The sequence below is a fragment of the Lissotriton vulgaris genome, chromosome 3_1, assembly GCF_964263255.1.
Source record: "Lissotriton vulgaris chromosome 3_1, aLisVul1.2, whole genome shotgun sequence".
Taxonomy (NCBI): Eukaryota; Metazoa; Chordata; class Amphibia; order Caudata; family Salamandridae; genus Lissotriton; species Lissotriton vulgaris.
This window is the reverse complement of record NC_141689.1, coordinates 1,893,075,581-1,894,094,688: the sequence shown is the minus strand read 5'-3', so window position 1 is coordinate 1,894,094,688 and position 1,019,108 is coordinate 1,893,075,581. Positions and strand designations below refer to the sequence as shown.

The window sequence follows — 1,019,108 nt, the reverse complement described above, 5'->3', positions numbered from 1 at the left end:
GGACGATGAGCTTAACGCTTTTTTCGCCATAGGCGATAAGCTTGCCACATGCAGAACAAGTGATTTTAAAATCAGCAAATCTCGGCTGAATGCAAGGCATCACCTCGGATGTTTCTGGTTCTGATGAAGTGGGTTGGTTTCTTTGGGAGGGGGTCCTTGATGACTGGGGGAGGTTACTGGCCAGTTCCCTGAACTCTGCACGAGAGTAGTTGTTTGGGTGCTTTCTGGTCATGTGCCGAATCATGGTATAGTTACCAAAAGAATATTTCTTGTTTGGGTTGCCCCGTGAAAGTTCATCATTGCAGATGAGGCAAGTCACCTTGGGCGCATTCACCTTTTTTTTCCCCTCTGGGATTGAAAAAAACTGCCATACAATGTGTGGTTTGGGTTTGTAAGGTGTATTTTCTTCTGGCAGCCATCTTCTTCTCCCCTCCTCCTCTTCCTCTTCCTCCTCCTCCTGTTCTTGACCACCAATATAATTTGGAGCTGGTCCTCTTGGTGGTGGTGGTGGTGGTGGTGGGGCAGATGCACCAGCTGATGCTACTACTGAAGCCATTATCTGGAGCAAAAAAGTAGAGAGAGCAACAAACAGGTCTTCCTCAGTCAAAGGACAAAGTCAGAATAAGGAAAAAAGGTGGGGTTTTTCATCATTTAGAAAAAAAACTGTCCTGAACCAATGAGAAGTGTTATTTTCAGGTCACAAGACCAGGGGCTTCATCATTATGAAACTAAAACTGTTATGAACCAATGAAAAGTGTTATTTTCTTCTCACATGACCCGACGCGCTTACGCTACGCGCCCGGGGCGCGCCCGGGGGCGCGCCCCGGGTCGCGCAGCGTAAGCGCGCCGGAAGTTTACGTTGTGCGATCGTATTCGCTCGAGTACTTCCGGGTGCGCTTACGCCGTGCGTATCACGCGGTCGCGGCTACGCGATACGTCACGATCATGTTTTCGTTTGCGATATTGGCGCTCACGGGACGCTCCCCGGAGCGCGCCCCGGGGCGCTTTTCAGAAATACGCTTTTCGGGGCGCTCCCCGGGGCGCGCTCCGGGAGCGCTCCAAAAAAAAAATTTAAAAAAAAAAAATGGGATAATTGTAGGGACAGGTAGCCCTATTCTGAAGTGGTTTGTAAAAAAATTAACTTTAGAAAAATATGTATTGTGCTACATTGGGCTTAATATATGTTAGAGCCAAAATGTAGCCCAAATGTAGCCCAAAGTAGCCCAATGTAGCCCAAAGATGGCCACCAGAGACCAAAAATTGTAAATGTAGCCCAAAATTCAACTAGATGTAGCCCAACTGTAGCCCAATGACAGAATGTATCAGAGTGTTAAAAAGAACAACTAGAGTGCTAACAGTCTTATTTATAAAGTGAAACTTATAGTTAGGAATTAGCATTCAAAAAACCTATGAAATTCACTGAAAAAACCATAGGTTTCACACCAGTTATAGTTAGGAATTAGCATTTAAAAAACCTATGAAATTCACTGAAAAAACCATGGGTTTCACACCGGTTATAGTTAGGAATTAGCATTTAAAAAACCTATTAAATTCACTGAAAAAACCATAGGTTTCACACCAGTTATAGTTAGCTGGAAATTTTACTGATATAAAACCATTGAAATTCCCACGTTATAGTTAGTCGGACTCACTATAACTTGCGCGTGCAATGCACTGCTGATGACATCACATATTACATCACTCATGACATGGTCAGTGACATCACTCATGACATCACTGATGACACCATCCAGTGAATATGTGTCTTTCTGAAAAATAAATATTAGTGAGTTATTTTTAAATATTTAAATACATATATTAGTGTTTCACTTTGTGTATAAGTGGCTACATGTGTTGATAAGTAGCTACATGCGTATGTATATGGGTTATTTGATATTTTTATTAGTATCAGTATGAGTGTCTATATGGTTTGGTGGAGGTATTACTTAGCACATAGATGCATGAGTGACTGACTCTTTGTTTGTATGTGTTTTGAAGACAGCATATGTACAGGACTGTATGGGTGGATGAGTGTCTATATGTGTTTGTTAGTGAGTGAATGACTGTCTCACTAGTGTCTTTATCAGTAACTACATATGTTTTAATCTAGTATATATGAATATTGATGTATATAAGTGAGTATATGTGAGAGTAAGAGATTGTAAGATTTCCTGTTTAAATAAGTATGTGTTTCTATAAGTGATTGTTTAAGAGAATAAATATGTGTAATTTTCAATAGAAGTAAGGTGGAACTGTGTGTATAACTCTATATTCAAATAAATGGTTGTTCAATAGTTTATTTGCACGTGTGAATATGTGTGTGAGTAACTTTTGGATGAATGTCGGTGTGTAACAGGATGTATAGGTGTATCTCTTCATATGATGAGTGAGTATATGTATGAGTGACTATATAGAACTGTTGGTGAATGAGTGGATGTGTATATAGATAGTGGAAGTACAGAATTGCTTGTTGTGACTGATATAGGTATGTCCATTTTTTAAAAATTTCAGTTTCTATTTTTGAATATGTGTCTCAAGGGTTACTTTACACTGAGAGGAGGTCTGTCACTGTGTCACAAGGATGGTGTCATCAGTGATGTCATGAGTGATGTCACTGACCATGTCATGAGTGATGTAATATGTGATGTCATCAGCAGTGCATTGCACGCGCAAGTTATAGTGAGTCCGACTAACTATAACGTGGGAATTTCAATGGTTTTATATCAGTAAAATTTCCAGCTAACTATAACTGGTGTGAAACCTATGGTTTTTTCAGTGAATTTAATAGGTTTTTTAAATGCTAATTCCTAACTATAACCGGTGTGAAACCCATGGTTTTTTCAGTGAATATATATATATATATATATATATATATATATATATATATATATATATATATATATATTTTTTTTTTTTTTCTTCAAGATTGCCCTTCTTAGAATCATCACACACGGAGAGGTGAGAGCACAAAACACCACCGGCAGCACAGAGGTCCGCAGTGCTCCAGACCCTTCAGCTGCCATACGCGTTTCAAGCATACACTGCCCTTGTTCACTGGCGAAATGACGGTACAAACACCTTCAGTTTGGGACAGCTGATTTAATTCATAACAAGTCCCGCCCACATTGGCGGATCCCGATGTTTGCACTACGAACATTGTTGGGAACGGAGGGGGCCTCAGCCACTGGTACATATTGGCACGAAGGCCTAACATGCTTTTAAGACTTTTTCACCTAACCAGGAGTAAATTTTTAAATGATGGAAACAGCAAAGCACAGGCTTGGACGGACAGCGGAGTCCTTGGGCATCATTAAGGGACTACAATACCCATAATGCCTGTGAGTAAACGCCCACATGGGCGGGACTTGTTATGAATTAAATCAGCTGTCCCAAACTGAAGGTGTTTGTACCGTCATTTCGCCAGTGAACAAGGGCAGTGTATGCTTGAAACGCGTATGGCAGCTGAAGGGTCTGGAGCACTGCGGACCTCTGTGCTGCCGGTGGTGTTTTGTGCTCTCACCTCTCCGTGTGTGATGATTCTAAGAAGGGCAATCTTGAAGAAATATATATATATATATATATATATATATATATATATATATATATATATATATATATATATATATATATATATATATATATATTAAGATTTACTGACTCTGGATTGTCTTACTAGCCACGGTAGCTCTGGCAACTCAGCAAAAGTTTGCAGTACCTTGTAGCAGAGGTCACATGGAGACGGAAGAAAGGTGATTTCACCATCAGCTCGAGTGAGCAATTTTTGGGACGTTTGTCTGTTCTTTATTAGACAATAAGGTGAAGGGACAGCAGCTGTAAATATGTAACAATTGTGTTTTTATATTATCATGGTTTATTAATATGGCACCTGTTGGACCTGGCCTCGTGGCGTGGCCCCACTCCTCCCGCATGGCAGGTCCCGGACTACCTCGACCCCTGTTCCCCGGTCAAGAGCAGCACCTTCCACCATCCACGAGTGCCGCCCCTCGGGGCCGCCCCCAGCTCTTCCCCGACGGAACTCGACCTCATCTCCTCAACGTTCTCGGCTGGCCCGGACCCTGTCCCGGACCACCGTCTCCGGCCCAGCCGCCATCTTGGACCCTCCACGATCAGGCCTCGTGGCCTCGGCCCGACCCCAGCCTCAGGCCCAGCAAAGCCCCGACATCGAGGCACCACAATCCAACCAGGGGGTAAAGAGACCACTTGACGAGTCAATGGGGCAAGGAGTTTCGATGGTCCCCCATCCGCCAGGTTTCGATCGCCCCCAGCCTCCCTGGGCGCTGGCTCCACCCCCCTGCTGGGTGTCTGGACTCGCACCTCCCGGACCCTCCGACCTCCAAGTGCGAGGGTCCGGACATCAAAGGGCACCAGACCTATAACTGGGGCAGCTCCGGAGCAGGTCGGCAGTTGTATCCTGGAGTCGAGAGACACCGAGACAAACTCATCTTCTTGCAACCATCCTTGGAGTCCTGCTGGCGCTGCCGCGGCTCATCTTCGTGAACCATCCTTGGAGTCCTGCTGGCGCTGCCGCGGCCCATCTTCGTGAACCATCCTTGGAGTCCTGCTGGCGCTGCCGCGGCCTGTCTTCGTGAACCATTCTTGGAGTCCTGCTGGCGCTGCCGCGGCCCATCTTCGTAAACCATCCTTGGAGTCCTGCTGGCGCTGGCGCGGCTAATTTTCGTGAACCATCCTTGGAGTCCTGCTGCCGCTGCCCATACCAGAGAACCCTCCAGCTCGAGGACTGAGAGCTGTGCGTCAGGTATCCCTGTACCAGACCGGTACCAAGACTGTCCCGCTACCCCCTTCCCACAGAGACTAAGTTTAAAGGGATCCCAGCATCCCGTTCCTTCTGTATCGTTACGATAACCTGCCAAAGAATACCGATAAAAGTGTTAAGAACCTATCTTTGTGTGGCGTCCATCTGTAGGGGGGGTGGTTGCTCGTCCGTACGATCTGAGGAGAGGGCCCTCGCCAGGAGGCCTCTCCCCCTTGCTCGGCCGACCATCAGGTTTCCCGTCTAACATTGGTGGCAGCGGTGGGATTCGAGCCGACGCAAATCGTACAGAGAGTAACTCGCCCCACTACAAACGAAAAACACACAGCGACCATGACGACTAAAGAAACCGGACCAACCGCGAAATTCCAGATGGAACGGCTGGAAGATTACAGTCACAAGGAATTGAAGCAATTCTGCATAGACTTGGGTATCGCTACCACGGGACTAAGCACCAAAGACGACCTCAAGCAGGCCCTGCAGACTTGGGTGGAGACGGAAGCGTCGCCTCCCCAAAACGAAAACATTGCAATCACAGAGAACCTTGCAACCCCCGAGGAGGAGAGGAACACGGGCCTCTCTCACGAGGATGCCCGAGAACGAGAGAGGAACCGGCTTTACGAGTTGGAACTGGCTAGACTCCGCTTAGATGGGGAACTGAAACTAGCGGAAAAGAAGATAGCCCTTGAACAACTACGATTACAGGGAGACCTGGAAGAGAAAAAAAGCCAGCTGGAGGAGAAGAAGCTCGCGTACGAACACGAGCGCGGGTTGAAAGAACTAGAAATTAGGAAACAAAACAAGGACATCGGCGTCTCCGAGAACCAGAGCTCCGCTCCCTCTACGGACACCAAGGTCCACATCCCCAAAGATGTCGTCCGAGAGTACTATAAGAACGACGACATCCAGCAATGGTTTAAGGCCTACGAGGTAACCATGACCTCTCACCGTGTTCCGCGAAAAGACTGGGGGGCCGGGTTGTGGGGGAGATTCGTCAACGAAGGGAGAGATGCCCTGCTACAGCTCCCCGACGCTGAGATGACCTCCTACGAGCATATGAAAGCCGCCCTCCTTACCCGCTATGGGCTCACCCCCGAGATGTACCGGCAGCGATTCCGAGACTGTAAAAGGATCCCCGTTACCACCTGGGTAGAATATGTGAACTTTTATAGCAGAGCCTTAGAGGGGTGGATCAAGGGCAGCCAGGTCACCACCTACGAACAATTGTTCGATCTCATCGTATGGGAACACCTCTCCAATAACTGTTTCGTCGAACTAAGACAGCATCTCCTCGACAGTAAACTGACCGAGCCCCGGAAACTCGCCATTGAAGCGGATCGATGGGAGAGCACCCGGGTCCCCCGGAACTGGGCGGGAGACCAAGGCCGAGCCTCCCAGGGATCCCACCGTCCGCGAGGAGGAGGAGGAGGCCGGGGTCGGGACACCGCCACGGTGCCTCCCACCAGCACTCCCCCGTCCCTGGCCGGGAGAGGAAGCCCTCCAGCACGGCCGGGATCCCGCTCCAACGTTATCTGCCACAAATGCCAGCGACCCGGTCATTACGCCAATAACCCCAACTCTCCGAGAAACCAACCATCCAACCCCACGGGTCCGCTAAACCGCCAGATCACCGCCGTCTCCCTAGGGGAGGGACTAGGCGAAGAAGAAGTCGAAGACTGTGAACAGTACCAGACCGAGTGGGAACCCGCAGCCATGTCCCTGGTATGTCTGGACGAAAGAGACATGGTCCCACGGGCCCCCATCCCGGCCAAAACGCAGAAGTACAGCCAGTGGGTCACCATTAATGGACACCGGGCGGAAGCCCTCCGCGATACGGGAGCCAGCGTAACGGCCGTCCGTTGCCATCTGGTGACCCCGGATCAAATCCTGCCCAATGTGCTATGCCCAGTACAGTCTGCGGATACCTCTGAAAGCCTGTGCCAGATGGCCCGCGTCCCCTTTGAATGGGGGGGGGGGGGTGTCGGGCATGCTGAAAGTGACCGTCAGAGACGATGCCCCCGTAGACTGCCTCCTGGGAAACGACCTGGAGAGCGCCCCCTGGACTGCCGTTGAGCGGAGGGAGCACCTGGGAATGCTTGGCCTCCCTGAATGGGTCTGTGCGACGACCCGATCCATGGCTGCCCGCGCCATCCCCTCCACTGAAGAACCCGAGTGGCCCGAACCTCCACCGCCCGTCGTCACTGAAGACACCACCCCTGAACCCGGTCCACCGGGGCCCAACGACGAAGAACCTGACCCACTCCGCGACCTCCCATAGCTGGCCCAGTGGCGCCGGGAAGGTGGCCCCACTCAAGAACAGTTCCGCCAAGAACAAAAAACGTGTCCCTCCCTCGAGGGGATCCGACAGCAAGCCACAGCCCAGAGCGCAGGGGATGCCTCGGGGACTCGCTGGGTCTATTGGGACAATGAGCTTCTCTACAGCGAACAGAAGATTGCCAAGCTAGGGGCCAGCCGGGTGCTGGTAGTCCCCCTCCGATTCAGAGACTTCCTCCTGAACCTGACTCATGATGTACCTCTCGCCGCGCACCTGGGGCAGGACAAAACTTACAGCCGCCTGGTGACCCATTTCTACTGGCCCAAGATGAGGAACGATGTGATCAACCACTGCCGAGCCTGCACCAACTGCCAGGCCAGCGGGAAGAGCGGCAGAAAACTAAAAGTCCCCCTGCAACCCTTTCCGGTCGTCAACACTCCCTTTGAGCAGGTAGGGATTGACATTGTGGGGCCCCTGGAGCCCCGGACATCGCAAGGTCACCGGTTCATACTCCTCCTGGTGGACCATGCCACCCGCTTTCCCGAAGCCATACCTCTCCGGACCGTGACACCGCCCGTGGTGGGCCGAGACCTGATGGGAATCTTCTCACGGGTGGGCTTCCCCGAGAAGTCGTCAGTGATCGGGGCACGAACTTCATCTCCCGATACATGAAGTCCCTATGGCAACAGTGCGGGGTCACATACAAATTCACGACCCCCTACCACCCGCAAGGGAACGGACTGGTGGAACGCTTCAATCGCACCCTCAAGGGTATGATCATGGGCCTAGCCGAGCCCTTACGACGCCAATGGGACGTGTTGCTGCCCTGCCTCCTATTTGCCTACCGGGAGGTTCCACAGAAGTCCCTAGGATTCAGCCCCTTCGAACTATTGTATGGGCACCCCGTCCGGGGTCCCCTCAGTCTGGTCAAAGAAGGATGGGAGGTGACCACCCAGAATGCTCCTCCTGATGTGTACCGGTACCTCCTGACCCTCCGGAACCAGACTCGGCTGTTCAGGGAACTTGCCAAGGCCAACCTCGAAGCCAGCCAAGAAGACATGAAACGGTGGTATGATCAAAACGCCTCGTCCATTGAGTTCGAGCCGGGACAACAGGTCTGGGTCATGTCCCCGGTCGAACCATGCACCCTCCAGGACAAATGGACGGGGCCCTTCAAAGTGGTGGAGCGCAAGGGCCCTGTCACATACCTGGTGGACATGGAGTCCCCCAGGAACCCCCTCCGGGTCCTCCATGCCAACCGACTTAAGCCTCACTTTGTTCGCTCAGAACTTAGTCTCCTGATGGCTACCGACAGTGGGGCTGAAGAGGACTCCGAGCCCCTACCCGACCTCCTGAAGACCCTCGAAAAAGACGGCTCAGTGGAAGGAGTCAACCTCTTCCACCCTGACCCCAGCACAACGCCAAAGCTGCAAAGACTTATTACGACAATTTGCCGATCTATTCTCTCTCACCCCCGGGGTCACGATGTCGACACCGGGGATAGCCCACCTATCCGGCACCGGGCCTACCGAGTTCCCGATCAGGTACGCGCCTGCATCCAGTCGGAAGTGTCCAAGATGCTGGCTCTAGGAGTGATCGAGCCCTCCGACAGCCCATGGGCCTGCCCGGTCGTGCTGGTCCCCAAGGCCGCCGCCCCTGGCTTCGCCCCCGAACTCAGGTTTTGTGTGGACTACCGGGGCCTGAACGCCGTCACCCGAACAGACGCTCACCCCATCCCTCGGGCTGATGAGCTGATCGACCGCCTGGGGGCCGCCCGCTACCTGAGCACCTTCGACCTAACCGCGGGCTACTGGCAGATCGGCCTCACCCCGGGCGCCCAGGAGCGATCCGCCTTCTCCACCCCTGATGGCCACTACCACTTCAGGGTGATGCCCTTCGGGATGAAAAACGCCCCGGCCACGTTCCAGAGACTAGTGAATAAGGTGCTGGCGGGGCTCGAGGAGTCCACGCTGCCTACCTAGACGATATTGCGGTGTACAGTCTCCACTGGGCCGAACACCTCCAACACCTCCATGAGGTCTTGGCTGCCCTCCGACGGGCAAGACTAACAATAAAAGCCAGCAAGTTCCAAATCGGCCAAGGGTCCGTGACCTACCTGGGGCACCAGGTGGGAAGTGGCCAGGTGGCCCCCCTCCAACCCAAGATCGCCACCATCCGGGCCTGGGAACCCCCGGTCACCCAAACAGAGGTCCGAGCCTTCCTGGGGCTCACAGGATATTACCGGCGCTTCGTGAAAGACTACGGCAGCATTGTGGGCCCCCTCACAGAACTCACGTCAAAGAAACACCCACCGAAGGTACACTGGACACCCGAGTGTCAGGCCGCCTTTGAGACCCTCAAGACAGCAATGTGCACTGCACCCGTGCTCCAAGCCCCCGACTACAGTCGGGAATTCATAGTACAGACTGATGCCTCCGATCACGGCGTCGGAGCAGTTCTCTCCCAAATCAATGCAGAGGGAATTGACCAGCCAGTAGCCTTCATTAGTCGACGTCTGCTGGCCCGAGAACAGCGCTGGAGCACCATTGAGCGGGAGGCCTTCGCCGTGGTGTGGGCCCTCAAGAAGCTCCGACCCTATCTCTTCGGCACCCACTTCCGGGTACAAACTGACCACCGACCTCTGCAATGGCTGATGCAGATGCGAGGGGAGAATCCGAAGCTGTTGCGTTGGTCCATCTCCCTGCAAGGGATGGACTTCACTGTGGAGCATCGCCCAGGCAACGACCACGCCAACGCAGACGGCCTGTCCCGCTTCTTCCGCCTCGGCGAGGAGAATACCCAAGAAGATGGGTGACTCTCCCTGCCTTCAGCTGGGGGGGACGCGTGTTGGACCTGGCCTCGTGGCGTGGCCCCACTCCTCCCGCATGGCAGGTCCCGGACTACCTCGACCCCTGTTCCCCGGCCAAGAGCAGCACCTTCCACTAGTGCCGCCCCTCCGGGCCGCCCCCAGCTCTTCCCCGACGGAACTCGACCTCATCTCCTCAACCCTCTCGGCTGGCCCAGACCCTTTCCCGGACCACCGTCTCCGGCCCAGCCGCCATCTTGGACCCTCCACGACCAGGCCTCGTGGCCTCGGCCGGACCCCAGCCTCAGGCCCAGCAAAGCCCCGACATCGAGGCACCACAATCCAACCAGGGGGTAAAGAGACCACTTGACGAGTCAATGGGGGAAGGAGTTTCGATGGTCCCCCATCCACCTGGTTTCGATCGCCCCCAGCCTCCCTGGGCGCTGGCTCCACCCCCCTGCTGGGTGTCTGGACTCGCACCTCCCGGACCCTCCGACCTCCAAGTGCGAGGGTCCGGACATCAAAGGGCACCAGACCTATAACTGGGGCAGCTCCGGAGCAGGTCGGCAGTTGTATCCTGGAGTCGAGAGACACCGAGACGAACTCATCTTCTTGCAACCATCCTTGGAGTCCTGCTGGCGCTGCCGCGGCTCATCTTCGTGAACCATCTTTGGAGTCCTGCTGGCGCTGCCGCGGCCCATCTTCGTGAACCATCGTTGGAGTCCTGCTGGCGCTGCCGCGGCCCATCTTCGTGACCCATTCTTGGAGTCCTGCTGGCGCTGCCGCGGCCCATCTTCGTGAACCATCCTTGGAGTCCTGCTGGCGCTGCCGCGGCTCATCTTCGTGAACCATCCTTGGAGTCCTGCTGGCGCTGCCGCGGCTCACCTTCGTGAACTATCTTGGAGTCCTGCTGGCGCTGCCGCGGCCCATACCAGAGAACCCTCCAGCTCGAGGATTGAGAGCTGTGCGTCAGGTATCCCTGTACCAGACCGGTACCAAGACTGTCCCGCTACCCCCTTCCCACAGAAACTAAGTTTAAAGGGATCCCAGCATCCCGTTCCTTCTGTATCGTTAAGAATACCGATAAAAGTGTTAAGAACCTATCTTTGTGTGGCGTCCATCTGTAGGGGGGGTGGTTGCTCGTCCGTACGATCTGAGGAGAGGGCCCTCGCCAGGAGGCCTCTCCCCCTTGCTCGGCCGACCCTCAGGTTTCCCGTCTAACAGCACCTAGTGAAGAGACTTTGGCTGCCATTACTAAATGCTCACATTACTCCCACTCTAGATGTGTGGCATTGTATTTAAACATGCACTTATTCATGCTGTAAACGGTAAAGGCTAACTTTGTAAATACAATTTCGCACTGTGCAATTGGTATAGTATAATATGTTTTTAACAATACTATTACTTAGTTTGACTGAAAATAGAACATGTATTCAGAATGTACACAGCAAAAGCCTGGTGATTAGTAGTATGCTGTTTATGTTTATTGATGCCTCAAATGGGAAGGGCTATTTATACTGTGAATATAATGGCCCCAAATTAGATTGACAAAGGATTCTTGTAATCTGAAACGCGCCTCTCTTACCTCAGGGGTTGAGGGTGGACCTGAGCAATAAATATTTACCTCATCTTTACTACCTCGTGTCTGTGCCTTCGTCCATGGAGGTGTCTGTGGAAAGCTGGATTGTTGATATATATATATATATATATATATATATATATATTGTGCCTACAGCAACAGAGGGAGGAGTTTTGTTTGCAGGCACCTAATTGATAGCAGGCGGAGTCCAGAAGTGAAAGACATTTGCAGTGTGAGGCGCTAACGAAGGCTCACCCGCCGAAATGCATTCGCCGCCACTGACATTTGATCAATAAAGCGAGCTGTTTTCCTGAACCTTCCTCTGGCCTCTGATTTCTTGAAAAAGGAATTGCTTGATATATATATATATATATATATATATATATATATCCTACTGGCGGTCGCCAGTAGGTAGCTTTAGTTTGGACCTAGTTTCCCGACAAAAAGCATTTTTTCTTTCCCCAACAACTTTGGCGCCAGTTGATGATTCTTTGCGAAATTTTCAAAAAGTGGCCAACCCCGGCCAGCTTCTGTCTTGAAAGTTTTGGGGTGATTTGTGAAGTGGGGGCTGAGAAAAAGGGGGGCCCCAATAACTCGTGTTCCCCATGTTAGTCAAAGTCAAAAAGTACTTTATTCGGCTAAAAAGGTATAACCATAAAAGCAACAGCAATCATATTTCATTTACATTGCACAGTATTACATCAATGTAGGAGGATATTAAAAACAATACATAGTGTTTACACTATTACAGTTCATTCAAGCGAAGCGACTTCCTGAATTTAAAAACCAGTTTAAAATACTCAATTAATGAAGCCACAGTAAAAACATTGTCCATTTTTTGCAGTACTAAATATGCTAGGCGACATCTGTTCACATTCATTTCCTTTAAAATGGGGACAATCAGTTTTCTACGAGGCAGCGTATAGAATTTACAAAAAAATAGAACATGTATATTCGATTGCATAGATATTTCATCACACGGACATAAAGGGAGTTCTTTGGACCATGTATTCATTACAGGGAAAGTAAATAATCTAAAAACAATGTTAGCTCTAAAACGTGTTAAAAGTAGTCTATCAAAATTACACATATATAAACTTAAGTATGGCTGTAATTTGTCGCTTATTAAAATTAATTGATGAGAAGTGACAGTATTTTTATTCGATTCATCAAGCTGTCTTCTATTTCTGAGGAATTCCATACATAGTGTCTTCAGGTCTTTTCTAGAAATATTTGCCATGGAAAGCGGATCATTGTAATAGAGTGAACGGTCTATTTCATTAAGGAACGTTTTGATGTAATTTAGCCATTCAACAACATTTGCTCTCCCCATTTTTAAGACATCCTGTATTATGGCTCGATTTAATACACATTCGTTCACTGTCCATACTCTGTGCCATAGTAAGATGGGTTGTACTCTAATTGTGTCCATTATATAGGGGATCCCCAACTCATCATGGCATATAGAGTTCGCTGTACTCTCTGGAAGTGATAGGATGTTCTTTAAAAATTTATTTTCGACTATCTGAAGTGACTTTATAGTGGTATAACCCCAGAGGCCAGCTCCATACAGTGCCACAGATACACACGTCGCATTGTACACAGTTAAAATTTCCCTGATTGGTTTCATTCCCAATTTACGTGTAAAACTTTTTAATGCCATGATTGTCTTAGAGAACAAGAGCGTTCGTACCTTCACCGCACTTGACCAAGTACCAGTTTCGTGAAACAAAATTCCAAGATATGGGAAGGTAGATGTTCTTTCTAAGGGGGCATTATTTATGTACATTGTTTTCATTTGTTTTTTGGTGCGCGTGCCACAATTCATTGAAAAAGTCTTACTACAGTTTATTTTTAAATTAAGATCGAGCATAAACTGCTTAAAAGATGTTAACATTTTTTGTAGGGCAATGGGGGTGCGCGCCATCAAAACAGCATCATCTGCATACAGGAGTGTGGGAATAAATCTCTTTCCGATCTTAGGCATATCCACACACTCTTGCAGCAGGCATTTTTCCAGACCATTTATATAAATAAGAAATAGGAAGGGCGCCAGTACGCACCCCTGGCGCACTCCACGGCCTATTCCGAAAGATCTGGTACATTCCCCCTTCTTGCCAAAACGTACAACAGCTGATGCTCCTGCATATAGGTCCCTTAAGAATTGGATTATCGGCTTTTCCACGCCCAATTGTGACATCACGTCCCATAATTTACTATGGGACACACAATCGAAAGCTGATGTAAGATCAACAAATGCACAATATAGGCGCTCCCTTTTTATCACAGTATGTTTCTGCTGAATCAGGAACAAATTTAATCCCTGCTCTATTGTTCCTATGCCTTTTTGAAATCCAAATTGTAAATCACTAATTACCCCCGCCTCCTCCGCCCAGTTTTGCAATTTAACTAAAATCACTCTACCAAGGATCTTTATTGACGAATCCAGAAGGGAAATTGGCCTATAGCAGGCACAATCTTGTCTGTTTCCCTTCTTGTAAATGGGTACAATAATTGATGTGAACCAGGAAGGGTTCAATCACCTTACAAGAGCTGCATTAAAGAGTTGTACAAGTATCGGGCCCCATAGTTCGATATTTGACTTGTACAAATCCGCTGGGATTCCATCTGGGCCCGCCGCTTTTCCGCCCTTGGTAGCTCCTAGGCTTTCAACAATCTCTGGTAGTGTTATTTTAAGTTCACTTTCCTCCTCAACTGATTCGCCTTCTGTGTTTACCCCAGTATTTCTTAACTCATCTACTGACGTATACAAGGTGGAAAAATGCGTGACCCAACTATCCTCATTAATCGCAATTTCCAACCGTGCTTTGGTATTTTCGTATGGTAGGGGGGCGTTTACCACCCTCCAGAAGGCGGATGCATCCCTTGTTTGTGAGGCTGTGCAAAGTTCTTCCCATACTCCTTTTTTAATCGCTTCTCTTCTATTTTTTAGGGCCTCATTATAAGCCTTCCTTAAGGTTCTTATCTCTACACCATCACGCGGATCCTTATGTAATGCATGTTTAAGATCTGTTAGAGCCTTAGTACAGGTTTTATCAAACCATCTTGTACCCTTCGTTAAACCATTTTTTGATACTAAAAGTAGGTTCTCTTTGATAGTGGAAGCAATAATATTGAAATTAACTAATATACTTTCACTATCGGAATCGTCATCTAAACAGATCTCAAAATTTTCTGGGCAGCTAATTAACAATTTTTTAAGAAAGTCTTCAGGTACCACCTTACTCCACTTGAGGGTGTACCCATTCTGTCTACCTAATGTAATGTCTGGGACAACCTTTATTTGCTCATTATAGGAGGCCAAGAAAAGGTTTTCCATCTCAATTTTTTGCGGTAGGTGGTCACTGAGTGGTGCATCCATTATTTTATAACTAACTAATTTATGACCATAACCATTAGACCAGAGGCTAAAGTCTATCGTGGTGGATGCTCCCCTCCCAATAAAAGTTGGGTGAAATGGTATTGACTGCTCAGTTAATTCATTAGCAAATCCCAGATCATGATCAAATAATAATTCGTTCAACAGATCCCCGGTCTCTGTGTGTTTAAAATGTGGTAAATTAACATCCTGCTCCAACATTATACCACAAATTCCTTTAGAGCCTTTTGTGCATAATGGACAGTTAAAATCACCCCCCCACAAAATCATTACCTCCTTTCCATTGCTATCAGACTCACACTGTAGGTCGATCGCTAACATTTTCAAAATATCACGTGAAATATTAACTGGAATATTATTATAAAAGTTTATAATTACAAAACGCAATCCAGTTTTGGTGTCTATTGCTAATTTGTGGTAGAACTCACACTTAGAATAAAAGCGTACCCTCTCATATACTAAGCTATTCGACAAGTACGTTATCAGGCCACCCTTTGGTCTCCCATGTCTAGCCCCAATCGCTGGTGTACAAAACGTTCTATAACCATTCAAATGTATCTGGTCAGTGGCCCATGTTTCCTGGAGGGCCATGATTTCTATGTCTTTTATCACTCCCTCCCAATCCGGATTGGTGATTTTTGTTTTAAGTCCTGCCACATTCCAGAACATTAAGGAACATGTATCTTTTTTCCGATGCGTACTTTCAACACTTCTGGTGTCCATTTCTTTGGAATTTTCAACCACATTTCCCAAGATATTGGCCACATTTAATACATCAATTGCAAGTATTAAGTTCTTTCCAGATTCCTGCCTTGGGGTCACAGCAAGTGGAAGAGTCAGCCCGGGACTATCCAATGGGTTACTTAGGGTGGGTAAAAACACAGGGGATTTTACTACCTGGATATCAAACTGTCAATCTACAGCCTCCAAATTGCTGAATCGATTGAAACAAGGAGTAGGGAACGGAGCTTGTTGGAAGTCCCTCTATTCATTATGTCGGTATTGGTCTGAATAGTTTATTCCCCCTCTCCTTCGTTTAACTATAGACCAACCATCATTTACCTCTTCTCCCCAAGCATTACGAACTGAGTCATGTCGTGTTTTGTTTCCCCATCCTCCCTGTGCAGAGTTTGAGCCCCTCATCCAGCTCCATCTATTATCCATATGCTGCACAGGCATGTAAAAGAAAGAAAGCGGCCTTGCCACAATTGTTGCCCCATTTTGACCCTTAGACCTTTCACAAATATATTCCACTGATCTCGGGTTATCAAAAGTTATCACCACACAGTCCCCTTGTACTCTTTTTGTACTTTTCCCCACCCAAGGGACACGCTCCACCATCTTTAAGTTACTATGCAAGTTAGGTGGGAGGGGGTGGTTTGAGTTCAACCAATAAAACACTTTATTTTTGAGTGCCCAGAATGATTCTTTCATTTGAGTAGCTAGTTCAGGGACACCCGTTAGAATGACTACATATGGGCAGGCATCTGGTGGTAAATCAATCACTCTACGTTTCTCCTGTCTTTCTTGGATGGGTTTTTCGACAGAACTAGTTGGAATAGTTGATTTATTTACCTCTACAGCTGGAGTAGGTTTAATTAGATTTTTACTAATCACTGGAGTACACGGTTTTGGTGCAGGTGCTTTTACAGCAGGATTAGTTACTTCTGCTATAGTTATTGTTGTTAATGGTAAATTATTTTGAGGAAGGGTTGGCTGTATGGGATTTTTGGTTGTAGTCGAGCACAGGGCTGTTATATCCGTGTGCATTGCTTTTAATTGTAATTCCATAGGCTGGAGCTTGATTTCCAAAGGGCACAATAGGGCTTTAATTAAGTTTTTTAGTGTTATTATGAAGGGGTCCTCCCTCTCTTTATTGGGATCTTCCCTGTCTAAATTTGCAACAGTGCCATTAGAAGACGAACTGTTATTAAATATATCCGCCAGTGTGTCATCTAGGGTAGAGTCCATGATGGTCATAGGCATTATTAGTGGACCAACTGCTCCTTCCCTAGCGACCTCTCCAGAAATACCACTTAATCGTTCTGTACTTTGTACAGGTCCTAATCTGTGTACAGATGTCACAGTTGTCTTATTTTGATTAGGAATTTGTTGAGTATGCCTTTTTTTTGGGATTGCTCCCTCCCTTGCCCCTTGTGAGTCAACAATCGAATTTTCTGCCTGGGTATCTATTTGTGGGGAAATCAAAATATTACCAGAAGGTGCCAATTTCTGAGAATCAATTTGAACTGAGTCCCGAAGCTCGGGTTGAGTAATCATATTATTGTGGACCTCAACAAGAGTCAGCTCAGAAGTAGTCTGGGCCGCGGGACGTCCTGGAGTACGTGCCTGCGCAATGTGGCCCATAGAGGACCTCTTTGCTAACGCCAGATCCTGGGACACCCTCCTCTCCATTAGGACTATTCCCTGATCTATCAACGTATGTGTACGGACAATGAAATCGTCAAGTGTGCCAATCAACTTGGCCCCGCCCGCAGCTGCCTTACTTCTAGTTTCACTAGGCATGATTGTGACAGACCAGAAGCAATAATCCAATATTCAGGCACTTGCTTAACAATCAAAGGTAGTAGAGAAAATCAGGATCCCTACCAGTCCGTAAGACCGCTTGGGGGACAGCAAATAGACCAAAGTTTTGGGCCCAGCCCGGCCTCCTCCGACCTCGGACGGCCTCAGACGGCCCGCCCTTTGCCCGGGCTTAGCCCGGCGATCGCCCGCGCGCGTCCCGCGATGCGCGGGTCCTGTGGTGATTTTAATCACCTGTTGCTCTCTGCTGGGCGTGGCAAGTCATTGTCCCAGCTCCGCTGAGCCTCCTGGGACTCGTAGTCCTTTTCCTGTGTTCTGCCCGATGTCTCCGGTCCTGCGAGCGTTTCCCGCGGAGCGGGAAACGCGAGGAGTGATGGCAGAAGTGCACAAGTTCGCTACTTGCAGAAATCCTCCTGTGGGGTTTTTCACATCAGCCCCAGTCCGTTTCCTCTCTCAGCTTGGTGTCTTAAGCTGCGCTACAAGGTTTCCCGCAAAGCGACGGTCCTGTGGTGATTTTAATCACCTGTTGCTCTCTGCTGGGCGTGGCAAGTGATTGTCCCAGCTCCGCTGAGCCTCCTGGGACTCGTAGTCCTTTTCCTGTGTTCTGCCCGATGTCTCCGGTCCTGCGAGCGTTTCCCGCGGAGCGGGAAACGCGAGGAGTGATGGCAGAAGTGCACAAGTTCGCTACTTGCAGAAATCCTCCTGTGGGGTTTTTCACATCAGCCCCAGTCTGTTTCCTCTCTCAGCTTGGTGTCTTAAGCTGCGCTACAAGGTTTCCCGCAAAGCGACGGTCCTGTGGTGATTTTAATCACCTGTTGCTCTCTGCTGGGCGTGGCAAGTGATTGTCCCAGCTCCGCTGAGCCTCCTGGGACTCGTAGTCCTTTTCCTGTGTTCTGCCCGATGTCTCCGGTCCTGCGAGCGTTTCCCGCGGAGCGGGAAACGCGAGGAGTGATGGCAGAAGTGCACAAGTTCGCTACTTGCAGAAATCCTCCTGTGGGGTTTTTCACATCAGCCCCAGTCCGTTTCCTCTCTCAGCTTGGTGTCTTAAGCTGCGCTACAAGGTTTCCCGCAAAGCGACGGTCCTGTGGTGATTTTAATCACCTGTTGCTCTCTGCTGGGCGTGGCAAGTGATTGTCCCAGCTCCGCTGAGCCTCCTGGGACTCGTAGTCCTTTTCCTGTGTTCTGCCCGATGTCTCCGGTCCTGCGAGCGTTTCCCGCGGAGCGGGAAACGCGAGGAGTGATGGCAGAAGTGCACAAGTTCGCTACTTGCAGAAATCCTCCTGTGGGGTTTTTCACATCAGCCCCAGTCCGTTTCCTCTCTCAGCTTGGTGTCTTAAGCTGCGCTACAAGGTTTCCCGCAAAGCGACGGTCCTGTGGTGATTTTAATCACCTGTTGCTCTCTGCTGGGCGTGGCAAGTGATTGTCCCAGCTCCGCTGAGCCTCCTGGGACTCGTAGTCCTTTTCCTGTGTTCTGCCCGATGTCTCCGGTCCTGCGAGCGTTTCCCGCGGAGCGGGAAACGCGAGGAGTGATGGCAGAAGTGCACAAGTTCGCTACTTGCAGAAATCCTCCTGTGGGGTTTTTCACATCAGCCCCAGTCCGTTTCCTCTCTCAGCTTGGTGTCTTAAGCTGCGCTACAAGGTTTCCCGCAAAGCGACGGTCCTGTGGTGATTTTAATCACCTGTTGCTCTCTGCTGGGCGTGGCAAGTGATTGTCCCAGCTCCGCTGAGCCTCCTGGGACTCGTAGTCCTTTTCCTGTGTTCTGCCCGATGTCTCCGGTCCTGCGAGCGTTTCCCGCGGAGCGGGAAACGCGAGGAGTGATGGCAGAAGTGCACAAGTTCGCTACTTGCAGAAATCCTCCTGTGGGGTTTTTCACATCAGCCCCAGTCCGTTTCCTCTCTCAGCTTGGTGTCTTAAGCTGCGCTACAAGGTTCCCCATGTTAACTTCCATAGGAAACTTTAGACAAAGCTACAGTCCGAACTGCTGAACGGAATTACACCAAATTTGGCAAAAAGGTAGGTCTTGGTTCAGAGAGAGTGCTTTTTTAGGTCTTGGCAGGGTGTGGCAGCGAAGCTGCCCCGCCTCTCCAAGAGATCTTGTGAATACAAGATTTCTAAAAGGGACTGTAAGCCCCGCCCCTCCTTTCCATTGGTTAGCGTCAGCGTTTATGATAAACGCTGGTTTCCCAATGGAAAGGAGGGTTTTTGGGTGCCACCATGTCGGTTTTTCGGACAGGCCCTCCAGACACTGTGTCCTGCTTTGCGGCTGCCGCTGTGAATACTTTTCTTATCAGCTTGTCTGATGAGGCTGTCCAGGGAAGGCTCAGGGAGGGTTCAGCAAGCTGAAGCTCAGTCATGCTGCCTTCATGCCTGCAGCACGCACCACTCCGGCTCTCCGATTGGGCCTGTAATGACTGATCATGCACCTCTGTTTAGGTGGAGAGAGGGCAAACAGTCTCGCTATCCTCTGAGCCGCTGTGATGAGGTAACCTCCTGCCCCTCCACCCCCGCAAGCTCTGCTGCCTCCCGAGCTCGTATTTTTCATTCGCCCATTTTAGGGAGACTCCCGGGGGACACAGGGCCTTGCGTGTGCTTGCCTGTGCAGCGAATTAATACCGTACAGCAACTTAAATAACCCCCCCTCCGTGTCGCTAGTTCTTAAAGCACTTTACGAGGGTGCATGTGTTTTCCTGAAAGTCTCCATTATGTGCTTTTCTCCTCTCTAAATGCTGCGCTCCTGGTTTCTCTCTCTCGCCTTATGCTTCTCTTCCACTGCCCGCATTGCCTTCTCAACTGTGTCCTTTCTCTCTTCCAGACGCATATTTTACTTTCATCTGTTTGATTCCCCAACTCGCACCTCTATGTTGCTTTCCCCACTACTGTGCTCAGGTTGCTTTCACCCTTTATGCCCTGTGTTGGTTCTACACACCTCTTGGTAAGTACAAAGCAAGGTAGAAAAGGATATGAATGACGCTGCAATCGCAGAGCTTTCAGCAGATGGCCGAGTATCCTCCCCACATGTGTCATCAGTTGATCTGTAGAAGTTGACATTTGCCTTTAGCTCTGCTATCTGCACAGATTCTAAGAAGGAGTCACGCAAAACAAATCAGATCCAGTTGCTCATGAGAGAGTCGCGCATTTGCTCCTTGCAAAGTATCTTGCATAATAAAAAGCGCAGGAATTCTGAAGAATGTACACAGGGAGCTATATGGCGATTGCTAAACTAATACACGGAGCCTTTAGGAGGCTTGGCTTGAAATTAGAGGGGGCAAGCCACTGAAAGCTTGAGCCTGAAGCCTGGCTCTGGAGCAGCTCGAGGTCCAGTTGGAACCTCAAGCCCACAAACTGTATTATCTTGGGCATATATTTTCTAACACAAAACTCTTTTTCTTCATTATTGTGTAAGTTTTTTAATTCTGAAGATACTTTATTATATTTGAAGTGATCTTTCTGTACTATTTGCATAGGAAACACTTTCAGGGCTCCGCTCGGGCAGGGGCTCTAAGATCTGACCTGGGCTCAGATCTCCCTGTTAATTTGTTGGCTCACCCACCCCTACTTGGAATCATTGAAGTAGACGCTAATGCAGGGGTCTCCAACCGGTCGATCGCGAGCTACCGGTAGCTCACTGGACCCCTGTGAGTAGCTCGCGCCGTGATTCTACATTGTGTAGCCTGTCATGCTCATTTATTTCTTTTAGGCCTTTTTTCACAGCCGTTGCCTGCCCTCACCAAACCCAACAGCTCAGATTGGCCTGAGTTTAGCTGGGGCGGGGCAGACCAAAGATGATGACGCTGTTGCAGAACTCAGCCTCCACGCCACCTGCCTTTCACTGCCTGGCACCGCGCTCTTCATCCTGCAAGACAGTGCCGGTGCAAAGCAGCAGGTGGGCCGGAGAAGCGCAGCATGTCCTGGGAAAGCAGGGGGTGCTAGCAGTATTGAACTGCTATGAACCCGCACCATCTGCTTTTTTTCTGCTGGCACATTATATTGGAGCTGCGCATCAATCGGTAAGCACTGGCCTGGCCTTTAACCTCACAATGCTCTGTTCTCCGGCATGGAGCTGCAATGTGCGCCGTCTGTACTGTCAACATACTTCAACCGCTCTTATGCCACAGTTGATTGAAGGACTGGGTCTTGTCTTTAATATATAAAAAGTCTGCGCCAGCCAGTCTTGCTCGATCTGCTCCTGAACTATCAATGCTTGTCACTATGCTAAATACATTTATGGTGATTTAAGTGCGAAAGAGGCCCAACGGAGGCCTTCAGCAACACTACCTGACAGCTTGGAAGCAGCCAAAATCACGGCTAACAGACACAATTGATAATTTATTTTTTTCCCCCTTTCCAGCTCTGGTTTTTACATCCAGATAAGCAGGGTTTTGTAAAGTGTCAGTTACCTTTACTGAAGGCACAAGAGAAAGAAAGCTCTCCCCTTCTGCACTCCTAAGACAAATATAAATTGTTCCACTGACTCTTTAGAACAGCTTTGAATTTCTGAACTAGTTTCAACTCTTTCATACCCTCTTTGGACAAGTCATTGACAGAGCACAGGCAAGCTCGTCCAAATTATAAATGTGTTTAAATTTAATATTCAGGGATAGTGATGTGTGTTTTCACTATTTAACACAGGAGCAGCACACTACCATTACTGCAAATAATCCTCAGTTTGGAGTTTAACTGCTTCTTGAGAACGTAGCTTTTCTGTTAAGAGTGCTCCGGCACCAATATTACCCTGAAAATAGCAAGTCTTACTTTTCATTCAATAAAAGCAGCTCAATAATAACGGGTGTTTCACACACTTACATGTAGAATTGGGTCCCAAAGTTGTTTTACAATGCATCGTTTTACCGATGCATTCTGAGCCTCTGGCCTGCCTAGCTGCATTGGTAAGGTGGATTTTACTTGCACATTAAATGCTTTCTCAACAAAAAATAAACGTGTGAAACTCTGCTAATCATTAAAATAAAGTAGTGTTTCAGACTCTTTTACTCCATATAAATAGCATTTATCTCAAAAGTTATCTTGTTTGTGAAGAAAGCTAAGGGAGGGTACCCACCTGCCTAAACAGAATAGCCACATATAGATCTGGAAACCTTCCTATTGGCCCCGGACCCAGAGCATCTGTGAGTATTGTAATTGTATTTTTTTTTCACAAACTCAGTTAAGCTTCCACTTGATTGGGCCATGTATTATGTTGAAAAACATGTATTCTGCATAAAGAAAAATAAATTTTCATTCCTCACATAGTATGAATAAAACCCCTAATCATAATGAATCAAACTAGTTAAAAATTATTTAAATCTGAAACAGGATGGGACATTTCAAAACTGTAATAAAAAAAAGAGTATGTGGTGAAGTGGAAATAATTGAAGTTGTTCATAATAAAAGGAGTCTCTTTTTTGAAAACAAGTGACTGCACATCTAAGCTAGACTTCAATAATTCACATTTGGTAAGAAATATATGTTCAGGTTTAACTGTTGTAGTGTGTGTGGTGTGAACAATTCGGAATAAGGATCACGAAAGCAGGTCATAGGCTTGTATCCTGCAGTATTTCGTTACACTTTTCAGGAATGCAACCAAGCAAGACAAGCTTTTGCTTCAAGTAGCACAACCTGCAGCTGTCTGTAGCTTTAAAAGAGGGAGTGTGGCCCCTTTTTTTCATACCACAGTAAGGGCTCTGAAAAAATTAGGCTTAATGTGAATGACACTGGGCGTGGGGGGTTCTATCGAAAAAATGCGCGAGTTGTTAGCCTTCAGTAGCTCACAATGATTTTCACTGCTCAGAAGTAGCTCTCACTACAGAAAAGGTTGGAGACCCCTGCGCTAATGGGTACAAAGTGAACGGAAGTGCAAAGTTCAGGAGCCAGAGATCGCTTCCAGTAGATCATTCTGACATGCATGGCTGTTTGGGAGTGAATGGGCCAAGCCTTCCTGCCATGCCAAGACGAGTAGGTAACAGTATCAGATCATCTTGCAAACAGTGAAACTTGGTAAACCTCTAAATTTGTGGAGGAACTTTTACATTGTGTAGAGGAAGGACTTCGAGAGCACAGTGCGGTCCAAAGGCACCTGTAAGACCCTATCAAAGTCTGTATTAGGACTTAACAGGAAGAAGGTACTACCAGGCCGTGGGCACTAGAATGGTGAGAGACTGGTGCATGTTGAACTGTTGAAATAGTTGAGTCTACTGGGGAGTAGAGCATTAATTAGGCACTCGGCAGTAAGATGTGAGGATAGGAGCAATCTTGAAGATCGTGTTTAGGTGGCATATGTGGCAGTAGAGAGGATAAATGCAGAAACGTCATGAATGATGTAATATGTGACGTCATCAGCAGTGCATTGCGGGAGCGCGAGTTATAGTTAGCTGAACTAACTAGAACGGCCAAATTTTTCTGGTTTTGTATGAGTGAAATATGCAGCTAATTATAACGTCCCTGAAAACTGTGGTTTTTCAGTGAATATATAAAATTCTTACACTTTTTAGAAACACTCATATTCACTAGATGATGTCATCAGTGATGTCATTTGAGATGTCAGTGATGTCACTGACCATGAAGTCAATGATGTCACGGACCATGTCATCAGTGATGTAGTATGTGACGTCATCAGCAGTGCATTGCGGGGGTACTAATTATAGTTAGTTCAGCTAACTGGGACGGCTAAATTTCTCTGGTTTTGTACAAGAGAAATATCAACCTAACTATAACATCTCTGTAACCTTTGTTTTTTCTGTTAATTTCCGAGGTTTTTTAAATGCTAATTCTCACCTCTAACGTCCCTGAAACCTGTGGTTTATTCTGTGAATTTCTAAGGTTTTTTAAATGCTAATTTCCAACTATAACATCACTGAAACCTGTGTTTTTTTCAGTGAATTTCTATGTTTTTTTAACTAGCAGTCGCATTTGCAGAGTGCTGGAGAAAGGGGGCTAGGCCTCCCATTAATGCTCAGGAATTCCACTGCGTAGGACTTACAGGAGGTACCAGAGGGCTTCTTGGCCTCAGAGGGCCCTCTGGCGTAAAGTTTACTTCATCCCCCAACCAGTAATGCATCAGGAGGCGCATTTGCAGTGTGGTGGAGAAAGGGGGCGTGGTTTCCTAAGACCTCTTAGCAATCCCACTTTGTGGGGCTTACTGGAGGTAACAGAGGGGTAGTTGTGCCCACAAGGACGTCCTTGGGGAGCAACTACTCATCCTATTACCTCCAGTAAGTACCACACAGCAGGATTGCTTAGTTCTGATAGCAGGCCATGCCCCCTTTGCCCACCACTCTGCTAATGCGCCTCCTGGTGCACTCTTGGTTGGGGGATGAAGTCCCCTTTGCTCCTTGGGGTCCTTAGGGGCTAAGTAGCCTATCTGTTATCTCCGGTTAGACGCACGCAGTAGGATTTCTGAGAGGTGGTCACAGGTGACGTCCCCTTTCTCCACCACTCTGCAAACGCACCACCTGGCACGCTCCTGGTCAGGGAATGAAGTCCAGTTGCCTCTTGATGGTCCCTGGGTGCCAACTAGCCATCCAGACAGGCAAAGTGATGGACTGGCCTAAGAGGAAAGGGGTGACTGCCTTCAGCAAGAAGGATGCTCAAAACCGAAGGATGAGTTTGAGGCAACAGTGTCTACAGTTCACTGACCCTCCGGGAACATGTAATTGGCACCAGAAAGGCACCTTGTGAACATCCCTGCCACATCAGTATACAAAGTCTCAAAAAATGTATTGACCAAAAATTGAAAAAGTCAGTCAAAAAGGATTGTGGGTAGCTCTTCTCCAGATCTGCACTGAAAAAAAAAACGAATGAAGAACTACCATGCATTTGCACATGACTAAGACCCCGGAGGGCCAAAACGCGTTATGCAGCATTGTGCCTTGATTAAAATAAATTAAGTTTTAGCTTACATACCGGCTGGTGGGCTCGATGGGCTTCTTGATGGAGGAGTGTTGTGCATTTGCAATATATGGTGGTGACGCCCGCCTGAAAGCCCTGACCCAAGAGGCTGGGCATTCTTTTGGATTTATGGATTATGAGGAGGCCTGGTGGCTGTAATAAAGGAAAAGAGGAGTGAATTGTTCAATGCAAGACCACTATGAAGAACGGGAAGCCGAGGGGTACTTTGAACTTTGACAATTCATTTGGAGAAGCCAGGGTTTGCATGGGCTTTCCTACCCAGTACTGACCGGGAAGCAACTTCCAATATGCACTAAGGCACTTTAACATCCTTTTCGTTTTTAAACAAACAAACATGAAGGCAGAGGTGTCGTTGTTTGTGAGTGGCAGGACATTTGTTTACAAAGCCCTATGTGAAACTGATTTCTTAGAGGCAAAATAAATAAGTAATTGGCCGGCTCAAACACAATGCACTATGGATAATGTAGGTTATGGATGGCTATTTACTGAAGTGAAGTGACATTGAAAATGTGAGAGTATCTCAACAATTGAAAATTGAAAACTATACATTCTTGAGATACTGCAGACTGCATTCGCTTCTAAAATAAGGAATTTAAAAATGCAACTGGTATTAATTGGAACTCAATTAAAAGGAAGTCTTTCCTCAATATCTGTTTACCATGTGCCTTAAAAGACAAATGACTAACTACCCTGCAGTGCATATGACTAAGACCCATGAGGGTCGAAACGCAATATGCAGCATTGTGCCTTGATTAAAATTAATTCAGTTTCAGCTTACATACCGTCTGGTGGGCTCGATGTGCTTCTTGATGGAAGAGTGTTGTTCATTTGATTGATATATATCAACCCTTGTCCTCACCGGCAGTCATTAGGTTCACGCCGCCACAGAAAGACATTACCGCGGCTCCAATTTTCCAAGTGATTTATTCACACAAAGTAAGCAACAGCAATAGCCCGACGCGTTTCAGATCTAGGTGCTCCTTGGTCATGGTGACCAAGAAGAGTTGATCATCCACCTGGAACTCTTTTGTGCAGTCAAGGTAGAACGACAATGCTCTTTTTGGGTCCAGCTGTTGGACTCTCTCCTGTTCCTTAGAGGGATGAGGCAGAAAATACAAGACAGGCAAAGTGACGGACTGGCCTGAGTAGAAAGGGGTGACTATCTTCAGCAAGAAGGATGTTCAAATCTGAAGGACGCGCTTGAGACAACAGCACCTACTGTTCACTGACCCTCTGGGCACATGTAATTGGTACCAGAAAGGGTCCTTGTGAACATCCCTGTCACATCAGTATACATAAATGGATTGACAAAAATGTTGTAAAAAATGAATGGGGGTAGCTCTTCTCCAGATCTGCGCTGACTGGTGGGAAAAAAAAATCATCTCACTAGTGTGGCTCCTGTAAAGGCAATGTGCATGTCACTTCTGGTGCAAATGATGCCCATTCTGTGCTGAACGACGCCATCGTTCGGCACACAGAAGTACTCACTAAACAAATTTCTGGATCCAGTCTGACGCATGGGTATTATTCTAAAGTAAGTCATCTATTGCTAGAAGTCTCTCTAAGATACACGCATGAGCTTCAATGACTAATAGTTAAGGGTATTTTGCAGAGCTCAGCTCCTGATGGCATGGGAAGACTAGGGAGAGAGATATGATGCTCTTGTTATGGCATTTGCAGATGTTTGACAGGGTTGCATCTGCAGTGGGAACAATGTACTGTTTAACAAATGTCATCATTGAACCAGTGGAGTTGTTACATGTATAATGAACGCACATCTGTTTGTCTTTCTTCAGAACACAAGTGTTGGGAAAATTCCCATTGTGGAACAAGGGTATATCTACCTTTGTACAGAGTTTTATGTCAGACATTCTGCTACATGATTATTATTTAAGAAGTGTGCACTGATAGTCACAAGGGTCCTGTTCTTGCTTATTATATAAAGTGGTATATTCAATGTACATCTTCATTATGTCAGGAGTATTAAACATTACAGAGCTGTTCTTTAATTTTTGTGTCAAATTACGCATTTGGTGGGCCTTTATTTTATATGCTAAAATAGGTTCTGCTTTAACGAGATTCCGATAAGAAAACGAACTTGATGGTTACGCTGTACGAGCGATTCCGCCGTGCTTCGGCACTCCAACAATATCAAGACATCCACTTGGGCCACTACAAATAGTGAACTGGACTATTCGAAGTCTCATAGCCTCGATTTTCCTCTAACGAAAACTTGAAATTCAGAATCCACAGCCCTGATGAAAGACCAGTGATGCCACGCCTGGTCTAGAAACGCGTCGGCATTTTTGTTTGGGTGGAATAAACTGTCATATGCAACATACTAGGACCGGCTGGTCCAGTACTCAAACGCTTACAAGTCATCAAGTTGTTTCATATTCCCCCTCAAAATTTGTTTTCCTCATGGTTTGAATGTAATATATTTTGTTGTTTGTGTATAAATGTTTGATGCAAAAATGTTTTAAATTGTACATAATGTTTAAGTTTGAAGCTTGTACAAAGTGCATTTAGTCTTGTAAATATCGTGCATGTATTGTCCTTCTTTCTGTTATAAGTTCTCGAAAAAGATAAAAAGTATAAAATAATGGACACAAAGTAAATATTGTCTTAGGGAAGTCACAATAAATTGGTTTCTTTCCCTATCAAAGCATTGACTAAGTAATTGTGGTGTGGGCACTGTGTGTTTTTGCAATTTCTGAAGTGTGGCTGAATGCCAGAACAGCTAACCCCTCAGAATCGCGTTAGCAGTGTCCTATACTAGGGTGCATAAGAGCTGCCCAGTATTGTTTTCTTGCAAGTAGTGGTGGATAGTGTCTGTGATGGTTATTCGGAAGGATATTACTCTGAAAGCTATTTAGTTCAAGTACCATTGTCTTGTGGATGGGTGCCTGGTTACACGAAATTGTCTACAAGAGTACAGATCTACATATTCGCGACCAACACCATCTCTTATGCCTTTTTGTTGGCCAGGAAAAAGTATTTATTATACCTGCAGTGTCCTGTGTGTAATGTTGACAGCATGGTGATGCATTGAAATGTGAGGTTGCATATGAGGTGCTGGAGTGTCAGTTGGAGTATGGGCTAAGCAGCAGGGAGACTGCTCCTCGTGAGGCTTAGCTTTGAAGCTTACTATTGGAACTTATTACTTACCAGCAACTAAGATAAATAAACCATTTTTTATATATAATCTACACCTTGGCTAAATGGATTCCTGTTTACAAAAGTTTTGCGATGATTTTAAGAAAGTAACTAAGTGTGTAAGGTGTTTTAAATAAGTTAACTTATAGAGAGAAGCTGAGAAACCAAGACTACAAGTAAAAGGAGCTTCAAGAAAACTGCTGTGGAATTATGAAAAAGTTTACAAGGTATTGGAGCCTGCAGAGATCTACGAGGCCCTGGAGCTCACCCACCAGTATTCTACAATATCAAACAGCCTTCAGTGCAGGGTATTAGTACAGGCGTCCACATGTTTGACTCTGTAGGCAGCGATGCTAGCAGCGTGTGCACCAGTTTTTTGGTCAACTGCCAATGTGGAAAATGCTGGGAGCATGTGAATGACTGTACCCTTTCTGTTGTCCAGCTATAGACAAATGCAGTGCTAGGGCTATTCGAGTTTAACTGTACCTACCTTCTGCTGTTTAGTAGAACTGTTATAGTGGTTGTACCCAGTGGGAATGGTAAAGACACTAGGTTCAGTCTAGGACACCTGTGCGAGTCAAGTAGGTATAAGTATGGTACAAAGCCACAAGACCTCATGCTAGAATGAATATCAACACAACAGATGATATTTCACGTTAATATTTTCTTTTTAGAAATATAAAAACAGCTTGTGAGTGACTGTCAAACCATGTGTGGATTGCCAAAAATCATTTCAAGCATTTCCTCTTAAACAAAAGAAGTACTTTCAACAGAGATGCCTGTTCATATATTATGGGTGTTATTATTTGGGAACATTTTTATTTCCTGTGCATTACAAAAGTGAACATCTGCACAGGATGAACTAAAGAGACCGTCTAGTTTTAACACACTGTTTTTTAAATGGAAACGAAGGTTCATCAGTTGGGGATAACATTAAGACAAATGTAACTGATGTAATTTTGTAACTTGTGGCTCGCTGATCCTCATGTAAAGCGCTCTGATACCTCCGGGTCTAGCCAGTGCTATATAAAACTCTGCAAATAAATAAAGTCACCTGCTTCAGATGTTTTGTGTAGGATGACTGCAAGGGGTGGTCACACATTTGTGCTTCAGATTTTTTGTGTGGGATGACTGCGCAAGGTTAAGTAGCCTGCTTCAAATGTTATGTGTGTGATGACTATAGGAGGTTATGCCGCCCATTTTCTTTGATGTGTGGGATGACGGCGAGATGTTAAGTCACCTGTTGCTTACTGTATACTTGCTTACTGTATACTAGTTTCCCCTTTTTCAGGGATGAAGTGTGGGGTGTATTCAACCCATTCTCTGACATTGTACATTTTATGCTTTGGTGTGAGAGTTATTTGGTGGGCAATTGAGTGTGGTTCTGTTTTGATGAAGTGTGGGTTCTTGTTCATGTTTGCACTCTGTGTTGTTGTCTGTCGCACCACTTGTGTTGGTTTCCTCAGTGTGCTGCCTTTCATGCTAGTCTGGCGAGCTGGGGGTTTTCGTGGTGGGGAAGACGTGGGTTACATGTAATATGTTTTCAAGTATGTCTCTTTATGAAATTGTAATATGTTCATCTGGTATTCACAATGTTCCTTTATTTATTGCTTTCACATGCATGGTCTTTTATGCATATGCGATTTCATCTAACAATATATTTCATGCACGCCTCTTATGTCACTGTATGAAAATTGCAATATGGTTATCTGTGTTGACAATATTGTTGTTCTTTTATCTATTACTTTTACATGCAAGGTCTTTTATGTATATGTGATATCATATCATCTTCGCATCCAATATGTTTTCATGCATGTCTCTTGTCTTTATGAAAGGGTGACATGTTTATCTGTTAATTTGCAATATGCTTGGGTTCTGTAAAAGGGGAGATGTGTTATCACTGCTGCTCAGCCAGTATGAGTTTCCTGTGTGGAATGTTGGTGCATGGTGATGCGTTGGAATGTGAGGGTGCCTGTGAGGTGCTGGAGTGCCAGTTGGAGACTCAGCTGAGCAGCAGGGAGGCTGCTCCTGGTGGGGCTTATGTTTCAAGCTTACTATTGGAACGTATTAATTACCTAACAAAGAATAACAAAGCATTATATATATATATATATATATATATATATATATATATATATATATATATATATATTCTACACCATGGCTAAATGTATTTCCTTGTACAACACTATTCTGGAGTGAATTCAAGTGTAGAAGGTATAATCCTTTTGTGTGTGTTTTGTAAACGCCAAGACTCCAAATGTCCCAAGGATTCAATACCCTTTAAAAGTGCTTGTGACGTGTTGTGGGTGCCTTGTCGTAGGATGGATCTATCTAAGGTTTTGTCCAGAACATCGTTTACATCACCTCCCATTGTCCACAAACCCTGCAAGAAAGCCTCAATGTGAGGAAATAGCGACTGGTAGAAGGTGTTCCTATCCTCATTAAGGATGTACATTTAAGAAACAATGAGCTGCCTTTCCTGTAAGTTACCTCTAATACCATTCATTCTATCTATGTGCTGCCTCAAAAGCATGAGTAAGCGAAATGCTTAGCCTCTTCTCAGAAATACTGCTCGACCTTTGTTTTGATAGTCTGGTATGAGAGGAATTGGCAAGGAAAACAATATGATTTGAAACATGAACAAAAGAGAAGTACCGAAGCACACACAGGCAGTCCATGCAGTTGAAATCAGTAAGAATAAGTGAACTGAGAAAGTCAACACAGCAAAGTCTGTGGCATCCTTATTTTCTCATGGGTTGTTTTATTCCTTAAACATTCCAATATCTGGTGTACAGACAGAAGCAGACAACACGTGTTTCCTCCTTTGGACTTTTTCAAGGCTTAAGAGCCAGAGATTAAATGTCATAGTAATAAGTTCAATGACGATGAGTTGTAGGAGATGACATTGGAAAGTAAACCCACAAATTAATAATGCAAGAGTACCATGCTATACAGGAATGGTAAGTAATAAGTCAACCTAACCATGCCCAAAAGTCCATGTTGTACCCGGAGTCAGTGGTACAAAAAGAGTATGTGGAGACCCTCAAAGACTGAGAAGGGAATGCCAACAAAATCTAAGAAACCAGTGAAGAAGCAGAAAAGCATATAATTGTGCTTATGTGAACTGGTCACAAAAACAAATATCCAAGAATCTACATAACAATTAAAAAATGAAGTCTTAACAAATGATACCTGAAAGTTTCATCGAAGAGCCGTAGGTGAACATGTCTAAGAAAAAATGAATAGATCAGATTTCAACAACAAAATGGGAATAAAAATTGAAAAGAAAAGAACAAGTACAAGGACAAGAAGCAGGCATCTTCCCATGTATGATAAATGTCCCTAATAAAAGTGGTAAGTGTACTAGTAAAACAGTGGGGACATGCTAGTGACGTGAAAAAATGATGAGATAAGTGAAATAGTAGAGTGGAAGTGCCCCTAAAGTCCAGAGAAACAGAGACATTTTGTGAAGAACAACGGGCAAGTCAGTCGCATTGAGTATAACACGCTTCGGTATGGGGAGACTAAGGAGACGAAATGCCAGAAGTGGCAAGCAATATATTAATATGAATGACAACAGTGCTATAAAAGTGTACTTGGCGCTAGGAAAACCCAAGTGGGGAGTGAGAAGTCACAAAAAGAAGGAGCAACAGACTTAGTGCTAAAACAGTAGTGCAAGAAATGTTAATAATGATAAATTGTCCTCAACCTGGGAACATATGGATAATGTTACTTACCCGATAGGCATCTGTTCTTGGCATGTAGAGCTGTAGAATCACATGCTTTGCATACTCCTGCCATCTAGTGTTGGGTCCGGATGTTTGCACGTTGATTTTTTCCCCAAAGAAGTCTTTCCCAGTCACAAAGTAGGTGACTCGTACTTTCGGTGATAGTGCGCATGGGCATCGACTCCATTATTAGACTGTTTTCCCGCAGAGGGTAAGAATGGAGTGATAGCAAAGAATAGAGATGTCCATGCGTATGTATGTAAACTAACGAGAGAACTGCAGCAGCTACAGGAACCCGGGGAGGTGAGTGGGTGCATGTGAATCTACAGCTCTACATGCCAAGAACAGAGGCCTACTGGGCGAGTAACATTATCCGTTCGAGGCATGTGAGCTGCAGATCACATGCTTTGCATAGACTATATAGCAGTATCTTCCCAAAGCGGTGGCTATCCTTTAGCTCCTGGAGTTGTCTGAAACAGTGTTTTTAGTACTGCTTGACCCACATTGACTTGTTGTCTTGCTAACACATCTACACAATAGTGTTTGGTGAATGTGTGAGGCGTAGACCATGTTGCAGCTTTGCAAATGTCAACTATGGGTATGTTTCCTAAGAAAGCCATAGTGGCCCCTAGCCTGCGAATGGAATGTGCCCTAGGGGTACAGTAACAGTTCTCTTTGCTTTTGCATAACAAGTTTGGATGCACTTAACCTTGCAATACAAAATTTGGAGATAGGATTGCCCTTGTGTGGTGGTGCAAAAGCAACAAAGTTGTTTTAATTTATCAAAGGAGTTTGTTCTTTCAATGTCGTACAAGAGTGCTCTTCTGACATCTACGGTGTGTAGAGCTCGTTCTGCAACAGAATGAGTTTGAGGGTAGAATACAGGTCATTCTATCTACTTATTTATGTGAAATGCAGATACTACTTTAGGTAAACATTTGGGGTTGGTACGAAGAACCACTTTGTCTCTGTGTAGTTGGAAATAAGGTTCTTGTATGGTCAGTGCCTGTAGTTCACCCATTCTCCTTAATGAAGTGATTGCAATGAGGAAAGCGGTTTTCCAAGAAAAAAACTGTGGTTCGCATTTGTGCATGGATTCAAAAGGTGGGCCCATTAATCTTGTGAGGACTATGTTAAGATTCCACACTGGGGCAGGTGGGAGTCTTGGTGGTATGACTCTTTTTAGTCCTTCCATGAAAGATTTATTTACGGGACTCTGAATAAACGACAAATGCTGCCTATTTTGTAGATACACAGCTATTGCAGCGAGGTGTAGTCTGATGGAGCCAATGCTTACTGCTGCAAGTGTAACAGATAGCAGATTATGTTTTGTATGGAAGCATCAAGAGGGTTGCTATGATTGTTATTGCAATAAATATCAAATCGCTTCAACTTAGCTGAGTAACAGGCTCTAGTGGTAGGCCTTCTGGCTTCCCTAATGATAGTCATACATTCTGGTGGAAGGTTTAAATGACCAAACACTAGGACTTCAGATCGCGAGGTTCAGGTGTTTGGGATCTGGATGTCTGATTTCTCCATGGCCCTGTGTGAGGAGACTGGAGGTTAAATGCAGCTTTTGATGTGGGACCAGAGACAGCTCCAACAGGGTTATGAACCAAGGTTGTCATGCCCATGTGGGAGCAACTATGATAAGTGTGAGAGATGTATGCATGGGCTTCCAAACCACTGATGAAATGAGTGGGAGAGGTGGAAGAGCATAGGCAAATATCACGGACAAGGTCATCCATAGTGCATTGCCTTTGGATTGCCGGTGTGGGTACCTGGAGGCGAAGCTTTGGCATTTTGAATTTTAATGCCTGGCAAACAGATTTATCTGAGGGACTCTCCAAGCTTTGATGTACGGGAAGAGCGCCCTCAAGTGCTACCACCACAGTATAAGGGACCTTCATCAGAGACAAAGTCAAGACCAACGCATCCAACGTCAAGGAACTGTTCAACGTCATTTAGCAGTTTGCAAAGCCTGCCTGCGAATCATCCGACATCACACCCTCCCAAGAACTCTGCGACAAACTCAGCTCCTACTTCCACCTGAAGATCAAGGCCCTCTACGACAACTTCAGCGATCAGCAGAAATCAGCAGCACGCCTCCCACCACCGCCGAAAAGCCGACCATCACCTCCAGGGCCCCCGCCTCCGTCGAGCTCATCTCCCGTGAAGAAGACGCACTACGGAGCCCCAACCGACCCCTGCCCCCTCACATCTTCCACAGGGATTACGGAGGATGCGGAGGCAGTTGAAACTGGTGGAGGCGACTGCATTGATCTGGCGGGACATGGAGAGGGAGGAGTCGAGGATGATGCGCTTCCAGTCTTCTGGGTAGATGCTGGATATGAAGGAGGAGTTGATTGTTCATACTAGTACGGGTGTGATGACTGTGCCTCTGCATCCTTCCACAGTCATCACACCCGTACTAGTATGAACAATCAACTCCTTCATATCCAGCATCTACCCAGAAGACTGGAAGCTCAGGTGAGTAGCGCGATTTATAAGTCACTGATTGATTGATTGGTTGACTGAACTTGAGGGTGAAGTTCCCATTCGTGTATTTGCTGCCTCTGCCTGCTGAGGAGGTCTGCAATCTGGTTTTTCATTCCTGGGAGGTGTTCTGCTAGGAGATAAAGTGTGTGGTGAATGGCCCACCTCCAGATGTCTTGGGCTAAGGGGGACAGTTGGAGAGAGTGTGTCCCCCCTGTTTTTGTATGTAATACATAGCTGTCATGTTGTCTGTATGAATTAAGACAGCTTTGCCCTCCAGGTGAGTCTGAAACGCCTCGAGAGCTAGAAAGATTGCAAGCAACTCTAAATGATTGATGTGGAGCAACTTTTGCTGTTGGCTCTGCAGGCCTTGCATTATGTTGTTGTTGAAGATGAGCTCTCCAGCTAGTGAGGGACGCGTCTTCTGTTAGTACTATCTGTGGAACCAGGTCTATGAAGGCCCGTCCTTTTGATAAATTTTGTGTGATCCACCACTGCGGAGAGAGATGAGAACGGCCGCTTACCAACACTAGTTAGGTTAATGGACCCAGTGATTTCGTTCCACTGGCTAAGCATTCTTGAAGTGGATGCATGTGCAGCCTGACATGGGGAACGATCATAATGCAAGATGCCATCATTCCCAGCAGTTGCATACAAACCTGAGCTGAATGCAAACAATTGGGTTGAAACTGGAGAACTAAAGCCTCAATGATGCGAATTCTGGATGCGTTGGGAAACGCCAGAGCCTTTTGAGTATCTAGAATGGCTCCTAGGTAGTTCTGAGTATTGGCTGGTTGGAGATGTGATTTTAGCATATTGACTGTGAACCCTAGTTGATGTAGTAACTGAAGTATTCTGAAAGTGTGCTGGAGAAATTGCTGGTATGTGCTGGATTTTATGAGCTAGTCGTCCAAGTATGGGAAGACACTACCTTGTACTGGAAGTGTTGACCCGCTAACACAAGCCTGAGGAATTTGCGTTGAGCGGGGTGGATTGGAATATGGAAGTAGGTGTCCTTTAGGTCTAGAGTAGACAGCAAGTTGCCTTTTTGCAGAAGAGGTAGTACTTGTTGAAGTGTTACTGTGTGGAAATGATCTGATTGTAAGTGAAGATGGAGTTCTCCGAGGTCTAATATTGGTCTGAGAGAACCACTTTTTTGGGGTATTAAGAAGTAAAAGGAGTACTTGCCAGACCCGTGATGTTGTGGTGGTACGGGGTCTATAACCCCTTTTAGAAGGGGAGACTGTACCTCTTGTTTGACGAGGTGTAGGTGAGCTTGTGAAAGTTTGTGTGACTTTGGGGGAATGTTTGGAGGAGTGCTGGTAAACTCTAGGCAGTAACCAGAACAGATAATTTGACAGTACCCACTTGTCTGTTGTTATTGACTGCCAGATTGGAAGGAAATCTGAAAGTCTTCCCCCGACAGGTGTTGAGTGGTCAGAGGGAAGTGTAGGCAAGTCACTGTTTTGTATTGGAGGGGGAGGTGCGTGTGTTTGAACCTCTACCCCTGCCTTTGCCGTTGTTGACTCTGTAACCCTCTCTGAATTAACCCTTAGAGGCAGAGGGTTAGCTATTGCCCTTGTAGGTGGAGGTGGTCTCCGCGGAGGTAATTTTGGAGCCTCCATGGTAGAAAGAATGCCAAAAGTATCCACAGGCGATCTTGAATCCTGTGGCAAAGTGAGCAAAGGACCCACGTTTGGGCATACTCTGCCAACTTAGGGCGAACAAAGTGATACCAGAGGAGATGATGGACGGAGCATTTGAGCAAATCAAATACTCACCCCCAGTCAACTGATCTGGGTTTAATCCATCATCATTCTCTAGCTCACTCCACCACCCCAGTTCAGACATGGCCAGATCAGTTGACTGGGACTGAGTGTTTGATTTGCTCAAACGCTCCGTCCATCATCCCCTTTGGTATCGCTTTGTTCGCCCTAAGTTGGCAGGGTATGCCCAGACATGGGCCCTTGCTCCCTTTGCCACTGGATTCAAGATAAATTCAATACAGTGATGCCTCTGGTATTATTTATCTCACCTCTTAACCACTTCCCTGCTAATGACAAGGTCAACTCGTCATGGGTTTTACCTGCCCTGTGCTTATGACGAGTTGACCTTGTCATGAACAATGGGAAACAGTGGCCTGCAGCACCCAGCGGGAAAACCCCTTAGCAGCCAAGGTGTTAATCTAGGACCGATACCACAAATTATCTGTCCACTGTTTTTTAATTACTTCTTGACTGAATCTCTATCATTCTTTCTTTTTAATTAATTTAGTAGCTATTTAAACACTTATACAATTCACGACAGACAACAAACTGGTTTGTGTACATTTTTTAGTAGCAATAGTAAAACCAGTTATATTTTACATCAGGGGGAAAGTTCATTTTCATTATTTTTCTCTTATTTTTTTTCTTTTATACATATATATACACACTATTAGCACTTTTGACATGTATCTTTACACGATATATACAATATATAAACAAACAAAGTTTTTCTTCTGAACCGATTTTAGGTTCAAATGCCCAACATTTTGAATAAGGAAATCTGGGGTAATTTATTATATCCTTAATCCCTCTATCTGGATCACCTAATTCACGGAATAAAGCCTAGGAAGCACAAAATCAAGGCTATCATAAAGTCTTTCAAAATCAGATTTCAACGTTTTCTTATGGTGTCAGATTATATAAACAGTCGACCCATTTCAGCCTATAAGTTATTTTAGGCCTCTGCAGGTCTTTGGGCAACACAATACACAATTACCTGCATATAATTGCAGTCTGGTGTTGGTGTACTCGTGACAAAAAGGTACTGCACCTGCCCGATTACGGGCGTTTTTGGTACAGGGCAGAGCCGCACCTCGATATACGAGAAATGGAACCGTCTGATTTTGAGCGTCCCGAATCGATTACATTTTTCAATGGGCTCTACACAGTCAGCGCAACTCAGGTCAGAGCTGGGTAGAAGATTGAATCCAACGAAGAAGGATCACGCGAAAGAGGATTCCTTCACGACAACAAACCAGAGAAAATGTTTGCTGGATTCAAGATAGCCTGGTTGATGAGGGTTATGAACCCGAAACCGGTCCCAGGATGCTTGTTTCCGGTCCAGGGAAGACATGGCTGGGCAGTTCGGGCTCGACTGTTCCCATGAGGCACAAGGTCAGACTGATTTGCAAATGGTCATGCCTGAACTGGGGTAGTGGAGTGAGCTAAAGAATGATGATGGATTAAAGCCGGATCAGTTGACTGGGGGTGAGTGTTTGATTTGCTCAAACGCTCAGTCCATCATCTCCTTTGGTATCGTGGTGTTTACAGCTCTAGCAGCAGTGTCTGCAGCATGTAGGGAGCACCCGATTGCATTGTTTGAAACAAGTAATCCCTCACGCACTAAGTCTTGCGCTGTAGATCTATGTTCTTGGGGCAGATATTGGATCAATTGCTCCATCTCGTCCCATCGCGCAAGGTCATATCGTGCTAACAACACCTGAGTGTTAGAGATGCTCAGGAAGTTTGCAGCCTGAGAGGCCACTCTTTTCCCTGAAGCATCAATAAGCTTGGATTCTTTATCTGGGGGTGGAGCATCTCCTGTAGTTTGTGAGTTGGCTCTTTTTTGTGCATTGGACACAACCGGGGAGTCTAATGATAAATGTCCCCTTACATACACTGGATCGGATGGTGCTGGCTTGTATTTCTGATCTACTCTAGGGGTCAGATACGAGCCTTGACAGGGTCATTAAAGATGTCATCTACACGCCTGATCATCCCTTTAAGCATGGGTAGTGTGTGTTTTGACGTTTGTGTGCTGCTATAGATTTCAAAGAGGAAATCCTCTTCGAAGGATTCTTTGTGCAGCCGCAGCCCATGGTAGTTGGCAGCTCTACCCAGTAATTTGATGTAATCTACACTGTCGTCCGGTGGCGAGGGCTTGGTAGGGTACAAGTCAGGATCATTGCCTGTGGGCAAATTAGTATTGTAGTCGTCCCATGGGTCTGTAGGTACTGGCTGATAATCTTCATCCCCATCACCCTGGTTGTCAGGTGTATGTGGTGGTGAATGCTCAGGTGAAATTAGTAAAGGTTGAAAATGAGGAGATTTGGAGTGAGGCTTCTCGGAGCGAAAGGCTTTTTTGTAGTCTTTGGTGCCGTGCCAGAAGGTGGTGCACCAGAAGAGTGGTCTAGGTGCTGACGGGGCACGAGGGCGTGGGTTCGACCGGAGCCTTCTTTTTGTGTTGAGGTGGACCTTGGGACGAGGGAGGATCTGTACTCACAGTACGTTGTCCATATGGGATGTCTTCAACCTGGTCGGAGCAGTTTTCCGAAATGGAGATCGGTTCCTGCTGCTCCTCGGTTCCCATGGCATCCCCGGCCTCTTCGTCCGATTGTTGACCGAAGATATCCGGAATGGAGCTTGTGTGTTGGCTCTACATGTTGCGACGTCGAGCCTGACTGTCGCTTAGTGTCTTCTCGGAGCGGAAAGCCTGGCACGTGTCACAGTCCTGTTCTCTGTCCTCCGGAGACAAGCTCCCTTTGCATACTTCATGTGAGTCGGTGCGCGGGTACTTGGCATGACACAGAGGTCAGAATTTAAAGGTAGTTTGTTCCATCGACTTCAAGTTAAACCAACACAGGTAGGTCCGACAGCCTTTCATGAGCTTTCCAATTGAAAGATAGTTTTATAGAAGTAAATACAATACATGAAGAATGTAAAATGTAATCGGAAACAATACCGTCGAGGGTGAGTGTCTTGCGCACTGAGGGAAACCGAAGGAACGGTGTCGAACCGGAGAACAGCAATGTACGTCCGAACCCGATGGCGGAAAATAACAATCCAACAATGGAGTTGATGCCCATGCGCACTATCACCGAAAGGAGAAGTCACCTACTTCGTGACTGGAAAAGACTTCTTCAAAGAAAAACAAGTGCGAACGTCCAGACCCAACACTAGATGGCAGGAATATGCAAAGCATGTGGTCCACAGCTCACATGTCTTGAACAGTAGTAAGCATTCCCACGAACAAGCTGGTATTATTAACTGATTGCAGAGGAAAGATACGTCTCCAGAAAGCCTTCTATCTGTAACAACAGATAACTTAAACTCCCGGCACTACAAAAGTAAAATACGCTGAAAAAACAAGAAGGGGAATGTTGTATCTAATAAAGGTAATCTAACAATTATGTACAACTGACAAACAAAGAAGCAGAGTGGGATCAAGTGGGGCTAGGTAAAAGCCCACATGGTGTAACAACAAATTCCCAGGTACTGATATCAACAATATCATACAGTCCTTAACCATAAGTGCCCAGATTCAGTAAACGCTACACGAAGTGCTGTAAGTAAATCTTTCCAGGTGCTTGAGTCTACGTAAGGCATCTGTAGGGATCAGTGCAACGTAAAGGAATCCGTGCCAGGTAAGCCTAATCGTTAAACATGTAGAGCGGGGAGGCCATGATAAGCCTGCAGGGAGAAGGATATGCAAAGATGTCAAAAAGCGCTGATTGTAACTAGCCGTCTATGAGAAGGTGGCATGCATAAATATGTATAGCAAACCATGTAGACCTACCTTCCTACCTGGCATTCTAGCAGCGTGCCCATTCAAAGTGTACGTAGTGACCCCCATGCGTAGTGCGAAGCCAGAACCTGGTCTGTTTTGACTATCTCAGTTCACTTATTCTGAATGATTTCAACTGTATGGACTTCCTGTGTGTGTTTTGGTACTTCTCTTTTGTTTAGGCTGCCGCCAAGGATTTTCCTTGACAGACACACACCCAAGGTGGCCGGGTGTTCAGTACCACGAGAGCACCTCATCCTGTACCACTTAATGATTGTGTAAGATATTTTATCGCTAACTGCGTTTGTTTATAGATGTGCAATTATTGTGGGCATAGCCAACAGTTTTTGTATTTATGATTTGAGACGTGGCTCATCCTGTCTAAGGAGAATGCACTCTACAACAATGCTATTTTAAAAGGTCACCATTTACTTTGGGAATTTAAATGTTAGGCATTGGTAGACATAAACTCACTAATTTCTTTATCTCTGAGATTTAAGATGTACTAAAGTTAATCAGGGCATTATTAGTCCACTTACAATCTAGCTTAGTTATGCATATACTCGCATGTCCATGGGCCCCAGTAACAGTACGCCCCCTACCCACTTCATCCCATACCCCCTACCGGCCCAGCACCTTATTGGAACTAACATGAACAATGGTTAGCAAAAAAAAAATTCAAAAACCTATAGTTCATTGCAGTTCTAATGCGGAGTACTCCATTATCAAGTTGATGAGCACATTCAAGATGCCCTAAAAGCAGCATGTCAAACAGCTAGGGTGCCTTGACTACGGAGCCCGCAGAACATCACAATCCTGGTCCCCTTCTTGAAACTCATGTCTTAAAAATGGGGGACTTTTTAATGTAGAAAAATCATTAGGGTCCAGACAAGACACACTGTGTCTATAAGGGTTCACATTGTGTTTCTCTTCAAGCTTTGGGAGTGATGTACTTCACCTATGTCTGTTGTCGACTGCATTGATCCAACCACAGTTGGTGTCTGTTACATATGTGGACGAGTCCTGGATTCCTAATATCTGAGTAGATACCCCTGCCTACAGGGGATAGATTTTTTGTGCAACACAGAAGTGACTTAGCTAAAAGTTTTACGTCTTGCCAGGGTTGCTTTAGATAAGTCGTGGAAGAGAGAGACTGAGTCACATTTAAAGGTGAAGGAGTCCAGAGATCCTGATTCTGCCATGATGCGTTCTCCCAATTTATAGAAGTGCACTCAAGTCAGAATGTCAGGAGGTCGTTTTTGGCCAGTTTGGTAGGCAGAATAAACTCAGTGTGTGCGGTCTAGCACTGTATCTACAGTCTATTGGTCTGAAAGGTTATGGGAGAATAGATCTTTGATGTGTTGTTTGAGCTCCACTTTGGGAAGTTCTGGGTTGACATCCCTGATCCTATTGTTATTTCTCTGGGACCTATTTTCTCCATCTGCAAGGTTCTCAAGGATCAGGGTGTGCTGAGCCTCCGATGCCCCTATTCTTTCAGCAAGGACAGCTTGTTTATGGGCATGTTCTGCAGTGAAAGTCTCCACTTGGTCCAATTGCATCTCTGCAAATTACAATGCAGCTTGGACAATGCACAGGGTCAACATTTTGGTTTTAAATTCCTTTAAGAACTTATTTGTCACCCCTGATGGCCAGGGCCTGGGCTACCTTGGCGTCCAGTGAAGAAGGCATGACCTGATTTTCTAGGGGGAGATTAGGCTTCATTCTGTTAGGATTTTTCCATCATGTGATATTGCATCAGTTGTTTTACGGATGATGTTTTGGGCTCTTCCTACTTAGTGGATGTCATGACAGATTGGGTGGGGGACTTAAGAGTCGTCCCCTCTGCTGGTGATCCATTGTGCACCAAGGCGCAAGGCTGCCTTTGATCCTTGCAATATTAGCAGCCCAGTCCACTGCCACAAAACCAGAGCCCGCGGGGAAAGCCTGGCTTTTCTCCAGCTGCCACATCTGAGTGTCTCAGGGCTCTCCCAAACCCTAAATGCTAAGGAAAGCGGGCGTGGGGAATAGCTACATGAATAGACTGGCCAACAGCAGAAGGGACTTACCCAAAAAAGTAGTATTCCCTAAGTGCACAAATGTCTAATCAACTTTTCAGGGTCAGCTAAACTAAATACCAGACTCCCAGTCAGAAAATGAGCAGCAACTCAACAGAGTTAATTCTTCTGACCTGTAGTGCTAAATAATTGTGGTACCAATCAGGGGTCACTGAATTAACTTAGTCCATTTGCTTGTTGGCACCTTCTCACCTCCAGTCCTCACGGATGGGTGCCACCATATGCCTTCACCAAGTGCGTAGCATAGGTGCTTTCCATCTGTCCGGAGGCGTGTCTCTATCGCCTTTTAGCACAGCAGCCTGTATGCCTTTCGCAGGTTTGATGGGGAGAAGTGGCAAAACTGCACAAGTCCCTGATCGGCAGAGGCTCCCAAGGGCAATCGCCAGCTAAATGTGGGAGAAGGCGGGGAGGGGCATGCCATCCCCAGTCGCCTTCTCCCCCACGATGCTCAGATTCCTCCTTTAGTGCTCCCCTGTCGGTGCCTCACACAGTTTTGGATGGCAGACCCCTGCCATCTTGGTTTTCGACAAGCTGCAGTTGTGTCACCACTGTGACACCCCTCTATGTTCACAGCAGTCTTTTTGTAGCTTGAATTTAATCAGGAGTGAATTGAGGCATTCTTGAAAGTCCCCAACATGTTACCAAAGACTTCCACGGCACTTCACAGCCCCTAGCAGAAAGCCCTACACCGAGGACATGTTTTGTCAGATACTCACTCTGGCCACGCCCCAAATTCTTCTTTTTGCATAATTTTTAAGGATAGAATACGCAGAATGCCATCTACTCTGAGCTATAAATGTGATAAAGCCTTTTGCTATTTGTTTTAATACTTACGAGTATTTATGAAAAGGTAACAAGTCTTCAGTGTTTCAATTCTTAAATCAATAACAGATTAAATATATAAAGCATGAAGAAAACAATTACATTAGTATTTCTGGCGTTCAGTTTAGTTAGAGATTGTTTGGGTGGCAAGTTTTAAAAGCCTTGGCAATGCCTGTGACATGAATTTGCGGTTTGATAACTTGTGACCATGCAGCATTAACTAAGAGTGCTTGTGAAAGACTATCATCACACAAAATCTGTTGTATTCTAAAATAGTCATCTAGCATGCATCAAAATGGGCATATAAACCCCAAAGTATTTCCATGTTGTATCACCCATGCTGAAAATTGTCACAGCTGTAGCATAAAGAAGTAGATTGCTTATTGAGGGTTTGTTCTTGTGTTGCTGTGGAGAAAGTCAAGAGATGACGGATACATTAAAAAAAAAAGAACCGCATTAAGAATTTTCTTGAAATCCTTTGAAACATTATTTATTAAAATATATGTATATATATTTGGGTTTAGTCATCTTCATTGCATTTAAACTAAGCCCTACATTCACAATCCTGAATAAAGTACACGTTTTATTACAGATGAAAGGGAGCAGCTATACCTATGCCAGATCAAGAATAACTTTTCATTTCATGGCAGAAATCTGTGGTCTATGCAGCTTTGCAGAATATTGAGGTTGTGAGATTACTCGATCACAATGAAATGCGCAGCAGAAAATCAAGGATACGGAATGGTTTGGTTGAGACAAAATACTAGTGGTCACAGGAAAGTATATGAATGTCAATATATTTTACATTGGTTTACTTTAACAAACGAAAAATGGAATTTTGGCTTCTTGCATGTTCCACCCATGAAAACATATTAGTATTCCATTCACACACCTTTAACAGTTTATTTATTTTCAAATTTCATAGTGAGTCTTAAACCATGCTTGTCAAATTGATATTGTACAAGCGAAATGAGCAACATTTAGGAATTTAGCTATAAAAACCATAGGGCCACCAACTTGTTTTATTATATTTATTTATTTTCCAGCTCTGTACAAACTGGCTGTAGAAGCATAAACATAGTACATTTCTACCATTTTCAACAAAAATATAACCAATATGTACAATTATTGTATTAAAAATACAAAAGGGATACAGACTCCACCAATGTCTTTCTAAAAGACATACAGGTACAAGTAGTATCAAAAGTATGAGGAAATCACCAGTTAATTGTACATTCTGCACTTGACATCACAGAGCGAACTGAGATTAGCAGTCCTAGGTTCTACAATTACTTAATGCGTATATAACATTTCTGCAACTTGTGATAAGAGCTAGGTTTCTGTCTTGTCTATATGCACATGAGGTCCATAGCCTAGGTAATAAAGCTGGCAAATAATGCATATTACATGTAAAATTACAAATGCATAATAGACAATGTGATATAGAAGCAAGGTAGACAAAAGCCATGATTACAGAATATAGAGTAATTAAATAAAGCACTGACATTTGATACAGTGAAAAAAACACTGCAAATAGTATTTTCTTCTCAATTTTTTAAAACTTTTTAAAGTTGAAACTATATATACTTGTATCTACTGATCAATATGATCAGCTGAGTTCAATGGAAAAAAGATCCAAGACCAGAAGTTCCTCACATTTGAGTACTACTCGGATTGGCAGCCTTCACGTTTCCGGAGTCTGTGCAAAGACAACACAAAAATAGAGAGTAGGAAGAGGAGTCATTTCAGTTAAAGGGTCATAGCAGCTGTGAGCAAGTGTTTGCTACACGTCAGCCTTCTCCGCACAAGCAAGTGTCCTATAAAGCCATGAGCAGTTCCATTGTCCTCAACCAAAAGATCCTTCGTTGCAAAGGCTGGTGTTTTTCACCAAAATATTTGTTGTCACTTTAAAAAGGCTTGTTTACTCTTGAAGTGAATATCAAGTCTTTAAGGGGCTAACATGATTAGGTCATAACCAACAGCTAAGCACTAGCTGTATAAACCCAAAGCTTCCTTCACTGCAATATTATCCCGTCGATTATCCTCTTCAAAAAATGCATGTTCTATAGGTAACAAAAACAAATTTCATAACTTAATTGTGTGAAATAATACTGTAATTCATCAGATGTAACAGATCTACTCTCCGAAAACAAAAGTTTCAAATATAGGAAAAAGAGGCATTGTAAACAAACCAACCAACACACATGATGTACTCAAATCTTTTCAATGCATTCTTCAAAGTCTAAAAGGCCCAAAGTAGGTTTGACTGCCGGCTTATCTGCCTACACAGATGAAGTAGGACAAAGTGCTAGCACTGCCAAAAAAATCTAAAAGAAAGATTTAATAAACCTTGCAGGCATCGAGAAGTGCAGCAGCCAGAAATAACCTTCATGATTGGGTGATCTTGCAGTTTGGAATGAGAGTGCGTGAGGTGGCAGACAGCAACAGTAGGAGCTCGGAGACTGCTGTGCATTTCAAGCAACACAGTTTTTAAAAAGTGCCAGGGTGATTTCTTCACAGTATTTCACATGCGAGGGAGAGGAGGGAGAGAAGAAGCCCCATGCTACTTTAAGGCAGGGAATGAGGCAAATGGGTCCACCATCCTTTCTCCAAGGCTCCTATGTTCAGAGATGGGCCCTCTTTTTGTGCTGTCCTTCTAAGGTGGCTCAGTCTGGATCTGGAAACATCCTATTCCCAATCAGACGGCGGAGACTTGCTCATCTTCTACTAAAAGAAAAAAGGGTGAGAAGAAGAAAAGTAAATATATCACTAGATGTTCAGCACATTTAAAAGATTAACAGTTTATATATGAAAGTATCATGCAATGGAAGTTGCATATGAAGAAAATGAAGTAATTGGGGTAGAATGACTGCAGTTTCCCTTGATCATTGGAAATCTAATTGCAACCTCCAACGACTCTTGCACTTCAATATTGTATTTTCCAGATATGTGTAAACTGATCTTAAAGAATTTATGGAACAGTATATTTGTCGTACACTACTAGATAAAACATGGTAGTCAAATGAAATGTTTTAATGCTTTTTCATTTCAAAACCTGTTTTCGTGCCACTTATCATTCAAACTTACTAAAGTTCAAGTCTACATGTGTAAAGAAGAGCGGTATTGGTCTAATGGTATGTATGAAAAAACCCAAGTAGCAGAGCTTGTCACTTTACACAATAATTTTACCTTAAATTATGCCCCTCACATTCTCATATAACAAAGAAAACCTTCCAAAAGCAATGAGTAAGCCACACTTCAAAAGGATAAATTATCTACCTGTACTAATTGGTAATTAACTTATCTGTATATGTATGTATATGGTATTTCTATAGTGCAAACCTAACCGAAAGGTAGCAGAGTGCACTTCATGGTTAAAGACTAGCCTAAAGTTAACAAGTAGATTCACAGAATTTCATTATTTGCCAACTCAAGGTAGAATACAAGAAAGTCATTTAAAAATAAATATTAGCCATTAGTGATAACACATTGCTGACATCAGCAGAACTGTAGTAGCTACATTGTAGAGTTAGCTGAAGAAGTCTTGCCATCCCTTCAAGAATTTCATTTTGGGAAAGTCCCATGAATTACCTTATTATCTACATAAGACAGGGTGGAACTTTAATAGCATTCACCTGAACTTTCAACGAAAATAAGCAATTCCAATTTTTTTAAAGAAATAATTTACCATGCAAAGTTGGACACACCTTATTAGGAGCTCTCAATGTGGTGGCCTGAACTCAGTTATGTTACTCCACTGTGGTAAGGAATACAAAATTAAATTGTTCAGGCAAAACATGTTATTTTCTCCTTCAAATAACTTTTTCTTCATATTCTGCAAAATTGAATTAAGAAAACCTAGAGAACTAGAAAACTATAATTTACAAATATTGTAAATTTCAAATTTCAATGAAGTTGATACACAAATGTGAAAAAGAACATTTATGTAAATTTGTGATCTACAACTTCTCATGTGTATAGAGTGAGGGAAAACAAACGGTGCATATGTTGAAATTCTTCAAATCAAGCAAAAAAAATTCAACATGCTAACTTTTTCTTCATTAACTTTTCTTCACTTTATCACCACACTGTAGTGGCACAGCTATAGAAGAGTAGCAACCAATGCACCATTGTATAAGTGGTGATGTTAGCAATACCCCTTGTTGCATAACATTAACATGCAAACATCTACATACAGGACACTGCCTTTTCTCTATTGTTACAGGTAAGCAAATGGTCAATTTAGCAGCTTGCTTTCTCTTTTAGATTCATTTGCTCTGAATGTTTTGTAGGGATTATTTCCGGTCATAAAGGAGAATTTGAAGGAAGGGTATTACTAGATAAATATTCTACCAGTCTGATCTACTGACCCACAACAGCTTCTTTCTGTGACTCAATATCTATACAATAATGTTTTGCCGAAAAAATGTATTCAAGACCATGTGACATTAGTGCACGTCATTTATTGTGATATTAGCTAAAGAGGGTAAGGATACTCTCTGACAATGAAGGTGCATTTGGATTGTTTAGTAGTGTTTTTGTTGTGAACATGTAAATAATTTGCTGGGTGTACACAAGCCATTTAGCAATCATATCTCAAGTTTGAAAAGCATGTGGTATGAAAAAAGTCTTCATTATCCTAATAGGTTTGTGTTTTCCAAATAAAAACATAATTGTTCTTCTATCATCTAAGGAAAGTAATGCTCCTACAGGTGTGTTTGGGGAAAGGCAGGACGTTTAATATTTTGGTTCATGTGAAAGTGTGACACAACCTTAGGAGTAAACCTTGGGTGGCTTTTCATAACTACCTTATCTCTGAATATATATATATATATATATATATATATATATATACAAATAGTTTTTGTCTATTAACAGTGCTTGCAATTCACATACACTTCCAAATAGTGGGATTACAATTAAAAAGCTATTTTAGGGCAAGGAACTTTAAATCAATCTTAAACTCTGGTTCAAAAGATGGCTTTATTAATGCTGCTAGTACTACGTTATATTTCCACTAAGGCACTAGTGCCAAATGCGGAGGATATAGCCTGTTTGCTCTTTTTAGGAATCTTTATATAATTGGAATTTTAAACATTTGTACTTGATTCTCTGGGTATGCTACTATAGATGACAAATGCACACAAAGATGCCTAAGTATGGCAACATTTTCTTGAATGCATAAGCTATTTCTCCAAAACGAATTGATCTATTTTCCTTTCCATGCAATACCATTTTGCACACTTGCACGCCAATTTATGTATATACAGCATTTTGCTAACATTTTCTAATTGATCGTTTTCTAGATTTGGTAATGATTTCTATAAAAATTTTTATTGAAGATGTAAATGCCGAATCTCAAAGCCTTCTGGACTCATGCTGCTAATTGTAAGCTTTGAGGGTCTGGATGATCTCTTTCCCTTTCGCATTGTGAAAAATCCCAGACTACAGGTAATTGTATCATACTATGTTGTGCTAATTGCATTACTTTTGAAAACTATATCTGCTAAGCCCCCGTGGGTGCTACTAATATCAGATTCATCTTGGAAGTTTTCAATTCAATGGTTATTATTGGAATCAAAGGTATTGGTGAAAAGGCATATTCAAAAATCCTAACAAAGCATTATTTCTGGACTGTGGACTTAAGTGCTCAGATGCATAGTCATGACATTTTATATTTTCTATAGTTGCAATAGCTATGAGTGCTTAAAGAACAAGTTACTTACCTTCTGTAACGATATATCTGTAAGAAACATTAGTTAGTGTTAGATTCCTTACCTTAGAATATCCCCAGGCGTCAGTCTGGATCCGGAAACTTTTGCGTAGCAGTACCCCTGCGCGTCGGTAGGCGTCGTCTGCAGGTGTCCCCTGCGGCTCCGCGTCCGTCGTTGGCGTCGTGCGCCGTGATGACGTCGCTGGAGTATATAGACGCCGCCTCCGCGCGCTGACGTCAGTTCTTTGCACACAGCATTTCCGCGCCAGGAGACGCAGAGCCATGAGAGAACCAACACTGGTGCCATGCAAAACTAGGGCCCTGAAAGGGATGACCTTAACCCTAGGTATCAGTTCGCAGAACGGGGAGGATGGGTGGGTTCGGTAAGGAATCTAACACTAACTAATGTTTCTTACAGATATATCGTTACCGAAGGTAAGTAACTTGTTCATCTGAAAGAAACACGTTAGTGTTAGATTCCTTACCTTAGAATACATACCCCAGCAATACCAACCCCGGTGGTGGGTCTGCGAACCAATACAATACTACACCAGGAAGTCCTGGAGGACAGAACGGCCAAAGAAGCCATCCCTCCGGACTTGACTGTCCAGGCAGTAGTGCCTCGCAAATGTGTGCAGCGAGGCCCACGTAGCCGCTTGGCAAATGTCCTGCAAGGGGACTCCCCGGCCCAGGGCAGTAGTAGCCGCCGTGGCCCGAGTGGAATGGGCCCTCAGCCCAACAGGAGGCTCCTTCCGAGCCAAAGAGTAGCACACTTTGATGCAGAGGACGACCCATCGAGAGATGGTTCGTTTACAAACCGCCCGTCCCTTCTTCGCACCCACGTAGCCAACAAACAGTTGGTCATCCACCCGGAACTGGCGTGTGCGATCCATGTAGAATGAAAGCGCACGTTTTGGGTCCAGACGGTGGAGCCGCTCTTCATCCTTTGAAGGATGCGGAGGCGGGAAGAAGGAAGGGAGGGTGATGGACTGCCCGATGTGAAAGGCCGAAACAACCTTGGGCAGGAAAGAAGGTCTAGTCCTCAGAACCACCTTATCAGGATGAATGGACAGGAAAGGAGGTTGGACAGAAAGAGCCTGGAGCTCACTCACTCTCCTGGCAGAGGTGATGGCAACCAGGAAAGCCGTCTTTAAAGTCAGGAGACGGAGAGGACAAGAATGAAGGGGGCTCAAAGGGAGCACACATCAGGAAGGTCAGAACCAGGTTTAAATCCCACTGAGGCATCACAAACGGAACAGGTGGAAACATGTGAGTGATGCCTTTTAAGAACCGAGTTACAATCGGGGATTTGAACAAAGATGGCTGATCAGGAAGCCTCAAAAAGGCTGAAAGGGCAGAAAGGTAGCCCTTGATAGTGCCCAGAGCAGAGCCCTGCTGGGCAAGAGAAAGAAGAAACAGAAGAACCTCCGAAAGAGGGGCAGAGAGAGGATCCACAGCCTTTGCTGTGCACCATGCCACAAATCTCTTCCACCGACAGGCGTATACCGACTTAGTGGAGGGACGCCTGATGCCAGAATAACATCACAGACTTCAGGAGGCAAGTCAAATGGCCTCAACTGCCGCCGCTCAATCTCCAAGCATGGAGGTGGAGACTGGACAGGTTCGGGTGGAGGACCGTCCCCTGCTGCTGCGACAGAAGGTCCTCCTGAAGGGGCAGGCGGATCGGGGGACCGACTGACATGCTGAGTAGCTCGGGATACCAGTATCTTCGAGCCCAGTCCGGAGCCACAAGGATAACTTGGGCCCGGTCGCGCCTGATCTTCTTCAGCACTCTGGGCAGAAGTGGTATAGGCGGAAAGGCGTATAACAGACCGCAACTCCACTCGCGCCGAAAGGCGTCGCCGTGCGAGTGCCGTCTTGGAAACTCCAACGCGCAGAACTGATGACATTGCGCGTTCTCTTCTGTGGCGAATAGATCTAACCAAGGCTCTCCCCATTGCAGAAAGATGCCTTGCGCCAGGTCCGAGTTCAGACGCCATTCGTGATCCATCGAGCACCGACGGCTGAGTTTGTCCGCCCTGGCGTTCAGAGAACCTGCCAGGTGTTGAACCGTCAGAGTCACGCCCTGACGTTCCAGCCATTGCCAGAGGCGCAGAGCCTCCTGGCAAAGGGTCCACGACCCCACTCCGCCCTGTTTGTTGCAGTACCACATGGCGGTGGTGTTGTCGGTGAACACCTGCACTACACTCCCGTTGACAAAGGGGAGGAATGCCTTCAGTGCCAGACGGATCGCCCGCAGCTCCAACAGGTTGATATGGAGCCGGGACTCCGCCGGAGACCAGATGCCTCTGATCTCTGCCTCTCCCAAGTGGCCACCCCAGCCCTGGAGGGACGCGTCCGTCACGACAACGTGCTCCGGTTGGGGAAGGGAGAGGGACTTGCCCCTGACCCAGTCGCGGTCCGTAAGCCACCACTGCAGTTGTCTCGCAGTGCCCTCCGAGATCAAGACGTGGTCGGACAAGTTGCCCTGATGCTGGGCCCACTGAAACTTCAGGTCCCACTGCAGAGCCCGCATCCGCCACCGGGCGTGATGCACCAGAAGGATGCAGGAAGCCATCAGTCCCAGCAGCCGCAGCGTCAACCTGACCGAAACTCGGGATAGCGGCTGAAAGATGGGAATCAAAGCCTGAATATCCCGAACCCGCCGTTCCGGAGGATAAACCCGAAACTGCGCCGAGTCCAGAACCGCTCCGATGAAAAGGAGCTTTTGAGAGGGACACAGGTGTGATTTCGGCACATTGATGGAGAACCCCAGGTCGTGCAAGAGGTCTGCCGTCATCTGAAGGTGGTGGACGACTGTCTGGGGCGAGCCCGCCTTCAACAACCAGTCGTCTAGGTAGGGGAAGACTGAAACCCCTAACCTGCGCAGATGGGCTGCGACCACCGCCATCACCTTTGTGAACACCCGTGGGGCGCTGGTAAGGCCGAAGGGGAGCACGATAAACTGAAAGTGCTCCAGGCCTACCGTGAACCGCAGGTAACGCCGGTGGGCCGGCAGGACGGGGATGTGAAAATAGGCGTCCTGCAAGTCCAACGCTACCATCCAGTCTTGCGGGTCTAGAGCAGCCAAGACCTGAGCTAACGTCAACATCTTGAACTTCTCCTTCCGGAGGAAGCCGTTGACGTTCCTTAGATCCAAGATAGGACGTAGGCCCCCCTTGTCCTTCTTGGGCACCAGAAAGTAGTGGGAATAACAACCACGCCCTACTTCTGGCCCAGGAACGCGCTCGATGGCCCCCTTGGCCAAGAGGGCCGTAACTTCCTCCTGCAGAAGTGTCAAGTGGTCCCCCGACACACGGTGGTTCTGCGGTGGCATGGCTGGAGGAGAGGTCTCGAAGGGGAGGGAGTAGCCCCTTCGGACAATTTGCAGCACCCACCTGTCCGAAGTGATCGTGCGCCAGTGAGCGTGGTGATGGCGAACCCTGCCACCCACTGGCGTCACATGGGGCCGAAAGCACGGACTAGGAGGATTTTGGGGTAGATGCTGCGGGGGAGGGTGTGGTCTGACCCCGCCGTTGTCCCCGACCGCCACCACGGCGGTTTCCACGGCCGCCACCGCGTTGAAAGGATTGTTGCGGTGCGTGGCTGGCAGCACGTGTGGGGGCGCCCCTTCCTTGGCCACGAAAGGGGCGAAACGAACCCGGTTGCTGACGCTGGGTCGAGAGACCCAAGGACTTGGCCGTGACCCTGGAGTCCTTGAAGCGTTCCAGCGCGTGGTCCGCCTTGTCACCGAACAGGTGAGAGCCATCAAACGGCATGTCCATCAATGTACTCTGGACATCTGCCGAAAAATTGGCGGATCTCAGCCAGGCGTGGCGACGAATCGCCACCGCCGTTGACATAGCTCTGCCTAGCGAGTCGGTCGTATCAAGACCACACCGTATTGAATATTTCGCTGCATCTCGGCCCTCAGGCACAGCCTGACCGAGTTTTGCCCGCACCTCCATGGGGCATTCTGGCAGCAGTTCCGCGACCGTATCCCACACAGAGTGGGTGTAGCGGCCCAAGAGGCAGGCGGTGTTGCAAGACCGCAGGCCCAAACTAATGGACGAGAAGACCTTCTTGCCAAATTGGTCATACCTCTTGGATTCCCGGTCGGGTGGGGCCGACGGGAATGCGGACTGGGAGGTCGAGGCCTGGATCACCAGACTCTCAGGAGTGGGGTGGGTAGACAGGAACTTGGGGTCGTCCGGACAAGGACGGTGGCGCCTGGCCACGTTCCGATCGACAGGCGCACCTGAAGCGGGCCTGGACCACGTGCCCAACAGAACGTCCGACAAGGCTCCATTAAACGGCAGCAGTGGCTCCTGTGGGCATGACTGCGGTTTGAAGACCTCGGTGAGGATGTTAGGCCTCACGGCCGCGACGGGGAGCTCAAGGTGTAAGGCCTTGGCAGCCCTCATCAGCACCACAGAATATGCAGCTCCCTCCACCGATGCCACGGAAGGAGGAGAGATCAAACCAGGGTTAGGAGAGTCGTCCAGACCACTGGCATCCCCCAAGTCACCTGCCCAGTCCGGGTCATACTGGCACTCGCGTGACAGAGGGTCCTCGGACCCCTCCCAACCTTCACCGAACTCTTCATCTTCTCCGTATTCGGAGTCAACGATGTAGACCGGCTCCTCGGGGTTCATGGGCCCCATCGGCGCCGGGACCGGCGTCGAGCGACGCCCGTCCGGCCCCGCGTCCGGCGTCGGTGAAGGTAAGGGGACGGCGCCGCCCGGAGCCGGCGCCGGAGCCCCAGTGCCGCCCGAAGCCGGCACCGAGGAACCGGCGTCGCGCGGAGGCGGAGCCGCGGGCAACCCCGATGGAATCGGCGCCGGGTTGGATGGGCGTCCATCCGGCGTCGACCCCGAAGGCCCTAGCGGCGCCATCGGAGCATCCGACGGCGTCGAGGTAGGGTCAGCAGAACCGCTAGGGCCCCCGGACGGGTTCACTGGGCCCGTAGGCGCCGTGGAACCCGCCGGAGGAGACAGGGCCCTCATGGCCATGAGGAACGCCTCTATCTCCTCAGGCGTCGCACCGTGCCCAGGGACCTGAGGGTATGGGGCAGGCCGCGCCGGCGACTCTCGCGGAGCCGCGGGGTTGGGGTCACCCGAACCCCCGGCCGCATCGCGCGAGCGTCGGGGGGAGTCGGGGGTACGATGACGACGCCCCGACTTCTTGCGTTTCTTACCTGACGAGGATGACGAGTGGTGTCGACTTCCGGAACGCTCGGCGCGGCCCCGCGACCGCTCCCTCGAACGCTCTCTCGACCTCCGGCCGGACCGGGACCGCTCCCGGTCCCGACGTGGGGCCGACACCCGGAGCTCCAGTAGCTTGTGGGACCGCTCCCGTCTAGCTTTGCTGGTGAGGGCCCGGCAGTCGACGCAGGAGTCCACGTCGTGGTCGGGGCCCAGACACCGGAGACAGAGGCGGTGATGGTCTGTGACCGACATCGTGCGCTCACAGTCATCACAGTGCTTGAACCCAGGCATCCTAATAGGCACAAGTGATAACAACTCGAAAAAACTTGGTCAAAGACCGGAGTACTGCTCTTCAGATCTGCGTCCACTGGCGCGGAAAAAAGAAGAACTGACGTCAGCGCGCGGAGGCGGCGTCTATATACTCCAGCGACGTCATCACGGCGCACGACGCCAACGACGGACGCGGAGCCGCAGGGGACACCTGCAGACGACGCCTACCGACGCGCAGGGGTACTGCTACGCAAAAGTTTCCGGATCCAGACTGACGCCTGGGGATATTCTAAGGTAAGGAATCTAACACTAACGTGTTTCTTTCAGATAGTCACAAGTCGTGTTATCACAAAACCCGGCTTTGTTGTTTGAAGGTGATATACATCATACATCAATATCCAAAGTAAATTACCAAACAGGTTGCTGTTTTTAACAGTGGCTGAGAGTGGGTTACTGCTAACATGATTGATATAGAAGGTTTGTCCGTAAAATATGCTATGCTTTATATCGAAATCATTGTGTAATGTGTATCATCTTCAAACAATTATGCTTAATCCAACCATTATTTTCTCAGAAATTTCTGTTAATAGCAATGTACAATCATTAGAAATTGTACACTGAGCCGGGTTTTGTGATTATTATGCAACATATGATGTTTTTGCACTCATAGATGTTGTACACAATGCAAATGTTAATCCATTCGAAATAAATGTACACAATCATAATGCAGATTTACATATGATCAGAAATCATGTATGTGAATTTAACATCCATCGGTGTCCATCAAAACCTAAAACAATGCACATGTGTGGCTGTGCAAAATAAACATACACAATCATTTTGATGCAGTTCACTTAATGCATCTAAATTTGACATTCAACATTGTTCATTTAAACCAAAATCTTTAATTTCATGCAGACACCCCTTGCACAAGATATCCTGCTCGAATGTTCCACTTTTATGACATGACACACACAAATACAGGTGTCTCCCAATATTCTTCTGGGCAACATGCCCTGCTACAAAGTTGCAAAGCTTTATTGCCTTTCTTTCCAAGCATGGAACGCATACACACAGGCAACCATCCTGGTAAGCGTGCATGCATACTTCATGATGTCGCTTCTTCATAACCTTTCGAGAGGAGGATGCGTGGCTCATACAGGATCACATTGAGTTCTTCTTGAGCAAGGTACGAGCAACCATCAATATCTCTAATAAAACATTTCTAAGCCATACGAGGTATCGGGATTTATTGTTTAGAAATCTTCTTCCCCACTAGTTATATGCATTGGGATGTGATGCTATAAATCGGCAAGCAATCTTTTTGAATCTGGTGAGTGTTTAACAATTTTTCTACCCACCAAATTACGGAGTGAGATTTATTCATTGACATTTTGCATTACCTTTTAAGTACACAGAGGATATAAGGCGACACGATTGATGAACATATTATGCCGTAAATTCTGACATTGTGAGGATTAGCCCACTTACCAACAAGGGTGAGTGTCTAAAAATGTTTACCAACTTTGGGGGTCGCCATTTGATTATGACAAACCAGGCCCAATGTTTTTAAAGTAGGTATGAATGAGATAGTCTCATCAGCTGGGGAAGATTGAGGTAGCATATGCATAATATTAAAGTTGAAGTTTGTTATGGGGTGGGGGGCAATAGATTTAGTATGACAGTCATGCAATGTTGTCATATGATTGAAGATTATCATTTGCTTCAATCACTAAAAGGTTGAACAAAGTTTGATTTTTGAAACTAATAAAGTAAGGTAACTACTGAAAGATTGGGAGAGCTATCACCTGCCATTTATCGCCACATAAACACAGAATGCAAATGGCCAAATGTATACGTTGTTGGCAATGATTCAATCTCAGGAAAATATAGCATGTCAGGCAACAGTAAAGCTTCAGGTTTAAAGTGTTCAGTGCATTAACCTTTTCCAAGATCCACTACTAAGCCAGCCTTGTTATCTCCATCAATGGGGCAATTATGACTTTAAAAAGCAGGTGTCACTGTGGTTTCATGTTACATGTGAGAGCCTGACATTTTCTGTGAACACACACTGAAAATATGAACAACACTCTCTAAGATAAGAACCTCTGAAATCTAATGATGAAGAAAACAGCAGTTGGGAAATAAATATAACTGGAGTTAACCTCATAGCTGCTATGGAACGTCCTGCTCCAGTGCTGGACGTTCCATTGCGCAGGTGCAATTCGAACGTTCAACAGCCGACGGCAGCACTCCTGAGGTAGTGGTGCCGTCGGTCGGTGAACGTGCGCAGCACCTAAAGGGTTAAAGGGGTGATGACTCACCTAAAGTAATAACCACAATCCTTGGTAAGGTGAACCACTCAAGTCACTAAATTAACCTGAGCTTAACTCCCTGATAGCTATGGAACAGAGCGGCCTTAACCTAGAGGCAATGTGTAAAGTATTATGCAGTAATAAAAAAAGGTTTTATCAATAAAATGACACCAAAATAAAAAACAGTCCATTAGGCGAACCAGATATATGATTTCTATATAGTTTTAAATAAAAATAGTGCCAAAAGATTTTAAGCACCAAACACAGTCAAGTGGACACAGTAGACCAGGACCTAAGCGCAATTTGAGGCCAACCGTGATGAAGAGCATGTCGGATAAGGAAATTAGGCTGAACCAGTTGTAAATTTACCTTGGGACTTTGTGAAGGTAAGGCAGCAGGCTGTAGCTGAATAGGGCTCCAAAAGGTCAAGTAGTCATTAGACAAGATACCGGTGAACCCATTGCTTTTTTTTTTCGGCAGGCAAGCTCAAAGTCAGAAAACCTTGAATTTCACACCCAAGGAAAGTCTCCTTGCCAACCGAAATCTTTTGGCACCTTCACTGTTCAAGATGTTTTGTTGGCATGTAGTTCTTTTTTTGCAGATTGGATTCTCACAGTAGGACAAGGCTGCAGGTTGTGGCCAAAGCGAGCTCCATGAGGCTAGATACCTTCTCCAGAAGGTCCCTCTTAATCAGATTTGCTGCTGAGGCAAAACTCTGAAAAGGAGAAACCTGAATCTCTAGCCCAGTAGCAATGTACTCCAGTCAGATCGGATTGCCACATTTGCCCTGATCTTTCCGAGGTCTTTGGAATCAAAAATAATTTAAATACCAGATTTTCAGGAGTGGTAGGAGAAGTCCAGCCAGACATTGCCAACAGTTGCAGGATCTCAGGAACAGAACTTAAGGGTGGTGAATGTGAGGGGGGTGCACTACAACAGAGGCAAACAGCAGAACCCAGGACAGGTCCAGCTGGAACTGCTCAGCTGGACAGTTGAAGGAAAGGCCTCTTGTAGCAATATATTCATCTATATCTTTAACAAGTCAGCCTTATGGCCCTTGGAGTCTACTTGTCCTGGGTACATGAGAGAGCAGGCCAGTCCTTCAGGTCTCAGACAGCACGTTTAGTCTGCTTCTGAATTCCTCAGGTCCGTTAACTTCCGAGCAAGGTAATGGGGAGACTACATTTATGACTGGTAGTGACTAGTGGGTGGAGGCTACTCCTGGCTTCTCCCTAACCAATGGGGTAAAGGTTCCTAAATCCAAGACGGTAAAACCCTTCTTCCCTTGTGCAGAACCTATAGGTGGGGCCAGGGAAACTAGCAAACCCTTACCTTTGGTCACTTCAAAGCAGTCTGCCCAACCCTCTCCCTAATGGTATTAGAGCCTGGATGACTGGAGAAGGACTAATAAGGGGCCTGCCCTGGTGCCTCAAACATCTGTCTGGAACAATTAAAGTTAATTAAGTTATAAGGTACTGCCCAAACTGCCATTCTGTCAGAGTAACAGAAACACATCACCACATCAGGCCTCTGTCTCTGCTTTGGGAGCAGGTTTCACTCCTCATTTAGGGCTTGGGCACTCTGAGGGTGTCACGTGGCCCATAGGGACATTGTTGTCTTCACTAAGTTAGATTGGTATCCCTTTGATGATTGTACTGCAACTTTTACCTTCCTCTCCCTCAAATTGTAAAGCGCACCGATATCCTTCGGGATCATGTTGTGCTATATAAACCTTTATAAATAAATGAGACCGCTGCAGCCTGCTTGCTGCTTTGTGCACGTTACTACACGTCTTTATTTTTTGCAATAATTTCTATGTTCTTTTCTCACAGGAGAATTTATCGCTGTGTTCACTTCCTGTATGTTCCTGGGATTTTGACTGAACATTATGCGCAAGGTCGAACAACAATGCCAGTTGTTACTTTGTTCTGGCCAGGCCTTAGACAAAACATGCAGATGCAGCTGTTGTTTGGACAAACGTACTTTGGTTTTATTGAAATACACAAATAGGTAGCACAAACTTGGAGAGGGACCTTTCTAGGGAGAAGAGCGAGACAGCACCTATGATGTAGATCTACTCTCTATAGGTTAAGGTATGGGGTCTGCTGACAAAGCCCAGAGACCTTCAATATATAATAATACTGCTTCTTAGCAAGGTGAGGGAGGTTATGCTCTAATGTCTTTCCATGGGAACATCTCTCTTCATGATATATGGACAAGCTGCTATGTGGACGGTATCGCGCTATATAAAACTTTATAAATAAATAAATAAATAAATCTGTACTATGCCTTTTCCTGCTTGTTGTGGCACGTATACTGCATGTTAGGGCACTTTAGTTGAAATAAACATTTGAAACTATTTCATGTCTGTCAGATCTTATTGTGGACAAGAACAAGAGTGACAGGGAAAGGGCATGTCTTGTTACCGAGATTCCTGAGAGTATTGTTGTTGGTCTTGGCCCTTTTTGCAGGGTCATCCCTGAACTTTTTGCCTTTCTCCTACATGTTGCCTGACCTGTTGTTGGCTGTTTTATGACTCTGGGCACTTTCCCACTGCTGGTCAGTGCTAAAGTGCATATGCTCTCCCTATTGTAAATTAATGTATGGATTAGTGATTCCATGATTGGCTGATTTGGTTTACTGGTCAGATCCTAGTACAGTGCACTGAGTGTACCCAGGGCTTGTAAACCAAATGCTGCTAGTGGGCTTGCAGCACTGGTTGTGCCACCCACAGAAGCAGCCTGTAAACGTGTGTCTCAGGTCTGCCATTGCAGAGCCTGTGTGCAGTCTGGTACTGCCATGCTGACTGGGAAATTGCACCCACTTGCCAGTCCCTAAACTTTCCCTTTTCTTCATATCAGACACCTCTATGGTAGGCCCAAGGACAGGGTGCATTGTAAGTAAAAGGTAGGACATGCCCTGGTATGTGTGGCATGTCCTAATAGTGAATTACAGCCATTTTCGTTTTTCACTATTGCAGGGCTACCTGTTCTTCATAGGCCAGAATGGGCAGTTAGATTATTACATCTTATAATCCTAACTGACTCAGGGAACATGGTAGAAATTCAAGTTTAGTATGCCTGAACTCAGAATGATAAAAATACATATTTTAATGAAGTTGGTTTTAACATTCTGTGTTTGAAAATACCACTTTTAGAAAGTAGGTATTTTCCTGTCTAACTATCCAAGCCTGCCTCTGCTAGGTTGTGTATTCCTTGTCTGGAGTTTGAGCGACAGGGCTGGAGGATTCCAGGAGACAGGATGAGTCAGCCCAGTGGTGAAAAGAGAGATCTGCATCTAGATGGGTGGGAGGAGTTGCACCTGTGACCTGAATAGGGCTGCGCCTTCCCTCCACAATACTGGCTCCACCTCCTGTGGTGCGTCTGATGTCTCTGCCTGCCCTGCACTGTGAAAGGAGAGAAGGAGTCATGTCAACAGAGTGCTCCAGGGCTGTGCCTTACGTCCACAATGCTGGCTCACCTCCTATGGGGCATCTGATGGTTCTGCCCTGCACTGTGAAAGGAATGAAGGAAGGAGTCATGTCAGCAGAGTGCTCCAGAACTGGTTTGGACTAGGTGAAGGCTCCTCTGCCCTCAGAGGACAAAGGATTTTGGGGTATAAGTATTGGTACCCTGATGCCAAGAAATGATATCACTTTTGGGACAACAAGAAGAAACCTTTGCTGAGGAGTGGAACCAGAGAAACTGAGGCAAGACTATCCCTAAGCTGAAGTGCTGCTTGTGGGATTGGCCTGCAGTGGTTGCCCGACAGCCAAAGAAAGGAGAGAGGAACTTTGTGTACTTTTCATCAACTTGTGAAGGACCTTCAAGTGTGCAGAAGTCTCAGGGACAACAGATTTCGCCCACCAGCTCCCCAAGTGTTGTCTTGAAGTGTCTGCAGTTGTGCTGGACTTTTTGAGGACTTGCGTGTCGCAAGGAGCTGGAAGCGCGACTCAAGAACAGGAAGCGTGTCACCGAACTGCCGCTGCACAACACGAAGCACTCCGCATCACCGGAGAAGAGGATCGGCGTCGCCGCAGACGCCGCTGCATCACTGGGAAGAGTGTTGCAGGGCCTGTCTAAGGTACATTGACTCAAAGTGTCGCATTTTAAGATCTAAAGAGATCTAAGCTAATTCTACCATTTCAAGTACAGTATTGTGGATTTTTGTCGTTTGTGTTCTTGTGTTAAGTCTATATAAAGAATACTTTAATATAAACCTTGTGTGGTGTCCATCTGTAGTGTTGTCACTTAATTACTGTATGTGGTCACAAATGATTTACACACTGCCTCTGAGATAAGCCTGTCTGCTCGTGCCAAGCTACCAAGAGGGTGAGCACGGGTTATTTTAGGAGTGTACCCCCTTACCCCGACTAGAGGCAAGGGTCCCTATTTGTCACAAGTACCTACCTGTGCCAACTAGAGACTCCCAAATTGAACAGTTGTGTTCTGGGGTGTCTGATCATTTGTTTCTCTGTGAGTGAGTAGGAGAGTAAGTGAGACACTATAGCTAGTCAGTCCTGGGCACGTTGGTACTAAGGTGGTAGGAAGACTCAGCCCCTATACATCAAGGTCTCATAATCCTGCGCATAGTTCTGCTTTTGTGCAGTATCCCTGCAACATGGCGCCACCAACGTTTGGTCTGGTACTTATTCACAAGACCCCTGAGTAGCGCTTGTGCTTGTCCAAAATACCCTCTCACCTTATTCCGGAGACATTCTTGGTGGGGGGGGGGGGGGGGGGGGGGGGCTTAGCATCCTATATTGGTTTATTTATAGGTTTTTCAAGCTTTATGTTTAAATGTTTTTATTTACCCTGTTTTGCACAACCCTTTTCTTAGTTTCCTTTTTCCATTTCTACTATGGCACAACCGGTTGCTATTGTAGCATATAACTGTGCAATGGTTACAGCTTTCTTGACTCAACACGGAGTCCAAAATGCAGTGGCTAACATTATTTTTGTTGTCGAAGTGGTCCCTGCTTTTCGCTTCGAGGTATTTTATTCTTGGGTAACATTCCCTGCTGTGGATGGGAATGATAATTTGTTTCATGAATATACGAGGGCTGCAGTTCCGGCGGCTTATCATCCATACGCATTATTCGATGGTCCGTTGACGGCCTGGGAGCATACCATTTGGTTTAATATCGCCCTTCCTCACCCTGTTACTGCTATTCGTATGGGCCCCTAATCTATTGATGGGGCCACTTGCCTGTGTTGGCTGGTTTTACACAAAATCGGAATTATCTTAATCTTACACTCGCAGAGCTACGTCAGCTACATACATCGTTGATTCACATACACAGAAGTGTCATACAGTTTATGTCACTTGCACTTTCAGTGGCTCCAGCTGGAGCTATCCCTCTGCCACCAGGACATGGCGGTGGGCTGGTGATTAGTCCCGTCGTGATGGGCAAACGTCCTCAAAATTGTGATGACCTCCCATTTTGGTTTGCACAAAGATTTGAGCAACTCCAGGCTGTTTTTCCACACACAACTCCTGTTGAAAAACACAGGACCCTTACGATGAGTTTGCTAAGTGGTCTGATTCCCACTTTAGCCGACTACACCACCTGGGGGACGGTGGTTGCTTCAGTGTATATGCTGTGCTTTGGCACCCCCTGCATGAGTGTTCTACCGAACGTTCTGAATAAGGTACGAGATAAACACGGTCCAGCCCTGGATTTGGGGCTGAAGTTAGCGGAAATGTTCCCTATTGTCTCCGATATGATTATGGCCAATATTAAAGGTGAAGTGGTTTGCTTACTAGTACGTCAACGCCTAGCGGAGGAAGTGTATCAGTAATGACAGTTGCCGATTATAATTGTGGGTGTGTATACATCTTTGGGTAGTAATAGTTTGAGGATTTGGACCTTTGCTCAGCCACAGACTAAACCCCCTCCTGACAAGGAGGGTCGCCCGGTCTTTGCAAAAAGGGTGTGGAATAAGAATCGGCTGCAGCAACAACAGAAGCCTGGGTCTCGTGCAGGTTTGCCTCCACATGATGCTTCTGAATGTAGATATGATTTGCGTGACCGCTCTAAAATTAAAGGCACCTGAGAGGTTCCAGGTTCCTGATGCTCATTCTTTTTAGGAATCGTCGAATTAACAATTTGGCGGAGGAGGGCATCAGAGTCATAGACAAGGTGAGTCTGCGTAAACAAGACGTGACCCGAAGTTCCAGTTTGAAGTAAAAGTCAAGAAGGAGGAACCACCTCAATATCGTGCCCCATTTCAGAAGAAAAAAGTTGCCTCTATGACTGCACAGTATGCCTCAGACGGTGAGAACCCTGCTCCTCAACAGGAGTTGGACGGTAACCCTCCTTGACAGCGAAGCAGAGGTTACCATAGTGCTGCAGACACTCCACCAGCGTCTGGAGGCGAAAGCAACTGACACTTTTATTACAGTAGAGACAGCCGATACTCTAGTTGCACCTCCTGATAGGCTTTATGAAGTAATCCTCCACATTGAGGGCAATATTAAATGCCCAGTAAAAACAGTGTTTTGGGAAAATCTAACTTCCTCTTACGATATTTTGTTGGCGGACGTGGATTGGCCTCCCCCTTTTGTTCTAGCTTCCTCCACAGTGGAAGATGTTATTCTACCTGGTTTTTCACAATATGTTCCTTACAACGTAAAATGGCTTATGCCTCTGAAAGGGCTTTGTTGTTGGCTCCAGTGTTATATCACAATCAGGAGGGTTGGGACAAGGATTCCCCAGTTCATGTGGTTCCTTTGTGTTCTACACCTCAGCCCCAACCACAGTATCCAACTAAACGTGACGCGAGGGCGTCCGTGACATTTTGACTCAATTGGAATACCAGGGTGTGATTAAACCCGGTGTTTCATCGATGAATATTGCTCTTTTTCCGATATTGAAACCGGACGGTTCATATCGTATAGTTTTAGATTACAGACATTTGAACAGTCATGTTTGTACCTTTGCAGTTCAGAACACACATAGCTCTGCGTTAGTAAACAAAATAGTTCGCGAAAAATATAAAAACAACGTTGGATATTTCCAACGGCTTTTTCAGACACTCTTTGGCTCCTGAATGCCGCGATTTGACCGCATTCAGTGCGTTGGGCAATCAGGGCCGATATGCGAGATTGCCTAAGGGATATGAGAATAGCTCTGGTATGTTTGCGGTACACATTGTTTCAATTTTGCATGAGATCGACCTGATGAGTTCTTGTACGCCGATGACATATACTTGACGGATGATGAACTACAGCCACATCTCTTGCGTGTAGACCGCATTAGCACACATTGTGGAATTTTGGTTACAAATTCAATTTTGCTAAGTCTCACATTGCCTTCTTGGCTGTACTTTTTCTTGGTTATGAGCTCAATAATTTCTGGAGAAATATACTCAATTGTAACCTCCATCAACACATAAAAAGTTACAGTCTTTGCTGGGTTTTTTAATTTTGAGAGGACAAACATTCCCAATTATGCCCAGCGTACCAAACCTCTTTACTCATGGATACAACCCTCTTTTTTGTCTTCCAGTTGGCTTCCGGAACATATTGCAATTCTTTGGTCTCTGCAGTCTGATCTGCTTTCAACCAACTTCTTGTTAACACAAGGCAATTCTACAAATTTGGTCATAAGGATTGTACCAGGAGTGTTATGTTTTACTTACTTGACGTTCAATGAAGGGGACACGGTCCCCATTGCTTATAAATTGCAATTCTATACTGCAGCTGAGATGCGCTTCTCTTCTACAGAAATATTTTTGACTGCTGTGCAGATGGCTATTCTTAAGGAACTCTCTCTTGTTCAGGGAAAACGCATTTTCATGATTTTGCCGGTACCTGCTTTAGAAGCAATCACAAAGGCTAATGTTCCGAATTCCAAAGCCTTGCATCCTCATTGGATACAATGAGCTAGCTCTTTGAAGTCAGCTGATGTCAACTTTCTCTTTGATCCTTCTTTGCAAACACAAGAGTTTTTACAATATAAACATGTTCATCCTCCTCCTTTATCATTACTCCCTCTTGATCAGTACATACAAATGCATAATTTGCCTTGATTGATCTGCACAGCCAGCCATTGGTTCTAAACATGCTTATTCTGCAGCCTGCGCCATTGTGGCAAGCTCGTTTGTTGATGGGGATTTTAAATCATCCTTGGTGCACACACAGTCTCTTGGAGATTGCACGGCTCAATTGGTGGAGCTAGCTGCTTTGGTTTTGGCTCTAGAATTTGCAGATCCTGATGTTTCTATACTTCTATTGTGCGATTCGTTTTAGTGTGTACAATCCTTCAATGCAATTTGTTCTTCTGGAAACAAAATTATTTTCGTGATTCTAAAGGTAGCGCAATTACGCATAAAATGCTTTGGGTCAGAGTGGCCGCTCTTAAGGAACATTTGACGCTCACACGTTATTCACACTTTAGGACATCAGCGTTTGGGAGCACATGCTGTTGGTAATTCGTTGGCTGATGACGCAGCCAAATCTGCAGTAGCCACTTGTTCAGTAGCAGCAGTTACCAGGTCTTTGACTAAAATTGAGGATGATATTCTGGAAGCGATTGATGCGACGAAGGAGGGAACAGAGTATCTCCAAGGTTTCCCTTCACGTTACATATATCACTTGTCTTCTGAACAAATCGCATTTGCAACAATTCTTTATTTTGGGGATCGGCTGATTCCCAACGAGGACTGCAGACTTTCTTTGATCATAGCTTTCTTTGATGAGAGTTTCTGGAACAGGGCTTTAATGTGCAGCTCGCCTTCCTGTGTATGTGCTCCTCCGGAAAAAGTGATCATCCTGTCAATAATTCCTGCCGGATGTCGTCCTGTTTACCTCAGCGTCTGTACGTTCTAAGCCAGGTCAGTTTCTCTTTCGAAATCTGGACTATAATACTCTCACAGTTCTGACTATCTGAACATAGTGATGGGGATCTCGGGGCAAAGTAAGGAGAACACCTACCTCGACCGTAATGATCCTGGATGTGGAGCTGGTCTGAATGGTTTCATCTGCCCCCTCCGGCGCTGCCTCCTGCCGCGCAATGTAGGGCTGTTTACATCTCCCACCGATGGCGACGTGTGTGACTGCTTATGTGCCTGGTGGCAGTAGGAGTTGGTGCGGCGCTATATGGTTGGGGTTGCTACAAGTTGAGTCATAAGAGTACCTGTGTAGTAGTGGTTACTAAGTATAGCTAAGTATACTAAGTATAGCTAAGCTAGTAGCTGTGAAGATCATGAATATTGCAGAAGCGGACTGGGGCATGAAGACTGTAAAGTTTGGCGATCCTGACTGTGGCATGAAGGACAAGGTGGTTCATTGTGAGAAAAGTTTTGCATCCCTGGGGACACTACACACGCGAAGCTGAAGCCGACGGCTGCCTGACCCTAACATGGCCACCAGTATCTTCAGAATTTAAGCATTGCACTCAGCCAATCCTATCAGCGCATGCTGCAGGCCTCATCCCCGATGCTTATAACATGGATGAGAAAGCAAAAGACACACAATTGATGGATGGAATGCTGAACAAATGAAAACATTCACCCTCAAACAAGAGATCTGGGTTCAAGCCATCATTCTTTGGCTCACCATGCCACCCCAGTTTAGACCTGGCCGTATGCAAATCAGCCTTGACCATGTGCCTCATGGGAACAGTCCAGCCCGAACTGCCATGCCAAGTCCTCCCTGGACCGGAAACAAGCATCCTAGGACCAGTTTCTAGCTTTCAGCCCACATCAGCCAGGATAACTTGATTCCAGTGGCAGAGTGAGCCCAGGACCCACGTCTGGGCATACCCGGCGCAGTTAGGGCGAGAAAGCAAATGACACACAAATGATGGATGGAATGCTGAACAAATCAAAACATTCACCCCCAGTCAAGAGATCTGGGTTAAATCAACATGGATAGCAGCAGAGACTTCTCAGAGAACCACCCCCTGTCATGTCGATCTGGCCAGGGGACTTTTTTTACTTTCCCAAACTTTTCCTTGCAGAACTCTCTCAGTACAGTGCCTGACCTCAAGATGGCGTCTGGATTTTATTCGGACCATGGTTTTTCACTCCCCCAACCCCCCCTGCCCCGCTCTACTCTGACATTCTCCTGACAGCGGAATTCGAGCATTATGTTAGACACCCAGTGGAGCTGCTCGGTTCAGCTATTGAGGAGATCGGCCCTGGTTCATCCCCCTCAGCCGTCACCTACCCAGCCGGACATTGGGCACAGTTTCTCTCCGCCTCCCATCCCTCCCCTCCTATAATGAATTCCTTCAATAGAATTATGACATTGCCCCCTGGGCGGAATCCATAATTGTTCGGACTTATCGCGAAGCTAGAGTAAACTTTGGCTGATGCCCGGTGGAGCTATCATATGTAGCTAAAAAGGAGCCTGACTCTGGTACACCCCCTTGCCCGGCACCTACCCAGTTGGACATCAAACATTGTTTTCTTCCTCATCTGCCCGTTATGTTCCCTTCCCTCCCTCCCTCAGTCTTGTTTTTCTATGTTTATTGAATGCACTAGCAACGGATGTAACTGTAATGCAATTGTAACTGATGTAACGCTGGAACACGTCTTAATTCTCATGTAAAGCGCTCAGATACCTCCGGGTCTGGCCAGCGCTATATAAAACTCAAAATAAATAAATAAATAGCTGCACATGAAGGTGCTGCTTCTGCACATGCCAGAGTGACATCGACTATTTCCCTTTCACAGAAACGTTTTTAGTAGTGTGGTTTATACCAACAGGCACATAAATGTGAACTTTCCGGTGACATTTGTCAACAGATTAAGCCTTTGACAGTTTCAAGTCCACCCCACACTCAACTGTACATTTCAAATTAACCATTTGGTTGCACTTCTTTTGATCACTGTGGTCCTTTGACATATGATAATGCTTTTAAGTTTATCTTAGTTGCAGTGGACTAGTACACTAGATTGCTTTGGGCTTGGCCGCAATGTGGTGCTGACTCTCAAACTGTTATAAAAGATTTGCGTGTCTTTGTTCGGGACATTTGCCTGTGGCACCTTCCATTCTGACCAAGGTCCTGCTTTTGCCTCTAAGGCTTACTGGGATGCGATGAAGTCTCTGAGGGTGCAGGTGCAATTCTCGTCTCCATATCGGCCTGAGGGCAGTTCTGTTGTGGAACGGATGAACTGTGACTTAACCCCTTCGCTGCGGCGGCAATTCCGCCGCAGTGCTAGGGGGGCCCGGGGGGCCGAGCGGCGCTCGCATGCTCGTGACTGAGCCGCTCCGTCACGAGCCGCGGTTGAGCTGTGCTCGTGGCGGAGCGGTTCCGTCATGGCCCCGCCTGCTCAATAGAACGCGCCGCGCAGGCGCGGCGGCAGGGCCATGACAGAACCGCTCCGTCATGAGCACAGCTCAGCCGATGCTCATGACGGAGCGGCTCCGTCATGAGCATGGGAGGGGTTAAAGCAATCTTTAACAGCTAGAGTATTAGGTACTAGTCTGGGCTGGTTGACTCATCTATATGGAGTTCAAGGTGCACTTACGATCTCCCAAGAAGTTGTTTCGATGGGCGGACCCCATACGAAATGCTCTTTGGCATTTAAATGTTTGTGCCAGACCTTGATAGCCTAGACGGTGTGGCGGCTGCCACAACCTTTGACATAGATAACCATTCTGCTATGTTAAAGGATCTACAAAAGGCTTGTGATTCACAAGCAGAAGCTCATTTGCCCTCTTCCACGGATGCAGTGGTGCTGATTCCAGTTTCTGGTTGGCTTCCTAAAGTTGGAGATCTGGTCCGGGAGAAGGTGGATAACAAAAAAATAATTTGGTCCTTCATACCGTGCACCGGTCAGAGTCCTTGGTTTAAAAAGCACCCGCACTGTGATCCTGCCTCCACTACCTGGTCGTAAGAAGAATTGTTACATTTCCATCGAACATGTCAAGCTACACCATATGGCAAATACTGAATAGTATGCCTCCAAGTATTCCATGCTGAGATCTTTCATTGAATCAGATGGCTTCTGTTTCTTCGACTGGTGCACAAATAATGGAGAGGGAGATGGAGTCTTCAATTGATTTGTTGTCTGTTTTACCTACTACATAGACAACAGTGGATAATGAGTATTCTTCAACTCCAGTGGATGTTATAATTTACATTCCTGAAAGTACAAGACATTCACCTTCAAATAAAGACCAACCAGCATTGTTTCAACTGGGGTCCAGTGGTTACTATATTGACCATAATGGTTATTCGTCTGATCCATCGTCGTTGTCATCATCAGTGACAGAGCCCCCTACATGTATCAGTCTTTTCATCTCCTGGTTCAAAAAGACTTACCTGTTCTCACCGTGGACATACGCCTGGATGGTGCTTGTGCTTCTCTTCATGTGGATTGGGTTTGTGACTGTGTTTTTCCTTTTGATTAATTACCATTACCTACCTGAATGCTCTGCTGTGAACTTGGTTTGTAGAGATCTGGCCCCTCACACCTTTTCACATAAAATGAAAAGAGAGAACGCCCTAGTTAATATTTCAGCCTTCTCAGTTGTTGATGGCATTGTGTGGGATAAAGTACCATTCGATATCCATGGCCAACCGAAATTTTGAACATTCCATACATTTTCCACGTTTCATTAGGAGATGTGGTTTTGCCTGGTATACACTCAGACTGGGATGTTCACTCTGTTCATTCACTGTTCTCAGACTTCTACTGCTTTTGACACTGAACATTTGAATTCTGCAAATTACTCTGATTTATTCTGTTTCCAACACTATTGCCATCACTTTTTGCACAAAACGAATACTCAAAGACCATTTATTTTAATTCTACCCAGTGGGAACATTGCCCAATGCCGTTGCTGGGGAACTCACAAACCCAATGTGGTAAATTTGTGTATTTCATTGGTTACAATCTTTCTGACCCTGTGTCCTATTTGTATAAATTGAACATACCCACCCAAACCAAATTTATTCTGACCCACACCAAAATGGTCTACTCCTTGTCCTTCATAACTAATTTGTCAGTGAAAAGTTATGATTACTTGAAGGACACAGTTGATTTAAAATCCATTTGGGGTACCATAAATTGGCAGGTGTAGGGCACGGAGTCATTGCATCGCACATGTCTGGTACCGTCTTGCTCATACTTTTAAACAAGATGGTTTAACAGACTACTTGTTTGATTTAGCCACAGCCAAAAATCTGAATATTCCCTCTTTCCAGTAATGGCTCCGTATGAAACATGGCAAACACATGCCAACTATACAATTGGGAACTTATCTGTCATTTTTCAGAATGGCACACTTAACTCTTCTACTTTTGACCCTTGGGATGGTTATTGTGGTCAACCAGCTCAAATGTGCGTCATTTACACTTTTTGAATACCACACAACGTTTAACACAAAGTAGACCTGACCCACGTTTCCCACATTCCCATACTGTTACTACATATTCTGTGGGTAAACTATGTTAACAATGGTTGGAACATTCCACATTGTCATCTGTGAGACAACACCGTTCTCTCTTGTCGGGTGACATTGCTCTTGCTGATTTAGCATTAATTTCTTCCCGTATATATACTTTGGATAATATTGTATTATCAGTCATTGACATTGTTCAAAATGAACGGTCTGTTTTGTATCATGGTCAAAATCAGTTACGTTCTGTAAGGCAATTTGCTTGGACCTTGCAAACTCTTAAAAGTGGAAAAGTTGCATGGGATTATTTGAATGCTTCAGCACAGTTTTTGCCATTTAATTTGACTGATAAACAGAAATTAATGTCAATGAAGAACGCAACATACACATGGTTACATATTGAACCATTAGAACAGTTACCATTTTCTGTGGCAGAGACTAATTCAGCTGTATGGTTATTTCACTGCCTATCTCACTTTTTCCGGTTGGTAGATTAGAGCCCTGTGGCAGTAGCCATATTCATGCATTACGATAGTTGCCTTTCACCTTTAGATGTCAACGAGCAGATAAGGATGTTTTTCTTACAGGGGAGGATTGCGATTCCACAGTAGGACATTCCTTATTCTGTAAACAAGTTCAACTTCATGGAGTCTGCAACCTTTCGACCACTATCTAGCTTGTTTCTTTTAAAAGCTACCCCAGTCCCAGCTATTATTCCAGCGCTAACTTAGTAACAGTTTCCCAACGTGTGGCAGCAATGTCCTGTTTCCACTCCCGCATGGGATTGTAGATAGTTTGCTTTGGCCTTCTATTCCAACTTTGAAAGCACATTTCAATAAGCTAAGCAGACTCAAAGCGCTATTGTTTCAACAAGAAGTGGCTCTCACATCAGCCTGAGAGACCTTTGAATTGCAGGTGGCGAGAACCGCAAGTGAGATTCACTCACTGCTAAAAACAAATCTCCAATTACATTTTGGTGAATTAATACACCAAATATTTAATGTGTATGATACTGATGGCCTAGCCCACTTTTTTAAACTCATGGGTTCCGGCCATGTCACCTCGTTTCAGATTTTTGGAGTCATCCCAACATTTATTAATTTTATTTTTTCCAGCACCTTCGGAGGGTTTCCCCTGGTGCTCCTGCTAATTTGCTGCATACTTGCACTTCTATTGCTGCTCCGCAATGGCTGCTCAATCTGTAGAGTTGCAAAACCCGGTCCAGTTGTAGCTGTATCGTGAGCGGATGCGCCAACTTTTTGGTGCAATGCCATTGAAATCTCCTGACATCGGCAATTGGCTGTGAGTGAGTGGGAGAGCAAGTGAGACACTATAGCTAGTCGGATCTGGGCTCGTGAGTACTAAGGTGGTAGGAAGACTGAGTCCCTATACACCAAGTTCCAATAATCCTGCTCATAGTTCTGCGTTTGTGCAGAATCCCTGCAACAAGGGTTAATGCAAATTAGCTTCCGGAGGCTTTAGAAAGGTAAAAGGTTATTTTCTAAAAGTACCCCTTCCTTAATATTTATTATAAATCTGACTTCACTGGTGCTTGAGCTTTTAATAACTATTACATAAAGTATACAAATTACATTCCTAGGTGTTTCCTAGCTGAAGAGAGCATTATTAAATTTAGGGCATCCAATTTTTCCTCGATGAAAAGTCAGCCTTGCTATCGTGAACTAACTTTGAGGTGCTAGTCATTGTGAACATTACATTTCTACATGTCCTACTTTCAAATACCATGCACCCTGCCTTAAGGGCCATAAGGCCTACTTAGAGGTGACTTATTAATATTTGGAAGTAATGTTCAGACCGGTCAAAAAGGTTTAATTTGACAGATTGAAGTTGCAGTTTTAAAATTATTCCAATAATGCAACAATGGTAGACCTAAAAGCCATGTTTACAATGCCATGGTAGTGGATGGCATTATAGGAGCTGCAGTCCACTAATAGCATTTAACTTACAGGTACTGGATACATCTGGTACCATACACTAGGGACTACAGGTAAATCAAATAAGCTAATTAGGAGTACACTGCACTTTACGACCTGTTAGGAGGAGTAAAGTTTACATAGTTCTACTACCAGAAAAGACACTCCTCAGCAAAAAGGCAAAACATCCAGCTTGACCATGCAAAAAGGCAGTGTCCCACAGTCTACTGTGCCAAATACTGCAATGTGAAAATAGTCCAATTCAGTTAATTCCTGTGAATCAGGAACAACAAAGAAACTTCTGCACAGCTGAGAAACCATTTGGATGACAACTGCCTGAGAAGGAAAAACACAGCAGAGCTTTTTGCTCCAATACCCTAAAACGAGGGAGGGCAGAATAATCTGACAATAATGTCAGTGTGGATACAGAAATTTTATTAGAGATACTGCATTCCCTAATTGATGTCCACTTTCACTTCAAATCCCAGATGTAGCCCAAGCAGAAAATCTATAAAAGGATGCAAGCTGCAAAAAATCCACAAACACACAAATTAAGTGTCTTGAAAACAAATTTTTCCGACTAGACTTCTGCTTCAAAAACAAGCTCAACTTGCATGTAAATCACAAAGATGAGCAAGTCCAATATGACTAGAGTAATTATTTGCATATATATTTGGCTTGTGTAAATGCAAAATGTGAGTGAATATAGTGTGGTAGGTGGATATAGGAAAGCAGCAGTTAAATCTGCTGATAGCACGGAAAAAGGGAGAGTCAAGGAATAACAATAAAAATGAGGTAACCCAATCCAATATAATGTATGCTGATTCACTAAAATGAGGAAGGAAAATGTTCCTTACCTTGTAAGCATCTGTTCGTGGCATGCAATGCTGTAGATTCACATGCTGTGCATACTTCTACCATCTAGTGTTGAGCTCAGTTGTGTACAGCTTGTTTTTGCTTTAAAAGGTCCTATGTGTAACGAGATAACTGTATTGTGGCTCTTCCCAACGTTGGCACGGCTCATGGGCATCAAATCCATTGTTAGACTGTTTTTCAGCTCAGTGGGTGAGGATGGAGCTCGAGCATGATAAAGCACAAAGATGTCTGTGCAGTAGAAAACAGTGGTAAAGAAAAACTATCTGCAACAGCCAATGGCTTTGGAGGTGTAGCGTTGTGCATGTGAATCTACAACACTGCATGCCACAAACAGATGCTTACAGAGTAACATTTTCTGTTTGTGGCATGTGTAATAGTTGATACGCATACTGTGCACAGTGGCAGTGGCTAGCCGCAGGATGTTACAGACCATTGGAAAAGTGTACACAGAACGGCTTGGTCCACCTGGGATTGCTGTCTCGCTAGGACACCCACACAATATTGTTTGGTGAACGTATGCAGTGTGGACCAAGTGGCTGCTTTAGAAATGTCAGGTATAGGAATGTTGCCTAAGAATGCCATTAGGCTTTTTTTACGTGAAGAATGTGGCCTTGGCGTAGAAGGGAGCTGCCTTTTGGCTTAAGCAGAACAGGTTTGAATACACTTGACTAGCCAGCAGGCAATTCTGCTTTTAAAATGGCAGGACTTTTCTGTGATTTTGAAAAAAAACACAAATAGCTGTTGTGTTTTCCGAAAAGATCAAGGATAAGTCTGCTGAACAGTGGTGGTCAGTAGATGTGCCACCCCTTCCGCAAGGGAAGTGTCCGTGGTAATGGCCACTTGTGGAACGGGGTCCAGGAAAGGCCTGGCCTGCAACAGAATGTTATAGTCCCACCACTGCAGAGAGCAATGGGTGCTGGTCTTTATCAATACTAGATCTTTTCACCAACACTCCGCTTGCGACCACTATGTAACTGAACATGTGGAGCTATGGCGATGAAAGAGGCAATCATGCTGAGGAGGTGCATGACTGTGCGTACCGCTCACTGACAATCCGGCTGAGAAAGAGGCAGCAGAGACTGAAAAGCTTGAAAGCGGGCGAGACTGGGTAAGCTTTTCCAATAATCTAGTTTACAACTGCCCAAGGAAGGGTTCAATCTGTAGCAGTTGTAGATGGGATTTTCCTACTTTGATTGTGAAGCCTAGATTGTAAAGGAGATCAAAAGTGATCTGTGTGTGAGCAAAGCAAAGGTGTTTGCTTGAGCTCTTTATCAGGTTGTTGTTGACGTGGGCACCGCTCCTCTGCAGATAAGTGGCAACCACAGCCAGGCAGTTGGTAAAAACCCTGGGTGCAATACTAACCCTAAAAGAAAGAACATTGAATTGGTAGTGCGGGCCACTTACCATGCATCTGAGCTAGAGATGATGAGCTTAGTGGATTGTGATGTGGAAATAGGAGTCCTTCAAGTCAAGGGGGGGTCATCAAGTTTCTTCGTTGAAGAAGTGGGATGACATTCTGTAACGTGGCCATGCGTAAGTGCTCCCACAGGATTTACCTGTTGAAGGGCTGAAGATCTAGAATGGGTCAGAGAGACCCATCTTTTTTGGGAATCAGAAAAATCAGGGAGCATACCCCTGCGGTGCGTCCAGTTTCTTACTTTCCTTATCTGAGGGCGGGCATTACAGTGCCCTGGGCATTTTCTCTTTTGCGGACATGTACCAGCAACGTATTGGGCAGGAGATGGCCTCTAATGTAGGGTGGGTCAGAGGGTGAGAGTTTATACCTTTTATAAACCTTTGGGTGACAACTCTGGCCTTCACTGGGTCTTTAAGCTACTCCAGAGCTGGCTTAAGCATGCCCTTCAGCATTGGCAGGAATTGGGTGGCCTGTTCTGTGAGTTTTTCCACCAGGAAATCCTTCCCTTTTCGTATGGAGTGCAAATCCACCTTATGAAAGCAGCTGCTTGTTGAATACACTCATGATACAAGGTTGTGTCATCAGGAGGGGAGGACTCAGCAGCCTACGGTCAGTCATTAGAACCTGGAGGAACCACCTCACAATGGGCCATAATGGAGTTCTTGGGTTTAGTGGACCTCATAAATCTAGTGGTGGAGGGCTCACCTCCCCATAGGACGAATGGGTAGACCCCTGAAGTGAAGAGAGGGGGATTGGAGAGAAGGAGGTAGTGGTGGTGGTGGAGGTTTACAAGGAAGAGAAAGATGAGCAGGTCTTAGGGATAGTCGGCTGGTACCCCTAACATGTCTCTTCATCAGCTTCGAGGATGGTTGGGGCTCCAGTTCCAACTGTTACTCAAATGTGAGCTGGGGTTATGAACAAGTGCACAGAAAGATACTTTTGTACTAGTTGCTCCTCGTGAAAATTGTCCACTTCCATTTTGGTCATACTTATTCATGGATATCTTGCTCATGAGCACCTACCTCAATTGGGTCTTGCACATGAATATGCTGCATCTAAGCGTAAAACTGGTAATACATTTTCTTTTTACAGTTTCAATAAAACACTTGTGCATCTTTGATGTGATGCATATTGCATGTGGAGCCCAAACTGTATTGTAACGGTTGGACTTGCAATTTTTGAAAGTTTTATCCCCTGACTTTTGGCCTCCTGTTGTTTACTTTGTTTTTGCTCGTTTGGTGTCTCTGCAGACTTTTTCACTGCTATTCGGTGCTAAAGTGCAAGTGCTTCTACTATAAATTGTGTTATGATTGGTTTTCCATGATTGGCATATTAGACTTACTAGTAAGTCCTTAGTACAGTGCACTGTGTGTCCCCATGGCCTGTAAATCAAATGCTACTAGTGTGCCTGCAGCACTGGTTAAGCCACCCACACAAGTAGCCTTTCAAAGGTGTCTCACACCTGCCACCGCAGTGTCTGCGCTCAGTTTTAACTGCCATGTCGAGCAGGCAAGTGCTCCCACTTTCCAGGCCCTACCCTTCCCTTTTCTTACATGTAAGTTACTCCTAAGGTAGACCTAAGGTTCCCCTGTGGACTGGGTGCAGTGTACATGACAGGTAGGACATGTGCTGGTGTATTTTACAAGTCCTGATAGTGAAATGGAGAAATGAAGTCTAGGCTTCCTGAGCTCAGAAGTATTAACGCACAAGTTACTTGCCTTCGGTAACGATATATCTGTAAGAAACAGTAGTTAGTATTAGATTCCTTACCTTAGAATATCCCAAGGCGTCAGACTGGATCCGGAAACTTTTGCGTAGCAGTATCCTTGCACGTCGGTAGGGGTCATCTGCGGCTCCGCGTCCGTCGTCTGCATCGTTGGCGCCGGGATGACGTCGCCGGAGTACTTAGACGCCGCCCTCGCACGCTGACGTCAGTTCTTAATCACAGCTTTTCCGCGCCGGAAACACGGAGCCATGAAAACCAACACTGGTGCCAAGAAACTAGGGCCCTGAAAGGGGGATGACCTTAACCCTAGATATCGGTTCGCAGAATGCGGAGGATGGGTGGGGCGGTAAGGAATCTAATACGAACTACTGTTTCTTACAGATATATCGTTACCGAAGGTAAATAACTTGTGCATCTGAAAGAAATAGTTTAGTATTAGATTCCTTACCTTAGAATAGATACCCCAGCAATAGCAACCCCGGTGGTGGGTCTGCGAACCAATGATCACACCAGAAATTCCTGGAGAACGGAATGGCCGAAAAAGCCATCTCTCCGGACTTGGCTGTTCAGGCAGTAATGTCTTGCGAACGTGTGCAGCGAGGCCCACGTAGCTGCCTGACAGATGTCCTGCAAGGGAAGAGGACTCCCCGACCCAGGGCAGTAGTAGCCCCCGTGGCCAGAGTGGAATGGGCACGTAGCCCAGAGGAGGCTCCTTCCTAGCCAGAGAGTAACAAGCCTTGATGCACAAGACGACCCATCGAGAAATGGTCCGGTTGTGCACCGCCCGTCGCTTCTTAGCGCCCACGTAACCAACAAAGAGTTGGTTATCCAGCCGGAACTGGCGTGTGCGATCCAGATAGAATGATAGCGCACGTTTTGGGTCCAGACGGTGGAGCCTCTCTTCCTCTTTCGAGGGATGCGGAGGCGAAAAGAAGGTGGGCAAAGTGATGGACTGCCCGATGTGGAAGGCTGTGACTACCTTGGGCAGGAAAGAGGGTCGCGTCCGCAACACAACTTTGTCCGGATGGACAGAAAGGAAAGGGGGTTGAGAAGAAAGAGCCTTGAGCTCACTCACTCTCCTGGCAGAGGTGATGCCAACCAGGAATGCAGTCTTAAAAGTAAGGAGACGAAGAGGACAGTTATGAAGTGGCTCGAAGGGAGCGCACATCAGATAAGTCAGAACAAGGTTCAAGTCCTACTGAGGCATCATGAAAGGAACAGGAGGGAACATATGAGTGATGCCCTTCAAAAACCTATTTACAACTGGGGACTTGAACAAAGAGGGCTGATCAGGGAGCCTTAAGAAGGCGGAAATGGCAGAGAGGAAGCCGTTCAGAGTGCCCAGAGCAGAGCCCTGCTGGGCAAGAGAAAAAAGAAAGAGGAGAACCTCTGAAAGAGGGGCAGAAAGGGGATCCACAGCCTTTGCTGTGCACCATGCCACAAATTTGTTCCACCTGCAGGCGTATACCGATTTTGTGGAGGGACGCCTGGCTGCCAGAATCACATTACAGACTTCAGGAGGCAAGTCAAATGGCCTCAACTGCCGCCGCTCAATCTCCACGCATGTAAGTGGAGACTGGACAGGTTCGGGTGTAGGACCGTCCCCTGCTGTTGCGACAGAAGGTCCTCCTGAAGAGGCAGACGAATCGGGGGATCGACAGACATGCTGAGTAGCTCGGGATAACAGTATCTTCGTGCCCAGTCCGGAGCCACAAGGATGACTTGGGCCCGGTCGTGTCTGATCTTCTTCAGCACTCTGGGCAGAAGTGGTATAGGCGGAAAGGCGTACAACGGACCGCAACTCCACTCCCGACGAAAAGCGTCTCTGAGCGAGTGCCGCCTTGGAAATTCCAACGCGCAGAACTGATGACATTGCGCGTTCTCTTCTGTGGTAATAGATCTAATCAAGGCTCTCCCCACTGCTGAAAGAGGCCTTGCGCCACGTCAGAGTTTAGACGCCATTCATGATCCATCATGCACCGACAGCTGAGTTTGTCCGCACTTGCGTTCAGGGAACCTGCCAGGTGTTGAACCACCAGGGTCACGCCCTGATGTTCCAGCCACTGCCAGAGGCACAGAGCCTCCTGGCATAGGGTCCATGACCCCACCCCGCCCTGTTTGTTGCAGTACCACATGGCGGTGGTGTTGTCTGGGAACACCTGCACTACACTCCCCCGGACAGAGGGGAGGAATGCCTTCAGTGCAAGCCGGTTCGCCCGCAGCTCCATTAGGTTGATGTGGAGCCGGGACTCAGCCGGAGACCAGAGACCTCTGATCTCCGCCTCTCCCGTGTGGCCCCCCCAGCCCTGGAGGGACGCGTCCCTCACAACTACGTGCTCTGGTTGGGGTAGGGAGAGGGATCTGCCGCTGACCCAATAGCGGTCCGTGAGCCACCACTGCAACTGTCTTGCAGTGCCCTCCGAGATCAAGACATGGTCGGACAAGTTGCCTGATGCTGGGCCCACTGAAACTTCAGGTCCCACTGCAGAGTGCGCATCCGCCACCTGGCGTGATGCACCATAAGGATGCAGGAGGCCATCAGCCCCAGAAGCCGCAGCGTCAACCTGACTGAGACTCGGGATAACGGCTGAAAGATCGGAATCAGAGCCTGAATATCCCGCACCCGCTGTTCGGGAGGATAAACCCTTAACTGCGCCGAGTCTAGAACCGCTGCGATGAAGAGGAGCTTCTGAGAGGGACACAGGTGTGACTTCGGCACATTGATGGAGAACCCCAGCAGGTGCAGGAGGTCGGCCATAGTCTGGAGGTGGCTGACGACTGTCTGGGGCGTGCCCACCTTCAACAACCAGTCGTCGAGGCAGGGGAAGACTGAAACCCCTAACCTGCGCATATGAGCTGTGACCACCGCCATCATTTTCGTGAACACCGGTGGGGCGCTGGTAAGGCCGAAGGGGAGCACGGTAAACTGAAAGTGCTTGTGGCCTACCGTGAACCGCAGGTAGCGCCGGTGGGCCGACAGGACGGGGATGTGAAAATAAGCATCTTGCAAGTCCAACGCTACCATCCAGTCTCTCTGGTCCAGGGCAGCTAAGACCTGAGCCAGTGTCAGCATCTTGAACTTCTCCTTCCGGAGGAAGCCGTTGACGTTCCGCAGGGCCAAGATAGGGCGTGGGCCCCCTTTGCCCTTCTAGGGAACCAGAAAGTAGTGGGAGTAGCAACCACACCCTACTTCTGGCCCAGGAACGTGCTTGATGGCCCCCTTGGCCAAGAGGGCCGTAACTTCTTCTCGCAGAAGATTCAAGTGATCCCCGACATGCGGTGGGACTGCAGTGGCATGGCTGGAGGGGTCGCCTCGAAGGGGAGGGAGTAGCCCCTTCGGACGATTTGCAGCACCCACCTGTCCGATGTGATGTTGCGCCAGTTGAGGAGGTGATGGCGAGCCCTGCCCCCCACTGGCGTTAAATGGGCCTGAAAGCTCGGACTAGGAGGGCTTTGAGGCAGATGCTGCAGGGGTGGATGTGGACTAGCCTCGCCGTTGTCCCCGGGCACCGCTACGGCGGTTACCACATCCGCCACCACGCTGGATGTTAGTCTGCAGCCCGTGGCTGGCAGGACGTGTGGGGGCGCCCCTTCCATGGCCACAAAAGGAGCGAAAGGCAGCCGGCTGCTGGAGGGGGCTGACAGGCCCAAGGACTTGGCCGTAGCCCAGGAGTCCTTACAGCGCTCAAGCGCGCTGTCTGCCTTGTCGCCAAAGAGGCGACGGCCATCAAACGGCATGTCCATAAGGGTGTTTTGTACATCAGCCGAAAAGTTGGCGGACCTCAGCCAGGCGTGGCGATGAATCGCCACCGTCGTTGCCATCGCCCTACCTAGCGAGTCTGTTGTATCCAGCCCACACCGGATGGAATACCGTGCCACATCTCGACCCTCCGCAAGGGCTTGGGCGAGTTTAGTCCGGGCCTCCTCCGGACATTGTGGCAGCACATCCGCGACCGTGTCCCACAGAGAGTGGGAATAACGGCCCAAGGGGCACGTGGTGTTAACTGACCGCAACCCTAAACTCAGTGAGGAGAACATCTTCTTACCATACTGTTCGTACCTCTTGGATTCCCGATCGGGGGAGCCGTCGGAAATGCAGGCTGGGAGTTAGAGGCCTGGATGACCAGGCTCTCGGGAGTGGGGTGGGTGGACAGGAAGCAAGGATCACCCGGAGCCGGGCGGTGGCGTCTGGCCACGTTCCTATCTACAGGGGGACCTGTAGCGGGCCTGGACCAAGTGCCCAGAAGAACGTCAGACAAGGCCTCATTAAACGGCAACAGAGGCTCCGAAGAGCTTGCTTGCAGTTTAAGGACCTCAGTGAGGAGGTTATTCCTCACGGCCGGGACGGGGAGTTCAAGAAATAAGGCCTTGGCCGCCAGCGTCAACATCACACTATAGGCAGCCCCCCTCCTCGGTAGCCACGGTAGTAGGGGAGACAAAACCAGTGTCTGGCAAAGTGTCCAAACCACTGGCATCCCCTAGCTCACCTGCCCAGTCCTGATAAGACGCACTCACGTGCCAGAGGGTCCTCAGACCCCTCCCAATCCGCCTCGCCACCCATCTCCTGGTACTCAGGGTCAAATGATGGGGCCGGATCATAGAAGAAAAATTCTTCTCTCGACGTCGAATGCGGCGTCGAGTGGCGCCATCCTGGCGTCGGAACCAGGTCGAGTGGGGGACCGGGGACGACAACCTAGGGGCCGGCGGGGTCGTAAGGTCGAAGACCCGGAACCGGATCCAGCGGGGCCCTGCGGCGTCGGGACCGAAGTCGCCGACGGCGCCGGGGCCGAAGCACCCAGCCCACTTGGGCTCCCAGTCGGGACCATGGGGCCCGAATGCACCGCGGAACCTGACTGAGGAGTGACAGACCTCATGGTCGTGAAGAAGGCATCGATCTCCTCTGGCGTCGCGTTCTGCCCAGGGACTGGCAAGTATGGAGCAGGCCACGACGCCTGCGGAGCCGCGTTGGCTGTGTCGCCCGAACCACCAGCTGCGTTGCGCGAGCGTCGGGGGTGGGGGGGGTAGGGGGGGGGGGGGGGGGAGTCAGAAGAGCGATGTCGCTTCTTCGACTTCTTGTGCCTCTTACTTGAGGACTTGGAGCCCGAGGAGTGGTGTCGACTCTCCGAGATGTGATGACTTCGGCCCCGCGACCGGTCCCTCGACCTCCTTCCGGACCGGGACCTCAAACGGCGCGGGGCCGACTGCCGGAGCTCGAGGCGCTTGCGGGATCGCTCCCGCCTAGCCTTCGACCTCAAGGCCCGGCAGTCGGGGCACGACTTGGCATCGTGGTCGGGCCCCAGGCAATGTAGACACTGGTGATGGGGGTCGGTAACTGACATCAGTCGACTGCAGTCGACGCAGTGCTTGAACCCGGGCATCCCTATCGGCACCGTCTGAGTCGTTCGACTTCGAAGAAAGATCAAAAATGATCGAAAAAGTTTAGTCAAAAATTGACTAAGGGTACCACTTTTTCTGGATCGGCGCTGGCGGCGCGGAAAAAAGAAGAACTGACGTCAGCGCGCGAGGGCGGCGTCTAAGTACTCCGGCGACGTCATCCCGGCGCCAACGACGCAGACAACGGACGGGGAGCCGCAGACGACGACTATCAGAGCGCAAGGGTACTGCTACGCAAAAGTTTCCGGATCCAGTCTGACGCCTGGGGATATTCTAAGGTAAGGAATACTAACCTGTTTCTTTCAGATACATCTTTTAGTAAAGGTGGTTTTTAAATTGTGTGTTTAAAAATGCCACTTTTTTTTTTTGCTTAACCATCTTCAGTGCCTCTGCCTGTTTGTGTATTCACCATCTGATTTTGGAGTGACAGAACTGGAGATGTGCATTCAGTTCAGACAGTCACAAGGGAGGGTAGAGGTGTATCCTGACTTTTCTGGGTGACTTAAAGCCAGGCTGAATAGGCATGTAGAGTAGTGAAAGGAGTTATCTCTAGCACCTGAACCGGCTGTGTCTGCTATGCATGATGCTGCCTCCACCTCCTGTAGTGTAGCTGGACTAGGAAGGACAGCACTGGTTTCTACTGAGAAATAGGGACTTGATGCTTACAAAATCAAATGGAAAAGTAGTATAAATATTGGGGGCCTGACCCCAGAACTTTAGAACACTTTTGGACCAAGGACCCTATCAAGAAGAAGTGATGGAAAAGCTGCCAGGAGGAGTACTGCCCGCTTGCTGCTGTTGAATTTTTTTTTGGTGGCCTGGAATTGGGCAGTGAAAGGACTAGACTGAACATTCATGAATCTTGCTGTTAAAGCTTCTCCAAGGGCTTGAAATAGAGCTTTCAATCCTATTGGAAGTCTCAGGCACACCAAAGACTTCAGCATCTTATGGGTACCAGCATCTAGAACTACGTGTTTCAGCTGCTACAGACCCCGTCCTCAACGGTACAGCCAGATCTGTGGCCTATTGGCACCGCAGAGAGCACCGTGCAGCTTTGGACCAGAACCCTGGTCTCACGGACAATGCCACCCTACGTAGTCACTGAGGCTCTGCTTCCACAGTGACCTGAGGGAACCGCACTTCGAATCGCCTTGCTTCACATCGCCTTCCTTCCCATTACCGCCCTGGTAGCCGGGACGACAACACTCCACGCCGATATCGATGCCACTGCCTGCACCACGACCTGGGTGCACCGCTCTTAAATCACTCAGCGCACCGCCCCTTCTCACACCACAGCCTTGGGCCACCAACACCAGTGCCACAGACTTCAGATGGTCTACCGACAATAGCGCTTCAGCAATGACGATACATCTGCCAGCACCACAACAAGCAATGTCCCACTTCGCACCGCAGCTCTGGTCTCACAGGCGCCGCTGGACGCCGTCACCAAACCACTGCCTGCACTGCGACCTGAGGGCACTGCACTGCTCAAAGCCCCACTTCACACTACAGCCTGTTGTCTGCTGACGCCGGCGCTCCAGACTTCAACCTTACGGAGGACGATCTGCAACGTGTGTAACTGCAGGGGCCCGACTACTTCTGCACCGACCTACGGGACCAACGCCTGCTGACTCCGCCTCTTCGGAGCTCAAGGCAAAGGTCAATGATGCCTTGCATTTTCAAGGTACTGTTTGCGGGTCTTCCCGACGCCGTATGAACTGTTGGATTTGTTTGTTCACAATGTCGTTATAGCCCAGGACGGAGCCATCGACTTCAAGGAACTATATTTTAGGTCTATTTTTGCAATATTCCTATTTTGATTACTGTATGTTGGATTTTTACCGTTTTCGTCTTGTTTTACATAGATAAATATTGGAAATTATTTTAAACTGAAATGGTGCCTTTTTGTAGTATTTTCACTGTATTACAGTGTGTTAAGTGCAAATACTTAACACATTGCCTCTGGGATAAGCCTCACTGTTCGTGCCAAGCTACCATGGGGGTGAGTATGGGTTATTTTAGGAGTTTAATACTCGTTAGCCCTGAATAGAATTAAGGGTCCCTACTTGGACTGGGTACAAACCTACCAACCAGAGACCCCAATTCCAGATCAGCATTGCAGCCCAAATAATCAAACTTTTGCCTCACTGTGATTATGGTCACTATGGGCCTTGCTTTGTCAACCCCACATAGAGCAGAGCACTCATCCAGTTACTAGGTACTATCTTTCACTCAATAATCATGGTCAGTGCTGCCACTTTCTGCTGCCTGTTCCCAAAATAAGGAATGCTTTTGGCTGATCAATCTGCTTCCTTTCGCTCAAGTAAAAATCATGAAAGCTGCAACATTAGTTATGATGCTTTTTGTAAACAGAGTCTATGCACTATTCTCTACAGCACATGTACTCTCTGTCCAGTCCTATCCTGTGGCCATGCCCATAGTGGAGGCTGGATGACTTGCCATTTTCCAAGCAGTGTCCATCCGGACCGAATCTCTGAAGCTTTTTCAGGTTTTGAGGTGCAGGCAAATGAATCTTCACAAGCCTATGAGCCACTGACAATACTGTTACTGAGAACAGGAAAATGAAATTTGCAATTTAGTAAAATTTGAGAATGGGAAACAACACCTTATCTGAACAGGAAGCGTCTCAAGCTCAGGGGAGTACATCTCTGCATGAAAAGCCCACACTTCATTTTGAGGATATTCAGTTCTGAAATCATTCAAACACTTTCATGGTAATAAACCTGTCAGGGAATCTCACACATACTCGATATGGCAACACTCAATCCTCTTGATCCTTCTTGTATGTCTGGAGGATAGCACAATCTGTTTTATTGTCTTTCTACGTTTCGAAGAAAAGCCAAATTGGAGGGCCAAACATTGTTTTAAAGGTCCTTTTTGGGCACGGACAGCTATGGCTAGCCCAGGATAAGCTGGAGTTGGAAGGGTAAACAGATTTGAAGCTGCAGGCAAATTGGTCTTTACCATGGGAACGTTTTTTGAGGACCAATAACCAAGCTATTATTTAGAAATTTCATAAAGCAATTTAGCTGTTTCAGACATTTCTTATACTTTATGAAATCCTGCAAGAGCTTAGATGATGCTAATGTCGCAGTGAGATGCTCATGGGTGCTCACTTGTGGGATCACTGGAAAAGAACCATTCATTAACCACAGGCTTGTTTGTGACACAATCAATCTGCAGTAACACTTAACAATGAGTGCTCCCTGGAATCAGCAAGATATCATGTTTGGTTGGGATCTATTTCAAGAGAGTTAACATCTGCTCTGAAGTGGAAACTGTTCTAATGCCTAGGGCCTAAACTGCTAATGGATCAACTAACAGGAGCCTTTGGCTGCTTTTATAAGGGATTAAGGGGTACATGAAAGTACACAATGGGTAAGATTAATGTAACATATGCCTATTTAAAGTACTCCAATGTGTTTGGCTTGAGTTTGTGTTATAATAAACTGCAAAAAAAAATAAGGATGACCAGAATATAGCTCGACTCCCCTGGATCAAGGCCCTCAAGTGTTTTTATTTCTTACAAAAAGCTTAATTTGTTTCATAGCCAACGGTCACTTATCGAATTGAATAGTGGGTTACATTCCTTCTTTCTGCCTACTAGAAAGAAGCCTCTGCAAAATGACCTATGTTAAGAGCAGACAAAGTTAGGTAACCTTCTCCAGCATGCCCTCAATTGGATAAGTCTCTACTCGACTGCAGGAGTTCGAGGTGTTATGGGCACAGTTCATTTCCTTTCATAAATGGTACCCTGCTAATCAGGAAAGGGTGCAGCTGGGACAGGTAACAGTCAATGTACTGTGTATACTAAGGCTGTGCTCAATGAATTTAACAAAAACTCTATTCCTGTAGGTCTGTGTTCACTTTGAGCACAAGGGCACAATACAGTTGGCATCAGAAAGCTTTTCATGCATTAATGCCATAGGTGAATTTTGGATTATCCTTCAAAATGCCCATTCTAATCTATGTTTCTTATCCTGTGGGGCCACTGACAACCACAATTATTAGTACAACAGGAAATCAGCCACCAACTTTAATGTAAGGAATGGGCTTATTCAATGTAAAACATCACTGACATTCCTTCCACATGTGCGTTCATTAAGACTGCGCAATGGCTTTGGAGAATGCATTTCAGTCTAAGTTCATGCAAAGTCACAAAATATTGTGAAACTAAAAAACAGATCTTTATAGTCTTTATAGTTTGCTTTCAGCTGAAATGTTTCTCATCAAATTAAGGTGCAATTGAGGTTCTCCTCTAGAAGAGATGCAAAAGAGTATACAAGAATGTAAAGAGGGACCCGATCCGGCACTCGTTAATATGGAATGGCTAACCATCCCTCCCTCTCCGAATCCTCAGCACGACTGGTATACCGAGGATTCTGAGCTATGGAGAGAAGACGGCTCCTTTAACTGGGAAGCAGTCCAGGACGAGACTCCGACCCTAATGATGAAGCACAGCCAGGAGCGGAATTCCTGCCAGTTAAATCGCAGGCAAGTGAAGTGTTGGTGTGTGACATCACCAACCCAGGAAGAAGCGAGTGGACACCGGGACCGAGTGGAGTAGGAGCCACGGAAGGAGAGGAGACGCCAAGCCTATCAGCCCAGGACGGAGAAACCCTAACACCGCCAGTGGGCCACCGCCGGAATAGAGCCGGAGACGGGGAAGAGCCAAAGAATCCTGAAGAAGAGCCAACTAAGCCAGGAGGCCACCGAGGACACGCTCCGCTGTGCCACAGTCCCGAGAGAGGAGTGTGGCTGCAGCAGGTACGGAGACGTTTGGCGGGTTGGGTCGGGAAGCGGGGAAAGCAGCCCAGCCGCGTCCCACAGTGCTACCGTTTTGCACCCATCGGCACCAACTCCCTTACTCGTCGTTTAGCCTAAACTGCACTTTGGTGATCCCAGCACCCACGGTCCCAAAAAGGGTATATCCCCATAAAAGCGGCATAACTGATAGTTTTATTTTTTTATTTTTTATGGCGGAGTACATCTGACAAGCAAGACTCCCGGCCCAAGAAAAGAAGGAAGCAGAAAACCCAAAAGTGACAGAGCCCAAAACGCCAGCACGGAGCCCAGGGACTTTAACACAGATAGACTGACCACTCGTTATAAAAAGACATTCATAAAAATAAAACCCTATTTACCAAGTCCTGGTTTACGGTCTCTCCTTGATCCCAAGCCACAAAGAAATTGAAAAACAAGCCTATTCTTAAGGAAACAATGAACATCGCTACAATTTAATAATCAGAAGTCAAATAAGATTACATATAGAGAGCAATGCTACAATTTCCCATGGTCACATAGATGACTTGTGTTAAGCCGTACCGTACCTATTTGGTGAGTCAGTCTACTTGAAATATGTTGAACGATAACTATCGTACCGGTACCTTACTGCTACCGACACCTGCCATGGGTATTCACTAGCACGGTAACTACTGACTGGACCCAGAAACTTCAAACCTCATGTCGCTGTAGGGGGCTTTGGAGCGATGACAAAAGTAGTGTCAGGTGACGTCATTAAAGCCATGTCATCACCCGCCATAGTGTAACAACATCAGTTTCCTACCATTATGTCCAAGGTAAGAGGTAGATTGACAGACATTCGTGCAGTACTAAAAATGTTATGTTATGTTATGTTATGTTAAAATAAACTTATATAGCGCACAGCTACTCTAAAAGAGTGTCCCGGCGCTTTCCACAGTAATAACATAACAAGAAAAAACTAATACAGAAAAGAAAGAAAGAACCCAGCAAAGAAAACAATTAAACATTAAAAAGCCAAGTCTTCAGGCTCTTCCTGAATTGAAGCAGATTAGAGGTACTGCGTAGCGCCAGTGGCAGAGAGTTCCACAACTGGGGTGCCTTAAAGCTGAAGGAACGGCCCCCAGTCCGCGCCTTCCGCACACGTGGCACCACGGCAGTAAAAAGAGATTGGGACCGCAGTGAGCGGGCAGGACGATAGAAGGCCAATCTACGCCGTAGATACCCAGCCCCTGAGCCAAACAGGGCTTTATGCATCAACGTAAGGGATTTGAACATAATCCGCTTACGGATAGGCAAAAATAAAAGTGGAGTCTTATTACCTTACCCTACAATGCATCCCTCAAACGGGGAGGGAGGCTTGACAATGAGGAATCAGCAGGTAGACAGAGTACCCACCAAAAAGATAATTACTGCACATAAGTAACTTTGTCTTCAGATGAATACATCTACCTGCAGATTTCTCGCCTGTAGAACTGATTACTGAGCACTGCCCTGCCTAAGGAGGAGGGTTGATGGATGGTTAGACAAGGAAATCTGGCAGACCCAAATGGGCAAAACATCCGTTCTTGCATACTTCAGAGTCCAGGCAGTAGTGCTTGGCAAAAGTATGCAGGGATGCCCACGTTGTTGCTTAACAGATCTCTGCTTTTGGAACGTCTCTGTCAAGGGTGGAATTGGTGGACTTGCCCTGGTGGAATGGGCCCGACTCATTCTGAAGAGGCTAGAGTCCTCTGACCTCCAAATTCTACAAATGATCTCCCCACAATAGGATGGAGGAATCCATCACTACTATTGCCACAGCTGGAAAGGGAATGAAGGCCATCCTGAATGTCAGGTTCAACTCATTAACCCATCAAGTCACTTCCACAGCATCGCTGGAGGAGGTCAGGGTGGAGCCTGACAGGTCTCCCCCAAATTGTAGCAAATGTCTGCTGAGTCCCCACTGCAGGGCTCTCGTGTACCATCATGTGTGCATGAATAGGGGAAAATGGAATGATTTCGAGCTAGGAATCTGAGGGCCTGTAGAACAGGATTTTTCATATCTCCTTGAAAGGACGGACCCATCTCCTGAATGTCAGCTATCCTTGGAGGTGGAGAGAAGGTGTAGAGAAGAGTTGATGGGAGGTGCCCCCGGTGAAATTTTCAAATCAGAAGTCATGTCATAACCTAAAATCCTGTGCAATTCGCAGTTAGAGGGCAGGACAAAAAAAACTGCTTCAACTAGGATGTCACTCGACTTCTTCTAGACATACGTTTATCAGGGTCTCTAAGAAATCTTGACTTCTGAATGCACTGACATGTCTCGGTTTACTGCTTGGCAGGCTAAATACTTAACAGGTACAAATTGATGAAAATAACTTGCAAATATATGTCAATTACATAGAGGAATAATCATTGTTATGTGATAATCAGTACATTCACACATTTATTGCGGTTGTAATTACAATGTTTTCGAAATTGTAAACATCAGGAACAGCAAAGCAAAGGCCATGAGGAAAAGATTTATGGTCTTCAAGACTGACAAAGGAAATGAAGGGAAAGGTTCAATCCATGAGGCTTATGTAATGGGTTGTACACCACTTAATGGACAGTGGGTCTTTAACCTTTAACTTAGAAGACATTGGGAAACACAGGGAAAAAGTCTGTGAAGTAATCAAACAATAGTAATTTTACCTGCTAGCAATGAGTAAGGCGATATATAAATACGTTTTGGCAGCAGGTAGGATTTATGCGAAATAGGAAATACTTTACATGATGCAAGTGAATCTTTAAAATATGAAACTACAGGAATTTGAAGTTTATGTTGCAATAAATAGAGTGGTTTTAATTGAATGTTGCACGGAGTCTTGAACTTAAAAAGGTTCTGAAGATCTCAGAGTGACAAGAGGGTGTGCTGTGCATAGGGAAGTGTCTTTCAGAATTTCAGTAGTATGATTATTTCACTGTATTTTTCCCTGGAATACGATTTGGTCATCTAACCATTACAATAATGTTTAGACTCCATTAACAACAAGGGAATTTCATCAGAATTGTGCACTTAAAAGTTTGGAAAGCAGAATTAAACTTTTACCATCATCTTCTGTTGAAAACCCTTGTGACTGATAATGGGAGAGACGGGGGTCAGACTCGTTTGGTTTATGCCACTGAGGTTTATTCACTGGCCTGCTAGCTGGATGACTGTGTGAGGGTGGTGTTGTCGAAGTCCCATCCACCTTGCATCGCCTTCCCACCATCCTGGACCGCTGCAGGGCTTCGCTGTAATCTGGAGGCTTTCGCGAAGAGCTGGATTGTCCTTCAGCAAAGTCCGCAATGGGGATTCCTACATAACCCGGAGGTGTCGGCGGTGGTTCTCGATAACGCCCCTCTTTCCTTGCTGTAGTAACACAATACACTACCATAAGAGACAATTATTGTAACAAAAGAAAACTTAAAAACGACGAATGAAAATACAATCCTGGAGATTAAATTTTTAGGGGACAAAGAGAAAAAATAAAGAATTGGCATTCATTTTCAACACAATACAAAAGGGTGGCATTGACTGGAGGTGTGGCCAATATTCTGAAGTAACCTGCTACGCTGAGTTCCTCCGATAGCTACCTTTTTTTATAAAACAGTTTTAAGTTTTCACCAACAAAACTTTCTAGTCAACAATGCTAACTTTTTTTTAAACGCATCCTAGAAAGACCAGCTTTAAAGACAATGGTGCTTTATTGTCTGGGGAAATTTTTGCCTTTCTTATTTTGAACTAAAAATTTTGCGCAGAGAAACCTGATTATCTATTGGAGTTTCATAAAGTGAGGATTTGACAAGTCTGTATTGCTTATTCCAAAAGGGGCACGATCCCTTCATGTGACAATGGCTGTTCATCAGCACACACGTTCCAGCGACAAATGCAGATTCACTTTTCGGTGTTCAGACATGATGTGAACAGGTATGCCTCGTTATTTAACAACCACATGAACAAATTTTGTTACCGCTCTGGAAAAAGAACAAGGATAGGGCTTTGAGACCCCCAGGAAGTCAAAAGAAACATTAAAATACACTGGACAGAAAAGGAAAACAGGAGGTTTAAAGGGTGAATGGATTTAAAATTATTTCAACCATATCCTGAAATCTCAAATGGACTGTGAATGACCAGTTTACTAGCAAACGTCTGTCTGTTACCCTTTTGAGTTACTCCGCTGTTTGTAAATGTGCCATTACTACTCTCTACAATAGGTCCTTTAACATTCACAAGACCCCCTACTGTTCTTTGATACTTTTAGTAGCATATATATTACAATAACAAGCAGAATGGAGCACAAAAAGCTAATTTTACATTTCTCTAATTTTATTTTTATTTTTTTCAAATATTTTTATTGGTATTTTTCACATTTACAACATATGTCATGTAACATGTAAACCTTGTCGCGTTTGCTCATACAGGGACCTAGCCCGTGTGGTTTAGCTGCTGGTTTTCTAACCCAATGCATAACATCCGGAAATTAAGGAAATTCATAAGCATTGTTTTTTTCTCCTCAATGTGGAACATTATTTCCTCTGAAAAGTCTACACGCTGAGAAAATGGGGGATTTTGCTGCATTTCCTTCATAAATTCAGCCTGGTTCTTTGGGCGTTTAATCTTTTAGTGTGTCCAAGTGGAGGGAGAGCATTATAAATGTTTAGAAATACTTTCATACCTGCCATAAGGATCAACCTTCTAATGCACCCCTTAAAACACCACATAGGAGCTATTTAAGACAATTGAATTCAAGCATCCCTGGCTGAAATTTATCTTGTGTACTATGTACAAATCCCGATTCTCTGAATAAAGACCGAGGAGCAATTCCATTTTAGCTCAAGCAGATTAGAAGAAAACTACTTGGGAATCCAGTTACTATTAATCCATGTTCTCTGTCGCCCCCTCATTCAGTAAGACCTTAATTTTACCAAACTGACCATCAGTGCAGGTGGTAAAACATATTTACTTCAAGTCTAATGAGCATCCTTCTTTGGAATGTTTAGACTGAGTCAGTAAATCAAAAGCTTAGAATTCAGACGATGATAACTGGGAAATTTAGAGCTTGGAGCACGGAGCTTGGAGCATACTGGGACATTTAATGCATGTCGGCATGTTAGTCTAAAATTGGGGTTTGGCTCCAATAACATTACTACCCTCTGATACTGGATGTCAACAGATGTTAACCTCCCTTCCCTTTTCTGCCCTCACCCATACTGCCTGTTGAGCAATTAACAGATCTGCAAAGGGCTAGAATAATCCAGTTAATTACCTGCAAAAATGGGTATGTAGCTTTAAGCTCTTCTAGATTCACATGCAGTGCAACATTCTGCTAACTAATGGATGCGTCTGGAACTATTTAAAAGTTTTTCCCCCGTAAAGGACATAGACGGAGTCTGTATCGCTCACTTTGATGTTGACCATGAGCCCATAAAGCTCCAAAACGGAGCTTTCATTTTGGATTTTTTTTAACATACACATTTTTTACTTTTCTTTTTACCACTTCCCTGATTTAATGGATGGGTGAGAGGCTCGCATGACAATCTAGAGGAGATTCAAGCTGCAAAATAATTCTTACTGGTAACTGGTTTTCACATACTATATAGCGTTATTAAGTCCCCAGATATGGGGTGAGACGGGGGAGTAGTACGAAACAGACTTCTCAACAATGACTTACAGTGCCGAGTCTTTATTTGTTTCTATGGCTATACAATAGCGTTTAATGAACATATGTCTAGGTGACCATGTTCCAGCCATGCCTATGTCTTATAAAGACAATCTGGGCATAAAGGCTTCTAGTAGAATGAGCCCACTGTTTGACTTCAAGGGGTTTGGTTACCAACTTATAGCATAATTTCATACTATCAATCTAGCTACGTTACCTTTAGGGACAGAGGCACCTAATGCTTGTAGAGCATGAGCTGCAAAGAATCGTTTCACTGTCTAATATAGTTATTGGACTGTAAATAATACACTACTGCTCATAGTGCAATCAACATCTGAAATGATCTTTCTACTGAAATTACTGGCTTTTGGAAAAAAGATGGTAGACTTATCGTCTGATTAACATGAAATGATGAGGCTAACAAGTAGGAATTTTGGACATATTCTCAATCATCTTTCCTTTTAAAATAGTTAAGTGTGATTCCTGCACTGAGAGTGCATGTAACGCAAGTAACCTTCACAAACAAACAGTTTTAATTACTGGGATAGAAAACATCTGCTGCTTGTTTATTCCCCCGGTGTACGCCACAAAAGCCACTAAGAGGCATAGATAAGTTTCGAGTTTAGTAGGAGTGTGAAATATCTCACAATTACAGCTTCATATGTTATGCTCTGCTGGAACATTTTGCGAGAGCATTACCCAATGTATCTGCTCCATTTGAGAGCATATCACTCAGTGGCAGCTCCTCTGCTAAGGAGGATGAGTGTCGCCCTGAAGGACTGGGTTCTTTTGGACCCAGCGGTGCCAGGGCACAACACCTGAAACCTTCGTGGGTAACCTGTTCCGGCGTACAAGTCACAGAGACACGGGACACTTCCTTCGGCGTCAAAGAGTCAAGGTTTATTTACTGCAGGGAACACAGAAGTCACGGCAAGTACACCACGTGCAACTTGGGGAGACTGCTTCAAATTGGTTATGTGGATCGCTCCTTTTATACAGTTTTTACCCATAGGCTAACATTAAACACAGAGGTTTACAACTCAGTTCCCACATCGAGCTCCCAGAGGGGTCGCTTTGGTCGCTTTGAAACACATAAGGTCCGGAACATAAGTGCGGAAACATTTGGCGGTTCCCAACTGTAAAAACCCATCTTCCCACCATTAGCAAATTCCAATCAGCAATCAAGTAGATCGAAACAGGAACGAAGACAGGTGCAGAGGAAGACGGAGTCAGTGGGGAGATCGGAAAGGGTGTAAAAGGGGAGGTGTCGGGAAGCACGAGATACAGGCATCAAAGGGACGTGCCTAATGAGATGCACGGCTGAGACAATAAGTCCGTGCGGCAAGATGAGCCTCGAGCGGCGCCACCTGCCTTACAGTAGCAACCCCCTCGTCATAAAGGCACTTTCAAAGGACATGTGTCTTCCGCAAATATCTTGGGAGTCCCAGGGTCGCGAAGCGGACAGCGTCCGTTCGCTGGCTACTTGAGGGCAAGAGACAAAATGGATGCCGTATCTAAGATGGAACCCGTGGGTACAGATGAAAAGCCCACGTAACAAACGAACGGTTTAAGTTAGCACAGCGAAACTGCGCACACTTACTAAACTCGTCATTTGCGGTTCATAGATACCAGACTCAACCATTTTCGTACGAGTCAGAAACACCACTTACAATTGTCATGGAACCTCAGACGCTCCTTTTGCCCTCATGTAGGCAAGCACTAGTCGGAATCATATTCGATATTCATCAGACCATCAAGATGTCGTTGTAGCATAGCTCTGTCCAACCGAGTCCCCTTGGTAACAGGTGGTTGTCTCATACACGTTGTAGCACAGAGGCCACATAAGGCAGGACCACACTGCACACAAAGGCAACACGTGAACAGGAACACTACCACAACCCCGATGATCGTCAGAATCTTCCAACCCCAAGTCGACATCAGGCCCCAAAACCAACCGAGTAGCGTCCAATCCCCTACATCCACGTGTATGGATTCGGAGATCTTGTGCAACTTCGAGATGGCTTGATAGACAGTAGGAGCATTATCAGGTATGAAAATGCAACAGCTCGAATGGATCACTTTACATACCCCACCGCGATCTGCCAAGACGACATCTAAAACCATACGGTTTTGTAACGTCATAAGTCTCTCCGCCTGAAGTTCTGTGGTGATATTACCAAGGGCACTGGCAGTAACATTAGCTGTCGATTCTACCACTCGAGTCAAATGTCTCAGGTTCCTACTATTAACCATAGGTCCCCAAAACGGGAGGAAACCCTTGAAAAAGTCTCCTGCCTCTTGACCGGCAGTATCCTCTTCGCTAATTACGCCTCGTACAACTCTAGTCTTATGGTAATCGGCATCTACAGTGAACGTCGGAGGCAACAGATTTGCAACAAAACATGAGCCCATGAAGTCTGAGGGCAACCATGTATATGCTCGATCATGACAGATGAAGTACGTACCCTTGGCAGCCAGAAACACAGGGGTCGGGGACATTGGCAGAACGTAACTTTCAGTGCAAGCACTTACTCCAAGTGAGGCTTGCGAACCACGACCCACAAGACAAAGATTACCAGTGTGGGGTACGACCCATATTGGAGGCGAGCTTTTAAGCTGCTTTTCATTAGCGAACATACTATATTCCCCTCTACTCAGGACCCTATAGGCTTGTACCTCTTCCTTAGGGATGAGAAAAGCATCATGGATCTCATCTTCCATGTCCTCTATTGCCATCGATAGCACCCACTGGTACGAGGTAGGACCAGGTTTGGGGGAACGTTCTGGAGAGGGTTGGAAACCTAGTGCGCTTCGAAGCATTGTTTGGTATGCTCGAGCTGACCCTTGGGAACTATACGGTAACACCAGATATGGAATTCCCTTACCCGTAGTATGTGGCATCAACCCACACACCCAACAATTAGTAGTGTTAACCACTAACTGATGCTGATGGAGGAGCTGGATAAAGGAATTGTTGCGGAATTCTACACGTCTAGCCTGTTCGTGTTCCGGTAAAATATGAAAGGAATGGGGAGAAGCAGTAGTAACAGTAGAAGTAAGGTTAGGGTAAGGAGTAGGAGTAGGGATAGGAAGTAAAAAGTAAGACATAGCGTAATACACCCCACCCGCCAAGAATGCAGAAGCAGTTAAAAACAATACAAACAATTGGAATACAAAACATTTAGTACGACTGAGTTTCTGCAGTTTGACTCTATACGCCTGAGCTCCTTCCAAATCGTTCAGCTTCGAAAATGCCATTTCCCTACGACCGTCCGCAACGTTTCTTGACGCACTTCGTTCTGTGCAGCAATAGTCAATTCCCAGGAGTTCCTAGGAACCGACGGCCTTTAACCTAGCGTCAAGACCTACTGTCCAGAAGGAAGTACGCGCGCGGCCCTACGGCCCTCAATACACAATATGTATTTATTTAGCACAATAATTCAGCTGTGGAAGGAAAAAGATACAAGGAAGAAGCTTGATATATATACAAAACAAGTTTCAATGATATGAAATGTTCAAAAGTTGATCAGGGGAAACGAGGATATTGCAGTTATCAGTTTCAGCAAAGCAAGAAAACAATTTTATTTGTCCTTAGTATGAGAACGCAAAGAATATCGATGTTTCCCGGGACGTGTCTGCTCGTCAAACAAAGGATCCGTTGAAGAGACAGCGTCCTGCTGATCAGTTTGTTGATTTGGTTTTGAGTCTTTTGCTGACAATGTTCCAACAGTGGCTTTCTGCTGCGCTGAGAGTTCACCAACAAGCTGTGCGTCGCTAAAAGGTATAAACGCCGGCAATGTCTCTGCTTCTGTTGACGCAATGCCTTTCCTCACCCACGGGTCTGCCGGTAAAGGAATAGGGACTCGTTTACAATGGGTAGCATGTACCCAATTCTTCCGCCCCTCAAGACGAACGGCAGTCCTCGTGGCCAGGAGCACCTGGTGAGGTCCAACAAAACGGGGGTCCAGATTCTTCTTGCGTGAGAAGTTACGGGTGACAACCCAATCACCGGGCTGGAGCTGGTGGCCTGGACCCTCCGTCTGCGTCGGCAATGCGTCGTAAACCTGTTGATGAATTAACCTCAGTTTAGCAGTCAAGTCATGTAAGTAGTCAATCAACATCGGATACTCAAGATCAACGAATATTCCTGGCCTAGGAACCCCCCACACATTCGCAGGACGGCCGAACACTATTTCATAGGGGCTAAGCCCTATTCGGGAGTGTACAGTCGCCCTAGTTGACAGTAATGCTAGAGGCAAAGCGTCAGGCCACGAAAGTCCAGTCGTAGCCTGAATCTTCGCTAGCTTCAGTTTAAGGGTACCATTGTACCCTTCAACCAATCCAGCTGACTGGGGATGATTGGCGCTATGGAATTTCTGATTAATTCCAAGGCCCTTACACACATTCTTCATCACACTTCCAACAAACTCACTTCCGTTATCTGACCACACGACTCTAGGCATTCCATACCGAGGAAAGTATTCCTTCAGTAGGATTTTCGCAGTAGACAAAGCAGTATTGTCTTTGAGGGGATAGGCCTCGATCCATCGGGAGAATGCGCAAACCACAACCAAAACATATTTCAAGTTATTGCATCGCTCCATATGGATGAAGTCCAATTGGATCACCTCAAAGGGATACGAAGGAGGAGCAAAACTGCCAGGGGGAGTTGGGGTTCCTTTGCCAGGATTGTACATTATACACACCATACAATTCTTCACCAGACGTTCGGCACACTTCGTAATACCATCATTCTTCCACACAGGCGACAACAACTTGCAAATGCCTTTCGCGCTAATATGTGCTAACCCATGTGCCATTGTCACAACGGCTAGTACATACGCATCCGGCAACATCCATCTTTTCTGATCCGACAAATCAATCCAGCAACCATTCGCATCCAACCTTCCCGTACTTTCTTTCCATTTCATCTTTTCAGTGTCGGTGGCCTCATTCTGAATTGTTTTCACGCTCTCTATAGTATTCTCACACATACTTGAGTCTGTAGGCCACCTAACCGAACTCGTCACATACATTCGAGTGCTAAGGTTCCGGGCAGTCTCCTTAGCGATCTCATCTGCAAACGCGTTACCACGACCAACATCATCCGTCACCTTACGATGCGCACTACACTTAACAATTGCAACTTGAGCAGGCAAAGTCAATGCATCCAAAAGATCGTTCACGAGCTGGCCATGCTGTATTTTCGTGCCATGCGACGTGAAGAAACCACGCTCTCGCCACAATCGTCCAAAGCTATGCGCTACACCGAAAGCATACTGACTATCGGTGTACACATTCACACGTTTACCTTTTGCTAGTACACATGCTCTAGTAAGAGCAATCAGCTCTGCAGCTTGGGCAGAATTCTGATTCAATCTCGCAGTCTCAACAACAGTATTCAACGTCACAACAGCATAAGCAGTAGTCACATCACCATTCGGTAATTTAAAACATGACCCATCCACATACAAAGTGCCGTCAGGGTCTTCCAATGGGGTGTTTTTAAGGTCCACTCGACCTTTTGTTTCCTCTTCTGTACGCAAGTAGCAGTCATGTTCTATTACTGCATCTGACTCTGCACTAATTGGTAACAAAGTTGCCGGATTCAGGACATTACAACGTTTTATTTGAATGTGGCTTGCCAAAAGCGTCAATTCGTACCCAGACAACCTCGCACTCGTCAAGTGCTGAGTTTTCGTTCGATTCAAAAGAGTATCGACTGCATGCGGAACCATCACCGTAAGCATATTATCCATGACCAATCCTGCTGATTGTCGGATAGAGACCGCAGCTGCCGCAGTTGCTCTCAAACAACTCGGCAATGCTCTAGCTACTGGGTCTAAGGTCGAGGAAAAATATGCACATGGACGTTGCTTACCACCAAAAGGTTGCGTTAAGACGCTCAACGCACAGCCTTCTCTCTCGTGAACATATAACGTGAACGGTTTGCTGTAATCAGGGGTACCTAACACAGGAGCCGAACACAATGAATCACGTAGTTCAGAAAAACTTTTCTGACATTCTTCCGTCCATGGTAAAGGAGTTGAAACATCCTTGCATGTAAGAGCCACCAATGGTTTCGCTAGCAATGAAAAATTAGGAATCCACTGCCTGCAGTACGACGTGATACCTAGAAAGGCACGCACATCTCTTTGGGTTTGTGGCACAGCCATTCGCGCAATCGCTGCAATTCTCTCTGGGGTCAATCTCCTTCCCTCCTTTGACAATAAGTGACCTAGATAGGTTACTTCTTGACAACAATATTGGAGTTTAGAAGGTGACACCTTGTGATGCAACTCACAGAGATGTTGCAGCAACGATACCGTAGCAATTTTGCAAATGTCCTGAGTATCAGCAGCCACCAATAAGTCGTCGACGTATTGGATCAAAGCCGCACCAACCGGCAACCTAAACGCATCCAATTGACCCTTCAAAGCTTGACTGTAAATCGATGGACTTTCACAGTAGCCTTGAGGAGCGCGTTTAAACCGGAAGCTACGTCCACCAAGAGAGAAACCGAAAAGGTCCCTGCTCTCTTCGGCAATCGGGATGCTGAAAAAGGCATTTTTCAAGTCAATCACCGAAAACCATGATGCAGTAGCTGGAATCAGAGTCAGTAGCGCCGTGATGTCAGGCACAACAGGGAATTGAGGAACCACAATTTTATTTACCTCCCGTAAATCGATAACAAAACGATAAACAGGCGGTTTGGTAGGATCAGTACGCTTAAGAATGGGCAGTACAGGGCTATTGCACACGTTTCCCCGAGTCTCCTCAATAACATCTTTCTCGATCAAGTCATAAATGATCGCTAACAGTGCTCGTTCACCATCAAGGGAGATACGGTATTGGGGAATACGCGGCAATCGCACATTCGATTTCAACTGAACAACATAAGGGGAGATATCAAGTAGGCCCACATCGTTTGGACCCGTCGCCCACAAAGACGCAGGAAGAGAATCCAATTCCGGTGGAAGCTTATCGAGGGACAAATACATAGGAGAGACTACTTTCTCCCCAAACGTAAGCTTTACACCCGCAGGAGAACAATACAAAGTTGCATACAAACGTTTAAGCAAATCCAGACCCAAGAGATTTTCACCACAACCAGTGGTTAAAATCAACGGAGCTTCGAGCTCACGAGGCCCAATTTGAAGGGGCAAAGGGCGTGAAACTGGATTGCTAACGGGGGCGCCAGAGAATCCAACAGATATATTTGTTAAGCCAGACAAAGGTGCGCCAGGGAGTTTCGAATGCATAATGGAACTTTTCGCTGCACCAGTGTCCAACAGAAAAGGCTCAACGACGCCCGATGTAGCAACCGCGACGTAAGGCCCTCTCTGATCAACCGGAACTGATACCACTCCCTCTCCTTGTCTTCGGCTGTCCTAGTAATTACTGTCGTCAGTTCCCTGATCGACGTAATAATCGTCTACATTGTACTGCGCAGATCGTCCTTGCGATGATCCACGTTGGTCGAAACAGTTATTAGAATTTGATGAGTTGTCAGAGCGGTCGTTCTGAGCACCGCGACCTCTACCACGTGATGCATTCTGTGAACCACCACGGCCTCCTCTAGACGAATTACCACTATTACGATCATTTAAAGCAGGACAATCAAATTTAATGTGTCCCTCCTGTCTACAATAAGCACATTGATTGTACCCTAATGAAGATCTGTTGAAAGAGGAATCATTACGCGACTGCGATCGATTCGATTGCGACTGTGATCTATTCTGTTGAGACGCATTCTGATTAGAACGCGGCGGATATGCTTGTTGCAACAACACTTTAGTTTTCAGCTCCTTTGTCTTTTTATCAGCTCGGTCATTTTCTTCTTTCTCTCTATTTTCATAATATTGTGCCGTAGCCAGAATCTGAGCTGAGGTAGAAACGGCCCACGCACTTTCTGAATTCTTCAATTTATTGCACAAGTCGGGCAATAAGTTCGATACAAATTTATCCACAAACAGCCGTTGTCCACCCTCAGTACCCATATCCTGTCCACTATGATCAACGAATGTTTCCTCAAACCTCGTAAAGAAGTCTGAAACACTCTCATCTTTCTTTTGCTTACAGGCTGACAACTTGTCCCAATTTACCTTCATAGCTGGCATAAGCGTTTTCATTAACGTAATGATTCGCTGGGGAAGAAGTTCAATCAACTGATCGGGTTTAGTAGCAGCCGCTTGTCCAGCGTCTGCCGCTGTAATAGCAGCCCAATCACCACCTAATTCATTCGTGTGATCTTGGTGACGAATCTTAGCCCATACCGGCTGCGGTACGACGTTGCCAAACAACATGTCGATATCGGCAAGATTCATTACCGTAGCATCTACAAGCTGCGATAATTCCTTATAATACCCAGCAGGATTTTTGCGAGGATCGGGCAAAGTTTGTTTCACCTGAAGCACTTCCGATCGTTTCCATGGGAGATGTATCCATATTCTCTGGAAATGTGCCGGAATTGGAGCGTTAGCATTAGTATTATCAGCGGGTACCCAAACCGGCGGAACTTCACGCATAGGATATTGACCAGACTCGGCTTGTTGGCGTTCAAGATCCTCAACAAACAGTGCGTGAGGAATAGGAGCGAGGCGGAAAGACAGCAACTGCTCAATAGCACGTCGGACATTAGTATCGACTATCAGTCCAGTTGCGAACTGAAGCCGAAGATTAGACAGGGCGGTCAGCACCTCGTCAGGCGCAACAGCCGCTATCTGATCATGTAGGAGTTTACACATTTCGTCAAACACATATCTCTGAGTCGGTATGTTGAATTGACTAAATGTTTCAAGAACAACACGGGGTGGATTTCTTTGCGGATTGTCCATCCAACCCATCGCCATATTGTATAGCGCAGCGCGTTCTCTATTGGCAGGAAGCTGGCTACGTCTCTGAGGACCATCAGAACTAGCGGACCCAAAAACAGGTCCGAGCGACTGAAAGAAGCTAGCCGCAATGGGAGAATTACGGTTACGGGTAGAGGGACAAGAATAAGACACAGGACTAACAAGAGAAGGAGTAGAACCAGTAGCAACAACAGGGGTTAACAACACAGGAGCAGTAGCGTGAGCAGGAGTATGTGGAAGCGGAGGAGCAGTAGGAATAGAAACAGGCACAGGAGCAGGAACAGTCGGAAGAGCGGGTGCAGGTTGAGGAACGGGTGGAGGAATAACAAGCGGAGGAACAGGTACGGCAGGGACCACAGGAACTGCGGTACCCTGTACGTACGGAGGTGGCGACTTCATAAGATAGGACATTAAAGGATCCTCAACTGCCTCTTCCTTCTTATCCGACTCCGTAGGCAAAGCAGGATAACATTTATCTATGGTCATACGTTGCAGCCTCTCAAACACTTCCTTATCCTTATCCTCCTTATCCAGCTGAAACTGCTCAGCTTTCTTCACAATAGTAGCAACATTATCTCGCTCACTACGTTTATTCTGTCTGATTTCTTTCTGTCGGGCTTCTTTGCGCCACAACCGAAAGGCATCAAACATGGCCGGCCTAGATTTACGTTCGAACAACTTAATTTCCAAATTATCTAAGATCGACGCTTCGAAGCTACCGTGAGGTGGCCAACGAAAATCGCCGTCTTTCTTTGTATATTTTATCCAGTAATCATTAAAAGCAATCGGGCCTAGCCCATGTTTGCTATATAAGTCATAAGTAGGAGTTCCTACCGGAGGTATCGGACACGAGTCCTCCAGCAGGGAATCCGCACCACAAGGTCTAAAGCAACTGAACAAAGTACTGCGACCAGGCATCTTGCACACTAGCCGAGTTTCACAAACTTCAAGGGTTACGGGATTTACCAAGTCCCAGCAAAGACAAAACCCTCGGTCTTTGGCGGCTGCAGTCGTCAAACAAATACAACAACAACAAAGTACGCTAGCAAAGTGTCACCGACAAAAACACTCACACAGCGTGTACAACAAAGCCACTAGTGTTTACAACAAAGACACTCGCTAAAGTGTCTACAACAAAAACACTCGCTAAAGTGTTTACAACCAAGGATTCCGGGAGCGACCCACAAATACTTAACTCAAAGATCAATGGCGTCCTCAGGAAGGCCCGTCAATCGTCTCGCTATACCAAGGTCTACGCCAGGCGCCAAAACAGGTCTACAGTCAGGGCAGCAGTCCGTCGCAGCCGTCAGGAGGCGGGAATCTTCGCGGGAAAAGTCTTCGGGCCACTTATTTCGACAACAGGATCGATGAAGCGGGGTGCACCTTCCCTCGGAGATTTCACACGAAGTTCCTCACGATCGTCGGGCTTGGACCGGTACCACTGATGCAGCCCCACGTTGGGCGCCAACTGAAGGACTGGGTTCTTTTGGACCCAGCGGTGCCAGGGCACAACACCTGAAACCTTCGTGGGTAACCTGTTCCGGCGTACAAGTCACAGAGACACGGGACACTTCCTTCGGCGTCAAAGAGTCAAGGTTTATTTACTGCAGGGAACACAGAAGTCACGGCAAGTACACCACGTGCAACTTGGGGAGACTGCTTCAAATTGGTTATGTGGATCGCTCCTTTTATACAGTTTTTACCCATAGGCTAACATTAAACACAGAGGTTTACAACTCAGTTCCCACATCGAGCTCCCAGAGGGGTCGCTTTGGTCGCTTTGAAACACATAAGGTCCGGAACATAAGTGCGGAAACATTTGGCGGTTCCCAACTGTAAAAACCCATCTTCCCACCATTAGCAAATTCCAATCAGCAATCAAGTAGATCGAAACAGGAACGAAGACAGGTGCAGAGGAAGACGGAGTCAGTGGGGAGATCGGAAAGGGTGTAAAAGGGGAGGTGTCGGGAAGCACGAGATACAGGCATCAAAGGGACGTGCCTAATGAGATGCACGGCTGAGACAATAAGTCCGTGCGGCAAGATGAGCCTCGAGCGGCGCCACCTGCCTTACAGTAGCAACCCCCTCGTCATAAAGGCACTTTCAAAGGACATGTGTCTTCCGCAAATATCTTGGGAGTCCCAGGGTCGCGAAGCGGACAGCGTCCGTTCGCTGGCTACTTGAGGGCAAGAGACAAAATGGATGCCGTATCTAAGATGGAACCCGTGGGTACAGATGAAAAGCCCACGTAACAAACGAACGGTTTAAGTTAGCACAGCGAAACTGCGCACACTTACTAAACTCGTCATTTGCGGTTCATAGATACCAGACTCAACCATTTTCGTACGAGTCAGAAACACCACTTACAATTGTCATGGAACCTCAGCCCCACTACGCTCGGAGCAGTATGAAAGGATAAAAAAAATTATAACAGAAGTTATCATTTTACTTTTAGTAACTTCCAGCCAGAATAGAGTGGGATGGGATCCGGGCTCCTGTGACGTCAAGAGAGGAGACTTGGTTGATGGTGCATGAAGTGTGCATGACTGTTTGGGCCGGTAAACAGTCATGTGACAGCTGCCCTAACAATTATGCACACTCTGCATGTTCACAACCGGGCTGAAATGCCCAGCCTGGGTGGAGAACACACCCAGGCTGTCAGTCCCCATCTGAGCGCCGAACCACGACGCTCAGGCCAATCATGAGGCTGCTGTCATGGTGACAGCAACATTGTGATTGGCTATGGGGAGCCTGGTTGCTGCCGGTAGCCAGCAGAACATTGAGGAGGAAGAAGAGGCTGAAACGACAAGCAGGTAAGTCTTTTTTTCTTCTTTCAAACCCCCCTTCCCTCCCCCTTCTCTATCGTTACCTACTAGTTGCCACTGATATCACTCCATAAGGAATGTCTACATGACTCCCAGTGATATTTGGACTTTTCCCTGGAAGGTTCAAGCAACTCAATTCAGCTATTTTAGGAGTCAAGCCGTGAGCTGCATTTCCTTAGGACTTAGGTTAAATACCCTCCCCCTTTGCATCATTAGTGCCCTCGTGCATTGCCTTTTATCTATATGAGCTGTGAGGACTATGTGGGAAATATTAGACTTTCCTATAATCATTCAAACTAGGGGCATCAGGCAAAAAGCTTCAACAGATATCCCAAATCAGCTTGTTGACAGTGCGTTCTCCTCTGACGAGGTAATGCTTTGGAATTGTTTTTTGTTTTGTTGTCAGAATGTTTTTTGCAATCGCCCACCTGCAAATCTCAAGGGCCAGATTTTAAAGCAAGTAAGAGACCACACCTCCCACTTGTTGAGGTAAATCATTGCAGTTGTAATATGCGTTAGAATCTGAACTCTTTTGTTGAGGATCTGACTGTGAAAAGCTTTTAGAGCTAAAAAGATAGCTTTGAAAAATGTATGTGTGTTTCACTTCCCCCAGAGATGACAAAAGTCCCCTTACCCTGAGACCATGTGACTACCCCAACCTACAAGTGATGCATCTACTATGATAGCTGGTGTGACGTTTGTTTTGAATGGTCTTCCCTTCAACAATTCAATGATTTGCTGGCTTTGCTTGCTGCAACCACTCGATCCTCCCAGTCCCCTTGGAACAGTGACTACTCAAAGTTCAACCATTTCTGCGTGGTTCTCATATGCAGTTATGCATGTGAAAAAATGAATACATGAAGCTATCAAGCCTAACATCCTCACTGTCCAAGACAGAGATCTAGTAAAGGTGAATCTGATCTTGCAACGCTTGCACTCTTTTCATTGCACTCTCTGTATCTAATATTGCAACCAAGAACGGCTTCTTATTCTCCGGCAAGGAGAGGGTGATTTCTTCCAAATGATTGCAAATTCAAACGAATACAACAGGTTCACCACTGTCTGCAGATTCAATTTGCTTTGTTTGCGTGTGTTCGCCTTCAGCTAATCGTCCAATGAAGGACACACATGACCGGCTCGCCTTCTAAAGTTAGCCGCTACCAGTTTTTGTAAACATTCCCAGTGTAGACTTTATTTAAAACGCTAATGTACTTTAATCACCATAAACATGGATATATCATTGAGGGATATGTATCCACCTCCGCCTGAGTCTGCATCAATATCTTCTCAAAATATTTCCTCTACTTCCTGAATGTTCTTCTTCCTGAATGTGCTTTCACTTGTTGATCTCCTCCTGCTGCATGAGAGGATTTTCCAGCCAACATATTTCCTCTGTTTTCAGCTCAACAACTGTAGTTCAATAATTTTAGCTCGGTCATTTTTGATTGCTTAAAGTTTTGACATGAGCGTTTTTATCCGATGTTCGAATACCTTGTTCTTCAACGCTAATATCCTTTTTTGTAGAATTTTATGTTTGGGATCTGACTTCTTTGGAGAAGGTATCTAAGCTTTGATTTTGTGATAGGTAACTTATTCTAGGTTCGAATCAGAATGGTGCTCGTACGGTGTCTCCTCAGCCGCCGCCTCCTCCTCTTCGGAAAAACCCATTCCCTCCACAGACAAAGCGGTTTTCTTCTCTCTCCCCAAATCCAACTTCCCCTTCAATCCCGACTGCCCAGTCATGTCTGCTGAGGGACGGTGCATAAGCAATATCTTGCCCCTGTGCAGTGCATTTTTGGTTCAAAAAGTGAACAGTCATAACAATGATCAGATGTATGGTCTCTAGAGAAGCAGAACAAGCATTCTGGCAGTTCATCATTAAGAGAGAAGTATTGAACTTTAAGATTGTGCTCATGTTACAAAATGTAGTCGAGTGGTCTTAGGGACACTACATAAAGTATATAACATTCTCTGACTATATCGAAGACATGATGGAAAATCCTGAATGCACAATCCACCGTCAAGCATTATTACTCTCCTGATAGGTTTTCGACGATGATTCTGTGACTTCTATTTGCCAACTTATCAAGAGCTCTCTCAATGCACCTCCAAACCCACCACAGAGAAAAAGAATCTAAGAGGAAAGCTTATTAGAGGCATTATGGGCTTGTAGTTGATGCACAAGTCATACTGACAACACCTACAGCCTCGAAGGGAAATAATTTGTATATAAGCACATACGGCCCCAATCACTAAATGGAGGAATAATGTATAGCATGTGAATCTATAAGAGAAGTCATGCTGCAAAACAGGTAAATCACAATTGTTCTTGCTCTGATCTACCTCACAGGTCACTTTGCCAACACCGGGTGGAACAGAACTACTAACTCTGCAGCCACCAAATATCTCAGAGTATTATATATTCTATGGCCTACACCATCTAGTCCGAGTGCTTGTTCAGTTTTAAGTTTGGAAGATTCAGCAAGACTTTTTTTCTAACTGCAGCTTTCTTGTATACTCATCATTGTTTTTGGGTTTACAAATTGTTTCTCCTTGGTTTTCTTTTACACATTTCCCGCTTTTTCTTTCAGCATCACAATCTTCTGAATTCATAATTTTTGGTGACATAACTAAAAACTGTTTTGCTTCCTTGTTTCACTAATGTGTCATATGAACATTTTGACTTGGTCTGTGTGTTCTCCTCTGTCCACCTGCTACTGTAATTCTCTGGTCAGAACATTCTCCATTTCGTTTTTCAATACCATGATGGACTTTTCTTGGTTGCCTTTATTTACTGGTATATCAAAACCTTTTGAAGTCTCCATTAACAGCTATTATTCTATTTACCCTTCCTTGAAAAGCTGGCTTGTAATTGTGCAGCTTCTTAGTTTCATAAACTAGCAGAAATCAATATACTGTCTATCTGTTTAAAAAGAAGTGCTCGTGAAAAAAGACAACAGGAACAGACTAAGGACAACAGAAACGCTTTAACCACTTGAATACTACTGAAAACAGAAAGTGGAATTAAAGGGCTTGAGGAAACAAAGAAGTTTTTAGGAGCTTACGAAAACGAAGAAGGTTAGGTTCAGCTCGGAGCTTAAGCGGTAGAGAGTTCCACAAGGTTGCTGCATTAATGGAGAACCGCCGTCCACCTGTTCGCGCCTTTTTCGCTTTGTGGACTTTGGCTCGACACTCATGGTCTGAGCGAAGGGGCCTATTAGCTTTGTAGGGGAGCACTAAGTCCTTCAAGATAGGGGGACCCTTGCCTTGTAAAGATTTGTGAGCAATACAGAGGGATTTAAACTTTATCCTTTCGTGGACAGGCAACCAGTGCAGCATTCTAAGGTCTGGTTTTGCTGATGACCTCGCTGGAGTACCTGTTAGCAGCCAGGCCGCGGAATTCTGTATATATTGTAGCTTATTGATGGTCGCTTCAGGAGCGCCCAGGTATAAGGCGTTGCTAAAAAATCCAACCTTGAAAGGATCAGTCCCTGAATCAGAAGTTTCTTTGAGGGGAAGGGAAGAAGGGGGAGAACCTTACGAGCTGAACGAAGCAAGCCAAAGCAGATGCCAGCAGTTTTCTTAGCTTGAACCTTAAAGGAGAGGTCCTGGTCAATCCACACTCCCAAACTTTTGATTTTACTTTTAGGAAGCGGGGGGTCGCCCATACAGGCCGGCCAAATGGCACCAGGCAGTGATGTCATCTTATGCCCAAGGAGCATTAGCTCGGTTTTTGAGCCATTAAGTTTGAGTGTGGACTTACTCATCCACGTATGTATTTCGGCAAGGCATGAATAAAGGGGTCCAGAGTTTTGGTCCCGTTGGGTAAGTGAGACGACAAGTTGAGTGTCGTCAGCGTAGCTCACTATTTTTATCCCGAATGGAGCAGCCACCTCCTCCAGTGGGGACATGTACACGTTGAATAAGGTAGGGCTCAATGAGGAGCCCTGCGGTACACCGCACTGGAGGGGGGTCAGACTAGATCGTGCATTTCCTTCCCAGACTTGATAAGTCCAATTGTCAAGGAAGGAAGTTAACCATGCCAATGCCATGCCTGAGACTCCGATGTTAGATAGGCGCTGAATTAAGATACAGTGGTTAACCGTATCGAAGGCTGCACTCAGATCCAGGAGGATCACTGCCACTGATCCTCCTGAGTCCAGAATGCACCTCGCCTCTTCCATAACTGGAATCAGGGCCGTTTCTGTGCCCTGGCCAGGTCGGAAGCCTGTCTGCGAGCTCCGAAGTAGCTTGTTGGATTCTAGAAAGGAGGATAGTTGCCGATTCACCATCTTCTCCGTAATCTTACTGAGTCCTGGTAACAGTGATATGGGTCTAAAATTGGCCAGTTCTGTGGGATCCATCTGAGGATTTTTTAGTAGGGCTTTCACAGTCGCACCTTTCCAACTGGGGGGGAACAGTGCCTTGACAAAGAGCGGCATTAATTAAATCAGTGGCAGGAGGTGATATGGTGGCAGAGACCTGTTTAAGAATGTACATGGGTGCGGGATCATTCGGCGATCCGCTTTTCATAGCTAATAGGCTTTTTTCCACATCTTCCACTGCAACTGGAGCAAAGGTATTCATCTGAGCACCATGTGCATGAGGCTTATTACTCAAATCTAAAGTATCCCCTAATTGCGGCAATGTTTTTAATATGTTCTGAATTTTAGAATCAAAGAACACTGCGAGCTGATTACATTTCACTCCCGAAATGTCCGGGGCCAAAGGGGGGATCAGGGATCTTTAATAATTCCTTAATGATCTGGAAAGTTTCTCTCGATGAGTTGGACGATGTCCTAATTCTCTCTTCGAAGAATGCACTCTTGAGGGAGATTTTATAGGGTCTAATCACCGCGCGGTAGGTTGTCTTATTGTGGTCCGCCAAGTCCTTCCTCCAGAGACGCTTAAGTCTCTTACACTTTTTCCTTTGAGCTCTGAGTTCCGGGGTATAAGATTTGGACCCTCTGCCCTTTTTCTCAATTCTCTTCTTTGGCAGAACTACATCTAGTGAGCTAACAAGCCAGCTCCTGAAGTTTTTGTCCGCCTTCAAAGGATCAGGATCGTGAAGGGGAACAGTCTGTTTCAATTGGTGCATCCAGTTTTCAATGGATAATTTGGACCAGGCTCTGTAGTAAGTGTATAGAACCGGGGTGCAAGGAAGATCATTCCTGACCTGCCAAGAGACAGGGACCAGAAAGTGGTCGGTCCAAGGGAGGGGGACTGGAGGATTAGATACATGCATCTGAATGTTGGTAAAAATCGGATCCAGGAGGAAACCCTTATTATGTGTAGCCTCCGTGGCGGTCAGTCTCAAATTATACGATTTAAGATCGAGTAACAGGTCAGTCGCTATTTTGTCCTGAGGATCATTGAAATGTAAGTTCAAATCTCCCAGCAACAGGAAGTTAGAGGTAGTCGAGGCCGATATCGTCACAGTTTCCAGTAGTGAGCTGACAAATTGCTTCGGGCAGCCCGGTGGGCGGTAAACCAACAGGCCTGTTATGGAAGTGGTGGGGAATATTTGTATTGCGAAGTGCGCGCTTTCCCTATTAGATATGGCAATATCCGTCATCCTGCAGGTAAGGTGTTTTCTGTATAGTATGGCTAATCCACCCCCTCTACCAATGGGCCTATCTTGAGATTGAATAAGGAACCCTGTGGGGAGCGCCATAACTATATCTGCCTCTGAATTAGAGGTGAGCCATGTCTCCGTCAGGATCAGTATATCTAGATTACTGTCCTGGATCAGGAAGTTAATCTCTACTGAATGTTTGGGTAATGACCTTCAGTTCAGTAAGGCCATGCGAAGATGTGTCATAGTTGGAGACACCTGCATTTTTGTTTGTTGGGATGAGCAGCAAAGGTTGCAAGGCATATAAGTATCATCTAATCTGTGCAGGGCATGACATTTTGGATGTTTAGTAGGTCTTAACTGTAAAAGGGCCTTACGCGTGTAACTAATTGGGTGAGCTGCCGAATCGGGCAGAATAACTGGCCCTCGGCCCGTAAGGGCACGCGCAGACGGGCTTGCCTCTAGCGCGCCTCCGGCGCGCCATCGGCCGCCCGCTGCGCGGACGGGAAGTGGCGGGCATTTAATGGTGCCTGGCCCTAATCGGCCGAGCACTGGTGCGCTCACCTCACCCTCCCCTAAGATGGCGCCCGTGATTCTGTGCCGGGGAGCTGAGGTCCACCACCACCACAAGGAACCCTAAATTGGTCCCTGGGAGCAGCGCGAGTCCCGAGGGGGACAAGGCAAGTAAGGGGCAAAGCTGAGCAATATATTTTAAAATAAACAAAAAGACAACAAGTCGGTGATTTAAAATTTGCTAATAGCGCTGGCAAAGCTTCGTAATTATTAGCAAAGGTGCCCTACTCCCGGCTTCCGCCTCAGGAGTCAAAAGTTCTAAGAGGGGGGCGCTAGTCACCTGCACCCAATTTGTAGTGCCTGGCCCTAATCGGCCGCAGCACTAGTGCGCTCACCTCACCCTCCCCTAAGATGGCGCCCGTGATTCTGCGCCGGGGAGCTGAGGTCCACCACCACCACAAGGAACCCTAAATCGGTCCCTGGGAGCAGCGCAAGTCCAGAGGGGGACAAGGCAAGTAAGGGGCAAAGCTGCGCAACATATTTTAAAATAAACAAAAAGTCAGTGCTTTCCAATACACTGTCATTTGGAAAGCACTGACTACATACTGAATGAATGAATTAAAAAATTGCAATATGAGGGGGAGGGGCTGAGTGGTAGCTCTTCATGTTAGAGAGACATATTTTTGTTCATCTCTGGCCTAAAAAGTGCATGTAACAGCAAAGTGAAACTGCCCCCCACAAGAGATATTCATAGCCTTACGGAATCCAATAGTTTAAGCCATTTCTAAAAAACTGCATCCAGTGCTAAAGATGTAGATAATAAGTCTGGACCTCCTTACACCAAGCTTGTCTTGCAGAAAAACAGAGAATCCGTGATCTAAAACGATGAACACAAAGAGGAAACTTGGCACACGACTGCACACATGCTGCAAACTTACCTATGAGCCCCTTTGCAGAACTAGATGTTACTGTTATATGAGCTGGCATTGGAAGCGGCTTCAGTTCTTCAGAAGTCACTGAGGTTAAGCTGCAGGTCTCAGCTTCTGCGGAAACATCCTTTCCACCTCTCCGTTTGATAGTTCCCGTATCCCCTTCCGAGTCCTCTCCCCAGTAGCCAGTGGATGATGCCCAGCTTGCCCTGGACTGTGCTTGATCGAGGCCATCCCTTCCTTGACCCGGTCTGCTATATCTTGTGCTGTGATCGGGAAACATGTGGCTGCTTGCTGCCCATAATGCTGCTGCCTCCCCTGGGTTCTCAAAAGGAACCTGCCCAAAAGGAAGAGTCTCCCAGCTCCTCTGGTGCTGGATTGTCTGAATGTTGTCATGGGAACCACTAGAGCATGAAGTCCAGCTTCCACGGCCGCTGTCCGCTGCATCTAATGATGCTCGGTCCCCCTGATCCTGAGACAGTTCCTCTGTACTAGGGGAAGAGAGCACCGTTGCCCCTGCATAGAGGCCTCTGTTCTCCAACATGGGGGCATAGGAACTGCAAAGCAGGAACAAGAGCAAAATAAGTCATTTAGAACAGTTATTCACATGTTAACATACTCACGAACATAGTGAACAAAGCCAACTAAACTATCATAGAACAACTGAGTGAATTGAACTGCTGATAAGACAGAGGATAATGTCAAAAAACGTAAAATATTAACCCCTCCAAATCTGATTTCTAATACGTTGCACCTAGAATGAAACAACTTGAAGATACCCCAGTCAAAGAGGAGCACCAACAATGAAAACAATGAAAACTGGACACATTATTTGTGCTGATAGAATAAACTGTTGGACAAAATTACTCTGAGTAGATAAACTTTTTACAGCATATTTTCAATACAGGCAAGCAATGTTTGTGCATGAGGAACTAGATACAGAAATGTTAGCACTAATATAGGTCACAGGAAGCTTTTTGTCCAGGCCTCCCATCTGAAATGGCCATCTAGCACGACTCTTGCCCTCCCAGCGCAATCCATTCCTCCCCTTACTCAGTCACTTACTGCGTGATTCCTATCAGTGCACACTTGTTTATTTCCTCAGCACATTTTTACACACTTACTGCTTGTTGTATGATATGAGAGCGCTACATCTAGCATACTCACTAAACAAAAATCTCATCAGTTATTATTTTAACAACGGCCTCACATCTGAATACACAAGGGCCTCCACCACAAGTTGTGTTGCTAATTACCAGATACCCAAAAGCTGGGCAAGGATTGGAATTGTTGCTGGTAGCATTGTGATCTGTGATTATGGATGTAATGGGCTGCAGTTTCAAGTAAACTAATAACATGAATTATTATTTTAAAAAAGTTCTTGATGGTTTTTAATGCTGTGTGAAAGATACGTATGTGCTGTGTGCCAGTGCACAGATGAAAAAAAGCATTATGTGCATTTTATAAGAGATAATCATGTTTGCATTGGGAGAATAAGAATCTAGTGTGGGTCTGCTGAATAGTATACGCGAGAAACTCTCAGAACTTTTAAATATCATTACGTCTCTCAGCAGGATATTATTTTTGACACATTTTAAAAGCATGTGATGCAGTAGGACCTATAACGTTTTGTCCATCTTGTGCCTTCCGTGTAACCAACGAGCATGAATCAAAGCAAATAAATCACACTTGCAACTGTGCGTAGCCGAAGCATGGAGGGGAGGAGCTGTAGCGCTTTGTTTAGGCCCGTCCATAATTTTTATTTATAATTTGTCCAAATTTAGGCTAAAACTGCCCCACAATTATTATTGTACATTTTCTCGCAAACAAGTTTAGTATTCTATACAGAACATGTTTAAGTTGGTGACGCATTGTCACTTTCTATTTTTGCTTGATAATTTTCTAATACACATCACATATAATCATTGCATACTTATTTTCAAGTGTGACTATGTTTAGATTATTCATTGTTAGTAGTTAGTAATTAGTACGGTAATAGCTAACCCTAGTGTGTTAACGTTAAGTTCGACATAATCTGCATAAGAACAAGTTGTTGATAGTTTCACTGTAACTTATCATTGGTTTTGTGCATCTGTGCCTAAGACGATTTGACCAGCCAGGAAGAGATCTCCAAAGGCCATTCAGATGTGAGGCCTCCATTATGCGATGCCTGGGATAAAAGAATGTATACCTGTTATTTTGATTGGTTTCTGTCGCTTGGGAACTGTAGGAAGTATTACTATTTGCTGAATGTTGTATTTTAATTGAGCAATTTCTGCATTAGTCAAGTAAATTGCTCCTGTCCATCTTTGAAAGCGGATACACTTCTGCCTCTCTTGAGACCCTATGCTTATTTTATTACTGCTCAGAGTTAAACCATCAAGGAAACATATTTCTACTTTGCCTGATTGAAACCTTTATTTTGGTCTGCCCTAGAGACTTCATTTGCTGACACCTGTTGCTTAAATTTGATCCAACCTCACTTGAAACATTAGCTTCAGGGAGTTTCTTTTCAGGCAACCAAATCTTTTATGATTTGCCTACATACAATCACCTTTAAATAACTTGGCTTGGTATTTACTATTCTGACCTGCTTTTTAAACATCGCAGTAACCTGATGATTATTGATTGATGAGTAATCTGATTGATTTGAGTCTGTAACTTTGCTAACCTGCTAGTAAACTTTATGGTTTAAAAAAATATATTATTCTGTCATTTTTGTGGGGCAAAATGTTCATCTCTGTTTCTGATATGCTATTGAACTGTTGATGTTAAGCCTCAATTCGTGACAAAAATCCATCCCATTGAGTACAATAGGAATTCGAAATTTGCCTAGGAATTTACTCAATGCAAACCCCATCAATGCTCCTGCTAAGTCGTAATGCATATTATGATATACAAACACAATTAACACACAGAATGTATTCTTCAGTAACCCTTGAAATAAAAAAAATTACATGGACAGCCCTAGCTTTTAACTCTAAACACTACAACAGATTTAGTGCTGGTAGTTTTTTTTGTTTTTGTTTTTTAATGTACATTATTTTTCCAATATGCAAACACGCAATATGATATGGGCTGCCTTTTGAAATATTTGCATCCCATTCACAAGCCATTGTTTGAGGCTGCTGGTCTCCAAATGTTAATTATATCCTTGTAGATCAATGCAGCTCGTGTTTCCGATTCCTCTATACATTCCAGAAGGTTCAAATATTTAAATGCGGCAATGTGTCCGGCAAACATGTAACTTGACGCTGCTCCACAAAAGACTAACAGTCAATTCACACTTATTTACACACATTAGCATCAGAAGGTTAGCAAGACCCATACACCTTTCTGAAAAGAGGAAAAAAGTATGGCACAGGCCTATCCTAATGTTCAGAAAGAAATGCGTTACTTACCTGTAACAGCAGTTATCCAGTATTGGTGTCTTTCATAGATTCACATGCCTGAATCATTCCCCGTCGTCGAGACGGGAGCCCCGGTAATAGAAAAGTAATGTCCTATAGACATACATAGAGAAAAATAGGCCTAAGGGCCTTGCCTTAGTAGCCTATCTATGTCCTTTTGTAAAAAGGACCAAACTCCTAAGGGTAGCCAATCAGCTACCACCTCCCTCTAGAACCTTCCTGCCAGGAGCCTCAGTCTCTCAGATTTTCGTACGCACCAAGCTAGGTAGACGTAACATATGCTCTGTAGTGAGAGATGAGACCTTCCTGGGGAGGTGGGAGGGTTGCATGTGAATCTATGAAAGACACCAATACTGGATAACTGCTGTTACAGGTAAGTAACGCATTTCTTATCCAGTATTATGGGTGTCTTTCATAGATTCACATGCCTGAATCAGAATAGCAAGCAATACATTATGCACATATGCGATGGAATATAACAGTCTGAGATAACACATATCATGTGACTAGATACCATCAGTAATATAAAGAGTAAAGTAAAGAAATGTGCATACCATTGCAGGACGGTGGGAAGTAGGAAGGCTCATCTTACTGGAATAGATGTCGAAGTACAGCTTGGCCCACAGCTGCATCCTGCATCAGTTCCGTGTCCAGGCAGTAGTGTCTGGTAAAGGTGTGCGGCGATTTCCAGGTGGCCGCCCTGCAGATGTCCAGAATCGGTACTCCAGCGAATAGTGCTGCCGATGTGGACACAGCTCTCGTGGAATGTGCTCGGACTGTGGAATGTAATGGACGTCCGGCTTTGTCATGACAAAATGCAATTGCCGCCGATATCCATCTGGAAATGGTTTGTTTGGAGAGTGGCATGCCTTTTCTTGGCCTGCTGAAGGCAACGAAAAGTTGATTTGTCTTTCTGAAATCTTTCGTTTTGTCCAGATAAAATTTTAGACATCTCTTAATGTCCAGAGAGTGAAGAGATCTTTCAGCTACCGTGCTTGGGTTCGGGAAGAATGAGCGAAGCACAAGCGGTTCATTTAGATGGAAGTCCGAGGGGACTTTAGGAATGAAACGGGGGTTGGTTCTTAAAATGACTCTGTCCTCTCTAAATTGCAAGAAAGGATCCAGTATCGAAAGAGCTTGCAACTCACTGACTCTTCTGGCTGATGTTAAAGCTAAAAGAAGTGCAGTTTTCCATGAAATGTATTTGATATCAGCCCTATGGATAGGTTCAAATGGATGCTTCATTAATTGATTGAGGACAATATTCAGATGCCACGTTGGTGGTATTCGTCTTGGTCTAGGGAAAGATCTGTAAAGCCCCTTAAGAAACTGTTTTATCAGTCTGTCGGACCATAGTGAAGGACTTTTTGAAGTCCTTGTGAAGCGTGAGATTGCTGCCAGGTGTACCCTGATGGAAGCATGCGCAAGACCTGCTTGAGCTAGATGTAGTAGATAGGGCAGTATCTGCTCTGGAGTGATTCTGAAGGGATGTATATTGTTGTCTTTACACCAAATACAAAAGCGTTTCCATTTCAAGGAATAAGTTTTGTTCGTGCTAACTGCTCTTGCTTTAGCTAGGATTTCTTTGCACTCCTGTGGGATGCGTAGGTGACAGAATTCTCGGTACTCAGGAGCCAAGCCGATAATCTGAGAGATTTCAGATTCGGGTGGAGTATCTGGCCTTTGGACATCGAGAGTAGAGAAGGATGTTGATGCAGCTGGATTGATGGTCGGACCGATAGGCGACGGAGGTCCGCGAACCAATGTTGTCTCGGCCAGTGTGGGGCAATGAGAATCAATGTGCAATGTTCCATTTTCATTTTCCGGATGACTCTGCTTATCAGGGGAAATGGCGGAAATGCGTACGCAAACACGTTGCGCCATGCGATGGAAAATGCATTTCCTAATGACCTTTTTTGGGGATGCCAACTTGCGAAGCTGTGGCATTTCCTGTTCTCCTTGGTGGCGAAAAGGTCCATTTGCGGTTTTCCCCATGCCGAGAAGATGTTGTCTAGAACTTGTTGGTCCAGTTCCCATTCGTGGGACAGTGACCTCTGTCTGCTGAGAGCGTCTGCTATGACGTTGTCTTTTCCTGGGACATACTCCGATGTTAAAGTGATGCTGTTGAGTAGTAGCCAGTTCCAAATTTTTTGTGATTCGCGAGACAGTGTCAGCGAGCGTGTCCCTCCCTGCTTGTTTAAGTAGTGCATTGTGGTCGTGTTGTCCGTCCTCACGAGCACTGCTGAGTTTTTGATGCGAGGGAGGAATGCCTGTAAAGAGTGGAGGACTGCTCGTAGTTCTAGGAGGTTGATATGCAGAGCTTTCTCTTGTTCTGACCATCTGCCGCTGATTTGTAAGTCTTGAAGGACTGCACCCCATCCTTCGAGAGATGCGTCCGTCGTTATGACGTGTGGAGTTTCTGGTAACAAGAACGTGAGACCTTTGGATAGGTTCTTGTTCTTCATCCACCAATCCAGCGTTTCGGATATTTGTCGAGTGATGACTATGTGATCCTCGAAGGAATCTGTACATTGGGTCCACTGTTTGGTCAGGGCCTCCTGAAGGGGGCGCATTCTGAGCCGACAGTGAGGGATGAGTAGTATGCATGAAGACATCATCCCTAGAAGAGATTTGAAAATCCGAACTTTGATGGTTTGTTTTGAAGATATTGCGGTAGCTAGAGACATCAGTTTGTGTTTTCTTTCTTGAGACGGGAAAGCTTTGGATGAAATGGTGTTTATAGTGGCCCCCAGGAATGTGATGATCTTGGTGGGTTGTAAAGTAGATTTCTCGAAGTTGAGAGTCAAACCCAGGTTCCGGAAAATATCGAGACAGGCGTTGGAAGACTGTTGCGCGTCTGTGAGAGACGGTGCTTTCACCAGCCAGTCGTCCAGGTAGGGGAAGACTTGGTGATTTTGTTGTCTCAGGAAAGCTGCCACAGGAGCCAGGCATTTTGTAAAAATGCGTGGCGCTGATTTGAGGCCGAATGGGAGGACACAAAATTGGAAGTGGAGACCTGCTACTTCGAATCGTAGGAATTTTTTGTGTCGTCTGTGTATTGGGACATGGTAATATGCATCTTGCAGGTCCAAAGACGTCATAAAGTCTCCTTCCTCTAGGGAACCTAAGATTTCCTGGATAGTCACCATTCGAAATGATTGGCTTTTCAGGAAGCCATTGAGCGCCCTGAGATCCAGAATGGGCCTCCACTTCTTCTTTTTCTGCTGGATTAAAAAGAAGCGGGAATAAAATCCCTTTCCCTTTTGAGCTGATGGGACTCGCTCTATTGCTCCCTTTTTTATCATGGAAGAGATTTCCTTTAGTAACATACGAAGGTGTTTGTGATGATGTTTGTGAGGAGGAGTTAACGGTGGGATGGAGTTGAATTCTAAGGTGTGACCGTGTTGGATTAATTGTAGCACCCACCGATCTGTCGTAATCGATTTCCAATTGTGGAGGAAATGTGTCAATTTGCCTCCAATTTTGAGCGGACAGGACGGTGAGGGGACTGGCTGCGGGAACTGGTCATTGTCTTCCGCCAGCCGTTTTCTTTTGGGATTTGCCCCTGAAGTTCGATCTCCCGTAGGAGGTTTGGCGACTTTGTTGTTGCTGTCGCTGCTGATATTGTGGGCGATTTTGATTGTATGAGTATGTGGATTTTCCTTGATAGGATCCTCTGTATGTGGATTGTCCTCTTCCTCTGTGCCCTCGAAAGGACTGGTTTCGGAATTGTAAAGTCCCGAGAGCCCTTGCTGTGTCGGTGTCTTTCTTTATCGTCTGCAAGGCTTCATCTATTTTTACTCCAAATAGTTGTTGACCGTCATAGGGCATATCTACAACTTTGGCTTGGACTTCTTGTCTGAAGGATGTCGCCTTGAGCCATCCTTGTCTGCGCAGAACTGCGGCTCCTGCCAGCTGTCTGAAGCCTGTCATGGCGACATCGACAGCTGAATCTATGATTTCCGATGCTGACATTTGACCTTCATGAAGGAGTGCCTGGACCTCATCTTTCAAGTTGTCAGGTACATGCGTGAGATACGGAGCAATATCTTCCCATAGTTGCCTATTGTATCTGCCTAGCAGAGCAATGGCGTTGGCTACTTTTACCGTCATGGCTGACGTTGTGGAGAAGCGTTTGCCTATGCCATCCAATTTCCTGCCCTCTTTGTCTGGTGGTGCGGACAGTGGTGAGGATGGGTTTCTGGAGTTTTTCTGGGCGGCTTGAGTGACGACCGAATCTGGTTTAGGATGTGAATTAAAGCAAGTGGGTGCCGTTGACGGAGCCCTATATTTTTTATCCAGTCTAGGGACCACTATTGAAACAGATGCAGGTGTTTGCATGAGTTGTAGCCCCTGATCCCAGATGTGATCTATTATGGGAATGGACCTTGCCTCTTTCTTTATAGGATCTTTGAAGTCATATAAGAAACAGTCCGTTATTTTTGTTTCCATTGTCATGTGAAATCTAGTGGCCGCTCTCTCTATTAAATTGTGGAATCCACCGATGTCCACTGGTGGAGAATCTGACGTGCTGGGTTCCGGTGTGGCCGGAGAATGAGCAACGTAATCCTCATCATCCCTGTTTTGAGAGAGGTCATCTCTAACTTCACCTTCCTCAGGAGGTTCGTCGTCCTCATCTGAGGATTGGATGTTGTGAATCTGTTCACTCTCTTGGGGAAGAACCAAAGGCGCTGGTCTTGACCTTGGTGATTTCTGCTGTTTGGAAGATTCCTGAGAATTGTCTTTTGAAGGGTTTGTAGAGGATTCTGGGAATCGTTTTTTGTAGTCCGTGATCAGGAATTGAAGATCAGTGACTATCTCAGCCGGTAATACGATCATTGGAGTGACTCGAGTATGTACTTGAGCCTGATCAGTTTCCTCCGTAAAAATAACATCATCCCCGTCATCGTCAGTACTCTGGCATTTGACATTGAGATCTGACGGACTAGTAGCTTGTTCGAATTGTTCATAGTCCGATTCGTCATCTTGTAGTATGCGAGAAGGGAGCAGTGTTTGAACCCTACTGGGTGATGTTAAATCGGGCGTAATAGGGAGTTTGGTGACCTTTTTTGATGGAACTAACTCCGATTTTTTCCATGGCGTCGACGATGTCGTCGTCGACGATGTCGTCGTCGACGAGGTCGTCGTTGGAGCCGTCGATGGAATCGTCGTCGACCGTTTTTCAGGCGTCGACTGCCCCTTCGCCGATGAAGCTGTCGTCGACGGAGCGGGCGTCGACGGTGCGGCCGTCGACGTTGTCTTCGTCGACGTGGTCGTCGACGGTGCCTTCGCCGTCGTCGGCGTGGTCGTCGACGGTGCATTCGCCGTCGTCGGGGTGGTCGTCGACGGTGCCTTCGCCGTCGTCGAGGTGGTCGTCGACGGCCCTTTCGTCGTCGACAGCGTAGTAGCCGTCGACGGTGCCCCTACCGTCGTCGGTGTCTTCGTCGACGATGCGCTTGGCTGAAGTCTCGTCGACGATGAAGTTGTTTTTGTCAACATCGATGACGACGGAGTTTTGACAAATGACTGCTGCTTTTTAATAAGTATAATCGACGATATTGGCTTACCCGTCGACGACGAGTGGGAGGTCGTCGTCGTTGAAGTCAAGGCTGACGATGCTACCGTCGTTGAGACTGTCGTCGTCGATGTGGAGACGTATCTCGTTTTTCTTGAAGAGAACGTCATAGAAGCAGACGACGTGGACTGCGATGGCTTTCTGAAGGTTGTAGCATCCTTCACAGACGTGTCAGATCTTGCCTCAGAAGACTTTGAAGCAGTCTTTTTGCGAGGGACGTCTGAATGGCCAGGGGAAGCCTCCCTTGGCCTTTTCAAGGACAGTTTCGAAGAAACTGAAGCCATTTCACTGCCCTCCGAGGAGAGCACATCATCATCTCTGGTTTTGAGACTGTTTAACCAGAGGAGCAATCTTCCTTCTCTATCCTTAAGGGTTTTGGCAGAAAATGTTCTACATACCCTGCAGTCTTTTACTTTATGGTCAGGGTAGAGGCAGTAGAGGCAAGTCTCATGCTTGTCGTCGACGTGCAGTCTCTTCTTGCCACAAGAAGAACAGGCTCTGAAGAGTCCTTTTTTCTGTTGTTCAGTCATAGTTGAAGTATAATCCAAGTTTTTTGAAGAAAAGGAGAGAAATTGAAGAAACCTGAGGAGAGCTCAGGTGGGGACTCCCTAGCACAACGTGCGGTAGAAAATCTGAGAGACTGAGGCTCCTGGCAGGAAGGTTCTAGAGGGAGGTGGTAGCTGATTGGCTACCCTTAGGAGTTTGGTCCTTTTTACAAAAGGACATAGATAGGCTACTAAGGCAAGGCCCTTAGGCCTATTTTTCTCTATGTATGTCTATAGGACATTACTTTTCTATTACCGGGGCTCCCGTCTCGACGACGGGGAATGATTCAGGCATGTGAATCTATGAAAGACACCCATAATACTGGATAAGGAATAAAGCTATGCATATGGCCGCAGCGTAAAAAGCTTGTCATTAGAAAATTTGGACCATGCCCTTGAGACCCAAACAAATTTAGGTATAGTGGAGAATCTTTTGTTGGCAGATATCTAATCTTTAAACACATTAAAAAGAGAAACGTTGACGGCACCCGCCTGCAGCGGGATGTCTGGGGGTCCATGGGATCCCTTTTCACGCCTCCAGAGAGCTGCCCCCACACTGACAGTTTGACACCTTTTTGAGCCACACTTACAGTGCACCTCCTAAAGCATGTTTGCTTCTGCACCCACATTGGTAATACGACAAGGGCGCATGTAGAGCCTGCGCTATCAGTATTACAGTAAAGGCCGCACAAGAGTCAGCGCCCCTTCTATAATACTAAGTGCCCCAGAGGCACATAAAGCACTGAGGCACTTTCCATACATGGCCCGGGGTTCAGGAACTGCCCCTGTTAATATCCAAATGCTTCAGCCTTCACAAGGAACAGTTTTTCAAGAGCAGGAACACCATAAGTAGGCATGAAACCTCGTGTCACGCTTGAGTGACAAGTTGACCCAACGGCAGAATTTGCCAGCGAATTTAAAAGCTTTAAAAAACCTTTATTCATCCGATCTTAATAAAGCAGTACTTCTGCGTGCAAGGGACAAAGGTTTAATTCGGAAGAGAGCTCTCTACCGCATGTCACTCTTCCTGAATCCCGAGACATCTGCCCGTCCTTTCCGTCGCTCCCCCTCTTCCATTGTCTGATAACTCCTCCCGTTAGCTGATAATTTCCTGACAGAGTGTCCTGCGCCATTGTGATTGGTAACACAGGAGTAAGGGGAGAGATGTTATGCAATCAATATCAGCATTATGCGAGACAATCATGTACCACATTGGGGGACTTTGTGAATTATTTACTGTGCAACAACACGAACTCTGCCGCCTTCCGGTGAGTCGCATGTAACGCAGCATTTAAGCAGGGCAGCTGGACTGGAGCTACTTTGGCGCGTTTTACACGACGGAAAAGCACTACCTTTTCAAATCTATGAAATTACTCTCAGTTTCCGCTAGATGGCGGCATAGGAACACCATTTCATTTAGACGAGCGCTAGAAATACAGAAACACTGCCTCTAATCATCCTACAGATACCGCCCTCCTCACCAAGAAATGTCACTGTAAATTTCACAAAAACACAAACAGGGAAAAAGGTAAGGAAAAGTACTACTTGGGATATAGTTGTTGTCTGAAGTCAGTCGCCTGTTTATCTAAAGACAGATGTGTTACATCGATGATCCACAATAAATACATGGATTACATTGTTATGGAGCAGTACGTTCAGTCTTCAATAAGTGATATGGAAGCGTAATGGAACTGGGTGATGACCAACAGAAGAAAAAAGAAAAAAACATGGGCGAAAATGCTTGAGAAAACACATTCTAACCACTGGAAATTGGTCAGAGTAGCATTTCAGTCACTGTTTTAGCTCGTGTGTGCACCCATTTGCAAATCAATCTTAGATTGTCTGAAAAGAAGCAGTCCAGTATAACTGCCTCACTAATAAGTCCCATGCACGATAACACCCCCGCCTCCTCCTTATTTCAGGCCTTTAAGAGGGATGAAAAAAGCGTGTGGTCAGGGGACTTACATAAAAGGGGCGTGGCCTATATAATTACGGGTGTGTCTTAAACGTGTAAACAAAAAAATCCCCTCAGAGTGCTACTTTACCTATTTTTATACAGTTGAAGGAGTAGGGAGTGATAAAAGTGTCTATTTTGTGGTGGCACGTGCTGTGTGTTTTAATACAGCCCTCACTGACACAGTTGTGTGACATGCGTCATCATAGGGCTGCTACCAAACACCCCCGCGCAGCCAATGCCCGGGGTGGAGCAATAGGGTAGGGGAAGACAAACACAACATAAAAGAGAAACAATAATGTCTAAAGTGACTGGGTTCACCGTAAGTAAAAGTGCATTGCAAATTAAAACGAGCTGGAAGGTTTTGCTGTGCCTATACTTTATTCCTGGAACCTCCGGCCAGGATTAAAAACGTGAAGGATTCCGAGAAAAGAGGGTATCAGAACCACTAGTTCTGACTCCGAAGTATCCCCTCCACAGTACTCTGTTGATGTACGAGTTTACCCCTTAACAATGTTAAAACTGCCAAGATGCAAGGAGAGACCCCCTGTAGTTACACTTTCTTCAAGGTAGGTGCTCCTCCTTAGGACTGCTCATCTGCTCCCGCCGTGTAGATGTTAAGGGGTAAACTCGTACATCAATAGATTACTGTCGAGCGGATACCCAGGAGTCAGAACTAGTGGATACCCTCTTATCTCGGAATACGAGGTGAGAGATACACACATATAAAGTCTGGGATCAGCAGCGTCCTGAAGAAGGCCGGCGTGACCCCGAACGAGGGGCGCAAACACACGGCCGAAACATGTCGACAAATTGAAAGTAAGGAGGGGTGTAAGGAGTACATTACATCTCCCATTCACCACCATCCTTCTCATTTTTAATCTTGGCCGGAGGGTCCAGGAATAAAGTATAGGCACAGCAACACCTCCGAGCTAGTTTTAATCTACACTGCACTTTCACTTCCGGTGATCCCAGTCACTTTAGACATTATTGTTTCTCTTTTATGTTGTGTTCGTCTTCCCCTACCCTATTACACCCCAGGCGTTGGCTTGCGCTGGGGTGTTTGGTAGCAGACCTATGATGAAGCATATCACACAACTGTGGGTGAGGGCAGTATTAAGACAAACAGTAAATGCCACCACGAAATAGAAACACTTTTATTACTCCCTACTCCTTTACGTGTATAAAAGTATTGTCTGGGGGTCCGGAGTAGGTGAGTCTGTTACCCTCACCCCTCCTCTTTTGTGTGAATTATTGCAACAGAACATCTTGAAAAAAACTAAAACTCTTAAGGGATGCAAATTTAAGAAAATAATGTAAAATATACACAGGAAAGACAAGGATTACTGTATCGTTTTTTACACTGATTGTTCAGAAATCGATCAGTGGGTTGCCTATAATGTTAAGTACACAAATACTGGGCCTGGAAGGGATCTGTTTCAATGTTGTTTTTAAATTACTACCAGGTCAGAGACCCAGAATGGCCCGGCCCCCTCAAAGCCCTGCCTTTATTTGAGAAAATATGAATTACTGTGAAGCACTGGCACAGTGCATTCACGGAAATAGCACGGAGGTCCAATAAAGGGCACTGGGAAGCAGGGCCTCGCGTCAGACTTTAAGGCCTATAAGTAAGCAAGGAAAAGGACAGGGCAGAGAGTTCGACTGTTTCTGACACAGTGCACCACCCTAAAATTGTTGAAGCAAGTTGGTCTAGGAAAGAGGGAACACCTCGGCAAAGGAAAGCAGGGTTCGCACAGTGCTGGGGAAGTGGCAATAGCCATGGAGGGCGCCAGGAGCAGATTGAAACTCAAAGGGACGGAAGGGGAGGGGTTTCTTTATAAAAGGGGGCGGGGACTCCAGCTCAGTCTAATGAAGGAGACAGCACAGGGAAGGGGAGTCTGAATCCATGTTGTTTCGTTTCAGGTGGTGCCTCAGCAGCTTCGGGATGCAGATTATTGGAGTCCTTTGGAAGATTTATGACATATTGAAATTAATATGAATGGAATGGGCTCTGTATTAAAGGAGATATTAAGTAGGATTTCTTGTGGAAAGTATGAAACTAAACTTTACTGCAACAAAAAACCCATGTTACGAGAAGTGAAATTTGTATATAGGCTTAGCTACACCCAACCCTCTATCAAACAAGCACTCCAACAGGGTGCCAGGAACCTCACGCTAATTGGATTGCTTTGCGAACTTGTCAGGAGCATCAACCACTGTATAAATTCTACAATACAACACTACAAATTAGCAATGGATAATCTCTCCCCCAAGGCAGATGAGAGCTTTAAAGTCCAGCACAATTGTCAAACTAACTCCGCTACCAATAAGACAGCACATCCCTAGTCGAAGGCAAGTGACCAGTTGGCATGGCTCAGCAGCACCAAAATGCCAGTGAAAGCAGGTTGCGGATGATATGCCTGCAATGGTAAGGATCAGCAGATTGGGACCGAATGCTGAAGCTACAGGAAAGCTGGCCTGAAACATTGCTTCCAGCCCTGTAGTACATGGTAGTTTTTTCCCCACAAAAAGTTCCAACAGGGCCGCAAGGCCAATGTTGATGAATAAGATGGGCAAATACATGTTTCTCCCAGGAATTAATGTAAGCTACGTAGTCCAATAGACCTGATCAACACACTTTGCTGGCTGGAGGGACATTCAGGGAGGCTGAATCAGGAGTTGTCTAGATCCAGAAATGACACCTGTTTGGCTATTACTGTTGCGATCAAATGCCTCCTGCAGAGGTGAGAGCAGATTTAATTAGGGGAGGGAGTAGACAGAATATCAGAAAGAATGTTAACTTGCAGAGACCTATACAAAAGCTGTTTTTTGTAAGGCTCATAGATTGGAGAAGGGTGGGGTAAGGCTAAACAAAATGAGGCCTACCAAATCTATGTCATGTTGTTGTCCATTGCTAACAGCGCAACTCTCCTTTCTGCACATTGTATTTTTTTTAACCTGAAATGTCATTCCCTGCTAATAATGAAAGTGGTAATTGTCGGGGAGGAAGTTCTAGAAGGTCAGGAGAATTTTTCCTCCTGTAAACTTTAAAGAGGAATGTCTTTGAGTTCCAAGAATAAGATCTGGGCTCACATGGAGGGGTTAGGACAAAAGGGAAACAGTACTGGTCGACTTGGCTTGCTCTGTCAGGGCCGCAAACGAAAGTGCTTCAACTCACACTCGCATGTGCAGGGTGACAGAAAGGCTTGGATTTGAACCATGACCTGTCTAGGGCTTCCCTGGACTGGTGCTCGTCCACCTTTGTGTGTTTTTCGGAACATCTAAGAGATTTGAGATATGAACTCCTGTTCAAACTTTGCCTCCTGTGGCCTGGTAGGAGTAGGTGAAATCTGGGCCTTTAAGGATTGTGCAGTTTCTGCTCATGTTGCCAGCCTTGATTGCTCTTCACTTCTGCCCTCATTCATGAGGCGTATTTCTAAAGCAGCAGCCAGTGTTACTGTCTTTGTAAACGTGCATGGCTTCTGCTCATGCAGTAGGATGACTACTGCCTACTTATTTTCTTGCTCATTTAGCATCCATTTACTCACTTGACAACATTACTGCCTTGTGCATGCTGGCAAATAAATTACTGGGCCTTCTCCAAGTACCCAAAACACATAACGGTATGGGTGCTTATACAATGCTATTTTTATCAGTGATATGGTATAAATCCTAAATTACCAAGATTCTGGCATGGATAGGGGAAAGCCCAAGATAAGAAGAAAGACCAATCTTATTGTAAGAGGAAGCCTCACTCACATAATGTGAAATGCTACATTATAGGCAACCTTTCCCTACCCTCGTAAGACAATACTACCAGGGCAGACTCTACCTCCTAATAAACCAAGAGAAGGGACTTCCTAATTAAGATGGTTTCCTCAACAAAACAGGGGGATCCAGATAAAGTTGAAAATACCTAGAATTAACCGGGGTTTCACCTTTATTAGTGGTGACCTATGGTGCATCTAAAACCAACTATGCAATGGAATAAGAGCACAATGGCTCAGACCATTGTTTCATCGTCAACTTGGTTCTGCCCTAAACTAAGTCGCCTATATTGGTCGGGGGCATTCATCAGAGCAAAAGATCCCTAAAGACCTAGACTAACAAATAGTCAATAGTACAAAGTTAAAATCATGCACTAGAAGGACCAGGGTGAATCCAACCTGGCCTTAACGCTAGTAAGCATAGAACAATACAGAAACCAAAATCAGGACTTTTTATCAGCCAGGTATCGTCAAATAGAGGCACATGTTATATGCAGAGGTCAAGGACCTCATGTGTGGGTTACCAAGTACATAAATTGATTTGGATGAGATGTATGCACTGCTCGTTTTTCACTTGTTTTTGCTATAGGTTACTTAATTTTGTTGGTGCACTAGAAGGTAATGCCGAGGGTCCAACGGCATTTGGTAAACTGGCTAAGTTGTGGGTCTAAAGATACTCTAGATCCATCCCTTCGTAGGCACTCAAAGTTTCGTCTCCATAACATAAGAAGACTTCCACACTGAAAGTTCATTTCATTGTTCAATCATATTTATTGTTGAATTCATTCGGTATCATTCAAATATGTTTCCTTTTATAATGCAATGATTTTTGGCATTTTCATCATCGTACCAAACATTGTCATTTCAATCAGTCCAATGCATTTCGGGCATGCAAACGTGCCCTTCATCAGGGAAAATGACACTGTCAAAAAATCATAATAATGACATTAATCAAACATAAATTCTCTAGTGTATAATGTATAAGTGCTTGTTTGTCAATAAAAATGTGCTTAAAACGGAAGTTTAATAAATGAGTGGAAAAAAGCATGATAACGTGAAGTGCATGCAGGGTATATTTAAGAAATTGATGTGGTTCATGCAAGCTGTTCGTTAAGACTCACATGTCAGAAGTTTCCAAAGGTAGGGAAACCTGTAGAAAAGATACAAAAATAGAACAAAGATCTAGCATCTCTATGTCATATCTATGGCCTTTCTAACGTTCACGCTATCTCAAAGGCAACCGTCTCTGCAACTAACCTGTTGTGGCGTGTAAATGCCGATCCACGCGGGTCCTCTCGTCGGTACGAGCTGGTACATCAAACAGCTGTACGAGTATGTTTTTATAATGAGTTCCGGTCATGTGACTCATGACGCTATGAGCTCATGGAAGAAAGACTATGCGATCGAACGGTCGTCGGTGGTCGCGTGCAAACCGAAGTGCACATTGATATATAGTTCTGGCCAGAACCGTGTATAACGGAAAGCTTATTATAACGCTAGTTATAACCTGAACTCTCTAAAGATTGTAAAAATCATAATAAAAAATTATATTAAGAAAAAAGTTAATGGGGAAAACTCGGGATTCGAACCAAGGAAGATCACATGAGGGGTGTGGGAATTAGTGTTGTGAGCCATCAGAAAGGATGATAAAGGTGGTGTCAAAAAAGTGAGTGTGTGAACACACGCAGTATACACAGGATACAGTCAAAATACAAGCAATTCATATATGTCTTCATAGGTAACAAGCGAATTCGATTCTGTCGTTTAGCCCCATTGGTTTCTGGGTAGATAATTTTTGTATCCAGTAATTCTCTCTCATCAATAAGAAGTTATTATTGTTTCTCCCTTCAATTTTTTGAACTGTTTCCAATATTATGAATTTGATCTGTGAAACGTTGTGGTTTGCTTCTGTAAAATGTTGTGATAATGCTGATTTTGTATTCTTTAGTCTTATGTTCGATCTGTGTTCCGTTAGGCGCACTTTAATGCGTCTCTCTGTTTTTCCCACGTACATTTTGCCACAGGGGCATCTGATTCCATAAATCAAATTGTTTGATTCGCAAGTTGCATTCACTCTTAGTTTAATTGGATAACCTTTGGAGGGGTGATTGATGGTGTTTCCATGTATTATACTGTTACAGTTCCCGCAATTTAAACAGGGTTTTGTCCCAGTGAATGTAATGTTGACTGGAGTTTTTTGTTGTAAAATTTCTCCTAGATTTTTGGCTCTAGTGTATGCAAAGATCGGAGGTTCTCTGAAAGATTGGTTAAAATCAGGTTCCATGTTGAGAATTGACCAGTGTTTCATAATGGCTTGTTTGTATTTCTTGCTCACCGTGGAGTATTTTGATACTACAACCATTCTTGTTTGTTGAGGTTTGGTTTTGCTGGTTAGTAGCTGTTTTCTTTCTATTTGCTCAATCCTCTTTTTAGATTCATCTAATAGCGGTTGTGGATAACCTCTCGTTTTGAATTTTTGAATCATTTCATCCAGTCTGATATTCAGTGTATTTTTGTTCGAAGTGATTCGTTTCACTCTAGCCATCTGTGAGAATGGTAAATTATTAATCAGATTAGGTTGATGGAAGCTGGAGTGTAGCAACATGTTGTTTCGGTCTGTTGGTTTCGTGTACAGATCGGTCACAAATCCCTCAGGTGTTATGGTTATCTTTACATCTAGAAAATTGACAGATATATCAGAAATGTTCCATGTAAGTTGTATTCTTTGGTCATGCTCATTAAATTTCATTAGTTCCATGAGAAGTAGCTCTTGGGTGTTTGTCCATATGATGAAGTAGTCATCGATATATCTAATCAGTAGTTTCAAGTTTTTAGTCCATTCATTATTGGAGAGTATATGACGATTTTCATACCATTCCATGAAAATGTTCGCATACACTGGGGCTGCTGAATTGCCCATGGCCATGCCAGATAGTTGTTGGTACCATGATTCCTCTGCTTTGAAGTAACTATGATATAGAGTGTAGTGCATTAGTTCCATCAAAAAGATTTGAAAGTCATGATCTAATTCTGACTTCAAAAGAGCCGCTTCCATTGCTTCAATGCCCATATCATGGGGGATACTAGTATATAGGCTGCAGACATCTACTGTACATAGAATTATTTTTTGTGTTGGGTCCCATTGCACTTGTTCAAGGATTTGTAAAAATTGAGTAGTGTCTTTAACATACGTGCGCATGGACTGTACTATAGGTTGACAATACCGGTCTATAAGTTGACCAACTGGTTCATGCAAACTTCCTCTCGTAGACACAATCGGTCGCATGGGAGGGTCATGGATGTTTTTATGTATTTTCGGTTGCATTCTCAATGTAGGACTTTTTGGATCACTGGTGATTAAAAAGTTTTTTGTTCTTTCTTCAATGATACCCTGTTGTAATGCTCCTTGAACGATTTGCTTCAGAATTTTTGCATATTCCAATGTAGGATTTCTATCCAATTTGCAATATGTTTTCTCGTCTGAAATGTGTTCTATGACCTTTTGTTTATACATTTCTGTATTCATGATGACGATGGCGCCACCTTTATCCGCTTTGGTATATGTGATTTTCTCATTTCTGGCCAATTTGTGTAAGGTGTCAAGATCTTTTTGTGTGATGTTTTTATTTTTTGGTTTTACGTGTTTGATTTTCTTCAAATCCTGTTTCACTAAATTTTCGAATAGGTCCAATGTTTTGTGAGTGGTTGGAGCTTGGAAGGTACTGTGAGGTCTTAATCCTACTAATTGATCTTTTTGTTGTGGTGGTTTCTCAGGTATTGTATTATCAAAAAAATGTCTCAGTTTGAGTTTTCTCATTAATTTAAAAAAACTCACTTCTAATTCCAAATTGTCAGATGTAGTTGTCGGTATAAATGATGTGCCTTTTTGTAGTAAATCCAGTTCATATGGGCTAAGTTGATGATCACTGATGTTAATAACTAGGTGTTTTGTGGAAGGTTCTTTTTGGTTTTCTTCTCCTTCTCCTTCTCTTTGGCAATCACGGTCATACTTCTGGTGTTTGGTGGATCCCTGTCTTTGTCCTTTGCCGGACCCTCGCCTGGGTCTCCTTCTTGTGTTTGGCCTTGGTCTAAAAAAGGACTTGTTTCAGTGACTTTACTGGTAGTTGGTTCTTCTGCAGATGTTTTGTCTTGGGTGACTGGTGTAGGTTGTGACTTACGTGCTCTTTGGCTCGTATCGCTGTCCGATGAAGATGTCTCAGTGTTGGAATTATATGGACGACTTCGACGTTTTTGTGCATATACTTCTGCCCATGTATATACTTCTCCTAAACGATAATCTAAAGTATCTCTTTTGAATTTGCGAATTTTTCGCTCATTTATTTCTTTATGATGGCGATCTATTTGGCTCTTAATGTCGTTTAGGGTAGTTGTTAATTCTTCATCTGACATCATTTTAGATAGTTCTGTAGTAGTTTCCTCTATTTCTGCAGTGAGTTCCTCTAAGATGGTGGATAATTCTTGAATGATTAAGAGAATTAAGTCCAAGGAACATTTGTTCAAAATTTCGTACCAGCGTTCCTGAAACTTTTTTGAATGTTTGCATAGGGACGAAATGCATTGGACTGATTGAAATGACAATGTTTGGTACGATGATGAAAATGCCAAAAATCATTGCATTATAAAAGGAAACATATTTGAATGATACCGAATGAATTCAACAATAAATATGATTGAACAATGAAATGAACTTTCAGTGTGGAAGTCTTCTTATGTTATGGAGACGAAACTTTGAGTGCCTACGAAGGGATGGATCTAGAGTATCTTTAGACCCACAACTTAGCCAGTTTACCAAATGCCGTTGGACCCTCGGCATTACCTTCTAGTGCACCAACAAAATTAAGTAACCTATAGCAAAAACAAGTGAAAAACGAGCAGTGCATACATCTCATCCAAATCAATTTATGTACTCACAGTGTCCTGCGGATGTATAGCACGCAATCAATTAAACTAACACACTTCAGCTTTCAAGATGAGTAACTACGAGGAGATCTCCAAAAGTACAGAAGCCAGAGCCTCAACCTTTGCATTTGAATCTAAAGATGCAGACCAAATCTACTCTTTAATCAGGGAGGAACTCACCCAGGAAACCACAGGGCGGTCAAAGGAACAAAACATCAGACAATTATTATATTTATCCAAAAGGAGAACTAACCAACAGCTACATGCTAGCACTCTCATCAAATATCACCGGAACTTACGCATACCACGCGGACTCCGAATTGCATTAAAACCGTCCCTATGCAAACATTCAAAAAAGTTTCAGGAACGCTGGTACGAAATTTTGAACAAATGTTCCTTGGACTTAATTCTCTTAATCATTCAAGAATTATCCACCATCTTAGAGGAACTCACTGCAGAAATAGAGGAAACTACTACAGAACTATCTAAAATGATGTCAGATGAAGAATTAACAACTACCCTAAACGACATTAAGAGCCAAATAGATCGCCATCATAAAGAAATAAATGAGCGAAAAATTCGCAAATTCAAAAGAGATACTTTAGATTATCGTTTAGGAGAAGTATATACATGGGCAGAAGTATATGCACAAAAACGTCGAAGTCGTCCATATAATTCCAACACTGAGACATCTTCATCGGACAGCGATACGAGCCAAAGAGCACGTAAGTCACAACCTACACCAGTCACCCAAGACAAAACATCTGCAGAAGAACCAACTACCAGTAAAGTCACTGAAACAAGTCCTTTTTTAGACCAAGGCCAAACACAAGAAGGAGACCCAGGCGAGGGTCCGGCAAAGGACAAAGACAGGGATCCACCAAACACCAGAAGTATGACCGTGATTGCCAAAGAGAAGGAGAAGGAGAAGAAAACCAAAAAGAACCTTCCACAAAACACCTAGTTATTAACATCAGTGATCATCAACTTAGCCCATATGAACTGGATTTACTACAAAAAGGCACATCATTTATACCGACAACTACATCTGACAATTTGGAATTAGAAGTGAGTTTTTTTAAATTAATGAGAAAACTCAAACTGAGACATTTTTTTGATAATACAATACCTGAGAAACCACCACAACAAAAAGATCAATTAGTAGGATTAAGACCTCACAGTACCTTCCAAGCTCCAACCACTCACAAAACATTGGACCTATTCGAAAATTTAGTGAAACAGGATTTGAAGAAAATCAAACACGTAAAACCAAAAAATAAAAACATCACACAAAAAGATCTTGACACCTTACACAAATTGGCCAGAAATGAGAAAATCACATATACCAAAGCGGATAAAGGTGGCGCCATCGTCATCATGAATACAGAAATGTATAAACAAAAGGTCATAGAACACATTTCAGACGAGAAAACATATTGCAAATTGGATAGAAATCCTACATTGGAATATGCAAAAATTCTGAAGCAAATCGTTCAAGGAGCATTACAACAGGGTATCATTGAAGAAAGAACAAAAAACTTTTTAATCACCAGTGATCCAAAAAGTCCTACATTGAGAATGCAACCGAAAATACATAAAAACATCCATGACCCTCCCATGCGACCGATTGTGTCTACGAGAGGAAGTTTGCATGAACCAGTTGGTCAACTTATAGACCGGTATTGTCAACCTATAGTACAGTCCATGCGCACGTATGTTAAAGACACTACTCAATTTTTACAAATCCTTGAACAAGTGCAATGGGACCCAACACAAAAAATAATTCTATGTACAGTAGATGTCTGCAGCCTATATACTAGTATCCCCCATGATATGGGCATTGAAGCAATGGAAGCGGCTCTTTTGAAGTCAGAATTAGATCATGACTTTCAAATCTTTTTGATGGAACTAATGCACTACACTCTATATCATAGTTACTTCAAAGCAGAGGAATCATGGTACCAACAACTATCTGGCATGGCCATGGGCAATTCAGCAGCCCCAGTGTATGCGAACATTTTCATGGAATGGTATGAAAATCGTCATATACTCTCCAATAATGAATGGACTAAAAACTTGAAACTACTGATTAGATATATCGATGACTACTTCATCATATGGACAAACACCCAAGAGCTACTTCTCATGGAACTAATGAAATTTAATGAGCATGACCAAAGAATACAACTTACATGGAACATTTCTGATATATCTGTCAATTTTCTAGATGTAAAGATAACCATAACACCTGAGGGATTTGTGACCGATCTGTACACGAAACCAACAGACCGAAACAACATGTTGCTACACTCCAGCTTCCATCAACCTAATCTGATTAATAATTTACCATTCTCACAGATGGCTAGAGTGAAACGAATCACTTCGAACAAAAATACACTGAATATCAGACTGGATGAAATGATTCAAAAATTCAAAACGAGAGGTTATCCACAACCGCTATTAGATGAATCTAAAAAGAGGATTGAGCAAATAGAAAGAAAACAGCTACTAACCAGCAAAACCAAACCTCAACAAACAAGAATGGTTGTAGTATCAAAATACTCCACGGTGAGCAAGAAATACAAACAAGCCATTATGAAACACTGGTCAATTCTCAACATGGAACCTGATTTTAACCAATCTTTCAGAGAACCTCCGATCTTTGCATACACTAGAGCCAAAAATCTAGGAGAAATTTTACAACAAAAAACTCCAGTCAACATTACATTCACTGGGACAAAACCCTGTTTAAATTGCGGGAACTGTAACAGTATAATACATGGAAACACCATCAATCACCCCTCCAAAGGTTATCCAATTAAACTAAGAGTGAATGCAACTTGCGAATCAAACAATTTGATTTATGGAATCAGATGCCCCTGTGGCAAAATGTACGTGGGAAAAACAGAGAGACGCATTAAAGTGCGCCTAACGGAACACAGATCGAACATAAGACTAAAGAATACAAAATCAGCATTATCACAACATTTTACAGAAGCAAACCACAACGTTTCACAGATCAAATTCATAATATTGGAAACAGTTCAAAAAATTGAAGGGAGAAACAATAATAACTTCTTATTGATGAGAGAGAATTACTGGATACAAAAATTATCTACCCAGAAACCAATGGGGCTAAACGACAGAATCGAATTCGCTTGTTACCTATGAAGACATATATGAATTGCTTGTATTTTGACTGTATCCTGTGTATACTGCGTGTGTTCACACACTCACTTTTTTGACACCACCTTTATCATCCTTTCTGATGGCTCACAACACTAATTCCCACACCCCTCATGTGATCTTCCTTGGTTCGAATCCCGAGTTTTCCCCATTAACTTTTTTCTTAATATAATTTTTTATTATGATTTTTACAATCTTTAGAGAGTTCAGGTTATAACTAGCGTTATAATAAGCTTTCCGTTATACACGGTTCTGGCCAGAACTATATATCAATGTGCACTTCGGTTTGCACGCGACCACCGACGACCGTTCGATCGCATAGTCTTTCTTCCATGAGCTCATAGCGTCATGAGTCACATGACCGGAACTCATTATAAAAACATACTCGTACAGCTGTTTGATGTACCAGCTCGTACCGACGAGAGGACCCGCGTGGATCGGCATTTACACGCCACAACAGGTTAGTTGCAGAGACGGTTGCCTTTGAGATAGCGTGAACGTTAGAAAGGCCATAGATATGACATAGAGATGCTAGATCTTTGTTCTATTTTTGTATCTTTTCTACAGGTTTCCCTACCTTTGGAAACTTCTGACATGTGAGTCTTAACGAACAGCTTGCATGAACCACATCAATTTCTTAAATATACCCTGCATGCACTTCACGTTATCATGCTTTTTTCCACTCATTTATTAAACTTCCGTTTTAAGCACATTTTTATTGACAAACAAGCACTTATACATTATACACTAGAGAATTTATGTTTGATTAATGTCATTATTATGATTTTTTGACAGTGTCATTTTCCCTGATGAAGGGCACGTTTGCATGCCCGAAATGCATTGGACTGATTGAAATGACAATGTTTGGTACGATGATGAAAATGCCAAAAATCATTGCATTATAAAAGGAAACATATTTGAATGATACCGAATGAATTCAACAATAAATATGATTGAACAATGAAATGAACTTTCAGTGTGGAAGTCTTCTTATGTTATGGAGACGAAACTTTGAGTGCCTACGAAGGGATGGATCTAGAGTATCTTTAGACCCACAACTTAGCCTGGGTTACCAAGTACCTCACTGTTTAGGTGTACAGTCACACAATATGTAGCTGCCTATATGTTTTAGTCCCCAAACCACTACCAAACTGGACTACCAATACCTGTAACTCAGACATCCAGGAAGGTCTCACTCACACCCCATTCCTCCTTTCTCCGCCTATCCTTCTCCAAGACTTACATAACTTTAGAGAGATGTTGGCCCAGTTGCTGTAGTCAATATGGGATAAAAAGTGAAAGCGTAACAGAAACCATGAAACATGGCAAAGAACCTGCAGAGTAATTTATAACCACCAGCTAATTGCAAATATAAAATTCACACCTATCTCTCACACTTGCTCTATCACATGGCTAGACAGTATGACCCAAGGTAAGATAAAAGTACATCTCCGGTCACTCGCGTACCTCACCAAACACTTTACACCAGTGGTTCCCAAACTTTTTGGACCCGTGGCTCCCTTGATCAAATTGGCAGTTGGCCGTGGCTCCCCCCCATTTTTTTATCGGTGGACGGGTGGGTGGGGATGTAAGCCCGACCTCGAGAGTACTTCCTGTTGTTTTCCTTAAATTAATTGGGATGCAATGAAGGTATTTAATCATATTTGTAACAATATAAAAAGATAACAGTTGAAAAAGGGGAAAACCAAACTTTTTGTTTTTCTGCTGATACGTCTTCTCTCATCGAGAAAGTAAATGCGTTGTGAACTCAGGCGTGGGAGGCTGTATTGGAGCCAGTGACCATACTGATGTTTCAGTAATATTTTAATGCCCTCCCCTTTCAAGGACCATCCGAGAGTTCTACTGGGTTTGGCCTAGAATAGTTTAGAAAAATGACGATGGCCCTGTCTGTAAACGCACATTTGAAGATTTTTTTTAAACAAAATACACTTTCTTTTTATGTAATTGTAAATGCATATTCCCTATTGAATATATGGAATATGCATTTACAATGACATTTTTAAAAAGTGTATTTTGTTGAAAAAATCTTCAAATGTGCGTTTACAGACAGGTTCATCGTCATTTTTCTAATCTATTCTAGACCAAACCCAGTAGAACTCTCGGTTAATCTGGAGTTAAATTCCACCAAGTTAAGACGGAGCCACTCGGTGTTATCATTGCATACTGGAGGAAACATGCACCCAACAGGCAAACACGCATGCCAAAATTCATTTAATACACCCCTGTCAACCCTCTCCCCCTGTCTGCCAGAACCCTACCAACATTCTCTCCCCTGCCACCCTCTCCCCCTGCCTGCCAGAACCCTGCTAACCCTCTCCCCCTGCCCCCGGATGTCTCCCCCGTCTCTTGTTTTATGCCTTGTGGCTGCCCATGCTTGCTCCCTTCGTGACCTCTCCTGCCCCCTCTACCCATGTCTGTCCCCTTCGTGTCTTGAGACTGTCACTTCTTTCCATGCCTGCTCCATTTGTGTCCTCTGACTGTGTCTTCTATCCATGCTGCTCCCTTTGTGTCCTCAGACTACCCTTCTCTCCATGCCTGCTCGCTTCGCGCCCTTAGTCTGCTCCTAGTGTTCATGCCTGCTTCTGTCGTGCCCTCAGACTACCCTTCTGTCCGTGCCTGCCCCCATACCCCTGACTACCCTTTCTGTCCATACCTGCCCCCGTGCACTCTGACTGCCCCCTCTGTCCATGCCTGCCCCTGCGCCCTCAGACTGCCCCTTCTGTGCATGCCTCCTTTCTTCGTGCACTCAGTCTGCTCCTTGTGTCCATGACTGCTCCATGTGTGCCCCCTGAATTGACCCATCTGGCAATGCCTGCTCCCACTGTGCTTTCAGACTTCCTTCCCCTTCTGTTCATCCCAGCCCCCTTCGTGCTCTCAGACTAACTCATCTGCCCATGCCTTTCCTCCATTCCTTCTCCCTTGGTGCCCTGAGACTGCCCCTTTCCTCTGTGCCTGCTCCCTTTGTGCCCCGAGACTGCCCCTTTCCTCCATGCCTGCTCCCTTCATGCCCTGAGACTGCCCCTTTCCTCCATGCCTTCTCCCTTCATGCCCTGAGACTGCCCCTTTCCTCCATGCCTGCTCCCTTCGTGCCCTGAGACTGCCCCTTTCCTCCATGCCTGCTCCCTTCGTGCCCTAAGACTGCCTTTCCTCCATGTCTGCTCCCTTCGTGCCCTGGGACTGCCCCTTTACTCCATGCCTGCTCCCTTCGTGCCCTGAGACTGCCCCTTTACTCCATGCCTGCTCCCTTCGTGCCCTGAGACTGCCCCTTTCCTCCATGCCTGCTCCCTTCGTGCCCTGAGACTGCCCCTTTACTCCTTGCCTGCTCCCTTCATACCCTGAGACTGCCCCTTTCCAGTGGTAGCTGGTGACATTTGTAAGTGGTGAGGTGTAACATTTGTTTGGGAGTCCACCACGGCAAGCTCGGTCGGTAATATTTTGCTCAGTGCCATATTGATAATGTCAAGAGTTTTCTGTTCCAAATAACTGACTAAAATATAAAAATGCCCTCTGTGCACGCACGATAGACTGACATGACAGGCCCGGGTGTGCTGAAAGAGTCCGTTTTATCTACTCTCTACTCCGCACTGAGTGACCAGAACAGTTTATTGCCATTGAGCCTCCGCAGGGAATTCGTGGCTGGTAAACCCATTGGCAAACCCGTCATGTGAAACGCTTGTATTTCGGTAACAGTAACCTGCCAGCAATCCGAGCTATAAATCTTGGCTGGTTCAAAAGGCTGATACTCAACCTTCTTCTGCAATAGTCGTGTGTTGAAAAAACCTAAGATTTATAGCTAGCGTGACATGGCAGCCATGCCTGCAATGTGTAGCACTTGTGGAAAATTGAAGTTTTTAACTTGCGGCAGCAGGGGGAGGCGCGCCTCGCGTGGCAGCAGGGGGGAGGAGGGGTGCCTGCATGATTCCCTCGTGTGTGGTAGTCCAGGATGAGACAGCATCCCGGGGGCACACACAGCCGCACCCGAGCACATCACAGGTCTTTTAAAGACCTTTTACATGTTAATGAGGCCTTGCTGTTGTTTTACCCCTTCTAACAGCCCCTGGAGCTCCTCTCTGCATGTTGCCCACATCGTGCCGCGGCGCCCCTGGGAACTCATAACGGTGCACCAGGGCGCCGCGGCGCACAGTTTGGGAACCACGGCTTTACACAAATATACCACCCTTCCCACCACATACCCCCCTCCCCAGAGTGCAGAGCGCTACACATTTGATAATGCACTTTTGTGACACACAATGGGGATACACAGCAGTATAATAATATTACAATAAAACACTTTTAAATCTTGTAGTTACATCTCAGAGAATACTGGAGAGCTTGAATTAGATCATGGTAAGGATAACATAGATTTCCTTTGCATTAGGAGAATATCACTAGAGGTATTCAAACTTCTCTAGCAGGCCTTTAAACAATAAGAAGGAAAATTTAGTATTCATATAACACTTTGTCCACAGCTTGCTGCTTTGAAACGCTGTACATAAAACATGTTCCAGGAAGAGCACAGAGAGCCAATAACATACTAGTTAATGGCTGTGTACTCCGCAAGGAAAACATCTCGAATGTATGTCAATAAAGAGATGCAGCATGATGAGTGCTAAAAAGCACAACTATGGAGATAAGCAAGAACCAGGTGAAATACAAAGTGAACTGAAGTGTGTTCAGTCAAAGAAATCTCCCTGTGGCATCAACTGCTTAAACATGTGTACAAAGTTATACCAATGATAGATATAGTTCAACATTCTCGGTCACGGACACTGGCCGTGGCATGATCTTAGAAATTTCAAATACACCTCAAGTATTGAACTGGTGCAGGCACTTACCCTAAACTATACTGGTCAGGGTCAATGATGGCTCTTCTGTCCATCCTCCCCACACCAAGGTTGGTCTCCACAATGCTAACCGAATGTCGCTGCCTTCTCTCTTCATGCAGACATGCTGGTACAGAGTCAAACGAAGAGTTGCTTACAATACTAGATCGTGAAGAAATTTCACTATGACCAGAGTCTGAAAAGTTGTCCACTGTGCCACTAGCAGGTAAAGAGTAACCTACACATTGAATAGAAAAGCACAAACCAAACAAAAAATATTAACAAGCAATGCAAAGAGCAACAAATACTTCATTTGCATTAAAAATATACCACTTCTCTAAACAGGTTCTATGGATGGCCATTCCAAACCACAAGTGCCAGTAAAAAGAATGGTCAGAGATCCTTTTTCCTGTGTGATGTCACATCTGACATGCAGTACCTGCTCAACTCACAAGCATACACATTATCCCTCTCAAGGGACAAAAAACAATTGCTCACATGACACACATTTCTCTTCTCTTGAGATCTATCACACTTGAATGCACCTACACATGGCACGACTGCTTGAAAGCCCCATAACATGCATGACACTACCTCACACATCCAACACTATACTCAAGTCTTATAAGTAGTAGTATACTACACAAGCAGTCATTTACAACAAGCAGGATGAATCAACAAGCCTTCAAAACATGTACACTACACATACATGAATTCAACACATATAAAAGGCACAAACTAACTCTCCACTCGCTGACGAGCACTACAGAAATAACAATAACATAAGATGAGCACGAAGAAAATCAGCAAAAGATGAATGCAGCAAGCATCTTCTTTACAATATTATGAACAGGGTTTTCAGGTCCCCTCAAGGAAGTTTCTTTTTGGATTAGCTGGAGAATGTATTTTGTAATAATATACATGTGGGAGTGAAGGGCCTACAGTACTTGAAAGCCAGAGTTCTGTTTCTACCTTTCCTTGGTGAACTCTGTGGTGAAGTAGGAGGTGAGGATAGGTGTGAAGATGCATTCGATATTGTATCTTCAGACTGCTTCTTGTGTCGCTCTAAACTTCCTTCTTCAGACAGTGAAAGAATTTTCTTTAAAGATTGTGGGGAGTTGATACCTAGTAGTTACAAAAGTAATCATTAGTTCAAATCATTACAAAGCAACAAAGTTTGCAAGCAAAGTTCAGCGAAATGAACAGACCACTTGTAAGAAAACAAATCCAATTACAGAGGTCAATTGTATCCAAAATAGCTCATTTTTTACCAACCTCTTAATCAATTAAAAGGCACATGATAGCCATTTCTAATGAAACTGTTGCATTTCCAGAAACTGTTCGCCTTACCAGATGTGGAGCATAGTGAAATTAGCAAACTGGGGACAACTACAGTGTGAGTATCGTAATCTCACCAAAGGCATGTAGTAAACAAGTACTGGATTCATGCACCTGCATAACGAAGTTTCAGTGTCTGTATACACTGTACTGCATACCTCTGTCTGACAATTCACCAGGATACCTACCGGTCTCGAATTATGTCCAACTCAGGAATGCCTTTAGTTACCTCCAATACTTTAGTCCAACTTTGACAAACACAGCCAATTTCAAAATCTGAACTTGTATGGCTGACATTTCAGAGTGAGGTTTTTGTGCGGTGAAAAAAAATCTCAGACATTTTCTACAGGAGCACTAAGCATTACATTTAACTAGAAAAACAAATGGACAAAATGTAATATAAGGACTATATTTATCTTCATAAAGATTTTATAAAGGAACTATAAAATGAGATATGAAGACAAATCTGTTAGACGAAGGGGACAGAGGAGCTGGGAAGTGAACTGATTTATGTGTTGGAACGTAACACTTTTATCTGAGGGAAGGTATTACAGCACGAAGAGGCAGAAGCACAGCATACTCCTTTGAACCTGTCGATTGTTAACAGAATATTCTGTAGATGATACTGTGCTATGCTGTATTTTCAACTGTTGTTTGATACTTAATAAAGAAATTACATGTAAAACATATTCAGTTCTTGCGTTCACAAACTACTTCTAATTCCAAATGAAAAAGAAACTGCACACAGTCAGGTGTGTTTTGTGGCCACTCGTTTCCCGCATATTTGATTTCAAAAGGTAATTCTAAATCAAAGGTAATGCTATAACCATCGGTGAGCCAAACATCAACTGTGAAGGATGAGAGTGCACCAAGGATCTGCAATGCTTAGTGATACAAAAACTATATGTGATGGTGGTGTAATGCTTAGCAATGGTGATGTTTGTGGAATAGGTAAGGCTATACTGAGATCATTTGTGCCCTTTTTCTCAAACTATATTATGATGTTTGGCCATTTTAAGTGACATTAATATTTGATTTGACTTTTGTGTTTAAAGTTATTATTTTGGGAGGAAAAAAACAATATATCTGCTCGGACATGTTGAATTTTATTTAGTTTATAACATTCATGGTGTAACAGTAACATAGATCATTTTGGTGGGACAGCAAACTGTCTGTCATCTCGGCAGCAGTACCCTCTCGTGACTTGTTATTCCACTATTCTACACTCTCCGTCTCTATTCCACTCTTGTATATTCTATTTCATTCCTGCTTTCTCCCCTTTTCACCATCTTCCTGTCTTTCTCGTCCCCTCCTCACTAGATCTGCGTCAAAGTCTGATATTGAGAAGTAAGTCCCAGTGCCCACAACCTGCAACATATGGCACAAATTAAACACTGTAAATCTACCTTTTATTAATTAAATCTGCCTCTTAGTGTTTGCTAGACACGCTGAAACACACCAACGTGTTTGAAACTCGTGCATGTTTTTTAGAATAAGTGTTTTGACAGCTGTAGCGAATAACGTCACAACTGGTAGAGTGAGGGAAAGATGACAGGTGGCAGTGGTGTACACACTGAGTCACAGTGGTGTGAATTAGCTTGCAATCAAACTGCAGAGGCAGGCACAGAAAAGCATTTGTATATAAAGTGAATCAACATAGATTGTTTTAGCATACCAAATGGTGGCAGGTCCTTCACAGGTACTTTCTTTCTAGAGGGATAAAGCGATACAGCTGGGACCTGCAATGCCTGGTTCACTTTGCTTTGCTGCTGCAACTTTTGCTGGGTCCCTGCCCTGGGGGCCACCGGAGAGGTCTCGGGTTTACCAGATCGCTTGTCACATGAATTTTTAGGCACTGCGTAGGATGAAGAAATTGGAAATCAATGTTAAAATAAATGTTACAAAATATGAATGACATGTTATTCTGGGCATTAAAAGCATGTTGTACATGTTGGCTCATTAGCATTGCAAGCAGAGCTGATGCAGTGTGACACTCTCCCTGACATTTCTGCACCAGCTAATTTTTCTTCCATAGTAGGGCAACCTGAGGCTGCCTGATATTGGTGCCAGAGGAGGTCACATTGCTTTTTGTCACCCTAGAACCAGCCACAAATGAAAATCTGACATCAATCAACTGAAACTTAGGAAAGCACATCTCATGCCGCTGAGACTTCTTAAATGTCAGACAGGTATCAAAACAATTGCTTGATACATCCAGGATGCTGTCCGGGAGTGAACACACATACACAGAAGTTTCTTTGATAATAAAAACTTAGATCCAAATCTTATGTTGCTGTCTTAGAAAAAAGAGAAGTGGAAAACAATCATACCAGAAAGCAACTCACTGGAAGCTGGACACCCACTGAAGTGATGCTTGCGAACCAACTATCAACCCTGAGCTTGAAGCAACAGGTTTCAAAGACACAGCATTACAAATTACTTCAAAGATTCTTACTAAGGTTTTAGAAACATTATTTTGATCCTCAATCTATGATTGAAACACATTTGTCTGTTGTGTGGCATGAGTATTTCAAGCCTGAGCAACTAAATTAGCCACCGATCCAAGACTTCAGACTGGCACTGAAGCGGTCTTTAAGGAAACCTATATGGTTCAGATGGTACACTTAGGTATTATAGTCCTTTAAAAGGGTGTGTATCTGAAATGATCACAAAGAAAGTTTTAGCACATTTTCCAAAAACCCCTCTTGCAAGTAACATTAATTGATTTTCTGTACTCGAAGTATTAATTGACAAGTCCTGCCTTCCACAGCATCATGTTCTTGGCCTCAATGTATCCTTCTGATTCTGCATCGAAGGACGATGAGTACAAGATTAAGAGCCTAATCTTTACTGACAGTGTGACAAAGAGCAGAGTACAGCCACTGTCGAAGTAGTAAGTGGTTGTACATTCTGCTAGCTCTGTCAAACAAACTGATGGGGTAGAAATAATGCCCATAACAAGGGTTTATTCACTTCTTCAGTTCATTAGAATGGGATTAGAATTCTTGCTGCATTGGCAATGGCTGTGTTGAGAAGGTCAAATAATGAATACTCTTGGGGGACAAAACAATCCTGAAAAAAACCATAAGATGAATTTCTGAAAAGGCTGATAGTCCCATCAAGCACCATTTTACACCTCAAATTAGGTCTACAACCCATAGCGAAGATCCTAGAACAGAAACCAATGCTACTTTGACATTTTAGTTGGTGAAAAAATGAAGCTAAATTAACCCAGGAAATTATCAGGGACTGCACATCGCAGGACCATATGTGTAAGATTTTGTGCTTTCCAAATTTAGGCAGTCACAGCAAATTATCAGAGACAACGACACACATTTGTGGAAGTCTCCGCAAGAGATAAAGTGGGCTCATTCCGAATACTGGAGTGGAGACACGACCAACAGTCGCAATTTATTTATCCTGTTCTACCCACCAGAGATCTCGGAGCTATCTTGGTTGGGTTCATAACTCATACTATAGATTTCTTTTAACAAGATTCTGTCTCTCCATTTTTCATGACTTGACTGTATTTCCTACGGGCACTAGGTGGGTATAAAAAGACAATATATGCCCCTGTGATAATGAGACGCTGTAATCTACATTACACATAACCAGTTACTGCAAGTTCTACCTTGGAGGCAGAAAAAAGTATCTATGGCCCTTTTGCTAAGTGAAGGCTTATTTACGTATAAAACCGCTTGATGGAAATGAATGATATAAAGACTTGTTTTGTTACAGCGTCCTTCCTAGCGTATGCAATTAAAACGAGAAAAGCTCTCAGGATCACTTTATAACTGCGGTTGTCTTGATTAGGGTGTGATGCATAGGCCTCTCCTGTCCTGTTTTTGAGGAGTCTCTTTCAGATTAATGTACTTGTTTTTAATATATTTTATCTGTATTTTATCTTTTTAAAACAGATACGTTTGGATGAGTTTCTATTTATGTATTTGTCATAATGTTATACAAAATTCTATACTATATACTTGTATGGTCAAGTTGGCATGTGTCGAATAAAGATTATTGATTCTGATTCTGAATACTCTTTTCAGGAGGAACCTTGGCAATAAACCTGCAGTGCTGTGGTTGTAGGTGTCCAATATAAAAAAACACTTTCTCCATTTGTTAGAGACCAAAAGTATTGCATTTTAACTGGATATTCTACAGTGCAACTCACATGTGTTGGTGGATTGTTCACACTGCAACGATAGTGTCTGCAAGTTCTCTTCATCCATCTCAAGTTCCAAGTTGGATAAGTACTGCTTCACCTTCCGTGCCATTTGGGCATCTTCATACAGCTTCTTTGCATTGAGGAAGGAGCTGCGGCGCACCCGTTTTTTATGTCCACCAGTCTGAGCAACATCGAGCACTGCTGCGTTTGTGCTGCCCTGGCTAAGCGACCTAACAAGCGGGGAGAAAGAACAAGGCAGTGATGTAGGTCAGCCAAAAAAGACCAGCACACATATGCAGAACGCCCCATGTCTTAAAGTTGGGCTTGTTTCAAACTGTTAAACTATAGGAAGGGCGACGAAAATGAACAACGAGAAAGAGTACTGTTATTATGATTTATTACGTTTTATAAAGTTTCTAGTCTATAAGGACCTATACAGGAATGCTTCCTTACACTAGAGCTTTCCAGTGATTGCTCTTGTGCACTTTATACACCAAATGCGGGCGGCAAAAAAAAAATTGCATGCAAGTAGATACAAAAATAATGTAAAATAAAAACAAGCCACTACCGCACTGCAACTTGCATTGTTACTGGATTTCTAACATTGACATATACTATACATATTAACGGTATTCAAATGATCCTGGACAACACTGGAGATGTTACAAATATCAAACAAAAACCGATAGATATTTTGACACTCTCCAGTAGAATCCCCAACCTGTTCTTAGTGTTATTTTTTTCTTGCAAGTAAAATAGGTCAATTTGTTAATGAGGAAACATCAAAAGGCATGCACTGTTTTAAACGTATGGATATGGAGATGCTGACAGGTGGCTTATTAGGAATGAGGGTGGTGTCACAGGATTGGTCAATAGTAGGTTAGGCTCAGCTGTAGAAAAGTAGGTGCTGAAAATGTCTCACAAATACTGCACGGCCAACTATCTACAAAGAATGACATAAGCGCTGCGCTCCCTACGCAACATACAATTTCCAGCTCAGGAGTTCTGTGGGTAGAAATGCTTTCTCATCTATTTTTGTTATCTTTACACTGATGTATTGCTCAGTCACTATTATTGCATGCTCCCGATGAATAACATTGATCTTGGGCAGGTTGCTACAGAATTTGATTGAAGGCGATAGTCATTTCAATGAAGTTTAAATATTATTACAGTAAACTGAACAACTATGTGCACTAGTGCGAAATGATCTTAATGATGGAATAACTAGACACTGTGCTTCGCGGCACTAAGCTCATCACAAATGTTCAACCTGTGTCACTGTTCTACTTTGAGGACTCCTCAGATGCACACAGGACTTTTGGATTCAAAAGGTACTTTTGAAAATACTCTTACAATCTGCAGCAGTAGGAGGGATACAGCACAACAAAGGGAAGCAGCAGCAGAAAGGTAGCTCAGCAAATGGGAAACAATGTAAATGGGTGGTGGAGGGGTAATGGCACGGAGGCTGAGCTGTGTTCTCACCAGCCACTTACCCCAAGCTCCTCCATTTCTTCTTCCTGCAAGTGAGACCCGTGGAGAGTAAAGCATGGGTATAGAAAGAGACAGAGAGAGAGATCACAAGCTCAGAGAGACAGGCCCAGACTGCAGGACGAGCAGTAGCACAAGCGTGCACATTGTCACATCCAGCCCATCACCCACAGTGGTACACTGGCAACAACACAACTGACCTTCGCCATTCAGTGCATGTAGTCAAACTATCTGTGAACATAAATTACAAAGGTCCATTTCACCATTGCTTTCAACCGTACAATCAGCAGATACATACTTCTGGATTTGGGGAGTTAAGCGAGGCAAAAACATCCTTTCCACAAATATAAATAAGACAATCTTCTAACGATATCACGTGGTGTTATCAATTAAAGGGTTTGATAAGTATGTGACAAAAAATGGAGTGAAAGCATAGGGAACCATATTTTTGAAGCTTTTACTTAATCTCCTCAAAACAGGTCTTTTGAACAGATATCTATTAAAAAGATACAGAGGATTATAACCTGCCCTGTGATGATTGACATTTAATGCATGAGCTACTGTTAAAAGCACTAGTGATTATGGATCTGGAGGTGAGATGGGCCCCTGGCAGCAGATTCAAAAGTGAGGTTGGTTTGAGAGTGATTGAGTGGCAGTGGATGAGTTGAACGAGGGCTGGCGATTCTCCTCCCAAACCTTTCTCTTTATTAAGGGTTAAACTATACACACGAACACTACAGGCACAGAGTGAGGCTAGATGATGATGATGATGATGATGACAATATTAGCATATTCACGCTTTCAGTTCTTACAAAGTTTAGTATTTTCATGTATGTATATTGGCACCAGATCTATCCAACTGCCCGACTATTACCTTTAGAAAAGGTATCTCCATGAGAACGCAAATAGTGAGAAAAAGCCAAGAAACCCTTACCAATAAATCGACGTGGCTATAACCAATACAGGGTTTCTACAAATGCTCCTCATGCCGAGCTTGCAGATTTGGTGTAACCACCACCAAGTATATGACTCCTTTCAGCCCCAATGAGTATAGGATCAAAGGCAGTTACAACTGCAAAGCAGAGTATGCCGTATATGTTCTGACATCTGTGGCCTCAGATATGTGGGCAGTATAAAACTACAGGTGCATGTCAGAATTTTACAACACTTGCGTGCCATTGTCAACAACGATACAGAATACCCAGTAGCCAGGCACTTTAAAGCAGTGCATGGCAATAATATCAACTGCCTGAGTTACTTTGTAAACTCAGCAATCCCCAGTCTCCAAAGAGGGGGCAATAGGGAACAATCACTGAGGCAACTTGAAACTAACATGATCCTAGAACTAGACAGCAAACACCCAAGGGGCCTTAACAATACTGAAGTCCTCCACAATTTCCTGTAATGATTGCAATATATTTTCATGTACTTAACCACAACGGTTTTATCTTTCCCCAGCTGAAAATACACCGTACCCGTTTTTTAACTTAATATATACATTTTTATACACCCATTGGTGATGAACAATTGTTTTGCACTTTTTGCACATATATTTAGCACTTTAAAAATACAGCACATTGCACTTCATAGCATCATATACCAAGTTGAATTGGGTGCTATCTAATTGTTTACATTCAGCTAAATTTTGCACATATTTATTAGGTCCTAAATATGTTTACATCGATGCCTGGCACTGAGATTCATGAATGTATTCAGATAAATCAAGATGTGAAACAAACGGCTATGTGGGGTGTTTTGCTTTTATTTGCACATGCATAGATCTATAAATAGATTTAACTAGATTTGTTCTATCTATTGTTTTAAGCACTATGTAACAAATGGATTTAACTATTTATACCATGTCATGTATTTATATTTAAAAAATACAGTGATAGACCCAGCATATATCTAAGAGCCGTTTTTATTGCAGGTGCCAATCATCTTATCTTGCATTTAAGCAGATATTATTTGCTTTATAATTTTTTAAAGAAAACAAGGATTACCATGTTTTTTTAAATTATTGGACCAGATTGTCATTAATATATTTATTTTATTAATGTATGTGTGTGCGCGCACAATAGAAAAGATAAACAAAGAAAAGAGCACAGCACTTCAATAGTATGTCTTCCATGTCTGTGAGTATCACATGACATGGGTGGGCCATAGAGATTTCACCTTAACGAGTACTGTGGGTATTAAAATAGAGAGCGGACTGCGTTTCCGCATACGAGCAAGGATAAATCGTTATCCAAAATGCGGCATAGCTGTTGGAATAAAGACCTGAAGTTCCACAAATATTTGGTGTCCGTGACTCTGTCTCTTCTCGTCACCGGCTGGGAGTAGGAAGAGTGGAACCAATTTACTCAGACTGACTGACTGACACACACACACACACACACCCCTGCTGAGGCTTAATGAGCTGTCAATAAAGAATAGTTTCCTGCATCTAACTGTGGTCCGTGCTCCATTCTTCGCGATCCACCAAGGTTTAAATTTAGTGTTGCAAAACATATATATACACACACATATACAAATATATATATACATATACACATATACATATATATATATTCTCAAAAATGCCCCAGAGCATAGAGACGCCACTCCAACAACAGGTTGTTCACTGAACCTTTTATTTCACAAAACAGCACATCGTTACCTCGTTCATTTATGTTGCCCTGACGCGTTTCGATGCTCATCCATCTTAATCATAGGGCGGGGCTTCACAGGCAAAGCGCGGAAATTGCACTACAACCTTAATTTTTCCTTTACATGCCCTCTCCAATGAAAAGCATGTTGGGGGTTGTAGTGCCCAATTTGAACCTCAGCAGGCTCCACGTTCTTGTAAAATGTCAATTAAACACCCCGTATATATTTATATATATAAAATCTCTCACACACACACACACTTATTTTCATATACATAGATTTCTCCTGGAAATCCATACAAATTATATTAGCCTCTTGTATAGAAAAACACACCACAGTTTGTGAGGCCAGTGCACGCAAGATGGCCAAATTATCATTGAATCCTCTCTTTATTAATGACATACCTTGTCCTGAACATCAAAGCCGGATCCATGTTCACTGAAGCCATTCTGCCAACATGGCGGATTTCTTTTGCAATCATTCGCAGCTTCTCAAAATTGACCAAGCCCTCCACTTTTGAGTCATTACCTGGGAGGAGATAAGGAGATAAAAGAAGGCATATGTAATTGGTGAAATCAGCTGAGCATTACGACTCACCAAACTGTTCACTATAGCAGATCAATGGGATTTGGGTGAAATTAACCCTTCAAGATCCAAATAAGTCACCCTCATGCAGAGCAACATCTTGTGGGGTCGAAGCAACACTAACTCGAGAAGTTAACTTTCAGAATTCAGCAGCACAAGCATTCGAAGCAGAAGCTTCAGCCACAAAGTAGTCATGAGAAAAGCAGCGAGGTTGCAAAAAGCTCCTGGGAGCTTCTTGGACCAGCACACTTCAAGAATACGTTTGGTATTTGTAGTGATTTTCTGTTCTCTGGGGTGCAGGCTTGAAGATGGACTTGTAGAGCAGAGTCAGAGAAATATACACAAGTTGGAAGTGTGGTGGAGGCATCCCGTGTTGATGCATGTAAAGAAGACAGATATATTCACAAATCTAATCTGTGTGTTAGACACTTCGGATACCGGCAAGAAAATATGTCATACATTAAGGAGGACCCACCTCAACTTGTCGAACCCCACCACCAACTAAATTGGACAATGCAGCATGTAGAGTTTCCCTGACCTGTTTTGTCAAACTGTGAAAAATCCCTGTCCACAAAATATATAAAATTAAGAATTGCATTCCTCCCTTGTTTGTATCAGTTTTGAAATGCGGACTACACAAAACTATCAGTCATCGTCGATTTCTAATGCCACGCATCCAAGGCTTGTGACTTAGAATAAGAATTTAAACTAAGGTAAACAAAACACTGCACCAGACAAAAAATAAAGCCATTCTGAAAGGGTGGGTGCATTGCATTCGACTTTTTATTTCATCTTGCTTTAACCATTTCCTCTTATGTGTGTGTTTCTACTATGGTTCTACCAACTTCGATTAACTCTAGCCGTGTTACTCCTGTAATATTTTATAACAATTGTATTTTTTTTTAATAAATGGTTTTGTGTCCTCAACCATGTTTATGCAATTACGTGTAGTACACATTAATACATTTGATATAAAAAAAGAAAAGCACAACTGACGCTAATATACAGCAAATACTGCACATTAATAGTGAATATTGGTTCACTGGTAAAAAAAAAATTAAAACGGCTACTCACTTCCTGGGTTTGAATTCTTGAATGTGCACACGTGCATCTAGTGTTTCCTAGAGCACCTGGATTAGTAGAGCAGAAATCTTATACCTTCCAGCTTCCCAAAAAAGCAGGCACAGTACAGAAGAGGGCAACACAGGGTTCACCCGTACTTTACTTGGTGAGAACTCCCTTACAAAACCAATATTGTCATTATGATGGATTGATCATTGGCTATCATTACATTTCCAATACTCTCTACCTTGGAGAATCCTACCTTTAGAGGACGGTTACCTAAAACTAAATATATTAAAATGTATATTACATTTCAAGCAGGTGTCATGCATATTCCCTACTGATATGAAAAACACTGGTGTATTTCCTCGAGCACTGGACTGTGACTACCATCTAGGGCTCCAAGAGAATCTGTGTGTTATAATCTCCATTTAAACTTGGCAGGGTTTGCTACCTAGAACAGGTAGGGCACAGAGTGTAGGGTGGCACTGGGGCTCACCTTCATGCAGGAAAGTGAGATCCTTCTTGATCACAGGGAAGAGAGGAATGATGGGAGGCTGCAGGTTTTGGCTATTGAGGACATTCCGATATTTTGCCATGTTCCTCGATGGGTCAAACAGGTCCTGCAGATCTTGGAAAAGCTTCTCGTATTTGCTGGGAAGTTTTTCCCATGTAGCCCGAAGTCTCGCCACCGGAGCCAGATTGAGACCGCTGGAAAGAGAAAAAGGATGAGAGAAGAAACGTAATCCTTTGCACCCCACACTCAAATAATGATTATGCTACAGTTTTCCCCAACTAATGTATGTCAAACTTTCTACTCCACCCTCAACAAGCTCCCTTGCCATCAGACAGCTCTTGGTCATGGAACTCACCCTCCTTCAGTCAGTTAATACCGGTTTTCCCCAAAAGAAATTAACACGCCTGGCCTCTCATTCTTTACCAGCTCCTTATTGAGCTTTAGGTCACCTATCCTACATGACACCTACCCTCAAAGCTTCAAAATGGCAGTAGTTAGTCCCCAAGACCTCAGCCAACATTTCTAAATTTCTCCAAATAGCCTTCCTAGTTTTTACATGTCCCTAAAGGGGATCGTATTCAACTGACCCACAGAATAGCTTAAAATCAACATTCAGTGTAAACCCAAACACTTATTTTACCGGGAGATCGATAACTATAAACTGCAACTGAGTACAAGCCACCTTCTGTGACGTCACTTCCTGTCGTGACTTCAGCTTCCCCCCACTTCTTTTTAGGTCTCGGCCTGCGAAAGACTGCGCACATGCGCAGTCGAGACGGCGAGATTTAATGAGATTCAGTAAGTTTCACTAGCGAGGTTAAGCCCCGTCCCTCTTTTCCATTGGCTGGCGTCACCGTTCATGCTAAACAGTGGCCAGCCATTGGAGAAGAGGTCCTAGTGACGTTCTTCTTTCTCTTTTAGCCCCGTCCCTTTCAGACGGGGTTCCTTGACTTACTGCTGTGGTAAAAGCTTTCTTATCTTCTTTATGAGGCCATCTGTTTCGCCCCATAAAGAAGATAAGAACACTTTTACCACAGCAGCAAGTCATGCCAAGCCAGTCCAAGTGGGGCGGCTCTAAAAGAGAAAAGGCTGTGACAAAACCACCTAGGATATTTGCTTTTATATAAGAGTTCACTGCTGGTCGGGACAATGGGAAAAGCTGTAGTAACAGAATTGTACATCAAATTGGGTGATATAGGCATGAAGTTGGGTACGTAAAGCCTGGTTGTTTCACTCCCATTATTTAGGGTTATTTTAGGTTGTATAAGTGCGAGTGTGTGGTACGCGTAGGGCTCGAGCCACCCTCCCTTTGCCCACGTGGGTCCCACGGCTGTTGGAGTCTTGTTATTGTAAAGGGTCTAAAGCTTCAACTCTCCCAGACCCTTGCTCTCAACTCCGCCTCATTCGCTCCGTCCAGCCCCTATTCGCTGTCACTTTTACCTCAGGCACCAGGCGGCAGCAACTTCCCTAGAGAAGAGAGAGCAGCGGGCAGAGGCAGATCGGCTGCAGCAGGTCTCCCATTATCGTGATCTGATGGAGGCCAGCCTGTTGCGGGGTGCCGGTTTCCATCAGAGGGAGCCCGTGCGGCGGGTGTGAGCCACTTGGGGACCATGCCGGGCCTCGCGTTGCTGCCCCCGCCGCTGGCTGGCCACCCCAGGCTAAGGAAGCCGACGGGCGACTTCAGCCTGAGCGAAAAGTTTGCGCTATTGCTGGTGTTCAGCGCCTTCGCGACACTCTGCTTCAGAGTGCTCTTCTTTCTGCCGGACTCTTCCAAGCTGTTGACTATGAACACCCAAGGGGATAGTCTTTAAACCGCTCTTGGGGGCCGCCGGGGGAGAACCAGCCGATCCCGGAGTGCGGGACAAGAGGAACAAAGTGCGGGAGGTGAGTGACCTGGGGACATCACCTGGGGCTGATCATTGGGCGAGCGACAGCTCTGGTTAGCGAATCTTCGATCCTAATGTTACACTCCTCCTTAGTCTCACAGGACCGTGGCGCTTGTAAAGCAACCTACAACTGTCTCTCCGAAGAGTCATCGAAGTGCAGTGAAAGTTTGTGCTTTAGCCACACGTGTGTTGTTGGGCAGCCGCACTCCTATACGTTTTCATAGCTAAGCCCCAGCACAAGATGCCCATATGTCCCATCATACCAGCTGTTCGTCCACTGTTATGGGGTGAGTCCCGGCTTCCCGCAACACTAACTGTTCTGTGTTGCTCATGGTTACATCAAAAGCCATTTCCCTAGCACCACCAGTCTTTTGAGCTGCCAAGACGAATGTGGTCCTTTCATATGCTCATGGTGCTCATATCTGTCAATTGCACGTTTCCTGTGTTTACCACAGGCAGGGGTACTACACACTCTCTACTACTCTCTACTACACACACTCTCTACTATACACACTCTACTACACACACTCTACTAATCTATTACTCACTCTACTACACAATCTCTACTACTCACTCTACTACTCTCTACGACACACTCTACTACTCTACTACACAATCTCTACTACTCTAGAATCTCTACTACTCACTCTACTACTCTCTACTACACTCTCACTTCTCTACTACACTCTCTACTATTCTCTACTACTCACTCACTATTCTACTACACACTCTACTACTGTGCTACGCAGTCTCTACTACTCTCTACTACACACTATCTACTTCCACGCTACTACTCTCTACTACACACTCTTATGTGACATGAGTCTCTATTTATAGCGCGGAATAACTGAACAAAAAAACACCTCTGAGAAACTGTGGACGTTGCTCCAAATTAACACACCTTTCTTAATAACAAGTGCTGTTCTACTTTATGTGTGTTAACAATTCCAAAATACTTAAAGCCATTTACTAAATGTGTAGGGTGACTTAAGATTACAGATAGAAGCTGTGTATACCTGTGTAGAAAACATTCTCGTTTATTCCTAAGTAAACATTTACAATTCTATATGTTCCGCTATTAAGAAAGGAGCCTCGTAATCTTTCTTGCAATAAATGATATCTAGCTTTGCGTCATTTAATAAAAGTGGATTAATATTGCAAAGTAGTTCTACAATTTGCCACACGAGGGAGACAGAGCAGCAAGTAAAAAAAAAAAAAATCACACACTACTTACTAAAAATTGAACAAAAGGGAAAACAAGTCAACGCTATAAAACAAATGCGAGTTTAACACCTTGGCTGCTAGGCGTTTTCCCCCTCCTGTGCTGGATATGGATATTTTACATTATTCATGACGAGCTCAGCTCGTCATCAGCACAGCTCAACTGTGCATCATGACGAGCTGAGCTCGTCATCAGCATTGAAAGGGTTAAAGAGGGCTTTCAAACAGACAGCGCGCCGAGACACAGTACCAGGAGGTGAATTGCGCAGTTTTTTAATTGCTGCCTGTAAAAAGAGGATGTGCCCTTACGGCAGAGCTGCCTACTTGGAGAAAACTTCGTGCATCGGGGTGGGTCAACACCCTGTGATTCTGGATAAATCACGCAACCTGCCCGTGCCCACAAAAACAAATGTGACCTCTTGTAATCTAACTATTGCACAGGTAAAGCGCTCCAATACTCGGATCGAGTTCGCACTATATAAAATGCAAAAAGAGAGATTTCCAGAATAATCGACCGATTTACGAGGTTGGCAAGGCAGATTTAGTCCACCCCCTTCATGCATACATGTCAACCCTCCAGATACAGGCAGGATACTACCGATTTCAAGGCTAGTCTCCCGATCCCAGAATGCAGAACACCAATTCGGAGTTTTGTAAAACTGCCAACAATAAAGGCCCATATTTACAGTGGCGTCCGGCACACGTAGAGGCGGGGCTGGGTAAATCGACATGCCACGGGAGAAGTAAAATAAAAAATAAATAAAACCACTTACCTTGCGCTCGGCGTGAATAGTTTTTTAAACTTAATTTTACTTCTCCCATCATGTGTCGACTTACCCGACCCCGTCGCACCACTCTTACCTATGCTGGCCGCCACTGCATACTTATCAAGGTTTTGCAGATTTCTCAAGCAACACAAGGCCACTTGCGTGTCCCTTCATAGCTTGATAAATCTAGAGTTACACTTGAACTTTATATTAGTAGAACGTATATGGGGGGCGGGTCGCCGGTGAGTCAGCCTTCAGAAACTTCAACTGGAATCCCGCAAGGGAGGACTGGGGGTCCCGGACTTTAGGGCATATTATTATGCCTGTCAAATCCAATGGCTATCTTACTGGACAGCGGGGAGGAACCTACATGAAATTGGATATATGCTGGGGGACATTGACCCGGGTAGGCTACATTCCTTGATTTTACCCAAAGCTAAAATTCCCCTAGAGGTGCCCCCGTTACTGAAGACAGCGCTGTTATGTTGGAGGAAAGCACTGCTGTATACTTCAGGGGCGACCCCCTATGCTGCAAATATACCATTACTGGGTATTCCCGTCCCCGGGGGTAGACTTACGAGGGCTAGAATACGGGCCTGGACGGAGGTAGGGGAGGAGGTAGGTGCCTTTTTTTTGGTGATGGCAACCTCCTGGACCACAACACCTTTGTGCAGGTCACTGGAGCACCTGGCCATCAGTACATTCTACACGCCATCGTTTCACACTACATCAGGAACACTTGGGCAATACAGTGCAGGGAACCCCCACAGCATGACCTGGTTAATCTGCTGTATTACATGGGGGCAGGGGGGTATCTTATCAAGTGGTTGTATACCGGTATCACACTGGCATAACACTCGTAGCAATTAGGACGAAATGGCCTGAGGACGCCGGTTTAGAACTTACTGATAATGAGTGGGAGAGTATGCTAGAACACCCCAGGAAGGTGCCCCGCAATGTTAAATTGAAATTTATACAAACAATGATACCACATAGGTCCTATCTCACCCCGAAAAGGATACATCGGATGTTTCCAGAGGCCCAACACAACTGCCCCCGTTGCAAGAGCGATGAGGCAGACTTCATGCATATGCTATGGTCCTGCCCGTGTATATTAGATTATTGGAATAGGGTTCGGCACAATCTGGGGGTAGTCACTCAAATGACGGTTCAAGACAATGCCCTGGAATGTCTCGTGGGGCTCCGCAGGCATAAAAAAACACAAAAGGTACAACGGCGTTTCCTGGACCTTGCCCCTACTGCTGGCAGTTCGAGCCCTCACTTGAGATGGAAATTCCCTAGATGCCCGACATTATACAGTAGGCAAGAGGACATGATACAGTGGGGTAGTGCAGAGAGTGCGACTCAGCAGAGGGAGGAGGCAAGGGGACTACACAAACTGCCTATCTCTATGGAATGGGATGTTATGTTGGAGGCCTTTAAACAACTAAATTATCCCCCTACACAACGCACCCTAACATGATGAGATTCTTCCCCTTTTTTATGGGAATATAGATAGACCCACACAGACCCCAGACCACCTCTTAAGGATCTCAGACAAAGGAAAACACGGGACACCATTTGGTCCATCTAGTGGATGGCCATATGACTCAGGAATGGTAGACCAGGAAGGGGGGTGGGGAGGGAGGGTGGTTGGGACCAGTTTAGTTAGACAGAGTTAATTCATACATTAACATGGTTGGTTACTGTTTTCGCTGTCAAGTTCTAACTCCCGAATGTGAAAATACCCGTATGGTCGGATCAGCGGTAGACTGACGATAAATATCTGTAACCAGTAGTTATAACGTGGTCACATATGTATTATGTATAAGATGAGAACAAAAACAAAAGGCCTTACGAGTTGTAAGTGATCCTGCTTTTACTCCGTCGAGGTGTTTCAATAAAAGTATGTTTAAAAAAAAATCTAGAGTTACACAAGGCAGGGAAAATCGCTGCCTTGTGTTAATCTGCGTCAGGGAGGTGTATCACGGGTGGAACGTGGGTGTTCCCACACATCCACTCATACATTTTGTCGCATTCCCAAATTTACAATTAGATATAGACCAGGCAATGCGTTAAAATGGTATGCCTCTCTATTTTTAATTCTCCTCGTTGTCTCCTCTTTCTAAGTGAGCTGCATTTTGCAGAGCCCATAAAAAGAGTAAAGAGCCTCAGGGGATTGCTTTTGTCCAAGAAGTTGTCCCTTCGTGCACAAAAACAATCCTGCCTACTACACAGACACCCTTGCAACATGACACAATGTGCCAGCTTTGCGCTAAGCATCCAAGAGTACGCCAGCATTAGGAAAGGACAGGAATGTGGCGTATATTGGTAAATATACAGCGCATTCACGCCCTTTCTCTATCACGTAGCACAGCAAGGTGGCTTGCTGCATTGTGCTGAGTGAAAGAATAATAAATCTGCCCCAAAATGTTTGTGTCTGTCATACAAGCTTCAATCTACCCCTCCAAGAAGTACCTCCTTGTCCTTAATTCTTGGAGGGGGAGATTAGAGCATGCAACAGGCTTCAACATTTTATTTTCAGTAGTTTTACATAGCGCAAACAAAAACAGAGTTCAGAACCCTATTTTTGTCCGCGCTAAGTTATTAAACTGCCAAAAAATAAATGCTGATGGTCTTTCACCATACATGCTAATAGACCCAAATCAGGCAGACTGCGTCGCAGTTTTACATAGCGCAAATAAAAACAGAGTTCAGAACCTTATTTTTGTTCGCGCTGTTATTAAACTGCCAAAAATTAAATGCTGATTGTCTGTCACCATACATGCTAATAGACCCGAATCAGGCAGACAGCGTCTGGTACAATGTCAGTGGGGAAAATATATTCTCCCGACAATTCTTTTAAAAATCTTCCAATTGCATGCTCTAAAATGTTGGCATGTATGTTCATGTGCGACACTCCATGCTCTTCTGCTTACAGACGTTTACTGATTATGTGTTATCTGCCACTACAACCCCCTGAAATACGCACAAAGACCATAATTGCTAACTTTTATAACTAAAGCGCACCAGTCTCCAGTATTCAATAGAACTCTATTCAAATCGGCCCGCTAGCCTCGGAGTTTTAATATTTCCTTCTTCTCACACATTGAATCAATACCTATTAAGTTGTTGGTAATTTTGTACTGTTTAAGCTCCCTGCAATGGTCGGTTCTAAGTAGGGTTGCCATCATTCCAAGAGAAAAACACGGCCATTTGTAGTTGTTTTAAAAGTCTGCAAAGACTGGGAACTGACACTAAATACAACTTTAAACAAAATTGGATGTACTCATTAGTAACATAACTTTCCTACCTTAGTTTACTTTAAGAATTAGTCAGGGATCGTAAATGAGGCTGTGGAACACATTTAAAGTCCTTTCCGCCTCTATTTGCTGCTTGAAGTATGCACAGATATCGGTTAAAAACACCAACTTTAGGTGATTTTTGCTTATTTTTGTACTAGTCGGGAAATTAAAATACCGATGGTACTGGTAGAAAACCATCCAGGTGGCAACCCTAGTTGTAAGCTCTCAGACATAGCCTTTAGGATGTGTTGAAAAAGAAATTAAAAAAAAGAAAAATGAGAAAAGAAAAAACAACAATGTGCTTTTGAGGGTCCCACACAATAAAAAAGAAATTAAAAAATCTCGGTATATATTTTTTGGCTCATGGAACTTGCTCGGGTGCCGGGATACGCCCAACACATCCTATCTGCGACATTTTGCTACTCATGATATTGCAGCCTACTGCCGACCAATGGAGAGTAAATTAATTCAACAGCTGACTTTGCTCGCCATTGTCACTGCAGTGCTACCAAGTTGTGTGAAAAAGAGCTGTGTTTTAAGTATTGACCTGATACATGGCCACCTTACAGGCAGTCCTGACTGTACTTTTATTTATTTTAAAGGTTTTTTTATTGCTCGCCTTCACTCAAAAGTATATAAGCACTGTACAAGTAAAAAAAAGTTACTCGTGTTATCATAAGAATCACAAGCCTTCAGTAAATAAGGCAAACACACAGAATAAACAAGTTAATTTAATTGTTGGAGGTTATGTTTTGGGAAGATATAATCTTTAAAGGTGACATTTTAGCCGTCTACAGATGGACAAGTTCGTGGGGTCAATTTGAGTTCAATATGAGAGCTTCAGAAAGTGGTAACAGCCCTTAGCATGGGAGTTTCTAGATCAAAGACATTCAAGTGTGAACTTGTTTTTAATAAATGGAAAACAACATTTATTTAAATGTGTTTAAGTTAGCATAACTAGGCTGCAAATTTAAATTACAAGACTTCGTCCTGCTTGCAAAGACTTTCATTTTAAAGTTGCTAAAGAAAATGTGGCTTTTAAAAATGCGTGAACAAGTTTCCTACATTCAAATTTCTCATCTGTGTTTTTCCTTTTCCGAAAAAAGACTAAATGGATTCATTTTATAGTGCTATTTACTTCTGTGTCCTATTAGGAAACCATGTTGGGATATTCTCATATGTTGAAGTAGTAAAGGGCTTTTACCTAGGCCTGCTGAATGCTTTATGTTGCAAAACAGGTGTCCCCCAAAAGTTACTTCTTTATGTATCATGTTTTTATGAAAAGCCATTGGTTGTTTCATTACTGCTCCATTTCACACACTGTCGAGTGTGTGGTGTTTTCCCCCTACTAAAACCTATAAAATGTGCCCTATCTAGGATGTGTGCCAGACTTTTTGCTTACTTTCTTTAAGGCAGACTACACATTAGCCTGCTTGCAAATTAATAATTAGACTTTCCCCACCATTCATAATGAGCACTTTTCCAAGTTAGACTGTTTGCCGATTTGCACTTAGATCTTTGGTTCTTTCCTAAGGGGCAGACTTCATATCGATCCTCTTACTGAGTTATATTTAGACTTTCCCTTGACCTACGCACTGAATAGATCTATGGCAATTCTTTGCTTAATTAAATTTTGAATCTGGTTAATTTCCTTATGTTTTGACCTCTCGCAATTGGCTTTATGTTTATGCATTATATGCTGCCGATTTGAATCTGGCTAATCCAATACTTTTTGGCCTCTGTATCGATTCTTAAGTTTTGAATGAACCCTAATGGTTTTGACTTAGAATTTTGTCCTGTGAGGCTTCCCTTTATTTGCATAAGGCCCCCGTACTTTGGGACTCATGTGGCATCAATCCTGCGCATCAGTCCTTTAAATTTATTAGTGAAAAGCCCTGACAGCAGACTCTAGATTGCCACCAAAGTACATGTAGAATGGCTGCTGACAGTTGGGGTGGCGGCGCACGCGCACACCTCAGGCAGTCGGCAGTGGGTGTCTGAGAATATCTTTTGATATCAATATATAGCTTACTTATGAGCCAAAAGTAACAGGATACTTAGGATCTCAGGGCTCTCACCCACATATCCTATGCGACCTGCTTCTTAATGGAGTTCTTCATCCAGGATGAGAATGCATCTGGGTGGGTTTGACGTCTCACAGCCCTCTCGTGCCTCCCAGCAGGGTTGCAAAAAAAAAAAAAAAGACCTGATGTTAAGAATCCAAATAGCCTCATACGTAGGGTAGATCTGTACTGCTATCAATTTGTATTCAATCAGAGATGATACAGAGGACGTCAACTCTTCTGCCTCCCCATTATGCAGTGTGTTTTAGGATAGACATGTTAAGAGAGACCGCTATCAGGCACATACTTCACGAGGGCTCTAAGCACTTTAGAGTGCTTTCTCTCTGATTATCAGTGAGAGCACCAAGAGGCACTTCTCTCCTCCTGCACACGCAGTGCTGAGCCAGCATGCTTGAGAGAACGATCCTGAACTATCCAAGGAAGTTCCAAGGAAGACGAGGAGAGCTCACCAGAGCTGGAACAGGCAGGACTGCGATGATGGGTCTGGATTAAATGCAGGAAACCTGAGCCCTTCATCTCTAAGGGGAGATGCGTTCTAGGTTCAGGGCTTCACCCATAGGCCTTCGCAGAGAGGATTAGAAGAGAAGATAAACATGCCTTAATTCTCATAGTCGGTAGGGCACCTCTCAGGTTCTTCACTTGAATTCTTAAAGTGATGTTTAGACAGGAATTGTGGTACACTGAGGTGATGCATTCTACAGTTCACTTTTAACACTAGTATCATACAATCTACCTTTCCTTTAGGTTTGTAATAAAGTAGGTCTCTGGTTATCAAGAGCTGCTGTCATTGGAACCTATGTATATCTACAGATTGTGATTAGAGCTCACTCAGCCTCAACACAAAAACGAATGCAGGAATTACAATGAACATTTCCAGAAGTTATGCCGCCCCAGTAGCATGGTACAGAGGATAGACTATGGGTATCATTGATACATTATCTTTTGCAGATATATGCATTAGTATTTAAATAGCACAAGCTTAGCTAGTAAGCAACAGAGCGCCGTTCATAACATAGTTGGAGGGTGGGGTTGGGAGATAATCTACAAGATTGTGTACATCAAGTGGGGATTGCAAAAATACATTTGATACATTTAGGCATAAGGAGATTACATGAATTGCCCAGAATACACAATCTTGAGCCAAGCTCTGTGGCCAGGATTCAAACATAGGTTCCAAGGACAGCAGCTCTTGATAACCAGAGACCTACTTTATTACAAACCTAAAGGAAAGGTAGATTGTATGATGCTAGTGTTAAAAGTGAACTGTAGAATGCATCACCTCAGTGTACCACAAACAAGCACAATAAAGGATTTATTGCCTCTTCTTTGCAACAGCTGGTAATCATAACCATGACGGCTGTATGACAAATTCAAGGAAGTGACCTTTGATATCACTTAATAAAGATGGCACATTAGTCATCTAAGCAGCAGAGGCTGAGGTTATTATTTCTAGATTGGTGTCTGAAAGAGATGCGGAGGATATTGTGTGTGAGCCCGACCTGAAGGAGTGGAGATACTGCGACATATTGCAAAGTTGACTGTCAGCACACTCAAGGCAGGGGGCAATCAGATTCAGGAATCAGGCAGCCAAGCTTTACAAATGTGAAAGGGCATGACTGTCACTTCCGGAAGGAAAAGCATCATAGTGTAATCACACTAATACGGGTACCCCCCGCCCCCCAATAGTGGAAAGAAAGAATGTGTTCACTCAAGAGGCATGCCAGCAGAGACTAAGATCTTATGTTCATGGACACGTGCTCCATGGTAACATGAGGAAACCATGCACCATCCACTTTATACTGGGTGCTAATTTAAATTTAAGTGAAAAAATGCTGCCACACCTTTGTATGCAACGATTGTGCTTAGAACACAACCGTTCGTCTCAGTTTTGCTCTGATCCTGCACTTCCACGTCCTCAACGACATTTCTAAGGAATCCTCAAAATTTGTGCTCTAGTGGATTTCCCTTTTTTTCTTTCCATGACGTGCCCATCTTAATAAAATTCTGTGTGCATCAGAGTTTCCCACCATGACCCCACTGGCATGAAGGCTAATACAAATACAAAACATTCTGAAAACTTAGCAGCTGTGGAGAGAAACATAATGCATTAATGATATTTGGCTAGAAGCTGAATCAGCTGAAGACCAAGTTGAAGATAGATGGGACAGGATTGGATTCAGGCTTATCATAATAACTATGTTAGGACACCGCTGCTGGTTTAGCACAGCAGAACAGTGGATCGCAATTAAGTATCCCTGGCAAAAGCACTTAAAAAGCAGAGCAGCTGTAATCCTAAATTCAGGACTCGTGACAGGATATCAGTAGCTGAATACTAGAGCTGCTACAGGCCTGACTCAAGGTGCACAATATGAACTTTAATCATAACAAGCACCCCAGACGCAAACATCATACAAGTTAAACGTGGAAACTTAAGATGTCTGCATGATAATTTTACAGGGAAAACTAGTCTAAATTGCAGATTTATTACACATTTCACAGCAAATGCTCAGATGACTTACAATCCAATTACTGCCTTAATAGGTAACACAGCGTTCCCATAGAAACATCACTAATTCTAGAAAATGGTCTTAAAATAATCCCAAAGCAACATTTTTCGAACGTTCAGTGTGAGATTTGCTAGCTTTCTTAAGACGCTCATAACAATTCACTGGGAATCAAAATACAATATGGGAATTAAGTAGAGGTAGCGAGAGAGAGGAGCAAAAGCTGATCACAAAAATGTACTATAGGAATAAGCTAGAAGTTGACTGTGGAGATGCTATCAGGTCTCTAAGTAACAGTGCTGCTTGTTTTCTTTCTACATCCAATTTAGAGGAGGAGGAGGAGGAGGGGACAGGGACTTAAGAGAATTACACGCAAGAAAGATACATCAGATGAGTTGCCTCAGCAGTGTTAGAATCCAAGGAAGGACCCATCCTGATTGGGAGTAATGTCAACCCTAAAGAGTACAGAAAGCATGGTTTGATGCACACAAATGGCAACCTACCACTGAGGCATGTCTCAGACTTTCAGGGCAAACCACCTGGGCAGATGCTATCACCATGAGTGAACAGAGAATTGTAAAAATTAAGGTGAATAGATCTAAAGACAAAACATTCCAGAATTTTGTTGCCTGAAGAGCAATGTGTTTACCTCCCCTATAGGTATCTATTCTGTGCTACGAATATTCAGTTACCAGACAGATGAGGTATTGGAGTAAGAGAGCAGAAGATTTTGAGTGTTAGGAAGGTCATTCTAAACATGATGCAACTGCAGATGGATGGATAGTGTGTTGCCAGAAATCGTTAATGACATTTCTGAGACTGCAAGTAAGCCGGACAGTAGCCTCCTGAACTACATATAGCTGTTTTGGAGATTTCGATGGAAGACGGCTACAAAGTGATGCAACAATATAGAAGAAGTCGAAAGCTCTGCTCACGGCAAGGCTTTTCTATTGTTCGAGAGGATAGAAGTACTTTTCTTACTATTTAATTGAAAGAAACAGCAAGTAAGAATTAATGGCAATACGGAGGAAAAGTAAAAAATAAGCAATTTCAAAAACAAAATTAACCCTATGTGTTGTGTGTAGGAAGCCGGAAGAGAGCATTAACCGAAGGAGGCTCTGATGAGAGAGGATATGAAATTAGAGCTATGTGCTTCTTCCCCAAAATAATCAGTCTTATGCTTTTATAGAGCATCATGTAACGGTCAAGGTCCTTAAAGGTCAAAGTGCTTAATGTAACTGATCAGATGAACAAGGGAGTGGAAGATGCTCAAAATATGCAGCTATCCAAGTGACACTTCGAAGAGGATTTTGAGGATTATAGAAAACAATGCAGCCGTATAAACTTAGTATAAGAGGAGGGGAATACACTTTGGAAGAATCCACATGCAAGATGCCTAGGTATGAGCGCGAAAGCACGTTTTCAACTCTGGGTGAGAGGCAACCAATGGTCATTAAGTTGCCACAGACCTCTGAAGTCAACGTCTACAGAAAACTAAGATGGATAACGTGTCAAATATTGTAGGAAGATCGGTAATGACCAGTAAGTGTCTCCCACAGTCCGCAGGAGATCATCCCGACCAGAGAGAAAGGCAGCTCCAGTGTCATATCAGTGGCAAAATCCAGACTGATTTGCAAAAGAAAAAGGGGGGAAAAAAGAGGAAAGAAAGTTCTTAATGGGGTTGAAATACTACTGGAACTGCTGAACTCCATTCTCATCCCTGAGCCTGGCAATCAGCAGAACACAGGCTGACTGGCATACAGCTGTTCAAAATGTGTGAGTCTAAGGCAAGTTTTTAGAATGTCCAGTTTGCAGCAATCTCTGTGCAAGTTCTAAGTAAACTGGACTGAGTTCAGATTGACTTTCTATGACTTAATGTTTGTCCTTAAAACTCAGATGACATAGCAATCTGCAGGATTATTCTAAGCACATCAGGATAGCTCATGCTTATGACAACACGAATACTTCGGAACTGATGAACAAATCTCCTCCCTCCCTAATTTCCTTCAGCCTCCACAATCTCTCCATTAACTCCAGTCGTCTAAATCTCTTTTCTATCAAACAGGTAAGGGTTTTTCATGTTAATGGTATAAAATTGTGCTTGCTTAGGAAGCTTGGTGTAAACTGTTAAAATTCAATCATTTTTCACTGAAAATATTTTGCTGATACACTTTCCATTTACCTAATTATAGCAAACATGGAGTTGAAGTTTTTACACTCCCTGCAGTGCAATGCGATCTTGATGAAATGCTTAATGATCTTCATCCTTTTCAGCTGGTTTGTCTCTTTCAGAATCTCGGAGGCCACCCAAAAGGTTTCTTGGTTGATGACTTCTTCGAATTCCTTCAGGTTAGTGCAGCTGGTTTTGGATTTGAGTTTGAAGAGTTCGTCAATGTACTCGGTGGGCTCAATGTTGCGGAAGAGCTCAAAATTCCTCATAGAAAGTTGTGTTGCCACTTCCACCGTGTTGAGTTGCAGCAAAGAGAGGTGGCTTTCCCTCAGAAGCTCCTGAGCATCTTCATCCGAGCACAGAGTCTCTGTCTCCATGTTGTTTTTCAGGTAGTACCTGGATGAGGGGATACAATTAAAGTTTGTAAATCAAACCCCATACGGCAAAGGCCTTTGGCAATGTAAATGGGCATAAACAAATGAGGACTTAAGAGCAGGATGGAGGCATGGCTGTAATACAAACATTTGCTATAGGTAGCATGCAAACATTTTATATAGCTGTGCTTTTATAAAGTGTGAGCTATTTGTGTTTAAAGAAATAGAACACATGAAAAGTTCTTCGATCAGTTGTGACCCATTACAATGTTAGAGTTCACACTTCAAATACATGAATACTGTTTAGTTTCCACATGACAGACTAAACATGCTTCCCCTAGAACATAAAACAATACAGAACGAATAAAAGCGTAAATTTAAGTCTTAATATAAATATTTCATGTCAGTCGTACTCCCAAAGCAGATTCGGTCCCCACCCTCAAGTCAAAAAGAATAAGCACAGAGGACAAAAACTGCAAAAACATCTTTCAATTAAGCTTCCCCCTCAGGCAGCCTTACCTGCCGCTCAACTGTATCCTGTCAGCGAGTTTGGACAGCTGATCTGGGAGCCTTCTTTGCTTGATCACACCTTCCGGAGTGACAGACACTTCACACAGCGAGTATGCATCGGGGGTGGCGGTCACAGCAAACTCCCTGATTGCCTGCACGACGACCTCCTTTGCCGTTGTGTCTTTGCTGATCATGATGTAGCGGCTTTGCTGGTCAGCCTTGAATACCCTCAGCACCTGGTCAGGTAAGTCTGAAGTAGCAGGAAAAAAAAGAGAATTAAATGTGTGCAAGAGACATATATAGTATAATAAAATAAGCCCATGAAGTACAACAGAGAGTAGCGAATGTCACCTGCAAGCTATATCTGACACAGATGTCATGCGTTAGTGATTCCATTGTTACTTGCAGTCAACAAGGCAGAATAATGAGAGAGACACCATCAAGCCATCCTAACCCTTCAGGAGATTAATGAGACTTCCTCAGAATCCTACCTCTTGGACTACGTGTATACTATTTCATACATTCTAATTTTTAACTAAATGAAGACAGTTGCAACGTATCCATGGCAGGTGGCATGCTGTGATGTCAAAGTGAGAAATTAGATTCAGCTGTAGCCTGATGTTCCAAAAGCTAACATAAAACAATTGTGGACTACATCACAGTGTTACGTGAAAGGGATGTAAATGTAGTTTACTTTTTAAGGTTTAAACTATCAAAACGCTATCATTTAAATGTTTTCCCTTACATTATTTTGACTCTGTAGAGTTTGTTTCTAGAGCAGCATAACTACCGGATGATTTATAACACGGGTCAACATACTTCCATATAATAAGAGCTACTTATGTTTAACAAAAATCATTGCAAGCTACTGTTACTATTTGTGTTGTAATAGTGATAACATCAGACAAGATTACATTAGTGACCACCATGTCGAAGATTACCAGCAATGATCACCTTGGTGCATCTGGAGGGCACATGATTTATCTCTCAAAAATCACCCATAAATATATTTAGGAAATTCAGCCATTTTTCTCGAAACATCAGCTTAGGAGTTCTGAAAATACACACATTTTTGTCTTGCAATACACTGTGTTGTAATATAAAGGTAAATGCAAAATGTTTCAATTTGGAAGGCTGAGATGCACATAGGAGAGCTACTGACAGGTAGCCGGAGAGCTGCCAATACCACAAGAGATACTCAGAGAAGCCTGATCTAAAAAGTAGCTGCCACTAACTGCCTTTGATCAGTTTATCTGAATTCACATGTAACAAAAAGTTCAGGTGATTAGGAAGACATTGGTAGTGAATTCTGCAAACCTTTATCTCATTATTTGAAAGCTTAATAAGAAATAAACACCAAATAACACAAAGATATACAAAGCGGACTCACGAGTTTCTATTAAAAAAGTGCCCCCAGAGAGTGCAATTTTTCCACAGTCCATTAGTTTGAGAACCATGGGTTAAATCAGCGCAAATCTATCAACAGTTTTGAGCCACACACTAAGAGCCAGTGCTTTTGACCGACAAATTCTAGAGGAATAAGACAAATGTGCATCATGCACAATGGCGGCACACCATCATGACGTCTTAAATCCACACATTTGAAAATCAGTATATGCCCCCAACATTGCAAACTAAGAACTAGCCCAGCATGACCTTACTCCCACCGGAACCACAAAGGCATAAGGGGGAACAAGGGAAGAGATGGTGAGTGGCCAACCACATCTTCACATGCTGAGCAAGACAGCTGGACTAATCAATTGCACAGGCAGAAGCAATACCTATGGTATATATTTCAGACACTTTCCATCCACCATACAGACTGGGGCTAATTTACGTTAGTAATACCGGCCAGTAGTTGAAGTGACTCTTGAGTAACTATCACCAGTCTACAAACATGTCTTCAGGTGCTTAACCCAGTCTCAATAAAAAAAAAACTTCCTGGAGCTTCCCCTACACTTGACCACCACTGCATTAAATTAACATGTCAGAAAAGTATTTGTATTTTTAGATTAGCCATTCTTTTATGAAACTCCCTGCCAACTTGTTTATTTTCATGCGATGAACACGCTTGGTTGATCAAAAACAGCCTAACAATAGGTTTGTGATGTAAAATGAAATGTCTTAAAATCCAAAAATATTTTCCCTAACTGGCAATGCACTCCAATAATGTATGCACCAAAAAAAGCGTGACCAGGGAAGCTTAGAAGGGCCCACTCGGTTTAGGTCTGATGCCAGCAACTCCTCCCACCATGTTTCAATGAAGTGAATGTCTTCATAAACCTGTCATATTAAGTTTATGCAGAGTGGCAGAACATCTGAGGCTTGGAAGTAGAGAGGTCTGCTGCACAAGTCCTGCCAGCTCAATTCTTGTGTCATTCATCCCTGTTAGACTTTCTCTGGGTCCATATATAGTCTTAGCGTGAATATTTTGTGGGCTGCAACATCGGTCTTTTGTTCTTGACATTTTCCGTTGTTGTAAAAACGGTCTCCTCGGAGGCATTTATGATGTATTCATACAAGAGATGTGATTCTCAGATTCAATTATTCTGCTGCTCAGGACTTCAAACACCGAGACAATCCTTGGCACATTCACATTATGTTTAAATCCAAGCCGCCGTCTAGTCAAAAAAAGGTAATTTCAACATCAAAGTGAAGCATATGACACCTTCTCAGTTGATGCGCACACGTGGATTTTAGAGAAGATCACTCTTTTAGCAGGCTGACTTTTTAAAATTGTATAATGTTCAAGCAAAATTGGGCAGAAGCACCAGCTTAACAAGAGAAATTGGTTTTTTTTCTACGTCAGGTCAATTAACACAAGCTATACCGATGTGTCAGAGGAAAACAAGATACACAAGTATTAAGCTGCTGTTACTGTATTTGTTGTTCGTCATCAAAGGGATGCTGCATTCTGTAATTGTCCAAGATAGACTGTCTGCAAACTATACATGAATATCTGGCAAAACTTGGACTACTGAAACATTACTACGCTGTCAATGGGTAGCCCTGTAAATCCACATGAGTGTGCCGAGTGACTGCAAACCATAGCCTCAACTAGATCAGGTTATGATCATCACATAAAGGAGGAACCAATCCATGGGCCAAAGGCTCTGGGAAAAGAGCACTCCGGGTGGTAATGGCTCTTGTAACAAAAAACGTTCTTCTGATAGCACATTGATTCACTGTCTATGAGTACGAAAATGTTCTGCACGCAATCTTTAAAGCTGCAGACCGTTAGGTCCTAGAAGTAAAAACGTCATTTTAAAGGGCTAGCTAATTTTTGCATGCAAAGGCATCCCCATGATTGTGGCCTACACACAAGGAAGGCGTTATTATTCGAACATGTTCTTCGAGAGAAATTGCGAAAATCGGGGTCTGGGCAGTAAGCCACAACCTATCACAATCTGCATTCCATCACATCTCATACAGGTGAAACTCAGATAGAGTTCCCTACAAGAGCCAACATCAATGCAAACTAACTCATCCTTCTAGTGGTCTTCAACAGTTAACATTGACTGAGTTACATATGTTGCAGTGTACATACAGAATGCATAGTTCAAGAATTCTTAGTCTGCTAGTGGTTCTACAACAGTTGAGTAGATCATTAACATCAACTGAGCTCCATACTGTGCAGTGCACATACAGAATATATAGTTCTAGAAAAATTACAACAATACTTTGACGGCGGACTACTGTTTCTGCACCTCACATCAGTTTCAATTGTATCAGGTCCCTTACGCAACAAGCCCTTGCACCAGCTGTCAGGTGATGCCTCTATGTCAGACCCTAAGCAAAATAGAGCGTTTGGGCATGCGTCCGGTGATGAAGTCCAAGAGGCCAGTACTTAGTTTTTCAAATTAATCTTTATTTTCAATAAGTTAGTTCCCATAGAATAGGTGATTTTACGGTCAGCCAACGCGTTTCGTTCTCATGATGAGAACTTCGTCAGGGCTCAGTAGGCGAGTATCTTTTCTTTGAAGTTAAAGGAAAACATTGAGCATGATGGCACTACACAGGTATAATGGGTGCAATGTAGCCTAGGTCCAATGTGACCTCTCGTGTCGAGATAGAAAAAGCGATCCTTTAGTCAAGTCGGTGTTCCAGGTTATTCCTCTGGAAACAAATAGGGTATCGCAGGGCCTCAGTCAGCCTCAGTAATATATCTTAGATTCGAGATTCTCCGGCCAGTTCTTGAAATCTAAGGTGAGTCCTTAGCTTAACTAGGAGGGTACCAGTTGTCTTTTTTTAAAATCTCATTTGAACTGTAGTTGTTCAAATGTTCAGTTAGGACAAAACTGCATTGAATTCCTACGGACTCTTGCCTGGGCCAGCTAGTCTGGTTCCAGTTCTGATGCCCCCTGCAAATGACAGACAATTATCAACAAGTGTAAGACATTCAAATGTAATTTCCGTGTTTGACTGGACTGTTAGTTACTAGAATGGTCTGACTAGTTCTAATGTTTTACCTACGTTTAATGTCACCTTTATGAATAAGCAGTCTGAATACCTGACTTTTAGGCTGGGTTTAGCTAAAATCACCAGGTATCCTCTTGTCTAATTATAAAAGCTGCTTTCTGGAGTAGACTTACTCTTCTCTCCAACACAAGTTCTCTTTTACGCACACAACCTTGGCACACTTCATAATATTTGAGAATTCATTACGGGTAGACGCGTAAGAAACAAAAAGGAGAAATGTTGTACCATAACGTCTAACCTGCGTTCACTGATTAAAAGGCACTTATAAAGGAGAAAGTGGAACATTTATGAAAATTTGACTTAAGAGATTAGGAGACTCACACTCAAACAGAGCGCATTTTAAATATGCAGGCTAGCAACTGTGCTGCGTACATAATGTTTTCATCTTGCTCCCCTGTCTGCTAAGTGGGTTAATTAAATGCTACTGCATTAATAATTAAAATTTCCCCCCACAACTATCTGCGAGTGTTTTATATATTTGCCTGCTCGAGATCTGCTAAGTGGTTTGATTAAATGCGGCTGCACTTACTAATTACATTCACCCCCAGAATTGATTGTCCATGTTTCATTCGCACTGAGATTTTATAACTACTTGACTTCCCAGCCGAGGGCCATAATACTCCTAGAACATCAACACAACATTTTAATTGCAACCGCCCCTGCCCCAACCTGGGCACACTGTGCCAGTGAATGCATCAAGGACCACTGTACCAGTAAATTTGTAACTGTAAAGGGTCTGTGTATAAATCATGCAATACTGTCTCTGCGTATGAAGTACTAGTCTAATGTGCCCATAATTTATTGTATAGTAATTGTGCTCCCATCGCTAAATTACCATAGAATAATCAGCCTCTGGCAGATTTACTGTGTAGTAATATGGCGTGGCCATGCTTGTAATCCGGACTTCATATTTACATATGCTGTAATCACAATTTATGAGTGCACATCATCTTGCATGGTTACTGGCCCATAAAACACACATTTTTTTCCTGAAATTCAGTGCAATAACCATGTTCCCGCAAAAGTACAGGGCATAACATTAATCTGTCTTTCTCAAACATGTCATATAGTAAATCAAACATGCACAGAGCTACTATTCAGTTCATCAACTGTGCCTACATTCAGCCAATTAAAAAACACTCAAACACGGATCCTGACCTGAACATTCTTACTGTTTGTCTAACTGTTATAATGGCAAAACTCGCCCCCCTTTAGAAGAGGTGCGGAGAGCCATCGTAGACACCTAGAAAGCACAGATCTGATCCAGAAAACTAAAGAGAAGTAGCTGGCCTGACTCTGAAGGTAACTTTTCTAAACCATCCAAGAGAATTGCGCTGTTTAATAAGCTCTGAGAACATACATAGATTCCAGCAGGAGTTTAGCCACAGTCACAGCAGACATGCTACCTTGTTTGGTGGCCTTTTATCTCCCACTGCAATGATACTGAAGGGGATCCCATTCATGAGGGGAATCCTTTCTATGTTGCCTAGAAACAACATATGTTGCTTTCAAATGACATGACAATATTGAGATGATTTGCATGGCATCATTCAAGGTTGTTCCACGTGCATTCCCTTCAGAATGCTCAACTTACCAATATCTGAAAACGCGCTGCCAAGTGTAAAGAATCGAGCAGCATTAACTGGCGCTGATCAGTCCTTCATACTCAGTAGTGTTTCTAGATGCGAGTTAGTCACACTATTTATTAAAACAAATTACTCGGTGTCTGCGAGCCTATGTCATAATCTATGGCCTGGGCTATTGGTCTAAAGATCTTTATCTATAGAAGCAGCATCCTATCCTCCCATTCCCAGAGTGAATAAATATATACAGATACATATCAATATATACAGATACATATATATATATATATATATATATACACACACATTTAAAATTCCTGACGACCTGAGGGAAGTCGTCACCACAGCCAGCACTTTAGTGAATACTTGTGGATTTGTTGTGAGACTAAAGAGTAGCACCATTAATTGTTACGAGCATTACCCCTCTGTGAAGCAGAGGTAATACCTTATTACTGGTAGGCTCAAGTAGGTGGAAATAGGCATCCTTGAGATCCCAGGGCGCCATCCAAGCGCATACATTCAGGGCTAGGAGGACTGGATTCAGGGAAACCTGTCCTGACAAAAGGTTCAGGAGCTTAAGGACCAAAATGGGTCTCAGATTCCCACCATTGAGCATAAAATAAAGAGATTACAACGCTGTGCTCCTCTCCTCCATGGGCTCCCCTTCTAGTGTCCCTTTATGCAATAAGGCAAAAGAACCTCCACCTTCAAGATAAAGACTTCAACCGAGGTGCAGTTCTTGAAAGTCAATGACCCAGAGGAGTGGTGAGTTAGAAGGAGGGCACAACACTTGCGGAACAGCTGGAGCTCTCAGTGATCAGTCGTGATGGACTTTCAATTGGTCAAACAATGAGACATTTTGTTGAAAGACCATCTACTAAAACGTTGAGGAATTCAGTAAACACTGAAGAAGAGCTCTAAACCACATAACTAGTGCATGGCAAAACAGGAACTGATTACAGTGCTGCAGGAATTGGTATACAGTGGCTGGTTTTATGACTTCCTTGTTAGGCAGAGACATTACTGGCGTTACATAAGGCAAGTTTTCCAGATCTAGTCTGATACTTAGGGACATTTAATAGAGTGAGGAATCTGCAGGGAAAAGTGTCCATCAGACATATCAGACTTACTACAGTTTATAATCTGCTCTTACTCATTACTCAGTAACTGTGGTCTACAACTCACTGCCTGCATCAAAAACACCACTTCCTTACAGATCACCAAACTTGCTTCCAATGAAGCTGTAGTATCAAAATTGCCACCCTAACAATCTTAGATGATGTACATACTTTTTTGGATTGCAGGAACATTTTTGTTGTCTCATTTCACTTTATCTCTGTGCAGCCTCTTTAATAACTAACAGATCTCCATTGCTGAATTTGAGAACTTTTCTTCAAGCAGTGCTGCAATGCCTTTTGGGGGTGCCCAGGACTCGAGCTTATCACTGGGTTGGATAACTGACAACCTTTTGAAGTTCAGCCTACGGAAAATTGAGTTCTTTGACATTACCCATAACATAAGAACGACCCCTTCTCATTCAACCGAGTAAAACCCTTCTGATCTTTCCTCTCGCCTATACTGAAACATTTAGGGTACATGTAAACTAAACAATGAAACACACCTAAGCGCAGCAGACTCATCCCAGTTGATCTATTCCCTAGAGTTTGGGAACATCATTGCGATGGGGCCTGAATTATCACTTTCCACACTCAAGACCACAACCAGATTCTTATTTTCATCGATAATGTTTAGTCGCATCACCTAATCCGGAGTACCTTACATTTGAAGCCTATTTAATCAAAAATTGCATTTGAGATTGGCTGCCTAGTGTACAAAGCACTGGATATGATTAAGGCCACCTATTGTGCCAATCTGTTCATGATTTCTTTCAGTAAAAGAGGGCTCATGAGCAGGATTCGGATCTGTTCAAGTTCGGAATCCATCTTACTGAAAAGCCATAACATGCTTTATGGAGCTTTCTTTCTGTTGACTTAAAGACCAAGCATTCTCTTCTGCCATTCAGAAAACATGTGGTATCTCAATTAGATCTCAATTAGGACGTCTTTTATTGCCGAAACGTACTCTTCATTCCAAAGTCTTAACTTCTGTGAGTAAGAATCTGTTTGTTAGAATGGAATGTGCCCAACACTATTTCTAGTCCAGAAGCCCTGTTAACTGGTAAACAAAAAATTAAATGCTGTATAACGTACATTCAAATTGACTACACTCCAATTACTGAAAAGCAGTTGCACTTACTAACGGCAACCTAATGGAACGTTTTCAAATCTTACTTAGTAGAACAGATGCAACATTCATTTTATTCAACATTTTCAAATTCTAGATAAAACATTTAAAATACATCACACTCTCGCAAATTTGATTTTCAACGTCCATGTTGCATCCCCCAAAGAAGAAGAATTAAAATGGGCAATAGCTGCTGTTCAGACAATAAAAATTGAAGAGGATGATACAAGAGAAAGGTCTATTGGAGAGGGCTAAAAAGCAATATATAGTTTTACTGGAATCCCTTTCCGATTCCGAACGAGTTCATTTCCATGAAGTGTATATTAATTAATTACATTGCGAACTTCCGAGTTCCTTTCTTTGCAGCTTGTCATTAATTCTGTAAAACTGAGCCAGCAAATGTTTGGTCCTGTGGTCCCTATGTCCTTAACAGACAACATGCACCCTCAGGCATGCATAAAAAGTGCAATACAATGCAGCCGCTGGACTGCACACTGCTCTAGGATGTATCTAAGTGAATACATGTCATGTTGTACAGTTCAATATTAATGGCAATTTGACTTAGTTTGAAATTGAGGTCATGTGAAGCCCTACAAGAAAATGGCATGGGAATGGTATTTGCATTGTATGTATTTGTGTGGAAACAATATTGGTGAAAATTAAAAGGTCAGGTGACAGTTGCATTGTCAAGTCAGACCTAAACATCAATGTAGGTTAATGGATGCCCTCCTCCCATCTATTCTTCTGCCAGAGAAAAATAATATAAATTATCTAGTTATCTAAGACACTTTAACAGCATTGCAATGTCACGTGTGCCCCTGAAAGTTGAGCTCAGGCAGCTGGAGAAATGAACAGGATGATCACAGGTGTGTGGAGGGCAAACACTTTAGTGGGAGCACACAACTTCTGCACAATCAAAACACGTTCTCATGGCTGAGAGCATGTGGGTGTAGTAAAAGCCCCCCTCTTGGCAAGTCTCACAATTTTCTGGTGGCAGTTGCATATCAAAATACTGTACTGAAGCAGAAGACAAAAGCAGACTGTGGAAAGGATGGACAGCTCACCTGGTGTGGCATTGAAGTCTAGGATACGATGGTGAGACTGCAGCAGATCAGGATTACTGGATGACAGGGTCCCACTGACAGGTAACGCTGGAGGGATGTGCTTTGTTTGCCTTAATCCAACTATGCTGTCATCTTGGGACTGACCAATTCCAATGTCACTGTAAAGAAAGGTAAGCAAAGAACACTGAACATCTTCATAACACACGTACGAGTGTAGGCCAATACTGTCATACAATATAGTAGAAACACCTCTGGTAATTTTAACTCTGATGATTAACACCTATTATTTACAGTGTTAGAAAGAACAAAACTTGAGTATTAAACAATTGGCAAAAACAGACTATTTTCAATACTCCTGCTTTTTAAAAGGCTTTACCCCACTACCTCCACTTCTGCAACCAACAACTCATACACATTAGACACAAGTGTTTGAGTTGAAGCTAGAATAATGTGCAAGTAACAGCACATGCTCCCATCAGTGGCCATCTGGAAAAAGAACGATAGATTGAAAATTTGATTTAGACCTTCACGGCCTTAAAACTAATCAGAGTCAAGATTGAGACACTTAGCATGTGACGGTCCAATACCTGCTGCACCCACTTGACAGGTTGTTGCCACAAGTACACTATGACGGAAAAGTAATATTACCTGCTTCAAAAAATGGTGCGGACACTGCCAGTGTGGGCAGCAATACTCTATGTGGAGTGTCTTTTCCTTGCTTGCTGGCATTTCCCGATTTTGTTCAAGGATTTTTAATTTATTTTTATATTTGTTATCAGGGCCGGACTGGGAACGCAAACCGGCCCTGGCAAAGTTGGAGGTGGTGGGGTCGATACTGAAACTCCTGATTTTTCGTATGCAATCCCCTGGCACAGGCCTTGCGACCGAGCGCACACTTAGCTATCATGTGGCAAAAATAACAAAATAAAGAGCCATTGTGGCTCATGCTTACGTTTATGAAACAAACAGCTCTTCTTCTGCCCTATTCTTCTTAGTATGAAGTTTGAGGCAGCAGAAGAGGATATACATGTGGAGATGTGTGGTGCAGCGGCCAGGGCAGCTGACTTCCGAGCACAGGGCTCACGGTTCGATCCCCGACTCCGTAGGCAGCTCAGCTTAGCACCATGTGACTCAGGACAAAAGCTCACTTAGGGCCAGATGTAGGAAGGCAAATACCGACCGGTATTTGGAGTTTGGGATGTAGGGGCATGTCAAGATACAGATTCGATAATTTTACCAAATCGGTAATTTCACAGATTCAGTAAAATACTGATACTGTAAAATTACCGAATCTGTATCTTGACATGTAGGTAGCACTGTAATCAGTGCTACAGGGGTTTAATAATTCGTTATTTACCACCAACTAGAAGTTGGTGGTAAATAATAAAAACCCTTTAAAAAGCATTTTTTTTTTGCTTTTACAACAGTGCCATGTTGCAGTCATACATGCCCTAAGGGCATGTACGTCAGCAACATGTGCCCCCATGCACAATTGAGGGGTACAACAGGGTGTCAAAGTGACACCCCGCCACCCTTCTATGTTTCCCCCAATTACCGAATCGGTATTTACCGATTCAGTAATTGACATTCATTCCTATGGGCCTCCAGGCCCATAGGAACAAATGGTAATTCGATAATTAACGAATCATACCGATTTGGTAATTAAATCGGTAAAATTACCTACATCCGATTGCCAGTTCTTAAATACCGAATCGGTATGATTCGGTATTTAAGAATCGGTAATTTGGGATTACCTACATCGGGCCCTTAATTTCCACAATGGCCCCCAGTGCCTTGAGACCCGTAAGGGTGAGTAGTTCACGCTTTACAAATACAGATTTACATTTACTTGTTGGGAAAGGGTGGGGCTTAGGGGGGATTGTCCTTCCTCCTTACGTCACCAGGACATGCCACATGGAGGAAAGCCAGCAAGTTGCACATTCCTGCTGAATACATTTCCTTGAGCGCGCTAGTTTTAAAAGTGCTACAGGGGCAGTCAGCAGATGAACAGTGGCGGTGCTTACAGCATTTGGGTAAGAGCATCTTTGGGCCTGCTTCGGAGACCCTGTTCTGATAACGATGGGGGGCCTAGGATTTCCACCATTGCCCGAGAAAAAGGTCGGCCACCTTTTCACATTTTAACTTTCTGCAAAGGCCCTGACACTTTTGTAGAACTTTATACGAAATCATCTGTATTCACTTTGAACATAGATTATCTGTCTGTTTAATTATCAGAAATTGGTTGAGCAATGTTAAGTATTTCAAATAATATTGTTGTCCATGCATGCCACCTAATGAAGAACCTTTAACAAAAACTACTGGGTTCGGGCTCTTGACTTCTGTCTTATACAATTCCTTGTCCCAGATTACAATAGAACCACCTTTGTCGGCCTGCTTGATAATAACTGATGTGTCCATTTTTAGATTATTTAAGGCCTGTGACTCTGCTTTTGATAAATTGAATTTGAGATGTTTTTTCTTTTTTTCCATTTCCATTACTGCTGACAATAAGGTCCGTTCAAAAGTAATCACCTCCTTTGGTATTTTGTTTGTGGGTGGACAGAAGGTTGATTTATTTCTAAGTCCTGTTATTTCAAGCTTAGGTTGGTAAGGCTGTTCACTGAAGTAAGTTTTGAGTCTTATCTTTCGGCAAAACTCGATTACCTCTGTCTTCAGTTTCACAAAGTTTGTATATTTGGTAGGGACAAAGGTGAGCCCTTTTGTTAGAATTTTCTCCTCTTCGGATGTCAAGATTTTATTGGACAAATTGAATATTGGTGACGGTATTAGTTTTTGTAATTGCGTTGTCTTGTTGACATTTCCCATGTTTGGGGGGCAAAGCGGGTTTTTCCACGTGGTGTTGGCTGGCCTCTGCCTAAAAAAGGTCCCTGGTGTTGTTGTTGGAATCCACCTCTCCTGTTGTTATTTCGTCTTGGTGTAGGGTCGTCTCCTTCGTTTCCGCTAGCCGACGATGTATCTGAGAAAGTTGTGAATTTATTGTATGATCGTCCTTGGTATTCTTGTAAATGTTTTCTCGAATCCGGCTTAGAGTAAAAATCAGATTGTAAGTATGGATATACCTTTTCTAAGTTGAAATTTTTCTTGTCTTTTTCAAATTGTACTGTTTTTTGGTTGACTGTATAATCTTTGAACTCTCCAATTTCTTTTTGTAATTTCTCTAGTAATGTTTTTGAATCCGTAATAAGTTGATTAGTAGATATTGATGTTTCCAATGCCTCTATTTCTTGTAATTGTGCTTTTGAGAGTCTTTGAGCTGTTTCAATTGTTAACACCATTAGATCCCGGCTGCATTTTGTCTCTATGTAGCTGTATCCCTTCTTGTATATGGGATCTTCTGTGAATATTACAGGGACGTTTTTAATCTGCAAACCTGTAGGGATCGTGCCTCCTCTCAAGTGCTGAAGCAAAAAATGACCATGCAGGTCGGTGCGAATTTGTTTCTTTTTTAAGCGTGTCAGTTTATCGATTTCATTCTGATTCTGAGCTGAGACACTCAGAGAAGCAGAAGCGAATAGGGGCGGATCGGCTAATAGGTTTTTTATATGGTCTTCCGTATACGCAAAAGTTTCATTTTCACTCATACTAAAACGCTGATCAACACTCAAGTCTCAAATGGACAAAGGTCACTCTAACAAATAGACTACCACCACAGAAAAGCAAGCCTAACTGTCTAGTGGTCTACAACAAGACAAATAAGAGTTGTGTATTGTACATAAGGTCAAAAACTTTGCCTAAAACAATTTCAAAAAATCTGTGGATATTCTAATAAAAAATAATCCCCTTTTTTCAAAATAAAATAAAAGTCAAACAACACTTTTGGTTTCAGGAACATTTGTTTAACGGTCAGGTGTTCTATCTAGAATAAGTAAGTGAAAGGATTGGCAGCACATGCAATCTCAGTTGTTGTTTATACCTAATGAAGAAAGCAATTTCCAACTTGTAACTTAGTTAACTAGCGATATTAGACTAAGAAATAGTATCCAAATGTGTAAGCAATGTTCAGCCACTGCGAAGGTTTGCACAGCTTTGGATTTTGCTGTGTAGAGTGAGGAGAGTGATACTCACTAACCCTCCTTTGATTATCATACAAAGGCACCTTAATGCTAAGCCACCTCTACATTATTTGGAAGTGATTTGAAAAGATTGTTTTTGTCTGTATTATAATTAGGATATTCGGAGCATTAGGGCATGTGAGGAACACATTTTAAGGTGCTTTTATGTTACATTTACTATTTAAAGTACCTACTGATAAGGTGATATGGGTCAAAATTACCAGCTTCAGGAGCTTTTCTAATTTTTGTATCGTTCGGACATTAAAACGCTGCTCATGCCAGTATACCATGCAAGTGACAGCCCTAGTAAACCTGGATACGTTTAACACCTTTGCTGCGGCGGCGGCTATTCCGCCGCAGCGTTAAGGGGGAGGGGGGGGCCGCGTGGCGCTCACACGCTGGGGACGGAACTGCTCCGTCACCAGCCTCGGGTGAGCTGTGCTGATGACGGAGCGGTTCCGTCATGGCCCCGCCCGCACAATAGAACGCCCAGCGCAGGCGCGGAATCCGCACCGCGCAGGCGCGTCGGGCGGGCCGTGACGGAACTGCTCCGTCATCAGCACAGCGTCACCGCGGCTGATGGCGGAGCGGTTCCGTCATCAGCATCAATGCGGTTAATTGCGTGCTGTCTAGTAGCGTAGCAAGGATTCCCTGGTCCAAGCAAGGAAAATGTCATCGTTGTCAGCTTTTGTGGTAGGTATATACAGCAATTATCAGGGTTCTGTGGGCCCCAGTGCCACTGCAAGTAATGTCTTAAAATTGAAATTTGTTTAAAATAAGTGAAATAAAACATGAGCTGTCTAATTGATTTGAAGCTCATATTTTGCTGACAATTAAAAAACAGCATTAAATTCGAGACCAGGCGATTGTGAATTACTTGTATTGTGATCTACAGCAATCACGTGTCACTGCTCAAGACTCAAGCACCCTGAACTGAATAATGCAAAGAAATTCAAAATTCCTAGCAAAGTACTCAATTTGCCATTGGAGCAAACACTATCAACATCAGAAAAAGCAATAATCCGTTTACTTTTTAGGTTTTGCCTCGCCAAAAAGATGCGCTCTGCGCATCTTTTTTGCGCAGCAAAAACCTAATGAGAACTGTAGTGTGGCTTTGGGTCGGCCCTCGTCATTCATTGGCTGGCTCCATAAATGGAGCCTAGCCATTGGATGAGGGGCCTGTCCGTCAATGCCGGACCAGACACGGGGGCGTTCCCGAGATTCTTTGGCTTTTGCCGACGTCACGCGACGTCAGCCGAAAGCCGGGAACGCCCCCGAATCCGGTCCGGCATTGAAGGCACCCGGAAGAAGTCCAGGTGAGTGCTTGCTTTAATTTCCCGCTGTTCCCACCCCCTCTCCTGCTCGCAGCGTCTCCCGTCCCCGTTCCCGCCCCCCTCCCGCTGGTGACCGTGCTTTCCTGTTGTCTCAGCCAGGCCCGCTCCCCGCAGACTCCCCTCCCCCTGGTCTCCGTTGTTCCCACCCCCTCTCCTGCTCGCAGCGTCTCCCGTCTCCGTTCCCGCCCCCCTCCCGCTGGTGACCGTGCTTTCCTGTTGTCTCAGCCAGGCCCGCTCCCCGCAGACTCCCCTCCCCCTGGTCTCCGTTGTTCCCACCCCCTCTCCTGCTCGCAGCGTCTCCTGTCCCCGTTGATGGCCGCGCAGGTGGCCTCGGCCGCAGCCCCCCCTTCAGGCCTCGGCAGTCCCCCGGAGCTGAAGCCAAGCGGGGGACCCGAGGAGCCGGGCGAGGTGGCCGCAGACAGCGGGCCGGAAAGTGGCCCCGACGAAGAAGAGGCCTCTCCTCCCGGCGGCGGAGAGCCGGCCGCCCCCGAAAGCAACGGACCCACCAGCCCCCCGAAGCCTATCAGCCTGGTGGTTATGGTGCGCCCTACCGAGAGCCCCCAGAATCTTACTACCCGGCATACCCTCCCTATCCAGGCCGGGCCTACCCGCCCTACCCTCGCGCTAAGCCCTACCCTGGAGGCCCCCAGCGCTTCCTAGGGGGCTCTCTATCACCGCCACCCCGACTCTGAACCAGTTGCTGACCGCGCCCGCCCGCGCTTACCCCGGCTACCCTCCCGAAGGTCCTGACGGAGCCCCGGCCCCGCAATATGGAGGTCCACCTGGAGCTGGAGGCTGGGGGGCCGCACAGCAGAGAGGACACCATGGACCTGCCAGTCCCGGCAGCAGCGGGCAGCCCTTGCCCAGGACTCCGCAGGTAAGAGAACTGGAAAGTGGGGCAAAACATGCGATTTATAGAGCCCTGTGCTTCCAAGGGAAGGTATGGTTGGCAAGAGGAACGGGGGTGGGAGGTGGTATGGAACAATGGGACGAAGCATTTTCTAGTTATTTTTTTAATGTAAAATAAGAAGTTACAAGATAAAAGCTCCTTGCAATACGGAATTTTTTCCAAACAAAAGTTGTCCTGGCCGCGTTGTCCGACCTCGCTGTTGCTGCTCGCAGCTGGGCGGAAGTGCGTCGGGTTGCAGCGGGTTTTTCGGATGCTGCAGCGCTTTGTAGCTCTGCTCGGATAGAGCGGCGGCTGTTCTCTCCCTGAGCATTGGCAGGTGGAGCAATTTTTGCCAAGGTTATGGATCGGTATCTGCTGTTCCTCACTTGGGAGAGTAGACCAGAGCCCGGGATTGCCACCAGTGGAGGTCTGTTTTGGAAATGTTTTTTTATACTGCATGAACACGTTCGATAAAATACGCTCATTCTCCTCGTGTGATGTAGGTCAATGTCCTCTCTCTTTTGGTCTTCCTGTCTTTGAGATCACTGAACGAAAAATTCACTTGCTGTTCTCCACAATCTAAGGGAAGGCAGGGCACTCCGTTCTTATATTAGTATCATGGGCTTCCCAGGAGTTAACTAACTATACGAGCAGTTCTTTGTCCATCTTTGTGTATTTGCTGCTGTATGTGTTCTCTGTTGCAGTGTCTCTATGTGCCTGTCCTTTTATTTGTATGACTGTCGGAATGTGTCTCTATGTGCCAGTTTGTGGATTGTGCCTGCTTGATTTTATATTTCTGTGTCCGTTTGTTGGCGTTTCTCTGTGCCTGTCTTTCCTTGACTTTGTGCCTTTCCCCAGTGTGTGTCTGCCTCTTCGTGTTTTTGTGTGCCTGTCCGATCGCGTGTCTCTGTGCCGTTTTCTGTCGGTACCTCACATGAAGTATTTCCCTGAGCCCAAGGTTGTGCTTGGCAATGTGCGGGTTGGCCTGTTGTCCGTTTACCAGGATACTTATTTTACCTATCTTATAATGTGCGCAAGAATGTATGTATATATTGTGTGCGGCAATTTTGGGTCTATCGTGTGAACGAGTTGTGGTGTACTCGGGTCTACTGATCTTGTTTGTCGCTTCTTGTCTGGCTACATGTGTCATTTAATTTCTTCATATATTCTTGCGAGCATGTTGGGCTGCATTGTTCCTTATGCTGTGTGCACAAACCATGCTTCCAGGTGTTTGTGAGGTTGTCTTTCTGTCTGAGTGTAACTGACTCTGTTGTGGACTGTGGTATGCATGCGAGTCTGTCTCTGTATTAGTTGAAGCTTGTTGTTTTAGATTTTGATTCCTGAATGCGACACAAGTACACGGATCTCAGCGGGCTGAGTTCTGAGATTTCCCAGTTGATAACTAGTGATTGTGGAACGGTGAAACCAGCTATTACCAGCGAGTTTGGGTGAACTGTTTGGTAAGTAGCGCTCAGGACTTGAGGGATACCCGGGGAAAATGAAATAATGATTACCCCTTTAGGGAACCTGGGTTTGCCATCCTGGCTTTGACGAATGTGCAGTTCTGATTCGAGGCACATGTTTGTTTTTATCTGTCCCTCTTACAGAATTTGTCCCCATGTGACTCTCCTTCATGAGTTTGACAACTCACCGTTGCCTTTGAGTCATGTCCTAAACCCAGGAAGCTGATACAGTGAGTGCAGATAGTGCTTACTCTGTGAGAAGAGGTGCCGAGCCTCTGAATACTGTTTTTGAGAACCGAAGGGCTAGTTGGGGTTATGTGCCTTAGCTCCTGACATCTTCCTTAACCTGGTTCACGTTGTATGTGATCCCCTGTCACATAATTCGTTGCTCCACTGTCACATAATTCTTTGCTCCCCTGTGATGCTGTGTGTGTGTGTGATGCTGTGTGTGTGTGTGATGCTGTGTGTGTGTGTGTGTGTGATGCTGTGTGTGTGTGTGATGCTGTGTGTGTGTGTGTGTGTGTGATGCTGTGTGTGTGTGTGTGATGCTGTGTGTGTGTGTGTGATGCTGTGTGTGTGTGTGATGCAGTGTGTGTGTGTGATGCTGTGTGTGTGTGTGATGCTGTGTGTGTGTGTGATGCTGTGTGTGTGTTGTGTGTGTGTGTTGCTGTGTGTGTGTGTGTGTGTGATGCTGTGTGTGTGTGTGTGTGTGATGCTGTGTGTGTGTGTGTGTGTGATGCTGTGTGTGTGTGTGTGTGTGATGCTGTGTGTGTGTGTGTGTGATGCTGTGTGTTGCTGTGTGTGTGTGTTGCTGTGTGTGTGTGATGCTGTGTGTGTGTGTGATGCTGTGTGTGTGTGTGTGTGTGATGCTGTGTGTGTGTGTGTGTGTGATGCTGTTTGTGTGTAGGGCTGTGTGTGTGTGGGGGTGGGCTCTGTGTGTGGCTCTGTGTGCGTGTGGCTGTGTGTGTGTGTGGGGGTGTGGGTGCAAATGCAATAGGTCTCGCATTTGCAAAAGATTAAGCTATTGGCATTGTAAATGACCATGCCATTTATTTATCTGTTTTCAAAACTAACACATAAATAAACAATTTGTCATTTAAAGTGCCAATAGCTCTAACTTTGTCAAAGGCAAAACCGTTGCATTGTACTTGGTATCGAATCCAACAACGGCCATGATGCTATGGAAAGAAAGGACAAAGCATATTGACCCACTGTTGACACTATGGAAAGAATGGAGGAAGTATCAAAAAAAGACAGGTGGAGCATAAGAACCGAGCTAGGGGATGCTCATCCATGAAAAAGGAGACTGCTGTTCTTTCCATGCCCTCAGAAAGTTCTCTTTAGGCCACAGCCCCCTAGATTTGAAATGGCTTGCTACCTACCATTTTCAGAACAAAGAAAGGGGTGTGGCAGTTATTTTGATGAGGAGAAAAGATAATGGGCCAGAAGGTGTGTGTGTGGGGGGGCTCTGTGTGGGTGTGTGTGGGGGGCTTTGTGTGGCTGTGTGTGGGGGGGCTCTGTGTGGGTGTGTGTGTGGGGGGGGGGGGTTTGTGTGTGTTGGGGGGGCTCTCTGTGGGTGTTGGTGTGTGTCATTTGCGAGAGATAAAGCTAGTGGCATTGTAAATGACAATGCCATTTATTTATGTTAAAAAAAAACAAATAAAAATAATGTCAAGAGCAATGCCAATCGCTCTAACTTTAACAAAGGCAAAACCATTGCATTGTAAATGCTTGTTTGTAATATTGGCCACTCAAGAGCCTTACCTCCTTTTACAGAAGCACTGAGGGCTTTTAAAAGTTTATCAGTTATGTAATACCCCATCACTTCCATTCTATGGGGATGTGTAGTGACGGCCACAGATGACAAGGACGTCACGTAGGTTAAGCATAAGTATTTATTCAAGTAAGTGATATGCACTGCGACCTCAGCCACAGCCTCCGCTCACGCAGCTTCCACACACTAATCCCCCGGCGCTCGCCTTGGAACGCTGGTCGCGGTGACATTCTAAGTGATGTCACCGCGAGTAGCTCCATTACACGCGGAGACGCCGGGGGGTGATAAAGGTGGGAGATACCACACATCCCCCTCCCCTGCGGAAATAAAACATGGAACAATGAATGAACAACAGGAAACAGGAAGGACGGTAAAGTCCTGATCGGAATGTCTAGAGAGGCTGGTCATAATCCTGCTAGGAGGAGTAACCCAAGAATGGCAGAGAAGCAGGGGCTACATCATAATGTACTGATCGAAATGACTGGGGGGTCTGGTCACTCTCCTGTTAGACCTACCACCTGGGTGGGGAACTGACAATGGCTTCTTGGTGTTGGGACCTCGGTCCTGCTTTGCATCACCCTCCCCCCCTTTCACTCTCAGAGTCATTCCCTGGTGGGTGGAACCTCACTACTCTCCCTAAGTTCCATATCTTTCCCTCTTGAGTTTTGACCGCATTCTTGAATAGCTTTGTGATTTTGGTAGGACTACTGTACCCTGACCAATTTGCTCTCCCAGTGGGGGTTCTGATCTTGATGCTATCTCCTACTTTGAATTCGGCCTCCCGTGTGGCCTTGAACTGGTCATATCGTTCTTTTCTTTTTTTCATGGCTTCCTCTTGCTTCTTCAAGCTTTCCGCTCCTTTGGTTTGGTCTGACCACCCCTTGTGCCACTTCATCCACCCTGGGGACAGCTTAGTGTTGGGTATCCTTGCACGGAGCAGTTCGAATGGGGTGACTCCCGTCGTCTGGTGCGGTGTGAACCTGTATGCTTCTAACCGCCTCCACGCCTCTTCTTTTCAGCTTATTCCACTGGCTTTGGCTAACTGGATGCTCTGCTTGAGGGTTTTGTTAAAACGTTCAACCATGCCATTGGTTTCGGGGTGGTACAAGGCGCAACGTTTGTGTTTGATGCCTCTCTCCACGAGGAAGTCTTCCATTTCTTTCGAACATAGTTGCACACCATTATCCGTGAGGATGTTGCTGGGCAGCCCTTCCCTGATGAACACTTCTTCCAGGAACCCGATGACTGTCCTGGTCGTGACTTCACTCACAAACTTCATCTCCGGCCACCTAGAATACAAATCCATAAGCACCACGATGTAAGGCGTTCGCAGTTCTCCAGACATTGGGCCCACGATGTCTAGCGCCAACTCTTCCCATGGTCCTGACGGTGGCGGCCTACATACCATTGGGGGAGTCATCTGCTTCAGGACTTTGTCACTGTTGCTGCACGGAACGCAGTCTCTGATTCTCCTTTCGGTGACCAGGTCCATGTTCGCCACCAATAGCTCTCCCTGAGTCTTTGTTTAGTCTTGGTGATACCCAGATGCCCTTCGTGAGCTATCTCGACCAAGTTGTTTCTCACTGATACAGGCGGTACAAGCCTCGTTCCCCTGAATAGGCATTCGTCTACTATAGACAACTCATCCTTAACAGCCCAGTATGGCCACAGGTTTTCTTCTCGTTTGTCTTCGTTCATCCATCTGCTTTTTATTCTTTTGCATACCTCCTCCAGTGTCTTGTCCTCTTCCAACGCCTTTCTCCATGTTTCCTCTCCCAACGCTCTCTGGATGGTGCAAACGTTCTCCATCTGAAGTCCATCCTCTTCTTCATCCAACTTCTTTTGCTTCTCCCTTGCCTCATTTTCACTGACGAGTCTTGACAGACAGTCTGCTGCAAAATTTCGCGTTCCTGGGACGTACTCGACGCCGAAAGTGTATTCTTGGAGGTTGACCACCCACCGCCTTATCCTGCTGGAGATGGCATCCAGACCTTTCTTGCTGAATACTTCCACCAACGGCTTGTGGTCAGTACGAAGAGTGAACTGAGTTCCCCACAGGAAGTCTCTGAACTTTCCCACCGCCCAGGATACTGCTAGGGAAACTTTCTCGATTACCGAGTAGTTGTTCTCGGACTTCTGGAGTGACCTCGAGGCAAACGCTATGGTTTCTTCTCCTTCTTTGCCTACTTGGTTGAGGACTGCTTCCAGCCCCTTGGCACTAGCATCGGTGGTGACTACCGTCGCCCGGTTGGGTATATATGACTTCAAGCTATGTCACCGCGAGCAGCTCCATTACACGCGGAGACGCCGGGGGGTGATAAAGGTGGGAGATACCACAGGATGCTTCCCACATGCAAAAAGGAAGTGATTTACAGGCGCATGGTGATGTTCCATTATCCAGGACATGAAGTTCCACTGCCTCAACCCACTCAAGGGGACACATGCTGTCTTTGGGCTTCACAACCCACTGCCAAGGCTCAAACCTAGTGCAATACCAACTTCGCGGATGTGCAAGCCCACTGCCTACTACAGTTAGTCTTAGTAAATATTTAGACTCACTTTTAGTACAGGTGCAGCCTTAGGGATGTGTAACCCCCACCAAGCCAGCTGAGAGCACAGTTGCATTCTCAAGTACATGCAGATTTACTTCATGGATCACAAAGAGGTGATGTAATACAAACCCAAGGGGTCTGTAGAGATAAATAAACAACGTGTGATGGAAAGACTAGGGCCCATATACATCCATGATGAAGGTGTCAGACCCAGATTTATGCTTGGAGGCAAGAGGAGATCGCTGCAGCTCACTTTGTGTACTCTACAACTGATGGCTTCAAAACAGTGCCTGCCCTACTCGGCTTTTCTTCTCCAGAGATCGTTAATGTAACTGCTAGGTTGGTTGTGAACCTAACTACTCTTCAAGCACAATGAGGCCACTCAGTTTGCTTTGCCTGCTGTCTTCCTGTAAATTTTTTGTCTTGCAGCGTTGAGGCCCAAGAGAGGTCTTAGTTTACCAAGAGTTCATGATATCCACCACCATCGTGCCAGCCAATCAAACCGAATCTACTACCCAATGAAATACGACACACAGCCCCCGCTGCTGCTTTCCTCTTATTTGCAAAAGAGAACTGCATTTTTTTCTCATTTTCTCCCCTTGTTCACTGCAATTCAAAAGACTTTAAATTATAGTGATTGTAGCATATCATCCCTTGTTTCCATCTTACCAGCTCTGGATGGATAGTGAAATGGTTTTTAGCTGTGTTGCCTATATTTGCCAGACATCCTCTGGAACTGCAATGAGAAATGTTTAAACACTGGCACTGGGATCCCAGAGTGGCATGAAAACTTTTAATAGGAGTCTACAGTAAACTTCAAAGTGCGTTGTTGTGTTCTGTGGTGTTAAGTGTTTGTATCTCAATACACCTGCCGCTGAATGTCTGCAAGAGTGAGGAGCTGGGGAGAGTGGTTATCTATGAGCTGTTCAGGGCACTAGACCTCTCTACAACTGAGAGAGGTTCTTGACTTATTTAGAATTTGGTGCAAACTGGAAATGCTTTGGTTTAGGATGGAAACTCTAAACCTGCAGCAGAATCCACCAAAATAATTTCCTCCACCTTAGTAATATTGTTGTGGAACAATTTCAGCCCCTCACCAACATCAATAGCAACACAGCTAATGTCTAATGTATATATGTGCCTCTAAACACTTAAAGCCAATGAAACTGTATCTCGAAGTTAAGAAACAGCTGAGCCACATCATTTTATTTGCTGTTACCTGTTGATGGAAAAAGAGGGTTATTTTGCTCTTTTAGTCCACCCCTTAAGGAACACCAGTTAACCAAACTCTGATTCCATCTCCCACCTCACACCTGTATGCACTGCTGTGTCTAAACTAATGCTGCTCTGCGACATTCTGTTCATGTGTGAGGTAGGTCGCCCAACACGTCTACCTCATGTATACACCACATGCACAGCATCCAGTTTACCTATGTAGGTGTAACTGCAACTTTCAAACATGCTCCAAATGGGTTGCAAACTCAAAAAATAGTTGAAGGCTTCCAATGACCTCTCGAGGTCATCAAACACTAATAAATAGCACACAGAAAACAGTGCATTTCTCATCAATTCAGAAAGCACATTCCAGCCTTGCAAGGAGAATGAAAGGCGCTATATAAATGACCATGCAATATTATGAAACAAAAAAAAGGAAGATTGCTTAATGTTTTATCTCAACTCCTTGTTGACTCCAGGACAGACTTATGTCATGAGGATTTGGCTGCTCCTACTTATGAAAAGCAGGGCTTTTGGTCATGTGTCATTCTTACTGATTTTTCCAGGCACCTCCACAAGCACCTGTAGGAAGTTAACAGCGCCAACTAAAAAACCTGAACTACTACTTCTTTATTGATAGTGTTTATAAAGCATGCAATTGCCCAAAGTCATCCTGGCGATGTTGTCTGCTAGATATCAAATGAGTTCAGCTAGTTAAGTGGTGGAGACAGGTTTTGAGATTTGTATCTAAAACTGAGGTAATTGGTCTGGTCTCTAAGTGCATGGGCATTTTATTTCTGAGTTTACAGGTGGTGAAGGTGAAACTTCGATCACCCCAAGATACTTTAGTAGTGTTAGGGATTACTACTGTTCTTGAGCTAGTCAAGCAGAGGGCTCAAATACAGGTGTACCATTTGAATTTTGTTTTAAGGTACCTAGGGTCTACATTACAGAGCGATTTATGGGCAGTGCATAATGCCTTGAAGGAAATTTGGTTCCGAACGGGGAACCAATGTAGTTGCATCAGGTCTTGTGATGCTGATTTAAACTTAGGGATTCTCATCAAGAGGAGATCAGCTGCATTTTGTAGGATCTGCAGTTTATTCAGAATTCATTATTGGGTGCCTATGTCAAGTGCGTTGCAGTAATCAAGTCTGGATAACACAAGAGCAATGATTACCAGCTTCTGTAGTTCGAAAGGAATAAATGAAATGATTTTTCTCAACGATTTTAATAGAAGAAAGCGGTAAGAAGTAAGCTTATCAATCTGGTCGGAGAGGTAAAATTAACATCAAAGGTGATTCCTAGGTTACTGACTTTATGGACCGGGACAGGAAGCGGGCCCAAATGTTGGGGCCACAAGTATAAGTTTAAAGCAATCTCTTCCTTTTCATTTACAAAATGCTGCTAGCAAAGCTCTCTAGTGTGTGAATCAATGTATTGCGAAGGTCAGTGCTCAATCTGTGCATCGCAATTCCATTCTTAATAGGAAATTGAGTGGGTTAATGTCCCTGCTGCGTGTAACTGCTGCTGTAGATTGTGATGGACTTTTATGGAATAACATTGATACTGCAAACCAGGATTGAGATGCACAGACAGAACATTCTGATCCTAGCACTGGCATATCAGGGTCTGGATTGGCATTCAATAGCACTGCTGTGTGTTTCTTCCAGTATTGGAATATCAGGTGATTCAACAGAGATGGTATGGCAGAGCTGTGTGTGGGAAATGGGAGCATCTGGCGTTCTGCGGCAAGAACTGAGCTGCACTCGTAGAGCTGTGAGGTACAGCACCTAAAATAGCAGGCATCATCTGTGGTAAGAGTAAGGTGTAAAGCAAACTGTGCTTGGGTATCCGTCTGGAATCTTGAGGGGGCATCTAGGAAGGATCATTGTACGCAAGCTACCTGTGTGCAAGTCCCAATGTTGGCACAGTGCAGGGTGTTTCAATCCATTGCTTGCGATACACGGCCAGAGCTTTAGCAGCGGTGCTACCGAGCATGATGAAGATTTATAGGAAGAGTGGTGTGTGAGTTTGGTACTGAGGAATATCAGCAGTGAGTCAGGATTGTCAGCCAGGTAGGGTTTGGGAGCCAATTCAGTCTGGGGTCTTGCCATTCTTCTTATATACTACACTGCCATCCCATTCTCCTGTGGTCTAAATATAGATACTGGATCAGTCCAACTGTCATTAGTCAAACTTTGTCATTCCCATCAGAGCTTGACGAAGGTGGTATTGATTCTTATTGCACTACCATAGTTAATGACGGATTGCTCCTTTACCCCAGGACCAGTGCTTGATGTCCAGTTCAGGGCCTTGCCCCACAGAAATTCTGGTTCGCCCTGTTAGATTCCGGAAAGACCCCAAACATCCTTAAATATGCCCACTGGGGAATGATGATTCTGGCATTGAAATGTGTATATCTGGGGCATTGTAATACAGGAGCGGAAATGTCTGCTTAACTGAAGCACTGTGGAAACTGGTAAGCTGCCACATTAAGCCACGCTCTGGTATAACTGATCAACAATGCTGGCTGGTAAACAGATTATTCATCATACTAGGGGCAGTGCCAAGTAATATTTCAGGCGCACTGTTCTATTGTTTTAATATTTATGCATCACTCCTATGTATGAAGGATGAAGAGAGAGAGAGTACGAGAAATATCTGCTTTGTGAGGCACTTGCATCAATTATTTCGAGTTCACTGACATGAAGGAAGCTTATGGAGTAAAGTAGGTGGAAGGCAAGACAGACCTACTCAATAGGCTAGTAGTAGCACAGGCTCCAGCACAATTGCCTGCATTATAGCTGCCTATTCTGTATCCGCTTTGTCTGATGAGAACAGCTTGCACTGCTGCTGCCTGTGCTGGGTGTGTTCTGGGATCATGAAGGAAGCCTAACAATGTAGAGCCCATACTGTTACTCATGTGTGCCTGAGGGAAGCTTCCAGCTGCATCTGTGCATACACATATGGGGCTATGTCTGCCCATGAGGATTTTATTGGGCATAGGCTGACTGCATATGATGTCTGCTCCGGGGAATGCCATTTCTTCATCTCTAACATTTCATGGTAGCGGTCTTAATTAGTTTAGGCTTGGTGACTATAATAGACATACCTTCCTTAGCTACTTTTATGTTATGAGATTAATTTTACATTTTTGTTTATTTGTGCACTGATTTTGGTTTTTATTCAGTAATACCATGCCCTGTAAGGAAAAGGAACATACATGAATCCACAGAAGCTGTTTGCTAGTTCCTAGAACTATGACAGCCGGATGCTCCGTTCAAACCAATGCCAACTTGTTAGATCAAGCAGATGGTTAACCATGCATGCTAGTCTTAAATTATACATGCTAATCTGCAGTTAATATTAAGGCCCTCTCCATGTCATTGTCATTTAATGTTTGGTAGATAAGCTTGTTAGATGGCTAGAGTGAGAACAAAGTGAAATACATTGATTGGCAATCTCTAACCAAGCAACCTCCCTCCCATCCCCACCAAAAGCCACAAGCACAATTCATCCCAAAACCAGCCACATCAAAATACCCTATCCCCCCAACCACCACCCTTACTAAAGACTAAAGTACATTAAGAAGAAAGAGGCACAACTAAAAAGTCTAGATCCCTGAACAAAAAACACTATCCTTGACCTGCTCTCACAAATAACTCTGAACCTCATGTTCTCTACCGAAACATGGCTCAGGAAAGATTTTGCACCCACATGCCACAAAGCCATCCATCCCAATTTTCACATCATTAACAAAATTCGTATTGGCAAGACTGGATGAGACCTAACTATCATCCATAAAAAAAGCACTACAAATAATCATTGAAAATCTCACCATGGACGGCTGTAAATCCTTAATGATAAGATGTCACCACATTCAAACTATTACCTATTCTTTCCGCTTAATATATAGATCACAACACAGCAATGCCAACTTTAAAAATGTCCTACTTTTACAGTAACCAACAGCCATCAGGACCAGCCAGACCTATACATTCTAGGATACCTCAACATATGGCTTGTCAAAAAGAATCTAACCGCAAATATCACAACCAGCCTTTAACATACAACACATCTTTCGTGGCCCAACTCACTGCAAGTGACACACAGTAGATGTCATATTTGCACCTTAGGACAAGCCAGCTACAGACAACTCCCTTGTAAGCTGGAGCAACCACAGCATCATCATCTTCAAAATCAACACACCTATCAATAGCACTTCAAAGACAACAACGAACGCTTATACATACAATGAAAAAACTAGACAATTGGCAACTCAACACCCATCTTGAAAATAATCCAATAAAAATGTGGCCTACAGACATACACACTGCCTACAACTAGATCTTCACTGCACTGGAAAAACAGATACTAACAAAAACCACACCCAGAGTTGACTACCACATGGGTTAATGGCAACATCAAAGAACATAAACAAAACCCAAAATAATACAACGCAAATTGAGAAAAATCAGGAGATGAAACATACAAAACAAGCGACAACACTAGCCATAATAACCACAAAAAGACATCAATTCTCCACATATATAGTTGAAGCAAACTCCATAAAAGTCTAACAAAATTTTGCAATGCAGAGTGCCTAAACACAGAAATGCCATGATAAGACTTCTGTGACAAAATCTCTATTGAGTTATACTAAAAACATTTCTGAAGGAGAATGCGGTCAGCAACACAATGCATGACCTAACCACCACACAAAGAGACACCAATAACCATCCATCAATAACCTGCCCCAAAAAAATTTCCTCGATATTATCATTACAACCAGACCATCAGGATCACCATCAGACCCAGGACCACCAAGAATATTTAAAGATATCCTTCGCTCAACCTGTACAATAGAGGAAGTCAGATGCCTACTCAGCAAGTCCCTAGAACTAGGTTCATACCCTCTAAAAACCTTTTAACTTCAGACCTTCACCTCAAAAAGAAATTTTTTTAACCATCTGATCCAGCAAACTGCAGGCCCATATCAAATGGATCATTCTTAGGAAAAACATTTGAGAAAGCAGTGTTGACTCAGCTCTTTACCTTTACCGAACATTACGGCTTACTGTCGACCAACAGTCCGGTTTCAGACCAGGCACAGTCACAAAAACATCACATATATTAGGGATGATGTAAAACGAAAAGGTTACTGACCAGTAGGAGTAGTTTTCCAGCTTGAAGAGTTTTCTGGATTCACATGCTGCATTCTAGTGGTTACGTCCGAAATAGTCTTACTTTTCAATTTTTTCAGTGTTTTGGGTGCTGTTGACCCCCATTTGGTGCTAGGTCCGTCCTCTGCTTGACATCAGACGTCGCCCCGGATGATGTTGTGCGTAGTAGCCATTTTCTGTGCTTCAGTCGTTAAGTCTTTCAGATGGCACTTTAGTGAACTGTTAATTCTAGTCCCCCATCTGTTTGTATTGCTCGTAGGGGAGGCTGGGTAGGTCGCATGTGAATCGAGAAAACTCTTCAAGCTGCAAAACTACTTCTACTGATAAGTAACCATTTCGTTTTGAGGCAGGAATCCTTTTCTGGATTTGCATGCTCTGCATCAGATTGCGTAGCGGTTTTTCCCTTCTTGTGGAGACTGTGGTAAGAGACTATGCGAACAGGTGTTGAAATACCTTTTGTCCTTCTAGCGCTTCCTTATTCATTTGTATGTCCACACAGTAATGTTTGGTGAAAATGTGTGGGGCTGCCCATGTTGCTGCGGCACATATAGTGTCTATTGGCACATTGGCCATGAATGTTAGGGTTCTCCTTTCTTTCCAATTGAGGGAGCTTAGGGTTTTTACTGTGGTGGCATAGTATAGTTGAATGGTTTGGACTATCCATTGTGCAATTGTTGCATTTGTGACAGGCGTTCCTGTCTTAGTATGCGAGTATGCAACAAACAGCTGTTTGCTCTTGCAAGCTTTTTTCTGTTTTCTGTAAATAATATAGTAGAGCCCTCCTTACATCTACGGTATGGAGGCTCTTTTCTCCTTTTGTTTGTGGGTCTTTGAAGAAGATTGGTAGGAGAAAGCTTTGATTCAAGTGATTCTTGGACACAACGTTTGGTAATAACTGAGGATTGGTTCCTAAGATTACTTTGTCCTTATGGATTTGAATATATGTTCTATGGTTAATGCTTGCAGTTCACTTACTCTTTGGAAAGATGTAATGGCTATTAAGAATGCTGTTTTTAAAGTGATGTGTTTGAGGTCTGCTTTGCGCATGGGTTCAAAAGGTTCTGTCATAAGTTGCACGAGGACTCCATTTAAACTACACGTGGGGGCAGGAGATGTCCTTGGGGGTGCCATTCTTTTAGATTCCTCTAGGAATCATTTTATGACAGGTCTTCTAAAGAAGCTCTTGCATGATTTTCCTCAGGTGTAGGCTACAATATCTGCAAGGTGTACCTTCAGGCTTGAGTAATTGAGGTGACTGTCTAGGTGGTCTGTTAGATATGTCACTACTGTTTCTTGTGTGGAGATTGACACCATCAGATTGTTTGCTGTGCACCAAGTGTTCTATCGCTTCCATTTTGCGGCATAGCATTGCCTTGTTATTTGTTTTCTTGCCTCTCCTAGAAGTTCCATTGTTCGTTGAGGTTTAGGTGACCAAACGTCATGTATTCTGGTGCCAGGCCGCTAAGCGTAGCGTCGCTGGCTCTGGGTGGAAGATTTGGTCTTGTTGCATTTTTATTAGGTCATTGTCTGCTTTGAGTCTCATTATTTGTCCCTTGGACAGTTCTAGCAGACTTGAGTACCATATCTGTCTGGCCCATTGTGGAGCAATGAGAAATAGGTTTGTTCCTCATTGTCTTGCTTTTTCTAGGACTCTTGTGATTAGGGGTATTGGTGGAAAAGTGTATGCAAATGTCCCTGACCAATCTAGCGACACAGCATTCCCTTTTGACAGGTGGTGATGAAACCTGGAAGCAAAGAACTGGCCTTTCTTGTTCTGTATTGTAGCAAATAGGTCTATTTATGGGGTCCCCCAGAACTTGAAGATGTATTGTATTGGCTTTTGTTTCAATTCTCACTTGTGGAAGCAGCTGTTCACCTGCTTAGTTGATCTGCTGTTGTGTTGTATATTCCTGGTAGGTGTATTGTTTGTAGATTTGTTCTTAGTGAAAATCCCCATCTCCAGATCTGTTGTGCTAGCTTGCTGAGTGAGATTGATTTCGCACCGCCCCATTTGTTCAGGTAGAACATTGTGGGGTGTTGTCTGTTTGAATCAAGACAGTGTTCCTGTGAATGTGTTTCTGGAACACCTTCAGTGCTAGGAGGATTGTTTTCATCTCCAGGTAATTGATGTGTTTTATGGAGTTGAGGTTGTTCCACTGACCTCGTATCTTTAGTTGGTCGAGGTACGCTCCCCACCCGTGTTGGGATGCATCCTTTATTGTCGTAGAGGGAGTTGGGCTTTTGAAAACTGTTTAGTGATCTGTTCCTGGATGTCCACCATTGTATTTCTGCTTGCAGACTGTGCGTAACAACCGCTAGATCTGCCCAACTCCCTGTTCCCTGTGACCAAGTGTAGGAAAGCCATTCCTGGAAAGCTTGCATATGGAGGCGGCCATGAGGAATGAGTGGGATGCATGATGTCATCATGCCCATGAGTTTCATGACTCTCCTCACTATCAGAGATTGACCCCTCTGGTAAAGTGACGTCTCCGGTCTGATGGCTTGTATCCTGTTTTGCATTGGATAAGCTTGTGTGAGTTCGGAGTTGAATCTTGCACCTAAGAAGGTTTTTTCTTGTTCTAGCTTTGTGGTTCACTTCTTGTGATTTATTGAGAATCCTAGTCTTTGGAGTGTGAGGATTACTGTTCGAAAATGGCTGTGACGTTTTTGTCTTGTATTTGCCTTTATAAGCCAGTCGTCTAGATAGAGATAGAAATGTATACCCTCTTTTCGTAGGTGTGCTGCAACTGCGGCTAGGCATTTGTTAAGACCATTGGTGCTGATTTTTTTCCGAAAGGTAGTACCTTGAACTGGTAGTGTGTTCCCTCGTGCAGGAATCTGAGATACTTTCTGTGGCATTTGTTCATGGGAATGTGCAAATAGGCGTTTCTGAGTTCTATTGTTGCCATGCAATCTTCTTTTTGAATTTGCAGTATTATTTCTTTAAGGGTAATCACTTTGAAACGTTGCGTCAAAATGAACTTGTTTATGAACCTTAGGTCTAGGATAGGCCTCAGTGTAAGGTTTTGTTTGGGCACTGGGAAATAAGGTGAGTAATTTCCATTGAAAAAGTATTCTCTTGGTACAGTTTCTATCGCTTGCTTTTGAAGAAGCTCCTTGATTTCTGATCTCAACTGTGTGATTTCTGACTTGTGATACCTTTTTATTCTTGAAGGGTTTGCTGGTGGCGTCTTTGTGAGCTCTATGCAATACCCATATTTTATCAAATGTAATATTAAATTTAATTATCTTCAGCTCCTTAAGCAATCTTCCCTCGTCTGAGTCTCTCTGCAGGGCTCCATGGGGTTCTTTGGATCGCAGCCGAACTTCAATTGCATTTTTATTCAGTCGGGGCTGCCTTAGGCTGTGCCTTTTTTTGTGGCCCTTCCGTTCCGACGGGTGTGGTGGGTCTTACCTTGTCCGTCTTTTTCTCAGCGTCTTTCGCCTTCTTCTTCTGCATGCGATTTCTGTGTCTTCATTCGAGAATTTCGACATCTGAACCTTCATGCCTCAACTCTGCTGGAACCCCTTGGTCCGCATCATCGCTGGAGAGACCCAAGTCCTTTAAGGAAGGTTTCTTCTACCCTTGGGACAATGTCGCGTAGTGACCCTCTATCTGCCTTCGGCGCGCCCTAAGAGTCTTCAACAGGAACACAGTGAAGGCCTCGCAATCCTTGTCCTTGTGTTCCTTGGGCAGACAAAGGTTGCACACCTCATGTGGATAGCGTTGGGCGAATTTGGGGTGGCACTTGGGGCAGAATTTGAAGGGGGTATTTTCCATGGCCCCTACTTTGCCATTTGTCGATCCCTGCATCGTCGTGTAGTGGAGGTATTCTATGTTGAATATGCTGACTCCGTAGTCCAGTTGTGTTCTCCGGTAGCTTTGTCGATACGATGTTAGATTTTGATCCAGGATTTTCTACAAACTTTGGGAGCGTCCCCTCCTGCTTCCAGAGCCAACGGCGGAAAAAAGAATCTGAAGATGGCTACTACGCGCAACAACATCTAGGGCGGACCTCGCACCAAATGATGGTTGACCATGCCCAAAACAAAGAAAGGAAAAAACCCACAAAAAAACAAAGACTATTCCGGACCCAACCACTAGATGGTGGAATAATGCACAGCATGTGAATCCAGAAAAGGAATCACACTGCAAAACTCCCAGTTGTCAAAAACAGAATATCTGTTTTATTACTACTGGATTTCTTAGCAGCATTTCACACGGACCACCATCACACAATACTGCAAAGACTTGAAGTTTAGGGGATTTGTAAAGCGCATGACTACCCTTGGGCATCTCAGCGCTGAGGTGATACAGGATGGAAGCGGTTAGCATTTGGGATTAGGGGAAGAGCCATGTCTTGAGTTTTTTTTTAAGGATACTTCGTTTTCAGTAAGTCGGAGCTCTGTGTCCAGACTGTTCCAGAGTGTTGGTACCAGATGGGTGAAGTACTTTCCACCTCATCTGGCTCTCTTGAATGCGGTCGCATTCATCATGAATTTTGAACTTGACCTGAGTTGTCGACAGGGAGAGTAATGAGACACCAACTTTTGGATGAGGGGGCTCTCAAATACATGAGCCAGACTTAAGGACTTGTATTTAATTCTTGCTTGAACTGGAAGCCAACGCAGTTCTCTCAGTGCTGGTCTAAATGAGTGGTGTCTAGGTAAGTTCACAAGTAGTCGGGCAGCTGCATTCTGTACGACTTGAAGTCTATTCGTAACATATTTAGGAGAGTCAAGAAAGATAGAGTTGCCGTAGTCCAGTCTTGATACCACTACGACCTGGACTACTGTCTTCCTAGAATCCTCTGGGAATAGGGATATTATTGTTCTGATCAAGCGTAGTATCCCAAAGCAGGTGCCTGAATTTTTTTTTTGATTGGACCACCATCGTTAAGTTTGTGTCTAGCCACATACCCAAGTTATTCTGGCTGTTTTAGGGGGAGGAGATGGTCCCCAATTGGTGGGCCAAGAGATCTTTGCGCGAGGGTTAAAGTTGTTGCCCAAAATCATCAGTTCTGTTTTTCCCCATTCAGTTGGAGGTTACAGTCCGCCATCGATGATCCGATTTTTTCCAGGCAAGGGACGAGTTGTCTGTGGTCTGAGTTGGGGGGGGGGGGGAAGTCAGATTGAGAACACTAGTTGCGTGTCATCGGCATATGACACAATAGAGAGGCCAAATTCCTGTGTTATATGTGCCAAGGGGGTGAGATAAATGTTAAAAAGTGTTGGACTCAGGGAGGATCCCTGAGAGACTCCCCAAGGTGCTGAGACAGAGTCTGGCTTAAATGCCGCCTCCATACATTGGAAGGTTCTGTCACTCAGGAATAACGCAACCCATTGGTTAGCTGTTCCTCTGATTCCGGCATTCTCCAGTCTTTGAATTAGCACTGTGTGGACTACCGTATCAAAGGCCGTGCTCAAATCCAAAAGTACCACAGCCGTGGTTCTCCCTTGGTCAAGGATGGATATACGTTTTTTAGTGCCCACTAACAGGGCTGACTCCGTGCTATGTTTTGGTCTGAGCCACATCTGAGTCTGGTGCATGATGTTGTGATTTTCAAGGAAAGTGGAGATCGTGCTGTTCACTTGCTTTTCTGCCATCTTGCCTAAAATAGGCAATAACTATATTGGGTGGTAGTTGGCTAGAGTTGCAGGGTCCAATTGTGTATTTTTTTAGCAAGGATTTAATGATGGCATGTTTCCATTCTAAGGGTACCTTGTCATTTTCAAAGAAGAGATTAATTAAATTACATAGTTGATTGAGGAAGGCTTTCCCACCTTGGGAGAGGATATAGGGTGGGGCCGGATGTAGCAGGGATCCTGATTTGATTTTCTGTAATAAGGAGGATATCTGATCAACCTTCATCGTCGGGATGGAAAGGAGGACTGGTGCAGCGGGCTGGAGTGGTCCCGCGGGTTCACTCTTTCTAGGGGTGTTTAGAGTGCTATGTGGGCCTTGTGGAGCACCTGAAGTCGTGATAGAGTTAGGGAGGAGGGAATTGTAGATGTTTTCTACTTTGCTCTTAAAGAAAGTGGCCAACCCATTGCATCTTTCTTTGGAATATGGGGGTCTGTTTATTCCTTGGTCTACTGTGGTAAGTGATTTGACGATTTTAAAAAGCTCCTTAGAGAAGTTAGAAGACTTTGCTATTTTTCCTTCGAAAAAGGCTGCCTATGCTTTCCTAATGCTCTTATGGTAGAGCTGTATGGCTAGTTTGTAAGCTCTTTTGAGCTCTGAATCATAAGACTTCCTCCAGTTAAGTTAAATTCTTTTGCAGCTCTTTTTTTATGCAACCGAAGTAGGACCGAACCAGGATGACCCGTTAGATTTTTTATGCGTTAGTAGGCCTGGCTTCCTACAATTCCAGTCAATAGAGCTATTAATCCAAGTTAGCCAGTTGCCATGTGCTGATTCCAGGTCTATGGTGTCTGGTGGTGTGGAGGACTCCAGATTGTTAATCCAGGGATTATCCTAGGCCATTTACGTTCCACTATTATAGGCTCTTTTTTTTTTGTTCACCTACATAGGGTTTATGGAGGTGCGGTGGAATCATGGCGTGGTCTGTCCATGGCATTCGCTTGGGTGCTAGTACCTCCAATCTTGGGTCATTTGAAAAAATGGGGTCTAAGAGATGGCCTTTTTCATGAGTGGCAGACGGTGCCAGTTGTACAAATAGTAGGGCTTCCATGTCAGCTAGGCATCTCCTGCTTGACGGATCACTGGGATCATCCAGATGGATGTTAAAGTCGCTTGGCACTAAGAATCCATGAAAATGCTTTCAAATGGACTGTCTCTTAACTAACAGACAGACAAAGACTAATCTACCTACACCCTTTTATATCACCTCCTCACATGGAACACTGTGGCATTCCTCAGGGGTCCATAACATCCCCTCTATTATTGAAAATCTATCAAATGCCCTTACCATATCTGATTAAATCATACAAACTAACCTGTTACAACTATGAAGCTGACACCCAAAGCCCTTTTAAAATGGATTGCCCCGAAGACCTCTACAATTCCAAACTTGATGACTGACTTTGTGCCATAAACACATGGATGATGAATAACCATCTAAAGCTCAATACCACAAAGACAGAGTATGTCTGTGAGGGAGAAGGGTTGAAGAGTTTCTCCATGCCCTACCCAGAAGAGGTAATTCAAATCTGTGCCAATATAAAATCAGGCTCTCCTAGAGATCGGGCACCCCCTAAGTTACCGAGAGGGAGCCTGGATACCCTGGAGCCATATATTAAATACTTGGTGGAGACTTCTCTTAGGACCTGTACAGTACCTGGATTTTGGAAGAAAGCTGTGGTACTACCGCTCCCAAAGAAACCTCATATAGGCCCAGACCAACTGGAGAATCTTTGCCCCATCTCCCTCTTGCCATATTTTGCCAGGTCTCAGAGAAAGTGGTAAATATGCAGCTGACGGTGCATATTGGGAGATTTAATCTCCTGCACCCCACTCAGTCCGGATTCCATGCCCGCTACTCTACGGAATCCGCACTGCTCTTGGTCACTAAGACCATCAGGCAATATGTGGACGCAGGCCAGAGGGCGGCCTTGATCCTGTTGGACCTAAGTGCCACCTTCGACACTGTTGCCCATCATACCCTGGTGCAGTGTTAGAAGAAAGGAGGTGTGTCAGACAGTGCCCTTAGCTGGCTGAAATCTTTCCTGTGGGGGCGCAGTTTCCAGCTGAGACAGGGATACCATTACTCAAAAGTCATCGAGTTAAGACCGGGGGTACCGCAGGGATCGACCCTGAGCCCGACCCTATTCAATCTATACGTGGCTCCTTTATGGGGAGATCGCTGATGGATTTGGGATTAGGGTTGAGGCCTATGCAGATGACACGCAGCTGGTGGTCTCCATCACACAGGCACCGGAGATGGCAGCCTTCAACTTCGTAGCGTGACTGCAAGTACTGGCCGCACGGATGGCTAACAACTGCCTGAAGTTGAATGGCAATAAGACCGAGGTGCTTGATGTGGGGGAGCTCCGTCGGTTTGGTCATCTGCCTGGTGGCCACAGAGCTTGGGGACTACGCCGGTTACCTGTGCGCAGGCCAAGCAACAGCTGCCAGGAAGACAATGGTCCATGCCCTAGTAACATCGCGCCTGGATTATGGTAACATTCTTTATCTGGGGGCCACGTCAAAGTGTATGCTCTGTCTTCAGGGGTTGCAGAACGCAGCAGCAAGTCTGGTGCTTATGCGCCCGAGGAGGGCTTCGGCGAAGGCAGCGCGGGCTGCTCTCCACTGGCTGCTGATAAGGGAGAGAGTCCTGTTTAAGGCAATGTGTGTTTGCCACCGCATTCTGCAGGTGACTGCCCCCTCCTATTTGTCGGAGCTACTCACCCCCTATGCTCCTACTCGCCAGCTAAGATCATGTGGGAGGGGGTTGGTGTGCGTTCCTGTGACCAAGAGAGCAAGGATGGGTGGACGTTCGTTATGACTGTTGGCTGCCCAGCACTGGAACAAACTCCCTGTGCACCTCCGGATGGAGGATCGAGAGAGCATTTTCAGGAAAGATTTGAAGACTTATCTTTTCCCCAGGGATAACTAGGAAAGAGGCGGTTGGGTGGACTTCTTGCAGTGACACCACAGCGCGAGGATACACTGGCCGAGTGTAACCATGCTCTTTATAAATGTGCTTATTATTTTACAGAGATTATGACATACCAGCCTACCTCCATTTTTCCTAAGGAACTTGAAGCCCCCCCTCTCTGACACCATCTAGAGAAGTAAGAAACCTAGGAGTAACTATGAATTTAGACCAGTGTTTGATACAGCATATAACAACGTCACAAACAGTGCTTCTACACATTGAAAACACTATGTTGCAGCTTCCCACACCTTATATTCTAACAAACTGAGAGCCTTCCTCACGCTCGTAATCTGCAAGCTTGACTATACCAGCTGCCTGTATCTTGGCACATCCGCATTCATTATACGTAAAATACAACTTATCCTAAGTACTGCACCATGTCGTCTTATCCGTCTTCATCCAAGAAAAGCATGACTCCAGTCCTGCAATTGCTCCACTCCCTACCTAGAGGAGCTGCTAGAAGGGCAATGTTCAAAGCACTGTACATTGTCCACAACGCCTCCCAAAGAAAGAGGCACTGCTTTCTCAGTACAAGCTGCCAAGGTCTGCAACTCACAACCAGCCAGTATAAGAAACAGCCAGGCCCATATACACTTCCGAAGATACCGAAAAAATTGTCTATTTCCTAGACAACTGCACCAACAGCATGCTGGCAACAAAGCCCAGAAAACAGTCACACCCTCAAGCACAATCCTCATCTTACAATCCACCAACAGCAAACAACTATTTTCATTATGCAGCTAGGCAAAAAAAGAAAAAAAAGGGTTGACCTACGGTTCGTCGTGACATTATATAATTATGTACTTCCATATACAAGAGTAATGGCCCACGATAATACTAAAACCATAAAATGCAGTGGTCCGCAACAAATTGTATATTATACCTATTACTTTCATATAACACATCTGCTATGAGGGTTGTCCCCCCAACAGCACTGTACAGCCAAACATCACCAAATGAATAGGCATGGAATAACTGAAGCGCTCTGTCACACATTACTGGACAATTTTGGAGGACCTCAATATAGTTTATTCACTGCACATCCAAAATTTCTATACAAGCCGATCGCTTCTATACGTCTCGCATAGACACTCAGGTTAGGGATGATAACAAATGTCCATCCCAAAAGATCTTGTCACTTCTCTCTCCCTCAACTATGCCAGCTCTGGACCACAACTATATACAAAATCTCAGATTGGACAACCTAGTGCGGTAAACATATAAGCACACTATCATATGAAGTACCATACTAGCAGAGACGTTTAAAGCTATCAGCATGCTGAAAACCATGTCTCTTACACTTCATCTTCCAACACACTGCGTTCCATAACACGATCACCACATTGAGTGATTATGACACAAACATAGGATCAAAACAAAAACAACATACTTCCAACCACACACCCTCCAATGTGTTGCGTGCTACTCGAGTAGGCAAGTGCTTCAGTACCCCACAAAGGCATAGTAATCTCTATAGAAATGCTACAATACAATAAAATACAATGTATCTAGTCAATTTTGTGAAAGACTCACAAGGAGGAAAGGTCATAATGAGAGACAGGGTAAAAGCAAGGTATCTTCTTGTACAGCATCAGAATCCACATTGGTCACCAAGGATTGATAACATGAAACAAATACCCAACCCTTATATTTTCGTTTCTGTTGGTTCCTTGAGTGCTGTGGTCAGCTATGCATAAGGTACTCACAAACATAGCCTAATATAGCGTAGGTTCAATTAATACCATTCACCCTGTCAAGAGCACTGAAAGCATCAGAACACATGCCAAAAGTCCATTACTTTACACTGCATGGTGCCAGCAATTAACAGCTGGCAAAATGCAAATAGGAATAAAATGTGTGGCTCAGTAACCAGATTAAAATGTGCAAAACATGATCCTTAAGGTAGAACTATTCTGAGCTCCTCTAATAAACATGCTGTCAAAATGTGATCCTTCTTCCACTCTATATGGGCTACTAACTGATGCATGCAATAGACTGGCCCCACTGAACGTAAAAAGCCTAAACGATTGTCTTATTAATGGCATGCAAGTTGGAATGGAAAACGGGACTGACAGCAGTGAAGCAATACTTGCAATCGGGATCAACAGAAACGGATCTACAATGTAATGTTATGCAATTTTATACACAAGTTTGCCCATTTCTTCATGTGTCTTGCTGCAGATCATGGAACTGCAGTTGCAGGTATGCTCAAGGAGATCCACAGACCAACCCTAGTCTGACTCAGTTAATGCAGTGCGTTTTGGGATGTGTAGAGTTGTTCAGCATTAGTGCTTCATGAGGGGTGGGGTAGTCTTGAGGAGTGCCGGCCTAACCTGTGATTTGGGTGGAATGTGCATAGTGAAGAGGGGGTGGTTGTTGAGATGGTAGTTTTTTGACCTCCACCGAATCCATGTCATTTCTGGTGGTGATAGCTGCCACTTTGGCATAAGTCCACTTCCCTACAAATCTTTCAAGTATGGTTTAAGAGTAGTTAGGAGCTGGGGTATAATCTGAGCTGAGATGCCTTTAAGGTAAATGACCAGCTTTCTGTTATCTTGTCTCTTCTTTCAGTGCTATGTATCCAATTAATATTTTGTAGGATGTTACCTATGCCACATTCAGTGTAGGTAAGATATGAATCTGAACAAAAAAACATCAAATTAAACATATTAAAAAAATCAAGGCCTTAAAAAAAAACTCACTTATAGGGTTTTTGAGGCAGGATACTGATTCTCGTCTTGTCCAGGATCTTCTTCAGCTTGTTCCTTCCTCCGACAGTGTTGGCTTTGCTTTTCTTCGTAATCTTCTCAAGTCCTATCACCTGTTCCACGTCAACAGCAAGATCTGGGATAGAGTAGCGGCTTGCCTTCTTGATATCACCTATTTTGGGCAGATGAGGGGCACCATTTCTTTTTTCCTCTGATAATCTTGACAACAGTTCTTTAAACACTGGACAGGATGACAAATGAGCAGAATAACTCAAAACAAACACGGAAAGGGCACGACGAAACACACATTGAAAGGATGTCACTGGCTATCGCTGTTCTGCATGATAGAGCACTAAGCACTCTGGCAGAAAGTGTTCTAGCCAAATACATGGCTAAGCACGTACTTTTTTACTATTTAAAAATAATAATTAGCTTTGCTCACTCTCTACAGCATGATAATCTATAATCCTCGATAAACAGAGTAGTTTAATTTGCTTACATTTAATGTAACAGAATTTCTGCATTAAAAAATGTATGTTAAGATTCATTAGACTTCTATTGGTATAATAATAACGTTTGTATTTGCTTTAAATATATATATTCCTTAGCAAGGCTTTGTGCTCATTACTGTTTGAGACTTGAGTCTAGCTTGTTAACCTTTCCAAGAGTGCCATGAAAAAGTCACTATACTTGTTTAGGACAAACAATTTCTATCAACTACTTAGTGGAGGGGTTCAGTGGCACAGCTTGGTGGGGGTCGATTTTTTAATTAAATCTTGCTTGTATGGGCAAACTATTCATCCTTTGACAGTTCTTCTTTTAAGAAGTCGGTTTCACAAAACATAGCTGCTAAGGTATGTATAAACTGGAGAGTTTCCAAATGAAAGGACAATCTGCAAAAATCAGGAGAATCTGGATTTCTGCTTTACTAAGGCCTTCAATAGTAAAGTTGGGCGCTCAAAAAAGGTTTGAACATTATGTTGGTTAGGTGAAAGCAGCAGCATGAGATTTTAGTAAGATTTCAGTGGGAAGCAATCCTCAATTGAAAAGAACACACTCTGATCCCTAGGGGAGAACAGGTTGTAAGAATCAACCTTTTTCCCTGGCAAGTTTTCAATTAATTTAAATGCATTTTATGGTGTATTTATGCATCATAAGGGCTGGGAAAGGGCTTCAGGTGCCTTTGAAAATTGCTTCATTTGCATGAATCAAAACTTAAAAAGCATTTAATTGCAAATCACTGGTCTGCTTTACTGAACTCTTTTGCAGTTCACTAGAACTTGCTTCATCCCAGACGTACTACCTCCAACCCAAAGCTAAAGTAATATGATCTTATTTTTTATCTATGCAGTTAGATGCTTTTTCTGGCTAGCTGGAGTAGTTGGATAAAGAAGTACGAACAATGTAACCTAGGAGGACATAGCAGAGGTTTAATTTAACATCAAAGCCCTGGGAACTCTCCAAGATGGAGAGACTGGCATGATGTTTCTCGCCTTTGGAGAAGACGTGGCTTCAGATTATTTAATAGATAATGTAGTTAACAGAAATCTTTCCTTGGTGGTACTTCCTAGCTTTCTTTGTCAAATACGTTTGCCTTTCATGTGGGGGTGTCTTTGCCCATGCTTGCCAAGACGTAAAATAGTTTTTCTTTAAATAAAATGAAAACACAATAACATAGTGAATGACAAGGATGATAAGAATGGATTCGAAACATTTCATGCAACACAGATCCCTCAGCGAGGTAAAATGGTCGAGAGACCATAAAAACAACACCAAGACAATAATCAACAAAAGTGAAACTTAATTGACCATCTTGAGGTTATATTCTGCTCACGTGAAAATGAGACTCTCCCTCTCCTCTCAATGGGATAAGTCTGAGAACATAAAAAGCCAGGCTTCTCAGTCCACGTCACTCACCCACTATTTGGATCTTCATTATGGACAAAATGATGGACTGGGTAAAAACGACTTAAGAAACGACTTGGTTCTTGGACGAGATTAGACCAACCATCAAGAATGAATCAAAAACGCGCATGTTCATCTACACAAGTTGCTTCCCACACTACCTAAGTAATAAGAAATTCACTTCCTAGTGCAGAAGGAAAAATCATAGTTCATGTCCTTGGCGGTTTTTGTTAAAATATCTCAATTGTGTGAGATCAGTACACATCAGAATTCATTGCTTTCTCTGAAAATGTGGAAAGCTCTACATATAAGAGGTCCTCCTTTTTTGACAAAAAAGAAACAAGATGTATACAATCTCATTGATCTAAATTGTTGATCTCCACCTCTGAAAGACAAAAAACATTCTCACCCATATATGTCTACACAACCAATTATTTTAATTAAATGTTTTAACTGCTTAACTTCCTCATTCTTCAATCTGCTGCAAGCAAGTGCCAAATGGCCCTTCAGTAAACAATTACTGACTTTTTTTTTTATACATAACCGGACATTTTCAAAGACCATCTGTAGCAACTCTGTTTTAATCCTAGCAATTTGGTGTATTGTCTACCTGGACAGAAAGAGAACATAAAAATGTATTCCAAATTTACTCTAAAAATTCAACACCCATAACCTATTCAAAATGTATACAGCTGGGAAAGATCATAGAATATCTTATGGTGCTCTCTGCTACAAAATGAAAACAAAAACACAGAAAAAAAACAAAATATACAAAACATCATAACCTTACCGAATAAGTTGGTTTTCACAGTGATTGATAAATGTGTATTGTTCTTAAGGATTTCCATGGCCTTAGACAGCTGGATGTTTTCAAAATTTTGACCATTCACCTCCAGTATCTAAACACAATTAGAAATATCAGATTTAAGCTATTAAACGTTCATGATATGATTTTTGTATACGGAGTTTTTGAAACCACTAGGATAATTCTTGGAATTACAAGTAATATTGATGGTAATTTTGGCAACTGTAATGTTTGAATAAAGCCAACCTGGTTATTTTTTGCTCAGTAATTACGAGCCGTTTATGTGCTCAATAAATCAAAACATAACCATAAAATATCAATTAAGACTAATTAAAGAACAAATGTGCTTTTCAAAAAACAACATGATCTAAAAAAAAATCAGCAAATATTAAACAAGTTTGTTATTTCCTGTTTTCTTACTCACTCATCTGGTCACAAGGCTCATGTGGTTTCTGAAGTACGATAAGGAGTTGTGCATCTTACAACAATCTCTATTTAAAGCCTTCTGTGTCAGTTTGATACAGGCTGTGTTGCAAATTCAATTCACATGGGATCTAACTAAAAGGCTGAATAGCACTGGAGGTCTGTGTGCCCTCTTTCACCGGTATTAGTAAAAGATTCTTAACTACAGCGTGTGGTTCTACAAGCCTGCACTGCCTGTTTGCAGAAGGTCAGTGTCAGGAGGCCAACATATACACCGACTTGTTTTCTGAATTACAACCAGATAGGTTGGGGAAAATACCAAGGGAAAGCGCACAGATACAGTTTTAGTAATGGGTGTGTTGGCACTGTGGTGGAATCGTCGTCCAAGCAGCTCAAAAACAACTTTTGCTAACCTGCACTCTAGTCCCACCGGGTTCTAATTCCAGAGCACCAGAGGCAGGGTGATGGACCTCTAGTTGACATTCAGTCTTCCATTGGACTATTTCCAGCAGGGCTGGACAAAGAACCTGAGCACAGACAGATTGGCCTCCGCCCTTGGAACCTGCGGCAGCAATGCACTCAGCTTTCTTCCTTTGATCTGATACCAGTCCTGCTGCCTAAGCTGTCTGTATAGGATTGTGGTGCCACAAATCAGCTCATCAGCTTACTGCAAATTGGTGGTTCTAAGTCAATTCTGCTGGAGGAACTCACAATTAGGAAACCCCCTCTATTGCTTTCCCTGCATGTCTGGTGTTGCGTGCCTTTAAATAGGCTAGGTAGATTCGGCGGCTGTGGCCAACTTTTGCTTGGAACGAGTGTCAATTCTCCACTACCCACTGACATGTTATATGTTTTCCTTCATCTGCGATGTTCACCAGCCTCGCCTGTAATGCTCAATGGTACACACACAGATGAGGTTACAATCTTTTTCCGCATCCAAGAATGTACATTTCTTTCCCTCCCAGTAAAATCATATTTGAGTAATACTTTTGTTCTTGATATGACACAGTTGAGCAGTTTGAGTTTCTTTTGTCAGGGGAGTTAGTTCTTTCCTATTTTAAGAGAGTAAGTTTCAGCTTCCTATTAGGAAAATGCTAGAATTTTTTTTCTCCAGTGGACACCACCATCAGCTCCTTTATGTATGGATGCCCAGTGCAGAAACTGTGGTGTATTTTAAAGGTACTACTTATTTAATATTGCTAAAGCATGCAAAATCACCCATATGCAGCTATTTCGTTGCAGCATTTATACTATAGGTGGATGTCCTCTAGTATATTCTTTTCTTATCTCTATTAAAGAAGAAGCAGTGCCGGCAACAAAACTTGTGCAGGTGTATGCGGGTATTAAGATGACACCATGCAATAAGTAGAAAAATAATTATCTGAATTACACATAAGCTAAATATTACGTCCACAAATGGATTATTTACTGTGTATTGCTTTACAAATATCACATATCCTAAAGTTTAAATTGTTAAGATACCATTGAATCAGTTTTGCAGGAACTAATTAACATGCGTTATGGTGAACTAGGTCCAATTAAGGTATCCCTAAGAGATCTGCTGAAAGTTTGAGCAATTAAATATTAATACAACACCAACCCAGCACATTAACCTCTTAAAACCTAAATGAATTAGGAGTTTATCTGTAAAATATCTTGTGGCCAATAACTTTTCTGCTTAGCTTCTGGTTTTGATAGGTTCAGTTGGTCTGCGCTTTCTAGGCTTTGTTCGTGTTTTACTACTCAAAGTACATGTCCAACTAACCAAAATGGTAAGTGTATACGAGCTAACATCACACAAAATACTCATTTTGAACAGGTATTTGCCAGGGCTCAGAACTTGGGCTTACTTGAGATGTTAGCTTTCCTGATTGCACTGACTGTGCAGAGACCAAATCGTTGCAGTGTATGTGAAACAACCCTTGCTGCTACAGCAGCATTTCTAATAGTAAGAAATATGCACAGGTTTTATTTCAGGGCTAGCACCACTTCTACGGTGTCAACAGTGCAGCTAAAACACAGGCAAACAAGACCCCTCACAACGATAGAATACATCCCAAAACAAAGAGCCATTTGGTTCCCAGCCCAATGGCAAATTAGAACCAAGGTGGGCATGGCCATGCCAGCGCTACACATTTAGCGGGTCTATTGCTGAACCATTCGGAGGTATGGCGCTGGCTGGTCTTGCATGGTTATGGCCAGAACTAGATCTAGAACCCAAGGCAAGACAAAAAGAAGCTCTCCGGTTGAGAAATGGCATGCACCAAGCTAACTATGTATTTGTTTTTCATAGCGTTCTGTTATTTGAATTTGATCTTGCATTATAAATGCTGACAACAAACACTAGAATCCAAACAAAAAACTAGCACTGGGTAAGCTATTTCCACCAGACATGAATAAGTCAAGAAGAATCGCCAGCATAAATGATGAAGGATGTTTATTTGTAACAAATCACAAGATACAATGTGTATATATGTGTTTCTATAGTGTTCCACTGAATTAAATTGGGGGAGGGGGAAATCAATGGCACACTGTACATCGCAAAAGGGCTGACAATGGAACTAAGTCAGAGAAAGGGAAAGAACGATACACCTGTCATCAGCGGTTGAAGTTGGCAGTATTAGTAGTAGTTGGGGTTCCAGCTGCAATCTCAATTATTGTTACCTGATATTAATGATGTCTTTCAGAATGTTTTTCTTGGTCATGTAACCTGTGAGTGTTTGTGGGTATTCTGGAATGGACCGATGTCAGAATTAATAGAACGTTAATATTAATTTTATGGTGGACATATATATTGCCATTATCTTGGTCACCATAGCAAGACACTGTCCTTCTGAACAGTTCAGTCTGATGTACAGCAGTACTGATTTACAATATATCACCATCAGATATTATTACAACAGAAGAGAAATTGAGTGACCACCTTTTTTATGGGATTTGCCGATAAGATTGCTTACACAATTATCTCGAATTTTTCAATCAAGAGTTTTTCCACCCTGGTTTGCCTTTGAGCTGCGGCTAATTTCTGCAAAGGTGACACAGATACCTATGAGCTATGTTTCGGGCCTTTCAAAAGAAAGTCCTTAGAAACAGAAGGTTTGGTGTCGGGTTCTCTGACCTAATCATCTCTTTGTGAGAGGCTCGGAACTCTTGAAAGGAACCAGCTACAAAAACTCATGAAGAAACTAGAACTGGATGTGGATACGCAGTCCCACTATGGGCCTATCACCAATCTTCCCTTTTTAAAGAAGAAGTTTGAGAGAGAAAAGCGATATCTCAGATAGCAAGATGTCTTAATACGATAGTCCTTGATTATATTATTTAATTAGGTTCTGATTGGAAGACTAACCAGAAACAATGATGTGGATACTGTGAGATTTTTGACCCTTATTACGTCCTAACACTGGACTCATCAGTTGCTTCAGACTTACTTGGCTACAGACTATTGCTCTTTCAAGCAGAGATTTAGCAATTGGTTTGCAGTGGGCATTGTTTCTCCATTGGATATGATTTCAATGGAAATAAAAGCAAATATAGCATAGCCAGGTTTTGATTCTTTGCTTCTCATTGTCCAGTATATGTAAAGCTGGAAAGGAATATTACACAAAGGCATGACTGAACAAGCCATCAATATGCTGATAAAACGCTCAACAAAGTCTCTTGATGATATGCCCCTAGAGGATAAATTCTCACCCCTTTAGTCTGCCTATGTTGTAACCGGATTGACCATAGCTGGCTTACATACAATCTCATTAATGCTAGAAATGATGATTGCTGGTTCCAGAGTGCCACTTAAAGTGGGGGCAATGACACCTCAGTGTCAGAAAGTAGATAAAGCCTAAGCTCTATATGTGCTGCAAATGTGTAGCCAAGGATTGTGTGTTATAAAACTTGAGGAATCAGAGCGGTCATTAATGCAAGTTACATCTAATTCCCACCCAAAAAAAGAGAGAACTGTGTTGGGTCTGGATCTAACATCATTAGAATAGGAATGGTTACATTTGTAGGGGTCTGTAATGAAGTTACAATAAAACCATACCCCCTCAATCTAACTAGCACAGAAACTTACAATTGTGCAGAATATGAGGAGACTAGTTTCAATTTCAAACTCAACACCTAGATTGCAAAACATTCATTGGCTTCCAGCGAGATACTCAATGTAGTGAAGTTGGCCACTATATCCAATAAAGATATATGCAGGAAAGTGGGGTTCAGTACTTATGGCATTGCTGAATTCTAGAATACTGGCCATTGCTCCTATTGGTTCTTTAAGCTATGTTTTCTTCCTATGAGAGGATTCTTCATCCACTTTACTTCCATTACCTGTAATAAAACAAGCATGAACTTCTAAGGAAACAAACTAGATGCTACAAGACAGGGGTCTGTACAGACTACCTCACTAGTACTTTACTAAAACAGTGGTATTAAAGTACAAATAACCATCCTTGCAAACCAGCACATCCAGACCTGGTAATGTGTTAATAAGCATAGCATCTGAAGAGGTAATGTGATGCGTGCTAGGTTAGAAGAACCAGCAAAAAAGTGTGATAGCTATTGGAAAAGATTTTTAGTAAATACACTTCTTGGAGTCGGTGAAGAAAGAGTAAAGAATATTACTGTACCTGGTCACCACGCTTTAATCCCGCTTCTAGTGCCTTGCTACCAGGCTCAACGCTGTCCACAAAGATTCCAAATCCCTTTTCCGACCCACCCAGTAAGGTGAAGGGCAAAGGAGCTTCTCGAGAGGGCTTTGTAATAGTTATCAGTCTTCTTTTTGCTTTAGCAGCACAGGCAATATTTAACAGTCTTAAGTGCCCGCCCATTTTCTAGAAAAATAAAATCAAGTACTTTTAGCAACATATTTTATAGATCATATATGTACTCACTTCAGCAAACCAGACGAAAAAAACATTATTTCTTGTACCTCTCTTTCCAAATTGTTCTCAAACTCTTCCAGAAAGCGAGTCATGGCAGGGTCTCCCTCAAAGTCATTGAAGTGATTGTTCACCCACAGTAACACTACCCGTGTAACCTATGAACACCGGTACAAAGATTTAAAAAAAAAAATTTTGCAAGTTAATCAGTTATGTTTATTCTAATAGAGACAAAAGAACAACATTAGATACTAATATAGGTGGAAATATGTTTCTGCTCAGATACAAGGTGAGGTGTCAGGTCCGGGAAGAGTCAGATTTCCAGGGAAACAAACACAAATTCCTTCAGACTACAATTCATTATCAATAGTGTACATTGCTAGGTTGATGATCCAGACACCACGTTTCTGAAAAAACGTCCAATGTCTAAAACTAGCCAGACATCATCTTCCTAAATTATCATATGACTGCATGGGCACAAACTCCAGACCTACAACTTGAGAGGAACTACATGCATCACTGTGGCATGGATCACCTGCAAGCAAACACAGGCAATCACATATGAAATTCTGGTCGAAATAGAATTTATTTTCCCATCTCTATTAACAGCTGATCTAATTAAAAGCACCTAAATAAAAGTAACTGTCTTGTAAAATAGTGGTATAATAGTATGCTAAATAGCTAGGTGAACTGTATCAAGGAAGGGAAAAAAATCGAACACTAAACTTCCATTATGTATCTTCACATTTCGATCATCAAGTGCAAGAGTTACAAATGAGACCATGTGCCACTAACCCACAACACGAGGAAACTATGATTTCATTAAAGACCAAATACAGGCTCATAATTTGAGGTCTTCTTTAAACTAGAGCAGTGGTTCTTAACCTGTGGTTCTGGGACTCTTGGGGGTCTGAAAAGCCTAATTGGGGGGCCTGTGACTGCTTTAAAAAGTAAAAAATATTAATAAAGTATGTATAAATAAAGAAGCACAATGTTCAATTGAAAAATTCAAAAAGTTCTGTAAATGTGAAGGAATTTGAAGTTGGAGACTAAAAAGTAAGTGAGTACTCGCAGATTGATTTGTGCATCAAACAGAATATCATATAGATGACTAGCCCATACTAAATTTTGAAAAGCTCCAACCTTCCTCTTAAAATACAAAAGTTGACTTTTTTTATATTTGTTTGCAAATTATTCAAAATAGTTCCCAACTTCTGTATTTGTTTGATGCATGCTTTTTTCTGTATTTGTTGTGTATTGTTTTGCTCTTCAAAACATTGAAAATGCTTAGGCCAGTGTCCCTGGCTTCTAGTAATGACTCAGTGGGGGTCCCCAGATTCAAATAATGATTCAGTCGTGTTCCTAGGTTTTATTAATGAAGTCAAAAGGTTAAGAACCGCTGAACTAGAGTATTGTAGTCTGATAGGTTTAGAACCATTAAACTAGAGTACCAGAGTCTGAAAGGCGTATGAACAGCAAAAGTACACCAGCAGTCAATTATCTCCCAACCTTGTCCCTGAGGCATGGATCGTTGAACCATTCCAACAGCTTCTTGCCCACATCCATGGGGCTTGTAAGAAAAGTTCTGTATGTCAGCAGGAAATCTTCGATAAATGTTGGATCTACCACAGAGTGTTCTTCCACCAAATGCATGGTTAGTCTTTCAGTTGTCCCCTGCAAATTGCATCAGACGGCAAGATAAAATACATGTAGGTTATACAATATCTGACGACTGTGAAGCAGAAAAGGACACAGAAATCTAATTGACAAGTGAGTGGCAAGATAATCAAATGCAAAATAGGAGTCAATTAACCTTTCTCCACAGAGGTGATTAAAACAGTCATTCATTTAATAAACTAACGAGCTAGCATGTTTCCGCTCTCTTTCAAATTAATAAAGGACATAATGAACTTTATAGGAAAGTACCCAGAACGCTCTTCCAATGGAAGGCATCTACTTATATTATGTGCAGTGTTAGTTTTTTTTACCTTAATAACTATGTGGCCCTTTCTAGTCCCTGTGCGATCAAGTTCCCGGTGCTCCTTCACCATCACTATCTCTCCTTCTTCCTCCACCTTTTGCATGTTCTTCTCCACTTGGTTGAGGATGCGGCAGTAATCCTGCTGTGCTATGCATACAAACTACAACAACAAAAAAAGTTAGAGAGACAGAAGCAGAGAAAACAGGGAACCATTTTGGATTACCCCCCTCCTCCCACACACACACACACCCCATGACCTGATTGCCCATACTCTAGTGCAATTGTTGAATCCTGGGTCAGGGGAATGACTGCTTATCTGTTTCGTTTTATAGCACAGTATAACTTAGCACGGTTGAAATGAAGACTATAAATCATGTATTTTATCAAAAGATCTAAAGCGTCAGTTACCATAAAACATTTTCTTTTGGAAACAATACTGTACAGGGCAATGCCATGAGTGAAACCAGTGGTCGCACACCAAATGTTTAAGACCAGTACACGGACAGAATATTTTTTAAGACCATCATAGTAAGTGTATTTAACAGTAGACAGCTTGATGTGAAGCAAATGTTTGTAAAGGTCAAAACAGCTGCTTACACTGTCAATATCCAGTGGGTGAGTATGTGCTTACAATCACCAGTTTCTCAAATTTGCTTCAGTGGAGAACAAATGCTTTTGCATTACACAAAAAAGGCTCTTTTCAGTGTACAAATACTTTATTACACCTCATATGCTTTTACCATGCATGCGTTTACCACAAAATTGATAGTCTATTGGAGTCGCTAGATACTTTGAGATTGACAAAGGCAGTATGCCGAAACGAGTGTCACCTGTTTATGTGGAAATAAATGTGATCTTTTGAAAGCTCTCAAAATATATACACACACACACATATATATACATATATATATATACATATATATATATATATATATATATACGCTAAAAAAAAACAAAGGTTACAGTGACGTTCTAGTTAGGAAATAAAATGTTGTTTTAAAAGTAGTTATATGTTTAACACTCAAACTTTTAGAAAATACTCAAAATGACTGGATGATGTCAGTGATGTCACTGACCATGTGATGACTGATATAATAACTATAACGGCTGCATCTCAATGGTTTTGTAAGAGTGAAATTTAAGCCTAACTATAACATCCCTGTAAAAGTAGGTTTTTTAAATTTAATTTTTATGTTTAAAAAAAAATATTTCCTGTAACTGTAACCTTTGAGAGTGAGTGTGTGAGTAAGTGCATGAGTGTCTCAATGGGTGTATTAGTGTGTGTGTGGGGGGGTGTATGAGTATGTGTGAGAGTCTGAGTGGGTTTGCGAGTGCCTCCATGTGTGTGTGTCTGTCTGTGAGTGAGTGCATGAGTGTCTGAGTGGGTGTGCTAGTCTCGGAGTGGGTCTGTGAGAGGATGTATGTGTCTGAATGGGTGTATGAGATGCTGTGAGAGTGGCTATATGGGTCGTTGGGTGGTTGCATGACTATCTGAGTGAGTGTCTGAGTGCCTCTGTGGGTGTCTGAGTGGGTGTGTCAGTGGGTGTGTGAGTGCCTGAGTGTGTGAGAGGATTTCTAAGTATCTGAATGGGTGTCTCAGTAGCTGTGTGAGTGACTCTGCCACAAAGTACAGCATCTGCCCATTTAACCAACAAGTTTTCCCAAAATATCTACCCAAGTGGAGTTCTCCTACTGGTAATTACTAAGTGCTACCTCCTTGGGTAAATGTCCAGTACTTTTTCAACACTATAGCCAAGTAATGGAGCATGAGGAAATGTCACAAGTGACCTTGTATGCGTTTTGGCAATGTAATTATTCATTGTGTGTCTTTATCCCGGAATATGTAATAACCTAAATCCTCCTATAGAGAAGATAACAAGACTACAAAGAGGTAAATCTCCACCAAATAAGGGTCATTCCTCTTAACTATTAAAAGGGCTTCTTTGTTTGGTGGAGATGTCCTCATATTCCTCTGCATCAATAAATCCCCACCAAAATGGGCAGGAATCGTGCTCGGAGGCCGCTTGTTAACCTGTCCATCATCCTGGCAAAAGGCAGGAAGATATGGGGTACTACTAAGGGGGCAGGGCCAAACGGAGAAGCCACCAGGTGATTTGCATATTTGTATATTCCCAGCACTTTAAAGGGAGAACCATGGACTCCGCTCTAACAAGGACTGGACAACAAAGAACCCACTCATCACAGTCACATACATATTGTGCTCCAAGAGATCAAAGATGTAGTCACTTAAACAAAGGATTTCAGATAGTTTTTCAATATGGAATTGCTGAGAAAAAACAGTTGCTTTGTCTTAGTCAAGCCCAGGAGTTAGGATCATTTGTCTTTAACAGAAGTGGAACTTCAACAGGGCACCCGTTATGTTTACATTTGTAAGTGCCTTTTATTGAGGTTTAATTTCTGTAAAATGAGCGTTAGGGTTAAAACAAGCTTGAAAAAACTTAATTGGGGTGGCCCTATCGTCAGGCCAATTTTGGCCCCTAGGGACCTCATCCCCCAGGGCCTGGAAAATACTAAATAAGGGGAGGGGGCAACATGGCCCCCTCCCCAGGTCAATATCGACCCCGGCAACCCAATCCCTGAGGGCCTAGTCATGTCTCCATGGGTGCCCAGGAGCTCACCCAGTGTGCTATGGGACCACGGGGTCTCAAGGCCCCCGCGGTCCCAGGTAGCTCTCTGCCTCCTGTGGGTGCTGGCATTGCTCTTGCACACAGGGAACTGCTGGAAATGCGCTTTCTGCATGCAAGAGTAATATTTTCATCTCTGCATGTCTGAGGGCAGGGAAAGAGATTAAAACGTAGCTTCCAGGAAGCAGGAGCGGTTTGACAGCTCCCGCTTGTTGGAAGCGGTATATTCTCTTTTGACTGGCAGGAGCCATCAAAGCTCCTGCCAAGCAAAAGCAAACAGCAAACAGCTATCTCCCAAGGATGGGCACCCATGACATAGCAGCAGCTGGCCCTGGGGGTGGTGCTACCCAGGGCCATATATGGCTCCAGGAGAGAGGCTGCGCAGCCCCCTTCTTCATTTAAAAAAGTATTTAAAGTTTATTGTAAGAGGTGGTGGTCCCCGTGGCTCTTATTGAGGGCGTGGGGGGGGGGTCTGCACAGCCACCATATTCATTTTTCTTTATAGCACCGTAGAAGTGGTGGTCCCAAAGGCGAAGGGGCGCCTGTGCCCCCACATTAAGATTGCCACGAGCCCCGGGGAGGTAGTGGTCCCCAGGGCATAAATAAGCCCTAGGAGGGGGGCCCGTGCACCCCCTGCTTATTAATTAAAGACTATAAACCAAACACAATACCAGTATTGCCAACTTAATTAAACTTGGACCACGGATGATCACTCGAATCGCTGACTGAAACAGTGACTCTCGGAGAAAAGTTTTTGTCCGAAATAAATCAAATGCTTTTAATTGTTTTTATATCACATATACCATATCAATGGGCAATTTTTTGTTTTTTGGGATAAACAGTTTTCATGTGCAGTTCGATCTGGATGGTGCCGGCAACTGCATTCATTTGACAGAGACCGAAGAGCGTGGACCCCCAGATATACTCATCATACTACAAACTAACAGGAATCAATCAATCCAACAAGGCGTTTCACCGTGCGGATCCGGGAAACAGCCCCGTCTCCACGCTTCAACTTTATATCTCCACTTCCTCCACCAATGGATGAGAACTAAACCCATTGAGAGCGCGCCACGCGCAACACTATTCTGAATTTCTAAAGAGAACCCAGCAACTCAAAGGCTCTTGGTCCTGACGAGATTTCCCCACAACAAGGGGGCATCGAAACGCGTAGACCTTCTCTATACAGCATTAGGAATTGTCGATTTACTCTTAAGCACATGAAAACTGTTTAGTTGCTTATTTCCAATGCTATGCTTTTCAAAAAAACATGTTGTAAATAGAACTTTCGAATGTGTATATATGTATATTTATCCGTGTGTTGTCCCGTATGAATGTTGAATGCAAGTTGTCAATTTGTCTACAAAGTGTCTTTTTTTACTCGTTTTCATTTTTGTTGTTTTGACATACTTCTGTGGAGTTATTTAAATGTTTATCCCAAAAAACAAAAAATTGCCTATTGATATGGTATATGTGATATAAAAACAATTAAAAGCATTTGATTTATTTCGGACAAAAACTTTTCTCCGAGAGTCACTGTTTCAGTCAGCGATTCGAGTGATCATCCGTGGTCCAAGTTTAATTAAGTTGGCAATACTGGTATTGTGTTTGGTTTATAGTTAATTGATAGTGAGGCTTGTCCTTATTGCCAGTGAGCCCAGACCCTGTTTTGGTTTTGGTATTAATTAAAGACAGCATGCCCCTGGGACCTGGCCCACCCGGGGACAATATTAAAAGCAAGCGTGGGAGACCGCGCTTTAATTTTTTACTCACCGCGTTAATAAAAAAATGAATTGCTTTTTTGCCCTGCCGGGGTCCCTCAGGGACCTCAGGACCGAGGATAAGGTGTTAGGGTTTTCGTACCCTGCCCCCTTTTCCTTGTGCCAAGATGGCTACCAACATTTCCTTGTTAACTTGTTGGCAGCCAATTAGAGCTCTGCAGATCTCTGCACAAGCTCGTTATTATTTGTGAAGGCTTCATGATCGAAGATATATAATTTGGATTTCCTATAATTTCTCACAAACTACTGAACAGATTTACACCTAATAACTGAAAGTGCAATCTGCTAACCAAAAGCTGCCTGTGCCAGATTAGGTGTAATTCTATCCAGCGGTTTGGGCTGTAGGCGTGTCTAAAGAATCTATGTGAATTAACTTGGGAAACAAACTTTTTTGACCCCCCCTCCTTTTCTCTGCCCCCACTTGACGGGTCGCCCCAAAACTTGCCATGCACAACTAGAATCACCGGGGCACTTTTTTGGGAACATATTATGAAAATTCGTCAAACGGCGCCAAAGATATAGGCAAGTCAAAAAACGCTTTTCCTATGAAAACATGGTCCTAAATATAACTATCTCGGGGAGGTGTCATATCATGAGTAATGTAATATGTGAGGTCATAAGCAGTGCATTCCGGTCGCATAAATTATAGTTCCCTCAGGCAACTACAACTGCAGAATTTTTGTGCGTGTGAAATCATAGCCTAACCATAACATCCATGTGTATATATATATATATATATATATATATATATATATATATATATATATATATATATACACACACACACACACACACACACACACACACACACACACACACATGGATATATATATATATACACACACACACACACACACATGGATATATATATATATATATATATATATATATACACACACACACAAACATGTATACATATCTTAACTGTAGGCACGCGTAGTAAAGGCATATGTGTGGTAAAATCTTGCATGGTAAAAAAATGTTTGGTAAAGTCACTTTGTGGAAAAATCTGCGTTGTAAAGACTGTTTTCCATTACAGGCTGGCAGAGATAACGACTCCATCACTACCATGGGTTTACTTGTTTTTTATGTGGTTTTTTTTGTGGTGCTACTTGGAAAACAATACTTGCAAAAGGTGACTTCCGCAGGGATCATGAATAGATGAACAAGGAAAGTTATGTTCCACTAAACGTGGAACTTCGCTAACCTGAACGCCAGATATTTCTTCTAGTGAAGACTCATCCTGCAGTGGTGTGAGATTTGTTAAGAGGTTGTGTTTGTATGGAGAAAGGAATTTGTTTTCACTGGCTTTTCTTTGCCACAGCAAAAGAAGCATTTATCACTTAGGTTGTTTGAAATGTATAGACAGACGCACTAAGAAATGATTGTTGCTTAGGGTACTGCCTCCTCCAAGGGTAGATGTGAATGGTGGCATTTCGTAACATGCTTGGAGAAACACATGCATTATCAGAGATGAGAAAAACTCAAGCAGGCATTCAGCTAAACAAACGGTGAAGAGGCTCCGTTTTCAAAGATATAGACCTTGGTTTGGGGATCTTGTGTCCTCTTCCAATATATTTAGGAAACAAGACAATGATGAGTACCTTTTAGGGATGATGGACCTTAACCATAATGCAGGAAGTGGTCAAGATTCCGTGGCCAGAAGAATGATACAGTGTTTCAAGCCTTCATCTCATGTTACTCGAGCAGGATCTAAAGTACACACATAGGCCACCTAGGACTTTTTACAGGTAGAAATTACATCAAAGAGGAAGTCTGTCGGAATTCTCCTTCTCTGCGAGGTCTTGATTCTCAGCCTTCTTTCCACTGCATCTGAGGCTGAAAACGTAAGTTTCATTCTAGGATTCGCCTTTACGTTTCTTTTGCTATGCTTGTTAGTTTTTGCTCTTTGGTTTTGCTACGTGCCGTTGCCGTTATGAGTAAAAGATTAAGTCGCCAGGGCACAAATGAAACTGCAATCAGCGAGACGTTCCACTTCCCTGCCAGGCTCCCTCGCACCTCTCTCATGCTGACGCATGGAAAATAGTGCTAATGCGAAACATTTTGTTATTCTGAAGGCAGAAAATTACTTTAAATGTTCCACTCAGATAGAAAATCAGGATCTGTGTACGTATTGTGAACATTCAGTTTTCAGGTACTGTTTTCACTGAAATGAATGATTGAATCACTTTTGTTTTCAGCACATCCTGTATTGGGTGACATTCCTCATCTATAAGAATTTGAAAAAAAAGCAGATGACATTTAAAGTTTTTTCTTTCGCATCATTTCCTGCCGAACATGGGCCACAATCACTAACTGCACTAGTAATTGCATGATTTAGTGGAGCTCTTATCTAAAACGTAGACAATGTTTAACAGAGTTACTGCATCTATGCAACACTCGGAACTAGGTTTGCTGAATCACTCAATATGCAAAGCCAGTTGAGTTTTTAGACCAACAAATTCACATGCAGTTAATCCATGGACAATCTGTATGTTTACATTTGTCTCGCATGTATTCATTATGGGTATAGACTGGTTTCACTGATCGGCCGTAGGCACACAGATAAAACTGAACAGTGCATGTGTTTTATGCCAGCCTCCAAAACACTGTGCTGGCAATGCCCATGCCATTCAGACTTAGGCTGACCCAATTGGTGGCTGTAATGAGGGTGAAGGACCACACCACAGAGGCACTGCTTCAACGGCACTGGCTATCCCGCTGCTTCTGTGTCGGATGCCCCTAAGCAATGCATCAACAGTAGTAGGTTACTTTGAATAGGGGAGTTCAGGAGGCAAATCACAACCATCTCCGAAACTGGGGAAGCAAAAACTCAAACCAGTACATGGTGGGATTATAGACTGCATGCCAAGCTACAAAAGGAACGTGCTGAAAAGGACTGTGCCTAAAGGACACAAGGGGAATTTTGCAATGCCACACTATCATTTACGCAGTTTTTTTAATTCTTACAGTAAACTAACATAGTAACAGAAGGCACTGAAAATGGAACATCCATTACTCAACAGTCGTTCTCCAACTAAATTGCACAAGTTTTCATAAAAAGGAAGCGAGCAGGACACATTTTTGTGTAAGGTCACTGAGGTATCCCTCAGGTGCAGTATTTTTTTTTATGTTAGTCACAACTCACCTGGCAGTCATCAACTTTGGTTCTCATTACTCCTTTCATGTACTCCTTCTCCATGGTAGGGGAAACACCAAAACTGTTTCCCATACAGAGGATCTCTGTTCTTCCATCAGGGTAGGTCACTTCCACTGACCCATTGAGGATGACAGACCAGGAATCTAACTGCAAATATACAAAAAAGATTAAGCACAGGAGTTAGAAGAAAGTCACTAATCACGTAGACCATCCATTCCAGGAAATAATGTAGCCACTTTTTACGTTTACCTTACGATTCAAAACAACATACTTTGTTCTACTTATTTACAAAAGTTAATTGTGTCACTTCCGCAAGGATGTTAGTTTTCATCTACTGACTGATGATGGCAATTTGCCCTTGTGATATCTCATCGCCTGAGGTGGTAATGCTGGCACGTCAAATAAGAAATCTGAGATGTATTCAGACCTGCACATTTGCATCAGCCCAGTTGACTCATTCTCTCATTACTGGATTTTGTAGCTTTACATCTGTGTTCAAGACCAGATCGCCGGTGGATGCAGGTATTCTACACCTAGTTGTTTTAAATGTTTAAATGATTGACATTCATCTGAACCAAGGGGTCCGCCAATATTTAATATAGTGAGTTTCTTTATAAGTAGTGTGACTACTTGAAGGCATGCTTGGAATAGCCCACCGGGCAGATCTGGGAGGGAAAATCTTGGGCTCCTCTGACATCCTTCAGGATGACATTTTAAAGAACACTATTGACTGACTTGTCAAAAGGACACAGTGCAGATATTGGACACACCGGAGTTAAGAGCTTCGCTGAAAAGGTGAATAAAGATTACATGAATTAGAAACATCTTCAGCGAACATTCACGCCCACTGCCCACGCTGACCACAATGCAGCCGGAAATATTGTTTGAATAACATTAATTGACAGTTAAAGATTGGAGATACTGCATTCATTCAGTTGTTACCAAAAACGGTGCCTAGTGTATGATTACGTGTATATTGTGATTTGCAAAACCTGACCTTGTCAACAAGAATAAGATAGTTCACCTCTGGAAACCAGAGCCATTTTAAGAGGCAAGCTACGAAGAAGCAGAGAATGTGATCTCCCTGCATGTTTCCTGTAGCAGATACTAGATTATTCAGAGCAGCACAGTGCTGGACAGCTTTACAATCAAACAATATGAGCCAATAGAAATGTTCGCCCCCGTGCAGTACTCTTGTTCTCTGGCAGGATGCCTGGATTCCTCGTAGATATTGATTCCAGAACTTTACTACGCTTCCAACAGACAGATGAAATATTGCTAGTTTCTGTGATTTTCAAGTTGTGGTATAAGAACATAAAAAGAACTCACTGCAAGCAATGCCTCTCGAGCACATACAAATAACTCACTGCATCCTATACCTGTAAGCTAAATGAAAAACCTATAGGGTCAACTGTTCAGGTTGTAGTGAAGGTAAAAGCATACAGTAGTGATTGTGGCCATTACAACGTAATGCAGATTTTTGTCTATAAAAACCGCACCTTCACTGAGAGCTTTTTGGCGCTGCAAAATGCTAGTTAAATGTACCGGTCTCCACTCATGTCTAGACTCTGTTGTAATATCTCGAGTGCCGTAAAATGCTAATTTACTCTCCCAAAGACAAAACCCAAGATCAGGTATAGAACAAAGACTTGGCTGCTTCCGTTCAAAACATATCTCCACAGATGCTGAGCCCAGGCAGGGGTAGGAGAAGAGCTGTAGCTTTTTCCCCTCAAAAAGTGGAAAACTAGCAATTTTCGCAATGACAAGAATTATGTGTACAACTTAAGTGCTGAACTTAGGAGCTGATGCCCCACCCAAGCCACCATGCCAAGAAGCAAATTCACTAGGAGGAGAACTCTGGTTGTCCAAAACATTGCTGAGTGATTAGACTCAGAGATATCCGTAAAAAAAGCACATTTTAAAGGTAGGCAGGAAAAGTAATCATTAACTGGTATTAAGCCTTAAACCTCATATCTTTTTTTCTATTAATCGAAACAAGAGAGCCACAATTAAATGTGGTGTCTTATCACATGTGAATTATGAACAATTTCTTCATAGTAACATTTCAGCTTGTTCCACTACAGAACTTAAGAGAGTAAATCAATGAGCTCCAGATAAAAAACCTTGCTCACCGATCCTAATAAATGCAAGAGACAAACCCATTCAAGATTTTGATGACGGCTCAATACGCTTTGCAGAAATCTCCATGTTATATCCATGGTATATCCAAAGGACTCCAGAGAGGTACCAAGGAAATCACAACCTTTTGTGTTAGTCTTAAAATTCTGTTAGTAAGTTCTAAACAGATGTAAGGTCATTTCAAACAAACATTTGAAGATTTTCCATTTTTTTTGCAATTTATTTCAGAACATGTTCAACACACTTTTGGGGAGAGGATGTGGCCCAAGGGCTAGGGCGATAGACCTCAAATCTGGGGAACCGGGTTCAATTCTCGGCAATGACGCTCAACATCATGTAATTCTGGGCAAATCACTTAATCTTTCCGTGCCTAACAAAAATGAATGTGTCCTTGTGTAACCTAACTGGTGCTCTTAGAAAAACCCCTGAAACCCGATACCTTCGGGTCTCGTTCGCGCTATATAAAACAACAAAAAAATGGGCAAAAGTTCTGAAATCGGTTGAGACCTGCAGAGCTCGGTTTAACAGAGAGCTTAACAATTCACAGCCAGCTATTTGTTGTAGAAACAGGCAGACAGGGAGAAAGTAGTCTATGATGAAGGTTGGTGGAGGTCTGCAGCCCAAAGAGTCAGATAAAGTGCTGCAGCACTGATGTCCAAGCCATTCACATCGAGGCGCGGCAGGCGGGATGAAGAACAGAAAATGGGTGTTGTTAGGAATGTTGGTGTTATTGCAAAAAAATCAGTAACAAAGCCAAGGTGGTGAGGAATCGCTGCCATACTCGACAGTCCATCTTTCAGTGAGCTAATAAAAAGAGAGGCCATCTCTAAAAGGAATGAACGAATAGGATTACTTGTAGAGGGCAAGTGACATCAATAAAGTGACTCTGCACTAAGAATTGGGCTGGCGCAAAAAGATCCAGAGCTCAGAGGGCAGAAGATCCGAACAAAAACAGAAGTCCAACAAAAGGAGAACATGGATGTTAAACACCTATGTGGAGTGGCGCAGTGAACAAACTATAATGCGCTACTTAAACAAAAAAAGCTCGAAGTAGATGGAAGAGAGGGATTTCTTGCCGTCGAGGAGTTTAACAACTTGTATGGAAAAGTTTTTGGGGGAATTTGCCGTCCTGCATTCACACATGACTATTACCCTAAACTTCTTTAGAGAAAAGTGTGCCAATGTGAATAACTTGCAGAGGCTGACCCTAAAGAAACAGGACAAATGGTTTATACTGCCTATTAGAGGCAGATTTTTCATCACTTTGTAATGTAGGTGCTGTCACTTTGTATGCTTTTTAAAATGATCATAAAAATTGATTATTAAAATAAAAAAAAGACACAGGACATAATCAAACTGACTTAGCTAGAGTACAAGGCGTGGTATGGGCCACCCTAAAACATCAGAGACGGACCAATAGGAGATGGGAATTCAAAGAAATATCTCTCTGAGAAATAAACATGAGACTTCTCTTGGTGCCAGAGGATGAAGGTGAAATTCTGAAAGGCTTTATAGTGCTCTGGAAGCAGAGATGTATGTGCACGCATTACACACATTTGGCAGTGTCCCTACTTGTGCCATGAAGGGTCTTTCACTGGGTTCAGAGTGGGACACTGCACCCTTTTATAGTAAACATTCTGTCTCCAGCGCAACCATGATGGACATGCATTAGTGAAAGGTGGGATGGTTGTTTCACTGTGTGGTCCACAAGTCGCTGCTGTGCTGGTGGCAACTGGGCCTGAGTGACGGCATGCATCTGCACGTTTATGTACATGGGAGTACAGAGACCCACCATCAACCTTCCAAGGGGTGCATTGACTGTGCACCATCTTGATGTGTGGCACTCAGCCGCTGGTCCTCCTGACAGTCTCTTGGCCTTTTTAACATGCTTTAAATATGGCGTGGGAGCAGAGGCCAAGTGTTTTCTCATTTGCCTGGGGCCAGGCCCTCATTCCAATGAGGACGCATCCGCCTTATGACCGCCCGGCACAAAATGTGCATCAGTGTGATCCGTAATAATGAAGGGACTGCAAAAGTATCTGCAGCCCCTTCTATAATACTAAAGGACAATAATCAGACAAAAATAGAAGTATAATCAGACAAAAATAGAAGCATAATCAGATAAAAATAGAAGCATAATCAGACAAAAATAGAAGTTGCACCCGAGCAACCCAATGCAATACAGCCCGTGGAGTACACAGCACAGCTCTCTTGGAAGTTAAGCACCTGTGTTAACACTAAGGACACCGGAGCTGGCATACTCACAATGGGGAGTAGTGCCATGATCTTGAACAATGAAGACATAAAGGATAGAATCTTGAAGCAGCCCGACAACGAGGCAAAATGATAAGGAGTGATGATCAAATTCACATCTTTTTAGGCACATCTCAAACCATCGTAGAAAGGAGAAGAATGTTGGAAATACTAAGGGGGGACTTCACAGCAAATACGATTACCCACAAGACTGAGCACAGTGGCCATGGGAAACCAATACTTATTTTGTGGAGTGGAAGATGCCTGAGAATTACTGGACTCCCTGGAGGCAGAGTATGTCCCTACTACATGCATGAGAGGGGCTTCTTTCATTCATGAACCATCGGGTAATGCCGTACCCACACCTGGTGCCTCAGATAAAATATAAGAGCATCTTGCAATGAAATAAAAATAGCTGTTGAGTGAGGTTAACAGAAAGGTACCAACCCATCCTCCTTGGTTAATCATTTTACCCTATCTACCACCATTAGAACATTATCCTTATGATATTGCTCCTTCACAGTCTAGGGTCAGTCACAGCTCCAGAATGAGCATTTAAAAACACCATCTGCTTGAAGAGGAATGATGCATTAATTGACAGTGGCAGCACAATAGAAACTAAGTATGTGCAAACCTGAAAAAAGCAAAGGAACCTGCAAACAAGTATTTGGATATACGAACAGAGTAAATGGCAAAGATAATTATATGGGAGAACAAGAACTGCGGAGAATACATCTAGTACGTTGAATCACAATCAAATTTGGTCAACATAAGATTCACTCTAAGTTCAGTAAAGTTGTTAATAGAGAGGGCAATCTAGGTCCTGTCTGTTATATGGCCCTTTTGGGAAAATTATGAGAATGTATTTAACTGTCTTATATGTCACAGTGGCGCACTGTTTACTTCGCTGCTCAAAAAACATATGGCTGAGATACCCGCCACCCCCTCTCAACACAATCCCCAAGAATGGGATACCGGAAACGGTTCTGAACTTTTGGAAGACGGGAGGGAGTGACCCTCCCGGCCGTATTTATTAAAATATGAAACAAAATAAAACATTAAAATAACAGTTTCATATTAATGTACAATTTCATTTCCACATTGCGATGTTTGGCTAACCTTAACATATTCTCTAATACAAAGGTTCTCCTAGCCGAACTAACATCCTACAAAACGTTTAACTTGAAATTGTACATCCTAACGTTTAAGGGCCAACGGCAAGGTCGTAACCGGTGTCAAGATCCCTAAACCAGACATATCCCCCCCACTTGTGAGGGGCGACCGCACAGAGGTGTACCTCAAGTGCATTTACCAATTTCCCTTGACTTGACGGGGGCCCCAATAAACTCGACGCCATTTAAAGGTCGTCCGAGGACTCGTGTGAGGTATCTAGAAGGTAGCGTAGACCCCCTCCCAAACCCCACACAACTTACCACATCTGCCGTCGCAGATGTCCAGGCCCCGGGAAATTCCCCAGGAGGGGGCTGTAGCCCCTCCTACCCAGGAAGGGGCCTTGACCGCCTTTCCTTTCCTTTCGGCGGCCCATCCTTAGAAGGGACCGCCTCCCCGTTGAGGGGCCAATGGCCACCTCCCTCGAGCGCTCCCATCCGTAATGGGTGACTCCCACCCATAGGGATCTTCCAATTACTGCTCACCGATCATGACCTTACCGCCCGACCAAAATAAATACGACAATTCTAACTAAATTACTAAATCACTAAATTACTAAAAGACAGTAATAATTACAACTTATAAAAAGGCATGATTACTGATCAACACTAGTGCATAATTACTTTATTTGCAAAACATATTACAATTTGACCATTCTTTATTGCATATTCAAAGTTATCACGATAGTCATCACAACCTGCAAAAAATAGTGTTACCACATCAAACTTTATTCAAAACCACTTGCTGTCCTCAGGGGCTGATGGGTGGGTCAAAATTGGCTCTTCGTTCCGTCTCGAGCTCACGTGTAGCGAGGAGGTGCAGCTTCAGAGCACAGGAACAAGAGGATGCTTTCTTGGCTTGTTGCTCCTTTTATCCGTCTTCAGGGCGGGCGTAAACCCGCCCCTGCCTGCCCCAAAGGGCGTGGCCGGCCGCGTCGGTGTCTAGGCCAGCCCACTCCAGGGCGGGAAAAAGCGCGCCCCGGCTACGCCGCTTCGGGCATACCAGCCGAGACTCGCCTCCCGCCCCAGATGGCTTCCCGGGGGGATCGTGGTACTCCGCCATACGTTCGGGGGGACCGAATGGTCGCCCCTTTCCAATAGCATTGTTTACTTAAAAAAAAGTTGTTAAACTACAGGCACAAATGACTACATTTTAAATATCTCCACAGGGCCTATATGACCCTCAAACTGCTTGTGAAGATGAGCCCCACAGTCTCCAGCATCTGTGTGCATTGTGGTGCGCCTTTTGCAGACTTCCTGCAATTGGCATGGCAGTGCTCGTCAGTGTACACATATTGGTAAGATGTTTTCTAACAACTGTCCATTATGGTGGAACGTTCTATACATCCCTCCCCCTTGATGGACCTTCTGGTGTATGTAAAACCTTTGAAGAGGAGCATTAGAAGGTTTACTGCAATGGCCTTATTGATAGCTAAGCGCCAGGTATCATTGCAGTGGGGTAGGCAACAATCCCCATTAGTGAGCACATGGATCAGAGATCTTGCATACTGTGACACCATGTGTGATACGTACGCCACACTATTACCTGCTTCATCATGCCCCTGCGACATTTGGCAACGACTGAAAAATTATTTACAGTCATACATCATTGACCCCTGAGAGTTCAAGTTCAAGTTCAGGTATTTGTATAGCGCACTACTCACCCAGAGGGTCTCAAGTACATATGTCCGTCACTAACTGGTTTGTCCCACATGCTAGCCGTAGTTAATGTACATTCCATGATATATCTTTTTTTTTAGAGACTGTATCCCTGCACCAGTATTATTGACTTGATTGTGCTTAACGAAACTGCTTCTTGCTATTTACTATTGCTCTTTTTATTTGTTTGATATGAAGAATATACTCCTTTGTATTAGTTTTTTTTTGTTTGATGTTAATTGTAATGAGGCGTCTCCTTTCAACGTGTTGGTGACTGCTGTCTTTCGCCAGGTCAAATCACTGTCCTGCTCAACTATATGCCTGGTTGCAATGTCTTTGAAATTTTCAATAAATATATATTTTTAAAGTTGTTAATAGAGATGTTTGTTCATCAGAAATCTTTTCATTTCTATTTTGAAGGAAGTGATCGAGGAATTGGCTCCGATAGTGGGTGGCCGAAAACCTGCACTTCCGGATCCACACCAACCCCAACACCACCCTCAGAGGAACACTCATCTACAGACCCCCCGGACCCCGAGCTCAGTTTAGCAACTCCATCGCCGACCTTGCCAGCACCCACGCACTTGCCTCCACGGACTACATCCTCCTAGGGGACCTGAACTTCCACCTCGAGAACAACAACAACGCCAACTTCGCCACCCTGATTGCCAACCTCGGCCTCAGAAAACTCGTCACCGCATCCACCCACGCCGAAGGCCACACGCTGGATCCCGTCTTCTCCACAGGCTCCCACGTTGCCTTCGACCTTACCACCGAACTCCACTGGACCGACCACCGCTGCATCCATTTCACCTTCAAGAAACAAACCACGCACCACCGCACCCATTAGCTGCCTCGCCGCTGCTGGCGCAAAGTCACCGAAGACCAGCTGATCACCTCCCTCACCAAGAAACCACCCACCAACCCTACTAACCCAGACGCCGCAGCCCGAAACCTCAGACAGTGGATCGACGACTGTGCCAACACCCTCGCCCCGCTCAAGAAACCCTCCAACAACCACACCAACAAAAGAGCCACCTGGTTCACCGTCGAGCTCCAGACCTCTAAACGCACATGCCGGAAACTGGAGAAGACATGGCTCCACAAACACACACCGGACAACCACGCAGCCCACAAGGACGCCACCCGCAGACACCACCACCTCATCAGATTAGCCAAGAGAACCTCCTTTAAAGACTGCTTGGATAACAACGCACACCACAGCAAAGAGCTCTTCAGCATCGTAAAGGAACTCTTCAACCCCAGCGCCAATGACTTCCCACCCTCACAAGAACTGTGAGACTCACTAGCCATCTTCTTCCGCCGCAAGATCGCTGACATCCACGACAGCTTCAACACCACGACCGCCCGACTACGCCAGACTCCACCTCCCCTGTGAACACCACTAGCGCCAACCGCCTGACCTCCTGGTCCAACATCAACGACGACGAGACACGCAAGGTCATGAACTCCATCCACTAAGGATCTCTGTCTGACCCGTGCCCACACCACGTATTCAACAAAGCAGACGCAGCCATCGCACCCAAACTATGGAAGGTCATCAACATCTCCTTCGAAACAGCGACATTTCCGGAAAGCTGGAAGCACGCCGAAATCAACGCCCTCCTCAAGAAGTCCAAAGCGGACCCCAAGGACCTCAAGAACTTCCGGCCTATCTCCCTGATCCCGTTCCCGGCAAAGGTCATCGAGAAAATCGTCAACATGCAACTGGACCGCCACCTGGAAGACAACAACATCTTGGACCCGTCCCAGTCCGGATTCAGACGAAACAAAAGCACCTAGACAGCCCTCATCGCCGCCACAGACGACATCAGGCCCCAACTAGACAGCGGCAAAACATCAGCCCTCATCCTCCTGGATCTGTCAGCCGCCTTCGACACCGTCTGCCATCGCACTCTAAAGACACGCCTCCTAGAAGCTGGAATCCCAGAGAAGGCTCTTGACTGGACGACATCCTTCCTCTCCGGCAGAACCCAAAGCATCCGCCTCCCACCCTTCCGATCCGAAGCCACCGGCATCATCTGCGGCGTCTCCCAGGGCTCATTCCTCAGCCCAACACTGTTCAATGTCTACAGGGCCCCCCTCGCACAAGATCATCTCCTACGCTGACGACACCCAGCTCATCCTCTCCGTCACAAAGGACCTGCACACCGCCAAAACCAACCTCCACGAGGGAATGAAGGCTGTCGCCGACTGGATGAGGAGCAGCCGTCTGAAGCTGAACTCGGACAAGACGGAGGTCCTCATCCTCGGACCCACCCCCTCAGCCTGGGACGACTCCCGGTGGCCGACCACACTGGGAACAGCACCAACACCCACCGACCATGCACGCCAATCTAGGATTCCTCCCTCTCCATGTCTAAGCAGGTCAACGCCATCTCCTCCTCCTGCTACAACATGCTCCGCAGGAATAACAAGTGGATCCCGACCGAAACAAGAAGAACGATGACTCAGGCCCTCGTCAGCAGCAGACTGGACTATGGCAACGCACTTTACGCAGGAATCCCAGCCAAACACCTACGACTACAACGCATCCAAAACACCTCCATCCTACTGCTCGTCAACGTCCCCCGCCGCAGCCACATCACCCCCCACCTGAGAGACCTACACTGGCTCCCCGTCGACAAGAGGATCACCTTCAAACTCCTCACCCACGCACACAAAGCACTCCACAACACCGGACCAGCCTACCTGAACAGCAGACTCAGCTTACACGCCCCCACCCGCCAGCTCCGCTCCGCCAGCCTCGCCCTCGCCGCTGTCCCCCGCATCCAACAAACGACCTCCGGTGTCAGATCCTTCTCCTACCTCGCCGCCAAGACCTGAAACACCCTCCCTACCCACATACATCAGGCCCAAGACCTACTCGCCTTCAGAAGACTCCTCAAGAACTGGCTCTTCAAGCAGTAGCAGCACCCCCCTCTCACCTCAGCGCCTTGGGGCACTCACGGTAAGTAGCGCGCTTTACAAGTACTCTGATTGATTGATAGGCCAGAGAATGAGCGATTGTAGGTTGTCTTCTTGTGGAGCTTCTGCAGTTTTAGCAATAGGGAATTGGCACTTCATAAGGAGCGACTGTTCCCTGACCGCTCACGTTCATTGGCCACGTAAATGGGAGTGTTGTGGAGTAGAGCTTTAGGGGTCATGAAGGCTATCTTTAGCTGCATCCTTGCTTCAAGCGGAAGCCAGTTTTAAAGTTTTTGGTCTGGACTGATATGATCAAATTCCTAGATCATCTAGTTGCCAAGTTCAGTACAGCTCTTTATAGTGCTAACCTTGTTTTGGCCAGGCCTGCAGGAGTAGCAATCCCGTAGTCTAATCTAGAAATGACAAGGGATTGTACTGCTAAGAGGGCAAGAAAGGTTTGATTTTCCTTAGGATGCACAGCTGATAGTTGGCTCCCCTAGTTGTTGGGCTGATATGATCTTGCATATTCAGAGTTATACCAAGAGATCTTGTGGAGCTCAATGATAGTTGGGAAACAGTTGAGAGCTGTAAGTTGTTTGAGCTATTCATGTATTGGGACAGAGCAGTTGTGGGGGGTGATCAGGAGAAATTCCATTTTGAGGGCGTTGAGCATGAGGTGGTTGTGGGTTAGCCAATGCTGGGTTTGAGGCAGGGTGTGGATGAGGGTCTTTACGTCTTCTGGGTTTTTCAAGCACAATGGAGTGTCGTCAGGATACTTATGACAAAGAATATTTGAGTACTTTAGAATTTCCGTGAGGGGTTCCATAAACAGATTGAACAGCGTAGGAGAGAGAGTGGATCCTTGAGGTACTCTGATATAGACAGAAGTGGAGTCAGAGAGGGTATGCTTGATTTTTTGTCTTTGAGATCTACTATGTAGGAATGACACAAACCAGCTTGAAACGGATCCATATAGCCCCATCCTAGCCTCCAGAAGGCTGATCATGCGGTCATGTTTGACCGTGTCAAAGAGTGGAGGATAGATCCAGTAGTGTAAGTAGGCATGATTCTTTCTGATCTAGCAGTCTCAGGGCATTATCAACAATGTGTGTTAGCACTGTTTGTGTGCTATGTCCCTTTCTGAAGCAAGATTGGCAATCATCCAGAAGATGTTACTTCTCAATATGGTCACAGATATGTAAGTGCACACATTTTTCTAAGACCTTTGCTAGTGTGGGGAGTTTGGTAATGGAAAGGAAGTTGTTGAGGTCAGACTGATCAGCATTGGGCTTTTTGAGTATAGGAGTGACCTGTCCTATTTTTAGACCTATAGCTAGACTAGGGAAGCTCCTGGAACCTTCTGGAATATGGGAGGGTCTCCATTTGCTGCCTTAGAGAGTGGTCACCTGACCGGAGAATATTTAAGGAAAGGAGGGCAACTTTTTAGACAGTTGGGGCATCACTGGCCTGGGGGAACCTACGCATGTGACTTAGGCGGTAGGGCAGAGGGGGGAACCTATACAACTATAAGTGACTGGGCCTAGGCGCTGCCTTCTAATTTGTGTAAGGGACTCTGACTAAACCCACTGATCGGGCCCAGTGTGAGGGGAACCCAGGGACCAATTGCAGTGAGCTGAAAGCATCTGCGTGTCTCCAGCCACCAACTCAACCCCCACCCTCCCTCTGGTCACCTAAACCCCCAAGGAACCATCTAAAAAGGGCCCAGAAGCCAGCCAGCACCCAGGAGGACACTTATTACTGAGAAGGACTACTGGGGATCAATCAGGTTACCAGCGCCTCCCATCTGCACTGTGTCCCTGCGCTGCCCTGCCTGGACTGTGTCTCTCCCCAAGCTGCCCTGTGCAGTCCTGTCGCAGTGGGCTGTCTGAACTGCCTAAAACTGTCTGAAGGGAATTGCCTGCTGAGCGCCAACTGCTGTGCGCTGGGCAGCGATGTGCCAGAACTGCTTGTCAAGTGCCCCCATCGTGCTCCACCAAAACGATGTGTCCCTCTAAGCGCTGGGACCACGTTGCGCTGCATTCCCTGACTCACCGCCGCAGCCCAGGACTGAGTGACTCCGCTGTTGGGCGTTGCTGCTGGGCGCACTTGGGGCCCGTAATTCACCACTGCAGCCCAGGCGCCTGCTGCCGCGTCCTCCCTCCATCACCCGAGATCCCCGCAGCTGTCTGCATCATCCCGCCGGCCCTCGGAGCCAGGAGAGGGCCGCCGCTGCACAGGGGTAGGCCACACTAGGCCCCGCTAGGGCTGACTAAGCCCGACACCATCCCCATGTGATGGGGGCGCCGGCCGCGTCACCGGCCACGCCCCGCCAGACGCGCGCAGCCATTGGCTTCGGATGCCGCGCCCCCAGTAGCTGCGCCGTCATTGGCTACTGAAGCCGGGCCCCTTCCCTAGTTCAAGTTCAAGTTCGGGAATTTGTATAGCGCACTACTCACCCAGAGGGTCTCTAGGCGCTTGAGGGAGGGTGGGTGCATTACTTATCGAAAAGCCAGGTTTAGTTGTTTTCTGAAGGAGAGGTGGTTCTGAGTAAGGCGGAGATGAGCGGGGAGAGAATTCCAGGTTTTGGCCGCTAAGTAGGAGAAGGATCTTCCTCCCATGGTGGATCTATGGATGCGCGGAATTGCGGCGAGGGCTTGATTGGATGATCGTAGTTGGCGGGTGGGTGTGTAGAAGGACAGTCGTGTGTTGAGGCATTCGGGTCCTAGGTCGTAGAGGGCCTTGTGTGCGTGGGTGAGGAGACGGAACGTTATTCTCTTGTTGAGGGGAAGCCAGTGAAGGCCTTTCAGGTGACCGGAAATGTGAGCTTGGCGGGGGATGTCCAGTATGAGTCTGGCTGAGGTGTTTCGGATGCGTTGAAGTTTTTTCTGTAGTTTGGCTGTGGTTCCGGCGTAAAGGGTATTTCCATAATCCAGTCAGCTGGTGACCAGTGCGTGGGTGACTGTCTTTCTTGTTTCGGTGGGTATCCAACAGAAGATTTTTTTGAGCATGCGTAGAATGTTGTAGCATGAAGAGGAGACGGCATTGACTTGTCTGGTCATCGAGAGGGAGGAGTCCAGGATGAAGCCCAGGTTACGTGCGTGATCTGTAGGTATGGGTGCTGTGCCCAGGGCCGGTGGCCACCATGAGTCGTCCCCAGGCAGAGGGGGATGATCCCAAGATGAGGACTTCCCTGCCGCCTCCTGATTGGTTCCCGGGCCGTGAGAGTTACGGAAGGCCCGGGACCTGCAGTAAACACCGCCGGAGGGGGCTTGGAGGAGCGCGCAAGCCCCCCGGCCAGCCACGGCCCCATGGGCTCAGAGGAGCACAATCGGCCCCGATCTGTTGGAGGCCTGGAACACGGGCGAGGGGGCACCCGAGCAAGCGCGAGTTCCCCTCCTCCTGCCCGACATTCTGCACCGCTCCGCAAGGGCCCGGGAGGGCCGAAGACCGAGGTAACACCTATGGTGGGCGGGCAGAGGGCCTGTGACTGCCAAACCCCCTGGGGAGACTGTTGTTGGGCCCAGTTACCCCAAATTACCCTGAAGTGGGCCGAGTTACCGAAATAGCGGCCTGAGATAAGAGTAACAAGAACTGAGGGCCCCCTCAATTGGGCTGTAGGCCTTTGATGACTGTGTGGTGGCAAAAGTTAACCCCTAACTGGGGAAGTGTTCTTCACCGACTGCCTGTAGGCTGGAGCTGAAAGGTTAATGCTGAAATGTACTAGCCTGCAACCAGGAAAAGTTCTTACCTGATGTGTTCTAACAAATGTTGCCTTATTTTCCAACGAATGGTCTTACTTCCACCTGATGAAATGTTTTGGCCTATCTAATGAGATGTTGATCAATGTCTAAAGAGTATCATTGCAGATGGTCATAATGAAAGGTTGACTGAATGCCTACAGTTATCCCATGACCTGCTCCCTTTGCTCCTCTAATGAAATGTTTAATGAGTTAATGCTGAAGCTACTACTGAATTGCCTTGAATGATTTGCCAGATGTGATTTTGATCTTAGATAAAAGTACTGATTTTAATAGACCAGCTGGTGTGGTGTCAGTTATTGTGTGCGTTTCCTGTCTCAGTGGGTGTGTGTGCTGTATGGTCACTTTACACATAAGCTTTCGGGTGCCTTCCTGTTCGTGCCAAGCTACCCCATGTGGAATTGGTGACCCCAGTTCTCACAAGATGTAGTCAAACGCAGTTATCACATTTAAACACTTGGGGCCCGAATACGAGTTTAGGCGGTGTGGGTTATACTCCACCACTGCATCCCCGCAACACCAAGATTTGCCGCCACCCGCCCGATTACAAGTTATTTGTAGTCTGGCAAGCAGGCGGCAAAGAGTTCCCATGGCGGTGCCACTTTTAAAGGCCACGTCGGATGTATGATCGTGCGATAGTACCCGACTTAATGTACGTGCAACAGTGGGGCATTTCTGCCTTCCCAATTTTCCCGGAAGAGACTGCACTGTTGAACTTAAGAGAAATCAGAAACAGAGAAAGTGACATCTATAAGAAGCTAAACTGATTTTCTCTCCCCATTTTCAAACTTACTGGAACATCTGTAAATCCCAATTTTCAGCCATTTTGCTCTTCTGTGTATATCACAATATTTTCAAAATCCAGTAGTTTTCTTGGATGTCAAACAGTCTGCACCAGAAGCAGTAGCTATAAATTCTATTGACTGAACAGTGCCTAGAATCATATTAATTGCTTAAGTATGGCCCAGTGGTCTCTGTGATCTTAACAGCAGAGTTCTTATACTATATTTCCTTACTTGATACTTGGCTACATTATACTCCATGTGCCTCAGTAACTCGATAATAAAGTTAGTACTAGCCAGAAGCAGGGCTTCCAAGTACAAAACTATATTTATAGCAATATGTTCTTTATATTTTATTAGAATTCTAAAAATGATTAGCTTGCCTAATGTCTAGATAACTTGGACTCTGTCTACCAATGACTGCCAGCTCCAATTGTCGTGCTGCGCAGGCATATCGTAAAGAGATCCATTGACCTGGCGCAGGCGAGGTGGCAGCTTTTGCTAGAAAGGAGAAGCTTTTCTAACTAATGAAATGGTGAATACACAGGGAGGTACTTAATTGAGAAAATGTGTGTTATTAACACTGCACCGCAATGGGAACATCTCACAAGGTTCCTGCACTGCATGGACTTCGAGTACATGCCATGCAGGAACCTTTGTGCATGCACACAGGGAGGAGACACAGGGGGCCCTGTTGGTCCCCCTTTGTTTCCTCTCCTCCAAGGCTTACATAGAGGAGGAACCGCCATGTAAACCCTGGAGGAGAGGAAACGTGTAATATGCTTGGTGGGATCACGGCGATCCAGCCAAGCATATTGCAGCCTCTGACCGCCACCTCCAGGGAATGGTAGCTCCCTGGCGGTGGACCGACCGCCTAACTCGTAATGGGGTGGTTGGACTGCCGGTGCAGCGGTGGCTGGGCTGCCAATGCCAAACCACCACTCGTCTGGCGGTCCTTGCACCACCAGACTCGTAATCGGGCCCTTATTATGTGGGCATATAGTGCATTGTTTTTTTTTTTTTTAATTGCCACACTTAATTAACATATTGGAGAAAAAACATGAAATGCTGGCCAATTATTACCTAACAATGTGCCAATTTTGTTTATGGGTAGAATTGAATTACGTGTGCCAAACCTGTGCTTAAATTGACTATATCCACAAGTTTCTGCTTGAGAAAAATTATTTCTTGGTGACAATAAGAAAACATTTATTTTCATACGCAAAACAATTTATAAAAAGATAAATCTAGTCTTACCTCTTCACCATCGTTCAGTACTATGGTTCCAGCCCTCTCCACCACTGCAAATACCATAACAGCACATAGCTCCCTTCTCACAGACATGGTCATGTTGGCAAAAGCAGGCAGTTGATGCATGAATTCCAAGAGTTGCTCTGAAGGAAAGGAAGCTCAATAAGATACACATGACCTGATCACGCATTTCCACCAACATCGAAAATTTTGCTCTAATTTTACAATTTGATATTCAAAGGCCACATTTGTTTGACTTGACAATCACATTTTCACTTTAAAGTTCCATTACCATGAATTTTCTTTGAAATAACTTTTTTTTTTAAACAAAAAACAAAAGCTTTTTCAAGATCTTTGCAGGAATGGTAATTTGATCACTGATGATGATCCATGTAATTGGCAGCAGAAGGTGGCACCATGAAAAAACGGCATTAACTTTAAGGTTTTAATGTATGACTATCACAGAATTCAACAAGCCTTCCGGTGACAAGAAAAATGTTTTCTTTTCGCCTAGTCCTGCATCCCCAAAGATAAGGATTACATAATGTATGAAGTTTCTAAGTTCGATTTTAGGGTCATTGTTGCATCATTCACTGGATGGTCCTGGAAATGACTTGCAGACCAAGTGCCACCTTACAATGATCTTTAACAAATGGGTCAGAATAGTAACCCTGAGGCTCCTCAATGTTTCACCACTTGCCCCTCAAGGTGGGCTCATGTGATGTTGATGTTCCATAAAGAATGTATTCTTAGTGATAATGGCAATCTAGATTCGTGAAATATTGGGTCCAAAGTGCAGAAAATAACTAAAAATAACAAAAGTAAATAACCTGGGATTTGCATTCAGACCAAAGAATATGAAATTGGAATGAAAAACCTTTGCTTCTGCTCCCCGGCAGTTATAACAGCTTTAGCCTAATGAAAAACAAGTGATGTCACTGTCTCCCAATAGACAATGCCGGCTACTGGAGGGTAGCAAAAGAACAAGCATTGGCATAGCCAATAGGTCTCGCCTTTGGGACCTTATAAGTCTTTAGCCATGCAACAGTTGATGTTGCTGCACCAAGGATATTGTGCTGGATAACCAAACACTTTTAAGGTCCCAAAGGTGAGACCTATTGGCTATGCCAATGCTTGTTTTCACTTTACTGCTGTGCGAAAGGGAAACCATACCTGGGATACCTGGGAACCGAGAATCTGTTTAATATTATTGAAATTGTCTTCCAACACGTACTTGCACGTGAGAAAGATACAAAAGTGTACTTTCTACTCCTACTTTTAAACTCAAAAGTAGCTGCTTTAGAAACCAGGAGGTCGTGCTGCACGGAACATGTATGTTGGCAGGATAACACAGCTCCTTAGCTTTTCGTATTGCGGAGTGGTGCAAAAGTGTTGGCGAATGAAGTGGGAGAAACGGTAACACGATAGAACCCAGTGGGAGGTAGGGCTGAGGAAAAGTTAATGCCTGCAGCGCTACTCCGCATGAACACTAACAGCTGATGTGCATTATAAACGCACCATAGGAAATGCGGCCACGGTTACAAACATCTCGTCTGACTGCCTGCAAATAGCCTAAGGCGAGGTGGGGAGGGGGGTGTCTGTGATGAAACTCAGCAAAGTCCGCCCAGGAGCAATCCCACAACCTTATCTGTTGTTATAACAAGTCTGAAGTCTGCAGACTAGGGACATGTGTTCACCACTCAAAAGAATTTCAGTGGAGCGCGGCCGGAAGTCCATGGACAGCCTTTACCTTGCGGGAGCGAGCAACGGCAGGCGCAATAATTGATAACAGATGGTGCCGCTGCTCGCTCCCGCAAGGGAAACGCCAAACGTGCACGAGTGCCAATAGAGAACAGTGCAAAACATGCACGAGTTTGAACAAAAGTCCTGAGCGAGTCCAAGAGGTCTACAGCACTGCATAGGCGAGACTTAAAAAGTACCACAGAAATTATTTATGCTTTGCTGATCACACATTTAAGCTAAGCCAAATATACTGTAGTGCTCACAATTTAGCCTGGTATCAGTACGTTTAACATAGTTAAAATTGTTTGTGCAATGGCTTGAGCAAAAAGAATTAAAAATATATTGGCAGAGTTTAGGTTGACTGTTGGCCAATTCTAGCTTATTAAGAATTGTATCAAAGGCAGTAAGAGGTCCGGGTCGTAATACAGGATTGCAAAGCACTTTTCCCCCACTGTAAACATTCATAGTAATACAGTTAAAGAAGCATTTGCAATCCAATAGGTCTCGCATTTACGAGTGTTAGAGCTTTTGGCAATGCAATAGCTCAAACTCTTGCAAATGCAGCGCTTTTGCATTTATAGGGGCAGCGGCCCTTTCTTTAAACAAGCCGCGTTTAAAGAAAGGGGCGCAGCAGACATTAAAGTGAAACCGCACCATGGTGCGCTTTGACAAAAAAAAAGCATCTGTTTGTCAAGTTGACAAACAGATTATGTTTTTGTAAAATTGCTCATGCAGCGCTCTCACTTTAATAGCGGCCGTGCACCCTTCTTTAGACATGACTTGTCTAAAGAAAGGGGCGCAGCCTCCATGAATGTGAAAGCGTTGCATTTGCGCTAGAAAACAACAAAAAATATATAAGTGCGGCCGCTATACTTAAAGCGGACTGAGCTGCCAAAAAAAAGAAACACGGTCGCTATAGTTAAAGCGGACCGCCATTAGTAAGTAAAATAAAAGCAGGCGGCGTGCTGAGACCTACTGGCTGGAATAGGGGCAAATCATAAAACAAAACAGTGCTCACAGCTAAGATAAAGCAGACTGTGTAACAAGACAGGTAAAAGGTTCGGTCGTTATGGGAGGTAACAAATGCATATAAGGAGGGGCTAACAAGCCTAATAACGACTCAGAAGCCAACGTTTACCAAGGACAATGAGACAAGCCAATGAAAAATATGGGCGGAGAGTGGGCAGGTCTTCAAAGCCATACTTCAATACTGCATGCCTCGCAGCAGAGAATTCGCTGCCCAGGCTCGACCTAATAAATACAGTGAAGAAGTGTGGCTCAATGGTTAGAGCAGGCAGACCTCAATGCAGAGCTCTTGCCAGGGACCAGGGTTCAATTCCTACCCCGGTGGGTCTCGGGTTCATTAATTCCCCATACCGGATATTCTCGCCTCAGTGCCTATTCTGATCATGGGTCCCACGCTGCAACTCTGGGCAATAGCTTGCTTAGTCTCCACAACGGCCCCCACAACGCGAGGGATGCCTGGTCTGCACCATAGGGGTGCCCAGGAGTGGACACTTCACAGGGAAAGCCAGGAAGGGTTCCTTTGCGGTATTCGTACAAGCGCCGGGAAACCCACTGCGGGTAGCTGTGCGCTATACAAGTATAAAAAAATAAAAAAATAAAAATACAGGTATTCCAATGGTTGTGTTTCTGCAACTAGCTTTGACAGACTCACTCTTCCTAAATGATCACAGTATAGTATGATTAAACAGGGTCAGCACACAAATCCAGTGGTACAGAGTCCCTGAGGAGACATGGCTGGTTTGCATTATTTGAAGACTCTAGATTTTAATAATTGAAACTAACCTTGCTGTTAATCAACCTATTCATTTTCCTTTGCACTACTTAACACCTTGGCTGCTAGAGGTTTTCCCCTCCTGTGCTGCATATGCATGATCCCCATTGTTCATGACGAGCTCAGCTCGTCATAAGCACACGACCAGTGTACTGCATGACAAGCTGAGCTCGTCATGAGCAGCGAAGGGGTTAATGTGTTCTCAGAATTTAATATTACTGTAACAAATGCACACACACCAGCAGCACACTTTAGATGCAACATCCCCCATGCTCATATTCTCTATAATGGCATATCAAGATGCTCCAAACAGCACTTGCCACAACATTCCATGATCGAACATCCGCACAGCCAGAAAATGAAGACCTAGCCAATCTCTAATTGTTGGTCAAAGGACAGGTTACCTTGGAGAAGCATTGGTAAATACCGTCCTGTGGACCTCTGTGGCACTAAAGTCTCACACGACCAGGTCAATGACAATGACACCGCCACTGAATCAGACAGACCAGAAGCATATAATCACCCAATGAAGGACCTACACACCTGAGAGCACTCAAAGGCCATGCTTATGACCAATGGTACATTGCACAAATGACCATAACAGCACATAAAATGATTAATACTCCCACTCTTCTGAACTAGGAATAAAAGAAACCTTGATTAAATAAACTGCAGTTTTGAATTTGGAGAAACCTGAATGGCTCAATGACTTACGTATGCCTTTAGGACAATGCATGTCATTAACAAAGCAGTCGATTGAACATGCTGAATACTTTTAAGATAAGAGGCTGTTTTTAAAGGCATCATTTTCATTTGAAACTACAGCTATGACATTATCCTAACAATTCACCCATCTGCAGCATGGCTGCTCAAGAGATAAGAACCGAGGAAAAGTGAGCATGCAAAGCAAGCCGTTACTTTGCTGATAATGGCGAGACGACATGGGAATCAATGCGCGCTTGATGTGCACTGCATTCAAATTCAACAGAGCAGTGAATTCTGACATAAGAGCAATACTGTAGACTTATAGCACCAGAAATTATAGTCCTACTTTTCTCATACTAAAAAGCTAAAAAAAAGCAAGCATTTACAATGCAATGGTCTCGGCTTTATTAAAGTTAGAGCTATTGGTATTGCAAATGGCATTTTTTTCATTTTTTTAAAAACATAAATAAATGGTATTGTCATTTACAATGGCAATAGGTGAGTAGTAGAGAGTATTAGCGGACACAGAGCCACACACACACAGAGCTACACACAGACACACACACACAGACAGAGCCACACACAGACAAAGCCACACACAAACACAGACAAAGCCACACACACAGACAAAGCCACACACACAGACAAAGCCACACACACAGACAAAGCCACACACACAGACAGAGCCACACACACAGACAGAGCCACACACACACAGAAAGAGCCACACAGACAGAGCCACACGCACACAGACAGAGCCACACACACACACTGACAAAGCCACACACACACACTGACAAAGCCACACACACACACACTGATAAAGCCACACACACACACTGACAAAGCCACACACACACACAGACAAAGCCACACACACACACACAGACAAAGCCACACACACACACACAGACAAAGCCACACACACACACACACAGACAAAGCCACACACACAGACAAAGCCACACACACAAAGCCACACACACAGACAAAGCCACACACACAGACAAAGCCACACACACAGACAAAGCCACACACACAGACAAAGCCACACACACAGACAAAGCCACACCCACAGACAAAGCCACACACAGAGACAAAGCCACACACACAGACAAAGCCACACACACAGACAAAGCCACACACACAGACAAAGCCACACACACAGACAAAGCCACACACACAGACAGAGCCACACACACAGACAGAGCCACACACACAGACAGAGCCACACACACACAGAAAGAGCCACACAGACAGAGCCACACGCACACAGACAGAGCCACACGCACACAGACAGAGCCACACACACAGACAGAGCCACACACAGAGACAGAGCCACACACACAGACAGAGCCACACACACAGACAGAGCCACACACACAGACAGAGCCACACACACAGACAGAGCCACACACACAGACAGAGCCACACACACAGACAGAGCCACACACACAGACAGAGCCACACACACAGACAGAGCCACACACACACAGAAAGAGCCACACACACAGACAGAGCCACACGCACACAGACAGAGCCACACGCACACAGACAGAGCCACACACACAGACAGAGCCACACACACAGACAGAGCCACACACACAGACAGAGCCACACACACAGACAGAGCCACACACACAGACAGAGCCACACACACAGACAGAGCCACACACAGACAGAGCTCTCTGCCCAGTAACGCCCTAGGGAACAGAGGCACGAAAAACCGGATCACAAGCAGGGCACAGAGGCACAAGCAGGGAACAGAGGCACAAGCAGGCACAGAGGCACAAAAACCGGATCACAAGCAGGGCACAGAGGCACAAAAACCGGATCACAAGCAGGGCACAGAGGTACAACAAGCAACAAGGGGGCAGGAGAGCAAGCACAAGCAACGAGGGGGCAGCAAGCACAAGCAACGAGGGGGCAGGGCGGCACAGAGGCACAAAAACTGGATCACAAGCAGGGCACAGAGGCACAACAAGCAACGAGGGGGCAGGAGAGCACGTACAAGCAACGAGGGGGCAGCAAGCACAAGCAACGAGGGGGCAGGGGGGTACAGAGGCACAAAAACTGGATCTCAGGCAGGGCAGGGCACAGAGGCACGAAAACCAGATCACAAGCAGGGCACAGAGGCACAACAAGCAACGAGGGGGCAGGGGCAGGAGAGCAAGCACAAGCAACGAGGGGGCAGCAGGCACAAGCAACGAGGGGGCAAGGGGGTACAGAGGCACAAAAACCGGATCACAAGCAGGGCAGGGGACAGAGGCACAACAAGCAACGAGGGGGCAGGGGCAGGAGAGCAAGCACAAGCAACGAGGGGGCAAGGTGGCACAGACGCACAAAAACCGGATCACAAGCAGGGCACAGAGGCACAAAAACCGGATCACAAGCAGGGCACAGAGGCACAACAAGCAACCAGGGGGCAGGGGCAGGAGAGCAAGCACAAGCAATGAAGGGGCAGCAAGCACAAGGAACGAGGGGGCAGGGGGGCACAGAGGCACAAAAACCGGATCTCAAGCAGGGCAGGGCACATAGGCACAACAAGCAACGAGGGGGGCAGGGGCAGGAGAGCAAGCACAAGCAACGAGGAGGCAGCAAGCACAAGCAACGAGGGGCCGGGGGGCACAGAGGCACAAAAACCGGATCACAAGCAGGTGCCATTCAATGTATCTTTTAAGTTCTAACCATATACTTTCAATGTTTCTGGTCCCTTAAACAATGTATTCTTTTTAATATTGTCTCCTCGGTTACTACCTTCGTTTTTTTGCTCCCTTAATCTTCTAATCCGCTCTCGGTTCATGCTATGCTATCTATCCCTTTCTCACCAGCCTCTTTTTATCGCACGCATTTTAAAATCTACATTCCCTCTCATTGGACTACTCCTTAGTCCCATCCTGTTCTGCATGTTTCTGTTTTGCCTGATACACTTAAGCCTTTTATCACGACCATGCCATAAACACGACCACGTTTCTCCGAGTCATTTTGAGATTCGGGGGCGTGTTTTTAGGTTTGAGTGACTGAAGACATCACAGAAAGAAAGAACCTAAAAAAACCTCACCCCGAATCTAAAAAAGATGGGGCTTGATCGGAGTGACGCCACTCTCCTCCAATGGCTGGCCTCAGTTTAGGAAGCCAGCCAATGGAGAAGAGGGGCGGGTTCAAGCCCCCAATACTGTTGACATAAAATCTCGGCTGCGCGACACTGCTCCGCAGTGTACGCTAGGCTTAGACCTAAAAAGGAGTAAAAGGTGCATAAGCCTCACACAAGTATCTAGGCCAACAACAACCTAATATCTCCACTGACCTTTTATTAAAAGATCCTGTGGCATGCATCTCCTACCAATTGTAGCTATTACTGTAAAAAGTCAGCATATAAAAGATCATCACATGAATGATTTACTACTGCCTCCTGTCGGCCATTAATGAAGGCCCCCCTTTTGCTTAAAAGGAGCATCATGTACCTCAAGTAATTGGTAGCCCATATAAGCAGCCAACTGACCTACCACCATAAAGAACTCAAATAACCCTTTTGAACTAAAATATCTCAAATACAGAATTTGAATAGCATTTCTACTAAGCGAGTTACACACAAGATTATTTGATGCCAATCGGGGACATTAAGAGGAGTCAAACACACTACAAAACCATAAGGTGGTTGTATGAGCATGTGAAGCTACCAGGACTAACTGTTTTATGTACTTGCAACAGTGGGGCATTTCTGCCTCACCAGGTTTCCAGGAAGAGACTGCCCTGCTGAACTTAAGAGAAATCAGAAACCTAGCAGGTCACAACTATAAGTAGTTAAACTGACTTTCTCTACCCATTTTCTAACTAAATGAAACATCTGTAGATCTCACTTTTCTGCCGTTTTGCTCTTCTGTGTATATCACAATATTTTCATTAAATCCAGTAGCTTTCTTGCATGTCAAACATTACACAGCAGGAGCAGCAGCTATGAATTCCATTGACTGAGCGGTGCCTACAATCATACTAATTGCTTAATTATTGCCTTGTGGTCGCTGTCATCTTAAGAGCAGAGTTCTTAATCCTTTATTTCCTTACTTGATACTTGCCTACAATATTCTCCATGTGCCTCAGTAACTCGATAATAAAATTTGTACCAGCCAGACCATCGCTTCCAAGTACAAAGCTATATTTATAGCAATATGAAATGTATATTTTATTAGCATTCTAAAAATGATTGGCATGCCTAATGTCTAGAGAACTTGGACTCGGTCTCCCAATGCCTGTGCCATGTCCAATCGCCGTGCTGCGCAGGCATAGTGTGAAGAGACCTGCCGACCTGTTGCTGGCGGGTTGACAGCTTTTGCTAGGAAGGAGCAGCTTTTTAACTGATAAAATGGTGGATACACAAGGAGGTTCTTAATTGAGAAAATGTGCATTATCAACATGCAGGAGAAAGCACAGGCGGAAAGCAGGGAGGCGTAAAATTTATTGGCAAATACTCGTGGATGCTCTGAAATCATTATTCAGTTTGGGCCAAGTGAGAAATGAAGCCTTTGTTGCTCAAGACACCTCAACAGATTGCTTCACAGTTAACTGCAGGTTTGCTACATACATTCATAGCACAGTCTCCACAAATCAGTCCAGTGCAGAAGAGAATTACTATCACCTCATCCTGGGATCAACTTACCAATGTCATCATCTGTCCTGTCGATGGGGTCCTTCTCCAAGCAATCCCGGACTATGTCTCTGCTCATCAGGGGATCCGACGATCGCTCGATGTCCTCCTCATCGTCGTCATCCTCGGAGTCCACAGCTGTCTCTGGCAGCCCGCTGAGGTCCATATCACCAGCCTCGCTTTCAGTGGCCTGTGAATTAACACCCACAACACTCATCATGAAACAATCTAATGCCATATTTCGGATCTAATGAAATGATGACACAGAGTTGGTACATAGTTTTATGAAATATGGTGGTCATAAAGAAATGTCACAGATATCAGATAACAACATAGCTACTGCTTCATCTAAGGTGTCCAAAGAAGAACAACACAGGGTCGTGGCTCTGACCCAGCAAGGCTAAGCCCAATATATCAAAAGAACACCACAACTGCCAGTACTGGACGTCCCTTTCAAATATTTATGCTGACCTTTATGAGTAAAACATACCGGTCCGTTTTTTTAAATTTCCATCACTAGTTTATTATTTCATTTTTTCACCAGTGGAACATTATTACTTCATAAACAAATCGTCAGTTTTTTGTGCATGTACAATCAAATATAAAACATTACATATTCAATACAGAAAATTTCAAAACACAATACAATTACAAGTTTACAACACATTCACCTCACATTCTGGCCAATCCATTCATCCTTCCCTTAAACAACACAACATACACTTTGGTCCTATTGTCAGCCCTGAATTATCAGTCCATATAAATGGTTTTACATCTCAGTTTTCTTAGGTCAGAAAAATCATATGGAAACTGAACCCTGATGTTTAAAAAGAATTTCGCTATATTCCAATTGACAACAGGCACCAAACCAGGTCGACGCGTTTCGAACCCCCAATTGCGGGGTTCTCCTCAGGACCAACAATCTCTTATAAATGTGCAACGCAGTCTCTCAATGACGGTGGACGAGACACTCTATTTAATCATGTGGGTACATTTCGCAACTGGGTGCTGCAGGAAAGCCAAACCCAGTGGTAGATTGTTTGTAGCGACGCAAGTTTCTTTAGTCATGTCCTTCGTTTCATTCGGTCGCTCCTCTCACAGTGATGCGGCAGTGTACAGAATGTGAGGTGGATGTGTTGTAAACTTGTAATTGTATTGTGTTTTGAAATTTTCTGTATTGAATTTGTAATGTTTTATATTTGATTGTACATGCACAAAAAAAACTGACGATTTGTTTATGAATTAATAATGTTCCACTAGTGAAAAAATGAAATAATAAACTAGTGATGGAAATTTTAAAAAACGGACCTGTATGTTTTACTCATAATGGTCAGCATAAATATTTGAAAGTGACGTCCAGTACTGGCAGTTGTGTTGTTCTTTTGTCATCTAAGGTGTCTAGCATAAAACCAGGCTTGTTAAAGTGCAACAACTGTGCAATGTCTGTGCTGTACACGAGTACCATTATTCGTACAGTTCTGAAGACCACTGAAAGCTAAATAACTCTTTTGAACGCTACAACAAAACATTTGAGAAAGATGGATTTTAAAGTCATCTGTATAGGTTTTATAGGTAAGATAGCCCTAAAACCTGCAGAGCAGTACAAACTGACATCAATGAAGCAGGAAAAATCCTGAACAACGCCTTCGAAACAACGAGTTCCGGAGTCACGCAAGCCTAACAACGACTTCCCCGAACAAAGACTCAGCCTTAACCACGCATATGCGTGGTTAAGGCTGAGTCGGTCTAGTGTCCGGGCAGGGCAGAGTTCGTAGCAGCATCGCAGAGGAACAGGTAAAAGGGGCTAGTTTTCAGGGGTGGGGGGTTTAGGGTTAGATTTTAGGGGTTGGTGTTTAGTTTATAGGGGGTACGGTGTTCATATTTACTTATAAGGTGGGGGAATTAGTTAATAAGGTGTTGAGAACGATTTTAGGAGGTGGTGGTGGTTGTGATTATTTTGAGAGAGGGGGAAATAGTTTTATGGGGTAGAGATCATTTATTAAGAGGTGTGGGTGATCGTGTATGTTTTTAGGGTGTTTGGGTAAATGTGTTGATAATTAGGGTGGGGGAATTAGTTATTAGGGTTTGTGGGTGATCGAGTATAATTTTAAAGTGGGTGAATTTGTTTATAAAGGGCGGGGGTTGGGGTTAGTATACAGGGGTTGGGGGTTAGCTGTTAGTTTACAGGGGTTGGGGTTTAATTTTTAGGGTCTGTAGGTAATCATGTTTAATTTAAGGGTGGGGGAATTAGTTTAGTTTGTGTGGGTGATTGTGTATATTTTTAGGGTGGGGGAATTAGTTTTTAAGTGGTGGGGAAAAGGGGTACTAGTTTGAAAGCATTTTTTTAACACGTATTCCTTTACCACGAAAAAGTAATCGTGGTTCAGAATTGGTCCTGGTTGCGACCTCGTGGTTTGGGAAGTGGTAGTTTACATAAAACCCAATGAAGCATTACACAGTCAGTGTACAGGGTAGATGAGCAAATCTAATCTGACTTTGATGACAAGGAACAGTAATTACTGACAAGATTGGAGGTACCTGCATATCACCAAGGGGAGTATGGACGCACATCAATTCAATCACAGTCACAATTTCCATATGACCAATCACAGCTTTTTTATTCCAAACCCAGGGAGGTAGTTACTCAACCAGGATAATTTCAAGGAAGTGCAACCAACTAATAACAATGTTCTCAAGATCACCCTCCTACTTTTGAGGACACAATAAACTAGTGTTTAGTGTATCCACAGCATGCAGTTAACTCTCTTGCGTCCTTAGTCTGACTGTGCAGCTGGTGCCAATTTTCTACACAGCAGCTTAGGCAGCAAGAACTGAAAGAGGTGTGAAAGGAAATGGAGGCTTCTTAAGGCACCAGCTGTAGTGTGAAAGCCTTTTAAAAGAACACACTCTTTTCAGTGCATGACGGAGTCCTGAATAGGTAGGTCAAGGTTTTTAACTTGGACTCCCCACATAGTTACTCCACCATTAATTTACTTTCAATATGCCCGCAGAACAATATACTTAACAGGAATGCAAGCAGCATTTTCTAGTGTCAAGGGCTTTTTTCTATTAACCTTAATTACATTGAAAAGAATAGAAAAAATTAAAGAAACACTGGCAAAGTCAACAGCTATCGCCCTAGGAATCTATTGTCTTTGTCAGTGGTGTTTAGCCATGTTGCAAGAAAGCAACAGGGTGGCAGAGTGGGAGTGTACATGAACCGAGCACAATATGAGGATAGGGGAGTGAGGAAAAGGACATGGGCAACAGAGTGCAACACGGAGAGCAGGGGAAGAGAAGAACACGAGGGAGACAGCTGAAAAACACATGAAGTACCATGGTGTGCTTAAAAAATAAGACGTGGAAGCAGAGAAGCCAGCCAATCAAAAGAGATGGTAAAGAGGCTGTGCTTCATGGAGGGACAAATGCAAGACTGAAAAGCTGGAACAAAAACAAGAGGCAGGCAAATGAGAGTGACAGGAAAGGCAAACAGTGGTAAGCAATGGATGGCCTTCAAGATCATTTATGTTCTTGATAAGCCTCCAATATGTCTCAGAATGCACAGTGCGTGTGCTGTTTAGTAGACCAAACGTAAACCTGCACTTCATGTTGAAAGAATAGGGCAGCATGGGTGATAGGTCTTGAAATGGCATTCACCAAAGAGAAATGGAAGCACCTGAACATGTACGCTTTTAGGCAGCATGTCGCTGAGTAAACTTGAAAGCAAAGGAATGCTGATTCCAGTTCCCAGAGTGGAAAGTGACAACACAGTGCACAGCATGACAAGTGCCGGTCAGGAGCAGCTCTCCAAGAAAGGGCAACAAAGATGTTTCCCAATCCCTGCAACATTGCTTTGCAAAACAAGACAGACCCAACGAGGAAAGGTAGGTGAAGCAAGGTGAAAATGGGAAGATAGTTTAGGAAACAGACTGACACCAAATGATGGGGAAGTGAGGACTGATCAAATGAGAGAGAAAGAGACAGAACAGAGGGTGCAGAGTGCGAATAGAGACATTAAAGGAACGAGGTTGGGAGATGTGGGAAGAGAGACAGCAACCAGGAAACAATGATGGTTAAAAGGGAGAAAGAGGATGAGCCTGAAGCACGGCTAGCAGTAGAAAATGAGGGAATTCGACACAGAGGAAAGAATATGAACGCCCTTTGAGTTCTAAAAGTCAAATGCTATATATAAAAACACAAAAGGATAAATAGTTCCGGGTGTCAATAGTGGAAGGGTACAAGTCATCGAATAAAAACTAAAATGATGAAAGAAAAATATTAGAGTCTGGACAAACACATGGACCTAGATGATAATTAACACATTGGAGCAGGGAGCTGAAATAATAGAAAGCCATTGAAACCCGAGCAAGGCAAATGACTAAAGCCATCTCAAGGTATGTGTTAATGCATTTAAAACAATAGGTCTTTCAGACAGCTAACAATATCTATAATGAGACCCAATTATACCAGTACATGGAATTATCTAACATAACAGATAAAGGTGAAATTTGCTACCTTGCTGTGGAGCATGATATCCTAAGGACATCTACTATACGTTAAACAAATTATGAGGGAATATGCAGCAATTATTAGGAAAAAGTAAAAAGGTCCTTTAGTTTGTGTGACATAAACATCACCTGTATCAGACTCTATAAACAAGTCCATTGTCACGGTCAAGTAATCGGTTTTCCCTTGGTAGGTAATCACGAAATTAACCATGGGCCGTTCTTATCATTCTTGTTTTAGTCACTCAAAAGCAAAGGGGAAAGAATTTCACATCATCACATAGAAAGGCAGGACTCACCACACCACACATTAGGAAAAATAAAGTTGTGTAACCCAGCTGGGTATCAAGATTGTGAAAAATAGATATCAGGATCATGAGCTAAGTTCTTGAAGATCAAGGGACATAAATCATCTCAACCAGGAAAGAAACATTTAAGCGCCACCTTTTTGTGCACCAGCAGCACACTGTCTCCACAAAGGGACAAAATAGCACAACACAAATACACAACACTTATAGTTGTTATCCCAACATCAGATAAAAGGCCTCCCTGTGCACACTTCATGCTGTCCCTAGTGGGGAACGGTATTGGAGAGGTGTTAAAGGCAATGTATAACCAGGGATAAACACGGAGGTCTTCTGTTATGGGCGCATCACTTCAAGCGCACGGAACAAAGGTATTAATTTATGGAAATAGATAGATAGCATTCCCTTCAGATACTTCCACCTAAAGACAACACTCAGTTGAAATTTACCTCAACATTAAGTTTGTGACGCACCATGGGTTGGATTTATTTGCCTTTATCCTGTAGCTACAATGTGTGTAGTGAAACAATATATATCACAACTAGTTATGTATTTTGTTATTTAATCAGGTTCTCTAGTTGAAAAAAATAAAAAGTGGGACAAATTACAAAAGATTCTCCTCGTTTTGTTTTTTCTTGGCTGATATAAGTAATTTGCCGACCCCCGTCCACATAGATCGATTCATTCCTTCCAGTTGTCATTCTGTAGTAATACAGACTGGACCCTCATAGCCTCATAGCTCTATGTAGAGACGTGTAAGTATTTTCTTACTTCGGCTCTCCTTATCAATCACTTTAGATAACTGTTTTCATCTACTGGCTGTAGAAAAGAGCAGGTAGCACTGGTGCCCTAACGACTAAATCAAAAAACCCTTTTTGATCATTACCCTTTACAAATGTACCCATTTTATGCTTGAAATTTGCATATCTAGCGACGCTTCTTGGCTAAAAGAAATCGTGCAATGGTAACAAATATTATATTCTCAGGAAAAGAACTGACTGGGCTATTCAGTAGAATGCAATATGCTTTTATACCAGAAACAGTTTGTTCTCACTAAATTAATGTTAAGCGATAACGGAAATTACTAAATAACGTGCAGATAATAAAATACACTGTTTGTGACCAATAATATTGTCTAGAACAGCTTTACTATGTGATAACGCATATGTACTTACTGGTAGACCACAGGCCGACTATCACCGACTCCACCCCCTCCTCAGTGGCGTAACAAAACTTGAGGGTGCCCCCCTGAAAATCACAGGCAGGGGGAGAGGGGGGGCATACTACGGAACAAGCATGAAGCTCTCTGACCAGGGGCGTGCCAGTGCCGGCGGTGCACCCCCCCCCCTCCCCCCCCCCCCCCAACCACGGGGCGTTTGTTACACCACTGCCCCTCCTGACTGACCTCATCCAAACTGCCTTCCTACGACCCCGCCATTGTTTGGGTTCCTGGAGTAATTTATTTCTATTTCGAGCAGTAGGTTAGAGGTATGAAACAATGGACACTAGGACTGTAGGGGAGGGCTCAGACTGGAAGTCAGAGGTGTGGGCAAGTCATTAAACTCTTTTTTGCCAAGTTTTGTAAATTAACAGACAGCGGCTTGATCCGGCGCTTTGAGAAGGGCAGGCCAGCCTGTGCATTTATGTGGAGCACTTCAAGGATGTCTGTACTGCTGTACCTAATGCCCCACAAGAAGGAAATGGTCAGCCTGGGTGTGCCCACATGGTGAACAATAGCAATGTCTGCACTGGCCTGCTTGCAAAAACAATCCCAGATATAGTTCAACATAAAGTTGTTTTCAATTTAGAACAAATGCATCCTAATAGTTTCAAGATGATAAAACAACGGAAATACTTTTTATTATTTTATTGTTAGCTACTGCGTAACTTTGGCTACAGGCAAGGTCCATTAGAAATACATTGAAAAGCAATGCTTCCCATTCAGTTATCAAAGCTAAAAGTCATTTCTTGATCCAGTTTTATAACGTGTGCAAATAAAGAAAGAATCTGACGGGATCCATATACCGGAGGAAAAGCTTGTGGTCTGGCCTAAAAGTGGACAAAAATGGTATCTGGGAACTTGGAGCAAAAGAGGTATTGCAATCATAGAAAAAAATGCCATGCAATTAAGAGTAAAGACTCATTTTTGTAGACTTATTCACATTTTTTGTGAAAAAGTGATAGACAGCCAGGCTGGGGTATTCCTACTGAAAACAGCATTGCTAAAGCCAAAGGGGCTGGCCAGTGTTTTTTTCCGATTGCATGAATGCACCAACAAGCACACACACGGCTCAAAATTCTAGAATGGATTTTCTAGCCTTGAGGGTTAAAGGCGGGAAGATGAAATAGTTCGAGTAGAGTGAAGAGATAGAGGGGAGGAAAAGAGGGAGAGAAAAAGTAAATACATGACCTCCCCTAGAGTGCTTAAAGGAAGCAGAAGAATAATATCAGAACACTGTAGGAATCCAATGCTCCCAGAATAAGAGAAACCATCAGATAATACAACCATGACAAAGAGCAGGTCCAAAGCCCACTCTAAATAAATGTATGTACTGCAGACAGAAGGTCATGCCAACAGACAACTAAACTATCTGTAGCAGAGACCTCAAAATGAGCTCTGAATCCAATGCTCAAAGCAGGGGTTTATTTGCTGCTAACCTTGGAGGAAATGCAATGAGGATAATTGATCCCTGTCTACCCTGAATTTCTCGCGTCTCCACGGATGCCACAGGGGTGGAGGAAGGCAGATGTTCTAATGCTATCAAACCGTTTCCTCTTCTGCCAGAGGCATTATGCAGGCCCCTGCAGGGACTTAGGCAGAAGGATGCTCCCACCCTCAATAGGGGCCCCCATTCAACCGAAGATCTACTAGGGTGAAGAAATCCATGTTGTCTACGGTTCCACTCCACCTTAGCTTATTCCTAGGATCTGCTTGGAAGGGGCAATTATAACCCAAAATTAGTGATAGGATAGCTTTAACAAACAGAGGTATTTCCAATTCATGATTCTAAGATGTCACTTCGTACTGGCCAGTTGGAAAAATAACACTGACAGCAACTCATCTACAAAACTATACATTTGTAATTTGACCTTAATTTTAGCCAGACCCTTTCAGGATTTTGCAGGATGGGAAGGAAAATTGTGCAACAAAAAAGAAAAATTCACAGTTTTGGCGAGAGGTAGAAAATGTGTCTGAACTAAAAATACAGCTCTGTCTTTGTTCTGCTAGTCCTGGAGACTGGGGTAAGTCACAATGAGTGACCTGGCGCAACAGTGGTGTAGTGGTCCGCATATTTTGGGGCACTGGTGAGAGCAAGGTAAGCTTTCTTTTTATTTTTTATTTTATTCACCCTAGACTACAACTGAACACCCCACACTTTACCTGTACTTGCCGGCAAACTCAGGGATCGCCCTGGGTGGCAAAAGCTCTAGCAGACCATACACCTCGGAATAGAAGGATGTTTATTGCCAGAGAGTGCAGATTTAAGTGTGAAAACGCTCCCATCTTTGGTATCTGACAACCTCCATTCCAGAGTTGCAGGGGACAAATAGGGGAAGGGTAGAGTCTTTGTGGGCAGAGACACTGGACACGGAAGGGGGGGAGGGGTATGGTTCTTTGTGGGCAGAGGCACAGGACAAAAGGGAGTGGGGAGGCAGATTAATCTCCTCAGAATAGAGAGGCAGGGTGGGTTTCGGTCAGTTGGCGTCACAGAAGGAAGAGAGGCACAGGAGGGTGGTGTAGCAGGGATCCAGGTTGTAGGCTGTTAGCACGGGATTGTGGCCCTTTGCACTTGTAAGATTGGTTGACAGGCAGGTGACAGAGGAATTTAAGCTTCTGCTGTCAGCTGGCCTGTTGCTCACCCTTCTTTTATTGGCTCAGAAGTTCAAAACCAAGAAGAGAAGGATCGTCTTCATTTTTTTATTTAAAAATACTCATTTTTGCTTGCATTTTTATTATAAATCACAGGATTTTACATAAAGGCCATTTTCACGATTTTCCTTGCAGATTGCAAAATCTTAATCCTGGGTGGCGGGGTGAGGTGTTTGGGGGTGATTTTAAAATCACTTCAGTGCTTTTTCTAGAGAATACATGTTGGTCGCTCGCTAGCAAATTAACACGATGGAACAACTTAAAACAAGATTTAAATATTTCCTTATTAATTAACCTGTGAGGGATGAGGTGCCACATCCAGCAGTATCCATGCATACTCACTAGAGGTCTCATTCACAAAGGAGTATGCATACATACGGTTAACTTTTCAGACCAAAACACCTTCATTTACCAGTGCAAACTCATGTGCGGTATTCACAAAAAGTGAATATACATTCGTAGACAGATTTGATAACCCATACAAGTACATCAGAATGATGTGTGAGTAGATTTGCAGCAATGCAGGGAAATGTATCCCAGCAAACAGTAAACAATAGATCATTATTACTGAAAGGAGTAATACTGGGCATTCTTTGACAACATGGTAAGCATCACTAGCGCACTTCGATATAGTCGAGTCACTTGTTTTTCAGAGTTATGGATGACTAATAAAGATGTAAAAAGCATCATATAATGTAGCGAACATTTACGATTTCCAATTGATTTTTGAAGCAAGCGTTTGATGCACAGTGGGAGGATGTATACAACATATCTAGGAAAAGAATTGCTTTCAGTGACAGTCAATCCATTCTGCATAAAAGTGCCAGTGAAAAAGGTCAGTCAGAAAGCTGACCACCTAACAATCACAATATTAAACAGCGTTTATGAACTAGCTTGGCACTTCAGGCTGGCAGCCTCAATATTCGCCAAAATATCACAGATGGCGCATAAACAGAATTATTGCTCATGTTTCACTGGCTGGGATAAAATGATCTGCGCTTCACATCAACAGCCGTTTAAAGGTATTTCTGGAGAAGTGCATTTGATGAACTGGTTCGATTTATCCCCTGGCAGCGTCTTGAAGAGTTCAGAATGACCTCAGAAATGCCTAGTTTTAGAGGGCACTGTGTTTAATCTATGTGCATAGCCAGTCGCAGACACTGGTACGGCATACTAAGTGTTAGTGGGACTCCGCAGGGCTGCCTTGTCCTATCCGAACTGTTAAAAGCGGACTCTTCCATTTTTAAAACACCTAAAATATATCCTACTGATTTACACTGACTTGTGAGTAACCTTACAACTACGTTTGCTTTGATACGGTCACAGTGTCCGAGTTATTAAATGCCATATCATGGAGCTACAATACAACTGGAGGGTATGTAGGACGGAGTGTGGTGCATGAGTGTGTGAGAGTGAGTGTGGGGTGTGCCGTGTCACTCCCTCAACATCCCTCCCCCGTGGGAAGGCCAGCAATAACTTATCTAGCATTAGAATGAAAGCATAACAAATCAATTTTAACACAAAAATGAATTACAAGCAAGAGTAAACTATTTCCTAACCACTAAACATAAATATGTAACCAATGTTAATTTATCAACACGATAAACGAGGCAAATAGCAAAGAGGGCACTTTATCATATGATTTGATGACGCATTTGTCTGCTACAATAAAGCTTTTCAACATACCTCGTTACCACAGTGTGCCTTCAGTGATTTATGTACATCCTTTGAATCACAAAATATATTTTTAATATTCAACCACAAGGAAGGTTTAGGGGTAAGATGCCCTTTTTCTTTAAGGAACATATTGCAAAGCCATTGGATATTGCATTTTTGTCGGTAATGTGATGACACCCAATTTAAAACACTCACTGGAGATAATTACCTCCTGGATGATTTATAATCTGGATTACATACGGTTGCGGCATGGAGTCACCCAATCTTAAAATGATTGGTTATGCTCTACTATGCATCCTGGACAATGTTGACCTAGTACCAGTTGTGTGAATCTATATATGTACAGATATTTATATAGCTTAGTCCAGTTGGGAAACGTTGGAGTGATAACAAATAATTTGGGAAATTAGGAGACGATACAAGATCATGTGCATCAATTGGCTAATTTACATATTTTAATTATAGATTTACATTTCACACATTTACTACTGCATTTCCGAATTGCACAGAATCACACAATGTAAGTTAAGTGCTGAAGATGGAATTAGAACCTCAGTCCTTAAGTTCCAAAGACAGCAGCTCAGTCACTACACCACAAGTTCTGCCTGTTGGTCCATCTTCACCTGTCCAAGCCTTTTGATGTGGTCAATCACAAAAGTCAAGTGGGCACTGTATAAGATCACATGAGAACCGAGGTTACTGCTCTCAAATGTTTGATCTCCTACCTCAAGATACAACTCCTCCCACTCCATCAAATACTACTCCAATATTCCATTCTTGCCCAGCTCTCTTCAACTTTCAAATATGAAACAAGCATTAGAAATGCAATAGGTCTCGCAGCATTAGAGTTAGTGCTTTTAGAATTGTTAATAGTTTTTTTGTTGTAAATTTTTTTTTTTTTTTTTTAGGCAATGCAAAATAATTACAAATCCAAAAATCAATAAGCAAATGTAAAAGCTTTAACTAAAAATCCTGCGAGACCTATAGCACTGTGTGAGGGTGAGTGGTTGAGGGTGAGTGAGGGTGGGGGTGAGTGAGGAGTTGAGTGTGAGTGAGGTGTTGAGGGTGAGTGAGTTGTTGAGGGTGAGTGTGAGTGAGAGTGAGTGTGGGTGAGGATGAGAGAGTGTTATTGTCATTTAGGGTGAGGTGTTGAGTGTGGATGAGGGTGAGGGTGAGGTGTTGAGGATGAGTGAGGATGAGTGAGGGTGAGTGTAGGGTCGAGGGTGAGTGAGGGTGATTGAGGGTGAGTGAGTGTGAGTTATTGTGAGTGAGGATGAGTGAGGGTGAGTGAGGGTGAGGGTGAGTCATAGTGAGTGAGGGTGAGGTGTTGTGGGTGAGGTGTTGAGGGTGAGGTGTTGATGGTGAGGTGTTGAGGATGAGGTGTTGAGGGTGAGGTCTTGCGTGTTATTGAGTGTGAGTGAGTGAGGGTGAGGTGTTGAGGGTGAGTGAGTGACGGTGAGGTGTTGAGAGTGAGTGAGTTAGAGGTGTTGAGGGTGAGGATTTGAGGGTGAGGGTGTGAGGTGTTGAGGGTGAGTGAGGGGAAGGGTGATTGTGGTATTGAGAGTTAGTGAGGGTGATGTGTTGAGTGTTATAGATGGTGAGGTGTTGAGGGTGAGTGAGGGTGAGGGTGAGTGAGGGGGACTGTGAGGCGTTGAGGATGAGTGAGGTGTTTAGGGTGAAGTGTTGAGGGTGTGGGTGAGGAATTGAGGGTGAGGGAGGGTGATTGTGGGTGAATGTTTGAGGGTGAGTGATTGAGGGTGAGGTGTTGAGGCTGATGTTTTGTGGGTGAGTGAGGGAGGGTGAGATGTTGATGGTCATTGAATTTGAGGTGTTTGTTGAGGCGTTGAGGGTGAGTGAAGTTGTGTGTTGTTGAGTGAGGATGAGTGAGAGTGAGGGTGAGTGAGTAGTTGCGGGTGAGGTGTTGAGGGTAATTCAGGGTGAGGGTGGCTGAGGTGTTGAGGGTGAGGTGTTGAGTGTGAGTGAGGGGTTGAGGGTGACTGAGTGTGAGTGAGGGTGTGCAGTTGAAGGGGAGGCATTGAAGGTGAGTGAGGGTGAGTGAGTGAGGGTAAGGTGTTGAGGGTGAGTGAGTGATGTTGAGGTGTTGAGGGTGGGTGAATGAGGTTGATTTTTTGAGTGTGAGGCATTGAGCGTGAGTGAGTGAGGGTGGTGTGTTGACTGTGAGGTGTTGAGGGTGAGGTGTTGAGGTTGAGCTGTTGAGGATGAGTGTTGCTGCTAGTTGTTGAGTGCGGATTATTGAGAGTGAGTGTGAGTGAGGTGTTGAGGGTGAGGTGTTGATGGTGAGGTGTTGAGGGTGAGCTGTTGAGGGTGAGTGTTGTTGATAGTTGTTGAGTGTGGATGTTCGAGAGTGATTGTGAGTGAGGTGTTGAGGGTGAGGTGTTGAAGGTGAGGTGTTGAGGGCGAGGCGTAGAGGGTGAGTGAGGGTGAGGGTGAGTGAGGGTGATGTGTTGAGGGTGAGTGAGGGTGAGTGAGGGTGAGGGTGAGTGGTAGGGAGATAAGTGTGAGGATGAGTGAGGGTGAGGATGAGGGTGAGAGTTTGAGGGTGAGTGATGGTGAGTGTTTGAGTCTTAGTGAGGGTGAGATGTTTCGGGTGGGTGAGGGGGGTGTGTGAGAGTGTGTGTGTGAGTGGTGTGAGTGTTAAGGTTGTTGTGTATGAGGGCTGTTAGTATGAGGGATTTGAGGGTGAGGGGGTGAGTGTGAGTGTGATGGGAGGGTAGGCATAGTGAGTGATGTTGAGGGGGTAAGGGAGTGTAAGGGAGAGTGAGGGTGAGACTGAGCGGGGGTGAGCGGGTGAGTGAGGGAGTGTTTGAGAGTGTAAGTGAGGGAGTGTGTGAGGTGTTGTGTGAGAGCGTGAGTGATGGGGTGTGTGAGGTGTGTGTGAGAGTGTGTGTGAGAATGTGAGTGTGTGTTAGGGTGAATGAGGGTGAATGAGGGGGTGTGTGGGGGGTGAGGGTGGGGTGTTGAGGGAGTGAGTTTTAGTGTGTGAGTGCTGATGTAGAGGGGATGAGTGTGAGGGGGTGAGTGTTAAGGGGTGTGAGGGGGTGTGGATGAGTGAAGTTGTTTGCGTGATAGTGTTTCAAGTGTTGTGAGTGTGATAGTGTTGTGCTTTTTTTTAGGGGAGCGTGTTTGTGTGAGGGTAAAATTTTTGAGGCTGAGGGGGTGTGTGTGTGTGAGCGTTATTGAGGGTGTGTGTGGAGTTGTTTTTTAGAGTGTGTCTGAAGGTGTTTGACGGTGTGTGAGGGTGAGGTTGTGTGAGTGTGAATTTCAGTAATTGGGATTGAGTGGGTGTGTGAGGGTGATGGGGTGTGAGGGTGAGGAGGTGTGAGTGTGTGAGTGTGAGTGTGAGTAAGTGTGTGTGAGGGTGAAGGTGTGTGAGGGTGTATGAGGGAGATGTTGTGTTAGCGTTATTGCGGGGGTGTGAAAGAGTGTGATTTTTTTTTTGTGTGAAGGTGATGTTATGAGTGTGTGTCTATGTTAATCGTAACAAAGTAATGTGCTGTTTAGTAATAAAATGTGTCACATGTCCCCTTTGTATGACTTCTGTCTAATGTGTATAGTAGTATGTAATGTACGTGTGTATGTATTGTAGTAAGTGTGTTATTTTGTGTTAACGTGTATGTGGAGTCCCTTTTTTATTTTTATGTTAAAATGGCCGACGTATTGCGTCACGTCGACGTCTGCTCTGTTTAGCGGTCTAGTTTTTTTTTGACTTGTGTGTGTTTTGTGTTTACGTTTTTTTTTAGCCAATCGGAGCGCGACGTTTTTGACGTAGCGTTCCGATTTGCATACGTCAACTGTGGAATTCCCCATAGATCGAGAATGTTGGTGCGCGGAAGGCGTGTTCTTGTTCCTGTGGTGTTGCTGCGTCGTTTGACAGGTAAGAATGTAATTCTAAGTTTTTTTAAATGTAATGTACAGTAGTCTATATAGTATGTTAAAGTTAATTACTTTCGAAATGTATTTATTTCGCTCGTAATATTTGGAAATGTTTGTAATGTAACGTAAACTTCTGTTTTGTATTTGCGATATGTAAAGCATATGTATTGTTAAACTGTAATGTAAAGTATTAATGTTTTTTTTGCGGTAATTAGACGTACAAAAGGTGTTTGTTTAATTTTCACGTGCTAAATGTGTTTGATAATATATTGATGTAAGTTGTGTTTGCATTATTTATTTGATATGTTTTGTTAAACAGTAATGGAATGTATTTTTTTGCCTTATTTGGTAATTTGACGTTCAAAAGGTGTTTGTTTAATTGAAAGTGCTAAATGTGTTTTAATATATTGATGTAAGTGGTTTTTGCATTATCTATGTATGTGATGCTGAAGTAGCCGGATAATTTGTTAGTGACGTAGTTGAAGTATGAATTGAAAGTTTGTGTATTTGCTGACTGTCGTATTTTTAGCAATGTATGAACGACATGTACAGTGAAGCAATGTGTTATTCGTTAGGTTTTTGCGACTAAATAGTTCTAAGTTCGTAATATGTTTCTTCTATTCGACCAAATTCTGTCAGGATAAATGCTTTTGTGATATGCGTATCTATTTTTGTGTAACTGTAGACTATTGTATTGAATGTGTCCCATTTTCCGGATTTTTCTTTCTAGTTTGTTTCCCTGCAAAAAATTTGACAGTTTCGGAATGTGTTTTTTTGTCGTCATATTTTATTTTTCTTTCATGGAATTCCGTGTGAAGAAGTGCTATTGTTGTATGCGTCCGGTTTTTGTTGGTGTAAATGTTGACTAATGTCTATAATCCGTCCCATTCTCCGGATGAATAGTGATTGTTTATTGTCCGGCGAAAAAGTTGCCTGTTTCACTGGTGTCTTTGTACATCCTCGTCCTCCCTTACTGACACATATTTATAATTGTTTCCTTTGTGTATTATAGTTGTAATATCGTACGAATTAGATATAATTGTTGGCCCGAAGACTCATTAACATCCTTGCATCCTTTTAGGTCAATTATGTTTTTTTTTGTTTGTGTCTAACGTATCTGCAGCAGTACTCGTTCGACCCCATTGTTTTCCGTTCTGAAATTTTGTTATGTATAAGAAAAAGGGGTAACATTCGTAAAATTTCTGCGTGGGTGAATGCAGCAGAGTGGGTGAATGCTGCAGAGTGGGTGAATGATGCAGATGGGTGAGGAGTTGAGGGTGATTGAGGATGAGTGTTGAATGAGTAGTTGTGGATGAGGTGTTGATGTTAAGGGTGAGTTAGTGTTACGGGATGATGGTGTGATGGTGAGGGTGAATGATGGTGTGCGAGTGTGAGTTAGTGAGACTTTTAGAGAATGTGTGTGGGTGTGTGCGGAAGTGTAATTCTTTGTGAGGCCGTGTGTGTGTGAGGGTGGTGTTGTGTGAGTGTTGGAGCATGTGCAGGTTTTTTTTAGTGGTCATTCAGGTGAGTGTGGGTGAGTGTGAAAGAGGGTGTGGTGTTAAGGGTGAGTGAGCGTGATTGAATTTGAGGGTGTTAGTGAGTGTAGATGTGTGTGAAGTGTTGATGGTGAGTGAGGGTGAGGGTAAGGTGTTGTGGGTTAGTGAGGGTGAGGTGTTGAGTGTTATTGAGGGTGAGTTGTTGACGTTGATTGAAGTGGTGCGTGATTGCGGGTAAGATTGCGAGGGTGAGTGTGTGTGACTGAGGGTGAGGGCTTGATGTTGAGTGAGGGTGAGTGATGGTGAGGGTGAGTGAGGGTGTGGATTTGTGGGTGAGGTGTTGAGGGTGAAGTTAGTGAGGGTGATTTGTTGAGGGTGAGGGTATGAGGGTCAATGAGGGTGAGGTTTTGAGGGTGAGTGAGGGTGATGTAGTGAGTTAGCACTATGATGTTTTATATTCGTCTGACTTTGCTTAGTTGTGTGTTTTTTAAACCGTATGTGAATTTTTTCACCGTGATGCATTTTATTGTGTGTGTGTCTTGTTGTAGTGAAATTTCTTATGTATGCAAATTTTATGTTCTATTTGTGTTTTTTCTTTTTTTATATTTTCTTTATTTCAGGCAATGAGCTTCTCCGATTGACAGGTAATGACAAATAAATTTGCAAATTATGAAAGAGTGTCTTTGTGACTTTGATACTTGTTTTTATGCATTTTCTTATTGTAAATCTAATGTAATTATAGTTTTATGTTTTTGTGCTCGCATTAACTTTCTGACTTTGTTCTTGCATTAGAGTGTTTTTGTGCATTTTCATAATGTCTGCCATTTCGGTGTATTTGTTGCCATGGATTGAGTTAGGTTTTGCCGTACGTGTTTTTTGTTCGCTCTTAGCTTGTATTTAGTATTTGTCTCGTCCAAGGTATCCCTGAAGTCCATTTCTGCAGCACCGAGCAATAGCACATTATTAACATTTGGCACCCCCACAGTACCATTGCGCAACATCACATTATCACTTTTGCCCACTACAGCCGTATTTAGTACACCCCTAGTCTCATTTAGATATAGTACTGCAGTACCGTACATCTGCAAAGCATGCTTTTTTTGCTGTAATTGTGTGTTGAAGGTAAAAAAAAATGTACTAAAGCGTGCACTTCTGGCTGGTGGTGTGTGTGACTGTTGAAAGCGTGGACTGATGCATGTTTGTGTGCATGTATGCATGTTGAAAGGATGCACTGCTGACTGATGTGTGTGTACGCCTGGTGAAAGTGGGCATTGCTATCTATTGGTGTATGTGCCTGTTAAAAGAGCACATGTTTTTATTGTATGACATTTGCCTGTTGAGTAATGCTGTAGTGGTAATGAGTGGTGCTTTGGTGTTAAATGTTTGTGTGTGGTTGTAGTGTGATAGTGTTTTTTTTGTTGAATGATACTGTTTTGTTGGTCTAGAGTGATGTTGGTGTGTTGCTGAGTGATGTTAGTGTGGTGCTTAGTAATGCTGTTGTTGTGATGTGTTGTTCTGTGCTAGTGATGAGTGGTGCTGTGTTGGTGTTTAATAATTACCAGCACAGCATATCTCAGCACCACAACAGTTGCACTTCTCCCAACAATGGCATCACTGATGTCCACAAATGCAACACCTAGCAATTCCACTTTATCATTCTGCACCCCCACAGTACCATTGAGCAACAATACAGCATCACTCTGCCCCACCACAGCCCCATTTAGCTCTCGAACAGTGCCATTCATACATACTACAGCTGTAATGATGACTTGTGTATATACACCTTGTGATAGAGTCCATTGATGTGTGTGTGTGTGTGCTTCTTCAAAGAATCTATTTTTGTTTATTATGAAGTTTGTCTGCTGAGTAATGCTGTAGTGGTGATGAGTGGTGCTGTTGTGGTAATTGTGTTTGTGTGTAGTTGTAGTGTGATAGTGTGTTGTTGTTGAATGATGCTGTTGTGGTGGGGCAGAGTGATGTTGGTGTGTTGCTGAGTGATGTTAGTGTGGTGCTTAGTAATGCTGTTGTTGTGAAGTGTTTTTCTGTGCTAGTGATGATTGGTGCTGTGTTGGTGTTTAATAATTACCAGCACAGCATATCTCAGCACCACAACAGTTGCACTTCTCCCAACAACGCCATCACTGATGTCCACGAATGCAACGCGCAGCAATACCACTTTATCTTTCTGCACCCCCACAGTACCATTGAGCAACAACTCCGCATCACCCTGCACTACCACATGTGTTGTTTACACAACAACAGTGTCATTTATACCTACTACAGCAGTACTGATGACTGTTATGTGTGTATGCCTGGTGAAAGTTCCCATTGATAGCTGTTGTTGTGTGTGACTGTTAAAAGCGTTCAAGTTTTTATTGTATGACCTTTGTCTGCTGAGTCATGCTGTGGTGGTGATTAGTGGTGCTGTGGTGGTAAGTTTTTGTGTCGTTGTAGTGTGATAGTGTGTTGATGGTGAGTGTGGGTGAGGTGTTGAGTGTGAGGGGATGATGGTGTGATGGTGACTGTGTGAGGGTGAGGGTGAGTGATTGTTGGCGAGGGTGAGGCTCTGAGTCTTATTGAGAATGTGAGTGGGTGTGCGAGGATGTGTTAGATTGTGTGAGTGTGTGAGTGTGGATGTGTGTGAGGGTGGGGTTGTGTGAGCGTGTGGGCATGTGAGTGTGTGGTAGAGGTTATGAAGTTGATTGAGGGTGTGTGAGTGTGTGAGGGTGAGTGAGTATGTGTGATGTTGAGGATGTGAAGGTGTGTGAAGGTGGGGCTCGTTGAGGATGCCTGAGTGTAATTGAGGGTAAAGCGTTGAGGGTGAGTGAGGGTGAGGTGTTGAGGCTCACTAAGGGTGAGGGTGGGTGAGCGTTAGTGAGCGAGGGTGATTGAGTTGATGAGGGTGATGTGTTGATGTTGAGTGAGGGTGATCTGTTGTGGTTGAGTCAGGGTGAGTAGTTGAGGGTCAGTGAGGATGAGGGTGAGTGAGGGTGAGGTGATGAGGGTGAGGGCCTGAGGGTGAGTGAGGGAGTCTGATTGTGGTTGACTTTTTGAGGCTGTGGGTGAGTAAGGGTGAGGTGTTGAGGGTGATGGGCTGAGGCTGAATGAGGGTGAGGTGTTGAGGGTGAATGAGTGTGAGGGTGAGTGAATTTGAGGGTGATGTTTTGTGGGTGAGTGCGGGTGATTGATGGTGAATGACGTTGAGGGTGATTGAGGGTGAGTGGATGATTGTGTGAGGGTGAGGGTGAGTGATTGTGTGTTAGGGTGAGGGTGTGAGTCTTATTCAGAATGTGTGTGGGTGTATGTGGATGTGTGAGTGTGTGAGTGTGCGTGTGTAAGGGTGGGTGGTTTGTGATGTTGGGGCATGTGATGGTGTGGTTGAATTCATGATGTAGAGTGAGGGTGTTTGAGGGTGAGTGAGGATTTGTAGTGAGTGAGGGTGATTGAGTTGTTGAGGGTTAGGTGTTGATGTTGAGTGAGGGTGATGTGTTGTGGGTGAGTCATGGTGAATAGTTGAGTCTGAGTGAGGGTGAGGGTGAGTGAGGGTGAGGTGATGAGGGTGAGTGCTTGAGGGTGAGTGAGGGAGGCTGGTTGTGAGTGTTGTTTTGAGGCTGTGGGTGATTCAGGGTGAGGTGTTGATGGTGAGGGGCAGAAGGTGAATGAGGGTGAGGTGTTGAGGGTGAATGAGTGTGAGTGAAGTTGAGGGTGATATTTTGTGGGTGAGTGTGGCTGAGTGATGGCGAATGACGTTGAGGGGGATTGGATGATGGTGTGAGGGTAACGGTGTGAGGGTGAGGGTGAGTGATTGTGGGTGAAGGTGAGGGTGTGTCTTATTGCGAATGTGTGTGGGTGTGTGAGGATGTGTGAGTGTGTGAGTGTGGTTGTGTGTAAGGTTGGGGGGTGTGTGAGGGTGGGGGCATGTGAGGGTGTTGAAGTCATGATGTTGAGTGAGGGTGTGTGAGGGTGAATGAGGATTTGTTATGTTGAGGGTGTGAATGTGTGTGAGTGTGGGGGTGGGTGAGGGTGCGTGAGTTAGATTGAGGGTGAAGCGTAGAGGGTCAGTGAGTGTGATGTGTTGAGGCTGAGTGATGGTGAGACTTGTTGAGCGTTAGTGAGTGAGGCTGATTGACTTGTTGAGGGTGATGTGTTGAAGTTGAGTGAGGGTGATGTGTTGTGAGTGAGGTTGATTGTGTCACTGAGGGTGCGTTGTTGAGGGTGAGAGGCTGAGTGTGAGTGAGGGCTAGTTATTGTGTTGAGGTTTTGAGGCTGAGGGTGAGTGAGGATTGAGTTGTTGAGGGTGAGGGGCTGAGTGTGAGTGAGGGATAGTGATTGTTTTGAGGTGTTGAGGGTGAGTAAGGGTGAGGTGTTGAGGGTGAGGGGCTGAGGGTTAATGAGGGTGAGGTGTTGAGGGTCAGTGAGTGTGAGGTCTTGAGGGTGAGTGAGAATGAGTGTGAGTGAGTGATTACGTAGTTGAGTGTGAGGTGTTGAGGGTGAATGAGGGTGAAGGTGAGTAAAGGTGAGGGTGAGGTGTTGAGTGTGAGTGTGGGTGAGTAAGAGTTGAGGAAGAGGGGCTGAGTGCGAGTGAGTTGGTGAGTGTGAGTGAAGGGGAGGTATTGTGGGTGAGTGAGGGTGAGGTATTGAGGGTGAGTGAGGGTGTATTTTGAGGATGAGTGAGGGTGAGTTGTTAAGGGTGAGTGAGGGTGAGGTCCTGAGGGTGATTGAGCTTGAGTGAATGGGAGTGAGGGTGACTGAGGGTGTGATTGGCATATGTGATTGTCGCCCATGTGTTAATGCTGATTCTAATGTTAAAAAAACTATCTTCGTATGTGTATATGTTTTTAATTTTTTTTCGTGTATGTACTTAAAATGTGTATTATTTCTGTTGTAGTAAAGGGTATTACGCAATGTATTCCCTTTACGTTTGTTACGTAAGTTTGACGGGGGTACGATCCGGAGGTGCGTCTGGAGAGGGGGAGTTGAAATGCGAGCATGGCTGTGTACGGGGACAGAGGGGGGGGGTTCGGGCGTTAGTGGGTTGTGGAAGACATGTGGAAGGATGTACAAATGTTTGGTAACAAATAAGTATGTTTCATTGTCCACTAAAATACATTTGCCGAAGTTAGAGTTGAAGAGTGAAATGTTTTCTGAAAGGAATAAAAAAGTCGTGATAATGGTAATACTTTCGTGTGCCAAACAGTTTGACGGGGGTACACAAAATGGGGAGGGGGCGGATCCGGAGGTGCGTCGTGAGGGGGAGTTGAAATGCGAGCATGGTTGTGTACGGGGACAGAGGGGGGTGGTTCGGGCGTTAGTGGGTTGTGGAAGACATGTGGAAGGCTGTACAAATGTTTCGTAACAAATAAGTATGTTTCATTGTCCACTAAAATACATTAGCCGAAGTTAGAGCTGAAAGGAAATATGTCGTGGTAATGGTAAGACTTTCGTGTGCCAAACAGTTTCACGGTGGTAGACAAAATGGGGAGGGGGCGGATCCGGAGGTGCGTCGTGAGGGGGAGTTGAAATGCGAGCATGGTTGTGTACGGGGACAGAGGGGGGTGGTTCGGGCGTTAGTGGGTTGTGGAAGACATGTGGAAGGCTGTACAAATGTTTCGTAACAAATAAGTATGTTTCATTGTCCACTAAAATACATTAGCCGAAGTTAGAGCTGAAAGGAAATATGTCGTGGTAATGGTAAATGGGGAGGGGGCGGATCCGGAGGTGCGTCGTGAGGGGGAGTTGAAATGCGAGCATGGTTGTGTACGGGGACAGAGGGGGGTGGTTCGGGCGTTAGTGGGTTGTGGAAGACATGTGGAAGGCTGTACAAATGTTTCGTAACAAATAAGTATGTTTCATTGTCCACTAAAATACATTAGCCGAAGTTAGAGCTGAAAGGAAATATGTCGTGGTAATGGTAAGACTTTCGTGTGCCAAACAGTTTCACGGTGGTAGACAAAATGGGGAGGGGGCGGATCCGGAGGTGCGTCGTGAGGGGGAGTGGAGAAGGAGGGGGGAGTAGAGTAGGGGAGGCACGGCCTAACATCCGTGCAATCAAAAAGTGAAGAGGCGGAGCTGGGGGAGGCTGTCAGAGAGAGAGAAGGCAATGCAGGCTTGTGCACGCGCTTTTAAGCTGTTTGCGCATGCGCATTAGTCTAAAATGTCTCGTGCACTGCAAGGAATCGCCACGATTCCTTGAAAGTTGGATAAAGAGTGGATAAGCCCCCATAGTCTCGCAAGCTCGATGCGCATGCGCATCGACAGGCGAGACCTAAAAACCTGCAGCTCTGCACTATAACACCAGAATACCTCATTACAACTACGCTCACAGTACACAACTCGATCTGAAAGTATTGTCTCCTAATATCAGCTCTCATAGCCACTACCTTTAATAAAGTCCGGATATGGATGACCCTGCAACATCACAAACATAACCCTATTAAAACCCACATTTCCTTTCATCTCCCCCTCACATTCTACTCCTGTTCAATCCTGAGTAGATATTTTCAATCTCTTAGACTGCTCCCCACCCATTATAAAAGGCACAGGGTATCTTGAATTCTTTCCTGATTAAGTATTAGGCTTTCATCACCAATATCACCGAAAATACATCCTCCCAGTTAAGACTGCTCACAGGTCTAAATCTTTTCAACCCCCCAAAAAGATTAAAATGGCAGTTCAATCTGATTCTCCACCAACTTGTCTATTAAAAGTTTGTTCTTCACTGGAATAATGAAAAAACTACTGTCTCGAAAAAGTGCCCTCCTTGTTGCAACTTTTCTAGTATTGTATCGGTTTCCTCAATCACAACAGTCCTATACTCATCTCACTTCACTGGCTCCTGAACGAAGCAAGGTACATGTTTAAAATGGCATATGTGGTGCACAATAGACTCTGCATCTCCTCACATTGCTGGCAAATCTAAACTATCTAGTGGCCTTCATTGTCTTTAAAGTTTGGAATTACCTCTCACTGAACCCCTTACAACATTACATTGATTGTTTCTGCGTGCCTGCTGCAGTCCCAATGCTTCTGGACTGCTGGTCCACAAAGCATAGTTGATGTCTCACTATTGGGTTCTGTATTCCTGCAGCTAGTACCACTGCTGAAGCAAGGTCTGAATATCTGCTGCAGGCAGCATGTCCGAAGTCAGACTGCTTCTATATCTCTGCCTACACAAGATGGCACAGCTGTTAGTTTGACACAGCTCCAGCACACCTGGTCAGGTAAGTACTGCTACCAACACATCCTCTAAGCAACTGTTGCAGCTAGGAATGCAACTACTTTTTGAGGCTTTCTGTACACCAGATGAAGCCACAACACATGGAGGCAGTACAGTTGTTTCACACCTTTTGGACACAGCCCAGCAGCCATCATTGTTCCTGTTCACCTCCTAAAGGCATACCTTTGCTTACATCACGTTAAATCATTATTGCTGCAGTTACTTCGCTGTATCCCGGAGGCAGCAAGTAATACCACTTTTACGCCATCTGTACATGGTACAGCTGGCATTGCTTTTTTGCTAGGCAGCGAGTAATGCTGCCAGGCAGCTGTTGTATGATGCTATAATGGTCCTGCAACACTGTCCAGGTTGTATACTGCTGTTACACAACTTTTGCCACCTGGCTTAGGTATTACTACTACTATTACTATTTTTAGATTGATTGTGTGGAGATGGTGTAAATATAAGTTCTGCTGACACACTGCCACCTTCAAACTGGAGCAGGTGTACTTCTGCTGTTATTCTTCTGCATTCCCTGTGCACAGCGCAGTACTATGTTCTTGCCAATTCTATATAATTTTGCAGGAAGAACAGTTTCTTTAGCAGTTCCAGTAGTTGGTACTACTGCCTCTACACCGTTGGTGTTCAAGCAGGTAATATTACCTGTCTTGTACTATTTAAGTCACTTTCTTGCTACCACACTTTTCTCTGTGCTAAGTGCCCTGACAGACCCATGTGCTTATCCATAATCGGATGTTCACAAAGTGATACAGTACCCATTTAACCACTATTTGTACTACAAAACTATATATTTCTTTTCAAAGTCAGTCAGACCATAAACTTCATTTGAATGCCAGAGACCTAAATAAAAGTGCACAAAATACATATGTACAATAAAATAGGTGCAATAGAAAATACATAGGAACAGTTAAAAAGCATTGATTTCTGGCCATGAAATGCTAAATTAAAAAAATCTCCCTACCCTAAAACAAACCTCCGCATTATTTAATAACTGTAAGTAGGAAAGTGTAGCTCTACAGTTTGTAATTTACAAAAAATAGGTATTAAAAAGTCTTTAGAACAAAAGTCCATAAAACTGTAGAAGAAAATAAAGTACAATAAGGACTGTGTTGACTCATTGTCACATGGACAAGTACACATACCGGGTTGTTGATTTTATTGGCCTAAGGGGAAACAAACCGGGTGAATTATAGTGCCTTCTCTAAAACAAAACAAGAATTTGCAATGCAATAGGTCTCGCATTAATGATAGTTTGAGGTATTGGTGTTGCATTTATAGAAGGTCTAATATAAATGTGAGATGTGAAGATGCAGTACCGCAAGCTGCACCTAGATGTCCCTAGTAAGCATCATAAACTTTGAAGATATGGTAAATCCACCCTACCCATAATGCATTGCATGGAAAACAGTACCACAGTACATCAATCAGACCCTCCAGGATTTCGCTATTTGCAAAAGAATTGCGAAATCAGCAGTTTTGTTAAAATGCCCGCAAAATTACTGGAAGTGGGCTCTTGGAATGGGATTATCCCCACACATATAATTTTGAGATTCTCAAAGTTAAGTAACAGGGCCCCCTGGCAGGGACAGAATTAGAAGGACAAAGAGGCTTACTCCTGTTTATAAAGGATTTCGCATGAGAGGCTAGTTTTGAGGGCGGTTATCACAGCCGAACTCAGGTTGGTAGTTTGTCAAAATAACAACGTCTTTAGCTTTGCATGCTGTCTCTAGAGTTCCTTTGATGCCTCATTCCATCCAGCGGTTCAAAGGAGTGTGAACTTGCTCCCAGTGTGCACGTCTTTCACTAGCATTGGAGCACCTACGTTAGCCTCAGAGGCATATGCACAACAACTGGTGATCGTGTGGACATTGTTGAGGCAACAGACTGACAGAGAAGCCTCGATCATGTGATGTGGTTGGATGTCATCCGCCACACTTCTGCTGCTAAGGTGTCCAGTGTTCTAGTGGGGGGCATTTCGGTACTACCTCATGAAAAATACAGTGGCCATTCAGATATGGGTCTAGCAGTATACGCAAGGCGAAGAACACAGTATGCACAAATATTTTACTTTGCCACGGGTTGGGGCCATCGAGAAGTGATCCTGATATGTCATATTTCCAGGGATCTGAGGTAATTTGCGACCTCTTGACTCTGGAATGGGGGCCCAGTGCTGCAGTGCTTTCAAGAATCTGAGCTGCACGTATCTTTTCCAGTCTGGAGGTGACTTCTTCTCTTGACATGGCTGATACGGTTTCCACTTATAGTTATTTGGAGTGGTCATCAACAATAACTAAGAAATATCTCTCATCTGGAAATCAGACAAAACTTGCACTCTCCCGGACCACAGATGGTATAATATATCTTCTCTGAGAAGGGCAAGTGGGTCTGGTGGCCCACACATTCTCTCACCATGGCTTTGATTATGCCGTCCACTAGTGGAAAACAAGCACTGTTTGTCAAAATTGTTTTGGTGTTCACCACTCCCTGCATGAGCTGTTTGGAGGACTTGTTGGTTAGGGCCGTAGGAATAACAAGACAGTCATCCCTCAGGTGAATTCCATCATCAGCCACTGCAGGTTCAGTACGGATATGGCGTACTGGTGCTTAGTTTGTAAAATAGTAAGTGCTGGGCCCCTTACCAGGAGAAAGATGTGTCTTGCCTCACGGATCCAGGAGGCAACGGTGCCCCGGCGGGGATGCATACATGGGCGCTAGAACATCCAAGAGGTAAATACAGCTCCCTCGTATAAAGTTAGGATTGGAGCTTCGCTTCTCTAGAGCTAGAGACACTTTAAACATGCCTAATTCAAGGTGGAATACTCTGCTAAAACAGTTTCCATTGATTTCAGGCTGAAAACGAATTATTATGAGTAACAAAGTGCCGTACAAATTGCAGCTAACTTCCCATATTTGTGCAGCTAAATTTCCATATTTGTTCCGCTAAATTTGCTAATCCATGCCGCAATATCCTGGGGGGTCTGTTCAATATATACAATTAGTAGCTTTGAAATGTGACAAGAGAACTATTATATTAATTCCGGATTAGGTTGTACTCTATGTGGAGCTAATGAAGGGAAATTTATAGATGGTCTAATATAAATTTGAGATGTGCGAGCAAGTAAAGAAATCACTGCTAACCTTGTTTAGGACCAAGTGAGTGTCCTGTCTGAAGGCCTTTAAGAAAATAGTGTCTTGAGGTTGTAATTAAAACCTAGAGCATAACAACAAATGTAATAGGGAGTGACCTCATGGGAGGTTACACAAAGAGACAGGGAGTTACTAAGGAGGGACTACAAAGCCTATTAACCAATGAAAAGCCACCATTTACAAAGGACAGGGACAGAAGCCAATTAAAAAGATGTGTGGGATGTAGGCAGAGCATTATTCACATATTCTGAATCTAGCATGTCTCAAAGCGACAGTTCAAACTCTGCCTAGGCGAGACCTAAAAAAAAACAAAAACTTTTCCCAGTGACTAGGTGCAACAGACAAATATTGCTCCAGTTCAATCATTTTTAAGGTGAACATAGAACCTAATGCTAACTTTGCACATTTTATCTTTTTCGCTAGTTAAACAACATCTTTCCATTAATAACTGTTTGACAAGTGTTTTATTGTCTGCACAAATAGTAGTTGGAGTCCAAGAGAGAATTCCGCCCTAGTACATTAAGATTGGGCCCAACATAAGCAAGCCAAGGTATTTTGTGCACACTGTCGCAGGAAAGGTGATCTTTAATAAAAGATTGATTTAGAGCTGCTTCTGAATTTGGCAAGATCGAAATCCATAGAGAAATGTGCCCCCATTTTGCTAATTCTTTTATGTAGGCGAGTCCTACTTCCTCGTGACAAACAAAATGAATAGAGGTAGGAGCAGCGAAAAGACCTCAGCAAAGCGATTCTCCTCCACCTTTAGAACATTGAAATATGCATGTCCCCACACCCCAGAACCATATAAAGCTGTGGAGAGCCATTGAGTGTTATACATTTTCAACAGTGTTGTCAACAATTTGCTCCCGCCAGCCCTAGGAAATTAAAATGAGTGCCCACAGACTGACTCAGTCTCTTGCGGCGATTCTGAATATTAGTTGCACAACTACCAGAAGAGTCGAAGTTAACCCCTAAGTAGAGATGTTGTTTTGCTATTCCGTTATGCAAGAGTTCTTCTATTCCTCTGTCTGGGACCATAAGCCATTAGGTGTTATTTACCAAAATTAGTTACAAGATCCAGGTCTGCCACAAACTGTATAAAGGTTTTAACAAGACAAAGTAGAGGCCTAAATGTATGGGTGAGTAGTACAGCATAATCGGCGTTAAAAGGGCAGATGTTGCTATATTATTTATCCTGGAAACATCAGACTATGCCTTGGTTAAAACAGAATCAAGATCATTAAATGTACAATACAAAAAAGGAGTGGTGCCAAAACACAATCCTGACCTACACCCATAGTAGGCTCTCAATGTAACCCTGACTGAACGTTTCTCATTAAGTACGAATAAGAAATGTACTAAAGTATGTTCCAAATCCAATTCTATCAAGGACAGCTATAATTTAGTACAGTTTACACTGTCAAAGGCTAAAGAGAGATCCATAAAAGCGAGGTACAATGAGCAGTGCCTGGCTATAGTGCATTTCCCAATAATTAAGTTTAGGTTCATTTCAGTGAGCATTCTGGCTTTTGCAAGAACTACAATATTTACAGAATCGGCAAGAATAGTAAAACTATTCACGTATCCACTATTGGAACTATCGACCTACATCTTCTGCACCTGAGAATATTCTTCAGAAAAACCTAAATATATACTCAAATATATAAAATGTGATTACATTGTTTGTAAGAATGGTTTGAAAAAAATAATACATATTTTATAGCAATCAGTGATTGGGCCCACAGAGAGATTTAAGAGTCTAAGCAGTGGAAATACTTGATCTTTGTCCAACCACTTCAAATAATTACTCATTAATTCACCTTGTGTCCGGCAGAAAAAACAATATGCAGCTCCTATCTTGCACAGGTTTTTTTGCAAAAAGAAATAAGTCTCTTGGAATTTCTTGCCAATTTCCAGTGTTGATTTATAGTAGGAACTCAAGGCAACATACATTTGTGCAAAACACCATAACACCATAATTAGTAAAAGTTTGATTCCTGTTTTGCAAAAAGTGCAAGTCTCCATATTATCCTGCAACGTGCCATATCAACTGTATAACGGTGCAAAGATTAGAAACTATTCCTTAAACGTTGAATCCTGACCACTTTCAACAACAATGTCTAGAAATCCGGAAAGGTCAGGAAAAGCATGTTACATATATTTCTCACAGTCATAAACTTATAAACGTTGCCATATAAGTCAGCTACTACTTTTCCTGCAAACTATCAACAGACACATTAATGAATCTAAACCAATTGTATACATGCACCTATAGACCTATGATGACAACTTTTTATGCCTAATTTGAAGTGTACAGTCTGTCGATAATTAACAACATAGGCCCAAGAATTATTTCCAACATTTTCCTCAATTTGTGTATTTTTGCAACATACACTTAAGATGTGTAAGGCTACTGTGGGCAGATGATTTGCACACACGACATGGAAATTATAGAAGGGTACAAAGAGAATTACGGGAATGTTGTTTTTCACCTCAAGGTTCCGAGTGACATCACAGACAACTTGAGCTTCGCTCTCTTTGACTATTTGAAGTCACTCAGAACCCCTCAGTGAAAAACATCCCAGTAATTCTCTGTTACTCATTTATAATTCTAATAGAATTCTATATAATAATAATAACTGTTTTGAGATACTATTTTGTAGCACACTCCTGTTGCCTCTATGTGCTGTGAATGCCAAGTGTTACCTACTTTTATAGTACTCAATGCATTCCCAGTGAGAGCATGAAAGGCTGATTCCTGCCCTTCAGAGATTCAGATTTATTGCGTCAGCCGCCAGTTTTTAATTTTTTGAAAAATTGAATCATTTCAATTGAACATTCAAAACACCTTCACTGGCCTTTCAATGGCAGTTCAGCTTCCTTGAGCTGAGATTACAGCTCTGTATACACAAACATCACCTTTTCCCAGGTGTAAGTAACTTTAATCCTTCAGAGTGAGATATGAGAGACAGCACCTAAAGCTAATTTGTCCAAAGCACGTCTGCTAGTTTATTTTTTAAACTTGCTTGGTAGGTTAAATGCATTTATGTGGCGCTTCTACAGAAGTCAACTCCACGTGCTGTTCTGCCATATTGAAAGACAGAAATGTTACCAAGAGGGATGTATTGTACAAACGACTGAGAAGGGGTTCAGAACCATTCCAAACGAACTGCATGAATTATCTCAGTCCTGCCAATTTCCTCCAAAAACGTGGGATAGTTCAGGGATTCCAGACACAGTGGTCAAGTAGAGATGGATCAGCCTCTCAAAGTCACCTTTGCCAAAGGAGTCCCCAATATTGTCTACTGTGTCAAAGAAAGCTGTTCGGTGCCATGTTGCAGGTGGAATATGGGCAGGTAGGCATCTTAGCATGTTTATACAGATGACTGTGGATCTACCTCATTACTACCATTTCAGTGTACTGATTATGGGAAGAGGTACAATCTAGTTACGATTTTCCAGATTTAGTACTGGTTATTAAATAATAGAGCGATTAAGCAATTTTCACCTAGGCATTAATAATACTTAAAAAGATGTTCATAATGCCTTGAACAAAGGCAGCAACTATGTCTTGGAACAAAGTGGAACTACCAACATATGACTACATTAATAGATTATTCTATTGCTTTAATCCTACAAGTTATAAGGAAAGCAACCATTTTGAATACAACAAATGATTTTATTTAAGCACTTAAGACTTATTATTTTGAAATATACAAAAAAACGAAGTGTTCATGCCACAACCAACCCACAATGAAAATACTACAGTTATAAAGTCAACTACTTAGCATCACTTCAAGAAGCCCTAATGATATCACACTTAGCTTTTCAAGCCCTATCTTTGACATACATCCACGAAGATCGCAAACATCTTGCATATCTAAAAATTACAATGACTTGATTTGTGAAAAAGAATGGAATGGATTCATATCTTTCTACTTTGTCACTCTTGGTTACATGGACTTCCTGATCCTGACTGCATTTAGAGTGGTGCTAGGATGGTCCTTGGTATAGCAGTGATAAACTAAGTCAAAAATTCCCTGCTATCTTAATTTTTGTCATTTGCCGTTTAATTTTCCCCTTAACACATACACGAGCCAAAGAGATGCGTGTATGATGAGCAGGGCCACTCATATGAATTAGATTGCATTAAAAATTAAATATAGTGAGTGAAGTTTTATGTACTTTTGAAATAACTTTTGGTGATTGAGAAATGATAGTATACATTTTCACTGACTTTTCCATACAGTTTGTGAAACAGCAGTTACGTTTTTACATTTCTTATCACAAAAAAAAGAAAATACATTTGACGACCTTCACATATTTTTCATAAGATTTGAGGGATCTAGAGGTGGTTATTCTAGAATAAGAATCGATCCACACACTGAAAGCACAAATGTCTTCACGAACTAAGACTTACAGTGCTACATTTTCTTCCACGCAAATTGCTTTTAATTAACCTAGATAAGAAGCTCAACATAAAAGAAACTAACGTTTCTTCTGCAGAGTACTCCAGAGATCCATTCTGTTCCCCCAGCTTCTGCAGCTTCTACATGAAACCACTTGGCAGCATACTAACCGATAACAGCATGGAGATTCACAAATATGCTGTCAACATGCAACTCTACCTTATTTTTTTACTGCTCATATTGTACGGTGATTCAAACCCAATCTCAAACTCATTTGAAATTGGGTGTCCAGGGCTTGTCTAAAACTCAACCCTAACCACAAAGTTCCTCATGTTTGACCACAACAACTAACAACCGCAATCTGAAATCTGGCTCTCAAAATGAACGTGGCTGTATTAAATCCACAGCTCACATCAAATCACTTGGACTCACACTCAACACTGACCTCTCCATTACAGTACACGTCACAAAAAAACAAGATCGCATTCCAACTGTCGCAAAAAAAGAAAAGATTTCATCCAGGGTGCTATAAAGCACATTTGAAAAATGGTCCAAATCTTTAATCTCTCACAACTGAGAAGAGGCAGCATCCTGCTCTTAGACCATGTCAATACAATAAGTCCACCCCAAAGAGAAAACTACACTTTTAACCAGGTCTCATAAAGGCCTAAATAATTTGACCACATTTCCCCAATGTTGATGGAAGTCTACACTGGTCCACCCTCCGAGCGTACAGCATTCATTTTAGCTACTAACTTAAGCTTCAAAGATGGATAGCACCACAACAGAAGACTGGACACCCTTAAACTGGCAATATAAAAATTACAAAACTGGAACTCCAAAAAGCAAATAATTCTCTTTTTTCTCTACAAATGTTCTTAATCCCCATCACCTTAGAAAAGCTCCAAACCTCTTGCATTTCAGAAAGGAGCTGAAGACTCACCTTTTCAGGGATTCATACATCTCCAGTCATCATCCACCTTTATTTTTGCTTCATTGTAAATTAAGTATGAATCTGTCTTTCTAGCAAAATCTGCACCCTACATTTAACCTTAGATAGCCACCAAACAACACAGAGTGTGACAGTTGTGCAGTGCGTACCAGCATACCAAATAAGATAACATACCTTCATGTGAAAAAAAACACCTCTGAAAGTATTTACGTCTAAAAGCAGACAGCATGGGTTCATATGCAAGAACAAATTGGATTCCTGTCTGTTACCTTTTGAAATAGTGACTGCTCCAAGTGTCTGTTCAAAGACAATTCACTTCACATGGCTATACTGGGTACCCTTTATAGCAATTGGATGACACCCTTGAATGACTGTCCTCAGCTGCAACTAATGCTCAATCAAGATTTTATAAAAGTCTAAATGTTTACTGTTTCCAGAGTCCTACACTTTGATGCCATTCCACCAGATGGCATTATGTCCTATTATTTTACATTCATTTTTACATTATACCATTAAAAATATTAAGCCACACTTGTTGCCAAATCAGTGAAAGTTGCCCTGGGCTGCTGACATTCAACTACTAGTCTAGGCATTCATAAGTAAAATAACAACTTCTTCCAGACTATTGACAATCTGCTGATGATGGACATACCACTGATATCTAATGTTGTATACACGGGGTGCTCCTGGATAAGGAAACTAACCAGATTGATAGCACAATCTATCAAATCAGGGAAATGCCGAGTGGGCAGATCCTAGACAGCATTTTCATTTTGACAAATTACTCACTAGCATGCCAGTCGCAGATGTATCAAAATAAATACTATATGGATAATTCAATGTAAAAAGTTAAAGTCAAGATGCTTTTACCAAATGTTTGTAACTTATTTTGGCTATGATTGCTGTAACAAGTATAAAACATATTAAAATTATATTCAAACAAAACATTACTGATTGTACATGAACCAAATGACTGGTAGTCAATTATCCAGCCAATGCAAAGTTGTTTCCGAATATATACAAAGATTTACAAGAAGGTAGGATTGCTGCTATTTCTTTTTAGCAGAGCAGTTGAATGTTGACATTTAAGAGAAAAAAATATTGAATAATGAAAGCAGTGCAAGATCCTTCTTACCTGGTAGATGTCAGACAAGCTGCTGCTTCCAGAATCGCTTGTGATGCTACATCCTGAATGACTAGAAGACACGTGGGTCACCTGTGGATGTAGACTGTCTGTAAGGTGCAGCTTTGTGAAATCTGCAGGAAGCTGAAAGAAAGAGATAAAAACCTCAATCATCAGGTCTCAAAACTTTTGAAAAATTATTTAGTTCAGGTATTTGATAGAGCGCACTTCGCTCCAAGGGGCTGTGGAGCATTTAATAGTGAATCCTTTAGTTGGAGAAGGATAATCTCAAATGCAGTAGGCAGAACCTAAAATTGAGCACACAATTATGAACGTCCGCCTAACACAAGATTACCCCAAAAAAAGTATTAAGTAATGTACATATGTAACTCGGGTGAACCCGATGATGAAGCATGCCACTACTAGAGAGGATGAGGGCTTTTTTTTTTTTAAGATTTTTTTTTTCCATTTCCCCGCTCCTATTAGTAATACTTAGGTTTGGCAAGTGATCCCATAGTTTCCTTGCACATCACTAGTTGCGTATTTTTTTTTAACATCACACATTTTTACCAATCACGACAACCTCTGTGACAAAATGTTTGTTCACAAGATATGAGACTCAGGACATAAAAAGATATGTCCAAAAATCTCATGTGCCAGTTATGTGGCAAAGCTGGGGTTAGAACCCAGTTCTCCACATTGGAAGATACTATATAAGAAACCAGACCGAATAGGCTTCAGAATGAACACAAGATCATAAACTAAATAACTCTTTTCAACATAAATAGAATGTTAAAATAGTGCTGAAAGCATTGGCGGCGAGATATTGAGCCAGAAATTTGAAATCAAAATGAGGAAATCAAATGAGTTCTGTAAATGTGCCTTGAGATTTGTTTGGCAGCTCATTTTGGGTGCCTTCCAAAAGCATATTTTGCGCTTTACAACATGTACTTTAAATGCCCAAGTTACATGTAAACATCATTGCAATGAAAATCCACAAACTCTAGAGGGTCTTGCTGCTTTTTATGAAAGCAAAACAAAAGTAATCAAGACACAGACAAAAGGTGTATGTCCGTGAAACCTAAATAGCAAGCATTTGCAATGCAACAGGTCTCGCATTTACGATACTTTGAGTTAATGGAATTGTAAATGGCAATAGCTTAAATTCTCTCAATGTGAGACTTATTGAAGAGCAAATAATTTTTGCTGCGTCTAAAGAAAGGGGTGCGGCCGCCATCAAAATGAAATCGCTGTTTGGGGTGCTTTTACCAAACAAATGCTTATTGGGTAAAATAACCCCATACCACGCTTTCACTTTAATAGTGGCCGTGCCCCATTCTTTAGATACGGCTCGTCAAAGAAAGGGGTGTGGCCTCTACTTACGTGCATGCGCGGCATGGGGCACTTGGAAACAGACCAAAAAAATATATTTGCAAAGCAATAGGTCTCACATTTGTGAGAGTTTAAGCTAGTGCCATTTACAATGCGCCAATAGCTCAAACTTTCCTAAATGCGAGACCTACTGCATTGCAAATAAATGGCTGCCATTGTCCCTGCTGCTTGGAAAGTGAAAGCATGCATGGCATATTGCTGCAAAGCACGTTGTGCCTGCGGTCGGACAAAACTCACGCAAAAAATAGTGCCTGAAGACTAAATAACACAGACCATGTAACAGAGGATAAAGAACCAGTCCTCATGGGAGGTTACAAATGAAGACAAGGTGGTACTAAGGAGGGACTAAGGAGGGACTAACAAGCCGATTTTTAAACCAGAATCGAGCATTTACAAAGGACAAAGCCACAAGCCAATGAAAAATATGGGTGGAGAGTGGACGGAGCTTCAAGTCCATACTCTAATACTGATTACCTCTGAAGGCTCTACCGATTTAAAAATCATTCACCGCTTGCTGCAAAGGGCCCATGCAAAACATCACAATTTACTGTTCAAGGCATAGCACTTTCCAACAACCCCCCTCTCTTTTAATAAAATGTCTATAGGGAAGGTCAGAAAGTTTTGCTTTTGATTTGTTTGATTTAGATATCTCTGAAAATCATTGTTCTTGTGTCTGCGAGAGCATTCCACCACAAAGTTAATGATTAAACTGTCTCACCAGAAGAGCGAAAAAGTGACCAAGTTCATCAGGCTCTAGTGTTTCTCACTCCTTTTCATCATGTGGCTATTTTAGATTTATTTGGGGTTTTCTTCTTTAATTTAGCTGGACTTTTTAAAGATTCTTCATGTTAAAAATGCATTATTTTTTCCATACCTTTAAAAAAAGTACTAAAATTTAAAGTGTTCATCTCACGTCTCGCCAATCTACTTGGAAAAATATTCACAAGTCTCTAAATGCATTTGAATAGTAATTGAGATTTTCTGATAAATACTGAGACCAAGGAACTGTTCATAACATTACATAGGAAATGTCACCTTATTACATTTACATTGCATCAGTACTACTACTTCTTCTACCAGCAAGTGTATCTGTATCACTAATCTGTACAGTCACCTACATGTGTAAATTCATTTACACCGATGATTCGATCTAAATTATTATGTTTGGGTTTAGCTTTGGCTCCACGTTTAAGTAAGTAGATGGAACCAATGAACATGTTACAAAAAAATATATGTAGCTATTACAAAATAATCAAGACTGTAATTGATCATAGTAGATGAGTAAAAATTATCCTGGGGTAATAGATCTGCTTTCCGCTAGAATAGCTGCAATGAGCAATGTTTACTTTTATTTTTAGATTGCTTTTCAGGAGATGTAAATTTCAGCATAAAAAGTGAATTCCCGGCTTTTCGTGCACGGTGCAGTTCTTTAAAACACAATGACACAGATTTGCCCCTTTTATTCCAGTATAATTTAACTCACATGAATCATATTTTCTTGACACAAATGCACACATTAGCCCACATGCCTAGCTTGAGGCCTAAAGAAAAACAAGTCATAATAAAAATAGAAGTATTGTTTGCAAATCATCAGCCCACACAGATTTCCTTCCTAAGCCACCTGAAAGAACAAAAACTTCCGACACACAAAGCACACCAAATAAAATCAATATTGTGAACAAATACACTTATTTGAATTCTACAGTATTTCTATATTTTGGGTAAGTATATTCTAACTTCCCTCAATAAAACACCTGACAGCACATTGTGTATTTACCCTAGTTGATCATTTACCAATTCAAAACTCGATAAGAACAGGTGTCACAATATGAAGGGTCAGCCTTTCTTTCTGTTTATAACATTTCCTTAAAAATATTTGTCAAAAAGACTTCCTTAATCAGTTTAAAAAGTTCTTCTCATAGCAGAATAGTTTGACATATATTTATGAAACTGGCGAGCAGGTCCGTAATGTGTAGTAGAAAGTCATATCAAACACTATATTTAAAGATCCATGCGTTTTTCAGTCTAAAGCTAGAGCTAAACTTATCTCGTCCCAAAATGTGTTCAATGTTGACCATGAAACACTTCATAGAAAACAGGTCAGTGCTGATTGGCTTCACAGTTATGCTTATTGCCCACTTTACAAGCATTAATCCTCAATAGTAACTCAAAGGAATAACACAGATATTGTGCAAGGTGTCATTTATGTCAATTGACATTGTGAGGTTACCGGACGCATATACTGCAAAATCGAGCGATGAGAAAAATACACGTGCCAGCAGGCCAGCCATGAGAAACGTATGGCTTTTAAATTTGAATTTTGATGTGAATTGCCCATTTTCGTATTACTGTGCCAATTCGCAACATGTGGTCACCAAAATGTGAAACAATCTATGCAGCAATAGAGGGTTATTTTGCACTCATTTACTAAAACACATATGTATGATAATATTTCCCATTAGAAACTGTTCAGGAATAAAAAACTACTCAAAACGTAGAGGTCCGGAGATCCTATTTAGGCTAATAATATAGGGCAGAAACATGCAGGTGTTTTAGAGTCATAGGACTATTATATTGTTCCAAACACTGATATAGTTTTTTATTTTTTCTATCCACCCCAATAATAAAGACATACCTTGAGAATGGATGAGGAATATTTATCCTTCAAGTTATGCCCTCTATTTAATTGTCTTCATAAGGGCTCCCTGGAATAAGGTCGAGCCCACCCTGGGCTTTAGGAGCCAGGGTAACCCGGATGATAAAGCATGCCATTACTAGAGAGGATGAGGGTTATTTTTTTATTTTATTTTTTTAAGATAATTTTTTATTTCATTTCCCTGCTCCTATTAGTAATACTTAGGTTTGGCATGTGATCCCACAGTTTCCTTGCACATACGAGGATACTGCACAGAGAATACTTTTAGCTCAGTAACAGGAAAACAAATAGCCACAGAAACACGAAATAAGTATGTGTTAAAATAAGAAAAAAATGAGAATGTATTCAAAGTTAACAGTGGACTATTATTATAAAAGGGTGAAACTTTAACGAGGAGGAAATCTGCACTGGAACAGACACTCTTTTGTACCAACAGTTAAGCCCATCGGAAACCTTCAAAGGAAAATACGGACGGAGTAAGTGGATATAGAACTTTTTCCTTCAGCAACATTTAGTGATTTTAACCCTATAAATAGCTCAATATTGCTTTCAGCCTTGCAACTCCACGACATCATACTTTATTTTTGCACAACATGATATTCGACTGGACAGCTCAGGAAAATGTGTGCTTATTAGTATATCTTTAATACCACATGTCAATTCTACGGGTTTAACATTCTTTGGTAAAAATGTGAAATCCTCTTCAACATGGACTGTGCACTAGAAAAATATCACACAACGCCAACAGTGCTGACTCTTCACAAAACCAAGCACACACAGCATTAAAAAAAAACACATTTTAATATTCCTGCAAAAGAGTTCCATGACAATTTAGATTTATTCCTTAATGATTGGGACTAGTATTGTGTCATCCACATCTAGTTAAAAATGGACTGTCCGAGCAGATGAAGAATTGTACACAGCAAGTTTTGTTGTTGTATACAAAATTCCAAGAGCAATTATCTTCTGTTGTTATTTAGTCTGTTTGTTAATAATGATAATTGTGTGCATATTATTTTTTTATTGCAGCTAAACCATAAGTAAGTGGCAAGAGAGATTGGGACTTTAGAATAAAACTTTAGGCACTAGAATGTGTTTTTAAAAAGGAGATTTTGTAAAGCTAGGCAATATAATTTGTCTTATTGTATTTTATGGAAATATATTTGTCAGAATAAACTTAACTTGAACTGACAAATAGCGATTTACCAATTGTGAATATACGGTTTTATCCCGCATACTTTCATCCCGCATACCATTACTCTGGATTTTTCACAACGAAAATGCAATTGCTCCGCAATACCATTACCCGGCAAAACTTTCACTCATATGACTTTACCACGTATGCCTTTACAATGCAAATGCATGCGTGGTGAAGTCATAAACTGTGTAAAAGTGCTGTACCTTTATATATATATATATATATATATATATATATATATATATATATATATATATATATATATATATATATATATATATATTTATATATATTATTCTGCGTGGAAGCGGCTGTGAATGGTGATTTTCTAAATATATATATATTTTGGAAAATCGGCACGCTGCAGACTCACACAGCCCAAATCCAAAATGACGAAGAGTGGACCCAATAGTTGCTGGTGCAAATAAGTGGATTTATTTCATAATTGCCAGCGCTGCCACCATGACGCGTTTCGCCTCCAAGGAGGCTTGATCACATCAATCAATATATATATATATATATATATATATATATATATATAAACCCACCCTGAACCCCAAAAATTCCCCACCACCCCAAAACCATAACGCACTCTGAACTCCAAAAATACCTCCTATACCCCAAAACCCTAACCCACCCTGACCCTTGCACCCCAAAACCTTAAACGCACCGTGAACCCTAAAAATACCCCCTACACCCCAAAACCCTAACCCACCCTGACCCCTAAATTACCCCTGAACCCCCATAACATGTACCCTTAACCCCAACCTCAAACCCTATACTTACCTTATACTTACATTTAAAAAACATATGCTTTTACCATTCATGCATTTACAACGAATTTCGTTGTAAAAGCATGCGTGGTAAAAGCATATAAAATGTAATGCCATACGTTGTAATGCCATTGAGGAGTCATGGTAGATGCGTTATCAAGGTATGCGGAGGGATGGTATGCGGGATAAAAGATTTGTGGTAATGGTTGTTTACCACCAATTGTGACATACAACATTATAAGAGATATTGTTTTTTCACACGGAAGTGGATACTACTCATGGCAATGTCAGCTTTCTGAGCTATATTGTCTATTCAAAGAATCTGTACACTTGCAAAAATGCCTGCCCTCATACTATACCTCAACAAGCATTGCTAAAGCAATGCCTTAGGCTCGACCTAAAAACCGACTACCTCGATGATCAGACTCAACCCAATATGCACAACTTTTGTGGTTGGGACTTCAGAGCCAATGTAACTGGTACAACCAGCCGTCACTGCCAAAGCTCTTGATTAACAGTCAATGACCCTCATAATGACAAACTTCTGACATGAGGGGGAGAGGAAAATATTCGCAGCTGTAAACCAGTTAATTAACCAAGGAAGCCAAACCATTATTTATCGCATATCATTTTTCCAGACTCATACATGTTGGAAATGCTCAAACCTAATTTATTTCAAATCGATGATGTGGGGACTGGAGAGAAGACAGAAACGGTGTCACTACTTTACCAAATGTTTCCTTTGTTTTCGATTTAAAGAATGCATAATAGTGTTTTGTATGAATGAGTTGTATAGACAGAAGAGACAGGAAAGTAAAACCCCAAATTCCAGACATTAATAACACCAAACCAACAAGCTAACGTTGCAGCTATTACTGAAACGGCTGGAAAATAAACTATTATTGACACATTTGTATACTTTGATGGAGACAAAAGTGGATAAGCACGGTCTGGCAATACCCTGCTTGCTGCTGCTGTGACTGCTGAAAGAGTCTCCCATTCAATCCGCAGGAGACACAGGCCTCAATTATTGGGTTAGCCATTATTTTGCATATTGACTCTGGTAATGCTATGCATTTTCCCATACAGAAATCTTGATAGGAAAGCAGCGCAGACAGCAAGATATAGTGGTCCGTCTTGCATGTGGACTCCGGAAGTATGGCCACATATGCAATTTGTTCCGTGCTCTTTCTTGACTAACCAAATAATAGCCCTTTCAATTTGAAGCGCTCTGATTTGTGCATAGAGATAATGTTTTAGATCTATTTCTGATCTCTAAACCATTGTCATGCCCGCGTTTCAGCCAGCGATCGGTCTCAATCTACTAGAGCTTATGGACTTCAATAATGCAAAATGGCGAGGGAAGAAATTTCCAGATTCTGAGCACTCAAATGTGGAATGTTCTAAGATTCCAGTTTCATCAGAGGTTTTAACTACTATAACATCTGTGCAGCAAAACGATCGAAAACGCAGTTAGAGGTTAGGTCCTGAAATAAATTATTAAATGTACAACTTTTTGAGAAAAAGAGGGGCTTGACTGTATTATCACAATAGTATCCATAACTGTTGGGGGATGTTTTATCCTACAGAACAATTGTGGGTCACGATAATGGCACCTAAGAAAGACACAACAGCCTAACTAGGCTACTGTTACTATAACTCATAACAATAATGTCCACACATCACAATAAATGTACAAATCAAACTGATCTAGAAATCATGGTTGGAAAATTCAGAATGTGCTTCTTTGCTAATGAGTACACTTTGAGTTAATTAGTAAACATTAACCGGACCAACAAATAAAAAATAAAAATAAACATTTGTGAATATGCTTTCATGATTAGTGACCCTTGTATGCCGCAAAGTTCTCCGATTTGACAAGAAATTGTGGGAATTGTGTGGCAGACAGTGAACTGTTGTAAACAATGCATCGGATAGATTATTTAATGCTTCAAACATCATACCACAAGGTTCGGAAAAGTAGACATCCATGGGAAAATCAAATATTTCTCTGTGTTCCAGGTAGTCGTCCCTCAGGAAAATTTCTTGGGATAGAAACTTTAGGGAGGACTTACCACTTTTGAGACGACTTTGCTCCCAACAGTTGTCTCACCCAGACACTACAGAGCACTCTGGTTTCCCAAATCCGTGTATAAATGGCTTAGCCAGCCCAAGCTTTTTCTGAGGCTTGCATTGCTAATTTATTTAGATAATTAGGATTGCAAATCCAAAATGGAAATAAACTTGTACTGGATGAGCAACTCACACATTGGCTTGTGACACTCAACTCCTTTGAAAGCCAACACATTAGAATACAAAGGGGCAAACAAAGGCAACATTAAGTACATAAACCAAGAAGAAAAAGTAGAAATAGATGTGTTGTATGCAACAGAAATAGTAATAGGACATTTTGGTGTTTGACTGTCAAAAACACAATAGTTCAGCACATCTTTGTTGGTAATGTGATGACATTTGAAGATTTACTGTTTGAATACTACAACATAGACCATTTCGCAAAATGTAACCGCTTGCAGGTTTGAGAAATATACAAGAATCTGAACCTTCAGTTCTGCGTCTTTAATTGGGCATTCAGCAACTGCCCTACAGAAAACGCTCAAAAAGTCTCTGAGCAATTTTGTAAGTGCTATTCAATCACATACAAAATTTGTCATGGGGCAATATTTTGGAGCTATACAAAGAAATATTTGATAAGCCGCTTTTGGCCACTATATCTTACAACCAGAATCTACTTTGGGCTACATACTCATCTGCTTAGGGAAGCATTTGTCACTGGATCTCCATGAAGGAGATAAAGAAAAAGACAGAATCAACTGAGTGGCAGTGTCCCACCACTTTCAGAACAAGGAGCGTAATAAGCGGAAAATGTGGCTCTATTGTCCGATACCAGCACTATCCACATCGGGCATACCTTCCGGTGACAGGTTGTCATACGGATTTGCTGGGGATTAACATTGGAAAATTCCAACTTGAAACTTTATAAAATCACTTATATAAGATAAAAATCTTTAAGATAAATTATCTATCCTTAAAATCAAACTAGTCCTGGATGTGTGCTTGAATGTGCGTCCTGGAAATCCTTTAGCTATGCTGACTTTATACAGAGCAATGCGTAGGAAGAATAACCCCTGGTGAAGAGAATATTTTAAGATCGTGCACATTATTTAATGGAGGGAGGGGATTTCTGCCACTGACTAACAGCAAGACTACGGTTAAGCGTCAACAGTAACAGTATATTACTCTCTGATTTTTGAAGTTAGGAATACAATTATTTCTTTGGGAGAAAAACCTCCTAATGTGAGAATGCATTGTGGGTAAAAAATAAATGCATTTTCATTTTATACCGTCGCCATTTATTTACTACAAGTTAAGCTCCTTATAAATCTTGATATTCAAATTTTGAAACTTTTTTGGCTTTTTTCACGAAAAAGTTCAATTTTGGTAGCTACCAAACAGAACAAAATCTTCTGGTGGATTGTTACTTAAATTGATAATCTGGACATATCGCAGAGCACTGCAAGTGGCAGCTTGGGCAGAAAACTCTGCATCAGTTACTTCTATATTTTTCTTTTGGGAGAATGTGCATGATTAAGAGAGGCCTACATGCCATTGATCTGGTGGGCCAGTCCAGTGTACCTAGGAAGGACTTTACTGAAGATTGTCCAGGTGCTCATTGTATTTAGTTGCTTTCTTAACTGTAGGTGTGACAGATCAAGGCGAAGAAAAGATTATGTGCACAAAATAATTGCCTTTTGTCTCTTATGTCTCATGTCTTATATCACATATTTCAGGTTTTATTTTGATATATTATCAAATAATTAGCGACAGTGATAATGAAAATATACCCTTGATTTCGTGCAAAGACAGCAACAGCATGCAGATTAATTTTCTAAATAAGCCTTCAGAAAGGGTTGATATCTACAGAAAGCGAGCAGTTTTTGTAATGATGTACTTCAGTGGGTATGCTTTATTCATCTGCCATAGACCTACAACACTCTTAAGTAAGAACAATAAGGGATAAGAGAGTGAGGACGTGCATGCCACAAAATGTGAAAGCAGATAATCAAGCCATTTTGATTGCGATGAATCATCTCATCAGCTCCTTTTCTACTGCTCTCCCACCTGTTTACCCACCAACAAAGGCGTAATACAATGAACCACAGCTGCACAGTTAAAAGCAAAGAAAATCATGATTTGGGGGCATGTAGGAAATGGTTTCATTCGACCCGGATCACAAATAAGCCTTGCCCTACTTTCTCCAGCTTCATATTGAACTCTGTCAAGCTGGATCCATGCAGAAGCAGAAGTAAGGAAACCAGCCCACAACAAGACATGTATATTAAATGTTACATTAGTGTTCAAAAATTATATTTGATGGTTCTACTTAGTAAAAGGCATTACTATTCTCTACAAAGAATGTAACAAAAAGATTGCGTACACGTATCCCTTCATAAATCCGTTCCTTTACTGGAGACCGAAAAATATAATCCCTCTTATAGTTTGAAGAATGCATCCTGGAAACATACTGGACGGGGAGAAAAGCACTCTTTGGGTTTACACACTTCTTCCAAAACAAATGAGCTGTAAAGGAGAGTGTCATCATATTTTTCAGGCAGTAATACTGGCACACTTCCTTCCAGTAGAAAGAAGGTGTTATTTTTATGAACTTGAAGATACCGCAAGTGTAAATGTATTCATTGCTAGCTTTTTAACAGCGCGTGGTTGAATCTCTAACTATCCTATCCTTGCACTCTAATCTATCTTTACAAAGTTTCCATTACCTACAGTGATAATCTCTGAATTTGAACAAACATAACCTGTGTGAAACGCAGCAAACAAGCACACTCGCCAGGAATAATATTGATTTTTGGAGCACTTATCAAAATGAAAATGGAGCAAACAGTATACATGTCAGGTGACTCTGAAGAAACGTACCTTCGGGTTTTTCTAGGAGTCTTACTAAGGAGCGTGCTAACAGAGGGCAGTTGGGGTCAGAGGTACTGCTGCTCTAGGATCCATTGCATTCCACTGTTATTCTTGGAGGATAACTGCCTATAAACTGGAGGCATCCGTCTTGGTGCACCACACTGCCAATGGTTGACACATATCTTTATAATTTAAGCTTCAGCCAGTGTGCCCCCCCCCCCCTTAAGGTGTCAATCAATCAATCAGTCAATCAAACAGTATTTGTATAGCGCAACACTGTCACCCAGAGGGGTTATCTGGCAACTGTAGGCGTGACTTCTCGGTCGAAGAACAAGGTCTTGAGTTACTTTCTGAAGTCAGCCACCGAGGGTTTTGTTCAAAGATGGAGGAGTGGGTCGTTCCAGTCTTGGCGGCGATGTAGGAAGAGTGGCCTCCACTGCGACAGATGTGGGGGTGAGTGCAAGGACTAGTGAGGAGGAGCGCAGGTGCCTTGCAGGTAGATGGAATTGGAGTCTATGGTTGATTTAGGCTGGTACCTGATTGTGTAGAACTTTGAAGGAGTTTGTGAGGATCTTGAACTGGCATCTTTTCTGGATGGTGAGCCGTAGGAGGTTCCTGAGGTGGGGGGTGATGTGGGACTGTTTGGGAGGTCCAGGATGAGTCTGGCTAGAGCATTCTGTGTGGGTGGGGATTTTCTGAGGAACTGGCTGGAGATCCCGGCATATAACGCGTCGCCGTAGTCGAGGGGGCTGGTGTTGAGGGCATGGGTGACGGCCCTTCTGGTGCTGACTGGGATCCATCTGAAAATTCTGCAGAGCATGAGAAGGGTATGGAAGCAGGAGGAAGTAACTGCATTGACATGTTATTTCATGGTCAGTTCTCTGTTGAGGATGATGCCTAGGTTGCGCGTTTGGTCTGTTGGTGTGGGTGTACTTCTGTCTTGTCGGAGTTGAGTTTAAGGCAGTTGTCTCATACGTAGGTCATGGCTTCGCAGTGTTAGTTCTGGTGGTGGAGGGTCTTCGGTGAGCGAGAGGATAAGTTGAGTGTCATCTGTGTAGGAAATTATGTTGAGGTCGAGGGATTTGACGATGTGTGCAATGTGGGGCTGAGGGTGATCCTTGGGATACGCCGCATATAATGCCCTTGGTGTCGGAGGTGAAGTGATGATCTACAATGAACTCTTCTACACTGACCTCTTCAATAATATTTGCTGAAGGAGGATTGAGACCAAATAAATGCAGAAGAACAAATGCACTGATATTCATAGTTAGTAAACAGGATTGTAACAAACCACGTTGTAATATGCACTCAGAGGATATAAAATGAGTTGCATGTTCTAGAGGTAGGAAGGAGCTGATCTACAGATGGTTGAAGACCATAAAAGGAATGTTTCAATCATAAGTGACCTAGAGTGGATAACTACACAATAATAATTAGTAACATCTACGTAAGAATATAAAATACATTCTGCCCCAGGCGGACCTGTGTTAAAGTTGTCCAAGTTACTGTGAGAACATAAATGCTACAGTATAAACATGCATCCACATTAACCATGACACCTACAGGTGACCGGGACATGTGCTTCTATAAGGTAAGTAAGGCATGGCAAGAGTTTTATGATGAAACTAATTGAAAAAAGATTTCAAAACTTTTTTTAAGTGTGGGTTGAGCTCTTAAACAGTAAAATGTGTCTTTTCTCTTCAGTGCTGACAAAGCTTGCCCTGCTCATACAACCACCATGAGATGGGACTGCACTTCCAAAATGTTGGATATGTGGCAATGATGCTGAACCCCAGTCACCCACTCCATCACTGCATATTTAATCAAGCTCAGAAAGCCAGTGATGGAATGGCAGGATCACAAATAAACCATCATGGCTATTAACATGCCATGTAAGTACATAGACAGTCTTCTAGGTAGGAACCTCTGAATTAAAGTAAAATGCATTAGGCATTCCAGCGAATCTGGCCACAAACCGAAGATCAAGTACATCAGATCACCAACAGCTAGGCTTTGCAGATGGCTTTAGGGAAAACAAGCCGCTACAAACATATCTTTATTCTGCTGACTATGCTGGTAAACACCCTGAGCACTTCAAAAAGAGATGCTTCACTAAAGAAATGGCGGTCGAGGCAACATTGGCAGGTACCAGTAGTCTACGGATAAAAACCAACAATCGCTGTAAAGTTTTAGGCAGAAAAGTACCAAATAGTTTGAAGTCCATTTGTTTATATCTGCTTAAAAGAGATATTGTATCCAGTTTCTAATCTAGATTTTACATGTTTTAATTTTAAACTGCACATTTACAGTTTGTTTTTTAGTAAACTATCTTGTCAATAAAAGGCCAATTGCTAGAGTCTTTCACTGTGTCCATGGCAAATCAGAAAGATTTACCGATTATAAACTCCTAACTTATCTAAATGTCAAATGATGAGAAATGCTTAGTGAGAATATGCCATCTCAAACCAATAGCTTTTTAACATTCAATATACAAGGAATCTGGCACATTTGTTAGAATCAAGACATATGGTGTAGAGTCAAGGGGAAGGTTAATACATGGTAAGTCTGAGCTGTCCTCTAATGCCACATTTCGCAGATCTTGCCCCTCTCTCGTTCTGCACTTTAAACCCAAGTTTTGCATATTTGTTCCCGCTTGGGGTTCTTCTATTGGGGATCTTTGTTGTCTATCAGTCTCCCACCTCCGACTTGATTCCTGACTTTCTAGGCTGATAATAGTATGCATTGGTTTACTAGATGTATTCCTACTAACAACCACATCTTCCCTATTACTCTGAGCTTGTGGAGTCAGATTACAAGTGGTTTCTAAAACATGGTCTTAGGTGGGCTGGGTGAGCTAGGGACTTGATCTGTTGGTGGGGATCTTCCTCCCTAGGTCCTGCCATTTAATATAAACATCTAATAGAGATGCGAGATTATCTACCCTAGTGGTCAGAGAGGTCAACTCTTCCTTGATTATGTTTCTTATTTCCAGATGTAAATCCCTGACAAGATTTGACAACCACTGTGGTTTTTCTGTGCCTTCATTCACACCCCCCCAACCCTACATTCTGTGGAACCCCATTTACAGTGGGATCCTTAGCTCCCTTCTTCTGAGTTTTCCCAGCTTTCGCAGTAGTTTTAGCATTCCCTCTTTTTCGAGGGTCCAGAGGAGTATCCCCAGTGTGCAAATCCGGATTGGCACGTCATGTACTAAGGCACATGTTCTGGATTGGGCCCTTGGGGGGTCTGGGTTGGTGTATTAAACATAGGCTGGGCTAAATCTGGTGTTATTTATAAACGTCTTTCGGTCAATTCAATCTCATTTAAAACCACCCCTATAGCCCTCTGGAGCATCGTCGGTCGAGGTAGACTGGTGGCTTGTTGGTGATAGCGCAGATACTTCTGCTTTTTACCCGAAGCATATACGCCTCCCCATTTTAGTTGGCCAACGGGAACGTGTTCAACGTTACCAATCTCCTTTTGGATCAATTTGGCTGGTCAATTTGGGGAGGGAACAAAAATTCAGTCACAATATAATATATTCTGCTAGAAGCATCTCACAGGAGGCGAAATTAAAACAAGTTATAATACTCCAAGTCATTGAGTGGTTTGTTCTGGCAATATGTGGATCAATTGTACGATGAAGACATCCACCTTATGGAACATTTCCTTCAAGAGTCCAGAAACAGCAGGGAAATCACACTGCAATACCAAGGGGTATGGCACGGTCCGGTCTCCTTCGGGCTCTGACAGGCGTAGACGGGCACGCCCGGGCGCAGCCCGCGTCGCGGAAGTACCGCAAGGCTCTTATTGCGCCTCCTGGCGCAGTTGCGGCATCACTGGTTGAGCGAGGCTCAGGGGATTATGGGGGTTGTGGTCCCCCGGTCAGCCATTCCCCTCACATCTCTGGATTGTTGGAGTGGCGGTGCTAGGCCGTTCCCCTCACGGCAACAGGTAGGTGAAAGTGGCGGTTCCCCTCAAGGCAGCAGTCGATACTGCAGACTGGCGTCCCGCATCGCAGAAGTACAGCGAAGCTCTTATTGCGCCTCCTGGAGCGGTTGCAGCGTCACTGGGTGCGAGAGGCTCAGGGGATTCTGGGGGTTGTGGTCCCCCGTTCAGCTGTTCCCCTCACGGGGCTGGATTGGAGGAGTGGCGGCAAAAGGCCATTCCCCTCACGACAACAGGTAGGTGAAAGTGGCCGTTCCTCTTACGGCAGCAGTCGATACTGCAGACTGGCATACAAGGAACCTACAACAACTGCATAAATGGCAATGTAAAAACTGGGAAATGTGATTACCATGTTAAAAAAATAGGTTTGCCTGAACTTCTTTACTGATGATATTTTCTACACAAACTAGGACTCAGAGTTAACCTGAAGCAAGAAACAAAAAAACACCTTAAGGTAGAATGACCTTCATTACAACAGTGTGGTACAAAGAAACTGAAAACTAACAGCTCTTAAAAACACACACACACACATACACTACACATACTGGAACCGTACCTATCTTTTCTTCCACAAAACGTTACAAACCTAATGGACTGTGGATCTGTGTTAACATGGCAATTTTACACGTAGGAGGCAAAAACAACACACATGGAAGAATTTTACTCCAACTTCTACTTGACAGTTTATTGAATGGGAAACAGTAGTGATAGCGGAGAAAAAAATTATGACGGCCTGATTCTCTTGGGTTCTGGTAAAATCAATTGCTTAGCATTGGAAAATCTCCGGCTTACGATGTGAATGGTCCACCTTGATGTCTCAAGAATAAAAGTAATCATCTTCAGGAAGGACGTTCCTGGAATTAGATTTTTAAAAAGTGCTCACTGAGGCTGTTTGGAAAAAGCCAGAAGAAGGTAAAGAATGCACAAAAGACAAATGGCCTTAGGCAAGGGCTGCTAGCGTGAGACAGTGATATGAACAGTAAGAACAGGACAAGACACAACTTTAACAAATAACTGGGTTTAGATGGATTGCATCCAAGACGTCAAGCAGAAAGCATCGAAAGTTAAATAATGCAGGCAGCCGCAGACGACTGGCGGGAGATTAATGTAGCTTGCTTCCACAGTCAGGAAAGGATCCAAGGACATTAATAAGTAGCCCATGAGTGTGTGTGCTGCTACAGTCTCCAAATACCGCATTCGAAGAAAGAAAATGAAGATCTCAATTAAAGACTAAAGCAAGGCCTCCAATGAAGCAAATAGCATGTGCCAAGATTTCTTATCTCACCCTCAAAACGACATGCTATCCTAAAATGGCAGACCTTACTATGAAAGAGCTATTTGTCAATTTAAAGATGGACGCATCATTCTGTTTTTATAAATGGTAAAACAAGAACCAATGAAAACTGGCTATGGTGCTGCAACTTCCAACGCAACACGCATACGGTTTAGCTTGTGTTTCATCTAAATAGGGGCGTATAAAGTCCACAACTTGTCCTTGGGAATAAACCCACTTAGATGGGGGAAAGGCCTGTGCAATGCATTGATTATAAGAAAGCAGCACGTTCTTTCATACTAACTCATAAAAGTCCTTGAAGAGGTTACTTTTCTTCAGAATATCAGCTGGTTGCCCTTCTAAGTAGCTTCAAACGTATGCACTGGAGCCTCTAAATAGAAATCCCAGACTTTTGACTAATAATATATTATATGCATGAGCATTTCCAGGTACGAAGAAGATAGGTGTTAAAGTCAGAGGACTCGTGCCACATTTTTGCAATTGCTTAAGACAACTATCTGAATCTTAATTATTGTTCAACAAAGTGCCATTGCTTTATATCATTAAAATAAAAACATTCACAAAGCTTCTAGTTTAGGTACTTTTTTGCTTTTTCGGTGATGGTGACAATGTGCCCAAAGCTGTGAGGAAGAAAACAGGACAACGGAGCTTTTGTAGCATGTCATTACTGGAGGGGATTTTTGTTTTATATATCAACTTACCATAATAATTCTTGCAATACATTGCTTATTCTACTATAAGTTTATCTTTAACCGCTTGTACGTTTTCATATGTATAAGTATCAATTGAGACCCAATTTAAATATTCATTTAAAAGTAACTTCTCCCACACGAAATTTAAATTCTACCATTTCCATGTTTTAGAACATTCATCTGTTCTCTACAAAACAGTATTAAAACTGAAACTCCGCTGGGATTTTATTTCCTCTTAAATTTTGTTCCCGAACAGTTAACCTTATTTTCGTACCATTTCGTATCCCTTTGTGGAAAGATTTTCCTAAGAGCAAGTATTTGAAACAAAAGGATAAACTTGTTAAATTGTAATTATATGACCAGCCTCTCTCTTGACCTATCCATCTATGGACACATCATTACTTGCAAAAGCATTCACTTTCTCTATACAGATATCTGGTTTATTAGCCACTACGACTGTTATTTTATTTTTTTCGGCTGAATGGCAGTCGGCACATAAACCGACAATAAGATAAGTAGCTACGGTTGCAGTTCAGAAATATCTGCAAAAGAATGGAAATGATATGCTGGACCTCTTCACACCCTAACAAAGAGTCTTTCACAGTTCCCTTTTCACCTGCACAGGGGGTAGAAATACTCTACTGGGCCTGTTTTTATGCCTTTCTTTATCCGTGACCTTTAGATTTACTCAAATCAGATTTATAATGCAATAATTTATAGTGGCTTTCAGCCAGCCCATGTCACCTTTTGGTCTGCTATGCAATTTTTTATTTGAAGATGTATATAGAGAAAACTCGACCCGAAGGTATTGGAGCGCCGTACATGAGCACCAGTTAACACGTTCATTTTCTGGAACTGGCACTGGAAAATTACATGATTTGGCCAGAATCACAGGATGTTGAGCCAACGCCAAGGCTCGAACCTGGCTGCCCAGCTCCAAAGTCGGCAGCTCTAGCCGTGAGACCACATCCTCCCCCCAATTCACATTTTTCGCCAGCCCACTACAGTATACAGTACGAGGCATTAGGTCAGGCCACTTCAGCCACTAGCTGTGACTGCTTCTGCCTTTTCACAAGAACACAAAGGAGTTATCTTAAGTGCCAGAATACTGTGGGAATGTCTGCTTTTTGAGACCAAAAAGTATTCTTCGTGGTAGGCTTTTTTATTTTTTTTTTTTTAGATTGACGTGGACCTGGAGGCTTCCCCAACAATGAAGTTTTGAAAGAAACCACTACAAAACAAGCACTGACAAACCAAAGCTTGTACTCAACACCAGGTCTAAAGGCTTTGCCAATGCTTGTTAAAATAATGGGACATCCAATACCACCCATTAGACATAGCTTCCCACCACAAAGAGTCTCAGGAGCAGTCTAAAAATCGGTTTATACTCTGCTTGACACAATCTAAAGGGTCGACTCACAATTGAATGTGTCTCTGCATGACAACTAAATCATCTACATAACCCACAGGTTGCTGCTGTTCTTCCCCTATTCTAGTCAGAAACTTTTCACATTTTCTTGGGTGATGCTTTTAACCAAAAATAGCTAGGAAATCACGGATAAGAAGATGGGGGAAGATGCCATAGCTGGAATTCTTCCACCTGCAATGCTTGCAGTCAAGATCATTGCTCCACAATTGATGTTTAGGCTTATCAAACGGCACATGCTAACAAAGGTGTTGTCACCAATATATGTCAAGATTTTTGTGTAGGACAAACCAAGCCAGGGCTACCCGATAATGTCAGGGTGTGGGTCAGTGTTTGGGACACAGCAAGAGTACTCAATGGATCTAAAAAGACTTGAACCTATATTGTGGCGATGAAAGACAAATGGGTAATACCTGTGGCACATTAGGTTTGCTGAAAGGGATATTGAATACCTGGGGAACAACTAGGTTATGACTGAGGCCCCTGGTTTTCCATTTAAACAGATTCGTGCATATAAATACAGACAAACATTTTTCCTTCCTCTGTACTTATAAAAAGAAACTGAAAATGGCAATAAATCTGTTTACCTTTGCTTCTGTCTGTGAGGAGAAGAGGGCTTATCAAATTTCTGCTGAGCCCATGACAAAGGTCGAAATTAAGAGGCCATCAGGCCTCCTTCTGATCAAGTGTCCTGGCTGGGAGCTATGGGGGCTGTAGGGAGGAAGATGCATACCTAAAACAACTAAGGGAAAACAAATGCACCCAGCTAATCACTTCACAGGTACTTAACAGAGGTCTGGTTTTGACTTTGTTCAGTCTCTGAAGTCAATATATATGCATGCACTGTAGGAATTTTAGATTGTCGGTCTGTCCCTATATTTACACAAATAATTTAGATTTCACTACTTCGGTTTATTTCTTTTATTTATTTGGAGTTTTATATAGCGCTTACAAGACCCGGGGGGTATCAGAGCGCTTTACAGCATACATAAAAGTGAAAACATAAGCAATGAAGTACAGTGAGAATCACGAGGATATTGGGTACCAAGAGTAACGAAGTCATTGTCCGGAAGCATAGAGGTGGCGGTTGAGGTGAAATTCTTTTAGTTGTCTCTTGAAGATCGTAAAAGAGGGATTCGTCCTATGTGAGTAGGGAGAGAGTTCCAGATTTTTGGGGCATTCCCAGAGAAAGAGCAGGAGAGGTCTTTTGGGGGGGATTAAGAGGAGTGAGATGGAGCTTCTTAGGTTTCTTGTTTGACCAGCTTTTGTGAGTTTGGCAGCGAGGTAATCCGGTTTGCCTGTGTGTAAGGCTTTATGTGTGAGGCAGGCCGTTTTGTAGGCGCAGCGTGCTTCGATGGGTAGCCATTTTAGGGCCTGTAGAGTAGGGGTGATGTAGTCAAATTTCCTGGTCCCTGAGACCATTCTTACTGCAGTGTTTAGGGTTATTTTAAACAACGGTGGTCCCTTTAGGAAAAAATATATACAGTGAATAAATATATAAATAAATATACAGACACCGCGATAGTGCTGCTGTTCTTCCTCCCTGCGCGGCTATCACGCCGCAGGCTTTCTGCCCTGGACTAATCTCGCCCGCATTGACAGCCCCCTACCATCCTCGGTCAGTAATAGGTTCCACCATTATTGATGCCGCGCTCCAGTTGTTGTAGGGCCAATTCTAACCACGGTCCTTGGCCCGTCCTCCCGGCATCTGAGGCCACAATTGTTAGGCATTGTAATTATGTCCTGATGAGGATTCTTGTATCAAGATAATGGATCGAAACGCCATTTACTTCTCATAACACCTTATACAAAGTTCAAACCCTTATATGTATTACTAATGTAAAGGTGTTGGTTATGCTCTGCTGTACCATGACATTGTGCATTTAATGATACTTCAAATCTCATGCTTTTTGCCTACAAGCCCTTTTGCTCCAGTTTTGTTAATTAATGTTTGTTGCACATGTGTTAAGTAGGGTGCAGACTTTAGCCCCACTTTGTGAATTGTTGTGTAACATTTCTTATATTCAACTATAAGTAAATACTAGACCTCTGTCCGGCTGGACAAGTCCTAATCAATATAGCTACGACTGAGTCTATATTTATTCACTGTATATATTTTTTCCAAAAGGGACCACTGTTGTTTCAAATAGCATTATCTCCAAGGTCCCTTTCGACTTGATTGGGTCCCCTTGTTGTCTTCAATATATGCAGTGTTTAGGGTGGCTCTCAAGGGGGCTAAGTGTGATCTTGCTGTCCAGGTTAGAGTGGCATTACCATAGTCAAGTCTGGAAAGAACTAGAGATTGGGTTGCAGTTTTTAGGTCATTGGGGGTATGAAAGGTTTGATTTTGTTGAGGAGTTTTAGGTTGTAGAGGACGCCTTTTGCAGTGGATTTGATGTGGGAACTCATGTTGAGGCTTGGGTCTAGAGAGATCCCTAGTGATTTGAGTGAGTTTGCAGTTTAGTGAGGTAAGGTGATTTAGCCATTCTTGGATCTGAGCGGGTTGCTCGTGATTTAAGACAAGGATTTCGTTTTTTTCTTGGTTGAATTTGAGGTTGTTGAGAGTTAGCCAATGTTCTACTTTTGAAAAAGGGGAGTTTAGGCGGAGGATGTCATTGATGGAAGAAACTTCGAGGTACAGCTGGGTGTCGTCAGCATAGAGATGGTAGTCGATGCTTGCTTGTTTTAGAATGGCAGTAAGCAGTTCCAAGTAAATGTTGAAGAGTGTGGGGGAGAGGACTGAGCCTTGAGGATCACCTTAAGTTGAGGGGGAGGTGTCGGATATTGAGTTTTAGATTTTTATGAGTTGTGAGCGGTTATGTAGAAATGAGGAGAACCATTTTAGAACATTGCCATCAGCTCCTATGCGTTTTTGAAGGGCGTCTAAGAGTAGGTTGTGATCAGCCGTGTCAAAAGCAGCTGATAGGTCGAGTAGACAGCATTTGTTGGAGTCAAGGGAGTTGTGGATGTCGTCTGTAATGTTCAGTATAGCGGTTTCTGTGCTACATCCTTTTCTGAACCAATATTGGTGTGAGTCGAGTAGGTTATTAGATTCCAGGTGTTGGTTCAGTTGGGAGAGAACACATTTCTCCAGGATTTTGGCTAGGAAAGGGAGGTTGGTGATGGGCCTAAAATGTCTGAGGTCATTTGGGTCGGCCTCAGGTTTTTTAGGAGGGGTTGACTTGGCCTAGTTCGAGGCAGTCGGGCATCAGTCCGTTGTTTAGAGAGCTGTTGATAATCTTTGTCCACAGTGGGGTTAGGGTGAGGTTCAGGTTCTTGGCTAGGGAGGCGGGTAAAGGGTCTGCAAAATGGTTGGAGGGTTTGGAGTTAGCAATCACATTAGAAATGTCCTCTTCGGAGAGAGGGTTGAAGTCTTTCCACTGCTTCGGAGATGGGGGGCAAGGGTGAGGGGTGAGTTTGGGGGTGGATGGAGAAGTGGTCCCGGCTTCCGTGAGCGTGTTGTGGGTTGGGGATGGTAGAGGTTTCATAAGGGGTATGGATTTACTGTGTTGGGATTGAGGGTGGTGGTTTAGGGAGTGCTCAATATTGGAGATTTTGTCATCGAAGAATTTAGCCAGGTTGTTACAGTGCAGTTTGGAGGCAGGGGGGTTAGCTTTGGTGGGCTTGGAGGTCTGTCTCTAGATGATGTTGAAAAGTTCTTTGAGGCGGTTTTTGGCTTGGTCTAGTGTGTTACCGAAGAAGGAGGGTTTCTCCTTGTTATGTGTTTTTTGTAGTTGTTGCGTTCTTTCCTGAGTTGGGAGAGGTTGATTGTGGATGGGCTCCCTCTCCAGTCTCTCTCAGCGGCTCTTACTTTTCTTCGTTCGGAGTTAAGATCGTTGTTGAACCAGGCTCGGGAGGGGATGTCTAACTCTTTTGAATTTTAGGGGGGCTTTTATAGCGCTATAGCCCTACTCATCGTAATGCAAGGTGTCAGAGCGATTTACATTATACAATGACAATAAATCAAATGTGCGTAAATAAATGTATACGATGTGTTGCATAAGACAGCGATGGTTACATTAGAAGGACTGAAATTTAATAACTGCAAGTAACAAAAGGATCTCTTTGTTAAAAGCAGTGACCCATTTACCCATCTACATAAATTTATGTTAACCTATAACAACCAAGCGCATTGCCTATTGAAATAAACGTGAAAAAATACTAGCCGCATCTTCTGTTTTTGCTTGCAACAAAATACATTGAGGATAAATACAGATAAAATGATCAAAAAATAAACATGGCTAAATACAGACGGAAATTTGAAAAAAATAAATACCATAAAACCAGGAGCCCTAGTTACGACTGACACATGGGGGGTGAATGCTGTATATGATATTAAAGATTACTTGATGATGAGGTTCCTCAGCAAAGTGTGGCACGAACTGGTGAACTGGTGCACGAACTGGAATCTGAGCACAAAAGGTTCACTGGCACATTGAAGACTATGAGCGAATATCAAGGACTAAATCAGTAAATTTCAGAAAATATGAGGCTGTTAAAAAAGCAAAAGGCTGGTGTCTGCCGACAAAACAGGTGTATTAAAGTGGATGTTTAGAAATGGAATTGTTTTAATTTCCGAAATTGAAAGATAGTAATAGGTCGCAAGTGTTATTAATCCTATTTTTCTTTTTACAAAACAAGTCAGTTTGTGATAAAATGGACATTTGCAAATTATTTGAAAGTGATATTTGAGTGATAAATCATACTGAGTTTGGCACACTTGGTTCACAAAAACGTCACCTGGACGTCATTTCACTAGTACCTATTTATAAGACAATGTCTGTAGAAATGCCCCATTCTGTAATTTTTTTTCAATATTTTACTGAAAAGAGATGACGAATCAACCTAGCTGGACATCCTTTGGGGGAGTTGGGGAGAAAGTGTTCATTGGCTGTACATGCTCTGCATAATCACACCTGAGATTTACGTCCCAACTGTTTCAAAGTTCGTCACCTGTCACAGAGCATATACTCGCAGATATGCTACAGTCAAGGTACACACTGGCAAACAGGTAGATTTTTAGGGCTGGGATCAAAATAGCACTGATTGACAACTACACTCTTTCTCCGAGGCTCAATTTTCTATATCCTGGAAGTGGCTGGGTGCTTACTGATGGCTTGTGTCTTTGGCAAATGCACTGCATTCACTTTATTTAAAGTTGATCTTGGGAGGCTGGCTTTCCTATTCCATGAACCACACAAATTGTACAAATGAATACACTTAGAGGAACCAATATATATGGTGATAACATTGAAACAGGAATCTAAAAGGACTTTTACGCAAACTCCATGCAGAAGTAAGAATATGTCGCTGTAAAAGGCCAGAGATACATTTGGTTGAGATCAGTAGCCAAGCTACGGAGTAAGGAAGAAGTATAAAAAGGAAATGGCAAAAGTGAATTATGGTACTCTATATAATATAGAAAATGATGGCACTGATTAATTGCTAGTGCCGGCTTTTAAGTGTTTAAATGTAGGAAATAATGTAATATTCTACAATTGTGGAAAATAAAAGTCATATCTTATGAGGAGAAATGTTCAACATTCATGTACCTGCACGGACACACTCAACAGTCTTAAGCTATGTTAACACTATAAATAAGACCCTGTGCAGCATCTTGCTACATTGGGACCCCATCTTCAAATCTGTGTGTTTCTATAAAAAAAAAAGGTCTGTCAGGAGTCCTTCTGAGTGTTCCACTGTATCTGGATACAAATATGCTCTTCGCAGGTGGCAACTTATTGTACTTTAAGCCCATTAATAGACTTCTTTAATCAGCTCGCCCACAATTTAACCAGGCCATGTCATAGGAGTGGGTTGCTGTTTTACTTTGGAAGATTTGGACATAGGTTTCATAATAAGAATGGTCCAAAATGTATCATTCTTTGTCAGAAACAGACACCATGCATAGTGAACCATGCAAAAGATGACCATACCTGCACTGATGCATGGGGTTGCCTGCAACCTCTGATGGCCAGAAGGACTGTGACTCTACGGAACTTTAGTTTATGTGATCCTGTCATGTAGTGCCAAGTTTCGGACACTTTTTAATTGCTGATAAAAGATGATCTGAAATGCAACGTGCCTTTTGAACAGAAAAGGCAGATGCTTTAGGATGACATACTCTGAAAGAGCAACCCCGAGTCACTGAAAGACTGCTTCGCTGCCAGGAATGGAAAACTTCTGACAAGCTAGATTCCCAAGTGGATTCTACCTCTGCATCCTGGAATGCAATGGGTGTAAATAATCAATGCCAACAAACATTGGGAACTTCACAACATTGATTTTTCCCATTAACACTGCATTTATATCTCCCATTTAAACGGCTTATTAACTGTAAGTGAGTGTGGGCAAGTTGGTCATACTATTTAGCGACATCCCAGCATGGTGGATTAGTGTTATTCACTAACCGGGGGCAGGTGTTCTCATGTGGTGACACTCTAAAGATTAAAATAGTCAAAGGGTAGAGCATTGATTGCGCTGGTGGCCTTGAAGGGCAGGACAGAGTAGGTTGGGCTCTTATGTTAGCTTACATGTCACACTTATGAGCCAGTGTCAAATTTTATTTTATGAAATTCTATTATTTCTTTATGGGCAGAACTCTATTCTCTCCTACATGGTTTGTGGTTGGAACTGTATATGTGGTCTTTTTTTATTGTGGTATTTTGTCTAACGTGTTTCACATGATTTAAAAAAATTAAAAAGATAAAGTAAAAATAGCAAAAAGTAAGACAGTGGTCTATTTTTTCTATGAAACATTCAATCAGTAATGATACGGTAGATTTATACAGCAAATATTAAAACATGGGCAGACAAGGTCAATGAATGTCATTCAGTTTACTTTGTATTGAGAAATATTTCCAGCCCCATGGTTGAAGAGGCCATCTGCTAAGCAGCACACAAGACTCATCAAGAAATTGTTGGCATTTCACTCTGGAAGTGGGTGTAAAATGAGCATTAAAAATAAATCAATGACAGACTGGGAAAATGCCATGACTGTAGTAATCTAGGGACCTTACTCTGGCAGCAAAGCGACAGCAAAGGGATATTTTAACACCTATTCACCTCACTGCCAGCTCCTAAATATTCTTCCATCTGATATCCTTTCTGCCTTCATCTTTACATAACCCGATCGTCAATTTCATGTTTGTATCCCAATTCTGCAGTATCAGACTACAGGAGGTAGCCCATACAACCTATAGAGACCAGGGCCAACATGTATAACCAAGAACAATGTCTCTAAGGTTGCAAGTTAAGGCTTAATTCTTAAGCAGCACAATTAATTGCTAGGTATCCTAATTCTGAGCATACATCAACCAAACCATCAAGCTATAGCCCTACCTTCAATCTCTCGACCAAGTTAAAAGATTTTTTTTTATTTCATTCTGCACGGTTTGACAGCGTTATCAAACTATTATCAGCAACCTTCGACTCAAGAAACGTTCTTCTCAGCACACACTCTCTTTAGGTTGAAGCACCGCTTCATGCTTCCTTTGCAATTCAAAATCCTGGAAATGCTTTCCTTCAACAATCACCCATGGGGTGACTACTAATACCTCCATAACACTCCACAGCTGGACTTCTGCAGCAAGCAATGCAATGCAAAAGCTCTCCCTCTCTCAAGTCTCGCAACATCCTCATCTTTGTCCACAAACGTCATCAGCAATTTAACATGGATAATGCAACTTTCTCTTAAATGGTCACATATGGACATCCCTGGGACTGAACTTTTCTCGCTCAACTGAACCAATACTTGGACAGCTCTATGACTGAGCATTCCACAAGGCTATACACTTCGACTTTACAACTTCTTCCGATACACTACCACTTCTTTGCCAGTGACACACAAATCTTGTTTGCTCCTCCTTCCTCTATCAATCACTGCGAGGCAGATCACTTAACTGCTTTCTCTGCTGACGGGCACATGAGGCTCACCCGCCTCTTCATGTTCAGTCATACCAAGGTAGAACTTCTTCTCCGACAAACATCTCCCCAAACAATCAAAACCGTATCCCGTTGTCAGACTCCAAAAGCCCACCCCTTCACCATGGACTTTTAGGTGTAGAATGACAAAGAAATTAGACTATCTGCAACACCCTGAACCCTCCCTCCCTAATTGCCTGCTATCATCTATGCAAAATCCATTGCATCTTACCGTCTGTATTCTTTAACAGACCCTTATTAATGCAAACATTTTCAAATAATGCTCGACTACTGCAAGCTCTTCATTCTTGGCCACCACTAGGACTCCTTCATGTGCTAAAAATACACTCAATTACTTTACGGATTTAGCCTTGTTTAAACTCACATCCGAATTGTCCGAATTCACAGTCGTGCTCAGTATGTTTATGAAGGCATGCTGTTAAACGAACATTGGGGATTTGAGGGAAGGCAATTAGTATAATTCACCAGGTCTTTGTCATTTATTGTTCTCCAACTTCATTTTGTGTTCCACACTGCATTCCTAACACGTTCAATCTCCGATGAATAAAAGGCTGAGTAAAATCTGCCTAGATTAAAACGTATGATCTGCAAGTCACACTCAAATCTCTGTAGTTAGGACAATAAAACATTAATCTATAGGACAAGCAATAAAGTTTAACCAAGCCAAGAAAAAGACAGACATGAAGACATAGAAACTGTCGTTCAAATTTAAAAAAATACTTTTTTCCACAAGACTTACCGATACTTGTACAACAATATGCTTGCAATATATCCTATATAGTAACCCCAAAAGAAAACAAGTTACTTACCTGTAACTTCAGTTATCCAGTATTGGTATCTTTCATAGATTCACATGCCTGAATCATTCCCCGTCGTCGAGGCGGGAGTCCCACGGTAAATAAAAAAGCAGTGCCAAAAGCACTTTGCAGTAGTAGGCCCTAGAAAAAGGTGTGAGGCCTATATTATAGTAGCCTATCTACCTCATTATGCTAAAAGACCCAAAGTCTTTGCTCCAACCAATCAGCTCACAGCACCCTCTAGAACCTTCCCTGCAGAGCCAGCTCTCCTCAGATTTTCGTAGCACAAGTGGGAACAAGTATCCCAAACTTAGAGAACTGACTCTCCGGGGAGGAGGGTGGGTTGCATGTGAATCTATGAAAGATACCAATACTGGATAACTGAAGTTACAGGTAAGTAACTTGTTTTCTTATCCAGTATTGGGGTATCTTTCATAGATTCACATGCCTGAATCAGAATAGCAAGCAGTAAGCCAGGCAAAGTCGGTTGCGGATGGTGGGAGACTTATTGCAGTGCACCCCCATGACTGTATCGTCAACAACCAACAAACGCCTAGAGATTGATCTATCAATAAATCATGTTCAAGTTCAACATTGAACTTATGCCCTTTCTTTCTGGAAAGAAATCCTAGGCATCATACAACAAATACACAACATGTTAGCATATGTCTGCATATTTAAAAACAATCTATTGAATTGCATGTACTTTATATGAAATAAGTGAAAATCAGTACCTGAACATACTCCTTAAGGAAACAGGTGACGTAAAACAGCTTGGCCCACTGCCGCATCACCCTGATTTGCTGATTGCAGGCAGTAATGTCTTGTAAACGTGTGGACATTCTTCCATGTCGCAGCACGGCAAATGTTCTCAAGCGTCACTCCTGCAAACAAAGCCGCAGATGCTGCTACAGCTCTTGTGGAGTGAGATCGAACAGATCTTGTCAATGGTCGATTAGCCTTGACGTGGCAGAATTGAATAGCGGATGAGATCCATCTTGAAATTGTGGCTTTAGTGACCGCTTTCCCCAATGTAGTCTGGCCATAAGCTACAAACAGTTGATCTGATTTTCTCAAAGTCTTGGTTCTCTGAAGATAGAATTTTAAGCATCGTTTGATGTCCAAAGAATGCAATGTCTTTTCAGCCGGGGTTGACGGGTTTGGAAAGAAAACTTTCAGCTTGACAGGTTCATTTAGATGAAACTGGGAAGGCACTTTCGGTATGAACGTTGGATTTGTTCGTAAAGTGACATAGTCCTGGGAGAAGTGTAAAAAGGGCTCCTTTATAGTGAAAGCTTGAATTTCTCCCACTCTTCTTGCGGAAGTTAGCGCCAGTAATAAAGCAATTTTCCATGTCAAGAACTTTAGGTCGGCTCTATGGATAGGCTCGAACGGATGCTTCATCAGCTGTGATAGAACCGTGTTGAGCTCCCATTCCGGTGGTGAGGGCTTCACTGGTGGATAAGCCCGGAACAGACCTCTCATAAATTGCTTGATTAGCGATGAAGAGCAGAGTGACTGAGAGTTAGTCATCTTTCTGTACCTGGATAAGGCCGCTAAGTGGACCTTTATTGATGAAAAAGAAAGGCCAGATTGCGCTAAATGCAACAAATAGGGTAATATCTTTTCTGCCGGTGCCTCTATAGGGTGTAAAGCACTAGAGATGCACCATGCGCAAAAACGCTTCCACTTGAGACGATAAGTTTTTAATGTACTCTGGGCTCTTGCCTTCTCTAAAATGTCCTGGCATTCCTGAGGAATTTGAAGATGCTCGAATTCTAGGAAGTTAGGAGCCATGCGTGCAATTTCAGTGATTGAGGATCTGGGTGAAGTACTTGGCCCTCGTTGCGTGACAGTAACCTCGGAGTTACACGCAGTTTGATCGGTGGCTCCTGTGAAAGTAGCATGAGTTCCTGAAACCAGTACTGGCGAGACCATTTGGGAGCAATGAGGAGAAGGCGACAACTCTCCACTTTCATTTTGCGCACCACTCGTGGAATCAGAGGGATCGGAGGAAAAGCGTATGCATAGGTCCCTGACCATCGCATCGAAAGGGCATTCCCCCTTGACCCCTGTTGAGGATATCTGCTGGCGTAGTACCGGCATTTCTTGTTCTGTTGGGTCGCAAATAGGTCCAACCTGGGTTTGCCCCATCTCTGAAACACATAGTTCAACTGGCCGTCGTCCAGTTCCCACTCGTGGCAATCTGACAATGTTCTGCTCAGTTTGTCTGCCAAGGTATTGTAGAGGCCTCTGACGTGCTCCACTTTGAGAGTTATGTTGTGAACTGTTAACCATTTCCATAACTCTTGGGCTTGTTTGGATAGCGTTGCCGATCTCGTTCCTCCCTGCTTGTTGATATAAAACATGCTTGTGGTGTTGTCCGTTCTGACTAGAACCGAGGATCCCACTATCCTGGGGAGGAACGCTTGAAGAGACAGACAAATGGCTTTCAACTCTAGGCTGTTGATGTGGCATTTCTTGTGTTGCTGAGACCATTTTCCCTGCACTTGCAGTTCCTGGAGATGACCACCCCAGCCCTCCATGGACGCATCCGTTGTCAGAATAAAATCCGGAGGATTCTGCAAGAATGAAAGCCCCTGTTCCAGATTGCTGATCTGAGACCACCATTGGAGTGCATGCACCATCCTGTTGGTGATAGTGATGGTGTCCTCGAATGAACCTGTCGCTTGATGCCATTGACAGTTCAGCTCCTCTTACAGTGGCCGCATCTTTAGACGCGCCAATGGAATGAGGTTGATGGCTGAAGAGCACATCCCCATAAGTGATGCAAATAGGCGAACTGAAAGTGACCTTCTTGCCAGTTTTTTGGCCAACGCCTGCAGACGGAGTTGTCTCTCTCGAGATAAGGATGCCTTGCATTCCACTGTGTCCAAGCAAGCTCCTAGGAACAACAGGCTTTGTTTTGGATGCATCTGAGATTTGGTTTTGTTGATTGTAAGGCCTAGCGATGCGAAGAGATTGCGGCATGCCGTAATGTCGGCTCTTACTTTGGCTTCTGATGGACCTTTGACTAGCCAGTCGTCCAAATACGGGAAGATCTGCACTTTTGCTGCCCGAAGAGCTGCTGCCACAGGGGCCAGGCACTTCGTGAAAATTCTTGGGGCCGACTTGAGGCCAAATGGGAGAACTTTGAATTGATAATGGGCGCCGGTCACAGTGAAACGGAGGTACTTCCGATGGTTTGGGTGGATTGGGATGTGGAAGTATGCGTCTTCCATGTCCAAGGAAGCCATGTAATCTCCCTCGTTGAGGCAACTGAGAATGTCCGAGAGGGTGACCATTCGAAATCCCTGCTTCTTGAGATATTTGTTCAGATTGCGTAGGTCTAGGATCGGTCGCCATTCCCCTGTTTTCTTTTTTATAAGGAAAAAACGGGAATAGAAACCTGTCCCTCTCTGATGGATTGGAACCTTCTCTACTGCGTTCTTGAGTAGCATAGCTTGCACCTCCTTGAACAATAAGTGAAGACGAGGGGGAGGGGGACCCCTGGGCGGAGTTGGTGGAGGTTTGGTGATGAACTCTAGGGTGTGACCATGTTGGATCAAGTCTAACACCCACCGATCCGATGTTATATTCTGCCATTGCTGTTGGAAAGCAGATATCTTCGCGCCCACGGGCAGGTAAGGGGTTGGAGGTGGCGCCCAATTGCTCTCACTGTTTCTTGTGACTGTCTCGTCCTTGGATGTTTGCGCGCCTTCTTCCTCCTTGGCGAGAGAAACCAGCCGATCCAGATTGTCTGTAAGAGGACTGGTAGTTCTGGCGGTATTGTGGTTGATATTGTCTGCCTTGCTGGTAATAACTTCCTCTGGACGAATAACCTCGTCCTCTAGCTCCTCTGAAAGATCCTCTTTTATATTGCAAAGATCCTAGTGACTTTGCAGTATCTGTGTCAGTTTTAATCGTCTGGAGAGCCTCATCGACATGTTTTCCAAAGAGAGACTCTCCGTCATATGCCATGTCCAGTATTTTCAACTGAACTTCCGGACGAAATGTAGTGGCTTTTAACCACCCTTGACGTCTCAGGACAGCTGCCCCAGCCAACTGCCTGAAATTCGTATTCGCCATATCTAGAGCGCAGTCGATGGATTCTTCCGCTGCCCGCTCTCCTTCCATTAGAACTTTCCTGGCTTCTTGTCTCTTGTCCTCTGGCAATAGCTCTATGAATTTAGCCATTTCCGACCACATTTGGCGATCGTAGCGCCCAATAATCGCCATTGAATTTGCTATCCTGATGGATGCTGCAGCCATGGTGGAGAATTTCTTCCCAATAAGGTCTAATCGTCGCCCCTCTTTATCTGGTGGAGTAGAAATAGGGGTACCTGGGTTCTTTGACCTTTGCTGCGCCGCCTGAGAGATTACCGAATCCGGGCGTGGATGACCAATAAGGCACGCCGGACTAGAGAGCGGAGCACGATATTTCTTCTCTATTCTGGGTAACACAGCAGGCACAGATGCAGGGTTTTTCATTATCTTTATGCCTTCCTTCCAAATAAACTCAATCATGGGAATGGCTCTAGATATCTTTCTTGTTTCCTCTTTAAAGTCATGGAGGAAACACTCCGTTTGCTCCACTGTAACCGGGAGCTTAGACTTGGTTGATGCCCTCTGCATCAGGTTGTGAAAACCACCTACATCTTCAGGCGGTGAATCTGAAGGTTGTGGAGTTGGAGGGGACGGCATGGGTATAACATATTCATCCCATGGGTCTGATGAAGGTATGTTAGGCAACTCTCCATCTTCTACCTCCTCTTCTGATGACGTATCCGGAGTTTGTGGAGGCAAGACCGGTTGCGGAGTTTCCACAATTGGAGAAACCGGTGGCTGTTGCCGAGGAGGAACTACAGTATCAGATTGAGGTACTTGCGGTGGAAAACGCTGCTTGTAGTCCGCCAGCATAGCCTGTAAATCTTGTATCAAATTAGGCGGCAACTGAGTGACTTCCGGGACTCTAGGCCTTCTCTGATGTTCCAATGAATGAGGCACTATGATATCCTCCTGGTAGTAGTGTTCAGCGTATGAATCGTCTTCATCATCATCTTGGCACTTGATGACAAGCTCGGATGGGTGACGTGCCACACCAAAAGCACCCTCATCATCATCATCTTCAAAGTCATCTTCTTCATCATCAGCATAAGTTTCTAGAAGATGAGAAGGCATAAGCGGAGATATATATGAACCCTGTTGCCTCTTATAAGACACTAATTGAAAATTCTTTGTCGCTATTGGCGTACAAAAGGCCTGATTTCCAGTGGTAGGTCTTAGTAAAGCGGATCCCATCGATCTTGAGGACTCCGGAGACCAAGGTGCATCCACTTGCTGAACGGGTTTATCGTCGACGAGATCAACTACGAGGGCATCGTCGACGATAGACTTGCCGTCGACGGGACTGTCGTCGACGGGCTCGACGTCGACGGGACAGTCGTCGATGGACTCGTCGTCGACGGAGCCACCGTCGACGGGACGGTCGTCGACGGGGTAACCGAGGACGGGCTCGTCGTCGACGGGATAGACGTCGATGCTTTCTTAGTCGACGAGGCAGTCGTCGACGGCGGCGTCGACGACGGCGGCGTCGACGACTTCGTCGACGGGCTCTTCTTAGATGACGAATTTTTTGATGATGATGGCGTCTTCGTCGACGAGTCGTCCACGAGAGTTCTTTTTGTCACGATACCAATTTTTGTAGACACAATCGGAGTAGTAATAGATGTAGTGGATATCATATCCATAGAAGAAGAGGTTGAAGTAGAGACAGTGGTTACTGGAGAGGAGACAGTAGAAGTCTTACTCACAGTTTTCTTTGCCGGATCGTTGGTGGCTGAGGCTCCAGAGACAGAGTGTTTGGATCTCTGTGAAGAGCCTGAAGTAGAGTGGGAGGCCTTAACATGCTTTCTCCCCTCACTTGCCTTGTCCTCTTGAGACCTCGCCCTCTTGCTAGAGGTAGAGGCTCTGTCGTCATCATCCTTGGAAGAGGACTTAAGCCACAAAAGGACTCTGGCTTCCCTATCCCTTAAGGTCTTGGCAGGGAAGGTAATGCAGATCTTACAGGTTTTTGCCTCATGCTTGGGATACAGGCAATAAATGCAGTCCTTGTGTAGGTCATCCACATGGACCCTCTTCTTCTCGCATGTTCTGCAGGGTCTGAACAAGGCCTTCTTGTCAGACATCTTGAAGCTCTTGAAGAAAAAACTGAGTCAAGACTCAGGGAGACTCCCTTCCACACGACGTGCGGTGAAAATCTGAGGAGAGCTGGCTGTGCAGGGAAGGTTCTAGAGGGTGCTGTGAGCTGATTGGTTGGAGCAAAGACTTTGGGTCTTTTAGCATAATGAGGTAGATAGGCTACTATAATATAGGCCTCAGGCCTTTTTCTAGGGCCTACTACTGCAAAGTGCTTTTGGCACTGCTTTTTTATTTACCGTGGGACTCCCGCCTCGACGACGGGGAATGATTCAGGCATGTGAATCTATGAAAGATACCCAAATACTGGATAAACATGGTTTAGAGAGGATTAAATAGTCTTCATGCAACAACAAAAATACTCATCATTTAAGGCTGTTTTCCAGAGACTCCTGAGCTGTAAAATACATGGATGTGAGATGAGATTACTTAAGCCTACCCGGAAGCTTGGTTTCCCTATCAATAGCTCCAGACCTCCACAATGTTACCCGTAGCATCTGTCTTCCTGCAAAAAACAGCAAAGATTTAAAAATGATCCTCTGGAGAAGCGTGCAGCTAGGTGAGGGCCAGTTTAGCGATCACCTAGCAACCAAGACAAATGCGCCTATGCCACATTGCTCTACAAACTGAATGCCTCTCAGAGCGTGCAGCACTTTGCGACTTTGAAGAACTACGCGTATTAGATGGACCGTTATCTAGGCATGCAAGAGCCGCATGGTCGACTGCATCATAGACTGTAACATAGAATGACGAAAAATCCATGTTTTACACCTTTGAATGTGGATGCACAGAAGTGTAATGATTTTTTTGTTAACACAAAAATGATGTATTGCTCAGCCACTTCAAAGGTAACATGCACACACTGCTGCTCTGTTACGCAAGTAGGTATTAAATGTAGACTAGCACAGAGACATCAGCCTGTTGATTAAGGGCTCCAATAACTACATATTGATTATCAATTCAAATCTAATTTGGGAACTTAGACACCAAAATAAATTACTATCTCAGACTTTGTTCCATGGCCAATACAGAATCAGCTGGTTGGTTTGAGATTAGTTGCAAGTACCTAGGAATACACATGAAAAAGCCCTTCACATCATTTGACACTAATTGTCTCCCATGTTAACAGTCTGCTTGGATGCACCCGGGACTGAGCGAGTCTGTATTTTCCAGAGCTGGGTTAATGCTGATTACATACGGATATCTGCACAGTTGAGGAGGGCGATAAATGATCAAAAATACAATACCGTCCACACAGACTACAGGAGCCAAAACAGCATGCGCCGAAAGCACAATGGTAAACAGGTGAAGGAAAAGGGCATAGCTCAACGATAGCAAACTTGTTTGTTACTTTACGGTTGTTAACTTTCATGGATGAAATAGGTGCGTCTTTTATGGTCAAAATAAAAATCTACTGTTACAATTGAAGAACTCTTGTGGGACACCCCCGCGCCGCACGGCCACCAGCTGCTGCGTGTGTTCCCCTCTGCCTGCCTTCTGCCTCGCTGACGCCGTGGTCGCTCCCCTCTGGTTTCCCAGTTGTTTTGCCCTAAATTTGTGCTTGTCTGTTTCTGCCGTCTGCTCGCGTATTTTGCTGTTTTTCCTTGTTTTGCCCGTAATTTGTGCTTGTCTGTTTCTGCCGTCTGCTCGCGTATTTTGCTGTTTTTCCTTGTTTTGCCCGTAATTTGTGCTTGTCTGTTTCTGCCGTCTGCTCGCGTATTTTGCTGTTTTTCCTTGTTTTGCCCGTAATTTGTGCTTGTCTGTTTCTGCCGTCTGCTCGCGTATTTTGCTGTTTTTCCTCGTTTTGCCCGTAATTTGTGCTTGTCTGTTTCTGCCGTCTGCTCGCGTATTTTGCTGTTTTTCCTCGTTTTGCCCGTAATTTGTGCTTGTCTGTTTCTGCCGTCTGCTCGCGTATTTTGCTGTTTTTCCTTGTTTTGCCCGTAATTTGTGCTTGTCTGTTTCTGCCGTCTGCTCGCGTATTTTGCTGTTTTTATTTGTTTTGCCCTAAATTTGTGCTTGTCTGTTTCTGCCGTCTGCTCGCGTATTTTGCCGTTTTTATTTGTTTTGCCCTAAATTTGTGCCTGTTAATTTCTTTGTATCCCCTGTGCCGTGTCCAGTTTCCTTCCTGATTGGCCGCCTACCTCGCCGCCCTCCGCTCTCGCTTCCCGCCACCGACATTGGCCCCGCCCCTTTTTCTCTTCTGTTCCCTCCCCGCTCCCGCCTCCCAGCTGCTCCGCCCACCCGCGCACTTCGCCTTAAATGGCGACCGTGCGGACGCGCAGCGGTCACGCGCAGCGGGCGCGCCGATTGTGCGCCGAAGGCGCGCCAAAGGTAAGCCCGTCTACGCCCGTCCGCGACCGGATCACGACCAGCGCCAGGACCCCTGGCCCACGAAGACCCCGACCGACCCGCCTGACGTACTCCGCCGCCACCCTCACCGCTCTCAACACCGGCCGACTCCCAGAATGCCATCAAGCCTCTCCACGACGTACCCACGGACCCTTCAGCTGCCACGCCTGCAAGTTCACCTGCATCCGGACCTGCCTCGCACCAGCACCCACCAAGCCGAACACCAGCAGTACCCACCTCAAGTGCATCCTGCTCAACACCCGCTCCATCCACAGACATGCCATCGAACTCTGGAACCTCCTCGACACCACAGCTCCAGACGTTGCCTTCCTCACGGAGACCTGGATGAACGCCTCTTCAGCTCCCGACATCGCCATCGCCATCCCAGAGGGCTACAAGATCGTCCGGAGGGACCGAAACGCCAACCAGATGGGAGGAGGCATCGCCATCATCCACAGGAGCACCATCCGTCTCACGACCAGCACCGACAACTCCCTGACCACCGCCGAACACCTGCATTTCCAGATCCACACCAACCCGAACACCACCCTCAGAGGCACCCTGATCTACCGACCCCCTGGACCACGCACACAATTCAGCGAGGACATCGCCGACTTCGTCAGCCCACATGCCCTCCTCTCCGCTGACTACATCCTCCTGGGAGACCTCAACTTCCATCTGGAGAACAACAACGACCGCAACACCAGCACCCTGCTCGACAACCTCACCAACCTGGGACTCAAGCAACTGGTGTCCACCCCCACCCACCTCGCCGGACACACACTCGACGCTGTCTTCTCATCCAGCAAGGACATCAACTTCAGCCACACCACAGAGCTTCAATGGACGGACCACAGAGCTTCAATGGACGGACCACAGCTGCGTCCACTTCACCTTCAAGAAAACAACGACCCACCACCACCAGCAACAGACCGCCCGCAGAAGCTGGAACAAGATCACAGCAGACCAGCTCGCCACCTCCCTGAGCCAGCACCCTCCTGCCAGCTCAGCGAACCCCAGCCAGGCCGCCGACAACCTCACGAAGTGGATCAGCAACTGCGCGGACGAACTCGCCCCACTGAGGACCCCGCCCAGCAGACCCGGCAGCAAGAAAGCCCCATGGTTCACCGACGAACTCAAGAGCTCCAAGAAGAACTGCCGAGCCCTCGAGAAAGTCTGGAGAAGGGAACCGACACCGGACAACAGGACCTCCTTCAAACTTGCCACCCGGAAACACCACCAGCTGATCCGCGCCGCCAAGAAAACAGCATTCAAGGACCGGTTGGACAACAACGCACACAACTGCAAGGAACTCTTCAACATCGTCAAAGAGCTTTCCAACCCCAGCGCAGGAAACAACGACATCACCCCATCGCAAGACCTCTGCAACTCCCTGGCTTCATACTTCCACAACAAGATCGCGGACATACACAACAGCTTCAACAACCAACCAACGCACACCATGACCGAACAACCACCCCCCACCACCACCCTCCGCGCCTGGACCCCGATCAGCACCGAAGACACCATCCGCACGATGAACTCCATCCACTCCGGATCACCGACCGACCCCTGCCCTCACCACGTCTTCAACAAAGCCGACGCTGTCATCGCACCCCACCTGCGAGACATCATCAACACATCCCTCGACACCACCATCTTCCCCGAGAGCTGGAAACACGCCGAACTCAGCGCCCTACTCAAGAAACCAACAGCGGACCCCACCGACCTCAAGAATTACCGCCCCATCTCGCTCCTCCCGTTTCCAGCCAAAGTCATCGAGAAGACCGTCAACAAGCAGATGGCCGCTTTCCTCGAGACGAACGGATCCCTCGACCCCTCACAGTCCGGCTTCCGAGCCAACCACAGCACCGAGACCGCCCTCATCGCCGCCACCGACGACATCCGAGCCCTGATGGACAATGGAGAAACAGCGGCCCTCATCCTCCTAGACCTCTCCGCGGCATTCGACACGGTCTGCCACCGCACCCTAGTACGGCGCCTCAGCAACGTCGGAATCCAGGACAAGGCGCTGGAGTGGATCACCTCCTTCCTCGACGGGAGAACACAGAGAGTCCGCCTACCACCGTACAAGTCAGAGGCCACCGAAGTCATCTGCGGCGTCCCCCAAGGATCATCTCTGAGCCCCACCCTCTTTAACGTCTACATGAGCCCCCTCGCGGCCATCGTACGCAAACACAACCTCAGCATAATCTCCTACGCCGACGACACTCAGCTGATCCTCTCCCTGACCAACGACCCCGCCGCCGCCAGAGCCAACCTGCACGAAGGGATGAAAGAGGTAGCCGAGTGGATGACGACCAGCCGCCTGAAACTGAACTCGGACAAGACGGAGGTCCTCATCCTGGGCTCCTCTCCCTCCGCCTGGGACGACTCCTGGTGGCCTCCCGCCCTGGGCACCGCACCCAAACCGACAGACCATGCACGCAACCTGGGCTTCATCCTGGACTCCTCCCTCTCCATGACCAGGCAAGTCAACAACGTCTCCTCGGCATGCTTCAACATCCTACGCATGCTACGGAAGATCTTCTGGTGGATCCCCACCGAGACCAGGAAGACCGTCACCCAGGCCCTCGTCACCAGCCGACTGGACTACGGCAACGCCCTCTACGCCGGGACCACCGCCAAGCTCCAGAAGAGACTCCAGCGGATCCAGAACGCCTCAGCCAGACTCATCCTCGACATCCCACGAACCAGCCACATCTCCGGACATCTGCGAGACCTTCACTGGCTCCCCGTCAACAAAAGAATCACCTTCCGCCTCCTCACCCACGCACACAAAGCCCTACACGACCAAGGCCCGAGCTACCTCAACAGCCGAGTCAACTTCTACGCTCCCAAACGCCACCTCCGATCAGCCAACCACGCCCTCGCCGCCGTCCCCCGCATCCGAAGAGCGACTACAGGAGGAAGGTCCTTCTCCCACCTGGCCGCCAAGACCTGGAACTCCCTCCCGACCGACCTGCGCCTGACCCAAGACCACCTCTCCTTCAGGAAGAAGCTGAAGACCTGGCTGTTCGAGCAGTAGCGGCTCCCCCCCCCCCAGCGCCTTGAGACCCCACGGGTATGTAGCGCGCTTTATAAGTGTCACTGATTGATTGATTGATTGAAGAAAAAAATTTCAGAAGGATTTGGAAACTACACACTGTAAAAGAAATTATCCCTTTCTAATGGGTCTATCTAAAAAACGTTCTCAGAACAGTTTTTAGACCAAACAAGAACTTTCACTGTTATAATGAATCAAACACAGCTTTTCGGGTGATAATATACTTGTACAGGTGGTTCTGTACATCAAAATGTCCCAAGGCAGCACATATTAGAAAATATAAGAAACCTTACAGACTCTACAACTTAGATATTTCACAGGGATGACCACTAAGTGAGCTCTGTTATGATTCAAATGCAGATACGTTTGTCTGATTCATGCTTAAAAATCTGTATGTTGAGGACCTCCCTTCACCCCCGCTTCCTCTGGAGAACTTCCAACTCACTCAGTGCCACACAATCTCGTCTTCCTACACACAGTCTCCTAGAGAAGAGGGTGAGATGGAAACCACTGTACAGAGTGGGTTTCTGGCTAGTGCTTGGAGGCACTGCAAAGCCAACATCCATTATCGGTTTTGAAACTTCCCCTAGCTGCTTTGTCACCCTGGCATAAGGTCTAATCCTGATTTTGTCATTCGCTAGGTTGTATACTTTAACTGAAAATGCTTAAAGTTGAAGGCACTGAAAAGTCTGTGCTTAAGTTACAACTGCAGCTAACGTTACCTTTTTGAAGAAAAAGATCCACTTTGTTGTAAAGCCAAGAAAGAATGAGGATGGATCCTCTTCTGAAGGGATCCCCTATACTAATTATACACAACTATGTAATAACAAATAAGAGGGAGATTATGACAGCACTAGGAGGTCTATCATGGTACTGTATACGACTGTAACCAGGAGAAGCCAGGCCCATTGATTAGACAGCAGTCTAGCAACAGTGAGGTGCTGATCGAAGTCCAGATTGAGCATATTCATGAAAGGAATTTTATTAAGCAATGAAAACTACGGGATTCTTCATTTTTTAAAATATTATTTGTGTAAAAACAGTATTTAGGACCATTATTTAGTAATAAAATACACCCTTCCTCATGTCTGCTATTAAGTCGATGAGAAACAGGTTTATCCCCCGATAAATCATGCAACAAACTAAAATCTCAATAATTGTCCTTTCATTTTATTTAAAGACCAATTTATAATGAGGTAATTGACCTCTAAGAACACTGGAACCCATGCGACCTATTAAAACGATAACAGAAATTAACAAAGGCCAACCAGATGGGATTTTTTTAAATGTATTGTATTACTTCACTTTCTAAGCAAGTGCGGCATCAAAGACCTACTCTTCCGACAATTCAGTGAGTTAATAGCAGCAGTCAATACATCTGCGTGCAAATAATAAACTAATTTCATTGATTGTGCTGCCGGGCTGGGCGTAGAATGACCAGACAAATGCCTCCGATAATGGCATCGAACACAAGGCAAGAAGCCTCAGTGGAATATGATCCCTCTGGGTCCAATTTACAACACTGCGACTAAGTAAGTTTGACAGCACGTCTTCGGGGTACATTATGCTCGGACGTGGAAAGCATGCCAGGGGCAGAATCGGGTACTCTAAAACACCCTGAGATCTGCTCATCCCAAGACCTCATGGTAGAAATTAAGGCACTGGATGGTGGGGAAAATGTTCTAGACGAACCCATCGAAGGAGCAGAATTTTCAAAGATAAAAATCTGTGCGATATTCCATGTTTTCCAACTATGAAAGAAAATAAAAGGATGCGCTTCCAAAGTACAATTATGATACTTAAGGAAATAAAGCACCTTAGTAATCCCCTCACTGATTATGTTTTACCACAGAAAATAAATAAAACGGAAGTGCCTGCAGAAAGTAGAGACCAAGCTGCAAATCGATTAAGTTAAATGTTTCAGCTTCACAGGTCCTGAGCTGGGGACTTAACAGTCAGAGAGAGGCCCAACTTATATTTAAATGTCCAGGCACCAAGATCTGCCACTGAAAAGCCCACTGCATGCACTAGTTTTTAATAATTAGCATAGGATTGCACGTCATTCTTCAATAAAGACCCAAAGCTATGGAATTTCCTTCCTTTGGACCATTCTGAGAGTACCATCGGGTAATAGGAAAGCATTGGACACCTAGCTCATTCAGGCCCAAGTCGCCTTCAAACATCTCCGGTACCCTATTACTCCACCATCAAACAGAGTAGTATACAAGTTTAATAAAGGATAGCGGATGGTTGGTGCTGTTCTGGTACCTGACAAGAAACAGATGCACCTTGGCGCTTTCTCCTCTAGAGATTACTTTGTGTCCTAAACTTGGATCGAGGACTCCAATGCAGGTTAAAAGTTCCTCAAGGAGAGGCTTGGAAATAGGCACCCCATAGCTATTGTGTTTCTAAGTTGGAAGGTGTGCCCTTCCTTTTGGCTACACTCCCCGGAGTTAGGAGAGACAGGTCATGTGGCCGGAAGTCTAGGCAAACACAAAAGAGCAAACACTTGGCACTTCTACCACAAATAGACATAAAAAAAGCGTGAAGAGTCAATAAACACTACTTTGGACAAATTGGCACTCTTGGTGGGTATATTAAAAACAACCAATTATTTCTCTACTTACCAGACAGCCAACCTGCATGCACATTAACACACTGCCCTTTTTAGGGTTCGCTGGGGGACGGAGCCGTTAGGCTCCTCCTCCAGAGAAATCTATTGAGTACAGTAAGCACTCTGGAACACGCCCCCCCGTCCCATTGGCTAGCTCCATAAATGGAGCCTAGCCATTGGACGAGGGGCCTGTCCATCAATGCCGGACCAGACACAGGGGCGTTCCCGAGATTCTTTGGCTTTTGCCTACGTCACGCGACGCCGGGAACGCCCCGAGTCTCCTCCGGCCGGGCTTGCTGCTGTCCTGGGCATCGTGAGTGTTTTTCCCCGGCACGTTTCCCTCCTCCCTCCCGCCGTTCGTGTTCTCTCCCGCCCCCCTCACGCCCCCTGTGTCCTCTCCCGCCCCCTCCCGCCGTCCGTTCCTCTCCCGCCCCCCCCCCCGTGTCCTCGTAGGTGCTGCCGGCATTTTTTAAATTTTTTTTTAATCCGCGGCTGCCCACGCCGCACTTGTGCCAATTTTCGTGCCTCACGCCCCCTGTGTCCTCTCCCGCCCCCTCCCGCCGTCCGTTCCTCTCCCGCCCCCCCCGTGTCCTCGTAGGTGCTGCCGCCATTTTTTTAAATTTTTTTTTAATCCGCGGCTGCCCACGCCGCACTTGTGCCAATTTTCGTCCTCGTAGGTGCTGCCGCCATTTTTTTTAATTTTTTTTTAATCCGCGGCTGCCCACGCCGCACTTGTGCCAATGTTCGTGCCACCCCGCCTTGCAGCGCAAGAAGAGAGAGAGAGAGGAGCCGGCGCCCGTGCCTGACGGTGGGCGGGGCCGGCTGTGACAAAGAAGAGCCTCGTGGGCTCCATTTCCTCTTCCCCAGGCGGGAGGAAGCTGTTCTCCAGCTCGTGGGCAGCGATGTGCAGCTCCGGAGGTGGGGGTCCTACTGCGACAGAGCGGCCCTCCCTCCATGTGAGCGGGCGGGATGACCTCGGAGCGGAGCGAGCCCCTGGGGTGGCTGGAGGAGAATGCCTCGGCGCTGCCCGCCGCCCGTCCCCGGGGCCCGGCTCCGGGCGGGGCTATTCGGCTTTCCTCTTCACCCCTATCCCGTTGGTGTAAAGACAGGGCCGGCACCTCGGACAACAGCTCTGCAGCGGCATAAAGTCTCGGCGCGCCCGCTGACCAACCCTGCCCGCCGACCACCCCTGCCCGCGCCTGCACCAGTCCCGCCGGCCATGGAGTGGAGAGACAGCACCACGGAAAACTGCGAGCCGGCTTTCACCGAGGCGCAGCGATGGCTGGAGGTGAGAACCCTTGTTATAATTGAGGTAGTTATATAGCACACACTCAGCCCAGAGGGGCAATGGAGGACTTTCCTTACAACAAGGAATACTTGCTGACATATCCTGGTTACAAAAGTACAAGTGGGCATTCACATGAGCTGAGAAGAGGTAACATGAGTAAAAGTAAGCACAAAAGTATTAACAAAAACAAGAGATAGCTGGAGGGGAGAGCATTCCAGGAATAGAGGGAGGCAGGAGGTGGGACAAGAGGAAGGAGTGTTTTTAGTTTTTAAATAAATTTCAAGAGCGAAGCGACCAGTCTCAGATCGAGGGAGGTGAATTCCACAGGTTGGGTGCATAGGTGAAGAATGCAAGGCTTATTGTTTCTCTGCTTGACTCTGGGATCTCCAATTTCCACAGCTTCATGATGTTAGTGAGAATGAGCAGCTGCAGAAGAAGGGTCTTTTAGCTCAGTAGTATGGTTTTCAGTTGTGGATGGCCTTGGAAATGATGCTTAGAGATTTGAACTTGAAGTGAGCTGAAAGGAGGAGCTGATGAAGGTCTTGAATGGCCTTATGTGGTCGAATTAGGTTTGGATGTGATGAGACACACCATCGGAGTAAAATGGTGGATTTTGTGAGTATAGTGGGCTGTACGTTCAAAATCTAATGTATAAAAGGACACATGCTTGCACTGTGGAGTGGAAGATGTGAATGTATAGGAAATGGTTGATCCAACACACACTGGACAGTTATGTGATATAAGGCCGGTTGGGATTTATTCTTTACATGCGGTTTGTATGAGAGGCAAGGATTCATGTGGAACTTAGAGCTGGTATTGAGAGTGAAATAGTCAAGGCACATTTTGTGATGCTAGACTGCAAGTTGGAGGTGGTGCTTGCCACCACTGATGTGAATTAACTCTATTTTGGTGGGGCTTAGTTTTAGATAAATTGAGACATCGATACATTCATGATGTTCAAGAAGTATTTTAAATGCTTTATGTCAGCTGTCAACAATACCTTGAGGTGTAACTATGTCGCCCGCCTATTGGTGTAAGTCGATGGCTTGTCCACTGGTAGGAACCACAGAAGTTTCATTCAGAGATGTAAAATCGTTGTTGCAAGAGCAATACCTTGCAGGCCAAATATTTGATAGGTTGTGGTGAGATTTGATGAACCCATAATAGCAAATTGTGTATTTACAAAAAAATAATTAATCCCATTGAGGATAGCTTGGGTAATACTGTGCCGACAGAGAGGGCGTCGAGGAGGACATGGCGGTCAAACGTATTGAAGACTTTTCAAAATGGACTAGGAGCGATGTCTGGGTTGCGGCATGGACACTTATTGACAAACTTGAGACAGCTGATGAGACCTGTTGTGGTTGCCTGCCCAGCATATACTGTTATGGCTTTCCTGTGACAGATAGATTTCAGTTCCTTGTTTCTCAGAGGTGATAGATGGTGTCAGTTTGTCCTCCAGGTACCTTGTCATGGACATTTTAGAGCTAGTGCATTGGGCTTTTGAGCTGTCTGCGGATGAGAAAAATTAACAGGGTTTTTGTTTTAGCGTTCCTATTAGGCCCTTGCTGATGTTGCAGTCTTGTATGTTGGGTTTCAGTTTGACCTTCTTAGTCTGGATAAATGAGTGCCAATGTGAGTCTGAGAGTGGAGTTGATGCTGTCTAACAATGTCCATGCCTAGTGAAGGCTTGGGAAAAGAGCAGTTAGGACTTTATTGAATGGGTGGGGAGAACATTTGTGAAAAATCTTAGGGTGATCTTGGAGGGCTTTTGTTGACTCTGCAACAGTGTAAGGAGAGTTATTAGCTGTACAGTGGGTCTGTTTACAAGTGCCCTAGCAGGACATTTTGTTATGTAATTCAGAAGTATGATGCTAACAAAGCTTTCAATAGTAGCAAAATCAACAGACCACGTTTCTTGGTAATGTGCCAATGGCAAATATTTGCAGAAACTTGATTTCCAAACACTATGTAGTTTTATGAGTCAAGCCCTGTGTTCGGTGTAACTATGTCGCCCGCCTATTGGTGTAAGTCGATGGCTTGTCCACTGGTAGGAACCACAGAAGTTTCATTCAGAGATGTAAAATCGTTGTTGCAAGAGCAATACCTTGCAGGCCAAATATTTGATAGGTTGTGGTGAGATTTGATGAACCCATAATAGCAAATTGTGTATTTACAAAAAAATAATTAATCCCATTGAGGATAGCTTGGGTAATACTGTGCCGACAGAGAGGGCGTCGAGGAGGACATGGCGGTCAAACGTATTGAAGACTTTTCAAAATGGACTAGGAGCGATGTCTGGGTTGCGGCATGGACACTTATTGACAAACTTGAGACAGCTGATGAGACCTGTTGTGGTTGCCTGCCCAGCATCTACTGTTATGGCTTTCCTGTGACAGATAGATTTCAGTTCCTTGTTTCTCAGAGGTGATAGATGGTGTCAGTTTGTCCTCCAGGTACCTTGTCATGGACATTTTAGAGCTAGTGCATTGGGCTTTTGAGCTGTCTGCGGATGAGAAAAATTAACAGGGTTTTTGTTTTAGCGTTCCTATTAGGCCCTTGCTGATGTTGCAGTCTTGTATGTTGGGTTTCAGTTTGACCTTCTTAGTCTGGATAAATGAGTGCCAATGTGAGTCTGAGAGTGGAGTTGATGCTGTCTAACAATGTCCATGCCTAGTGAAGGCTTGGGAAAAGAGCAGTTAGGACTTTATTGAATGGGTGGGGAGAACATTTGTGAAAAATCTTAGGGTGATCTTGGAGGGCTTTTGTTGACTCTGCAACAGTGTAAGGAGAGTTATTAGCTGTACAGTGGGTCTGTTTACAAGTGCCCTAGCAGGACATTTTGTTATGTAATTCAGAAGTATGATGCTAACAAAGCTTTCAATAGTAGCAAAATCAACAGACCACGTTTCTTGGTAATGTGCCAATGGCAAATATTTGCAGAAACTTGATTTCCAAACACTATGTAGTTTTATGAGTCAAGCCCCGTGTTCGGTGTAACTATGTCGCCCGCCTATTGGTGTAAGTCGATGGCTTGTCCACTGGTAGGAACCACAGAAGTTTCATTCAGAGATGTAAAATCGTTGTTGCAAGAGCAATACCTTGCAGGCCAAATATTTGATAGGTTGTGGTGAGATTTGATGAACCCATAATAGCAAATTGTGTATTTACAAAAAAATAATTAATCCCATTGAGGATAGCTTGGGTAATACTGTGCCGACAGAGAGGGCGTCGAGGAGGACATGGCTGTCAAACGTATTGAAGACTTTTCAAAATGGACTAGGAGCGATGTCTGGGTTGCGGCATGGACACTTATTGACAAACTTGAGACAGCTGATGAGACCTGTTGTGGTTGCCTGCCCAGCATCTACTGTTATGGCTTTCCTGTGACAGATAGATTTCAGTTCCTTGTTTCTCAGAGGTGATAGATGGTGTCAGTTTGTCCTCCAGGTACCTTGTCATGGACATTTTAGAGCTAGTGCATTGGGCTTTTGAGCTGTCTGCGGATGAGAAAAATTAACAGGGTTTTTGTTTTAGCGTTCCTATTAGGCCCTTGCTGATGTTGCAGTCTTGTATGTTGGGTTTCAGTTTGACCTTCTTAGTCTGGATAAATGAGTGCCAATGTGAGTCTGAGAGTGGAGTTGATGCTGTCTAACAATGTCCATGCCTAGTGAAGGCTTGGGAAAAGAGCAGTTAGGACTTTATTGAATGGGTGGGGAGAACATTTGTGAAAAATCTTAGGGTGATCTTGGAGGGCTTTTGTTGACTCTGCAACAGTGTAAGGAGAGTTATTAGCTGTACAGTGGGTCTGTTTACAAGTGCCCTAGCAGGACATTTTGTTATGTAATTCAGAAGTATGATGCTAACAAAGCTTTCAATAGTAGCAAAATCAACAGACCACGTTTCTTGGTAATGTGCCAATGGCAAATATTTGCAGAAACTTGATTTCCAAACACTATGTAGTTTTATGAGTCAAGCCCCGTGTTCTGATTGCTAATGACTGTGCTACCTACCCCTTCATGCTTTAGTTATGTATCTATTGAGAGGGATAGGTTTTAAACATGATTTGAGAAAAATGTTAGCCCCTTCCCTGCTGACAGTGCCGTTAATTAACTAGGAGGCAAGTCAGGGGTCATGTGAATGCTATGTGTGGCTAGATTTGTTTAAATCAGCCAGTGTTTTTTATACAGTAGAACTCACTTATTCGAAGGTGATCTCATATGCAATAATGAAGAAATTCTCAGCTCAGTGAATTAAAATATTTCCATAATTTGAAGCAAGTTTATGGGTCAAGAGCATTACAGTTGGGTCGAGTAGATTATTAAAGTCACTAGACCTTCAGGTCTGGTAACATTTTAATGATTTTTCAAGTCCTGCTGGGGCATGTGCTCTGGTTAAATCATGTTAGTTTGACCTTCTGAAATGAATGGAGGTTGCACGCTTTATTGTACCTGGTAATTACTTGGTCAACTATACATACACCTAATAACTTATAATTGAGATCAGTGTGCAAACAGGTGTTTGCGCAGGGATCATAAATTGCCAGGGCACTTGTAATCATTAACGCATAATCTTGGTAATCCATAATCATCCAAGCGCTCTGATATCCTTGTGGAGGCTAGTCATCCTTGGACTTGACTATCCAAACATCATATTGTTAGCATCTCTTCTTAACGATACACACGACGTAGACGTCATGTAAAGGGTGAGCTCCGGGTTCTTTTTAAGAAAGCATTTGATTCCTCTTTGTCACCTGCTATACATTCCACCATACAGTTTAAGATTCTTTTTTGTATTTGTATTCATCCATTTACACCCTTTTACGTTAAAATAGCTGTAGCTTTACTGTATAGTTGCTATAAAAGCTTATAATATGGTATAGTGTGCACTTAAAAAAAAATCACTCCACTGCAAACAAAAAAGCATGAATAAAAAACATTGCCATTTACAATGCCAGTAGCTCCAACTCCAACAAATGTGAGACCTATTGCAATGTAAATAACAATGCCATTTATTTATAAGTAAAAAAAAAAAGAAATGTCATGAGCAATGCCAATAGCTCTAACTTTTCCAAAGGCGAAACCATTGCATTGTAAATGCTTGTTTGATAAATAGTATGCAGCTTGTGTCACTCCGACCCACCAACAGAGAGCACTGCAGAAACACCATAATGCTGAGGCATGTTGAGACACGTGGTGTTGTAGTGTGATGGTCCTTTACTGGCACAAAGACGCCAAAGAAAAAGAGCACTTGTGATGTTAAGGCACAACACTGATTTAGTCAGGAGGGTGTCCTCTGCATCACTCGGAAACACGTAGGGGAGGGTCTGTCCCTAGATGGAATACAGTCTTTCACACTGACTGGAAAGCTCAGCGTTGGTGGATGAGCAACCCCAAAAGCTGTGCTCGAAAGAGGCAGGAACTCATGTAAGCTTTATGGAGGGTTAACAAAGTTAAGCGGTGAAATCAGTCACTAAGCTGACAAGATGGATTGAAGTTATAAACTTGGGAACCACATATGCAGCAGTTGCCCATTACTATTAACCAAACGACCAGGAAGATAGTCTTAACTGGTCAAATAGCAAACAACAATACAATAATGCAGGTGGACACCCATCAAATATGGTCAATATAACAGTTAAAATTAAAAACCGACACATTATAAGAATCCGACAAGGATTTTGGCCATGCTCCATGACAAAATGTAATCTCCACTGCATCTTAAAAGCCTGTTCAATCTCAGAAACGGTGGTTGATTGGGGGGAGAGAAGTACAGCGCAAATATTTGTCTGAGCATTAAAACATAGGGTTTGGGTTTACAAAAGTGAAAATAACATAACCAATGCACAAAATGCTTGACGAAAGAGAAAATAATATAAAGCTAGATCTACTTAATGATGCAGGATGAATTGCATATTTCACCTTTTTATTTTTATCTTCATCACTGTTTCAATATTGTTAAACTACATAACCCACAATGCTTCATTATGCGCAAAGGTGGGATTTATGTATATACAGAGAAACTAAAAGGAGACTCATCTAACCATGAACAAGACTCATTAGTCGAAACGCGTTGATGTGCTATGTGACAACAGATGGCCACTCAGACTATTTTGGAAATGACTCCTGGAGTGTAGCGCAAAACTCTTAGGTGATTAATATTGGCAAGTCATGGTTCCGTCCAGAAGAGAGTGAGAGAGTGAGAGCGCGAGCGTGCGTGCGTGAAGCCTTTCGCTTTGGGCAGATCCTTTTCCCCCCCACAGACACTACATTTGGTTGTGACACACTAGTGACCCACCAGATCATCGAAAACTGTAACCTCAGCAAGGGAGTTAACAGTTATGGGTATTTGTACATCAAACATTACTAAAAACAACAAAAAACAGTAGAACCGGACTTATGAACTTTTAAAGAATAAAGTGCAAAAAAGCACCATAAAGCGCCAAACGCAGCTATCTGGTTGCGCTGCACCGGGTCACAATTTAAGGCTGACCGCAATGGAGTGCAGATCCGCTACAGTCCCCAATTAGTATTAATGAAGTTTTACCTTTACGTTTTGTTACAAGAGTACCATTTGTGTTGGAGAGTGCCAGAAGGAAAGCATTGTGGGAGGCTGTAGGCGTGGCACAAAGAGCAGATTGAGCATCCTGGACGGAGAGGCTGGAGCTTTGCGTTGGTGGTCCCCAGCGAGCGGTCGATGCTGAAGTGCAAAGCTTTTGGTGGAATGGGAGTATAACATGGTCATAATAACATGGTCATATTAGATGGCATAAGCTGGGGAGGTGAGTTATAGTTGCATCCAGAAAGCCTTCTGCCCTAGCTAATTTGAGGGTGATGGAGTTAGAGATAGGGAGCTTTAGTTCTTCTGAGGGCGAGACAAGTATGGTGAACCTAACCGTTTATGCAAAAAGGAGGCCTCTCCTGCTGCTCATGACATACCTATTCTGTGTAAGGTAACGTCAGGCAGTCGCATGTACTATGTTTTCTTGGTGAAGTTAGTGTGCAGACCACTTTCTAGACAGATGTGTCATGCCCTTCATCGTAAAGCAAAGTTTATTTTGAAGGCACATGGATTACGTTTCATAAATGCCTTTCTTTCGATTTTGTAAAAGAGTAGTAACCAAGTGGGGTTCTAGAACGCAATATAAAAGTACAAAAAATAATAGGCTTCAGACTTTCGCCATTTTCATTAAGGGTCATGATCACTAGGCTTTTTCAAAGTTTAAATCTAACTTAGGCCAGGCAAAAAACAGAACCTATTAGTATGTGTCTGATATCAAATTATGAGAGGAGACACACATATACTTTTTCATATAAACTAAATTAGCAAGCATGCGGTGGGGAGAGGGAGCTCTTATGGAAAATATAGTGAACGCCCATCACTCTTGGATGTGATCAACACCATTTGTATATGTGTTTGGCACAATTTCAGGACTTCAAATTTACACCTCAATGATTTACTTGCAGATGCTAAAGAAAGTGCACCAACTTGAGGGAAAAAAGCAAGCTAAGTGCTGGAAAAAGAGAGCTTTAAATGGACATATTTATTTTTAAAAGCGTAGAAATTCCTAAAAATGTCCTATCTGGTTATTTTAAATGTACATAATGTATATAATACAGATGTAAATAAATACTTAATAAAACAGGTGTATGTTTGGGTTTTTGAGAAATGTCATGGATGAGTTCCAGGCAAGTGGTCCCATGTCGCAAGTGGCGCCTTCAAGCAGTCCTGCCTTTTTATGCAATAGCATACAAATACTTCCTGGCCATAGAGGTTCACTTTTAACATTGTAATAATGAGCTGAAAGGTCCCAGCATGCAAACTTGACTACAAAGCCAGCACTGGCTTAAGGTTTCGCACATGACATGGAGCCACTTAGTAGCTATGGTTACTGGTGGTTCAACTTGCACATGTCACAATTTAAACATGTTTTGGTTAATCAGCCACCCAGGTGTACAGCCTATAAATACACAGCCTAAAAATGGTATCCATGACCAACCCACGCACCCACTGGATTAAAAAAAAAAAATGACATGTGGAGGAAAGGAAATCACAAAATATACGGGAAGGGGCAACAAAGAACTCAAGGCGGGCGGAAGCAAGAAAAAAGCAACATAACGTTTGCATTGGGGCCTGTTAGGCTCCTCAGCACTAAATCTGGAGAAACAATTAGGAGCGCTTTCATTTCACAGACAAGCAACAATTAGCAGCTAAAGTAAATGCTGCTACTCGTAGATCATGCCTAACACAGCTGTCAAGCTGCAAGACTCAACATCTATATTTATTGCACCAACACTTTAAGAAGGATTTTTATTTAAGAAAATATTGGACTTATAAATGCTTTCGATACTTGGACTTCAAATATAGCTAGTATTTATATACACAACACAATTGGTGTGTGAAATGGAACACAACACATTCTACTGAATTACGATCTTAACAGTCTCAAACTGCAAGAGATCAGAACGCTTTTGGAGGAAGGACAAATCTAACAAAAATAAGGAAGCCTATCACACCACCTCACAAATTTACAAAACCGCCCTCCGCAAAACCAAAAGTCTATTCTTCCAAGAGAGAATAGAACACTCCGCTAGCTCCAGTAAAGAATCTTTTACCATTTTAAAAGAACTCCTCAAAGTCCCTGACTCGGGACCGAGAGACCCACCAGACCCCAAAGCTGATGAGGAAAAGTGCCACAAGCTGGCTAATTTCTTCAAGGAGAAAATCCAAAAAATCCTCGACTCTATTCCACCTACCAGTTCGAGCGAGGAGAGAGAAGCCAGCAACTCTCCTACCCTCCCATGCATCAATTCCTGGGGACAAGTGACAGTAGAAGAAGTCGAAGATACGCTGCAAGTTATTAAAAGCGGATCTCCCAGGGACCCTGCCCCTTTACGTATTCTCAAAAAGGTAGCACCCTCGATCGCCCCTTCTCTCACTCACCTCATCAACGCCTCCCTTCAACAAGGAGTGGTCCCCCCTAGCTGGATGGCGGCAGTCGTCAAGGCACTTCTAAAAAAAACCCCTCCCTTGACCCTGTCGACCTGGCAAACTATAGACCAATCTCCCTCCTCCCGGGAACCAGCAAGATCGCGGAAAAAATGATGAACAGAAAGCTGTCACAATTTTTGGAGCACAACAACCGTCTAAAAAACTCGCAGACGGGTTTCCGCCCCGGGCAGGGCACCGACATTGCCCTTCTCATGGCGGTGGAGGAGGCCAGAGCACTCTTAGACGAAGGAGGATCAGTGGCAGTGATCCTCCTCGACCTCAGTGCGGCCTTCGACACCGTTAACCATCAGCTCCTCATCCAACGACTCATGAGCGTCGGTGTGGAAGGAACTGCTCTGTCCTGGATATCGTCCTTTTTGAGTCAACGCTCCTTTCAAATCTGGGAGAACAACACCTGCTCCTCTGAAACTCCCTTCCAATGTGGCGTGCCTCAGGGCTCCTCCCTGAGCCCCACATTATTTAACATCTACATGTCCCCATTGGAGGAGGTTGTTATCCCGTTCGGAGTGAGCATCGTCAGCTATGCCGACGACACTCAGTTAGTGGTGTCCCTTTCTCATCCGAAACAACAACCTGCGGACCTTTACAACTGTCTGACGCAGATACAAGGATGGATGAATAGATCGTCTCTGAAACTCAACGGCTCAAAGACTGACATTCTCCTCCTTGGCCAGAAGGGACCCACTTCACTTCATAACATCTGGCCACCCTGTTTAGGCCCGATCCCAGATCCGAAACCAGAGGTAAAAAGCCTGGGTGTCTGGCTCGATAAGGAATTATCTTTTGCAACACAGGCAAAAAAGGAAGCCGGTACGTGTTTTGGACTGCTCAGGTCAATTCGAAAGATCCTGCCCCTACTCCCCCACAACTCTCAAAAACTGCTGATCCAAGGACTGATTCTTTCTAGGCTCGACTTTAGTAATTCCATCTACTTAGGGGCCCCAGAGGCAACCCTGAATAAACTACAAAGGGTCCAAAATGCAGCTGCCCGGATCCTTACTAACACCCCGGCCAGAGCCTCAGCCAAACCAGCGCTGAAGTGTCTCCATTGGCTTCCGGTTAGAGAACGTGTGATGTTCAAGGCCCTCTGCCTAGCACACAGATTGCTCCAAAACAATGGTCCCCAAGCCTAAAAAAATTTATCAAACCATACATAGCCCCTAGATCCCTCCGCTCCTAACAGGAACACCTCATTGTCACCCCCAGAATTAAGAAGGCCCGAACAGGAGGAAGACGTTTCTCGGTTCACACCGCACGTCTCTGGAACGCCTTACCGCACTACCTGAGAACCGAATCCAACTACCTACGGTTCAGGAAGCAATTGAAAACCCACCTCTTCCCTTAAACTGTCTCTCCCCTTCCCTTGCTGACTCCTAGTTGTACTGATTTTAGCGCTGGGATACTTACGGGTGACTACGCGCTCTATAAAATTAAATTAAAAAAAAAAAACACAGATTAATAAGTACATGTGTGGCTTTCTAGGCATATTTTGTGTTATATACCTAAATAGCAGCGCCATCCTTATCACCAAACAGCAAAAAAACAGTACTGATCTCTAAAAACTGGTCTGTCGTTCGAAACAGAGATGCACTGAACTTCCTCAAGCTTAACATTGCCAAAAGAACAAGGATTTACAATGCAATAGGTCTCGCAATTGCTGTTGGCATTGTAAATGGCAACGCCTTTAATAATATTAAAAGGCATTGTTATTTACAATACCAATATTTAAAGTTTTGCAAAAGCAATACTTATTGTATTGCAAAGTGTGGTGTTCGTGAAGCGGGTGCCGCACTAAAAAGAAAGAAACAGAGCGCAGGGTCCGAGAAGGAGGCACTGCGCTCAACATCAAATCTTCAAAAATAAAATTTTGACTGAGCGCTCACCCACTTATAATGCAGACCGTGTAAGCAGCCATGTAAAAGGTCCAGTCGTAATGGGTTGCAAAAAATGCAGACAAGGCGGTACCAAGGAGGGACTAACAAGCCTACTTACGAATCAGAAGCCAGCATTTAAAAAGGACAATGACAAGCCAATAACAAATATGGGCGGAGCTTCCAGTGCATACTCGCAGAGCGAGCAGCGCATGCGTGCTGCTGCTAGGCACGACCTAAAAATCTACTCCTCCACTTGAACAGATAAACAACCCCTACACTAACCCTGCCATACACCCCTCCATTCTAAGAAAACCATCAAATCACACATCCAGCCCCTAAATTGTCATGTTTCTATAAGCAAGGAGTAGAGGGCACTTCCTTTATCGCAAGCTCTGCATCAATCAGATTGGTAGATGTGAAGAAACTGCAGTACCCAATAAATCCCAAACTGAGACCACATATATTGACTGAACAAATCAACTTCAAAACCCTCGGTCTCACAAACATACCAACAGAAACCACACAAATGGGTCAGACAAGAAAAATACATTGTCTCTGGATATCTCCACTGCTTGGCCAACTAAACCTTTGCCTCCGTAGAGCAATCGGTAGAAAAACCAGTGTTAGACTTGGATTTTGTAAAATACTCAGTTTGCATTCAATCCTTGACACACTTGCAGACCTCCAGCAAGAACAAAATACTGCAGTTCAAACCACTAGTGACCATGGGTAAATTAGCATGTGGTGTTGAACTAAGTAAGTCTTTACACTCACTCAGTCATCATCACTCTACAAACAAACATTGGCAAACACAGTAGGTCTTGGCTTTTATATCTACTGGCTATGCCACTGCTTTCTGCCAATGTTGTGCAGCATTCATAAAAAGCAAAATACTTTTGCAGCATCTGTGAATCACAACGACTCTACTGGTGGCTGTGTCATTCTAATGGTGTGGGTATGCATGATCATGTCTTGTGTGCATTCGAAACCACACATTCACATACCTATGGATTATGCGGGTATGCCAAAGCACTAAAGCGCACTCATTTTTAGGCAGATGTGCAAGTGATCAGGCAAAATGCTGTCATTCATAAAGGGAACACAGCCAATGGGTCAAGTGGGCTAATCCATTTCTCCATGCTGTTATGAATGGAAGCCAAGAGAGAATGCCACTCAAACAAACGAATGACAAATAGTAAAAATGAGTTGAACCAAATCCCCTTTAACTATGTATGTGTATATAAGGGTGTCTATGTGTGTTTATATATTTATATACATATCACCCAGTGGTGGTCGCCACTGGGTAGATATAGTTAGGACCACGTTGTCATAATGTATTTTTTCTTTTGCTAATAACTGTAGTGCCATTTGACGAATCCTCACAAAACTTCCACAAAAAAGTTTCATCCACCTAAGCTCCTTCCTGGGAAGTTTTGGGGAGATCTGTCAATCAGGGGGTGAGAAAAAGGGTGGTCCTACGTGATCCCCCATACAATTTTCCATAGGAAAATTGAAAAGAAAAACGGCTGAATGCAATTGCACCAAATTTTGCATAAAGCTAGATCTATACCCAGAAAGAGTACTTTTTGTCATTTGGTGTAAGTCCCTTCACTGGCTTTGGAGGAAATTAAAGGTTAAACCTTGTCTATTGTTCACATCGCTGTACCTTAATGAAGGACCCGTGAGGATTTGCAGATCTGCAAGCTCAAACTATACGATCTGGTTGGCTGACCGTATCCTGAAGAAAACGCTGCTGCCACCATTATAGCACTCAGTACCGGTCTCCAAATAAAACAATTTTTTAAGGTGTTAGGGTAGGTACCCTGACCGTCTGGGCCTTGTAGGGAAGTCTAAGGGTGCAAATAACCCCTCGATTCAGCCGAACCTCAGATCCACCACAATGCCCAGCATGGCCCCCATGTCAATTTGTAGGGAAACCGCAGATACGTGGATAATCATTATAAGGAAGACATGTTCCTGTTTGACTGCGTTTGGATCAAACCCTGATTGGATCCAGACTAAATTGGGCCAATGAGTCAGATTTTGGTTTTCGCAGCTGCCTATTAAATAGACTGCAGCCTGACAAGAAGGCTGCAACCTGTCCCTCAAAAATCACACATACAGCCATTGCTAAAACAACTTCACTGGTTACCTATGAAGTTTAGAATTCAATTTAAGATCTTTTACGCATTACATTAGAGACTTCATGAACAGGCCGCAGACATCATTGCCAAATGGTTGCCTTCCTAATCACCATCTTTGCTCGTAATCAGCAAAAAATGTTAACAGTTTCAAAGTTTGCTAAAATTAAATGTGGGGGTCGCAGCTTCTCCGTCTGCACCCTCCAACTCTGGAATACCCTTTCAGACGATACTGATTTGCTCTCCTTCAGACGCTCCTTTTAAAACTTGTTCTCACTTAGTTTGCAAGGATATTTATATTCACAAGGATATTATGCCAGTTAGCACCAATAAACCAAATTGTGATCGTGTGCTTAATCAAATGGAATTAAACTAACATAATTCCAGTAATCCTGAGAGCAAACAGCTTTTTTTTCAGAGATAGAAAATGGAAGGTGTTCATAAGAACATATGTTAAACTCTTCAACTGTAAAGGGAGTGGGGGGAAAGGGCGCCTGTTAACAGTTTTAAGTTACTAATTATAGAAAGTAATTTATTAGGAGTAAAACAGTCGTGAGCCCCCCCTTTAGGAGTTCCAAATGAATGACTTTCTTTCCGAAAAGGTGACGAGTGTATCTCAAAAGGTTCCTGTGCATTATGCAGCGTAGGAAAAGCCTTCTACAACATTTCCATGACTGCAGGGCATGAATTGCGCCATTCTGTCTGTATGTGGTTTACCCACACCCACCGGTGACCTGCACCAGCGGAAAACATGACTGTGCTTGCTGTACAACCACCAAGAGCTTCCAGAACAAAAGGCTACTGTGGGCCATATAACCCGTTAGCAGGAACCTTAGGGAACACACCCCACAAACGAATGCTTCAAACAGGATGGCCACTGTATGAGGAGGGAGACGAAAATGCAACTGCAAAATTCGTCAAGGGGGCTTTACAGTGTAAACGCCCACCACGCCTCAGTGGGCGGTGGCGCAAAATCGATGTCTGTATTTGGAATAGAGTCATTCGTGTAGTAAAAACAAATTCTGGTCAAAAGACAAACACACTTAGGGGTAGAAATCGTCCTAACAGAAGGATGATTCAGAGGCTGGATTTAAGAAAGTGAGGGCAGAACTGCAGCCAATTAAAAGACAGTTATATAGTCAAACCATTTCACTGTGCAGCAAGGACTGTTACAAAAGCAAACAAAAAGCACCACACTGTACAAATTACCTTCAAAAGGGAGTTAATTCGCATAATGTGTACAAGTTGTTATTACAGTTATGTGTGTTGTGAATCTACGTCACATTATTGCAACACCAGCCACAAACACAATATCTTGAATAATGCGCTACATCGCTCGCATAGAGGAACGTGGCCAACCATGGCCTTTCAACCAGCATGATCATAAGTTTACCCAACATTTTTGTTTTCTTTCATTAGCCTCTCCTCGTTGACAGGCACAGATCCTGCTTCCTCTATCCCATTATCTCGGGCTCAGCAGACCACTTCTTGTCAAAGTAGCCGCAGAGATTAGCACAGACTGCTTCACTGAAATATTATACACTAGCCTTTGACCCCGTGGCGCGCGACCAGCTGCTCACTCTGCAGAGACCAGGTGCGCCACAATGCCATAATTGAACCCGGTGTCTGCCTTCATCTTCACTCATGAGAACACAACGCATGCGATTCACTGCCAGAATGAAACCTGCATAAAAATAAATACGGCTTCCTGTGGACATGCATGTTTCTTGCCATAACATGCAAACTTATATAGAGAAAAATATCCGTCTGTGTTAAAATACACGCATGTGTACAACATACCATGAGTGACGGCTCAAGTCAGAGGTGAAATAATTGAATTTCGTAAGACTGACTATACAATGGTGTTTTTGGGGCTCTCTTAAGACCATGCATGCTTTATCTGTTGCGAAACATATTATCTTACGGTGAACTTCGAGACTGTCAATTCTTACCAGTGGTTATCCTTCATTCTCACTCATTTGCTTGCTCCTTATTCATTAACTGTGTGGGCTTTCCTTCTTCTTCTGTTTATCTTTCACCTGGAATATGGATACATTATACTATCCTTCCACTTCTCGCTTTTTCAGGTGCTACTTTTTTTTTCTTTTTGTTGACGCACCCTACAAGTTTCTTTTTGTTTTCAGCTGTCTCCCTCATATGCTTCTCTTCCCCTCTGTGTTCTTTTCTCTCACCCCGGTGTTTCTCCCCCACTCCACCTGTGTTGCCGTCTCACTCATGTGCTTTCTTTCTCCCTGCCAGCTTCACAGTGCACTCTTTCACAAGTTTGATGACCCCCACATCAGTAGTGCTTCTACCCCCATTCACATCCCCTTTCACCCCCTTGTGTTGTTTCTGTCCTGTGTTGCATTGACCACTAGCTTTAGAAACCTGCCTCCACAAGTGCCCTGTTCTGATTCTGTCCCCCTCCAAACACGCCCCTGTGTTGCGCCCCCCTCCTTTGCTTTCACCCACCAGCTTTTAAAAATAAAAATGAAAACATTGTTTTTGTTACTTATTCAATTCGGATTGGTAACTAAAAATGAAAAGCAGTCTCATTTTGTAGGCATGAACATGTGCAGTGCACACGCTCACAAAAGGACACACCCTGGCTGTGTTAAAATCTTTTTTAATTCTTTAGCCATGTGGTATCCCTGATAATGTGCCACATGGATAAAACTATTGCAAAAAACAAATGGGTCCCAAAGACGAGACCTATTATCTTTGTAAATGGTTGTTTCAGTATTTTTTTCTGCAAACATAAAAAATTAGACTGTTGAACTTTTGCAATTAACTACTTCCTTCATTTTTCCAAAGGGTTGTAGACTAGTTATATAGAGCTTTTCACACAAATAACCCTTTATTCAGCAAAATAGCTTTAAACTAATATGGAAACTAACATAATGAGATGAGTAACAACATTAAAGGGCAATAAAGGAAGTAGAGTAAAAAAGGAATACTAATGCAACTGTTCTCACCTGGCTAAAGATTGTGAACATGCTGTGCCCACAGGGTGAGCCAAAGCCGGCTTGAAGTATTAACTCTGCTAGCCAATGTTCTCAAGGGAGATGCTGTACTGGGAGCTTTGAACAACTGTTACCACAACACAACCAGAACAACAAAGGCAGTATGCAAAAAGGACGGCTTAATAAATCCGGATTACCAGAGGTACGACAAAGACACTGCTCACCATCTCTGCGCTGTGCTATTTTTTACATCATACATACAAACACTTCAATCTGCGAAAAAACAAAGACAAGAAACTTTGGCATTAGACAGTTAATTATATATCTTTCTATTTACACAAGTATATCGAATTCGTGGATCAAGGATCTCATTATGATCAGGCTGCTCCAGAAGAATAAAAAAAAAAACACCTTTAAAAAAATGAGTAGTCACCGACAAGCAAGGACTCAATTACACTGAACACAGAACCTTCCATGGCAGTGAGAACCAGGCAACCAGTTAATGATGAGCGTGGCATTTTTCTATTGTGAAGAGATCATATACAAATTCGGCCTTCAATACATTTTAATTAGGCTGGCAGATTTCTGAAAAACCTAATTTTCACATTAATGTGACATTTTAAAAACATTGAAATTTTACATTATGCAAGTTTGTGTAATTTTAGGCTCTGGAAGACTTGTTTATGCAGAAAATGGCACATATTTTGTACATGAAATATGCCCGCAAGTGAAAAATCAAAATCAAACAAGATACCAGCAAACCATATTTTGTGCTAAAACTGTCTTTTTGTATACTTTTCATGAAATTTCACAGAGAAAGAGACGATTTACTACATCCTAAGTACAGATACTGACACCCTTGCAGCAGAGAAGCTACTCCATATGAGCTGCATGTATTCTAATGGATTAAAACCAATTGGATGGCTTTAGTGATAAGAATATGCCAACTCTGATCATGGGAGTACATAAATGAAGTTTGGTAGCTTTGTAGAATGCAGACTTACTACTAATGTCCGTCACAACAAAGAATAAAAAAAGTTGTGTAATTGAAACCATGCAGCAAAATTAATGCGCAACTGTTTAGTGATAGCCTGCCTGTGCCAAGAACCGATCAATGTGCAGTGAGAGGTTTGTAGCTAATCACATAAAATGTCAGTATTGAGCACAACCTTAAGCGTTGAAATCTGAAATCTACAAAACAAATATTTACAGTAGCGTTTTATTTTATAAATGATTCAGTTTTATAGATGGATAGTTTTATAGCTAAGAATGATATAAAAATTGCTAAACATGTATGAACTGGCCCACATATAGGCCATTAAGTTCATTATGACGCGATGTGACAAGTCTGCTCAAGAAAGCAACTAAACCCAGTCAAATTCAAAGACCTAAGGCCTGAGCAGTGCAGGCTGAGAAAGGGATTGCAGGGCTTCGCCAGCCAAAAGGCTATCCACTGAAATTTTCTTTGTAGAAGGTGTGATGCCGACAACAGAGTCCTACATTCGCCCTTCGTAGAGTGGTGAAAGCAGTAACCTTTAGAGGAACGGTTTACCACCATGGCTGGCTTGCTTCCCCACTTGCTAAATTGTAAACCAACTCTCTGAAAATCCAGGCAGTGACATTTTGTCGCTGACGCACCATGCTGCAAGACTTCCGCCTCACAGAGAGGGTGGGACAGGGTCGGACCAGCAAAAATACAGAAAGATTATTGCTGCTTTCCCCATAATTTCCAAAATGACTATGTATGGTCTGTACAGATGAGCGTATGTATGGTCTGTACAGATGAGCGTATGTATGGTCTGTACAGATGTGCGGTTGTATGGTCTGTACAGATGAGCTGTTGTATGGTCTACAGATGAGCGGTTGTATGATCTACAGATGAGCGGTTGTATGATCTACAGATGAGCGGTTGTATGGTCTACAGATGAGCGGTTGTATGGTCTACAGATGAGCGGTTGTATGGTCTGTACAGATGAGCAGTTGTGAGGGCAGACTGGGGTAAGGAGAAGCAACAAATGTGGTGTTTCCTTTTAGCAACGAGATCATGGTGTACAACTGGAAACATCCCGAATGCAGACTTTAATGCACCTTCTCTCTCATTCATATGAATTGAAAGTACACATCCGTCCGTGGTAATAACTGTACGTCTCTGCTTCCAATCATCATGAGCTTCCAACCTCTCCATGTACGCAAATACTATGTGGTAAACCACTGCGCGCGCGAGTTCCATCATTCTCAGGGCTGCAGGGCTCCCCACCTTGCTGCGGCACATCCGTGCTTCCCCCCTCCCGCCACGTGCTTCCCCCTCCTGCCCCGTTCCATCATGTCTAGTTCACACCGCCAGTAAACGCACCGTGCACATCTCAAGGGCAACTTCGCAGCTCTCGAAGCTGCTTTCTATTTTCATTACTTGTCTTCTATTCACGCGGTACTTCACGCACCTTCACAGCTCGGTTGGCACCCGTGCCTTCACAGGTAGCAAAATGTGCAAGAAGAACCCGAGGGTCAAAGGGAGATGTGTTCACACGTCTTCTCCAATCTGGAATATGCTGTGCCACGTCGAGCTGAAACCACTCGCAGAAAAAGAACCCGAATCCAATGGAGGAAAAAACCCAAAGACTATTAAGACATATAAATCTTTGGCAAAATGCATTGCCAGTGATTACAGCTGCTTTAATGCTTTGTTATTCACAAATCAAGAGGCGTCACAAGCAAGAGACTGTCTGTTTATAACCATTCTAAAACATAATAAAATTAACAATAAAAGCAAGTGTTGTCAACAAAAAGTGGTTTCGAAACTTGAACCTAAAACTCACAGCACTAAGTTACGATTCTTCATGAGCCAGCCTTAGTGATCATAAACACAGCAATGCACTTTCTTTGACCCGCAATTAAGAAAACAACTACAGAGAAACAGGAGGGAAAAGTAGCTGTCTTGGATAAATCACCAATACTTGCTATAGCAGTCAATTTTGTCACAAATACAATGCAAATTACCCTGTAGAGGACACAACAAATCAAAGCACAGTGTAAAATGAACTCCACGGGAAAAATAACCAGTAGGAAACGTTGGGGATCAGATTACCTTCATGAAAGTAGTACTACGACTATGTTTGCATCACTTTACATGCGAGATGCATGGGAAATATGCCGCTTTCATTTCATATTACCAGGGGGTGCACATGTGGAACACTTTAGGCCCAGCTCAGAGAGGCTGTGATATTTGCTCACAGATCACCAGAGGAATGTGCCCATCTCCAAAGACATCTATTGTGAGACACAGACCAGGAAGAACACGAGCAGGCCGACCTAATGGGAGCAGGAATCTATACCCTACCTCGTGAGGGTAGGCCATGGGTCTACGCAGAGGGATAAAGGGGGACCTTTATAGCAGTGCAGGAACAAGTCAGAATTGATGGAACACCTAGCAAGGGTGATTTTACCTTGATAGGTGTTCAAGCTACTCTGGCTTGTTTCACCATGTCAACTAAGTTCCCTCAAGAATACCCTCCTCTCCATGGATGACACTGGAATCAGTCCACTTCAATAAGACTAAATGTTTATGGAGCAAGAGCTCCTTTTTAGAACAAAAAAGCTGGTCTATGAGAAGGCAGCATTATTTGGGAGAATAACCCACAAGATACCAGAATCCTGAAAGTATGGATCCAGCAGAAGGGAGAGGGTTGCTGCAGTGAAACATCACACCAACATATGACTACTGAGACTTTCCCATAATCATATCAGGCTACAGTACGTGCCCCACCTGCTCGAGCTCAGAATATGGAATTAGGGGTCTACTGGTTACACCAGTGGTCCCCCCCAAAGGTGAAGCACACAATATGGGCATCTTATTGTCTTCATTTAAATTACTGGATTATTCCACACCAAATATAATTTCTCTTAAGAAACGCAACTGTACAAAACATTTTACTAAATGAAGATTCCCTATTAACATTTCTTAAAAATACTAAACGTAATTTTTTTTTTTTTAAAAACACTTGAGTAGAATTCACCAGCTTCAGGCCATTTACAAATTGCACCAGAATTAATTCGAACCCGCAAACTACTCCAAATGAGGAGTGTGATTTATTGTAAGAGATTTCTTTCATACTAATAAAAAAGATGTTTGTAATGATGATGATTTCCACATCACACACCCTCTGAAACATTTAATTAAGAACCTTCCTCCCGGTAATGGAAGATATCATTATGCAGCTTTCATCAAGGAACAACAAAGTACCCCAAGCAAGTGCACAACTTAACGTCCCAATCTAAACACTGTTTCATTATTAACATGACCGTTGAGAAGAGACGTACAATTTTCAAAGATGCTCCACAGAGAACATTTCAGTTGTTTAGGGGCTTGTTTGGTGTGATATAGTAGCTTATTTGGTGTGCAATGAAATACCTGCAGTAATGGAATGATAAAACACCTTATTTCCCATGCACAGCTCGTTCTTGGGACAACCACTACCGCGAGGGTTCCTCCCAATTGCAGGTGATCACATTGGCTAAGTAGATAAAGTAAGGTGAAAGGTAAAGGCTTTCAGGTGTTTTGAAATATAAAGTATTTGATTCATCAGCGAACTCGATAATTCACTCGCCTCGGTGCCCACTCTGATCTGCGATCACACTCTGCAACTCTGGGCATTAGCTTGCCTCATCTTCAATAACGGCCCCACCAGACCGCCGGGGATGCCTGGTCTCACCCTGGAGATACCCATTAAGGGACCATCTCTCAGGGAAGCCAGGAAGGGTTTCGCAGCGGTCGAAGCGCCTTGGGACCCTCCGGGTAAGTAGTGCGCTATATAAATGCCTATACATACATACATATATACATACATACATACAAAGTCTGGGAATGGGGTTCAAGTGTCCATCCTCGCCACAGAGATGGTCCAGCTAACAATGTGGTGGGAGCGCTAAAAATGGTAGCAAGAAGGGAAATCGGTGATTGAATTTTATTAACTGTTCGATCAATTAAAATCATTACAGTAGAAACAAAAGAACCGTTAAAAGGATCATAATTGAGCTGGACAGTTCCTCCTTCCTTCCCCCTGCCCCCTCCTCTCTCATCCATGTCCTGGCTTTGTGTTTAGCCGTATGCCCTTTAGACACGTTGTGCAGTCCCCAGTGTTATTCGAAATTAATTTTGGATTAAAAGCACATTCCTAGAATTCTAAAAATACTCGAACTTGATCATTCTGATTAAAAGGGTGGCACTCCTCAGTGCCTGTCGGGGACCAGCGCTTGCTTCAGCAGGATTTGGCGTGTCGGTTACAGGAGCAGAATACCATTCCTGCGAATCCTTTAAGGCAATCCTAATCAGGTGCCTGAGGAAGGGAAATCAAGGGACCACCGTGTTCAATTTCCTCACACTACAAGTGTAGATGAACGAAGAATAGTGCATATGTTGACTACATGCTGTGCTCCAGCTCGCAGAATAATTATGCAGACAAAAAACTAGCTTTGTGCTTCAAAGCACTGTTTCTGTCTCACATCTTCGCAGTCTCACACAAACGGGTCAAAGCAATCTCACACAAATGGGACAAAGCCCTGTCAGCTGCATTATGCAAAATTAACAGAAATGGATCAGGCGGTATTATCAAATAGGAAAGGTTTTGAATCCTGGTTATGGTGCAATAGGGTGCTCGGAAGAGGAGCTAAAAGATGGGGCTCAGAAATACAAAGCAACACAGAAAATAATAGTTATTCTGTCAAGGGTTCAAACAAGAGAGCGCATCACCCTGGAAGATTTAATAAATCAGTGCCCATCAGGAAACTCCCAGAGAGGAATACATGCAATTTCAACACTGTGGCTCTGCAACAGAGCACATGAGCAAAACCTTGGTTTGGGCTGGCTCACCATGGTGTCCGCCCATCCCTGTACGTAAAATGGAATAACGGCGACATTAAGCAAAATCGTAAGCCGCATTACTCCAGCAACACTTCTGGTTTGTAGAGAGTCAGACGGCACAGCAGAGCTGTCGGCAGAGAGGGTTCAGTTCACACCAATGCCTCACACTCCATTTTCCACAAAATAATTATTCTCACCAAGCGGAGAGCAGGGGATCAAGAGATTAAAGCCTGCTGCAGCATTCTTTCAGCACCTCGATTAAAACTGTCTAGATGTTCAGGAAGCTTATGGTTAGTCTGATGAAATCTAGCAGGCTGTCAAGGATGTGGTATGAGGGGCGAGCGTCTCGCACCTTAAGCAGATTCTTTCAAATGATGACGCACCTAAGGTCCTTTGGCATCCACAACCTCAGACAGAGAAGGGACAGGCATAATGAAATCATCTCCTACGCAGAAATACAGTACGAGGTTTGAATTACAGCGGTGAGATTTGGTATGCAATGATTGTGGATTCTGCCTTTGAATATATATAACAAGCAGATCAGAGAAGCAAACTGGTCCGTAATTCTATTTTGACACGCTTTTATTCTTTTTAAAGTTTTTAAATTTTCAGCAAAGTGCATGAGCATAAAGTGGGGAAGATTATATACTAGTGATTTTACCTTGATAGGTGGTCCACCAATTCTGAACTGTTTCTGCACCGCAACAAAAGTAGGAACCGAGAAAGCAAGCTGTTGTAGAAAAATCAGTGTCCTTGCAACAGAAGATACTAGGCGTTGACTACTGATTGTTTATTACTCCCATGCAGTAGGGATCACAAACTGCACAATTCTGACGTGGAGGACTCCAAACTCATGTGGTCTTAAAGATGAATCTAGTAAACAAGATAGGCTGGCAGGAATGCTAAAAGAAGGCATATATTCTTGCTCTACCACTCGCCTTGAGTGGGTGCCCAAGTCAATACTAAGTGTAATTTTCACCTACATAACCAAGCCCAAGGTCCTGCATCTCCCAACCTTTGTAGTCCTAATCTGAGATTTAATGCTAGTAGTAATGTAGAGTTTAACCCCATTTACCCAAAGCATTCATGCAAGTATGGCTTTTACTATTATCTAAGGGCTAGTTTAAGTAGATTCATATAATATCCAACAATATGTCCTTGCTTCAGAGGATAAAGGTAACAAGCTCAAATGTACCGTCAATTCTCAAGGATAAAAAAATATCATTACACAGAGCCTTGTATTTGATAGGATGACACAGCGATTTACATAGGAGTGCCAAAGTTTTTGACCTAAGGTCAGTGAAGATCTAGATATCCACAGTGGCTTCAGCAACGTGAATGTACCATTTTTGCTATGGGAGGGGATCCCTTTGGCGCAAATGTAAAACGGCGCTCAACAAGTGGAGTATGAGAGAGGCTGTATTTAAACATCCTCAGTTCTTCTGTAGCAAATACATAATTCCAGGGGGACTTGCAATGGGTTTCAAAAACACTTTATTTAGAGGAGTCTTTTACAAATGACATGGTGCTTACTTTGAAAACTGGCACAAGCCACAACACCTTTAAAGATATTGAAATGAAACAAAATGATGCCAGCTTCATTAAGAAACGACGCCAAGCTCTTTATCTGGACTGGCAAATTCCTGATGTTATCAGGCTACAAACAATGTTCCTTCCACACCTACAGCTTGCTGCAGCAAATAGGCTGGTTTAACGCACTAGTCCGAGCCGCAGACGGAAGAAAAGGATTCTAAAACTAAAAGAAAACACTGAAGTACTTCCAGGCAAAAGACCCCTCATGCAAACTCCTCTTTGTACTCTGGCCAAGTCAACCCCAAGAACTGCTTTATCTTTGTACTTTACTTGAGTAACATTGTACACTCGAAGAGAGCAACTCAACTGGCAGTTCTTAGTGGTTGGCTCCCTCAGAACCAAATTTCTCCAGTGAGGAATGCCACTAAAATACACACTCAACAGGAGGTATCCCAGAACGTAACCAGACAAATGCCTCTGACAGCAGAGGTCCAACCACAGTTCACTGCTCGCACTAATCGATGGACTTTCGGAGCCCCGGTGAAGTTGATAATTTCTCATCAACTAAGCAACAAGAACATTTGTGGCACCATGTTTTGAAATGTCAGCCCTCTTATGACCATTTGTGGTGCTGATGTAAGACAACCAAATGCAGTGGCCTTAATGTAACACCAAACCTATCAGTTTTTGATGAGACGAGTTCCCTTAAGAGTATTGCTCTCCAAGGCCAGCGACTGGGACATCAGTCTACCAAAACACTGCTTGTGTGAGGCTCCTGCAACTCGATTTCTACAACTTTAAAAATTGGTCCTGGAGGGCGGAATCCATGCCAGATTTTTAAGAAAACTACATTGTTCCTACATGCGGATATGCTAATAATCTGGCATGGATCCGGCCCTCCAGGATGGACTTTGGAGAACCCTGATCTAGAGAGCAAGAGAGGAAGCCTGGCACCGAGTGTGCCACAGACGGCAAGCGTGATTTTCTCTCTGGAATAATCTCACTTCCCGCTTTAATGGGAAAAATCTATTGTTGTCTGAGAGATGCTTGTTAAAGCATCTTTCAGTCAAAAAAGCCTTGACAATAAACCAAATACACTTTGGGTTTTAATATAATAACGTGCTTTCATTCCTTCCTTCACTTTTATATGTTTTGAGAATAGTAAATTGGACGACATTGTAAAGAAAGCTTTTACAACTCTAATTGCTAGTATTCACACAAAAACACTGAAAACAGAGTTTCTAACACTTTCTGTTCGAAAATGTTGCATGAAATCATCCTGTTGTTGCCAATCAGAGGCAGGCAACATTATTCTGCCTACAAAAGGATTAATGGGCCATGCCTACACCCACTCGTAGGCCCTAGGGCATGATGTACTCTGCATGCTGAGCAAAATGTGAAGTGTATTACACCAACTTTTCCAATATTAACCAGTAGAGGGTTTAAAGCACAGAAACAAACACCAAAAAAGTACATATCTAATACACAGAAGTGATAATGAGGCATAATGCAGAAAAGCGCAATTCATTGTGATCCGGGAACTGGAGTTTGCCACGGAATATTTTGAGTTGGAAATTCTGCAAAACAGTTTTTATAAATGTATGATACGCCTGCAACTTGACAAGCCACTAAAACTGGAGGATGCAATACCCAATAAACGTCTATTTCTAAGGTTCCATCTAATCAGAAAAACAATCATACCCAGTAATAAATAAAAAGATAAAGAAAAAATTCAGTGCACAAGTGACAAGCTTTTATTTGTTATGTCAACTCAGACCTCGACTGGAAATGATGATCAATGTAAACCAAAAAAAACACCCAATGTATCCCAGAGACCCGTAAGGACTCCGACAGGCAACACACAAAGGATCTTTGCACTGTGAGCAACACAGCTCACATATGTAACTTTACTATGAATATATATATATATATATATATATATATATATATATATATATATATATATATATATATATATATATATATATATATATATATATATATATATATATATATGAAACAGCAAACTCACAACTGCTTTGGACGCAGTTCAGGCGAGCGCAGACCTCCAGCAATCTCCCCAATCAGATCAAGATAGATGAGCCAGAGACCAACGATATTTTAGTTGAAGCAGTGCATTTAATAGGCAGTGAATAGTGCAGAGCAAGTGCCCTCCATGACGCGTTTCGCCCCGCGGACGGGGCTTGGTCACATATATATATATTCAAAGTGAATTATAGCACAAGAGACAGTAGAAAATATATGTCAAATTCAACTTAATAAAGAAGTACATTTAAAACCTTAGAATTCTAAGACATTTTACATCGAAATGTAAAAAGTTTCCTCCAATTGAAATCACAAATACATTTAAATGCAAAGTCTTAAAATTCTCCATGAAATCACTTATTAGAAAGAAAACATGAGCATCACTTATTAAACAATGAAGCTATTTCTCCTGCAGGTTCTGCATGCTCCTTCCCCCAGCTTTCATCACTTCGGCACCAACAGTACCCAACTTGACACCGACCGAACACCACTTTGAGCTCTCATTTGTGCTCAACACCTGCTCACTCAGCGAACACACCATGGAGGTATGGGTCCTGCTGCACAATCATGCCCTGCGCTACTCTTGCTCAAAGAAACTAGGCTGTACCCAACCTCTGCTCCAGACATCACCCCAGTCTTCCACAACTTCATCCACATATGAGATCTAAAGTTTCACGTGGAAGACCACACTGACACTAACTCCCAACAACCCCCTTGAAAATCTCAGCAACCTCTGCCTCGCCCAGCATTTCATGTCACCAAACCACCCACAACACAAGACACCTCCTGGACCCAATTTTCTCCACCTTTATAAGCACCAAGGTAGACACACCATCATTGACCTGGACTTACGACGCATTATCAGTTTCAGCATTTTGGCCCTCAGTCACAGATGACCCACCACCTCAGAACCTTCTCGACACTGCTGGAAAAATATTCCAGAGATGTACTGGGCTTCCGCTCTCTATGTACAATGGCCTGAACCAACAAACAACCTGACAGATGACATGAAGAACTTCCACAACTGGGTCATCGCCTGCACCAACTCACAGGCCCACTCACGCACAGCAAAATAGCAAAAACACAAACGAATGCAAGCCTGTACACAGAAGAGATTTTGTTTTTTACAACATTGCCATGAAGAAATGATGAAAAAGAAAAAAAGCTCTTTTACAAGACTTAATTAGTGCTTACCTGTTCAGTGTCACAGGATTCACAGTGAGAAAATGTGTCTGCTCTCATAAACACTCACGTTTGAGATCTGTTTACACTCGAGTGTTAACTTCACATCAGGTGTTAGTAAGTGTTGTTTTCTAATTAATCCATAGGGAAGGAGGGCAGCATCATGCGAATAACATTAAATGTATCTTGTGCAAGAACGTATTTAACACACACGCCCTTCTCTCGTTAGCTTAATACATTCTTAGCAGTTGGAACAGAAGTTCCTGCGGGCTTGCTTGACAAAGGTTTTCCAGTGCAAAATCCGGACTTATGATGGGAAAAGGAAAAGACGTTCATACTGACAGGCACAACAATAACCTGGATAGGTGTACTTTTACCCGCAGATATTACCATTTACGATTGAACATGTTTTGCAAAGTATGCACATATTTTCACATCTCTAAAACATACAGGGAGTTTTCCTATTGAATACCTTCCCAAGTATCCCCACTTCCAAACCTAAAACAGAAAAAAATGAAATGTCAGCAGTACATAAAATGTGTTTTGTTCATAAAACAACCCAATTTTTCCCAGGATGAACGAGGAAATGACAGACTTCGCAGGCACAAATATGATAGAAATATCAGAACTTCCCAAACCTAGGCGTGCAAACTTACTACAATGCGGAGAATCCTTAAAGGAATGATTGGTAACACGGCCTTCTGAATTCAAAATATTCTTTTAAGATTCATTCTCTAGGTCTTTATATCAGAGTTACAATGTCAATAAGGCTCAAGACAGGAAAAAACAGGACATACAAAGAACGATATATGTGTACAACAAAACTAAACCAGTCCAGTGTGTTCGTCAGAAGTTGGGCATGAGAACGTGTCTTCAATTGCATTTTTAGAATGCAATTGAAGGCAATTATACCCAATACCCCGTCCATGGACCTAACCAACAAGGTGTTGGGAGATCATTGTGCCTTTTTTACGGCAAGAGAATAATGCCATCCAGGTACCTGGTTTCTTCTTGGCTGCTACGGTAATAAAACATCAAACTGTGGCAGTCACCATAAACAGGAGTCACTCCTTCAACTTCCCAAAATCATACTTCCATTTACATTCACAAGTCATTCTGGCTACCCCTCATGCCGCAAGGGTTAGATGTAGCTATCTTTTTTGGTTTTACTTTAGGGGAATAAAATGCGATGTACAAAAACTTTTGTAGGTTGGGAATACTGCATATATTTTCCTTTCAAGAGCCCTAAATGTTTTGGGTTTTTTTTGTTGCTTACAGGCAGTGTGGAGAATCTGACGAGTAGGCTATTAAGATAGTGCAGTCAGTCTTAATCTGCGCTTTGACTGAGCTCTCATACTGCGTAAATAGAGGGGCCACACAAATAAATGGGTTTCACTTCATGGCAGCTTGGCACACGATTGGTGCCTTTACGAGAACAGCGTGGCAGGCCTCATTTAAAATGTGCAAGTTGTATGTAGGACAAACCAAATAACAATACAGTTAGGAAATAAATAACTTAAAGTTTCAAACAAAGACTCACTAAAAAGATACACAAGTAAAAAGTAATGAAAAACGGGTAACGGGTTCAACTGCTGCAGGGTAATAATAAAAAACAAACCCCAGAGGAATTCAATAAAAATGTTTAGGAAATCCAAAAAAGGGGTCAACATTACAAGTTGGAACCTTCTCTAGGCGATAAGCAAGGTTAACAAGTAGGTGAGAAGAGTTTCACTGAGAGTAGGTGGTTTAACCAGACCAAATATTTTATATACCCATTTGCGAACCTTTTTTCAGAGTAAAAATCAGTTCAGTTGGGTAAAGCTGAATGTAAATGTCCAGTATTTATAGAACATGAACAAGTACCCGATGGTGTCAAGGCACTGGGGGGCGTCGGGAAGATTAAGCGAGCTATTGCCCATAGTCATATGGTGCTGGGCTGATCTGTCTCCGGCGATCGAACCGTGACCCCCCGAGTTCCGGAGTCAACTGTCATGGCCACTGCGCCACACCTCTTCCCTAAGATGGCATCCAGGACCTCTTCATACAGTGTGTTATGAGGAAGCTCTAGGTGAAATGTGAAAGTCTGGTATAAAAAGCTCTCGGTGGGTAGAGCTGGCTTTCAATGGAAGACAGGTGAGAGGAAAGTCTGTTTTTTTACTGGCAGAATTTCGTAAACTCAATTTAGGACAGCTGGTTGAGATGCTGGGTTGTACCAGGTGACGAAAGCTTAAAACTATATACCACTGGTTAAATGCCTCAGCTGTGGCTTGTAGTACCTCAGGTGGTTTCTTCAGAATGAGTTCAAGTGAAAAGACAACTTCAGAACAGATGTAGCAGACCTCCTACCACCACCATAAGTCCACATAGTGTTTCGGGTAACACACCATATTGCCCCCATGAGCATTCCCTATTCTATAATAATTCTGGGGGCTAGTGCGCTGTGAATGGTTCCTTCTGGGGTACAGCTAGTTTATATTTTAGTTTCCCACAAACTAAACTACCCTAATGCATCCCTAATTCAAAAAGTACAATGTATTTCATATTCTGGTAGAGAGTCTAAGGGCAGAGACAATTTGTCAAAGGACTATGCATGGAAGAAAGATTTATAAGGGTAATTGTCGTCAGTTCAAAATCATGAAGACATAATTTATCCAGCTTAGTTCCAGAGCTGAACACATTTACACAATATTTCCCTTTGCTTGACATTGATAAAGCAACCCTCTTTGCTAATAAACTGAAAAATATTGGGGTTTTCGTTTGACAAATACATTTTTTCTCCAACATGATGGTCAGCACCTGCTTCATTCAGCTTAGGGTCTTGACTTTGCTCTTACTGAAAGACCAATCAGTCTCTGCTGCAATGTATTCCGCCTTTTTTGTGGTAATCCTATACAGAAAGGTTTTTTTAGCTCCTCCTGAGACAACAGGAATCTTAAAATGTAGCTGTTTGCATGAAGTAAGGTATTAGTCTATTTTGCAAATAATGTCCCATAGTTGGTACCAGTGATTGAATCAGACTCAAAAATAGCTGTCTGACCTTTCAATGGCTGAACGTAGCGTTGCTACAAGCCACCTGCAGACAAATTACACTTAAAAATTCAATTTTTCAACAAATCTCTAAGTAATACCTCAGTGATACAGGCTGCTCTCATTTGGAATGAACTCCCTTCGGATATTCAGAATGCTAACCTACTGTCTTGACTTTGGATGTCTGCTGCAAATGAGGTATGATTAACTATGTTTTCACATCTGAATCTAGATATTTTTGCATATTTTTTTCCTACATTTTTACATTTTATGCTGACATAAGAAGCCATTATTCAGATGTGAAAACATTATTCAAAATATGAGAACTTAATTATATCAAGTGTTTCGTATAGCCAAAGGCATATCCTGAAGAGATATCCTTGCAGAGGCCACAATGCCAGATTTTTCCCCCAGATGACCTGGGTGTTCTAAAACAGGTGTAAGGAGTAATTGGTCCATACAGGGTGATCTCCATAACAGATACTTTTCCAGACAATTAATTAGATTTTGGGGGAAACGGCAGTCGCCACAGGACCCAAGAAATGACTCTCTCTTGTGCACTCCAAACGCACATAAATGCCTCTTGAAAACTTTAGATACCTCGCTGGGAGGTCAGTAAACAACCAAAACGTATATAAGACCGTAGCCGACCATGCAGTGAATGTGGACTGCCCTTGAAATAGCGGAGTTACTAGAGGGGTCTAATTTGTGATCTCCACCTGAGAACCTAACAAAGGACCATTCACTGACCGACAACATTGGTCTGTTATGTTCTCACTCGCTCTTTTGCTCTCAGTTGCCTACCTTAGAATCAAAACTGTTTCCACTTCTTTAGAAACTAACAAAGCAGGTTCCTACTCCACCTGGTCAATTGAAAACGCTTGGGACTTAAGTACAGAGTGTCTACGGCACCAAAGCGGTGCCCTGTGAAGACTACAGAGAACGGGAAAAGAGAAAACAGCACTGAAAGGTCAGCTCAAGGTAGCTTTTTTAAACTGAAAATGAAAGGTGATTTAATGAAACTGCTTCTTGGGCAGCAGGTCTTCGTGCCAGCTCTCCCTGCAATAGTTCTCTTGTCCAACTTGCCCACAGTACGGTACTCTATGCTGTCTGTCTACCTGCTGCCCTCTGTTTATACCCTCTCTGCTAGTTTTTTTGGCCTCTGGTTTGCCTTTTCTGCCCTGTTTAGCCCCTTCTTCTCTTTTTTTGCCTTTTCTGTACGGTTTTCTGTCCCCCAATTTGCCTTTCCGGCTCAATTCTTCCCTCTTCCTCAAGACCTGGCTTTTGGACGGAGACCTCGTATCCCAGTGCCCAGATACCCCAGGGTGATTGATTGATGGGCAGAAACTGCCTCCTCAGTAAAACTGGTGCTTTGAAAAATACATTATTCTCCTTCACAACAAAAACACAGGACATTAAAGGAGCGGAGCGCTGTAGGGAATCTCTAACAGCAGTTGAAGGTGGCTAGAAATAATGGGCAAGGAAAGTGTGTCTATTAGATATGACGCTCACTCAACCTGAGCATTCCTGTGAAATGGAAGCGGGGGAGGGGGTTACATTTAGCGTGGGAAGACACAGGGAGTGGAGGGAGGAAGTATGGCACCGGAGTGACATGATCATATTTCCTGGTCCCAGGAGGAACAAACCAGCCAAAGAATGAGGAAGAGGCTAGGATGGCAAGGGTGAGGCAAGATTATGAAGTGACGAAGTGATGTTATTACATATCATAAAGAAATGGGACAGCACAGCAAGGCTACGATTCTATTGCTGGTCTGTCAAGAGGACATTTTGATGGAATTACATCCTTGTAATTCACAGCTAATAATCTATTATTGCATCCTTTATGTTGTCACTGTGCCACTGTGATATATTCTGTAACCTTGTTACTTCCCAGCTTATTTATGACTTTACATTTCAGTGGCTATTTGTGATCCTGAAGTGAAGCTAGAGCTTGACATGCAAAGCGCATAATGCCGTGTGGAATGGAACCAGCTATAAACCAACAAACAAGGAACAAGAGTGTAGGAAAGCCCACAAATTCTTGACAAAATGTGGAAAGAAAAATAAGAAAAGTAGACTGAAATCAGACAGCTAATAACAGATATTACGCGAGATTTCATAATAAGTTTAGTTATTTTTGGATCCAGGATTTGGTAAAAGAACAATTTTAAAAATGGTGTCAAGGTTGCATGCACCACTACGTTTACGCTTTGAATGCAGACAATGAGGTACAGATTAGGCACAACATATGCAGGTACACACAATGCACCTCTTTGATGCACATGTTTTTGGCGTGTTATATACATCAGTGGCTCATCACAGGCCCCCATGGCCAACTTGGTGAAGGCCCCTGCTCAGTGCATTTTCCCAGTACCACCTCTGCCGATTTTGGTACCGAAAAAAGTGGAGTAAGCAACAGCTAAGAAGGAAATAAACTCTCACTACCAATTCATGAGTGTGGACATTCGGCAATCTTTAAAATAGTGGTTTAGGGGAGGAGGGAATCTGTCTGCTGGCATGTGAACGTAATGGGATCTGGTTATGCAAGTCGAAGGCCCGACCTTCATTGTTGCAGGATGTCAGGAGACAACTGCTGGAGAGAGGACTTGCATGCACCTTGCTAACTGTTGTGCACACATCTGTTCCATGCTCATTTTACATGCATTGATTTCCAGATTTCAAGCCAAAAAGGATGTATGCTTTTTTAAATAGATGGTACACCTGATGATTAGGCAAGGTATATTTATTGTGCTTGGTTCAGTGTCTAATGTTTTGGGCCCTTTTCGCAATGTGCTTTGATGTTAACCACTATGTTCTCAAAGGTTGCTATTTGTGGTATAGCACCATAGTTTTGTAGAAGAATGACCCTTGCCTATAAGAAAGAAACTGAGACGAATCCTGCTGATTATCATTTAAGGGACATGCTGACTCCCTGACCAAAAGCTTCCCTTAATTAACTCTTGAACATCTTTCCTACTTGGCTAATTTGAAATTGACCAAAAATGACTTCTGAGGAGGTAGCTCAGAGTTTCCCAGTTCTCTTGCAAGTCCTGGTGCGGGCAGGCTTTAAAGTACCCAACTGCATTTGAAAAAGTCAACTACACACACTTGTGGACAAAATCTACTTGACTGAGCTGCTTCTCCGGGTTCCATCGAGATTATTAGCAAATTATACTGGAATGTGATGAATTGTGGTCTGGTCACACACATAATTTGTTCCAGCTGTTGTATAAAACAGGATCGGGTTCTGGTACCCATTTTAAGTTTTTCAAAATTAAGTGATTCTATTCAAGCACTCAGCTTAACTCTTGCAAATCCACCTACTTTAGGCTAAGTGCATATCCACACACTCTCTGGTGGAAAGGACTTTGAGGTCTGCAATCATACTGATATATGTCTGTAATAGGTTTTGTTCATATCTCTTTTCAGAGGGCCCTCAAAACCTAGTTCTCTCCAGAGTTATTTTAAGATGACATTTTGAGTTGAAGTAAGGCATGGGGCAGGTCACTCTTTTGATAATCATGAGATCTTATGAATCCTAAGTCAGCATTGAACAGTTTAATTTCTATTTTATGGGAGAATTCATCAATTGTTAGATCAGTGTGTATACCCTCTCAGAGTAGGAATTCCCACCACAGAGCACTAAAATACATTACAAAAACTAAATAAGCTTGCAAGGACTCATAGATAAGGTGTATTTCAAATGCTGGCCATCGTTTCATCAGATTACTTAACTTTTTAACTTAATATATCACAAATGGCGGACACGATTCGTGACAAGCATGTTGCTTCATCAGTGTCAATCATATCTTATACATTTTTCTCTCTTAAAAAGGTGTAATACACACACACACACACCTAAATATATATATTACAAAACACACACACTTTATCAAGTCATTTAATCATTGTAGATAAAATCCAGTTAAAAAACAATTAACTCAAGAATATTCCCTATTATCACTCAGCACACTACTTCAGGCATATCCTAAATAAAAAGACAATGTATTCCTCCACTCAATATCATTTATTGCATACTGTAGCAGGGTAAACTTGTATTCTATCTACATACTGCATTTATATTCCTCAGGTATTGTGTATTAAAAATAGAGCACTTGTCTTCATTTGTCAGTTACAAATATTACAGGTTTTAAACAATAATCACGTCACTAATAACATGCTCAAATTACCAGAACTGTACGAAAATACATCATTCAACTTTAAACATTCCCTTTTTCTAGAATATCACTCACCTTTTTAGGTTTCGCCTAAGTGAAAGCTGCGCACTGAGCAGCTTTTCGCGCAGGCGAAAACCTAATGAGAATACTATGTGGCTTGGGAATCCGCCCTCTGTTCCATTGGCTAGCTCCATAAATGGAGGCTAGCCATTGGAACAGAGATCTGTCCGTCATGGCCGGACCAGATTCGTGGGCGTTCCCGCGATTTTTTCCCTCTCCACCCTTTTCTGATCGTCATCGGGGCGGTGGGTGTGTTCTATTTTTTTTGTGTCGTCCTGTTTTGTTCTTTTTAGAAGTGTCTGTTGCTGGAGTTGGCTGCAAGATTTAAGTTCCCACGAAGCGATCAGGTAAGGAAGGTTTGCCCGTGCCGTCTGAGCTGCTATGTAAGTGTTATTTTTTTTGCTTTGCACGCATCAGCACGACTGCACGTCGTCACATATGATGACCTGGTGCAATACTGACTCAGTGACTCGGAGTTGGCGCTCTGGGTCCCCTGACTCCCAGTGTGCTTCAGTTGATTCTGGAGTTCGTGTGAATGTGAGCCGGAGGTCCGGAGCAAAGCAATTGCTGGCTGCATTCATTAAGCATAATAACGATACATACAGGTTCTCATGGACTTGGGGTTATCATGGCTGCCACGGCCGCGCAGCATCGCGAGGGCACGGCCCTTAGATCAGGACTGTTGTCGGTGGTGGGCGATACTCAGGAGCGGTACTGAGCGGGAGTCAGACATTGATTGGGTCAGTTTTTGTTGTGCGCGCTGCAAGCTGTTTTTTTTCCGCTTGCCAAGCTCCAGCACACCCGCACCCCACGACTTAGAGGCGAGCCACTCCGACCACATTGATGGCAGACAGCACCACCAGGCGGCCTATCAGTTAATAAAGTGCCCCCCCCCGACCACGACGAGTGAAACTGTAAGTACTGTAGCATTTAGTCAGACATCGTGCCACATGCGACATGCCCAGTCAGTGGTGTCGGACACCGTGGTAGCTCCGGCTCCATTTGATGATGCAGTCTTTGTTCCTGGCCTGCTGCTTGGCCTAGTAGCAGTCAACGACCCTGTACACACATTATTATAACAATAGGGCTGGGTCGGCCGGCCGGGGTTAAAGTTAAAGGCCCTGCCCGGCCCCTGACTTTGTACTTCGTAGTGATAGAAATTAATCCTACGTAGTTCCGGCGGCAGGTCCACAAGACACGATGACGCACTGTGCCTTCCCTGGCCTAGTAGCGTCCGGGGTTAAGAAGTTAAAGGCCTGCCCCTGCCCTTGAAGAATCCTCCATTCCTTCCCAAACAGACCACACACACCTAATAAATGAGCCCATCCTAGGAATATACACCAGTAAAGGAGCTCTTCCAGCGTGCCATGGTTTTTGTGCTTTTAATGTAAAGTTGTAATTGTGCCTTGTATGGAGATTAAGAAGACTATGTGCAAAAATAACTAACAGAAGTAGGTCCCTCAACCACCTGCAATGTCCGCCATTAATTTATTTTGAAGCCAGTTATATTGCGTGACGAGTAGTGGCTTGCAGCCCTGGTCGGGAGGGGGGGAGAGAGGGGCTGTGGGGGTAGGGGAGAATGCTGGAGGGCTAATGAATAATGCTTCCGCACGCCACCTGAGCTTAATAGCAGCACTCATTGTAAAACACTATTTATAATCTGCAGGCTACAAGTTTAAAATCTGGCAAACGCATTGTTTCTTTATACTTGGCAATACGTATCATTATCAAAAGTGTATTGGCGAGGCTGCTCGATTTCTGTTCGATGTTGTGCGCTTCTTTTCCAATTGACAATGTTTTCACATGAATGTTGAACTTCAAGCAGCGGAGGCCTTTCTCATTTAGGCAACATTCTGCATTGGACGAGTTGTCAAGGGTCTACCTCCCCATTTTCTCCTCGCTCTCTATCCTGCACTCCTTAGCTTTTCTTTTCACACTCTATCGCTTCTGCCCTCCTTCCTGCTCTCTTCTTCTTTCCTGTCCTCCCTATCCCTTCTGCCTTCTCTCACTCTATTCCCTCTGCCCTCCTTCTTGCTCTCTCTCTTCTACCATCCCTCTCTTTTCTGCCTTCTTACTCCCTCCTGCCCTCCCTTTCCACCTCTCTTCTGCTCTTTCACCTTCTTGTCCTCCATCTCTCTCTTGTTCTCTCTCCTTCCTGTCCTCTCCTCCTCTAGCCCTCCTTCTCCTTCCTACCCTCCCTCTCCTACCTGCCGCCCTCTCCTTTCTGCCCTCTCTCACACACTCCTACCATCCCTCCTGCCCTCCCACTCCTTCTTGCACTCCCTCTCGTTTCTGCCTCTTTTCCTTCCTGCCCTCACTCTCTCTCCTGCCCTCTCTTCCTTTTGACCTCTCTTCCTTCTTACTCCTGCTCTCCTTAACTTCTATATCTATCACTTCTTCTCTTGCACTCAGTCTCAATCTCTCTCCCTCTTTATCTTACATTCTCTCCTTCTTGCCCTCTCTCTCCGGTCTTCTCTCACACTCCTGGCTTCACTAACATGCTAACATGCTTTATGAAATAACTTGTATTCTAATTCACTGTGCATCTGCAACCAATTGCATTATAAATGCAATCCATATTTCTGTGTTAAGTAAAACACATCAACGTTTTACACATAATTCAAAGAAGTTAGAAAAGACCATTTGTCAAAAGCAATACCAAAAGCTCAAACTTTAACAAAGGCGAAACCATTGCATTGTAAATGCTTGTTAGTTTATACGGGTACATTGTATATAGCATTGAAATTGAACAATGAAAATCCTCTAGAGTATTCAGATCAATCATTCCATTTCTTTTATTGAATCATTTATACTCGTAGGTTTTTCAAGCTACACTGCATATAGCATTGGAAATGAAGACCTCTACAGAAATGTAAACTGGTGTTAATCCCTTGAACCTTCCGAGCATATTACACGCCTCAATCAAGATTCTGCAACCTATACATGGTAAATAAAACAGAATATTGATGTGCATACTTGCAGACAACATCTAGTAAATAATGTTTTTTCAAGGTCGTTGACTATTTCTTCCAAAGCATACTGTTCCACGGTGAGCTATCATGGTAATAGTGGTACATGGCTCATCACCTTCAATCTTATTGAATGTCCTTTTAAAGTCTGATGATCAAAAATGTGATGCAGTCAAATGTGCTTATGCAAATAAGGTTCCACCATCCACTGCATACAGACCCACTAGTCGTGGGTGCTGATGTTGTAGACGATTCTTTATGGAATAGAACATTAGTACTGAGATCACCTACTCTTCTTGAAATTATCAGATTTGATCCGGGTTTGCATTTTAGTTGGGCCACTCTCTTAATATCGGCCCTTTTGTTACATTTTCTGCTTATAATGGCTTCCTGGAATACATATTTTTTCTGGACTTGGAACGATTCTTTAAACCCCTATTTGAAATCAACGGCATTTGAGTTACTTTTTTAAAGAGTTGGTGAGCAACTTTGGGACTTCCCAAGATGTGAATGACTCTGTAGTTAGAAAACATGAGGAAAAAAATCAAGTTTCCTGCATTGCCTTTTTTTTCACAAATGGAAGCTCAACTCAATCTGAAGAATGTGCACTCTTAACAGAGATTATGGTTTACGCTATAATCGTGATATATTCACCATATCTAGAGCTTTTTAGGGCCCCTGAAGAAAGCATTGCGTCATGTTATTTTTTGGCTGTTGAGGGCGGTAGGGAACGGCCTTTTAAAGCACAAGCCTGTTCGTTGTCTTTCTTAATTGGGTATTGATATTGACACAGAGCAACATACTTTTTGTACTGTACAGCATTAGCTGACATTCTTTGGCTCACTGCTTCTTTAATTAACCATTAACCATTATCTTTGATGGACGCACCTTAAATGACTTTTCTTTTAAACTCTGATTACATCTACATTTATCACCGGTTAATTACATTCTTCAAGACTTTCAAGAACCCAGTTACTGTGCTATGAAGGCTGCAAAATTGTAATACTGATATCGTTAAAAGGTTATTTTAAAACCACAAATAAACTTTTATATAGATCAGAGTTCAAGTACTAAAATTAAACAGCTATGCATCAACTGATAATGACTATATTTTGTATTCATTTTAAACATGGCAAATCAACCTTCCTTTAGCCATCACAAAAAACTATTTAACTTACTGGCGTTTAGTGAATACATATCTCAAAATAATAAATACATTGGAAAAAATATACAATATGTGAGTTGGTGTGTGAAAATATCTACAGGAAAGTAAGCTTCACTTGAAAAAAATATCCTCAGAGACAGACGACTAACATGTATAATACCCAAAGAATAACAACAAAACCTACACAACAGGACAGGAATTAAAGGTGGGCCCTTTTCAGCCTGCCTTTCAACCTGAAGAGCTCAAACATAACATATAATAGAATTATTACAGGGAAAAGATGGCGAGAAAATCACAGCCAGGGTATAGAGCAATAGCTAAAGGGAGTAAGCTGCTAAATTGGCTTTTGGAAACTTATATATTACAAAAGTGGCTGCTAACAAAGGTTTGGGAGAGGCACCGGAAGACTTACAGGACAGGAAGAGTATCCGGCAAGAAGCAGAACTAAGTATTGGCATGAAGAATTTATCGATAGGCAGGCTCAGACATATAACATGTACAAAATACATTTTTTATAGTATCTTCTGAATGGCAGCCGACTGACGTTTTGGTCGATCAACAAGGTAGCAAGGCGCCAAAGTTGAAATGCAAGCTAAGCACAGACTAAACATATTCTTTTATATATGTTATAGCTACATTTTAATGGGAAGGGGGGATATATATCAATAAAAAAGGAAGGGGTAAAATGTCACCGTCTTGACCAGAGCGGTGCAGGAAGTTATGCATGGGCAGCTCTATTTTCCCCCATGATGCATAACGTAACTATATTGATGGCATGATTGTATAGCGTATCAGTTACATAATTCAAACTAAGCAGTACTCCACAAATAGTAGGCAACAATCCTCTCACATGCTGTGATGCTACAGTCCATATTATAAAATAGGTGTCACAGTACTTCCGGCAGAAGCAGAACCTTTCTCCTAGTGTAGCATACAGGGGATGGGAGTGGAGAACAGTTCCACTGGTGCATCGGACCGCAATGCTCCCTTTCCACAACCGCCTCCCATTTTTAATGGGGACCTGCTATCTTCCAATGGGTTACATGCCCCTAAGTGACTGGAATCAGAACCCAGGGCCATCACCCCTCGCAGAACCCATCAGCAGAATGTACTTGGTTTTGCACTTTACACATTTGCCATATGATACATCTGTAATGTGTTTATTTCCAACTGTTTTGAAACTTAAATGTAAACACTATGTATAATTTATAAAAACAAAACAGAACAAGCATCACATTGTGTAAATGGTAGATTTATCGAACTGGCAGATAGCATCCCACAACAGATACAGGCGTCAAGTTATGATAAACAGCCATGGTCCTACTTCTGGAGAAGAAAATAGACTGTGTTTAGTTCTTTCAATCATATTAAACCATGCCCGCGGCTGGACTTTTCCTTCTTTTTACATTTGTGCTGCCAAATTGCATTCTAAGATAATTTTGATGCAGTGCTTTTTTTATATTTATGAAAAAAACACATTGTGTCTAATTTACTTGTGCTCATTATAACTCGAGGTATTTCCAGAAAAAGCTTAGACCTTGTGAATAATCTTTCTGTGCCTTATTTCAAAGACCTCTTCCTATTGCTCATATATCCTTAAACCCTCAATAGAGAAAGTCGTCTTTGCAGCGAACAACCCCTCTCTCTCATTTTGTTCGGAATTCAATATAACGGAATAAAAAACACATACAAGATTTCAAACCCAATGTTACACACATGCATTTCAATTTTAAGTTGAGTAACATTAGATACTGGAACATAAAAGTTTGATTTTGCTTCGAGGTATACTGACTCGTGTACCTTGTCTCACGGTCCATAAAACATAACCACATGCGTCTTTCACCACCTTAATACCTCGGAGACTAGATGTAGGCTTGAATACAGCACTAGTTAGACAAATAATATCGGTGAAGCAGACATAAAAGACCAATAAATCAGGGGGCTTCCCCCTGTCATTTACCAGACAGCATCGTGTTTTGTCATAAATCACCACAACAATGGTTTTATAACCATCACACATTCTGTTAAGCATCTGTACCGTGCCTACGATTCACAACGAGGGAACAGGGTCCTTGGCTTCTCAACAGACCAAATTAACCTTAAATGGCATTAGAGGCAAAAGTCTTTCCTGTTCCATTTCTAGCATCTGGAAAACCAGCTCTAACTAAAGAAACAAATAAGTGTGTGGAAGGGAACTAAATTCCCATGTTTTAAAACAGTAACCAAAACCAGTACTGTGTGCATTACTGAGACTTCCGCCTGTGAGCTGCTAAATTTGTTTCCGTAAAGTCAATGGGATAAACACTCCTTGTAGAAATTTTACAATGCCTAAAATGTAGCTACGGTTGTTGCAAATAGCTTTGATCACTACTAAATGACATTTTAAAATATCAGTATTGTTAGTAGCAGGAGGTTTGCCAAAAATTTGACTATTATGTTAATTTGATAGATGACAGCATCCATGTCAATGAATTCTTGTATGCATGTAATATGTAGGCTTCTATTGTTAGTACATGTCATTTCCCAGATTAATTGATTTGATCTGATGTGACTTCGCTGTTCTGTATACACTTGTTATCTATGTTGTGAATATTTACTGTTGTAAAGTGCTCTGACTCCGATGTTCTGTATGGACTTGTTTACTTTGGTGTGAACATTTACTGTTGTAAAACGTTCTGATATCGTCAGGTCTAGCTAGCGCTAAACAAAACTCTCAAATAAATAAATGTAGTCTGCTCAAACACCCATGTTAAACACACGTAACTTAACATTCCCTTACAATATCAGATCAACAAGGACACAAGAACACACCAGCCAGGTGTACTCCTAGGAGAATAAGGTGCAACATATGTACAGTGTGATGGGGACGAAGGGCTTTACCTTCTTGCTCCTTGTTGACAGCAACAGTGGACAATCCTACAATCATCCAGCCAAAATTAGAGAAACCACCACCTAACCTACATGCTAATCCTTGCACGGACCAGACAACTATTTTAAGACTGTGGCTGCAGAGGTGGTTTATACAATGTGATGGGCAAAAGCAAACATTTAGTTCATTGCTGAGCGAGTGCAGTAGGTCCACGTCAACGAACCGTCCCACATCAAGGACAGCAATTATAGTCCGAGATAAATAGAAAACTCGACTGAGCAAACACATTCATAACGTTAGATATCTAGACGATGGTTGGATTTGGTCACCCTTTCATGATGCCTCCTTGTCCTCAAAGAATAGATTTCACCTTGAAGTGCAAAAGCTGCTATTTACAGTTCTGCTGTCACATCATCATAAAGGGATTACTGCCAAAGTCACTGCAACTTTATGAAATGCATGATGTTGCTAAGCAACCACAGATGCACGTGGTGCACACTCAAAATGGATTTAATTTAAAAAAATCAAATATTTTAGTTAGCTGAAACATATTAACCATGTAAGGGAAAGAATGATTTACAATTGCTTCATAACTATGTAAATCTACAGAACATCTTCAGCAAATCGCTGCCACAGAGTCTCATGCATTAAGCAGATCCAAGTGTTGGCTACAAACTCGCCCCAGCCAAATAAGGAACACCATTAACCGCACACTGTAGACGCCCAAAGTAGCATTACCAAAAGAATCAGAGCACAGAAAGGAAGAATGAACAAATAAAGCAGTCATCTTACACCCAAGAACAACAGTTAGGACTCAAGGGTGCAGGACAGGAAACACATCAAAGCATCCTTGCTAGAACTGTCTTGCCATCTTGGAAGAATTTAGTGTGCTTTTGGTATTTTTTGTGTGCAGCCAACTGTACACGCAAACATGTCTAATGTCAAATGGACACAGGACCACAAATTGAGCCTTGGGTTTCGGACATCAAAATTGATACCCGAGATTATTTTCAATGTTCTGTGTTGATTCCGATGCTTTCTAAAATATATGCAACACCACAATGCATAACATTATCAACCTGTAAACACCTTATTTACTGCAACCTGAGTCTACAAACATATGTATCATTCTTGTGATTTAATGATTTAATGGCCAATGCACAGCAATATCTATTTACACCAAACAAACAGCAACTGTTCTATGTTCTTACAACAAAGCACCTGTTCCACAGGAGAAAGTATTGAAAAGATCATCAGTGAGAAAAAGGTACCTCTCTACACGTTCATTTTAGGACTGCAAAGGGGGGGGGGGGGGGGGGGGTTGGGGGTACAACAAAAGTACACTATCCCACGTGACCTGTAGGTCTTCTATATAGGCTCTAGGTTCCCAATGCTAATAGGCACCTAGAGCCTATATAGAAGACATACAGGTCACGTGGGATATTGTGCTTTTGTTTGTTAAGAGGAAAACATTAAAAGGACTATTACCTCCCTACTTATCCAGCTTTTTAGCCAGATAAATAGTTCCCTATAGGCTGACAAAAGCTTGCATCTGATAACTGCTATTTCACTTTTAGCATGTATGTATGACCAGAAAGTCATTCTGAATGATAAACTGATGAACCTAAGCTTACCCCTATTCATGCAAATTCCCACACCCTTTCTGATTTCACCTCTCTCGGTTTTACTTTAAATGTGGCTGTTGCAGGCTGGAGTTGAATTCCCCCCCCAAAAAATTTTTGGAAAATGTATTTAAAGGGTTTTGCGAATCTCTGTTTTAATTGTGTGAAGGGAATTCTAGTCACAGCGCCAGTCTGTTGCATTTACATGCAGGCAAAAGGCTGAAGAGAGGTTGGTTCCAATCATGCAAATAGGAGTGGGAAAGGCAGACAAAAGTTCCGTGTTGAAAAAAAGTTGAGCATTCAGGTAAAAAATACCCTAAAATGCAGATGGAGCGAAGGAGAAACAAATACAGATCAAGAAACGGCACTACTTTATTGCATAATGTAGCTTGAATTAGTCGGTTTACTGAGGCAGTACTCTTCAGGGTAGGATTAGGACAGAAAATAGTCTTGGGCACCAAAGCAAAAGAGTCCCCCATTAGCGAATAAGATACCTAAAGAAAGTGGCCCATGTTAGCAAATCAAGACAGTAAAAAACTTGTAAAGACAAGCTGTGTTAGTGTTGCAAGTATAGGAGATTGCATGCATCTGTGCTTGCTGCAGGCAATGCATGAGATAATAAAGAAATGACCAGTACAAACAGGCCCAAAAACAGCCAGAAAAAAGGCCCAACACTGATCTGAGAGACCAGCCCTTAGAGGACTGCCAGATTGCCATATAGGCCAGTCCGACCCCAATACTCTTTGCTTCAAATTACAATATTTGTCATTATTTGTTTGCCCATGTATCTTCTCCTGTGCTTCAAGGTTTAGTTTTAACGATACACAATATGAATGTCAACTGGTTAATCTAGGACAAATGATGGTACTATTTTAAGGGAAATGCAAATGCCCTCAAACTTGCCAAGTACCACGCATCAGGCGTTCCTCTAACGCATTTCAGTCTGGTATGTCCGAATCACCGCACTAAAATGCAAAATCACGCATTATAGTGCTTCCTCTGCTGTTATGCTGAGCACTGCTATAATGCATGGCTGTGTTGCAGTCTGGTAGAGCGTGGTGTGCGCTGCTCCCTGGGCCGGACAGGCTTAGCGAGCGGACTCAAGATCTGCTGGCAGCTTGCGTACTCTGCTACAAATGTATCTATTGTTAATCACAGACACATCATGGGGCCGACACACGCGTGTTAGTGTTTGACCTCACAGGTCAAACACTATTGTTTGACTACTTAGAAGAAGTGAAAGAGACACAGTTTAATAGGCTACAGTGGGGGAATAGTCACAGAGTCTGTCCTGCTGGCCCGCATGCGGTGCGAGCGGGCAACATTTTATAAGGTTTCGCACTTTGGGCAAGTCAAGGTTGTTTAGCTTCTGCAACCTCGCTGCACCTGGTATTGGGCCGCATGGATCAATTACCGCGACCCACGCCACCACGGCCCAGGCGACGCAGGCTGTGGCCAACTCTCTCTGTCAGATGACCTGCTCAGTGCTGGACTCCAGGGCAAGGCTGAGAGCTGCTCACCGCGGCCGGTGGTAATGTAATGGAATGTGGACCCGCCCGCTGCAGAACTCGACCTGGGGCCGACCAGCGCGGCTGACTCAAGTTAATGCGGCAGCATGCCAGTTCTAGTCACTGAACAACCACAGTGCAGCAATACAGCAGCTCAGCTGCCTGCATGGCACCCGGACTCACTCAGGCGGCAATATCAAATCCCACACGCGGGACCTGACCCCAGCCCACTGGCCGTGGCGCCAGTAGGCGGGCTCAGCAACTGCCATGGTCACAAGTCATAAAGGATCATTAAATAAGTAAGTGCATGAGAAAGAGTGTGAGCCAGTTAAAAACACAATTAAAGTAAACACTTCTGAGACACATGTGTTAATTTAAATCAAATTCGCTTTGAATTCTAAAGTAATGACTGGTACAACACTCAGGTTATAGGGTGCGCCCACCCGGGGCGGTTGGCCACATTGATATTAATGATTTTTATGCTGCTCAGTGAGTGTCAGAGAGTGTCTTTAAAATGATACAGCCATTAACAGTACGATCAGGTCCCAAGGGCACAAGGATTCTGCCTTTCTATTTCTCGTAGTTTGCAGCAACTAACTTCTTAGAATTTGCTCCAGAGAAAGTGTCACTCCTATTCGTTGAAATGTCACTCATAATTACACTACATAATTACAGTATCCAAGCCCCCCGTCATAAGCGGTAAAATTACGTATGTGCCCTCTCCTCCCCCCAAGAGGGGGTGTCACTCCTATTCGTTGAAATGTCACTCATAATTACACTACATAATTACAGTATCCAAGCCCCCCCGTCATAAGCGGTAAAATTACGTATGTGCCCTCTCCTCCCCCCAAGAGGGGGTGGGGGGGGCTGTCTCCCTAAGGGAGGAAGGGCAGGGGAATCACCAAACACCCAGTTTAGCCCCAGGGTCACTCTCATCCAACCCTCTAAAAGTTTGTGGTGTGCTCCAGACAAAGCTCATTAATGACTACCAAGCGCCCCCCCCCCCCCCCCCCCCCCCCCACGCCACCATCCCTCCAGCCGATCTGGCCTCTTGCCAACAGCAAAGTGTCTTTTGGGAGTTGTAGTTTCACTTGCATTCATAAATAAGAGTCATAAATGCTAAAACCCCCAAAACTGGCTGTAGGCGGAGCTTTGGGTTGGGCCACTAGGCATCTGTACACCAGTATTATATTTTGAAATCCTGAATAGTCCCCTAATGCCCCGACCGCAGGCTACTGATTGGGCTTTCCTTAAGCCCAGTTGTCCCATAGGAGGGGGCGAAGTCTCACTTTAAGAAATCTCAGCAGTGTGGTTAACACCCCCCCGTTTCTCCTCCACGTTCAGACCTGCATTGTAATATCTTGCGCGGAGGCTGTGCACATAACTAACACTGCCACTATAATCCGTGTGTTGGTATTAGGCAAGGTGCCTTGAGGTTCAAAGGCCAGCGCTCTGCTTTTTGGGAGTTGTAGTTTTAAGTAACATTGTACGTATTAGATTTAAAATCCACGCTGCTGCTGGCTTTACTTGTCCCGCATGGCTGAGGGTGTCATGCATGGCTCAGGCCCTCTCGGCCACAATGCAGGCTGCAGTAGAACCACCTTGAACAGCAGATGTTCACTCCTGGGGCACCTGGTATCTTGGAGCAGTAGAGGTTGGTGTTGTACATGGGGCACTGTTTGTGTGCCACTCTGAGCCTAAATGTTCTGTGTTTATGGGTCTTTAGATGTCGTTTCTTGGGTCGGCATGCATCTGGTCTACTTCTAGGCGCGATCAGTGCTGCCTTGGTGCACAGCGTCGTCACTGCAAACGGTTTGGTAGATTGCATGTTCTAGGTGTTGCACTGCCCACCAGAGATAGCGTGTGCTTGGAGAGGACTGCAGTGTGGGTATAGGCGCAACAAGGAAAACATGCATATTAACAGAATTGCAGGTACATAATAAAATACACAGTGGCACTAATGTTATCTACTTTGGAAGGGTGACAGGCGAATTCACCCTGTATAAAAACTAGTTTGTGTACCCGTTCCCCAGGAGGGTGAAGGGGGACCTGAAATCAGGCATCAGCTGTCACTGAGAGGCCCAGGACACAATAAACCGGGTTGTAACAGCAACCTCCTCGTGTGAGTATGTTACTGCCCCTCCTGTGGGTCACACAATACTCCGTTTACTTTCGTTCCAGAAGCTTATGCTCTTAGCATCCCCTATCGGCACTGTAAGCTGGCACTGCACCTGGGGCGTGCCTCAGAGTGGGCTTCTGTCTGCAGTGGTGAATCTCTAAGATCCTGCACACGTGAGGGGTGTGTGAGTGTGCGTGGTGAGGATGGAGGAGCTGGATGAGTCTCAGTGGGGTGAGAAGAGACCACCATCTGCATGTTTTACTCCACGTTTGGTCCTGCTGACCTGGAGTGACCCAACCATGTTGACTCGGAGAGGCCCACTGCTTTAGAATTTGTGAATAAATGTTCTTGTGTAGCTCAGGAGGGGGACCTAAATCTCCTCACTGCGCTTCCGCACATGAGGTTTCATCTCTGTTCAAGCAGCCAAACTATGGAACTCTTTACCCCCAAACATAAGATACACAGATAACTACCTTATCTTCAAAAGACAAAGCCTCTTCAAAGTATCTTCAAAGCCTTACAGTCCTTACAAAAATCCAGATAGGCCACAATGCAACATGGTGTTGGCAATTTTGGGTAAAGCAATTAATGGTTCCATTTTAAGATAGACCTGGACCTACTTTTCTACATATCGCCAACCCATGGTAGTGGAACTGAGGTAGGATGAGACAATCACTTAAAAAACGCTACATATCAGTAACAGCAATTTGCCAAGAAAAATCTACAAACACAAGACCTCTGACACATCTCATGCTACACAAGGGGCATTATAGAAACATTTATCTAAGGCTATTGAGGCTGAACTAAAAAATCAGTTATTGTTCAACATGACAAACAATTAGGAGCAACTGTCCAGCAAAACAAAATGGCATGGAATTGGGACTATTAAAAAAGACTATTTGACCAGTTCAATGGAAAGTCTATAAACAGAGAGAAATATTTGCGTAATAAAACTCTGAAGCACCAGGAGAGTATTCCAGTGTAAAACACTGAACACCCAAAAAACGGTAACTTAAAAACAAATCACAGCTTAGATTTGATTCCTTGTGCTGGAGCCAAGCATCCACTGCCTAATGAGTTAGGGTGCTGCTGGGAGGCTGTGGCCTCTACATCCTGACTGAGCAAAGCATGGATGTGGCCAAACCAGTGTGGAAATACTGATCGGGGACAGAAACCATCACAAGTATCTTAAACTTAAATATACCATTATATGAGGGCACTTTTAGGCCTGTGAGGTTCGCCGTTCTGCTTACACAAATTCCCCACAAACAGTCTGTGGTTCTCCGGGGGATTACAGTATGACAAAGGTGCATCTGACTCATAGCATCGACTATAAGACAACTGTGATCCTGGCTTTGTTGCTGTTAAATAATTGTGCTGCTTTAACAACTATGGATGCATTAAAGCATGTCAGGTTGACATTCGCGGATCCTTATACTGCTACTCCTGTGCTGTCCTCACACACATTTAACCTTAGCCTAAACACAATGTCAGCCACAATGTAATATAAAGGGCCGCCTAGCTAACACAGACAGGTGGGCAGGACCATTCAAATGGAGCCTGCAGCTCATCAAAACACGCACACAGGAGGGCCAAGTGAACTGTACTTCCTGAATACATACAGAGGTCCCGGCAAACTGTGACCCATACCAACAGAATAACACACACATCATCATCATAAAGCAAGTGCTATCTATCCACAAACATATACACACAAAAATATGTGTGTGTGTGTGTTTACACACCCACACTCGCGCGCACACACACACACACACACACACACACACTATACCTGCACACAGTGCTCCCTGAAATACACAGCACCTTACAGACACTGCTCTTCGTAAGCATGCTTAAAACATATACCAGCAGTACTGATCGCCAACATGCACGGAGAGCTAAAATACCAGGAGGAGGGCAATGCCAACAGTGCCCCTCAGCAACACATACAAACATCACACAGTACCGCTCACCAGCACCGACAGACAGCACTGGGAGCAGTACTCTCGCCAACACACACACTAACCATACTGCAAGCCTTGCCTCTTTTAATGCACAATGACTCATTCATGCCCCTCATCAACATACACAGCACATTAAAAAAGTTCCCCTTTCCAGCATAGACAGTGCAGCGCCACCCCACACACCCACCCCACAAAGCAAATAGTTTATCTCAATACCTGCACAGGATCACACAGAAAGTGGTTCTAAATCACACACAAATACCTTCATGCCATCTAGTCACAAAGACATGTAAAACTAGCTAAATATTATACAGTAATTATATGAAAAATTTTATAACTCATAACCGCCGCTCCACCTGTTATAATTGCTCCAGACGTAGTTCCGATGTGTGATACCACATAAGAACTGAGCCTCTAGCATGCACGTACATCAACATACTTGTATTTTGTGTGTAAGTATATGCATCGGTGGACTGGTATACACCCATCTCTATGTGCCGACTGATTCGCATGTTACCATGTAACGCAGCGCTGAGACCTCTCTGCCCCAATTTAAACATATTTAACAGTACATTCGCCAAAAAGGCGTCATGGTCCTTTTCCGCTGGGGTGCACGGCGTTTGCAGTGTGTATACTCACGGAGTGCTTCTCCTGCTGGCCCAGTAGTCCATGGTTTGCAGGAAACGCAAGGGGTTTCATACTGAAGAAGCATGCATGGGGCTGGATTTACACATCATGCAGCGACCCTTTGCCCATTCCTAGTCAAACGCATTGTGGTAAATAAACAGAGGTAGGAGAAAGAGGCGAAGGGGAGGCGGGCTGCTGCTGCTGGCGAAGCGCGGAGACAACAGGAAAGCAATCCAAACGGGGGCTCCGGGCTCCATTTTCAGCAGGCTCCGTGCCTGGGCATCACGGGCGGCAGGAAGGCGCGGCGGAGGCCGGGGCAGCCAGCATTCCTCCGGGAGGATGAGGGCATCGCCGGCAGCGAGGGGTGGCAAGGCGAGGAGGAGGAGACGGGGAGCCTCAACTAAGATGGCTGACGGCGAGCAGCGCTGAGGCAGATTAGTCAAGGCGCAGGCACCAGCCTCCAGCCGAGCATTGTTAATGCTCCAGCTTCATGTGCAGTCGCAGTCACTCCCTTCCTGTCCCCTCGCGCGCAGCAGCAGCAGCCAGCACCAAAAATCGGAATCCCTGCCCCGGGCAGCGCGCGAGCACAGCAGGGACCTCCTCCTCGGCGGCGGCTTTTAATGATGCTGGCAGAGAGGTGACCAGCGATCCCAGCTCCACTCCGCTCACCCAGTGCGCACAATTAATCTCAGGCGCGCGGCACTGATGGGCGTTTAATTTAATGACGCCTGCCCCTCACACCCAGACATGCACGCATGCACCTGGCCGGCGCTTCCTACCGCGCGCGCACAGACACACACACACACCCTCGGATATCATGCCAGGACGCAATAGCCCCAAAATAATGACATTATCGTGCTTACTTTGGAAGACCTTGGCTGCAGGCAGTTGGCATAGCAACGCACAAGGAAGGCCATTTCCTGGCTAACGAACAGGCAGCCTCCCTCCCCACATAGTAAAATCAAATCTAAAGAGGTCCTCGTCGGAGGAGGCACCCGGCATCGCTGCTTCCTCTGCAGGCTGCGGTGCCGCTCGGGGAGCCAGATGCAGCCCGGACGGACGGATGCTCGCCGGTGCCTCCTTCCGCAGCCCGTCCCTCCCTCCCGGTACTATAAAATATTCAGCCCACGGAGCCGGCTCCACGAGGCTCGCCCCCTCACGCGCTTAACTCTTTCACTCTTTAAGGTAGAAGCGGGCAATTCCACTACAGCGGCGCCTTGCCTGTGCTATGGATGGATGGATGGATGAATGCACTCAGCCGCCTCCAGGCCTCCGCGGGTTACTGGGCCACCAGGGGGTCGGAATCCATACAGTAACGGCTCCAGGAACGGCGGCTGGAGAAACGGGGTGGGGACGACGAGCTGTGACGGACCACAGCGGCAGGCGACAGTTCAGAGGGGTGATGCTGAGAAGAACCCCTCCTAAGGCACTTCAGAAGCAGGAGTTGCCGCAAATATCTCCATCAAGTCTGCACGGACATCCTTTGCGGGGGTCACTGGCTCCCCAACCCGTCTCGATTATACTCATATTGGTCAAAGCCCGAGTTCGAAAGTCCTAGATTTCCGTAGTCGTCGCCACACATTAATCAAATGCTGCCACACGAGCACCAGAAACTACATGACACATTTGCCCGCAATACACCACCCAAACTGAACTGCTTCAAAGGCATCCACCCTTCACATGCACATCTGCATACCCACCAGCTGCAGATCGCAGCATTGTAAAGTGCTTACTGCAAGCAAATGCCAGCTGTGTGCCATGTCACCATCAGTAGACTGCTTGGGGTGTCAGTGTGAGCATCAGTATTGCAGAAGACACAGCTCAAGCACAAGCTGCAGAAACCCAAAATCGCAACGCTTCTTAATCTCAGTCAAACTCGGGCACGTTAGGGGTAGAAATGTATATTTCCCTCATAGGATTGTCACTTAAGCGTCTGAAGGGCAAATAGGAGACTTTTGAAATGTTTTTCTGTGAAGCGAAAGGTGATCAGGGAGCACGCAACTTATCAGAGGTCTAATAAGGTTACTTAACATCTGGGGGACCTCAAAGTCTTTTGTAAAATGTAGTGTAACCCACTTTATTTGTTGGGGTCCCAACTATTTGACTGAATGTGTGACTGGTTAAAAAAGTAAAAAATGTGATCAGAGGTATTTATCTTTTTCTTCCCAGTGGATGTTGATACTGCACAGAATTAGCAGAGGACCTTCATATGGAGGTCTACACTGAGAGTTTCAGATCACCTGATAAACTGAGCTCTTAAAGTGGAAGGATGACATGTAATGCAATGTAATGTAATGTGTAGGAGAGTAGGGTCTGCTATCCTATGGTCACCCCAATTTTTGCTTTTTGCTTCACTGGTTTTCGACTTACTGAGGCTGTGGGCCTGCTAATCAGACCCCCAGCCTGCTGTTCTCTCTCTAAATTTGTAATACATGTGCTATAGGTACATACCACAATTGGAAATGGACTCCTTGTCAGCCCCTGTACCATGCACTATAGGTGCCCAGGGCATAGGTGCCACCAAGGCCTACCAGGGGCTGAAGCATAGCTTTTGCCACCCCTGGCTGGTTCTTAAATTGACACAACTGGCTGATCACTCAGCTGGGGCAAGTGGGTGTAATCACCCCTTGCTTAGATATAGTATACCTATATCTAAACCTATATCTGGACACATATATAGCCTGTAAGCCACTCCTATGGAAGGCCTCATCAATCCTGGGGGCAGAGTGCGTGGTTTTATGTGAGATGGTGCTCTGGCATGAGCTGAGCCTGTCTGCAGCTGTCGGGAACAACTCCCTAAGCTGATCCGGGATAATGCCATACCATATACTCTTAAGCGCATTATAATCCTCGCGGTTATATAGCAACTTTGGTTTGGCTTTATCAAAACATGTCGTGTAAGGTGTCATACGAATTGGAATACTATCCCCTCGCCAGTTCTGGCGACGGGGATAGCATTCCACCCTTCTAGAGGGAGAAGACATGTTACTTTACTGAAACGCGGTTGATTTAAAATGAGCCTCAGATCCACAAAATGGATGCCCCTGCCACAGACACGGGTCTGACCTCCTGCTGCTGACCGAAACCCGGCAGAGGAGGCCTGGACAAAGAGTTTCCTGTCACAGGGCGGTGTCAAACCACCCCAGACAGGAGATAGTGGATTGGAGTAGGGAGGTTTCAATGAAACCAGACACTGCCTGGGGAGCACAAGGCTGCCCCTTGCAGGATCCGGCCAAACCGGTTCTGGGGCCTCCCAGCCCCTGTCCCAGCGCGGCCAGGATCAAAGGAGAGGGGTGTAACCACCCCCTTCCTGGGTCCCACCCATAGGAGGGGACCTAGCAGGATGTCCAACCCCCTAGATTCGAATAAGAGGGGGAGCAGTCCCAACGGACCTCAGATCATCCTGAAGAAACATAAGAAACGAAATCTGGACCCTTCGACTTTCTACACGACGTGAGAAGACTGAAGAATCTCCCTTGTGGTCAAGGAGTGACCACCCTGTGCAAACAGGCACCATCCAGCCCTCGACCCTTGCTTTGTTGCAGTTCCCGCCGGAACTCGAGCGACAGAGATCGACGAGATCAAGCTTGCCTGCCTTCTACCTGCCCGATCCACAGTCCCTGCAGAGCTGAGACCCGTGGAGGCGACCGGAAGCGTGGGGCACGCCATCTTGAAAAGGCCACGAGACGCTGACCGTGCGGCCCACGAGTGACCCTCGAAGCTGTACACCGGGGTTTGAGAAGCCCCAGCCCCGAGCTCCACTTGCACCAAAGCTCACCCCTCCACACTCGCTGAGTGCTGCGTGGGGCCCTTCTGCTTGTGTGCGCTCGACGCGTTGGCCCGGTCACTTGCCAGCTGGCTTGTGGCCCCTGTGCCGACGAACTTCGAAATACGACTTGCTTTTCTGGTTGCTCCAGATCTGCACCAGCTCCTGTGAAAAGGAGCACCCACTCTGACCCTCCTGGTTCGAGTGATAAGCAATCTCCCGGTTCCGCGTGGATTGCTTTTGCCAAGTGCTGTTTGCTACAATCTTCAAGCCGACGGTGCTGACGGCGAGAGCCTACGTGGGACAGATCGTGACCTGCTCCTGGACGTCGCAGATGCCCCAGAGCCCACGTGACAGCGGAGAGAAGCCTATCGACAACCGCCTGATTGCGCCCGACATTGCCTGGTTCCGTCCTGGTTCCACCCTGGTCACTGCTGAGTGACCCAGACTCTGTCCCCTCTGCTTTCAGGTACTTTTCTACATCGATCCACCCTTGGATCGCACCGGACACTTCTGCTTCACAGCGCCTGCAGCTGCAACAGCTCCAAGCACCCAGAACCTGCGTGACAGAACCCGACGCCACTTCGACCCTGTGCACCCACGGCCTGTGGGTGAGGTAACTTTGCAACGCCGGTGTCTTTACACTGGTACACACCTCTAGGGTCTGTGTCTAAAGTTTTGTGTTCCTAGGTTCAGCGGAAGTATCATTTAATTCACTTTAACTAACTTTTACGCACCATTGACAGTGCATTGGTGCGCGCCGCACTTTCCGTGCTGCACCCGTCTCCTGTGGGCTACTCCCGACTTCTTCATTGCTTGTCCTGACTGCTCCCAGCGAATCTCTAGGCCCTAGGCCTAACCATTGTTCGTAAAGTGTTACTTATACCACTTTTTTAGTATATGGTCTGAGTGGCCCCCCGCCCTCAGCCATAATTGTGCCAACTTTATATGTTTAACAGTGCTTTTGATTTAACGCTTGTGCCCCTTTCCTCATAAAGAGTACTGGGGAGTAATTTAGTAATAAATACATATATTTTTATAATATATACTTGTGTGGTGTCCTTTCATTTGATTACAGGATTGTATGTGGTAAAACAAGCTCGCTTAACACGACCTCTTAAGTTAAGCCTTTAAGGCTGCTTAGTCCATGCTACCACTAGGATAGCTTGTCTACAAGGTTGACTTACAACCTGACATCTTTGGGGTTTGTTTGGACTGATAACCAGTGGTTCCAGAATTGGAAACACTACCTATCAGGCCAACTTCTCACATAATGTAATGTAAAAATTATTTCTAAAGCGCAACTAACATCTGGCGGTTTCTTGGCGCTCGAGCCACAGGGGGAAGACAGTCCGCAAGACGAAAAGGCGTTAGTGATAGACATTACAGAACAAGTGGGTTTTGAGAAGGGACCTAAAACGTGCGTAGAGAGAGGCAGATCTAATGCTTAAAGGGAGTGAATTCCAAAAGGAAGGGGCAAGAAATTAAAATCTCAATCCTCCATGTTTCTTGCGTTTAAAAACCGGGACCTTAAGTAGGGCCAGGTGGGAGGAACGGAGATTACGGGAAGGAAGATAAGGGTGTAGTAGTGAGGAAATAAAAGATGGGCTCGCACCGGCGTGAGACTTGAAAATAGTACAACCTAGCTTAAATTTGCACCGCTCAGACACGGGAAGCCAGTGTAGGGACTTTAACAAAGGACTAACGTGTTGGTGCCTAGGTTGATGGTGAATTGGACGTGCAGTCTGGTTCTGAACGAGCTGCAGCCTCTTCAGTAGATAGGCCGGGATACCTGCATAAAGGGAATTGGCGTAGTCAATCCTCGAGATGACTAAGGCTAACAGGACTAGCATAAGGGCCTCAGTGGTAAAAAAACAAGCGATCTTACGGACCTTTCGCAGCTGAAGAAGCTAGACGAGACTACAGCATTGATCTGGGGCTTCATCGTGAGACCATTACTGATGATAACCCCCAGACTTTTTGCTGAGTCGACTGGACTAGGGGGGAGACCTAACCTCGCAGGCCAGAAAGTAGGTTTCCATGGGTTAAAGTTCTGCGAGGGGTTTGTGAGTATTCAGAAATATATTGGCGCACAACAGGTAGTGGTTGGGTCAAAAGAAATGTTAGTTTGTGGTTGGTGCAACTGGATCAGAGAGAACCCTAAACTCTGAAAACCAGGGGTGGAGGAGTTCCTTCCCTGTAAAATTGTAAGCAAGGTCCGATGCACACAACAAGTAAGTGTGATATGAATGATCACCAACAAGTGACAAGGATGGAGTCACACACATGTGTTCTTTTTGTGTCGTTTTATTGGAATACATATATTAGGAACATGAGACCAGCTGACACGTGTTTCGTCAAGAAGGGTGTTAACCCGTGACTCTTCAGGGCTGTAGAATGGTCATGAAGGGCGGGGTCGGGGGAACGGTGATATTTCCAACCCGGTCCTGATCGGGTGTTTTAAAAAATTGTGAACGTACTTTAGGGTACGTGTTATATGTTCCAATTTGGAAACTGTCGGAAAAAATCCAGAAAGCAGTGCTGGCGGCGTATAATGCAGTCTTTGGTTGCCGCTGTATTTTAAACTGGGGTTCGCAGGAGGTACGGGTATTCTTGATGGCGGGTCTCGCCGGGTACGGACAGTTCTGTCGGGGGACGGATATGAAGAGTTAGGTTTGGTGACTAACTGTGCTCAATACATCAAGCGACATGCTTGGATTTCTAATGGTGTGAACTCACATTTTTCAAGCTTTGTACAGGACCGACCACTGCTAAATCGCTTTCTTTACTGTGCATCCACTTCTTGATTAGGAGGGAAAACGTAATAGCTTCTTGTTGGGGAACTAATGCTAAACTATCTATGGAAGTGCATGAAATGGGTGGTGCTTTGAGTAGATTAGATATTTGACGCAGTGAGCAGTTGTGTTCCAGATATATGCACCATAAAATAATTTTATGAGCAAACTTCGGGCCCTAGAAACTGACTCCCTGACATCCACACATGAAAGGCTGGGTATGGGCTTCCTGCAAATAGCAAGTGTCAAAAAGTGTAACTACTTGTTCGAATTCAAGCTAGTTAGTTTTCTGGAAGGACTAAGGAACCTGTAAGAAGGCAGACAGCACTTCCGAAAATCGCCCAGTTGCATTAAATCTGGGTGCGCTATATGTCTATTTGTGCAACTATTCTATCACACACGATTTGGCTAGGACACACAAATGTGCTGATCCAGTGTGGGAAATGCCGATCTGCTTGGTCTGTGTAATGAGATACCATTTCATGGGTAATAATGGCTTTCCAGTGCCGTTTGTCAGAAGAATATTTTGCTAGTCTTACTCCAGCTTGCTCCAGTCATTCTGCTGCTGCATTCACAGGAGACTGGGGAGTTCCTGTGTATGGGTTGCATAATATTCAACATTTAACATATGCAAGTCAGCCATTCTATATCCACATGCCCTTCACACGGCTATTCCTGTACTCAATAACCGCCTACTTCCCAACTCAATAAACTTGCTCACCCATCCTAGTCAATCACCATCCGCACCAAGGTACAAAACCTAGTAGAGATGCAACTCTTATAACTGGTATAAGATCAACAGCCAGCACATCAAGACATTTCTGTGTTCTCCACTGCATCACACCTCACTGCACTATGTGCTAATGCAATGACCAGTAATAGTGAGAGCAACAATCTTCTACGACAACACAAACTCCCTTTACTTTGACCCACTAAAACATGGAAAATTCCATCTCAAAGTGGTCAAAAATGCAGCATCCAAAATGGTAAAGTAACCCAAACAGCAGTGCCAGGACTCTTCTCCCTGGCGACGCTCTGCCAAATCCCTATTAACGGCAAGGTAATACGGAAAGTCTTCTCAGATCCACACAGTCATTCCACAGGAACGGAACAAAATATCTCAATAACAAAATAAAATAATGTACGCCTACTACCAAAACACACTCTAAATTCCATACCAAACTACAGCTCAAAAAGAACTGGGTTGTGCATCACAGTGCAAAGACCAGTCCTGCTACCAGTCTGGTTTTCATCCCAAGTAAGGGCCTGAGATGAGGTTGCAAGCGACTTTTGCTTTTCTCCACTTACCCTTTTAGAATCTCTGCGGCTGACACGTCAGTATAAGCCCTCTTAAGGCATTTTCTTGGTGAAAAATTTGTCCGATGAGCGGTTCTTGCCCTTTTTTGTGTACATGTGAGCTGACTGCAAGAATTGTGAATGGTTTGTCATCGTTGTCTATGTAGACTGCAGTGTACCTCTCTACTACCCTGATTTCGAACAGCTATGTGAACATTTCCAGGCTTAATTAAGATACTTCACATCATTTTAGTACCAGGTGGACAAAAGTCAGGTTTTGCTTCAGTGTCAGGGCAAGAGAGAGACTGGATCCCCTCCACTTACTATATATTTGCCAAGCTGCTTTGCACAGCACTCAATATTGCCTTCCATAAATGTAATCCACCCTTGGTAAAACAATTAAATACAGATTAAAACATGTGACAAAAATACGCAAGCAAAAAACTCAAAAGTAAGGCATAATAAAGTGGTTTCTCTTTTTACACACTGTCAAAAATAGATTTGTAACAGGCACCATTTCAGTTCAATTATCTTTCCGAAAATGAACTACACCACAGGTAAAAAGTTCCACAGATGAAGAAAAGCATGTCTCATGGCTGAGCATCTTTGAGAGAGGCCGTCCCTAACAAAGCTGTATTCGAAGTGGCACTGACTTCATTTCTGACATGCTTTCATCGTGAATTCCACGTACCGAGGACCTGGCTAGCACGGGTCCCTCGTCCACTGGAAGGAGCGAAACTATGGAAGCCAACTTCTAAAAGTGCCTATTCCAAATCTCAGCCTTAAAACGCTTCACATTAATCTTAGAACATGCTCGGAAACCAGAGCTTCCCTTATCTTTCTGTTTTTTCTCTGTTGTTGCAGTCGAACTGGCATAGCAGATCAGCGTGTCATGCACTTTGCACTGGGCTACTTGCATCTAGGTCAGCAGGGCGACCTCCCATCGCCCTCCCTCCCCCACCCATCCAACCCGTTCCTAGCTCTGTGCTACTGAAGTCAGCCAGAAGTGCACACACGAATAGGAGCAACGAGTGATGTGACACTCCCTCCCCCACCTGAGCCACTCAAGCACGTGTCATTAGCGTCGGAGGCTGCGCAGTTGGGGCTTGGGCCTCTGACGGTGATAGGAGGTGAAAGAGTGTGCAGGAGGTTCGTTGCCGCAACACAACACTGTTGAGGATGATTGAGTCTCGCAGGAAACGATGACGGCATCTATAGTCAGCTTGTTTGTAGGGCTATTTTCTGCAATTAATGTCCGTGACGAGTGCGTGCCTTTCTTTGCAGGTTTTAGAGTAGCCTGGGGTGTTATACTACCGAGTCGAGTGGCTCAGTGGATTAACCCATCCACTCCAAGAAGTGATGGTTGACCGCAGGGTCAAAGTTCGATTCCTGCCAAGTGCCCTCACCCTTCAGAGGTCAATAACATGAATACCAGTGATTTGGATAGTAACTAGGCCTGGGCAGAAGTTCAACTACGCTGGAATAAACAGAGAAGTTTCGGTAATTCGGTGGTACTCTCTGACGTGTAATAATAAAATCACAATTACTCCTGCTCGTGTAATTGAGAAATTGGGGGGAGGGGGGGGGGGAATAAATCCTACTGCAACTGAAAGAGCACATTTAGCAAGCGTGCGGGCATCCCGAGCTTGCTATATGTGTTCTGCTGCACTTAGCGCTGTTTCTTAGCACAAAATGCATCATGGTGCATTTTGCACTGAGAAAAAAAGTTTTAAACGCAGTATCAAGTTGGGTCGAAATCCTATGCCAATGAGTACATTTAGAGAGCGTGAGAGGCTGCTTGTGCTCACACATGTATTCTGTTGCATTTAGCACTATTCTTAGTGCATGGGTACTCGCAAACATTTTCCCTGGGGCTATGGTCTGTAGTGTGCCCCGAGGGCCGCAATAATACCAGGGGGGATGGGGTGGGGGGATAATGCTTTGTAGGGTCGCGGTAGGTGGGCTTTGGAAAGTGAAGCATGTATATGGATTGGCCAGTGAGTCATGGAGTTATTTTGAAGATTTGTTCAAAACTCCCTTTAAGTTCAACCCCTAGTTTTTAGAAGATTCATAGATTTAACAATACTGTATTATGCAGTATCTGAATCGCTATCCCTCAATCACATCTTGGGGTAAGCCTTCTCTACGACCCATCACTAACTTGGGAGACTCAAGGGGGCAAGAAGGAAGTAACTTCATTACTGAATCAGAATGAAATAGAATTGCAGATTGTGAAACCAGAAAACCTACGATCAGTCCTGGCTTCCTCACTTGACCAAATTGTGTTATCCTAGGCAATTGTTTAATTTCACTTTGCCTCCGTTTTCTTCATTATTACATGTAAGAGCACCTTGAAATATGTGTTCAGGATATACAATGCACAAAACCTTCTACTGTGTTTAATTTATTAAACTAAAACTTTGCCCATGTATAATTACAAACCAAGCCAACTCGGAGGGGTCGACACAACAACTGACATTCCTCTTAACTCACTATTGACATTTTTGTCAGGGTGGGAGGAGCCATGAATGTTGCTACATGAATTGTTTTGAAATATATCAATTTAAATAATACTTCTCAATGCACTGAAATATTTTGATGTACTAAAGTGATTAAATAAATAAAAAATGAAATAAATGTTTTGGGATTTTGAAGAGACATTGTCATTGTTATACACGTTTGTTGAATGAGGTCTTAAAAAAATATATAATTGTTCCTAAAGTTAGGCGGTGCTGTATACCTTATTTGCTTCTTTTCCTTCAGTTATCTTGTAAAGAAACACATGCTCTTATATTTAACATCTTTCTGAAAGTAAGTGCCCGCTTAACTACACAGCAGCCCAGTGCGGTTGTTTAACAGAGGGCTGCTTGTGACGTTCAGGAGAGCTGCAAGTTGCCCCCCGGGCCATACTTTGAGTATCACTGTCATCATTCATAATGTATTCTTGTGTCCAGTATGGACGCAAAGGGGCATTTTTGCACTAAGAAATGGCGCTAAACACAGAATTACTTGTCTTGTGCAATTTAAGCATATCTAGTGAAATTGTTAGATAATTCTGAGATTGCGCTACACAGAATTATGCAAATCTACGTCCAGCCCAAGTAATAACACGCATTAATTGCAAGCATCAAGAGTCATTGTAACATTCCGAACGCATGCTCTACAAATATGCTGGTTATATTATGTAATGTGGGTCTCACTGCAGTGGCACTGCTTGGCTCGAGGGTTCCGTTTTGTTGTGAGGTGGCCTGTTTGGCAGTTGTACCATGGGCAACAGTAATCTCATGCCCCCATGTCGCATTTTGCAGAGGGCTCACTACTCTATTACACCTTATTTGATACAAGTGATACCTATGCACTACAATATAATGTTTCCACCAATAGAAAGCAAAGATTCCACGGATCATTCTCAATGCACCTTCCTCCGCCTCCCCCAGCTTCCCTCTGGAACCCCTCCCCAGAGTTTCCCCCATGGCTCAAGGTGTAAATGTACTTTTTTTTTTATCTGGAATGTATGCGCAAGTGTATTGTTAGGCTTAGTAGTTAAGCACACCGTCTGCCACCTCAATGGCATTTTCATCACATCCTTTTTCATTTGGACCTAGCTGTGCTTGAGAACAGGTGTAAAACTACTTTACTAGCACTACAGGAGCAAGGCTTGAGTGCGCATACTGTACATGTCACCACTGCATTACGCCTCATTACCTGGATTCAAACATGGTACACTGATCTCTTAAATGCACATTGATGATGCATTCTTGTGATTGACTTGTTTACCCCGCTCCGTTAAATAGCCTCCTAGAATAGTGACAGCAAATCAATGACAAGAAAAATAGAATACTATAGGGGCTCCAAGCTGTGTGGAAAGTTATTCCCCATTTTTTGCCTCATAGCCTACTACATATGCAGACCCAGAAAAAAGATGTGCTTCTGTAGTTGTTCTCAATGCTGTATATGTGGTGTGTGCAAGCAGAAAGCTTGTCCAGCTGTTTCCTATGTCGAACATTGCTATGTGGTCTGTCATTAAGGAGAAGCTGGCACCTCTGTTGTCCTCTACTTTATGAGGGAATCTGGCACTGCCAGTGCATACGAGGAGAGGCCGGACTTAGGCTGCGTGTGCTCTACTCTGCATAAGGGATTGCACAGCCGTTGTCCACAATGAACCGGAAAGGGAGAAGTGGTCAGTTATCTACAGCAGGGTACCACAGTCAGAGTAAAGGTACCTGGTACAACAGAAAGCAATCCGAATATTTTAATTCTGTTATCTAATGGAAGATAAAGTAAACCGTCTTCTGGGTTCTAAAGCAGGGCAAGTTTGCGCTATATAAAACTTTATAAATAAATAATTAAATAAAATGAACAAAGTAATGTTACTAGTGTAGGATGAAGCAGAAATGTAGTCAGACCAATCTCTTTCTGTAATCTATTGCAAGGTAAAACAATACAATATTATATAATCCAGAATTGGGTGAATAATCTCCTTCTGCTATTAATTACTTTTGTGCAGCATAAAATATATAAAATCACAGACACGTTCACTGTTGGATGTACATACATAATTGTGTCTGTGTACGAGCAGCACTGCTACCCGTGTCATTGCTCCTGTGACTCCTCAAGACCTGGCTCTTCGAGCAGCAGCAGCACCCTCCCCCCCCCCCCCCCCCCCCCCCCCACCCCACACTCCCCCTCAGCGCCTTGGGACCCTCACGGGTAAGTAGCGCGCTTTACAAGTACTCTGATTGCTTGCTTTTGTGTGAATGTAAGGAAGCTTGCACTGTTGCTGCATATGCCATACCGCCTTTGTGGGTAAATATGCCCAGCTCCTTCCCACGTTGTAACAACCTTGCACTCCTGGCACTGCCACCTGCCCAGATTACCTCCTCTTTCTGTTAGAGAAGCAAGCCATGCTGTACCCCGCTTTGTCGCATGTTATTGAAGATTATTAAAAATGTGTTTTATTGTGTAAAATACAAAATAACTGGGATTATCAATGCTTGAAGCTGTCATAGCTTCCATAATCGAAAAAAACTGCTTCACATGTAGCTTCATAAATCAAAAAATGAGATCTATCCAACAATTGAACAATGACTAAAGGATTTCATGCTTCCCAGGGCTCGGCATACCACGTGCTTAACGGGGAATTCAGACCTGCCAGTTGCTAATATAACAATCCACCCCTGCACAATGACATGCAAATGAAAATATGATAGTAAGAAACTCCTGGAAAACATAAGAAAGACCAAGTAAAAGGCTTGAAAAAACGACATTGAAGCTTTCTCTTTTCACACGCTGTTGTAATAGGCACCCTTTCAGTCCTATTAGTTCAGTTCAAATAAGCTTTATTCGGCGTTTGGCCATAAAAGCAACATAATAAAATACATACAGGTAAAAAATAACTCAGCATAACATTGCCTGGTTAAAAGAAAAAAGAGATAAGACCCAACTAAAAATAACTAAATAACTAAAAATAGTTTAGCATGTAAGCAGTTATAAATAAAAACCCCAATACACAGAATCCCCCTTTTTCACCCGCTGTTATTGTAATTCGGTGCTCGAGGACCAGGGTAAAAGTCATGAAGGTCCCAAATACGAATGGAGCCATCACCAAGTTTTGGCTGGATAGATCGCAAGTAGGGGGCAGTGTTCCTGTCCTTAAACCTAACCAGAATCAAGTCCCCCGGCACATTTTTGGGCAGATGACCAAGCCACCCCACCCTTCTGACGCTCTGTATCCCACCGTCTAGCAGGGAAGGTAATGGTCTATTGTTTTTCAGCCAAAAAATGGCTTTGTTAAGAAGGTCCCGATGCAGTTCACGTTTTCCTGGTCTGAGAGCAGGGACCCCAGAGAGAATGGTGACATAAGGGGCTGCTACGGGGGGTAAATCGATGCAATGTCTTCTATCTGGTGCGATCACAGGAGCTCTTTGTGGGGCATGCTCGTGAATACGGGTGATATTGTGATCACTTTGAGACGATGGTATAACAGGGGAATCACATGTTTGTAAAATCCTGGGAGCATTGTCCGTAGGCCTTTTGTGGGTATTAGTGGGGGAAGAGCGTATGGGAGTAACAGTGTTTCTAGTCGGTGGATATGACTGTGATACCGTTTTTTCAATCCTGCACAGTCTATCTCCCAAATCATTTATTTTAGCAACCAGTGGGGAGAGCGCAGTATCAAGTAGTCGCTCAATTTGGGCCAGAAGAGACGATTGAAGTGAAGATCGAGACTCAGCCTTGTCCACAGGTGATGAGGCTGTACAGGGTCCGGGTACTGAGGGGCTGCATTTATTGGATGGAGGGAGGGTTGTAACGGGGGAAGCCTGGGGAGACCAGGTAGTTTGGGCAGTGTCTCGAGACACTGTGGGGGGGGATAGAGCATCCGGGATATAGTGTGTGCCACAGAGGGCATTCAGCTCTTCCCAGATGGACATTGAAGAAGAGTGACTGTGTACAGTTATCCTGATGACAGCTATAAGCAGTTCAAGACAATAGGGATGGAGGAAAAGGAGCTTGACTGTACCTTGACCAAAGCTGGAGCCAGGAGTGGTGGCCCGTCCCGTCCTCCTTGTGCCTCTGAGGGCCACAGAGGGCCCGCCCTTTGCCCGGGCTTAGCCCGGCGCGTCCCGCGCGCGTCCTCGCGGGACGAGAGGCGTTCCGCTGTTTAGTAGCGCCCCCGGGCGCAGGCTGTGGTGTCACCGGTGCGCCGGTGAAACTCCGGGGCACCTGGGAAGTGAAGTCCCTGGCCGTTGCCCTCACGGCGCTGCTGGGAGAGCTGGTGTCGGTGTCGGTGTCTTGGCCGTTTCCCTCACGGCGCGGTCTGTGGCCTCTGCTGTCGGGCTTGCCTTGCCCCCCACTGAGCGCTCGGCGCTCCGCTGTTTAGTAGCGCCCCCGGGCGCAGGCTGTGGTGTCACCGGTGCGCCGGTGAAACTCCGGGGCACCTGGGAAGTGAAGTCCCTGGCCGTTGCCCTCACGGCGCTGCTGGGAGAGCTGGTGTCGGTGTCGGTGTCTTGGCCGTTTCCCTCACGGCGCGGTCTGTGGCCTCTGCTGTCGGGCTTGCCTTGCCCCCCACTGAGCGCTCGGCGCTCCGCTGTTTAGTAGCGCCCCCGGGCGCAGGCTGTGGTGTCACCGGTGCGCCGGTGAAACTCCGGGGCACCTGGGAAGTGAAGTCCCTGGCCGTTGCCCTCACGGCGCTGCTGGGAGAGCTGGTGTCGGTGTCGGTGTCTTGGCCGTTTCCCTCACGGCGCGGTCTGTGGCCTCTGCTGTCGGGCTTGCCTTGCCCCCCACTGAGCGCTCGGCGCTCCGCTGTTTAGTAGCGCCCCCGGGCGCAGGCTGTGGTGTCACCGGTGCGCCGGTGAAACTCCGGGGCACCTGGGAAGTGAAGTCCCTGGCCGTTGCCCTCACGGCGCTGCTGGGAGAGCTGGTGTCGGTGTCGGTGTCTTGGCCGTTTCCCTCACGGCGCGGTCTGTGGCCTCTGCTGTCGGGCTTGCCTTGCCCCCCTCAGTCCTATTAACTTTCAGGTATGTCAAATGCGTTAAATCATTGCACGCTACGGGGAGAGTAAGGGAGCACAAGATACAGTGCACAAATATTACAGCGTTGTTATATAAGTGCAGTGCTGTACAGAGAAGGGATGTCATCCCTGCATCCCTTGCTATATAGGTAAATTGATTGAGACAATTCTCTAAGCACACACAATTATATACAAGCATTTACAATGCAACGGTCTCGCCTTTGCAAAAGTTAGAGCTATTGGAATTGTAAATGACAACATTTTTATTTATGTGTTGGTTTTGAAAACAGACAAATAAATGGCATTGTCATTTACAATGCCAATAGCTTAATCTCTTGCAAATGCGAGACCTATTGCATTTGCACCCTCCCCACACACACACAGCCACATGCGCACAGAGCCACACACACACACACAGCCCCCCCACATACACACAGCCCCCCCCACACACACACACAGCCCCCCCACACACACACACACAGAGACACACAGAGCAACACACACACACACACAGCCACACACACACAGCCACACACACAGAGCCACGCACACAGAGCCACGCACACAGAGCCACGCACACAGAGCCACGCACACAGAGCCACGCACACAGAGCCACAACACGCTGCTTTTAGGACCTAATTCAGGGCGCAAAATAGATTGTGGTATAGAAAAGACTAGGAAATTAGCCTATATATGTGTACAATAGTTTGAATCTAGTTACGACGTTTGCTCACTGCCCAGTGATTCTGTGCAAATTAGGTAATATCCCCGCGCCATAGGCAATATGGCAGTAGGCAATCTTCTTAACGTAGCAGGATGTGGCAGAATGAGCAGAGCTGCTGAGCAAGAAGCTGTTAGAGTCACGGCGTTCGCTCACCGCCGGGTGATACTGCACTGGAGATTCTGCGGAGAAGATGCATTTTGCCTGCAGAGGAACACAGGCCTTGTCTGCATTTCCATTGCTCCTTCTCCTGCCTCAAGTTATGAGCTTCTCAGATCAGTCAGGCTTTAACAGTAGAATATTACAATCAACTTGATTCATTTTTGTGAGGTGTCTTACTGTTTAATTAGTTGCATTACAGCATTTTTTTTGTGTTTAACTTGTAATTCCAGTTTTTAATATTTTAAAATGTACAGTTGTCAATAGGAAATTATCAAATCTAATAATCACGGACCTGTGATCCGAGCGTCTCTCTTGTACCACATTAGAAAGCTGCGTGGGAGTGAGGTGAGTGATGGCTTGTGGTGAGTAATAGCTGTGTGGCAGCGATGTGAGTTTTGATTGCATGGCAGTGAGGCGAGGGTGGCTGTGTGTAAGTGAGGTGCGTGGTGACTGCAATATAAAGTGGGGTGAGTGGTGTCGGCGAGCCAGTGAGATGAGCGATGTGTGTGTGCAGATGTGGTGAGTGAAGCCTCTGTGGTGGTAAGATGAGTAAGGACTCTGGGGCGGTGAGGTGAGTGAGGGCTGCATGGCAGGGATGCGAGTGGTGGCTCCGAATGAGTGAGCTTAGATAGCTGTGAGACAGTTTTTTTGATGTTGCAGTTTTATATTACGCAAACTCTATATCAGAGCGCTTTACAGGGGCACCAGTTGCATTACAGACGTACACATGAATTTTTTTTACACGAGGGGAGATTATGTGTTAAGGGATTTGCCCAGAGTCACAGGATGCTTGAGACTCTGCCAGACTCGAACCATATTTCCCAGCTTCAAAGTCGGCCGCTCTAGCCGTTAAGCCACATCTTTAACCGGTGGCTACATGGCAGTGAGGAGAATAGGGACTGTGTCAGTGTGATGATTGGGGATTGAGTGGCTGTGATTTGAATGCAGCGGGGGTAGTGAGGTGAATGGTGGCTGTGTGTCAGTGACATAATTGATGGTTGCGAGGCAGTGAGGTGAATCTTGCGTTGGGGTAGTGAGGTGAATGGTGGCTGTATGTCAGATAGGTGAATGGTGGCTGTGTGTCAGTGAGGTGAGTGGTGATTGAGTGGCTTTGAGGTGAGTGCTGCGGGGGAGGTGATGTGATTGGTGCTCGCGTAGCAGAGAGGCGGCTGTGTGACAGTTAGTGGCGGCCGGGCAGTGCTCACCTGTACACGGAGCTCCGCATCTGCTTTGCACTGGCTGCTGGGCCTTAGTATTCCGCATCCAGGGGTACAGCATGCCATGGGAACACTGCGTGCCGGGGTCAGAGGCATAGCGAGAGGCCATGAAGTGGGAGGCCTCGAGCCCTGCTCTAGCTGTCAGCAATAGACTGCATCAAGACGTTGTTCTGACAATATAATTGCCATCCATGGGCCAAAGAGAGCGGTATTAGAGGGGCCTCTGCCAATACAATCATGAAAAATGTGAGGCGTGGAGCTGCGGGCTGACACACATAGCACTGGGAACAAATCACCGGTTAGCCAGCATCTGCACAGACTGTATATACAACAATAGGATTACAAAAAGGGGGGGGAGGGGGGGGTGCCGACCGCAGGCTAAGTTTCACAGCGCTCGCAGCTCTTGACCAATAGAACAGCATCAGCTACGTTGGCATTAATAGCAATGGGCTTGCGTGGCGGGGGCATTCGGACTACAGTTCAAAATACCCGCAATGGTTCTGGCATCAAACTAATACACGTGAGCACCTCGACATGCAGTAACGGGAAGCAAAGTCCTGTAGCAGCAGCGCTTCACCCACCAATCTCGGGGTAACCATACTCACTGTATCGAGGAGCTCCAACCACCGGGCAGGGTCGTAAAAAAATAGGTGCAGGCACGGAAGAGTGGCCGCATCCAGTGATATCACACTGGCGCCGGTGCGGACATCTGTCTTTAAAGCATGTCGGGAGCTACGCCTCGCGGAGTTCGCAGACGCCAGAGTGCGTAGAAGTTGAACAAGAAAAGCGAACACTCACCAATGCTCCCGATCGAACTCGCCCGCCCCAGCTCCATGAAAAAATGGCGGCCGCAAACATAGTAACAAAAAAATAAATCTGTGACTGTATTTGAAGTAATACTGACTCAGTTATGACATGCTTTTCACCATGTTCTTATCAACATCTAACCTAGGAAAAGAGCTTTCTTTCTCCTCTGTGAAAACTTGGGGGAATGGCTGATGCACTAGGACCACGTAGAGCACCCATCATGCTCTCTGGTTGAGGCTGCTTCTGGGAGTTCTGAGGGCGTTTTCATGATAGCTGGCCTCTAACGCACCCAGTCTTTTCACTCACCCCTTGGGTGCATTACCAACAAAAGGATTCCGTGCCCGCTACTCGACCCGCAGCAGGTAATTTTAGTCAATCAGTCAATCAATCAATGCATTTATATAGCGCACTACTCACCCGGAGGGTCTCAAGGCACTTGGGCAGGGGGGGTCTGCTACTGCTCGAACAGCCAGGTCTTGAGCTGCTTCCTGAAGGCGAGGTGGTCTTGGGTCAGGCGGAGGTGGGTAGGGAGGGAGTTCCAGGTCTTGGCGGCCAGGTAGGAGAAGGACCTTCCTCCTGTGGTGGCTCTTCGGATGCGGGGGACGGCGGCGAGGACGTGGCTGGTCGATCGAAGCTGGCGTGTGGGAGTGTAGAAGTTGAGGCGGCTGTTGAGGTATCTTGGGCCTTGGTTGTGTAGGGCTTTGTGTGCGTGGGTGAGGAGACGGAAGGTGATTCTCTTGTTGATCGGGAGCCAGTGCAGGTCTCTCAGGTGTCCGGAAATGTGGCAGTGTCGGGGGATGTCGAGGATGAGTCTTGCTGAGGCGTTCTGGATCCGCTGGAGTCTCTTCTGGAGTTTGGCGGTGGTTCCGACGGTGGTTAGTGGCGGCCTGCCCACAGGAGGAGGCAGATTTGTATACATGCAATTCTCCCCACACGGAATATGGATATTCGAGCTGCAAACTTCAAACAACCCCCCGTAGCTACAGAAGCCAACTGGACAATAAAGACGTCCTGATCTTGCTCATTCGCTTGCGCTTCTGTCTCCGCTTTAATCACTGCCGCAAGTGTCTTTAGCATGAAATCAAACCACTATCAATCGAACTGCAACAGGGGACAGGGGTACTAGGGTAAGAAGCACAAGCTATGCAGCCTGCATGATGTTTATTGTAGACTTCATGATGCACTGACAAAGCCATGAAGGACAAATAGTGCCCTACCCCAGAAAACTATTCCTTCAAAATGTTCTCAGATATGTCAATATCAGCTGCACTGTGGCGTAGGAACCTTAAAATTTTGTTTGATGACTTCAAGAGCCATAGGGTGCCAACTGAGATCGTCCAGCAATCCAAGTTGAACAAGTCTACAAGGGACAATCATAACGTTTTCACTCGGTGGATCAGCATAAGGACTTCCTACACTTAAACCAAAAGGCAGTGGAGCGTGAGGAGGTAACATTTTAAGCAATGTTCCATGCTGGTCAGTGAGTGGATCTCCTTACCTTTTGGTTTCGCATCTTTATGAAAAGGTGCAATATGTAGTTTGATTTTGATCAAGCCCACAAGGCTTTGTGACATACTGGGAAGCCCTCGGTTACATCTGTTTGCAGTGTCAGAAGTGCCTTGTCACAGTAATCTGTAAGGGTGAGGGGGTGTGGGACGAAGAGGGGCAAGGAGGGACACGTTAGGGTGGATGGGCAACTGCTTCAGAGGGAGCCTAGGACAGGTGGGGCTTAAGGGGCAGAGGTGTGGGGGTAGGGTCATATCAGGTAAAAATTCACATAGAGAAGTCCGTGTGTTCATTTTATTTTTTGGGGGGATGATCAGCGAGTGGCCTCAGCATGACTCTAGGAGCGGGGTTCGGGGTTGCAAGAGGTGTGGGAGGAAGCCAATCTGGATTTTTCATTTAGCATAGTGGGGTACCATTAGGACAAGACATTCATTGCGAGGGCTAGCAAACAACCACTGAAGTCAGTATGAATTGCCCTGTCAGTATGAATTGCCCTGTCCTGAATCCCAGGTCCTTTAGAGTAGTGTCGTGGAATGCCAAAGGTATCAACAACTGAGCCAAATTTAGGTCTATACTGGCATGGCTCAAGGTGTCCAAAGCACAGATTATGCTTTTCCAGGAAACTCACTTTAAAGCTTTGGCCAAGCTACTGGTGACTCCAAGCTTTATCTCACACACATTTTATGTGTGAGCTAGCATGGCAGTTGGGGGGCGGGGGTGGCAATCACAGTACTTCCCAGGTGAAGTGCAGCAGGTTGTCAGATACCCAAAGGCCAGGTGGATATTGGCTAGCTTGATGGTCCATAAACAGCTTATCCACCTTGTTTCTGTGGTCCAATCAAGGATGATAGTTCCTCCCTCAATTAAATGTATAATATTCTGCTACCTTGAATGGATTATTCATAGTTGGGGGCGACTTTAACATTATCCAGGATATCAGACTAGACTCTTCTCATACCAGTAAAAGCAAAATAAACCAAGGGCATCATGGTTTCTAGCAAAAGTGATTAGCGATCTAGCTTTAATTGACCCCTGGCGTATAGACCATCTGCATGAGAGAGAATACACCTATTTCTCTAAATGCTTTAACTCAACTTTGAGAATCAACTTTTTCCTAGTATCCCACATATGGGTCAGAAATAGATCCAGTATACTGTTGAACCCCTTTTCGGATCATTCATTCTCCTTTCTAGACATGTCATCGAGTCTAACAGCCTGGTTGGTCGCTCGACAATCTTTGCTGATGAAGGAAAGCTGGCTCATGATCATGCGGTCGGCCATAGAGGAATTTTTTCTTAGAAACATATGTACAGTTTCCACCTTCGCATTATGTGGGGCCTTTAGCCATAGCTCCCAGTACACTAGCAGAATTAAAAAGTTTTGATTTAAATTTTCTAAAGCGTGCAATTGGCCACGGAATGCTGCACTACACGTCTTATTGCATCCAGAAAATGTTTTCCACTAATTTAACTGCATACTTTAGATATGAACTTAACAAGGGCGAGTGGCTTCATATAAATTTTTTCTGCCCAGCCCTTGTCCCCTTCTGGACTAAAATATTCTTGTCTATTAGCAACAGACTACAAGTTCACAAGACACCCTTTGGGTGCTATTTAGTATACAGACTCCCTCACAGGCAAATTTCCTTAAGACAGCAACAGTTTCTTTTTATTGCCAACTTGGTGGCCAAATCGTTAATCCTACAACAGTGGAAGTCTTCTGAGGTACTCACCTACGATCCGTAGGTAGGCAATATTAAACAAGTGAAGCAAAGAGAAAAGCTTTACACACAAAGAATTGGGACCCTTAACAAATATCGCGATATTTGGTTCAAAGTTTAAGGCTAATTGTAAGAGAGACTCTCCCCCATTTGTATATTAATTTCATCCTGGGGTCTTTTTGCTCACCATTGCTGTTCTTTGTATTGACTTTATTAATTGCAGTGCTATATTAATATGAGTGCTCAGATACTATAAATTGTAGCAATGAACTTATGAATTGGGAATTATGCATCAGTGTGCAGGGGAGGCCACACCCTTCCCCTCCCCCTTCTTGTAATGGCTTTACCTTCATTTCCTCTATTTATCTATGATGGTGTTATATTTATTGTGCGAATGTCAGGCTATATTTACGCGAAAGCTTATATACTATTATTAGTATGAATATGTATTGATGAACTTCTGTTGCGTGAATCAAGGCAATTATTTTGTGATGGATCTTTTCTATCTGATCAGTAAAATAAATTATTATAACAAAAGAAAATTTGGGGGAACAATCCCAAAAAATATTTTCCCCTAGCTTCATACATACTCCATTATTTAGTGTAAGGTACGTTACTTTACTTTAAAAACAAATTGACGAACAATTAAGTTACTCACTATGTAGCCTTGGGTATGACTGCCATATCCATTGATCAGTAAAAAATGTGCTACCATATGACCATTTCTATGTTTGAAGTAAATATCCAACTTCATGGCATTCATAAAGAACCACATAACTATGGAAATGCTTGAATGCGCATTGGATACACCCTTTTGCTACGCCTCCTTTAAATAGGAGTATTGCTCACACTAGAAATGTATATTCTCCAATGACCAGAGTCAATTTACAAGTTTCTAGAACATGTAACTATCCTTAAGGGTATGAGAATAACACAAAAATAAAAGTCTGCACATTTTCATCTACTTTTACAGGTACTCTAAGCTAGTAGCAGCCACAGCAACTCATCTGTAACACTAATTTTGCATGTGCAGAAATCTATCCACTAGTGGAGCTAGGTCATTGTATTTTGAGACTGTAAAATTCAGTCAAGGAGATAACTTTAAGCGATTAAGCTCCAAACAAAACTTACGGCGTGTTATATGTGTGGATACAGAAGTAAATAACAGCCCAACCAAATGACATTTCATATTTTAAACAGGGTGTTCGGCAAGACTAGATCATGCCACACACAGCAGAACTATAAATTAAATAGATTAATTACTACCAGTCATTGGAAGAGTTATCTTCAAGTAGAAATTAACAGAAATCTCTCTGCTTATATATCCAATTTTTATACAATAAAAACTAACCAAGTTTTCAGTTGGTTGAAGGGTTAACCCGAGGTGTTAAAAAAGGGCTGGAAATATGCCAGATGTTCAGGGTAACTTGTAACTTTGTAAATTATACACATTTGGACTTACTTTATGTGAATTAATATCTTTTGAATATCCTAAAAATCTGTAATGGTTCAGCCCCCCCCCCCCCCATTGTCTAAAGCTAGACCTCCCTTGAGTAACCCAACTATCGGGCTATCGGAAGTTTAATTTTTGCTTAAAGTCAGAAACGCTCCTTCCTGATCAATCACATTTACTGTATTGAGCGTCCGACTAACCCTCCACAAGGACATTCCCAAGTCCCAAAAATGTTCAGTATCAGTTAACATTCAAAGCACAAGGCCTAGGCTGCCAAGGAGTGACAGCAGCTAGGAAAATTAAATAAAGTATACAGAACACCCCCCAACTCTAACTTCTGCAAACTCCTTCTTCAGCTTATGACCCGCTTATGGACCCTTCAGACAAAGGTACGTGTAGTTAGTTGAGGAATAAGTTCAGAAAGTCTTCCTCTGAACGTAGGGTCTATCCAATAGGCTACATTCATTTCTAAAACACTGAGAGCCACACCGTCCATCCCCCCCCACTCACCACCCACATCCACACTTCGATCACCACTCCACCAATGCTACAACAACCCATCCGAGACAATCACCTACAGCACTGCCCTACAGCTATAGCCAACCACCACCCCACCCGACCACCAGCCCACAACCTATTGTGGTAAGAACTTTCTAAGACAGCTTTCTTTCACAAGATTCCTCCCTCATTTCCTGATGCCCCCTACTCTTTTGGTACTCGGAGGTGAAATCAGTGTAGCATTAAGTGCTCTGCGAGCAACTGGCTTCAACTAATCACCTAATCTCATTGTTTTAATGCCATCACTGCACAATAGTGATTAAATCTGCAGAGCTGGGCTCAAATGAACGTCCCATCAGGCAAGGCTGCTCAAATCCACTCCATGCATCAGAGTGTGCCTTCGTAGGTTCAGTGGACAATCCCACTTGGCATGGAGATGAAGGAACGTTTGGTCTAGAGGTTCAAACCAGAGTGTCTTCAGTGCTAGCATTCAGTTGTACATTTACTGTAAACATGTTTCAGTCGGTGTCTTAAACATAAGCATGCCCTCTCTCTTTAGATTGTGCCTCCTAACAAGCAAGTGTACTCTAATAACCTCAGAGACCAATTTCAGTTTGTTTGCTCTGTGTTTGGAAACATCAACAAAAAAATTAAAGTAGGCATACATTTGAATAACAACAATAGCAACATTCACCCCTGGTAAATTAGTTTTATACACATTCTGAAAATACCACACTTGACCATTTTTCGTACCAATCAATTGGTAAAGAGAGGGGGGAATCATATTTTCCTAATGTGCCTTCAATTGTGATGGGGTTTGAACAAATGTGCTTGTGGTGGGATCCACTTTACTCCTTGGTTGAGGTTTATTTCCATTTTTAAACATTCGAAAATACAGCTCACAATCACAGCTCTCCCAAAGAGGTTTCCATAAATGTCCTGCTTGTAGATGGAAGTAACATCCCACTGTCAAGCATGGGCGGTTGTTGCAGTTCCTCAAAAATACGTAGGCATCTAATAGTGATCTGCTGATTCAAGTTCAAGCTGAGTAGTAAACGCTTTAATGAGACACAGACCTAAGATCGGATGCTGCAGCATCTGAAACCTAAGGGCACATATGATGTCTCAGAATAAATTGTCTCTGTCCAAACTGGGGTGGCATTGTGAGCAAAAGAACAATGGATTAAACCCAGATCTTTGTGACTGGGGGTGAATGTTTGCATTGTCAGCATTCCATCCATCATTTGTTCCTTTTGCATCGTCACCCAAGTGGGACTGGTATGCCCAGACGTGGGTTCCGTGCTCACTGTGCCACTGGATTCAAGCTAGCCTGGCTGATATGGGGTGATGCCCTGAAACCGGTCCCAGGATGCTTGTTTCCGGTCCAGGGAGGACCTGGCTTGGCAGTTCGGGCTGGACTGTTCCCATAAGAAACAGGGTCAAGACTGATTTGCATATGGCTGGGTCCAAACTGGGGTGGTGTGGGGAGCAAAAGAACAATGGAATAAACCCAGAATCTTGGTTACTAGGAAGTGAATGTTTTCATTGTTCAGCATTCCGTCCATTTGTTACTTTTGGGAATAAATAGGACACCAATATGGGCTATATAAGATGCCCTCTAACCAGAGTACAACCCAACACTTGTACCAATATGCAGCAACTATTTTATGATTTTAACAAATCAGTAGGCCAACAGTAGGGCAGCATATAATGGCTTCTGTCTTAAAAAATACGTACACTTTCAAATATGGAAAGCCAACACCATCTTTATGGATATAGTTCCAATACAATTCAAATGTGATCGGTATTTGGAATGCTTCTATATTATTCACGAAAAAAACTGCCTATCTTTTGCCTTGCTAATAATGCACCTACTTGTTCACATTGCTTACCAGTGCACTTTAATACTTTAACCTCGGATTCCAAAATTCGTTTTTACTCCATCTTCGAACATGGACATGTAACAGCGTCTCATTTTTGCAACTGCTGTTCACACCCATCGCACCCACGCTGCCTTGTGCTCATGGTTTAATTAAATGTGATAGTTTCACCTTTTTCAGTAGAGCTTAAAGAGCTGCCTGTAAGAAGTGTCATTTTCAGCAGGATATGTTTGCAGTGAGGGTCTGTGGTGCCATCACAAAACACCGGAATTGCTCTCCTCTAAGCTCAGGAACTATGAAGTGACTATGATTGCAATCAACAACTGTGTCCAATTACACGCGAGATCACGTCCATGCCTCCAAAGCAGTTCTCTTTTCGGTGATCACAGGACGTAGTAGTACAGGAGACTACTGAACCAGATGAGCACTTAACATGCTTTGATTAAAGAATGTACTCAAATCCACATATATGTTTGTAGTGGTACTTGTATATTGTGAACCTAGCTGGCGAGGAACTGTGTTGCTGTCAGAATAACGGGTGAGAGACTAAGACTGCAAATCTAATAGTTTAGAATGAGGCATATGGCAACTGAGTTCTACTGTGTAGCGGGGCAATGATTCTTGAAGCGAAGAGTCTAGTTTGTTTAATCCTGAATCACATGAGGGAACGAGCAAGTATGATGTCAATGAGGATGTTTTTCCAGATCCTGAGTGCGTAAAAAGTACATAGAGGAACTAGGGGTGCTTTCTCTTTTTGCCTTTGTGCGACTCTTCACCTCCAGTCTGATGACACAGTAGCAGTGCTGTTCACCGGATGTAGTTAGTTTCTTGGTCAGGCATGATGGGGCACATTTATAATGGCCTTGTAAGTGACGCAGCTGATCTTGGTGTTATGGGCTAGGAGGGGCAGCTGGAGTCGTTCCTTCAGCTTTGGGTGGCGTGGTCCAACGTTTTCAAGCCAAAATCGATCAACCATAGCAGTAGCAGATAAACATCAATGGTATGGAGGAGCTGACCCACTGGGGTGAATCTTGTGATTCCTTCTCAATGGAAATACAAAGTACAAATTATATTTGCCTTGTCAACGACCCAACTGCAGCCTTGTGTTGTGAAAAGATACCCAACATATATGAATTATAGGTCCAACACACCACAGCTACACTTTCATATTTAAATTTAAGCTTAACTAGTTTACAGTTGTGGCTCCAGCAGAATGCAAGCCTCAGCACTGATTACCAGCATACCAGACTACGGCAACTCACTCTACGCCAGAATCACTTAGAAGCTCTTGAACTGTCTTCAAACCATCCAGAAACCCGCAGCAAAGCTCATCTTCAACCTACCTTGCTGCACCCACATCAGCCCACACCTCAGACAACTTCAGTGGCTTTCCAACACGAACTCACTCAGTTCAAACTCTACACACACAAAGCACTACACAACATTGGCCTTACCAGCCATATACACGTCCACCTACCTACCTCCCAGGCACCTCCACTCAGCCAGACTCTCACTTGCATACAAACCCTACTTCACAAAACCAAAGCCGGAGGCTGCGCCTTTTCTTACATCTCCCCCAAAACATTGATCGACCTCCCACACGACATCAGAGCCTCCACTTCACTTCTTGTGTGCAACACGAAGCTGAAGATCTGACTTTTCGAATAATCCCACCAAGGAGACAGCTGTCTTTCCACCAGCAAAGCGCCTGGATACCCTCATGAGTACTACAACTAAACCAACAAAACGGACCCAAACCCAGACACCTGGAACGACACTTGGTGGCCCCCCCGCCCTCGGAAGCCCGCCCACCCCCATGGACCACGCATGCAACCTGGGAATCATCCTGGACTCAGAGCTCAAAATGGACCGCCAGAACAAATCTGTCTCGTCGTCCTGCTTCCACACCCTCTGCCTCCTACGTAAGACCTTCAAATGGATCCCCCTCGAACACAGAAAGACCGTCACTCACACCCTGGTCACCAGCAGGCTCGACTACGGCAACACACTCTATGCCGGAATAAACAAAAACCTCACCCGCAAGCTACAGAACATCCAAAACGCTGCAGCAAGACAGGTCCTCAACCTGCCAAGACACTGCCACATCTCCCAGCACCTGCGCGCACTCCACTGGCTCCCCGTTGAAGCTAGAGTCACCTTCAAAATGCTAACCCATGCTCACAAGGCCCTCCACAACACCGGACCAGCATACCTGAACAGCCGACTCAAATTCCACGCACCCCAAAGGACCCTACGATCAGCCCAGCTCTCCTACGCTGTGGTCCCCCACACCAGAAAGACCAGATCGGGAGGCCGCTCCTTCTTCCGCGCGGCCAGAGCCTGGAACGACCTTCTGGTCCCCCTCAGACAGATAACATCGCTCCCCATCTTCGCTAGAAACCTCAAAACCTGACTCTGACATACCCCCTCCTTGATGGACTGGAACCTGCGAAAGTTGTAGTTATTTAATAATAAATAGATTTACCTCTTCCCCGTTGTATTCTCTTTTTGCCACAACAAGCACTAAATAAACTTTGTATAGTACTTATCAAAAATCAATGCAAATACTGCACTAACAAATAATACAGAAGGAAGAATTTATAACACCTCTTGCGAATAAAAGAAAAAATAAGATACACAGCAGCCGTGCCCCCGGGAGCCTTTTTTTTCTGGCGGCATTTCCATAACACACAGCCCTGCTTAATGAAACTCTTTACTTCAGTGATCAAAGGGGGAAAACATGCATCTATATTTAGGTGGCGGACGCTCCTGTTGACATTAGGCTCTGCTTCTGCTTACAAGGGTTGCGTTTCAGCCAAGCATGTGCCCTCACGGGGTGATTCAGCATCATCGGCCCACCTTCTCCACCACGTCCGGTCCAGACTGATAGCCCGGCTTCACTGTAGGACGCATTTTAGAAGCTGCAGACATGTTCGACCAGGGGCCACGTTACTTCACCTCACGCTCCCGGGAAATGACGCCAGCGGTTGGCCGCGCGCAGCGGCAGGTCACTGGCAGACAATGGCGGCACAGTGCGTGCCACGGCCACATGCCGCCATACATCAAACGTACCCAACAGAACCCTCCAGAGGGTGGCTGTGACAGGGCATGGGGCCTGCATTCTTCGACGCGCCTGTCATCTCAGTCACGCGATGCTGCAATGCAGGCGGAAGAGGCGACAGTGCAGCAACTATCTACTAAAACTTTAGGACACTGCGCCACACAATAACTCGTTGAACCACTTCCAGTTTTAGCACTTCATGTTTTAGCCTACGTCAGAAATACAAATTTCGGATGAAAATAAAACAGTTCGCATTCGTAAAAACAAATAAATAAATAAATAAATAAATAAGAGTGGGAGACATTATGAGCCCGATTTACAAACATGTTGCCGTGACTATGCGAGACTTACTCTTTTAGCACTCATGGCATGCATTCATAACTTGCGCTTGAATTCCAGTAGTAAGTCAACGGTACTGGCTTACTCTTGAAACTCGGGAGTAAGTCTGGAATGCTACAAGAGTAAGACCCAGTGCCATTTTACTGAATCCGGTCCTCAGTGCTTGAATACACGACTGCATGCACAAGTGCGCAAATGTGTTGTACGTACACAACAATTTAATTTAACTCAAGGTGAAACACTCAACAAAAAGAATTATAGCGTGTCTGTGTTTAACTAGCTTGTATACACCAAAGGGCAGGCAGCCTGGGAGTTTTCTGGAAGAGGTACACTTACATCTGATACCACAATCTTAAATCTACAAGAAAAAATAAGTTACACACACGAGCAACAAAGAATCGAATGCAGAATCTTACTTTAAATGAAAGGCCATTTACAAACAGCCCAGGAGTCAACTTTGCTACACTGAGAATCTTCCTATAGCAGAGCAGCGTGCCGCCAGGCACACAATCGCAGCATCTCAACAGACGGAAATGAAACACGAAGCTGAGCGAGCAGCAGCTCCCTTAATCACGCTTTATCGCGGAAGTGGACAAAAAAGGGAATTAATCAAAGGAAATATTATTCTGGCATCTCGCTAAGGGACCGTCTATCGCAATTGCATTGTTAAAACTGACGAAGCCCGCTGCAACCAATTAACGCCAGGCAACGCTAGAGTGAAGTCATATCCATGCAATGTACCGTAGCTTTGGTAAGCCAATTACAGATGCTAGGGGCCCTTGGAACACATGCTCTTCTGTCAAGGCGTTCCTGCGGATGAATCCATAATTCATAATTAAAACCTTTAACACAATAGTGAAACTGGCCAGGTGAGTTATGTGGTTGGATATACCATGGTCATCCAACTTTGCCACCTCCAACTGAAGGATCGCCCCTCACCACCTCTCCACTGCCATGCAGGTACATGGCTTCTGGGTCTCTAAACCCTGTTGCCCTTATCAACCCTTGCCAGATGCATCAAAAAGAAATGAAGGCACCCATCTGGAGGCGAGTCAACAAAATAACAGGGAGAACCGAGCCACAACTGAACAAATGGCAAGGCTCTAAGAGCCCATGCACGAGCTAAGCCCTGGAAAAGTTGGTTATGTAAATCATGCAACAAAACTCACGTAAACATATGATAAATGCTCTTCAAAATTAGACAAAGGCAAATTTCCTAAACCTTTGGCAGCTTTGATCTTAAGTCAAATTAAATGTTCATTAATGGGTAATGTAGAAAAAAAGAATTGGTGAAACAAAATATTTGTCTAATGTCACACAGTTGGGTAAGTGGGGAAGCCAGGATTAATTTCCGATTTTCTTGTTTCACTTTGTACAATAAGCCACTAAAATGGGTATCTATTTGTCTCTTGTTACCTCAATTGTTAATGCATTGTTTTTAGCTTTTCGCACAAGGTTAGAGTGAGAGTGGCACAAAGAATTCACATAAAACCACGGCTCGTTTTGGGTTCGAGGTTCCAAGAGGACATCGAGCTGAACCAGAGTTCGGCATTTGGCTAACGCATTAAATGAGACCATCCACCTCAACAACGACCTTTCGTTTCTCCTCAAGAACATATTTAACCCCTACTTTATGTACCTTGATATAGTGGAAGAAAGTGCGGTTGCAAATTAGCTTGATATTCCTTAAAAGCCATAGCAAAGGCAAACAGCACAGATGCAGACCGCAGCTACTGAACCAGTATCAACCCGTCAGATACCACCAAGGCGCCACTTACTACTAATGAGACTTCATTATAAGGCAGAATGATGTGAAACAACACCGTCAAAGTGAGGACTTCCACCCTACCAAGACAACTGGGAGATGGAGGGGATTCCTCAAAGCAATCAATGCAACAAGGAACAAATGGGCTCTCGGAGGCGTATCTCTTGTTTTTTGTAATCCTGTTTGACGGTGTCTCCTCCTCCACTAGATCTCCCCAAAGGGAGCGACCCACGCAGAGTTCAGCTGCTCCCAGTAATGAATTCAATTTCCCAGTCCCTCCTTGGCTCTTAATGAGGTCTCTCCTCCCCACCGCTCTCACTAATGTGTAATGAGCTCTGCTCACCCGCACCCATTTCACTCATGATTTCACACGGCAGCTCTTGCAAATGGCAATGCAGTGTTCACTGGGAAACATAAACTGGTTAGTAAAGTCCAATGGCTTAAAAGTGGACTTGCCCAGTTATGTCTATTCTACACAAGGTGATTTCATGACAGACTATCATCTCAAACAAAAGGACGAGGAATAAGATAAAGATATTAAATCAAGAGTTAACTATACCTGAAGAACGTACTGTAAGAGTTGCAGCGAATACATTGGAGATGTATTCATAAATGGGTATTCACAAGGAAGGATGAAGGCATGCTGGACATTGAAGAGGCTAAAGTACAGCACAACATACGTCTGACATGGCCAAAAACGCCACGCGCATGGGACTCCATCATCGAACCAATGCACCATCACCTTCATAGCCAACCAAAATTGCCGCACATCTATACGGTGAAGACCTGTTCTGGGCATGCAGCAACTCTGCTTTAATGTTTCCAAGAACTTAGTTTGGACTCCGAAGCCGCGACACACAAGGAAAAAAGCTGAATTAAAGGGGGAAATTGTTTTACCAGACTCCAGGCTGGCAAAGGCCAATGAGATTTTTTGAATGAATCAATTCAACTTTGCTACAACTAATTTAATAGACATTTTATTTAAGTAAGAAGTTTGCTTGCAAATCACTATTGTATCTTTATGGGGGGGCTGACATTAAAAAAAAATAAACTGCTGCAAACAGGCTAAGAGAAAAGGCGAGGAAAGATGCAGTGTTCATCCCAAAAACACAGGTTGAACGGATGATGCTCTGAAGCACTATCAGCACTTTTATGCTGGACATTGCCATTCTCCCTCAGCAAAAAGAGAAGAAAACTTTGCATGACCAATAGGTCTGACCTTAGCAAGCTAGTGCACATGTTATTTTTTTCTATTTTGTATCGCAAGCCGATGCCACAAGAATAAAAAACGAAATTTAAATAACATACATGATGTGACTGGTTTACTAGTTATGTTTTTCAAATAAGGAGCATTTCAATTATGCCAGGCATTATTATTACTATTTGTGAAAGAGACCAGAATAAATTATGACCTAACCGAGCACACAAATTGCAGCCAGCTACTATGTTACAATATCACTTAGACACTTTCTAACAACAACTTTAAAAAGTAGATGGAATATACAAGTTAACTCAGCATTGGGAGGGTTTTTATGAGAGGGAGGGATGGTGCGGGTGGCATTACGGACATGCTTCTTCTCTTCCTATACGGGGGGTGGGGGGGGGGGGGTTGCCACGTTAGACGTACTTTCTTATTATCAAACAGCCCACCTGTTGGTCTTGAACGACTGGTGGTATGGGGACAGGAGTGGTCCAGCCTAAGCGGTGGAGCGGCATTTCATGGGCTCGGCGTCCGTCCATACACTGTTGTTATACTCTGCACCACTTCGGCGGGGTCTTCCATCTGCAACACAGGTGGTCTTCTATGTTTGGAGGCAAACGCTGCGCAGAATGGAATGGTGGAATGTACTCACCCAAGAAACCCCTTTTTGGCACAATGGCCGCCTGCTCCAATTAGATGCTTTGCTTCAGGGGGTGGGATGTGATAGGAATCTCCTCACTAGGGGACGTGATGTTGGGCTGCTACTTGAAGTCCTTTCAAAACCTACAGGACGAATTCGGGATGCCCGCTCCCAGTTTTTTAAGTACCTCCAATTTCGAAATGCCCTAATGCCATATCTGACTGATCTTGGGCAACTTCCCGAATTTAGCCCGCTGGAAGCCAAGCTGTTCATGGGGGAGTTGCCGGACAAAAAACATTCCCGTATATATCAGACGCTGGTTTGTCATTGTTCTTCAGACTTGCAGAGACTTAGGGCTGCGTGGGTGGGGGATGTGGGGGATTTAGAAGAAGAAGACTGGGCAGAGGCCTTAGCGAGTCCTAAGGGGGCAGCAATTTCCACCCGCCTACGATTAATTTAAATACCTGCATCGCACCTACTTCACCAGGGAGCGTTTATGGAGGGCGGGCATGATAGGCTCCCCAGACTGTCTCAGGTGTGGGTCAGAGGATGGCACACTTTTACACACTACATGGGGGTGTTCAGCGCTACACAGATTCTGGAATGGAGTTTTTAGATGTTTATCCGAGGTGCTGGCTTGGGAGCTTCCCCGGGACCCGAAACTGGCCTTGCTGCATGTCATGGAGGGGGTGGGGGGCAATCGATAGAACAGTCATCTGTTGCTACTTGGCCTGACGTTGGCAAAACGAGACATTGCTAAAGCTTGGAAGGCGCCCCAGACCACGCCGTTGGCAGCCTGGAGGAACGGCATGGACTTTTGCATGGGGCTAGAGCAACCCATCTTTCTGGTCAGGGGGTGCCCCCACAAGCACTTTAAGATATGGAAGAGATGGGCCGACTACCGGGGGCTGGACTTGGACCCCCCACCCGAGAGGGCCGCCCTCCCAACAACCTGACAGATGGACATTTATCTATGCTCAAGTGGCGATCAGATGGACTTGGCGTGTCCTTGTTTTAGACATTGTTCTTTTACAATTCAGTAATGGCAGCAGCGCCATTGGGGATGGGGGGGTGGGGTGGGGGGTGTTTGTACGTTCTGTAAAAGTCTGACAATGTTATTATTGCTAAACTACTGGGTGCAGCAGACTCCGGGGATCGGAGCTATGCATTCTATGTACGTGCAGACAAATAAAATGTGTTTTTAAAAAAAAGTAGATGGAATATAAATCACTAACGAGGCAACCTGAGTGCAATGAAAATAAACATGTGGTATTTAAAGTTAATGTAAAAAAACGAGGTAATATAAAAAAATCAGTTTGAACCAGCTTTCTTACTTGAGAGAAACAAACTGTTTAAGGTGGATGTGAACAGCGTCCACAGGATTTGTGCAGTCACTCAAAGTGAAGACAGCCAGTGGTTACACACTGAGCTGGCACATTGTGCCATGCTTTGGTGGGGGTTCAGGGGAAGCAAAATATGAATTACAATTTAACAGATCAATGAGTGAAGCTCACTGACCTGAAGCCCCACAATATATGCAGATTATGTATGAGTTTTTCTTAAAAACACAATAGTCTAGCGCTGTCTCAAAGGCCTTATCTAAAAGGAAAAAAAGCAAGCCGCCATCTAAATCTGAAAGCTATATGCTTGCAATTAAAAAAAACCAATGCATAACATTTTACAGATCAATATGGCCACTTACTGGCCTAAAGGTCTAACATGTTGGACGCGCTCTAGAGGAGCTCCCGCAGCCCCACAATAATCTGTAAAATATCCTGAGATCTTTGGCTTTCATGCGGACCCATCTTTGAAGGGAATGCTCCTGAAACATTGTGGCGCCTGGTGTGCCATGTCTGACCCACCTGCCCAACCTGGAGATGCCCGGACGCCAAGGAGGAGCTGCGGCCTGCTGCTCTCCGCCCTTGCGTGAGAGGAGTTGATGCGGAGGCTCTATGTCGTGCCGCGGTGGGTGCTGCACTATCTTGCCGCCCATCGGTGGTGGTTCGTCGATGGCGGGGGAGCAACACCTGGGCAAGAGCCCAACGAAACCCGGCGGCTGTGCCAAGCCGTGAAGTAATATATCTTTCCGGTGATCGAGAGCGCCACAGGAGATCAGTCGGCCATGTTGGGCCGCGGCAAGCCTTCTCCCACCCTGTGAGGCTGCGATACCTGCTGGCCGACGGGACTCAGCGGTTACACCGAGCCGCTGCCTCCCCCCAGTGGACCTGATTTTGTGCGGAGGTGGGTGGCTCCGATGTCAGCGACGCATTCAGCTTCTGGATTGCCGGTGTTCGCATACTTCAGGTTGCGGCCTGGTGCATGCGGGCGGCAGGGGCCTGGTGATCCCTATCCCACAGGAGTGCGAATCTGAGTGGTAGTGGCATGTCTCTGGAGGGCCGCGAGTGCTGTGGTGCTGTGCCGCCGCAGGGAGTGTGGAGCGGGTGGCTGCGTGTGGCCTTGTGAGACTCGGAGGCCATATCAGGCTGAGGCGTGCCTGCACGTGCTCCGGACGGCCTGGTGCAGGGTTGTGGCTGAGGGCTTCTATTCCCTGGGCAGCACACACCATTATCGGCTCACAGGCACCCCGAGAGAGAGAGAGAGAGAGAGAGAACACAAGATGGCCGTGGGCGACATTGGGCCCCAACGCCGAGTTTGCTGATGTATCTCATATTGCAGAGTTGTGGCCGACGGCTCCTCTTACCTGGGCAACACACACCATTATCGTCTCACAGGCAAGCCCCCACCCCGCCCAAGAGAACACAGGATAGCCGTGGGCGACATTGGGCCCCCGCGCTGAGTTTGCTGATGTATCTTTTTAAAGTCCCCAATTGTCATAAGCAGTATACGAGTTGGAAATAAAAGAAAAGGACAGGAATTTGGTTTTGCGGCTTTTTGTCCGGGCACACAATATGTGAAGTTCGATCACTCCTTTAGGAAGGGATGTGTGACATCGCGAACCCTCTATTGGCCTAGCCGCTTTCACATTTCCTTCTTACTCCATTGCCACAGGAATTGCGAAATGACTGCACCAGGGCTGCCAATCCCTATCCACATGCGTAAGTGCTTCTTAATCATAGGTCTGGAAAGAATCCCAAAAATGATGTATCTCATTTTGGGAGGTCGATTCTGAGGTGAGCTGGAGACGCTGTGCCTCGCTTCTGCCCCTGCACCGCTGGCGTGGGCCTTTGGGGCGCCCAGTGACTGTTCAGATTCCTCGCCTGGGAGCAGACCTGCTGCTTGTGTCTGTACAGCACTGGCTAGGCCATCTGAGTGACCTGGGCCACACGTAGGTGGTGTACGGAGGAGGGTTGGAGAACGGATTGAGCAGAGGTGCCTTGCCGGGTGTCGCAGCCCTGGTCTCGGCGACTCCCCTACATTGCAGGTGTGCCGTGGTCCGGCTGGTTCCCCCCCTCTATTTCCTTCTGTAGTCCTGCTGGAGTACATACCTTTCCATTGACTTCTCATTTGGGGGTGTCTACCACGAAAACCATACCCTTCCATCATGTCTAAAGACAAGAACCCTAGTGTGACGGCCCGGCAGAGTACAATATATAAATACACGGACAAAGCTGCGCAGGCCCAAGGTACGGACAGTCTACAACCTGCTATGCCAGACAATGCTGTCATACTAGCTGCCATACACAATCCAGGGACATGCTAGAGGCCAAAATTGGGGCTGTTGGGCACGATGTTATGCTCCTCAGGCAGGATCTGCATATTGCTGTACAGCACATAACTGAAGCAGAGTCCAGGATATCAACAGTAGAAGACTCCGTCCCAACACTCCAGAAGGTCTCCGCCTTGGAATCCATCGCAAAAGGCTTGGCGGTGCGAACGGAGGACACGGAGGGGAGCGCCCGCCGAAACAACCTCTGCTTTGTTCGATTCCCAGAGGGCTGTGAGGGCAGTGACACAGCGAAGTTCCTGGCAAAATGGCTGGCGGACCAATGCCCCCTTGCTTCGTCATTGAACGCGTTCATCTTGCCCTGCTACAGAAGCCGCCAGCAGGTGCATGACCTAGACCCTTGATCACAACATTCCTAAACTTCAAAGACCGGGATATCATCCTGCAACGGGTCAGAAGGATCCCCTCCTGTTCTCCTTGCAGAAGATTATGATTTTTCTAGACTATACAAGGCTGGTCCAGCAGCCCTTCACGGAGGTGAAAGCCAAACTGCGCCAGCTCAGGATTCAATACTCCTTGCTGTTCCCTGCCAGGCTCTGAGTTTCCTACAAAGAGCGGACACACTTCTTTGATTCCCATGAAGAGGTGTTTGCATGAACAGACGAAAATATCAATCTCAGGCCGCATACACCGCCTAGACTGGATTCGGACTCTTCATCTGGGGGAACGAGCCGGGGGCCGGCCCAGGGCCCCGGGAAGCAACACCAACGATGATTAGCCAAGAAGCGTTCCAAATCACGCAACAAATCACACGTTTGACCTACAGAAACCGCCGCATGAAAGACACTTCTCTTTGCAACTCATCGTCGTGAGTGAGTGCGCGCTATTCAGAACGTTTGCTCCTCGGGCTGCGTCACTTCAACTGCGTCATTTATCAACAGACAGAAGGGTGAAAGAGCTCTCTGCACGCGCTAAAGTTGCTGAAGCGCATTGCTGGGTCGCGCTTACCTGTCGCTGGACACCGTGAGGAGGACCGCTGCCAAAACCTCGCCGCACCCGCTCCGCGGGTGCCGCTTCGTCGGCCACAGAGAGGAGGAGTTGAACAAGAGACCTCCCAGGGACCAGGAACCAATTTTGGCAGAGGGCTGCAGGGCTGCGAGCGTATCAGGGACTCCAAATCCCAGGAGTCCCTGAGAGACCGGTGACAACTTCCGGTCCGCTCTCCCTGCCGGCCCGCCCACTGCCCTCAGACACTGCTATATCTGGGGTTACACCTCCCGCAGCGCGGGACGCAGCCGGAGCGAAGACCGGGCTAAGAGCGGCCGTTTGAGGCCGTTCGAGGACGGCAGAGGACGGCCCTGGCCCATATTCCCGAACAGTTGTAATTTACGTAAGGTAGGCGATTCTGTGACCCGGAGCTACATTGGACATAAGAATGGACATAAGAAACTTTGTACTGACTGTGCGGGCCTCTTAGTTATTACCCTATTCTATGCAAATAGCGTGCAAAGTTCTGATTATTGTAGTTGGTGTTAATTATAAACCATGGTTTTAAGATCGGGTAAAACACGAAATGTCCAAATTCAAACACCTGCAGGAGTGGTATCGGGACCATTGGACGCTTTTATTACACGTGCCACTGGTATCCTGGAAAAGGAAATAGCAATGGTGGAAAAACGCCTCTCCATTGACCTAGTCAGCGGGAAACGCTCTTCGCTGGGTAGGTTGGCTAAGATTCCTAGCCCCGTGCCACATGTACAAGCGCATGCAGCTTTTAATTGTATACACCTAGACACTACGGATGCCATAGTCCACATAGATAGTGAGGGGGTTGATCTTCCTGTACATACTCCACCCCATCTTGAACATCTTTTGGATGATCATGAAGTAACTAGGGAAACTGAAACCCAGGATAGTCAAAACTCCGAATATAGTTCGGAATCTATTGACATATCCCCTGACTCACCCAATATAGTCAATGAGCTAATCCATACAGATCCCTCAGGTATAGACAAGGTCTCGAGGAAGAGAAAGCAAGATATGGGCCACAAGGGAGAGAGAGAACGCAAGATGCCTAAACTAAAAGACACTACTGGTAGCCCTACATCGGCATTGGCATCTGGCCATTCCAGCGGAAAACAATGTCTCAGCACACATCCTAATGTTTTATGCCCCTCCCTAGTCTCCCTAGGTTCCTCGAACCCATGCCCAACGTGCCTAAGCAGCGATGATTCCCTGTTGGCAAAAATCGAGGCTTTGATGAAAAATCTCTTATTACCAGTCCTGGAGCGGACTAGATTAATGACTTTAAAAATAGATTCACTGGAGGCTGTAGTAAATACGAACTCTGCCCTGTTATCATCTATACCTGGCATAAACCCTGGGGGGGGGGGGTCAAATCCTCACTTCTGGCCCCTAAAACATCAAATATTCCAAATACTCATAAACCCCCAGGGCCAGTAACCGATAGACCAAAGAGGGGTGGTGATTCTAAAAACATTCCAAGTAAGGTACCTGAGGCTCCGTCCCAACGCTCTCATATGACAAAGCCCATGATTAAACCGGATAGACCATCCCCGGCTTGACGCCATACTACCAAACCACCTTCTTTGGCAAAACCAAGCACAGTCACCCATAGCCTTCCTTCCCACGGGCCCCCAGACAATCATCATAGTATTTCAAAACCTATGTTAGGAAAGTACCCCAGGCACCCAATACCCCGGGCTGACATCACCATAGAGGCTACACCTTATACTATGGTACTGACTGGTGTGGCACCCCTTCAATCTGGCAAAAGGGAGACTCATGGGGACCTTCGTAACAAGGTGATTTTCTGGCTGAATAAAAACAGACCCCTACCCCCTTCTTCGCCAACAGAAATTCTATTTGTAAGAAGGGTTGATTGGGTGGGCCAGGGCACCAAAGATCTGGAGGGCGACTGCATCCTAATATCGTTTAGGGACCCCTGGGTGGTGGAAACAATTTGCAGAGAAGCTAGGTTTGCTAGGCAGGGGGACGTCCAGACCCTGGACTTATCATACTTTTACCCACACTGACAGGCTTATACTCTGAAGGCCCCTAAACAGGGACGACCCACCATTAGGAGTTACCCTATGATAAGGACACCACTACTACCGCAATTCCCACCCCTATTCAATCATTTTGGCCCCTTGTCTGATGTTGAGGCCATTGATTGACTTCAAAAACCTTCTTGTTCACCCGAACTTGTGGTAAATCCTGACCTTGGGGTAGAGAGACAGAGGAAGGGTCAGGAGTCCCCACAGTTCACAATTATGGCAGAAGAGTGTAAGGGGGTCCCAGTACCAACAGGGATGGATATAACACCTTTGAGGGTAGGGGGAACCCCCATGATGACTGGGATTAATCAGAACATCGTTGGGAGAACTGAAAATGGGTGGGATGCTAGGGCTGGACAGGATAAGTCCGCAGCTTCAGCTGTGGTGGCCCCCACTGTGGTACCCTCATCATAAACACTTGCCCTTGTGTCCTGGAATATTGCTGGGGTAAAAGGTCGAATCCATTCAGAAGATTGGCTGGAGTTTATGGATAAATTTGATATCATCTTACTCCAGGAAACCTGGGCTGTTGATCCAATATTTAGGCAGGGTTATGTAAATTTTTACAAAGGCGCCACTCGAAGTGCCAATAGAAATGCCAAAGGGCGAGCCTCAGGGGGGCTATTGATCTGGGTAAAACAATCTTTGGGTTATCACACTACAGAAATAAGAGTACAAAACCCGGACCTCCTTATCGTTAAATTGATCAGGACTGGCTACCGGGACCTGATCCTGTTTAACATATATGCACGAGGTTTGCCGGGTGGCCGTTCCCCACCCTTGTTGGAGGTATTGGATGCTAACCTGGCAACCTTAGACAGCAATAACGTTATTCTTCTCGCTGGGGACCTAAATTGTTGCTTTGAACCTTTGCTTGACCCAGGGGACAGTTGGGGTTCCGCGGAGGATGCAGTATGGGGCATACCCGATCTGCTGCCCGCTAAACCGGTACCCGCAACAGAGGCAGCGGTGAACTGGACGGCCTTCTGTTTAAATAGCGGCTTTCGGGCCTGTAATGGCCGAACAAAATCAGACCAGGAAGCCAACTGCACATTTGATAACGGGTTAAGAAGAAGCTGCATTGATTATATATTGTTGAAAATAGGAGATTGGCCCTTGTTGGTGGATATGGAGGTATCTTCCCGTCCAGAAAGTGACCATAACCCTCTGACCTTGCAACTAAGGTTGCCAGGACTTGTGAGACTAGTGGAACCCTGTAGTTCACAGACAGGGGACACTTATCTTACAAACGATAGGAAGAGGTTAAAATGGTCAAAAATCAAGGAGGACGAAATATTGAGGGATAAGGCTATTAGCGTGGTTAATAATATATATAACGAAATGTTGATCCATGCCCAGTCGGGGGATAACCCCGAAACAGCTAACCTTATTATAAACCTTCATAATCGTTGTTTCGACGATCTAAAATCCCTGCTTTCCCAACCACGTCGGCAAGGAAATACCAAAGCACCTATTCGCCCCCAGAAATGGTACAATAAAAAGTGTAGGGAAGCCCACACTGACCTGATCAAAGCTGTTAAGTCCCGGAATATGGGTATAGTGAAAGCGGCTAGACTAACATACAGGAAAATACAGGGGGAAGCCAAATTGGAGTGGGAGGACAAGTACTGGTTAGACCTACTTGAAGCTTCCACATCCAATAACCCCATTAAATTCTGGGAAATAGTTAAGTGGGGGAAGGATCCGGATGCACGAATCCCCGTAAACCATGTGTCCCCCACCGAGTGGGTGACCTTTTACTCATCCCAGTTCTGTGCTGTGAATCCCATGCCACCCAGTACTCTGGGAATGGCATCCCTTCTCTCTATCCAAAGCGAGACCATCATCTTCACAGAAGGTGAGGTCGAGCTGGCATTAAATCTCACTATGCGAGGGAAAGCGCCAGGCATGGACCTCATACCCGCCGACCTGTTCAAAGCCAACCCCACCCTGTGGACACCATATATCACCAAGGTGGCAAATTCCATAGCTGCAGGGGCAAGAATACCCAAATCTTGGAAGGGGGCGGAGATTTTACCGATTTATAAAAAGGGCAGTAGGTCAAACCCAGGTAATTACCGCCCGATTAGTCTTATAGACTCCATGCAAAAACTCATCGCTCGCATGGTTCTGGGTAGGGTCCAAGGATGGATCGAAATGGAGGACATTCTATCTCCAATGCAGGCGGGCTTCAGATCAGGAACCAGTACCATCGATCAGGTGTTCAGATTTTGCCTGATCTACTGGAAGGTGGTACAGCTTGGCGGCGGTACCATCTTCGCAGCGTTCATTGATCTGAAGTCCGCCTTCGATCTAGTCCCGAGGGACAAACTGTGGGCAGTTTTGAGGAGTTTGGGAATGCCCGTAGAACTGCTTGATTTGATAATCAAATTGCACGAGGAGAATTTTGCGAGGGTAAGGTGGGGAGGACAGGGCCAAGTGACAGAACCTTTTCCAGTTACCCGAGGTGTTCGCCAGGGGTGTGTACTGGCACCCACCCTCTTCTTATTGTTTATCGACCAAGTGGTCAAATTCTTCGAATCGACCCCGACTGATGCCCCAATGCTGGCAGGACAGCGTTTCCCAATGCTCATCTTTGCTGATGACACTTTACTCCTCTCCAGAACTCGTGGCGGACTACAGCGGGCATTGGACCGCTTTGAGGAGTTCTGTGCCATCAGCGACCTCAAGGTGAACGTGGGAAAAACCAAATTTATGGTGTTAACAAAGAACTGCCCTGTCCAGAGTTCAGTTAGTATGGGTGGTGTCAATTTGGACCAAGTAGAGAATATGATATATCTGGGGGTCACGTTAGATAGTTGTCTGAAATGGAAAGCCCAAGTTGGTGCTCAACATCTTAAGCTTGCCCGACTGACCGGATGCCTCCTTAGTGAGCAAAGGAAATCTATCACTAAGCGGGTCACCCCAGCACTCAAAATCTATGATGTAAAAATCAATCCCGCGATTTTATATGGTGCAGATTTGTGGGGCCATATGGATCTTACGGGTCTGTTCAAAATACAATGTAAATTTCTCCGAAATTTGGTGGGTTTGCCACAGTCGTCCCCCTCTATTCCCCTCTGCCTGGATTTGGGCTGTCCTCCGATTAATGAGATGGCCAGATTTAGACTGGTTGCCTTCTGGAGGCGCCTATGGACCTCCCCTGACCTTACCTTATTTGCAAATGGGGTAGCAGAAGTTAGGTCAATCATGGGATCGGGGAAAATCCCCTGGTTCCAAATGGTAAAATCCATCCTGATGGACATGGGTTTAGAGCAGCTCTGGTTATCCCCTGCCACCAGTACCTTTCCATCTAAACTGGCACTTAAAGAATTGTATTGGGCTACGCTCCGTCTGAATAGAATCAATGCCTCAAGCTCCACTAATCTCACGGGTAGGTTCCTTACCTTCAAACTGGACCCATCTCGCGAAAAATATTGGGACATGGTTTCTAAATCCTTAGATAGGAAACTTTATCACCAGTTCCGGGTGGGAACATTACCACTGAACACCTTTACGAAAAACTGGCCATCAAGCACCACGGACCATTGTAAATGGTGCCCAGGCCATAAGGAAACTGTGGGTCATTTTCTGTTTGCTTGCCCCAGATATCAGGCACCAAGGGCCAAATGGTTAAAACCACTGTTCCAGCGCCTGCCCATTAGGAAATCTGAAGAGGCCATTCATGTATTAAAAACGAACACATTAGAAATTTTCACAGTGTGTACGGCCAAATACCTGGGCTGGGCCTGGATACTCAGGGCAAAACAATAGATCGACCTCGGATTGTTATTAATGTATTGATGGTCAGAGCATTCTTTTCGTAAAGTTTGCTTATTTGCTCCTGTTAATGATTTCTTCCTATTGATCTATATTGTCCCTTTTTCTTCTTTTTTTTTTTACAAATTATTGCTTGATATTTATTTGTAAACCATTCTCCCTATAAGGAGAACTTGTTTTAGGACTGTCTTTAAACTGTTTAATGCTCATTTTATGGTTAATGAATATATATTTATCGTCAATTAATGTTTGTTATTATTTGTCTTTTATGATTATTTTAATCGAAATAAAGACTTTAAAACCTGAAAACCTGATCTAGACTCCATTGCTGATGGCATATTAATATGGGCTGCACCTTTTAACGCTCTCCCTTGGACCTTGAGACATCATTGTGTCTAGGGGAAGCCATATAGGGATCCATTGGCTGGGGGTTGCACCAGACCCCCATGCCAGGACAGATGCTTCTGTGTTGATAAGGTATTGGGGTGGGAGTTAGGGTGGATGATGTGGAAAGTTATTGGGTTTTTTTCCAATGTCATATGCATGTCCATTCTGCAGTTATGTCTAATCCTATGGTCACCATGTGCGGTCCCCCGAATATATACATTGATGTCCGCCCATCACTAAGCATGCCTAGGTTAGCAGAGCTTCAGTGGGTCATTTGGAATGTCTGAGGTTTATTGGATAAGGTTAAATGAGGGGCCATTTTGCGCCAAGCTAAACGCTATGGCGCATACATTCACCTCTTGCAAGAAATGCACATGTTTGGGAATAGACTTCCATGTCTATTGCGCTTTGTGTTTGTACAAGTTTTCCATTCTAGGTTCATTAGAGGCTGACGAGGGGTAGCGATTCTAATCCATCGTAGAATCCCCTTTTTACATGATAAAACATGGACCGATCCCCAGGGTAGATATGCAATAGCCACGGGGTCGATGTATGGCCAATGGCTTGCCCTGGGATCTATATACGCCCCCGGTCCCATACATGGAACTTGAAGGCATGATTGATGCGACTTTGGGTAGAGATCCCCCTGGGGTTGACCCAAGACGGGGGTGATTGGAATTACACAATATACCCTTCTATAGAAGTTGAAGTTGAAGTTAAAAGTACTTGATAGAGCGCACTGTGACCAAGCGGCTTCCTGGCGCTAGAGTTTTGACTGAGAAGCACAGAGGGCTGCCAAGATGAAGATCAGCAGGAGTACGCTTGGGAGAACAGGAAAGTCTTGAGCGCCTTGCATAATTGTGAATAAATTTGAATGGATCTAATGGACAGCGGGAGACTGTTCCAAAAGCGAGGAGCTAGTACAGAGAATCTAGTGCCTCCAGTTCTGGCCCTGCGGAAACGAGGGACATTAAAAAGAGCCTGATTGGAGGAGCGGAGGGTATGGCTGGGGGTGTAGGGGCTAATGAGGGAATTAATGAAAACCGGGGCAGTGGGGGCACGGGCCATGAAGACCAGGCATCCCATCTTAAAAAGGGATCGCTGGCAAATGGGGAGCCAGTGAAGAGATTTCAAAAAAGGAGTGATATGGTGAAACTTGGGAAGATGGTGAATGAGCGGGGCGGCCTGATTCTGGATAGCCTGTAGGCGGCGAAGTTCGTAGGCCGGGATGCCCACGTAGAGGCTATTCCCGTAATCAAGACGGGAAAGAATCATGGCCAAAATAATAAGTTTAAGAGCGTCCGGAGAAAAAAAAAACGGGAAACTTTCCGAAGTCCGCAGGGATAGGAAGCAGGAGGAGACAACTGAACTAATCTGGGCATGCATGGAGAGGTCCTGACTGACTTTAATGCCCAAGGTCCTTACTGAGGCCGCCGGTACTGGGGGGGGGGGCGAAGATGGAAGGCCAAAAGGCGGCGGACCAAGGGCTGATGGTAGCGTCTGTCAGGACCAACTCCGTCTTTAGTTAGGGGGGACAGGAAAGAACCTTGCTGGACCCCACAAGGGACCAGGAGGGTAGAGGCAGAAAAACCGGAGATGGACCGCCTGAGTCTGCCCTTTGAGAAAAGAGGCGAGCCAGGAGAGGGCAGTGCCCCGAACGCCCGCTGCACTGACACGACCAAGAAGGATGGAATGATCGACCGTGTCAAACGCAGCGGACAAGTCAAGGAGCACCAAGGCTTGAGGTAAGTTGGAATCAGCCTTGCTCTTTAGCTCGTCTAGGACGGACAGGCCCACTGACTCAGTCGAGTGGACCGGGCGGAATCCCGCTTGGTGAGAGGCCAGAAGATGATTGTCTTCAATAAAAGTGGAGAGGCTGGTGGTAATGTGACTCTCCAAGATCTTCCCTAGATGGGGAAGGAGGGAAATGGGTCTGAAATTAGACGGAAGGGAAGGGTCTAAAACCAGGCTTTTTTTAAATGGGAAGAACTATAGCCGATTTGAAGGATATAGGGACTAGACCTTGAGAAATAGAGGCATTAAGAAGGGAGAGGGGGAGGGGGGGGGATCAGGACAATTGATGAAAGGCTCTCTCAGGATGCGAGCCGGAGCACAATCAGACGGGGAGCATGACTTCACTTTCTGGAGTAAAACAAGAAAGGAGTCCATAGAGATAGAAGGAAAGTGGTCAAGAAGAGAGGAGGGCAGAGAAAGAGCAGGGGAAAGGAGTGGCAAAGATGCTGATGGAATATTAGATTTAATCTTCGCAATCTTCTCTATGAAAAAATCATTAAGGGAAGAACAGAGAGCTTGGGAGGGGACAAGAATGAGGTTGACCCTATCAGAAGCAACTAAGTAGCGAACTATAGGGAAAATCTCTTTGGACTTGTTGGCTGATGATGTGATTTTCTCCGAAAAGTATGTTTTGGCTGAGAGGACGGCTCTCTTATAGTTAGTTAAAAGAGACTTGTATTTGCCGTCTATAGACAGACGGCATAGAGCAGGGAATACAGCTGAGCCCCGTGAGTCAAAACTGGGATCCATGATGCAGGGACTAGATTGGGTAGACACCTGGAGACAACTTCCTCCCACTGAACAGGGACACACCTATTTTTCTCCCGAATAAAATCACATTTTCTTGTCAGCAGCGCATCTAGATAGACTGGTGGCAGCCGAAATACTGCCCAGGGGCCTTTCAGACCACTCCCCATTGCAACTAGACTTGAACTGGATACCGAACGCCCCCTTTTCATTGGCGCTTATTACCGTGGCTCCTACTAGATGATAAATATAGGTCACATATGCACAATACCCTTACTGAATATTTTTCTCATAATACTGGGTCGGTTGGATCGCCTACTGTTCTGTGGGAGGCAATGAAAGACACACTGTGGGGGAAAGATATTGCATATTGCACTGCGCAGCACAAGCTGCGCCGGAGAAAACCAGTGCAATTGGAGGCCTAGCTGCTGGCTATGGAGAGGGCGGGTTGTGGGGCGAACGGGCTTCACTCGCGTAGACAATTACTCCATATTCAACGGGTTTCTGCCAGTGAGCTGCTGGATGAAGCTCAGGTGGCCTGGTTGACTACCCGTAGCAGAATATATCAGGGGGGTGACAAATCAAGGGCTCTGCTGCACCAATTGTGTCAAAGAGCACTGTGCTCCATCTCCATCCCGAGCCTGCGCGATCCTGACAGGAGGTTTCTCACGGATCTCCTACAAATAGCTGCAAGCTTCGCAGATTATTATGCAGAGCTGTACGCCCCCCAGAGGACTATATCATCGCAGCTAGTTCAGAAGTTTATTGATGATCTGCCTCCGCATGCCCTCGTAGATCAGGTACGGGATGAACTAGATTCCCCAATAACGCCAGAGGAGATTCAGGAAGCGCTGTCTGGGATGCATCCGGGCAAGGACCCCGGACCAAATGGCTTTCCATGCGAATTTCCTAATAGTAACAATCCATACTTACTGCCCCCTATCTTGCCACACTTCATTCCGCGCTTGACGACCGATCTCTGCCAACGGATTGGGGTCACACTGAGATAGTGGTATTCCTAAAGCCGGGCCGACCCCTGAACTTCACTCTTCATATCGCCCGATATCACTCCTCAACGTCGAGGCAAAGCTACTTGCCAAGATCATAGCCAATCATAGTCCAGCACATCTCCGATCTGATCCATTCTGACCAGGCAAGCTTCATGCCAGGCCGCGTTACGCTATAAAACATCCGACACACCCACAATACCATTGCCTCTGTGGACCGTCTGGGCGAGCCAGCTGCTCTATTGTTGGCAGACATGAATAGGGCGTTTGACTCCCTGAGCTGGACATATCTCTTTGTGCTCCTTAGTCGTCTTAATTTTGGTCCTGGTCTACTGAAATTAATTCAACTTCTCTATACTGATATCACCGCCTCCGTATGAGTGGTGGATACTGGGCGCAGAACCTGCCAGGGTTGCCCCCTCGCTCCATATCTTTTTGCACTCGCTATGGAGCCTCTCGCAGGTTGGGTGCGGATAGATGCACAGTTCAGCGGGTTTGAATGGCTGGGGGCGACGTCTGATCGCATAGCTTTATACACGGATGACGTACTGTTTATCCTTGCACAACCTGACCGATCAGGACCAAGACTCCTCCAGGTCATGCAGATTTTTGGCAACACATCTGGGCTATATATGAACCCCCGTAATTCCTACTTATGGCCCATGCGTAATGCAGGCCCTCTGGACCAATGGTCCGAGTAGGTAACGGTGGTGCAGGATGGCGTTTAAATATCTGGGAGTCTTCCTGGCGGCTTCGCAACTCCTATCATGGGAAAGAAGCTTAGCCCCTCTGTGGGTGCAAATAAAGGAGCAGACTCGCTCCTGGTCACATCTACCACTCTCTCTTTTCTGTAGGTCTGCCATTTTCAAGATGGTCTCCCTGCTCAGTTTATTATATCAACTCCAAAATCACCCATATCTGATACCACCTAGTTGGTTTACCCAACTAAACTCTACTCTCCGGCATTTTATTTGGGGGGGCGGTTCGGCTCAAGTGACATTGAAGACACGCTTTCAATCAACCTAATGTGGTGGACTGGCAACAACAGATGTCCAGGCGTATTATGCGGCATCGCATCTTCTCATATTAAATGATTGGAGTATGGAGATAGGTCGGACCCTGTATATGCACTAGATCGATGTCTGATGGGCACTGCAACCCTTTATACACTCCTCTACGCAGGCACGGCCCGAAAAGCTTTGCCTCCGGCGACCGTCACGGTCTTTCTACTCTGGAAAAGCATTCTCCAGCAGCTGGGATCGTGGGACAGAATAACAAAAGAGGCTCCCCTTTGGCCCAATGGTCTCATGCCGCAGCTAGATGGGCTCCCTGGCTTCTCGGAATGGGAAGCTATAGAAATCTCTACTGTGGGGCATGTCCTCCATGGACAGACCCTGAAGTCCTTTCAGGAATTACAGCAAGAATATGCAATGCCTCACTCACATTTCTATAAATATCTCCAGTTCTGCCATGCCTTCACTCCATATCTTGCACCCCAGGGAACTATACCCGACTTCAGTCCTCTTGAGGCAAAAGTATTCATGGGGTCACTGGGGCAACACAAGATCACCCACATCTATCGCACACTCGTCATGAATAGCCACACAACGTTGTCTAAACCACGGGAGGCTGGCAGACAGACCTGGGCCCTTTGGATGATGAGGACTGGACCGAGGCGCTGGCATCCCCACAAGGTGCTGCCATAGGGAGTCGGCTACAATACATACAGTTAAAGTACTTACACAGGGTATATTATACTACACTATGACTCTAACGAGCTGGACTTGCTGCATCTTAACTTTGCTTGCGATGCCAAGCGGCCGAGGGTACCCTCATCCATACCGTATGGCTGTGCACATCCCTCTCAAAATTCTGGCACAGGATACTTGTATGTCTGCAGGTTTTGGGATGGGACATTACTCATTCACCCAGACTAACCCTTTTGTACATAACTGATGACATTGGGAGAAATATCTATAAACGTCACTTACTGTTATTGGGTCTAACACTTGCGAAGCGTGACATTGCGAGGGCCTGGAAGGACACCTCCACGCCTTGGGGCTTGGAAGAGGGGTCTGGATTTTTGTATGGGGTTGGAGATACCTATATTTGCTGCACGGGCTGCCCCCAGAAACATCCCAAGAGTTGGAAGAGATGAGCAGACTCACGGGGAATTTACTTAGAACCTATTCCAGACCGCACAATAGATTGACATCATTCACAACTACCACTAGATGGGGTGCACATGGTTTTAGTGATTTAACTCTTTACTTTTAGGGCTGACTTGACATGTATCATACCACATAACGGATATATGACGGTGTGCACTTGTTACAACGCATTTTTTACAACGCACTACTGTTACAACGCATCCATTACAACGCGGATACTGTTACAACTCATGTTTTTACAACGCATTTTTTTACAACGCAGGTACCTTTACAACGCATACCATTACAACGTAAGTATTGGTAAGTATATAGTTATATTTTAAATGTTATATGTTTGGGGTTAAGGGGTATTTTTAGGGGTTAGGGTCAGTTTTGGGTTTTAGGGTAAAGGGGTATTTTTAGGGGTTAGGGTCAGTTTTGGGTTTTTGGGTAAAGGGGTATTTTTAGGGGTTAGGGTCAGTTTTGGGTTTTAGGGTAAAGGTGTATTTTTAGGGTTCAGGGTCAGTTTTCAGTTTTTGGGTAAAGGGGTATTTTTAGGGTTCAGGGTCAGTTTTTAGTTTGTGGGTAAAGGGGTATTTTTAGGGTTCAGGGTCAGTTTTCAGTGTTTGGGTAAAGGGGTATTTTTAGGGTTCAGGGTCAGTTTTTAGTTTTTGGGTAAAGGGGTATTTTTAGGGTTCAGGGTCAGTTTTTAGTTTTTGGGTAAAGGGGTATTTTTAGGGTTCAGGGTCAGTTTTCAGTTTTTGGGTAAAGGGGTATTTTTAGGGTTCAGGGTCAGTTTTTAGTTTTTGGGTAAAGGGGTATTTTTAGGGTTCAGGGTCAGTTTTTAGTTTTTGGGTAAAGGGGTATTTTTAGGGTTCAGGGTCAGTTTTCAGTTTTTGGGTAAAGGGGTATTTTTAGGGTTCAGGGTCAGTTTTTAGTTTTTGGGTAAAGGGGTATTTTTAGGGTTCAGGGTCAGTTTTTAGTTTTTGGGTAAAGGGGTATTTTTAGGGTTCAGGGTCAGTTTTTAGTTTTTGGGTAAAGGGGTATTTTTAGGGTTCAGGGTCAGTTTTTAGTTTTTGGGTAAAGGGGTATTTTTAGGGTTCAGGGTCAGTTTTCAGTTTTTGGGTAAAGGGGTATTTTTAGGGTTCAGGGTCAGTTTTCAGTTTTTGGGTAAAGGGGTATTTTTAGGGTTCAGGGTCAGTTTTTAGTTTTTGGGTAAAGGGGTATTTTTAGGGTTCAGGGTCAGTTTTCAGTTTTTGGGTAAAGGGGTATTTTTAGGGTTCAGGGTCAGTTTTTAGTTTTTGGGTAAAGGGGTATTTTTAGGGTTCAGGGTCAGTTTTTAGTTTTTGGGTAAAGGGGTATTTTTAGGGTTCAGGGTCAGTTTTTAGTTTTTGGGTAAAGGGGTATTTTTAGGGTTCAGGGTCAGTTTTTAGTTTTTGGGGTACAGGGTAAAAATAAATTAAATTTAATTTTAATTTAAATTATTAATTATTAATTAATTATTAATAGTAAATAAATTAAATTAAATTACTTTGCATTATTTTTGGGGTTGAGGGTCAGTTATAATTTTTTTAATTTACAATAATTAATTTTAATTATATTTAAAAAAAATTTGTTTTTTTTTTTTGGGGTGTTTAGGGTCAGTTTAGAGTTTCTGGGGTACAGGGGTACATGGAAAAAATAAAGTAACATTAATTTAAATTTAAATTAATTAACGGAAATTAAATTATTTAAAATTACATTAAATTATACTTAAATTATACTTTTAAAATTAAGTTACTATCATATTATTCTTATTAATATATACTTACCAATACTTACGTTGTAATGGTCTGCGTTGTAAAGGTACCTGCGTTGTAAAAAAATGCGTTGTAAATACATGCGTTGTTACATGATCCGCGTTGTAAAAACCGCGTTGTAACGGTATGCGGAGTAAAAGTCCGCGTTGTAACATCATATATCCATATATGACACTTGAGTTGATTGTTAATGTAATATGTTGTTATGTATATAATCCTTTTTTGCACATCTTGATACAAAATATAGGCATCAACATTTGTATTCTGTATAATTTGCTGCTGTGGTATATAGCCCTAACATGCGTATTTTGGCTGCTGACAATAACATTTTGTTGTGAAAAAGAAATACGGACACCTACTAGCTGGTAGGTGAGCTTAGAACAGGTGTAGAATTCCTTTTTGGCTGTTTGCACTAAACAGGACTCTTACAGGTGCAAAGGAAAAAAACACGGTTGGCTTTGAATTACTGTAAGATGAAGAAATCATTTAAACACACGAGAATTATCAAAAATCTATATTACTAGTATAAAGAGAGAACAGAAACCTTTTGGCAAGGTAAACACGGGAACCACAGCGCCAATCCACACACCCAATACATTGTTGGAATCCTCAGGGTGTGTAGATGGACATAGGTGACATAAAATAAAAAAAAAACATAAATTAAAAAATTAAAATTTCAAAAGAAAGTAGTCCCCTAAAACTAGCGCCGGCCGCGACGTAGCGCTGACCGCGATCTAGACGTAATGACGACATGCGGGGAGGAGCGGTGACGTGCGGCGAGGAGTGGCGGTGAAGTCCGGAGCAGGCGGCTCAGGTAAGGCAAAGAGCGGCGAGGAGTGGCGGTGAAGTCCGGAGCGGGCGGCTCAGGTAAGGCAAAGGCGGGCGGGAGGCGGTATGGGCAATGTCGGGCGGGCGGCGGCGAGAGGGATGCGGTTTGGGCAATGTCGGGGCGGGCAGGAGTGCACAGAGGCTTAAAATGCTGCCCCCAGCCCCCTTCTACCATGGGCAACGCCGGGGCGGGCTGCTAGTAAATAAAATAAAGAAGCACTGACAAGTAAAGTATGGGTCCAGCAACCACAGCAATCCAGTGCACATTGTTTTATGCGGATGTGAACATGTGATCAAGAAAAGTGTAATCACTTACAGTGCACGAAAGCCAATGGCTGAAGTTTGCTGACCAACTGCCACATGTTCTACGTTACGCTGGATGGAAGAAAAATATGAACTTCAGTTGAACAGGGCTGATCAAAAGCACCTCAATAGGCATATTGTTTATTTAAGACATTTTTAAGACTGGCGAGACAGTTAAAGCTGTCTTTAAGCATGACCTAAAATTAGATTGATTTAGGTCCGATTCTACACAACTGAAAAAACATACCGTAGCTAAGCCAAGGTCATTAAATTATGTTAGTGCTTGCACACTCATGGATTGTTTTTATTTACAGTTTAAGTGCTCACAAACAGGAACAAGGTCTTTTTTCAGGAAATTGGCACAAAATGTTTTTATGTACACAGTGACATGTTGCTGTTGCCCTTTCTGAATATAAAATACATCTCAGTGGAAAGACACAGGTCTTGCCCACTAGACAGCACATTTGTTGTCTGATGCAATACATATTGTGGGCTAACAATAACACGTCCATTGCTAACCATTGTTTGGCTTTCCAGTCACTCATTTGCCGGCTTCCTATTCACGTCTCAACTTGTCAATCTTGTGTTTGTCCCTCCAATGGAGCACACAGCCTCTTCAAAGTCTCTTGATTGGTGGACTTCTAAGCATCCATTGCTTGATTTTCAAGCACTACTTTTTAGGTCGACCCTTGGCAGCGCATGCACTGTCTCTTCGAGACATGCTGTATCCACTCTATGGGATTACTGCCCGCCTATAGCTTCTGATTTGTTGCTTCACGTGTCCTTTGCAAAGGCTTGCTTCTCTGTGGTCAATATTTGTTATATCCTATTTGTGTGTCAACCTCTCCCATGGAGCATGGTCCTATTACTTATAGTCTTGCCCCTTTGTGCATGTAGGTTTGTGTAAAAGCAAAATTATTTCCTTTTGTTTCTGCTCGTGTTTTTAAAATGTTGGCTTTTCTACATGTATGTGTTCACCCGACGGGAGTTCAGCAACAAAGGCAGTAGTGCTAATAAACGTATACATTGGAATTCAGCATTTGGCATTTTTTAACCGTTCTGTATTCTGTTTCCAATAAGCATGTTTTGGGGTTTTGTCATTGTTTTATTTTATTTACGATAGGCTTGTATCTGTATTTTTTTTTATTCCAATCGGCATGTTTTATAAATGGTATTGGCATTCAGCATTTGCCATTTTGTTCCTGTTTCGTATTTTGTTTCCAATCAGTATTTTTGGGGGGTACTGAATTGCATTATTTATTTGTTTATTTATTTGGGCACGGAGACACATTAAACAATGTTAAATTCATTTGTATATTTTTTTGTTATCGCACAGGGCGATTAGGTGATTTACTCAGAATCACAGGATGTTGAGCCAATGTCTAAACTCATACCTGGCTGCCCATGCAATTTTAGTGTTTGGTGCTTTAAACTGAATTGAGCCACCCGGCCTGTATTCCGTCATGGAATAAGTCACTGCTTTCACCGTAGTCGCTTCCTCGTCATTGCTGCATGCAGCCACCTCCATTCATTATTGCTTACAGCCCCTCATGCACATTGTTGATTCTTTTTGTTTTATTAGCTTGATGCATATTATCATAGCGGTTCGTTCTGCTGTCGGCAGCACTGTGACGGCACTAATATTACACGCGCCAAAGTTTACTTCACCGTTCTCTGCTTGCACATGCAGTAGGCATGGGGATATATGCTATTTTGTCCACTGTCATGGTATACAACAAAATCATAATGCTCAGTCTTCTTGTCGCCACTCTTTCTCGCTTGTGTTCTCTTCCGATCTTTGCAGTCTCTTGTTTCCTACGATTTCACCTTTTTTGACCTGATTCTCAGTTGCTCTCACCCCTGTAATCCTATTTTTGATTTATTTACTGCCAAACCATAAAAATGCTTTTGCGCCACATTACCAGTTCATTTTGGATCGTGAATAGAAAGAACTCACTTCATACTAATGCATGCGTGCAAATTATTATTCCTATGCTGTACCGAATTAAATAAATGAATTGGCAGAGGCAATAGGTTGCAAAGGCGGGGGGGGGGGGAGGGGGGGGGGGGGGGGGTTGCTATTGACTTTGCATGATTTGTAGCTCTGCAGAAAAAGCAGATTTCCCTCGCTCGAATTTCTCTTTACAAGTGTTGGGTCTAAGTTGGTTCACTATCAGCTGCAGCAGGGTCCTGTTTCTACTCAGATAATTGGTTTGGCTATAAATCCAGTATCTGTAAAGCGTGAACAATTACCCGAGGGCATCAAGGCGCGGGGGCTGTCGAGAAGATTAAGCGAGCTATTGCCCAGAGTCACGCTGGGCTGCCCTGTCGCCAGTGCCGGGAATCGAACTGTTAGCCCCTATGTTCCGGAGTCAGCTGCCCTGGCTGCTGCGCCTCACCTCTTCCCTATGCGAAAATACAGGGGACAATGTACATTATTTTCGTTTTGTGCCCCCATTCCCGAGACGTATTGGCTTTGCTAATGCTTGTTTCTTTTGAGGTAAACACTACAGGAAAGTGCATGTGCTGGTTTCCAGTTGTCTCCCTCGTGTAATTCTCTTCCATTGCACTCAGTGTAGTTTTCTGTCACCCTTGTGGTTTCTCCTAGTTCCTTGTTACGTATGCCCTGATGTACTTGCCTCAGTTTCTTTAGGTCTCGCGACCTATCAATGCGCGCAAGCGCATTGAGCGGAGTGAGAATTCATGTCGGCAAAATCCTCGTCAAACCAAGGGCTTTCAGCCGCGGTTTTCTTTAAGTTCATGTGAATCACGTGATTAAACAAGCACGCGCATTCACGGCCGCACAGCACATCAAAGGGCTTCGCCAAGCGTGCGCTCTGCAGCTTCTCCTCCCCTAATTATTGGCCGTACTTTCAGTTTCCCGGCCTCTCCCCCCCTAATTATTCATGGCCGGCCTCAGGCCGGCCTTACTTTCAGTTTCCCCGTGTTGCTTCATTTCATGTGCATTTCTTTTCATGTTTTAGTTTCTGAGGACTGTGTGCTTCTTACTTTCAGTTTCCCCGTATTGCTTCATTTCATGTGCATTTTTTTTCATGTTTTAGTTTCCGAGGACTGTGTGCTTCTCTCGTAGGCTCTACCGCCCCCATCCGGCTTCCCTCCAACCATTTGCCACACTCCTTGCCTCCCCCTCCATTCTCCTCCCCTCGCTCGCATTCCCGCCCCCCACCAGCCTCTCCCGCCCGTTTCTCTTTTTTATCTCTGTCTCTCGATAAACCTGTTTGCCAGGATCCACCCCTGGGCATCGCACTCAGGACGTATGAGGTGCAGACAGGTACATTAAGGTTAGTCGCAATGGCAGGCTTGTTTCATGGATAGGGACCTGCTCCGCAAAGATGGCTTTGTTGGACCAGAAGCACGGCCCAAAGACAGAAGAAGCCATAGGTGGATTGGGCCTTCCCATGGCTGCTTCATTAAGGCACATTAGTGCGAGGGGGAAACATTGCTATTTTCCATAATGACTGAACTACACTCGGTGCCTTTGTGCGGCTGGGCTCGCATGATACACATTATTGAAGCCTATTAAAAGCCTCACTATTTGGCAACATTAGTAACTCGTCTTTAGGGAAATTATTACCAAAGTCAGCGTGGTTCGAAGTACAAGTGTTCCACATTCCTCTGGCGGCTCTGCAATCCGCAGGCCTATTTTTAGCTGCACCTCCCTGCCAGAATGGTATAATCCTATCCTACGGGGGTCCACAACCTGAAACCCCCTTTGTGGTTGTAAACAGAAAAAGGCGAGTGCAAGGGCAGTTTGAGTTTTACGTTGAAGGGGTTTGTTGATATTTTTTCCAATGCTGGTGTGGACGGCATTCGCTTTCCCTCGTTCTGCTAAAACTGTCTTTTATTCCCGCCGGACTTTGCCTTACATGGCTCTCGGCCACTAGGCCTCGATTCCAAGAACGGAAGGAAAGACGTGTATCCAGATCAAGGGCGGAAGACAAAGCTGTTCTTTGAAGCACGGCTGGGCTAGCCGTTAAAAAATATACCATTCAGTCAGGCATTACGCTTGGAATAAATGCAAGACATCGATTTTACACCTTTTTCAACAATTGCTTACATGCAAAGCGATGGTGGTTTTTCAGATTGAGAAAAATTGTTTACATGCAATACAAGGGAACATCTTGATTTTGTTTAGCTTCTAGCAAGCCTTTGTACCTGGAACAAAATATAAATAGGCCTAAGACGAGCTACTAATGTAAGAGAACCTATTACACATGTAGAATTATGATAAAAATAGGCAGCCACTCGTCTGGCTCCAACATGGCTCGAGTTTCTATTTGAACGGCAAGCCAGGACCGGGGTAGCGCTGGTCTTTCTCTCGCTTCTCAAATTGTATTGTATTGTATTTTATTGTAATTGCATTTCTATAGCGTTTACTAATCCTGATGAAGCGTCGAAGCGCTTTGGATCATATCAGTGGTATGGGATTTGGGATGCATGAGAGAGTGGATGTAGAGGATATAGTGATAGATGCAGTTTTGTTACATTAATTGGAGTTGTTGCAATGCAGAATAGACATGATTTGAATCTGAAATGTGTGTTTTTCTGGTTTCAATTCAATGACAGTTTTAAATAAATGAAAATATTTTGCTTTGAGCATGGGCTAGAGAATGCAGTCAAAAGTCCCTTGCTCAGATCAGTGAAAGTTTACAGTCTGAGACGAAGCTCCCCAATACATCTACAACTTCTAGATCCTACACGGGGTGCCTTCCTTGTTTCCAACAAGCACTGGCGTTGCCAATAGGTCTCGCAGTAGGAAAGTTGGAGCTATTGGTTTTGTAAATGACAAAGCCCTTTATGCTTTTAAAATGTAAACAAAAATATAAGGCATTGTTATTTGCAATTGTGATAGCTCCAACTTTCCTACTGCGAGACCTATTGGCAACGCCAGTGCTTGTTTTTGGTATGTGTGCTTCTCCTCTACCCACTTCATGTTGCAATCTTTCATCCATTAGCTCCCCCACTACTGCACTTTGTTTGATGTAGTCTGCTTTCTGCATCTGCGTCCTCTGTGTTGCTGCCCCCACCTGCGACCCTATGCTGACTTTTGCCCCCTCGTGTTTCTTCCACCCCACCACAGTGTTCCTCCCACACCCTCATGTGTTTACACCCCACATGTTTTTAAAAAAATGCTTTCACACTTTCAAATATTTTTTTGGTTTAGTTACATTTCCAACTCGGATTGATAACTACAAAGGAAAACAAACAAGCCGCATTGATGCATCAAAGGGCTTGAAAACATTTCATTAGACAAGCTGCAGAGCATGGTTAAAAACACTAGCAAAGCGAGATCTATTGGCTTTGCTAATACTTGTTTTAAAGGTCCTGTCACTAAGATGTATTGCGTTCTAAACGTAGATTTAGGCATAGTTATCAATATTATTCTCTTACTTGCACTTTTACATGCGGGCAGCGACTGCCACTACCCACCTGGGTGTATCTTCCCCATGAGAGAACTATTTTTTTTGACTGCTTTAGAAAAATAATGAGTCACTCATGTCAGTTTGTCAATAACACATAATGTGGTATTGCTTTAAATTGCATCACAATGAATTAGACCTGCACCGGAAGAAGCAGAAAAAATAAGAGAAGGAGAAGAAAAGTGAAAATATGGAAACGTTATGCATTTGTAAGTCATGAAAAATTCATTAAGCAGATATATGCAAATATAATCGTATTACAGTGGGGGTTAACTGCAGTACACTATCAGCTTTGGACATTTGACAGTGTTAACCTCTCTGCAAGCCATTGGCCAGGGCTGGCAACATACCAGCATCAAGTATGGGAGGGGAGCGGGGGGCAAGGGAGGTGGTACATAGTGTATACGGATCTGAATTTGGATCAGAAGAAATGAACTCAGTTAATGCCCCGAATTCGAAGTAATTGTATGCTGTGGCGCCCAGGATGGTAGAAAAAGTATGCGCTGAGGGGTCCAACATCGTTCTTCCTGGGTAGGTTTAGCAAAATTGTATCCCACTTAGTTATTTGCAGTTGCACTTTTGTTTCTTGCGGTTGTTAATATGGAAATCGATGTATACATCAATGAAAATGAAATATCTTCTTTATTGACACAATTCCCAGTTGTGAACTCTACATCAACCTCCACTCACAAATATGTAGCTATGCAGGCCCTGACACCTAGGCCCGGGAATTGCTGATTGGTAGGTCACAGGTGAGACGGTGCATAGCTGGCAGGCAAACAGGCAGGAAACTGATCAATCCCACCGATAGGCACAGTGGCATTACAATGGTCAGGGAAGATTGACTCAATAAAGCACCCATGGCCGGGAGGGGGGGCGGGGGGGGGGGGGGGTATTGGGGGTACGTACGCTCCTAAAAACACCATAAAGTCAGATGCACATGAGTTAGCAACAGAACCAATCAAAACCTAGCACATGTGGTCATCACACATGCTCCATGCTGGACATCTGGACACGTTCACCACTGGCCCCACTGAGTCCATGCGAGGTCAAGACTTACCTTTAGCAACAATTTGACCATTCATTTATTACTCCTAAGGCAGCAACCAACATTCCTCACCATATATGGTATGCCGGAAACTTTTATGAATTGTTGTATTTTTGTATGTATAAAGGATAAAAAACCTAATGTAAATTGAGACAGTCCTCCGACATAGTGCCTGTAAATGTTCTCCTGGCCACTATGTTTAATTAAACAAACTGTTCCTGTTTGCCAAACACCTCGTCTTCTGTTTTTTTCTAAGGATTTTTAACTCGAGCCACACGGTTTGGCAATTATTTGGTTTTCTGATTCACCCCATTTGTGAAGTTCTTGTTCCACTGTGTCCGTGTAGGAGTGTTCTCGGATGCTATTTAGGGAATATTAGTCTTTCAGCCCGTATAACAGCAGGTCTACGAATGGAGTTTTAAACTTGCATTTCTTGGGAAGGGGTATTAGCCCAAGATGATAGAATTTCGGGGAGCCCTCTAGCTTTTTGTTGGTAGTTCTTAGTATCAATTGTGTGATCCGTCTTTAGACGGGTTGTATTTTAATTCATGATCAAAATGTATATAGGAGGTTAGCATTATCAGCTTTACATCATGGGAATCGGTTAGGGATACTGTGGAAAAGTCTGGGTAATCGATAAGTGTCCAGATACGTTCACTGGTTTAGGTTATATTCAATCAACTTAAATCTTGTGTTCCTGAAAATTGGTTTGTGGGTAAGCCAGGACTTTCTGCCACTCATTATTTTCCTACGAGGGAGGGGGGGAGAGAGCTGGGGGAAGAGTCTCAGCCTGATCTGGCATCAGATTTCGCCAAGATCTGCTTGAGCCTGCAGGAGTCCTTCGGAAAGGAAACTTGTGACCCAAAGGCGGGGTAAGTCTGTGGTTCCATAACATCGCAGGAACTTATGTTTAGCACTTACTACTCCAAATACAGATTTTTAATCGGTAAATTGATAGAACTCTCCGCCTTTGATAACATTATATGTGTTACAGTAAGTTTAGTAAAGGGGTCACCCACTTTAAAAATTGAATAAGTTGTTCTTTAACAAATCCGTGTAGGATAAACAGGAGAAAACCCATAGACCAAGTTGGGATGGGTATACACTGTAAATAAGAACAATTCCCAACAGGTATCAATTGGAAGACAATTTCAACAGGTGTATGCAATATGCATTACAAAAGAAAGAAATTAAGGAGTCACTGCAGTTTTTGAAAAAAAGGCGGGTATTATTCACCACTTTAAGAGCAAGGCGGGTCTGTTGCAAAGTTATACAGTTAAACAGCACTGTACACATCAAATGGGGTGACAACCCGGTGGCACTTGGTGAGGGTGATATATACATGAATATATACAGTGAATAGTGGTGGTAGTGCAAGTGCTGGGGTGAAACAGCGTGGTCGGCGCGTAGTGACAATAGGTGAAATATACAGAGTAATGGCTCCAGGGATCAAGTTGTAATCACTTAAAACAAGAATGAGTCAATTTCCAGGAGTACAAAACAAGTAGGGCGCCATAAAATTAAGCTGTGTGGTCGACGGCGTTTCGATCCCCGTCAGTCGGGATCGTCATCAGGACTGGGTTGTCGAGGGAAAAGTGCTGTAGGGTAAGAGAAGGGATGTCCGCCAATGGCAATTTCATGCGGATGGAGGGGCTGGTGTGTAAGATCCAATGCTGAGTAGCGATTTAGAAGGCTTGAGGCTGCGGGGGTGATCGGCGTCTGAATAAATCAGGACGTCGGGTCGGCTAACGCGAAGGGCAGCTTCTGGCAATGAAGGCCGCCTTCGCTTCGCTACTCAGCATTGGATCTTACACACCAGCCCCTCCATCCGCATGAAATTGCCATTGGCGGACATCCCTTCTCTTACCCTACAGCACTGTTCCCTCGACAACCCAGTCCTGATGACGATCCCGACTGACGGGGATCGAAACGCCATCGACCACACAGCTTAATTTTATGGCGCCCTACTTGTTTTGTACTCCTGGAAATTGACTCATTCTTGTTTTAAGTGATTACAACTTGATCCCTGGAGCCATTACTCTGTATATTTCACCTATTGTCACTACGCGCCGACCACGCTGTTTCACCCCAGCACTTGCACTACCACCACTATTCACTGTATATATTCATGTATATATCACCCTCACCAAGTGCCACCGGGTTGTCACCCCATTTGATGTGTACAGTGCTGTTTAACTGTATAACTTTGCAACAGACCCGCCTTGCTCTTAAAGTGGTGAATAATACCCGCCTTTTTTTCAAAAACTGCAGTGACTCCTTAATTTCTTTCTTTTGTAATGCATATTGCATACACCTGTTGAAATTGTCTTCCAATTGATACCTGTTGGGAATTGTTCTTATTTACACTTTAACAAATCCAGCATTTACTTTATTTATACTTTTACATAAAAGCCTTATTTAGGCTGCCCTCTATCCTATTTGAGGATTTCAACCTCTGACACAATATGTCAAGAAACCCTCAGCTAACCAAGCTAACTCGCCAATTACCAACCAATTTCCAATCTTCCCTACCCAGCCAAAGTCCTGGAAAAAGCCATCAACAAAGTGCCTTTCTGACCACCTTGCAAAGTATCAGCTTTTTGACTCCACACAATCAGGATTCAGACCCAATCATAGAATGGTAACCGTCCTTATAGCAGCAAAGGATGATAAGCGGATCATCCTCGACTGGGGGAAAACTGCAGCCCTCATCCTTTTAGACCCATCAATATCAGCACTCACCCCATCCTAATCCAATAACTCCAAGAAGTAGGCATCCAGGGACTCACCCTCAAATGGATCAGCTCCTTCCTCACCGAAGAATATAAATTGTTAACATGCCCTCCCCTACGCATCAGAAGCACAAGATCTTATTTGTAAAGTCCCCTATGGATCCTCGCTCAGCCCTACGCTCTTCAACATCTGTGGCCCAAAATCATATGAGCTCACAACATAAACATCCTCTTGCAGACGACACAACTGAGATTGTACGTCTCAGACAAAGCACCCAACACCAGGAAGAAGTTCATCACATGCATGACAGAAGCATACAATACAATTGCCTCCAATTGAAATCTGACAAGACTGAGGTGGTCGCCTTAGGGAAGAACGCCTCACTGTGGGACTCCAACTGAAGACCTACAGACCTTGGGCCCACTCCCACGACCAGCTTGCAAGCTAGAAACCTCCTAACAATCATAGACAACATGCTGGACATGCCTGCCCAAGATAATGCAGTGGTCTTGGCCTGCATCAACACACTAAGGATGCTAAAAATAGTCTTCAGGTGGCTACCAGACAACACCAGGAAAACGATCCCCTAAGCCCATTTCACCAGTAGACTAGACTATGGAATCATTCTATAAGCAGGGATTAACAACCAGCTATCAAGAAGACTGCAGACTGTCCAAAACATAGCTGCCAGACTAGTCCTCAATCTTCCAGGCTGAGCTCACATCACACCACACCATAGGGACCTCCACTCGCACAAGCACACACACTTCAAACTCCTCATCCAAATCTATAAAACTCTCCACAACACTGGCCCTGCTGCCTACCTGAACAGAGTAAATTCAATTACGTTATTTACACATTTGAGAGCTAATTAGTTATCACGCTCTTTGAGTAGAAAACAAATCCTACAAAGAAAAAGAAGAAAAGGATGTGCAGCTTGATCAAGATTAAGGATTGGTTTGAGGACCATTGCTTTTCTATACCGAATTGTACCTAGGTCCACAAACTAGTATTAGGTTACCCCCTTACTTGTAATGCCTACCTGAACAGCCACATTCAATTCTACCAACCTTCCATACACCTCCGCTCTATCTCTCTCTATTTAGGACACACCCCACACATACACAAAACAGAGAAACGCACCTTCTCGTACCTGGGCCCTAAAGCCTGAAACAACCTCCCACAACACATCAAAGCCTCCTCCTCTCTTCTTGACTTCTGCAAGAAGCTGAAGACATGGCTTTTTGAGTAAGACCCTGGGGCTGGCCTCACAAACCTGCTACAATGTGCCTGGATACCCTCACGGGTGATTATCGTGCTATAAAAACACTGCCAAAATAACATTAGAGAGGGACAGGAAACGCAGGGTAACCAATTTGAAGAGGTACTAAAACTGGAGTGATAGTGAATCAAGTTGAAGACAGACCGCAGAACTAGCAGTATTTATTGTTTATGTGAAATCATGGAAACTGTTTTGCAGCAGTCTGATCACTCCACAGACCAGTAAATTGTTAACTCACAATTAACCGTAGGGTAGAAAATATCCTTAAGAAGTGATTTCAAATAATGTGGTCACAGTTTGATATCCCCGCTTCTGGCAATTGCCATATTCGAAATAGCTCCTGTTTTTCACAAATATGTAAAGTACAGAAACTTTTCCCAGGAAAACTCACCATTACACAAGGAGCTGTGTCAGATTTATTTTAAGAAAACCAGGAACCTTCCTTGCAGAAAAATAAGCTTCTTTTGGAGAACAAAATCAGGCTTTCCCATATGGGCAAAGAAACGCTTCACATTAAACAATGCATTTTAGATAACTAGGTAGACCAAGATGTAGGACGTCAAAGGTAATGTAATTTTGAAGCAGCCTACGGCTTTAAGAGGAAACCAGAGGGAGGCTCTTACAATTGAAGTGAGAGTGGTTTGGACGACTACCATTATACTGTCGCCATCTAGGTGTGAGAGAACCACAGCATGAACAGCTGTTCTAAGGTCAGAAGGATGAGTGGGTGTATTGAGCTTTTGGTATAGACCACATGGAAAGGAGTGTGTTTTCTAGGATTACATATGTGGGATAGCATACTGAAAGATCAATGATGCCTATTGATTTGCCAAAGGGAACCAGCATGAGTGAAGTCAAAAATATTTTTTAGCTAATTTTGGATTAGAGATGGGGATTCTCTGACATATAAGAGGAAGACTTTAATCTTTGTTACATTAACTTTCACGGATGCAGGTCTCAAATATTTTGTGCATCCCAGTAAGCCCTTAAGTTTAGTCACGATTAGTATTTGAAATGTTAAAGTATAATATGTCATCAACAGCATACTGATGGACACCAATACTTTTGATTTGCAGCACCATTGGGACAAATGGTTCCATAGACATATTGAGAATAGGAGTAAAAAGAAAAAACACTTTTAGAACACAGCTGGTTCGAGGCAAGAAATATAATCTGACCAATTCAATTTTTTATATCTGTGATCTTGTCATGAAGGAGGAACAATAATTGTTTACCCTGTAGCCTCATTCTGTAGGAAAGGTTCTTGAGCTAAGTCTCACAGTCAGTGGTATTAAATGCTGTTGTCAGGGTTCAGAAACATTAGAAGCAGAATTCTCTCTTGTTCAATATGTACAAGTTGTCACTGAGCACTTGGAGCAAGGTTGATTCGGTGCTGCATTTCAGGAAAAATCCACATTGGAAAGAGTATATAGTAAGTAGTTCATGGTTTTAAATGCTAAAAGATTTAGAACAGCACATTTTTCTATGATTTTCTCAAGAAAGGGAAGCTTGGAAGTCACTAGGACTAAGGTTCAATTCACTTTCAATTCAGGCGTGATCTGATCACACTTATGAGATATGGAATGTGTCTTTTATTAGTAAAGTTTTGAAGATTTTATGAATTAGCTAGGTAATCTCCTGTTCACAGGATTTTATTAGATTTGCTGGAAAATGACTGTAACCATATGGTCAGAGTTTTGTGAAGGCCATAATCTGTAAAATGTAATTGCTGTCTCACTGAATGAACGACGTATATTTAAGAATGTTTCCTTTCTTTATGCAAGGCAAGGGGATCTAACAGAGTCTTCTTTTAGTTCACCGTGTTGTATGTTTTACTGGCACACAAGACAAGGTTTTGGATATTTATTGCTTAAGGTCCTCTTAGTATCTCCTGCTTTTTTATTTGGAACACAGACACCATTTGGTGTCTGGTAAGCATCTTTTAAAATTCTACAAATTAAATAAATAATTCTTTGCCATGAGAAAAAGTAGTCTAGAGAAAGGCTCAATTGATACAGCGAAGCCTTCAAGGTAGAGATGCACTCTCGAAGTATCATGAATGTTCTTTTCTTTTAGGTCGAATGCACATTAATGTTGTTGGTGAACAAAGACTTCCAGAGTTTCCAAATGTTGAGCAATGCTTTTCAATTTAAAGTAGGCATCAGTAGTGGCATGGTTCTATTACAGTAACGCTTTAAAATCAAGGCCCTCAGCAATCCATATTCCAAAATGTACTTGACAAAAGAAAACAGATAAAACCAGATCTGGGAGCAACTCACTGGGCACCAGTCTCTAATGGACTTTACATTCGTTTTTCTAGGGAGGATAACAAGCCACATCGGAGGAATAAAATCTCCCCATAAACATGGTGCTTTAATACTGTTTTACGTCTTTTCAAAAGCACAAAAATCACTGTGTTAGGGTTACAGGACTAAATTTTAGATTGGGGAACACTAGTTCTTTCCTCGACAACATCAAACACACAGCCCATTAAGTGCTATAACCTGGTCAACACGGTTTTCAGTCTTCACATGTAGTAATTGTGAGTTTTGATAAATATACAATATAGAGCTGTGATCCATAACTCGCACATCTTCTTGAAAACATCATCCATCAAAAACAGCCTTATCCTTAAGACCTCTCTTGTAAATCTTCAAAATTGCATTCAGGACATGTCCTAATGCTCTGCTCTCAGAGGGCTAAATTTTGTCTTCTTGCCAGGTAAAGTAATGACAAGTTCTAGCTGGGATTACTGAACATACTCCAAGATGAGGGTTTTTTTTCTTTTAGAGTGCCCAAAAAGTCTAATCCCTTAGATCCTGGCCTGAACCTCTATCTCTATATCACCATAAAAAGCATACCATGACATGATCATTATTCACTCTTTATTCTCTCAAAAAAATAAAACCCTTTTTGCAGCCAACAGACTTAGGTGCAGTAGTTCAAGTTCTGGTCATATCACCACCTGACTGCTAAACTCTTTTCTTTAAGGGAATTACTAAAAACTATAGTAACATGGCTAAATGCCATCCTCCGTTCAGCTGCCCGACTCACCTGAGAATAGGAAATTTGAAGGGATTACACGAACAGGGAGAGAAGCTAACCCTGGGGACGACAAAATGTTTGAACTTCAATGGTCTAACCATGAAAGCCCGAAGTGCCTACCTCTGCTAGACCCTAAATATTTCTAGTGGTGTCCATAATTTCAGAAGCAATGGTGCTATGACGGGGAAATAAAAAAAATCAAAGCTCACATGGCGCAATTCTTTTCAGGGGCTGTACCCGCTCTTAAGAACTCACTACCAAAAATGACCATCTTCAATCCCGCTAAACCTGTTAACTTTTCCATTCAATTCAACCAGCAAATGACTGTGCTTCTAAATTCTATTGGTTGTACACCCTCTGGCCTCCATTTTTTCTATCATTACAAAATACCGTTTATATACAGTATATCTATATAGGTCCAGTTGAAGACTAAGTATAGTCGAAATGCGTAGGCCGTCCTGGTGCTAATGCACATGGTGTATGTGGAAAAATAAAAGAAATTTGAACTTATCGTCTGCTGTGGTGCCGTGACTTCTGTGGAAACTACGTAAACCCAGGGGATTCGAAGTGATATATATTTATATCTGTATCTATATCTTTATATGGTATTTGCATTTTACACATTTGTTCCTTGACGGATTGTCCCCCACTAGGATTCCTGAGAGAGCAGCAGGACCAAAGTGACAAACAAATGATAAGGAAGGTGGAGGCACACAGGCTTGCTAGTTACTTGTCCTATACAAATAAATGTATAAACAGTTTTTTATCCTCCACCACAGGGTGCGCATACCCATCAGGAAAATGTGCGTGGAAGAAAAACAGACAAAAGACAGTCTTGAACTTGAACTTTAGCTTTATTCGATTTTTTTAGGTATAAAATCATAAAAGCACATTACAAAATATATACACAATTACATTCCAAATCATATCACGGTAAATAACGTTACAGCTAAAAATCTTTAAGAAAAATCAGGTACCAAATCAACAGTGTATCAAGTAAAAGTCTGGGTATTAAAAACCCCTCAACCCGGAGCCGTTTTGGACCAGCCAAAAATTGGCCTCTTCGATGTTCTTGTATGGGGATAAAGTGATTCTCTGGGATAAAAATCAGATAATCCCCAGGTATGTATAGGACCATCTCCTATCTGTGGTTTCCAGGACTGGAGGTAAGGGACGACATTACTGTTTATAAACTTTATCAGAACCAGGTCACCGGATCTCTCTTTTCGGAGCGGACCCAACCATCCCACCCTTCTAACACATTGTATACTACCATCAATGTGAGGGGGTAGGGGTCTATTTTTTGTTAGCCAAAATAGGGCCTTATTTCTCAGCTCCTGTTCACTTTCAGTTTTTCCCTTTGTGAGTTCAGGGACCCCAGACAGGACACCCACGAACGGGGCAGCTTCTGGTGGTAAGTGGATATGATTTGTTCCTCTTTGTATGTTCCTTATCTTGGAAAGTGACCCTTTAGGTGGCGTGGTTACTTTATTCTGTCCCGTCTTAAAGGAACAGCTGTTTGCTGTTTTTATTTTGGTGGAAACTTTCTCGGTAGCTTGGGTTAGTATGCCTGGTGGTGCCCGATGGAGTTGAAGAACACTACTTTATGGAGTTGTCAGAGGCTTTAAAGGCTGTGGTTGGTTGGGGTCGACCTTGTTTTTTAGGAGTATCGAGTTTGTCCTAGTCATTTCCTCTATTGCCGCAATCCTGTCCCCAAGATAGTTCATTCTTTCTATTAAAGGGTGTATTGCGGCATTAAACATAGTCTGTATCTGGGCCAAGAGGGTTGGTGAAGTTGGGGGTGCCTGCAATTTATTTTCCTTGGCTTGGGACAAAAGACAGTCAATACGGAGAGGCCACCGTTAGGGGAAGACTAAGGTGTATTCAGAGCACACCATTGCCTTCAAACAAGATGCTGAAACCTTCTGTTTCTCATTGAGAGCTGCAGCAGTGACAGTCCGGTATCTAACTGTGTCAGACACCAGGCTGCAGCAAAAAGTAACTTAGGGATATTATCAACATCAGTACAGAATGCCACAATTCGAGAGAGTGTCCTAAAATTAATTGTCTGGCCGCTTATAATATGCAGCACACATATATTTATTGAATAGGAGTGGCCTCGTTGAATCATGTACAGTACGTCTTTCAGACGCTACAATGAAGCTCCAAAATGAGATTATGTGTAATATACATAGACTTGAACACAATTCACTGACAAAGACAGACCACGCGCAGCAGCCTGCAAAAACAGAAGACGTGACCGTACTTCACACTACATTTGTAGGAGACGTGATCATATTTCTCAATATGTATTTTACTCTGGCTGCCGTATTCTCGACAATCTGAAGATAATGAAACAGAAATGTACCCAAGTACCGAGTTTCGATGATCTATGCAGTACTCAACCGGAGTTTAAAAAAAAGATGTTATATTTTTACAAATATTACATAAACACAACCCAGTAGATCCCTTGTGGCTCTTGGGCAAGTGCAGGTATTGGCCAACATATCAATTCTGGGTTGAAGAAACACACAAATTATGACTCGCACGTCTATCTCGCCTTACATGGAGATAATGCATTTCATATCTAAAGTTCAGTACAATATGGTAAGAAGTCTCTGACTTAACCACCGGAAACAGGAGAGTGCTCATGGTTGAATAACAAGGTACTTTATCACTCCTTGAAACTTTAATTGTATCATAACTTTTTTTTATATGGTGCTTTGCCTCTGGCTATATTGAGCCTGTACCTATGGCCCGCTCCAAAGATGAATCACATGTGGCACGAAGTCTTTACCCTACCCCGTTTGAGTTGTATGTCATGTTGGAGCTTGTTTCAAAGTACAGTCACATACATAGTTGTCCCGGAGATCCTCTGGCACTGGGGAAGAAAAGGCTTTCAGTATTACATCATTCCCACGAGGCATGTCTCTTACAAAGGATGAAAGCCAGTCATCCTTAAACAGGATGATACCATAGGTATCTGAATTGTGCGAACAAAAAACTACTTTTATAGTGCAATACGTCTTCTTCAATTTGCATATCTACATTATGAGCTATAAAAAGAACATTTGCTTGTCCCCACAGTGCTTCTACTTGCATGTATTCTTCAGTAGGAGTAGTGACTTGATGCTCCTTGAGAGTCTGACGAATTACTGATGCTGTGCTGTCCAGAAGCTTATGTCCCATTCTCTAGAAGGAATCTCACTCTCCGAATCTTCTTTTAAGTGTTTATCACAAACGTAACTGACACTTCATAAAGAACCGTTATGGGGTTTACTTCCGCTTAGAGCTAGTACCCAATGAAAAATCAGCCCCTCCTAATTAGGTGTTTCTTAAAAAGGGCGAAGGCCTTCGACCACTAAAGTGGCATGCTTTATCAGTGGGCCCAGGGGGAACTCGCCATGAGGACCCTCAGGAACCATGGTGATGTTGGGCCTGATGATAGAGTATGCCATTGCAGCGGGTGAGGTCCTTCATCTTTTTTGACTAGCACAGCCCATTTAATTATAACCTCCCACACTGAAATCCTGCTTTGGGGGCAATTCAGTCTGTGTTTTCTGTTCACCGTAGCTTCTTTTTCTAATCAGGTTTTCTTTTTGTGCATCAATGTTACCAGTCAATTGCACTGTGTGTAAAGATAAGGGTACCCCTGACATAATTTCCGAAATCGGAGTATATAACTTAAATGTAAGTATAACAATTTAGGAAAGTTGAGAATAATCGTGGACCTAATTATTGCAGGTCATTAACATATATATGCAACCTCTGTTAATCAGTATCAAAAATATTCTTTATTTTTATTAATACAAACAATTTTACTTTATGTGCATGTTAAAAAAGAAAACATATAGTCCTCTATAATCAATTTTGCACTATGATGTGGCACTAAAAATTCCTGAATTCGTACAACGGATTCATATTATGAGCAATCCAGAACCGGATTTCAATATGCTTAGTGCACACTTGGCTCATTGTCTGTGTTGAAGGTCGTTGTGCCACTAATTACTTGAGCACCAATATTAGTTTGTGACCTATTTCATACATATATAGTTAATATTTTCGCAACAATTCGCATAATCAATTTGCACTTACATTTTGTATGTCTAGTGTGGTGTGTATCCAGGTAACACTGGCTATGTTGGTCACTGAATGACCCATTCAAACTGGCATCATTATCTGTGGCTATTCCCTCTTGAACCATAACGCATGCTCTTGATAAATTATGGCCATTTCCAGTCTTACGTATGGTATAAATTGTGCTGGAATGGCCTTTGCCTTATATGTGGCTAAGTGGCCAGTAGAAGGCTCAACTGGTACAAATCTCTATGAATAATAAGAATATTCCAAGCAGGATTCATTGTGACTACCAAAATGATTTACCTCAAAAACCCACTTGCTATGAAATAAGTATGGGTCCCCTAACATTCACCCTTATTTGTACAATCCCATCTGCCATGACCAAAACAGATTCAGAATGTGATTCACAAAGTAATTGAATTAAGGGGAAATCCTTTAGCTAGTTAAGCTCTTTAACAGCCCTTTAGCAAAATAGGTAGTTCCTATCTGAACCAAGGGAGTAAACCAGTATTTCAAAGGACATCTCCACATTAGTAATAATTGGTAAGTACTTGCATATGGTCCTCTGACGGTGCAAAGATAACTGGCACCACATTCTGCGCTATGGAATATCTTTCCATGTATTATGTAAACATGGCCCGGTAGACCCCTTGTGTCCATTAGGGAAGCACAAATATGGACCAACTTACCAGTTTTGGGGTGAAGGACCACACAATATATGGTCATTGTACCTCTCGCAACAAACATGGACATAATGCATTATCAGCCATGCAAAAATGCCAGACTGTCAAGCGTATTTATGTATGTATTGTAGTTGTGAGTGCTACACACACAAAAAAAATCCACAAAGGCTTCATTCTAAGCCACTTTTAGTGCAGAATAACTTAAAGAAATTAATTGTGAAAATCCTCAAAATTTTAACTATAGTATAAGCCAGAAATGTAAATATTTAAAAAAATGGCAATATGTTATATGTGGTGTATTTTTAGAATCCTTACATGCCTAATCTTAAAGCATCAAAAGTACTGCCACAACGAGGGTCAGTATTTAAACAAAATCGAGCCACATTGGTACCTGTACTTTATTTATGTTTGACACGTTTACAGGGATGCCTGCAAAACAAAGCTACGTTATGGCTCTGCTGGAAAATATGTTTTGAGACAACCTGCATCAGATGGCCGTGGATGGCTCATTTCAGAGACTTGCTGCTCTGCTAGCTGGCATGTCAAAGTTCCGATCTCTCTCTCTGTGAACGCTATTGTATACCATTCAGAATGTTTATCTGGAGAAAAAAATCCTCATGACCTTGTTGTAAGGTGAGAGAACTAAAGTGAGATAAAGAAGATGAGAAAAAAGTACCTGTGTGGGATGCCTGAATCTTGCTTGTGTTGGTGCTGTGTTTGGCTGGGGTTTACAAATAACCACTGTCTCTTGCCAGGAAGAGGTGGCTGTGAGGAGTCCATGCTCACGCTGGTCATCCTTTGAAAAAGCACCTCCAGAACCTGCTGTGTGGTAGGCCTGAATCTTCCTTGTGTTGGTGCTATGTTTGGCTGGGGACAACAAGAACTAGTGTCCTGCAACTATGGCATCACAAAGAATAAATACTATGCAAATAAATCAGTGGTAGCACAGTCACCAAGCTGATGGGTCCCAATCATGATAACTTTCTGGCTATTGATTCCATATGGATGGAGTTCCAGCTGGCAATATCCTCCCTCTCGAAATCTACAACCACGCTAATCCACAAGGAGAGACATAAATAAAACAAACACGCTTCTATTGGCGCATCTGCAGAACCAGTTCAATCAAGAGATGCAAGCTGTATGTAGATGAGTAACTGATGTTAAATGGTCATCCATCCAAGACCGTCATGTAGTGATGAGGTATTTCAAATCCCGACTGATAAACTAAGGACCCGTTTGCAGCCATTTAATGTTTTTGGGCAATCATTTAAGGTAGATCAAACGTAACACACAGAAAACTGGAAAGGACAGCAGCTGACATTATACTAGAATGCCATTTCCTGAGGAATTAAAAATAGCATACGTTTAGACAGGCTTGTCCAGGTTCAATGTGCAGATACTATTGTTAGATAACTTAATTTAATGATTTTGCAAGTATAAAAGGCTATTTCGCTATGAATTTGCGAGTTTCAGCATCCAAACATTTATACAAAGGGCATGTCAACCTATTAAAATATCTACCCTGCTAAACTCCAAAAAAAAATAAGACGAAAATGTATCTACAGAGAATAGGTTTGACAAGCAAAGATCATTCCTTTGTAAGCTATATTAAGGAAAAGTGATTCGGACCTGGAAAAATGCATGTAACGAATCCATATTGATGGAGAAATGGCATGAAAATATACAGACGTTCACAAAATAAAAACACAGCACATTCAATGGGATTTACTGGAAAAGCATCTTTCATTTCTTCTCAGGGAAACACACTGAGATAGAGAAAGACATAATAAGGCAAGTTCACCTGTTTATTCTGTACTATGAATTATTTGCAAACACAAGGAAATGATGGACAGAGCGCTGAAACTTTTCAAACACAGTCACAGATCTGGGTTTTATCATTGTGTTTGCTTGCTTTGTTTGCATTAAGTTGGCAGGGTATGCCCATGCTTGTTTCTGGTCCAGGGTAGGCTTGGCAGTTCGGGCTGGACTGTTCCCATGAGGAACAGGGTCAAGGCTGTTTTGCATATGGCTGGGTCTGAAATGGGGTGGCGAAGTGAGATAATGAACAATGATGGATTCAACCCAGATCTATGATTGGGAGTGAGTGTCTGAAAAGTTTCAGTGCTCCGTCCATCATATCCTCGTGTTTGCTTTGTTTGCTTTAAGTTGGCAGGGTACCCAAAACAAGTGAGAGGCAACAAGTTCAAGATAACACACATCTGTTGGACAAAGATGAACGTGATTTGAACAGAAGTGTTTTCACATGTGTGCTGAAGGCCAAGTAGTCATTAATTTCCAGATATCCAGGATAGTGTTCTGGAGTATCTCATCACAGTCAAAGTTTATTTTATACCCTTCTTAAATGTAGGGATCACAAGATCTTCATCTTGAGAGGGTACATCTCTTGAAGTTTTGTTTACCTCTCTTCCTTTTAAGGTCATGAGGTACATATCCGAAAAGCGTCTGAAGAAAAAGCTAAGGTACTTGAGATACGAGATTTGACACACAGTTAATGTAACTTGAGTGCCGGAGTCATAAACATTCAACGGGAGGTCTTGGTCACAACTGGAGCAGCCTGGCTCCAGTGCCTAATTTGTAAAAACTAAGTGCCAGGGCCCTCATCAGGAGGCCACTACAGCTTGCACCACCAATGACCCTGCAAGTGCTGCCAATTACAGTCCCAGCACAGCTACTAACCATCACACTCCTACAATTGTGACTATTCAGACTATTCCAGCCCCTCAAAACTAAAAGAACGGCTTAAGGGGCAACAATTAGTATTTTTTTAATGTACATTGCATCAATAAATTACTGTTGCTGTGCTCATCTGTAAATTAGACAAAAGGCGCCTCCATGTGACGGAGTGATTTAAGTGCAAGTGTTGACAATTAGGTGCCGATGGTTAGCACCAGCAACCACTGGCTCAAATTAAGCACTGCCTGGCTCTGAAGCATGTGATGGTATAACACAGTAGGCCGTCAAGTATGGTGTACATAATCATACTGAAGATTGACTCCTATCGTGATCTGTTTCAGTGTAGCTACCTGAGGCAGAGGGAGGGAGCTACTGTGGATTTGTATTTCAAGTAATACAATGATGTACTGTCCACCGCACTCACACGGGCGTCCAAAGACAACGCCCTGCACAAATGAACACCAAATATTTGTAACTTTTATATTGTAGGACTCCTCCGCTGTTTTAAGGAGATAGCCACAGAAATCAACTCAAAGAATGGTAGTGCTTGAGTCATGAAACATAAGAGATGTTTGCTATGTGATTTTCTTGTGAACATAAAATAAGTTTGCTCCACAGATATTACATTGTGAGAAAATGATTATTTATTTGTTGTTGTTTAATGTATTGCAAGCTTGCCCTTAGGGCATTAGAGCGCTTAAAGTTACAAATGTTTAAAGCAGCAGAGTATTAAATGATTTGGTCAGAATCACAGGAAGTTGAGCTGCGGGCAGGATTCGAACCTAGTTCCAAAGTCAGCAGCTTTCTTTGGCCGCTAGGCCACCTTTTCTCCCTTCGAACACGGTGACTGTGTGCATTCTGTCACCTACCTTGTTATAATTGATTAAACAATGTTTTAATAAATTACAAATATCAATCACAGTGCAGAAAGGCAAAAGGTGGAGAAAAGAATGACAACACGCATCGCCTGGGGTTAAATGTATAACGTTAGAGTCGCAGGCAGACTGACTTCCCATGTTGTACTATTAACCCACTGTCAGTTCCACAGAATGTCATTCTACCGCAAAAAAACGAGAAGTAGGTCAGCACATCTTAAAGTAACATGTTTGAAATAACCTGTTCTTTCGTGCAGCATTTCTGTGGCGGATTTCAAACAGTGACAGGGGTGGCGAGCTGCCAAAGTTCACAAATTAAACAGGCCCCAGAACGGCAGCGTGATGTCTGACGCCTAAAACGCCTTGAATACTGCACGACTTTTCAGCACCCTTACAACTTTCAATTTCCAAGCGGCGCCATCAAATGGGTCCAATTATGATATCAATACCAGCCTTCTTTCCGAGGGGGATGAAAGAACCGCAAATCCCAGCAGACGCCGCTATTCTGCAGCTAGGGATGATGTCATCTACAAAAATAGACATCCTCTGGCAGGAACCGAACCGCGGGTAAACAGGGCACCGCATACCATTTCCAACTGCTTTGCATTCATTTGCAAGCGCAAGCTGATAAGGACAGTCTCGCGCATGCAGCAGTTGTTGACCTCATTTCCACACTGCTTGTTCAATGTAGCAAATTGTGTACAACTGCATCCTGGCAGAATGAGCGCTGCACCCACACTCTGGGACTGCAAGGGGACTGTGTGGGCTCCAGTACATGGGTACAGCAGGCTGTGGACTGCTCGCACAATTGTACTTAACTGCACTCAAGGGCTGGCTGCCAAGGGAAAGACCCAGACAGCCAAGAGCATGCAGGAAAAAAGACAAAGAAAAATTAAATAGAAAGAATTGTCAAATTCTCTTTGCTACCCTCAATCGACATGTTGGCTCGAAGAGTTCCAAACCACCAATGCACAAAAGTGAGCTTTGGCAATGGATCAGAGAGGGTCTACAGCCATCAAAACCAACTCCGCTGTTCACAGTCGCACTGGTGATGCCTTGGTTGCGGAGATGTCAAGCTTTTTGGAATATCTGCACGGCAATACGAATCCACCGCTTACGAGAGAAATACACAGCCTTGGGCATATTTTTAGAGATATGTCATATCCAACTGCAAAGGATGAAGAGTGTAATCCGTGATGCACAGATATTAAAGGCACGACCACAAGGACCTCAGTATTGGTGGCAGACGCCAGGCCATCATCAATGTGTGCATCTAACACATCCCTGGGAAAATCATGTCTGGTTTTGTGGTTAGGACACTCAGGCAGAGGTTGTCAAAAAGAAAATAGAAACAAACGAATCAATGAGGACAGTTACATTGACCCTCCTCAACAACGGTTTATCAGGTATCAATCTTTACCGTTGCCCTCCAAAGTCATCATGATACTTTCTTCGAGACATTCTGTTTTTTTCGTAAATGAATACTTTCAGATTAACAACAGAGAGGAATAGCATCTGTTTTGAACAGACCGCTCACTTGCACTTCTCTTCAGCAGTTAAAGTTTGAGGTGGACTTGAATAAAAACCTTGAGAGAGAGAGAGAACAGTCCACTTGGAAAGACATTTGGAAAAAAGCTGCCACTGTTGTGCCATAAGTACTCAACCTTCCCAGAATTTACAAAGTTGGTGCTACACAACAGGTTGCCGAATACATATGAACCATCACTTTTCTGGAAGGTAGTCCGTTTTTAAAGGCACCCTACTCCACATCGGGTGGGAATGCCACAAGTTTGAGACTTACCCAAGTGAAATAAAGGCTCTAATAACAGAATGCATAGGGGGTGATACTACTTGGAATGTGAATGTCTTTTAACCATGTCATATAGCAGCATATCTGCTGTTGAGGATGTCTGAAAGTTACAGAAAGCCCAGAATCACAGGATGTTGAGCCGACCTCTAGTGTCTTCGCCCCCCATGTTGAGTTTATGGTCCTGCCCCGCCTAATGCAAAAAAGCGCTATGACGTGGCCTGTGCTGGCCTCATCATAGTGCTTTTTCCAGTGACTTTCAGCCATGCTGAACAGCAGATATGTTGCTAGACAACATACATAAAATACATTCACAAGGCCAATAGCTCGAGCATTCCAGAGATCTTTTGGCTTTGTCAATGCTTATCCGGTGTTGACGGGTCTTGCTGAACAAATGTGGAACTGATAGTAAAAAACAGTTGAAAAGCTTTGAAGTGAAGTGAAGAATAGGTGTCACAGCCAGAGCTGCTGACAGGGGACCCAGGTTCGGCTCTCCGGGACGGCTGAACAATTTTTGATTTTGGGCAAATCACTTACGTTTCCCCCCGCCTTTGACAATCAATGTGTTACTGTGTAATGTAACTGAAGAGCACTGAAAAAGCTCCAATACCACCGTCTGGAGTTAGCACTATGGCAAGATGGAGAACGCAACAAGCACTCCAATACCATCGGATCGTGGGGGGGGGGGGGGGGGGGGGGGGGGGGAAGCAGCACAGACGAGGGAGATAGTGGGGGGATGGGCCAAGCAGGCAAACTACGAGGGGATGGGGAGAGAGGCAAGCAACTAATTGAAGCAAAATCAGCAACAAAAATGAATGGGTCATTGTGTAATGTAACTGGTGAGAACTTTAAGAGCCCCTATCCCATCAGCTTGTGTTTGTGCTATAGCAAGACCGACGATGGAACGAGCACTCCAATACCATCAGATTGCGTAAAAAAAAAAAAGAAAATAATCAAGTTCTGTTCGTGTTTTAAGAACTTTTTAAGAAATGCATTTGCTAATGTACATGCGCATGCATTTTAGTGGTATGTGTGTATGTGAACAAGGGAGACTACTTGCAAACACAAACTTCCTGTGATGGTACATTAGTGATACATTTAAACCTATAACAATAACAATTAATAGACCATTAATATGAACTACTCTTTGTGCCAGCTTCCAGATGCCACTCCACTGTTGAATTTGAACAGAACGCTCTGTGGCCTTCACTTGTACTCTGCCATAATCCTTTAATGAAAATTATTTTGACATTCCACTGTCAGTCTGAGACCCCTAATAACTGTTCACCGTTATCGTTTCATGGTACACAGACATATTCTTTGCTAAGAACTTACAATAGACCAAACAAAGTCGTTTTTTTTCTTTAATTCTTAATAAGAAAAACAAGCCCTAAAACATTGGCCACTAACCCGGCACAGAGTTATTTACTTATCAGTTGAGATTTGAAAACATCCCTTGGGTGAAACAGTAGTTGGCACACCAGCAATAGTGACAAGGAACAAAATAAATGTTTTTCAGGTGTTGATCATAAACATTGTCTTAACTGCTACGGAAACTTGACAACCATTAGAATTACTCTGAAACATAAACCAAGAGTGTGCCTCCAACATTCCATCCTATGACCACATCTGGATTCTTCAATTGCAAGCAACTGCTTGAACTCCCAACGATAACGGGAAAACAAAGCGATACAAAAGGGGATGATGGACGGAGCGTTTGAGCTAATCAAACACTCACCCCCAGTCAACTAATCTGGTTTTAATCCATCACCATTCTTTAGCTCACTCAGCCACCCCAGTTCAGACATGGCCATATGCAAATCAGTCTCACCCTGTGCCTCATGGGAACAGTCCAGCCCGAACTGCCAAGCCATGTCGTCCCTGGACCGGAAACAAGCATCCTGGGACTGGTTTCCGATTCATAATCCTCATCATGGGCTACCTTGAATCCGGTGGCCAAGTGAGCAAGGGACTCACGTCTGAGCATACCCTGCCAACTTAGGGCGAACAAGGCGACACAAAAGGGGATGATGGACTGAGCGTTTGAGCAAATCAAACACTCACCCCCAGTCAACTGATCTGGTTTTAATCCAGTAGCCAAGTGAGCAAGGGACTCGCGTCTGAGCATACCCTGCCAACTTAGGGCGAACAAAGCGATTTAAAAGGGGATGATGGACGGAGCGTTTGAGCAAATCAAACACTCACCCCAAGTCAACTGATCTGGGTTTAATCCATCACCATTCTTTAGCTCACTCTGCCACCCCAGTTCAGACATGGCCATATGCAAATCAGTCTGACCCTGTGCCTCATTGGAACAGTCCAGCCCAAACTGCCAAGCCATGTCTTCCCTGGACCGGAAACAAGCACCCTGGGACCGGTTTCGGATTCATAATCCACATCAGCCAGGCTATCTTGAATCCAGTGGCCAAGTGTGCAAGGGACTCACGTCCGAGCATACCCTGCCAACTTAGGGCGAACAAAGCGATACAAAAGGGGATGATGGACGGAGCGTTTGAGCAAATCAAACACTCACCCCCAGTCAACTGATCTGGGTTTAATCCATCACCATTCTTTAGCTCACTCAGCCACCCCAGTTCAGACATAGCCATATGCAAATCTGTCTGACCCTGTGCCTCATGGAAACAGTCCAGCCCGAACTGCCAAGCCATGTCTTCCCTGGACCGGAAACAAGCATCCTGGGACCGGTTTCGGATTCACCTGCCAACTTAGGGCGAACAAAGTGATACAAAATGGCAGGGTATGCTCAGACTAGAGTCCCTTGCTCACTTGGCCAGTGGATTCAAGATAGCCTGGCTGATGAGGATTATGAATCCGAAACCGGGACCAGACTGCGAGCGTCGGCCCCTGGACGTCGAGCGTCTCCTCCTCGGCGTCGAACGCCTTCGCCTCGACGGCGACCTTCTGCGCCTCGACGGCAAACCTCGGCGCCTCGACGGCGACCTCCTGTGCCTCGACGGCGATCTTCCGTGCCTTGACGGCGATCTTCCGTGCCTCGACGGCGATCTTCCGTGCCTCGACGGCGATCTTCCGTGCCTCGACGGCGATCTTCCGTGCCTCAACGGCGACCTGTGCCTCAACGGCGACCTTGACGACGAGGACCATCTCGACGACGTCCGCCTCCTCTTCGCCGACGGCGAACGGCGGTATCGCCTCGACGGCGAACGCCGACGCCTGGCTCGTCGACGTCGATGGCTCGACGCCGACGAGGACGACGATGAAACAGTCACCGGGGACTTCGATGGTCTTGTGACATCCCTCGACGCCGAGCGTCGACGTCGTTTCGTCTCCGACGATGGGGAACAGACCGTAGTCATTCCTCTCGACGCCGTAGTGGGTGCAAAGGACCCAGGCGGAGAATGGTGACGTTTGCTGGTCTTCCTGCCCCTGGGGAGCCCCCCAGAGGCCTCAGCAAGGGCAGATGAAGCCCCTCCAGACCCACCTTGTGCCTTCAGTCTTCTTTCCTCGAGACCCTGAAGTCTGATCTTCTTCCTTTCCCTCAGGGTCCTTCCAGAGAAGCCTTGGCAGATAACACACTCCTCTGGAACATGGGAAGCTGGAAGGCAGAGGATACACACCTCATGGTGGTCCGATTTGGCCTTTTTCCTGGAGCACTCCGGGCATTTGTCGAATAATGCAGGCATCTTCGACAAAAAACAGAGTGAGAAAACCAATAAGAAAAGCCCCACAGTACAATAAAGTCCTAAATCTGTGAAAAATAGTGAAAAAACACCAAATAAGTCCCAAAAAGGGAGAGCTCAATGCTCCAGGGTCCTGCTAGCAGGAGCCGGAAAAAAGAACTGAAAGTAAAAGGGACCTGCAGGGCATTCTGGGATACTGTGAAGTTCTGGAAAGTTCTCTTAAAGGCACAGTATCCTGTTCTGAGCCACATAATGGCAGCCTATGGGGCTTGTCTGTCCAGGTCTTCCTCTCTATCATTCCAGAGGGGTTTTTGCTTAAGGCAAGGGAAATCTGGACAGGCTTTGCTGTTTGTGGATTTTTGGTGGAATTTCTAGTTGAAGTACTGGACAGTGTAGCCTGTTTATAGGCTGCATTATCGGTCTTTAAATTCTCTCTTAAGTGTCTGTGCAGTTCTGCATTTTTTCGACACTTTAAGAGATTATTTTTGATTGCTCCGGGGTCCACGCACATGGGCGGGACTATTCACTAGATTATGACTATACACAGAGATCCCCTACTACAGAACTTATGTTTTTTCATTGGCTACTTCTTTATTGAGTAGACTTAACTAAAGCTGCCAAATTGTCATCAAGGGATCTCAAAATTCGAGTATGCAACATGTGACAGCCACATTAATCAGGAAGTGCACGGAGGACAGAGTCTAGTACAATGAAATACTGTTCAGTGGCAGAGTATCAGGGGTTGGGGGACTACTTGTAAAAGAGACACAAAGACATTGGTGCGCACACACCAAAATTCTCATACGCTTAGTAGAAGGTTAGAGGTCACAATTTGTGACAAAGCATCCATCATTAACAAAACCCATCACCGAAATACATCAGTTTGAATACTAAGAAACACAACAATACCAAGAATCTGCGTTTTAAAATACATACCAAAATGAAAAATTATTTTAAATATGGTGCAAAGATTCCGTGCAATGCTGGCTCCAACAAAAGAAAAACAAGCTGAGAAAGGATGCAAAGCCATTGTATGTTTTAGAAAAACTCGTTAAAGCTAATCTCTAGCGGTTCTACAAGGATGCCTCTAACTGCACAGTAAATTTGCAGTTCAGAAATAAAGTACTAAAGAACTGAAACAGAAACAGATGGTATTTAAGGGTAATGGCATGGTAACTACATTAGGAAGACATTACATGGCCACGAAGACAATTGTCAGGAAAAAATCTACCACTGACACTTCTTGCGAATTTGAAGTCAACTACTTATAGATTCAACCATTGGGTTTGCTTTGGGTAGACTTGTGCTGTACCTTCATAACATCATTCTTATTCTCCTTCAGATTTGTATTGTTTTCTTACTTTTGCTTTATTTTTAGGTCTCGGCTAGACAGAGCTTCCACTGTCTCTTTGAGAAATGCTGTTTATACTTAGTGAGTTGCAGCCTGCCTATAGGCTTCCCATTTGCTGGCTTCATCGTTGCTCTCCTATTCTATCTCCCCATTTGTCCATGGCATGCATTTGCCATGTCTCTTGGTTTTTGTACTGGAGCGTTAGAGAGTGTTAAAGCGCTACGGGCTATTGCGGTGGCCAAAATACAAAAGAGCTCTTCTCATCCAAAGCACAGAATTACAGCAATTACAGTGGAGAAGTGTGGCTCAATGGTTAGTGCGGCAGACCCTGATGCAGAAGTCTAGCCCGGGACCAGGGTTCAATTCCCCGCCTCGGCAGGTCTTGGGCTCAAAATTCCACGGACCTGATCATTCTCGCCTCGGTGCCTATTCCAATCATGGAGTCCCACTCTGCAACTCTGGGCAATAGCTTCCTTAATCTCCACAACGGCCCCCACAACGCTAAGGATGCCTGGCCTCCACCTTGGGGGTGCGCAGGAGTGGGCGCCTCACAGGGAAAGCCAGGATGGGTTCCACAGCGGTATTCGTACAAGCGCCTTGAGACCCTTGCGGGTGAGTAGTGCGCTATACAAGTATCAATTTACATTTACAGCATGATGTCCTTTCAATTAGCGTACAATATTAGAGGCTCTTCTCTCCTCATAGCTCACCCTTCTGTACACTGAATACACCTCTACATTGCAGCATTACACTTTGCGTCTTGAACCTGGCTGCTTGTGGACTTCATGCAAAGTAAAGACTTCCCGACAACAGCCTTTTAGCAGTCCTACCTAAATCAGACCCAGAAAAGATAAGGATATGCTGAATTAGGTCAGGACCACATGCAATCTTCTTCCCTGTTGGAGAATATTTCTACATTGACAAAGCCAATCGTTTCAAACTATCAAAGATAACTTAGGAAAAATGGAGAGGCTCTAGAATAATCACTGACAGAAGAAACAACTGAGTTAACTATTGCTGTTACTATTCAAAGGCCATCCGCGGAAGTTTCAAGTTCAATGGTGACTAACTTTCAGAAAGAACTAGATAGTGATACTACTCTTGCATATCCATCTTTAAATACACTATCATTATTTGACTGGTCAAAAAGTTTTGAATCATAATTACTCACACAAAGGAATAGCCTTCATTTGTAATACATACCATTGCTGTTAAAGTCAAATCTATAAAGACCCTCTCCATCAGCAACCACCTCAAATATACTAAAGGCATTCAATGCAACAAACATGCTAGGACATCCCAGAAAATGAGGGGGTGATTGCTTGATAATTTCACAGTGATACCAGACAAGCTGTCCCTTGTAAAACGGTACCCTTCCTGCATATTGCATTGCATCACACCAGCAAATCCAATTAGCCTGCATAACAGAGTATATGGCCGGCAATCTGGGATCAGAAGTACTGCAATACGCTTATACTAAAGCAATACAGCAAACAAAACGTCTTTTCATAAATCTTGGAGTTTCCTAGCAACTCAAACATTATCAACTTGCCCCATGTCCTACTTATGAAAGAACTAAAAGACAGGTAGAAAATATTTAAAGGCTCTGCTTTTGGACTCAGTAAGATTAATGTTTCCCAGCATTGCTGCAAGAGGCTTATAAACTAGTGTCTGAAACAAAAGTCAGATCACCTATTTGAGACCACTACGGATGGCACATCAATAAATCAGCTAATCATCCAGCTCATTTATGCCTTTTGTTTGCGCCTCTGTAACTCTGCCGCATACACAGAACCTTAGACTGCCAGTGATGTAGAACCTGGGAGGTGTTAAGCCATGGGTGGTATTTGCACCACATTCTGCTTACACAGTGATCAGGAGCTATGATTATTGTGGATCAATTGCAGCTCTCTTTGAAGTGGAGTCCATCTTTATTATTGCCTGCAATAGGTTTACCAGACTCTGCAGGCTGGCAGTACTTCTCAGCTACTAACTAGAAGCCGAGCCCAACTACCAGTGAATAAAGACCCAGTCAAACCCACTCTTAATCTTTTTTTTTTCTCCTCTCGTTTGAGGACTCATTTATTTATTTAAATCTACCGCTCTTTTTGTACAGCACACTTGCAAGCGCAGCTGTTGTATAGAAGAAAAAAATAAGATATTTAAGTCTACATACAGAAGACCAGTGGCAGTTCTAAGGCATTGCTGGGGCAATTTTGTATGGTGCTCACCACTCCTTTCCAATGACTACAGCAACCACTCCATGACACCACCTCTAGCACTACCAAGACTACGACTGTTGGTGAACTAGTTATCGCTCCACAGTGGTAACTAATGCCACTCACACAGGTTCCCTATCCGCGCTCTTCCTACAAGGAAGAGAAGAAACTGAAAAGTTCACACTGCAGGTCTACAAACTTTACGGCTTCCATTTGCGAAACATAGCACGAAGATAAACATATGATCAAAGCGGTAACCATCTTGGCTCTGCTGTAGGCTGTTAGAAGAAATATCTACGGGCCCCATTGTTAACCTGACGTCTATCCAAGAAAGATTATAAATGACACCAAATAAGGACAACAACATTCATTCCATTAGCGTTACAAACACACACATGGTTCAAATGAGCAATGCTTTACTTTCCTTTGCACGTAAAAGAGGGAATATCCAGACCGACGAAGTGGAATATAACATCTCAAGCAAGTTAGAGTCGACGGACTGACAGGATTTCTTGTTTTTCCTTTAATGTACAAAATACACTGTATCATTTCTGTAGCCGATTATGATATTGAATTAATTAAACAGCAAGTTATGAGCAGGAACTGCTCTGTAACTCAATCACGAGAAGAATAATCACGCAAGAGAGATGGGAGGGCCCACTCAACACCTTTTTGGAATAGCAGCAGATAATGTATCCTCAATTTAACACAAAGCAGAATCAAAAAAGCACTGGCAAGCTCCACAAAGTCCCATGTGAATGACAGTAGTGCACGAGCATGTGCACGCTTCCAGGCGGCAGTTATTCAATGTGTAAATTAAAATGTAGCATGTTGATGTTACTGCCAGGTTAATATTTTGGGCTGAATAGCCTTTTTGCATACTTTTGAGGGTCATTCTCCTGGGAGACTGCTACATGGACTTTAATCTAATATAACATTCTGTGTATAGTATCTTGCACAATGATTGTGAAGTACATTATTCTTACCTGCAGGCATTTTAAGGGGCACAAATTCACCGTACACTGAACCCTAAGACAAACGAATCAATCGGTATGGTGTTCCAATGGGGATTTGTTTAGAATGAAGAGGTATTCTTCATATACATTTTTAGCACAGTTTTTTGATAGGCAAAAATAAACCAGGAAAATTATGTAAGGGTGGGTGTGTGGCACCGGCCATGTGGCATCTTCCCAGATTCTTTAGTCCCTTGTACAACTGTGTCTCAATTAAGGCATCCATGAAAGGCTCTACTTTGAAATAGTTTGTCCAGTGTTGTGTCATGGTAAACAATCATCTCTAACTCTTATGATGGCTAATACACATACACATACAGACATCTCTTAACAAGCACGTGCATCGTTATATTTTATAGCAAATAGACTTTTCATGCAGATTTCTCCCTCCCACCTTCCACCTGCAAGTCGAAAAACACTAATAAAGGAAACCACTTTTACACAGACGTCAGAAGCAACTTAATGGTTCCAATACTTATGTCTTCTGTGACAAATCATTTGCACCTACAAAAAAAGCCTAGAGACCAAATAACCATCTAAAAGAATGTATTCAAAAATGCTAACTTCTATATGTATGAGTCTAAGACTAAGAGGATTATTCGTAGTCCCAAATAATTGTCAAAACACAGGTACATGGTACATTTAAACATTTTCGGCAGCCAGGGCTATGAATATGTGTTCCAAGTCGATTGCTGAATTGACATTTCACAAGAATTGAGTAGTGATGCTGTGAGTAAGTTTTTACGCTCATTAAGTTACAATCATACAATTTAGCAGTGTCTTGGGTGGTCAACAAAATGTGGAAGCACATCCTAAGTATCCTGCGAGGCATTCTTCTAGACCAAAAGGACATTTTCGAAGAAAGACAAAGCTTCATTTCACTTGCAGGCTATGTCAGCAAAACCTCTCCACTTTCAATGACATCCCAACCAACACCAGTAAATTACAGTGCGAGTCCTAGGGATTTCAGCAGTATATGTGGGAGGATGTCTACGTTAAACTGGTTATGCAAGTACTATCAAAATGTAATGCAAATACCAAAGTAGGCCAGCTCAATACCAGAGAAGCTAAACACAAAACCCTTTTATCCTTCATAAACGAAACTAAGGTGTCCTATGTTCATCTATTAGGTAAAATCCCAAAAAGCGTTTAATGCACAATTTCCATGTTAACAGGCAGAAGAATCATTGTAATCAATCAAAAGCGACAATAATAGGTAAAAAAGGGGGGTGGCAGTGCTACTCATGCACTTAGGAAGGGTAATCAGCTGCTTTTCCTTTATCAGACAATCTCTCCAGATGTCCTAACACTAACTATAGTGACAACACTGCTGAATCTACCCTCACTAAGTGATACAGCTAATCCTGTTAGATATCTTGCATGTCACTCAATTTATCAGCAGAACATCACCCACCACATTACGGGTAAACCTACAAAAGCGCAGATTTAACTGCCACCACCAGGGGATCTTGGATAAGAAAGGAACTGCCAAATTTACAATACATCCAGTGGTAAAAATCACACAGTATTACTGCAGTTGAGGTCTGTACTGCAGAGGCAGCTTACCCGTATGAATCTTATTTTCATGTTATGTGCATTAAAATTATAAAGGGTTTGTAAATCTGTACAAATTACACCTGCCTGTTAGGAAGCATCCACACTATTCGATTAAAATTATAAACAACAGTAATATTTTTTTAGATTTAATTTTTTTATAGCAAACATATGGCCATCACATTTAGGTGACAGCATGTTTTTTTTCTTCTTCTTTTTATTTTTGCGGCATATGCTCACAATAAAAAATAATAATAATAACCATGGTTAGCTTGCCAATGCCAGGCATCTGGTCTTTGCCAGTTTCTGCTTCCTTTTGTTACACTAAAATGTTCATTTTATAACGGAGGGCACAGAACAAACCCTATTTCATAATTTTGGGTGCATCTTTCGTAATTTCAGCTGCATTATTTTACAAACAGAAGTGGTCCACAGCTGCTCGGTGGCCTGGTTTAACTCTACTATGTGATGAAAAATAGACATATATTGGGCTCAAAGATCCTGGGACTGCTGAACTTCACAAGTGGATGTATGCTGGTGCAGCAAAGCAACGACATGAGGGTATTCAAACACACAGTTGTTGTATATTGAAGGTACTAGCACAATGAGAGGATATTGTATGACAGTGACATCCTGGACCATCATAAAACATTTCAGTAGTTACTCAAACGTGATACCAACAATGCAAGCACCGAAAATGTAAATTTGAGATAACTGAATTTAGATACATATTAAGCTGAAAAAACATTAAGTCCCTTTACCAAAATTGCAGAAATATAATAGAAAAAATATTTTTTAAATTGTTATGTTGACTCGATAACAATTTTAACATATTTTTAACAGTTTTTAATGTGAACATGTATGTACGCAGATTTGTTCTGTTGTTGTCATCGATGGGTCTTATAACCAAAGCGAAGTTCTGAGGTAGACACTCTGGGCGAGGGCCAGTATTTACACTGAAGATCAGGCTTGTGGTGAACATTAAGATTGGGGAACAGGGGCATGGTTAGTTTGGTTAGTTTTACGGCAAGTGTTAATCTTAGGGTTAGGCAGAGGCCTGGGCTAAAGCTTAAAGTTAGCATTAATCAGGGGATTAAATGAGATTTATATTAATTAAATTGTATTTGTTTTATGCATTTCAGGATTCTTGGAATAGCTATTCGATCATGTTTTAAATATATCCATTTCAGATTTTTTTCTAAACAATGTTTATGGTCTTGTTTAAAAGTGCAGCTGTTGCCAGAAGACAACTACGTGAGAATTACCAGGAGAGGGGCTTTGGCTCCACCCACATGTTGGACGCCATGAGTACCTGTTTCAATTGGGAAGAAGTTGTGTGCTTCCACGAAAAAGCGCTTGGCCTCCAGCAGCAGTGATCATTTTGTTTATTTATCCATCTGCTTGAGTTTGAACATTCAGGAGCGCACGTGGCACAGTTATGCTATTAAAATGTCTTAGCGATCTAGATACTTTATGGTGTTTTTCTCTGGGAGCATGGATTGAAGGAGGGCAGTCATTTACCTACATGGATTTTTTAGGTTTGACAGTGCAACTCTCGCCTGACCTTTAATCTACACCTATATTAAACTACAGTTTTTTGCTTCCACACAAATACGCATTCATGCTATATACTTGTAATGCTTCACATTAACACACAACATTCCTTTAAAGCCAGACCTATTGGCATTGCCAATGCTTGTTTTAGACATAATCTTAAGGTTTTGTGACCCTCAACCGATAAAACGTTTGCAATATCCATAGCATGGTAAGATGTACAGAGTCAGTGCATTATAGCCTGAGGTGAAGATTCAACAAGTAGACACCACTGTTACAACACTACAGCTTACAAAGGGCAATGTTCATAGAAAGATTGCTTTCAACAGCAACGTAGCACTTACTTGTCGCCACGATCCGGCCAGTCAGAGCACAATGGTGCAATGAAGTGTGTGAAGATGAGATAAAAGATGAACTTTAGCAGCACTGAGGCTGGCACTGCATGTCTAGGATATACTAGAATTGTAACTTAAAAACATCAGTTCTCTCTCCAGAGGAAACAGCTGCCAAAATACGAATACAATAATGTGCTAAAGACGCGAAATGTTAATGTATGGTTTCCATTAGTTGCTTAAAATGTTAAGCTATCTATTTATGTACTTCCCAAAAAATATTTCAATGTACGAAAGAACATACAAAGGCAGTTCACTGCGAATGGATAACATTTGTTAACTGGAATATACCGCTGAAAACATATACGTACATACATATGCACGCATATGTACGAATTCGGTTTTTCAACTTCTGGAGGTCATAAAACAGGGAGGAATTTTGAACAGCATGGCTAGCCAAGAGCTTGGCGCCTTTGAAGGAGGTAACATGCAGAATGGAAGGCACCACCTCAAGGAAAAGGCTGTGGTACGACATGACCAAGTGAACAAAGAAAGTCACATATTAGTCACATAGACCGCAGCAGAGTGAGAATAGGCGAGAAAGCTAAGGAGCGTGGTCACTGATCATAAGCAAACCTGATTGTAATGAAGGGTTCAGGCAGATTCGTAGAAGTAGAATATATATTTAATAAGCAAGCAATAAATACAGGTGAGGGCCAGGGTGCATCCACAATCTCCAGCACAGCTCTCCAACTGTCCTGGCCAAGTCCCCAAGGATCTACACATACATTCTAACATCCTACATTCTAACTAACACACACACGAGCCTTAAAGGGGAAAGCACAACATAACACATCCCCCTCCCTTCAATGGAAGAAGGAAAAGAGCAAAATGAAGTGCTTAAAAAAAAAACAAAAGAAAACACACAAGGAATACAAATAATAATACACTAAAACTCAGTAACGTAATCCTTTAGCCAAGTGGGAGAAGTGCGTGATCTCTTACCCAATAACTCACCACTGATAATGTTTGAAGGATCACCAACACTTGGAAGAGTGCCGGTACAGTGGGTCCCAACACTTCCCCCCTCCTCACAAACAAGCTGATCAGTAATAACCTGTTCAACCGGCAATTCATTGTTGTCTTCAGCCACCCCAGCAAGTTGTGTTTGCAAAAAGCTGTCCTCAAAATTATCTTCCATCCAATCATACATGTTCTGACTTTTTTCTTTAGATTCTTCGAGCTGGTCATGACTAATAGCTATACTTTTTAAATTCCAGACTTTTCCATCACTTAGTCTGACCGCATTTCTCAAAACTTCCACAACTTGTTTTTGTGGTTCAAAACGGCTCTCACCCTTAGGTACTTTATAAGGCTTCTTCACACGCACCCATTCTCCAACCTTAATCTCCACATCCTTTGTTCCATGGTGAGTGTCATAAAACTCCTTACTTTTTGAATGGACTAATTCGAGATTATTCTTCACTTCAACGGGTGACCACTGCATAACTTTACCATCTATCAACCAACCCGGATTGATTTTACTTCTTGGCACCCTCCCTCGCATCATTACAAAAGGGGACAACCCTGAGCTAGTTTGTACCGTGGTTCTATAGGACCAGACTGCCTTCTGCACTTGAACTTTCCAATCTAGCTTTTTACTGACAGCAGCTTGTATAACGCCTTTAATTACCCTGTTGAACCTTTCCACGGTACCATTACCACTAGGGTTGTACAAGGCGGTTGTCTTGTGTTTCACGCCACATTTCTCAAAATACGCGCGGGCTATGTGTGATAAAAACTGTACCCCATTGTCAGTGAGTATACAAACCGGTAAACCCTCCATAACAAAGATTTTGTCCAAAAACCTTAAGACACTAGAAGTATCCGCTTTGTCCACAAACTTCACTATTGGCCATTTAGAGAATAAATCAATAGCCACCAATCCAAATTCCTTATGCTCCCCAATGGGCCCAATGATGTCCATAGCAATGGTTTCCCACGGAAGTTCAGGGATCAACCCCTCACTCATGCTAGGCTTTAGGGTTTTAAGAGTTTTGTCCGCAGAATTGCAAACGTTACAACTTCTTACAAACATTTCTGTGTCCTTGTCCACACCAGGCCACCAAAACATACCTTTCACCATGATCTTGTTTCTTCCAATACCAAAGTGCCCTTCATGACAAAGCTCTAAAATTTTCCTCCTTAAGGAACTTGGAGGGATAACCCTGTCACCTCTGAATAATAAATCTTTCTCTAGTGATAACTCCATTCTTACCTCCCAATACGCTCTAAAATTTCCTTCTAAGGAACTTTGTTTAGGCCAACCAGAACAGATGTACTCCTTAATTTTTTTGAGTTCAATATCCTTGTCCTGTTCTTCCATCCATACTTTATTGCTAATGGCAGGGGCACCAGAATCGTGAACCAAGGCAATGCTAACGTTACCCCATGGATCGTCATCACACTCTTCTAAAGGGGACGGTAATCTGGACAGGCAATCAGCAATAATGTTATCTCTACCCGGTAAATAAACCATTTTATAAATGAACTCACACATTCGCATCGACAACCTTGCCATTCTAGCTGAAGCCCCAGAAATGCCCTCTGATGATAGAATCTTAACCAAAGGACGATGATCTGTTCTAATGGTCACCGGTTTCCCCCACACGAAAGCCCTAAAATGCTCAAGAGCCCATGCGCACGCCAACGCCTCTCTTTCAATGATGGGGTATCTTGTTTCAGATGGGGAAAGTGCTCTGGACGCAAACAGGATTATGGTCTCCTTACCTCTTCCATTTACTTGGGACAACACAGCCCCGATCCCTTTGTCACTAGCATCCGTAGTTAACAAACAATTAGCGTTGGGGTCAAAACTAGATAAGGCATTGACACTTTGTAGCTCAACTTTGATCCTATCAAACTCTTCCTGACACTCTTTTGTCCAGACAAATTTGACATTTTTTTTTAAAAGACTCCGAATATGGAACACCTTTGATGCAAAATCTTTTACAAATTTGGCACAATATTCCGCCATTCCCAGAAAGGTCCTTATCTCCTCTTTTGTGTTTGGTGTGCATGAATTTACAATGTTTTCTATCAAAGCTGGTTTGGGCTTTACCCCCTCCTCGCTAATAATATGTCCCAAATATGACACACTTCTTTTGCAAAATTTGCACTTTGACAACTCTACCGTAAGTCCAGCATCATCCAATACTTTTAAAACCTGTCTCAATTTCTTATCATGCTCTTCTTTATCTTTTGCGGCTACTAAAATGTCATCCTGGAAGAAAGCAATCATGTTTAATTCCCCTAGAAGTTTATACATCAATTTTTGAAATACAGCCGCAGCTGATGCCAGCCCAAAAGGCATACGTCTAAATTGGTAACTCCCAAAAGGTGTGACAAAAGCCGTTAGATGTCTTGATCTACTCTCCAACACAATCTGATGATATGCAGCAGATAGATCTATGGTTGAAAACCATGTGGCACCTTTGAAAGAAGCAACCATCTCATTAATTTTAGGTAAAGGGAATTTCTCAACAATGATGTTATTATTGAGATGGCGCAGGTCGATGCATAAACGGATTTTTCCGTTGGGTTTTCGTGCTACAACGATGGGACTGATCCATTCCGAGGCTTCCACCTCCTCAATTATACCTTTAGCTAGCAAACCTTGTAGTTCGCTTTTTACCTCATCTCTTATCAGCATTGGAATCGGCCTAACCTTGTGAACCTTTGGCTCGGCATTTGCCTTAAGTAGTATTCTATGTTCAAACCCTTTCAATTTGCCCAAAACTGTACCAAAAACTCCTGGAAATTCCTTGCTCAACGTATCACTCAACTTGCTTTCATCATCCACCACCAACACCTTTTCTTCACTATTTGGGTCTAAAATTATGCTTAAACTCTTCTGGTCCCACCATCCCAAAACTGATGGTCCAGTTTTGGATATATACAATTTCCCTCTTGTAGTTCTTCCTTTAAATACGAATGTGAGCCATCTGTAACCCAGCACCTCAATTCTTTTCCCGGTGTAACCTACAGGGCAAATGTCTGAGCATTTTAATTGATCACCAATCTTACCCACAAAGAATTCTTTCCAAACATCTTCATTTACAATTGTGTAAGGTGATCCTGAGTCTGCGTAAACCTCTATCACCACACCCCCTAAAGATACCTTACATAAAGGTTTCCCTTCCAACGCTTCATCTGAAATATTGATGACATAATTGCCTCTCACATTCTTTACCCAATCTAAATTCTCCTCCTCATCCTCCACCACTGTCTCCTCTTCATCCCAAACATACTTCACATTACTACGTTTGCGGCACATTTTTGAGAAATGTCCTAACAAACCACAAATACTACATTTCTTATTAATGGCCGGGCAAGCTCTGCTAAATGCCAAATGTTCCTTGCTATCACACCGATAGCATCTTCTTTCTTCTCCTTTAACATCTTTTTTCTGAAACCTGTTAGGTTGAGTGTTCCATCTCCCCTGCGAACCTTGTTGGAACCTTGATTGAGTCTTATTGTGTGGTAAAATTTTACAAACTGCACTAGATGTTTTATCATGCTCAGTCTCTTTTACCACAGAAGAACATCTTCCCGACATTTCCGCCTTCCTCATAATAGCTAAAACATCTTCCAAAGGAGCATCGCCATTTACCCAAAGTCTGTCTTGTAACGTCGAATTGTTATTATGCATCACTAGTTGATCCCGAATCAGTTCATCATTTAAAGTTCCAAATTTACAGTCTATTGCTAACTTCTTCAATTCGTCCACCCATTCGTCAACTGTCTCTGTTTTATTTTGTTTTCTTTGGAAAAACTTATGTCTCGTTACCCCTATACACACTTTGGGTGCGAAATATTTGTCCATGTTCTTTATGCAATTCTCAAAAACATCTAGGTTCGCGTCCTCAACCTTGTTCATGCGTGAATGTGTTTTTAAACCTATAGCCCCTAGGGAATGTAACAAGATTCTCTTCTTCTGTTCAGGTTTCATTTTCTTTTCTTCATCAATTGCCTCCACGTAATTGATAAAGTATTCTTTCCACTCAATCCATTTAATTTCTGGTTGGGTACCAGTGGCCCAAAATGGTTGTGGTGCACTAATTGTAAAATTTTGTTGTGCCATCCTTTGTTCACTATGTGTGTTATTTCCACTGTTATCACTACTGTTATTTTCTCCAGTATCACCACTCTCCATATATCCAATGCCAAAATATATATATATATTTTTTTTTTTAGACTGGTCAAACACGTAAATTATTTTCCTTTATATTGTGTCCCCCGACCTTCTCACCTGTATTCTTCTTTAATGCGGTAAAATGTTCCGCGGTGCACCTCGGTGCTTGTACTCCCAATGCCTGTATTCCTTCGTAAAGGTAAGTACTCGATTTTCTGCTACGAAGTACTTTATTCAACCTTCACTAAGATGGCCGCCACGTAGTGTTACGCTGCGTGAACAGCGTGATACGTCACTTCCTGCCGAGTATTGATTCACTTCCAGGCAGTGATTGTTGTGCGCGTCCTTCACTCGCGCCTTAATGGAACTTCAGGGAGATTTGAAAGACGCATCGCGTCTAACAGCAAGTAAGATGCTTTTTTCTTTAAACAACGATCAAATGAGTCATAAAATTCCTTTTAAGCGAGTCGCTTACCGCAGGGTAGAGTTTTCCCCTCGGAACACGCAAATCACATCAAAATCTGTCCGCTGATAACGCTAGTCCATCGAAGTCTCCAAATTTTTATGGCCAGTACTTGCACGGTTTCATGGGTTCTCCGATCGTCGCCAATTGTAATGAAGGGTTCAGGCAGATTCGTAGAAGTAGAATATATATTTAATAAGCAAGCAATAAATACAGGTGAGGGCCAGGGTGCATCCACAATCTCCAGCACAGCTCTCCAACTGTCCTGGCCAAGTCCCCAAGGATCTACACATACATTCTAACATCCTACATTCTAACTAACACACACACGAGCCTTAAAGGGGAAAGCACAACATAACACTGATGATATTGGATATGGATAGGCAACCACAATGTATGTACAGGCATCAACCACAAATCAACAGATGGAACTTATAATTGACAGCCCAGGTAGACCTCAGGCTTCCCAGGTGGACCACTGAAAGGACAAAATATGCGGTCTAGAAAACTATGGGCCAGAGATTACTGCATAAATGTTAGTCTTTGCAACTTCGTGTTCATTTTATTTTGTCTGTAAGTCAAAAACTATTTTTTGGCGCAAAGAGTACCAGCATAGCAGAAAGAAAAGGTCACACGGTGAAGCAACATTTAGAGGAGTAAGCGTCCTTTTAAAAGTCTTGTTTGTTTGAATGTACTGGAGTTGGACACATATCTAATTATATTGACCTGTGTATTCAGTTTAAAGTTTAACACTCCTTCAGCAACACAAAGGACAAACATTGCACAACAGCACTGCCACCAGGACAATTACTTAAGCTACTTCTTGACACAATGACTGACTTCAGAGGGCTGAACACGCAACAATTACAATACCTGCGGTTTAGTGCACTCCTGTGAGCCAAAATGAAATGAATGCCATAGAGAAGGAAAAGAAAAAATGAACATCATCAGACATGCGGTTAATAAAATATTCAATCAACATGAAGATAATGGCAAAATAACATTGGGCTCTTCACAGCCCACGCAGGCTGGTGCACGAGAGACATGTTTGTAAACTAGTCTGTTCAATTTGTAAAGTATTTTGAATTCTATAGAGCCGGCTGTAAGGAATTAATATGCTGTTGTCACTCAGTTTTGATATAAACCAAAAACAAACCATGAAATATAATTCATACTTTTTTAGTTTTTTTTGTTGTTTTTTTTCTCCATAAACATGCATATTAAATCTTTATTCTGGAAGGCAGTCATTTCAACCCCAAAATCAATTTACGTTTAGTCTTTGCCTAAAGTAATGGAAAATGCATACCTAAATATAAATCCTCTGACATGAAGGTTTAATCAGGAGCAGAAGAATGGTACAGCGTGCACACTGCACTGCAGCAGTGACTCCAATAATGAAACACGTTATTACAAACTATAAGTCCTGAAGCAACTCTGAATGCCTGACCCTTTTGACCACTACAGACTTCTGGAAACAAGCATTGACAAAGCCAATAGGTTTTGTTGTTGAGACCCACTGGCTTTACCAATGCCTTTTGGCAAAGCAATACAACATTGGCAAAAAGCCTTTTTTTTTGCTAATGCTGTGATACATGGGAAAAGAAAATATGCAACAGCAGCTATGTCATTTTCTTAGCAAGCCCGCGATTGAAGATATATGCACACGCAAGCATCATCATGCAAGAACACCTGTGTGCCATTTTTTTAAATTTACCAGGCTAAGCTGGATCGGTAAATTAAAAAAATGAAATAAAAGTAGCGTGAAAGTACTTTGTTTTTTAAAGTGCAGGGGTTTTGGTGTCTGGCACTCCCCAAATAAAGAGAGAACCACTCAATGGAGCTGTGGGTGGATTTGTGCTGATGAGGGGTAATAAAAGCCAGGTTAGGGAAGGGAAAAGAAGAACACAAGAGCAACACCGAGGGAGGGGTCAGGAGCACACAAGGGAAAGAGCAACACAGGGATGACGGGAGAACCATATAAGGATGAGCACAAAAACAAGCGAGCTGGAGAAGCACAAGAGAGAAAGGGCACCACACGAGGAAGAGAAAAGCATGGAACGTAGAGAAGGGGGAGAAAAACACGAGGAAAAAAGCTAGAAAATACAGCTACTCTCATGAAGTGCTTAACCAAAAGGAAATAATATAGTTCCTTAGAAGAAAGCAGTGAAAGGATACAAACCAGCCAATCAACAGGATATAAATGAGGCTATGAGCTTGGGGAGGGGCAAACACAAGAGGAAGGCTAGCCAACAAATAAGAAGCAAGCAAATGAAAGGGACTATAAAGTCAGCTAATGATAAGCAATGGGCGGGCTCTAATCCTCACTGTAGGTTCTTGTAAGCCCACAATATGTCTCTTACGACCAGATAGCTTGCACTGGCTGGTAGAAAAGACTAAAATAAGTTGAACCAAAATCTGTCCACCGAGATAGGATCCTGCAGCAGTGCTACATCTGGTAGATCCCCTCACCTACGTTCAATCATACGGGCTAAGAGATCTAGAATAAGGGTGTGTCAATAATTAAAAAAATGCCTAAGGGCTTTGAGATCTGGAGCCAGTTTACCACTTCAGGGAAGTGTTCCACTGCATCTGTGCGCACCTTGGGAACAAGAGGTAGCTATATACCTAAGCGAATTTGTTCATTCAGAATAAGTCCATGTACTGGAAAGAGTGTACCAGGGGAAATGCATAGTGGTGGTTGAAACTGCCTATGGGGGAGGCTCTGCAGGAAACCCAACAACCCTTGAGTGGGACCCTCGGGCCTCCTTGTCAAAATTTCCTCTGTAAGTGTAAGCCCGGTCTGCTTTTGGCAGGAGCAATTGCAACCCCTTACCCCAGTAATGTGCTTACTGGGATACTTTGTGCCCTGTGCACTCCCTGCTGTTAAGCAGGTTCTAGATACATGGCTCTCTCATTACCTATTTCAGGCTGATTCAGAAAATAAATTCTAGGCCACACAGAATCAAGCAACACTTTTTACCTTCAACTGCCTGACCTTTCCTCCACAAACATACCCTTACAGCCACCAGAACATCAACCTTCATACCGCAACCCTCTGTTTCTCCCAATGAAATATCATGCACCATGACTCCTGCCCACTGAATTTTAAGATCCATGTTGGGAACCTTGTGAGCAATGTATATGAGACTGAGTTGGAGTGGAGTGGGCTTTTGGAAACACTGGACCCGTTAGGAGCATGTGTGCAGTACAAACTCTCCTGGTTTTGAATTTTTCATCCCAATGAACACTTAGAGTGGTTCAGCCACCCTCCAACAACCCTAACACCCCTTACTTACCTTGGTTACCAACAAATAGATATCAGCTCATATGGGATATCACTTGGTTGAGTCTTCCTTTTCAGTCATTGTGCAGTAAGAACATCACAGCTACTGGGAAGTACAGATTCAAGATGGTAAAGTGAGGATGAATGATAATTTAGATTGGCATTTGTCCCAAATATAATCAGTTGTATTTTTCGAATTGTTCCACTGGAGATACTTCAAGATCATCAGCAGGTCTGAGAAAAGTTGGTTTATAACTTAGTGTCATCTTAATATGACTGGGTGGCTACCTCTGCATTTTTTTTAAATGGCAAATATAAGAGCCATAAGACTAGTCAGAATGGAGACAGCTTTTCCACTTCACAATCAGGGAATGCTTCCTTGGATACGTAGGGGCGTGAGGAGACTTTGCAGAGACCGGTTACGCAGGAAGATTTTTGGTATGATAAAGAAGCAGCAGCTGTTACATTTGTGTGACAAAAAAAATCAATCACTACCATAATAAATATCTCTCGACAGTACAATGTACAACTTAATACATACATACATATATATATATATATATATATATATATATATATATATATATATATATATATACACACACAAGACACCCCTCTTCACACGAAAGAAAGCAGAGGCCACAAAGGGGAACACCAACGAATCTGTTAATTTACAGGATGTGGCGAGTGCATTTCGGCATGTTTGTGCCTTCTTCAGCGCCCAAGCAGTCAGAATGCTGTCCTTTGCGCATATGTGCGTCTTGCCACTTATTTGGAGATCCAAACAAGCTCCGCCCCCAACGAAGATGTCAGCACACCTGTTGCTAATCCTGTGATTTTCCTTGGACTGCAGGACCCAGAATGCACTTTGGAGCTTTCAGGTAAGTTGTGAATGGGGGAAATTCTGCCAAGTGGTAGCGCTTAATGCAGGACACTGGGCAAAGTTTTAAACAATTTTCCTGCTTGAAATACAAGTAAAAACAGCCTCCTCGGGTCCCCAACTGCTCCAGCCTTGAATGTTCTGGAATCCTTTCAGTGGGGGCAGATAGGCAATGCCCGCCGCCCTGCATGAGGTTGAATACCTCAATACCATCTGCTTTTCCTCCCAATATATATATATATATATATATATATATATATATATATATATATATATATATATATATATATATATATATATATATATATATACATACATACATATATATATATATATATATATACACATATATATATATTCATATATATATATATATATATATACACATACACACACACAAAAACACACACATATATATATATATATATATATTTTTTTTTTTTTAACTTAAGTTAGAGACACCAGTCACAAAGACACGTGAAAGAAGATGACTAGAAGGTAAAGGGGGCATTCACACTAATCAACAAATTTTGGGGAAAAGACAAAAAATAAATTACACTATGTTTTTAAATGAATCCACCCCTGGCAGCCATTAGAATGAATGGAAATAAGTAAGGACACACTGCAGCTGACGCATTTTCACATTCAATGAAGACCTTCAAAGAATCCCAAAAATGAGAGAAACAACCCACGCGATAATGAAATCTAAAAGGCTACAGACTTCTGTCTTGCCTTTTTTATTTATAGATATTTACTTTTACAAGCATACACTTTATTAGAAGTAAATATCATACTGAAACCTGCTATGTTACTGTATTGATTTTATGAAGCATTTCTTGTTGCACATGCTGAGGCCCATTCACTTTCATTACTAAAATGAATGCCGCCTGAAGGGGCAAATGTGTGTTACACAGCCAGATCACTTCATAATATTACAGATACCATACTTAAGTTTCCAAGCGAGAACGAAGAATGGGATGCTTCTGTGTGAAGCTTTCGGTCTAGCGTTCTCTCCCTTAAGATTCAGACTGCCCTAACATTCTCTACCCATACCTTCAAATGGTACATCGTGGTTGTCCACCGAGCCACAACTGGCCTACTTCATCACATCCTGCCCCAATGGTTCGCAACTAGGAAAAAAAACAGCCAAAAAGTGCTAAGAAAAAAGCTCCAAAAACCTCTCATCAGATAAGCCTCTTGCATAGGAGCCAAGCCGATGCCTCTCTCACTTAAATATTCTTCAAACCACAGTCCGGGCCCTCTGTGTTATCACATGCAGAAGAGGACTATGCATTGTTGACCAGCCTCTCAGACTCCACTCTGGAAGTCGTCCTACACATCTCAGACCATCTGATCATCAAGCAGGGGAAATATAAACACATTTCACCCACCCAACAAACAATACTGGCTCCCCACCCACCTGCGTCCTAGCAAGCAGTCTCATTAAGATGTGCAACCTGGTCAACAAGACAGCCCGCAAACAAACCTATCAAAAGCAACGTCTCTAGCACAGGCAGCACTTGTAGGACCTGCCTAGAGATCAAAACAACTCTCAAAGAAAGCATGTGGAAGCAGGCTCTCCTGTTATGTGCGCCAAAACGGAGAAATGATCAAACCTTTATTATGCTCTTTAAAACCCTAAAAGTATTTCTAATCTTCACTGTTCACCAGTCATGTAGGGACGGACTCCTGTATGCAATTCAACACACCCCCTTTCCATGTTTTTCCCGTGACTCCTACAGGCTCCTCGAAATCACATTCTGCGTTATGTATGTTTGCATGTTCTAAAATACTGCAGAGACAGCATTTATTAAGGAGGCGCAAGAAGACTTATCCAACAGATTCATTTTTATCCTAGACTGACATTTTGGACCCATGCAGACAGTCTGAAAACCTACAAGAATGAAAACGAAACATTTTGGTGTACAAGAATATTCTGATTTCTACTGAGAGATTCCACACAATTTGAGTATATTTTATTTAGGTTTTTTGTATAGCACTTTGCCACAAACTGGTTAAAAGCTATGGATACATCAAAAAGTACTGTTTTGGGGCAATAATAATTCAGAATATCTAACGTTTGGACATTATGAGCAGGACAAACAATTGGGCAAAAGCAAAGGAGTGGACAAAGTACTTTCACCACATAATGTATGTTTGAGCGCAAGTTGAGTAGGCTTATTGCATGATGGGTCAGGAGAACTCTAACCATACCTCTCAGTAAATTAACCTTTGCTAAAACAGACTGAATAAACTAAAGAGAAATTGTCACCGCAATCCCACATGCCATAAACATCCTAAGACAGCTATGCCACTCGTTCTCCTCTACTATGCTAAGAAAAAGTCCTTTTCGTAACATCTTTATAAAAGTCCAATACCTAGCACTCAGAGAAAGAAGCACTCGACTATGTTCCACAATTTTTTTTCATCCAAAATTATAAGCGTAGGGCTGCCATTGCCTATCTAAGCTTGCGATTTTAGTCTTGACTCAACCCAGAAACTTATTCCAGGCTCTCTGTGCTAAGCATGCAAACGAAAGAGCAGATGGTGACATCCAGATGAACAAAGAGGCTTGGATTCTTTTAAATATTAAATCCAGTTATGCTTTATCTGTAAATACACAAAATTGAACTATTTACTCAAGTAAATGTACCATGATCACTGAAAAATAAATATGGAGTATATTCTAATAACGAACAAATTTACCTTGAAAGAATAAAAAAAATCTGATTAAGCAAAAAAAACACATCTTTCTTTTTTAAACAAGGCGTTCTAGAAAAGTAAAACAAAGTAGAAGTGTGACAAATTTATTTTTAGGCAAAAATTGTATGCTATCTCGAGGGAGCAGAAGAAAAAAGAGCAGCAGCTATGTGTTGACATAGAAGAAGAGAAGGCAAGAACCAGGTGAACACTGGAACCAGTTCCATGTGGAAGAGATGAGGCAAGAAGGGATGCTCACTAATTACCCAAAAGAGGAAGAAGAGGGGAGCTGCAGGTGGGCGAACTGAAACATGTACTGCTAACTCAAGCAGAAGAACAAGGGAAGAGGAGAAGAGCAGAGGATCAAGAGGTACATGGGAGAGCGATAGAAAGACAGGGGTATAGCAGACCCCAAAAGTAATAAAGCATAGGAGGCCGAAAACAGCAAGGACACAGCATAAGCGCTACACACCAAAGGGAGGAAGAGGGTAGTTGTAAAAAAATGGATCCAGGTGGAAAGTGAAGAGAACCAGAGATGACTGAAGATGTAGAACCCAGCAAAAGGGGAAAGGGGATATTGGGAATTACCCACTGGATCACTTGTTTAAAAAATACAAGGATAGTCAAATTAAAAAATATTTTGTTGTTTATGCCTCAATGTAAAGTACCACAAACCCTTCCTCAAAATTCAACATCAAGGAACAAAAATCTGCTTGTAGAGAGCAATTGTTATTTAGGGACTTGTAATTTTAATACGCATCACTGATTACTTGCACTTGTCTACTGTGCGAAAAAAGTACTAAGCATCTAATGTCTTTTCTTTATTCGTTTCAGGTATATTGGAGAAAAAAAGAAGCATTTGACTTGCATTTGCTGCTGTACAACATGCACAATAGATTAGGATAAGGGAAGACTCTGCTTTCATTTGGATGTGTTAAAAGCTATTACGGATTTTTATGGGAAATTAAGTGCAGCAAGTCGGACTGGCTGAGGTGCAAGTCAAGCAGTTGAAAGTTATTGTCAAAGACTGGACAGATATCAAGCAGCACACCGAATTTAGACTGAAACAGGAGGAGGCGAAACTTGCTTTTTAATCAACAAGTATTGTAAGTTGCTTTGTCTTTTACTAAGAGTTTGATATTTCTGTAAACTAACACCATAACAGGGAAAAAAGGAAATGTAAGCGTTGATCTCTTGACCATGGCGGCCAAATGACCCTCTAAGGGAAAACAGTTCATGCAGGGAGCTTACTGCCAAATAAAACTTCATCAGAATCTACCATGAGATTGGAGAAGGAAACAGTGGGATCCCAAACGGCAACGATGGTTCTTGCCACCTGTAGTTCGGATGATCGTGCTGTTTTAGAGTATGTTTACACAGTTACTTGAATAGAGCTCCACTCGCTGGGCCACCAAATGCCAGAATCAGAAGTAAATATGTAAATAGTGTTAAATGTATTCAAATATTATTCATGTATTTATTTTAAATATTCTGAAATATAATAATTGGATTTTAATATTATTCAGTGGGTGGATACGTCCAGCTCTATATGTGGTGAAGATAAATAGTTCAGAGTAGAAACACAATGTGGTAAGAGTTGACTTGAAATTTGGATACATCAACACACTTGTAAGCCTGCAGAACACCCTGGTAAGAGACTATATCCAGGGATTCTGTAATTCTACGTCAGGACTGGAGGCGAGGATTATGCCTTCGCTTTCTTCACTTTATTAACAGCAGCCACTCTATTGCATTTAATAAGAAAACTACAGTTCCCATGAATCACTGGGAAATCAGTTAAAACAAACAGACAATGCAATCAACAGTCCATGAATATCCAATCAGGGGGCAGAGTCTACAACATAGTCCTCTGTTCCTGTCAGTGCTGCTTCTTTCTTCGCTGCTCGCAGCTCAGATAAGTCCGCTACTTTTCCATTCTTGTAATAGCAAGTGTTTAACTTAGCTGGATGCAAGTTTTTCTTGCGTACTGTGTAAAGGTGAGGCTGCCAGACCGCGTATGCACTCCTATGGGCCTGGCTACTTTTACTGGTGCAAGGGAGAGTACAGAGTCCTCCTCCATCCATCTGGTGGTGCTTTGGTAGCACATTATTCTATAGCTACAAAAAATGTAGAAATTCCTGTCAGACTGGGCCCAGAATTGTGCGCTGCTTGCCTGAGGCTCCGCCGCCTCCTGGAGAGTTACGCCCCTTATAATAGGAGTCTGTACAGGCGGTCAATGTGCAATGCTATTCTTTATATGTGTTCTATATTATGTTATAAACATTTGGATAGCTTGTACAAAAAAGTGATGCCATTCATGATAAAATCAGAAAATACCAATAAAGATATTTAAACAAAAAAATAGAGGTCTGTACAGGCGGTATTTGCCTGAAAACAAAGGACTTGTGACGCCTTTTTCCAGCAAGGGTCGTTAGTGTGTGTCTATATCACGCCCCCTGGGGTCTTGATTTTAGCCCGTGAGGGTCTTCAGTGCCTTGAGGGGACACGCCTTCCAGGCAGGTCGTCCCCCTTTTTATTCAACAAGCACCAAGGGAGTGGTGTTCCCGGGGTTAGACCCATTTGAACATGCGGCTCCGCCCACCCATAACTTGCTGGCACCCTAGCTCCAAATATGCAGCGACCCACGCTGCCCATCCCTTTGAGACCCTCCTTCAGAGAACTTGTGTGTGCAGGTTAAAACTCACTGCAGTTCCCGCTTCCCCTGCTTGTTACTGTTTGCTTCCCACTGGTCAGTAGCTATGGAAGCTGAGTGCAACATTCAGGGGAATGGAGATTCCCTGGCTTTGTTCAATGGGATGAGGAATTTTATGAGGCAATGGATGTCTATCTATAGGGCTGTGGAGGTGGCTATAGGCCCCATGGAGCAGTGCTTGGCACAGCGGATTGCAACGAATGCGCAAGAATATCTAGTTTGCAGGACCACAAAGCCCCAGACCCTCTCCCTCCTGCCCAGTCCACGAATGCTGAGTCAGTCCCTGCCAAATGGCCCTGTGAGGTGGGGTTTGATCACGAAGCCTTTGCGCGCCTCTTAGAGCCTTTTCTGGCCCAAAGACAGCCTCCCCTGCCGTCCTTGAACTCAACTGGGCTTTTCTGAGGGTCCCCCTTCTCGAAAGTATCAAACTACGTGATGGGCACCTTTAGCCAAGGAAGCCAATAGTCGCCTAAAAGCCGAGTTTCCTCGTGCTTCTTTGGAGGGGAAGGTGGCCTGATTCCAGAATTGGACCCCAGAATGATCACCTTTCAGGGCAAATTCATGAAAGATCCCAAAAAGAGTTTAGACAGATCCTGGCAGGCATGACAGAATATGCTTCTGGATGGTATTGGCCCTCTAACTAAGACACTTGACATGGCAGAGGTTGCAAAGTCTTCAGGATCCTTAATCTCTCTAGAGGTCCTCTCAATTTGGGAACAGCGCACAATTGTTTTTTTATGGGCAATGCCAACAGCGCACTTTAAAACGGAGGGCATCCACCTCCTTCACGATGTCCTACGACCTTCAGACTGGATGGTCTGTCTGGATTTAAAAGATGCTTACTTGCCATACCGATTTTTCCACCTCACAGGTTGTTCCTCCAATTTATCTGGCGGCAACAGACTTTCCAATTCTCAACCCTGCTCTTCGGCCTCTCCTCCAGTTCTTGGTGCTTCACAAAGATGCTGCCACTAGTCGTGGAGTACCTTCAGGAGCAGGGGATCCACCTCATCATTTACCTCGACAATATCCTCCTCCTGGCCCAAGATCCTTGCAGCTGTCGGTCCAACTGCAGATGGCAGTCAACCTGTTTGCAAGCCTAGGCTTCATCATAAACAAAAAGAAATGACTCTATATCTTCCCAGAAAGCAATTTTTCTAGGTTTCATCAGAGACTGTACAAAGGTACTCTGAGCCTCCTTTCTCAAAAGGTGACCATGATTCAGGGCGTGCTTTGGAGAACGCTGGCCCAACAAAGGGTCTCTTTATGGAAGATTGTTTGCCTGGTAGGTCCCATCTTCAATCCAGAGCATTTTTCTGGGGCCCCTACACTAATTGGCCCTTTGTCGATTGAAAGCAACACACCTGTGGAAAGGGCTGACTTACTCCCAAGCGGTCATCAGACAAGGAGCGGGAGGAGATTCGTAGGTAGCTTTCCCAAGTGGAAGCATGGAACAGGAGAGGGATCTTTTGCTCTGCTCCAGACCCCGTTATAGAGTCCGGTGCCAGCAGGTCAGGATGGGGCGCACGCTGTGGAGCGTTCTCCACAGGAGGGATGTGGTCTCATCAAGAACAGAGATTGCACATCAACTGTATGGCGGTTTAACCATCACCGGGGGAACACTCGATCCAAGATACTCTCGGCTCTGGCAGCCAACTTTCAGCTCTGGCAATTCTGCCAAGATTATCAGATAACAGTCACAGAAGAATATCTTCCAGGTCAGGAGAACCAAGTGGTGAACTGGCAGTCTCGCCATTTCTGGGATTCCAGCCTTTGAAAACTCCACCCAGAGTTCTTTGCCAGCTTTCCGGAGTCATCAAAGGGGTCCCTTCTCTGTGGACTTGTTTACCTCCAGAGTGAACATCAACTGCCAAGGTTCTTCAGTTGGAGACCAGATCCTCTTACTTCTGCCACAGATTTATTCCTACAGGATTGGGAACCAGAAAAGGGGTATGCTTTTCCCCAAGTTCGCAATGATTACAAGCTCAGACATCAGTGGGAGGTGGTCATTTTGATCACCCTGATTTGGAACTTTTAAGTTTGGTTTACAGTTCTTGTTGAGCTTTCCTGGGATTTTCCAATCCATCGTCCCCTATTTCAGACTCTTCTTCTGAACCCGGATCGGATCCCACATCAAATGTTCTGGAGGCGTCTCTCCGCCTGATGGTGTGGCAGATTAGAGGGGGTTGATGGTAGCTCCCAGGACTTTCCTAACAGGCGGAGGGACCTCATTTCAATGGCTTGGTCAGAGGGTACCAACAAGCGATACAGGTCTGCATGGAAGAGATATGCTGTTGGTGTGTGCGCCAGGGTTGTGATTCAGTGGGCACAGACACAGTTCAGGTCCTTAATCTCCTGGCCAGTGTAGCACAGAAAAGTCGGGCATATTGCTCAAGCAACACCTTCTGTTCAGTTATTTTGGCAGGGCCTGTGCTCGTGGACGGGTCCCCGGTGGGGAAACATTCTTTTGTGTGCCGCCTTTGAGGTGGAATTTGGTTGTCTCTTCCTCCGGAAATGCGTTATTCAGCACTCTAGGACGAAAAAAAGGTCTTTAACCTTTTCTTATGATGGCAACCCAATCTTTCCTTGTAGAGGAAAGTACTCTCTGTGAAATTGGCTATGCTGCTTTGCATTGTGTCATGCAGAAGGTTCTCAGATGTTGGATCCCTGGATTTTAAAGGAAGAACTTTTTCACCCTCAGGGGTGTACTTCACAATTAGCAGGCGTACTAAATCCAATACTAGGGTTATTGAATACCCAGCCTTTCCAGACTCTCCTAAGCTATGTGTGGCTCAATTTCTTAAAGTGTATGATCCGCAACCTGGGAGAGGCAGCTCTAAATCGCCATCAGAAACCCGCACAGGGAGATATCTTCCTCAATCATAGCCCATTGGGTAAAGCAGGTGATGCAGGAAGCTGGAGTGGATCCAAACATTTTTGGTGCACATTCCACTTGTGGAGCCATAGCTTCAAAAGCGTTCAGTCTGGGTACTCCCCTGAAGGATATTATGAAAGCGGCCGACTGGTTCTCAGAATACCTTTAAAAGGTTTTATTTGAAGCCAGTGTTGGATATGGCTCAACTAATGGTGAGTAAGCTTTAAACTACCATAATCCTCGCCTCCGGTCCTCACTTAGAATGAAACATTTCTTAACTATTGTAACGTAAAGTTACAATTCTATTCAGGACTCAGAGGTGAGGATTATCCCAGCTGTAGATTACTGATCTGGACGACCCTCCTGATGACTACTAAGTATTCAGTTTAGGATTTTGTTCTCATGATTATTGAAAAGTTATGTTCATTCAATGGTCTTGTATTGTGCATACCTTGCTAATTGTATGACATTGTATGCTGGAATTCCGATTTGTTAATTTATTTTGTCTTTTTCCCAGGGATGAAAACTGAGAAATAGGACACATGAAGGCAGAGCCATGGTGTGACTTGCGCGACAAAAGAGGCATTACTGACAGGCACAGAGGATTATATTGCAGGCTCTGCCCCCTGATTGGCTATTCATGGACTGTTAATTGCATTGGCGGTTGTTAGTTTTAACTAATTTCCCAGTAATTCATGGGAACTGTACTTTACTTTTTTTATTCAATGAAGTGGTGGTTAATAAAGCGAAGAAAGCGGAGAAAAAGAAAGCATAATCCCCGCCAACAGAATTGAAACTTTCTGTTAAAATACCTAGGAAAATTTTCATTCCACAGGTTTGGCAGGTTTTCGCAGTTACCACTCAAGGGCTCCTAGGATACCGCAATCATTGAAAGCAGAGAAGTGGTGACTGTACTGGAAAATGCGAGACGTACAACAGTCGTAATAAACCAACTCAAGAGTCTGAGTACATACATTAAAACAGAGTGACAAGAGGTGTAAAGTGTATGCAAAAATGGTTATAGGACAAGGACCTTATCAAGACTTCCTACATGATAAGACTATTTGCTTTACAGGAAGATACTAGAAAGGTTTCATTCTATTGAAACTATAAGTAACGCAAGTTTTATTGAATTTCAGCCACCGTACACGAGAAATGTAACTGCTGCTATAAGCACATTAGCTGAATGTTTGATTAATTCCCTGGCATGGATGTTGCTCGTTTAAGTGATTTAAAGAACAAACACTTGTGAAGAAAACCTCCCTTTTTGACATTTTACAATATCAATTTGACAGGGAAGGTAAAGAAAGCTATGAGTAGGAAAACTAAACCGGTCTCAAACTCTGAAGGTACCACTGACAGGCACACCATCGAAACCTACTGCTTGTACAGCTGCTGAATACATCAGAAACTCAAGCTTCCACTGTCACTCCCTTGCAAGCTCATCTCTTGCTGACACGTGTAGGGCCAGATGTCAGAGTCCATAGATCTAAGGCACTACATTGGAAGAAAGGCACAGAACCAGCTGTGCACCTTCCGCAGGTACCTGAAGATGTTCAGAGAGTTGAGACCTAACATGGCCCCTGAGGTAGGTGCAGGATGGTTCTTAAAGGGACTAACAGAAGAGTAGGTGCAGGGTGGATTAAACACACTGCAATGACACTACAAAAGGCAGTTTTCAGAGTATGTCACCAGACAGATTAAGAACAGAAGAGCAGAGCATATTCCAACCTTCTGCCCACAGGTAATAAAGACAACATCATGATTAATTATTTTGAATAATAATAATAATAATAAAGCATTTCTATCTAAAATATAAGACATTATGCTCTTATCTATATACATTTTAAGGATGAGGATATCTGCTAAATTAGGACAACAAAAAACGAAATATATGTGTTTTTTCAGGTGCAAATGTTACATTCTACTAGCATTGATCCCGAATATGAATACTGGCCTGCAGTTAGTGCATGTGTTGTTGAGGAGTAAATGGATTGAGCAGATAAAGCCCTATGATGCTTTCAACAACAACAACAACAACAAAATCGGATTACGAGCAAGAGTGAGTGCTGCAAATTGGGCAATACAACAAACTCATGACAGGCACAAGCGAAAACAGACTTCTGCACATATTAGAAAATGCAAGTTGATTGAAAAACTCTTTGCAAATGGACACAGGGGACGTCAGGCTTTTCACATCAAATAGCACTGGTTCAACAGACCTGAATGGGCGCTTTCTGCAGCACACATACATTCCTCTGTCTCCCACTGCTGGGACATGTGCCAAGCTGACCCAGCTTTGTACAATGAGCCAAAGCGGCCGCCAGACACAACGTGCTGATGACCTCTTTGGCAACAGCAGTGTGAAGCTCTCAACATGTTCATCAAGGCAGACACATTGCAACCACGAGATAGTATAATTTAAGTGCTGGAGCAATCGCTGTATTCTCTAGACCTAACAAAGCCAAGGCAGCAGCAAGCCAGCCAGCCACCACAAGATGTAAAGATTCCAAAGCAAACATGGGGGAAACACTGCACAAGAACGTGTTCCAGAAACTCACAACAGATGGAGAACTTGCGAACTCTTTCGAGTTGCAACTAATGGCACATGCTTGCTTCCAGTGGCAGACATTTCACTGGGACGGCCGACGTTAATGTACTGTTGAGTTTGCAACGTCGACAAGGCTTGGCGGTGTTCTGTGGAGCCCTGCATGTGAGCAGCATTCTCAATACAGAGTTCAGCAAGCAGTGCCGGCTTCAGTCATTAATAGCTGCAGTAAACACTGTGCAGCGGATCACTGAGGTGGAACATTTGTATGCCAGCCTCGCGGATATCCTTCTTTCCACATCAAATTAGCTGCGATTACAAATTCTAAACAGCTACTGCGAGGAACGACTGGCTGTCCCAGCTTAAAACCGGCAGTAAACAACTTGTCCATAAGAAATGGCAGCTAAATCTCGAGTCATAACAATATATGAAAGATCACGCACGCAGGTTCGCCTTCATTTTATTTTGTAAAACTAAATACACCTGGGACCCAATCACAGACAGGGTGTGCTTTTCTCATTTGTGACACAGTGCACCTTAAAGCAGGTGCGCTAGGTGCAAACAGGGAAAGTGGGCCCTACTAGGAAGAAAGAGCATCACTCAGGGGAGCTGTGAACGCGTGCTAACCCCCCCCCCCCCCCCCCCCCGCGCATTCAAGACCAATATAGAGCAACTGTTAAAAAGCTGCTCTGTGTTTCTCTGTGTAGGTGGCACCCGCCCGCACTTTCAGAAGGGATTAGAGATCCCCATGGGGGGGAGGGTACAGTGACTGACTGCACCTACATGCAGGGGGGCGGGAGTAGGGGGAGGTGCATGGGGCCCCTTTTATCTCTTGAGAGGGCTGCCTTCAGGGGTCACACTGACAGTGTGCCACCTTTTTGTGGTGCACTTTCAGTGTTCCTCCTAAGGGCACGTTTGCCTCTGTGCCCACGCTGGTAAGACGGCACGGCTCATGCAAATGAGGGAGCACTATCTGAGGATAAGCACTAGTGCTACATGTGCACCAGCGCGGTCTGTATTACAGAAGGTGCCGCACAAGCGTATGTGTCCCCTTCTATAATACCAAAGTGCTCAAGGAGTGCACAAAGCGGATGCACAGGCCTGTTGCATCCCCCACAGCACCTATGTAATACAGCCGCAGTCCTTTCTTGCTAAAGCAGTTGCTTAATTCTATGGCAAAAGGTCGTCTACAGGGCCGGACTGGCCATATCGGGCATCGGGCGTTTCCCCGGTGGGCCGCTAGGGTGGGGGCCGATTTTGGACCCCTGGGGGGCCGTTTTTTTGTTACGGGGGTCGGCAATATTGGCCCCCAGTAACAAAATCAGCCGAACCGGCCCTCGCACACTGCTTTGCTGCACTCCCCCTCACCCCAGGGGGGGCTGGCTGAGCAGTGTGCCAGGGCCGGTTTCTGTTCCCAGTCCAGCCCTGGTCGTCTATTTGTTGGGGGAGGAAGGGCCTTTGAAGGGGTGTGGGCATAAAGATGGAAGGGTTGGATGAAGAATAACTCAGGTCTCAGGTGTTTTATAATCATATCTAACATGTGTTGTACAAAATAAAACATAACCGGCATAATGCATCTTTCAATTAATGTCACTTGGAAGTATGTCATTTTTTATTACATATCCTCTGAGCGAGAACAGTAAGAGTGCAGTAAGCCATACTAAAGAGGGATGGTGGTTTTCAACATGTCATCACAAACTACGCTATTAGGAAAAGAAAAAGAAAAAAAGGACAGCCACATACGTTAACTAGAAGAAGAAGTTATTTCATAATTTGGAAGATTTAAGCTGTCTGAAAGATGTTTGTTCCTAGGTCATATTAGGAAATGCAGAAGGGAGTCAGTCAATGATCTGCAGTTTATAAAGTCAAGCACTCATATCAATAAACAGCAAGAGGCTTGAATACTATCTAAAAGACAGACTACATGATGAAAATCAAATATCCTAGTGGGTCCTCAAAGCTTTTAGATTACACTCAAGTAACACAGCCCGTTAGCTTCATGGAATAATCAAATAAGTATTACTGTATCAGAGGACCGTAAGCAATTACAGGCTCAATTTACTTTTTCTGAAAATACGGTCTTTTTTTTTCTTCTAAGTCGCATACAGTAGTGTCAATGCACATGTATTGTGGCTACTAGAAAGGAACAGGGTTCTCTCAATTTGGCTTTTACACACCTGAAATCGAAGAAACACCTGTTGAATGCTAAAATTGTCCACTTTAAGGAGGTCAGAGATAGGGTATGAGAATCTTGCAAGATGTTAAATGATACACAAGGCATTACTTAACTCTCACTCTGCATACCTCTACAAACACATCCACTTTCATAGACCTTCGAGACAACTCCACTCCTCCTCGCGCACATCCCGCGTATACAGAAAAACAGACAGGGGAATCAAGTCTTCTCCATTACCGCCCCAAAGCATGAGACGGCCTGCCACTACACTTCCGAGCATCCTAACTTTTTGAACTCTGTGACAGGTAAGGCCTTGCTCTTTGAGTACTCTAACCAAGCCCTAGGTTGGTTATTCTCTCATCATCTCAGCGCCAGGGTTTCCCCTCGGGTGAAAGCATGCTGTGCAAATCAACATCAGTCTGTACTGGACTTAAAGTAAAGTTTAGCGTTGTGAAATGAATGAGAGTAAAGGCGGAAGGAGTAGTAATCCCCCAGTTTGTCGCGCCCAGAGGCCCAACCTAAGCTGCATCTTAGCACTTAGTTTTAAGACAAAGGGAAAAATAAAATGATGAGTTTTAGCTGTCGAATGTCAGTACATCAAATTCTTCTGCTCTTTCGCTCAGTGTTATCGCTGTCTATCACACAATTGTTTTAATTTTTAAGGTGCTATTCGAGTAACAGGTGTTGATCAATTTTTACTGTTCAATTGTGGTGAAATAGGTTTTGAAATTTTTTAATTACAATGTACCGATCTGTGGATTCAATTTGTAATGCTTTTAAGGATATTTTTTCTTTTATCCAAATAAAGATTTTTACCACTCTTGGAAGGAGAGTAAATACATTGCGAAAGGACTGTTGTGGCAAGGACATTACAGGCATAAATGTGAGGCACACCAAAAGGGAAAAAATTACTTCTAACCATGAGCTGACTGACATCACTGGGTCTAGTCCATTCGGGGATCTCAAAGAACATAAGGCCTTATCCAAATCTACAGCAGTTTTTAGCATTTGTTGCCTATCCCACACCTGGTACCAAATTCAGATTGTACTGTGTTTGCAGTGAGGGGAGCAGAACAATCTCAAGCATTTCAGCAAGCTCCATTAAGAATGATAAGATTTAGTCATCGTGTGTGGGGGTGCGTATTTGCATGGGTGCATGTTTACATATATTAACAGGAGAACACAGTCAAGTAGACAATGCCTCTTTCAGCCATTCTTGAACAGATTTTTAACTTCTCTTATTTGTCCACCTTCATCAAGATATGATGTCCAAAAAATACTACGTTCCTGGAAATAACGCCTAAGAAAAATAAATTGCCAAATGTTCCCCGTGTACACATCTGCAAGTCAAGTATTCCTAGCAGCAATTGATACACCTTCAATGCATTTAAGTCAGAGCAACACCAGCAAACTAGCCACCATAACAAGACGGAAACAAATATCACAGACACACAATGAAAGCCAAGTGTGACCAATTAAGGTGAAATTGGCTTGTAAATAATACACAATTTGCGTCTTTTAAAACCTATTGGCATTTTCCATCTAGACCTCAAACAGTTCATGGCTGTCATCCTCATATCAAAAGCTATTTCATCAAGTAGTAAATAACCCTTAAAACAGACACGTAGCACACCTAATAGTAACATCCAAACCCTCCCAAAAACGTTCACAGGAATGCTCATCAACAGTATCTTAAAATACCTAAACTAAATTTACTTACAAATACAAAACATTACAAAGGCTCTTGATCCGTAACAATCAAGGTAAACATCGTTTGGCTACTCATAAAAACATTTAATGATTTTAAAAACAAATGGAAGGGGTGGAGGTCTCTTTTGCCTTCAAATCACGTCTTTTAACTGGCAAATCATTCACAAAAATAAAAATGATTTAGACAAAATACATAAAGAGTAGAAGTTCACCTAATATATTAAAAACATTCTGCAACACATCAATACTGCTACACGAAGTACTTACAATAATAAACAATGTTTTTATATATTAAAAAAAAGAAAATACACAAAAAGTGTTAAATCAACTTACCGTATGATATCCTCTTGGTAAAGGTGGCTTGCCGACAGGATATGGGTCCACTGTATCAATAATAGTTTGTCGTTCTCCCTTCTGGTTGATCTTCCTGAACCTCCGGCGGGACTGCCGGTGAGAAGCTTGGCGCTGAAAATACTCCTCATTTTCATCCATATAGTCCACCTAAAATAAACAGGTGCAGTGATGAGTGATATACCTTTGCACGATGGAATGCAGTTACTCTAGTCACATCAACAATCCTTGGAAAACCCAATAGATCACAACTTGCTTTACACTGGGGACCGATACTTGAACTGTTGATAAGTGGGCCTTTACTAGCATCCTCTATATTCCATCCCAGTGCTTCATTTATCAAACCAAATAAGTGAATACATAAATGAGTGCAGGATTTCAATGTTTTTGTCAGGAGACTACCGCTGGTGGTGTTGAATCACAGAGTTTCCATTTTTCATAGTACTTTGATTTGATTTTAATCTTGTGCATTTTTCTTCCACCTTCCTACACTTCCAGTCTCTTTATCACAGTAGTGGAGGTTCCTCAAACTGATTAGTCCCATTGTTACTGTTTTCATTTCCTTCTTCTTCCTTCTACTTCTCCTTTCTCTCTCCTCAAAGTCTGATGATGAAAATTAAGTCCTGGTGCAACCATCTGCACAAGTTAAAAGCATTGGTTCCCTTTGCTCAGTTCAAAATTTGTCCCTTGAATTGAATTGAATTTATAGATGGCCTTTTATGTGCAGTCTTTCTGTCGAATATATAGCCATTTATAGTATGTTTTAAAATGTAAGCCGCTGATGCACTCTGAAAGGGGTTGTGTGGTGATAATAACATAGAATAAATATCGGAAGGCATACTGGCCTTTGATTTTGTAAACGGTAAGCCGCTGATGCACTCTGAAAGGGGTTGTGTGGTGATAATAACATAGAATAAATATCGGAAGGCATACTGGCCTTTGATTTTGTACACGGTTCTTGAGTGTCACAATCTAGTTTGTCAAGGCAGAAATATGTAGGTTTTATTTGTAAATTACCAGAGAAGTTTTATTATGTATTTAGTTAGAATTACAATAACGTCAATAACTAGCTCCACTTTATAAGCCTATTACATCGGACAAATGTGGAATTTTAACAAAGTATAGGATTCCTGTTACATTTCTTCCAGGTATTATTTTCGTATTCAAGTTAATGTCTGTACAGAAAAATTCCTTTGTTTCTTTACATATTTGTTGCTTTTCAAAAAGTAAGTATCCAAATAAGTTCTAAATAACTATCCTTGAGACTTTGCTACCAAAATACTATGGAACCAGTTTCCAATAAGGAGAGCAGGTTTTAGGTCTCATCTTCAGGATATCTAAATGTCTTTTCTCTCTGTCTATTCCAAGTTATATCTCAATTGCAACATGATGAATTCTATTAATAGTTTTCTGTGTTTAGGTTTTGCTTCCCTCCTTTGGTTGGTCTGCTGGATGCATGTTCTTCCGTCTACGTCACCTTGCAATTTTGACTATCCAAGTAAGAGAAGATTTTGTCAAGCTACCTGATGAAGCCACCATTGTTAGAGTCAGACATGCAAGGAGACTATAGAGGTAATGTAGAGCTTTCAAGTACCACAAAACTTTGTCCCTCTGCCTCATACATTCACCCGATTCCTACAAGTCACATCTACACTATGTGACTATGCAATTACTTTACGACAAAGTTGGCGGGAACACTTGAGACTAATGTGCTCATATTATGTGTTTTTGCACATTCCCGTCCCCCTGCAATTTCCACTGGAATTAAACTAGTGTTGATAGGGAACGTTTTTTGTCCGCATGAAGGCTCTAACACATAGCTGATTCAGCAAATCTGTACCTACAGCAGCATCACCACTAAGCACACTGAGTTAAAACTGGAAAATGCATAGTTGAAGTAAATTTTTCCTGTGAAGGCATATAATTGTATGATTCTTGAGCACAACAAAGAGCTTTACACAACAATGCGGAAAACAAAGTGCAAGTAATGCTCCATTTAATGGCCTTGTTAGCAGATTTACTTAGGGCACCAAACCAAATACTTTGAGATGAATGTGAGGGATAAAGGTTTTTAAATGCATGTGCACTGCTAGAGTAGCCACAGCAAAGACAACTATTACATTAGTTTAGTATTTTACATTTGTATGTATGTGAGCTATCATTTTCAGCATGAGCACTGCTATTTTCAAGGGGCATAATCTATCTTCCCGAGACGTACTTCGCTGCTCCATTGGACGTAACAGGGACTCTTTTCTATTGAAAAGCGTCGAGCCTGAGCACAACATCTAGACGCCCTGCATTATGAATGAGTTGTATACACTGACCTTCAGGAAGTGATGATAGCTGTACCTTAGATTCACAAGGAGAAGAGACCTACAGGAAGTGATGGTAGCTGTGTGTTGTACCTTAGATTCACGAGATGAGACCTTCAGAAAGTGATGGAAGCTGTGTGCTGTATCTTAGATTCACGGGAAGAGACCTTCAGAAAGTGATGGTAGCTGTGTGCTGTACCTTAGATTCACAAGGAGAGGAGACCTACAGGAAGTGATGGTAGCTGTGTGCTGTATCTTAGATTCACGAGAAGAGACCTACAGGAAGTGTTGTTAGCTGTGTGCTGTATCTTAGATGCATAAGGATAAGAGACCCACAGGAAGTGGTGGTGGCTGTGTCCGGTATCTTAGATGCAGGAGGAGAAGAGACCTACAGGATGTGATGCTAGCTGTGTGCTGTATCTTAGAATCACGAGGAGAAGAGACCGACAGGAAGTGAAGTTAGTTGTGTGCTGTACCTTAGATTCACAAGGAGAAGAGACCTACAGGAAGTGATGGGAGCTGTGTGCTGTACCTTAGATTCACAAGGAGTAGAGACCTACAGGAAGTGATGCTAGCTGTGTGATGTATCTTAGATTCACGAGGAGAAGAGACCGACAGGAAGTGATGGAAGCTGAGTGCTGTATCTTAGATTCACAAGAAGAGACTTACATTAAGTGGTGGAGGCTGTGTCCGGGATCTCAGATTCACGAGGAAAAGAGACCTACAGGAAGTGATGTTAGCAGCGTACTGTATTTTAGATGCATGAGGAGAAGAGACCTACAGGAAGTGATGGTAGCTGTGTGCTGTATCTTAGATGCATGAGGTGAAGAGACCGACAGGAAGTGGTGGTAGCCATGTGATGTATATTAAATGCATGAGAAGAGACCTACAGGAAGTGATGGTAGCTGTGTGCTGTATCTTAGATGCATGAGTAGAACTGCACCGCACTTAAAGCCTTTGTCACTGCAAAAACCTTTTAAAATGAAAATCTGGCACTGATTTTCCCAAGGGTACTCAAGTGTGGAAAATTAAACTATTAGCCTAGCAAAAGGTATTTCAGAAAAAAAGCATACATAGCAAATAGTCGCCTTTTGCAGGCAGCTTTATTTAAGAAGCTTTTTGCACTGTGAAAAACAAGTACAGAGAGGACAGAAAAAAACCCTATCTTGCTGCTTCATGGCTATTTTTAGTAAACTTATCTCCATCCAGTTAAGCAAATGGAAAAACTAAAAGCACATGATTTACTCGCATGTACCATCTTTCGGCCAGAGAAACAACTAAAAAAACACTTCAACATATCAATGAGTGCTAGCAAAGCCAATAAGTCTTGCCTACGAGAGCTACTGGCTTTCGCAATTATTTGTGCCATGCTGCAAAGCAGCACAGCAGCTAAAAGATCTTTTTTTTTTTAAAGGCGCCATGACGGGGTCAGTGCTTATGCACTTTTTCTAAAACAAATGTTTTAAAAAATTGCACTGGGATCTTCCAAGCCCTTTTGTTAGGTCGAGCCTGAGTCAGCGCACATGCGCTGCGAGGCTTCTTGTAAGCACTCTAAACTACTGTGTGGGTCTCACTCCTGCCACACAAAGGATTGGCTTTTTGCGTGTGTCTTTCGCTAATGAAAGCATGCAAATGGCTAAAGGTGGGTGCATGTCCCACCTTCTTTTTTCAACGTTCACTCCTTTGGTGTTTTGCTCTCAGGAGAGAGCAGCGGCGTGCAGGGTGGCAACTGCATTCCTTGTGGGTCAGGTTATACACAACATGCTATGCTTTCGCTATTGCCTGTTTTTTTTACAATTTACAACGGACGGGAACTTATGTGGGTGCTTGTACGTCTGATTTATATTTACAAAAGGTGCTCACCTTGAGGTCCCGCTTTAACTTTAAATATTGTTTTTGTTTTTTTCCTCTGGCCGCTTTAAATTTACAGAAAAGCGCTCACAGCACGCTGCAACGTCGGCTTTACCTTAAAACATTGTTTTTTTTGTCCGCTTTCACCGTGCTTCAGCCATCCTCTAACTAGAGCCATCCAGTGTGTACCTACGTCGTGAACGCGTCATTTTCTAAGAAACAATCATGCTCCTGAACCTTTCGACCCCCTAAAACATCCTCTTACTCTACCACCCCCCCCCCCCCCACTCCCTCCAAGCCCCAGTGCCCGTACCACCTGCACTGAGTCTGGACTTCGGAAGGAACTCATCCGTGGCACATCTCGCCTCCAAACCTTGGCTGCTAAATTATCACCTCACATTTGACTGCCAATCTATAAAGATCTGTGTGGCGTGTATCCTGGCAGCAATCACAGCTGTGTAGCAAACTGAGCCCAGGACCTGGGGGCACTGACTGCAGGAAGGGTTATGGCGTTGATAAAACACACAAATGCATCTAACAATGTCTAACCAGAATATTGAACCAGACTTGGGGTGAGGGAATCCCACAGACGCACCAAAATGTCAGATCCTGAAAATGCAGAACACTGGTCATTTCTGGCCACTTAATTCACTCAGATTATTTTAGAGACTATGTATTTGTGGCATTCATCGGCTGGAAACTGTCAAAAATACTCGGCCACACCAGACATCATGCACTGCAGGCAAAAAACACTGAAGGGAGTTGATCCTATCGCCACCACCTGACAAACCCTAGTCACTGTTCGCCAAGGAAGTCTGCGCCCTTCGTAGCGCACTTAAATAAAGTGTTAGGGAAGCGTCCCTTCCCTCAAAAGAGCTCATTTTCCTGGAACTAAACACTTACCCCCATCTCCAGCCGTTAGGAGGTCTCTCCCTCAGCAGCACAGACAAAGGCACCTAGGAACCCTTCTTTTTACAGTTAACTCCACAGGCTACGAAATTGCTGTTCTTTCTAGGATTCCCTCAGCACGCCTTCTGGGGTGCGAGAGTCTTTATCATATTTTCATCAAATAGCATGGAAGCCCATCCTTGGGTGTATGTGGCTGTTACCAGTGCCACGTGAAGTAACAGAAGATGTTATAGCACTTAGGATAATGTGCTGCATGGCTCAATACTTATAAGGTCCCAAAGGCGAGACCTATTAGCTATGCCAAAGCTTGTTATTCCATTTTAGCTGTGTAAATGGGAGGGGAAGGGGGAACACATGGACAAGGAGGGTGGGCGAGAGGCTTGACTTAATAAATTATGGGATTTGTAAAGCACTCAGCTACTGCTAGAGTTTCCCGGCGCTAGACATAAGGCTAACGGGAGGAAAGAACCACCTTAGTCCTTGAACAGCCAAGTTTTCAGTTGTTTGGGGAACAGTTTTTTTGTCCGGAATGCATCTTAAGGGCAAGGAAAGTTCATTCCAATGTTTGGCCTGCCAATACCGAGCAGGCCAAGCTGCTTGGGTGGGAGAAACTCAAGGACAACACAGGGTGGATAGGGTGGGGTAAACACACGGACATCAAAGGGTGGACGGGAAGGGTGCGGGAAACACACAGACAACAAAGAGTGGGCAGGAAGGGTGGGTGAAACACACAGACATTGATGAGTGGGCAGAAAAGGTGGGGAAAACAGACAGAGGATGTGCGGGAGGGATGGGGTGGAGGAAACTGTGGACAGAGGGTGGTCGGTGGAGTGGAGAAACACACGGACGAGAGGATGGGCGAGAGGGTTGGGGAAAACACAGGGTCAATGGAGGGAAGGCAGGAGGGTTTGGGAAAGCACATGGACAATGAAGGGTGTGCAGGATAGGTGGGGGGAAATACAAGGGCAATAGAGGTTGGGTGGGAGGGGTGAGGGAACAGAAAGGAGTGTGGACGGGAGGTTGTGAGGGAAACAGACAACTGAGGGTGGGTAGAATCGTTGGGGGAAACAAAGACAACATAGTGTCAGCAGGAGGGGCTGGAACAAGCACATGGAACAATTGGTGGGAAGGAGCAGATAGGGGAAGCACATGGACATTGCAATGCAGGTAAACGAGAAAGGAACAAGGAGGACATGATTTAGACAGCTGGAAAAAAACACACTATCAAAGATTGATTAAATAAAAACAAAAAAATAGCACCAGAAAAAGGAAGTTGTGGAAGGGCACAGTAATGCGTACATGCTCCAGAGGAGGGACAATTACAAGAAGAGGAAATAAAGCTTATGAAAGCTGACAACTAAGAAGGAAACAAATCAGAATGACAATGAAGCCAGCCAATGGTAAGCAACGGGCAATCTCTAAGCCACAAGGTAAGGGACTCGTAAGTGGCAGTGCATACCCAGTCTTAGGCGAGACATAAAAACAATGCACATGAATCTTAAAGAAATTTGATGGAGTGAAACTGTGCTGCATGTTTAGGTACAACTACTCATTCTTAGATCTACTCGGTGGTGCAGAGGTGAACTGTGTCAAAAAGTACTGTAAAAGGGTCAAACAAAATGCATTGTTTTTAAATTTATGATGCCAAATGAAGCCCAAACTACATGGGCCACCAATGCCGGTAGATGTGATATAACTTCTATTACTCACCTCTTCGTTTCTTAATCAGCAACATAAAGAGGCACTCCCACATACTCCTCTGGATGTTGCACTACCAAGTGATAGTATGAAGAGTGAGTCCATACAGTACAACACAGAATTCAGGGATCATGATAAAAAGCCAAACAGACATGTTGGCATTTGTAAAGTATGCAGTTGTTTGCTCCTGTGAGCAAGGTAAAGGTGAGTGGGGGTGTTATCTTTCTTACTCTTAAACTGGGGTAGTTACAGACAAGTAGTTCTGTCTCACAGACTGAGCACACTGGAGTTTAGAAACCTTAAGGATCAATTAAGACAATCATTTGAGAACAGTGAAATGAGTAGACAAGGTGGTAGTTGTCAAAGATGGGCGCTGCTTTGGTCGAGCCTACAAGCCAGAACAAGCAGTCTGGTTGCGAAAGACCTATTGCGAACTTCTAGCCTGCCCACTGCTTAGTATTGGCTGGCTTCGATACTCATTTGATTGCTAATTATTCAATGGCTTTCCAAGTTCCAGCTTGACTATCATGTGTTTGCTCCTCCCCTGGAAGATAGCCTCTTTATCATCTGCCTATTCGCTCACTGCTCAAATTTAAGGAACTACTTTTTCTTTTTTATTAAGCACTCCATGAGAGTTCAAGTGTTTTTCAGCTGTCTCCCTCGTGTGGTTCTTCCACCAAATACCAGTCCTAAATGCTCTTGGTTGCTGTATTCCTCCTATTGTAAGCTTTTTCGTGTACTCCTCCCTTGTCCCCCATTTTACTCTCCATCGTGTGCTGCTTACCTCCTCTACACGTTTCTACCATCACCCACTCTTTTGTTGTCCCCACATCCACCATCTTTTTATTTTGGGGGAAATTGGGGCAGGACCAGGCATCAAATTGCTGGCGGTTCCTCTAACTTACAAAAAGTGCTTTCATGCTGTTTTTAAAACATTGTTTTACTTTACTGATTCATCTTGCTCGATCGCGCCATTGTTTCGTTTTTATAGCTTTGCCAAAAGGCATTGGCAAAGCCTATAGGTCCCAAAGAGGAGACCCGCTGGTTTTGTCAACGCTTGCGAATGAATAAAAAAAACTTTAGTACACATGCACAGAAAGCATACAGTTCACTCATTTTCAACACTGATAACACTAAAATAAAGAGAGCCTCCAGGGTAATAAAAGTTTTTTAAAAACAGCTTTGCGTCAGTTCGTCATATTTGCTGTAAAGGATGTACCTTGCATTAGGTCCAGCCCAGAGCTGGATCATTGATTTTAGAATATTGCTTCTCAGAATTATAATAATATCTAGAACACAGAAAAAGTAGAAGGGATTGTCTGTGAATAGAAGTTTGTATGCATGAATCCAGGGTGAATCTTGAGTCCATGTAGAGGAGAGAATTTAACCTGCATAGTATACCTCACTCACTGGATCCTAGTCATCACATACTATGCACGTCGTACCAGATCACTTCTTCTTCAAAGGAAGAGATGTCAGCTACTGGTTAGCTGCAGTCTATACAACGCGGAGACTTGCGTCCTTGTTCCAGTTCTGGCCTTAGAACAAGGAAATCATGACATTTTTGGCAAATGACTCCATATAGCCCACGCCTCAAACTGTAAGTATGTCAATTAACTTCATAACAAACCAAACAGTACCCAATGTACAGTTAGTTTGTTGAAGTGTTACATTACACAGTCAGAAATATCCTAATTAAATATCCCTACTATCTTCATCAACCCTTTGACTTGCAATTAAGTCTCAACAAGTAAGTAATCCACATTTGTAAAGTGCACAATCACCCGTAAGGGTCTCTAGGCGCTGGGGGCCGTCGGAAGATTAAGCAAGCTATTGCCCAGAGTCACATGGTGCTGGGTTAATCTGCCGCCGGTGCCAGGGACTGAACCGTGATCCCCAGATTCCGGAGTCAGTGGCCCTAGCCGCGGCGCCACACCTCCTCCCTTGCACCCATGCAGCCAGTGGTCAAACGGGTACTGGGGGGGGGGGCGCTGTCCCCATACTTAAATTTTTTGGTGAAATGGCATTCGTCCCCAGGCGGTTAATTCCAAGAGTTGAAAAGCATCAGCTTGTAAGGAAGGAAATCTCCTGTATATTGAAAGCGAGGATGGGACAGACACCTAAACAAACCTTCTTGCTAGGGTGCCTACTTGCCTAAAAAAATGTATATGTGCACAACTGGTCAATCTGCAAATATAAAGGGAGCTTGGAAGCCGTTAATGCCTTTAATTGTTGGAATCACTTGAAGCTTCCTGCTGACACAGATGTATTCCTTTTGAGTGATACTGCAAGGGAGTTTCCAGCTGAGCTGTGAAGTAAATGCTTTCAAAGGACAATTATTCAAAACATTGAACCATATACACTCTGGATATTACTACAATCTATATTTTGAAATAACTTTTTTATCTTAATCCTTTTTGTGGATTTTGTAGCACCATATAGTTTACTGTGTATAAAACAAGTTTAAAATAATGAGATGAATTCACAGTGCTTTCTGTCACAAATTGAGACCTCGTAGCACTTAACATACACAAGTAGTCACTGTTCTCCACTGCATCAACCAAGATTCAATTCTGTTGTTTTCTGGTTACCAACACAAACCCTCTGCAGTGCATTAACTATTAGAGGTTTCATAATGTACGATAGTGCATTTCCCACTGATTATGTTAACTTGTATTTATTTTTCATTTAAAGCTGTGTTATTTTATATGTAGTTACCTTAAGGTGAAAGACTGAAAAACGTTACAGAATATTTTAACTTTAATGCCCACTTGCATCAAACTCCCGTTTTGCGTTTCCAAATTTGCGATTTTTACCGAATCGCAAATAAGGAATCGCAAAACGGGATGCATTATTGAAAGTGCATACTATTTGCGATTCGGTAAAAATTGCAATTTTTACCGAATCGCAAATATTATGCGAATTCAAATTTGCGATTTTGCAATTCCCATTGATTGCTATGGGCCAAAAGGCCCATAGGAATCAATGGTAATTGCGAATTCGCAAATTGGAATTCGCAAAATGTTGATGCATTCCATGGGTGCAGGGGGGGGTCCAAAGGACCCCCCCTGCACCCCTGAAATGTATTTTTAAATCGATGTTTCACACACACATGTCCTAAGGACAAGTGTGTCTGTAACATGACAGTGTTTAAAATGCAAATTAAAGAATTTTAAACATTTTTCGCAAATTACCACGAGGTTCAACCTCGTGGTAATTTGCACTTGCAATCTTCAAGATCGCAATTTTTTAAAGAATGATGCATTGCATTTAAGGAATCGCAAAATTGCGATTCCTTAAATGCAATCGCATTTTAGAAAATCGCAAAATTAGCGATTTTCAACTAAAACCAATGATGCATCTCAAAAAGCATTTTTGGAATCGCAAACAGCCGATTTTAAGGAATCCGTTTGCGACTCCAAAAATGCTTGATGCATGTGGGCATTAGTCACACGTTTGACCCTGCCCCCAACGCACACTCTACCCAGTTTGCGCACAGCATCACTGTTCCCCAATTTTTTTTTTTAAGCACTTCGACCACTACGTGAAACACCGTGATATATACAGCACCTTATGTATGGTAAGTCTCTGCCACAATAACATTTTTCGCTAAAGGGGCCTCATTTTCGTTTTGTGCTTCATTCGCATTAAATCAAATACCTGAAATAAAATAATAGTTTATAGAGAACATGCGAAGAGGAAAGTTTTAAAGCACAAGATGGTATCAATACTCAGGGTGATGCACAGCTTAGGGGGAAGGTAAAATCCAACAGAAATTATAAAACCGTAATTGTTTGGAAAATTATGCTAATTAACTTATTCGAAATTAAAACGATGCAATCACGAGAGATTTAGATGGTCAAAAGTTTCAAAGCTGGAATCCAGATCTGTACGAAAGGGTGACAGACACAGAACGTGCTACGATGCCAAAACAATGGTGATTAGCACTAAGTAAATAAGAATGGCATTAGATAAGGGGAGCTATATAATAAGTGTTGTAGAAATAAAGTTTCTTTCGAATCGCAGCAACTGTGCCCAAATAATAGCCTGTTTTGCCACTTTTTTTTTTTTTTTTTTACAATATGGCTGCCTCATCAGTGCGCAAAGAATGAATTAGTAATTCAGCTTTTTCAGGTGTGATTTGGACTGGCGCCATGGCCCCATTTCCTGGCCTAGCGCTGTATCTGCGAGAGACAGCTACTGAGGTGGATGAGTTTACGGGCGAGCTAGAGAAGAGATCTGGGGAATCACAGCCGCCAGTCGGATTCGCCCTGTATCACTTCAGCTGTGGGCATGAGAGCGCATATGACCACTCAGACATATTCATGTACACTGGAAGGACAGCCAGGGGCGTAGCTTGGTCAGTAAGATTGGGAGAGTGCGACCAGTGGCGTCACTAGGGTTGGTGTCACCCGGTGCTGGTAACTCATGGTGTCACCCCCTCATAACTTACCGCATGGCCCTCCTCCGCTCTGAGTCCGCCAGTGGACACAGATGGCAAATAACCGCGGCTTCTGCCAGGAGCCCCTATGCAGGGCTGCAGAAAGTCGTTGCAGCGGGCTGGCCCTTTCCTCTGATGGTGCTGCCTGCTACAGAGTACAAGTAAGTGTCTGTGTCACAAGGTAATCTCCAATTCTTCTCCAATTATTTTAAACATGTCTGATACTGAGCAAACTAAAGTTGAAGCAGCTGAGCCTGAGGCCTCAAAGCCTGTAACTCCACTATAACAGTGACCATAATGAGTATACTCACTCTAGCTGTGGCTGGTGCCTCACCAGCTGTGGGGCTGGGGCAGCAGAACAACACTGCACCTGCTCGACAATCGTGACAAGCCACTTCTCATTTGTAAGACGCATTTGATGCCCTCAAATATCCCCGTTTACATGGGGAGGGGGTCCCCATCATCAGGCAGAACTGTGATCCTAGGTAATGTTGGGACATGTTCTGCTGTGTGCTGGGGTGCCTGTCAATTCCACACCCAGAGAAGGTGACACAGAGCGACCCTATTCTTTGTGGTCTTTGGGGCCTGTAAGTCGTCGTGCTCCTGGGCCAAGCCATATGTCTGAACACCGTCCGTCCAAGCCAAAGAGAAGTCCTCCCACACTCTGTACCCCTGTGATCCCGCAGTATGGCCCCAGTTTGAAAATGATTACAGCTATCGCCTGGATCAACCGATTCTGTCTGTCATGTCTGGTCAGCATCGGTGTTCGCAGTGCCCAAGTGTAAGGTATAGGCACAGTTCACTTTAAACTGCATATAAAATCATAGCTCACACACTTTAAAATGAAAGACAAGTAAAACTTAAATAATCAGTAGGATTATTTTTTTACATTACTAACTTCTGACCTTTTCCATTATGAAATATTTTCATCGCATCTATCATACTACATAGAAGAGTTAAAAGAAAATTTGCATTATCTTTTGTTATCTATTTTGTTTTACATCTGCAATATTATGTAATTCTGAATGTTGTGTAGTGTTGTGTTCCAGGCGCTACCGTCAAGTGCTGGCTGGCTGGCTGCAGAGTGCCCTGTTCTTATTGGCGTTTCTCTGTACTTTAGGTAAACATTTTTAATAACACTAATGTGCATTCTGATATTGTTGCGAGCATGGAAGCTGAGACTTCCTAGCAGAAACAAGTGACCTGTTTGGGGGCAGGGCTCTCTGTGTCATATTAGTTAGTGTCCTTCCATTTCTGGTATAGCAGCAGTTTTAAGATTTTGTTTTTTTTAGAGTTTCTTATTCCTCACACGGGTTTAACTTCTAACATTTATATTTTTCAATCGTCTTCATTGCTTGACTGTGTTCGTGAGAAAGTGTCACTCATAGTCATAGTCACTGAAATGTCACTCATAATAACACTGTAATTACGAAAATGTCACGCATAGCAATCTGAAACCTTGGCAGCTATGTAAAAGCAGACAGGCCCGGACCGCCGGCCAGCTCCTCATACGGTATTGTGGTGCTGCCATTTCAATGGGGGTTTTGAGTTTGGTGGCACACATTTAGTGCCTGGTTATACTTGGGGAAATGTAGTGACCTTCAGTACCAAACCCGACCCCCAAAGAGTTGACAGCAACGCCAAGCCAGCGCACATAAATAATGAAGCGATAGCGAGCACCAGCCCTGAAATCATTAGTTCGCTCCTTGACACGTCTTTAAAGCTTTCTTTTTTATAGCACCCACTGTGTGACTGTCTTGGCCCGACCTTGGGGACTGGGACTCGATTGAGAATGCAATCTGATTGTTGTGTGCCACATTTCCATTTGCACCCACATCCAGGCACCTACTCACCGACTTCAAACACTTGATACGATCGGACACTGGATACTCACAACACAGTAGTGCGCGACACCGCTCCCTCCCAGTTCAAAGCAGGTCAGGCACTTTTTACATGTGTGTATTGGCGCTTTTTGGGACACCGGATCCGATCTTTCACTATGGTAGACACTTATCCAATTTTACTACCAATTATTCCTACAAGCCCAATTAAGAGCTTGAGCACTATATAAAAAACACTCTCCCCAAATCCATTTACCACCATTTCTAAAGTAAACTCCTTCATAAAATAAATAACATTTCTCCTCACCTCGGCCTCCGGACCCATTACCGGATGAAGGGGAGATGACGGCGCGCGATATCAAACACTGACAGAGACTGTCTCTCCACAGACGTGATACGTTGGCGCGCGACCGCCGTGACGCGTTGAGGAGCACAGCGCGCGAGGGCTGTCCCAGGGCCGTCATTGGTAGCTCTAAAGATTGACGGCCCTGGGACCCACAAACTGGGTAGGCCGCCGTGCATCGCACCATCACATCACCACTATAGTAGGTGGTGGGTGCGTGCGTTGCGACGTGCATTGGCAGCACTGCAGTATTTCAATTTGCAAGCAGAAGCAGATGGGGGCGCTGCGCACCATAATAAAGCAGCACACTCAGAGCACAGCGAGGCGAGCCAGCAGTGTAACCAGATTGGTGTCACCCCCATGATGGGGTGACACCCGGTGCGGTCCGCACCCCCCGCACCCCCCTAGTGACGCCACTGAGTGCGACCATCACGCTGGCACATAAGGATAAAATACATCATATGACAAGCAGTGCGCATGAGAGGAGCTTAAGAGGCCGTGGAAAGGGTGCCGGAATATGGATTAATAGCAGTACTAAATGAGAGAAACACAATATGTTGTAAAATAAACATTTTTTAGGGCTTTCAAAGCAGATAAGTATGTGTTTTTGCCAGTATGTGTATGCAAAAATCACAGGTGAAATTCGACAAACACCTCACCACACCCGACTAAAAGCACCTTTACCCAACTATTCATCTGAAAATAAAAACATTTTTTTTTGGGGGGGAGGGGGGGGGGGGTAACAATTTAAACACCCTCCCCCTGCAGATACAACAATGAGGACAGCAGTACTCTGTCTGTGAAAATAAGTAACTGTGCATCAGAGGCAACACTCAATTTGCCAGAGAGTTCTTCTGCTTGTTCTGTGAAATCACAACCAATATATTACATTTTGCCTCAGACTATAAAGTAAACACGCAATTTCCTTCTTAGTTCCAGATGTGAGATTCAAAGAGAGGGAACATCGCAGGTTTTTATATTATCTACATGCAAGGAAGTCTTAGCAATAGAACAAACATATAGTTGTTGTCAACACTGGTGTTGATGGGAGGTGACAACACAGGGAAATGAACAGGAGCTCAGAGGTTGCTTCATGACAACACACTGTGAAATGGTAGAAGTACACAGCTTCATCAATCAGCCTACATCTGTAACAAAGCTGCTGGGCAGAAAGGCATACTCTTCTTTGGTGACCGACCTCTAGCCTCTGTGAGACTTCAAGATGACCAAAAGCATGGATGCTGCCAAGCGTGTCCTTGCACCTTAACACCGGCCCCTGGCTATGCCAGAATGCACCATGCCCTGCAAGTACACTACAAAAGGCTTTCCTGGTACACCAGACAAACCGAGTTTGGATACTGAACATTAACCACCAGCACCTACCCACTGTCACTGATGTACGACAAAGACAGGCTGCTTCAAAATAAGCAGTCTATGTCTTTGGCCATTGTCAAGTTGAACTGCATGAAAAAGGATTCGAGCTAGACAGGAACAACTCAATGATTTAAACCAATATAGGGGACTTATTTTTAATTTTGGACAGACATTTGATACTACCTTACAGCTTGAATTGGCATCTCTTTTGATAAAAGGGACCCTTGATAAAGAAGGTAAAGCGGTTCTTATTCTTTTAGACCTCTCTGCGGCTTTGGACACTGTGCCCCACGGTCGCCTCCTGCAGAGATTACGGGAGTGCAGACTTAGAGGTACGGTGTTAAAGTTGGTTTCCTCCTTTTTGGAGGATAGAAAACAAGAGGTCTGGTTGCCCCGTTTGCAGCCAGTGTTCTGTCCTTGAACGTTGGCGTGCCACAGGGGTCTATTTTAGGCCCAGTACTCTTTAATCTGTAAATGGCTCCCCTTCCCACCCTGGCAGAAGCTGGTCAGGCAAAGATTATATCTTACGCCGACGACACTCAGTTGTTGTTCACATGTAGGAAGGGGGAGGATTTTAACTGGGAGAAGATAAATCAATGTCTTAGAGTAGTTTTTGCCTGGTTCAGTTTAATCATCTCAAATGCAACCCGGAAAAGTCAGAAATGATCTTCTTTGGCACCCCTCCTCTGGACGCCTGGAATCAATGGTGGCGAATTGCCATGTCTCCTCCCCAGTCAGCGGTTAAAACTGTTAAAAACCTAGGAGTGAAAACTGTGGGACACAAGCTGGAGCTTTGATTTTTGGTGGCGGTCCAGCCACCGAGAGAGCACCACCCTGGGAACAAAGGGGGTCACAGGGGATTGCATTAACTATCCCTCATAAGTGGAGTAGCGACAAAGGATTTAGAAGGAAACCCGCCCGCTGAGACCCATCCGCAGGTTTGAAATATTCCAGCAGAACATTGTAGGCACTTCAAATGGAACGTATTTCCTAACGGGACTCCAACTTCTATAGGTACCTGTGCAGCATAATCATGAACTGCGCATTGGAGGGCGCGCAATCACATGTACTTAAGAGGCGGGGACCGCACTGTGTCTCATCCGATTTCATGGTCAGACTCTGAGGAAGAATTAGACATTCGAAATGCGTCAGGCAGCGGTGGACCGGCTGTGAAAGAGATCGGCTGGCTGGTGTCCTTCGTACCTTCTTAACCCTTTCGATGCGGATGACGAGCTCAGCTCGTCATCACCCACGGGTGTCGTGTGCTGATGACGAGCTGAGCTCGTCATGACACCAGCAAAATGGCAATTCCCAGCACAGGAGTGGGAAAACGCCTAGCAGCCAAGGTGTTAATAAAGGAGTTTAAGCTTGGAGCTCCTTGTTGTCTATTCGTGTGCCTCTCAACTGTGGGACACAAGCTGGAGCTTTGAGAGAGATATAGATATATATATATATATATATATATATATATATATATATATATATATATATATATATATATATATATATATATATATACCCACACACACATCATTCTATTGGCTATCCATACTCTAGAGGGTAATTGGAGGAAGTACGTTGAATAGGTCAATCATTTCTTGAGATATACAGAGGTGTCTAGATAGCTGCCAAAGTTATGTTGGATTTCATCTTCTGTCAGGTGTTACACAGGGGAAATTCAAGGCTACAGTGAATTAATTTTTAATCTAGTCAATAGATGAAATCTGTGCACTTCTTCTAACAGGAGAGGTATTCCTTCCCCATGATCACAGGCATAGGGTGAGAGGCTGTCTATGTATAAAAAGATACACCCCCTGCCTGAAAAGGTCATACTTGTTACCTTTTTCTCCTTAGAAAGTATAAAGTGGTGCCATTGTCAGAAAAGAGGGTATAGATGGAAAGAAGGAAGAAAGGAAGCTATGCCTCACTGTAACATGTAGATGCTAGCTAAAAAACAGATGCTCACCCGCAGTCCTTTACTGGAATTTAGCACAATGCCATGTTCACTGTCGTCGGGTTATCAAATTGTGACAATGGCACCTATTTGCCAGATATCTACTTTCCACTTGTATATCCAAAAGAATGAAAACCAAGACAAGCTTTACAAACCACCCCGCTGACATGGTTGCTTGCACACATAGTCCAATCAATGGAAGAGGAGGCAATTGAGGTGGAAAAGTCAACCCCAAAATTAAGACGTATCTGTGTTAACACACCAGACTGAGTTTACCTCCAAAATGAAAAGGAAACATTTAACTTTAGTTAAAATGAGAGACCTCTAAACAAACACTTAATGATTAGATCACTGCCACGAATGCTCCCGTCTGCTAATATAAATGTTCAGATAAACTACAGAATGAGTATCTTTCAGATGTTTCTTACTTCAACTGTCATTTTATTAAACAAACAAATATCTGATATGCCCAGGCTGCTCATAGGCTCTTCCGTTTCCCAGCAACAGAATACTGAAAATAGATTTATTAGAAAAGGAACTGAAGTGGGTGTTATTTCTGTTTACGCTAAATAAATGTGTACATTAATACTACAGACGAGTAAGCACATAGTTTGGTGAAGAGGCGACCATCTGGTTGCCTTGCCAATATCAAATAGGGCATCCAATTTTAAGAGCATCAGTGTAGCCAATCTGCTTCAGACGAATCAGGTCCTAATGTTGTTTGGCGAACTCTTTATTGAAAGCTCATAACACACGAATGTGTAAATTATAATCTCATGCAGATTAGTTGTCTGCTCTCAAACCTTTCTCTTCATTCTGTGACTAGGAGTGCTAACTGCCAGTGCCAGCAAGATATGGTCTGCTTCTGTGCAGCAGGGTAAGAGGCTCTGGGCCAGTTACACGTGTACAAATGTGTGAGTTGAGCATGTGAGACTATTGTCCAGCGGCAGCTGAAGGGACCTGAAATTGGTGATGATCTGTGAAGGCCTTGTAATATGTGTGGGCATTAATAGGAGTGAGTATGTACATCTGGAGTGTTTCACTGATGCATGCAGAGTGCATACTGTACTGTATACTGTGGGTGAAATCTGCACCAAAGCACAGTTTGGGCATAGTTCAACCTAGAGATGAATGTGATGTAACATTCCTATAATGAATCAAGATACTGAATACAGATCTGACAATCATTTCCACACATATGCACTAGTTGTGACACTTCAAAATTCATAATTTTTTTCTGACTCGATCCTTAATAAGATGTGGGCTTTTGATTCACCTTGCTGGTCCAAGTTAATTACCCAGTGATTTGGCCTGCTCCTGGTTGAGGAGAGGGTGGGGGCAGACTGAGTATGTGCTAATTACTGCAAATGGCCTGGGTAGACTCAACCCCACTTAAACAAACGTAAGTAGCTATATTTCTGGAGCTGGTCACAGGAGCGGCTGCTCTCTGAAGCCCTCAGAGGAGGCTTTTCCAATAGATGGTACCATCTTGAAAATTCCCAAAATGCTATGCAGGAGGGTTGGGGCAGGAGTGGATTGATAATGTGTCACTCTAGAATTGGATCTAGTTCCTAGAACTTCCTACCCCACTTAAAAACCCCTGCAGAAAGGAGAGGCTGTTTTGAGAACATTCTGGACCTGGAAGAAGCAATGCCAGAGGAATGCCTAGCTGGAGGATGGAAGACACCCGGCCCCACTTCAAAGATGGACTCAAGGACTTATGATTTCAACGAAGGCAGGGAGGGCACTTTGCTCGGGGGCTATGGGGGGTGCTGATGAGGAATGTCCCAAGCCCAAAAGAAGTGCCGAGCATGAGGTGATGAGCAGGAAAAAATAAGGCTAGGAATTGCAAACTTTAGAGACCAGGAGCCCTGAGGAAACAACAACTGGTGACTGCAGTGTGTCCGCCAGAAACAAAACGAAACTTTCACTGTTCAGTGAATCATTACAAGTATTAACGATTGACATTGTACGTCGGTACTATACTTAGTTATAACAAGTTGTTTTTGTTTTTTTATTAATAATGTACACATATTGCAGTGCCTTTAAGGGACCCCCCAGAAAACAGTTGTGGATATCCCTTTGTACGTTTGTTCCCCTAAACCCCACTTCAGGTACTCCCATCATCCAACCCGTAATATGCCCACCATTCCCCTATATTACAGTGTTTTTTGGAGTAGCCACGTGCTACGTAAATGGGTTCTTCTAATTTTGTACTTCTGTCTATGCCTGTCATCCACCATGTACACACTTGTAAATTGAAGTATAGTATTGAGAAGTGTGTATGAAATAAAATATTTTTTCTTTTTGTCAGTAAAAAGCAATGACTAGACCCCAATTATTCGAGGGTGCTGTTGTATTCCTGCGGACTGAGGCGTTAGCTCAGTACACCTCCCTTGAGTAGATCTTGGACTGCTCTATTCCACTACCCTGAGAGAGTCAAGTGCAACATCAGGGCACTTGGTTCCCAGTAGAACCAAGATTGAGGACCTACTACTTGTGAAGGACAAAGATCCTTTGCAACTAATATCCCACCATCTTATATTGGTTCTCAGTGCAGGGATCCGTGTTATCCATTTCCGTGACACACAAATAACATTTGGTAAGTCCAGTTTTGGAGCACGCTGTTTACGCATAAATGAAAAAATAGCAGAGCGCAAGGCTCCAAGATGAGTTGCAAAGTTTTGTTGTGTGAAATCAAGATGTGGGAAAGTCCCCACTCATACCAATGTGAAGAAGCTGGTTGGGGTTTTAACTGTGTTCACTGGGACCCATTTTCATTGCCAAAGGATGTGATGGTGGGGTAGGCAATCACAGAACTGTTTTCATTTGAGGGATCCTAGGTAATTGCACCCTTTGAATCCCAGAGCTACAAACACTAGGACCTCATTAGGAGGGCACCTCTCTATAGGATCAGAGACTGCGAGAAGTACATATTGACCCACTAAATAGCATCAAATACATCACAAGGTACTGGAGCACTGATATACAGGGGTCGCAGGTAAATTGACTGGTCAATAGTTGTTAATTATCAGGATGGCTGCTCAATATACGAAAATACAAGGAGGAATTTAAACAAGCACTGAAAATGCAATAGGTCTCGCCTTTGATTAAGTTAAAGCCATTTGCTTTGTGTAGTACTCCTGTAGTTTGCCAAGTTTCCTTTCTAGTCTTTTTGGAATACTCCTCCTCTGTATTCTGTATTCTATGCTGGTCTTTGCTATGTGTTCCACTCTGTGGCAGTTGACTGTTGGCTGCTGCAGTGTGGTGTTTGTTCTTGTCCTACTCACCATCTTCAAATAAAGAATACTTGAATACTCCCCTCTGCTTCGTTGGAATTCATTTACTACAATTTTTGGCGACGAGGATCCTCAACTCCACGCGAATATAGAGTTACAAATAGACAAGAGCGGACAAATTCATGGTGACTCCTTTCTTTGATATCCTTCCGAACTACTCAACTTCCTTCAATGAAGATCAACACAGACTACGTGATTCTGTATCCCGAAAGCAACACAAACTGAAGCGTGATTTTACATCCCGAAAGAACCGGTCTCAAGAAAGCGTACTAAAGTGTTTTCATGCCTCTTTTCTACATCGGCATCGACCTACTTTCAAGGTGACTTTATTCTATTTCTCACCTGTTTCTACGTTGCTTTCCTTTAGCGCTTCTGACCTGTTAAGACTCTGTTGCTCCCTCGTCTCCTCTCTGTGTCTGTTGCTTCCCCTGGTCTGTCTTCATCGCTTCCTCTCCAAGAATGATGACGTTATAGAACCCTCAAAGAGAGTTTGTGGACTCCTTCATGACGCGTTTAACTCTGTCCAATCCCAGCGCTTCTATGACGTTTCTCGTCTTCTTCAAATAGCGCACCACAGATTGACCCGCGTCAGCACGTCCTTTGACAATAACGTCAGGAAGCCATTTTGGTTGTCATGCCAACACATTCACCTCCAGCAGCGTAACCACAAACTGTTTCAGTTCTGCTTGTTGTTTGTTTTCCAGGTTATCTCGACGACGATTACTTCAACGACAATACACTCGTCATTTCTGAAGTTTTGTGACATTTCCTCTTCGAGCGTGTGTTCTAACACTAGTGTTTCTTCGACGATACACACGTCAAATTCCAAGGTACTGTCTCAAAGTGTGTTACCAGTGCATTTCTGAATATCAGTTTCTCAGTACAAATATTCTTGCCGTCATTTTAACTTATTTTACTATTCTGCCCAAATTTTGTTTTTCTCACCATGACTGAACAAACCCTGCAACAACAAAATTGTACTGTAGTTTTACCGCCAAGTTTCTTACCTACTCCAGGTCAACCTAGCATCTCGTGGGAGGATTGGTTTCCCATATTTGACAATTATTTAGATGCACTTGATGCTCAGAGTTTTTCCGGAAAAAAAGGAAGGCACTTTTACTCAGTTCTTTAGGTAAAGAAGGCCAGAGAGTTTTTAAATTCTTACCTCAGGTATTGCAAGCTAGTATACAAGCTTCTTTAGACTAATACAAAGAGGCTATTTCTCACCTTGAAATCAGAAATTCGAAGGAAGAGAACTTAGTAATGAATAGGTATAAGTTTTATACCAAAAGTCAAAAAGTTGGTGAGTCTATTGACGACTTTGTTTCCAGATTGCGTGAAATGTCTGTTAAGTGCAAGTTCGGAAACATGGCAGAAGAGTTGATTAGAGATCAACTCATAGTCCAGTGCAATAATAAAAAAATTCAGGAACGATTGTGGGCAGCCAAGAATCCGAACTTACAAACTGCTATCGATTTGGCGAAAATAGTTGAACAATCTGAGGGCTGCATGAAAGAGCTAGAAAAGAGAGCTTTAGTTACTGATGTTAATGAAGTTTCTGTATGTGATTCAACCATGCCTTTTCAAGGGGATGATGATTTTGGGGAAGTTGCAGCTGTAAAGAACAAGACATTTTTCAACAAAAAGTTTGTTGGTGTGAAACCCCAGAATTCTGCTACAACTACTATTCTAAAACAGTGTTATAGATGTGGCAGCCCTAGTCATGCTTCTGATTCTAAATTTTGCTTTGCTGCTAAGCAAGAATGTATGAAATGTGGCAAGGTGGGCCATTATGCTAGGGTTTGTAGAGGCAGAGGGCGTTCCTCTGTAGCATGCAAAAGCAGTTCTGATGAAGTCTCTGATGAACTGAATAAAATTTTAATTGTGGGTGTGGATGAACTATGTCATAGTGATGAAATGAGACGCAGAAACAGACCTAAATCACTGTTTATTATTAACAACAAAGATGTTCAGTTAATGGTAGACACTGGTTCACGCTACACAATCATCCCCAATCACATTTTTCTTGAACTGTGGAGTGATATTCCTCTTCTTCCTAAGGATATTTCTCTGGGTGGTTATCAGGGAGAACCTTTAGACATTATTGGCTATTTTGATGCTTGTATCAAATTCTCCTTTAGACACATTCAAGGGAAAGTATATGTGTCTGCTACTGGACCTGCCATTCTGGGGTGGGTTCATCAATACGATCTCTCCATCATTGTTAATCCTCGTGCTGACCCACAGGTCATGGTTGTTGAAGATAATGAACTGCTTTCCATCTTGTATAAGTTTGAACATGTTTTTTGTGAGAAACTGGGACGTTTGAAGGGGTACTCACACAAAATTATTCTCAAAAAGGATTCTGTTCCTATTCAACATAAGGTTATGAGAATACCCATTGTTATCAGGGACGAGGTAAAGCATCTTCTTGACGATATGTTGTCTTCTGGTGTAATTGAAGCTGTGGAAGCCTCGCCTTGGGTTTCTCCCATCGTGGTCACAAAAAAATCGGATGGCAAGCTCCGCTTCTGTGTGGACTTACGCTCACTCAACCAGTGTGTCGATGCTGATACTTTCCCTTTGCCCAACATTGCGGAACTTGTCACTACCCTCAAAGGTGCTTGTTTCTTTTCCAAGCTTGACCTCAGAAGTGCTTACTACCAGATTGATTTACATAGAGATTCTAGGGGTTTGACAGCTTTTATTACTCCTTGGGGCACTTACCAGTTCAACAGACTTCCTTTTGGGCTGAACTCAGCCGCTAGCGTTTTCCAGCGGATGGTTACTAGCCTTTTCGAGGGTGTTCGAGATGTGGTCTATTTTCAGGACGACATTTTGATCTATGGCCAGACGGCAGATCAACATAATTCTACTTTAAGATGTGTTTTTGAAAAGTTATCTGAGGCTGGTCTCACTTTACGTAAAGACAAGTGTCTATTCTCTGTGGATCAAGTAGACTATCTGGGTTACACCATCACCTCTTCTGGTATCAAACCCAAAAGGGATTTGTGTGAAGCCATTCGTTCTGCCCCTCGACCTGTCGATAAGAACCAGTTACGTTGCTTTATGGGACTTATCGAATACTACTCAAAGTTTGTTAAGAACTTTTCTGACAAGACTTGCTGCATAAGATCTTTACTCAAGAGGGGTGTTAGCTTTGTTTGGGGTGACGAGCAGGAAAAATGTTTTGAGAATATTAAGAAGGAAATTTGTGGTGCTAATTTTCTGTCTCATTTTGATGTCCACAACAAGTCCATTGTCACAGTTAACGCTGGCGCAACAGGGTTAGGGGTTATGTTGTCTCAGAATAAAGCTGGCTCTGAGGTTACTGTGGCCTTCGCTTCAGGACTCTTACTGACTCAGAAAATAATTATTCGGTCATCGAGAGGGAAGCTCTCGCTGCTTCCTGGGCAGTAGAATACTTTAGGACATACCTTTGGGGCATGAAGTTCATTATCAAGTCTGACCATACACCCCTCATCAAAGTCCTTTCCCCAGGTGGAGCTGGTAAAGGTTCTGCCAGACTCATGAAGTTGGCTGCTAAGCTTCAAGAGTTTCAGTTTGTTGTGGAATACATTCAGGGGTGGAAAAATGTGCAAGCAGATTGTCTCTCTAGGTTATCTTTGGATTGGCATAATTTGCATGACTCAGAAACTCTTTTGGATGTTGATGACATGGCTGTGGCCTCTGTTGAGGATGCTGTTTTTGTGGGAGAAGGTGTTTTCTCCAGTGATGAGTGGAGAAAGGAGATGGCTTCTGACCACACTCTTCAAGAGGTTATCAAACTTATCAGATCAGGTTCTAGACGTGAAAGTACTCTTTCTGTCTCAGTTAGGCCCTTTCTTAAAATTGTGGATGAACTTTCCTTCGCCAGCAATGACATCTTGCTTAAAGGAGAACAGTTTATACCTCCCTTCGGGCTCAGGAACAAGTTGTTAGCTTTAGCACACGAGGGTCACTTGGGACAGACACTAACTCAACACCGTTTAAGGAGTCATTTTTGGTGGCCTGGTATTGATTCGCAGGTTATGGACTGGGTTGAACGTTGTACGAAATGCAAGGAGGGTGAAAAGCGGCTGAAGGTCGTTCCTAAGTCTCAATACGATGCACACATACACTGTCCTGGCTTACCGTGGCATACCATCTGCCTTGACTTCATTGGTCCTATGGGCGAACTCAATGAGAAAGATAGATTTGCCATGGGTGTTGTCGATGTCTTCTCAAAATGGTTGGTCGTGAACTTTAGCAACGACATCACTACTGAAAGCACCATAAGATGTTTGGGTAACTTATTTAAGGACGAGGGGTTACCGTCTGTCATCATAACTGACAATGGTACTCAACTCGTCTCTAAGCATATGCAAACTTTCTTAAAATAATGTGGCATTTCTCATCACCGTACTTCCCTGTATAATCCCCAAGGTAATGCGGTATGCGAGAGGGTGAATAAAGTAGTCAAGGGCATAATTCAAATGGCTTCTGATGGTGGTGGTATTGTTAGGAAAATGGTCAATGAAATGTTGTGGGCCTATCGTATCACTCCCTCTTCGAATGGCAAATCCCCTTTCCAGTTAATGAGAGGACGTGATCCTGGTTCAAAGTTGGTACCTGCTTGGATGAGACGAGTTGTTGGTTTACAGAGTGAACAGAATGTTGCCTTGTCTCCTCACCCTGTTCCTTTCCTAGTAGGAGATCTTGTCAAGGTCAAAAGTGGTAGGGTGCAAAGGGGCCTCTCGAAGTTCAAGGGTCCTTTTAAGGTTAAAAAAGTTCTTAACCACTGAGTTATCCTCAACAACGGCGAATGTTGGAACTTTAGAAGGGTGGCTCTGTATGAAAGAGTTAAGTCTGTCCCTGTTGGCAATGCTCCTTCTTCCTCCCCTTTGGATGATGTGCCGCAAACCTCTCAGTATCTGTTACCTTCCTCCACCAGTGGCTATTTACTCGCCTCAGACACCCCTGTTGAGTTGTCTCCTCACAATGATGTTTCAAATTCAGGAGGTGGTGATGCTCTTGTCCCTGTTGTCCCTGTCCAGAGTAACATTGATGGTAATTTCTCTTCACAGAATGGCTTATTGCTTGGTCATCCTGTAAGGACTCGCCAACCACCCACTTATCTGCAGGACTTTATTCACTAGTGTTTTTTTTTTCTTTTTACTTTTTCTCTTTTGATGTGCTTTGAAAAAGAAAGGGAGAAGATGTGTAGTACTCCTGTAGTTTGCTAAGTTTCCTTTCTAGTCTTTTTGGAATACTCCTCCCCTGTATTCTGTATTCTATGCTGGTCTTTGCTATGTGTTCCACTCTGTGGCAGTTGACTGTTGGCTGCTGCAGTGTGGTGTTCGCTCTTGTCCTACTCACCATCTTCAAATAAAGAATACTTGAATTCTCCCCTCTGCTTCGTTTATATTCATTTACTACAATTTGCTAATGGTATTGTATAGCAAAGCACATGGCTTTAACTTAATGAAAGGTGAGACCTATTGCATTTTTAATGCATGTTATTATAATGGCAAGCACATTCTGTTACCCTAACCCTTTAAAAAACAATTAATGCAACCTCAAAGCCTTCGTTTCTCGTATTTGGGTTTCCTTATGCACGGCGGTGTGAGTATCAAAAGCCACCCCAGTGATCCCTCGGGGTGCCAGTTCTTGAACACGTCTCACTGCCGGAGGGTGCCTAAGCCATCCCACCAACGGAGACCCCTGTACTCTAACTGCGGTGAGTCACTCGGAGAGTTGCCATTATTGGAGGTGAATTTTGTCTGAAATTCTCTTGATATCTGTGTAACTGCCCCGCACCTCAGGAAAGTCTCTTTTCTTTGTATTCATGTTAGATTAGCTAAAAATATGTTTAAAAAACACAACCCTGAGCTCAGTGCCAAAGGTTGCCTACTCCGATAAGAGAATTCCCAAGATGGCTTAGCAAATCTTTCCAGGTGGGCGTAGCCCGTTCCTACCGGGCCCGAGAAAGCCATCGGTCTTTGATGGGCATGGACGGGCGGGGTGTTTCTGGCTCGGTGTGTGCACCCTAAACCGGGGACGGAAGGCAGGTGGCGCCCTGCGCGGAGATCTCGCTCCCAAACAGTGGATGAAGCACCAGCGTGAACTGATGTCACTGTCCTTCCTGTCCTCTCAGGCCTGCCTCTGGAGCAAAGACCCACAGCTCTCAAGCTCCGTAGGTTCATCTGTGCGTGGCTCGATGGTCACAGTACTTGCATTCTAGGACTTTTAGTCATCGATTTCAAATGATTCCAACAAGATTCAGACAAAGCAAACAAGTAGAGAACAGAGAAATGAAAAGCGTGTCAGCCATTGTTGAAGGCAAACGCAGTAATATGAAAAACTAGTGTTTCACGAATAATTAAGAGAAGTTGTCTCAGGCTGCAAGTAAAAGATCAAATCCCGGTGGGCGGGGCCAAAAGCGGACAGGTTGGCAACCCTCAGTGTAATGATTGCCTCCGGTGCAATCATTGCACTGCGTTTTGCATCATCCATGATGCAAAACGACCCGCACCAATCAAAATTGGAGGCGGAGCCGTGACACGACTTCTGGAATCGTATCGATTCCAAGAAGCCCTCGTATGACAAGAGCAGCGCATACGCTGCTTTCGCCAGGCCAAGACCTAAAAAAGGATTGCTTCACCTCCTGTGTATTGTCAACACTATATGGTCACTCTCTGGAACATATGTGTAATGAGCCACCCACAAACCATTGTGCAGCAACTCTAAAGTACAAAGCCAGTCTCTGATGTATGCACAAAACCAAACCTCTCTGTGCATGTGAAGCCACCTTCAGACCAGGGGCGGATGGAATTGAGGGAAAAAGTGGGCATTGCCCCACTAACAGTAAACGAAAGAAAACCCCACAGAGTTGGTTGCAACCTGAAACTCGTTTTTAGAGACCTGCAAAAGTGGATGCAGCTGCGCGTGTGCCAGGCTGGGCGAGAGTTTACTCGCCCTAAAGGCACAAGGCAGTGTTGTGTGGTCAGGGTGGTGGGTGCAACATTTTTCAATGCCAATGAATTTGCTTCTTAATGGGCGTTATGTCCTATCGCCCAGGGCGAGGTCCACACAGCTTGTTTCGTTCACTTTCAAAGAAAGCAATACATGTGGAGCGCATGCAATGGAAAGTGGAAAGCTGAATGTCTATCTTTAATGTTAGTCCTGCATGTGGAGTGCTCAGTGGATGTTTGCATTCTTCACAAAAGGAGCAGCACATAATAGATTGTGTGATTTAAAGGCAAGTGGTGGTTGTTAGTCAGCTTGGATTGTTTGCAATGAGAGGAGTATGCATGCATTTTTTAATTTGGTTGTGAAAGCGGACAATCGTTTTTTGTGGTGTAAAATGCACTTTGAGATCTCGGACAAGGCACTTTGAGATGAGCAAAACTGAAAATTCACGATTTATTAGCAAAGAGTTGCACTGTTTCTTATGAAGAGTTTCTGTTTAAGTCACATGTTTAAGAACAAATGCAGCATGCAATGCAAACCTTTCTTTGTGTAAGGAAAGTTTCCTTTGTGGTTGACTGTGTCGTATGCATCTATGTATAGGATAGTGTGTTGCTGCTATTAGACATTGAACTTCTGTAATTCGATGCACAACTACCTCCTAGTAAAATATTTCATACTGATATGTAAAGTTAGTGACTGCTTGAGAAACCCCTAGCTTTTTTTCTGAAAAAATGAGTATATTTCTAACATGGTTGAAATTGCTATTATGTCAGTTATTTCATGATTAATACGTTAAAACATGTACTAAAGCTTTTTGCAACCTTGTTGTCATTAGTTATAACTGCTATTTAAAGCTTTTCAATGTTTAACTACTGTAACTGGGGATCCTAATTTGTCACACTGTATAACATATGTCTAGTTTTGGAGCTATATCTGCTGTCTAAGGCTGTGGTATATTTTTACTATTCCATCATACGCCTACCATTGAAAATTGTCTATTAACGCCTGACTGATAATTGTGGAAAAACAGGAAGGGAGAAATCAAAAGGAGATGTTTTTCAAATTTTGAAAAACGATTGCTGGGTCGATCAAATGGCAGTCCATAGATTATTTTCACTGCCCTTGGGCTTGAACACATTGCTTTGGGAAAATTATGCTATGAAATTATTATTTGACTCAGTTTTTCAAAAGTCTTATAGGAGTAGAGTGTGCAATCATCACATGCACCACAGGGATGAGACCGGTTTCCTTGCCACACTGAGCTTTTGAATAGTGTATGACTGCCCTTTCAGACGTGGATGTAAAAGCTATAGTATTTTTCACAGTTTGAAAATTAGGCTGCAATATTGCACTATTGAACACATTTATTTTTACATTTCCTCGGGTAGAGAACTCCTTCACCTCTCTTTAAGAATATGGGCTCGTTTCTTAGGCTCACTTGCAAAATGCAGCTTGAGGCAGTGACGTATGCCCTACCAGTTTCAGAGTTCACCAGCCGCCACTGCTCAAGACACAGAGAGAAAGAGATCAATAAAATAATTGTGTGCACACTCCCCCAGATCATTCATATTAGATGTAGACAAAAATAGTCTTATGTGGTCCACAGAGTCCCTTTCAACCTTCCTAGACAGGCTGTGTCATCGAAACCAATTAGTGGCCCCAGCCGTAGTGCTGCATCCGTTCTAATAAAATTGCTGGTACCGAACTTATTGAAGTATTTCGACTAACCTGCAAGTGGCTTCATAATCACTGGTATGTTGATTTTTGTGATTCAGGCTTCTACAGACTATACATGGCCTTACCAAGAGCTACTTTGGAGCCCATGGGTCACAAGACCTGGCATACAGTCAAGATGCCCCAACAGATGGCACACTCTAAAGCATAGAGGCCATCGATAAGCCTGGTTTATGTTCTAAAACTGGCGAAGAGTTCTGAACAGCAAGCTTTTTGGGGAAAAAAGGTGGGGAGCCCTACAACAGACTTACAGTTCTGGTCACACACAGGAATGTTTAAGAAAACTGTGTTTGCTGCTGCTGAATACAGGAACTACTTTTGTTCCTATTAGCTTTGGTTTACTGTAATCCATTATTTTCTGCCATCCCACCTCCATTGCCAGTATCACATTTAACTCTTTTCTTTTTATGTAAATCGGGAAAAATTGTCGGTATTTTTTGATTTATCAGTTTCATACTATGTCTGAGGCAGAACTTGCAGATGCAACAAACTACTTGAAAAATAATTTTATCTTAATCAAGAAAACCAAAAATTGGAAATCCTGTGACCTGAAGACCGATAAATTACTTACCACAATCATCTCGGAAGGCTCTAAAACAATGCATTCACAGCCACGCCTGAAGCTTCCTGCTGACCGCTTGCCAAAACTGCAAAACACAAAAACATTCGAAAGTTCAAACTCAGCAAAATTAGAGCTGCAAGAAATCCCAAATGAGAGCTCAATCCCTCTCAGGACAATTAGACACATTTGAAATGGCAACACACATCCGCCAGGAGCCTAGCCGGCGTGAGAAGATTCAGTTTCCCTCCAAATCAGTCATTACTGCAAAAAAATCTGGTCTCTACTAATGCATTTGAGATCTTTGAGAACCTACTGACGCTGCAACACAAGTGAAGTTCAACCCAAGGATGCAGATCACAGTGAAGTTCTTCTTTAGACAAACTCAGGAGTGTATATGACAAACCACTGTCACCTACAGCCCTACTTTTAATGCGATTTTCCCATTAAAAAAATTCAACAACATGTCTTTATGGAAACCATATAAAGAGTATCATCAATATTCGTTTTGGAATATAAACTAACAAGGAATTGTTGTCCAGCACGTAAATCTACAAACAAATATTTTATATCCTTCTTTTAGACCCCTAAGTGCAGTCATTTAAAGAAGGGATAAAAAATAATAATGCATTCCTACCTACATTATCATTCTACAAGTCTTTGATGCCTGTGCACAGGTCTGTGTACCCAAAGCACTGACTTATTTGTGACATGAGCTATTAGAACAAAGTTACTTCTTAATAATGCTGCTCAATAATCCACCAGATGAATGGTTATTCGTACACGTTGACATCAATAAGCAAAATGCATCATTTAATACAATTGCACATCCCAACAAGATATATGCAGCATGTCAGCTTGCTGCTGATTACAAGACTGTTACGTCTTGTGGCAACCAGTCTTCAGATGGTAACATGGATGCGAAAGGATAGAGGGGTGCAATGGGGCTAAGTTTTAAGAAATGGCTTATGATCAGTCAGTGCTGAGGTCTTATGGATGGGGTGTGAGTCCCTTGGACAGTGAGAATTCTTCCAGTGCAGGATCCAGTCTATACAAAACAAGCAGTGTGTCATCCAAAAGTCTGGTGCAAGCCTCCTGGGACAAATAATGTCTTAATTATTTCAGCTAATTTATTTATTTTGAAAGTTTTATATAGCGCGAACAAGATCTTTGCAGATATCAGAGCGCTTTACAAAGACAAGGGGTAAGAACAGGAGAGTGAATAACAGGCATTTGGGCATAGCGTAATTGTAGGTATAAGTGAGTAGTAGGGTAGTTACATCAAATAAGAGGCAGCATAGACAATCAGGTAAGTTGATAATACAAGTAATACAAATAAGCAAAGAGATCAAACAAGTAGTGCAGATCGGCGCAGAGTCTTAAAAAGTCCAAAGTAATAGTTCAAGTGTATTTAGCCATGAGGATAGCTTTTACTTCTCTAATAAAATTCCGGTGTTTAACCCCTTCGACGCTGATGACGAGCTGGGCTCGTCATGGTGTAGCCCGCTCGCACGCTGATGACTAGCCCAGCTCGTCACGTAACATGCTGTTTTGAAAATCTCAGCGTAGGAGCAAAATTGCGCTAGCGCGCATGTGGTTAACTGATGATGATTTTTGTCAGTCACAAGGACTTTCATTGGCAGAGGGACTTAGTCAGTCAAAGGGGACTAAAGCACACAATTACATACAGTCACCCTGAGGCTTAGCAAAGATCATCAAAACACAATAAATACCAGCTACCACAAGGTGCTCGTTGTTCAATCACATTGAATGGCATGTTTAAACTGTGAATGAACTATCTCCCCTAAATATAACATACCATGTGTATTTGTAAAGCGCATGTTCCCCACAGCAATGGGGCATCTTGGCGCTAAAATAACAGATGTATATTGTTAGGCCGATCTGTTCAAATGTCTCCAGAACCCTCTCTTCTCAATTCGTACTCTCAGTGGTGACTCTGCAAGAGGAGTCACCACAAACCGTTGACCAAGGGCTGCACTGCACAGAAGCACCACCAGAAGCTGCAGTAAAGATGTGTCACAAGATTCAAGCCCCTACATTACTGTAAAATAGTCCTGAATACCATTAAAGAAACTATGGCTCCCCTGGATGGGGACTACATCCATCAAAAAGCATCTGGCTACACTACCCTTCATCAAAACGCAATACCTGGCATGCCCTCAGAACTGATGCATACCTTCAACCTCCCCCAGGGAGAAACAGCGTGCCAAGAGTTCAACCTCTGTGCTTAAGTAGTTTATTAAAAGGCTGAGGTGTCCTTCCTGGGAGGAGAATTACGTGGATTGGCATATGTGAAGACAAAATGATGGCAAGCAACACCGATGAATACAAATCACTAACTCCAAATGTATCACCGAGGAAAAGCCAATTACTGTAGACTAAAAAGTGCCCTTCACATATTCAAACATTTCTTCATAAACATTTCTTCATAAACAGAACACCATAGTTGCTTAGTCACTGTAATTATTATTCCACTCATTATTTCAAATGCCAGAAAGAGGAGAACTCCAGAAAACTGCCTCGCATTCAGATTTCACGAAATCTAAATCTGTCCAAAAAGACATGTGCTTTTTTTTCCCACCGAGGCAGGTTGCGCTTTGGTGCGTGACCTAATTCTGACAGTCTCCACTGCTTCCTTTCACAGCACATTTCTCCGACTTTATTCAAGTTTTACCAACACTTTAGGAGATAAGGGAATAGAAGAACTACCATGCTCAATCAACACAAGCAACGTGGAGAAAATGCAGATTTTTAGCTAGAACAAATTTAACATTGAATCACCTTAAATGTCCAATAAACACATTTATCAAACAAAATATTAAAATGCATCCCTACCCTTCCCATTTATTTTTAAGTCTTTTAAAGGGATTAATCTTTTAATTAAAGATGTTACAAAAAAGGCTCACAGAGGGAGGCTGAAGTATGCACTTTGTTGTTTTACAATTAAAAGGGGAAAAATCCATAATGCAAGAAAGCTATTTATAGATCAGCGCCCTGACAAAAAAAATAATATTAATCTCAAGGCCCCTGGAGAGTTGTGGGATCACACGTGTTGACTGTGGGTCTAAACCCGAGGAGGTTCGTTAATACACTTGTGAATTCACAGTAATCTCCGCACACGATCGATAGTGAGCAGATTACTGCTACTGTAAAAGCAATGCAGAGAATCACAGGTATGTTGGTTGACGTTTTCCTTGATTGTTTCAGAACTATGGAGACGAAGGTTACCTATAGGAAAAAGCTGAATTGCGTCAAGGGATAAGTTAAAATTCTAGCCACACAACTTCCCAAACCACCATGAGGCACGAATGCTCTGCCCCAATTCTGAAGGCACTTTTCAAATGTCTCTGGCATAAACGGGATAAAGAAGGCCACGTCACTAAATGGAAAACATACCCAGAGATGCACCCATAAAAGGACATTACCCACTAAGTGACAGACAGTGTTCTGATCAGATCCCAGAACTTACACTGCAGTCTCCAGAGTAAACCCTATTATTATTATGCGGGGCATTACTTACTCTCCCAAACACCCAGACATTGCTAAATGCTTAGCCAGAATTGGGGTTCCACAGCAAAGTAAAGCATATGTTGCAGCTACAAGTCTCCTTAATACAAATGACTACAAACCAGACCCACAATACACTCAAATATAAATCATGCATATGCTGAAACAATGGACAGGATTTTGGCTTGTCTATTCATACTACTTAAAAACCTCTAAGCACATTAATTAACAATAGTTTAACAACCTTAGTTAGTTAGACTATCTGGTAGAGGAAGATGTTTACTTATTCAAGTCTAAGCTTTTCAATGATTTAATAACACTTAGTGGCGGGTTTGTCACTGGGATTATATGGGAGCTGGGTTGGACGGTCCTGGAGAACAAAAACACAGACTTTTAGGAAACAGATTCTCCTTAAATATAGATAACAACTACTTTCGTAGGAAGGTCCTAATAAAACTAAGTATCTCTGGAAATGTAGAGACTGTGGTTAAGGGTCAAGTGTTTCGATTGGTCCAATGTTGTTTTTTTGGGGGGATAAAGGTTTCCGCCTTTTTGTTAGTTACCTTTTCATTTTTGATTGGCTTTGGATGGGCCCCCAAAATACCTCTACCCCGATCTCTGTTACTTGAAGATGTGCAGACAGCTTGGTTGATCAACATTTATCAAATTAATTTCTGCGATGAAGTCTATCAACCCTTCCAACCAACTCGAACCCAGGTTTTCCACAGAACCAAACACAACCATTCCTGCCCAAGTGTTTGGCAAGAATGCCTCGACATGAAGAAATCCAAATGGGTGGTACTGTGGCTCCACATCAGAGACTCACTTGTGTAGACATGACCATTTCTCCCTGGAAGCTACTGCTAACAGCCTGTGTCACTGCACGCAGAATATTTATTGTGAATTAAGGCTGGATGTTGGGTTGAATATACCCCACCAGCCAGGGTTGGAGTGGGATTAGAAATCGCCCCAGGCACACCAAAAAAAGTGGCCCACATTTACATATTGCCTTTCCGCAAAACTGTGCTTCAGGGAAGTTTTATGAAAAGAAAGGGGGAGGGGGCATGTTTTATTAACGTCACCTAGATCAAAAAAATGCACAGATTAGTTCACACTGCTGAGCCACACATGAATGCAAGTGATACCACTTCTGCTCAGGCCCCCTGATCCTGCTCAATCAGCATACATTAATGAGCTGGCCCAGCGAGAGAAAGGGAGGATACCTCGGCCCATCTGCCTCTAGAAAGGCCACTCAGGCACCACTGGGGCGCTGACGGCATCCTAATAGAACAAACAGCCCCCAGGCTGCCCAAAAAAGCAGCCCACAGCTAGAACTTGGATACCGGCCATTCGGCCATTTACTGAGCGCCTGAATTACCAATCATATCCTGCTGCCACCCACATCCAATTTTCATAGCTTGCTTGGTAAATGGTCCTGCTAATATGACCTCTTGCCCGAGTTGCTGAATTCAAAAACTTGGAAACAAAACTCTACTAATTGAGAATTGCCCTCTGTTAAGTTCCAGTGGAATAAATAAATACTGGGACTCCACTACCAACATTTTGAAGCACAACTCTCTAAAGAACCTGTGTGGACCTGGGGAATGATTTCTAGACACTAAAACTGTGTCTAGCTCTTTCTTTACAGCAGGGCCCAAGTTAAAAGACAAAGCCTCGCCCTGGACAGTGAAGATTCACCAAAATGCCTGGAGTCTGACAGAAGACTAGAGGGGCCCCATGCCCCCACCCAGGACCAGCCTACCTGCACCCAGAACAGGACTAAACTGATCAAACGAGGAATAGCTATGGCGAATAGACTAAACTGACCATCACAATGGTGACAGTATAGGTTAGCAACCTGAAGTAGGGACACTGCCTAGCAGAACATGAGCAATGGGACCCCCTCAAACAAGTAATTTATGGCCCAGGAACCGAGGGGAGGAGAAACCACAAAACTAGAAAGATGTTCCTGCAGTGGCCGATCATTCAATAATGTGTGTACATCTCAAATTTAATCAACACAAATAGTGACAGAAAAAGGAGAAGTGCAAGTGAGGTTCATTCAAAAAAATATATATATTTTTATTTACTTATTATATTTTGTTTTTGTATGAATATAGATACATATAAGTTAAATTCTTAATCAGCGAATCGTCTTTTATAAAGTTCATAGACAATACATGAAATGTTTGAAAAAATTCAAGAAAAACACAAGGACAAATCTAAAATCCATAACAATTAAACAGAAATATCCCCTGAAAAACAACCATACACAGCAACTCACTCACGTGCTAACAGACATTCTACATTCATACTACATACAGAGATGAAAAAAGGAACTGGATCCCTATTAGCGAGATGGTAACGCTAGTGTGGTAAAAGGTCAACAAGATGTCGTTGTTGGCCCTTATGGCGGGTCTACGCGCGTTTCGGTGGGCAAGCCACCTTCATCAGGACCTTGAACATCGGATTGTGCACGTAACAGGGGATCAGACAAGAGAGAGATTGGCAGGGTGATAGGTAAGCTATCACTCCAACTTGGTCTCTACGAGAGTAGATAAGTCGGGTCACGAGAATGTCGCTGCATCCGAAATGACAAGTCGGATGTATTTAGTGATCCTCAAAATTTCATATTGATGTCTAAAATATCAGATTCTGTGTTGAAGGCAAATTGCGCCAATAATTTCCATTAATATGTGGGTTCTGAGGAGATACTCCTATTATTTAGAGGGTCCCAGGATACTGTAGTCCGCGTAGGGCGTCCACTCCTATGTTATTACGATCTAATATTTAGTGGTGATCATTTTTCATAACAAACAGGCATTCTGCGAGGTGATTTAGTACTGTAACGTCACCGCGACCCTTTCATTTCGGCGAGTAGCGTTCAGGCATCTACGCGTCCCCGGGACCCTCCGCAGAATGCCTGTTTGTTATGAAAAATGATCACCACTAAATATTAGATCGTAATAACATAGGAGTGGACGCCCTACGCGGACTACAGTATCCTGGGACCCTCTAAATAATAGGAGTATCTCCTCAGAACCCACATATTAATGGAAATTATTGGCGCAATTTGCCTTCAACACAGAATCTGATATTTTAGACATCAATATGAAATTTTGAGGATCACTAAATACATCCGACTTGTCATTTCGGATGCAGCGACATTCTCGTGACCCGACTTATCTACTCTCGTAGAGACCAAGTTGGAGTGATAGCTTACCTATCACCCTGCCAATCTCTCTCTTGTCTGATCCCCTGTTACGTGCACAATCCGATGTTCAAGGTCCTGATGAAGGTGGCTTGCCCACCGAAACGCGCGTAGACCCGCCATAAGGGCCAACAACGACATCTTGTTGACCTTTTACCACACTAGCGTTACCATCTCGCTAATAGGGATCCAGTTCCTTTTTTCATCTCTGTATGTAGTATGAATGTAGAATGTCTGTTAGCACGTGAGTGAGTTGCTGTGTATGGTTGTTTTTCAGGGGATATTTCTGTTTAATTGTTATGGATTTTAGATTTGTCCTTGTGTTTTTCTTGAATTTTTTCAAACATTTCATGTATTGTCTATGAACTTTATAAAAGACGATTCGCTGATTAAGAATTTAACTTATATGTATCTATATTCATACAAAAACAAAATATAATAAGTAAATAAAAATATATATATTTTTTTGAATGAACCTCACTTGCACTTCTCCTTTTTCTGTCACTATTTGTGTTGATTAAATTTGAGATGTACACACATTATTGAATGATCGGCCACTGCAGGAACATCTTTCTAGTTTTGGGACACTGCCTAGCAGACATACTCAACAGAAAAATCTGAGACTCTTGCCCCTAGGGGCTGCAGCCATACTTTCATCTTCATGTTCTAGTCCAGGGCATGAACCCTCATTCAGTACACAAGTAGGTTATCACAGACAACTGGGGCCCTGTAACATATCTGCCTGGAGCTGCTTTGTGAGAACCCAGGATCCCAAATGCCGAAAGAAGCCCCTTATCCCCATCCAAAGGGAATTCTAGGCCATTACATACTCCAAAGTGCTTCTACTGTGACTTCTGGATGCTGAAATGTAGCCCTTTGTGATGTCCTCCAGTATGCATGCTTGAAGTACTGGCGAAATGCTTTTTTCTGTCCAAGACATCAACCGCAACACATTAATTTTATTTGACTGTATATATCTTTAATACCACTAACTTTGAAATGCTTGGCAGGCTAGCCAAAGTGACTGAAATCTAATGGGTAACAGTCACAAGGTTGGTTTTGCTGCAGTACAATACGGACTGATATTTAGCCCCGTTGGCATGATGGTTCAGTAAGTTAAGCAGTACTGAAGTTAAGTGACTGCATCTGGTGAGAGGTACTAGTCACAAGTCTGAATCTTAACAAAGCCTTGTTTATTTTGAAGTGGATACACAGAGTACCACTACATTGCGTACCATTAATGTGTTAGTTACAGTGTTTAGAAATGGCTAGAGGAGTGGTGTACTTTACTACATAACACGTTTTGGCAAAGCCAATAGATTTCGCCTATGCAAAATATACTAGCTTTGTTAAAGCTGCTGTGCAACATGTTGTGACACGACCAACACTGATCGCGCCATAGAGCTTTTTTTTCACTTTAAGCCATGTTGCACAGCAGCCCATACTGCTGTACAACATGCAAAGAAACAGCACGGGGGCTCGGGGGTTTTAAGCAACACGAGGGAGGAGGGCAGGAAACACAATGGAAACCAGGACGCAAGGTGGGTGAAAAGAGGGGGTTAGTTAGAAACAATGGAAAGAGGGAGTGGGGCAGAGGGGTTTAGAAACAAGAAAAGCGGGAGGGTGGGTTAGACACACAGGAGAACAGGTGGAGGGTAGGGGGCAGGTTAAAAACAACAGTGAAGGAAGTGAACAGTGAAGGGGTGAAGGAGAAGGACTACAGGCACATGAACTCTCAGAGTACATGTGAAAAAGTTTTTTTTTTTAAAGAAAGAGTACCTGGGGCCAGTGAAAGAACACTGGTCACAGAAAGCAGTACTTGGTCCATGCTCCATGGAACGGATGAAGACCCCAAAACCTAGGAGGAAGCTGGAGGCCAGGAGGATGTGCTGTCTAATATTGACCAAGGAAACGAGTATGAAGTGTGAGCTAGTCAATGGTGAGTAAAGATATATAATGGGCGGGCTCTAAGCCCCTTTTGAGGGTTTTTTTTCATTATAAGACATTTTGCAAGCACAATGCGGGCACAATCTAAAAATAAAGCCTCTGCAATACTGTGTGCAAACTTATGACTACATTGCCTGTGCAATGAAACTTTCCCATTAGCTCTCATCACACTGGGCTACATCTCTATGGTTTTTCAGCAAGGAAACTTGGTAGTCTATGGACAGCCTCCCTAAGTATCCTATCCTCAAAACAAACCAGATACAAATGATTTGGTGGTATAAACTGTATGAAACTTATCAAAGGTTTTGAAGCAGCTGAAATAATGCATCAACAGCTTTACAAAAATGCATGCTAAACATAAAGGATCTATTATAAGACCTTTATCATTATGATGGAAAGCTGCCAATTCAAATAAATCCACATATCAAACTAAGTCAATACAACTGCTTTCCAGTGGTCCCTACTTCTGTTCTAGGTGTCAGTGACACACATTACTTGACTTCAGAATTTACCTTCAAGCTTAAAGGGCAAAAAAAGGCCCTGCTGGTCCGGATGCAAAGAGAATCACAAGGATGATTTCAAAGGAACAGTGAAACGTTTTGTAGTAATGGCGCAGTGCACCCACCTTAACTGCTGACAATTTACGGTTTCAATATCATGCCATGTTGCACTGGTAAAGGTCTACAAAGAATGCTCTGAAAAGAAGCTTGAGATGTGAAAGGAGGAAAATAAATAAATATGCACTCCTACTATGCTGGACCACACAGGAGATCTTGGATAATGAAAGGAAGGAGTCCTTTGTTATCTCTCCAAATCCCTGGCGGGCCACAACCATCCCATCTACAAGTGAGCTCCCAAAACCCCCAAGAATTAACTGAAGGAGAGAATGGAGAAGAAGAGGATAAATACATCAGGGTATGGACACCTGAAGGGTCACAGAAAGTTAAATATTACAAGACGCATCATAGATATCACCAGTGTCTAAGACAGTGGGGAAACACTTACTCATATCAATGAAGTAGAGTACTGATACAGCTGGGCTGTGTATTTCACACTGTGGATCAGGATTATACATTTGTACCTGGGTTTTACTGATGCTATTAGAACAATGCCTACCATCTCCAAAGGCTATAGACATCTTACTCAAGGCAAAGGCAATGAAACAGACACACTTACGTCCTGCTGCAGAGATTATTTGTTAATACTCAGGGAATTAATTTTCATTTCTGAAAGGAAGGAAGTTTCTTCAAACTGGGTTTGAAGATGAGCATTTCCGATAGTAAGACACATAGGTTTTACCCAGGGTACTTGTTCTTTGGAGGGTAGGTGGCACAGTAAAAGATTAAATAGAATAGGGTGTTGGCTTTGGAATCTCAGTGTGTAACCTGTCGACAAGCTGCAGGGATGATGCTACTGACAGCACATGCCTGGGGTCTCAGAACTCCATCAGCCTTATCATTGTGGGAAGGAGCGAAGAAAGTTTCGGCTTATGAGCCTTTTCTTTCATGACAAGTGGTCTGATCAAGCTTCGGAACAACGCCTGATAACAAACTGTTCTGACAGCTCCCATGACAGAAACAGACACTTGAGTTTACTTGAATATGTGCCCCGGCCACCTCTGGCGGGATCTGGCCTTCAAGAGATGACAATATCCATAAGTGTTGATGACTAGCTTAAAGCACAAGTACTTTAAAGCAGTGGTTCTTAACCTTGTAACTTCTGTGGACCAACACTTACTCATTACTGTAACTCAGGGGGCCTCCACTAAATGTTTGGAATCTGGGGAGACCTACTCAGTCATTACTGGAAGCCGGGGACCCCAGCCTAAGCATTTTCAATTATTTGAACCACAAAACAATATACAAAACAACAGAAACAAGCATTCCTCAAACAAATACACAAATGATGAAATATAATATTTATTTCACAAATAAATTTAAAAACAAAAACAAACGAAAACTGAATTTCAATGGGAAGGCTGAAGCTTTTTTTAATTCAATTTAGACCACTCATTGTCCATACTATATTAAGTCTGATGCACTTTCTCTGCTCCAAAAAATCAATCTCCGAATATTAGCTTCCAATTTCAATTAGCTTTGTGTTAGAAACGGGGATTCCTGGTAGGCTAGGGCACGCGCCAGAGCCAGGCAGAAACCCCTGGTCTAGTGAGGGCGAGAGATAAACACCCTGAGGAGAACCCCTGCTCACCCCCTGGTAGCTTGGCACAAGCAGTCAGGCTTATCCCAGAGGCAATGTGTAAAGCATTTGCGCAACACACACACACAGCGGCGACACACTAGGCACACTACAAAAGAGACTCCACACAAGGTTATATAAAAATAGCTTTTGTATTATAAAAACACATTAGAATCACAGACATATAGGCAGGCCCCGTCCACAGACGCCCGCCTGACTTCCTTTTCTCCGGCGCTTTTCTGACGTCGCGGGGGAATCCTCTCCTCAGGCCCGCATCCCACGGCCAGCGGCGGTTAAAGCCCACAGCGCTCTCGGGTCCCTCACAGTTATAAGCTGAGGCGATCACGAGGAAGAGACTCCATAAAGATCTCGGGCCGGCGGCGGTGATTCTTCCTGAGGATTTCAGAGAGCGGGGTGGGCACCTGCAAGTTTTATCAAGCACAAAGTTGCGGGGTAGGCTTCCGCTCGTGATTAAAAAGGTGTCCACATGCGGGGTGGATTCCCGCTAGTGTCAGGAGCAAAAGGGGGGAATCCCACACGCCGGGATTCCCTCTCACCACGTTGGCAGCACAGCGCTGCAGGTCACCAGCCCCCCTTATTTAAAACTGCAGACAGAGCAAAGTCCTCTGGGGCAGGAGTCCAAATGTAGCGCCCACGAGGCGCTAGGAAATAGGCACAGGCTGGGCAAAGGCCAGCAGGCAGTAGGGCAGCTCAGCCCAACGAAGTAGCAGTTCCTAAGAACAGTCTGACTTAGCAAGGTGGCAATCCTCCCGGCGCAGCAGCCTTTACTCCAGCAGGGTCTCTTCCTGGGTCCTGTAGAAGGCAGAGGAGCAAGGTTGGGCACAAGGGCCAGCACGCAGGGTCCGGCGGCGGTTCCTCCTGGCAGGGTGTCCCCTCCATGTCAGCACAGGCACAAGCACAACAATATGGGCTCACAGCCCCTGTATTTTTTACACCTCCCTGCCCTGCGTCTGGAAGGGGGTAGAATCTTATGGAAGGGTTTGGGGGTAGGGGTTTCTGGAAGGGTCTTGGAAGTTCCAGTCCCAACTGACACTGGGAGGGATGTTAGTGGGGGCGGACATAACCTGGTACTGGGCAGGCACAGACCTAGTCAGGGACAGGGGATTCCTCCGCCCACTACTCCAGTTGCAGACCTCCCACTCAGCCTGACCCTGCCTCCCTGGAGCAACCCATTCCTCACCAGCCTCGACCACTTCTAGAAACAGACATGCTGGCAGGCTCACAGCACACAGAAGTGCCAACTTCTAAAAGTGGCATTCCTAAAAGTAAATCTGCGCACACCATTGCGCAGCATTTATCATTTCCATTCCACACATACCAAACATGCCATACTTATTTTGTTTTATTTAGGAATTATCCCATAAGGGAGGGGGGGGGGAGTGGGGTGTTCCCAATGTTAGCCTATGGAGAGCAGAGAGCGCACGCACGCTGCACTGCTAACCAGTGCTAAAGTGCCCAGAGTCCTAAAACAACCAACATTACGTCAGCAAAAAGGGCAGGAGGAAGGCAAAAAGTTTAGGGATGACCCTGTAAAAAGGGCCAGTCCAACGCTTTGCATTTATAGAAAATTTTACATTTTACATTTTGCTTCTTTATTTATATACATTTTATTGATCTGTTATTATTAAATTTTCTAAGCAGTCACAGACCCCTTGAGGAGTAGGCATTGCGGACCCCCAGGGGTCCCCGGACCACAGGTTAAGAACCACTGCTTAAGAGCATGGGTCACCCTCACACGGCCTCCATTCATAGGCATCAAACATGTTTAGACACTTATTAAATAGAAACAGTACTGAGAAACGTTGCAAGTCTCGCCTTGCACAGGTCATAAGGAAAGACAAAAATAAGCAATTGTCACACAGCTAACTGACAGGGCAAGCAGCACCAAGAATTCATCAAAAAATGTAAAGTCTGCACTACATAAAAAAGATATTCCAGCAAGTCAAGAGAAAAATTCTCCCAGAACAACCAGATACATATTGGCAGCAAAACCGAAATGCAATCGTGTGAGGTGAAAAAGCAACCACTGAAAAGCATGGTGTGCCATTATCTGACATCCAAATCTACAGCTTTTTTTAATAATCACAGAGGTACTACATGTAATTTGTGACCTATATCAAATTGCTTTAAAATCTGTGACGGTCACAAAGCCTTCTGAAAACGCACCATAATCCAATGAAATGTCTCAACCAATCAATAAGCAGGTGGGAGACGGTTTTATCACATTAAGTTTCAGAGATCCAAATTGAGGACTTTGTGAGGGTTACTACTTCGGGTAATGGACTGTCTCTCTGATTTGGAATGTTGCTAATGGAGAGAAACACAATGCAACAAATGTTAATAAATACCAAGAGATTAAGGAACATATTATATTTATGGTGAATGTGTATAGATTAGGTTTTTAGGGTTTAAGTGGGACACATTAAAAAACTATTGTTCTGGAAAATAGTGGAGAATACTGGTTATATATCAATATTTCATTTTTAAAAAGAAAACAAGCTAATTGATAAAGCTGCATCATCACTTTAGAGCAAAAAGAGAGAAACCTAAAATTACCTGCAAGACCAGGCCACCGAAAATGTTATTTACCACATAAGACTTAGGGCGCCAAGAGGACACTCACTTATTGGGTAGATTCTAAGGACTGCCACACCGCAAGACACTCACTGGCTTCCAAGGAGTAGCATTACAGAGCTGGAAGGTGTTGCCAATTGCTATGCAGAAGGTAACACTGTATTTTTTCACTCATTTACTGACGTCATTGCCCTTGGCAAAGCAAGAAATGTTTAGTCTATTACGTTGTATAATATTCAATGGCCTCAATTCTCTTCTTGCATTGAACTCTTTTTAAGATAATTGTAGGGCTTTCAATAACAACGAGGCTCAACGGATGACAGGCCAAAAGTAAACATCTCTAACCGTTACTCTCAACCCACCTTCATAAGAGCTTAGACACTCAAATGTGTAAGCATGACTATGAGTAAATCATGCATGAAATGAGTGGTCAATATGGCTTTGGCAATCTCTTGATTCAGGTCATTTGAGAGCAAACTTCCACTATGTATCAATAGTATAAAAGCAACCATGTACCTAGCTGACACACACAAGCCTGAAGTACAAAACTTGATCTTCTGATATGGCACAGCACAAAGTCATGGACAACAAACTATCTAAAATGCTTGAGGTCGGTTAGAGGTCACTCCTACTCCTTCTTTATGTGCATTATTTGCTGCTATTAGGCCAAAAGTTGATCAATCTCGGAAAGTATCCTGGCAATCACATACCAAAATAGAATAATGTAAAACTGATCTGTGTTCGTTACGATGATGTGGACAGCACTCACTGAACATTCCAGTTTCAGAATTCGGTCCCATACATAGAATCGGTACTACAATTGGAGTCCAACAGCTGTGGGCCTGGCAACCTTATGACCACAGATAAGGAAAATTAGCTGGATGAGACCCCCAATACAAACGTTATCATCTCAGCTACTACCCTCTACTTGGCTTAGGAGCCTTGAGTGAGGGATATGAAGAGATGTGGATTGCTCCACCTTGCAGTTAGGTCACTTGCACACAGACTTCACACAACGGCAAGGTAAAACCTCACCATACTCACACAAAAGAACACACAAAAGAACAGCATAATGGAAACTAAACTAAGTCAAATGATAAGCAAACAGAAAATGTCATTACAGATGTGGCTCTCCAAGCAAAATAGTTATTTACACCACGCAGGTACATAAAGATCCTTGCAAGCCTTGTATGTCTTAAAATAACAAGCACTGGCAATGCAATAGGTTTGACACTCGCATCCAAGCACTGGCAAAAACAACAGAAAATAATGTCTGCAGTGTAAACAATTTAAAAATGGAATGCTTTGTGTATACAATGGCAGGGGCGTAACACAAGGCCCCGCAGCCCCCGCATTGCGGGGGGGCCACGCGAGGGCCACTGGCTCCGGGGGGCCCCCAGGGGCCCCTCACGTAACATGCTGCTTGCCGCACTTGCGCACAGCGCACACAGTGACAGTAGTAGGGCTAACTAAAAGGGCTGCCGCTGGCTGAGTGTGACAAAATAAGCAGCGTGGCGTGGGCCCCCCTGGGCCGGCCGGAGTTTGAAATGGTGGCGGCCGCGGCGCATGGCCGTGGCGCTGGGGGCCCCGACAGGGCCGGGCCCGGGGGCCCCTGCGAGAGTGCGAGTCTCACTGTCAGGCTGAGACTTTCATCTTTTTATGGTGCGGGGCGCGACGCGGGCCGGCCGCCGGGGGCCCCCGGCCCCGGCCGCCGGGGCCCTGGCTGGCCGTCGTCAGTAGTGAGTGAGTGTGAGTGACTACTGACTCTGACCTGTGACTGTCTGTGAGGGAAGGAAGACGAGGCGGGCGGGCTGGGGGCCCCGGCCCGGCCCCGACCCCCCGACTCGAGTGTGATGATAGTCAAGACAAGTCCGAATTTCGGGGGGGGGGGGGTGCGGCCGTCTGTCTGTAACAATGGATGAATGAGATAAATAATTAAACATATAATGACAGTGTCCTTTTTTGATGGAAAACAGTCCCTCATGCAATCCAAAGTAGGCAGAAGGATATGTCCAAACAGCGAATAAAAAGAAGGTGAGACTAAAACGCTCCTGTGTGCTGAGCCAACATGTAAATGGCAATGTCTTAAGCCAATGGCTGCAGGACCCTGAGCCAAAGTCGTCCAATGCTGAAGGTATAGTGCAAGCGCCTCTACAAGTAAACGAATGCATGAAGAGCAGAATGAAAAGACAAAAACAGTGGCAAACCGTAACTGACATTTTATAACTAATGCAGTCGCATGGGCACAGTGAGGCCACGTCCTGACCCTTGCCTTGATGTCCCTTTCTGACCGTTCGAGAAGAGTGAGATTCCCATTGTTGCAGGAAATACAACACAGGGAGCCAAAAGCTACCTCTAAGTGAAATACCAACTATAATTTATACATAGATGTGTAAAGTTGATAATGACAGAAAGACAAAAAGACAAGGCAAGGCCAAAAGTTTTCATCTTTAGGACCGCTTGGCTTTGCCAATGCCTTTTTGCAACGCTGAAAAGCATCCGTTAAAAGCAATGCAAGAAAAATAAGCACCATTACATTTTATTTGTTACTGATTGATCTAAGATGGTAGGGATAATTAGCTCTATCAATTAAAAAAATTTGCACCAAAGCGCTTTCTGTGGGGGGCTGGCAACAACTCGATCTAAATAGCTGAACAATTAGCCCAGTCACCAGGGCTGGGGCGTGTAGTGTAAGGACAATTACGTGTCACAACAGAATCAAAACCAGAAACTTGTTACATGATACCCAACCAGGGCTCTCCCAGGATTTGGGAAGGGAAAGTCGCAGTGTGATATGTCCATAGCTGCTTGTAACACACAGTTCATTCAGCTCTTTAACACACAACTAGTTTGTGACTATTCGCAAACAGAAACACTGCCTAAGCCCTCCGAATGTCTGGACAGAGAACAACACCACATCCTCTTCTGATGAATCGACGATATGGAAGATACCCCCTCTCTGCCATAACTCACATACTTATAGTTTGCCTGGCAATCACGGTGCTGCTAAGCGACATTGCTGCACTCGAGAAAACAGCAGACTTAAAGAAACAGCAAGTCTGACTGCCAGGTGATCTTTTCATAAAAGGTAGTGGGTCACCTATAATTTTTCTTCATGCTGCATATTACCGTTTTAAGTTTGTCAAACCTGCTATTTTTTCCTCCTCACTCACTCGAGTTTGCGATAAGCTGGCAGGCACCAGCAGGGACCTGAATTCGCAGGTGCACCGGGCAGATGGCCCGGGTATTTAAAGCAAGAGCAGGGTCGGGGTCGCCACAGTGGGAGGGAAGACGCCGAACAGCACTGGCAACAAGCAACCGCGCTACAGCTAATGCAGGTGGTCAAGCTTCACTCGAGCCTCAAAAAGCAACTAGAGGAGAAATAAGTCATCCACGTGAAGTATTCGCCATTTCAACAACAACTAGAGAACAGCTCCAATGTGACAAACTTTAGATCGCCTCACACAAACTCTCCACTCTGTTTCATCAGCTGCCAACTCTGTCAGTGGTTTCGTCTTGTGACGTCCCTACAAGTAGTTTGATGCCGGATACCGTCTCTCAGCTGAAAGCTCTAACCCGCCCTAACAAGCATGCGTGCATACCTCTGGTCTGGCTTGCGCTACTTGGAAACGAGGCAGCTATGCGAGTCGCGAGCCAAACTATTGAAGGATACGAATGGACTGAATTAGGCTCAAAGAGAAGCATTCAAACAATAGTACTTTCCACTAGAAACCTTGAAAAGGTCAGGAGTGTGCTCAGGATGGTTGATGGCGTTCATCTAGAGATGCCGGTCGCGTCTGACGGATGTGGTAAGGTGATATCCAACAGGCGCAGATGTCTAAAGAAGAATGAATTGCCTGCTTACAATTCATCCCAATATGCATGGGGTCCCCAAGGAGGGGCATACAAGAGTCTTCTTTGGGGTTTACAGGTCATATTTGAAAATAGAGACAACTAATGAGCCAGGTCCGTCATTTTAACGAGGGTCCTAGAGCCAAGGTGCATCAGCACCATTTCAACTGAGTAATGCTCACTTAAAGAATAAATTACCAAACTGCAAACATTCTCAGTTAGAAGCAAAGTAAAAGGAGAAAGTATAGCCAACCTCAAAAAACCCGTACACATGTCGACACTCTATGCACTCTAGTGCTTAATTTGTAAAAAATAAAATAAGTGCCAGGGCCCTCGTCACCATCTCCTTAGAGACAGCAAGAGACTAACCAAACGTATAGAGACAAGCTCAGACAGATGCAAAGTGATTGTCTCAATCGTTAAGAGTTAGCCACCCAAGAGGGCGCAGCCTACACCATTGGAATTTTGAGACAACCTATCCAACTTCTTTCACACCAAGATCGAAGAATTCTACAGCAACTTCGAACAACAACCCAACAACAACCCAACCCCTAAGGATATCATCACCAACCTGCTGACCGCCAACCAAGACACATGCCTAATCCGCTGGAAAACACTCACAGAGGAATACGCCACAGCAATCATGAAAACAGGTAACACTGGGGCCCCAATGGACCCCTGTCCATCACATCTACAACATGGGAGGACCACAGGTCAGCAAAATTGTCACTAACATCATCAACCGTTCACAGCCTAAGAAAGCAGACTATAGAGCCGCAATTAGGCTATATAAAAAGGAAATTAAGTCAGCTCAAGCCCAATTCTACGAATCAAAAATTAACCTGGCTGCAAACGCTCCTAAGGAAATCTTTAAAATAGCTAAATCATTGGTCTCTCCTCCCTCCGAACGAATGTCACCAGATGGGGCACCAGTTCGTTGCAACAATCTAGCAACATTCTTCTTTCAGAAGATCCAGACCATCTATTCTTCGTTTGCCGCTGATAGAATTGACTCGGATGTTGCCACCATAGCAGGCCCCAATACTTTAGCCCCTTGTATACTGGACAAATTCACTCTTTTAGATTCCACCTCCTTGGATAAAATAATTCCTAAAGTCATCTCAGGATCCCCTAGTGACCCAGCACCCCCTCAGTTCCTTACCGTGGTCATTGATGTTATCCGCCCAGTCATCCTTGATGTTCTCAACTCCTCTATCACCTCGAGCACTGTCCTGACCTCGTGGAAATGTGCAATGGTCAGAGCCCTTCTAAAACAAGCATTTACAATGCAATGGTTTTGCCTTTGTTAAAGTTAGAGCTATTGGCATTGCTCTTGACATTATTTTTATTTATGTTTTTTTAACATAAATAAATGGCATTGTCATTTACAATGCCACTTGCTTTATCTCTCGCAAATGACACACACAAACACACACAGAGCCTCCCCCACACACACCCACACAGAGCCCCCCACACACAGTCACACAGAGCCCCCCACACACACAGCCACACAAAGCTTCCTACACACACAGCCACACAGAGCCCTCCACACACACCCACACAGCACAAGCAGGCAACAGGGGCACACGGAGGCACAAGCAGGCAACAGGGGCACACGGAGGCACAAGCAGGCAACAGGGGCACACGGAGGCACAAGCAGGCAACAGGGGCACACGGAGGCACAAGCAGGCAAAAGGGGCACACGGAGGCACAAGCAGGCAACAGGGGCACACGGAGGCACAAGCAGGCAACAGGGGCACACGGAGGCACAAGCAGGCAACAGGGGCACGAAAACGGAGGCACAAGCAGGCAACAGGGGCACACAGAGGCACAAGCAGGCAACAGAGGCACACGGAGGCACAAGCAGGCAACAGGGGCACACAGAGGCACAAGCAGGCAACAGGGGCACACGGAGGCAAATGCAATGTTCTGGGCCTTCTGCCCAGTTTTAATAAGGTACTGTGCCTTCTAGCGCTTCTGTGTGCTTTTGCGGCGCTCCTGTGCACTTCGTCCGGCTTACCTCCGAGTGCCCCCTAAGCCTCACGCATCTCGCGTGAGCGGCGTACAGTGCGGTCCTTGCGAACCGGAGGTGCGAGCCGTACTGTTCCTTGGAGCTGAAGCGCACAGCTTTAAGTACGTTCCCCACTGGTCAGGGTACGATGCAGCCCAGACAAGAGCAAAGGCCAGGGATTAGAAGCAGGGCTCAGCGCACGGTGTGACTCGAGCGTAGGAGGGGGTGTGAAGTGCACAGCTCTCAGCGCATACACTCCGGCTCAATCGAGGCACACAGTTCTTGATCTCTCCCCACAAGGCACACAGTTCCCTTTACAGCGGAGCAGGAAGGCGGGTGCCCTCAATCCCGGACCAGATTCGGGGGCGTTGACGAGAAGAGGCTTTCGGCTGACGTAGCCAAAAGCGAAAAATTCTCGGGAACGCCCCCGAATCTGGTCCGAGATTGACGGACAGAGCCCTCTCCCAATGGCTAGCCTCCATTTATGGAGCTAGCCAATGGGAGGAGGGGGCGGATACCCGACCCCACAGAGAAAAACAAGGTTTTCCTAGCGCATGCGTACTTCGTACGCATTTGCTAGGCAAAACCTAAAAAACTACCCTGGACCAAAATAATCTGGCTAACTTCCCTCCCATCTCCTTATTACCCTGGATGAGTAAACTGCTAGAAAAGCACATTAATAATATCTTAGTAGATTACTTAGAATCTAACAATCTGCTGTGCACTTCCCAGACGGGATTCCACCCCCAACACGGGACTGAAACAGCCTTGCTAGCAGTGACCGAAGAAACAAGAATTGTGCTAGACCGGGGAGGGAAAGCAGCCATCATATTATTAGACATCAGCGCCGCGTTCGACACGGTTAACCATGCCACCCTATTACATCGATTGAAGAGCATGGGAGTGTCGGGCGCGGCCCTGGCATGGCTAACTTCCTTCCTGGACGAGCGCTTCTTCTAGGCGTTTGAGGGGGAGGTAGTATCCACCAAGCAGCCACTCAGCTGTGGAGTTCCTCAGGGCTCTGCCCTGAGCCCCACACTTTTTAATGCTTACATGAGGCCTCTAGCGGAGATAGTCCATCCATTTGGAGTGCGTATTGTCACCTACGCAGACGACACTCAGTTGGTGGTCTCACTGGACCACACTGAGGTGTCGTCTAGCACACTGGGCCCATGTTTAGAGGCAGTGGCTAAATGGATGGAATCCTCCTGCCTCAGACTAAATGGGGATAAGACCGAAATCATGCTACTGGGCAACCCCTCACTTACCACTCTGGCTTCCATTTGGCCTACGTGTCTAGTTCCTCCTCCCCCTCCTAAACCTCAGATAAAGATTCTGGGAGTTTGGCTTGACAAATCACTGGACTTCACCTTCCAGGCTACCAAAACTGCATCCTCCTGTTTTGGGCTGATGAGAATGCTCCAGAAAGTGCTCCCCCTGCTCCCGTTCCAGGCGAGGAGAGTCATGGTCCAGGCCCTGATACCCTGCCGCCTGGATTACGGTAATGCTCTCTACCTAGGAGCCCCGGTGGCAGCGATAAACAAACTCCAGGTCACCCAAAACTGCGCGGCCCGACTGCTCTTTAATATTCCACGCTGGCAGTCAGCCAAACATGCCCTAAAGAAGCTACATTGGCTTCCTGTGGCAGCTAGGGTACAATTCAAAGCCATGTGCCTTGTTCAAAAAGTCATTCATAGAACAGGTCCAGCCATAATGTACCCTTTAGCTACTCCCTACTTCCCCCTCAGAGCTCTCCGCTCCAGTTCGTTGCATCTAGCCACCACGGCCAAGATAAACAAAGCTCGCTGGGGCGGTCGCTCATTCTCACACAATGCTGCGAGAATATGGAATTCCCTCCCGCTTGACCTTAGAGAGGACAACAACCGAATGGCATTCAGGAGGTCTTTAAAAACGTGCTTGTTCGGAAGAGCCTATTAAATCGCCCCAGCTTACTGCCATGGATTTCAGTTAAAGCGCTGCGAGGCCTCCGTGTAGTCTATGCGCTATACAAATATAACTTCATTTCATTTCATTTCAACTCCTCCAAAAAATCAGTCGCCTTCCCTGAAGACTGAAAACATACAGCAGTCAACTCCCTTTTCCAAAAAACCATCGGCTGACCCCAAAGAGTTGAGCAGCTTCCAACCCAACTCCCTGCTACAGTCCTCAGCCAAAGTGATTGGGGAGCTAATTAACAAAACTTACCAACTACCTCAAACTCCACAACCTACTTGACTGTAACCAATCAGGCTTTTGGAGCAACCACAGCACCAAAACAGCCCTCATCACTGCCATGGACAAAATGTGCACAATACTGGACTATGCCCTTATCCTCCACCACTCTGCATCTTTTGACACAATATCACACTGTAACCTAATCAGGAGACTGCACAACAAAGGCATACCGGCCCTCAAATGAATATGCTCCTTCCCCACAGCAAATCAGACTTTCACCCTACATGTTGGAACCCAAAGCCTGATCTGAGGAATCTTCCAGGGTTCATCACTCGGCAAACTCTGTTAATTATTTACATGACTACACTAGGCAACATCATAAGAGCACATGGCATCTCCATCATCTCCTTCACCGATGACACGAATCCCATTAATATCTTTGCCCGACAAGTCTACCACCAGTAAAACCAACTTCAACTGCATGATCAACGTAGCAGACTGAATAAAAGGCAATTGGCTGAAACTCGACGCCGACAATCTGAAAAGTGATGATCTTCTGGAATAAATTCTACCCCAGTGGCCACCAGAGCTCAGACCCCTACCCACACCAACCAAACACACAAGAAAGCTGAGAATCCTCCTTGATGACAAACTCAACATGACAGCAGAGGTCCGTGCAATCAGCTCTTCCCACTTCCATATACTCTGCATGCTCTGCAAGACCTTCAAATGGATACCCTGGAATACCAGACATAACATCACACAACCCCTCATCACAAGCAGACTAAACTATAACACCGCACTCTATGCCGGATTCTCCAACCACCTCCTCCACTGACTCCAGGCCATCCAGAACGCCACAGCAAGACTCAACCTAGATCTTCCACAATGCTCCTCCATCACACCCCACATCTCAGAGCGTCACTGGCTCTCCATACATAAACGGTCGCCAATTGAAACTGCTCATGCACAACTTAGAACCAACGTACCTCAACAACCTCCTTTACTTCCACCAACCCCCAGACACTAGCACTCAGCTTTCCTCTCACACACCCGCCGTTTGGACAAAAGCAGAATAGAGGGTCTAACATTCTCCTACATTGCACTCAAATCTTGGAAAGACCTTCCTATACACTTCAGAGCCTCCTCCCAACTTCTTGAATCCTGCAATAACCTGAAGATCTTTTTCTTCAACAGATTTTCCCAGAATGACTCTCTGCATCCTCACTCCCATGCCTATACTCCTGCGCCAGCACCTAGATACCCTACCAGGTGAGATAAGATGTGCTATAAAAATCCACACGGTTATGTGCCTGCCTCAAAGCACATCATAGAACATGCATTTGTTGACTGTTTTTGACACATATATTTGTGTTACTTGCAAGTTTATATGTTGCAATCCTTCTAAATTAGCACAGTGGGCTATGAACCTGCATCACGAAGTTGCATGCAAACTACCAAGCATGGGTGTAGAACCTTATTGTTTTTCCCCAATTGTTCTTTATTCTAAGATTTCTATAAAGTAAAGCTCATTCCTTGGTTATGCCCTGCTAGCATTCAAGAAAAACGCAAGAACTCAAAGAGAATAATATTAAATCAAAAGAATTGACTCATGGATTTCCCATGGATAAGAGAGCGCCTCTGACAAACCATCCATCTTTTTTGTACTTGATATCCTACAGCAGATAGCTGCTCATCAAGTGCAGCAAGAGCTTGCAACCGTGATAAATACATTTTACTTGATACAGCTACAAATGTTCCTGTTCCACACGTAAAGAGGAAACAAAAGAAATGAACGCGACCTGTTTAGTTCAATCCCACTTCAGAAAGGTGATCACTGGTGGTGAGCAGCAACACTGGACAATGAATCCAATGGTACACTACAGCTCAAGCTTCAACAAAGAGAATGTTTTACTTTCCAGATCCAGGGCCTTAAGGCTCACAGTTCTAACTACAAACAGAAAGATATGGCTTCAGATAATTGATCACATTAAGCGGGAGTTGAAATGATATTGCTACTCTGAGCAAGGATTTAGATGTACCAGCCTCAGACACTTCAGTCCTCCGACCCCCCACTGATGTTTTCTTCAACTGTGACAAAGTTGTCTTGGCTCCAACAATGTGCTTCTTACTCCAAGCCCCCTCGCAGGTAGGATGGAGGAAGGCAGAGGTGGGGCAATCAGCAAAAATAAATTGTATGTAATCTACGCTGTGAAAGGTGGGGTCCTGTTGCTCACAGGATCCTAAGTTCATCTCCCATATAAACTCACAAACCTGTACACTGAATATACTCTGTCTTGGCAAACGCAATTGTTACTCTGTAAAGGGATAATCCCAAGGTGTAAAATGGCACTTCTCTCCCTGGATGGTATAAATGCTGAGTGAAACATTTTCCAAATTTCTAGCTGGCGTTCGTGGGTCTTGGGAGACAAAGACTAATGTCTCCCACATACACTGGCAAAGATTAGTTCAGAAAACAATTCCTCCAATCTTGACTGTTTGATCTTCGGGATTTCCTTTACCCCAGTCTATAATACCTGTCCCCACTCAAGAAAGACAGTTAAAATTAGGAAGAGAATCTCAACTTTAGGAAAAATATATATTTAACTTTAGAAAAGCTTGGATTTCTGTAGCAAATCCAACCTTGCCAAGGGTCAAGACCCAGAACCAGTCACTCAAAAGATATGCTCCTGCCGACATAAACGTAGGGGGGTACTGTTCCTACCAGGCCGTGTTTAATCATATCTGAAAAAACGGGATAGTCAGCATCGAGCAGTGCTGAACCCGGGATGAGGTTGTTTGCAGTCTGCATACGGACGCTATGCTCCTAGCACCAGCAATAAGTGATTTGGGAGTCAATGTATCTAAAACACAATGACTGGTATCAGTAGCCTGCTTCCATAATTCATTTCTTTCCTAGGTTACTGAGTACTCTCGGTTTTCTTCACTGACCCTCCTCCTGCAAGGGTCTCTCTTCTTCGGTACAGCTGGTTCCACCTTTTACAAGTGAGTTATCCTGTACCTTCAACAGACCCCCATACTTACACAAATACATTGACATTAAAAGTATTAAATGTATCTGTCTCTCCCTCCTACTTATCGACCCTGCATTGACACAATATCAGTTCTATCTTTGGTACAATCGAAGGTCGCAATATGCTTACGATTATTTTCACAAATTTCTACGTACTCTTAAAAATAAATGTAATGTAAATGCTCACAGCTGACTCTATTCCATTCACAAATCTGTGCTAATATAACAGATGTACCAATGTGCGGGAGTTGCCATTTCCAATTCATCAACAGTAGTCAAACATGCCCAAAAAAATGTTTGTGCAATATATTTGAAACTGTGAACACGGTACATTATTCTATCACTTCACACTCAAATATCACCTACACTCGGTTAGGCCAATGGGCTTCTTTGGCCCCATGGATCAGACAAACATGACTGGTAGCAATACGAGAAACTAAAGGAGAAAATAAGTGCCTGAAAAGAAACATGTATGGGCTTTGTAGTTTTGCAGCAAGCTGTCCCTCGCATGTGAACTGAGAAATGTTTGCCTTTCACCGCTGTGTAGTATATACAAAAGGTTTTTCTATTACTAATTGAAGAACCATCAAACAAGCATGGTGCTTACAACAGGACATCGCCAGTGGAAGGCCATTACGCTGAGCGCTAATACGACGAGTACATTAGGAAAAATCTAGCAAGAAATCAATCACATCCAAATACTAGCATTTGCATAAGACCATCTTTCAGAGTTGGCCATTAATGTGAAGTGGGTGTGCAAGCAAGATTTTACACCTCAGTGGGGAACACAAGTCATTAGATAAATTTTGCCCACCACCCACTTTCATAAACCCACCTATGGACTCAAATGGAAGATAAAATATATGTGTAAAAAAATGCAAGATTCCAGGTTTTGCAGATAAAAGGTTTGTGGGAGTGATTAAACGGGGAGTGTCCAGTACTACACTGTAATTCTCCATATCGTTATGCGGAACGTCTAAAGGAGAGGCAATACCGGAAGTGTAAATTTCCCCCCAGGTATTTCTACGGATACCAAACTCTGGGCCACTGTCAATTAGGGTTTTGGTGGGAAGTGCTTTGAAAGAACACACAGTACACAGGTAATTATGTGGTACATTAGATAGCTGTGATATCAACTAGCATGAAATGAACAATGTGGAGAGAGGATTTTCCTATTTTGTCAGTGAAGAGGTGGTACAGACAATTGAAATAAGTATATGAAGGAAACGCTGCGTCCAAAAAAAGGCATAAAGAGAGAATGGAATGAGGCAAACAGGACAAATAATCCACAGGTACAACGACGGGGGATAATTGGCCCAAAAACAAGGACATTGTAGAAGACGGATTAACTCAAAAGGAAGAAAACCAGGAGGCCGATTTTCTAATTTCCCCCAGGAAGGACACAGCCATGCCCAAAATATGGGTGATTACATACTTTAAATAAAATTTTCATGTGACAGAACAAAAATGCATAAAAAGCAGTCAGAAATGCAATAGCTTGAAAAAATTTCACATTTAGGGTTAGTTATAGAACTCTAGAGATTAATGTTAAGTAAAAAATAATAAGGTAGGCAACATAGAATAATAAAAGTCAATATCCTGAGCAGATTGTCCAAAGTGGAAATATGTGTCCATGCGATTCTTTTTTGAAGAAATCTTCTCCAATATTGTTTATTCCAAGTTCAGCAACGTTACAACAACTTCAGCCATCAAAAAACAACTTTAGCCAAGACGAGTTTCGTCTTGTGGAATCCACCGCCTTCCTCAGGGCCAAAACGTCAATTGATATGGAATGAGTGTAGATTATTCATATCCTCACGGTCACTAAACTCAAGTTCTGGTCCTTCGCTTTCTTTTATACACCCTGTTATTCCAAGACCCAAATACAGTGTAAAAACTAGTTATAGAGCTAAAGTAAAAATAATCAGCCCTCGAGTTTCACCATCTTCACCACCATCTGTACTGATTTTCTCCCACATTGTATGGAATTTATAAAACATGTTTTTAATGCTTTTCTTGAATGGAAGTCAGTTTTAGAGATTGTAGACCCAGAATGCTGTTCATTCTGAATATTGTGTTGAGGAAGACATTCTTTATAAACTAAGTTACTCCTTTCCAAGACTGCTTGCACCAGGAAAATAATTTTACTGTTATACAGAATTGTTAATATTTAATCCCCCAGGGTAATTCAAGTTTGAACAACATAGAATTTTTTACTTTGATATCAGGATTCTGCAAAAAATCGACACTTTGTGCCTCCCAATTTTCTCTGAACATGGATTTTGTGGCTTAATCTGTGGTGCTAGTGTCAGGCAGCGGGTTTCGATAACTGCTCAAACAGTTCCATTTCAAAATGACAGCCTGTCTTTTGACTCAAAATGATCTCACTGCACACCGTTCTCTGCAAAGGATGTTCAGCTGTCAGAAACGTTCCATAAAAATTACACTTTTATTTTTAAATTGCATCTCTTCAAAATATCTTCATGTAGCAAATACGAATGGATAATTTTCTTTCTAATCATTATCCTCAACCTGACATATTTCGAGCCCGGTATGAATCTACTCGGGCCTTATGAGATAATGCAAATACATTTCAGCTATTATCGGACAAATTAAATTTACAATTGTTAGGAGCCTAGTGAATTAATACAATTCCCATGATCCCATCCCAATTTCAAACATCTGTTTTGAATTATTCTTGGAGGACTAATATCGGGTTTTGGTTTCAAATAAAACAAATCTGATACTTTGAATTGAGTTGTCAATGCTATAACTCTGATTTTCTTTATTCCTTTGAAACAGTGGCATACACCTTTGCCCCTAACACCGTCAAACAGGTGCATAAGCGGAACAGCCTCTTTTTCTCTTCCCATAAACTGTAAACTTAACCATAACACGAACCCCAAAAATATCTCAAAAATTGTAATACTAATTCCAAACATTTTACAACACCTAAACTGTAACCATAAACCAATATGCAACACAATCATCACATTAAAACTTACTCTGACACGTAAAAAGGTTACGTCACTTTCATGCACACTGGAAACCGGATGACTTTTCACCTCTTTCACTTTATTAGCCTATCTTGTAGTGGACAATACAGAACCACTTCACCACAATGATAACGCCTACAACAAATCTCGGAGTGCTCTCCCTGCCTCAAAACGAAACTATTTTACAACTGATTTAGCATCCATCTTTGTTTTACAACTCGGCCATTGCTTTCAGGAGTCACACAGCGAGAAATGGGTGTTGCCCAAGTGGAGCTCAACAGCAAGACCTGCTCCTGTTTTAAAAGGAAAGAAAATCCCTGGAACAAGAGATGTGGGTTGGTGATAAGTAATTCCAGGAAACATCACGTTCATCAAATAGATTGAAAAATTGAAATGTCTTTGATTTATTTTCACTCCCATAGTGTAACTAGCTATTAGAAGTAGTGGATCAAAGTTTGGTTGAAGCCCATTTCACAGTTAAGCAGAGAGCTGAGTGGGTGAATATTTAAGCAATTGAAGGTCAATCTTTTAAAAATCCCACTAGTCCTGTTTGGAAGATAGAGGAACAAAGTGGTAAATAGCTTCACCGTTCCAGAGAGATGGAGTTAGTACCCTATAGTGACCATGCATGTAAGACACCACAGAGGGATGATAAAGCACATTAGTGGTGATTTTATCTGTGTATCAGTACATCTGCAGTGCTTCAAGCACCCTTCAACCCTCAGCTACAGGCTGCTCCATGAACAGACGAGGCAACTGCTCAAAAACTACTGCAGAGCAATCTGATGGACTGCAAACACAGCTCTGGTGAACACATATCTCAGTCACATGTATATTAAGGACAGTTCCTCAGATCCTGCACTTTGACTACTTGTATGCAGAGATTTTTTCCAGTGTGTGCTCAATGTTATCTCTAACATTGTGCACATCATCTAACAGGGAGTTAGGGATGGATCAATCAAGAATTAACCTGACTGTTTCTACCACAGTTTACTGGATCGGCAGCAGTGTGAAACCTCAATTTCATGAGGAAATGTGTCCTCGTATTAATGCACCACACCAAGCAACAATCAGCAGGTAAAGACAGTTCATTAGGAAATGGGCTCCACTCAATAACAGAGTTCAGGATCAATGAAAAGTTTTAGGTTTTTCTTACAAAAGTTCAAAGTAAGCGGTAGAGAGTCAATGCCATGGAGGATCTCGGATGCAAAGGTTAACAGAGTATGTAAAAATGGGAAAATATTCCAAGTCTCCATGGGCAGCAAAATCACACGAAAATCTGGCAGCATCCCTAGTAGGATAGGAAAGTCTTCTGGCTCACCCCCAAATCAAGGGGTTTTATACACAATTCTTGCATAGAATTATTAGGCATTCTGCAAACTCATTGTGGTGTGGGTAAAAGTATCATTTCTTTAGCAAATCAGAACACAAGCATAATACACGCCATTGCCTTAACACATCAGTACCATCCCAAATCTAAAAAAAAAAAGTATTCAACACCCTTCATGCGAATGTTATCCAGATAAGTTGTAACAAATATGAAACATTTAGACAATTAGACTTTCTCAAAGTGGATGAACCCAGTGATGAAACCAAATGAGATAGCTAATTTTTACAATCTTACATCCGCACCTTAGCAAATTCAAGACTACCAAAGGAACTACTGCAGTGGAAATAAGCCAATATGTAATCAGCCTATCTCTGTCCCCTGGAAGCCTGTGAAAAGAGGGCGTGTGCAGGGGTTAAACAGGAGTGAGGGACATCCATCTTATTCAAAATGGAGATTTATACAGACATGTGGTCTAAATAAAATACAATAATAATTATACTTTTATACTAGGATCATGTGTAAAATTGCATATTATGCGTCATTAGTGCACAAAAATATAAACTTTAGACAGAGATAGATAGATAGATAGATAGATAGATAGATAGATAGATAGATAGATAGATAGATAGATAGATAGATAGATAGATAGATAGATAGATAGATAGATAGATAGATAGATAGATAGATAGATAGATAGATGCTACTTTGGAAACGTTGTAACTGGTCTTCTGAGCAAAGGTCTAGTATCGCAATGTCTCAAAGTTGCAGGAAATGTACTGACTCATTGGTCTTTCCCACGGACAAGTGAACTTGAAATATTTTCCATATGGGATTTTAATTAGAACACAGTGTATTTCGGGAGACAAATGCTAGAGTGATCACCGGGTGGTATTTATTGCAACTGAGCTTCCTGTCAATACGGTAGTTTTACAGTGGCCTACTGAAGCAATTACTGGTGACTCAATGTCATCAGTGAAATAAGTTACCAAGTTTGAATAAACAGCATGATTAGCAGAACCTCTTACTTAAACACAGGAAATATGCTGGTTACATCCAGTGTATAAACAAACTCATGGCAGTCCATTTCTAGACACACCAAAAGTTTATTACTGTGCTCAGAAAATGTTGCTTTACACTCCCTTACCGCTGTTTGTAGTCATTTAGAAGAAATACATCTTAAGGGGCGCAAAACATAAATTACCTGTTGTTTCTCTTGTTACACCTCTCTGTGGTGATTTTCATTTGCTTGATCTCCACCTTGCACACTTAGCACAAGAATAACAAGCCACTCTGTTATTCTATAATGGCAAGGCATCTTCACTCATCAATTACATTTCAATCCTCTTAGCAGACTGGATGCAGTACTCAGCTGCCAAACAGTCTAGGAGAGTCAAAACTGATCATAATCGACTGACTCTTAAACGAAAAAACTCTCCCTGTGACGAATCCTCTGCATGTGCTCTGGAAGCACTGTGTAATGCAAGGGAGCCTCAGAACAACATTGGGAGTAATTGACAAAGAAACCCAACAAAAATGGCTGCAATTACCACACTAAAACATCAATTCATCAACTAAGACAAAGTTAGTGACTCCCCAGCACCTGCAGAAATCAAATATTTGCAGTCTTCAAGGAATTAACGGAAACATTCTCTCAATACCCATCAGAGCCCCTGCGGAGAAATCAAAAACACAAAACTAGTGGGCCAACTCATACAGTTTCCCGGTTCCACGAAGACAGCACTCTAAACAAAGAACCATGGGCCGTATGTAGGTAATCTCTATTTACCGATTCTGAAATACCGAATTTTACCGATTCGGTATTTCATAATCGGTAAATAGTATGTAGGTAAAAACTCTGTAAATTTTACCGATTCGGTAATATTTGGTATTACCGAATCGGTATTTACCGATTCAGTAATTCCCATTCATTCCTATGGGCCTGGAGGCCCACAGGAATGAATGTGAAGCCATTCACTATTACCGATTCTGTAAATACCGAATCGATAATAGGGGTAACATATTCAAGGGTGGCAGCGTGTCACATTGACACCCTGTTGCACCCCTGAATCGTGCATGTGTGCACATGTGGCGCACGTATGTCTCCCACATGGCACTGAGAAAAAAGCAAAAAATTGCTTTCTCAAAGGTATTCAGGATTTACCACCAACTTATAGTTGGTGGTAAATTACGAATCCTTAAGGCTAAAATGCACTCACTTGAGTGATACCTACATAGGCTTTAAGGAATCAGTAATTCACAGAATCCTTAAAGTAAGGAATCAGTATTTTACCGATTCCTTAAAATAACGAATCGGTGAATTACTGATTCCTTATTTGCAGCCTCCTACATCTCAAATCCCTAAATACCGGTCGTAACGGTGAAATTTACCGAATTTCACCGTTACTGACCGGTATTACCCCACCTACATACGGACCCACATGAAGTGGCTTCTAGCAGACAGAAAAAACTCCAAGAGATAAAGTACTTAAGGAAACAAAATGAGCTTCTATCAGAGAAGAAAAAAACTGTAATTCTGCCACAGGAAATGAGAAGAACTTCCCTAAGCAGCAACAATGACTGTTACCACTTCTGGAGGACAGTGGTGTGGGGATTTTCAGAAAAACCATCAGTGCCTGGACACAAAATGTCTGAAAGCGAATGGGTTTGACCATTTTCGAAACAACGCCCCCCAAACAAAGACTAAAACTGTATGAAAATTACCAATGATAAAGAATGTGAGGAAGAAAGTGGAAAACTGAATGTTGTAATGAACAGAGAAAGCAGTCTCAAAGATGAAAAACGAAAAGGCTAGAGGCACAAATCTCTTTTGAAATAAAATATTCGAATATTTTCAATACTTTTGGCAAAAAATGTGCATTCTTTCAAAATTTCATAACAGCTTGCTCTTTCGTGGACTCATGGCTTAACAGCATCATAGTCCCAATTTATAAGAAAAGCAAGAATTTTTTGTAATTATATTGATTGACATTTTCAGAAAATTATTACAAGAACATAAATCAGTACTTTGTGTGCAAACATACTGCAATGTTGGGCAGTAAAATCATATTAGATTCCAATAGTTAATGAGCACCTGCTTCTCTTAAATATTACTTACGACTTTCGTTAAAGAAAGGCAAGATTTAAAAAATCATATGGGCCTTTAAGGTTCTTAACACAGTGAAAATCAATATAATTATTAAAAACATACAAGATTGAGAAGAAAATGAAGGCATCCTTTCTATTTGTCAATGTGGAGTTTGAGGTAGCCTCGGTTGGAGAATGAATGCCAGGTGTTGGCATTCCTGCTCCAACACCTGGTACTGAAATGCATATAGCTGGGTCTGAACTGGGGTGCTGAAGTGAGCAAAAGAACGATGATTGATTCAACCCAGATCTGTAACAGTGGGTGAGCGTCTAAAAAGTTTCAGCGCTCCATCCATAATCTCCCGGTGTTTGCTTTGTTCGCACTAAGTTGGTATGGTATACCCAGACGTGGGTCATTTGCTCACTTTGCCACTGGATTCAAGCTAGACTGGCTGAAATGGGGTGTTACCCCGAAACCGGTCCCAAGAAGCTTGTTTACGGTCCAGGGAAGACCTGGCTTGGCACTTCGGGCTGGGCTGTTGCCATGAGGCACAGGGTGAAAACTGATTTGCATACAGCTGGGTCTGAACTGGGGTGGCAGAGTGAGCAAAAGAACGATGATGGATACAACCCAGATCTGAGACTGGGGGTGAGTGTCTAAAAGTTTCAGTACTCCATCTCCTTGTATTTACTGAAATAAAAGAAGAAGGGTGTCATAACACTATTTTTCTGGACTTCTCTTTGGCGTTTGACAGCAGTGACTAAAATACCTCTCTGACAAGGCTGTCAAACACACCCCTAAATCTCTTACAGATTCTACTTATCAAGAAACTTTAAACAAGCACCACCACACAAATGAGATATGGCTCAAAGGGTCATGCTCACTCCAAAATTCTTGATCGAATATACCATCGTAGAAAAGTACTACTAAGGAAATCGCCATCTCCAGGGGAACACGTCAGGGGTGCCCTTGCTCGCCATTGCTCTTTGCAATATATATAGATTCCTTTATTCGTTATTTGGAGAAAAATAATCATATAACCCCCATTATATCACAGGGGTATACAACAAAAACATTAGCATACGCCGATGATATTGCTATAGTTACCGCTGACCCCATAGTAGCAATGTTGATCATTGAAGCCGAGGCTAGGAAATTTGGTCTTGTCTCTGGCTACGCGCTAAATCAAGGAAAGACACAAATTGTTTTAAATCAAAATATTGGGATGGATGACCCTAGGGTGGTGAAGGGAGCGACATACCTGGGTGTCACAATCTCTTCAAAGCTAGAGGAAGTAGTGGACATAAATCTTAAGCCAATGCTGAACACGATACAAAAGGATCTACGACGGTTAGACAATCTTCACCTGTCCATCATTGGAAGAGCAAATGCAATTAAAATGGTGTACTTTCCTAAAATATTATACTTATTCAGGGCAATTTGCCTAGAGTTCTCTAATCAGTGGTTTACAACAATGGAACGTACCTTTTCTAGATTTATATGGTCATACGCTCAACCCCGTCGAGCATATAAATATCTTACCCTTCCTAAGGACAGAGGTGGGTTAGCACTTCCCAATTTAAGGAGATATTACTGGTCATGTGTATTACTTTACAGTAAGGAATTATTGCAAGGGGGGAACAACACAGAGCTACATACCGCTTCAATCTTTCAGCTATTGGTGGGGAATTCCTGCTATGGCTACTTTTGGAGACACATACATGACAATTACCACAAAAAGGTCAAATTCAAGACTCTCTATAGCTGTTTTAAGGTATGGAAGGCGGTAAAAAAAGTACTAGGCATAGGACGATTCTCATATTACACTCCGGTACTAAACAACCCAACTCTTCCACCAATAATCTTTAAAGATAATTGCATTAATAAATGGTATAATTTAGGAATTACACAACTTGGGGATTTTTATACCAATCAGGGGATTAAATCGTTTGAAGTTCTGAAGGGAGAATTTGGTTTAGACTGGCGGGATTTTTTTAAATATCTCCAAATTAGGGACTTCCTAACTCACAAATCTGGAGCAAGGACACTCTGGGAACAATCTACTGTAGTGGAGACAATTATACATTCAAGGAAACAGTCAATAGGTGGAGTGTATGTGTCATTGCTGGACAGGTTCCCGGATGATCTAGATAAAACGGCAATGAGGTGGCAAGGCAAACTCGAGATTTCTAAAGAAGGATTTTTGTACTCCTATCAGCTAGCTCAAACTATTCTTATTTCGACTAGACTCCAGGCACAATTTTATAAAACCTGTTTTTTTCTTTACTATACACCCGATAAAATTGCAAAATGGGGAACCAGTAATGGGACTTGCTGCCCGAGATGCAATCTATTTAAGGCAGATTCCATCCATATCTTTGCCTCTTGCCCGGTGTTAATACCTTTGATACAGAGTATAGAGAGGTTTCTAACTTCAGTTCTTCACAGAAAGGTTGCCTTGTCACCAGAGGTAATGGTACTTGGGGTGGAGGATCCAGATAATCTTGAGAGCGGCCACGATTTTATATTTGTTGCTATGGCTGTTTGGCGGCTATGCCTAGCCTCGGCTTGGCTAGACCCGCTACCACCTACTTTCCAACAGTGGCTAGCTAGGCTCTTAGCTGTGCATAATATCGAGACAGCTATTTATAAGCGTAAAGGCAGACGGCGACGTGAAAGGGGTATGAAAATCTGGACTCCTCTCACACACTGGCGAGCTCTACAAAACTGATTTATTATCGATACTGTAATGTATTCATGCTACTGTTTTAATTGGTTTTTTCGTGATGCTGGGAATATATTTTATTTTGTAAATTCTCTATAATGTATATTTATTTATGTCAAACACAACGAAAAGTTCATGATGTTAATGAACAGAAAGTCTGCCTGTCCGGGGGGGGATAAATATGTAAAAATCAATGAAAACATTTAAAAAAAAAAAAAAAAAGAAAAGTACTACTAGCCTCTTTCTAGTTCAACATACACATTAATGATCTAACCGAAAACACACCTAAAAACACAGAACACCCCGGTCACCACACTACTCTACTCCAACGACTCAGTACTCTCTCCTGGCACGTACACCAAATGTTCTAAAAATAGTTTTTTCCCATGTGGTGAACTTCTGTAAAGAAAATAGCATAATGATCAACAAAGGAAAAAGATCGTGGGATGGAGTTCCCAATCTAGGAGGCAATTTTTTTTTAACCTTTTAAGCAAACCAATCGAAAGGGTACATACATGTACCTACTAGGACATCACCTTTGGTTCATCAGCCTCTTGGAAACCACACATAGAGAATTCCTCCAGAAAAGCCATAGTGATTGCCCAAAGGGTTCCTCTACGTCACTCACCACTTTGGAGGTTCTATATTGTCCTACATGCCAACCACAGTACAAGCAAACTGGACTCAGTTTCCACCTATGGGGAAATATGATCAAGAATGAGAATACTTCAGGTATAGGAGCCAGGCAGAGGAAACATTGGTAGTCTCTGTTACAGATCCCCGAATAATCCTTATCAGCATCCCTTCAGGCAAAGTGTACATAGACCCCTGCGAGCTACAGTACCTCCCTTAGGGGTAAAAGCTCTACAAAACAATACTAAAGTGTCACTAAGAACAATAGTTACTTAACTGTAATCTGTGGTTCTCCAGTATTGGTGTCTTTCATAGATTCACATGCCTGAATCATTCCCCGTCGTCGGAGTGGGAGCCCACGGTACATAAAAAAGTAGTAAAATATACCCTTAGTACATAATAAATAACAATATACCCAACCAGGAAGTAAAGTAGCCCCAGCTACAGTAAATAAAACTTCCACATTAGAACCTATCCAGGTCATTATGTATGGACCAAACTGCAGCCAATCAGGCCACAGCTCCCACCAGAATGCTCTCCCCAGAGACCCAGGCTCTCAGATTTTGTAGCACCGGAGTGTACCGGAGTAAAGTATAGATAAAACAGCCTGAGTGAGCCTCTGAGGGGAGGCGGGTGGGTGCATGTGAATCTATGAAAGACACCAATACTGGAGAACCACAGATTACAGGTAAGTAACTATTGTTCTTCTCCAGTATTAGGGGTGTCTTTCATAGATTCACATGCCTGAATCAGAGTAGTGAGCAGTAATAGCAATAACATATACATAGCTCTTGGACGCCAAGGCACATAGCAGTAATGCAAGAAAAACACAATGCAAAGCAATAACACAATAGGCTTCAAAAGAGCAAGAGGAGGTGGGAGAGAAATAGCAGAGGCTCACCTTATTGGAAAAGATTACGCAGGACTGCTCTTCCCACCGAGGCATCGGTATCGCTCGAAGAATCCAGACAGTAATGCCTCGTGAATGTGTGCCTGCTGGACCAAGTTGCAGCTCTGCAGATATGCAGGAGAGGCACACCAGCAAACAAAGCAGTCGAAGAAGCAACTGCTCTGGTAGAATGTGCTCTGGGCAAGGTCTGTAAGGGTTTACCTGCCTGTTGATGGCAGAGCCCTATCGCTGAAGAGACCCATCTAGCGATAGTTTGTTTTGTCACTGCACTGCCTTGTCGTGGTTTGCCATGTGCAACAAATCGTTGATCAGTCTTCCTGATGGCAGCTGTCCTGGAGAGATAGAATTTAAGACACCGTTTGATATCCAGCGAGTGTAGAGTTCGTTCCGCTGGTGTCTGCGGATTTGGAAAAAACGTTTTAAGTATGACTGGCTCATTCAGGTGGAAATCCGATGGTACTTTGGGCATGTACTTCGGGTTGGTGCGCAGTATCACCGAATCATTTGTGAATTGGAAGAAAGGTGGTTTAGATGTAAACGCCTGTATGTCACTGACCCTTCTGGCAGATGTCAATGCCAGTAGTAAAGCAACTTTCCAGGTGATGAATTTTAGATCAACTTTATGAATTGGCTCAAAAGGATGGCGCATGAGTTGAGCTAACACAATATTCAAGTGCCAGGATGGAGGTGGCCTACGTACTGGTGGAAACATGCGGAATAAACCTTTAAAGAATTGCTGGATAATTCTTGAGGAATATAGTGAATTCTTACCGTCCTGTCGGTATCTGGATATTGCCGCTAAAAACACTTTGAGTGTAGAGTGCGCCAAGCCCGATTTAGCAAGATGTAAAAAGAAGGGCAACATTTTGTCTGGTTCAGCATGTATAGGATGTAAACCCATAGTCTTGCACCAAGCACAAAAACGCTTCCATTTAAGCCTGTAAGTTCTGTTCGTAGAAGGTGCCCTAGCATTGTTCAGGACTTCCTGACAGTCCTGAGGAATGTTCAAATGTGCGAACTCATGGTGTTGAGGAGCCAAGCTGACAATTTTAGAGAATGAGGGTCTGGATGATATATTTTGCCGTCCTGAATTGTCAGAAGATCCGGAATTTGAGGCAGCTGAACTGGTTCGCACTCTGAGAGGAGAAGAAGCTGTGTGAACCAGTATTGTCTGGGCCACCGTGGAGCAATTAGAATCAGACGACACGGTTGTCTCCTCATTTTCTTGATGACCTTGGGAATTAGAGGAATCGGAGGGAAGGCGTAGGCAAAGATTTGTTCCCAGTTCATTGAGAGAGCGTCCCCGCAAGATTCCTTGTGGGGAATCCAGCTCGCGAAATGGATGCATTTCTTGTTGTGGTAGGTCGCGAATAGATCTAGATCGGGGCGACCCCATCTCTGGAAAATTTGATCCAGTGCTGGCTGATGCAGTTCCCACTCGTGAGTGCTGCATTTGGATCTGCTTAGGGAATCTGCTAGTACATTGGCTACTCCCGGGACATGCACTGCTGCCAAGTTGATGTTGTGTGCCAGGGCCCAATTCCAGATTTCTTGAGCTTGCTGAGACAAACGGGCTGATCTTGTGCCCCCCTGTTTGTTCAGGTAATGCATGCTCGTCGTGTTGTCTGTTCGGATCAACACGGACGAGTTTGACAGAGTCGCTTGAAATGATTTGAGTGCGAGGAAAATGGCCCTCAACTCCAATAAATTGATGTGCCATGTCTTTTGCTGTGTGTTCCATTTGCCACTGATTGTCATCCCTTGAAGGTGAGCGCCCCAACCTTCCAGCGAGGCATCCGTGGTTACGATGAAACTGGGGACTTCTGCTAGAAAGGCGCAGCCTACTTGCAGGTTGCGTTCTTGAGTCCACCACAGAATTGCTTGTTTCATTCGAGGCGTTAAGACGATGACATCTTCGAAGGAACCGGATATTTGCACCCATTGATGGCCGAGTTCTTCTTGGAGTGGTCTCATCCTCAGACGACAGTTCGGGGATAGGAGGATGCACGATGACAACATCCCTAGGAAAGACTTGAATCTTCGAACTAAAACGCACTTTTTTCTGAGGAGTGCCCTCGCCAGTTCCTGGATCTTTGCTTGTCTTTCGTTTGAAATGAAGACTTGAGCTTTTTTGGAATCCAGAGTCGCTCCCAGGAAAGACGTCCTCTGAGACGGTGTTAGGTCCGATTTTTTGAAGTTTATTGAGAAACCTAACTTTTGAAACAGGCAAAGGCATGTCTGGATATGACTGCTTGCGGTGGCATAGGAATTGGCCTTGATAAGGCAGTCGTCCAGATATGGGTAAATCTGGACACCCTGCAACCGTAAGTGGGCCGCCACCGGTGCCAACATCTTTGTGAATACCCTCGGGGCTGAACGTAGCCCGAAGGGAAGGACCTTGAACTGAAAGTCCCTGCCAGCCACTCTGAATCTTAGGAACTTCCTGTGCCTGGGGAAGATGGGTACGTGGAAGTAAGCATCCTGAAGGTCCAGGGTTGCCATGTGGTCGCCTTCCGTCAGAAACTGGAGGATCTCTTGGAGTGACAACATTCTGAAAGTCAACTTCTTGATAAATTTGTTGAGGGCACGCAAATCGAGGATGGGGCGCCATTCCCCCGATTTCTTGCGTATCAAGAAAAAACGAGAGTAAAATCCTTTTCCTCTCTGATGTTGTGGTACTTTCTCGATTGCCCCTTTCCGAATCATTGCATTGATTTGGACGAACAGCTCCCTGAGATGTGCTGGGGGTGGTCCTTTTGGGGGCGAATTTGGAGGGGTCTTTACAAATTCCAATATGTGACCTTTTGAGATTACATCCAAGACCCATCTGTCTGTTGTAATATTGGACCATTGAGAGTAATGCAGGGATATTCTTCCACCAATTTGTGGCTGGCGTAGGCAAAGTGGCGGCAGGACGCTTTTCTCACTTCTTGTTGGCGTTGTCTCTACCCCAATAGGTAGTTTTACCTCGGGACTGTGTATAATTACTCCGTCTTTGGCCATAAGGTTGTTGCTTGTAAGGCTGGTACCTTTGGTTGCTTTGGTTGTTCGAATATGGGCGTTGCTGGTAATAACCTCCTCTGCTGGAGAAGTTACCCCTTCCTTTTGCACCACGAAAGGAAGATTTACGGTACTGCAGAGTACCTAATGAACGTGCGGTTTCCGTATCCTTCTTAATGGACTGTAAGGCTTCGTCCACATGTGTGCCAAAAAGGAATTCGCCGTCATAAGCCATATTTAAAACCTTGGCTTGTACCTCTTGTCTAAAGGACGTAGATTTTAACCATCCCTCTCTTCTGAGCACTGCAGCTCCTGCTAATTGTCTAAATCCTGTGGCCGCCACGTCCACTGCTGCGTCGATAATTTCAGACGAAGCACATTCGCCTTCTTGTAAAATCTTGGTGGCCTCAGAGCGGTCTGGCTCAGGCAGTTTCTGGATGTATGGCGATATGTCAGACCACATTTGTCTGTCATATCTACCGAGAATTGCTAACGAATTAGCAGCTCTAACAGTGGTGGCCGCAATAGTAGATACCTTTTTACCAATGGTATCGAGGCGTCTTCCGTCTCTGTCCGTTGGAATGGAGATCTGAGTTGAGGGGTTCCTAGCCCTCTTTTGAGCTGCCTGCGCAATGACTGAGTCCGTTTTTGCCTGGCCGATGAGACAAGCAGGTGAAGAGGCGGGCGCCCTATATTTCTTGTCTACTCGCGGCAATACCGCAGGAGAAGAGTTTGGCGTGGCCATTATCTTAAGCCCCTCCTTCCAGATAAAGTCTATAATGGGAATAGACCAACTTTGCTTCTGAGATAAAGTTTTAAAATCGTACAGAAAGCATTCATCTTGCTTTGCTTCCATTGAAATTAGAAATCTTTTAGTAGCCTTGTCCATAATTCTATGGAAGTTCGCTATATCCACCGGTGGTGACTCAGCCTTTGGTTGTTCATCTGGGGATGGCGTATCTGCCTGATAGTCTTCATACTCCGACGAGTCCGATTTATTCAATTCCCCTTCCTCATGGGTGTCCTCATCAGAATTGTCATCCTCCTGTTGGTGGTGGGATAATGGTGTGGTAGGTCGGGTATTCTGTGCCTCTTCTGATCTACCAGCCCTTGCACCTAGACTCACTTGAGGCTGTGGGGAGGTAATATGAGATTCGCCCGACTCCGAAGGTGGGAAGCGGCGATAATAATCACTCAGCATATATTGCAGATTCTCAAAAAGTTCCATTGGCATCTGCATCCCTGGCGCAGGTGTGTTCACCAATGTAGGTGCCTGAATTTGCTGTTCCTCTTCCTCTTGATCTTTAACCTGTATCAGTAAGTCAGAAGGACTCTCAGCCGCTTGGAACATGTCATCACCAGATTCTTCCTCAGAATCTAATAGCCTGTCTGGCATTTGGAGTGGCGACAATGGCGTGGATTGAGATGACCTTTTTTGCAATAAAGCTGCAGTTGTGGCTGGAGATGGAAGAGGTATGGCAGTGCTTCTTGCTGACCATACTTGCAGGTCTGTACAAGACGACAATTTTGATGTGGGTGGATTGTCTTGTAATTGTGGTAAATCCGAGCCCTGTGTCGTCGCCTTGGACGTTGAAGACAATGGCTCTTTCAATTTCAGAGGCGGTGTTATTTTCGTCGACGTGGTGGATTTCGTCGTCGACGAGGGAACCGTCGACGGAGCAGTCTTCATCGTCGACGGGGCCGTCGACGGGGCCGTCGACAAGACAATCTTCACCTTCGTCGACGACGCTCTCGTCGACGCGTCCGTCGACGGGGTCTTTTTCGTCGTCGATGGGTCCGTCGACGATATCTTCGTCGACGATGGCGTCGACGACGGCAAGGTCTTCTTCGTCGACGGAGCAGCCGTCGACGACGACGAGGGTTTCTTCGTCGACTGTTTCATTTTTGTCGATGTCTGATCGTCGACGAGAGGTGTGATAATCATCGTCGACGAGATGGGACGAATCTGAACATGAACAAAAGTTGGAGAGGAGGCTGAGGACATCACCATAGTCGATTTTGGTGAGGAGAAAGTCAAAGTAGAAGTCATGGCAGAGGCAGCCTGACTGGAAATCGGCAGCGTTGTTGGTGCCTTAGTTTCAGGTCTCACAGGAGACACCAAAGACTCCGTTCTTTTTAAGCTTGGAAGCTTAACAGACTTCTCTGAGGATTTCTGAGCCTTAGAAGTTGAAGGCTCCCCAGCCTGTGGGGCGATCTGGTGTTTCGCCACCTTAGCTTTAGGAGTAGGCACAGCACTCTCAGCCCTCCTTTTCTTTGACCCCTTAGTAGACTCTGAGGCGAAACTTCCTACCTCAGACATCCTTGTCTTTTATCCGCTGCAGCCACAGCAGCAGGCGACCCTCTCTGTCCCTGAGGGTTTTAGGAGGAAATTTGCGACAAATTTTACACTCCTTAGCCTGATGGTCAGGGTACAAACAGTAGATGCAGCGAGTGTGTGGATCTTCTTTAAACAGTCTCGCTTTTCCACACGAGTCACAGGCCCTGAACAGGGACTTAGAAGTAGACATTGTAGAAGAAAGAAACTTTACCAAAGAGAAGAAATGAGCAGAGCTCAGAGGGACTCCCTATCACACGACGTGCGGTAAAAAATCTGAGAGCCTGGGTCTCTGGGGAGAGCATTCTGGTGGGAGCTGTGGCCTGATTGGCTGCAGTTTGGTCCATACATAATGACCTGGATAGGTTCTAATGTGGAAGTTTTATTTACTGTAGCTGGGGCTACTTTACTTCCTGGTTGGGTATATTGTTATTTATTATGTACTAAGGGTATATTTTACTACTTTTTTATGTACTGTGGGCTCCCACTCCGACGACGGGGAATGATTCAGGCATGTGAATCTATGAAAGACACCCCTAATACTGGAGAATCCGAACTCAACTAACGAGAATGGCAAGAAAAAGCATGCAAGAAGAGCAGCATTCTGTGGATGGAGGCTTCTGCAGTGCACCCAACGGCAGCAACTAGACCTCACCACCATGCAATGCAAGGAGTCCTGCAGAAGCTTTGCTCCTGTAAGATTCAATCTGCTGGACTTCCATGACCAAAGCGACAGACGGAACAAAACTACAGAACCAAAATGTCTTTGCAATGGTGCTTCATTTGAAAACACTGCCCACATTCTGTTACAATGTGGATGGTATTCAAAGTGTAGAAAACACGCCTAGAGACAATGGCAAGATGAACATATGTGAAAGACCAAAAAAGAACACTGTTATTGCTTCTGCTGGATCACGACCCCAAAATCACGCTGAAAGTTGCAGTTTTTCCAAAGTGAGCTGGGGAAATCTGGAAGAACAAAATCTCACTGCCAGCTTCATCCCCAAAAGTAAAATCAGGAAGATTAAAAAATTCAGACTCTCATCAAGAAGTATTTCATGACCACTGGTACATGTACGATAAGAAAGCAGCGTCAAAACATCAAACCAAAAATAAACCTTGCCTCCAGCTGCGAACAAGGAAAACGAGATCCACCAAGCAAATGAACTGGACAAAGGAACTTGTCACTGACTTGAGGTGACAGACAGGCACCCTCAACTGCCACTATCACTGCATAGGTTCTGTATTACCCCACAATCATATGCGATCACAACTGCGCAAACAATGCCATGGCATGACAAAGAAAATGTGGCAATATAAATGACAATGGAATACAGGACTTAGACTTAAACTGATACCTTCTCTGCATGGAGTTCTATAACCCCCCTCTCCCAATTCTGAATGCTATCCTCCACACCCTTCTCAATTTTCCAGTTTATGGGAAATTGATTCCCCTCACACTGATCCATCCTTATCCATCCTTCCTATTCATTTACTCCTCACATCTACTAATAAGTGTTTTTAAAGTTTAAATGCAAAAATGCAATGGTCATATTCGGTAATAAATGACACAAAATGTATTTTTCATTTGACATGATTGTTAAAATCCATCACACTCCTTGTTATCATAACACTTCTAAATCATGATAAAAATATACAGCCGTCATGCTGCATACACAAATCAAGTAAAGGAAGGACAGTCTGGATGCACTCTTCTTTTATTGGAGTTATGCTCATAGAAACCGTGAGGAGGACTCTAGAATACCCCACAAAGTTTTTATCCTCTCTCGAATCAACCTGAAGTCTACAAGGTATGCCGGACTGGACCAGATATTCAAACAGCTAGATTCAAGCAATCTGCTGGCAGACCCTGCCATACGCAGAGCTCCACCCACATGCTCAATTACGACTTCCTTAGATGTAACAGCGGGTTAAAGACAAAGCTGTTCAGAGCTGCCTAAAATGGATGCATGCCTTTACTGGCACCTCATGGATTTCTCTATTGGAAAGCACTCTGACATGACTAAAGAGTGGCAAGAGCACAGTGTGGAAAGGAACCTTAAAAACGTATACGCAAATATGAAAAACTATGCGTCAGAAGCAGCTACAAAGTTGTCCGAGTGCATTAAAGTGGCTGCATACATTCCAATGGGGCAAACATGCGATAACAGTACAGGCAACTGAGCCTTCAGTGGTGTTGTCCCAAGGTCAAGGTATTCTGCTCCATTTCTGATGAGAAAGATCTTTTACGAAAGGGGGTCTCTGTGACTAGCATTTCCAAACGAGGGTCTTCTCTAGCTAGTGATAGCAGGGGAAGCCCAAACACACGATCACTGCAGAACAGCAGTTATAGCACTGAGGGCAAAGTGCTTAAAATAAGGCCAGCGCTTTCAAAGTTTAGGTGCTTTGGCACCTCACAAAATCTAGAAATAAATAAAACATGTGTCTTCATAATGCTAGGCACATTCATGTTATGTATTTCTGAGTATGGTCAAACGGGCCACACTACTGACATTCCACAGACTCCTTCTCCAAATTCAGTCTTCGGTAAAACGCCTTGACACTACTGCTTTAATAAGACTTTTCCATGCTGAGGAAAAGGTTTCCCTGTGAAATGGAGTACAGAGAGAATACCCTATCAGTACTGTAAAATGTTATAATTTTTTAAGACAAAAGTTTTATGGGGCAAAAGCTTACGCTGGTTGGTGCCTTACAATACAACGTAGGTCCCCTTTTTTTGCCACCTTAAAAGGTACTGCTTGTGGTCTTAAAAAATAGCAAACAAATGTGTGTCAATCTTTAAAAATGGATCCTCCTTGAGAACGCCCAGAACAAAATAGTTCCCTGTCCTGTCCAACATAGAAGACAATGCTTTCTAGGCCCGTACGCCTGGGTTGAGAATTCTTTGACTCCATGTTGTGAGCTGCAGTATGGCTAAGCCTGCTCTGCAGGACAGACCACAAGTTTGCTTTTAACCGCCCAGTTACAGAAAAATGACAATCACTGCATGCAGATGTATCACAAAGTTTCAAATTGCATGAGCTAATTCAACAATTATTCGCCAGACAGTCGGCTCCATATACAAGACAACACAACTGCTCTCACTCACTGACTGGTCATCAAAGTGCTATGACTTGCAAACAGCAATACCAGTGAGAATTAGCAAACCTGAATAATATAATGCAAGAACCCACTGTGTCACCGATGCTAAACTTTTTTACATTAGCGAGGTGTTGTCAAAACACATCTGCGAAGCACCAGTATGACTATTCCAGGCAGGAGACGGCGGCCGTCTGGGCACTGTGCAGTTCCCTACACTCTTCTTCCCACCCTTAACGTGGACACTGCTGTTCAAAATTAACCAAGACCAATGGCTTCTTACGCCAGCGGGGAACTAGACCATTAGCACACCACCACACACTGCGCAGGCAGGTTCATTCAGATTCCAAGGGCACCTCACTCCTCACAAGTCAATCGCTAGAACATGAATGGTTTTCTCCGTTCAACAAAATGAAGAGGATGTGGAGTAACGGCCAGAGCTGCCGGCTATATAACTGGAGAACTAGGTTTGAGTCTCAGTGTCGCCACAACATCCTTTGATTCTGGGAAAATCATTTAATATCCCCGTGCCCACCAAAAATGAATGTGTCATTGTGTGTTGTAACTGGTGCTCATTTAAAGCGCTCCAATACCTTTGGGTAGAGTTTGTGCTATAAAAAAAATAATGACATGTCACAACACTTAGTGGGCAGCGAGGCTGCTTTACAAACCACCCCTGATGGTCAGTGTTAAATTATTTTCCTGTATTCACATAGCTCTCCATACTGCCCAGAGGGATCCAAGCAATGATGGCCATTTCACTTGCAAAGCCAGGTTGAAAATCCAAGATAGATTCACAGTGGCCGAAGGCGAAAACTTCTGGGAGCTTACAGGTAGTACTTCAGTGTACACTAGAGATGGCGCTTGGTATTGTGTGTATATGCGTGAAGATTATTATTATTTTTTTTACATGTGTGAACTGAGGCGTGGGACAAGGGGCACACCGAAGTCTCCAGGATCACACCATTTTTGAGAAGAGAATAAGCAGTGAAGTCAGTTGTCCTGGTTCCACTGTCAACAAGTTAGCCACCAGCAAACATCCCTCACATTTAGTGAATCCATATGTACAAGTGACAATGTCACGTGCGCGCGTACACACACACACACACACTAACCCTCCTCTTACACCAACAACCATCAATCTGTAAACAATGGGCTGCTAACAAGTGTCACTTCCAGGGCGTAACCCATCATGCAAATGCGGTGCTCCCTCAGTCAGCGTGGAAGGCCCCCTCCCACTGCCCGTGATAACTCCGTGACGGATCCAGCCTCTGTCCCCCGCGGCCCTCCCGGTGGCACAGCGCACTCCCCGCGGAGCGAGGAAAGCTCCCGTGCCCGGATGCTTCAAAGAAGCCGCGCCGGTACTGACGGAGGCGCCGGCACCGCAGTCAGGGCTCTGCGGGACGGGGGTAGGCCGTCTCCGGGCCCCCCGCCGCTGGTGCAGAGCCCGGGTCTGGGCACACCGGGAGCCAGCAGGCGGCAGTGGCACACAGGAGCCCCCGCGGCCGCATTCCTCCGCGGCGCTTCAGGCCTCTGCCCGCCGGAATGTCAGCCCGGGCCTGGAATGTGCAGGCTTCGGAGGCTGCCAGGAAACAGTGCGCCCATTATAAGAACCCCGACACTGCACAGCGCCCTCGCGGCCCCTCAAATCCAGCTCCACAACAGGGTCCCCTTATTCTCAGGCATGCCCCAAACACTCAAATGCCAAATGAATAAAACGCAAATCCACCGGCATTCTCTGGGTTCTTCAGGAAGCCGCGCATGCTGCATTAACGTGGGCCCCTCAAACGGCTGCAAATGAAACCGGAATGGTGCGATGAACATGTATGTATGGGTCAGAAGTGTGAAATCTACCGCCCTCTCATTGCTCTCAATGAAACCCCACAAAAACACACACTGGTTCTATTTAAATCTTGGGAACGTTTTATTTTTTCGCTTCACTTTTTGCAGGAAGGAAAAAAACATTTTAATCCAGGGCATACCTTTCAACTCCGCTTCATCTGGAGGGTGCCCCCCTCAGCAGTCACCCACACTCCTCAAACCAACAACTCACCCACCCCAGCCACACTTTGCCGTGTCAACCCTTTCAGTGCAGCTGCGTACCTTGCTTTTATGCTAGGAGGAATCCTTCACTGCTGTTACCTATTCTATGCCTGAAAGAACATCACACCCACTGCAGGACGTGCAGTAGACTGCTCTATTGCTTGCTATACTGCCTCTGTTCTGTCTGTAAGGGAGGCCTGCAACGATTCTGCCTAGGTTTACCAGCTGCGTGCAGAAGAAACTAAATGCTACTGGCTGTGCTCTAACTGTTTTGTGGCCTGTACCACTCACTGGACATCGCGTTTTCACAAAACAAACCTCAGTACTGTTGGCTTTGGAGGTGTTTATTAATCTCAGTCCAGGTTTAATGGCTACAACGTAAATAAAAAATGAAGCCACAGACACATAGAGGATCATTCCAGTGCTAACAGCTGTCAGCCAAATTCCTAAAGTTGCCGCCCTGCTGCCAACCAAACCAGAACATGACAGGTCACCAGAGATTTTAACTTCAATTTGTCGGGTCTTTAATGATCAGAGTCGAATACAAGGAAACCAGTCTAAGTGCCTAAAGGCAAGAAGGTTTGAGCAGGCACTCTACAGGCTTTGTCATACTGTTGGCAAGTATTATGCACCTAATGTTTGGATTCTGTCACGCATGGGCGCACTTATTTGAAGCACAAACCAATAACAGGGATTATTCGATAGTAAAGTGTGTGAACTTCCTTTCAAAGGGGATTCAAATCACATGTATGGTTTGTGGAGGCTCCTAAAAAAGGCAGCAGACACCCATTTCCAGAACTCCAGTGAGAGTTAGGGGCTTATCCCTGGGAACATTCGAACTCAAACATATTTATTTTTCCCTCACAAGCATAATAATAAAAACATAGCTACAACTAAGTCAAATATCGTGTTTGGGCAAACCAGCTTCTAGATCTCTTAAAGTACATCAACTCATACATGTAAACATGTATATAATGAGCTACTTTTTAAACAAAAAAAAAACCAAGATAGGCTAATCACCTCTGTCAAAACACTTAAATAGCCCACCTCAAGCCCATACCACATTATAGGATACTGAAGGCAACTAATTCTGTCTATGGGGGGAAAATGTCTATTTTTGAACTATTTGCATTGGTCTCCATTAATACAAGTATATACATATATCATGGTGCATGTTTTTTGCTGCCCCTTTTTAGGTCTCGCTTGTGCAACATTTTGTTCAACAAGATGCTTGCACCTCACCCATTACTTACTTACTTGGATGGCACTGTGCGCTAATCCTATGCTTAAAACCTTTTCTAGAAAATAGGCATTTGAGGCGAGCAGATTCAGAGTGTCGCTGATGGTGCAGGGTGCTCTATATTGGAGCGTCTCTCCACCTATATTTGGGAACTACCCATCCTATTTTTCATAATTTATTCAGCACTCGAAGCCTGAAAGGGTATTATTTTTAAATAAATATATATATACATATATATCTATTTATTTATATAAATATATACATATACATACACAGAGACTGTTTCTACATATACTCCCTACACCTCTATAGGTGAATCATTACCTATTTGCTCTATATGCTGTTCTTGGCTGCTGTTTGCTTTCTAGGCCCTCTCCGATTTGTGACAAGCTGGACCAGGAAACGTTTGCAGCCATTATGTGACAAGAAACTTGCAATGCCTCTGCAGCAGCTCCATTTAAAGGGGTAAGTTCAGCCACACAGTTCCTTAACGGGGGTGGGTTATTATGGTTATAGTGCGATCTCTCACTTTAGGAGCAGGACTTCTTAACATTGCATGGAATGGTGTATGTTGGCAGCTGATAGTCCACTCATAGGACAGCTATGTGAAAATATCCTGTGGCACTAGAGGCAATATTGTATAGTTTTGCAATACTCTGAGGCACCAATGGCATTGTTGTGTGACCTAATAAACTATGGCACATGAATGACTACCGTGTGGCACAGATGGCAATCTTGTTTAACCGCATGCGCGCTAGCGGAATTCCGCTCGCACGCTGGGTTTTTAAAAAACGCACTTTACGTGACGAGCTGGGCTCGTCATCAGCGTGCGAGGAGGCTACGCCATGACGAGCCCAGCTCGTCATCAGCGTCGAAGGGGTTAAGCTGATGGGCAATATGTCATGCTACTGGTAGGGAAACGTGCAATGTTAGGATATTGCATACTCATGGACAAAATTAAATGCAATGTCAATCAATATTATATCATAATAATGGTCTTGTTCTCCAAATAGAATTACACTCAAAGTGTGCAAGTGTCATCCCTATTATTTTGTAAACTTCTTTTGGCAAGTCATGGAGGTGATATAAGGTCATCTCTTTCTGAGAAAAAGAAATGGATAAAAAGAGAACTACTTGTGCTGACTTTGGCAGAGTTGGTGATCCGAATTTCACGCTACCCACATTTGGAAACTGGTGTCAGAAATGCTAGTGTACATATTGTTTGCAATACATGGTGGTGGCGGGTGGTGTGCATTTCAAGGCCACACACGGAGGCAGTACAGGGGTCAAAGAAGACATTACTTCTTACTGCCCTATATTCAGACTTTGCTGTGCGCAGCGTTCTGTGTGTCCTGAAGCAGAGGTCACAGCAGAAATGTACAGATGCCACCTTATAGCTTCCTCTGTCGCACACAGAGCCTTAGCAACAACTCTCACACACATACATACAGCAGCAGCTGTAAAGCATGCTCTCAGCGCAAGAAGCTATGAACAAGCTGGAGCCGACCACACAGATCACACTACAACCAAATCTCTCCGGCAACTGCATGGCAACAGAAGAGAGACCTCTGGTCTGCTTTTGCCAAGATGGCGACCTCAGCAGCTCAACCATTTGCTTCACTTAAGAGTCACCACAATCCTGGTCTGATAAATGCAAACATTCGGTTACCCTCGTGCTAAGTAGAGCATTCGTTTGCATATCTCATCAATTATATGTTTCTCCAAGGTGACCAGGATTTTTTTGCAAGCATGTTTTTTAATGAAAATGCTTTAATTCAAATCACCTTTTCGCTGGTGCGCAAAATAATGCCTTCATTGTATACTTCACAGTTTTCGTGATCGGTTGCCATGCCAAGTATGAGAGCACTCTACACCTCTGGTGTCAGACAGACGTCATCACCGAAACATGGCTGGTACAACTAAAGTTGTTTGGTACATACTGGCAAAGTAATTGGGGCCTACGTGTGATTTTTAACTCTGTTAAAACACTTTTTTTCACTGACCATAAATCAGCAAGAAATGTCATTCACATAAAACCGCGCATGCTTATTTAGGGCAAGTAAGGTTCGGTCGCCTTTATACCACAACGAATAAAAAGCAGACAGAAACGTACGTGAGTGCTTCGAGACTTCATCAAAAGGGAAGGTTCCACCGCCTTCCTTCGAACACGGACTTAGACTCGCCAAAGATTCATTCTAATTACACTTTTCAACAGATTTCGGCATTCTTTATAAAAATACATTGACAGTGACACTTTAGTTCAATTTAAGGATAAAATCAGACACAATCAATGCAAACAAACACTACAATTCTTCAGAAGTTGTGCTGAGCTAACAAAGCACCGCACGCACCGCGCGGAGTCAGCTGCCACCCTTACCGAGCGTGCACGGGCAGGAGCGGCCATGCTCGGGCGGACTGCCGGGGCCAGAGTTTCAGGTTCCACAGCCCGCCGCCTCGACATGCTCTCTCTCCCTCGGGCTCCAGCAGCAGCGCATGGGGACGGGGCTCCCCTCGGTGGGTTCCCTCTCTACTAGGCGCGGACCCCCGGTCTGTCACTTCGAATCTCCCGCTGCGGTCCCCTGGTGCGCGCGGGGCCAGCTCTGCCGGGGAATGTTCACTTCCTGCTGCTGGGAAGGACCCACCCCCGCTGGCGGCGGAGCCGAGCCGCACGTGGGACCCGGGCACCGCTTCCGCATACCTCGGCTGCCTCAGACAGCTGGTGTGCATCATCACCCCCCCCCCCCTCCTTTTATCAGTCATTCTCCCACAACGCGGATAAATTGGGCAATTTACCATATCTGATCCCACTCCCTCCCAAGGTCAGGCCTTGCCAACTGTTCCCAGCCTCTTCCCTGCTGACGGCCAACTTGACAGTGTCCACACAACGTTCAGGAGGAATGTGATCTCACACAACTTCACAATCAGCAGCAGGGACAGGGACCAGCAGCCTGGTTAGTTGTGGGCTGGCCAGCACCCAACCAGGAGTCGGGATAAACTTAATTAAAACTTATTCAAAAATAGCCAGTTCTTAGCCTTAGTTTGTAAACGAATAAGTTAGTGGGCCAAATGTTTTGCTCAGAAGCCCGTGGCTGGCACTATCAAACGTTGGGGTGCGCAGATTTGATCAGTGCTTAATTTGCAAAAAAAAATAAGTGTCTGGGCCCTCATCAGGAGGCCACCGCAGTGTGCATCACACATTGCCACTGTACTTCCACAACTATTAACCCGTTGCGTGCGAGCACTACCTCTGGGGTGCTGCGCACGACCAACGGCCGACGCAACCCCGCCCACTGCGTAGCACGCCCGCACCGCGACAGACATTCCAAGGCGGTAAACGGGTTAACCATCACACTGCTACATGTGTGACAATTCAGACTGCTCGAGGCCACCAAAGCTTTAAGAATTGCTTGGGTGGCAGGTATTCGTTGTTTTTAATCTATATTACCAAACAACTGTTTTTCTGCAGATCTCTAACTTGTTTACTGCGGCCCCGATTTTCCAGCAGTGCGGCACTTCCGCAAAACGGGCAGGGCCGTGTCGGCCATTGGCCGACGGCAGCACTGGGGAGGTAGTGCTGCCGTCGGCCAATGGCCGACGGCAGCAAGGAAGGGGTTAAATTGCACAAACAGTGCTCCTATGTGGCAGCCGTCATAAGTGCAGTTACAGCAATTAAGCACCGGTGCTGAGCACTGGAAACCACCGGCTCAAATGAAGCACTGGTCTTGATTCCACAACATTCCTCTTTCAGCCACCACCAGACTCTCCTTGCCCCTTTATCACACTCTTTCAGGTTCTTTTTCCACCTTTCGCTTACCCCTCCTTTCCCGATTTCATGCTTCCCTCTCTCTTGCTCTGGGTCAATGTATGATAAGGAAAAATAAGTGGTAGTCCAAAACAAGCACTGGCATAGCTAATAGGCCTCACTTCATGGACATTATAAGTGTTTAGCCAGACCTATTGGGCTTTGCCAATGTCTTAAAGCTATGTTATAGAGCCCTGTGGCTGCTGTGCAATGCTGGCAACTTGGACAGACACTAGGAGAGAATCAACAGATACTGTGTGCAGGGGGCAGACTGAGGTGGTCCTGAGTGATGCCCGAGATGGCGGTGTAGAGGTGCTGGTGCGGAGGTGATGCTGAGTGATAATGAGGTTGTGCAGAGTGATGCTGTGGTACCTAGTGATGCTGAGGTGGTGGTGCTGCACTGGTGCTCATGTGAGTGCTCAGTGATTTTGAGTTGGTGCTGCGCGGATGCTGAAGTGGTGCTGCGCTGATGCCGAAGTGGTGCTGCCCTTATGCTGAATTGCTGAATTGCTGTTGAGGTGGGGCTGCACTGGTGTTGGTGCACTGATGAGGAGATTGTGTTGTGCTGTGCTGATGCTAAGATGGTGCTTTGCTGATGTTGAGGTGGGGCTGCGCTGCTGCGGAGGTGGTGCTGCACTGGTGTAGGTGCACTGATGAGGAAATGGTGCTGTGCTGATGCCCAGATGGTGCTCAAGTGATGCAAATCCGAAACTATCCTGGTTTTAACTTTTGTAACTTTGTAATTTTGTACTTTGGTTTCAATGTAATGGTTTTGAGTAACCAAACAAAGTATTGATTCATTCATTCATTCATTCATTCATTCATTCATTCATTCATTCATGGTGCTCAAGTGATGCTGAGGTAGTGGTGGTGGGGCTCTGGTGCTGAGATGGTGCTGATGCGGAGGTGATACTGCGCTGATGCGGAGGTGTGCTGTGCTGGTGCTGAGGTGGTGGTGGTGTCCTTGTGAGGAGGTGGTGCTCAAGTGGTGAGGAGGTGGTGCTCAGGTGGTGAGGAGTGATACTGAGGTGGTGCAGAGTGATGCTCTGGTGGTGCTCAGGTGATGCTGTGCTTATGCCGAGATTGTGTTCAAGTGATGCGGAGGTGGTGGTGGTGGGGCACTGGTGCTGAGGTGGTGCTGTGCTCAGGTGATACTGCACTGATGCGGAGGTGTGCTGCGCTGATGCTGTGCTGGTGCTGAGGTGGTGCTGGTGTCCTTGTGAGGAGGTGGTATTCAGGTGGTGAGGAGTGATACTGAGGTGGTGCAGAGTGATGGTCTGGTGGTGCTCAGGTAATGCTGTGCTGGTGACCAGGTGGTGCTGAGTGATGCAGAGTTGGTGCTAAAGTGATGCTGCATTGTGTGATGTTGGGGACTTCTTAGGTGTAAAATAGCCTCTCATGCAGTGAAATTCAAGCACTTGTCAGGAAGTGGAATGATTCACCAAACAGCCAATGTCATGACGACTGTCTGATGTATGTGATGGGCACGTCTCAACCAATGACTAGTGGCCGATCCTGATACGCCAATGGTTGAATCACACTCTGCGTATATTGTAAGCAGCAAGCCTTAACTGCACTGCCAACCTAGATCTAAAAACAAAATACGTACAAATGATTCCTACATTGACACCATTAATAGCTGTGCCTGTTCTAAATGAAGTGCACTGTCGTTTACGGGCTTAAAGCTAAAATTCACTATTGCTTTCACAGAATGCTAACACAGCAAGGCTTTTTCTTCTGGAGCTCCTCTGCCAATACATCCAGTTACTCTTATAAATAAGAACTCACTCATTCCCTTAATGACTAAACTTGGCAAATATAGGTCACCTCATGTCCTACTCCCTCTTCTTACCTGTTTCAGGCTTCTTTAACCAAATATTAATTGCCCATTCCTTGAAATATACCTCACTCAAACCTAAATTCTATATCCTTCATCCAAATTGGAATCTTATGGCCAGTTGGAGCTGTGGCTGATCCCCAAGAATTATGCTTGCAGCACCTGTATCCACCCACCAGACCCTCAGTAGCCCTTTAAACTGCAGAGGGGGCTTTCACTTCGGGTCAATTTTATTTTTGACAATCAAACAGTAACACATTTTTGTGACCCTTCTAGTTTTTTGCGATGTTAATATTTTCAAATACACTGCCATGTGTAACTAAAGAGGTGAATCCAGAGAGACCAAGGTGAGCCATGTGAAACAAGGATTGGAGGCAATGCCAGACAAGCTTGTCTGGCACTCCGCATTTACTCAGTGAGTTGTAGGCTATGGGGCTGTTTGCAAAATTAAATGGACAGTCAGGACCCAAACGAACAAGTAAATTCCCTTCGGAAACGCCTTATCTGCTAGAGACTATCTAGCTGCAGATTCCTTACCTTAGAATTATCTCCAGGCATCAGACTGGATCAGGAATTGATTCAGAAGCAGTACCACTGCGCGCCTGTAGGTGGTGTTGTTTGGCTCCCCTTGCATTCAATACCCTATTTATAGAGGGTCTTCTGCAGTGAGGGGCAGGTTTGACATTTGGCTATGATTGGAGGAAGTCAGACGAGAGTGGAAAACAGGAGGACACGTTTCCAGTGATGGGTAAAGAGGAAAGTGATCGAGGCATGGGGATGGGCTCTCAGGAGGTGGCACTGTGATGATGCAATACATTTGCAAAATCCAGTCTTGAGAATGGTATCTGCCTACCAACAGACAAGTTGGTTGTGGGAGGGAAAACGAGTTAGAAGTTGACCTCTCTAAACCCACTGTCCAGTTATCGGAAACTGATTGATGTGCACACGTTTACCAAGAGATATGATGTATTTGATTCTCTTAAGCAAAGTACCCAAATAAAAGAGCAAAGCAGTTTCTGCAGCCTCGCAAAGACATGTCACAGCACTCAGTTCTCTGGAAGTGCCAATGATACTATTCAACAACGTTCTATTCCTGCCCAGAGTTCACACTGTTCCTACTAAAATAAACCGCCACCCATGAGCTCGCCGCTTCCATATTTACTCTGCAATTACAATTAAAGTCTATTCTAGGGGTGCAGGCACACTGGAGCAGGCGAGAGCACGGGAGTGCTTCATGCCTCAGCAATGAAAGAACCCTTCACGTCAGAGGTGCCTAGAATTAAATGTAACACTAATCAATGGGGGCCCTATCTTGGTCTGTCCTGGGGGTGGTGTCAAAACGGAGTGCCTGTTTAGTAACGCGTGTTAACTGTGTGAAACCTCACCAGAGAGGCGTTTGGGAGAAGGCAGTGCTTCTAGGAAACTCGAAGCCTTGAAGCAGAGAATATGTGGAGACACTCCAAGTAGGAGCTACAGTGACTCCACTTACACAGGGATTCCCTCCACTTAATCGAGGCGCTAAATCCTTGTCGCAAGTGCATTGGTGCAAACACTGCAGCTTTTGATACAGGATAACGAGTACTGGCATGGAGTTGGAATCCTTTACATCCAAGTTCCAGCAGCTACATCCATGGCTGAACTAGTTTATGGGGAAGTCCAACTGTCCCAGATATGTCCCAGGGCAGTGTGTCATCAGTGGGACACACAGCCATGCTTGGCACAGACAGCGTTTGTTGTGCCATGCTGATCAGCAGCCTGCTGTGGGGCCGACGGAGGTTGGATGGTCCGCCCTTCCCCAACCGCATTCACACACAGTTCCAAACACCACACTTTGAGTATTCGTTTTGTCCAAAGGTTTTCCCTTTCTGGGAGCAGATATCAAAGTGGACAAAGATGGAAACTGCCACTTATCACCTTCAGACTCAACAACCCATCGGGGAAACAAAGATGCACTCTCATAACACTTCACAACATTGCCAGGAGATCTTAAAATATGTCACAAGCTTACCAAGAGATATGACGTGTCTGAATTTCCTAAGCTCTGAACATGTAATATGACATTTGTTTACCGCACAATACAAACTGAGTTGACATTTAATATAAGATGCTGATTACTACTCCACTACATTTTACCAATTTTATCAACCTTACAAGAACTAACTATTGAGTTACTAATGCCTTTCAGATTACATGCAGCCAAGGTATTTTACAGGATTGGAACTTGTGACCTGCAAGTAACACAAGGATATCTACAAACAATATTAAGCCACTGAACTACCTAATTGGGACACAGACCTGTGATCTCCATGTTACACACAGTGCTGTGCAGTAGACGGGAGTAACCCTGTATTTTTTTTTAATAAAATGAGACAAGCAGTGCTATGCAGCAAAGGCGTTAGCCCGCTGAGCTATCTTACCAGCATAATATTGAGACACAAAGACCTCGGCAACAGATGCATTAAAACTCTAAGCTATGTCAACGTTGGGTCTGTTTGCGTGTGACCAATACAGGAAGCCATTACAGCTTGACTATATAGCTTCTCGTTTTCATTTTAACTGAAGTCGGTAAAAACAGTGCATATGTACTAGCGGCTGATTGGGAATAACTCTACCTCCTTCCTTCCTCATAACCTCTTCAATCAAGAGTAAACAAAAACAAATAAAAATCCTTAGCAATGGTTAGTTTGCCTGAAGAAAACGTGCTTTATGGGAGAATGCTACTCTAAAGCTGTGTTTGCCTCTGGGCACTTTTTCACATGGGCGGTGCACAGTCACCCTGACGGCTAACTCTGGAAACCTTGAGAGTGCCAATGGAGAAGTACCACGAGGAATGCTGGGGGAAGATGTATTGAATCCACTGAAGACACTGCGGCCACAGATAAAAGAATTGCCCAAGTCAAGAAATAAATTATTTAACAAGTCAAAATCAAAGCAAAAGCAGGTGTCCAAATCAAACTCGTGAAGCTACTAGATTTGAATTAGGTAATACTAGTGCCAAACGCCATCCACGGGCGTTTCTTGCTGAATCAGGCGCCTGTAAATACAATGCCGATGACAAACATTATTTATTTATTTATTTATTTACTGACACTTATAAAGCGCGAACAATTACCCTTGGGTGTCTCGGCGCTAGACTGCAGTAATGTTATTCCATAGAGGTGCGGTATACAGAGGGTGTACTGTGTTTTTTCTAAACTGTAAGAGTGATGGACTGGCTTTGACGTGGGATGGTAGGGTATTCCAAATTTTGGGGGCCGCAACTAAGAAGCAGTGGTCGCCCCATGTGACTGTTCTGCTACGTGGGACCACTAATTGATTAAGTGATGCAGATCGTAGCTTTCTGGCTGGACAGTATGGTATTAGATGATCTTTAAGGAAACGAGGCCCCTGATCCTGCATTGCCTTATAGACTGTACACATAGCTTTAAACTTTATCCTATTCTGGATAGACAGCCAGTGGTAGGTCCTCAGAGTATCTGAGATGGGCGCGAATTTTGGTTTTTTGGACAGCAGGCGAGCGGCCGCATTCTGTACTGTCTGCAACTTTTTTGTGACTCTGGATTGTGCATTCAGGAAGAGTCCGTTGCAGTAGTCTAGTGAGCTTAAAACCAGTGACATGACCAGGGTCTTAGCGGCCGTGTCAGGCAGAAAAGGCAAAATTTTCCTTATCATTTTTAGTTTAAAATGGGCCGTGGACGCTACCTTATTGGCGTGAGCCATAAAGTTGAGCTGGTTGTCAAAGGTAACTCCTAGATTTCTCACCTTGGGGGTAGGACAAGGTGGAATGCCAAATGCTGATGGCCACCAAGTAGTCGGCCAGGATGGCAAAAGATTGCCAAAAATGACAACCTCTGTTTTCTCGGAATTGAGCTTCAGGCAGTTTCCTGCCATCCACTCACCGATAGCTGTCATGCCTCCTTGGAACCGTTCTGCCACCTCCTGTCCGTCACCCTTAATGGCCAACACCAACTGTGTGTCATCTGCGTATGAGGTTAGGCTCATCCCATGTGCTTTGATGACACTAGCAAGGTCCGACACATAGATGTTAAATAGTGTCGGACTAAGGGATGAGCCTTGAGGAACCCCACACGGCAACGACAATTTGGCAGATTGGAATGGTCCAAGAGTGACCGCCTGCGTTCTATTAGCCAGGAAGGAGGCAAGCAGGTTTCTCGCAGTGGACTGGATGCCCATTTTTTCGACACGGTCGACCAAGGTCTTATGGTCAACCGTGTCGAATGCTGCCGAGAGGTCTAAGAGTACCAGCAAGGCTGTCCCTCCTTGGTCCCGGATGAGTCTAATATCATCCGCTGCTTTGATGAGAGCAGTTTCGGTTCCATGGTATTTACGGAACCCAAACTGGGTATCATTAAGCAGATTGTTTCTTTCTATATGTTCCGACAGCTGCTGGTTCATGGTTTTCTCTATCACTTTGGCTAAAAAAGGGAGACTTGCTATAGGCCGGTAGTTTTTCAGATCTTTCCTGTCAAGATTTGGTTTTTTAAGCAAAGGCTTAATCAACGTGTTTTTTAAGGAGTCTGGATAAGTCCCAGAGCTCAATATTATATTGCAGACATGAGTGATAATGGGAATAATTGTGTCTGAAACCATGGCTCACACCGATGTGGGGCAGGGGTCTAAGGCGGAGCCTGATTTAATGGCACTCAGTATGGTTTTTGTTTGATCGGTCGTTAAAGGTTTAAAACTCGTCATGGTATTACTCAGGACTGTCTGCGATGGGGGGGCAGCATTAGTATTAGGTTCCAAGGTGAAAGCTTGGTATATGTTATTCACCTTCGTGAAGAAAAACTCAGACAGGGCATCACATAGTGATTGTGATGGGGGGGGATTTAGGTCTGGTGTGTTACCCAATAGGGTTTTAGCTATGTTATACAGCTGTTTGCTGGAATTTTTAGCTTGTTCTATGTGCAGAGAGAAGAAATGCTTCTTTGCTGCCGCGATCATAATTTTGTAGGTGGCTAGGGCTTCTTTATATTTATTCTTACTTTCACTGTCATAAGTTCATCGCCAGTACCTTTCCCTGTTTCTTGTTAATTGTTTCTGTATTTTTAGCTCTTCTGTGTACCACTGAGCAGTCGGCGTACTTCTGTTTCTAGAGAGAGACTTAGTGGGTGCCAGTTGTGACGTGGCGTCACTCAGCCAATCATGAAATTGGGAAGTAGAAATACAGGGATCGTTAGATAGTTCAGGTTTAGTGTTATTTAAAAGTATATTTAGGTTGTTGTAGTTTATATCCTTCCACGCCTTGAAAGTGCTTGGCTTGGGGTGGGAAGTCTTCTTCCTGAACGGATCTTTGATGGTCAGCCTACTGAAAATGGCCGAGTGGTCGGTCCACGTCATTGGAAGGATTTCTGTCACCTGTAGGTCTTTTACGTTAGTAAACATGCCATCTAGCGCATGTCCTGCCTGATGGGTTGGGGCCGTGACCAATTGCTTAAGACCTATAGTTTCTAAGTCTGATGTAAAGGTGATAGTATCTTTATCATTATTTTGTTCAAGATAAAAATTAAAATCGCCCATTACAGTGTGTAATGGCAGAGTTTTTGGCTTTATTTAGCAGTGATATAGATCATTAATCTTGCTCGCATCTAGTATAGGTATTCTTAGCCTGTGTTGGCCCTTTTAAGCCCTTTTTCCAGACCTAGAAGAGGATAGCTGCTTAATATGCCTTTATTCTTGACTTTAACCTGTCTATTGCCTATTGGCTTTGACATATTAGACACATTGGTATGGTTTATGTAGGTATTCTGACAGAGCTAAGGAGCATTTCACCCCTTTCAGGCCTACAGGCCTAGAGCTAGAGGGACTCCATCTTGATGAAGCTGAGAGGCTTTTCAGGGCAAAGGCAAAGTTTATAGTTAAGGCTGTTGTTCGCTTGGAGAGAACCGGCTCGGGCTGGCCCCTATCGAAGGAATGTATTTTTCTCCACTCCGAAGACACAACTTCAGGCTGGCCAGCTGGGAACGTGTCCTTGGTACGGGGAGGTACAAGAATTTGGTGGGCGGCAGGTTACTGGCCGTAACTTTCCATGAAAGGACAAGCTTCCATATTAGTGAGCTACAGGAGAGGAGGAGTGTTCAGTTCAGTTTGGAGTTCAGTCCAGCGTGGTGTGCAGTTCAGCGTGGTGCTCAGAACAGCTTGGAGCACAGAACAGCTGGGAGCTCAGTTCAGCTTGGAGCTCAGAACAGCTTGCAGAGAGAGAGAGGATGTCTGCTGGAGCTGCAGAATAGAGTGCAGTTCTTAAATGGAGAAAGAAGGCAGACGATTGCTGAAGATGAGGAGAGAGAAAGCAGTGCAGAGAGCATCAAAGAAGGCTGTCAGCTGGAGCAACTGAACCAGAGGCGTGGTGATGTGGTGAAGGAGGGAGAGACAGAGAGAGCCCTAATCCCACCAGAGGCAGAGAGAGAGCCCTAATCCCACCAGAGGCAGAGAGAGAAATCTTCCTTCTAATAGGTGAGGTAGTCTGACTTAGTTACACTTACACTTAACCTTGTTCTTATTCCCTAGGATGCCTAACTAATCCTTTCCCTTTCAGCGGAGTATTCCTGTTATGTTTAATCTTTTCTCTTTCAGCGGTGTGTTCTACCTATAGTCTTTGTCAGTTCTGTGTAAAGGTTTATATTGTACTAATAAATGACCCCCATTAATTAGTGAATTAGTGTGCATGAGTTCTTTTATGATAAAGTTATCCTGGCTTCTAGCCAGTTGCTGTTGAGCCACTGATGGATCAGAAGGGAGTAGGAGCGCTTAAATCAAGAAATAACTCAATCACATAGTGTGTATATCTTTGTCCCCATACAGTGAGGGTAATCTTTCCTGGTAGGTATTGCTGTTTGAACAGATGCTACCCCTGATCAGGTAAGTAATAGTGAGGGAGAGAGGAGACTTGCAACTAAGGGACTAAGTTAGTACACCATCCCATAATATTATTGTAGTAGCAGACCCTTAGTGAAGAGACTTCCCAATATATATATATATAAAGGTGTTCATAGGAATGTGGTCGTCGTTGATATGCGGCGTTAGTGAGAACACTGGGGAGGATTACCAGTGCCGATACCCACAGGATTGTGGCTTGAATAAGTGAGAGCGCTAGGCGGTTGAACTAGCGTGTAGTTTTGCAGGATTGCAAACAGTTTGGAAAAGGGAGCATTGGGTTCTGCAGGCCCATGTGTAGACGCACCGGATTGTGTGTCATATCTGCCCTAGGGTAGACCGGTCTGGGTCAGGGTGGCCGCGAGACCAACTGATGTGAATATAAGTGTGGTGTAGGGTATGGATATCCCTAGTAATCAGTGAGTATTCTTAGTATCCCTATAGATTTAGTGGTGTTTTTAATAATATGAGCTTGTATATTGCGAGTTCCCCATCCTCAGGTAGGTACCAGGTGCCTGGATAGTTGGTCCTGAGGAGGGATGTGATTACGTTCTGGCTGGGTTGGAGGGGCCCCTAGGGGCTGATCCCACCTACTCAGAAAATCCAGCCATAACACAGTGATGGACTCATCTGTGGCTATTGATTCTATTAAGGTGCTTAGGTTCGTTAGGAACGCTGCTCTAGCCCCAGGAGGACGATAGAGGAGCCCTTGAAGGTAAAAGAAGGTGTGAATTTTATATTAAAATAAAGAGCTTCGCATGACATGGCAGGGATAGGGGATATGCGGACCTCAAATTGGTCTCTCGCTATGATAGCCAGGCCACCGCCTCTGTTTCTCTCTCTATCCTGCCTGTAAACATTATAGCCAGGCGGAACTGCCGTGACCAAGTCGGGTGCAGATGCCTCGTCCATCCACGTTTCCGTAATATACAGGGCATCTAATTTGTGATCGATGATGAGGTCCGCTATCTCTTGGCAGTGTTTGCCCAGACAACGCGCATTGATTAGGGCCATAGTGATGTGCTTCTCCTTAACCTGCTTAGAGACCTGAGTGTGGGTGATGCAGTTATTAAAGGGGACGATAGTATCAGACAGACTGCACTGTCCAAATGCTGATCCTCGCCTGTCAGATTGGAGACCTGAGTGGATATTTGGTTCCTGGCGACATAAAAGGTGATTTTAAATCCTATTTAAATTTGAACAGACCTGTTAACAAGAAAGCAGTTCACATATCCAGATATGTTGCATGTCAGAGTGAAGTTTACATGCATCCAAACAAAAGAAGCCACCCATCTCCAGTGATTTACAGGGGGAGCGGACGTGAGAAAGGTAATGGAACTCGCGTTATCACTCACACATTCACCTATACGTTCCTCTCAAGGACTTAAACACCACTCTAGAGGTCTGTTAGTAACCTACATGTCGCTCATACCTTTATATGTTCAGTGAGCGATGAAAGCGTGTACTTGCCTTTCCTGCTGGAACTGTTCTGCAGGGAATGAGAGATTGCACTTGCTGCCGTCTCTGCTATGCCATGTGCACCTGTTCTGGGCGGACGCAAGGTCTGCCCTGTTGCTGCCCAAAGAGCCAGTGTCCTGTGATGGAAAACCTGGCGCTGACCTATCCATCCTTGTCATTGGAAGGAGGGAACGCTTGCACAGTTTATGTCCAAGGTGTATCTGTTCTATTAAGAAGGGGAGATTCCACCCCTGTTGCCCCATATTATGAAAAGGCAAAGGACATACTCAATGCACCGCAGCTTCTTGTTTTTAATCCCGAGGTAGGGAGACAACAGTAAAAAAACAAACTTTTTTTATTTTTCAATGTAGGTCTACAGTTTAACAAAGTATAGACATAATGTACACAACCTCACCCAAACAAGAGACCTCGTAACTAGGAGACTATAGAACCAGTGACCAGTAGTAGACTTGGCAGCTTCCCTGCGCCAGCTGTGGAGTCTATTAATGAGTTACCACACTAGGTCAGCTACGCGAGTAGGAATTCTATACGCTTTGCTGTTCCTTCCAGGAATGCTGTATTTCGTGCAAGTTGATGTTTTGAAAGAACGAACAACAGTCCTTGAACTCCTCCCGCTCGCTTTCATGTGTTAGCACACGCGCTGCATCTGTTCTTTGTGTGTGTGTGTCAGTGTGGGAGAATCCTGTGATGTTCCTCCTGCGAGGGACGGGGTTTTCACCTAATCATCATTTAGGGAAGGATGCACAGCTGCTGCCAATATCGTGCTGCAAACCTTTGCACAAATGTTTCTTCTACACAAAAGACACAACGATTGCATTGAACATGCTTGTTTTAATGCATGATGTGAATGCCAGAGTACACCCGCACAAAATATTTGAGCAGCGTTTACTTTCAGCTTTACATGTGATACAAGCAGTTTCTGAAACGGACTAGAAGACTACTGTAAACATTTAAGATGCAGCCGGCGAAGGGCTCAATGCCGTGGACAAAACCTTCCGCCAGTTCAAGCATTGTGCATTCTGGAGGGAGGGGGGGGGGGGCGTTACGTGGAACGCATAATGAACGTGCTGAAGGCAAAACAGCAAGCCTCGTGATGCAACATGATGCTGGCTGAAAAGTCATGAATAACGAATGCATCACAGTGCCATTTGGCAGACTTGCGAAACGCAAAAAATTGCAGTTCCTTTCTGGCTTTTGTTCTTAAATGTGGTCAAGGGATTTTGACTATATACAGTGGTCCCCTGCCGTTTGCCTAGGTTCATGGTATAGAAGTACCATATACATACAAAAAAATACATACAAGGGTTAAGCAGCCCAGTAGATGAGAGGGCAAAGATAGCCTTTTAAATGCAGATGCACGCATATCACTGCTAATGGGCTAACCCCAGGGCATCAAGTGGGCCGGGTCCTGCCGGTGCTCAGTCCTCACTCTCAGAAAAGGAAAGAAAATCTTAACTCTGCAGCAGTTCACGGTTTTTGATGTAACTTTTTTTGCAGGTCCATATTTCAAAACTCTTAGTGCTTTGCATGAGCACCAACCAACAAGGTCATATTCATTTACTTTTGGTAAGCATGGGTGATTAAATGATTTGCCAACACAGTATGTTGAGCCTACGCTAAGACTCAAACCTGCTTCCTCAGCTCCAAAGTTGGCAGCTCTAGCCATTACGCCACAACCTCTTGTGCAAGAACTAAAGCATTTTCATTATATACAGCAAAGCCATAGCTGTATGTATGCATGTAGTATATTTATCTTCTCCAACTAATAACCTTTGCGAAAGCCAATAGTCCTGGCTTATTGTAGGAGTTTTGTTACTTTTTGTATTTTATACGTGGAGGCAATAACAGATACAACAAAATACCAGCTGGGCAGCACATTATGGTGAGCACAGATTTTTAGCATACATGTGTAAAGCCACACCCTTAAATATATCGGCCACGCCCCTTTGAGAGCCCCAACCCCCTCCCTCCCCCCTTAGTTGTTTCATCCCACTTAAAGCCCTGGCTAACTCTAACACTCCTTGGAAAAACATGATAAAAGTCATTCTTTACAATGTGAGCAGCACCAGCTGAACCTGTCCTAAGACACTGAAAAATGAAACACAATGTGCTGGCACTGCTCCTCTAGAGTCCCTCCTTGGCCAAGAGGTTGGCATGACCTGTGACAACGTGATGTGCCCTGCCATTAACAGGTACAGCAGCATGTGCTGCCGGTTCTCGCCAGTGTTACAGAACAGTTGCCAATGGCCATCTTTCCCTTAGCTGGACTTCTGCTGCTGCCTAAGAGACTGCATGTCTGCTCATCTCACTGCAGAAAGGGAAGAATCGATGCACTTGTGGAGTTACTCAATCTATAAAAAAAAAGTGCATCCTTTGTTTATCATCCCAACCCATTCATTCCAGGCAGCTTTTTGTCATTATTAGGCACGTTTAAATTGGTTATGGGGATGTTCGGAGTCTCCTTCTCAAGCAAGCTTTAGCTGTCGCGACTTTTGGCCTTTTGAACCACATACATTGAAATGATAGTCAGCACAATCACATGTACAACTCACACAAATGCTTTTTATAATTTACAAACTCCAAATTGCGAATCGCTAATTTGTTACAGTTTGAGCATACAAACAGAATCGCTATTTGGAAGGGCATGTTTGGGGCGTGCTTCCAAATAGGGAATCTGTATGTTGTGTACTAATTGCGACAGAAATACGAAATGTGGCTGCCAACCATTCTCACTTTACCACCAACGGAAAGTTGGTGTTAACCCATTCACAAATGGTTAAAAAAGATATGTTTTTAAGAGCAGGCAATGGTCCCACAGACTACTGCCTACTCTTGATAAATAAAAATGGAACATTTTATTTTTATTCAAATCATGTTTTCCTTTAACCGCATGCGCGCTAGCGGTTTTCCCGCAGGGTGCTGAGATTTCAAAAATCCAGCGTTACGTGACAAGGTCAACTCGTCACATGCACAGGGCAGGTAACGCCCATGACTAGTTGACCTTGTCACACGCATCGAAGGGGTTAAGAAAAATGGGCTGCATTTTTTTCATGAATACTTTATTTAAAAACAACCAGACCGTGTGATCTGCAGACCACTATCCCTGTGATGGCAGCAAATCCTAGTGGGTCACAAATTGCAACCTACCTCATTAATATTCATGAGGCAGGACTATTTGGGACCCACATCGAATTGCTTTTTAGGTAAAAAGGACTAGATAACACCTTTGTACAACAGTAATAGCGTTTAACAAATAGTGATTTGTAAAAAAACAAAAAAACTGTCTTTGGTAATCGCTATAACTACTGTTCGTACATCTAGCCCTAAAACACATCCCACAGAGGATGCACTGCATTCACACTCCTCTCCATCCACACTCTAGCAACTTAAACGCAAAGTCATCCTATCTCTCATGCCTTTTGCTTCAGGACACGACACCGACACCATAGCCCGATGAGAGCACATCAACCAATTTGCACAAAAGTCACATCAGAAAAGCACCCTCTTCCATCCACACACATTACAGAGGAGAGTGTTGCCTCTCTGGAAATGCACTTAGACACCTCACTCAGGGATGAAACACTATAGAAATGCAACTACAACACAGACTGGGAATGAAGCTGGGGGCCAAGGCTTATAAGTTGTTACATTAGTCATTTAATTTCTATAGGTGGGCTCGAGCACAACACGGGGTATGTTCCAGGTTCTCATAAATGGAAAGCTTTCCACTAGTCCATTTTAAGGTACTGATGCTGCGTGCCATATAGTTTGGTGCAGGAAGTAGAAATACTGTGGGTGCTGAGGTGGAGTGGGGTGCTTGTCGCGGATTGTTGTCACAAAATGCTGAGATATTTAAGTAGGTGTTGAATTTCTGTAGTTCTGAAGAGGTTTGTGAACATAATATTTAAAGCTTTATTTTGGTACTGTTTAGCAGGTGGAGGCTGTGAGGGTGGAGGTAACGCGACTTACAAGAAATCCATCTGCCCTAGCAACACTTCTTATCTGTTAGGTTTCCTTTGCATGACTAGCATCGCGTGGGTGCATCTTCTATTGCAGAAAGCAGTTCAAGCACTCTCAATGGATGTGTGATGTTTCCTCCCAAGTGACTGAGAAGTTAGCAGATGTGAATGTAACCCTACATATTGTGATACACATTCAAGGAGCTCCATTTATGAAGCAGAGCGTAGATAAAGGTCCTCTCGGAAGCTAAAGCCCATCCTCCTCCTTGTCACCTAGTCCATAAAATGGATTACTACAGATAGAACACTTCTCAACCCGCTATAACTCAAGGTAGACCACATGGAAAAGTTACACACCAATAATAATGGGCGCTCCACTACAACTAATACTAGTCATGGAATTAACAAGAGTCAGGTAGAGGCATATAGCACCAGATGCTTAGGACTTTTGCTGGGAGAGCTCTAACACTTTGGTGGAAAAAGCAAAAAACAAAATAGCAATTTAAGCATCATTTATGTACCCACACATTTTAGTAATACTTGTCTGACGTCGTTGCAAATAAAATATTTTTATATGCAGGATCTCAACAGAAATTTGATACCATTATGCATGGGGTGATTGCCATATCTTCTCTAGACACTGTCAGTGCAAACAGTTAACTCTTTAATCTCTATGGAGAGTTTAAATAGAAGGTATACCAGTGGGAAGTAAGTGCCTCTTTAGTAGTCACCATACAAGGTTCGGTTATGAAATAAATCCTGTTAGTTTTTTTTTTTTGTTAGTCTGGCTTTAGTAAAGACCTTCTGATTTTACTAAAATTATATGTATGATATATTTATAAGGGCTTCCAGTCAGCCCTCTTATTCTAATAGTGTGTTAATCACATTTTCCCCACTCCAGCAAACCCCATGAGATAATGGGTCAGCCCACTATCTCCATTGGCTAGCTTCACGGAGAGACAGCATTCTGCCTTTTCACAAGGAGCATATTGGCACAATAAATACCAAATTGGGCAAAGGATTAGCCCACTACAGCATTGGCAAGCTTCTCTGAGTAGCCGCATTCTGCCCCTTCACAAGGAGCACATAAGCATACAAATTTGTTTTCTTCAGTGCCACGGACTTCTATGGCAGTGTGTTTTGAGACCAATACATATTTTTGCTTTTCATTTTATATTGACGAGGGTTCTATAGCTTCCACAACACAGTTTTGCACAAGCAATGACAAAACAAACACTGGCAACGCCGAAATGCAGAAAGCAAACATCAGACCTATCGGATTTGCCAATGCTTGTTTTAGAGGGAGAACAGAGTTACATTTGGCAGACGCTGCTGTGCTGAAAATTATACATGCAAGGCACCATCAGCTTGACCTCTCTAGTTTGCAAACCACATATGAGATATGTTCACAGTAACATCTGTTACTGAACGGGGGTGGCGGGGAGGGGCAGAGAAATACAAAATAAAAGAACTTCCTTGGGTGCCGGTGGCTGCCATCTCTCCTCCGATGTCTTCTCCGTTCCGCAACAGGAAGCACACAGCCTCCCCGAATCCCCTGGCCAACCACAAAGCTGCTTTATAATAGTGTTGGGACTGGTCTGAGCGCTGTGGTTCGACGCTCAGATGGGGACAGAGAGGCTGTGCATGTTGTCCATCAGTCTGTGTAATGCAGCTTGGTGGGGAACATGCAAAGTGCGCACAACGGTTTGGCCGGTGGCCCAAGAGGGACGGCCAAATGTCCTGCGCACTTTAGAGTGTGCTTAACACTCCTCCCCCTGTCCCCTCCTCTGGCCAGCCCAGCTCCACCGTCACGCACCTAAGCAGGAAGGAAAACTAAAGGATAGAGACAGTTATGATCATTTTAGTTTTCCATTTTAAACTGCTCGTAGAGTGGTGAGGCAATGCTCCTCCGCCTTAGCAGAGGAGCCACCACTTTGTGTTCAAGACCCTCAACGAGAAGGGTAAGAAGAGAATATAGCTTTGTGCTGTTTCACTGAAGCTTATGTTTTTCTTTCTGTGCCCCGGGTCGAAGAAGCTCAATGTTTGACAATAACAAGCAAAACACAAGACTAACAACTGCGTGTGCAGGTGTAGCCTGCTCACCTGCTGCACTGTGAAACATTACTGTACTATTAAGGTACCGTGTCAAGCCCATATGTAACATACAATTCACATCCTGATTGCCAGGTATTCCAGAATGCAGCGAGAAGAAACAGCGAGCACGCCTTCACTCCCAAATCCTAACCCGACAGTCAGTTCGAAGAGAAAGGCACAGAATTGTAACATCTGCAGCTTTACTGCCGAGGGGAAACGAGGACAGCACTTGAAATACAAACCTCTCAGGCGCTCAATTTCTGAACGTCAGACCCAGTTCTAAGTCGGCTAAAACATAACTGCGGGGCTATTACATTTAATTATGGGCCGTGACAACAATTAGGTGGCCTGCTTCAGGGAACACTGTAACTCCTCCACTTGCAGTGGGAATGAATGACCAGCTTGTCAAGACACAGGAGGCTGGTGCAGAGGCAATGTTCAGAGTGGGGGTGCTCACATCAAAGCAACAGCACTCAAGTCATAAGGACTGTGAGAAAACCAAGCACCGCACAAAAGACGAGTGCCACAAATGAGCCAGGTCAATTCAGCAGCAGAGTGGTATGGAGCCGGCGGTGCACGTCGAAGCACACGTGTTACTGAAGCATGGTGTGGTAGCACACACACGGCATATTTTCCTCTGAAATGGTAACAAACCTCGCACTGACATCAAGTTTAACTCCATAGTGCACAATCGATAATATGTGGGAATCAGGCTTCAGCAAATGCTTTTCATTTGCACATCACCAATTAAATTGTCTTGATTTGTTAGATCTTATTAAAATCTTAATTTTCATCACACTGCAGAATTACAAAAAACGTGCTTCACGTTAAAAGAATGAGCAGCAATTTGTCATTAGACACGGCCAGACTTTTGACTTCTGTCTCTGAACACACAGCAAACGTGACAAGATGAAAACGAAATTTAGTGGAATTCTTTATTGCTCATTGACCTTCTGAACTCCAGTAGATTTATTTTAGGGATGCTGCAGCACCACAGCACCCCTTGGCTGAGACGGGAACTACCTTGCAATTCACCAGCCGTGAAGGATGAAAGGCATGAAGACCTCCATTAAACACATACAAGTAACAAAGCAGCAGTGCGATAATTTGGGGACTTCATCACTATTACAGCGGAAATAAATTCAGATAAGAAAAGTTCCCCTTACAGTGATTGTTTGTAAAGGTTATCACAGAAATTAGTGCTGCTGTCTGCCTACAAACCAACACATTTAAGTTGAGCATCTTGTACCGCTCCCCTGCACGTGTGTGTGCCCCTTACAACATGCAGGCGTGTGTGTGTAAAACAATCAGTGGTTTTGTGTTAGATGGGAGGGGTGTTGGTGGGAGTGAAGACCAGTAGTAACAGAACTGCAAAGAAAGTAACTTTATCCTAATCCTACATCCTAACTCGCTCTAACCCTTCAGAAGTGGGCAGATTCCACAGATTAGTAAAAGACAGGGAGGAGACGGCAGAAGTGGTCAACTTGGTCCTACACAAACAGGTTTCACTGAGCACTGGATGACTTCTTGAGGTACACTCAAGAGCATCATTACGCGTGTGCGTTGATCCAGACCGCCAGCCTGAGAGGTGTGTGACTGGAGAATGGCACCGATGCTGCTTCACCTCCACTGGCACCGCCTGGAGAGCCAGACCGGTGCAGGGCACAGACGTGGAAGGAGGATGTAATCCACCTGCCAGTGGTGACCTTAGAGGTGGGTCAGCTGAGTTCACCTGACCTGGTCAGAACCTTGGTTTTATCCAAGTAAGACCCAAGGTGATCAGCATCCTCTTGGTGCAGCATTTACTGTCAAGGAGTGATGTGGACATGGAAAAATGTTGTGAAAAAATATCCCACTTCAGGGGAAACTCAGACAAGACAACGGGGACAGAAGAGGGGTGAGTTCTCATTCCCACCTTGTCTAGCTGGACCATAATAACCAGCAGAGAGGTGCCCAGGGTCTGAGGGCACCAATATACTTCCCACCAATATACTTAGCCAAATGTATGGAGACAAGAAGGAAGGATATCTTCCACAAGAAGAGGTTCAAATGTCAGAAGGCCAAGACGCTTCACAGTGGCTGTTTCCAGATTGTGGAACACCCTCCCCCTCGATATCAAAAAACAGTCCTTCCTCCTTTGGGAGGAATTCCGGTCTGGTCATTAACTGGGCCAAGTCCTGTATTTATCCACTCACGGACGATGAGCCTCTTCTTCCCCGCAATTGCCCTAAACCGGTTTCTAGGGATGGCTTTGAATACTTGGGGATCTATATTTCACTGGACCCCAAAGCCCGCTATGAGCGGAATTTGTTGCCTCCGCTCTCCCGGCTTCGGTCGGATGTTGCGGCGTGGTGTGGCTTGCCACTCTCCCCCTTGGCAAGGGCGGCCCTCTTCAAAATGATGTCTCTCCCCCGCTTCTTGTATGCCATTCAAAACACACTTGATTTGGTACCTGCCAGCTATTTCCGAGAGATCGAGGGCTTGCAGAGGCGGTTGGTATGAGGTGGGCGACCACGTATCGCATTGGCGAAATTGACTTTGCCATGGTATGATGGAGGTATCGCGTTGCCCGACATCAAGCGCTACTACTGGGCTTCCCAGTTGAGTGCTGTGAACCACGCTATGTACGGTTCTATCCCGAACCCTGCGTTTGAGATGGACAGATGGCAACTCCCTGGGGGGGGATTACAATCGAGCGCTCTATTCTAGAGCCGACCGGAAGCACCTCACAGGCCCAACTGCAGTGGCGGTGTGAGTCTGGGGAAGCGCAACTGCCGCCACTGGATGGACGGATAAATTGACGAAATCGACCCCATTGTACGCCGCGGAAGCGCTAGGTGGCCTGTGGACGTCGAAGGGTTTTGACAGATGGGATCTCATCGGTATCAGCAGGGTGGGTGACCTCTGGGCCAAGGGCAAAGTTAAGACCTTCGAGGCACTCCAGCGGGAATATAAACTGAGCGACAGGGAATATTACCGTTAGATCCAAGTCCGCCATGCGATTTACTCGGTTTTCCCGGCTGACACTACTATCCCGGAGTCCTCCCCTCTTGAGGATAGAGTGCTTTATGGATACGTCCCCGACAGCACTATATCTCTTATTTATAAGAAACTGATCAACAATCGCTCGGATCTCCTTTTGCAACTGCGGAATGCTTGGACCAGTGACGGGTTAGAACTGGACGATGAAGACTGGCAGGCGGCGATATCTTCCCCTAAAGAGGTTGCGATTCCGGCACGTCTTAGGTTGGTGCAACTCAAAATACTGCATCAGGTGTATGTCACGGGCCCACGACTGATACATATGGGTTTTTCTGTGGATGGATTGTGTAGGCGCGGATGTGGTATGCTGGCTACTTTTTTGCATATCCTTTGGGAATGTCCGGAGGTGGCGACGTTTTGGCGCCGAGTGCATGCGGTTATGGGTGAAGTGATGGGTGTTGTGTTGTTGCCTGAGGCCAGACGTCTGTTGAATGTTTGGGAACCGAATGACTGTACTGTTGCTCAAACTCAATGGGTCACATTGGGTAATATGGTCGCTAAACGGGACATAGCCCAGTTATGGGGTTCCCCAAGGCCGCCAACGCTCCTAACGTGGAAAGAAAATATGGACTGGTCCATGTTCAGAGAGAAAACTGTATATGTTTCCCGCGGCAGACCCAAGAAATGGGGTAGGATCTGGGGTCAATGGAACGCATACCGTGGAGAGATTTGCACCCCCCCATTCACCGACCTTCCGGATCTGCTTCTTCTCCCTTGACCGTGAGTTCCCTGCACTTCGTTTTTGTTGACTACACTGTATTGTTTTGCTCCCGGGTCCCCCCCCTACCCTCCCCGATATTTCTCCTCACTTATATTGTACCACGTCTTTCACCCGTCTCCCGTTGCCATAAGGGACAGCTAGTTTTTACACAGTAATGCCTCGATCTTTTTTGTGTTTTGTTTGTGGTTTTATTTATATAAAAGATAAAATGTGAAACCTTTCACTGATCCTAGTTATACCACCTGCTCTACATGACCACGATATATCGCTGCCGGACCCCCGGGTTGTCGGCTGAAGAACTGTGTACTTTGATGTTGATGTTGCTGTGTTTGACTGACCAGCCTCCGTGGTTGTAGGTCTAACTGTCTCTTTCTTTACATAATAAAGGTTTTAAAAAAAAAACAAAAAACAGTCCTTGCTTGATGACATTTTGGAAACAATTAAAAGCATGGCTTTTTAATCAGTAATAAGTCAGTGATCCCCTTCAGCATATGAGTTGAGCAGCGCCGAGACACCTCAGGGTATTTGAGCGCTATATAAATTGTATAAATAAATAAAATAAAATAAAGGGCTTGAATGGTTTGTTCATAAATCTGAACTAATCCAGACACCGCCCCTCGCGAGGAGGCATCCCTCTAGACAAAGATGGGTCTTGGAGTTCTGAATGGGAGGGATTACATGTTGAGATCCCCGTTCTTACATTGGCTTCACTCCCCAACCACTCAGAGGTGAACTGAATAGATGCCACAGAGGAGTGCTGGACTGAAGGAACAAAAGGGTGAATGCCATATACTAAAGGGGTGAAACTTCAATAACATGCTCTATACACTCATTTGTTGATATGCCCCCGCGGTTGCAAAATGATAGGAAGCCATTATTTACATAATTTTATAAAGAAAACAAAAACGTAACACATTATTTAAAATTAGAAATAAAAGCCTCCAGAATGAGAATGCACCTATGGCTGTATCTAATCTTCTGTCAGGACTCAGATTTAGACGGACCAGAAGAACGGCACACAAGTATTTTCCTCTCCAAATGAAAAAAGAAGCTTCCCTCCAGAGATAAGGTTTCAGCCCCCACCCAGGGAGTGGACCTCTCATCCTTGGAGGACCGGTGAGTCATTAAATGATGATGGCCCAATCCTTGTATCTACGAGTGAGCAGCAGATTTGAGGCGAGTGAATGCCTCACTTCTTACTGATGTAGAAGGGGATTATGATGCTGTCTGTGTGCTCTCCTCAGCGGACTAAAAAGTAAGGTTTTTAAAGCCATAAAACAAGCATTGGCAAAGCCAATAGGTTTTGCCTATGGGTGAGCTAATGGCTATGCCAATCGGGTGGGGTTAGCAATAAGGAACAGGAGAGCAGATCGAGGTGGGTAACGGGACAGTAAAAAGTGCGGCATAACACTTTTCTTTCTCATCTGTCCATTGAGAGGGGCAGAGAAGAAATAGAGTTGAAAATGAAACTGGGACGTGCAGGTATATCTTGTAGAAAAAACTGGGTGGGGTGGACAGGAGGGAAGAGGGGTCAGGGGAGGGTGGGGGAGAGAAGAAACGGGGTGGGTGGGAGGCAGGGAAAGCAAGGGGGAGAGACCGGGGTGGGTGGGAGGGTGCTCGAGACGGGTGGGAGGGAGGGAGGGACAGGGGTGGGTGGAAGGGAGGGAGAGAAGCGGTGGTGGGTGGGAGGGAGGGAGAGAAGGGGTGGTGGGTGGGAGGGAGGGAGAGAAGGGGAGGGAGGGAGAGAAGGGGCAGGTGGGAGGGAGGGAGGGTAAGAAGGGGCAGGAGGGAGGGAGGGAAAGAAGGGGCGGGTGGGAGGGAGGGAAAGAATGGGCGGGTGGGAGGGAGGGAAAGAAGGGGAGGGAGGGAGGGAAAGAAGGGGCGGAAGGGTGGCAGGAAGGGAAAGAAAGGACAGGGGCGGGTGGGAGGTACAGAAAGAAGCAAGGGCAGGGGTGGGAAGGAGGGGGGAAAAAGTAGGGGTGGGAGGGAGGGGGTGGGGGCAGGGTATGGGAGTGAGGGGGTTAGAGAAGAATCAGGGGCAGGGGGTAGGAGAGAGGGGTTGGAGAAGAAGTAGGGGTGGGACGGAGGGGGGAAAAGAAGCAGGGGCGGGTTGGCAGGGAGGGAGGGGCAAGAGAAGAAGCAGGTGCCTGGGAGGGAGGGAGGGCAAGAAGAAACAGAGGCCTGACGATCCAACACTTTATTAGTGGACCTATTACATACTTACATTAATTTGCGATTATGTGTAACTTATGTCTTTGCATTTTGTACTTCTCAGTTTTACTTGTATACTGTAAGGCTGATGTGCTGTGTGGTCCATTGAAGCACTGAAAAGCACCTGCAATGCTTCAGAGGTTAAAATCTAAACTTCCTTCAAATCAACAGCTTTAAGTATACTCCTCCACGCTTCGTTTGCACCTAACATCATCTATGACATGATGACATGACCAAGGCCAAGTTTTTTTCCAGACGTTTCAATCCACCGTCTGCTTGACACAAATCCATACTTAGCAACATTACTGGTCATAAATGCATCCACATCTAATCTTTTGCCCAGCATCATTTTCTTCTTCATATTTGGTACAACCTGACAGGATAATGTTTGTATATCTACAAAATACTTGCAAAATTGTCTTAAGGAAAAGAGTGCTTTTTCCTCACCGGCACTGGGTCTGCTATGCCAGCACTGCTGATCGGTAGGTTTGGCACAGAGGCTGCTGCAATTATGGACAGGGACATGGAATCCTCCCAACCGGAAGCATGCAGACCAGGGGGGTTTGGTCCCTGTAGCACAGCATAGGGTGCATAGAAAGTAAGAGCCCTTGAACAGCAAAAGAAGAATTATATTTTGTGAGTTAGCACAACTGGCTTCCACGTGTCATCCACCAGGGGACACAAATGTGGGAGTTTGCCAACTACTCCCATGCAGGCCTCTTCCATTTGGAAAAGAACTCTACGTGCATAACAGCCAACACTAGCAATTTTACACAATATTATCCTTTCACCTAAAGCTTTCATGCTTCAAAAATGTCATAAAACTGAGTAATCATTAATGATATCCTGCTTAACTAGCGGGAAATACATCTTTGTTGATAAAACGCCTTACAAAAAAGGAATTTCTTGAAAGCTAACACCAAGTGATTTGTCAAAAGGGGGTAGTAGTTTCAAACCACTTAAGGTCTTTAATCATCCAAAGATATAAAGGGCATTTGGGCAATGGGCCAACAACTGTTTAGCAGACCTTGCAATGCCACCAACAAGCTTCAACACTTTTGGCTGGCTGGAGCACACATGGAGTCTGCTCCATGCACTATATGCACGCATGTGGGTGCAGGGCACTACCCTGCGCTCCACAGCTAGCTTACTACTCACTGGATAAAAGAGGAAACTGCACACCAAGTCCATAAAGGCACTGCTGTGTAGGTCGCCTAAACCCTTCTCACCCACAACCCGGAGCTCAGCACTCAATGTGGAATCCGTCGTGGCACACCCACGCAACACACCCCGCATGCATTCGTCTGTGAAGCTCCTATGAGAAGAAACAGGGTTTCAACATCAGAGGCAATTTTGATTCCACAGCTGAAGACAGTTACATTTGTTTTTATTGACAGGAAAGTGAAATATAAATGTTATCTTTTAAAAGGGAGTGCAAATAATTTACAAAGAATATAAATGAAAGGGAAAGTCTTTGGGCTTGCATTTAACAAAACATGCACAAAATTAACACCAGGAGCCATATTCATAAAACCTTGCGTTCTCATGTGGGTGGGCCTGGCGCAAACCGCAACTGTGTGCAATATTGCAAAAATATGCCTTCTGTCCAGGGCAGGCGCGCCTCTGCTGAGGACAGCACAGCACAGCAGCAACAAACTAGTTGCTGGTCTCTCTGTCAATGCACAGAAGGGGAAGGCAGGAGGGAATCCTCCCAAAAGACGAATGCAGAGTATAAATGCATTAGCCTGCAGAGTGATGCCTGCAGGTCCCTGGGACTCTGTCCTACTACTAAACGGTGCACACACTCAGGGTGCACACTCACTGTACACCCCTTCATATGCTGCGTAGCATTAGTGCACCTATCGACAACCGGCTTTCCCCTGTGCCACTGTCTGAAAGATATCAAAGACGGGGCAAAGTCTTCCAGTGCTTCATTTGTGCTGGTGTTTGCCAGTGCTATCACCGACCCTTATTTATAAACATTGGTGTGTCTTAACTAGAATCCGCCACATGGTGGTGATGTGTGTATTTATTTATTGATTTTGCTGAGTTCATTAGAAGAGCATTTCGTGTAAAAAAATGTTAAGCCTTCAGTTTAAGGTGATAGTTAAGTGGTGTGTTGTAATCAAAAAGAGAGAGGAGAACTAGAGAGGCTAGTCCGTTTCCCCAGTTTATATGTTAGCAATCAATGAACTAGCTCTGGTTTAAATTGTTTGTATGTCTGCAGGTGGAGGAAAACCATTAGGTTTTATGAAGGCCCTCACCCACCAACCTAGTTGGTGGCATGCTTCATCATCGGGCCCCACCCGAGGTACTGAGTGTGCCTTAGGTGTGCTTCAACGCCAGATTACTGCGAAGCGGGTTTTTTTGGTTCGTGAGGGTGCTGTGAGTGTGCTCTGAGTAAGGTTTAAAATACTGTCCTGGGTGTCCCAAAGACTGTTTTAATGGTGGGCCCCAGGCAGTCAATAAAAACAAAGGCATTCGGATGTGCACGGTAGGCTTATGGCCTCTGACGTCCTGTGCGGTCAACTAGTTTCAGCCGGGCCTTTTCTTCTACTGGCTTTCGTCAGGACCATATATGTGTTGGGTGTTACAGGGGTTTGTATGAGTTTGTCAGTGCCCTGTGTGTAAAGCACACGCTACGGTGTTTATATGTGCAAGAGGTGTTTCCTCTCGAGTTGTACACCTGATTTTAGCGAACAACTCAGCATGGAGCTCAGCCGGGGGCCAGGACCATGTGCACTTGCGCAATGTCGCTGGGCCCGCAATGAACCTGTTGTCCTGTCCAGGCAGAGGAAGTAGTTGAGTGGTGCCAGTTGCAGTAGACTCGTGTGAAATCTTTTGGGTCCTGGTACACACACACATAGATATATATCAATTACAGAATTGGCCACATGAAAATGAGGAGCAGGGGCTTTAGCATGACCACGCAAATGAAGGACACGGGCCGTAGTAATTTATATTACAGAAGAGGCTGCATGCACGGGTGTCTGAGGCCCATTGTGTAATACCAAAGTGAACCTGGGACACACCAATGGATGGAAATGCCAGATGGGTTCCTAGGACACTTCTTGTGTTACGGCTTCAGAGAAGAGTCCAAGGACCTCTGAAAACAGTTACAGCTTCCAATCCTTTGCACAACCGCAGCCTCAGCTTGATTCCATGCAAGTCAGTTTACCCCGCATAGGGCTAAACAAACATAGGCCTGCACCAGACCAGCTTCACTGCCCACTGCCATTATCATCATCAGAGGACCAATTACAAAATCTATTGTGCGGGCTGCATCGGGCAAGTAACTGGAAATTAGATGGTGCATTTCAACTCGGGTCGACAGCCTATACCTTCATATATAGATTCATGGCCTGGTATCTAATGCACTAAACTTGAGGGCACACCATCTGACTCGGGACTAGCAATTGTGCACATGGCTCGACATTCTCGGATCTTATGCTCTGCTCGCATCTTCAAGGTGGGCCGCTCTGGGTCAACAAACTCAAAACACCCCAACCGAACGTATAAGGCCAGGCCTGAGCAAGAGAACTAGACACCCATCCTTACTGTCCACTTTCAGGCAATGGACTGTTTGAAACTTTACTAACAAGCACGATGCAACGCACTGACCACTTTAATGTTGGCCCGCCCTGTTCAGCTTGAAATGAAGCCAGGCTAGTCTCAAGCAAGAAGACCTCTGAAGCTTGAAATGCACCGGACTAGTCTCAATCAAGAAAACCTCTGAAGCTTGAAATGCACCGGGCTAGTCTCAATCAAGAAAACCTCTGATCCTTGAAATGCACCGGGCTAGTCTCAAGCAAGAAGACCTCCGAAGCTTGAAATGCACCGGACTAGTCTTAAGCAAGAAGACCTCCGAAGCTTGAAATGCACCGGACTAGTCTCAATCAAGAAAACCTCTGAAGCTTGAAATGCACCGGGCTAGTCTCAACCAAGAAGCCCTCTGAAGCTTAAAATGCACTGGGCTAGTCTCAACCAAGAAGCCCTCTGAAGCTTGAAATGCACTGGGCTAGTCTCAAGCAAGAAGACCCCTGAGCTTGAAATGCACCGGACTAGTCTCAACCAGGAAGCCCTCTGAAGCTTGAAATACACCGGGCTAGTCTCAAGCAAGAATCCCTCTGAAGCTTGAAATGCACCGGGCTAGTCTGAAGCAAGAAGACCTCTGAAGCTTGAAATGCACCGGGCTAGTCTCAAGCAAGAAGACCCCTGAAGCTTGAAATGCACCGGGCTAGTCTCAAGCAAGAATATCACTGAAGCTTGAAATGCACCGGGCTAGTCTCAAGCAAGAAGACCCCTGAAGCTTGAAATGCACCGGGCTGGTCTCAAGCAAGAAGACCCCTGAAGCTTGAAATGCACCGGGCTAGTCTCAAGCAAGAATCCCTCTGAAGCTTGAAATGCACCGGGCTAGTCTCAAGCAAGAAGACATCTGAAGCTTGAAATGCACCGGGCTAGTCTCAAGCAAGAAGACCCGTGAAGCTTGAAATGCACCGGGCTAGTCTCAAGCAAGAAGACCCCTGAAGCTTGAAATGCACCGGGCTAGTCTCAAGCAAGAAGACATCTGAAGCTTGAAATGCACCGGGCTAGTCTCAAGCAAGAAGACCAGTGAAGCTTGAAATGCACCGGGCTAGTCTCAAGCAAGAAGACCCGTGAAGCTTGAAATGCACCGGGCTAGTCTCAAGCAAGAAGACCCCTGAAGCTTGAAATGCACCGGGCTAGTCTCAAGCAAGAGTCCCTCTGAAGATTGAAATGCACCGGGCTAGTCTCAAGCAAGAAGACCTCTGAAGCTTGAAATGCAAGAAGACCCCTGAAGCTTAAAATGCACCAGGCTAGTCTCAAGCAAGAAGACCCCTGAAGCTTAAAATGCAGCTTGCTAGTCTCAAGCAAGAAGACCCCTGAGCTTGAAATGCACCGGGCTAGTCTCAACCAAGAAGCCCTCTGAAGCTTGAAATGCACCTGGCTAGTCTCAAGCAAGAAGACCCCTGAAGCTTAAAATGCACCGGGCTAGTCTCAAGCAAGAAGACCCCTGAAGCTTAAAATGCACCGGGCTAGTCTCAAGCAAGAAGACCCCTGAAGCTTGAAATGCACCGGGCTAGTCCCAAGCAAGAAGACCTCTGAAGCTTGAAATGCACCGGGCTAGTCTCAATCAAGAAGACCTCTGAAGCTTGTATGTATGTATGTATGTATAGGCATTTATATAGCGCACTACTTACCCGTAGGGTCCCAAGGCGCTTCGACCGCTGCGAAACCCTTCCTGGCTTCCCTGAGAGATGGTCCCTTAATGGGTATCTCCAGGGTGAGACCAGGCATCCCCGGCGGTCTGGTGGGGCCGTTAGTGAAGATGAGGCAAGCTAATGCCCAGAGTTGCCGAGTGTGATCGCTGATCAGAGTGGGCACCGAGGCTAGAGAATTATCGAGTCCGCTGACCCTGGTCCAGAAACCTGCCGTGCCGGGAATCGAACCCTGGTCCCGGGCCGTCCTCTGCTCTCGGGTCTGCCGCCTCTAACCAGTGAGGCACCGGGCTAGTCTCAAGCAAGAAGACCTCTGAAGCTTGAAATGCACCGGACTAGTCTCAAGCAATAACACCTCTGAAGCTTGAAATGCACCGGACTAGTCTTAAGCAAGAAGACCTCTGATGCTTGAAATGCACCGGACTAGTCTCAAGCAAGAACACCTCTGAAGCTTGAAATGCCCCGGGCTAGTCTCAATCAAGAAAACCTCTGAAGCTTGAAATGCACCGGGCTAGTCTCATGCAAGAAGACCCCTGAAGCTTGAAATGCACCGGGCTGGTCTCAACCAAGAAGCCCTCTGAAGCTTGAAATGCACCGGGCTAGTCTCATGCAAGAAAACCTCCCAACTGCCTATATTTAGGCTTGAACTCCGCAAAATGTGCACATCAGGGGCGGCCTTAGGCATGTGCAAGCTGTGCACTTGCACAGGGCCACCAAACCCCAAGGGCCACCCCGGCAATATATATCCTTAATATAATAATCCTCTGAGGATGGATACATATTTGCGTGGCAGCCCCTGGCAGGGATTTGGAGGCCTCTGGCTCTGTTCCACTTCCAAACACCTTCCTGAGTTCCGGGGGGACCCCCTCCTCCGGGGCCCCCTACCTACGCTCCCTGCCCAGGGCCACCATGAGCGTAGAGCCGCCCCTGTGCACATGGTCTGTAATCCTTCTGCGTTTCTAGTTATGCTCTGTCCCTTGGTTTTATCTGCCTTTTTATGGGCTAATCATATGGCTTTTTTATAGATATCTATTACTATTTTTTATTAACTCTACAATAAAATTGACTATGTCGGAGTCCGGAGGGCTCCCTGCCCTGTGCGCTTGCAACAGCACAGCGAGTACAGTATGGCTAACACATCCAGGGAGCCGTAGCAAAGGTTCTCTCCGTACGCGAAAGTTTGAATTACTCCGAACACAAACTACAGCAGAAAGCATAAAAGTGCAGATGTTGTTTATTTATTATCCAGGAAGATGCCTTCTGGTCAAAACTGTTGAAGGTAAGAGCAAGGACGGTATATAGGAGTCAAACCGGATGTGGACATAAACCGGATGTGGACATAAACCGGAGGTGAGATAAACCCGACTGCGTCAGAGGCTTCTGAGTGGGTTATGTCACACATACATGGCTACACAGGAATTGACCCCGTAGATCGCAAGAAAGACGTTTAGTCACCTTAAAATATTTACGAACAGGGAAATGTTGCCAGTGTGTTCCTGTGGTTTGAAAGTCTGCCATTTATTGCAGTAATACCCTTTTACTGTGTTTGGTACTCTTTTGTAACGTGCGCACGTCACTTTTCCCTTGTAACACACTGTTTGCTACCTCTTACATTTTGTTTGCTTTCGATACTTGCACAAGTGCCACCATTGCCTACGTAACGTTTGTTCTTGTGTTTGAGTGTCTGCCATGTATTGCCGTATTTTACCTCTACTTGTACTTTGTATGCTTTTGTAACCTGCACACGTCACTTTTTCCTCCTGTAATGCACCGTTTGCTACCTCTTGTATTTGTGTGTTCACGATTGTCACTTTTGCCTCATGTAACTTAGCGTTTGCTTTTGTAATTTGTTCACTTGTCATGTTCTCATGTATCAGTTCTGTTCCTATTGTGAAGCGCTCTGACACCTTCGGGTAAGGTCCGCGCTATATAAAAACGCATAAATAAATAAATAAAGAAAACCCCAAGCTTCATTTCACTAGAACTCCTTCCGACCCTCCCGGGGGTGAGTGATTATGCTACAGCAGGACGGCGACGCCCATACCCGTGAAGGGAAATGAAAGCTGCCCTGCTGCCCTAGGCCCTCAGAGCTGCAGCCTGGCCCCTTTGTTGAAGCAGATCCCCCGAGGTAAATTACAGACACAGGAACACAATTCAATCAAACACATAACAGGACACGAAGCAATCGGCATTCCTCACTTGCAGGAGAAGGCGTCGCCCACGAATCTCCTGCAGGAAAAGGGATAAGGCCTGGATATGCCGACGAAGGCGGCTGTCTGTCTCTTAACAATTCTCAGATCAGACAAAGGCGTATTTTTATTTTAATGTCCAAATAAAAAATATATATAAAAAGTAGACCACCTTCCACCTGAAAGCAGTGCCCCTATGGCCGTTGCAGAAGAGTGAAGGGGGGGGCGAAGCCACAACAAATAGGCCAAATGCACAACATTCTTCACACACTAGCACTTAGCGTAAGCCCAAAAAATGCCACCTCTGGCAGATGCGGTTTCAATAATCAGGTCTGAAGACGTGTACCCCACAGATGGAACCTGGCAACACTGAAAGCCCAGCAGTATGGCAGAAAATCCGTACCACTACGTTTATCAGTAGGTGTTGGAACATGGCGAGTGGGGATACAGGGTCGGCTATTGGGTAGATAGTTAAAATCCTAAATTAACTTTAAAGGTACTTACAAAACTTTTTACAATTGTTTTGCAAAGCTGCACCTAGAGATGAAAAGGAGTGACTAAGCACTTGCATTTGAAAAGCACGGTGGCATCCATACATTTCACTGGACTGTAGGGGAAGCAATTTATCTGTAATGAAAAATAGGTTCCTGGTGGAGAAAGAAAAAAACAAGTATTGGCAAAGCCAATAGGTCTTACATTTGAGAACTACTAGCCACAAACATCTTTTGTCAATGCTGAACGGCATCAGCTGTACAGCATGAACAAACGAGTAAAAAAAAAAAAAAAAGTGCGATAATGCAGCGCCTTCATTTTGTACGCAAGCAACATGACACCATTTCCGAGATGGATTGGCAAATAAAAATAAAATGAACTACAGTGAAAGAGCTTTACTTTTATTTTTTTAGGAAACCAAAGGGTTGGCAGCAATTATATGCCTGGTCCTCCCAAAGAAAAAAAAGTTGACATAGTTTAATTTACAAAAAAAATAATAAATAGCACTGGGGGACAACAGAGAAGCAGCTGGTGGGGGTGGGAAGCAAGAGGGCGTTGTGCAAGAGTAGGGGGAGAAACAGCAACGTGGAGTGAGGGGGAGGGAGAAATGCTCACGGGTAAGAGGGAACAATGGTGGAAGGGTAGGGAAACACATGATGAGAGAGAACAAATGGCCTGGCTTGGCTCTCTAAGCCCTGGCACAAACCCACCCATGAAAATGTTTGGCATGTAAAATTATTATAAAGCCTCTTCAAAACTAAAAATTCTCTTTTTTACTTATTCCACATAAGTACATCAGTCTACATCAATACATGGAGCGGTATTTATTCAAAATGATAGATTTTAAATCCCTCCACCTGAACTAAGAGGCAAATCAGTTGTCATATTATTATTATAGTATGCACCATATCCATGACGTAGATTCTAATTATATGTAGTACAACATTGCACTCTATTAAATCGAACATACAAGAAGTTTTTTGTACTGCACACAACCAGAACTCCTGCATTTCAAGATGATCTCGAAAAGCAACGACAAAGCTAAGGTAGCACAGTGAAATAAAATATTCTAATAGGATCACACAATGTGGCCAAGCGGTAAATCCAAGATTGTTATGTTATGTTAATTTGATACAGTGCGAGAATCGCCCACGTAGGGGTATCTCGACGCTGAAGATGAACACAGACAGGTCAAACAACTAGCTAAAAGAAGATTGTGTTAAGCATATTACTAAATTTGGTATGTTCTGTGAAGGTACACACATGATAAGGCAAATTATTCCAATAGGACGGGGGCAGATGAGAAAAGGGCCTGCCTCCTCACCATGACAATCGTATACGAGTGACCATGGTTTATCCTTGGAACAAAGATTCCTGACTGGGCACCAGTATCTAAGATTCTTATGCAAATAGCCAGGGCCACTTCCCATTAAAATTAGAGTTTTGTGTATAAGGCAAGATATTATAAAGATTACTCCTTTCTTAACTGGAAGCCAATAAGTGTCAGACGCACAGCCGGGAGGAAGGTTGCAAACCAGCTGTGCAGCTGTGTTTTGAACAACTTGCATTTTGGCTAGTAAGGTCTCATTCGCTGATGCAAGTAGAGCATTCCCATAGTCTAATCTGCCAATTATTAATTCCTGGACAAGAGTTTTCACTACAGAAAGAGGAAGCTAGGGAAATGCTTTCTTTAAGAGACACATTGTGTTGAAGAAGGTACCACTAAAGGATGCAATATGTTCTTTCATGGATAAAGATTGATCCATCGTAGCACTGAGAGCCCAAACTGCCTATTTGGGCGTAGGGGCAGGACCTAAATAAAAAGGCCACCATTCCGAAGACAAAAGTTGCTTGGCCTTACCAAACAGCATGACTTCTGTTTTGTCAGTGTTTAACTGTAAACAGTTTGTTGTCATCCATTCTGCTTTAGCTTACATACCTTTACAAAAATAGTCCTTAACTACATGCAAGTTTTTATCAAAGGAAATAACAGCGGAGTATCATCAGCATATGATATTTTAAAACCAAACGTTTTAGCGAGTGGCTGGGGGGCACATACATGTTGAACAATGAGGGCTTAAAAAGGGCCCTGCGGGACCCCCTAGTCCATCAAAATGGATCGGGACTTGAATGCACCCAGCAAGATAGTTGGAGTTCTATTTTTCTAGAAAATATCGAAGCCACTGTAAAGCTGTACCAAAAACGCCAATCTAATGCAGCCTTTGAATCAGCCTGGTTTGGGATACAGTGTCAAACGCCACAGACAAATCCAGCAGCATTGATCTCAAGGTTTCTAATTTCACACTGCGCAAGTCAGCCACTCAATAGGTATATCTCTCTTTTGCTTTACATCAAAGGTTTAAAGCGTTGTCTTTAATTATTAGCACATAAGGTTAGTGCATGGGTCCAAGAGGACGTCAAGCTGAGCCAGAGACTGGCATCTGGGTTGAGCCTTCAGTGGCTTGCCCACCTCTAGACACATGACACTCTTCCACAGTAAAACTTTGTTTTTGTTGTTATTATCAATTAACACTTGAATAGTCCAATATATTGTAGCCAGAGAGGTCTATTTATGCAGCATAGCTGCTATCGTCCTCTGAACAAGTGACTTGGAAGTTAAAATCTACTTCGAAATTTAGTATGTCACTTGTGAACATTTTTTGTATGCTGGGTGCATGACAACCACAAAATGTACTTCTGCGCAAAATGGAAAAACAGTCTAATAGCTGAAAACTGTAAATTGTTGTCAATTGTGGATGGGTAAGGGGTTTCTTCTGAAAAGAAATTCACTTTACAACATATGTAGGTGTAGCCACCCAAATGGATTTGATTATTTACCTGCTAGCAATAAAGTAAGGATATCCAATGTCTTAAAGGAATACGTAGCAACAATGGAGAATTATTTTGTATCAGAGCCAAATACTCTAACGTACCCTCAACAATTTTACATGTGTAATAAGAAAGAAAGAGTATGACCCAACTGAGGTTTATGTGGGAGAGATGAAGGGGGAGAACACAGAGCAGCAACTAAGGGATATCAAAAGGACACAGAATAGGTGCTTTTTGGTACTGAAAGAGGGGCCACAGCTAGAGAAGGATGTGCATTTTGCTACGGAATGATGGAATCCATAGAAGACAAAGATGAGAAGATTCAGTGGATATAGCAGATATCCCGAATAAATTAGTGTTATGGATAGATAAAGGAAGACCAGTCCAAATGCAAATTTAAAATCTGAACAGAAAATTCAGATGTTTAGCTAATTTAGACTCATTCATTCAACACAAGCTGCTTGTTTGAAGTGAATGTATCGTGGAGTGTTAAACTCCCTATCAGGGTATGCCACTGTTTTCAGTCTATGTTAGATTATAAGAGTTTGCCTAAGTTCAGAGAACCTCAGCTCATCCAGAAGGTTGGGAAAGTACTATACAGAAAGATAATGGAAGTGAAGAAGGCAGAGACTTGTGTTATGAATGCTTCATAGGGCAAGTTTAGGGCAGCATGTCCAGTTTAAAAGGTTCTGAATGGTCCATAGTTTAATGCAACATCATAAGAGGCTTTGGCAGAAAGGTCTCCAATCAGATGCATCATGAGGGAGTCATAGGGAAGAGAAAAAGTGTGTGACGCTGTTATGATGCATTTACCTTTAAGTGCATTTGGACAATTTGTAACTGCAAATTCAAGTGTGATTGCAAATTCATATGTAGTTGCTTGAGGGGATTCGGCTGTTGGCAGAGGAAATTGCCAATCACTCCAACGTACACAAAAGCAGACCTCCGACAAAGTTCTATACACATCCGGTTGGTGATTCAAAAGAGACTTTAACCTCTTCTGTGTGTTATTATTTTTAATTTTGTCTTTCTTTTTGTTTTCGTTTATTGCACTAGGAGGATGTGTAGCATATGCATGGATGGGCAGCAAGGAAGAAGAAAAAGTTATATAACCTTTAATAGCAATATTTATGTTTAATGTGTAATCTTTCTGTAGTTTCTCCAATTTAAGAATATCCCCCCGGGCATCAGACTGGCCCAGAAAACTTTACACCCAGCAGTAACTCTCCAGTGCCGCCAGGTGGCACATTGTGGCATCAGTCACACCTCTGCATGCAGGACATGACTGGCATATAAAAAGTGCCAACCTGCGCATACTTTCATCAGTTTCCTGATACTTTTCAGCATCCCAGCGACATGGCGAGGATCCAAAGCAGCAAAGACATTGCCAATAAAACCACATAATAAGTCTGGGTATTTTGGGATCTGACTCATGAGGGGAGGGGGGACGGCTGTGAGAAATATGAGAGATGATAATGTATCCAACTGAGACATTGTTACGGATAGTAAGTAACTCTCTCCAGATTCCAAACCTTAAGAAGGCGTTTCAAAGCAATACTCTTTGGGTGGTGGAAATGAGTAGCAAAGATTAATTAAGGAAGTCAGGAAGCACAGCCATGGCAAACTACCTGTTATTCAGTGATTGGACTATGAAGCACTCATATTTGGCAAAGAACTATCAGCTAGATTCATCAAGCGAAATGCGCTCGCAAAAGGGCCAGATTCTGAGAATCTGGCCCTCTTTGAGTGCAATTTTTAGGTTTCGCCTATTATCATTCGCTTGCGAATGTAATAGGCGAAAATTCAAGGGCTCGATCGACTCGTCAAACCACTTCGGTTTCTTCACAGTGCATGTGAGTCACGTGACCACACAAGCACGCGCATCTCCCTAATCCGCCTGCATTCCCTCGTTCGCATTCCCGCCCCCCCCCCCCACCAGGCTCTCCCGCCCCCATCCGGCTTCCCTCCGGCCATTTGCCTTTACATGGACTAGAAAGCGCACTGGCGTAGGCTCAACAACATCTGTCGATTTCAGGTAAATCAGTTAATCTCCCCGTGCCTACAAAATATAAAAACACAAACATAATCTGACCTTGTAATATAATGTGGTGCGCATGCCTTAATGCCCTTGTGCTGAGTTACCGCTATATAAGACTGTTAAATAAATACGTATACAACTTTTCTTTTAAAGTATTTTAAAACCCATGAACCCGTCAAAACGCAGTATAACGTCGATGCCAAACAGCACGTAAAACAGTCTGCCTTTACATGGACGAGAAAGCGCACCGGCGTAGGCTCAACAACATCCGTCGATTTCAGGCAAATCAGTTAATATCCCCGTGCCTACAAAATATAAAAACACAAACAACATAATCTGACCTTGTAATATAATGTGGTGCGCATGCCTTAATGCCCTTGTGCTGAGTTACCGCTATATAAAACTGTTAAATAAATGTGTATACAACTTTTCTTTTAAAGTATTTTAAAACCCATGAACCCGTCAAAAGGCAGAATAACGTCGATGCCAAACAGAACGTAAAACAGTCATATCATATGTACCGATAGTCCCTAGGCCGCCTCCTTCACATATATTTAATAAGTAGGTACGTGCTGTGCGTTAGCGCCGAGGGTCCCATGACAGAGGCACGTAAAAAGACAATACCAGAAAAAATTCCAGTGCGCGAGATGGCCGGCTCTGCAGTCTTCAACAACTTCCCACACTCTCCTTCCCAACAGAAGCTCGGGTGTGAATGCAGCATGGACCTCAATCCGAGTGAGCTTTGCGTAAATAAAAATACACATGAAACACAGAAAATGGCTACAATAAGCGGGAGGTGGGTTCTTATTGCATTTGGGATTCATCATCCCAAATGCAAAAATCGCTAACAAAGAATTCGCAAATTTGCGAGGATTAGCATTTAAGGAATCTCTATTAGAGATTCCTTAAATGCTATTCATGAAACATTTAAAAATTGCGAATTCGCAATTTAGGACCGCTATTTACCACGAAGTCAAACCTCGTGGTAAATAGTGAAAACTTAGAAAAATGCATTTAAATGCATTTCTCTAAGTTGCATGCTACACAGACACATGTCCTTTGGACATGTGTGTGAGCAACACTAATGTAGATTACATTTCAGGGGTGCTACAGGGTGTCCTTTGGACACCCCTGGCACCCTTGAAATCGCTTCCTCATTTGCGATTAGCTAATTGCTAATCGCAAATAAGGTATAACTCCCCATTCATTCCTATGGGCCTTTAGGCAGGCCCATAGGAATGAATGGGGAGTTATTCCTTATTTGCGATTAGCAAATAGCTAATCGCAAATAAGGAATGTGTAGGAATCTAAATTTATTTAGCGATTCCTACATGAATCCCGTTTTGCAAGTCCTTAATAGCGATTCCTTAATAATTTATTTATTTTATTTATTTTTATTTGACAGATTTGTAGAGCGCATGGCTGCCCGTGAGCGTCCCAGCGCTAATTGACAAGAACTTTCTGCGGTGGGGTCTCACGGGAATAGCCATGTTTTGAGTGCTCTACGGAATGAGAGCAAGTTGGGTTGGGCTCTGATGTCTGGGGGAAGGGTATTCCAGAGTTTGGATGAGTTGTATGAGAACAATCGACCGCCTGAACGAGCTTTCTTGATTCTAGGTATGAAGGCTAGGTTGCAGTTGGAGGAGCGGAGAGTTCTTGTAGTGGTATGGGGTGAAATGAGGTTTTGTAGTATTGGGGGGGCCTTACCGTGCAGGATTTTGTAGGTGGTACAAAGAGCCTTAAACTTTATTCTTTCCTGGACGGGGAGCCAGTGTAGAGCAGTTAGGGCTGGTTTGGCTGAGCAGCGGCGGTTGGTTCCTGTAAGAATGCGGGCAGCAGCGTTTTGTACTGTCTGAAGTTTGGACAGTACTTTTTTTGGGGGCCCCTAGGTACAGGGCATTACCGTAGTCCAGGCGGGACAGCACCAGGCCATGAACTAGGAGTTTGCGGGAATGTGCAGGGAGTAGGGGTAAGACTTTTCTTGCTGACCGTAGGAGGCCGTGCATGTTCCCGCTGTTTTCCTTGCTTGGGCCGAGAAGTTGAGGCCTTCATCTAGCCATATGCCCAGGCTCTTAATTTCATGTTTCGGGGCGGGGGGGACCCATGATGGGTGGCCATAAGGAAGTGGGGTTGTAGAGAGATTTATTGCCTAGAATCATTATCTCTGTTTTGTCGTTGTTCAATTTGAGGTGGGAAAGGTTCATCCACTTGGTTATTTCGGTGAGGCAGGTTTGTAGGTTGGGAAGGGAATGATCTTGCTGGCTTAGGGAGACCACGAGTTGAGTGTCGTCGGCATAGGTTAGAAGCTTGATCCCAAATGGGGCGACGACTTTCTCAAGGGGGGACATGTAGACATTAAAAAGGGTCGGGCTCAGGGAGGAGCCCTGAGGGACCCCGCAGCTGATGGCCGTAGGCTTGGACGTGAAGTTTCCATCTGCCACCTGGAAAGATCTGTTCTCCAGGAAGGATTTGAGCCAGGTAAGAGCCGTTCCTGCAATACCAAGGTCTCTGAGCCTGTGGATCAGAGTAGAGTGGTTGACGGTGTCGAAGGCATCGCTTAGGTCCAGGAGGATCACTGCCACTGACCCTCCTGTATCCATGATTTTCCTTGCTTCCTCGACCACCGCCAAAATTGCAGTTTCTGTGCTCTGGCCTGGCCTAAATCCCGTCTGGGAAGGTTCCAGCAGACCTTTGGTTTCAAGGTGGAGGGATAGGCTGTGGTTGACGTACTTCTCCGCTATTTTACTAATGCCTGGGAGCAGGGAGATCGGTCTGTAGTTGCCCAGTTCTAGTGGATCCAGGTGCGTTTTTTTAATCAGTGCTTTCACCATTGCTTTTTTCCAGCTCGGGGGGACAACGCCGCAGGCGAGTGAGCTGTTAATTAGTTTGATCAAGTGGGGGAGAATGGTGGGTGCGACTAATTTTAGGATGTTGAGTGGTGCCGGGTCTGTGGGGGAACCGCTTTTGATAGAGTTCAGTATGGGAAGGATGGTGTCTGTTGTCAGGGGAGTGAAATCTGACAACAGGTCGGCTGTTGCTGCACGTGGGTGGGTGGGTGGATCGGCATCGGAGGAGGTGAGGTGAGTGTCCGGAGTGGACAGAGGAAGGGAGTTGATGATGATGTTGATTTTTTGGTTAAAAAATTCTGCAAGTTCATTGCAGCGAGTAGCTGAGGGTTCGATCAGGGGAGGGGGTTCCGGCACTTTGGTGGAGGATCTTATTTTCTCCTCAAAGTAGTTAATTTGAGCAGTTTTAAGTGCTTTTTTATATTTGAGGAGGGTTTTTTTATATCCAGTTTTTTTCTCGTCGTCGAAGTTTGTCCTCCAGTCTCTTTCTGATCTCTTACGTGCTTTTTTTAGAAGCCGCATTTAACTAGTGAACCAGGGGGAGGAGGCTTTGCCCCGTGGGTTGCTGGAGATTTTTTTGGGAAGTGTTTTGTCCAGAGAGTCTCCTATCCATGTGGCAAACTCTGCGTCGGCGCGAATTGGGTTAGTATCAAGTTCAGGAGGGGAACATTCAAGCTGAAGTTTCCAATTCTCTACATCTAGTTTGGACCAGGGTCGCGTGGGTTTGTTAGGTTGTGCAGTAGGACGCGGAGTGGGAGGTAGCTGCCAAATCATTGGGACTAGGAAATGGTCGGTCCAGGGCACCAGGATGGGGTCCAGGCAAGTGAGATTGTTGATGTTCGAGAAAATAGGATCTAGTAAGTGTCCCTGTGAGTGGGTAGGAAGACGACTAGTTAATTTTAGCTGGAGAGATTAGAGATCTGCTATCAGGTCGGTGGCTGGTTTGGCTTCCTTTTTATCAAAATGGATATTCAGGTCACCTAGGATCAGACATTCGGGGTGGGTAGCGGCTAGTGTAAATGTATGTTCCGTGAGGGATTCACAGAATTGACCTAGGGGCCCCGGAGGGCGGTAGATGAGGAAACCCGATAGGGATTTACATGGTGAGATCTGGATAGAAAACATGGTGTTTTCGCAGTCTAAGAGATGACTGCCTTGTAGACGGCAAGAAAGGTGGTCTTTGTAAATGATAGCGATGCCTCCACCTTTTCCTTTAGGGCGATCCAGGTGATGGATAAGGAAACCCGGGGGTAGAGAGTTAACAATGTCGGGGTCCGAGTTCGGTCCTAGCCAAGTTTCCGTTAGGAAGAGAATATTGCTATTAAGGACTCGCAAATCGGGACCTTGATGAATCAAGCTGTAAGTCCATAAGCATTCCACCGGAGTTTAAATTAATTGCATTTTCCATTAAAAAAAACAACTTTCATTCACACCTTGCTTCCTGATACAGTCCTAGAATAACATGTTCATTACTACATGCCCCTCAACTCATCTGTTGTTCTAAATCCCATTTTTCCAATTAACAAAAATGGTAATTCCTTTGAACACCGTTTTTTCACAGTAAGTAGATTTACTTTTCGGGTCTAAACATATAACATAGAAAGTCGTCATATTATTACAGTGCAGTAATAAATTTACAACATGATAAGCAGAAGTCTTGTGTAGTCGCATCCTTTAAGGGCGCATGGCAAGACCATAAACATAGCATATATTCCAGATATTATGATTGCAATTTGTGTAAAATATAACAAACTAATATCCTAAGTTATTTCATATCTTCTTTCTTTTTGTGGAATTTGAGCACATGTTTAAATTGATGTGCAAGTTAAGATTTTATGTAAAGATGTGTTCTTAATCTTTCCCAGACTGATGAAGCTCCAGGAAATATTTTTCAGAAACTAAACAGGTTAGCGTTGAATTGGGAGTATGATATTTGGACCAGTAAAATATAGATGGAGGAAACCAAGAGGATTCATGATGAAACCATAAATGTATTCTTTGCTACTCTTTGGTGGAATGCGTATGGACGTATTCTTTACAGTGCTTAATGCTATATTGAACTTTTGGATATTGAGCAATCTAATATCCTTTCCCATCCCTATTTATTTATTTATTTATTTACTGGCTTGTATAGCGCTGGTATCGACTCCCATGGGAGCATCTACGCGCTTTTGACATCTGCCACAGTGCGATCGGGAGAACGTGAGCTGTCTAGGAGCTGAAAAGGAAGGTCTTTAGCATCTTCCTGAAAGGAAGGTATTCTGTGCAAAGCCTTAAGGAATTAGGAAGGCTGTTCCAAAGAGACGGTCCAGCTATTGAGAGAGCTTTACTGCCCTGTCTTGCCTTCCTTGCCCTAGGCACTACTAGAAGGCCTTGTTCGCTCGAGCGAAGAGGGCGGGAGGGCTGATAGGGGACAAATTTGGTGGCCAGGTATGTCGGACCCATACCATTGAGACTCTTATGTATGGTACAGCATACCTTGAATTTAGCCCTCTGTCTGATGGGTAGCCAATGAAGCTTTTCCAGTAGGGGCTTAGAAGGGGAGCGAGGGGGCGCATTTAGGACTAGCCGGGCAGCCGTATTCTGGACTACCTGCAGTCTTGCCATGACTCCCTCATTGGCAGCTAGCAACAGGCCGTTACAATAGTCAAGGCGACTTATGACTAGTGCCTGTACCAATGTTCTTCTGCTGGCATCTGGCAGGAGGGGGAAGATTTTGCGTAGCATACCAATTATGTGGAGGCAGGATCCCACCACCTGGTTGGCGTGTTGCTTGAGGGAAAGTTCCTGGTCCAGCCGGACCCCCAGATTTTTTACAGATGGTTTCGGTTCTGGTACTGGGCCAAGGTCTTGTGGCCACCAGTCCGGAGTCCAGAGTTGTCTTACCCCCCCAAACAACATGACTTCCGTCTTTCCAACATTGCATTGTAAAAAGTTGGAAGACATCCAGTGTGCTACCGCTTTCATTCCCAAGGAGAAGGAGTTCCTGACTTCGGGTGTTAAGGTTTTAAAGGGAAAGAGGAGTTGAGTATCATCAGCATAGGATATAGGAACAAATCCATATGCTCTCAAGATGTTAGCCAGGGGTGCCACATATATGTTGAAAAGAGTTGGGCTCAAGCATGAGCCCTGTGGCACCCCCTTGGTGATCTCAACTTCCTCTGACCGAAAATTGCCCATGATTACCTGTTGGGTCCGATTGGTTAGGAAACTCCTTACCCATTCGAGGGCTTCATCTTTTAGGCCGATGTTTTCCAGCCTGGTCATGAGAATGGGGTGAGATACGGTGTCAAACGCCGCAGACAGATCTAGTAGTACCAGGATGACGGAGAACCCCCCATCCTGGTACATATGCAAATCGTCTGCGACTGACATTAAAGCGGTCTCCGTACTGTGTTTGGGCCTGAAGCCCGATTGCGATGGATCCAGTACTCCTGCAGACTCAATGTATCTCGACAGATGTTTATTCACATGTTTTTCTGTGATTTTGCCCAAGAAGGGGAGTAAGGATATTGGTCTGAGATTGTTAAGCTCACTCCAGGAAATGGTGGTATTTTTCCTGAGAGGTTTAACCAATGCCTTTTTCCATCCAAGTGGGACCTGCCCCGTACTAAGTGAGAGATTTATTAATCTCTGGATGGTAGGTCCTAGGGCTTTGGCTAGAGTGGGCATAATACGTGCTGGGATGGTGTCTGTGGGGGAGCCACTCTTTATCTGGGACGTAAGCGCCAGTACTTCCTCAATCTGGATAGGGGGGAATACAGAGAGGGAGTTCTCAGAAGGGAGAGGGCTAGCAGGGTTTATTATGAGGTTGTTTGTAGCACTGTATATCAAGTTGGAAAGTAGAATTTTTTCATAAATGGCATCGATTTTATTTGTAAAGAAGTGGGAAATATTGTCGCATAATTGTTGCGATGCCACTTCCGGACTTTCACAAGCAGTAGGTTTAGTGAAGGTCAGTAGAATCTGATACAGAGTCTTAGAGTTATTACCGGCCGCCAAAAGCTGTGAGGCTATATGGCTCTTCCGTGCTGATCGGATTTCTTTGTGGTAGGCTTTCAAAGACTCTTTGTAGATATGTTTGTCGCTGTCTAGGCGGGAGACCCTCCATTTCTTTTCTAACTTCCGTGTAGCTTGTTTGGATAGTCTCAGGCTTTCCGAGAACCATATCTCCTGTTTAGGAGTGGGTTTAGGTTTAAAAGTTCTCAGAGGGATGGTCTTATCAATTGTATGTGACAGCATTTCTTCATATTCTTGTAAGGCTTTATCTATGTTGTCATTTCCACTCATTGTGGGCTTCCCAAATGCTTTACAGAAGTTTTCCTGAGTTAATCTGTGCCAGGGTCTTCTTTTACAGGGTAAGGTCTGATGTTTTTGGGTGTGAGGGGTGGGAAAGGGGGTGGAGAATTCCAGAACGTAGTGATCTGTCCAGTCTACTTGGTAAGGGAGGGAGCATTCAATAGATAAAGAGTTAGTAAAAATTAGGTCCAACGTGTGTCCCGCCGTGTGGGTGGGCCCGTTGTTGATCTGTTTTAAACCTAGTGAGCTTAGATCACTAATAAAAGTTTTAACTTCGGAGCTGTTTACGACCTCACTGTGAATGTTGAAGTCCCCTAAGAGAAGGAAGTCTGAGTTGTCACATACATAGGGCGCCAGAGCTTCCATTAATGTCACAGAGGTGTTTTTACATGGACCAGGGGGGCGGTATATTAACGCTCCTTTCCTGCTAGATTTTGTAGAAAAGTTAAGATTAAAAATCATAAGTTCTAGCTCAGGGGTACATATTTCATCCAGAATATTAACATTGATTTCTTCCGTGTGTACTATCGCTATCCCGCCACCGATTTTCAATGGCCGATCCATCCTGGCTATTTTGTAGCCTATAGGGATTCCCAGTGTTATAACGGGTGTTAAATGGGGTTTAAGCCAGGTTTCTGTCAAGAAGCATAGGTCCGGCTCCCTACTGGAGATCAGATCCCATACTTCGACGGAATGTTACACCCAATAATCACAAAAAGATGTACTGTATAGCACATGCATTTTTAAAAATACTTCAACAGTGGATCCCATTAGGTGTGCAATTATTTACCTGGGATTGTTGTCTGTTGTTTTACTTTCATTTCTAGCAGTCATATGCAGAAATAACTACATAGCCACCCAGGATATGCCAGCCACCTTAACAACTCTGTTGAGAGCAGAGGAAGCACCCATGGAACTAATGGACTGCGTGTGAATGTCCTCTGGAGGGAGTTACTTTGCCAAGGCATAGCAGATCTTGACAAATAGTAAGACCCAATTAGAAATGGCGGGTTTTGGTTCCCGAATTGCCTTTGTTGACTCCAGCAAAGGACACAGTGCGCTGATCATCCACTCTGTCCTGTTGTGTGCAGTCGATGTAGTAGGAGACAGGGTGGGATGAAACTGGAAGGCTGACAATCTGGACCAAATGAAAGACCAGAATTAGGGAGGGCTGGGTGGGTAGGGAGGGAGGACCTACTGGCCAGGTTAGGAAACTGCGAAAGGGGTCAAACTGAGAGGGCCTGAAGTTCTCAAACACTATGAGCTGAAGCTATTGCTGCCATCAGCAGTCTACAGAAGTCAAAAAGACAACTGAAACATGAAAGGAGAGGCCATTAAGAAAGACAACCCAAGATTTAGATCACAATGAAGAACAATGAACAGTGTGGAAGTAAACAGGTAAAGCAAATCTGTCATAAAATATGCCACAACAGGTGACTACAACAGTTATGGCTGATCTTAGAGACATTTGAAAGCTGGAAGGGCAGCCATATAACCTTTGAATGCTGATACTCTCATTCCCATGAGGGCAAAAGACAGTGTTAAATAAACAATGTCAGAAAGGCTTGATTGAAGGGATCCCAGACTTCTGAGTCTATCTACTGCACACATTTGATCCGGAGACCTGATTAAATGTTTTTCATAGCAGGCTGTCAGGCAGCCAAGATGATGTTTGCAACTTCATCAGCTAGGCAAAGGTTTTCTAGAGGGCACCGATTAAACTAAATGACAGCAGCCACAGCTTTTGAGGGTTGGGGTGAAGGTCCTAACCATCCTGCTGTGAGAGCAAGTCCACCATGCATGGGAGAATAAGAATCAGAGGAAAGCGGAGTACGAAAAGATTGATGTACAAGATGCTCCTTAGCCGGTCTGGGTCTAGGAGGATCTGCTGTCCGATTAAGCATGCAGCAGGCGTTGAGACAAGCTGAACTTGAAGGCTTCCCTCGGAAACCCTTTAGAGGGAAGTGTATGACAGAAAACTGAGGATATTTCCTGTTCTGGGCCATGGTAAAGAGGTCCATGGATCGAGACTCCAATCGCAAGAAGATTACTTCCATCACTTCAGGTTGCCGTTTCATTCTCCAAGTGGCTCTGTGGCCTGGGGATTAATATTACCCACTCTAGTTGGTGTTGCGATATGCAGTGATTCAGGTTTGCAGTCAATGTGAGTGGATGCACAGTGATAAGTAGTTGTTTTGTCGCTCAGGCAAGACCGCTCAATTTCTACACCACTTCTACATTTGTGCGGTAAGTCTTCCTGATTACAGTGGCTGGTCTTGGGACAGTTTCTTATTGCTAGATTTAGTAGATGCTCAAAGCACCCACAAAAATGAAAAGCATCTTCAATGCACATGAATAATAATAGTCACTCCCTGTTTTACCATCCTCACACAGTTGACTGGCTTCTGGTTCCAATTTGGAAGCTGCCTACTATGTTCCCATATTACTAGTGTTCTGATGAAAGGTGGCTAACTCGATGAGGGTAGTATCGAAATGTCATCAACATTAAATAACAAACAAGCAATACAACTCATCCTATAAAATGAATTTATTATACCCAAAGTGTTGCTCGTTACGAACTCACAATTTCTCTCATTAGAGTCACCTACACCATAAGTTTCTTTTATTTGTGGTTTTCTTTCGTCCATGGAGAACATACTGCACTGAAGAAAATTATTCAGATTTTGTTCATGTTCTGTTCAAGATTCTTTCATATTTGTTTCTGTGCTTTGAAAAGTGTATAAAACTTGTGTTTTATATTAAACCACAGCGGGTGCTTGTCGTATATTGTAGCATAATAGCATTAAATGAGTGCAGTGATTTCACTGATTCTTGGGAATTATATAAATGACATTTATAAGAACCAGTGTTTGAGGATACTGTGCCAGGCTCAGGGGCAATCTTGTGGATGATGCTGGGGTCCACAGCTTCGGTTTAGCCGCCAGAGCCTGCAGAGGCGAGGAATTCGGAGGCGTCGGAGCCGTCAGTCACCAAGAACGAAGGAGCAGTTCTGCCTTTGAAGAGTGACCAAGAGGTGCCAGAACTACTCTAAAGAAGTCAAAGCATGGCCTGCCAGAAGATCTCAATTTGCAAGAGGTAAGCAACTGAAGTAACAAACTCCAGTTGAATGATTCCGCAGCTTCAGAATCGTATTAGAGGACAAGGAAGAGCTCAGCATCGGGGAACTTTGCCTTGACTCCGACAGTCCATGAAAGAGGACAGCTGGAGTCAAGGCAAAGTTTCTATCTACTATGGTGCTCTTTATGTTTTTCGTGAGAAGACCGTCCCTTATCTAGAGATTTACCTGTAGCGGAAGGAGTACACGTTGGCATGTAAATGCAGTCCTTGCCCAAAATTAAATTGGCCTCTTGCTCCCGGATGGCCTTTAGGTAAATCAGGAAACACAAGCTGAATGCCAAGCTGGCAGGATAGGATCCAAGACATTACATGGAGGTGTTGTGTGGATCTAATTCAGACATTGGCAGTTAAGACCGGGCTTGAACCTTGAAACCTTCAGGGAGACATGTGATTTGGTCACAATTGAAGCCGAGAAATGTTCATAGGTGAAGCATGGAGAGAGAGAGAGAGCGAGCATAGGACATCTATGAGGCACAGAAAAACAGGCATGCTGACCATTATAAGCAGGTGTAGTAAACTCATGCGGGTGGAGTCGTTACTGCCTGAAGCCTCATGGTCCACCTGGTGGTGCTGTAAAAACTACTGCTGAGGAAAAAGTTTACCAGACAAGTCTGGTGCCTCGGAGGACATTTTTAAGTTGAGAAATTTGCTGCCAGATGTCTCCACCAGAATACTACCACAGAACTCTACCATGAGTGCCGAGACATGACGGGCAGCTTGCATGAGGTGATGGTCCAGGCTATGACCCCACTATAAAGGTACATATATACATACTTGTCTCTGCCAGTTCCCTCACAGCCTGTCAGAACTTTAAAAACTCCATTTTCAGGCTCAGTTTAGAAGGAACGCCTGTGGGAACACATCACCAGGTTTCTCAATTAAGCACTCTGTGCAGAAACTACAGAAAAGAGAAGGAGGGCTGTGTTCATGCGCCTTTTAAAAAAAAGTACAGCGTCACAAACCAACATATTAAGCCTGCCAAGGGCTATTATTAACAACATTTTCAGAATAGATTTATATTAAGACGCTGAAAGGAAGGAAAACGAAATCTTGGCTGCCCAGTGTTAAACACAGGTTTCTCTAGGTAAAACATTATTAGCATGATTTTTCATCTAACAACCTACTTGCTATTTAGAGAACTGTACAGAACTTTTCACTTCATCATCCTTTGGGTGCAACAGAATTATCAATTACCGTTTAACCACTTATAACAAATGTCCTGTGAGCAGGAACTTAAATTATGTGTACTGAGATGGACTATTCGGGTGGGGACACGTTTTAAACAAGACCGTTTTTATTTATCTTTTAAGCATGGGTTTTTACCTCGAATTATGTAATATATTGTGCATTAAACTTAAAGGGACAGCAGTGCAGCATACAAGACTGATAAATCTCAAATAATGTTACTAAAAGTCTATGATCCAACAGCTGGTAGGCGACTGAGCCTCTGCCCTCCAAGGCTACAAAGTATGACAAAGATGACTTTAAAATCCTATTTTCATAAATGCTCATGTTTTATTTTAAAGTCGCAGCAATACAGCCATTTTGCACGTCAAATCTAGGTCCCAGAACTAAGGGCAAGGCCCTTGCTAGACTAAACAGTGTTCATGGTGCAGACAACTCTTTATTTTTACAATCCTAGAAGCAAAAGTGGATATCCTTCATCTTTTAGATACGCTTCATTGCAGCAATTCTCTTGATATGTCAAGCTTAGCTCAGAAGAGCCACAGTATTTACATGGCACTGCTGCTCCCTTCAAAGGCATTCTTCAGAGCCCTGCCCATCCTACCCAAATCTGTCAGAAAACCTAGATATGTATGACATCAACCTGGCTAACAGAGAAGCACTGAATAGTGCCAGGATATTAAAGAGCATTAATGGTTGCATTGTAATGGAATTCAAAACATGTTGAAAGCGGAGAAGGAACCAGATGTGTTGGTGCTACTTGTGACCGCATGGGCTAAATACATTGATGTTTTCTCTCCCCTGACTGTTCAGCCCTCGCTCAATCGGTGTAGCCTTTACCAGGACTGTCGCTGCTCAGTCAGTGATGCTTTCCAGAACAAACCAATATTCCAGATGGGGTGCAGTAATACCTTGCACAGAAGTACTAATTTTTCTAAATCGTATTGTTTTGTTCAAGCAGAAGAGCAGACCCCTTAAACACTGCTCACAGGTAGCTTAGGGGCATATGCATCAAGCCCTTTTCCCGTTCGCAAACAGGCTGATTCTCAGAATCGGCCCGTTTGCGAATGGGAAAAAGCCTTTTGGGATGTATCATCCCAAAAGGCCATCGCAAAAAAGGAATCGCAAAATTTGCGATTCCCTATTTTGCAAATGCATTTAAGAAATCGCAAATTGAGATTCCTTAAATGTAATTCTGAAAGCACCCAAGTTGAGCGAATTTGCCTTAAGAAATCGCAAATTACCACCAACTTCAAGTTGGTGGTAATTTGCGATTTCCTTGAAAAAGTAACTTTTTTTGTACTTTTCAAAGTGCCATGTGGTTCACATACATGCCCTTAGGCCATGTATGTTCGCCACACATGCATATTTCAGGTGTGCAACAGGGTGTCTTTTTGACACTATTGCACCCTTGAAATTGCATTTGCAAGTACGTAATGGGTACTCGCAAATTGCGAATGTCTTCCCATTCATTCCTATGGGCCTCTAGGCACATCGGAATGAATGGGAAGGTATTCTTTAATTGTGAATCGCAATTCGGAATTCGCAATTAAGGAATATGTAGGAATCTCAATTATTATTGAGACCCCTACTTACATTTCATTTTGCAAGTCCTTAATAGCGTTTCGCTAAAATCACTATTAAGGACTCGCAAAACTGTGTTTTGATACATATTCCCCTTAAATCCTTATTCTTGACCATCTACAGTACTGATTTAAAAAAAAAAAAAAACTAAGTGACCTCAAGACTTAACTCCTAATGGGGCTTTTTGGACACCTTCTGTGAATATATTCATTATAGAGCATACTTTGTTGGCTGTCACTTTAAGAATTTTGCACCGCGTTATCAGCTGGTGACCAGATTATTTACCAGCCGGTTGTAGGACAATGGCAAAGGCCAACAAGAAACCTCAAAAGGCTTATCAATCATTCTGACTTGAGTCTAATTCCCTACTCATCCAGAGATCGAAAGGACTTTTAATCTTAATGCGTTCATTTACAGAATTTGATTATTTACATTTGGACATCTGTGTAATCCCGATACCAATATGACGTCAGTCTTGTGTGCATGCCAGTGATTGTTTTCTCATCACTCCTTTTGAAAGAAAAAGGCTCTGTTTGAGTGTCCACAAAGCCCCGCAGAAAGCCAATATAGATAAAGAATTATGAAAACTACAACCCTTTGGTCCATTTCTGTTTCTGAAGTAAAACTGGAGCTTTGTACAAATGGGTTAGTCTTTTAGAACAAACAACAAATGCTCATATGAGCAATGAATGGGTAGGAAATCTACATTACATAAAAAATTATTTACACCTCTATTATTTCGCAACACATTCACAACGATGATATGGCATGCCACACCAAAAGGCAAACATTTGAGTAGACTAGATAGAAACAGAAAATGCCCCACAGGGTAGCAAACATACCTGCTCCTTGGAAGAAACATAGATTCCTTGATGAAGACAGAGCCGGAAAGAAGGATATACCAACAGGTGCCGATATCATCAGGGCTGCAATGAAACCGGACAATATGGTGAGACAAGCAACACAAATATCAAGATCAATTCACCCAACTAACCAGAGCCACAAAACAGTTGCTCAAATAGTGATGAGATTTTGCAAGAGTGAAAAAACTGTGCGGAAGCTTCAATTTTTAAAATAGCATGGGTAATTGCGGTATTATTTTGGTATACTCTTCAAGTAACATATATCCCTTATCAAAACCATGTAACAAACGAAGGTTGGCCCCATCCTTTACTCCAAGCCCTTACTCAACAGTGGAGTAAGTCCTGGTAATTCCCTCTGCCCAGTTAGGCAGAGACCATCAATACTGGTAACAGTTGCAAGAGTCTGCAACAATATAAATTCTAACAATATCAGATCAAATTGCCACAATGGAGTCTTGTCTAATGACGACCCTGAAGCCAATTATTGCTAAATACACACAACAAAGGATGGCAAAATGTACTCTTCAGGCTAACCAAGTTGATAAAATCACAGTTTGGTTGTAGCCTGGGACAGTACAGAATGTATTCAAAGGATTCCAACCTAATAGGACGCTGGCTGAAATGTGATCCCACCAGCCACTGTCCGTGCAGGTAGCAGCGGTGGGGCCCTGTGGGGGGGATTTTGAGGGAAATTACAGAGGGAAAATTAAATACATAATTTTACCTCAGCATTGTACCTCGAAATCCGCCCCACCTCCAGGTGGCCCCTCCGCTGTTACCTGCACGGACTGCGGCTGGATCCCACGGAGAAAGAAAAATAGTTCCACAAACCTTTTACGCTATGGACCTGCTTTGTAGCCCATGCATGGCATCTTGCACCACAAGCTACTAGTAGCCTTGCAAGGCAGGAGAGGAGTTGTTTGCTGGGCAGAGCACCCATGCAAATTTTGGGATACATTTGACAGCAAAAACGTAAAAAGGCAACCATATAGCACCTTAAAAAACAATAAACAAAAGTAATATTTTTAAAACCTACTTTCACAGAAACAAACTTTAACAGAGCTAATCCAAGATCTTTAACCCCTCCCATGCTCGTGACGGAACCGTTCCGTCACGAGCCTCGGGTGGGCTGTGCTGGTGACGGAACGGTTTTGTCACGGCCCGCTCGCCGTGCCTGCGCGGTGCGAATTCCGCGCCTGCACTGAAGTTCTGAAGAGCAGGCGGGGCCGTGACAGAACCGTTCCGTCACAAGCACAGCTCACCCGCGGGCAGTGACGGAGCGGTTCCGTCACGAGCACGGGAGCGCCCCGCGGCCCCGACTCCCCCTTAGCGCTGCGGCGGAATAGCCGCCGCAGCGAAGGGGTTAAAGGCCTCTTTGAAGTCCCCCCAACTTCAAAAGCACATTTGGATATAAGTACTGGACCCCGGACACCTCCAAATCAGAACTTTGTGGGAATGAAGGACATTCTGCCTGGAAGATGAGCTGCTGTGCTGCAGGAGGCACTTACACTTTGCTAACTGCTTTCTGTGCTGGCCTCCTGCCAGCTGATTGCCTGGGAGTGAGAAGGACTGGACCTGTTCTCCACATACTTGGGCCCAGGTTTCTCCAAGGGCTTGCTGTCTTGCCTCCTGTTCTCTTAAGACTCAGGGTCACAAAATACTTCTTGCGACCCTGCTGGTGCTGCTAGACTCTGCCATCTGTGGCTCCTACCCTTTCCCGGGGTGCCCCTCCAGTCCTGGTTCTCAGAAGTGAGTTCTGCAGCTGTTTTCAGAAGAAAATAAAAAGGGATGCAGTTGCACCGATTGAAACTGATTCAGTGCCTTCCAACGTTGATGCAGCACTGATTCAATGATGACGCGGGTCCCAACTTCGAGGTTTGACATCACAGCCCCAATTCGAAGACGCCGCTGCAAGGTTCGACTTCGACGCAGCACCCATCCTTCAATGCCGACTGAGAGGCTCAACTGAGACACTGGCCCCACTGCATGAATCGGAACAGACGCAGATAGTCTTCGACGCTTGATGCATCCAAGGTAATTTTTCAGCAGGCCCTGCGTGGGTCCTGTAGTCGGCCTGCATTCTATCAAGGTTCGCCGGAACTTTGTCTAGTGTTAAATCAAGAAAAGCTTTAGCACTATTGACTTCTAAGAACAGTTTTGGGATTTAAGCTTTAAAAGTTCATATCTCAAGTTCTACTTATTGAATATTTGTCATTTTGGTCTTGTGTTACTCAGATACATATTCTCTATTTTTCTAAACTCGTGTGTAGCCTTTTTGTGGTGTTTTCACTGCGTTTCTGTATTTGAAGTGTTGCACAAATACTTTATACATCTAAAGTTAAGCCTGACTGCTCTGTTCCAAGCTACCAGAGGGTGAGCACAGGCTAATTTTGTTTGTGTATCTGAATTAACCCGACTAGGATTGTTGTTCCTACTTGGACAGGGTACAAACCTCCTCCAACTAGACACTCAATTTGTAACAATGAAGAAGTAAAAGCTAGAATAGGACGGTCTGTAGAAGCGGAGGCAAGTAAAATAAAATGGTTTTAAATGCATGTTGCGTGAACGAGGGTGTGTGTTTGATTGAGAGAAAGCATGTGTATGTGTGTAGCATGTGCCCGTAGGTGTGAGCCTGTTAAAGTGAGTGAGTGACAGATTGTGAAAATGAGAGACTGAAGGGTAGATTTTTCAAGACTTTCCACCAGTGCAAAATGACGCAAATTGGTGCTAAATCTTGATAAACTATTTACTTTCCAGTTAAAAAACGTTTTCTACAAGTAAGTAGCGCGAGTTCTTTGTGCTACTTGCATCATGGGGGCATGCAATCTGTGTTATGTGGGCGTTCCGAGGCTGCAACCCAAGTCTTTGGTTGAAATGGCAACCAAAAATGTTTGTTTTGCACCAAAAATTACACCTTATTGAGGCCGGCGCGAAGTTGGCGAAATGTTTTAATTCTGTCTAACTTTTTATACATTGCATGTGTGCTGCACTATACAGAATGCATCCAAAGTGTGAAAAACTTTACAGTTTGTCTTGCCACAGTATTTTCTACTGGAAGTTTAACCTTCAAGTACAATCCTACGCTAGACATTTTGCATGCTGCTATGAACCATGGTGCAACAAATGTGTGTGTGGTGCTAGGCAGCATGTTTGTGCACCCGGGCTGGGAAAGTGAGTAGCAGCGGCATATCTTAGTAGATATGGCTCTGTAATGTTCTCACCCCCAGTGTAAAGTAGTATAGCAACTTTGGTTACTGAGCTGCATGCCAGAATGTTTTCTTTCTCGTAAATGTGATCTAAGTGTTTGTATGTGTGACTCAAAGAGTGTTTTTATATATTTCTAATATCTTTGGTGGATTTGTTTATTTTATGATATTTAGACATGCAGTATGAAAAGTGTTCTATATATTCATTTTCTATTGTAATGTAACTGAAAAATTAGGACTTCCTAGAGACCCGTCTTGCCCCCACACTGTCTTATTTTTGTTTCAGTCAGCATTGTTGACTCCATTCAATAATAACAAACCATAGTGTCTCATACTTTGCCCTACTCTCCCCCGCCCTGTTGATAACAACTAGGGGAACCTTCCAATAAATTTGTTGTTGACTCAAAGAGTGGGAATAAGTGAGAGAAAGACTGACTGCAAGAAAGTGAGAGTATGTGGGAGATAATGACTAAGTAGGAGAGTGAAGGAGTGTGAGTGAGACTGAGTGACAGTGAGCAAACTATCTGGGAGTGGGAATGAATGAGTGTGAGTGTCATTAAGTGAATACGAGTGAGAATGTGATGTTATGTTTACAAGTCTGTCAATAATACACATGGGCACAACTATTTTTGTTTTATTTAACCTTTTTTCTCTCGCTCTGATTTACCAACACATTTCTCTTGCAGCACACACTAGGCGAGACTATTCAATAAAGACAGTGTGTGGTATTATAATTTAGGGTCCCAGTGCTGGTCCGTGTTTTATGGCACTATATTTTCTTCAGATGATCACAATTGGTTATGTAGTACTAGGAGAAACAATTAATCTGATCAATTCTCTAACAGGGAATTAAGGGCATATTGGAAATAATCTTCAAATGCTACCCTTACACAAACCATTCTACAAAAGAACACAGCATTTTACATGAAACACGACAAAAGCCAAATTTTAATAGTAATACAGAATGTTAGCTACTTTAGAAATCAGGATAACGCATCCCACTCATTTGCCCAACACACTGGTGACAGCATGGTTATTAACTGCTAATGTTTAAAGTAGAAAATGGGGTCACGTGACTCCACTCTCAGTCAACTGTCAAAGGGATTAGAGTCACAGGGAAGGCAAGAGCGGCAGCAATTCGGAATCACATCGGATAACATCTCTTTATACCGAGGCGGCTACTAAATCGAAGAAGGTTCTAGAAAACCCTGCTACTGAAGGCTTAAAATACCACACTATAACGTCAGCGGGGTGTGTGAAAGAATATCTCCACCCAGAAAACTCACAGGCTCAATCGTTTTTCATCGTATGAGCGAATTTATTTCAACCCTATTTTAGGGTACTCTGTCAAGGAACCGCTGCACTATGCACGTGACATCTAACCTGTATGGAACATGGTGGACGAATACCATAAAACGTGACTGCTGTCTAGATACTTCTTTCTAGCCTATGCAAATGACAGTCCACAGGACAGCCCAGTAAAAGTTACTCAATTCAGGGCCCGGTTTGCAAACGTTTTTGTGGACTCACGAGATCAGTCTCTAAGGACATTAAAACACCCGTGAGGGCCAATTTCCAATTCCTATTCACAGAATCAGTATTGGTGGAATTTCGCTCTCTTAGAGGGCGACTGCAAATGTACAAAATACACCACAATGATGACATTGTCAAAATCTCAAGTTTAGGGGTAGTGGCTTGTTTGTAGGAATAACCTGCTGGTATGACCTACAAAAGTAAGAAAACTCCCACAAACTCACACTACTTTATGTATGTGGGTGAACCCTAACAACAGCAGCTTTCAAAGTCGTATTCAGTAGTGGTGGGGCTGGCGGGAGGTTAAAAAAAAAAAAGAAAAGGTGCAAATGAGACAAGCATTTACAATGCAATGGTCTCGGCATTGTTAAAGTTAGAGCTATTGGCATTGCTCATGACATTATTTATGTTTTTGTTTTTAAAACATAAATAAATGACATTGTCATTTACAATGCCAATAGCTTAATCTCTCGCAAATGCGAGACCTATTGCATTTGCACCCACATAGAGGCACCCACACAAAGCCACCCACACATACACATACAGAGCCACCCACACAGTCACCAACACACACACACAGAGCCACCCACATGCACCCACCCACACACACAGTCACACACACACACAGAACCACACACACACACAGAGCCCCACACAACTCTCTGCCCAGTAACGCCCCAGGGAACAGAGGCACGAAAAACAGGATCACAAGCTGGACAGCAAGCACAACCAACGAGGGGGCAGGGGAGCAAGCACAACCAACGAGGGGGCAGGGGAGCAACACAAAAACCGGATCACAAGCAGGGAACAGAGGCACAAGCAGGGAACAGAGGTAAAAGCAGGGAACAGAGGTACAAGCAGGGAGCAGAGGCACAAAAACCGGATCACAAGTAAGCACAACCAACTCGCTGCTGTAAGTAATTCACTATTACTTGGAGCTCCAGACTATATCATGAACCAGTTACAACAGCTGAAAACCACAACAATTTGTTGGTTTTTCTTTGGCCAGCTTCCAGCTCGCTCTTCGCCACCAAGGCAAACATTACATTGGCTCCCTACGGCCAAACAAACTGCCTTCAAGTCCCCCTGTAGGATCTTCAAGGCCATAAATGGACTCAATCCACTTTACTTGCAAAACAAGTTCCAGTTCCATTAACTTCCGATGCAGCTTTGATCAGCTAGACTGGAGAGATCGCGAGGCCAGATTTAATCAGACACATCAGCTAAACTCGAACTCTCTCCCGCTGAATTGAAGAACCAAAGCTAATCAGTTTTCCTTTTGCCACATATTTGAAACTGGATTGCTCTAAAGACCTTAACCCTGCTATTGCACAAGCTTGTGTACCAGTTCCAGCGCCAGGACACCTTTTCTCAGTCTCCGCACACTTATTAAAAACAAATATGCCTCCTTTGGGGCTAGGAGCGATGGGCAGCAGGTGGGGTTCCACGGGAGAGGGATGGCCGGTTCCCTACTAGATGCGCTGCAATTCATTATTTATTTACTTATGCGAATGTGTGTGGCGCCGACTTTCCCCTAAGGTGTTGGAGCGCTTCGCAGTAGGAGCAGGAAGGATACAGGGGGAGAGAATTACAAGTGAGTAGGTTACAAAAGGACAAGGTTGAGTTAGACGATGCAGGAGGGACAATTGTCAGCAAATACAAGAGGTAGCAAACAATACGATACAGGAGGGAAAGGTTACAAGAGGCAAAAGTGGGGGGGAATTGTGACCCGGGCGGTGGTGGGGGGGGGGGGGGAATGAGCCTGGGCGTTTTTATATAGCGAGGACTTTAGCCGAAGGTAGCGCTTCGCAATAGGAACAGTAATGATACAGGAGGATAAACTTACAAGTGGGGCTTACGAGTAATGTGGAGGAGAGTGGAGGGTTGCAGTGCCAGGCACGGGTGAGCGCTGCACCCACGGGTGGGCCCTGGGTGAATGGGCGTGAAAGAGCAGTCTGTGGGGGAGGAGGAAGAGGCGCTATACAGGGAGCAAAGCCTTCACAGTTAGTAAAAGGAGACACGGACGGGAGGGGGGGGCAGTAAAAGGAGACACTCCAGCGGGAAGGGGAGTCGGGAACGGAGACACGGACAGCGGTAGGGGGGCGGGAACAAAGGGGGGTTAAAGGGTAGTAAAGGAATTCGGGGGGCGGAAGAGTGCAGTGAGGAAGGGGGCCTTACGGTGGGTGGTTCCTCGGGGGTGGGGAGGTGGACGAGCCTGGCCGTTTTTATATAGCGATGACTTTAGCTGAAGGTAGCGATTCGCAATAGGAACAGTAATGATACAGGAGGAGAAAGTTACAAAAAATTTCCCACTAGAGTGCTAGAGAGAGAGAGAGAGAGAGAGAGAGAGAGAGAGAGAGAGAGAGAGAGAGAGAGAGAGAGAGAGAGAGAGAGAGAGAGAGAGAGAGAGAGAGAGAGAGAGAGAGAGATAGAGAGAGAGAGAGGAGATGGGAGACAGCAGGGCAGAAATCCCCCTACTAGAGTGTGCTTGAGAGAGAGGGAGGATGGGCGACAGCAGGGCCTGGGAGAAAGCAGGGGAGCAACCCTCCGACTAGAGAGTGCTTGAGAGAGAGGGAGGATGGGAGAAACCAGGGCATGAACCCTCCCACTAGAGAGTGCTTCAGAGAGAGAGAGCGATAGGATGGGAGACAGAAGGTTGAGAGCCCTCCCACTAGAGCGCATCTGAGAGAGGGTGGACGGGAAACACCAGGGTGAGTGCCCTTTCCTCTGCAAAGTGTGGGCGTCTCCAGTGTGGGCAGTGGCTCGCCTTAGCATGTGCTGACTGTCAGCCGCAGAGTAAGTCATGCACCCCACACTGAGGTGCCTGTAATGTACAAGATGGCCGTGAAAGAGACAGCAGTGAAAGGATGTGGCGTAACCTTCGCCCTTTGTACTGTAGCATGGACAGCAGTAAATATGTTTGGAACTGGAAAAGGGAAATGCAGAATCTCCGCTCCATTTCCAGGCACCCCTTCCGCCTCCTCTCCGTACTTTGTTTCTTTGCAGCCGCGTCCTTGTGGCATTATGCAAGATATTATGTAAGCTCATTCTTTAAAAGTGCTACAAGCATGACCGAGCTCATTCGATACACTCACCACGTCACAGGCCGAGCAAGATAAAAATCTTAGAAGGCATGAAGGGAGAGAGGAATACAGAGACAGACAAGCATTTACAAGTGGGGCTTGCGTGGAATTTGGAGGAGCAAAGCCTTCACAGTTAATAAAAGGAGACACGGACGGGAGGGGGGGGCAGTAAAAGGAGTCACTCCAGCGGGAGGGGCGTCGGGAACGGAGACACGGACAGCGGGAGGGGGGGTGGAAACAAAGGGGGGTTAAAGGGTAGTAAAGGAATTCGGGGGGGGGCAGAAGAGTGCAGTGAGGAAGGGGGCCTTACGGTGGGTGGTTCCTCAGGGGGGTGTACGAGCCTGGGCGTTTTTATATAGCGAGAACTTTAGCCGAAGGTAGCGCTTCGTAATAGGAACAGTATGATACAGGAAGAGAAAGTTACAAAAAAACTCCCACTAGAGTGCTTGAGAGAGAGAGAGAGAGAGAGAGAGAGAGAGAGAGAGAGAGAGTGGAGATGGCCGACAGCAGGGCAGAAACCCCCCTACTAGAGTGTGCTTGAGAGAGAGGGAAGATGGGAGACAGCAGGGCCTGGGAGAAAGCAGGGGAGGAACCCTCCGACTAGAGAGTGCTTGAGAGAGAGGGAAGATGGGATACAGCAGGGCACGAACACTCCCACTAGAGCGTGCTTCAGAGAGAGAGAGAGAGAGAGCGATAGGATGGGAGACAGCAGGGTGAGAGCGCTCCCACTAGAGCGCATCTGAGAGAGGGCGGACGGGAGACAGCAGGGTGAGTGCCCTTTCCTCTGCAGTGTGGGGGCGTCTCCAGTGTGGGCAGGGGCTCGCCTTAGCATGTGCTGACTGTCAGCCGCAGTTAGTCATGCACCCCACACTGAGGTGCCTGTAATGTACAAGATGGCCGTGAAAGGGACAGCAGTGAAAGGATGTGGCGTAACCTTCGACCTTTGTACTGTAGCATGGACAGCAGTAAATATGTTTGGAACTGGAAAAGGGAAATGCAGAATTGTCCGCTCCATTTCCAGGCACCCCTTCCGCCTCCTCTCCGTACTTTGTTTCTTTGCGGCAGCGTCCTTGTGGCATTATGCAAGATATTATGTAAGCTCATTCTTTAAAAGTGCTACAAGCATGATCGAGCTCATTCGATACAATTACCACGTCACAGGCCGAGCAAGATAAAAATCTTAGAAGGAATGAAGGGAGAAAGGAACACAGAGACAGACAAGCGCTGCACCCACGGGTGGGCCCCTGGTGAATGGGAGTGAAAGAGCGGTCTGTGGGGGAGGAGGAAGAGGCGCTATACAGAGAGCAAAGCCTTCCCAGTTAGTAAAAGGAGACATGGACAGCGGAGGGGGGGGCGGGAACGGAGACACGGACAGCGAGAGGGGGGAGTAAAAGGAGACACAGACAGTGGGAGGGGGGCAGTAAAAGGAGACATTGCAGCGGGAGGGGGGGCGGGAACGGAGACACGGACAGTGGGAGGGGGGTGGGAACAAAGACACAGACAGCGGGAGAGGGGCAGGATACAACGGGAACGAGGACACGGACAGCGGGAGGGGGCGGGAACGAGGACAGCGGGAGCGGCAAATAGCAAACAAGCACTCACCTGAGGACGACTTCTTCCGGCGGCGGTGGGCCTGAAATGGCTGCCACAAAGCTCCGACATTTTCGCATTCGGGGGCGTGTTTTTGCAGTGACATCAAGATTAAATAACAAGATTAAAAAATTGCAAAAACACACCCAGAATCCGTTCAAGACGGGGCTTGAACTGAGTGACGCCCCTGTCCTCCAATGGCTGGCCTCAGTTATGGAAGCCAGCCAATGGAAGAGAGAAGCGGGTTCAAGCCCCAGTACTGTGAAACATAAAATCTCGGCTGCGCGATACTGCTGCGCAGTGCACGCTAGGCCGAGATCTACTAAAAAAATCATAACTTCCCGGCGGCCTTTTTCCTCCATCCTTTACAGGTCGACGAACCAGGAAGCACCCAGGCTCCGACTCCCATGACCAATCACAACACTGCTGTGCAGCGTTGTGATTGGTTTGAACACTGTGGCGGCGCCTAGCCAGAAATAGGAGGCTGGACATGTTCTCCTTCGGGCTGTACAACACAGCCCAGTGTAGAAAATGTCAAGGGCGCATGACGGTCTGGCCAGCCTGAAACGGCCGGCCAAGAAGTCATGTGCACTTAGGAGAGGGCCACCTCTCCTTCCCCTACTCTGCAGGAAGCTCAGCCAAGCCCGCCGCATTTTTTTCTTAGCCAATAATGAAAAATAAAATGCTAATAACATTATTGTTATTGTTTTCTTTTTCTTGAGGGGCGACGCTCCTCCGCCTTAGCGGAGGAGCCACTACTGGTCTTATTCCTGGGCTTTTTTAATCTATACATAAGCCTTCATGGTATGAGTTAGCAGACATTGTCAGGAGAGGTTTATCTGCACCCACTCACCCTGCTGAGCTGAGCTATCACCAATTCACTTCATTGGTACACTGCAGCATGTGGCCATCACACATTGAAAGGAAGCAGCAACCAAATCAAAGCAATTGCAAGGAGCAGTTCAGTCACTACAGGTACAGGTAATTTTCTACTGTATAAACTTAGTAATGTGGGATTTAACAATTTTGCCAAGAGCACAGAATCAATCTAATTTTGTCTGTGATGATTACACCATTGCTTTTTAATTCATAGTTTCCATAATGTGTGATACATCAGGCTTAGGCCTTCGTTGCCAAATCGGAAGAGAAGAGACAGCACCGGGAAAACGTCACTTGTTGCCTAATAGGACTTCCCCGGAGGCACATAACGCAGCAAGTCTGATAACATGAGCTACAAAAAAAGTGTGCGGGAGACCGGTAGAGACAGAGATTTTATCAACTTTAGCATCCACTTATCCAGGTTAATGGACACAGCACTCAAAGGAACAAACATGTTAAACTCCAAGGAGGAGAATAAATGTAGCTCACTTTTTATTGTTATGTAAAGAGCGTTGTTTCGGCATTTTAAAATATCACAAATTACATTTAACGATTGATTGTACTAAGATTAAAGATATATTTGTTTTTTTAAATACTTTTGCGGAAGTCTATTATAATGAACAAGACGCAATGATTATGTAATGTCTACGTATATGAACTCATTCAACTTTGTGCAAATTGAAAGGAACCAAAATCAATAAAAGAGAAACAAATAGACCCAAACTAAAAATAATCAGAGTGGACTCCTCTTATATAGTAAGCGCAAAAACCTTGTAGAAGAAAAGTCCCAGACCTTGATATGGTTTTCTAGGTCCATAGGATGCTTGGTCACTTTGCGAAGAGCAAAAACATAAGAAAACATGAACCTCGTAATGAACCACGGGCCTAGTAAAAATGTGTCTTCTAAATGTGAGCCATGCACCTAAGATGCAAGAATATCTAACTGCAACATATTCGCAATGGAAAATGCCATTATAGCTTCACAAAGAAGGAGCATATATTTTGTGGTTATTATTCAAAGGTAGCTAAAACTCAGCTTAGCAAAGGTGATGACATTTCGGTAGACTGCCTAGAAGAGTGTGCAGTGCTTTCTCGCCCTGAGTGCACCAGGTATGCCCAGACGTGGGTCCTGGGCTCACTGTGCCACTGGAATAAACCTATCCTGGCTGAAGAGGGGTGAAACCCCGAAACCGGTACTAGGATGCTTGTTTCCGGTCCAGGTAGGACCTGGCTTGGCAGTTCGGGCTGGACTGTTCCTATGAGGAACAGGGTCAAGACTGATTTGCATATGACCAGGTCTAAACTGGGGTGGCATGGTGAGGAAAATAATGATGGATTTAGCTCAGATCTCTTGACTGGGGGTGAATGTTTTGATTTGTTCTGCATTCCGTCCATCAATTGTGTGTCTTTTGCTTGAAGCGTGTGTAGGGTGTTCTACACTGTACTTGCTGTTTCTCAGACAACTGGTGAAAACTCATGGGCTTATGGCATTATGGGTTAGGTACAGGCAAAAGGCGTCTACCAGAAAAAAATAGTTGAATCTTTGGTTGGGCTTAAAATGAAGTATCCCCTAAAGGGCTAGTGGCACAGCAATATTGTCAGCACCAGAAGTTGGTGCGATCAAACCTCCTTCACTAACTGAGAATCTAGATAAAACTAAGGCAGCACAATGTCTTGTTCTCAGAGCAAAGAAATTAACCTGGTCTGAGAGTTGCTTTTTCTGGCAAGAAACAAAAGGTAGAGATCATGATCATCCAAGGTCCCCCGCTCCACAAGTATGTAAGATGGAGAAGTGTGGCTCAATGGTTAGAGCGGCAGACCCTGATGCAGAGGTCTAGCCCGGGACCAGGGTTCAATTCCCCGCCTCGGGGGGGTCTTGGGCTCAAAATTCCACAGACCTGATAATTCTCGCTTCGGTGCCTATTCCAATCATGGAGTCCCACTCTGCAACTCTGGGCAATAGCTTGCTTAATCTCCACAACCGCCCCCACAACGCTACGGATGCCTGGCCTCCACCATGGGGGTGCCCAGGAGTGGACGCCTCACAGGGAAAGCCAGGATGGGTTCCACAGCAGTATTCGTACAAGTGCCTTGAGACCCTTGCGGGTGAGTAGTGCGCTATACAAGTATCAATTTACAATTTACATTTGAGGTGAAGTAATGTCTACTAAAAACACGATCTTCTGATAAAATTAATCTTAAGATCAAAACTTGTTGCCGTAACTGAAAGCTAACTAAACCCTATGTAAGGGTCGAAAGGATGCGAATGCGGATGGCTCGCCAAAGGTTTTGATATGGTTCTAACAGCTGTCCACTGGCATCTCAGCCTGGGGATAAAAGACCCCAAGAAAATCCCGATATAGATGAATTCCCAGACCACCCGTGTTTCTGTGACAAACAAGAAAACTATTTGGTCAGCTCCTTTCTATGGAATACCTGGTCCTTCAGCATGAGAATGACTAAGAACTGCTAAATTCTGTTAATTAATACACAGGGGTCTCTCGGCAAGGCTGACTTCCTGGCACACAACAGTATATCCTACCTACCAGTCATTAATGACTGCATTTTTGACATCAGAACAGACCATACATACTGTAGTAGACAGCGTGTAGACATAAATGGCTACACTTCCTGTCTGAGGCCGACTTCCGGCAGAGACACTGCCTACTACCAGACGGTAATGAGGGTGTGGGGACTACCTTCATACAATGGGCTAAACAGAGTAAATGATAAACAAGGAAACTTCGCTTTGGTCAGGGGTGTTCCTACCACAGTTGAAGCATTAAATGTTTTGCAAGGTGGGATAATAGGTGTCTCCACAACACGGGATGTAACACCCTTTTACATGAAATCATTTACAACACTACAAAAGGAATTCAGTCTACTCAAGTCCCAGTTCTTTCAATACCTGCAACTTCGCCATGTACCAATATCCTACTTGAGCACCTTAGATGATCTTTCAGAGAATAACCCTTTGGCGATAAAGCTGATCAAAGGCGAATTACCAGTCAAAAAGATATCAAAATATTACAAAAACATGACGATACTGCAGCCTCTTGGAAGACAAAAATTGGCATGCCACATGAAAGGACCTTAGGCAGATTGCTATCTCCACCTGCCACAGACTTATACAATTTAAATAACTATGCTACGCCTCCGTACCAGGACAAGGCTCTGGCATATGGGAGGGGATTCTTCCTCGATATGTATGAGGTGTCAGGAAAATTACAGGGAATTCATGCACACAAGCTAGAATTGTAGGGATCTGGCAGGCTTTTGGGAGGCATTGGTGGGAACTATGTCTGCAGTTATAGAGCGTCTAATTGGCCTTAATGCCAACAGAAGCAACTTCCAACCTAACTGGAGGACTTGGATTTAAATAGATACAGTATAGCATTTGTAGGCCTTGGACTGGTTATAGAGAAGAGGGATACTGGGCAGAACTGAAGACCAGTTGAGGCACCAAGCATTGCAAAATGGCTGAGCTCAACCGATGAATCCTAGGTAAAACGATCTGTGAGGATCACAGGTGGCGAATGTGGATAGGGTACAGAGACATCCCAGCTTGATGTCTCTCAATCTGGTAATACACCATCACCAGATGCGTTGAAATTTGTTCCAAACTTCCATGCACAAGAACAAGCTATATATACTGTATGCAATTACGAACACATTAAGAAATCAGACTGTGGTGTTACGTTTGGGTTTTATTGAAATGTAAAATTTCTTATAAAAGCCAATAAAATGGTTTATTAAAATGTAAGAAAATAAGCCCAAAGCCTAACACAAGAAGCAAACTTTGCGGCTGTTAGGACTACTAAAGATTAAATATATTTCCCAGGAATTGACCTTCAGCCAAGGGGGAAGCAGTAAATCAGCTCTCTAGGCCTGGAAAGGTAGTAACAATAGGGGCTTGACTTCTAATGAAAAGAGATTAGTTCATGGCTTTCAGGCCCTGAATCATTTCCTCGGACATAGCCCCCCCTCCCTACCCGAGGATGAGTGTGACCTATGAGGAGGTCTGCACGTCCATTCTACCTCCCATGGAACATTTTGCCATAAGGGAGAGGAGGTGTTGTCCTGCCAGAGCCACATTCCTTTTGTTATGAAAATCTAAGTCAGACACCTGGTAACCCCGCCTTTGCTTCCACAGGGATTTACAATGCTGTCATCTGCTTGCGAATTATTGTACGTGTTAACTACCTTTGGATTTGAGAAGCAAATACCTGAACGGCTTCTGAAATGCCGTACTTCTCAAATGTACTAGATGAAAACACTGCATCCTGCTGCACACAGGTCTAGATCAATAGTTCCCTCAAAGCCATTCCTCACCCACTCCTACAGCCATTGTGAGCGAGAACTAATGGTGGGTGAAGAACATCAACACCCCTGAGGTCCAACTGGAATACATCATTCACCATCTCAGTCTTCTCAAGAACTCCGGGAGACCAGTTTCACAGCCTCATAATCATGGTAGCAGAGGGCTGAACTGTGTAGTAGCCTACGCAGCTTGAGGTGAGGACAGATCCACTAAGTCACACACACTCCAAAAGGACTCCCACCGGCTCCTGCATTCTCACTCATTGGCTCGAGCTAAAAGAGGGGGACGGAAACTTGATTAACCACCCATTTTACTAGAAACTATATGTAGATTGGATTAGAGTTAGTTGGATACTTTGCGGCTTTCAGAAACACCACTTGGGATTTTGCTTTAGACCCTTTGTCAATTAGCTTCTTGAATATTTAATTTAGACATTTAAAAATCTCATCTGAAGCAAGGAAGAGTCACGAGAATTTTGCACAGCTAAGTATACGGAGAGAATATTAAAAGGCCAGTCTTAACAACTGTCAAATAAAGTGCATGTCAATAAACTCCGACATGTTAGAGAGATCAGAAAGTAGAGTACCTTATAAAGGAACACTAAGTTTAACATTTTTAATCAAGAGAAATAGGAGGCAATATTGACCTCAAAGTCAATATAAATTTTTCAAGAGTCGTTTACCATGTGTTGGGCCTTGAAACCCTCTTCAAGTCTCAGAATACTGCGCTCTAACATTAACCAACCTACTACGTTTGTCCTCAAAAAATAAGTGAGCACCCTGACACATGGAAAGGTCTGCGCTTTTCCAATCTGGAAATGATTACTAGCATGTAGAAGAAGAAAGAAACTCATCTCTGTACGAAAATTTGCCACAAATATCAATTTTAGGATACCTTTTTTATTTTTTTTAGTCGAGTGTATCCAAGAGTGATACCAGGATATACATCAATGTGGCCCAATCACCACACCAAGCTCGCTGAATGCTTTTCAAGAGCAGAACAGCTTTCACACGGTGACAGATGAAGAATGCAGACTGGAATGTGCAGAGTCTGGTATGGCTGCAGAGGTGCTTGTTAAACTGTTGACATAATGTCATGATAACTACTATCAGCACAAAGGGAAGGCGAGTTTCTGCTTCCTAAACCAATTTAGCATTTAATGAACGCTTTGGTAGAGTGTTTGCTTTGCCGTTCTATAATTTAGAATACTGTCTTTCCACCTCACGAATAAAAGTTCATTACAGACTGCAAACACACCCTTTAGATAAGAAGAATAGCTCAGTGTGCCAACTGGGTCAGCACTGGATGTTTGCTTCCTTCTGGCTCTTGTTGCCTCCTACCCTCTCCTATTCCCACCTCCAGATTAGTACTCACATTCCAATCCTGCCTACGGTTGGTCAGATGCCAGGTGGAAGGCCAAAAAGGAGCATCCATAAACCTCTATCGCTCCGTCAAGTGAGATGCTAACATTTTGGTGAAGACCATTCCGTCCACAGTGGCTCCATTCCCAGTCTACCCAATATTAACCCCCGTTCATCCAGATTTTTGCACATAAAATAGCAGAGCAGTCAGCCAAAAAAAAGAAAAATGCACCAGGTTCTCATAACTGCCACACACATTGTGAGAAGTGACATAAGATATTTTTTCACACAAACGCCTCATGAAAGAATTTATCACACCACCAAATGAGCAAGGTTTTTGGGCTAGAGATTTGTTGAAATTATTTTTTTCTGTGGCTTAATTTTAAATAATATTAATTGGAAGTGATATGGTTGTGTGTGCTTTCTGCAAGTTTTAAGCACTAATATATAGATCTGCTTAAGATGTGTCCATTACAGCATGCCGCTAAAGATAAACGATACACGTTTGTTTTTTACATTATTCTCTAGGTAAAGAAAATAATTGTGGGTTCTTGAGGCTGTTAGAAATCATCTATTAAAAGAGAATGTTTAACTTAGAATGCTCTTCCTCTGAAGCATTACATGTCTGACAATGTATACTCAAACGAACGGGCACAAACAGATATAGTACTAGACTGATGGACCTTTGTGCCACTTTCGGTGGAATCCTAAGTAAGAGAAGATTTCACGCTAACATCTCATCTTGCAACAACCTCCCTTCTTAACTTGGTTCACTTAAGGGATTCAGGAGGGGTTCCAGTTCATTATAGTGCCTAGAGTCTTCACTTGGAATTAAGATTTAGGAGGTAGCTTAGGCTCTCTGGCCTGATGCTGGACAGTTGGTAAGTCAATAACTTCTCACAGGCTAGTATCTCCGTTTTCGATGCATTTAGCTTGAGATCATTTATTTGCATCCACTGAACGATGGCTAGAAGGCCTTGCAGATGACACGCAATCTAAACAGGTTGGGATTTAATATTTTACATTAATTTGTGTGGAATATTTACAGTCTTAGTAGCTGACAACGACAACTGTCGCAGGACTGAAATTGACAATGGAGGGGATCTAAAGACATTCCTATGTTCAATGGAAAATGGCAAGAGGAGAAGGAAAGGCTAGATAGGATGAAGAGGCTGTTAGATAAGAAAGTATCAATTCATTGGAGAACTTATCCTTGAATCATAATAAGTATCTATCTCTCGAGAAGGGTGATTGATGGACTGTATAAAAGGTCGAACAAAGATCCAAAAGCAGGAATGTCGCTACTCAACTAAAATCTACTGTAGCTTTGATGTCAATCTATGTTATTATTAGCGCAAATTCTGAGCGATTCAGTTTGGGTGCCAAATAACAGATCAATCTGTTCAATGTTTGCCATCACTACATCTTTCCAGGTCTTTGGCTTTGCAGATTGAGTGGTTCAAGTAAAGAGTCACATATTTCTTGTGTGGGGGTGGTTTTGTAGGGAGAGATTTGAGATTCTGGGTTCAGGATTCAGTGTTAACCCTATAAGGTTCATTGATTCACCAAGTAGCTTCATCAATCCCGTGAAATTACTACATCTTTTTTTCCTTTCTAACTAGAATTAGACAAACTCCTACGGGAGACCTGCACCCACAACTAGGCAGGCCGCAAAGGATTGTGGAGCAGTGGCAGACCCTTGCAGTCTTACTCATGGGCAGGGCCACCCTCTTTAAAATGATGATGCTACCGAGCTTACTGTATGTTCTCCAAATTACTCCATACAGGGTTCCCCCCCAAGATTTTCTGGAGGATCGTCCATGCGATCTGAACGCTACTATGGGACGGGGGTGTCTCCTGCATCGCACTTCGAAAATTACAACAGGGTGTATACGATGGGGAGCTGGCTATACCCGATTATCCCCAGGTACTACTGTTTTGTGCAGTGTGTGACTGTCAATGACTGGGTGTTCGTGGACTCAGCTGAGAAGACACACAGATTTGGCATGGAGGCCATGGGGAGCAGTGGCTATGAGGTGGCTTTATATCGACAAACGCACCCTACCAACTCACACACAGACCGTGGTTCGGGTGTGGCGAGAAACAACGAGATATCTGGCCTGGAGTGGGAAATTTGCAGAGCGGACTCAGTTATGGTACAGTACACTGTTACGATAGGTTGGTTCACGAGTTGGACGCTGATAGGTATTGAACACCTGGGCAACGTGTGGAAAGGGCAGGTGATAGTGTCCTTTGAGGTGCTGCACCAAGAGTATGAGATGGCGGAGACTGAACTCTACAGATATTTTCAACTGGGGCATGCCCTCGGGTGACATATGCAGGAGAGGGAGCAGCTGGTCAAGGCAGTGCCGCTGGAGGACCGTCTTCTACTGGCCCGATTGGACAGCAAGGCTGTCTCCATGACATATAGGAAGATAATGATTAACGCCCCTGACCCACTTTGGCTGCCTTACAAAAGGCCTGAGGGAGGGATGTGGGGACACTAGACAACGAGGACTGGAATGAAGCCATCCAGAGTCCAAGAGAGGTGGCTATACGGGCCTGCTTCAGGCTGATCTAGTTGAGAACACTGCACAGGACATACTACTCCAGGGTACTGATGCACAAGATGGGGAGGGGGATCCGACACTGTGCCTGAGAGGTTGTGGCAAGGAAGGTACTTTCTTCCATATCATTATGGTCATGCCCATCCATACAGCTTTACTGGACAGACGTGCTGCAGGTCATGACCAGAGTCCTTGAGCAGACAGTCTTCCTGGACGCTAAGTTGCTCCTTTTGAATGTTTAGGGGGAGAAGACCTGGCTAAGATATTGAAGGATGGGGCAACTTTAAACGAGCCTGGGGCGCAGAGTCTCCTCCCCGACTCGCAAACTGGGAATACGATTTAGACTGGTGCCAAAGGGCAGAAAGAATGGTCTACCAGAACATAGGGTGCCCTTGGAAACGGGACAAAGTGTGGGGTACCTTGTGTACATACTGAGGCAGCTGACAGGGTAGAAAGGGGGTCAGGGACACTTGTGTAGCATCCTTCAGTTACAATTGCGGTCAAGCGAGATTCTTGTACCCTGTTTATGCTGTATGCAATACGAGTGCAATTCCTATGTCTACTTGTATGCTGGCTCTCTTCCCTGTGCCCGATGTAAAATGTCTTAAACCTGGCGTTTCTGTACTCTGGGCAAGAAAGCAAAAGACACACCAATTGATGGACGGAATGCAGAACAAATCAAAACATTCACCCACAGTCAAGAGATCTGGGTTAAATCCATCATTCTTTTGCTCACCATGCCACCCCAGTTCAGACCTGGCCATGTGCAAATCAGTCTTGACTCTGTGCCTCATGGGAACAGTCCAGCCCGAACTGTCAAGCCAGGTCCTCCCTGGACCGGAAACTAGCATCCTAGGACCGGTTTCGGGGTTTCACCTCTCTTCAGCTAGGATAGCTTGATTCCAGTGGCACAGTGAACCCAGTACCCACGTCAGGGCATACCTGGCGCACTTAGGGCGAGAAAGAAAAAGACACACAATTGACTATACTCTCAGCATATATTTCTTTTTTTATGCAATAAAAAGAGTTTAAAAAAAAGAAATTGAAGTGTGAAGATGAGGCACTGGAAACTCAGATATTTAAATTTAAGTGGAAAGACAGTGACCCTAGACAGAAGAAACAATAAGTTACCTGTGGAGTGTTTGCCGGAACAGTCATGCAGTTTTGAAGTGCCAACCGCAACAAATGGTGTAACAGAGACTGGAGCCCATTTTAACTATTTCACAAGACTAACTGGGGACTCAGCCTGTTGGTATTTGAAGCTGACCTGCGGGATGCACAACGATCACTGTCAGAGGTTCAGCAATGAAAGCCAGAACACAACAAGGGCAGCCACGTTCACAGAACTGAACGTTATAGTTCCCTAGTACCAATTCCAGAACAAAACGTGTGCAGATGTCCACCTGGACACTAGCAGTAAAGAGATGCGGGGACTCCTGTAAGCTATGCTGCTCTTTGAAAGGATCCATGCACAGATATGCCGAAGGGTTGAATACTTTGTAATTCAAGTCTGCTACCAATGTAACTTTGGAAAAACGAATTCAGTTTTTTATTTTTTTACCTTTCTTACGCCTTTATTTGAACACCTGTTCACCAGATATGTACGGAGGCCAAGCCATTCAATATAAATTCCTTCAAGTCAGACATTCAGCAAGCAGCTTTCCATGGAATATTTCTCACTGTGAAATATCTAAACAAGCGCTTCTGATTTACTGCAGTGAAAGGTGGCACCCAGCCAGGGTGACTGTGCCAGCTCTCTGGCTATTCGGCGGTGGAATACACCTTTGGGGAAAGTGAAAAATCTTAAGCGCAGGCCTGCTGCAGAAGCCTCTGCATTATTAAACAACCATTGGCTGACTTTCATCGAGGGCTGAAGGAGCACAAGGAGAATGAACTCAGATGCTGCTCATAATATGGACCTGGTAAGACTGGACTCTCCGCAAGCTTCCGGGTATGTAAATGCGTAAAGAAAATTAGCTAGGAAGAGTACTTTCCTGCAAATGTACATTACCTGCAGATGTTCACTACCATTGCTATACATCTACATTTCAATTTTCAAGGATGTGTTTTCAAGGCAACACATCTGTCGCATCACACCAATGACAGAGGGGCAGGGGTTTGACCTGATTCACAAACCTTATCACTGCATGCAAAACCAACACAACTGGGCTATCACACAGAAGTTGGGGTGGCTGCATTTGTAAGACCAACCTGTGTATACTCCTATCCAATCAATTCCAGCCCTAGTGACAACATAAACCAACCTGGACAAAGAAGCATGCAACCTGTCCTATTCACTAGTGAAACGGTTTTGATATGAAACAAAAGCCTCATCCGATGAAGATGATATCCCTTTCGAAGGTACTAGGAGGGTTTTTATGAATCAATTCAGCAAACTAAGATGTATCCCACACAGCTCAGCAAGAATGCAGGCAAAACAAGGTGGTACAGACTGGCACCAAATACTAGGAATAGCATACACACTCAACTAAACAGAGAACATAATCAAGCAAGTAGTTGGTTTGCACATCTAGGTCTCACTGAATTGAGAAGGAACAAAATGAAATTCAAATAAAGAAATATGCTTCCACTAATAATTAACCGGGCAAAAAAGACCAGCATTTTAAAGATGGCATAAGTCTAGAAGGTGAAGCATTAGAGCTGGCGCTTTGCCTTGACCTTGTAGCTGGGTTGTACTTATCATAGCATACTTATATCATATGGTTCACTTTTGGAATGCACTGTGCAGAATCCTTTTCACTTGGAAGGACCTGGCATTGGTTTTAAGACTTTCTGGTTTTGCCTGCAGCACATGGAGAAGTTCATTAGCGTGGGCTTCATCTTTCATTGTCAGGTTGTCCACAGCACTCTTCTTTGCACAAATGGCCAAGAGCGCAACATTTGCAAAACACATTTACAGGCACTACTTGACAAAGTTGCATGTATGTGTGCACGTGGTGATATGCTAACTGGACGCAATGAGGCAGATGAAAACGAATAATAATGAGACCTATCTATTTAGAGCACAAGATTATGGCTTTTTCACTAGGTTCCTCTGCAATATCCATTTGAACGATAGAACATTAGCTACCACAATGCCTTTCCTTAATTTAAAAGCGAACTACTCTCAGATCAAATATGCAAAAACGCATTCTTTATCCCAGTTGGAAAAGCTGGTAATCACACAAAAAGCCCACGAAATTTGAAAATGTAAAAGATAAAAAATAGATAAAACTAAAATAACATTTAAACCATAGAGGACCTTAAGAAACCCAAGACTGTCCGCAACCTTTCACAGAGATGAAATGGCTGAGGTGCTGGTTAAATTTGTTCACTTCTCCACATTTCCAACACCTAGTTTCGATCTCACTCACAGTCAACAAGTTATTAGAATTAAAAACAGAACTAATCACAACCCTTAGATAGATAGATAGATACATAGATAGATACATAGATAGATAGATAGATAGATAGATAGATAGATAGATAGATAGATAGATAGATAGATAGATAGATAGATAGATAGATAGATAATGAAATGATCTGTCAAACTGCAAGCCTGCTAAGTACATATCAAGTGTCAGCAAGGTGGCAGGGTATGCTTATATGTGAAAAATTACTCTGACTTTCTTGGACCCGGACCTTCTATATGTTAATCAATAAGACTTCTCAACTGAAATATCAGTAAGGCGAGGCAGCACTTGTTTGTCTGGGCTAGCCTGTGCCCTTTGATATAGTGGACCACCTGGTGCTGGAAGATTGGCATAAGGGAGTGGTTGCACTAAGAGAATGACAACACCCAGGGCCAGGCGTGGTAAGGAAAAGTAGGCATCTAAACAAGAACCCACATGTAGAAAGTGAGAACAATTGATTTTTAGATTTTGCAGGTGTAGATACTCTTTGAACACTTCTTTAATGTTTCCATGCAACCACTGGCTGGGCCATCTGAAAACATCAACTGGATTAAAAAAAGTTCTCTGATTAACCCAGTCAGACCTGGAATCTTTTGGCGTGGTTTCCCGTCTTTTTGCCTCTGATCTCCTGTTTTTGACTGAGTGATGCATTTCGTTTTTGCTGGTGTTAGGACTCACTGCTGACCAATGCTGAAGTGCAAGTGCTACCTGTTTAAAATGTAATTGTATTTGGTTTCTCCATGATTGGCACATTTGATTTACTAGTAAGTCCCTAGTACAGTGCACTGTGTGTGCCAAGGGCCTGTGAATCAAATGCTACCTCTGGGCCTGCAACAATGATTGTGCCACCCACATGAGTAGCCTTGCAAACATGTTTCAGGCCTGACATTGCTGTGTCTGTGTGCAGTTTTAAACTGCCATTTCGACCTGGCAAGTGCACCCACTTGCCAGGATCACACCTCCAATTTTATTATCAAACAAAAGGAATTCAGTCTTTGTGGGGTTTAGTTAAAGAAAGTTAACTGGCATCTAAGGTTGTATGAGTTCAAGGCAGGATTGTAATCTCCATATGTCTCTTGGCAAACATTTTTAGGTAGATTTTGGTATGCAGAACATATGCCAGAAGAACTGTCTACCTTTTCAAATTATTTGATTGAATGTAATCCATAAAAGCTCTTCTCACATCTAATATGTGTAGGGCACTTTCTGCTGCATTAGTTACATTCTGAAAGCGTGAAGTTAATGGTATTGACTGGTTGACATGAAAAGGGGACACTAGCTTTGGAATGAAAGTTGGGGTTCTTCACATGACTATTTTGTCTTTGTAAATAAATGACGTATGGGGTTTCTACTGCTGGTGCCTGTAGCTTGCTAACCCTTATTACAGATGTAACCACAATCACAAAAGCAATTTTTAAGATAAGATATTTTAAAATTGCTGCATGTATTTGTAGAAAGAGTGCTTTAATTAATCATTCTAATACTACTTTTAGGTTCAAAAGAGGAACTCTAACTACCTTCTAGGAACTAGTTAATTAATAGCAAAGTACATTTTGTTTTTGTTGCACACCTTTTTAATGCTGTTATGGCTAATAGATGTGTACTTGTACTGAGGCATAACTCACTTCTGCTAATCTCTCAATCAGACCATTTGTTGGTATATCAATTGAAATATCTATGCCACTTTGATTGGCGGCATTTTCTTGAATTATTGATGATAGCCATACATTCATCTAGCATAAGCAGATGTCCAAATTCTGAAAGTTTGAGAAACATTGTTGGAAAACGAGTTCCATGTTAGAGGTTACCACCTGGGTGCTACTAGGATTAATGAAATTTTTTATCATTTCAGCTTGTTTATCACAGTTTGGAAAAGTGGTACCGGAGGATACGTGAAAGAAGTATACTGCACCAACTTATTAACAGCCCATTCCCCTGAAAATTGAGAAGGTAATATCTGGATACAAAGTTTTTGCATTTAGCATTTTTACATGTTACAACATTAACTATTTTTGGTTTATGCTCATATGTTTTAAATGAGATCAATTACTACTCATTTTAACTCTCTCTTGTGTGTCATGTCTATCTGCCTGCTAAAACAATCTACCTGAATATGGTCTGTGATGTGGGATTAACGTTATGTGTTTTGTCACTGCCACTTCCACACCTCAAGTGCCAATTGTCTTTCTCCATTTGTTCTAGGGAGAGATCTACTTGTTTTCCAAACAAACTCTACCCCATAAAAGGCATTTAAATAATATTAGCTTGTACATCTGACTTACATCTTGAAATGTGCAACCAAGCATGCATTCTCTTTGTTGTCAACTGAGTGCTATCCGGGTCTCTACTGAGTCAAGGGCTGACTTCAAACATATAACAGCAATACTCTTTCCTTCTCCCATAGTGGTTTTCCCTCTCTTTTGCAGATCATCAGTGAGATGTTTCATCAAAATTTCCACGTCTTCCCACTGTGGGTAAACACATATTTAATAAGACATTAGTAGTGGCTAAATGCCACTAAATGGGAAGCTGGCAACTCAGTTTTCTCCCTACCACTTCTAATCTCTTATTGTCTTTTATAGGTGGTGTCCAACGAGTGGCTGTTGCTTGTGCCCTTTACTGGCTGTTGACTGTGCCCTTTCAGTGGCGGTAGCAGCTGTCAATGGATCTGACATCACTTTATGTATGGGGAATCCTGCATTGATGCCTCATACTTTCCCCCCCCCCCCCCCCCCCCCCGAGTTCTTGTTGTTACAACTCTTGCTGTAGCTGGTTTTAGGAACAACCATTTACTTTGCATGATAACATAAGAAGGTACTGATATTTTTTATGTTGACTGCCTAATGTCTTGAGTAAGAAATTAGCAACCTCTTGCTCTACATACATCTGCACTCCAAAAGTGGCTGCAGCACCTCTCGTAATTACACTGTGACAAAGTTAATATAGTTAGGAGACGAAGGTCTACTATGGTAGAGCTCTACATATTCCTGTGGTGGATATGCCTCGGCATCCCTCCAAATGCATTCGCCTTCATCTGTATTCAACTGCAAATTCCGATCCTATTTGATCCTCCTTGTGAAATTGTGGAGCAACATCTGTTTTCTTCTACTTTAATTTCAATATCTTCTCTAAGTCTTTCATGTACTTATAGTTTAGGAGCTTTAAGAAAACTTAAGGCTTCCTCAGAACTCAATTTCTTTTTCTTAATTGGGCCCCCTTGCACGCATTGGACACGCCACAGAACAACTCATCCATGGCTTGCAAGAAATATTATCACATCACCTCCCTCCTTATGGAACTTAAAAGGCTCTCTCGCCAACCTGCACCATCTTCAACCAGCTGCATCATTTAAAAGCTTTCACACCCAGTAGCCCTACTTAGCTTACAGATAAGCTCATCATCCCTGGTGCTCCCACAGCCAGGACATCGTCAGACTGCAAACTAAGAAGTGTAAAAAATGAAAGAAATAAGATAGCAGGCTTTTACAATCCATGCATCCAGGATCTGGAACAACATCCTTGTATCCATCAGGACTACCCAACACAGCTCCAATTTAGGAAAGAGTTCAAGACTCTTGAAAGAATGCTTTAAGCATCTACAAACCAGATAATTGACATGCTCTCCACCACCTTTTGCTAGGTTTGTACTATAAAAATACCATGTACATGCTTACATACATACATACCCCTAAATGTGATACAGATTTGGTGTATGGATCCTGACGCTCTTAAGCAGCAAGCAAGGTGATTACAAACTGTCCTCTAACCAAGAAAGCCAAAACCCAGAATCCAGCCTTCAAATGTGGAACTCAGTGCCTGTAAAATGTGCCCATTCTCTCCTTCTATGAGTGTTCAGAAACTTTATTTGTAACACTCCTTAGCATCTAATTAGAATATGTTGCTCCGACTGTTCACAGACTCCGCTTCCTCAATTTCCCCGTACTTCCCCATACTTCTGCAAGTCTTCTTCCGTGGCTCTACTATCAATTGCTATTTGTGTTTTAATTTTCAGGTTGTGGCTTTGTTACTAATGCTTGGTTACTTATGCATTGTGATCCGAAAACAACATGTTCAGCAAATCCCAAAAATGTAACGAATAACTGCATCAACAAGCCAGAGGGGTCTGGTGCGAATATATATACGCAAGATATTGGTTAAGTTGCACCCATGTAGGTTTCCAAGCTGAGAGCAGAGGCTTAGAAAATGTTTTTCCACCTCTGATCTTAGAACAATAAGTGCAAAAGTTACAATTTATATCAAGAAAGCATACCACAGGAGCATAAGATTGATTCAAAATTCAACTGATAGTTTTTTTTCCTTTTATAGGGTTCACTGGTGCTGGATAACAAAACAAAAAATAACATCCTCCATTTCCCAAAAGGATTCAATCCCCTTTGTTATTAACATCACATCAAATTTATTCGTACAGGAAATTGCTAAAGTTGAACAGGAGATGAACTGCCACTTCTAATAATCCGACTCCCATGTTCAACATGGAGCCGACGCAAAGGCTGGAGAATTGGTAACAGCCTTTTATAGCAGCCGACAGCTCATCTCCATATACAGTGCACTTTTTGAACTCCATTTCTCTTGGAATCTGTTTTAGAAATTTCACAGTTAAAGGTATCAAATATTTAGTTAGGGAGAAAAAAAAACTACGGTTGCAGCAAACATTTGCCTTGCAATATTGTACAAAACACATTTGCGCATGCTCTAATTTCTAGTCAGACATGATGTGTAGGAATTCATATTACGGCAGAATACAAAATTAATTTAACTGGCAGCAGCGCATTTCTTAAACAACGTTTCGTAAATCTGCTTGTGGAGAGGGCAGGGCTCGGATTTTTGCCATCCTAAGCAAAGTCACATCTAACCCCATGTCCATACCTTTTGTCAATGGGATCGTATTGGATGATTTTGGGAGCACACGGGCACACTCTAGATGGTGGTGTCCTACACAACTGCCTTGTCATGATCTCCACTGGCATCCCTAGTAAATAGGACATGCTGATGTGATTAGTCTGATGGTGACAACCGGATGGAAAGGAGCAGCATAGAAAGGTCTATGGTGTCTACCAAATTTAGAATGAAATTACCTCTTTTTCAAATAAGTTCTCTGAAAAGATATAGATACCCCGGTATGATTATGAATAGTCGTTTGATTGATAACCAGCTGACACAGGGCTTTAAAGGACATTTGATTTGTCCTACAAAGCATTTTTTATTGCCTCGTATACAATGAGAAATCAGGTCTCCTTTGTTTGACAATGGGCTTCCTTGCACGTGTGAACCTTGTGTAATTTCTCACCCTTGTCTTTAGGGGCAGCATACCTTTAGAAGAGTATGCTAAAATGCTACTAAAGATGAAAAAGAATTGTTGACGCTTAGCAATAAAAAACTTAGGAACCTCAAAAATGTGGCTCCAAGACCTGCATCATCATGGTCTTTTTACTAGATACAGATACCACATACAGAATGATAGAAGGGCAACAGGGATGTATTTTACCAATGGATTCTATGCGCTAGACCGAGAGAGCAAAGCTCAAAATAAATGTGTAATATAATAAATGTAAAACAGACAACATGTGTACCAAGCTCCCACACTGCCATCTCAGGGTTCTGATGACAATCGGAAACCACGCAGATCAAAAACCAAGTCAATCAGAAATCAGGCAACAGAACCCTTTGATGGCAATATGAAGCCTTATTACACAGTTACCCATCCGTCCATCCATCTTCTTTGGAAAAAACACAGGTATAAAGTTGGTTATGGCTCTGGCTCAAACTCATCAAGCCACTGAAATTCACCAGTTATGGTTAGCATCACATACAACACATGACATAACTCAGGACAACTGCCATGGCGCAATGTTGTTCTTTTATTTGTTTGTGTATTGGTGTTGTCAGAACCCCTTTCAGAGGGCAATGTGACAAGCAAGAGATACTGGGCTCAACTCTTGTGGTTGAGGCCTATTACTCCTGGTGTCCCGGTACTCACTTACTATGAGCTTTGAGGAACTGGGCAAAGTAAGCCTTCAGCATTTGATGCAGTGGGAGTGCAGGTCGAGCAGTCAAAGGCTTCTCAGGGAGGTGTGGTGTAGGGTGAACATAGGCTCATGAATCAAAATACATCCAGCAATCCCAAAGAACGATAGTTCAGTCAAACACTTGCTTTTATACAAAAGGCACTATTTAGACGCAAACACAAAGTATAATACAGCACACCACAAATAATACACACAATTTTCTCAAGGCAGGCCCACTAGCGTCCCCCAGGTCAGCTACTCAAATTCCATCACCCTGTCTAAGGCCTGTTGTTAGTCCCCATTTACACGAGGTGTCATCCAAGCTATGTCGCTAGTGAGTTCAAGTTTTATAAGTTCCACAATGCCTTAATGGAAGTCAAAATGTCCCCGCACCGTATCGTTTAAGTCAGAGGAAGTTCCCACCGAGGCCCGGTATTCAGTATTACCATCTCTCGCTAGAGTGTCGTGGCGGAGTGCGCTTCAGTGGTCCAGCAACGAGCAGAGATCTGGATCCTTCTGTCAGGGTGGCAGGATTCCCTGAATCCGGCGGCAGGTCTTGGGTACTTCTGGATTTGGGTAGTTGAAGAACTGCTGTTTTTCCACGGGTTGCGGCCCACTCCTTCACAGTAGCATGCTGCTTCTAGGCGAAGGACCTTTTGCATCACCACAGCCTCCTTCCTGGCATAGTGGGGGTTGCAAACAGTGGCACAGAAACAGGACCTCTTCAGATAACAGCACAGCAGACGCCCTCCCTTCATCAAAGCGATGCACTAGGGCAACAACCCCTAAGTTCTCCACAGCCGCCAACTGGCCTATGGGGGTTCCAAGCATAACTAAAAAGGTGACGTCTCTCCTCGGATCATGGCGCCGTACAGAGTTACGGCCCTTATCTCATCAACATGTAGCACCAAAGGTGATGACCCTTATTCTTCACCGCGGCCCCCACCTGGCATAAGGGGGTAGTGACAGCACACTGAGTCAGCCAGCCAGTTCAGTGCAGCTGTCCAGATGGACCTGAATCCCACACTCCAATCCTAGAATGTGCTGAGCAGCATCCTCCACTGGACCTCACTCCCTCCAGGAGATTTCCTTCTTCTCAATGGGTCCTGTGGTCTTGGGTCAGACCGAAACTGGGTGACGTCCCCTCATCCAGCATGTGAGACTACCAGACCCTTAATCGCCAGTCCTGGTCACTTCCGGCAGAACTCATTCTGAGCTTCTCCATTCTGATGTACAGTCTGACAATTAGAAAGTCTCAAGGTCCCTTTTTTATAATCCTCTTCTAAACACAAATGCAACTTAGTTTTTGTCTTCAAAGTTTATATTCTGGGGTTGAGGCTGATCACTTTGATGTGCCCACTCCTTTGTTGCGACCCACTCTGTGGTGACAAGTCTATCACAGTAAGACAGTCTTCAATCTTGATAGCCCCAAACACAGGCCATGGGAATAACTAAAAGGTTCACAACTGGATGTCAGTCTTAGTGATATGCGAATCAGAAGGTTTCCAAGGGACTCCAGGCACACTCTTTATGATTCCCTTATCAGTCCTATCGCCTTCCTGAGAGGAGTTCAGGCCCCTTTCACCAGTGACCTTTTTCAGAACCAAAGACCCTTTTTGAAGAATACTGATGAGCCTGGAATTTCCTTTCTCCAACGTGTGCTCCACCCAGCTCTCATGAAATCAGCAATCAACAAATCCATACATATTCCTTCTACCAGCCTCAGGGTTCCCAATCTGGCCTAAAGCATTGCACCACTTCCAGGCGCTCGTGCACGCTTAGAACTACACTCAAACCTACATGTAGCTTTCTAAATAATGCTGCAACAGGCACACACACGTAACAGCTCACTGTGTAGAACACACGCACTAACCTTCATGCACTGCTGCCACAGGCATACATACATAACAGTGTGTTGTTTAACACATGCACTTCTCTGGTCCTCCATCCATCCTAGAGAGGCCAAGGGCAAGATAAAGATACAACAAGGGAACTTCAATTGAGTGGGCCAGTATGCTTTACTCCCATGGCGCGGGTAAACTGGCCTGGCCATGCTACTGATGACTCATGAAAAAAAATGGTAGCCTCCCACCACCGCGCTCAGTTTACCTATTTCTTAGTAAGGGCTGTAGCCCTTCACTACTATGAGAGAAGAGCATGTGCGCCCCTTCTGGTCTAACCAGACAGCAATCTGCAAGACCGGTTTAGGTAACAAAGCACACGCAGAATCCGTGGGCACCCATAACCAGAATGTATTACCAATTATTCTGCCATCACCACAACTGGGGTAAATAGGTCAGTGGTTCAGGTCTATTATCATGCAAGATACTTTTCTGTCAGAACAGGTCTTCTTAGCATGGCAGGTGGCACGAGTTATGGTGTGTATTCTATTTTAACAGGGTCTTTTCAGTGAGTTTTTTTTCTTGTGAATAATTTGCTTTATTTCCAACTATGTTGCAGAGGGCCTCTGGCTGTGCACTGTGGGGGTTGCTACAGGGCCAAGCCATGTGCCCAACATGCCGTGGCCGCTCAGGTCACACTGGGCATGGCTTTCCATGCACCCACTCTGAGCTGTACACAGCCTTTGGACAGGTTATATCCCCAACCAGCTTTAAGAGTGTGCAGCGAGGGTTGGTTGCACAACTCGCATGGCTTTACACCAGACTTAATTTGCTAGTTTCATTAAGATTAATTGAACAGTGCAACAGTTATTAGTGAAAGAAACTATTAATTGCCATCCAATTAATCTTACACCCAGCCCCTGTATCTGCTATAAAGTTTTCTTGACCAACAGTAAGCTAAACCCCACTTAACGTCTGTCAACTTTTGTGTGGATTCATCTAAGGGGCCAAACGTATTCGCAAATTAACACTTTTCTCATCTCCCCTTCAAAATGTTCACCCCGATGGGCCTGCATGAAATTGAAAAAAGCAAGAATAGGCTAACCTGCTAAGTCTCTGCCACCATCTGATGGATCTGCTTGAAACTTATTAGTAAATTAAAAATGTCTCCATCTCTTTAAATCTTCCCCCCACTCGATCTGCATAAAATCTGAACTACCAGCACTGGGTGTGACTTGCTAACTGGCTGCCACATTGATATAGATTCATTAACACCATCGATGCTCATGGTATAGTGTTCGAGAGGTGTACCTCATGACGAGCTGAGCTCGTCATGAGCATCGAAGGTGTTAAAAAGTATACTTCAGGATACACTGAACCCACCATTCACTCAAACTAAACGTTTTGCAATACACCTACTTTAGTTGACTCTAAAGAAAATAGTCAAACTAAATATGCAGGACACAAACGCGGGCTGGACTTAAAAAAAAAAGAATCGACTGGCAGTATTGAGCACATGCTCTTCTGTAATGGCTCACACCTTACTGGAGCTCAATTCAAAAACAACTCAGCAACAGCTCCGACATTCCAATCGTACTTGATTTCCCCACCAGTGTGCCTGGGCCATTAGAAGCCCCTGAACATCTTGATGTGTCATAGGCTGATTAGGCTCTTCCTGACTTACTCCACACAATTGCACTAATATTTCACACTCGGTGAGCATAGGTCACCTATCTTAGGTTGCCTCCTGGGCAATCAAACCATTTATGAGAAAAATGGAGCTCCCTGGATACGTTACTAAGTTACAACCTACCCTGCAAAGAAACTGGAACAAAATCACCACGGACCAAATCTCCGCATCGCTCCTTCGAAATTCCCCAGCCCTCTCTTCTAACGCTAACGAAGCCGCCGCCAACCTCACCCTATGGTTATCCAACACCGCCGACACCTTAGCTCCACTGAAAAAACGTCAAAGCAAACCTGGCAGCAAGAAGGCCTCATGGTTCAACGATGATCTCAAGAAGTCCAAGAAACTCTGCCGCTCCCTTGAAAAGGCCTGGAAAAAAGACCCAACCACCAGCACCAAGGACGCCTTCAAAAGCGCCACCCGCACTCATCACCAACTGATCCGAAAAGCCAAGAAAACAGCATTCAAGGATCGACTTGACAACAACGCCCACAACAGCAAGGAACTTTTCAACATCGTCAAGGAATTTTCCAATCCCTCGGCCAACTCCAACGACATCACCCCCTCTCAAACCCTCTGCGACTCCCTAGCCTCTTTTTTCCACAACAAGATTGCAGACATCCACAACAGCTTTGACAACCAACCCGGAAACCAACCCACCCTACCATCTGCTGACCATCTTCCCCCCGTGAACACCCTTAACGCCTGGAACCCAATCTCCACTGAGGACACCATCCGCCTGATGAATTCCATCCACTCAGGATCCCCCACAGACCCATGCCCTCACCACATCTTCAACAAAGCAGACTCTGTCATAGCACCGCACCTCCGAGACGTCATCAACTGCTCCTTCAACTCCGCCACCTTCCCGGAAGACTGGAAACACGCTGAACTCACCGCCCTTCTGAAAAAACCAACAGCGGACCCCACCGAACTCAAAAATTACCGACCCATCTCGCTTCTTCCATTCCCGGCCAAAGTCATCGAGAAAGCCGTCAACAACCAGCTCGCCGCCTTCCTCGAAGCCAACAAATCCCTCGACCCCTCACAATCTGGCTTCCGAGCAAAACACAGCACTGAGACCGCCCTCATCGCAGCTACAGACGACATTCGAACTCTACTGGACAATGGAGACACAGTCGCCCTCATCCTCCTCGACCTCTCTGCAGCATTCGATACAGTCTGCCACAGCACCCTTCTACAACGCCTCATTAACATCGGAATCCAAGGAAAAGCACTTGAATGGATCACCTCATTCCTCACCGGAAGAACCCAGAGAGTCCGCCTTCCTCCATTCAAGTCCGAGGCCTCTGAAGTCATCTGCGGCGTACCACAAGGATCCTCACTCAGTCCCACTCTCTTCAACGTATACATGAGCCCCCTCGCGGCCATCGCACGCCAACACAACCTCAACATCATCTCCTACGCGGACGACACTCAACTGATCCTTTCTCTCACCAATGACCCCAGCACCGCCAAAACTAACCTACACGAAGGAATGAAAGAAGTTGCCGAATGGATGAAACAAAGCCGTCTGAAACTGAACTCAGACAAAACAGAAGTCCTCATCTTAGGTACATCCCCCTCTGCTTGGGACGACTCCTGGTGGCCGGAAGCCCTCGGAAAAGCACCCATCCCGACAGACCACGCACGGAACCTTGGCGTCATCCTGGATTCTTCACTCTCAATGAACAGACAAGTCAGCGCCGTATCCTCTTCCTGCTTCAACATTCTTCGCATGCTCAGAAAAACATTTAGCTGGATCCCCTCCGAAACAAGGAAAACAGTCACCCACGCTCTGGTCACGAGCCGACTGGACTACGGAAACACCCTCTACGCGGGAACTACCGCAAAACTCCAGAAGAAACTCCAACGAATCCAAAACGCCTCAGCCAGGCTCATATTAGACATCCCACGCATCGAACACATCTCTGGTCACCTTAAAGACCTCCACTGGCTACCCGTCAATAAGAGGATCACTTTCCGACTGCTTACCCACGCACACAAATCACTCTACGACATCGGACCAGATTGCCTCAAATCACGACTGTCCTTCTACACCCCTTCCCGCCAACTACGATCTTCCAGCCAAGCCCTCGCCACTGTACCTCGCATCAACAAGACCACCATGGGAGGCAGATCCTTTTCATACCTGGCTGCTAAAGCATGGAACTCACTCCCCGCTTACCTTCGCCTCACCCAGAACCACCTAGCGTTCAGAAAACAACTTAAAACGTGGATATTTGACAAGTAATCCTCCTCCCCTTCCTAAGCTCCTTGAAACCCTCTGGGTATGTAGTGCGCTATACAAATTTTATGACTTGACTTGACTATCCTAAATATTCCAGCTACATGTCCCCTAAGGTGTCCACCCATTCTAACCCCCCACTTGATGACTCTTCTATCTAGCCTCATAGATTGCTTCTTCCTCCTTTGTTTCCCCCTCTACCCTTTTTACCCCCTCTTTCTATCTAGTTCATCTAGCTGAGGTTTGCTTTTCATACATGTACTATGGGGTAAGGGGAATTAACTGATTACTTCCAAATCTTTGCTCATGGTATATCAGTTATCTCAGAATAAACTGTAGAGATTAACCTATACCGCTCTCAATACATCCTCTACCTTCACTCCCTGACTCATCTCACACCTCATTCTACTACTCTCTCCAATGCACTACCCTAATTCTCACCCTATACCTCTCTCAATATATCCTCTATATCCGCTACCTCCAGTCTCGGACTCTTCTCAAACCTCATTCTATTATCCCAAAATAACAATTTCTAGACTCTTCCCTCCTCTACTGCTCCTTGCATCCTCTCATACCTTTTTTACTATTCAGATCTCCCAAACAAGCCCTTTTGAACCTGTCCCTATGACTCCTTCCTCTCCACCTCCCTCCCCTGTACTCATCCCAAACCTCCTCCTACGTGCTACCCGCCGAAAAGCGCTCCGACACCTCATCAAGGGTAGAAAGCACCATATAAATGCAAGCCCTTCCTTCTTTCTCAATTATCCTTTTTAATGCAAATAACAAACTCACATGTCCACCGCTCAAATTTATTTCATACCTCCCTATACTAATTCACTACTAATCCTTTTGGGGTTCCGGAGTAGCCTGATACTTGCTGAAAAAGCGCTTTGATGCCTCGTCAGGGGGTAGTAAGCGCTATATGGATGCAATTACAATTAATAATTCTATATATGCTGCTCATGCTAAGAGGTTTACCGGCAGGAATTTTACAGAGGCTGATTCCATCCACAAGAATTAAACTCAAAGGACTAATGTTAAAATTAAAGATGAGAAGTAAAGACCAAGCTGAAAGTTCTATTGTAAAACTTTATGTGAAAATGAATTGATATTTGAACAAAAACGAACAAAGGAATATGACTGGAATGCAAAAAGCAGCCACCTGCACAACAGCACCAGTGATGAGCAAACAATTACATCTTACCAGTAATCTTGCCTTCATTTCTCACACTCACAATAGAAGGAACTGGTGATATATAGAAGAAATATTAGGGTGGTACTATAATACAGAGGAAAGCAGAGCTTTATTTGTACATGACATTTTTCTACATGATCAAGCATGAAGATTTTGGTAGCTGTCCACGAGAAAGAAAGGAATATCAATAGATGGTAGGGAGCCATGAAAAGAACGCTTTAACAACAAAGAAATGCAAAGAGGTTCTTACAATGGGTGCATTTTGCAACAAACCATGGCTGTTCCCCTCTGGGGCTTAGACCTTTTAAGGCCATTTTCATGCCCTTCACTCAAGCTTTAAATTCGCCGATCTGCGGTAGGATCTGAGGAAAAATTCACAAAGTACTTTTGCCAAGGGATGTTCACGCGTCTTGGTTTCCCTCATCATATTCTTCAGAGCAATTAAACAGTAGATCAAGAGCGATCCCTGGGGCATCCCTCTTTGCCGGCTCCCAGATCCGCCTCAATTCAGGGGATTAAGAGTCAGGATGGCTCTATATGAAATATAAATGCACCTCGCGGCAAACACAGCAGCATAATAAGCATCTTTGATAAAACAGACTGCGATGTCAAGATCACTTCACATTGTTATTAGGAATAACAGAGGCATAATCAATTCTGAACGTTCCTACAAGGACAGCTAATTGAGGAATAAAATCGCCTACTAAATGTCAGCTGCGGGCAGGAGTGGAATCCTGTGAATAAATAGGCCTGTTACGCGAACGAACCACTTTCCGCATCAATTTGGCACCAGCCAAATGTGATAAAGCGCAAGGCCTGGCCGGTTATTAAAAAAAAAAAAAAAAAAAGGAGGACCTAAAGGGTGTCCTTAACTATCAGGCTTGCCAAGGAATTTCGAATTCTGCACATTATTGAAAATGACTTTAGTTCACAACCCTGCTAATTGTCCTGAGCTCTGCTGGTTTGGCAGCTTCGGCGGAGAAAGGCCGGTCACCCCTACTTTGCTGTTGGTCAAGTGACAGCTTAATTTGAGCGGGAGATCACATCTCACACAGAATAATTGACACTCCTTTTTCCTGGTCGCTTCTGTGTGCCTCCCAGGAAAAAGCATCACCGAGGGCCCTCTCACAGCAATGGCATCTTTGCGGGCCCTCTCACACCAACTGCAAAAATTTGTTCCAACTTAACGTGGTGCAAGGAGTTCAGGAAAGGGACAGCTGGTTCGCACAGTAACAATAATAGTTCTTATTTGTAAACCGTGAACATATCACCCCTTCAGATTTCAAGGCACTGTGGGCCATCGGGGAGATCATGTGAGCTATTGCCCAGAGTCCCATGGTGCTGAGCTGCCTGCCAGCGCCAGGGATCTAACCCTGCTCCCCGCGCTCTGGAGTCAGCCGCTCTGGCCACTGCGCCATACTTTTCATAATTAAATTAAACACACTTACTAGTAGAGAACTTCGTTTGCTTCATGTCTTTCATATCGAACAGTTTCGCACATCAACCTGCAAAAGAATAAACGGCAAGCATGAATAGAACACCCAGAATCAAGCCATGTAGGCACAACACACATTATACATTTTATTTGTAACAATAAACAGTGCACCTCTAATAACTGCTTTCTGTGACGAATTCAAAGAATTGGCCCTTGAAATAAAGCTGGCCAGCGTTTATCTAGAGGTCTTCCATTCAGCCGCTACTATGGTCTGTATGGCCAGAGAAGGCTGCTGCACGAAACGAGCACTGTATCCCAACCCAAAAGTGACTGGAAGTCCTCTATCAAGGGCACCGTCAGACATAAAATGAAATGCCACAAATGTCAACTCCGCTGCACTGATGGCCATGTGTATTATACAGTGGGTATCAAGCCACAAGGACATTGCCTGCAGAAACAGGAGGTTGCAATACCAAGCACTAGTTATGAGCACTGAAAACAAGAGCTTGTGAGTACAGTGACAGGCAGGTGTTGGTGGTCCTTGGCTGGAGTACTAAACTAAAATACATCATCAGTGAGGAATCCGATTTTGGCCTGGGTTTTAGCGTGAGTCCAATAAAAGAAAAGCAAGGTGGCCTCCTGAGTGGACATGTTAAATGTCACTCACCTAAATCCTGCACAGTGAGGAACACTGAACAGCCGTAAGGAAGGAAGGGAGATACAAGAGGGCTGTATGGGGCCATGTCGGACTAGAGGCCACAGGATGAACTAAGTAGCATCGTTTCAGAGCTTTCTTGTACAATCTACCGACTTATGGTAATAGGTCAAAATTAAGTTAGAAACGGGGACTCTAATCCCGAAAATGAGTATTTCTACCGGTAGCCAAACATGCAGAATGTGGAAAGATCTGGACAGAATAAAAGAATGCATGAAGCCACACATTCTGATATGGAAGAAATAGCTTTTGCAATTCTATTGGAACACAGGAGGAGTTAACTGAGTGGAAAACAAGGTAATGTTTTATTCATTGGTTGCACGTTATGTCACTGGCAACTCTGGTTTTTACCATGTCAAGTCGTTGTTCAATTGCTTTTTTATTGCTGCCCCCAAACGCTTCTATTATAAGGTTTTACGTAATCCACATATACAATACTCATTCACCAATTTAAAGCATAGTCCTTCGAATATATTAACTGCTGTCTTTTTTTCTGAAAACGGAATTCATATTGATATACCTTCATAAAACGGCAGTAATTCTTGCAACAATCGAAACACTGTTGCCGAAAGATATGGTTGTGCTGGGTCTCTCAAATCGTTAAAGTTCATGGTTCCATGCGGTAATCTTTTTTTCCAAAACATCTTTGCAAAAAATACTTTTCAATTTTTTTTATTTTTACAATAACAACCTTTCCCTATGTTCTGTATAATTTTAATCAACATTTTGACCTTCTCCAACCCCTTTTTATTGAATTTATTTTCTTGTAATGTATCTGTTTCTATTTACATATCCTCAAACTATTTTTTTTTGTTGGGCAAAGAAACCTCCCATATACACATACAAGCGTGCATATAGTTTATTCCTATTTGTTTGTATCCTTACTGCTTTTACTGTATCTATTTATCTTTACATATACGTTTACCACTTCAAAATGTTTACCTTATTTTAAATTAGGTACAAAATATTCTTCAGTTAAAATTAATAAATCTTACTTTTGAAACGGTGCTTCCAAATTACACAAGAATTTTAATGTACATTTCGTGGTTATTTTCGGTCTGGTATGCAAGGATTAATTTGGTCTAAAATGTTATGGGACTAATATTTGAAATATTATGTTATAACATGCTACTAAAGTTCATAGCTGGTCACGTATGCCTAAAAATCAGAGGTGAGGATTTAGAGGGCATAACGAATGTCTTCAATTTCACTTTTTCCCATTAAAAAGTCTGGTTATGCACAACACGGTAACAAAATACTCTGGCTATGCTATTTGCATATATTAAAGTATTTACATTTTCTGTTTTCAGAGAGAGTAGCTCCGACAGCTGAGTCATTTTGACATGCTGTCAACTCGAAAGAATGCCTGTGAAAGCAACAATAATTTTCCAGATGTACATCGACTCCTACGCAGTCAAATGCCAGCCCCATCTCGCGGGGCCATTTTCAAATTATTAGCATGTTTCTGCCCAGCAAGAAGTGCACGAATTGCAATGGAAATGCAGTCTGGGATTGGTCCAGATAAAACAAAGTAGGCTGACGAGGGAGCAGGGAAAGATTCAAAGGTTGAGGGTGACTAACCCCCCCAACAACAAAAAAAGTCCACAAGCCAAGTCAGGCCGGTGACACTGGGTGCTACCAGCAAGCATCGAGGGTCTGTGGGAGGGGCTGGGTCCCAGATTACCACTACAAACAGTGGATGGTTGAAGGGGGATTTGGATATGGGTATCTGTTATGATAAATAAACCAAGTAGATCTGGTAATAAATCCACTTGGAAATATTACCAGATCTACTTGGTTTATTTATCATAACAGATACAACAGTATCAAAATTTGTCTTTATCTAGTGAACGCACAAAATCATTATATCACCCCTAGCACAAAACGTAAGCTTAGTGATGTGCAGTGGGTTCCAATGCTAGTCCACATGCATTATGCCAGTGTTTTAGGACACCCAAGGATTCCCCTCCAGATTTCCAGTATGTAAATGTATCTCATCGATGTCCTGAAAATCTGTCATAGCTATTCCTTCATACAGTTGGTTGTCCACAATGTTTTAAAACATGTGAAGTCATTAAATACTATTATTCACCATAACTGGCAATCATTCGCTACCAAATATGGTAGTATGACGCAAGAAAACTATCGACAAATACATGCATAAAATTAGAAAGCATTAATTGCTTATTGAAACTATACCAGCTGAATGCGCTCAGTGGCTGCAGAACTACCTAATGAATATTCAGTTTCAATGCAGTGAAAGTTGCAGCAATTTGTGAGATATTGTTATTACCATGGCCAGACAGAACTTTTATTAGTTATGAAAAACAATTGTTCCTTCAAACATCTAATTCAATTAACAATAAATATATACCAGAATCAGTACTATATTGTATTAATGATGTCCAGCCGGACACTTGATTTAATAAATCGAAGCAATTAGTAGTGATCAAACACAAAGTAATCGAGTGGCAAAGCTGTTCCGGACAGTTGCAGATGTGAACGGGAACTTAAAACCCAGATAGGCTCCTCACGAATACTAAAATCCTGAAGTCTTTTAATCTTAAAAAGACAAAAACAAACTTTTTATATGGAAATTGAGATACCATCAGACCCTGTTTCTAAATTAGGTTGCAGATGGAGCATCTACAACCCCAGAAATTTGAAAAATAGCATTGCTTGAAGTTTCTTCTTAGTTGGCACCGCAGACTTGTGTCTTATATAGAAGATTCAGTGATCTAAGGACTCATCTTTGCCTTTTAAAAATCGCGTGGACTGCTCTATATCCTGGAGGACCTAAAACACCTTCAGTTCTTTGATAGACACATAAACCCCCAGTACCACACCAAAGATGGAATATGTATTTTGTTGGTCCTGAAGAAGGTGATATTAATTTGGTTTCACCGAAACGTAAGTAGGCCAGTGACACACATCTGAGAGCCCCACCCAAGAATCAAGTCAAGAAAAGAACCATCTATAATCAACTTGATGGATTTGTGTCTATGTTTGAACTAAAGAAAATTTCTTTTGACAAATGACAAACAGAACTAGCGAGTAGGACTCTTGCTCAGATGTGTTTTTATTGTGAATTTGTCTGTGTGGTATGATTGTTGGTATGCATGAGTGGAATGAAAGGTGAGAATGGAATAATGATAGAGAAATTTTGGGGGTTACCAAAATACAAATCACTGTTTAGAAAAATCAAAGAATGTCTTTCTTCAATTGAAATAATAATGTGATTTTGTTTTGTGTATAAATTTGTTTGCTAATATAAATCCAAAAAAGTGTGAAAATATATAAAAAAAACTAATACATATAAATATTTTTGATAAATAAATAGAACTTAAAAGATATTTAATTACTGTTTCTATGCTGTAAGGTAAATATTTTGATTAGAGTCATTACCATTTTAGAAATTAGACAGGTTTGATAAGAGGTTGTTTTCTTTCTATTTCTTTCCTTCCCCCTCCTCGTAGGCCTTAAAATAACAGGGGGTACTTTTGTAATTATATATATCGAGTGGGACACAATCCTGTATCCTACAGAAACAAACAAAACCACAATTACAAAGGAACAAACATTTTTCAGGCAAAACAGGGAAAAGCTTTTCGCCAATGCAAATAGTCTGGGCAAGCTTTTTGAATAAACAGTGATTGCACTGGTTTTAACAAATCGGTTTAATGTGCAAACTGTTTAAAGTGTCGACGACTTTTCGATCCATAACTAGATACTTGGATCATCATCAGGACAGGGAGAATTGTAGGCCTGAGGTAATTTGCTGCCTGTGGAGAAATAGAAACGGGGAGGGAGGCAGGAGACACGGAAAATGAATATGTAGGAAAACGTGGGAGAGAAGGGACCTCCTGGTGATTGCTACAATGTGATTTAGGTGACTCCAGTAACAGAGCGATGGTGTATGGTGAGTACATGGCCTAGGAGAGCAATTGGCCTTGATAAGGCCCTGGAAGTAAAGGGAAGGGACGTGGAGAATTAAGGTGAAGACCGAGTGGTGGTAAAAAAGGGTGAGCTGCGAGAAGGGTGGTTAGGAAACACATAGATGTGTTGCGGCGTTAATAACCTGGACGGGTGAGCGGTCGCTGCAGCGAAAGGCAAAACTATTTAACCGCAAGGGATGAAACACTGACCTGGACCAGAGGCGTGGAAGCTCAGTCTGAGCAGGGAAGCAACAATTGGATCCTTACGGTGTAGGAGGCGCTACATTGAGCGGTCTGAAAGAGATGCGAGGGTTGGAATGTAATGCAGCTGTGAAGGGTGGGTGGCGTGCTGAAGAAAATTGCAGGACACGCTTACCTAGGTTAAAAGCCGAGGGTGGCTTTTATAGGAAACATTTGAACCGAATTGGAGGCAGCCTTGCAATGATGGACGAAGGGCGTCCAAATCAGTATGTCTCGGTACAGGAGCTGGCTAGGTGCCGATCACACATACAGCCTGGGGAGGAAAAGGACAGGGTGCCGAACTCGTTAAGGTTCACGAGCGAGGGGCTGCCTAGGGTCATCTTATAGTCTAGCGCAGTCGCTGTGCGTGCTTACCGGTAGCGTGGAGTAGCGTCACTGGGCATTTCCCTGTTGGGCTGGAGCCCTTGGAAGACAGGGTTTGAAAGCCAGGGCCACTCCTGGTCCTTTGTCAGTTTCCCCAACTTCCAGAGGTTAATTCTAGAAGGCGCAGGGTCAGGGAGGCTTCAACCGAGAGGAAGAGGGAGAGGTAATGTAGAGAGGGGGACAGCAAAGTAGGAGAGCGAGAGAGAGAAAGGATGGATGGAAGGCGAGAGATTGCATGAGGAGATAAAGGGACAGAGGTTTGAGCTTTTTTGAGTATGGAATGGTGGATGGTGTTCTCTTGCTGCAATAGGACTTCGGTGTACAGATTGTATTATTCTTTGTTTTCCCTTTTTATCTTTTGTTGGAATTAAAGATTAACTAAAAAATATATTACTAGGTGAAGACATATCGAGTCCACATGTGACTCCAAGCAATAGAACTGCATGGTGATGTGGAGCTGAAAAGGTAAAGCAGTGCCCGGCAGGGTTGAAAGCTAGAGGATATAACCTGCTTGGAAAATCAGGATAAGTCATTAAGTATTACAAAAGCCACTACCAATCAGCACTTGAAAATGAGAATCACCAAAAATTGGTGAAGTGTGTGGGAACCAATAAAGGGCTCTTGTGTACCTACATTATGAAACAAGCATTGGTAAAGATTTGGCTTTAATTTGACAATGCTTGCAAACAGAGTCATACAGAAATTATGTTTCCACCTACTGACTTTGCCAATGTTTTGTAGTGGTGTGGTACTGGTGGTGGTTGTATTAGCAGTGGCAATTAGGGGTAGCGGTGGTGATAGGGTGGTACTGGTGGTATTTGTGGTGATATTGTTCAAGGTGGTATCGGAAGTCTTGGTGGTATTGATTGTGCTGTTTGGTATCGATGGTGCTGCTGGGTACTGATACTGATGGTAGTATTAGAAGTGGTGGCTTGGGGGTGGTGGTAATGGTGTTGCTGGTAGTTTTACATTTGGTGAGGATGGTGTGGTATTGCTTATGGGATGATATTGGTGGTATTTATTTATGTATGTGGAATATTTCCATAAAGCAAAACTAGCTAAAGGGCAGCAGAATTCAGTAAAAGGTTAAAGACAATATTCCTAAACTCTGCAAGTGATAAGTGAGTCAGCTGATTTGTCAGGGTTTAATGCATTTGTGATGTAGTGTTTTTAAAGAGGTTTCCCTTTGGTACTGATAATGTTGAGTTTGTCTTGACAAAAGCATTCAAAGATGCCAGCTGCATTAAAAATAGGGACGGCTTTCTGGATGCAATACTTGTGGTGATAAGGAATTGTATGAGACTAAAAGTGTCACAGTCAACCGTACTCTTTCGATGTAAAATAGCCCCCTACATTGTAATGTATGCACCCCATAGGAGGAGGAAATGTACAACCTAACAGCATGAAGATGAAAGGGAAATAAATATTGCTCTGGGCTGATCTTATTAACAATGACCCAAGGCAATGACTGAAAGAGGTGACTCAAATAAGTCAATGGATTTGCAGGGGGATGACTCAAAGACCGCGCTATGAATATTGTAAGCAAAATGTCTTGCAAAAACTCCTGCTGTCAGCTCAGAACGAACAAGGGCAAAACAGCCATGTATGGAGTACAATAAATGATCAGTTGGAGGATATTGGGCAATATAGTCGTCATGTGTTGGCACACTATAAAAACAGAGTACTGAGGTGGTCAGTAGAGTGGCAAGAATTGTTAGCGATATTTAGAAATGATAGAGAATGGGAAATAGGTTTTTAATAATTGAACTGGTGGCTTGAATTTTGGGAGCACAGTTAAGACGAAAGAATGTTTAGTAATGTTACTTAACGTTAACTAAATCCACTACTGGATGAAACTAGACGTGTTTGAACTTAATTGGACAAAAAGGCCCGCACAAAAACATAATATTGCAGTTAAATGTTTTTAGCTTCTGCATTCCCTACTAACAACAGCACACAAGGTCCACCACCTGGACATGGGTCCTAACCAGAATCTCATCTTTGATAATCATGTAAAACGTTTTTCTGAGCAGAGAACTTCAACCTTCAGGTAACCCATGAATATTAACCAGGACACTTCAGCCTTTGTCCTACTCCAGTGCCTCTTTTCCTCCTCCCTCTTCCTCTCATTTCCTTGTTTCTTAAGTTTCTTCTCCGCGCAATACAGCAACTGGCTACTGCCTTTCAACTGACCAGATACAAGCATTTGTTTGAACAATAATATTGAGTTGTTTTGACTGTAGCAATTGGGTACAACTAGGCATCTCCCAAAAATCAATATTACAACAACTACAGTAATCCTAAAAAAAGCAGCAAAACCTCATTTACATCCCATCAGGTTCTTCACGGTCTGTCAGCAGGTTGTAAAATTCAAAACACCCCTCTTGACAAAAAGGATGTTTAGATTCTTGGGTTCAGAATGCAAAAAAGGATCAATAGCTACACTCACCATAAAAACCTCTACACACCATCTGAGACAACCCGACTCTCTCTTCTTCTAACCCCCATGTTTTAGGAACAATAACTTGTCCATTGTTTATGTAAACATAAGCTGCACGGAGTAGAGTAGCTATCATTAATGGCCTAGGGCTGTGAGATCCACTGCACCCTCGTTGTGGCTATTTTTACCATTCGATCATGGCGCAGAGAAGCACGTTTTCCTTGCCTGCACTAGGGCCACTGCTATAGCAGTCTACGGTTCCTAGTCCATTCATGACTAGATGACCATATCCTCCGATATGGAGAGAGAAGTATTCAAAATGGAATTCAAGATTTAAAATGCTTCTAGAAGATGTAGCTTAGGCTCAGGGACCTTCCGATAATATACCCCAATCTCCGGGCTGAGGTTCTCCTGGGCACTTTGCTGCAGCAAGTGCATTTCTGACAATTTTCTTGCCATCCGCTATCCATCATTCTCAGTTCCCATCTCCACTGCTCCTCTCCTTTAGTTTGACATTAATTTTTCTCATAATGAGAACCCTCTCATCATTTAGTCTTCTTCATCTGACAGCCCATGAGACCACTAAACCCTCGGATGGATTATGGAGCAGTAGTAGACTCCAAACAAGGCATTGCCATACAAAATGATTTAGAAGCAAAAAAAAAGAAAGACAATGCAATATGTATTAAAACAGAATGAGCGAAAGAGAATCAGGTTGGATGGAAAGTTCACTGGTAAGGCAACATTTATAGTTTGTATGGCTCACAAAATAATTTTTTTTAACTAATATTTGGGAATATTCACAGGAAGACTATGCACACAGTTCGAAAGCTTAGCATACAAATGAGGATGAAAAGAGCTTAATAGATTCAGTCATACAGGGGTGTTCTTTTTAAGAAGTGGTCCCTCGAAGAAATAAGGTGCCTCATCTCTCGAGTCCGACAAAGGGTTTGTTCTTGATGTACAAATCCTGGCTCACTGCATCTCTGACCACTCGCCAGTTAAACTGATGAGAGGATCGCCAGAGTCTGGGAGAGGTGGATATCAAATGTCCACCTGGTGGTTGACTGACTTAGCATTTAAAGAATATCTCCTCACCAAATCAAATGGATACTTCTTGCAAAATGATCGGTCTATGGTGTCTAGGGGAGGCTTTTAAGGCACATATGCAGGGTAGGCGCGTTAGTGGATTTGGAATCCACACTTTTGAAATTGGGCTCAGAGTGTCATACGGCCCCTGATCCATTGCTGGAAAGCAATATTGCTCAGCTCCGGGTTAGGATACGCAGAGTCATGTCTATCAGTGGGGTAAATAGGCCTACAAACTGCTTCAATGGCTCTCCAGAAATAAAGCACCTTGTTTGCATATAGTCACAATATGCAATGTGGATGGCTGGCTAGTGATGGGCTGGCGGGTATTGGTTGAGTTTGATTTGTACTAAGCTACCCTTTTTGCCAGATTTTCTAAATTGCAGAGCGATGAAGCGGTCCTGAGGTGCAGGGGAAGGTTTTTCCAAGCTTTGGTTTCCACATGTGAGTGAGTCCTCTGCTGTTGGCACGACGGACCCTTGGGTGTCTGCAAGGAAGAGGGCGGCCGATCATAGGAGTCAGTTTGCAGAAGGTGAGGCGTGTGTTGATCCTTCACTGTGCAGGGCTTTGTATGTGTGGGTCAGCATCTTGAACTGGCATCTCTTTTGGATCGGGAGTCAGGGGAACATCCTTTTGAACGCGGATGTTACCCCGCAGTGCTTTTACGACACGTCCTTTACAACGCAAGTTGTAACCACTAAAGGATAAAGAATAGTATATTTACTATTCCAACACCTTCCCTACTATCCACGGGGATTGGTGTTAGAATAGTAGATTATACTATTTACTATCCGCACCCAACAACGCAAGTCGTTGTAACGACTTGCGTTGTTAAAGACACGTTGTAAAGGCACGCCTTGAAACAGTACGCGTTGTACAGTCATACATCCGGGAGTCAATGTAGCTTCTTGAGGTCTGCTGTGATGTGTGTCCATCTGGGGAGGTTTAGGAAGAGTCTTGCCATTGAGTTTTGTATTGTCTGTAGTCGCTTCAGGAAGAGTGCAGTGATTCCTATGTAGAGTATTTTCCTATGTAGACTTCTGGTGATGAGGCCCTGCATGGCGGTCCTTCTGGTGTCGAATGGTAGTCCCCCTGAAGATCTTGCTGAACATGTGTAGGGTGTGGAAGCAGGTGGGTGAGACTGCACTTACCTGTTGGTCCATGATTAGCTTGCTGTCCAGGATGATGCAAAGATTACGGGCGAGGTCCGTCAGGTGGGGTGGTGGGAGTTCCGCAGGCCACCATGCATCGTTCCATGGTGAGGTGCAATTCCCTAATATGAGGGCTTCTGCAGATCTGTGTACAGTTCGAAGCAGTTCTCCGTCATCCAGTCGGTGACGTTCATCATTCATCTGTGGATGTTGGCTCTGGTGGCAGAGGGGTCTTCTGACACGGAGAGGATGAGTTTGGTATCATCGTCGTAGAAAATTTCAAGTCCAGGCAATCTGTCGGTGTTGGCAGAGGGGGTAGGAGGGGGGTTGTCGGTCATGTACATGTTTAAGAGGGTGGGACTGAGGGATGAATTTTGGGGGACGCCGCAGATAATCTTCTTTGGTTCAGAGTTTAACAATGGGAGACGAAAACTCTGGGCTCTTCCAGTGAGCTATGAAGCTATTAAGCTATCCATTTGAGGACATCTTCCTTGATTCCGATGTGGTGGAGTCTGTTGAGCTGGATGTGATGGGAGACGGTGTCGAAGGCGGCTGATAGGTCCAGGAAGATGAGGGCTGCCATTTCACCGCAGTCCAAGGGGGCCCTGATGTCATCAGGGGCTGCAATAAGGACAGTCTTGGTGCTGTGGCTGGCTCGGAACCCAGATTGGGAGTGATCTAGGAGGTTGCTGAGTTCCAGGTATTCGGTGAGTTGCTGTTTGATTGTCTCCAAGAACTTTTGCTGGAAAGGGTAGATGGGTCAGCAGTTCCTCATTTCTGTTTGGTCGGCAGATAGTTTCTTCAGGAGGGGCCTCACTTAAGCATGTTTCCAGTCCTCCTGGATGGAGACCAAGGTGATGGAGGTGTTCAGGACTTTCTTGAGCTCACCACCTATCAACTTGCTCCCGAGGTGGAGAACCTGGTGGGGACAAGGGTCTGTGGTTGCTCCAGAGTGCCCGGAATTCATGATGACGATAGTGGCTTGCGTTGTGAGCATGTGTTCGGGTTCTGTGTTCGTGGGTGTGAGCACTGATGCTGTCGGCGGTGTGTGGGGGGGGGTTCAAAATTTTTGTAGATGTCTGAGATCTTACTATTCCATTCACTTTCACATGGTCAAAAAGCATACTTGGAGCCTACGACCTCTCCAGTATAATTGGCGGAAGCTTTATCTCAGCTTAAGGGAGGGTGGTCGCCGGGCCCTAAAGACCTTGTGGCAGAGTTCTTAAGGTTACGACTTTGCGCTCTATTCCTGCACTACAGGCAATGTTTGATGAGGTGCTTGACAAAGGGGTGCTTTTACACAATGGCTGAATCACAGGCATAGCCATGAACCATTAACGTGGGGCACATTTGCTCCGGGCAAATTGTATTCTCCTAATACCTTTATTAACGTAGAAGGGAAAATATACGCCAAAGTCTTGGAGACTCATCCGCAAGGGAGATTGACTCTTTGATTCACAAAGACAATGTGCTTTCATGCCTGCGAGGTCTACCCACATAACATCGGCAGACTTCACAATGCAGTGGCCTTAATCAATACTACTCAGGGCCCCTCAGCCCATCTTATGGTTGATTTAAAAAGGGCCTTCAATTCAGTAGCCTGGGGTTTTCTGTTCATCATCCTGCATAAGGCCAATTTTGGTACCAATTTTATTCGATGTGATCATCTACTTTATACCAATCAGGAGGCCAGGTTCTGTCTTGGCCCAGAACTTTCTATGGTGTTTCCCGTTGTGAGGGGAATGCGAAAAAGCGGACCACTCTTACCCTTGGTTTTCACACTGACCATTGAACCCCTTGCTACGTGGCTTCATTTTGATGTTTGATGAAGGGCTTTCAGTGGACGAGAGATCTCAGATTGAGTCTTACTTTAAGCAGACTACCTCTTGATATTTCTGCGGGAACCCTCAAGTGCCCTTCAGATACTGCATATTTTAGGGGCTTCTCTGGTCGGCTTCTCTGGTCTTCTTGTTATTAGGTCCAAGTCAGTGATGTTTCCAACTGGAGCGGATTCGGAAAGCTTGCACTGGGCCTCATCACGGACACTATCCTCTGAATGCTTTAAATATCTGGGATTGTACATAACGTTTGACAGACAGCATGGGACTGAAATATTTTGAACCATGTTTCTAGCATACAGAGTGATAATGCATTCTGGTCTCTCCTCCTCCACTCTATTATGGGTTGGTCTCTCCTCCCCTACTCTATTATGGGTAGAGCATTTTTTTAAATGGTGTTGCTCCTGTGGCTTCCCTATCAGCTGGCACACCTCCGTTTGTGGATTCCCAGTTCCCTTTTTTACACGATTAGCTGCAATGCTCTGTGGCATTGCTTTGAGTGGAAGAGCACTGCAAACAGCTATAAGTAAATGTTATAAGACACTATTTGATGAAGGTCTTAGCATCGCAGAGGTTCTCTCATACTGTAGGGAGGCACATCTCTTGACAATTGACCTATGGTTGCAGTCCACTCTTGACCCCCCTATTCGTCACCGAAGATGGGCTATAGTGAACTTCCATTTCTTTTGTTACCTTTAAGTCACCCCTTCTGTCCTTCCTCTGACTTTCCAGGTTCTGAAAACTGTGAAAGGAGACTCTTAGACACCTGAGGTGGCATAAGAGACTTACCAGGGAAATGCCACTCAGGGTGGCTGCTGTTGTCAAAGACGTGAAAAAACATAAGGGATTCCAGGGCTGGGATTTAATATGTGTCTCAACTTTGGGGGATATAATGAAAGGAACGAACTACACCTCTTTTCATCAACTGCAGACCTCCTTTAGTCTACATGATCAGCAATATTTTTTTTAACTTCCAGCTCCGTTGTGCCTTATTCCCACACATTAGGGGTTTAACTCTGTGGATTGTGAATTTCGGAAAGAGAGAAGCAGGCATGGTCAGAACCTAGCATCGATTTTACTATGTCTCTTCTGTTAAGGATAAGTTGGCCCCACCTACAAGAGTGTAATATATCATCGAACAGCTTTGATGAAGGAAGCAAGAAAAGGTGACCTTCCTACTCGAGAGTACGTGTAACCTCAATATGACTAACTACAAATGAGAACATAATTTTCACATTTATATATTGAAGTCACAATGCAAGGAACAAGAACAACTGGATGCAGTTCATCTCCCTCTAACTAGATTTCCTCCATCAGTTCCACCATGGTGCCTGTCGTGGAGCAAAATCAAACTTTTGGGATAAGATGCAAGCATTAACCTGTCAACAACCTTTTAAAGCAACATCTTCAATGCAGAACATAGAGTCTCAATTCTAAGCCTATTTGCAAGTATTGAACTTTATACAGTAATTCCTTAAAATACCTTACTCTATTCCTTACCGTAAACATGGGGCTAGGGGACCAATAAGAAAAAGGCAAAAGAACATACAGGGAGAAGGGAAGCAAGACTGCTAAAATGGAAAGCAGATGCCTGTAGAAATAGGAAAATAAAGAATCAGTAAGAGGAGAACGAACGGAAGGATAGCACACTTTGAAATTGATGACACAGGGTAAATAGCAGCGACAGCAATGTAGAGAAGTGACAGTGAAAACTCAGATTCAAGAAAGGGAAAAAAAATTCAGGGACGTTAGCATGGTTTGCTTAGAGCATTAGCAAGAACACTGGAAAGGAAGTAAATGTGGAATAACTGGTGACCTATTCTGCATAATAACCTAAGTAACTCCAAAGATGGCCACATCAAAACATGTGTCAAAATTGGTATAAATTGTGCTGTGTTCCTATAGTTACTATTTTAATTGTTCTCCACATTACATTCCCTCTTCCGTTTCTCGGCAACTGAGATCTTCATGTGCTTATAAATAGTATACATAACCTGTTTGAGACTATACTGGGAAGTACCAACGTTTCAGGCTCGTATTAGGTTACTCTTGTCCAGTTTTTAAATAAACTCCCTAACCTTTGAAATACGAATCTTTTCACAGCAAGGTCACGCACAAAAGCAATCCGAGTTAATGCCCTTTATTTTCTTTTTCTTTTTTTTGCCAAACAAAGTAACATTGTGCAAAAGTCACAGTGGCACAGAACAAATCAGGAATCATTACCATGTAATAATCACAGGGGGTCTCATGCTGCACGAAGACAAAAACTTTCTGGTCCTTTTAACCTCTATGGCTGAACCCAAGGACAAGTAGCTTATATCTGTTTTTTATGCAGTTGCTTCCTGCTGCTGTTCGTGTTTAATTCATGCATGGCGGTTCCCAGCAGTATCATCGCGTCTTCAAAGCACTGTTCTTATTAGAGATACACTGCATTAGCCTTGTACCCTGCTCATTGGTCATACAAAAAGTTATGCAGACACTATATCAAAAGTCCCTCCGCATTCCTGCCTGAGGCACACATTCATCTCCTGGTTACATCAGTCCGCAGCACAGCCTATCACTGTACAGGTATGCCATAAGCTCTTGCGCAATGCAGGCGGTATCACCAGGCCGTGAAAGAGAACAAGTTCCTTAAACGGGTTCAGGAACCTTGGCTCCACAATCAGAGAGCGAATAGACAGCTTTAATTAACTTACTGTCTTTAATTAAAGACGCCGCATTAGGCATGAAGGGAATCACTCGAGTTAATTATGATCATCCCATTGGTGAGACCAGAATAACTCATAAAAAACACTTGTCTGGTACTAGTGTCAAAACTGGCATCCCTACCATGTCCCAACTGCCACAAATAATGCCAGGCATAGCTTTGGCCACCACTTGCTCCACACTGTTCACTGCTGCTTTGCTGTACATTTTCAGCTGCGTACAAGTAATGTACACCCTCCCGCCTCTCTCATTCCCTCTCCCTTAACACTCAGACACTTCCTCCTTCTACATTATCTTCCCCACCACGTGCTCACAATTTGCACATCATGATGATCTCCATCTCTTTTTATTCCCACCAGTCCCTGCAAGAGTTCATATCCGCTTTCTTCCATCCTGATCACGTTTGTTTCTTTGCCAGTCTCAGGTGTGCCTCCATTTTACCTTTCTCACTGCATCCCACCCCAAAACGGATGCCTTGTTCTTGCTGCCACACAAACAAATGATGGACAGAATGCTGAATAAATCATACATTCACCCCCAGTCAAGAGATCTGGGTTAAATCCATCGTTCTTTTGCTCACCATGCCACCCCAGTTTTGACCCAGCCATATGCAAATAATGATCTTGACCCTGTGCCTCAACAGTTCAGACCAAACTGCCAAGCCAGGTCCTCTCTGGACCGGAAGATCAAGACTGATTTGCATATGGCTGGGTCCAAGCTGGAATGGCATTATGAGCAAAAAACTATGGATTTAGGCTCAGATCTTTGTATTGGGGTGAATGTATGACATTGTTCTGCATTCTGTCCATCAATTGTTTTTTAGCATTTGTCACCCCGAGTGGGACGGGTATGCCCAGACGTGGGCCCTGTGCTCTCCATGCCACTGGAGTCAAGCTATGCTGATGAGGGTTGAAAACCCGAAACCGGTCCTGGGATGCTTGTTTCCAGTCCAGGGTGGACCTGGCCTGGCAGTTCGGGCTGGCCTGTTCCCATTGGGAGCAGGGTCAAGACTGATTTGCATATAGCTGGGTCCAAACTGGAATGGCAGGGTGAGCAAAAGAACGATGGATTTAGGTCCAGATCTCTGTATTGGGGTGAATGTATGACATTGCTCTGCATTCTGTCCATCAATTGTTCTTTTTGCATTTGTCACCCGAGTGTGACGGGCATGCCCAGATGTGGGTCCTGTGCTCTCCATACCACTGGAGTCAAGCTATCCTGGCTGATGAGACCGGTCCTAGAATGCTTTTTTCCAGTGTAGGGAGGACTTGGCCTGGCAATTTGGGCTGGACTGTTCCCATTGGGCGCAGGGTCAAGAATGAATTTCTTATGTCTGGTCCAAACTGGAATGGCATGGTGAGCAAAAAAACGATGGATTTAGGCCCAGATCTGTGTACTGGGGTGAATGTATGACATTGTTCTGCATTCTGTCTATCAATTGTTCTTTTTGCATTTGTCACCCGAGTGGGACTAGTATGCCCAGAAGTGGGTCTCATGCTCTCCATGTCACTGGAGTCAAGCTATCCTGGCTGATGAGGGCTGAAAGCCCGAAACCGGTCTTAGGATGCTTGTTTCCAGACCAGGCAGGACCTGGCCTGGCAGTTCGGGCTGAACTGTTCCCATTGGGTGCAGGGTCAAGACTGATTTCCATATGGCTGGGTCCAAACTGGAATGGCATTATGAGCAATAAACTATGGATTTAGGCTCAGATCTTTGTATTGGGGTGAATGTATGACATTGTTCTGCATTCTCTCCATCAATTATTTTTTTGCATTTGTCACCCAGAGTGGGACGGGTATGCCCAGACGTGGGCCCTGTGCTCTCCATGCCACTGGAGTCAAGCTATGCTGATGAGGGCTGAATACCCAAAACCGGTCCTGGGATGCTTGTTTCCAGTAAAGGGTGGACCTGGCCCGGCAGTTCGGGCTGGCCTGTTCCCATTGGGAGCAGGGTCAAGACTGATTTGCATATAGCTGGGGCCAAACTGGAATGGCAGGGTGAGCAAAAGAACGATGGATTTAGGTCCAGATCTCTGTATTGGGGTGAATGTATGACATTGCTCTGCATTCTGTCCATCAATTGTTCTTTTTGCATTTGTCACCCGAGTGGGACGGGCATGCCCAGACGTGGGTCCTGTGCTCTCCATACCACTGGAGTCAAGCTATCCTGGCTGATGAGACCGGTCCTAGGATGCTTTTTTCCAGTGTAGGGAGGACTTGGCCTGGCAGTTTGGGCTGAACTGTTCCCATTGGGTGCAGGGTCAAGACTGATTTCCATATGGCTGGGTCCAAACTTGAATGGCATGGTGAGCAAAAAAACGATGGATTTAGGCCCAGATCTCTATACTCGGGTGAATGTATGACATTGTTCTGCATTCTGTCCATCAATTGTTCTTTTTGCATTTGTTCTTGCTGCTGATCACGCTCTAGGACTGTTCCTCCACATGATCCTGTGTGTTTCCCTAAGGAAAAAGGACACCTAAATCTATTTGCTGTTGATCGTGCTTGTACTGCCACGCTGTCTGTGACCCATCAGCCACCCTCAACCACCCGCTGCCGCCACTGACGAGCGGAGCACAGGGCTGCCTGGGACTTCAATCCCCAGGAGGCAGTGCGCTCTCACGGGACTTGCAGTGCCATCGACGCCCTTCAAAACTCACCCAGGGCTCCCGGGACGCGCGCGGGCCTGCCTGGGCGAAGCACGTGCCAAGGGCGGGCCAGTCCTTGACCCTCTGTGCCTGGATGAGGCTGGGCTGGGCCCATTCTCTTGGTCTCACACGAACACATTGGATAAAGTCTGACAGTAAGGAATCAAACTGTTTGTTAATGTGACTGAATTTAAAGCAAATCCGGTATATTCTTCAAGCAATGATCAGGGCTAGGTTGAGCGGAGTATAATTCTCAAACCACTGTTAAATTATTTAAGTATGTTGTGGATTGTTGTAAATAGTTTGTAGGGCGAAAGTACTTGGAGTACCTCAGGACTGTATATATTGCACCCAGAGAAGAGCTGTCTGTAGTATATAACTAGCTATGGGTAAAAGAAAAATGCCAAGCCCTAAATCCAGTGTAGTAATAAAAAGTTCCTAGCGATACACGGCAATGGGGGCTCTGGACAAACTGATATCCTCTGTAGAGGAGTCCTTAGAGGCAGGAATACCGCGCACTATTTCTGAACCTCAACAATCTGATCTCTCGGACTCCTTAAGGTCCGGTTTAAAGTCCAATACAGCCTTAAATGGTTGTATTCAGCAGATTCCTGAGGAGATTTTATTGAGTGATTCTGATTCCGCTCTACACCCTCCCCAGAAAAAGAAAAAGAACCCCGTACCTGGAGAGAAATCAAGCACTGAACATGTTATAGGCGGAGGTGGTATAAAAACATCTAAAGCAATCCTGCACACAGCGATAAAACAGGTCCATCAAGGGAAAAGAAGGGCAGGGTCAAGAAAAGGCTCTTGCAAAGGCAAGGACGAGGTTAGTAGAAAATGTGACGCACACAGTAACGATCTAAAAATTCGAACGACCTTGGTCGAAAGCCTAGATCTTTATGTAAGGGTCACATTGGATCAAATGGGTGCTAGACTGACCCTTATCGAAGCATCCATGTCCAGCAACACTAATTTAGGTAAAGATATGAACTCGACATCTGTTGAATCAAGAATGGTGAATAGGGGAAATAACCTGCAAAGTGGGCAACCAGGTGCGCCAGAAACAAGTTCACGCAATATTAAAGACAACGAGTTTCCAATGTCCAGAACAGCCAATCCCAAAGAAAGTGCGAATCTTCTCCGAAAGGATACGAGTAATCTAAAAAAATAGTATAGAGTATGGGGAAGGGAATAGGGGCTCCAAGAGGATAGTAGAAGGTAATACGCTCAATCACCCTTCCCGAGTACTACAACATTCAGGGCCTCCTCTCCTAGCTCAAACTTATGATAGATTCGGAATAGACCAACAGCTCGACTTACCACTTGATGCAACCCTCTATATAATCATCCTGGCAAATGCATAAAAGAAGGCACATCAGATAAAGAAACTTGGGAATCGTTGAGGAATAAATCACTCCACTGGTTAGGTAGGAGGACAGGACTTACTGAACAACTGTTCACAGAGGTTAAGCTGGTGAGAAGGGTCCAGTGGGTTGGGATCCGCGAAAAATGCTTCCAGGAGATTGCATTGTCCTAACATTCAGATCTCCCTTGCTTGTAAATGAAACACTACAGGTGGAAGGAAACTGTCCATTAGCATTGGGTGGGATCAATGTTTCACCGCATTTTTTTTTGTACCCACCACGAAGCAGGGATGTGAGAGCATATAACCCAAGAAGTGTTAAAGGGAATCAAGGTTACACCTATAATGTTCCAATTTCTAATAAGTATGATACGCTATCAGGTTTGGAGGAAACAGACTGACTGGTCAAATTCTAACCACCCTGGGGCTCATTATTATTATTATTGTTATTATTTTTGAAGCTTGTAAAGCGCACGGCTACCCCCGACGGGGGTGTCCTGGCGCTGTAGACTGCAGACTTAGAAAGGAAAACACTTTAGGGGTTGGTGAACAACCATGTTTTCAGTTTGCTCCGGAACAGCGATTCAGAGGAGATAAACCTAAGGTCCAGTGGAAGGCTGTTCCAGAGCTTAGCTGTCATTACGCCAAACGCTCTGCCACCCGCTCTGGAACAGCGAAAGCGAGGGACAACCAGGAGACGCAAGTTGTTCGACCTCAGAGATCTAACCGACTGGGATAGTATAAGTCTCTTTCTCAAGTATCCCGGGCCCGACCCATTGAGGGCCCGGAAAGCAAGAGTCAGAACTTTGAACTGAATGCGACGGGCAATAGGAAGCCAATGTAGCTTCTTACGATAGGATGCGACAGAGTGGCGATAGGGAATATTGCCAATCAATCTCGCCGCCGCATTTTGTACAATCTGCATGCGTTCAATTTGGTATAAGGGGCACCGGCATAGAGACTGTTGGCATAATCCAGGTGTGAGGAGATCAGGGCATGGATGATGGTTCTGCGGGCATCCAACGGAAGGTACGGAAAAATCTTTCTAATCATACGCAGCTTACCGAAGCAAGCTGCCGTGACCTTATTAATTTGAGCTTTGCAAGATAGAGCGTTATCAAATTGAAAGCCCAGATTACGTACTGTTTGGGCTGGAATGGGGGGAGGATTGAGCACAGTCGGCCACCACAAAATGGCAGGCAGCGTGGTTTTCTGATTAAAAAATAGGACCTCCGTCTTATCAGTGTTAAGTCTGAGATGATTAGAGGTCATCCAGGAGCATATATTGCTAAGACAATGGCGAAAACTGGCAAAATTAATGTCAGAGTGATCTCTAAATGAAAACACAAGCTGGGTATCATCAGCATAAGAGATCACTCTGACCCCCCAAGATTCCACCACCCTCGCCAGAGGAGCAAGATACACATTAAAAAACAGAGGGCTCAGTGCAGAGCCCTGAGCCACGCCGCAAAGTAGAGGTTTACCCTCTGATTCAAAAGGTCTAAGAAAGACCTTCTGGGTCCGTCCTTTAAGAAAGGAACCAATCCAGGTCAGAACCGCGCCTCCCATTCCAGTCTGACCCAGACGATCCAATAGTATCTCGTGAGATACCATTTCGAAAGCGGCGGATAGGTCGAGGAGGACCAACATGGCATCCTCGCCCCTATCCACACACTCCCGGATCGTCTCCGAGACCTCTAAAAGAGCGGTCTCGGTACTGAAACCAGTTCTAAAACCCGACTGCGAATCATGTAACAATTGGTTAGTTTCTAAATAATCCGCCAGTTGTTTCTGAACAGCCTTTTCCAGGATTTTAGCCGGTTTAGGGAGGAGAGAAATGGGACGATAATTACTAAATTGTACCGGATCCGCGTCTACTTTCTTCAGAATAGGAACTAGCATTGCCTCCTTCCAAACAGTCGGAAATTGGCCCGTGCACAGCGATGTGTTCCAAATCGAAAGGAGTGGGCTGATCAATAGAGGTGCCAGATTGCCCATCACTTTAGCAGGGACAGGATCTAAAGGGGAGCCAGATTTGCACTGGGCAAACAGACTCAATGCAGTCTCTATAGTAAGCTCTTTGAAGGACACCAGTGACACTTTCTCAAGATCCCTGTCACTAGGAATAGGGGGGGGTCATAACAGGAGAGAAAGAAGATGTAATATTAGTAATTTTATCTTGAAAGTAGTCCGATAGTCCATTGCACAAGAACTGGCTCATGAAGAACCTATTAAGGTGGGTTTGTTCCCTTTGGAGCATGTCTTCAATCTTAAATACAGGCTTTGCTCCGTGGAATCCAGTCATGAATCCGATCCTCAGACCCTCCATCATCTTTACCCACCAGCGAGTACTGGTTTAGTGCTGCATAGCAATATGGTGTTAACACAGGAAGGAGTGGGGAATGAGACGAACCCTGATTCCCAAGAGGGGTTTAGTGAACAAGGCATGGTTCAGACTGGAACCACTGACTAATGTAGACATAATATCGCCTTTTGGAATGTAGCAGGGCTGCGCTCCAAAACTATTAAGGAGATATGGCTTAGGTTCGCTGAAAAATTCAATTTGCTCTGCCTCCAAGAGACCTGGGCTTCTTCAGCCATACATATTGAGGGATACAAGACCTACTTTTCACCCGAGACTCCCTCTATTTAAGGGAGAGCCAAGGGAGGCCTGAGAAGATTTATCTCTAATCTCATAGAAATTAAAGAAATAGTCCCACTTAAATTTGGACCTAATATTCAAATTATAACATTCATCATGAACAAACACGACATCTTTGTGCTAGTTAATTTTTATAATAATATGCACAAGGCCCTGCTGATTGCAACTTTAAAAGATATTTGTTGCACCCTACAGGAATTCAAAAACAAGAATACAAAAAATGTCTCTCTAATATGGGGGGGGACCTTAATTTAACACCATGCGGGAACAATGGTAATTTAACTTGTGGTTTGACAGATGAGAATAGTAATAATTTTACACATTTTCTACACACAAGCGGGGCTTGTCTGAATGAGACATTATTTATTGGAACTCGGTTAGGCTAATGAATTAGTCGTACTTTTAGTTCCACTCACTCACACTTTTAATGGTAGAGGAGCCACTACCATTATAGATTTTATATTTGTATCAAGAAGCGTCGCGTCCCGCAACCTGAATTTTAAAACACATGACAATGCCACCAGTGATCACTTCCCAAACAGTGTTAAACTATCTTATGCGAATAAATCTGATAGAAGTAATCTATCAAGAATATATGGGCAAAAAAATCTGACTCTGGATAGGTTGAATGGGTTCTCGTTTAAGTGGGATAAAGTTGACCAACTCGAGATCACAACAAAGGTAGTAAAGAACTCTCTAAAATCAATAGAGAAATGTCTAGATATTACCACCTGTTATCAAGAGATCTTAAGTAGTTTTGCAACTATAACAAAAGCAGCATAAGAAGCTTTGTGTGTCCAACAGAAAAATAGAAACGGTAAACGCAAAGGATGGTTTAATAAGGCTTGTACGGAAGCTTATTCTGACCTAAAATTAGCTCTACATAAAGTACAAAGAGATAAACAAGAAATTGCCCTCCTTAGAAAGGCTTATAATCAGGCTATAAAAGTAAGGAAAGTCGAAATAAAGAAAGAACTATGGGAAGAACTACATAAGACCTGCATGATTAAGGACAATACTGCATTTTGGAAAATGATTAAATCTCCATTTCTTTCGGAATCTAGGGATAATTCAAAAATTGAAATAGCAATAGACAAAACATTATGGGTCGAACACTTCTCGTAGATATTTGGATTTGGAACTAAGGAAGATAGCAGGTTTAAAGAAAAAAGAGAGGATAAGTCCTAATCTCAACTCTACAATTTTCCCTATTGCCCTCGATATTACCCAGTTGGAAGTGGAACATGCCTTAATGGCTAGTAATGGGGGAAAGGCGCCAGGCCCTGACGGGTTCCCAGTAGACCTGTTTAAATACAAAATGGATCTGTGGACCCCAATACTGACCAGGGTCCTAGAAGCCTCTTGTGCAGTGGGGCTCATTGAATCGTGGTCAGAGTAAATCCTTGTCCCGATATTCAAGAAAGGAGATAAGTCAGAGCCCATCTTGCTACCGCCCCATATCCCTGTTAGATTCTTTGGGCAAAGTGGCAGGACGTATTATTCTCGATCGTTTACAGCAATGGACAGTTGACAATAAGAAACTGTCAGACCTCCAACTTGGGTTCAGGGAAGGTCTGGGCACCACAGAACAAGCCCTTAATTTGACCCTCCTAATGGGTAAATATGTGAATGTGGGGGGAAGGGGGGCTGAGACTTGTATATGGCATACGTAGATTTAACTGCAGATACTGACTGCGTAAGCCACTCTAAACTATGGACAGTCTTATAGGATATGGGTGTGGATTCTTCCTTGGTAACTTTCCTGCTAGAATTGTACACAAATGCTACGGCCTGGGTGGGGTTCGGTTTAGGAGGGGAACTTACGGTGCCGTTCAGATTGGAGAGGGGGTAAGGCAGGCCGGTGTCCTGGCGTCCTTCCTTTTTACACTTTATACAAATGGCCTTGAACAGGCCATGCTGGAAGGGTGTCAGGACCTGCCACACCTGCAAAAACGCCCAATACCCGCCTTACACTACGCGGACGACGCCGTAATCATAGCACGACCCCCTAGAATTACAACGCGCCCATAATAGATATCACAGCTACATGGCTAATTTAGACCTAAGAATTAACATTAAAAAAACGTTTGTAATGTCTTGCGGACCTAGATATAAGAAAATGAGGGATATCTTCGTCGAAAATACCAAGTTGGAGGGCACTGCTACGTACAATTACCTAGGAATTTTAATTGACGGTAAGTGCTCATGGTGACAGGCAATAGAGGTTAGAAAACTGTTGTTCATGATGGCTCCCACTGCTCTAGTTAACTTTGCGCAGAGGCTAGGAAAAAGGCCACAGGTGGAGATGATCCAAATCTATCAGGCTAAATGCATCCGTACGATGATTTATGGAGCCGGGGTGTGGGGTTATGGAAAGGTAGGCGCCCTTCAAAATTGGGTTTGCCATATGTCACTTATATAGTGAAATTACAACCAATTCTCCTGTGGCATCGTATTTTGTCTTCCACCAAATTAGTCCTTAACCAGGAGCTTTTGAACTATTGTCTTTCCCTTGAAAACATGCACAAGATTGGTTGGTTGTCATATGTTAAAAACTTTTTGTATGATTTGGGTCTGGCAAGGTATTACCATAATCCCTCACAAATATCAGAGATTCCTAGAAAAAGGCTCAAAACGTTATGCTTGGCACATTTGAAAGAATCACGATTGGCCTCGGAGGCAAATAAAACTTCTGTCCAACATATCCTTTTAGCTCAAACGACCATGTCCAAACAGCCTTATTTACCTTTAATTTGAGTGGTTATGGCAGATTCGTTCTGACGCGATTTAGGATGAATACATTCCACCGTTTGGTAAAAATTTTTATCAGTCTGCCCCTGTGACGAAAAATCTATACAATCATCAATGCATGTGGTCTTGTTTTGCAAATGTTATAAGGAATTAAGGAAGCAATGGATAATACCTATACTTAAAATTTTCGGTTTGCGAAATGCCGCCCAGCTTATCTCGAAATGCAATTTTTGGAAGTAGAGTGTTTTGCAAAAAACATAGCTACATTTTTGAAGCTCTGCATTACACATAGGTCAAACTTAGAATAAGAAAGGAGTTGTATACACTGTTTAAATGTTCAGCTGATTGCCTACTCCTGTAACCGAATGACGAATTTGAGTCCTTTTAATATGAAGCTCTTAACTTAGCACTTTGTCCCGTTGGTATGTATTGTTATTGATTGTGTTTGTAAAGATTTTCTTTTATAATTATTTATTACAATAATGATGAAATTTTAACTACTTTTTAGTGCATTTCGCTTTTTAATATATTGTATTTTTTTGTTTTTTGTATTTTCATGAAAACCGAATAAAGGAGTTTGACTTTGACTACTGGGGTGAAGGTATGCTATTGTTCTGCATTCTGTCCATCAATTATTCTTTTTGCGTTTGTCACCCCGAGTGGGACTAGTATGCCCAGAAGTGGGTCCAGTGCTCTCCATGTCACTGGAGTCAAGCTATCCTGGCTGATAAGGGCTGAAAGCTCGAAACCGGTCTTAGGATGCTTGTTTCCAGTCCAGGCAGGACCTGGCCTGGCAGTTCAGGCTGAACTGTTCCCATTGGGTGCAGGGTCAAGACTGATTTGCATATGACTGGGTCCAAACTAGAATGGCATGGTGAGCAAAAAAACTATGGATTTAGGCCCAGATCTCTATACTCGGGTGAATGTATGACATTGTTCTGCAATCTGTCCATCAATTTTTCTTTTTGCATTTGTTCTTGCTGCTGATCACGCTCTAGGACTGTTCCTCCACATGATCCTGTGAGTTTCCCGAAGGAAAAAGGGCAGCCATGCACTGAAACAAGTCCCTTCTCTTGACATTTCTAGGTTACACCTAGGCAAGCAGAAAATGGCGTCACAATCAAGTCCCGCTCTGGTGGCTGCAATTAAACTACATTTCGCTCAGAGGTCTTTAGCCAAGCGGATGAGGGACCAATGATGTGCAGCCCTGGCAATTTAGAACTGTCATGCTCGATTGCAATTTCCAAACACAATCCAAAATTAGACATTGATATAATAATTTTCTTCTTGCCTGTTCATGTTTTGAATGGCGTGCAAATTTCTTAGACATTTTCCCCCCTGCGCACTCAAAAATCAAATGAGCAGCACAATAATTAATCTGAATTGTGCCGGGTAGTGGCTTCCTCATTCCATAAATAACAGAATATATTAATACTGCTTTATGAAATGGTGACTTGCACAGTCACTCGACAGTAAACAAATGAGTAAAGTAACCATGAGGCACCCAGTTCTTATGGTAATATGTGCTCTAGTATTTGTTTATTGGCTCAATTTAATGTGTTATTAACAACCTGCTCTAATTGTGTTTTAAAGTGGCCCCGGTTTAATAATCCTCTCCATATAGCTAACATTCTCGAACAGGGACTGGTCATTCAATGCATGCACAGTGAAGCAGCAGCTAGCAAGGAGAGATTCAAATGCCATGTTATTGGTCCATCCTTCCCAGGCGAGATCCTTTGAGTGAGTGACACAAATGACTACCTTTGGGGATTGGTACAGGGTTGTACAGGAAAAAATACTATTAGCAGAACCTAAAGTTAGAAAAGTGAGTGCTGGTGTGCACTGACAAAGAGAGACCACTTCACGAGAAGTGAAATGCAAGCCTGTTGCTTTAGCACATTGGTCTATGGTTGGTGAATTCGAGCAGGACGGCGTCCCTTTAAACGCAACAAGACTCTTCCAGAGTGGTACACCATATGTCCTCTGCTAGAGGAAGATTCAACCCAACCTACCAGTGTGAGAAGGATGCCTGCTTTTTCTTGCCCCCAATCGCCTTCCATCTTTCAGGCCAACCCAATCGGTCGGATGGTAATGCATCAGACAGTCTGGGTTGGTCAGATCAAATTCTGTGCAGTTCAAATCTTTTTCTGGTGAGAACAAGTGCTAATTCAAGGCCCTCTAGTAGCTCTCTTGCTTGCATCTCACTAGGATGCAGTTCATGCAGAATATGTTCACAAATTCTCAGTAGACTAAGACAGAATCAGTTTAGCTGACTCCAGCAGGTCACCTTCCAAGACTGTGCTATCAAAGTCTCATAGCTGGGCTTGGAAAAACATGGAGCCCACACACTTTTACTCGCGAGTAGTCCATACTATATCGAATTATGTTATATGGTACCTCTTCTGAGCATCTACACCTGTTAAGGTTTCATAGAACCATAATAAGAAACACAATGCAAAGCCTTAAATTAGCAAGATATCGAAAAAACAGCCCGGTCTTCAAGGCTTTAGAAAACATAGAGAAGAAATGGTACAGAGACAAAGAGGCAGGTAGCCCAGATGGGAGGAGGCATGGATTGAAAAACGGTGTTATCCCAAGCATGCTTTCAAAATAGGAACAGGCCACAGAAGAGTAAATTATCTATGCTGTCTGCCACCTATACTGGCATGAATTTGATTACTAAAAAAAAAAATAAGACCTCAACCATGAATGGTGCAGTGCAGTGGTATACTGGAGCTTGAAAGTGCTACGGGTCTTTATTGGAAGCTAGTAAAGGTGTCCTCACCAGACGGGCAACTTGTCTTTGAACTGTCTTGTGTAGTACCAAGTATTTGTGAATGCCGAAATAAAGGGAGTTGGCATAGTCTTATTAGGAGCCATTAATGAATGAAATAGAGAGCTTTTTCGGCTGTCATTGAGGAAGGGAAGAACCATTCTCAGGTGGTCTGCAGAACCAGAGACCACCAAGGAGATTATAGCGGAGAGTGAGTCTAGAGTCAAAACTGTCTCCAAATTTACAAATGGGACCTACCAGGTAAAAGCAGGATCTCATCTCATTATAACAGTATATGTTTGACTACAGGCCTGGTCAAATAACCACCACCATGACATCAGTTTTGGTGTACGTTATGGATATTTGTAGGGCGTAGATTATTGCTTGTGAGGGAAATCCAGGCGCCTGAGCATGAGCACAATTTGGAGGTGCACCTAGTTCAACATCCAGGTCTTCAGCTTCTTGCGGGTTTCGAGGAGTGATGTGGTGGTCCAGATATGTAGAGTGAGTTTGTTCCAGCTTTTGGACACAACAAAGGAGAAAGTGCAACCTCCTGTCTTGCTTCTACCTATACAGAGGATTCGTGCAAGGCAGAGAGAAGTGGAGCATAGGTGCATAAAGGGTTGATAGAGTTGAAGTTGGTCATTGAAGTACCCTGGTCATGTGTTGTGGAGGGCTTTGCAGGAGTGGGTGAGAAGCTTGATTTTGCAGTATTTCTGGATGGGTAGCCAGTGCAGTTTCACCCATCTGGGGATTTCTCAGATGAGTCTGGCAGTGGTATCCTGGATGGTGTGGAGTCTTTGAGTGACGTGACTGGAGATGCCGACTTAAAGCGCGTTGCTGTAGTCAAGTCTGCTGGTGATGAGAACTTGGGTGACAGTCTGGTGTGTGTGAGGAGTCATTTGAAGATTTTTTACGAAGCATTCGGAGGATGTGGCAGCAGGATGACATTATGGCACTCACTGCTTTGTTCATCGAAAGCTTGTCAAGCATGATGGCGAAGTTTCTGGCATGGTCTGGGGGAGAGGACGTAGCACCCAAGTCAGGTGGCCACCAGGTGGAGTTCTTATTTTTGAAGATCAAGACCTCTGTTTTATCCATGCGGAGTGTGAGAAGTTTTCTCCCATCCAGTTTGATATGTCATGCAGGCAGTAAAATTATTCCTGGTAGTATTCTTGTCGGTGAGGGAGAGGATGAGCGGAGTGTTGTCGGAGTAGAAGATGATGTTGATGTCATAGGTTCTTATGATGCTAGTGAGAGGCATCATGTAAATGTTGTACAGTGTCAGACTGACGGGGGAGTCCTGGAGGACTCCGCAGAAGAGCTTCTTGAGTTCGGAGACGAAAGTGGAGCGTCTGACCCATTGTATCCTGGTGGAGAGGAAGGAGGAGATCCAACTGAGGGCGAGTCCTTCGACTACAGATTCCTGAAGTTTGGTGATGACGGTGCCATGGGAGCCAATGTTGAATGCTGCTGAGAGGCCACACAGGAAGAGTGAAAGGGTTTCTCCTCAGGCAATGACTAAGCAGAGGTCTACTGTTGCTGCTAGGAGGGTGGTCTACGTGCGGTAGTTGCTGCAGAATTCTGATTGGGTGGAGTGCAGGAAGTGGTGCTCATCAAGTTGGGAGGAGAGCTGCTTGTTGATACCTTTCTCCAAGACTTTGGCTGGGTAGGGTAGGAGCGAGATGAGCCTGAAATTGCTAAGTTCTTTAGAATTGGCTGAGAGTTTTGTCAGCAGAGCGGTGACTTCCGCGTGTTTCTATCTGTCCAGGAAGTATCTGTTGAGGAGGGAGGAGTTGATGGTGGTGAGATTAGCACTGATCAAAGAGCTTCCCAGGTTGCACCTGTGGTGAGGGAATGGGTCTGAGGATGATCCTGAGTCGATGGTCTGTATGATTCTGGTGGTGTCCTCTGTGGTGAATGGGCTTCAGCTTGTTAGGAATTGGGTGCTCCCTGTGGCAGTTGAGGCTGTGTGGTAATATCCTCAATGGTGGGTTGATATCTCAAGTTGGAATAGATCTTGAGGATTTTGTTGTGGAAGTAGTCCGATAGGTTGTCACAGAGGATATGTTATAGGGTGATGGTGTTGATCTGATCACGTGGGCTGTTTGTCTGACTTTTTTTTATGTGTGAGTGGTACCTTCTGAGGGCGATTTGTAGGTGTCTTTGGAGGTGTTATCTCAGCTGGTCCTCCATCTTCTTTACAGCTGCTTGCAGTGGCGCTTGGATTTACTAAGGTCCTTGGTGTACCAGCATGCTTGAGCATGAGTTGTATTGTGTCCGATTTTTTCAATGGGGCAAGGTTGTTGATCTAATCTGAGATCCAGTTGTCAAATGTGGGTAGGTCTTTCTGTAGTTTGCCACTGAAGGCTGGATGGTTGGTTTGAGGGTTGTGGATACAGTTGGATTCTGTTATGTTGCTCCAGTTATAGCTGAGATTGATAGTCTGTTTAGGTACGTCGGGGTTGTGGAGCACTGATGTAGAAGTGTATGAGAGAGTGATGTGTCCATGTGAGCGGGGACTTGTGGCCAAAGATGATCTTAATGTTGAACGTGAAGATAGGGTTGAACATGTGTCCGGTGCCATGGGTCACGCGCTGTACAAGCTGGGTGAGGCTGATGGTTTTGAGGCTTTCTAGGCGTTCAGTGGCGTTTCGATCCATGGGGTCATCGAGATGAATATGGAGGTTGCAGTTAAGAGGAAGTTGTAGGATCTGATGGCGATGGGGGATGATGAAGTCAGTGCGGAGGCTACTGAAGGAGGTACAGGGACCTAGTTGTCGGTAGGCGAGGGTGCCTGTGATGGTCACGGAGTGTCTGATCTGTAGTTGGAAGTGCAGGTGTTCCATGAGTATGGTAGTTCATCCAGAGAGGAAGCTAATGGATATCCATCTACTTCCAGAGCTGCTTCAAACATCACTGTAATAGGGCTGCTAAGTCTCCCCCGAACAAAAGATAAATTGACTATCATTGGAATACATGATGAAGCAAATGTGAAAAACAAGGACCCCTGAACAGAAAGTTGTTCAATTCCCGTGACGTCAGACACCGGCGGCCATCTTCTGCCCCGTACTATGATGAAAATAGAAATTAATCTAGAATCTTTTTTGTCGCTTTTTAAACTTGAAAAAGCCGAATCTATTGGAACACTGCCTTACACATTTCGGCTCCTGATCATCATTCAGGTAGACCGTCTCCACACGGCTATCATATTTTGGTGTGGATTTGACAATAACGCAGGGGTTTACAAGTGGACGCTTTTAAATATACACAGTGGGATATAATAGGAATCAAAAGTCCCATATATTACCCTTGAACTTTGTCTTGAACTAAAAAATACTTAAAGTAATTCTGTGGCTACTCCTAAAGAAGGCGTCGAGTATGCCGAAACACGCGTCGATAACGTTGATAAAGACTATAGATTTTGCCATTATTTTAATGCATTTTTTTATTTTTTGTTTAAATATATGTTACGAATGTAATGTCTGAAACGTATTACATATTGTGTTATTGACACAATTTTTAATATAAAGTTTTTTAACAAATCATTAAAAGTGAATGTTTTTTAACATAATTTTTGGTTCCTTAAATTCTCCCTGACATGCGGATTTCCTTGATTGATTGAAATTGCCTAGGAGTTATTTCTTACCTGAATACATGATGAAGCAGACATTTTGGTAGCCGCAAAGGAACAATGCAGATCTCAGACAACAGGAGTGAGAAGGTGGTCCCATGGGAACCCCTAATGCTAGAACAGATGGTACGTGGAGTGAAGAAGAATGGCAGATTGCACTTAACTAGTGAGAAATAAACCAGAAACATTTTAAATACAATATCCCAGCAACCCACCGTCAACAGGATGGATTTTTTTTTTTTTAAAGAAAATAGATGGTAAGAAACATCACTGATAAATTAGGAAGAATATAGTGGCTGACACCGCGGTTCGCTTCCATCTTGAAGTCAGCCAGAGCTGCCAGGAGCACCAAAATGGTGTCACTTGGCTCAGTTGGGGCCATGGAGAAACACGGCTATTTTAACATGCACATGTTTTTTAAGTTGTCTTTATTTTCACACGATGATTTTTGACACACATATGCGTGTGTGACAGTGCAGGATTCGTTTCACTGGCACTACATTTGCTTACAAATTCCACTACGTAAGAACAGTATCAGTACACCTTGAACATCTCGTACAAGGTCTGAACATACTTTGCGCAAATGTTATTGATTGTTAGTCGTCCATAAGACAACGCAGCTATCAATAGACCATAAACAATGGTGACCTGACCAAGGTCTCGGCTCAGGAGCAAGGATGCTTTTGATTATAAATAAACAAGCATTTCCGGGTTTAGGCAGAGGAGCACCTGCTCTCATTGTGAGGTCACTACAAGCTGAAACCTCAACCCAGCTGATTGATGAAACCTCTGTGAGGAGGGATGTCCAGCCTATGACAAAGAAGGTGACCTACATACTATCCCTCAGGTAATGGGGGTTGGATCATCCAATAGGGGATTCTTGGCAGAACAAACACACACACACACACACACACACACTAGTCATCTAGGTTAGGGAACGCACAGTAGGAGTACGACAAGTACCATTTTATATGCCTGTGTGTATGTGTATGTGTGCGTGTATAATAGATATATATATATATATTACCAAATAAAGAACTGTTACCCCCTTACCAGCATGGCTCGAGAATCTTTTCTTCATTGGATTCATCGCGTGGTGCATATGTATGTATGTATGTATGTATGTATGTATGTATGTATGTATGTGTATGTATGTATGTATATGTGTATATATATATATATATATATATATATATATATATATATACCCACGATCAACCAACTGGGGTAAAACTTTGAACTACTTGGGGCACACCAACACCAACTGGGGAAGAATATGGATGGAACCACAAGTACCATCATGCACGCTTTGCATACGCCCACAGGACGCCCAACGGGACTTGAAAGTATATCAGGTGTTCCTACCTAATGCTGGCTGTTGCTCTGCACTTCAGCCCGTGATCAAGAACATTCATGTTTCAAACGCGTTGGGCTTTTAATTAAAGATCTAAAGCAACAAACTCCGCCTCTGCAGTCTTCAATTAAAGGAGTAACTCTGCGTTTGAAGCGCCTTCACTGAGGGCAACCTTCTTTGTTGGATTTTAGCAGCTGGTCCCGCCGCAAAGGTACCCTGTTGCTTTGCAAATCCTGAGCATTGAAGCCAATCCGCAAAAAGGAACGCAGGGATCCGCGTTGAAAGACCTAAGAATCAACAGAGAGGCAGTTTTTGTGTGCCCACGATCAACCCACTGGGGTAAAACTTCGAACTATTTGGGGCACGCCAACACCCACTGGGGAAGAATATGGATGGAACCACAAGTACCATCATGCATGCTTTGCATACGCCCACAGGGGCGGGACTTGAAAGTATATCAGGTGTTCCTACCTAATGCTGGCTGTTGTTCTGCACTTCAGCCCGTGATCAAGGACATCCATGTTTGAAACGCGTTGGGCTTTTAATTAAAGATTGAAAGCAACAAACTCCGACTCTGCAGTCTTCAATTAAAGGAGTAAATCTGCGCTTGAGGCGCCTTCACTGAGGGCAACCTTCTTTGTTGGAGATATATATATATAATATATCTCCAATTACCTCTCCGGTGCTGGAATAGCTATTCTCACTGCTGGCAACAGTGACTTTTATTTAAACCAGGTGCGCAAAAAGTCAGGCAGGATGACGCGTTTCAGCTAACGCAGTAGCCTTGTTCACATACCTGCACTGCTCAAACAAATGCATTTAAATACACAAGTGCAAAGTGATCACGTGACTTAAGAACTACACACACCATAGAGAGTGAGAACATACTGCATGTCAAAAGACTACAAAAAGTAAAGAAATAAACCTTTGTTTGTAAATTTCGGTTCAAATACTTTAAAATCGCTGTTGCTCATTACTCATTAGTTTATATTATTCGTAATATATATATATATATCTGTGTATATATAAAAAATCCTTCATGCATACACAAAAGAAGCTGAGCTCAAATCCATATAAGCGAGGTATTAGAAATGTATTTCATGTGGCAAACCACCCAACACGTTTCGGAGCAGCAGCTCCTAGCTCACATTGCTTTATGGTGATGGTGGAACTATTTATTTTGTTTGCTGTCCTTATACTGTTAATCACTTGTATCTGCTTCTGCCTATTGCTCACTGCAGCACACATATTCTATACATGAATCACGATGGTTCAATAAATACTGAAAACTCCCCCCTGAGTATTCCTTGTATATTTCTCTGAGAGGAAGCACGAGTGACTGAGCGAAAGGGTTCTGGATCTCTTAACATGATTACTAGGGGAGTCAGGGTTGTCATGTTCTGTGTTTGCCAAAACCATTTGCTGCCTGTCTAGGTCTAGAGGTGCTTATGGTGGCACTGTGAGCTAGCTCATCTATAGGATAACATATCCTGAGGGGTGCTCTGGATGAGTCTGGCACCATCCCAACATTAATGTTGCCCAATAAATGTGCAGTTAAGAGTGGAAACTATACAACAGTGGAACTTAGTTCATGAAAACCACACAGATGTTTAAACACATGGCCTACGGGTATATTGGCAACCACAGGATAGAGCAAAATGGTTAGTTAACTGTATCAGTGGAGATGCCAGCATGTTTTCGCAAAATGAGGGTCAACCAGTGCTAATATAAATTGATCCAGAACAGCTCCCTGAGATAAGGTAACATTAAAGGTGTCTCAAGGGTTTGACAATAGAAAAGTAAATATGATTATTTTGATATTATCTTTAACTGTGATGTAATCACAACCACAGTAACTTTCAGGAGATATGAAGTGACAAACTACATGACAAAAGAGCGGTAGATCAATTAGTGAAAAGTGGAATCTAAGAGTTAGTTGAAAGCTCAAGACAGGGGCAAGTCTGCTGGGTGAGACCACTATTAAGAGTCAGAACATGGTGTCCCCACCCAGGTCTGTTACTCCTTAATTATGAAGACAATGGGAACTAGGAAAGGAAGTGTGAGAATTGCACAATTGGTACAGTGTTTCGCTGAACTGTAACATTACATACATCATACTTTAATCAATACAACAGTATGACTGAGCGAAGAAAGCATGAACAAAACATTAAATGTGGACAAAGATCACAGTAGGCACGCTGGTTAAAATGGGATGGAGACCCGACAACGGGTGCCTTAGGAAGTGTGCGGAGGAAGGCACATTTTTCCATGTATTCTGGGATTGCCAAAGTATCCGCCCATACTGGGAGAAGATTATCTCCACACTTAAGGAGGTAGTTGGGAAAGATATTACCAACACCCCTCGACTCTGCCTACTAAACATATGGGAGGCCACCGACCTAACCCAAACCGAACGTACGTGGGTCCCACTGGGGTTCGCCCTAGCCAAAAGAAACATTGCTCAGAAATGGGGAACGGGGAACTTGCCAACATACAGAGGATGGGCAAATAATATGGACCGTGCGATGATTGTGGACAAAGAGGTATTTAAGCACAGGGGTTGCCTGAAGAAATGGGATAATAAATTATCTAAATGTAAAGTATCAAGGGGTGATTTATGTGTCTCCCCAGTGAAGAGTGGGAAGTGACCTTCTCCAGATGTGTTGGGAAAGGAGAACTACGCTCCAAATTGTATGTTCGAACTAATTATTGCTGACCTACTGTTTTCTTGATATTTCTAGATCGTTTACTCTCTATTTGCTGCATTGTCACAACTGTTCAATAAAAAGAATATTAAAAAATGTGGACAAAGATATAATCACTCATTATAGAGAAAGGGGGCTGGTAGGGTGTGATGGGTGTAACAGCAAAACCACAACATATAGACAATATATCAAATGAGCAGTTATAACAAATGATTGGAGAGCTTCATGGATACCTCAACATGCCACACTGTGAAAGTGGGTTCTCTACAGAGATACCTCTAATACAGCATCTTTTATAAGGCACATCAACAGTAGCATTACTTACTACTGGGGAAACAAATTAGCTTGCCCACTACCTCATTTGTGCAGTTCAGCCTCCAGCAGACACAAATATCAAGTGTCATTAAGCAAGAGGAGACCAAATTCTCAAAGGAAGATTGCTATGATATTTATTGCACATGCCATGTTATTATAGCTCAAATTCAGTGAATGCCCGTGTGCAGTTCCTTTCTATTAAAATGTGGTGTTTCCTTGCAAATTTAATGTTCAAAGTCCACCCGAGGTACTTCCCTGGTCTCTAAAATTGGGCGAAAGGTAAAAAAAAAACGGTTCTAATTATCAGCCCATATATTCAATTAATATTAGGGGGACGAATGTGGTATCCTCTTGTTTATGACATGTGATATCTGTGACCGCTGGAGGTTGAACTGCACAAATTAAATTGTGGATAAAGTATTCTGTGATTCGTCAATAGTAAGCAATGATACTGTTGCGCCTTATAAAGGTAACTGTTTTGCAAGTAATCCCTATAGAGAACATCTTGTTCTTCCTAAATGTATAAGCCTAGGTTCAAATTGGGTTATTCAGGCTTCCCTTTAAAATCCTGGCACTTTGAAAGCTGGGATGCCATTGTTATACCACTTCAATTGATGCAGTGAATGTATGCCTACATCCTAAAAAAACCAATCTGATTGGCTTGCCAACTCTCAAAGTTCCATTCAGTGTGCTAATCAACATTACAGGACTCCATAGGGTGCATTCTATGGCTGGCAGCTCCCGCGCTCCTTATGGTAAGCTATGAAGAAATACGGAGCGCTGAGAGTGATCTCTACCAGGACAAAAGGTCTATCTAGGCCTGTGCCTGATGAACATAACTAAACATGTGTATTGGTAAAGTGCGCGGTCACCTTATCACGGAATAACAGATGTTTATTGTTACCCAAATCAATGGTACTCATTTTATCGACCTCAGATGGAAGAAAGGCTGAATGGACCTGCCGGGATTTGAACCTGTGACCATGAGGTCGAACACAGGCCACGAGAGCCGATGAACCAGCTCAACAATCACCACGCAAGGCCTAAGTCCTTCTGCTTCAAGAAACCAGCTCAGATTGCTTCTTTGAATGAAATCAGAGACCCGACTGCAGTCCACACCCTCTTTATCTTTTCCTCTGTACCCATAATTTCAGAAGTTAATAATAATGTATATCTTAGTGAGAAAACCTGAGCAAGAGATATGTGAAAATATAAGCGACTGAGTAGACATCTGCAAAGCATGCACGTGTTGCATGTTTTTTCAATAAAAAGCCCTGCGTTTTTATAAAAAGAATACATGGTTTTAAATAATTGGTTTTTAAATTCCGTAGTCTGGAATGAATGCTACATCGATAGGGATGGAAAAAACTGACAAAAAAATGTATTTTCAAAACGTTAAATTAAAAAAAATATACCCATCTTTGCGCAAAGAGGATAGTGTTGTTTTATTTGGGCAAAATAATGGCTCTTAATTCTGCTGCAGACCACTTTACAATTCCTGTAGCATTTTTTTTATAGCAACTCAATTTTAATCACGAAAGCGATTGCTCTCAACAATTAATGCATAAAATAAATCAATAGGATTAATTTGAATAATTAATGTGCCAACTGCGTCTGGAGCTTTCACGTTTTGAGTCTGCAATAACATAAAACGACAAATTAACTGCTAACTTATGCCCCCTTCAACTGATGCACTGAGAGGTTCCTTCTGCAATCACTGCCCGGAGAGACCCGTTAGATATTTAAAAGCTCCAGAAAATTAAACTATCCCCTCCGACATCTCATAAACAAACCGCACGTGGCCATGTATGGAGCTCGACATGTAACCCCTCCCTCTTGACAGGGCTGGCCTGCAGCTGGTGGGGCTCATAGCATAGCGTCTTCACATTCAGGGGCAAGAATCTCCTGACCTTTAAGTCAGCCAGCCAAGATCGTAAGTCAGAGAGTTACGTAACCAGTTCAACGAGCTGGCTCACCTGTGTTTACATTCGGTGAAGTAAACGAGAGCTTAGTCACGAAAGCCGTTCCATCGAGAGAGTAAACAGATAAATAAGGGCAATGTCTTACAGTGAGGGCAATGTCGCACAGTGGCGGCTCCTCCACTAAGGAGGCAGAGCGTCGCCTCACCGCTTTTCAGCAGCGTAAAAAAGGAAAAATAAAAGGATAATAACATGATGTTTTACTTTTCCCTGCTGAGGCAGCTTTTCGGGGCAGGAATGCTCTGCTCACACTGCAGGGGAGGAGTGGTGGGCACTCTAAGTGCTCATGACGGTTTGACCTGCCGTCTTGGGCCGGCCAAACAGGGTTGCACACTTAGCATGTTCTTCACCAGGCTGTGGGTGGAGAACATGCACAGGCTCCCACTCCGTCTGAGTGGGCCACTCACGATGCTGCTGAGCCTGTGTGCTTCATGCTTCTGTTCTGGCTGGACTAGTGGATGAGAGACACAGAGAGACGACTGAAGAGAAATACTGCAGTGAAGAGTTATGTTTACCTTTTTTAGGTCTCGCCTGTCGATGCGCATGCGCATCGAGCTTGCGAGACTATGGGGGCTTAAACACTCTTTAACCAACTTGCAAGGAATCGTGGCGATTCCTTGCAGTGCCCGTGAAATTTAAGCTCAATGCGCATGCGCATTGAGCTTAAAAGCGCGTGCACATGCCCCCAGCCGCCTGCCTTGCCCACTCTCTCTTTCACAGCCTCCCCCAGCTCCGCCCCCTCACTTCTTGGTTGCACGGCCGCTAGGCCGTGCCTCCCCTACTCTCCTCCCCCCTCCTCCTCCTCCTACTCTCCTCCCCCCTCCTCCTCCTACTCTCCTCCCCTGCCTGCCGTGTCGCACCTCTCCCCGCTCCGCCCCCTCCCCTGCCCGCCGTGTCACAGAACACAGAAGCTTGCCTGTTAATTCACTTGTTTACCATATCGTTACCCGGGGCCGCTGCTGTTGACCCCTCCTGTCCGCATCTTTCTGCCTGCTGCCCTCCTCCGCTCTCGAACGTGTATCTGCCCTCTCCTGTGTGAGTGCCCTCGGCCACCCTGCCCCCTTCCAAAGCCCTCTCAGGACTGCTTCGTCCCCCGGTTTAATCCCTTCATCACAAGGACTCCCGCCGCACGCCCCTAGTGTTGTAGTCTGTGTTCAAGGAAGGAGATGGCTCCTGGTGGCTGTTTGAATGATAAAATACAGCAATGGTCTTGGTTCGGTAGGCCCCGGTGTCACGGCACCACTTGCACCAGTGGAAGCTGCGCCCATGCAGTCGCCCTTGGCAGTCCTTGTACACTCCTCTCTCATGCCGCATCGCAGTACTTTCCTCCCTCCGGTACTCTCCCGCACTTCACGGCACTCTGCTGCTTGTACTGGTGGCATATGCCCGGGTGGCTCATACCCCTTCTCACGGTGCTTTGTACTGGGTTATCCCTCTCTTGAGGTCATTGCAGTACCCCCTGCCGCCGCTACGTGGTTCGCATGTCGCATCATAGTTTGTGTTGTAAGGATGCAGCAGCTTGGTGGGTGTCGCACCTGCCGCAGAGTTGCGTGTCCAGCCTGCAGGCCACCTGGCTCGCTCTTCCCGAGGACCACAGGCTCCTGTCGGGAAATCGCCGCCCTGTCCCAGACATGTTTTGTAGCGCAGACAGGCCTCCTGGCAACGGGGATTGTAACCATCCAGTGTCACCCTGGGATGGGAGCCTCGTTCAGTCCCAGTACAGGGACTTCACCCCGGGGCTATGCGTCCGGTCTGACTGCGTAAAGAAGCGTCCTCGGCGCTTTATTATCTTCTGCTCGAAAACTGTACATCCACGCATAGATCCCGCACCTCCCGAGTATGTTTAATGTAAGGCCTCTCTCCACGCGCCAGCAGTGACGTCACCTGCAAGGATGCCCGCAGCGTCTCTGAAGCCCTCCAGAAGGGCAGCGATATTCCTCTGGTGATGTGGCGCTCTGACTACCATAGTCTATTTTTTTGGCAGATACTGTAAGCACACTAATCTGCTTGCAAAACAGGAGGTGCGTGCTGACGCCAGTGGGTATTCTGTGTTCCAGAAAATGCCTGATTAATCAGCCACAGGCTTCGTTTTCTTCCTGTAGAGTGGGTGGTTTAGTGCTGGACAAAATCTGCAACACAGCTTTTCTGCTGCAGGCAGTCTGACACACTTTAAAAAGGCAGTCTTGTAGTATTTCAAACATAATTCTATCGGAAGTGCGAACATATTCTTCGTATTCTTCGTGAGTGTTGTACACCATACTTCCAAAAATGCTCTCAAAAGAGTGGAAATAATTTCATTTTGCCTCGGGAAAATGAAAACCATTATGTTTATTTCCTGTAACAGAGGAATGGATTCGCCTCTCATCTGCACAGAACACAATATACCTGCCAAAGGCCATTCCCACAAAAAATGGTCAGTAAGGCATATTTCTATACTCACTCGCCCAGTGGCGTAACAAAAGTAATGGGGACCTGCAAAGTACGTAGAGGGTCCCCCACCAGACTCACTCAGGACCCCTCAGGCCAGAATACTGTCCTGAGGGGCCCCTGAACTGCGGGGCCTTTGTTACACCACTGACTCGCCCTTGTGCTCTGGCAGGTTTTTCCTCATAGTGGCGATCTAGAAATACCCCATGATGTATGGCCAGGTAATGACATTCGACATACCCACCTCCTGCTTAGCCTGTGTCAAGGTGAGTAATGGTTGAGTCGGCTTTATTTTCTCTTGTCTAATACATGCAGGTCAGGCATATTTTGCTCATGTGGGTAGTTAACAGACAGTGGAGGACACATTTGTTAAATAGCTGCTCTCAGTACCTCCTTCGTGCTCGAATCTAATTGCTCATAATGAACTAAGCCTTCCTTTTATCACCAACTCGATCAAATTGGCCCCTCTTCTATTCTGGATAAGAACCTGGAAGAGGCACTCGGTCAAGATAAACCAAGTGGTATTAAAAGATATAATAAATCTTGACCGAGCCAACAGTATCCCATTACTAGTATATATTAAGTAGTCCTTTACAGATCTGGGCCTTGCCTTCTTGTATACAACATTCTCCAAATGCCTGTCTTTTTCAGAAATCAAACTAAGAGAGGCTTTCGCCACAAAGTGCGAATTAGAAAGATGGCCCTGTAACCAAAGTAAAGTCACGGTTTCATTTTATCAGACTATGCCTAGCGTGACCATGGTTCGTGATTCCTATCTCTCCTTTGTTGCCAACAACATGCATCGTTATCTATTAACAAGGATGAGATTCAACCTTTTCCCCTTAATGGTAGGCTAACCAACCCAATCACATTCATTAAATCATTTATTGCTAGGCCCGTGTGATGATCATTCCACACAAACCATGCTGCACATTTTGTTCTTCTGCTGTTTTTATAAACTGGAAAGGAAAAGTTTCATTCTCCCAATGCTAACAAAACCGAGTTTATCCTGTCAGTCCGCAGCCCTTGAAGTTATCAATACATTGGAAACCCCTTTCGTCTGTTTTATGACCGCACCATTTTTTTATTCAGTTTTGCGAATCAGGAAAGGTTCATCAGAGAGGGGAGTTGTTTTCTCGATTTAGTTTTACTAGTCTGATTTCATCAGCTCATGAATTACTGTAAGGATGTTAATATGCTTGCTGGCTTTAGCTGTGGGATTTGGAAGACCTTGCACAGGAGGGGTGGTATCTTTATCTGCTTGTTTTAAATACCTTGGTCTCTATTCAACTTGTTGAAAATGAATTGTTGTTTGACTTTTGTTTTTTAATTCATGTATATCTATGAGAATATCGATATTTTAACACACAATTAACTGATGTTTTATCAACACACATTGCATTACAAATGCTATAGGTGTCACATTTGCAAAAGTTAAAACTATTGACATTGTAACTGACAAAGCTATTAATTTTGCTACTTTCAAAACCAACACATAAATAAAAAAAGTGTCATTTACAATACCAATAGCTCAAACTTTCCTAATGCGAGACCTATTGCATTTCCAATGCTTGTTTTCTTCACCCGCCACCTCAATCCATCCCAGCCTTCACTGATGTCTTATACGTGTGCATTCACATCTAAAACAAAAGCTTTATAGAACATGTTAATGGCTGAAATGTTTAAGTTGGCAACTTTGGAGCAGGTGTCATTCAGAGTGCAGGCTAGGGTGAAGGGCATGCTCATGAGATGTCTTGGACTGTAGTAAGCTGGTTTAAGTGCCGGAACGCAACTCCATTTCTAATATAACTTAGGGGCTTGAGAGACTGAAGGCTCACACCAGCAAATTCGCCTCCTGATAGAAGGTGTCCTGGCATTAGGCACATATTACGATACCATGGAGTAGTTGCGGCTTGGCAGGTGGTTGGTGAGAAAAGCTCTTCCAGGAAAGGAAAGTTTAGTAGAAAAAAATAGTGACTTGGGGCTAAGCAGTACAGGCAAACTTCCTTTCTGAGCAATATCAAAGAAGGGGACAGATATGAGGAAAAGCACGGTCTCATCTTTTACATGGTAGATGAGGGCATGAAGTGGTGGCTTGAGGAAAGGTAACGAGTCATCGGACGTATTGTATTATGGGATACAGAGGTCATGCTCAAGATACTAATGCAGAGTGAGCAGAAAACGGGTTGAGTAAGGAGATAAAGCAGGGGTTTAGGCAGGAGGGATTCAGGCAAAATACAAATTTGGGGCTTTCAAGTAGTTTCATCCTTTCTGCGAAACTGAGGGACAGATAGGGAGAGAGAGAGAGAGTATATTTATGACATCTGAACAGACCCTGTCGAATCAGTTGCATTAGAAGGACTCAGAGCCCGGAAGACAGCTAACAAGTGTTTTACGGCTTTTTTACTCTTCTTTTACTGATAAGTATTTAAAAGTTGTGTGGTATGTTGGAATACATATCATGGAATGTTAAAGTGCCGACCACTCCTGAAAAAGAATGCATTTATTAAAAAGAAAAGGACTTGTAGCGGAGAAGCTGCAGTGGTCAGACCTCTGATGGTTGGGTCTCTATATTAGAATAGCAACTCATAATAAAAAAAAATGTATCTCATCACATATGTGGCTGAGTCTGAGATTTCACTTTGTCAACAATTGGAGAAAGAAATCTACATAAGAGACCCCAAGATCTATTTTTAAATTCGGAGGACAAGGGGCCCACGTTTCCTAACACATGTACGTGGATGGTGCCCAACTTTATCTGAAAATCGCCTCTTCTGAGGAAATTAATAACCTCAACCCCACCCTGACACAAACACAACATCGGCTGACCTGTAACCCCCTCAAACTCAATGCCCTCAAAACAAAATTCCTACTGATCTCACCATCGCTCCCAATATCAAAGACTGACTCATCTTACTGCCTTGTATTGTACCCCAAAAATCATTGATTCTGCTAAATCCCTTGGTATAAACTCGGACAAAGCCTCTCAATGCAAAGAACATAATAGTGCTACCACCAGAGGAGCTAACCATCAATTAAACATCCTTTTCCTTGGAAGACCTCAAAACAGCTGTTCTAGTTGATGCTCAAGATTAGACTACAGTAGTACAACCCTTGTAGGCCTTCCGAAAATCTCACTTGCACTCCTAAAGACTACCCTAACCACAGCTGCTAGGCTCTTCACTGGTTCTAAAAACTATGATCACATCACTCGCAACCTGCAAACCCTGAAATGGCTACCTTGTGAGGCCAGGATCAACCTCAAAATTGCATGTAGGACCCATAAAGATCTGAACCACAATACTCCCTCCTACCAGACCCAGAAATTGACTTTATCGGGTGGAAACAGACCTTCTACGGAATTGCCCCCACAATTTGAAACTCTACCCTCACTCTCAGACATCAGATGCAACCTATCCACCTCCGTCTTCAGAAAAGAAGTAAAACTCTACTTTCCAACAAATTTCTCTCTTAATGAGGCTCTTACCTCCCTATCCTCATGAGCAACTATTCCCTACTACTCTTATCATTTATACTTATAAATATTGTTCTTTGGGATCTATACCATATCTGTACATTATCACGGTTTGTATCATATCGTCCCTTTGTTTCTACTTGTAAAGCGCTATTAAGGGTCTTGTTCACAATAAAAACTACAGTCTTTGCAGCTTCTAAGAATATTCATGGGTGAGTCAATTTTTTTAAAGATTTGACTCGGTTGTGTGATGGTTTCAGCACAAGTGTGACTGTTGTAGTAGCACGAACACGCAGCACAAGCACATTGCTGCAGCATTGTAGTGTAGTTCCTTTATCCCTAATAAGCTCTGCGCATTGGAATAATATACACTATAGTTTTGACATAGAACTGAGGTCAGTATGTCTCTATCGAGTACATTAAACTTAATTACTTGTGTGTGCCAGCTAACTCAGATGTCACTAGAAACTTTCGCGAATGAACAAGAAGGGATTAGTCTCTGACAATCGCATAAACAAGACAACTTTGTTTCCCTTAGAGTCGGAACAATATCTTCAGAGTCGTGGAAACAATATATAACCGTTTCACTCAGTTAATCGTGCATGCTTCGTTTCTACAGAGTTGCACAGAAATAGAGACATGCGTTTCAATAAAAAGCGTTTATTGAACAGTCTTATTTCTCATGCAAGAGATATGAACTGCTACAATCGTAAGACAGAATGCGAAGTATAAAATGTACAGCGTTAGCAGTACGATAAAATAATACTGTAATAGCATGTCTTGTAGCTATGACATATATTTGTTACAATACATACATAAATAACACAGGCTAAAATACTCATCTGGTGCTTCTAAATAATCCTACCCCAGTGTACCTAACCTAAGTCTAGTATGAGGGAAGAAGTAGGCGCTGTCTTAGTCTGGTTTGGTTTAGTTTAGTTTTGCCAATAATTGCCAAAAGGTTTCTCTAGCTTCTAATCGGCTCCATACCTTAGAATGAGAGAGGTTGGTATATCTCTTGGAGCTGGATTCTTGGCAAGGAGAATGACAGCGTCTGGTCAGAGCATCAGTTGGGGGAGATAACTTACTTCGGGACTTGCTGTGGCGAGCTGCGTGCAAGTAGGTAGCCGAACTGCACCATGCGTGCCATAGCAAGTGAAGGTATATTTATACCTTGAAGGTGCTTAGGAATGCCAGTATTGACGTAAAGGTTGGGCATATGAACCTCATGAATGAACCCCTAAGGAATAGATGTTCATGCATAACAAATGAGTTCTTGGAGAAATCAATATCCAGGCAAGGGGGAAGTACCTAAAGCTTAAGAGTCTGGTTTTCCAAGAATTTGTTGTGACGTAGATGAACAGATGTAAGTAGCCATGCCTGTATTTGGGTAGCATGGACTATGCCTACATAAGGACTGGATTTCTAAGCCTATTTAAGTGCAATGTGAATTGTACCTATATAAGGGCATGAATCTGGAAATTCATACGGAATCTAAATCGATACACAACAGCATGAGCAGAGCATACATGCGTGCTCGAGCACGTGACTGGCTAGAGATGATGTACGCAGGTACCAGCATCACACGTTCATGTTATGTTATGGTATGTTATAAATTTATTTCTATAGCGCACGGCTACTCCGAGGAGTGTCCCGGCGCTTTATCGAGGCGGCTCAGAATAAAAGAACATAACACCAATACAGACAACAAGCAAAGTAAAGAAAAAAAAGAAAAAAAAGAAATAGGAATCCTAAAGATTAAAAAGCCACTTCTTCAGGCCTTTCCTGAACAGGAGCGAATTCGGAGAGGATCGTAGCGCCAAAGGCAGGGTATTCCACAACTGAGGGGCCCTCAGGCTAAAGGAGCGACCTAATTCGAGGCACCATGGCCAGAAACAAAGACTCTGACCGCAGTGATCTAGTCGGACGGTAGAAGGCCATCCTGCGTTGTAGATACTTTGCTCCCGCGCCGAATAGCGCTTTATACGCCAAGGTCTAAACCTTGAACATGACCCGCTTTCGGATGGGCAGCCAGTGGAGCGACTGCACCAGTCCGGAGGCTCTCGCTCGCCTATGAAGGCCGAAAATCGCGCGGGCCGCGGAGTTCTGCACAACCTGCAGCCGCTGAACAAGATAGTCCGGGAGACCTATATAAAGGATGTTCGCATAATCCAATCTAGAGCCCACTAAGGCTTGCACGGTAATCTTCCTTTGCTCTTCTATGAGCAAAGGTAGGAACTTCCGGAGCATCTTGAGTATCCCATAGCAGGTGCCCGTCAGACCCTGAATATGTGGAATCAACGTCAGGCTATTGTCCAACTTTACTCCCATATTTTTAGCCACCAGCGATGCCTGGGCAGGGGGACACCTATCCATGGGCCACCAGACCCACCAGTCAGGGTCAAGGGAGCAGCCGAAGAACAGCACCTCCGATTTGCTGGGGTTGGCCTTAAGGCTGTTCAGCTGAAGCCAGCTAAAGACCAGCTCCAAACACCCCCGGATGTTCTCTCCATCGAAGGCCTGATCCTTCCCACACGCACACGTTCATGTCATCCAGGTGTGTGAAGCTGTGCTCTCCTGTTTGCCTGTGGGCTCTGCGGCTTCAAAACTTTGCGCGCTGACTTAAGAGCGTCATTACGTCGATGGCCACCTTAGTGGATCTGGCCTATTTTGTGCACTCAGAGTTGTGGTGAAAGCTGGCGGCCATCTTAATACGGATATCTTTCACAATTTAATGTACGGAGAATTTGGTATTAGCATTGTATCCTGCTGCGTATTACAAACTGTGGTATGGACACATACTGGCAAGTGTTGAGCCGCGGTTCTAGTTTGTTTCAACCTGTGAAATGCACACAAGTGATTATTGTCAGCACTGCGTGTCTTCATCTGTGATGCACACACAGGCAAACAAGTGGATACTGTTCTGGCGTATTGCAACCTGCCGTTTGCACACAAGTAACTATCATAACCACTGTGCGACAAAATATATGTATATTTTCTGTGTTTCGTCACAACTCCTGCACTATTTTATATGTATAGAGGCTTTATACGAGTTGCTCTTCAACAATTTGAGTGCTATGCTGGTGTTGAAGCTTTATGAACAACAGAAGGGAGACTTTTAATTTGTTGTAGTTTATTTCAAATCTATTTTTTGTAAGATAAATATGCAAAACATCACTGCACATTGGATTTTCCTTTCCTCTCCTCTCCTGGCGAACCAGAAACGTCTTGGAAGAGATGGAAGAAAGCTTTTATTCACTATGCCAGGGTATGTAGTACCTCTCTTAGAGCTGAGAGAAGATGTCTTTACTTATGCATAGTTTGGGGGCGGAGGGGCAAAAGGTATTCAAGCATTTACCTGAGTTGTCTATAGAGGATGCAGATGGGCTTCATGAATATGAAATTTGACTAAAGAACTTGATCTACACAATTTACCCAAGTTAAGCACTGTCTTAGAGTGACATCATTTTGGAAGAAGAACACAGCATGTAAGGGAGTCGGTGAAAACATATATTATTGCTCTAATGAAACTTGCTTCCACATGAAATTTTGGTGCAACTATCGGTGAGAGGTTGTGTGATCAATTTATGTTGCGATGTGCCTTGGACGAATCAAGGGAGGCTTCCTGGTTAAAGGAAAATCCCACACTTAATGAAGTAATCACCATTCGAAGTCCTGTGAACATTTGCAAACGTGCGTGGAGATAATTCAGAATCAAAAGCTCAGTGATGAGAAGGAAACTGTGCATGTAGTAAAATCTAAAGGTGCAACGGTTGCTATGGGTAAACAAGACGTAAGAGTAACAAAAAACCTCAAATTAAATGCTTTAGGTGTGGTAATTTAGGATTCATGGCACATTTTAAAGTGTGTCCTAGGTGGAAGGCTACATGCAACGTGGAAAACCTGAGGGAGAAAAATAAATTTGACATCTTGCTGAATATCTGCAAAAAATACAAAAGAATTAGTGAAGTATTGTGTGACTTAAGTTTGGAGTGTGAAGAAATATTTTTACAATTGCAAGCCTAGAGGAACAAGGGCCATTTGAAGTGATAAGAATTGATAAATCTTCAGTGAGAATGTTATTTGATTCTGGTGCAAAGATAACATTGATTCCCAGAAAATGTTTTGAGGTAAATATAATGAAAGCGGACGTTAAACGTAAGGGTTATGAAGGGCCACCCATTAAGTTAATGTGTTAGTTTTGGGGGCACTGCTGAATTGCATGATAGAATTGTTCCAGCGAAGATATATAGATCTGTGAAGGGTGATTCTTTAATCAGCTGGTTTCATCAAACTGAGTTATCCGTGTTCCCTGATCCAAATGAAACACCTTCTGTGAGGTTGAAAGATGGTTGTGTTGCTAAGAAAGAACTGATGGTATCAAAAGTGGGCAATACATATGGGAAAAATTCGTTTTTAAAAAGGAGTTTTTCAGAAATCTTACGAAAAGCGCTAGCACGCCTAACCCATTATATGCATCGCATAAAACATAAGTCTGGTGTGAGCCCGAAAGAGGCAAAGTGAGAAATGTACATATGATGATTAAGTATGTCAAGAAGAAGGAGTTGAAGAAATTACTAAAGAGTTGCATGATTCAAGAAACTGAAGCATCAGAATGGGTGTCAACTGTGGTTATGGCACAGAAGGCAAATGGGGAGGTGAGAATTTGTGTAGACTTGAGTGAGTTGAACAAGGTTGTGGTGGCAGATTTCTATCCTTTACCAAGTATCAGTGAGATGCTTAGCTGTTTGGATGATGCAAAATTATTCACCTTGTTGGATCTAAGCTCGGTGTACCATCACATTTTATAACACCCTCTGTCACAAGAGTTAACCTCTTTCATCACACCTTTTGAAACAAATATGTACAAAAGCCTTTTGGGTTGATTTCTGCTTATGCAGTTTTTCAGAGAGCAATGGAATACGTATTGGAAGGACTTAGTGGTGTGAAAATATACCAAGATGATGTGTTCATGCATGGTAACCAGAGCTCGAAAAATGCACTTGCCCGCTCGCATTTACGACTCAGATTTAATTGGGGAAAGCTATTTTCAGGTCCGAAGACAAAATGACTTTTGACCTCTGTTTCTGAAAGCAGAGGAAATGTGACAAGATAGCAAGATTTAAAGGCATCTTTATTGCTCACAAAGTAAATGAGCACTAAAAATGCCTTTAAATCTTGGTAACTTCTCACATTTGCTCCGCTTTCAGAGACTGAGGTCAAGTGCATTTCAGTTAGGTCGAGTACATTTTTTAGGTTACTAGACCTGCAAGTCTAGTAAAAATTAAATGATTTTTCGAGCCCTGGTAACACTCAGGAGGAGCATGATTTCAGAGTGAGTGATGTGTTAAAGAGACTGAGTAAGAGTGGACTTACTCTGAAAAGTGCAGATTTGGTGTGACGGAGATAGAATATCTAGGACATTTGATTACTGCGGATGGCATTTGTCCTAATGAGAATCTAGTTAATACCATAAACAATATGCCAAGTCCCACTACTAAAGATGAATTGGTGAAATTCAATGGAACTGCAGAATTTTATAGCAGGTTTTTTCCAACTTTTGCTGAAGGTTGTAATAGGATGAGGAAATTACTAAAAAATTGAATTTAAATGATCACAAGAGTGTGAAAAGGAATTTGTAGAGGTAAAGAGAAACCTGTCCTTTGTGTCTAACTTAAGTAGTTTTGAGCCAAGAGCGAAAACTATCCTGAGAACTAATGCCAGATAAAAAGGCTTAAGTGCGCTGTTAGAACAAATTACTCCAGAGGTGAACACAATCTTTCTTGTCAAGAACATTGCGTGGAGCTGAAACCAACTATTTGGTCATAGAAAAGGAAGCATTGTCTGTTTATTGGGTGACAAGAAGACTAACAATGTTCATGTGGGGTAGTCCTTTTGAGATTAAAACAGACCATTAGTCTTTGGTGGAAGATTTTTGCAAAAAGTGAATTGATGCTATATCCAGTTGCATACGAAGATGGGTTGTAGCATTGCAGGAATTTGATTTCGATGTTTCATATGTGCCTGGTGTGATGAATATTCTGGATTGTTGTTTCAGATCATGTGATGATGGGATAAGCAATAAGGATACTTTTGAAATGGAAGATGAGTTTGGTGATGAAACTGTTAAAGTTTGCCTAGTGCCAGGTGGCATTGTACAAAAAGAAGAATGGAAAGAAGCGCTGGAGGGTGATACACAGCTGCATACGGTAACATGCAGGATAAAGGATGAATGGACTGGAAAAGATAAGGTGTGTAGTGATTTAAACGTATTTTGGCTGGTAAGAAAGGAGCTTTCATTGGAAGATGGTTTGGTGATGAAAAGGTAAGGAGGAGATTGAATAGTGGGGCTTTCGAAAGCCCCCCTGGTATATCTAAGACCAAAGAGAGAGTGAGGGGAAATCACTGGTGTCCAGGAATGGATCTTTTAATTGAAAGGGTTGTGCGTGAGTGAGTGTGGAAAGAGTGACAAGATTTTAATGTGCAGGACACAACCCACGGTGATCAGAGGTCTTTGGATTGAAACAGCACTCAATATTGTAGGTTCATTTAGGGTATGGGGTAGTGAGAAGTAGAGAATTACATGCATAGATATGTTCTCTAGCTGACCTGTGTTGAAGGTGGTAAACTTAGTGAAAACATGCAATGAAATACCGTTTATGGAAGAGTTATTAGGAATAGAGGGATTTCCAGTGTCACTCTTGATGGACAACAATGTTCAGCTGACTTCTTAGTTGATGGAAGAGTTTTTAGAAGTGAGTGGTAATAAACATATAAAAGTCACTACATCTTCCAGATGCCAATGGCCTTTGCTATTCTGTGATACTTCAGATAACCTAGATAAATAGGGTAGAGTCTCTGTCGTCTGGGGAGGTGTGTCTTTTAAGTGAGTTGAATCTGGGAGTAATCAGAGATCCCTCTCTGTAGGTGTTCTATCGCTGTTACTTTTCCAGGAGAGACCGCTAGTGTCAGCATGTAGTCTATGCGGGAGAGACTGTTGTGTGCACCGGAGTGGAATGTGTATTGGCGCTCTGTGGGGTGCTTAAGTCTCCATATGTCTGTCAGTCCTATAGCATCTAGGAATTCCTTAAAGGTCTGATTGGGTCTAGTAGGGTCCTTGGGAGGATTGCGATCAAATGACGTGTCTATTACTGCATGAAAATCTCCTCCTATAATTAGTTCCCCCTCAGGGAGATCGAGGAAGAAATTAACGAGGTCTCGGAATGCGCTTTGGTGCAGTGCCGGGGGAATATATACCGAAAGTATGTTATAATTGATACCCTCCCATTGACAGGCTATGGCAGCGAAACGTCCCTGTTCGTCCGTCCATGAGTCTTTAATTACCAGTGGGTAGCTTTTGTGTATCAGTATACCAACCCTGCGTGATCCCAAGGAGAACTCTGCATGCACAGCCATTTTAAAGCCCCAACGATTCAGTGCCTGACAGGCTGATCCCATCAAGTGTGTCTCTTGGAGTATAGCCACTGCCGGGGCCCTCCGTTTTAGGTACTGTAGGACCAGTCCTCTTTTGATTTTGTGCCCTAGTCCATTTACATTCCAGGAGATGATTTTAGGGTGGGGGGGGGGGGGGGGGGGGGGGGGGGGGAGATGCTATTTTGGCCATTTGGGAATCTTGTCCCGATATTCCGTTATCTGCCATAGTGTGTGAAGGTCGCATGCGATCTTATAATTTTATCACTGTACTGCATTGAGATAGAGTATACATCAGCCCTCGCTGGGCTCACCAGTGTGTTTAGTGTCAGAGTCGCTGACGTAGCAAACAGCAATACAAGCGAGAAGTAGTGCGTGGGCAGCAAAAAGAGTGCTTGACCTAGACTGTGGGCCCGGGAAGCACTTGCAGTCGTCTGTTAAGGCTCGTGACGAATCAGCCCATTGTTGGCGCCTCAACCACTCCACGGGGAGATTGATCTCCGGGGCATACCTGCCTGAAATCCAACCCTGCCAGAAAGGTAATCACCGTTTAAGCTGCCGGTTTAAATTGGGACTATCCGGTTCCTCCGCGGATAACGACTGCCCCCTACTCCCTGCCACCGGCCGGCACCCACTGTGTGCGCCTTGCCCAATGCAGCTATCATGGCTAGGAATGATTAGGCTTTACTCAGTCCTGACGATGATCCCTTTAACTATGTAATGGGATCGAAACGCCGTCGACAACTTCTACACCATATACTCTGTTGTGTATCTGTTACTATATTTCAAGTAATGGTGTAAATGTGAATTCTGTTATTGCTATATGCACAGAAAACAATAGCTTTTGCCTAAAACCCTTTCTCTACCTTCTATCCACTCAGCTAACCATGACAATTTGTAAACGTCTGGGCACAGGCTTGTGCCCATCTCCAAGAAATTGTTGAAGGTATCTCCTAATATTGTGGTTCTAAATTAAATATTAGACCTCTGCCCGGCTGGGCAAGTCAATTTACAATATAGTTTCCATTGTGTCTATATTTACCTTTTGACTATATCCCTCCTTGCATAGGACCGCTGTTGTCTTTACTCATATGTTCCCCGAGGTCCTGTGCTGACTCGACTGGGTGCCCTTGCTGTTTTTTATAATTTGACCTAGACTGTGTGCGTTCGAGTGTATCCCATGGTGTCAGTGATGTGCATTCATGGAGAGATTGAAGAGCAATTAACTGGTAACATAACCAACTAGAACTTTTGAAACCCATAACCCTTACCCTCCTCCCTGCCCCCCCCCCCGATGCGAAACTGAAAGAACCCCCTACCCCCCACCCTGCCTCCCTGCCCGGTGGAGTCAAACCTATCCACCACCCCAACTGAGCAGAGGACTTACATTCCCTTGAAACTTGCATAACTCGGGAGGATGAGACCTCGCCAACCCTTCAGAGTCCCCCATTCGGAGTCATGCCCACAAGTGTGTATTAGATCCGATAAGTCCTACCTCTCGCCGTCTTCACAAAGTGTTCAGTTGTGGCCACTCAAAGTCTTGGCCCATTTCAAGTATATTGTGTAACCCCCCACCCACTTGTTGTTGGCCGTCCGTCCTTCACGGACTGCAGCGTTGACTCCAGTACTGGGTATGCCACTCCCTTTGTATTGGCCGTCTGTCCTTCACGGACTGCAGCGTTGACTCCAGTACTGGGTATGCCACTCCCTTTGTATCCTCTTGGGTATGGTATAGTCCTTCAGGTCAGCCCCTTTCAGCGTTCCTCTGGTGGTCATTGGGTACCTTCATCTGATGCCCCTCGGGGTGCCCCTCTGTTTCTCTGGCCTCTTGCCAGCCTTCGAGCCAGTCTCTTGCCTCTCCTGGGGATTCGAAGAACCATGTCTTTCCCTCGGATTCTACTCTGAGTCGTGCTGGGAAGATCATGGAGTATTTGAGTTCCCTTTTTCGTAGTTCCTGCTTGACTTCCACATAGCTCCTTCGTTGTTGTGCCACCGCTGCTGTGTAGTCCGCATAGAAGGTGACTTCCGAGTTCTCGATCTTTATCAGAGGGGCTATTCTTGCCGCTTGCAAGATGGCGTCTCGGTCACGAAAATAAAAAATGCGCGCCAAGATGGGCCGTGGCAGTTTGCCTGGGCGCGGCTTCCCTCCTGGTACTCGGTGGGCCTGCTCCACCGAGAAGTACTTCGACAAACCACGTGGCTTCAGCTGGTTTTGGATGAGATCTTCCACGAAGAGGTCGAGGGCCAGGTCCCCTGCCGTCTCTGGTACGCCAACCAAGTGTACATTATTGCGTCTGGATCTACCTTCCTGGTCGTCCAGCTTAGCTTTTAGCGTTGTGTTGTCTTGTTCCAATGTGCGCAGTTTCCGCCGAGAGCTTCGCTGTCGTTTTTTCAACTTCTCCTAGGCGGTCTGTCACTTTAGCGAGATCTGCACGCATGAAGGAGATATCTGTAGATATTGTGCCCATTGAGGTCTGCATTACTTGTAGCGTCGCCATAACATCTTTTAAGGTGATTTCTCCAGGTTCTCCCAGGGGGGGGCGATGATTGTGTGGACGGCTGTGACTTAGTCCCTTTCGTCGCGTCAGCGCCCTCTTTATAATGGGCACATTTGTCCAGTCTTGGGGCTTGTGAGTGCCCCTTCACTCCTCTGCCACTCATAATGCCCCCCTCTCGGGCCCGAAGCCTGGTGGTCACTACTTTCCCCTCTAAACGCGGCCTTCTGGTCACCTCCGGCTGACGGTCTTCCTGTGGTTGTTGCAATGTCCCCCCCCCGGGGGCTGGGGCGCGCCTCGCAGTATGGTTGTGGGTGCGCGCCCGCAGGGTCCCGAAGTTACTGGCGGCGTTATCAGGATGGGGGGCTCCCTGTCACTGAGCCCCTGTGCCAGCGGTCACCCCACACCCTTGGGGTCGGGGTGTCAGATCTCAGTAGGCCTTGAACCGGCCGTCATCCATTTCCCCCTGTCTGCTGTATGTATAGGGTACCTGCTGTCCACTGATATCGCAGTTAGTGTCTAAAAGATGAGGGGCCCCCGTGGCGAGACATTCAGTCGGGCTGTCGTCAGTGTTTGTGCCGCTGTGGGTCCCGCTGTTTGCAGTGTTCTGGTATTGGCACAGTGGAGCCGTCCTTGTCACAGTCGTGCCGGCGCCCGGGTCACGGAGCTACTTGAGTCCCCGGCTTCGGCAGGAAGAATAGGCCGCAGATTTCACCTCGGTGTAACTCAGGCTGAGGTGGGTCGTGGAGGACGCCGTCAGTTCTGTGTGGGGCGGACGCGTTCCGGCGAGAGATTTCGCGCAGTAGGCGTCCATAGTGAGGAGGAGTCTAGGAGCTCTCCTAAGTTGCGGCCATCTTGCCTGGTCGCAAGCCACGCCCCCAACGCAATAGATTATTGAGTAGAATACTAACTTTCCTTGTTGCTGCCACACTGCACTCACCATCACTAACATGACTGATGACGCATTCCATCCAACCTACTGGGTTAGTTCTGCTCCAGGGAGCTAAGCGTTCCTCAGCCAGCAATAAAAAACGAACTAACACTAACTACTGCCAAGTCCAATTTGACATTTTCTGTCCTCTGTTAAATAAACGAGAACAACACCCATGCTGGCAACTTGAAAGCTCGTTTTTACAGCTAGCAATAATAAAGGGAGTAATGCGCTGGAAGACATACCTATGAACGATAAATGTGTACAGTCGTTTGGTCTATTGTATACATCTCAACTATCCTTCGTAAAAAAATGAAAATTAATAGCTTTACTGTAATCTTTCGTCAATTTTACAAGCGCTAATTACTAGGAAAAAAAGTAAACAGGCTCAAAGCACACGTATTTATTATTAGCCACACATGTCAAAGATGTAAATATCAGATGTGTCACAAATGCTAATCAAAGATGTGCACTTTACATTAATAACATTTCATAAACCTCTTCTTTTCTTTACAGTCATGATCTCCAAAGGCTATTTCCCGACACTTAATTGGGTAGCAGTAACAATAGTTATTGTCAGTGCTTCAAAACAGCAAAATAAAAGATGAGGTGTGATGAATAAAACAGCAAACCATTGTCATTTTTTGATGATCTGGACATTCGAATAGTCCCTTTACATAGAAATGTCTCTGAAAGCTACCGATACTTGCTCAATTCTGTGTTCCACAGCCGGTTTGGAGAGACCCCACAGGCTCCCGGTTTGGAGAGACCCCACAGGCTTCCAGGCTCTGAGGCAAACGATGTGGCTCAGACCAATCCAGATGCTGCTGGGCAACATCTGGAGTGGGCGGAGAGCCTGTGCCTCCGAGCGGAGCAAAAGGAAAGTGATTTTTAGGTCTCGCCTAGACGAAAGCAAAAGCGAAGCTTTTGCTGTCTAGGTCGAGACAACTTATGTAATCACTTTTGGGGGAATGTGGACAGCAGACTGTCATGAGCTTCTCCTGCCGGAGATTGGACCTCGTGGGCGCGCACGCCCAGCCGGCGCCGTGCACATCCCCTGCCTGGTGCGCGCTGTTCAATGAAAGAAAGTGAAACTGGCTGCAGTGCCTCGCATCCATGCCGCGTTAGTGTCTTTCCCGTTTATTTCCCTCCACTTCTGGAGCCTCGGGGCCCAGGGCAGCAGCAGGACATGGGCGGAGTCCCTCTCGGGGGACTCGGTTTTTGGTTGGAGCCTCTCGGGCTCAGGGCAACAGCAGGGCATGGGCGGAGTCCCTCTCGGGGGACTCGGCTTTTGTTGGGGGCCTCCCGGGCCTCTAGGGGCCGCGGCGGCAGGGCATGGGCGGAGTCCCGCTCGGGGGACTCGATCTTCGTTGAGGCCTCACGGGCCTCATGGCACAAAAAGTCTCGGCCTGGAGGGGAGGGGCGGGCACCGGCAATGTGCCCCGACGCCCCTCCTCTCTATTCGGGACTCACCGGGTCGGCTGGCGCTCGGCGGCGGCACGGTCTCTCCTTCTCCAGCGGGGGCTCCCTCTTCTGCACGGGGGCCCCCCGCCATGGCTGGCACGACTCGGGAGACCGGAGGACAACAGGCAAAGCTTCCGCAAGGCAGTGGGAGCGGACACACCTCTTCCCGGCCCCGCCCACAACCAGGCGGTGGGCCGGACATCTGCTTCCGGTGTTTTCCTCCGGGCTGCGGCGGTGATTGTTCTCTCGGCAAATGAGGGGGGGCATCCTCTGGGCACGGCACAACGGGGTAGCTAGGTACGGCCGGGTGGGCACCGGCGGCGTACATGAAGCGCTCCTTCGGCGCTAGCAGGGAAACAACGCGTCACCCCAGTCGCCATCGGATCAGGGGAAAAGAGAGCGCTCTCAAGCGCTAGGGGCGAGATACAGCGCTTCCAGGCGCTAGAGCCACAGCAGCACAGGGTTCTTCAGGATTCCTGCGGAAGCGCTCCCAGGCGCTAGGTAGAAAGTATAGCGCCTCCAGGCACTAGGGCAACAGCAAGGGACAAAAGGTCTGGTTTTTTAAATCTTTTTGGCTTCTACCAAATTTTATGGTTTTGCTGTATTAGTGCTTGATCTTATGTAACATTTTTTTTAGTTTTTTTACTGTTTTTTTGTGTTCATTTTGTCTGAAAGTACTTTAATAAAAATGTTCTTGAACTAAAAGGGAGTCCAGCCTTTCCAATCCAGTTCCATGGCAGGTCAGACGTCCGTTTTCTGTGTGGACAAAAGGTGTGTTTAAGAGAGCAAGTCTTCACTTGTCTTTGTATCTCCCACTCTTCTTTAATAAGCTACTTCTGTTGGGAGCGTTTGCCAAACTTGGGTTTCCTACATGTTGGTGAAATCTATATCCCAAGTTAAAAGTATCTTGCCGTAAGTAGTAAAGTAAAACAAAAAAAGTTTTCCCTATCAGACTTTGAAGAAAATAATAATGTTTAGGGTCGAGTCTGCGGATGCATGCGCAAGCGCCTCGCTGTAAGACTCTGCGGTATTCAGTAAGGGCTTGGAGCCCGACTGTGTCTTACTATTTGTTGTCTTCACGTCACTCTTCTTTACTGGCTATGTAAGTGGCCAGTGCAGTCGAAACGTCACTTCCGACACTGGCTGTGCAACAGGGACTAAACACAGATGAATTCAAGTTTAATCCGTGCCAGTCCGGTGCTCCCGATGTAATTGAGGTACTATTTGATGCACCCACGTACTCCCCTCTCCCTGCTGCATCTTTCATAGTGCTAGAATGCGTTTCAGATCACTTTCCCCACACTGCATTCATTCTTGTTTAATTTGTTGAATGTGTGAGGTTTTTGCTCATATGGGGGGAGAAGTGAAGATTTGTGCATGGTGCTAGAGTCTGATCTTGCCATATAATAATGTACCTTCCCGTTTTCTTTATTAAAAGTGAAGAGGTTAGCCTTCAATAGTTGTCTATTTTTTTATTTTCTGGAGCATTTCTGTCACACAGGAGATTGTTGAGTAAATAGAAAAATCCTGGAAAAATATGTAGCATTTAACCACTACCCCTGCTTGTTTCACTCGGAGCGCATCTTGCATTTTCAGTAGAGACTTATCACAAAAACCTCCCACTGCAACTCGTAATTCTTATGACTTGTGGACAATTCTTTGCACTGCATACTTTTAGCCAACATCTCTATGTCTTCTATATCGCTCAAAGCTCGGCCAGTGCACACTAAATCCTGACTTGCAGCACCAGGACACGCAGCATCGTAAAAGAGACGTAGGCTAATGTGCAGAGCTGCCGACTTCAAAACTGCAGGACTTGGTTCCCTCCATCACCCCGCCGCTGCAGGCTGCACGAGCCCACCTCACTTTTCATTATTCTGTGTGCTGATCCATGGATGACGGCTGTGTCAGGTCTCACAACAGCACCAGCTCTCCTATTATGGCACCCTGGCTGTTTAATATAACAATTCAAAATAATTTACAAATAGCAGTCTCTGTGCCTCGCCTCAAAGTGCGAGAAGCCGAGAGAGTGGGCGAGAGGCTCCGCGCGGGAGAGTCAGCCTGGTGTCTGCCCACTCTGGTTCGGGGACAGGCCCTCCTTACAGGCTTTAATCGCGACAGTACATGTCACTTTAGACAGCTGCACACCCTTTGCCATTTCCTCTCTGAGGCTCTAGTCTCAGAGAGAAGATGGCAAACTAGTTGCATTGAGTCTGACTGTTCTTGTACAGAGCTTAGTAAAAACAGCAGCACTTCTTGTCACTTTGGTGTTGTGCCATTACTATTGAGAAGCTCCCACATCCATGCATCGCTACATAGTTGACACTACATTAAAATTACCACTACAGGGAATACCGCTGCATTGAATGAGGTAAGTTCGATTCAAACTTAACCTGAATAAAAAATGTATTCTTCATTATGTGTGTTTGTTGGAAACTATACACGTTAAATGAAGTTTAGTTGGCAAAACGACGGCATTACCTGGCACTCCATTCATGCCCACAGATTATATGGTCCCTCAAACAGCACTTGTCTAGGCTCCTTGGGTGAAATTTGAACCAGGCTGGCCTCATTTGCATAATTTCTGGAATTTCACAGTATGAAAATTTCCCCCAAACAATGCCATTACAATCCACATAATTACGCACCATTTGCAGAAAAAAAAGCATTTGCAATGCAATTGGTCTCACATTTACGCAACTTTGAGCTATTGACTATCTAAATAACAATACCTTTTATTTATGTTTTGGTTTTCAAAACATAAATACAAGGAATTGTCATTTACAATGCCAATAGCTCAAACTCTCACAAGGGCGAGACCTATTGCATTGCAAATGCTTATTTCTTTATTTATTTCCCACCCCCTTCTCTGTGTCCCCGAACCCCAGTCCACACCCCCCGCCCCCACTGGTTTTGACGGACGGGAGTCGCCACTGCTGGCATGGCATAGTATCACTCAAAACAGGGTATTGTGCAGTGTCTTGTGTTGTCTATGCGATATGGTAAAGTGGTCTGATGTAGTATACAGTACGCATGGCATGCTGTGGTGAGATCTGGTGTAACAGGTGGGCTGATGTATAGTAGATGTACAGAGGGGCCTAAATTAGTCTAATCGGTATAGGCAGCTTGTTCTGGTGTATGGTGTGTTTTGTAATGTGACATATAGTGGTCTTCAATTGTTTGGAACAATGAGTTGTGATTTGTGTTGTGTTTTGAGTTATGGTAAGGTCAGATAAGTGAGATGTGATGCAGTAGCAGGTAGTGTGATGTGGTGATGCGTTGCGTTGGGTTTGATATGGTGCGGTGGTGAGGTCAGATGAGGCCTAAGAAAATGTGAAGTTGGATAACATTTGTCTAACTGGCAAATGCGTTTTTAGGTTTGTGGTATGATGTATTAGAACATGTGAGGTGTGTTTGAAGATTATGTGAGGCGGTGATCAGGCGTTATAGTGGAAAATCAACAAAGTGTAGAAGGACAAAATGTGCGAAAAAGCAAAGCAGGCGGGCAGATGGGTCAGGAAGAGAGAAGCATAGCTATCAGGAGGTAGGAGGCAAAAAGGACAGCAGGAAAGGTGAAGGAGAGAAAGAGGGTGCAAGAAATAGGGGAAAAGCTGCAAAAATATTGGAAGAAATAGGAAGTGGAGAAAACAGCAAATAAATTGGAGAATTGGGTTAACAGTCATAGGGAAATGGGAATGTTTTGAAAAGAAGCAGGAGATGGGAAGAGGCAGAATGTTGGGAGTGGAAGAAGAGGTGGGAACGAGTTAGGAAAATACAAGAAGGAGGAACGGTAGTTTTCAGATGTAGAAGGATGGCGAGGTAGGAGGAGGCATGATGGCCAGAAAGTGGAGGAGTGGGCAATTTTATGGTGCATTCTTCCTTTATTAACTAGAAATCTGATACAATTACACCTTCTAATCTCAACATCTGTGGCTGATCAAAGAGTCCCAAGCTTTCGATCTCATCAATTTTTTTTATATAACAAACCAATCAAGTTGTTTATTACACAGGAATGCGGTCATCTAGGAAGGGGACTGTATTTTCATTACTCACATCAGTACTATGTAATAGCAGCTAGTCCCGAGCCAGCGTTTTCAAAAATAAAGTACATTTTAAAAGCACTCGTCACCAACTGGCAGCTCGAGCAGAGTATAAAAAATGCAGAAAACAGTAAACGGCATTAGATTAATTTCTAATGGCATCCTTTGGGCAGCCAAGACTGAAAACTCCATACATCCATAATTAGTGTGTTTAAATTGGGGACCGGCAAAATGACACTGGGTTGCAGTCCCTTGGCACGGAATGTATGGAATCAGTCTGCTCTTCAGAAATTGAGGTCATTGCCACAGAGGATTCCATGCATTATGCAAACTACTTTAAAAAAGACTCTTGCTCTTCACCAGCATCCAGTGGAATTCGTGCAAAGGAGGTGTACAATAAAGCATGTGCCCTGGGATGTACTGGATTACGCCTTAATAATTCATACGAGGCAGTCACAGTGGAGGATTCAATGAATTATTGGTAGCAAAAGCAAACCGCATTTTCGTAGTACATGGCTGACCTAGATAGCTATGGAGGGTTAGAAGATGGACAGGTGCTGGCGAATACAGACTTATTTACTACACCATAAAATGAATATGTTATTTATCTTCGGTAATGCTCTTTATGGTGGTCGGTGGTCACTCTAATTGCACACTTTTTGCCTTTAGAATTTTCCCTAGGTGCCAAACTGGATCCAGACGTTTTCCACAGCAGTGCTCTCAGGTACCACTAGGTGGCAACGTGCGGCTTCAAGCAGGCTTCGTTCTGCCCGGAAGTGACAGCAGAATATTACAAGACGTCTCCTGACCAAGATAAGAGCCAAGTCTAAGAACCTAAAAACCTTCCTTCTGAGTTTTGGGTTCCTCCCTGCCCTGTCCCAAAGGTACGCACCAGAGCTTCATAGATCAGGAATTGTCCCCGGGCCAATGCGTGTTGTACCAACAGTTCCTCCAGAGAATTGAGGGTGCTCGGGTTATAACAGTCACCAACGGTCACCGGCCCGTCCTACGTCCAGTCTAACAGTTGCCGGGCCGTGAGATAGGATCGACATGAGGCAGCCCCACTAGAAGCAGGGCTGGGGTATAAAGTGGCATGTTCCTAGTTTTCACTATACAGCACCACCAGCATTTTAGGGCCACCTTCAGCAGGGGACTAGGCTGAGGAATAAAAATCACCAGTCTGCGCAGCTACACCAGCAGCACTTTGGTCCAGTTCGTCTCCGGGTGGAGGGGTAGGGGGAGGTTCCTATCTAGCCATTGGGAAACCCACTGAAGTTGTGCTGCTAGAAAGTACAGCCCAAAGTCAGGAGCTCCCAGTACCTCCTCGTCTGGCGGACACTGCAGACGTCAAGTGACACTCAGTGAAGGCCCCATCCCTGATCACTTATCAGAGCAGGACATCTAACTGGCAGAACCAGGTGACCGGTACCCTAACCAGAAGATTTGTAAAGAAATACTGTAAGCGAGGAAGCATCACCATTTTGGAAATGTAAATCTGAGCCATGATTGGCAGCCATAGGAATCTACAGAAAGGGACACAAGCCTTAAGGGATCAAAGCACCCTTCCCAAGTTGCTCGCTCCTAAATTGTACAGGCTGTGATACACCTGAAAGCTCAGATATTTAAAAGATGAGGAGGGACCAGCTTGGACCAGGAGGACAGTCCAGAAGCTGCTACTCCCCTGGCAGAACCTGAAAGAGGTAGTTTTAGCCCTATTGACTCATAGATCCGAAAGTGTCCCAAACTCATCCAGTCTTCGGATCACACCCGGGGCATCAGCAGAAGCGTCAGTCAGATAAAGCAGGAGGTCGTTGACATAGAGCGAAATTATATATTCATCTATAACTATGCCACTGCCCATGCCTTCCTGATGAAACAGCTCTGCCAGAGGCTCGATGGCCCAGACAAATAAAAAGGGGGATAATGGGAAGCCCGGTCTCGTGCCCCAAAATACATCTTATTTTTGAGAGACCGAAGTGCTCGTCTTGACCCTCGCCGTTGGGTCAGAGTATAGATATATGACCCATTTAATTTAGCCTTCTCCAAGTCAACGCATGGCCATGATTTAAAAAACACAGTCAGCTGTATCAAATGCCATTTCAAGGTCCACCAACAAGAGCATGAAATCTGGTAGGGCAGGGTTATAGAAGACATGATAGAGCAACTGAGGTTAAGGGAGGTACTGCAGGATGAAATAAAGCCCTTCTGATCCCTGTGGATCAGCGCTGGCATGCAAGGCAGCAATCGAGTGGCCAGAACCTTACTGAGGCTCTTGAATCCATGTTGAGCAAGGGCAGGGGCTGGAAGGCGGATGCAGGAGCAACCACCACTTTAGTCTTAAGGAGGGGTACTACAATCAGGTCTATCGTGAAATCGGGCAAGGCTCCCAAGCTGAGCCACTCTGAGTAGAGCGTCTCCAGCCGAGGGGCCAGCTGACCCATAAATATTGAGAAAAACTCTGCAGGGAGTCCATTCCAGCCCAGCATTTTGCCGGTAGCAATTTCTTTAATGGCATGCCTAATCTCTTGTACTGTCACCGGACCCCCAGATCCTTCCTGGCCACATAAGTTAAAGTCCATCTGCAGGCCTTCTGGGAGTATCTGTGGGAGGTGATAAAGCGCTTCATAGTAGTCACGAAAAGCATCATTAATGGCCCCTTGGTAATACAGTAATGCACCATCCACGGCTTGAAGTTGGGTGATGGCCATGTCTCATGTTTCTGGTCGAATGAGCCATGTCAGGAGCCTCCCGGCCTTCCCTCCTCCTTATGAGCCAGGGCTATGTCATTTCTATAGTCGTGACAGTGAAAAAATTCTAGAGAAGTATTTTATTGCCCCTTCGACTCAAGGAGTCTACAGTGTGCCGTGGAGTCTACCCTATAAGCATTATCCAAGGTGTGAATTGGGGCATCTAGTCCTTGCAGCTCCTTGACCAATTCCCTCCTAACACCCACTGATTGACTCTAACAGTGTTCATGGACCGCCACCTTAAATGCCTCCCAGTCCATCAGGCCAGTGGATGCCACAACCTGGTTAGCATCAAAGTACCCCTCAGACTTCAAGTGGGAATCCGCAGGCGATCATCAATCAGCCGGAACCCCAGAAGCAATGGGCTGTGTTCCGACAAGGTATTCAGAGTGAGTCACGTACTGACTGAACCTGCTGGAAAACAGAAATCTGTCCAGTCGAGTATGTAGTGCATGGATGTGGGAATAGTAGGAGTAAACTCTTTCTAATCCATGCTCTGGGCGCCAGATGTCAGTTAGCTCCAAGTGCTGCAACCATTCATGGAGGATAAATGCTAGTCAATCTGCCTGCGCTCCAGGTAGGGTGGGGAGGTGTGTCAATCCAGCAAGAATCTGCAACGCAATTAAAGTCTCATCCCAGGAGTAGATTGTCTATCACTAGTTGCCCCAGGGACACTGAGTGGGATTAGGAAAAAAGTTACCTGGTCCTGGTTCAGTGCATAAATATTCCCCATTGTAATTTCCTTACCTAGTAATAATCTACCCTTGACCAAGAAATATCTCCCTTCTTTATCTTTGGAGGAGTGTTGGAGCTCAAAAGAGGCCCTGGCCCTAATCCACACCAAGGCACATGTGGAGTAGGAGGTGGTGTATAACTGACCGCACCATCTGCGTCGCAGGATCGCCACCTCCACACCTGTAAGGTGGGTCTCCTGCAGCATAGCAATGTGCACCCCGCTGCTTGTAAGATACTTGTGGATGTTATGTAGTTTGGAGGTGGACTCCAACCTCTGGTTGTTCCACGTCACAAATGTGAGACCTGAATGTTGAGCAGCCACCTATCCAAACAGAATATATGTTCCTCGTACTCAATCCTAAACCAGCCCCGCTCCCACACCCCTTCCCAGAACACGCACCGCAGTCCTCAAAACAACAACAAATACCCCAACTGCAAACTCCCCAACCCAAGGGCAGCATAGCAATGGCTTGCCATGCTTACCCTTGAAAAAAAAACATTGCACATTATCATAGGCCTGACTCTTCCAGACTCCTGGAAGGGGCTAAGTGTTGTGCGGCAGGCAAATGTTGTCTGACTTCATCAGTTCAGCTCCAGACCTGGAACAACATGCCACCTGGAAACAAGTCATGGTCCAGATTAGGCCATTCAGGCACCCCTCACCAAGGGGGTCACAGCAATCTGTTTAGGTGTTGACAGTGACCCCCACAGTCATTGCAGAAGCGGGCAAGCTATACTGACACCAAAGAGGCAAGCGGAAAAGGCAAGTGCTCCATCTTCTCACGTGACATGGGGGGAGCCCCAGGGAGCAAATCCTAGCCAACAAACATATCTGAGCTTTGCCAGGTCAGATCAGGTCCAGCGCTGACTGCGGGGTCACCTCTGGAGGATCCCTGTCGTCCATCATCGACCCCTCAGATTCCAAAATCACTGACTGCCGTTGGGGAACCGGTATCAGAGTTTGACAAAGGCAGTACTGTGATCTACGCGGTCGCTTGAAGTGCAGCTGCCTGAACTTTCTCTGTTTGGGATCTGGATGGTTTCTTTAAAGTCCCTCAATGACCTGCTCCCCAAGAGCATTTTCTGGGCCTATGCTTGACCCTGCATGCATGGCTGGAGGTGCCGATTTGGGGTCTTCACAGAAGAGTGAGGTATCATCGAGCATTATTGCCAGTTAAGTCGGGAACAGTAACAAGTAATGTAGACCCTCTTCCCGGAGTTCTCTCTTCATTTACAAGAATGTGGATCTTTTGGCTTGCATAGCAGCTGTGAAGTCAGGTAACAGCTAAACTCCCAAATTATCAATGGTGTATGGACCACCCACCAGGGCCATCTACAGGATTGTGTCTCTGTCACTGAAATAAAGTACCTTGGCCACCACTGGTCGAGGAGGATGGCCTGGCACCGGCGGCCAAGCCGGCACACTGTGTGCTCATTCTAGGGCAAAGAAAGGCAACAGATGATTTGGAGCAACCTCCGTCAGCGACCATTGCTCAAGGTAAGACATGTGTCTGCCCTCTGCACCTTCAGGGAGTCCTACCATGTGGATACTATTCAGACGGTTGCGGCCCTCTGCATACTCAGCAAGGTGTTCTTGGGTTTGCACCCTGTGGCTCAGGTCTGTCACTTACCAGGTCTACACCAGATGGTCTGGGAGCAACTCAACCACCGCCGCCTCCACCTCCACCTCCACCTCTTTCACTCGATCTGCCAATTTGTGGTGATCCACTCTCAGGAGCCCAGGCCAACCAAGACAGCACTAATATCTTGCTGGAGGGTAGTTTTAGCATTGGCAATGGCAGCAAGGAATTTATCCAGTTGAACTTATATGGGAGGTAGGGCTGGGTCAGGCTAATCTAAATTCACTGATCCAGCCTGGGTGCCTGATGGTTTAGCTTTTGGCTTCTCCCCGGTTGCTGCAGGGGCAAAGTCACAACATGGGCCCCACCAGGGGTTGACAAGCGCCTGACACTTCATGGCAGTCCTCACACAATGGCCAGTCAGGGCTACACTGTCACACTAGTACCAGTAGATTGTGGGTCATGTGGCCGTAAGGCATTAGGAGCAAAGTACAGAGGAGACTTGAAGACCCAAGCCGTCTACAAGTAAGTCAGCGCCAAACACCGACGCATGACCCGAGTTTCCTCGCTCAAGCAGTTCGTGCTCCCCCAAGTAAGGTCACTGCTCCTCACCTATACTGGCAGGAACTGCCACTGTACTATGAGGGGGTCCACCTCTTTCCCGTGAGCACCGGACTCAGACCAAAATGTCCTGCAGGACTGAACGGGCAAAATGACCGATCAGTCCTGGCTGTGAAGGCAATAATGCTTAGTGAACATGTGCACGGACGCCCATGTGGCAGAGAAAAAAAACTTTGGGAAAGTGATGAAATTGCCCAACATAAAAAGGCATCACAAATTTCAGCAAGGAGCTTGCCCTGCTACTCAGCACCAGCTAGCAAGGAAAAAACATTTGTTTAGGGCTGTTGCACTGAGAGACCCTGGAGCTTTCTTGCACGACAAGATGAAGTGATCGCGACAAGGAAGACTGTATTGTCAGATGACGCAATGAGCAGCTAGGCATCGGCTCAAAATGTCACCCACTGTAGCATCACAAATGATTTGGGAGGGTAAATGTTTGAAACATTTAATAACCTGTATTACAATAGGTGAGTTAAACAAGGACATTTGATCTAATAAGCACAGAAAGTTCAAAGGGGCCAAGAAATAACCTTTTTAAGAACCCACAGCAAGACCTTGCTGGTGCAAAGAAAAAATGAGTATTAAAATACCCGGCAACTTAACTTGCCCAGGGTTTGTCTTGAGGACTCCACACCAGGTCACAAATTTGTCCAAGCATCCAGTGTAAATACACTACACAGAAAGTTGCCTGGCAGCCAGGAAGAAACCCACACATGGAGGTGTAGGTTGGGCAGATTTGAATGGAAAACTCTACCATAATGCTGCAACAGAAGATCTTCCTGAAGTGGTACCCCAATCAGAGGGCAGATGCTCATGTTTACAAGTTCCAAATACCACACTTTGCTGGCCTAACTTAGGGCCACTAAGACGATTTGCGCTCAATCGTTCCTGGTTTTCTTCAGCGCGATGAGGAGGATAGGCAGAGGTGGGAAAGCATCTAAGACCTATGTGTTCCACCCCAGTCAAAATGAAACTTTTTTTTAGGACGTTTGTGGGAACACCAACAAACAAAGGTTTGAACACTGCACATTCTAAGAAGTGGCATAAAGATTTAGACAGTGTTCAGCTATGACTTTAGATCTTTAATCAAGAACCGCTAAGACTGCAGGAGGTTCAACATCAACTAGAGATGGCCTATGACTGATTGTGGCAAGTTTGCCTTCAACAGCTATTCAACGAGGTAGGGAAAAACTGGTAACCGCAACCGCTGAAGATGGGTGGTGACCACAGTCCGCACTTTGGTGAACATCACAGGGGCGTTAGTAAGACCGAAGAGGAACACGGCAGATTGAAAATGATCATGGCCAACCACGAACTGCAGGTAATGTCTGGGACTGTAGAATGGGCACATAAAATTACACGTCCTACAGGTTCATGGCTATCATTCAGTTGCCGGGATCTAAGGGAGGCAGAACCTGGGCCACTGTTTGAATTGGTTATACCACAGGAAGGCATGCAGATGACAAATTACTAATACATGACAAAGGCTTTATCCTTCAGCACGAGGAAATAGCAGGAGTAAAACCCAGTCCTTGCTTCAGAGTCCGGAAACTTCTCGATGGGCCACTTTGGATAGTACAGCTCCCACCTCTTGCAACAACAATGAATAAGAGGGGCCTGGCGGTGTCCATACGACAACTCTCTTAAGTAGCCTCAAAAGGGCCTAAACTGACGAGATAACTGTCTGGCAGGGGTAGACAGGCCCAAGAACAAACTGTGGCTCAGTTTAGTTTTCTAGAAGCTTTCTAGGACAGAATAAGCTTTTCCAACAAATGGGAGGGGTCTATCATAAGGCATAGAAAAAAAAAACCTGTGGATTCTGTATACGCATATTGATAGAACACCAGCCTAGGGCTGACTACTCCCCCTAAGCAATCAGTTGTGACCATACCTGCATGAATAACATATTTGACTGTATCCTGACAATCCTGAATGGTTCGAGCCAAGGAGGACTTAACTCTTCCACAAGGCTGTTATATGCCTGCTCTCTTCCACGAAAGAGCAGGCATAGAACAGTCTTGTAGGCAAAGCAAACATTTGTTTCTCAAATGTCTCAATCCTTACGACTTACAGTTGAGAAAGTGGGGGCATGGGGAATAAATTATGATTGGCCTTCCTGGTGGAAGCTTGGACCACCAATCTCTCAGGAGCAAGATGAAGCATTTGAAAAATCAGGGTTGCCAGACGCCACACTGTGGTGCCTAGCAACCTGCCTGTTCACCGTTGGGCATAAGCAAAGCTTAGATGAAGTGCCCCTAAGAACGTCAGTTAGGGCCTGGGTATTGGGAGTAGGGGCTCAGAGGCAGTAGGCCTAGGTTACAAAACTTTTCTCTCAACTTCAATTAAAGGAAATAAGTAGTAGGTCCCGGACTTCAGCAGCACATCGCATTACCGCTGTAGAGGAAGGAATCTCTTCCTCTGGTGGCTCAAATGGGGGGAATCAATCCTGTATCGGGGTAGTATCAAGTCTACTGGCCTCCTGTAAATCCATGCATGAACTTTCATCATCATAATGTGGGAATAAATCTCCCCACTGTTATTTCAGAGCAGAGTTAAACTATAGTCAGAATCGAAACCAAAAAGTTGATGGAGTCTCTGCATTAGTTGAAGTGTACTGACTGAATCAAGCTGCACATGAATGGGGGTGGAGGGCTAAAGTAGAGTATGAGGGTTACCTAAGTCAGTGTTTAGATGGATTCGGCTTGGGGTGGGACACTGGGGTCAGCAGTGGATCGCCCTCCGAAGCCGGCGACTTCGGGATCGTCGTCAATGAAAGAAGGTCCACTGTAAGTCTTGGAGCCAGAATGAAGTTTTAGCAGAACACAGGACTTGGACTCTGCAGAGGACAGATTCATCAACAGTAACCCAACTGGAGGCCTGTGAAGATATTTAGGGAACGAAGGCATGCTAGAGGGAGCCATAAGAGTGCCAAAAATACACAGTATGGCTCATTAAAGTCCATGACCTACTGCATTGTTGCTGATGGCCTGTGGAAACTCGAGGCGCATCAGAATCAGCTACTCAGTTGGGGATTGGAAGCAAGATTGAGTGGCACCTTGCCACCCTTGTGACTTCTCTTTAGATAGAAAGTGGTGTTCGATTCCCGCTCTCCTTCTGTATTTTCGCTTAGGATTTCGACTAATCAAAGGACTTTGACTGTGATGTAGGCCTGTCACAAGAGATGCCTCGAGAGCAGGAACGGGCAGGTGCCCTAGACCTGGAGAAGGACTTGCGCAAGATCTGTGACTACTTTCGATGTTTAGCGACATACAGTTTTACTTCACAACCTCAGCTAGTTTTTGGGTGCATGAGGACACACATAATGCACGACTTCACATTGTGCCCCGAGCCCAATCACCAAAGACACACCTTGTGCAGGTAAATTATGGACCTCTATTTTCAACGTTCAAGGCATACAAAGATGCAGAAAGAAAGGAATTGCTATCGGAGCAGAGGGGTGGCAACTCTGCTCTGTCACTTCTCATCAAGAATGAACACAATGGAGAGCCACTCAGCGAATGGGAGCACTGCTATGAAAAACTTCTAGATCCACTCTGGCATCTGGGAAATATTATTAAAAGTGAGGAATCTGTTGTGGGGAATATTCATCAGAAATAGTGGCAAGAAGAGCAACATATCCACCAATAATGTTGAATGTTGCTGTTCTTACTGCTTCTATACCAAAATGAAGGATATAATAAAATAAAGCTTTTGCAAGGCACGATCTGACCTTGGTGCCAACATTTCTTTTTCTTGCTTTTGCAATAAGTATGAGGGAATAAGGAAGCAAATCACTGCACCCCTAAATTCATACGTCTAATAAGGGGAACAGAGAGCAGAAAAATCAGCGAAAACTCACCAACTATCTAGCCAAAATGCACCTCTCCTGGCACCGAGGGCATAAAGAATCATAGACTAATGCCTCTCACCATAGTCACCAGTCTGCAACTGTATCGCCTCTGTGGAGTCGGGGAGAAGAACTGCCCAGGACCTCACCATATTAACCCTTACAATCCTCCCCTATTCAACTGTATAACCACCTACCAAAAAAACAAACATATGCAACAACCTTTTATCTAGGTCTGCGGCGATGTAGAAACTCAATATAGTTGGATGCATACACACAAATGAATCTAGAACAACTACTAAATGGGAGCGAGTTAACTTAGAAAGGTAATCCAAAACTCAGTAGCTGGCGGCTGATCTCTGTTTAGTTAAGTCTAGTAGATACCAAATCACAGCAGAGAGAGGAGAAATAAATACACTTGGTTAGGGGGCACAACAGCACCTAAAGTAGAAAACATGTTTAGAATGATCTGGTGGCCAAGCATGCCATCTGAACTGAGAATGAGGAGAGCCTAGGAAATCGTATCAAATCCCTGTAGCATATATGTATAAAATAACGAAAGAGAAAAACATACAGCACTGGTCAGACAGTGCTTTCCCCAGCTGTCTGGAAGTAACAGACACGATTATGTGGATTAAATTGCGCATCCCGTAACCAAACAGGGCAAAAGACAGTCTTCCTAGACTCCTGCAACACACAGCAAAGATGGACAACCTCCACAGGGCATCCTCTAAACTGCATTGCAGGCAAGGCATTATTGTGTAATGCAAATGAGCCTATAGCATAATCCAGGTAACCCCTCTCGAGAGGTAATGTAGGTGTAGCGAAAACATGCCAAAATGTAACTGCTCTTCGCAGTAGGTCTTGAGGGTGCCAATTATCAGCAGGTAGGGTAAGTCAGCACGTCAAAGTTGGCACACTACCCACTCACTGCTTGTAATTGTGGCAACTGATTATATGTAATTTTGTGTCCTAGGGAACTTAATTATTTTCTGCTCTTTTTGTAGTAATTACCGGAGACCATACATCAACTGAAGAAATAAAAGCAGTTTACTGTTAAGTATGCATGCATGCATAACATGCTATGCTTATAATCAATGTGCACTATTTTTGGACATTTCATCCCCACTGCCAAACAGTTCTCTTCCGTGCAATATGATTGTGAGAATTTGAGGATGCCATTGCAGCCACTCTACATCTATGTGCGAGGAAGGGAGTCCTTGCTACCGGAGATTGAGCTGGATATTTAGATCAGCTTAAATTTGCTCAAACTGAACATGTTTGCAGTACTGCAAGCAAGAGCTACCTCCTTTTCTAAGCATGCTCCTCACTTCTTCTCCATTATGTACCTCTGACTGGTCTCAAGGCTGGATAGGGAAGAGTAAATCTTCAAAAATACTTCAAACTGAAATAAGAATGCCACTATCTGCCTTCCATAAACAAGAGCAGTTGTTATACCCTGTTCCTTCCATGGCACATGTAACACACACAAAAATAAATAGCTGCTGATGGGGCTCAAGAGGACATATTACCATACAACTGGTCACCTAAAAATAAATTCCAAACCAATTTACAAATGGGCAGCAATGAATAACACATCATATTCTCTAAGTAAGCCCAATGTGTCTTTTAGGTGCCCTTTTCCCTGAGTGAACTGCAAATGAACTCAACAGGTGTTGTGTAGTTCCTATAAATACATAGGATCTGCACGTTTGAAGGTAACATACTAAGGATTGGTGTCGAGACCTTTTCCGGATAGCCCAAAAGGATATGTTAGCCTTTAGACCAGCAAGTTAACAGTGCCACTATAAGCCCCTTAAGCGTACAAAGGAGAGAATAGTTTCTGGCAACCATTGAACATGACAACCCTTGACCCTTCAGGGATCGTGGAAACAGTGCGGTACTTTTCTGCATCCCCTTGCTAACAAAGTCCAAAAAGACCTGGTCAGGGATAGTAAGTGCTATATAAATACAGTGACAATTATAATACTGGACTTTGTGTAGAATTACTAGACAAGCTACACCACTGCTAGAGTGCCTTTCCCGATTTGGGTTAATTAAAAATAAATTTGGCGAGAGGAGGAGCCAAGATGGCGACCTGAACGGACGTGTGGTCGCTCGGCTCCGCCGGCTCTGGAGACCCGCATCTACATCCTGCCTGTTATCCTGCGGATCCTTTTGCCTGAAATGTGCGGGAAAAGGAGCCGATTCTGACGGTGTCCCTCTGACCTCTCCGCCCGCCCGGAGTCGGAAGTTCCTGAACGGATCGCCTCTGCCCTGGGTCTCCGCCCGCTCCTCGGCGCCTGCCGGACTTCGTTTGCCCCGAGGTAATTGTTCTGCTGCGGCGGCTGAATACAACACGGGGGTGCTTTCACCAGACTGCTGCTTGGCTGACACCTGCCTTCGCTGCCCTGCCGAGAGCACACGGAGCTGCACCGGGACGAATGTGAGAGGGCTTGCCTGAGGTCCCTTTGTTCGTGGCCGCCATGATGCTGGTCGGCTCTTCCCGTTACTGTGCCTATTACCGGTGAGCTCCTCACAGTCCTGCCCGCCTACCTCGCAACCGGCTGTCCTCTGATTACATGGCATACAGGAGGGGATACAGTCTGCTACAGGGACGACAACTGCTTTCTGACCGGGTCCCGCGGCCCCCCGTTTCTCCCCCCCCCCCAGCACCCCGTGGACTGAGGACAAGATGGCGGTGCCTGCTCTCCGGCGCTGTGGGGATGACACTGTGCTTTCCTTTTGGGAAGGCGAGTACACCTTCGTGCAGGGGGCCGGATCGGATTTTTCCTCAGGGAGTGAAGAGCTACGTGACTCACAGCCGGAATGGACCTACAGGGATGTGATGACGATCTTGGGTGAGGTACGATCGGAGATGCTGCATAACTACAAAGTACTGAGTGAGACACTTGATGCATGTGCCCATGATATGAGCCGAGCGCAGGGGGTTTACCCCCGACAAGGTCTGGAATTGACTTTGCTACAGTCTGCCAGCCCATCGCCGCCTCATGGTGCTACTGTAGCGATTGAGGGAACTACTGCTGAGGCTTCTGGAGACTTGTTGCCACCCGTCAGAACTGCTGCTGCAACATTGTCTCCCCTTTGTTCTCTGACTGGCTGTCTGCCTCGTGTAACAGTCTCGCTGCTTTGTTCACTGCTAGCCTGCTCTCCTGCCTTGTCCCCTGCTCCTTCCTTGAAAAGTTTGACTTCCCCATCTCGTGACTTTTGTCGCCTGTATGCCTCGGAAGAGCGTTTTAATAGGGGAATACTACCTACGGGGGACAGGCGATGCTCTCTCAGCGACTGTGCACCTCCCCCATCCTCGGAGCGGCCATGTTTCTTTGTCGACTCGACTGCATCGGATTGCCACTTAGGGTGGGTGATAGAATGAATCCCAGGTCGGGCCAGGGCTAGGCGGTCCCCTCGCTGCATTGATATACTGGCGGGTGGAGGCTACGAGGGACCCGACTTTTGCTTATGACATTGTGTACTGTTTGTTGACTCTCCCCAATGGTTAGACCTCTGGTGAAGCTATCTGCTACCGATACTGGGGTAGAGAATGTTTAATGAGCCGGCGGAGTCCGAGCGTGTATGATGTGGCCCTCCTCCCCGTCGTTCTTTAATGGGAGTCCAGGGATAGATTTCTTTCCTTGCTCCCTATATCACTGGTGAAATTTTTTCTTTCTTTCCTTTTTCTTTTCCTCTCTCTACTTCTCTTTTCTTCCTAAATTTCGGGTTTTTGGGGCGACAGACACTCTGCTGGGGGGGGGGGGGGGGGGGGCAGGCCGTAGCCTCTGCATGTGTGTAGGGTGGGGGGTTATATTTAGTTTTAGTTAGTTTCTATGGTGCCTATGTATGATCTTCTTTTATGATTTTCTCTTTCTTTCTGTTCTGAGTCTGCGATAGGGGTTTAGTAGGGAGTGGGTAGCACTGTGGGTGGTGCGTAAATGCGAACTGACTCTCCTGATGCTTTGTACTGTACTGCCGTTTTGATGGGGGGTTCCTCGCTACTGTTGTTACTTCTTGATGCTGCCTGCCCATGTGGTGAAGTTAATGTACGGACTCAGTCCTCCTTGGTTCTATTCTTCACTGATTTGTCTTTAGACTAAAAATTTAAAAATTTTAACCTTCAATGCTCCTTCTCCCTAGCGACATTATTCCGTTCGGTGTAACTGCTGTTAATTGTTGCTATATTGCCTGATGGCGCTGGGGGACCGTATAGCTTGCCTCTGTGCATAAAAGTATCGTGGCCGGCCTGACGGTTGTAGGCCCGTATTTGTACCATTCTTCTTGCACAATAAAGGTTTTCAAAAATTAAAAAAATAAAAATTAAAAAAAATACATTTGGCTGTGGGTTTCTTTGTAAGCTAAGTTCACTAGGAAGAACGGTCCGCACTTCCAGGGGTACTAAGATGATATTTTGACAAACATCAAGAGTTAAACTTTATCAGGCTAAAACTTTATACATAAAATAAATAAATAAATACCTGGTATGTTCATGGGCAGTCCAGTTAGATATCCATCTCAGACTGAATTGGACATGTCCTATGAACATCATAATGCTACTCAAATGCAATGAATGCTAATTTGTTTAACAACCTTCAGATTTATGTTGCTCACTCCAGAGTGCATAGACAATGGGCTCACACAGCAAAATTAGATATTCAGAAGGCAGATGTCCAGAGGGAATATTCCTCCCACCCTTCCTCTTCCCTCGTCCACAGACTCTCTTGTGTCACTTTACGCACAGTCTCCATGTATGCCAAGGACCCTCTCCCTCAGTGCCAAAGTAGCAAGTCACATACCATTTCACAAGGCATGCTATCTACAGTGACCCTTTTCATCAACAGTGACCTAGTCACAATCAACAGCAAAGCTTTCAGAATCCAGTGCATACCAAAGTCAAAGCCCCCCATACCCAATCACAATCACAACCTTCTCAATCGATCACTTTCTGGCTGGTGCTTTAACGGGGACTTTCACGGAGAATGGAGTGGGAGACATCTTGTTAAAAATACTAGTCAGCCGCTGCATGCAAAAAATTCCAATGGAGGACTGAATGGTAACCTGGGTGGTCAGAAGTTCTTTGATTTGGTATGAGAAAGAAATAAGGGTGTGCTTGCTTGGTGCATTAACTGCTGTGCCTTTGTAGAATGGAAAAGGTATTGGACGTTGCTAAAAGGCCCACCACCTGTACTGCAGCAGGTTATCAGCTGCATATTCAGTCGAACATGCAAACATTCTATGGCACCGGGAAAAGGAGGTACACTTGGGAAGCACACAATAAATAAACAGTGAAAAGTGTTGTGGCTTCTAACATACATTTTTCCGAAACTGAAGAACATACTGTTCTTGCAATAAGAGAGATAGGTTGGTGGAAGTAAACCTGATGTGGACGATCATAGCTTGAGAGACACAACTGCCAACTAGAAAATGAAAAGACAGCAGAGTATCAGAACTTGATATAGACAATGAGAGGCAAAGCCTGAAATCTAAAAGCACTGGCTTGATAAAAAACAAATTCAAGAGAGGCCTAGCATCATCAAAATGGAAACAAAAGAGTGGTCTCTTCCATCCTAAAGAAAGTCAATCATGCCACAGAGGATGTCAACAACTACTGACATATCTCTATTCTCAATGGGCTCAGATGATTAAAATATTTGTTGTCAAGCAACTTCTGGGTCACCTTGAAGGTGCTGCTGCTTTGGACCTCTGTCAGGCTGGATTTTGCCCTGGTAGTGGTACAAAAACACAGCTGTTCAGAGATGGTGGTAGATAGATTAGATTTAAAATGAGGACAACTACGATGGGTTCTATACTGCTGATGAAAAGATCCAGACAAATCAACTTGTTGAGGTTGACACCTCTATTAGCTTAAAGGTGGTAAACTTCTCTCTTAGATGAAAGATCTCAAACACTTTCTCGCCTACCTTTTCAGTCCGAGATTTTGTCCATTTATCGTGATTGCAACAGAGTTCCTTTCAGACCCGCCTGTAGCTTCTGGCCTTGCTGTTGAGATTATTTGGCAGCATTACATGGAGGATACCCAGAGGCTTGTTCAGCTGCATCAAACGTCGTCTGTGTTAGCTTTGCCCCATGACAGACTCTTGGCCAAAAACAATAAAGGAATCATAGCTTCCTCCACTCATATTCCAACATAATGGAGAGAATACTTGTGGGAAAAGACAGCCTTTGGTGGGATGCTCTCTTTGGCCAGACACTATGAGTGACCTCCTGTATCAGCACCTGTAATGAAATATCTAATCGCACATGACCAAAGGTCTGTCTTTTAAGTGTCATAATAAGCTGTTCTTCGGCCTTCCTCCTAACACTGTTGTCAGCTGCAATGTGTACAGAACTTTGCAGTATACATTGACATGATGCTGAAGAAAGGTGATCCTGTGTGAGACACCTGCAGAGGTTTGACCTGGGTTCTGAGATTTTTTAAAGTTGTCTTAAGCAAAAGCATTTAATGGTCAAGATCCTTTAAGCATCACCATTTGTGTTCTTCATAACAAGATGTCCAGATCTCTTCGATTTGCCACTTGGTTTCTCCTCCATTTCTTACATCAAAAAGGCTTGCGATCAGCCAAGTTCAAGAACAACTGGATTTTAGGAGAACCTTGAACATTGTTCTGTTTGCATTTCTGATGCATTGGAAATATTTTTTTCTAGCATCAAGGAGCCACTTTTTGGCGTTTACTGTGATTTAGAAATGTTTTAAAAAAACATCTGAGATTAGGCTGGAAATGAGGAAAGAAGAATGTTTAATCAGAAAAAGAGAGAGAGCTAGTAGCAATAAAGCAGCACAAGACATACATGAAGGCAATCAAATACTGGACAAGAAACAATTGGCCAATCAAGTAGTTATGTGTGTGATACAGTGAGAGACAGGCAGCTGCTAAATAAGAAATCAGATCAATGTTGGACAATACCTTAGTGCAGGAGGTCTAAACGTATATTATTTTCTCAATTTTTGCAACCAATATTTTGGAAAGAGATCCCCCCACAGCCACCTTTTAGAAACGTGTGTGACTACACTTTTTATGGGGTGTCGTAGGCACAGCAGTGTAAATAAACTAGAACAATAAATTCCTAACTTTGTAGAACCCCAAGGTGTTTTGGTCTTTTCAAAGGGGCATGTTTGGGTCTCACCCGCCAAGCTGATGTCAAAGGTTGACAACTGTTTCTTCTGGCGAGAACTCCGATTAATAAGTACATTTATAAAACTACTTGGTGCAGCTGTGAAAAGTGTAGGCTCTGCAGGCCACAGTGCACACAGCACTTTTCAAGCAACACAATGTGGGATATTCTGTAAAGGGCACACTTGTTACTTCACTGGAGCTGCACAGTGCTTTAATTTGAGCCAAGAAAATGCCATGCTTCTTCACCTCTGTCAAACAAAACTGCTCACCCCTTTAAACATCAGCTGTTCAAATACAAGAAGCATAATGACATGAATGAGAAAGCCTGCTGATGCTTTTCAAATGAGTGTTACTTGGTATATTTCAGCTATTCCCATATTTAACTTATGCATGTAAATAGGTTGATCTTACTGCCTCTATGTACAAAAAATCCTGATGAAAAGCTTGGCAGTGCCTGGAAGGCAATAGCAGTCTAATTGCAGGGAGGAAGGAAGGCGCTGAAATCAATATTATGCTATTACTGGCAGTTTTGCATGGACAAAGCCTGTAAACCAGAGGAACCTGGGCAATCAATAGACTCAAGGCAGTGCATTCATAGGTGCCCTTCGCTGGCGCGACCAGGTGCCTACCTCAGCTGATGCTCCCTCAGATTGGACAAGGCTTCCATTCCATGGAGGTACGAGTACACGATCTCCAGGTCCTGCAAACGACAAAAAGGTCTCAGTCAGTGACGTAAAAGCACACAAAAGCACATGGCATTGCAAACAAGAAAGATTTCAGTATTTTATATATCGGCACCATGGTACCTTTCAGGCACTTAAGGGCGATTTGAAATGCTTCGAGTAGAGAAATGAGGGTGCAGGAAATGGTGCAGAAGTAAGAATGGGTGAGTGAAAAGAGAGGGCACAGGCGTAGGGATAAGGATGGGCCGTAGTGAGTGACAGGAGTGGCCACAGAGAGCGGTGGAAAAATACGTGGGAAGAATGACAGGACTAGGTATGGGAAGCAGGGCAAGGTATCATGGTGTGACCGGGAGGAATGAGTAAGGGGCGGATAGAAGTGTATATGGAGAGAATGGGAGAAGTGCGTTATAAAGAGGATGTGTATACGCGAAGAATGGGAGCAGTGCGCTATAAGGTGGTTGTATATAAATGGGGAGATTGGGAGCAGTGCGTTATAAAGTGGGTGTGTATACGGGAAGAATGGGAGCAGTTCGTTAAAAGGTGGGTGTATATACATGCGGCGATTGGGAGCAGTGTGTTATAAGGTGGGTGTGTATATATGGAGAGAATGGGAGCAGTGTGTTATAAGGTGGGTGTGTATATATGGAGAGAATGGGAGCAGTGTGTTATAAAGTGGGTGTGTATACGGGAAGAATGGGAGCAGTGCGTTATAAGGTGGGTGTGGATATATGGAGAGTGTGTTATAAAGTGGGTGTGTATACGGGAAGAATGGGAGCAGTGTGTTATAAAGTGGGTGTGTATATATGGAGAGAATGGGAGCAGTGTGGTGTAAAGTGGGTGTGTATACGGGAAGAATTGGAGCAGTGCGTTATAAAGTGGGTGTGTATACGGGAAGATTGGGAGCAGTGCGTTATAAGGTGGGTGTGTATATATGGAGAGTGTGTTATAAAGTGGGTGTGTATACGGGAAGAATGGGAGCAGTGTGTTATAAAGTGGGTGTGTATACGTGAAGAATGGGAGCAGTGCGTTATAAAGTGGGTGTGTATACGGGAAGAATGGGAGCAGTGGGTTATAAGGTGTGTGTGTATATATGGACAGAATGGGAGCAGTGTGTTATAAAGTGGGTGTGTATACGGGAAGAATGGGAGCAGTGCGTTATAAGGTGGGTGTGTATATATGGAGAGTGTTATAAAGTGGGTGTGTATACGGGAAGAATGGGAGCAGTGTGTTATAAAGTGGGTGTGTATACGGGAAGAATGGGAGCAGTGTGTTATAAAGTGGGTGTGTATACGGGAAGAATGGGAGCAGCGCGTTATAAAATGGGTGTGTATACGGGAAGAATGGGAGCAGTGCGTTATAAAGTGGATGTGTATATATGGAGAGAATGGGAGCAGTGTGTTATAAAGTGGGTGTGTATACGGGAAGAATGGGAGCAGTGCGTTATAAAGTGGGTGTGTATACGGGAAGAATGGGAGCAGTGCGTTATAAGGTGGGTGTGTATATATGGAGAGAATGGGAGCAGTGTGTTATAAAGTGGGTGTGTATACGGGAAGAAGGGAAGCAGTGTGTTATAAAGTGAGTGTATATACGGGAAGAATGGGAGCAGTGCGTTATAAAATGGGTGTGTATACGGGAAGAATGGGAGCAGTGGGTTATAAGGTGTGTGTGTATATATGGACAGAATGGGAGCAGTGTGTTATAAAGTGGGTGTGCATACGGGAAGAATGGGAGCAGTGCGTTATAAGGTGGGTGTGTATATATGGAGAGTGTGTTATAAAGTGGGTGTGTATACGGGAAGAATGGGAGCAGTGTGTTATAAAGTGGGTGTGTATATATGGAGAGAATGGGAGCAGTGTGTTATAAAGTGGGTGTGTATACGGGAAGAATGGGAGCAGTGTGTTATAAAGTGGGTGTGTATACGGGAAGAATGGGAGCAGTGCGTTATAAGGTGGGTGTGTATATATGGAGAGAATGGGAGCAGTGTGTTATAAAGTGGGTGTGTATACGGGAAGAATGGGAGCAGTGTGTTATAAAGTGAGTGTATATACGGGAAGAATGGGAGCAGTGTGTTATAAAGTGGGTGTGTATACGGGAAGAATGGGAGCAGCGCGTTATAAAATGGGTGTGTATACGGGAAGAATGGGAGCAGTGCGTTATAAGGTGGGTGTGTATATATGGAGAGAATGGGAGCAGTGTGTTATAAAGTGGGTGTGTATACGGGAAGAAGGGAAGCAGTGTGTTATAAAGTGAGTGTATATACGGGAAGAATGGGAGCAGTGCGTTATAAAATGGGTGTGTATACGGGAAGAATGGGAGCAGTGCGTTATAAGGTGGGTGTGTATATATGGAGAGAATGGGAGCAGTGTGTTATAAAGTGGGTGTGTATACGGGAAGAAGGGAAGCAGTGTGTTATAAAGTGAGTGTATATACGGGAAGAATGGGAGCAGTGCGTTATAAAATGGGTGTGTATACGGGAAGAATGGGAGCAGTGGGTTATAAGGTGTGTGTGTATATATGGACAGAATGGGAGCAGTGTGTTATAAAGTGGGTGTGCATACGGGAAGAATGGGAGCAGTGCGTTATAAGGTGGGTGTGTATATATGGAGAGTGTGTTATAAAGTGGGTGTGTATACGGGAAGAATGGGAGCAGTGTGTTATAAAGTGGGTGTGTAAATGGGAAGAATGGGAGCAGCGCGTTCTAAAATGGGTGTGTATACGGGAAGAATGGGAGCAGTGCGTTATAAGTTGGGTGTGTATATATGGAGAGAATGGGAGCAGTGTGTTATAAAGTGGGTGTGTATACGGGAAGAATGGGAGCAGTGTGTTATAAAGTGGGTGTGTATACGGGAAGAATGGGAGCAGTGCGTTATAAGGTGGGTGTGTATATATGGAGAGAATGGGAGCAGTGTGTTATAAAGTGGGTGTGTATACGGGAAGAATGGGAGCAGTGTGTTATAAAGTGAGTGTATATACGGGAAGAATGGGAGCAGTGTGTTATAAAGTGGGTGTGTATACGGGAAGAATGGGAGCAGCGCGTTATAAAATGGGTGTGTATACGGGAAGAATGGGAGCAGTGCGTTATAAGGTGGGTGTGTATATATGGAGAGAATGGGAGCAGTGTGTTATAAAGTGGGTGTGTATACGGGAAGAATGGGAGCAGTGTGTTATAAAGTGGGTGTGTATACGTGAAGAATGGGAGCAGTGTGTTATAAAGTGGGTGTGTATACGGGAAGAATGGGAGCAGTGTGTTATAAAGTGGGTGTGTATACGGGAAGAATGGGAGCAGTGTGTTATAAAGTGGGTGTGTATACGGGAAGAATGGGAGCAGTGGGTTATAAAGTGAGTGTATATACTGGAAGAATGGGAGCAGTGTGTTATAGATTGGGTGAGTATACAAGAAGAATGGGAACAGTGCGTCATAAGGTGGGTGTGTATATAAATGGGGAGATTAGGAGCAGTGCGTTATAAGGTGGGTGTATATATGGGGAGATTGGGAGCAGTGCGTTATAAAGTGGGTGTGTATACGGAAAGAATGGGAGCAGTGTGTTATAAAGTGAGTGTATATACGGGAAGAATGGGAGCAGTGTGTTAAAAAGTGGGTGTGTATACAAGAAGAATGGGAACAGTGCGTCATAAGGTGGGTGTGTATATATATGGGGAGATTAGGAGCAGTGCGTTATAAGGTGGGTGTATATATATGGGGAGATTGGGAGCAGTGCGTTATAAGGTGGGTGTGTATATATGGAGAGAATGGGAGCAGTGCGTTATAAGGTGGGTGTGTATATATGGAGAGAATGGGAGCAGTGCGTTATAAGGTGGGTGTGTATATATGGAGAGAATGGGAGCAGTGTAGTGGGTACGGGAAGAATGGGAGCAGTGCATAATAAAGTGGACGTGTATACGGGAAGAATGGGAGCCGTGCGTTATAAGGCGGGTGTATATATATGGGGAGAAAGAAAGAGCATTTTAAGGTGGGTGTGTATATATAAGAAGAAAATGGGAGCAGTGCGTTATTCGATGAATATATATATATATATATATATATATATATATATATATATATATATATATATATATATATATATATATATATATATATATATATATATATAATATAAATAAAACGAAAGCAGTCCTTGTCCCGTCAATGTATGGCGGAACCTAATAGGTCTGGACCTCCAGAGCCACACGCAAAGCAGCGAAGTAGAGCCAAAAGAACGATAAATCCTCAAATGGGTAAGCAGAGAGACGGTTTATTCAATACAGATGACGCGTTTCACTCCACAGGGGAGCTTGTTCACATAGCGCGCCCAAGACACAGAAACATTTAAATAGTCATATATATATATATACACCCACCATATAACTCACTGCTCCCATTCTCCCCATATATATATACACCTACCTCATAACGAACTGCTCTCGTTCTCCCTATATATATATATATATATATATATATATATATATAGGGAGAACGAGAGCAGTTCGTTATGAGGTAGGTGTATATATATATGGGGAGAATGGGAGCAGTGAGTTATATGGTGGGTGTATATATATGGGGAGAACGGAAGCAGTGTGTTTTAAGGTAGGTCTATATACATAGCGAGAATGGGAACAGTGCATTATAAGGGGGGTGTATATATATGGGGAGAAAGGGTATTGAAAGTGTTTGAGTAGGAGTGACAGGGGAGTCTGAACAGAAATCAGCAAGGTGGTAGCGGTGGAGCAAAGGAAGGAAGCCCAAGTGGGTAGAATGCGAGCGGGCACACAAAGTGTGGAGTAAAAGGAACAGAAGAGTTTAAGTAGACGATATATGTAGAGTAACGGTTGGGAGAGCAGGGGGAAGTAACCACGAGGAAAGAAGGTGAGTACAGATGGCTGTAGAACAGGGCACATGGGAGGGGTTGAAATAAGGGAAGTGAAGAAGAGGAGGTGTGGTGAAAATAGAAGAGGAGGTGTGGTGGAAATAGAAGAAAAGGTGGTAAGTGGGAAGCATGTGTAACAGAAGTGAAACAGAAATACAGATTTGGAGATTCAAGGTGGGAGCACACAAAGGGAAATGAAAACCAAGGATATTAGCTGCAGAATGGGTCACAACTGCAAGTATGGCAGATCAAGTGGAGAGTCAGAGAGGGAAAAGGAAAACATGATATGGAATAGTGGAGCAGGGATACTGGTCAACAAATCAAAGCAAAACATGGGAGAGGACAAAGAAAGAAATGCAACCAAAGGTATGGATCACAGAAGGAATGAAAGCAACAATGAGGATCACAAATAAAAGGTACAATGTGAGAAATTAAATATAGGCATAATAGAAGAGGGCGCAGAGAAAGAAAAAAAGAGCTTGAAGAAGGGACAAATGCAATACAAAGTAGTCTATAGCTGCTTTACATTATAATCCATCCTTTCCTGTTAATGACAGGTAACTTCAACGCAAATAGGTCTACATGTTTCAGCACTTCGGTATTTATTGTCACTCTGGGTATATACCAAATATCAGTCGGACAAAGAGGCGCATCAGGTAGGAAGTGCAACCCAAAAGGCCAGGTTGTCACATCTGATCTGCAGTGCACGCCACACATTTCGAATAGATGCGGCGTGCGGCCCTGCATGCACTTCACTCATGAGTGGTAGCGACAGCAGCTCAAGCACGGTGAATCTGATTCGCAAGGACACACCAGGAATGGAAGACTGCTCCTACCTCACCCGGCGCTCACGTCTCAGCAGGCGACTACTGAAACACTATGCAAGCTAAGGCTGAAAAAGGTTTAACTCCAAAAAGTGCATTAAATTTGGGCCAATCTATGTGCGACCAATTAACAGCTGATGAGATGTGTGATGAGGTGGTCTTCAGCCATATACTGTTGTGTGAGGGTACACACGTGTGACTGTTCGCATGTATAAATATACCCTGGTGAGGAACAATATGGACACTTTTTGCCCAAACACAGGAGCAAATTAGAACTGAAACTTATGAGGCAAAAAGGCAATTTCTAACAAGCATTGGCATAGCCAATAGGTTTTCACATTAGGGACCTATCAGCTTTGCCAAAGCCTTTTTGTGATGCTGTACACCATCAGCAAGATGCTATTCAGCATGCTATGCAGCATGGCCAAAATTTAAAAGTGTGAAGACATGCTGCAGCGGACGCATCATTTCGTACTTTATGTAGGCACATGCATGTTTGATGACGTGGATGTGGGCATGAATCGTTACCTATTGTCACATACAAAAAGATGCAGGCATCATTTTTATTTTATTTAGTAATCTGAGACAGATCAGTAATTACAGAAATAAAAAAGAGGCAACAATATAGCACTTTTTTTAAGCGGATGTGCAGCATGACTCAAGAAGAATAAATAAAAACGCCTATGAGAGGACTGCCTGCATCATTTTGTACGCACATGCGTACAAAATGACACAGGATTTTTTTAATTATAATTTACCAATTAGAGTTGGATCGGTACTTGAAATGAAATAAGTGGGAAGCAACACAGGGGCACAGGTACGGGAAGCAACATGGGGGTATGGGTGGGGGGGGGGGAGCAGATACACAGGGGCCTGGGTGGGGGGAAAGCAACATGGAGGGCGTTGTTCAGGAGGGGGAAAGAAAAGCAACCAGGTAAGAAAGAGAAGAGCAACATGGAGTGCAGAGGAGAAAAGCAAAAGGGCAAGAGAGTGAGCAATGCGGAGTGCCAAGGACAAAAGTAACTAGAAGAGAGCAATAAGGAGCAGGGGAAGAAGCACAAGGACAAGAAAGCAGTGCAGGTGGGAGAAGCACACAGGTGAGAGAGAACAACACAACGCATAAAGGAGAAGAGAAGCACACTAGTAATATAGATGAAACATATGCACTCTTTTGGACAGCTTAAGAAAAAAGTTTTATTAAAAATCCCTAAATGTGATCAGACAAAGGACACGAGCAAATTGGGAATGCTCCAGAGGACAGACAAATGTAACCTGGGCAATAAAAACCGTGAATAAAGAGCAGGCAAATGCGAGACAGTAAAGCCGACCAATGTAAGCATTGGTCGGCTTTTACTGGTCGGCTTGGTAGGCTGAGTCTACCAGACAGCGTGTGCTGTCTTGTAGACTCAGCCTAAAAATCAATCCAATCTAAGTAGATTTGAAACACTACCAATCATTCTTCAACAATACATATCAGTTGCATTCACTGCCCTTCAGTAGTTATGGCCTTTACAACTTTCTGTATTACTTAAGCTCCATGGTCAGAAGCGTAATTTCCCACCCCTTCACCTGGTCACTGTTCTCTATTGTGTACTCAGCAATACTCTCACTCCAGTTGGCTTGTTGCCACTTAGAATTCAGAAACAGAGCAGGAGTGCAAGTGGTGCTCCTTACTTCTAATAACACAGGGCATGACTGTAAGCACTTCACAGACGGACCCACTCAACACTTAAACAAAGCATAGTCAGTGAAAGGTAGGGAGAAAACGTGAATTCGTCAGCCAGAGACAGTATATCATTAGAACCGGACCAAAGACTTTCAAATGGAACAAAGATAGGAAGTGCATTATCCAGAACACACAACACCCGGAGGCCACATTATCATCAAGTCGAGAATAATCCTGACCACGTGTACAGACCTGGAGCATTGATGATGGCATGTCTTAAAGTACAAAGAGCCACAAACTGAGAATCTACAGGAGGCCCTGAACTTCGCCCAAAACTTTCTATATTGTGGTTTCCTCACGACTCACCTTGAAACCTGCACGTTCAGATCACTGAGAGAAAAGTATGCAAGGTGTTGTAAATATTACCTCACTAAAAAAAATGTCCTCCAACGGTGTGGAGAAAAAGTGGGAATCTGAAAGAGAGATGAGAGTTCCACGTTAACTTCACGCCCTGTCTTCAAATGCAGCCATTTGAGGAGGGATATCATGGAACAACCTAGGGAAAGTCTATAGATATTGATATGCCTGTGATTGGTGGCCTTCAGTGTGAATTTAAAGTAGCGGGCAGATGTCTGTCGAAGATGTAAAAAAAAATTTAAAATCTATTCGACTTCTTTTATTATTTGGGTTGATGTTACCAATGGCCTTTATGTCATTAAAGACGTAGTACCCCAGTCATGGATTTTCATTTAACAACATAATATATTCTGGGAGTTGTAATCCTGTTTCACTTCAGTTTATACAATAGATACCACAACCCTGTAAACAAAGCTTTGAAAAAGAAAGACACGACTGGAGCATTTTGAATAAAAGTGGAGTCTATAGAGTGGAAAATAAAACTCACGCGCTCAGGGTGGGATTGGACTTGATTAATTAGAGTTATTTCAGCTTGCCCTCCAAAAAATTTCTTCTATTCTCGGGTATTTGCTCTACTTTGGAACTCATTTGTAAGTTTTTATGGCGAGATTGAAAAAAAAAAAAAAAAGAATTTAACCATATAAAAACATTCTGACAAAGCAGGCCCATGGTCATCTGATTAAGTAGCATCCAGGAAAGAATCTGTCCCAACCAGTTCCAAATAATGTCTCATGTGAACTTTCCTCCCAAACGTTTGCTCCAGATCTGAATGTCTCTGTGCATTAGTGCCGCTACACCTGGTCACAGCAGGAAATTAAAGTTCAAGAACTAATATTGGAAAGGCAGAACCATATGGCTCCAATTGAACCCCAAGAGGACAAAGCTCAAAGACCAGCACTGACACTTAGGCAGGCACTAACTTGTGTTTTCTAACAAACCTAGAAGTTTTGCAACATAAAGGGCAAACTTCCAGAGCAGAAAGTTTAAAAATCCAACGTTGGAGAGTAATCCGCTTCGAAGCGAGGCACTACTGAGCGTTGCTAATCTTGACATGCACCAGTTGGTATAGATTCCAGCAACGCTTTACTCTCTTTCCCCCACCCCCTCTTGGTTATGCACACCAGCTGTCTTTGTTTTGGAAGTGGTAATACATACCATTAACACAGCTCCTATTATCTTGAAGAAATACCCGGCAGAATGGAGATCAGACAATCTCGCCAGAAGACCCTCCAGTCCAGATGGCGGGATATTTCACTAGGAAATATCCGGCAAAACGCCCAGACAGTGAGGACAAAGCTTCATAGTAATCCTCATGAAAGCACGCTTACGATACATTACAACTGACAGCCCGCCTGCACGTCACCGGAGAATGTGCTGCTTTAGAAGGGGGCTTTCAACGTGCTTTGTCATACTGCAAGGTGCTGAGAGAAAGTCTCCTCAATGACTCCGTTACCAGGAAGGAAACTTGTATAACAGCATTCTGAAGGCCTGAATGGTACATTTCCCAGTGTGTGGCTTCACTACCTAATGCTGAATAAACAGTGACAAAGGAAGGTAAAGTAAATTAGGTAAGACTGTATCACAAAATTATTAGGACAGCCAGAAACAGTGCACTGAAAGAGTGTGCCTGTCTGGCTGTGGGGAGGGAACGTACAGAAGTGCATCGGCGGCGAGAACACAATCACATTGTGTGCATGAGTGTGCACCACCATGGCGCAGCGGAGGATGAGAGTGGTGGTGGATGTGGGTACACCTTTACACGGGGTGGCGTGGATCGGTGGAGACCGTATGCCAGCCCATCATGAAAGAGTGCAATTCAGCACACAGCAACAAGGAGGACCCTACCACCTTATTGAGAGGGGGCGCCCCCAGCACAAATGAAAAAATACCTAGGGTTCCCCCCCCCAAAAAAAAAATGTTTCACAATTATTTTATTAAACTGCTAATGTTTCAATACTTTGGGGCTTATTTAAACATTTCAGTTAAGTGTTGCCACTGTTCTAAGAATGCAATAAAATACATGATTGCTTAACATACTATTTCAATCATGGGAGAATGTATCACGTGTCTAGTAGTAACATGGTCGGTGAGTCTGTAAAAACCCTAATTCACTCTAACTTTACAAGTGGGGATGACGGTATCTTTGGAATCTCTGCCTCAGTAGTTAGCTGAGAAGTGCCATCATTGGGTCTTTTCCACCTGAGTTTCCAGTTCTCCAGGCCATGTTTACTCCTCCACCCTGAGTGAGACCTTCTGGAATGCTGACAGTCGTGAAAGGCTTGTAAATGAGTGAAAATGAAAATTACCTCCTTTCCTGTTTGTTGAATTTAATTAAACAGGAATAGGTAACGTTTAATAACAGAATCGGTGCTATGGTGGACAAGTAAGTGATCTAACACACCTTGTGGTCAATGATGAACGGTCAACATGTTTCGGTTCCTTATTGCTTCTATAGGTAGGTGGGCCTTCTTCAATGAGGTGAGACAGGGTGCACCTATTGATACTGTACCATGTTCCCAGTCTTTTTTCTAGTTTTTCCACAGTTATAGGTACAGTACTTACCAGTAACTACAGTATACAATGAGATAATACACTCATTCATGAAGAAGGGTAAGTGAACCTACTTACCTGTCACAAGCGAGTTACACTTCCTCGCCCCCATTCTGGGCCTGAAGAAGGCCCACTGACCTATAGAGGCAATAAGGGACCAAACATGTTGACCATTCACAATCGATCACAAGGTGCGGTATATCACTTACTCTTCCACCATAGCACCAATTCTGTTTTTAAAAATTACCTATTCCTGCCTAATTAATTTCAACAAACAGGAAAATAGGTCATTTTAATTTTCACTCCTTCACAAGTGTTTCACGACTGTCAGAATTCCAGAAGGTCTCCCTTCAGGTGGAGGAGTAAACACCGCCTGTAGAACTGGAAGCTCAGGTGTAATAGACCCAATGATGGCACCACTCACCTAACTACTGAGGCGGAGATTCCAAAGATACTGCCATCCCCACTTGTGAAGTCAGAGTGAATGTGGGTTTTTACGGACTCACAGACCCTGGTACTACTAGACACATGATTCATTCTCCCTTGATTGAAATGTATACCTAAGAAAGCCGAATGGATCTCTGCTTCTCCCTCGCTCTGTATGATATGAGTGCTTAACATACTACTCTGGTCCGGCAGGCCTTACTAACTGTAAAAGTATCCACAGTGCGATTATTAAAATTGGGTGGTATGGGTTTTGAATGATATTTGGTGTCCCTTCCCTTCTGACACCTTCCCCCTGCCAGGATATAAATGTCAAAATTTTTTAGAGATCGCCCATTACAGAGCGGCTTACTGCCTCATTTTTTTTCTTCTGTAGACTAAGCACTATTATCAACTTAACGTTTCTTTTGACCAGAGTCTGGCGCTCCCCCTGTGATCCCTTGGGGCCCTCCTAGGGTGGTCCACCCCCTGTTAGAAGACCCCTGCCTTATGGGGTGATGACATCAGTGCCCTGTGGAGAGATGGCACTGGCACTTTGCAAGACAAAAGGAACCATATGCACAAAAGCACAATGCTGGTAAAGACACTGACACGCTGTGGCTAAAGCGAGCCAGCATCCACGTGAACATCGAATCAGCACATCATACAGAGAAATGTATTGTGTTGTAATTGCATTTATCTAGCGCTTGCTACCCCTGAATGTGATAGCACGGAATAAAACAAGGTATCTGGCACTTCTTTGGAAGAGGAAGCCAGAAATGTAATAACACCAGATTAAGAGCTGACTGCGTTATATCTGCCCTTCGTTGCAAGCTGTTTGCATATCAGGTTTTGAATGCTAGCAATTCCTGGTGAGCATTTCATTGAAGGCACACAAGCAGCTCTACATACAGAGGACACAATACACTTCTTAGGGACTCTTCGTGGGAAGCTCACAAGCAGAGCAGTGTATTGAAGCAATTTTGGGAAGGGATCAGAAGTATTACATGTGGAGGATTTGGAAAAAAGGCACAAATACTTGAGAGCCCAACCGTAAATCCCACTGTTACCTTCCCTGATGGTTCCAGAATAAAAATGATGGTACATGCTTAAAGGGTGACAATCATGGACTATGTACCGGCAACAAAGCACTACCACAGGCTTCAAAGGGTACTGTGGGAACAATCCTGATGCATCAGCAATTCTGATGGCTTCTCCACTAACTCACCAGGCTCAGATGCAAACACACGTTCCATGATCAGACCTTGATATGGGATTTTATGGACGCTTGAGCAGGCCAGCAAGCGAAAGCTTGTGTAGACTGCTATGTATTTGTTAATTCCAGCTGTGGAATCTCTATGTTCTTAAACTGGCTAACAGCCATGTTGCTATGGACATTCCATGTGTTCCTTGCTGATCCACGGTGATTGTCTGGAGTGAAACTCTTGGAGTTCTGATTGCCTGCTCTGTTTTGATTACTGATTACAACATGCATTGAAAAACCCAATCGGTTTCGGCTTTATGAAATCTATTGGCTTTGTCAAGGTTTTTTTTTTAGTTTTTTTAATACTCGTGTTGACGGGCTGTGCAACATGGCTTAAAGAAAAGAAAATACAAAGCAATATGATGTGGTCAATGATGGCCACATCATCGTACTTTTTTCTGAACTTTAAAGACATGTTGCACTGCAACTCGTTCTGCTGCGCAACACGTAAAAACAAAAAAAACATTTACAAAGGCAATAGATTTTGCATAAGCAAAAAATCTATTGGCTTTACCAATGCTGGTTTGTGGCATGCCCCTGCTGGCTTGCCAGTCCAAAAGCTTACGGCATTGTGGTAAAGAGTTTGCAGCGCTGAGCCAGTCATTTGCACTGTGTTGCTGGCGTCAACGTCCTCAAAGCCTTGAATTTCCTTAACAGTTAACAGGGCAAAACGTAGTTTGCACTGGTTCTGCCATTGGTAGATAGTGGGGAAGATGTGAAATTCTTGTATTGTCTTAGAGTATTCACAAACATGGTATGATAGTCTGTAAAAGTTTCTATATTGTGGCAGGCATTAACGATTTCCTTCCACTGCCATGACAGAGTCCCTATAAGCTACTACAAAAAGCCACAAAGACTACTTATGTGCTACTGCAGTGCATTATTCAATAATTATAACATATCTTTGTAGCTATTACTTTATGTTTTTATAGAAAACAAAGTTTGTTTAAACTAAGGCGGAGGAGTGCTGGGGCAACACGGGGAGGGGAAGGAGACAGTCTGCAGAGATGCACTCTTCGAGGGTACATGTCCGAATGTAAAAATAAACATTAAAAAAGTACCTGCAGGAGCCACTAGAAGGACGATGGCCGCAGACAGAAAGCTGTGCTAGGTCCATGATCCGCAGCAGGGACAGAAGCCCCGAAAGAAAGCGGGATGAGGTGAGCAGTCCGGAGGCAGCAGAAGGTATGACCAATAAGAAGCAAGGAAACAAGAGTGACGTGGCAGCCAACCAATGGTAAGTATTGGTAGGCAATTGTGGGCTCAAAGTTAATTTTGAAGGTTTTGTTTTTGTTAACAATAGATCTCTCTAACAAAGCGTACGGAATGTTCATGTGAAACCTATAAATGAACAGCATAACTACTGACTGGCTTCCAAAGGTTTAACATTGGATCTACTGATACATCCAAAAACAGAAGAAGTGCTTCCAAATTTTGAGGCAAGGAATTGTATGTGCGCAAACAAAAAAGAACTAAAGGGTTACACATGGATATGTATTTTACCTTCGTTCTTGACAAACACTGAAAATCAACATCTAAGGGTGAAAATAATTCTAGGTGTATAAATGTCACACATCATTTTTAAACAGATACAATGTAAAGACTAAACCAAAAGGCAAGTGCTTTTTTCAAACTTGAACTTGTAAAGCACGCATATCCAACCTTTAGAGTGGATTGAGCAGGTTTTACGGAAATATCCATCTACACCATCTTATTGTACTCACTTCACTAGGAAGGCGACAGATTACCAGGTTCATCAATCTGTATTTTAAACACTGTCGATGCTAACAGGGTTTATAGGCAAAGGCACGGGATTAAAATATATACATTATTTGTGTGGTTTTCAGGACAATTGACAGCTACTGCCCTCTGAACTGTTACAATCGGATGACTACACCAAATTATAAGAAAGCATTGCACTGGGAGATAAAGAAAAGTCTTGCAGTGATTTTTGGCACAGCTTCTGTTTGCAAGCCACTCGACCATTACCACTAGGAATATTTAATAGAAGTACATAACACTGCTGAGGATGATTTAGTGCACACAAGTATGCCACAACCCCCAAAAACAGTTGCCTAAATTAACACAAACTGAAAGAGAAATCTCTTGCTTAGAATAGCAAGCCATATTCCCAAACAAACTTGTTTTCGAACTTTTGGTGGTCACTAACAAGCCACACAATAACTATCAGTCAAGATTGGAAGGCTTCCCAAACTTGCCGTAGAGATTACTGTGCAGGTGTTTGAACCAATAAGGACGCCTTCGCTTACCACTGCAAGACATGGTTTGCCAATGCAGCGCCTGGCAGGCACCACTCTATATAGTGGTAAAAGGCAGAACTCGCCGTTCTGCAGCCCCACGTGACATGAGATTAGGCCCCAGCCATCAGCTGGGAGAGCCTGGCTGCGTCGCCGCTCTCAGCGCCTCCCCGGGGGCTTTGCGCCTTGGACGGGCGGCTCGGCTATAGCAGCCAGCGCTTGCATCTCCTTCCCGTTGCCACGGCAACGCAGGCTGGATGCTGCAGCAAGAAGCGCTCCCAGGGAGCTCCGAGTCTATTAGAATCAGCGAGCTATGCAGAGCAGCACAAAAGCCGAAATGAAAACACCCCCGACGAAGGGCTGACTGGCCATCAAGCACCCGAGAAATGGCACAAAAGCCGGCACCAGGAAGACACGTGCAGGTCTTAGCCGGAACGCACTTATTGTCACAATTTCAAAACAATCGAACTTTAATTTGGCTTGGTTCGGTTGAATTCATAAGGGGAAACATACTGAGACCGGGGGAGGAATTATCCATGTTCAGCGTCTTGACAGTTTTTATAAGGTTTTGGTCCACGTTAATTCATAGTCCTTGTAGCTCTGCATAGCATAATGGCACGCCCTCTAGGGGTGGACGTTTTAGAAAATCATCTCGTTGCAAAAGATCAATGCAATATTAGAGCAAAAAAGATCGCACATTTTTCTAACAAAAAACAAACTCACGCACGTCAAAGTGAGTGCATTTTCAAATCCACAAATAACATTTTATTAAATAGAGTCATTTTACTGCATCTGCAACTGAGAATCGAAAACATTTTAATTCCTACATCACATGTTCCTACCTAATAAGCACTTGTAACATGTAAAACCGCAACTCCAACTCCTCATTTAACCGTTTCTGCTGCTGGTATCGTTGTGAGTGCTTATTTACAATACGTTGCACCGTATACCCCGACAACATTTCTACACTGTACTCTACAATGTGTATAGAATGTATACGTTTGCAAGGAATCCACTGAAGGATGCACAGGCCCATCTCTGGGGAGCCCTCTTATCTGTGCACACCACTTTGCTGCATCTTGTCATCCATCCACTCTCTATACAACGTGATGGAAATTAAAAAATAAATACAATTATTTACATCTTCATTCCTTAAAAAAATGGACGTACTATTTCTAGCCCCAAGTACCAGACACCAAAACACGTGAACAGTGCCAAAAGGTAACTTCTGCACAAGCTGCAAAGATTAATAGTAATTTACTCCAAACACCTTTTCTTCCCAAAACTTTAGTCTATCAATTCAAAATTTTAACAAAAAGGGCCATATTTGGATCACAGAGCTTCACCAAACAGGGAGGGTATGGTTTGTGCTGTTGTGCTGAAGATCAAAACCAAGGGCGTGCAGTTCCTCTCAAACAGGGGGGGAGGGGGCAGGGGGGGGATGAAGGGAGGAAGAACGCTTTTCGCGTTCCAAGTTAAAGGAAAAAGCTACAATATGAGCAAGTGTCCTCACACACTCTGAAAGGTGTCATACTTCATCATTTGAGCATGTGCCTCGTTGGGCCGGCTCTGCAGTGCCCTACAGGCACCCACTAGAGGGCTCTTTGCCAGATATCTTTTAAATGGCGCAGGTGAAGTGTGGGTGTGGGTTGTGTTATAAATTGTATTGTAATTGCCTCTATATAGCGCTTACTACCCCTGACGAGGCGTCAGAGCGCTTTTTTGGCAAGTAGCACGCTACTTCGGAATCCATAAAGGATTACTGGTGAATTAGTAAAGTGAAAATATGAAAGTAATTTGAGTGGTGGATATCCGAGTCAGTTCTATGGATTGAGAAGGATACCGGAGGGATAGAAGTAGGAAAAAAAGGTTTGCATTATATTGTGCTTGCTACCCTTGATGGGGTGTTGAAGCTCTTTTTCGGCGAGTAGCACGCTACTTTGGAACCCATAGCGTCTGTGGTGAATTAGTATAGTGAAATATGAAAGTAATTTGAATGGTGGCTATGTTAGTCAGTTATTTGGATTGAGAAGGATAGCAAAGGGGTAGAAGAGGTAAAAAGTAGTGTGGTGATAGGAGGTGGATTAAAATGGGTGCAATGATGCTATGTATCAGAACATATTAACAAAAATACTAACTACCCTAAGTAAAAATGTGGTGCTCAATTAAAATATAATGGTCTTTATTGAACGAGGTGCATCAATTGGTTGTATCATGTGGTCAACATGGTTCTTACCTTTGTATATTCACACAGGATGAATGACAATTCTTCAGGACCTAATATTATACACCAACACTACTTAGAGACTAGATTCAATAGGTAGACCTAAGTAATGTAGTAATCAGTCACACAGCAAGTAGCAAAGCGCAATTGTACCTGGACTGAAAATAACCCTTATTAGTGCTAGGTAGGACCCTAGGAGGATGTAGCAGAGTAAAAGGCTTAGTCGCGCCTTGGACGAGAAGCGGTGTCCTCTTTTTGACTACCCCTGCTCTCCTTCCTCGAGGAGTTGTACTGAAGATAACCTAATTCTTTCAATTTTCTGGGGGTCAGGCGAGTATTAAGATCTCCTTCAGTTGACCAGCAAATTGTTAAAACCTTTTCAGTAGCGCGAAAATGGGCTTATATTCAATACACACTCTATACCCACACATTCCACATTAGTCAACCATTTGGCACAAATCTCTTTAGAACACTACAAGGCAAGCGTCCTATTCCCACTTCTAATTTTTCTACAAAATAAATGTAACAGACATGTGGTGACATTTCGTGACTTTTCTTCATAGAAAACTAGGCACTACAACGCAAACTGTATGCAAATACGACGATTATTCCCCTAGTGCCATTCTATTTTCACAAACCTGCAATAACAAAGTACACTAACAAAAGGCAAAAACCTTGATTTGGACAAACTGATGACTCAACGTTCTTGACTGTAAAAAAATAAAGGGCTCAATGCTCTCTGCAATCAAATTTAAGTTTGCGATAAAAAAATATGCTGTCACTTGCAAAGAGCAGGACAGGAATCCATAGCCGGCTTTCACCTAAGTGGAGAGGTCTCTTCAATGACTAAAGATGTGAATCAATCTGTGATGATCCTCAAAAGCAGGTTTTGTTAGGTTTCAGACTGCATTAGTGCTACAAGCCTATGCTAATGAAGGATTATGAGCATTATACGTTTGGAGTAGCTGAATAATTCCACTACGCCGCTGAAGTTTGCAGAGTTTTGCACACTCCGCGTTCCACTTGGAATGCGCAGTTCTGACAAAACTCTTCCAACCGCCACATGGTTGAGTTTTTTTCTCGCGGGAGGCTTGTCAACATGAAGTTGGCGAGCACAAGCAAGAATTTGTATCCCCTAGCACAATTTTCGGATGCTAGAGCACCTCCCAGTGAGATTTCTCAATGTGGGCAGTCGTGGCAGGTTGCGACCATTTGCATTCAGAAAGCTGCTGTTACAGTAGAAAATCTACTAGCAGCAGAAAGATGCAGCGCCCCTAGTACGATCTTCGGGTGCTACAAATTTCTCAATGCGGACGGTCGTGGCAGGTTGCGACCGTTTGCATTCAGAAAGCTACTGTTACAGTAAGTAGAAAATCTACTCGACCAGTAGAAAGATGCAGGGCAGCGCCCTCTGGCACAATACATGGTGCCGTCCGTGCCAATTTTACAACGTGGAACAAGCTCCCAGTACTAAAAATCAGTGGGACGTGCCAAATTTCACCCGCGGAATCTCGCAGAGTTTTTATGTAACTCTACAGAATTCAGCGGAGAGAAACTCAGCGAGTTTCGCCCACTTCTACTATAAATACAACTAAAATAACAAAATAACAGTGCGGGAAAGCTTGCAATGCTGCTTATCTCACGCAACATTTCTCCCTCTTCATGCACCTTTTTTTGCTGAGAATAAACTTTTACCCAGTTAGTCATCAAGTGACTGAGTAACAAGAAGTCATCAGTACTCTCAAGATAATATTCAGCTTAATCATGTTAAAGATAGAGCAGTACTCTATGAAGGCGCAATAATGATTAACACTTTCTCTGCCTTGATAAAGTCGACAATACAAGCAACAGTGAAATGTGGATGACCTATATTTAAACCCACTTTGCTTAGTGGGCGATAACTCTTTCTCTTCACTCAGTTCCACAGGTACTATATAGCAATTTAGCAAAAATGTCAAACAATTAATCCGTTAGATAAATGATGCATTAACTTTATCGCTATACTTAGTCCTCCTTTTTGGATCAGGGCCACGGCATGCTGCCATTCCAGGAGCTTGAAACTCGCTTAATACGAGCCAACATTGAAAATGAATTTTAAAAGCTATAGACAGACCGAGCTGGTTCTACGGCGCACCAGAGATTTCTCTAGAGTTGTCACTACTACTGAGGATCTTACTGGTTTCATCAGCAAGGCAAAAAACACATCTCCCAGAGGGGCATGTGATGCCTGAGGAGGCTAGATTCTTGGCCAATTAAGTGGGGGGTATTGCATCTGATAGCCTACTAGGACATGTGGCGGTTTTAAAGATGATGTGACTAGAGGGGAAGCCAGTATGATTCACTCCATGATCGGGTGGTGTGGCTAAAGGTCTTAAAGCCATTGATGAGACACGGTGCAGTGAATAAGTTGTTTTGCTCTTGGTAGACAGCCTGTTTTCCTGTGCCACTGGTAAAGAGGGTATTGAGTATGGCAAGTGGCATGAGTTACGGTGTGCGCTGGGTGCTGCATACCATCACTTCCGAGTTTTAGAACTTTTTAGGGGTTGAGTTGACTGAACCATAACTACCATTTTACTGTTTTATGGAGTGAAAGGGAGGCGCTGACAGTCACTGCTGTGTAGCTATCGATCAGCTGCAGGGATGCCTATTCACACAGGGAGAATCCGCACTGTACCTCTCCATCCATTAAAAAAAAACGTACCTCATGGTAGAGTGCAAATTCTCAGGCACGCTATAACCTGCTCCTACGTTTCGCATAGAGAGTTTTTCTTCTATCCTTTTCTATCTCCAATGACCGGGCGGCTTACTGACACTGTATATATAAAAAAAAAGCCTACGCTACCACACAAAGTCGCTTTGTGAGGTATGGTAGGTGCAATCTATTGAAAGGAGGTCCACTCAGTTCTGCCCCTCAAAACACACATGCACCTCTCTTCTCTGTTCATGTTCTCCCGGATATTCAGGCTTTTCTCCTATATTTGTCCTTTTACTAATATTCAAGAGGTTAGTGTTATTTACAATATAGCTGTTGGTTTCTAGTCTGACTGTATGGCACAGTTGTCTGCCAGATCTGCTGATACACATTTCGTATACTATAGCCATACAGTGGGCTTTGGTGCACCCAGAGGAGAATCATTCTTGCTATTATCCATTTAAATACATCATTATGAAATGTTTGCATTGCGCTGCATGAGAGACTAGTTTACTATTTTAGGTTTTTTCACTGCAGGAGTATCTTTTTCAATTGTTTTAGTCAGGACTAAAAAACAAAAGTCAGACCGATTGCTTTGGCAATACTTGTTAATTTAGAAAAGCTGCACAGTTGCACCCCTTCAGTAGTCCAAATTTTACAATTCATAACCCCAAAAATGATTTAGTAATTACAAATCTGGACCGCCTCTTACGAGGGGAGATACATTGTATACCATTTTCTAGCAAAACGGTTAGGAAAAATAACTGGAGCTTCACATCTACATTTTCTTGAAAAAGTGTCAACTCTGCGTCCAGATGCTGAAGTTAGTCAGTCCAAGCATTCCAGGAAACTGGGGTAACGTTTAGGCAAGGTGATATTTCATTGACGCCAGTTTAATTTAGCATAATGTCTGGCATTTTATTTTACCACTGTTAAGTGAAAAGCCTACCATTAAGCCATACATTCGGGGAAGAACACGAGGGGCGATTGTTCGTATCAGTGGCAATTTTGCTCTAAAAATAGTGCAAAATGCCAGAGCCAGCATGCTGCAAAATGATGCATAACTTTGCGTAATACACTGAGCATTTCATGCATTATGAAATTCCACAAATTTCTTCAAGGCTTAGTGATGTGTAGCTCAAGAATATGTCAAATCAGAGGTTAGGGTGTTCCATTTCTTAGAGCACGCACTTGCGTTTAGAGAGCGCAAACAAAAAATGTCAAGACCAAGACTAAGAAACACTACTGCAGTTTTTGCAATGGCAGTTGATCTATCTACTGTATTGTAGATAGATCAACGGGCGTGTGTACATTAGCTAGCATAGATTCATTTAGTATACATTTATGTATATGGTATTTAAATAGGTCATACTTAGCCAAAAGACAACGGAGAGCTGTACATGGGCAAATGCAAGCTTAAAGTCAACAAGGAGAGTACGGTTAATGCATTGTGATGTAGTGCTTTTTTTAAAAAAAAAAGGTGAGTCTTTAGCTCTTTCCTAAATTGGAGCAGTGCTGGGGTGGTACTGATGGACTCTGGGATGTTGTTCCAGATCCCGGTTTCATAGATGGAAAATGCCTGTTTTGTTCATTCCTTTTTTACACTTCTTAGTCTACGGTCTGTTCGGTGATAAATACCAGCGATAATGAGTTTGTCTGCAACAAAAGAGGGGATACTGGGTGTGATGGCTTTATAAATTATGCAACTGGTTTTGAAGATGGTGATGGCCAGCAACAGAAGCCAATGGAATTCCAACAGGATGGTGGTGATGTGATCATATTTCTTTAAGGCCCTGGAAGGCACGGTGCGGCCTGTAGGATGCACACTAAGGGTGCCAGTGTGGAGTCTGGGAGACCATGAAATTGGGAACTGCCAACATCCAGATATAAGGGCACAAGGGCCTGAACAGCAGTTGAAGAAACGGTTTGATTTTCTTTAGAAGAGAGAGAGCTGGTACCAGACCGCCTCTGTTTATTCGGAAAGAATAAGTTCCCCCGAGTGAGAGGTTGGTGCCCAGAGTGAACCCTATGGGATTTGGCATGCCGTGAGAGTTGGGGTTCGAAGCAGTCAAGCTTCATGGGATTGAACCAAGATTGTTCTGTATCTTGTTTGTTGATCTAGGCAAATAATGGGAATTCTGTCTTGGTTTAGTGGAGTCTCAGGTAGGCTCGGAACATCCAGGTCTGGATGACGTGCAAGCAGTGTTAGAGGTGCTGGACTTCTAAAGCAGAGGAGACTTTCAAGCAGAGATTAAGCAGACTGGTGAATCTTAATGCAGATATCTGTGAGTAGAGCACCAAGCAGCTCAATGTAAATAGAGTGCACTGAGCTAAATGGTCCTAGATAGCACTAATAGATATTATCACCAACTTGGTTTCTGGACCTTAGAAAGAGCAGAGTGGTTGCACACCTTTGACCCTTAGCCTACATACACACCTCTATATCACGCTATTGACATCTCATCAGAAAATAGAATGAGAAAATGTGGACACAGAATTCGTAAAGTATTTCACGATATTTGGATTAACTAACTCATCAGCTCCTGTGTTTGAGCGTGACGTTTACAGTGTTACTATAACAGCATGTATGACGATGAACACAGACAGCTTAACAAACAATGTGCAAATTCTGTATTTTTTCTAAAATAGCAACAGACCATGACAAACCACCCGTCAGGTCTCTGCGATGGCAAAGCAAAAGCAATGATGCACCCTAATGCTGCTGACCTGGTGTGCCAATGAACATTAAGCAGTTCCTGGAGTGGCACTATAGCACAGAAACAAACAGTGACAAAATAATGTTTTTATTTACAATATGGAATTAATAACTAGGACAGCACTTCAGTGTTCCTGTTATGGTACTGTAATGCCAAACAAAGACACTCCCCCTTGTTGGTTCGGTAATGAAATAGCAATGAAATGCCATCATGTTTCCCTAGAGGTGTGGTGATAAACAACGAAAATAGATCCTTATGTTTGTGTTATGGAATGGTAAACCTAGGCAAAGCCAGTAGGTCTAGCCTTTATAACGCAAGCGTCCACCTGTTGACAACAACTGTCTGAAAAGTACTATCTAAAAACAGTAAAAGAAAAAAAAAGTCAATACTGGGGAAAAGTAACATATCTTGCAGTATCTCAAAACTCTACATTAAATGCAATGATTTAAGCTTTTATTTAAATGCATGGTTTGGTTTGCAAATACTTTTCACTCAGGAAACTGAACAGAATTTAAGAAAGAATACAAAAGTGCCAGATTGTAAAAATAAATGCTTTCCGAAGCATAAGTTATTTTCCACTGGATTCATTCAGCCATTTGCTCCTCAGTAGTAGCACAGAGAGCACATTTATGGAGCGGGTGGAGAAGGGGGCAGGTATTTGAGTGGAGAAGCAGTCCACAAGGGAAAGAGCTAAAAAACACATGCACTCTCATGGTGTGCTGATTGAAAAAGAAAAAGAAATAGTTCCTTAAATGTGAGCTGTGGAAGGATATAAGTCAGCCAATCTTAAAAGGATTGTGAAGAGGCTATGCTCCAGGAGAGAAGCTAACGCAAGAAGAGGAAGCCAAGCCAATGAATAAGAAGCAAGCAAATGAGTGCCAATAAAGTTATCCAATGCTAACCAAGGGATAGACTTACATCCTCCACTTAAGTTCACTATAGGTTTTTTGCATCCAGACAGCTTGTGGTTTCTCTTAGGCAAACCCTGAAAACGACCACACTCAGTGGCTCCAGCAAACTGTGCATCGTTAGGGCAGGTCACAATCCTCTTGATAATCAACCTACTCTGACATTGACACCACTTATCTCTCCAAATATGAAGACAGCCTGTTACAGAGGGACTACATTATAAATAATGTCCCAACTATTTAAATAGTGCAGTCTACCAGGTTTTTAATATTGCAGCAGATGAACAGTGTACGTAGTGACACCCTGACATCTTCTAAGTCAACTGGCTGGTTCAAAAAATTGAAAAACAGATGCTTTATTGCACTGAGCTAATGTACAGGGAAAACAATGATTTGCTCTTGACTCAAGGCCATCCTCTTCTAATTCCTAAATTTATATGCGAATTGAATTCTAGGTATTCCCAAATATACTGCCAGGAAAAAGTTATGCATGCATAATATGTTCCTACAGGGAACACTAATCACCTCATGCACGATGGTTTACTTGCATGACACTTAGGTACACCTTTACAGGGCTCACTGCACATGTAGAAACACCTCATAAGTGTGCACAATTACAATCCTCAAATAATGCATAACAAAATGTAAGAACAATGAGGCTGTTCTTGAAAAATGGAAAATGAACGTCAACAGACACCAAACAGTTCATGGTACCGGTCAGTGGTTGAAAGTGAAGCCATTCCTGCCTTTGATCTCAGGCCATCATAAAGTGCTGTACGACATCATCAAGACTTGGTAAGAGGTCTCTGCCCATAGAGTTGTTCTGAACTGCTGTAGTCTGTGTAATAGTTTCCAGAGGTGGGTATTTACATTGCTTAAAGATTACTTCACCGGAAGAATGAAATACTTTCCCCACCACCGTCTCCGGACAGGGTTCAAATGATGTGAGTAGACTGGACAAGGATTGCCACAACTAAGCATGATTAGCTAAGATAGGCATGTTGTGATGGCCGAGCTGCGGCTCGCCATCAGTGGACCTTGACATTTCATAGTCACTTACCCCCTTGTAACCACGCCACCAAAGGCAGACTCGTGACATGGGCAGCAGTCCTAACGCTAAAAGAACATAATGAATGTACTCATGGATTCTTAGAGATGGTGAGTTATTATACAGCTCAAGGGAGAAAATGCTTGCACATTCACACAGAAGTTGAATATTAACCTATGTTTGCACCATGTCAGTAAAATAAATGGCTACCAATGAGGTAGAAAGTGCAGCAGATACCAGTACATGCTCTCCTCAGACGTTCTAGAGGGAAGCAGTCCTGTCCATTTTTAATTGTGGTGCTACTTTTTGTTTGTGTAGCTTTTACATGCAATTCTAAGTTTGTGAATAAAGAATTGCAGCCAATAAGGCACCTTCCACAGGAGTTCCACATGCACAACACAAATTGTGTACCAGGTCGTTTCTGCCAGCTTCTTACTCCTTACCCAAAGGTAGCAGCACCTAACTGTTCACTCTACGAGAGTTATTGCTATGGAGGCTATCAAGCGTGAGGCATCCCTGATGTGTAAGTGATTGTCAGCTGACATGGCATTTTCCAGCCTTAAAACACTCCATCACTAAGTGCAGCTCACCTGAAAAGTGGCGTAAAGGCCCCTTTTTCTCCCCAACATCAACCAAATACTTCCTCGACAACAGAATGGAGAGACAAACATTTCCCCAATCTACATCCGACATAAGCGATGATACTCAACAAGAAAGTGCTCTACTATTCATGCTGAACCAAAAAAGGGGGTGCCTCCCAGACAATTAGGCAAAGGTGTACACTGGGGTATATCGGCGTGATATACCAGAGTGTACACCCTTGCTGAAAAATCAAATAACAGGTCAAATCAAAGACAACAGAAGGACAACACTTTGGTTTCTTCTCCTAAAGAAAAATGTGATTGATGGTCTGGGGGCACCCCCTTTTTTGATTCTCTATGTATTGATTTTCGCCTCCACAGTCCACAACTGAATCACTCCCCTGTAAGATACGCTACTATTCATGCGGTCACTGCCTAGTAGAGCCCAACAATTTGAAAACTAAGTATTCATTTATATGAATAACAAACTGCAAAGAAAATAGGGGCTACAATAAAAAGAACACCCATGTATAAGAACTACAATTGTTTCCCACTTACTGATATTTACATCTGGAACGAGAATTATGTTTCTACTCCACTAGAAATACCACTGGGTGTCTACATGAGAGTATAACCACCCTACCCCACACCTCTAGGGATTTAGAACACATCCGTGGAAAAATAAAGTTGTAAACTAGGAATATTCACTTCTGGTCATACTATGAGCAAAGGAAAATATCACCTGCTAGTGTAGAGCAGATGACTTCTCAGTACTTATTAGTGGCCGCAATACATATTCTCCCCAATGATGATCACAACTAACACCTTCCTACTCTGTCGGTTAGACTGCAGACTCGCAGGCTTTTCATGGAAGAAGAAAAAGAGTAGTCAAGAGGGATAATCAATGGGGAAACCTTCACCAGTAAGCATATGTATCCTCATACGTCACAACTGAACATACACTCTAGTCTCTTAGGACTTTCCTAACTAAGGTCCACACATGCATTTTCATTTTGTAATATTTGCTGGGGGATGAGCAAACTCCTGATGTGACCACTCGAGCGCATCTGTAATGGTTAGAAGACTCAGAGACTACAAGTCAAGCTGCACCACAATGAACTGGGGATGCAACCAGGTGGGTGGTTGCTACAGCGTGAGACGCAAGCTCTAGTAACGAGCTTTCAATTCACAAACACCAACACCCAAAACGGGTCATCTAAGGAGCATCGCAGTGATGGGACCCCCTAGGACACTGTATAGAAATATTCGGCGAGTCCTCTAGGAGTGCCAGTGAGGTATCTTCTCTCAATTTTTTAAAAAGTACAATAGCGATACTGCACACACTGGCAGTGAAGCACAAATAACACTACACACATTTCCCTGGTGGCAGTACATCTTTCAAATACATATTGGAATCTACTTTACATGGAAGCATGATGGTCAATAATGGACACAAACAGTGTGCGTTCAATTGTGGCATGCAAGTGTGTGTAAATATACACACACACGCAACTCATTAACTACCAAAAGGATATTGTGGACGAGGACACAAAAAAGACTTGAGTGGCTCAAGGTCTGTCCCAGCAGGTAGGCTTCACAATGTCACTCGGCCCAGCTTTCATTGCACTCCTGACAAAGGTGTATATCTCCTTTTTTGAGTCAGGTGAAGTGATTGCGTCTATGGCGGAGTCTGCACTCAGTGTCATTCAACAAGAGGACAGATATCCAAAACACCGAGGCCTCATACATCATTACATTACAAAAATAATATTAAGTGCTCTACCTGTTCGGTAAAAAACCAAGCTGGCACTTCCTAAAGCAGGAGTTCATTACAAACAAAAAAATAAGCACTGGCAAAATGAATAGGTCTGTTGTTGGCCGCCAGCATTTTGGCTTCATCAATGCATGTTTGTTCATTGTTTAAGAACTTCATTACAGCGAAAACTGCTAGGTCGTCAATTTAAAGAGAAAAAAAAAACATTTGCTAAAAGCAAATATATATTTGGTCTAAAAAATACACACATTGCCCTAGTAGTCCCTGGCACTTAAGGTAACTTTGTGTGTGGATGTGCTCCTTATAAAAGGGTAGAATAGAAGGTCCATTCAAAATTTCAATTGTGCAAGTGTAATTTCATGTTATGCTCGTTAAATAAAATCCCCGAAAATACGCCACTAAGCCACGTCATATTTTAAGTGCTCAGGAATAGCACAAACTGCTAGAACGCAAGCAGCTAATGCTTAAGAAGTTTGTGCTTTTTGCCCTTTTTTTTTTTTTAGCTCAAACCATGTCATCGCATCAAAAAATAATTTGAGGGCAGACTTCACTGTAAAATATACGTTAAAAAGCGGATTTGTATTTTGCAAAATTTCACATAATTTGGCCAAAATGTCACGTTATTAAGCAAAAGTAAATTATGTGAATTTCGCACACCCTTATAGAATAGTGTTACTCGCAGTTAAATTTGCCAATGGCTGAAGTGAGCTGACCCAAGTGAACTAGGTTATTTGTATAATTTTAGTAAAATCAAAATGTTTCGGCTAACTCGGACATAAAAACACAAAAGACGCAACAAATAGTCTTTCTTTTGAAATCCGGGGAACTAACAGCCAGATTCATCAAAGGAAATTCGGCTCGCAAAGGGCCAGATTCTGAGAATCTGGCCCTTTGCGAGCGCTATTTTTGCATTTGGGATTCATCATCCCAAATGCAAAAATCGCAATTATAGAAATCGCTAAATTGCGATGAATTGCATTTACGGAATATCAATTTGAGATTCCTTAAATGCAATTCATGAACCATTTAAAAATTGCGAATTCGCAATCTGGGGCCGCTATTTACCGCGAAGTCTGACTACGTGGTAAATAGCGAAAACTTAGAAAAATGCACTTTAGAGCATTTTTCTAAGTTGTATGTTACACACACACATGTCCTTTGGACATGCGTGTGCGCAACACCAGTGTACATTACCATTTCAGTGGTGCTACAGGGTGTCCTTTGGACACCCTGTCGCCCTTTAAATCGCTTCCTTATTTGCGATTCGCTATTTGCTAATCGCAAATAAGGAATAACTCCCCATTCATTTCTATGGGCCTAAAGGCCTTATTAAGAAATCGCTATTAAAGACTCGCAAAACGGGATTCATGTAGAAATCGCAATATTTATAAATATTGCGATTTCTACATGAATCCCGTTTTGCGAGTCTTTATAGCGATTTCTTAATAATCGCTATTAAGGACTCACAAAACATGACAATGATGAATCTGGGGGTAAATGTCTATTGAGAAGTTAAGTCTTTTAGAAAAAAAAACACTAGAGGAAAACGGTTCCAACTTGAAAATGTGAAATCAAATAGATAAAATGACAATTTTCAAAGCACTTAGCACTTAGCTTCATTAAAAGCCCTGGAGGTTCAAAAGTGCTAATAAAGGTCTGCCCTCAGGTTTGCACCATCGGCAGCCATGGGAAAAGCAGGGTCTGTCCGGTTCCTGGAAAGCCCGATGAGATCCAAGCCCGCAGCAGGCCCGAGAGTCACAATTTCCGAGAACAGCACAGGAGGAGGCAATCTGTTTCTAATAGCCTCAAACCTCCGATAAAAAAAAAACACAGACCTAAAGCTGAAAGAGGAATTTAAGAAGGATTGGACCGTTTGTTTTTCTTGGCAAAGACTTAAAAGGTGTGGTCAGAAAAATGTAAAAAAGATGAAAAACCTCTCACTGTGTAATCTGTTTCAAATTTAAATAACGCGGGAGATAATGCGAGGGAAACAGGGAGCCGCTGAAAGATTAAGAGGTGAAAATAAATTATTTAGTCTTTAATAATTTCGACATTAGAAATAACTGAAACATATGGCAAAAGTTACCTCGAGAAAAGCAAGGGGGGAAACAAACATCACTGATTGTATTCCTTTCCTCCAAAAACGTATTTCAAAGGGCAATTCACTAATCTACCACAAGATGGCAGAGCGATCCCAGCATAACACACACCATCTAAAGAAAATGCCGCCAAGCGGCCGCATTTTATGTTAGCAACGTGACAATTACAGCTGAACCATAAACTTGTTGGCAAGCACAGCGCATTCCAAGGGGCGTGTCGGATGGAATGCTAATGCACCGCAATCAAACACAGAAAATTACAATACGGTACACGAGAGGAGACTGATAACAAAAGCCGACAAAGCGTCCCTTCAGACAAGCAATGTATTCTTTTTGATCAAAGGGGCATTAATGGGAGTGCATGTTAGGAGAAAGAGTGAGGCGTCCACCTGGCGCGCAGCTGCGGGTGCACGTACCAACAGAGGGGGCAGTGAGGACTTGTATTACAATTTTCAACCCTAGCAGCATCACTGCGGTCTCGGCCGCTGCTAAATACAATGGCGTCTCTATACATGTTTTTTTGGGGGGGCTGGGGGCGGGGAGGGGGGGGGGCAGGTTGTACACAAGGGGCCACAGATAATACCGCCTGGACTATGTTCGGGCACATGCATGTATAACATATATTACAAAGTATTTTTTTTTACTTTTTAAGCAGTGAATTAAACATTACTATGCTTTATGGACGGGGCAAGGTCTTCGGATTGTCAGTCTCTCACGTTCTCATTTTCACACTCCTCTCTTCTTCAGTCTCCGATAGAATTGCACACTCTTCCCCTCATACACCTGTGCGCAGTGCATTAACTTAAACTTTCGCCCTGTCACTGGTTTGACAGCTGTGTACGTACGTGCACACACACACACCCACACTCCCCCTCCAGTTCTCACTCCTGACGCACCTACAACCTGAACTCACACAGCTACATAAGAGGTGACCTTTGCCACTACACACTATAAATTGGTAATATGTTACATGAAAAATTAGAGAAATATACCATCCTGAAAAAGGCAGGGCTTACTAAACTTTTTAGAACCACGTCCCAATTTTTAGGACGACTAACGTTCAGGCCGCACCCAGCTTTAAGGGACACGAGGCAGGCCATTTTTAAATTAACTTTCACAGATAGCACATTTCAATTGGAAAGGTCACCAAATGGGCACGGATACACCGTTTTCATCGTACGGAAACTCCTTCACATTCCTATACACCAGCGAGATTGCCATATAGTTCATCCTGCTTTTCTTTCTCTGACTGCAGAGTAAGAGTAGTTTGTAAAAAACACAATCCCCATTAAAAAAAAAAAAAGCAAATCGGTCAGGAGATAGTCTGACATTTTACTTCTATCTTTGAAGCGCCGCAAATGCGACAAGATAAATACAAATTTAAAGTCATCTTTATTTACTGCTTGGACTTCCGCAACCTCTTGAAAATCGGCTTGGGACCGAGCCAGCGTTCGGAAAACACTGCTCTTAGAGTAAGTACAACGTCAAATGTAAACAAGAAAAGCGCTGCTTTTCCAAAGGCTGTGAGGGCAGTGTCTGTTGTGGCTGGGTGTGACTGTGGCCGGTGGTGTGCCACTAGGGAGGGCCAGCAAACACAGAGATGATGGACGGAGAGCTGAAACTTTTCAGACACTCACAGATCTGGGTTGAATCCATCATCGATCTTTAGCTCACTTTGTCAACACAGTTCAGACACAGCTATATGCAAATCAGTCTTGACCATGTGCCTCATGGGAACAGGTCAGCCCGGACTGCCAAGCCAGGTTTTCCCTGAACCAGAAACAAGCAGCCTGGGACCGGTTTCGGGATAACAGCCCTCATCAGCCAGGCTAGCTTGAATCCAATGGCAAAGTGAGCAGGGGACCCACGTCTGGGCATAACCTGCCAACTTAGGGTGAACAAAGCAAACACGGAGGGAGTGCTGAACTAGGGAGGGCCAGAACAGTCACAGGGAGGTCACTGGCCCCACCAGCCACGTACTGGACACATGCACACTGACAAGCCTGTATCTTTAACTCTCCTGAAGCCAAGATTACACCAAATCTCCCACGGATACAGTTCCCACAAATATTGAAGGTATGGATTCAGAACGACACATTAGTCGAACCTCGAACATTTGAGCACAAGACCTCACTTCCAATTTTGAGAGGAAGTGGACAGTGTGGCCAGCTTCCCATATAATTTCATAGGACACTCTACACGCTTGGATACATTACACTTTGTGTGCACATAGAAATCAGACCTTTGTTGGAAGTGGAGGATCTATGAGTCACAGCACATTTTGAGGTTTCATTCTAAATCAGGCCATCTTAAAAGATACAACTCGCCTGAGATAGAATGCGATGATTATTCATACAGTACTGGAGTCATAATCCCCTTACCGCCTCCTGGAGTACGCTTTGACTGCTTTCTATTGCATTGTTTGAGAGACCAGGTAAGAAAATGAATATTCTGGGATCCAAAGGGAACGAAATAGTCATTGCTTTGAATCAACAATGTTAAATATCAGTATCTACCATGCATACCGCCCTGTAACCACCTACAGCCAGAGGGCCTGGCCCAGAAGGCACAACCTAGCAATGGACATAGGAGAATTGATATCTAATCAAAGTTTTACAACTTCACCTAAATATGCTGGAAATAAACGGTGTATTCTTAACAGGTTAATACCGTCTTCACAGTGGCATTTCCCTGTGAAGAGCAGCCCTTTGGCCTTGCCATCAAAATCATTGCCCCGTAGTGGTGCTCTAAAGGGCTAATTGGAAACGATTCAACCAGACTACACATTTTTAGGACTCGCCCTGCGATTGCAGGCCAAAGGCCTGCTGTCGCAGAGCGAGACTATTGTTATCATTCCGGCTTTCAAGGACTGAAAGGGAGAGGACAACAGACTGTCACGCGCACGCAGCAGCAGCCTGCCGGGATCAGGTCGCGCGCGTCAACGCGCGCTCCGATTCCGGCAGGCTTTTCACAACACATGCACAACACACATATAACACCCATCCAGACCCCCACGCACGCACATACATACACAGGGAACCCCTCCCCGGCGCTTACACACACACATCCCCTACCTCGTCTCGGCGTCTTCGTGCTCCCTTACCCCCGCTCCTCTGGCCGATTGTGCTCTGTGAACGCGCACGTCTCCGGAAGACGTGCTGCGCCCGAGCTGCCTCCAGCTTGGTTTTTTGGATCCATTTCGCGGCCGACGCAACTAAACGCGGACGTCTTGTTAATCGTTCTCATTGCCCCAACCCAACGGCGTAGCTAGGGGGGGGGCGAGGGGGGCGGACCGCCCCAGGTGGCACTATTTAGGGGGCGGCGGCCGCGTGGCACTGGTGGCCCGTTGCAACGGCCTTTATAATTTATTTAGGGACACAGTGTCCTCAAATAAATTATAAAGCCCGCTGAAACGGGCCACCAGTGCCGTGCGGCACCAGTTTTTGAAGCGCAAGCTGACATCACGCTGAAACGTCGTGCCCGGATCCCCTTTCACGTAGTGACATGACTTGCGCAGGAGGCGTGTAGATGACGCATTTGAATTGTAAAACCTATACTTTATTCTGGAAGAAGTGAGGCGTTTTAAAAGAATGAATTGTGGTGCCCTAGCCCGCACATGCGCGAAGTCCATACTTCGGGTGTAAAAGTGGTCCTGGAAGCATGACCCGATCCGGCGGAGCTCGTCTGCTGGTGATCCCGGGCCCGGGGAGGGCCCTGCCAGGGCTAGGAGTAGATCCCATGGGCGCGCAGGAATCCGTGCGTTTGTGTTACAGTGCAGGCTGTTTATGTACAAAGCAGAAATATTTCGATTAGGGGCTGCATGGTATTAGCAAGCACTAACAAAAAAAAAAAAGAATTAAGGACGTCCAGAAACGTACAGCTCTTGTAGCGGGGGCCTCGAAGCGCTGGCCTGGTCTTCACAAGACATCAGTTAACAAGAGAATGAAAATCAATAACGTAGGGCAACAGAACCCTATGATGGTGACCTCTCCAACTTGTCACTGCACCAACACCGCTGGCCAGTGGTTTATCGATCATCTAACTAGAAAGCGCTACACACCCCAGTAACCAATCGAAAGCACTGCTGTTCGCCAAGCGCCTAGTAGCACACGTTCCCTGGGACGGCACAGCACTTGTCTACCAGCAATACTAGTGGTTTCTGATGCTCCCTATCCCGCCTCTGGGTCCTCTTACACATGCCATCCCTCAGGGATGGATACCTACACATAGCCAGTGATGCTCCCACTGAGGCTGCAGGAACCTACATCGCAGGAAGGGAGAGAGGCTCCCAGCATTTAGCGATTCATCCTCGGCACCCTCAGCCCCTAATTACAGGCGACACGTGGTGTCCCCAACTCATAGAGGAATATTTGTATGTGACGTCACATCCGGCTGCTGGAGCGGGCCGGGAGTTTTGAGGAAGGTGCGCGCCTCCGTGCTGGCCGTTTTGTTGGTGGTGCTGCAAACTGAATGATTGCGCTGGCATTCACAACGCTGCTACAGGCACCACTGGAATCTATCGAGGTCTACAAAACGGCAAGTAATTAATCCACATTTAATACAATGTTTTGGTATTCTAGAGTTATGGGTGAATTCTCTTCTTTAATTACCGCAATTGTCACCTCTTGTTACTCATACACATTGTGCAGCCTAGTTGTGCCCAGTTGTTAAGAACGTATGCTGTTCATGCGGTAAAAAGTATTGGCAAATCAAATGATATGAATGAGGTGAAATATGTGAACAGGCAATACAGTCCTGACCCCTTGACTGCCGTGGAGTCTGCACATTCCTGTGCCAGATCATTTCTCCAACACTGGCAGACATGGTGCATTAATATAGGCGGGGCAATTCTCTTCACATTTGTGCTTTGAGCCCATGATGTGTATATACATCATGCGAGTGTCCTATTTACGCCCTTTTATGATGTACATGTAAGTAAATAGGAGTGTCGAGGGGTTAATGCCTCCTATTCATCGAGGAGGATAAGAGCTTGTGTGTGCATCATTAGAAAAATGTTTTAAAAAATATTTATATGCATTTCAAACAGGTTGCAATTAATAATTATTTTAATGTCATACAGGTTTGCTTTATTACTTTTGCAATTTAATGTTACACCACAGACACTGTTCCCAAAATATTAATGGTTTGCAGGGAGCACACCGAGTACAGGAAAAAAAATCTTTTGCTTCTCTTAGGAAGGTCTCATGTCTTGAATCTTGCAGTGCTTCCTAGCAAAATGCTTAAATTGTACAAATGAAATTGACAATATTGATCTGAAGGGCTTTTCTTAATCGAAAGAGGTGCTTCTGGAAGCCCACAGCGGGAACACAGTGTAACCCCAATAATGAAGACTGGTTCAAAAGCATATCTGGGATACACAAGACGTAGGGTTGTGTTCTGCAACATTGAAGGCCCAGATCACAAAGACAAACGCATGTTAATGGCCAATGGCTGTGGTAACTCCCATTCCAGAGTGGGAAGGGAAACAGCCCCACCGCCCCCCCCCCCCCCCCAGATTTGCTTGGGGTGTGTGTGGAAGGGCTTTCTCCATTGGTAAAAATGTTTTGCCCCAGAGCACAAAAATGTAAAAATGTGCACAACTGACTGCCCTCCCTATTGTGCAGAATTGTACATTATGAACAATTCTGTAGAGGGTGAATAGGAAAGCTTAAGAAAGTTGCCACAGATTTCATGGTACATCTGGAAACCCATGTCTTACATAGCTTTCTAGGTGCGTAACTAGGGGTTGAAGAAAGTTAAACAAGCATTGGCACAGCCAATAGGTCTCACCTTTAGGACCTTATAAGTGTTTAGCCATGCAACAGTTGATGTTGTTGCACCAAGGATACTGTGCTGCTTAACTAAATACTTATAAGGCCCCAAAGGCGAGACCTATTGGCTATGCCAATGCTTGTTTAATCTTTGATTCCCATTGTAGACAAATTGTGTTTGCCTTTGGCAATCACTTTTTTAGATCCTTCCTGTGCTTTTTTAGCACGATTCACAGAATTGAGAATCAAGGTAAAAGCTAATAATAAGAGATTGGTTAAAAACAGGGACTTAATATTACTTTGGGTGTGGGGGGGAAGAGAAGGGGGCCCCAGTCTCATGGTAAATTCACCAAAATGCCATGTAGTGACAAGCACACGGCCTCTGCAGCAAGCATCAGTATGCTGAATGTTCAATCTACTATTTAACAAGTAGTTTGATACTGGGCAAATCATACTCTCCCTGTGCCACTGGCCACATAGCTTACAATATGTCAGCACCTTTAAACAAGCTTTACGAAAGAAATAAACACCAAGGATATACTCCTAGGACATAATCCTACTCGAAGTCCCCAGCACATCAGTCATTAACACATTCAGTTACGGGGCAGCAGCTAGATTTTTATCTCAATAGATGAGCACGCACTGGAAGTGCAGGTCCCCTTTTGTGTACAGTTCCTCCCCACTAACAGGCCTCTCTTCCCAAGCCCATAAAGGCCTGAAAGAGTGAGAGGTACTTGCCTTTTGAGAGGGTTAGAATTATCAGGGAAGCGATATGTGGGACCAAGAGCATCCAGAGATGCCTCAGTGCAAGAGGCAGGACAGTAGCTGTGACTGTAGGACCCACCTGCAAAATATCTGAAGGTTGGCCAACCTAGAAGCATACAGGTACAGGAAGCTCTGGCTGACAGAGGCACTTCAAGAGTCAGATAAGCAGCCATGATAGAGACCAAGTCTAACTAGAGGGCCACCGCTTCGAATCCTGCTGACAGTGCAGCAACGCTGAGTGGGGCAAAGTCATTCTATTACCATTGTTGGCAGCAAAAATAATTCAGTTTGTGAGCGCTAGGAGTTAGACATTGCTTCAACTGACATTTGAATCCGGTAAGTCTTGTTTACATGAATTCCTTAAGAGCCTGTATTTTATTTTGGTTGCTACATCTTTCATTCGGGTATCTTGTATAAGACTTCTAGAACCAGATTTGCCCTTTGCTCAGTATGTTAGACTCCTGAACACTGAAGGACTACGCCCTTCGTCCTCTTTAGGACTGTACTAACTTGAACGTTGCTGCTGCCTGAGATGTGCTTCATGTGGACTACACGTCTCATGACCAATTATTTTGATCTGGGGTCGTCTCATGCAAAGATAGTTAGACTATCCTTACCTTTTTCAAATTTTCTCCACTAGTGCTTCAAGGCTTCTCAACAGGGGCATTTGTTGCTTTACAAAACTCTAAATAAATAAATCTGGAAATATAAAATGCTCCACCATTCTTGAGGATACAAAAACATAGCCAAACAAGAGGGCCACGAACAGGAAACCATGAAGCAGAAGCTATGAAAAAGTAAGATGTCACTGAGAAGTCCGTGGGATCAAGCTTTGCATCAAAGGTGCTGGCATTTAGTTTGTCATGCCCACGCAGGGACTTCACTTTACGTTTGGTCCATGGTGGAAGTGATCTGCACGCTGCCCACACGCAAATCACAGGTTCCGGGTTAGTTAGCTATTAGGTTAGACATTTTAACTAATCTTTTCGCAATTTTGATACAAGAATTAGGCAGTAGGAGACCTTGAGGCACATGTATTCCTGTATCAATTTGTGAACCATACTACCATTTTTAAGTCCACAAACACACAGTGGCTTTATCTATACAGTGATTTCACCAACAAATAAGAGTGTGTGGTTTACATAATGTACCATAGGCAAAAACATGAGTTGCTTTGGTTTGACATTTATGGCTTCCTGCACATTATCTCCATCAATCTGGAATGTTTGTTGTACTGAAGTAACTTCTATTTAATGCATTCCAAAACACCTCTCTACTGTCTTCAGAGCAGTGGACTGTGCCATGGTTATTCATTGCAGGCGTCTTCTTTGCAAGAGCTTCCTCTAAAATGCGGGTCTGTGGCTTTCCCGGCAAATCCTGTTGACTCACCTTTTTGTCACAGCCACCCACAAGCCCCCCCTCTTTCTGGATACATTAGGTCATGTTTTCGTCTTTACTATTTTCTAAATAGCAGTCCTTGTCCTGTAGAGTCTTCAACATCCATGGATTTTCGCCTCTCCTTTTTTCCTTTAAGATAACCCTCTCCTCCTCTTCCATCGTCTGGCTGCCTCATCTCTTTGAAGAAAACATTCTCAAAGGCACACGCATGGTTGCTTTAATCTCTATGATTTTAGTTTTGAGAATTGCCCCCTACTCATATCAAAGATCACAACCTCTTCTTTCAAAGTCATATACCTGAGGTCTAACAATAACGAATCTTCTCAGGCTCGTCTACTAGCCATCTGCATGAATGATACTACCCCAATCATTACACTTAACCCCTTCGACGCTGATGACGAGCTCAGCTCATCATGAAGTACACCTCTCGTACGCTCATGACGAGCTGAGTTCGTCATGAACCGCAGGATTTTCAAATCTTCAGCGCACAGCGGGAAAATGCACCGCACCGATGGAGTTAATTTAATGATCACTCTTAATTTAATTGACCACAAAGAAACTGGAATAAAAGCAATGAATGGTTAGTTTGAGCCCATAAGAGTAATCCCAGTAAAAACAACAACCAATAAACAATACTGGAGAAACCAGTATCCCTGTGTTAAGGTGCACTAGCTGCTCAGTGTTAAGCACTTCCAATTTCTCATTAGGTGTAGGTAAGGGCTATATAGTACAATTACAACACAATACAATACCTCCTTCAGTTCTCGGTTCCCATGATGTCTTTGTTGTGTGAAGCCACAATTATCTCATTCAATTGTTTTTGGGTGTCTACCAGAGTTTTCATTTGGACACTGCAGAGGAAACACTGATGAAGAAGTGACTGCGGCACGGATATGTCCATTGTCCAGAGCAAGATACGACAGTCTAGGCAGGTACAAAGGCACACTTCTTAACAGATCATTGTGTAGCTCAATGAAACCTGGCCCACTTGCTGGTCAGGGTGTTTGTGGAAGGAATTGCTGATGTCGCTCTGTCCTTCATTTTGCCTAGCAAATCCCGATAGGGTTCTCCTTGTCAAAGGCTTCTTCGCAGTTTGTCAGCTCTGTCTAAGCATGATGGGTCATTTCTTAAAACCACTCTAAGCACTCTTAACTGGGCTAGTCCGAGGAGGCCAAAGGCATCCTTGATGGTCTCCTGACAACAGTAGGGCAACAGGAACAAGAGGAATACTGGGCACCACAACAGCAGTTGTCTCGGTGTAGGCTGATGGGGCTATTGAGTGCCAATCAAAGCATCTTCAGTTCCAAAGTTCCTGATTTTAAAAGAGGCTTACGTGACAGAGGGAAGAGACCACATAATGTGTTATGATGGAGCAGCAGTCTATGCACTCCTTTTATGTCCCAAACTGCAGATTGGACAACCGTTGAGGTGGTATCAGGAGTTAGTGCATTACTAGTGTCTGTAAATTCCAATCTGGAAACAATAGGGTTTAGTGGACAGTATGAGTTTTAGAGAATCCTCCACTAAATGGCTGGAAATCATGGAATTTTTAGTGAAATTAGCACCCATGGTGGAGCAAGAGCTGACTTCCCAGCACAAGCGTCACCAATGAAGGCGGATCAAATCTCAGTGTAATTCACAACTCCAACATAAAGCTTTTTTTGGCCTGGCCCTTATGGGTGAACACATAGAAGATTAGATACAGAGACAACATACAAAATGGACAGCACAAACTATTGGCTTGAAATCTTTTTCTCATCCCTGCACTTTCGGCCTCAAGCCTGGCAAAGCTGCACCTGTGGGTATCGTGAGATCCACTGGAGATCTTTGGCTTGGCTCCCGGAAACGGTGGGATTCTTGAGTTAACGATGTATAAATGATGTATAAGAGTTTAAAAGGGATGCGGGATATCAGGGAGCAGAAATTACCCAGAGGGTGAGGGTCCTTTGCTCGTGCTTCCAACCGGCATCAACATAGAAGATGTTCTTGCGAGCATATGAGATGAAAGGGCGTGCACCGTTCGCCAATGGTTGCTCCTTTGTGCTGCAAGGCGGGCTTAACCCAGATAAGTTTTATGGAGAAAGGTGCATTCCTCTTGATAGTGTCATCCAAACTGCCATTATGAACCTTCAAAGGTGCCAATTTCACTTTCTGTCATGATCAGCTGTTGCCTGGAACTTGGTGAAGAACCCTAGCTTTCGGGCTGCGAAAGTATTAAGCATAAGGTATACATTAACAGCTGACACAAAATAGGCAACACATTTGGACTTTAAAAAAGATCCAAACTAATATTGTGCATCAGTCTGATGTATATTTGTCATCTCTGTAAGCACATAAGGAAGCAATAAAATAAAATACGACCAGAAAGTACAATAGTTTAAGGTACAAAAGCCTGTGAAATTAATCTTGTTGGATTTTGAGCAATCACTCAGCAGATGCAATGTTGAGACAGTACTTGCTATATTTAGACAAGTGGATGAAGTTACCACAGTGTTATTGCTAAGGGCTGGTGATTTTCAGAATTACTAGGAATCTGGATTCCTGAATGTCAGCTTTTCAGCGGGAGCATCAGGCAGAAAAAGACCTCTCGAGGAGCTTTCGGGATTATCCGGCATCAAACACTGTAATTAACTCAGCATCTCAAACTGCATGTTAGAATTGAACTTGCGTGCTTAGATCTCCTCGTAGGACTGCTGCAGAGAAATAAACCTACAATACTAGATTTGTAATGGAATGACGTTCAAAGTTTCCACCGCCAAAGTCCACTTTTCAGACACTTGAAAGGTATGAAAATGAAAAAGGATGGGATGCAAGCACTGTATTAAAAATGTTCATATCTGTGTCACATGCATTATTGAAGCTCCTGTGCTGCTCTAAATTTGCATCTTCGTTAAACAATTACAAATCCCTTGCGCTAGGAGACAAATTAGTGGCGCTGTGTGCCCATGCCATACACTAGTCATAGTCCAAAGTAATACTACATCTGGTTGTGAAAGGGTCACCGTTAGGCTCTAGACAACTGGCTCAAGCACCCCCTTCATCCATCACTGTTTGTGCCTGGAAGGGGACTTCTCAATTGACATTTCCTTCTGTGCTTTCACCCATTCCTAGAAAATCTGTTGTGTGCATCTACCACGTTCCCTTGGTAACCTCTGGTATATAAAGCTGCAGACAGACCCCTTCTATTTTCTAACATCCTTAAGTTAAATACATACCACTATCGGATGCCTATCGCTACCTTGCTCAAGTATGGACCAGGGTAGAAAGCTGAATCAAATGAATCATTTAGGTCAGCCCTGCACTAAAAGCTATGCTTTGGGCACGTGTGGAGGAATGAAAAGAAGCCTGCATAACTCAGTCCAGAGCTAACCTCTACTTCCTGTATTCCGCTCTTCAAACACTATCATCATCTAAAGATTTCCTGTGTTTATGTGGTTCCTGGATGTTTCTCACAATGCTGCGGAAACAGCAACAATGCAGAAGGTGTTGTGGATCATCCCAAATTCATCAGCTTCAAGCACAGTCACCCACATCACCTGGTCAGGGCCAAATTCCCCAGCTGTTTCCTCATCCTATGGCATGGATTTTGTGCCTACACTCAGCCGCAAAAGTGTACATACCCCTTCCCACCACCGATCATGCTCCGTCACGAACAATCATGTGCTCTGAAGCCACTTAACAACTTTAAGCAGGATTCTCTTGATTTGCAACAGCTAAACCCCAGACTCCAGTCGCATTTCAAGAGTCTACAGAGCTTCGTTTGACCTATTCAACGAAAAAAAGATTATCTCCAAAAAGGAAACTCACAATGCCTTCAAAGTTCTCATCAGCTTACAGAACTAAGCTCCACAGGACCTTCTCGATCTGGATCACAAGGGAAAAAGAGCTCTGCAGCACTCAAACAACTTGAATACATAGAAAGACGGTGTGTATAAAACAAAGTAATGCCGTACCCCCCCAAACCTCCTACTCGCTAGTCTATAGAAACTCACACTCTACATTATAGTAGCTCCATGGGAGGATAAACACGAGTTTGGCAAGCTGTGAGGCTAATAAGAAGCAGGTAAATTAGAGTGACAGTAAAGAAAACCAATGGTAAGCAATGGGCAGGCTGCAATCCCTGTAAATTCTAGGTAAGCCCACAGAATGCATTTTGCAACTGACAGACCCCTCAGTGTCTCCACCGAGCTTCTATCACTGATATACATATATAAAGAAAAAAAAAAGACCCTCTGTAACCGCCATCTTCATTCTCCTCCTCCAGGACATTAGAAAAAGATACCTCATCAGGATACTCCCGTCAATGGCCTACAAACAAATCAGACAATTCTGCAGCATCCCCAATAACATATTTGAAAACAACACATTGTACTCTACTCTAAAATCTAACATAACTTCAATTCATCCTAGGCAAATAATATAATGCAGTTCTGCAGAACTAATGTCTATCGACCTATAAAAAGACAATATGCCACAGTGCTCTCATAAACTTTAAAATATAAATTGGGACCGTTAGGTCACGCATGCCATTTAACACAAGAAAAACCGCCTGAAAGCACTGAATTCCCCCCAGTGCACATTAAGCAAAAGCACTAAGCGCCCACACAACTCATAAAATAAAAATGAGACCTAACAGTGTGTAAAATATAAAACAAGCACTGTAAAAGCCACTATTCCAGATTTTTATTATGCAATGGGTTTGGTAACCGCCAGACAATTTTGTGTTGCCCCCAAACACCCTAGAAATTATATACCATAATCAAGAAGCATTTCGGGCTAAAAAAATATGGAAACAAAGAGTATGGCCCTCTTTACAGACCGAATTAGCAGAGTTAAGCTGTGTCATCAAATACAAGTTTCAAGAATAGTCGGCAGATGAAGCTTGTATCGTTAGTGGTGAACCTAAAATGTACACACAGCAAAATATTACATCGTAGATACTTCTACACAATGCTCACTATTTTCATTGCATCTTTAAGACACCCAATTTGATTTAGTATCTTTACTCTGTGAACATAAAAAAGCCTTAAAAAAGAAACAGTTATCAAGACTAAAGTAAAATAAATGAAAAGCATGATCCCTTAATGACAGGTTAAGGCATCCAGGAAGCAGGCACTTCCTTAATAATTATTAAAACAAAACAATTAGAAATTCAAAGGTCACCAAGTCAGCAATGAAACGAAATTGAAAAAAACGACACACTGGGTTTTTAATGTCAAGCCGTGTGTCTTATCTCCTTTGCAGTCTAACACATATGGGAAAACAATCTGGACATTTTAACAATCCATGAAAAGAAATGACCTTAATGAAAGACTGATCCATGCAACAGAAAACCACATGAATGCCAATGGTTGAAATAGACTGACCCAGTCAACTCTCCCTTCCTGTACTTCCTACACTATTTATTTTTGAAATATTGGTGACAGGAGGTCTTCAAATGAGGAAAGAGGACTGTCAGCAGGCTCAGCAGTAAACCCACGCTCCTCATCCAGGAGCAGAAGCAAACAAAGAAAACAATTAATTCTGCTGCCCCGCAGCCTAAAATACTAAGCACACTCCATAGTGTCCTACACTGTGCCCCACAATTGGGCAACTAAAAACAATCCCTGTTGGTCCTCTCTGCCTACACAAAACGCATAAAAAGACCAGCACGCCTGTGGACCACAGGACTTGAACGAGAGAACATCCACAGCATCAATAGAAAAACTTACACAATCAACAGAGGAAGCTGAAAGGCAAGAATGAAACCACTATGATCCCATTACTGTTTCTTCTTTTGTGAATAATTCAAAGACGGAAAGTGGCTACGCACGACTGGGTTAGTCGCACACCACATTTAATGTATGTGTCTTGTATACATCCAGCACTCAAAATTCAAGACCAACAAGCCAGAGTATCAAGTCAACAACTATACAGAATTAGCAAACACTAATCTCTCTATTTCAAGTCACAAATGCAGCAGAGCGCCCAAGTTTCCCAGGTTTCTGTGAAATTAACTGAAACAAAACCTGCTTTTCTTTGCATTCTGAGACTTGTAAATCTGATTTAATAAAGAATTTTAAAAAAGACAACACAATGCAAAAAAAGAAAATCACAGGTTGTATGAGGTACTCGTGCATGCAAATAGGAAAAACCAGATATCTAGACTGGGTCAATATATATTTTTTTTTAATCAGTGGCAACAAGAGATGTGTCTGGGTGGATTTTACATGCAAATGTTTTTCCGTTCATGTCTTGCATACCAGACAGTATTTAGCGGTCTGTAGATGAAAGCCTATGGTGGACCATACCAAAAACTTACAGTGGGCTTAGAGCCCGCCCACTGCTTACCATGGGGGTTGGCTTTACTGTCCCTCGTTTGCTTGCTTATTTGATGGTGTGTCCCTCTACTTATGTTTGCCACTCCCATTCAGCATAGTAGTGTCTTTACAAACCTTTTCACTGGCTGACTTATCTTTCCACAGATCACATTTAGGGAACTATTTTTTTCTTTTTCTTTAAGCACCATATTGAGGGTGCACATTTTCGGGATCTCTCCCTTTTCTGCAGCTTCCTCCCCACCAAATCCCTACTCCCCCCCACCATGATCTTTCTGTGCTCCTCTTTCTCCACCCCCCCCCCCCAAACCTGGTTCACTGATTTCTCCACCTTAGCTAATCTTTGTCCGAATTCTTCCGTCCTCCCCTGACAATTGGTCCCCTTGCCAGTCGCTCCCCCCACCCACTCTCAATTGCTTCCCTCCCACCCGATCATTCATTGCTCCCCCACCTCTTACAGTAATTTAAAGAAAAACATTTTATTTGGAGAGCCAAGTAGTTATTATCTGCAGCCTACCAGCCCTGCTTGGAAGAAAGGACTTTCTTTTACTTACTGAGTCAAGTGGTGTCCACCATCTTGCATCAGTATATAAAAAGCAATGGAAATGGCACCCACATAAATCAGTGGGGCCTGCCCAGACTGCAAATTTTCATCTATAAACACTGGTGAATCCAAAACGTACCAAAGGCGACCTTTATTAACTTTCTTCTGCTCAATAACTTTATTTTTTGAGGATCTGACTTTGATGCAGAGGAGAGGACAAATTAATCGCACACATTTTAATAATTTCTTGGTACCGGGCCTGAACAAACAAATGCTCATCTCAGTTTAAGCTATACAACTCATGTCATTAACTCTCTATAGCATGTACAGTTAATTTGATGTGGATTTGCAAAGAGAGGGTTCCTTTAGAAAGGCTGGCACTGACCAATTGTTATCTGCTTCACATGTGCGCGAAGGATAGAGACTCTCTCTCGCTGATGGAAAGAATTAAGCCATGAGGAGGGGGGTGGGGGGGAGAGAGAGAGAGAGAGAGAGAGAGAGAGAGAGAGTGAGAGTGAGAGAGTGAGAGAGTGAGAGAGAGAGAGAGAGAGAGAGAGAGAGAGAGAGAGAGAGAGAGAGAGAGAGAGAGAGAGAGAGTGTGAGTGTGAGTGTGAGTGAGTGTGTCAGAGAAAGTGTGTACGTACACGTGTCACAATTGATAAAACAATACCTCTGGCCAGCACATCGTAAACCACCCACTGTGCGAGATGGAGGTCCCTAAACGGACTGCCTTCTGCTCTGGAAACTAAGATGCCCCCGCTCATGCTTATGCAGCACTTCTGGGATGTACCACAAACCTGCGACAAAACATTCATAAATGCAAATGTCTGTGGGAAGAAGACTGCTGTCTCAGCCAGTTGTCCCAGCAATGCAAATGATGTGTGTTTTCTGGGTGAAGGACGGTGCCAATTGCTAACCACAAGTCATTCGCTTGTAAACTTCCAGTAGGCATAATGCTGTTCAGCACCATGAGCCACAGGAAGGGCAAAGACACGGATGCTGCGTCACTAAGGATAGTACAAAGAAACTCGAGTCGAAAGTGCAGATTCTAGGCAGCGGAGGTCCGTGCAGGTAACAGCGGTGGGGTGGTGGAACCGCAATGGGGGGTGGGAGGGGGGGGGGGGGGATTTCAAAGGACGATGCTGAGGGGAAATTATATATTAATTTCCCCTCTGCATCGGCCCACAAAATCCCCCTAACACGACCCCACCGCTGTTACCTGCACGGACCGTGGCTGATTCTAGGTGCAGTAAACTCATTCCTACCCAAAGGACTAGGAACTCCCTTGAGACCCACACAGCTGACCTGCTACCAGGCGCACAACGCCCATAGTGTCCAAAGGTTTTTCAGCCCACCCCACCCCGTGGTGTGTATCAGCCCGGGCTGGGACAGCTTCCCTGGCACACACCAGAGTACTTCACAGGTCTTTAAAAGGCCATTTACTTGTTAACGAGGCTTTGTTCTTTTTTCACCCTTTCTTAGAGCCCCTGCATCTCCACTCTGCCTATTGCAGGAAGAATTGTGCATTTCAAAGCTAGCTGTTTGCAAGGCGACTAGCAACTACTGCTTTATCGAGGTGGAGATTATGAGGACGATGTGAATTTACAAATTAAAATACGACATATTTGTCGGAGGAAAATGTGTTCCAAGCTCAGGAATTTGAACAACAAGCACAACAGTCAATATTCACTGCAAAGACAATTTCACACGAAATGGCTTATACAAAAGATTCGGGGGCATGAGAATAATGTTTAGAATTACCAAAACAAAAGTATATGAAGTGACCGTAAAGGGCTACAAATCAAAATTGGATAATCACTTATTTGTTCATGGTACCCGAGGCCCACACAAGTAGCATGGCAACTAACACTCTCCTATAGCAGCTGTGGCACTGTAACTAAGAGTTGATGATGCCTTTAACTGCTTAGCATTTTTTTTGGCTCTTTGGGGTACTTCGGGATGATGCCTTCATTACTTTTTTCGACTTAAGGTATCCACTCCAAATGTGTGCCCTTTTACCCCACTTCATGGGGATTTTAAGTGTACTTAGGTTTTGTGGATTCCCATGGAAGGGACCGAGAAAGCCAAAATATAGCAACGTTTTTGGGGACAATGTGTAAAAAGTACTGTGCAAGAAAGTGCTGCTTTCCCCCTAAAATTGACACCTTCAAAAATGTTGCTGTGCTGGGCTAAAATCACCATCTTCCCATCCGGATTCATTGCTTGAATGAGACCGAGATTTCTCTAAGAACATTTTCATGCGGACACCACTATGGCCAAATATCACAGTTGCACAATGGTGCACTAACCAGGCATTCCAGATCCTGCAGGAGAGATGCTAGCAAGAACATTTCACAGAATGCAGGACAATGTCTTACATTCACCCCAGTACAAAGATCTGGGCCTAAATCCATCGTTTTTTTGCACTCCACACCACCCTAGGTCAGACAATGGCTATATGCAAATCAGCCTTGACCCTGTGCCTCATGGGAACAGTCCAGCCCGAAATACCAAGCCATGTCTTTCCTAGACCGGAATCAATCATCCAAGGACCAGTTTCTGGCCATTGTTCTGCAATCTGTGCATCAACTGTGTTTTTTGCAATTTTCACCCCGAGTGGGCTGGGTATGCTCAGACGTGAGTCCCAGGCTCTCCACATCACTGGAGTCAAGCTCTCCAGGCTGAAGAAGGCTGATAGCCAGAAACCGGTCCTTGGATGCTTGATTCCGGTCTAGGAGAGACATGACTTGGTAGTTCGGGCTGGACTGTTCCCATGAGGCACAGGGTGAAGGCTGATTTGCATTTAGCCAGTGTCTGACCTAGGGTGGTGTGGAGTGCAAAAAAAACGATGGATTTAGGCCCAGATCTTTGTACTGGGGTGAATGTAAGACATTGTTCTGCATTCTGTCCATCAACTGTGTTTTTTGCAATGAATATGTACATAACATATATCAACAAGGAGAGAGGTAGGGAGAGTCAGAGACACTCTCTTGATCCCCGGTTAAGTGTCAAACAACAAAAGAAGAGAGGTCTGGTCTGGTCAAGCACAAGGCTACCAGAAATATGGAGCAAAAAGATAAGTGGGTAGTATTGATCACAGTCACTCTATTTGAGTAGGATCACAGTCACTCTATTTGAGTAGGAAAGCCCTCACACACCGACCTGGTCAGTGTCATGCTTCATCATCGGGCCCCACCGAAGAGACCGGGTGTCTCTACGGTGTGCTGCGACGCCAGAAAGACTGCGGAGCTGGTCGTGTGGGGAGGACGTGTTGTGGAAATTATAAAATTAAAAGTGACTAACAGGGTATCAAAAAAACTTTAATGAGTGATCCCTAAGACACGTGTAAGTGGTATATGTGTCTGAATTTAAGAGCCAAGGTTATTAGGATTTTGTTTAAATTCAGCTAAATACCACGAGTTTACTAAAATTAATCAGTCAACATGTTTCTGCCTTTATTGTGGTATATATTCACCATGGCATTCTTCAGGACTAAACCCCGGCGGTATGGACACTCTAATAGTCCACCCTAACCTGGGGACGTGAAAGTGAAAAAAGAAAAAGTGAAAAAAGTGCTTAAAAATTAGAAGAGCAATTGCTCATTCCAAAAAAGCCCCAAATTCAGGGGTGTATCAGCACCTGTAAGAGAAAATACACAGACAAACAGATATAGACATACATACGATTAGTATATGCCAGCGTAGACTTATCATAGTGCTCCTAAGATGGTGGCAAACCTATGTGTGCACACAATAACTGATAACTTATGCACCATCCAAGTAGCCCTTGGGGATGTTTGTACATGCTAAGAGGTGGAGTGCTAGAGGTGGTTAAAAACTACTATTGTAGTGAGGGAGATAAAAACACGATGTGAATTCTCCATGAGGAGGGATCAATTTGACCAAATGGTCGGTGACCCCCATAAGATGGTAAGTATGGAGAGCATCTCACTTTAAAACTGGGCGCTACTAGCACCATGGGTCTCGGGAGGGGGATTGGAGCGCGCTTGGCACATCCTAGGAAAAGAAGGAGTTAAATGTCAGCATAACCCATACAGCACACAGGCACTTAGCTTATGTAGATCGTAATAGACGTTCCGCTGTGGATGCAGACTCACGCCCCCAGCGCTCACAACCCGCTTGTCAACCTGCAAGATCCCTCTGAACCGGACCCCGACGATGGAGAGCGGGGCCGGTGAATGAGTATAAGAGCGCTTTGTTTTCGTTAGCGCGCTCGATTCCGGGTTGGGCGTGTCTCGCTCAGAGCGAGGCTTGGAGCGCACACGCCCACTTGGGCGGAGCGCGTGTAGAATCAAAACGAGGTGTGGAATAGAAAGCCTATCCCTGCGCTGCGGTTGAGGGAGGTGGTTGTTAAGGCAACCGAGGGCACTTGTTGTTTGTAGGAAATAGATTGAGAGATTGAGTCTTTTAATGGGCGAATTTTCTTCTCTCTTTTGGGAAATTGGTACTGCTAACAAACAGTGGGTAAATAAATAATATCAGAGCAGGAGGGTGAATTCCCTAACTCTAGGGATAGAACCACTGCTAACATAAAATAAATAAATGGAAAGGGACAGAGCAGAAGTGCACATACTGTCAGAAAGATTGCATTTTTTTATATATACAGGCACAAATTAATCTTTGGGCATGATGTTTAAAGTGCGCAGAGTTTTTTTATAGCATGTTTAAATCAGACCGATTTTGTGTCACGTTAACAGCTACGTGAAGTTATGAAGTTCATGATAGGACTGTGTTCCAGGGGATATCGTCGTTAAGGCCATTGATATTTGTCCCGAGACGGTACACCCAGCGCTGTTCTTTTTCGAACAGTCTATTTTGTATATTCCTTGTGCCATCAATTGCTTCAATGACAGTCCACCTCATGTCATTGGTGGTATGATTTTTGTCTAGGAAATGGCGGCTCAACTTCGTTGTTACTTTCTTGCACCTTATGTTACTCCGGTGCTCGCAGATCCGTTGTTTCACTTTTCTAGTGGTCATACCCACGTACCGAAGGTGGCAGGAACACGTGATCAAATAGATCACATTGCATGAGTTGCAATTAGTATGGTCACGTTGCGTCCACACTTTCCCTTCTTCCAACACCAGAGTTTTTGTAGGTTGTGTTAAGTGACAGACACTACAGTCCGAGCAGGGGTAGTGCCCGGTGATTTTTGGGAGACCCCATGATGCTGTCACTGATTGTGCCGTATTCTGTGGTTTCTCTTTTGGGCGTGTGTGGACCAGCGCATCTCTTAGACTGCGTCCCTTTTTAAAAGAAAAAAGGGGTTTTTCCCAGCATGTACAAACATCCCCAAGGGCTACTTGGATGGTGCATAAGTTATCAGTTATTGTGTGCACACATAGGTTTGCCACCATCTTAGGAGCACTATGATAAGTCTACGCTGGCATATACTAATCGTATGTATGTCTATATCTGTTTGTCTGTGTATTTTCTCTTACAGGTGCTGATACACCCCTGAATTTGGGGCTTTTTTGGAATGAGCAATTGCTCTTCTAATTTTTAAGCACTTTTTTCACTTTTTCTTTTTTCACTTTCACGTCCCCAGGTTAGGGTGGACTATTAGAGTGTCCATACCGCCGGGGTTTAGTCCTGAAGAATGCCATGGTGAATATATACCACAATAAAGGCAGAAACATGTTGACTGATTAATTTTAATAAACTCGTGGTATTTAGCTGAATTTAAACAAAATCCTAATAACCTTGGCTCTTAAATTCAGACACATATACCACTTACACGTGTCTTAGGGATCACTCATTAAAGTTTTTTTGATACCCTGTTAGTCACTTTTAATTTTATAATTTCCACAACACGTCCTCCCCACACGACCAGCTCCGCAGTCTTTCTGGCGTCGCAGCACACCGAAGAGACACTCGGTCTCTTCGGTGGGGCCCGATGATGAAGCATGACACTGACCAGGTCGGTGTGTGAGGGCTTTCCTACTCAAATAGAGTGACTGTGATCCTACTCAAATAGAGTGACTGTGATCAATACTACCCACTTATCTTTTTGCTCCATATTTCTGGTAGCCCTATGTACATAACATGCCATTCAGAACGTGGAAAACCAGTATGAGTATGTGGCAGCTGACTGCATGGAGAGTGATCGATTAAGTATTGCCATTCTTGTAGTTGCACTCTTAATTTTTGAATTCATATATGAATAACACTGTCCCATTAGCCTTTCCCTAGTTACATACACTTTTTATTCACAGGTACTAACCTGACCTCCATGAAGTAGAGGACTAATACGTCACTCTACAACACATACCCTACACGTTCCTGAAGAAAGCCCGACCAACCTATCTAGGCAATACGAGGCTGAAACATGTCGACCATTTTAAAACAAGAGAATTGAATACGCAAGAATCCTAATTATTCAACCTACGTTTCCTCAGGATATTCTCACCCCTAACTCAAATCCAGGAAAATAAATTGGACTATCTGGCTGTACGAGTTATTTTACAATCTCACACTCACCACCAATCACTGATCACTACTGCTTTTAACCTAGGGCCATTCCAACTAACCCAATGATTATGCAGTCACGTGAATAAAGGAGCGGAGAATCAAGATATACCGCTAATACCAACAAGTTTACACGTGCATGAGGGTTTTTTACCTTGGGACATACAATCTACCTGTATACCCAGGTTATGCAGGACAAGTGATCCCCCTCCTTAACTGATTTATGAGATACGGGGAAGATTGGCACACAAAGGATTATTGCACACAACTGTGCTCAAAAAGAATGCTATCCCCAAGGTTCAGAAGGTCAGAGGAATTCCATGAATTCTGAGGGAAGAAGTGAACAATAAGACTGAGAAACTGCACCTTGATGGGGTCATTGAACCTGTGGAGGCCTTTGAGTGGATCCCCCCCATTGGTGGTAGCGAGACGCGCCAATTGAAAAATCCGCTTATGTGTAAACGTCAGTACCTCAACAGTAACATTGTAATTGAGAGATTCCCGATCACCTAAAATTAACAAGTTTTTGACAGTGACTAAAAGCATGAAATGGTTTTCTACAATTGATTTGTCCTAAGCCTACCACCAGGTGAAGTTTCATGAGGAAAGTAAACCAAATACCACATCTTTGACCTCCGAAAGATGCTATCAATTGGTATGCATGTTGTTGTGACTCGCGTCAGCGGCTGCTGTTTTCCAAAAATTAATTAACAAATTGTTCTGAATAAAATAGGAACTGTGTGCTTCTAGGATGCTAATTTTCATCATGGGGAAAATAGAGACCAGCATGACTGCAGGTTGCGTTAAGTGTTGGAAATTCTGCGGGAGAATGGGCTTATGGCTCACCTTACTAAAAGCAAGTTTGCGGTGAAAGCGTTACGCCTACCTAGGACATGAGGTTGCATCAGAAGGGATCAAGCCAAAATAAAATCTACTTATTAGTTGGTGCTGGAGCCTCCTCAACTGCACTAAGGATAAACTACTGTCTTTCCTTGGGCTGGTGGAATTTTATGCTAAGTTTGTAATAACTTTTTGGAGAAAACCTTAAATTTATGCTAGCTTCTAAAACATTTTTTTTTTAAAGGTCAAATTTGCCGTGCTGTTACAGTGTGATTTCTATCAAGTTAAAGACAGCTTATGTATGACAAGGTTTTGATACAAATTTGGATTGCATCTTGACTACTGATGCAAGTAACAAGGGGATAGGAGATGCACTGCATCAGAAGGGTTCCAGAGGGAGTGAACACATGGTGGGGTTTGAGTCTAGGGCCTTATAGCCAGCTGAAATACGCTATTCGGTTATAAAAAAAAAATGGCCATTGTCTGGAGTTTGCAGCACTTCAGAAATTTTGTGTGGGTGTACGAAGTGGAGGTGAGGTGGGACCATAAACCTTTACTTAAGGTGTTGTCCTTAGGAAGGTCTGTTTAACACCACACCCATAATTGACAGAATGTCTGTACGCTTGTTGGATTACAAAATACACTTTGAAGTACCTCACAGGTGTTGAGAATAAGGTAGCCGACTGCCTTAGTAGGTTACCATTACCATTGAAAGAAACGGTCACTCATGAAAAATATGAAATGTGTGTAGCTTGGATGGGTGACGAAAGGATGATGGGCATATCGAAGAGGAATGGCGCAAGGCAAGAGAATCGCAAGTCAACTTGGAGAAGGTGAAGAGATTTACTGTTTAAGGCTGGCCAGAGTAGAAATGGTCAGATGATGGTTGTAGGACTTTTTCTGAGGTTAGGAGTGAGCTCACAATTATGCAAGAGAAAATCATGAGAGGGATGAAAGTTGTTTCCCCTAAGGAAATAAGGGAGTCCGTCTAAGTTGTGCCTCGATGGACATTTAGGTATCGATAAAAGTAAAAGGACGATTAAAGAATATTATTGGTGGCCTGGGATTGATGCCGAAATCAAGAGAATTGTCAGGGATTTTGATTTATGCATAGTTAAAACCACTAGTTTCTTTACCTTGTCCTGAAATGGCTTGGGAAGTGTTAGGTGTGAAGATCATCGGGCCTTTTGAAGGCGAAAGTTGAGAATCTTGTTATACCTTAGTAGCTATTGATTGATTTTTTTTTTAATGGCCTGAGATGTTATTTGTGAATAATGCTGATGCAGAGAATGTGGTTAGATGGTCGGGTTCCTAGATTACATTTTTCAGAGGAAAGGGCTACCGACGAAGGACATTATGGACTTTGAGGTTCAGTTTAGAAGTGAGTTGATGGAGGGGTTCTTGTGTCGTAATGGGACTGAACACAAAGTCACTTTGGTTTATCATCCCAGTGGCAATGGTGAAAGATGGGAGGCTTAATTGAGTTACTAAAGGAATCTTGCAGTTGGAGAAGAGCAAAAGACTGAACTGGATGGCTTGCATTAAAAGGACAGTGTGGATGTATTGCACCACACCCTCTGTAACTGGGTACAGCCCTTTCACTATTATGAGAGGGAGCGTGCCTCTTATGAAGGAGAACCAAGGTTGGATGGCTCAATCTCGTTCACAGCAGTGGTCTCCAGAATTTGTAAGAGAAAATACTGTGAAGGCATAAGATAAATATAAGCCCTATACTGATAGAAAGAGGGGTAAAAAGGAAGTGGTTGTAAAGAAGGGGATGTGGTATGTGTGAAGTTGCCATAGAGAGTGAAAAAGGTTGAGAGGAATTATTCTGACATGTTAAATGTTGCAGAGGTATACAGAAATTCTCCAAAACTGAGTGATGAACGTGTGTAGAATTTTAACACTGTTGTAAGGTTCAATGGAAACAGGAAGAATGGAGGTGAAGGAGGGAAAAAAGCAGGTAGTTATAGCTAGTTGGATGAGTGTAGGGGGCGGGGTGAAGGAGAAGGAAGTGTGGGTGCTGAGAGAGCAACTGGAGTGAGCGAGTTGCTGATGGGTGCAGTAAGGAAGAATTATATACTATTATTAGATCAAAGAGGGAAAGCAAACATCCAGTTTATATGAAGGATTATGTTGAGTAATAAAGAAAATCAGAATTGTGCAAATTGTTATGTTCATATTCTGTGTTTATAGTTTTCCCCAGGATATACAACCCCCCCCCCCCCCCCCCCAACCCCAAGGGTTAATTAAGCAGTGTTTAAGGATAGTTTTATTTTATGGGTTTCTAGTGTATAAAGGGGAAGATGTGTTGTGTTAATCTTCAAACCACGCACATGCTTTAGACATGTAGTGTTGGGGAGAAGTGGAAGTAGGGCAGTTACAGCAGAACTTAAATGAAGAAGTCTGCCTACCTAGTTATTTTCGTGCATTGTGACACAACAGGGCCTTGTAAGTTTTTAGTCCCCAAAAAACTCTCATGACACTTTCCAGGTCTGGTAACACTAGAATGAGAGCTGATCAGATGCAGCGCACAGCAAGTCCTGTAAAATTAAATAAACAAAGTAGCTTAAAAAATTATCTTCGCTGTGTTTCTTTGTACTGTCATCTAAGCAAGTAAGAAACGAATTTTCTGGTGGATCACAAAGAACACAAACTACAAAAAAACAAACTGAATCTTAGCCTGCACTGATACGCGGAGTTTCTTCAATAATCATAGTCCTGGAGAAAATAGATCTACATAAGCAATGACTGCCAGTTTGTGGTAACAAAAAGAAATAACACTGTTTTACATACCACGGAAGTGTTGGCTCCCGATCGCAAAAAACTCAACCGCAGACAAAGCCATACCTGGAGTTACACCTTGTTATCTCACTCGAGCACAAATGCCAAAGCCTGACTCAACCTCGAGCAAATCAACCCCTACAAACCACAATCATACAGAATAATATAAACACAACACCGCCATTTTCGGAACAAACACTACTTCTCAAGTACAAGATCCACACAAAACCCCCTGATAGTCCATCAAAACCCCCTGTTTCAACGTCATAGTCAATGAGCATGAACAAATTATTTAGAAGCTGTGTGTCTATCACTTTAAGAATAAAAACTGCCAACACAACATTCAACAGGAAGGCAGACACCGACACCAGCAACATAAAGTGGCATTAATCCGGCTCACTTGCACGTGAGACTTTTGATTTACTCATTGGAACGACGCACGGTGTCCGTGGGGGGCATCTCCCCGATAAAGGTTAAACGGAGCTGTGTTTTGTCACGGGGAGGTGTCGAGAGATGCAGTAAAGGAGTAATCTCTGTCAGGGGACACGCTGTTCTCGGGCACCCCGCGGCTCTGTCAGCCCAGCGGCGTGCCTGCTGTCATCTTAGAGGGCAGAGGAGGTGAAACAGATACCTACCAGCAACACAGAGAAGAGAGCTGGGATCTCTCCAGTCGAGCTTCAGTTACAGGAAGTGGCTGAAAACTATTTCACACAGGGAGTGAGCATGGCGACCATTTTTAATTTTCAGCAAAATAAATATAAAAAAAAAACACATCTTTCCCAAGCTGGCCTTGTTGTGTTAAGATACAAAAGGATGCAGCCCCTGTGTAGGGGATCCCCCGGTGCACAGCGTAAGGAAACAAATAAATGTTTGAATCCAATCTTCAGGTCAATCAAAAGTTTAAGAAATCAGTCCATATTCAAAGACGTTTTTTATGGCTACTTCTCATGCCTCACAGAAATACACCAGGATTCCTGGTAGGCGTAAACCATTTTACGTGTGCAGAGCTCTCTACCAGGCGTGCTCCACATACACACATCCCATGCAAGGGCGGGAAAATGGGCATTTCAACGTACAGTTCGCCATGGAAGTTTGTGTACCCCAACATACTGGCAAACTCTTTTCTCCCCTTTTCACCCTGGATTTTTGCTCAAGCTAAGGACTGGCATACAACACTTTCCAGGGCGGGAATGGGTGGGTGGATCACCCCCAGAGGGTGAGGGTTAGGGGACGATGTTTCTATAGGAAAAGAAGTATTGTTGAGAAAGAATATGCTTTTGCACAGGGGATCCTATTCCCCATCTACGCAGTGTTCCTCCATGAAGAACTCCGCACTCCTGGGATAGGAGCCTACTGCAAACGCCCCAGGGTGCTCCCAGATGTGCGCCTTCAAACCTTTGGTTGGTGTACCAAACATTTGTGATTTCAAGAAGGTTGGAAAATTACATAGAGGTGGAGCTCTCCAGCCATCATTTTCCCGTTTTCTTGGTGAATCAATCAAGCCATGCGGCTTCCTGTCATCCTTCGTCATCCACTGATCAATCCTAGCGTCATTCACATTTTGTTTCCACCTGCCGTACTATACAGCAGGGAGAAACAGGATCCGACAGTTCAGCCATTGGCTCTCTTGTCAGCAAGTGACAGCATTTCACTTGCACACGTGTACATCCTTCTAAAAGTACAGTACTTTTGTTCCAGGTCAGTGGGCTAATCTCTGCTGTTATTTCGGCTTTCGTTCCATGTTTTTCAAAATGTATTTTTGGAACAGGCCCTTTTTATTTTTCAAACATACAGAGGTCACCTTTAGACAGCAGCATTTTCACTTTTTATTGCATTTTCACATTTAATACCTATTTCATATAGTTACACAACTAAGTAGGCTTGCCAAAACAAAACTATTGGTTTTGTCACACCTTGTTTAAAAATGCAAAAAAAGTATTCTGCTTTCAAAACCAACACACAACTTCCGGGAACTCAAGGTATTGCACATATGTCCTTAACTAGAGTTGCAGTGGAGCTTGGTGTTTGCGCATATGCATCAACGAAGGGCTTTCAAAACAAAAGCGAGAAAGCTACCATTTAGGCAGTATAATAAGAGCATACTGTCAACGCGGGGAATCCATGCAGGCTCATGAGGGCGGACATTGCCAAGCCTGAAGAAGAGCTTTACAGGGAGAGAGACGGGAAAAGTACAACTCTTATGTTATGCATTCTACTGATAAGGATCCCGAGTACGTTTTTGCAGACATTTTCATGGGTATTGGAACATCATTAAAATAAGATCTAATGTTTCACCCCACCTATAGAATTAATTTACAGTTTTCAATAGGATACCTCTTTTGCACCAGAACGGAGAGGTTCAATGACAACGGTTATGTTACAGCCTTCTACCACAGTCGTGTTCGCACTTCTTGACAGTGGCGGCTCCTCCACTAAGGCGAGGAGAGTCGTCCCACTACTTAAACTGCAAGTTGAATACAAAAAATAAAATGATAATAACGTTCGTTATTATTATTTTGTTTTCTGTATTCAGATTGCAGCTCAAGCCAAGGGGACAGAGTGCTGGCAGCAACGAAAGTGGGCATGATGGTTAGCCAGCCGTCTCAAGCTGCACAAACCGTCATGGGTGCTCTGCATGTCCTCCACGCAGGCTGTGTTACAGCATGCTTGGAGAAAATGCACAGCCTGCCAGCCCCCGTTTGAGCGCCAAACCACAGAGCTCTGACCCATCACCTAAGGCAGCGTGGTGATTGGTCAGGGGATTCTGGGTGACTGTGTGCTTCCTGCCGAAGAAGAACAGAGGACGAAGAGTCAGCGGCAAACAGCATAGGCACGTTTTTATTATTATTCCCCCCTCCCTCTGTTCCGCTCCTCCCCTCCGCCCCACCACCCCAGTTCGGTAGCAACAGCAACTGCTTCTTGATCACACACCCCGTCGGTTAGATGGCTCAAGTGCTATTGGGATGCGCAAGGAAAACTTTCTACTCAGCCCCAGGCTTTTGGTCTGATTTAGAGTTTAGTGGATGGGATTCTCTGTCACAAACAAGACTGATATCTCGTTCGCCACATTACAAGTGCATTATAACCCAGGGCGCTTGTAAAACGGCGACAGGATATCAGTCTTTTTTCTGATGGATTATTCCATTCGGCAAACTGTAAATCAGGACCTTAGTCTTCTTTGACACCTTTCCCTCCGCATGTAGGGTGGGACAAAATCACCACATAAAGGGTTGCTGCGTAAGGAAGACACAAAAAGTTAACAAAGCAGAACCTGCATATGGGATGTTTTCCTTCATGTTATGTGCTGTGACGTGCACTTGCATCCACTTTTACACTTGAGGCACTACTGTTTGTTTGTCTCTTTGTTTGTCTTTAACAAAGTCAGATAAGGACTAGGAGGAAGAGCAGAGAAAACCAGGAATCGGCATGGATCAATGAGCCTCTCTTGCCCACTTGGCTGATCTAGAGGCTGGCTCACAGGATTTCTCCAGAGAAACCAGAGCTTTTCAGTTTATACCTGGTATTACCAGAGATCCAGTTCAAACTGATGCTGTCCATCCAAAAACTGTTACATTGGTTGCTCTTTTTATGGCAACAGATTTTTTATTGATAGTTCAGTCACATTATCAGAATAGAAAAGCAATATACCACACTAGAAGTCTTACAGTGAGTAACAAGAGCTATAGGTATTTGCTCTTTTTGGATTATTTTCAACTCACAAGATAAGTACGGGCAAAAACACACAACATAATATTAACCCGCCAGCAAGGGGGTCTCTAATCCTCTTTGAAAGTGCAGGCGGGTGCTGCCTGCACAGTGAAAACACGGAGCAGCTGCTCTGTGTTTTCACGTTAATGCGCTACCCTAGGAGCGAGTTTGTGGCTGCCCTTAGGGCAGCGCATTCACCATAATAGTGCGCATTATCATTGTTTGCGCACCTTTTGAAAGGTGCGCCGGGCGCAAACAATGATAATGTGTAATACGGCCCCAGTTTTCCTGGGAAAACAGAAGAGGCTTTTTTGAGATTGCATGCAACAACTTGAGATAACAAAGCTGTAGAAAGAAACATTATTTGCATGTGAGATAGTGATAGATTAGGTACTTTTGATAATCCCCAGAATTAGGCAAACAGGCTGTCCTTTGAAAGGTTACTGCTGTACATCATCGTTTTAGCAAGAATGGCTGATCAGCTAAAGGGGTGGAAGCATAACGCAATGTCTGGCTGCATATACAGGGAAATATGGACAGGGTTAGGCAGCACTCAAAGCCATGAGTAACCATATGGTCATTGCAAGGTAAGAAAGTATATGGAGCAAATAATGCAAACATCAAAAACGACATTTTGCAAATGTTAGAGCGAGATGGACCGTGGTAGTGTATTGCTCGCATTCCTATTTCTGGAGGACTGAAACAGACAATGAAGCAAGTAAAGTTCTTCCCTTTAGTCTATTCTACCGCTCTTCTACAAGGCCTTTCATTCTCCACACCCCATCACTCTGTACACAACTTTGATCATGTTTCACCCACTATCAAAATTATGAGAGTATTATATTTCCTTGTTTCACTCAGATTAACGTATAATGTGAAAGTTAAGTTGTGTACTATGTATTCGGATGACCAGCAACTCGAGAGCTAAGGTTAATAAATGTTACATTAAAAAATGCATTCAAACAAACTTGAAAACTTAAGGAGGTCAGAGATATGACTTACAAATAAAGAACATTTCTGAGTGGTTTCCAAAAAAGAGTTAACTCTTGACGGAATCACAATACACAATCAGAAACAAGACACTAGAATGAGGCAATGATGAACATAAATGTGTCAATCTTTACGATCCTGTTTTTGATTCCTATTAAAACGTAGTGCAAATGACGTCACAGGTAATATTGCTGCTACTCCTTAACAGTCTTACTGTATTCCTTGTATGTGCTTGTGCAAAAAATGTATAGCCAAAGAAGATCTTTATATAGATATATGCTTAACACACTGTATTTGTTCATGGAAACCAGCATATGCTTAATGTCATATGCGCTCTTTTACTATGTTTTGTCTTTCTGTATGTATAATGGTTTATAGACCTTAATAAAAACTTCAGTAAGGCAACTGAGGGACAGTACTTTAACACCCATGCCAACTCACAATAACGACTGACCTTGCACTCTGCCTTCCAGTGAATCAGACCTCAACATTACAGTATGCAATATTTATTCATATTAATAAAGCAAAACCATCCTCTGTAAAACTTTTCAACATAAATGACACCAGGGCTACTTATCTGAGAAAAATAGACACTACAACTCAAACAAAATCACCTGTTTCATTCACTACATTATGGGAAATGGAAACTTACTGTAGCCAAACTAGAACTGTCCAACCACCACAAACCCAATATCATGTGCTGGCCTTCAAAATAAGTCCAAGCTGACTAAACAGCACGAACAAAACAGTGAATTAGAACTGCTAAATAAATGACAGAGCAGACAAATACAGCACAACCAGTTCCCAGCTGAGTATTCCATCTTGACTTCCTGCACGCAGCGTATCCTAATTCCACTGCCTGCTGATCGATATAGGGCAATTTTCCCGGAGAAACTCCCTCTTTCCTACTCATGTGTTCTGATGAGTATCAGGAGCAGTGCAAGAACTTTCAGGAGCTGGAGGCAAAATACTATATTGTGTGATGGTGTGCACCCCATACACTGATGAAAGTATATTTTGCTGGCCTTTTGGTGTAATTTTGACCCACCACTAGGTGGCACCCTATGTTGACTCACCACGTCTTACAGAAGTGCCCATCCTGATGAATATACGTCGGTAAATCACTTCTCACCTCACCCTTTGCAGAAACCCTGCTATCCCTATCTAATCAGCTGTCTCTTCCTCAGCCTGCTGACCCCCAGCCTCAAGGTCTATCGCCACACCACTGCACTGAACGTTCTCTCCGCAGCCTGCTTCACTGTCTCTTTCTCCTTAATCTCCAATGCCAGGAACCTCTGTATTGCGTACCTGTGCTGGCTGTCTTTCACCTCAAAAGCAAAAAGACCAATTGATGGACAGAATGCTGAACAATGTCAAGCATTCACCCCAGTACAGAGATCCTCCCTGGACTGAAAACAAGCATCCTGGGACCGGTTTCGGGGTATCACCCCTCACAGCCAGGCTAGCTTGAATCCAATGGCACAGCAAGAAAGGGAATGGGGTGGCATAGTGAGCAAAACAAACGATGAATTTAACCTATATCTCTTGACTGGGGGTAAATGTTTGATTTACTCAGCATTCCGTCCCATCATTTGTTGCTATAGCGTCTTTCACCTCTGGCAGGTATTATCAGCGTCCCTTCTCCTGCTATCTCACCCAACCATGAGGCAGGGCGAAGAGGAGGTGGGGAGCATCATAGTTTATGGCAGCAAGGTTTTCTATGCACCTTTATTTACAGTGCCACAGAAACCACGCTGACCTACCCCAGATCCCCTGTCAGGAGCAGTAAGTCAGATGTGCACACACGTAGGCAGGGTAGAAAAGGACTGCAGACTTTCTTCTTCAGATTAAAACAACCTTACAAATGAACCAACAGAAACAAAGAAACAACTCTTTGCAATACCTTATGAAGCCCTGCAGAGGGCGTGTCAAAAATTCTGACAGTACAGGTTACAGCCGTGATTTATGAGGTCCCAATACGAGGCCAACATGTTATTTCAATTTACCAGTGCATTGCTTTTTAACCTCTGATGCCCAGAGGCAATGTAAATGAAATGGCCTTGCTAACGAAACCTACAGAAAAGCTGCAGAATACAAGGAGTGCTGTTAGAAAGTAAGCATTGGTCAAGCATTTCAAAAACCTCTGAGAGGACATCACATGGTCGGGATAAAGAGGTGTCCAATCCCCAAACCCAGTGCCTTACTTTTAACCACCACAGGTCAGGCATGTTCATGAACAAATGTCACAGCCAGCGCCCTTGGCAAGTAAATTCCATCAATGCAAGGAACATGATTTCTTCCAAAATGGGGCCGAAAGTGTGTGTTTGGGGCGTGGGGTGGGGGGGGAGATAAGGGCTACTTATAAGGGTTGAGGGTCTAAGGGGCTCCTTCCAGGACAACCGTTACATTAGGCTATCTTGAGAAGGCCTTCACTTAGAAATGTGCCACGCCAGTCCACCAGTCAAAACTGTTGCCTATAAATGTCATCACCCAAACGGCCAGAGGCAAACAAATTCTCACTCTAGTGCCAATGTCCACACCGGCAACCAAGTGGAGCAGAAGAAGCATGTGTCATGGTTTTGGGATATGCTTGATCTTTACAGTCACAGCGCACTTGGTGAAAGAAGAGGATCACAGGCTTCACAGCAAAAAATACATTTCAATTGGCTGGCTTATCAGAGGCGTCTGGATAGAAGCATTCCGACCACAGGGCTTTTACAGCAACCACAAATAACCGCTTTAGCTAGGGATTGATTTTTAAAAACATTTCTACATAATTAACCACCTTGTTGCGTTATAAATTAAGAAGTCTGTGTTGTGTTCACACAGAATATTCCATGTCAGAAAAGTGACCTAGGAACAATTCTATCAACTTCCCTAAAGCCTTGTGCAATTACAAAGCAAATGCTACTACGCCTTTGTTTAATCTTCGAATCTGTTAAAATATTCAATCAATCAATCATAGTACTTGTAAAGAGCGCTACTTACCCGTGAGGGTCTCAAAGCGCTGAGGGGAGGGGGGTGTGCCGCTACTGCTCGAAGAGCCAGGTCTTGAGGAGTCTTCTGAAGGTGAATAGGTCTTGGGTCTGCCGTAGATGGGTAGGGAGGGTGTTCCAGGTATTGGCGGCGAGGTAGGAGAAGGATCTGCCGCCGGAGGTCGTTCGTTAGATGCGGAGGACAGCTGCGAGGGCGAGGCTTGCGGGGCACAGCTGGCAGGTGGGGGTGTGGAGGTCGAGTCTGCTGTTCTGGTAGGCTGGTCCGGCGTTGTGAAGTGCTTTGTGTGCGTGGGTGAGGAGCTTGAAGGTGATCCTCTTGTCTACGGGGAGCCAGTGTAGGTCTCTCAGGAGGGGGGTGATGTGGCTGCGGCGGGGGGGTTGGCGATAAGTCAGGCGGGGCGTTTTGGATGCGTTGTATTCGTCGTAGGTGTTTGGCTGGGATCCCTGCATAGAGTGCGTTGCCGTAGTCCAGTCTGCTGCTGTCGAGGGCCTGTGTCATCATTCTTCTGGTTTCGGTCGGGATCCACTTGTAGATCCTGCAGAGCATGTGGAGGGTGTTGTAGCAGGAGGAGGAGATGGCGTTGACCTGTTTAGAAATGGAGAGGGAGGAGTCGAGGATGAATCCAAGGTTGCCTGCATGGTCGGTGGGTATCGGTGCTTTTCCCAGTGTGGTAGGCCAGAGTGGGACAGCGTTGATAATGCGGGGGTTTTCGATAGAGGGGCTCCACAAAACATCATAGTCATTTTTGTCTAACATTTTCAGCTGAATAAGGCCACCTTTAGTCCATTGTCCCCTTCTCATAAGCTTATCCCATACATCACACTGCAATGGGAGAACAATCATAAGGACCTGTGAGCAACAGTTCCTTCCTCACCCTCTCCCACCTACCTGAGACTCTTTCTCACTAGGAATGCATTTAGAAAATATACCCAGTGCCCTTTCACTCTCACCCATCTTCCACTGGCATTGGCTCCTTCCGTTCTTTAACATTTTTTAAAACACCGACTACCGGATGTCCTGCCCCTACTCCTCAATTTCTCAACCCAAATAAGGCAAAACGACAGCTGCCATACTGCCACCACCCTGAGCCCCTCTCTCGTCTTCCCTCGCAAAGGGCTGCGGTCTCCACTCTAGCAGGCATCTTGCAGATAGCTACAAAGGCTGAGATACTGGCAAGCACAGAGAAAGATTTGATGTCTGCCATTAGTCTGCAATGGCACACGATAGGCAGAAAAAACAGGGTGTGGGACACCACAGCGTCACCTGCCATTCTCCTACCTCCTTCGAATCCACGGAGAACGAATGGAAGTAGGGCAAGGCTGAGCAATAGAGGCTTGTCATTCTCCACTCCTCTGCCTCCTTGAGGTCTCTGGAGGCCCAAAGGAGGAGATTCAACAGTGACTGCCCTTCAACCACTTATTCTTGTCTCCAAAGACTCTGGCAAGCCTGGGGGAAAGAGCGCAGTGATCCTACATCAGAGAACAGCAAGTTTGGTTTTTCACTGCTATGACGTGAAACAGGAGCAAATAACCAGATTTTAAATCCTAAATTTATGATGAAGGATTACACAACAAATGTGCTATGCCCCAAGAACAATATTTAAAACACAATTTAAGACACAAAATTGGTGCAGCAGGCTTTGTAAGCTTCTTATGGGGTGTTTGAAATGTCTGAGGATCTCTGAGTGAGGAGACTGTATGCCCTGGGTTGGAAAGGGAACACGCTTTACTTGGACATAACATCTACAACTGCATGCCTGTCTTCATGCCTGACTGTATTAACATCAAAGACCGGAGTGTGGTTTCGAAGGGAAGCTTATCTATTACTGTTGCTGGTGACAGTTATGTGAAAGAATGTCTTTTTTGTGACTTCAATGACTTAAAAAACAATAAACTGATACAAAATTACATCACTGAATCTACAATGGGGAACATGTTATCCCATTTCTTTTGCATCATCATGTTCTTTCCTTTCCCAATTACAGAGGGAGCAACTAAGAAAATCCCCAAAACAAACGATCAGAAAACAGCAATTCACCGCCCGACAGTTGAACACACTCTGTTAATATGTGGGATCCTCTACACACAAGCACGGAGCACAGGTTAGCCAGCTTTAAGGTTCAAAGGCATTTTTAGAATCCAGCCTCGTCTTAACATTCTGATCTTAAGGAAATGTCGAGTCACTAGTGGTCCCCGAGGTGTTGAAGACACTGATGAGAATAATCCAGCAAGTCTTACAAATAAGCGCATTATTCTAAAGACTTACAACAACATCTAAGAAAAACAATGCTAGATTAATTTACAGTACGCTACAGTTCTTGCGCCAAGGCTTTACATGGCTTTCACTATGTTGCCACTTGCCTTGTATTCCAGTTTCTGCAGAGAGACAGCACTCCTACGCCAGTTCCTCGCGAGACAGAGAGGACCACACAGCTTCCTGGGCACACTGACAAAAGCATGTTGCATCAAGAGTTTAGTTTATGTTCTGCCTGCTTGATTAATCGCTCACAATACATCAACGGCGATTATATTTAAAGGCCATAGAATCAAGGGAGGACGAAACCAGTGCCATAAAGGATTACAGGGGATCGGTGTCCAAAATTCCTTCTAGCCAGTGACGCAAATCATTGCAAACTGAATGCAGGTTTAATACACTGGATGTTTCAAACCATTTTCTTCCACCCGCTTATGTCTTTGGTGGCATTTATACACTTCTTTTCCACCTAATTATTGAAGTATCACACTTCCAACAGAATCCGTCATCTGTTTCCAAACTTATAGATGTTAACAAAAAAATTGTTCCTACTCAAACGGATCAAAAATTACAAAACACTCTGCCATGAGAGTTGGCGTGCAGTGGCGGGCCCTTTGCAAAGGTTACCTGGTCACTTCTGAGTTGTGGACTGCTGTATTTAGGTGCTAAACTGATAATAATTAGGTGAAACTCCTGCCCAGGCAGTGGTAACGTGTAAAAATGCTAAACAATAATGAAGAATTACTGTCACTGAACATTCTGCATTAAGCTGCATGATTTTAATCCTCCCCTGCTGCATAATTCGAGTGATCTGCTTATAAAACACAGGACAAAGTGGCTTACCTGCTTGTTCTTATGTTATAATAGGCATTTTTATAAAGCAATTCATTTACATCAGCCTTACAAGGAGGGAAAGGTGCCCTGTAAGTATTAGAAGAGTACCAGCGGAAGCTTAATAGTACAGCGGAAGGTGCACACAGCACCACCAAGAATCTGTGTTCAGTTCAAATTCAACTAGTGTGGAGATATTGGATGTAGTCGTCACAGGATGCCTAGTGCCTAAGATATTTAAGGAGCAAGGAAGAGACGGGGAGCGGACGGCATGACCCTTCTTGCAATCAATAGAGATATGGAATATGCAAACACCAGCTTCCACATGTCTGATTTGTATATGTTACTTGAGTTATTAGTTTATGTTTTTCATTTTATCGATTGCCATGCACTATGATATAGGGGGTTGGTTCAAAACATATAGCAACGCCTCATGGTGAAAAAGAAAGTCAAATCAACTGAACAACTCCTACTGCAATGCTCTCTTGAAATGATATTTCTTGAACTATCTCCTAAAACTGCGCTGCTCTTGTTGAATCACTCCAGATGACAATTTTCTGCACCTTGCTCCCTGACATGCTAGCATGTGCTAGCACGTGCTCGCCACAGTATACTTTCTTGCTCTTTGGTATACTACCATTGCACCGGCTTGACATAACAAACTTGTATTGGCCTAGACTCCTGAAGCGATGCCTTGGATAACTGGTGGTCCTCATCCTGCATAACAGTGCGGACCAAGTAAAGTACAGTAAACTCTCGTCTTTGCATCTCAAGCAGTTTACTGCTGTGTCACTAGATTCATGTTATAAGCTCACGAGTCTTCAGTCTGAAACAGTCTGTATGTACTTCGTTCTGAGACAGTGTGAGAAGCCTGGTGTAAACTAGTCTACACAAAATCGCAGAACTTCACTGGAGCGTTTCTTATAAATGGCAATTGCTAATTTAAGCTCGTATAGACCCTCGTCGGGCACCGTAGCTATTTCTTTTTGTATATTGCCGGACTGGTGGAGGAAATAACCACATCAGCAAGGTTTAACCCAATGTCACAGGGCAGAAGAATGGACTAGGCAAAAGGATGAGAACCCCAAGCTAAAGAATCTCAAACTCTGAGTCAGAGATGTCATAAAAGGCAATTGTACCCCTAGGGTATGCAGTTACTGCTCTTTTCAACATTACCATTAGCTAGGTGTAATCGGCACACAACTGCTAATTTAGTATCAATTTCAATTTCTCAACCATGTTCACGTTGGCAGCATGTAGGACCAAAACTGAACCACATCAATCTCCATCCTCACTGAGAAAGTAAAGGATAAGTTTGGTGCCCCTGAAGCAGTCATAGAGGAAGGGGTTCAGTCAGACCTCAAGTCTCTGCTCTCAATCCTAACTCGGCATACTGAACCAAAGGCAGTCAATAGGTGCATTAGAATGAAAACTGCTTGACAACTGAGGAGGGGCTCAACAGAGTCAAATAGAATGCCTATTGATGCAGTCCGGAAAAAAAAAAACCTGTATATGTGAAATTATCTACAATTGTGTGCGTGGACTAGATTGCCTACCTTGTTTTTATGGCAAATAAATCCACAATAATCTGGAGAGTACCACAGGGACTGTGTTTAGACCGAATAGAAATGAATAACATTTGTTATCCTTGAGTGACCTCAAGAAGTCCCTGAAAGAGTGAATGTGGAGTTCAGCATCTTGGACTTCGACCTAATGAGGTTAGGAAATACTCGGGGAGATTGATGCCATTACTGAACAAAAGGGTCCATTTCCAATGCTTTTCCTTCCATTTGAATTTCTTTAGCCAGCTGAGGGCCAGAAATGAACGAATGCAAGTCCCCAGACATGGTATACAGCCAGATTCAACCGGCCTTGCTGAAAGGAGTATAGCTTGGATGTCATAAAGAACCTTTGCAGTGGATAAAACTCGGCTACTGAAGAGCTTTATTAGAGAAACGCAACACCGTAAGGTGAGCATGTCTTTCCATTTGATGTGATATTGCCCTCTGCAAAATATGTCTACAATTGATAAGGCTGGAAAGGACAAGGAATTCTGACATTCTCAAATGTATTTTCGCAGCCCACTGTAGACCATGTTGCAACAATCCTCAATAATATTCAGGTCGTCTCCAAGACGATCAACATTTGAATTGCTTGAAAATGGCTGCAAGACTCTGAAGTAAATGCCTTAGGGAAAGGAATCTCTACCTTAATTGACGAGCAACACAGCAATGATCAGTCAATTTTCCATGGATTTGTTCGAGGCTTCTAAACCAGGAACATGGTCTGTTACCTTGTAGTTGGTCTAGTAGGCGCTTCTGGAGAAAGACTGGAGGAGTGCACGCCAGTCATCAAACACAAGGGGTTTCTCAATGGGCTATTGCCACTGAAAGGCCAGGCACCTCTCTGAAACAGACCGAGGAAGCGGAGGTGATAAAGATATTGCCTCTGCCTACGACAAGACATCCTTACAGCAATGACAAAGGATATGTCCAGTGCTCTTGTTTGTTCTCACAACGAAAGCATCTTCAATGGTGTCACAGACCCCATGTTTTTAGAAGCCACCAGTTTAAAGGGGTGCCTAGCAAAAGCAGTCTTAAGCCTGAAGCTGAGCAATATTACTGTAGAGAATTAGTGAATGGCGGTGCACAAATGAATTCATTTTGGTTACCCTCGCTTATGAGCAGCTGGACAGGTCATTTTACATTCAGCAATAATATTAACCCATTGTTTGTAAACCCACGATGCAAGCAGAGGGGGCGCAGATTAAAGTCAAGCAACACATATCCATAACTTGGCAATGGTGGCAATTTAAAACTTCAGGAGAGATTAATTAACACAATTGACTTGGTCTTTTCAATAATAGATGTAGGACATTTGAAACAGGGATTTTATTACTTATTTACTTACTTGGCTTTTTAATGAATATTTAGGTTGTAACTTATTGGAGTATCTTACTACTGTTCTTTACTAGTAATTTTAATTCCTTTATTTATTTGCAGAGCAGCCAGTGGCAAACCGTGTAACTAGATTGGTGGATAGTTCTACCCCTACAGATCTTCCTCAACACCTCGCCCCCCAGTACAGAGGAAAACCAGAATCTGATATCGGATGGACCTCGCTGTCTAGTATCTTCTAAACTACAATTGATTACCAATAACCAGATTTTTACTATAATCAACTTTAAGTAGTTTGATTGTTCACCGCACTTTATCACCAGCACTTCCGGTGTTTTCAAAAGTGAGCACTGTGTGTCTGACATACTCTTATTTTAAATAAAGCATAGACTGCTCAAGAAAGGGAGCAAATGTCTGAAGCATTATAAATTGAGCTTGATCATTCGACTTAAGGAGGGATGGGGATAAACCAAACAAAAAGATTGCGACCACCAGTACTGCGCTATATACGGGCGGTGGGGACCTCAGGGGCCGGACAAGAGGTGACAGGATGTCGAAGGTTGGGTATATAATACGCTGGCGAGGCTGAAGGCCAGAGGATATTGAAACTAGTGTTAAGGCAAAGAGCTTCCCTGTTCTACCAAAGGAAAATGAAGTGGCTTCGGAGTCGGTTTCAACCACTTGAGTGAGATGCATAGCTTTGTCGGAATTTTTTTATAGTTCTTATCCCCAGCTGGGTCTTGAGTAATCTGGAAGACTCAGCATATAAAACTCAATAACTTCGATAGCTCAATCGGTTCAGCACCTGCTGAAGAGCTTTCTGTGTAGCAAGCTATTCACTGCCTTTGAAATAGCTGCATATTAATACAAGTACTTGCTGAAATTGCTTCGAATTTTTTTTTTCTTATCATGAGTTGCGCCTCGATTTGGCCTCCGCTTAGAGTCTGGTACTATGCAGATAGATTTAATATTTCAATGTCTTGAATTAGCTAAACGGTGGCATGTATCATTCTATAAAACATTCAAAAATAAATCAAGTGAGTTATATTTTTCCAAAGTACAAAATGCATCCTTTACTGGGCAAATGTCCTATGCAAAAGCTGGGGAGTACCTTTCAAAGGCGGCAGTCCCAACTTCGAAGAAAAAATTGAACAGCTCCGTTCCTCACCAACTCTATTCCCTCCCACACTCTTATTGCCCAATTCAAAAACGCTGCGTTTTAAAAGTATGTAATTCGCTCCTATAAGTTTACTTTCACACTGGGGGTTGATTTCCAGCTTTTTGGGATGTCACAGAAAATTCAGCGAGCACGTTCGGGAATTTAAACAAATTCACAAAAGAATGTGGAAAATGTTCCCCCCCAACCATTGCCAAAATTCCCTGTTCAGAAACTCCTTCCTCTACACCACATTAAATATGCAGACGTCTCCTTCCCTTTACTAACTCTGCAAGGATACCAACATCGGGAAACAGCCTTTGCAACGAGGTTTTTACCTCGTTGTGCCTTTACTCGGCATTTTTTAGCACGAATATGCATTTACAACGCATGCCAATACCACATATTTATGGTATGTTGGGCGGGTGGGGTCTCCCACCACAAATACATTGTGTTTAAATCTAAAAACAATGCGTGGTATTGGCATGTGTTGTAAATGCATATTCGCAGTAAAAACATGCATGCAATCAAATGCGTGGCAAAGGCATACGATGCATTTACGGGTGTTGTACTATCGTACACTCCCGAAATCCTTCTCTTCACAGACGTAAATGGATTTGCTCTTTCAGGGTGGCAAACTACTGGCAAGAAGTAGAGGGAGCACCCAAAACATGCACATTTTGTATGCTCACTTCTGTACGCTGGCCAGTCCTAAAACAGCTCATGACCGGACCCTAGACCTAAATTTATAATGCAAAAATATGTAATGCTGCGAGTTTTCAAGATACTTCTATGCTATTCCAGGTTCCACAAATCATGACCCCGGATGTGGAAAGTACAATTGCAACTTCTGTGCACCACAGTACATCTTCGGTGCATAAAGGTTAGTGAATTAGGCCATCTAGTCATCACACAAACCTGTACGACGTCTGCTACCGGAAACCTTCGGAGCTTTCTTACAGTAATGACGTTGCAGCACAGTCTGCTCTGGGCATACCTTGGCATTGCAGTCAGGGAGTGAGAGTTTTTAGATGCATTTACCTAGTTTTGACTGCTTCTGCAGGACATTTGCAAAGCACTGAATTGGGGTTATGTGGAAAAGTTGGCTTTTAAAGTTCTCAATATGGGTGTATTTATGTTCCACAGCAGATGTTATCCAACCAAATGTCTGAGGCCTACGAAACTAAACGGTGTTGAAAAATGTGTGCCACACTAAATGGTATATTATAACCCTGCCTCTTCTTCTGAACGTTAACTCTCCCATTTACTTCACAGCAAATGATGCTTCCTCCTCGGTCTCAAAAAGGCCATATCCAGCCATAACAACTTCTGCGGCGCGCTTTGTTCTCATCTTACCAATATATTATGAAGTCAATGAATCACTTCTCTGTAAATTATTTTGAAGCCTTTCCAGCACCATGACCTAATGTATACAAGGTTGGGAGTTTAAGCGTCGTGCAGCTGCGACCCCTCTTGAATCCATCAGTCGCCTACATTAAGGAGTGGGCGACTAGACTAAAGTCCCGAATGTAGGGCACTGTCACGGCAGGAGGTTCCGGATTCTGAAATATTTAAGTAAAATCTCTGCAAAGCCAAGCTCAACGAAATTTTATAATGTTGGCAGTAGCAGCCTGTCGGGCAGTAACATACGCCTGTGAGCTCAAACGGCCACATTATCTTAGGAGCCGTACAGCTGATCCTGAGCCATGGTGGCCGAGAATTATGCTTTCCCCATCACAAGAAGTCACCGATTCAAGCATTTTCATATTTTTGTTCCTCAAAACTTTAGGACATTTACCCAGAGCCTTAGGCGTGAGATTTAACAACAGCAACCAGAAGGCTCTTTTCAAAGATATATTGGGTCATTTTAAAAACTGCAAAAAGTAATCCTTTAATATGTACGTGGCTTAACACACAGGCCATGCAGTGGGGGCGGCTGCCCTGCTGGATCATCGTCCCCCCCCCCCCCCCCCCTTCCCCTAAATGTTTTGCCCCGTTGGATTTAGCAAAATCAATTTAAGATGGATTTAGTTTAGATTGTTTTTTCCCGAGTGGGTGGCTGCGATGTTTTCATTTCTGGGGAGTTAGTAGGTGCCAATCAGAATGAGAGAGAGAGCGCATGGCTGGAAGGTGTGCGTGGGGCTTCACAGCCGGCTAGTTTGAAGTAAAGTGCGCATGTCTGGTTGGACGGGTGCCTTTCTGCATCCAAAACCTGACATGCACACTCTTGGCTTTTCCTATGTGCAACATTAGTCAGCTGCAACCCCTGTCTCCTGAGGAGTGCTGGGCTTGCCTGCTCCAGCTAATCCTGCCGCTGCTTCCTTGCTATTTGATAACAAAAAAAAGCAAGGAAGCAGTGTCTGGATTGGGTCAGGAGATGCAGGTCTCTGCTGTTGCAACCGATTGCATTGAAGTTTAACAGCGCCCGCAATTTTCTTCCTTGTTTGACTCCGAGAGACAAAATACTATAGTAGGAACAAAACTGAGTTGCTTGCTGCCATGTCAGAAATGCAAAGAGTACTCGTACATATATTCATTCTTAAAAAGGTAAGCTTTTGATATTTCGATATTTATATAGCAAGACCAGGGGCAGCTGCTGCTAATCCGAAGGGAAGGGGTGAAATAGATAAACGTAACTTTCCTACTGGCCGCCGTGATCTTCTGCTCCAGCACTGCTCCTCTGCACCTGTACTGGCACCACAATACCCATGGGCACAGGCTCCACCCAATCCCAGTGCTTCCACCAGCATGGGAGGAGCGCTGGGGTTGGGCGGAGAGGGACGGTTTTGGGCTCTAGCAGGGTCTGGGAACCTGTGCCCCTGAGCACTAGGATGGAACAGCCAGGAGGTATCCAAGTGCGCATGGCGGTTTGGCCGACCGTGAACGCCCGGCCAAACTGGCATGTACACTTTTAGTGGCTACCACTACTCCAACCCCTGCTGTGTGATGTTGCAGTCGACTCAGTGGACTGGAAGTAAAAATAAAATGACAATAAAACAGCTTTATTGTCATTTAATTTTTCTTCTGACTGCAGCATTTCAGCAGTTGGGCAGCGCTTATACGCCATAGCGGTGGAGACGCCCCTTGGCAAGACCCTACCTCGAGATCAATAAAGCGTTGCATATTAATGGAGGAGCAAAGCTGCATCACGTGATAAAGCTCGGATTAGAAACCTAGTTTTTGATTGAGTGAAATATTACAACTTGGAGTAGCTGAGGTCCTGAATCACAGCAGTGCAGTGAGCATAGTAGGGTTGCCATCTGGATGGTTCGTTGCCGGCCGGCCTATGTTTTCAAGTTCAGGCAGGTAGAAATATTGGCAAGAACAGATTAATTCGAATTATGGAATTTGCACTCTAGCATTAACATCAAGAGAGTTATGCAGCTCTGGTTTTAGGTTTGCGTATCAGAAGAGTCATATTGCTGGATTGCAAATTCCAGATTTTGAATTCCTCACGGCTAAAATGCATGGGCTGACTGAAGGTGTCGCACCTGCACATGACAGGTTGGTTCCAATTTGAAAACAATTAAGATGGTCACAGAATTACTGGCAACTGCACTTCTCTAGAGTATGTATGTGGGTTCTAGTTAACACACTAAAAACAAGCCGCGCTGGTTTACTTTAAAGCAATGGTTCTAAACTAAAACAGAGTCCGATGACCAAAATGTTTAAAGTAAAGTTTTGGTCACTTCTTCCTTATGATGGCTTGTTTAAGAAAAAGAGTAAGCACCTCTGCATTAACCCGTTGCGTGCTAATGACGACCTCAGCTCGTCATGAGGCACGGTTGAGCTGCACTCATGACGAGCTGAGCTCGTCACAGCCGTTGGAACGTTTGCACGCAGGGATAATTTCCCCGCTGTGCTGAACGTTCGAAAAATGGGTGTGGCCGTGACGAGTTCAGCTCCGCTGTGCCTCATGACGAGCTGAGCTCGTCACCAGCACGGCGGCGCCGCTCGCGGCCCCCCTCCCTATCCGCACAGGAGGTGAAAAACCCCCGCAGGGAAGGGGTTAAAGAGCAGTGCTGATGTGGCGTTACGGCCAGAGCTGCCGACTTCGGAACTTTGGACATCATTACCAACACCCACTCCGGGCCTGAGGAGGATGCTGTAAAGTGCAGCACCTCCCATCAGCATCCTCATCTCCCAGTGGAAGTGCATCGGGCCAAGGTCTATGGATCTGGTGTGCCATGATTAAAGCTGCAGTGGTGTTGGAACAATTGTCATAGTGGGGGTGGTGCATTCAATGTTGCATAACTGAAGTCTTAAGGATTATGGAAAATCCAAAGGTGGCACGTGCCACAATGAGCTACATGTGTTCATCTGGAACGTGGCAAGGCTGTAGTATGCAACTTGCTGTCGTGCAGTTTGGGACACACTGTCGCAAATACACTACTAAAGGGTGGTGAAGTAGCACACTGTCATTCACAGAGAGCACATGTCCATGGAAATGGCCATTACATTTTCACAATCATGCAATTCTACAAATGATATTAAAAAGCAATGATTTGCCCACTATTGAATTTAAAAAAATGAACTCTCCCACCCCGAACCTCATTTATGATAGTTGGGACGCAATATAAAACTCACCCACGACAATTACGCCCTTCCACTTTCAAATGTTACCAGCTGCCACTGATGTGCAGCAAGCATTTGGGTGTTCTCGTGGAAGAGTTTAGGCCACGCAGTTCTGTGCTGTGCGTATTTCATTGTAAAGGAATGTCCGTCGTTGTAAAAATGAAGAAAAAAATGTAGCTTTAACTGGGGGGTGTGGGTAGAGGATAATTAAATCAAGGGAACTTCAAGAATTTGAGGAGGACGAAAAAATGAATGAAATGCAAAGAATGTGCACTTAAGCTGAAGGAGGCTAAAGGAAATACTGACACGTCAGTGACTCCAGCAGCTGGATAGCCTTTTATATCTATTTGTCAGAGAATTAAAATAGGTTTGTTTTACCAAAGAAAAATGTGAACATACTGCAGGAAGCCATGGGAACAGGGCCTGAAAGACACACAACTAAAGAAAATACCTGCCTACGTACATACTCGGCCAGGGTCACTTCACCCGATAATAAACACATGGATTGTTGCACTGTGGCCAAGACCAACACAGCTTCACGAGAGGAACCAAAATGTAAAATGAAAAGTATGGCGTCGCAGCACACCAAAGAGGCACTCGGCCTCTTTGGTGGGGCCCAGTGATGAAGCAGGACACTGACTAGGTCGGTGTGTGAGGGCCTTCCTATCCACCCAAAGTGAGTGTGTGATTCGTATCTATCTCGCTCCATTTTTGTGGCAGTTCTGAGACTGACTTGACCTCTCTTTTTTTGTTTACTTGCATCTAACCGGGGACAGAGAGAGTGTCCTTGAATCTCCCTTCCTCTCCCATTGTAGTTTGGGCCCTTGGACGAAAGCAGCGGAATACACGATCACCGCAGACTTGCAAATATGTGCCATTTCCTGACACTTTGTACTACATACGACGCTGCACTTTGGCCATATCTTATGAAGCCCCTCCACCTTCTTTCTCAGGGAAAGGTGAAAACCAGACACGCGGCTTTCTTTGCCTGCTGAGTAGGCACAAGACCCACGGCAAGCATCCTTTGACCCGACCCTCAAAACAACCCCCCCCCCCCCCCCCCCCGCCTCTCCACCTTCATGTGAACACACTGCTCTTGTGCGCCCCTAATGGCACTACCCCTGCAAAGATTTAAAATGGGACTGGATTAAAAACGCACACAGTGCGAGTGCCACACCCAGCAGCAGGGTGTAAAACAGAAGAGGTGCTTCCCCATAGCACAGCTGCTAGCTCGAGGCTCAGCAGCACCTCTCCGAAAGGGGGCAGCAGCAGACTTAACGCCTTGTTAGAAAATCTACTTTCCACCATGATGCCAAAGGCGGGGTTTGCACCACCCCATCCACGGGACCCCGGGTATGAGCCTTCTTAGCAGGCGCCGGTGAAGCTGCAGCCAGGATGTTTTCCCGCTGTTTCTCGCGATGCCGCGTCTTTTCTTTGGAACGGCAGATGCGCCAGTGTTCTGGTGCCCACTGGTCAATAAACTGTGCAAGGACAGTGATCCCCCTGAACCCGACATTGTGAATGCCTCCCTGCTGAAATCCGTGGAGCGGACATGTGCAACGGAAGGGGCAATGGACAGCAATTAGCAGCTCCTGGCTGAAGGATGCTGAATGAATGGGCCCTCCCTCCAGCTGCATCAGTTCATTACCCATGAATCAGACCCACAAATGCAACCAAACCTTTTATCGTCAATGAACGGATTCTAAGCGCGCCCCACTTAAAGCGCAGAACAAACAATGGGAAGAAAATAAGTAAACTGGGACAGTTATTTCTGCATTGATAAAGGGAGGAGGGGGCGATCCAAAACCCACAGACGCAGCTGCTGTTAATGAGGGGCCAACAAAAACTGGAATATCAATGGAAAGCAAAATCAATGAAAGGGATGCTTAGAACGCACAGCGGCCTGCCAAAAGTGTGCCCCACAGCCCTGGGATACAGGGTTACATAAGGCCTGAGGTGCTACAAAACAGTTTGTAGGAATCTAAGGCGCTAGACGCAGCCCATGTCCAGAGTAGTTAAGACAAGTCATCCCACCAGCAAAATATGTGCAACAGTAGCAAACTAGGCACATCATAAATCATACACTAAACTCCTGCTGTCTAGCAAGCAGGATTAAATGGGCAGAGAATGTGACGTTAGTAAATGACTTTTGTTTGGCAAAGAGGAGAGCAGATGGGGACATATGGAGCCAACATCCGACGTCTACTGACTACTGCTTGGAGGACAATTAAGAGGCATGCATCAACCTACTTTAGAATACAAGCACTAGCAGTGCCTACACTACAGGTCATACCTTTCAAATACAGGCACAAAACTATAAGCTTTGCCAAAGCTTGTTTACTTTTGTATAGTATAACAAAAAACATTCCAAGCAGGCCAGCGCAATGACTTAACATTAGTCCCTGCTGCCCCCGAGCTCCAGGGGGCCACCTCCGGCACGTTTAAGGCGGTGGGCCCCGGCCTGAACGCTCCTGACTGAGTCCGCAGGTTGGGGGCCCCCTCCATGTACTTTGAAGGGGGGCCCCCTCAAGTTTCATTACGCACTAGCCCAGCATTGCATGGGCAAGCGTGCTCAGTCACAGATGCCCCTTCTCAATGATTATTTCTTATTCTATTTTTCATTTACCATTCTAAAATGGCAGACAGCCATTTTGGAACAGTAAATTAAAAAAAACTGAAGTACACAGGGGTATATAATGCAATAAGACAGAAGCAAGCGGCCTGGTAGAGGTGTGCAGCAGTCTGGTCCTGGGGGAAAATAAGTGGAATGGAGATCAGGGAGTGATAGGGTCAGTAGGAGAGAGTTTTGAGCTAACGACATTTAGCAATTGACCTCAGAGAAATTCGCAGAGGCAAAATAAAGTGAGACTGGTAAGAAAGCAAGGGAAGTGCTGAAAGACAAATACAAATATGATATCCCCACAGCAGCATTAGAAATACAGAAATCATCCAATCAGAAATAATGTAAAGAAGATATGCTCTATAGGTGGGACAAACATGAATAGGGAGGTAAGCCATCGAAGAAGAAACAGGAAACTGGGATTTACAAGAAGGCCATCATATTATGGGCAAGGGGCCGAGCCAACATTCCCTTGATGGTTTTAGTATTGTAGTCAATCGCTTTTCAACAGCACACAGTGAAAGTGGCCTATAGGAGAGACCTAAAAAGTCGAGCAAGCTGGGATTATAGTTTTTTCCTGCGTTCCCATGAGTTGCTTTGCTTCAGACCTATACTTGACCGAAATGACGCAAACTGTGAGGAGACAGGAGACAAAAGTACGGGGGAAGCAGACTAAAAGAAGTGGATGGTCAAAGAAGCTTGACGCCCATAGGTGTTATAAATTTGTACGAGCATCATGCTGTTTCCCTCTGCACCGCAATACATAATTTCTATGCACCATGGGTTTTCTGTGCTCACCAGGGTCGGTCTGAGGAACCAAAAGCAGCCCTGGTAAAAAAGTTCAAACCAGCATCACCACTTTTGTCTTTCTGTCTGTCATCTCCCTCTATCTTTTCCCTCTCTGGTCGCTTTCTCTCTACTATCCCCTCCCTAGCTTTATCTGTCTCTTGGAGCCTCCCTGTACCTGCTGCAATTATCCTGGGGGTGCTGGGGAAGGGGACAGAGGCACCAAAATACAATTGGGCTTTCAAAAGAGCCGCAGGAACTTCCTGGTGGAATCCAAGGCCAGTCCAGCCCTGGTGCTCGCAGTTTCTTCAAACACCTCGGCGTGTTTTACCTGCAGTTAATGGTACTCTCGCTATACTCCATTGAATGTTTTCTGTGCACCTCAATCCGTTTTGTGTGCACTCCGTTCTAGCTTTTGTACTTATTCTTTTTCTGCACATCTTTTGTCTGGATGGCATTCTGTTTTTCATGGAGATCAGTCTCGGTTACAAGTTCACCTCTTACTTTCGAGCAATTTATTCTATTGAGTGTGGACCCCAATAACATTGCCCATGGACTCCATTTACATTTCTCATCCATCCTATTCTACCAGCTTTGTTTTTTTGTGTACTTGAAATGCTTTATGTGCTTACATTGTCTTTTTCTGTCCAGCTCCTATTTCTGTACACCTCAGTCCATTTTGTGTGCTATGCTGTCTTCCCTGTCTCTGTGGATTCATTTTTCAATGCATCTCGTGCATAGCTTTTTACACATCATCATGTATATGCCCTTTCTCAAGGTACAACTCGTTAACAATTCCATGAAATTATTGTTTTTGGTTTATTTTCACCAATCATTGTTCACTTTCTTAAGAACAATTCTAGCATGGGTGGGTATCGTGCATTTACCTGTGTGTTTACCACAGCTCTTTAAGCACGTGATGCAGGTTGGAAGGGGGGCGGAGTAGTCACTTTAGGGAAGGGATGCAGAAGGCTGTGAATGCTGGGGGAGTTGGTCAGCAGTGCTTGACCGATGCTTGCAGTATGTGCGGGATGTGATCAGCTCTTCTGTTGGAGATTCACACTCCAACAGTCATGACAGCAATAAAAGGGGTACTTTGGGATAACATCTGATTGAGTTTTTTTTTGTATCAGAAGATTAGGGGAATTTTGAGGATAGGGCGTTTTTTTAAGACACTGGAAGGGATCACCCCGTTTAAGAAATATTTTTTTTTAATGCTTGGCAAGAAACGGATGACCAGCACAGAAGACAACACGATTTGCTCCACGCATTTCTTAGTGCGCATTGCATTATCCTCTAGAGATTCAGTTCCATTAAACAAACATAAAAATATAATTTGAAAACTTTAAAGCAACTGCCACGCCCCAGAACTGGAAACTATTCAGATTTAACTTCAAATGAACGGAGCCCTGGGGGAGGGTATATATCAGATGAGAAAGCAGCACACAAAGACAACAATACAGTGCTGGAAGAGAAATAAACTAGTACATCAATGAATAAGAACACTGCAAGGATTTGAGTAATCCCGTCAAAATGATGGTAAACTGGGTCTGCTCCAGGGAAGGGACAAGAAGAGGAAGGAAAGCCACTAAGAAGCAAACAAACGAGACTGACAAGAACGCCAACCAGTTGTAAGCAATGAGCTGGCCCAAAGGCCGCTGGAATTATTGGTACTGTCAACAATAGGCTTTAACAATAGGCAGCTAAAATCTGTCTGGAGTCAAGACCTAAAGAACTGGACCAAATAAGGTTTTGACTGGATCAAGCATACAACAAGAATAAATAAATTTACGGATGAACTGCGAGTGCCACGGTGGGGAGGGGACAAACATATCAGACAGAACCGGGAAAGAAGGAGGAAGTTAGACGTGGAAGAAGTTACTTCACTATTCTAGTTCCGCTTCTCCTTGGAGTGAAGTCGGCATTTACTGAAAACTATATTGTCTCACATCATTGTTTCTTTGTAAGGTCAAACAAAAGTCACCACATTCACAAAATCTAGGCACAGACACCAGACGTGAGACTTTAGGATCAGGACAGAATGCCATCAAACTTCGGTGGTATGGGCCCCAAAAACATATGGTAGGAACTGCTGGCCTTTTAACAGACAATTTACAAAATTGGGGGGCTGCTGTGGGAGTGGTGATTCACATCCCCAGAAGGTGACAGTCTTCAAATACAGCACAGCTTCCAATCACCTGCCAGCTGCCCAATGCACCTTCCGGTCACAATTTCACCTGGAGATGTAGCCCCAAACTCCTTTCATGGAGTGTGCGGATCTGCTGCTGTGTGAATAAAGCAGAAGAACTACAACCACAGAAGCTCATGTTTGCTTGACTTAATAAAAATGAGACTAGCACATTCTCCAGCAAAGAACCTCTATTAACAGATAAAGGACACTGCATATATAGAAATATTTAAAAGTTTACCAGAGATGAATAATTTCCCTTTGCTTCCATACAGCCCCTATTTGAAGGGTTACCTCTCACACGCTCCAATTAACAATCTACATATTAGTCCCATTCCTGTTGCTTGAAACTGTGGGAGGGCTCTTATGCAGTTCTTATAGCCACCTCATATGAAAAGCGCAAGACCTTGGTGAGAGCGCCCTTTGGGCCCAGCCCCCCGGACCCACACCCCACCCCCATAGTCCGGTCCAGTAGCCCGATTGGTCGGCCGTGATGTGTGTCCGGCCGGAGCATGGAGCGGAAGGGTTGGAGCCAAGGGGGAGGGGGGGCTATTTAGACCCTGGGTCCACTGGAGAACATCCTCTTTTCCCTGCTTTTGACCCCAGGATCAGCAGAATTCATCGATGGGGACACCGGCTGGGGAGGGAAGGGAGCCAGGTCACATAAGCCTCCTTGGCAGCCTGGTGGTAGAGGGGTGGGCCCCAGAAATGACGGACAAGGACGGTGGGCTGGGGGCTCACCGCTCAAGGACGCAGGTGGGTTGCGCCTTGCGTGGTTCTCAGATAGGAGAGGCAAGCCAGAGGGCCCCTTGGTGCTTGAGTAAGTAGATATCGCATAACCGGTGGTTATGATCAGTGATAATACTTGTAAATATTAAAAGTGTAAATGTTGAATTTATAAATGTGAATTTTATAAAAGCTTTTGTCATATTTATGAATGTTTGATGATTATTAAACATGGCCGTTTTACCCACATTTTTAGACTGGCAAGTTTTGATTGTGGGATTGCATGAGGTTGGGGCGGGGGACATCCCGGGGGGTCCGGGCTCTATGGGGCCATGCTATATCCAGCAGTGGAGAAGTGACATAAAGGACTACCAACATTCCCCATGCAACTCATCATTAACAAGATTACTGTGTGTGCATGGGGGCCCAAAAGTACACCTCATCAGACTCGCATCAGTTTCCCTAGAGCAGTTATTTACCCTGTCTGGTAATAACGGAAGGCTCCTGACAGCTAACTAGCCACTTTCTTTGGACCACACTTGGACCCAAGGACAGGCTGACCACTGATAGACGCCGTCCTAATGGCATGCCAGCTCCACCTCATCTCTAGTCTTGTTTCAGCTGTGCTCACTTCAGGCTTGATTTGGCAATAAGCATGTACCTAAAATTTTCAATTTTTTTACATGTGAGGTGATTCAATGAAATGCATAGGAAAGCATATGTAAATTAAAAAAAAAAGCGAAGTCCTCCATTCATGAAACATGTACCAGCAATCAGAGTCAGTGAGTGGATCTACAAGATAAAACTAAACCTCAGGTGGAAAAGCAGCATCACTTTTTCCTTTAAAGGGAAACATTTTTATCTTTACAGAAGCCCTCTCCAGTACACCACCATTAAAATATAGGGATATTTCAATTTCACATCCAATTCACAGACTTAAGTTAGCCTTTGCTGTCAATCAATTTACCTGGGGAAATTTGGGGTCAAAACAATTGAGACCGTTAGTGAATGCAACCTTGTGGCTGAATACCCAAAGGCCATATGCTTTTCACATGCATTGCCCATATTCCTGCATTCGACCCTACAACACATTTCACAGAAAAGTGAAACACACTTGCAAATTTTCCAGTGTAATAAGTTCCATCTGCAGGTGAACACATCTGCAGATCCAGAATCTGTTAATCAGAAACTCAGAAACTGCACTTGTGTCAGACATTTGCATTCACTGTTGTGCAAAAAGCTTGCTAATCTAGTCCAATATCATTACCAAAGATTTATAAGAGCCAGGAACTCCATGGCTCACTGGAGCTTTAGTCACCAGTCAGCTATTCCTGTCCAATCCACTATCTCAGGCCATTCTTCACAACAGAATTGTAAATCGACCAATGTTCTAACAGCCCAGTGAGAAAGCTTAGTGACTGCCCGGCTGACTGAGGATATTTGTCTGCAACTTCCAAGTCCAAACTCCCACTGGGCTTTACCCTTCCGTGGAAGATGAACAGTGTACCACTGAAGAAGTTAACACGACTATTAAATCACAAGATTTGTAAATTGAGCTATTAAGTTATTATTATTATAACACCACAATTCCTAAGAAATCTCTGCTACTTTACAGGTCTTCAAATGTTGCTCTTTGGTAGAAAAATATGCTTATACCACGCTTGCACTGGAGGTTGTGGTGCTAGTGCTAAAATCTGGGCCTCTGGTAATCTTGGTGAATGCGTTCTCTACTCCAGACATCTCTAAACCTTGCTGTTTCTTGCTACTAAACCACCAGATAAGGCTTAGAGTGTTGGAGCAGACGTTCTCTAATACGGATCTGCTATAAACTGATGGAGGAACAGCCTTTATTGTGTCAGATCTCAATCAGTGCATCCTTCATATCAAGGATGCACCTGAGCAAACATTCAACACTTTCATATCAGGACACCAATCGAGTAGCAAATAAAAAATGGCAATCAGTAATCCAAGTCAGTCTCGCTTTATGTCCACCAGCCATCTTAAACCATTGCCCTCCACTAGGAACCAAGGCAGTGGGAGGAAAGCAAAGCACACTGTTGCTATAACAAAAGAAACAATGGAATGATGGATGTAAACTCAATGTTACCAAGAACTTTAATTGACAGTTCAATATATTCTGAGATAGTGACAGCTCAAGAATATAATTTTATTTTTTACCATGACTTAGATGAGCAAACGATTAATTCAAGAGCGCGTCTTTTTACTCAAACTACAGAATTTGTGAAAAGATGAGATCCACTGAGTCTAAATTTTAAAAACAAACTAAGGTAGGATTTATCGAGATCCAACTCAGAGACCCAGTTTGTCATCTTCCTATCTGATTTTCCAGATATTCCAACATGACTGAGCACACTATACCCAAGAGATGACAGCACATGCACAGGTGATTTATTTATGTAAACCAATGAATATCTTGCATTTAAGGCTAGACTCCAATCCAGGCATATCTACTGTCTCACAAATGGCCTGCTATTTGAAGGTGGTTGCTTGTGATTGATCTTCAGTTACAGCAACAGTGTTCAAAAGATTGTAAAAAGGCTCAATGTCCTACAAACGAATGATTTAAAAACGTGCAAATGCAAAAACAAAACAAATCGTGAGTGTTAAAAAATTAATAAAGGCAAGAAAGGGAGCACTTGATTGAGTATTACCTACCGCTGAACTCGGTCTTGTAAAACAGGTTTCACTCAAAAACTGTGCTTAGTAAGGGTGGAACAGTTGCAAAGTAAAAACAACAAGGCTGGCCAACGTGTTCTACTTTGAGAAAACATACATCATTTTCAGCAAAACACATTTAATCAACAGCTAATATATGTCAGGATTAACCTTTTAAACTGTGTGTATATATTTTTTTCACTGAAAAATGTAAAAGGATAAAGTGATGTTATAGTTCAGTGTGGAAATGAGAAAGGATCTTACATTTGAAAACCCGCCCGAGATTCAGCAGGTATAGCAGTGGTTCTTAACCTGTGGTCTGAGGACCCATGGGGGTTCTCGAGGCTTACGGAGGGGATCCACAAATGCTTTACAAAATTACTAATACTAATAAAGAAGCAACATTTCAAGTGTAAAAAATAATTTCTATATTTGAATGCGAGTTAATCTGAATTTATCTGAGCATGTGTTTGGTGTATACTTGTTTTTGTATTTTTGTATATTGCTTTGAGGTTCAAATCATTGAAATAGCCCATACCTGTGGTCCCCGTTTTCCAATACTGGATTAGTGTGGGTCCCCAGATTCCAGTAATGCTTTAGTGGGGGGTCCACAGAAGTCAAAAGGTTAAGAACCACTGGTTTAACTAAGTTGCAGCCCTGTCATGTATTTCTTATGACCTCACATATTACATTGCTCATTACATGTTCGATGACATCACTGATGACCAAGTCCCAGTTAGTAATGGTGGACATAACATTTTATAACAATGCTGCTGCCAGTCAATAACATTGTTTCAGTACCGCAGATCCGTCTGAGGTACTGAAATGGCAGACTAGAGAAAAAAATCTCCAGTGGCAAAGAAGAGCATCTCGTCAGTGGGATTAATGCGTAGCCTGCTGCTGCGGACCAGGATATGGGCCACATCTGGATAATCTGGGGCGATCCAGAGGAGGAAAGAGTGCCCTCCTCAGGAACAAAGGACAGTAAACAGAAGACAACGCAAAAATCCAAAATCCGGGTGTGGTGTTGTGGGTCGGGTTCTGGCTGCAGTGGTGGCAGGGTGAAAAGAAGGCAATACCCCAAGTCAGCAAGCGTAACTGCTTGTTACCTGGCGCCCCCAAGGGCGCCTTGTTGACCCTGTGGCCCCTGCCAGCCAATCACACTGGATATGAGTTTTTGCAGCCTTACTCATAGGTTTTTGCAGGCTAGCTACCTGCCCTCCTGGGCCCTATCCGAATTTTTAAAAACGCAGCGGCAGTTGTCACTGGCTGCCTTGCTAACTGTTGAGGCCCCACCTATTCGCCCAGGTCCATCTTGCTTTAGGACCCCCTTAAAACAAGAACTCAAATTTGACTTTTACACTGCAGTAATACATGCATGAATGTGAATATATTAGTACAGTTCATCGTGTTATGGGTTGTCATTTATTTCCATTACCATGGTGTGTGTGCCCTTTTTTGTGGTTCAGCAGCACGTTTCATTGAAAATGCATTTTTTAATTTGTCTATTGCATCCTTCTACATGCCAGTGACAACCTCTCACCCCCACCCCACAAAGCAGCAGAGGAAACTGACACACTGTGCCAGATGTATGTTACAGATTTATTTAGGCTTATTCACTCTTTCTGATTAAAGCTTGCACACAATAACCATGTTGGTATCCAGGTTTCTCGCTTTCTGCTGGACACTTTTTCATGCTATTCACAGACCTCAGCATTATGTCCCATTCTTTTGTTTTTCTCTTGCTCTCAGCTGTATTCAGTTTTATGGGGCATGTGATCAGTTGATCCTGATGAAAGGCTGGATGGACAGGTCTGCGACGAGCAAAAGCGGGATAAGCCTAATAAGCAAACACAACTCGTCAGCAAAACAAGGCTCCGTCTGAAACTGCAGGGGGGCTGTGAACAGTTTGTAACCCTATTATGTTTGACATGCATGTATACCTCTGCACTGTAAATAAACAATTTGTAAAAAAGTGAAAATCAAAGATTTTGAAAAATAGGAAGCTAAAAACGCTGCAGGAATCCTATACCTTCACAACAAACTAGTATTTCTGCTGTTACGGTTATAATCACCCAACAACAATAAGGTGTTACAGAAACAGCATTATTATATTGCCATTAGTTGTCTCAGGATTTATAGTGAATACATTGTGAACTAAATCCCCTCTAGGCACCGATGACAGAAATTTTGAGAAAAGCCAGACAGCTTTTGATAGGGATCAGCAAAGGAAGATTGCAGATATCCAGCGCACTTGGATCAATATTTCTGAACAAGGAAGTGGGGATCTGGAACACGCCAGGATTGTGCAGAAATAATGTGGCTGTGGAAGTATCTTTGTGATCTTGCAAATTAGATGCTCGATGGCATACTGGCATGTGACACAGGCACTGCCATTCAGGAAATCACAGGATTATTTTTAACTCCAGAAGTTGCTTCTTGCAGGTAACTGAAATTGTGCCAGACTTCGCAGCCAACCGCCATGTGGTGTGCCGGAAAGTCGGGGTGGGAATGTAGAAAAATATCTATCTTCAATGAAGTACTGTAGATGGGTGAATGTGCAAGGTGAGAAGGTCAACAGTGTGTTAAGAGTTTCATCTTCTGATATTAGAGAGATTAGATCTTGGCAGCTGAGGTCTACGTCTATGCCACCACTGAGGGCATCTAGTCCGTAGAATTGAAAATCAAAGGATCCAGATAAAAGGCTCACAGATCACTTATCAAAAAAACTAGGTACTGAGTTTTGTTTTTTTGAAAAATTGCGACTTTTAAGATGATCGGAAGATTAAAAGGCATTGAATTCTAGAGCTTGCTGACCTTTTAATAGAATGAATCAATAGAAGACGCCAGGATGCAGAGTGCATGGACAACGTCATGATGAATAAAACTGTAATTTAGACGGAAAAAAGTGAGGTCCTTTCTTGTTGATGACATTGTGCACTATCGGAAAGCCTTAAACAGTTTTTGGTCGAGCCTGGGAAGCACATGCGCTGCTCTGCCAGGCATGCTGTATTCAGGCAGCGACTTGCAGCTCCCCCACTCTCTGCCCATATTATTCATTGGCTTGTGTCATTGTCCACAGTAAACTGTGGCCTTTCATTGGTCAATAGCCTTAGTAGTCCCTCCTTAGGACCACCTTGTCTCATTTTGTAACCTTCCATGGCAACACCCCCTGTTACGTGTGTTGTTACTCAGTAGGCTTTAATTACAGCCTCTGAGCACTATTTTCTCAAAAAGCTTTGTCCTCTCTTACGTCTTTTATTACTATTTTTATAGCATGGTACCGGTAAAAACAAGCATTTACAATGCAATAGGTCTCACATTTGCGAGAGTTTAAGCTATTGGCATTGTAAATGACAATGCCTTTTATTTATCGGTTTTAAAAACATATAAATAAAAGGCATTGTCATTTACAGTGTCAATAGCTCAATCTCTCGCAAATGCTAGACCTATTGCATTGCAAATGCTTGCTTTTACCGGCAGCCAATGAAAAAGTTTATGTTTGCCGGAGACAGACGGAATCTATGCAAGAGGCTTACGGCACAATTCAGCATCACTTAGATCAGACAAGAAAAATATTCTGGCGTGCCCACGGAGAGAGAGAAGTTTTATTCGAGTACCAAAGTGATTAGCGCCCCATAACTTATACACCATAAGCTTCTTCACTGGCTCTCAGTTGCAAGACGTTTCTTCTTCACACCACTCTGTGTCACCCACTGAACCATCCACATTGTGGGACAAATCTCCCTACAACACAAGCTTCACACCTACCACCTAAGTAGAACCATTACATTTAAGCAAGTACCTCTTTTGATCATCTCAGTTCAGAAACTCTGGCATTAGTTCGGCCTTCTTCGTCACACAGTCAAGCTCAAGTACTCTCCCCCCGCAAGAATAAGAATTCTTCAGAACATCCTTCATTTTTTAAGAGATTAAAGACTTGGCTTTTATAGGGTACCCAACCCTGGCACACGTTCAAGACCATAGAGGTGGGTGAGTCACTGAAAGCTCCTCTTGGAAACTCAAGCCCAAACAGAGACGAGCTTTCACAGGCAGCGGTGTGGCCAAGAGCTTTCAATTATATAAACATGGGTAACCAGATTCGAATCCTCAGCATCCTGTGAATCCCGCCTAATCTCCCAGTGCTGGAAAAAAACGTGGTAACAGTCTGCATCTCTTTTGAAGCGCTCTTATGTCTTTGGGTAAGGTTTGCATTATGTAAACAGGCACAAATAAAATATGGATTCTGTCACCAACACTCTAATCTCAGCCTTTAAGAATTAGAGACAAAGCATTAAGCAAGAGACACCCATCTCGTGGGTGAATTGCACAGAATAAAACTAGAAATTGTTCAAGCAATCCCAGATTCCCTGCTTGGCCACATTGCGTGATCCTAGACAAATACATTATTTCACCACTCCTCTATTTTGTTCATTATCACATATCAAAGCACTTTCAAACACATGGGTTTTAGACGTGCGCTGCACAAAAAAATCTCTTGTGTTTGACCACATAGCCTACAATGTTTCCCCATTTATAGTAGGAATCTAGGCCTCATTTAAGGTACACATGACAACTGACTTGGCTCTTAGTTCACTTATAGCTTTGTCATCAGGACAGGCTAGCGATTATTCTCTGTTCATGTTTAAAAATGACTTTTAATAAATACTTCCCAATGCTAAAATATAATCTGATATGCTTCGGACAACTGCTTCCACGTGTTAAGAAAATAAACTTTTATAAATTTGAAGCAATTTTATCATTTGTTAACATGATCTTTGATGCATGATTTAAATGCCGAATGTTTTAGAGCCACCCACTTCTGCATCACTAACATATGTAATGCCTGCACTAAGTCAGCAGTGACATGATTAGATCACACCTACAACAGTCATGAATGGCACCCACCGTTCTCAAATCGGCCACTTTATAAATGCGTTCGCTACCAATCATGTATAAAATGCTGGGCAAATTTTCATCTGACCCCCGAGATAGCGCCGGGGGCAACAAGGGCATGAGACCCTATGCCAACGTTACAAAAGAATACAATAAAGCTGTGAGGAAGGCAGCCTCTCAGAGTGCAGAGTACTTTTATCTATGGTTTTTGTTTCAAAACTGTGGGTTGGGGGGGCAACAGGCTGTCAGTTTTAAAACATTTTTAGGATCCTGACAAGGACAACAATACCAAAGTGCTTACTTGCAATGTGCTGGCCACTCCCGTACCCTGTCTTACATCCAATTGCAAGTCTTGTTTACTGTGCACTCTCCAGAAATAGAAAACAGACTTTAGTCCAGGTGGAGCAAGAACCTTCCTGCCTTGTCCCGGACTATGTCAACTGCAAACTTCCTCTTTACTATGCATACAATAAACAGACTTTTTAGCCGAGTGAACAGTCTCAGTCCGACACTACCCAAGTACTTTTTTTTTACCTCGATTGTGCCCCTAATATCTATTCACTCCAGCATGTCTAAAAACAAAAAAATTATGTATTTAAACAACACGATTGGATATTCAATCATTTTTTGTAACATGATGGAAGCCCAGTATGGCTGATATTTCATTTCTTTGGGGCATTCGACCATTTTTGTGATCGCACATCAAGAAGATGTTCATGGTTCATGGTCTGGTTAACTTTTCTCTTGGTAACAAGATGAGCCATGGCCGCATGCCAAAGTCTACTCCAACAGTAGCCTCTCAAGGCTTTCGCTGCTTTAATTTGTGTTTTAGATCTGGAACACTGTACAGCACAGGTCAACAATAAATGTGAAAATACCAACCACAGCACATCAAGATACCAATGCCAAGCAACACTGCAAAGTCATCTGAGACCCTAAAGAACAGCTAAAGTACTTCATGAATGATAGATCTAGTGGGGTAAAAAGGAGGAATAGTCGACTCCTTTGACTCCCGGGACTGCATTCTGCTTCCTAAAAGTTAAGAAGACAGATTCCATTCTCTCTGTCAACAAACTGAATGAAATCTCGTTGCATTTACTCTTCAGGAATATTCCAACAGGCGAATTGCCACATTCAAGTCAAAACTACATGCAGCTCACAGCAGATTCAGAGCTCTCGAGACTACTGGGCGCATGAGCAGGAGAAGGGTAGCCACTACAGTTTTAGGCCCGGTCTACAGTCAGCTTTAGCTACCTCAAGTATTTTTTTAAAAATCAGCATACAAATACATAAATATATGTACATACAAGGGCTTTTAGTGAACCTTCATTCATTGCTCGGTCTAGGCGTGATTAACATTTTGCTTTCGCCCATCACAACAAAGGGTCAGACCACTTGACTACTGGCTCTCATCACTGTGAGTGACAATATTTTGCTTCTGCACATCTGCCTAACAAGCAGTCCACTTCAGTGGCAGGCCTAACACAACAAACTCTGCTTTCATTGGTTTCTTTTTTTTAACTGATCACTTAGTCATTTTGCACACATATGCACACAACCTTTATTAAGTGGCATTTGTTTTGATAGCATTTACCCTAAAATAACTAAATTAAAACAATTGCAGCCCTAAACCTAAAACCACCCTTACCTCTACCTACCCCATAACATCGCCATTACCTCTACCCATCCCTGTTCCCTAAATTCGCCCTAATCTCCCTTTACCTCTACCCACTCCTAAACCCTAAAATCGCCTTTACCTCCCTTTACCTCTACCCCCCTGAAACCCTAAAATTAACCATTACCTCCCTCTACCTCCACCCATCCTTAAGCTCTAAAATCACTTTTAAAAAAAAAAGATTATATAGAAGGTATGTTATTTAAAGAAGAAGAAAAGAAGTTACTGAGTGGTAACAAAATACCCACCTACACATCCCTAAACTGTAAAAACACCTTTACCTCTACCCACCCGATAACCCTAAGAATCACCCTTACTTCTCTTTATCTCTAACCACCCCAAACCCTAAAATTACTCTTGCCTCGATTTACTTCTACACACCCATTAACCCTAAATTCACCCTTACTCTCCTCTACCCACTGCTAAAAATCACTATTACCTTCCTTTACCTCTATCCACCTCTAAATCCTAAAACCACCCTTACCTCCCTTTATCTCTACCCATCCCTAAACCTCAAAATCCCCTTCTTTCTTCAAAAATCACATTAAAAGTATATTACTTTAAAAAAAATATATTAACCTGTGCAGTAAAGACTGCATTGTAAAGGTACTGCGTGGTAGGCTGTTTCTCGTCAGACAGGACACATTCTCACCCCTACTTAAGTACTCCCCTGCCTTCACGCTAGCACCACAAAATGATTTGGCAGCACTGTTGGTTGTTTTATGCCTTTCAATATGTTTGGCGGGCACCCTCACCTCTTTGACATTCCACCCCTCTCTATCTACCCCGCCCTATACTTTATATACTTTTTTGGTTTATTTACAGAGGGCATACAGCCCACTGGCATGGGTTGGCTTCATCATCACTCATTTCCTTTCTCATCTTTGGTCAGAGGGCCAGCTTCACTTCCTCTTCATATGTTTGTTCCTACCATGGAGCATGGCCCAAGCAGTGTCTCTCTTGCCCAGCGTCCTTCCTCTGTTCGCCACTTCCTCAGGTGCTGTGTTTTCCTTTTACATGCAGCCCTTTCCTCGCTCCTCCGCTTCCGGATTGTTTTTTTCCCCACCCCTCACATCCCTCCTGCATTGTTGCTTGTCCGGTCCGTCACCACTCCAATTGTTTCATGCCCTTTCTGCCTTCACCATCTCTCCCTTTGCTGCAAATACGCCCAAATGTCACACCAACAAGTTTAAAGACGTTTAAAAAATGCAGACGGGGCTGCGCTCACTATTCGGCATGTTCTTTTTTTGGCACTATGTTTACGTGGGCCAACATAGAAGAGGTAAAATAATAAAATAAGCACTTTTTTTTTCTTTGAATGCCTTTTGTGTATTTGTGTGCTTCAGGAATCATATCTATGCCAAGACCATGCTGCACAGCAGCCGCAGTGCTGCATAACATGGCTAAAAGACACTGACAAACCCCAAAACTCTCGCAGAAGCACAACCTGCTGACTTTGCCAACTATGTCATTTTCTTTGCTATCCATCTGTAAAATGTACCTACTGCACAGAGGGTGTGGTCCCTTAAAAGCCTGGCACACTTTTCAATCCCTGCTTTTACTGCCCCTGAGAAAGTGTGAGAAGCGTGTTTTCTTAGTGATAAGAGGGACAGAAGCCCATAAACAGATTAACCCCGGTCTGTGTGCCTGGCCTCCCATCTTATCGCGCTGCATCGCTCACCTGCTGAGAACAATGGCGGCGTCTCGCGCGCAGGGAGGACGCAGCTGTTTCCGTCTATAAATAGGACATTGGCGTGTGCACTCAGCACTTCAACGCCGACGTCCGGCTTCTCCCAGGACAGGACCCGAACCCAAGAGCAGAAGAAAAAAAAAGAAATAACCTGGTTTACACATTCACGTGTCTTGTCAGATATTACCCAGGTGCACCTTTGCACAAGGTGCAAAAAGCATGCTACCTGATTGGTCACAAGATATTAGTGACATGCAAGTGAAGCAAAACACCCCCGGTTTACAGAGTGCATCCTCGTACGCTTTTAGAATTGCCACAATTAAGGTTTGCACAACGATGCCGACGAACTTTATTGATGCTCGTTGGCATTCGCTCTGGCATTAGCCAATATCTTTTTAATTTTACTTAAATTATATGTATAATGTACTTGAATTGGCGCACTCGCATACAAATAAGTTCCCTTAAGTGCTTGTGATTCGTATGGCAATATGTGCGTTTGATCAATATTTTTTTAGATTGATGGTGGCCCGACAGCTCCCTCAACAATAAAGTTTTTAAAAACCATGACTAAACAAAAACACTAGCAAAGCCAAAAGGCTGTCGGCGAACACCAGACCTATTGGTTTTGCGAATGCCTATTTATATTTTTGAGTTTAACCGTTTCTTACTCCACAGCTACATGCCGAGCAAGGAAGGTTAATTAAGGTTAAACAGAGCGCCAGTACTCCAGTGAAGTATTTTAGTCGTTCTCACTCTAATGGAGAATTAGGTGCAGGGCGAGCGTGTTCAAAGTAGAGCGGAGACCGACACGAGAGATGTGATTACAGCTTTGAAATGTGGTAGTTACGACCGAGGGTGGAGCATACATTTTCACTGTGTGTTCTAGTCTCAGGGGTTCCCCCACCACGCAAATCATCAGCACACTGATTCAGAAAACCAGTTTTGGTTCTCTTATCATGTTCTCTATTTTCTTAATGCCTCCGCGAGTTTAAAAGAATCATTAAGTTTGACTGTAGTTAATCATCCATTTAGTAATAACAAGTTTTAGCGTACTGAGGCACACTTCTGCCACATTTAAAAAAATATACTTTTATTGCAAGTAAAGCAAACAAAATAACAGTGGCAGTAAGCATTACACAATGAAGCGCAAAGACAGTCAGACAAATGAGATCCCATTTCAGCCTCTAAAAACCAGCGGACACCCCAATCAATTCACAGAGTAGGGTCTGGGCGCTCCAGACCTACAGGATCAAAACCAGTACTTTCAATAGGGGCGCACAGCCCGCTCCGATGATCATTCCATTTCCCCCATATTTTGGCCAATTTTTTGGACAGCCTCTGCTCTCATAAACCACTCTCTCCGCCAGCACGCGCCAATCGTGTCTCACTTTCACTCACTCAGTTGCGGTGTGTGGTAAAGGAAGATACACAGTCCACCTGTATAGTTAATCCTTTATTGTAGCTTGCTTCTAGGATAGGTGAGTAGGAGAAGATAGGAAGTACAGATATAGCCCCACCAGGAGCAGGCTCCAAGCAGCTCAGCCTGAGTTCACCAACTGACAATGTGAGCCAGAGAGAGGCACTGTGAGCCAGAGAGACACCCAGGCATTCTATGATGTCATGGTACATTCTATTTAGTGGAGAACAGTAGAGAAGTAATTTACTACACAGTGCTAACGTCTGACATTTTTAAGCATGGTCAGGTGTTACACTATTACCCAATTTATAAACGTACTCAATGTACTCACCCTAAAGGAAGGCGTTGGCCAATCAGGATTCATGTTGCAGCGTCAAGCATTTAACTCAGTCGCCATCTTGACTGTTAAGTGCTTATAACATTCCCTCTAGTATTAAAGACGTACATTTAAAGCTTTCACATTTGATGAAATGTAGATTTATCTTGCGTAGCAGCTTTTAACAAGCCCTTGAAGCAACTGTCGGTAATGTGGGTTTACAGGTATCTGCAACGAGGCAGCTCTCAATAGGAATGGTTGCAGACACGTAACTGCAGAATTATGAATCAAACTAAATGTAAAATAGTTGGGCATTACATTTCTATGGGACTGTCAATTCAGTTGTGCTAGACCTAATTTTCAAAAGAATACATGGTAGAACAGATAATCTGAAGAATCTACTATCCTCATGACCATGTAGTGCTGGCTAATAAGCTCACTTAGAAAAGAGGGCACTAGCTAGCCATTAAGGCAAACATTCCAAAAATCTTTAGGTTTGCACCGCAAAAAACGTCGATACACAAAAAAGAGCATCTCTTCCAGCGTTCTGCAGCTGCTCCTTGGTTCTTCTAAAGGGCCTCTCCCATCTCCCCTAGACACTTTCCAAAGCCCAAAGTCTTGAAAAGACTAAAACCCTCCCAGTTTGCTTTGAGAAAAGAGAAGGCCATATCAGCAAACTCCCTTAATTTTCACTCTTTTTGCTGCCTCAATTCACAGCATCAACTTTAAACAGAACATTATACTTTAGGTAGGAGCGTGCCAAATTAGAGCCGTCCCCCTCTTCCCCCGGATAGAAAAGTTATAAAATTCTGGTAAAATTGGAGCAAAAACCAGCACATTGACTTTTCACACATTTTTCTATAACAAAAAAACAGGAAATATTGTTAGGATTTTTAATATACTTTTCTGAATAGAAATCCTACAAGTTTGAGTCTTGCAAAAGAATGTTCTCCAAAAACAGGAAAAACTCACCAAATTAGTAATGAGACATTAACAATATTTTTTAAATTATATTAATTGCTAAACTATGAATATCATCCGATTCCAGAAGACTCTGAAGATGGAAGGCTTTGTGTTCTTTTCTACAACGTAATCTGTTGGCCGAATAAGTGTTTGGCTGTAACAGACGGAATGACTGTAAGGGAATGCTTGAAAGGTGGGTTGAATGATGCAAGTGTAAGGCATGGCAGCAAATAAATGGTAAGGCATAGAAAAGGTGACACACAAGATGGCAACCATCCTGTACTAAAAGGAAAAACTCAAATATGAAACTCAAACCAAGAAATGGAAAATGGCAAAGTGGTCACGGTGCATTTTATAGCAACGGAAAACTGCAATAAATGTGTCATGCAACACACTGCCGCTTTCTTAAAACCCTTTTTTTCATAACGAGAACAGGGCGGGGAAAGAGCATGAGATAATTCACGCTCGTCCTTCTGCTGCAGACATAGGCATAATTCAAGGATTTGTGGGCCTCCAGTTTTACCACTCTGCACTGCAAAGTGCAAGCCGCATCTAAATTCAATCCAAGTATGATAAAAACCACAAACCGCAGCTGCCAACAGTACCTTTCGTCTGTCTGACCAATGAGTTTCTCTTGCTTTCCAGCGCTGAAAAATAAAGTTAATCTATGAAAAATGTTATTTGAATGGATACGGGTTAAAGACCTTAACAGAGACAATGCCCAAAGATGCCTTAAAGTCACTGTTTTAGTGAATCCGAAGACTAAAGTAAAGATAAAAGCAAAGCAGTATATAAACAAAAAAACAACAACGCACTTTCTAGATGAGAACCTCTGTCTAAAGGTACCTAAAAAGTGTCAGGGTGTCTAACACCGGAGAAAAAAGCCATATAACGTTGTAGGAGGGAAAAGAGTGAAATACTGTGGCAGTAAAACTTCACCTTATAAATAAAAAGAATGGCACGATTATGCGAAGGACACCACACAAGAAAAAAAAAACGTCGGAGGCGCTTCCCAAATTTGTAGGGGAAAAACATTTCTGAACCATGCTCAGTTATCGTAACAGAATCCTCCAATCTCTCTTGCTGTCCAGGCCCAATATGGATGCCCTTATTGTTATGATTTACAAATGGGGGTGGTGATGAACAGAGTGTCTGAATTGAGCAGACCACTCTTACCCAGTCCAAAGATCAGGGCTTGATCCATCACCGTTATTTATCTCACTGCCCCATCCCAGCTCAGAACCTGGCTATATGCAAATCAGTCTGTCCCTGGCCCAGTGCATCATGGGAACAGGGCAGACTAAACTACCAAGCCAATTCTTTACCAGAAAGGAGACAAGCTACCGGGGACCGGTTTCTGGCATTTCAGCCTCTTCGGCCCGGCTTGCTTGAATCCTGATGGAGCAGTGAGAAAGGGACTCATGTCTGAGTATACCCTGCCACACCTATAGTGGCCAAAATCGATTTACAAAAGGGGGTGGTGATGAACAGAGTGTCTGAATTGAGCAGACCACTCTTACCCAGTCCAAAGATCAGGGCTTGATCCATCACCGTTATTTATCTCACTGCCCCATCCCAGCTCAGAACCTGGCTATATGCAAATCAGTCTGTCCCTGGCCCAGTGCATCATGGGAACAGGGCAGACTAAACTACCAAGCCAATTCTTTACCAGAAAGGAGACAAGCTACCGGGGACCGGTTTCTGGCATTTCAGCCTCTTCGGCCCGGCTTGCTTGAATCCTGATGGAGCAGTGAGAAAGGGACTCATGTCTGAGTATACCCTGCCACACCTATAGTGGCCAAAATCGATTTACAAAAGGGGGTGGTGATGAACAGAGTGTCTGAATTGCACCATCAGGATTCAAGCAAGCCGGGCCGAAGAGGCTGAAATGCCAGAAACCGGTCCCCGGTAGCTTGTTTCCTTCCCATTGTAAGAATTGGCTTTTGTAGTTTGGTTTGCCCTGTTCCCATCATGCACTGGGACAGGAACAGACTAATTTGCATACAGCCAGGTTCTGAAACTGGGATGGTGCAGTGAGCTAAAAAACGGTGTTGGATCTAGCCCTGATCTCTTGACTGGGTGAGAGTATTCTGTTTAATTCAGAGACTCTGTCCCTCACCACCCCTTGTTGTAAATATTTTTGTCCACCCTAAGCGTGGAAGGGTATACTCAGATGTGAGTCCCTTGCTCATTGCACCATCAGGATTCAAGCAAGCCGGGCCGAAGAGGCTGAAATGCCAGAAACCGGTCCCCGGTAGCTTGTTTCCTTCCCAGTGTAAGAATTGGCTTTTGTAGTTTGGTTTGCCCTGTTCCCATCATGCACTGGGACAGGAACAGACTAATTTGCATACAGCCAGGTTCTGAAACTGGGATGGTGCAGTGAGCTAAAAAACGGTGTTGGATCTAGCCCTGATCTCTTGACTGGGTGAGAGTATTCTGTTTAATTCAGAGACTCTGTCCCTCACCACCCCTTGTTGTAAATATTTTTGTCCACCCTAAGCGTGGAAGGGTATACTCAGATGTGAGTCCCTTGCTCATTGCACCATCAGGATTCAAGCAAGCCGGGCCGAAGAGGCTGAAATGCCAGAAACCGGTCCCCGGTAGCTTGTTTCCTTCCCAGTGTAAGAATTGGCTTTTGTAGTTTGGTTTGCCCTGTTCCCATCATGCACTGGGACAGGAACAGACTAATTTGCATACAGCCAGGTTCTGAAACTGGGATGGTGCAGTGAGCTAAAAAACGGTGTTGGATCTAGCCCTGATCTCTTGACTGGGTGAGAGTATTCTGTTTAATTCAGAGACTCTGTCCCTCACCACCCCTTGTTGTAAATATTTTTGTCCACCCTAAGCGTGGAAGGGTATACTCAGATGTGAGTCCCTTGCTCATTGCACCATCAGGATTCAAGCAAGCCGGGCCGAAGAGGCTGAAATGCCAGAAACCGGTCCCCGGTAGCTTGTTTCCTTCCCAGTGTAAGAATTGGCTTTTGTAGTTTGGTTTGCCCTGTTCCCATCATGCACTGGGACAGGAACAGACTAATTTGCATACAGCCAGGTTCTGAAACTGGGATGGTGCAGTGAGCTAAAAAACGGTGTTGGATCTAGCCCTGATCTCTTGACTGGGTGAGAGTATTCTGTTTAATTCAGAGACTCTGTCCCTCACCACCCCTTGTTGTAAATATTTTTGTCCACCCTAAGCGTGGAAGGGTATACTCAGATGTGAGTCCCTTGCTCATTGCACCATCAGGATTCAAGCAAGCCGGGCCGAAGAGGCTGAAATGCCAGAAACCGGTCCCCGGTAGCTTGTTTCCTTCCCAGTGTAAGAATTGGCTTTTGTAGTTTGGTTTGCCCTGTTCCCATCATGCACTGGGACAGGAACAGACTAATTTGCATACAGCCAGGTTCTGAAACTGGGATGGTGCAGTGAGCTAAAAAACGGTGTTGGATCTAGCCCTGATCTCTTGACTGGGTGAGAGTATTCTGTTTAATTCAGAGACTCTGTCCCTCACCACCCCTTGTTGTAAATATTTTTGTCCACCCTAAGCGTGGAAGGGTATACTCAGATGTGAGTCCCTTGCTCATTGCACCATCAGGATTCAAGCAAGCCGGGCCGAAGAGGCTGAAATGCCAGAAACCGGTCCCCGGTAGCTTGTTTCCTTCCCAGTGTAAGAATTTGCTTTTGTAGTTTGGTTTGCCCTGTTCCCATCATGCACTGGGACAGGAACAGACTAATTTGCATACAGCCAGGTTCTGAAACTGGGATGGTGCAGTGAGCTAAAAAACGGTGTTGGATCTAGCCCTGATCTCTTGACTGGGTGAGAGTATTCTGTTTAATTCAGAGTCTCTGTCCCTCACCACCCCTTGTTGTAAATATTTTTGTCCACCCTAAGCGTGGAAGGGTATACTCAGATGTGAGTCCCTTGCTCATTGCACCATCAGGATTCAAGCAAGCCGGGCCGAAGAGGCTGAAATGCCAGAAACCGGTCCCCGGTAGCTTGTTTCCTTCCCAGTGTAAGAATTGGCTTTTGTAGTTTGGTTTGCCCTGTTCCCATCATGCACTGGGACAGGAACAGACTAATTTGCATACAGCCAGGTTCTGAAACTGGGATGGTGCAGTGAGCTAAAAAACGGTGTTGGATCTAGCCCTGATCTCTTGACTGGGTGAGAGTATTCTGTTTAATTCAGAGACTCTGTCCCTCACCACCCCTTGTTGTAAATATTTTTGTCCACCCTAAGCGTGGAAGGGTATACTCAGATGTGAGTCCCTTGCTCATTGCACCATCAGGATTCAAGCAAGCCGGGCCGAAGAGGCTGAAATGCCAGAAACCGGTCCCCGGTAGCTTGTTTCCTTCCCAGTGTAAGAATTGGCTTTTGTAGTTTGGTTTGCCCTGTTCCCATCATGCACTGGGACAGGAACAGACTAATTTGCATACAGCCAGGTTCTGAAACTGGGATGGTGCAGTGAGCTAAAAAACGGTGTTGGATCTAGCCCTGATCTCTTGACTGGGTGAGAGTATTCTGTTTAATTCAGAGACTCTGTCCCTCACCACCCCTTGTTGTAAATATTTTTGTCCACCCTAAGCGTGGAAGGGTATACTCAGATGTGAGTCCCTTGCTCATTGCACCATCAGGATTCAAGCAAGCCGGGCCGAAGAGGCTGAAATGCCAGAAACCGGTCCCCGGTAGCTTGTTTCCTTCCCAGTGTAAGAATTGGCTTTTGTAGTTTGGTTTGCCCTGTTCCCATCATGCACTGGGACAGGAACAGACTAATTTGCATACAGCCAGGTTCTGAAACTGGGATGGTGCAGTGAGCTAAAAAACGGTGTTGGATCTAGCCCTGATCTCTTGACTGGGTGAGAGTATTCTGTTTAATTCAGAGACTCTGTCCCTCACCACCCCTTGTTGTAAATATTTTTGTCCACCCTAAGCGTGGAAGGGTATACTCAGATGTGAGTCCCTTGCTCATTGCACCATCAGGATTCAAGCAAGCCGGGCCAAAGAGGCTGAAATGCCAGAAACCGGTCCCCGGTAGCTTGTTTCCTTCCCAGTGTAAGAATTGGCTTTTGTAGTTTGGTTTGCCCTGTTCCCATCATGCACTGGGACAGGAACAGACTAATTTGCATACAGCCAGGTTCTGAAACTGGGATGGTGCAGTGAGCTAAAAAACGGTGTTGGATCTAGCCCTGATCTCTTGACTGGGTGAGAGTATTCTGTTTAATTCAGAGACTCTGTCCCTCACCACCCCTTGTTGTAAATCTTATTGTTATGAGGCACTAAAAGGGGAGTGGGGTGGTTTTCCTCCATAACACTAGTAAGGAAGATAGGACAATTGGCAAATGCATTCGTAGGTAGAAGCTATCTTGGGAGGGGACTGGTACGACCTCTCTGGTTTTCTAAAACATAAATACATCGTTAAGCCATCTTAATTCAAGCCCACTTGCAGGACGAAAATAAAGGAACAAAGGCGCTCAACTGCAGTTCACGCTCAATAAAATTAAAGCACATTCTCCTCTCCAGCTGCGTTGGTGATGAACTGATGGGTAGAAAAATTAATTCATTGACCAGCTGAAGCACCTAGTACGGTTTGAATGAAAGTAGTAATTTGTTGTTCTCGTTTACTTAGTTAGTAGAAGTAAGTTGGTGAGACTACCCATGACCCTCGCAAGGACTTCTGGTTCTTAGTTCAGGTCATAATAGGAAAGCCGCACTGTTGTCGCTTGTCTTTTGTGGAGAATAACATGTAACTATAGAGCTGCAGACTGGCATGCAAACAAGTATCTTCTAAAATTATCAATTGATTGTCATCATCCCTCAGTTGAAATGACCAATTAAGGCCTAGGTGGGGGAGGGCAGAGATGGGTTGTATAATTAATCTTGCCTCTAGTATTCCATAATACTGCAAGCTATGCCAGGATGCAGTCAATGTTGGTTTTTCAACTTACCAAATGGCTAAATGTAAATATTATCTCAGAGTCCTGCGAAAAACTAGGATACCTCCCCCTTACTCAGTATTCAAGTAAAATATGACCCGCACCACCTCCAAGAACTCCGAGATGTAATGAACAGAGGGAGAGCAGATTTCACTCTAAAATAGAAAGGCCCCACAAGTGTTAATGGAAGTCCACAACAAGATCCTGAGAAGAGGAGGGAATACGGTCGGAGCCATTATAGGAGCTGGTGATCGTCGATACTGTCCAGTTCTCGTATACAGCCTCTGACCAGCTCTTCTGTAAATGTCACCATCCAGCTTGGAAAGGCATGCATGGGGCCTTCTACGTTGGAAGAAAGAGCTGCTGCCCACCACCTATTTTGTTAGTTATTTATTAAGTGGGGATCCATATACCCAGGTCTTAAAGCACAGCAGAGTTTCTGCCCGCATTGAATTCCCACGGTCACCACAAAGATGGCTCAGCTGGAACTAAGATTCTGGCATAAAATGATGTTCAATTCCAGAAATAGGGTCACATAATCACTGTGTTAACACTGAAAGCACTAAAAGGTTGCTCGGTTTACAATAACAGCCCGCAAGTGCATTTATAGAGGGATAGGTAATAGCTTGGCAAATCAACAGCAAGGCTTTCCTTTCATGACAACTTGTTCCATTTTTAGAGAAAATGGAATCGAAGCTAAGAAACACATAATTCTACTTTGGCAAGGGGAAGCCACGGCAAGACTAGGCATGAGTAGCACCGACATCTGACCCCTTAAGCTATGTAAGAGTCTGGCGAGACGCACACTGGAGTGGGAGCTTTAATCCACACACTAACTTAATTAGAACAAAAACATTCCAGCTTCACGTCAAACCTCCAGAGAGAACCACTTGTGAGCCAACATGGTGAGTGCTACAAGAAGGGTAGATTGTCAATCAATCCCTGACGGGTAGCCCAAATCATCCAGTAAAATTGGAACAACCTACCTGAAGTTCTAAGCACTCTATCTAGTTAATGACAAAGGATTCAAGAGGGCAAAGTGCCCAGACAACTCTCAAAAGCACAGCGGAGCAGCCATTAGTTTCCCTGATGATATGGCCAGTGCTTCAGTGAAGCCCTGATTTTAAAAGTAGTTAGGGCTGAAGAAAGTTAAAAGAAATAATAATAAAGAAGCCATGTTCAGAAAGCTGGCGCTTTGCACCAGCACAGAAAGACTAGAGCAGCAATGTAAATACATAGTGCTAAGTAACCAGCTACTTGGAGCGCAAAGTTAATATCACTGTATACACATGGTAGGTGAGAAAAACAGTAATGCAGGAATTTATTTATTTAGGAAAACAGAATACAGAGTTTTTGAGTAGGAGATTTTGCCAAAACTTTCTGCTTGTTTTCCCGAACAGGAACCAAAAACAAAAATAATTAAATGTTATTTTACAAGAAAAAGAAGCAAAAGGAAGGATGACATTTCGTCCATGACCTGTAGAGACTGATGACCAAGACCCAGCAGAACAAAATCCTACTAGCAAAGGACTATTTAGACAAATTCAATGTCCCCTTAAACATCTTAGCATTGGTTGGCACAGTGTCATCTGGTTGAGTGCTCAGCACCCAAGCCATGCATCAAATGATTTCCTAGCGAGTATAAATGTAGTTGGTCCAGACTATTGTGATCATGTAATGGAAGGAGGAGCAGCCATTACTCAGAGAGGAAATTCAACGGTTGGGTGCATATGCATAAAGTGTGTAAGAACAGAGTGCAATATTCTGAGCTCCTAGTAGGACTTTAAATTCTTCTCTGGGGTGTAAGCTTGGAAGGGAAGGTTTGGGACATGCAGAGACAGCCACGGATGGAATCACCTTCACAAGACGTTTGCTTCTTAAATTACTCTAATTGCTGGTACATGAGGGTGGGAAGATTCCGGGAACAAAACATGTGCAGTTCAGTGGCAAGAAGAAACTATAGGTATGCCCAGCTTCTTTGCTATGGCTGCAAGATGCTGGTCCTGTGTGAGGCATCACATTTGAAATATAAGCACAGTACATCTCAAATCCTGATACGAGACCCAAGCTCTTGATAAGTGTAAGATTAAGAGAAAAGAGGACTTAACTTGCTCTTAAAAAAAAATCAAATGCAGGTAACTATCACAAGGACCACATGGTTTATCCACGTCTCTGCCTACTCTTAAGCTGTAGACCTAAGACGGCCTTCAAATTTATCACCGATTGTCAATATATCTACTGTACTGCGAGTGGCACAGCTTCTAATTTAATTTTAATTCAGATACGGATTTTGCTCCAGTGATCCTACAAAGCATGGCTAAAGGAACTACGTGTATTCATGATGAACTGCAGCACAACACAAAACCAAAAAAAATAAGACTGTTTTTAAGATAGCATAACCAGAGGAGGAAAAGTTACAGTAGTTCACAGACCACTCTAATGACATCAGTTCAAACGATGCCTACAACACGTTCCAGGTAGCTATATAAATTCACACAGAGCATTGACTAAGGCCATCAGGTCAGCCCATAAAGTTCCAATACGAAGCATCCGACAGCAGCGACTTTTCTCGATTCAGAGTTTAGCACTGATTTGTTACTGATGCTAGTAGTTCTTTGGTTTTGAATGTGGTGCAATGTTATTTCAAGCTATATCTGAACACGACGACTTTACCTTTTTTCATTAATAGAAGAGGAAAGCAGCAAATGATTCAAGAACTGACATCCCCTTCCCAAGAATGGATATCAATTGAATAACGCCTGCAAAATGCTTGATAGTTCGCAACATTTGGGATATGTAATATGTACCTACATTTTCCATTACACAATCTATTTCACTTTTTGCCTGCATCAGACTGGTTTGTGCAACAACAAAAAAACTCGCTAATGGACAGTTTGTGCTTGAATCAGTTTCTAGTCGGCATCTTACATGACTTTTTCGCATTAAATATGCACTTGCATGAAACAAGTTCAGTGAAATATAAACAAGCCACACTTTGCACAAAATATATAATTCTGTTTAATGTCCTAGAAATTGCACAAATGTTCACAGATTTCCCACATATCCTACTCCTTTCAACAGCGGCCATGTCACAGGAGCTCATCTCATATGTTTCAATCTGTGACGCCGTCCATTAGCGGCCATTTTATACTCCTTTGAACAATGTACTCTCAAATGCCTTGCCGACAGAGAAATATTAGGTGTAAATCGAAATCTCGCGTTCGCAGCCGTCATATCTTTAACTAAATCCCCCAATCGTCACTAAGAGAGAACCGGTAGGATGAGGAGTAGTAGGCTGCCTCGCGACCTTAGCTCAGGTCTTCTATAAACAAAAGGCCTCACTCATCCTTTCCTGCCAGTCAGGCTCAGCCTGGAGGCTGTGCAATCACAGACCGTACCTGTGTGTGCGCATTGTACAAGGTAAATTGTTTGAAGCAGAGAAGTCTAGAGATACACGGACTTCAGTCATTTACACCTCGATTTCACAAATCACAGATTCACGCATACAAGAAATGAAACATAACCGTGATACACGCACTCATCACACTCTAACCCTCTTTCCTAAGTGTATCCACATAGTTCAAGTTCAAGAATTTATATAGCGCACTACTCACCCAGAGGGTCTCAAGGCGCTTGGGGAGGGGGTTCATAATTTATCGAATAGCCAGGTTTTGAGTTCTTTTCTGAAGGAGATGTGGTTCTGTGTGAGGCGGAGGTGAGTGGGGAGTGAGTTCCAGGTTTTGGCCGCCAAGTAGGAGAAGGATCTACCTCCCATGGTGGATCTTTGGATACGCGGAACTGCGGCGAGGCCTTGATTGGAGGATCTTAGTTGGTGGGTGTGTAGAAGGATAGTCGAGTGTTGAGGCATTCGGGGCCTAGTTCGAAGAGGGCCTTGTGCGCTTGGGTGAGGAGACGGAATGTTATTCTCTTGTTGACGGGAAGCCAGTGGAGGTCTTTCAGGTGTCTGGTAATGTGATCTTGGCGAGGGATGTCCAAAATGAGTCTCGCCGATGCGTTTTGGATGCGTTGGAGTTTTTTCTGTAATTTGGCTGTGATTCCGGCGTAGAGGGTGTTTCCGTAGTCTAGTCGACTCGTGACCAGTGCGTGGGTGACGGTCTTTCTTGTCTCGTGGGGACCCAAGGGAAGATTTTTCTGAGCATACGAAGTACGTTGAAGCAGGAGGATGAGACGGCGTTGACTTGTCTGTTCATCGAGAGGGAGGAGTCTCGGATGAAGCCTAGGTTACGCGCGTGGTCTGTGGGTATGGGTGCTGAACCCAGATCCGAAGGCCACCATGAGTCGTCCCAGGCAGAGGGGGATGATCCTAGGATGAGCACTTCCGTTTTGTCGGAGTTAAGTTTTAGGCAGCTGTTTTTCATCCATACGGCTACTTCTTTCATGCCTTCGTGAAGGTTGGTTTTGGCGGTGTTGGGGTCTTTGGTGAGGGAAAGGATCAGCTGGGTGTCGTCAGCGTAGATGATGTTAAGGTTGTGTTGACGCGCGATGGAAGCGAGTGGACTCATGTAAACGTTGAAGAGGGTGGGACTGAGTGATGATCCTTGTGGTACACCGCAGATGACTTCGGTGGCCTCTGATTTGAATGGGGGAAGTCGGACTCTCTGAGTTCTCCCGGCAAGGAACGAGATGATCCAGTCCAAGGCTTTTCCTTTTATGCCGATGTTGCTGAGGCGTTGTATGAGGGTGCTGTGGCAGACAGTGTCGAAGGCGGCGGAGAGGTCGAGTAGAATGAGGGCCACTGTTTTTCCGTTGTTTAGTAGTGTTCGGATGTCGTCTGTTGCTGCGATGAGGGCGGTTTCGGTGCTGTGTTTGGCTTGAAAGCCGGACTGTGAGGGATCGAGGGAGTTGTTGGATTCGAGGAAGGCGGCGAGTTGGTTATTGACGGCTTTCTCGATGACTTTGGCCGGGAATGGGAGGAGGGATATGGGGCGGTAGTTTTTAAGTTCAGAGGGGTCTGCTGTGGGCTTCTTCAGGAGGGCGCTGACTTCGGCATGTTTCCAGCTTTCTGGGAAGGTAGCAGAGTTGAAGGAGCAGTTGATGACATCACGGAGATGGGGTGCGATGGTGGAGTCTGCTTTGTTGAAGATGTGGTGAGAACATGGGTCGGTTGGCGAGCCAGAGTGGATGGAATTCATTAGGCGGATGGTGTCTTCAGTGGTGATTGGGTTCCAGGCGCTGAGGTTGTTAGAGGGCGGTTTGGGTTCTGAGGGGGGGTGGAGAGGATTGTTCGTCGGAACTGTTTTCGAAGCTGTTATGTATGTCGGCAATTTTGTTGTAGAAGAAGGAGGATAACGAATCGCAGAGGTCTTGGGAGGGAGTGATGTCGTTTGAGGCTGCGGTGGGGTTGGTGAATTCTTTGACCATGTTGAATAGTTCCTTGCTGTTGTGGGCGTTGTCGTCGAGTCGGTTCTTGAATGCTGATTTCTTGGTGGATCGAATCAGCTGGTGGTGTTTGCGGGTGGCTGCCTTGAAGGTGGTCATGTTGTCGGTGGTTGGGTTTTTTCTCCATGTTTTCTCGAGAGTGCGGCATAGCTTCTTGGATTTCTTAAGGTCATAGTTGAACCAGGGGGCCTTTTTGCTGTCTTGTGTGGTGTGATGGTTTTTCAAGGGTGCTAATTCGTCAGCACCGTGAGTGATCCATTGTTTGAATTTGATGGCTGCTTGGTTTGGGTCCGATGAGAGGGTGGGTGGGTTTTGGTTAAGCGATGAGAGGAGTTGGTCGGTGGTGATTTTGTTCCATTTTCTTCGGGGAATAGGTTGTGGGGGGTTGTGGGTTGAGGTTGTTTTGTAGCTGAAGTGAACACAACTGTGGTCCGTCCAATGGAGAGCTGTGGTGCGATCGAAGGAGATGAGTTTGCTGGAGGTGAAGATTGGGTCGAGCGTGTGTCCGGCTACATGGGTGGGGGTGTCAACAAGTTGTTTGAGGCCGAGATTGGCCAGGTTATCAAGGAGGGTGGTTGTGTTGCTGTCGTTTTTCTTTCCCAGGTGGAAGTTGATGTCTTCTAGTAGAATGTAGTTCTCGGAGGCGAGGGCATGTGGACTGATGAAGTCAGTGATGTCTTCGCTGAATTGTTTACGGGTTCCTGGAGGCCTGTAGATGAGGGTGCCTCTGAGTATGGTCCTGGGGTCGGTGTGGATCTGGAAATGGAGGTGTTCGGTGGTTGTGAGGTTATCGTCGGAGCTGGTCGTGATTTTGATGGTGTTCTTATGTACGATGGCGATGCCTCCTCCTGTTTGGTTGGTGCAGTCTTTTCGGATGATCTTGTAATTGTCCGGGATGGCTATGGCGATGTCGGGTGTTGATGATGCGTTCATCCATGTTTCAGTAAGGAAGGCGATGTCCGGTGATGTAGTGTCGAGTAGATCCCAGAGTTCGGTGGCGTGTCTGTGGACCGAGCGGGTGTTCAGCAGGATGCACTTCAGGTGGTTAGAGTCGGGGCTGTGTTTGGGGTTAGTGGATGTGGTATGGGTCTTGATGCTGGTAAATTTGCAGGAGTGGCAGGCGAAGGGACCGTGGGTACGTCCCGGGGCAGCTTCGTAGCATTGAGGTGTGCGTCCGGGGTTAAGGGCTAGGAGGGTGGCGGCGTCAAACGTTATGCGGGAGGAGTGCGGTTTGTGGGTGACAGGGGGTCTGGCGCTGGGCGCGGTCCAGGCGCCGACGGGCGCAGACGGGCTTACCTTTGGCGCACCTTCGGCGCGCAAGGGGCGCGTCCGCTGCGCGTAGGTGCATCTGACATAAGTGGATAGTGGGGGGGGGGGCGGAGCATGGGAGGGGCAGCTGGGAGGCGGGAGCGGGGAGGAGACACGGGCCAAGAGTGAAGACAGAATCAAAATGGTAGTAGAGAAAGCGAAACTGGGGCACAATATCAGGAAACAATAATGAGGCTTAAATGAAATTACAGCAATGCAGCGCAACTGGGCTCTGCTATAATTATAATAAAACGATACAGGCTTAATTTAAATCACCGCAATGCAGCTCAACTGGGCTATAATATAATTATAAGAAAAACGATACCAAGCGCTATGTAAGCGTTGAGGCGCTCTCGAGTTGCAGGCGATGTCACAGGCAATGCAATTCAGCAGAGGAAGAAGGGAGGTGAGGCAGAGGAGCGTGGGGGAGCGACCGCTACGACACGTACTGGATAATGGAAAGCACTAAGAGGCCACGGCAGTAGCTGTCCAGTACCCAATACATATAGCAGAGCAGTCCTGTGGAAAAAAAACCAAGCATTTCCAATGCAATTGTTCTCGCATTAGGAAAGTGTGAGCTATTGGTATTGTAAATGACACATTTTTTTAAATATGTGTTGGCTTTGAAAATATATAGTTGGAGGGTGGAGCTGGAGGGTGGAGTTTATTTCTTCGGTGTGAAGTGTGTATGTACCTTTAAAAGCGTCACAAAAGACCTACTGATATCCAGTGCACTTTAAACTAGCTGGGAGAAACAAGAGGGTTAGAAATGAGGAAAGTCAGCTGGTAACGGTATGGCAACCTTTCCAAAGTAGTGGCGAACAGATATACATTACAACAGTGAGCGGCAAGTGATTTACGTTTTTATTTATGCAATGAAGTTCGGCATTTGAATCTATGTATGAACGGTACGGAAACACCCTATTGGTCAGGCATGGTCAACGCAGAACACAGTGTTGATTTGTAATGCCTGTATAAACTATGATTAAAAACATTGTTTGTTGGTAATGTTTTTAAGTCACTCGTGGTCAATGTCAAAAATCCCCTCGCTCCAATCTATGCAGCAAATTTTGTGGCGGCCATTTTAATCCCAGTCTATACTATTACATGGGTTGTTAATTTTGCACAGCAAAACTCTCACAGGCGTGCTAATCTGGTGCTGGTTTGGGAGAGAATGCGAGCTCCAGATAAAAGAAAATAAAGGCTCACGAGAGCAAGGCCAGCAAGTTCGGGAGCGCATTCAGTTGAAGTCTGATGGGGGGGGGGGCAGAAGGGGGGGGCTGTGGGGCGGGGGAGCGGCTTCCTTTGAAATGCCAAAGTCTTAGAAAGGCACATTGCTAACAGCGTGATGGTGGAATGGGGACGGTTCCACATAAAAAAACAAGCACCCAGGAAGTTGTACGAGGCGAATAATGGGGCACAAGCCCGTTTGGCCGGGGAGGAGGCTGCAAGCACGTCTGTGTGGAATGAAAAGTGCAAATATCTGTAGAGCACTTCCGAGCTGAAGCAATAAGGGGGTTGAATGGAAACAGGCGGGACAGAGGCTCGTGATGGGGAGAGAGGGTGCTAAATGGGAAGGGGTAGGAAAGAGGGGAATGGACGGGGGAAAAGGCAGGTAAATAGATAGATGATGCGGAGGGCAGGCGAGAAGGGGCGGGTAAAACAAGCTCTCGGCATTGCTGTGGCGGGGGGGTGGGCGTGGGAGTGGCAGCCTTTGAAGTCTGATGCCGAGGCTCAGACAAATGGTGGTGTGCGAGCGGCTTCCTTTCAAGTCTGATGGGGGAGGAGCAGGGTAGCAAATGGCGAGCGCGCGCCCGGCGCACATGCACTGGCCATAATCCGCATTCCAAAACCCTCTTGGTAGGATTTTATGGTGCCCCTCTATATCTCTCGCCAGCAATGCGCAAGAGCATTGGCAGGCGAGACCTAAAAATGGAGAATGGAAACAAACACAAATCGAAGAACGTAAACTGCCCTGTGAACAAAGGCAAGACGGACTGCCAAGTTAAACAAAGACGCAAAATTCGTTTGAATGGGGTACTCACGCACTTTAAAATGTCTTCCATCCAAAGAGTTCAGCAGTGTCAGATAGAAACAATAAAACACGTGTTTCGTGATGGGCTTATCCATGCTGTGCAGGTCCACCTGCTTAGCACCAACAGGTCTACCTCCTAATTAAAACCGCGGCTGGAATCCTGGACACGCCCGCAAGCAAAAATTAAAAGTACACACATGAATGTCCCAAGACTCAGGGATTCATTCCTTCGTCTGCTGGACCGACCTCCCACGAAGTACAGTCTGTTCTCATTATTACATTTAATGAGGGGAGTGATTCTTTCTATTGCTTTTGAGGAAATGTGTGAGGTCATTACCTCAAATCTCAATGTTTGGTACTTTGGAAAACTACTAAAGGTAAGAGACAGAGAACGGTTTGCAGCCAAGAGCACTGAACAGGTTCATATGTTAAGCACAGATTCACCAACCAGACGCAAAGACCCGTTTCAGAGCCAGGGATGCTAAGAACTGGACTCAACTGCAGATCTTAACTGAAATGTGGTACCCGACTACACGTATGATGGAGACACGGGCTACAGCAGGGGATTCAATGCGGGCCCAAGATAGCCAGATCTGCGTCGCCACACGTTTATAATGTCCACCTACAGTAACTTTATGTACAGTAAAGACCAACCAAACTCATTTACGTAATAGTTAGGGGGTCCTGAAAATTTAGCAACGACCTGGCACCACATTGGGTACCCCCGTTCTAGTGGCTAAGCTGCTGCCCTCAAAGCAGGGATAATCAACTTCTAATTTTGGCGTTGGCACTTAACCAAATATCTTGGGATTCTTGAAAAATCACTACATCTATGCAGCAAACACTGTAAATCTGTGTAGTTTAATTTTGAGTATATGTCTGTCATGCAACTTACACCTGCAACACCGTATCCTGAATATGGCAAAGAGCCACAAAGTACCATTTAAAATAGTCCTTTGATCGATCTAAAAATTTGGGACCCTGATGCTAATGTGATTAGAATATGGAAACACTGTCCTCCCTGGACTACACAACGTAAACCTGCCTTCTTAGAGGTGTTCTCGAGAGCATAAGTAGACTCATCACAAGGTATCAGAAATTAGATCCCCCTACACACCTGCTCTCATCTCCCTGCAATGGCGCTCCATTGATGCCTGCTGCTTCTGTAAATCAGCATGTCCAATTCATAGGGTCCTAGCCATGAATTACATGGCAGAAGAATTTGTCATTTCTGTAGAGGCACTATTGGGCGGAGTAGGAGGGGCTGTGGGAGGATGGTTGGTAGGGTCAGTACCCCATTTTTAAATATTTTGCCCTCTCCCCGCCTGGTGCCCCCACCACTGGGACAGCTGCAGCCAGCAAAAACAGACACTGCCCTCTCAGCCTGGGGACAGCAATGCTTTTCCCGTTTCATATTGTACTTACTCTTGAATTCCCTAAGAGTGTTTACTTTTTCCAGGAGGGGGTGGTTCAGTAGTTTTTTCATGTAAAACATTACTCATGAAAGGTGCGAAAAGAGTTACTGGGTAGCAGTGCAAGTTAAAGTTGTGGATGGGCAACGACAGGTCTAGCGTTCATGTCGAACGCAGTACGAATTTCTCACAGTGCCTGCCAATTGATCAAAAATCAGTTCAGAATACATGCTCATCCAATCCTTGGTCTCTGCAGAGCAATCGTCAGTGGTGCCAAGTTTATTTGTGATTATATGCGATACTATGTCGACAGGGAAAAATTTCAAAATATTGAAAGGGCGAAAGTTCGAGAAAATGCAATATGCACAGTTGAATGGGTGCATTATGTGTGCGGGGATTGGTTAAGTGAAGAAGATGTAAGGAAGTATGTGCAGGACAGAGTGCAAGGAGTGTCAAAGAGGAAAGAGATGAGGTGTGAGATAAGCAGATTGAGCAATTCAGAAAGTTATTAGGAGAAAAAGTGCATACATGCATAACAAAGAGGCTGCAGAAGAGAGTGATTTGAGGAGGTGAACAGGAGTAATTAAGACATTTCAAAGACCTTATTCCTTCCAAAGACCATAGTAATGTTTAATTCACATTCTGCTTAACTCGTTGACCGCAGCGCAAATCCCGCTGCGATGCACCGAACGAGTTAAAATTTTGCATGGGTATGTAATATATATACACATACATACATACATATAAATAAACCCACATGCGCACAATCTTCATGATTGCCAGTGGCATCACAAGTTTTATCAGTGGCCCCTTGAGTGTACACCCTTGAAATCACATCTACAGGCACCACTCCATTTAATGGAGTCCAATGTACCTCTGCCGTTCTGAAAGAACAGGTTGGGAAGCAATTTTTTATTTTTATTTTTTAAAGAAAAAAGTACTCTGACCCAATCTTACCGTGGAGTTGCACCTAAAATTACGCACTCTATCCAAGCCACGCTGCTGTATACGGATGTGAGGGGCGTGGCTCAATGTTCACGGGAGGGGAGAGAGAAGAGAGGCAGGAATACAGAAGCAGCTAGCACAAGGCCAGTGTTGGACAGGCCACATGAAGGGCCGCTCTCCCCCGGTCCGACCAGGCCCGAGCCCGGTCACGCAGGTACCACACACCACCATTACACGTCCTCCGTCCCCTCAGGGACCCCTACCCTCGAACATGTCGACCTCGTGGGCCCGATCCACTGCCGGCCTGCGCGCCTTCCTGGGCGCCATCTTGGACACTCCACCACGAGGCCGCCTGGCCCCCGATCGACCTCAACCCTGGGCCTGGCCAGGCCTCAGACATCCCGGCACCACCATCCACCCAGGAGGTGAGCGGGCTACTTGGCAAGTCAATGGGAGAAAGAGGTGTCGATGGCTCTCCCCCGCCAAGTGCCGCTCGCCCATCGCCTCCCCGGGCGCTGGCTCCACCCCCCTGCTGGGTGTCTGGACTCCCTCATCCCGGACCTCCCGGCCTCCAAGTGCGAGGGTCCGGACATCAAAGAACACCAGCCCTATAACTGAGGCAGCTCCAGAGCAGGAAGGCAGTTGTATCTTGGAGTCGAGAGACGCAGAGAAGAACTCATCCTTGACGGACTACTGGCGCTGCCATAGCTCTGTCTCGTGCACCATCGTCTTGCCTGCTGGCGCTGCCGCAACCTTCGTAACCTTCATATCCTTCATCGTCGTCGGGACCTGCTGGCGTGGCCGCGGACCGTTTGTAACCATCATCTTCATCGGGACCTGCTGGCTCCGCCGCGGACCGTCGTTTCCTTCGTCCATCTCGGGACCTGCTGGCTCCGCCGCGGCCCGATCATCTAGAACGCCGAGCTCGAGGATTGAGAGCTATTTCCATCTTTTTGGTAACAAGACTGTCCCGCTACCCTTTTCCTAAACCAGAGACCAGAATCGAGGGGACCCCTGAGTCCAGACCTCCTTGTACCATTCTATCGTAAACTTAAAGAATTGCCTATAAAGTCTCGTTGAACTTCAACCTTGTGTGGTGTCCGTCTGTGGGGGGGAAGTTACTTGTCTGTACGAGCGCTGGAGACGGCTCTCCCCGGAGACCTCTCCCCTTATCCTCGGCCGACCCTCCCGGTCCGTCTAACATTGGTGGCCAGCGGCGCGATCCGAATCACCGCATAACCGTACAGAGAGTAGCTCACCCCACGGCGAATCACGATGACAACTAAAGAAAGCGGATCAACGGAGAAATTCCAGATGGAGAAATTGGACGAGTACAGCCATCGTGAACTAAAGCAGTTCTGCATCGAACTAGGTATCGCTACCACCGGACTAAGTACCAAAGACGATTTTAAGCATGCCCTAGAATCTTGGGCAGAAACCGGGGCTGCCGAAACCCCCGATCAAAGCATCGCAGCAAAAACCACCACGGCCCCTGAAGAGCGAAGAACGGGTCTCTCGCAAGACGAGATCCAGGAACGAGAAAAAACCCGACTACACGAGCTGGAAATGGCCCGGCTCAAAATGGACGTTGAACTGAAGTTGGCCGAACAAAAAATCAACTTAGAGCACCTGCGTCTCCGAGAAGAAAGAGAGGAGAAACAGAGACAAAGGGAGCTCGAGGAAAAGAAACTGGCATATGAACATGAGCGGAAACTAGCTGAGATCGACCTACGCAAGCAGAATAAAGAAGTAGGGGTGTCCGAGCAACCCCACACCCCAGGGGCAACAGAGAAAAAGGTACACATCCCCAAGGATGTCGTTCGAGAATACTTCCGAGAGGACGACATCCAGCAATGGTTTAAGGCCTATGAAATCGCTATGACTGCACACCGGATCGATAGAAGCGATTGGGGAGCCGGTCTATGGGGGAGATTCCTCAATGAGGGTCGCGACGCCCTGCTGCAACTCCCGGACCACCAGATGACCTCCTATGACCATATGAAAGCTGCACTCCTCACCCGCTATGGCCTCACACCCGAGATGTACCGTCAGAGGTTCCGAGACTGCACCCGCATTCCGGGGACAACTTGGGTGGACTATGTAAACTACTTTAGCCGAGCCTTCGAGGGCTGGATCAAAGGAAGCAAGGTCACAACCTACGAACAACTGTTCAATCTTATGGTATGGGAGCATCTGTCGAACAATTGCTTCATCGAACTCCGCCAACACCTCCTCGACAGCAAGTTAACGGATCCCCGGCAGCTCACAGCCGAAGCTGACCGGTGGGAAATCACCAGAGTGGGCCGAAATGGGTCCTACGAACAGAACCGGAACAACTATGGTCAGCACCGCCCCCGAGGAGGAGGAGGAGGCCAAGGACGCGGAAGGGACAACGCTCCGGTCGCCCCCGCTACCAGCACCACCCCCCCGGCCAACCGGGGCAGCACCCCGGCGCGACCGGGATACCGAACCAATGTTACGTGCCATCGATGCCAACGAGTCGGCCACTATGCAAACGACCCAAGCTGCCCCCAGTACCAGAGCCCAAGACCCCGCCAAGTAGCCGCTGCTGCTCTGGGGGAGGAACAGATCTCAGAGGAACAAGAGGAATATGAACAGGAACACCAAGAATGGGAGCCAGCCGCCATGGCTCTAGCCTGCTTAGGGGGGAGAGACATGGTCCCGCGGGTCCCCCTACCCGCTAACACCCAGAAGTACAGCCAATGGGTGAGCATCAATGGACGCCGGGCCGAAGCCCTTCGTGACACCGGGGCCAGTGTAACAGCCGTCCGCTGTCACCTGGTGACCCCAGAACAATATCTACCAAACATTCTCTGCCCTGTACGTTCAGCCGATAACTCGGAAAGTCTGTGTCGGATGGCCTGCGTCCCCTTCGAATGGGGAGGGGTCTCCGGCATGTTGAAGGTAACGGTCCGAGACGATGCCCCCGTAGACTGCCTCCTGGGGAATGACCTTGAAAGCTCTCCGTGGGCAGTCGTAGAACGAAGAGAACACCTGGGGATGTTAGGCGTCCCGGATTGGGCGTGCGTCACCACCCGGTCCATGGCCGCCCGTGCCAACCCCCGCCCAGAGGAACCCGAATGGCCGGCGCCACTGCCTCCGGTCGCCCCAGCCGAAACCACCGACCGTGACGTCCCCCCAGAACCAGCTCAACCTCCAGACCTCGCTAACCTCGACCAGTGGCCTCAAGAGGGGGGGCCCACGCAAGAACAATTTCGCCAAGAACAGAAGACCTGTCCCTCCCTCGAGGGACTCCGCCAGCAAGCGCTCGCCCAAAGCGCAGGGGATACCTCCGGAACTCACTGGGTCTACTGGGACAATGATCTGCTGTACAGTGAGCAAAGAATCGCGGAGCTGGGGGCCAGCCGAGTACTAGTGGTGCCCCTCCGTTTTAGAGACTTTCTGCTAAACCTGGCCCACGATGTCCCCCTGGCGGGACACCTGGGTCAAGATAAAACCTACAGTCGTCTGGTGACCCACTTCTTCTGGCCCAAAATGAGGAACGATGTACACCAGCATTGCCGATCTTGCCCCACGTGCCAAGCCAGTGGAAAGAGCGGCCGCAAACTAAAAGCCCCCCTGCAACCTTTTCCCGTGGTCACCACCCCGTTCGAGAGGGTCGGGATAGACATCGTGGGGCCCCTGGACCCGCGCACCAAACAAGGCCATCGATTCATCCTGGTGCTAGTGGACCACGCCACCCGCTACCCCGAGGCTGTTCCCCTGCGAACTGTGACAGCCCCGGTAGTCGGCCGGGCTCTAATGGGGATCTTCTTTCGTGTGGGCTTCCCCCGAGAAGTCGTCAGCGACAGAGGCACGAACTTTATTTCTAAATATATGAAGTCCCTCTGGCAACAGTGCGGGGTTACCTACCGATTCACGACCCCCTATCACCCTCAAGGAAACGGACTCGTTGAGCGTTTCAACCGCACGCTCAAAGGGATGATCGGGGGGTTGGAAGAGCCCCTCCGTCGCCAGTGGGACGTGCTGCTGCCGTGCCTCCTCTTCGCATATCGAGAGGTTCCCCAGAAGTCCCTGGGCTTCAGCCCGTTTGAACTGCTATATGGACACCCAGTGCGGGGGCCGCTCAGCCTAGTCAAGGAAGGCTGGGAGATGCCCCCTCTAAAGAACCCACCAGATGTCTTCCGGTACCTCCTAACCCTCCGCAACCAGACCCGGCGGTTCAGAGAGCTGGCAAAAGCCAACCTAGAGGCCAGTCAAGAGGACATGAAAAAGTGGTATGACCGGAATGCCTCCTCCATCGAATTTGAACCCGGGCAACAGGTATGGGTGATGTCCCCCACCGAACCCTGCGCCCTGCAAGACAAGTGGACAGGGCCCTTCAAAGTAGTCGAGCGCAAGGGTCCTGCCACCTATCTCATCGACATGGAATCTTCCAGGAACCCCCTCCGGGTCCTCCACGCTAACAGACTGAAACCCCACTTTGTGCGTTCAGAACTCAGCCTCCTGATGGCCACAGACAATGGGGCTGAAGAGGACTCCGAGCCCCTCCCTGACCTCCTACGGACTCGGGAGAAAGACGGCTCCGTGGATGGGGTCCGACTCTCGGAGGCCCTCACCCGAGAGCAACGCCAGGAGTGTCGAGTCCTCCTGTCACAGTTCGCCAGCCTGTTCTCCCTCGCCCCAGGTGTCACTTTCTGGTGTGTGCACGATGTGGACACGGGGGACAGCCCCCCTATCCGCCACCGGGCCTACCGCGTGCCAGATCGGGTACGGGCCTGCATCCAGGAAGAGGTAGCAAAAATGCTCACGCTCGGGGTCATCGAGCCCTCAGACAGCCCCTGGGCCAGTCCTGTAGTACTGGTCCCCAAAGCGGCCGCCCCTGGCACCACACCGGAACTCCGGTTCTGCGTCGACTACCGGGGCTTGAATGCGGTCACCAGAACAGACGCACATCCCATCCCCCGGGCAGATGAACTAATCGACCGCATGGGAGCTGCCCGCTACCTCAGTATCTTCGACCTGACGGCGGGCTACTGGCAAATCGGCCTCACACCCCGGGCCCAAGAACGTTCTGCCTTTTCCACCCCCGATGGCCATTACCATTTCAAGGTCATGCCCTTCGGCATGAAGAATGCCCCAGCAACATTTCAGCGGCTCGTCAATCAGGTCCTGGCGGGGCTCGAAGGGTTCAGCGCCGCCTACCTAGACGACATCGCTGTATACAGCCATCATTGGTCCGAGCACCTCCACCACCTCCGAGCAGTGTTACAAGCCCTTCAGCGAGCTGGCCTCACGATCAAGGCCAGCAAATGTCAAATTGGTCAAGGGTCTGTAACCTACCTCGGGCACCAGGTGGGAAGCGGCCTGGTGGCCCCTCTGCAGCTCAAAATTGCCGCCATCCAGTCCTGGCAGCCCCCCATCACCCAGACCGAGGTACGAGCCTTCCTGGGCCTCACGGGCTACTACCGAAGGTTCGTGAAAGACTATGGTACTATAGTGGGGCCCCTCACAGAACTCACGTCAAAAAATCAACCCAAGAAAGTCAACTGGACCCCAGAGTGTCAAACAGCATTCGAACAATTGAAAGCCGCCATGTGTTTCGCCCCTGTGCTCCAGGCCCCCGACTACAGCCGGGAGTTCGTCGTCCAGACGGATGCCTCCGACCATGGCATTGGGGCAGTCCTGTCTCAAGTGAACACCGAAGGCCTTGATCAGCCAGTGGCCTACATCAGCAGGCGACTCCTACCACGAGAACAACGCTGGAGCACCATCGAGAGGGAGGCCTTCGCCGTGGTATGGGCCCTCAAGAAACTCCGGCCCTACCTCTTTGGCACACACTTTCGGGTGCAGACCGACCACCGACCCCTGCAGTGGCTGATGCAGATGCGGGGGGAAAACCCGAAGTTACTACGTTGGTCCATCTCCCTTCAAGGGATGGACTTCACGGTTGAACACCGGCCTGGGCCAGATCACGCCAACTCGGATGGCCTGTCCCGGTTCTTCCGCCTCGACGAGGAGAGTCCCCAAGAGGATGGGTAACTCTCCCCGCCTTCAGCTGGGGGGGACGCATGTTGGACAGGCCACATGAAGGGCCGCTCTCCCCCGATCCGACCAGGCCCGAGCCCGGTCACGCAGGTACCACACACCACCATTACACGTCCTCCGTCCCCTCAGGGACCCCTACCCTCGAACATGTCGACCTCGTGGGCCCGATCCACTGCCGGCCTGCGCGCCTTCCTGGGCGCCATCTTGGACACTCCACCACGAGGCCGCCTGGCCCCCGATCGACCTCAACCCTGGGCCTGGCCAGGCCTCAGACATCCCGGCACCACCATCCACCCAGGAGGTGAGCGGGCTACTTGGCAAGTCAATGGGAGAAAGAGGTGTCGATGGCTCTCCCCCGCCAAGTGCCGCTCGCCCATCGCCTCCCCGGGCGCTGGCTCCACCCCCCTGCTGGGTGTCTGGACTCCCTCATCCCGGACCTCCCGACCTCCAAGTGCGAGGGTCCGGACATCAAAGAACACCAGCCCTATAACTGAGGCAGCTCCAGAGCAGGAAGGCAGTTGTATCTTGGAGTCGAGAGACGCAGAGAAGAACTCATCCTTGACGGACTACTGGCGCTGCCATAGCTCTGTCTCGTGCACCATCGTCTTGCCTGCTGGCGCTGCCGCAACCTTCGTAACCTTCATATCCTTCATCGTCGTCGGGACCTGCTGGCGTGGCCGCGGACCGTTTGTAACCATCATCTTCATCGGGACCTGCTGGCTCCGCCGCGGACCGTCGTTTCCTTCGTCCATCTCGGGACCTGCTGGCTCCGCCGCGGCCCGATCATCTAGAACGCCGAGCTCGAGGATTGAGAGCTATTTCCATCTTTTTGGTAACAAGACTGTCCCGCTACCCTTTTCCTAAACCAGAGACCAGAATCGAGGGGACCCCTGAGTCCAGACCTCCTTGTACCATTCTATCGTAAACTTAAAGAATTGCCTATAAAGTCTCGTTGAACTTCAACCTTGTGTGGTGTCCGTCTGTGGGGGGGAAGTTACTTGTCTGTACGAGCGCTGGAGACGGCTCTCCCCGGAGACCTCTCCCCTTATCCTCGGCCGACCCTCCCGGTCCGTCTAACAGCCAGTCTGATCCACTTAGACTGCAACAAAAATATTTTTTCTTGAGAGTGACTATGCATGTGCCAGGTGAGGGTCTCTGTCGGCCTTTAGGCACAAACGATGGTAATTACATCAGGTGTGAGGCAAGGTTTTGTTATACCCACTTCAATCTTGATTGTCTCGAGCACATGCTCATCTGGCCCAGGGCAGTGGCAGGAAAGTTCCATTGAGAATCAAGAGCTGGCGCAGAACCGTTTGGCTGAGTCAGGTAGGAGTGGGTGTTTTTTGGTAGCTGGCTCCACCCAGTCTTACGTTTTCATCAAAGGTTGGGAGGGCGGAGTCAACAAGAAAGCTTATCTGTGGTTTTGGTACATTTCTCCTTCGTGTGGCGGTATATTTCTATTCCTGCTCCAGTGGAGAGTCATTTCTTTGCACCCGTGAGTGCTCTAAAATTCGGTGTCATGCCTGCTCTAGTCCTTTTTGATCTGGGGTCGCTTTGATCACATCCATTAGACTGCCCATGCGACAGTGATCCGCACTAATCAAGTCATCCAGTTCACTGCTGCAGAACAGGTTCTCTTTTTCCCCAAATGACTGCAACATGGAGCGCAACGAGGTAATACTGAACAGTCCTATCTTTTTTATTGAGCTCCTTTCTGCTGTAGTTTCGGCATCAGCTCAACGTCCTGTAACTGTAGGCAAATCACTTAATCTCTCATACCTCTTGTGTAATGAAACTTCTGCACATGTAAAATGCTCCAATACCTTCAGGTCGAGTTTGCGCTACATAAAACAAGCAAAGAAGAATGGGCTGATTGGTGTTAAAATGCATGTGTTTGTGGACATGCACATTCCATCTCTACTAATAAAGCGTTGCAATATTGTGGCATTATCATATAAAGTTCAGCGTTCCTAGTGACTTGAAGCCCCTCCACTTTCTAAAGTCACAAGCCACTACTGCTCTATCCATTCAGCAATTTGAGCAAATCTTATCATACATGCCATTAAAAAACACAGGCTACAAGTATTCATAACTCTTTCCCAATTTTATACTTAAAACTGATCTTTGTTCTCTTCAAAAGCAAAATGAACTACATTTAACTCTTACCTAAAACCACTAACCCCACTAAGGAAAGTGGATTATTATGTGGTGTGTTTGTGAGACCTCACCACCAGTTAGGTTTATTTAACAAATCCTGTATCTGGGTAGCCATGGCACAGAGCAGTCAGGTAACATAAAAATACAACACCAATTTATCAAAATAGAGTATTTTTTATCTTCAAATAGGTACCAAAAATTCCCAAATCATCAACAAGAGGAACCAGAGATATGATTTTTAAAAAGTAAGTAAATTCATTAAGTTGAGCTAATGGGCTAGCATAACTACAAACCCTCTGTTGGTCTGGCCACAGAAGATTGTGAGTAGTCTCAGGGCCCACTTAGATCCAGGAAGATCATTACCCGTTGGCTATCAGTCTCCTCACAGAAGGTTTCACCAGGATTGAGGCTCCAGCCAAGAAGTGGTACTGTGCAAGAGATGCAGCGAGCGTTTCTGGAGCCATGTAGGGGTCCACAAACTTCAGGAGGCTTCAAACTCATTGTGGTGTGCCTCTGTCGTGAGTACCTTATGGGGCACACTGTAGTTCTCCCCTATGCTAGCCCAACTGGACACAGGTCGCTTTTGATTTTCACACATTACGAACTAACACATTTGTTTTTGTGCTGCACTATTATTTTAGAAATAGGCTGCACATGTTTATGTTATTCAGCACTTCTTACTGGGACTCAGTCTGCACATTTCGTACAAGGTCAAACAATATTGTGCCCCGTTTTCTCTGTAGTCAGTCACTAACACATTGTAACATATAGAAAACAACTGGTGTGTCTCTCTGTTAGATCTCACATGGTACTGCTTATCATATAAGCCATGAATTGCCTTTTTGTAAACAGAGACAAGGATATCTAGATGAGGAAATGTCCCTGAACGAGCACGCCAGCTCTGCGCAACCCGAGATGCAGACTAGCTAACGACAATTGTCATGTATAGGACCTGGTTCTGATCTCAGAGATCGTGGATATATCACTGTTTTCACTTAGTGAGGTTAGGCTTAGGCAGACATATCATTCGCCATGATAGGGCTTTTCATTGTATTCAGCTTATTGGTAATGCTAATTACTCTGCTCAGTTGCATATGTTTTCTAATTGCAGCACAGTCACTTCATGGTAAAGCATGATAGTTACCATAAATATTGTAAACTTTCCTTGTGTCTTTTCTTTGTTAATTATGGACATGCCAAAGTGAGAGAACTAAAGGTGATGACCTGTTACCGCAGTTCCCCTGGGGGACTAGAGTGTTGTGTTCTGGGGTGCCAACTTTCCTGTTACTCTAGGAAGGGTAAGAGGGCAGGTAAGGCACTAGGAGTTAATCAAGATTTGGATCACAGATACAGATGTGGTACGGTGACTTCATTCCTACATACTGAAGTTCTGAGATCCAAGGCAGAGTTCTGTTTCCAACCAGAAACCCTGCAGCACCGCAAGGTTCATTTCACAACCCCACACTCTTGAACACCGGCCAAATTCATCCACGCACATGACATCAGCAACCTCTCCTATGCAACTCATACTCTCCCTCTGTGAGTAGATCCCCAACACAAGAACCAAGTTCACTTAGCGCATGACTGAAGTCGCTAACTGGATGAAAAGCCAAATGTCTCAAGCTCAAAAACGACAAGACAGAAGTAGTGATCTTGGGCAATATCACCTCGCCATGGGGCACCCATACTGATAGACGGCTGAACTCAAACCCACCCCACATCCAGCTCCCACACCAGGAACCTCAGAATCATCATAGATAGCAAACTGGACATGACTGCACAAGTCAACCCAGTCACTGCATCCTGCTTCCACACTTTAAAGCTGCTGAGAAAGATCTTCAAATGGCTCCCAAGCCTCACCAGAAAACCTATTGGCCCAAATCACCCACAAAGTGGACTACGGGAACACCCTCTACACTGCAATAACCAGGCTACTCACCAGAAGAATACAAATCATCCAGAACCAAGCCTCCGGACTCATCCTCAACCTCCACCATAGAACTCACATCACACCACACCCCTTCTCAGGAATCTCCGCTGACTCTTGATACACAAACACGCTAATTTTAATCTCCTCATACATACATTCAAGACCTCACCTACCTAAACACTTGCGTCTCTTTCCACCAACCATCCAGACATTTCCTCTCCACAGGACTCCTACTCGCACACATTCCACTCATACACAGAACCAGATTAGGATAATGGGTGTTCTCTTACATTGCTCCTAATGCGTGGAAAGGCCTCCCACTCCACATCAGAGCCTCCAACTCTCGTTTAATTCTGCAAGAAGCTGAATAGCTGGCTGTTCAATTAACCAACCTACCCCAGGCAGGGCAAGGCACACACACCTTTTCAGCACCAGGATAATATTTACAAATTCACATAGTATACTTAGACAATGTTATTCTTTTCTTTTTATTCCTCATCCTTGGTCTCAGCTACAATTCCGTTTTAAACCAGGTCTTCAGGCTACAGTAATTCAAAGTCAATAATACCTTTTGTTTTATAATGATACCTTTTCTTTCCAATAAGATCAAATTGTCATGTGATGTGCATTTAACACTGCAAAGGGATTTTATACCTGTTCAAAGTAAACCTTCCTGTTATGAAATAGATGTGCTGTTCTATTAAAAGTCTATGCAACTATTGTTTGTTTAATGCAAGTATATGGCAATTACGTTTTGTTGGTGGTGGTGTTTTTTTTTTTTTTTTCTATTTTTGTGCCATATGGTCCCCCTTTCCATAAAAGGTCACTAAATTCTTTGAATGCGTTCTTTTTCTGCCATTGTTTCTTCGTAGGCCATGCACTTCCAGCTATCCAATTATGAGAAAACTTTACTTGTGACGCCCTCATCCAACCAAGAATTTGTAGTGACAAAGTGGTAACCAAACAGAACAGAAATAACTCAATAGTGAAAACAACACTAGCCCAGGTATGCTTTCTGCATGGCAATCTTGCACGTCTCCGGTTGAAAAACCGACTATGTGCAATGACGGACTCCGTCCTTTTAAAATAAAGAATAAAAAACATCCTCCAGGAAGCGTATCCATTTCGTGGAAAATCATCAGCAATTTTTTTTTATTTTGTTACTGATGAATAGCATTTTTTCAGGGTGATCTGAAACATAGCTGCTAGGCCCATTTCTTTTAATAGAAAAGCGAACCGTTCCTGAACAATAGCCAGGGGCATCAGCGGCTGGCAGACCGACTCAGCCATGCTCTTTCCGGCACGAGCGGACAGAGAACCAGACAGACCGGCTCCTTTTGATGAAGCACCTTCTTGTGGCCTGACTGTCAAAGCACACACATACATACATACATCTATATATATATATATATATATATATATATATATATATATATATACACACACACACACACACACACACACACACACACACACACACACACGCAGACCAAGTATGGTGTGTGTATACATACACAATATAAGTTGTTCTAAAACCTAAATCAAGAAATGACAAAAAATAAATAAATCAGCAGAACATGCACTAAAAATGTGGTTTTCGTTCTGGAGGCTAATCCATGGAGAAAACAAACACGTCTTTCAAAGTTTCAAAGACAAAAGTCCCAGACTATAATGAATGTATTTCTAATCTGATTAATTCCCAAGGTTACCGCCGGCTTCTCACACAGCATACATTTGATTTGGGAATCGTAGCCTTCACCAAGTCTCTAAATTATCCAAATGCTGCTGGAAAGAATGCTGCCACACTTGTAGAAGTGTAAGGTCTGCGTTAACCAAGTGCCCTGGTACGAGGATCTCCAAATGAAAATAAGATGCAGGCTTTTACAAGATTAGCCAAATCCGCGTTTTCTAAGAACCAGTTGAAAATTCTTGCATTTCTGGAGTGGTTTGAGACCATCTAATCCTTATTTGTGCTAAAACATTTGACTGGAAAAATATTAGCAGTCCCAGGGATTCAAGCAGATGGAAAACTAGCGAGTAGACAAAGGCTCTTTCCCCAGAGGTGCAATCAAGGTAGCGCCATGAAACACTGGCCCCTTTGTCTCTTGTGATTCCTGGCTGCGGAAGCCCTCTAAAGGAAGTATTGCATAATTACAGGATACAGTAGGGCTCACCGGATATGATCCTTTCCTATATTCGAAACCTAACTTGCATTCACGTCGGCCATTCTTGCATGAATAGGAAGTTTATGTCAATTTACAAAAGCTTTAATGTGCAACACTTGCTGCAGAGCTTTGTTCGGCAAGCTGCACTTGCGACCAGGAAGCATATTTCCACCAGAACAGTGAAAGAACGATTTGGGGAGGGTAGTTGGAGGTCTGCAGTAATAAGCTTGTTTCAAGAGTCATCAGAACACGTATGCTCTGGTTGTCCCTTTATTTAATTTGAATACAACCGGTGCCCCGCCCCTTTCAAACTCTCTAGACCAGGGATGTTTGCAGGATGATGAAAGCCTCAGGACCTAAGAGGTGATGACTTAAGAGGCCAGTGGGAAAAACTGTTGTGTCACAAATCCCTGACATGCTACAGACAGATATCAGAACTTCTCTAAAGTTTCTGCCCATGTATTCAGCTTGTCATTGCATTCTAAATGCATCTGAAAGACATCTATGTATGTTCTTTTGTGGGAGGCACCCTATACGGGACTCCTTTTCAAAATATGTCCTTATCTATAGCGTGGCAGGTGGACGGGGTTACTATCCTCCAAACAGCAGTCTTTTCTTTAGCTCTCGTTCTTCCATCTTTGGTGACTGCTTCCGCCTACTTGGCGGATGGTTTAGTGGGCAAGATGTGATGCTCCTCAGGGACCTATTTAGAGGTGGCCGCTACGCAGTGAGAGCGCCAAAGCGGCCCCAATGCAAGCCCTTGTAAGTCCGTACACCATCAGCCACCAGTTATCCTGCCTATCTGCCTTCAAACTTGCAATCTGCACCTTGAAACTCTAAGCATTCTCTATTGGGTACTCCCTTCCGCCCTCCCAGGCTGCAGCTAAGGCTACCACAAAAGCTATTCTTCATCGTGACCACAGTCAGCTTATTGCTCTATTTTCACAATATCACAAACTACCTGAAAATGTTAGAATGAAGCTTAAAAAGATTTGATTTCATAACGTCACTCTCTAACAAGTTCACTCTTACTTTGGTCAATGCAATAAATACTATGCAATACTCTACAATGTTGGAAGAGCAATCACATATGGTCTTGAAATAGCCGACCTCTGCAAGACTCAATTTACATCTTTGTTGTCTCATCGAGACCTTGATAAACAACCCTGAATGCTTGCTAGACAAATTATTAACCCACAAATACTCCATCATAAGATCTGATCTCGTTGATAAAACAAGGGGAAGAGAAGTTACCCTTAACAGAAAGAGGCTGACACCAAGTAAAATCACCTTAAATACCACCTTATTTAATAAACCTTGGCCTGTAAATATAAACAATTTGCACTACCAAAATAATTGTTTTCTTCTAAACAGCGTCCCAAAACTAAGGTAAATAATACCACACCCCTAAAGGAGAACACTGGGAAGTTTGATCTCAATAATTTGTGTACTATACTCCTTGAGGTCTTTTCTACTGGTTAGAGCAAAAAGAATCCCGTCACCAGCGTCCTCAAAGACCTTGAAGTCTTTAATCTCAAACTAACGAACAAGGAGCTCTCACATCAATTAGGACATCTCTTAGATGCCATTTTGGGATCCAGTTTCCTGATTTTACAAACTGCAAGACATGCTCCTATATTCTATTAACACGATCGGGCTATTTAGGGATCTCTTTTTTCCTAAAAGTGTCGAAACCACAAAAAGTAAATGCTGAGAAGATCTATTATTGTGCCTCAACATTTTCATAGAAAAGTGTGCCTTCAATATAATCCTCCTGAGCAAACCAAGCTATGCTGAATGTGTCAATGAACATATTGCAAAGCACCAGCTGTACTGCAAACTGCAAAACACAACCTCGGAAACTCTCTAAGGAAGTTAACCCCAGGCAAGAGCCAATGAAGAAAAATGTCAATTGAGGAACGACTGCACATCAGTGCTTCAAGAAAATCAACAAACGCAATTAAAAGATGTACATTGGCAGGGGTAAAAAAAATACCCATAAATAGTCCATAAATCTCCATCGTAAGCAACAGCATTCCAAGCTAGTTGCCTTCGAGTTGATTTCCACTTTGTGAAAAGCATCCACGAAGCCAACAGTCATGTGGGTGGCAGTTTTGCTGGTGCATGGATACCGAATGAGATTAGGGGGCTGGTAGTCCCCATGGTAACTGCAGCGTGTGCCAAAAGTAGAAGCCATGTCTGAAGTCAGGAGGTCTCGCTCAATCACTCAAAAAAATTAATTAAGACACACAAATCCAAAGAGCGCCTGCACGGGACAGGCGCAGGGCATCCTCCAGAATACCAAAGGGAAGAAAAAAAAAACTGAAGCAACCGCAGCTGCCAATCTTCTTCAGACACAGAAAGGCATTAGATGTTTATATGTCTGTTTGAAGCAGAGGTACTATTAGAGGTCATAAAAGTTAACTTGTATGGAAGACGGTTAAATGTATTAATTTAGGGATGAGCTTTCAATTTGCTTGGAACATGAATGACAACACACGTAATTGTAAATGATATTTATATAGCGATTACTACCCCTGACAAGGCGTTGAAGCTCTTTGGGGTTAGTAGCATGCTACTTCCAAGCCCAAGATTAAGATTAATAGTAGATTAGTACATTTTTTTTGCTTTATGTGTTAGGTGTGTTAGGCTTGACCTCTTGATTTATGTTTGTTTAATATAGCCTTATAGCCGCCGTAGCGGGCTATACCGGCTGGGCCTTTAACAAGGGTGCAGGACTTGAATAGCCGGTATAGCCCAGCTACGAAGGGCTACGACAAGGCTATTAGATCATTCTGCCACTAGAGTCAGAATGTGCTAACAAATTAAACAAAGTCCTCTCGGAGCCCGAGGGGATTGAAATCCCCTCGGGCTCCGAGAGGCCTTTGTTTAAACAACATTGGAATGTTGCTCTGCGGCCAGCCCGTAGAAGCTCAGAGCACTCCATTGTCTGCAATCGAGTGCTCCACATTCCAATGTTCTAATACAGTGTAGAGTAAGGTTGGAATGACGAGAGTGGATTTAAAAGAGAAAGTGATAGGTTTTTTTTTGTAAGCAGAGGGCGTGTGTGCCTGTAAGTTGGGTGACATGGGTAACAAGCATTGGCAAAGGCAATAGGTCTTGGCAAAGCAAGAGCTATTGGCTTTGGTCGAGTGAAGTGTTGTTGAGTGGTGTATAGTGGAGTGGCTTAGAGAGGGGTAGAGTGGCCTAGAATGAAGTGCTTCAGAGAATAGTGGTGTATAGTACAGAGGAGTAGAGTGTCAGAGTGGAGTGGCGTAGTACGGCATGGTGTGGAGTGTCACAAAGTGGAGTGGAAATTTTGTAGAGTAGAGTGGGATAAAGGGGAATGTTGTGGAGTGACAGTGTGGGTTAGTGTTGTATAGTGAGAATCAGAGTGGCGTAGAGTGACGTAGTATGGCACAGTGTCGTAGAGTGAAGCAGCGTGGCACAGTGTCGTAGAGTGAAGCAGCGTGGCATAGTGTCGTACAGTGAGACAGTGAAGTGTCACAGAGTGGAGTGTCAGAGTGGCGAGAGTGGCGCGAGTGTCAGAGTGGCGCGAGTGTCAGAGTGGCGCGAGTGTCAGAGTGGCGCGAGTGTCAGAGTGGCTCGAGTGTCAGAGTGGCGCGAGTGTCAGAGTGGCGCGAGTGTCAGAGTGGCGCGAGTGTCAGAGTGGCGCGAGTGTCAGAGTGGCGCGAGTGTCAGAGTGGCGCGAGTGTCAGAGTGGCGCGAGTGTCAGAGTGGCGCGAGTGTCAGAGTGGCGCGAGTGTCAGAGTCGCGCGAGTGTCAGAGTCGCGCGAGTGTCAGAGTCGCGCGAGTGTCAGAGTGGCGAGAGTGTCAGAGTGGCGAGAGTGTCAGAGTGGCGAGTGTCAGAGTGGCGAGAGTGTCAGAGAGGAGTGCCCTAGAGAGAAATGCTGTTGAGAGGAGTGTCAGAGTGCAATGCCGTAGAGTGTAGTAAAGTGGCATGGAGTGTAGGAGAGTGTACTGTCGTAGAGTGGCATCGAGTGGTGTAGCATAAAGTGGAGAGGCGGTAGCGTGAAAGGCCAGGGATGTGGAATTCATATTGCCAGACTCCCAGGACATATTGTTTGGGGTCAACGGACAACAAGTTTTCATTTTATTTTGCCTTTGGGACAAGTAGGCCCAACCCCCTACAGCACAAACTCTTTGGCTGCTAATTTAACCCCTTCCGTGCTCGCGTCGGACGACGCGAGCACTACCCCCTGGTGCTGCGCACGACCAACGGCCGACGCAGCCCCGCCCACTCCGTCGAACGCCCACACCGCGGTAACATTTTTGCCGGGGTAAACAGGTTAAGGAACTACATTATGGATCAGGGAAGGGCTTTATCTACTGTTAAGGAAATGTTTGTGTCCATATGCTGATGCTGTTCGAACTTTTATTTATGGATCATTTATACAAAACCTTTCTTATTAGGGCGAGTGCTCGAAGGAAATGTTGTAAGGTCGCACGGAACTACTGACAATGGTTTCAGTGTAAAAATGTGCACACGCATTTGCTAAGTTTAACAATATGAGGCTACATATAATGCTCCCAGAAGGCTCTCTACTTAGATGCAAATATCTACAGAAGTTTGAAATCAATATTGATGATCCTTTGCTTCCAAAATAAAACGTTCACAAAAAATATGCAACTAGAAAAAAGAAAACAGTGAAATTGTATGTTACATTTCTTTGAATCATCATTTAGTGAAATGTATTGATACATCCTAGTATTTCCCAAAAATATTCCTAATGGAAAAGCTGTGCAAACAGTATCAACAAGATAATGGGAAACGTGAAAATAAACAAGCATTGGCAAAGCCAATAGGTCTGATTTTGGTGGTTAGCCTTTTGGTTTTGTCAATGCATGTCTTGTTATGATATGGTTTTTGTAAAACGTTTTAGGAGGTGCAAGGCCCTCACCATTATAATGAACATCGGCTAAAAAGCAATATTAATGTTTGGTCTCAAAAAGTACACGTTGCCACAGTAGTCCCCGGCATAGAACAAAACTACTTTGTGTGCCGATATGCTCCTTGTTAAACAGAGGAAGCCAGTCGATGGAGGGACGGATATATCAAAACATAAAGTCATTGTTAACTCCAGACCTAATTAGAGACCCAATTCTTAAAGAAAGACACAAAATTGCACCAATGGTATATGACTTGGCATTAAGGTAGATTTACGGCTTTCATGAATTCACAAGAATTTATAAAAGTAGGCCAGGAAATAGTTCTCCAAGCAAAAATGTATGAACTGCTTTTTAGCACGAGCAAATATGCAGGTGTAGATCTGTTTGTGCGAAAATCTGTTGCGCGTTTACAAATTCACTTTCCCTCCAACTACTTTTTCCCCAACCCTTGAAGAAGTTTTACTTCTGGCATTGTCAAGACTAAATTTCCAACCTTTCTAAGTATGGGAAAAGATTAGAGAAGAGCTGGCGAACTCTCTTAAAACATGCAATTTAGTTTGCTTGCACAGACTTAAGGGGGCATTCCAACCTACCTCTAGTCCCAATCTGTAGATCTGTGGAAAGGTGTCAAAATAAGGTAATTGCTAGAATTCAAACCCTATTATAATAGTATGAGCCCTGGTAAAATCCGAAAGGCTAATATCAAAGTTTATTTATGTAAGGAGATTGATGCCATAATTTGTCACTGCTCAACGTGGCACCAAAAGGAAACCAAAATTACAAGTGATTTTTTTTTACAGTACAAGTAGATTTATGAAGCAACCTGTCACACGGACAAGTAGATATTTTATCAAATTCCACACACCCCTAACTGGAATAGAGTGCAGTAGAGTAGTGGTATAGAGTGGGGCGTCAGAGTGGCATGGAGTGACACAGATTGTTGCAGTATTGAAGAGGGGAGTGGAACAGAGGGGAGTGGAACAAAGGGGGTGACGCAGAGGGGAGCGGCGCACAGTAGGGCAGCTTAGTACACCGTGGGGCATCTTAGGGCACCGTGGGGCAGCTTAGGGCACCGTGGGGCAGCTTAGGGCACAGTGGGGCAGCATACTGTGGGGCGGGATACAGTGGGGCACGTACAATGATGCAGCGTACAATGGTGCCGCGTACAGTGGGGCCGCCTAGAGCGGCGAGGCCTAGAGCGGAGTGGCCTAGAGCGGAGTGGCCTAGAGCGGAGTGGCCTAGAGTGTCTTTGAGTGTCATGGAGTGGAGTAGTGTAGTGTCGTAGAGTAGCTTAGAGTGGAGTTTAGTGGCTTAGAGTGGTGTAGATTGCCTAGAGCAAAGAGGCACAGAGGAGAATAGAGTGTCAGAGTGGAGTATAGTGGAATAGAGTGAAGTAGAGCAGCATACGAGACACAGAATGCAGTAGAGAGGCATTGTGTAGAGTGGCATAGAGTAGCATAAAGTGCAGAAAAGCAGCATAGAGTGGAAAGGCACAGAGTTGCGTCACGCAGTGCTTAATTTGTAAAATATGAAGTGCAGGTGCTAAAATTATTTTAGGAGGCCACACCCACTTCCATAGGCTCCACCCACTTCCACCAGTGGCTCCACCCACTTACTCTAGTTGCGCCACCCACCTCCTCAACTGGCACTGCTGCCTACTTGGGAGGTAATTTTCTTCTTTGGATTATGGCCTGGGAGGCCCAGGCTACTCACTGCACCTTTACTCTCCATCTCCTATTCACCCTTTTTTTTGCAGATTATTATAACGGTTTATATGAGCACAAGTTATGTTACACTAGGACACATTCAATTGCTTGATAGGCATGGGCAGATGACTTGATTTGCCCAGAATCACGGGATGTTGAGCCGACCCAGAGACTCGAAACTGGACCTGGATCCCACATTTTAAAGTGGGCAGATGTGACCATTATGTCACATCCTCTTCCCTTGACATGGAATCAGCAATGCTCCTTTCTGTCCCCCAGCACTACCACAGTGTACATTACAATGCATTCTCCGTTTTGGTCTCAAGCTCTTCCCAGCTTCTGACTGGATGTCCCAGAGCCCTTCTCAGGTGCACTCGTCCCTCTCCATCATATAAGAAGCGACTGAATCCCCAGGCAGGACAATTCTGCAAATACCACACTGGACAGTGTTGTTAGGCCATAACAAAGGCACACACCCTATATGACAACAGTACTCATACATGCTCTGAAATGCGAGATACCGGCTTTAGTTATATTTGAGAAAATTGGATTAGTACCCATTATCTATGAGTTACATAGCAGCATCTTGGCATGCAGGTTAATTCACAAGTTTATGCCATGGTCTTGGAAAAAAGGTACTTTTTTTTAAAGAATAGCTTCAGATAAAAGATTCTTTATAAGATACAGAGTGACCGGAAACTGATGTTCTACCTGCAGAAGGGACAGAAAGTCGAACTGAATGAACAAATGAGACCTAATATCCTTAAAGTGTTGAATGTGACACCTTGCGTTTACCAATCATCTTGATTTGAACTATCGGAGTCTGTGCTGACATACAGCAATTAAAAAAAACCATAAAATGTAAGATCAACAAAAGGCTAAACATCAACAACATCAATACTTCTTCAGTCTTATCAATGCTCCATAACTAAAAGTGATATGGTCAACTACAGCTGCTTGAACATAATCCGTACTTAATTACATTAATGACACATGGGGTATTTTTGATATAAGCAATTAAGCGGAGGGAGCGTCTGCCGACAAATAACTGAAGAGACAATTCAATGTGTATTTCGTCTTATTATTAAAGAGTTCACTGATGAAAAACAGTTTTTTGCAACACTTGCGAAAAACATGATGAAAACCTCTGAAAAGTATGAAGGGACTACAAGAAATCAGCCTCACATGGAAAGACCATGAACATAGTGTGTCAAACCCAGGATCAAGGAACAGCAGACTTAAGAGGTCAGTTGTTAAAGGACATTTCTTCAAATTGGCAGCCACATTGTGAGCTACATTAAGGTGGACACGTAAAGGTTATGAAGAACAGTAGCCTACAGGGACCAGTGGTCATCTCAGCTCCACACTATGGGGGCACAGCTTACCCTCAGGAGGCTATCTCATGTGCTGGCATGAGTTTAATAAACAAAAAGGACACTCTCAGCTCTGGAATACCACAGTTTACCTCCATGGGCAAATGTTCTTAGATTCCGGCTCATGAGACGTACAAGCATTTTTCACTATTTGTGGGAACCCAAAATCAAGACTTATGACCAGACCTAAACAATAACGGGTAATAGTATAGCAATATAATGGTGTCATTATACACAAACCTAGAAGTGAACAACATCTAGCTAGCTACATAATACAGGCATGCTTCATTAGGCTGCTCTGTGCGTGGTGTCAACTGGAGACATTATGGAAGATGTGGGTCCCACATCCAGAGGACCTGAAAGAGGAGAGGCTTGGAGAATGTCTTCCCTGTCAGTGTAAAAGATGTGACTCCAAACTAGACCCACTGCAGATGTTAGTAATCAAGAGGTCCATTGGAAATAACTACAATCACTTCTTTGCTTTTTGGGCATTAGAGACAAATATCAATTATCACGGCAAAAATACCGACCAGAGCAGTGAAAGATTCCCATACCAGATGCCATTATCTTAGCATGAGGTATTCAAAGCACTATGTAATTTAACAATTGTCTTTCAGAGGTCACAAATTTGATGACTTTTACATGGCATAGAAATCAGCAGAAAAGGATACCTCCATGATGGCCTTCAGCCAATAGGACGGCAGAACGCTTCATGCTCAGACTCAAAAAGGTGACACTATGGGATCATGTGCAGCAGCCCTTAGTTCCACAGGTACTATGGCAAGCTCAATAGGCATACATGAATATATTCGATGCCCATACAGCAAAGTGCTCAATCATAGTAATGTTGGGACGGCTAGTCCGCCCATGTCAACCCCAGTGGTATGCTGCCAGAGAGAATATAGAACTCAAGAGAAGAAGACCGCCACAGAAGGGAAGGGTGCTGGTGCAATGAAGAGGATGAGTTCCAAGAAAGATGTCAAAGTTTCACACAGTTTAAGGCAAACAGTTGGAAGCTATTAAAATGTAGAAGCTCCCCAGTTCTGGTCTCCTGGAAACACAGGTTATGGACATGGGAGAGATGGTCATCTCAAATAACTTAGTGTATGGTCAGCATGCTGGGGAATGGGCGCCAGCAGAAGCAGAGAAAGAGTGTGTCTTTAAAAAATATAATTAAATTAGCATACCTGGAATTGTGCCATCATTTACCTACCTCACAGCTTTTGCGTTTAGAAAAAATAGTCTATGTAGTTATTTTTTTCCCTAGACAGCTCCAATTCAGAGGACAAGAATTTGCACTTTTCAAAACAACAAGATTAGAATAATGTTTTTTAAAAACACCCAGGGAGCAGATCTAATGTACAACGAAGTAGAACAGTGTTCTATAAGGTAGCAGTATGAAAAAATAGGATGAAATCTATGAGGAATCAGTTTGACGAACCAATCGCTCCTGCGTCATAGTACAGACATGCTCTGCTTCCTGTCACCTTGCCGTGCCCCCCCGTGCCCTGAAACCTCAGCACTCACCATTGGTAGCAGCCCTCAATGGCCTCCAGCGTCAAGCTGATTCTCATACCACAGTCCGCAGGGAAAGGAAGCAGCACCTGGCTTGGGGATGTTCAGCTCTGAAGCCCTCCAGTGCCAGGAAGAGCAGCGGGAGCAATTAGTAACAGAGGGTGCCGCCAATGAGCGATGTGGACATAGCTGCCAAGGTTTCAGATTGGTTATGTGTGACATTTTCAGAATTTCTGTGTAATTATGAGTGACATTGAACGACTATGAGTGACACTCTTTCGCAAGCAAAATCGAACAATAAAGAAGAGCCAAGCATATAAATATTAGAAATTACACCCAACTGACAACTTTTCAGATTGTTTATATGTGGCATTTCCAAAGATTAATTGCATTTGAGCGGCATTGTAGTTCAAAATGTGTGACACCTTCAGTAACAGTTTTTCCTAAATGTGACCAAGGAAATAAGTCCATGTAAAGAGAAATATCAATAACTATCCACTTCTTAGCAGTGAAAAGGTATACAAACGACCAAGAAAGTGCTGCAAATTCCCTGTACTAAAAGGCCAATAACTGATTTTGCATTTGTAATGAGATTTGTACTGTAGTTAATACAGAATTACTCACTATATTGCTGAGGTTTTAAACTGGTTCAAATGGCTGGTTCTTTGGTAATACCTCAGCTACGAATGTGGCTCTTTGGGGGACGGACTGTCCCTCAAGCTAATGGAGCCTGCTGCACCAGCTGTCGTCACTGAACTCGAGTCAAGCCTCCAGAACAGTAAATCCTGGCATGTAGCTTTGATGATTAGGTCACTCATGACTGCTACGTCAGGCAACAGATCCAAGGAGCATTAACCAGGTGGGGACACTCGCAGGCCCACACGTGCCTACCCAAACATACTCATCCACAGCAGTACGACTTCTTATGAATAGTAGAAGAAACAGGACACTGTTAAACCCGACCCCTAATAGGAGAAGCTCCACATTTGCAAGTGCATAAAAATGCAGAGGGAGGACTGAGATGGCAATGGGAGGGGGTTATATTAAACAAATAGGCATTTTCATAAAACAATTATAATTTCTACTAACTACGGTGGTATAATCAGGTTAGCACACATGCTGGGGGTCCGTGTTTAGATACGTGGAAGGGGCGGACTCACCCAGCTCGTCCTGCTCTTTGATGCTCTCTGAGGCTGGTGTTATCTCCACTTTTTTTAACGCTCGAGTCTTCATTGTGCGAGTCGATGACAGGGAAAGGGCCCACAGGTCGGAGTACAGCATGGTGACGAGACACAGGAGCCCAGGGGCGAGGGGCCCCTCTGCCACCCAGAGAAGCACGAGCGCTCTGCCTCAACCCTTTGCTTATTACAGTGGTTGCTCCATGGGCTTGTAAGGCAGTCCGTGGCACTGTGGCAGGAGAAGGCCAGACTCCAGAGCCAGTGTATTTTTAATATTTTGAAACGTTCCCTCCATAAAGGAAAATACACGCAGTTTGGCGTTATTCAGGTGAAGTCAGAACAAGGGCAGGAAACGGAAGCGGAGAGGCGGGCGGAATTTAGAGAGTGGGGGGAGGTGCAGTTTCGAGAAGGCTGAACTTCCCTGGAGGCTGCGCTGCTTCTTTTAGGCAGGAGGGACAGGACGTGATCACAGGCGGAGAGAACGATGTATGTTGCCTTAGGCAGCAGCATGGGCAGGCACTGCTCCCTGCCCTGTGTGCTCTCAGCAGATCCTCCCCAGAGAGGCGGAATGTACTCATAATAAGGCACACGTCCGTGCAGCATCCCATTTGAAATATTGGACGGCTTTTACCGGGAAGACTCGTGTGAACGTAAATGAGTCTATATTGAGGGTAGACCCGGCCCTGAGAAATAAGTGCCGGTGCTAAGCACCGGAAAGCACCGGCACAAATTAAGCGGAGTAGAATTGTGTAGAGCGTCATCGAGTGGTGTGAGCCATTACTGGCAACACATTTTCATTTGAACAACCTTTCATTTGCACAGACATACAGTTTTACTGATATAACCGCACAGAAAACAAACAATTTATGGAAATGGCATCACCTAATGCACTGATTTGTTTTGATCGTATTAAAATATTTTTTTCCACCACACTTCAGAATAACAAAACAAAATGTGCTTCCTAATTCTAATATAGTCTGAAATATTTGCAAAGTTCATTTACAAACATTTACATTTCGCTGTGTGCTAGAAAAAAGCCTTTTCTTTCACACCCCGAGATTGTCAGATAAATCATCTCACTTTGACAACAGACAAAGAAAAGTAATCATCAGGCTCCCTCTAAAAACAGACCTCTGTCTTTGAATGCACAGCAAATGTGACAAGAAAAGAACAACATTTTAAGGCCGATTTACAGAACGTGTGCACTCATGGAAGACTTTAGTAAACAGTCAGCGCTTCACGGGAGGAACAAAGGCACGCTGAACAGCCTAAAGCAAATAAAGCCAGCAAATAGAAAGCAAGCAACTGTGAGTTACAAAGACAAAGGTAGACAATGAGCAAAATGCATTTTTAGGTCAGCTTTCATAATTTCCTTAAGAAGTCTTTAGAAACCAGACAGGTGTGCTGTCTGGTAGGCTTCGACCTAAAAAGTAGGGGACGGTTTGGGGGTTCATCATATTCAGAAAGGTTTGGGTTGAGTCAAAGAGAGGACAGATGGGACAGAGGCTGAAAGGAAGATATTTTAAATTAAATTACCCAAGACATACCCATATGTACATCACCCATACCCATATGTGTACAGAATATTTAACATGGTCTGATGTGAACAGTTATCTTGTAGAGAAGTATGTACTTTTTTCATTACATTTATTAGAGTTTTAGTAGCAGGCATAAAACCTTCTATATATGCACGCACCTATATGTGCATAGAAGAAGCAGTTTTGTAATTTTCTTGGGTATGTCTCTTATGGAGTAATATACATTTTTCTACGTATATGAATATATCTGTTTACACTTATGTTGCGAGTATAGTAGTCATGTAATACGCAAATATGTTTCACAGTTAAAACCTTAAAACAGTCTAACTACCACTTAAAATACAGCATAAAAAGTGCTTACCAATTAAAAGAGCCATAGTTGCCCCGTAAGCAAGAGCCAGCTCTGGAGTAATCTTCTGAATCTAAGATGGTTGGTTGTCAGTGCATCTTATATGTGGGGAGTGAATGTTATTTTGGCTGCTTGAACAAAGAAAGATACCATCCATTTTTTTTTCTTGTATGTAGGAACGTTGAGTCCCATGCTCTCCACACCACTGGATTCAAGCAAGCCGGGCTGAAGACGGCTGGAATGCCACAAACCGGTCCTCGGAAGCTTGTTTCCGGTCCAGGGAAGGCATGGCTTGGCAGTTCGGGCTGGACTGTTCCCATGAGGCACAGGGTCAGACTGATTTGCATATGGCCATGTCTGAACTGGGGTGGTGTGGAGTGCAAAAAAACGATGGATTTAGGCCCAGATCTCTGTACTGGGGTGAATGTATGACATTGTTCTGCAGTCTGTCCATCAACTGTGGTTTTTGCATTTGTAGGAACGTTGAGGCAGTGAGCCATTCTTGAGCGTAGATTCCTTTGTTGTACGTATTTGCTTATTATCTTACTGATGAAGAGTGGCCTTTTGCCATGTATTACTTTGTGTGCGATACAAAGCAGCGTGAAGGTGGATCATCTGGTATCTGGTAGCCAGTGCAGGGCCCTCCATGCAGGGGAGATGTGTACTTGTTGCTTTACATGTAAGAGTAATCTAGCTGCAGTGTTCTGAATTAGCTGTAATCTTATATTTGACAGGGATGAGCCATGAAACAGACCATAAGCATAATCCAATTTAGATAGGACAAGTGAGATAGTAGCTTGAACCCTGTGAGGGAATCTTAGGTGCTGCAAGATGTGTTGCAGTGCTTTCATTGAGAGAGAGCTTGATTTGGCTCCCATGTCCACTTGTCTTTTCATCGACAGCTTGGAATCCAACATAATTACAAGGTTTCTTACCTCCTTAGATATTTATGGTGGTGGTCCTAGATCATCAGGCCAAGCGCAGAGAGGGCCATGGGTTTTCCAGTCACAACAGGTGAGTAATTCTGTTTCCGGGGCATTCCATTTCAGGTGGCTCCATGTCATCCATTGGTCAACGGCCCAAAAGGCAATTGAAGATTTTTGATGTTCAAATGTCCTTCTGGTTTTCTAATTTCAGTAATATCTGTGTGACATCTGAGTAGTTATAGCAAGTGAAGTCAAAACCACTGATTAGAGCTGGTAATTATTTCATATAGATGTTGAAAAGTAAGGGTGAGATGATTAAGCCTTGAAGACTCCTGTATAGTTTAGAGGACAAAGGTGGAGTATGTATAATATTTGTCCTATTGTGTAGGTACGATGTGATCCAAGCGAGAACTGTGCCCTCTATTACTGCGCCCTCAAGCCTTCGGCTTAATGTGTAGTGACCCACTATGCCAAAGACACTGGAACGGTACAACAGAAGAAGGAATGCAATCCCATTCATGTCTACTGTGTTTTTAAGGTTATCCCAGATAAAGAGAAGAGCAAATTCAGTGCCTCTTCCTGTACGGAATACTGTTTGGAAGTCAGAAAGAATGAATTCTGTCAGGAACAGAGACTCCTATTATGGCATCTTCCTTTGTTGTATTCTATCAGCAGCCATTTCGAAATACAACAAAAAACTACCTTTTCCCATGAACACCAGGGTAATAGATAAAAGTCAAAGTTTCCAACTCCTCCTTCTCTGCTTGCAGCCTGGTCCAAACTTGGTCCCTCTGCACTGTTCACTCCTCCTCTTTCTTCGCTGCTCAGCAGCAAGTTAAGTCGATATTTTTTCTTCTCCTTTTAAGGGGGTGGTTATGGTGGTTAAAAGCTATATTTTCTTCATGTAGGTAATCCGATTCCTTTTCAGATTCCGGTCTGTTGTGGGACACATTTGCGTGCCTTTTTTTTTTTTAAAGTTTTCAAAACCTTTATTAGAAGCAGTAAGTATGGATCACAGCACGGTGTCGACATCCCTGGGCGAGCCGGCATTGTTGAGTAATGTATCTTAAAGCAGTATAGACAGGGAATGGGTACACAGCAAGCCGCCTACAACCACTTCGGGCCTGCAGCGTCAGGTAGGATGAGTTGAATTCGTATCAGCATACAATCGTAAGCATTTTGCCTCAAAACAAACAAACAAACAGGAAATTAACGGTACCACTTGTATACATTTTCAGGGGAAAGATGCCCGTGTGTGTTAACAGATTCTGAGCGGTGAGATATGGAGTAATGTCACCTGGTTACCCGTCACCCCTTTTGGGCTGTATCTCTCGGCCTGGGTGGGGACCTCAATGCAACAGTTTAACTCACTGGGGTGTGATTCTTCTTCATTGGTGCATGGGGCAACATCTGGGTCAGTGGCGGCAGTGTGTTACAATAAATACATTTGGAGGGGGCCCGTATGTCACATGGGGGAGAGGAGGGGGGCAGAAGTTCAGTGTAAATGTGTAATTGTTCTTGGCAGTTAGATGAGATCTTTTAGCCAATTTTTGAATTTAGGTGCCCTCCCTCTTCCCCATCTGCAAGAGACCCGTCGCTTGGCGAAGAGGAGTGCCAGGGAGGTTACCTCCGTACCTTGACGGCTAGTGTCTCAGTGTATCCTAAGAGTGCGGTTAGGGGGTCGTCAGGAATATGTAGCCCTGTCATGTGCAAGTGTTTGATTTGCTCAAACGCTCCATCCATCATCCCCTCTGGTATTGCTTTGTTTGCCCTAAATTGGCAGGGTATGCCCAGATGTGGGCCCCTTGCTCACTTTGCAACTGGATTCAAAATAGCCTGGCTGATGAGGGTTATGAACCCGAAACCGGTCCCAGGATGCTTGTTTCCGGTCCAGGGAAGACATGGCTTGGCAGTTTGGGCTGGACTGTTCCCATGAGGCAGAGGGCAGACTGATTTGCATATGGCCATGTCTGAACTGGGGTGGTGGAGTGAGCTAAAGAATGATGATAGATTAAACCCAGATCAGTTGACTGGGGGGGGGGCGGGGGGGAGTGTATCGCTCTGTTATGTGGCCAGCGCTGCCAGCACCTCTGCCCAGAACTCGCGAATGGGCGGGCAGTCCCAGGCAACGTGTCTAAAGTCAGCTCCTGCGGTCCCACAGCGATCACATCGATCGCTGTCTCGGAGGCGCAGGCGGTGTAAGCGCGCAGGCCTGTAGTAAAGACGATGGACGTATTTATAGTTGATGATCCGCAATCTGGTGCTAGCAGAGATGCCTCCAGTTTGCCTGCAGCAGAAGGACCACTGTTCATCGGTGAGGGGGAAGCCCAGTTCCTCTTTCCATCTGCTCCTGGCCAAGGAGGGCTCATATGTCCTGTCTCTCTGTACGGCGCAATATAGTAGTGACAACATGTGTGGGAGCAGTTTGTTGTAGGAGGGCATATGGGGAGACATGGTGGGGTCCTCCTGTGGGAAGCAGGGAGTAAGGGCCTTCACATCCTGACACAGTCTGACATAATAGAATCGCTCCAATGGGGTAGATGTGGAGCCCGCTTTATTGTGTCTTACGGGATGTTTTGCCTGATATTTTCTGCGGTGAGGTCCTCCCACCGCTTGGGGGCGCTGTGGCACCTCTCTGGGCCACGCAAGTTTTCCTCTCTGCTTACTGTCGAGCGCACGCTGCCCTGAGGAGAGCCCAGCCTTGTCCCTAGCTGCTCGAGTGACACCCTTGTTTGGGTCTGTATTCCCAAGTTCTTCCACGCCCTATGGTTTCTTTATATTTGTGTGGTTCTAACGCCCTGCAGAGTTGTATGTGCAGCTAACAGTGCTGCGTGGGACACTTTCTCGGTGGCAATAGCACATAATAACTCAAGGGCGTGAGTGTCCCAGTGCTTAGCCTGAGAATTGTGTGCCTCAGGCCCACCCATATCAGCCTGGGCCCCACCCTAACCGAAGTACTGTACATGCTCTGAGTTCCCTAAACCTGTGCTCCCAAGCACTTCTAGAATTGCCTGTTGCGGTAAACATGCGAGAGGCGACGGAAGGATTCCTCCAGGACTGGTGGAGGGAATGAGGTTACCCATTCCCACCTTTCTTGATGATCACGTGGGTGTCCACCCAAGTACGCCACCAGAGAGCGGGGATTCTGTTGATTTCTCCTGTTTGGAGATCTCAAGTGTGGTTTCCGGATCTTCTGAACTTTCTTGGTATTCTCCAATCAGACTCCCCCATGCTCTTCACATCCTGCTGAATCCAGATCTCAATCCACACCATCTGGTGGTGGAGGCGACGTCGCAGATGATGGCCTGGCGGATTTTAGGCAACGGTGGTTGCTCCCAGGCCTTTCCGAACACTCTGTGTAGCTACTATCCAGAGCATGGGATGACAGCACAACCAAGAGGTACCGATCTGCCTGGAGCACATGGTGCCGTTGGTGTATGCAATGGGGTGTCAATCACGTGGGTGCAGATGTAGTCCAGATCGTTAATTTCTTGGCAGGTCTCACGGAGGAAGGGTTAGTTTACCGCTCTATCAATGCGTTCCGATCGGCAATTTCTGCAGCCATGTCATCACTGACATGATTCCGGTGGGGGAACATCCACTTGACTGCAGACTTCTTCGGGGAATTCATCTTTCCCTTCTACCGGAACCACACTATTTTGCGCTGTGGGATGTCAAACTGGTGCTCATTCTTTTCCTATTTTGGCCACCGAATAGGTTTTTATCACGCAAGGAGATTTCCGCCAAGTTGGCAATACTATTGTGTCTGGTTTCTTGCAGGCATGTGTCAGACGTGAGCCCTGGATACCTTGGGCAGGGTCTTCTCCTCAGATGGGGTTCAGTTTACAGTCAGTAGAAGGACCAAATGAAATACTAGGGTTATCTCATACCTGACATTCCTGGAATCCCCCAAACTGTGTGTAGTACGATGCCTCGGAGCGTACCAAGAGCTGACTGAGGAAGTCCGACCGCCGGGCGAGCGAGAGCTGCTTAGCTGCTTATTGCATTGCAAAAACCGTACAAAGTGGTTTCCTCTCCAAACCATAGCCAGATGGATTTGTTAGGTAATGCAGGAAGCGGGTATTGATACTAAAGTGTTTGGCGCCCACTCAGCTAGAGGGGCTATGGCCTCAAAAGCATTTTCACTCGGGCGCGTTTGGAGGTTCTGATGCGCACTGCCGACTGGTCCTCCGGCTATATCTTTAAGAGGTTTTATTTAAAGCCAGAGCTGAAAGAGGCACAGCTGGTGGTGGACAAGCTTTGAACTGGCTTAATCTGAGCCTACTGTCCGGACATAGAATGAAAATGTGTCTAGCTTTAGTGCAGGCAAGTTTTAATTCTATGAAGAACACAGAGATAAGGATTATCCTGCGAGGTGATCATTACGGATGCAGACCCTACCCGTTCTACTGTAAGTAACTTGGTTTCATGGTTAAATGAGGAATAAAATGTCATTGTAGGATTGGGTCTATGGTTAAGCATTGCGTTGCAGTTTTTATCTCTTCAGTGGTTGTACTTCTGATCCAAGCATAGTGGAAATAGTCCCTAATGCTGGCTGTTTTTGCATGTAAATGATGGTTCGAAACAAGATACATGAAGTTCGATACGGAGTCGTTCGTGTGAAGAAGTGGAGGAGTGAACAGTGAATAGGGACCAAGTTGGAACTGGGCTGAAAGCAGAGAAGGAGGACTTTTGACCTTGGACTTTTTTTTATTTGCCTGGTGTTCTTGGGACAAGTAGTTTTTTGTTGTATTTCGAAATGCCTGCTGATAGAATAAAGCGAAGGAAGAAGGCATAATCCTCGCCTCCATGTCCTTAATAGAATTGAAAGTTACCTGTACTAAAGCTAGGCAAATTTTCATTCTCTTCAATTAACTGAGATCTGGGCGAAAGCTGCTCTTTCTATACGTTTGAACAGAAATGGTCAGTTTGCTATGTATCTGTAATGTCTGGTCCTTAATTGTCCAGGATAGTTTTTTTATTTTTTATGTAATTAAAACATTATTATGTATGCCTCTTTAGTCTACTGGGAAAACTCCTATTGTTAAGTGACTGTTCTCACTGGTATGGCCGCAGACGCTGATATTAGAATGTTTTTGAAGATTTGAGGTTGACAAGGGTCAGAAGGGCAGCCTGCTAGCTTGCTCATTTTACAAGGTCCAGAAATTCAGTCCATGATAGTTCTTTGAAGGAGCGTAGAGGCTGTCTTTGCCTTTCCCTGGAGGGTTTTGTAGGACATGGGTTGTGTCTGGTTTTATTTTGTCGTTTAAATAAGATTCCAACAGTCTTGCTTTAGTGGTGTAATGATTAGTCACCTTGTTACAACATTCTTGAGAAATGGGGTACATAAGGTTTTGTGGATTTTGGGTTAAGGAATTCTGGGAGTATATTATAGATTTATTAGCACACTTTCATTAATTTTACTGCTTTAGCCAAAAGTCAGGAACACCACAGACACTCGGGCGTTATAAGGTCCATCACAAAACTATATGCAGATGGACTCAGAGAAGAAGAGAAAATACACAAGAACTCTTTTTAGTGTGATTTAGGTGATTAAACAAAGACGACAAACCTATTGCACCTGGTCCCTGGACAAGACGCAAGACAACTGTTCACTGAACAACACTCTGCCAAAGGATATCAACTCTCACTACCTTATAAATATTCTTCTAAGGTCTTCTTTTCCAAAATTGTATAACCCACCAACTGCAGCAATAGTACAAACGTGAATGTGTCCTTACCTGAGCGAGGGGACCCAGGTGTCTCTTCAACAGCTACTATAGAGCACATTAAAAAGAGTCCACCAAAGGTGAATGGCATCCCATAATGGAAAGGGCATTTATTGATGGACTTTATGGAGTGATACATGTCGTTGTTCGGTTACTTCATAGGGCTCTTATGTGGCCCATAGTCTAAATGTAGAGTAGCTAGAGTCCTATTGATGTTGGGTGAGACCCCGAAGTATGTCAGGCGTCATCACAGGACAGTTCGGTTTTCAGGTCCTTCCCAAAATGCATGTAATTTTGCTCTGCCCTTAGACTTGGGTTCAGGCATTTCCACAGTTTAGGGCCCTAAAACTCCCAAAACTCTGCCTCATTGTTTGTTCCAGGTGAATGCTTTATAGCCAATGATATCTGCAGCTGCAGATCGAAGGCATTTAATGGGGGTCTGTCTTAGCAGTCATCTTGGGCCATTACCCCAATAGACCTTGTGGATGGAGCAGCATAATTTAAACTTGATCCCTGACCTTTACAGGGAGCCTGTGAAGAGTTTTCAAAGATGGGTGTATATGGTCATACTTCTTCAGGTTCTGACAGAGACTAGCGGTGTCGTTTTTGAGTATTTCCATTTTGATAATACGGTGTACAGTATGTTGAAGTGGTCGGGTCTCATTTTCAGTGCTGTTGTCCGCCCCACCAGGTAATCTTGTTGGAGGAGTGGGAGAACTCTCCGAAGAAGGGAGGGTTGCAGCAGAGGCTGTCTGTGCCATTCTATAAAGCTCAAAGATCCCAGCTTTCATGTGAAATGCAGAGAGGAGGTAACGCCTCTGCTGGAGGTGACCTCTGGGGATCCGGCAGGATTCAAGTGTACCCGCTTTGTTTTAATTTTTATGTGAAAAAAATGCAGGATCTACTACTCCAGAGCGACGTGGTATTTCATACACAACATGTATGCAATAACAGAATAGACTACTTTAAATCTAAACAAAACTACAAACCTTACACAAACTGGGCGTCAATTAATTGGCAGGTTTGAATTCCAAGAAAAAAGCAAGCTATGGTTACATCAGGCAGAGGATGCACAGACTCCGGTATTATTGTAGTATTTTTGTCTAATTCAATATAGGAATGGGGGAACGAGCAAGCTTACCCGATCAGGATATGCAACTTTCACCTGATAATCCTAGCCCAGTGATGTCCGTTTTAAAGGGAGAAAACAGGGCAACCCTAGAGAAAGCCACGAAAAGATTGGATTGTCTGGAATGAATCATACAAACATCTTTTTGGGCGATCAAAGTTCAAACACACCATCCCCTCCACCAACATATTCCTCGCTAAATGCCAGGGAACCATTAATTCAACTTAAAAAAACCTCCCATCTTTCACATAAATTGCAGATTTTTTGTACTGGGCACTGCTCAAGCGTTTTCTAAACTCGTCATAAATCCCACCTCAGCGACCTCCGAATACATTACAAGAAACAAATCATTCCCAGCGATTCTTCGTTCCTTATCAAACAACGTATCTTTCAAGGCCTTGTAGGAGGCTTAAAACTGTAACTCGGGAAAAAGTATTTAACAACAGCATCGCCTTTGGCGGCCGGCTATGAATATGGAAATCAAACCTTTTAAAGACAAACTAAAGGTGCAGTGCTTCCAATCTGCCGTTATGAAAAAGTGCTCTGTTTGCATCCTTGTCGTCAACTCGGTACAGGCCTCTGGCAAGTATTCGCCTGTTCGCAACAGCATTTTTGAAAACATTTTTTTAATTCACATTTGGGTCTCCCAACAACGTGAGAAAGGCATCCGAGGGCCTTGTTCCTGTTGAACCATACTGCATTTTATCACAGGCTTCCTGTTTACAAGACTTCTTATTTCCTGATTTAACGTCAAAGGCTGAAAACCTGGAGCAGCTTATTTTTAGACTAGCCGCCCACAGAATATTTTCTCATCAGCCACAGGATGTGTTAGTCTCACGTTAACTTCCACCCTGCGGCCTACATTTACTTTGGTAATAACATGCACAGAGAGCCCGAGCACTGAACACGAGAGTCTGGAACAGGCTACTCTCCCACTTGATGGATGGAGCACATTAAAAAAAATCAATTAAAAAACAACTTGTCTGTAGGCCTAGCTCCCTGTAGATATGCACGGAAGAATATGTTAATGACAGAGCGGCAGCATGGTCCTTGCATACTGAGCACCAGAAAAGCCAGGAGGCGGCATACAATGTATGTGCTCAGGAAGGGAGGCTGATGTACAAACCACTGAGGTTGTGGTTTCTGTCTGCTGGTGTTCGGTAAGTCGGCAAACCACACAAAGTTACCACAAACTGAAACAATCTTTATGACAACCGACTGGGTACTTGGGGGTGATGGGGGGGGGGGGGGCATTTAATTTCTAATTGGGAGGAGGAAGAGACTGTTCTTGCCCTCAAGACACAGGGTCCCATGGTCACTTCCTCAAATCTCAGCGTTCATAAATTGAGATCATGGTTAGCAGCCCAACATATGGTTGGGCCTGAGAGGACCCATTGGTGGACTTGAAGTCCACAAATGCTTGCACAAGTTTTGTTTCACCACTTACAGCTCACTGCTTAGAGAAGTGTAGGACTCCTCTAGAACAGTGCTCTGGAAGGATAATGATGCTCCTATCCAAGGAATGAGGGGAGCATGCGTAATTCCTTCATTAGAGTGAGTGCACAACCAGGACACATGAGAATTAGGATTGATTAGTTTTCCTGTATGAGTATAATAACCAGGCTTTCTGGAGAGCCCTGGTCATTCTGTTCTTATTTCAATTTGGTGTGATACTGTGATTAAACAACCAGTAAGACAGACATATTAAATGTGTTTTATCAGGAGATAAATAAAGGGTGTTTTTGGGCCCACAGTCGAAGATGGAGACTCTCTACCTTGGATAGGTAATTACAAACCAAAAAAACTTGCAAAAGCTTTTTTTTTTTTTAAAGTTTTGAGCGTGTGGGCAGCAGAGTGGTTGCAACAAGAGGAATGGTGGGGGAGAACTGCGAAGCAACACAGGAGTGCATGGGAATGAACGGCAAAGCAACACGGAGAGGGCAGAACCGAAGCAACACGGGAGAGGACGTGAAAGCAACAGGGTGGAAGTCTGGAGTGATGCAAAAGAAAAATAGGGGGTCGGAAGATAGCTTAAGCGACAAAGGGGTTGGGGGGAAGCAATGGGGAGAGCTAGAGCGAGGAAAAGCAGTTGGGCAATACAGAGAAACACGGGATGCAATAGACGTTCAGGAGGGAGACATCTCAAATAGACACATTCTAGTAGAGTACTTCACACAAAAGAAAGAGCAGTGCTAGAAAAGCAAGCACTGGCAGTAGCGTTGCCAGCCAATCGGAAAGATTTTGAAGAGTCAATATTCCATGGGAGGGACAAACACAAGATTGAGAATCTGGGACACTAACGAGAAGCAGGCACTTGAGAATGACAAGTACAGCCAACCAGTGGTAAGCAATGGGTGGGATCCAAGCCCCTCTATCTTCCTGTAGGCCACAATATGCCTCGCAACAGACAGCGCGTGAGCGGTCTAGCATGCTCCACCTAAACTGGATTAAATACAAAGAAAGTAATTGTTATCCAGGCATTCACAACTTTTGTCAGTTTTGTTTTTGCAACTTTTGTGACAGTCTTTAGAAAACTGCACACATTTTCTTTCCCATATCAAAAAGTGTGACTTTAGTAACAATCTCCTTTAACTCGAACAAAATGTTTCTGCACAAGATATTTTTCTAAGAGAACAGTTTATGCTTTTTTCCGATGCAATATCATTTTGTACTGAAAAGTTCTGTAAAAGGTAAACTTGCACACAGAGATTCTAGGTTTAGTTGAGTCCAACAAAATAAAAATGTTCTTGCTATGTGGAAAAAAATGTTACACATCAAACCAAACAAATTCTAAAATTAAAGAAAATAAACTTTCAGAAAGAAGTGTCTATTTACGGAAAATAGGTTTGCAAAAGCAAATGTGTAGAATGTGCATTTCACATAAGTGGAAAGCATAATTTCACAGAAAAAAAGGTAAACAATAAGGCTTTGTAACCTGAAAAACTTGGAACTTTGGAAAACTTTGCTGATGGGGAAAAAAATCTCAGGACAACCCTAGAAAAAAGCTGTAGTTGTAAAACAAAGTAAGAATATAGGGATTGTAGAAGCTTATTTCTACATTAAACAGCGAGACTGATACACACTTAACAGTCTGAAAAGAATTCAACTTAAAGATATTTTACTGCTAATGAATGCAATAGAGGGCATTACTGTAACACATGTATCCGCCACACATTAGGTGTCGTAGCCAAAGGAGAAGGTGCGTAATTTGGACTACATCAAATCCACCTCCAGGTAGGTAATCCCATAGACCAAGATTCAAATACAGCAATGTGCATGGAATATCCACCAGGTTACTTCAACTGAATGAATAAAACCAGAATGCAATAACAAAAGCAGTCTACCTTTCCAGCGGCCAAGGAAGTTAGGAGAAGCTCCATCCCTGGTTCAACCTACAAAAAAGCTTTGGATTTGGTTCAACCAAGACTTCTACTTTACACACCAGAATGCAACAGTCACAAACACCACTAATCAACAACTCGTGTTGCTCAAAAGGATTGCCAGTATTCCCTAACATAGGCATCAGTTCCAAATAAATAAGTATCTGTACTACTGCAAACTCATTCTACATACAAGCACCCAAAAATAAATATAAGCGCAAACAGCAGAGGGCACAAAATAACATGGCCAGACTTTACTTCAGTCTCAGGGTATCGGAGTATATCTGGACAGCTCTATGCAAACTCCACTGGCTTCTCGTGGCACAGAGGATCAAATCCAAACTATTCTGGACAGAAAGGGAGGAGAGAGAGAGAGAGGGGAGACCTATAAAACTGGATTTTTCCCCAAAACACCCAGTCACAACCCCGATCAATCTGATTGTTCAAATTAAATGTATCCCTAACTTTCATGGAAGATGAACTATCACAACTCTAGGCAAAGAATAGGAAATTTGTTAAGCTCAAACCTTAAAAACCAAATAAATCTGAAAACAAACATCTTCATGGAGGTTTTCCCCACCTGCTAGATGCATCAGGTATGAGCCCTCCTACTAGTCAAGGGACAAGATGCCATATAAAACAACCCTTACGCGCTCACCAGCTCCCAGTTGCTGTTGACCTAGTGTAATGGGTTATGTTTGAAAACTTTAGCGGTTGAAAGATTTAGCATCACAACGTGCCTCTATCTCACAAACTAGCGTTTTACAAATCAAAGTAGACAAAAAAAAATTATGGTAACAGGAAAAAAAGCGATTGTTAATGTTCTTAAAAAAATTGATTACTGCTGTTATAATGTGTGCATTGGGAGCAGTAGGGGTTTGCAAAACACTGTGGGAGATGCTAATTACAAAAAATGTAAGTGTGCTCTTTCCAAACGTACCTGCTACGAAATGCTATTTCAGAGCCACCATATTGATCAAATTGAAAGTAGCAAAAATGGAGCAAAAATAACTGCGAGTGCCGCATTCGAACTGACTGTTAAAGCATTTTTTTAAAACTTTTTTATTGTAATTATAATCAAAGCACAAGTTGATCAGACAGTCCATACAAACATTATATCCAAACATTATCAGTTGTTTGGCAATAATCACAATGCTAGTACACACATCGTAACAGGGGACAATATTCCATCCATGAAATTCACATCTCCCTGTCATTGTCATCTTCAGATTCCCCCTCTGCCTGTGCCCTTGGTGGCTCACAGATGTATCCCCTGAATTTATTCCAGGCCCCCCAGACCCTGCCCACTTCTGAGAACAGCCTCGATTGATAAACACTGCTTTTTCGGCCACCATGTCATTGTCCAGATCCCCACACCATGCAGTGAGTGTTGGTGACTCTCCCGCTCCTCATCTTTGTGCGATGTTGCGCTTCGCTACCATTATCCCCAGTGTGGCCCACGTCTGTGCCGGGCGTGTTAGATCGTTCGGTTCCAACACGTTTAGTAAGCATCTTCTGGTTCCGGCGTTAACGACACCTCCACCGTCTGTGATATGGTCCTCATTACTTTCACCCAATACTCCATGATCCTCGGACACTCCCACACAGTGTGGAAGAATGTACCCTCCTCGTCACATCGTCTTAGGCAGTACGGGTGCGATGCTATCCCTATTTTGTGTAGGGTGTCTCTCGTATAATAGGTTCTATGTAAAATTTTGAGCTGCACTAATTTGAGTCTTGAGGGTATACCCACCTCCCGCGGGAAGAGAAGGCCAGTGCCTCCTGCCATTCGGAGTCCTGTTAAAGCATTTTTGTGTAAAGTTCGCCTTTGCTGTCAGGTATGGTCTTCTTTCTAAGTAAGCAGATTGGCTAGCACAGTCGGACACTCCATTGCTTGTTCTAATATTGGACAGAAGGACATATGGTTGGGACTTCTGCCTTCTTCCGATCAATCCTTTTGTTTTAAGCAGCAGGAACAGAATAAAAGATACATCTGTGTATTTGAGAACTTCTTACTAGATGCATATTACTAACAAAGGTGACCAATTCTTGCTTAAAGTGTTGATCAGAAAAGAGTGGGCATACAAATCTGGCCTATCAGAACCACCTCATGTGTTATCTGGTAGCAAACAAACAATAACTCATCATACCTCCTGTTACCGGAGTCTCTGGGTGAGATTTAATAGGCCGTTCACACACTCCAATAGAAAACAAAATACAGTAATCCAGAGCAAAAGATTTCCTACTACCAGAAATATATATATATTTTTTTAAACCTTTATTAGAGCAAAACCATACATCAGTGTACATACAAATTGGGCACGTGAATACAAGGCACAATTCAAGAGTCGATAATAGATGAGAACCCTCCTCACAACGGGCAGGACATATTACAATCTCAAGTACGGGTCAACATATGATGCAAAGAACATTGTACAGCAGGGGCCGGTTACAAAGGGGGGAGTAGTACAGCTGATAGGATCCCAGCGCAGTATAGCACAGTGTACAGCATCAGTATATATTAAGAACAACCAGCAGTCAGTGACAATCCAAGGAATGCACATAATAGTGAATGCACAACGGATAATAGCATTCCAGAATCCCCCATGTATCAGAAGTCAGCACCCGTCACACACCTCTCATGGCAGTCCGGTGCAGACAACGCGCGTAGTACTCAATCATATCTCTCCATAACAATAGCACAAACCCACTAGGGATAGCAACCCTCACACCACGCCATCTTGGCCATCACTATCCGAGTCTGCCCGCTGTGCGGCCTCGGACAGCCAGTAGGTCTGCAGTGGGCTCCAGAAATCCCTGGGTCTACATCGCACAGGCATCAAGTCAGCAAATGCATTATATTGATCCTGACAGTATTCTACATCATCCAACCATTCCCTAAATTTCGGAGCCCTGCCCCTCCCCCACCTACAGGCTATCCTTCTTTTCGCCAGCAATAAGGCGACATCAGCAAACCTGCGGTAAGACACTGGAATCTCCTTCGTGTATCCCAACAGCATAACCAGGGGATCCAAAGTCACAGCCTCCTCAGTCATGATTTGCAGTGCGTTATAAACCTGAACCCAATAGTCATGTATCGCACTGAACTCCCAGGCCAAATGAAGAAAGCCAGCCCCCTCCGCCCGGCACCGAGCGCACCTGTCATACTCCGCCAAGCGAAACCTAAGCTTCCTAGCTGGTGTATAGTAGAATCAAATTTAGAATGTATTATCTTTAGCCTGCAGTTAGATGAGATATTGGCAGTGACGCCACAACAATAGTTTCACTGCTCATCAGTGATATCATCACCCAGTTCAAGACTCCACTGTTCCCGCGCATGACTAACCGGAGTCCCTCGCTGCGTTCTAATGGTGTTGTACAACTTCGAAACCAGATGTCGACCGTCAGACACCAGCATAGCATGCAGTGGCAGAACTACCCCTGGTTCATCCGGAAACTGGGGAAGCAAGTCGCGAAGCCCCTGCCGGAGTCTTATGTAATAGAAAACATCTAAAGGGGAGGGCTGTTCCTCACAGAAGAACTGGTCCCTCGTACGAAGAGTACCCTCGAGAAACAGGTCACCCCACGTGGACAGCTTGTTTCGCTTGCACATGTTTTGAAACCCCGTTTCCTGCAGCAGTGACAATTTGGGGTGATACGTAAGTGGCATCGCCGGTGAGTAAAGCACCGTGGTTTCCAAGACCTTTGCAATACGAGCCCACGCATCTATCGTGCACGTCACCTTGGTGGTCGGCGTTTCCACATCACGAACTCTCCCCATTACCATACCATTGAGTGTGAGGGTGTGCACTATCCATTCTTCAGCAGCTATCTACGGCATAAAGGGCGTGGGTCGTATCCAATAGTAAGCATAGTGCGCCTGGGCGCTCAGATAATATATCTCAAAATCCGGGACATCAAACCCCCCTTTGTCATAGGGCAATGTTAGAGTGGACCATTTCAACCTCGGTTGTTTGCCCCCCCAGAACAATCTAAGGAGTTCCGACCGAAGGCGTTTAAAAAAATAGGCGCCAGGGTGGTATGGGACATTCTGAAACAAGTACAAAAAGCGTGGGAGTACCACCATCTTCACCAGTGAAGCTCTGCCCGCCATAGAGAGCGGCAGGGACATCCAGCGCGTGACATTGTCAGCTAGCTTAGAGATAGCTTCTCCGTAGTGGAGTCTAATCGTCTCTTCTCTATCAAGTGAGATCACAATACCCAAATAGCGAAGATCCGTATCGCACCACTCCAGGGGATAATCCAGCTGGAATCTCTCAACAGCCGCCGTGAGTGGGAAGAATTGTGATTTCTTCCAGTTCATGTGCACATCAGATATTCTACCAAAAACAAGAAGCTCCCGCAGTAGCGGATTCAGATTTACCGGTGGGTCACATGCAAGGTGATGTCGTCCACGCAAAGTGACACTCCTATCTGGCGCTGAAAACAGTTGAACGCACTGTGTTTATGTAATTGCCTAATTCGACACGCCAGTGGCTCTATTGCGATGGCAAATAACAGTGGGGAAAGAGGACAGCCCTGTCGAGTACCTCTCGTTATAGGCATTTGAGGGGAGAGAGTTCCGTTAACGATCACTCTGGCCACAGGTTGGGTGTACAGCAATTTCACCCACGCAATAAATATTTTGGGAAAGCCCATTCTACACAATATATCGATGAGGTAATTCCATTCCACCGAATCGAATGCTTTCGTAGCATCCAAAAAAACTGCGGCAACAGGGAGCTCAGGGGCTATAGTCGGGAGTAAGGAAAAGAGTGTGCGAAGATTATGGGTGGTCGCACGACCCTGCACAAAGCCGGACTGATCCGGAAGCACTATAGTGGGCATAAGCAAAGACAGCCGGGACGCCAACACTTTTGCTAGTATTTTTGCGTCACAATTAAGCAGCGATAGGGGACGGTAGGAATCTGTGTCCAAAGGGTCCTTGCCAGGTTTTAGCAGAGATGTAATTGCCACCTCCCTCATCGAGCCCGGCAGAATCCCTACCTCCAAAGACTCCTCAAATACCTCCTTAAGCACCGGGGCAATGATATCAACATAGCATTTATAGAACTCGGCAGGGAGTCCATCCAAACCCGTCGCCTTACCATTACTCAAAGACATTATGGCATCCCGTATTTATTCTACCTCCAGGAGCCCTCCGAGAAATGCCCTATGACCATCAGAGAGCCAACACAGTGCAATGTCGTCAAGAAAGCCCCCATAGCGGACCTCCCCCGCCTGTTGCGTAGCGTACAACTGCTCATAGTGGTGCATAAGAGCCTTCTGAATCCCCACTGTGTCCCGGCACCGGATACCGTCTTTCGTTTCAATTTCTAGGACACCAGTGCTAAAACGAGGGTGCCTCGTGAGGGCAGCTAGTACTTTACCCGGTCTCTCCCCTTCACAGTATTTCCTAGCAGTCCAATATTTCCCCCTATATTTCACTTCTCTACCAGCCTCTTCTTCGAAGTCCGACAGTCTGTCTGTAAACTTAAGACAAAGCTCTGGGCTCGTGTCACTGATCATCCTGTTCTCCAGGTCTTTCAATTCAGATTCCAATTTCGTTATGGTCTTAATATCTCTTAGTATCCCACAGCTTTTAGAGATTGTAACCCCTCGAATCGTCACCTTAAATGCCTCCCAAATCATCTCCACACTATCAACCGACCCCTTATTCCTGGGAAAGAACGCCTCTATCTCCTCCCCAAGCTCCGCCTTGAAAATGGGATCTAACAGTACTGAGGGGAACTACTACCAGAAATATATGAAAATATAAGCAGAGAAAATACTTTCTATTTCTTTTTAACTCTCTTACACGTTTCTCTTTTCAATTATTTTACTATATTATTGTCATGTACTCTTGTTTTTGTTATCCCAGGTGTGGTTTATCTTGTCTTATCCTCCTGTTTTTTCTAAGCTTTTAACAGCCAGCCGTAGTTGTCTGGTAGACCTCGTGTTCTACAGAGAGAAAGCGAGGTTTGGGAAAGCCCCCTTCAGCCATTGGTTTCACATCCTTTTCATTATTTGCCATAGCTTTGATGGCTGTCCAATGATGGTTATATCGTTCCATTTGTGTTCCCATTAAGGAATGGAGATGGGGTTTGCAGTCTTTTCTTAAGACTGCAAATGTATTTATTTTGCTGTCATGATGACACCCTAATTGATGAATGTTGTTTTTTTATTTATTGCGTGCATGCTGTTCGGATTCCTTAGCCAGTCCTAAAGGCAATGTGCTATTCACAATTACCCTTCAGCATTTATTTCTGTTACACCGGGGTGGATTTACAGCTTGCTGTATTCACAAATTCGTGTGCATGTAAGAGTTCTTAAAAATTAAACGAAAATAATGGGCTTTGGTCAAAAGTATCTACTTGCCTTTCAAGTTCACCACTTGCAATGGAAACTTCACAGTTTCATTCTTTTTCATAAAACTCTTCTTTGGAGGTACAGTTCAGCTCTGCTAATTACACCTTGTTTTGCAAAGGGGCCCTAAGTCCCAGTTTACACTTTGCTGTAGCCCAAGATGCTGCTGTATTATGCAATTTTCTGCAGAAATCATAGCTGCAGGAAGGAGAAGGAAGGCAGGGGATGTCGTTTGCTTTACCTTTCTGCCCTTAACGTGCTGTTCCAACTCATTACAAAAGGCTGGCTGATTACTTTCTCCACTAGATTAAAAAAGAAATGCTGTTTGGAATCCAAGAAAGGTGCATACGTTCATCAATAAATAAATAAAACATTGTTTCATGATATTTGAGGTCCATAGCTTGACTCGACTAAGGAAGCCATCATGACTAGTTCTTCACGACCCAGGCCACGCCCCGAAACCCACAGCGAAGAGATTTGCAACGACTTGGAAAGTATGACCAGCATAGAGACAAAGTAAAAATCGGCCCAAAGAATCCTTATAAAATTACCACGCCATCAGCCAGGAAGCACACTGTGTGTAGCAGGTCCTACCGGAACGAACCCGATAAGTCTACAAATAGAAGAACTGCGGAATCGTTTGCTAACTTATTGGTGAACACTAACTATTAAAACACATTACAATATAAAATATGGATCGTCTTAGTAAACCCCTGATTAACCAGCTGTGAGCTCCACTGAAAAAGGCTTGTATAGGAAGAATAGTGAAAAAAAGCTCAAATAAGCCGACATCTCAATCAGCTGTTCTTCAAGCACGATCTTGTTACTTAACCAGCTGAGCTTCACACGGAGGTCGCCAGAGTTTAAAATAGCCAAGCTTATCTTAATCTCTGTTTTTATGTACTTATGAACTTCTGGCTTCTGCAACCATGCATCATTTGGATTACCTGGTACAAAAACATCCAGTTGGATGTAAGCAATTTTGGGGGGCAGGGTTATGACAGCCTGCCACTTTTTTGATGCCTAAGCACAATTATATGTAAATATTCCTTTAGATGATAACTACATGCACCCATACTAGTCGAAAACAGAATCTAGAGTAAACGCCATCTTGATAATTTAGAGATGACTACATCAACAGACCATTAGTAATTTACTATTAATTAAAAATTGCTCTTACCTGCCGCTCAAGCCGGTCTTATAGTTTTGGTGGCCTGAAATGGTTCGAATTTTCACACTTTTACCAGAGTGAGGGTTAGTAATTGTATTGGTATTGTCATTGGCAGCCCTGTTAGGGGAAATGGATGGTGCAAGCTGCAGTGACCTCCTGACGAGTGCCTTGGCACTTATTTATTCACAAATTAAGAACTGGTGTCTCCGAAGGCTCAATGTGGCACATACTCCTTTTCTCATCCTGCACATCCTAGATACGATTTGGAAGAAACATGTGTTTTAAAAGAAATGAACTATAACCTATAAATAGATACACCAAAACATTATTTCCCTTTAATGCATTTTCTTTAGCCACTAGCTTTGAGCTAGACTACCTGCCTCACTGCCATTTATCACAGCATGGCCCTCCAATGCCTTAGGCTAACCGAATCCAAAACGGAAATTCTCGCTTTCACATCCTCTACTGCTGCTAGAGCTAGGCCCCATCTGCCTTCCCACCTTATCCCATGGAACCTTTGCTTTTTAGGTCTTGGCTAGCATAAGCTGCGCACATGCGCAGTCTCGCTGGCGAGATTTAATGACTGAGTAGCGAGGGTAAACCCCTCCCCTCTTCTCCATTGGCTGGCCTCCTAAAAGGCGGCCAGCCATTGGAGAAGGTCTCAGTGATGTCATTCTTTCCATCTAAGCCCCGCCCTTTTCGGATTGGGGGGCGTGTTTTTTAGTTTTGTTCTACCCTCTTCTCCATTGGCTGGAATGTAAAAACAACAGTCAAAAACACGCCCGTTGTTTACATTCCAGCCAATGGAGAAGAGGGGAGAAAGAAAAACACGCCCCCCAGTCTGAAAAGGACGGGGCTTCGATAGAAAGAAATATGTCCTCGCAGTGCAGGCATCCACTGCTCAGCGCCGTTCGGAGGGAATCAGAGATAGGCACTGATCCCCGCTCGGGGTGACAGCTCTTAGGATGTAGAGTGAAGTGGTGGCGCGCCACGTCTCGCCGGCAGAGGCGGAGCTCTCACCTTTGCTCCCGCTGACCGTGCGCTATTGGTGTCTCATCCGTCCAGAAGGTTGTCAACGCAGTGAAGTGGCCCTCAAATCCGGATGCGAGCAGAGGGTTGGGGGCGTTGTTGACTGGTTAAACACGGAGGCCGGCAGCCTCCCGGTGCACTAATTGCGGCAACAGCACGTCCTCTCAGCTCTCCAGGTGCCATCATAAAAGGGGGTAGTATGGCCGCTGCAGTTTCGGCTCCCGAGCTGCGCTACTTTTCTGGACCTGAAAATACACGACTGGAGCAGAGAATGGCCCGTTAAGCGTTTATCGGAGCCGCTCCGGAGCGCCGCTGGACGAGCACGTGCGGAACCCTGGGCAAAAGCATAGTGGCACCTGAAAGTTACTCCGCGAGAACAAACACTTTGAGTTCTTAGAACGTTAAGCCTCCAACAGCCCAGCAATTCAAGCCGAAGAAACGCGTTCTTTTCGGGATGTTTGCAAAGCAATAGAAGCCATCATTTAAGCTCCTTGAGTTATAATGGCAGCATTGTCCGAACCCGCTGCCGGCTCCGCTGGGAATGCCTCTGACAGGCTCCGGCACTACCCCAGAGTAACCGGAGGAAAGAGCGCGTGTTCCCGCACAGGCGAGGGCATGGGGGCAGCCGTTCCTCGCTGGGGAATAGTCGTGCTCCAGCTGCTTTGAACGATTTGCCCTCTGAACCGCTGAAGTGAACGGGGAGTGCTAATAATGCACTTTAGTTGACCATCAAACCTGAGGCGCGTTCTGGCATTAGAGTCCTATGGGTAGATACTGCACGTGCCTGCTCCCCCCGTCTCGAAAGGGGCTACATGGATGAATGAATAAATGAATGAATAATTATTTATAAAGCGCAAAACAGCAGCTTCCAAAGGAAGCGACCCTGGAGACGGCGTGTGGCCTTACTCCCCCAAGCGGCGGTAAGGCGTAGGTATGATCGGCTGCAGTCTAGATTTGTGATGGTGCAGGAGGACCTGCAACCATTCTGCTGCTTGAGTACTTTGTGGTGCACCGGTACTGCACATTTCCACTGCCTAAGCATGTGATGGTGCCTGAGCGCTGGCAGTGCAGGAGGAACTTTAAACATTCCACTGCCTGTGCATGTGGTGGACCTTGTCTACTTTTGACTCCAAGGTAAGTGTACCCCGTAATATTTTTGGGAGTGGGGCATGTGGGTAGCCGGGATCGATATTATTAGACGTGCATAAGTCCGTGTGTTCACTACATGTAGGCGTAGTATTTTAAGTTTGGGTGGGTTTCTTCCTGATGATAGCACCTTAATGTAGTGTTCCAGATAAGTCACGGTACTTTCAAGGGCGCAGATCCAAATCTAGTCTCATTAATTTTAAGAAAATGCATCGCAGTTTATTGCTAGCCATTAGGGTACCGGTGCAGTGTTAACCTGCAGTAGGTGGCTGTATTAAGTGCGGCATGAGACTCTATATGATACAGGTTTTGCCCTACACCTACACATCGTGTTTGGTGCCTCTCTGTACCCAAAGCTCCCCCGCTCTTGTGTGTCCCCTACAAAGTTAACGAATACGGTTTCATTGAACACTGATGGATGCATGGCTGGTTGGTGGTCAGAACTTTACGCCATCTTACCCCCTTACTTGTTTTTCCTCCTTGAGGCAACACCCAGCAAGTGCTCTCTGCCCCTTCCACGATCCTGGGTGTGCCTTGTGCTCGCAGGCTCCCGTCGGGATCCGGCTCTCTTAGGCAGGCAGTTGTGGGCATCCCTGTGAAATAATGGTTAGTGCTTGTACACTTTCTGTATAAAAAAAAAATAACAGATCCCGGCAAGACAAGGAGTCTTGGCCAAATATTATTGGCGCATGATAACGCTGAAGATAACACGCTTGCCCATCTCTGTTGGGAAGAGGTCGAAAAACAGGCTAGGCAGACCAATTCCACGTGCAAGTCTCTTAGGCAAGAGCTTCTATCGCTAAATCTGAAAGAAGCTTGGCATTCACCAATGTCATATACTGCTTTTAAACGAATCATCAGCAAAGTCGTCAAACAATCATCGCTGCAAATGGACAAAGGATTAGTGGCTGGCAAAAGTCATGCCTGGATCGTGATGCCAACATACAATCAACTGAAACAACAATCCTATTTACAAGAATGTTTCAGGGACCACTACAAGAGGAAGCTAAATGTACTGAGGTTGGGGTGGTTCCTGAGCAAAAATCTTACCCCTAAATGGCTACGGGCCTGGTCAACTTTGGATTGTCGCCTCTGTAACATGGGAGCAGAGTCATTACTGCATCTAATATGTATTAGCCCGGCCTTACAAAATCGAAGAAAGATCCTCATGAAGCCATTCTTAAGAGAAACACAAGTCAGATACAACTTTCCTGTAAAACCATAAAATTCCTGGCATTTGCTGCTCAAGAGATTGAAAAAAAGGCGGCAGCAAAAGGAAAACTGGGACTTATGGACTCCCTGTAGCTGGACACAGATCCTCCTTCATTCAACTTACAACCACCCTTCTCCCCCTCCCCTTCTCTGTTATTTTAATACACTGCAAGCATTTTATTTCAGACAAGAGGGGACAGTTACATCTAATTAAATATAAGCCCCTATGTGTGCAGCACCCCCTGTTATAACAGTCATTTGTAGGCCCCTATATCTCAATGAGAGGGCCACTACCTTACAATAGTGCTACCCCTGTTTCTTTTTATCTTTGTACATTTAAAAACTCTCTCCCTGTTTTTACTTATCATGTATATTTATGCAAAGTCGCTTTGGACACAGGGCTAGTGTTGTTTTATGTTGTTTTATGCGGATTTAAAGATGCTGTTTTATGTTGTTTTATGCCGATTTAAGGATGTTGATGTGTATCATATGGTGGTAAGTTCCACCCGTTTATGATTTTAACAAATCAAATAAAGTATTATTCTATTCTAACAGTGGGCACAGTAGATCTTTTTCGTGAGCTTGGTACAGTTCTTGTTTTCCCATTAGGCATACTGTGTTGCAGTTCCACAGCACGTGCTTCTTTTCGTGCGGGCTGATTAAAATATGCTTTCATCGCACCCACCTTGCCAAAAATATGTTAAGGACTGCTGCCCAGAAACACTTAGACATCCACCAACACCACATCCACCACCACATCCACCACCACCACATCCACCACCACCACCACATCCACCACCACCACCACCACATCCACCACCACCACATCCACCACCACCACCACCACATCCACCACCACCACCACCACCACATCCACCACCACCACCACCACATCCACCACCACATCCACCACCACATCCACCACCACCCCCACCACCACCCCCACCACCACTTCAACCACCACCACCACATCTACCACCACCACCACCACATCCACCACCACCACCACCACATCCACCACCACCACATCCACCACAGCACGTCACCAGTGAGGTAGGGCTCTTCACTATCACTGTCGACAATATCTATGTCATTAAGGGCCTCCTGATATACCGGCCACCGGGCCCAGCCTCACAGTTTGCCATCAGTCTCAGGGAGCACGTCATCCAACTTACACTATATTATGCTAAGGTGCTGGTGTTGGGTGATCTCAACCTACACTTTGACGACAGGGATAATGCCCAGACGCAAGAGCTCAGCCAAGAGCTAGAGGCGCTCCAATTAATATTGCAATCCACCCTCCAGACTCATCAGCAGGGGCACCTATTAGACCCCATCTTTGCTAACTGGTGAGAGCTCCAGGTTGATACTCCCTTTCCAGTCCTGTGGACTGATCACTATATCATCCCCTTTAGAATTCCAATACCTAAGGCCCAAGGTAGGCCAAAATCGGACACTAGCAAACCCCAGAGGAAGTGGTCTAAGTTTACGGCTACCAAGTTTAACCTTGCTCTTCAGCAGGGAGGGCAACCGGGAGGGAGCAATGTCGAAATGGCCTGCATTTCTCTTGATCATTGCATTTGTGATGCACTCGACAAGGTGGCACCATGGGCCACTAACGCTCCTAGGAAACAATCCAGATCTGCGCCCTGGTTCAATGAGAAGCTGAAGGCCATGAAATCTGTCTGTAAACATCTGGAACGTAGGTGGAGGAAAGCTTTCTCGGAAGAGGGGAGGGCCACATATAAAACCAATTTAAAGATGTATCACTCTCTCATAAGGAAGACTCGAGCTGCACACTACCATATGAAGATTGAACTTGCCGACAATTCCTCAAGAGAACCATTTGTGATTTTTAAAGAGCTTTCGTCCCCCGACAGAACCTCTGCCCCTACTAAAGCCTCTGTTGAGTCTTGCAATCTGATTGCAGGCTACTTTTCGGATAAAGTAGAGAAGATCTACTCTACCTTCCCGGAGGAGGACCGTAGTAGGAAAGCTGACTGGAAGGGAGTATGCCATCTGGAAGATGCTTCTTGTCTCACCAGTTTCAGTCTCCCCTCCTTAGACGATGTAAAATCCATAGCTTTGAACATCAAGTCAGGCTCCCCGAAAGACCCCATTAAACCGAGAAACAGGAGGGAGAGTATGGACATTTTAGAGCCATACATTAGACACCTTATTAAACTTTCCTTTGAGGCAGGAGTGGTTCCCCAAGCATGGAAGGAGGTAGTGATTGTCCCTATTAAAAAGAAACCGGGGATTAGTGCCAGCCAACTGGAGAATCTCCGTCCCATATCTCTCCTACCTTTGTTCGCGAAGATCACGGAGAAGGTGGTTAATGCTCAGATAACTGACCACATGAATCAAGGCAGCCTACTCCACTTCACGCAATCGGGCTTCCGAATTTCATATTCCACAGAGTCGGCGCTGCTTCTGTCCACTGAAACCATCCGTCGGCTGGTCGATACCGGGAAGACGGTGGCGCTGATTCTGTTGGATCTTAGCGCAGCTTTCGACACCGTGGCTCATCCCATACAGATTCAGCGCCTCAAGGAGAGCGGAATGACCAACCTGGCTCTGAAATGGTTAAGCTCCTTCCTTGAGGATAGAAGCTTTCAAGTATCCCAAGGGCAGTAATACTCAAAGAATATCAGATTGGGTCAGGGGGTACCCCAGGGATCGATACTCAGCCCTACGCTTTTTAATCTGTACATCGCCCCTCTGTCTAACATCATTGATAAATATGGCATTAGTATTGTGTCATACGCAGATGACACTCAGCTCGTCGTATCCTTGCTCCAATCCCAGAAAGAAGCTGCCACTAACTTCTCGGCTTGCCTTCAAGAGCTCTCAGTCTGGATGGCCAACAATTGTTTAAAGTTAAATGGCGGCAAGACTGAGGTCCTCATTGTGGGAAACACCCCCGCAATATGGTCACCGAGTTGGTGGCCGCAAACTCTGGGTACCACCCCTGTCCCCAAGGTGGAGGTCAAAAACCTGGGGATATGGATAGACCTCACTCTCTCCTATTATCACCACACCAGGACGGTGGCAGGAAAGTGCTTTGGCATAATGAAGGCCCTTTGGAAAATCTTAGATGTGCTCCCAGTAGCTGCCAGGAAAACCCTAGTCCACACATTTGTTACCTCTCGCTTGGACTATGGGAATGCACTCTACATAGGGGCCAATAAAAAGAATGTGCTAAGATTACAGTGCATCCAAAATGCCGCTGCCCACCTGGTCCTGATGCTTCCCAGGAGAGCCTCATCCAAAAAAGCCCAAACTACCCTCCATTGGCTCCTCATAAGGGAAAGAATTATATTTAAAACTATGTGTATTAGCCAACTTATTCTGTTGAGGAAAGGCCCAGTAAACTTCCACATCTTATTGGTCCCCTACACGCCTACTAGAGCCCTGCGCTCCCAGGGCGCTGGACTGGTTAAAGTTCCAGTGATAAAAAGAACGAGAATGGGAGGTCGTTCTTCTCGCTACTTGGCCGCCAAGCAATGGAACGCTTCCCCCCTTGACCTCCGTATGGAACAGTCAGAGAACATCTTCAAAAAAAGCTGAAAACTTGGCTTTTCCAGGAGTAAAACACTTAATCCCGTTGGGCTTCACTGGACCATTCTTCGCATCCTCTCTGTACCTTTCTTTCTGACCGCAGCGGGGGGGGGACACTAGTTAGTGTAACCAGGCGCTTTATAAACTCTCTTTGATTGATCCACCACCACCATGTGTGTGGCTGTGTGTGTATGGCTCTGTGTGTGTGTGTATATATGTGTGTGTGTATATGTGTGTGTGTATATGTGTGTGTGTATATATGTGTGTATATATGTGTATATATATGTGTATATATATATGTGTATATATATATGTGTATATATATATGTGTATGTGTGTGTGTGTGTGTGTGTGTGTGTGTGTGTGTGTGTGTGTGTGTGTGTGTGTGTGTGTGTGTGTGTGTGTGTGTGTGTGTGTGTGTGTGTGTGTGTGTGTGTGTGTGTGTGTGTGTGTGTGTGTGTGTGTGTGTGTGTGTGTGTGTGTGTGTGTGTGTGTGTGTGTGTGTGTGTGTGTGTGTGTGTGTGTGTGTGTGTGTGTGTGTGTGTGTGTGTGTGTGTGTGTGTGTGTGTGTGTGTGTGTGAGTTAATAATACCCTACTCAAACTATTTTAAAAACGATATCTACAAAATACTACTCACTCATTACTACTCACTATGACACTCTGTATTATAACTATCTAATAGTCTACTACACTTTACTAACTACTCAATCTACTACTACTGTAAGCTGCTCACACATTACTCAATCTCTACTACTCTAATACTCTCAATTCACACTCTACCACTAACAACTAATCACACTCTAATACACCCTCTAACTACTCTCTACTACATTCAAGTCACACTCCTCACAAAATTAAACTATCCCCAATTGTATACTCACTCTCTACTACTCTCTACTACACTCTAATATCAAAGTACTAACTAACTACTGCTCCCTAATATATACTCTATTTTAAAAATCATTTGCTACTCACTCTACTAAATACATATACTACTCCATATACTATCTATAACTCACTACACTACATCTATTTCTATCTAGTACTTTTAATTACTCACTACTACTCTGTCTCTACTACTCACTAAATCATACACGCTCTCCACACACTATCTACTGCTCACTCTATACTACTCTCCACTAATCTACACTACTCACCAACTACTATTGCCTACAACTCACTCCTACTCTACTCTATACAAGTACACTCTCTATTAATCAACTAGTCATTCTCTACTAACTATTAATAACTGGGCTATACCGCTATTAAAGTCCCTCTCCCTTGTTAAAGGCCCTTGCCTTCGGTTCGGGGCCTTTAACGCTGGAGAGGGCCTTTAATAGCCGGTATAGCCCTCTACGGCGGGCTATAAGGCTATATTAATAACTACTAATACTCTCTACTACTCTCTAATGCTGATCTATTGCCATTGTAAATGACAATACCATATATTTATTGGTTTAAAAATAAAAACAATAAATGAAAACAATAACATTTGCGATGCCAATAGCTCTAACTTTAACAAAGACAAGACCACTGCATTGTAAATGCTTGTTATTCAGGAAACTTGGCACTTCCCAGCACGAGACAAAGGTGCCCATCCTTGGCAACTGCGTATCCACCACAACACCTTCTTTCGCCTCATGTGTCTGATGGATACAGACTCACCTTTCATTAGAGTGGACCAACATCCCCGTGAATATACTAAACCTAAAGAAATAAGATATTTAACAGCCTTCTCAGGCCTTCTCTTCTGTTCAACAATTTCCTCCTATTCCTTTTCCATGTGTTTATGTGACCTTTTTACTCTTCCAAGCACTTTATTCCTCCTTCTTGTTTTTGAGACGAGGTTCTTTGGATCTCATTAGCGCTGCCCGGTTGTGGGCATCATCAAATTATGAATTGGGTTCCTTCCCCCCTCCTCTTCACAGGAAGGCCCTCTCCCTTGAAACTGGGCAGATGGACTTGCTCTGCTTGTAACAGAAAACTTATGAATTATCTCCTCGACAACGAACAACCCCAAAAAGCATCAATCTGACTTGCTCTGTGCGACAAGCACCAACCGCATTGTACTATATTAATTGTACATTGTCATACGAGAGCTATTTTGCTGTCCGATATCTTGCTGATGGCTCATGATCCTCCTCACACTTTTGTTTTATGAAATCCAACATTCTTACGACCCATGTCATTTTTTTCTGTAATGAAGACACAGTATTCCTTTACTGCAATGCAAAAGAAAGTAATATTTAAAACAAAGAGAAAGCTAAAACTTGAATTTGTTATCAATCGAACTAAAAACGGAACCCTTGTCACCTATGCTTGTGAGAGTCTAGGTGTAGGTCCTAGATTTTGAGAGCTATTATTAAGAATTATACAAGCAAATGTACCCCGCTAGGGTCACATACCAATATCATAATGGTGATATTCAAGCTAAAATGGACTCAAGGAGGCAGGCTAAGTTTAGCACTAGGTAGAAGGGAAACTGCATGAAATCCATAGCAAACCAAGAGACAACTAACTACAGAATGTAAAGATGTGTGATCACAACTGAAGCATATAGGAGAGGAATAAGGCTAGACAGATGCGAGAGTGGAGAAATAAGATTTGGAAATATATTTTAGAAGTTTAGCCCTGGTTGTTATTAATACTTAAAAAGATCTGTGAAAAAAGCCAATAGGATCTGCAAAGAAAATCAAGCAAAATTAATTGGTGTGAACAACTTCTTACAAGAAAAGCCGAACATGAAAACACAAAGGGAGCATAGAGTTTCAAGGATCAAGTAGAAGGAAAGCTGTACATTGGCAAAAGAAACGTGATGTCAAATGAGTTTACTTGAAACAAATAAAAAAGGAAAAAGAAATATGCAAGTGTGAATACACTAAAAACAGGACTAGAAAAACGTGCACAAAATGTGTGTTTTGCATAAGATACAAATTCAATGTTTCAGTAATGTTAACTGTCTTAATGCCACAACCCGCAGAAACACCAAAGCCTAATTAAAACTACAATAGAAATGGTGATCACTAGTGGTCAGTTGCTAGTGCTCTGTAGAGATTGCTCTACCACCCCCATGCCACGAACACCTTTGTAAAGACCCTTCCTTTGTATTTTTTAATAGTTGCATTAAGTTGTTCAAGTGTAAAGGCACTGCCATATGGGAGGGACTGTTGCAAGAGAGATTGGGTAGACAATCATATTTTTCGAAACCCTCAATGAAAGAGTAGGCATTTACTGCAATTGTGAAAAGTCTCCATCAATGTACCATGGCATTATACCTTTTTGAGCTCTCTTAGAAACGGTTTGTGTTTAATTGCCATAAATTCCAAAACCAGCCTCACTTGGCATAATTGATGCTGTACTTTGGAGACATTGTGGATGCATCGTCCTGTAAACGTATGCCTTTGGATGCAAATATCTTACAAAGCATTTTTTAAAGATGAATTATTTAAGCCTCCACCCCCACACAGGTGGAAATGTACTCCTGGTTTCGACTTGGCACTGTTGAGATGCAATGACTTTGCTCCGTTTAAGGTCTCTAGTAGGGCGATGCTCTGTCAGATTTTGTTTCTTGATGGTAGAAGTTGAGTGATTATGATCCATAATGACAAACTAATGCTGTCCACAGTAATACTGTCCACAGTAAAATGACAATCATAGATGACTGCAGTTTATGAGTTTCAATTCAACGACTAGAAAAAAGCTATTCCATACCATCTCATTAGAAAGCATCTCAAACGACTGAAAGATATGTCCAGAGGACATAAACCTGTAGAATCCTCGAAAGCATGATCAAAACATGAGCGGTTGCTTTGCAGATACTGAGGGACACAACAGACTTCCACTTTGGGACAATATGTTCAATACAGAGGCAAAGGGTTTGTAATGCCTTGCTAAAACACTTCAACAAACTTTAAAATGACCAAAAATTGAAACCGACATACGACGAAGCACAAACATTTACTAACAAATCAAAATGTATATCTCTACGACATAGCAGTATGAGCTGATATAGTGCAACTTAAATTAAATAAGCACTTTCAGTAAAAGGTAAGGAAACCCCTTAAAACCGTGACTGTTTAAACTGCCATGCTTCAACTAAAGAAGATGGATACTCTGGGTGAACGCCTAACTCAAGAGCAGAAACTGTACTTCAACACTACGCTACAGACAATAGAAAATTAGTGATATGTCTGCACAAATGTCCGTGCAGTTACAGATATGCAAGAAAAAATATACACAGTTGAAAAAACGTACTTGAGCACATACAAATCGAATACTCATAATGGGAACGAGTATTCCCCTCGGCAAATTATTTTTGTAAAGTATCTCAACCTGAAAAAGTGGGGTCCAAATGAATTCCAAAACACTTAAAAATGCAAAATATCTTGCATTTGAAATGGAGCAAAACATTAGAAGCGGAGAGAAGCGTTCAAGATTCACTGAACTGGTGCTTTAGTTTTTTTTTTGTTTTTTTTTTGTAAATGCATGTTTCCTTAGAAAATGAACAAGGATTGTTTAAAATTGCTTAATCTCAACAAAACTTTGAACAGGAACCTCCTTTCTATGGTTCAAGGGCTGTTTCTATAATAAACAAGCATTGAAAGTCAATAGCAGCTAGCCTATCAATGCTTGTGCCATTCAGATATGGCTCTGATAAAACTTTGTTAGCAAAGCTACTGAACATCGTCAACCTTAAACCAAAACTGTGGCTCAAAGCAAAACAAGCATTGGAAATGCAATAGGTCTCGCATTAGAAAAGTTGGAGTTATTGGTATTGTAAATGACATATGTTATTTATTTGTTGGTTTTTAAAATTGCTAAATTGATGGCTTTGTCATTTACAATGCCAATAGTTATAACTTTTGCGAATGTGACACCTATAGCATTTGGAATGCAACATATTTTGTATTTACGTGACTTAGATGGCAGCTCTTGTCGTTAGGCCACATCTCTAGAGAGCAGGAGAGTGCAGCAGGGGAGAGAAGCACAGCAATGCAATAGGTCTTGCATTAGGAAAGTTTGAGCTATTGGTATTGTAAAGGACACATTTTTTATTTATGTGCTTGTTTTGAAAATAGCGAATTAATAGCTTTGTTATTTACAATGCCAATAGTTTTATCTTTTGCAAATGTGACACCTATTGTAACACAATATGTGTGGTGAGGGTGAGGGGTTGAGGGTGAGGTGTTGAGGGTGAGTGAGGGTGAGGTGTTGAGGGTGAGTGAGGGTGAGGTGTTGAGGGTGAGTGAGGCTGAGTGAGGGTGAGGGGTTGAGGGGGAGGGGTCGAGGGGGAGGGGTTGAGGGTGAGGGGTTGAGGGTGAGGGAGGGTGAGGGGTTGAGGGTGAGTGAGGGTGAGGTGTTGAGGGTGAGTGAGGGTGAGGGTGGGTGAGGGGTTGAGAGTGAGTGAGGGTGAGTGAGGGTGAGGTGTTGAGGGTGAGTGAGGGTGAGGGTGAGGGTGAGGCTGAGGGGTTGAGGGTGAGTGAGGGTGAGTGAGAGTGAGGGTGAGTGAGGGGTTGAGGGTGAGGGAGGGTGAGGGGTTGAGGGTGAGGGAGGGTGAGGGGTTGAGGGTGAGTGAGGGTGAGGTGTTGAGGGTGAGTGAGGGTGAGGGTGGGTGAGGGGTTGAGAGTGAGTGAGGGTGAGTGAGGGTGAGGTGTTGAGGGTGAGAGAGGGTGAGGGTGAGTGAGGGTGAGGGGTTGAGGGTGAGTGAGGGTGAGGTGTTGAGGGTGAGAGAGGGTGAGTGAGGGTGAGTGAGGGTGAGTGAGGGTGAGTGAGGGTGAGTGATGGTGAGGGTGAGGGGTTGAGGGTGAGTGAGGGTGAGGGGTTGTGAGTGAGGATGAGTGAGGGTGAGGGATTGAGGGTGAGGGGTTGAGGGTGAGTGAGGGTGAGGGTGAGTGAGGGTGAGGTGTTGAGGGTGAGTGAGGGTGAGGAGTTGAGGGTGAGGGTGAGTGAGGATGAGGGTGAGTGAGGATGAGGGGTTGAGGGTGGGTGAGGGTGAGTGAGGGTGGGTGAGGGTGAGGGAGGGTGAGGGTGAGGGTGAGTGAGAGTGAGGGTGAGTGAGGGTGAGTGAGGGTGAGGGTGAATGTGAGTGAGTGAGGGTGAATGTGAGTGAGGGTGAATGTGAGTGAGGGTGAGTGAGGGTGAGTGAGGGTGAGGATGAGGGGTTGAGGGTGAGTGAGGGTGAGGGGTTGAGGGTGAGTGAGGGTGAGGGGTTGAGGGTGAGTGAGGGTGAGGGTGAGTGAGGGTGAGGGTGAGGGTGAGGGTGAGGGTGAGGGTGAGTGAGGGTGAGTGAGGGTGAGTGAGGGTGAGGGTGAGTGAGGGTGAGTGAGGGGTTGAGGGTGAGTGAGGGTGAGTGAGGGTGAGGATGAGGGGTTGAGGGTGAGTGAGGGTGAGGGGTTGAGGGTGAGTGAGGGTGAGGGGTTGAGGGTGAGTGAGGGTGAGTTAGGGTGAGGGGTTGAGGGTGGGTGAGGGTGAGTGAGGGTGAGGGAGGTGTTGAGGGTGAGTGAGGGTGAGTTAGAGTGAGGGTGAGTTAGGGGTTGAGGGTGAGGTGTTGAGGGTGAGTGAGGGTGAGGCATTGAGGGTGAGTGAGGGTGAGGTGTTGAGGGTGAGTGAGGGTGAGGGCGAGTGAGGGCGAGTGAGGGCGAGTGAGGGTGAGTGAGGGTGAGTGATGGTGTGGGTGAGGGGGTTGAGGGTGAGGGGGTTGAGGGTGAGTGAGGGTGAGGGGTTGAGGGTGAGTGAGGGTGAGGGTGAGGGTGACTGAGGGTGAGGGTGACTGAGGGTGACTGAGGGTGAGGGATTGAGGGTGAGGGATTGAGGGTGAGGGATTGAGGGTGAGAGGTTGAGGGTGAGTGAGGGTGAGGGTGAGTGAGGGTGAGGGTGAGGGGTTGAGGGTGAGTGAGGGTGAGGGGTTGAGGGTGAGTGAGGGTGAGGGTGAGTGAGGATGAGGGGTTGAGGCTGGGTGAGGGTGAGTGAGGTTGAGGGTGAGTGAGGGTGAGTGAGGGTGAGTGAGGGTGAGTGAGGGCGTGTGAGGGCGAGTGAGGGTGAGTGATGGTGTGGGTGAGGGGTTGAGGGTGAGTGAGGGTGAGGGGTTGAGGGTGAGTGAGGGTGAGTGAGGGTGAGGTATTGAGGGTGAGGGGTTGGGTGAGGGTGAGGGTGAGGGTGAGTGAGGGTGAGGGTGAGGGGTTGAGGGTGAGTGAGGGTGAGGGTGAGTGAGGATGAGGGGTTGAGGGTGGGTGAGGGTGAGTGAGGTTGAGGGTGAGTGAGGGTGAGGGTGAGTGAGGGTGAGGGTGAGTGAGGGTGGGTGAGGGTGAGGGGTTGAGGGTGAGTGAGGGTGAGTGAGGGTGAGGGGTTGAGGGTGAGTGAGGGTGAGGGTGAGTTAGGGTGAGGGGTTGAGAGTGGGTGAGGGTGAGTGAGGGTGAGGGGTTGAGGGTGAGTGAGGATGAGTGAGAGTGAGGGTGAGTGAGGGTGAGGGTGAGGGGTTGAGGGTGAGTGAGGGTGAGGGGTTGAGGGTGAGTGAGGGTGAGTGAGGGTGAGGGTGAGTGAGGGTGAGTGGTTGAGGGTGAGTGAGGGTGAGGGTGAGTGAGGGTGAGTGAGGGTGAGGGTGAGTGCGGGTGAGTGAGGGTGAGGGTGAGTGAGGGTGAGGTGTTGAGGGTGAGTGAGGGTGAGTGAGGGTGAGGGGTTGAGGGTGAGTGAGGGTGAGTGGTTGAGGGTGAGTGAGGGTATGTATGTATGTATGTTGAGTTTGAGGGTGAGTGAGGGTGAGGTGTTGAGGTTGAGGGTGAGTGAGGGTGAGGGGTTGAGGGTGAGTGAGGGTGAGGGGTTGAGGGTGAGGGGTTGAGGGTGGGTGAGGGTGAGTGAGGGTGAGGGGTTGAGGGTGAGTGAGGATGAGTGAGAGTGAGGGTGAGTGAGGGGTTGAGGGTGAGTGAGGGGTTGAGGGTGAGTGAGGGTGAGGGTGAGGGGTTGAGGGTGAGTGAGGGTGAGGGGTTGAGGGTGAGTGAGGGTGAGGGTGAGTGAGGGTGAGGGTGAGTGAGGGTGAGGGTGAGTGAGGGTGAGTGGTTGAGGGTGAGTGAGGGTGAGGGTGAGTGAGGGTGAGGGTGAGTGAGGGTGAGGGTGAGTGAGGGTGAGTGAGGGTGAGGGTGAGTGAGGGTGAGGGTGAGTGAGGGTGAGGGTGAGTGAGGGTGAGTGAGGGTGAGGGTGAGTGCGGGTGAGTGAGGGTGAGGGTGAGTGAGGGTGAGTGAGGGTGAGGGTGAGTGAGGGTGAGGTGTTGAGGGTGAGTGAGGGTGAGTGAGGGTGAGGGGTTGAGGGTGAGTGAGGGTGAGTGGTTGAGGGTATGTATGTATGTATGTTGAGTTTGAGGGTGAGTGAGGGTGAGGTGTTGAGGGTGAGGGGTTGTGAGTGAGGGTGAGGGGTTGAGGGTGAGTGAGGGTGAGTGAGGGTGAGGGGTTGAGGGTGAGGGGTTGAGGGTGAGTGAGGGTGAGTGAATGTGAGGGTGAGGGGTTGAGGGTGACTGAGGGTGAGTGAGGGTGAGTGAGGGTGAGGTGTTGAGGGTGAGTGAGGGTGGGTGAGGGTGAGTGAGGGTGAGGGATTGAGGGTGAGTGAGGGTGAGGGTGAGGGTGAGGGGTTGAGGGTGAGGGGCTGAGGGTGAGTGAGGGTGAGGGGTTGAGGGTGAGTGAGGGTGAGGGGTTGAGGGTGAGTGAGGGTGAGAGGTTGAGGGTGAGTGAGGGGTTGAGGGTGATAGAGGATGAGTGAGAGTGAGGGTGAGTGAGGGGTTGAGGGTGAGGGGTTGAGGGTGAGTGAGGGTGAGGGGTTGAGGGTGATTGAGGGTGAGGTGTTGAGGGTGAGGGTGGGTGAGCGTGAGGGTGAGCGTGAGGGTGAGTGAGGTGTTGAGGGTGAGGGGGTGAGGGTGAGGGGTTGAGGGTGAGTGAGGGTGAGGGGTTGAGGGTGAGGGGTTGAGGGTGAGTGAGGGTGAGGGGTTGAGGGTGAGCGTGAGGGAGGGGTTGAGGGTGAGGTGTTGAGGGTGAGTGAGGGTGTGGGTGAGGGGTTGAGGGTGAGTGAGGGTGAGGGGTTGAGGGTGAGTGAGGGTGTGACCATATCCATTCCAGACACTGATAATTAATTGGCGACAAAAGTTATTATTTGACGTGGCATATCTTAATTGCTAGGTTTTTTAATTACTAGTTGATGTTTAATTTTTGTAATCATTTTTTTAAGTATGCACCTCTTAAAAAATAAATAAAAATATTGCTTTTTTATGTATTTCCATTTGTAGACCTAGAATAGTTATGGTGCATTGTATGTAGCTTTAAAAAATAAAAATGTAGACTGCTCAATGTATTTCCGTGAATAGATGCAGGTTGCCTCTTTCTGTCAAATAATATCCCTTGTTCAACTTACTATAGTGGCGCGGCATACTATGAAGCAGAGGAGGACTGACTGTCAGAGCCTTGCTCTTTCCTCTCTTGCCAACAGGGCTACTCCAGAATAAGACCACGAAAACCATAATTTGTGAAACATGGCAATTTGACTCGCAGCCCAGTCAGTGGGGGGGCTCCGCTTTCTGATCCGTAGAGGCTGATGCGCAGCCACTTTCTTGAAGAGGAAATGGGGAATAAAAACTTTACTTTTGCAGTGATGTCGATGAACCTGGCTTGATGTCACACTGCTGCATTGTGCTGATTTTTTAAGTAAAAACATGCATAGTGAGGAGCACTAATACGGGTTTGAGATGGTGGAAGAGCTGCTTATCTCTTATGGAGATAGCTTATCTGGGGGGAGGAAGGGCTCCTAATGGGAAGTGTAGACGGGGAGAAATTGAGAAAAAAAGCGGAGCAGGGAGGGTGTTATTGTGGCTATCTGTTTGCCCGAGGGGAGGAGAAATGCCGGCCTGAGGCAGAGCACACGCTGAGAAGCTTGTGGGAGGGGGGCTGGGCTGCCTTTGATCTGGTAATGCGAGGCAGGCAGGCAGGCGGCTGGTGGCATTGTGCACGCGCTTTTTAGGGCTTGCGCTTGCGCAATGACCTAAAAAGCACATGCACTTGAAGAAATCGCCACTGGAATCGCCAGTGGTGGATCAACACTGGATAAGCCGTAATAGAGCTTCGCCAGCGATGCGCAGAAGCGCATCAGCAGGCGAGCCCTAAATAGGTTTTGCTCTCAAAATGTACTCATTGCCACAGTACTCCTTGGCACTCACTAAAGCTGACAAAAACTACCATGTGGGAATGCGCTCCTTGTGGGAAGCAAAATAGTTCCGGTTCTCGGTGCTCACACCAGGGCTAAAGGCTTATTGTACAAGTAAAGCTATTCAAATTTACTGCTGTCATTCTGAGGCTGAGGAGTTTGACTACCTCTGTCTTCAATTGATATGATAGAGTTAACGCAATCCCACATATTACGTCTCCCCTGCAGGCTGTAAGAAACTTAATCAACCAGCAACTTGGAGACTCCGTGTTTGTTGAAAACACTTGGCTTTCATATGGGACTCCCCAATAAGACTTTCTAGCCCTGACGAAGTTCCTACGGGAATGAAACGCTTTGGCTGAGGCCGTTTAAAGAACTCTTTCTAAATATCACAACTCTCTTGGACTCCTACTTCTTGTGCACCATCCTTACCTATAACTATTTTTCAAATAAGACTACCTCCTTCACATCTCAGTGGCTCCTGTGCGACATGTTTAAAGCTTACATATGAGGAATATGCATAGCCAAACAGCACAAAGCGCGTAAAGCAATCCGTAATCTCCAAAACGTCCTAGAGAAGGAATTGCGCATTCACCCTAAAACAATATAGCACTAACCCCTCCACAGATGTGCTATTAGACAACTGCACTAACCTGGATGAATTCCATGAAGAAGCAGACAGGAAGGTTAAGTACACATATAGATTTGTCATTGCCCAGGGCATATGGTGAGGCTGATCGCTCTGGCAGAACATTAGCCCGACTGCTGAGTCTGAGCAGGGGTTCTCCTGTGGTGGCGCAGCAAAAGGATGAAGATGGCACGATAATACAGGAATCAGACTCTATTTTACATGAATTTGCAGAAAACTACACCAGGCTATATGTGGCATGAACTTCTACTCCTTCATCAGACTACACGACTTACCTTGACAGAGTTGCACTGGCTTGGCTTGAGGGGCCTCGCCGCCCGATTTTAGAGGCGCCCATCACCCTTGATGAAATCATTGGCAAGTCACTAGAAAATCCCTTGGCAGCAATAGATTTAAAGCTGATTTTTACAAAGCCTACGCCAATATTCTGGCACTCAGACTCCAGCTTCTATTTGACGAGGCATGGGAGAAAGGTACTCTTCCGCACTCCTTTCAGCAGGCCATCCTAATCACCAGCTGAAACCTGAACAACCAGAGTTCCAGACTCTTACAGGCCACTTTCACTTATAAATACGGACTCTAAGATGTTTGCCAAAAACCTTGCAAATAGAATCTTATTCATGCTGCCCAATGTGTGTCTCTCGGACCAAGCATGTTTTATACCAGGTAGATCTACTTCCCATAACCTATGAACTTTATTTACATTGTTGCACCAAATTGATCCAGAGCACGCCGCTGCAGTGGTCCGGTTAGACGCCACAAAGGCGGCCAACTCTTTATTGGGCTGCATGGGAATCCCACTGTGCTTTATCTGATCCATACAACTGCTCTACACCACCCCTAGGGCCAGAGTATCTGAAATTGCCCGACATCCAACCTGTGAGATACGATGTAACCGGCAGGGATAACCCTTGACTCCCCCCCCCCCCCCCCCCCGCTATTTGCCATAGCAACAGAACCCTTGACCTGCGCTATTTGGAAATTGCATGGGCCCAGAGTGATTATATTTGTATTTTTTCCATGCAACCTAATCGCATTCCCATACGCTGATGATATTACACTATATTGCTGCAACCCCTGCCAAAACTTCACCCCTATAGTACAAAAAGGTATTTTGTTCCAGACTTTCATGAAAAGCGGTCAACTGGATTAAGTCAGCTATATTGCCCCTTGCAATGACAAAGAAGGAACTGCCTCCCGACTATTCCATCCCATATCTTGGCATTTGGGTGAGCCAAGATAAGGTGACGATAATAACCGAAAACTATGGCACTACGAAAGAAAAAATGGAAGACCAAGTAGCAAAATGGACTAGACTCCCTTATCCCTGCATGGAGAATTGCCCTAATGAAGATGACTTTCCTACCAAAACTATGATATTTATTCAACAACGTACCGCTCTCCCTGAACAGGAATTTCTTCAACACTCTCAAGCCCCACAGGATTAAACTTGCATGGGCAGGTAATCAGCCCGTGTCAACTGCTAGGAGACTCTCACTTTACCATATAAACAAGAAGGGCTGGCGGCACCAGACATTGAACTATTTTACCATTGCGCACAAGCATAATATGAATATTATTGGGTGCACCCTCCACCCTATATGGCGCACCTTGCCATCGAGCACGAAGTAGCGTTTTCCAGTCACACTCTGAGGGCAGGTGCCAAAATGCAAGCGCACTGAAATCCACACAGTGGCACTCATGCAGATGACATCAGAGGGCATGCACAAGCATTAACCCGTTTACCGCGGCGGTAATTCCCCCCGCGGTGCGGTCGTTTTTATCGCGGGTGGAATGCCGTCGGCCAATGGCCGACGGCAGCACTGGCGAGGTAGCGCTGCCGTCGGCCATTGGCCGACGGCAGCGCTTAAAGGGTTAAGGGATACGCTACACAATATTCACCACATCAGGCCCTCACACATTTCCCTTTATTCAAAGGAATATACTGGCCAAACGGTCTGCTTGGAGGGTGCAGTCCATGGGCGACCTGTTCCGGAAATTGCCTCTGCAATGACAGAACGTGAAGGGGCTTCTGTCTTTAATGCATTTCTTTACTTACCGATACGTGGGCGCTGTAAAGAGCACTATTCCACCTTCTTGAAGCACCCCCGAGTGCCAGGCACTGCCAACCGTGCTGTTGGCAGGGTCTTGCAAGCACATGGTCACTACATTACACCCAACACCACAAGCAGCGGCCCCATTAGTAATGCCTGCCGCCAGGGAAGCATGGGAGGCAGATGGAGGTGAAACAGTGACCCATAAGGAATGGACCTTTTGTTGCATGCAGACTACAGCTCCAGTCTCCAAGGCAGGCTCCGGCTCATATACTTTAAATCCCTGCACCGGGTGTACCGCACCCCACTTAAATTATATTCATGGGGGACGCGCTCAGATTTCTAACGCGCTTGCTGTGGTGCAGCAAAAGCAAACTTTATCCATGGTGCTTGCCTGTATCCACACATAGCTAATTACTAGACACAAATATTCCAAGCCTTATCCGAAATGATTGACCTGACCTCACCCAAACTGGTCCTTATGGGACGCACAATCAGTATACCACGGGAGTGCGCCGGTTTGTATCTATTGCACTACTGACGGCAAAGAGGAGGGTTGCCTGCCACAGGGCGAAGAGACTCTCGCCTGCTGTGAAAACGATTCTTTATGACCTCTCATAGTAACAAATGGACACATCCCTTGCTTCCATTCAATAGCAGACCAAGAGACATGCGGGACCCCCTGCGTTTAGACCTACTTACACCTGGCACCCATGAACCTGCCCAGCAGCCTGAGCATCAGCAGGGGCAGAGTCTGCACAGGACATCAGTGCTACCCTCAGGCTGGAAAGAAGCCTGGACATTGTTTTTGCACCGGATTTACATAAATGTGGACTGTGTTGTTGGGTGCCTGCCGATGTATGTGGGGGTGTTCCGTGGGGTAGGTTGCTCAGATGTAGCTCCCTCAGACTGATATGGCTGCCTGACCCACCTGCTCTACTGACTACAATATTTCTCGAGCACATTCTCTACTACACTGCAATGCATTGTCCCGGAAATTATTTCATGCTTCATTACTTTTTAAAATTCGTAATAAAACAGTTAAGTTAAAAAAAAATATATATGGCGTTTACCACACTTGCAACATAATCCACCATCTGCTGCATATTTTGCAGATTTCAGAGAAAAAAATGTTTCTCGCACAGAATGTGTCGCATAATTTTTCAGCTCCGCCACATAATGTCATTGTCTTTCGCTGCATAACTGCGGAGGCCATGACGTAGCCCATAAAGACGAAGGCTTCGCGCCCTGTTCAGCCTAGCCCGGAGCTCCGCTGAGAAGGCCCAATGAAGGGCGTCCTGCGCGGCTCTCGAGCAGTCCGTGCCAGAGCAGGGAGCGGTTCCGGCCGAGCTCCACCCAGTCAGCGGTGGCTCCCGGTGCCCCGGGGCTATCTGCCGCAGACAATAAACAAGCAGTCACGGCTGCTGGCCGCAGACTCTTATCGGGCCTTGTGATGCGATAGCGCGCGCCTGACAGCAGCGGGGGCCAGCCAGGGCCGGCAGCAGCAGCCTCGCGGCGTGCAAGAAGCAACATTTCATTAGCTGCTTCGGTGGGATCCGATTTATGATTACAAGATGTGCCAAGCCTACAGCAAGAGAAGGATGAGCACAAAACGTGTAAAATGAGGTCAGTTGTGCGGACCACACAATAAAACAGTGTACTTTCCAAGCAAAAACACATCAAGCAACTTGCATTGAAATTGTACAGAAATAACACCAATTGCATCTATCATCTTTAGGGATCAGTCAACACTGTTTTAGCACTAACAACAAAACCAATTATTACACAGAAAAATAGGGAAACACGTATTAAATATTAACAAGCAGCGGCAATTGCGGTCAATCAAGTTACTAAGCGTATTGTTTCCATCACACAAAGGAACATTGCTTACAATCGGTATCCAAAAGGCTTCAGAATAAAAAAAGAATTCACAGCGGCAATTATTACTATACAGGCAGAAGATCTTCCACTGATAAAATCCCTGCTCATCTGGCCCAATTAAAACAACTTGGGATCTGAGAAGTAGTGCATCTATGACTAGGACACAACTGTCCAGTGATGGTCCTAAAGATTTGGATTACATAAAAGAAGGCTAACGTAGATTACAGAGACTCAGGGCGCGGGTATGTCTGAGTGAGAACTCTCCATGCTCCAGACCAAACAATGGATGGGCATCACCACTTAATGCAACAAAAACCTTTTAACAAGATTCATACCTGTGGTACATCTGTATACACCTTCTAATTTTACAATAATTATGTCAACAACATATTTATAGGGGCTTTCAGTACTCCACCGGGGTCTAACAGTGCCGCCAATGGGTTGCTCTACTGCTGCTCCCGTCACTCCTGGGTATTCTCCATATAATGTTCCATAGTCATTTAACAGAGGATCCCAGAGTTTGGCTCCTCCAGGACCACTGGCAATTAACCCTACTGATGCACATCAAAAGTAGTTTCTATGCGTGCCGTTCCTCACCTCATACGTGGCTGCATCTATTCTAACACCGTCTGCAACACTCATGCATACAGCATCAACACTCTAGGCACAGTGCACCCACCACACATCAAACCTCTTACATCACATGAGCATGTCCCATAGAGGCCAAACAGCAATCACCCTTTCAACTATGCACTACGAGGGGCAGCAAGAATCTTTGTGCAACCGTAACAAGCATTTGAAGCATTAAATAATAATGCAACTCAGCCACCCAGAGCAGCGCTTAATGCTGCACAAAGGGCCATGTATAAATACCAACACAATACACCTTAGCCCAACCTAACCTAAACTAAACTAATCTAACCTAACCATATAACCATACTGCTTTGCTTCTGCACCCATAAAACAAGGCAACAAACCACATGACACCTTCAGGCAACGTACGTGCAATGAAGCCAACAATAGTGTACAACCACAGTCAAAAACCATGACCACAATGTAAAATATATATTGGATAATAAAACTAGAAATCAGTGGGGCAACCACGTCCAAAACAAAACGACAAACTGTAACCATGCAAGACCTAATCACTACCACAAACTGTCAAATAAGTATTGCACTATCCATCAATGAGGTGCTTTGGGGTCTCGCAGGAATAGTAGGCACCATCTAAACACACATACCATAGCATCGCCGGTATACACTTTAGTGAATCTAACTAGACAACTACAATCGGTCTTACTGGCACACACTCAAATAAGAGCCTCTGTAACTAAATCTGAAGATAACCAATATTAACACACTCACTCTAAAGAACCACATTGCTTTAAGATCTTATGCAAAATGTCTAAATAGGCACTGGCAGTAGAACATATGAAAATTGGCTCCTCACTAAAGCAATACACAACTTCTCTGAGCTACAATCCAAATTTAAATGCACATGTTTATTTTTTTTATCAAGGCACGAGGCAGAGATCACACTGTCCAGTCTGCCGATATTCAGGAAGAGATAAATGCGGCTCCATCATCTCGAAATGACCGTGTTATGACCCAACTGTATAACAAACATGGGAAGTCAACACCACCACTGCAGGGGTGCTGCAGGGGACACTAAAAGGAGATTATTTACATTTCGATACCTCACAGGGGCGAGAGGGGGTGGGGTGCCATCTTCAGTCAAATACAGAAATGTGACAGCTTCACAAGATGGTACTGTGCCGCTTGAGAACTGGAGCCCACACTCCCCACACCCCTCACTCTACCACTATTTACCATCAAAACAAATGGAACTGTAGTTCAGATAGAAGGAAAAAAAACATATCAAAGCTCAGGGTTGCAAAGAAAGATGATTAAGGCCAATATTACCAATCACTCAAACAGGCACGAGGGTATCCAGGTGCTGAGGCCAAAACTGATGTAATGTGGGGCATTTTAAGAAATTTTGGGAAACTTCTGCTTTCACCATTGTATTGAGCAAAAAGGACTTCACAAATGTGACAGCCTCTTTGGTCAAACTAGAGTACATTTTTGTGACAACTAGTTTAATTTCCTAATAGAAAAAAACAGAGGTGCTTCATGCTGCACAATTTCTCACTTATTAGTTGGGACAGAAACCCAGAAAATCTTCACCTCGCCTCAAGTTTATTGCTGGCACTAAACAAATTAGTTAAATAAAAAGAAAACGAGGTATACAGGGGCAGCCCCTGCCCAAATCCCACTTCCTTGAAATCTACCATGCGCTTTTCGCATCCCCCGTGAACCGTTTCCACACGTGTCCCATTAGATTCTCCAACGCATGGTTCAGGCTCATTGTTTTGCATTGGGTCCCCTACTATGGAAATGTCAACCAAAAATTCCCATTTATCTCTTGCTGAAAATGACTAATTGCCTGTGGTTGAATTAGCACCCTCAGGTGTCTGTCATGGGATAAGCTAGGGCTGTCTGGTGACCCAGGATGGTGAAGCCTTCGTTCTCACAATGTGAGCATCTGCTATACTATGCTTACAGTAGGTCCTCTTTGTTTGCTGTACAAAACACTTTTTAAACTGTTGTGTGTCATATTCATCAATTGTTCGTTTAATTAAGCGGAAGGCGCGCCATTCTTATGTCGCGAGGCAGCTATTCAAACCAGGCGAATTCAGTACGCACAAAGGGTTTTGTCGAGCCTCAGGGCACATCTGAGTGATAGTTTCCTTGCTAGCCTCACCTGTGAAGGGTAACCACGGATAAAAAAAAATAATAACTGTACATGTAAAATGCAAACAATGAAAACCACAGGCCACCGGATTTCACTGCATGGCAAAGAGTAGGTTCTTTGGAACTCCGCCAATGAAATATGCCGGAGTTGAGCTTGATCATCCTTGTCACAGATGCATCGAGTACTCCTTCCTTCGTACGTATAGCATACATCTACCATCAGAACATTCCAAGTGTTAGAGCGGGCTGCCAAGGACATCTTCCCTTATTCTTTAATCACATTACTTGGCCTTCAAAGGGAAGTCGAGAAACAGAATTCCGGCAAATGAAAGCATTGGCAATTGTATTTAAAATCATAATAATGTATGGAATTTTACAAGATTATCTGGTGCAAAAATATGATAAAAATTCTATTACCTATAAACATTTGAAAAAAAAGAATGCAAATTATATCAGTCTATAAGAGAAACCAGCACTGGCAAAGCCAATTAGTCTGGTCTTGGTAGGTTTGTGTAATGTTTTCTTTTATGTTTTTATTGCAAACTACAAAATTAAAAAAGTGAAAAAACAAGTTACTGCTAAACGGGACACCAGTATGATTACAATACAAATGTTTCATTTAAATAAAAAAAATAACCTTGGCATAAAATTTTAACATAACCGCACAGAGCTGCCTAGCAGGCAGGTGTACACTTAGAACAGGCACCTTTTTAGTTTTAATGCGCATCAAATGAAAATATGATTATTATTGATCGAAAAAAGTACTAATATCTTTGGCTTACTGAACCCTGAACACATTACTTAAAAACACAGAGACAAACAAATCAACAAGCATCAGCACAGTCAACAGGTCTGGCCTTGACAAGCTTGTAATTTCTTATTTATTTACATATGCAATGTGTTATCAAAGCAAAAACATAATAAAAAGTAAAACTGCTGCAGTCCAAAGGCGGTGAGCATGTTGATGAGAATATCTTTCCCCTAAAAATCAAGTAAAAACAACATACATTATAAAAAAAAAATTAAAATGATCAGCAGTGGCACAGATGTGGACTACATCTAAGGTATCAGTGCACATGTGCAAGGGCAAATTATACACACTGAAAGGGGGGCAACGGCTGAAGTGGTATGACCCATTTTTGCCCCATGCTGTGGGGCATTTTAATATTATGATTTTCTTTTTTTTCCAAATTGCTGACCAAACTGAGGCATTGACAGTTTAAATCTCGGTGACTCAGGGTTGTCATTCACTCCTTTAATAGGGTTTCCGCAATTCCAATCGGGTGGCATGCTGATGGTATGTGGATGCGCAATTTGTATTAAATCCATTACTTATATAATAGCAAACTTCAGATTAATCAGGTCAAGTATCCTCATCAAGGGAGCACATGCTTATAAAGTACGTCAATGGAAAAGTTACTCATTTTGGAGAAATTCCATGACGTAAATGATTGCAATGCTACTGACCCAACTAAAGCCTTGAAAAAGCGATTAATTGTCCGCTTAGCAGTACTATACATGCACACAGACCCGATTCAGGCAGGAGACTCAAGATTTTTTCAGTCAAAAATGGCTTACATGTAGCTGTCTTCCGCCTAAAATTGCTTTTGCTTCAATATATGTCAAGGGGGAAAATTATGCCCCCCGATTTAGTTTTCAAAATCTCCCTCTTTCTAGTTTAAAAATGTTGGCATGTATGCAGTACCTATGAGGACTAACAACTAACACAATCCTGTGAACTGAAAGAAGATGAATGAATACAAGAGAACAATAAAAAGAGAGGAATCTGAAGGCATGTAGTCTGCGTGAACTAATAAACAATTAATAATAGTATTATTAATAACGGGAATTTGTGTTCCTTCGTTTTAGTTAACAGATGCTTGGATTCTAACTAGCTAATTCACATTCTAGCCTTTCCCTCAAGTGAAAAAACCCAATTTAATAGATTGTGTGTGGTCGATGGGTGTGTGAACAGGGTACAAGTCGTAAATAAAGAAGTGGGGGGACGCTGTCACCGGAAGTGACGTCACAACAGGAAGTGACATCCCGAAAGGTGCCAAGCTCCTCGTCCCAGAGAGGCCAAAGAGTGAAGTACAGCTGTTTGGCAGGGGGGATGGCGCCCCCCCCCCCCCCGGTAAAATAAGTGGGGGGGCGCCGTCCACCCGCGTGGTACCCCGACTCGAGCCCTGTGTGTGAATGATTGTTGGCCAGATATACGGCAAAGGTGTTTTTAAAATGGATATTTGAAATATTAAACAGGTTATTTTGAGAACATAAAAGTGAACAATAAACGTCAATTTGTGTCTTTTAATTCTCAGTGTATATAAATAAAATACCCCCAAAAGTATCTTAGACGTTTTGAGTTCCAGACGTACAACAGATTTCTAATTTTATATTCTGGACTTATTAGAAAAAATAAAAGCACGTTTTTGGACTTTAAGGGTGCACAGCCCCTATCCCACAAACCTCCAAGCTTCCAATCTCACTTGAAATGGCAGTGTAGATTTCTTGTTTGGTAAAACTGAAGAGCACCAATGTCAGACTTTGCCCGTGTGTTTTTGAGGAAATGTCCACAAGCAATACTATAATGTTTTGGCTTACTTGCAATATTTATTATAACGGTTGACAATACATTATGTCATTTTGGGTGGGTCTCGAAAAAATAGTTTTGTGCGTGGTGAATCAGCATAAAATGGCTGAAGCTCAATTATTTATGATATGCTAAGAAATAGTCAAGTAGAGAAACTCTACACTCAGTTCTAGGTTTATATTAAAGCAGATTCAAACAAACACTTAAAAAGCCTTTATATTCCCACTTTTAACATTCTAAACAGCCGCATTGCTATCCTTGCCAAAAATGTATTCATTGGCATTGTAAAAAGAGAACGTTGTCCTGCCAAAGATAACACAATAAAACGTGCCGCCATTCCCACAGACGATATACAAATGCTAAGATCTATTTCTTTTATTTATACAGGTTTTTTTATAGAGCAGACTTTGCTATAAGGGTGGGGTGCTGCACACAAAATTCAGAGTTAACAATGGGCCAGCACTGACACAGCTGGCGCTGTTGAATGGCCTCCAGTGAAAATAATTTTCTCAAGCGTTCTTCGCAAGATGAATTACACAACTGACTACAGCAGTGCAAGCGTCCATAACATGTAAGAGGTAAAATATAGGTAGCATCAGTACTTGCTTCTTACATATACATGTCAGGCAGCATTGCAATATTTCCTCAACAAAAGAGGAACAAACAATGAATGCTATGATGCAACAAGCATTTGCATTGTAAATGACAATGCGTTTTATTTAGATTTTAAAAACCAAAACAGGAGAGAGGGCGGGGTTGTAAAGAAGGCACCAAAGCACGTCGTGCCTGCAGTAAGAGAAACCGGATAAAGAAAATAGTGATTATAGACTAAATAACAGGCACTGTGTAACAACCAAAGTAAAAGGGCAAGTCGCCATGGGAGGTGGCGGATGAAGCGGAGGCGGTACTAAGGGGGGTCTAACAAGCCTATTTACGAATCGAAGCCAGCATTTAGGGCGGTCAAAGACACAAGCAAATGGCAAATATGGGCGGAGAGTGAGAGGGGTTTATTCCTTACTCCACAACAAGTCTCGCAGAGCAACGCACGAGCACTGGCTCTAGGCTAGACCTAAAAATGCCAAGGCACAGACATATAATGGACTGCTCAGAGACAGCCCTCACTGAGGCCACCGATGATATAAGAAGCATCCTTGACAGAGGAGAAACAGCTGATCTCATCCTACTCGACCTCTCTGCAGCTTTCGATATACAAGACACTCTTCAGAAAGTATCAGCAGTTGGGTATCTGCAGGCTGGCCCTCAAGTGGATATCCTACTTCCTCACAGACAGAACTCAATGAGTTAGACTTTCCCCCTATACCTCAGAACCTTAGAAACTCATCTGCAGAGTCTGTCACTCACCCCAACACTCTTCAATGTCTACATGATGACTCTCACTGCCATTTTCAGAGCCCACAGCATCAACATAGAATCCTATGCTGATGACACAGAGCTCATCGTCTCCCTTACTGACTCGCCAGCCCCGCAAAAGCAAACTTCGCCAACTGCATGAGCAATGTCGCTACTTGGATAAAAAACAACTGCCTTCAGCTCAACACAGACAAAACTGCAGTGCTAATCTGTAGCAACAACCACTCCCCCTGGGACGCCTCTTGGTGGCCCTCCGAACATGGCCCCCACCGACTCTTGCAGATCATGCCAAGTACCTCAGGGTCATCCTGGACAAAAACGCCTCCATGAGCAGTCAGATCAACGCTGTCTCCTTATCATGCTTTCACATCCTGCAAACGTTATGCAAGATTTTCAAGTGTATCACACTGAACACCAGACAAATGGTCACTTGGGCTTTTATCACAAGTGAACTGGATTACGGAAATGCCTTCTGTATCAAAATCCCTGCCCATATGGTACGCAGACTCCAAACAACCTAAAACGTCACCGCCAGATTCATCCTGTAAATCCCGCAAAATAACCATCTCTCTCTACGCCTCACCAATGACCACTGGCTCCCAGTCTAGCATAGATGTAAGTTCAAGCTACTCACCCACGCCTACAAAGATCTCCACAACACTCCACTAAAATTTACTGTCAACTGAATGTCGGTTAACTCGCTAAAGATAAACCCCGATAAAACTGAGGTACTGGCGGTCACCTCAGGTTCCAGCCCATGGAACGATCTCTTCTGGCCGAAAGAACTTGGGCCTTTTCCGGAACCAGCCGTGGCCGTGAAAAGCTTGGGAATCAAAATCGATGCCAAGCCACAACAAGTTTCGGCAGTCGTGGGAACCTGTGTTGGCCTAGTGAGACAAATGCGGAAACTGTCCCCACTCCTCACCTTTGCCACGCTCAGACGGGCGGTCTCAACAATGATACTGTCGTGCCTAGATTATGGCAATTCTCTGTACTCTGGCCTCCCGCAACAATTGTTAGCCAGACTACAAGTCATCATTAATAAGGCGGCCAGACTAATTTTTAAAAAACCGAGACGAGCACATGCCACACCTCCACTACGTGAGCTACATTGGCTCCCAATCAGGCAGAGAATTAAGTTCAAGGGTCTCTGCATCACACATGTACGGCCAAACCCCAAGATACATCAAGGACCGCATAGCCACCTATGTTCCCAGCAGGGCCCTTTGGTCAGCAGAGGCTACTCTACTGGTCTTTCCCCGTTTCAATCTGTCCTCCATGGGAGGGCGAGCCTTCTCAACATCAATCCCTCAGGTCTGGAATAGCCTCCCGGTAAACCTACGCAAGGAGGTGAATCTCCTTTCCTTTAGGAAGAAGCTTAAGACCTTGCTTTTACTGGAGGCTTTGGGTGATAACGCGCTCTATAAATCAAAATTACAATTACAACACTGGTCCAGCTTACCTCAACTGGAACCTCTACTTCTACTTCTACCAACCCACCAGATATCTTTGATCAGTGTCCCAAGCAAGAGCACACCTCTCTCGCATCAAGAAGGTCAGAAGCGGAGGATGATCTTTTTCATACCTCACAGCCAAGACCTGGAACAACCTCCCAAAACACATCAGAACCTCTCCCACCCGCTTGGACTTCCAAAGGAACCTCAAGACATGGCTCCTCCAGACGAAACAGGTATGATCTCCTCCTCTCCCCTCAGGCCTGCCCTACTCAGCACCTGGATACCCTCATGGATGATTAGCCACACTCTACAAATTCACATACCATAAGACACAGTACAGGTATTGTAACTGCAATGCATTCTTCTCTCACACACAAGACAGTATCGAAAACAGCAGCGCAGTCTTCCCCCACACACAGCAGAGAAGTACAGCAATGGCAAAAACTGTGCAACCCACATACCCTGATACAACAGAGGCAGAAACAATGTAAGCTTCCCTCACACACACCAGTCATAAAATCTTACCTCACACATCAGTATGGGAAGTGATGTGTGAAACATAATACATTACCTATGCATCCCACGCCCAACCAAAAATATATATTTTTTCTTACCTGTTATTCAAACTGAGGTGGTCCGCAACTGAAAAGACCATTTTAATGTTAAACTGTGCCCTAGTGACAGAGTATTATAACAAATGAGGACAATCCCATCATCGTCTACACAGTTTTTCCATGTCAGCCTGAGCATCCACTCTCGCACCTGAACCCAGAAATGCATACAGAAGTGCGGTGTGAGCCAGCTGGTCAGATCTCAGAAAAATAATATGCCCTGAAAGACAAGTTTGGCTGTAGCAGTCGATGTGATCTTAAGGGAGTCAGCTCTTCTATGTCATAACAATTGTCACATAAAAAAAAGGAAAGGCAGATTATAAAAGATTTACTGACCCGCACATTTCGTCAAGAGACACAAACCCAAGAAGTATGTATTTACATTCATCAGTGTGGGCAATGTAAGAATTCCGAAAGATATTTTAAAATATCAAATGTTTCCTATTGCAAATTTCAGAACGTTACTTTTATAGGATTAAAAAATCCCCCAAAGGATAAGCACCAACACCTATGAAGGTTATACATGTATGTGAGCATGTCCACCATAATCCGGCAGTCCCGGTTTATAAGGTGCAATGCACCATATCTTTTAGGTAAAGTAAGACTGTCAATTCATGGATGGTGAGCATAACCTAAAATGGCCATATGCTTTATCCACGCACAATCAGATCTGTGAGTCAGCCCTCTGCAGTGCAAGGCTTCATGTATGACCCCACAATCCCCACCCACTTCGTTAACTCGACACAGGTTTGATAGGTTTCACTTTAGACAATGGCTGGATTAAAGAGATGAACGTTTGCTCTGTGGTGGTGGGAATACAGTGAAGGAACACAGAACAGACACAGGATCCGAGATTCATCTTGGTGCAGTAAAATTCAATTTGCACTGAGAAGCAGGTGTTTGGGATAATAACATGGTAGGAATTGTACTATTTCCACACATTTAGGTTGAACATACATCATAAGATAAAAGGGGAAACCTATAAACATTTCCTGTTTTTTCGAAACTCAAACTCCATTATCCAATCTGATTGTTCCAATATTCTAAATATAGGCTTGGCCTGAATCATCAATGTGTAATAAACCTCTTGGGTGCACCCCACGCATTGCCAAAGGTATTCCAAAATGCATAGAAATAGCATGTGAAACCCAGTGAAAACTCACTCAATAAAAACACAATCTATTCCGGAGAGAAGAAATAAAATTACGATCTTCAATTAAACTCCAGATGCCTGCAGGCTCATAGCAGAGAGGGCCAATGTATTGAGATGAACTTACACGACACACTACCGCAGCCTATTATTAGGCGTCAAAGGGCTCATATCAGAGCACGGGCCTACTTCATAACAAGCACTGTAACCCACTTTAGGTTATTCAATCGTATGATTACAATTTCGTCTGTATCAACATGGGACATGCTGAATGAGGAATTATGCCATAGTTTCAAGATGAAATAAGGGTTGGTAAAATGGGTCTCACTTCAGAAAATTCATAGAACATGGCAGCAAACTCTTGACCTGAACTGGTCTCCTCTCAGAATGTACTTATTTCAATGCACCTTGTACAGGATGGGAGGGTTATGAGAAGTGTCAACCAACCAATATGGAGATCTCGAAATGGAGTCCATAATAACAATTTCGAAAGTTGGGCGTTTTTGTCGGCCAGTTTTGTACAAAAACAAATTCAGAGTTCTTAAAAACTGCACGGGAAATAAAGGATCAATATATGGTTATTATATACCTGGCAACTGTGGAGAAACTCTGAAAAGGCTCAGAAATGGACAACATATTAAAACGTGAAATATATGATACAATATTTTGAAACTTTAAAGCAAAGTACCCAACTAGCCTTGGAAAGACACTCTTGCAGGCTAGTCTCCGATCTGTTTTCTTACCTTATTTTTCTTATGGCTTGCCATCCAATCGTGTATTTTGGGATCACGATTGCTCAATTTAATATCAGTACGTTTTTTGATAAATGCACTGAAAAGCTTAAAGACAATCAGTATACACACTTAATTACGATACGTATATTGTATTATATTAGTTCTTTAAACATTTTTTTAAAAAAAGGAAAGTGGAGCACAACGGGTGCTCCATTTTAAGAGGTCACTGGTACGTCAAGACGGAAAACTGAACTGCACAAATGAATAAAGTTCTGTAGTCGGCGTGTATGTGTTCATGTACACAATGATGGTGACTCACAACAGGTTAGCAGCTTACAGATAGTATTTTGTGCAGGTGGAGTTAATCGCTTATAGGAACGCCGAACATAACAGGAAACTGCAGAGGAAGAAAATGCCATTCAAAGTCAGTGAATTATTTTCAGACTGGCACCTTCTCATGCAAGGCTGTTGTGGTTAGGAGACAAAGCACCACAGTAGTAACGGAAACGCTACCATGCCGCCTAGTCGTAGTGGTTTCTGACAATATGACTAGTAAATGATTAAATATGAAACAAAAATGACAGCTGTAAAAAGCTACAATAGAGGAGTCGTGTTTCGAAAACGGCTTGTCTGTCCGGACACTCAAACGTGGTGCAGACTTACTGCTGCTGAAAGTGGAGGACATTAGGGGTGCTCGACTAGTCCTTTCATGGTCACCTGCGGGCCTCCAAAGCTGGAAATCAGACATACCACACAATAAAAAGAAGATGGAAGGTGGGTGCCTTACTGCGAGGCATTTTGTAATGTCCCCAGGCGGCAGGCGGTTGCCAATTGGGTAGTAAGCAGGACAGTGTAGTGGTACATATGCAACCTTCTGGGAAATCGAGAGGGGGGACCAGAGGGAGCAAAAAAAGGAATCCCGTAGAAAAAAACAACGTCAGAAGGGACAATACACAGAGAAGACATGTTCCTCAGTGGCCTTTCCCGATTCATTCTCATTCTCTCTCTCACTCACTCATCTTCTCATTCTCTCTCTCTCATTCTCATTTTCTCATTCTCTCTCTCTCATGCTCATTCTCTCATTCTCTCCCTCACTCTCATTCTCTCTCTCATTTTCTCTCTCTCTCTCTCTCTCTCTCCCACCCCCCCCCCCCTCCAGGGGGCACACCACTAGACTGAAGTCCTAGGTGATCAATACGGGAGAAGCTGGCACCAGCCACAGTTTTCATGGTGCTAAAAAAGGACGGTAACTCAATGGTTTGCAAATCATGGATACCTTCCGATCTGGATTGGTTACAGCAGGGTGAAGCCCCATTCATATCCCCTCCTATATACAATTCAGAAGAGATTGCAAAAGCCTTCTTGCGAGTTAGAAATAATTTGTCAACTCGTAAAAGGGCTCAGTACGTTTTTTTTGTTTTTAAAGAAAAGCCACTTTGCAAACACAAACCCTATGATATTGTTAATTGCATGTTTGTGACCACAAAGGACTTTGTACATTAGGCGCGATATGCTTCATGTCATCTCTAAGGCAGTAAAAGCTCAGGCAGTGAAAGTCGAAGGAACATGTAGGGGTCGTCCTACATACAACTGGTGAAGCTTCAAGAAGATTAGACCTAAGGAAGGCTCCCAACCCCAAATTCTGGCCTCAAGTGATAGTCAGTGCAAGATTTTCAAAACTGATGCAACATAAGGAAAAGGCCTGCTCAGGTATGAATCTGCCAGAAGCATGAAAAACCAACCCTCAAAGAATTGGAGTATTAGGTCAGGCAGCATTGAATACAATGACAATTCTTGATTACTGTAGTGAGTCACCTATGTTACGCTATCCTGATACGTTATGCTATGCTAATTTATTTAGCACTCACTCTGCCAGTGGGTCCACCTGGAGTCAACAATTGAGTTTTATCCTGGAGTAGAATACATAAAGTATCGGAAGGGATGAAGGACTTTTTTTTCTGAGTGCCCAATTGCTCAGTCCCACCCGCCACAATTTACCAAGTATTCTGGAGAGCAGCTGCAGAACCCTGCATTGCAGGTATGCCACCTCACACGTACTGAAAAAGGTTCCTTAAGGAGCAGGCACCATTGCATTAAGCGAACACATCCCACCACTTGCCACTCACAGACTTCACTGGAAGCATTAATGGTGCAATTATCATTATTGTATATGGTATTTCTATAGCACAAATCTAGCCAAAACGAAAAGAAACGCTGTACAAGGTCACATGAAATCATACAGTCAAGGAGTGACAGGAGGGTTAGCTGGTTTGTGGACTGTTAATGTGTTGTGTAGTTCTTTAAAAGCGTGCGTCTTCAACCCTTTCCTAAATTGGAGCTGCACTGAGGTGGTCCTGATGGATTCAGGGATGTTGTTTTCAGATCCTGGGTGCATAGATGGAACCGGCCATCTTCCTTGTTTCTTCGGCTTTACACTTCTTCATATCTGATCTAGTGTCCAGGCTGCAGGTGTACCAATAGTTGCCAGAGATGGTGGTCATTTTGACACAACATTTCAGAATTGTATAGATTTATGGCAGTATTACAGCCATGGTTCTCAGACAACAAACAGCACAATATGGGAAAAAGAAAACAACGTGACATGGAGGCAGCCAGTTGGGTAGCTCTCCATTTATCTTGGACAGAATGGTTATATTAACAAGCATTGTCAAATACAATAGCTCTTACCTATGTGAGAGCTATTAACTTTGGCAAAGGTGGTTCAGCCAAGTTGTACACCACTGTGGGCTGCTGTTCAGCATGGATAAAAGTCAGTGGCGTGGAGTGGGGTACATTAGAGTGGGGGAGATTGGGGTACAGTGGAATGGGGTAGACTGGGGTACAGTGTAGTGTGGCAGATTGACGTGGAGTGGGGTAGAGTGGGGGGAAGTAGACTAGAGTGGAGTAAATTGAATTGGGGAATTGGTGTGGAGTGGGTTAAACTGGAGTAGGGTGAGGTTGACTGAGTTAGGTTGAGTGGGATAGATTGGTGTAGGGTGGGCTTGATTGGGTGGAGTGGGGTAGATTGTAGTGCAGTGAAATACTTTTAGGTACAGTGGAGTGGGGTAGATTGGGTGGCCTTTAGTGAGGTAGATTTGGGTGGAGTAAACTGGGGTAGATTGTAGAGAAGTGGAGTGGGGTAGATTGGGGTACATTAAAATGGAGTGTGTAAAAGGGGAGTGGGGTAAGTGGTTTGGAGTGGAGGGATGTATTGTGGAGTGGCGTGTTGAGCAAGTGGTGTAGATTGGAGTGGCGTGGAGTTGAGCACTGTGTCGTAGAGAGTCAGAGTGGAGTGGCATGTCGTAGAGTGGTGTGGCATGGAGTGGAAGGTTATAGAGTGGAATGGAGTAGCATAGTGGGAAGTTTGCATGGTGTAGCACACTGCCATTACAGACTACACTTTTCAATTGAAATGGCCATTACATTTGCAACAAAATAAGGTTTTACAGCACATAAATGATAATGTGTGAAAATGTCATCACCTAGTGTATTGTGCTTTGATCGTATTCAAATATTTGTTTCCACCATACTTCAGGATTACAAAAAAAATGTGCTTCATTTGTACTAATTCTGGTATATTATGAAACATTAGCATGTTCATTTTTTTTGTTGAGTGTTAGATTAAAAAACATCCACAACCCTCTCCTCTTACATTGATTCTCAGCAGGATTGTCACAAATTCTCTCACTTTGAAGGCAGAGAAAGAAAAGTAAACACCATGCTCCTTCAGAAGACAGCTGGACATTGGCCTCCGTCTTTGAATACACAACAAATGTAACATGATGATGAACAAAATTTAAAGTCCTGTTTACATAAAGCGAGTTCATGGAAGAATACAGTAAACAAGGTGTGGACAACAGGAGGGACAAACTCAAGCTGGACAGCCTAAAATAAATAAAAAGCCAGAAAATGTGAGTTACAAACCACAAAGCCAATTGTTAGCAAGGGATAGAATGCATTCCTAGGTCAGATTTCTGAATGTCTCAAGATGTCTTTAGAAAACCAGACAGCTGTGCTGTCTGGTAGGCTTCGACCTAAAAAGCAAGGTATGGTTAATCCTTCATGTGGTGATGCATGAGAATGATGAACTAAGCCAAAGTTCAAAACGAATCCGACAAAAAAAATGCATTAAAAAACACGTGCAGATGGATTAGCAAAAGCAAGTCTGGAGCCTTGCAACGCCACACATTAGCAGTGTTAAGAAAGTTCTCCAACTCCTTCAGTGTCGGGGTACAGGAACGTTTTCTGTGTTGCCAGGACATTTTAAACAGCAGTTCAAACAATCTAAAATGTGAGAAAAAGAGGCCGTCAGCACTGCTCCGGCTGATGTGGAAACTTCCGCCAGACGCCCTAGCCTTAGGTATTTCAGACAGAGTTAAACATAAATGTGTGCATAACATGCTGTTCAGGGCAGACTCAGCCATTCATTCTCCTGCAGTAGATACATGGAATACCGTTAAAAGTACTGTTATTCACGGCACTATGAAATTGCAAAGTACTATGCGAGCAAGTACTAAATACAATAATCGGTAAACACGAGGAAAGAATCTGGACGGCCGATTGCGATTCGCTACAGTAGCTTTGTACCAGCAGGTCTGTGAAAGTACACAAACTGAACCTGGCAGACCAGCACAGGCTGCTAACGATCACTGTTCTCCTCACAACAATGCAGACCTTTCGCCTGCCGACCAAGCACACAGCTTGTGCTCATATGGCATGTCTTTTGAACGAAAAACACTGCTTAGTTATGCACAAGGTGTCAGAAGGGGATCTACGGTCTTCTTCCGGGGCAGAATCCGGAAGTGCCTGCCGGGGTCACGGGGGTGTCACATAACAACGACCAAGAACCAACCATCCTGGGGCGACCCAAGCTAACTTTCCACACAATCTGCACCGTTTAATTGTTTTCAACGCCCGTGCTCTCCTGCTCTCAGCCTTGCATACATTTAAATGGTGAGGCATACAGCCTTTGCGTGGTGTCTTTGAGGTAAATAACCCCGTACGTGCGTGCGTGAAGGAGGATTTATGATTTATTTATTGGAACGGGGAATAGCTGAGCATTGCCAGTGATCACGTACTTACTACTGATTTACAAACATCACGATTAGACACATTCAGAACGAGCGTACATTGGAGTAACCACATTTTGTGCTTGCGAGGCACATTCCCACTTTGATGTCGGTGACTTTAGTTGTCAATGTTTGGGCGAGGGACGGACCTGGTGCAGGTTACCATATTTGTACAGGTCACCAGGACCATTTCTCGAACTCTGGATGTTTGGCAGCTGTAAAGGCCCTTAAGCACCATTTTTAATGCGTTTGTGAAATATAAATTGTACCTGGCTGGTTCTGTTTGGGGATATTTGTTTCCGATTAATACCAATAGTATACTATATCAGCACTCCTGGAGCCTGCAGCCAGACTCTCAAGTGAATCCTCACCATCTTCAACATTTCACCATTTCCACAGCATACACCAACCTCTCAACCCAATCAGCTGCGGCGGAAACAAGCTTGGATCAAGGAAGGCCAAGAGGTGACGTAAAGGATCAGCTATAATGTATGGGAAACCTGGAAGTGTAGGCGGGGGAAAAGGGGGCAAAGGTCTAATGGGCCTTGATCTGCCGAAAATTCTAGATTCTCACTGCAACTTTCTCGTCTGGAGATGTGTGTCACTGTAAAGCATAATTATTAAAACTATCGTATCAGGATAGCTTTAGCTCATGGTTACGCTATCTGCTTTCAAAATATTTCCACTCACAAATCTATCTTGTTCTCAAGCTTATCTTGTTCTCCTCATTCTATACAATATAGCAAATGCGTGAGGTCATCACGTTTGGCGTTCTGTTACTTAATTGCCTTTTGCTTCACCACTAACTGTCCAAATGCTCTTTTCACTGCCAACTGAAACTACAAGATCTCATGTTTCCAGGTTGCAAAATGCATATTTTGCCAACTATAAAAGGAACACTGTATCGCACGCCCTACAACAGCATTTAGACATAAGACCAACAGAAAAATTAAAGGGGAAATATAACAATTCCTGGCTAATGAACACTAGCATTACAATACAAGAGAAAGCGATGGAGTAGGAGGTGAAAAGAGATGGAGATAAGACATTTGTAGTCAATAACTAACTAATAAATAAATAAATAAATAATGCAATAGCTGAAACATTGTGAAATACAAAGGAATGCTAGAAGACGAACACTAATACTGAGTTAGAAAAAGAGAAAACAGCATCACAGAGGAGAAAAATACAACAAAACAGTAAAACGAATCTACAACTAAAGAATGATAGAGACATAGATGAGCAGAGAAGGAGAAGAGAGATAAAAAGAGCTGAGCGAGAAAAGGCTGCATTGGAGGAGACCAGTATGGAGAGAACAGCCCAAAAAAAAGAAGAGTTGGGACAGAAATACAGATACGAGATAAGGGATCCTGTACTAAAATATGATTAAATCACATAGTTACCCGTTTTTACTGATTATTACAGCTAAATACACACATAAAACAATATTTTTCATGTCTGTATTAACAAAAAAAGTAAAGAAAAGAAAAGTACAGAAAATTGATATTTTTTCTATGACCAGGCAAATGCCTGTGCAGATTGACAACAGGGAAAGTATAAAAACAAAAAAAGAAAGAAAAACTTAAACTCAAAATCTTCTTAAATAACTTATACGTGCACTTATTTCTACTGTAATGCTATTGTTTTCACAAGTGTATTTTTATATTTTTCGGTTTAGAATGCCAATTCATGACAGGCTTGAAAGTATGAGTACACATTTATCATACAAATAAATGTTAAGCTATACGATGTACAACTTATATTTGTTCACTAAACACAAAATAAAGATGATTAAATACTAATTTGGGCAAACATAAATAAGTGTAAATACAGACAAATATTCAAAAAAATAAATGCCATATAGACAGGAGCTCTATTTAAAATGGGCTTCAAGACTTATAATAACGTCTCACTATTGCCTTATTACAGACAATATGACATCACAAATAGTCTCCCATTCAAAAAATATCTGCATTTCCAAATGGTGCGTTTGCTGGAGAAGTGGAGAAATGTGGCTCAATGATTAGAGTGGCAGACCCTGATGCAGAGGTCTAGCCCGGGACTAGGGTTCAGTTTCCCGCCTCGGCGGGTCTTTGGGCTCAAAAATTCCACAGACCTGATAATTCTCGCCTCGGTGCCTATTCCAATCATGGAGTCCCACTCTGCAACTCTGGGCAATAGCTTGCTTAATCTCCACAACGTCCCCCACAACGCTAAGGATGCCTGGCCTCCACCTTGGGGGTGCCCAGGAGTGGATGCCTCACAGGGAAAGCCAGGATGGGTTCCACAGCGGTATTCCTACAAGCGCCTTGAGACCCTTGCGGGTGAGTAGTGCGCTATACAAGTATCAATTTAAAAATGTTATCAATTTGCTGGGGTCTGTCTATTCATACATGAAATCAGAATCGAACAAAGACCACAAAAGCACTGCTTGTATGCTTGCTTTGAATTGCAGCGTAGTACAATATACCAAGTGGTATAAGGAATCAAATACCTACACACTTGAACATACCCAGGAAAAGGACGTTCCCTTCCCGCATGCCTGCAGACTTGTGGAGGTCAATGTTAGCCGTTGACCTGTGTGCCATGCAATATCCTGATAACCTATAGCTAGGGGTACCTTATGTCATATCTTGCCAAGGACTGAATTGACATTTCCTTGAAAACACGAAAACCTAACTTTATCGTATGTACTTAACCACCAGAACTCTAGATTAAGGACTGTCAAACCTTTGCTTTACTGAAAATCTGGGCTACATCAGCTAATTCATGTTGGCATGGCTTATGAGCAAATGGACTTTCAAATGGAAGATGCGTGCATTTTCATTCCGGCCACATATTCACTCATCCGTCATAGGACTTCTCAGCACATTTTTTTTACTCTCCCAGTTTAACAGCCCACATCAACGCACACAATGTGCTTTGTGTGCCACTGAAAGGCAGGGACGCTGCCAACAAAAACTGCGCCACGCCAAGCCCAGCAGACATATTTGGCAGTCACTGCGTATCCCTGCATTTTATCTCCGCACACCCACATTAAGAAACCCACACATAAATACGGCACTTGTCTAAATAGGAGGTTTTGCCAGAATACGTAAAATGTTGTGATGCATCTGTAATAAGTGAACACAAATGCTCCATTAATTTCTTAATTCTGCCTTCGTCATTTGTTCCAAAGTCCCGCATGGATTATTTGATCTCGTTTTCAGTTCCTACAAAATGCACTTGCTCTGACCTTCCTTCGCAGGGCGCTCACTTTACTGGGACGACCGACATTTTTTGTCACAGATTCCAATGACCAATCACAGCAGGGGTATCCATCAGCCGGTACAGTAAGGTCAGACCTGCCAAAGATTTGCTTAACATCCAAGCAAGGCACAGTTTACATACATTCAGTGGTCGTCTCGTTTAATACCTGAACTCAGGATATGCTAGTCCGAGTCAGTATTTGAAATGGAATGAAGTGTATGCCAAAATGGCCTTATTTAGGAAATATTACCCTCTATTTATATTACTGGAGGAATCATGTCCATCTGTGGCTAATTAATGTACGATTTTGTTTAAGCATTCACCATGGGGGGGGGGGGGGGGGGGGGTGGTGTGTGTGTGCGTGTGTGCGTGTGTGTATGTGTCCTTCACTTCTCTGGCTGTCACCTGCAAGCTCTTAAGAAATGCATGACTTACATATCGAGTTGTTTATTCCCATTTTTAGGTTTCACCTGCACAGCGCTTGCAAAATCTCTTGTATTTAATATAGCTTAAAAGGGGGCTCTTATCAATTCCCATCAATTAATTACTGTGTTAATTCGCTTTTGTGTACATTTTTTTTGTGTTATCTTCCACTGGCTACACACATTTACGATACTTCTACTAAAGTTGTTCACTTGGTTTAAACCCTATTCACTGCCAAGATAAGATCTCTTCACACGAAAAAGGCAGGCAGCTTCTAACAGTATGTTGGAATGCTTACTTTTTAGGTCTCGCCTGTCGATGCGCATGCGCATCGAGCAAGCGAGACTATTGCGAGTTATCCACTCTTTATCCACACTGCAAGGAATCGTGGCGATTCCTTGCAGTGCCCGTGACTTTTAAGGTCAATGCGCATGCGCATTAAGCTTATGCGCATGCGCATTGACCTTAAAAGTCACGGGCGCGTGCATGTCCGTCTCTGTTTACCCGCTCCGCCCCCTCCCCTTCCCGCCGTGTCGCATTTCTCCTCCCCCCTCCCCTCTCTTCCCTCCAGCTTGTTGTTTGTATAATTTAACCCGCTCCGCCCCCTCCCCTTCGTGTCGCATTTCTCCTCCCCCCTCCCCTCTCTTCCGTCCGTCCGTCTTGTTTATAATGCCACCGTGGGTTCCCTTTCTGTACCGGGTGTTGATGGATGTTTTCAGATTTTCTGCCCGACCTCCAGTGCGGTTAAATTCCCATCTTTCCCTCCCCATGTGCTCCGATCCCCTCCCCCACCTCTTCTGCCCGTGATTGCCGCTCCGTCTCGCTCGGTAGTGGCAGGGAGATTTACTCTCTGTTAGGTTCCCGCGGGGAAAATGAAGGCGCACAACATAAGCACAGATAAGGAGGAGGCAACCTGCTCTGTGCCAACAAGAACGGACCAGCCCGAAAGAGGAATGTAGACTGACTGTTGCTTGCAGCACTGCAGATAAGGGTTCAAATAAATTGATAAATCGTGTTGCTGTTTTATTGTAAAACCGAATTACAGGAGAGGAAAACCGCGACAGTATCTTTAAATCTGTAGCAGTGTACTGCTCGTCTCCATCAGGGTGCAGGTCTTTGTAAAAATGGTTTAATCCTCTTCGTACCGACTGTTTCTGTTGCTAGTAGAGACTCCTTGCTAATAAAATATATCACCTTGTAGTGGATTTAATTGAACTCCACATTCGATGTTCTGTTTCCGGTAAAGCACCACGACAAACTATCTGCAAAAGTGTGGTGGGGAACTTGGGTTTAAAGCAATAACATGTTTGAGAACAAACTTTCGTGAAATAATATTTGTGGAACCTTCAAAAGATCGCGCCTTAAAAGATGGAAAATGTTTTGGAACCCAAGTATAACCAACAAGTTCGTGTTTACGTCCGTCCTTTCTGTGCTGCTTCCAGTTCCCATGTTATTATTAGGTCTGGCCTTTGAGACGCTTTAAGCGGTTTCACCTTATTGTTTTTCCACGAAATCCATACATGAGTTGCATACAAGGAGAGTGTTTGTCAGCACGCTTTATCTATTGGCCCGTTAAATTGTCATTCACGTTTTGCTTCCATCCACCACCGCACGGCATATCGCAAAAAGCCATGGGTCAGCCTACTTTACCCATTGGCTCCCTTCGTTTTGAGTGACTGCACAAGACCTGTGCACATTGTTCTTAGCCACCAAAATAATACTTTCTCTGCAATGGCCATGCAGGGGTGAAGTTAACTTTTCATTTAATGTATTCTTTTATATAATATAGCTAAAGTTCTGGCTGTTTATTTTTCCTGCACTTCGAGTGCTTACTTTATTGGGGATTTATTTCCTTACTGCTTTTTTAAGTGTTGACATTTTAACATTGTAGCTAACTAGGATTTGAGTGCATGGTTAATTCCTTTTTGTCTTTTTCACAAGTAATACAATGTATGGCACAACTAAAGGAGACCACTAGTAAAATGGCCACAATAGTGAATGTGTTTTTTCATTTTTATTTTTATGAAAGCCTATGGTGGACACGTATAGGTAGCATTTTTTTGTGGTACATATTACAGTAAAAAGGTGTTAAACGTTTTATGTAATTAGAGTAACTAACTGCTAGCATTAAGAAATGTGAAAAAGAATCCGTGCTAGCTGTGAACCGAGTTTGGCTTTTAAGCCGTTCAGGTTGGTTTGTCAGACTTTTCCCAAAAGCACCAAATTTACTGTAGGCCGAGACCTATCCAGGAATGTGTAGCTCCAGAAGGGGTGTTTGGGTTTCTAACCAGGTCAATGTGCAGTTTGCAGCTGTTGGTGCTGTGCTGGTTTAGAAAGTGTCCGGTACGCACTTTCTGCAATATACTGTTTGTTGCCTAGTACAGCGGTTCTTTGTCCTATGGCACAAGGCTAGCCACCTGGGATGCAGAGCACTATCTTTTAATGCAGAAAGAGAGGAATAACGATAAACACAGCACCACCTTTTACAGGCAAAAAATAAACCTGCAGCTCTATAGGAAAGACATTTGTTACAGCAATCCATTTAGTCTTACATGAAAAACGTATGCAACGCTATGTCTGTGTGTGTACAGAGCAATAAGGCAGCAACTCGAAACATCCCCTCGCACAAGATGTGGTGTAACAGGAACTTACTCATGCTGGTAGATGGCAGAATGCCCTGTACTAGTCAATTGTTGGATTTGTGTTATCGGCATTGAAATACAGCCAGTGACCAGATTTGTAATGCCTGGGGAAATGCTGATAACAGCCTACTCTTGCACTGACCTTACTTAGGTTCCCTTTCATCTCTAATGTGATTAGAAAACAGTCTGGGGGAGAGACAGGTGGCAGACAGTTATTCGTCATTCATTTATTGCAGAAATAGCCAACACCCTCAACCCCTCAGCCTCACCCTCACTCACCCTCAACCCCTCACCCTCACTCACCCTCACTCACCCTCAACCTCATGCTAAAGATTTACAAAAAAACCCATAAACAATTCTAAATGCACTAACTCTAATGCTGCGAGACCTATTGCATTTCTAATGCTTGTTATTACTTAGTTGTGTAAAGCAGATGCTTTAACCTTACAATGTTTGTGGTATTTCCTATTCAGGCCTCAGTACCATGCACATTGTAGGCATTATCAGATTGATTTTTTCAACTTAATCTATTTGGTCATAATGATCACATTCTAAATGTAATAAACAATGCAAGTTAAAAGTGAAGTGAATATACATAAGCTATGCTATATTTTACTGCTAAACAGGCAGCCACAAGAGCAGTTACCTGGCAGCGAACAGGATTATGATTTGAATGATGCAGCAGGTGCAGTAGCAACAGGCCCAGAAGTTGCCATAACTTCTCTAAACACCTAATTTGCCATATTGGACTACTAAACAGGCAGTCACAATTGCAGTTAACTTGCTGTTAAAAGGGAATTGATGTGAATGGTGCCACAGGTGCAGTGGTACAGGGCCAAAAGCTCAAGGTACCCTACTAAACACCTAATATTGCTATGTGTTACAACTAAACAGTCACAAGTGCAGTTTTCTTGCAAGCACTCAGGTCATGATTTCAATAGTGCAGTAAGTGTAGTGGCACCGGAACCAAAAGCTCCAAGCACTCCACTAAACACTGATTATAACTATATTTTACAACGAAACAGGCTGTTACAAGTGCAGTTATCTTTCAGGCACGAGGGTAATGATTTGAATGGTTCAGCCTGTGCAGTGCCACCGGACCAAAAAGTTGTCAGAACTCCTAATATTGCTATATTTGACTACTAAACAGGCAGCCACAATTACAGTTCCCTTGCAGTTAAAAGGGACTTGATTTGAATGGTGCAGCAGGTGCAGTGGCACTGGGGCCAAAGCTCTAGGGACCCTACTAAATTCAGATTATTTCTAAATTTTAGTACTAAACAAGACAGTTATCTAGCGGGTAATAGATTCATGATTTGAATGGTGCAGCGGGTGCAGTAGCACCAGGACAACAAGCTCTAGGTACCCAAATAAACACCTCACATTGCTATATTTTACTACTAAACAGGCAGTCACAAGTGCAGTTACCTTGGAAGCACTAGGGTCGTGATTTGAATGGCACAGAAGGTGCAGTGGCACCAGGGCCAAAAGTTGTCAGAACTCTTCTTATCACCTAATATTGCTATATTTTATTTACTACTAAACAGGGTTGCGAGCTATACATGCACACCAGTCCTATTTTTATAGCTGTAACCCAGGTGCATGCTGGTGCTTTTTAAGGGTGTTAGTTATAGGTGCAGGTCAGTTCTATTTTACAGATGTCTGGTTTATTAAAAGGTACAGTAACATTTTTCCATGCATCTTACTCTTGATAAATATACATGCAAAAACAAAGGGTAAACCAGTATCCAAAGAACCTGAACAATAAGCATAAAAATATATCAACAGTGGCTCAATCAGATTCATTTAAATTAATTTACATTCAGCAGCTGTACCAAGTGGCAATCCTATTTATTATGCAATGTACAGATCTGTCAAATGACAATTCCAAGGCAAGAGTGTAACAAACAAAGAGGAACTCTAATCTAAAACAGGGTGTGCAAGGCATATATATAGTAAGTAAATACATACACTAAATCCATACAGGGTGCTAAAGAAAACATTAGTGAAAATAGAAAAAAAAATCAGCTGGAATATTTTGCTCATAACAAAGAGTATATGTCAAAAGTGTATCAAACTAAACGTAAGTGGGTCTAGTGGATGGCATGAATGCAGCGCAAAGAAGGATGTAGGTCACAATTTCGAGCCCAGGGGTAATATTTACACAGGGCCATCATGAAGGATTGGTCAGCTACATTTGCGGGGTAGCAGCCCTCAAATTTAACAAGGAGGAATGATTTAATTAAGTGAAAACTTAAAAGAAGGACATAAGATCGCCAGCTTCTGGAGCTAATCGTGGCACAATCAAAAATTTGAAAGAAGTTGAAGATTAAACCTGTGCACCATCCCCTTCCTGCGGCGGGATATCTTTGGAGAGGTCGGAATGTAAGTGCACGTATGAGTTGGCCAGAAAGGGACTGATCAACAAGTCAAGTTCTTTCAAATGTTTTATCACGACATGGCTCACTCGAGAAGCCGACAAACGTATGCCCTTCATTTTTTAAAACTTTATAAGAGCTCTGCACCTTGCAACCTTTAATGGCTGGTATGCCACAAATGTGCTTGACCAAGTCTTGAAGACCCATGCAAATATTTCACCCTAGGGTTGAAAACGTCAACATACAACCCTCTTTGGGTTTATTCGTCTCATCCACTAGGACCACTTCAGTCCAGATTGTTACAATTTTGACTTGCATCGTTTATTATAACGAAAATATTGCACTCAATAAGTCGTATCTTTCATAAGGCCACAAAGCACTCCAGCTGTCATCAGGTTCCCAGGAGAGCTTTTCAGAATACATGGTTGATACAGCGTAACAAAAAACATAGTGATGTAAGGAGTGGTTTAATCAATCTCAGCCACTGGCGATCACTCTAGGCCGATTCCAGACCACCATTTCTTGCCCACTATGTTGCACTAGACAGAGTCAAGCCAAGAGCAAATCAGCCTTGAACATACTCCAATAGGAAAGTCCACCTCAGGCTCCCAGGCTGGGTTCCCACTAGGTGGTAACACAATCAACCTAGGGGTGGTCTCGCCCTACTTGGGCCTCCTCAATGAGGCATAGCTTTGTCCTGGGCACATGATACGGGAGCCACGTAAGGGCTTTCCAAGCACACTTAGAGCATTTACTGAAGCAACCAACAAAGTGCTGAAAAGAATGCTCAATTTAACCTCAGCCACTGGCAGGATCACTCGGGCCACATTCCAAACCACTGCTTAAAACAGTGTGCCATTGCAGACCGGAATGTATGGAGAACACTGCATGAGATGCACCATGATCAGAACCACACTCAAATCACTGTGTGGCAAATTTGCAGCTGCCTTCATGTCCTACTGCAGTAAAGTGCAAGCATGGATTTGGACACACATACACGGACACGGCCCCCTACCGTCCCACCTTCTCGCTTTTTTAGCAGTGGTCTCCATAATCGAGGTATGTAAAGATTTCTGAAATAAGAAATGTCTTCGAGTGACGTGTCTGCTAGTTCTACATGTGTGGAATCTAAGTACATGATATTTTTGTTTCTAATGCTGCAGTTTGCGGATGCACGTTACTCTAATTTCTATACCTGTGAGCAGTATGTGCATGTAGGTGTTAAATTTACTGAAAAATGAAACATTTGTTTGTTCTGTAAATAGGTACTTTAGACACATGGTGGTCTCCCCTTTTCCACTGCTGTTAGATGTGGGGGCATACTGGCCATTTTTCCATACCCCAAAGGTGCACAGTGGTCCTATTCCTAAAACAGTGAGCTCTTGCTGCATGCCGGTCCTTTTCCTAAAACAGTTAGTTCCTGCTGCATGTGGGTACAATTCCTAAAATAATGAGCTCTTGATGCATGCTGGTCCTATTCCTAAAGCGGTGGTTCTGGGAGTATACCGATTCTACTTCTGAAATTATGACCTCGAAGTGCCTTGTTTTTATTTCTACTGTTCTGAATGTTAGGTGAAAGCTACCCCTATGTGTTTATAGAGCTGTGACCTCTGGGAGACTTATGGTTGTTTTCTATAACTGTAAGCTCTGGGTGAATACGAATCCTATTTCTTGAGTTGTTAGCTGCCATTGTCTTTGTAGCCTTAGGCCCGAGTCCTTGCTCCTAGGTAAGGATTTTTAGAAGGCTTTCTTCAGTGTGTGGATTTAAACCTTTGACTGTAAAATTGCTTGGCAGCCACAGTCCAGCAGCATAATAGGCAGAATCAACATGTATAGAAGAACTTTCATAAATTAAGCTTTCTCCCCCACCAGCACTCAAAGCTCGGCTCACAACTAACTCAAATTGCATATTATGTAAAGAGAGATGGACATCATAGCTCAATTCTACCGCAGAAAATGCAAAATGAGTAAACACACTTGTGAAACAAAAAAAATAGGCAACTGCACAAAGCCACGGACAAAGTCTACGCTTCTTTCACAAGGACTACAACAGTGTGGGCATTTGCAGCTTTATGGGTCCACGTCTTAAGTTAAGGTACACGTGTTCATGTTTTCAGGTTGTTTGTTGTCAGTGCACAGCCTGTGTAAACTAAACTACAATAAAGGATTGACAGCCACCAAAGTAACATTTCTGTTTTTAAAAAGATAAAGAAAGCAGACTAATTACCATAAGAGAAGCGATGAACAATAAATTGCAAGGATATTTCGCAAAGTTTTCTGCACAATAGTTACTTCTCAATTAAGTCTGAGTCTACTAATCAATAAGTCCATATAAACAATACCACAGACCTTAAGCAACCATTATTTAAGATATATCAAACATGTATTTAAAACACATCAAGATAGACCATCTTAAAAAAATAATTTCAAAAGCAATCATAGGTGATTTTAGCAACAGCAAGGACTTAAAGACATTTCAGACACTACGAATTCCACTTAGTCGAAAAATGTTCAGTAAAAATTGATTCATTGAGTCATGAAACTTAGAACAGATGAGTATTGTATAAGCGAGGAAATCTTTAGGAGTTCGGCTATAAGTGTGCATTTCATCATTAACCACCTTGTCCGAAAACTACAACCACGCACACTCTGGCGGAGATTTCAGCTGTACATGAACACATCGCCACAACTATATTCCCGGCTATATTTCTGACCTTATTGTTGTTACACCTTTGAAGAGTTGGTTGAGAATCTGGTCAAGTCCCGTTCCTATTTTAAGCCAACATGTCCTAGAGGACTGTATCTCACTCAAGGTGGCCTTGAATATCCCCCTTGCTAGGTTAGGTCCTGGAGCAGTTGACGAAGATAATCCGCCCTGGCCAGTTCAAGACTACTACACCCCAGTGATATGAGGGACAACAAAAACATGTTTTTGGCTAAGCGGCTGGGGGAAAGGGAAGGCATGTAACTCACTAAGCCCATTGTGAGACAATATATAATGTTGAGCTCAAGCCCGCAGGGGAAGCCCTACTTGTGGTTTGTTAGTAATATTCATCATCGTTTCCTGTTGATCAGATTCAGATTAAATTTTATACACTGGTTTTTAGCTGCCCCCAAATGATTACCTAAACCAGCTACTTTAAAGCCATGTCCTTGTGATAATTGTTCAGAGCAGAACACCATGGACTTTATGTTTTTCTGTGATTTTTATTCTTAACCTGCAGAAAAAAATCTATCCTCCCTTTGGTAAAGACCTGTAAATTTGCACAAGTAAGGTCTGCTCTTTTGTATTTACAAATGCTTTCTTTCCCCATGGTCAGCTTTGCGGTTGCAAGCTTTCTTTCAGGAGCCCTAACACAAAGGAAGAAGTTGTTTAAGGATTAGAGAGCTCCCATTTGTTTTCCGCGTGTATGGGAAGGTTTTAGCGCGGGGACACGTCGAGAGACGTCACCAGGCGCTCTATAAGCTCCTATAATAATAATAATAATAAAGAACTTGCACACACTTTATCGTGGTACCCATAATGGATTGAACTCGATGATTCTGTTCCTGTGAATGCACTGACACTTCTACATTTTATATGTCTAATTTTCAAACCCTGATTCTGTACTTCTCTTTTAGTGTCTTGCCCTAACTTGTCCCTTTTACAATTGGCCCTTGTTGGTTTTTACTTCTGTCAAATTGGAAACGAGTATATGCTAAAGGTTTCTTTTAAAAATCTAGGTATTCATTTTGATTTTAAGTATGTAAGTTTTATTAATGTGCTTTTATGCTCTATATTGGCCAAATAAGTAATTATTGACTATGACTACATTCCATTTAGGGAACCAGTTTAACATTCATTTGTAAACGCAAATATTTTCTCCGAAATAAATATAATGTTTAAAGTATATATAACATATCTATAAATATCCTTTCTGTATCTTCAAAGTACTCGAAAAGGTTTGGGAACAAAATAAATAGCATCTGATGTAGCAAAATCTAATAGGTGTAATAAAATGGATAGCCATTATGGCAACACACATTTTTAGGTCTCGGCTAGAAGCGCGCTTAGTGCGTTCTCGCGAGCGCTTCTAGCCGAGAACTATAGTCGTCGGCTCAGCCGACAAAGGGAGACAAGAGCTGGCCACGCGCGCAGCATGGTCAATGGGAGAGGGAGAGACAAGAGCTGGCCACGCGCGCATGGGATTTGGTCACATGCGTGAGTCAGTCTACTCGTAGCAGCCGATGTGCACGCTCACGGCGACGGCGTCTCTGCCGTGCGCCACAGCCCCATGATGAAGGTGATGTCCGTGGATGCTCGCCGTCTACGGCAGCTGCTGCTCCCGGACTGCCCGCAGGGGGCCGGCACTGGGGCGCTTCGTGGTGCCGGAGGAGGCGGCGGGAGCCCGGCTCCTGGAGGGCGCTTTAGTGAACTTCTCTATGGAGAGAAACCTCTGACAGTGGGCATCTGGACATCTGATGCGCACAGGATACCCTGCACGTAATTTGTGGAGTTATTTATACCGTGCTTTTGTCCGTCTAAGCACTGAATAGCAGGTTTGATTACATCTTGTGTTTGAACTGCCAGGCTCCTGCGCTCACAAACGACTCACTGGCTCACCCACCACAACTCCGAGCAGCTCAGTTCTAACATCGCCTGCTGTCCCCATCATCGGAAGGCTTTGCTTTCACATACCATTGCGTAGAAGGAAATAGCTTTATTTTGTAATGCGCTGTTACACAAAAATGTATGCACCCTGCTCAGATGCCCCTTACTTAGATTGCGCTGGTGGTTGCAGGTGACTCACTTTGGGCCTCGCTCGTAACATATGCACGCATTGTTGTTAAAGTTAGTTGGAATAATGTGTTCAATTGGCAGAAAATGGGCAGTACAATTACGTACAGGGGGGCCCTAAAATATATCTTGCGGGTCCTAAAAATCATTAAAATATAATGTCTTTGGGATTTGTAATATATTGCTGTAATGTTTGTCAGTTGGTGTCTGTGTCCTAGATTAGTTACAAAACAATATAGCTGTTCTCGACCCGTGCAGTCATCACCCGCAGCACCTCCTCCGACCCCCCCCAGACCAGACAGACACCAACTCACGCAGCTGTACAGAGACAGAGGGACACAGACTAAACATTTCCATTCCTTCACCTCATCCAGCAAATAAACACGCCGCCGGGGCTGCAGGCTGTGTGCGAGGGGTGGAGACAGCACTCCGGAGAGTTTGCACTGCAAACGAGAGACCGCCTGCCAGCTGCAGGGCTTAGACTGCAGGCTCCGCGGTGTGTCACGCCACTGTTGACTGGACAGACTTTATTTACATGGGGGGCCGCAGGCGGGAGACAGCAGACTTCACACACGGGCCGCTGAAGACGGGGCAGTGTACACACGGCTGCAGCACACGCTCTGAAGGACAGGCTGCAACTTCTTACCGGCGAAGAGGACTGCTGGAGACTTCCAATACACCGGAGATGAGACTGCACGCAGCAGGCTGGAGGCTCTGCTCTGCAGGCCGGACACTGGTGCCGCAGACCGGAGCCCTCACACTTGACTGCAGACTGCCCCGGGACTTTCGGAACTGGCAGCTTCATGCTCTGACGGATTGCAAGAGAGCAGCTGCCAAAGCACTGCTCCCTCACACCGGCTCTGATTTCAATAATTCTTTATTGGCAAGGACTACAAATGCACACGTTTGGCATCAGTCGTTTCCCTCCCTTGCCTCCTCCTTCCATTTCTTTCCCTTCTCCCAGGCCCGCTCTCCCTCCCAGTCTCCCCCTCCTCTCTGCCGAGGTCACACAGCGCCCCGCGTAGACTGTGCAGGCTGCGTGCGCTGGGTCGGTCACGGCGGTCTCGTGCCCACTCTGGCTGTGTTGTAAGGTCTCCAGAGGCTGTCTCTGTGTGCTCAAGATTCTCACGGCGGTCTCTGTTGAGACTTGCTTGGGCATTTCCTTGAGTCGGGGTCTGTAAGAGCGGTCTCTCGGAACAAAAGGTCCCAGAAGTACTGGTTGCTTTGAATCAGGCGGGGATGAATACATGTGGCATCTCTCAGAGTTTTCTCTGTGTGACGAAGTCTCAGTAAAGTGTCTTGTTGAGGTGCTGAGATCTCATGGCATTCTCTTCGTATGGAGGTCTCTTGTGTGTTTTTCTGTGGTTAGTGTGGTGGGACTCGTGGGTGAGGTGGTCTCGGAGAGGTTAGCGCCGTAGCATGCAAGGAACGCACACACACAATTGCTTTGGGTGTGGTCAAATGACCCTGTGCGGTCTTTGCACCTTTATTATATAGCCTCTGGCCACGCCTGGCCATAGGGTGTTACAGGGTGCAACTTTCGGGTCACACCAGCACAGTGAGGGTGGTGCTGGGGTCATTACAACCCTCCCCAATTTGGAATTGGCCTTTGTCCTGGTGTTGAACAAACAAAGTCTCTAAATCTTTGGCTTGGCGGTGGATTTGGCCTCAAGTTGTAACACAGAGGGTGGGAGCAGCTGCTGCCATCTTCAGACCTTGGCTCCTGCAAGGGGTCTCTCTCGGCGCCTTCCTTGGTACTCAGTGGCTCAGTGGTGGGGAGGGTCGAGAATCTTTCCCCTGGGTCAAGCTGTGGCCACGGGTCATCCCAGGTGGCTTCTTCATCTCCTGACTGGCTGGCTTCTTGCTTTGGACGATCCACCCCTTCGGAACACCGATACATTTCCTGTGACAACCTTACTCTCTCGTTTAGTGGAGACCTTGGTGCCACTCAAGCGGGAGACTGTCCATGTACCTGTTTCACACGGCATCCGGAACTTCCATCCTGGCCATGGATTTTTTACTCAAACAATGTCCACACAATTACATTCTACTGAATACAACATACACTCCACACAATACCACTCAGTGTCACATAATTATATGCTATATAATTACACTGCGCTCAACGCAACATACACTCCAAATACCACTCAGTGCCACATAGTTACACGCCACATATTACACTCTATCGCATCACTCCACACCACCACAGCATCACTCAGGGGCACCACAACATAACTGCGCTACCACAGCATCACTAAACGCCACAGCATCACTCGTCGCCACCACAACATCACTCAGTGCCACCACAGCAGCAGTCTGTGCAACCATTCAACAACAACTGGTTCAAAGATGTTCTCTCAATGTTTCAAGCTTTATTACAAATGTCACAAAAAGATGTTAATATTTCCCTTCTGTCCTTGGATTTTCGTCACAATAAAATACACTGAACATTAGCTTCACAAAAGATATTTGCAAAAGTTTAATCTATTGCAATTATAAATTACAATAACTTTTATTTAAGTATTAATTAATAAAAAAATTAAAACCAATTGTTATTTGTAATATCAATACATCTAAGTTGCGTAAATACAACACATAGTGCATTTCAAATGCTATAGGTGTCACATTTGCGAAAGTTAAAAGTATTGCCATTGTAAATGACAAAGCTATTAATTTTTCTATTTTTAAAACCAACACATAAATAAAAGATTTGTCATTTGCAATACCAATAGCTCAAACTTTCCTAATGCGAGACCTATTGCATTGCAAATGCTTGTTAAGCCTGGCACTGCAGTGAAAAAGAAGTCAGCAGCTCAGATCACCCAGTACATGGGAGCTGGTTACAGCCTGGTACGTAAAGTACTTACAACCATGGAACTTTATGTGCAGCAGCAAACCACGCGCTGCAAAACAGACAACTGGGTTTTTTCCAGGACTCGCAGCTTTCTGCGCAGCTGACCGAAAAGCAGGTTATTAATCCTATTTTATGCTTTCCCTCGACCACATAAGCTTTCCCAGCTAAATCTGAACAGGCTTTAGCTCATTACAGCCACGTCCACACAGAATAACTAGCTTAGAGGTATGCTCTAACAGTTACGCTACCAGGTTAGCATGGCTGGAAGGCCCTGGTGACGCGAAGAGTCCAGATTAAGTCCATCTAAAAATACTGCTCACGTCGGGGGAAACAAACAGATCTAATCTGACAAGCTACATTGAGATGCACAAGCAGTCACATTAATACGGAATATTAACCACACAAAAAAAACAAATCTAAAGACATGCTACACCCTACACTTCACAAAAACGAATTCGACTTACCAACTGGGGAGGAATACCAGCACAGGCAAACTTTGTATACGAGTTTGTGGCATTCCTAAAAGCAAGAACCTAGGCAGTGGGGGCACTGTGCATGGTCATAGGCAGTTATACAGCCAATCAGTGACAGGAGAGGTAGCTGCATGGGAACTGAACTGTTAATTCGTTATTATTTAGGGCGGTTTTATGGTATTTTTTTTAACATTTCTGTCTGTATTTATCCATATTTATTTTGTGTTTTGAGAATAAATGGTGTTGTTAAATCGTAGATTTCCACGTTTATTTAACTCTTGAATGTGCACTCAAACATGGATGCCGCTCACATTTTGGCAATTTAAGCAGCCAGGTATAACCAAACACTACACTCACAGGTATGTATTAGCGTTATACTACAAATATATGTTAACATATGCCATTATTTAAGGAAATCTCATCCTGTTTTCTATCTCTCCGTATTGTCTAGCTGCTTAGATGTTGGCTGGAATTCATAAAAGACACTATGGAGAGTCTCACAATTAGCACCATGTTCAGTACAAATAGGCAAGAAAAACATGTTCTGTCTGTATTATTCTGTAAAAAGCAGTAAAAATGGAAAACCGGCAGCCCTAATTATAACTTAGTGTTGTTTTTAGGATAACTCTTTAACTCTTTCCTAAATTGGAGCAGAGTTGGTGTGGTCCTGATGGATATGGGATTGCTGTTCCAGATCTTGGGTGTATAGGTGGAAAGGGCCTGCTGCATTTTTTTGCCGCCCCCCCCCCCCCCACCCCCCTATTGTATTCCGTCAATATAACCAACGCACAAAAACTAAACTACAAAATTCTACCATTTGTTTTTTATTTTCTTAAACATCTATTCTTCATTGTCAATTTGATGGACTCCTATCCTCGCACATTTAATTAGTACATAATAAAACCATTCCCCTTATGCTTTCCACTTAAGCCACACAATGCTAGTGTGTTACACAAGATAAATTTGCACGATTATTTCATGATTAACAAGTTGACAAATACATTCTGGGCTGTGTATCTGCAAGGTACTGATAAACATCACGAATATGAGGAACAAACAATTCAACTCGGTACAAATACCACCCAAGAGCGCGCCTGGGAAATAGAGAACTAGAGTACAACTGTACCTTTGACTTTTTTTAACACACTGAACTTTGTAAATACAAACTATAGTCCATATTTGAACTGGAGTAAAAACGGTGCTTTACTAACAAAATCATAGGCAGAAAAAATATAAATGCAAGCACGTGCGATGGTGGAGAAGGGATGGCGCTTGGGTGCAGGCATGGATACAAGTCATGTGTTAAATAGAAAAGCAGTCAGTGGCCTGGTGATGAGTAGGCGGCCAGTTGGATTGGCTTTATATGTGGGGTCATCTTGGAGACTGAAAATGTTTTTACTGCAGTTCATAATCATTGTAAACATGATCCCTACAGCCAGAACTTCACTGGTGAAGGAGTGAGAAGTCCAATTACAGACAGACCAGCAACCTGTCTACTAAAGGCAACAAAAGGCTCTCCGGCTGCAGTGAGCCTACAGTGCAACTGCAATTTATTCTTAGCCCAGACCTGAGCTATGCCCATTCTTTTCGACCCAGAGAAACTACCACAGTAAGAAAAACATGCAATGGCAAAGCCAACAGGTCTCACCTATGAGACCTATTGACTTTGGCAATATGTTGTCATTTTGTAGATATGCGCCAACATGGATGCTCATGCCTACAAAATGATGTGAGCACTTTTTGTCAATGTATTTATCAATCCGAGATGGTTTAGTAAATAAACAAATCTAAAACATGCTTAACCTCCTCACCACTACTAGTGTGATTTTTTGATACTGCACTAATGCACTTAAAAAAAAAATGGGGGAATGAGTTGAGGTGGGGCGCGGACGAGGCAACATGGAGGCAGGGAGGGTGGTAGAGAAGGATGCTGGTGGGGAAGTGAAGGACAAGCAAGAGAACAATGGGGAAGGACATGGACAATGTAGGGTAGGCTAAAATGGGGAAACACATGAACAACAGAGGGTTGCTAGACAGGGAAGCATATGGACAACAGAGGATGGATGAGCAGGGATGGGGAAACATACAGACAGTGGGAGGCGAAGGGGAAGCAGATGGGCAACAGACAGCGTGCGGGCATCGGGAAGCTCATGGAAAATGGAGGACAGGATGGGGAAGCACAACAACAACAGTAGCGATTGGGGATGCGAGAACAGAAGGGGGAAGGCCTGCAGCGGAAGAAAGCAAGAACAGCAACTGAGGGAGGAAAGAAATACACAGGCAAGAAAAAGTACATTAGGGAGAAAACTGAAAAACACATACACTTGAAAATTGCTTAAACTAAAAGAAAAAAAGTAGCGCCTGAACAAGGGAGCAACGGAAGGACACAATTAATTGGTCCACGCTCTAGGGGAGGGACAAACACTAGAAGAGGAAAGCCAACTGAAGCTGACAAATAAAAAGCAAGCAAAAGTGGATGAAAATCAAGCCAACAAATGGTATGAAATAGGGGGGCTCTAAGCCTACTGTACGCCAACATGTCTCGCAACAGACACTGTATGCACTGTGTTAGGCTAGACCTAATGCGGCTGATAGACGCAGACTGGCAGTTCCCACTGACCCCTTATTTCTCAATAACATAGCCTTTTACATTATATACACATATTGTAAATTAGGCCAGTAGCAGGTGTCTTATGGGTCTAGTGTTTGTGGTTTGTGCACCTCCCTATACTAAAACACCTTCCTCACCCTTACCCTGCTGCTTGGAGCCCTGATAGGGGTACAGAAGATGTCCAAGGTACCACTTTGCTGGATATTACTTTCACATTCATGCACACACACATTACTTGTGTCCCAAGAGTGAGACTTTCCCTGGAACAGATACATACTCTGCTTCATACAGAGGAGCTAAGGCCCTCCTCAGCATCTCAAAGGCCATGCCACAAACAAAAAAGCTGACAACATGGAAACAATGTGAATGGATGTCAATCACATGAGCTTTCTGTTTAGAGGAATTATGAATGAAAAAATATTTGTGACAACAAGACCATTTAGTAGCTTTTTTGTTGCAAAAAAAAAAAAGGAATATTATGCGCATTACAGCTTCTTTATGTGCAGCCACAATAACCTGCTGCCCAAGAAAGCAAGTCCAGAGTCAAAAACAACATCAGGAAGAGCTACGTTTGCAACTTGAGACTGCAAATCAACACTGAGCTGTAGCTGTAAAATGTACCATGTCAGCAATGTGCTCTCAAATAGGTTAACAGCTATGGGACAGCTTCAGATTCTACATGCTCGGGCATCAGCCACTTTATTTTAGACTTAATTTTTAGGCAGAGCTCTCCAGACTTATTTTGAAGAGACAAGGGCACCCAAGCTGTCAGGAAGGGATCGTCGGTATGGGTATTTATTTAGGAACAATGGTCCCTCACAACATGAAGTTATTTTTGCATTTAATAAAGAGATACAATGACATCTATGTTCATATATCTAAAATGGATGTTTATACTTCAATACAAAAAATGCACAAAAACTCAATGTTTCCATCTTCACCACGGTATATTGAGCACGGTGTCGCCATGGTTCTGCTAATACACCGGATCTGCCACTGATTCTTGGTTTTCCCACGGATCCTGAGGTCCCGTCTGGGCCGTTCCTGATGGCCGTCATCTACTTCACATCATTGTGACATACTGAAAACAATTTTATACAGTTCCTCTTTTTCCCCGCATCCTTGACTTTTTTTCAACCACGGAGTCATTCTGGACGCCAGGCCTACCATCTACTGTGACCTTGCTGCAATGCGCTACAGCAGACATTGCTCACAGGCATCAATTTTAATGTCCTAATGATGATCCCATAACCTAGTTAACATGTTTCTTGGCCAGGTGATGCCAACTTTTGGAGCTAACCATTAAGTGTGGGATTGGTGTGTATGCCCAAAATGTGGACAGGTTGTGATAGTCCACAAAAAGTAATTTAGAAAACACTCCCCATAGATGAGAGCAGGTTTATTCCATTTACAGGACACTAAGTATAGCAGTTCAGGGCTTATGAAGAGAGTAGTGTTGATGATCTGTTTTCTTGCTGTAATTCAAAGTCATTATTTAAAGTTAGCAGTCATGACTCATCTGGATTACCACATATGGAAGTTATACATACATTTTGATGAATTCTTCTAGTGAGTCAGCTCCATTTTCACTCAGTATTAAGGGCATCTTAGAAGCACTGGCTCCCCAACTTCTAACAAGAGGTCCCTCTGGTGCTTTGTCTTCAATTGCACACAGAGGACTCTGCCACCGGCTTCCTGTGCTAACTTTGGCAGGTGAGGCTAGCTCTATGTCAGATGATGTTGGGGGAGATTCTGTGCACTGTTAAAGTGGCTTTTCATATGTACACCAAAAATGCACAAATATTCACAATCATACACTATCCCTAGCTGTTCACTTGCACAGTGTAGTAAAAAGACCAATCATATTCACTCTTTGTACGTGTACACATGGCTAGCCAGTCACCTGAACTAGAACGATGGTTGATCACATATCAGGTCCACAAGATTTATGCAGCAGGGTTGACTAAATCATGCAGCAAGAAAAGACAAATTACTAAGTTTAATGCAGCACCTTTTTGATAGTATTAATTAATTTAGTTGTCCTCTGTAGATATGGTAATACGGTCTCTAAAGATTTAACCTCATTAGTGTCAGTTTAACAACGAAATATAGAAATAAAGAAATGAAAGATGACAACAAAACCTTTGCGAAGGGCCTTACACTGTGCATGAACACATCTTGCTAGCAGCAGAGTACAAAGTTCCCCGGGGGGGTGTTTAAGACAATGTGGAGCAGGGAGTTGGTATAATCAATACCGTGGCTGCGAAGAAGGGGTTCCCTAGTCGGAACTTAGAGAGCCTCACACACCCAAAGTAATAAGCGTGAAACACACCCTTACTGGAGGGTGTCCGGTGTCATCATCGGCTCACTGCCCCTCGTCAGACCGGCGCTGCAATGTCCGACGGAGTGCCCAAAGGTACTCTTTTAACGGGGTTCTTTTAGTTCCTAGCCGATGGTGGATGTGGGTGAGGATGAGAGAAGGTGTAGTCAGTGCAATGGTGAGTGAAGGCGATAAAAAAGGTAGTCAGTCCACTTGCAACTTTAATAACGTGGCTGATTCCTTAGTTAAAAGGGGTGGGAGGGGAGTTTAGAGACCGTAAAGGTGTACAGAGCAATAACTCTACCCCCTAGTGTGGTCAACATGTTTCTCGCCAAAAGGCGATTCGTCAGGACCTAAAGTAAAGTACTACACAAAGAAACAAAAGTGGACTCAATGCTCTATCTATATAAAGAAAGCACATACAACCTCGCTGGGTCGGAGGACAAGAGGGCCAAGGGGTCCTGCTCTATTTAGGCGACCCTAAGGGGATAAAGACTGGGCCCCGCAGCTTGCTCCCGTGAGGCCAGCGTTATAGGGTTTGGATAAACCTTGCTGAAGACACTGGATCGGCGGAACACCTACCCCTCACGCTCACGGCACCTGGTCAAAAAAAAACATGAACACATCTTGCCACGTTTTTAGTAACTTTTGATCCGTTCGAGGCAGATTTTTTTTCTTGTTGTTAAAATATGCACATTATGCAGCAAACGATGATGCATTATGGGACAAATGCAGCAAATCCATAACTATGCAAAAAAAAAGCCACAGTATCACTTGATTTCAGTGGCTCTGAATATGATAGAGCATTAGTCGGAAGTGAATCTACCAGTCAGCAAGCTGAAAAACACGAACAGATTTCTTTAAGAAAAAATGTGTTTGAGTTGGGGACTAAGTTTTTGATTTACACCTGAATAGCAGTACCAAATGTAATCCTGGGAGGGCCTGCCTTGCTCTAAGCAATTTCAGCTGATGGTTTTGCTAACTCCTCATTGTCTCAGGACACGGTTATACAGGAGGCAGCAGGATCTACAGGAGACAATACCAACTACAGAAGATATCGAAGTAGGAAGATGAACAAGTGGGGCTCCAGGGTCACAGACAGCAGGTAGTCGTCTTCTGTTTTTCTGCCGGTCTAGTAGTTTTATTAACAGGGTGCCTGGAGATGTCATATTAATTCCTGGCGCAAACTAGTGGGTAGAAATGACTCCTTGGCATACCCAATCCTACTGGGTAAAAGCGCCAGAGGCTATTCCTATCCATTTTGGGCATTATCAATTTGGTAAAAGTCTTCGGCCACACTAAAGTTAGGCTCTGAGGGTTGGGTGTGTGTGTGGTTAGCATAATAGAACACCCAGTGTCCTACCACGCCTAACACTGAACTCACATTTAAAGCAGGTTCAGTACCCACAAAAAACCCAAAGACAGATATCTGGTAGGAAGAAAGCAGAGCCTTACAGCAACCAAGTAGTGGATCTACAAAAACTCTATTATCACCCTGTCCTCTCCCCTTTTACTGGTGCCCAAGTGTTATGTGTGAAGCCAGCAGACCAATCAAGCATTTCACACCTATTCACGCTGATTCAAAGCTTTTTACTGGCTGGGAGAGGCTACACAGCCAATGCAAAGTAGCCCAAGGAACTTCAGGCAGGGAAAATGCAACTTTCTAAAAGTTATGTTTCTTTAATATTTACTAAAAATGCAACTTCACCATTGTCTTGGATTTGTAATAACTATTAAAAATCGTTTTTTTTCTGGCTGGTTCCTTTCCTGAGATACAGTACTAGTATTTTAATCTGTACTCTGGTATTCTATGTAAGACAGCTAGGTGTGCCAGAATGAAAATGGCATTTTGGTTCTTCTCACTGTAAGCACATGCTAAAGTTAAATTTGTATGTGTCAAGTTCCTTTGTGAGAGTGCCGGAAGTAGCCCTTTGAAATATAAGTGGGGCAAGAAACAGCTCCACCCCTCTCATCCTATACAATGGACCTCTCCCAGCGGCACCCAGGTCCTATCGCTCACTGTCTCTGCCCGATATGCATTCCAGATGGGGGAGCAATTAGGTTCAGGCAGCTATAAACTCCTAGAATGCATCAGAAAGTTTTCTAAAAGTGCTATTTTCAAAATTGTAATTTAAAATAATACTTTGCCATTAAAGAGGATTTTAAATTATAATAAGTTTGAGTTCCAACATGACATTTCTACCGATTACCAATCAAATGTTAGCAAATATGAGGCCTTCCTCCCCATAAGATAACATTGGGGTCTCAAAGTTATCCTGTGGGGGAGGTAGGCTTCACAGTAGTGAAAAACTAAATTGGGAGTTTTGTTCTACCAGGACATGTAAAATTGTATAAGTACATGCCCTAGCCTTTAAATACAATGCACACTGCCCTATGGGCTGTTTTAGCCTACCATAAGGGTGACAAATGTATTAAGAAAGGGATGGTTAGGCTTGGTAAAAGGTTAATTTTACAAGGTTGAATAGGCAGTTTAAAACCGAAATTCCAAGCAGCACAGGCAGGCCCAAGATATATTTAAGGGTGACTTAAGTAGGTGGCACAATAAGTGCTGCAGGCCAACTAGTGATATTTAAATAACAGGCCTTGGATACACGTAGTACCACTGTACTAAGGACTTATAGGTAAAATAAATATGCCAATTGTGTGTAGGCCAATGTTACCATGTTTCAAGGAAACAGCACAAGCATTTTAGCATTGGTTAGCAGTGTTAGGGCGCACAGAGTCCAAAATCAACAAAAATGGGTTCAGAAAACAGGAAGGGAAAAGGCAAAAAGTTTAGAGGTAACCCCGCAGAGAGGGCCTAGTCCAATAACCTCCGACTCAGGACCCAGAGTGAAGGACTAAGCAATTATTCATAAGTATAGGTTCTCTTTTGGCAGAGGCAAGTGCCAAACTTCTTTAAGTGTGCTTTAAAATTAACCCTTGCGAGAATGGCTTAGTTTTTAATACTGCTGGCGTCTAGCGGCAATCAGTCTGTTTTAAAGGAATTGATTGTCTTAATGATGATAGACTCTTCTGGCCTGGATTATCACAGAAATTAAGTGCAAATGGTAGCCCATGATCTACAAAAATGAAAACATCAATTAAACAATAGTTTAAAGGATTCAACATTTGACTCCCTGCTTGCTCCAATTAAAAAGCTGTGTGGAGATAGTGACTATAATTCCAAGAACAGCATGAAAGTTCTAAAAAATACTATCAGTCCAGTATAAAATATTCCATGATGTACACCCACCTTAATATTGAAGTGTAAATTGTCCTTTTGAAGCAATACCTGCTCCGTTTTACCAACACTGAAGTAAAAAAAAAAAAACGTATTTCCAAACAATGGATAATCTTTTCACTCAAAATGTAAAAAATAGAGCGCAGAGCTAACACAATAACTCACATCATAGTTGAGAAGAGCTCCCTTGCCTGCCAACAATTCAGCCATCAAGGGACTAAAGAAAAATTTGCACTCATCTATAAAAAAGGGTGGGGATAATGGAGGGAAAAGAGAGTCAGCAAAAAAGAAAATATAAACAGATGGCAAAAATGTAAAAAAGGATAAGCTCTGTAGACCGAGTGAAATAAAGTTTCAAATCTCAACAGCCATCCTTCAAATGGTAGTTCCCATTTGAACCCCTGATCCACCATTTCCAAAGAATGCGGACTAGTCTAAGGAGTTACTCTAAATCGATTAGCTTACAGAACACAATTCGGCATGTGCGAATGGTTGAGTGGCCTGCAAATAAAAAAAATCGAATGTTGCACAAAGCGTCAGAAACCTTCATGGCTAGCCTATTGCATACAAAATCCGACTGGTACACGGGTATAATGTGCACAAAGCAGGCAACATGCCCCGGCATAAGAACTATCAGGGCATGCACTACCAGAGATCTGTCGCAGCATGACCAGATGCTCTCAATGAGAACAATTTAAGCATATATATGTAATTTATGAAGGTGCAGTCTGTGATCCAGAGCGAGATAAAATGGTCATAATCCTTGAAGCGATCCAAGAAAGACCTGATATAGTAGCCTAAATATCAAGCATTCTTTTTAGCATGACCCAAGAGACGAGAGCATCAGATTTAGCCAAATCCCTAATAATTCTTGGCAGCTTGTCAAAGTCTTGAAGCTTAAGCCAGGCATCACCACTTCCTTGCCTGCAATAAGCAGCAGCACTGCTGTTCCATTCCTTCCCACGTCTGAGAAGCACTGAAGGCTGGAGCCCCGTCAGATTTCTTGTAAGCTTTCCAACATGAAAAGGGATAACGAAACAAAGAATCCCCTTTGGTTTAGAAACTGCTTGAAGGTGTGTGGTGGCTATTTTTTTTAAAAACATCCCAGCCACTGCTGGACGATGCCACCCACATAGCAGCAGAGATCAACCTAGCATGAGTGAATGTAGCTGACAACGCAGCCAGCAAAAAAATACAACTGACTAGGAACAAACCTACTGACCCAGTCATTGACCCCAAACAATCAACTGGTAGAAAATCCTCGAATCGCCCGTGGCTCAGGATCTAGAGTGATGTTGAAAATGTAATACCCAGCCATGCGATACCTGGTCACCTGTCAATACGGCTTCTCACCAGGAACAAACCATGCTCAGGCTAAACTGACACCGCTATTCAGATTTTACTACACGCTGCTGACCCGGTGATGACCAGAGGTTTTTTTACAAAAGGGAGTAATTGGTATTTTTGTTGTACAGTACAACTAAAGGACGCAATTACTGCTGAAACAACAGTAGAACATTTCAACAATCGAGAGGTTAAAAATTAATTTTTAAAAAAAAAAAGAAGAGGCCGGAAACACATTCCAGCATTTTTCAAGCAGTCACAAAATACAAATAAAGGCATTGGTGGCTGAAAGGAATGAAAGGATGCCGCAGCACAAACATAATGTGCAAAGGAATACTAGTGCCCGAAGTAACAGACTGATCTAAATTATAAATTCAAAACTCACTTGTGAATTTAGCAGCATGAAAATTAGAGACGAACTTTAAGGAACAAGGATAATTCAGACACATGGAAATGCGATCAAAGGAATACTGCATGCAGATCAGGACTTCAAAACCGTATTTGGCCTGATGGGGCTCAAAACACAGCACTACCACCAGGCCAGATGGAGTGTGAGGAAGAGGCAGAGTGCCAAAAGCTTTCGGGTGCAGGGAGTATTACCTGAGATGAGCTGTCGCTGACAGGCAATTCGCAGGTTGGCTTCCCGTCTTACATCTCTCTAGCTACTCCTGTCAGGTTACATGGAATTTACGGGCCCAGAAGAGCAAATGTATGATCTATTTCCAAAGGACAGGTGGTATTCTATACGATCAAGCGGTATGTCCGTCTTAGTAGTTAAGTGTTTGAAGCAGCACTGTTTTTGTCTTATATGGGGTGATTGGTTTTTAAACTAAGAGCTGATAACCGACTGGCAGTGTGTTATGGTTTCCTAGCATCCATACTGTTTCATGAAAATTATATAAAATTGTTATTTTTAATTAAAAAAAAAAAAAAGGTTACTGCAAACATATGGCCTCCACGTTTAGGAGGCAGCATGATGCCTTTCCTCTCTTTTATGGCATATGCTTGGAACTAAAAAATATCGGCTTTGTCAGTGCTTGTTTTGGTATGGCGCTAGTCTACCACATCAACATCTGTTCACCACTGGCCAATATTGTTACCACTATGAAAACCCTGCCACACATTCTTCAAAACCATGCACATGATCAGGTCACTGAAATGGCGGACGTGTTTCTTAAACATTATTTAATGTACACCAAAGGTTAATAGCAGATGGGTGCCAAACTAAAATTGAGACTTAAAAAACATGACCAAGGAAGGTTGAGAGGTCACAATCGGGAATGAAGGAAGAAGCACCTGAAGACACACCTCTTTACACAATACTACATCTTGGTACAATAACAGTTTATTTTCACTCTTAGAAAACAGCTTTTTCTCCAATCACATGTTGACTGCATCTTAGCCATGGAACAGTTCTGTATTCCGCTGCCTTTCAGCTAAATTTGCTCTATATATATTGCTCATAAATACATATGCCTGAATGTTAAAACAATGTTGAAGCTGAGGCTGAAAGATTGAAAAGCACACAGGGCTTGTAGTATTAGCTGCAGGAAATCACATAAAAACTGTAGAGATCAGGGGTAGCTAAGCAGAGAAAACACACCGAGTTCCATTACAAATGAGAAGAGCATTAAATCATTTCATGGGCCCAATTTAAATCTAGATACAAATTGGGAAGGATTGAAGTGAGGAATAGAATAAGTGATATACAATGAACGTTGTTAATCAGGGAATGCATACATTTTCAATTTTTGAAATTCTTGAGCTAAATAAATAGAAGTCTGCATATGTCTGTGCCAGGCTGACAATTTTGCGGACCTCCTTCTTACGGGAATCCAGGAAAACATTGAACAGTCTGCACTGCTCACAAATTAATCCCTATTACAAGGGGATGAGAGCACCACTTCAGAAGGATAAGACAATGTTTGTCAATCACAAGGGCTTTCATTGAAACAGCTTTCGATTTTGGAATAAATCATGACCACTTCTATGAAAATCACGGTACTGAGAACCAGTTTCCCTTTATCACCCTGTCGGTAGCCAGAATGATCTGCACAGACAAGGGGAGGACGGCCAAGGACTTTTTGGGGCGAATAAGAAAATCTTCAGAGACGGGGAGTCTGGGTGATGCAGCCAGGAAGATCCACTCTGCGGGTCAGTGCAATAATATGAGCAGCACATGTCTGCTTGCTGGGCGCAGCACAGCCAGGCAACACCATTAACTGGCTTCATTCCTTAATAGGCTTACCAGCATTCACGCGCTAAAAGAGGATTTGATACAAGGCCCTGAGCAACAACAGCTGCAAATGCAGTCCTAACAGGTTAGCAACGGCCACATGACTAATACCATCTTTGAATTTTAGAAACCAACAAAGGAGCGTCAAACACTAGATCAAGGGATGACTACCAGTGAAAGCAACAAGAAGCTGGTACACTCTGTGTTTGAATGGGAAAAAAAACCACTATAGGTTTTATTGAAAGCCCTCACTCACCGAACTGGTCGGTGACATGTTTCATCATCGGGCCCCACCAGGAATGGCCTAGTGCCATCCCGGTGTGCTTCAACGCCAGTGTTACTGCGGAGCTGGTTTTGTGATTGTGCAGTGAAGAAATTTAAAATGGCCAATTCGATCAAAAAAATCTTTTATTAGTTTCGCCAAATGGACAGATAAAAAAATGTGAAGGATAACGGACACAAATTAAAGGTCCACTGTTACCCCTAGTGAAAAAACGGTCAACATGTTTCAGCCTATGTGATAGGATCTATCAGGCATTCGTCAGGACCAGGTGAGTGTGAATGTATTTACAGTGCTGTGTGTAAAGCCTCGGTGGTATGGGCGCGCTAAGGCCCACCCTACCAAAGGACTGTTATGTTAAAAATACAAAAATTATGTATTTGATTCCATTAGGATTGGAACCGAGTTTATTAAAAGTGCTCAGTTTCGGCACTTCATAGGTCACGGGAGGAGGGCGATAGCTATTCGGCACACCGCCCTGGAAGCTAGGCATCCGCTTGGTACCTGTCGTTTCCTTATTTACCGGACCCCGAAGATCATCTTTGAACAGACATTGGTGCCGACTTTTTGGGTCTTCATACACAAATTTAAATTAGGGACAATAAAAGGAAGTTATGTGGATACTGAAGCAAAATTAGCAACACCAGTGACATCCGGTCTGCCATGTCCTTTACATAACACCGTCAGTTTGTACGGGCGACATACAGGAAAAAGTAAATACTTAAGCAATAGCTGCCATTATACAAGGCAGACACAGCAGACATTCTTGTCATCTCAGTTGTGCCTTCAGTGATAAACAACATTTCACTCATGTTACGAGGTAAGAGATATGACCTTTCTAAAGTATGCTAAACAAAGGATTAACCAAGACTATACAAAACTATGAAGTAGTTTTAAAAACAAAAAGCACTATGACACAGCCAGCACTGACCACGTCATTGCAGGTTATTTTTTCTTCACTTTAAGCCATGTTGGACAGTAGATGAACTGCTGTGCAACAAGTAAAAAAAAAACACTGACAAGCACAATAGTTTTCACATACGCAAAACTTATTAGCTTTGTCAATGCTTGTTTTTAACAAGGCCTCCTTATTGTTGTTCCCCAGTACGTTCCTGTATGATGTTCTGCCTATTCGCCAAAACTTGCAATGTACGGAGGATGCAGGAGGGAGTAGGAGGGATGTTGCCTGTAATGATAAATGGGAGGGAGGGTACTTGTAAGGACGAAGCGGGAGGGGGTTAGAGAGAGGGGACATGCAAGGATGAAACAGAAAGGTGTGGGAGTCAGGAGGCATGCAAAGACGAAGCGGGAGGGAAGGGACATGCAAGAAGTGAGGGGGTGGGAGGTATTGTATTGTAATTGCATTTATATAGTGCTTACTGCTCCTGACAAGGCGCCAAAGCGTTTTTTCGGCGAGTAGTACGCTACTCCAGAACCCATAAAGGATTAGTGGTAAATTAGTATACTCAAATATTAAAGTAATTTGAGCGGTGGATAGGTTAGTCATTTGGATTGAGAACGATAGCGAAGGGATAGAAGAGGGAAATGATTTGCATTTATATAGCGCTCGCTACCACTGATGAGGAGTTGAAGTGCTTTTTTGATGAGTAGCACGCTACTGCGGAACCCATAAAGGATTAGTGGTGAATTGGTATAGTGAAATATTAAATTAATATGAGTGGTGGACATGTTAGTCTGTTACTTGGATGAAAAGTATAGTGGAGAGATAGAAGAGGGAAGGATTTAGAAATAGAATATATATATATATATATATATATATATATATATATATATATATATATATATATACACATATATATATATATTTGTTTTGGAGTTCATTGCAGTAGGAGGAGGCTTGGGATGAGTAATAGGGAGGTGGAGGGGGAAGAGTCAGATGGATGGGTTTAGAAAGGCTTGTTTTGGGGGATCGGAATACTGCCCCTAGGAGGTGTCGAGTAGGGTTATTTTGGGGTTCATAGTATTGGTATGGGTTTGGGATGAATGAGAGTGGAGGTAGAGGACATATCAATAGAGGTATTGGGTGAGAAACAGGGTAGTGCATTGGAAAGAGTAGTAGAAAGAGGTTTGAGATGAGTCAGAGTTGTGGTAGAGGTTACATTAATAGTGGTACAAGGGGAAGAATAGGGTAATGCATTGGATATGCTGAATTAGAAGAAAAGTAATAAATATATAGATCAATGAGTAAATGGAAGGTATATAGATGCATAAAGGAAGGCATTGTATGTAGATGACAGATGCATTAAATGAACTTCGGCTTTCAAGTGCTGTACTTTAAATTAATTTTGCATAAAAAAATATACATTTTTTTGTAAGTCAATAGTGAGGGCAAGGGAGATACAAGGACAAAGAGGGATGGGGTGGAAGGGAGTGGGCATGGTGGGAGGGAGGAGGCATACAAGGACAAGGTGGGAGGGGCATGCAAGGACGAAGCAGAATAAGGGAAGTAACAAGATCAGGCGGTGAATGGAAGGGATGAGGAGGGACCGAGAGGGCCTTGAAACCTGTACACTCTGATGGAGTGCTAGTTTGAAATGTTTTTAAAAAGTATCTCTGCAAGTGGGCGGCCAGTGGAAGGATACTGGCCACAGGCAGGAAAATGTACTTCACCCAAGCTCCACTAAAGACTGGAAGAACTGAAGGGGAAGAAGGATTTGCTGACCAATGAGAAGCAAGGAAGAGAGAGTGGTGTCAGGGCCAACTAATGGCAAGTAAATGTAAGTAATGGGCAGAGAGATTTTGTAAGTGCTGTGCAGACGAAACCAAAAAACTATACAATTCATGAGCTCTTAAAGGCACACAACTTTTTCCAAAATTGGTGCATCCTGGATTTTTTTGACAGGATTGACAACGGAAAATACTAGCAGCACACAGGTTGTGGTTGAATGACTAAGAATCCCACAATGGGGAAACTCTGTAATGTCTCTGGGGTGCAAGGGAGCATGTCACTTCTGCTACCCCATATATAGATGAACTGATGTCCATTTTTTGCATCAAAAAATGTTGGCGATTTATGGCCTACTCATAGACCACTTGTTCCAACAAGGACCACCAGGACACCAAGGAATAATAGTTTCCCGGGCCTTCAGTTGGATGTGGAATTTAAACCAAATACATGGGGAAGGACACATTTTAAAAACTCTACCTAAAGGTTTTCCAAACATAAGACATTTAAACCTCTAAAGAATTCCAACTTCTTGCCCAGCCAGTTCGAGTCACGTGGGGTTGAAAGGGTAGAGGGGACATCTTTCCTTTCCTAGTAAAAGGAAGGAGGTGGGCAAGTGGATATGAAGTGTTAAGACTGCATACAAAATACTATCTAGTTGAGGTCATGTCGTTGCCCATTGGGTGGCTGTGAAAGTCATGCCAAAATAAAGATATTCACAAAGTGTTCTAATAGTTGAGTGGTACCCAACACAAAGGTCAGCAATGCACCCAACAGAGGTTACGGATAGTTCTGAAAAACTGTTAATGAAATTGAAAAAAAACGGCACTACTAATTCTCATTTTGAAAGTTTCCCTATATTCTTGCAGCATTTACAACGGAGTTCTTAATTTTTGTTCTTACAGAGCTTTCACTAAGCTTATACAGTTACAAATGTCGTTTGTGAAGCGGTTCGCTATAGTTCACGGTCTAAAAGGTAGTTTCCATTTGAAAGTTATTTATTGAAACAGAGGAAGCAACATGTTATTTAACACAAAAATGTTTTTGCAAGGCGGCTTTGCTATGTTACTACTTTGTCTGGCTACAATGTTTGAATGCCATCTCTGTTCACAGATAACCCAATTCATACAAAAGCATTTTAATTTCTATGCAGAGAAAATAGAAATTAACGGCTGTAAAGTGCCCCTGTGAGAGCAGAAAATCTACTGTCACAATTTTAGGGATGGCAAAGTAGTTATTGGTGAGGAGGAGGAGTGGCTATAGACAATGCACAGAACACGCATACATGTGTAGTTTGTGGATACCAACAAACAATCTGCAATGTCATTCCCACTCCGAAAATACTTCTAAATGTATTACGAGGTCGGAGAAACTATATTTGCAGGGTGTGAATAGTAAGTGAAAACTCCCAAATTTGACCAAAGTCAAGGGAAGGGTTATCTCCACTAGGGGAAAAATCCAGGCGGAAATAAAATAAAAAATAATATGCAAAAACACTTTTCAGACTCACTGAGGTGATCAATTGTGCCAAGTACAGACAACCCTTACTCCTGGGTGTAAAAAAAGAATCATAATTACCTCTTGGGATTCTTGTTGGAAGTATAAAGTGAAAAATATTTTCCATGGGAGTGGATCTGAAGAAAGACTTTGGGAACCAGCCACAAGATTACCATTTTGTTTTAGTTTAATTGTCTACTTTCAATAAAAACGCCTGCTTTTATAGCACACAGAAAAGTGGTCTTCCAGGCTACCACTTGCTCCAGGTTTTATATGGTTGGTCTTTCTATTCCCCCCCCCCCCCCCTCCACACTGGAGATCTTAGGATACCAAACCTTCGAGCATATTCAAGTAACAGATTTCATATGGAGGGAATAAAAACAGAGGGGGGTGGGAATATAAATAGAGGGAGTTGCAACAAAAAGAGCGAAGAGGACTGGTCACTGAGGAAGAATGGCTTGTCTGACTTTGCTAAAAGAGTTGGTCTGTGGAAAAGGATATTGAGGCTGTTATAAGGAAGACCGTGAAACAGACTGTTTTTGTGCTTTTCTCCAAATGACTAACCTTTTCAAAAGGTACAGGAAACCAGATGATCTACAGGTTTGTGGAATTGGCACTTTTGCTTCTGCTCTGGTAGATCACCGATCTACAGACCCTAAAGATAGAAAAACAAAACGTGGACCAGAGGAAAGGGTAATGCTAAATCATATTGGAGAGGACAAACCTTTATGCCCACAAATGGTAGTAAACTAAGAAATGAAGAAAATCTATATTTAAACCAGAATCACATTACTTATTTACTTGGAGGAAGGAAGTTTAAAATTTCACTGTGAACTTAATGTTGCCGACTGTAGTATTCTATTCTGTGCTTCACTCTCTTCTCATCCTTGTACTTCCCTTCCTATGTTCCATTCAGAATTGTTTTGGTTCTTACTGCCTGAGGATTCTTAGGGATCCTTGGGAGTGTAGTGTTCTATTAAGATCAGTTACAGCTGTGCATCTGTTCGTGGTGGTTGTGTAAGCTGTCTCCTTGGAATAAACTGGACTGATCATCAAGAAGCCTCCTTGTATTTACTACATATTCTGGCGACGAGCGGGATATCAAGCCTGAAGCTCAACAGGACCCGTATTTATTCTTCACTTATTTTTTTTTTTCTCAAAAAAAAAAAGAAGAAAATCCAGTTTGGAGACAGCGTTCACCGTTTGCAGCGTGAACTTTCTTAAGGTACTCTTTAAAAATTCTTATGTGTTAAATTATAACACCAGCGGCAGCATTCCTTATTTGACGTGCCTTGATTGCACCTGCGGCTGTTTCTCTGTATTTTACATTTTAATCTGAGCCTTCGAGCGGTCCGCGCTCACAATCCCGAGATTTTCATCTCATTTTTCACTTCATCTATTTCCCGTGTGAAATTTGCTTTCAGCTGTGCTTTCGTGGAACTTTTGGACATTTTCTACGGTCTTTTTACTCAAGCGCATCTTTTAAAAGCACACGAGACTCACCTGCATCTTCGCGTGCGCTGCACTCGCTGCCGGAATTTCCTCACCGTTCTCTTGGATCAGACGCGTCATCTCTACACGCTTCCTCTGCGCGTATCTACGTCATCGATCAGCGCTCTCCTTTCACGTACAGCGCTGCGTTCCAGCGGCCATCTTGGATCACCATAGCAACAAACGCCGATCCGAGCCCCGTTTTCTCAATTCTTTCAACGCCACAACTATCTATATAATTTAACCACCCGATCGATTTTTACCACAGTTATATGTGTATGTTTGAACATTACCCTCCGCAATTTATTTCCTGCCTATTGTTTTGTCACGAGGAAACTGTATTAAGCACATTCATTCTCAAGAAGGTACTCTAAATGTCGATACTATTGTTATACTAATGTGTTTTTGACAATTTATATAACCATATTTATGTAACCATACAACTGTGACTTCATTTCTATTGTTCTTTCTTTTGGGTATTTTAACAATATTTTAAAAAAAAAATGTCGAACAACATAACTTCACCCACACATTTCCTACCTTCTGCAGGTGATCCCAAAGTAGAATGGGATCTTTGGTATCCAACCTTCTTAGCTTATGTAGATGTGGTAGAAGAAGACGGTTGTTCTCCCAAAAGGAAACTCGCCTTGCTAAAAAATTGTCTAGGGGGTGCCGGTCTCAAGGAATTGGAAAGTTTACCACCTATTGACAATACTGGTGCTGGTGATGTAAATGTTTTTGATGTTGTTGTTAAACAATTAAGCATCAGATTTGGCAGGAAAATCAATACCGTGATGGAACGTTTTAAATTCTATTCTAGAATTCAAAAAGAAGATGAATCCATAGAAACCTATGTAGCAGCTCTACGCACTCTAGCTAGTTCTTGTTCCTTTGAAACTATTGATTTTGATCAAGTTTTAAGGGACCAAATCATGATGCGTACTAAAAGTAAAAAGATACAGGAACGGTTGTGGATGGGCACTGAGTCCTCTCTTAACGCTGTCCTAAACATTGCAAAAGGTATTGAGCAATCGGAATTGTTTGTTAACGAAATAAGAGGCCATGAAACCAAAACTAAGGTAACTATTCCGGAGGTTTCCTTGATCAGAAACCCCCCAAATTACAGGAAACCTACCTATAATACCACTAGAAGGGACAACTTTGGCAGGGACAATAGATCCTTCCAAAGAAGGCCTCCTATAATTTGTTATAGATGTGGTGCTAATGACCATGTGGGTAATTATAAAGGGTGTCCTGCTTGGAACAAAATTTGTGTCAAATGCAAAAAGTCTGGTCATTTTACAAAAATGTGCAAATCCACCCAGAAAATTAATTTCTTATCACATGAGGAGTATGATGACTGTGAACAACCTTCTGAAATTAATACAATGTTGTGTGTTGGTGATACCGAGTGCAAAGGCTTTCCTAGTGACATTATTCTTATTAATGGTGTAGAAATCTCCATGCTTATTGACTCATGTGCTTGGTACACCATAATTGGCAAAGATGTTTTTGACAAATTTTGGTCCTCAAAAGAACTTTTACCACCTGACATACATCCTGGAGGGTATACAGGGAAAAGGATAGGCCTTGAAGGTTATATGTGGGCAGAAATCAGGTTTAAAGATAGAACTACCAGGGGGAAGGTATACGTCTCCTCGAAAGGGGCATCTATCTTATGCTGGCCCCATCAGTTTGATTTAGGAATCAAACTCGATCCTAATGCTTCTCCTCCCGTATATGTAGTTCCTCCGGAAAATGACTTTATCTTCCAACTAAAAAAAGATTTTCCATGCATTTTCAATGATAATTTGGGAGTTTTCGCTAATTTCAAACACCGCATTATCCTTAAGGAATCTGCTGTTCCTGTCCGACATAGAGTCAGAAATGTACCCTTGGCCTACCGTGATAAATTAAAATTAATTTTATCTGATTTAGTTTCCAAAAAGATCATCGAACCAGTTGAGTCATCCCCATGGGTTTCGCCCGTTGTTTTATCCCTTAAAAGCAACGGCGAGCTTCGTCTGTGTGTAGATCTCCGCAGCTTAAACAAGGAGATCTGGATTGACAGACATCCTTTACCCAACATACACGAGCTCATTTCCACTCTCTCTGGCGCCTGTGTTTTTTCCACACTTGATCTAACCAGCGCTTACCATCAGGTAATTTTACACGAAGACTCTAAATTCCTAACCACTTTCATTACACCTGAGGGTTTATTTCAGTACTGTCGTATGCCTTTCGGCCTAGCTAGTGCTGCTTCCGTCTTCCAACGCCTTATGAAGACAGTTTTGGAAGGATGTGAGGGTGCAATCGCTTTCCAGGACGACATCCTAATACACGGAAAAAATTTTGAGGACCACGATAAAAACTTGGTTAAAGTTTTAAAAAGTATACAAGATTATGGGCTCACACTTAAATTATCGAAATGTAAATTCAGACAGAGTCAGGTCGAATACCTCGGCCATGAGATTTCAGCTCTGGGGATCAAACCAAAACTCAACCACATCAAGAGTATATCCGAAGCCCCTGCTCCCTTGAACAAAGATCAACTTGTTTCTTTTCTTGGTCTCACAGAATTCTATAGTAAATTTGTTAAAGATTATGCTTCCAAGGTTCATCCTCTCAGGGTGTTATTGAAGAAGGATGTAAAGTTTTTGTGGAATAATGATCAGCAGCATGCTTTTGAATTACTTAAACAAGAAATTATTAGTGCTCCTTTCCTAAGACCTTTTGATCTAGAGGAAGAATGCATAGTGTGTGTGGATGCGAGCAACGTTGGCTTAGGTTCAGTCTTAATGCAAAAAGACAAGGGCGAAGAGTACGTTGTGTCATATGCTTCAAGAACCTTGCGAGGCGCTGAGTTTAACTACTCCACAATTGAAAAAGAGCTACTAGCTTGCACCTGGGCCTCTGAACATTTCAGGCAATTTCTTTGGGGAACCAGATTTTGTTTAAGAACAGATCACAAACCTCTAATCAATATGCTGGCAGCTGGTGGTGGCAGGACTTTAACAGCGCGCCTAGCACGCCTTGCAGCCAAATTGCAAGAATTCCAATGTACTGTTGAATATGTTCCTGGGCGGTTAAATGTGCACGCCGACTGCATGTCCAGGTTGCCTTTGGTCAATTCCATTTTTTCTGCTGGTTGGTACAATGAATCTGATGTTGTTTCTAATATTGATGATGTCAACGACTGTGGTCCAGCTGGTGTTTCCCCTAGCATCTCCGAAATAGAGTGGAGGGAAGCTATGGCAAATGATTCTGACCTTGCTTCTTTAACCAGACACTTACAGTATGGTTGGCCTCATGAGCGATACTTATCTGAGGACATTCTTTCCTTTTTCAAGGTAAATGATGAACTTATGTTTGACCAAGGGTTTGTGTTTCGTGGTGACAAAATTATTCCTCCCACTTCTTTGAGGGAAAGAATTATTTCCATGGCCCATGAAGGCCATATGGGCATGTCTGGCACCAAAAGACGCATACGCGAATTCTACTGGTGGCCAGGTGTAGACAGAATGGTCGACAAATGGGTTCGTTCGTGTTCCCCTTGCGACAAAAGTGACAAAACAGTTAAACCTTTGTCTGTTACCACTTCTCCTATTGAATTTGTCCCTTGCCCCTGGAAGAGATTGGGCATTGACATAATTGGACCTCTTAACTTGTTTTCCCAACAAAATGTGTTTGGTCTGGTCCTTATCGATTATTTTTCTAAGTGGCCAGAACTAAAAATTGTCGACAAAGTTGGTTCCACTCAAATTATCCAATTTCTTGATGAGGTTTTCTGCAGGGAAGGAATTCCCGCGGAGATAGTGTCAGACAATGGCCCGCAATTTATAAGCAAAGAATTTTTGTCATTTATCCAGAGGTGCGGCATCGTGCACAAAAGGGTGTCGAATTATAATCCACAAGCCAATGGTCAGACGGAACGCTTTAACCGTGTCATCAAAGAGTCTATTCAGCTGGCTATTAAGAGCAATCTAGACTGGAAAAAAACCCTGCGTTCCACCTTACTGTCTTACCGCACCTCACCTAACTCCGTTACAGGGTTTTCACCCTTTGAATTGCTTAGAGGCAGAAAGCCTGGCTCCAAACTTCTGCCTTGGTGGATGAAAGTTAAATTACCGGTCGATCCTTCTGTAGATCCTGCTTGTGTTAAGGACAGAGTTTTGAAGTATCAGGAAAAAATGAAAGCCAATTTCTTGTCCACTAAAAGCTCCGGTCAGAAGGTCAGGGTGGGTGACTTTGTCCGCGTGAAATTAGGCAGGGCTTTTGACAATAAGTGGAATAAGTGGTCAGACCCTTGCAAGGTTATTGAAGTATTTTCAAAGGCTGTGAGAGTTGAGGATGGGAAAATATGGAATTTTAGAAGGATTTCTCTGTGTAAAGGTTCAAATTCTTCTAATGTGGAACCCTACTCTGCACCATCCTCTTCTAATGACTTGACCACTGCTAAAACTTTGTGTGATCAAAATGATGCATCTTTTTCTCCTTTGTTTAACTCTTTTGACTCTGAGAACCAGACTGTTGATCCTGTTGTTTCTGTACCTAATAACTGCAGTACATCCATGACTGATAACAGCAATCTGATCAATGAACCACCCTCTAGCCATGTCAATGACCATGTTACTGGAAATGTTCCCATACCTTGTCCTATGACTTCTAATGATGATAATTCCTCTCTTAGGAAAAGCATTCGTGTAAAGCATACTCCTGTAAAGTTGCATGATTACTACCTTTAAGTTTTTTTTTTGCCTTTTTTTTTTGTTTTTTTTTAGGGGGGAAGGTGTGTAGTATTCTATTCTGTGCTTCACTCTCTTCTCATCCTTGTACTTCCCTTCCTATGTTCCATTCAGAATTGTTTTGGTTCTTACTGCCTGAGGATTCTTAGGGATCCTTGGGAGTGTAGTGTTCTATTAAGATCAGTTACAGCTGTGCATCTGTTCGTGGTGGTTGTGTAAGCTGTCTCCTTGGAATAAACTGGACTGATCATCAAGAAGCCTCCTTGTATTTACTACACCGACCAGTAAGAAAGCGCAAGAAGCTGAGACACATGCAGCAGAACTGTAGATAAAACATACATCAGAATCCTACCAGAGCTGACCTAGCCATGCCTCCTGTGGTGATGTAATCAATACAAACAGTAAATATTGTAGGTCAAAGATGAATAAGTGGCACACAAAAAATAGTATGAATTTGAACAATAATAAGCCAAGACACTGATTAACAATGGTAAAAGCTAAGCAACCGACCACTCCCATGAGGAGTTAGAAGCCCTCTTTTTACTTGTACAGCAACACGAGGACACATCAACGCACAGGCTGTCCACAGATCCTGAAAACATGTATTATCAAGTAAATGGAGAGTATCACTGCTTCAGGCTCCAATCCACCACATCAAGAATCAAACCGCCTGCCAACTTTTCATCAATGTCAAAAAGCTAGTGCCCAAGTTAGCAATTACTTCATGATGACCGCGAAAGGGATCCCAAAGAAAAAAAGATTCCCATGGCATTCTACGCATTGAAGGCAAAAGATGTGTTTTCTTAAGTATTGTTTCGAACCACTGACCATGTTTTGCTACCGCAGATGGCTACTAAATGATGTAGATGGGATCACATGTTTCACCAGCATCAACCGCCAAAATGTACAAAACGATGGTTCTAAATTTCTGGCAGCCACCTCAGACTGGCCCGTAGCCCCATGGAATTCTGTAAATGAGCAAAACGTGCTAAAAGTCCACCCAGAAAGTGATGACTTTCCACTGCATAAATAAAGACCGGTAAATAAAGCACAGAATTAGTGCCACACAAATCACAGCGCACTCCCTCATTCTGAGTAGGGAAAAGAGCTGGCCCGCCGTACAATTGACAGCGCTACCATAATAAACAAAAACAATGGCAAATCAGAAGCTATTGCGACATCCCTTTTGCAGAGCGTCGGCCCCCAAAGCGGGAACAAAACACACACTTATGGTCCGCTGCAAAGTGATTTAATTCCTGAAAGAACTCACAGAACACAATCCAAAGCATTTCGGTCACAGGGCCTTAATCACAGGTCCCCTGATCAAGGTCTTGTAGTTACAAGATTCTGTAGCAGCAATGTTTACCACACAATCAAGGATTTATCATATCTGCCACTTAATTTGTAAAATTTGCAAATTTCACCAAAAAAAATGTTTTTAGCTCAAATGGATAAAAACAATACTTCCAGGGAAGGTTCTTGATAATGTGCATTTTTTTGGAAAATTTTGGCAACCTGGCTTTATAATTTGGTCCTATTGACCTCGACAGTGATGAAGCTCTGCAGAGTGATGGGGGGTGGGGGTGGGGGTGGCGGGGGTGGTTCATTAGGTTGATGAAATCCATGTTTGACAGGGAACAGTGACATATGTTTTTTAAAGAATTGCATTACTACATTTTGCACAATAAAAAGCACCCAAATATGAAGCACAAAGACAGACTATTAACAGTTATCTGTGTAATATAACCGAATATTGCCTATAGATGGTAATATAGAACCCTACTACGTCACTGTTATGTACTTTGCCTCGTACATGTTTATTCTGGGGTACATACATGGCTTGAAATGGCAGTTTTGTTGGAACTAAAAGTTACAATAAGCACCGACTGGATTAAGAATGTTTAGGTGTATGAGGCAAGAATAAATTGTTGATAAAACATTGGATGATTGTGAGGGCGCTGGATTTATGTAATTTTGTGGCTGCTGTGTTTGTCACATAATTATGTACTGACAGTGTTTGAAGCATACTTCGAAGATTTCACATGAAAAGCTTTCTAGCTCAAATGAATAAAAAGAATACTATCGGAGAACGTTCAGCATGATCTGCCTCTTTCCACATAACTTAGATAACCTTGCTGCATACGCATAGTGGTCCCCAGCATTGACAAAGCTCTGCAGTGATGTTTGGAGGACTGTAATTAGGATTGTGAAAGCCGTATTTCACAGTACCTGTAAAATATGCTATATTATATATATATATATATATATATATATATATATATATATATATATATATATATACACACACATATACACACACTATATATGTGTACCCAGTCAGTGAAAATAAACATTACCCAATGATGTCTGTTATTTGGCGCAACTACACTAATAAAGTTATGTTCACACATTAACTACTACAGTGCAACAGTCAACTCGAGGTTATTTACCACAGTACAGCAAAGCTGACATGAAAAAACCCTGTTTACTGCCTCACAGATTACATACCTCAATTATTATGCTTAGTCAAACAAATCTTCTAATTGTCACAAGGCTGCTTCAATATGATTCCCTTTACCGCACAATTTAACTCCCTGTCATCCTGGTTTTGATGAAGTATTTTTTAACAAATACACACAAAAAATGCCAGGTCATAAACCATATATGCAGATGCACAGAGTAAAATTTCCTATTTCATAATCCACTCGCGGCTTTGCCCCTAGTGAGTCATACCCCTCTTCACACTCAAGAATGCCAATAAATAGCATAGTAAACCCTGCACACATACAATATAAACATAAAACATGATTTTAACATGCCACAAGCCAAGAAAAAAAAAAACAGGTCAGATGAAGGCGATCACAAAGAATGCGTCACAAAGCAGCAAGTTCCTAACTGTGTACTGTAAAGGTGGGGGAAGATGGTTGTGAGCCTCTTAAATTGGCTTCACCCGGGTGATGTTATCACTCTGACAGCTCATTTCTAATTGAAACAAATAAGCAGCACATCCCTTATTTAGTGAACCCCCCTTACTTGCTTCAGCCAATCAAGATAACACACCATGTAATGTTGACCCAATCAACATGCGCTTTGGTGTCTCCAAGACATGTGGAATCGCACACAGAGCTGCAAACCAGACAGGAGCCCGTTACTTTCAATCGGACATTCTACAGCCCAGAATCTCTTCCCTTGAGCCTTGAGAAAGCACTGGCTCTGCTCACCACACTATAAATATCCATCCTATACAGTCTCGTCCAGTTACAAACAAAAAACATGAGGGTCGCCCATGTCGCTTCCTGCTATGCATTTTCACAGTGCGCGGAGCAATTCCCCACAATGCTTTGAAAACTAGTGCTAGATAATGGCGGCAAACAAAAGCTGCTTCAGATATTAATCTGCCTGAAAATGAGGGGGGACTTATTTTCTTTCTATGTTAGGTTGTCACTCCCCTGCGAGGGCTCCGCATCTTCTCCGTCCTTGACGGCCACCCCTTGATTGGTAAAGCAGCTGTCGGTGACGTGTGTGGACCTGTGCCGATAGTGTCCAGGTAGGCGCAGTAGCGGTCTTGATTTCAGCACTCTATAAATAGCGCACCTTTATGGATTTTTGTATTGATGTGGCTCAGCTGTACACAGATGGACTAGGGCACTGCATCAATCTATGTCCTATTGGAGCACTCGACACAGGGATACCCAAGGCCTACAGTATTCTCACCAACGCCGCATCAGTCGATCAGTTTTTGGCCACATGCAGACTGTGCACAAAACACCTACGTCAAACCAAGAGTTTACGATAAATAACAAAAAAGTAAGAAAAAGGCGTAAATGGACACCATAAAATCAGGGCCTCCATGGAACTAACCAAGGGGATGTAAGGGTTATCAAGGAGTCCAGGCACAGAGCACACACTCGATACTGGACGCACCTTGCATAAACAAAGAAAGCTCACAAAAAAGGAAAAGTGTGAAATAAGTAGACAATGCCATTCAGCAAGGAAACCGAAACGTGGTTAGAAACACTAAACCAAGGAAGGATCAAGCACTGCTGTGAACAAAAGAAAACCGCAATAAATATGGAAATAATCCTACAAAATATGTTATGCTTACACGCATCTATAGTGTGTTTACAGAGGAGATGTCCTGTATTCCAGGGTGGGAGTGGAGAGAAAACCTGCGACTCACCACTTAAGCAAAATAAACCTTAATGCATTCACAGGCAAACACGCTGGGTTATACTCTTTGGTATTTATATGACGTTTTGTGTCGCTTATTTATTTTTTTGATTAATGGAGTCTTAAATTTCACTGTAGTCGCTTCAGACCGCTACGCTGTCCCCCTGGCCCTGAACTGTTAGAAACTGAGTTGAACGGCAACCCATTCTCCGACTGGCAGAGCTCCACCTCCTCATTTAAGGGGTAACATTAATGTCTGCGGGTAGTATGAGCTCTAAGAAAACGGCAGTGTCATACTTTCATGTCACACAAAAAAGGCAATTTTGTACCTTTCCTTCCCAAATCCTGCACCATGGCATCTCTGGTGGGTAGTCTCCTATGCGGATGACACCCAGATCCTCGTCTCTCTCCCAGTCAGTTACGTCATCTGCCGCCAATTTCAGATCTTGCATGGAGGCAGTCGGCCAATGGATGATTCACAATTCATTAAAACTGAACGGGGAGAAGACTGAGGTGATGGTGTTTGGAGGAAGGGAAGAGATCTGGTCTGCTGAGTGGTGGCCGGACTCATTGGGTGCCTGCCCCGATCCCACCTCCTCAGCTAAAAATCTGGGGGTTATGATCGATCCCACCCTTAGTATGTGCCAACAGGTCAACAGGACTGTATCGACCTGTTGGGGGATCATCCACATACTAAGAAAAATCAGGCACTATCTTTCCCTTCAGGCAAGAAAGCAATTGGCCGTCGCACTTTCTGGGCTCTCGTCTGGACTATTGCAATGCGCTGTATGCTGGACTGAATAAAAGTCAGCTACAATGCCTGCAGGTGGTCCAGAACGCAGCAGCGAGATTTGTTCTCGATCTACCTCGACGTGCCTCTGCCACCGATGCCCGGAAGCAGCTCCACTGGCTTCCCGTCGTGGACCGTATCCTCTTTAAGTCCATGTGTATGGTCTATAAAGCTTTAGCTAAAACCAGCCCTACTGGCATTGGATCTATCCTGTCTCACTACAATCCTGGCAGGAACCTCCGTTCCTCATATAAACTTCTTCTTTCCGTGCCCCGTGTCAGGAAGACCAGATGGGGGGGCAAGGCCTTTTCCAATCTGGCCCCAAATTGTGGAATGCTCTCCCTCTTGAAGTAAGGTCTCTCCCCACTCTCCAAGCTTTTAGATCTGCCTTAAAGACCCACCTCTTTGTACGCGCATACCTGTAGTGGTGCTCTGCAAATTCTGATCTTTTTGATTGCGCGATACAAATTGCATAATAAATAAATAAATAAATAAATAAGGAAGACGAGCAAGCTGGGCTGGCATTTAGTTCAGGCCCAGAAAAGGGTTCTCTAAACACCCGCTTGCCAGCCCTAAGAGCCAAGATTACCCCCGAAACGCCCAGGTTCCACAAATACATATGTTGCTGACTGGGAGATGGGACACCGCTACACGAGAGCGCTTCCCAAATCCTGTGCGAGGCCTCAAGCGCTCTTCCTCTATAGGATCCTGCTGTAAAAGATAGCTGACGTTTGCATGTGGGATTCAATATCCTATACACAATATTTAGATATGCTCCACCTATTCATCATCTCTTATCAGTGTGTGCCCTGTACTGCTAAGAGTCAACGGTGTGATCCCAAGGGCACAAAGAGGATTTAGGTTTGCATGCTTGGACTTGTTTTTGCTGATCTTTGTTGGCCTTTGTTTGTCCCACGTGGTTGAGGGCTGTTGTGAGTGAGCGAGAACGGACTATGCATCAAGCTGACAATGGGAGCATATGAAAGGAAACAAAATGAGGGTCAAACTGAGAATACCACCCTCAGCAACTCTGGAGGCAACAAAAGGTACAGTTTTGTGAGAACGTGATGGAGCTGGCAAAATACTCTCTCTGGGAACCAGTGTCTGTTCATCCACTACCAGGTCAGGTAATGTTCAGACTAGAAATGTCCAATGCAGCTTACTTCAGGGTGAGACAACATCAGAATGTGGATTTTAGAACATCTAATGCCACTACAGAAAAATAATAAAAATCAGCAAACATAAGCCCTTTTGCACAAAGGTGAAAGAGGAAGTTGATGGAAGGTATACAAACAAATAAATCAATACACATTAATGGCTCCAAAAGAAAATGCCTTCTCGGCAACGCCAGCATTTACAAGTACTTGCAAACAGATTGCTCACCCTAAGCTCAAGTGTTAGCTGTCAGTAACTTGGTAGGGTGTGCCACTTGTTCCATAGGCAGCCACGCTGACATCAGGAAGACACAACAATTCATAGCCTTATTCAAAATGGTGTCTTTGATGACGTACTAGACCACTCACGGACGCTGCAGCGGCACTCATGCTGTCACTAATTGACAGCATCAGTCTCATTTTTCAATTCCAGCAGGCATTTCTTTGTTTTTTCTTATTCGTGCCTTTCTATTACTAGTCTGCAGAATCACTCTCTCTTTATTATCTTATCACCTTAACTGATTGATGTCTGTCTCACAGCCTGTCTTCTCTCCTTATCTGTCTCTCCACTGGATGCATTCCAGGAGTTGTCCCTTCATTCTCTCGGCACCTCTCGGTCTGTGGCAGTCTCCTACACTATCACCGATCCCTTTAGTGGGGATGTCCTGGCCCCCTCAACTTTCCTTCCTTCATCCCAATCTCTGCCCGCTTCCTCGGGGGGACACTCCTATTGCTGTCTAGCTGCCAATTACCCTAACCCACAAACTGCCACCCCACCCCCATTCACATGTGAGGATGCTGTTGCTAGGTACCGAATGATTCAATTTCAAAACCAGTTCAATAAATGGCTGAGGATAGTACAACATCATGTGAGATAGATCTAGCAATTGACCCCATATTGACCCCAAATCCTTTACTATTTAACTATGATGAGTCGCATACTGAGTGGGACATGTCTGGCTACAGAAAGAAATATCTTCCCTTCTTCCAGGGCGCACCTGTGAGGTATAAAGTCCAGCTCACTTCATCACGGATTCCTGGGTACATTGACAGATGTGTACACATGATAACTTATTTACTAGTAACCTGTTACTTAAGCTGACCTAGTGCCCTCCACTTTCCATAACCAAAAGAGGACATAAAAAGCAAAAAACATGCATAAGGGAGAGGAGTTGACCTAACGGCTAGGGCGGTCTACGTTGAATCTGGAGAACTGGGTTTGAGTCTCAGCAATGACGCTGAACATCCTGTGATTCTGGGCAAATCACTTAATCTCCCCGTGCCTAACAAAAATGAATGTGTCCTCATGTAATGCAACTGGTGCTATGCAAAGCACTCTGATACCCGATTTGGTTCAAGTTTGCGCTATATAAAACTCTGTAAAATAAAATATAAAATAAAAAATAAGACATATTTAGTCTCCATGAACTCAAGCAAACTAACAAGTCAATAGGACGGACACTTTAAAGAACTCGTAGGACACTAAAATCTCCATGCTAGCCAATGGTTGGCTGAGTCAGTCCAGTTTAACCTACAGCTTAAACAGTCCTTTAAACGTATTTACACCACTAATGCGAATTTACTCAGCATCAACACAGTCTTAGGGATCTTCGCGGGAGGCCCTGAAAAGTATCATTACCAGGCAACACTGTGTGGACACGGATCGTTGATCAGCAGCTACAAACACTTATTTCTTGCTGATTTTCGGCTATAAAATCCTCTTTCCTTGAATCAGACATGGTGGAGAACCATCGCTGTGAGCTGTGGCATCAGAATATTAAGTCTTTAATGTTCTGTTCTCACATACCGAAACAAAATATGGGGAAGGTAAAAACATATTGGTAAGTATAGTTTTACTACACATCAATCCACACATATGTATGTGCGCGTAGAGTTTCTGGGTCAAAATTTTGAAGTGATCACAAGCTGCGACGGCGGCGGGTAATGCCGTGTCCGGTGGCAGTGGTGTTTAGCACTTAATATGTTTGGAGATCAGTGTATCATCGGTATCGGTTTTCGCCGGGTGCGGTGAAGACCGCGCACTCTTGAAGTGCCGTCTGCCTTGACAAACCCGACCAGGACCGGGTTGGAATTATCACCGGTCCCCCGACACCTCCTTTCACGACCCGTCTACAGCCCTGAAGAGTCACGGGTTATCATCCTTCTTGACGAAACACGTGTCGGCTGGTCTCTTGTTCCAACTATATGCATTCCAATAAAACGACACAATAAGAACACATTTGTACGTCTCCATCCTTGCTACGTTGTTTGTAATCAATCATATCACACATACCAAGTTGTGTGCATCGGAATTTCCTTACTAAGATCCTAAACCAGAGCCCGATCTGACAGACTGGAGAGAAATATGAAATAGTCTACACTTCATCTGGTGATGAAGGCTTTGTTTAATAATGCTGTTTATCAAGCCATGTTCTGGGGTGTCAACTAGTTAGATGGCCCCACTAAGAGACATCAGATTTAGATTACATCACGATAATATATTTGACACCACTCACTGTAAAACATTTGTAAAAAAATGTGAACAAGACAATATTAAAATATATATTTATGGGGAAATTAAGCTGCGTACGGGCAGATAGGGAAATTAATTTATTTTTCCTTTTTTCAAGAAAATCCTTTTAATAGTCAAAGAAGAGGCTTTGTTAAAAGAAGACCTCATTTTCGAGAAACACCAATCCTCCCTGGAGTTGCAGCAAACTCACCCACACACTGTGAGTGCTGTGGAATCTGAATTCACCAAACACACATGGCAAACATCTAATTTGGTGTACTTGGGACCATTCAATCATTATGGAATAAGACTGGCTTTCATGGAATCTGAAGACTGGAAAGGGAGGTGACAGCATGGAGTAATCAAACAATAACACACAGCCTTATAACAAAGCAAACCAAAAAACAGCAAAAAATAGCCCCTTTTAACATGTCTGCATCACCATTTGCCTGTTTTCTGCTTACGCCACCACTCCTGGAACCAAGAAAAACACCTAGAAATCCCAACCAAAGTAAAAATAACAGAACGCAACACGCAAATCATAGCGAGAACCCTGCCGTATGAGAACACAGAAGGCTGCTCTAAATATTTCCTGGTGTCGATTATCCCTGCTGTGTAGAGATGGGGCCAAGTTGGAAAAGATGTGGAATATTGAAACAGATGCACGGTATCAGCTGTTGCAGTTTATGGTCTTAAACCCCTGCAGCTCCTCAAAAGAAAGACACAAGAATGAGCCACCTGTCAACGGGCGAGTTAACCAACTGCAGACAGCAGACTGTGCACTCATTAAAACACCCAGATACTGGCCCTGCTCAGTTTCAAAGTCTATCTTAAATTTAGATCACAAAAAAAGTTACTGGGGTATTCCCTTATTCCTTTTGTGCCTCAAGAAAAACATATTAGGGCACAAAGGTGGTTCCAATGAGAATAACCACGCAGCCTGAATAGTTAATGCATGTCAGTTATATGACCCGCCCACACTGCTACCTGAACATTACTCTGATCTTATAGGGAGAAATTACACAGGTTTAAATAGGATCATTTTGACCATCCTGCGGAATACTCTGAGAGTCTGAGTACCATTTGATGAACCATCAATTCTTTCTACAGGCATATACCACACTTGGGACTCGGCCTGCTTTACCAGCACAGCAGTACTATCACAACTAAAGCTGGTTAACCAATCAGCATTGGAAAGTTCAAAGGTTCATTTAACACACGAAATATCCGACCGATGACGTCGGATTGTACACAGGTCCCTGCTGTAGGCACCGTGACCCTTGAACTCTCTCCACCTTCTATGACCTAGCTTTGAAGGCAATTACACTTGCACACCAGATGTGTCGCACCTTCTGCAACCTGTCTTTTCGGTCTGGGCTGTTTCGTCAGATCACAATTGAATTGTAGTGTATTTTACTTTCTATCATGTTGCTTTTATTCCTGGTACTGAAATACATTCCAACTTGCAGGAACCGACTCATTAAAAGACAGAACGGAGGTTACATTTATTTCCCAAAACAAGTTGTTAATCATTGCACCTTTTTTTCGACTAGGTCTGATTCATATACTGCACAAGCCAACTGCAAGTGACATGCTCTGTACATAGTAAAATGATCAAAGGTAGGCGTGATGGGGAGGGCACTGTGCATCCCACGAGAAGAAAGGCCTCAAAGAGGCCCTCAATGGCATCCTTAATACAACTGTCTGGTTATTGATCCTCAGTACGCAAGTCTATATAAACCAGTTTTGTAATTAGTTATATTCTCCGTCTGTGATGCTCATGTTAAGGGATCCCTCCCATCACTCGATGACTTCCTATCAAATATAACATCTTCAAAGTACATAATGTGGCCTCGACTATGGCAAAGCAGACCTTATGGTCTCCTACTGGAACACAGGAAAAGGTTCTTTACTGTGAGCAACCTGCACCTGAGAATACATTTTAACATTAACAATATTCAGTCCCAATCAACCTGGTACACAAGTTAGACAGACATCTTGAAAAAACCAATAACTCAAGCAGAACTTCGTAAAGGCAGGATTAGCATAGTTTCTAGTGTGCAAATTCCACAAATGAAGAGGATCTTTTTGTAGTTGTTAAGTGCCAATCGCCTATCACAGACCCAGGAGGCACTGCCTTAAGAGTGATGCTTTGGGATATGCAAATCTGCTAGTTTACTCCTACGAATAGTAACTTTGGGGGAAGTCCCCTACATTCACTATGAGGTACCCACACTTCCGCGCCCATACTACTCTGCACTTCGAAGCTCATGCTTGACCAACTGAGGCATAAGGAGCTGAAATGGTATTTTATGGTGCAGTAGCTTTTGTAAAATGCTGAGATGCCCAAGAGGTTTCCTGGCGCTGGCAAAAAAGGTATAGAGAAATGGGAAGCTATGAACACAAAGAACTGATGGTCTGTATTAAAGGTGTGTTTTAAGCCTTTTACAGAACTTAACACTGGAAATGCAATGAAGTCACGGACAGCCCATTCCAAACGGAACAGAAAAAGGCTTTTTTCCACTCAGAATCTCACTGCAGAAAACATGAACCAAAAACAGCTGGTATAGAAACCAAAGAGAAAGTGATGGTCTACGTGGTCTGAGTTATGGTTGAGGAAATAAAGATGGATCCACATATGGACTAATTATTGGTTACTTATTAGGATTCTCTCAGAAATCAGTAAAGAGACAAGCAGTGAAGGCTGGGCTTAAAAGTTTTTTCCACCACCATATGACGGTATTCTGAAGTTGAAAAATGTAGTGCGTTAGACCTCTGTAATGGTCAGAGCTACTAAAGCGCTGAGAAGCCTACGAGTTCTTATTACCAATGCAATTGATCCTTTTCTCATCTCAGTTGATCCCAAATTCACCTGTCATCTTACTTGCCTTGGTACTCAAGCATGAATTACTGAAGGACCAACTCAGGAGGATGTAGGCTGAGGGTGGAGGCTGTTACCCTTCTCCTGAATGGCACACTAGGTGAGCATGGGGACTCGGGTTGGTGGGGGCGGCAACGCAACACGAAAAAGTGGACATGCCTGTAGAAGTCTGATGAACGGGTGAGTATTTCGTCAGACAGTCCCAAGGCCCTTTCGTCTACACAGGAAAAAAAGCAGAGTCTGAAATTCACAAGAAGATACAAATGCTGCAGTATCAGGTACTGACTGATATCTGATTTAACTCTGCAATGCCTTCCAACATACAAAGGGAAAGGCACTGGGATACTACAAAAGGTAATCGTTTCAGCACTTGGCGTCAGAGACACAGAATGTCACCATTCAGGAGTAAAAATGTGCCAACCATGGCATACCACTTATAATCACAAATCAGCCAGTGGGAAGAAAAGTTGAAATATATAAAGGTGTGATTCAAAAGAGGTTCAGGACCCAGTCAGGAGGGAAACTGCCTTTACATCGTGCTCTGGGGACACAGGGAGTGACTCGTAGGAAAATGAGCAACAACAACAAAAAATCACCAAAGTCAAACTGTACAAAATGCTAAGCAGGAACAAGCAAAGGGGCAATGACGAAAGGCAAGTGGCTGGGTGACTGCAGAACAACACTGACCTCGCTCGCTCTCTGCTGCTGTCAGAAAGAAACTTCATCTGCACAACCGAGTTAAGTTCACAAAGATGCCACAGACACTTGCGGTAAGTCTTAAAGATGGAGGTGCCAGGATCAAGCACCGCTTGCGGAGGCCAAGTAAGACCTCTAAAGTAGTAGGAGTGACAAAATTCCATTTTATAACGAGGTATCACACTATTAAACCAGCCTGAACCCAGACAGTTCGTCTCCACAAACAAAATAAAAAGAACATCAACAAAATTCACAAAGGCTGGAGAGCACACGTGGAAACTGAGTGCTTCTTGGATTGCGGATTCTTAATAGTATAACAACACTTGTGACATTTACATTTAACGGGCATCGGTACATCAGTTTAGGCAGAGTGGCAGAGAGGGCGTGTGTGAGACAGTGAATGTGTGAGAGGCCCTAATCAAGTACCTGCTGGCTCCTGTCCGCTGGGTTCTTCATCACTGCCTGCCGGAAGCTGTTATCCACATAAGATGCCATTGGAAAGCCTTGGTGGTCCACCGCCGTCGTCGACAGGGGGCAACTGTTGTCCAGCTCTCCTGAAGGGCCCAAACGCATTGGGCCCTTGATCTGTCCTTGGCTGCAGGGTCCACTCACACTATCCAGTCCAATGGGGTGAACACTCGGCTCTTCTGTAGACAGGTGTCCCCCCCCCAAAGGGGCCCACTCCGGGTCCTGCTCACCGCAGAGCTCCCGTCTGGCAAAACACACTCCTTCGAGGCTGTGAACAACAGTCTTCTTCCGTCCCAGATTCAGCGGCACCGTAAATGGACGACGTTCCAAAAACTTAGGTCAAAAACATTTATTTCAAGGCCGGAGAATGGGAATCTATAATATCCTTTTCATGGAGAATGTGTAAAAATGAAGAACGGGATGCGTCACCACCGCTAGCTAACTGCACTAAAGTGGCACTGCCATTTCCCGCTTCCTTAAAACTCTGAATAACCTCAGAAGCCGTGTAAACCAATCTCCCTAATGGGAGATGGGCACACCGTCTGCAATCCCCGAAAGTAAAAACGTCCTATCACGGAAGGTCCCTTCCCTCCTTGCTTAAGTTGACCTACTGCTGTCCAGAGTCTGTTTACTACATTTACCCTTTGACCCCCCACTCACCCTCTGACCAAGAGGCTTCGCCTTCTCTTCCCTATCAATTCAGCCCTGTCCCTCACTCAGACCTCACTCCTCCCATTGCAAAAACCTACTGCCCTCCGGCCCTGGGTCGGCATCACCTCTGCCCATGGGACATCAGACCGCTGCTTGGGGGCACCCTATTAGAGGGGTCTAATGTCTCAACCCCAACAAGGAGGCAGTGACAGAGAGAAGAAAAGCCACAGGTAACATCTGAGCTCCTGGGAGTAGGGAGGGCTGAGAGGGGCAGCGAGTTGTAAAAGCCGTCTGAAGAGAAGAAAGAGCTTTAGAAGGAAATGAAAACTGAAGATACTAAGGAAGAAGATACATATCTCCGAGTGTGGAGACAGGTAGAATAAAGACCTTAAAGCGGAGTGAGGTGGGTGGCTTGGGGCAGGGAGATGGAACAGTCAGATTAAAGAGAAGAGGGGCAGGGCAAGAAGAGATAAAGATCGGACAGAGAGGGTCAAAGAGAGTAGGCGCAGGTGGTCAGAGAGAAGTAACGGGACAGGAGGCAGAGAGTTGACAGAAGAGGGCTACAGGGCAGTGCCAAGGACAGATGTTATCCCAGGGGTCTGAGGGGACCTGTTAGGGTGGGATCCACGCACGGGCCTAATCTGAGCACCGGTGACCACGGGAGTGCAGCGGCTGGTGGCGGGCAGAGCCCAGCGCGAGGGCCTGCCCCCTGCCCGTGTGCTCCTGGAGGCTGCGACTCTGTCCGGAGTGCTCGGCTCCGGGGGCAGCGGTGGCGGGATCCCTCGCCCCTGGTGCGGCTCTCCGCGGCGGCTGCTCCGGGTCTCTGCTGCTCTATGCGTCCCTCCCGACTGCTGCTGCATGATCCCGGGGCCGGGCCCCGCTCGCCATCCGAGGGGCCGAGAAGGTCGGGGCGCAGGAGAAGCGGGGCAGCTGCGGGGCTCGGGGCGGCGCGCCTGTGGGCTCTAGCTCCGGGGCCAGGGCATGGCGTGAGTGCGGGCGGGCGCTGCCTCGGTCAGCCCCCGGCCTCAGGGATGCGGGGACCGGCGGCGGCTGCTTTGTGCGGCGGCTGAAACCATGGTGAGGGCTGGCGCGGCGCGAGCAGGGCGAGTCCCGATCCGGCGAGGAGGGGCGGGGCCGCGAGAGCCGAAGACAAGGAGGAGGAGGAGGCCCAAGGAAACCCAACTTCCACGTCCCCGCCTCCCCGACCGCCCGTCTCCAGCATCAGGCTCTCTAGCGCCACCTCGCCGCCAGCACGCCCCACTGCAGGGCGTCCATCTGCACCACTGCCGCGCCAGGGAAACTATGAACCGGCCATGCCCCCTGGGCAGCGGGGCATCCATCCATCCGGGCACTCGCACAAGTGGCTCGTGGCGGCGAACCGAACCGCCAAATCACTTCTAAACAAACAAACTGCACTGCTTAAAAACCGAAGTAAAAACAATAGGCTTTTCCTTATGTTGGGTTATTTATTTGTTTGCGTTGTGAGTTCCCTGATTGCTTGCTTGTTTGTTTATTTATTTATTAGCTCATTCATTCCTTTGTTAGTATATTTATTGGAGGGCGTATAGAGAGCGGACTTACCCCATACAGTGGCGGCCGATACAAAGTATCGGAAAAATAATATACCAGGCAGATGATTCAATAATATATACATATCACAGTAGAGAATTTACAGTTTCCAAAGGTTAAGAAAAAAGACTGTAATATGAAACAGCGGGAAATAAATCGATTTGTTATGCACACAAATACAACAAGCATTTGCAATGCAATAGGTCTCGCATTTACGTGAGTCTCAGGTGTTGACATTGCAAATAACAATGCCTTTTATTTTTGTTTTCGTTTTTAAAACATAAATAAAAGGCAGTCATTTACAATGCCAATAGCTTAAATTCATGTAAGCGCGAGACCTATTGCATTGCTAAATGCTTGTTTAGAGTTGTAGCTATTGGCGTTGTAAATGTAAATCTTTGTTACTCATGTGTTTTTTAGTGGATGGATGGATGTGATGGTAATTGTGTGTTTTACAATTAATTTAAAAGAAAGCATGTTGATCATGGGCTCTGGTGTGTGGGGCTTACTTGGATACAGTCTAAAGCAGGGGTACTCATAGTACGGCCCGCGGGCCAGTGGCGGCCCGGCAAGCCTTCCCTGGCGGCCCGCGGACCTTTCAGACATCGTACCCGAGTTTTTTTTTTTTTTAAATTAAAGGCTGTCTGCAACCAGAGCTCGACTCAGAAACTCTGCTGCCTGTGGGGGCCGGGCGATTTCCTCCGTAGTCAGAGTGGGGCTGCAGGGGCGCCTAGAGGTGAAAATAGCCTCATTAACATGCTAATGGTCTTTTGAAGACCTGTGAAATGCTTGGGTGCGGCTGTGTGCGCGCGCCTGGAAGCTGTCAGGGTGGGGTGGGGGGGGGGGGGGGGGGGACACACAGGCAGGGTCACGAGAAGGAGGCAGTCAGAGAAAAGGTGGAGGGACTGAATGAGGCACAGGCAGGCATTAGCAACAGGTTAATAACTACATTTAATTGTACATAGCGTTACATGGCACACTGGGGTCTCGGAGCGCCTAAAAAGAAACAGCGAGGCCAAAAAGTAAGAAAAGTCATAAAAACGGAGGACGTCAGTGGGGAGCTCAGGTTCCCTTCTCCCGAGCTCCCCGTAACCCTGGCGCAGATGCCTCTGCCCTCTCCGCTGATAACCACCTCCTGTAAAAGGGTGCCCTCGGCACTACCACACGCACAGACACAATGTCACGGGGCATCTCTGGCCCCACCACAGCACCATTTCAGCCCTCTCCTTACTGCGCCCGTTTATATCATTCCTTTGGTATAGTGCCACGTGCAGCCGGGAGCTGCTTCGCGGCACTTGAAAATGTAGAGGTGCTAGCTTAGAATAAGCAGAGACGTCTACCAGGGCCCAGCCCGCCGAAGAGGTCGTGTACAAGTGCCCACCAGCTCCGTGGCTGGAACAAGCCTGCGACCACAGTCTTCGGGAACCATGAGGCTGGGCGCGGGGTCACCACGGCAACCCAGGCGCCAGCTCCATGAAGGGGGGCACGTCTCTAGCTGGCAGAGGCGTCTAGTGATGGGAAAGGGGCATCACGGACGGAGCCCCTCCCTACAGCCTTTCTGACACTTCAAAGTAATAACTGTTCAGCTGGCACGTCTGTGATTCTTGTGCCGGGGGATCCTGGCAGTGCCAATGGGATTGTATATCAGGAAATGAAGTCCTGCTAGCCACCTTTCCTACCCAGTTCTCACTCGAATCTGTGTGGAGATACCCTTGCATTTGTGTGCCATGGTACAAAGTTGGCAGTGCCAACGGTCATTTCAACAGGGCAGTGAACCAGCTCCCACTCTTTGTATGCACTGCGTGCTCCATGGGGCACTTTAAAAGGTTATACGTGCCACTCTTGCCCTGGGGTACTTCATTCTAAAGTGGGCGAAGAAGTCATCACGAGATGGCGATGTGGGCAAGTCCAGCGAGCAGGTGCGCCTTCCCACTAATGAACTTCTATCATACCCCCTACAGGCGACAACTGTAAATTGGCACAGATACCCCTTTTGGGGTTTGGCGCAGAGCACACGACTAATTATGCCCCAAGCCCAGGCTGACTCTGCTAGGAGACACGGAGCAGTACAGCGAGCCCTCCGCTAACAACACAAGCACGTGTAAACTGGTATGGGAGAGTCACTCAAGAGATGCCGGGATACGATAACTCCAGGGTGAGAGAGTATGGGGTGATCGCAGGTGCGGGAGGGGGTCCCGAGTTTACACCCGCCTCACTTCAGAGCCTATGGACCACGTGGCTAGCTTCGTGAAGCTGTAGAAGTCCTCAGCCTTCCAGATGCCCCCAGTTGGTCCCTGTTAAAGTTCGTTCGCTTTATTTAATGGTGAACTATGTGTCCGCCTCTATTTCCTTCGAATATGTTCATATCTCAGATGGGTTTCAGTAATGTTGCACGAATCTTGCATAACCGCACTGCAAGCCCGGTCACCTCAAGGTCTCTGTGTGAGTTCAGGGTGTGGGTGACTGTTCATGACTGGGCATGATTGAGAACTGCAGCTGAGGCTGAAGGCAGTTCGACTTTCTGACAGAGTCTCGCATAACGGTGTTCTAACTAAATGCTCATCCAATCCTTGGCCTCTCTGCTGGGCGCCCAGAACGATGGCCACATGTGGGCCAATTGTAATGGCGATTCTATGGGAAAGTGTATGGTGGTATGCAGCTGTCAAAATAGGGACAGTGCCAATGGAAAAGAAAATGTGGGGCGTGTGAGAGGCGATGTTGAGGAGGAGGAGTTATAAGGAAGGATGTGTAGGAGAGAGTGAAAGACAGTGGTGCAGATGGCGTGAAATATGTGGATGGAGAGACTTCAAAAAGATGAGTGGAGCACTGTTGTACATAGCTTTTCCCTTTCTGTCCTCTCCCTGCCTGCCCTGGTTCCAACCTTCTAGACTGCTTACATGGTTCTCTCTGTGTCACCATCTGCCATTCCATTCTGTGTCAGTTACTCCCTGGCCAGATGAGGAAACGGTCCTGTTACTTTTCTGTCTGCTGTAATAAATCACTTACCTGCCACCTTTCCGGATTTGGAGTCTTCATTCTATTTACAACATTTTGGCGACTTCTGGACGGGAGCATCTGGCCAAATTTCGTTTACAGCCTAAGAAAAGACGAGCAAAACAGTGATCCGTTCCTCAACGAACCCACGAGTGTCAGCGCTTTGAATTCTCGACGACTTCTTATCCTGCAGCTGTCGGATGTCGAGATTTTCTGGATGTAATCAGCGTTTTTGCCTTTTTCCTCCGTGGTTGCTACCGACAGCGTCACTGGACAACCAAACCAAAGGTGCGTAGCAACGGAGTCCAACGTCGCGTTTGTTGTTCTTGTGTAGCCATAACAACTGCCTCGCCTACAACTGTTGCTAGCGGGTGTTTTTCTGATGAGCGTGTACAAGAGCTGGTTTGGGCATACCGCTCAACGCCCCATGGGCAAGCTGAAAAATCCCCTTTTGAACTGATGCGTGGTCGTTCCCCTGTTTCCAGGCTAACCCCTTCCTGGTTGAGGGAAGATAGTAAGCATTCTTCTCCTTTAAATGCTTCCTCTCTTCCCATATCCACTGGTGATTTGGTTAAAGTTAAGCCGGGTCGCTGCTCTAAGGGCCTCTCAAAGTTCAGTGGTCCTTTTCGGGTTAAGAAAGCTTTTCCCCAATTTGTTCTGCTTGAGAATGGTGCTAAGTGGAACTACAGAAGGGTTGCCTTATATCAGAAAGAAGTCTCAAATGCCCCAAATTGCAACCTTAATTCTTCTGAGACGGGCTGCAGTGGCTATATGTTGTCTGCTCGACGGGATTCTGATTTGCGTGGTTCACCTGCTGTACGGGGGGAGGTGGGTGATGGCGATGCTCCTTCATCTGTGTGTGATGATGTACTTGGGAGTTCTGACTCTGCTACTACCTCTGGTGTTCCTTCTTCCAATGTCTGCTCAAGGTGTCCACGTTCTCGCCATCCTCCAGCTTACTTGAGTGACTATGTTCAATAATAGTTGTTACTGTTATTTTGCTCTTTCTTCCTCTTGTTTTCTTTTTGTATCCAAAGGGGGGAGATGTGTTGTACATAGCTTTTCCCTTTCTGTCCTCTCCCTGCCTGCCCTGGTTCCAACCTTCTAGACTGCTTACATGGTTCTCTCTGTGTCACCATCTGCCATTCCATTCTGTGTCAGTTACTCCCTGGCCAGATGAGGAAACGGTCCTGTTACTTTTCTGTCTGCTGTAATAAATCACTTACCTGCCACCTTTCCGGATTTGGAGTCTTCATTCTATTTACAACAAGCACAGGTTGTACGTGAATGACAGAGAGAGGGGGCCTGCAGCAGGAAGTGATGTGACAGGAAGAAAGTGAGTTACTCCTTCATGTGACATAGAACAAAAATCTGTGCTAACAAGCATTGGTACAGGTAATGGATCGGGCATGTTTTAGGTTTTTGTGTTACCTGAAGTATGATGGTTTTATAAGCACTACCAGACATCACACATAAAGGTGCCTTGAATACATGTCAGGTGGCATGCAGAGTTTAGGTCCCGTTTAGGCCCAACCCATAATTTTTCCAAGATTTCCTAGTTACACCTAAATACCCCTTTTGGAGACACCACCACCTTTTCCATCCATTAAAGCACTGACATGGGAGATCGGGTCCCGAGAGAGCAGCTTGTGTGTTTTTGGGGGAGAGGTGAGGGTGAGAGAAGGAACGCATCTTCCGCATCTTTCAACAAGTTTAAAAACAAGCTATTAGCTTTGCGCCACTGCCAGTGATTGCTTGTGTTTTAAGGATTAAACACAGACAAAACCATATGAAAAATGAATTCCATTACGAGGGAGAGCGAGGGAGGGAGAGCGAGGGGGAGGGAGAGCGAGGGGTGAGGGAGAGCTAGGGAGGGAAGGAGAGCGAGGGAGGGAGGGAAGGAGAGCGAGGGAGGGAAGGAGAGCAAGGTAGGGAAAGGAAGGCAGACAGAGGGAGGGAGAGGGAGGGAGGGAGAGGGAGGGAGAGCGAGAGGGAGGGAAAGAGAGGGAGAGGGAAAGGGAGGGAGAGCGAGGGAGAGGGAGGGAGGGAGACAGAGGGAGGGAGACAGGGGGAGGGAGACAGGGGGAGGAAGGGAGGTAGATAGAGGGAGGGAGGGAGAGAGTCAGAGTGAGTGAGACAGGAAGAGAGGGAGTGAGAGAGTAAGAGTGAGTGTGACAGAGGGAGAGATGGAGACAGAGGGAGTGAGAGGGAGTGATAGAGTCAGAGGGAGACAGAGTCAGAGGGAGACAGAGAGTCAGAGGGAGACAGAGAGTCAGAGGGAGACAGAGTCAGAGGGAGACAGAGAGTCAGAGGGAGACAGAGAGTCAGAGGGAGACAGAGAGTCAGAGGGAGACAGAGTCAGAGGGAGACAGAGAGTCAGAGAGGGAGAGGGAGAGAGGGAGGGAGAGAGAGAGGGAGGGAGAGAGAGAGAGAGGGGGAGTGAGAGGGAGAGGTGGAGAGGGAGAGAGATGTGTGTCTATGCTGGGTCTGGTAGCTCAGTAGACGAAGGCGTCCGCTGCAGGGACCTATGATCAACCTCATGGTCACAGTTTTTTTTGTTGCTCTAGCCCCGCCCCTTCCCCACTGACCCCGCCCCCACCTGTGCGGCCCTCGGACACAAACCACACTGTAAATTTGGCCCCCGAGAGAAAGTTTGTGAGTACCCATGGTCTAAAGCAATCCTGGATTTCTTTTAGCAAATCAATACTATGCAGTTCTTATGGACACGCCGAGAAAGCTTTATTATATAAAGGGAAATGATGGGTATGGACATTTTGAGTCCAAAAGAACTGGAGGCACATGATTATTTTGTTTGTGGGTATTTAATAGCATTAAGCAGTATAATGGTGCTAATCTCACCTGATTTCTAACACCACATTGGGCGGCTGCCATGAATCTGGTGGAATTACCACCATGGATATATAATGAGCAGAATAAAGAGAAAATCACCTCTTGTAACCGGTAGGTCCGTGGTTGGCGCTATGATTGCAAGTAAAACATTTCCAGGGCACAGAAACAGTTCTTGCCAAGCCTTGATTTGAAAGTATTCAGAGCCAAAACAACGTTTAACCTGTATGCATCAGCAGAATGTTACCAATGTATCCAAAAAACACACTGTCTGATCACACTACACTTATAAGAAAGCCATCTAGAAAAAAGAAAAGAAAAAAAACACAACCCTATGGGATCCGGAAGGGAAATATTACTCCTCTAAAACTGCCAGGCAGTACAGGATGGCAAGAAGACAGACAGGGAAGGTAGCAATAAGGTGGCAATAGCTAAAAACTGTATATCGGAAATTCTAATTGAGAAAGCAGTTGTGAGAGCAACTACCCGTAGGGAGACTATTTATGAATTGGGGGAGAAAATGGGTCATCATCTAGCGGTCAGAACTCGGGAAGAGATATCCGGTACCCTAATTAAAGCAAGTAATGATCCTACGCTTGGTTTGAAGACAGATCCGGCAGATACTAGAAAAGCTTTTCAAATATTCTATCAGAAATTATATCATGAGGATGAGAATGCATGCAAGGATCCCATGAGCTATTTTGAACCATCTATTACAGAGGGCTTGGGATTAGAAGATCAAGAAATCTTAGATAGTGCATTATGCTGGGAGGAAATCCTACTATCTATGAACTCCCTAGCAACTGGAAAAGCTGCAGGCTTAGATGGGATTCCGACTGAGTTCTATATAAAATTTATACCACAACTCAAGTCTATCATGACTGAATTATTTCAAAACATCTTTGAAGGCGGGAATCCCCCGAAATCCTGGTCACATGCGAAAATAATAGTTTTCCCAAAAAAAAACAAAGATCCCCAGGAAATGGGGTTGTATCGACCAATTACATTGATTAATGGGGATTCCAAAATATATTCCAAATTATTAGCGTCACTGCTAGCACCTCGGATTCATAATATAGTCTCTGAAAGACAACATGGGTTTATACCAGGGAGATCTACAACTGACCATGTGCAAAGAGTTATATCCCTCTTTGACTACACGGGAACGACAGGAGACCCTATGGCGCTTATACTGCTCGACCCAGAGAAGGCGTTTGATAGGGTCTCCTGGAAGTTCTTGTGGGCCGCCATGCGAAACTGTGGCATAGGTAAGAAATATATTACAGCGATCCAACAGCTATATGTTGATCCCAGTGCTAGGGTATTGATTAACGGGGAGTTAACCGACAATTTTAAAATTAACAGGGGGACACGACAGGGGTGCCCTTGTTCGCCCCTCCTTTTTGCCATCTACATAGATGGGTTCATACACAGGCTCGAAAAAAACGTGTTAATTGCCCCTATAAGTGTGCGCGGTTAAGAAACAAAATGCTTAGCGTATGCTGACGATATTGCTATTGTCACAGGGGATCCTACAACTGCTATGAATCTCATTGAAAACGAAGCACAGAACTTCGGTAGAGCTTCGGGGTACAAGCTAAATTCCAGCAAGACACTGCTTGTGCTTAATACTAAGATTGTGATGAGAGACCCAAGAATAACTGATAAAGCGACATACTTGGGTGTTAGCATTAGTGCCAATGTTGAGAATATTGTAAATAACAATCTGGAGCCACTTATGCTACACACTAAGAGAGAATTGTCACAGTTAGATAACCTACATCTGTCTATCGGAGGTAGAACAAATTTAGTGAAGATGGTTTTTTTTCCTAAGTTTTTATATTTTTTTAGGGCAATTTGCTTGGAATTCCCACCACATGTATTTAAGAAAATAGATTCAATGTTCTCACAATTTTTATGGGGTTATAGTAAACCTCGGAGAGCACTAAAATGGATCACACTACCTAGAGAGCGTGGGGGGTGGGCGTTACCTAATTTCATGCTTTATTATTGGGCTACAGTTATGAATTACAGCACAAGATTGTTAAAATCTAACCCAGATGATCTGAGTATTCCTACACCACAAGAACTTATCCTAGGGAATGGGAGCACTGGCTGTCTCTGGCGGCATGTTAATGATGATCAACTTAAAAGGGTGAAATTCAAAACCATCAAAAATGTGGTCAAAGTCTGGAGACAGGTCAAGAAACTACTTGGTCTTGGGCGATTTTCACATTACACACCGGTTCTTCAGAATTCAGATCTTCCAGAAATATTTCATGACTCTTATGTACGGAGCTGGTGTACATTAGGGATAGAGCAACTCGGATGTTTTTACTCTACTCAGGGAATGAAATCATTTGATGAATTAAAAAAAGACTATAACATCCCCAACAGGGATTTCTTTAAATATCTTCAAGTGAGAGACTTCCTGCTAAAAAAAGGGGGTGGTCGTATTAAATTTCAAATATGCCAAATCATAGAAAATATGCGCAACAACACGCCCCCAAGAATTGGCGAGATTTATGAAAGCTTTAATACCTTGCTCCCAGATGATATGGACAAACATGGGGCGGAATGGCAAATTAAACTAGAAGTTCCACCTAGCATTCCACTTATGGCATATGACCTGTCACTTACTTACTTAATGTCCTTTAAATTACAGGCACAATTCTATAAAACATACTTTTCGCTGTATTATACACCGTATAAAATTGCTAAATGGGGGACAGGTAAGGGCACTACTTGCCCACGATGTGCATTTCCTGCTGCAGACAGTGTGCATATGTTCGCCACATGTAATACCCTATCAAACGTTATAAATGAAATATCTGGGTTTCTTGCTGATATCACCGGCGCAGGGATTAACATAACAACTGAAGAGATTAAACTGGGCATCACTAATAAAGATCGGCCTAGACAAGTTCAAGGGGTGATCTTCGTGGCAATGGCAATCTTTCGACTATGTGTCGCATCAGCCTGGCTCGATCTCACTCCACCATCCTTTTCCCAATGGAAGGCTAGATTACTTGCGACATGTAGCCTCGAGGTAGCCATTTATAAACAAAAGGGGCGTAATATTCGTCAGAGAGGCATGAAAATCTGGGCACCTTTGCTAGATTGGATACAGGCGCATTGAATATAGGAATCAAAAATGCCTTGGATAAATGCTAAAAAATTTCATCCACCAAATAACGCAACTGAACCTCATTGAGAATACCAATACCTGTCTCACTAAATCATCGCAAAATGAAATGTATGATCAATAGTGTATTGGGTTTTGATGTTAATATGTTTTTTTTTCTGTTCTCTGTTACCCCCTCTTTAGGAATTTGTATTTGTGTAATGTAAATCTCTATGTAAATAATATTAGAAATACCTGTCCTCATGGGGTGTGGGGGGTGGGAACCAAGGGCTTTAAATAACATGTTGTAAAAATCTGAATAAAAAAGGTTTAAAATAAAAAAATAAAACTGCCAGGCTGTTTTACTTTTTAAAGAGCCAAATAAACAAAGGAGGCAAGGCAGGATGACAAAGTTGATTTGACATTGAAGATAGATTAATAAAGCAAGCGATTTTGAGCTATGTTTCATCATTTTAGAGTACAGAAGTTGGGCGTTCCATTATGGAAAGGTACATATATACAGCTAAAAATGAATAAATAGTTTTAGCGTTCGGGTCGTGCATGGGATCTAAGATCCAAGGCAGACCCTTCCCTCGGCTCTCTCTGTTTATTTGTTGGCTCACCCACCTCTTAATGCACTGCCTTTGTCATGCCTTACTGCCTCTAGGAATTGGCTAATAGTCTACACAACATGTAAAAAAATATATTAAAATCTATTACCTCCTGATAAGCCACCGAAAGGCATCGCTTGGAGCCCCTCCTAATACACGTGAAAAGTTGTATTTACCGTCTCCTCTGCCATATCTGAACACTGCTCACTGCATTTCACAACTAAATGGAAAACGCTTGGCTGCGGCGCTAGGCTTTGGTAGTATGCCCCTCCTGTCATTCACGTGCTAGGTCTTGTTGCCCTTGGTCTCAAAGAGCTGTACCGACCACCATTTTGTGTGTGTAAAAGGCCGCTTTATTGAAACAGGTGCACATCACACTTTATTAAAAACTGTCAAATCGCCTTACAAAACTAAAACCTCCCTAAACATCGAGTTACCTGACCCCCTTTGTTTTTCCTCCCCCCACCCCTACGATCCCCACATGATAAAAAAAACCCCACCCTGCCATATACAAATATAACTCAAGTACATTACAACAATACCCAATTGTATCACCTACATCCTAACTCCAAACCTCCCAAGACCTACAGTTCTATTTGCCTTCTGGCAACTGTAACTAACTACCCTCTAATGTAACTCCCAAACTGCTTACTCCCCAAATTTAACGATAAAGTACAGAACTCCAGCCAAACTTGGCCAACATCAAAAACAACTCAGCCACTCAGGAAAAGGTGGAGGTTTGGTGATTACACCGCATCCCCCTTTTCCTGCCCCCCCTTTGGACACAGAATGAACCCCCATTGCAGGCCTCTACTCCCGGCGCACCCCCAACAACCTGGCCAAAACTTCTCTGAGCTCCAACAAATACAGATCCATCCCCATACGGGAAAGGTGAACACCATCAACCCTGAACAACTCTGGCGCTTCGTACTTTATATCCCTGTGCCAAATGCGCGGGAAACCCAGATGCCGACAAAAATGCACCATCTCCACATTGATCTTACGGCGCGCCTTGTCTACCACTTGTGGCTTCACCGCACCTCGCCACACCCTGCGCGGGATCAGCTCGGTCCACACAACCGTACACCCCGACCAAGTCCTCTGCAGCTCCGCCAAATCCCTCCTCATCACTCGCATCAAAACCAAACCTGTCTCCTGCACCATATCGTTCTCCCCTAAGTGGAGAACCAAGACATCCGGACACCGCCCCCCCCCCCCCCCCCTGCACCAGACCATTCAGCGTAGGTATCAACTCCTTCCATCTCATGCACCCCGTCCCCGACCATACAACTTGAAACATTGCAGGATTGAAACCCAGGTTATCACCAAAATAGCTATCCTGTGCTTGTAACTTGGCCCTCTTCACAAAGAAATGACCCACAATCCATATCAACATGTCCCGGGCCAGGGGACCCGCCACAGAACCTGAAACGAGAAACAAGTGTAAGTACTTAGGTCGCATAAAAGTCCCATCACGTGTTCAGAGCGACTCCTCGCTCCGCACATATCGCCGATAACAGTTTGAGGAGCACCTCCCCAGGCGCATAATGTCCACCCGTCTGTGTGCCTCTGAAGCCGCCCCAATACGAAACGAGTGCGTGCCATAATGTCTTTGATCAATCCCCACCCTGGCAAACGCCCTCCGCAACACCACTAACAGCTGGGACCCCGTCGCCCCTCTCCCATCTGCGTGTTGAAATACCAACCCTTCCGCCGGCACCCCCCCCCTCCCATCTCAAACCCAATGGCACCGGGCACACAGCTCCCTCCTCCGCATTCCGCAAAACCACCCACGATTCGACACGCGGTTGATCGGTCTTAGACCTACGCAACCAAAGGCGCACCTCTCCCGCCCCAGCTGCACCTCCGACCACCCCAACCCATGACCGGATTTCGAACCTAGCAGCTCAGACACCCGAAAAGCCCCCGCAAACATCCACGCCATCAGAGTGGCAAACAGGCAAGCTTCCCGACCATCCCTACAAACCAAAGGCAGAACCCCCACAACTTTCCCCAACATCTCCTCCGACAGAGACCGCCGAACCGCCCCACCCTCCCGCATTCCTGGGCCCAACCCTCCAGCATCCAAGACCCGAGCTCCCCCACAGATGGGGTGTATCCCCAGAGCAGCTTGCCCATAAAAGCAATCCTTGCCAGCTTGCCAGCTATTGTGACCCACGATAGACCTTTGCCGATCATGGCCAGTACAAACTGCACCACATCCTACTGTCTCTCCATCCCCGGAAGCCTCCAACACGCCCCCAGACGCCATAAACTCCCCCCATGCAGCCACATACGTTGTCTTGGTCGACTCCGCCAAGGATTCTAGAACCAGTTGCAACATCCGGTGTTGCCTATGTGCCACATCCGCGGCGGCATTGGCGTCGGGTCCCGTTCCGCGTCCTCGGCTAACTCGCGGAATCTCTTCCACTGCGAACGAAACAAAGCATCCGCAATGTCATTGTCAACCCCCAGGACATGCACCGCGCGAAAAGCAATGTCATGGCGCAGGCAACCCAACACGAACACTCGCAACAGCTTCAACACTTGTTCATCCCTGTATTGCATAAAGGGATCGGTAGTGGTGTATCCAAAATTGGAAAAGAGAACCGCACTTACACTGATAATAGTATATTGGAAAACAATGCAGGAAAAATCAAAACAATCTTTTAGATGTTAAAGACCGAGTGCTACATAGACCACTATCCCCCACTACCAAGAGGGATCAAAATGTCAAACAACAGATTGTGTTGCCAATATCAGGTGGTGCCAGACACAACTTTATCGCCTCTCATTCGACCGAGGCCACACTACAGGATCATGAATTGTGCACTTTCTTTGATAATTCTTTATCCGAATAAGGGATATGTTTAGCTCGTGCTGAGTTCGAACTGTTAACTTTGCCTTGCCACCTGCTACATCATTTTACTGTGCTTGATTCAATTGAATACTTTGGAACCTTGTTATCCACTTTAGAGCCTTATGGTTATGGTCACAATCGTACGACCTGATGACACATGCGCCTTGACACTTCATCCTCATTAGCCTTGAAAAAGTCTGAGTACTTATTGTGAGTACGGACGAAACACGTGTCGGCTGTCTTTTTATCAACTGGGAATTTTTTTTATAGATCTTCTAATAAAGAAAATGATGATACAAACATTAATCTTATCTGCTGATCTGTTCTGTCCTACACTACAAGCTACAAATTATATTCAGATCTAATTCTGTTATGACAACCTATTAGTCTCATAGGTACATGTACTTTAGGATTGTGCCCTCTTTGACCTCTTTTGTCTACTTGTTCATCCCTGACGGACTGGAGATTCACCACCAGGACCACTGCCATGTTGTCCACGTTGAAAGTTACCCGTCTGTGGGCCAGTACCTCACCTCACAGCCCAAGCGAAACCCCTCTTCCGCGGCCCCCCATGTCCAGGTAGTTACTCAGCGCCGCTATCAAACGCTCCACCCTAACCGGAGTACGAGCCCTTTGGCCCAGACCCCTTACCGCCTTGGCCGTTGCCCGATGGCTGAGCGTTTCCTGAGCGCGCGCTCCCGGCCGAACCCTGCTGACCCCCGTGTTGCTGCCCCGGGGAGCCCCAACAACATACCACGACGAGCCCACATGGGGCCTTCTTGAGCCAACCGCGCCGTGATCTGTCGCTGACTCCGGGCATGCCGCAAGAGACTCAGCCCTCCCTTTTCCTTGGTGTCGCTGGGCCACCCCCGGCCTTACCAAGTCCGCAGCCCCGTGCCGGCCGTCCCCCTGGAAAAGAAAAGATTAGTCTGGTGTGCTGGGCCCCTCCATCTGCGTGCCCCCTCCACTCCGCCCCCCTCCCCCTACCACCCATGCCCCCAACCTCCTCATACTCGCTCCAATTTAACCCCCCCTACCCCAGCTCCCCCATCATCATGGAGAAGTGTGGCTCAATGATTAGAGCGGCAGACCCTGATGCAGAGGTTTAGCCTGGGACCAGGGTTCAATTCCCCGCCTCGGCGGGTCTTGGGCTCAAAATTCCACGGACCTGATAATTCTTGCCTCGGTGCCTATTCCAATCATGGAGTCCCACTCTGCAACTCTGGGCAATAGCTTACTTAATCTCCACAACGGCCCTCACAATGCTAAGGATGCCTGGCCTCCACCTTGGGGGTGCCCAGGAGTGGACGCCTCACAGGGAAAGCCAGGATGGGTTCCACAGCGGTATTCGTACTAGCGCCTTGAGACCCTTGCGGGTGAGTAGTGCGCTATACAAGTATCAATTTACAATTTACATATCTGACAAACCCCCCCTGTCGCCCAGTCCCTCCCCCCTGTACCCCTTTCTCCCCCCCACCCCATACGCTCCGCCTCCCCCCCGCCCTGACGGACCCACCCCCTCCTCTCCATGCCACACCCTGTCCCCATCCGCGCTCCACGCCTCCCTCAGTCCCTCCCCCCAAGATTCGAACACATCCAGGCCCTCCCACCCCATCTCGCTTTCTACTGATTCCAACGATAAGGGGGAAATCCCTCCCACCTGCCCCAGCTCCTCCGCCAACTCTCGCCCTCCCCAAGGCCCCCACCCCCCCTTCCCCACCCGCTCGCCTGGGGCCAACTCCCCTCCCCATTCCACCGTGCCCCGCCCCCCCTTTATCCACCCCTTTACCCCTCTCTTGCCACCTCCCCTGCCTCTCCAATTATCCCTGGTAGCCCCCTGCCTGACAAGCGAGGGGCTCTCTGACCTCCCTCCCTGCTCTGGGCCGTGCCCCCTGCCCCCGCCCTTGTAGACCCGACCCCCTCGCCCACCTTCTCCCTCCTCTCGCTCCCTCAGGGCAGCCCTCCCCTGGCCAGCAATCAACCCCGGGGCCTTCCCCCGCCCCTCCCATTCCCTGCCCCTGCCCCCTTCCCCGCTCGCCTCACTTGCCGCCCAGCGGCCCGCTCAACTGCCGGGCCTCCCCGGCCGCTCCTGAAGAACGGGCAGGCCGCGCTCGTCACCACGCGGCTGTGCCTCCCTCTCCGGCGCACTCGCCGCCCTCGGCTGCCTCCCGCCCACAGCCCCGCCCCCAGAGTGACCCGAAGACTCCGCGCTGATTCGCGCCTCGCTCGCGCTCCAGGCCCCATGTTCCCCACACCCCCTGCCACTACCAAGTCCGCGCTCCTGGCATCCGTACGGCCCTGCAGACCTACCAGACGCTGCGCCGTCTTCCGCGGCGGCGAGCAGGCGATGACCGCCGCCGCCACCACGCACGCGGCCGCGCCGTCTCCTGCCGGCCTACCAGGAGGTCCATCCGCCCCACCTCGCTCAGCAGGCGGATGGCGTCAAGGACGCGCACATCTCCGTTGGACTCCATTAATGAAGCTAAGACAACTGCCAACCTAAACACAGCAGACAAAAAAGAACCTGCCTCACACGCTCCCAGCCACCAGGTCTCAGTACCTAAAATGGTGGCTGGAAAAATGCGGACTGCCCTTATGAACCTTTGGGCTACTAACTTAAATTTGGGCTGCCTTTGGGCTATCCCCAAGCAGCCCAACGCGGCAAAATGGCCACTCATTCACTCACCACCTTCCCTCTACCAAATCTGCCCGGGGGGCAGACCTCGCGGCTCGGCTGCCCCCCAAACCCCCCTTGCTGGCAAAATGGGGTTGCGGCTCCCGGTAGTGGGGGTGCGGCTGCTGTAACTGGCGGCTCTGATGTGGCTGCAGTTGCTGGAAATATGAACCAGCGGGTGCAATCTAGGCAGCAGTGACAGTTTAAAATCAAACTTAACAAAAACAACAGACTACACATACACATCACCATAACTCAGCATGTGTGGGTTTGGAGTAATGTACTTTGCCGTACCATTAGTGGGAAGTCCTGCCTCCTAAGCCAGTTGCAAGTCCACCCTGCTCCGAATATCAGTCTCTGCATCAATGAGTTACGGACCCAGGATAATGCTGGTGAGTGTGGCTTCTGTTTGTTGTTGACGATCTTCTGTTCAATATGTCCCTACCGTAAGTTGTGCACTGCGGTCATGTGTATAGGGACAAGACTATGCATTCCAGTATTTTGGGCTCTTGTGATGTTTTCTACCGTAAGGGAGGAGCACATCGCAACCGATTGCAGGGCAAAGCCTGAGCCCAGCTGTACGATTAACCTATGAAACATGGCGGCGAGGACAGTGGGGCGCTGTGGTAGCATCGCGGAAGCAGCAGTGCCTTTCCATGCTGATTATATATGATTAACAGAGCGGTACTTGTGACGAGCTCCGTGCTGATTATGTATGCAAATACGTGTGTCATGCTGCAACTCAGCATGCTGGGCTGGAAAAATCCTAAAAGAAAGTTCCTCTCATAGACACATGAACCACGAGAGTGGACGAAAACAGTAGTTAGGCAGTTGATGCTTCCGGTATTAACGGCGACACACACACAGTCGCACCCAAGTACTTGACAGGTCTTTAAAAGACCTTTTACTTGTTAATGAGGTGTTGATGTTTTTCACACCTCGGTGTGAATTAGGCCTCCGCCCTGAGCACCCTCGATCAGCCCAATGCCAGGAACTGCACTCTGCAGAATCTGCGACCCCCTTCCCAGGACTCCACGACCCCCCTGGGGGTCGCGCCCCACAGATTGAAGACCGCTGCCTTAGGGCATGTATGTCTGCAACATGTGCACTCATACACGATTGAGGGGTGCAACAGGGTGTCAAAGTGACACCCTGCCACCCTTCAATGTTTCCCCCAATTACCGAATCGGTATTTACGGATTCGGTAATTGACATTCATTCCTATGGGCCTCCAGGCCCATAGGAATGCATGGCAATTACCAAATCGGTAAATACCGATTCGGTAATTACCGATTCTTACCGATTCGGTAATTTCAAAAGAGAAATTACCTACATCCCATTTACCTACTCCTAAATACCAAATCGGTATGATTCGGTATTTAAGAGTAGGTAAATCGAGATTACCTACATCTGGCTCGAAGCCTTTAATTTGTGTTTTTTTTAAAACCAACACACATATAAAAAGCATTGTTATGTATAATGCCAATAGCTCAAATTCTTGCAAATGCGAGACCATTTCAATGGTTGTTGTGCTCCTTTCTTTAGACGCTGCTTGCCGTATTCAGGTTACAGTGAGCCGAGTCTAAAGAAATGGGCGCAGCCAATATTAAAGTGAAAGCGCGTTATAAGTTGTTTTCACCCAAAAATAAAAATATTAAATAAACTAAGGTTCTGTAGTGCAGCTGCTAATGTTAAAGCGGACTGCACTGCAAAATCAAATAAATGAAAATGCGCGTCCGCTATAGTTAAAGCAGTCCGTGCTGGAAAATTAAATAAATAGGCACGTCCGCTATAGTTAAAGCAGACCCGCAGTCATTACTATTTAAAAGATTAAAGCGGGCAGTGTGCTGCCTTGTAGTAAAGCACGTTGTGTGTGGAATAGTGGAAGAGCATTTAAGAAAATAGTGCTCACAGACTAGATAAAGTAGACCGTGTAACAAAACAAGTAGAAAGTCAAGTCCTTATGGGAGGTTACAAATGCAGACAAGGCGGTACCAAGGAGGGACGAATAAGCCTATTTATCGATCAAAAGCAATGATTTCGAAAGGACAGTAACTGGAGCCAATAGAAAAGATGGGCAGGAAATGGGCGGGGCTTCTATTCCATACCTCAATACAGTATGCCTCACAGTGCAGCGCGTGCGCTGCCCGGGCTCAAACTTAAAAGGGCAAATATGGTGCCAGCCATATTGAGTAAGTAGGGTGTCCATACAACCAGTGCTTTAAATGGAAATAGAGAAGTCCTGGTACTCACTATTCAGCGTACCTGTTTAATGCTAAGTACTGGTACTCTCACATTAAATGTATGGTAGAAGTGCTGAGAAGTGCAGGTACTCTCCGGTTCACATTTAAAAAGTGCTGATATTCAGTAAAGGACAGTGATTACCCATTTAAAATACTGCATACACATGCAACATTCCCAGAGAAGATTCAGGCGGGAGTGTTATGTTTCTTGAAGTCGGCGACTGATATCTGAGGTTTTTTTGCTTCTACGGTTCTGTGAACTGCCTGAGGTCTTACATTTTTTGGTGAGGTCTGCAGGTTTGGCCTTGTACATTAGATATGCTGTTTTGAACGAGCTTCTTGCCTCTACTTGAGTGAAATGAGCAGAGGGGAAACACTTGTTTACACTTGGTTCTAACCAACTGGGCTACTGTGTTTAAAATTGTGATATTTGCACATATTTATGCATGTTTGTGGACTGCATACAGAAGTATACATAAAAGGATGGGTGGGATGTTTGACTGAATCTCAGCCACTGGTAATGGGCACAATAATTGTTTTTTATTAAATCAAAATACATTTAAAATTACTTCTACCTGCCACTTGACCAATTCCTATATTCAATTCAATTCAATAGAGACTTTATTCGGTTATATTTCACACCATAAAAGTACACATATGTACAATACAATTAAAAACATTATACATAATATAACAATAATTCATAGTCACATAGAAAAATCATATTACACGTAGCCCATAGCCAATTAATTGATCTAGATACATAGTAAAGTGCAGATGGTGAATACAACATCATTGGTCTAAGCAATTCCTCATTTAACAGTTAATTTTAAAAATTCTATAACCTGTAAAATGCTGTCGCTATGCAAAAGCTGTACATATAAAAATGCAGGTTTGATTTGGTTAAAATTAAGTCTCCTTAGGAGTGCAACAAGATAACGTTTGCGGGGATATTCATAAAATCTACATAAAAACATAAAATGCAGCATATCCTGTGGAGACTTCCTGTCGCAGCCACAGGGCGCTGCAACCTTGTTAAAAATATCTGACTTCGGTCGAATTAAAAGATGATGGAAGATGTCAAATCTGAACCTAGTCAACAAGAATTTCTCATGAGAGGTAAAACTACTCATTAAATATGGCTCCATGCTTTCACAAGTTTTTAACATGACACATTTCCTAATTCTCGGTTTCATAAGCTCCTCATTTTCCCTTTGAGCCAACTTGTCCTTATAAAAGGCTTGTTTGATTGCTGTTACATCCCCCTTCACAATTCCGCTAGGATTTTCAAACAAATTCAGATGGCCTAGCCTGGAAAAGCAAGTTTTCAAATATTTTAACCAAGGGACACACATATGTTTATCCCGAGATACAAGATCTCTTACAATCAAGTGGGTAAGGGGTATGTCCTGGTTTAACCACAGTTTCACCCAACAGATCAAAGGCCTTAAAGAAAACATATCACTTAGATACTGGATTCCCAGTTCTTCATGTACTGCCAAGTTGGGTGTACTAGTGGGGACACAAAGGAGACGTTTTAGAAAATTGTTTTCGACAACCTGCAGCTGTTCTCCTGCCACATAACACCATAATTCGCTACCATATGCAGCTGTGGCAACAGATTTAGCGTTGTAAATGTTAATAATTGCATTAGTTGACTTCTTTCCTAGTTTTGTCGCGAAGTTAAAAACAGAAGCGTTAACCCTTGTCAATTCTCCTTTCTTTTTAGCCAGGTGGGGACCCCAGCTAAGCTTGGTATCAAACAAGACACCAAGATATGAGAATGTTTCTGTGACAGGTATTGGGACATCATCCAATTTAAATACAAAGTTCTTTTTGGGTTTATGGCCAACATGCATAATGTATGATTTACAGTTGTTGACCAATAGATTTCTGTCAGACATAAAAATGTTAAAAGCATTTAAAAGCGCCTGGAGTCCCTTCTCTGTTCTGGAAATTAAAACCGCATTGTCTGCGTATAAAAGAACTGGAATACCCCGCCTGCCAACTCTGGGGCAGTCTGCCTGTACTTTCTGTAAGGAATCATCTAAATCATTAATATACAAGTTAAAAAGAAACGGGGCAAGAATGCAACCCTGACGCACTCCCTTCTTTATGTCAAAACTACCAGTGGTATCCCCATTTACAGAGTATCTGACATTGGCACTAGTATTACTGTGCATATCCTCCAAAAAATCAACTATCCCTGAGTCCACACCTTTCTCCCTCATGGACCTCCACAGCCCTCCCCTGTTGACGCAGTCGAAGGCTGACGATAAGTCCATGAAGGCAAGATGGACAGTTCCCTTCTGTACAACAGTATATTTGCTTAATACAAGAAAGAAGTTAAGGCACTGAGTTATGGTGGAGCGCCCCCCGCAGAAACCATACTGGGAGATTGACATGATGTTATTTTCAGTCGCCCAGCATTTTATTCTCTGCAGTAGAATTCTCCCCATAATTTTGACCATAGAGTCAATTAGTGAAATTGGCCGATAACAGTGAGGACTGCCCTTGTCCCCTTTTTTAAATACCGGAACAATCGTTGATAGTCCCCAGGAGATAGGACAACCCACTTTGACAGCTGCATTAAAGACTGCAGCCAAGATGGGCGCCCAAAAGTGCGGATCAGATTTGTACAAATCTGGAGGGATCCCATCGGGCCCTGGGGCTTTTCTAGCGGTAAGTCCTTCAATGGCCTCCATAACTTCACCGTTAGTAAACTTCATAGCACCTCCCCTTGCATCAAGCAGTTGCTCAGTTGTTACAGGTACCCCAGAAGAGTATAATTGTCTAAAGTGCAGTTCCCACTCTTCCTTGGTAATACAACAGTCCAGACCATTACCCGGCTCTACTGTCAGGAATGGTTTTTTAATTATTGACCAAAATCTGGTACTAGATTTCAGGGTAGAGGGGTCAAGTAACTCATTCCACGCTTCTTCTCTTAGCGACTCCTTATGGGATTTAAGAATGGACTTGTATTCTCTACGGCACAATTTGACATTTTCCTGAACTCTAGGAATAGCTGCCAGTGCTAGCCTAAGGTTATGTGCAGCTTTAGTGCAGTCGTGATTAAACCATCTTGGCCCACATTTTTCCACACTCCTCTTTACTGGAACCAACATCATGTCTGACACCTTCTCCGACAGATTTTGATAAGCAATAAGAACCCGTTGTGGGTCTGCCCCCACTTGAGTGCAGTTCACAATATCCTCAGTACATGTGTCTACAATGTTTTTATACAGTAAGTCTGGAGTCACCGTTGACCATTTAAGTCGCCGCCTCCCGTCTGTTGTACCCAGCCTCCCGGAACTGCATATCTGTTTTGCCTTAGTAAGCCAGGGTCCCTTCAGACGGATTGTTAAAGGATTATGGTCACTGAATTCGCTTGGGACAATGTCAAACGAATCCAGAAAAGGCAGCAGTGTCGTTGATAATAACATGTGATCAATAAAGGTGCCCCTCCCATGCCCCTTAAAGGTGGGAGTATCAAAACATTTGAGTGGATCCCTAAGTATCATGGCCAGGGAGAGGTCCAGGTTATCTAGTAAAGCATTACCTAATTCCCCGGCCATTGTGTGATCCAAGTGGAGACCCTCCATGCGCTCACAACTTAATTCATCTATACATTTGTGCAGTGGGTCCCCACACAGGTGGACATTGAGATCCCCCATAATCATGAGGTTATGGTTAAAATCCTTTAAAGAGGTAGTGAGAAAAGCATACAGAACAGATATGGGGTTAGGTACTGAGGTATCATTGGTAGCGTTGTAAAAATTCACCAAACATACTGGGCACTTTTCCCCATTAAAACCAAACCCATCATACCAGAGTCGTGTGCATCAATTCTGCTGATTTTACAGGTGACAAGAATAGAAACAAAAATCACCAGTCCACCCTTTGGTCTGCCTCTTAGTGATGGTGTGGCCGGAACATAGAAGGCCTTATACCCTTCTAGGAAGAGATCACATTCGACCAGCCATGTCTCTTGTAGGCAGATAACCTTAAATTGCTTAATGTAATTGACCCAATTTATGTCTGCCATTTTTGCAGCCAACCCCGCAATATTCCACGAGACAACATTACTACCACAAAATTTATCCTGTGAGTTCAGGATGGGTACTAGTTCATCTAGGATTAAGGTGCCCTGACCCACAGGAATCTCATGTCAGTCACACATATCCAGGCCAGATAAAAGGTCATACCTGTTCTGTGTGTTGATGTTAAACCCAGGCTGGGGTCGGCCCATAAAATTAAGTCTATTCTGTGTGTTGGAAACATTTCCAGGTCCCCTCGAATTAACAGTATTATACTGAAAGCGGGTGTCCATGATCGGGGTCTGAATTTCAGCCCCTGGACTAAATAGCCTTCGTTGAGGGGGATTATGGCAGAGATGGGCATAGAAGTACCCCAGAGGTCGCACACATATACTGCTCTCATTATATATCAGTGACGATGCTCTTAAGAGAACAGTGGCCACATGTTGGGGATGTTTAAAGTTCACAACAATGCAGTCTCCAGTTCCCATTTTTTTGGACGGGCCCACCCAATTCACCCTCCTTACTGCCACTATCTGCTCTGAGTATGCAGTTGGGAAGCCACAGTTTTTATTAAGCCATGACACTGTTTTGTTTTTGAGTGAGGCATGGGATTCATCATAAGGTGAGGCAGGATGAGTCCCGCTGGGTGGGACATTCGTTAAAACTACCACAAATGGTGCACAGTCAGGCGGTAGATTAAGGTAGCGTTTACTCCTGTGCAGCCTGCTATCTGTGCCATGTCTTGAAACAGGGTTAGACTGGATCTGTGGATCCACTGTTACTTGGGTGGCTGGTGTGGTTGCTTTTGGTAGTGCCCTACTCACATTGGTAAGTACTACCGCTGTGTTGTTGGTGTTCAACTGAGTTTTACCCCGCACCACCACTGCCTGTCTGCCTTCCCCAGAGTTATCCCTTAAACCAGTAGCTGCAGCCTGGTACGAGGATACCAGGCCTCCAAGCCTGACCACCTCAGCTGTCAGGGTATCTATCTTGGTGGTTAAATGTCTGATAGCCTCCTCTACCTTAGATTCTAATTTAGACTCTAGGTTTTTTATAAGGGCAACCAGTTGTGCAATGTTTGCATTTGAGTTATTCTCCTTATTTCCAGTAAACACAAAGGGGTTGATCAATGGGGCATTACTGATAGCAGAATCTACAGCAATAGTTTTTTTGTTCTGTTTCCCACCCCCTTTTGTCTGCGTTTTTTGACAGTTGCGCACTGGCCTTATAAGTGGCGGAGCTTCCTCCAGATACTCACTAGATGTATCTTGATGGTCTAAATGGACCTCAGCCCTTACCACAATCGGTGTTATCGGGTTTTCTCTAACTGCACCATTGACGCTAGCCTCTCCCTCAGAGACCATCGCTATCAGAGGCGGCGTCTCAACCAGAGCCAAAGCTGGGGGCCCTTTCCCTAGAGATGCCCGGCGTTCATTGTTAATCTGAGTGACTTTTTTTACCATGTACTATGGCCAGTGGCAGTTTTGTCATTTTTAGATTTAGACATCCTGAGTGGAAACAATACGTGTTTGAATTACAATGCGACTATACACAATGTTAAAAGAAATAAAGTTTCACTTGTTACATTAAAAAGAGAGGTCAGTTCACGTAGACCAGAGTGTATGGCCCAGCCCAGTCTCTTCAGGCCTCTGAGGGCAACAGAGGGCCCGCCCTTGTCCCTGGCTTCTCCCGGGCGCGCCCGCGCGCGTCCCGCGGGACGAGGAGGCGTGGTCTCCTTTATGCGCCTCCCGGCGCTTCCTACTTGCGTGGGCGGCGTCCTTGCCGCGATGAGGCTGCTGGGGGTTGTGGTCTCAAGCGTCCCCCGGCGGAGCCAAGCCCGGCCAGGAACACCACGATGAGGGAAAACGAATGGTGGAGCCAAGCCCAGCCAGGAACACCACAGCGGAGCCAAGCCCGGCCGAGAAACACACAGCGGAGCCAAGCCCGGCCGTGTGCAGCAAATGGTCAGTAGATTACGCCTCCCCCAGTACTCTGTGGCGTGGTCTCCTTTATGCGCCTCCCGGCGCTTCCTACTTGCGTGGGCGGCGTCCTTGCCGCGATGAGGCTGCTGGGGGTTGTGGTCTCAAGCGTCCCCCGGCGGAGCCAAGCCCGGCCAGGAACACCACGATGAGGGAAAACGAATGGCGGAGCCAAGCCCAGCCAGGAACACCACAGCGGAGCCAAGCCCGGCCGAGAAACACACAGCGGAGCCAAGCCCGGCCGTGTGCAGCAACTGGTCAGTAGATTACGCCTCCCCAATTCCTATAGCTTTGGGGGGCTGGAATAGTCAGAATTGTCATACTTGTAGAAGTGTAATGGTTAGTAGTTCTGTTAGTACTGTCATTGGCAGCGCTAGCAGGGGCAATGGGTGGTGCATGCAGCAGTGGCCTTATGATGAGGGCCCTGGCCCTTGTGTTCTTTACAAATGAACCACTGGCAGCATACAAAATTGCTGTTAGTGGTGCTGGCAGTTTTTGGGAAGGTTTGTTGAAAGACCATTGTCATTGTGGATCCGTGAGACTTCCAGGCAATGGACTTCCTTTATAAAGTCATCTTTGGCAGTGACTGGCTTGCAATGCCAGAAAAAGGTGTAAGGTGTATTTAAGTTTTCGACATGGGACTGCAGCTTGAGGTTTTTGTCCATTTTAAAGACTGAGGATTTGACAGAGTTGACTGTCTTGAGACTGAAGCCATTGTGTGCAGGGCGTTAAGCCAGGCGTGTCCTTTCTCGACATTTCTTGTTGGTTGATAAGGAGAGGTATTTCGTTTCCCACAGTTATAGGTGTCAGTTTCCACTCCAGAGCTGTATTTTGGAGAGTCAGACTGTCAGAAATTAGGTGTCAGTTTGTTCTACATAGTTGTATTTTGGAGAACTAATGTTAGAAATGGGGATCTCTGGTTGGCAGGTTTGTACACTGTTCAAGTAGGGACCCTTCCTTCTAGTCAGGGTAAGGGGATTACAATTCCAAAATAACCCCTGCTCACCCCTTCAGTTGCTAGACACAAGTAATAAGGCTTATCTCAGAGGCAATGTGGGAAGCATTTGCACATAACCTCCATTAATACAGTGAAAACACTACAAAAGGACACCACACCAGTTTCAGAAAAATAGCCAATATTTACCTGGCTAAAACAAGACAAAAACGAGAAAAAATCGGCATGCAGTAATAAAGAGATGAATATTGCAGGAATCAACTTAAGATAGAGTTCCTTGAAGTTGGAAGCTCTGTCCGTGACTATCACGGCACCGGAAACTAACAAATCCAACAGTTCAGGCCGACGACGAGGTAGCGGGCTTGCTATAGTGTCAGGAAGACCCGCAAACCGTACCTTGGAAATGCAGGGCATTGTGGACATTACAGTGAGCTCCAAAGAGGCGGCGTTACACACGTTGCAGATCGAACTCTGCGAGGTTGAAGTCAGGAGTGCTACTGCGATGCAAAGCAGGACAATGCGATGTGCAATGCCCACAGGTCAGGGTACAGGCAGCTCCTTGGTAATGGCATCCGGCGTTGTTGGTGAGACCAGGGCTGTGGTGTGAAGTGGGGCAAAGCAACATGCGGTGTCCACAGGCCACGGTGCAGGCAGTCCTAACTTTAGGAATCCTAAATGCCTCTAGGACTCCTAACTTTAGGACTCCTAAATGCCTTCTGTGAATACCGAAAGTCTTAAAGTTAGGATTTTTCTTAGTTTAGGAGTAGTAAAGTTAGGACTCCTAACTTTAGGACTCCTAAATGCCCTCTGTGAATATCGAAAGTCTTAAAGTTAGGATTTCTCTCAGTTTAGGAGTAGTAAAGTTAGGACTCCTAACTTTAGGACTTCTAAATGCCTTCTGTGAATACCGAAATGAGTAGGTGCCTTCTGTGAACACCAAAATGAGCAAGTGCCTTCTGTGAATACCAAAATGGTAGTAAGTTTAGGATTTTGTCTTAAGTTTGTTCTGTGAATCGGGCCCAACAAGCCGATGTCTGGATAGGCAATTAATGCCAAAGGGAGCAATAAATAGTGTGACCAGGGACACGTTCCAATCAAAATAACATTTGTTATTTAATTTCCGATAATATGCCAAAAACAGTTCAGGTGCAGGGCTGGACTGGCCATAGCGGGCACCGGGCGGTTCCCCGGTAGGCCGCTAGGGTGGGGGCCGGTTCTGGGCCCCTTGGGGGCCATTTTTGTTGCCAGGGGTCAGCAATATCAACCCCTGTAACAAAATCTTCCGAAACCGGCCCTTGCAAACTGCTCAGTTGCACTCCCCCTCACCCCAGTGGGGACCGGGAGAGCAGTTTGCCAGAGCCGGTTTCTGTTCCCAGTCCGGCCCCGTTCAGGTTGCTCATATAAAGAAGTGACAACAAGCGTGATGTGATTAGCGGGGGTGACTTTAAAATATATACATTGCATTGACAACACATAAGAGAACTCCTCATGAATAGATTATACAGTTCTTGTTGTAGGGGGTCAACGGCATTTCGATCTCAGTGATTTGAGATCATCTTCAGGACATAGTATATGTGAGCAGGCTGAATTCTAAGCCAGGCAATGCTGGAGAAAATATAGAGAAATAATAGAGATGACCGCGTTAAAGCTGTGGCTGGAGTAAGAGCAGTAAAGTGGCTCCCGCTGGGTCTGGCGTCCGCCAGTGTATAGCGCTGAAAGGAATTAACCAGCGTGCGTATTGTGAACAGGTCCTGATGACGGTGCAAAAAATCTGACGCAACCCTTGCGTCCTTCTCCTACATCGTGGCCAAGACCTTGAACGAAATCCCCCTCAGCATCAGACGAACCCCCTACACTGCAAGCATTCAGGAAGAGCCTCAAGACCTGGCTCTTCTGAAGAGACGGAGCTTCTCAAAATCCCCCTTCCCTCCCAGGGCCTTGAGACCCTCGCGGGTGAGTAGTGCCCTTCACAAATCCCTGATTGATTGATTGGGAGCAGCAAATGACTGGGGTAGCTCACAAAGGCGGCAAGCCTTTGAAGCTTTCCCTTTGTGGACCCTGCCCAGCCGCAGTGAGGAGGCATGGCACCTCATCCCAGGATGTGCTTTGTTTCAGATCCCGAGAGCGGCAGGCTCTCAATCCAGGGGTCCAGAAACATGTCAAGTAGTAGCAGCTGGCGAGCAGCCACTCAGCCAGGACACTAAACATAGGCCATTTTTTAGGGGGCATCTCTAGGATGCCCTCTGAGTGCATTTTACATTAAATCCAACACTGGCATCAGTGTGGGTTTAATGTGCTCAGAAGGATGATACCAAACTTCCCAGTTTTCAGTAAAGCTATTAAGATGCTGTGGAGTTCTTAATGATAAACTGGCAGCACCATATACTCTTTATGACATTACTGCACTTACAATGTCTAAGAACTGACTTAGACAATGTAGTGGTACAGGGCTCATGCACCTGTACTCTCACCACTGGTATAGTGCACCCAGCTAGAGGGGTGGCTTACCTATGCCACCGCAGTGGCGCGTAGGCGTGGCACACATGGGTGTGTGCAATGTCGGCTCTTCACTTTGTTCTGCACCAAAACACGCAGCCTGCAATGGCAGTTTGTGTGTGTAAAGGTACAGGGCCTCTAAGGGTGGAACAATATGTGCTGTAGCCGTTCAAGGCCTTCCCTGGTCACAGTGCCCTTGGTACCTATGGTACCTTTTACACAAGGGCCTTACATGTGGCCAGAGAGTTGCCAATTGGGTTTTGCAACAGTACAGTTTAGGGAAAGAACATAGAATCTTGGGTACCTGGTTGGCAGGAACACAGGGCACACTCAGTCAAAGTACATCAACATTAGGCAAAAAGTCAAGGGCAACCATGCAAAAAGTGGCACTTTGCTACACAAGAAGCTCTAATGATCACCTATGGGAAAGGCAGCCTTTCAATACTGAAAAACGAACTGCATAGTATTTCACTATCAGGATATGTAAAACACACAAGCACATGTCCTACCTTTCACTTACACTGCACCCTGCGCATTGGGCTACCATGGGCTTACCCTAGGGATGACTTGCATGTAAGAGAAGGTAAGGATTGCCAAGTCGACATGTCAGGTAAAACTGTGTGCAGATACTGCAGTGGCAGGTTTGAGACACCTTTCAAAGGCTACTTGTGTGGGTGGCACAACCTGTGCTGCGGCCCTCTGGTAGCATTTGATGTACAGGCCCTTACACAGACAGTGCACTGTACTAGGTAGTTACTAGTTAATCAAATATGCCAATCACGGGAAACCAATCATAAGACAATTTACAGTAGGGTCACTTGCACTTTAGCACGGAATAGCAGTGAAAAGGTGTGCAGAGACACCAAACCAGCAAAAATGAAGTCCAGCTTACAATCAAAAACAGGAGGTCAGAAAGCAAAGAGACAGGGGACACATGCCAAAAAGATGCCAAGTCTAACAGATAACCTGTCAGAAATTCAGTCTTTCAACTTTGAAAGATCAGAAAGCATAATTCTGTGTATTTCTCTTCCCATAATGTGCCCGGTAATTGTTTGTTTGCTATTCAACATAATGAGATCGACCCCAGCAGCATGTGTTGTATTATTTAAAATCACTAAAATCACTATTAAACAGAACGCAATATTCAGCCCTAAACAATTATAATGTTTCTTTCCTTATTTTTTTCAAAATGTTTATTATTGTTTCAAGTGGCATTTTGTCACATGTGCTACCGGCAGCCAGCCCCAGCAAAAAAGAGTTCATACAAGACGTTGGGCTGATACTCACCTAGGCATTCTGTACTTCAAGTGGGTGGTCCCTTTAATTTATTATTTCTCTATTTATATTTGTGTAACTCGTTCTATAGCCTTGGCAGAATGGCAGTACATCGAGAACTCATCAATAGAGGTCTGTTACCTGAATAGATAAGTTGGATACAATATTTTCTAGTCTTGATTAGTAATTAGTATGTCTTAGTCAGTGTGATCCTACTAGGTAACAAGCATTTGCAATGCAATAGGTCTCGCATTAGGAAAGTTTGAGGTATTGGTATTGCAAATGACAAATATTTTATTTATGTGTCTGTATTGAAAGTAGCGAAATTATTAGCTTTGTTATTTACAATGCCAATATTTTTACCTTTTGCAAACGTGACACCTATAGCATTCTAATGCAATATGTTTTGTATTTACATGACTTTGAAGTATCAATATTATAAATAACAATGGCTTTTATTTTTATTAATAATTAATACTTAAATAAAAGTTATTGTAATGTATAGTGGAAATAGCTTAAAGTTTTGTAAATAACTTATGGGAAGATTATGTTCAGTGTATTTAACTGTGAGGAAAATCCAAGAACATAAGTGAAATATTACCATTATTTTGTAACATTTCTAATAAAGCTTAAAACATTGAGAGAACATCTTAGAACCAGTTGTTGTTGATTGGTTGCAAAGAGTGATGCTGTGGCGTTCAGTGATGCTGTGGCCTTCTGTGTTGCTGAGTGATGCTGTGGTTTTTAGTGATGTTGGGTGATGCTGTGGCCTTTAGTGGTGCTGAGTGATGCTGTGGCCTTCAGTGGTGCTGAGTGATGATGTGGCCTTCAGTGTTGCGGAGTGATGCTGTGGCATTAAGTGTTGCTGTTTTGTTGAGTGGTGCAGTGGCGTTGAGTGTTGCTGTGGCGTTGAGTGGCATTGAGTGATGTAGTGGCGTTGAGTGATGCGGTGGTGTTGAGTGGTGCTGTGGTGTTGAGTGTTGCTGTGGCGTTGAGTGGAGCTATGGCGTTGAGTGGTGGTGTGGCGTTGATTGGTGGTGTGGCGTTGATTGGTGGTGTGGCGTTGATTGGTGATGTGGCGTTGAGAGTCTGGGAGGGGGGGGAGAACGTGCAGATGAATAAGAGAAAAGCTATGGTGTGCGTGTTGCCGTGCGTGAATGGAAGAGAGACTGGGAGTGTGGGGGGGTGGGAGAGAGAGTCTGTGGGCTGTTTGAGTTTGGTGTGCGTGTTTCCACGAGTGAAAGGCAGGAAGAGCTCGACCCGAATATATCAGAGCACTTTTCATAAGCACCAGGCAGTTGTATTACAGAGGGACACATTCATTTCTAGGCACAGGGAGATTGCGTGATTTGCCAAGAATCACAGGATCGTGAGTGTCTCTGCCGAGACGTGTTTGCGTGTTTGAGCAGATGAATGAGAGAGAAGCTATGGTGGACGTGTTGCCGTGCGTGAATGGGAGAGAGTCTGGGAGGGGGGGGGGAGAACGTGCAGATGAATGAGAGAGAAGCTATGGTGTGCGTGTTGCCGTGCGTGAATGGAAGAGAGACTGGGAGTGTGGGGGGTGGGAGAGAGAGTCTGTGGGCTGTTTGAGGTTGGTGTGCGTGTTTCCGCGAGTGAAAGGCAGAGACTGTGTGATTTGCCAAGAATCACAGGATGGTGAGTGTCCCTGCTGAGACGTGTTTGCGTGTTTGACTGCGGAGGAAAAGTGGGAGGGAACACGGCCTGGGGGAAGCTGGCTGGGTGGGGGAGGAGAAATCCGAGTAAGGCTGTGGAACAGATGGACGTGTTTGCGTGTTTGACTGCGGAGGAAAAGTGGGAGGGAACACGGCCTGGGGGAAGCTGGCTGGGGAGGGGGAGGAGAAATCCGAGTAAGGCTGTGGAACAGATGGCTGGGCAGAAATGCGAGTCACGGTAAGGGGAGCCTTTGAAGAGCAAGGCAAGGGGATAGAAGCGCGGTCACGAGCACGTGCACTTCTACAAATCCGGATCGTAAAAGTCAGCTTTGTGGATGGGGGGCAATAGGTCTCTCTGCGAGACCTAACAAAAATGTTGAGGCCAGTAGGCCCGATGAAGCTTCCTGTAGCTAGAACGGGCCCTATGTTTTTAGAGGGGACGGGGGCCATGTGGCCCTCCCCCCGAGCCTTATTATCCCCTGTGGATCCAATCCCGCAGGGTCGTTTTCCTAATTAAAGGGGGTGGGGCTGGTGGCCCACCTCCTGAGACTTCTTAGGCCGTGGGGCCCCATTCCCCAGGGCCACTACTAAAAATAAAGGGGGGGCATGTGGAAGGTGGTCCAGTCTTCCTGGCTGTGAGTGGGTCTGTGGATGGTATTGTAGGGGCTGGTGGTCTAGTGGTCTGTGGATGGCGGTGCAGCAGACCTGGCTGGGAGGGTCTGTGGATGGTGATTGCTGGGAGGTCTGTGGATGGTGATGGCTGGGGCGGTCTGTGGATGGTGATCGCTGGGAGGTCTGTGGATGGTGATGGCTGGGAGGGTCTGTGGATGGTGATAGCTGGGGCGGTTTGTGGATGGTGATTGCTGGGAGGTCTGTGGATAGTGATTGCTGGGAGGTCTGTGGATGGTGATGGCTGGGGCGGTCTGTGGATGGTGATTGCTGGGAGGTCTGTGGATTGTGATAGCTGGGAGGGTCTGTGGATGGTGATTGCTGGGAGGTCTGTGAATGGTGATTGCTGGGAGGTCTGTGGATGGTGATGGCTGGGTGGTCTGTGGATGGTGATAGCTGGGAGGGTCTGTGGATGGTGATTGATGGGTGGTCTGTGGATGGTGATGGCTGGGCGGTCTGTGGATGGTGATAGCTGGGAGGGTCAGTGGATGGTGATGGCTGGGTGGTCTGTGGATGGTGATAGCTGGGAGGGTCTGTGGATGGTGATTGATGGGAGGTCTGTGGATGGTGATGGCTGGGCGGTCTCTGGATGCTGATAGCTGGGAGGGTCAGTGGATGGTGATTGCTGGGAGGTCTGTGGATGGTGATGGCTGGGCGGTCTGTGGATGGTGATGGCTGGGCGGTCTGTGGATGGTGATTGCTGGGAGGTCTGTGGATTGTGAATGCTGGGAGGTCTGTGGATGGTGATGGCTGGGAGGGTCTATGGATGGTGATGGCTGGGGCGGTCTGTGGATGGTGATGGCTGGGAGGGTCTGTGGATGGTGATGGCTGGGGAGGTCTGTGGATGGTGATGGCTGGGAGGTCTGTGGATGGTGATGGCTGGGAGGTCTGTGGATGGTGATGGCTGGGAGGGTCTGTGGACGGTGATGGCTAGGGCGGTCTGTGGATGGTGATTGCTGGGAAGCCTGTGGATGGTGATTGCTGGGAGGTATGTGGATGGTGATTGCTGGGAGGTCTGTGGATGGTGATGGCTGGGAGGTCTGTGGATGGTGATTGCTGGGAGGTCTGTGGATGGTGATGGCTGGGAGGGTCTGTGGATGGTGATGGCTGGGAGGGTCTGTGGATGGTGATGGCTGGGCGGTCTGTGGATGGTGATGGCTGGGCGGTCTGTGGATGCTGATACAGGAGTCCCCCGCTGTGGGGTGGTGCAGCTCGTCTGACTCCAGCTGCGTGCACTCTCCCCTGTCCCTGCCCTTGAGTCTGTGCTGCAGCCTCGGCTCCTGTCTGTCTCACCGAGGGGTGTTAACGAGAGCCGGAGGCGGCTCTCGCTGTGTGTTCTGGAGGGGCACGGAGCTCATCAGAGCAGTAATTACAGCAGAGCGGGAGGGGGGGGTCTGAAGAGAGGGGGGCGGGGGGTCCGGGGAGTTGAGGACGGGTGAGGGAGCCAGGGAAAGAGGGAAAGAGTGAGTGTACGGTATACACTGAAATAGAGCACACTGCTTCCACTCGCAGCGCTATACTTCGGAGCAGACGGAGCATGAAACGGGGAGGAACTTTAAAGCAACGAGACCAATGGCTAGGGGCTTGTACATATGCCCAAGAGAGTCTAGGCGCTATCTGTTCGGGGCTGGAGTGACCCCTGTGGCCTCTTCTCTCCTAGGCGAAGCACTCACACTTCCAGCTCTGCCTGGCACTGTCCTTTCACCCCTGTCCAGAGGGAGGAGGCTACCTCCAGCCTGCACTGATGCTCGCATGGAAGGCGGTAGTGAAGATTTCTTCCGGTCCCATTAAAATTGCACCCTCCTCCCATAGCACGGGCCACTTCAAACTCAATCTTAGACTCAAATAAAAAAAAATCGAATGCTAATTTGCAAACTTGTTGACAATAGTTAACTGCATGCACGGGCGTGCGTGGCGCGCGAGCTCCCTAGAAGTGCACATTTGTAGGCTTGTGTTCCGGCCAGAACGGGTACCCCGGACCCTGTCAGCCGTGCACTGCCGCGGCCTCTCCCCTCCCCCATCCACGGCGGGTCCATTAGCGCTAGATGTAATTAACAGGGGGCAGGGGTCACCCTGACCCTTCTGTCTCTGGCCCCGCTGTCCAAGGCAGGGGTGCGTCCTCCAGATGTGCCAACGCTGGCGTCACAACGACCGTACACCAAACGCCGCACAACCACACCTGTAGTCAATAGTCAACACTGCATAATGCCCGACACCGCATAACGCCCCTGGTGCAGCAAACATCACACACTGCCTCTTGTGCGGGATAACCCATGGCACACACAGTCGCTTGTGCACCTTCGCTTTTCACGCTTAGTTCCTCTTGTACTTCACATAGTTATTTATTTAATATATATTTATTTATATATTTATTTATTTATGTATGTATGTGAGAGTTTTATGTAGCACTGACTAGATCCGTGGGTATCAGAGCGCTTTCCAAGACAGCATTAAAAGAAGGGTTCGCCGTTGACACAGTAATACAATAGCGAAAGAAACAGAACAGCGCAACGTCACAGGTATAAATAGATCACATTAACCCCAGAATACTCTGTTATATGATCACCGTGAATTACTATAATACATGGAAAAATATAATCATGCAAAATTGAATTAAAAGAATTGAATAAACAGAAGGTATTACACAAACTAGGTTTAATGTTCGCCTCCGTTTTATGTGTGTTAGTAAATGCCATAAATCTACTATAAATGTACCAAATTAAATACATTATTTCAGGGTGTGTGCGCTGCATGAAGAGCACACATAAAAACACGCAAATCAGAGCAACCTGAAACACAGCGCCGTATTAACGCCAATGGCAATCACAGGCTCGGGCCTATGTAATTAATATACATCCACATACAAATCACATGCATGCACAATGTCACACATACACATATGAACACGTGTATACATGCACACACACACACATATATATTGAGAAACATGCTAGCCACCCACTACTGTATGTTCGATCCTTGCCCCTCCACCAGCTTCACTCCCACTCATGCCCCCCCTCCACACACACCCCGCCCAGCATCCGGCAGTGAAAGGGTTACTCCAGGTCGGCTCTGACTGCATATCTGTCAGATTTTAGGCTGGTGACGTGTGAAGAGGAGAGGGGGGTGTGAGGTCTGAAAATCGTTGCGCCTCGCGGAAGCTGCAAGAAGCAGCAGAGCGGTGGCGGGAGAGGAGGCCGGGCCTGCGAGAGGCACAGGCAGGAGGCAGGGGTCCGAAGCAGCGGCACAGGCAGCAGGAGAGCCGGAGCAGCAGCGAGGCGGGAGGCTGAAGTGCAGACAGGACAGGCGGATGGAGGAAGAGGCTTGACCGGGGGTGGGCAGCACGGAGGGTTAGGAAAGGAGACGGTGAGAGCGCAAGGGCAAAGGAACAGAGAGATGCCAGGCACTGCCAGCAAGAAGAGAGGGGGAGAGGGGGTGGGGCGGGGAGTTGAGGAGGGGTGAGGGAGCCAGGGAAAGAGGGAAAGAGTGGGGGGGAGTCAGAGAGCTAGATCCGTGCACAAGTGATTATCTACTGTCCCAGACCGAAGCAGGGAGAGAGAGCACTCAGAAACGCAAAAGAAGCTCTCGGCATTGCAGGGGGCGGGGCAGCCGAACCCGAACCCTTTGAAGTAGCCAGGCTGAAAAAAAAAAGCAATTAGGACGGCCTGCGGGTGAATAAGTGACGGTGGGGGGCGGGGAGAGAGGAACAGATGGCTGTGAAGGGAGAAAGGCTGCTGGCAGGGGGAAGGCTCGTGCATGAGAGCAGGTCACGTGATTGGGATTCACGTGAACTGTTGAAAATCCTCATCGTAAAAGTCAGCTTTGTGGATGGACGGCAAAAGGTCTCTCTACGAGACCTAAAAATTAAAGGCATTGCACGGTGAAATAGACAGTCACAAAAGTATAAAACATTGTAAAACTTGAACTCAGGCATGAGAGATAGCATCTCAGATTCATGACAAGATCAAGAGTGGCGGGTCGAAATTATATGGCTTTTTGCTTTTTAGTCTCAATTTGAACTCTTAGGGAGTGACAAGGTCGATGTGAGTTGGGATAAAGTTCCAAATCTCAGCGGCATTGCCGGCATTGCCAGTGAAAGACAACTTCATTCTAGAGCTTTTCCTGAACTTAAAGATTTCAGACTGAAGGATAGATTTCCTTCTTAATGGTCTGTTTTTTTCAGAAATGAAAAGTTTGAGTGACAGCTGTGCCCATGTTTAGTGACATGTGGGCGAGGTAAGCAGTCTTGAATGTTCTTTGAGCTTCAATGAGTAGTCAGTTTAGGCGATTCTGAATTGGTAAGATATAGTCACATTTCATAACCCTAGATAAGGGCAGAGCAACTGAGAGACTGATAGCTTTGAGCACAACAAGTTGGATCTTGGAGATGGAGATGACTGAAGGTCTTTACAATACTGAGTTCTCAAGATGACTTTTGGTTGGACTGTAGTCTTTAAATTGTTTGTGGGAATTGCGAGGCGAATTACTGTGTCAAGTATCTTCCTTCAAGCCGCCTCTTGTGAGCTATATCCTGACTGCTCATCCATGCAAGTCCAGTCAAGAGTCAAGGATGGTACGTGTGCTTCACAGTTCTTTGCGCTGACATCACCTGCAGCTCGAACATTTCACTAAGAGGAATTTGCCATCTTTTTTTTTTGGTATAATTTTTATTTTATTGAAGAAAAAGAACCAATACACAAGGTAATGAGACAATATATTTGGACATGTGTTCAAGGAGGAGTGCAACTGCATGACAGTGTAATACAGACATTATTGGTACAAAAAGGGGGGGGGGCAAGTGGGGGAACAAAATCAGTAAACATAAGTTACACATGACTGGAACGCCGGATCAGGGGGAAAGGGAATCTTCCGGGGTCTCCACGAAAGGAGGCGTGCATATATTTCCACGGTAGGAGTTCCACTGGCTCCAAATTTTATTCCATTTCCTGGGTCTACCCCGTGCCACATGCACCGTCTTCTCCCTCAACATACACCAGTCCATGTTCTCCTTCCATGTCAGAACCGTGGGCGGCCGCTGGGCGCCCCACAACTGGGTGATGTCTCTCTTGGCAATCATATTTCCAAGGGTCGGCCACTGCGTCTGCGCCACATCATAGTCATTCGGTTCCCAGACATTCAACAGGCAACGCCTAGCTTCAGGCAATAAAGCCACCCCGTGACTCTTTCCATCACAGCATGTACACGATTCCAGAACACCACCACCTCTGGTCACTCCCAAATTATGTGAAGGAAGGTTCCAATCAGTCCACAACCACGCTTACATAACCCATCCCCTGAATAACCCATATGCATCAGGCGCGGGCCAGTGACGTATATCCAATGTAGGATTTTGAGCTGAACGAGTCGGAGACGGGCCTGAATCGCGGGAATTTGCCATCTTATCCGACAATATATCTGCAGGTAGGATTGATGATATTCCCAGCACCCAAAACATCTCTACTCTCCAGAGATTGTCCAGAAATTCCAGGTGGGAGTCCAACTTAAAAATACAGAAAGATCTTGAAAGTTGCAGTATCAGCTACTTAGAAGTCAGTTTCCATGAGTCGAGAGCCCACTGTCTTCCCCCTGTTCATAGTTGCTTCCTGACAGGGTAGCACTGATCTATAGGGAAATCTGGCAGTGTCAGAAGAGCTGATCTCACAGGACAGTGTATGGGCTATTTTGGGCTATTTGTGGGCCTGTTCTATGATCTAGTCCAGCGGTTCTTAAACTTTTCAGTGCTGTGGACCCCACTTAAACATTACTGGAATCCAGGGACCGCTACTGAGTCATTATTGGAATCCAGGGACCCCCACTGAGTCAGTAATGGATACCAGGGACTCCTGCCTAAGCAGTTTCAGTGATTTGAACCACAAAACAATACATGAAAATATGGAAATATGGGAACCAGTTGCGGCCGCTGCAGGTAAGAGCGTTGGGGCTGTGGGACCAGGTGAGGGGGGATTTCGAGAAACAACTACCAGGGGCAAATTATTTATTTATTTAATTTTCCCTCGTGGTTGTCTCTTGAAATCCCCCCTCACCTGCCTCCCCCCGTTCTCACCTGCAGCAGCTGTGGCTGTCTGGATCTCTCCCTAACTTTTAGGCAGGGGAGCCTGTAGGCAAGAGAGCTATGCGTTGGACTGTAGCTCTGTTTCTGGATAAATTCCAGAACTACCTGAATTCAGCGTCAGATTGGTAACGCGGGCATTCGGGCAATGCCCGAGGGGCCGGTGTCCGAGTGCTGCTGTGGGCCTCTTTTTTTAACAGTCTGGGGTGGCCATTTGGGCGCTGTCTCCATTGTTCGAATACAGCCAGCGGCCCAGTAGGTGTCTGAGTGACCTTTCTAGAGGCAGATGGGCGCTCATTACCTCTGTTTAGCAGAAGTATCACTCCCTTTGTCTCTCGGGCCAGCCCATTAATGTGTGCACATACTGAGTGGTGGCAGGGGGCCTGAGTAGAAGTGCCTTAACTTGTTTCACCACTGTAAACTAACGCATGCATTTTTTTTACGCCCCCTCCTAAAGTTTTTTATATATGATTACGCCGTAGCAGTGATTTGAGGAGTGATTATGCAAATGTGGGCCGATTTTTTTTTTTTTTGCGTGCCCGGGCCGATTTTCAATCCCAATCCAACCCTGCCTGCATTTCTTGTAGCACAGAGTTCACACAGCTGCAACACCATCTCATCACCAGTAGCAGATTGAACCCCCTCAATCTTCATTTTCAATTTCCAACCTCCTCCTCATCCGACTTAATTTGAGGACCGCACGGACTGACTGTGGATGGTCAGCTTTTGGAAGGGTGGACACCTTAGCTGACTTTCCATATTCTCTATTAGGCTTTGTGTTTGACTGTGGCAGGGGCGTGGACTTTGCCTTTACTTGTTGTGAAGCAGGCATTCTTCTAGTCTCAAGCTGTAACCCCAGAAACATTGGTGAATCTGTTTTATTAGCAGCGTGGCTTAGCCTTGATATGCAGGTTTGAAAACTAAGGGGCCCATTAGGATGTCGGGCTGATTACCCCCGCCAGGCTGGCGGAAGCCACCGCCGGCCTGGCGGGGGCAATCCGCCCGACATCCTCTCCTCAATGCCCCCCACCATATTAGTATGGTGGGGGGGACCGCAGCGGACGGAAAGACCGTCCGCCGCTTTTCCGCCCCGGTCGCCTTGCGGCCTGGACGGAAAAGGTTCAATATGGTGGCGATGTCAGTTTGACAACGCCAGCCATATTACAATGGGCCCCAACTGATGCCTTTCCGTGGCGGCAATGCCGCCACGGAAAGGCATGCGGTCTTCACCTCGGGGGGCCCCCTGCGGGCCCCCATGGTGAAGGGGGGGGCTGGGGGGTGCACATGGGGGGTACCCCCCTGCATTTGCATAAGCAATGCGACAGGCTCCGCGCGGGGCCTGCCGCATTGCGTATGCAAATGCATACATGCATTCTTAGCATTGTGGCGGGCGGTGCTTTCAGCACCGCCCGCCACAATGCTAAGAATGCATGATGCGCCCGCCACTGTAGCGGGCGCATCCTAATGTCCAGTGCGGGACCGCCGCTCAGCTCGCGGGCAGTCCCGTTTTCCGCAAGGATGGCGGGCGGGCAAAGTCCGCCCGCCATCCTAATGGGGGCCTAACTGTTCTACCAATGGATGTGTACTCTACTGTGATATGCGAGCTTTCATGGTGCCGGTTCACACTTTTCTAGAGATTCTTCCAGGCTCCCTGTTGACCGTACATTGCCCATAAAAGTGAGAAATGCATTGGTACAAGAATCCTCTCTAACAGATAGCAGTCATACGCTAGTCATAAAATGGTTTTAGATTTTAAGAAGAAAATAGATATTCTCTACGTTTAGTTTTGATATCTCATGCCTGTAAGGAGTGCAACCTCAACCTTTCTCAATACTCTTCAGGCTAAAACACTTTAGTGCAGATGGAGAAATGTGCAAATGGGCGATTGAATTACATTTCATAAATGCAGTACTCCAAAGGGCCTCATTTACTTACCCACCAAATTCGAAGGTCAGCAGAGCCGGGGAAACTAAGCCAACTCTGCAGGGCCCAGAGCGATGCAGAAAGACCTGGCCATCCATGGATTGCTGGTTCAGGTCGAGAGTTGCTTACTACCATATAGTCATGCCTGTCTTTGTGTTATTTCCCTGGAATGGCCCATTCCCGGACAGCGGGACGATTAGCATTGCTCATCACTAACAGGAAAAATAACGAGGATGTTGAGAAAGAACAGGAGCTGCTGAGTCACAGAGAAGTTGATGCCTACAAACTGCCCGTGTACGCACATACCTGCAGCAACGTGCATGCCCCAGAGCATGGTCAGCATCAGACTTGTTTAAAGCCAATACTCAATAAGGATAGCAGCTAATTAAACTAGAGTTAGGCATCATGTAAAAGTAGAAGCATGCAAGTCCGGTGTCTTTGTCTTCAGAAGCCAGAGTGGTGGAGGTCATAAACTCTGCCGCCCTAGTGGATGAATGCCTGATACATGTAGAGATTTCTCCAGCCGCGCCCCTGAAAGTTAGAGGGGTGGGGGGAATTTCGAAAGACGACCACGAGGGAAAATTAATTTAATAATGAATCTTCCCTCGTGGTCGTCTGTAGAAACCGCCCCCCACACACGAAGCTCCACCACCCCACAGCTCTTACCTGCACGGGCCGCGGCTGGATTGCTGCCTGCTTGGCGGAGAGCTCTGTGCCTTCAGAGGAGTTGCTGCCACAGAGCTCCCCCGAATGCACTGCAAGTTTGCTGAGCAACAGACATGTTCCATGCAGCGACTCAGCAAACCATTGTTTTTGTACTAGAAAAATAGATAACTAAAGGCCCTCCGCGCTGGCACCTTGTGAGTTTGTATTTGTTTCTGTTCAGGACTGCAGGTTTGTTTTCTGGAGGATCAGACCTCAAAAAAGGACATGAGTGGATGGTCTGAGGCACTTAGTCCGGCAGCCCGATGTCCATGTTACATATTGGTCTAAGGTTTCTGCCGGAGGAACTGGTGAAAGCTCTACTTGTGAAAACAGGACAGTTTGTCTGAATCTAAATACAGTTTGGCAGAAAGGGCACTCCGCTACATTTGTACTGAAGTACCATACCTGCCAAACTCTAAGGGGCTGATTTACAAGCCCCTTGCGCCACTTTTGCGTTACTTTTCCCATGTTAAAAGTGACGCAAAAGTGGCGTAACGGGCTTGTAAATCATTAAGACTTCTGCATATTCATTTTGATTAGTGACTTTTTGGCACATCCTGAAATGTGCATTATTCCTTAATCATTGCCAGTTAAATTTTTTTCCATGAACCCATTCTTCCACAGATAATTAAACTAAAGTATCATTCATCTTGTTATTTTTAAGGGTGAATGCTGCATTGCAGTATTGCAGTGATAGAGAGAAATCGTATTTGTCATATAATGCTATGGCCTTCTGTGATCATAAGTGGAAACTGATAGAAAATCATATACTCTTTCTTAGGATTATCAGTTGTTAATTTCAAGACTATCTTCAGAAGCCAGGTTGGCAGAGGTTATAAACTCTGTCACGGTGCCACCCTGACAGATGACCGCCTGATACATTTAGAGATTTCTGCCTGCTTGGATGAGAGCTCTGTCCCTTCAGAGAAGTTGCTGCCACAGAGCTCCCCTGAATGCACTTTAAGTTTGTTAGGTTGCATACCTCACAATCAATCGCTAAATCCTTTAAACTGGTTGGACAGGAGAACAAGCATTTGCAATGCAATAGGTCTCGTATTTTTTAGAGTTAGAGCTATTGGCGTTGTAATTGATAATCTCTTTTACCTATGTTTTTTAGTTTGGAGTGCAGTGTAAGTATGAACAGAGACACAGCTGCAGCGAAGCCGGGAGGACTAAGAATGAGGAATTACCACTGGGAACAGAGACACAGCTGCAATACTGCCTAGATGACTCAGAATGAGGAATTACCACTCGGACCAGAGAAGCAGCTAGCAGCACTGCCTAGAGGACTCAGAATGAGGAATTATCACTGGAACTAGAGAAGCAGCTGCAGCACTGCCTCGAGGACCAAGAATGGGGAATGACCACTGGGATCAGAGACACAGCTGCAGCACTCAGATACTGCTGAAACATTTGAGCAACTTTAAGTACAGGCGTGTAAACTGTCAGCAGACAACATGCAGCTATATAACTTCTGCAGCACAAACTCGTGCATCTAGGAGAACTGACAGAAGAGCCCTGGAGGGAAGCAAGAGGTACCATTGCATTTACAAGGAAAGGGTGTCAACTAGACACAGACACACAGATGGGTGCAGGAAGGCATCACCCTAAGTCCCAAATCAACCAAAAAAGAACATAAAAGTAAAACATGACAGAGCACCTTTCTGAACACAGGAGAGGTGCAAATTGCAAAAAACACAATTGATGGACAGAATGCAGAACAATGTCTTACATTCACCCCAGTACAAAGATCTGGGCCTAAATCCATCGTTTTTTTGCACTCCACACCACCCTAGGTCAGACAATGGCTATATGCAAATCAGCCTTGACCCTGTGCCTCATGGGAACAGTCCAGCCCGAACTACCAAGCCATGTCTTTCCTAGACTGGAATCAAGCATCCAAGGACCGGTTTCTGGCTATCAGCCTTCTTCAGCCTGGATAGCTTGACTCCAGTGATGTGGAGAGCCTGGGACTCATGTCTGAGCATACCCAGCCCACTCGGGGTGAAAATTGCAAAAAACACATTTGATGGACAGAATGCAGAACGATGTCTTACATTCACCCCAGTACAAAGATCTGGGCCTAAATCCATCGTTTTTTTGCACTCCACACCACCCTAGGTCAGACAATGGCTATATGCAAATCAGCCTTGACCCTGCGCCTCATGGGAACAGTCCAGCCCGAACTACCAAGCCATGTCTTTCCTAGACCGGAATCAAACATCCAAAGACCGGTTTCTGGTATCAGCCTTCTTCAGCCTGGATAGCTTCACTCCAGTGATGTGGAGAGCCTGGGACTCACGTCTGAGCATACCCAGCCCACTTGGGGTGAAAATTGCAAAAAACACAGTTGATGGACAGAATGCAGAACATTGTCTTACATTCACCCCAGTACAAAGACCTGGGCCTAAATCCATCGTTTTTTTGCACTCCACACCACCCTAGGTCATACAATGGCTATATGCAAATCAGCCTTGACCCTGTGCCTCATGGGAACAGTCCAGCCCGAACTACCAAGCCATGTCTTTCCTAGACCGGAATCAAGCATCCAAGGACCGGTTTCTGGCTTTCAGCCTTCTTCAGCCTGGATAGCTTGACTCCAGTGATGTGGAGAGCCTGGGACTCACGTCTGAGCATACCCAGCCCACTCGGGGTGAAAACTGCAAAAAACACAGTTGATGGACAGAATGCAGAACAATGTCTTACATTCACCCCAGTACAAAGATCTGGGCCTAAATCCATCGTTTTTTTGCACTCCACACCACCCTAGGTCAGACAATGGCTATATGCAAATCAGCCTTGACCCTGTGCCTCATGGGAACAGTCCAGCCCGAACAGTCCAGCCCGAGGAGAAGTGCAGCACAGATATTGTTTATAGTAAAAGTTCAAAGACATAGTATCTTTCTCTAGGATTGCATTAAGCTTTTCTTCAATGAAAAAAAATGATGTCTAACATAAGGAGTTAGAGACCTGCAGTATCACTCATGGGAGTGAAATATTTCTAGTCTCTTTTGCAGCTAGATAAACTGGGGGATTCGTGAAAAGGAGTAGAAACGTGAAAATACACCCCTCCCCCGCCCCTTTGCAACACAAGTCTGGGAATTTTTAAATCAGTCTGAGAAGACCGGTCAGCCTTGTGGCCTTAACTCCTAATTCACAACAAACAAAATAGACAGTTAGAATGTGATGCTGCTGTGCAATAGAAACATTACTTGTGCTACGGGAATTCATATGCACTGTGAGCATAATATGAGAAAATGTAATGTTTTATTAGGAGAAAATCTAGATATAGATAATGATTTTACAGTGAGTTTGTGGAAAACCTGGTAGTTCAGCTTAAGCTAGGTATTTAGAATGTATCAGATCTGCAATTATTGCCTGTTGTGACTTTCTGGAGAACAACATGCAAAATGTGGTGCTTACCTTACTTCATGTTAAATTGTGGCTTGTTTAACCTGCCACAATTTAACAGAGCAAGTGATCTTTAACGCACCTGTTATTTCCAAGTGCGATAAAAATCGACCACTTGTGTTTGCAATTTCCAGCTCCAACAGATGTTTTAACCTAATGTAATGGCTGACTTGTAAACAGGCCCTAAACGTGTTTTAAGTATATTTCATTACATGCTTAGTTTCAAAATGTGGCCCTTTGTGATGATGGACAAACATACCTAACAACTACTACGCCCTTTGACACAATTTGAAACACATTGATTCATTAATTCATCCATCTTGACATGTATGCGTTCATTCATCCAGACTTTCATTCATCCGTTCATCTTACCACTCTCTTTGATTCGTCAGTCCATATTCACATTATTTTCCGTTCATACATTCATCCATTCATCACCCCTTCCTTCACTTCATCCATCCTCTCATTTATCAACCTACCCTGTGTCATCATGACACGCCCACAAAAACTCACCTGTCAAAATACAAATTACTTCACCTGTACAAAAGCCACACAGATTGCTTTTGTAACTGATAACTGTTTTCCGTTTTTCTTTATGGTTCTCGAAGCACTTTATGAAATAAATTTCCATTAGTTTAATTCAGTTCTGTGTGCGTGGTCTTAGACAAGGAGTCGCAAAAGGTTTTCATGTATGTTTCTTTTAAAGGTTTCCTTCATTTTGGTAGAGTCAATAAATCCTGGAATATTTACTGCTAACGGTACAATAACTTTTACTTTATTACTCTTTTATGTGCTTTAGGTTGTATTTGTTCAAAGATGAAAGGAGAGGTTATCAAATAATTGATACCATTAAAAGAACATATTGCATGGAAACGAAATCTGTCTATATACCTGCTGCATGTACACAGCGAGGCTGCTAATGGAATATGCAAATAATGCTATATACACTGTGAAGCAAGTGATGCTTTGTGCCTACGCTGCTGTTTGTTTACCCGTGTTGCTAATGCGCTCATCCTAGCGCCTAGATTCGTACGCATGGCTAGTGTTATTTTGTAAAGTGAAAGAATTCTGACCACGAAACGTGAACCAAAAATCTGTGAGAATGAGAATATCCTTCGGTATCTGCAAAATTGCACCCAATACCCCCGGCCTATTTTTGTCACGGGGAACTGTGCGCGCCATTTGTGACTAGAAATAGGATTTTGGAGGAGGTGGGCCCTGCAGAACAGATGGTAAAGCGCTGCAGCCAGTGTCTATATAAATCAAATCCAAGGAGCTCGCTCGGAGCTCGAAGTCCTGACAGTGGCCACGTGGCAGAGTGTCAAACATACCAGCCAAAGTCCCCATCAAGAAGGCCCCGGCCAAAAAGGCTTCTCCTAGTAATCCAGCAGAGCCGGCTGCTGCCCCATCCCCTTAGCCCGCCCCAACTCCTGTGGCTGAGCCCGAGCCGGCCCCTGCTCCAGCATCGGAACCTGTCTGCCCCTGCTCCAGTGGAAGGACCCGTCCCCACGCCAGAAGCGCAGTCGGCAGGCCCCCGCTGAGGCGGCTCCAGCGGAAGATGCTGCCCCAGCCAAGAGTGCTGCCCCGGTGGAGCCAGAGAAGCGGGCAGAGGTCGCGCCCCCACCCCCTCCAGCGGAGCCCGAGAAGCCAAAGGATGGTAAGGAGGGGACGGAGGTGGTTGGGACGGGTTAATGGAAAATACTGTGAAAGGGCGAAGTGGGTGCACGAGGAAAGCCCAGCAGCAGAGCTGCACAGAGGACTCGTTTTCGGCCATTTAAGCCCCACGAATGCAGAAAGTATCATTTGTTCATTACGAAACGCTGTGAACAAATTTTACTCACCCTCACAGACTCTGTGGCATTACAGTAGTGTATCCGTACAGTAAATCCAGTCTTCTTTAATTTTACAAAACCTCTGGTATATTCTCTTTTGATATTATTTACGTAAAAATCTGCCCCTAATTTAAGCGGCAAAAATATATCGGTTTCCTGAAAAAGATGACTGCGTGGCCTGTCGATGCGAAGTATTTAAACCAGTGGTGCGCGCGCACCACAGAGGAGCAGGGGGAGGGAGCACGGCAGCGGCAGCGAGGTGAACACACGCTACTGCGCGTGCTAGACATGGATGGGAATAGGCGTTGCAAAGGCGAGACATGCGCCTGCCTTTGCCCAATCCAGTGGCATTTACAAAAAAAAACACGCTAAAGCCAATGGAGGGCGGTAAAAGCCTGCTCACATGCATGAGGATTTGAGCAGCTTTCAGAACCCCCTTACAAGAGGTCTCGCGCTGTGCGAGCAGTGCTGCACACTGTAACGCTAGGTGCGAGACCTAAAAAAGATTCTCATTATTTTATCAAGGGTTACCAAAGGCGTTGAAAGATGTTTTGGCACAAGTGGTAAATTCTCCTTCGGTAGAACTGATAGCTTAAGCATCTGAATGTCATTAAAAAAAACTTAAGTTCTAGTAGGATGGCCAAAGCCTGTGCAGAATAGTGTCACAGAAGTTTCACAAGCTATGCCTTTTGGCAAAATAAGATACCCGTTATCTTTTTTCCCTTTTTTATTGAGCTTTTGTAACACAAAAGCAGAAATGAACTAAATCAGACAAAACAGAAAATTGAAGTTAAGTTACGGCACAGTGCATAAGTAAGAGACTCTATCTTAAGAAGAAAAAGAAAGAAGGAAATCACAGAATATATATATAGAGTGGAGAAGGTCAGGTCAGACTGTAGAAGTAAAACTATAGCATTTAAGAACGCAGCTTCGGTAACATTATCTATTAAGACAATAGATGGTAGAAAAACTAGATTTTTCCAAAGTGAAGGGTGTGTCTTGTTGAGGAAAGAAATTAAGGCCTTTATTTAGAGCTTGGAGGGAGAGATACTTGTCCACCATTTTATAAGTGTCATAGTTTATAATGCACTTGTAATGCAGCTGACAGGACATTTGCGATGTTTATGAGGGAGTATCTCGTCTGCCAAACTCTGCCAAACTCTAAATAAGGCCCTGGTTCAATCCCAAAATGTGATCTGCAGTGGCCATTAAGATAGTTACAGTGAAAGTGATTTTATCTGATGGGCAAGAGAACAAAGTTTCAGGACTTTTAGATTCAGGAGCCTCTGGGAACTCTATTGACATTCAGTGTGTCCAGTCCTCACAAACCCCTACGATTAGGAAAAAGATTCCAGAGGAGGGCAAAGCAGTAGATTGTTCTACGTTATCTTCATATCCAGTTTGTTTTCATACACACATGATTTCTTTGACCAATTTGGAAATCATCATGATAAGATGTGTTTTGATTTGATAGAGTCAACTGATGATTTTGGATATGCTTTGGTTGACTTTACTTAACCCTTGTATTGACGGGACACTAATGACAGTACAGTGGAATTCAGAATATTGGCAGGTTACTTGTATGACTACTGGTGAAATTACTGTGAGTCGTCCTTGTTCTAGCAGGGTTTGTAATATCTCCAGTCACTGGTTTTGCAACGTCTCTACCTTTTAGTTATGAAGAAATCAGGGATGTATTTGATAAGAAGACAACAATTATGTCACCCCGTCAGGATATTGGCCAGGTGACAGGCACAAGCAGTGCTTAATTTGTAAAAGAAAGAGTACCAAGGGCCAAACCTCAGCTCAGAAGTCCATCACTGTGCAATTAAATGTTGCCATGCCCAATATCAGGCTGCGTAGTCTTTATTCCACCTTGTGCCTCTTAAATACACTGACACTCCCTGGCCCTTTATCTCACTCTTGTAGATTCCAGATTTATCCTTTTATGAAATGTTTCTGTTTTTCTCTTCTTCTGTCTTTTCAGTTTGTTTATTTTTCTCTCTCGTGCACTTGTTAAAAGTCAGATGCAGAAAAATAAGTGCCTGTCCCCAAAAATGAGTGCCGGAGCCCCCTCCAGCAACCACTGGCTCAAATTAAGCACTGACAAGAAGGCTGGAGGCATTGGAGAATGGGCCTGTCAAACCTTAGGGGCATATTAACAAGCCCCTAACACAACAAGAGCATCACTTTTTCTTATACTCTGATGGTATTGCTCTCAGCCCCTTATTTACAAGGTGATCTTAAGCCACTTAAGGTGGCTTAGGCCATCTTGTAAATATGGCAGTCCGCAGCGGTAAAGGGGTGGGCAATGGGTGTTGTTTTTGACTCTGCCCCATATTTACAAAGATGGGGCAGCGCCAAAAACTAAGACCGGGTAAAAACTGGTCTTAGGATGGTGAATGATTAATTTCTCCTCATATTTTGCTCTTTCTATTTATGCGTTATATTCTGCTGCAAACGTAGAAACAGCAAATTACCTTTAAAGATTGTTTATGTGCAGGAAGGTATCGCTTCCTATATAAACTATCCCCCCTGCAGCGCAGGCTTCTTTGCAAGGGAGCCGGCGCTGATGCTATGCTGCTTTTTTAGCACCAGTGCTAGGGCAAACATAGGGGTGCGCAGTATTTTTGCAAATACGGAGAATCCCTGCATTTAAAAATGTCGGAGCACAGTTTTACCAATTTTGGAGTACCAGTGCGCTCAGTCATTTTATTGTAAATAGCCCCCTTAGTCAGGCAGCGACACTAGAGCCCTTGCCTTCAGGAGACTCTAACACACTCATTTTCTGGGTTGCAGTCATTACCAAGTTAAGAGGAGTAGAGCCTATTTAGACGCCATGGAGTTCAGGTTCTGTGCCTGGCACTGAATAGCGAGATTGTGTCAACTTTCTTGATTTTCGTTGGCGTTATCCCCAGTTTTGAAACCCTCAGCTTGCTATTTTTCCACTCTCTCTTTCCTCGGTTTGGATTAGTCCCTTCTTTGTCTGGTCTTGTGGGCTGTGTTGTCTCTGGTTCTATTTGTTTGTGAAGTCTTACGGGTGTGTGTTCAGCAGCGTCCAGGGGCTTTCGCTAGATTCCTGACTCCTGGCTCCTCATATCAGCATCGGCTGCTGGAATCGGTAGTCCTTGTTTCAGTTCTTATTTGTTTCTTTGAGACCCAGCTGGTGTTATGTACTGGCCTTATGTCCTCTGTCGTCCAGCTGGTCATATCTACTTATGTATAACATCAAGACAGAGTGGTGCCGTCCCTTGAAACAGACAAATCCCAAGAGAACGGGCTCCAGTCCAGGACTTGTCTCTCACTCTCTTTCCCTGTCTCTTCCTCCATTTCTGTTTCTGGTCACCTGCACAGATATACAGGGGTGGCCAAGGCTTGGGACCGGTCTGTCAGTCCAATCCAATGATGGCTCAAACTATTACTAAGATCCACGAAGAGCTCTAACCCAGCTGCAATCACAAGTAGTAATGTAAGACTGGATTGAAGTTCATTTGTCACTCCTAATTATGCCTTAGTTCCTCCGTAAAAGCTCAGAGTGGATCGGCATACATTTCAAAACTTTATGCAAATGAGTTCATTGCATTTTTTAGCAACACCACAGTTACCTACCAGTGATACCGCCAAGGTTACATTTGCTCTAAAGATGCTATGGTGTGGCAACGCCATTCATATTGAATATAGTTGGCTTCTATCCAGCCGGACTCATTTCTTGATCCACTCTACCTCTATGTTTAACATTCTTACTCTGGAACAAGGCAGCCAGGATCCAGTGAGTTATGTCAGTCATTTTCTGAAGCTGCCTGGATGGACGAGTCTGCAGCCGCAGCATTTTTATAAGGGACTCAGGGATGATTTAAAGCATGCTTTGCCGTTGTTGTTAAATAGACAGACCATACAGGAAGTGATTTAAAGCTGCAGATCGATGCACAACAATGACTTACAAAGCTTGTGCAAGGACTTTATATGTCCTCTGGTCTATCAAGTCCCCTGACCATAGTGAAAGAACAGGTCCTGTCGAAGAACACATATAAATGTGCGATTCGTAGAAAATCAGGTCTTTGTTTTTATTGTGAAAAAACTAGACATGGGATGAGCGCTTGCCCTCAGTTGCAGGGAAATTACTCAGCTTGTCTCTGCAGAACAGACCCAGGATGGGCTCATGATTCCAGAGGTGTCAATCACAGACCGAGCACATTACTTTTTGCAGGTAATGATGGCCAGCTCTGAGGACAGTCCTCGCCCTTGCACAGTCTTGGAGCATCAGGGCATTTTATGAACAATCAGTTCAAGCAACTCAAAATATTCCTATTAGGGAAAACAAATGTAAGCGGTGAGATTCAAGGAAACGATGGGAGTGTCCTCCCTTTCAGCGCTATGTAATATACAGCTCTTCCTTTACTCATAGCTACTCAGACAGAATAGTAGAAGGGAA

At 44.4% G+C, this 1,019,108-nt stretch overlaps 1 protein-coding gene across 17 annotated transcripts; it reads right to left on the bottom strand.

Annotated features, from left to right (window-relative positions):
* Positions 1-44,146: 44,146 nt before the first annotated feature.
* RAPGEF2 (Rap guanine nucleotide exchange factor 2) lies at positions 44,147-968,814 on the bottom strand. 17 transcript variants are annotated; one of them, XM_086962364.1, is made up of 30 exons: positions 968,034-968,814; positions 725,498-725,568; positions 649,257-649,313; positions 612,839-612,922; positions 512,188-512,263; positions 482,892-483,059; positions 464,547-464,564; positions 279,529-279,660; positions 246,913-247,090; positions 238,016-238,152; positions 222,059-222,217; positions 214,492-214,644; positions 214,013-214,177; positions 212,554-212,661; positions 212,252-212,455; positions 207,192-207,300; positions 204,491-204,737; positions 174,682-174,839; positions 165,321-165,561; positions 164,440-164,823; positions 150,473-150,684; positions 148,731-148,854; positions 145,683-145,706; positions 144,196-144,419; positions 141,697-141,876; positions 139,656-139,808; positions 138,696-138,921; positions 110,492-111,039; positions 89,193-89,513; positions 44,147-45,856 (listed from the first exon to the last, which is right to left on the bottom strand). In XM_086962364.1, exons 1-30 carry the CDS (start codon positions 968,178-968,180, stop codon positions 45,828-45,830), a joined length of 5,037 nt encoding a protein of 1,678 aa, XP_086818490.1. In that variant the 5' UTR covers positions 968,181-968,814; the 3' UTR covers positions 44,147-45,827. The 17 variants fall into 17 exon arrangements, with proteins under 17 accessions (XP_086818490.1, XP_086818491.1, XP_086818502.1 ...); XM_086962365.1 differs by having other exon boundaries at positions 44,147-45,853; XM_086962376.1 differs by having other exon boundaries at positions 44,147-45,853; positions 89,285-89,513.
* Between the last annotated feature and the right edge of the window lie 50,294 nt (positions 968,815-1,019,108).

Bases quoted from the DNA above. Each gene is read 5' to 3' on its own strand.
- RAPGEF2 (XM_086962364.1), bottom strand. From the start codon at position 968,180: ATGCGTTTGGGCCCTTCAGGAGAGCTGGACAACAGTTGCCCCCTGTCG. The intron at 144,420-145,682 runs GTAAGTGGCTGG...CCCGCTTGTTAG, and splicing joins AAGAAATGGAGGAGCTTGGG to GTCGCTTAGCCAGGGCAGCA. The intron at 141,877-144,195 runs GTGAGTTGCACT...CATCCTACGCAG, and splicing joins TGAACAATCCACCAACACAT to TGCCTAAAAATTCATGTGAC.